Source organism: Somniosus microcephalus, chromosome 9 (genome assembly GCF_052327205.1).
Source record: "Somniosus microcephalus isolate GS21.2 chromosome 9, FLI_Smic_1.0, whole genome shotgun sequence".
Taxonomy (NCBI): domain Eukaryota; kingdom Metazoa; phylum Chordata; class Chondrichthyes; order Squaliformes; family Somniosidae; genus Somniosus; species Somniosus microcephalus.
The window spans coordinates 190,731,911-191,885,343 of record NC_140995.1 but is presented as its reverse complement, the minus strand read 5'-3'; the positions used below and the strand labels follow the sequence as shown (position 1 = coordinate 191,885,343).

General features: G+C 46.5%; 2 protein-coding genes across 3 annotated transcripts in view; one reads left to right on the top strand and one right to left on the bottom strand.

Annotated features, from left to right (window-relative positions):
• Positions 1-188,554: 188,554 nt before the first annotated feature.
• Positions 188,555-717,765, bottom strand: grik2 (glutamate receptor, ionotropic, kainate 2). Its single transcript, XM_085998231.1, has 16 exons — positions 716,284-717,765; positions 520,028-520,247; positions 519,469-519,726; positions 463,657-463,838; positions 457,356-457,409; positions 456,075-456,248; positions 390,802-390,945; positions 387,427-387,534; positions 383,852-383,965; positions 328,891-329,094; positions 302,571-302,794; positions 282,757-282,875; positions 278,768-278,985; positions 228,582-228,807; positions 192,533-192,783; positions 188,555-189,914 (listed from the first exon to the last, which is right to left on the bottom strand). The coding sequence occupies exons 1-16, from the start codon at positions 717,763-717,765 to the stop codon at positions 189,750-189,752; spliced, it is 4,143 nt and encodes a 1,380-aa protein (XP_085854357.1). The 3' UTR covers positions 188,555-189,749.
• Positions 717,766-1,086,230: 368,465 nt separating this feature from the next.
• The window catches only part of ascc3 (activating signal cointegrator 1 complex subunit 3), a 654,593-nt gene continuing 587,390 nt past the window's right edge, over positions 1,086,231-1,153,433 (top strand). The window contains exons 1-5 of one of the 2 annotated variants that reach the window (XM_085997711.1): positions 1,086,231-1,086,616; positions 1,092,629-1,092,779; positions 1,106,823-1,106,970; positions 1,134,078-1,134,661; positions 1,150,517-1,150,637. In XM_085997711.1, coding sequence (XP_085853837.1) covers positions 1,092,690-1,092,779; positions 1,106,823-1,106,970; positions 1,134,078-1,134,661; positions 1,150,517-1,150,637 — 943 coding nt within the window. In that variant the 5' untranslated portion in view covers positions 1,086,231-1,086,616; positions 1,092,629-1,092,689. Of the gene's footprint in view, positions 1,086,617-1,086,642; positions 1,086,742-1,092,628; positions 1,092,780-1,106,822; positions 1,106,971-1,134,077; positions 1,134,662-1,150,516; positions 1,150,638-1,153,433 lie in introns of those variants that run through there. The other variant, XM_085997710.1, reaches the window with a different exon arrangement.

Genomic DNA, 1,153,433 nt, shown 5'->3' with positions numbered 1-1,153,433 from the left:
ATTGGCGGGTGGGCCGAACCTCCGATGCCGCGCTGGGCACATCGGTCCAGGCTCCAACCTCTCTGGCGGGGGTTGCTCTACCTTCGCCTCCACCTCTGGCTCCACTCCGGGCTCCACCCCAGGTTCCACCCCCCCTTGCTGCCAAACCTCGCTGAAACTTGGCGCTACGGGTGGTGGTCATGAGGTCCCTCTCTCTCAACCGGGTCATCCCTAGACACTACCGGTGACGTTGGAACTGTCCTCCCCTCATTCCCCAAAAAATCTGCCTGGCCTGCCTTTGGGCTTATGAGGCATACCATGCCTTTTGCCTTCCGGAGGGCCCGGCTCAGATTTTCTATCCTCTCTTTACAGGGGTCGTGGTCTGCCTCCTCAAACCCCTGTTCGCTCGCTAGCTTATATGCTGCCTTTACCTCCTGTACTTTCTCTTCCTGTTCCCTGATCTGCCTTGCCAAGCGGGCATTCTTCTCCCGTAACCTGAACTCATTTCTCTTGGCCCCGGTGACTTGGCACCGCAGGTATTCCAACTGGGCATTGTGTTCTCCCACTAAATGCGCTCTCTCCTGATTCAAAGCCTGCAAAGCTACTAATAACTTTTCCCCCACAAGAGCCTTATCCTGGATCTCCAGGGCTGACTCCCTTAACACGACTGCCTGTGCTGCAACGAGCCCGTCCAAGAGCTGGACATGCTTTTAAAGCACATCAGCCAAACTGCCTTCTCTAAGGACTTCTTGTGTTCCTTTCCCTCTGTCCACTTAGCTGCTGCATCTATCAGATGCCCAGCCCTTAACAGAATGGTGATCCACTTCTTAGTGATATTCACCATGCTAAACATGTAATCAGAAATCCTTTCCTCCATCATGGTTCGCTCATCCGAACCACTGTCCACTGCATCGCAACCTTGTTGCCGGTGTCCTGCCATGGTCGCCATTATGTAGGGGGTGGCTGTGGGGTGGCGCGTACGCCCAGTCAGTTATGCCTCTGACGGTTTATGAGTGGTTCGAATCGCTCCCTTGCCCCTGGGTTCTAGACACCGGACTTAGGTACAAGGTGGCGGTACAGAGAAGACTCAAGTAGACAGGTGGTTGGATGTAAACAAAAACCAAGATTTTATTGAAGAGGAAATTAATACAATCTTATGGAAAATTACTAGTGTACACTTCTACAGGCAAAATAAAAAAGAATAACTATACTTATACAGGGAATGGGGAACACACGGCACATCGAGGGAAAACAACTGTCTTAACAATCCCCTTATCCTTATCCCACCCCCTATACCTAACTAGATTAAGCTATGAGGGGTCAGAACTTCATGCTCACCAATCAAAAGGGGTCTGCTGAACTCAAAACAGCGGTGGGGTTCGGGGTTCGCTCTTGGTGCTCTCTGGAGCCTGCCGTCGTCACGTGGTCTCCGAGTGCTGCAAGGGCGCTGTCCAGGTACACGTACCCGAAAGTTAAAGTCTCTGCTTGGGTGCTTTACCTTGCAGGGATGGCACTTTCTCTTCCTCGGCCGACAGTTTGAGTTTGCATGAAAATAGTCGCAGGTCAGCTGAGGCTGAAGGCCCGATGATTCGAAGCCTGTCTTCAGCCGTCTTCCTCAGTTCGTCTTCTCCGTCGTCTTCTTCATTTCGTCTCCCCCTCGCCTCGTCGCGTCCCGCCTCGCCTGGCCTGAATTGTCCGTATCTGCCCGATGCAGTGCCTGGGCGATCCCAGATGGAGCGGGGAAAGGCACGGGAAAAGGCCAGGAGGTAAGCGCGGGACGGGGAAAGAGCAGCAGCCACGAGGGCGAGGGGCCGGAGCCGGAGCAAGGCTGAGAGCAGAGCACAAGAAGGTTGTCAGTGGACCTACAATTATACTTCTTTGGATGGCCCTTATCTGCACGCCAAATCAGGTTAGTTCTTTGTCTTAATTTTGGCGGGATATTTTAAATAACGGTGGCAATCTACTCTAACTGATTTTAGATGGACGGTAATCGCATCTAGCGGCCCGCTAATTGACTTGTTTTGTCATGAATGCACCTTGATGGGCCTGTCCGGCCTTGATGGCTTCCTTAATCTGTTGTCGATTATATATGCAGACTGCTTGATGGCCTTAACTATAGGCCTAACTGGGTTTAGATTCGTCTCCAATTTGATCTAATACATAATTCAAAGTATTGTCTGCTTTCAAAATACAAAGGCCTAGAAATTGGGTTGGGGCGCCAAAGTGGCGCAAAAGTCGGCGGAGCGCAGGATTTAGCGCAGCGATCGGAGTGATACCGATCGCCAGAAATTCAGTTCCAGTGGCCCTCGAGGGACACGGGGCGAGGCTCGAGGCGCTCCGCGTCCCTCTTAGGGCACTGAAACTGATTATCGCAGCGCAACGTGCCGCAGCGCCACATGCTGCGGCATGGCATGCTGCGGTACTGCAGGCCTTCCTCCCACTGTTAAGGGGGAGGTGCCTGCAACAGCGCGATCCGCGATCGCGAGTGCTGGCAAATGAGCCCGGCACCAAGGAGAAGTGCCGGGCTCTCGGGAAACAGCCGGCAATGCCGTGGGGGGGGGGCGTTAGGAGGCCGGGGACGGAGTTGCTGGCAGGCGGCCGCCAAAAAAGCGGCCACCCCGCACCTCCACCTTAACTTGCGCCGTTGCCGGCACAGTAAGGCCCTGTGAACCGGGCACGGGTAGCGAGCGGCGCAACTGCGGCGTTCGCTACCAAATATCGCGAACGGGGCATGAATGGGGCGCTGTGCACACTGATGATGTCATCGGTGGCGGCGTAGCGCAAATGCCTAACGCCACCATTAGTGCCCCTACTGAATATCGCCGCAGACGCAGCCAGTGGCGCTACAGCCACTGACTGCCTCTTTAGGCGCTAACAGGTGGCGCTACTCACCCAATTTCTCCCCCAAAGTCTCTCTTCACAGAAACTGTAGCTTTGGTTTCGATTTCTCCACTAGCTGCCTGCGTTGCAGAGTCTAAGTTTTAAAATCTCACAGGCTTTCTGCCACGAGGCGCGGACGGCATTTTGGGTACCCTTTTTCATGAAAATGTCCATGCACGGTCCCTTATCTTATTAATAACCTTTGGGGAAATGTAGGACTTTTGCAAATCTTACAGGACCCACAGTGAAAGTTGAAAACCCCTGCTAAAAAACCTGTTAACTACCTCTTAACTACCCTTAATTGCTTCCAATTGGTAACCCACCTCTCCTGAGGGGGTTTCTCGCTCTCAAATCCCCTCACTGCCTCTAGGAAAAATTCCCCCACTTTTCTCAGGTGGGATCAATAAGTGACAAAGACACATTTTTGAGACAAAAACGTGAAGCTGAAAGCAGGGAATAAGATGCTTCTTGTCACATTAAAACGACAGTCTCGGTGCTTTAAAGCTGCGGTGTGCTACTTTGATAGCCTCACTGAGTCTGTTTAAGATATTTCAACATACGGATGTTATTATCTTTGTTGGTTGGATATTTCACTGAGAAGTATTGTGTAATGAGCAAACAAAGCTTTGTGGAAAGTGTCAGCTTGCTATTAAGCAGCTGTCTTAAATTTTCAACATATTCAACAGTGGTGAGTGGAGAAGGGGTAGCACATGGGGTGGAATTCAGAAATAATGTAGCAGGCAGAAATAGTCAGTTCAGAGCATTACTGATCAGTATATGGTCAGTAAAACAGAGACAAACAAAAATACTGCAATGGAGTGAAGTTGAAACCTATTGGGAGGGGCAGAGGAATTGCCTACCAGATAACTAGGGGATCATTGATATGAAGAAGAGACAGAATGAATAAGAACATAAGAACATAAGAAATAGGAGCAGGAGTAGGCCATTCGGCCCTTTGAGCCTGCTCCGCCATTTAATGAGATCATGGCTGATCTTCTGCCTCAACTCCATTCACCGGCCCTATCGACATATCCCTTGATGCCCTTACTAGTCAGAAATCTATCGACTTCTGTTTTGAATATACCCAATGACTGAGCCTCCCCAGCCCTCTGGGGTAGAGAATTCCAAAGATTCATCACCTTCTGTGTGAAGAAATTTCTCCTCATCTCAGTCCTGAATGACCTACCCTTTATCCTGAGGCTGTGGCCTCTGGTTCTAGACTCCCCAGCCAAAGGAAACTTTCTCCCAGCATCCACCCTATCAAGCCCTGTAATAATTTTGTATGCTTCAATGATTACTGACTCCATTTTGTGCAGAGATTTGCCTATCAACAGTTTGCAGGTCATTTCTGCAACCTCGGAAGCCACTCTCACCACATTGCATACGCACTCTCAGTACAATGGATGATTGTGCTTCTGATCTCCAGTTTACCTGCCATCTATTACATCAGCATGGATGCCACTTAGGCTGTCTAAACTTGGACTTCAGAAACGGACCAAGATGAGCCCCAGCACCAACAAAACCAGCAGCAGCAGCCACAACAGCAGCAGTGGCAGCAATCACAACAGCAGTCTTCTCCTCAACGACCTGATGCTCCACAGGAGAGAGGGGGTCAGCACAGGGCTGCACCACACTGGAGGCAATACCCCCAACACAGGGTATACAGGCAGAGGATGAGCTTCCTGAACATGACTGAGCAGCAGGGCTTCAGGAGGCTCAGGCTATTGCACCAGGTCATCGCAGACATTTGTAGCTTGCTGGAACAAGACCTGCTGCCCAGAGGACCTGGTGGATATGCCTTACCAGTGGCTGTCAAAGTCACCACCACCCTTGTAGTGTATGTACCTTGAAGAAGGAACTATATTCTGCAGCCCCTGTATACTGCAGTACCAGTAGTGACCACCGCTGTATATAAGCCTGTGTAGTAACTTTGTATAGTAGTTCCAGTTTTGTCTCCATTCAGTAAACACCTGTTATAACCAACTTCTGCAGTCCGTGTCTCAATTACACACGGACATTACACTGGCGATGAACAGATCCGAATTTACCTACAGTTCTGCACCACCTCACGGGGATCCATCCCTGAAGCGAAGTTATTAGAGGTCGAAGCCAGAAGGAAGAAATCCAAAAAGAAAAAAAAATAACAGAAGAAACGGGTGTCGACCGTGGGCTACCACCCTCTGATTCATCGAATTCGAAGATTTGCAGGAGAGGCTGTCGAGAGCTGGGCTTGGTTATCCAGTCTATGGTGTTCCAGCTAATCGGGCTGGTGGCAGGTAGTACACTGATTCTTCCTGGGCTGTGGCGGGCTAGAGCTCGATCAGGTGGCTTTTCAACGGGGCCGAGCAGTGTTGTTGGGAAGAGGAGAGAGAGAGGGTGGAGCACACAGGGCGTGGCCGGTGCTACGAAGCCGGGCAGCGTACAGACCCGAGAAGAGGGAGGGAAGTGTCCCATAGGGTCTGCTCTGACGACAGGAACAGTAATTAAAATAAAAGAAAAAGAAATTAGTAGCGCAGAAAGCCGCGAGGAGCTGCAGTTTGCCACGGGGACTGCGGAGAGCGGCGTTGGCAGCAGCGCGGGGGGAAGCGCGCGAAGACCATAGGGCGTCGCCATCAAGGAATAAAAACGCCAGCAACAGCGCTGGCAGCAGCGGAAGAAGGCAAAGCACGGGAGGCGTCATTTTGTTCAATCGGGGAGGAAGGCAAAGCGCGGGAGGTGCCATCTTAGATCTCCAAGATGCCGAAGACTGGCAATATCACTGCCTTCGATAATGCAATAGAAGACTGGACCACGTATGTGGAAAGAGTCGAAGTATATTGCAAGGCAAATGAAGTAGCCGATGAGAAAAAGGCATCGGTACTACTAAACTTAATGGACGCAAGAACGTACGGCCTATTGCGGAACCTGATCACTCCAGTCAAACCGATGGCGAAGAGTTTTAACGAAATTGTTGATATCCTACAGGAACACCTAAATCCTACACCGCTGCTGATAGCAGAAAGATTTAAATTCCACAAGAGAAATCAGCATAAAGATGAGAGCAATGCTGGTTACCTTACGGAACTACGCAAGCTATCAAAGCACTGCCAGTTCGGAGCAGGACTGGCAGATACCCTACGGGACAAATTTGTCTGTGGACTCCTGAGTGAAGGAACCCAGAAGAGGTTACTCTCAGAGAAAGAGCTGACGCTAGATAAGGCTTTCAGTGTGGCAGTATCATACGAAGCAGCAGCAAGGGGAGCTGCGGAAATACAGCAAAAGCCACAGGAATATGGCACCCATGAAATGACACGGGCATTTGAAAAATGTTATCGCTGCGGCAGAACAACCCATGACCAGAAGGACTGCTGGTCCAAGGACAAAACATGCAGGCAATGCGGAAAGATGGGACACATTGCACGAGTTTGCAGGTCCGCGAAGAAGACTAACGACAACAAAAAGACTACTAAGGAACAGTACAGGAAAGTACAAAAGATGACGGACAGTAGTTCCGAAGACCAGAAGAGCGAAAATGAATCCGGGAACAAGAGACTAAGCTGTCTCAAACTACACAGCGTAATCGCAAAAGAGGATCACCAGACCATTTGGGTCACCCTCATGATAGCAGGGTCCCAAGTCAAAATGGAATTGGATACAGGATCAGCCCTGACCATCATGAATCGGCGAGACTACGAGCGGCTATTCTCACACATACCCTTGAAAGACACATCCATTGTCTTGAAGACATATACGGGGCAGAAAGTATACCCCAGAGGGAAAATAAGGGTGCCTGTCGATTACAACGGCAAGGAAATACAGAAATTGTATCTGTACATACTGCAAGATGGTGGACCACCGTTATTGGGACGTGAATGGATCAGAAAGATAAGTTTAGACTGGCACTCCATTCAGGCACTGACTGTGGCTGGTAAAAAGGATGACGACGTCACACCTGGACGATTGTCAAAAATCTTAGCTAACGCTAAAGAGGTATTTCAACAAGGACTGGGAACTCTTAAAGGCGTAACCGCCTCGATAAAAATAGAAGAGAATGCAATTCCCAAGTTTTTCAAAGCAAGACCGGTACCGTATGCAATTCGCCCAGCTGTCGAGGCAGAGCTGGAGAATCTGGAGAATGCAGGCGTGTTATCTAAGATAGACTGGAGCGAGTGGGCGACACCCATCGTTCCTGTCATGAAGAAAACGTTAAACAATAAGTCTGAGGAGCCAAGGAAGGTTCGCATCTGTGGGAACTTCAAGGTGACTGTGAACCCAGTCCTTCACACAGTACAGTATCCTCTTCCGAGGATAGAAGATATTTTCGCCTCACTATCTGGAGGGAAACATTTTACAAAAATTGACCGAGCGCAAGCACATTTACAGATGGAGGTTGAAGAATCCTCTAGGAAATATCTCACGATAAACACTCACAAAGGTCTTTACCAGTATAATCGACTGGTATTCGGAGTAGCATCAGCTCCGGCTATATGGCAAAGAGCGATGGAACAAGTCCTGCAAGGGATTCCGGGGACTCAGTGTTACTTGGACGACATCCTAGTGACAGGTGAAAATGACAGTGAACGCCTTGCCAACCTAGAGCAGGTGCTCACTAGACTAAGAGAACATGGGTTACGAGCCAATCGCCCCAAGTGCGAGTTTTTTAAGAAACAAATATCGTATTGTGGCCACGTGATTGATGAAGAGGGGTTACATAAGTCCCCTGACAAAATTGAAGTGGTAGTTAAGGCTCCAGCGCCTGAAAATGTGTCGCAACTGAGGTCATTCCTCGGATTGGTGAATTACTACCATAAGTTTTTGCCGAATTTGTCCACAATTCTGCACCCACTGAACGCCCTGCTACAAACTGGAGTAGCATGGAAATGGAGCGATGAATGTAAGCGGGCCTTTCAGAAGTGTAAAGGCCTGATCACTTCAAGAGAAGTATTGGCTCACTACAACCCATCACTACCGATAAGACTGGCATGTGATGCGTCTCCCTACGGCGTTGGAGCGGTACTGTCACATAAATCCCTTGATGGTTCAGAGAGGCCGATAGCTTTCGCGTCACGCTCGTTAACTGCAGCCGAGCGTAACTACGCCCAGATTGACAGAGAGGCCCTCAGCCTGGTGTGGGGGATGAAGAAGTTCAATCACTACCTGCACGGACAGAAATTTACTCTACTAACTGATCATCAACCTCTTGTCTCCATTTTCAACCCTAAGAAGGGCGTCCCGATAATGACAGCACAACGGCTACAGAGGTGGTCCCTTTTCCTAGGGGCACACCAATATGACACCGAGTACAAAGGAACTAAACAGCATGGGAATGCTGATGGATTGTCGCGCCTACCGTTGCCGACGGTGGAAGAAGAACCTGCAGTGGATCCTGTGGAGATATTCCACTCGACCACAGTCGAATGTCTACCTGTGACGAATGCAAACATAGAAAAGGGAACACGAAATGACCCGACACTCTCCAGGGTCTATGATTTAACGGTGAAGGGATGGCCAGCACATGGCGAACCACTGTTGCCAGCATTCTCGCCGAGAAGAGAACAGCTGTCAGTGTGCCGAGGAAACGTGATGTGTGGATCCAGAGTAGTAATTCCACCCAAATTGAAGGATAGAGTGCTCAATGAGCTTCATGAGGGTCATCTGGGAGGGGTAAAAATGAAGAACTTAGCCAGAGCGTTTGTGTGGTGGCCGGGAATCGATAGAGAAATCGAAGAGATGACCAAGAGCTGTACAGGATGCCAGAAGGTCCAAAACGCCCCACCACAAGCCCCTCTACATCCATGGGAGTGGCCCTCATCCCCATGACAAAGGGTACACATTGATTTTGCTGGTCCATTTATGGACTCGATGTTTTTAATTGCGGTGGATGCACATTCAAAGTGGCCAGAGGTAATAAAAATGTCCTCAACCACCACAGAAAAAACTATCACAGTCTTACGAACCATATTCATCAGAAATGGGCTGCCTGAACAGATTTGCTCCGACAATGGACCACAGTTTGTGTCTGAAGAGTTCCGGAGGTTCTTAAAGAACAATGGTGTTAAGCATTACACATCCGCCCCATATCATCCAGCCACCAATGGATTGGCTGAGAGGTTCGTTCAAACATTCAAGAAGGCTATCAAGGCAATGTGTAATGAAGACATACCCCTACAACACAAGGTGGATAACTTCTTGTTTGCCTACCGGAATGCGACACATGCGGTTACCAACCAAACTCCAGCCATGATGTTCTTCAATTGAAGACTAAGATGCCGCTTGGATTTGGTTAAACCAAACATCAGAAGAGATGTGGAGAACAGGCAGTTTCAGAATATGAATAAAAGGCCAACCAGGAGTTTCAAGATAGGTCAACCAGTTTTGGCCCGGGACTACCACACAGAGAAATGGCAGCCAGGAACGATCTGCACACGGCAAGGACCTCTAATGTATACCGTGGACGTTGGAGATAGCATTGTAAGACGCCATGCTGACCAGATTCTAGAGTCACTGGAAAACGTCAAATCTACACCACGATCCTATACACCTGGTGATGAAACCGAAGTACCAATTGCATCTACCTCAGAATCGGTGATATTGGAAGCAGACGAACCAAACAACGACGTTGATCCCGAATCAATTTTGCCAGAAGAACCTGATACCCCAAAGAGGCGTTATCCGGACAGAATCAGGAAGCCTCCTCAAAGACTGAGCTTATAATTGATTAACTTCAGCTAAAGTATATAGCAACTGTAATTGTAAATATGTTATTTAATTATTAATCGAATGTTATGTACTGTTTAGCTAAAAGGGGAGGAATTGTAGTGTATGTACCTTGAAGAAGGAATGATATTCTGCAGCCCCTGTATACTGCAGTACCAGTAGTGACCACCCCTGTATATAAGCCTGTGCAGTAACTTTGTATAGTAGTTCCAGTTTTGTCTCCATTCAGTAAACACCTGTTATAACCAACTTCTGCAGTCCGTGTCTCAATTACACACGGACATTACAACCCTCAACTTCTTTGCCTCGGGTTCCTTCCATGAACCTGCAGCAGACATTTGCAAGATCTCGCAGTCGGCCACCCACAGATGCATCACCCGAGTGACCGATGCCATGTTTGACAAGTCAGCCAATTATGTCAACTTTGCCACTGATGAAGTTAGTGTTACTGAGCGGGCGCTCAGCTTTGCGGCTCTGGCTGGCTTCCCACGGGTACAGGGCATCATCAACTGCACACATGTGGCCATCAGGGCACCCCATCATCACCCAGGAGTGTTTGTGATCGGCAAGGACTTCCACTCCCTCAATGTACAACTCATCTGCAACCATAAAAAGATCATTATGCATGCGTGCACCAGATTCCCAGGTAGCTGTATTGACTCTTTCGTCATCTGCCAGTCTACCTTCCCTCAGCTCTTCGCACCTCCAAACAGACTTACCGGCTAGTTGCTTGAAGACAACAGCTATCCACCGAAGATGTGGCTCATGACACCATTGAGGAGGCCAAGTACTAAGGCCCAGGAGCGTTATAATGAGAGTCAAAGGTCCACCAGATGTCTCATAGAGCAAGCAATCGACATGCTAAAGATGCGCTTCAGTTGCCTTGACAGGAGGAGGAGGAAGAACAGGTGGAAGACGATGATGAGGAGGAGGAGGAACCTGAGGTAGGGATGGCACCAGCAGTGCTGCACATTGATGCCCGGGAGGCCCCGGATGGCCTCATAATGACCAGATTTACTTAGCTTGCTCAAATGCTCCCATATGGCGTCCACATGCTGTACTAAGCTCCCCGCCTCCCCAACAGCACCATAAAGCAGCTGTACAATGACCAAGCCATTCCTCTCACCCAAACCCCTGTTGCTTAAAGTTAAATAATGTCTCATTGTTCACTCCAAGTGACAAGGCCACATCTCAGGTAGCAGGCAAAAATGAAATAAATTTAAATGGTGCAAAGAAATAAATTTATCTGTGTCATAAATATAACTGAATCTTTTCACTAACATTTGTTCATACACCCATGTCCATACCCGTGTGCATTTAGAATTGTGTCTTTTTTCTTTTCCGAGTATTTCAGCAGAGGCAGAGGCAGGCTGCTCACTTCCTGCTGAGACTGGCTAGACATTTTTGGCAGATGTCCTCTACATTTTGGAGCCTGTGAGGGCCCCGCCAAAGTCTGCTCCTCCTGTGTCTGTGCAGGGGCAGACTCAGTTATCAGGATCCGAGGAAGCATGTGGGGCTGACTTAGGGGGAGGCAACAGGGGAGAAGTGTGAGCACTTTGAGAGGAGCCCCACTGCCATGCCCCTCTCAACATGAGAACATGAGAACATAAGAAATAGGAGCAGGAATAGGCCACTTGGCCCCTCAAGCCTGCTCCGCCATTCAATGAGATCATGGCTGATCTTGGGCTCAATGCCACTTCCCTGCCCGCTCCCCATAACCCTTCACTCCCTTATCTTGCAAAAATCTGTCTATCTCCACCTTAAATGTATTTAATGACCCAGCCTCCACGGCTCTCTGGGGTAGAGAATTCCACAGATTTACGACCCTCTGAGGGAAGAAATTCCTCCTCATCTCAGTTCTAAAAGGGCGACCCTTTATTCTGAAACTATGCCCCCGAGTTCTAGATTTCCCCACGAGAGGAAACATCCTCTCTGCATCTACCTTGTCGAGCCCACTCAGTATCTTATATGTTTCAATAAGATCACCTCTCCCCTCCCCACCCCCCGCCCGTCACCTCAAACTCTCCCCTGAGTTAATGCTTCAATTAGAAACTCAACCATGACCAAACAAGAAAAAAATTACAAAATGGGAACAGGGTAATTTGAATGTCAGAGCAAGAGGGGTCACCATTGACCAGAAACTTAACTGGACCAGCCACATAAATACTGTGGCAACAAGAGCAGGTCAGAGGCTAGGTATTCTGCGGTGAGTGTCTCACCTCCTGACTCCCCAAAGCCTTTCCACCATATACAAGGCACAAGTCAGGAGTGTGATGGAATACTCTCCACTTGCCTGGATGAGTGCAGCTCCAACAACACTCAAGAAGCTCGACACCATCCAGGACAAAGCAGCCCGCTTGATTGGCACCCCATCCACCACCTTAAACATTCACTCCCTCCACCACCGGCGTACCGTGGCTGCAGTGTGTACCATCTATAAGATGCACTGCAGCAACTCGCCAGTGCTTCTGTGGCAGCACCTCCCAAACCCGAGACCTCTTCCAGCTAGAAGTGCAAGGGCAGCAGGCGCATGGGAACACCACCACCTCCAAGTTCCCCTCCAAGTCACACACCATCCTGACTTAGAAGCATATCATCGATCCTTCATCGTCGCTGGGTCAAAATCTTGGAACTTCCTGCCTAACAGCACTGTGGGAGTACCATCACCACACGGACTGCAGCAGTTCAAGAAGGCAGCTCACCACCACCTTCTCAACGGCAATTAGGGATGGGCAATAAATGCTGGCCTAGCCAGCGATGCCCAGATCCCATAAGCGAATAAAAAAAAGATTCAATCACATGACTTGCTTTGGGCCCAGCATTTTGTTGCTAGGTGCTACAAAGCTGCTTGGAAGGATTACTATTTGAAATTATGCAGGACTTCAGTTATGTGGAGAGACTAGAGAAGCTGGGGTTTGTTCTTACATCAAAGGTGGTTAAGGGGAGATTGAATTGAGTTGTTCACAATCATGAAAGGTTTTATAGAGTAAATAAGAAGTAACTGTTCCCAGTGGCAGAGGGTAACCAGACGACACAGATTTGAAGTAATTGGCAAAAGAACCAGAGGCGAGATGAGGAGAATTTCTTTTAGGCAGTGAGTTGTTATGATCTGGAGCACTCTGCCTCAAAGGGCGGAGGAAGCAGATTCAATAATAACTCTCAAAAGGAAATTGGATAAATACGTGAAGGGAAAGATTCACAGGACTATGTATGGGGAGAAGGTAGGGGAGTGGGATTAATTGGATAGCTCTTTCAAAGAGCCGACACAGACACAATGAGCCGAAAGATGAGTATAGGCCCAGCCTGCTCAACCATTCTTCATAAGTCAACCCCCTCATCTCAGGAATCAAATGTGTGAATCGTTTCTGAACTGCCTCCAATGCAAGTATATCCTTCCTTAAATAAGGAGACCAAAACTGTACGCAGTACTCAAGGTGTGGTCTCACCAATACCTAGTGCAGTTGTTGCAGGACTTCCCTGCTTTTATACTCCAACCCCCTTGCAATAAAGGCCAACATTCCATTTGCCTTTTTGGAGTAGTATATGTGGGAATAAATAGAAACATAGAAAAATAGGAGCAGGTGTAGGCCATTCGACCCTTCGAGCCTGCTCCGCCATTCAATATGATCATGGCTGATCCTCTATCTCAATACCATATTCTCCCCATACCCCTTGATGCCTTTTGTGTCTAGAAATGTTGGTAGAGTGTTGGTGAAGTCTTGACAAACTGTCGCAGAAAGTCTCCCGATGCGTTACAAAAGTCCTCTTCAAACCTCCAGCAGCAAGTGAACAGTAAAAGGTGAAATAAAGGCCAACATTCCATTTGCCTTTTTGATTACTTGCTGTACCTGCATGCTAACTTTTTGTGTTTCATGCACAGGAACCCCCAGGTCCCTCTGAACATCATCCCTCTCACGGGCCACCCATACTTCCCTGCTAGCTAGGAGCTGGAGAGCACCTTGCTGCACATCAGTGGGGCGATGAAAGCCCAAGTCTACGTTTATATCCCTCCTCGAGATGAGGTCTATGAGCGTCTGCCATTTGTTGTCCACAGCTAACATATGCTCATGCGACTGGCGCATTTGCTGCTCCATGCAGTTGGCCATTCTTTCCATGGAACAGCACATTGTCGTCATTGCCTGCAACATGGTGGTGCTCATGTTGGAGATGGACTCTTCCATTCTCTGAACATTTGCAGACATTGTGGTTGCAAAAGATGCCAGAGCCTCATGCAATTGTTGCTGCCCCTCCAAGATCACCTTCTTTCTCGATAGCCCCCATGGTTCAGAATCTTCATGCAGCTCAGCAGAGCTTGAAGCAGCCTACGCCCTCTGGCGAGGAGTCTCCACTTCTGTCCCTGTCAACACCATCTGCTCTTGCTCACTTGTGATGTGAGAGACACCAAGTGACAACACCTCTATTTTGCACAGGACCCACCGAGGTGTGAATATCTGCACTGGTGCTGGGTGTGCTTGGGTCTGCTGACGGTGCACCCTCAGAGGCTGGAGCTTCCTCTGAGGAGTCACCTTCCTCCTGCAGCTGGACAGTGGAGGGGCGTGGCACTTGATGGACATGTAGGAGAGTAAAGAGATGAATTAGATGTGTTATAATAAGAATGGGTAAAGTTACCATTATGCACATGATGACATTTCACTGGCTGCTGACATCAGTCACCATATGAGTGACTGCTGTATGCCTTGTGGCTGCATGAGACGTATTTCTGTCACCAGGTTGCTGGGATGTCCCCCCCTGTCCATCTCCCACCGCCAGCAGCTCTGCAACTCCAGAGATCTCCAGGGCCTCCTCCTCTGCTGGAGTCAATTGACTGAAGACTGGAAGGCCACCTCTGGTACTCTGCCTCTCCCTATTGTTGTGGGCCCTATTCTCCTGCAAGGAAGGAAAGAAGAGAAGTTTGAGGGAGAGTACAAGGAATGGATGGGCTACATCCACAAGTCAAAAGAAAACAAAAACCTTAATCATATGAGAGTAAACCACATCCTAATCCTACATATATATGTGTACACAGAGAGGTTATCTTACAAAGATAGAACAGCACCTTCAGGAATCCATTAGTTAATGTGAACAGAGAGGATAAGCCATCAACTACAGCATGAAGAGTGTGATGTGAGAGGAAACTTGATAGCAATGAACATAGCTGATGTAAGAAAACTACTAGGCACTTGGTCTAAGCGTTAAACAAAGCTTTAATCAACTGTTTCACAACATGGAAGTTTAGTTGTTGTAGTGTATGTGCCTTTAAGTCAGAACTACTTTTACAGCTCCTGTATACTGTAGTACCGGCAGTGACCACACCGGTATATAAGCTTTGCGCATGCCTCTGTACCCCCAGTCTAGAGATTACCCTCCTCCAGTAAAGACCTGTTATTTGTTAATGTACAGCATCCGTGTGATTATTTATCCATTGAACCACGGATCTAACAGTGGCGACGAGTGTCGATTCGAATCTACCTGCAACATAAAAGAAAGAAAAAAAAAAATAAAGAAAAAATAGTTGAGGCCAGGAACACGGGCGTCAACCACGAGCAACCGCCCAGCAGTCAGGCAGAGATCCAACTTTGCAGGGGAGGCTGTGGAGAGCCGGGCTTGGTTCCCCAGCCACAATGAGCAGTAAGAGACCGACGACAGGTCCAGCGCAGACCCTTCCCGAGCAGCGGTGGCTGGAGCCGACCGACGGCGGAAAGAGAGCCGAGCAGCGTCGACGGGGTAAGACAGAGGGTGAAGAGCGCAGGGCACAGCCGGGGGTTGAACACCGAGTGGCGTTGAGGAAAATAAAACAAACCGGAGAGAGAGAGGGTAAGAAACAGCCGGGTTCTAGACAGAGCGGCGTCGAAAAATATCAAAAGAAGAATGCGCAGAGCACAGCCAGGGATCACGGGCTGAACAGGGTCCGCGGGGTGAAGAAAGGGGAGATGCCATTGAGCCGTGGACAAGAAGGAAGAGCACGGGAGGCGCCATTGAGCCGTGGAGAAGCAGGGAGAGCGCGGGAGACACCATTGAGACACGGAGAAGCAGGGAGAGCGCAGGAGATGCCATTGAGCCGCGGAGAAGAAGGAAGAGCACGGGAGACGCCATTTTGAGAAGCCACAGCGGAGAAGAAGGGCGAGCGCGGGAAGGAGGGAAAGCGCGGGAGACGCCATTTGTGATAGTTAACGCACACCCAAGGATGCCGAAGAGTGGCAGTATCTCTACGTTCGACAATGAAGTCAAAGGTTGGGCGACATATGTGGAACGTATTGAGGTGTACTGCAGGGCGAATGAAGTGCCAGATGCGAATAAAGCACTGGTTCTGTTAAATTCCATGGGTGCAAAAACTTATGGGTTACTGCGAAATCTAATAACCCCAGGGAAGCCGGTAAACAAGAATTTTGAAAGCATAGTAGAAATCCTACAGGACCACTTAAACCCCACACTGCTGCTGATAGCAGAACGATTTAAGTTCCATAAAAGGAACCAACACAAAGACGAAAGCAATGCTGAGTACCTAACGGAACTGCGCAAGCTATCAAAACACTGCCAGTTTGGAGCGGGACTAGCAGACACATTAAGGGACAAGTTTGTGTGTGGGCTACAAAGTGAAGAAACCCAGAAACGGCTTCTAGCAGAAAAGGACCTTACACTGGACAAAGCTTTCAGTATGGCAGTATCACACGAAGCAGCCACAAGGGGCGCTGCAGAGCTACAATGGAGAATGCAAGAATATGGCACTAATGAAATGTCCTATGGAACAGGGAAGTGCTATCGCTGCGGCAGAACAACACATGACCAGAAAGATTGTTGGTTCAAGGACCAAGTGTGCAGACAGTGTGGGAAAGCAGGACACATAGCAAGAGTCTGCAGGTCTGGGAAGAAAACCAACAGTAAGAAATCTCCACAGGAGAAGTACAAAAAGGTACACCAGAGGATAGACAGTGGTTCAGATGAACAGAAAAGTGACACAGACTCCGGAAGCAAGGAGCTGGGTTGTCTGAAACTACATAAGGTAACCGAAATGGAGGATCACCAGACTATCTGGGTTACACTCAAGATAGACGGAGTCCAAGTGGAAATGGAATTGGACACAGGGTCAACTCTAACAGTCATAAATCAAAGAGACTACAAGCAGCTATTTTCACACATACCCTTGAAAGCTACAGAGATTGTCTTGAAGATGTATACGGGGCAAAAAGTCTACCCCAAAGGAAAAATAAGGGTGAAAGTGACATATAAAGGCCAGGAAATACCTAAAATGGATATATATGTATTGCCAAATGGAGGACCACCACTGCTACGACGTGAATGGATCCGGAAGATACAATTAGATTGGCATTCCATACAGGCACTGAAGGTTGAGGCCAAAAAGGATGACGACATCACACCTGGACGACTGTCAAAAATGCTAACTGACACAAAAGAAGTGTTCCAGGAGGGATTAGGAACACTAAAAGGAATAACAGCAATGATTAAAATAGAGGAAAATGCAAGCCCAAAGTTTCTGAAGGCCAGACCAGTGCCTTATGCGATCAGACCAGCGGTTGAAGCAGAGCTGGAAGGGTTGGAACATTCAGGAGTACTGTCCAAAGTGGACTGGAGCGAGTGGGCTACACCCATCATTCCTGTAATGAAGAGGTCGTTGAGTAATACGCCTGGGGAACCAAAGAAGGTCCGCATATGTGGGGATTTTAAGGTGACAGTGAACCCAGTCGTTCACACGGTGCAATATCCGCTTCCACGAATTGAGGATATTTTCGCCTCGCTATCTGGAGGTAAATGATTCACCAAAATTGATCTAGCCCAGGTGTACTTGCAAATGGAGGTAGAAGAAGCTTCGAAACATTACCTTACGATCAACAGTCATAAAGGTCTCTATCCACTCGGAGCAGCGGGAGCAGCGAGGAGGAGCCGGGTACAAATACCGGCGACCAGCGAGGCCCGAGACCACTCGGAGCAGCGGGAGCAGCGAGGAGGAGCCGGGTATAAAAACCGGCGACCAGCGAGGCCCGAGACCACTCGGAGCAGCGGGAGCAGCGAGGAGGAGCCGGGTATAAAAACCGGCGACCAGCGAGGCCTGAGACCACTCGGAGCAGCGGGAGCAGCGGAGGAGGAGCCGGGTATAAAAACCGGCGACCAGCGAGGCCCGAGACCACTCGGAGCAGCGGGAGCAGCGGAGGAGGAGCCGGGTATGAAAACCGGTGACCAGCGAGGCCCAAGACCACTCGGAGCAGCGAGGAGGAGCCGGGTATAAAAACCGGCGACCAGCGAGGCCCGAGACCACTCGGACCAGCGGGAGCAGCGAGGAGGAGCCGGGTACAAAAACCGGCGACCAGCGAGGCCCGAGACCACTCGGAGCAGCGGGAGCAGCGAGGAGGAGCCGGGTATAAAAACCGGCGACCAGCGAGGCCCGAGAGCACTCGGAGCAGCGGGAGCAGCGAGGAGGAGCCGGGTACAAAAACCGGCGACCAGCGAGGCATACCAACTCAGCAGCGGGGAGAGAGGTAAAAAGAAATCAGTGTGTGACGTCATCAGGGAGCAGGTAAGTGATTGGTTGGTGAGTATTTCTCTTTTTTAAACTTAAACTCTGTAGTTTATAGTTACTAGGGTCTTTTCTGGTGTAGCAGGTACTGTTGGTAGACTATACAAGCGCCTTAGAGATATCTTTAATTGGTGATAGTAAATTAATTTAAATTAATTAAAGTGTAAGTCATGCCAGGAGAGCCCAGCCCCGTGATGTGCTCCTCCTGCTCCATGTGGGAATTCAGGGACACTGCCCCTGGTGACTACGTGTGCAGGAAATGCATCCATCTGCAGCTACTAGCAGACCACATTGAGGAGCTGGAGCTGCGGGTGGATGGGTTGTGGAGCATTCACGATGCTGAGAAGTTCATGGATAGCACGTTTAGTGAGTTGGTCACACCGCAGGGAAGGGCTGCACAGGAAGAAAGGAAAGGGGTGACCATCAGGCGGAGCAATAGAAGTAGGCAGGTAGTGCAGAAAACCCCTGTGACCATTCCCCTCTCAAACAAGTATATCGCTTTGGATACTGTTGAGGGGGATGACTCACCAGGGGAAGGCAGCAGCAGCCAGCTTCCTGGCACTGGGGGTGCTCCTGCTGCCCAGGAAGGGAGGAAAAAGAGTGGGAGAGCAATAGTGGTAGGGGATTCTATAGTAAGGGGAACAGATAGGCGTTTCTGTGGCCGTAGACGTGAATCCAGGATGGTTTGTTGCCTCCCTGGTGCCAGGGTCAAGGATGTCACTGAGCGGCTGCAGGGCATTCTGGAGGGGGAGGGTGAACAGCCAGGGGTCGTGGTCCACATTGGTACCAACGACATAGGTAAAAAGAGGGATGAGGTCCTGCACCAAGAATTTAGGGAGCTAGGGGCAAGATTAAGGAGCAGGACCTCAAAGGTTGTAATCTCTGGATTACTCCCAGTGCCACGTGCTAGTGAGTATAGGAATGGGAGGATAGAACAGATGAATGCGTGGCTAAAGGGATGGTGCAGGAGGGAGGGCTTTAGTTTCCTGGATCACTGGGTCTGCTTCTGGGACAGGTGGGACTTGTACAAGTCGGACGGTTTACACCTGAACCAGAGGGGAACCAATATCCTTGCGGGGAGGTTTGCTAGCACTGCTGGGGGGGGTTTAAACTAACTCGGCAGGGGGATGGGATACAGAGTGGAGCTATAGTAGGGGGTGATGTACAGCCAAATACGGAGGAAAAAACAAGTCAGCAGGGAAGGCAGAGCAAAGATGTGAAGGCAAAAGGGAATATGGCAGGGCTGGAAGGCATTTATTTTAATGCAAGGAGTCTTGCAAATAAGGTGGATGAACTGAAGTTGTTGTTGAACACATGGGAGTACGATATTGTTGCTATCACGGAGACATGGTTGAGGGAGGGTCAGGACTGGCAGCTGAATATTCCGGGGTATAGGATCTTCAGGCGAGACAGAGGGGGGTGTAAAAGGGGAGGGGGTGTTGCAATGTTAATTAAGGAGTCAATTACTGCTGTAAGGAGGGATGATATATTAGCGGGTTCCTCTAATGAGGCCATATGGGTAGAACTTAAAAACAAAAAGGGGTCAAGCACTTTGCTGGGAGTGTACTATAGGCCCCCAAACAGTCAGGGGGAGATAGAGGAACAGATATGTAGGCAAATCTCAGAAAAGTGTGAAAATAATAGGGTAATAATAGTGGGGGATTTCAACTTCCCCAATATAAATTGGGATAGTCAGAGTGTGAAAGGCTTAGAGGGTGCAGAATTCTTAAAGTGCATCCAGGAGAGCTTTTTGAGCCAACATGTAGAAAGTCCTACAAGAGAGGGGGCGGTACTGGACCTAATTCTAGGGAATGTAGCCGGGCAGGTGGTGGAAGTGTCTGTAGGAGAGCATTTTGGCGATAGTGACCATAATTCGGTGAGATTTAAGGTGGTCATGGAAAAAGACAATGACGGCCCGGAAATAAGGGTTCTAAATTGGGGGAAGGCCGATTTTAATAAGATAAGACATGATCTGGCCAAAGTGGACTGGGAGCAGCTACTTATCGGAAAATCCACATCAAAACAGTGGGAGGCTTTCAGAAGGGAAATAGAGAGTGTACAACACTAACATGTTCCTGTAAAGGTCAAGGGTGGGACCAACAAGCAAAGGGAACCTTGGATGACAAGGGATATACAAAAATGCATTAGGAAAAAAAGGGGGGCTTTTGGCAGTTACAAAAGACAAAAGACGGAGGAAGCCCTAGAGGAGTATAAAAGGTGCAGGGACATACTTAAAAAGGAAATTAGGAGGGCGAGGAGGGGCCATGAAATAACACTGGCGAGCAAAATAAAGGAAAATCCTAAGATGTTTTATAAGTATATTAAGGGCAAGAGGATATTAAGGGCAAGAGAAATCACCAAAGCTACACTAAATGGGAAAAACATACAATAGAAGCCCTACATGCAGAATTCTGCCGAAGCATCCTTCGCACCCAAAGGAAAACGCCAACAAATGCATGCAGAGCCGAACTAGGCAGATACCCACTGATAATAAACATCCAAAAACGAGCACTAAACTTCCTAAATCACCTCAAATCTAGCTCCCCAGACACCCTTCATTTCAAAGCCTTTCAGACCCAAGAGCTAAACCCAGAAAAGAGTCCCCTGAGTCAGCTGCTACGGAAACTAAGTACTCAGCCGGACCCTGACCAGCCCCAGACCAACACAGCCGCCCAAACACCAATCCGAGTGAACCAAATCATTAAAAAATGCAAAGAAACCTACCTGGAACATTGGAACAAAATAACCGAAAGCCAAAGCAGATTAGAATGTTACCGGGCCCTAAAAAGAGAATATAAACTGGCAGACTACCTCACGACCATCAGAGACACAAAACAGAGACAGACCCTCACCAGGTACAGACTAAGCGACCACCAACTGGAAATTGAAAAAGGCAGATACAAGAAATCCTGGCAGCCTAGAGAGAATAGAATATGCGATCAATGTCTGGCTGGCGAGGTTGAAACAGAAATGCATTTCCTCCTAAAATGCGAAAAATTCAACACATCAAGAAACATATTATTCAACAAGCTAAGCCAAACAAACCCAGATTTCAAGGAATTGGATGATCTGTCAAAATTGAGATTAGTCCTAGGAGAAGGAGACAGACCATACCTTGGGGCCAAATATGTAACAACATGTCACAACCTGAGGACTGTTTAAAATTAAGACTGTTTAAAATTAATATTGAACGTACCAAATGAAGTACAAAGACTGTTTAAAATTAATATTGTTTAAAAGTAATATTGTATGTACCCAACAAATGTCAAATCGATTGACACCTACAGAATGTTGGAAAACTGTACCTTTTTGCTATGTAAGCTTTGGCAATATGGTTCTCTGTAAACTTTCATGCCAATAAAGCATTTTAATTGGAATTGGAATTGGAATTGGATAACCAGGGAAAGGGTAGGGCCCATTAGGGACCAAAGTGGCAAGCTGTGTGTAGAGCCAGATGAAGTAGGTGGGGTTTTAAATGAATTTTTTGCCTCTGTGTTCACTATGGAGAAAGACGGTGTAGACATAGAAGTCGGGCAAGGGGACTGTGACATACTTGAACATATTAGCATCGAGAGGGAGGAGGTACTAGCGGTTTTAGCAGGCCAAAAAGTGGATAAATCCCCAGGCCCGGACGAGATGTATCCCAGGCTGTTGTGTGAGGCAAAGGAGGAGATTGCAGGGGCTCTGACACAAATTTTCAGAACCTCTCTGGCCACAGGGGATGTACCAGAGGACTGGAGAACAGCTAACGTAGTACCATTATTCAAGAAGGGTAGCAGGGATAAACCAGGGAATTACAGGCCAGTGAGCCTAACATCTGTGCTAGGGAAATTATTGGAAAAAATTCTGAGGGACATAATTAGTCTCCACTTGGAGAGGCAAGGATTAATCGGGGATAGTCAGCATGGCTTTGTCAAGGGTAAATCATGTCTGACCAATCTGATTGAATTTTTCGAGGGGGTGACTAGGTGTGTGGATGAGGGAAATGCTGTGGATGTGGTTTACATGGACTTCAGTAAAGCTTTTGACAAAGTCCCGCATAGGAGACTGGTCAAGAAGGTAAGAGCCCATGGGATCCAGGGGGCCTTGGCGCGTTGGATCCTAAACTGGCTGAGTGGCAGGAGGCAGAGGGTGATGGTCGAAGGTTGCTTTTGTGACTGGAAGCCTGTGTCCAGTGGGGTACCTCAGGGATCGGTGCTGGGTCCCTTGCTGTTTGTGATCTACATTAATGATTTGGATGAGAATGTAAAGGGTATGATCAGTAAGTTCGCGGATGACACGAAAATTGGTGGGGTGGTAAATTGCGAGGAGGAAAGCCTCAGGCTACAGGACGATATTAACGGGTTGGTCAGATGGGCGGAAAAGTGGCAAATGGAATTTAACCCGGAAAAGTGCGAGGTGATGCATTTTGGATGGACAAATAAGGCAAGGGAATACACAATGAGTGGTAGGACCCTAGGAAGTACAGAGGGTCAGAGGGACCTTGGTGTACATGTACATAGATCCCTGAAGGCAGCGGAACAGGTAGATAAGGTGGTTAAAAAGGCATATGGGATACTTGCCTTCATTAGCGGAGGCATAGAATATAAGAGCAGGGAGGTTATGATGGAGCTGTACAAAACGCTGGTGAGGCCACAGCTGGAGTACTGTGTGCAGTTCTGGTCGCCACACTATAGGAAGGATGTGATTGCTTTGGAGAGGGTGCAGAGAAGATTCACCAGGATGTTACCTGGGATGGAGCGCCTCAGCTATGAAGAAAGACTCAACAGGCTGGGGTTGTTTTCCTTGGAACAAAGGAGGCTGAGGGGGGACCTGATTGAGGTGTACAAAATGATGAGGGGCATAGATAGGGTAGATAAAGAGGAACTTTTCCCCTTAGTAGGGGGGTCAATAACAAGGGGGCATAGATTCAGGGTAAGGGGCAGGAGATTTAGGGGGGATTTGAGGAGGAACTTTTTCACCCAGAGGGTGGTTGGAAGCTGGAACTCACTGCCTGAAAGGGTGGTAGAGGCAGGAACCCTCACAACATTCAAGAAGCATTTGGATGGGCACTTGAAATGCCATTGCATACAAGGCTATGGACCAAATGCTGGAAAATGGGATTAGACTGGACAGGGATTGATGGACGGCGCAGACACGATGGGCCGAAGGGCCTCTTTCTGCGCTGTAAAACTCTATGACTCTATGACAATACAACCGGCTGGTGTTTGGAGTAGCCTCGGCTCCGGCTATCTGGCAAAGGGCAATGGATCAGGTCCTGCAAGGGATTCCAGGGACCCAGTGTTATTTGGACGACATCTTGGTCATGGGCGAAAATGACGGTGATCACCTCGCCAACTTGGAGAAGGTGCTCACCAGATTAAAGGAGTATGGGCTACGAGCTAATCGCCCCAAGTGCGAGTTTTTCCAGAAACAGATCTCGTATTGTGGCCACGTCATCGTTGAAGAGGGGTTACATAAGTCCCCTGACAAGATTGAGGCAGTAGTCAAGGCTCCAGCACCGGAAAATGTGTCACAACTGAGGTCGTTCCTCGGGCTGGTAAACTATTACCACAGGTTCTTACCAAATTTGTCTACGGTATTACACCCGCTGAATGCCCTACTGCAAACAGGGGTACCATTGGAAGTGGGATGACAAACGTAGACGAGCTTTCCAGAAGTGTAAAGAATTGATCACATCAAAAGAGGTGTTGGCCCATTTCAACCCAGCACTACCAATTCATTTGTCATGTGATGCATCACCCTACGGGATTGGAGCGGTGCTGTCGCACAAATTCCCAGACGGGTTGGAGAGGCCAGTAGCCTTTGCGTCTCGGTCACTAACCTCAGCCGAGCGCAACTATGCCCAGATTGACAGGGAGGCCCTCAGCCTAGTATGGGGAGTAAAAAAATTCAACTACTATCTGCATGGGCAGAAGTTCACCTTGCTGACTGACCACCAATCACTTGTCTCCATCTTTAATCCTAAGAAGGGCGTTCCAGTAATGACTGCACAGCGGTTGCAAAGATGGTCCCTGTTTCTAGGGGCGAATCAATATGAAATAGAATATAAAGGCACGAAACAGCATGGGAACGCTGATGGGCTATCGTGCCTGCCACTGCCTACTGTGGAGGAAGCACCAGCAGTGGACCCTATCGAGATATTTTATTCATCGATAATTGAATGATTGCCAGTAACAAACGCGGATATAGAGAAGGAGACCCGCAATGATCCGACGCTGTCACGGGTATATGAATTGACGGTGAGGGGATGGCCAACACATGGCGACTCACTGTTGCCAGCATTCTCATCCGGAAGAGAACAGCTGTCAGTATGCCAGGGGACAGTGATGTGTGGATCCAGAGTGGTGATTCCACCCAAGTTAAGGGAGAGAGTGCTAAATGAGCTACATGAAGGCCATCTGGGGGGAGTGAAAATGAAAAGCCTTGCTAGGGCTTATGTGTGGTGGCCAGGAATCGATCAACAAATCGAAGACCTAACTAAGAGCTGCTTAGAATGCCAGAAGGTCCAAAATGCACCACCACATGCCCCTCTACACCCATGGGAGTGGCCCTCCTCTCCATGGCAATGGGTGCATATTGATTTCGCTGGTCCATTCATGGACTCAATGTTTTTAATAGCAGTGGATGCTCATTCAAAGTGGCCTGAGGTGATAAAAATGTCTTCAACCACTACAGAGAAAACGATTGCAATCCTACGGACCATATTTGCCAGAAACGGTTTGCCAGAGCAGATTTGCTCTGATAATGGACCACAGTTTGTGTCCGACGAGTTCCAAAAATTCATGAAAAGGAATGGGGTAAGGCATTACACATCCGCCCCATATCATCCAGCCACAAATGGATTGGCTGAGAGGTTTGTACAAACCTTTAAGAAGGCGATAAAGGCCATGTGCGACGATGAAATTCCACTACAGCATAAAATGGACAATTTCTTATTAGCCTACCGAAACGCAACACATGCAGTTACCAACCAGACTCCGGCCATGATGTTCTTTAACCGAAGGTTGAGATCTCGTCTGGACTTGCTCAGACCAAATGTGCGAAGAAATGTTGAGGACAAACCATTCCAGCACATCAATGAGAAGCCGACAAGGAGCTTCAATGTAGGGCAACCAGTCTTGGCCCGTGACTATCGAACAGAGAAGTGGCAACCCGGAACGATATGTACAAGGCAGGGGCCCTTAATGTACACAGTGGATGTCAGGGAGAACATTGTGAGACGCCACGTCGATCAGATCTTAACGTCACAGGAACGCGTCAACCCCATGTCTCAAGTACCTGGGGATGAACCCGACATACCGGTAGCATCTACTTCAGACCCAGTAGCAGTGGAACTCAATGAACTACCTGATGAAAAGGGGTCAGAATCGCCTCTGCACCAAGAACAAGAACCTCTGGAAAGGCGCTATCCCGAAAGGGTCAGGAAGCCGCCCAAAGACTGAATCTATAAATAGACTTTTGTTATTTAATGTACATGTAAAAACGTTAATTTTTATTTGAATATTAGGGGGTATTATTAATCTAAAAGGGGAGGAATTGTAGTGTATGTGCCTTTAAGTCAGAACTACTTTTACTGCTCCTGTATACTGTAGTACCGGCAGTGACCACACCGGTATATAAGCTTTGCGCATGCCTCTGTACCCCCAGTCTAGAGATTACCCTCCTCCAGTAAAGACCTGTTATTTGTTAATTTACAGCATCCGTGTGATTATTTATCCATTGAACCACAGATCTAACAGTTGTGTCCTTCACTAGTTCCTGTTAAAGAATGTTCCGAGCAAGCTGGGCCCATGCCCGAGTATTTATACTCTCCCTGGACAGTGCCACCAGCAGGCCACCCAGTATTATTTCATAAGTCATTTCCACATGAATGACAAGATTCATGTCAATAGCTTTAGCAGAAGGCCAGATGTTTCAAAGGGCATGATTCTTGACCCTGTCAAAGGCTTTGGAGATGCCATAGGCAATGGCAGAGTTCCAGAGGTGCATAGCATAACCAACAAGATCACCAGTTTGGATGGTCATGCCAAAAGTCATGCAGACAGTCATGGATGAGGCCAGGACTTTGAGAATTAACGGCAGCTTCCAAAACATTAGAGGTGTAACAGCAACACTGTGCTCATTAGAAAGAGCATAGGGTTGAAATTCAGCTTTGGCAGAGGCACAAAATGGGCAGCAGTGGATCAGCCACCTGTTATACACACCGCCTGCTTTTTCTTACCATTGACTTCCACTACTGTCAGTTTTGCAGCCCTACCTTAGTTGAATTTCACCCCCAACATTCTTTTGGGATAGAGGTGATTAGGTAGACTTTGAGTAAGAGAGGTTGAGGAGATGGCCTAGTATAGAAGTAAGTTTGGAGCCAGACATCTTGGGAATGATGAAAGGGAGCAGGGGTCTTATTGCTGCATTCGGAGAGCAGGCGTTTTGACAGATGATGGGGGAGTAAAATATGATGGCAGCAGTAATGGTAGAAAAGAATAAAGCAATGGACAGAGGTTCTTTACCAAGATCATTAGGATTAGACTTGGAGGGCAAAAGTGAGGCACAAAGGTAAGCTGTCCCTTCAGGATAAACAATGGGATCACCCCCGTGGCCTGTTGACAAGAACATAAGAACATAAGAATTAGGAGCAGGAGTCGGTCATTTGGCCCTTCGAACCTGCTCTGCCATTCAACAAGATCATGGCTGATCTTCTACCTCAACTCCACTTTCCCACCTGATCCCCATATCCCTTGATTCCCCTAGAGTCCAAAAATCTATCTATTTCAGCCTTGAATATACTCATCGACTCAGCATCCACAACCCTTTGGGGTAGAGAATTCCAAAGATTTACAACTCTCTGAGTGAAGAAATTCCTCCTCATCTCAGTCTTAAATAGCCGACCCCTTATCCTGAGACTATGCCCCCTAGTTCCAGACTCTCCAGCTAGGGGAAACAACCTCTCAGCATCTACCCTGTCAATCCCCCTCAGAATCTTATATATAAGTATATACTATGTTTTCCTTGGTAAGGATGATTAATTAAATAGCTGAATCACTGATTCTGCACTCCCAAGTGGGAGCCACACTTAAAGGCAGAATGGGTAGATGAATTGGCTTTCTACTGGGAAAAAGACTTCGGCCTAGAAATTCAGTTGGGCGCGACAACCGTTAGCGCCTTAGGAGGAGTAGATCTCGAGCGCTAGGCGCTTAGCGCCCGGGCGCAGCGCGATCTGCGCCTCGCCCCAACTTCAGTACACATTTAGCGCCGGCGCAAAGTCTTAGCGCGCGCCCTGCTGCGCGTGCAGATCATGACGTCATTTACTAGTGCAACGCCCTTTGTGCGCCCCGAACCGGAACTTCACTCGCGCCGCCCCATTGTGCGCCGGGCGGCCTGAACGACTGTGAAGTGGAACGGTACACAGCCGAGGCGGGCCGCGGGGAGCGCTAATTAAAGGGCACTTACCCTGCACTATAAAGGGCAGCCATTTTGCAGCATTCACTCTTGTGCAACAGTTTTTTGGAGAGAGACCAAGGAGGAGAGCTTACTGGTTTGGACCAACACTAGGACAGGTATTTTCGGCTCAGGCCAGAGCTTAGCAATTATCTTTGCCTTCATTGAGAGCTCATTGTTTCCCAGCATATAATGGGGGCTGTATTGGGTGCCAACGCTGACTTTCAGCCTTATGCCAGAAGGGCTTACAGACGCCGTGAGAGAGTGGCAGCCCTGGCTAGACGCAGAGGGGGCAACAGGCGTCGCCAATTGAGGCCTTACCCACCCAGGGTATACCGCCAGCAGTCCTCCTATCTGACCATGTCTGCCGCGATGTGTGTAAGGAGGCTGCGATTCAGAAGGGAGGTGGTTGCAGACATCTGCCAGCTGCTTCAGAGAGATCTGCAGCCACAGCTGATGCGCAGGACGTCTCTGTCGGTGGCAGTGAAGGTGACGGTGGCTCACAACTTCTATGCCACCGGCTCCTTCCAATCCGCTGCTGGGGACATCGCTAACATCTCCCAGTTCGCCGTGCATTGCTGCATCCGCCAGGTGACCGAAGCCCTTTTCACAAAGAGACATCAATTCATCTCCTTCCCCATGACCCTGGACAAGCAGCAGCAGCGTGCAGTGGGATTTGCAAGAATAGCGGGCTTCCCCATGGTGCAGGGCGCCATTGACTGCACGCATGTGGCTTTGCGGACACCTCTGGAGCATGCCGAGGATTACCGCAACCGGAAGGGCTACCATTCCCTCAACGTACAGCTGGTGTGTGACCACAGGCAGCACATCCTAGCTGTCAATGCCCGCTTTCCAGGCAGCAGCCACGATGCCTTTATCCTGCGACAGACAACTGTGGCTGACATGTTCCAGGTACAGCCTCACCCAAGAGGATGGCTTATCGGGGACAAAGGCTATCCTTTGTGTACCTGGCTCATGACCCCGCTCCGCGCGCCCACGACCCCTGCTGAAGAGGCATACAACGAGAGCCATCAAGCGACTAGGAACATCATAGAACAAACAATCGGCGTCCTCAAGCAACGGTTCCGCTGTCTCGATCACTCCGGGGGAGCCCTCCAGTATTCGCAGGACCGAGTCTCCCAATTCGTCGTCGTTTGCTGCATGCTGCACAACCTGGCTATCCGCAGGACTCAGGCACTGCCACCTCGCGTTGGACCCCCACCTCAGGAGGAGGAGCAGGAGGAGCATGAGGAGGAGGAGGACGAGGAGTACCAGCCCAGGAGGGAGGCACAAGGTCCAAGGGCCGCCCGTCGGCGGCTTATTGAACGTCACTTCTAGGCCCCCTGTCAGGGAATGGCTTGTGCCAATGAAAGAACATGATTGCAGCCGCTTCGCAAGCCCTCAGCCGGTTAAGGCAACAAACACTTCAAAGATCAAACATGGACAATGTTAATAAATAAAATGCTTTATTGTACAAACTCAGGGCCCCTCCCACATGAAAACCAAAAACAGACGAAACCCCCAAAAAACACTCAAACACATTACTCGCTCCCACAACCTGGAGAGGATTAACAAAACAGTGCAACTAAAATGGCCATCATCCTCGGCCTTCGTAAAAAACAAACATCACATCCTCGGCCTTCAAAAAACAAACATCCAATTCTCGGCCTCAAAAAACAAACACAACTGGCCACACATTCGACTTTTTGGCCCGCTAGGTCGATGCCTTGGCCATCTTTGTGTGGCCCCTGGCCGCCCTGCTGCTCCTCCTCAAAGTAAGGCCATTGGCTGCTGCAAGGCTGGGGGCAGGCTCCAGAGGGGCACATGTCGTGACGGCAGATGCCCTTGGGGGTCGGCCTAGTCGTGGTCTGGCCATCGAGCGGGCGGCTGTTGAATGCTGCAGCTGTGGCTGGCCAGCATCAGTCGCTGCAGCAGCTCCTGGCAGCTCCACTGGGGGAGTGGCAGTGGCGGCTGGAGGAATGGGGGCAAGCTGGCGGATGGCAGGCGCTCGCTGGTCGCCTGAGACACTGGCACTCGCCCGGGCCAGCACTGCAGCATGCGCACCAATCTGCCGAGGGACAGACCACTGTGCTGCTGCAGCGCGCCGGGTGCCCTGGCGATGCCTGGCTGACACAGCGAGTGTGGCAGCAGTGAGTGCCCGTGCTGACCTGTTCAGTGACCTCATCAGAGCACCCAGTGACTGCACGGCACCACTGATCAGCTGCCCACTCGCTGCCTGAGCTGCCCCGAATGCCGCACGGCTCGCTGCCTGATCTGCCCCGAATGCCGCCCGACTCGCTGCCTGCTCTGACCCAAATTCCACCAAACTGATGGCCTGTGAGGCCCCGACGTCGGTGACACTCCGAGAGAGGGACTCGATGGCCTCAGGCAACCGTGCCACTACCCCCATGAGCTCCGTGTGCTGGCGCGCCGAGTCCGCGGACAAGTCCTCGAGGCGTTCCATCTCCTCGGCGAAGACCATCTCCGGACTGGAGGCCGGACTCTCCCTCTGGGGAGAAGGCCGTCGAGCTGGCTGACCCTTCCTGCGTTGCTGGAGGCCGCTGGGCCCAGCAATTGGACTCCCCTCCGACCCTTCCCCCCTCTGGGGAGAAGGCCGCCGACCTGGCACCCCCCTCCCGCGTTTCTGCAGGCTGCAGGTCCCATGAGCTCCCCTCCCCTCCGACACTTCCGCGACGCTCCCCTCCAGGGAAGACGTGTCCCCTACATTGGCATGGGTTGCCACGGCTGAGGGCTCCCCTGATGGGCCGCCTTCCTCTTGCTCCTCCTCCTCCTCCTCCTCTGAGGGGCTGTCACTGGCAAGTTCAGGGACCTCCTCCTCACCATCTGAAACCAGGAAGGCACAAGAGTAGCTTTAGAGCGAGGAGAGGGCGTCAGCGAGGGATGCATGAGTGGTGGCATTCAGCGCATTGGTCGGACAGTGGCAAAGGATGTAGATCTGATGCGCAAGTGGGACGAGAGAGGTCCAAACATGGATGTCCTTACCATTGGTGCCCAGAACAGGGTCAGCATCTCCACATGCAACAGAGCCAATCAGCCGGGCACCCATGATGCGCTCCACGCGATGTTGAAGCTCGGTGAGCGGCTGGATCTGGGGTCGGCCTCCCCCGGTCGCAGTCCGGCTCTTCTGATTATTAGCCAGCTTGGCCTGCAAGAGAAAGGACGGCCTCTAAGTACAGTGTGTCGCCCTGATCTTGTGTGCACTGCCTCCCATGGTGGAATAGCCTGGCCAGTGTGTCGCCCTGATCTTGTGTGCACTGCCTCCCATGGTGGAAGAGCCTGGCCAGTGTGTCACCCTGATCTTGTGTGCACTGCCTCCCATGGTGAAAGAGCCTGGCCAGTGTGTCGCCCTGATCTTGTGTGCACTGCTTCCCATGGTGGAAGAGCCTGGCCAGTGTGTTAAGTGCAGAATGTGCAATTGATGTTCATGCCTGTTCCATAGCTGCTGGATGAGGGCTGGCCATTAGGGCTTTCAGGTCCCTTTGCCCATAATGTGAGGTGCATATGCAAGGATGAGGAGGTCACTGGAAAGGGTACTCACCCTGACAATCCGCGTGAGGTCATTAAACTTTTTGTGGCATTGGACACCGGTCCTGGGGACCTCGCTGTTGGCTGACACCTTGCTGGCGACATGCCTCCAGGCTCTCCGGTAGGCGCGGAGCGGCGCCTTCCTGCCATTGTCAGGGTACAAAATATGGCGCCTCTTCTCCACACCACCAACCAGCACACTCAGATCACGCTCTGAGAAGCGCTGCGCTCGTTCATGGGCCCTCTGCATGGCTTCAGGTGCTATTTGGGTCCAGCAGCAGTGTTCAGGCCTAGCTGGAGGGCTCCACTATCCAGGGCGTGGCAGCAGACAAAGTCGACCCTTCCCCCTTAAGAGCTGGCCGGCGCCAGGGTGTCTGCTGTCAATCACGAGATGGCCACACCTGCGCTGCGCCCGGCCTGGGTGCTCTCGCTCAGCACCTCCGGCTTAGCACCTAAAGAGAGGCGTCCAGCACCAGTTTTAGCGCTCGAGCAAACTCTTAGGGCGAAGCTAATGAATATCGCAGAAGTGGCCTCGATTTGGCGGCGGGCGCAAACTTTAGCGGCCGCCCGACTTTAACGCCCCAAAAGTGGCTACGATGAACTTCTAGGCCTTCATCTGCTAATGTCATTTCTTATTTGTTAGCCTCTTCAGTGAAAACTGAGGCAAAGTTTCGATTCAGTATCCCTGCCTTTTTAATATAATCTTCTGTGAGTTTATCTTGCTCATCCCTTAGTGACCCAATCCCTATCTTAATTATCCTTTTGTAACTTATGTGCCTATAGAATACTTTATTTCTTTTATACTCGTTGATATTTCCATTTCATATTTCCTCTTTGTCCTTTTAATTGTTTTTTTAATGTCTTTCCTAAGCTCATCATATCCCCCTTTGTCATCTCTCTCCATTATTGTTTATGTACTTTGAGTTTGCCTTTTTATTTAGATTCAATTTTATCCTCAGCTCTTTATTTATCCATGGCACCTCATTCTTGGCTAGTTTTTTTCTTATTTTTAATGGAATATATCTCCTGAGCTCTATCGATCTTGCCATTAAATGTTGCCCACTGTTGCTCTACCTCTTTGTCAATATTTTTCTACAGTTTATCTCCTTTAGTTCCATGCGCATTCCCTCATAATTGGCTTTTTTCCAGTCTATTACTTTGGTCTTTGTACTATCTACATCTCTCAATCATTACCTTAAACCTTATTATATTGTGATCACTACTCCCTAAATATTCTCCCCCACTTACTTCTTTTATCTGTTTCAGTTCATTTTATATTACTAGGTTTAGCAGCGCTTCCTCCCTTGTTGGGATTCTTAAATATTGGCTCAAAAAGGAGTCTTGTACACACTATAAAACTCCATCCTTTCACTCTCTTTGCCAGCTTATTTGGGGGTCGTTGAAATTTTCCATGATTCTGATTCTGTGTTTGTTACTCATTTCTTATATTCGTCTACACATTTCTCCCTCCACTTCCGTTCCACTATTTGATGGTCTGTAGTATAACAGTGCGACTGATCTCTTCTTATTTTTTATAGCAATCCATATGGATTCTGTTACAATTTCTTTGTTAGTTATGTTCTTTCTTGCAGCTGCAATTATGTTATTTCTCATTACCACAGCTACCCTACCACCCCCTCTTCATTCCCTATCTTTTCTAAATGCAATATAGCCTGCAATATTTAATTGCTGATCATGTCCTCTACGCAGTCATGTTTCCGTTAGCCCAAATACATCTGTTACTCCAGGCTGTCCTCATAACTCTGACCTCTAACACTAGAGGGCAGCCTCATGGCATGGCATGCAGTGACTGCAGCATTTGAGTGTCTTCCTTGTTTCTTGGTGACCAGAACTGGACACGGTACTCAAGGTGTGTTCTGACCAGAGCACGGTATAGTTTGATCACAACTTCCATTGATTTATATTAAACTGTTTTGGTAGTTCAACATTCTATGGCCTTTACTGATTGTTGCATAGGAACTGGAGTAGGCCATTTAGCCCCTCGAGCCTGTTCCGCTGTTTAATTAGATCATGGCTGATCTGTATTATGTTGCTCTGCATTGTTGAACATTGAGACTACTAAGATTCCTAGGGGGAAAAATTCAGTTGGTTGTGCCTCCCGTTAGCGCCTTAAGAGGGTGCCAAGTGGGGCGCAAAGCAACTAGCGCCCGGGTGCGGCGATATCTGCGCCTCTCGTGAAATTAACTAGACATTTTGCGACGGCGATAAACACTATCACCACGATCTCCTGCGCTGGCAGATCGTGACGTCAGTCGAGTGCGCAACGCCCCGGTAGCACCCCAGACCGGATATTGAGTGGCTCCCCCTGCCTTACCACCTGCCGCTAGCAACGACAGGTTGAGGGGTGCGTTCTGCAGTCAGAAAGGGACTGGGGGAGCACTATTTAAAGGCGACCACGTCCTGCCTTTTTTTGTTGGTGACATTTCTGCACCACGCATTCTGAGAGAGAGAGAGACTTCTGGAGAGATTCAACGCTGTGTAAAGGAGTTTAGGGTACTGAGCAGCACTTTGCAGGTTCATTTTGATTTGCCCTTCCTTATACCAATTTAGAAGAGACTGTGGGGGCTGCACTGTGAGCTCTTTCCCTGGGCCTCTCCATTGTTCTTTCCAGCAGATTTGATGTACAGGTCTCTCCAGGCCGAGATTCAAGGCTGCAATGAGCAGGATGTGGATGGAGAGCAAGATCAACCCACCCCTTTAAGAACTGGCCGGCGCCAGTGTGTCTGTGTTCCATTGCTGACTGACATCACATGAGCTGCACCCGCCCTCTGAGGTAGCGCCTCGCTCCTCGGCCTTAGCGCCTTAAGAGAGGTGTGTAGCGCCTGATTTAGCGCTCCAATCACCTCCAGGGGCGATAAAAGCCAAGTTTGCTGTCGGAGGCGATAATTAGTGCCAGGCGCTAAACTTTGTACACCGCCAATAATGGCGCCACAAATGGGGCGATACCGAATTTTTACCCCCTAGGTTTCTTTGAACTTCATCCTTATGTATCGTAACACCATCTTCTGAGATTAGCAATAAGGTTCATAATTGAAACGGATTCAAAGGAACTTTATTCTATCTAACCCATGCAATACCTGACCTGAGCTTACAAGATGTCGATATTGGGCCCAAAAAATGGGAACTCATCCAATTACCTGCATTTCCACGATGAGTACAAAATCTCCCTCCCAAAAAGTAAGGAAATGGACAGCATCAATCCTTTGTGATGCTTATATTACTTTTGATTAATTAAGAGAAGCTAGAGTCTCCTGCAATTTTACTTGTCCCAATGTTCTTACTTGTAGGCCTGTATAGTGGTGTAAATTCCACCTACACACTAACTTGCTGCAGCACCATTGAAGTTAAAAATCCCCACAGTTAAAAAAGATCTCCGCAAAGCTGGTGTGTGTTGATAAATAAAAAATCATGTTCCTTTAATACTTAAAAGGCTTATAATGAATGCCTCCTGGGTAATGAGCAAATTGGGAATTGGCGAAGATTTCTTTATTGTAGATATTTTATCGGATTTACTTGTAAGTGGATTTGGTTGTTTTTTTGTTAACTGAAGACTTAAATAGCAATGATTCTAGAATGAAAACATTCCTGTGGTTTGGCATTTCTTGGTTGTGTTATTTTCTAAGTCCCTCATTTGCATTTAGATAAATCATGTCACTGAACATCAAACTACAAAAGAGAGTGGTTTCACATCCCAATATCTACAAAGCTAGTTAACGTATTTTACCTCCCACGACTGTTGTTAAAACTGTAAACCTGATGTTTCCTAATCTTCACTTGATATGAAACATTTGTGACAATTGAAACAAACATGTTTCCAACTGAATGATGTAGAAGTATTCCCAAGAATATTATCATCCTAAAACAGGCAACTCGAAGCGAAGTTCTCACAATAGTGATGAATATTAGAAATGCAAAGACGAGAGTCAAAATGAATTAGCATACCTTATTTGAAAAAAGTTGATTTATTAAACCAAAGTAAAAGAAAACCTTAACGACTGCCGTCACTTCCCCTGATGGGAAATCCGGGAAGTGGTGGTAATTGGTGGGAAAGTGGCAGAATGGCTCTCCAGCTGATTTCCTGACCCAGTTACGTGCAAAATCAGGTGGTGGAACCGAGGAAAATCTGGTATATGGTGAGAGCCCATCAGGACTAGTTGGGCACTTAAAAAGAGGAATTTTAATTCCATAAAAAGCCTGGTTGAATCATGTTGTTAAATATTCATAGCAAGCACATTAATGCATTTCATTGTTCGCTATTATAATAAAGACAACATTGTGTGTCAGTGACCTCAGCCACTGAACCCACTGGAATGTGTGGGGTCAGTGGCAGGCCACTTGTTTGACATGTTACCAGCGGGTGCCTGTGCCACTAGGGGTGCATCTCATGTACCCACCTACCCTGAGATATGTGATGATGGGTAACAACTCTGGGGGCATATTGGGTTGTTCCCCTGAAAGCTACAAACAGTGCTCCCTTTGTAAGGAGGGTGCGTGTAAGTTTTTTTTTTAAATCTCACCTACCTTGATGTTTATTCATCTCGGCCATTTTCCTAGCCTGCGCTGGGTGCTTAGGTTGACTCCACTTCCACCAGGGAAGAGACCAAAAGGCTTTTGAGAGGCTGAATTTGCCAAGACTCTCAACGTAGGGAGTCCCCGCCCTGGCTTGACCAAGAAATCAGTAGAGGCTTCGCCCCTTACAATGCTCCATTGAAACTCAAGGCCTAGTATCCATCCCTTCCACTATGCTCTCACTGCAATTACAGCGGGAGCGTGCTAGAAGGATTGAGGAATGTCAGCCCCATTATTTATTATCATTACCAACTTATAGGGGCTACGTGTAAGATGATTACAACATTTTAAGATGTCTATTTTACAAGCTATTTTAGCCTTGTAGCATTTTTCTTCCCATATTGGATATATTCATAAGTATATCCAATCCAACTGTTTTTCTTTTATTTATATTTCTCTGTGAACAGGTTACCAAATAAACAGGTTCCCCACAGCTACGGAGTCTTGTGCACCATCAGCTCTGTTTCTCAAGCTGATATTTTAATAAAACTTAGTTATGAATGAAACCATAAGGCAGGCTGGCACTCAACATAAAATATTATATGCCATGGCATAGTAAAAAATAAAATTTGCAGTTCTTGCAATTTTATGGTGTGCTTCAATCCAATTTAATTTGAATTTGAAAGACCTGTTTCTGATTGACTCACAGTATTTAATCTCACCCGTTGTAATCCATCTCCCGCGATCATCCCTTCTGCATCGATTCAAGGATTCCAGTGCCATCAGCCATTTAAGAGTAAACTTATGACATTTACTGGTGTAGATATGAAGTTGTTAAAAAAACTACAACACGTTCAATACATGGGATCCATAGGAATTTTTGTGATCGACCAGTGCAAACTGGGAAAGCACCATTCCTTTTGGACCTGGGACCTTCTTTTTATAAACACTGTGATTCCTGGGAAAAACTGTTTTAGTGGAGCCATTTTTACACAAGATTTGAAAACTGCCCAGCTAGAGGAGTAAGTGCAAAATGCTCGTATGAAAATACGAGCACTGAGCGGGGACTTAAAGAATTTTTTGCAAATTTTTATGGGATATATTTCCTGCTTTTCATTTTACAGGCATGAATATCCCTTTTTGTTTCACATTTAATAACACTAATGTCCTTCCATTTGAAAATGCTGTACTTTCCAATGAAAATGTATTTTTTAATCATTTTGGCATTAATATTGATGCCAGTAATCCAGCCAATCCCAGTTTACTTCTGATAATTCCATTACAGGTATCACAGTTCGGAGGTGGCTTGCTATGTGCTGAGCATAGTACATCGGTGGCAAGCAAGATAGCATCTGGGCACTAAAGAAATTCATTTACATAGCATGCACTGCTGTGACTACGCAGTAATGTTAAAGTGCTCTCAGTTTGCCCATGCGCTTGCTTCACAGGTCCAGATGCCCAATCAATGGCACCTGCCAGAAGCAAGAGTAACAACAGCATTCCCCCATTTTTCATCACCTACTGCAGATGATAGGGACGCTCACTCGGGTTCACCCAGTAAATGTAACAGTGCTATTAGTGATGAGTGTCAACAGAAGAGACTTCAGAGAGGCTCAGAAATGTTGAGTGGAGATCCAGCTGCTCCAAGTCCTCTAAGCAAGTAAGCCTCTTAGCAGATCCCTTTTAGCAGAGGATGCTGGACTATATGGATGGCTGCACGGGGACAACAAAGTCCGCGCGGTCTGAAAGGCTTTGCGTCCAAGGTCTCGAGAAGCCTAACTAACATGGGTGAAGTTGCTACGGGCTGAGGCCTGATTACATAGAATTGCTTAGGATATATGGCACAGAAACAGGCCATTCGGCCCAACCAGTCCATGCCGGCGCTTATGCTCCACATGAGACTCCTCCCGTCTTTCCTCATCTAAATCTATCAGCATAACCCTCCATTCCCTTTTCCCTCATATGCTTGTCTAGCCTCTCCTTAAACGCATCTATACTATTCGCTTCAACCACACCCTGTGGTAGCGAGTCCCACATTCTCACCACTCTCTGGGTAAAGAAGTTTCTTCTGAATTCCCCATTGGATTTCATGGTGACTATCTTATATTGATGGCCTCTAGTTATGCTCTTCCCCACATGTGGAAATATTCTCTCTGTATCCACTCTATCAAAATTTTTCATTATTTTAAAGACCTCTATTAGGTCACCCCTGAGCCTTCTTTTTTCCAAGAGAAAAGAGACCCAGCCTGTTCATCCTTTCCTGATATGTATACCCTTGTGGCAGAGCCACTGAGGGACTTTGAGCAACTGTACATAATTCCCTTTAACGAGGTTTGACTCCAACCTAAGCCTGTACCAGTCTGTTAGTGATTTCTGTGTTTGTACATACTGTTTGCATGCATGGGGCGCGGTCCCTTTAAGACTGCGGCAAAGCGCGGGTAAACGCGATGACTTTCATGCCGCTAATCACGTGACCACCCAAGCACGGGAAAAACGTGATGACATCATGACGCCATACACGGGACTGCCCTGGCAGTCCTCGTGGAGCCTCCGACCAGCAAAGACCTGTTTTCATGGTTCTCCTGTATTGATGACAAACTGTTTAAACTCATTAGTTCTGCATTAAAACTTGTCTACTTGATCGCCTGAGTCGACCTCAGTTCTTAGATAGGAATTTGGCAATTCCTACACCCTCGCATTTCTGGTATCATCCTTGTAAATCTTCTCTGCACCCTCTCCAGTGCCTCTACATCCTTTTTATAATATGGCGACCAGAACTGTCCGCAAGTTGATGAACAACAAGTGCAAGCTGCTGCAGTAGCCTCAGTTCAGAAGACCATAAGCACAGTTTGAGCCTCGGGGAACATAATTCAGGAAACTGAGAGACTGGCTTCCACTCATTAAACGGAAGCCCACAGGCCACACTGCAAGAGGAACTGCAGCAGCTCATTCACTTGCATCGTTCCTTGAGCCAGCCGACCGGGAACCATGTAAGGATATGCTGTTCAGCAGTTTGAGATGAGATGATGTGCAGGGTTTGCTGGTTTGGACCTCAAGCTGCTGGCAGTCCGACACAGAAACACAGAGCCCAGCACAAATGTAAGTGGAGCGCATCTTTGATTCTGCATGTAGGACCATTTCATGCTGGTGAATCAGAGCTGCTGATGGCTGGAGGCAGATGGCGTTCTGCTTCCCCTTAGTAAATGGAGCATTTGACAGCTAACAGCCCTGACAGAATGCTGCAAAGGATCACAGCACTGAGTGATAGATTCAGACCTGCAATTTGAGGAGAAGCATTAGGACTACAAGAGCACATACACTCCATTAAAGGCACAGAGACACATAATGAAATGCATAGGGGTCTGCACAACAAAGCACATTAGTCCAAAATAAATGTGGTCACTAATTAAAACATTATGCTGCCTATTCCTGTTCTCTGAATACCAAGCAGTATCAGTACGTACTCATGTTAACACATTTTGGTTCAGATAGTAGGCAAACAGATAGAACAAGTATTATTGCAGCCACTACAGAGAAATATCTCAGCTCAAAAGAAGGCATCAATCAATTGTTGCCACTGTTCAAATGTTGCCAGTGGTTCTTCTTCCTCAGAAGACAGGCTTTGTGGCCCCTCCTCTTGCATTGACATCACTTTCTCAGGGGAACCAGAGCAGTCCAGGTATCTAAAGAGCAAACATAAGCACGCTAAAAGTATTTAATGAGCACCCTGGTTTGGGCCTGAGTCTCAATGTACCATATCTCGTTTGTATAGGTTGTACAGAGGCCTCATGAGCCACAGTTGCAGTGCATAGCCTGAAAGGTAACAATGACATGGAAATTGAGCACTATCATTAGCTTGAATACCCAAGGGATGGCGTGTTGACTGAAGACTGTCCTGAAGCTTGTTGTTCAGTAGGTGGATTAGGTCATTAAATAGCTCCCTGATTAACCTCAGCCTTTGCATGTATTATTTTCCCATTAGGAACAGCTAGTTGTTTCTTGGCCTATACACACACCCTGAGGGTCATTGATGCAGATGGTCATGCGTCTTCTATGACATCTTTGCCACGCACTGCTCCTTCTCTCCTACGGTGATGCAGGACACTACATATTACAACATTAATGCTTATCAGCATGTTTACTTATCTCAGAGATACAATAACTCAAACTCAAGTCGGGAGCAACAAGCACCACACAATCAGACAGTGTAATGCCCCCGATGGGTAATAGCACAAAATAGCATTAAGACACAATAAGAAGCCATTAACTGGAATTATTTAACATTGGATGATAATATAGGGCTTGATTTTAATGGAGGAGGTGGGATGAAGTCGGGTTGCCTGGTGGGCGGGTTTCAGACCCGCTGCCGGTTTCAGCCGCTCCCAGTTTCCCATTTTCACTTAATTGGTCCACTTTGCCCCGTCGTGCGCGCTCCCTGCTGCAATGAGTTGGAGCGGGTTTGTTGGTCTGCACTGATGAGGTCTCTGCTGCACTTGTTTTTAAGGGCTCCATGTAGCCTCAGCCTCTCATTTCTCGTTGCTGCTGCTGCTGGAAAGGGCCAGGATCACCATGAGTGCTGCCACAGGCAAGAAGGCTGCTCCTAGATTCAAGGAGGACTCCCTGCAAGCTCTTGTAGAGGAAGTCAGAGGGCGCAGGGACATTCTGTTCCCTGCCGATGGACGCAGGAAGCTTCCTCAACAGACGAAGACAGCCTGGCTGGAGATAGCTGAGGAGGTCAGCGCAAGGTCGCTGTGTGGACGCACCTGATTCCAGTGCCACAAACGCTTCAATGATCTTGTCCGAACATCAAAAGTGAGTTTCACATCACACTAACCTTCATCCTGCTTCCCTTCTCTTCTCATCACCAGCACTCTGCATTGTCAGCCTGCTCCTCCACATCACACCTTACCCTTACTTCCCTTGCACCCTTACCTTTCTATCTCTCTCTCTGTACTGAATCACTTCACCATCCTACTATGCAGCCCTCACACTCACTCTCACTGTTATGCAATGACAACAACTAACAACACACAGGGAGGCTCCTTCCTCTTGCCACCTCACTCCATCCCGGCCTCCCTCTAAGATTCTACCTTATGGATTCTTCACACTCACTCCATCACTCTCGCTGAAACTCCACTTGTGTCCCTCCTTGCAGGAAAAGATAGCCCACAATAAGAGGGAGAGAGCCAAGACAGGAGGAGGCACACCATCACTCGCCACATTAACTCATGCTGAGGAGGCTGCTCGTGACATCATGGGAGGTGGTAAGGAGCTGGAAGTGGGGGACGGAGAGATGGGCGCACTAGAGGAAGCTGGTGACAGAATGCATTATCAGCCCTCACTTTTACAATTCCTGATTGACTGCAATGGCATATGTTGCTCATAGAGATTGACTTCCGATCATCTGCACAATAGGATGTGTCCGCTACCTCCAAATCTGATGTCTAACTCATGCCTTTACTCTCCCACAGGACCACCGAGAGCCCCCCTCCCCACTGTCCAGGAGGAAGAGCCAGACGAATCCTCAGAGGAACCTGGAGCCTCTGAGGGAGCAGTGTCACCAGGATTCAGCGCACCCAGCACCAGAGCAGATATGCACACCTCGGTGGGTCCTTCGCGGCATAGAGTAGAGTTGTCACCTGGTGTATCACAGCTCACAAGTGAGCATCAACAGATGCTGGAGACAGCAACAGCAGTGGAGAGTCCTCGTCGGTGGTCGCAGGAATGTCCTAGCTCTGCTCAGCTGCATGTAGACGCTGTACCTCTGAGGCCATCCAGAAAGAGAGCGGTTCTGGAACTTCAGGAACAAGTGCAGGTGTATCTGACAGGGTTTGCATCCAGAGTAACTGCAAATGTGGAGAGAATGGAGGAGGCCATCTCTAACATGAGCACTGCCTTGGTGGAGGCACTGGTGCAGGAACGTGCCACCACGGAGAGGGTGGCAACCTCGTTGGAGGACATAAGTCACCACACTCAACAGAGCATGGTGACTCTTCTAAATAGATGGTCTGCTATGGAGCATAAGTGGACATCTATTGAGGATAGACACCAGAGGTACATGGACGTCCCCGTTATGAGGACTGTCAGCACTGACTGAGACGGGTCCTCATGACCCCACTGAGGTGCAGCAGGTTGCTCTAAGCCACTTGCTAGCAGTGAAGTGTGGGTGATCCACGAGAGGGATGTTGGTGGCAGAAAATAAGGAAGTGTAGGCTCCTCTCCAAGCGCTCACACAACCATGCCACTGCGGATCCTTTGGTCAGAGCCCCAGGCTCCTCACCCAACTGAGATGGCCATCTCAGCCCCTGCACAGTCGCAGGAAGAGCAGTCTGTGGCGGAGCCCTCACAGGCTCCCAAACCCAGAGGATGCCCGCCAAAGGTGTCTAAGCAGGCGCATCACCAAAATGAGCAAGGTGCCTCTACATCTGCTGAAGTCACAGGGGAAGCACCACGTAGGAACCCGCGTAAGAGGAAGTTAAAGCACAAATAGTCACAAGGGTAGTCACTTGGGTGTTTTACAGTGTTGTTAAATATCGAGTGTCATCCTTTTGTGATGTAATTAAACAGAAGTGATTGCAAAGAGTCTATGTGTTCTGGGAAATGGAAGTTCAAGAGTGAGGGCTCAGGGCTAATTCCATTTATAATGATGGTGGTGAGAGTGAGCGGACACCACTGTTTATTGGTCAGATGATGCATGAGGTTTTGAGAATGTCGGCCTTATATACTTCTCCATCAGCCAGCCACCTGTGTTTGAAGTGTAAACTTACGCAAATCTGGCATGGATGAGTGCTTCACTTGCCAGACGGTCAGCAATGTGGTCGCGTGCGGCTGCATTGGCCACATCCGGCCCCGTAACGCGTGGCTCCCTGTCCTCCTCCTCACCCTCCTCCTCATGCTCCTCGTCATCCTCCTCCTTGTCCTCCTCCTCGTCCTCTTCCTCTTCTTCTGAGGAGTGTGTGTGCTGAGCCACTTGTTCATCCGGCAGCACTAGGACGTGCTACTGTACGATCTTGTGAAGGGCACAGCAGACCACAATGATTCTGGACACCCTGGCTGGTGCATACTGCAGGACTCCATCAGATCTGTCCAGACATCGGAAGCGCATTTTGAGCAAGCCGATGGTTTGCTCTATGATGTTTCTGGTGGAAATGTGGCTCACATTGTAGTGCTCCTCAGCCTCGTTTGTTGGCCTCCTCATCAGTGTCATTAGCCACTTTTTACCTTGTCGCTAAGTAGCCATCCAAAAATTTGGGTTGGCGGATGGAAGAGCTGAGGCACAGTAGACTGGTGCAAGATGAAGAAGTCATGGCAACTGCCAGGGTGCTTAGCGCAAACATGCATGATGATGATTACACACCAGCTGGATGTTCAGTGAGTAGAATCTCTTGCGGTTGACAAATACAGCTGGGTTGTGATAGGGGGCCCTAATGGCTACATGTGTGCAGTCTATGATGCCCTGCACCATTGGCAAGCCTGCCATATTAGCAAAGCCAACCACACGCTTGGTCATACTTGGGCCATCTGTGGAGAAGTGGATGTAATTGTGGGCCTTTGCAAAGAGGGCATCGGTGACCTGCGTGGTGCAGGTGTGCGCGGCTGACTGGGAGATGCCGCTGATGTCTGCAGCTGATCCCTGGAAGGAGCCCAAAGCAAAGAAGTTGAGTGCGGTGGTGACTTTGACAGCCACTGGTAAGGAGTGTCCACACGCTCCTCTGGGCCCCAGGTGTTGGTGTAGCATTGCGCAGATGTCAGCGACTACGTCTCTTGAAAGTCTCAGCCGGATCCTTTGGCACTGCTGCTCACTCATGCTGAGAAAGCTCATCCTGGGCCAATAAACCCTGTGTTGGGGGTATCTCCTGTGGCGAGGTGCAGCCCTACGCTGACGCTCTCCGCCCAGTGCAGCATCATGTGGGTGAGGAGGAGGTTGGCGCTCCTGGTGCTGGTGCTGTTGTTGTGGCTGGTTGTGGTGCTGCCACGGCTGCTCTTCCTCCGAATCTGATGACCAGGATGAGAGGATGTAAATGGTTCACATCCCATTGTTATAGATTTCAGTTGAGGCAAGAAGCTTGCAAGCGCACAGTCAAAGTGGCCTGAGATTATTCCAATCAGTTCACACTGTAGATGGCTGTCAGCATGAACAATCACAAGGTCAGTAGAGTTGCAAAATCTTATCCCAAACCTCCAACAACAAAGTTGTGGCATTTGAATGTCAGCCATGTTGCAGGAGCGCTTTTAAGTTGCTGCAGCAATTGACAACAAATCATGTCCTCAAGAAACCCGACTCATTGCAGCTGGCGTGTTTCTCGGAAGACGGGAAACAGGAGCCAAAAGCACCAAAATCACTGATTAAAATAGGATTAGCAAAGCTGTTAGCAAGCTGTTAACTGCCTGTCCCACCGTTTGGTGTCGGGTCAGTTCGGGAGCGGCTGACCCGACACTCACGAAATTAGCGTGGGGCAGGTTGGAGGCGGGTTCACAGGCAACCGGCATTTTTTCTGATTTTTGCTGCCGACCCGCCTCTAAACCCACCCTCTGAGGTCCATTAAAATCGAGCCCATAATATCAGAATGTTAGTGCTAGTACTTTCTCTCTTCACATGGCAGAAAACTTGGATTAATGCAAAAACCACCAGCTGATTCAACTAGCACTTTTTTCTTAGTTTTATCCCAATGTTATCACCAACCTCCATGAGCACTAGGGCTAAAAAACGTTCACAATGATATTAGCAAGACTGGCATGAAGTACGTTAAACTTTTAATGGATTTTTAAAACTCATAGATTGCCTTTAATTCTTACAGCATCCCAACTCCCATTTAGAGATCTTCTGAATTATTACTTTAGGTCCTCACAGCTGGTAGCAAAATTTGTCAATTTAGTAACCTGCACACCAAGTACATTCTTCCAGTTACATATAAATATATCATACATATGTCTCATTAGATCATAAACTATGACTGTTTCTTTGTGGGCAGAGATAGCCATTGGCTGGGTTCCTAGACACAATTACAAATTCATCCAGGATCTCCGGTGTTTCGCTGTTTTTAACCACACATCTTCTATGGGTTGATCCATTCTAAAGTGACAATAGCAATTAAAGCCATATAGCTTGGGGCAAAATTAGGAGAATTTTTTTTTACGCAGCGTGTTGTTACGATCTGGAATGCATTACCTGAAAGGGCGGTTGGAACAGATTCAATAGTAACTTTCAAAAGGGAACTGGATACAGTATATACTTGAACAGGAGAAACTTGCAGGGCTATGGGGAAAGCGCAGGGGAGTGGGACTAATTGGTTGCTCTTTCAAAGAGTCTGCACAGGCACAATGGGTCAAATGGTCTCTTTCTGTGATGTATGATTCTATGATTCTATAAGCAAATTAGCTTCTGCAAGAATTACAGATCCTGAAATTAGAGTGTGGGATCCTACTGTACAAATGCTGTGAACATCAATGATTTGGATATAGGCCGAGAGGAAGTGTTGTCAAAATTGGAAGATAACACAAAAATAAGAGGTGTAGTTACTTCTTTAGAAGACTGAAGGAGTCTGCAAAAGGATATGATTGGCAGGTAGGGATAAAGGGCTGGATTTTCAGTATAGACAGTTTTGGGGCGCTAACCTTAGCGCCCGCCCGAAGTTAGCGCCCGCCCCAAAGTAGCGCCCCGTTGCCGGAAATTCAGTGGCTTCGCCCTAAGAGAGTGGTGGAGCGCTAAAAGAGGCGTTCCACTACTATCTTTAGGCGCTAAGCTGGCGGTGCAGAGCGCAACACCCGAGCTCGGGCGCAGCGCACGGCACACACTCTGGGGCCAGTGAGCTCTTAAAGGGGAAGGGTGCATGTGTTTTTTTCAAAGGCAGACTCTGGGGGGGAAAAGAAGAGGAGGAGGAGGAGGAGGAGGAGGAGGAGGAGGAGGAGGAGGAGGAGTTGGTGGTGGTGGTGGCCGGAAACATAAATACACCGTTCACAACAACACACTGGATCCTTCCACACAACACATGCAGACTGCCGTTTATAGTGCAGGGGGAGTGCCCTTTAATTTGCGCTCCCCAGGGTGTGTTGCGTTCCATTTTACAAACGGTCTGGACGCCAGCCGCACAATGGGGCGGTCCGACTGAAGTTTGGATTCGGGGCGGCCAAAGGGCGTTGCACGAGGATGTGACGTCATTTTCTGCGCGCGCATCCGGGCGGCCGCTAAACTTTGCGCCGGCGCTAACGGGCAACTTAATTTGGGGCGGGGCGCAAACTGCGCTGCGCCCGGGCGCTACACGCATAGCGCCCGAAAATCACTTCTCTTAAGGCGCTAACTGCTGGCGCAAGCAACTGAAAATCTAGCCCAAAGTGTTTTTCTCTGATTGGTGGGATGTGACATGTGGTGTAGCTCAGGGATTTGTACTGGGGCCTCAGCTTTTCACCATATATATTAAGGCCTTGGATGAAGGAATAGAAAGTTGTATATCCAAGTTTGCAGGTAACACTTAGTTAGGGGGCACCGTAACTTTTGTGGATGGGGGTAGGGGAGGCAGAAGTTACAAAGGAGCAAAGACAGACTAAATGAGTGGACAAAACTATGACAGATGAAGTTCAATGTGGGGAAGTGTGAGGTCATCCATTTTGGATCTGTAAAAGACAAATCAGAATATTTTCTTGGAATGCTCCTCCTGGACCCACAAAATAAAAGTTGAAGTGGTTTTGAGCCATTTTCGAGTGGCCTCCAGCGGTGTTTTGAAGGACCACTGGTTAGGCTGCTCAATACCGGAAATTTGAATTTTGAGGGGCCAATTTTCTTTCCCCACCCCGTCCACCCAAATGCCAGTCGGGCAGTGTGCTCCCAAATGGCAGTAGAAAAAAGTGATGCAGATATCAACGAGACAAAAATAGAATCCATATGGATAGTGATAAAAGATAATAAAGCATCAATCACACTAATAAGGTGTAGTCTACAGACCACCTAATAGTGGAAGGGAGGTGGAGGAAGAAATATGCTGACAAATTAGGGAAATTAGTAAAAAACATAGAATAATAATCATGGGGGATTTCAACTACCCCGATATTAATTGGACAGAAGAGGTAGGTAAAGGGGATAAGGGAATGGAGTTCCGACAATGTGCACAGGACTCCTTTCTAACCCAATATGTAAAAATCACAACAAGGAAGGATTCACTGTTGGATCTAGTAATGGGGAATGAACCAGAGCAGATAAGAGAAGTAAAGGTAGGGAAAATTAGTGACCATAATATAATACACTTTAAGATGATAATTGAGAAGGACATAAGTACGACAAAAACCAGGTTAATAGATTGGAGAAAAGTTGATTTTGAGAGGCTGAGAATAGAACTTGGGGGGAAAAAATGGGCAACAATATTGGCACACAATGATGTAGCACAGCAACGGGAAACATTTAAAACGGTGTTCAACAGAGTGCAGGAACAATATATTCCGCTAAAAGGAAAGAACAAACTAAACAATAATGAGACTCCATGGATGAATAAAGCCATAAGGGAACAATTGAGGGTAAGGAAAGAGGCATACATTAAGTACATAGACAACAGGGGAGTGCATGGTAAGAGAGAATACGAAAAGATTAGGAGAAAAGTCAAAAAAACAATTAGGGAGGCAAAGAGGAACTATGAAATTAAATTATCAAGGAACATAAAACAAAATAGTAAAATATTTTATCGGCACATCAATAAAAAAAGGAAGGTTGGGATGAGAATAGGGCCACTAAGTGATAGTCAGGATAATACCACAGGTAACGATAGAGAGATGGCAGAAACATTAAATAATTATTTTGCTCCAGTATTTGCCAGAGAGATAGAACAGGTGGAGATGACATTGGATGATGAGATTAGTAATGAGATAAGCACATTTAAAATTTATAAAGGGATATATTAAATAAATTAATCAAACTCAAAGAGGATAAAACCCCTGGTCCGGATGGATTGCATCCACGCATTTTAAAAGAATCTAGGGAAGAGGTAGCAGAGGCCTTACTACGCATATTTAATAATTTGTTAGAAAAAGGTATAGTGCCAGAGGACTGGCGGATAGTTAACGTAATACCGATATTTAAGAAAGAGGATAGAACATGTCAAGGGAATTATAGACCAGTCAGCTTAACATCGGTGGTAGGAAAAATAATGGAATCCCTACTAAAAGAGAAAAGAGAAGAACATCTAGAAACCAAAAATATAATAATGAATAGTCAACATGGATTTCAAAAGGGAAAGTCTTGCTTGACCAACCTTATTGAATTTTTTGAAGAGGTAACAGAGAGAGTAGACAATGGTAATGCAGTAGATGTAAGTAATCTGAATTTTCAAAAGGCCTTCAATAAGGTACCCCATAATAGACTGATGAACAAGGTCAGAGAATGCGGAGTCAGGAGACAAGTAGCAGAATGGATTGCTGCCTGGCTTCAGGACAGAAAGCAGAGAGTAGGAGTAAAGGGTAGCTATTCACAGTGGCAGAAGGTGGGTAGTGGTGTTCCACAAGGATGAGTGCTGGGACCACTGTTGTTCACAATTTATATTAACGATTTAGACTTAGGAATCAAAAATGCAATTTCTAAATTTGCGGATGACACCAAATTGGGGGGATAGTCAATACTGAGGAGGACTGCAACAAATTACAGGAGGACATTAATAAACTTGCAGAATGAGCATATAATTGGCAGATGAGGTTCAACACAGATAAATGTGAGGTATTACATTTTGGTAGGAAGAATAGGGTGGTCATTTATTGCTTGGAGGGTGCGAGTCTAGGTGGGGTAGAGGAACAAAGGAACAAAGGAGTATAAATACACAAGTCACTAAAAGCAGCAACAGAACTTAGCAAGGCCATAAAAAAAGCAAACCAAGCACTAGGGTTTATTTCTAGAGGGATAGAATTGAAACATAGGAAAGTTATGCTAAACCTGTATCGAGCCTTGGTTAGACCACACTTAGAGTACTGCGTACAGTTCTGGTCACCATATTATAAACAGGATATAGAGGCACTGGAGAGGGTGCAGAGAAGATTTACAAGGATGATACCAGAAATGCGAGGGTATACATATCAGGAAAGGATGAACAGGCTGGGTCTCTTTTCTCTTGAAAAAATAAGGCTGAGGGGTGACCTAATAGAGGTCTTTAAAATTATGAAAGGTTTTGATAGAGTGGATACAGAGAGAATGTTTCCACTTGTGGGGAGGAGCATAACTAGAGGCCATCAATATAAGATAGTCACCAAGAAATCCAATGGGGAATTCAGAAGTAACTTCTTTACCCAAAGAGTGGTGAGAATGTGGAACTCGCTAACACAGGGAGTGGTTGAAGCGAATAGTATAGATGCAATTAAGGGGAGGCTAGACAAGCATATGAGGGAAAAGGGAATAGAGGGTTATGATGATAGATTTAGATGAAGAAAGATGGGAGGAGGCTTGTGTGGAACATGAACGGGCATGGACTGATTGGGCCGAATGGCCTGTTTCTGTGCCGTATATCCTATGTAATCCAAAGTACACCCTGCCTGAATAGACCTGAATGCACTGGTATTCCCATGTTCTGGCAATTTAAATATCTTGGGTGTGTGCTGGGCAATCTTAGCACCTGTGATCGGATGGGTGTATTATAAGGTCACGCAACTGAGGAAAATAAGTTATGCAAAGCACTTCCCACCAGGGACGCCTGTCGCAAGGGGCCTCAGAGAGGGATTTATAATTTTACGTAGCGAAAGCAGCCTTTTTCAAAAGAGGGCACTTTGTTTTACTTTGTTATAAAAACAACCAGTCCACTTAGTCACCGCTAAAGAGGGCACAGCCACCTCCCGCACTGAACCCCCTCCTCCTTCTGTCCCCTTCCTCTTTCCTGCTTGCCTCTCACTCCCTACTCTCAATGTTTATCATTTATCCACCTTCCCCCATTCCTCTCCCGCACCCCCTTCCTCCCCCCCCCTCCTCTCATTCTCTCCCCTACCACTCATCTCCCCCTCTCCTCCTCATTCCCTCTTTCCTTCACCCTCTCATCTGTTTCCTTCCCCCACCTGGGCTCAATTATCTCCCCTGATATCGGGCAGGCACCACACCTTCTGGCAGCATGAGGCAGGCAAGGACCCAAGTTGTATCTGTAATGGTGCAAGCACCCACTCGCCCCATACAAGAGAGGTGCACCTCGACAGATCCCTCATAAACTCCGACTGGGTAAGCACAGGAGGGCATCGGCGGGCACGATCCCTGTGTAACTGCTCGAATTGTGACCCGCACATTTTTGGGGCCAGCATTTCTAGCGCAACAAACATACGATCAGCAGCATAAAACTTACCCGCAAGACGCACTTTTGCAAGACTCTACTCTTGGCATACAGCCTTATAAAATATTATCCCCATCTGTGCTTAAAATAGCTCTATAAATGTTCTTCTGCCTTTTCCCCAATTGTGCTCTGCTTCCTGCCTCCCCAAAGTGCTCTTCACTTCTTCTGCTGTGCACTGCTCCGCACCCGCTACCTCCTCCCACTTTTCTAAAATGTCCAGTACCCCATTCCCTGGCTTGGAATGAGGTGATGTTATGCATCATTGGCCTGCTCCACATCCCAGACATGGGAATCATCAGGTATAAATTATATAGCTTTATCCAATCAAAAAGAAAAATAGAAAGACTTGTATTTCTATAGCGCCTTTCACATCCTCAGGATGTCCCAAAGCATTTACAGTCAATGAAGTACTTTTGAAGTGTAGTCACTGTTGTATTGTAGGAAACGTGGCAGCCAATTTGCAAACAGCAAGCTCCCACAAACAGCAATGTGATAATGATCAGATGATCTGTTTTAGTGATGTTGGTTAAGGGAGGTATGTTGGCCAGGACCAATTCAACTTCTAGAGGTAGAAGAGACAGCTATACTCCCACTGAGACCTCTGAGACCAATAATAGAGTGGAGCCTGGGCGCTGTTCCTTCACCTTTGCCAGTGGGCTGCCTGCTGTACCCAGTTTAGCATGGTAGGGTTGGGTGAGAGACTGGTATAAGCTCCAACACACTTAATCAGTTTGCAAAATTAGGCACAAGTAGAAGATAATAGCCCAGAAATTCCGTTCGCAGCCCTCCCATGGGCGAAGGGCTGCGATTTGGAAAAATCTCTGCCTGGACTGGAGAGCTCCCGGGAGGCGCAGAATTCCGTTGCTGTGCCTCTTCAAACTGCCGGTGTGCAGGGCACGCGTATCCCAGGGGCGCAGCTAGTTCACAGCATCCCTGGGATCACGTGGGCCATGGGGAGCCAATCAGAGCAGGGAATCTCCATTCATAGATTTGACAGGAAGACCTGTCAAATCTATGAACAGAGATCAGCCCCAAAACATAAGTAAAACTTCAAATAAATTTTAAAATAAAATCACATTTTTAAAATGACTATAAATTACATAAATTAACTACTTTAAACAAAAATTTTAATTTTTGAAAAAAATAATTAAAGTTTTTAACGAAGCTAAAAATAAACTTACCTTTCTTTAAAGTATTTTAAAATGATAAATCAGTGGAAAAAATTTTTTTTTTTACTTTCTTCAACTCAGCCTAGTAAAAGCAGGTCTTGCGCCTGTTTTTCTAGGCACAGCTGTTTCAGACTTACCTGGAATGAAGCAACAGTGAAAAAAACGAAAGTTTCAGCCGTACGCGCTGCCTATCCGGCGCAGGCATTTGACCTGTCAAGCCCTTTCTTCACAGAACGGAAGTTCCGGTTTCCAGCGCATGCACGGTGCATGTCTAAAACCGGCACTTCCATTGGTCCTACGGGTGAGTACACAGCGCGTATACACCCGTAGGGAACGGAATTTCTGGGCCAATGTAAATTTGCAGGACATCAAGGAAAATGTCAGAATATCACAGCTGCTACAAAACCCATTAGCAATGTGACGGATCATTGGAATCAGATTCGCTCTTCACTCCCTGCAAATCATTTTTTTTTTGGTAAAATGTGTCTATCAGAATCTAATTTGCCTCTAATGCATTTTGTACTGAAAGATGAAATGACTGAAATAAGATGACAGAGAAATACTTTGGGCATGTTAGAACAAAATGGCAGCTCAGAGACCAGTCGATGAGTCGAAGCACACAGCTTTCTCTTTAAATGGCTGGATAAGTAGGATGGCAAAAGTATGAAAACTGCTGATTAAATATTTTGTCTGGGTTCCACATGCTGCTGCCAACTGGAACTGTGCTCACTGCTGCCACAACAACATCACACAGTTGGACTAAATTATGTTTATTTCCCAAATGTCACTATAAAACACTCAAAAACTTTGGCAGGTTGTGGTAAATAGAGAATAATTTGAAAAGGGTCACAGACAGGATAAGTACTGTAAAGCATGTCATTGCCTCTTCAGAAAACATAGCAAGAAAGAGTAAAGAACACCCTTGTCGGCCGCGATTTTGCCGACGCTCAGAGGGTGGGTTCCGAGGCGGATCAGCTGTTAAAGTCGCAATAATTGACGGCGGGTTGGAAACCTGCCGCGAACCTGCCTCCATGTGAGTTTCAAGAGTGTCGGGTCTGCGATTTCACAACAGACCCAACACCAAGCGACAGGTAAGGGATTTAAGGCACTTAACTCCCTGTTTAGTGCTTGTTAACTGCTATTTTGATAAGGCTTTTGCTACAGTATTTTCCAACATTTTCACCGGGTTTCACGATGTTTGGAGATCACGCCAGCTTAGTGCGTCGGGAGGACAAACGAGCTGGAAACTTCACAGCTGCAACTGCAGTTTAAAGGCTGCACTCTCACATCTGCTTAATTCGTAATGTGAGAGGTTGCTGATTTAACGATTTGTGAGACACATTCTGTCTTGAGGCTGTAAGTGTGTGGTGTTAACTCTATATCCACTGTCACCTGCATTGCTGGACATAAAAGGCACCCTCACCCTTAACTGTGCCACCTCACATTGTGAGCACACATATGGCAACGATGTCAAGCATACATACAATATTAATTTATTCCAACAGAATAAAAGAACAGAAACTTAACATTGAATTAGAACGCCCAAGTGAGTACCCTTGTGATCATTTATGTGTCAGCTTTCTCTTACCCGTGCTTCTACGTTGTGCTACCCCTGTGGCTTCAGCAGATGTCGAGACAGCCTGCTCACTTATCTGCTGTGCCTGCTTAGATGCCTTTGGCGGTCATCCTCTGGGTTTTGGAGCCTGTGAAGGCCCCGCCAAAGTCTGCTCCTCCTGCGGCTGCACAGGGGCAGACTCGGACATCACTGGGGCTCGGACCGAGGGGTTGGTAAGAAGATGAAAGTATGAGCGCTTGGAGAGGAGCCCCCACTTGCATGTTGCCTCCCACCATCATCTCTCTCATGGGCCACCCGCACTTCTCTGCTAGCAAGTAGCTGGAGAGCACCTTGCTGCACATCAGTGGAGCCATGAGGACCCGTCGCTGTACTGAAAGTCCTCATAATGGGGACATCCATGGACCTCTGGTTCCTCTCCACGATAGATGACCATCTATCCTCCATAGCTGACCATCTATTTAAAAGAGTCACCATGTTGTTTTGAGTCTGGCGATTTATGTCCTCCATGGAGGTTGCCATCCTTTCCATGGCAGTGCCTACATTCGCCATTGCGTGCACCACAGCATTGCTCATGTTTGAGATGGACTCCTCCATTCTCTGCACACTCACAGTCACTGTGCTTGCAAACCCAGTCAGAGCCTCCTGCACTTCTTCCTGAAACTCCAACACCGCTCGCTTTCTGGATAGCCCCCAAGGATCAGCTCAGCAAAGCTAGGAGCACCCTGCGGCCTCCGACGAGAGCTCTCCACTGTTGTCCCTGTCTCCACCATCTGCTGTTGCTCACTCATGAGTTGTGAGACACCAGGTGACAATACTAATCTATCTCGCAAATGACCCACCAAGGTGTGCGTCTCTGCGCTGGTGCTGGGTGCACTCATTTGTGCAGACGCTGTTCCCTCAGTGGATGCAGCAACCTCTGAGGAGTCCTCCTGCTCTTCCTTCTGGACAGTAGGAAGGGGGGCTCTTGTTGGTCCTGTGGGAGAGTAAAGACATGTTAGACATGTGATATGTAGATTGCAGACTCATTCCATTGTGCACATGATGAGCATTCAATTTCGAATGACATCAGACCCCATATGTGTCACTCATGAAAGCCAAATAAGATAGATGGAGAAGCATTCTGTCACCAGGTTGTTCTACTGAGCCCATCTCTCCATCCTCCACTTCGAACTGTTCCACTGATCCCGCTACGTCAAGAGCAGCCTCCTCAGCGTGGGTAAGCTGTGAGAAGGATGGTGGTCCTCCTCCAGTTCTCTCTCTCTCCCTCTTATTGTGGGCTGTTTTTTCCTGCAATGAGGGAAAGAGGTGGAGTTTCAGTGAGACTGATGGAATGAGTGTAAAGAATGGATAGGATAGATGTTCAGAGGGAGACTGTGATGGAGTGGGTTCCCATTACCAAGTTCCCTCTTTCTGAGTTGTTAGTTGTTGTCATTGCATAACCTTGAGGGTGGGTGTGAGGGACGCATAGTAAGATGGGGGAGTGATTCTGTACATAGGGAGAGAGGGATGGGTGATGGTGCAAGGGATGTTGGGGTGAGTTAGGACGTGCAGGAGAAGGGTTGGCAATGCAGAGTGATGCGGATGTGATGACAGGCACAACAGAGTTAAGGTAAGTGAGCTTTTATACTCACTTTTCTAGAGTGCAGAAGATCATTGAACCTTTTCCTGCATTGGACCCAGGTGAGACTGACCATGGACCTGGCATTGACCTCCTCAGCTATTTGCAGCCAGGCTGCCTTTGTCTGCTGAGGAGGTTTCCTTCTTCCATCACCTGAGTATAGGACCTCCCGACATCCTCTGACTCCCTCCACAAGAGCATGGAGGGAGTCACCGTTAAACGGGGAGCTGCCTTTAGTCTCTCTGCAGACATCGTGGAGAGCAGCAGCACTCAGGAGCATCAGAAATGATGTGAGCTCTAATTCTGAAATGGCCCCCTTAAATACACCGGGTGCAAACTCGTCAGCAGAGCAGCTCAGCAGACCCGCACCTTGTGATCAGGGCGGGTAATGCACACAGCAGGCTTAATGAGCCCAATTAAAGTTAAATTGTGTCAGCAGGCCAGCTGGAGTTGGCAGCGGGACCAGAACCCGTCGACTAACGCTCCCGACAGCAACCCGCCTCCAAGCAGAAAATCGCGGCCGTAGTGTCCAATCTCCCAGTATCACGTAAATGCATTGGTACAAAGTAAAGAAAGCACTTGTACTAATATAGCGCTATTCACGACCTCAGGATGCACTTTACAGCCAATGAAGTACTTCTGACGTGTACTTACTGCTGTAATGTAGGAAACGCGGCAGTCAATTTGGCACAGCACGGTCCCATAAACAGCAATGTGATAATGACCAGATAATTTGGCTTTTGGTGATATTGGTTGAGGGATAAATATTGGCCAGGACACCATGAAGAACTCTCTTGTTCGTCTTCAAATAGTGATGTGGGATCTTTTACAGCCACCTGAGAGGGCAGACAGAGCCTTGGTTTAACGTCTCAAACAAAAGACAGCTCCTCCGACAGTACAGCACCCCTTAGAGCTGCATTGGAGTGTCAGCTTAGATTTTGTGCTCAAGTCGCTGGGCTAGGACTTGAACACATAACCTTCTGACTCAGAGGCAAGAGTGCTGCCAACTGAGCACAAGCAAGGCTGTGTCATGGCACCAACGCTCTTCTCAATCTTCCTTGCTGCATTGCTCCATCTCACCCTCAGTAAGCTCCCCGCTGGAGTGGAGCTAATTTACAGAACAAACGGGAAACTGTTCAACCTCCGTCGCCTCCAGTCCAGATCCAAGGTTGTCCCATCCTCTGTTGTCAAATTACAGTATGCAGACGATGCTTGGGTCTGCGCTCACTCGGAGGTCGAACTCCAAACCATCGTCAACTCCTTCACCGAAGATTACGAGAGCATGGGTCTTACACTAAACATCCGTAAGACAAAGGTCCTCTACCAATCTGCCCCCGCCACACAGTACTGCCCCCTGATTATCAAAATCGACGACAAGGCCTTGGACAATGTGGACCACTTTCCATATCTCGGGAGCCTACTGTCAACAAGGGCAGACGTCGACGACGAAGTCCAACACCACCTTCAGTGTGCCAGTGCAGTCTTCGGTCGCCTGAGGAAGAGAGTGTTTGAAGACCAGGACCTCAAACCTGGCTCTAAGCTCATGGTCTACAGAGCAGCAATGATACCCGCCCTGCTGTATGCCTCAGAGACATGGACCATGTACAGCAGGCACCTCAAAGCACTGGAGAGGTACCACCAATGCTGCCTTCACAAGATCCTGCAAATCCATTGGCAGGATAGGCGCACCAACATCAGTTTTCTTGCTCAGGCCAACATCCCCAGCATCGAAGCTTTGACCACGCTCTATCAGCTCCGATGGACGGGTCACATTGTCTGCATGCCCGATAAGTGACTCCCAAAACAAGCGCTCTACTTGGAGCTCCGGCACGGCAAGAGAGCCCCAGGTGGGCAGAGAAAATGCTTCAAGGACACCCTCAAAGCCTCCTTGAAAAAGTGTAACATTCCTACCGACACCTGGGAATCCCTGGCCCAAGACCGCACAAAGTGGAGGAGAAGCATCCGGGAAGGCGCCGAACACCTCGAGTCACTTCACCGGGAGCAAGCGGAAGCCAAGCGCAGGCAGCGCAAGGAGCGCACGTCAACCCAAGCACCCCACCCACCCGTCACTTCAACCACCATCTGCCCCACCTGTGACAGAGACTGTAGGTCCCGCATTGGACTCATCAGTCACCTGCAAACTCATTTTTAGTGTGGAAGCAAGTCATCCTCGGTTCCGAGGGACTGCCTAAGAAGAAGACATAAGTAATTAATTATCAACCTGGAACAGTGCTAAATAAGTCAAATTCCATTCTTGTTACATGGAATTTTGAGGTTTGTACCAATATATTGGGGATTCAAGTTCACAACTCCGCCCATAATTCTGTGAGCGTTGTAAAGGAGTCTGCTTATTTATTTTATATAGTGGATCACCCGTACCAATGCTGACAGTAAGTCGAAGGGTAGGGTGGGAAAGAAATGGCGGCAGGCATTTGTTGGTAAAGGAAGTAGTGAAGTTTTAGTGGGGAATAAAATGTTGTGAGGTGGAGGGCTATGTTTTAGAATATAAGCAGATAGATCAACTTTTAAAAAACATAAATAAATTCACACTGGGACTGAGGGAGCAATGAAGCACCAAAACAGAGGAGCAATAAATAAAATAAAACCGGGACCAAAACAGCCATGGTGGTGAGGCAGTAAGATAAAAGATGGCTGGGGTTGGAGGTTACTGGATAAAGAAAGCAAAATCAAAGACAAAGCTAGCTAATTCAAAGCAGGCAGGCTGGGACCAGATAGCAAATGGAGTGAAGCAAATGTAGATGAGGTAGGCAAACATGAGAGCAGGATTGGCCCAGAGGGCAGCAGGTGCGTCCGAGCAGCCTGAAAAACAGTAATGGGGTAGGGGACAAGAAAGACTTCAAAATTGTAAGAAAGCAATATTACGGGAGGCCTGTCAGAAAGCACTGTGTGGGTGACATGAAAATACACAGAGTCCTGGGACGGAGTATGCCAGCAATGTTCAGCAGTGGCAAGGGACATTAGGATGGATGAAGAGGCAGAGCAGCAAGCCCAAGGGATGACTATTGGCCGAATTTAGGTGGCCAGGGGTCACAAGGGTGGACAGGGGAGCAGAGCAGCAATCATGAGGTCCAAATTTTGGCCATTATTTTGGCCAGGTTGGGCAGGTAAGAAAATGGAGCAGCTGGCTGGAGGCTTGATCTTTAACTACAAGTTAGCAGCCATGAGACACGGTGAGCCATGAGTAGCAGCAGAGTTGTATACAAGCGCAATCTATAACCTCATGGTCCTGTACGTCCTTCACTCCTCCATCACCATCAAGGCAGGAAGAATAAGAGATTATATGGCTACGAGATTATTGACCTGGGTCCAATAATGAATGTAGAAGGGTGTGACAGGAACAGAACCAGGCATACCTAGAATGAAGCATCAGCCTAGTGACGCTACAACACAGGACTGCCTGCATACCAACAGCAGCAGGATAAAGGCAACCTAGAGACTCACAATCAGTGGATCAGAGCAAAGCTTTGTAGCCCTACAACAGCCAGTCAAGAATGGTGGTAGACAAATCAGCACTATTGGTAGGAGGAATTGAAAATCCCGATCCTCAATTATGGCAGAGCCCAGCACACAAAAGAAAAATATAAAGTGTTCTTTTCATTCATTCACGTCACCAGCAAGGCCAGCATTTATTGCCCATCCCTAATTGCCCTCAAGAAGGTGGTGGTGAGCCACATTCTTGAATACAACTGAGTGGCTTGACATGTCATTTCAGAGGGCAGTTAAGAGTCAACCCCATTGCTGTGGGTCTGGAGTCACAAATAGGCCAGACCGGGTAAGGACAGCAGATTTCCTTCCCTGAAGAACATTAGTGAACCAGATGGGATTTTATGACAATCCAGTGGTTTCATGGTCACCTATTACTGATACTAGCTTTTTATTCCAGATTTATTTAATTGAATTTAAATTCCCTAGCTGCCGTGGTGGGATTATGAACTCATGTCTCTGGATCATTAAGCGCAGGCCTCTGGCTTTGTAAGATTTGCAAAATTTCTACTTTTCCCCGAAGGTTGTTATTAATAAACGGGACCCTGCGTGGACATTTTAAATCAAAAAGCGTACCCAAGATGGCGTCCGTGCCTCATGGCAGAAAGCCTGTGAGATTTTAAAATGGATTCTGCAACGCAGACAGCTTGTGGATCGAAACCCAAGCTGCAGTGTCTGTGAAGAGAGACTTTGGCCTAGATTTTCAGTATAGACAGTTTTGGGGCGCTAACCTTAGCGCCCGCCCGAAGTTAGCGCCCGCCCCAAAGTAGCGCCCCGTTGCCGGAAATTCAGTGGCTTCGCCCTAAGAGGTTGGTGGAGCGCTAAAAGAGGCGTTCCATTACTATCTTTAGGCGCTAAGCCGGCGGTGCAGAGCGCAACACCCGAGCTCGGGCGCAGCGCACGGCAGACACTCTGGTGCCAGTGAGCTCTTAAAGGGGAAGGGTGCATGTGTTTTTTTCAAAGGCAGAGTCTGGGGGGGAAAAGATGATGATGATGAGACGAGGAGGAGGAGGAGGAGGAGGAGGAGGAGGAGGAGGAGGAGGAGGAGGAGGAGGAGGAGGTGGTGGTGTCCGGAAACATAAATACACCGTTCACAACCACACACTGGATGCTTCCACACAACACATGCAGAGTGCCGTATATAGTGCAGGAGGAGTGCCCTTTAATTTGCGCTCCCCAGGGTGTGTTGCGTTCCATTTTACAAACGCTCTGGACGCCAGCCGCACAATGGGGCGGTCCGACTGAACTTTGGATTCGGGGCGGCCAAATGGAGTTGCACGAGGATGTGACGTCATTTTCTGCGCGCGCATCCGGGCGGCCGCTAAACTTTGCGCCGGCGCTAACGGGCAACTTAATTTGGGGCGGGGCGCAAACTGCGCTGCGCCCAGGCGCTACACGCATAGCGCCCGAAAATCACTTCTCTTAAGGCGCTAACTGCTGGCGCAAGCAACTGAAAATCTAGCCCTTTGTATTTTGAAACCAGACAGTGTAATGATATCAGCAAATAGAGATGGTATTTGCCTGTTTGATTATGATGCCTTACCAGCATGTTTGCATGTATTGATTGCTTGTGCCTGACCAGCAGAGGTCATGTGACAGAGACAAGCAAGGCAGTTTAGTTTAGTTTCAGTTTCATTCTAGATGCATCACTAGCATGATGTCTCCTGTAAATGATGTATAAAGAGTTGAACAGACTTTAGATTAAGGCCTAGAAATTCACTAGCCTTAGCGCCGCTTTTGAGGCGCTAGAGGGACTAGCGCCAGAGTTATGGCCAGTTGAAAAATTCCCTGGGACCCTAAAGTGGCGTTGCACCGGTAGCGCTGCGCCGGCACCGATGACGTCATCGGTGTGCGCAGCGTCCCGGTTGCCATGCCGACGGGCCCCAGCGCCGAAATTCAGTTGCGGCCGCCTCGCCCGTGGCAGCCGCAACTAAGACTCTGGCAACAGAGTCCAACATGTGTCTGCGCCGGCGCATTAAAGGCCCCGCGGCGGCCGGCTGCTTTCCCGCCGGCCGCCTGCCCGCAGCTCCCTCCCCGGACTTCTCCCCGCCCCCCCCCCCCGGAACAGATGCAAGCCCGGCACTTGTCCGAGGTGCCGGGCTCATTTTTAAACAGATTTGCGCGGGCCGCGGCCGGGTGCAGGCAGCTCCTCCTTAACGGAAGGAGGAGGCCTGCACTTCCCCAGCCTGCCGCACCGCATCGGGTGCCGCAGCGCCGGAATTGCGGCGCTAAACGGCAGTCAGCGCCCTTTTCCAGGCGCTAACACCCTTCAGTAGCGCCGGCAGCCGTTTGGGCGCGGCGCTACTGAATTTTTGGTGCGCGCAGGGGGACTTAGCGCCGGCACTAACTTCCGGCGCTAAAGCCCTGGCTAAGCCAAAACCCAATTTCTAGGCCTTTCTCTTTCATAAATGTCTCGTCATTGAACCCACAAAGAAATCAATACATGGGCCTAGAAATTGGGTTTTGGCTTAGCCAGGGCTTTAGCGCCGGAAGTTAGTGCCGGCGCTAAGTCCCCCTGCGCGCACCAAAAATTCAGTAGCGCCGCGCCCAAACGGCTGCCGGCGCTACTGAAGGGTGTTAGCGCCTGGAAAAGGGCGCTGACTGCCGTTTAGCGCCGCAATTCCGGCGCTGCGGCACCCGATGCGGTGCGGCAGGCTGGGGAAGTGCAGGCCTCCTCCTTCCGTTAAGGAGGAGCTGCCTGCACCCGGCCGCGGCCCGCGCAAATCTGTTTAAAAATGAGCCCGGCACCTCGGACAAGTGCCGGGCTTGCATCTGTTCCGGGGGGGGGGCGGGGAGAAGTCCGGGGAGGGAGCTGCGGGCAGGCGGCCGGCGGGAAAGCAGCCGGCCGCCGCGGGGCCTTTAATGCGCCGGCGCAGACACATGTTGGACTCTGTTGCCAGAGTCTTAGTTGCGGCTGCCACGGGCGAGGCGGCCGCAACTGAATTTCGGCGCTGGGGCCCGTCGGCATGGCAACCGGGACGCTGCGCACACCGATGACGTCATCGGTGCCGGCGCAGCGCTACCGGTGCAACGCCACTTTAGGGTCCCAGGGAATTTTTCAACTGGCCATAACTCTGGCGCTAGTCCCTCTAGCGCCTCAAAAGCGGCGCTAAGGCTAGTGAATTTCTAGGCCATGGTGTCAGAAGTGACTGAAAGAGATGAAGAGAAAAAATCTGAAGTTACATCAGCTCTCCACATATTAGCAAGCCAAAAGAGAACATCGTTACTTACCATTGGAGAATAGCTAACGAAGTGAAAAATGGAAGGTTTACACCCACCCGCGAAGCTTCAGTTGACAGGTAATGTGGCTGAAAATTGGAGGAGATTCAAACAACGTGTGGGGTTGTATTTAGCGGCAATTGGAGCTGATGAGAAAAGTAATAAAAAGAAATCGTCAGTGTTCTTAACTTCACATTCGCTGCTGATGGAGGCAAAATGAAACTAGATAAAATAATGGAACAGTTTGAGGCCTACTGCATACCTAAACGTAACGTGACGTTTGAGAGGCACAGGTTTTTCACATGTGTACAGAAAATGGGTGAGACTATTGATCAGTATGTGACTGAACTAAGAAACCAAAGCAAATCGTGTGAATTTGGGGGACTGACAGACTCGCTGATAAAAGACAGACTGGTGTGTGGTATTCCAGATAATGGTCTAAGGGAAAGACTGCTAAGAGAGCAAGATCTAGACCTGGGAAAAGCCATAGCACTGTGTAGGGCTACAGAGACTGTGAAGTTGCAGGCAAAGGAGCTGTTCAGTGACAGTAGCTGCAACGTGGATGCAGTGAGAAAGAACGGACACAAACCGTTTAACAAAAAGAGCGCCCATGTGAAAAAAGAGGCGTGGCCAGCGAACGAAAATGAAAGGGACAATCGAAAGACATGTAGTCGATGCGGTACACAGCATCCACCAAGAAAGTGTCCAGCATATGGTAAAACATGCAATAGTTGCAACAAGAACAAACATTATGCCCGTTGCTGTAAGAACCAAGCGTAACAAAGCAAGGTCCATACAGCAGATGAAAGCGAGATAGAGGAGTTCTATGTAGATGTTGTGTCTGAAAACAAAAAAGAAGAAAGAGACTGGATGTTGACACTAAAAGTGAATGACATACACATTCCATTTAAATTGGATACTGGAGCACAAGTTAATGTGATATCAGAGACTGATTTTAAGAAAATTAGACCCAGACCAAAGATACATGGAATAAAAGTGAAAGTGACAGGATACTCAGGTACTGATATACCAGTGAAAGGAAGATGCATTGTCAAAGTAACACACAAGGACAGAGAGCACACGCTAGCATTAATCGTGGTGCCAAAGGATGTGCAAGCCATACTAGGTTTAAAAGCCTGTGAGAGACTGAACCTGGTAAAGAGAGTCCTCATTGTGGAAAGCGAAGGAGAGACAGTCTATGATGAACTGAATGTTGCGTACACACCGGGTACTGATGTATACAGCAGACACGTGTCTGATGTATACAGCAGACACGTTGTCCAGAGCTGTTGACCCAAGTGAGCCCGCAAACACCACAATGGATGAAAAAGTGAACGCCTACGTGGACATGATCACAAGTGCACTGCCCATAGCAGATGCAAAAATGGAGCTCATAAAGACTGAGACAAACAAAGATGAAACAATGAGACGACTGAGGAAAAGCATCTTGGATGGATGGCCCAACATGAAGCAAGACTGCTCACCTGACATGGCAGAGTACTGGAACTGCAGGGCGGAACTATCAGTGGTCGAAGACATCATCTACAAAGCAAGTAAAATAGTTACCCCAAAGAGTCTGAGAAAAGTGATGTTAAAAAAGATCCATGGAGGACATCTGGCAATCGAAAAGTGTAAGAAAAGAGCACGAGAGGTGATGTACTGGCCACGAATCAACCAAGATGTGACAAATGAGGTGTCAAACTGCACAATATGCCTGAAATATCGAGCAAGCAATCCGGTAGAACCACTACAGCCACACCCAGCACCAGACAGACCTTACCAGAAGGTAGGCACTGACCTATTCGTATGTCAAGGGAAGGACTATCTTGTAGTCACAGACTATTACTCCCTGTATCCAGAGGTTTGTAGACTGCACACCACCACTGCAGATGCTGTGATAACATGTATGAAAGCCATATTCTCCAGACATGGCGTGGCAAGCGAGGTCTTCACAGACAACGGACCCCAGTTTTACAATGCAAGTTTCTGACACTTTGCCAAAGAGTGGGACTTTGTCCACACAACGTCAAGTCCTCACTATCCACAGTCCAATGGACTAGTGGAAAAATCGGTCCAGACAGTGAAAAGACTGATGTACAAGGCAAAAGACAGTGGAACTGACTTCTACCAAAGCATGCTTGTATACCGCACAACGCCGCTCGAGTGTGGTAAGTCACCAGCCCAACGCCTGATGGGACGTCGACTAAGGTCAAACCTACCCATCCCGGAGAACCTCCTGAAAACAAAAGAGGGGGAGAAAGTGAGGAAGTTCAAAGAACAACAGAAAGAAAAGCAAAAGTACTACTATGACAGAGGAACACAAAACCTACCTGAACTCCACACTGGTGACCAAGTAAGGTTCAAAGACAAAACAAACATATGGACTCAGAAGGGAACTGTCCTGAGTGAAGTTCAACCAAGATCATACACCATTCAGACAGATGAGGGTGCTGTTCTGAGAAGAAATCATCGAGATCTTCTCATGGGACCAGCCACAGCAGGTCAAGAGACTGATAATGTTGAACAACCTGATCACACAGCTGAGAACACATCATCTGAGGCAACAACTCAGATTCAAGGACAATCAATCAGAAAATCCTCAAGACACGTGAAGCCTCCTGAGAGACTCATTGAGAGCAAATTTAAGGACTATTGTTATAGAAGGAAGTAATGTTATCTTATTCTTTCTTCAAGTTCTAGTGTATTGACATATTTCATGTGAACACACAAAGCAAAGTTAAAAAACCTTGATCATGATAATGATAATGTAAGTTCATTAAGTGTTACAGTTAAAATGCAGATTAATACAAAGAAAACATGTTGTTAGTTAAAAGTAAAAAACTTTTGTTTTAAGAAAAGGAGATGTAATGATATCAGCAAATAGAGATGGTATTTGCCTGTTTGATTATGATGCCTTACCAGCATGTTTGCATGTATTGATTGCTTGTGCCTGACCAGCAGAGGTCATGTGACAGACACAAGCAAGGCAGTTTAGTTTAGTTTCAGTTTCGTTCTAGATGCATCACTAGCATGATGTCTCCTGTAAATGATGTATAAAGAGTTGAACAGACTTTAGATTAAAAGACATTGGGCTAGATTTTCAGTTTAGGCAGTTTTGGGGCGCTAGCTTTAGCGCCCGCCCGAAGTTAGCGCCCGCCCCAAAGTAGCGCCCCGTTGCCGGGAATTCAGTGGCTTCGCCCTAAGAGGTTGGTGGAGCGCTAAAAGAGGCGTTCCACTACTCTCTTTAGGCGCTAAGCCGGCGGTCCAGAGGGATAGCGCCCAGGCGGGGCGCAGCACGGGTGCGGTCATTTTTGCACTGACAGCAGACCCCGTGGTGCCGACCAGCTCTTAAAGGGGGAAGGGACGAATTGGTCTGCTGCCACGCCCTGCACACTGCAGCCTTGCAAAGAGGCCTCAACACTACTGCTCAGCCCCAGGGAGTCATGGCAACGCCAGAGAAGGCCCGTCAGCGTGCCCTGCGCTTCTCAGAGGGTGATCTGGACATCATGCTCACAGCTCTGGAGGTGAGGCGCAAGATCTTGTTTCCAGACAGTGGGAGGAATCCAACCCACCACGACTACACCAAAGCCTGGAAGCAGATCGCCCAGAGGGTGACGTTCACCGGCGAGGCCCCCAGGACCCACACACAATGCCGTAAGAAGTACAACGATCTGACCAGGATTGTGAGGGTGAGTAGCCTTTCCAGTCTCCTCCTCATTCTTGCATGTACACCTGACATGATGGGCAAAGGGACCTGAAAGTCCTTTTGGCCAGCCCTCAGCCAGCAGCATTGGGACAGTCATGAGCATCAAATGGCCATTCGGCACTCTACACTTTGGCCAAGCTATTCCACCATGGGAGGCAGTGCACACTACATCAGGGCTTCACTCTGTCCAAGCTATTCCACCATGGGAGGCAGTGCACACTACATCAGGGCTTCACTCTGTCCAAGCTATTCCACCATGGGAGGCAGTGCTCACTACATCAGGGCTTCACTCTGTCCAAGCTATTCCACCATGGGAGGCAGTGCACACTACATCAGGGCTTCACTGCGCACTTACAGCCCGTCCTTTCTCTTGCAGGCTAAAGTAGCGTTTAATCGCCAGGCCCGTGCCAGGGGTGGCCGCGCCAAGCTGCAGAAGCTCACTCGGCTGGAGGAGCGCGTGTGTGTGCTCATGGGAGCACGTGTGATTGTCCCCACAGCGTGCGGTGTATCCGACCCTCCACTGCCCGGCAATGGTAAGGACCTCGCCTTTTGGCCCTCTCGCGTCGCACTGGCCCATCCGAGCTACCTCCTTTGCCACTGTCCCACCAATGCGCTGAATCCCACCAGTCCTAACTCCCTCGCTGACGCCGTCTCCTCACTCTGAAGCTACTCTTGTGCATTCCTGCTTTCAGCTGGTGACGACCAGGACCCTGAGGCTGCCAGTGACAGCACCTCCAACCAGGAGGAGGAGGAGGAGCAAGCCGGACCTTCGGGGGAACAGTCACGTCCCGCAGGAGAGGAGGAAATGCTCGACACCTCCTCACTGGACGAGTGCCTGGAGGAACTGTCGCAGGGCAATGCAGCTTCTGGGACCAGTGGCGTCCAGCCACCCAGCAGCCGTGCGCGTGGCCCGCGGCCTTCCCCCCAAAGGGGGGAAGGATCAGAGGGGAGTGCTGCTGCTCGGCACACTCGCCGTCACCAACGCGGCAAGGGTCCCCTAGTTCGGCCCCCTCCTCCCCAGCGGGAGAGTCGCGACTCCAGTCCGGACACCTTCACTTCGGAGGAGGTGCGGAAGCTCGATCAGATGGCCGACGACTCGGACCGGCGCCACACGGAGCTCATGAGCGTGGTGGGGCGCATGCCTGAGGCCATCGAGTCGCTGGCGACCAGTGTGCGCGAGTTCGGGGCAGCAACTGCCGCGACTGGCCGCATGCTAACTGATGCCGTCAAGACCCTGGCGGATGTGATGCGCGCGCACACCAGGACCACAGGGCCACTCACTGCTGCCACACGCGCTGTCTCAGGCAGGCATCGCCAGGGCAGGCGCCGCGCTGGACCATCCCAGCAAGCCGGCCGTCGGCTGATTGCTGCGGATCCTGCAGTGCGGGCCCGGCCGAGTGCCACCGCGCCACAGCACCAGCCAGCGCATCCCAGACGCCAGCTGGCCCACATTGCGCCATCCGTCACCGCCATTCCCCCTCTGGGGCGTCAAGGGCAAGCGGCTGCAGCTGATGGTGGCCAGGCTCAGGTGCGCCACTCAGGAGACGGCCCCTCGAGGCCCAAACGCCGTGTAGGCCGCCCCCCAGCGGCATCTGGCGGAAGGGCATCTGAGCCTCAGGCGCCTTCCCCCAGCCTCGCAGCAGCCACTGGGCAGAGCTTGCGAAGGAGCAGCAGGCAGGGCAGGGGAGGCAAAATGCTGGCCAAGGTCTCGCCCTCGCGGGCCACTCAGTAGAGGGTGTGGCCAGCTTTCCTTTAATATGGCGGTGGCCATCTTTATTTTGCCCATGGTTGTGCTTTTGGAGGGCTTTTTTTTTGCGTTAGGCCGACGTTGAGGCCCGGTTTCAATAAAGGTGGAGTGGCTCCTCCCCAGTTTGTGGGAGTGAGTCGTTTGTTGGGCTTTTTGTGGGGCCCGTTTATTGTTTTTGGGGATTCATGTGGGAAGGGCTTTTCATTTTTGTTTAATAAAAAATTATCTTTATTCATGCAGTCTCCATGGTTGTTCTTCTTAGTGTTTGTTGGCTTCGCCGGCTGAGGGCTTGCGGAGCGGCTGCATTCATCTTCCCTCATGGCCCCTGGCCATTCCCTGACAGGGGGCTTAGAAGTACCGTGTAATAAGGTGGCGTCGTGCGGCCCTTGGCCCTGGTCGCTCCCTCCTGGGAACGTACTCCTGCTCCTCCTCCTCCTCCTCCTCCTCCTCCTCATGCTCCTCCTGCTCCTCCTCCTGAGGTGCTGGTCCAACGTCAGGTGGCAGTGCCTGAGTCCTGCGGATAGCCAGGTTGTGTAGCATGCAGCAAACCACCACAAATTGGGAGACCCGGTCCGGCGAATACTGGAGAGCTCCTCCGGAGCGATCAAGGCAGCGGAACCGCTGCTTGAGGACCCCAATAGTTAGCTCGATGATGTTGCGGGTGGTTTGATGGCTCTCGTTGTAGGCCTCTTCAGCAGCGGTCCTGGGCGCGCGGAGCGGGGTCATGAGCCAGGTGCACAAAGGATAGCCTTTGTCCCCGAGTAGCCATCCTCTTGGGGGAGGCTGTGCCTGGAACTTGTCATGCACAGTACTCTGCCGCAGGATAAAGGCATCGTGGCTGCTGCCTGGGAAGCTGGCATTGACTGCCATGATGCGCTGCTTGTGGTCACAGACCAGCTGCACATTCAGAGAATGGTAGCCCTTCCTGTTGCGATACTGCTCGCCATGCTCCAGAGGGGCCCGCAAAGCCACATGCGTACAGTCAATGGCGCCCTGCACCAAGGGGAATTCCCCGAGTCTGGAAAATCCCAATGCGCGCTGATGCTGGCTCTCCAGGGCCATGGGGAAGGAGATGAATTGGCTTCTCCTTCTGAACAGTGCTTCGGTCACCTGGCGGATGCAGCGATGCGCGCCGTACTGGGAGATGTTTGCTATGTCCCCAGCAGCGTATTGGAAGGAGCCGGTGGCATAGAAGTTCAATGCCACTGTCACCTTCACTTCCACCGACAGAGACGTCCTGCACCTGAGCTTTGGCCGCAGATCTCGGCGAAGCAGGTGGCAGATCTCTGCAATCACCCCCTTCCGGAATCGGAGCCTTTTAACACATCGCGCGGCACTCATGTTTAGGTAGGAGCGCTGCTGGCGGTATAGCCTGACTGGGTAAGGCCTACGTGGCCGACGCCTGTAGCCCCCTCTGCCTCTAGCCAGGGCTGCCCCTCTCACAATACGTCTGCGAGCCCTACGGACATGGAGCTGCAGCTCCGCGTTGGCACCCCATGCAACCCCCATCAAATCCTGGCAAACACTCTAATTTCCAAATGGCCACTTGCAGCGCTGTTGCCTGAGTCCAAAAATACCTGGCTCTTGCTGCTTGAAACCAGTTAGCTATCCTCCTTGTTGTGTCTCCAGAAATGCGTTGCACAAGACTGTTTTCTGAAATAATGGATGGCCTTTATACTGGAGAGGACGTTCCCTTTAATTAGCGCCCCCCGGGGCCCGCGCTGGTTGTGTTGCGTTCCTTTTTCCAAACGCTCCGGCCGCCCGCCGCACAATGGGGCGGTCCGACTGAAGTTTGCAATCGGGGCGGCCAAAGGGCGTTGCACGAGGATGTGACGTCATTTTCTGCGCGCGCATCCGGGCGGGCGCTAAACTTTGCGCCGGCGCTAACGGGCAACTTAATTTGGGGCGGGGCGCAAACTGCGCTGCGCCCGGGCGCTACACGCATAGCGCCCGGAAATCACTTCTCTTAAGGCGCTAACTGCTGGCGCAAGCAACTGAAAATCTAGCCCATTCTCTTTCATAAATGTCTCGTCATTGAACCCACAAAGAAATCAATACAGGCAGGACTCTGAATTATGCATTAGACCGAATTGGAGACATATCTAAAATCAGTTTAGGCCTATAGTTAAGGCCAGCAAGCAGTCTACATATATATTTGGCAACAGATTAACAGAGCCATAGAGGCTGGACAGGCCTATCAAGGAATTTTCATGACAATACAAGTCGATTATCGGGCCGGTAGATGCGATTACCGGCCATCTAAAACCAGTTAGTATGGATTGCTACCATTATTTAAAATAGCCCGCCAAGATTAAGACAAAGAACTAACCTGATTTGACGCGCAGATAAGGGTTTTCGAAAAGAGTATAATTGAAGGCCCCCGGGTAGCAATCGGTGTGTGCTGCTGCTCTTCTCTTCTCTCTCCGCTCTTCGGCCCCTCACCCTCGTGGCTGCCGCTCTTTCCCCGTCCCGCGCTTACCCCTTGGCCTTTGCCCGTGCCTTTCCCCACTCCATCTGGAATCGCCCCGGCACCGTGTCAGGCGGACACGGACAATTCAGGCCAGGCGAGGCGGGACACGACGAGGGGAGGAGGGAAGACCACCGGAGGGAAGGCCACCTGAGGAAGACCGGCTGAAGAAGACCAACTGAGGAGATGAACTGAGGGGAGGCTTCGAATTATCGGGCCTTCAGCCTCAGCCGACCTTCGAATATCTGCACACCAACTCAAACTGTCGGCTGGCGACGAAGAATCATCCCTGCAAGGTAAAGTACCCAAACAGAGACTTTAATTTTGGGGTACTCGAACCTGGACAACGCCCTTGCAGCACCCGGCGACCACGTGATGACGGCAGGCTCCAGAGAGCACCAAGAGCGAACCCCGAACCCCACCGCTGTGTTGAGTCCAACAAACCTTTTGATTGGTGAGCATGAAGTTCTGACCCCTCATCGCTTAATCTAGTTAGGTATAGGGGGTGGGATAGGGATAAGGGGATTGTTAAGATAGTTGCTTTCCCTCGATGTGCCGTGTGTTCCCCATTCCCCGTATAAGTATAGTTATTCTTTTGTATTTTTTTGCCTGTAGAAGTGTACACTAGTAATTTTCCATAAGATTGTATCAGTTTTTCCTTTTCAATAAAATCTTGGTTTTTGTTTACATCCAACCACCTGTCTACTCGAGTCTTCTCTGTACCGCCGCCTTGTACCTAAGTCCGGTGTCTAGAACCCAGGGGCGTGGGAGCGATTCGAACCGCTCATAAAACAGTCAGAGGCATAACTGACTGGGCGTACGCGCCAAACACCACCACACGCCACCCCCTACACTTACTAGTCCAGTAACATAACCACTATGCTACCATATGTCTTTAACCAAAAGTGCCAAATGAACAATCCCACTTGACTCCTCCTGAGGTGCCCACCATCATAAATGCCAGTGTACAGCCAATTCAATTCAATCCATATGACATTAAATAGTGGCTGAGTTCACTGGACACAATGTTGAAGACTTGTGCACGAGAACCAGCTGGTCCACTAGCCAAACTATTCCAGTGCAACAGTGAACATTGGTATCTAGCTGACAATGTAGAAAATTGCCATGCATGTCCTAACCACAGAAAGCAGAACAAATCTAACCCAGTCAATTACTGCCCTGTCAGCCTCCAACAGCGTCAAGGCAGCATTCGACTGACTATGGCACCAAGAAGCTTTACCAAAACACAGGTTAGTGGGGCATCAATGGGAAAACTCTCCAGTGGCTGGAGCTGGACCTGACGCAAAGGACGATGGTGGCCAACACTAGGCACCTATGCAACTAGTGGCACATCTGGTTGGATGAGGAATGTTCAACATTTTCTCTCATTTATTATAAAATTATAATAAAGATATGGGTCTGGATTTTCCTCCGCTATCCGATCCCAGATCAGGAATGACACCACCAAAAACAACAGGAAAATGGGGCAGTGAGACCTACCACCGCCTCCCGGCTTCAACCTACATTTTCATCCCGTATTCATGCTGGAATGGCCGGGGGCGACACCTCTTTCCCACCTGCTGCATGTATATTATAGTAATAAGGTGGGGCCCAGCAAACTGTACCATCTCCATGCCACCAACATCCCTTGGAGGGGTGGGGGGTTGACGGTAATCCCTAGGACAGGACAGTGGTGGAAGGCCCTCTTGATACCCCTTTTGAGGGAAGGGGTCCTGTAGTGACTATCCTCACCTCCCATCAGGCCTCAGACCTGAAAACCACAGGTCCCTCCTTCATCTTTGGTGCTCTTCTGCTCTCATCTCTTAGGGTGCGGAAGCAGCGATCCCACTGCGGCACCTCCAGAATTTTTCTCTAGGGCAGTGGCGGTCTCCTAGTTGCTGGCATGAGCCAACCAGGAGCCCACACTGTATTCTTAACCAACTGGGCCGGCATCACACAGAAATCACAGAAACCCCACAGTGCAGATAGAGGCCATTTCGGCCCATCGAGCCTGCACCGACACATATCCCACCCGATCCCCGTAACCCCTACACCAACACATATCCCACCCTATCCCCGTAACCCCACGTATTTAATCCCCCTAACACTAAGGGTCAATTTATCATAGCCAATCATCCTAACCCGCACATCTTTGGACTGTGGGAGGAAACCGGAGCACCCGGAGGAAACCCACGCAAACACGGGGAGAATGTGCAAACTCCACACAGACAGTCACCCAAGGCCGGATTCGAACCCGGGTCCCTGGCGCTGTGAGGCAACAGTGCTAACCACTATGCCACCGTGCATCATGTCATGAATATTGGCCCATCTTCCTAGGGTGTGAAGAGTAACAGCCAGCCCATGTAGTGCAGACAGGTGAGCAATGGACATGTAGGAAATATATATGGCACAGTATATATAGGACAGTAAATATACTTAAAACAATGTAAATAAGCAATGCCACGGTGGGTACATACCAACATGGGTACATATATCATCGTTCACCAATAATAATCTTCACAGTCATTTAGTTATTCAGTATTGTTGTTGATAGCAAATATAAAGTGATATCTGGTACACTCCAGCACATGCAAAGTGCTTAAATGTTAATCTAAGTCAGAGTTGCTGTATAAATGAGTGCACCACTTTATCACACATTCACCGTCTACCTCTGGAGTTTCAAATAAATGCTTCTCTGTTGAAATATTCTGTGTTGCCATCTGGCTAAAACACAGCCAACTGGCAGTCCTCCACAAAATAGTTCAACCCATGCAGTTAGTAAGATCACATGTGATGATCTGAGATACCATGAGGTCCATGCGATGGATATCTTGTATGAGTGTGAATATGGAATAAAGCTTTGAACTGGTCTCATTTTTGTAATGTCAGTAACATTAAGGTTTGCCCGCACATGGCCTGTGCTGGAAGCAAGGAGGCTAGCCCCTCCTCCTTAAGTTAATAGGGGTCTCTAAGCATAAAACACCTAGCCAGTAGTGTAATTGCCTGCCAGGTGACAAATCTGGTACGGTTTAAAAGGCTGCTGCTTGCCATTAACAAGGAGGGGAGTTTTTGTTGTGTTAGAAGGGCTATGGGGATCCGTCAGGAGGTGAACCAATTGCCACAGAATACCCAGCCTCTGACCTGCTCTGGTAGCCATGGCATTTATATGGCTGGTCCAGTTGAGTCTCTGGTTAATGTTGACCCTCCAGGATGTTGATGGTTAAAATGGTGTATAAAGACATTTCATATAAATAAATTGAAATGTTCCTACGTTAATATTTAAGAATGAAATTTCAAGGCAAATGATTTGAAAAAGACATACTTATTGCTACTAATCAAAGCTGAAATACATTTATAATACATGTATTTAATATCACATACAGGGAATATTACCACAGATAATTATGTATATAATTATCATGGGAAGAGGGCACAAAGATAGAGAGAAAGATAGAGAGAAAGATAGAAAAAAAGAAAGAAAGAAAGAAATCTTTAAAGACAAACTAAAGAAAGAAAGAAATCTTTAAAGACAGACTAAAAAAACCCAGAACAATTCACTGGATAAATGCACCATGCAGTGTGGTGCTATTAGTCATTTCTTGACCCATTCTGAGACAATCATACCAGGCAGTAGCATTACAATTACCTTTACTATACCTGGAATGGAGAGAAATTGGCCCTGGTTTTCATTTGTAATTGGTATCCCAAGATAGAACTCCTTTACTGAAAGTTTGTGTATAGACCTACAGAATCTAAAATTTGATTTTAACTCTGGTTCTCAAACATCTTCTTTAAGGAATGTCAGTATCACAGAAAAGGCTCTCTGTGCCTTGGAATACACAAATGTTACATGTTGCTGTTATTACCTCACAGAGAAATGTGGCTTTCTTCCTTTTGGGGTTTCTCAATTTTTTGACAAGGTTATCTATTTCAATTGAAAAGGTCCTTTCAATTCAACCACCTAAAAGAAAGGTATCTTTTTATTTGGTGTTAGTTTCAAGCTAAAACTAACATGAATATAGACACACAGCTAACATTAGCGATTGGAGGAAAGTATGCCCCAGTACAGTGATTGAAGTATTTTACTTAGTTACAGGTGAAATTAAATGAGACACACCTAAAATTTCCACAGGGGTTCTCTCAATGTTCTGCCAGAACTTTGGTGGAAAATTGGCAGAAACCCTGGATTTGAGTATTTCTTCCATATCGTTTTAAACCACTCAGTGTTTTTGGTTTTCAGTAATAAAAGAAACTCAAACAAATCATTGTTGAAGGTAAAATTAAACTGGTGCATTACTCATTTCTTTGTAGCCAGTGTTTCAATAGGCTGCGTGTGAAAATTTTTGTCTTAGTGAAATCATAAGCCTATTGTGAAGGTCCATGTACAGCGCTGAACCATAAGGTGTTCATCTTCTTTCAAACAAATTGCAGACATGGTGATATGCAGAACAGAGTGTTCTTAATAAGAAACAGGACTTGTGCTATAGATCAGCAACATATCAGTACAAAGTCTTTTATTTTCCTTGGGGAAAAATTGGGTAGCGCCCCAAAAAAGTTACCGCCCCCACAGCCGATTTTCCCAGGTAGCGCCCCGAGAGGGAGGAGGGGCGCCGCGGTACCAGGCCTTCCTCCACTTATTAAAGTGGGGGGGGGCCTGGCGCAGCACGTCCCGGCGCCCAGCTGGGCCATCAGGGATCGGGAGTGCTGGCAAACGACAGCAGCTGGCACCCTGCGGGGTGGGGGCTTCATGGGGGCCTGGGACAGCAACGGGGGGTAGGTGCTGGCAGGCAGCCAGCAACAAAAATGGCAGCCCACCACCTCCCCTTTAACTAGCGTCGCCCCGGCTGCAGGTAGGCCCCCCTGACCTCAGCGGACATAGCGTCTGGAAGTAAGTCGGGGGGCGCCACCCAATATTACAGCCAGGGCGTGAGTGGGGCGCTGAATTTCACGGGAAGCGTTAGCGGCATTGCTGTCCCCGGCCCCCATGAAGCTGCAAATCAACCGAATTTAACCCCCAAGGCTTATCTCTCTCTTCTCATAATCTTCCAGGTCTTGCCTTATAAAGCCAAATTGCTCCTTCCCCATCTCTTTCCCAGGAATAGGAGGTGCTACAACTCCACATTCTAAGTGGGAGGTGTTCAAAAAAGAATTTAACATGATCCAGAACCAATTTATACCCCGAATGGGCAAGAGCGCTACTTGTCAAAAAAAACAGCCATGGACGACTAAAGAGGTAAGGGACAACATAAAACTAAAAAAAATACAAAAATGCAAAAAATAGCACAGTTCCTGGTGACTGGGAGAGATACAAAGAAGAACAAAAGGTGACAAAGCAGACAGTAAGAATTACAAAAAGGGAATATGATAAGAGACTTGCAAGGAATATAAAAATCAGTACAAAAACAATTAAAAATTATATTAGGAAAAAGAGGGAATGTGGACCCCTTGATAACTGTGATTTTGTAAAAGAAAATAAGTAAATGGCGGACATGTTGAATAATTACTTTGCGTCATTATTTATAGTATTTATAATAGGTGGACTCACCAAAATTAACGTAAGCAAACTAACAGTAATGAAGAAAATAATGGCACTAAAGAGGTTTCCATACCAAAATTTTAAAGGAAGTAGGTGAGAACATTACAGGTGCCCTAACTCTAATTTTCCAAAGTTCTCTCAATTCAGGAACCGTTCCTTTAGATTTGAAAATTGCACATGTCACTCTGCTATTTAAGAATGGTGAGAGAGGGAAACCAGGGAATTATAGACCAGTTAAGCTAACATCTGTTGTCAGGAAATTACTAGAGTCTATAATTAAGGATAGAGTGACTGAACGCCTTGAACATTTTCAGCTGGTCAGAGAGAGCCAGCATGGATTTGTAAAGGGTAGGTCATGCCTGATAAACATGATTGGATTTTTTGAAGAGTTGACTAAATATTGGACCGGTGAATGTCTATGGATGCTATTTATATGGACTTCCAGAAGGCATTCACTGAAGCCCCTCATGAGATACTGTTAGCGAAAGTTGAAGCTCATGCAAATGAAGGCAAATTATTGACCTGGTTAGGAAATTTGCTGAGTGGCAGGAGACAGAGAGTAGGGATAATGGGCAGGCACCCTAATTGGCAGGGATCTGTGTTGGGGCCTCAACTATTCACCATATTATTGACTTAGATGATGGTATAGAGAGCCACATATCCAAGTTTGCCGATGACCCAAAGATAATATAAATGTAAGCAATGTACAGTAGATGGAAACATAAAATTACAAGGCGATATTCATAAGTGCATGTGCAGAATTGTGGCAAATGGATTTCAATGTAGGCGTGTGTGAGGTCATTCACTTTGGACCCAAAGAGGATAAATCAGAGTACTTTCTAAATGGTGTAAAGCTAGAAACAGTGACGGTCCAAAGAGACTTGGGGGCCTATGTATATATATCATTAAAATGTCATGGACAGGTACAGAAAATAATCAAAAAGGCTAATGGAATGCTGGCCTTCAAATCTAGAGGACTAGAATACAAAGGGGTAGAAGTTATGCTACAGCTATACAAAGCCCTGATTAGACCACACCTGAAGCACTGTGAGCAGTCTTGGGCACCACACCTTAGGAAGGATATATTGACCATGGAGAGAGTGCAGCGTAGGTTTACCAGAATGATACCCAGACTCCAAGGGTTAAATTACGAGGAGAGATTACACAAATCAGGATTATAGTCCCTAGAATTTAGAAGGTTAAGGGGTGATTTGATTGAAGTTTTCAAGATATTAAGGGGAACTGATGGTGTAGATAGAGATAAACTACTTCTGCTGATTGGGGAGTCTAGGACTAGGTTCATAACCTAAAAATTAAATCCAGGCCTTTCAGGAGTGAATTTAGGATACATTTCTACATGCACAGGGTGGTAGAAGTTTGAAATTCTCTTCCACAAATGGCAGGTTGGCAGTTGATACTAGGTCAATTGTTAATTTTAAATCTGAGATTGATAGATTTTTGTTAACCAAAAGTATTAAGGGATATGGGGCAAAGGCGGGTATATGGAGTTAGGTCACAGATCAACCATTGATCTCATTGAATGGCGGAGCAGGTTCAAGGGGCTGAATGGCCTACTCCTGCTCCTATGTTTCTAACAACCCAACCCCTGAGTATCATTGCACCACGTATGAATAACATGTTCGTGATTTCATTGCATACATCAAAACAATGGAATTCTTCCTCTTCGGGCAGATACTTTGAAAGATTGAAATGATCCCGTATGCCTTTATGTCTGGCTCATTTCCAATATTATTTTGCTCTTGATTTATATTATGCTTACCCAAGTTTAGCTGTTGTAAAGCTTTGTGCTCATGTAACAATGTATTCAGGGCTGTAGGGAAATGTTTATCGACAAAGAGTGTGAACAACAGAGTAGAGCAGGCAGGAATGCTGAGTTTTGATTTTGGTGAACAGTAGAATTTCTATTGAAATCACAAATATAAATCTTAGTATAAAGTGAAACTACCACTGGAACTTAATCAGTACTGCTGAAACAAGGCCATAATTATCATTACAAGATTTATAGAAAGCGAGGGCGGCAAGCTGAGATATTGTTGCTGCCAGATGGTTCTGGCGAAGAACCCAATTAACTCTTTCCCAGATGGGTTTGTGCAGAAAACTGCCTTCCAGATGCAAATAATGAGGCATTCTGCCCTAACAAGATGGATAGTTGCCCAGATGCTGTCTGGATTCAAGGTGTATTGGAGGGTTAAGAATGTGAGATTGTCTTACAATATGACTTCTTCAATAAAAGCATAATTTCTCCTTCTGTTTCTCTCCTAGTTTCTAAGCTACATAGTTTGGGGCCGAAAATCTGCAAGGCAACGTATGCCTAGCTGGTCCCAGCAAAATTCACAGGGTCTGGGGAGGTCCCTTGATTAATATGTTAATGATGGGTGCCCACCCTACTAGGTGCATCTATGTCCTCTGCCAGCCCTAGGGTGCCAAGTTGCCTCCCCCCACTGCCCCGATACCCAAGAAAATTCAGATGTACCCCAGTAGCATCCTTTGTAAGGGGCTACATTAAAAAAATTGTCATTTTCACTTCAGGGGTCCAGGCTATGATCCTAACTTGACCCCCAAGTGGGCCCCACTGTTGCCATTTGACTGGCCTGCATGCCTGACTTATGAACGCCATAGAAACACCAGGTTCCACAGAGCCAGGGATACAGAAACCCCCGGCATTGGGAGCCCCTGCCCGCTCCTGCATCAATGACCTTATTTGGGGGCAGACAGAGGCTTCGCCCCCATATAAGCCCATCAGAGAACTTCAACGTTAGGGCGGAATCTGGCAGAACCAGGTCGTGACTTAATTTGAGGCCATTACTCTACACTCCTGCTGGAGTTATGGGAAGCGTGTGCCAGAGGGGCAATCGATTTTTGGTTCCTTAATCTTTTCAAACTGAAGCAAGGAACTTTCTCAGGCTGCTCATACATATGGATTCTAAGATTAATGCCAGTCAGTTCAGGAACTGCTGACTTGTAAAGTAAGTTTCGCATAACAAAGGAAAAGTTGCACAAGCCATTAATGGTACCAACAGTGATCGGGAATAAATAAATCCCGCTGTGAAAATGGTACTCAATTATTCATCTATTTCATGTAAAATAACCAATTTGTTGGTTTAAGAGTGTGCTATTCAGTCTGTCTTCTCGAAAGATAGGAGAAGAAAAGGTGTCTGCCTTGGCCCAGTGTTAGCACGCTCACCTCTTTTATTTATTCATTCTTGTAGGGGGTGGCGTGTGCCCAGTCAGCTCTGCCCCTGACTGTCTCTGAGTGGATTGAATCGCTCCCACACCCCTGGGTTCTAGACACCGGACTTAGGTACAGGAGGCGATACAGAAAATAGAGTAGACAAGTGGTTTAGTGCAAGAAAACCGCAATTTTTATTAAAAGGCACAATAAAACACAATACTGAGAATTACTGGAATAATTACAGGCATATGAAATTACACTTATTTGGGAATGGGGAACACATGGCACATTGAGGGAACAAACACATTAAAAAATATCCCTTTATCCTTATCCCACCCCCAATACCTAACTAGATTAAGCTATGAGGGGCCAGGAATTCATGCTCACCAATGGGGTTTCCTTGACAATTCAAAACCCATTTGTTGTGTCTCCTTGTGTTCTTATACTATATATATCACAGACTCTTTTAGTTCATTTTAGTTAGTGCTTTTACTTAGCTGTATTCTTGCTTTGTTACAGTGCTGCCGCATGGTGCGGAGTGATACAAGATGTCCGACCTTGCACTGTGCACTGCCCGTGCACAGTGTGCCACATAGCAATATAAATACACTAACCAAAGTAGTTCCATACCAAAGTAGTTCCATTTAACGATGTCATACTATAACAATGTAACACCGTTGATCAAGCCGGTTGTGGTTTTTGGGGTTCGCTCCTGTTGTCCTTTGGGGTCTGCCATCGTCACGTGGTCACAGGGTGCGGCGATGGTGTCATCTGTGTAAAGTACCCTCCCTTTTCCTCCGTTAGAAATACGGTGTAAAGTCTTTACTTTGGGTACTTTACTTTGCTGGAATGGTTTTTCTTCTGGTGGCGGTTTGGTCGCCGGCGGCTTTGTTGCGGTTGGGGCCCGGTTGGCGGTTTATATTGTCACTTTGATCTTACTACCCATGCTTCAAATGCCAGCTTATAACTAGGCCGCTTGTCCCCACCGCTTCTTTTCGCTGCCCTTCTCTGCCTATCGGTTTTACCGTTCGTCTCGTCTCATCTGCCCGTTTGCGGCCTGTGTGTCCTGTGCTTGTTCGATTCAGTTCCGTTCTCCTCCCCGCATTTTTGCCCCCAGTGTTGTAATGGGCGTCCTCGGTGTCGGGAGGGGCAAGGGCGCGAGGCAAGAGAGCGAGCAAGAGGCCGAGCAAGAGGCAAGAGAGCCTGGCTACCAGTGGGTCTACAATTACACCCGGTTCTTCACCCCTTATCTGCGCGCCAAATCAGGTCAGTTCTTTGTCTAACTTTTGGCGGGCTCGTCTAAAATGATTACAGTCATTTACTTTAACGACTTCTGGGGCGGTTGACTCCTTGTTTAATGGCTTTGATATCCTGGCTGTTTGTTATTTATGAAACTTAATCGTCTTTTCCTGGTTTGGTAGCTATGTTGAGCTGTTACCGATTATGTATGCAAAAAGTTGATGGCCTCAAGATTAGGTCCATCCTGACTTGATCTGTTCCAAGGTGAAGAATGTATATTCTGTGTTTACCTAGCTGTCTGGCTTTACAAAGTCTTTCACAGATCCATGCGTGTTAGGTTTCATTTCAGGGCCTGCCTTTTGCAGGGCCTTGCTTTTAAAAATCCATAACTTTTGGGGAATGTGGGAATTTTGAGAACCCTACATTCGTGGGATATGGGCATCGCTGGCAAGGCCAGCACTTCTTACCAATTCCTCGTTGCCCTTGAGAAGGTGGTGGTGGATCTTCTACTTGAACTACTGCAGTCCATATGGTGAAGGTACTCCCACAATGCTGTTAGCTAGAAGGTTACAGGATTTTGACCTCTGAAGCAGAAGTTCATTGGCTCAAGCCATACTCCAGAGACTTGAGCACATAACATGGGCTGATGCTTTTTGAAGGTCCCAACTTTCATGTGGGATGTTAAACCAAGTCTGCCCTCTCAGGTGCATGTAAAAGATCCCATGGCACTATTCAAAGAATAACAGGAAGATATCCCAGTGTTCTGGCCAATATTTATCCTTCAACCAACACAGCACCAAAAACAGATTATCTGGTCATTTATCGCATTGTTGTTTGTGGGATCTTGCTGTGCACAAATTGGCTGATGTATTTCCCTACCTTATGACAGTGACTACACTTCAAAATATTTAATTAGCAGTAAAACACTTTGGAGCATCCTGAGGTCGTGAAAGGTGCTATGGGCTAAAAGTTGAGTAGCGCCCCGGAGAAATTAGCGCCCCCGCACCAGAAATTGAGTGGTTGTGCCCCAAGAGGGAAATGGGGCGCTACTGGAAGCGCCCCGCATCACTCTTGGGGCGCTGCGAGTCAATATCGCGGCGCTACGTGCCACAGTACAATCGCGCTGCGGTATTGCAGGCCTTCCTCCCCTTGTTAAAGGGGAGGGGCCTTGCACAGCATGACCCGGGTGGGCCCCCGGGGATCAGGAGTGCTGGCAAAAGAGCCCGGCACTCAAGAGAAGTCCGGGCTCTTGGAGCGCAGCCGGCACTCCATAGGAGGGGCCATTCAGGAGGCTGGGGACGGAAGGGCAGGCAGGTGCAGGCAGGCGGCCAGCAACAAAAATGGCCGCCCCGCACCTCACCTTTAAATTGCGCCTCCCCGGCCACAGGTAGGCCCCCTGACCCTGTTGGACATAGCATCCAGCAGTAAGTCAGGGGGCGCTCCCGAAGATCGCGGCCGGGGCGTGAGCGGGGCACTCCGCGCGGCGATGATGTCATCGTTGGTGGTGCAGCGCCGCCGCTAACCTCCCACTGAATTTCACGGGAGGTGTGGGCGGCGCCACGCCCGGGCACTAGTTGCTCTGTGCCCTGTTAGCGCCCTCGGGAGGTGCAAAGCAACCCAATTTTTCCCCCTATATCTTTAACACATGCCAGCACATACAAGATCATAGTATTCAGTGCACACGACTAGTTGCATTATTGTTACTATCCCTGTGTCCCACTCTCATTTAGTTAGATACTGGGCAGTAAAGACATTGTTCAGATTGTCAGTAGAACATTTGTTAGCAGGGCCTGTGAAGTTCAAAACCTTGGGCACACCAGCTGAAAAGGTCTCCAACCAGCAGGTTGCATCTCCTACATTTCCACCTGCTTCACCAAGTGCTGTCCCTGTAACTTGTGACAGGCACTACCCCAACAATAAATTTATGAGTGATGTTTGATGGTGCTTGCCATTACAGGAGTGGGTAATGCAGGGTGCTGTGAGCTGCTAGGCTGAGCTACACAATTGGCTCAACTGCCCCCTCCTCTGGGCCACCTGGGGGAACAGAAGAAGAGCAGACTTTACAATGTTTGCAATCAGAAACCATTTGAAGCACAGCTCCACTTGGCAAGAGATTGAAGTGTGTGTTATTGAAATGCTGTAATAGGGGACAGTGTGTGAGGGAAGAAATGAATGAGCAAATAAGGAGATAAGCAATGAAAAGCAAAGCATACTAGCCATGAGCTTAAGGAGGCCTGACTTCACCTTCCCAAACACTCTCTATTACCTCCACGTTGATAATTTTGAAGGACATATTCTTAAAGATTGTAGCTTTGGTGACCCCCACAAGTACCTCCAAATGCTTCGTTCTATTATGTGCAGCCTTCTCCTGCAAGCAGATGTAAAAGGGACATATGTAAGAAAATGGATTGTGAGAAATAATTCATTCCATCAAAGTACTCAGGACAATAAGTCCCTTACGTGAGTGTGTGAACATACAGCTGTGGAAACCTTGTGCTGGCACATCACTTGGTGTTGGTGCCAAATACGTGGCTCATTTAATGACCAACATGGACAGCCTGTGCTGTGGCAAAACAGTACAGTCAAAGAAAAGAAAATGAGCATGCATATGCATTTACAAAAAACAACAGTTGGCAAAGTTTTCATTGCTCTCCACTTCTGTTAGTAAACCACTGAGGGAAGGAAAATCTGCCAATATTCCTGTTTCTGATTATTGTTCAGTGCTCTGTGCTGTAAAGTAAACACATGTAAGGTATAGATTGGATTGGGCTCAACAAAATAGTTATTTAAGAAAATAAGAAATAGGAGCAGGAGTAGGCCATACAGCCCTTCAAGCCTGCTCCGCCATTCAATAAAATCATGGCTGATCTTCGACCTCAACTCCACTTTCCCGCCTGATCTCCATATCCTTAGATTCCCCTAGAGTCCAAAAATCTATCTATCTCAGCCTTGAATATACTCAACGACTCAGCATCCAAAGCCCTCTGGGGCAGAGAATTCCAAAGATTCACAACCCACTGAGTGAAGAAATTCCTCCTCATCTCGGTCTTAAATGGTCTACCCCTTATTCTGAGACTATGCCCACCCCCCCCTGCTCTAGACACTCCAGCCAGGGGAAACAACCTCTCAGCATCTACCCTGTCAATCCCCTTCAGAATCTTGTATGTTTCAATGAGATCACCTCTCATTCTTCTAAACTCCAGAGAGTATCGGCCCATTCTACACAATCTCTCATCATAGGACAGCCCTCTCATCCCAGGAATCAATCTGGTGAACCTTTGTTGTACCGCCTCCAAGGCAAGTATATCCTTCCTTAGATAAGGAGACCAAAACTGTGCACAGTACTCCAGGTGTGGTCTCACCAAGGCCCTGTACAATTGTAGCAAGACTTCCTTACTCTTATACTCCAACCCCCTTGCAATAAATGCCAACATGCCATTTGCCTTCCTAATTGCTTGCTGTACCTGCATGCTAGCTTTCTGTGCTCTTCGCACGGTAACACCCAAATCTCTCTGAACACCAACATTTAAAAGTTTCTCACCATTTAAAAAATATTCTGTTTTTCTATTCTTCCTACCAAAGTGAATAACCTCACAGTTCCTTACATTATACTCCATCTGCCACCTTACTGCCCACTCACTGGGCAGGATTTTCATTGGGCCGTGGAGGCAGGATTGGAGGCATGTGGGGGGTTAGAATCCCGAAATTGGGGGGCACAAACCCATCCCGCCCCCAACCCGCCTCCATGCCAGTTTCAAAGGAGGCGGGTACCCGACCCACTCTGGGACCCGCCTCCCCAAGGCGGAAAGGGGATTAGTGCCAATTAACTACCTGTTAACAAGTAGTTAACAGGCAGTTTTTAGCCTAATCCCTATTTTCATTGGTGAAATGTGGGATTCCCGATGGCTCCAAACCACGCCAAGTTAGCGAGGCGGGCTGTCAGGATGAAGGGCTTGGAGGGGTCGAGATGTCCGGTGTTCAGGTGAGTGATGGGTGCATGAGTGCAAAGGTAAGTGTGTTTGGTGTGTGTAAAGTGTTTAAAGAAGTTCTACTAACCTTTACTTACATTTACAGCCTTCCTTCCTTCAGGACTCGGGAGTCCCTCATCTCACCGGCACAGAAAGCAGAATGGCCGCAATCTGTCAAAATCTGCAGCATTCAGCTTTCTGTTCCGGGGAGATCTCTAAATCATCCTGAGAGGAAGGAATTAACCTGGAGTACAGATTGCCAGTGTTTGACAGCTTCAAACAGCTGTCAAATGCTGATAGTTCATCTGTCATAAGGTCTTGACAGGTGAAATATCAATCTGTGACGTCACCTGTTGCCTGGTGGCCCTTAATTGGCCTGCTGAGCCCACTGGGCGGGCTCAACAAGGTCAATCAAGTCAAAATCGCGTGGGTTGGCTAGAACCCGATGGAGGCAGGACTACAATGCCGAAAGTTGTAGTCCCGCCTCCTACCCACCTCCTCAATGAAAATCCAGCCCACTTAGTCTAACTATATCCCTTTGCAGACTATTTGGGCTCGAATTTCACAGGGCCGTGGAGGCGGGAATGGAGGCATGTGGGGTGTTAAAATTGCAAAAAGTGGCGGGCGGGCCCAACCCCGCCTCCATCCCACCTCCAAGCGGGCCCAACCCCGCCTCCATCCCACCTCCAAGCAATTTTAAAGAAATCGTGTTTACTGCTCCCATCTCCGTCCCACCTCCAAGAGGCGGGATAGGCCCTTAAGGCCCTTAACAAGCAGTAAATTGCCTCGGTTATCCCATTTTGAAAGGCCTTTGTGATTTTAACCCTTTTCCCATGTGACGCACGCCAGCTCTGAAACACGACGGTGAAACCTGGCGGGAGCACAATTGGATTGCTGACTATTAGCTGCAGCTCCACCATTAAATAGAAGATTTGATCAGCCATCATTTGCAGGTGGCAGGACTTTGTTGTCTCAGGTCTGGGGGAGCTTTTAGCAGGCATAACCACAGCTGTGGAAGTTTGGAGCCTGACACCCATCTCCAGTGTGACCTCCTGGGAAACCTCTCTCGCCACCTTGACTGAGCGCTTCCTCAACTGAGGCATCTACCAGAAGCATGGAAGGCATTTATTTCCTTCCCTTCTGGACATCAGATGAGGACGAACACCAGCCGTGGCACCAGCAGAACCAGGAACAACAGCAGCACCAACATCAGCAGCAACAACAGGAGCGCCAAGCTGCTGCTCACCCACCTGAAGCTGCACAGGTCAAAAGGCGCCAGTGCGTGACCACATTGTTGCCCGGGATGCAAGGAACGCACTCATCTTGGCCAGATTTGCTTAGCCTAGCCAATCAAGCACTTTTGCCTCACAGCTTCTTACCAGAGCATCGACAATGGCCAAGAACCAACGGATTCCTAGCACTCTGACCACCATACTGACAATTGTAAGTAATTCTAAGCCCTCAATGTGGAAGTCCCATTAGCGAAATGACACACGCCACAACTGCAGCAGTAGCCATCAGATTTTTTACTTACAGCAACCATCTGATGGCTTTTTAACATTAAACATCAAATTTCACACAAGTGACTGCCCTTGTGACTATTTGTGCAGTATCTTTCTCTTATGCGTGCTCCTATGTGGTGCTTCCCCAGTGGCTTCAGCCGATGTGGAGGCCCCTTGCTCAGTTTCTTGCTGCTCCTGTCTCAACACCTTTGGTGGGTGTCCTCTAGGGTTGCGAACCTGTGAAGGCTCACCAAAAGTCTACTGCTCCTGCGGCTGTTCAGGGGTTGAGACGCCGATCTCAGTTGGGTGTGGACTCTGGTAGGGCTCTGACCGAGGGCTCTGCAGTGGTATGGAAGTGTGAGTGCTTGGAGAGGAGCCCCCACGTCATTGATGTCTGCCACCAACTTCCCTCTCATGAGTCAGGTCCCCCTCAATGCTTGCAAGTGGCTTGAGAGCAACTTGCTGCATATCAGGGGGGCCATGGGGACCCGTATCTGCACTGGCAGTCCTACTCAGAAGGACTTCCATGAAGGTCTGGTTTCTCTGTTCAATAGATGACCATCGCTCCTCCAGAGATGTCATTCTATTCAGAACACTCACCATGTTTTCTGCACTCTGGCGACTTATCACCTCCATGGAGGTTGCCATCCTTTCCATGGTGATGCGTTCATGCGCCAATGACTCCACAAAGGCTCTGCTCATGTTCGCAATGGACTCCTCCATTTGCTCCACACTTGCAGCGACCCTGGAGACAAAGCCTGCCAGAGACTCCTGCATCTGTTCCTGGAGTTCCAGCACCGCTGATCTTGTGGATGGACCCAGAGGCAGAGGGTCGACATGCAGCTGAGCCGAGCTGGGAGAGTCCTGCACCCTCCAACTAGGACTCTCCACTGCTGTCCCTGTCTCCACCATCTGCTGCTGCTCATTTGTGAGCTGTGATATACCAGGTGACAACACTGCACTATCTCACAAAGGTACCACCGAGGTGTGAGTGTCTGCGCTGGTGCTGGGTGCGCTGAATTCTGCTGACACTGTGCCCTCAGAGGTTGCAGGATCCTCTGAGGAGTCTGGATGTTCAGGCTCTTCCTCCTGGCTAGTGGGGATGGGTGCTTGCGATGGTCCTGTGGGGGAAGTAAAGGAAAGAGTCAGAGATATGATGCCAAGGTTACATGCACATTGCATATTGCTTCAGAATCATTATCAGCGACTCATGCAATGTCAATGAGAGAGATGGTAAACTATTCTGTCACCAGCTTGCTGTGATGCACCCGTCTGTCCGTCCCCCACTTGCGCATCGTCCTCCACTCCCACGATATCCAGGACTGCATCCTCCCAGGGGGTGAGCTGGGCTACTGAGGGTGGACCTCCTCCTGTCCTCACTCTTTCCCTCTTATTGTGAGCTCTCTTTTCCTGCAATGAGGGAGACAAGTGGAGGTTGAGTGAGAATGAAGGAGTGAGTGTAGTGAATCCATAGCATAGATGCTTAGGAGACAAAGATGGAGTGAGGTGGCAAGACCAAGACCAAGGGCCCTCCCTGTGTGTTGTCAGTTGTTTTCGTAGCATCACAGTGATAGGGAGTGTGACGGTTGCATAGCCGAATAGTTAGGTGAATGTGACCATATAGAGAGAGGGTAAGGGTGCATGGATGTTAGTTTCAAGTGGGATGTGGAGGAAGAGTTTGCTAAAGCTGAGTGCTGGTGAGGAGAGGCAATGGGGATCAGATTGAGGGTGATGGGAAATTCATACTCACTTTTCCAGTGCGCAGAAGGTCATGAAACCTCCTCCTGCACTGAAGCCAGGTTCTGCGGGTTATGAACAAAGAGTTGCCCTCCTGGGCCACCTGGATCCACACAGCCTTGGTCTGTTGGGGAGGCTTCTTCCTCCCTGAAGAAGGGAAGAGCACCTCTTTATTGGCTCTTGCTCCCTCCACTAAAGCTTGCAGGGCGACGTCATCAAACCTGGGAGCAGACCTAGGTCCCTCGCTGGTCATTCTGCCTCCAGGTCCCTCTAACATGAAAAGCCAAAAGGTTGTCAGTCTGCAGAAGAAGCAAGGCTTGTTGCAGACCTTAAATGCAGCAGCAGTGATGATGTCATCGGAGGCGACTTTCAGACTGGAAAAACTCATTGGCCATGGGTTCCCACACGTTGGAACTCAATTGCCCACTTAAGTTAAAATCGCATCATTCTCCCACATCGATTTAGAATCGGGTGGATAACATGAAAAGCGGATTACACGACCCCAGCCCCCCCCAGTGACAAAATCCAGCCCTTTGTGTTCTCCTCACAGCTTACTGTCCCAACTAGCTTTGTATCATCAGCAAACTTGGATACATTACACTTGGTTCCTTCATCTAGGTCATTAGTATAGATTTAAATAGCTGAGGTCCCAACACTGATCCTTGCGGCACCCCACTAGTTACAGCCTGCCAACCTGAAAAAGACCTGTTCATCCCTACTCTTTGTTTATTGTCCGTTAACCAATCCATGCTACTATATTACCCCCAACCCCATGAGCCCTTATCTTGTGTAATAAGCTTTTATGTGGCACCTTATCGATTGCCTTTTGGAAATCCAAATATACTACATCCACTGATTCCCCTTTATCTACCCTGTTAGTTACATCCTCAAAAAATTCTAATAAATGTGTCAATCACGATTTCCCTTTCATAAAACCATGTTGACTCTGCCTAATCATGTTATGATTTTCTAAGTGCCCTGATGGCTCTTCCTCAACAATGGATTCCAGCATTTTCCTGATGACTGCTGTCAGGCTAAATGGCCTGTAGTTCCCTGTTTTCTCTCTCCCTCCTTTCTTGAATTGTGGTGTTACATTTGCTACCTTCCAATCCGCTGGGACTGTTCTAGAATCTAGGGAATTTTGGAAGATCAAAACCAATGCATCTCTGCAGCCACTTCTTTTAGAACCCGAGGATGTAGGCCGTCAGGTCCAGGGGATTTGTCGGCTTTTAGTCCCATTAGTTTCTCTAGTACTTTTTCTCTACTTATATTAATTACATTAAGTTCCTCATCCTCATTAGACCCTTGGTTACCCACCATTTTTGGTTTGCATTTTGTGTCTTCTACTGTGAAGATAGATGCAAAATATTTGTTTAACATTTCTGCCATTTCCTTATTCCCCATAATAATTTCTCCTGTGTCAGCCTCTGAGGGACCAATGTTTACTTTTGCCACTCTCTTCCTTTTTACATACTTGTAGAAGCTCTTACAATCTGCTTTTATATTTCTTGCTAGTTTTCTCTCATATTCTATTTTTTCCCTTTTTATCAATCCTTTGCTGGTTTCTGAAACTCTCCCAATCCTTAGGTTTACTACTATTCTTCACAACATTATAAGTTACTTCTTTCAATCTAATGCTATCCTTAACATAGAAACATAGAAGATAGGAGCAGGAGTAGGCCATTCGGCCCCTTGAGCCTGTTCCGCCATTTAATGTGATCATGGCTGATCATCCAAATTCAGTACCCTGTCCCTGCTTTCTCCCCATATCCCTTGATCCCTTTAGCCTTAAGAAATATATCTAACTCTTTCTTGAATATACTTAATGAATTGCCCTCAACTGCCTTGTGTGGTAGAGAATTCCACAGGTTCACCACTATCTGGGTGAAGAAATTCCTCCTCATCTCAGTACTAAATGGCTTACCCTTTATCCTTAGAATGTGACCCCTGGTTCTGGACACCCCCACCATCGGGAACATCCTTCCTGCATCTAGTCTGTCTAGTCCTGTTATAATTTTGTAAGTTTCAATGAGATCCCCTCTTATTCTTCTAAACTCCAGCAAATATAAGCCTAATCGAGCCAATCTCTCCTCATACGTCATTCCTGCCATCCCAGGTATCAGTCTGGTGAATCTTCGCTGCACTCGCTCCATGGCAAGAACATCCTTCCTCAGATAAGGTGACCAAAACTGCACGCAATACATAGAAATATAGAAATATAGAAGATAGGAGCAGGAGTAGGCCATTCGGCCCTTCGAGGCTGCTCCGCCATTCAATGAGATCATGGCTGATCATCCAAATTCAGTACCTTGTCCCTACCTTCTCCCCATATCCCTTGATCCCTTTAGCCTCAAGAAACATATCCAAATCTTTCTTGAATATATTTAATGAACTGGCCTCCACCGCCCTCTGTGGCAAGAATTCCACAGGTTCACCACTTTCTGGGTGAAGAAATTCCTCCTCATTTCAGTCCTAAATGGCTTACCCCTTATCCTTAGACTATGACCCCTGGTTCTGGACTCCCGGCCATCCAAGACATCCTTCCTGCATCTAGTCTATCCAGACCTGACAGAATTTTATAGGTTTCGATGAGATCCCCTCTCAATCTTCTAAACTCCAGTGAGTATAAGCACAATCAACACAATCTCTCCTCATACGTCATTCCTGCCATCCCAGGTATCAGCCTGGTGAATCTTCGCTGCACTCCCTCCATGGCAAGAATGTCCTTCCTCAGGTAAGGTGACCAAAACTGCACACAATACTCAAGGTGCGGTCTCACCAAGGCCCTGTACAACTGTAGCAAGACATCCTTGTTCCTGTACTCGAACCCTCTTGCTACGAAGGCCAACATACCATTTGCCTTCTTAACCGCCTGCTGCACCTGCATGCTTACCTTCAGTGACTGGTGCACAATAACACCCTTTGCACTTCCCCTTCTCCCAATCTATTGCCATTTAAATAATAATCTGCCTTCCTGTTTTTGCCACCAAAGTGGATAACCTCACATTTATCCACATTATAGTGCATTTGCCATGTTTCTGCCCAATCACCCAACCTGTCCAAATCGTACTGGAGTTTCACGACATCCTCCTCACAGCTTACGCTCCCACCCAGCTTTGTGTCGTCTGCAAATTTGGAGATATTACATCCAATTCCCTCGTCCAGATCATTAATATATATTGTGAACAGCTGGGGTCCTAGGACCAATCCTTGCGGTACCCAACTAGTCACTGCCTGCCACTCGGAAAACGACCCGTTTATTCCAACTCTTTGCTTTCTGTCCGCCAACCAGTTCTCTATCCAAGTCAATACATTGCCCCCAATCCCATGTGCCTTAATTTTGCATGCTAATCTCTTATGTGGGACCTTATCAAAAGCCTTCTGAAAGTCCAAATACACCACATCCACTGGTTCTCCCTTATCTATTTTACCAGTTACATCCTCAAAAAATTCCAGTAGATTAGTCAAGCATGATTTACCTTTTGTAAATCCATGTTGACTTTGTCCGATCCTGTCACTGCTTTCCAAGTGCTCTGCTATTACATCTTTTAAAATAGACTCTAGCATTTTCCCCACTACCGATGTCAGGCTTAACTGTCTATACTTCCCCACTTTTTCTCTACCACCTTTTTTGAATAGTGGGTAACATTAGCTACCCTCCAATCCATGGGTACTGTTCCAGAGTCTATCAAGTTCTGGAAGATGACCAGCAATGCACCTACTATCTCTAGGGCCGCTTCCTTAAGTACCCTGGGATGTAGACCATCAGGCCCTGGGGATTTATCGGCCTTCAGTCCCATCAATTTTCCTAACACCATTTCCCTACAAATACTGATTTCTTTCAGTTCCACCCTTTCATCAGACCCTATGTTCCCCGGCATCTCTGGGAGTTTATTTGTGTCCTCCTTTGTGAAGACAGAACCAAAGTATATATTTAGTTGGTCTGCCATTTCCTTGTTTCCCATTATAAATTCCTCTGATTCTGACTGTAAGGGACCTACGCTTGACTTCACCAATCTTTTTCTCTTCACATATCTATAAAAGCTTTTGCAGTCAGTTTTTATGTTCCCTGCAAGCTTACTCTCATATTCTATTTTCCCTTTCTTAATTAATCCCTTTGTCCTCCTTTGTTGACTCCTAAACTGCTCCCAATCCTCAGGATTATTGCTTTTTCTAGCCAATTTATATGTCCTCTCCTTGGATCTTATGCTATCCCTAATTTCCCTTGTTAGCCACGGTTGAGTCACCTTTTTTGTTTTATTTTTATGCCAAACTGGGATGAACAATTTCTGTAGCTCATCCATTCGGTTTTTGAATGTTTGCCATTGCCTATCCACCGTCAACCCTTTGAGTGCCATTCCCCAATCAATCCTACCCAACTCGCTCCTCAGACCATCGTAGTTTCCTTTATTTAAATTGGGGACCCTTGTCACTGAGTCAACTACTTCATTCTCCATCTTAATGAAGAATTCGATCATATTATGATCGCTCCAACCCAAGGGGCCTCGTACAACAAGATTGCTAATTAATCCTTTCTCGTTACATAATACCCAGTCTAAGGTGGCCTGATCTCTGGTTGGTTCCTCGACATATTGGTCCAGGAAACCATCCCTTAAACACTCCAGGAATTCCTCCTCCACAGTATTGTTACTAATTTGGTTGGCCCAATCTATATGTAGATTAAAGTCACCCATGATGACTGCTGTGCCCTTATTGCACGCTTCTTTAATTTCCCTTTTAATGCCATCCCCAACCTCCTCCTTACTGTTTGGAGGTCTATATACCACTCCCACTAATGCTTTTTTCCCCTTAGTATTTCTCAATTCTACCGATACAGATTCCACATCATCAGAGCTAATATCCTTCATTACAATTGTATTAATCCCTTCTTTAACCAGTAATGCAACCCACCTCCCTTTCCTTTTTGCCTATCTTTCCTGAATATCGAATACCCCTGGATGTTGAGTTCCCAGTCTTGGCCATCCTTGAGCCACGTTTCCGTAATCCCAACCAAATCATATTCGTTTACCTCTATTTGCGCAGCCAATTCATCCACCTTATTACAAATGCTCCTCGCATTAAGACACAAAGCCTTCAGGCTTGTTTTTTTAATGCTCTTAGACTTATTAGAATTATTATTTACTGTGGCCACGTTTGATTTAAACCGTTGATTTCTCTCACTGCCACTTTTGTTTTTCTCCTTCCTATCTTTTGCTTTTATCCCTGTTTTCCTTTCCTCTGTCTCCCTGCTCAGGTTCCCAACCCCCTGCCATTTTAGTTTAAACCCCCCTGAAAAGTGCTAGCAAACCTCCCCGCAAGGATATTTGTCCCGCTCTGGTTCAGGTGCAACCCGTCCGACTTGTACAAGTCCCACCTTCCCCAGAAGCAGGCCCAGTGATCCAGGAAACTAAACCCTCCCTCCTGCACCAACTCTTTAGCCACGTATTCACCTGCTCTATCCTCCTATTCCTATACTCACTAGCACGTGGCACCGGGAGTAATCCAGAGATTACAACCTTTGAGGTCCTACTCTTTAATCTGCTACCTAGCTCCCTAAATTCTTGCTGCAGGACCTCATCCCTCCTCCTACCTATGTCGTTGGTCCCAATGTGAACCACAACCTCTGCCTGTTCACCCTCCCCCTTCAGAATGCCCTGCAGCCGTTCAGTGACATCCGTGACCTTGGCACCAGGGAGGCAACAAACCATCCTGGAGTCGTGTCTACGGCCACAGAAATGCCTATCTATTCCCCTTACAATAGAATCCCCTACCACTATTGCTCTCCCACTCTTTTTCCTCCCTTCCTGAGCAGCAGAAGCACCCCTGGTGCCAGGAAGTTGGCTGCTGCTGCCTTCCCCTGGTGAGTCATCCCCCTCAACAGTATCTAAATTGGTATACCTGTTTGAAAGGGGGATGGCCACAGGGGTCCCCTGCACTACTTGCCTGCTTCTATTGCTCCACCTGGTGGTCACCCATTTCCCTTCTGCCTGTGCAGCCCTACCCTGCGGCATGACCAACTCATCAAACGTGTAATCCACGACCCTCTCAGCATCATGAATGCTCCACAACCCATCCATCCGCAGCTCCAGTGCCTCAATACGGCCCGTTAGTAGCTGCAGCTGGATGCATTTCTGGCACATGTGGTCGTCAGGGACACTGGCAGCGTCCCTGAATTCCCACATAGAGCAAGAGGAGCATAACACGGGGCTGGGCTCTCCTGGCATGACTTACCCCTTTAATTAATTTAAATTAATTCAATACCACCAGTTAAAGATATACTCTAGGGCGCTTATTTACCAACTGTCCCCACTACACCACAGAGACCCAAGAAAATATAAACCGCAGAATTTAAGCTTGTAATGAAAAGGAGTAAGAAATACTCACCAACCAATCACTTACCTGCTTCCTGGTGACGTCACACTTGGATTACTTTTTACCTCTCTCCACTGCTGTTGAATTGGTCGGGCCTCGCCTCGCTGAATCAGCCGCCGTTTTTAAACTGCCGCCGGTCACTGCTCCCTCACAGGTCCGATGCTCTGGTCGGCCCTCGCCTCGCTGAATCAGCCGCCGCTTTTAAACTGCCGCCGGTCACTGCTCCCTCACAGGTCCGATGCTCTGGTCGGGCCTCGCCTCGCTGAATCAGCCGCCGCTTTTAAACTGCTGCCGGTCACTGCTCCCTCACAGGTCTGATGCTCTGGTCGGGCCTCGCCTCGCTGAATCAGCCGCCGCTTTTAAACTGCCGCCGGTCACTGCTCCCTCACAGGTCCGATGCTCTGGTCGGGCCTCGCCTCGCTGAATCAGCCGCCGCTTTTAAACTGCCGCCAGTCACTGCTCCCTCACAGGTCCGATGCTCTGGTCGGGCCTCGCCTCGCTGAATTAGCCGCCGCTTTTAAACTGCCGCCGGTCACTGCTTCCTCACAGGTCCGATGCTCTGGTCGGGCCTCGCCTCGCTGAATCAGCCGCCGCTTTTAAACTGCCACCGGTCACTGCTCCCTCACAGGTCCAATGCTCTGGTCGGGCCTCGCCTCGCTGAATCAGCCGCCGCTTTTAAACTGCCGCCGGTCACTGCTCCCTCACAGGTCCGATGCTCTGGTCGGGCCTCACCTCACAGAATCAGCCGCTGCTTTTAAACTGCCGCTGGTCACTGCTCCCTCACAGGTCCGATGCTCTGGTCGGGCCTCGCCTCGCTGAATCAGCCGCCGCTGTGTAGTCTCACCAAGGCCCTGTACAACTGTATCAAGACATCCTTGCTCCTGTACTCGAATCCTCTTGCTATGAAGGCCAACATACCATTTGCCTTCTTAACCGCCTGCTGAACCTGCATGCTTACCTTCAGCGACTGGTGCACAAGGACACCCAGGTCTCATTGCACTTCCCCTTTTCCCAATCTATTGCCATTCAGATAATAATCTGTCTTCCTGTTTTTGCCACCGAAATGGATAACCTCACATTTATCCACATTATAATGCATTTGCCATGCATCTGCCCAATCACCCAACCTGTTCAAATCATACTGGAGTTTCTCTGCATCCTCCTCACGCACACATGCCCACCCAGCTTTGTGTCGTCTGCAAACTTGGAGATATTACGTCTAGATCATTTATATATATTGTGAATAGCTGGGGTCCTAGCACCGAACTCTGCGGTACCCCACTAGTCACTGCCTGCCACTCGGAACAAGACCCGTTTATTCCAACTCTTTGCTTCTTTAGTTAGCCACGGATGGATCACTTTTCCCATGGAATTTTTGTTTCTCAATGGAATGTATTTTTGTTGAGAATTATGAAATATTTCTTTAAATGCTAGCCACTGCTTATCTACTGCCATACCTTTTAATCTATTTTTCCAATCTACCTTAGCCAACTCTCCCCTCACACCTATGTAATTGGCTTTATTTAAGTTTAAGACTCTAGTTTTGGACTTAGGCAAGTCACTCTCAAACTTAATGTGAAATTCTATCATATTATGATCACTCTGCCCCAGAAGATCCTTTATTATGAGATTACTAATTAACCCTGTCTCATTACACAATACAAGATCTAAAATAGCCTATTCCCTGGTTGGTTCCATGATGTATTGTTCTAGGAAACTATCCCGAATGCATTCCATGAACTTATCCTCCAGTCTACCTTTGCCAATTTGATTTGTCCAGTCTATATGAAGATTAAAGTCCCCCACAATTATTGCATTGCCTTTGTTACAAGCTCCTACTATTTCTTGATTAATATTCTGTCCAATGGCATAGCTACTGTTAGGGTGCCTATATACTACTCCCACCAGTGTTTTCTGCCCCTTGTTATTCCTTATCTACACCCATACTGATTCTACTTCCTGATCTTCCGAGTCAGGATCCTTTCTCTCTACTTGGCCTTATGTCATCCTTTATTATCAGGGCTAACCCGCTCCTTTTCCATTCTGCCTGTCTTTTCAAAATGTCAAGTACCTTGAACATTTAGTTCCCAACCTTGGTCACCTTGCAACCACGTCTCTGTAATGGCTATTAGATCAAACACATTTATCTCTATTTGTGCCACTAGTTCATCTAACTTGTTCCAAATGCTTTGTGCATTCAGATAAAGAGCCTTTAATTTAAATTTTTTACCATTATTTCCTGCTTTGACCTTATTCTCTGCTGTACTGCTACCGCTAAACTTTCTGCCCCTTCCTGTCACACTCAGCTTATTTTTACCCAAATCGCTACACTGCTCTATTGTCTTGACCTTTCTCTTTAGATTTCTAAATTTCCCCTCACCTGACCCCTCCCCCCCTTTTTTAGTTTAAAGTCCTATCTACAGCCCTAGTTATTCGATTCACCAGGATGCTGGTCCCAGCTCGGTTTAAGTGGAGCCCGTCCCAACAGAACAGCTCCCTCTTTCCCCAGTACTGGTGCCAGTGCCCCATGAATTGAAACCCCTTCTTCCCACACCACTCTTTGAGTTGTATCTACCTGGCATTTATTTTTAAAAGATCTTGCATTTATACAGCACCTTTAACATAGTAAAATGTCCCAAGGCGCTTCACAGGAAAATTATCAAACATAATTTGACACCGGGACACATAAGGAGATACTAGGACAGGTGTAGGTCTTAAGGAGCATCTTAAAGGAGGAGAGAGAGGTAGAGAGGCAGAGAGGTTTAGGGAAGGAATTCTAGAGCTTAGGCAGCTGAAGGCATGGGTGTCAAAGGTGGAGCAATGAAAATAGGGGATGGGCAAGAGGTCAGAATCGGAGGAGCACAGAGATCTTCATGTACTTGGATGATGGAAACATTTCTTCATACACTATTGTCGGACACCACACAAAGCTGGTGAAAAAATAAGTTGAAACTGCATCGTATCAGAGACATCAAGAAGGAAAACACCATCAGGTTCCCCTCCAAGTCACACACTGTTCTGACTTGGGCATACATTGGCATTCTTTCATTGATGCTGGGTTATTATCCTGGCATTTGCTACCTAACAGTATCGTGAGAGCACCATTGGCATATAGACTGCAGCGGTTCAAGGAGAAGGCCCACCACGTTCTCATTGTAAATAGGCATGGGCAATAAATGCAGCATTGCCAGCATCACCCATATCCCAAGAATGAATAATTAAAAAAAACTGGTGTTTCATTCTGCCAGAAGCGCCCTTTGGCTTTAGGAGACTGTTACTGGGGGAGGGAGGTATGCAATGACTCTTTGGGGGTCAATGTGGCTCCAAGATGCAAGGGTGTGGTGATGGAAGTTCAGAAGCAAGTCTACCCTCTGTGGCAGTCTCAGTGATCCAGTCTTCTACCAAGCCGGCCCAATGTTCTCCAGAGTACTGTTGATATTGACCAGCCAAGCTCGCTAATGGAACCTGAAGGGCTGGGACTCTTCACTTGGCTCCACATAAATCTGTACTGGTAAGCTGTGTTTTCAGCGGGTTGGATTCTACCAGTATCCTGGAAGGTCCTTAAGCCTGGGCTCTGCTATTCTGAGCCTAAGCTCTCTGGACCTGGGCAAGTGGGATGTGTCCCTATGGGAGAGAGAGTGTGTGCACTGTACTGGACAACAGAAGTCCTACCTGTGTGAATGTTTTATTACTTTCCATTTTAGCTCGGTTTGTAGACTCTTAAAACTTGATAATGGATGTCAGACTGACTTTAAAAAATGGAACAGTTGGATTTCTCTTTCAACAGGGCCTTTAAAATAATTTATAAGCAGGACTTTATTCAACCTAAACTGATTTTATAAGGGGCCTTCTATATTCACTATTTCAATACAACTTCTGATCCATACTATTAATGGGTCTCAGATTGCACACTGTGCATTGAATCTATTCTGAACGACTTCAGTCAAACTAATGAGGGTGCATCAATTTATGTCTGGCTGTTAACAGTTTTTTGCGTTAATAGATTATAGATTATGGATCCAAGGCTGATGGATTCACAGAATGTCTGGGCAATGGAACTGCTCACTACAATCAGAACAGGCAGAAGGTTATGATGTGAGACGGTGCACAGCTGGTAATTGGTAATTCTAAATCCATATAAGCTAAGCAGTGAGCCTCAATTCTAAACCTCAACAGAATTTTCTAGAAATGTTTCAAAGACTACACATCCCTCTGGACTTTCTTGTCCTCCAGGATGAACTGATATCTACACAAACTCAATATATTGCAGTCAAAAATCTTTCTGGGTGGAGTTGGAGCCCTTCATGGTTGTCCCTGAAGGTAATGTCTCACCAACAGCTCTCCTGTATCTCACCCAGGTGGCCATTTTTCACAGTGGTGAGTGTCTCGGCAGGTTTTCAGCTGTGGGAGGTATTTTGGCCAAACCCAATCCTGTCCTTGTCTGATGTCCACACACATAGGGCTCGATTTTCAGTGTGCCGTGGCGTCGGGTTGAAGGGCTTGGAGGGGTCGAGATGTCGGTGTTTAGGTGAGTGATGTGAGCATGAGTGCAAAGGTAAGTGTGTTTGGTGTGTCTAAAGTGATTAAATAAGTTTTACATACATTTTCTTACCTTTTCAGCCTTCCTTCCTTTAGGTTCCGGGAGTCCCTCATCTCACCGGCACAGAAAGCAGAATGGCTGCGATCTGTCAAAAGTGACAGCCTGCAGCTTTCTGTGCAGGAGGGATTTCTAACTGAGTCTGTGTAGAAGGACTCATGTTAGAAGTAAGACTGTCAGTGTTTGACAGCTTGAAACAGCTGTGAAACACTGATATTTCATCTGTCAAAATGTCTTGACAGATGAAATTGCAGTCTGTGACATCACCTGTTGCCGGTGGCCCTTAATTGGCCTGCTGAGCCCGCTGGGCAGGCTCAACAAGGTCAATCAAGTTAAAATCGCGTGGATTGGCCGCATCTCGATGGAGGCGGGACTACAACCCCGAAAGTTGTAGTCCCGCCTCCAACCCGACTTCTGAATGAAAATCCAACCCATACAGTTCCAACAGAAGTCACTGAACACTGAATTGCAGTGGAAATTCTGGGTGACTTTCCATTCCCTAGCCTGTGGACATTGAATTCCTATTGTAGTTACCCTTACTGCTGCCCTGGGTGAGATCAGTTAACTCAGGAAAAGAATCTTAGATGTTTCTGGTCTGTATACAATTTAGTCCTACACCATGCAGTGCACTTATACATTGAGCAAATCCTGAGCTCGCTTTATTCTTCACTCTTCCTGAGGAATTGGTTTGCCCCAGACACAGTGAATGTCTCCACCACCATTGATTTGTCTCAGCCCTTCCTCAATGAACATAACTGGGGCTATTCCTACTACAGGCGCAGGCCAAGCGATTATATTATAATGTGGCGAGAGGGGGCACTCCTTGCCTCCGACCTCATTTTCCAGAAGCTGTTACCCATTGGATACCTCAGCATAAGACTGCTTAAGGTACCTCATACAACAGTGCGACCCCAAAGTCCCACAGACCAGAGGGCCTATGGGGGTCTCGGGAGCAGGCAGAAGTAGGAACAGGCAATTTTTAAATTTGTGTTGCGTCCACCTCCAGGCCTCTGAATCAGAAGGTCCTGGGAACAAGTCCCAATCCAGAGACGAGAGCACATCATCTCAGTTGACACTTCTAGTCCAGTACTGAGGGAGTGCTGCACTGTCGGAGGTGCCGCCTTTCAGATAAGACATTAAACCGAGGTCCCGTCTACCCTCTCAGGTGGATGTAAAAGATCCCATGGCACTATGTTGAAGAGGAGCAGGGGAGTTCTGTCCGGTGTCCTGGCCAATATTTATCCCTCAACCAACATCACTAAAACAGATGACCTGATCATGTAGCTCAGTACTGTTTGTCGGACCTTGGTGCGTGCAAATTGGCTGCCGTGTTTCCTACATTACAACAGTTACTACACTTCAAAAGTACTTCATTAACTGTAAAGCACTTTGGGACGTCCTGAGGGCATGAAAGGTGTTATATAAATGCAAGTCTTCCTTTCTTTTTCTTTTACTTTTTCTTTTCTTTTTCTTTTTCTTTTTCTAGCTACCGCTCTTCAGCAGAAACCAAAAGGTTCTAATGAAGCTTACGACTGTATTCCAATTTTCCTGCATGACGGCGCGGGTCATGCAAATGTACAGTATTACATATAATCTTCACTGTTGTGTTTTGTAGTGTTACAACTTTCAAAATCAATGTTGGAAGCTTTGATCTGGTACTATTTTGTTCTCTACCTATAAATATTTAGATGCATTTTTATCTAGTTCAAGATGGGATCCACTGTTTATGTGGGAAGAGAAGCATTGAGTGAACGAAGGCAATTCACAACAGGTGAAAAAAAAACATGAACATGAAAGAGCTTTCACTCAGGTGGGTTGAGGTTTGAAGCAGGCAAAAAGATTTAAAGAAAGAAAGGAATTGCATTTACATAGCGCATTTCATCAAAGCGCTTTACAGCCAATGAAGTACTTTTTAAAATGTAGTCACTGTTGTAATGTAGAACTATATAATAAAATGCAAAGGAGTCTAAAGTCTATCTATATGTGTCATCAATCTAAAACCATTACAACATGCAATCTGATAAGGGAATTTTAAAATACTTATTACAATACATATATTTCTATAAATATGGTACAGGCATTTACTTAAAACATTTCTCTTGAAAAATGTAAGTATGTTGATAGTTCTCACAAATATATCTCAGTCAACTACACATTAGAAACACTCTCAAAATAACAGGCATTCACAGCCAGAAGCCAGTCAGTGCAATAGATACTCAACTACTGCATCATATTATCTTGAATTCACTTTCAGGGTCCTTAATGCTAAAATTCTTTTACATTTTTCCATAGCTGATTTACTGAGTGCCCCATCACATCAATCTAACTGAAAGGGTGATTTGATTGAATGACAGACTTCCAGCCAGGTATAATCTGCGTAATTGGGCTTATTTGTTTGAGTGATGACACAAACATAAATGCCTGCAGTGGAACTCCCCCGCTGGCTCGTTAGATAAATGCACCACCTATTATTGAACAGATCCATCCAGACCAAGGTTCAATCTCAGCAGCAGGGCTAATATAATTGGTCTCAGTGACCCTGGGGTACGGAGGGGAGAAATTAACCAGGCTCCTTGCTCTATATCACTGTCTGGCCTTCGGTATGAAGGACGACCACTTGGCTGAGCTACCAGAGGGCCGCTGGTTTCCGTGGAACTGTATCCCAACGTGAGTCAATACCTTCAAGACAGGAAGGATAAACATTTTAAAGAATGGTTTGAGTTAAATAATTCCCAGAACATGATGCCGCTTTTATGATACTACATTCAAACACTGACAAACCTCATTGCACGAATCACACCCGACTGAACAACTGGTATTCCATCCAACACCTCTGTCTAGTTCAAAAGCAAAATACTGCGGATGCTGGAAATCTGAAATAAAAAGCAGAAAATGCTAGAAATACTCAGCAGGTCAGGCAGCATCTGCGGAGAGAGAAACAGAGTTAACGTTTCAGGTCGATGACCCTTCTTTTTCCAGTTCTGACGAAGGGTCATCTGTTTCTCTCGCCACAGATGCTGCCTGACCTGCTGATCATTTCCAGCACTTTCTGTTTTTACCTCTTTCTAGTTGCTCTTGTTGTATAGCTGACGCTTTTCATCACAACAGGAATTCATTCCTAAAAGCTGATTCATCCACAAACCCTTAATTAAACCTTTTGCCTAAATTTAAAGTAACAAAACATTCCTTTGTTTTCTGTATAGGAACCGTCATTTCTTTGTAGAGGAGGAGGCAGGTTGAGCCATTATTTTGTTTCTCTTCAAACTGTCTATTAATGTGAGATCATTTCATTTGTGTCATCTGAGTTCAAGCTGACTCTATCATAACTTTAACACTAAGATACAGCGATAAGCTGACCTGATCTCATTATCACGTCAGGATTAAGCAGCATGTGATTCTTTTTAAAAGCAACTTTGCTTTTTGTTCTTTTTCTTTCATTTCCAACCCTCTCGTTCACTGAAGGGCTGAAATGTAATGCAACCTTTTCCATTTGTGATTGCAAACTGACTTTTAATACCAACTAATGTGATCTTAGGAGCTATGACAGTGAGACAGACTGTCCTTCATGTTTGTGATCAGTCACCTGAATGCTGTATTTTGTGCAACTTCCAGCCATTCTTTCACATGCCTGACCAGATCCATGTTTGTCAAATGAACGACGTAAATTATTACAAAATCAATGAATGGCCTATATTTTTATACCACCTGCCTTTTCGCTGTAAAAGCATAGTTGTAGAAAAAAAGATATATGCCATAACTATGACTGTTATTAGACACTAATGTTCAACTCATTAAATAATTGTAATAGGCTTCAATCTGGTTTGGATCTCTCGGTAGAACAAATCTGTTCATTTTCTGATAATGATTTGACTGTCTTTTTCTGTAACAGAATTACACATAATACGTTACCTCAATTTTCCAATGAAGAGAGCAGCTAAAAAGAGTATTATCTGAACAAGGGAGATGTGGTCTGTCTTACCAGTGGGACGGATAATCTTATTTCATTGCCTTCTTTAGAATGTCCTGCATTTAGTCGATAGCTGTGGCAAAAAATTCCTCTACCATTTTTTGTACTTATCTAGTTATAGAATCATAGGGGGCAAAATTCCCCTCATTTGCGCCTCCAGTAGGAGGCGCTAACGGGGCGCAAATTGCATTTCATCCCCCCGAGGTGATAACTATGCCTGCCACTAAATTCCGCGGGAGGTTACCGGCGGCGCTACCGGGTAGTGCCCCGATCTTCTGTGCCCGGAGATCATGACCTCATCTTCGGGCGCAGTGCCCTGGTAGCACCTCGGGAGAAAAATTCCCACTCACGCCCCGCAGCAGCGCCGGGCGATGTTACCGACTGCTGCAGGGGCCGCGAACAGTGAGGCCGGCCGCTCACAGGGTGCCATTTAAAGGCGCGGTGGCCAGCTGACATGAAAAAAATCGCCGATTAAAAAAAAAAAATTCCGAGCAGTGGCTGCGATCGGTCAGCTCGGCAGTCAGATTGAGCGCCGGGCTGATCACGCAGCACTCTCACAGCCCGGTGCTCCAGCAGATGCCAAAATAAAATGCAGAGCTCACAGCGGGAAGCCCTTCCCTTTAATTGAGGAAGAGCCCCTGCATCGCTGAACACATCGCCCCGAATCGGGACCTTCCCTGCCTCTTGCACGCCAAGAGGCAAGTGTAGCGCTTGTGTGGAGGCGGGGTGGTGGCGGGTTCGCAACCCGCCATCAATCATTTAGATTTTTACTCCCGACCCACCTCCAAACCCGCCCTCTGAGCGCCTGCAAATTCGCGGCCTTAGTGTCATCTGCAAACTTGGATACACAACTCTCTATCCCTTCATGCAAGTCTTTAGTATTCAATGAAACCTATAATTAACAGACATCTTAAGAAACGGCATCAGCTGTGTTTTTTGCAGGTGTCCTTATTTTCAAAATGGTCCTTGAATGCACCGTAAACATTTCTCCAACAATCTTGAAGAACCAGCTGAGATTCTGATCAACACCTCATCAGCTGCAACAATGCTAAGAACGCCCCTCCCACACACCAGCATTCAGCTCTGTTTACTTAACTGTTTTGCAGTCTAAACTCCCTTTCATTTCAAACCATTCTCACTTGGAGCAGATTGTAACTTCAGTAATGAACTGCGTTTCCACTTACCAGCATTGGGACAGCCACAGGAGAAAAAAAAGGGAGCAATATACCAGAAGGGAAAACACAACAGGTCATATTATGTGAAGGAATAAAACTGCAGTTTTGTGGTTGAGGGATGAGTCTGCAGGATGACTGCTGATAGCTGGGGCTCATAGGCCTGTCCATCTCTCTATAGAGCAACAGAGAGACCCAGGGGAGCCATCCAACTTCGCTCCCCAAAGCCAAAGGTCCTCAAGGAAGCAGAGGCACCAGCAGAAGCCGAGGGAAAGAAGGCAATGGCAGGGTCGGGGGAGAGGAGCTGCCAGTAGCCGCTGAAAGTGTACAGGCATTGCACTGGGACCCCCTCTTGCTGTTTGCTTGCACTTTCCTTGATTCGGGAGGTTGGTGAGGTCAGTGCATGCAGGTCAATTCGAGGCGGCAGTGAGTTTTGTGAAAGAAACGGCTTTTGTTGAATGGGGAGTTCTTTACCCAGCATCCATAGTGGCAGAGAAACCACTCTATCCCTGGATAAAGCCGTGCTAGCATTTAATCCCAGAGATAAAGTGGTTTCTCTGACCTGCACGTCCCATGTTTTAAGTTGTAAAAGGGCTTGGTGCATTGAAGTTGTCGGTAGTTTGTAATTTTCGAGTGTCCGTGGTTTCAGAGGTACTCTTGTATATTAAGGGATAATTACTAGTCCTAGCCCCTTTAGGGCTACCCCGGATCAAGCGTATTCCTCAGATGTTCACTTTCAACTAAAGTTTGAGGTACCCGAATCCTAAAGACACTTAATTGGGCCTAAAGGTCTGGACTATCTCTTCCTAAAGGAAAGGAACAACCTGAAAATGTTACTGTCCTCCAGATAGCACTTTTAATAAGTTTAGCTAGACTGTAACGTTCTGGATATTATGAGGGTCTGGAAACCTCCCGCCCAAAGAGTGTATAGAGATTGAGTTTGTGAGTTTGATACAGAAGTATTATGTGAGACAATTCTAAAAATATATAGATTTATTAAAGAACCGATGTATAATTTACAATTGGTGAGTCAATCGCAACATTAACAGTTCCAAAAAAGGAAAGCTTACAATTCTATTAGCAGAGAACCTACTCTCAAATCTTAACTTCGCTACAGTTTTACAGTTCTAAGTTTTATTCAGGATATCCACCAAAATCAAATACAGTACCTTTGATCCCCGAGGTGCAAAGAGTTGGAGGCGTACAGAGCTGACTCTGAAGCTGAGAATCGCTTTGCCCCTTTAAGCGAGTCTACTATCCCATTTGAGAGTTCAATATTTATACCCTTTTCCTGTGGTATTTCCTTTAAGGTTCTCTGCTGATGTAAGCTAATTATCTCTCGTCATTTTTCTGCTGACCCCTGCAATTCTTAGTCATCTCAGCTGATAGCACTACAGAACCATGTCTCTCCTCTAGGTGTTCTAAATTTATCATAAAAAATGGTGTAACAGCAGGTGCGCTTTACTTGGTAACATTTTATGAAGGCAGATGTTTGTTACTTTTATGTGCTTCTTTACGAGGTGTAAATTAGGACACCTTATACAGGGTGAACTACTGTCTTGTTCCCAAAGGTTCAGACTGTCAGGAGCCTTTAACCTTCTGTTTCAATAAGGTTATTGATTCAGTGACAACAACTTATCTTATCTCAATAGCCAGAATGCTATCACAGCTTTTTCATCGTTAGGTTTCTAGATTTCCAGACCCAGTTTGTCATGTTTTAATAAAGCCAGAATTCTTTCATAGAATGGTGTATTTTTCTGAATAGGTTATATTGCTTATTCTTTCACAGGTATTTGGGTCTCTCAATTAGTGTCCATTTTTTGCAGATGCCCATTTTTTGGGAGTGTCCATTTTTACAGGTTTTACTGTATATGCTGGAAAGCTAAGGCCCCAGCACAGATCCCTAGGATATGGTCACATCTCTAAAATCAGAGAACAAATCCTTTATTCCTACTCTCTGTCTCCTACCTTCCACCCAATTACTGACCCATATCACAAAGTTACCTCCAATTCCATGCACTTTCATATTTGCTAATAATCTCCTGAGCAAAACCTTATCAATGCCTTCTGAAAGTCCATGTAGACAACATTTATAGACACTCCTTTATCCACTGTGTAAGTGATCTCAAAAATGTCAACTAGATGAGTCACCCTTCACAAATTTATGTTAACTCTCTGATCAACTGATGCTTGTCCAAGTGCTCAGTCACTCTGTAGATTCCAACAACTTCCCCATAATTGATGTTAAACTGAGAGGTCTGTAGTTACCTTGATTCTCTATCCCTTACTTCTTAAATAATGTGCAAAGTCCTGCTCACCATAGTACCCCAATCCTTGCTAATCTTCACTGCTCTCCATCCCCCATTGCAATGATTTGTCATTGTTTCCCAAACCCTCCATGGGCTCACACCACCCTATCTCTCCAATCTTCTCCAACTCTATGTCCCAGCTTGTAGCCTCCTCTCTTCTGACTCTGAACTACTTTGTTTCCTCCCTCCCTCTCTCTGCTCCACTATCAGTGGTAGAGCCTTCAGCCATGATATCTCCGCCCTCTGGAATTCTCTTCCTAAACCACTACCCCACCTCAAAAGCTTCCTCCAAACCTACCTCTTCAACCACACCTGGGTCGCTTGTCCGAACCCTCTCCCTCTCACTGCTCAGGGTCCAATCTTCTCCATGGTGAAGCTCCTTGGGATTTCTCACTATGTGAAAGGTACTATATTAGCATAAGCTTTTCTACAGTTTTAACATCAGGGCCAGTTCACCTCCAGTGGCACTCGCAGGGAAGGCTAATCTGTAAATCGCAGGCCCACACAACTTCATTTTCTGTCCTTTAATGTAAACGGAAGTGAAAGCTGGGGCTGGGGGGGCCGCAAATTACTCAACAAGCACTCTCTGTGAGCACCATTTCTAACCAGGAGCGCGTGCAGGATTGGGGAATCAGCTCGATCATTCCCTCAAATAGAAATCTACTTTACAGTCTGCTCCTCTTAATTCAAAATCTAATAATTCAATTTCTTTTAGCACTGAATTCCCATTTAGCTGTGCTATTTACATCGCTTAGCTCAAATCATTGAATAATTCAAAATTTCAGTGCATAACGAAGATTTAGAATGATCAGGAGTCGCTTTGGAATAGGAAAGCATGTTAATGAGCTAGGGAAAGCAACCATTTCATGTGATTCCTGTATTAGAGAGCAAGTTGTGAACATTTCACCGTATGGTCGCCACCACTTATACAGAGTACGCTTAGCACAGGCAGTGGCCTATAGCGGGCAAATGGCGCTAACCATTTGGCAGTGCCATGGGCGTCAATTACAAAGCTGTCACTTAGAACGTATTAAGCGCGCCGCCTATTTCAGGCAGTTCAATCAGTTCTTACCCAGCACTTACCCATTGAAAAGGCTCTACTGATTTGAGGCAAAGTCAGGTAGTTTCCATCAGCTGTTCGCACCTCATTAAAGTGCAATTACCATCATTCTGGATGCAACTGCGAACACGTAGGCAGCTGTTAAATGGAGATCACCTGTTTTAAAAAAAAATATGTTGGTTGCTTACCTTTTTGGTTTAACCGCATGTAGCGGGCAATTCACGTTAACACCAACGTGCCCGCTGTAAGCAGTGGGGACAGCATATCAGGGACTGCCATGGTGAGACTTTTTCCTTCAAAGAACCATTTCTAACCAGGAGCGCGTGCAGGATTGGGGAATACCTAGCTTCAGCAGGTAGTTTAATGTGGCATTCAAGCAGCAGGTTCAATCAGCTGTTGACACCTAGTTAATCCTCTGTGTTGTATTTACCGATTTATAAAGCTGTGTTTCAGACAAAGTCAGGTACATGAGAGAAAAAAGAATAGAAAGGTCTGCTGAAAGGTTGTGATGAGATAGTTGGGAATGGGAGGAGACTCCTGTGGAGTATAAACCCCAGCACAGACTAGTCAGGCTGAATGGCCAGTTTCTGTGCTGTATATTCTATGGAATTCTATGTAATTGAAATGGTTTCACAATAAACAGTTTCCACCAACACAGTTACTAGCACTTAAAAGGGATCTACAAATTGTTGATTCTTCCTCCTAAATTATCTGCTACACAGAAATGTGCCTCCAGGGATTTACATAGGTTATCCAGCCAATGAACTCATGAACAGGGACTAACTCTATCTAGTGGGAGTTATTCAGAAGACACAAATCTGATTGATACCTGGGAGTGACTTGTATAAACATAAATCCCTGTTTAATTATTGATACCTGGGAGTAACTTAAGCAGACATAAACCCCTGTGTAATGTTGTTAGAAATTATTTTAAATCAGTTAATGCTCTGTAGGTAAGTAAGTAAAGGAATTGCATATGAGCGCATTAAAATATTCATAAGCTAATATTGCACATCGTGATTTCAAAGCCATAATTTTTTTTAATTATGTGGCAGTTGAAAGTATGTTGATGGGAGAACGAGAGGACACAGGCCTTAGATACTGCTGCTGATTGTAGCTCACGATCTTGAAGTACATTTATGCTCCAGAACCATCTCATTCCTGCATTGCTAGCTAAAGCTGCCAGTGCTGTGGAAACAGCCCCATTGATGCCATGTGATGGTTTTTACAGCACCAGACCCACATTTAAACAATTGTATAGGCAAGCTTGCAAATACCCAGCTATAGCATCACAGAGTCATATATCACAGAAGGAGGACATTCGGCCCATCGTGACTGTGCAGGCTCTTTGAAAGAGCTTTCCAATTAGTCCCCCGCTCCTTCCCCATAGCCCTGTCTTTTTTTTCCTTTTCAAGTATTTATCCAATTCCCTTTTGAAAGTTATTATTGAATCTGCTCCCACCTTCTGGCAGTGCATTCCAGATCATAACAACTCGCTGTGTAAAAACATTTCTCTTCATCTCTCCTCTGATTCTTTTGCCAATTATCTTAAATCTGTGTCCTCTGGTTAGCGACCCTCCTGCCAGTGGGAACTGTCAGAGATGGCTTTCCAATTAGATACATGGGCTAAGCACCATTCTTTATGCTGTTGCAGCCTTCAGTGGTACGAGTGCTACCTCGACTACTTTGATAGTGGCAAAGTAAAAAAATAAGTATCTTAAAGTATACATGTCCTGCAATATTAACTAACTGCTTCAGGCAATAAACTATGGTGTGTGTATTGCCTACACATTTTTTATACATATGTGCACAGACATCACTTGGATAAAGACCAATGTTCTAAATGCTCTCTCAGAGGCAAAGGAAGCAGAGAGAAATTAATGACTAAATGCAAACCAAGTACAAAAAAAATGTAATATTTATTTCCTTTATTGTAATGAACAGGGTAATCCAGGAACATAATGTACATTTCAAAATGCATGAGTGTGCTTTCAAGGTATTATAAAATAGAGTCAACAAAAGGAGATAATTGAAAATAATAATTAAAAGGATTTTTAATCTTTAAGGTTTGAATGAATATAAACCAATTACATTACAGGGAAACTGATGGGGGGATGTAAAAGGCTAATCCTTGCACCATTTACCCTGAAGCATTTTTCAGAGATAGTCTCTGCAGCCCTCCGCCCACCCCCCACCCAACATGTAGGTTTACAGGACGGATCACATTGTCTGCATGCCCGATACGAGACTCCGAAAACAAGCGCTCTGCTCGAAGCTCCGACACGGCAAGAGAGCCCAGCCCCAGGTGGGCAGAGGAAACGCTCCAAGGACACCCTCAAAGCCTCCTTGAAAAAGTGCAACATCCCCACCAACACCTGGGAATCCGTGGCCCAAGACCGCACAAAGTGGAGGAGAAGCATCCGGGAAGGTGCCGAACACCTCGAGTCTCTTCGCCGGGAGCAAGCGGAAGCCAAGCGCAGGCAGCGCAAGGAGCGCACGTTGACCCAAGCACCCCACCCGCCCGCCCCTTCAACCACCATCTGCCCCACCTGTGACAGAGACTGTAGGTCCCGCATTGGACTCATCAGTCACCTGAGAGCTCATTTTTAATGTGGAAGCAAGTCATCCTCAGTTCCGAGGGACTGCCTAAGAAGAAGAAGAAGAGGTTTACAGAGCAGGTGGGCTTGAAGCAGTTCAGGTCCTTCAGGCTGCAGCTCCTGATTTTCTCCTCTGTGTGCCTGAGCTTTCTGAGGGGATTGCTCTTTGTGCGAATGCAAGCACCTGCGATCTGGAGCAATTGCAACACAGGTTCGCAAATGGCAAGCTGCTAATCGCTAGAAAATAACAAGCAACTGATTAGACTCCTCTGCACGAAATTCAGTCCAATTAAAAAATGAAACTGAAAACAAAGAACAGACACTGAGCAGCACTTGGCACCCAGGCAACAAATGTTCTGGTGCTTGTGATCGGGAAAAATTGCCCACCTGTACACTGGCTCCAGGTGATTAATGTTATTGGCGCTGGCTAAGGAAACAGAAACTTGGTTCCCGAGAACAACCAGAAATGATTTGTACCAGGAACAGCATGGATGCAAGGTTGAGCTAAAACATTTCCTTCTGCGTAAGGTAACATAATACCTGCTTTCTTCCAGTTATTGGGGGTAACGCTTAAATAGCTCCTCCGCCGATCATATCCAAATACCTCTCAAGTATACGGCTGCTTCCAAGCCTTCTTAGAACCCGTATTATTCTTCTGAAAATAAAAGTGGAAGGTGCTACACTGGAAAAATTGGCACGTCACAGGGATACCATGCCAACTGGCAGGAACATGCTCAGGTGTAAAGTTCTGAGATCAGCACACAAAAGAGTAAATGGTATTGAACAATTACTGAAAAAGAATGAGTGGCTTCTGTGATCATAGTGTCACAAAATGCTTTCTATTTCAGTAAAATACTTTACCCAGTTTCTTGTCGCATTGGTGAGTAATTTTAGCAGAAGTACTTGGGATAGATAAGCAGCTGGTTAGAAAATACTACGACAATAACATATGTGTGGTTAAAAAAAATCTATGTTTTCCAATGTCTATAAAATCTGTTATCACTCCAGATTTTAATTCACTCTCTTACCGATGGAAGACTCTGCAAGAAAGGGAGAGCTCTCTCTTTTAATCATCTTGTTTTTTATACAGATCAATAGATTATGGCTGGGAGGGTTCAGATGCTGATGCTGTTCGCCTTTTTTATGGCTTCATCCACGTGCACTCGCACTATCAGGGAATTCTATGTTTGAACCCTTGGGTCCACACCTTTCTGTGTCTTTCCATTGCTCAAAATAGCTCTGCCTCACAAAATGTATTATCTGATACTTATCCGCATAAATTGCATCTGCCACCTATCTGCCCATTCCACTAACCTGAAGAGTATGATTATTATGAACTAGCAAATTGTGTCGATGGGAGCAGGAAGTTACAAAGCGATATAGATTGGGCAAATCTGTGGCAGATTGAATTCAATGTGGGGAAGTGTGAGATCATGAACATTAGATCTAAGAAAGACAAATCAGAATATATTTTTAATGGCAAGGGACTAGGAACTGTGGAGGAGCAGAGGGATTTGGATGTCCATGTACATAACTCACCAAAAGCTAGTGCACAAGTACAAAAGTAATCAAAAAGGATAATGAAATATTGGTCATTGGGGGCGATTTTGCCAGCCCTGGGGAGGTGGGTATGGAGGCGGGACTGCTGGGAAAATTGCAGAATCTGGGGGTACCCATCTCGCCCCTAACCCGCCTCTGTGCCATCATCCCAGGAGGCGGGTACCCGACACGCACTGGGAGCCACCTCCTCGAGGCGGGAAGGGGACTAGTGCCAATTAACTGCCTCTTAACAGGTAGTTCACAGGCAGTTTTTTGGATAATCCCTATTTTGCCACCTAAAGTGCGGGCTTCCCGACGGCTCCGAACCTCGCCAGGGTCAGCGAGGCAAGCCGTGGGTCTGCGGGGGTCGGAGGGGCCGAGATGTCCGGTGTGCAGGTGAGTGATGGGTGCATGTGTGCAGAGGTAAGTTTGTGAGATGAGTCTTAAGTGTTTTAAAAGATTTACTTACCTTTGCTTCTTCCTCCAAGCTTCATCCCGTCAGGTCTCGGGAGTCCCTCATCTCACCGGCAGAGAAAGCAGAATAGCTGCTGCATTCTCAAATGCACCAGTCTTCTGCTTTCTACTCAGAATAGATCTCTAACTGAGCCTGTGTCCCAGGTCTCAACTTAGAAGACAGATTGTCAGTGTTTGACAGCTTCGCAGAGCAATCAAACGATGACAATTCATCTGTCAAAAGCTCTTGACTGATGAAATGTCACTCGCTGATGTCACCTGTAATCGGCTTTCCCATAATTGGCCTGCTAAGCCCGCTGGGCGGGCTCAACAAGGTCAATCGAGGGAAAATAGCGTAGGTTGGCCGGACGTCGATGGAGGCGGGACTAAAACCCGACAAGCAGCAGTCCCGCCTCCATCACGTCCCCATTGGCAAAATCACCCCCGTTATTTCAAGGAAGTTGGAATTCAAAAGTGAGGGAGTGATGCTTCAGTTGTGTAGAGCCTTGGTCAGACCCAATCTGGAGTACTATGTTCAGTTTTGGGCAGCGAACCTCAGCAAAGATATATTAGCTTTGGAGAAGGTACAGCACTGATGTACCAGAGTGATACCAGGGTATAAAAGGTTAAATTATGAGGACAGGTTGCATAAACTTGGCTTGTATTCCCTTGAGTTTACAATGTTAAGGGATGATCTAATTGAGGTGTTTAAATGATAACAGGATTCGATAGGGTAGATACAGAGATACTATTTCCTTTGGAGTGGAAATCCAGAACAAGAGGCCATAATCTTAACATTTGAGCTAGGCCTTTCAGGAGTGAAATCAAAAAGCACCTTTTCACACAAAGGGTGGTGGAAATATGCAATACTCCCCCAAAAAGCTGTTGGTGCTGGGTTATTTTCATGATTGAGATCGACAGATTTGTATTAAGTAAGGGTATCAAGGGATGCGGATCAAAAGTGGGTAAATGGAGTTGAGGTACATGATCTAATTGAATGGCGGATCAGGCATGAGGGACTGAATGGTCTACTCCTGTTCCTAAGTTCCTGTGGTCCTTTAGACTAGAGATGTATACATCATCACAGAGGCAGAAAAGGTAGAAGAAGCATCTGGACAAACAAGTTTGGATGAATATGGTGTCCCTTTAAGTAAAACGTTCAGCATAGATTTATGCAGTACAGAAGCGCAATGATAAACACTTTGTTCAACTGGCAGAATAATATTCATGAAGCTGATGCTGTACATATTCAGTATCTTTATTTATTCTGTATACAAATCTTTGTAGGAAGGCTGTTAAGGCTTTATAAATAGAAGCATAGAGTACAAAAGCAATGAGGTGACGCTAAATCTTTATAAAACACTGCTTAGGCCTCAGATGGAATATTGGGCCGTATTTTGCGACCCTTACAGGTGCGTATGAAGTGCGCCCGCGCCCATAGGGGCCGCACAAGTTCCAAGTTGAGGCATGCGAAGCGCATGCGCTAAAACCTGGAACTTGCGATCTGGCTTCTTGACAGATCCTCCGCATCCCCGGAGGTGGGCCTCTGCGGTGGAGAGTTGCGCTATTTGCCCAACTTCTGCCCGCTGAATGCCCGTGAAATTCTTAAGAGTTTTAAAAAATAGAAAAATAAAATTTTATAACTCATTTATACATGAAAAACTCTGTCCAAAAGATACGTTTATTTTTAGCCCCGTTAAAACATAGGGGAAAAATTGGATTGCTTTGCGCCTCCTGTTAGCACCCCGAGGGGGCGCTAATGGAGCGCAAAGCCCATAGTGCCCAGGCACAACGCCGCTAATACCTCCCCCGAAATTCAGCGGGAAGTAGCGGCTGTTGTAGCCGATAGTGCCTTGCGGTGCTGCGCCTCCAGCGATGACGTCATTGCCATACGCAGTGCCGCACTCGCGACCCGGCCGCAAACTTCGCACACGCCCCCTGACCTACCACCAGACAATATGTCCGACAGGGTCAGGGTGATGTGTTTGTGGCTGCGCCAGCGCAAATTAAAGGGCAGGTGCTGGGCGGCCTTTTATTTGGGCCGCCTGCCAGCACCTGCCACCTCTGGCCTCCTCCTGCGGGGTGCCGGCCGCGATCCGTCAGCTTGGCACTCCTCTTGAGTGCCAGTGTGGCGTTGCCACATTGGGGAAACACTGTGTGTATGTAGATAAACCTGTATAATCCCCTTTTAACTGCTGTATTCCCCTCCCCCCGCAAGACAGTTGCAAGCTGAGAGGAATAAGGCACGTTCAGACTTGCCTGCTGCGGAGAGAAGGAAAACCAATCAGGTTCCAGCAGGTGACCAATCCGTGAGTCATCACAGGTTCGCGGGCTTCACGAATTCAGTACTGCATTGTGAGAGTTGGAGTAAAGACCTATTTCTTGTAGCTCGCTGTGTTGCCTATTTCTTTACGCGGGAGACCGTAGTCCCCCACATTGGTGACCCCGAATGTCGGCGGCCGAAGCCCCTGACTCACGCAGCCCTACAGAGGCCAGCAACGACCCAATGACAACCAGCAGCAGCCTGATGTCGGCCGGCGCCGCGTCCTTGAAGCTCCCCACCTTCTGGGAACACCAAGCACCAGCTTGGTTCACGCACTCGGAGGCCCAATTCACCCTTCGCAGGGTTCAAGACGATGAAGAAAGGTACCTCCACGTAGTCTCAGCACTAGCAAGCTCTACTGCCGCCGAAGTTCTCGACCTGCTGGGGAACCCACCACAGACCGGCAAGTACTCAACCATTAAGGGCCGCTTGCTGCAGGCTTACGGCCTGTCCAGGGAGAAGAGGGCCCGCAGGCTTCTCTCACTACCAGGCCTCGGCGATTCTACCCCGACCCAGTTGATGAGCCGGATGCTTGCGCTCCTGGGCTCTGAACCGCAGTGCTTCTTGTTTCGGGCCCTTTTCCTCAGCCTGCTTCCTCAGCAGGTACAGACTGCTCTCGCAGGGTCCCCGATCACGGACTGCGTACAACTGGCAGCCGCCACGGACAAAGTCTTCGCTGTCGCCCAACTCGGCTGTGCAGCCGCGAGGCTCCCCGACACCACCGAGCGCGCACCGCCGCGCCAGGCCTCAGAACTATGTTACTACCACGCGCGTTTCGGCCACAAGGCCCAACGCTGCAGAGCACCCTGCTCTTTCGATCAAACCAAGATGGCCGCCCGGCCCAACGCACCAGCCCCGCGCCGCCGCCTAGGCCTGCTCGACCGCACCCCCGCCGCCACGATGGCCATCGGCACCGCAGGTAAACTGCTGTACATAACCGACTCTCTTTCAGGGCGCAGATTTCTCTGCGACACCGGAGCCCAATGCAGCATAATTCCTGCCTCCCAGCTCGACGTCCAGGCAGGCCGCAGCGGCCCACTCCTCGTGGCGGCAAATGGTGCAGCCATCGCTACTTTCGGAAAGCGACGGGCCGAGGTTTGTTTCAACGGCCAGCGATTTACGTGGGATTTCGTGACCGCCTCGGTGGCACATTCCTTGCTGGGCGCCGATTTTCTTTGCGCTCACGGACTCCTGGTTGACGTCTGCGACAGGCGCCTGATCGACGCAGCAACTTTTGCTTCACTGGCCTGCCAGCAGAGCAACAGCCCGGCCCTCGTCGGGTCCTGCTCCGCCCCGGCGCATGACGACTACGCCCGCCTACTCGCAGATTTCCCGAGGCTCACACAACCGACCTTCTCAGCCGCGGCAGCCAAGCATGGGGTCGAGCACCACATCGCCACTACGGGACCACCAGTGTTCGCTCGAGCCAGACGCCTGGACCCAGCCAAGATGGCGGTGGCCAAGGAAGAATTCACCACGATGGAAAAACTGGGCATCATCCGCCGCTCGAACAGCCCTTGGTCGTCCCCCCTCCACATTGTGCCCAAGCCGGGCGGTGGCTGGCACCCCTGCGGCGACTACAGACGGCTCAATGACGCCACCACACCCGATAGATACCCCATTCCGCACATCCAAGACTTCTTGGCACACCTAGCAGGAAAGTCCGTCTTTTCCAAGGTCGACCTGATTCGTGGCTACCATTAGGTCCCCGTCCACCACGCAGACGTCCAGAAGACGTCAGTCATCACCCCCTTCGGACTGTTCGAGTTCCTGCGCATGCCCTTTGGGCTTAAGAACGCCGCACAGGCCTTCCAACGGCTCATGGACTCCGTCCTACGGGACCTGAGCTTCCTGTTCGTCTATCTGGATGATATCCTCGTGGCCAGCACCAGCAAGGCCGAGCACATCGCGCATTTGCGCTCCCTTTTCCAGCGCCTCAGCCAACACGGGCTAATCGTCAACCCGGCCAAATGCCAGTTCGGAGCAGCCCAAATTGACTTTCTCGGCCACAGAATCTCGCCAAGGGGAGCCATTCCCCTACCTTCCAAGGTGCAGGCGGTGGCGGACTTTCCCCAGCCCACCTCGGTCAAGGCGCTGCAGGAATTTTGGGGGATGGTCAATTTCTATCACCAGTTCATGCCCAAGGCCGCCGCACTCATGCGCCCCCTCTGCGAAGCCACCAGGAGCAAAACGGGCAAAGAGCAACTCACTTGGTCCAGCGAGATGGCGACAGCCTTCCACCAGACCAAAAGCGCCTTGGCCAAAGCCACACTACTGGCCCACCCCATCCCGGGCGCCAAGACCGCCCTCACCACAGACGCCTCGGATTACGCCGTTGGCACCGTCCAGCAACAGTGGGTCGAAGGCGCGTGGCAGCCACTGGCATTTTTCAGCCGACAGCTGCGCAAGAACGAGCAGGCCTACAGCACGTTCGACAGAGAGCTCCTGGCCCTGTTCCTGGCAATCCGGCACTTCCGTTTCCTCCTGGAAGGCCGGCCGTTCACCGCATTCGTGGACCACAAGCCGCTCACTTTCGCCATGGCCAAAGTAACCGAACCCTGGTCCGCGCGCCAACAGCGCCAACTCAACTTCATCTCGGAGTTCACCACGGACATCCGCCACGTCGCCGGCAAGGACAATTTGGTGGCCGACTGCCTCTCAAGACCCTCGCTCCACGCAGTGCACCTGGGCATCGACTACGCCAGCATGGCGAGAGACCAGGCCGCCGACGCGGAGATCCAGGCCCTCAGGACGTCAACTACCAGCCTCACCCTGGCCGACATCCACTTCCACGCAGCCGGCACAACCCTCCTGTGCGGCGTCTCAGTCCTCTCGCCTAGGCCGGTCGTCCCATCCGCCTGGCGCAAGCAAGTTTTCGACATCATCCACGGCCTCTCACATCCAGGGATGCGTGCGTCTCAGAAACTTATGTCCGCCAAGTTCGTCTGGCCTGGACTCCACAAGGATGTGAGAGACTGGACCAACACATGCGTGGCGTGTCAGCGCGCTAAGGTCCAGCAGCACACCAAGGCGCCATTGCAGTGTTTCCCGGTGTCCGAGAGGCATTTCGACCATGTCCACGTCGATCTGGTAGGCCCCTTGCCACCGTCGCACGGTTTTACACACCTGCTCACGATCGTCGACCGCACCACCACGACCGACGTCGCGCGAGCATTCGTCTCGACATGGGTGGCCCGGTTCGGCGTGCCGACCGACATATCCTCGGACAGAGGCCCCCAGTTCACCTCCCACTTGTGGAATGCCATCATCGCCGGCCTCGGCACCAAGTTGCACAGGACAACAGCCTACCACCCGCAGGCCAACGGGCTCTGCGAGCGCTTTCATCGTTCTTTGAAAGCCTCCCTCCGCGCCAGCCTGGCCGACACCAGCTGGATCGACAAACTACCCTGGGTTCTCCTGGGATTGCGCACCGCGCCCAAAGAGGACCTCCGCACCTCCGCGGCCGAGATGGTCTACAGCCAACCGCTCAGAGTACCAGGCGACGTCCTCCCCCTGACAACGGAGCCGTGGTCGGCCGCCAGACAGCTTTCCCTGCACCAGGACGCGGCCCAGCAATTCCGCCCAGTGCCCACTTCGCAACACGGCCCACAGCCGTCCTACGTGCCTCGAGACTTATGACATGCGGAGTTCGTCTTCGTGTGCCGGGACGCGCACAGAGGCCCGCTGCAGGCACCATACACCGGCCCCTTCCCAGTATTGGAGACGGGGGACAAAGCTTTTCTTATCGACGTCGGCGGGAAGCCGGACCTTATTTCAGTAGACCGCCTCAAACCGGCGCACCTGGACCTCAGCTTCCCGTTTCAGCCGGCTCTTCCCCCATGGCGGGGCAGACCTCCCGCGTTGGCGGCGGCCCCACAAGAGGACCAAGACACGCCAGAACCTTACTTCCCGGCTGCCGCCCCACTTTCGCCGGCAGCCCGTCCAGCCAGCCCACCAGCAGACCAGCCGCCAGACCAGCCGACGAACCAACCGGCCGACCTCCCAGACAGCCCTCCTCACACACCAGATGGTTACTACAGCCACTACGGCCGCTTGGTCAAACCTCCGCAGAGACTGACTTTTACAGTTAACGAGGATTCTGGGGGGGCGTATGTTGCCACATTGGGGAAACACTGTGTATATGTAGATAAACCTGTATAATCCCCTTTTAACTGCTGTATTCCCCTCCCCCTGCAAGACAGTTGCAAGCTGAGAGGAATAAGGCACGTTCAGACTTGCCTGCTGCGGAGAAAAGGAAAACCAATCAGGTTCCAGCAGGTGACCAATCCGTGAGTCATCACAGGTTCGCGGGCTTCACGAATTCAGTACTGTATTGTGAGAGTTGGAGTAAAGACCTATTTCTTGTAGCTCGCTGTGTTGCCTATTTCTTTACGCGGGAGACCGTAGTCCCCCACACCAGGCTCTTTTGCCGGCACTCCTCTCCCCGGTGGTCCAGCAGGGCCCCGGTACGCGCTTCACTAGGCCCCTCTCCTTTAACCAGGGGAGGGAGGCCTGTAATACCGCGGTGCTACTTGCAGATACATGTGGCGCTGTTGCACGTAGCGCCGCAATATTGAATGGTAGCGCCCCAAGAGGGTGAGGGAGCGCTTCCAGTTGAGGCGCTACTTTCCCATTTCCGGCGCGGGGACGCTAACTTTTTCAGGGCACTAAAAATGGAGATTTAATAGAGAGGTTTTGCTCAAGCAAATAAGGAGAAACTGTTTCCAGTGGCAGAAGGTTCGGTAACCAGAGGACACAGATTTAAGGTGATTGAAAAAGTACCAGCGGTGACATGAGGAAACATTGGCCGGAATTTTCATTACCTGGGCAGGTCGGTTGCGAGTGGTCGGCATGGCGGGTCAGAACCCCGTTCTTCTTTTCATCCCACTCCTCAGAGCGACTTTCCGTAAATGGCGCCTATTATGGCAGGCCTGTGCATTTCCCGGACCTATTAAATGGTGCGGGTCTGATGATGTCATCGATGATTTATTTCCAGCAGGGATATTTAAAGCATTGCATTTGAAGGTTCATCTAGGCGTGTGCGGGCAGTCCATATCACCATCTGGTTATAGCTCAGCCTTGCAGAAATGGCTTCACAGAGAAAGACGTCTGCAATCAGGTTTTCAGATGACTCCCTACATATTCTTGTGAAGGGAGTCAGAGCACGCAGGGAGGTCCTCTTCCCTGCTGATGGGCGGAAGAGACCTCCCCAGGAGACTAAAAGAGCCTGGCTCCAAATTGCAGGGGAGGTCAACAGCAGGGATGTGGTGAGGTGGGCCTGGGTGCAGTGCTGGAAGTGCTTCAATGATCTCATGAGATCAGGAAAGGTAAATGCAAAGCCACCTTCACCTTCATCCTGCTGTGCCTCTCATCACCTCCCCATCACTCTGCCTTCCCTAGCCTACACCTGCACATCATGTCCACCTATCTCTCTCTCTATATCTACATACTCACATCCCCATTTGACCCCTCACACTCACGCTCATCCTAATGCAATCATACCAACTAACACCACACAAGGAGGCCATTTGGCATTGGCACTTTGGCATTGGCACCACACTCCCTCATTGTCAGCCTCTAAAGATATAGCCCACACATTGCTTACACTCATGCCATTACTCTCACTCAAATTTCTCTTCTTTCCCTCCTTGCAGAAGAGAGCCCACAATAACAGGGAGAGGGAGAGAACTGGAGGTGGCTCTCCATCCTTCGCCACTTTGACGGTAGCAGAGGAGGTCGCCCTGGAGGTCTGAGGAGTTGCAGAGCAGCTGGCGGTGAGAGACAGAGAGAGGGGGACCTCTCAGCAACCTGGTGACAGAATTACATCTCATAGGAAGGATATATTGGCCTTGGAGGGAGTGCAGCGTAGGTTTACCAGGATGATACCTGGACTTCAAGGGTTAAGTTACAAGGAGAGATTACACAAATTAGGGTTGTATTCCCTAGAATTTAGAAGGTTAAGGGGAGATCTGATCGAAGTTTTCAAGGTATTAAGGGGAATAGATAGGATAGATAGAGAGAAACTATTTCTGAAACTGGTTGGGGGATTCTAGAACTAGGGGGCATAGTCTAAAAATCAGAAGTGAAATTAGGAAACACTTCTACACACAAAGGGTGGTAGAAGTTTGAAACTCTCTTCCGCAAATGGCAATTGATGCTAGATCAATTGTTAATTTTAAATTGGAGATTAATAGCTTTCTGTTAACCAAAGGTATTAAGGGATATGGGCCAAAGGTGGGTATGTGGAGCTGGGTCGCAGATCAGCCATGATCTCATTGAACAGGCTTGAGGGGTTGAACGGCCTACTCATGTTCCTATGTTCCTACAGCCACATGGCATACAGCAGTCACTCATATGGGGGCAGATGTCAGCAGCCGCTGAATGTTCATCATGTGCATAATGGTATGCTTAATATAACATTTCTAAATCATCTCTTTACTCTCCCACAGGTCCATTAAGAGCACCCCGCACTGACCAGGAGAAAGAGGAAGGCGACCCCTCAGAGGAGCCTCCAGCCTCTGAGGGTGCACCGTCATCAGAACCAAGTGCACCCAGCACCAGCGCAGATACGTCCACCTCGGTGGGTCCTACGCGAGAAAGAGTAGTGCTGTCACCTGGTGTCTCACAAGTCACAAGTGAGCAAGAGGAGATGGTGAAGACAGGGACAACAGTGGAGGCTCCTCGCCGGAGAGTGCAGGACGCTCCCAGCTCTGCTCAGCTGCATGCAGACGCTGAGCCTCGGGGGCCATCGAGAAAGAGAGCGATCTAGGAAGTGCAGGAGGCCCTGACAGGTTTTGCGACTGCGATGTCTGCAAATGTGCAGAGAATGAAGGAGTCCATCTCGAACATGAGCACCACCGTGTCGCAGGCGATGGCGACTATCGGCTCTTCCATGGAAAGGATGGCCACCTGCATGGAGCAGCTAATGCACCACTCACAGGAGCACATGGTCTCTATGAAGAACAGATGACAGAGGCTCATAGACCTCCTCTCTAGGAGGGATATCAATGTAGACTTGAGACCTCATGGCCCCACTGTCATGCAGCAAGGTGATCTCCAGCTCCTTGCTAGCAGGAAGTGCGGGTGGCCCATGAGAGGGATGACGGTGAGAGGGGACATGGAAGTGGGGGCTCCTCTCAAAGTGCTCACACTTCTCCCCCATTGCCTCCCCCTCAGTCAGAGCCCCAGATGCCTCCTCGAATCGCGATGGCCGAGTCTGCCCCTGCACAGTCAAAGGAGGAGCAGACTTTGGCAGGGCCAGAGGATGTCCACCAAAAGTGTCTATGCAGTCGTAGCAGGGAAGTGAGCAGGCTGCCTCTAACTCTGCTGAAGCTATAGGGGTTGCACCTCATAGAAGCAGGCATAAATGAAAAATGAAACAGAAGTAGATGCACAAGGCTAAGCACATGGGTGTTTAAAGAAGTGTTTTGGTTAAGGTTCCGTTACTGTGATGTCACATATAAAACCATTTATTTTGACCACTTTGGGTCATGCCCATTTTTGTCTGCTACTTTGGAAGTGGCTTAGTGAGCTGGAGTGAATGTTGAGACATAACGGTACCTCCAGCAATGGAGGTCAGTGTGAAAGGAATGGGTTGATCATTGTCGGGTTGCTTTATGGTGCTGTTGAGGTGGTGGGGGATGGGGTGAACCTGGCACAGCATGTAGCAGCCATATGGGTGTAATGCAGGAAGTTAAGTAAATCTGGCCTTGATGAGGCCATCCCTGGCCTCCCGGGCAGCAATATGTTCGGGTGCTGCTGGCATCTCGACCTCAGGTTCCTCCTGCTCCTCCTCGTCTTCCAGCTGATGCTCTTCCTCCTCCTTCTCTGAAGAGGCTGTGCACTCAGTGCCTTGCTGCTCATGCAGCACTAATCATCGCTGCTGTGCTGTGTTGTGCAGGGCGCAACAGCAGATGAACAAGATTCTGGAGACCCTGGCTGGTGCGCACTGAAGGGCTCCTCCAGACCTGTCATAGCATCTGAATTGCATTTTGAGCATGCCTATTGTCTGCTCCACGATACATCTGGTGGACATGTGGCTTTCATTATATCTCTCCTCGGCCTCAGTACTTGGCCTCCTCAAGGATGTCATGAGCCACGTCTTCAGTGGCTAGACCTTGTCGCCAAGCAACCAGCCGGTAACTGTGTTTGGCGATATGAAGAACTGAGGGAGGGTGGACTGGCGCAGGACAAAAGAGTCATGACAGCTGCCTGGGAATCTGGCACAGACATGCATGATGATCTTCCTATGGTTGCAGACCAGCTGAACATTGAAGGAGTGGAAGCCCTTGCGGTTGAGAAACACTCCTGGTGATGATGGGGTGCCCTGATGGCCACACGTGTGCAGTCGATGACGCCCTGCACCCGTGGGAAGCCAACCAGAGTGACAAAGCCCATCACCCGCACAGTAACACTGGCTTCATCAGTGGCAAAGTGGATATAATTGGTTGACTTGTCAAACATGGCATCGGTAACCTGTGTGATACATCTGTGGGTGGTCGACTGCGAGATGCCGCAAATGTCTTCTGATCCCTGGAAGGAGCCCGAGGCGAAGAAGTTGAGGGTGGTGGTTACTTTGAAAGCCACTGGCAAGGTGTGTCCACCAGGTCCTCTGGGCTGCAGGTCTTGCTCCAGCAAGCTGCAAATGCCTGCAACAACCTGGTGCGATAGCCTGAGCCTCCTTTGGCACTGCTGCTCAGTCATGTTGAGGAAACTCATCCTCTGCCTGTATACCCTGAGTTGGGGGTTTCACCTCTTGCACGGTGCAGCCCTATGCTGATGCCCTCTGTCTTGTGGAGCATCAGGTTGCTGAGGAGAAGGTTGTTGGTGTGCCTGCTGCTGCTGGTGTTGGGGCTCATCGTGGTCCGATTCTGAGGACCAAGGTGAGACAGTATAAATGGCACCCATGCTAATGTAATAGGTGGCAGGTCAAGTCGAGATCAGAGGAACAATCTGTCAATGGTGTGATAGGTGGTGAGAGTGGCTTCCGAATTTTCAGAAAAGGCTAATAAACTGTAGACACCTAAATCTCTGCTCAAAATGCACTCAGCAAGAGCCTTTCCCTTAGGCAAATAAGAAGGTGCCCTGTGGGACTATTTATTCTGCTCTCCATGCTCTGCAATAATGACCTCGATCAATGGCCACTGAGCTTCCACCTCAGCTCGACAGGCGTGATTCCTGAACTGCATGATTCCCGTTGTCATGCAGTGAAATTCAAAAGGTCAGCTTAAAAGCACTGTTAAGGGTCTGACAATAAGGTATTAATGAGCTAAATTAGGTTGCCCGCCTCTGCTGTTCGGTTCCATGCTGCGCTGGCAAATGTGCCCGAGTTAAAAGCACAAGGAGGCGGGATGATGGCGGAGTCCTGATTCGCTCCCATTTATTGTGAATTTTACTTCCAACCCGCCTCCAATCCCACTGCACGACAGCACGAAAATTCCGGCCATTATTTTATGTAGCGAGTTATGATCTGGAATGTACTGCATGAGACGGTGGTGGAAGCATATTCAATACTAACTTACAAAAGGGAATTGGAAAAATACGTGAAGAGGAAAAAAAAATACAGGCTATGGGGAAAGAGAAGGGTTGTGGGACTAATTGGGTAGCTCTATCAAGGAGCTGAATGGACTCCTTTTGTGCTGTATCATTCTATGATTAAATGACTCTATCATCCCTTGTTACTATATGCTTGGATGAAGGCTAATATGTGTTTAGCTGCCCACCAGTTATTAGCTAGAACAAGAGGGTGAAATGCACCAAATCAAAATCAGCCCATTGTAATAATCCCATTATTGCCCCATCTGAGAGCAACAACTTTTATCTTTTTAGCACCTTTAACATAGTAAAACGTCCCAAAGTGCTTCACAGGAGTGTTATCAAACACTGAGACACATCAAAAGATATTAGGACAGAGGGGTAGGTTTTAAGAAGCGTCTTAAAGGAGGAGAGGTAGAGAGGCGGAGAGCCTTAAGGAGGGAATTCCAGAGTTTAGGGCACAGGCAGCTGAAGGCATGATCGCCAATGGTGAAGCGATTTAAACTTGGGGCTGTGCAAGAGGCCGGAATTGGAGGAGCACAGAGATCTCCGAGGGTTGTAGGGCTGGAGCAGATTAAAGAGATAGGGAGGGGCGAGGCCACGGAGGGATTTTAAAAGGATGAGAATTTTTAAAATGAGGCGCTGCTGGACTGAGAGCCAATGTAGACCGACTGGTGAGCACAGGGGTGATGGGTGAACGGGACTTGGTGCGAGTTGGCAGCAGAATTTTTGATTAATACAAATTTATGGAGGGTGGGAGATGGGAGGCTGGCCAGGAGAGCATTGGAATAGTCGAGTCTAGAGGTAACAAAGGTATGGATGAGGGTTTCAGCAGCAGATGAGCTGAAATAGGAATGGAGATGTACGATGTTACGGAGATGGAAGTAGGTGCATATAGCTTGCTGATACATTATGTTAATTATTTGTTGATTAACTAGGGAAAGCGTGTCTCCACTTTTAATACTCAATTCCCTTTTGTTTCTGCATTTTCTTTGTTCGACATCAAAGTTGCTGTTGTGAATTGAAATGTACTGCTCATAGCCATTGAAAATAACTTCAAACATTTTATTCAATAATTTAACAATAAGGTGTTTCTGTTACTGGCAATAATGAATTCAAGAGTTCTTTTGTCTAACTTTTAGCACACCATTACCCATTTTAAAAAAAACATTTTCTCCTCCTCATCCTCCTCTCCTCATGGTAATATTCCGCATATGCTGACAGTGATCTAGTTCCTCACCAAAATGTGGCCATGTTTAATTTGTGAGCAAGACAGTGTTAGGACTGTGCAACCTGTGCACATACGCAGGGCTCCAAGCCAGTCAGAGGCCCCAAGCGGATCCAATGAGAGGACACCTACGCAATGGTAATAGCTTCTGCTTAATCATGTTGTGAACTATTTTTGTATTACGTGTCACAAACATGCCTTTTTATGATCATACGAGTGTGGATTGGACACCAAATTAAGTAGATAACATTTCGTATAATTATCTAGGAAAACAGAGGCCCCACGCAAGGCAAATGCCGCTCCTGTTTGTGAGCCTCATCAGTCCGTTTCAGTAGGCTGATTAACAGGGAGGGGCATTGAAGCCCAGTGCCGTTCTGTCCCAGACGTATGTCCACGCACATGTGCTTTCCAGGAGGGGTCATTGAATAGTGATTGAGAAGCAGGACCCCCTAACTGACCCTCCGTCTTTCGGATGAGACGTTAAACCGAAGCCCCGTCTGCTCACTTAGGTGGACGTAAAAGATCCCATGGTACTATTTCGAAGAAGAGCAGGGGAATTAACCCCAGTGTCCTGGCCAATATTTATCCCTCAATCAACGTCATTAAAGCAGATTATCTGGTCATTATCACGTTGCTGTTTGTGTAATGTATATACCTTTAAGGGGGGAACTATCTTTTACAGCTCATGTATACTGCAGTACCGGCAGTGACCACACCTGTATATAGCACTGAGTAGTGATCTGTACAGATCAGTTCCAGTGTGAGCCTCGTTGAGTAAACACCTGTTGTACCGTTCTCCTGCAGTCTGTGTCTTATTATACACAGACACAACATTGGCGACAAGGCAAGTTCGAACCTATCTGCAACTCTGCATCACCTCCCGGGGATTCATTCCTGGAGATCAGTGGATTGGAGGTCAAGGCCAGAGACTCGGGCGTCGACCACGGGCAACCGCCCAGTCATCCAGCAGAGACTCGAAAATTGCGGGGGAGGCTGTCGAGAGCCAGGCTTGGCTTTCCAGTCGAGGTGGTCCAGCGAAACGGGCTGGCAACAGGTAGTGCGCAGACCCTTCCCGGACAGCGGCGGGCTAGAGCCCGACCGAGCGGCACAGCAAAGGGCCGAGCAGCGTCGACGGGGGAGAGAGAGAGAGGGCAGAGCGCACAGGGCGCAGCCGGTGTTCAGGGGCCGAGCAGCGTCGGAGAGAAGGAGAGAGAGATGCGCAGAAACCCGCGAGGTGCTGCCATTGCCATGAAGGCCGCCGAGAGCGGTGTTGGCAGCAGCGCAGGAGAAGCGTGTGAAACCTACAGGGCGCTGCCATTGCCACGAGAAACGCCGGGAGCGGCGTTGGCAGCAGCGGGGGAGGAAGGAAAGCGCGGGAGACGCCATTTTAAGCCATTGGGAGACGCCATATTAAACCACACCCAAAATGCCGAAGAGTGACAGTATCACCGCATTTGACAATGAAGTCGAAGATTGGACTACATATGTCGAACGAACAGAGGTATACTGCAAGGCAAATGAGGTGTCAGATGACAAGAAAGCGTTGGTATTGTTAAATTTAATGGGTGCAAAGACGTATGGTTTATTACGAAATCTAGTAACCCCAACGAAGCCAATGGAAAAGAGTTTTGAAGACATAGTAACGATACTACAGGAACATTTAAACCCCACACCGCTGCTGATAGCAGAAAGATTCAAGTTTCACAAATGGAACCAGCATAAGGATGAAAGCAATGCTGATTATTTAACAGAACTGCGCAAACTATCGAAACACTGCCAGTTTGGAGCGGGACTGGCAGATACCTTCAGGGACAAGTTTGTGTGTGGGCTTCAAAGTGAAGGAACCCAGAAACGGCTTTTTATCTGAAAAGGACCTTACGCTGGAAAAGGCTTTCAGCATTGCGGTATCATATGAAGCAGCAGCACGGGGTGCTGCAGAGATACAACAGAGACCGCAAGAATATGGCACAAACGAAATGTCATATAGAACAGAGAAGTGCTATCACTGCGGCAGAACAACACATGACCAGAATGATTGCTGGTTCAAAGACAAAGTGTGCAGACAGTGTGGAAAAGTAGGACACATAGCACGAGTCTGCAGGTCGGGAAAGAAAACCAGCAATAAGAAACCTACCAAAGAAAAGTACAAGAAGGTACATAAGATGATGGAGAATAGTTCAGACGAACAAAAGAGTGATAATGACTCCGAAAGCAGGGAACTGAGTTGTCTGAAACTACATAATGTGATCACAACGGAGGATCACTGAACCATTTGGGTCACTCTCAAGATAGCAGGAGTCCAGGTAAAGATGGAATTGGACACAGGATCAGCCCTAACAGTCATAAACTGACGGGACTACGAGCGGCTATTCTTACACATACCCTTGAGAGACACAAAATTATTTTGAAGACGTACACGGGGCAAAAAGTCTACCCCAAAGGAAAAATAAGGGTGACCGTTATATATAACGGTAAGGAAACACCAAAACTAGACCTGTATGTATTGCAAGATGGAGGACAACCATTACTGGGACGTGAATGGATCCGGAAAATACAACTGGATTGGCATTCCACTGACTGTGGCTGACAAAAAGGATGACGACGTCACACCTGGGCGACTGTCAAAGATCCTAACTGACGCGAAAGAAGTGTTCCAGCAAGGACTCGGAACACTGAAAGGCATGACAGCGATGATTAAAATTGAAGAAAACGCAAGCCCAAAATTTTTTACGGCCTTATGCGATCCGCCCAGCCGTCGAAGCAGAGCTGGAGAGTCTGGAACGTTCAGGTGTACTGTCCAAGGTAGACTGGAGCGAGTGGGCTACACCCATCGTCCCTGTGATGAAAAAGTCGTTGAGCAGCACACCTGGAGAACCAAGGAAGGTTCGCATCTGTGGGGACTTTAAGGTAACAGTGAACCCGGTCCTTCACACCGTACAATATCCACTTCCGCGGAATGAAGATATTTTCGCCTCGCTATCTGGAGGGAAATGCTTCACTAAGATTGATCTGGCCCAGGTGTATCTGCAAATGGAGGTAGAAGAAGCATCAAAAAAATACCTCACAATCAACACCCATAAAGGTCTCTACCAATACAACTGGCTGGTATTCGGGGTAGCATCAGCTCCGGCTATTTGGCAGAGGGCAATTGAACAAGTCCTGCAAGGGATCCCAGGGACCCAGTGTTATTTGGACGACATCCTGGTCACGGGCGAAAATGACAGTGATCACCTTGCCAACCTGGAGCAGGTGCTCACTAGATTACAGGAATATGGGCTCCGAGCTAACTGCCCCAAATGCGAGTTTTTTAGAAACAGATCTCGTATTGTGGCCACGTTATTGATAAAGAGGGGTTACATAAGTCCCCAGAGAAGATTGAGGCAGTAGTCAAGGCTCCAGCACCGGAAAATGTGTCACAACTGAGGTCGTTCCTGTAATGTATGTACCTTTAAGGGAGAGAACTACTTTTTACAACTCCTGTATACTGTAGTACCGGCAGTGACCACACCTGTATAGAAACCCTGAGTAGGGATCTGTACAGTTAGTTCTAGATTAACCCTCATTCAGTAAACACCTGTTGATCGTTCCCTGCAGTCACTTGTCTTATTATTGAAGGACACAACAAGAAGATACACGGATCTAACATTGGCGACGAGCAGATTCAAACCTACCTGCAACTCTGCATCACCTCCCAGGGATGCGCTCCTGGAGAACAGTGGAAGAAGGCTGAGTCCAGAAGCACGGGCGTCGACCACGGGAAACCCCCCAGTCATCCAGCGGAGATTTGAGCATCGCAGGGGAGGCTGTCGAGAGCCAGGCTTGGCTTTCCAGTCATGGTGGTCCAGCTAAACGGGCTGGCAACAGGTACTGCGCAGACCCTTCCCGGACAGCGGCGGCTAGTGCCGACCGACGGCACAGAAAAAGGCCGAGCAACGTCGACGGGGGAGAGAGCGAGGGTAGAGCGCACAGGGCGCAGCCGGTGTTCAGGACCGAGCGGCGTCAACCGGGGAGAGAGGCGAGAGAGAGCAGAGCGCAGCCGGTGTTCAAGGGCCGAGCAGCGTCAATGGGAGAGAGAGGCGCGCAGGAAAACGCGCAGAGCGCAGCCGGTGTTCAAGGGCCGAGCAGCATCAGCGGGGAAGAAAGGAAAGCGCGGGAGACGCCATTTTAAGCCAGTCTAACCACACCCAAAAATGCCGAAGAGTGGCAGTATCACAGCGTTCGACAATGAAGTCAAAGATTGGACGACATATGTCGAACGCATAGAAGTATACTGCAAGGCGAATGAAGTGCCAGATGACAAGAAAGCGCTGGTATTGTTGAATTCAATGGGTGCAAAAACGTATGGCTTACTACGAAACCTAGTAACCCCAGAGAAGCCAGTAGAAAAGGATTTTGAAAACATAGTCTCAATCCTACAGGACCACTTAAACCCCACACCGCTGCTGATAGCAGAAAGATTTAAGTTTCACAAAAGGAACCAGCAGAAAGATGAAAGTAATGCTGAGTATTTAACGGAACTGCGCAAGCTATCGAAACACTGCCAGTTTGGAACGGGACCAGCAGATACTTTAAGGGACAAGTTTGTGTGTGGGCTTTAAAGTGAAGGAACCCAGAAACGGCTTCTATCATAAAAGGATCTTACGCTGGGCAAGGCTTTCAGCATTGCAGTATCACACGAAGCAGCAGCACGGGGCGCGGCAGAGATACAACGGAGACCGCAAGAATATGGCACAAGCGAAATGTCATACGGAACAGTGAAGTGCTATCGCTGCGGCAGAACAACACATGACTATAATGATTGCTGGTTCAAGGACAAAGTGTGCAGACAGTGTGGAAAAGTAGGACACATAGCAAGAGCCTGCAGGTCAGGAAAGAAAACCAGCAGCAAGTAATCTCCACAAGAGAAGTACAAGAAGGTACATAAGGTGACGGAGAGTAGTTCATGTTGTGTATGTACATTTAAGGGAATAACTGGTCTTAGACTGCAGTACCGGCAGTGACCACCCCTGTATAAAAGGCCCTAGCAGGCTTCTGTAGTTTCAGTTTCAAGCTGCCTCTTGTTCAGTAAAGTACCTGTTAAACTGTTCTCCCGAAGTCCGTGTATTATTGAGGGGCGGACTTTACAGTGGCGACGAGTAAGTTCGAACTCACCTGCAGTGTGGCATCATCTCACGGGGATCTCGCCTGAAAGGAAGGTCCTGGAAGGTCGTAGTCTGAGCAATGGGCGTCGACCGAGGGCAACTGCCCAAAGAATCCATCGGTGTTTGGAGAATTGCGGGAGAGACTGTGGTTCCAGCGAATCGTGTTGGTAGCAGGTAGCGCGCTGACCCTTCCGGACTGCGGCGGGCTCAAGCTCGATCGAGCGGCTCTACAAATAGGGCCGCGCAGCGTCGCCGGGAAAAGAAAACAAGAGAGAGAGGGTGGAGCGCACAGGGCGCAGTCGGTGCTCGAGAACAGGGCAGCGGGGGGGAAGGAAAGCGAGACGCGCCGAAGCTGCGAGTCGCCACCATTACCCCGTAGAACGCTAGGAGCAGCGTGGCAGTAAGGGAAAGAAGCAAAAGCGCGGGAGGCACCATTTTATCCCGTTGGGGAAGAAGCAAAAGCGCGGGAGGCGCCATTTTATTCCACTGGGGAAGAAGCAAAAGCGCGGGAGGCGCCATTTTAAATCGCCCAAGATGCCGAAAAGTGGCAGTATAACTGCTTTCAACAACGAGGTAGAAGACTGGACCACGTATGTGGAAAGAATTGAAGTGTACTGCAAGGCAAATGAGGTGGCTGATGGAACGAGGGCGTCGGTATTATTAAATCTGATGGGTGCGAGTACGTACGGCCTATTGCAGAATTTAATTACCCCAGCTAAACCAATGGAGATAAGTTTTGAGGAGATTGTTCATATCTTACAGGAACATCTAAGCCCTACACCACTGCTGATAGCAGAATGATTCAAGTTCCATAGAAGAAACCAACACAAAGATGAGAGCAATGCTGACTATCTTACGGAACTACGCAAGTTATCGAAGCACTGCCAGTTCGGAGCAGGACTGGCAGACACCTTACGGGATAAGTTTGTCTGCGGGCTCCAGAGTGAAGGAACCCAGAAACGACTACATTCAAAAAAGGACCTGATGCTAGAACAGGCTTTCAGCGTGGCAGTATCCTACAAAGTAGCAGCACGGGGAGCTGCGGAAATACAACAGAAACCATAAGAATACAGCGCTAACGAAATGGCGTATGGAGCCGAAAAGTGCTATTGCTGCGGCAGAACAACCCATGAGCAGAAGGACTGCTGGTTTAAAGACAAAATATGCAGGCAATGCGGGAAAATGGGACATATAGCAAGAGTCTGCAGGTCGGGAAAGAAGACCAACACGACAAGAACTACTAAGGAACAGTACAGGAAAATAAAGAAACTGACAGATAGTAGTTCAGAAGATCAGGAGAGTGATAAGGACTCCGGGAGCAGGCGACTAAGTTGTCTAAAGTTACACAACGTGATCGCAAAAGAAGATCACCGAACCATTTGGGTCACCCTCATGATAGCAGGGTCCCCAGTGAAGATGAAATTGGACACAGGATCAGCCCTAACTGTCATGAATCGACGAGACTATGAGCGGCTATTCTCACACATACCCTTAAAGGACACGTCCATTGTATTGAAGACATACACGGGGCAAAAGGTCTACCCCAGAGGAAAAATAAGTGTGCCAGTTGAATATAACGGAAAGGAAACACAGAAGCTATACATGTATATACTACGAGATGGAGGACCACCATTATTGGGACGTGAATGGATCCGAAGACGAATTGGATTGGCATTCCATTCTGGCTCTAACTGTGACTGACAAAAAAGATGATGACGTCGCACCTGGACGTCTGTCACAAATTCTAACTGACGCGGAAGAGGTGTTCCAACAAGGACTTGGGACTCTAAAAGGAGTAAAAGCAACCATAAAGATTGAGGATAACGCAACCCCAAAATTTTTCAAGGCCAGACCGGTGCCATACGTGATACGCCCAGCTGTGGAAGCTGAACTGGAGAGCCTGGAGCGTTCGGGGGTGCTGTCTAAGGTGGACTGGAGTGAGTGGGCTACACCCATCGTTCCTGTAATGAAGAAAGCATTGAGCAGCACGCCTGGGGAGCCAAGGAAGGTTCGCATCTGTGGGGACTTCAAGGTGACTGTGAACCCAGTCCTGCACACAGTACAGTGTCCGCTTCCGCGGACAGAAGATATTTTCGCTTCACTATCTGGAGGGAAACGTTTTACAAAGATTGACCTGGCTCAAGCGTATCTACAAATGGAGGTGGAAGAAGCATCTAGGAAATACCTCACGATAAACACTCACAAAGGCCTTTACCAGTACAGTCGACTGGTATTTGGGGTAGCATCGGCCCCGGCTATGTGGCAGAGGGCAATGGAACAAGTCCTGCAAGGGATCCCGGGGACCCAGTGTTATTTGGACGACATCCTGGTTACGGGCGAAAATGACAATGAACACCTTGCCAACCTGGAACAGGTGCTCACGAGATTGCAGGAATATGGGCTACGAGCCAACCATCCCAAATGCGAGTTCTTCAGGAGACAAATCTCGTATTGTGGCCACATGATTGATGAGGAAGGGTTGCATAAGTCGCCGGACAAGATTGAGGCTGTAGTCAAGGCTCCAGCACCAGAAAATGTGTCGCAACTGAGGTCGTTCCTCGGGTTGGTGAACTACTACCATAAGTTCTTGCTGAATTTATCTACAATTCTGCACCCACTGAACGCCCTCCTTCAAACTGGTGTAACATGGAAATGGAGTGATGAGTGTAAGCGTGCCTTTCAGGAATGTAAATGCCAAATCACTTCAAAAGAAGTATTGGCCTACTACAACCCAACACTACCGATTCGGTTGGCATGTGATGCGTCACGTTACGGCATTGGAGCGGTGCTGTCACACAAATTCCGTGACGGTTCAGAGAGGCCAATAGCCTTTGCATCGTGCTCGCTAACCTCAGCCGAGCGTAACTACGCCCAGATTGGCAGGGAGGCCCTCAGCCTGGTGTGGGGGGTGAAGAAGTTCAATCACTATCTGCACGGGCAGAAATTCACCCTACTGACTGATAATCAAACCCTGGTCTCAATTTTTAACCCAAAGAAGGGCGTTCCAGTGATGACGGCGCAACGGCTGCAAAGATGGTCACTTTTTCTAGGGGCACATCAGTATGACATAGAGTACAAAGGTACGAAACAACATGGAAACGCTGATGGGCTGTCGCGTCTACCATTGCCTACGGCGGAAGAAGCACCTGCAGTGGACCCGGTGGAGATATTCCATGCGACCATAGTCGAATGTTTGCCTGTTACAAACGCAAGTATTGAGAAGGAAACCCGAAATGACCCGACACTCTCTCGGGTCTATGATTTGACGGTGAAGGGATGGCCAGCATATGGCGACTCACTGTTGCCAGCATTCTCGCCAAGGAGGGAACAGCTGTCAGTGTGCCGGGGAGTAGACAGAAGGCTGGAAACTATAGATCGGTTAGCCTAACATCTGTGGTAGGTAAAATATTGGAGTCCATTATTAAGGAGACAGTAACAGGACATTTGAATAATCATAATTTAATAGGACAAAGTCAGTATGGTTTTATGAAGGGGAAGTCATGTTTGACAAATTTGCTGGAGTTCTTTGAGGAAGTAACATATAGGGTGGATAAAGGGGAACCAGTGGACGTAGTGTATTTAGACTTCCAAAAGGCATTTGACAAGGTGCCACACAAAAGATTATTGTTTAAGATAAAAAATCACGGGATTGGGGATAATATTCTGGCATGGATAGAGGATTGGCTATCTAACAGAAGGCAGAGAGTTGGGATAAATGATTCATTCTCGGACTGGCAATCAGTAACTAGTGGTGTTCCACAGGGGTCAGTGCTGGGTCCCCAACTCTTTACAATCTATATTAACGATTTGGAGGAGGGGACCGAGTGTAACATATCAAAGTTTGCAGATGATACTAAGATGGGAGGGAAAGTAGTGAGTGAGGAGGACATAAAAAACCTGCAAGGGGACATAGACAGGCTAAGTAAGTGAGCAGAGATTTGGCAGATGGAATACAATACTGGAAAGTGTGAGGTTATGCACTTTGGCAGGAAAAATCGTAGAGCAAGTTATTATCTTAATGGCAAGAAACTGGAAAGTACTGAAGTATAAAGGGATCTGGGGGTCCTGGTGCACGAAACTCAAAAGGTTAGTATGCAGGTGCAGCGAGTGATTAAGAAGGCCAATGGAATGTTGGCTTTCATTGCTAGGGGGATAGATTATAAAAATAGGGAGGTATTGCTTCAGTTGTACAAGGTATTGGTGAGGCCGCACCTGGAATACTGCATACAGTTTTGGTGTCCATACTTAAGAAAAGACATACTTGCTCTCGAGTCAGTACAAAGAAGGTTCACTCGGTTAATCCCGGGGATGAGGGGATGGACATATGAGGAGAGGTTGAGTAGATTGGGACTCTACTCATTGGAGTTCAGAAGAATGAGAGGCGATCTTATTGAAACATATAAGATTGTGAAGGGGTTGGATCGGGTGGATGTTCCCGATGATGGGTGAAACTAGAACTAGGGGCTGCTCTTTCAAAACTGAGATGAGGAGGAACTACTTCACTCAGAGGGTGGTAGGTCCATGGAATATGCTGCCCCAAAAAGCTGTAGAAGCTACATCATTACATAAATTTAAAACAGAAATAGACAGTTTCCTAGAAGTGAAGGGAATAAAGGGTTATGGGGAGCGGGCAGGAATTTGGACATGAGTCTAGGTTCGGATCGGTCATGGCCCTGTGGGTAGCGGAGCGGGCCCAGGGGCCGTGTAGCCTGATCCTACTCCTATTTTGTGTGTCTAATTCTGTTAGATTCAGGAGATCATTCTGTGACAGTAGATTGGCGGTTAGGATCAGATCAGTCATGATCTTATTGAATGGCGGAGCAGGCTCGAGGGGCCGATTGGCCTACTCCTGCTCCTATTTCTTATGTTCTTATGAACCTTGATGTGTGGATCCCGAGTGGTAATTCCACCCAAGTTGAGAGATAGAGTACTCAATGAGCTTCATGAGGGTCATCTGGGAGGGGTAAAAATGAAGAGCCTAGCCAGGGCGTTTGTGTGGTGGCCGGGAATCGATAAAGAAATTGAGGATATGACCAAGAGATGCACAGGATGCCAGAAGGTCCAAAACGCTCCACTACAGGCCCCGCTACATCCATGGGAGTGGCCCTCATCTCCATGGCAACGGGTACACATTGATTTCGCTGGTCCATTTATGGACTCAATGTTTTTAATCGCTGTGGACGCCCATTCGAAATGGCCAGAGGTCATTAAAATGTCCTCCACCACCACGGAGAAAACTATTGCAGTCCTAAGGACCATCTTCGCCAGGAATGGGTTGCCAGAACAGATCTGTTCCGACAATGGCCCATAGTTTGTGTCTGAGGATTTCCGGAGATTCCTGAAGAATAATGGGGTGAAACATTGCACATCTGCCCCATATCATCCAGCCACAAATGGATTGGCTGAGAGGTTTGTTCAGACCTTTAAAAAGGCCATAAAGGCAATGTACAATGACGACATACCACTGCAACACAAGGTGGATAACTTCCTGTTTGCTTACCGGAATGCAACACATGCAGTAACCAACCAAACTCCAGCCGTACTGTTTTTTAACCGGAGACTAAGATGTCGCTTGGATTTGCTCAAACCAAACATAAGTCGAGATGTTGAGGATAAGCAGTTCCAGCACATAAATGAGAAGCCAACCAGGAGCTTCAAGATAGGGCAACCAGTCTTGGCCCGCGACTACCGAACAGAAAAATGGCAGCCAGGCACGATATGCACACAGCAGGGACCCCTAATGTACACAGTGGACATTGGAGAGAGCATCGTGAGACGCCATGCTGACCAGATTCTAGAGTCACAGGAACAAGCCAAACCTGTACCACAAGCATGTGCACCTGGTAATGAGCCCGAAGTACAGATTGCGTCTACCTCAGAAGCAGGGGTATTGGAAGCTGACGAACCAACCAATGACAATGAGCCAGAATTGACTCCACCACCAGAACAAGATACTCGAGAAAGGCGCTATCCAGTCCGGATCAGGAAGCCTCCTCAAAGACTGAACTTATAAATGACTATTTCAGTTGATGTATATATTACCGAGAAAATTGTAATTGTAATTAGTTATTATTTAGTTGTTAAATGAATGTTATGTACTGTTTATCTAAAAGGGGAGGAATTGTTGTGTATGTACCTTTAAGGGAATAACTGGTCTTAGACTGCAGTACCGGCAGTGACCACCCCTGTATAAAAGGCCCTAGCAGGCTTCTGTAGTTTCAGTTTCAAGCTGCCTCTTGTTCAGTAAAGTACCTGTTAAACTGTTCTCCCGAAGTCCGTGTATTATTGAGGCGCGGACTTTACAGTTCAGACGAACAGAAAAGTGATACATACTCCGGAAGCAAGGAGCTGGGTTGTCTGAAATGACATAATGTGATCAAAACGGAGGATCACCAAACTATCTGGGTCACGCTCAAGATAGCAGGAATCCAAGTGAAAATGGAATTGGACACAGGATCAGCCCTAATAGTCATAAACCGAAGGGACTACAAGCGGCTATTCTCACATATACCCTTGAGAGATACAAAGATTGTTTTGAAGACGTACACGGGGCAAAAAGTCTACCCCAAAGGAAAAATAAGGGTGAACGTTATATATAACAGCAAGGAAATACCAAAAATGGACCTATATGTATTGCCAGATGGAGGACCACCACTACTAGGACGTGAATGGATCCGGAAGATACAGCTAGATTGGCATTCCATACAAGCACTGACTGTAGGTGCCAAAAAGGATGACGACGTCACACCTGGACGACTGTTAGAAATGCGAACTGACACACAAGAAGTGTTCCAGCAGGGGCTCGGAACACTAAAAGGCATAACAGCGACGATCAAAATAGAGGAAAATGCAAGCCCAAAGTTTTTTAAGGCCAGACCGGTACCTTATGCGATCCGCCCAGCCGTCGAAGCAGAGCTGGAAGGTTTGGAACGTTCAGGAGTACTGTCCAAAGTGGACTGGAGCGAGTGAGCTACACCCATCGTTCCTGTAACGAAGAGGACGTTGAGTAATACGCCTGGGGAACCAAAGAAGGTTCGCATCTGTGGGGACTTTAAGGTGACAGTGAACCCACTCCTTCACACTGTACAATATCCGCTTCCGCGGATTGAAGATATTTTCGCCTCGCTATCTGGAGGGAAACGCTTCACTAAGATTGATCTGGCCCAAGCGTACCTGCAAATGGAGGTAGAAGAAGCCTCGAAACAGTACCTCATGATCAACACTCATAAAGGTCTCTACCAATACAACCGGCTGGTGTTCGGGGTAGCATCAGCTCTGGCTATTTGGCAAAGGGCAATGGATCAAGTCCTGCAAGGGATTCCAGGGACCCAGTGTTATTTGGACGACATCCTGGTCACGGGCGAAAATGACAGTGATCACCTCGCCAACCTGGAGCAGGTGCTCACTAGATTGAAGGAATATGGGCTCCGAGCTAATCGCCACAAATGCAAGTTTTTCCAGAAGCAGATCTCGTATTGTGGCCACGTTATTGATAAAGAGGGGTTACATAAGTCCCCTGAAAAGATTGAGGCAGTAGTCAAGGCTCCAGCACCGGAAAATGTGTCACAACTGAGGTCGTTCCTCGGGCTGGTGAACTACTACCATAAGTTCTTGCCGAATTTGTCTACAGTACTACACCCACTGAACACCCTACTGCAAACAGGGGTACCATGGAAGTGGAGTGACAAATGTAAACGAGCTTTCCAGAAGAGCAAAGCATTGATCACATCAAAAGAGGTGTTGGCTCATTTCAACCCAGCCCTACCAATTCGGTTGGCGTGTGATGCATCACCCTATGGCATTGAAGCGGTGCTGTCGCACAAATTCCCGGACGGCTCGGAGAGGCCAGTAGCCTTTGCGTCTCAGTCACTAACCTCAGCCGAGCGTAACTACGCCCAGATTGACAGGGAGGCCCTCAGCCTAGTGTGGGGAGTGAAAAAGTTCAATCACTATCTGCACGGGCAGAAATTCACCTTGCTGACTGATCACCAGCCTCTTGTCTCCATTTTTAATCCGAAGAAGGGCGTTCCGGTGATGACTGCGCAACGACTACAAGGATGGTCACTTTTTCTAGGGGCACACCACTATGAGATTGAATATAAGGGCACGAAACAGCATGGAAATGCTGATGGGCTATCACGCCTGCCACTGCCTACTGCGGAGGAAGCACCAGCAGTGGATCCTGTCGAAATATTCCATTCGACTATAGTTGAATACCTACCGGTAACTAAGGCTTGTATCGAAAAGGAAATCCGAAATGACCCGACACTGTCTTGGGTATATGATTTGACGGTGAAGGGATGGCCAGCACATGGCAACTCACTGTTGCCAGCATTCTCAACAAGAAGAGAACAGCTGTCAGTGTGCCGGGGGACCTTGATGTGTGGATCCCGAGTGGTAATTCCACCGAAGTTAAGGGATAGAGTGCTCAATGAGCTTCATGAGGGTCATCTGGGAGGGGTAAAAATGAAAAGCCTAGCCAGGGCTTATGTGTGGTGGCCAGGAATCGATAAACAAATCAAGGACCTGACCAAGAGCTGCTCAGGATGCCAGAAAGTCCAAAATGCACCACCACAGGCCCCTCTACACCCATGGGAGTGGCCCTCATCCCCATGGCAATGGGTGCATATTGATTTTGCTGGTCCATTCATGGACTCAATGTTTTTAATAGCCGTGGATGCGCACTCGAAATGGCCTGAGGTCATCAAAATGTCCTCCACCACCACGGAGAAAACTATTGCAGTCCTACGGACCATTTTTGCCAGGAATGGCTTGCCAGAACAGATTTGCTCCGACAACGGACCACAGTTTGTGTCCGAAGAGTTCCGGAGGTTCTTGAAAAAGAATGGGGTAAGGCATTACACATCTGCCCCGTATCATCCAGCCACAAATGGATTGGCTGAGAGGTTCGTACAAACCTTTAAGAAGGCAATAAAGGCTATGTACAACGACAACTTTCCGCTGCAGCACAAGGTGGACAATTTCCTGTTCGCCTACCGGAATGCGACACATGCAGTCACCAACCAGGCCCCAGCCATGATGTTCTTTAACCAAAGGTTAAGATCTCGCCTGGATTTGCTCAGACCAAACGTACGAAGAGATGTTGAGAGTAAGCAATTCCAGCACATCCATGAGAAGCCAACAAGGAGCTTCAATGTAGGGCAACCAGTCTTGGCCCGCGACTACCGAACAGAAAAATGGCAGCCAGGAACGATATGCACACTGCAGTGCCCACTAATGTACACAGTGGACATTGGGGAGAGCATCGTGAGACGCCATGCTGACCAGATCCTAGAGTCACAGGAACAAGTCAACCCCATGCCTCGCCCCTACGTACCTGGTGATGAACCCGACGTACAGGTCGCATCTACCCCAGAAACAGTAGCATCGGAAGCTGATGAACCAACCGACGACAGGGGGCCAGAATCGCCTCCACACCAAGAGCAAGACACTCGGGAAAGGCGCTATCCAGAAAGGATCAGGAAGCCTCCCCAAAGACTGAATATATAAATAGACTATTTTCAGCTAATGTTGCATGTTAAAATTGTTAATTGTAATTAGTTTGATATTTAATTGTTAAATGAGTGTTATGGTACTGTTAATCTAAAAGGGGAGGAATTGTAATGTATATACCTTTAAGGGGGGAACTATCTTTTATAGCTCATGTATACTGCAGTACCGGCAGTGACCACACCTGTATATAGCACTGAGTAGTAATCTGTACAGATCAGTTCCAGTGTGAGCCTCGTTGAGTGAACACCTGTTGTACCGTTCTCCTGCAGTCTGTGTCTTATTATACATAGACACAACAGTTTGTGGGAGCTTGCTGTGCGCAAATTGGCTGCTGCATTTCCCACATTGCAACAGTGACTACACTCCAAAAGTACTTCATTGGCTGTAAAGTGCTTTGAGACATTCGGTGGTCGTGAAAGGTGCTATAGAAAGGTCTTTCTTTCTTTCAGTTCTATACTGGCATCAAGAAAGTTTCAGTGCTCACTTTTATGTTCAACATAGCTTTCAGAAAAGCTAAATTTATAACACCTTCGTGTTGACTTTTCCTGAATTTACATATCAGGGATGCTTTTGTGAAGCAATGGGGAATGCACCTCAGGAAATCACATGCACACAGCTCGTGATCTTCCATTGGTACCGTTACTTCAATGGAAGTAAAATATGGGCTCAACGGGCCAAATAGCCTCCTTCTGTGCTGTAACCAACCTATAAAAATCGGGAATGATGTAAAACAGGTTGCCGATTCGCTATCACCCGTTTCACATGATCACACAAAGTTAAAATTATGCCCCATCTGTGAACTACAAAAGCAAGTGTTAAAAAGCAACACTTCTGATGTCTTTTAAGTTAAGTGTACTGTAATATATTTCTATTTCTTGCAGGATAACAATATAACTTTTAGGGACTTTAGATATTATTCTTTATGTCAGCACAAACTGATTTTTACATTCTGGTTGAATTTGGACTTGCAATGCTCACAGTAACAGGGATATTATTTGGAAATTATTCGGCCCAGGAGGGATTGTGTACCAACAGTAAGAGGACAAGCGATTTAACAATACACTGCTATTGTTTCCTGGAAAAGATATTTTCAAATAATAACAAATTATCGCCAAATCACCCACCATCAACATCCTCGGAGCCACCATTGACCAGAAGCTTAACCGGACCAGCCACATAAATACTGTGGCAAGAAGAGCAGGTCAGAGGCTAAGTATTCTGCAGCGAGTGTCTCACCTCCTGACTCCCCAAAGCTTTTCCACCATCTACAAGGCACAAGTAAGGAGTGTGATGGAATACTCTCCACTTGCCTGGATGAGTGCAGCTCCAACAACACTCAAGAAGCTGATCCATGACAAAGCAGCCCGCCTGATTGGCACCCCATCCACCACCTTAAACATTCACTCCCTCCACCACCGGCGTACCGTGGCTGCAGTGTGTACTGTAATGTATATACCTTTAAGGGGGGAACTATCTTTTGCAGCTCATGTATACTGCAGTACCGGCAGTGACCACACCTGTATATAGCACTGAGTAGTAATCTGTACAGATCAGTTCCAGTGTGAGCCACGTTGAGTAAACACCTGTTGTACCAGTCTCCTGCAGTCTGTGTTTTATTATACACAGACACAACATTGGCGACGAGGCAAGTTCGAACCTACCTGCAACTCTGCATCACCTCCCGGGGATTCGTTCCTGGAGATCAGTGGATTGGAGGTCAAGGCCAGAGACTCAGGCGTCGACCACGGGCAACTGCCCAGTCATCCAGCAGAGACTCGAGAATTGCAGGGGAGGTTGTCGAGAGCCAGGCTTGGCTTTCCAGTTGAGGTGGTCCAGCGAAACGGGCTGGCAACAGGTAGTGCGCAGACCCTTCCTGGAGAGCGGCGGGCTAGAGCCCAACCGAGCGGCACAGCAAAGGGCCGAGCAGCGTCGACGGGGGAGAGAGAGAGAGGGCAGGGCGCACAGGGCGCAGCCGGTGTTCAGGGGCCGAGCAGCGTCGAAGAGAGGGAGAGAGAGATGCACAGAAATGCGCGAGGCGCCGCCATTGCCACGAGGACCGCCAAGAGCGGCATTGGCAGCAGCGCAGGAGAAGCGCGTGAAACCTACAGGGCGCCGCCATTGCCACGAGAACCGCCGGGAGCAGCGTTGGCAGCAGCGGGGGAGGAAAGAAAGTGCGGGAGATGCCATTTTAAGCCATTGGGAGATGCCATTTTAAACCACACCCAAAATGCCGAAGTGTGGCAGTATCACTGCATTTGACAATGAAGTCGAAGATTGGACTACATATGTCGAACGAATAGAGGTATACTGCCAAGAAATGACAAGAAAGCGTCGGTATTGTTAAATTTAATGGGTGCAAAGACGTATGGTTTATTACGAAATCTAGTAACCCCAACGAAGCCAATGGAAAAGAGTTTTGAAGACATAGCAATGATACTACAAGAACATTTAAACCCCACACCGCTGCGGATAGCAGAAAGATTCAAGTTTCACAAACGGAACCAGCATAAGGATGAAAGCAATGCTGATTATTTAACAGAACTGCGCAAACTATCGAAACACTGCCAGTTTGAAGCGGGACTGGCAGATACCTTAAGGGACAAGTTTGTGTGCGGGCTTCAAAGTGAAGGAACCCAGAAACGTCTTTTATCTGAAAAGGACCTTACGCTGGAAAAGGCTTTCAGCATTGCGGTATCATATGAAGCAGCAGTACGGGGCGCTGCAGAGATACAACAGAGACCGCAAGAATATGGCACAAACGAAATGTCATATGGAACAGAGAAGTGCTATCGCTGCGGCAGAACAACACACGACCAGAATGATTGCTGGTTCAAAGACAAAGGGCTAGATTTTCAGTATAGACAGTTTTGGGGCGCTAACCTTAGCGCCCGCCCGAAGTTAGCGCCCGCCCCAAAGTAGCGCCCCGTTGCCGGAAATTCAGTGGCTTCGCCCTAAGAGAGTGGTGGAGCGCTAAAAGAGGCGTTCCACTCCTACCTTTAGGCGCTAAGCCGGCGGTCCAGAGGGATAGCGCCCAGGCGGGGCGCAGCGCGGGTGCGGTCATTTTTGCACTGACAGCAGACCCCGTGGTGCCGACCAGCTGTTAAAGGGGGAAGGGACGAATTGGTCTGCTGCCACGCCCTGCACACTGCAGCCTTGCAAAGAGGCCTCAACACTGCTGCTCAGCCCCAGGGAGTCATGGCAACGCCAGAGAAGGCCCGTCAGCGTGCCCTGCGCTTCTCAGAGGGTGATCTGGACATAATGGTCACAGCTCTGGAGGTGAGGCGCAAGATCTTGTTTCCAGAGAGTGGGAGGAATCCAACCCACCATGACTACACCAAAGCCTGGAAGCAGATCGCCCAGAGGGTGACGTTCACCGGCGAGGCCCCCAGGACCCACAAACAATGTCGTAAAAAATACAACGATCTGACCAGGATTGTGAAGGTGAGTAGCCTTTCCAGTCTCCTCCTCATTCTTGCATGTACACCTGACATGATGGGCAAAGGGAGCTGAAAGTCCTATTGGCCAGCCCTCAGCCAGCAGCATTGGGACAGTCATGAGCATCAAATGGCCATTCGGCACTCTACACTTTGGCCAAGCTATTCCACCATGGGAGGCAGTGCACAGTACATCAGGGCTTCACTCTGTCCAAGCTATTCCACCATGGGAGGCAGTGCACACTACATCAGGGCTTCACTCTGTCCAAGCTATTCCACCATGGGAGGCAGTGCACACTACATCAGGGCTTCACTCTGTCCAAGCTATTCCACCATGGGAGGCAGTGCACTCTACATCAGGGCTTCACTCTGTCCAAGCTATTCCACCATGGGAGGCAGTGCACACTACATCAGGGCTTCACTGCGCACTTACAGCCCGTCCTTTCTCTTGCAGGCTAAAGTAGCGTTTAATCGCCAGGCCCGTGCCAGGGGTGGCCGCGCCAAGCTGCAGAAGCTCACTCGGCAGGAGGAGCGCGTGTGTGTGCTCATGGGAGCCCGTGTGATTGTCCCCACAGCGTGCGGTGTATCCGACCCTCCACTGCCCGGCAATGGTAAGGACCTCGCCTTTTGGCCCTCTCGCGTCGCACTGGCCCATCCGAGCTACCTCCTTTGCCACTGTCCCACCAATGCGCTGAATCCCACCAGTCCTAACTCCCTCGCTGACGCCGTCTCCTCACTCTGAAGCTACTCTTGTGCATTCCTGCTTTCAGCTGGTGACGACCAGGACCCTGAAGCTGCCAGTGACAGCACCTCCGACCAGGAGGAGGAGGAGGAGCAAGCCGGACCTTCGGGGGAACAGTCACGTCCCGCAGGAGAGGAGGAAATGCTTGACACCTCCTCACTGGACGAGTGCCTGGAGGAACTGTCGCAGGGCAATGCAGCTTCTGGGACCAGTGGCGTCCAGCCACCCAGCAGCCGTGCGCGTGGCCCGTGGCCTTCCCCCCAAAGGGGGGAAGGATCAGAGGGGAGTGCTGCTGCTCGGCACACTCGCCGTCACCAACGCGGCAAGGGTCCCCTAGTTCGGCCCCCTCCTCCCCAGCGGGAGAGTCGCGACTCCAGTCCGGACACCTTCACTTCGGAGGAGGTGCGGAAGCTGGATAAGATGGCCGACGACTCGGACCGGCGACACACGGAGCTCATGAGCGTGGTGGGGCGCATGCCTGAGGCCATCGAGTCGCTGGCGACCAGTGTGCGCGAGTTCGGGGCAGCAACTGCCGCGAGTGGCCGCATGCTGACTGATGCCGTCAAGACCCTGGCGGATGTGATGCGCGCGCACACCAGGACCACAGGGGCACTCACTGCTGCCACACGCGCTGTCTCAGGCAGGCATCGCCAGGGCAGCCGCCGTGCTGGACCATCCCAGCAAGCCACCCGTCGGCTGATTGCTGCGGATCCTGCAGTGCGGGCCCGGCCGAGTGCCACCGCGCCACAGCACCAGCCAGCGCACCCCAGACGCCAGCTGGCCCACATTGCGCCATCCGTCGCCGCCATTCCCCCACTGGGGCGTCAAGGGCAAGCGGCTGCAGCTGATGGTGGCCAGGCTCAGGTGCGCCACTCAGCAGACGGCCCCTCGAGGCCCAAACGCCGTGTAGGCCGCCCCCCAGCGGCATCTGGCGGAAGGGCATCTGAGCCTCAGGCGCCTTCCCCCAGCCTCGCAGCAGCCACTGGGCAGAGCTTGCGAAGGAGCAGCAGGCCGGGCAGGGGAGGCAAAAGGCTGGCCAAGGTCTCGCCCTCGCGGGCCACTCAGTAGAGGGTGTGGGCAGCTTTCCTTTAATATGGCGGTGGCCATCTTTATTTTGCCCATGGTTGTGCTTTTGGAGGGCTTATTTTTTGCGTTAGGCCGACGTTGAGGCCCGGTTTGAAGAAAGGTGGAGTGACTCCTCCCCAGTTTGTGGGAGTGAGTCGTTTGTTGGGCTTTTTGTGGGGCCCGTTTATTGTTTTTGGGGATTCATGTGGGAAGGGCTTTTCATTTTTGTGCAATAAAAATTATCTTTATTCATGCAGTCTCCATGGTTGTTCTTCTTAGTGTTTGTTGGCTTCGCCGGCTGAGGGCTTGCGGAGCGGCTGCATTCATCTTCCCTCATGGCCCCTGGCCATTCCCTGACGGGGCTTAGAAGTACCGTATAATAAGGTGGCGTCGTGCGGCCCTTGGCCCTGGTCGCTCCCTCCTGGGAACGTACTCCTGCTCCTCCTCCTCCTCCTCCTCATGCTCCTCCTGCTCCTCCTCCTGAGGTGCTGGTCCAACGTCAGGTGGCAGTGCCTGAGTCCTGCGGATAGCCAGGTTGTGTAGCATGCAGCAAACCACCACAAATTGGGAGACCCGGTCCGGCGAATACTGGAGAGCTCCTCCGGAGTGATCAAGGCAGCGGAACCGCTGCTTGAGGACCCCAATAGTTAGCTCGATGATGTTGCGGGTGGTTTGATGGCTCTCGTTGTAGGCCTCTTCAGCAGCGGTCCTGGGCGCGCGGAGCGGGGTCATGAGCCAGGTGCACAAAGGATAGCCTTTGTCCCCGATGAGCCATCCTCTTGGGGGAGGCTGTGCCTGGAACATGTCATGCACAGTACTCTGCCGCAGGATAAAGGCATCGTGGCTGCTGCCTGGGAAGCTGGCATTGACTGCCATGATGCGCTGCTTGTGGTCACATACCAGCTGCACATTCAGAGAATGGTAGCCCTTCCTGTTGCGATACTGCTCGCCATGCTCCAGAGGAGCCCGCAAAGCCACATGCGTACAGTCAATGGCGCCCTGCACCAAGGGGAATTCCCCGAGTCTGGCAAATCCCAATGCGCGCTGATGCTGGCTCTCGAGGGCCATGGGGAAGGAGATGAATTGGCTTCTCCTTCTGAACAGTGCTTCGGTCACGTGGCGGATGCAGCGATGCGCGCCATACTGAGAGATGTTTGCTATGTCCCCAGCAGCGTATTGGAAGGAGCCGGTGGCATAGAAGTTCAATGCCACCGTCACCTTCACTTCCACCGACAGAGACGTCCTGCACCTGAGCTTTGGCCGCAGATCTCGGCGAAGCAGGTGGCAGATCTCTGCAATCACCTCCTTTCGGAATCGGAGCCTTCTAACACATCGCGCGGCACTCATGTTTAGGTAGGAGCGCTGCTGGCGGTATAGCCTGACTGGGTAAGGCCTACGTGGCCGACGCCTGTAGCCCCCTCTGCCTCTAGCCAGGGCTGCCCCTCTCACAATGCGTCTGCGAGCCCTACGGACATGGCGCTGCAGCTGCGCGTTGGCACCCCATGCAGCCCCCATCAAATCCTGGCAAACAGTCTAATTTCCAAATGGCCACTTGCAGCGCTATGGCCTGAGTCCAAAAATACCTGGCTCTTGCTGCTTGAAACCAGTTAGCTATCCTCCTTGTTGTGTCTCCAGAAATGCGTTGCACAAGACTGTTTTCTGAAAAAAGGCTGGCCTTTATACTGGAGAGGACGTTCCCTTTAATTAGCGCCCCCCGGGGCCCGCGCTGGTTGTGTTGCGTTCCTTTTTCCAAACGCTCCGGCCGCCCGCCGCACAATGGGGCGGTCCGACTGAAGTTTGCAATCGGGGCGGCCAAAGGGCGTTGCACGAGGATGTGACGTCATTTTCTGCGCGCGCATCCGGGCGGGCGCTAAACTTTGCGCCGGCGCTAACGGGCAACTTAATTTGGGGCGGGGCGCAAACTGCGCTGCGCCCGGGCACTACACGCATAGCGCCCGAAAATCACTTCTCTTAAGGCGCTAACTGCTGGCGCAAGCAACTGAAAATCTAGCCCAAAGTGTGCAGAGAGTGTGGAAAAGTAGGACAAATAGCACGAGTCTGCAGGTCGGGAAAGAAAACCAGCAATAAGAAACCTACCAAAGAAAAGTACAAGAAGGTACATAAGATGACGGAGAATAGTTCAGACGAACAAAAGAGTGATAACGACTCCGAAAGCAGGGAACTGAGTTGTCTGAAACTACATAATGTGATCACAACGGAGGATCACCGAACCATTTGGGTCACTCTCAAGATAGCAGGAGTCCAGGTAAAGATGGAATTGGACACAGGAACAGCCCTAACAGTCATAAACCGATGGGACTATGAGCGGCTATTCTCACACATACCCTTGAGAGACACAAAAATTATTTTGAAGACGTACGCGGGGCAAAAAGTCTACCCCAAAGGAAAAATAAGGGTGACCGTTATATATAACGGTAAGGAAACACTAAAACTAGACCTGTATGTATTGCAAGATGGAGGACCACCATTACTGGGACATGAATGGATCCGGAAAATACAACTGGATTGGCATTCCATACAGGCACTGACTGTGGCTGACAAAAAGGATGACGACGTCACACCTGGGCGACTGTGAAAGATCCTAACTGACGCGAAAGAAGTGTTCCAGCAAGGACTCGGAACACTGAAAGGCATGACAGTGACGATTAAAATTGAAGAAAATGCAAGCCCAAAATTTTTTAAGGCCAGACCTTAAGGTACCTTGGGCAGTACGTTATGCGATCCGCCCAGCCGTCGAAGCAGAGCTGGAGAGTCTGGAACGTTCAGGTGTACTGCCCAAGGTAGACTGGAGCGAGTGGGCTACACCCATCGTCCCTGTGATGAAAAAGTCGTTGAGCAGCACGCCTGGGGAACCAAGGAAAGTTCGCATCTGTGGGGACTTTAAGGTAACAGTGAACCCGGTCCTTCACACCGTACAATATCCACTTCTGCGGATTGAAGATATTTTCGCCTCGCTATCTCGAGGGAAACGCTTCACTAAGATTGATCTGGCCCAGGCGTATCTGCAAATGGAGGTAGAAGAAGCATCAAAAAAATACCTCACAATCAATGCCCATAAAGGTCTCTACCAATACAACCGGCTGGTATTCGGAGTAGCATCAGCTCCGGCTATTTGGCAGAGGGCAATGGAACAAGTCCTGCAAGGGATCCCAGGGACCCAGTGTTATTTGGACGACATCCTGGTCACGGGCGAAAATGACAGTGATCACCTTGCCAACCTGGAGCAGGTGCTCACTAGATTGCAGGAATATTGCCTCCGAGCTAACCGCACCAAATGCGAGTTTTTTGAAAACAGATCTCGTATTGTGGCCACGTTATCGATAAAGAGGGGTTACATAAGTCCCCAGAGAAGATTGAGGCAGTAGTCAAGGCTACAGCACCAGAAAATGTGTCACAACTGAGGTCATCAAAATGTCCTCCACCACCACAGAGAAAACTATTGCAGTCCTATGGACCATTTTTGCCAGGAATGGCTTGCCAGAACAGATTTGCTCCGACAACGGACCACAGTTTGTGGCCGAAGAGTTCCGGAGGTTCTTGAAAAAGAATGGGGTAAGTCATTACACATCCGCCCCGTACCATCCAGCCACAAATGGATTGGCTGAGAGGTTCGTACAAACCTTTAAGAAGGCAATAAAGGCTATGTACAATGACAACATTCCGCTGCAGCACAAGGTGGACAATTTCCTGTTCGCCTACCGGAATGCGACACATGCAGTCACCAACCAGGCCCCAGCCATGATGTTCTTTAACCAAAGGTTAAGATCTCGCCTGGATTTGCTCAGACCAAACGTACGAAGAGATGTTGAGAATAAGCAATTCCAGCACATCCATGAGAAGCCAACAAGGAGCTTCAATGTAGGGCAACCAGTCTTGGCCCACGACTACTGAACAGAAAAATGGCAGCCAGGAACGATATGCACACGGCAGTGCCCACTAATGTACACAGTGGACGTTGGGGAGAGCATCGTGAGACGCCATGCTGACCAGATCCTAGAGTCACAGGAACAAGTCAACCCCATGCCTCGCCCATACGTACCTGGTGATGAACCCGACGTACAGGTCGCATCTACCCCAGAAACAGTAGCATCGGAAGCTGATGAACCAACCGACGACAGGGGGCCAGAATCGCCTCCGCACCAAGAGCAAGACACTCGGGAAAGGCACTATCCAGAAAGGATCAGGAAGCCCCCCCAAAGACTGAATATATAAATAGACTATTTTCAGCTAATGTTGCATGTTAAAAGTGTTAATTGTAATTAGTTTGATATTTAATTGTTAAATGAGTGTTATGGTACTGTTAATCTAAAAGGGGAGGAATTGTAATGTATATACCTTTAAGGGGGGAACTATCTTTTACAGCTCATGTATACTGCAGTACCGGCAGTGACCACACCTGTATATAGCACTGAGTAGTAATCTGTACAGATCAGTTCCAGTGTGAGCCACGTTGAGTAAACACCTGTTGTACCGTTCTCCTGCAGTCTGTGTCTTATTATACACAGACACAACATGTACCATCGACAATATGCACTGCAGCAACTCGCCAAGGCCTCTTCGGCAGCAACTCCCAAACCCGCGACCTCTTACACCTAAAAGGACAAGGGCAGCAGGCGCATGGGAATACCACCACCTCCAAGTTCCCCTCCAAGTCACACACCATCCTGACTTCGAAGTATATCGCCGTTCCTTCATCGTCACTGGGTCAAAATCCTGGAACTCCCTCCCTAACAGCACTGTGGGAGTACTTTCACTACACAGACTGCAGCAGTTGAAGAAGACGGCTCACCACCACCTTCTCAAGGGCAATTAGGGATGGGCAATAAATACTGGCCTTGCCAACGGCGCCATAAACAAATTTTTTAAAAATTATTAAAGTTCATCAACTTTTTGTTCAGGGGTATTATCTGTCAATTAAACTCATGGTTCCTCCACTCAGATTCATGGCTGGAGAATATTCTCACAGAGCAGAGTGCAGGCAGTCAGCTGATGGTCAGTGTCACACTTCTCAGGCAGATCATGGGCTGCGTAATTAGTTGAAAAGTGTGAAAATCCATAAATCCAGTGGTTTACGTACTCAAATGCCAGAGAAACCTTGAACTGTTTGTGCATCCTAGTATGGCGTTCGGGACATTTACATTGGCCCAGAAATTCGGGTCTCCACAGGTGAGTACGCATGAAGTACTCACCTGTAAGCCCAATGGAATTGCCGGTTTCGTGCATGCACTGCGCATGCGTGGAAAACCGGCACTTCCGTTCCCCTGAAAGAAGGGGTTCAGAGGTGGAACGCGTGCGCAGGAGAGGCTGCGCGTGCGCATCGAATTTACGTTTTTTTTGCAGGTTTTCCCGGGAGGGTAAGTCTCCAGCAGTTACACTTTTAAAAAGCAGGCACAAGGCCTGCTTTTTACAAGGCAAGTGGTGAATTAATTAAAATTAAAACATTTTTTCCACAGGCTTATTACTTTTAAATACTTTAAAGAAAGGTAAGTTTATTTTTAGCCCCATTAGAAAATGTAATTAATTTTTTCAAAAATGTAAATTATTGTTTAAAAGTTATTTCATGTAATTTATAGTTTATTTTAAAAATGTGATTTAAAAAAAAAATTATTTGAAGATTTAGTGATGTTTTGGGGCTTATAGTGTTTATAGGTTTGACAGGTCTTCCTGTCATACTTATGAATGAAGCATTCCCTGCTACCATTGGCTCTCCATGGCCCATGTGATCCCAGGGGACGCATCGAACTAACTGCGCCCCTGGGATATGCAAGCACTGCGCGCCGGCAGTTGGAGCAGGCCCAGGATTGCAATTAATGCGGGCCCACAGCTCAACGGCCGGCGCGGCAGATAAGTGCAGGTCGGGGGCTTGCACCCGCGGGAAGCCCCCATCCCGAATTTCTGGGCCATTCTCTTTTAGATTCGTCTTGGCATGACCTGACATGCACCCCACTGCCCACCCCCCTGCTAGCAGTTCCCACCTGAACCCCAGTAGCACCCTCCAGCACAGCCTCACTAATGGTCCTCACCTTATCCCTGCTACCATCACACAGCTCAACCCACCAATGGCAGCCCTCAATAGAACTCCCACTCCTCCACCCCCAATGTTAGCCCTCAGTCAAATTCCCAAATGCCAGCTCACACGCTGGGTGGGCGATCACACGGCTGACAAGTCAGTTGTAACTTACTTCCTTTCTTTGTGTGAAAGTCACTGAAAGCTCCTTTCATTTCAGTGTATGGGTTGTCATTGGAGATTTCACTGAGGGCTGCCTTCTGAGCTTCTGCTGAGACCTGACATTGGAGATTCCACTACTGGCTCACATCAGGCCTCCAGTTGAGGGCTGACATCAAGGATCTTGCTGAAGACTGACACCAGGGATTTTGTTAAGGGCTGGCATGGCAGAATGAAGTGTGTATTGGTAGCAAGGGGCAAGATAAGAGCAACCAGCAGGAGTAAGTGCTGTTAGTAGGAATCAGGTGGAGGGTGGCAGTGGAGGTTAGCTGATGCTTGTTGGCAATGCCAGTGCTGTACTGAAATTGCCAGCACAAGTCATTGAGAGCTGAATGGTTTGACCTCCATTTGAAAACAAAAGGGAGGCCTGATTAGGGAAGAATATCATTCTAATTAGATTGTTGAGGAAATCTCCATTCTATGGTTTCTATGCAACTGAGCTCAATAAACATATTCCTGAAATTAACAATTTTTACCTCTGGTCTACTTTAGTTATTTACACACCAGCACTTTTTGCATCAAACGGATTCTTGTTTAAGTGAAAATAATGTGTTGTACAGACACTTTACCAAAATATCAGATTTCCACACCACTTATGTGATTCAATTTTTTGCATGACATTCTACACTATGAGGAAAATATTAGCCAATCTATGAAAAAAGGTTCATTCCTATCTATAAACATAAACAAGGTTCTCTTTATTTAAAGAATAGTTAAGTGTATCTTCTAACAAATTCTGTGGGTAGGGGGAACTTTTGCCTGCGAGAAAATAGCTGACTACATTTTTTCTCCGCTGGGCCAAGCAAACGGCCTGGGGAACTCCAGGCTCAAGCCTATCCCCTGCTTGGGTTAATACACCCCAAAAAATCAGGGAGGAAACAGGAGCAGAGTGCAGGCCTCTCAAGCTGACAGCTACATTCCTGGCCACCAAGACTGGGGCTCTGCTGATGCTGATAGAACAACAGCCAGGAAATCTCAAGGCCTTTAGATTATCCTGATGGGTGGGCAGTCAGAAGAAATTTTGGGACTTGTCTTCAGTCTGCAGCCCCTCCAGTCCACGGAGGAGTTGTAACAGGCTCTTGTCACCGTTTTCTACAGGCACCCTTCAGTTAATGTACCCAACAAGCGTTGTGAGAGGGAGGCTGATATGGGAGGCCCTTCTGCCTATTTTAAATAGGGATGGTGGGCCTGCGTCTACTGCAGGTACAGTCCCAGTTATGTCCACTTGGGAAGCCTTGGGAAACTCCAGGGCAGCACAGTGGGGGCAGAGACCTGATATAATGGGCCTCCTCCCCATTTTCCTTTTCCCTTGCACCTAGGAATGCCGATTTGCCGCGTGCAGAGAAGAGTTCAGTCTACCCCGAATGCTTCCCCTGCATAATAACAGTGACTACCATGCAAAAGTAATCCATTGGTTGTAAATTTCTTTGGGACTTTGGATCCCGTAAGCCTTTTTAAGGTTGAGAAAGCAGTAAAAAAGGCTTACGGGATCCTGAGCCTCAGAAATAGAGGCATTGGGCTGGATTTTGTGAATGGAGGTGAGTTGGAGGCGGGACAGCTGCTTGTTGTGTCAATGTCCCGCCTCCATCCTCGCCTGACCAACCAGAGGGATTTTCCCCTGATTGAACTTGTTAAGCCCATCTTGCAGGCTCAGCAAGCCAATTACAGAAGAAGTCACTGACAGATCACGTCAACGTCAGATGTGCTATCTGTCAGGACTTCTTGAAAGAAGAAATGACAGCGTTTGACAGCTCTGTGAAGCTGTCAAACATTGTCATTCTCTTTAGTTTGATGAGTCTTTGTGGTGAGGACTCAACAAACATTGAATGTAATTAAATTTCAGATGTCTGATGGATCGGAGGGTCCATCAGCCATTACCTGAAATTGACAAGGTGGATGTCCGCTCTCCCGATCCAGCGCAGCTAAAGGCTATAGAAGGAAAAAAGGTAAGTGAACACTTTTTTAAACTAATCACTCACCTTGCATACTTACCACTCCACACTTGCACCCATCACTCACCTCTACACCTTACTTCCAGGTGCTTCCGACCACCTCCACATCTCCTCCAACCCGGCGGGATTCTCCAAGGTCAGGAAGCCTTCACCTGTGAAGGTAAAATGGCACTAATCCTTTTTTCTGCCTGTTAACAGGCAGTTAAAAGGATTAAAAGCCTTTCCCGCCTCCAGGAGACGGGACCCGAAGCTGCACATCTTCCCACCTCCTGGCAAGTGGGCACGGAGGTGGGATAGGGGCAGGTTTGCCATCCACCCCCACTTTCTCTGATTTTACAGGCTGTCCCGTCTCTATGCCCGCTTCCTCAGGGCTTGGAAAATCCAGCCCATAGAGTACAAAAGTGTGGAAATTATACTGAACTTGTTTAAAACACTGGTTTGGCCTCAACTGGAATACTGTGTACAATTCTGGGCACCACACTTTAGGAAGGATGTGAAGGCCTTAGAGAGGGTGCAGAAAAGATTTACAAGAATGGTTCCAGGGATGAGGGACTTCAGTTACGTTGATAGACTGGAGAAGCTGGGGTTGTTCTCCTTAGAGCAGAGAAGATTGAGAGGAGATTTGATAGAGGTGTTCAAAATCATGAGGGATCTGGACAGAGTAGATAGAGAGAAACTGTTCCCATTGGCAGAAGGGTCGAGAACCAGAGGACACAGATTTAAGGTGATTTAAGGTGATTGACGAAAGAACTAAAGACGACGTAAGAAAAAACTTTTTTACGCAGCGAGTGGTAAAGATCTGGAATGCACTGCCTGAAAGGGTGGTGGAGGCAGACTCAATCTTATCTTTCAAAAGGGAGTTGGATAAGTATCTGAAGGAAAACAAATTGCAGGGCTACGGAGAAAGGGCAGGGGAGTAGGACTAGCTGAGAGTTGGCACAGGCTCAATGGGCCGAATGGCCTTCTTCTGTGCTGTAACCATTATATGATTCTATAACTTTCTGAGGATGTGCTGAAATTCTTTCTTATCTTTCTGCGATGCACATTGAGAAATATCCAGGATTAACAGATACAGTAGCGGGCATAACCACAGTTCCCTATCTCTGAACAAGGAGAAAAAATAAACAATAAGATGTATTAATGCATTGATAACATGTTGGAATTTTTAAATGTTCTAATCAGAAAAATGTATTAAATAAGTAGTGGGTGTTGGTAAAATGAATCTGTAGCAACTGTGTTGAGGCAAATGTCAAAAAATGATTACAAAGAAAATCCACTCAAAGCTTTTAATGTATTCAGTGCAAACAACGTAGCTTTACAGTTGGGTGACAAGTGGCTTCCATAGGTGTCCCCAGAGAGACTAAATGCCTGAAAGCTGTTAAGAGAAAATTGCCTTAAAGCTTTGCAAGTGGATTGTGTTGTACTGTATGGAAAGATTTGGTGCACAGTGCAAAGCAATCTGTTCATGGTTTGGATTGGGAGGTCAACTCTGCTCACTGTAAATTCAGGATTATGCTTGTAGCATTGGACTCAGAGGATCAGTCACAACACAGAAGCAACTGCCTCTCTCTTTCAAGTTACCCTGAAGTACAGTGAGCTGGAGGATTAAAGTCACTGAGCTGCAGCCTTATGTCACTGTGTCTCTCAATCTCCTTTTGTGAGAAAGCATGGAGCATAAATAAACACTTTGACCATTTAGACTTCCTACTTACACAAGTGATAAATATTCATGCTACGAGGTGATCTTGCGGAGTGCTGAACATCATTTATTTAATGCAAAGGAACCTGAGGCGACTAGCAACCTAACAATCTGCAATGGGATGTGTTTAACCTGGGGCTATATGGGGGTCTAGCAATATGTCAAAGGAAATGCCTGTTTCTGACTGCATCACATAGGAATGTTAGATAGGAATGAGAAAATCAGTCCGACCATTGATGTTTGGGCTGGCTCAATTCAAATGTTTATCATTAGTAGATCCTTCAAGGGAACCAAGAAGATTAAAGCTGCTAAAAAGCATGAAGTTGGATAATTTAGGGACCGAGTTGACTCGATTTTGGGAATGAGTTCCATTGTTTGCTTCCTGTGCTATAGATGAAGTTGGCGAGGGGGAATGGTTGTTGGATGATAATGCTCAAGCACCATGTTGAGTGAAAAAAATGATGATTGAAGCATGTTGAGACAGAACAAATATTACTGGGTAGTGGTTTTAGCTCTGTGTGTATTCCGCACATTAAAGTGTGCAGTGTTTGTGCACAGTGCAGACGATGTGATGGATTGGCATAAATAAGAAGCTTTTGGGGGAGATTTAATTTTGATCATTATTCGGGCAGGCGGTGGGTGGGGTGTATGTGGTGGGACGCCCAGAGGAGTCAGTGTTGGACCTTCTGCACCTCACTTCCTTGCCTGCAATGCCTGATCTCCTTTGGGTTCTTCAACATGATCTTCATTCTGCAGCTCCCTCGCTTCCTAATACCCTCAAGCTCTTCCAAAGCCAGGCCTCTGTCAATAGCAACTTTGTGCAAATTGAGGCACATTGTAACAAATTTCCAACTTTCAAAGGAGTGTAAGGCAAAACCCCACCAGAGTAATCCAATCATGACAAGCGATACTTGAGCACCATAAATGCTTGCTCAGTCCACACCCTGGTACTGGAATTGGGGGAGTGGGGGGAGGGGGGTGGGGTGCAATCAATAATGGCCCAGAAGTTCGGGTCGGGGGCTTCCCGCGGGTGTAAGCCCCCGACCTGCACTTACCTAGCGCGCCAGCCGTTGAGCTGTGGGCCCCCGTGGAATTCCGATCCGGGGCCTGGTCCAGCTGCCAGCACGCAGTGCTTGCGTATCCCAGGGGCGCAGTTAGTTCGATGCGGCCCCTGGGATCACGTGGGCCATGGGGAGCCAATCGGAGCAGGGAATGCTCCATTCATAAGATTGACAGGAAGAGCTGTCAAAACTTATAAATACTACGGCCCCAAAACATCACTGAATCTTCAAATAATTTTTTTAAAAACATCACATTTTTTAAATAAACTATAAATTACATGAAATAACTATTTTAAACAATGGGGCAGATATTCGGGTCTGCACGGGTGAGTACGCACGGGGTACTCACCCGTAGGCCCAATGGAAGTGCCGGTTTCCTGCATGCACTGCACATGCGCGGGAAACCGGCACTTCCGTTCCCCTGAAAGCAGGGGTTCAGAGGTCGAACGCGTGCGCGGGAGAGGCTGCGCGTGCGCATTGAACTTGCGTTTTTTTGACAGGTTTTCCTGGGAGGGTAAGTCTCCAGAAGTTACACATTTAAAAAGCAGGCGTAAGGCCTGCTTTTTACAAGGTAAGTGCTGAATTAATTAAAATTAAAACATTTTTTCCATAGGTTTATTATTTTTAAATACTTTAAAGAAAGGTAAGTTTATTTTTAGCCCCGTTAGGAAATAAAATAATTTTTTCAAAAATTTAAATTATTGTTTGAAATAGTTATTTCATGGAATTTATAGTTTATTTAAAAAATGTGATTTAAAAAAAAAAAATTATTTGAAGATGTAGTGATGTTTTGGGGCCGTAGTATTTCTAAGTTTTGACAGCACTTCCTGTCAAGCTTATGAATGGAGCATTCCCTGCTCCGATTGGCTCACCATGGCCCATGTGATCCCAGGGGACGCATCGAACTAACTGCGCCCCTAGGATACGCAAGCACTGCGCGCCGGCAGCTGGAGCAGGCCCAGGATCGGAATCCCACGCGGGCCCACAGCTCAACGGCCGGTGCACAAGCTAAGTGCAGGTCGGGGGCTTGCACCCGCGGGAAGCCCCCAACCCAAATTTCTGGGCCATTGTTCTACACCTTAGCTGGTAGAAGCTGTTGCTTGTGGTCTATGCTGAGTTGGTGTATCTTCTGGTAGAAAGTTTAATTATGAATGCTGCAGTTCACTGCATGTCAATTACAACAACGTGCCATTATATAGCGTCTTTAATGTAGTAAGATGTCGCAAGTCTCTTCACAGGAGCGTTATCATGCAAAATATAACACCAGGCCACATAGGAGATACTAGGGTAGGTGATCAAAAGCTTGGTCAAAATGGTAGGTTTTAAGGAGCCTCTTAAAGGAGGAGAGAGAGATAGAGAGACGGAGAGGTTTAGGGAGGGGATTCCAGAAACTAGGGCCAAGGCATGCCTATTGGTGGTGGAGCACTGAAATTCAGGGATGCGCAAGAGGCCAGAATTGAGGGAGTGCAGAGATCTCGGAGGGTTGTAGGGCTGGAGGAAGTTATAGAGATAGGGAGGGGTGAGGCCATGGAGGGATTTGAAAACAAGAATGAGAATTTTAAAATCGAGGTGTTGCCAGCCCGGGAGCCAGTGTAAGTTAGCGAGCACAGGGGTGATGAATGAATAGAACTTGGTGCAAGTTAGGATACGGGCAGCAGAGCTCAAGTTTGCAGAGGGTGCAAGGTGGAAGGCCGGCCAGGAGAGTTAATTTCTGTCAAGTGCCTGGAAGTTGCTGGTGGCCAAGAAATTTACTGCAGTGGCTACCTTGACTTCACTGACAGTTTCTTTGCTCTTTGGTGAGCTGAGCTCTGAACTTCACACAACACACGGTACAACTCAAGGATAGCTGATTGGTCAGCCTGAGTCTCATCAGACACTGCTCCTTGGTGAGCTCCAAGTAGCTGTGCCTTGCATGGGAGCTTCTGAACTGGGTTACAGGTAGCTACCATGCTGAGCATCCTGTGTCCTCAATGCTCACTTTCTTGAATTTCTACCATCTGGTCCTGCACAATTTTGCTGCCAGCAAGTATGCACAAGAACCAGCAATTCCAATATGTGATACATGAAATCCCCAGCATCAGTTGGCAAATATTCCCTTAGAAGCAGAAGTGCCCCAAACTGCTCCCCGTGGCAAACATGGCCGTGCTATCCAAATGAAGAGATGCTGATCATGACTTTGGATACTCACACATTGAAGCTTCATTTATTTGAATATTCTCAAAATGCCATAGTTCAACTCCCTCTCTCCATTTAGGCATCAATGTTATACAAACGACAGGCATCCGTAAAATAAGGACACGTCATGACAGTCCCAAATATTTTACATTATAAAAGGTACAAATGGCACTCTGAAATGATGGACATGCGCAAATTATGCCTTCAATGTAACATGCCCTATTTACTTGGTGTATTTTACACCCTAAAACACAGGACACTGGGTACTGAATTTGGATAATCAGCCATGATCTCATTGAATGGCGGAGCAGGCTCGAGGGGCCGAATGGCCTACTCCTGCTCCTATCTTCTATGTATCTATGTATCTATGACACGGGACACGAGATACGGTTCATGGGCACCTGTAAAGCTTTTCACCAGCATTGTCATCGGTGGCTAACTACAAGGGGGCTGATTGCAATTAAGTTTCCTCGTGTCTAATGACCATGGTGGAATGTTTAATAACAGATTTGTTTTGGGGAATATATGAGTATTTACCAGCTAAAATTCATCAACTGATGACTATCTACATACAATCTGGCTAAAAATACAAACAGTACATGATCATTTAGAAAATACAGACACCTGCAAAAATTGGACAGCTGATGCCAGTCCCCTAGGTGTCTGTAATTCACAGGTTTCACTGTATTTGGCACATGGTGCTTTGGATTACAATCAAATTAAAGGCTTGGCAGAAATGCAGAAAGTCTATGGAGAGTAAACAGTTGAGGCACAATAAGCAATTTTGTTACAGAGCATTGTGTGTTACAGTGCACAGGTTTGCACATGTCAGTGTCTTTGTATAGTATATTATAGAGCAAGGTTGAGAGTGATTTACAGCTGTGGCTGCAGTTTTGTCCAACAAAGGGAATATATACTAGAAGCTCACGTACTTCCGATTGAGCCTCAGTTTCAAAGAACCAATAGAGCTTGAGTGCGGAATCCGTAACTGACTGTAGGATCCATGTATGAGTTTAGGAGATCAGAAATGACAGTGGGATGGACATCCAGCTCCCTTGAAAACTAAGCAACTCTGCTTCTAATAATACAGGCCCTGAGACTTGGAGGTATATTTTCTTGCGTGTATGTAGATAAAGAACACATTTTTTAACTGGACTGTTATTGTTTTACAATTAAAGCTTACTAAAAGCATTTGTCATTAAACACATAGAGAAAAGCATACTCACCTTCACCTCTGGTAGTAAATTAACTTCAAATTTCACAAGACAAAAATACCACCTTCTTTGAACTCTTTCTAAGTTGAGGAAAACATGAGTTGTTTCGGTACAAAGAGGTTCAACATTTTCTACATTAAAAAGCCACTAAAAATGATTTTCTTCTCTCTGTGTATATTAGCACTTTACGAATGGGAGGATATCACCTTCGGGTGACAGTTACAGCTTTAGGGGATTCAATGAAAACACATTTGCTTATTATTGTACACTGAACAGCAAAATTCACTTTTAGTTTTGGAGGAACCCAAATTTAAAATTTATCGCTAGAAATTATTGGGGTGCATTACCCGCTCTGTAGAGGGGAACATTGTGTAGTCAAATTTTGACCAGTCTCTTTCCCTGATTCTTGTACGTTCATCTGGGAATGGTTTCTCTCCTTCAGTGGAGTGCTGTGGTGACTAGAAATGGACCTAATGATTGAAGTGAACGGGAAGAGAGAAATTGAAACATGACATCTGCTCGTACTCTCAATAATGCAACTTGACCCACGCAGATACACCAATATCAGATACACTGGGATATTGCAACTGCCTTTAGAACTATCAAGGAACAGAGAAGATTGCTAAATCCTCCTTTCACAAAATAGGTTTGGACAAAGAAATCCCTAATCCTTTAGTCTGATCCTTCAAAATATCAATCCTACCAGCTTCCCTTTACGATTTTTAACATGCGCCTGATCAGACAGAGACCTCCAGTTAATATCTCATCTGAAGATCGGCATTCCATTTCTGACTCCACAACCTCATCATTGCCACTATCCCCAGTCTCATGTCCAGCCACCTTTGCTGCAGCAGGTGCATAAATAGACTTTGCATCTGCCTCAACCGGTAATTTTCCCAGTGTGTACAAGTAGCTTGAAGTTCATTATTGACATCAGTGCAAACATTATTGCAAGTGACAAAATTGACCTTCTTGGATTGATACCATGATTTCAAATGACACATTTACTACCTCTATGTCAGGCAGATACAGGCCGGAATTTTGCCTCCCTCGGCAGGTTGCGACCCCACTGCTGACTCCATCCCACTGTTGAAAATGAACTCGCCTTAATGGGGCCTATTAAGCCCGCCCAGCGAGTTACACGGCCCAATGAGGTGGAGCGGGACTGGTGACATCATTCAAGAAGTGTTTTCAACTGGGATCTTTAAAGGGACAATGGCCACATTACATTTGAAGTTTAATCTAATTAAGTGCTGTCAGTACACTACAGCATTGGCATGCTGCAAACTCTGACAATGACTGCACAGAGGCAGAGGGCTGCACCCAGGTTCTCCGATGACCCCCTCCATATGCTCATGGAGTCAGAGCATGCAGGGAGGTCCTCTTCCCTTCCCATGGGCAGAAGAGACCTCCCCAGGACACCAAGACAACCTGGTTGCACATTGCAGAGGAGGTCACGAACAGGGATGTGGCCAAGAGAACCTGGGAGCAGTGCCGCAAACATTTCAGTGATCTCATTAGATCAGGAAATGTTAGTACAAAGCAAAACACAACCTCATCCTGTTGTGCCTCTCATCACATAGAAACATAGAAGATAGGAGCAGGAGTAGGCCATTCGGCCCCTCGAGCCTGTTCCGCCATTTAATGAGATCATGGCTGATCATCCAAATTCAGTACCCTGTCCCTGTTTTCTCCCCATATCCCTTGATCCCTTTAGCCTTAAGAAATATATCTAACTCCTTCTTGAATATATTTAATAAGTTGGCCTCAACTGCCTCCTGTGGTAGAGAATGCCACAGGTTCACCACTCTCTGGTTGAAGAAATTCCTCCTCATCTCAGTCCTAAATGGCTTACCCCTTATCCTTAGACTGTGACCCCTGGTTCTGGACTCGCTGCCATCGGGAACATCCTTCCTGCATCTAGTCTATCTAGTCCTGTTAGAATTTTATAAGTTTCAATGAGACCCCCTCTCATTCTTCTAAACTCTAGCGAATATAAGCCCAATCAACCCAATCTCTCCTCATACATCATTCCTGCCATCCCAGGTATCAGTCTGGTGAATCTTTGCTGCACTCCCTCCATGGCAAGAACATCCTTCCTCAGATAAGGCAACCAAAACTGCACACAATATTCAAGCTGTGGTCTCACCAAGGCCCTGTACAACTGCAGCAAGACATCCTTGCTCCCGTACTCGAATCCTCTCGCTATGAAGGCCAACATACCATTTGCCTTCTTAACCGCCTGCTGCACCTGCATGCTTACCTTCAGCGACTGGTGCACAAGGACACCCAGGTCTCGTTGCACCTCCCCTTTTTCCAATCTATTGCCATTCAGATAATAATCTGTCAGGCGGTTAAGAAGGCAAATGGTATGTTGGCCTTCGTAGCGAGAGGGTTTGAGTAAAGGAACAAGGATGTCTTGCTGCAGTTGTACAGGGCCTTGGTGAGACCACATCTTGAGTATTGTGTGCAGTTTTGGTCGCCTTATCTGAGGAAGGATGTTCTTGCCATGGAAGGAGTTCAGCAAAGATTCACCAGGCTGATACCTGGGATTGCAGGAATGACGTATGAGGAGAGATTGGGTCGATTGGGCTTGTACTCGCTGGAGTTTAGAAGAATGAGAGGGGATCTCATTGAAATGTATAAAATTCTGACAGGACTGGACAGACTAGATGCAGGAAGGATGTTCCCGATGGTCGGGGAGTCCAGAACCAGGGGTCACAGTCTAAGGATAAGGGGTAGGCCATTTAGGACTGAAATGAGGAGGAATTTCTTCACCCAGAGAGTGGTGAACCTGTGGAATTCTCTACCACAGAAGGCAGTTGAGGCCAATACATTAAATATATTCAAGAAGGAGTTGGATATATTTCTTAAGGCTAAAGGGATCAAGGGGTATGGGGAGAAAGCAGGGACCGGATACTGAATTTGGATGATCAGCCATGATTGCATTGAATGGCAGAGTAGGCTCGAGGGGCCGAATGGCCTACTCCTGCTCCTATCTTCTATGTTTCTATGTCTTCCTGTTTTTGCCACCAAAGTGGATAACATCCCATAAGTCTATCACATCCCCATCACTCTGCCTTCTCTACCCTACTCCTGCACATCCTTACTCACACCAACTTACCTTGCACCTCCACCCATCCCTCGCTCTCGATCTACATTATCACATCCCCATCTCACTAGCCACCCCTCACACTCACCCTCATCCTAGTGCAATCATACCAACTAACAACATACAATGGTAGCCACTTGGGTGATTTATCCAATGTTTATGTAAAGTTTCTATTAATATGGTGTCAAACATAAAAATCTTTATTTTCAATACTTTCCGGTCTTGGACAGATTTGTGTGCACCTTTAGAAGTGGCTTAGTGAGTTGCAGTGAGTGGTGAGACATAATGGTACCCCCAGCAATGTTGATGAGTGTGAACGGAATGGCTTGGTCATTGTAGGGTTGCTTTATAGTGCTGGTGTGGCGTGGTGCCAACCTGGCACATCATGGCAGCCATATAGGTTTACAGCATAAAGTTAATTAAATCTGGCCATGATGAGGCCATCCCTGGCCTCCCAGGCAGCAGTGTGGACAGGTGCTGATGCCCTCTGTCCTGTGCAGCATCAGCTGAATACGGAGAAGGTTGGTGTTGTTGTTGTTGTTGCTGGTATGCCTGGTGCTGCGGGTGTTGGGGCTCATTGTGGCCCGATTCTGAGGACTAAGGTGAGACAGTATAAAGTTGATGGAATAGATAGCAGGTGAAGTACAGATGAGAGAAGCTATCTGTCAATGGTGAGAGAGTTCTTCCAATGAGGTGACACTGAATGGAGGCTTTGCTGGAAACACTTGCAGCCTACAGAATCTGTGCTGAAAATGGACTGAGCAACAGCTTCTGCCTGAGGAAGGTGATCATCTGTCAGGTGGGAGATTTTATTGTACATTTGATGCTGCCAAGTAATCATGGTCATGCCTTAGGTTGACAGACATGGTTCCCGAGCTGTGTGAATCCCGTGACCATGCAAGGAAATTTAAAAAGTGAGAAAAGGCTCTTAAGTGCCTATAAACTACCTGATAATCATCTCAATTGGGTCCCCCGCCACTGCCAGTCGGGTCGGCTCCGCGATGACAGACGTGCCTGGGGGAAAGACGCGTGGGAGCGAGACGACAGCAGGTTCCCTACCCGCTGTCAAAAATAACAACTTTCCCACCCGACCCACTACCGATCGCACCCGCTACCGGCCAATTCAGTGGGCTGCGCCACCAGTTAGCGCCCAAAGAGGGCACTTAGTGGGTTTAACGCCACTGGCCTCGCCTCCCGCGAAATTTAGCGGGGCACTAATGGCGGCACTAGCCGTTAGCACTGCGCCGCCACCGATGATGTCATCGGTGTGCGCAGCGCCCCGCTACCGCCCCGATCGTGAAATTTGCTAGCACCCCCTGCTGTAACGCCGGTCGCAATTTGCGACCGGTTCAGGGAGGCCTAACTGCGGCGGTAGAGGCGCTGAGGTGCGGGGCAGCCATTTTTTTTGCTGGCTGCCTGCCTGCACCTTCTCGCGCAGCCGTCCCCGGCCTCCTGAGCCCCCCCCCTGCGTTGTGCCGGCTGTCTCCCAAGAGCCCGGCACTTCTCCTCGGTGCCGGGTGTCGTGTATTGATTGCGAGTTTGATACCAGTCAATACGGTAATATAATGTGCGAGTTTAACACCAGTTAATACGGTAATGTAATGTGCATTGCATTATGGGAATTACCCGGGAAAACGGCAGTCAGCCATTTTACACAATAAAGTGAACATTGCAGTTATAAGCCTGTCTGCCTGATTTTATGCTTTAATGCGTTCATACAACATTGGCGACGAGGATAACGAACGGAATCATTTTAAATAGGTAGTTGCCCAAGTTTTAGTTAGCTAGGATGGAGAAGACCGGCATTCAAAATTTTGCATGCTTCACCGAGCCAGCCACGTTGGGTCCAAGATGAACGAGGTGGTTAATGTCTTTTGAGCTTTATGCCGACAGCTAAGGACTAATTATCGACGATACCTCTACAGGTGCCACAAAGCAGAGGAGAAGAGCTCTACTTCTACACCTAGCAGGACCAGATGTCCAGGATATCTTTTCGACTCTACTGGACACAGGAGAACCAGCAGACTACATGGCGGCGATTAGTGTTTTGAATCACTACTTCGTGCCCCAGGTCAATGCAGCATTTGCTAGACAGACTTTTCATAAGTTGTCCCAGAAGACAGGTGAGACTGTGCAACAATTTGCTACTCGCTTGCGGCAGGCTGCTAAAGACTGTGCTTTTGGGGGGGATGCGGATAATCAAATAAGAGATGCTATCCTGAGTAGGTGCACATCAGCCTATGTGCGGAGGAAATTGCTAGAGGAAGGGCAAGGTCTAACACTCGCCCGCACGTTACAATTGGTCTCGCAATGTGAAAACGTCAAGGAGCAGATGTCAGGCATGCCATGTACAGAGAAGGCGGAGACAGATACTGTTCGTCGTGTTACACAGAAAAGAGGGTATTATGCGAAAAGCGTGACAAAGAAACCAAAGGGAAATGGTGATAGGAACAAAAGGAAATGTTACAGATGTGGACACACGACCGCATGGGCAGACATCCAAAATGCCCAGCACGCGGACAAACGTGTCATAAGTGCAAGGGAAAGGATCATTTCTCCAAAGTATGCCGCACAAAGGGTACAAAGAAACACAGTGTGAACAATGTAGAGGAACAAAATGACTTTGCATTTGCTGTTACTGGAAATAACGTGACAGAGAGACTTACCTTTTGTGTCGGGGGAGTAAACCTGAGAATGTTAATTGATTCGGGTGCAACTAATAATGTGATAGATGAGAATACATGGGAAGGATTAAAGTCAGAACACATTAAGTGTCAGTCACATGTCCCTAAGACAGAGAGAAAGTTATTCTCTTATGCTTCTAGCCGACCACTGTCAGTTAAAGGTGTATTCACATGTGGGATTACAATAGGTAAGAGAACTGAGCAGGCGGAGTTCATTGTGGTTAAAGGCCATGGAGAGCCATTGCTAGGAAGGGAGACAGCCATGAAACTGGGAGTTTTAAAAATAGGCACAGATGTCTCAGCTGTGGTAGATGTAAGACAGCTACTAGAACAGCGGTATCCAAAGGTGTTCCAGGGAGTAGGTGTCAAGGTTGCTGTCACAGGGCCATGTAGATACAGGGCCGTGCTATCCGGGCGAGGTAGGTTCTGGACCCAATTGCAGACAGACGAGGCGAGAAGCAGATATGCAGTCTTAAATAACTGTACTTTACTAGAATCACACAGGTAAACAGTTACAAAATATAGGAGCTCAAGACAAGCTACCACATAGGCAAATGGCTAGTCAAGATAGGAACTCAAGACAAGCTACCGTGAGGCAACCGGCTTGTCAAGACTGAGCTCAAGACAAGCTACCCCAGGGCAACCGGCTTGTCAAGATAGGAACTCAAGACAAGCTACCGTGAGGCAACCGGCTTGTCAAGGCTGAGCTCAAGACAAGCTACCACAGGGCAACCAGCTTGTCCAAACTGAGCACCTTATCAAGACTGAGCAACTTGTCAGCACCTTGTCAAGGCCGAGAACAAAGGGAAGAACCGCAGAACTTAAATACAAGCAAAACATAACACAGATAAACAGTTATCACATAGGAGCTCAAGACAAGCAACCACATAGGCAAATGGCTAGTCAAGATAGGAACTCAAGACAAGCTACCGTGAGGCAACCGGCTTGTCCAGACTGAGCTCAAGACAAGCTACCCCAGGGCATCCAGCTTGTCAAGATAGGAACTCAAGACAAGCTACCGTGAGGTAACCGGCTTGTCAAGACTGAGCTCGAGACAAGCTGCCACAGGGCAACCGGCTTGTCCAAACTGAGCACCTAGTCAAGACAGAGCACCTTGTCAAGACTAACTCCCTTGTCAGGACTGAGCCCAGAGGGAAGAAACCACAGAACTTAAATACAAGCAACAACAGGTGAAACCAATAAACCAGATGAAAGGCAGTTAAGTAATAAACAGGAGAAACAAGTAACAATTAACAAAGGGAAACCAACCAATGAAGGTGCCATCTAGGGGTTACTGAAGGAACTGACCGGCACCCTCACAATAGGAAGGCTGAACACAAAACAGGTCAGTTTGTACATCGACCCACAAGTGAAGCCAGGGTGACCAAAAGGCAGGGTAAAGGCAGGAAGGTAGTGCAGGAGTCACCTGCGGTCATCTCCCTCCAAAACAGGTTTACCGTTTTGGGTACTGTTGGGGGAGATGACTTATCAGGGGAAGGCACCAGCAGCCAGGTTCAGGGCACCATGACTGGCTCTGCTGCACAGAAGGGCGGGAAAAAGAGGGATAGGGCTATAGTGATAGGGGATTCAATTGTAAGGGGGATAGGAGTTTCTGTGGCCGAGACCGAGACTCCAAGATGGTATGTTGCCTCCCTGGTGCACGGGTCAAGGATGTCTCGGAGCGGGTGCAGAGCATTCTGAAGGGGGAGGGGGATCAGCCAGTTGTCGTGGTACATGTAGGTACCAACGATGTAGGTAAAAAGAGGGAGGAGGTCCTACAAGCTGAATTTAGGGAGTTAGGAGCTAAATTGAAAAGTAGGACCTCAAAGGTAGTAATCTCTGGATTGCTACCAGTGCCACGAGCTAATAAGTTTAGAGAGAGTAAGATAGATAAGCTAAATACGTGGCTTGAGCAGTGGTGCAAGGGAGAGGGATTTAAATTCTTGAGGCATTGGAACCAGTTCTTGGGGAGGAGTGACCTGTACCAAGGGGACGGTCTACACCTGAACTGTGAGGGAGCCGATGTCCTCGGGGTAATATTTTCTAGGGCGGTTCGGGAGGATTTAAACTAATTTGGCAGGGGGATGGGAACCTAGGTAGTGGAAAAGAGGGAAGTCATATGAAGTCAGAAATAGATGGTAGAAAGGTGAGAAGCAATAAGCAAAGGAGAGAAACACAAAGGGCCAAACTAATTCATAATGAGAGTGTGAAAAAAGCAAGCCTGAAGGCTTTGTATCTTAATGCTAGAAGCATTAGGAACAAGGTGGATGAATTAGTTGTGGAAATAGAGGTAAACAAGTATGATTTGATTGGGATTACAGAAACGTGGCTGCAGGGTGGGCAAGGCTGGGAACTTAACATCCAGGGATATACAATATTTAGGAAGGATCGGCAAAAAGGTAGGGGAGGTGGGGTAGCATTGCTGGTAAAGGAGGGGATTAATGCAATGGAAAGGAAGGATATTAACTCGGATGAAACGGAATCTGTATGGGTAGAAATGAGAAATAGCAAGGGGAGGAAAACGTTAGTGGGTGTGATATATAGGCCTCCAAATAGTAATATGGAGGTGAGGGAAGGCATAAAAAGGGAAATTAGAGAAGCGTGCGATAAGAGCACAGCTGTCATCATGGGTGACTTTAATTTACATATTGATTGGACTACCCAAATTAGTAAAAATTCTGAGGAGGAGGAATTCCTGGAATGTTTTCGGGACGGTTATCTGGACCAATATGTCGAGGAGCCGACTCGAGATCAGGCCATTTTAGACTGGGTATTGTGCAATGAGAAGGGACTTATCAGCAATCTTCTTGTACGAGGCCCCTTGGGTCAGAGCGATCATAATATGATCGAGCTCTCAGTCGAGATGGAGAGTGAGGAAATTGAATCAGAGACTAAGGTCCAGAACTTAAATAAAGGGAATTACGAGGGTATGAGACGGGAATTGGGTAAGATTGATTGGGTGGTGTTTCTGGGGGGATTGACAGTGGATAGACAATGGCAAGCATTCAAAGATAGAATGGAAGAATTCCAGAACATGTTTATACCGGTTTGGCATAAAAATAAACCTAAAAAGGTGACTCAACCGTGGATAACGAGGGAAATTAGGGACAGCATAAAATCAAAAAAAAGGGCATATCAACTGGCAAAAAAAAGCACCAGACCGGAAGATTGGGGGCAGTACAAGATACAGCAAAAGAGGACAAAGGGATTAATCAGGAAGGGGAAAATAGAATACGAAAGTAAACTTGCAGCAAACATAAAGACAGACTGCAAAAGCTTTTATCAGTATATCAGGAGGAAAAGACTGGTAAAATCCCAAGTCGGTCCCTTGCAGTCCGATTCGGGAGAATATATAATGGAGAATAAGGAAATGGCAGACCAATTAAACTCATACTTTGGTTCTGTATTCACAAAGGAGGACACAAATAACCTCCCAGGAATATCGGCAAACATAGGGACTAATGAGAGGGAGGAGCTGACAGAAATTAGTATCTCTAGGGATATGGTGTTGGGTAAGTTGAGGGGACTGAAGGCCGACAAATCCCCGGGGCCTGATAAACTACATCCTAGGGTACTTAAGGAGGTGGCCCTGGAGATAGCAGATGCTCTAAGGATCATCTTCCGGAACTCCATTGACTCGGGAACAGTACCCGTGGATTGGAGGGTAGCTAATGTTACCCCAATATTTAAAAAGGGGGGTAGAGAGAAAGCAGGGAATTATAGACCAGTAAGCCTTACATCGGTTGTGGGCAAAATGCTAGAGTCCATTATTAAGGATAAAATAGCGGAGCACTTGACAAATGGGGAAAGGATCGGACAGAGTCAACATGGATTTACAAAGGGTAAATCGTGTTTGACTAATCTGCTGGAATTTTTTGAGGAAGTAACTGGTAAAATAGATGGGGGAGAGCCAGTGGATGTGGTGTACCTTGACTTCCAGAAAGCCTTCGATAAGGTTCCACACAAAAGATTATCATGCAAAATTAAGGCTCATGGGATTGGGGGCAAAGTATTAACGTGGATAGAGAACTGGCTGGCGGATAGAAAACAGAGAGTTGGAATAAACGGCTCGTTTTCGGAGTGGCAGGCAGTGACCAGCGGGGTGCCGCAAGGATCTGTCCTGGGACCCCAGCTGTTCACAATATATATAAATGATCTGGATCAGGGAATTGGATGCAATATTTCCAAATTCGCTGACGACACTAAACTAGGAGGAGGGGTGGGCTCTGATGAGGATGTCAGGAGGCTACAGTGTGATTTGGACAGGTTGGGGGAATGGGCAGATACGTGGCAGATGCACTATAATGTGGATAAATGCGAGGTTATCCACTTTGGGGGTAAAAACAGGAGGGTAGATTATTATCTAAATGGCAATAGATTGGGAGATGGGGAAGTGCAGAGGGACCTGGGTGTTCTTGTGCACCAGTCACTGAAGGAGAGCATGCAGGTGCAACAGGCGATCAAGAAGGCAAATGGTATGTTGGCCTTCATATCAAGGGGGTTCGAGTATAGGAATAGGGATACCTTACTACAGCTGTACAAGGTGCTGGTGAGACCGCATCTGGAGTATTGTGTACAGTTTTGGTCGCCCCATCTGCGGAAGGATGTTCTTGCCATGGAAAGAGTGCAACGGCGATTCACCAGGCTGATACCTGGAATGGCGGGAATGACCTACGAAGAGAGATTAAATAGTTTGGGCTTGTACTCACTGGAGTTTAGAAGATTGAGAGGGGATCTCATCGAAACATATAAAATTATGGCAGGCCTGGACAGGCTGAATTCAGAGAGAATGTTTCCAATGGCCGGGGAGCACAGAACCAGGGGCCACAGTCTAAAAATAGCGGGCAAATCATTTAAAACAGAGATGAGGAAGAATTTCTTCACTCAAAGAGTGGTGAGCCTGTGGAATTCCCTGCCACAGAGGGCTGTGAAGGCTAATTCAATAAATATTTTCAAGAGAGAATTGGATATATTTCTGAAGGCTAAGGGGATTAAGGGTTACGGAGAAAAGGCGGGGACGGGGTACTGAACTGGTAAGATCAGCTATGATCTCAGACGAAGATCAGCCATGATCTCATTGAATGGCGGAGCAGGCTCGAAGGGCCGAATGGCCTACTCCTGTTCCTATCTCTATGTTTCTATGTATACCATTCAACATAAGGGGGGCAGTAGAGGCCAAAATAAAACAATTGAGGGACATGGGCATTATCGAACCTGTAACTGGTCCCACCCCATGAGTAAATCCTGTGGTTATTGTACCAAAAGCGGATAAGGATGTAAGGTTATGCCTAGACATGAGACGAGCAAACCAGGCAATAGTGAGGGAATGATATCCAATCCCCACCGTTGATGAGATACTCCAAGGTATGAACGGCTCGACGGTGTTTAGTAAGCTAGACCTGAAATGGGGTTATCACCAGCTAGAACTGACCCGAGTCACGAGAAATCACAACGTTTGCAGTACATAACGGAGTATACAGGTACAAGAGGCTGATATTCGGTGTATCTTCAGCTAGTGAGCAATATCAGCACGAGATAGCTAATGCCTTAGTTGGGATAGAGGGTGTTGAAAACATCTCAGACGACATTATCGTGCATGCACACGACCAGGAAACGCACGACAGACGCCTGCATGCTGTCATGACCAGACTAATGGAAAGTGGACTGACACTAAACTCAGAGAAGTGCCAATTCAACATGGACCGATTGATTTTCATGGGAATCCTATTGTCTGAAAAGGGCATCGGACCAACAGCAGAGAGAGTGCGAGCGGTGGCAGAAGCTCGGGAACCAGAGAATGCTACAGAGGTGAGGAGTTTCTTGGGACTCATTGGGTACAGTAGCAGATTCATCCCGCAGTTTGCAACGCTAACAGAGCCACTGCGATGCCTGACGAGAAAAGACACACCATTTAAATTTGGATCACAACAAAGACAGTCATTCAGTGCACTCAAGGAAGAGTTGGCCAGAGCCGGCACTTTAGCATATTTTGATAAGGACACACCAACCAAGGTGATAGCAGATGCCAGTCCTGTAGGTTTAGGCGCAGTACTAGTTCAGGACCAACAGGGACAAGAGGTGCCAATATGCTATGTAAGTCGTAGTTTAACAGACTGTGAGAGGAAATACTCTCAAACAGAGAGAGAGGCCTTAGCTCTTGTATGGGCTTGTGAGAGGCTGCATCCATATGTGTATGGCCGAAAATGTAACTTGGTAACTGACCATAAGCCATTACAAGTGATATACGGCCCACACTCTAAACCCTGTGCCCATATAGAGAGATGGGTGCTTAGATTACAGCCGTACGATTTTAAGGTGATACACATTCCAGGCAAGCAAAACATTGCAGACCCACTGTCACAATTGCTGGGGGAGACAGCAAAACAGGAGAGACATTCTCATGGCTCAGATGAATATGTGAGATTTCTAACTGTGAGTGCGACACCAAAAGCACTCACGACTAGAGAGGTGGAGGAAGCCTCTGCTACCGATCCAGAGCTGATTGAGGTATGGAAGGCAATCACAAACAGACATTTTGAGAACTGTAAAGCTTATGCAGCAATTGCAAACGAGCTGTACGTAGTGGGGTACCTAGTTCTTCGGGGAACACGCATCGTGCTACCCACAGTGTTACACGCACGAGCCCTGGTGTTAGCACATTGGGAATAGTTGGAACAAAGCAACATCTCAGAACCAAGGTTTGGTGGCCTGGCATGGATAAGGCAGCTGAAAAACACTGTAAAGCGTGCCACGGCTGTCAGATAGTAGCCAGACCCGACCCACCTGAACCGTTGAGACCAATACCATTACCGGAGGGCCCCTGGCATGATGTAGCTATAGACTTACTGGGACCCTTGCCATCCAACCACACCATTCTTGTGGTAGTTGATTATTATAGTCGCTACTATGAATACGACATCATGAGCTCCACAACAACAGAGAAGGTTATTGATAGTTTAGAGTCAATCTTCAGCCGTCATGGTTTGCCAATCACCTGCAAATCTGATAATGGTCCCCAATTCAGATCTGAATTATTCAAAGAGTACTGTGAAAACAACAGGATCAAACACCTGAAAACGGCAGCAAAATGGGCTCAGGCTAACGGAGAAGTTGAGCGCCAGAATGCATCGCTGATGAAGAGAATCAGAATTGCTCAGTCAGAAGGACTAGATTGGAAACGTGAACTTAGAAAATATGTGACTGTGTACAGGAGCATTGACCATGCCATGACAGGAAAGAGCCCGGCAGAGCTGCTCTTTAAACGGAAAATGAGAGGAAAGCTGCCAGACATCACAGAGTCATGCGCAGACATGGAAGTACGTGACCGGGATGCAGAACAAAAAGGCAAGTCCAAACTGTACGCAGATGAACAGCGGAGAACACAATAGTCAGAGGTGGAAGTTGGCAACACGGTGCTGGTATGGCAGGACAAAGTGGACAAGTTCACCACTCCTTTTAATGCCACATCCCACAAAGTTTTGAGTAAAACAGGGAGTCAAGTAGTAGTAGAATCTCCAGATGGAGCATGCTACTTGAGAAACACTACATTTGTGAAGAAATACAGAACCAATGGACGAAAGGAGACACTCCATGAGCAAGAGGAAACACAAGGGACTGAGGACAGTATAGTAGACCCTGTCACACATACCACTGTGACACAGGCAATACCCACTGACACCAACATGTCAGACATACCCAATACAACCAGACCTCAAAGGGTTAAAAGAAAACCCCAAAGACTGTCTGATTATGTCACAACATAAACTGTGCGAGAACTGCATGGGTGATGTTAAATGTTTAAACCTGGGAATTATTTAGTTGTGTGGTAAGACACAAGTTTGTAAAAAGTTTATAAAGCAAATAAGTTATGCAGTGTTATTGTAAGCAACTGTTTGTAAACTGCAAGTTTGTTTCCAAGGAAAAGGGGGATGTCATGTATTGATTGCGAGTTTGACACCAGTCAATACGGTAATGTAATGTGCGAGTTTAACACCAGTTAATACGGTAATGTAATGTGCATTGCATTATGGGAATTGCCCGGGAAAATGGCAGTCAGCCATTTTACACAATAAAGAAAACATCGTAGTTATAAGCCTGTCTGCCTGATTCTATGCTTTAATGTGTTCATACAACACCGGGCTCTTTTGCCGGCACTCGCGATCGCCGATCGCGCTGCAGCAGGCCCCTCCCCTTTATGAAGGGGATGAAGGCCTGCAGTACCACAGCGTGCCGTGCTGCAGCGTGTGGCGCTGCGGCACGTTGCGCTGCGAACTTCAGTTGCAGCGCCCCAAGACGGATGCGGGGTGCCTCGAGTAGCACCGCGCTTCCGTTTGGGGTGCTCAAACTGAATTTCCGGCGTGCGCTCGTAACTCCTTCCGGGGCGGTACTTCTGGCGCCCTGGTGAGACTGGCGCCCCAAACGGGGCGCCACCGAATTTCTAGGCCATAGTGTCACTTTGGCTCAGTTGGTAGCACTTGTCTGAGTCAGAATCGCAGTGCAGGTGAAGCCCCACTTTGTGATTTGAGCACATAATCTCTGACACTGCAGTGTAGTACCAGGGGAATGGTGCATCATTGGTGTTGGTATTCCTTTAGATGAGATGTTAAACAGAAGCCTGTTCAAGTCTATGACAAAGGTCCCACAGCACCATTTGAAGGAAAGCAAGAGGTTCCCCTAGTATCCTGGCCAATATTCCTCCCTCAACCACCATCAGCAAAAACAGATTAACTGATCACTCCGCCCATTGCTATTTGTGAGTTCTTGCTGCATGGAAAATTACATTAAAGCCATGGAAAGCACATAGGGTGGACACTTGGGAGACTTGTTATGAGGTGGAACTTGAGAACTGAGGCTATTTCTACTACAAAGAAGGGTCAATTTAAAATTGTCACAAAGAGCATGAAGATGGAGGTTAGGTGAGATTCCTTCACACAGAGGGTTGTTGGAGCATGGATTGCTTTACACAGGGAGTGGTTGAGGCAGAGGTCAATATATCTTTTAAGGGAAAATTGGGTAAATATTTGAAGCAGAGAATGATACTAAGCTAGGGAGGGAGGGTAAGGCAATGGAATTACTTTTGGTTTGTTCTGACAAAGAGCCAGCACAGAAATGAGAACCAAGTGGTCTCTTTCTGTGTTCTAAATTTCTATGGCTTTATGGCTAATACATTTGCCTACATAACAAAAGTAATTCATTGGATATGAGTGGTTTGGGGTATCCTGAGAGGTAATTGATGCGCCATCAATTACTCAAAAGACTGAGGTTGAGCGAGTAACAATCAGGCTTTTGTTAACTAAAGAATGAAGGTCTTGTCTCGAGTGGTCGACCCGTCCAAAATACTAAGGGACTGGGAGGTAGTCACTTATTGTGATGAAATATATTCCATTCATCACTGCCTGTTTTCTGTGTCTTCTAACTGCCTGCTTTCTGTGTCTTTTCCCTTCCCCCAGTCCTCATGTATTATGCATTGGAATGTGCTGGAACTGGTTGTGTGCAGGGCTCCGCCCATACCTGGCTCCTTTGTAATCTAACTTCAGTCCGGCATCAGCCTCCTGAAGGTAGACATCTCTCTATTTTACGTGTTATGTTCTGAGTTAATAAAAGCCTTACTTTTGTTCTGCTAACTTCGAGTCTCGGAATAATTGAGGCACATCAATTTTATTAACTCAATTTTCAACACTATGGATCAACTCCTGAAACCCGAACGTTTGGATTTGGATCAACATGCTCCGGACGCATCAGCACGCTTCGGACACTGGTTTGACTGTATGGAATTCTTCCTGGACAATTCCGCAGCCGTCAAAGACGCTACGGACACTGCGAAGATGAGACTCGGAATGCTACGGAATTGGGTAAGCCACCGGGTTTACCCCCTCATCCAAGACGCCGATACGTACCTGGCCGCCTGCAACACCTTAAAGGCGCATTACCAGCAGCCTACGAATGAGGTGTATGCTAGGCATCTACTCGCTACTCGCGCACAGCGACCTGGGGAATCGGTGGAGGAGTTCCTAAGCATCCTGAAAAAGCTTGGCAAGGACTGTAAGTGCCGAGATGTAAAAGCCGCAGTGTACACCGACGAGCTTGTTCGCGATGCCTTTATCACAGGCCTCAGCTCCACTCACATCCGGCAAAGACTGCTGGAAAAAACGGGGTTGGACCTGAAACAGGCTGCGGACACCGCGCGGTCCCTGGAGATGGCCCAGAGAAACTCGGACGCCTACTCTTCAGCCCGCACCGCCCACGCCGCCACGTGTGCGCCGAGGGCGCCGCCATCTTGGAAGGCATCTTCCCCGCCCGGCAGCCCGACACCGGCGGGGCCCAGCTCTCCCCCCAGAAGCCCTACGACAGCCGCGACGCGTCAAGGACCCAACTGCTACTTCTGCGGGCAGCCAAAGCACACCAGAAACCTGTGCCCGGCGAAAGGCACCACCTGCTTTAAGTGCGGTAAGAAGGGGCACTTCGGGAAGGTGTGCAGAGGGAACCCCGCCGGAAAACCAACCGCCGGAAAACCCGCCACCGCCGCGTGTGCGCCGTGGGAGCGGCCATCTTGGACGCCATCTTGCCCGACCTCGTGGGGTCCGCCATCTTATGAGCAGACAGCGTGGACGCCATCTTGTCTCGATCAGGGCCCTACAGTGGCATCGGTCACAGTGGACCAGACCAGGCCGCATCCGCTATCCAAATCAATGGTGGACATCGAGGTAAACGGGTGCCGGGTTAAATGCTTAATTGACAGTGGAAGCACGGAGAGTTTTATCCACCCTGAACTGGCACAACAACTCTCCCTAAAGGTGGTCCCTGCTCAGGGTACCATCTCTATGGCCGATAAAACCCAGACATCGACCATTCTGGGTTACTGCACGGTACAATTGTGCGTTAACGGAACTGTGTATGATAATTTTAAAGTATTAATCATGAAGAATCTATGTGCGAGCGTGATCTTGGGTTTGGATTTCCAGTGCAACCACCAAAGCATCACGCTCAAGTACGGTGGGTCCCAGCCGCCCCTCACAGTGTGCGGTCTGGCTACCCTGAAGGTAAAGCCGCCTTCGCTATTCGCGAACCTTACCCCTAACTGCCGGCCAATAGCGACCAAAAGCAGGAGGTACAGCTGGGAGGACAGGCGGTTTATCGCGACCGAGGTAGACAGGCTCCTGAAAGAGCGCATTATTGAACACAGCAACAGCCCGTGGCGCGCCCAAGTGGTAGTGGTAAGGGGTAGCGAGAAGAAACGGATGGTGATCGACTATAGTCAAACGATCAACAGGTACACCCTACTAGACGTCTACCCGCTACCCCGCATATCAGAAATGGTGAACCAAATCGCCCAATACCGGGTGTTCTCCACCATCGACCTCAAGTCAGCGTACCACCAGCTCCCTATCAGACCAGAGGACCACCTGTACACCGCCTTCGAGGCGAACGGACGCCTCTACCAATTCCTCAGAGTCCCCTTTGGGGTGACGAACGGGGTCTCGGTCTTTCAGAGGGAGATGGATCGCATGGTCGATGACCACCACTTGCAGGCAACCTTCCCCTACCTCGACAACGTCACCATCTGCGGTCACAACCAGCAGGATCACGACTCGAACCTCGAGAGGTTCCTGAAAACCGCACAAAAACTCAACCTCACCTATAACGAGGACAAGTGCGTTTTCAACACCACGCGCCTCTGCATACTGGGCAGCGTGGTGGAGAATGGGGAAATCGGACCAGACCCCGACCGATTGCGCCCCCTACGGGAGCTGCCCCTGCCCAACACTCCCAAAGCCCTGAAAAGGTGCCTGGGGTTATTTTCTTACTATTCCCAATGGGTCCCCAACTACTCCGACAAAGCCCGCCCCCTCTTGAAAGCATCCTCTTTTCCGCTCTCTGCTGAGGCCCACGCCGCCTTCAAAAGCATTAAGCAGGATATTGAGCGGGCCACGCTACAGGCAGTGGACGAGAACACTCCATTTCAAGTGGAAAGTGATGCGTCCGACTTCGCCTTGGCGGCCACCCTCAACCAGGCGGGGCGGCCCGTAGCTTTCTTCTCGAGGACCCTCCAAGGCCCCGAGATCAGACACTCCTCCGTGGAAAAGGAGGCCCAAGCCATCGTGGAGGCAGTGCGCCACTGGCGCCACTACCTAGCCGGCAAACGCTTCACCCTACTTACCGACCAGCGATCGGTAGCGTTTATGTTCAACAATAAACAGAGGGGGAAGATTAAAAATGATAAGATTCTTAGGTGGCGGATCGAGCTCTCCACTTTCGAGTACGACATCATTTACCGGCCAGGGGCCCTTAACGAATCCCCTGACGCCCTCTCACGAGGGATGTGTGCCAGCGCCACCGAGGATCGGCTACAGACCCTCCACAACGACCTCTGCCACCCAGGGGTCACGCGGCTGTTCCACTTCATAAAGTCCCGTAACTTACCCTACTCGATTGAGGAAGCTCGGTCTCTGACCAGGAACTGCCGCACTTGCGCTGAGTGCAAGCCTCGGTTCTACCGCCCAGATAGAGCCCACTTAATCAAAGCTACACGGCCCTTCGAGCGGCTCAGCTTAGATTTCAAGGGCCCCCTCCCGTCCGTCGACCGCAATGTTTACTTCCTGAACATTGTGGACGAATACTCCCGTTTCCCATTCGCCTTCCCCTGCCCAGACAAGACCAGCGCCACGGTCATTAAATGCCTCAACAGCCTGTTCTGCCTGTTCGGTATGCCGAGCTATATCCACACGGATAGGGGGGCGTCCTTCATGAGTGAAGAGCTACGCCAGTACATGCTGTCCAAGGGGATCGCCACGAGCCGTACCACCAGCTACAACCCCCGGGGTAACGGCCAGGTGGAGCGAGAGAACGGGACAGTGTGGAAAGCAGTCACTCTAGCTCTAAGGACCAAGGGCCTCCCTATCTCCCGCTGGCAGGAAGTCCTCTCGGATGTGCTCCATTCGATACGGTCGCTATTGTGTACGGCCACTAATACCACGCCTCATGAACGAATGTTTGTCTTTCCCTGGAAATCCACCTCGGGCGTATCCATGCCATCATGGCTCTCCACCCCAGGTCCGGTACTCGTGCGAAGGCATGTGAGGGGCCACAAGACGGACCCTCTCGTGGAGCCAGTACACCTACTCCACGCCAACCCCCAATACGCATATGTCCGGCACGCCGACGGAAGGGAGGACACCGTGTCCATAAAAGACGTCGCCCCAGCCGGCATCAACAACAACCACGGCAATAGCAGCGACGACGATCACAGCAACCCTTACCCACCCACTATTCTTTCATCACCCCCGGAAGAACATCGACCAACGGCACCCCCACCAACTACCCCTTCAACAACCCCGGCGGCACCCCCGGCAGAGACCCAGGAGGCTACCGGGGACACCCAGCCGACACCCGCGGCACCACAACAGCCACGTCGGTCGCAGAGGACTATCAAACCCCCGAACAGACTAAATCTATAGAAGGGGTGAATGTGATGAAATATATTCCATTCATCACTGCCTGTTTTCTGTGTCTTCTAACTGCCTGCTTTCTGTGTCTTTTCCCTTCCCCCAGTCCTCATGTATTATGCATTGGAATGTGCTGGAACTGGTTGTGTGCAGGGCTCCGCCCATACCTGGCTCCTTTGTAATCTAACTTCAGTCCGGCATCAGCCTCCTGAAGGTAGACATCTCTCTATTTTACGTGTTATGTTCTGAGTTAATAAAAGCCTTACTTTTGTTCTGCTAACTTCGAGTCTCGGAATAATTGAGGCACATCACTTATATACCTGGAATAGTGGGAGGAGTCAGCCGAGGCATGTCCAGACCTGTACCTAGTGGAATACACATACAGACACAGACAGGTTATAACAGTGGTTTACCACAGTAATAGGCACTTATAATTACAAATTCTTTCTGGATGCTTGTTGTACTACTTCTAGCTCTATTAAAATAATAGTTGGGGTGTTTGTGGATGTTCTGCAGTTGCAAGGGAAAGAATTCAGGAACAGCAAAGGATGCAGCAGATAGTTTACTTGAGCTGTAAATCCTACATAGAGGAAGAGGAAGTTTTAAGAGGTTTAGCATCTTTGAAAGTCGATAAATCGCCAGGCCTGGATGAAATGTATCCCAGGCTGTTATGAGAAGCAAGGGAGGAAATAGCGAAGGCTCTGACCATCATTTTCCAATCCTCTCTGGCTACAGGTGTGGTGCCAGAGGACTGGAGGACTGCTAACATTGTACCTTTGTTCAAAAAGGGAGAAAGGGTTAGACCGAATAAGTACAGGCCAGTCAGCCTAACCTCAGTGGTGGGAAAATTATTAGAAAAAATTCTGAGGGGCAGTATAAATCGTCATTTAGAAAGACATGGATTAATCAAAGACAGTCAGCATGGAGTTATTTTGCTATTTTATTAAGGGAAGGTCATGTCTGACTACCTTGATTGAATTTTTTGAGGAGGTAACAAGGAGGGTCGATGAGGGTACTGCATTTGATGAGGTCTACATAGATTTTAGCAAGGCCTTTGACAAGATCCCACATGGCAGGTTGGTTAAAAAAGTAAAAGCCCATGGGATCCACGGGATAGTGGCAAGTTGGATCCAAAATTGGCTCAGTGGCAGGAAGCAAAGGATATGGTCGATGGGTGTTTTTGTGACAGGAAGGCTGTTTCCAGTGGGATTCCACAGGGCTCAGTACTAGGTCTCTTGCTTTTTGTGATATATCAATGATTTAGACTTCAAAGTAGGGGGCATGATTAAGAAGTTTGCAGATGATACAAAAATTGGCCATGTGGTTGATAGTGAAGAAGATAGCTGTAGACTGCAGGAAGATATCGATGGACTGGTCAGGTGGGCAGAAAAGTGGCAAATGGAATTCAATCCGGAGAAGTGTGAGGTAATGCATTTGGGGAAGGCTAACAATAGTGGGAGGATACTGAGAAGTGTAGAGGAACAGAGGGACCTTGGAGTGCATGTCCACAGACCCCTGAAGGTAGCAGGGCAGGTAGATAAGGTGGTTAAGAAGGCATACTGGATACTTTCCTTTATTAGCCGAGGCATAGAATATAATAGCAGGGAGGTTAAGCTTGAACTGTATAAAACACTAGTTAGGCCACAGCTAGAATACTGTGTACAGTTATGGTCACCATATTACAGATGAGATGTGACTGCAGAGGAGATTTATGAGGATATGCCAGGACTGAAGAACTTTAGCTATGTTGAAAGATTGGATAGTCTGGGGTTGGTTTCTTTGGAACAGAGGAGGCTGAGGGGAGAATTAATTAAGGTGTATAAAATTATGAGGGGCATCGATAGAGTGAATAGGAAGCACCTATTTCCCTTAGCAGAGAGATCAATAACCAGGGGGCATAGATTTAAAGTAATTGGTAGAAGGATTAATGGGGAGTTGAGGAGAAATGTTTTCACCCAGAGGGCGGTGGGGGTCTGGAACTGCCTGACAGGGTGGTAGAGGCAGAAATCCTCATTGCATTTAAAAAGTACCTGGATATGCACTTGAAGTGCCGTAACCTGCAAAGCTATGGGCCAAGAGCTTGAAAGTGGGATCAGGCTGGATAGCTCTTTTTCGACCGGCACGGACACAATGGGCCAAATGGCCTCCTTCTGTGCCATAAATTGCTATGAATCTATGATTCTGTGATTCTACTCTCTTTCTTCTGCCTGCTATCCCATTGGAAGGGCATTTATATATCTTTTAATTACTTTTATAATTCTCAGACCTGCCTGGCAATTAGGCTCTTAAATGACACTGATGGATGCAGGGGAGTAAAAACCCTCCTCCTACCTAACATAGGCAATACAATTCTGCTGCTGGGCAAAGATTTGGATGCGAACAGTGCTAAAAACATCAGGGATGAATGAGAAAGATACTCCTGATTTTGGCCTTGGCCACTTGATTCCCAAATATGGAGTCTTCTTCCGATGATACCCAGAAGTTTAAATTCAGGCAGCAGCATAAGTGTACTTCAGCAAGGTAGGAGAAAGATCCACACAGGCGCCATACAATAATGACTTGTCTTTCCCAAATTAAAATACAATTTAAGTTGAACGATATCCATGGGTATAATTCATATAAAAAATATCAAATTGCACAGTTTTAAAGGGTCCCGTTCTTCCAATACCGAAGATGCAATTTCACAAAGTAAAATGGACATTGCCCTTTTTTGCCATAAAGGCTAAGCCACCTTAAATATTTTCACAATAGAAACTGCCTGCTGTAATGTGGCAATCAGCCGGTTGCTGAATATCAGGACCATGCCCTTTCAAAAGCACAGCAGACAGCACATAAAAATTACAAAATTAGACTCAAACATACATTTCTGCTGCATCATCTTCCCAAAGAATGAAATTGCACACACTGAAAAAGAGACAAAGCAAACTAAATTATTTTGAAATAAACACCATTTTGGAATTACATAAATTAGATCCAGACACATGTCATTTGCACTGAAAGCTACAGTAAAAGGATTTCTGCAACAAGGCCCAGCTCACAGTGAGCACTACACTTGGTTACAAGGATGTATACATCACAAAGGCCCTACTTACAGCAGGTCAATAATATTGGTGTCTTTGCTGACAAGTCAAATTGTTATTCCAGCCTGTTTGTAAGTAGCTGATATTTCTTAGTCAGTTTTGAGCTAAGTATAATCCAGTCAACAAATGTTGAAAGAATACCTGGTTGTGAAAATTCCCGGCAGGTGCATACAGAGGACAAGAAACCAAAAAAAGAACTTGCATTTATGGCATCTTGTCACATCCTAAAGCTCTTCAATAAATTACTCTTGAAATGCAGTCACAAATGCAGTAGCCAATTTGAACATAACAACATCATACAAATAGCAAATGAGTTGAATGGCAAGTTAATTTATTTTTGGCAGTGTTGGGAGGAACCTTGACCAGGACACTGAAAGAACTTCCTGTGCCATGGGATCTCTAACACCCACCAGAACAGGCAGACAGAGACTTGGTTTAACATCTCACCCAAAAGACAGCACCTCCAACAATGCAACACTTCTTCACTACTGCCCTGAGCTCTCCGCCTAGGTTATGTGCTTAAGTACTGGGGTAGGGCTTCAAACCACAACTTTTTAACTCGGAAGCAAAAGTGCTCCAAACAGAACCAAGCTGACACCCTAAGGACAGATCTTTGACATTGGCCCAGAAATTCGGGTCGGAGGCTTCCCGTGGGTGCAAGCCCCCGGCCTGCACTTACCTAGCGCGCCGGCCGTTGAGCTGTGGGCCCGCGTGGGATTCCGATCCTGGGCCTGCTCCAACTGCCGGCATGCAGTGCTTGCGTATCCCAGGGGCGCAGTTAGTTCGATGCGTCCCCTGGGATCATGTGGGCCATGGAGAGCCAATGGTAGCAGGGAATGCTTCATTCATAAGTTTGACAGAAAGACCTGTCAAAACTATAAATACTATAAGCCCCAAAACATCACTAAAACTTCAAATACATTTTTTTTTTAATCACATTTTTAAAATAACTATAAATTATATAAAATAACTATTTTAAACAATAATTTAAATTTTTGAAAAAATTAATTACATTTTCTAACGGGGCTAAAATAAACTTACCTTTCTTCAAATTATTTAAAAATAATAAACCTGTGGAAAAAATGTTTTAATTTTAATTAATTCACCACTTACCTTGTTAAAAGCAGGCCTTGCGCCTGCATTTTATATGTGTAACTCCTGGAGACTTACCCTCCTGGAAAAACCTGGGAAAAAAATGTAAGTTCAATGCGCATGCGCTGCCTCTCCGGCGCACGCGTTCCACCTCTGAACCCCTTCTTTCAAGGGAACGGAAGTTCCGGTTTCCCGCGCATGCGCAGTGCATGCACGAAACCGGCACTTCCATTGGGCCTACATGTGAGTACCCCGTGTGTACTCACCCATGGAGACTCGAATTTCTGGGCCATTAGTTTAGTTTCTATGTTTCATTGACACAATTTACATGCCTCAGCAGCCATTATCTGTTGTTGAATCTGAATCACTAGTTTTTTTCAGAATGTGTCAACAAATGATGACAAATTCATTTCTTACGGACTAAATAGACAACCAATCGTCTTCTGCCATCTGAACGCATAACCTAATGAACTAGCTGTTAAAATATCAATGCCACCTGACTTTGTGTAAATCGGATCAAACTGATACATATGACTTTGATACAGGCACAATTTAAGCCACAGGCAAACTGGTTTTGCTCAACACTTCAGCTAGAAACAGTGAAGTTCTACTAAAGGAAGACCTACATGCAGATAAATCCAAGCCAAGTGTGAACGGAGGTTGGCAGAACCTCACATTTAGCTCCAGATTTTACAGTTGCTTTGACATTTATCCTTAATGGGTAACATACCCCAATAGTTTCTAGCGTTGAACACATGAATTCATTTTAAATTTGGATTTCCCCAAACCCCAATTAGAGCCCTCCACTCCTGCCTTCATGGAAGTGAATAACAAAATACAGCTTGGTGTGTGTGGGTGACTATACTTAGGTTCACTTCCTGGTCTGTGCTGACATAGTTGATCTTAGTTGGGGTGGTGGTAGGGGCACGACAATTAGCCTCAGCACCACTGGGCTAGGGTGGAAAAGTCAATGAGGGTTCTCCCTCCTGATTGCTAACCAGGAATTTCTGCTGGAGACTGTGGGTGGACATTGGGCGACTACAATATGATCAGCTGTGATGCCCTCACAGTTGATTAACCTGCCAGTACTCAACAACACTCAAGAAGTTTGACACCATCCAAGACAAAGTAACCCGCTTGACTGGCGCCCTATCCACCACCTTAAACAGTCATTCCCTTCACCATCCACGTACCGTGGCTGCAGTGTGTACCATCTACAAGGTGCATTGCAGCAACTCACCAAGGCTTCTTCGGCATGACCTCCCAAACCCGCAACCTTTACCACCTAGAAGGACAAGGGCAGCAGGCGCATGGGAACACCACCACCTCCAAGTTCCCCTCCAAGTCACACACCATCCTGACTTGGAAGTATATCGCCATTCCTTCATTGTCGGTGGGTCAAAAGCCTGGAACTCCTTACCTAACAGCACTGTGGGAGTACCTTCACCATACGGACAGCAGTGGTTCAAGAAGGCAGCTCACCACCACCTTCTCAAGGGTAATTAGGGATGGGCAATAAATGCTGGCCTTGCCTGTGACGCCCACATCCCAGGAACGAATAAATGTCTACACCCACAAGTGAAGTGGCAAATGGAAGAAAATTTGAACGGGGGACATGTTTTTCAAAATTTGCTACTGTTTTCCACCACTTTTATACCATGAATAAAATACTGTCTGTTTACCTATGGAAAAATGGAAACCATTCCACTTATAATCTCAGCTAAATACCTAACTTGCAGGTTAGTTATTCATGGTTACAAAGCCAGGTCATTCATGGACTGCCTTCCATAACCTGTGGGTGACCAGGTACTAATATCTATTGATCTATTATTTAGCTACACAATTTGATCTACCTTTTTTTTTTACTGACCTCTGCCTCATTTTCCTTCATTTTACAAGAACATAAGTATTAGGAGCAGGAGTAGGCCATATAGCCCCTCGAGCCTGCTCCGCCATTCAATAAGATCATTATTTAATGCTTGTGCTAAACAAAGGTAAGAATGGCCATTCTAAGAAATAAAATGTTTTAATTGTATGCGGTGAAAGAATCAAAAATTGACCAGTACTCAAGGTCCAGTGTAAAACAAAGCTCTCTTCATAAAACATTAAGTCTATCTGCAGAAATCCCCTTTCCATCACCCTCTCCACCACAACCATCCTCCCCCCACCCCACATTACCACTGATATTTCCTTGTGATTTAGAGTGAGATTGTTATATTAGTAGCAAAGCACTATTTTTCTTTAGCAATCTTCTTCAACAGGCTCATGTTCATTGGGACCTGGATGGAGAATGCCCTAGTTAATTTCAATTGAGATCTTTTATAGCCTTTGCAGAAAGGAGACATTTATCTTATCTCTTGGGACTTAAAAGGATTGGAACCCATCTTGCTGAGATTAAAGGGCAGGATTTCACGATGCACAGTCCCTGCTTGCAACCCATTTTCTCATATAACTGTCTTCATTTTCTTCACCTCTAGCCCTGCAGCATTTTCGGATTGCATTTGAGCGCAGTAACGAACTGTCCTAATTTTTGTCTTCAGCAATTGTGTGCTATTTATTAGCCCAGAGAGCAGTGAAACTTGTTAGAAGACATGTAAAAGTTACAAAGCTGCAAAGATCAACTTGGAAAAAAAGCACAAAAATGCTGGTAAGAGACCTTGCTTTGTTTACTACACCCTTCATATGATACTGTTTTTAGAAACCACACAAAAAGCATATTACTGTGCAGCAAGGGAGTTATTATCACTATTTTATACTGTTTCTCTATTAGTGAAAAAGCCATGAAAAATCTGTTAAATTAGATTTTGGTACAAGAGTTAAAGGAAGCGTTGTTTAAAACTCATCTAACAGCAGCTAACTCAATTTTTTTTTATCAAGAATTCATTTTACTGGCTTCTGAGTCCGCACCCAACCTTAACAGGCTCGGTAAAAGATTGCTTTAAAATGTGCATTTTTGAAACACAATAAAAGGAGAGCCCTCTGCCCCTCATAAACCAGCCACTGAAACCACACTCGTCAGCCAGTGAAATAATCAGCTACTTGCGAGAATCGTTTCATCCTTAACGCTTCTCCGATATAGATTTCATTCACAATTTAAGTATATAAACGCTTGCTGCACGCTGTACACACGGCAACTTCCAGTTTTGTGCACTCAGTTCTAATCCATCATTTTGGGAATCTGAATGATCTTCCGTTCTCCTTGCTCTGCTCCATTCTGTGAAAGCTGCCGTATTCGAGTTGCATTGTCTGTCTGATCCATTAATTACAAACTAAAAAGTCAACTTCCACTTATGTTTAATAAGGCAGCGAGTAGATTAGTGAAACAAAACAATGACTTGTTTAAACAGCTGAGAACTTTTGCAAATTTCACTGTATTTTTGGATTTATTTTTCTTTTTGCATCATTTTATTATGGTGCCATAAAAAAACTCCACAATAAAGAACATTACAGTATTAAAAGCATATTAGCCAGTATATCTAGTCATTGTGTACAGAGTAGCGGAGGGCCGGGGATGTAGTACCAAAGCATATCTTGGTTCCATATTGGATCTGTGTATGGATCTGCACGAGGGGCATCCAAACTTCACAAAGGATCCCATGTATTTCAGCCATCCAGCCCAACCATTTGTTATTTCATAGCATACATTTATTGCCCTTAACCACTTTATTTAATGTTTAAATTAGGGCTGGCATTGTACCCCAAGGATTGGACTGTGAAAACAAGCACAAGGTATCTGTAAACAACAGACATGTGTCACCACAGAAGGTAAATTCCAAGATAATTCCAGTGCCTGTTTTGGCGGCAGCAGATGCGAAACAGAAGGGCATTTTAAAAAAAATTGCTTTTCTTAATCAAGAATTTGTTGCCATGGAAAATGATGAAGGGGACCATAAGGAGGTGGAGGAGGACCATATTTTATTTTCAATTCATGAAAACCTTTGATAACAAAAATACAACTGTAGCCAAAGCAACACACATGTAGCTTGCCCAGGTGTAACACCAGGAAATATTGCCCATCAGAATGGCAAGGAAAATCTGCTTTTCGACTTATCATTTTTTGGCGCATTATTGTGCTCATCAAGGTGAGGGAAATCAATGGTAGAGACTGGAACAGTTCTTTCATTGTTGGAACTGTAGCCCCATCAGACGCAGAGTAAAACTCTTTTTTTTATTTGGTCCTAACGATGGAGAATGATTTCCTCTGTGTGTGCACGAGGTGGAGCAAATTTGGCAATACATTACAAACAATAGGCCAGATAATTCCACTGGAGTGCTTTTGGGGGTGTAGCGGAACTGCTGCCTCGCTCTACCTGACGCGCCCTGACCCAACACATTTTCTAGGGTCGGGGCCTTTATGTATTTTGGGCTGGCACCTGCGTTACTCACGGTGCAGCAAGCACACCTGCCTCAGGTGGGGATTTGGAAAGTCACTATGACACTTTGCTTGTCCAGGCTCCGATTTCTACAACGTTTTGAAAAATGATATAGAATTTCCAGCACAGAAACAGGCCAGTCGGCCCAACAGATCTATGCCGGTGTTTATGCGCCACATGCGCCTTCTCCCCACCTTACTTCATCTCAGTAAGTTATCCCAATTTGGGGTGATTGCTTTGCTGAGATTAATTGCAGTAGGGAAACCAGCCCTTTAAATCCCTCCTGCCGCCCTTAGCAATGCTGTACCACAGGAACACACAAGTGTCCCTTGTGCCCAGCGCTATTAGGGTGCAAATGAAAGCAAATACATTGTATATTTCCCTCATTTGCATGGCATTGCAATATGCTGGCCTACTTGTGGGAAGACGTATTATGCATTCAAACCCCACCCTTGACCCGAAATTCCAACAGGTGGGAGGGGGCTTGAGGACTTTGTGTAACCAGATCTAGTCCCAAATTCTGCCCCAGTCTGCCCAGAAAGCACTCCAGTTTTGGCCCCCAGGCTACTGAAATTTAGAACCAATATGTCTGTGTGGAGTTTGCACATTCTCCCCGTGTTTGCGTGGGTTTCCTCCGGGTGCTCCGGTTTCCTCCCACAGTCTAAAGATGTGCGGGTTAGGTTGATTGGCTACGATAAATTGACCCTTAGTGTTAGGGGGATTAAATACGTGGGGTTACGGGGATAGGGTGGGATATGTGTTGTGTAGGGGTTACGGGGATCGGGTGGGATATGTGTCGGTGCAGGCTCGATGGGCCGAAATGGCCTCTATCTGCACTGTGGGGTTTCTGTGATTCTGTGAAAATGTTTGTTATATCTAATGCACAGAAGAAACCTTCCTCAATGTGCCTTAAACTCAAGCTCAGCAGAACAGCCTATACTGCAATAGTGTGGCATTTCCATTTCTCATTAGCCATCTTAATGATCTCTCTGAGTCGTTTGGCCAGTTCAATTCAATCAGCACTAAAACTGGTCACTTTTGCGCTGCAGCACAATGGCCACTAAGATCTGAGTTGAGACTAATTCAGCCATTGACTTGAGGATCCTTTCAGCCAGCAGACAGACAGGAAAGCCTCCAGTTCCAAGGCCTGCACTGGACTTTATTCCAGTTCTCAAAGATGAAAGGACAGTGCTGTAATGTACAGTAACACCCAGCTCTGCTCGAACTTCAAAATCAATGTGCACTTAGAAAACAAAGGTGCAACTTTGAACTTCAGCAGTCTTCTCAGAGTATCTAAAAGTTTTGTGATACAGAAGAATGCAACTTATGTGGAGAGGTGAAATGCATGGGGGAAATGTGGAAGATGTTTTCTCTTAAATTAGCTGAGTGCGCTCCGAGTAACAAAATAATTGCTTCTCTTTGTTGCCCTGAAACATTAGCTTGTCTTTCAAGTGCTGTGCACTTCTAACATTCCTGATTTTTATTTAACGGCACATTATCTTGTGGTTCTTTGACCCAAAAACTGAACAAAACGGTGTTATTCAGTGCAATGTTTTTGTATATGTGTGAGCATGTATGTACCCACACTAGTCAATGTCCTGTGGCGTTTCACATGGAGATTCAAGACCAAGGGGAGTCTTCACATGAAGCAGGGTTAGAGGACAGGTGATAATTGGACCAGGATAGGCAAACATAATTCAGTCAGCATTTTAAAGACCTATATTCTGTCCTTATTTTTATGTAATGCTTTGATTAGAATGCCTTGATTTTATATTATTCTTTATGGTTAAATAGCAAAACATATGACAATTTGGGAAGCAGAAAAAATAATTGGTTGGTGAATAGGAGTGTCACTACAGTACAGGCGGAGGAGCTGAGAAGGTGCAAAACTGAGGTGCTACAATACCACCACTTGCAGGAGGCTGTATTTGTGCATGCGTGCATGTGACCATCATTAGGAGGGATAATTGAATCTGAGGATGCAATTCGCAATCTACAAAATCAGTTGCGCAAAATAAGGGGTAACCTTCTGACTTTGTGCTGCTAGTTGGAAGCCTCACACACATTGGAAATGCAACCATGTGAAGCATGATTTTCCAAGTATTCATTCAAATGGTCAGAAAATGATGCTCAGTGAATACCCAAGTTTCCAATGTGCACTATTGATAGGCAAAGCTCCCCACCAGAAGTGCAAAGTTGGAGAATTATCCCTAATATGTGAGTGGGTGAATAAGTACTGTAAATAGGCAAAAAGAAATGAGGGGCATATGTGCTCCAGGAATTGTGTTAAAATGGCTAACACTGGGTTGAGAGTGATTAAGAGTTCTTGATAGACTCAATGCTCAACATGTTCAATCAATACAGAGTAACAACTAACAAAGCAAACAGAATGCTGAACTATATAGCCAAAACAATAGCGTACAAGTCAGAGAAAGACATGCTCAATCAGTATAATATACTAGTCAGACTACAACTTGAGTCCTGCGTCCAGTTCTGGTCACTGAGACACCGAGATATTCAAGCACTGGGGGCAGTTCAGAGGACAGCTATGAGACTGATCCTTAGCATCAGAGGGCTGTGGCATGAGGAAAAACTGGAGAAACATGGATTTTTTGGCCTCGAAAGGAGGCCATTGAGAAGGAATTTTATAGAAGGATATGAGATAGTAACCAGTATGGAAAAGGTAGATCCAGGAAATAACTTTTAACTAAACCATGAGAATGGTACAGGGGACACAGGTTCAAACTATTAAAAGGTAAATTTAGGACTGATATCAGGAAGTTCTCCTTCACCCAGACAGTGGTCAAAAACATGGAATGGATGTCTAGGTAGCGCAGTGAAGGCCAAAAACCCTGAATAAACTAAAAAAAACAATTGGATGCGAGGATGGGTGGGATCTATAGTGTCTTTCTGGATGGAAGAGCTAAAATAGGCAATATGGCCGTCTTTATCCGGACTTATCTTATGGTTTCAGGAATATGGACTCTGCATGAACTCGGATTCTTTGCTGACATTTCTCAATGCAACGACATCATAGACAATTAAATTTACATCATATTATTTAGGTATATGTAAATGTCAGCACAGGGAATAACTTCATCTTTGGCTTTCCATACTACCCTATAATTCCTCTATTATGAGTTTTTTTTAAGAAAATTTGCCAAATAATACCATATGAAAAGGAGGAACCAGACACACTGCCATTGGGCTCTAAACCAATTTGTGCAAACACTGACCTAAATGTGGTGTGAAATATTTAAATAAAAATGATTCTATTCCTTTGCTTGTTTTTAGATTGTGCATTAATTTCAGACAATACACAGTATGCACTTCATTTATTATCACAATATATGGCCAAGACTCTGCGCCTTTTATTACACACAATAGTCCATCACTGTATGCTATCAGCCTAATGGAAACCCATTGAGATTTAGTGCCCGTGTGTTCATTTTTTGATAAAAATTATTACAAAAATTCCATACAAAAACTATTTTCATATAAATCTTGCATTTCCACAAATAAACATGAACATCTTGAAAATCTGCTCACAGGGAGTTGTAGCAGTAGTGACTTGAGATTTAGTGCATTCTACAAAAGAGTCTCCTGCAACATTACCATGGGGTCATGTCAATGAACAATCCTATATCCATAATTAATCAGACGGAACCGCACGAGTTGAAAGGCCAGGTGTCAAATCACTTCAGCTGGATGTGGGAGCAGGTGGGTGACGTAACTTGAAAGGAACAATTCTTGAGACCCAGGGGGGGAAAAACACACTCTTCTGTTACCACAATGAGGTACGCAAATCAAAAGGATTAAAGACTGTTCGTTAAACCCTACTTCATCATTCAAATTTTGAAAAACTACTTCGCAATCCATCATTTAGGAAGTTTAATTGTCTAGCAGTCTTTCATTTTGTGAGGGTTCAATGCAGTCTGATCCATTTTTAAAAAAAACTAAATTTGACAGAAAACAATTATTGCCTTGTGTTCCCTTCTGGTGGTGATACAAACACTTGAAAGATCGCACAAAGGTTTCACCATTTCTTTCCAATGCCTCTCAGTTCTCTTTCACCTTTAACCTCAATTATTTTGAACAGCCTCTATTACAGCAACTGCACAACTTTGGGCATTTAACAGCACCACTTCCAGCTCGCCTTACTTTAGCTAAAACTCAACATCAGTTTTCTCTTTGTTTTCCAGTTTTTCTTTTCCTTTATTATCACCATCCATTTCCTATATGGGAAAAAGAGAGGGAGGGATGAGAAGAGGAAGGGAGGGAAAAAGTCTTTACTGTGTTTTTATTATTTTATTTGCAAGTTTTGGTCCTTGACAATGTTTCGGAATCTGACTTTGACCACCCTGTTTTCATATGGTAGGTATTTTTTTTTTCGACATGGCAACGTGAGGTAACTCGCTTGTTCGGCACGGTTTGCATATTTCCACAGGAAACACTCTTGCAGGTCATTGGGAACAAAGATTACTGTTTGTGCTCGGTGTGGATTTTCTACACTTTATGCCATTGTTTCCTTGCCAGGCAATCTCCTGTCGTTGAACGTATGCATGTTGATAACTTCTTCTGTTTTCACTATGACTGGTGCCTGAGGCCTGTGTTTCAGACGCCGTTGACACTTGAGAGACAACCTGAGCTCCTCAACCATGGCACTACAGAAGGACCTCTGTGGGGAAAATTAAAGACTGAAAATGAGATCAACCTGCAATGCCTTGAAGCGACAGTGAAATCACATGTTAGCTTAGATTTCTCTGCCCTAACACCAGGCAAGCTTGGCAATGATTGAAAGAAAAGCATTCAGCTTGCTACTTCCCTTTAAATAAAACTGACATGATTGCTTTTGAGAATTATGTACTCTGTTTAAATTGTACAGGACTATAGGAATGCTGTATTTATTGCATTCCTAGTTATCAATCAAATATTTCATCTACTTGAAAAGAATGTATACAGCATTAATAAATTATAATCATAATACAGTGAGTCAGTAGCTACCATTGGTAGGATTCCAATTGTCCCCCCACCCCTCCCCCTGCCCAACCATGCTTTAACATAACCAGTAAAACAACAAATAAAAACAGAAAATGCTGGAAATACTCAGCAGGTCAGGCAGCATCTGTGAAGCGACAATCAGAGTTAACGTTTCAGGTCGATGACCTTTCGTCAGAACTGGAAAAAAAGCAGGAAATGGAACAGATTTTTAAGCAAGTGTAGTGGCTGGTTTGCTTAAAAATCTGTTCCATTTCCTGCTTTTTTCCAGTTCTGACGAAAGGTCATCACCTGAAACGTTAACTCTGTTTCTCTCTTCACAGATGCTGCCTGATCTGCTGAGCATTTCCAGCATTTTCTGTTTTTATTTCAGATTTCCAGCATCTGCAGTATTTTCTTTCAGTAAAACAACAAGCTGGAATGTGATGTTTGTTTGTAAAGATTACTAGAAATTAAATGAAGATGACACAATTGAATTAAAAAAAAGATCTATAATATTGCTATCATCTAGACTTTAACTCATGCTCAAAATCTAAAAATGAAATGGTTACAATGAGAAACAAAGGCATTCCACTTAACTGCATTAACACTAAAATTCCACATTTTGTTTTATTCTGACACTCATCAACCATCTCTTTTTATTTGGACTCTGCTAATTGCTAGCCTGGTTAAAAATTCTAAAGAGCCAGTTAAAGCAGTAATCCTTTAACCATAGCGGATATCATAGGCCGTGTTCCATCATCAACTATGACAAATCAATCAAACCTCTTTTCATCTTTTAATGCTTGCACAGAAATGGCTGAAGGGCTCAGCCCCCAAGCTTCCTTTCTAATCAGTTTGTGACTCCTTCTGCCACTGCATCAGGATATTCAAGTGATGAATCGTGAAGAAACCACCAATCCGGCAACTTAACCCCCGAGGCAAAAAAAGTCCTACAAAAACGTGGACATGTGACAAGATGTAATTTTTGCATGACAAAATTAAACAGGAGAAACGTGCTAAAATGACAGGAAAAATAGAGGAGCAATGACTACAACGCTTTGGTTTCAATTATTCACTACAACCCGTCATTTTTCTGTCGCTACAGCCAGAATCCGCTTTGAACAGCTAACAACTGCATGAGACTGGGGTAAAAAAAACCCGCAGTAGCACGTTAAGGCTAAATAGCAGGTGTGGCAGTAAACAAGTTAAAGATTTAGATTTATTAATCGTGGCTCAAATGACTGAACAAAATTTCTCTACGGGGAAATTCAACAAATGTTTTTTTTCTAATCTGAAATGCATGTGACAGTGACCAACTTGAATCGTTTGATCATTCTGTCGCCAGCAGTAAGTGGGGCAGGGTCTGTCCCAGTGCTCTCCTTGTTTCAACGTGCCAGCCAAAGAAACGGCAAGCCATCACTTTTTTGGTTTAATGTTGGCAGAGTAATCATTGCACTTCTACAGAAATAAGCAGTGTTTAATTAAAAAAGAAAAATCAGGAGATGCACAGTAGAGACAAAGCATTATGGTTAATTAAAAGCACAGCAGATCATAGCATGAATCAAAAATGCTATAAATGACAAACATGGATTCAGCTACTTAAGCCTATTATCTGACAAACACTGATTCATAGGCAACATGGTTGTGAATTGAGATATGGATTCAACGATTGCTGTTCTAATGCACTTTCCCCTCTGCTGTGTTATCAGTGTTAATGAAATGCAGTCATATTACTTATCTTTGATGTTTTCTTACTGCACTGAAATACACTGAACTGCCAATAACTACTTAGCACAATTACATTTATTGAATTGAACACCAAATACAATGGATAAACAATGAAAAAAAATCAAATATATTCCATTTTTTTTGCGGTTCGAAGATCAGAATGCAGTTCAGAGACAAAACAACATTTGTGGCATTACTGATTGGATTATTCATGTTGTGCTTGAATTTATACCCATGTTTGCCGAATACAATAAATAATTTATATCATATACCACCGCATTAATGTTAACATGGAAAAATCATTGCCATACACTTTCAAAGAAATAAAGTTTTTTTTTAAAAAAAAGGGCTTTAATAAAGCCAGTGACTATTAACTAAAACAGCACAGATTCTTTTTACAAAATTTGAATTCTGAGTTCTTTTTGATTTTGCTGTCACAAAACATACACTCAAAAATTAAGCAATATTCTTGTCAGAGAATCTGGACATTTATATATAATTCAATAAGATTTCACTCTAATGAAAGATCAGTGGGACCGCACTATACAATCTCCAATAACTTACAGATGCACTGGAAAAGTCTTTTACCTTCTCAAGCTGTGCATTTTTTTTCGACTTGTACAGAAATTCGCCCACCGCCACAAAGATGGAGAGTACTAGGCCTGCAGCCAGTACTATAAAGATGCCACCAATGTTCTGGACTCCTAAAGCACTGGCTTCTTTGCTCTCTTCCTCTGGGCAGCCATTTCCCCTCCACCATTTCTCTTTCATCATGTGCAGTTTCCCCTCTTCCTGCAGCTGGAGAATGGCGATAGTGATCTTTTCCCGATACGGTGAACCTGGAGATCAACAAAGTAAAACCAGATTAGCCGCTGCGGTCTTCCATCTGTTTCTTTACATCACCTCGGCGGCCAAATTGCTTTACCACTCCCATAGTTCTCGAAATGCTGCACAACCAAATACATCACACTGTTACGGCAAAACTAGTTTGCTGAGAAGTGTTACACTGGTGTCAGTGAGGTAGTGAGGTAGACTCGTTTCTGTGGGGGTAGCATGCACCTGAGCCGAGGCCAGCCCAGAATTGGACCTCAGGTAGGGTTGCCAACAATCCTTCAGGATTGCCCGGGAGTCTCCAGGAATGAAAGATTAATCTCCTGGACACTGCTGCGAGCAACCCAGGAGAAAAATCATAGGGGCATTAACAACAAGTGTGTTTTTTTTCATTTTCTTTCAAGTCCCACTCCAGGGATTTGAGCACATAAAGCTAGGCTGACACTCCAGTGCAGTGCTGAGGGAGTGCTGCACTGTCAGAGGTGCCGTCTTTCGGGTGAGACGTTAAACCGAGGCCCTGTCTGCTCTCTCAGGTGGATGTAAAAGATCCCATGGCACTATTTCGAAGAAGAGCGGGGGAGTTCTCCCCGGTGTCCTGGCCAATATTAACCCCTCAACCAACATAACAAAAACAGACTATCTGGTCATCATCACATTGCTGTTTGTGGGAGCTTGCTGTGCGTAAATATGCTGCCGCGTTTCTCACATTACACCAGTGACTCCACTTCAAAAGTACTTCATTGTCTGTAAAGCGCTTTGAGACGTCCGGTGGTCATGAAAGGCGCTATAGAAATGCAAGTCTTTCTTTGAATGCTTTTGTTTATTAAAATATTGGAGATGGGATGGAAATGGCTGTTTGACTGGGCGGGCTGGTTGGAGGCAGGTGGTCATGTGATGGCGCATTCAGGAATATGTCCAACCCCCTAGCCTCAGGCTTGATCGAAATATTTCGAACGGGCTGCCGGCACCGGTTGTGCCTCATCAAGTAGCTCACCCTTCAGGAAGAGTGAACTTTGGGCAGCTTGTCCTCAGCCTTAGGAAAGACCCGGGGTGGGGGAAAGGACAGCAGGCTAGGGTGTCGATCATGGCCGGCAGGTGTGCTGTGGATCTGTACTGACCTTTTTTGTGTCAGTGGCGCTTGCTAGGCTACCTCCACGGCAACAAAACATGAGCAGAGCAGCCCAATTTTCCCCGAGGGGTCTAAAACATGCCTGGGGCCCCTTGTTAAAACAACAACACAATAATTTGCACGGCACTTCTCAAAATATAAAACAAAATTTGACAGCGAGCCATGTAAGGAGATATTAGGACAGTTTGGTCATAGAGGTGGGTTTTAAGGAGTGTCATAAAGGAGGAAAGAGTGGTAGAGAGGTGGAGAGGATTAGGGAGGGAATTCCAGAGTTAAGGGCCTTGGACACTGAAGGCACGGCCACCAGTGGTGAAGCGAGTAAATCGGGGATGCTCAAGAGGCCAGAATTGGAGGAGCGCGGATATCTCAGGGGGTTGTGGGGCTGGAGGAGATGAGAGAGATAAGGAAGGGCGAGGCCATGGAGGGAATGTTCCCTTCAAGCTGTATAGCTGCGCAGCACTCCAGGGGTCCCGTGCAGCCGGTGAAGCGGCTTTTAAATTGAAAAAACGCACATGCACGGACGTGAGCCACACAGACCAATAAAGGGGCCACATAGAAACATAGAAGATAGGAGCAGGAGTAGGCCATTCTGCCCCTCGAGCCTGCTCCGCCATTCAATGCGATCATGGCTGATCATCCAAATTCAGTACCCTGTCCCTGCTTTCTCCCCACATCCATTGATCCCCTTAGCCTTAAGAAATATATCCAACTCCTTCTTGACTATATTTAATGAATTGGCCTCAACTGTCTTCTGTGGTAGAGAATTCCACTGGTTCACCACTCTTTGGGTGAAGAAATTCCTCCTCATCTCAGTCCTAAATGGCTTACCCCTTATCCTTAGACTGTGACCCCTGGTTCTGGACTCCCCCGCCATCAGGAACAGCCTCCCTGCATCTAGTCTGTCTAGTCCTGTTAGAATTTTATAAGTTTCAATGAGATCCCCTCTCATTCTTCTAAACTCTAGTGAGTATAAGCCTAATCGACCCAATCTCTCTTCATACGTCATTCCTGCCATCCCAGGTATCAGTCTGCTGAATCTTCGCTGCACTCCCTCCATGGCAAGAACATCCTTCCTCAGATAAGGTGACCAAAACTGCACACAATACTCAAGGTGTGGTCTCACCAAGGCCCTGTACAACTGCAGCAAGACATCCTTGCTCCTGTACTCGAATCCTCTCGCTATGAAGGCCAGCATACCATTTGTCTTTTTGACCGCCTGCTGCACCTGCATGCTTACCTTCAGCGACTGGTGCACAAGGACACCCAGGTCTCGTTGCACTTCCCCTTTTCCAATCTATTGCCGTTCAGATAATAATCTGCCTTCCTGTTTTTGCCACCAAAGTGGATAACCTCGCATTTATCCACATTATACTGCATCTGCCATACATCTGCCCAATCGCCCAACCTGTCCAAACCGTACTGGAGTTTCTCAGCATCCTCCTCACAGCACACATGCCCACCCAGCTTTGTGCCGTCTGCAAACTTGAAGATATTACATCTAGTTCCCTCGTCTAGATCATTAATATATATTGTGAATGACTGGGGTCCTAGCACCAATCCCTGCGGTACCCCACTAGTCACTGCCTTCCACTCGGAAAAAGACCCGTTTATTCCAACCCTTTGCTTTCTGTCTGCCAACCAGTTTTCTATCCAAATCAGTACCTTACCCCCAATCCCATGTGTTTTAATTTTGCACGCTAGTCTCTTATGTGGGACCTTATCGAAAGCCTTCTGAAAGTCCAAATACACCACATCCACTGGTTCTCCCTTATCTATTCTACCAGTTACATCCTCAAAAAATTGAGGGCATGCAGCCCCCAAAAAATTATGGGGAACATTGCATGGAGCAATTTGAAAATGAGGATGAGAATTTTAAAATTGAGCCGTTGCTTAACCGGGAGCCAATATAGGTCAGCGAGCACTAGGCGCACCAACGTCCGTGTTCTCGCTCAGGCCAACATCCCCAGCATCGAAGCTTTGACCACGCTCGCTCAGCTCCAATGGACGGGTCACATCGTCCACATGCCCGATACGAGACTCCGAAAACAAGCGCTCTACTCGGAGCTCCGACACGGCAAGAGAGCCCAGCCCCAGGTGGGCAGAGGAAACACTTCAAGGACACCCTCAAAGCCTCCTTGAAAAAGTGCAACATCCCCACCGACACCTGGGAATCCCTGGCCCAAGACCGCACAAAGTGGAGGCCAAGCATCCGGGAAGGCGCCGAACACCTCGAGTCTCTTCGCCGGGAGCAAGCAGAAGCCAAGCGCAGGCAGCACAAGGAGCGCACGTCAACTCAAGCGCCCCACCTACCGTCTGCCCCACCTGTGACAGAGACTGTAGGTCCCACATTGGACTCATCAGTCACCTGGGAACTCATTTTTAATATGGAAGCAAGTCATCCTCGGTTCCGAGGGATTGCCTAAGAAGAAGAAGGATGGGTGAACAGGACTTGGTGTGAGTTAGGACACGAGCAGCAGAGTTTTAGATGACCTCAAGTTTACGGAGACCAGCCAGGAGTGCATTGGAATAGTCAAGTCTAGAAGTAACAAAGGTATGAATGAGGGTTTCAGCAGTAGATGAGCTGAGGCAGGGGCAGAGTCGGGCGATGTTTCGCAGGTGGAAATAGGCGGTCTTAGTGATGGCGCTGATATGTGGTCAGAGTCTCATTTCAGGGTCAAGGTTGCGAACAGTCTGGTTCAGCTTCAAACAGTTGCCAGGGAGAGGGATGGAGTCAGTGGCTAGGGATTGGAGTTTGTGGTGGGGACCGAAGACAATGGGGGTGATTTTCATTCAGAAGTCGGGAAGGAGGCGGGACTACAACTTTCGGGGTTGTAGTCCCGCCTCCATCGAGATGCGGCCAATCCACGCAATTTTAACTTGATTGATCTTGTGGCGGGCTCAGCAGGCCAATTAAGGGCCACCCGGCAACAGGTGACGTCACAGACTGAAATTTCATCTGTCAAGACGTTTTGACAGATGAAATATCAGTGTTTCACAGCTGTTTGAAGCTGTCAAACACTGATAGTCTTACTTCTAACCTGAGTCCTTCTACACAGACTCAGTTAGAAATCTCACCGGCACAGAAAGCTGCAGGCTGTCACTTTTGACAGTTCACAGCCATTCTGCTTTCTGTGCCGGTTAGATGATGGACTCCCGAAACCTAGAGGAAGGAAGGCTGAAAAGGTAAGTACAGGTAATTTACACTTCTTTACACACTTTAGACACACCAAACACAATTACCTTTGCACTCATGCACCCATCACTCACCTGAACACCGACATCTCGACCCCTCCAAGTCCTTCAACCCGACGGCCCGACTCCTCTAACTTGGCGTGGTTTGGAGCCGGCGGGAATCCCACACTTCAAGCTTTAAAATAGGGATTAGGCTAAAAACTGCCTGTTAACTACCTGTTAACAGGCAGATAATTGGCACTAATCCCTTCCCGCCTCGGGTCGGCGGGTCCCAGTGTGGGGCGGGTACCCGCCTCCTTTGAAACTTACATGGAGGCGGGTTGAGGCAGGATGGTGTCGGGACCCCCGAATTCGGGACTTTAACCCCCCGCACGCCTCTAATCCCGACTCCACGGGTCAATGAAAATCAACCCCAATGGCTTTGGTCTTTCCAATATTTAGTTGGTGGAAATTTCTGCACATCCAGTACTGGATGTTGGGCAAGCAGCATGGCAATTTAGAGACAGTGGAGGAGTCGAGAGAGGTGGTGGTGAGGTAGAGCTGGGTGTGGAAACTGATTTTCAGATGATGTCATAGAGGAATAAGGGGCCGAATGCTCGTTTTAGGTGGCCATCCTGGATGTCTGAAAATCATCCGAGGTGCCCTGCAAAATTGGTCAGTTTTGCTCCTGTTTTCCAGCCAGAAACCAGGCGCAACGATGACCAATAACCCATTGATAAAAATAACCAATTTGTACATATTGGCCATTTATGCATCCATTCAATCAGAATGAACAATAAAAAGTATATATTTTCAGTTAAAATTATCAGATTTTTTAAAAAGCACTTCTGTGTTTAGGTGAGGTTTGGCAGTGGAGGGGTTACAATGTACAGTGTTAAAAGGCTGGTAACAAAGAGAAGATTTACTACTTAAATCAGAGTTTTGTATTGGTTAGATAAATGCCAAGAGAATGAATGGGTTGTGGTTCAATAGTTTTGAGTTCTATGCTTGGATCACACAGGGCCCTCTTTAGTAGTTAACTATGTAATGAAGATGGCAGTGCAATTTGGTATTGTAGTGGCTCTGCTGATAAACCTAGACAATAGATGAGCCATTTTTGGTTTTCTTCTACTTTAGGCATATTATGAGGAATTTTAACCCCTGCCTGGCGGAAACAGGCCGGATGGGCAGCTAAAATGCCCCACAAGACTTACCTCCTCCAATCCCATTGCCTTCCCGCAGGTCCTGTTATTAATCTGCCCTTACTTACTGGCGAGAGGGGCATCCACCTGAAGGCAGCAGGGTCCTTCTTTAAATATGCAGATCGGGCTCCGATGACATTCTTGGGGCCCGACAGCAATATTAACCCCAGGCTTGTGTGGGGAAGCCCTCGTAGCTTCATGACCAGTCGAAAACCTCGCGGAAAGAGGAAGCATGGCCTCATCTGCATGTCGCCGGTCAGTTGCCCACCCGAAGCGGGGCGGAAAGCGACAGCTGGCCAGCGGCACTGGAAGTTTGGGTGGCACCAAATGAAAGCTTGCTGGCAAGCAGGCAAGTCACAGGGGAAGGGGTTTTGGTGGTGGGAGACTCACGGGAGAGAACGGGGGGGAGGGGGATAACTCCAGGGCAGGAGAGGCCATGTCTTTCCATGTGGGGTCTGGAGGAGAATTCCTGCTCTACCTGGCCCTACAAAGGAAAGTTTTTTACATGCCTTGGAGGGCCTTTCTGTCCTCCCAATAGCTGCTGACCTGGCTTTACCTGGCAGGCAAATGCCGCGGCAATTTTACCGCTCAGGCCCGGGTTAAAATGCAATCAGGGTCCCATTGACATCATGGGGACCATGATTTGCATGAATTCCAACACAATCATTTTTACAGCTCACACTGAAAATAGAAAAAACAAATTGTGAACAAAGTTGAGGCTGCCATGTTTCCTTTCAATAGATGCTAGATCAATTGTTAATTTTAAATCGGAGATTGATAGCTTTTTGTTGACCAAAGATATTAAGGGTTATGTGCCAAAGGCGGGTATATGGAGTTAGGTCGCAAATCATCCATGATCTCATTCAATGGGGGGAACAGGCTCGATGGCCTACTCCTGCTCCCATGTTCCTATCCTGGGAATATCAAGGGATAACAAAAGCAACCTTTTTTTTCTTTTCAGCATATACTCCAGAACCAGCTTTCTGCCTCAATTATAAGCCCGCTGGAGATAAGGGTTGAAAAACCAACTGGGAAGATGAGCAGGAGGAACCAAAGGCCAATAAGCATAGAGTGTGCAAGTGAGGCTGGCCCAATAGACAGGTATACAGGAAAAGTGCTGGTTGCTGTGTTAATATAAATGTAATACATTTGCATCAGATAAAGTTGTTACATTATATTTTCAGTATTCAATTATATAAATGTCTTCTTAAATTATCTTTGATAATAATCATCATAATTATTCATGTTTGAAGATTAAACAATAATTTGAAAATGATACTTTATTGCCCCATAAGTCAAACTACATATTTGTTATATTTGTTCCAAAAAACCTTAAATATAAGATGCATAAATGTAATCAGTTGATGAACTCCTATAACTGTACAGATACATAGATCTGATTGTGCGCAAACAACTGGAAAAGAAAAATTTGGATTTATATAGCGCCTTTCACGACCTTAGGATGTCCCAAAGTGCTTTACAGCCAATGAAGTACTTTTGAAGTGTAGTCACTGTTGTAAGGTAGGAAACGCAGCAGCCAATTTGTCCCACAAACAGCATGTGATAATGACCAGATAATCTGTTTTAGTGATATTGGTTGAGGGATAAATATTGTCCAGGGCAAATTGCAGTTATAATTGAACTTTTAAAAATTAATTGCCTAATCTCACATTGTAGAAACCTCTCTCTCTCAGGCATGCGAAAGCTGGTAAAAATATTCTATGTTGCTATTGCGTTACCATAACACTTGCCCTAACGAGAGCATTTAAAATTCACCTAATTTTAAAAAAGATAATGCAAAAGCAGCTACTTCAATAAAAAAAAATTAACCCAACGGACAAGTTGTGGGCGGAGTTTGACCGAGGATTTTGGAGTTCGGCTGCTTCAAGAAATCAGCCAATGCAAGAAACAAAATCCACAATGTACTGACAATATTCAATTGTTACAGTTTTTCGGTACAAAGGGGGAGAAGTTTATTCATACAAAGATGCTGTGTCAGACATCACTAAAAATCAATCTTTTTCAGTCCAGTAGCTGAAGTGCTAAAGTTGTTCCAACTATAAATTCACGAAATGATATCCTGGGGTTGCCGGTCTTTTTACTTTCTGCGTTGGATGAGCTTTGTCAGCTTTCAACCAGCTTACTTGTTGGAGTGTCACATGTTAGCAAGCCATTCTACTCGAGACGGGATGAAAATACAACAGACCTTCAGTTGAGCAACCGCAAAGTGCCGTTAATGACCAGCTGTAGAGAGATGAGCAGCTCGGATTTTCCTTGCCCTCCTTACTGAAGGAGTTTATATGAACACAGATAGTATCCACTTGGATAAAACATGTGCAGGACTGGGACAGAAATCATTTTCTAAATCTAGTCCCATTAGAAGCAACAAAACACTCAGCAACAGTTTGAAAACAGAAGTTTCTCTATTGAGGCAAAATAAACACACGGCCTATTTTTATAAACTGTGGAGGGTAAACTAGTGATTTTATTAGGGCTAAAATATGCATATTAGATTTATTGTTCCTTTGTAAAAATCAAATACAATTTAAATTTTATGCAGCCAAATTAATCTTGTTTTTGAATCATTGGGCTGAATAAAATTTAAATTGCTGCATTTTTGAAACACGTTATTAAGTGGATTTTGGTTTCTGCAGCTGAAGGCTAGCTGTTACCATGCAACCATTATCAACAGAAAGACCCATCTCTGTTCCCCGAGCAATGATTATAGGCCCTGCCATGCATATTGGTTATTTCAGTCTAATTATAGTTCTTCATGTTTACACATTTCAAATTTCCACTATGCATAGTAAAACAAATGTTACATTATCTTAACAGGGCAGCTGACATGAAAATACGAGAAGTAATTATGAAAGTTGTTCCTTTTTGTGAATATATAAACCTTCAGCAAACTGGAAAGCCATAGCCTAGAATTACTGTTGGTGATATTAACACGAGCACTTACAACCATAGAATCATAGAATGGTTACAGCACGGAAGAAGGCCATTTGGCTCGTCGAGCCCATGCCAACTCTCAGCTAGTCCCACTCCCCTGCCCTTTTCCTGTAGCCCTGCAAAATCTTTTACTACAGATATTTATCCAGCTCCCTTTTGAAAGATAAGATTGAGTCTGCCTCCACCACCCTTTCAGGCAGTGCATTCCAGATCCTAAACACTTGCTGAGTAAAAATATTTTTTCTTATGTCACCTTTGGTTCTTTTGTCAATCACCTTAAATCTGTGACCCCTACTTCTCAACCCTTCTGCCAATGGGAACAGTTTCTCTCTATCTACTCTGTCCAGACCTCTCATGATTTTGAACACCTCTATCAAATCTCCTCTCAATCTTCTTTGCTCCAAGAAGAACAACCCCAGCTTCTCCAGTCTATCAACGTATCTGAAGTCCCTCATTCCTGGAATCATTCTCGTAAATCTTTTCTGCACCCTCTCTAAGGCCTTCACATCCTTCCTAAAGTGTGGTGCCCAGAATTGCGTACAAACGACATTCCTCTGTCTACTATTTTAACATAGGGATTAACTCATTTATTTGAAATGGGTTAACACCTCTGATAATAAAGGTTTATTGATGCAACTTTACATACACTAGCTCCTGCTAGTTTACAAACCCCATCTTGCAGATTGATTTGTCTAGTTGACAGACATTTAAACTAAAAGGAAGTCAAGGGGTACGGGGAGAGAGCAGGAAAGTGGTGTTGAGGCCAAGATTGGATCAGCCATGAGCTTGTTGAATGGCGGAGCAGGCTCGAGGGGCCAATTGGCCTACTCCTGCTCTTCTTTCTTATGTTCTTATGTCTGAATCCAGTCAGTTGCCTAGCTACAATATTAGTATAGCATCCACTGGTGTTAAGGAATCATCTCTAAATTGTCATACACAAACAGATAAATCATGACACATTTGTCTGTGGTGGCCATTACTGGCAGTCCTGATTCTATCTTCACCTGGAGGTGCAATCTTCCTGCTAATAAATGTTGTGAAAAAGTGGCAGTGCAAAGTAAGTTTCCTGTTTTTCACTCACACCAACTTTCTCTTTAAAATTATTATTGACATGAGAAAGATCATCTCCCTGGTGTCACACACATATGCTTTCAGTACAGTTTTTTGGCAAAGATCAGGAGCAAGAACCTTGACCAGTTCCACCTTCCTAGCTCTGAATGCTAAAGTAAATTGCAGTATCTTCACAGCTCCTCCAATTGAGGTGGGCTTACTCTGCACACACTAAAGATGAAATGTGGTGTTAAGCTGCACCGTGATGGTATGACACCGGCTTGATGGGCTAGCAAGTCTTTGGCTGTGCATTGTTTTCCTATGAGTGTAGAGACATGCCAACAGGATGCCACTCGGAGCAGTCCCTCAGATTTACACTGCACAATGACAGTAAAGCCTGAGTAAAGGGTCCAGGTTGGATTGTCTCAGGAAGCCCATCACAACCATTTTATCTTTCACCAGCCTGCAGCTGCAGATCCTTACAGTGATGCAATGGAACAGTTTTAGGGAGTGAGTCTCTTCTGCTTGGGACTTTCATGCGGCTTCAAGGGATATCAAGGGCATTGGGGCCTCTGCATGCTCGACCTGCAGGTAGATAGGATAAAGCCTGTAATACTCAATGCCTTTTTTCCTTCAATTTTCATTGCATTCATAGTACAAGCTTAGTGGCAGTGCAAGGCTGTCTCAGCTTTGTACCGACGTTAAACTTGTAGAATGTAAATCAGTTGTCAAGGCCCAAACCGACTCCAAGGTGAAGCTGGATGAGGCTATCTCCTCCAGGGAGACTGAGTCCTCTTCACTCTGCTGTCAAGTTGGACCAGATTCAGGCTGCATGTACATTATTGATGCAGGCTGCATTCACATTAAAATTGCAGCATTTGTGCAAAGCAAAACCACTTTGGACTGATGCGAGTTATGGTGTGCGTGCATCCTTTGTCAAACAGGTGCTGTTTCTTAAGGATACTTTGCTAATTGATTCCCATAGCAAGACTCTATAAATCCATCATACAGACTTGATGAGGGATTTCCTCTTGGGTTTGATAAAATAAGAACTGTACCATGGTAACCCTAATAAGATTTGCTAAAGCAGTATTAAGGGCCAAAGAACAACAAAGAATAAATTGAGAAACCTTCATGTCAAATAGCTTTGTTAAGAGCTTTGGAATGAAGGATATCTTTGCCAGACTCTAGACTCCAGAATTGAATAGCATTCTTCCCAGAACTGTTCTCCAAATTGACAAAAGGAATTTTTCATGCTGCAACAGGTAAGTGATGTTTTTTCTTTGAACTATAGAGTGTTCGAACTAACTCTCTAATTGCGTGAAATGAGTCTCCGCTTCCATCATGGCAGATTTAAGGTTCTTCCATCTTAGAGAGCGCCGTTACATAAACTGCAAACTCTTGCCTGAGCCCTTAATCTCATTCAGTATTAATGGCCGGAATTTTCTGGAGGGGTCAGCGGGCCCGATCGGTGGCGGGTCAGGTGGGAAAGTGTTATTTTTTGACATTGGGTCGGGACCCCACTGTCAACCCGCTGCCATGCGCCTTTCCCAATGTCGGGTCAGTCAGCGCTGAGCAGACCCGACGGGCAGCGGCGGGGGACCCAATTAAGGTGATTATTGCCTTGTTGAAAGATCATTAAGAATACATTTTACCTTACCTTTTCACTTTAACTGCCCGCCCAAGGGGTCCACGCTACTTGGGGATCACATCTGTTAAGCTGAGGCGGGAGTTGAATGGTTATTGAATTAGCTGATTACTTGACAGCTTGAAATGTGCTATAAAAGCTCCCACCACAGAGCTGTTCACTTTCCTCAGCCACAAGCTGTTTCTCAGTCCATTTCCAGGACAGATTCTGAAGGCTTTCCACTTTCCACTCGCCATCCAGTATCACCACTTTGGAAGAAATCTCACGATTAACAGATCGCTTCTGTCATCTCTACTTCACCTGCCATCTATTCCATCAACATGGGTGCCCTTTATACTCTCTCACCTTGGTCCTCACAAATCCGACCATGATCAGCCTCAACACCAGCATCACCGGGCATACCAGCAGGACCCAACAACACCACCAACCTTCTCCACAATCACCTGATGCTGCACAGGACAGAGGGCATCAGCACCCGAGCACACTGCTGCCCGGAAGGCAGGGATGGCTTCATCATGGCCAGCTTTACTTCACTTGATGCTGTACACCCTAGCTGCCACATGATGCGCCAGGTCGGCATCTCCCCACACCAATACCAAGCCATTCCTTTCACACTCATCACCATTGCAGAGGGTACCGTTATGTGTCACCATTCATTGCAACTCATTAAGTCACTTCCAAAGGTGCACACAAATCTGTCCAAGAATGCAAAGTGTGAAAAAGGTTTCAATGTTTGTCTGCACATTAACAGAAACTTTACATGGACATTGAATAAAACACCCAAGTAGCTACCCTTGTGTGTTGTTAGTTGGTATGATTGCACGAGGATGAGGGTGAGTGTGATGAGTGGCTAGTGAGATGGGGATGTGATAATGTAGATAGAGAGGGATGGGTGGAGGTGCAAGGTAAGTTGGTGTGAGTAAGGGTGTGCAGGGGTAGGGTAAGGAAGGCAGAGTGATGGGGATGTGATGAGGTGCACAGCAGGATGTGGCTTTGTATTCACATTTTGTGATCTACTGAGATCATTGAAAGGCTTGCGCCACTGCAGCCTGGTCCTCCTGATGACATCCCTGCTTATGCCCTCCTCTGCAATGTGCAACCAGGCTGTGCTGATCTCCTGGGGAAGTGTCTTCCGCCCATCAGAAGGGAAGAGGACGTCCCTGCATGCTCTGACTCCCTCCATAAGCATATGGAGGGAGTCATGGGAGAGCCTGGGTGCAGCCCTGCACCTCTGTGCAGTCATTGTCAGTGTTTGAAGCACCTCAATGCTGTAGAACACTGACAGCACAATGGTCAAAATAAATTTGGATATGGTCCCTTTAATGAAATGACGTCACCAGACCTGCTTCCTCTAATTGGCCGGGAAATACGCTGGGCGGGCTTAACAAGCCCCATCAATGGAAAGTAATTTCACAGCGTGGGATGGAGCCAGCAGCAGGGTCAGGGTTCACCATCAGCATCACCCGCCATGGACCCGCCGAGGTAAGTCAAGTCGCGGCCCTTGTGTCAGTCTTCACAGTAGAGGAAGAGGATAATATACCTGACACTCCAGGGAAACTAATAATGAATCAAGGACTGGAACTCACTAAAGTTAATGTAGGAAGAAAACAGTATTAGAAAAAATAATGGCACTAAAGACAGACAAATCCCCAGGACCTGAGGTTTTCACCCCAGGGTTTTAGAGGATGTAGGTGAGGAGATTGCAGATGCTTTAACCATAATCTTCCAGCGCTCTCAATTCAGGAACTGTCCCTGAGGTCATCCATTTTGGACCAAAAAAGGATAGTTCCAAGTATATTTTAAATGGTGAAAAGCTAGGAACAGTGGAGGTCCAAAGAGATTTAGGGGGTCCATGTACACAGATCACTAAAATGTAGTGGTCAAGTAAAAAAGTAATCAAAAAGGCTAATGCAATGTTAGCCTTTATAGAAACATAGAAGATAGGAGCAGGAGTAGGCCATTCGGCCCTTCGAGCCTGCTCCGCCATTCAATGAGATCATGGCTGATCATCCAAATTCAGTACCCTGTCCCTGCCTTCTCCCCACATCCCTTGATCCCTTTAGCCTTAAGAAATATATCCAACTCTTTCTTGAATATATTTAATGAACTGGCCTCCACCGCCCTCTGTGGCAGAGAATTCCACAGGTTCACCACTCTCTGGGTGAAGAAATTCCTCCTCATTTCAGTCCTAAATGGCTTACCCCTTATCCTTAGACTATGACCCCTGGTTCTGGACTCCCCGGCCATCAGAAACATTCTTCCTGCATCTAGTCTGTCCAGGCCTGACAGAATTGTATAGGTTTCGATGAGATCCCCTCTCAATCTTCTAAACTCCAGTGAGTATAAGCCCAATCGACACAATCTCTCCTCGTACGTCATTCCTGCCATCCCAGGTATCAGCTTGGTGAATCTTCGCTGCACTCCCTCCATGGCAAGAACGTCCTTCCTCAGGTAAGGCGACCAAAACTGCACACAATATTCAAGGTGCGGTCTCACCAAGGCCCTGTACAACTGTAGCAAGACATCCTTGTTCCTGTACTCGAACCGTCTTGCTACGAAGGCCAACATACCATTTGCCTTCTTAACCGCCTGCTGCACCTGCATGCTTACCTTCAGCGACTGGTGCACAAGAACACTCAGGTCTCTTTGCACTTCCCCTTCTCCCAATCTATTGCCATTCAAATAATAATCTGCCTTCCTGTTTTTGCCACCAAAGTGGATAACCTCACATTTATCCACATTATAGTGCATTTGCCATGTTTCTGCCCAATCACCCAACCTGTCCAAATCGTATTGGAGTTTCACGACATCCTCCTCACAGCATACCCTCCCACCCAGCTTTGTGTCGTCTGCAAATTTGGAGATATTACATCCAATTCCCTCGTCCAGATCATTAATATATATTGTGAACAGCTGGGGTCCTAGGACCGATCCTTGCGGTACCCCACTAGTCACTGCCTGCCACTCGGAAAACGACCCGTTTATTCCGACTCTTTGCTTTCTGTCCGCCAACCAGTTCTCTATCCAAGTCAATACATTGCCCCCAATCACATGTGCCTTAATTTTGCACGCTAATCTCTTATGTGGGACCTTATCGAAAGCCTTCTGAAAGTCCAAATACCCCACATCCACTGGTTCTCCCTTATCTATTTTACCAGTTACATCCTCAAAAAATTCCAGTAGATTAGTCAAGCATGATTTACCTTTTGTAAATCCATGTTGACTTTGTCTGATCCTGTCACTGCTTTCCAAGTGCTCTGTTATTACATCTTTTATAATGGACTCTAGCATTTTCCCCACTACCGATGTCAGGCTATGTCGGTCTATAATTCCCCGCTTTTTCTCTACCACCTTTTTTGAATAGTGGGGTAACATTAGCTACCCTCCAATCCATGGGTACTGTTCCAGAGTCTATCGAGTTCTGGAAGATGACCAGCAATGCATCTACTATTTCTAGGGCCACTTCCTTAAGTACCCTGGGATGTAGATTATTAGGCCCTGGGGATTTATTGGCCTTCAGTCCCATCAATTTTCCTAACACCATTTCCCTACAAATACTGATTTCTTTCAGTTCCACCCTTTCATCAGACCCTATGTTCCCCGGGATCTCTGGGAGGTTATTTGTGTCCTCCTATGTGAAGACAGAACCAAAATATGTATTTAGTTGGAATATGAATAAGCTTACTCTCATATTCTATTTTCCCTTTCTTAATTAATCCCTTTGTCCTCCTTTGTTGAATCATAAACAGCTCCCAATCCTCAGGATTATTGCTTTTTCTGGCCAATTTATATGTCCTCTCCTTGGATCTTATGCTATCCCTAATTTCCCTTGTTAGCCACGGTTGAGTCACCTTTTTTGTTTTATTTTTATGCCAAACTGGGATGAACAAATTCTGTAGCTCATCCATTCGGTCTTTGAATGTTTGCCATTGCCTATCCACCGTCAACCCTTTGAGTGCCATTCCCCAATCAATCCTACCCAACTCGCTCCTCAGACCATCATAGTTTCCTTTATTTAAATTGAGGACCCTAGTCTCTGAGTCAATGACTTCATTCTCCATCTTAATGAAGAATTCGATCATATTATGATCGCTCCGACCCAAGGGGCCTTGTACAACAAGATTGCTAATTAATCTTTTCTCGTTACATAATACCCAGTCTAAGATGGCCTGATCTCTGGTTGGTTCCTCGACATATTGGTCCAGGAAACCATCCCGTAAACACTCCAGGAATTCCTCCTCCACAGTATTGTTACTAATTTGTTTGGCCCCATCTATATGTAGATTAAAGTCACCCATGATGACTGCTGTGCCCTTATTGCACGCTTCTTTAATTTCCCTTTTAATGCCATCCCCAACCTCCGCCTTATTGTTTGGAGGTCTATATACCACCCCCACTAATGTTTTTTTCCCCTTAGTATTTCTCAATTCTACCCATTCAGATTCCACATCATCAGAGCTAATATCCTTCATTACAATTGTGTTAATCCCTTCTTTAACCAGTAATGCTACCCCACCTCCCTATCCTTCTTGCCTATCTTTCCTGAATATCGAATACCGCTGGATGTTGAGTTCCCAGTCTTGGCCATCCTTGAGCCACGTTTCTGTAATCCCAACCAAATCATATTCGTTTACCTCTATTTGCGCAGCCAATTCATCCACCTTATTACAAATGCTCCTCTCATTAAGACACAAAGCCTTCAGGCTTGTTTTTTAATGCTCTTAGACCTATTAGAATTATTATTTACTGTGGCCACGTTTGATTTAAACCGTTGATTTCTCTGACTGCCACTTTTGTTTTTCTCCTTCCTATCTTTTGCTTTTATCCTCGTTTCCCTTTCCTCTGTCTCCCTGCTGAGGTTCCCAACTCCCCTGCCATTTTAGTTTGAACCCTCCCCCACAGCACTAGCAAACACTTCCCCTAGGACATCGGCTCCAGCCCTGCCCAGATGCAGACCGTCCGGTTTGAACTGGTCCCACCTCCCCCAGAACTGGTTCCAGTGTCCCAGGAACTTGAATCCCTCCCCCTGGCACCATTCCTCTAGCCATGTATTCATCTGAAGTATCCTTCTATTTCTACTCTGACTAGCACATGGCACTGGTAGCAATCCTGAGATTACTACCTTTGAGGTCCCGTTTTTTAATTTATCTCCTAACTCCCTATATTCCGCTTTTAGGACCTCATCCCGCTTTTTACCTATATCGTTGGTGCCTATATGCACCACGACAACTAGCTGTTCACCCTCCCCTTCCAAGATGTTCTGCAGCTGCTCGGAGACATCCTTGATCCTTGCACCAGGGAGGCAACACACCATCCTGGAGTCTCGTTTGCGGCCGCAGAAACGCCTATCTATTCCCCTTACGATAGAATCCCCTATTACTATAGCTCTACCCCTCTTTTTCCTCCCATTCTGTGCAGCAGAGCCACCCCTGGTGCCAGGAAGTTGGCTGCTGCTGCCTTCCTCTGATAAGCCACCCCCCCCAACAGTACTCAAAGTAGTGTATGTAGTGTATGTACCTTTAAGAGAGAACTACTTTTACAGCTCCTGTATACTGTAGTACCGGCAGTGACCACACCTGTATATAAGCCTTGAGCATGCCTCTGTACCCCAGTCTTGAGATTACCCTACTCCAGTAAATACCTGTTGATTGTTCAGTTACAGCATCCGTGTGGTTATTGAAAAACATCATACTCTCAGAATCACGGATCTAACAGTGGCGACGAGTGTCAATTCGAATCTACCTGCAACTCTGCATTTCCCTTCAAGGATTCGCTCCGGGAGGGCGGTGGAAGAAAGTCGAGGCCCGAAGCACGGGCGTCGACCACGAGCAACCGCCCAGTCGTCCGGCAGAGAGTGAACATCGCAGGGGAGGCTGTGGAGAGCCGGGCTTGGTTCCCCAGCCATGACGATCAGCAATAGACTGACGACAGGTACAGCGCAGACCCTTCCCGGACAGCGGCGGCTGGAGCCGACCGATGGCGGAGAGAAAGCCGAGCAGCGTCGACGGGGTAAGACAGAGGGTGAAGCGCACAGGGCGCAGCCGGGGGTTGAAAACTGAGCGGCGTTGAGGAAAAACAAAACGGAGAGAGAGAGGGTAAAGCAACAGCCGGGTTCAGGACCGAGCGGCAGAAATGGGAAAGGCGCACAAAAAAAAAACGCGCAGAGCACAGCCAGGGCTCAAGGGCTGAACAGTGTCCGCGGGGAGAAGAAGGGAGAGCGCGGGAGACACCATTGAGCCGCGGAGAAGAAGAAAGAGCACGGGAGACGCCACTTTTAGAAGCCGCAGCGGAGAAGAAGGGCGAGCGCGGGAAGGAAGGAAAGCGCGGGAGACGCCATTTTGTGCCAGCGGAGAAGAAGGGGAAGTGCGGGAGACGCCATTTTAGACAGTTAAATCACACCCAGGGATGCCGAAGAGTGGCAGTATCTCTACGTTCGACAATGAAGTCGAAGATTGGGCGACATATGTGGAACGTATTGAGGTGTACTGCAGGGCGAATGAAGTGCCAGATGCTAGGAAAGCACTGGTTTTGTTAAATTCCATGGGTGCAAAAACTTATGGGTTACTGCGAAACTTAATAACCCCAGAGAAGCCGGTGAACAAGAATTTCGAAAGCATAGTAGAAATCCTACAGGACCACTTAAACCCCACACCGCTGCTGATAGCAGAACGATTTAAGTTCCATAAAAGGAACCAACACAAAGACGAAAGCAATGCTGAGTACCTAACGGAGCTGCGCAAGCTATCGAAACACTTCCAGTTTGGAGCGGGACTAGCAGATACGTTAAGGGACAAGTTTGTGTGTGGGCTGCAAAGTGAAGGAACCCAGAAACGGCTTCTATCAGAAAAGGATCTTACGCTGGACAAGGCTTTCAGTATGGCAGTATCACATGAAGCAGCCGCAAGGGGCATTGCAGAGATACAACGGAGACCGCAATAATATGGCACCAATGAAATGTCCTATGGAACAGGGAAGATCTATCGCTGCGGCAGAACAACACATGACCAGAAGGATTGTTGGTTCAAGGACCAAGTGTGCAGACAGTGTGGAAAAGCAGGACACGTAGCAAGAGTCTGCAGGTCTGGGAAGAAAACCAACAGTAAGAAATCTCCACAGGAGAAGTACAAAAAGGTACACAAGGTGATGGACAGTAGTTCAGACGAACAGAAAAGTGACACAGACTCCGGAAGCAAGGAGCTGGGTTGTCTGAAACTACATAAGGTAACCAAAATGGAGGATCACCAGACTATCTGGGTTACACTCAAGATAGACGGAGTCCAAGTGAAAATGGAATTGGACACAGGATCAGCCCTAACAGTCATAAACCAAAGGGACTACAAGCGGTTATTTTCACATATACCCTTGAAAGCTACAGAGATTGTCTTGAAGACGTACACGGGGCAAAAAGTCTACCCCAAAGGAAAAATAAGGGTGAAAGTGATATATAAAGGCCAGGAAATACCTAAAATGGATATATATGTATTGCCAGATGGAGGACCACCACTGCTAGGACGTGAATGGATCAGGAAGCCGCCCCAAAGACTGAATCTATAAATGGACTATTGTTATTTAATGTACATGTTAAAGTGTTAATTGTTATTTGAATATTATGGGTACTACTAATCTAAAAGGGGAGGAATTGTAGTGTATGTACCTTTAAGAGAGAACTACTTTTACAGCTCCTGTATACTGTAGTACCGGCAGTGACCACACCTGTATATAAGCCTTGAGCATGCCTCTGTACCCGAGTCTTGAGATTACCCTACTCCAGTAAATACCTGTTGATTGTTCAGTTACAGCATCCGTGTGGTTATTGAAAAACATCATACTCTCAGAATCACGGATCTAACGGTGTATCTGTTGGAGAGGGGGATGGCCACAGGGGACCCCTGCACTACCTGCCTGCGCCTAGTGCTCTGCCTGTTGGTCACCCGTTCCCTTTCTTCCTGTCCAACCTCTACCTGCGGTGTGTCCAACTCCGTAAACGTGATATTCACGATGTCCTTAGCATCGCGAACGCTCCAATATGCATCCAATCGCAGCTCCAGTGCCGCAATGCGGTCTGTCAGTAGCTGCAGCTGGATGCACTTCCTGCACATGTAGTTGTCAGGGACACAGGAAGTGTCCCTGAGTTCCCACATAGCGCAGGAGGAGCATACCACGGGGCCGGACTGTCCTGCCATGACTTACCCTTTAATTAATTGAATTTAAATTAAATCAATCCCACTAATTACACTACAGTTAACTGGTTTACCAACAGTCCCCGCTACACCAGAGAGACCTTAGAAACTATAAACCACAGAGTTAAAGTTTAAAAAAAGAGAGAAATACTCACCAACCAATCACTTACCTGCTTCCTGGTGACATCACACTTTGATTACTTTTTACCTCTCTCCCCGCTGTTGAATTGGTAAGCCGCTCCTCACTCATTCAACCATGGTCATTCAAATTTAACTAGAGGGCTAGAATATAAAGGGGAGGAAGCTTTGCTATAGCTATACAAAGCCCTGGTTAGACCACATCTGGAGTACTGTGTACAGTGCTAACCAACCATGGTCATTCAAATATTATAATGAGGCTACGTGCCTCAGAATTAGCCACCATTTTAAATTTAACCCTGGCCGGGCGGGTTTCCCAAACCTCAGGAAACCCGGCAGCTAAAGGGAGGCAAGAACTGTTGATTCCAGGAGGGAAATACCTTTCTACTTACTTGCGGTTTACCTGCTTCACCGCCGCCCCCCCCCCCCCCCCCGCGATCGGACACCACCCCACCCACCCCCGGACTCTTCCGATCTCCCACCCGACCCTTCTGATCTCCCATCTGGCCTTCGATCTCCTCCACGACCCTTCCGCTCTCGCCCCCCCGACTCTTCCGATCTCCTCCCCTGAACTTTCTGATCTCCCCCCCAACCATTTTGATTTCCCTCCGACCCTTCCGATCTCTCCCTCCGAAACTTCCAAACCCACCCACCCCAACCCTTCCGATCTCCTCCCCTGAACTTTCTGATCTCCCCCCAACCATTTTGATCTCCCTCCGACCCTTCCAATCTCCCCCTCTGAAACTTCCAATCCCACCTCCCCCCCCCCACCCCGACCCTTCTGATCTTCTCTCTGCTCTGGACCCTGATTTTCCCCCGACTCCAACCTCCGATTTCCCCTCTGGCCTCCAATCTTCCCCAGCGCCCTGGCCTTTCCGATCTCTCCCTCCCTCCTCTCCGCTCCCCGGCTGCAACCTGGTGGCGAAGGCATAGTTTCAATCTGGCTGGCTGCGGCTGGGAAACGGAGACCAAAAATGGTAATCAGTATAAATTCGGCAGGATCTGAGCCCGATCGCAAAATTGCCCCGCCCCCGCCTCCGAGATAAGATCGAGGCCAATAGATCAGTATCTTGTCACTCCTTTAATTTAATTTGATGGAGTGATAGCCTAAACCTTCTCGATAGTCAGTCGACTGTAGCCATCAGTTATCACAATATGAGGGATTAAATTACTGCTAGTTCAGTATTGTGCTACATACAGTATTGGTAAATTTTATAATGGGATAGTCTTGTTGTTAGCGTCCCATTGTTCCTGCAAAGACCTATAAATAGTACGAGCATCTCATTTCTGATAAAGTACAGCTTGGAGAGTAGCCTTTATGCTGAGGATAAATAATTCATGAATGTATGTTCCTGACAGTAGTATGAGTCAGTGTGAGTTACAGAGGTCTAATAAAATGTCTGTTAGTTGCATCAACAGTATTGAACTCGTCAGTTTAAACAGTGCAGAATAACAGTTCCTAATACAGTGCAAGATTTGTAGCATTTCTCTATGTGAACATTTTTCAGTGGAATCGTTTGTCCAGTGCTGCAGTGTATGAGGTGTTAGTGATGGTGAGTATTGAATCAAAGCTGAATCACTCTGTTTGAAAATGACGTCTGGACTCTGTCCTTTAAGACTTGACTGACTGCATCCTCAAGAGATACTCCAGCAAGTGGAGGGATATCAACCACAAGCCCCTTTAGTGGCAAGGCAGTGTTCTTTACTACTGAGCAAGCATCTTGCTCAATAGTCACTGATACCCAACATCTCTTATATAGCCAAAGGACTCCCTCTCTCCCCCTCATGTAAGAACAACACATGTTTCTGTGACAAGTCAGAAAAAAAAACTGTTTGGGCAACGTTCTCATCAGGTACTGTGCACTTCCTGTGTTTAAATATGATTCTGTTCCAGTTTTCACATTGCTCTGCAGCCATTGCCTCAGTCTCTCTGCAATGCAGTAGAGCATCTTCAGTTGTTCAGCTTAGCTTGCTGGGGAACTTGCCAGTTCTCCCTCCAAATTTATATTTAATCCAGAGAATGTCTCTTCGCTTCTTCTCTGGTCCTGGGCCATTTCTTTATTAAATCTGTAGCTCATTCCCATGAACACGACTGTCGAAAGTCATTTGATTCAAGTGAAAAGACACCTGTCTCACTTGCTTGGACTGAGCTGGTAGTTCTCAGTTTAGAAGTCAGATGCTTTTCATTTGCTTCTTTGGAGTGCAAAAAAAAAACTAGACGATGCCATTGAGGCAGGAGTCTCCCAAAATACAAAGTAGAAGTGACAGTACCTTACTGAGGCTATCATTTTAATAGAGTGCTTACATTTATGCTATGAATGATATGATGGCTTCATTTCCATACTATTCTCTTGTCTTCCACTCATTATAAAGCAAGAGAAAGACAGACCAAAAATGCTGAATAAGAATGGTGGCGAATCTATCAGCAAAACTATGAAGAGAAAAAGGGTGACAATGAGGAGAAAGAAAGATAATAGGGAGGAGCGACTACATTATAGCACAGTGAGGATGCAGTATTGGAATTTTTTTCACAGTGGTGCAAGTGGAGAGCTATGTTTTCAGTGCCTGCCAGCTTCATTGTGAAATTGGAGAAGCAGGATCCCACACAGGGTCCTCAAATATTTGCACCAAGTGCTGCTCCTCATTTGGACTATTTGCCCCTGATCTCTGGGAAGTACATCAGTGATGGCCTCGTTCAAACGTTGGGATGTGTCTCCAGGCATCTTACACAGGATTGTACGAATTCAGTCCAAGTAGCATTCCAGCGGCAACATGCAACATCTTCAATGGAGGAGAACTGGGCTGTAAGAATTCGCAATAATTTACAGTTCTGAAGATTCATTTTTTTGATTAAAGAATCCCTGGGCGATGTGCTTTTAAATTTCCAGGGATAAAAATGGCTGTCACCACATGGCCGAAGACAAAGGACACTGCTTTGTTTACAAAGTAATTGAATGCTATTAGCATTTGTTTGTATATCGAGTGGATACATCTAAACTGCAGAAGAGACTTTTGCACCTTGAATGGGAATCGTTCAAGATTTGAATGGGTTTTAAATCACCCAGCACTGGACAATAGAGCAGTTGTATCTCCCTTTTGTTTCAGCCCAGGAAGCTCCGGAAGACACATTAACCCAGTCTAACCACTTTGAGTTAGCCAATCACAGCTTTCTCTTGTGTATTGGACCCTTTTGGGTGGGGAATTTTGCACACAGCCCTTGCAAGGCAGAACGGCAGGACCTCACCAGGTATAAAAATAGCGGCTGAGAAGCTAGCTCTCTCTCTTACTTCGCTGGACCACAGGTGAGCGGAGTTTCTGACTCCTCAACAAGGTAACCTAGCAGGGATTAAGGGGTGGTGATTTAAGGGAATTGCTAAGATTGTTTAAGTAACATTGTAGCTCATTGTATCCCTCATTTTCGCCGTCTGCAACCCCCGTTATATAGTATTACTGTGTTCGTGTGATATAGTTTATTCTTTTGATTGTAGTTTATTTAGGTAATAAAACTTGATTTTTTTCTCTCATCCAAGCCACTTGTTCCGTTTTAATATCATTAATTATAAGTTCCTCCACTCAGAACTAAAGGAGGGGTAGCGATTCGTAACCGCTGTAATAAAATTGGTTTTATTGGAATTGGTCCTGCAAGACCAGGAAAATTACTTTAAACCAGTTTAAAGAAGCCCCCAAACCCTTACAATGGCGAGCCAGGTAGGAGTGGAGGCAGTTTTTGTTTTAATAAGTGGTCTGGATCTGGAGAAAGCATCAGCTCATTTCTCTCACTGTTTTCAGTATGTGGGTAGCCCTGCGGATGTTAGCAGCAGCGTGTAGGCTGACCTATCGGGGTATAGGTGGCTGGGTTAGGAAGGGTGTGAAGAGAGAGCAGGAGGAAAGGTTTAGGGAAGCAAAGGCAGCTTATAAGCTGGCCTGCGCCCTAAGGTTTGAGGAAGCACATCATGGCCCCTGTAGGGCAGAGATAGAAAGCCTTAACATGGCTTTAAATGCAGCAAGGGGAATGATTTGCGTGATCAGCCCGAAGGCAGGTCAGCTGGATTTTACTGGCAGCCCAAATCAAACCGCCCCACAGGCAACACCCAGGGAAAGGCTGGCTAGGGAATTAGAGATCCCAAGACAGCAGCCCACAGCTCCGGGTTTTGAGGAGCTCTGGCAGCAAGGAGGGGTGGACAATGGGGTGGTAGGAGAACACCAGCAGATCCTGCTAGGCAGGCGGGGACCAGGACCAGTGTACCCCCTCCAACAACGGAGGTACGGTCCGCCCGTGAGGAGTGAGCCTGAGAATAGGAATCCTCAGCCCACAGCATGTTCGAGTTCACAGGCAAGCACTGTGGCTTGTGTGGGGGGAGGAGCCATTCATATTCAGAGTAAGCTGTTTAAGCCAGGGAACAGGAAAGGAGAGTTCTGGGACCCCTGTAGAGCAGGTCCTGTAGCAGAAATCCGGGACAAGGGAGGCACACAGGGGATAGTTTTGGCCCCAGAAAAAAGGCAGGTCCAAAATTCCCCAGTTAAAGCCACCTGGGTGAGGGAACAGGAGTTTGCTGTCCATGCAAGTTCAAGTTCACAGCCTACAAAAACAGGAACTGTGACTTGTTTCCAGGGAAGAGCAGACAAACCCAGAGAGAGATTTGCACCGGCAGGCTGCCAGGTACATTATACAGTGCGGGCTATTTGGACATGGGGGAGAAGGTTCCCAGCCAGCTGGGGCTGTGACCCAAGCTCAGGGTCCGCCAGCCAAAGTTTCCCCCATAGAGACACCCCTCAGGAGGTCTCAGCGGGTGCCCCAGCCTAAGAAAGCATGGTCACCCACTTTACAGTGGAGTAAGGCGGACTCCCGAACCAGGGAGAAGCCAAAGAACAGAGGCCCCCACTCAACAGCCATAAGCTGCGAGGGACCAGAGACAGGAGGCAGCAGGAATCTGCGACAGTGCCAGAGATTAGCCTGGCCGTCCGGAGACGGGCGGTATCTGAATTATAGCTATGTGTGTGTAAATAGCTTGCTTTAAGGTGTATTTTAAGTTTGTTGATTTAACTAGTTTCAAGTTAAAGTGCAAAGAGTTTAAGTTTACATGTGTGCCGAATGTTTGTATTTTGGTCCGAGGTCAAGGGACCCGACCATGTCTCCACCTAAGGCAGCAGGTCAGTGAGGCCTGGCTGCATGTCCTTTTAAGTTTTTGCAGGAGATTGGAAAATGAAGCAGCCATGTTCGCCCAGCCCGAGCTGGACATCGAATGAAGATACGGAATGTTGGGGATCACCTCGCCACTGGACGAATCCAGGAGACCCCGCAGCGGTCTTCGGGAAAAACCGGACAGAGTCCGGAGGAACTTGCCTACTCCTCCTACGGGGAGGAGATGGCCCCAGCTGTGTGGGGCACGGCCCCCAACCCAGCACTATCCTGACCGAAGTTCACTTGCGGGAGACCTCGCTGTCGAGGAGTCACGATGGGGAAGCGCGGGCGCCTTGTGATAGGGACGCGTTCCCCGGGGGTGGGTGGTGATGGCCCGGGAAGATTGTACAGAGGAGGGGGAGACCCAAGAGTCGCGTGGGTGCGGTCGGGGGAGGGAGGAACTCACCCGGGGGCCCACGGGCAAAGAGGATAAGTGTGGCTGGGAAGGATGAGTGGGTGGCCGGATCAGTGTGGGGCCAGGGAGAGCCGCCATACAGGCACCCATCATTTTCTGCAGCCAGTCAAGAGAAGACGGGAGGGGGAGGGACTGGGAGTCATGAGATCCCATACTCCCCAGTCTCGGTCTGTGCCAAGGTAATTTTAAACGTGAGGGGTACCCCGCCTCCACAAAGGGACAAGTGAACGGTTCGGGGCTGGCGGAGCAGGCTGGTCGGTAAATCCATTCTGCCTGTTTTAAAGTTTAAGACGATCACAGGGGGGTGGAAGGTACTTTTACTGCCCGAGTGGGAGGAGCAATGCCCACTCGAATTTCGCAACCCATCATCGGCACGTGATGATCGGGGTTCATTTAAGCATGTTGTTTAATGATTTTTTTTTTGTATTTTGTGTTGCAGCCCCAAGTTGAGCAGAGGCGTCGGATCCTCTCTGTGCTTGGGACCAGTTTGTGACAACTCCAAGTTGAGCAGAGGCGTAGGACCCTCTCCGTGCTTGCGATAATTTTTGAGCACATTGTGTAACTAAGATTGCAACATTTTGTAATAACTTATGATGTAAAAAAAAGGTGATTGTAAATTTGGTTTACACTGTATAATTTTACAAGCGTGTAGGGGTATGAGACCCCTTATTGAAAACTGAAGTATCTGTAAGATGCCTACCGTACCCATGGTTTTTTTTCTTGAATTTAAGGGGAATAGACGGGACGGGGATCAGTGGCAGATAGCTATTAGGTAAATACAGGGGATGGTTGTTTGTGGGGGGTCAGAAATTATTGTTCATTTCTTCAAGAGGATACTACAAGCAAGCTGGAAGTATCCAAGGGCGGACTGTAAGAATTCGCAATAATTTACAGTTCTGAAGATTCATTTTTTTGATTACAGAATCCCTGGGCGATGTGCTTTTAAATTTCCAGGGATAAAAATGGCTGTCACCACATGGCCGAAGACAAAGGACAATGCTTTGTTTACAAAGCAATTGAATGCTATTAGCATTTGTTTGTATATCGAGTGGATACATCTAAACTGCAGAAGAGACTTTTGTACCTTGAATGGGAATCGTTCAAGATTTGAATGGGTTTTAAATCACCCAGCACTGGACAATAGAGCAGTTGTATCTCCCTTTTGTTTCAGCCCAGGAAGCTCCGGAAGACACATTAACCCAGTCTAACCACTTTGAGTTAGCCAATCACAGCTTTCTCTTGTGTATTGGACCCTTTTGGGTGAGGAATTTTGCACACAGCCCTTGCAAGGCAGAACGGCAGGACCTCACCAGGTATAAAAATAGCGGCTGAGAAGCTAGCTCTCTCTCTTACTTCACTGGATCACAGGTGAGCGGAGTTTCTGACTCCTCAACAAGGTAACCTAGCAGGGGTTAAGGGGTGGTGATTTAAGGGAATTGCTAAGATTGTTTAAGTAACATTGTAGCTCATTGTATCCCTCGTTTTTGCTGTCTGCAACCCCCGTTATATAGTATTACTGTGTTCGTGTGATATAGTTTATTCTTTTGATTGTAGTTTATTTAGGTAATAAAACTTGATTTTTTTCTCTCATCCAAACCACTTGTTCCGTTTTAATATCATTAATTATAAGTTCCTCCACTCAGAACTAAAGGAGGGGTAGCGATTCGTAACCGCTGCAATAAAATTGGTTTTATTGGAATTGGTCCTGCAAGACCAGGAAAATTACTTTAAACCAGTTTAAAGAAGCCCCCAAACCCTTACAGGGCGGGACGTCTGGAATGTACACCGCCAAAAAAAGAGGCCTGTGGTGAACTCCAGATTGGGCCCCGGGCCTCTTATCTATACTACCGGCAAGCAGAGGATGCAACTCGCCAGCCGGGACCTTCCCAAAATAGACAGGCTCAGACACAGTACATGCTCCCCAGTTTTTCCCAAATTTGTTAGCCCACCGACTGCCCCCCATTCCCCCTACCCACCCCACCCCCGCACCCCCCTCCCTCCCCCCCCCAGACCCTTTGGCATATGCAAGAGACCGAGGGGGTGAAATTGGTATTTGGGGCGATAACTTTTAAAAGTCTGGAAAATTAGCGCCAGGTGCTATGTTTTTCTAACTTTAAAAAAATGCAGTTTTCTCGCTCCAAGAGGGAGGTGGAGTGTTAAATCAAGTGCTCTTGGAGCGCGATCGGCAGTAGGCGGGGCGGTGAGTTCTGCAGCGCTGCACACTGGGCCGTGCAGCGCTGCCGCGTTCACAGGCTCCTTCCCTCCCTTAAAGGGAAGGGCCATGGCTGCAGGTTCTGCAAAGGAAAGGGCACCTACCTGGACCACCAAGGGAGCGGTGAACCCACGCGCTCAGCCCGGCACTCACTCAGAGTCCCGGGCTGATCGATCGCGCGCAGGAACCTGGGGGGGAAAAAAACGGATCAAAAAAGGTACTTTTTTTTTTTACTCGCCTTTAAGCATCATCCCTGAAGTGGCCGGTCGCCTGATGCACGTCCCCTGAAGCTGCTGTTGCTTTCGCCCGGCGCTGCTTCAGGGGATGGAAATGAATTTCGGGACTGGGGCGCTACTGGGGCAATGCGTGGCCGGATGATGTCATGATCTCTGGCCGCAGGCGGGCGCGGCAATAGGGATTACCGCCGCTGCAAACTGGCAGGTGAATTTCGTGGGCGGCGGTAACATCGCCACGCCCAGGCGGTAAGACCTTAGCGCCCCATTACCGCCCCCCGGAGGCGATATCGAGGGGTGATAAGGCACTGAATATCTAGCCCCTAATGCCTGTTTTCGATGGGTGCCCAAACACTCCGAAGTTACTGGTTGCTAATTTGGCAGCCGGTGCACATCTGGGGTGGTCAGAAATTGCACCCCTCCACCACGTGAATTTTTCACTCAAAATAAGGAATCAATCTCAAGGGGCATTGCACATGGGGAATCAAGACTAAGCGTAGTCTTCAAGTGAAGCAAGGTTAGAGGGCGAAGGCAATTGTCCCAGGGTATGCAGAAATAATTAATTAATGAAATGTATGGCAATTTGGGAAGCAGAGAATTAGGGTTGGTTGGAACTTAGAGGGGGGGAAATTTGGCAGGTTAACGCCTTCCATTAGTGCCTGCAGAGGGCGGTAGTGAGGCGCTGATGCAGTAGCACCGGGGTGAGGCGAATCCAGCGGCGCATGGCAAATCCAGCCCCACTGTTGTGCTGCCAGTACGAGGTACCGCCGGGGACTTCAACGTCAGGCAGATTGTGACATTAGTAAGCATGCAACACTCACTGGGTGCCCAATCTGGAAGATTCATTGTCGCCACTTACCTTTGCACCTCGACCAGACAGCAACAGGTAGAGCAGGCACACAGATGATGGAAGCCGGCTCCAGCTATGTTATTTAAAGGCATCAGCATTAATCACTCACAGCTGTCAGGGCAGGTTAGCTTCAGTGGATTCTTGTCAGCTTCACCCAGTGGATCAGTTTGTATGAGTAATTTCAAGCTTCTTTTTTATCAGCAGTCTTGTGGCAAGTGCAAAGTGGCTACATTTATTCTTCAAAGATTCAAACTGCTACACTGGGCAACATTAATGGGGGCTGTACTGGCATGCCACCTCGCCCTCCAGGATCTATGGCAGAGGGAGCGTAGGCAGCCAGAAATACGGGAACATGTGCGCAGAGGGATGAGGAGGGACATCAGAGCTCTCACCAGGAGGCCTTACCCTCCGAGGGTCTTCCGACAGCACTTCTCCTACCGCCAATTAAGCAAGGAGCAGTGTATTAGAGGGCTCCGCATCACCAAGGTAGTGGTCACTGAACTCTGCCACCTCCTCCAAACAGACCTCCAGCCTCACACCAAGATGACTTAAACCCCAGATCCCTTTTGCTCACCACATGCCCATCATACCATCCCTGTGTCGTGCCATATCACAGCATCCTCCTGTGCACAAAGGTGAAATGAGAGAGACGACAAAATATTGCAAACTACATTAATAAATTTATGCATAAACATATCACACATATCACATTCATTCTAATAACTAATGACCCTTGTGCCTGCCATAGTTGAATAGCTGTCATTGTGTGCAAGGTGTGAGGTATGGGTGAGTGTGTTGGTAGGCAGAGATTGTTAGTGGGTGAGTGCTGGGGGTCTGGTGCTTTGGGCAGTGTGTGAAGCTTGTGGTTCAGATGGTGCTTTGTAGCATTTGTTGAAGCATTTGATCACCCTGACCACCTGACTGAGGTGGATCTGCCATGAGCACACCTGCTTCAGTCCATCGGCTCCTTCTCCTTGTTGTGCTTCTCCTTGCTGAGGCAGCTGCACAGCCAGCAATGCTGAGGATGAGGTGCTGCAGTATCAATGAACCTCCCCTTTAAGTACTGGGTAAAGTCTGTGGCAATGATGAGTTTAGATTAGACTGCACCCGATATTGGTCCACCCTTTGAGTGTAACGTCACTGAGCTAGGCCTCCAATCGTTCCTTTGAGCAGTGAGAACGAATTTTGCGTGCCGTCTAAAGCATTAGCGCCTGGCGTTAATTCTCAAACTTTTCTAAAGATACCACCCATTCCTGGGCTGTAATGAATTTCTAGCCCAGAATGTTCTTTGCAGGGCAGTCATATAGTTGGGAAATGCAATTTTCAAGCACTACGGTGCCACCACTGGAAGAATGGTGTTATTACAGTGTGCTAAGTTTATTAAGGCAGTTGCAATTATAAATATGAACATAGAAATTTATAAAAGGTGCACATATGACTTTTAATTTAATTTTAATCTCCCTCAGTCTATATATCTATATATATGGATGCTGGAAGTTGCTTCCATAGTCTGCCCAAATTGCTGGTCAATTTAATGAGATTTGCAAAACATAGAAGATAGGAGCAGGAGTAGGCCATTTGGCCCCTCGAGCCTGCTCCGCCATTCAATGAGATCATGGCTGATCATCCAAACACAGTACCCTGTCCCTGCTTTCTCCCCATATCCCTTGATCCCTTTAGCCTTAAGAAATATATCTAACTCCTTCTTGAATATATTTAATGAATTGGCCTCAACTGCCTAGTGTGGTAGAGAATTCCACATGTTCACCATTCTCTGGGTGAAGAAATTCCTCCTCATCTCAGTCCTAAATGACTTACCCCTTATCTTTAGACTGTGACCCCTGGTTCTGGACTCCCCCGCCATCGGGAACATCCTTCCTGCATCTAGTCTGTCTAGTCCTGTTAGAATTTTATAAGTTTCAATGAGATCCCCACTCATTCTTCTAAACTCCAGCGAGTATACGCCCAATCGACCCAATCTCTCCTCATACGTCATTCCTGCCATCCCAGGTATCAGTCTGGTGAATCTTCGCTGCACTCCCTCCATGGCAAGAACATCCTTCCTCAGATAAGGCGAACAAAACTGCACACAATACTCAAGGTGTGGTCTCACCAAGGCCCTGTACAACTGCAGCAAGACATCCTTGTTCCTGTACTCAAATACTCTCGCTACGAAGGCCAACATACCATTTGCCTTCTTAAACGCCTGCATGCTTACCTTCAGCGACTGGTGCACAAGGACACCCAGGTCTCGTTGCACTACCCCTTCTCCCAATCTATTGCCATTCAGATAATAATCTGCCTTCCTGTTTTTGCCACCAAAGTGGATAAACTCGCATTTATCCACATTATACTGCATCTGCCATACATCTGCCCAATTACCCAACCTGTCCAAATCACACTGGAGTTTCTCGGCATCCTCCTCACAGCACACACGCCCACCCAGCTTTGTGTCATCTGCAAACTTGGAGATAGAGTCATAGAGCTACACAGCACAGAAAGAGGCCCTTCGGCCCATCGCGTCCGTGCCAGCCATCAAGCCCTATCTAATCTAATCCCATTTTCCAGCGTTTGGTCCGTAGCCTTGTATGCTGTGGCATTTCAAGTGCTCATCCAAATGCTTCTTGAATGTTGTGAGGGTTCCTGCCTCTACCACCCTTTCAGGCATTGAGTTCCAGATTCCAACCACCCTCTGGGTGAAAAAGTTTTTCCTCAAATCCCCTCTAAACCTCCTGCCCCTTACCTTGAATCTATGCCCCCTTGTTATTGGCCCCTCTACTAAGGGGAAAAGTTCCTTTCTATCCACCCTATCTATGCCCCTCATAATTCTGTATACCTCAATCAGGTCCCCCCTCAGCCTTCTCCGCTCCAAGGAAAACAACCCCAGCCTGTCCAGTCTTTCTTCATAGCTGAAGCGCTCCAGCCCAGGTAACATCCTGGTAAATCTCCTCTGCACCCTCTCCAAAGCAATCACATCCTTCCTATAGTGTGGCGACCAGAACTGCACACAGTACTGCAGCTGTGGTCTTACCAGCGTTTTGTACAACTCCATCATAACCTCCCTGCTCTTATATTCTATGCCTCGGCTAATGAAGGCAAGTATCCCATATGCCTTTTTAACCACCTTATCCACCTGTTCTGCTGCCTTCAGGGATCTATGTACATGCACACCAAGGTCCCTCTGATCCTCTGTCTTTCCTAGGGTCTTACCATTCATTGTGTATTCCCTTGCCTTGTTAGTCCGTCCAAAATGCATCACCTCACACTTTTCAGGGTTAAATTCCATTTGCCACTGTTCCACCCATCTGACCAACCCATCTATATCATCCTGTAGATATTACATCTAGTTCCCTCGTCTAGATCATTAATAGATATTGTGAATAGCTGGGGTCCTAGCACCGATCCCTGCGGTACCCCAGTAGTCACTGCCTGCCACTCGGAAAAAGAGCCGTTTATTCCAACTCTTTGCTACCTGTCTGCCAGCCAGTTCTCTATCCAAGTCAGTACCTTGCCCCCAATCCCATGTGCTTTAACTTTACACGCTAATCTCTTATGCGGGACCTTATCAAAAGCCTTCTGAAAGTCCAAATACACCACATCCACTGGTTCTCCCTTATCTATTCTACCAGTTACATCCTCAAAAAATTCCAGTAGCCTTACATCGGTAGTGGGGAAAATGCTAGAGTCCATTATAGTCCCCGTTTTCTCTCTACCACCTTTTTTGAATAGTGGGGTAACATTAGCTACCCTCCAATCCATGGGAACTGTTCCAGAATCTATAGAATTTTGGAAGATGACCAAGCAATGCATCTACTATTTGTAGGGCCACTTCCTTAAGTACCCTAGGATGTAGATTATCAGGCCCTGGAGATTTATCGGCCTTCAATCCCGTCAATTTCCTTAACACCATTTCCCTACAAATACTGATTTTGTTCAGTTCCTCCCTCTCATTAGACCCTAAGTTCCCCGACATCTCTGGGAGGTTATTTGTGTCCTCCTTTGTGAAGACAGAACCAAAGTATGTATTTAATTGGTCTGCCATTTCTTTGTTCCCCATTATAAATTCCCCTGATTCTGACTGCAAGGGACCTACGCTTGACTTCACCAATCTTTTTCTCTTCATATATCTATAGATGCTTTTACAGTCAGTTTTTATGTTCCCTGAAAGCTTACTCTCATATTCTATTTCCCCCCTCTTAATGAATCCCTTTGTCCTCCTTTGCTGAATCCTAAACTGCTCCTAATCCTCAGGTTTGCTGCTTATTCTGGCCAATTTATATGTTCTCTCCTTGGACCTTATGCTATCCCTAATTTCCCTTGTTAGCCACGGTTGAGTCACCTTTTTTGTTTTATTTTTATGCCAAACAGGGATGAACAAATTCTGTAGTTCATCCGTGCGATCTTTAAATATTTGCCATTGCCTACTTAACGTCAGCCCTTTAAGTAACATTCCCCAATCCATCCTACCCAACTCGCACCTCATACCATCGTAGTTTCCTTTGTTTAAATTCAGGACCCTAGTCTCTGAGTCAAATACTTCATTCTCCATCTTAATGAAGAATTCAATCATATTATGATCACTCCGCCCCAAGGGGCCTCGCACAACAAGATTGCTAATTAATCCTTTCTCATAACATAATACCCAGTCTAAGATGGCCTGATCTCTAGTTGGTTCCTCGACAAATTGGTCCTGGAAACCATCCCATATACACTCCAGGAATTCCTCCTCCACAGTATTGTTACTAAAAACATTTTTGCTCTGTGTTCAAAGTTAATGAGTAATACTTCAGTAAAATGTACCTCCAAGTGTGCGTGTCTCTGGAGAAGAGGTTGAACCCATAACCTTCTGACACAGAGGCGGGAGTGCTACCACTGAGCCAAGGCTGACACATGGGGATAGACTGAGCATCTACCATAAGAGAGGAACAATTGAGTACCCTTTTGCAGCTAGTTCAACAGCAACGATGGTGAAGGTCTCAGGCCAGATCACATTGAGAAGAAATGGGGAGGGGAAATTGGAAGGTAACATTGCTTAAAAAATAAGAAGTTGATATGAACTTGAACACAACAAACTAATTTCTCTTCCCTCCCCCACTCCAGGGACTTGAGCACATAAAACTAGGCTGACACTCCAGTGCAGAGCTGAGGGAGTGCTGCACTGTTGGAGGTGCCATCTTTCAGATGGGACATCAAACTGAGGCCCCATCTGCTCTCTCAGGTGGATGTAAATGATCCCATGGCACTATTTCGAAGAACAGCAGGGGAGTTATCCCCGGTGTCCTGATCAATATTTATCCCTCAATCAACATAACAAAAACAGATTATCTGGTCATTATCACATTGCTGTTTGTGGGAGCTTGCTGTGTGCAAATTGGCTGCCGCGTTTCCCACATTACAACAGTGACTACACTCCAAAAAGTACTTCATTGGCTGTAAAGCGCTTTGAGACGTCCGGTGGTTGTGAAAGGCGTTATAGAAATGTAAGTCTTTCTTTAAGTCTTTCTTTCTCCTGCCCATTTTGTGTCTCACTCCTCCCCATGTGTCTCTGAAATGGCCACTCAATGTCAAAAGTTCCGTTCTCCAACCCCTCTTCATGTTTCCAAGACTCCTGCTCATCCACTTCCATTTCCAAAATGCCCCCTTTTCTCTCTCCATATCTCAGAGCTCTTGTTCCTGCTCTCTCTAAGACATGGAGATCAACACCAATGTGCAGTTATAGAGCACCTTCAACATGGAAAAACATCCCCAGGTTCTTCATAGAGGCATACCAAGCGACAGAAGTAGAGATTAAAAGGCATGACCAAAAGCTTGGTCAAAGAGGTGGTGTTTCAGGAGCATCTTAAAGGAGTACAGGTGGAGGAGTTTAGAGAGAGCATTTCAAAATTAGGACTTTAGTGGCTAAAGGCATAGCTGCCAATGGGAGAGGAGGATGCACACGAGGATGGAGTCAGAGGAATGGAGAGCTCTTCATGGTGTTGTAGAGGGGGTTGCAGAGATTAGGAGGGTCAAGTTTTGGAGGGATTTAAAAACAACAATAAGAATTTTAAATTGAGGCACTGGGGCACCAGAAGTCAATGTAGGTCAGTGAGGACAGGGGTGATGGGTGAGTGTGTTGGTGTGGGGTAAGACAGCAGAGTTTTAGACGAACTGTTGAAATTTATAGAGTGGGGAGAATGGGTAGCCAGCTAGGAGAGCACTGGAGTAATTGAGTCTGGAGGTGACAAAGAAATAAATGAGGGTTTCAGCAACATGTGGGCTGAGGTAGGGACAGAGGTGGGCAATATTACAAAGATGGAAATAGACAGTCTTTGTAATGGAAAGGAAATCAGGTTCAAAAATTAGCTCAGAGTCAAACAGGATTTGAACAGTCTGGTTCAGCCTGAGACAGTGGCCAGGAAGAGGGATGGCATCAGTGGCAAGGATATGGAGTTGGTGGTAGGGGTCAAAGACTTGGCCTTCCCAATTTTAACTGGAGGAAATTATGGCTGGATGTCAAGACAAGCAGTCTGACATCACTGAGGCAGTGGAGTGGTAGAGCTGGGTGTCACGCACATGAAAGTTGACCCAAGAAGTTGAATGATGTCGCCAAGGAACTGTATGTAGATGCAGAAGAGGAGGGATCAAGATCATTTTATTATAAGTATAACAGTTAACTAGTCTGAATTTCTCTTGGATTTTTAGTCCCTCCCTTAAAGGGGAGCTCCTTCTTCCACCCATCATTTCTTACAATGGCACAAATGACATTTTGAGAATGCCCAGTGTAAGGAATCGTAAGCATGGACACCATCACGTGACTCAGTAAATTGAAGTACTAGCGTATTGTGACACTTCTGCACCAATTCCATTAACAGAAATAACAGTTTGGAATAAATTGTACACATTTGTTAAATATAAATTGTATATATTAGCCTACTTATTAAATATAAATTATATACATGGGCCTATTTCTTAAATATAAAAGGACAAATAATTTAGAATAGGGTTATAAATTTGATTTCTAGCTTATTTCTGGGAGGCATTTTGGTAACACTCAGAATACCTATCAAGATGCGGAGCCATGAGGCACCCTGCTCTACAAATCATGCTTCCAATCTGCAGCCATATAATATCATTAGGATTTTCTGACATTTGTAACAGAATACATTTTTCCATGTATTAGGTAACAGAAAGCACATTTGTGAACCACAGTATGCAGAGAAAATTCATTAGTCAATAGGTTAAATTATATGTGTTTTTCCTGAGTGCAAAATTAACAGCAAGATTTATCATTATAAAGCCTTCCTGCAGAAACACAGCCTAAGTCCTTCTTGACATATTACAGCATTAAGAAACTTATGGTAAATAATGTTTGTACAAATAGCTAATGACATTCAGTGGCAGGCTAGTTTTAGTTTTACTGCGTTTCTGATTAATTTACAGAGAACGCGTCAGCTTTATTACATACCCATGGGAGTCCCAACTCCATAAGCTTTGGAATCTATGAGGCCTCCGATCTGTGTCAAGTTGCAGTTTCTCTGTGTGACAAACTCGATGGTTGTTGACTCCATTAGCAAGGCATAATCTGTGGTTAAGACACGCTGGATTCCTTCTTCATTATTTTTGACAAGCGCTGTCTGTTGTCTGCTGCTCATGAAGGCCCACATCTTCTCGTAGGTTGATATTTTGGATTTCTGCAATAAAGCACAAGAGATGTGCATGAAGGAGAAAAAAAAAACACAGTTGAATCTGATTTTCCGAATGCTGCAGTGATCTTGGGAAAGAAACCTAACGAAAGGTGCGAGCAACGTTCCTTTCAAATTCCATTTTTTTAAATGTTTGTAGCAAGAGCAGCTGATGGTTGTAAAAAGCTTGAAAGGGATGATCAGGTTACCATCAGCACAGAAACAATCACAACTTCTTCATAAAATGTTCTTTTTCTACTGCTGACAGCAGTTTTCATGGTTCACGGACCACAAATGGAAAACCAGAGGAATGGAATTCAAAACACAAGTGGAGTTACGCACGGGAAAGGAAATGGAAATTCAGTGATGAGCTTGGGAAATGTTCCCCGGCAGCTTCTTTCAAACTTTTCACCTCAGCGATACGTTACACAGAGGAGTGGAGCATTTTAGCACCAAATACATATGAGCGAATCCCATTCACTTTGATACCATAGTTCCTAGTTCTAATTCAAAAACATATAGATAAATGAATCCTGGGATTGGTCAGCTCCATCGACGTAGAGTATCTGGGCAAAGGATGACTTTTCATTTAGATCTTAATATAGATTTTAGTTATTTAGTGTAATGTATTCATTAAAATAGATTTAATGTGAAAACATCACCCAAATTTGTCTTTTTTTTACATTTTCTATTAACTACTGAGTTCAACTTCACTGATTCACAATTTCGTAGTTTAAATATGCTAATTTAAATTGGTTTTTAAATGTAAAGGTGTCAGCCTTGGCTCAGTGGTAGCATTCTCACCTCTGAGTCAGAAGTCTGTAAATTCAAGCTCCACTCCAGAGACTGGCGTAGATAATCCAGGCGAACACTCCAGTACGGTACTGAGGGAGTGCTGTACTGCTGAGGTGCTGCCTTTTTGCACAAGACGTTAAACCGAGATTCCCAACTGCCCTCAGGTGAGCATGGAAGATCCAACGGCATGTTCCTAAGAAGAGTAGGGGCGGTCTCCTCGCATCCTAGTCTGCATCTATCCCTCAACCAACATCACCAAAACAAAGATTCACCAAAAACAATTGTTGTTTGTGGGACCATGCTGTGTGTAAACTGACTACTGCCTTTCCCTAGATGAGAATAGTGACTACATTTCAAAAGTACTTCATTGGCTGTGCAGCACTTTGGGACGTCCTGAGGTCATGAAAAGTATTCGATAAATGCAAGCTCTTTCTTTCTTTAATTTACATGAATATTAATTAGCAGCAGCATTACAGGAAACTCTTTTTTATCCGGCACCAACGGGACCGGCGTGGTGCCGGTTTATCAAAAAGTCCGGATTACAGAGAGGTATAGTAAAAGGTACGAGAGCCCCGTACACGGCCACAGATCCAGGCATCCCTGTTGCATGGCAACAGGTGCAGGAACCCCGGCCACAGACCAAGCGTCCCTGTTGCACAGCAACAGGTGCAGGAACCCCGGTTACACGGCCACAGATCCAGGAACGGCCACTAATATGAAGTAAAACTTACCTGAACCTACTCCTGAATTTTGCCGGTTAACTGAGATTTCCGGTTATTTAGGTGCCAGTAAATCGAGAGTTTCCTGTATTTATAAAGAAGGGAAAGTACTTGCACTCATATAGCACCTTCCATGTCCTCGGGATGTTCCAAAGCGCTTTACAACGAATTACTTACTTATGGGCCTAGAAATTGAGGTGACGCCGCGCCAGGGCTTTAGCGCCGGAAATTTAGCGCCGGCGCTAATTCCCTTGCGCGCGCCAAAAATTCAGTAGCGCCGCGCCCAGACGGCTGCCAGCGCTACTGGCGGGCGTGAGCGCCTCCCAATGGGCGCTGAGTGCCGAATTGCGGCGCTAATCCGGCGCTGCGGCACCCGATGCGGTGCGGCAGGCTGGGGAAGTGCAGGCCTCCTCCTTCAGTTAAGGAGGAGCTGCCTGCACCCGCCCGCTGTCCGTTCAAATATTGAAAAAATGAGCCCGGCACCTCGGACAAGTGCCGGGCTTGCAGGCCAGACGCATCTGTTCCGCGGGGGGGGGTGTGGAGGAGTCCGGGGAGGGAGGTGCGGGCAGGCAGCCGACGGGAAAGCGGCCGGCCGCCGCGCGACCTTAATGCGCCGGCGCTAACTCGGGGAAGACTCGGTTGCCAGAGTCTTAGTTGCGGCTGCCACGGGCGAGGCGGCCGCAACTGAATTTCGGCGCTGGGGCCCGTCGGCATGGCAAACGGGACGCTGCGCACACCGATGACGTCATCGGTGCCGGCGCAGCGCTACCGGCTTAACGCCGACGGAAGGGCCCCACTCAATTTCCCAACTGGCCATAACTCCGGCGCTAGGCCCTCTAGCGCCTCAAATGCGGCGCTAAGGCTACTCAATTTCTAGGCCATGGAGTGTAGTAACTGTTGTTGTGCAGGCAAATGTGGCAGCCAATATGCACACAGCAAAGACCCACAAACAGCAATAAGAGATATTAGCAGTTAATTAATCTGCTTTTTTTGGTAGTGGATTGAGCAATAAATGTTGGGCAGGAGACAGCAGGAGAACCCCCCTGCTCTTCTTCAAAAACAAGTTACACTGGGAACAGTGGGGTAAATTTTTATCTTCATCGTACCGGTAGTAATCTGGCAGGGCAGATTACCTGCCCATTATAGAACCCATCTGATTTTTATTCCAGCAAATTCAATGGAAGTGAAAATCGGACTGGTCCCATCTTGAGCAGGCGATCCGCTCCAACAGATTACCGGCCATGCGATATACCCCAGTAGCTCCTACCCACATAAGATATACACTGCTTATTGTTTTATCCTCAAACTCAATATGGAGCAATCACTATCCCCCCTCCCCCCATCCCTGTAAAAGATTTAATGACACAGCATCCCAAGTGATTGAATGCTTCAAATTCAAACCTGATTGAAAAGAAGCTGGCCCAATTGCAGATCCACCCCCAGGACACTTGCTAATAGATTGTAGGCACCAGCTAGGCCACCAACTCGATCACCTCACCACAAAAATCATATGGGATCCTGGGCTTTATAAATAGAGGCATAGGGAGGCTAAATTCGATAGCCCCGAAAACAGGCACGGGTATCGCGATGCGCGATTATCCCACACCCGTTGCGTCCAATGCAGGCAGCACACAAACTTTGTGCTGCCTGCTAATTTAAATGATTTCAGCTTGCAGCCCAGCGCTAAGTTTGTGACAGGCTAGCACCGGCTAAAGCCAGCCTGCACTACCTAAAGCCAGCCTGCACCTCTTAAAGGGGAGGTGCATTCTGGCTGGAGCAGGTACTGGAAGCAGCTGGGGAAGAGAGTCTAACCTGCAAGAATAGTGACTTATGGCACAACAGGGGAGAGAGCATGCTCCAAGGTTCTCAGATGATGCACTGGACGCTGTGATGGAGGAGGTGGCCTGGAGGAGAGAGGTCCACTATCCACAGGGGGCCAGGATGCCCTCCAGACAAACTCTGCAAAGGCAGAGGGAGCAGGTAGCCATGGCAGTCAATGCAAGAAGTCAAGCCCAAAGGACCTGCAAAAAGTTTAATGACCTCACACAAGTGGTCAAGGTCGGTGAGTTCATCTTCAAATGCTATATCTCACCAACTGCACCACTAGCCTCACACACTGCTCAATGCACCACACTCCCATCATTCAGCTACCAACAATCTCAATCAATCAGGATTAATAGCTAACATTCACAGCTTCACCTCACCCTCGCACACTTAGCATTGCTGCAAGCCTCACACCCACATTTCACAGCTTGCACACACTGACAGCCACATCACCCAAACACATTGCACCACAGTCACTGACACAGGACAAAGAGGCACATAACCAGAGGCAGCAGGGGTTACCCATAGGGGGACAGGCGCGTCTGCATGACCTAATCCCCATGGAGGAAACTGTGCTAGACATAATTTGAGTGGTCATCGCTGAGCCCGTGGTCAGCGGCAGGCCTGAAACAATCGAAGATGTCAGTATCCTGATACCTACTCCTCCTCCTCACATTCCACTACATCCTCATCCTACAATCTTTTCTGATTTACAAGCTGCAGATGGTGTAAACATTCTTGCTTCCCCCCCACTCCCCTCACCAAAACCCTACCCTTGTGCCTTTCTCCTTTCAGATACCCAAGAACTGCAACCTGGCCAGGCAGTGGTGGAGGAGCAAGAACTGGAAGGGGAAGAAAGCAATGATGCTGAAGACACAGCACCGTCACTCGATTTCACACTCGCAGTCAATAGCTCAGATACTGGCACTTCGCGTACTTTAGAGGATAGCTCAGACGCAGAATCTGCACATGGTGAGACACCGGGCACAAGTGGGCTGCAGCCAGGGCAGGGGGCAAGGGTAGCACAGGTGCCAGACTCCCGGAGGGCGAGGTCGCGCACGAGTTCTGCTGCAGAGGATTCAGATGAGCACTTCGATGGGGCAGGTTACAGAAGAAGGCTGATGGGTATGCACAATGAAATGCTTGGTGTATTGACAGGCCTGTCAGTAAGCCTGCGTGCAATGTCAAGGAGCATGGAGGAGTCCAGCATTAACTTGGCACAGGGCTTTGTGCAGAGCTTGGAGCCCATCCTTTCCAGCATGGTAGTGATGGTCAACTCCATTAGCAGACTTGCAGGCCCAACCAGGATGCAACGTCCGATGGCCGATGTTTCCAGCTTCCATTGCAGCACAAGCAGCAGCCACCCAATGTCTGGGTACTGCAGTGGAAGCTCAGACTTCTGGCATGCAAGCTCAGCTTGCTGTCATGCAAGCTCATACTACTGCCATCGTGGTTGCACTTACCAGTGTTCAAAGGGGCTTGCAGGGTATCACAGCAGTCCAGCAATCTCCAACAGGTTACTGGGATTGCTGAGGCGCCACCCCGGGGGAGTGGTAGTGGCTCCGTGGAGCACGAACCTGCTGTCCTCTCTCAGGATGCCAGCATTCGTCCTCCCAACCCTGCCACTCTGCCAGTGCCCAAACTGCTGCTGCCATTGCCGAGATGGTGCAGTCTGAAGGAATTCCAGAGCTTAGGGCCTTGGCCGCTGAAAGCATGACCGCCAATGGTGGAGCGATTAAAATCGGGGATGCGCAAGAGGCCAGAATTGGAGGAGCGCAGGTATCTCAGAGGGTTGTACGGCTGAAAGAGATTACAGAGATAGGGAGGGGCGAGGCCATGGAGGGATTTAAAAACAAGGATGAGAATTTTTAAATCGCGGCGTTGCTTCACCGGGAGCCAATGTAGGTCAGCGAGCACAGGGGTGATGGGTGAAAGGGAGATGTTGCGAGTTAGGACACGGGCAGCAGAGCTTTGGATGACCTCAAGTTTATGAAGGGTAGAACGTGGGCGGCCGGGCAGGAGAGCGTTGGAATAGTCAAGTATAGAGGTAACAAAGGTATGGATGAGGGTTTCAGCAGCAGATGAGCTGCAGCTGCGAGAACAACACACCAACAAGAGTCTGTGCACTCAGCAGAAAAAGCAGGGTGAGAGGAGTTAAAGAAACTCGGAAGCATTTAAGAACATGTTTGCAACATATGTACTATAGCTGTGTGTAAGTGGAAATAATATAGAACCTGCTGTAAATAGAAAATAAATGAATCCCTATTGTGACCTGGCACATCCACAGGACCAGCAGGGAGCTGATTCCAGTAAAATGTTTTTTTCCTTTCAGGGCTATATTCATTCCTGTTTAAACAAAGGTGTTAACATAAGAAGCACAAGAAAGTAGGTGACAAAATTAGTGAAGGAGGTATTTGCACTCCATTTGCCAACGTGGCATGGACTTGATGTAAAAGCTGCGTAGATTGACAGGCACCCTGCAATGCATTTGAACAGATACTGGTAGCACAGCCCGTTGGTAGCCAGCACGTACGAAACAGTGGCAGGACCTGGAAAGTAACCTTGTGATTTCTCAAGGTGAGATTCCAGTCTGCGCGGCAACACATTGCTTCCCAGTGAATGAAGCAGGGAAAATCAGTAGCAAAAGTTAACCCACGGTGGACTCATGTGTCTCTTGCTGTCCAACTGAGAACAAGTTCATCATTTAAGAAGGGGGGGAGGCAGGGAGAAACCCGGTTGCCAATGTTCCCCCTAAGGTGCACGGGCGGGCAGTCATGCATCAATTGGGAGGTCCCGCGCAGGCCGCTCACAGGTTGTTGCCACTTGAAGATACCACGCAGCAAATTTAAAGGGATCGTGCATGAAAAAAATTAGAGGGAACATTGCAGGTTGCTGTCTGCTTAACAAGTGCGGGCAGGTTACTGGAATATATCAAAGACAGAGCGAGTTAGCATGGATTTGTGATGGGTCATGTCTAGCTAATCTAGTTTACTTTTTTGAGGAAATCACTGGCATGGTTAATAGGGTAAGTATCTTTATGGACTTTCAGAAGGCATTTGGTAAGGTTCTGCCAAAGAGATTATTAGCTAAAATGAAAGGGCACAGAATTGGAGGTAACCTTGTGACATGGCTTGTTAATTGGTTGGGAGTTAGCAGACAGAGAGTAGGGATAAAGAGAACGATCTCTGATTGATGGGATGTGACAAGTGGTGTGCCCCGGGGATCTGTACTGTGGCCTCAGCTTTTCACAATATATATGAATGACTTCGATGAAGTTAAAAAGGGATGGATATCCAAGTTTGCTGCTGACATTAAAATATAGAAATTTGTATGCTTTGTGTCTGTTTTTCAGGTGTAATACGGGTGCATAGCATACCAATTTAGCAGTGGGATGGCCTGCATCCTAGCTGCACAGGTGTTGGTCCCACTGCTAAATTTGTGAGGGCCATTTTTTAGATTTGTCTTTCTCAGATCCAAAGTGAATGACCTCATACTTCTGCACGATCAACTCCGCCTGCCATAATTTTGTCCACTTACTTAGTCCTGGGCGGACGCCTAAAGCAGGTTGTTGGCCAGTTGCTTATGTTAATGAGGGGCCAAAAGCCTGTTTTAGGACCCCTTCCCGAAATTGGCTTGCCCTGAACACAGCCGGCGCTGGGTTGGCTACATTCAGGGTAATCAGGTCTACATGGGACCTAACCAATGGTCTTTAAAGGGATCGCTGGAGGGGGCCACCAGAAAGGTTAACTTTCTTAATTTTTTTAAATCTGAATATGGAGCCATGAGGAACAGGAGTCCCAAAACCATTTCCGGCCCCTGCTCGGTAACCGCCCAAACGTCTCCCTCGCCCTCCCAGACCTACCTGAGGGTTGCAGCAGCCCAAAATTGATGTCCAATTTGATGGTAAGTTGCCTGGGGATTTGCCAGTCTAATTTAAATGAAGCCAGAGGCACAATTTGATTAGGCCTTGGGCCTACCTGCTTCGCCGCAGGTTGCGCTATCCAATTTCTATGACTAAGTTGGAGGACCAGTAAATTGCAATTAAGCAGTTAATAAAGCATATGGGATCCTGGGCTTTATAAATAGGGGCATAGAGTACAAAAGCCAGGAAATTATGCTAAACTTATATAAAACACTAGTTTGGCCCCAGCTGGAGTATTGTGTTCAATTCTGGTCACCACACTTTAGGAAGGACGTGAAGGCTTTGGAGAGGGGGCAGAAGGGATTTACTAGAATGGTTTCAGGGATGAGGGAGTACAGTTACGTGGAGAGACTAGAGAAGCTGGTAATGTTCTCCTTAAAGCTAAGAGGAGATTTGATAGAGGCGTTCAAAATTATGAAGGATTTAGATAGAGTAAATAAAGAAAGACTGTTTCCACTGGCTGAAGGGTCGCAATGAGAGGGCACAGGTTTAAGGTGATTAGCAAAAGAACCAGAGGCGACGAGGGAAAACATTTTTACACAACAAGTGGTTAGGATTTGGAGTGCTCCATCTGATAGAACATAAGAACATAAGAATTAGGAGCAGGAGTAGGCCATACAGCCCCTCAGTAAGATCATGGCTAATCTTCGACCTCAACTCCACTTTCCTGCCTGATCCCCATATCCCTTAATTCCCCTAGAGTCCAAAAATCTATCCGTCTCAGCCTTGAATATACTCAACGATTCAGCATAGGGTGGAGGATACAGATTTAATAGTAGCCTTCGGAATTAGATAAATACCTGAAGGAGAAAAAATTGCAGGGATATGGGGAAAGAGCGGGGGAGTGGGACTAACTGGATTGCTCTTCGAAAGAGCCGGCACAGTTTCGATGGGCCGAATGGCCTCCTTCTGTATTCTATAAGTTGTGTGGCTGTGAGCTGTAAGTTACAGAGGGACACAGACAGACTAAGTAAGTGAGCAAAATTATGGCAGGTGGAGTTCATCGTGCAGAAGTGTGAGGTCATTCACTTTGGATCTGAGAAAGACAAATCAGAATATTTTCCTCATGGTGAGAGAATAGGAGCTGTGGAGGAGCAAAGGGGTTTAGGAGTCCGTATACACAAATCAGTAAAGGCTAGTGCACAGGTAAGCAATCAAAAAAGGCTTATGAAATATTGGCCTTTACCTCAAGGGGGTTGGAATTTCAAATTGAGGAAATAATGCTTCAGTTGCACAGAGTCTTGTTCAGACCCCATCTGGAGTACAACAAACAGGTTTGGGCACCAAATCTCAGCAAAGACATATTGGCCTTGGAGGAGGGGCAGCGCAGATTCACCAGAATGATACCGGGCCTGAAAGGTTTAAATTATGAGAATAGGTTGCATAGATTTGGTTCGTATTCCCTTGCGTTTAGAAGGCTGGGGGGTGATCCAATCGAGGTGTTTAAAATGATAAAGGGTTTTGCTAGAGTAGATACAAACCGGCTATTTCCTCCGGGGGGTGAAATCTAGAACAAGAGGGCACAATCTTAAAATTAGGGCTAGGCCTTTCAGGAGTGAAATCAGGAAGCATTTTCACACAAAGTGTAGTGGAAATCTGGAACTCTCGCCTCCAAACGGCTGAGGACAACCCCCACAGAGGAAATCGTTTCTCTGGCCACGATTTTGCCAGCCGTGGCGAGTCCAGAGTGGCTGGAGCAGACAGCGGCCTCAAACTCTGCACCCGTCTTCATCCCGCCTCCTCCAAGTGATTTTGCCCTGATTGGACTTGTTAAGTCCGCCCTGTGAGGTTTCCAGCCAATTAAAAGGAAGTGGGTCTGATGACGTCATTTGATGACGCGTCATAAGCCGGTTTCCTTAAAGGGGCCATATCCACATTGATTTTGATATTTCTGCTGTCAGTGTTCTACAGCACTGAGGTGCTGCAAACACTGACAAGCACTGCACAAAGGTGCACGGCTGCACCCAGGCTCTCCCATGACTCCCTCCATATGCTTATTGAGGGGGTCACAGCACACAGGGAGGTCCTCTTCCCTTCCAATGGGCAGAAAACACCTCCCCAGGAGACCAACGCAGCCTGGTTGCACATTGCACAGGAGGGCACAAGCAGGGATGTCGTCAGGAGGACCTGGGTGCAATGGCGCAAACCTTTCAATGATCTCAGTAGATCACGAAACGTTACTGCAAAGCCACACTCAACCTCATCCTGCTGTGCCTCTCATCACATCCCCATCACTCTGCCTTCCCTACCCTACTCCTGTACATCTTTACTCACACCAATTTACCTTGCACCTCCACCAATCCCTCTCTATCTACATTATCACTTCCTCATCTCATGAGCCACCCCGCACACTCACCCTCATCTTACTGCAAGCATACAACTAAGAACACACAAGGGTGGTTTAGCCAATGATCATGTGAAGTTTCTGGTAATGTGCTGTCAAACATTGAAATCTTTATTTTGAACACTTTGCCCTCTTGGACAGATTTGTGTGTACCTTTGGAAGTGGCTTAGTGAGTTGCAGTGAATGGTGAGACATAACGTGTGTCCCCCCTCCCAATAATGATGAGTGTGAAAGGAATGCCTCGGACATTGTAGGGATGCTTTATGGTGCTGGTGTGGGGTGGTACCAACCTGGTGCATCGTGTGGCAGCCAGGGTGTACAGTGTTAAGTGAATCAAATCTAGACATGGTGAGTCCATCGTTGGTGTCCCGGGCAGCAATGTGCATGGGTGATGATGCCCTGTGTCCTGTGCAGCACCAGTTGATTGCGGAGAAGGTTGGTGTGGATGTTAGTGCTGCTGGTGTGCCTGGTGATGCTGCTGATCATGTTGGGATTCTGAGGACCAAGGCGAGATTTTTTCAAGGGCACCGATGCTGATGGAATAGATGGCAGGTGAGGTTGCGTTGACAGAAGTAATCTGTCAATGTTGAGATAGATTGTTGCAAGGAGGTTACAGTGGATAGAGAGATTACTCCAAACACTTCAAAAGTGCATAAAGCTCAAAAGTGGGTTCCAAATCATTGATGCTCCAGCTTCTGACATTGGAAAGTGACTAGCTGTAAAATGGTAGCTTTTAAACCACTTTTGCAGCTGTCATCTATTCAAAGAAATGGAGAGTTGTTCAGAACCCGACATACTTACCTGGCGTGATCCCCGAGCGACGGGAACCTCGTGGAAAACTTGGGAAAATGGTTTGTACCTGGTAAAATGCTGATTAAATTGCTGTAAACACCCTGGTAACTATGAATTGCCTGACCCGCCGCTTAGTGCCGGGTCTGCAAAGCGCAGGCAGAACCGGCACCAGGGAAACTCACAAGGAGGTGGGTTCAGAGTGGGATACCGGCCCACTGTCAATCATTTGGATTTTGACAGCGGACCCGCCTCCAAACCCACCCTCTGAGCGCCGGCAAAATTCAGCCCTCTGTATCTACCCTAGCAAATCCTTTTAATAGTTGACTTACAGAGTGCATTACAAACTTGTAAAAAAAGTCATTAAAGCCAGCTATTTTTTATATATGTATATATATATAATTTTAAAAATATTAAGCATCTCAGCAGTCATTACTTTTTTTACCTAGTAAATCCCTATGTGCTAATTTTGTAGCAAAAATTTATTAAAGAGTCCACATTGCACAAATAACTTGTTCCATTGCTGACCTGTATCTTGTACAAGAAAATAGGCGATATACAGCAGCGCACTGCTGACTTGACACTTATCCAGCCTCCCTATATAATGCATTATAAATTATAATAGATTGTACTTGTTTGCATATTTGTGCTTAGGTTTCTGTCATGCTGTCTGCACTGGGTACTATTCAAGGCAACTGCAGCTGTGCTCAGCTCAATAATGGAGTCTTGCACTATCCAATCCACAGTGTGTCTCTGTCTTCTGCACAGTGAATTAACTTCTTCACTGCAGTGAAGTAATGGTAACAAAGAAAAGAGATTCAATTGGAGAAATCCATGAAGATGGAATATTTTACACACCTTGCATGCCCCAGGTTAATTTTAAACTATGGCACTTCAATAATTTGAATTAAATTATCTTCTAATAGTATTCTGGAGGCCAGTTTGAGGATTTTGCAATATTCAACGATGTTAATTATTGACAATATTATTTTCAAAAAAAAAGGAGCCGTCTTGGTCTCAAACACAATGTCAATGCGTGCCTGTTTGGGGAAAAAAGGGCACAGCATAAATTGCTTTACAGATCAATTTTCTAAAGAGATGAGTAAATGCTCAGTGATTCTTGCAAACAAAGCACCGACTGTTCAATCTGGCTTTGGAAGATAATGCGTATAGATTCACTGTAATTGCTTCCACTAGACGCCAACAGGGTGCTCTGTTACAGCCACCAATAAGCGGAAGCCCAATTAAGTACAGTTCTTGATAAACTTTTTAAACCATCAACAGGGCAGAATTTTATTTAAGCTAACACTGTCAAGCATGTGCTATGGCCGAAATAGGTACAATTTGTTCTGCAAGCATGTGCGTGATCTTATACAACAAGTCATCAGCAGCAGCCTGACCTTCACTGGAATGTTAACCCAACAAATGCCTCACATCTGCCTCATGATTTGGCCATTCAGACAATCACATCAGGTCTTTTATTGCTTTTCACATTGGAAATTAAACCTCGACTGAACAACCAGACAATACCTCCTTATTTGAGTGACAGTTTTATACCTCATGCCAGCAAGTTTTCAAAATCTTAAGTTTCCTTTTCAGGAAAACAAGAGCCTTGTCTTTACACTAGGTTTATGAGGATTTGAAAACTTGTTTTTGTATGATAAACACGTTAGACTAACAGAAGGAAGCACCTTTATAAAAGACAGTTAGTGATGCTGTTCTTATTACCTTCCAATATGTGATGGCAGCTGGTGAATGTGCAAGGAAGATTAGAGCTAATATCAGTCCTGTCTGCTGTAGAAGTACAGTTTATGGAAACATGTAACAGACATAAAGTTTATAGTTGTCCAGGCAGATATAACCTTTATTGGAAGTTGTGACAGAAGTAGAATTTATAGCATCTCCAACAGAAATAGATTTCATGGCAGCCAGTTACAGAAGTAGAGTTTATACGCAGTCAGTAATGGAAGTAAAAGTTTACAGCAGTCTGTAACAGAAGTAGAGAGATTATAGCAGTCTGGATTAGGAGTAGGGTTTATAACAGTCCATAACAGAATTAGAGTTTATAGTCATCGATGCCAATAGCAAGTCTTAAAATGGGCCTTAACAGAATTAGAGTTCATAGCAGTCTAGAGGTCCATATTAAAAGCAGAGTTTATACCATGTCCATAAAAGAATTACTGCTTCTAAAAGTCAATAACAGAAGCAAAGTTCTTTTTCTCTGCTTTGTTTTCTCTGCTGGAGAGGCTGACTCTTGTTGGGGTACAGTTCAATGGTAACTTCATGCTGGCCATGTAGCCTAATAAGTGATCAATTGGTCACTTCCCATCCCAGCTCTTGACCACACAATTATGCTCCTAAATCCAATATTGTCAACATTACCAAACTGTTCTTATCCTCCTGCACTGTTGCACCTCCGTTACAGTCGCTAATATCACAACATCTCAAAAAAACACCATCAACCCTTCCATTCTCTCCAACTACTACCTAATTTCCAACCTTGTCCTTCTCTCCAAAAATTCTAGAATACAACATTGGTTTCATAGAAACATAGAAACATAGAAGATAGGAGCAGGAGTAGGCCATTCGGCCCCTTGAGCCTGCTCCGCCATTCAATGAGATCATGGCTGATCATCCAAATTCAGTACCCTGTCCCTGCCTTCTCCCCATATCCCTTGATCCCTTTAGCCTTAAGAAATATGCCCAACTCTTTCTTGAATATATTTAATGAACTGGCCTCCACTGCCTTCTGTGGTAGAGAATTCCACAGGTTCACCACTCTCTGGGTGAAGAAATTCCTCCTCATTTCAGTCCTAAATGGCTTACCCCTTATCCTTAGACTATGACCCCTGGTTCTGGACTCCCCAGCCATCAGAAACATCCTTCCTGCATCTAGTCTGTCCAGGCCTGACAGAATTTTATAGGTTTCGATGAGATCCCCTCTCAATCTTCTAAACTCCAGTGAGTATAAGCCCAATCGACACAATCTCTCCTCATACGTCATTCCTGCCATCCCAGGTATCAGCCTGGTGAATCTTCGCTGCACTCCTTCCATGGCATGAACGTCCTTCCTCAGGTAAGGCGACCAAAACTGCACACAATACTCAAGGTGTGGTCTCACCAAGGCCCTGTACAACTGCAGCAAGACATCCTTGTTCTTGTACTCGAACCCTCTTGCTACGAAGGCCAACACACCATTTGCCTTCTTAACCGCCTGCTGCACCTGCATGCTTACCTTCAGCGACTGGTGCACAAGAACACCCAGGTCTCTTTGTACTTCCCCTTCTCCCAATCTATTGCCATTCAAATAATAATCTGCCTTCCTGTTTTTGCCACCAAAGTGGATAACCTCACATTTATCCACATTATAGTGCATTTGCCATGTTTCTGCCCAATCACCCAACCTGACCAAATCGTACTGGAGTTTCACGACATCCTCCTCACAGCATACCCTCCCACCCAGCTTTGTGTCGCCTGCAAATTTGGAGATATTACATCCAATTCCCTCGTCCAGATCATTAATATGTATTGTGAACAGCTGGGGTCCTAGGACCGATCCTTGCGGTACCCCACTAGTCACTGCCTGCCACTCGGAAAACGACCCGTTTATTCCAACTCTTTGCTTTCTGTCCGCCAACCAGTTCTCTATCCAAGTCAATACCTTGCCCCCAATCCCATGTGCCTTAATTTTGTACGCTAATCTCTTATGCGGGACCTTATCGAAAGCCTTCTGAAAGTCCAAATACACCACATCCACTGATTCTCCCTTATCTATTTTACGAGTTACATCCTCAAAAAATTCCAGTAGATTAGTCAAGCATGATTTACCTTTTGTAAATCCATGTTGACTTTGTCCGATCCAGTCACTGCTTTCCAAGTGCTCTGCTATTACATCTTTTATAATGGACTCTAGCATTTTCCCCACTACTGATGTCAAGCTTACCGGTCTATAATTCCCCGCCTTTTCTCTACCACCTTTTTTGAATAGTGGGGTAACATTAGCTACCCGCCAATCCATGGGTACCGTTCCAGAGTCTATCGAGTTCTGGAAGATGACCAGCAATGCATCTACTATTTCTCGGGCCACTTCCTTAAGTACCCTGGGATGTAGATTATCAGGCCCTGGGGATTTATCGGCCTTCAGTCCCATCAATTTTCAATGATGCCCTCACATCTCCTTGTTCAAGACTATCAAGTCTGGCTTCCACCAACCCACTGCACTGAGATTGTATGTGTCAGTGTCACAAGCAACATGATGTGCGACTGTGACTATAGCTCATAGTCTCTGCTCATTCTCTTCAATCACTGCTGTCTTTGACACTGTTGACCAGTCTAACCTTGTTCTTCCATTCATACCTGTTGCATTATAGGCATTACACCGTAGAAGTAGTGGTAAGTGATATAAGTGATTTAATATGTGATTTGGGGCAGAAGCTTGCCTGAAAGGAAGCAGGTTCTCTAGAATACCTCATGCTGGGTTGGCCATCTGTAGAACGACGGACAATTCTTTTGCACAGATCCCAAATAATGACCAAATAATAGCCTATTAGCAATGTCTGGTCACTCAGGAGACATCTTTGAAGAAGCAATGGAGAGGGTTGATGAGGGTAGTGCAGTTGACAATGTGTATACAGATTCTCAAAAGGTGTTTGGCAAAAAAACGCATAATAGGCTTGTTAGCAAAGTTAAAGCCCATAGGATTAAAGGGACAGTGGCAGTGTGGATACAAAACTGGCTAAGGGACAGACAGCAGAGAGTAGTGGTGAACGGTTGTTTTTCAGACTGGAGGGAAGTGTGCAGTGGTGTTCCCCAGGGGTCAGTATTAGGACCACTGCTCTTTTTGATATATATTAATGACCTGGACTTGGGTATACAGGTCATACACGAAAATTGGAAATGCAGTAAACAATGAGGAGGATAGTAACAGACTCTGGAGATCTTCCCTCCATGGCCGCCAACCTCATAGTCCCCCAACCCCGCACAGCCCGCTTCTACCTCCTTCCCAAGATCCACAAACAGGACTGCCCTGGTAGACCCATTGTTTCAGCCTGTTCTTGCCTCACGGAACTTATCTCTTCCTATCTCAACTTTATTTTTTCTCCCCTTGTCCAGTCTCTTCCCACCTATATTAGCGATTCTTCCGTTACCCTCCGCCACTTTAACAGTTTCCAGTTTCCTGGCCCCACCTTCTCCTTTTCACCATGGACGTACAATCCCTCTACACCTCCATCCCCCACCAGGATGGCCTGAGGGCGCTCTGCTTCTTCCTTGAACAGAGGCCCAACCAGTCCCCTTCCACCACCACCCTCCTTTGCCTGGCTGAACTTCTCACATTGAACAACTTCTCCTTTGACTCCACTCACTTCCTCCAAATTAAAGGTGTTGCTATGGGAAACCGAATGGGACCTAGCCACGCCTGCCTTTTCATGGGATATGTGGAACATTCTTTGTTCCAGTCCTACTCAGGTCCCCTCCATCACCTCTTTTTCTGGTACATCGATGACTGTATCGGTGCAGTTTCCTGCTCTCGCTCTGAACTAGAAAATTTCATTCACTTTACTTCCAATTTCCACCCTTCCCTCACCTTCACATGGTCCATCTCCGACTCTTCCCTTCCCCTGCTTGACTTCTGTGTCTCCATTTCTGGCGATAGGCTATCGACAAACATCCACTACAAGCCCAGTGACTCCCACAGCTACCTGGCCTACACTTCCTCTCACCCCGCTTCCTGTAAGGACTCTATTCCATTCTCCCAGTTTCTCCGTCTCCGCGCATCTGTTCTGATGATGCCACCTTCCATACCAGTGCTTCCAATATGTCTTACTTTTTCCTCAACCAAGGATTCCCCTCTACTGTGGTTGACACGGCCCTTGACCATGTCTGTTCCATTTCCCGCACTTCTGCTCTCACCCCTTCCCCTCCCTCCCAGAACCACGATAGGGTTCCCCTTGTCCTCACCTTTCACCCCACCAGCCTTCACATTCAACAGATCATCCTCTGCCATTTCCGCCACCTCCAATGTGATCCCACCACCAAACGCATCTTCCCCTCACTTCCCCTTTCAGCATTCCAAAGGGACCACTCCCTCCATGACACCCTGGTCCACTCCTCAATCACCCCCAACAGCCCTTCCCCTTCACCCGGCACCTTCCCGTGCAAGCGCAGGAAATGCAACACCTGCCCTTTTACCTCCTCCCTTCCCACTGTCCAGGGGCCCAAACACCCCTTCCAGGTGAAACAGCGATTTACTTGTACTTCTTGCAATCTAGTATACTGCATTCGCTGCTCACGATGCAGTCTCCTCTACATTGGGGAGACCAAACGCAGATTGGGCGACAGCTTTGCGGAACACCTCCATTCAGTCCGTAAGGGTGACCCCGAGCTTCCGGTAGCCTGTCACTTTAATTCTCTGCTCCACTCCCACTCTGACCTCTCTGTCCTCGGCCTCTTACACTGTTCCAATGAAGCTCAACGTAAGCTTGAGGAACAGTACCTCATCTTTCGATTAGGCACATTACAGCTTTCTGGACTCAACATTGAGTTCAACAATTTCAGGCTATAACCTCTGCCCCCATTTTTCAGGCTGTTTATGATTCTGACATCCCCATTTGCAACATTTAATCTCTCCTGCCTTCTACCCTAGCACAGACTGTTCCTTCAATTCCTTCCTCCCCTCCCCTCCCCCTTTCCTTGCCTCTGCACCTGCTTAATATCTGTTACATCTCTAACTTTTTCCAGTTCTGATGAAGGGTCCCAGACCTGAAACGTTAACTCTGTTTCTCTCTCCATGGATGCTGCCTGGTCTGCTGAGTATTTCCAGCATTTTCTGTTGTTATTTCAGAAGGACATACACAGACTGGTGAAATGGGCAGAAACATGGCAAATGCAATTTAACACAGAGAAGTGTGAAGTGATACATTTTGGTAGGAAGAATGAGAGGTAATATAAACTAAATGGTGCAATTTTAAAGGGTGTAAGAAAAGAGACCTGGGGGTGAATGTACACAAATCTTTGATGGTGGCTGGACAACGTGAGAAGGCTGTTTAAAAAAGTAGATGGGATCCTTGGCTTTATTAATAGATGCATATAGTATAAAATGCTTGAGACTATTAATTGGTTCCAAGCCACAATATACATTTTTTTTTAAGTTGTTTTCCGTGCTTCCATTTGAAAAGCCTTTCCAATGTTTCTTTTATGAAAACCCTTTCAGTGCCATGGACGTGCTTACTAGTCTGGCTGCTGCTGCTGATGAGCAAAGGGGCGACTCTAACCCTATCCAACTGCCGGGAACTGGGCAAATGGGCAGCTAAAGTCGGGGCGGGTGACTTACCCACCAATGTCATGCCTGGGTCACACCACCCTCCATTTTAACCGCTTCTTCTGAGCCGGCCGTAAATGGTACAGTTTTAAAGGGGGTGCAGGAACAGAGGGGTTTATGTATATGAAACTTTGAAGGTGACAGGACAAGTTGAGAAGGCTGTTAAAAAGCATATGGGATCCTTGGTTTTATTAATAGAGGCATAGAGTACAAAAGCAAAGAAGTTATGTTAAACCATTATAAGACAACAGTTAGGCCTCAGCTGGAATATTGTGTTCAATTCTGGGCACCACACTTTAGAAAGGATGTCAAGGCCTTAGCGAGGGGGCAGAAGAGATTTATTAGAATGGTAAAAGAGATGAGGGTCTTCAGTTATATTGAGAGATTAGAGAAGCTGGGGTTGTTCTCCTTAGAGCAGAGAAGGTTAAGAAGAGATTTGATAGAGGTATTCAAAATCATGAACAGTTTTGATAGAGTAAATAAGGAGAAACAGTTACCAGTGGCAGAAGGGTCAGTAACCAGAGGACACAGATTTCAGGTGATTGGCAAAAGGACCAGAGGCGAGATGAGGAAAAAACAAATTACGCAGCGAGGTGTTGTGATCTGGCATGCACTGCCTGAAAGTGTGGTGGAAGCAGATTCAATAGTAACTTTCAAAATAGAATTGATTAAACACTTGAAGGGAAAAAAATGCAGGGCTATGGGGAAAGAGCAGAGGAGCGGGACTAATGGGATAGCTCTACCAAAGAACCGGCACAGGCACAATGGGCCAAATGGCCTCCTTCTGTGAACATAAGAACATAAGAAATAGGAGCCAGGAGTAGGCCGTTTGGCCCTTCGAGCCTGCTCCACCATTCAATAAGATCATGGTTGATCATCGACCTCAATTCCACCTTCCTGCACCAGAGGGATAGAAAGCAGCAGCAGCAGAGCCACTCCTCCGCTCGCCATACTGAGTGATGACATTTCTCCTCATCTCAGTCCTAAATGACCAACCCCTCATTCTGAGACTGTGACCCCTAGGTCTAAACTCCCCAGCCAGATGAAACGTCCTCCCTGCATCTACCCTGTCAAGCCCCTTAAGAATTTTATATGCTTCAATGAAATCACCTCTCATTCTTCTAAATTCCAGAGAATATAGGCCTAGTCTACTCAATGGGGGAAAAATTCAGTATCGCCCCATTTGGGGCGCCATTATCGGCCGTGCGCAAAGTTTAGTGCCTGGCGCTAATTATCGTCTCCGACAGCGAACTTGGCTTTTATCGCCCCTGGAGGTGATTGGAGTGCTAAATCAGGCGCTTCACACCTGTCTTAAGGCGCAAAGGCCGAGGAGCGAGGTGCTACCTCAGAGCGCTGGCGAAGCTCATATGATGTCAGTCAGCAATGGAACACAGAAACACTGGTACCGGCCAGTTCTTAAAGGGGAGTTCTGATGAAAGGTCATCGACCTGAAATGTTAACTCTGTTTCTCTCTTCACAGATGCTGCTTGACCTGCTGAGTTTCTCCAGCATTTTCTGTTTTTATCTTAAAGGGGAGGGTTAATTTTGCTCTCCATCCACATCCTGCTCATTGCAGCCTTGAATCTCGGCCTGGAGAGACCGGTACATCAAATCTGCTGGAAAGAACAATGGAGAGGCCCAGGGAAAGAGCTCAGAGTGCAGCCCCCACAGTCTCTTCTAAATCAATACAAGGAAGGGCAAATCAAAATGAACCTGCAAAGTGCTGCTCAGTACCCAAAACTCCTTCACACAGTGTTAAATCTCTCCAGAAGTCTCTCTCTCTCTCTCTCTCTCAGAATGCGTGGTGCAAAAATGTCACCAACAAGAAAAGGCAGGAAGTGGTCGCCTTTAAATAGCGCTCCCCCAGTCCCTTTCTGACTGCAAAACGCTCCCCTCAACCTGTCGTTGCTAGCGGCAGGCGGTAAGGTAAGGGGCGCCACTCAATATCTGGTTCGGGGCGCTACTGGGGCATTGCGCACTCAACTGACGTCACGATCTGCCGGCGCAGGAGATCGTGGTGGTAGTGCTTAGCGCTGCCGCAAAATGACTAGTTAATTTCGCAAGTGGCGCAAACATCGCCGCGCCCGGGCGCTAGTTGCTTTGCGCCCCATTAGTGCCCTCTTAAGGCACTAAGGGGAGGCGCAAACAACTGAATTTTTCCCCCAATCTCTCCTCATAGGACAATCCCCCCATCCCAGGAATAAGTCTAGTGAACCTGTGTTGCACTCCCTCTAAGGCAACTATATCATTCCTCAGGTAAGGAGACCAAAACTGTACACAATACTTTAGGTGTAGTCTCACCATGGCCCTATATAATTGCAGTAAGACTTCTTTACTCTTATTCTCCAATCCTTTTGTAATAAAGGCTAACATACCATTTGGCTTTCCTAATTGCTTTCTGTACCTGCATGTTAACTTTCTGTGATTCGTGTACAAGGACACCCAAGTTCCTCTGAATACCAACATTTCCCAATCTCTCACCATTTAACAAATATTCTGCTTTTCTATTTTTCCTATCAAAGTGGATAACTTCACAGTTCTCCACATTATATTCCATCTGCCATATTCTTGCCCACTCACTTAATCTGTCGACATCCTTTTGCAGGCTCTTTGCATCCATCTCTCAGCTTACTGTCTCACCTAGCCTTGTATCATCAGCAAACTTGGATACATTACACTCGAATGTATCATTCTATGATTCTATCTAGAGCCTTGGTGTTGACCAATTTCTTTGATTTCTGCCAGTCATTAAAGGGAGTTTTTTTTTAAGAATCAAGATAGATACCTGTGGTGATTATTCTTTATGTTTAGTAAGAAGTATTGTGATTGGTTGTTTGTTTCCTGCCTTGGGATATATGCTGTAATCTCATTGGTAGTTGATGTCATGTGATTTGTGGTGGCCATCTTAAATTCAGTTCTTTCCAGCTTTGGTTGGGACTGGGTGTGGAAAGATGTGCTACAGAATTTTAAAGTTAATAAAGCCTAGATTTATATATCAAATATATCAAAAGGAAAAGACTGGTGAAAACCAAAGTTGGTCCATTGCAGTCAGATACGGGGGAATATATAATGGGAAATAAGGAAATGGCAGATCAACTAAATGCATACTTTGGGTCAGTCTTTACGAAGGAAGACACAAAAAACCTCCCTGGGATATCGGGAAAAATAGGGACATTGGCAAAGGAGGAACTGACGCAAATCAATATCTCTAAGGATATGGTGTTAAGGAAGCTAAAGGGATTGAAGGTGGACAAATCCCCAGGGCCTGATAACATGCATCCTAGGGTACTGAAGGAGGTGGCCCTAGAGATAGCGGATGCACTAAGGATGATTTTTCAGAATTCATTAGACTCGGGAACAGTGCCGATGGATTGGAGGGTAGCTAACGTTACCCCACTATTCAAAAAGGGGGGTAGGGAAAAAGCAGGTAATTACAGACCTGTAAGCCTTACATCAGTTGTGGGCAAAATGCTGGAGTCCATCATTAAGGATGAAATAGCGGAGCACTTAGCAAATGGGGACAGGATAGGACAGAGTCAACATGGATTTACAAAGGGTAAATCGTGCTTGACTAATCTATTGGAATTTTTTGAGGGAGTAACTGGTAGAATAGATGGGGGAGAGCCAGTAGATGTGGTGTACCTGGACTTCCAAAAGGCCTTCGATAAGGTCCCACATAAAAGATTAGCATGGAAAATTGAGGCTCATGGGATAAAGGGGAAAGTTTTGGCGTGGATAGGGAACTGGCTGTCAGATAGAAAACAGAGAGTTGGAATAAACGGCTCATTTTCTGAATGGCAGGCAGTAACAAGTGGGGTACCACAGGGATCTGTCCTGGGCCCCCAGCTGTTCACAATTTACATTAATGACCTGGATCAGGGAGTCGGATGCAGCATTTCCAAATTTGCAGACGACACTAAACTAGGAGGGGGGGTGGGCTCAGAGGAAGAGACCAGGAAGCTCCAGAGCGATTTGGACAGACTGGGCGATTGGGCGGATAAATGGCAGATGCACTATAATGTGGACAAGTGCGAAGTTATCCACCTTGGGTGCAGGAACGGGAGGGCAAATTATTATTTAAATGGCAATAGATTGGGAGAGGGGGAAGTACAGAGAGACCTGGGTGTTCTTGTACACCAGTCACTGAAGGCGAGCATGCAGGTGCAACAGGCGGTCAAGAAGGCAAACGGTATGCTGGCCTTCATAGCAAAAGGGTTAGAATACAGGAACAGGGATACCTTGCTGCAGCTGTACAGGGCACTGGTGAGACCACACCTCGAGTACTGTGTACAGTTTTGGTCGCCTCATCTGAGGAAGGATGTTCTTGCCATGGAGGGGGTGCAGCGGCGATTCACCAGGCTGATACCAGGAATGGCGGGAATGACCTATGAGGAGAGACTATGTAGTTTAGGGATGTACACACTGGAGTTTAGAAGATTGAGAGGGGACCTCATAGAAGTGTATAAAATTCTGACAGGTCTAGACAGACTGGATGCAGAAGGAATGTTTCCCTTGGCGGGTGAGAACAGAACTAGAGGACATAATTTAAGGATAAGGGCTAAACCATTTAGGACAGAGATGAGGGGGAATTTCTTCACTCAGAGAGTGGTGAACCTGTGGAACTCATTGCCACAGAGGGCAGTGTACGCCAGCTCATTAAATATATTTAAGAGGGAATTAGATATATTTCTACGGGCAAAAGGGGTTAAGGGTTACGGAGAGAAGGCGGGGACGGGATACTGAATTAAAGGATCAGCCATGATCTCATCGAATGGCGGAGCAGGCACGAAGGGCCGAATGGCCTACTCCTGCTCCTATCTTCTATGTATCTATATGTATCTATGTATTAGAAAGGCAAATCTATTCTTTATTTCAATTTATTAACTTTATGTCAGAATGGAGCGATATCTTCAACCAGAACGATTCAATGCTGACCCTAATTCTGCTGGAGTGGATGATAAATGGAAACACTGGTATTGTACATTTTAAAACTTTTTGGGCGCGTTGGATCAAGAGTCTCTAAATAAGCTGAATATGCTGATCAACTACATTGCTCCGGATGTGTATAAGTATATTTTGGACTGTAAAACTTACGAAGTGGCTATTTCTACATTGGAAAAGATTTTTATTAAACCAAAGAATGAGGTATTTGCACGTCACCTTCTATCTGCCCGTAGGCAGCAGGTGGGAGAATCTTTGGATACTTATTTACAAGCACTTCGGTGCCTTAGTGTTAACTGTAATTATAAGGCCGTGACGGCTGAAGAATATAAGGAAGAATCAGTACGGGATGCTTTTATTAATGGATTATTGTCTAGATCAATTCATCAGCGGTTGTTAGAAAATAAGACTTTGGAGCTTAAGAGTGCTTTTGAGCAAGCTTCTACATTGGATGTGGCTCAGAGAAGTTCGGATTCTTATGCTCTTTTTAATCGGCCTGCGACTGTGGTTTCGGCAGTTCCGGATGAAAAGGAATTATGTGGACTTAATAGGAGTGGTTTACTAGATTCTGAAACAGTTTCTACTTCGGTGGCTGTTGCCTCTAGGATTCAGAAGTGTTATTTTTGTGGGAACGTCCGGCACCCTCGTCTGAAGTGTCCTGCTCGGGAGGCTGTGTGTAGTAAATGCGGCAAGAGAGGTCATTACGCACGTGTGTATAAATCATCAGGTTCAATTACCTCCTCTGTGACTATTCAGCCTTTAGATAGGGCGTTTATTGCATCAATTTCTGCTGCATTTGCTCATGGCCTAAACAAAGCTATAGGTACGGCCCAAGTTAATGGGTTGGAAGTGAAGGCCCTTATAGATACGGGCAGTACCGAGAGTTTTATAAGTCTTCAGTTTGCGAAGGAGAAGCATTTGAAAATTTCACCTGTTACGTATCAGGTGTGTATGGCTCAGACGACTCTCACTTCACAAGTAGCTGGTTGTTGCCTTGTGAAATTGATTCTTCTAGGTAATACGTATACTGATATATGCCTATCTGTTTTGCCTAATCTCTGTGCGGATATTTTGATTGGTCATGATGTGCTTCAGTTACACGAGTCTCTCAGTTTTTCATTTGGAGGAACTAAGCCACCTTTATCTATTTGTGGATTAACCTCTTTATCCATTTCTCCATTATCACTTTTTTCCAATTTGATGCCGGATTGTAAGCCAATTGCTACCAAGTCAAGAAGGTATAGCAGTCAGGATAGAGAATTTATTAATTCTGAAGTTCAACGTCTCTTATTGGAAGGAATCATTGAACCTAGTTGTTCGCCTTGGCGAGCACAGGTAGTTGTCATGACTAACGAGAGACATAAGAAATGAATGGTGATAGACTATTCCCAAACTATTAATAGGTATACTCAATTAGATGCGTACCCCTTGCCTAAGATTGATGAGCTTATCAACAAAGTATCTCAGTATAAGGTTTTTAGCACTATTGACTTAAAGAGTGCTTATCATCAGATTCCTATTGTTAAGAAGGATCAACCATATACGGCCTTTGAGGCTGGCGGAAAGCTGTATCAGTTTTGCCGAATACCATTTGGTGTTACTAATGGTGTTGCTTGTTTTCAACGGGCAATGGATGCTTGTATAAGTGATAACTCTCTCTCTGACACCTTTTCATACTTAGATGACATCACAGTGTGTGGCAAATCAAGGGTGGAGCATGATTCTAATTTAAAAAGATTCCTTCAAGCTGCGGAAAAAGTTGGTTTAACTTTTAATAAAGAGAAGTGTATCTTTTCAACCACTGAGGTAAATCTATTGGGGTATATTATCTCGGGAACAAGATTAAACCAGATCCAGAACGTCTGCGACCATTGATTGATTTACCTTGTCCTACTAATTCTAAGGCTTTGCAACGAGTTGTTGGACTGTTTTCTTATTATTCTAATTGGATTGCAAACTTTTCACAGAAGATCCGGCCTCTTATTCGGGTTACGACATATCCTCTATCATGGGAGGCCAGGACGTGTTTTGATAATTTAAAAAGGATATCCTTGGAGCAGTTGTGCATTCTATTGATGAGCAGGTTCCTTTTGTGATTGAGACGGACGCTTCTGATTTTGCAATTGGGGCTACTCTGAACCAAAATGGAAGATCTGTGGCCTTTTTTTCACGTACCTTGAACAATAGTGAAAAAAGGCATTCTTCAATAGAGAAAGAGGCGTATGCAATAGTAGAAGCACTGCGTAAATGGAGACATTATTTATCGGGGCGACATTTTACGTTGGTAACTGATCAAAAGTCTGTGTCCTTTATGTTTGATGTCAAACATTTTGGAAAGATTAAGAATGATAAAATAATGAGGTGGAGGATTGAGTTGGCATGTTACCATTTTGATATAGTTTATCGTCCGGGGAAGGATAATGTTGCTGCTGATGCGCTGTCGAGGGCTTATTGTTCTGTGATTCACAGAGATACGCTTATTAATCTTCATAATGCCTTATGCCATCCTGGGGTTACGAGGATGATACACTTCGTACGCAGTAAGAATTTGCCCTTTTCAGTTGAAGACGTCAAGCGGATGACTTCATCATGTTCTATCTGTGCTCGGTGTAAACCGAAATTCTTTAAGCCTCAACGAGCTCATCTTATAAAGGCTACTTCGCCTTTTGAACGTTTGAGCGTCGATTTTAAGGGGCCTCTTCCTTCAACTACTCAAAACCGATATATATTTACTGTTGTGGATGAGTTTTCAAGGTTCCCTTTTGCTTTTCCTTGCGCAGATGTATCAGCTGCTACAGTTATCAAATGTCTGACTCAACTTTTTGTCATCTTTGGGATGCCTGCGTATACCCATTCGGATCAGGGAAGTTCTTTTATGTCTTCCCAGTTGAAGGAATACCTTCAGAGTCGGGGAATTTCTACTAGTAGAACTACCCCGTATAATCCCCAGGGTAATGGACAGTGCGAACGATACAATGGGGTGATCTGGAAGGCAGTTATGTTGGCTTTGACATCCCGGAACCTTAAGAATACACAGTGGGAAATGGTACTGCCTGATGCCCTGCATTCCATTAGATCATTGCTTTCAACGGCTACTAATGTGACCCCCCATGAAAGGCTCTTTAACTATCCGTGGAGATCTATTACGGGATATTCGGTACCTTCATGGCTTACTATGCAGGGACCTGTGCTGCTTCGACGCTATGTTAGATTGTCAAAATATGATCCTTTAGTGGAGGAGGTGGAGCTGTTGGAGGCAAATTCCCAATATGCTCATATTCGATTCCAAGATGGGAAAGAAAGTGCTGTTTCAATTAAAGACTTGGCTCCTTGTGGTGGCCAGCCCTCTTCTGAGGATATTAACAATAGTCATGATTCAGATAATGTGGATGCTGTTACAGATACTACGAATATTTCCAATCCGATTGCAGATAATTATACTTCTATTAGTCAGCCCTCGATGGATGTTTATGACCGTCCCAGTTTACCTTCTGATGGGATTTCTAATCTGGAAACCGTTGAAAATTGGGATATGGATAGCCTTCCTGCAGAAGATACTTCTGTGTCTCCTGGTGTGGGAGGGCAAGGAATTTCACCAAGGTTAAGAAGGTCGACACGAACAAGATATCCGGTCGACCGATTGAAAATGGACTTTTAAATTGATAGTAATGTTTTAAAATTGTTGAAATATTATCTTGTATTGTTTTAGTTGAGAGATACTTAATACTTATGTGCAATGTTACTATTTGTTGTTGTTCACTTAGTATTGTGTCATGTTGAATAGTTTTATTCTTGTCTGTGCATAGTTTTAGTTGTAAATAATTAATTATAAATTGTAAATGTTATTTAGGTTGGAGTATATTTTAAAAGGAGGGGTGAATGTGGTGATTATTCTTTATGTTTAGTAAGAAGTATTGTGATTGGTTGTTTGTTTCCTGCCTTGGGGTATATGCTGTAATCTCATTGGTAGTTGATGTCATGTGATTTGTGGTGGCCATCTTAAATTCAGTTCTTTCCAGCTTTGTTTGGGACTGGGTGTGGAAAGATGTGCTACAGGATTTTAAAGTTAATAAAGCCTAGATTAGAAAGGCAAATCTATTCTTTATTTCAATACCCAAGGGCAGTCAGGCAAGGTAGTAGAAAGACTGAGAGTGAGGATTCACCTCTCTAGTTTCAGTAGGGAGATAGCAGTGTGAATTCATCTTTCTACGTTAAGTAAGGATCCCATGAAGTGGGCTATTGTGTGCATGTTCTTAATTTTCTTAATGGTACAAAAACAGAAATTGAACTGATTGCACCAAGTAACTTATATCATACTCAGTGTACTTATGTTTTGTCTACCATAGAAGAAAGCAGTTCCCGAACTGAACAAAATAGTGCCTTGCTTAATGTTAATTAGGTCTGTCTTCGAAGAGATTAAAAGTGTACGCATGCTTAAGACATGGAGATCCAGTCTTCATCACAAGGGTGTTTCATTTGTACACTCTTAGGTCCTGCTACCATGTTAATGGGTACAGGGCACTACAAGTCACCTTCTGTAAAAAAAAAACAGGCATCCAGACTACTAAAGGGAGCGACTAACATCACTGAACTGGAGTAGATTCCTGAAGTAGGTCTGAATTCATAGCAATCGACTTGGCACTTGCTTCTGAATCAGATTGTTGTACAAAATAACTGCTGTGTTTGTGCACATAACAACAATGACTGCACTTCAAAGTAGTTTGTTGTCCGTGAAGTGCTTCGGGACATTGCTGAAGTACATGATAAAGTTCTTCTTTCTTACATCTTTTTCAACAGTTTCTCCTGCTGTGCCTTAAAGCTACTTTTTATGTACTCAACATTTCATCCATGGCACCTTCCTTTTCAACATAAATACACTACCCCTTGGTGGCATTATCTGCAGGATGATTCCACATTTACATTTACATACCCAACTCTACTTTTCCGCCTAATCCACTGATCTGAAGGTTATTTCTACACACTTCACCTGGCTCTTGGGACTAACTGAATTGCTCTACAGACAGCCGGCATGGACTCGATGGGCCGAATGGCCTCCTTCTGTGCCATTATGACTCTATGGGGGAGCAATTCAGTATCGCCCTGTTTGGGGCGCAATTATTGCCTCTGACTGCAAACTTGGCTTCTATCGCCCCTGGAGGTAATTTGAGCGCTAAATTGGCGCTACACACCTCTCTTAAGACGCAAAGGCCGAGGAGCGAGGCGATACCTCAGCGCTGGCGAAGCTCATGCGATGTCAGTTAGCAATGGTACAGAGACGCACTGGCACTGGCCAGTTCTTAAAGCGAATGGTCGATCTTGCACTCCAGCCACACCCTGCTCATTGCAGCCTTGAATCTCGGCCTGGAGAGACCTGTACATCAATACTGCTGGAAAGAACAATGGAGAGACCCAGGGAAAGAGCTCAAGAGTGCAGCCCCATAGTCTTTTCTAAATCGATGCAAAGAAGGTCAAATCAAAAAGAACCTGCAAAGTGCTGCTCAGTACCCAACACTCCTTCACACAGCGTTGAATCTTTCCAGAAGTCTCTCTCTCTCTCCCTCTCTCCCTCAGAATGCGTGGTGCAAAAATGTCGTTGACAAAAAAAGACAGGAAGCGGCCGCCTTTAAATAGCGTTCCCCCAGCCCCTTCCTGACTGCAAAACGTTCCCCTCTACCTGTTGTTGCTAGTGGCAGGCAGAAAGGCAGGGAGCGTGACTCAATATCCAGTCTGGGGCGCTACCGGGGCATTGCACGTACAACTGATGTCATGATCCGTGGGCGCAGGAGATTGTGACGGTAGTGTTTAGCGCCGCCGCAAAATGTCTGGTCAATTTTGCGAGTGGCGCAAACATCGCTGCGCCCAGGCGCCAGTTGCTTAGCGCCCTGTTAGCGCCCTCTTAGGGCACTAATGGGAGGCGCTAATCAACCGAATTTTTCCCCCAATGACTCTTCCACAATAAAAGCTAACCGAGGTGAAATTTCCACCAGCTTAAAGTTGGTGAAAGTAAAGCCATCCTCTTCTGCTCCTAACAGCAGCTACGTGCTTCCAGTTTAACTCCAACTATCTCCCAGCATAATCCAAAAGTACAGAACTTTGATGTACAGCTCAACCCAAGCTCAACTTCCTTCGCTACATCTAATGTAACTAAAACTTACCTCTTCCACTTCTGTAACATGGTCCACCTCTCATATCCATCTCTCCCCTGCAGCTTCTGAGACCCTAATCCCCAACTTTATCATTTTGAGGCTCAGTATTTCAAGTGCTGTCCTTGCTGTTTCCTAGCTTCCACCCATCACAAACTATAACTCATTCAGAACACCACAGTCACATCCTCACCCACACAGGGCCATGCACTTCCATCTCCCCAGTTCATGCCAAACTCCACTGGCTCCCAGTACCGCTATTCAAGAAAGGAGGGAGAGAAAAAACAGGGAACTACAGCCCAGTTAGCCTGACATCAGTCGTCGGGAAAATGCTGGAATCCAGTGTTAAGGAAGTGGTATCAGGGCACTTAAAAAATCATAACATGATTAGGCAGAGTCAACATGGTTTTTTGAAAGGGAAATCGTGTTTGGCAAATTTATTAGAGTTTTTTGAGGATGTAACTAACAGGGTAGATAAAGGGGAACCAGTGGATGTAGTATATTTGGATTTCCAAAAGGCATTCGATAAGGTGCCACATAAAAGGTTATTATACAAGATTAGGGCTAATGAGGTTGGGGGTAATATAGTAGCCTGGATAGAGGATTGGTTAACGGACAGAAAACAGAGAGTAGGGATAAACTGATCTTTTTCAGGTTGGCAGGCTGTAACTAGTGGGGTGCCACAAGGAACAGTGTTGGGGCCTCAGCTATTTACAATCTATATTAATGACCTACATGAAGGGACCGAGTGTAATGTATCCAAGTTTGCTGATGATACAAAGCTAGGTGGGACAGTAAGCTGTGAAGAGAACACAAAGGGCAAGATTTTCATTGGGTCGTGGAGTCGGGATTGGAGGTAGTTAACAGGCAGTTTTTAGCCTAATCCCTATTTTTTTAATGTTGAAGTGTGGGATTCCCGACGGCTCCAAACCACGCCAAGTTAGAGGAGGCGGACCGTCGGGATGAAGGGCTTGGCGGGGTCGAGATGTCCGGTGTTCAGGTGAGTGATGGGTGCATGAGTGCAAAGGTAAATGTGTTTGGTGTGTGTAAAGTGTTTAAAGAAGTTCTACTTACATGTACTTACCTTTACAGCCTTCCTTCCTTCAGGTCTCGGCACAGAAAGCAGAATGGCTGCGAGCTGTCAAAAATTGCAGCATTCAGCTTTCTGTTCTGGGGAGATCTCTAAATCATCCTGAGAGGAAGGAATTAACTTAGAATACAGACTGTCAGTGTTTGATAGCTTCAAACAGCTGTGAAACGCTGATATTTCATCTGTCAAAAGGTCTTGGCAGATGAAATTTCAATCTGTGACATCACCTGTTGCCGAGTGGCCCTTAATTGGCCTGCTGAGCCCACTGGGCGGGCTCAACAAGGTCAATCAAGTCTAAATCACGTGGGTTGGCTAGAACTCGATGGAGGTGGGACTACAACCCTGAAAGTTGTAGTCTCGCCTCCAACCCGACTCCTCAATGAAAATCCAGCCCAAAGAGTCTGCAAAGGGATATAAATAGACTAAGTGAGTGGGCAGTAAGGTGGCAGATGGAGTATAATGTAGGGAAATGTGAGGTTATTCACTTTGGTAGGAAGAATAGAAAAACAGAATATTTTTTAAATGGTGTGAAACTTTCAAATGTTGGTGTTCAGAGAGATTTGTTTGTCCTCGTGCAAGAAACACAGAAAGCTAACATGTAGGTACAGCAAGCAATAAGGAAGGCAAATGGCATGTTGGCCTTTATTGCAAGGAGGTTGGAGTATAAGAGTAAGGAAGTCTTGCTACAGTTGTACAGGGCCTTGGTGAGATCACACCTGGAGTACTGTGCAGTTTCGGTCTCCTTATCTAAGGAAGGATATACTTGCCTTGGAGGCAGTGCAACGAAGGTTCACTAGATTGATTCCTGGGATGAGAGGGCTGTCCTATGATGAGAGATTGTGTAGAATGGGCCTATACTCTCTGGAGTTTAGAAGAATGAGAGGTGATCTCATTGAAACATACAAGATTCTGAAGGGGATTGACAGGGTAGATGCTGAGAGGTTGTTTCCCCTGGCTGGAGTGTTTAGAACTAGGGGGCATAGTCTCAGGATAAGGGGTAGGCCATTTAAGACTAAGATGAGGAGAAATGTCTTCACTCAGAGGGTTGTAAATCTTTGGAATTCTCTGCCCCAGAGGGCTGTGAATGTTGAGTCTTTGAGTATTCAAGGCTGAGATAGATAGATTTTTGGACTCTAGGGGAATCAAGGGATATGGAGATCGGGCGGGAAAGTGGAGTTGAGGTGGAAGATCAGCCATGATCTTATTGAATGGCAGAGCAGGCTCGAGGGGCCGTATGGCCTACTCCTGCTTTTATTTCTTATGTTTTTATGTGCTTACCCAGTAAGTTGACTTCAAGATGTTTATTCTTGACCGACAGAAATGTATCCAATTGTCTTTGAACCTATTTATACTGCGTGTGTTGGTAGCCTTGCATAGTAACTTATTCCACAACTCTATTATACTTCAGGTGAAAAACTTCTGCCTGACTTCCTAATTTTTAGTATGTGTCCCCTGGTATTTGAACGTTTCACCATAGTGAGCAATTTGCCTGTGGTAGTTTTATCAATTCCCTTTATAATCTAGAAAACTTCAATTATACCACCTTGAAGTCTCCTCTTTCCCAGAGAACACTCATAGACCTTCTTCAGCTATTGATATCCGTCCCCTCACTATCTTCTCTGAATTAAAATGAAACTCCCATATCTCAACAACATCAATCTTAATGTATGTGTAAAGTCTGTGGGTTGTTTACTTAATTAATACACAGACTACCAGAGTAACTTAAAACAGGACTTCACTATTCGAAGGTCAGGGCAAATCTGCCAAATAAATCCTGACACAGCACTTATATACCGGTGTGGTCACCGTCGGTATTACAGTATACAGAAGCCAACAAAGTAGTGCCACACCTAAAATAGTTCTCTTAAAGGTGCACGGTTACATACAATGGTTTTCTTAAAGGTAGACGGATACATACACTACAATCCTCCCTTTTTAGCTTACAACATACTTAGTCCCCCATTAACCATAACATATATTCAACTTCATGTAAAGCAATTCACAGGTATAATCTATGCGGGAAACAGTTTACAGATTCAGTCTCTGCGGGAACAGTTCACAGATTCAGTCTCTGGTCTTGACTCGGTCCGAACAACATCTCTGTCGTGTAGCCGGTTCACATTGCTAGCGTGACTCATCCAATAGTCTTTCCCTTGACTTAGCAGCTTGAACTTCCGTCCTGCTGAACCAGCAGTGCTGACTTTTACAAACAGCTGGACTGCCTTGGTAATTTTTCCTACTTGCCAACTGATTTGGCTCCCTTCGTAGGGCCCACGTACATGATCTGGTAGAAGTGATAATGATTTAGATGGTTATCACCTTCTGCTTCGTCTTTTTCTTTTCTGCTTCTTGGAGACTCTCAGGGCTCCCTTATCAGCTGCCAGCTGTAGCGCCACCATCTCCCTATGTTCCTTAGACTTTAAGTGCTTCATCCTGATTTCTGCACTTTGGGAGTTTTCATCACAAGCTGGGCAGACCAAGTCCTCGTAATATTCCGTGTCACTCAACAGGTCATGGTAATATTCGGTGTCGTCCTGAACTAGTCTAGCGAGAGGGCCTGCTACTTCTTCCTTACCCAACTGGATGTTAGCCGACTGTTGTTCCCTCCCTAGACATCTTTCCTGAAGAGACTTCTTCATGCGTTCATATTCATCCCGCTCTTCCTGGGTTTCCTGCAAATCCTTCACTCATGACCTCATTTGTGATTTCAATACTTCCCCTTCCATCGGGGATTGATTGATCGGGCTATTCAATCCTTCTACTGGAGCAGCTGTTTCAACATTCTGTTGTTCACATAGACGTGATTCAGCGTACTTTTGGCATCCCAGTAAAATCTGTGTTGCAACCTCAGCTATTTCCATAACTTTTGAGAGCTCCGAACTCCTTCCCTTTGAAGATTGAAGCTCGTGTTCCGATTGTTCCCATTGCAGAGTCTTGTCCCTCAGCATATGAAGGAGTTGGCTGACCGTTAACTCTTCCACGGGAACACTGTGGATCAGAGTCTTCTCCATTTCATCCACCTTTTCCTCCAATGCTTTCACCTTCTTTTCCTCTTGTACTTCGGCTTTCAGCGCTCGGAGAAGTTGCGCCTTGATGCTCTCTAGCTCATGTTCAGGGGCCATTCTTACAGTCTCTGTGTTTCTTACAGTTTCCTTTTCTTCCACTGAAAGGATTCCCAGTTGAATCTGTTCTTCAAGTTGTTGAACCTCGGTCATGGCCGCCTCATATTTGTCTTGGGTTTCCTTCAATATTTTTATGAGTTCTTGGACATCTTGTCTTTCATGTTCTGCCATGTCTTTCACCTCTAATTTCTCATCTATGGATGGAACTTCTACCGATGAGTCTGTCTTGGCCTTGAGCTCATCAAGAATTTCCTGCAGCCTTTGGACTTCTTGCTCATGTTCAACCTTTAGTTGCTCATATGCTTCTACTGAAACTAGCTTTTCGGAGGTTGCCGAGTTAATCCCCTCCAGGATTGTAGCCTGGGCCTGTTCATACTGTTCCTTCAACTTCTCAAACTCTGCTTGTAAGGAGTCGTAGAGAAGAACGGGAATAAAATCCTGGCTTCCTGAAGATTCCTCTTCATTTGCTCCTTCCTGCAAATATTCTAACTCCTGAACAGCATAAGGGAGATGTGATCGGTAATTGGTTACAATGGCTCTATGGTCGCTCTCTGCTTGAGTTAGCTGCTTCTGTTGTCTTTCCAGATTCTCCCATTCGGTGTCATAGAACTTTTTCATTGTTTTCATCTCTTGTTCAAGACGGTAACTCACTTGTTCTACTTGCTGTCGTAATTTGAAATAAAGTTGAGTCCGAGCTCGGTGTTCGTCAGTCATGGATATGTCCGTAAACTGAACAGACTCAGAATTCTCTGTCAAACTATGTTGTCGTTGTTCGGTGGAGTTCTGTTCTGAAACTTTGTTCTTCTCTGGAGCATAAGCCTTTATGCATGCCTTCGTTCTTCCAACCTTAGTCGGCAAGTCCATTTTAGCCTTGTCTTTCATATTTGGGTTGGTCTTATCGTCATCCGTTTCAGAATCTGAGCTGATTGTCTGCACCGAGTCCTCACTCGTTATGGCTTTTAGATAGTGCCATTCCATGTCTATTTTCTTGATCCACTCCCGTCCCAGAAGTGGTGGTCCTCCCTCAGGTAGTACGTATAAGTTCATTCTTGGGTGTTCTTTACCCCCATCTCTCACCTTGACTCTTATCTTCCCCATGGGGTATACTTTATGCCCCGTGTATGTCTGCAATATGAACTTGGTATCTCTTAAGGGTATATGTGAGAATAGCCGGTGGTAATCCCTTCGATTTATGACTGATAGAGCTGATCCAGTGTCCAACTCCATTTTCACTTGGACTCCAGCTATTTTCAGCATGACCCAGATAGTTTGTAGGTCAGCTTCCTTACTCACATTGTGAATTCTCAGACTGCCCAGCTCCTGGCCGTTTGGGTCTGAGTCTGAATTCTGTTCGTCTGAACTCTTCTCAGCCACCTTGTGTACCTTGTTGTACTTTTCCTGTGATGGCTTCCTTTGGTTGTTGGTCTTCTTCCCTGACCGGCATACCTTAGCTATGTGACCCAGTTTGCCACATTTCCTACATTCCTGGTTCTTAAACCAGCATTGGTTCTGGTCGTGTGTTGTCTTCCCACAACGATAGCATTTTGTTGTACTCGAGGTAATTTGATCCACACTGAGTGCCGCTGCCTTTAGCTGCATTTCCGCAGTTCCCTTCGCTGCGGCTTCGTGCGATGCTGCAATAAGGAAAGCCCTGTCAAGTGTACGGTCGTTCTCTTCGAGTAGTCGCTTTTGCGTTCCTTCCTTTGACAACCCGCACACGAACTTGTCTCGCAATGCCTCTGTCAGATTCCCTCCAAACTGGCAGTGTTTCGCTAGTCTACGCAGTTCAACCAAGTATTCTGCGTTGCTTTCATCTTTCCTTTGCGTTCTCGCATAGAATTTGAATCGTTCCACCAACATCAACGGTGTGGGGTTCAAGTGATCCTTCAGAACAGTCACAATATCATCGAAAGTCTGATCCGCCGGTTTAGCTGGTGCTAGTAGATGCTTCAAGAGCCCGTATGTCTTCGCGCCCATCGAGTTTAGCAAGGTTATAGCTTTGTCATCTTCTTCTATTTTATTGGCCTCACAATAGATCTCAATGCGTTCCACATACGTGGCCCAGTCTTCTACCTCGGAATTAAAATTGTTGATGTTACCACGCTTAGGCATCTTCCTCTCTTCCTGATAACACCACGAATTATTTCTTCAAATTTTCTTTTATTTATTTATTTTTCCCCAAGATGGCGGTTCCCGCGAAAATGGCGGTTTCCCGCGCTTATCTTCTCTCCCCGCCCACTTCAATGGCGGTTTCCCGCTTCTGTCTTCTTCCCCGCCTAATGGCGGCTTCCCGCGTTTCTTCCCTAGCGGGAGGGGTACACTTTCCCCACGGGCGACGGCCGCTGGCTTTCAGGTTCACAGCCTGCGCGTCGGCTTCAGGGCTTTCCCTTTTCTCGGCAGGGCAACCGGCGCTGGGTACACCCCGTTGACGGCGAACAGTTTCAGCCGCTGGGCTGGCTCTCGCTCGGTTCCCCTTGCTCGGGCTCTGTCTCTCTCCCGCTCGCTCGGCTCTACCGGCGCTGGGTACACCCCATTGACGGAGAACAGTTTCAGCCGCTGGACTGGCTCTCGCTCAGTTCCCCCTTGGTCGGCTCTGCCTCTCCCGCTCATTCGGCTCCCAATCGCGCCTCCCAGCCCTCTCGCAGTCCGGTGCTTCCCTCCCCGGCTGCGGCTGAGTTTATCTCTTCCCGCGCCTATGCTCCCGGTCGCAGCGCTTCGTGGCTTCGGTCGCTGCCCGGCCTTTTTCACCGGTCGCGGTCTAGCTGTCTCACGACGCCGTTGCGTCCCCCAGCCTGTCTGTACCACAGCTTCCTTGCTCCACGCTGCCCCAGTCTCAGCGCCTCTGGACCTGACTTCTGTCCGGCTCCTTTCCCCCTCGACCGTGGTCGAGTGCACCGCCCTTATCCTCCGGTTATTCTTTTTACTTTCCCTTACTCACAGTCACCGTGGCCACCTTGCTTCTCGTGCTGATCGGCCCACTCCTCACCATGGCAGAAGGCACAGTCAGTGCCTGTTGCTGATGGAAGTCTTTGTCTCTAACTTCTTCTTCCTTTCTAGTTCTGCAGCCTCGAGTTTTCTCCCAGCAGAACGACGAGGGCGGTTGCCTCTTCTCGACGCTCGTTAACTGCTTCGGAAGTATTGTTGCCGCAGGGTACGATCGGACTCGTCGCCACTGTAAAGTCTGTGGGTTGTTTAGTTAATTAATACACAGGCTACCAGAGTAACTTAAAACAGGACTTTACTATTCGAAGGTCAGGGCGAATCTGCCAAATAAATCCTGACACAGCACTTATATACCAGTGTGGTCACCGTCGGTATTACAGTATACAGAAGCCAACAAAGTAGTGCCACACCTAAAATAGTTCTCTTAAAGGTGCACGGTTACATACAATGGTTTTCTTAAAGGTAGACGGATACATACACTACAGTATGTAGCGTTTTTTAACATAGAAAAACGTCCCAAGGTGCTTCACGGAGGTCTAATCAGAAAAAAATGGATTTCAAGCCAAAGAAAGAGATGTTAGGAAGGGTGGCCAAAAGCTTGGAAAAAGAGGTGGGTTTCAACAAGGATCTTACAGAAGGAGGAAGTAGAGCACTTTAGGGAGGGTGCTCCAGAGCATGGGGTCTAGGCGGCTGAAGGTATGGCCGCCAATGATGGGGCAAAAGCAGGGGGTGATGCACAAAAGACCAGAATCAGAGGAACAGAGAGTTCAGGGGGGTGGAGGGATGGAGGAGGTTACACAGAAATGGAGGGGTGAGGCCATGAAGAGATTTAAACACAAGGGGGTTGATTTTCTCAATGGGGAGCTTTTGGAGGTGGGATTCCCACTTGTCGAGTTTCAGTCCCGCCTCCATCGACTTCTGGCCAACCCACGCTTTTTTCCCTTGATTGACCTTGTTAAGCCTGCCCAGTGGGCATAGCAGGCCAATTAAGGGAAAGCCAGTTACAGAGAACGTCAACGTATGACATTTCATCTGTCAAAAAATTTTGACAGATGAATTGTCATTGTTTGACAGCTCTGTGAAGCTGTCAAACAGTGACATTCTCTGTAGTTTGATGAGATCTTGAATTCAAGACGTCATCAAACTTCTTTCTTTTACAGAATTGAGATGGTTGTTGCATATGAGAATGCAACGACAATCTCTCATCTCCAACGTGGAGGTCCGAGACTCTCCGCATACACACCGACTGAAGCCTGCAGGAAGAAACAAAGGTAAGTATACTTTTACTAACACTTTGCACTTACCTCAGATACTCACCTCTCCACTCTTGCACCCAGCACTTACCTTCACAGCACACTTTTGCACCACACCCCTGACCCCCGCAGACCCTGTACTCACCTCGGTGACCTGGCGGGTTTTGGAGCCTTCGGGAAGCCCACACTTGTGAGGGCAAAAAGGGGATAATCCTATTTTCTGCCTGTTAACTACCCATTAACAGGCAGTTAAAAGGCTTTAATCCCTTCCCGCCTCCAAGGAGACAGGACCCGGCGCGGGACGGCTGCCCACCTCCTGGGAAAATGGCATGGAGGTGGGTTGGAGGCGGGTTGGAAACCCGGCCCCAAATTCTGCCATTTTCCCCAGCAGTCCCGCCTCCATACATGCCTCCCCAGGGCAGGCAAAATTGCCCCCAAGGACTGATGAGCTGAAAATTCAGTCCAGTATGCAAACTTATGAGGATAAGCTCAAAGAATTTCCTTATTTAAAAAGAATCGGTTTTAAAACACTGAATGGAAGAGATCATACAGATTTCAGAGCTATTTCAATTTACATTGTGGATCTGAGCACAAAATGTCCATAGAAACATAGAAGATAGGAGCAGGAGTAGGCCATTCAGCCCTTCGAGCCTGCTCCGCCATTCAATGAGATCATGGCTGATCATCCAAATTCAGTACCCTGTCCCTGCCTTCTCCCCATATCCCTTGATCCCTTTAGCCTCAAGAAATATATCCAACTCTTTCTTCAATATATTTAATGAACTGGCCTCCACTGCCCTCTGTGGCAGAGAATTCCACAGGTTCACCACTCTCTGGGTGAAGAAATTCCTCCTCATTTCAGTCCTAAATGGCTTACCCCTTATCCTTAGACTATGACCCCTGGTTCTGGACTCCCCGGCCATCAGAAACATCCTTCCTGCATCTAGTCTGTCCAGACCTGACAGAATTTTATAGGTTTCGATGAGATCCCCTCTCAATCTTCTAAACTCCAGTGAGTATAAGCCCAATCGACACAATCTCTCCTCATACGTTATTCCAGCCATCCCAGGTATCAGCCTGGTGAATCTTCGCTGCACTCCCTCCATGGCAAGAACGTCCTTCCTCAGGTAAGGTGACCAAAACTGCACACAATACTGAAGGTGCGGTCTCACCAAGGCCCTGTATAACTGTAGCAAGACATCCTTGTTCCTGTACTCGAACCCTCTTGCTACGAAGGCCAACATCCCATTTGCCTTCTTAACCGCCTGCTGCACCTGCATGCTTACCTTCAGCGACTGGTGCACAATAACACCCAGGTCTCTTTGCACTTCCCCTTCTCCCAATCTATTGCCATTCAAATAATAATCTGCCTTCCTGTTTTTGCCACCAAAGTGGATAACCTCACATTTATCCACATTATAGTGCATTTGCCATGTTTCTGCCCAATCACCCAACCTGTCCAAATCGTACTGGAGTTTCACGGCATCCTCCTCACAGCTTACCCTCCCACCCAGCTTTGTGTCGTCTGCAAATTTGGAGATATTACATCCAATTCCCTCGTCCAGATCATTAATATATATTGTGAACAGCTGGGGTCCTAGGACCGATCCTTGCGGTACCCCACTAGTCACTGCCTGCCACTCGGAAAACGACCCGTTTATTCCAACTCTTTGCTTTCTGTCCGCCAACCAGTTCTCTATCCAAGTCAATACCTTGCCCCCAATCCCATGTGCCTTAATTTTGCACGCTAATCTCTTATGTGGGACCTTATCGAAAGCCTTCTGAAAGTCCAAATACACCACATCCACTGGTTCTCCCTTATCTATTTTACCAGTTACATCCTCAAAAAATTCCAGTAGATTAGTCAAGCATGATTTACCTTTTGTAAATCCATGTTGACTTTGTCCGATCCTGTCACTGCTTTCCAAGTGCTCTGCTATTACATCTTTTATAATAGACTCTAGCATTTTCCCTACTACCGATGTCAGGCTTACCGGTCTATAATTCCCCGCTTTTTCTCTACCACCTTTTTTGAATAGTGGGGTAACATTAGCTACCCTCCAATCCATGGGTACCGTTCCAGAGTCTATCGAGTTCTGGAAGATGACCAGCAATGCATCTACTATCTCTAGGGCCACTTCTTTAAGTACCCTGGGATGTAGACCATCAGGCCCTGGGGATTTATCGGCCTTCAGTCCCATCAATTTTCCTAACACCATTTCCCTACAAATATATATTTCTTTCAGTTCCTCACTTTCATCAGACCCTATGTTCCCCGGCATCTCTGGGAGGTTATTTGTGTCCTCCTTTGTGAAGACAGAACCAAAGTATGTATTTAGTTGGTCTGCCATTTCCTTGTTTCCCATTATAAATTCCACTGATTCTGACTGTAAGGGACCTATGCTTGACTTCACCAATCTTTTTTCCTTTTTCTCTTCACATATCTATAAAAGCTTTTACAGTCAGTTTTTATGTTCCCTGAAGCTTTCTCTCATATTCTATTTTCCCTTTCTTAATTAATCCCTTTGTCCTCCTTTGTTGGATCCTAAACTGCTCCCAATCCTCAGGATTATTGCTTTTTCTAGCCAATTTATATGTCCTCTCCTTGGATCTTATGCTATCCCTAATTTTCCTTGTTAGCCATGGTTGAGTCACCTTTTTTCTTTTATTTTTATGCCAAACTGGGATGAACAAATTCCAATAATATTAACATTTCTGAGCAACAGTTTAGGAGACACTGAAACCATTAGAGAGGAGCTGAACAAATTAAGGCTGAAGGAAAAGTAAAGATCAGATATTTTCCAAGAAAGCAAATATGCAAACTAGACTTCAGTGAAAGCTAGTTAATGTTGATCGATTCATTTAAAACAGATCAGGGCAAATATCTGGTACTGAAACAGATTGATTGATCGATTGGTGTTTTTTTGGAACCAATTAGAGGCTGTAATTAAAAACAATGCTGTGTAATTTAATTAATATACAAACCGAGTGTATTCTTGGTGTCAGTTCACAAGTCAAAAGCCCATGAAGGTGACAGTTCTTTGCTGACCTGATGACATAATGTACCCTTTAGCAAAAGCAATCAGATATGTTCAGTTACTTATTTCCCTCTGTAAATAACTGTCCAATTGTTCAGAGAATGAATGTTTCTGGTTGAAGGTAAGTACTTCAGGGAATTCAGGGCCGAGTGAGCTCCTGGACTAGTTTCGCCTAGATGGATCGGAGAGGAGTTTCCCAGATTTTTTTCTCCCAAATTAGCCTGGGTTTTTAGCAGTTTTTTTCCCGTCTCTCACAGGAGATCACATGGTTTTGGGTGGAGTGAAGAGTGTATATCGAGTGATACACGAGGTATCACAATTGTGTGGGACAGGCTGCATGGGCCAAAGGGTCTTTGCCTGTCCGTCATTGTTCCAAGTTACATGTAAATATATCTCTGCTTTGCACACTGCACTCATGACCATATTAATAGAGCCCACCAAAGGTCTAAAAGGAGCACGGGAGCAAGATCTAGGTCATCAAATAACTGAAGAAGAATGGGAGAGTATCTGGGCACAAACCCTCATTCCCTCCACTTGCAGCAGAATGTGTAAGGGTCAACTTAAAGACATACACTAATCTGTCGGATGAATGTTGAAAGGGATGTAGCCTCAACAGCAGACTTATACCACCAACTTCTCCTGCACCTGAATCCAATATTTTTGGGAAGCAAACCAGAATGCCACAAAGGCCAAATCCAGCATTGAGTCCCCTCAGCTCCACCCCTGTCTTCTAGGTCCACCCGCCCAAGATGCACAGACTGGCACAACTCTCACTGCTGGTGGCAGAAAGATGCATCCTTCCACTGTGGAAATCCCCTAACCATCCCAACACATATATACAGATTAGGCAGACGTATGCCAGTTACAGCATGTAATGTATAGCCACCGCCTAGGAAAGCATCAAACAGCATGGATCCATTTGCTGAAGACCAATACAAATCCCCTCTCACAAACACCACAACACTTCCCTGCAAAGGAAGGATTTCAATGAGAGCATACAACACCATTAGTCCCCATCTGTAAAGAAAAAGGTGACTTCATCCCTCAATAGTTTCAGGTGTGGGCCCTGGACGCCTATTTCTTTGTCTATACCAATATGACAGGTGGTGTACTTCTGGCCCGTAATGAGGGCGCACTTCCTGCCCATCATATCGGAGGCATAGGCACTGCCTGAAAGGGCGGTGGAAGCAGATTCAATAGTAACATTCCAAAGTAAATTGAAAGAAAGAAGAAAGACTTGCATTTACATAGCGCCTTTCACGACCACCGGGCATCCCAAAGCGCTTTACAGCCAATGAAGTAATTTTGAAGTGTAGCCAATTGGATAAATACTTGAAGGGATAAAACACGCAGGGCTATGGGAAAAGAGCAGGGGAGTGGGATTAATTGGAGAACTCCACCAAAGAGCTGGCACAGGCACGATGGGCCGAATGGCCTCCTTCTGTGCTGTATCATTCTATGATTCTATTTAGCCTCTGAGCAACAGAAACAGCACCATCATATTTCTAGGCCAAAGGCTCTATTTGTGTAGTTAGGAAACCATGATCAACAAATGAGGTAAGAGATAGTATCAAACTAAAAAAGGCTGGCACAAATGCAAGGAAAAGTGGAAATCCAACAGACAGGGAGAGCTATAAAGAGCAATAACAGGATACAAAGAATTAATAAGGGGTGCAAAAATGTAATACGAAAAATACTTGCAAGGGATATCAAAGCTAACAGCAAATATTTTTTTAAATATATTAAGAGAAAGAAATTGGTAAGGGGGAATGTAGGCCCATTAAAGTCAAAGGCAGGCAAGACTATAATGGACAATAACAAAATGGTAGACTTATTAAATGATTGCTTTGTATCTGTTTTCACAGTGGAGAAAGAGGACAAAATATCAGCAGTACAAGAAAACAAAAAATAAATCAAGAGGAGGAATTTAGTGGATTTAATAAAAGTTGTTCAGACCCCATCTGGTGTACTGCATTCAGTTTTGGGCACTGAACCTCAGGAAATATATACTGAGCTTAGAAGGGGTGCAGCACAGATTCACCAGAATGATACTAGGGCTTAAAGGGTTAAATTATGAAGAAAGTTTGCATAAACTTGGTTTGCATTTCCTTGAGTTTAGAAGGTTGAGGGGGTGATCTGATCGAGGTGTTTAAAATGATGATAAAGGGATTTGATATGGTAGTAACAGAGAAACTATTTCCTCTGGCCGCTTCCCTTTGATAGCTCAGCTGGTAGAGCGGAGGACTGTAGTGGAGTCTTTATTTTTTGGTGTGGGCATAATCATAATTCTGAGTTAAGCCATTGAGGAAGCACTTTTTCACATAAAGAGTTGTGAAAGTCTGGAATGATCGCCCCCAAAAGGCTGTGAATGTTGGGTCAACTGAGATTTTCTGGACTGAAATCGATATATTTTTATTACGTAAGGGTATCCAGGGATATGGAACAAAGGCGGGTAAATGGAGTTGAGGTACAGATCAGCCATGATCTAATAGAATGGCATAATAGGCTTAAGGGAATGAATGGCCTACTCCTATTCCTATGTTCTTAATCCAAAACTAATCCCACTGCCCTGTTTGTGCTCTTTCTCTATAGTCCAGTATCTTACAGCGCTTAAAATATTTATCCAATTTTGCCTTAAAAGATACAATGGTCTGAACCGCAACCATTGCCTGTGGCAAAGCACTTCATGCTACAACAACTTTCTGTGTAAATAAATCTTGTCCTTCTTAATAACAATTTTACAATGATGACTCCACATCACTGATTTCCCAGCCAGCGGACATCGAAGAAAGCTGGCCACAAAGATCTAGCGAGCTCTGTGGCGTGAATCAGGTCTGCCAGCCTTAGGTTGAATCTGGGGCAAAATCAAGCGAATCTCCAGCATCCAGCAACAGTGATGTCATCAAGCAGGCTGAGCAGCCAATCACAGTTAAGAATTCTCACAGACAGCAAACCAGGAAATAAAATACACAGTGGGCTAGAAATTCGGTACTTTAGCGCCTCCTGTTAGTGCCCGGGCGGGGCGCTAATAGGGTGCTAGGGGCTTATCGCCCAGGCATGGCAATTCCAACACCTCCTGTGAAATTCAGTCGACATTTAGCACTGGCGCTAACACTTAGCGCCTGGCCCTCTAACATCGCTCAGACCATGACGTCAATGAGTGTGCAACGCCCTGGTAGTGCCCGGGATGCAAAATTCAGTCACTTCCCCTGACTTACCACCTGCCACTGAAAACGACAGAAATAGCAGGCGTCGATACCTGGGCTTGCTACTCCCAGGACACTATTTAAAGGGATCACTTACCGGTTCATTGGGAGGTCAAGCAGCAATGATCAGAGTGAGGCTGTGCAGCACGATTAAACCTCCCCTTCAAGAACTGGAAGGCACCAGTCTGTCAGATGGCTTTCTAATTGACAGCGCCGGAACTTGATTAGCGCTCTGAAGGTAGCGCCCCTCTCTCTGACGTTAGCACCCTAACAGAAGTGTGTAGCTCTTGTTTTAGCGCTCCACTTCCCTCATGGGGGCGTTAAAACTTAATTTCACCAGCACTAATTAGCGCTGAGCACTAAAGTTAGCGCCCAGGTGATGTTAGCGCCCGACATGGTCGATACTGAATTTTTCCCCAATTGTAATTATTTATCATATTAATGGAAAAATTTGACATTCCACAAATATAAAATTAGTTTTTCAGGGCCAGAACAGTTGTTCAAAGTCAATATGCTGTTAAAGACCCAGTTACACCTCTTTCAATAAGGCTTAACTTTTTCAGAGTGTGGGGGGGAGGGGGTTTAGCAGCGATATTCCAGCGTATTAGGGGAAGTTTTCACCAGGAACTGTAATTTGAATTGATTGCTGGCTCTGTGGAGTTCCACAGTGCAACCTGTGGATGAGCAGGGAATGAGCAGGACAGCAACTTTTGGATTTCCGCCTTTATGTACGCTTACGCTGATTCCAGAAGTTTCTGTCACTTTCAGAGGCGTAATGATGGCGAATGCCGACAGCTTCACCGACATTACCACTGCAAAATCTGGGCCAATGTTCCCATTTCTGGCATAATCCAGGAAAATCTACACTCCATATGGTTTAATGTCCTTCCTACAATTGGGCACCCAAAACCGCACACAGTACTGTAACTGCAGCATAAATTTATCACTACATTAGCGTGGTAGCATTCTTGCCTCTGACTTGGAAGGTAGTGGGTTCAAGCACTACTCCTGTGACTTGAGCATGTAAACTAGACTGATACTTCAGTACTGCACTGACAGAGATGTTGGCTTTCAACTCAAATGTTAACCCGAGGCCCCAACATCTCACTCAGGTGGATGTAAAAGATCCCATAGCACTATTCAAATCACACCACAGCAGTTTGAGAATTTGAATTCAGTTTAAAAAGCTGGTATCAGTGAAAGTGATCACAAAGATGTCAAATTGTCACAGCAACATGGCTGACTCACTCATGTCCTTTAGTAAAGGAAACTTACCCTCCTTACTGGGTCTGGCCCATACCTGACTCGAGTCCCACTCCAACGTAGTTGACTCTTAATTTCCCTCTGAAGTGGCCTAGCAAGCCATTCAGTTGCATCAATATAAGATAGTCACCAAGAAATCCAATAGGGAATTCAGAAGAAGCTTCTTTACCCAGAGAGTGGTGAGAATGTGGAACTCGCTACCACAGGGAGTGGTTGAAGTGAATCGTGTAGATGCATTTAAGGGGAGGCTGGACAAGCATATGAGGGAGAAGGGACTAGAGGGTTACGCTGATAAGATTTAGATGAGGAACGACCAGAGGAGGCTTGAGTGGAACATAAACGCCGGCATGGACTGGTTGAGCCGAATGGCCTGTTTCTGTGCCGTATATCCTATGTAATCCTATGTAATCCAATGTAATCAAAACACTACACTTTACCAGTTCAAGAAGAAGGCCCACCATCCCCTTCTCAGGGCAACTAGAGATGGGCGATAAAGGCAGGCCTTGCCAGCAGTGCCCACATCTCGAGAATTAATAAAAAAATACGTTTTTATAATTTCTAATCTTTTATTACAGCCTTCCTTATTCAAATTTGAACAGCAGTATTTAGAAATCATACCATAAAACAGTGACAAACAGAACCCATAAATGTTCCACATTCAGGCACAATGGACTTCATTATGATTATAACTACACTGTCTCCAAAAACAAAACACTAACCTGGTAGGTTAGTACAAACAGATCATTTTTGTTCCTTTTCAAAACTCTTTTGATAGATATCAAGTGTGCTTCATTTTCCTGACCCTGGCACAATTTCTTTAGTTTGTTCCAATCCTGAAGGAGTCATTATAACATGATTGCCAAATCATATAAAACCAATTTGCCTACGTAGCAACAGTAACAGCACTTCAAAAGCAACTCATTGGCCGTGAAACACTTTGGGACACCATAAGGACATTATCAGGTGCCAAACTAAGTTTTTCCTTATCAAAATGAGAAATCAGAGCTTATTTGCAGTGTTTTTTTTTGAGGTGGGAAATTAAACACCAATTTTATAACTCATTTCTTGTGTTGTGATTGGTTGCATTGATAAAGGAGCTGCAGATTGCTTCCCCCCACCCACCTGGTAGAACACAATAAATATAGAAATTAAGTCACACAAATTTCTGGGCAATTGCTATATATAGAACCTAGACGAAAGGGCAAGTTTCATAGTGCAAAGCACCACAAATAGAAAAAAATTAAACATTGCAGGACCATCTGCGTTATTGCATACAGTTGGATAAATGACCATGGTCGTGTACAGCACACTTATCCACCAACAGTTACCTTCTGCCTGGGACATTACTCTGATATGGACCAAAGTGCAATCTGGCACATGCTCAAGGTAAAGAAATTAGTTAGACAAACAAAGTGATTTGTTTCTGCCAAATTTATGGTGTGAAGTGTAGTTTTGAAACACATAAATGCAAATATCTTTCACAAATCTTTCCATGAGTTGTTGAAGGTTTTTGTATGAGTTAGAAGGATTTGAGAACTACTTGAGCAAAGACTTGCAGATGTAATGGCTAATTTGACCACAATCTGTATGGAAGGTGAACCAGAACTTGTTGGGGCAAGTCAGATAATATTCAGTCTATCCTGACTAGCATCAGTTCAAATAGGAAAGGAACCCATTCTCACCTGATGTCCATACACATGTATGTTCAGCAAGTCCTGGTTGATTTTTGAGAATGCCAACTGCTAATATGTAGTCTTGTTTATTATTTAAAATGCTTTTCATGAATTAAACCATCTGGACCATAAGAGCCATGCTTGATACCTGCTCTGTGCTGCATTAGCGGATCTTGGCCACTGGTTGCAATTGGCCTCAGCTGCACCGGGGCTAGGGAGAGGGGAGCAACAGCCAGGATTGCTGCTGTTGATTGCTGTCCAGTGACCCCTGCTGAAAGTGCACGTGTATGGGCATCAGGGAAAAAACTGAGATCAGTTGTGATGCTTCTACTTATAATCACTGTCTTGGCTCACATCTGAGAGACAACCACTTTTTTTTTATTCGTTTATGGGATGTGGGTGTCGCTGGCAAGGCCAGCATTTATTGCCCATCCCTAATTGCCCTTGAGAAGGTGGTGGTGATCTGCCTTCTTGAACCACTGCAGTCCATGTGGTGCTTTTTATTGTTTTTCGTAGCGGTTTGTTACAACTGAGTGGCTTGCTTGGCCACTTCAGAGGGCAGTTAATAGTCAACCGCATTGCTGTATGTCTGGAGTCACATATAGGCCAGACCAGGTAAGGACAGCAGATTTCCTTCCTTAAAGGACATTAGTGGGTTTTTTCAACAATCTGAAGTTTCATGGTTACCATTACTGATACTAGTAATTATTCCAGATTTATTTAATTAACTGAATTTAAATTCCCCAACTGCTGTGGTGGGATTTGAACCCACGGGAGCGATTTTGCCAGCCCTGGGGAGGCGGGTATGGAGGCGGGACTGCCAGGAAAATGGCAGAATTTGGGGCCGGGTGCCCAAATCGCCTCCTACCTGCCTCCATGCCATCTTCTCAGGAGGCGGGTAGCCGTCCCGCGCCGGGTCCCATCTCCTTGGAGGCAGGAAGGGGTTAAAGCCTATTAACTGCCTGTTAACAGGTAGTTAACAGGCAGAAAATAGGATTATCCCCTTTTTACCCTCACAAGTGCGGGCTTCCCGAAGGCTCCAAAACCCGCCAAGTCAGCGAGGCGAGTCGGGGTTTGCGGGGGTCGGGTGCAAAAGTGTGCTGTGAAGGTAAGTGATGGGTGCAAGAGTGGAGAGGTGAGTATCTGAGGTAAGTGGAATGTGTTAGAAAAAGTGTACTTACCTTTGTTTCTTCCTGCAGGCTTCAGTCAGTGGGTATGCGGAGAGTCTCGCACCTCCGCGTTGGAGATGACAGATGGCCGTTGCATTCTCAAATGCAACAACCATCTCATTTCTGCAAAAGAAAGAAGTTTGATGAAGTCTTGATTTCAAGACCTCATCAAACTACAGAGAATGTCACTGTTTGACAGCTTCACAGAGCTGTCAAACGATGACAATTCATCTGTCAAAAATTTTTGACAGGTAAAACGTCATACGTTGACGTTCTCTGCAACTGGCTTTCCCTTAATTGGCCTGCTAAGCCCGCTGGGTGGGCTTAACACAGTCAATCAAGGGAAAATAGTGTGGGTTGGCCAGAAGTTGTTGGAGGCAGGACTGAAACCCAACAAGTGGAAGTCCCACCTCCAAAAGCTCCCCATTGACAAAATCACCCTCCCACGTCTCTGGATCATTAGTCCAGGCCTCTGAATTATTAGCCCAGGGACATTACCACTACACTACCGTTCCCTTGGGAGAGGTTACTAGAGGGTGGTCTTATCCTGACAGCTATCAGCACCTTCAGGAGGGGGGAAAAGGTTAGCAAAAATAACTTAAATGCTCGACATGTGTACGAGACACACAGCAGGAGATTTTCAGGTTACCCGCTGGGCACAAATGGGGCAGTAGTGTCCTGAAACTTGGCCATGCTGTCAGCCATAGCTCAGTGGTAGCACTCTTGCCTCTGAGTCAGAAGGTCCCACTCCAGAGACTTGAGCACCAAATCTAGGCTGACACTCCAGTGCAGTACTGAGGGAGTGCTGCACTGTCGGAGGTGCCGTCTTTCAAATGAGACATTAAATCGAGCCCCGACTGCCTTCTCAGGTGAACGTAAAAGATCCCATTGCACGATTCGAAGAAGATCAGGAGCATTCTCCCTGGTGTCCTGCCCAATACTTATCTCTCACCCACCTTAACTAAAACTGATTATCTGGACATTATCACATTGCTGTTTGTGGGAGCTTGCTGTGTGCAAATTGGCTGCTGTGTTTTCTACATTACAACAGTGACTACACTTCAAAAAGTACTTATTTGGCTGTAAAGTGCTTTGGGACGGCCTGAGGTTGTGAAAGGCATCAAATAAATGCAAGTCTTTCTTTCTTTACTGCCCCATTCCCACCGATGGTGTGACAGACACTATCTCCCCAAGGACCAATTGCTGGATGGCCGGAGTACTTGCCTGTATCAGACGCTAGGCCCGTTAAATATGCAAATCTAGATCCTATGACTTACATAGGACCGCCAGTGCTATTTTAGGACTCAACCGAGAGGAGTGTTCGCTGTGCACAGTCCGCCCAGTATCAGCTGGCGGTCCAGGCGAAGAGAGGCCCAGAAGGAAAGTTTTAATTTATTTTGTGGGGCCAGGAGGAGTGGGAATGCTTCTCCAGGGTCCACAAAAAACAAACTGAGCAGCTGTCACACAGGTTCTCTCCGCCCCCCCCACCCCCCGCCCAAGAACAGGCTCTTCCTGGACCTACCTTTTTCCAGACCTGGAGGCCAGCCAGGCTGCCCATTATTGTGGTGATCCCGGAGCCTGTGGGCTGTTCTAGGGCACTCGTTTACCACCCGCAGCTCGCCAGCCCTATGTCAATGAGGGCCGCCATACAAAAATCGACCAGGCCTCCCACCGGCATTAGTGGGTAGCCAGATGGTGCGCTCTTCCGGCTGGCCGCCTGAAAACCAGACAGAAGTAAAAACCTATCCCGCAATTTCCCAATCTGCCATCTAAAAATTGAAAAGAAAATGGCATTTTGTTGTACTTGCAGATGGTGGCCACCCAGTGTAGGTTTCCTTACTCAGTAGATCCACCACGCTCACTCTCGCTCTCCTGGCAGGGAGCCACACCTGAAGGTAGTGTGGGTCACAAAATTAGCATTGTAGCATTGTAGCCCTATCTGTGATCTACACCGCCATTGAGCACAGCTAATTTGCACTGCGCAATTTCCACTTTCTAATTCATGAATATCCAACAGCCAGAAAAGTTGGATGACAAATTTAGAAATGATCATTCCAAAATAATATCCAAACCCCGGAAAGTGCTATTAATTTATCTTTTTGTTTCGCTATGGAAACAAAGTGTAAATTACCATGTGATTCGGAAACAACCTAATTTAAACTCTTTGTCATACCACAAAACTATGCTTGGATACATCGGAATCCTAAATCTTTAGTCCCATTGTTGCAGTCAGATACTGATTTATTAACCAATGCATACTGAATATAATTTATCAGTGTCACTTAATGATATAATTCATATTTTAATAAATGTATCACAGAGACACCGTCCCCTAACTTGGCTTACCTTTAGGTTTTCTTTTGTGATGATCAACAAATATGGATTAAACAATGAGGCCTACAACAAGACGAACTTACCCTAAAGAAAGTTACAGTGGCTCCGTCTCCGACTGCTCCGTACTCTATCTTGGTTTGTTTCGCCAAGTCGTCAGCTGAATCTATAGGAGATTCCATGCGCTCCACTGTCAGAAAAGCAGCCAGGTTGGCGGTGTACGACGAAATGATGATCAGCGTGAAGAACCACCAAATGCCGCCCACGATCCTGGTCGAAAGGGCCTTGGGCATTAGTTCGGAACCTGACCAGAGCAGTGGGAGAGGGAACAAAAGTGATGGAGTTAAAGAGCACAGGGTAGCAGAAGTGACACGTTTTGTGGTCAGAATCACCAGATGAAAGTACACAGAGTGCTTAATAAGAATCACTGAGTTTTTGGAACAGGTAGTGCTCTTTTTTATATAATATAGTCAGGGGTTCAATTATATGTTTCTTAAGTCCCCAAGGACTGAAAATTGTTAAACGATGACCAGTGATGAGGCTCTCAATCTTCATTGGTAGCGTATTTAAGTCTTTCTAAGTATTTTCTTACCTTTTCTCAAAGGAGATGTGATTGCTAGTATCGGAGTAATTCAACCTCGTCAAAGAACCAACTTAAAAAATATATTTTTTAAGCTGGAAAATGGAACTTGTTTTCCAATTTTTGCACCAATATCAACATCAGGCCATCTCAACCAGGTCCAGCCTGACTAATGCAGAGTAAAGCCCCCTGTGCTCTGTCCCATCAACCTGCCTTAATTCTTTTTTCACACTGGTGCAGCATTTCTATTTTCTGTGCCGACTATCTTTGTGGCACAGGATGAAATCGACGATTTAGTGCCAATTAGCACCCTAGTGGTGGTAGCTTTGTGTTGTGGATTTATGCCCACCAGGAAATTGGTCGAGATTGCCAAAACTCGTTTCACTTCAAGATCTGTGTAGAGGTTTGGCATACAGAAAAGGATTTTTATCCCATCAGCGGGCTAACCCAGTTCCTGGCAGATGTCTCAGTTTGAGTCCTTGATGCTAACAAATTGGCTTACACATAAAGAATGGCCCCTTGGACGAGATACTGGAGTGTGACCACTGCCAGTGGAACAACTTCATCATGTTTTGTGCAGAAGACCACACTGCATAGTGTGCACCAGATAGCTCCAGTGGCAACTATACAATTCAAATGAAAAGGATTTCCACATGATAATAAATAAAGGATATGTCAGCAGGAGGGATATATGATAAATATTTCCACAAATAAGACTCACCAGATAACTCATGAATGATTAAGTCACAAGCTCACTACTACACAGAGCATATTCTATTTGTAACACTTGCAACAGGCTGGGAGCTGAAGTAAAAAAATTGTATTTTTATTTAGATTTTATTTTTCACCCAAGACAATCAATTGAAATTTTAGTGGGGTTACTTTGTCATTGTGGTGTCATGCCAGTGGTACTTCTCTACACAAGCGTTAGCGACAAAAACTCTTCATTGTTTCTAACAAGTACAAATGAGTGGCAATAGCAGACAGAAGTACGAATGCATCGTAACTGGGAATTGATAATAAGAAAGTTGATTGATGGACTCACCCTTCAAGTTGATTGATGGACTCATCCTTGAGTCAACCTGCCTGTCCTTAACTCCCTACTACAGGACACTCACACATTTGTTATCACCTTACTTGAACCCCTGAGTATACTATATGCAATGTATAAATACTTAAAATATATTCAATTTATTCAACACTGATTGGATGGAGTTGACTGTTCATGCTTTCATACCAACAGTCACAGGTCTACATTATGCTTAAAGGTTAAGAAGATAAACAAAACCTAATCCTTAAATGAATTCATTCTTGAGTTATCTTCTCTATCAGCCACTCATGTTACGATATGGTTAACTGGGTCCATATGAGACCAGCAATAATAAGTTTACATTTTTAGTGCTCCCTCGCAGAACTTCAAATGCTTATGGGTTAATACTGGGAATTTAGGTGCATGCTCAATTTACAGGTCCAGAATTTTCTGGCCATTCATGTTAATGGAAAGAAAAGCCTGCTGGACCTGGTGATCTTCAAATCCCGTTAGGCGCTTTATAGAATCAAAGAATGATACAGCTCAGAAGGAGGCCATTCAGCCCATTGTGCCTGTGCTGAATCTTTGAAAGAGCTATCCAATTAGTCCCATAGCCCTGCAAACTTTTTCCTTCAAGTATTTATCGAATTCCCTTCTTAAAATTATTATTGTATCTGCTTCCACCGTCCTTTCAGGCAGTGCATTCCATCCAGATCATAACAACTCGCTGTGTAAATTGTTTTTCCTCATGTCGCCTCTGGTTCTTTTGCCAATTACCTTAAATCTGTGTCCTCTGGTTACCGACCCTTCTGCCACTGGAAGCTTATTTACTCTATCGAAACACTTCATGATTTTGAACACCTCTATCAAATCTCCCTTTAACCTTCTCTGCTCTAAGGAGAACAACCCCAGATTCTCCAGTCTCTGCACGTAACTGAAATTTTTCATCGCTGGTACCATTCTCGTAAATCTCCTCTGCACCCTCTCTAAGGCCTTGACATTCTTTCAAAAGTGTGGTGCTCAATGGGCTGGGATCGTAAGTTTGAAAAATACACTCACGTCTCCAAAAGACCTCAATTGTTCTAAACAGCACAAAGCTATGGTGATTACGAGTCATTATTTGAAGATCACATGAAACCTCAAACCTACAATGGTATGGGAAAAATGTACGTGAAGTAACTTTTTCCACCAAGAAGAAAAAGAGTAATACAAAATGAATTAGATTTTCTATTAGTGGAGAAAATGCAATTACTGTACCTCAAAATAGGCATTTTATAACTAAGGAGGTGACATGTCTCCTGTTGATAGTTTTAGCAAAATGCTGGTGTGAGTACAAAATAGGATTTCCACTAAAATTATCAACAAGAAATAGTTCTCCTCCATGCCATATATGTGCTACCTATTTAGGTAGACATTTCACAACTGATGCTCAATCATGCATTTTATTGGATACTATGCTCATTTAACTGATATCATGCAAATGTAAGATTACTTACATCAACCACTACGGAAAGATGTGAAGTGCATTTTTAATATTTTTTTTAATTAGATTTGGGTAATGTGGAATGTGAGAAAGATGGATTCCTCAATTAAATTTAAAATACGTTCTTCAAGCATTTCAGCAATTTGGTTTAGTAGTAACCTATGAAAGAGCAGTGGAAACTGTAATTGATCCATCTTACCCTCACAATCCATCTTACCACCAATGTCCTAAAGTCTAATCTAGACATGCTTGGACATGACAGCCAACTCCAAATCCAGTCTTTACTTTCTAAAATGCTGTAAGAAAAAAAGAGAAATATACCTTGTTCATGATGACCAATAGGCCATGACAGGCATGCAGTCTGATACATAAAATCATAAATTATACCTACTCCGGGACTACTCGCCCACTTGGACTGCTCTCAACTCCTTAATGTGGGCTGCAGTCAAGCAGTATTGCAATTGCAGGCACACTACACGCAAGGGCAAGACGGAACTATCTGCTGTAAGAGTCACGCAATTACCACAAAGTTCTTATCTTACCCACGTACCAGAGGAGGTGCCTTTTAAGGATGCTTAGACAGAGCCTGGTTGGGGCTGACTGTCATGTACCCAAGGTAACATCATGTCCAACACTATATCCCACAGTTTTCTGGGGGGTCAGCAGGCAAAGAAGGGTTCCCTCTTATCATGTACCCTGTTGTACTGATGATGATAGTGTGTTAAGATAGTGGAATACTTACCTGTACATCAGGCACACATGAAATGGAGTCACATGCAGTGTATAGAGAATAATGATGGATGTGAAACTGTGTAGCTTATATCTGATGTAGATCTGTTGGTGCATTTTTAAACAAAAAATCTGTGTACTAATATAGGATACATGCAAAGAGGCACCCATGCAAGCCAAGTGCCTGAGAGCAGTTACCCCCAGCAAAGAGTGGGACATGTGCCCAAAGAGAGGTGCAGGCTGAAGCGTGTACCTTGCTGCATGAGAGCTCCAACTCCAAACCAGAAACTATTTAGCAAGGTAAAATTGTTTTCCACCACATCTGAGTCGGGATTGCAAGGGTGGGGGTTATACCACTCATATGGGCTAAACCTGTGGTAATTGAGAGAAACAAATTGAAACTATGAGCAGACAATATCTCAACAGAGCGCACGATTCCTGGAGGAAGAAAAAAACAAAGGCAAGTTTAAAATCCAGAATTGAAATTGCAACAACAGTTTCATAAAGCTTCTATTCTATTGCATAACAGATTAAAAAAAATACTGCACAGGCAAAGTGTCAAAAGCTTTTTTTAAGTGCTATTAATTTAAAATGCTCAGAATTTTCAATTAAAATCAATACAATAAAGTATTTCAAAGCAGTAATTTCAAGATTAATTGGATCACTGTTAGCATTGGTGTTTCACACTCTCTTCCAAAGGTGTATTTTCTCTGTTTAGTGTTCAGTATGATCTGGTGTGACAGTGGTAGAGAATGGAACAGAGGTTATGGCAGAAATCCAGGCTAGAGAGCTGAGCTTTTGGTCTTTGTTGATTCAACTAAGCCCAAACCAAATATTGTTCATTGGTTGTAAAATAGCATAATTGCGCTTTGTGTTGCAAATTCAAACTTAGGTCATATATAGATATATATATATATACATATTCAGCTGTTCACATTTGGCTCCAGGTTTGCTGGACTTTGGCTGGTTCAGATCAAGCAACCCAAAAATCTAAATCAAGGCCAATAAACAATCCTGGGATAATGGAAGTCAAAAGCTGTGCTCCCCTCCCCCATTGAAATTTTCCCAACATAATTTCCCGTTCAGCCATCTCAAATTACCCTCTTCTCTCCAAAAATGTTTGTTCCATTCTCCAGACACCCCATTCTTTGACTTCTCAAGCATCGCACTGACAACCTGGATGCCAGGGTACATATCAATTTGGGGTTCATTGGCTGCAAGAAACTGGACTGAAACAGTCACGTTTGTATTTTATTTCTGAGTATTAAATTCAAATTTTGCAGGAGATTCGAATTGCCTTTCCTCAATGAACAAAATATGCATCGTGATTTATTTAAAGAACATGATGGCGAAAGTGTAGTTTGTTGCTTACTTAAATGTTTTCCTGCCATATATAACGTTGCCTGACTGAAAAGGTGAGCAATACCCTACTCCCAGGCCTCGGCCATAGTTCTCGAGCTGCTACACAATATTCTACCAATGTCAAATTTTTAAATGCATTTCTGCTTTGGCAAATCTAAAGTGTAGAGATGTGAAAAATATTGAATTTGTTCCTATACTGGATGTGCATTATAAATCCATTTAGCCCAACATGCTTGTTTTAGCATGAGGTGAAACTGAGAGCTAAAAGCAATGATAGGTGCATATGCTGGAATTCATTGCTAGTGTCAGTGTGCAGGTTTGTGTGTTTCTTGTGTAATTTCATACATTATTTAAAAGTGTGTGCCTTGCTGCCTTTAATTCTTCACAACCGTCACTCTGGCACCGGACAATGCAGTATCTGAGGCACATAGAAACTATTATGGGATTTTATAAGATTTCTCAGCCACTAAAATGACTTCTTATTGAACAATTCTGGAGACTGCAGGTCTTCTAAAAATTAATCCATTTTGACAATTAATTGACAGACTCTAACGACTGTGCTAACAAGTCAGTGTTGAACCTATGGGCTGGACTTCAGCTCCAGTAAAACAATAAATGGTACTTATTAGCAATCATCGGAACACTCTCTAATTCACACAGAATGATGGGTTTTTTTTCATGGTTTTTTTGCTTGAAGAGAAAAAATGGTTTGAGAACTTGTATTGCCTTTTCAGATCACCCAAAACACTTCATTATCTGCTATACGTTTAACATTATTAGGTCATGTGTCCATCTGTGGGGAGGCAGGGGTTAAAAGATGTGCACAAACCTAAATGGACCTTATGTTTGCCATTTAGAAGCTCAGCTCTAGTCTTTATCCAAATAGCAAGACGGAAATTGTGGAGCAACAAATTCTATATTGCTCCAGTTTCTCATTTTCCCCATGACACATCTTAGCCTTAATTATCCGTATAATTATGCAAATGGTAAAGAAGCCTTGCCGAAAATGCTTCAGAGCTTCCACGACTGAATTGAAAGACAAGCCTTCACAGCACTGGGAGCTGCAGAACCAAAAATGGAAAGTTAAAGTTGAATTATATTTCAAGCTTCATGATTATCTTTATTGCAGAGGTACATATTTTGTTCAGTGCCTTGAAATCATTAAAGCCACTCTGTCACAGATCTTTCAGTAACCTGAATTATCAGCTTCTGCTCCAATTAAAGCCAATCAAATTACATCGCGGGACAGTGTGGGCGAATCTTTCAACTTGGTGTGGGGGTGTAAAATGGGCACGAGCTGACTTACGGCCCATAATAACCCCCCTCCTCCCTGCATTGATAATCGAGCAGGTGTATAAGAGGCAGCTGATCCGCTAGCGATTCGTGCCCTGTTGAAAGTTGGAAGTTGTGCCCTGTATTTCTCACATTTCACGAGAACATTTTCAAAAGCTGCCTCAGTTAAAGTGAAGCTGTCGATTTGTAGCTCCATCATGAGCACTCTACCAGCTGTGAGATTTTCATTTTTTTTTCTCTAAAGTAAATGACGATTTTGGTGTCAATTAAATAGTGATCTGATTTCTTCCCAGGTTTGGCATCTACACTGAAGTACTTAAAAACTGAAAGAGAAGGAATCATTTCACCCTATCTTACTTTCACATGCTGTTGTGCATCTCCAGAATTTTGTGTTTTATTTCAGATTTCCAGCATTTCCAGGGTTTTTTATTAATGTCTGTTTTTTTAATTTGAGCAAGTTAGGTCACTTTCCAGAAAACAGAAATCTTCATCTTTAAAATGCAGTTTTTCATCATCATGATCTACAAATTGAGTTCCTGTTGACGCCCAATGCAATTATAAATCTGATTGATACAGTGGTTGTTAATGTTTATAACGGGAATGGTCTTGTGCATTTTTGCAGACATTTTAGTAGAGCATGACTTTATTGTGCCCCGAGAATAATACAGCACAGAAGGAGGCCATTCAGCCCTTCATGCCTGTGCCAGCTCTTTGAATGAGCTATCCAATTAGTCCCACTACCCCACCCTTTCCTCATAGCCCTGCATCTGGAACTAGACTCAAGTTTGAAACCAAATTTAAAACTTAAGTTTATACCATTTGGAAATCAGACCACTTAAGGTTCAGAGCTACCGATCCCACTGAAAACTCTGCATCCATTTTGATGTCATTTGGAGAGTGTGGCACTGATGTCTGTGACTAGAACCACCGCAACAAGTGTTTAAAAATAACAGTAAAAATTGTATAAGTAATCTGAATTCTGGTTGTCGAGATGTGTAAGATTTCTAGTGATGTGGCTGATATGTATCTATGTCTGGCAGAGTTACAGTGAGTGTACGCTTGATGTTAGGTGGTCTAATGGGGAGCCGCATTTATTTTCTGTGGAAAGGAAAGAAGAGGGCTTTTATTTATAAAGCACCTTTCACAACCTCAGGATATCCTAAAGCACTTTACAGCCAAATTGCACTTTTGAAGTCTAGTCACTGTAGTTTCAGAAGGCCCATTGGGCCTTAATCAAAACTACAGCTTAAAAGGGGAAAAATATATATTATTATTATTTATCACTTGTGTGAACAGCATCATCTGGCCAGTTCCTCCTCTTCACACTTACTTACATGAATCTTACCTTCAGCAGTTCTGTATTGAAACCCTCTGGCTATGTTATGTTGTAAGCTTTAATTGCAATATGCCGGCAGAATACCATCACATATTGCTGCAGGGTAGCATTCCTTAGTTTAACAGTTAGGCAGAAAACAAAAAAAAATGTGCCATTCATGCAGAACACTTCACTTGAACGAAACATGATGCACTTTCTCTAAAGTTAACATCAGAGTACTAAACTGTCACTTTAATCCGGGAAAGAATAACCTTTTATCTGCTGCTTTTGGAGCACCAGATATAATTGGCAGTGCAAGGTCAAGAAGGAGCTGTTTAACAGAAAGAATAATCTATCCACAGCAGAGAAGAAGCAGCAATTCTCCTTCCAAAAAAAAAATCTCCTGATGGGCGGTAGCATTTAACTATTAACATGTTATTTCTAGAACTGGGGGGAAAAAAGTCATAGTAAAGGATTTGATGCTTCACTGAGGGCAAAATGGAGGATGAAGACAGCTGTGATTTCAAATTTTTCTGCATGGGTTATAAGCTTTACACGTGACATAGCACACATCAAAAATAAATAAAGTACTGATGATGGGCTTACTGCTCAGATACCAATGTTGATTGCAGGGAATGTGGTGCTGTTTTAGAGCATAGCTCTGCTTTGATGGAATGCATTATAAATCCAATTGTGCAGTGGAAGTTCCATGAGATTATGGATGGGGTATATCCCAATCTTATACCTGTGGAGTGCTTCAATAATGACGACTTAATACTTAGAGGTGTATGTTTTATCACTACTGTCAGGGATTCTGAATCTTATGAGATGTTCATCCAACATCTGCAAAAGCCTCTGTTACATGCATTACAGAAAGAGCCGACTGCAGATGATTTCCTGCCCAGCCCTTTTGAATTAATGTTGTCGCTTCCTTGAAAAATCACGCAAAACAAAAGGAACGTTTACTGACTTAACTGATAATAGGATTGATGTAGATTTTAAGAATCAAAATTGATTGCTATATCTAGCATACAGCATTTGAAATGCTAAAGCTAAGCATTTATATCCTGTAAGCCAGTTTGTACCAACAAGAATTGGTAGCTAGTCAACCACTTACATCTGAAGATTTTACTTTACCATCTATTCATAAGTCAGTGTGATGGTGTATAAACAGGGTGGTCCTATGCTGTCCCATTTTCTCACCTTTCGCTAGGCTTCCTCCTTCCTTAGCTTTTACACACCGAGGTAGAGTTTAACTTTTGCCGCCCGTTATACACCCCGCCAATTTTCCTTTCCATTGAAATCAATCCACAACACTGAGTTTACCGCCCTGGGGTGAAAGTTAAAATCTAGCTCACCTCCTGTTTCTTTAATGCCTTAATGCGTCTGTCCATTAATTGACTGAGATGATGCATTACCTTATTCTATCCATGATTTCCCCTCTTCCCACTGATTGTATTAATATGCCTGTCCACAGGAGAAGGGTCTGCACCTGAAACATTGACTTGTCTCTTCTCTTCACTGCTCTTACCTGACCTGCTGTTCGTTTCCAGCATGTTTGCTTTTTATTTAAGGCTCCATGTTATGTCGGGGATAGAAATGTTGCACTGTGTCGTAATTATCTCAGCATTTCAGGATTCAGGCTGCACTAACAGTGCAGCATTCATAAAACAGTTGGGCTACAACGTGTAAGCTGCAACTGGGAATTCGAAATCAAATCAGCTACTAGAACAGCTCCTAACACCAAAGCCAGGAATTTCACTTGGAGATGTTCCTGCTCTGCTGTCATAACTGCGCTGGAAGTGCAGCGGAAATTCCATTTACAGCAGCAGGTCAGGAACAGCCCAGAGGAAATTCCTGGCCTAAGTTATATTTGTAAAGTGCAGGATGCTAATGGGAATGAATCCCTCATGATATAGATTTAGGGTTGCTGATGTTAGCTGCACATTATGGGAGGAAATCTTTTTCATCCATCTGCTCTCTCACGTGGATGTAAAAGATCCCATGGCACTATTTAGAAGAGGAGCAGGGGGAGTTATCCCCAGTGTCCTGGCCAGTATTTATCCCTCAATCAACATCACTAAAACAGATCATCTGGTCAGTATCACATTGCTGTTTGTGGGAGCTTGCTGTGTGCAAATTGGCTGCCGCGTTTCCTAAATTACAACAGTGATTACACTTCAAAAGTACTTCATTGGCTGTAAAGCACTTTGGGACATCCGGAGGTCGTGAAAGGTGCAAGTCTTTCTTTTTCCTTAATAGGTTTTTTATAGCTATCTTTTGGAGACAAGGCACTGCTCTATGAATAAAAGCATCTTAATTCTTTCCCAAGACAAAATCAAATAAATGTTAAATAACACATTTGTATATATGCATAGTTAAATAATGACATACGGACACACATAAACATAAGGGCAGAGTGGCTTTAAAAAGGCAAGAAAAAGCATTTGCAAAAAAAAGTTACAAAATATTGTTGTGCAAAATAAATTAAGCATATCCTTTAAGGAAAATATTCTGTGAGCAGATATTTCCTTCATTATGCTCAAAGCTATTTATGTTCTAAACGTTCTACTAAATCCCTGGCACTCAGCCAATCTTTCTACTTGTTTGACCTAGGACAAAGTATTTTTGGGTGACCCTGCATGTAGCAGATTTAAAAGGCAATACACTGGGTATTAAACGCTCCACTAGAGCTGAGCAAATCAATTACTTCTGTGTGGCAGCCAGTGTTACCATCATTGCAACAGAAAAGCTGACTATTGGAGGAGATTTTTATCAGTTTAAAAAAAAAATCCATTTACTTTAAGTACGAGTTAATATAAAAATGTTAAAACATTTTAAATTATCTGTCCTTTCCACTGAGGTAACTTCTTTGCGTGGTTCAGTTAGTCATATATTTTATATAGTTATATATGGTTTTTTGGGCGGAGTGTATGTATTGTGATGCATAAGGTATCACAATTATGTGGGGCAGGCTGGATGGATGTGAAGGTCTTTTCCTGTCCGCCATTGTTCGTATGTTCATATTTAATTCCTCTCCTACGCCTGAGACACTTAGCTTCTAGTTCAAGAATGATACTTATGCCAACACTACAGAAGATTTTGGAGCTACAGGTTCAAAATTCACTAAATATTTGTCCAAGGCATGCTGTGGAGTAAAGATTTAAATCAATGGAACTGAGATACAATGCATGGCCATCCCCTCGTCGTGAAATACCTTTGTCTCATTTTTATTTGTAGCACCTTATACGTGCATTTCTAAATATATTGATTACAAAAGGATTGCCTGTCACTTATACCTGTTTTCATTCCATAATGCACAGCATCAACAAAATATATCTCAAAACCAAAAAACCTCAGAGTCTTTTCTTTTTCCTCAAGATCTTTGTAATAGAATTAAAACCAACAGCAGTGAGCTTTGTTATCAGTGCAAAGAAACCAGTGCTAAACAACAATGATGTAATTCTGCTATTGCTTTAGAATGCACAGTAGGATCTAGTAATGAAAAAATATATTGCCTGTACTATTTAGATTTTGATGGATTACACTGTAGACTGAACATTACAAAATGCCACTTGTTTTTTTTTGCATGCAAAGTGTGATGTACATAGTTTCCCCTAAATTAAATCTGGTTTTTTTTTGCACAGGAAGGTTTTTTCACACCAACAATTATGCCTTGTGACTATTGTTTTAATTTCATTAAAAATGAATCTTGTTTGTAAGAGTGCATCATGTATCTCTCTGACAAAAATCTCAAAACCATGCCGGCAGAGAGTTTCTTTTATCTCCAGTTTCACAGTCGAAAAAAGGCGAAAGAGGGAATAACTTACCTAATTTATCCTCATGGAGATGATGAATAAAAAAATAAGCAGGTGCATATTCTGAACCAACTTAGATGACAGTTGCTGCTCATTACTTTAGGTGTTCATATTGCCAGTAACATCCATAGAGTGGCTTAGCCACTGTGCTTTTCACCATTGCTTCAAGTACTGAACCCTCAGTTAATATGTGAGAGATTAGTGGTCACTGCTTCGCATAACACCTGACTTTTCTTTAATTTCAGTCTCCGTCATGAATTATATGTTGAGTCCCGCCTATAATTTTAAACTCAAAATGTCAAGTCGGTCATGTTATATTACTCACCTCTTCTCCCCTGTTTTATTTGCTCTAATGATGTTCATATTGAGCCTCGAGGCTACTCGGGCATCTTTCCTGCGAAGAATTATGGGTATGGGATGCGACTGAACCATGACGCTATCCAGCTAAGGCCTGCTGTCCCCGTTATCAATCCCGTCCCGAGAATTATTTCAGAGTTCAGATTTATACTGCAAGCACCGCTCATTAATACCGCAATTAGGTAAGAAAAATACTCTGTGGCAACCCAGGTCTGAATAAATGAGCGCCGGGGGAAAAAGAAAGAGCAGACAGCATACCCCAGTGAAGAAAAATGGAGAGAAAAAAAGTGACAACACTGGACCTCACTTAAAGTAGTACTCCAGAGGAAAGTACTTTAGAAGCAAAGCCCTTTCATCTTGTAACTATGATACAGTGCTAGACCACAAACCAATGTCTGCTTTGAATTGACATCAAGAGAGGTGAAGGATGGCAATCACTGTCTTTTCAGATCAATCACTTACGTACTCAGTCCATTGTAGAATCAGTTTCCTTTACCTAACACAAAGGGGTAAATTTTAGAAATATGTGCTCCCGATGCGCAGACCGCCCATTGGCAGCGCATATCAAGAGATCGTGGTAAACTTCCCACGACTTTTTGTCCAAAATTTTACCTTGAAGTTTCATGGAAGTGCTGTGCTAAGCTGAATGGAACATTTCTTCCCAACGAATAGCAAATGTGTTTGTTAAATTAATAAAAGGAAATATTTTAGTTTTGAAGTTCCTTCCCCTACAGTATCTCTTTTATTACCAAAGTTTAATGTCCCAGATTTTGTGGTCAGCGGTGAAGTGATGGTGCTCGCTGTTGACCTTGAAGAAAGCTGCCCACAAAGATCTAGCGATCACTGTGGTGTGGATTTCACCTCTCCCGATGTTAATCTCATTCTAGTGCCAAGTCTAGGGGATCTCCAGAGTCCAGCAACAGTGATGTCATCAAGTTGGCTAAGCTGCCATTCACATTGAAAAATTCTCATAGGCAACAAACCAGGAAGTAAAATGCACTGATTTTCCTTCACGTATTAATCATTTTACAGAGAGCGAAATAAAGATTGGGACATACATATGGGATTAAGGTAGAAGCAGAAGTATCATAAAACGTTTTTTAAAATAATTATATTAAAAATCTATAGGAATTTTTATCATAATAGAAAAAATTTGCATTCCACAAATATAAAAATAGTTTTTCAGGGCCAGAACAGTTGTTCAGCAGTAATTATGACTCAGTACACTGTTAAAAACCCAATTATACCTCATTCAGGAAGGCTTAACTTTTCCGGGGGTTTTTAACAGCAATATTCCAGTGTAAAAGGGGACGTTCTAGTCGGTTCAGTGATTTCAATTGTTTACCGACTCCATGGAGTTCAACAGCGCGCCCTGTGGAGGAGCAGGGAATGACTGACAGCAACTTCTGGGTTTCCGCGTTTAACTGCGCACGTGTGGACGTCAGAAGTTGCCATCATTACAATGCAAATTACAGGCCATTGTCTCATTCAAAGAACGACACTTCAACAACACGGCATTCTTTCAGTATGGGAACATCAGCCTCGATCATGTTCTCACATCCTGGAGAGTGGTTTGAGCCCACAGCCTTCTGACTCAGAGGTGAGAGATCAATAAGAGGAAGTATTTTTACTCTGATGTTCCTTTGTGAACCAGTATGATATTTTTGGGGGGATTGATCTACTTTAACAGTAACTTTCATTAAACTTTCCTGACCTTAAACTACCTGGACTGTAATTGCCTAAATTATATTGCGAGAGAGGATCACAAATGTGCAACGCTGAATTTCTAAAGTCAGTTTGTACCATCTGAATTTAAAATGATCTCAGAGTTGGTTTCTGTAGTTCTGAAGCAGTTGTAAATGTGCATTAACAGCACAAGCTTACTGTATGATATTCTAGCATTGACCATGAATGAACATTATTTGCAGTTATCCAGCAATGCATGTGGCACATGGCCACTTGCTGTTTCTATAATGTTGTAGATACAAGTTATTAAATACCATTTTTTGCATTTTTTCACCTTTTCTCCCCTGACCTCTCTCTCTCTCCGTCACCACCATAAGACTGTTCCAGTCAGCGGAGACGTGGAACCTTAGCTTCCTCTGTTTTCTGAATTAGTCAGCACAAGATACATGTTTCCAGAAGTTCCTCAGGGAAGTGTCCCTGGCCCAACCATTTTCTGCTGCTTCATCAACGACCTTCCTTCCATCATAAGGTCAGCAGTGGCGCTGTTCGCTGATGCTGCTGCAATGTTCAGTTCCAATCGCCACTCCTCCAATAATGGAGCAGTACATTCCAACAGCGTGGGCTTTGTTATCAGAGCCAAGAAACCAGTAGGACCTGGATAACATCCAGACTTCAGCTGACAAGTGGCAGGTAACAATTGTGCCACATAAGTGCCATGAAGTGAACATCTCGAACAAGAGAAAGCCCAGCCGACTTCCCTTGGCTTTCGATGGCAGTGCCTTAAGTTTTCCCCATTATCAACATCTTGGGAATCACCACTAACCAGAAGCTGAACCGAACCAGAGATATCAGCATCATGGCCACAAAAGCAGGGCAGAGACTGGCTACTCTGCCACAAATGGCTCACCTCGTGACCCCTTCAAACCCTCACCACTCGCCTGCAGGGTTGCAACTGCAACAACACTCAAGAAGTTCAACACTATTTAAGACAGTGCAGATCACTTGATTGGCGTCCCCGTCAATATCCACCCGCTCTATCACCAGGGTTGTGGCTGCAGTATATACAATCAACACGATGCACTGCAGCGACACATCAAGGTTGCTTCGACAGCACTACCCTCTCCTGTGATCTCTACCACTGAGAAGGATAAGAGCAGCAATGTCAAGGGACTGCCATCACCTCCAAGTCACACACTATGTTGTCTTGGACATATGTCAACGTTCCTTCATTGGTGCTTTTGCAGGAGACTCACTATAAGATTACCCCAAAAGAGGGGTCTTAATGTCTGTCTCATATAGAAGTATATACAGCATTACACAAACTTTTCTATTAGATCAGAAATTTAACTGAGTGTTATTTAAATTAATCTAACACAAATTACAGTTATATTTACATTTCTACGATTCTGATTTAACCAAAATTCTAAGGAAAGACATTTTTTAAATTAATTCACAGGATATGGGCATCGCTGGCAAGGCCAGCATATATTGCCCATCCCTACTTGCCCTTGAGAAGGTGGTGGTGAGGCACCTTCTTGAACCGCTGCAGTTCGTGTGGTGATGGCACTCCCAAAGTGCTGTTAGGGAGGGAGTTCCAGGATTTTGACCCAGCGACGATGAAGGGACGGCAATATACTTCCAAGTTAGGACGGGACATGACTTGGAGGGGAACTTGGAGGTGGTGGTGTTCCCATGCACCTGCTGCCCTTGTCCTTCTAGGTGGAAGAGGTCGCGGGTTTGGGAGGTGCTGCCAGAGAAGCCTTGGTGAGTTACTGCAGTGCATCTTGTAGATGGTACACGCTGCAGCCACAGTGCGCCGGTGGTGGAGGGAGTGAATATTTAAGGCGGTGGATGGGGTGCCAATCAAGTGGGCTGCTTTGTCCTGGATGGTGTCGAGCTTCTTGTGTGTTGTTGGAACTGCAAGTGGAGAGTATTCCATCACACTCCTGACTTTTGCCTTGTAGATGGTGGAAAGGCTTTGGGGAGTCAGGAGGTGAGTCACTCGGCGCAGAATACCCAGCCTCTGGCCTGCTCTTGTAGCCACAGTATTTATGTGGCATCATTCAAGGACTTTATTAATTCCTTATTTATTCCAGAGATTTTGTCTGTCCTAACTTACTGCACATAACAAAGTTCCAATAACAGTTACGGTGGTGTACTGGTTATGTTACTGGACTAGTAATCCAGAGGCCTGAATTAATAATTCTAGAGAAAGTGAGTTTGTATCCCACAATGGCAGTTTGGGAGTTTGAATTCATTTTTTAAAAATCTGGTAATATAAAGCTGATATCAGTTAAAGTGACCATGAATCTCTAGGATTATTGTCAAAATTCAACTGGTCCTCTAATGTCCTTTAGGGAAGGAAACCTGCCACCCAACACAATCTGACCTATATGTGACTTCAGCCTCACACCAATGTGGTTGACTCTAAACTGCCTTGTGAAGTGGCCAAGCAAGCCATTCAGTTGTATCAAACTGCTACAAAGTGGTTCAAGAAGATAGTCCACCACCACTTTTTCAAGGACAACTTGGGTGGGCATTAAATGTCGACCTTGCCAGCATCCTGAAAATGACTTTTTTTAACAAGTAATAATAACTTACATCTTGAAAAAATCTTTATTGGCTAAGAACCACTGAGCATTAATTGCAGTCAAATTCTAGATTAAGATTTGTTCTTGTTTTCCCTATGTGAAATACAGCAAATCACTCTTCCACTGACACATTAAGCCATTTCCTCTGTCTACAAAAACATGTGACTCACTGACCAGGGGTATGTAAAATCTAAACCACCTTAGTTTAACTCTCTGATTGTCTAACTTTCTTTGAATCTCCTGTTATTCAAGTACATTCCACTTAAAGATACTATTATAACTTTTAAAAACATTTCTTATCAGGATCTGGGCAATGCTGGTAACATTGCATATATTGCCCATCCCATTTATCCTAATGAGGTTTTGTTGGGTCTTCATTTTGAACAGTGTTAGGGAATTCCAGGATATTGTCCCAGAAATGATGAAGGAATGGCAATAAATGCTTAAGTCAGGGTGATATATCACTTGGAGGCGAACTTGGAGGTAATGGTGTTTCCATGAAATTGCTACCCTTGTCTTCCTGGTGACAGGAGGAAGATGCTGTCAATGTAAGCTCGTTAGGGTGCTACAGTGCCTTGTATAGACCATACAAAGTGGAGATAAAGTGCACTGGTGATGGAGGAGGTGGATATTAAGTTCAGTGGCAGTGGTCAAGTGGATTGCACTACCTGGATGATGTCAAGCTTCTTGAGTGTTGCTGTTTCTGCACCCATCCAAGTAAGTGGTGAGTATTCCATTACTCTTGACTGTAGCCTTGTAGTTAGTGGAGAGGCATGTAGATAGTGGAAAAACTTTGAAGGTCAAGGAGCTGTGCCACTTGTTTCAGAGTACCCAGCCTCTGCCCTGCTCTTGTTGCCATGGTGTTGATATGATTCATCCAATTATACTTCTGGTCAATGGTGTCCCCAAGATGTTGATGGTTGCAGACTAGGTAATGGTGATGCTGTTAGCCGTCATCGGGTGGTTTGACTTTTTCTTGTTTGAGATGGCCTACACCTGGCCCGGATGGTATTACTCCAGGTCCAACATAGAGCAGGGCCTGGATAGTTTCAGTATTGGAGGAGTTGTGAATGGGGATGAACACTGTAGAATCATCATCAAACAGACCATCGTCATTATGATGTAAGGAAGGTCATCGATGAAGCAGCTGAAAATGATTGGGTTCAGGATGCTTCCCTGAGGAGCTCTTGCAGTGATGTCCTGGGGCTGTGATGACTGGCCTCCGACAACCTGGAGGCTTTCCCTGTGATGAGTGGCTTCCTACAGTCACTGGAGGGTGTTCCCCTGTGATCCCCCCACCCCATTCCACCTCACTGAATTGACTTCAGTTTTGATAGGGCTCCTTGGTGCTATTGGCAGTCAAGTGCTGCCTTAATGTCAAAAAGCCACTCTCACTTCTTCTCTGCCATTCAATACATGGGATATATATATTTTAAATATTAAAATATTTTCTTAACTTAAGGCCATTGCAACTTTGTAATCATAAAATGATATTTAATTATATAGTATTGTAAGAAATAGCTGTTAGATTCAAAGATGGGTTTTAATTCCTAGAACAGAGACTGACAACATGCAGCCGGGAACAGATAGCAGAAATGCCAGCAAGGCCAATTAACAAACACCATTTTGTTTCTATAATAACCATATCCTACTTAGCCATATGAAGCAGGGAGGTCCTAAATTTGATCCCATTTCTGTGTAAGTTAGCTGACACTGCAACTGGCCTCAGTTTTTCTGGATTAGAAAAGGGGAAAAATCAGCTAGGTTTCCCACTCTGTATTGGTATATAGGGCAGAATAGGCTTGACTGCAATCCCCTCCCCTACTTCATGGTCAAGTAACCTGCCAACACACAGTGTTTAGGCTCACACATGAAGAAGGCTGATGCTGTCTATTGAACAGATTTTTAATGTGAAACCAAAGTAAAAGCCAAGGTGTGGACAATAACTTTGGAGAAAGTAATGGACCAGAATGGAAAGGGTTAAACAGGATAGTTGCCGAAATCCTTGTTGGTGAATTTATTGATGAGGGCATCTGCTGGTTTAACATTGCAATGTTTTGTTTTATACAAGTTTATATTTTAATTTTAATTGTCAAACAGGATAATGTTATCCTTATGCCACAATGTCTTAAAGTAAGTAATCGAATCTTAATTACTGTTTTACAGTTGTGTGTAAGGAAATGTTTAAACAGATGGTCTTTGAGTAAGCAAATGGATAAAGAAGTGAAATTTGTGGTTCGTGGATAAGAGTGTTGAGGTTGGAAAAACAAGTAGGGTATGTCTCTTCAATGAAATCTTGCACTACGAGATGCGACAGGCAAACCTGGAAGCTGACAGGTTCCCAAGAATGAATAGCAACCAGACTTATGGTTAGCAGATTCACTTGGTGGAACAACAATTGACTGCAGGATGGTACTTACTGATGCAAATTGCAAGGATACCAGATCGTCCATTTGGTCAAACATGACACCTTGGGCTAGAAATTCTGTAGGTTACTGCCCCCAGTTAATGCCTGGCGGGGGGCACTAATGGGGTACTCAGGCAGTAGCGCGGCGGTGGGGGGAATCCCGCGCCACACGGCAAATTCACTGTCCCCATAGCGCCGGCGATAACAGTTAGTGCCTCAGCCCCTTCACCATGCAGACCATGACGTCAGCAAGCATGCAACACTCGCTGGACGCCCGATCTGCAAATTTCAGTAGCACCCCCACCCCCCCACACCGCCTCGCACCAATAGTGCCAGGGAGCAGAGCGTGAACCAGCCGGCTGGCGACAGGCGGGGGGCTACTTAAAGGGATGCGCTCCAGCTGTCAAGGAACTTCCATTCCAAAGGTCAGTTATGAGTGGCAGAGAGCGCAGGATGTATCTGCAGCCAAATAAAAGCTGCTTAGTCCCCGGAGTGTTGCGGTCCGTCAAAAGACTTTGCATTTCATCCCACAGCATATCGCCGTTCTGCACTCCCCGAATCATTGGGGGTTGGTGTGTGGACTCCAGTGACCCTCCCCTTTAATGGCTGGAAGGTGCCTGTGCCAATTCTCACTCCCGATTACACACTTCATATTCGTTGCTTGAGGAACAGCACCTCATCTTTCGATTAGGCACTTTACAGCCTTCTGGACTCACTGGGGGGAGACACTGGGGAGCCTGGGTGCAAGGGCTCACCTTTGTACAGTGATTGTCATTGTTTGCAGCGCCTCAATGCTGTCAAACATTGAAAAATCAGTTGTCAAAAAAAATTGTGCGTGGCCCCTTTAAGAAAACCGGCAGATGACACGTCATCAACTGATGTCATCTGACACTGGCTTCCTCTTAATTGGTCGGCAAACCCGCAGGGCCAATTGACGCAAAATCGCGTCTGTGGGCCGGACGTCGTCGGGGGCGGGAGTGGAACCCGGAAGACAGCTGTTCCGCCCCCAAGCCACATCGACCGGAAAAATCGCGGCCAAAGTGTACAATGAAGAAAGAAGAGTAACATGTGGAACTTAGAAAGAGCAAGGGAGGAAACTTAAGAGAGAGCAAAGATGAAGGCTAGAGGTGAGTGAGAGATTGCAAATCAAATGACAAGCATTTTCTTGTATCCTTTCTTGGAGTGTGAAAGATCTCAGCACGATTATTTTTAAAACACTATGGAATCCACAGGTAGTTGGTTTTCATCCACCACGGTATTTGTAGGGAGCCTCGCCTTCCCAGCAACAGGCTGGTTCGCTCCATAAGCATCTCAGAAGTATGGAACACTGCTCCAATGCTAATAAAAGCCTGAGCGTGTTTTCACCAGTGTTGGAGGTCCAGACACGGTGGAGATTGACAGGTCAGCATTGAATAATGGTGGAGACTCGCATTTTCACTGCTTGCAGATACCATTGTTCGCAAGCAAAGCGGCTGAAAGAATGATCGTGGTGTGCAATGACACTGTCACAGAATTAGCTTCACTTTGATTGATGGGACAGCCCAGCGTGAAATGTACGTCATGCGGTTCAGTCTTTGAAAATTGTGTAAAAAGAGAGGTCGTTTGACAAATTGCTAAAGTTAGAGTTTCAATTTTTTTTCTTTTCTCTTTTTCAATATTGTCAGTGATTACAACTAAAATTTAAACCAAAGTGACTTTCTCAAGGGGAACATTTGTCTCGTACATTCTTTAATAAATTATTATATTAATTCATCAACTGACAAGGAGATTTTATGCGCCTGAGTGCCAAGTATGAATTAGCATCGAGGAGACCTATACTGGGATATGGTCTAGGAACAGCAGTGACCTTCTGGCACCTTGCCTAGGTAGCCATTGTTCATCTGTGAGCCTGGACAAGGGCTATCGGAGGGTTATTCAACAGTCATGAGCCCTCACATTCAAGCTCAATCCTGTCAGCGTATGGCAGTCATGCACACATACTTAGAGGGACACTAGAGGGCATTCAGGGGCAGGAACCCTGGCATATCCTTCCCTTCCCTTGCCCAGCAATGCTAGGGCACTCAAAAGAATTAGAAGGTTGCACATTATGTAATAGGGCAAATAACGACAGAGATAGAAATGGCCATCTGCAAAATTAGTACAGTCAATTGACTCAATATGGAGCTAGATTATAGAGCCCACGTGACCTCATATTTTCCTTGTCTTAGTTTGTTCTAGTTCATATTATTAATTTAAGTATTGTCGCATTAAAGGGGCATCACCGATACATTTGTTTGGAGAGGTTTTGGAATTCTATCAACAGGTGATGTGGTGACATAATTAATGTTTCAAAAATGCCATTACAATGTCCCGCATTAAAGTGTAACTAAACCTAAAAAAAAGTATTGCCTATTAGTTTAAACCTTCGATTGCCAGGTCCTGAGAAATTAGCCTTCCTGGGCCGGTTTAAAGTTTTCAATTCATGCACACTGCAACACTGTAAACAACAATAACACTAGATGTAGGAAAATATCTCAAGGCACATGATAGAACAGAAAAGGAGTGGGAACTAAGCCTTTGCAGGGTGGTTAAGAAAGGTGACAGAAAGTTTGGTCAAAGGGATGAGTTTTAAATAGAAACTTCAAGGCAGGGAGGGTGATGGGGTGGTGGAAGAGTTTAGGGAGGGAGTCCCAGGGAGTAGAGGCGAGGAAGCTGAAGGCTCTTCCACCAATGGTGGAGAAACGAGAGGAGGGGATACACAGGAGGCCAGAGTCAGAGGACACAGGAAGTGGACATTAATATGACAGCAAGAAAGCGTTTCAAATACCAGCTCAGCTTTATTACTTTAACGTTAACCCTAAACTATAAAAATACTTTAATGTTATTTTAAATTTAAGAAGTAAAACACTGCTTCTGTTCACACTGTTTCCTTGTTTTCTACTTTTTCTTCCCCATTCTCTCCTTCCTTTCTTCGTTATTTTAACCTTTACTTTTCTCCGTCTATGCCAACCCAGCCTAACGATGGGCAGCACCACAATTACATAGAAGTTACAACACGGAAACAATGTTCAGCCCAACTATGTCCATGTTGATGTTGAATGTCGCGACCACATGGAGTAGTTGATGCAAATAGCATCGAGGCATTTAAGGGGAAACTACATAAATACATGAGGGAGAAAGGAATAGAAGGATGTGTTGATAGGTTGAGTTGAAGTAGAGTGGGAACATAAACATCGGCACAGAACTGTTGGGCTGAATGGCCTGTATCTGTGCTGTAAATTCTATGTAATGTTCATCCTCCATGCCAGCAGCAGTCCTACTCTCACAAGCTTACTCTTTTCCCATGTCACTTTATTTTAGTCACTTATCTAACCTATTCTTAAAAGTTAACATGGTCTCTGTTTCAATCACTAACTCCGGTACTGCATTCCACAGCCTCACAATCTTGTGTGTAAAAATGTTTCCCCTGCTCTCTGTCCTCTTAAATTTAATCGTATTTCTATGTTGGTCTGTTCTAGACCCACTCAATCACAGGAAACTATCTGTTTCTATCTCTTTTGTCACACAGATTCATATCATTTTAAACACCTCTAACAAATCACAACTTCATTTCCTCTGTTCTAATGAAAACAGCCTAATTTTTTCAAGTCTTTCTTCGTGTTTATATATCCTCTTACCAAGCAGCATCCTCGTGAATCTGTGCTGTACCCTCTCTTTTGTCTCAATACTCTTCCTACAGTGTGCAGCCCAAAACTGCACACAACATTGTGCCTATTGGTAGACAAATCTTCCCTTCCCCCTTCCCCCAATAGTAAAGCACATGAATAACAATTTTAGCTCAAATTAGATAATGAGATCAGGAGAAGATTGGTTCATCCACCTGAAACGTTAACTCTGTTTCTCTCTCCACAGATGCTGCCTGACCTGCTGAGTATTTCCAGCATTTTCTGTTTTTATTTCAGATTTCCAGCATCCGTAGTATTTCGCTTTTTCGAGGATTGGTTCATCTTGCCAAATAATCTCGCCAAGATCATTTCTGGGAGACAACATTACAAAATTAAAAGTTTAAGATCTACTGAAAGATACTTTAGAGGTAATCTTTAACAAAAAGACAACCAAACAATGACACCAAAGATGGGTGCAATGGACAATCCTGAAGTGAGTTTAAATCCCTTCACGTCAAACGCTGCAGTGGTACTGCAGATTCGGTATCAACGCTCTCATGCCAAAAGGACAATATAACGTTGTCAGGGAAGGCAGATGTCACTGCAAGTGCAATCATCTCCAAGAGGGGCTTTCACTTCATTTAGATGCAAAGCCCTCTTTTCAAAAATAACTTTTTTTTAAAGTCTGAAAGAAACTTGTTCAGCCCACTTTTGAAATGTAAAGATGCAAGCGGTAGAATTTCTGCTATTTCCCCTTTGGTGTGCACTCTTTTGTTAAACTTTACCAACAGTAGAAAATATTCAGCACAAAGGAGCTGATCATGCCGCCGGACAACAATCTCAGACAATCTCAGTCGGGAGACAGCAGTGTCTCAACATTTGCATTTTAGTACATATTGTACAAGGCTCTTGTGCTTTCCCACTCCACAATATAAATCGCAGCTCCCTACTCACACTAATCTTAAAAATGCAGTCGATACAGCACTGGCTGGCGCAGTATATAACTGCAGCAATTGTATCATGTTCAAGAACATGCGTTTGAAGCAAGGTGAAAAGCCTTTGTCGGTAATAGTGGGGGATGGGTGCAGAGTTTTCCTAACTTACAGCGCTGTAATGATAAACTACCATCTCTCTGCTACTATGCCTGTTCCACACAAAAAATCTTGCTATGACTAATTAATAGCCTTTCTTAAGACGTTTTCTGTGAAACCACATTTTCTATGCTTCAGTCCATGTGTGCAGTGAAACGGTGTAATGTGTAAAATTCAATTAACTGCCTTCATTTTTCTTCTGGACAGCATTCATCGTTTATACTGTGTCAGCAGCACAGTAGGGGCACTAAAAAAAAAAGAGATGCCGGTTTAACATACTTAACTGCGCCAGAAACCCAGTCGAAAATGTCTTTCTGAAAACCGCTCTTTTTTTTCTCCCCGGTATTAGCAAGATTTTTATCCCAGACAGAGATGACAAACAGCACAGGGGCGTTAAAACAAGGGGGGGGGGGGTCAAAATCAACAAAAAAAATCAGTGACTTTTGACAACATTTGCAAAAACATAGTGGCATTGCCAAAACTCACTGAAGGCATCATGTTACCTGGCTATGACAAACAGCACACAACTGACACCCAAGTAAGCCAGCAGAATATACATCCAGATATCAGGGGAGAGAGGATTCAGGAAGGAGAAAACGCCAGGGTTTGTACCGTTGGGCTTTCGGTACAAAATGCTTATTCCCAGAGTCATGAATGGCTTTGAGAAGTCAATGACCTTCTCTCGGACGTAGGTGATAGTCAGGGGTGCAACTGCGAGATCAGCTTTCTGCGGACAGAAACAGAGAAGGAAAAAAAATGTCCAGTTAGTATGTCAACAGAGGCAAAGCAATGTTACAATATAATATGGGTTATAGAACTGCCAAGATAATGAGCTGCAAATTGTTTCTTAGTAAATCCCGCAGAGTGAAAGTCATCATGCATCAATGACACACAAAATCTTGGCATTTGGATTGGGCACTGATGAGTGTTGTTGCTGATATCAAACATTGAGCAAAATGCTAAACAGTTTTCCTCCCACAAAATCTTTACAGTGTGTTGCATATGTATATTCAACAGATCTCGTGCTTTTGTTCACAAGGAACAGAGGATACTTTTTTTTTATAATGGGGGTGTTGTCAACAAAGTGTTTTGGGGAACATGTTACAAGCAGCAAGTGTGACTGCCACAGTTTGGGGGTTTTTACGCTGGATTTTCTGGGATTCGTTGCCACCTGTCACTTCATTTTGCACAGCTTAGGGACCCGTCGATCCAGAGTGCACCTTTATCTGCTCAATAGCTGGAGAAACAGTAGCATGGCTCACAGATCATAGCATTGAACCCTCACTCTGTACACCAGTTACTGGAATATACCACGAGTTGCCATGTGAATTCTCCTCTCTTTACAGACAGTGGGCTGGATAAGCATTCTATCCAGTGCGTGACACAGGTTCGAATCTAAGAAATGTTTTTCTTTGCATGCGATAAATGACTGAACAGTACATAGATTTCACAGTAACATAATTTCCCTGCACTCATTAAGATGTAAAGTAACAAAGACATAACTTGCTTTCTCTCTAAATATATCTCTAACCGTTCACTTACTCACTGTAACCTTTGATTAGCCTGATTTTGCTCGTCAGGTTTACATAGAACTTTAAAACACCTGGCTTTACAGCTGTGAGTAACCAACACACTGTCTGCTTTTACACTCTGCCTCTCTCTCTCTCTCTGAACTGTCCCCTTGTCTGAGAGAATCTCTCTGCCTGCTGAGCTGTCAATCACAGAGAGCTCCAGCCAAGCAAGGATGTCCTCTTTTCTCAGGACTAGCTGTCAAAGGCACTGCTCCTGGTTTAAGGGCCTACCTTTTGATGTGCGACCAGTTGATCTCCGGATTTCTCCCTGTCAACCGCCACTCCGCCCCCCCCCCCCCCACAACCCCCACACACACACACAGTGTGAACTGAATAGCATGACACTTTAAGCAACTAGGTGTCATAGCAGTCCTCTGTAGGACCAAGGAACCATCTTTAACACTAACACAAGATGATTGGAAATGGAAATAACTGGCTCCTTAGGATGATTAGCTAATTAACACTCCAAAGTACTATTGCATGAGCCCAAAACAAAGTTGCACCAGGAGGAAATTCTAGTAGACAAACTGACAAGTTCAAACCCATGGTTTTCTGTTAAAAGGAAGACTAATGTGTCTCCTTGGGAGTTAATACATTACATATGATTCTAGCATTACGAGAATGAAGGTTAAATACAACACAGGCAAAAATCCACTTTCAGGATGTTTACACTATATACAAGACTTTTAATATGTTATAGGTAGCTAGATATACAAGGCTGGATGGTCTTACATCAAGCAGTTCAGTTGTCATTGTAAACCACAATTTTAAAGCTTCAATGGTTTATCAACATTTTTGAGTGGTTTATCAATATCATCTGAAACTTAAAGCGTATTACAATTCCAAGTTGCATTATTCCAGATCAGTGGAACTCATTGGGCAGTTATTTTTTTCCCCTGGTGATGGGTGTCATAGACAGTGAACAGTGTTTCATAGGCAAAGCAGTCGCCCATACATGAATCCTGTGATTTGGCCCAAAGTGTTGCTGTACCAGATAATACAAGCTGACCTAGTGTTTCATTCCACGCTGTGTTGCGGATGAATACAAAACAGATACCTTGAGTGACTTTGAGCTAGTCGAATCTCAATGGACCAATGATGGCTATTAACCAAACAATCCTCACTCCTGAAGTTTATGGCATCATTTGAGCACATTGTACTTATGACCAGGTATCCTTTAACCTCTCTTTAAAAAGAGCAGAGAATTCACTCTAGAAGCAATGCAGCCATAAAATTTAAAGCTTTTTTTTGTAAAATTATTACTGAGCTAATTATTTTAGCAGCACTTTTAAGTTGATACTTGCTAATTGAGTGAAAACAGTGCTCTCAGCTAAGCGCTTAGCAACATAACCACTGGACCAAAGCACAGCTATTTGTACCAAGATGGATGACTGAACTGACATTTCTAGTGTGTAGTGGGACTTCCTGTGAGCTTACTGCACCAGCAATTCAAGAACGAACTTTAGCAATACCATTCAGTGCAGATAACCTGTGAACATAATAATCTACCAACAAATACACGGAGAAGCTGCAGTGAGAAGTATTTAAATATTTCTTAATTGCTTTTGCAATATACAAAGAATATTGGCTATCCGAGAGTGATCACAATCCAGTAACTAAATCAGGGCTTCAGGCAAAATCATAAACCACAAGAGTGAAGCTTTAGCATTTTATCGCTCCTTTAAGGTATTCAGTCAACCTGCTGACTTGTGGCATAGTTCTTGTTTTTCAAATTTTTTGTAATTGTGTGCTCATCAAGATGATGGATGTTAGGGTTGACAATGGAATTAAAATGGCCTGATCCTCATGCTGAACTCTCTACGAGTGTTTCCCTCCAGGCCGGCATCCTGCTTGCCCTGAGTTAAAATCGACCCCCAGTATCAGCATCAAGCATTCCCAGGTCCAGTATAGCATGGTTAGATGCTAAGCCAAGCGCCATGCGCTCTGCCCCAAAAGTGTGTCTCAGACCCAATCTCAGAAGACTACCTGGTGAGACCACACCTGGAGTATTGTGTACAGTTTTGGTCTCCTTACCTAAGAAATGATATACTTGCCATAGAGGGAGTGCAACAAAGGTTCACCAGACTGGTTTCTGGGATGGAAGGATTGTCTTATGAGGACAGATTGAGTAGACTAGGTCTATATTCTCTAGAGTTTAGAAGAATGAGAGGTGATCTCATTGAAACATACAAAATTCTTACAGTGCTTGACAGGGTAGATGCAGGGAGGATGTTTCCCTTGGCTGGGGAGTCTAGAACCAGGGGTCACAGTCTCAGAATAAGGGGTCAGCCATTTAGGATTGAGATGAGGAGAAATTTCTTCACTCAGAGGGTGGTGAATCTTTAGAATTCTCTACCCCAGAGGGCTGTGGAGGCTCAGTCATTGAGTATATTCAAGACAGAGATCGATAGATTTTTGAATATTAAGGGAATCAAGGGATATGGGGATAGTTCAGGAAAGTGGAGATGAGGTAGAAGATCAGCCATGATCTTATTGAATGGCGGAGCAGGCTCGAAGGGCCGAATGGCCTACTCCTGCTCCTATTTCTTATGTTTATATGTTCTTATGTACCTCCTACTGCACCAGTGTGGCAATTTTCTAACTCTACGTCAGCCATCTAATGCCTTACTGTGTGAAAATTGCCAATTTAGTTCCCAAATTGTAGGTAGTTTTGTTGTCTAGTTGATACTCACAAGGAACTGGATTGAGGCTGCCCAACCACATGTCACAGCCTTACAGCCAGTAGATAGAGGTGTAAGCTAGATTCAAACCCGGGTCATAAGAGGTAAAAGGCCCGTGTTTAACCCAATGCACCGCCAAGTAATTCTATTGTACAATTTTTGTACAACCTTCAGCATCTGTGTCAGTGGCGCCGCCAACAGTGTTGACGCCCAATCCTGTACACAGTGAAGGATTTACAATTACAACTTAATTACTGCAACTTTACTGGGAAATAATTTGCAGGGCTAGAGTTTCCACTTTATCAAGAAATTGCGCCCAAAATGTGCTTGAGATTGCGCTGGTTAGGTTACAGTTGAAGTTTCTGCTAAAAATTATTTGCATAATCACAAACAAAAAATCTTCCATGAACTTGGAAGTGCGATTGGGAAGCTTAATAGAACCTAATCGTTTCTTTCCATTTAAAAATATTTCTTGACGTATTTAAGAGTGTTAACCTGGTGCAGTTTTATTAATTCAGCTGAAAATGGGTTTATCAACAAAAAATAAGCAGTTTTAATTTGGGTGTCCAGTCCTCCACCTGTGAGTAACTTGAATTAAAATCACTAAAAATGACTACAAAAAAATATACTGAACCATTTAGTAGTTTCATCAATGTACACTAGTCAGTTTCTTAGTAAATTAAATATTTTTTGATATGTTGGCCTAGAAATTCACTAGCCTTAGCGCCGCTTTTGAGGCGCTAGAGGGACTAGCGCCAGAGTTATGGCCAGTTTAAAAATTCCCTGGGGCCCTAAATCGGCGTTGCACCGGTAGCGCTGCGCCGGCACCGATGACGTCATCGGTGTGCGCAGCGTCCCGGTTGCCGTGGTAACCCGCCCGAACTCTGAAACTGAGTTGCGGCCGCCTCGCCCGTGGCAGCCGCAAGCAACGTTCTGGCAGAGGTGCCTTACTCCAGTTTGCGCCGGCGCATTAAAGGCCCCGCGGCGGCCGGCCACTTTCCCGCCGGCCGCCTGCCCGCAGCTCCCTCCCCGGACTTCTCCCCCCCCCCCCCGCCCCCGGAACAGATGCAAGCCCGGCACTTGTCCGAGGTGCCGGGCTCATTTTTAAGCTGATTTGCGCGGGCCGCGGCCGGGTGCAGGCAGCTCCTCCTTAACGGGAGGAGGAGGCCTGCACGTCCCCAGCCTGCCGCACCGCATCGGGTGCCGCAGCGCCGGAATTGCGGCGCGAAACGGCAGTTAGCGCCGATGTACCGCCGCAAAGACCCTTCAGTAGCGCCGGCAGCCGTTTGGGCGCGGCGCCACTGAATTTTTGGCGCGCGCAGGGGACTTAGCGCCGGCACTAACTTCCGGCGTTAAAGCCCTGGCTAAGCCAAAACCCAATTTCTAGGCCGAAAACTTTAAAACGTGCCTACTAGTGCCTGTACGCTAGAAAATGAACGCAATTTGTAGAGCCTGTGGTAAAGCTAATGCTAATAGTAATTATAGTATTTTGTCTTTTATCTTCTTGAGCAGCTGCCATGGCATTTCTCAAACCAGAATTAAAATTATCAATATAATTCAACTTTGAGTTAAAAAGGAAAGCATTGATTGCACTATACTGCTCAACTTGCTACAAATGGAAGGGGAGTCATCAAGAAACATTAAAACCAATCCACAAATAAACAGAGCCTTGAAATCCTTTCAAATCATGCTAGGTGAACAGTAAGCAGCAACATCTAACATCTGAACAATGTTACGTCATTCAAACAGAGAAAATAAATCCTTTTAATGAATGCTGTAATGAGCACAGCAGCCGTTTTAAGACCAGACAAATGTCGAGCAGATTAATGTTTGGAAGTCCGTGTGATCAAGTCTTGAAATTGGTTTGAAAAATCAGGAAATCTGAATTCTTTTCAGCACGGAATCAGTGTCTTATTGAAAATCCTATTTCAGAGATGAACCAAAAAATAAGTCCCACTGAAGGTAATTGTACTGCACTGGCAAAAACAGCCAGCTACATAGCAATCTCGTAACATGGCAGTTAAGGTACTTCTGTTTGGTGTCCATCTTAGTATTCCACCCTGTAAACTGCTCTGAGACATCTTTCTATGTATGAAGAACACGGTTGCAATGTACGTTGCTGTTGTATTGTATCGAGCCAAATGCCTGCAATGTGCTGCAAGGTGGGGAACAAAACTAATGGGGATTTGAATCAAATTTTTTATTGATTTAATTTGTCAAATTTCCAACATATAACCGCAATTTTTACCGAACCCGTCCGGCGGGACCAGTGAAGGTGCCGATCGGACAGCCCTTTTACATCCCACCGGATTTTACACTACATTGAAGTTAAAATAAGGACTTATGTTTTTACTGAGAATTAATCCTTTTGTATATTGATGTATTAAAGAAAGCAAGAAGAGAAATAACTGATATTTCTACAGCGCCTTTTATGACCTCAGGATGTCCCAAAGCACTTTACAGTCAATAAAGTACTTTTGAAGTGTAGTCACTATTGTAACATAGGGCAATGTGGTAGCCAGGGATAAGTGTTGGCCAGGACAGTGGAGGAACCTCCTTCTTATCTTCTAATAGTGCGATGAGACATTTTGCATCTACTGAATAGCCTTGGTTTAATGTCTTATCCAAAATACAGTGTGCCTCTGACAATACAGCACTCCCTTAGTACGGCACTGAAATGTCGGTCTAGGTTATATACTACATCCTGGTGAGGGGCTTGAACCAACGTTCCCTCGAAGCTGCGTGGCCGTGCAGCTCTCTGCTGGTTCCGTGCAGCCCAGGACCGGCTTTTGCAATGATAAAGTTATGCATGAACCTGTGAATGGTCTGCGGAGTCCCTTAAAGGGGTCGCGCACCCAAAAAAATGATGGGGAACAGTGGCTTGAATTCATGGCTTTCTTGGCTTAGAGGCAAAAGTACTACTACAGAGCCAAGCTGACACTTACTTTATTGGGGTAAGTATCATGCTGTTATATTATATTGGGTTAAGTATCAAAGTTCATGATTTGCTCATTTTTTGTTGGGCTGCTATAAAAGGCCACCACATTGGGAGCCAGTGGACTTACCCAAAATAAAGCTGCTTCTCTTTTGCCTCATTAAGGTGCCCTATTTTACCAGCATGGCATTTCCTCAAGACAATTAATGCAAATTAGAGCTGGACGGAAGTTGTCTAAACTCATCATTCATAAGCCTCTTACGCTCATTGATCTCATTTGGATTCAAACTCAGACCACAGAGCTGAATAAACAACAGTATGTTACCTAATCCACAGGAAGAAGGGGAACAAAAAGGAAACCATTAAATAAGAAAGACTTGCATTTATATAGCACCTTTCACGACCACCAGCCAATGAAGTACTTTTTAAAGTGGAGTCACTGTTGTAATATAGGAAACGCGGCAGCCAATTTGCACACAGCAAGCTCCCACAAACAGCAATGTGATAATGACCAGATAATCTATTTTAGTGATGTTGATTGAGGGATAATTATTGGTTAGGACACTGGGGATAACTCCCCTGCTCTTCTTTGAAATAGTGCCATAGGAATTTTACATCCACCTGAGAATCACACAGAATCACAGAAGCCCCACAGTGCAGATAGAGGCCATTTCGGCCCATCGAGCCTGCACCGACACATATCCCACCCGATCCCCGTAACCCCTACACCAACACATATCCCAGTAACCCCACTTATTTAATCCCCCTAACACTAAGGGTCAATTTTTTTATCATAGCCAATCAACCTAACCCGCACATCTTTGGACTGTGGGAGGAAACCGGAGCACCCGGAGGAAACCCACGCAAACACGGGGAGAATGTGCAAACTCCACAGACTTGGCTGTGGAGACTTGGTTTAACATCTCATCCGAAAGACGGCACCTCCAACAGTGCAGCCCTCCCTCAGTACAGCACTGGAGTGACAGCCTAGATTTTTGTGCTCAAGTCTCTGGAATGGGACTTGAACCCACAACCTTCTGACTCAGAGGCAAGGGTGCTACCAACTGAGCTAATACACAAATAAGGTGGAAAATTCAAAAATAGATAGCTGTCGAAGACAGTGAAAATTTTATCAATGTCATGATGTTGTGGTTGAATGTAAAGAAAATTATTTGGGGAAAAGATTCCTGAGGTTTTCACTCATGAGCTTATGCTTTTCCATTCAATTGCTGGTTCTGGGTGGCACCCTTGGCTCAGTGGTAGCACTCCTACCTCTGTCAGAAGGCTATGGGTTCAAGCTCCATGCCAGAGACTTAAACATCTAATCTAGGCTGATACTTCAGTCCTGCACTGCGGAGGTGCTGTCTCTCAGTTGAGATGTTAAACTGAGGCTCTGACGTCCCTCTCAGATAGATGTAAAAGATCTTATAGTACTATTTAAAGATGAGCAGGAGATTTGTCCTGGTCTACATTCATGCCTCAACCAAACACTACTAAAACAGAGTGGTCAGTACAGAATGATCCTAAATGGAGTGCTTCTAAACAAAGTGCTAAAATTGGGAATTTGGAGAGAGTGGGAATTTGACATAGAGGGGGAAGGAGGAGAGAGTGAGAGGAGTGTGGAGGGAATGCGGGCATCAGGGAGTGAGGTAAGTGACGTCAGCACAAGGGAAGGAGCTGAAAAAAAAAATTGCTGAGTAGCTGGTAATTTTTTTTTTTTTTAAGTGTTGAGTTTATTTCTGTTAAGTTAGTTAATAGTCTATTAAGTAGAGGCATGGCAGGGCAGCTCAGCCCCATGGAATGCATATCTTGTGCCATGTGGGAACTCCAGGACACTTCCCGTGTCCTGGAGAACCACATGTGCAGGAAGTGTCGTCAGCTGGAGAAACATAGAAACATAGAAGATAGGAGCAGGAGTAGACCATTCGGCCCCTCGAGCCTGCTCCGCCATTCAATGAGATCATGGCTGATCATCCAAATTCAGTACCCTGTCCCTGCCTTCTCCCCATATCCCTTGATGGGAAGGCTATAGAGGAGCAAATTTGCAGAGAAATTACAGAGATGCAAGAACTATAGAGTAGTAATAATTGGGAACTTCAATTATCCGAATATACACTGGGATCGTAATAGTGTTAAGAGCAGAGAAGGCAAATAATTTCTGAAGTGTGTTCAGGAGAACCTTCTTGATCAGTACGTTTCCGGCCCAAGGAAGGAGGCATTGCTGGATCTGGTTCTGGGGAATGAGGTGGGTCAAGTGGAGCAAGTGTCAGTAGGTGAACATTTAGGGAACAGTGATCATAGGCCTAAAAATTCGGTTGCTTTGCGCCTCCTGTTAGCGCCCGAAGAGGACGTAAAGCAACAAGCGCCCGGGCACAGTGCCGCCAACACCTCCCGCGAAATTCAGCGGGAGGTTAGCGGCAGCAGTAACCGTTAGCGCCCTGTGGCGTTGCGCCGCCGGCGATGACATCTTCGCCATGCGCAGCGCCCCAGCCGCGAGCTTCGGTAGCGCCCCCTGACTTACCGCTGGACGCTATGTCCAACGGGGTCAGGGGTGCCTACCTGTGGCCGGGGCGGCACTAATTATAGGGAAGGTGCCGGGCGGCCATTTTTGTTGCTGGCCGCCTGCCAGCACCTGCCCTCTCTGCCGTCCCCAGCCTCCTCTGCAGCACCCAGCCTCCTCTGCAGCACCCCCTCCGCCTTCCCCCCCTCCCCCCGTCCCCGCGGAGTGCCGGCTGCGCTCCTTGAGCTCGGCACTTCTCTTGAGTGCCGGGCTCTTTTGCCGGCACTCCGATCCCTGGTGGCCCAGCTGGGCCTCGGGTCACGCTGCGCTAGGCCCCTCTCCTTAAATAAGGGGAGGCAGGCATGCAGTACTGCGGTGTGGCGTGCCACAGTTTGTGGCGCTGCGGCACTAGTGCCGCGATATTCTCTCACAGCGCCCCAAGAGGGAGGCGGGGCGCTTCCAGTAACACCCCGCTTCACTCTTGCGGCACTACCGTTGAATTTCAGCAGTGGGGGGCGCTCATTTTTTCAGGGCGCTTGGTGAAGTTAGCACCCCAAAGGGGGCACAAATCAATTTTTCCCCCACAGTATCATAAGGTTTAGATTAGCAATGGAAAAGGACACAGAGAAATCTAGAGTAAAAATACTTAATTGAAGGAGGTCCAATTTCAGTGGGTTGAGAACGGATCTGGCCCGGGTAAATTGGAATCAAAGCTTGGTAGGCAAAACTGTAAATGAATAATGGGCTGCCTTTAATGAGGAGATGGTTCGGGTACAGTCGAGGTGCTTTCCCACGAAGGAGAAAGGTAGGGCAAGCAAAGCCAGAGCTCCCTGGATGACAAAAGAGTTAGAGAGTAAGATGAAGGGGGCATATGACCAATGTCAGGTTGAGAATACAAGTGAGAACCAGGCTGAATATAGAAAGTTCAGAGGGGAAGTGAAAAAGGAAATAAGAGTGGAAAAGAGAGAGTATGAGAATAGATTGGCAGCTAACATAAAAGGGAATCCAAAAGTCTTCTATAGGCATATAAATAATAAATGAGTAATAAGAAGGAGGGGTGGGGCTGATAAGGGACCAAAAAGGAGAGCTATTCATGGAGGCAGAGAGCATGGCTGAGGTACTAAATGAGTACTTTGCATCTGTCTTTCCCAAGGAAGATGATGCTGCCAAAGTCATTGAGATACTGGACGGGATGCTGCCAAAGTAGTTGAGATACTGGACAGGATAAAAATTGATAAAGATAAGGGCCTAGATATTCAGTGGGCTGCGCCACCCATTAGCGCCTTAAGAGGGCGCTAAGTGGGTAGGAAGACACTGGCCACGCTTCCCGCTAAATTTAGCGGGATGCTAATGGTGGCGCTAGCCGTTAGCGCTGCGCCGCTACCGATGACGTCATCGGTGTGCGCCGCGCCCCGCTGATGCCCCAATCACAATATTTAGATGCACCCCCCGATTTAATGCCGGACACTATGTGCGACCGGTTCAGGGGGGGCCTACCTGTGGCGGTAGAGGCGCTAATTAAAGGAGAGGTGCGAGGCGGCCATTTTTGTTGCTGGCCGCCTGCCAACACCTCTCCGCGCTGCCGTCCCCAGCCTCCTGAGCACCCCCCCACCCCCCCCCCCCGCGGAGTGCCGACTGCATTCCAAGAGCCCGGCACTTCTCCTCGGTGCTGGGCTCTTTTGCCGGCACTCGCGATCCTCGGGGGCCCAGCTGGGCCCCAGATCGCGCTGCACAAGGCCCCTCCCCTTTAAGAAGGGGAGGAAGGCCTGCAGTACCGCAGCGCGACGTGCCACAGCGTGTGGCGCTGCGGCACATTGCGCAGCGATATTCAGTTGCAACACCCCAAGAGGGATGCGGGGCGCCTCCAGTAGCGCCGCGCTTCGCTTTGGGGCGCTCCAACTGAATTTCCGGTGGGCGGCCGCGACTGCTTCTGGGGCGCTACTTTTAGCGCCCTGGCGAGGCTGGCGCCCCAAACGGGGCTATAGTCAATTTCTAGGCCAAGGTACTGGAAAGGCTGTCTGTACTTAAAGTAGATAAGTCGCCAGGACCGGATGGGATGCATCCTAGGATGCTAAGGGAGGTAAGGTTGTAAATTGCGGAGGTATAGGCCATAACCTTCCAATCCTCCTTAGACACGGGGGGTGGTGCCAGAGGACTGGAGAATTGCAAATGTTACACCCTTGTGCAAAAAATGGTGTAAGGATAAACCCAGTAACTGCAGGCCAGTCAGTTTAATCTCAGTAGTGGGGAAGCTATTAGAAACAATAATCCAGGACAAAATTAACAGTCACTTGGACAAGTGTGGATTAATTAAGGAAAGCCAGCATAAAAGGGAATCTAAAAGTCTTCTAAATGCATATATAAATAATAAATGAATAGTAAGAGGAGGGGTGGGGCTGATTAGGGACCAAAAAGGGGACTTACACATGGAGGCAGAGGGCACGGCTGAAGTACTAAATGAGTGTTTAACTAATTTGATTGAGTTATTTGATGAGGTAACAGAGAGGGTTGATGAGGGCAATGTGGTTGATGTAGTGTACATGGACTTCCAAAAGTTTGACAAAGTGCCATATAATGGGCTTTCCAGCAAAGTTGAAGCCCATGGAATAAAAGGGACACTGGCATTCTGGATACAAAATTGGCTAAGTGACAGGAAACAAAGAGTAGTGGTGAACGGTTGTTTTTCAGACTGGATGATGGTATACAGTGGTGTTCCCCAGGGTTCGGTACTAGGACCACTGCTTTTCTTGATCTATATTAATGACTTGGACTTGGATGTACAGAGCACAACTTCAAAATCTGCAGATGACACAAAACTTGGAAGTATAGTGAACAGTGAGGAGGATCGTGATAGACTTCAAGAGGACATAGAGAGGCTGGTGGAATGGGTGAACACGTGGCAGATGCAATTTAACGCAGAAAAGTGCGAATTGATACATTTTGGTAGGAAGAACAAGGAGAGGCAATATAAACTGAAGGGGACAATTATAAAGTGGGTGCATGAACAGAGAGGCCTGGGGGTATATGTGCACAAATCATTGAAGGTGGCAGGGCAGGTTGACAAAGCTGTTAAAAAAGCACACGGGATCCTGGGCTTCATAAATAGAGGCATAGAGTACAAAAGCAAGGAAGTTATGATGAACCTGTATAAAACAGTGGTTTGGCCTCAACTGGAGTATTGTGTCCAATTCTGGGCACCGCACTTTAGGAAGGATGTGAAGGCCTTAGAGATGGTGCAGAAAAGATTTTCAAGAATGGTTCCAGGAATGAGGGACTTCAGTTATGTGGATAGACTGAAGAAGCTGGGTTTGTTCTCCTTAGAGCAGAGAAGGATGAGAGGAGATTTGATAGAGGTGTTCAAAATCATGAGGGATCTAGACAGAGTAGATAGAGAAAAATGGTTCCCATTGGTGGAAGGGTAAAGAACCAGAGGACACAGATTTAAGGTGATTGGCAGAAGAACCAAAGGCAACATGAAGAAAAACTTTTTTATGCAGCGAGTGGTTAGGATCTGGAATGCACTGCCTGAAAGGGTGGTGGAGGCAGACTCAATCATGGCTTTCAAAAGTGAATTGGATAAGTACCTGAAGGAAAAAAAATGCAGGGCTATGGGGAAAGGGCAGGGGAGTGGGCGCCTTCTGTGCTGTAACCATTCTATGATTGTATGAACAGATTATCTGATTATTTATCTCGCTGCTGTTTATGGAATCTTACTACATACAAATTGGCTGCTGCATTTCCCAACTTTACAACAGTGACTACACTTCAAAAATACTTAATTGGCTGTGACGTGCTTTGGGATGTCCTGTGGTCAGGAAAGCTGCTATATAAATGCAAGTTCTTTCTTTCCTCAAAACATAATTGCAGACAGTGTACTGTGCTAATTCAGGAATGTATATACCTTCCAAATGAGGCTGGACTGATAGCTGAGTGTGATGAAAGGTTGAGTTGTATGGTATGTTAGTTGATTCAGTTAATACCGTATGTGCTTATTAGAACAATGTCTGTCTATGAGCTATTTGTGGCTCTTGCTGTAACACCGTATTAGGCAACTTGAAAAATCTGCGGCGTTCCCATAACTTTCACTTTGGCTCTGAAATGAACCACAGTGACAATGATGTCATAATGCTTATGGCCTTTGCCTGCAATTTTTGTCTCCACTATTTTGCAGAGGTGTTAAACCATTTATTTTAACTTGGTTAATACCATTGCTAAAATAGCAGAATGAAGAATTGCAGGTGAACATGTTCGGCAGTAATTTCAAGCCCTTTGTGGAATGAGATCAAAGTCTGAAACATTCAGTTGCTGGAGTAGCTTGGAGCAGCCTGCCCTGAACACGTCACTAAAGGGCAGCCACGTTGGCCAGCAGGGTGTGCGGGGTATTTATCTCTGTTACGGTATGAACTGTTGCAATGCACTTGTAAAAAAAAATGATTTCAGATTCAATTAAAACTAAAACTAAGGCCGCGATTTTGTCGACGCTCAGAGAGGCGGGTCAGAGGTTAAAGTGCTATTGATTGACAGCGGGTCCCAAACCCGCCGTCAACCCACCTCCAAACAGCTTTCCCAAATGTTGGGTCCCCGATTTGTGAATGGACCCGACACGTAGCGGCGGGAAACGGATTAAAGGCAATTACCTGCCTATTAACAGGTACTTGTCAGCAGTTTTCAGCCTGTTTTTGGATTTTCCCGCTTCTGGGTCAGGTTTCCTGATGTCTGGACACCACACCAGGTAAGTGTGGCGTGTTGGGAGTCTGGTGTAACGTTTGTGAAAAGATGACAGCTGCAGAAGTGATGTGAAGGATCCAATGTTGCACTTGGTAAGTTTCACAGCAAAGAAAATGTTGGTTGCTGCATTTTTAAACCATTTACAGATTTCTTTAGCTTACAAGTTTTTAAATCCAACTATATGTGTGTTTCCTCCGGGTGCTCCGGTTTCCTCCCACAGTCCAAAGATGTGCGGGTTAGGTTGATTGGCTATGATAAAAAATAGACCCTTAGTGATAGGGGGATTAAATACGTGGGGTTACGGGGATAGGGTGGGATATGTGTTGGTGTAGGGGTTACGGGGATCGGGTGGGATATGTGTCGGTGCAGGCTCGATGGGCCGAAATGGCCTCTATCTGCACTGTGGGGTTTCTGTGATTCTGTGATTCTGTGATATGTCAAGTACCACCTCATTGGGAGAACCTCCCTCACCAGTGACAGATCGCATCTGCCATCTCACCTGCAGCTGTCCTCTATTCCAGCATATGGAGGGAGTCATTGGAGAGTCTGGGTACAAGGGTTCACCTTTGTGCAGTGATTGTCAATGTTTTCAGCACCTCAATGCTGTCAAACACTGAGAAAACAACTGTTAAAATAAAATTGTGTATGGTCCCTTTAAGGAAACCGGCAGATGATGCATCATCAAATGACGTCATTAGACCCGCTTCCTGTTACTTGGCTGGTAAACAAGGTCAATCAAGGGAAAACCACATCTGTGGAGCGGAGGCAGCTGGGGGCAGGTCTGAAAGCAGGAAATGAGCTGTCCCGCACCCATCCTGACACCGCTGACAAAATAATTTTTAATTCTTAAACCCAACCACAAACGCCTCCAACCCGCCCACTTCCAGTTTTAACAGAGATGGATCGGAGGGCTGGTGCCCAATCCGCTCTCAGGAGGCAGGTCAGTCACAAAAATATTTCAACGAGGCTGTGCATCCCCATCTTAACAAAAAATTGATTTTTAACATGTGGAGGCCGGGATTCCTGGGCCTTGGGAATCACGGCAGGTAAAGGAGGAGAGAATGGCTGGATCCATGATGTAAGTATCTTTATTGCACAGCTTGTGGGCCAGGCAGAGCAGGAGTGTTCCCCCAGGCCCAACAACCAAACCTGCCCCTGCGATTGACCAAACACCCCACCGCAATGTCAGATTCACCCCCCGCGAGGTCAGATTCAACCCCGCGATGTCAGATTCTCCCCGCTGCGATGTCAGATTCACCCCCCGCGATGTCAGATTCACCCCCCTGCGATGTCACATTCTCCCCCGTGATGTCAGATTCTCCCCCGCGATGTCAGATTCCCCCCCGCGATGTCAGATTACCCCCGCAATGTCAGATTCACCCACACGATGTCAGAGTCTCCCCAGCGATGTCAGATTCTCCCCCGCGATGTCAGATTCCCCCCCGCGATGTCAGATTACCCCCGCAATGTCAGATTCACCCCCACGATGTCAGAGTCTCCCCAGCGATGTCAGATTCTCCCCCGCGATGTCAGATTTCCTCCTGCGATGTCAGATTCTCCCCCGCAATGTCAGATTCCCTCCCGCGATGTCAGATTACCCCGCACGATGTCAGATTCTCCCCCGCGATGTCAGATTCACCCCGCACGATGTCAGATTCTCGCCCGCGATGTCAGATTCACCCCCGCGATGTCAGATTCACCCTCGCGATGTCAGATTCACCCCCGCGATGTCAGATTCACCCCCGCGATGTCAGATTCACCCCCCACGATGTCAGATTCACCCCCACGATGTCAGAGTCTCCCCAGCGATGTCACATTCATCCCCGCGATGTCAGATTCCCCCCTGCGATGTCAGATTCACCCCCGCGATGTCAGATTCACCCCCGCAATGTCAGATTCCCCCGCGATGTCAGATTCACCCCCGCGATGTCAGATTCACCCCCGCGATGTCAGATTCCCCCCTGCGATGTCAGAGTCTCCCCCGCGATGTCAGATTCACCCCCACGACATCAGATTCACCCCCCCCAACGATGTGAAGTTCACCCCCGTGATGTCAGATTCACCCCCGCGATGTCAGATTCCCCCCCGCGATGTCAGATTCCCCCCGCGATGTCAGATTCTCCCCCGCGATGTCAGATTCCCCCCCGCGATGTCAGATTCTCCCCCGCGATGTCAGATTCCCCCCCGCGATGTCAGATTTCCCCCCGTGATGTCAGATTCCCCCCCGCGATGTCAGATTCCACCCATGATGTCAGATTCTCCCCCGCGATGTCAGATTCCCCCCCGCGATGTCAGATTCCCCCCCGCGATGTCAGATTCTCCCCCGCGATGTCAGATTCCCCCCCGCGATGTCAGATTCCCCCCCGTGATGTCAGATTCCCCCCCGCGATGTCAGATTCCACCCATGATGTCAGATTCTCCCCCGCGATGTCAGATTCCCCCCCGCGATGTCAGATTCTCCCCCGAGATGTCAGATTCACCCCCGCGATGTCAGATTTCCCCCCGCGATGTCAGATTTCCCCCCGCGATGTCAGATTCACCCCGCGATGTCAGATTCACCTCCGCGATGTCAGATTCACCCCCGCGATGTCAGATTCACCCCCTCGGTGTCAGATTCACCCCCTCGATGTCAGATTCACCCCCTCGATGTCAGATTCACCTCCGCGATGTCAGATTCACCCCCGCGATGTCAGATTCACCCCCGCGATGTCAGATTCACCCCCTCGATGTCAGATTCACCCCCTCGATGTCAGGTTCCCCCCCGCGATGTCAGATTCACCCCCGCGATGTCAGATTCACCCCCTCAATGTCAGATTCACCCCCTCGATGTCAGATTCACCCTCGCGATGTCAGATTCACCCCCGTGATGTCAGATTCACCCCCGCGATGTCAGATTCACCCCGCGATGTCAGATTCACCCCGCGATGTCAGATTCACCTCCGCGATGTCAGATTCACCCCCGCGATGTCAGATTCACCCCCGCGATGTCAGGTTCCCCCCCGCGATGTCAGGTTCCCCCCCGCGATGTCAGATTCACCCCCGCGATGTCAGATTCACCCCCTCGATGTCAGATTCACCCCCGCGATGTCAGATTCACCCCCGCGATGTCAGATTCACCCCCTCGATGTCAGATTCACCCCCTCGATGTCAGATTCACCCCCTCGATGTCAGATTCCCCCCCCGCGATGTCAGATTCACCCCCGTGATGTCAGATTCACCCCGTGATGTCAGATTCACCCCCGCGATGTCAGATTCACCCCCGTGATGTCAGACGCACCCCGTGATGTCAGATTCACCCCCGCGATGTCAGATTCCCCCCCGCGATGTCAGATTCCCCCCGCGATGTCAGATTCCCCCCCGCGATGTCAGATTCCCCCCGCGATGTCAGATTCCCCCCCGCGATGTCAGATTCACCCCCGCGATGTCAGATTCCCCCCCCGCGATGTCAGATTCCCCCCCCCGCGATGTCAGATTCCCCCCCGCGATGTCAGATTCCCCCCGCGATGTCAGATTCCCCCCGCGATGTCAGACTCACCCCCGCGATGTCAGACTCCCCCCCGCGATGTCAGATTCACCCCCGCGATGTCAGATTCACCCCCGCGATGTCAGATTCCCCCCCGCGATGTCAGATTCCCCCCCGCGATGTCAGATTCCCCCCCGCGATGTCAGATTCCCCCCGCGATGTCAGATTCTCCCCAGCGATGTCAGATTCTCCCCCGCGATGTCAGATTTCCCCCGGCGATGTCAGATTCTCCCCAGCGATGTCAGATTCTCCCCCGCGATGTCAGATTTCCCCCGCACGATGTCAGATTCTCCCCCGCGATGTCAGATTCACCCCCGCGATGTCAGATTCCCCCCCGTGATGTCAGACTCCCCCCCGCGATGTCAGATTCTCCCCCGCGATGTCAGACTCCCCCCCGCGATGTCAGATTCACCCCCGCGATGTCAGATTCACCCCCGCGATGTCAGATTCACCCCCGCGATGTCAGATTCCCCCCCGTGATGTCAGGTTCACCCCCGTGATGTCAGATTCCCCCCCGCGATGTCAGATTCACCCCCGCGATGTCAGATTCACCCCCGCGATGTCAGATTCACCCCCCACGATGTCAGATTCACCCCCACGATGTCAGAGTCTCCCCAGCGATGTCACATTCATCCCCGCGATGTCAGATTCCCCCCTGCGATGTCAGATTCACCCCCGCGATGTCAGATTCACCCCCGCAATGTCAGATTCCCCCGCGATGTCAGATTCACCCCCGCGATGTCAGATTCACCCCCGCGATGTCAGATTCCCCCCTGCGATGTCAGAGTCTCCCCCGCGATGTCAGATTCACCCCCACGACATCAGATTCACCCCCCCCAACGATGTGAAGTTCACCCCCGTGATGTCAGATTCACCCCCGCGATGTCAGATTCCCCCCCGCGATGTCAGATTCCCCCCGCGATGTCAGATTCTCCCCCGCGATGTCAGATTCCCCCCCGCGATGTCAGATTCTCCCCCGCGATGTCAGATTCCCCCCCGCGATGTCAGATTTCCCCCCGTGATGTCAGATTCCCCCCCGCGATGTCAGATTCCACCCATGATGTCAGATTCTCCCCCGCGATGTCAGATTCCCCCCCGCGATGTCAGATTCCCCCCCGCGATGTCAGATTCTCCCCCGCGATGTCAGATTCCCCCCCGCGATGTCAGATTCCCCCCCGTGATGTCAGATTCCCCCCCGCGATGTCAGATTCCACCCATGATGTCAGATTCTCCCCCGCGATGTCAGATTCCCCCCCGCGATGTCAGATTCTCCCCCGAGATGTCAGATTCACCCCCGCGATGTCAGATTTCCCCCCGCGATGTCAGATTTCCCCCCGCGATGTCAGATTCACCCCGCGATGTCAGATTCACCTCCGCGATGTCAGATTCACCCCCGCGATGTCAGATTCACCCCCTCGGTGTCAGATTCACCCCCTCGATGTCAGATTCACCCCCTCGATGTCAGATTCACCTCCGCGATGTCAGATTCACCCCCGCGATGTCAGATTCACCCCCGCGATGTCAGATTCACCCCCTCGATGTCAGATTCACCCCCTCGATGTCAGGTTCCCCCCCGCGATGTCAGATTCACCCCCGCGATGTCAGATTCACCCCCTCGATGTCAGATTCACCCCCTCGATGTCAGATTCACCCTCGCGATGTCAGATTCACCCCCGTGATGTCAGATTCACCCCCGCGATGTCAGATTCACCCCGCGATGTCAGATTCACCCCGCGATGTCAGATTCACCTCCGCGATGTCAGATTCACCCCCGCGATGTCAGATTCACCCCCGCGATGTCAGGTTCCCCCCCGCGATGTCAGGTTCCCCCCCGCGATGTCAGATTCACCCCCGCGATGTCAGATTCACCCCCTCGATGTCAGATTCACCCCCGCGATGTCAGATTCACCCCCGCGATGTCAGATTCACCCCCTCGATGTCAGATTCACCCCCTCGATGTCAGATTCACCCCCTCGATGTCAGATTCCCCCCCCCGCGATGTCAGATTCACCCCCGTGATGTCAGATTCACCCCGTGATGTCAGATTCACCCCCGCGATGTCAGATTCACCCCCGTGATGTCAGACGCACCCCGTGATGTCAGATTCACCCCCGCGATGTCAGATTCCCCCCCGCGATGTCAGATTCCCCCCGCGATGTCAGATTCCCCCCCGCGATGTCAGATTCCCCCCGCGATGTCAGATTCCCCCCCGCGATGTCAGATTCACCCCCGCGATGTCAGATTCCCCCCCCGCGATGTCAGATTCCCCCCCCGCGATGTCAGATTCCCCCCCGCGATGTCAGATTCCCCCCGCGATGTCAGATTCCCCCCGCGATGTCAGACTCACCCCCGCGATGTCAGACTCCCCCCCGCGATGTCAGATTCACCCCCGCGATGTCAGATTCACCCCCGCGATGTCAGATTCCCCCCCGCGATGTCAGATTCCCCCCCGCGATGTCAGATTCCCCCCCGCGATGTCAGATTCCCCCCGCGATGTCAGATTCTCCCCAGCGATGTCAGATTCTCCCCCGCGATGTCAGATTTCCCCCGGCGATGTCAGATTCTCCCCAGCGATGTCAGATTCTCCCCCGCGATGTCAGATTTCCCCCGCACGATGTCAGATTCTCCCCCGCGATGTCAGATTCACCCCCGCGATGTCAGATTCCCCCCCGTGATGTCAGACTCCCCCCCGCGATGTCAGATTCTCCCCCGCGATGTCAGACTCCCCCCCGCGATGTCAGATTCACCCCCGCGATGTCAGATTCACCCCCGCGATGTCAGATTCACCCCCGCGATGTCAGATTCCCCCCCGTGATGTCAGGTTCACCCCCGTGATGTCAGATTCCCCCCCGCGATGTCAGATTCACCCCCGTGATGTCAGATTCACCCCCGCGATGTCAGATTCCCTCCCGCGATGTCAGATTCACCCCCGTGATGTCAGATTCACCTCCGCGATGTCAGATTCACCCCCGCGATGTCAGATTCCCCCCCGCGATGTCAGAGTCTCCCCCGCGATGTCAGATTCTCCCCCGCAATGTCAGATTCACCCCCGCGATGTCAGATTCACCCCCACGACGTCAGATTCACCCCCCCCGCGATGTGAAGTTCACCCCCGCGATGTCAGATTCCCCCCCGCGATGTCAGATTCACCCCCCGCGATGTCAGATTCCCCCCGCGATGTCAGATTCACCCCCACGATGTCAGATTCCCCCCCGCGATGTCAGATTCCCCCCCGCGATGTCAGATTCACCCCCGCGATGTCAGATTCCCCCCGCGATGTCAGATTCACCCCCGCGATGTCAGATTCACCCCCGCGATGTCAGATTCACCCCCCGCGATGTCAGATTCCCCCCCACGATGTCAGATTCACCCCCGCGATGTCAGATTCAACCCCGCGATGTCAGATTCCCCCCCGCGATGTCAGATTCACCCCCGCGATGTCAGATTCACCCCCGCGATGTCAGATTCAACCCCGCGATGTCAGATTCACCCCCGCGATGTCAGATTCACCCCCGCGATGTCAGATTCACCCCCGCGATGTCAGATTCACCCCCGCGATGTCAGATTCCCCCCCGCGATGTCAGATTCACCCCCGCGATGTCAGATTCACCCCCTCGATGTCAGATTCACCCCCGCGATGTCAGATTCACCTCCTCGATGTCAGATTCACCCCCTCGATGTCAGATTCCCCCCCCGCGATGTCAGATTCACCCCCGTGATGTCAGATTCACCCCGTGATGTCAGATTCACCCCCGCGATGTCAGATTCACCCCCGTGATGTCAGACGCACCCCGTGATGTCAGATTCACCCCCGCGATGTCAGATTCCCCCCCGCGATGTCAGATTCCCCCCGCGATGTCAGATTCCCCCCCGCGATGTCAGATTCCCCCCGCGATGTCAGACTCCCCCCCGCGATGTCAGATTCACCCCCGCGATGTCAGATTCCCCCCCGCGATGTCAGATTCCCCCCGCGATGTCAGATTCCCCCCCGCGATGTCAGATTCCCCCCGCGATGTCAGATTCCCCCCGCGATGTCAGATTCACCCCCGCGATGTCAGACTCCCCCCCGCGATGTCAGATTCACCCCCGCGATGTCAGATTCACCCCCGCGATGTCAGATTCCCCCCCGCGATGTCAGATTCCCCCCGCGATGTCAGATTCCCCCCCGCGATGTCAGATTCCCCCCGCGATGTCAGATTCACCTCCGCGATGTCAGATTCACCCCCGCGATGTCAGATTCACCCCCGCGATGTCAGATTAACCCCCGCGATGTCAGATTAACCCCCGCAATGTCAGATTCACCCCACAGCGATGTCAGATTCACCCCCGCGATGTCAGGTTTCCCCCCGTGATGTCAGATTCAGCCCCGCGATGTCAAATTCACCCCCCTGCGATGTCACATTCTCCCCCGTGATGTCAGATTCTCCCCCGCGATGTCAGATTCCCCCCCGCGATGTCAGATTACCCCCGCAATGTCAGATTCTCCCCCACGATGTCAGATTCTCCCCAGCGATGTCAGATTCTCCCCCACGATGTCAGATTCTCCCCAGCGATGTCAGATTCTCCCCCGCGATGTCAGATTTCCCCCGGCGATGTCAGATTCTCCCCCGCGATGTCAGATTCCCTCCCGCGATGTCAGATTACCCCGCACGATGTCAGATTCACCCCCGCGATGTCAGATTCACCCCCGCGATGTCAGATTCACCCCCGCGATGTCAGATTCCCCCCCGTGATGTCAGGTTCACCCCCGTGATGTCAGATTCCCCCCCTGCGATGTCAGATTCACCCCCGTGATGTCAGATTCACCCCCGCGATGTCAGATTCCCCCGCGATGTCAGATTCACCCCCCGCGATGTCAGATTCCCCCCCGCGATGTCAGAGTCTCCCCCGCGATGTCAGATTCTCCCCCGCAATGTCAGATTCACCCCCGCGATGTCAGATTCACCCCCACGACGTCAGATTCACCACCCCCGCGATGTGAAGTTCACCCCCGCGATGTCAGATTCCCCCCCGCGATGTCAGATTCACCCCCCGCGATGTCAGATTCCCCCCGCGATGTCAGATTCACCCCCACGATGTCAGATTCACCCCCGTGATGTCAGATTCCCCCCCGCGATGTCAGATTCCCCCCCGCGATGTCAGATTCACCCCCACGATGTCAGATTCCCCCCCGCGATGTCAGATTCACCCCCGCGATGTCAGATTCACCCCCACGATGTCAGATTCACCCCCGCGATGTCAGATTCCCCCCCACGATGTCAGATTCACCCCCGCGATGTCAGATTCACCCCCGCGATGTCAGATTCACCCCCACGATGTCAGATTCACCCCCGCGATGTCAGATTCACCCCCGCGATGTCAGATTCACCCCCGCGATGTCAGATTCCCCCCCGCGATGTCAGATTCACCCCCACGATGTCAGATTCCCCCCCGCGATGTCAGATTCCCCCCCGCGATGTCAGATTCACCCCCACGATGTCAGATTCACCCCCGCGATGTCAGATTCCCCCCCGCGATGTCAGATTCACCCCCACGATGTCAGATTCACCCCCGCGATGTCAGACTCCCCCCCGCGATGTCAGATTCACCCCCACAATGTCAGATTCACCCCCGCGATGTCAGATTCCCCCCCCCGCGATGTGAAGTTCACCCCCGCGATGTCAGATTCCCCCCCGCGATGTCAGATTCCCCCCCGCGATGTCAGATTCTCCCCCGCGATGTGAAGTTCACCCCCGCGATGTCAGATTCACCCCACAGCGATGTCAGATTCCCCCCCGCGATGTCAGATTCACCCCACAGCGATGTCAGATTCACCCCCGCGATGTCAGATTTCCCCCCGTGATGTCAGATTCACCTCCGCGATGTCAAATTCACCCCGCTGCGATGTCAGATTCTCCCCCGCGATGTCAGATTCCCCCCCGCGATGTCAGATTACCCCCGCAATGTCAGATTCTCCCCCACAATGTCAGATTCTCCCCAGCGATATCAGATTCTCCCCCGCGATGTCAGATTTCCCCCCACGATGTCAGATTCTCCCCCGCGATGTCAGATTCCCTCCCGCGATGTCAGATTACCCCGCACGATGTCAGATTCTCCCCCGCGATGTCAGATTCACCCCCGCGATGTCAGATTTCCCCCAGTGATGTCAGATTCACTCCCGCGATGTCAGATTCACCCCCGCGATGTCAGATTCACTCCCGCGATGTCAGATTCTCCCCCGCGATGTCAGATTCTCCCCCGCGATGTCAGATTTCCCCCAGTGATGTCAGATTCACTCCCGCGATGTCAGATTCACCCCCCGCGATGTCAGATTCACCCCCGCGATGTCAGATTCCCCCCCGCGATGTCAGATTCCCCCCCGCGATGTCAGAGTCTCCCCCGCGATGTCAGATTCCCCCCTGCGATGTCAGATTGACCCCCGCAATGTCAGATTTCCCCCAGTGATGTCAGATTCACCCCCGTGATGTCAGATTCACCCCCGCGATGTCAGAGTCTCACCCGCGATGTCAGATTCCCCCCTGCGATGTCAGATTCACCCCCGCGATGTCAGATTCACCCCCACGACGTCAGATTCACCCCCCCCGCGATGTGAAGTTCACCCCCGCGATGTCAGATTCACCCCCGCGATGTCAGATTTCCCCCCGTGATGTCAGATTCCCCCCCGCGATGTCAGATTCTCCCCCGCGATGTCAGATTCTCCCCCGAGGTGTCAGATTCTCCCCCGAGGTGTCAGATTCACCCCCGCGATGTCAGATTCTCCCCGCGATGTCAGATTTCCCCCCGTGATGTCAGATTCCCCCCCGCGATGTCAGATTCTCCCCCGCGATGTCAGATTCTCCCCCGCGATGTCAGATTCTCCCCCGAGGTGTCAGATTAACCCCTGCGATGTCAGATTCACCCCCGCGATGTCAGATTCACCCCGTGATGTCAGATTCATCCCCGCGATGTCAGGTTCACCCCCGTGATGTCAGATTCACCCCGTGATGTCAGATTCACCCCCGCGATGTCCGAGTCTCCCCCGCGATGTCAGATTCCCCCCCGCGATGTCCGAGTCTCCCCCGCGATGTCAGATTCCCCCCCGCGATGTCAGATTCTCCCCCGCGATGTCAGTTTCACCCCCGCGATGTCAGATTAACCCCCGCGATGTCAGATTCACCCCCGTGATGTCAGATTCACCCCACATCGATGTCAGATTCACCCCCGCGATGTCCGAGTCTCCCCCGCGATGTCAGATTCCCCCCTGCGATGTCAGATTCCCCCGCGATGTCAGATTCTCCCCCGCGATGTCAGTTTCACCCCCGTGATGTCAGATTCACCCCACATCGATGTCAGATTCACCCCCGCGATGTCCGAGTCTCCCCCGCGATGTCAGTTTCACCCCCGCGATGTCAGATTAACCCCCGCGATGTCAGATTAACCCCCGCGATGTCAGATTCACCCCCGCAATGTCAGATTCTCCCCCGCGATGTCAGTTTCACCCCGCGATGTCAGATTAACCCCCGCGATGTCAGATTAACCCCCGCGATGTCAGATTAACCCCCGCAATGTCAGATTCACCCCACATCGATGTCAGATTCACCCCCGCGATGTCAGATTTCCCCCCGTGATGTCAGATTCACCCCCGCGATGTCAGATTTCCCCCAGTGATGTCAGATTCACCCCTGCGATGTCAGATTCACCCCCCGCGATGTCAGATTCACCCCCCGCGATGTCAGATTCACCCCCGCGGTGTCAGATTCACCCCGCGATGTCAGATTCTCCCCCGCGGTGTCAGATTCACCCCTGCGATGTCAGATTCACCCCTGCGATGTCAGATTCACCCCTGCGATGTCAGATTCACCCCCACGATGTCTGATTCACCCCCACGATGTCTGATTCACCCCCACGATGTCTGATTCACCCCCCGCGATGTCAGATTCACCCCCCGCGATGTCAGATTCCCCCCCGTGATGTCAGATTCACCCCCGTGATGTCAGATTCACCCCCGCGATGTCAGATTCACCCCGCGATGTCAGATTCCCCCCCGTGATGTCAGATTCACCCCCGCGATGTCAGATTCACCCCCGCGATGTCAGATTCACCCCGCGATGTCAGATTCAACCCTCACCCCCCATGATATCCGAGTCCTCCCCTCCACCCCATGATGTCAGTCTTTCCTGACAGTTGCTCCCCAGCTTCTTTCCAGCCCAACGGCCATTCAGACTGATAGGCTAGCTGGCTGTCGGGCGGGAAACCTGTTTAAAAAATTTCAATGACTTCTTGTCGAACCCATACTTCCAGGTTCCCCATCCAAAAATCACCCCCAACCTCCACGCTCTTCATGGCCCTGAGTAAATATCGGGGGCTAAGAATAGCGCAATAGAAGCGGTTGATGCAATAGACAGTGGAATGACATTAGAGCGTACACCTCAATTTGAAAATATGTTAAAGTATCTTGCCAATCAGTTACCATGACAACACCATCTCTTTAGGTTACAATTAAAAAAAGTAATATATTTCAAGCATGAAATTGGAAGTATGTAAAATGAAAGTAACTCGTGGGGCTTCTGCAGTCAAGTGATTCATCTTTACATTTCCCTGGCATCTTATTATAGCACCACGATACCAACAATTCTGATATAACGTACTGTTTATGACACCTTCCCCCATAGAAAATATATTTGAAATGCTCTCTTTATAGCATACCCTTGTAACACCTATCTTATAGGAACCCTCCCCAAAACCATCAATGGTACTATTCCTACATTACACCAGTGACTACATTTCATAAGTATTATATTGACTGTAAAAGGCTTTGGGACATCCTGAGGTCGTGAAAGGCGAGATATAAATGCAAGTCTTTTGTTTTACTACATTTAAAATAATTCCAAGCATGAACTACTTACATGATCCATCAGTTCCCTGACCATTCCATTCCACTGTCCTTTTTCATCCTGAACTCCATATCTCCCGTCATCCACCAGTCTGACCTCATAGGTAAATCCGAGGATATTGGACAACTCTTTCAGGAGGTCAATGCAGAATCCCTCAAATCGACTATTTCCATAAAGAGGTTTATCGGACTTTTTAAACATCACGTAAGGCTCTTCCTGTGTAGGTTGATAACAGAAAGAGATCAATGTGAGGACTTTACATGTCCCAGGTGACAAATACATTTCAGAGATAACGTCTATCAAAACTGCCCTCCACTGATCAGGTACCGACCTAAGTTAGTGCAGATAAATTTCAAAGGCTTTGGTACGTAATCCCTGAAGTCTAACATTCCCTGTAGTGGGAGTTGTTGGAACTAAACTATTAGCTGTAAAAAAGACTGTAATTTGAGATCAGAGCCATTGAAATAGCACATTTAGAGTTTGCTTTCATAAATCCTGGCATTTAAAATGACTAAGCTACAAAAAATGCTAAGCATTTGATGCATAGAAATTGCAAATAAAAATCACTAAGTTACCTCGTGGCTATGATTAGCACCTGACAGTTTATTTATCTCAGTACTAAAAGATAGTACATTATCTCTGTACCTCACATGCCAAACTAAATAGAAAATCAACATTAAAGGTCAATGTACTAAATATGAAGACAAATACGAACATAATGGCTCAGAAAACATTCATTTAAATGTAAACGTACTACGAATTGTTCTGCATTTGGGTTCTCGCGCCGCTGTTCCATTTTTGCTTCTGTGGCAATCGGATCATTTAAAAAAAACATGTAAAAATATTTTCAATAATGACAAAACCTTTCTCCCTCTTTAGTTCCCCATGAATTCTGCATGAAAGCAGATAAGTGGACAACCTGATTTCAGAGATCTTGTTCATTAAGCCGAGGGATCAGAGATGCATGAGAGAGAGTTGGGGTCCATCATAATCTCATTTTAACCCTCTCTCTCCATGAGAAAGTGCAAGGCCTTTTATTCGGTGCCTTGTGTATGCAAGATCAGGATCTCAGCATGCAGAGAACTGCAGGGACAAACCTATATTCTACCATGACGATAGCAAAATACTGCGGATGCTGGAAATCTGAAATAACAACAGAAAAAGCTGGAAATACTCAGCAGGCCATGAAAGATGAGGTGCTGTTCCTCGAGCTTACGTTGAGCTTCATTGGAACAATGTAATAGGCCGAGGACAGAGAGATCAGAGCGGGAGTGAACCGGTGAATTAAAGTGACAGGCGACCGGAAGCTCAGGGTCACCCTTACTGAAAGATGAGGTGCTGTTCCTCGAGCTTACATGAAAGATGGCCTGCTGAGTATTTCCAGCTTTTTCTGTTGTTATTTCTATATTCTACCATGGTGTCCAAACAGACTATTGTTTTCATATTCATTACTGGCCAATGAAGATGGGAAGAGTTTGATCCTAATCTTGTATTAAACTTCAGTTTTATTTAAGCTGAAGTAATCAACCTATTTTATTTGTTACAGATTTTTTTTACTTTGAAGTCTATGCGAAGTAGCTGGACTTCCTTTTTTTTAAAAAAAAGAATCATAATTCTAGAGAACAAACGCTTCCTATTTCAGACATACAGTATCGGCATCAAGCACTCCCAGATCAGATTAAGCATGGCTAGACATAGAATAAAGCCCCCTCTACTTTGCTCCAACAACGTATATGAGTCCCAATCTCAGCAGAGAGTCATCTACAGTGTCACCTCTTCTCCATTTCTCACATCAGCCATCATGTGGGCACTCTGATGATCTTGCCATTAATGCCAAATTAGGGACAGTTTTGTGCTGAATGTCCACACCCATTAGAAGCTGGATTGAGACTGCCCAAACGCATGTCACGTAGCCAACTTTCCAGCCAGCAGACAGAGCAGATGTTCAATCTATCAGTCTGGGTTGGTTTTGGATCCAATTATTAACCCACTGCACCACTCAGTGACCTTATACGTTTAGCTCCTTGTGTGTAGATATAAGGGGGGGGGTGGAAACACAAGTGTCAATCATCCAGCACCGCATCCCCCCCGCCCCCGGTAGCCCCCGCCGCTACGATTTAGCGCCGGGGACTTCAGCGCCAGGCAGATCGTGACGTCAGCGAGTGTGCAATACTCAATGGGTGCCCAATCTGCCAAATTGAGTGTCGCCTCCTGCCTGGTCCCGACAGCGACAGGGAGGGGAAGGGTCAAGCAGGTGGATGCTGGCTCCAGGGGCGCTATTTAAAGGGATGATTAGTAATGAGTCGCAGCTGTCAGGTTAGTAGTGTTTCAGTACTGCCTTGTCAGTTTGAGATAGTTCAAGAGTTGAATTCAGCCATTCAAAGGTTGTTTAGCCTCCGGAGTGTTGCGGCTTCTAAAAGTTAGTTACATTTATTCTGACAAAATATCAAAGTGCTGCACTTCCTTACATTAGTGACGGCTGTACTGGCAGTCGACCTCACTCTCCTGGATCTACTATGGAGGGAGCGCAGGCAGTGAGAAAGATTAGAACATGTGGCCAGAGGGAGGAGGAGGGCCATCAGGGCTCTCAACAGGGGGCCTTACCCTCCGAGGGTCTTCCGACAGCAATTCTCCTACCTTCAATTAAGCGAGGAGCAGTGTATTAGAAGGCTTTGCTTCAGTAAGGATGTGGTCACTGAAATCTGCCACCTCCTGCAACCAGACCTCCAGTGTCAGATCAGGATGAAGACGGCTCTCTCAGTGGCGGTCAAGGTCACCATCGCCCTCAATTTCTTTGCCAGCAGATCCTTCCAGTCTGCAACAGGAGATATAGCGAACATCTCGCAGTTTGCCGTCCATCACTGCATCCAGGAGGTCACAGAGGCTCTCTACAGTAGGAGGAGGGACTACATTTCCTTTCCATCACCAGAGAGAAGCAAGACGAGTGTGCATGTGGCTTTGGCAGGACAACGGGATTCCCCATGGTGCAGGGTGCCACTGACTGCACCCACGTGGTTTTGTGGGCATGCATAACAATCCTATTGGGCCAGAAATTCGGGTCCCCACAGGTGAGTACGCGCTGGGTACTCACGCGTAGGGCCAACGAAAGTGCCGGTTTCGTGCATGCACTGTGCATGCGCGGGAAACCGGAACTTCCATTCCCTTGAAGAAAGGGGTTCACAGGTTTCTCCGGGAGGGTAAGTCTCCAGCAGCTACGCTTTTAAAAAGCAGTCGCAAGGCCTGCTTTTAACAAGGTAAGTGGTGAATTAAGTAAAATTTAAAACAAATTTCCACAGGTTTATTACATTTAAATACTTTAAAGAAAGGTAAGTTTATTTTTAGCCCCGTTAAAAACTGTAATTAATTTTTTCAAAAATTTAAATTATTGTTTAAAATAGTTATTTTATGTAATTTATAGTTATTTTAAAAATGTGATTTAAAAAAAAAATTATTTGAAGTTTTAGTTGAGTTTTGGGGCCGATCTCTATTCATAGATTTGACAGGTCTTTCTGTCAAATCTATGAATAGAGATTCCCTGCTACGATTGGCTCTCCATGGCCCACGTGATCCCAGGGGATGCTTCGAACTAACTGCACCCCTGAGATACGCAAGCACTGTGTGCTGGAAGCTGGAGCAGGCCCAGGATCGGAATCCCACGTGGGCCCACAGCAGAACGGCCGGCACGCTAGATAAGTGCAGGCCGGGAACTTGCACCCGCGGGAAGCCTCCGACCCGAATTTCTGGCCCGACATCTTCCGTAACTCAATTAATGTCCAGTTGGCATGTGACCACAGACAGCGAATCCTCAGTGTGAATGCCCGCTATCCTGGCAGCAGCCACGATGCCTTCATCCTGCACAAGACCGGTGTTCCAGCACTCTTCCAGCCACCACATAAAGCTTGCGGCTGGCTGGTCAGAGACAAGGGCTATCCGCTCTCCACCTGGCTCATGACTCCCCTCCGCAACCCCAACACTCCTGCACAACACTCATATAATGAGAACCATGCCACCACCAGGAGCATCATTGAGCAGACCATCAGGGTGCTCAAGCAACAGTTCTGTTGCCTTGAACACTAGGGAGGAACCCTCCAGTACTCGCCGGAGTGGGTGTCCCATTTTGTCGTGGTGTGCTGCATGCTCCACAATCTGGCCATCATGAGGGCCCAGCCCTTGCCAGCAGGGATTGCGGGACCACCTCAAGAGGAGTAAGAGGGAGGGGAGGAGGAGGACGAGGAAGACAAGGAGGAGGAGGGGGAAGAGGAGCCGCCTCGTCAGACTGCGGTTCCAGTAAATTCAACCCCAGATCCCATTGCTCACCACATCCCCATCATTCCATCCCTGTCGCAGGCCATATCACAGCGCACAGCTGAAATGAGACACAGTACAAAATTATCCGAAGTGAATTAATAAATGTATCAATAATCAGTGAACACATCTTTACAACAACAATATTTACTATTCACCCTTGTGCAATCCCTTAGTGCCTCTTGTTACTGTGCCTTTGCCTACTCCAGTGCTCCTACGAAGGGTTGACACAATGGCAGCAGCAGGGCTGGTGGAAGGCCGCTGAGTGTCCGTGCGGGAGACTTCAGATGGCCTTGCAGGATGCCTTTGACCAGCTCTGGGCCTGAAAGGCCGGGCTGTAGACTGCACCACCTCAGCATGGGCGGCAGCAGTCTGAGCTGGCTGGATGACAGACAGCAATAAGGGCAATGGTGGAGTGGCAGTGGTGGGAGCAGGAATGCTGTCATCCTGAGAGAGGACAGCAGGTTCCTGCTCCACCGACCCACTGCCACTCTCCCAGGGCAGCACTTCAGCATCCCTAGTAATCTGTTGCAGCAAAGATTGCTGGCCTGCTGCGACACCGTGAAAGCCCTGATCGATGGTGGTAGACCCAGCCATGATGGCAGCACTCAGAGCTTGCATGGCATCAAGCTGAGACTGCATGAGAGCAGTCTGAGATTGGATGGCACCAACCATAGACTCCATTACAGCACTAAGACGTTGTGTCGCTTCTGCCTGTGCTGCAACGGAAGCTGCCAGATCGCCCATCACATGTGGCATCAGGTCCAGGTCGCCACAGTCTCCCTGGCAGTCTACCATCCTTTCCGGACTGGAAATGATGGGCTCCATGGTGTGCGCAGAGCTTTGTGCAATGTTGGAGGCGGACTCCTCCATGCTCCTTACCATTGCAGACAGGCTCTCGGGCACCCTTGCCATTGCACCTATCATCTCCGTGTGCATGTCCATCACTCTTCTTCTAAAGGCCTCCCCATCGAGGTCCTCATCTGAGTCCTATGTAGTAGAACTCGCGCGCGAACTCGCCCTCCGTGGAGCTGGCCCCCGAGCTAACCTTTCCCCCCGGCCTTGCTGCAGCCCACTCATCCCCAGTGCCTCACCCTGTGCAGATACTAGTGCTATACCAGTCTCAAAAGAATGTGTAATGCCAGTATCTGAGCTGGTGTCTGCGGGTGAGACTTGCAGTGACGCGGTGTGTTCTTCCTCCTCCTCTTCTCCCACAGTGCCCTCAGGGACAGGCTGCTCCAGTGCTTGCTCATTATCTGAAAGCATAAAAACACAAGAGATGAGTTAAGGTGAGGGGATGGGGGCAGGAAGGGAGAAATGCATGCATACAACGGGGTGGGGGGGAGTGGGATGTGAGAAGGAGGAGTAGGGATGAACATACCGCTGTTGTTCTCAAGGGGGTCAACATCGCCAGTGGCCACGGCTCCCACCACCTGGCGCCCAATAATCTGCAACACTCTATTTTCCAGTGCAGACAGTGGTTGGGTGTCGGCTTGTCCCTCACCTGTGTGCTCCTGCTCCCTCCTTTTGTAAGCCACCTTGGTCTGCAAGCGAAAGGAAAGTGTGTGAGTCAGTGTGGAGCAATGTGTTTGGCTGATGTGCCTGCTTTAGTTGAATAACTGTCATTGTGTGAAAGGTGTGAGATTTGGGTGTGAGCGTTGGTAGGTAGAGATTGCTGGTGGGTGAATGCTGGGGGTGTGGTGCTTTGGGCAGTGTATGAAGATTGTGGCTCAGACAGTGGTAGGTAGCATTTGTTGAGGCATTGACTCACTCTGACCACCCAAGTGAGGTCATTAAATTTCTTCCTGCACTGTGTATGGGTCCTGGGGACAACACTGCTGCCCGAGACCTGATGGGCAACCTCCCTCCACATGGCACAAAAGACTTATGGAGAAGGCCTCCTGCCACTTGTCGGGTAGAGCACCGCCCTCCATCTCTCCACAGCCGATACCAACTCCTCCAATGCTTGGCCCAAAAATCTGCAGGCTCTCTCTCTCTGGGGAGTGGATCTGAAATGAGTACAGCTGGTTGGGTCACATGGCTCCTTGGACTTGGCCTGCTCCTGCTTGTTGACATAGGTTCACAGGCACCAATGCTGAGAATGAGGTTCTGCAGCATCAATGGACCTCCCCTTTAAGAACTGGAAAGAGCCTGTGGCAATGATGATTTGTGATTAGACTGTGACGTAAGAAAACTACTAGGCACTTGGTCTAAGCGTTAAACAAAGCTTTAATCAACTGTTTTACAACATGGAGGTCTAGTTGTGTCCTTCACTAGTTTCTGTTAATAATGTCCTGCGTAAGCTGGGCCCATGCCCGAGTATTTATACTCTCCCTGGACAGCGCCACCCGCAGGCCGCTCAGTTGATTCATGTCATTTTTCCCGCCTGAAGGATTGGTAGTCCGGCGACTTCCTTCTAATCGGACTACGAATAGCCGCAGTCGTTTGGATCTCCGTTTGTGGCTGGAAGGCACGTCTCCTCGGACCGAGTCTTGGTCCCTGGGTCGCTTGGTTTGTACCGGCGGGCTGGCAGAGCCCGTGTCACCTTGATCGACCTGAGGGGGACTGCGGAGATCGTGACTCCGGGTGCGGCCCCCACAGATGCCGAGCTGGCTTCATCCTGCTCAGTAGTCGGTGACTGACCGGCATCCTGGCTTCGGGTGGTCATCCCATGGGGAGCGTCATCCTGCTCAGTAGTCGGTGATTGACTGGCGTCCTGGCTTCGGGTCATCAGTGTTGTCAGAGGCATTGTAATTTCCCTGTCTGAGGGGTAAATAAGCAGTTTTAACTTACTGACAGCCTGCTCACTGATGAAGCTGTCAGAGCTACATGAGTCGATTAGTGCACGCAAAATGTGTCCATTTACCGAAACCTTCGTGGCTGCATGGGACAGGCTTTGGGGAAAAACAGCTGTGATGGGAGGAGGGGCAGTTTTATACTTGACAGCTGTAACATTAGTAGTGGCTCTTGGGGGAGGAGCAATTTTATAGATGACATATGTAACATTAGTAGTGGCTCTTGGGGAAGGAGCAGTTTTATAGATGGTAGCTATAACCCTAGGAGAGGCTCTTGACTGACATACTTTAGAAAAGTGACCTTTCTTACTGCAATGATTGCAGGTTGCATTACGAGCAGGACAAAATTTCCTATAGTGAAATGCACCTCCACAGAAGAAACACTTCTTTTTAGATTGCCAAGATGCTGCTAGGGTAGGGTTGTCATCAGCTAGGATAGAGTCGTCATCAGTGAGGGCTTCCGCCTGAGGCTTATCGGAGGATTCACTAAGAGTGATAGCAACAGTCCGTGCATGTGGTAAAAGATAGGCATCTGCATTTTTTTTTGCTAAGTCCAGAGAATATGCCTGGTCATAGGCAGCTTGTAACGCAAGGGTTTTATTCTCCAACAGACGCTGGCGAATGAAGGGAGACGCAATTCCATTAATAAAAGAATCACAAATTAATTCCTCCTGGTACTGCTCAGCTGAGACAGCTTCGAGATTACAGCCTTTGCTGAGCCTGCGAAGCTTTTGAAGGAATTCGTCAAGTGATACCCCCGGGTTGTTGTCGAGTTGTGGCCAGTAAGTGCCGAGCAAAAATTTTGTTTGGGGCCTTAACATATAGTTGCTGCAGTATTTGGATAGTGGAGTCATAGTCTACACAGTCTTTGATATAGTCAAACACATGAGGAGATACATAATTGGCAAGCATTTGTAACTCATCAGGAACATTCTCACCACAAGCCCCGAGGAAGTTGCTGAAGGTACGATGCCAGTGTTTCCATACCTTAGCAGTTTTAGGTGAATTTGGGTCCAGGTCAAGACGGGCGGGTCTGAGTAGTTTCTCCATGATGGATTGATTACTACGTCTGGTTGCCTTCTACCATTTGAGTCGTAGCCATCTGTTCCCAAAATCACTCAGAGCATGGAGCAAGTTCCAGTTGATTAAATTGACGTAAGAAAACTACGAGGCACTTGGTCTAAGCGTTAAACAAAGCTTTAATCAACTGTTTTACAACATGGAGGTCCAGTTGTGTCCTTCACTAGTTCCTGGTAAGAATGTCTTGCGCAAGCTGGGCCCATGCCCGAGTATTTATACTCTCCCTGGACAGCGCCACCCGCAGGCCACTCAGTTGATTCATGTCAGACTGCACCTGAAATTGCTTAGCGCTTTGAGTGTAACACCATTGAGCTGGGCAATTAGCACTTGATTGAGCGCTCCCATCCTTTGAGCAATGGCACTGAATTTTGTGTGCAGCGAGATTCATTAGCGCCTGGTGCTAAATTTCAAACTTTTCCAAAGTTAGCGCCCATTCCTGGGCTATAATAAATTTCTCCCCCAGGAAGTCTTGTTGCAATTATATGGGGCTTTGGGGAGACCATACCTGGAGTGCTGTGTACAGTAGTTTTTCCAGCATTTTCTGTTTCTCTCCCCGGATGTTGCCTGACCTGCTGAGTTTTTCCAGCATTTTCTGTTGCTGTGTACAGTTTTGGTCTCCTTACCCAAGGAAGGATATATTTGCTTTAGAGGGGGTGCAACAAAGCTTCACTAGACTGATCCCTGGGATGATAGGGCTGTCCAATGAAGAAAGATTGTATTCTCTGGAGTTAAGAAGAATGAGAGGTGGTCTCATTGAAACATTAAAAATTCTTAAAAGGGCTTGACAGGGTAGATGCTGGGATGTTTCCCCTGGCTGGGGAATCTAGAACTAGGGGCATAGTCTAAAGATAAAGGCTGGGCCATTTAAGACTGAGATGAAGAGAAATTTCTTCACTCAGAGGGTTGTGAATCTTTGGAATTCTCTACCCCAGAGAGCTGTGAATGCTCAGTTGATGAATGTGATCAATAGATTTTTGGACAATAAGGAAATCAAGGGATATGGGGATCAGGCGAGAAAGTGGAATTGATATAGTTCAGCCATGATCTTATTGAATGGCGGCGCAGGCTCGAGGAGCCGTATGGCCGACTCCTGCTCCTATCTCTTATGTTTCTTATGTTCTTAACAACACTTTGTGGATTCACTTTGAGAGGACATTCAGACAGTGTGACAACATATTTTTGTGCAGAATTAATTATAATTTGAAATGTATGGATCCCTTTTAGTCATAAACAGGTAATAATATTCAAAAGCAGAAAACAACCAAACTATACTGTAACCGTGAAGTTAAAATTCCATGTTCTGCTTTGATGGTTTCTTCTTTCACAAATTAAAAATAAATTGCAAACAAAGCCCCATATTCTATTCCAAACCAAGAAAATGTATATTTTAATTCTGTCTCCCATTATTATGTTATTGTCTGAAACAAAATGCTTATTAATATGAAAATAAATTACATTTCATAATGAATTTGCCAGTGATTATGTGAGAGAAAATGCTGGAGCGACAAAGACAGCTGAATTCCTACCTAATTTCTAATCATAACGTGAACTATTTAAAAAATTGAAGGTTACAGTTTTACTTCCCTTAACATACTCTCAGAGGACAACAATGCGTAAAGATTTTTTTGTGAGCATTAATGATTTCAATAAAAACTGAACAAATGTTTACAGGGAGATTGATTCAAAAAAAGTCTGACTTTGCTATCAACTAACCAAGTCTAGGAACAGCTGTAGATTTAGTTAAATGGCCCAAGTCCACTAATTTAATTACTTTTTCCACCCAACACTCTTTTCTAAATCTGAGTGATTGATGAAAGGACAAATCTGTACTGAGCAACCTGTAAAACCAATGTTTTCATTCTGCAGAGCTCAAAGATTTCCCAATTATGTAAGCTTTTCAGAATGTGTGCAGCTTTTCTGGTCATTATTTTTAATGCTTACATTGCCAGCTCTCTGTTTTGCAGTGTCTTTAAATAAAATTATTCCTTTCTGAAGTTGTGCCAGTGAACAAAAGAGCTTTTTATAGCTTACGATGACTGGGAAAATTTCAGAAGACTTCAAACCCATCGGTTTTCCTGCATATAGCTTCAGGATGGCCCTTTTAGTTTACTTAAATTGATTGTCTTCATCAATCACCCTCTAACCAATGCCATCTGGTCAAACGATTCAGTCTAATGAAGGCACTGAAGATGGAGTACAGGAATTGGATTTTAAAAATGTCATTTGTGGTGTGCAACATAACAAAAAAAAATGATGGACTACTCATTTCTGGTACTTCATAACAACATACAATGTTCCCATATTTAAAGAGATTGCAGCATTTTACAAGTAAAGAAGTCTGTGACTTAGATGAACCACAGGAGAGAGAGTGAGAAAGAAAACAAGATTAATTCCAGAGTTTTAAGGCTTCAACTATTTTCTGCCCAGCTCAAAAATGACTGCAATAAAAACACAAAAGGCTGGAAAAGCACAACAGGTCATCGGAAACAAAAAAGATGAGTTGATGTTTCAGGTGTAACTCATGTTAGATCGTCCTGCTGTGCATTCCCAGCATCTTCTGCTTTTATTTCAGTTTTGCAGCATTTTACCTCTAAATTGGCTATTTTTTACCTACCTGAATCCGACTTAATCAGTGGTCATGCAGGAGTTAAAAGAAGAAATTGGGCAGTGTTTCTAATGTTTATAAAGCCACATTTGCCTTAACGTTAATACCACACATCTAGATAGATTAATAATTGCTATTATAACATGCAAGTATCCCTACAAAACAACCGCTGGGTTCAACTGCCTGGAATAATAGCAATGGCTGTTAATTCTGCTAAAGTGTATTATTTAATACTGTGAAGTACTGCTGTGCATCCATGGCAACAAGCACGATCATGCATATCGGCATTTTTTTTCCAATTGAGAAAGTAGCTGAAAATTTGCCAGAACTGCTGGTATTTAACTTCAGTTTTGTTGTGCTATAAATTGATGGGGTAAAATTTCCGTGAGTGTTCTCCCGATCTCCCACTGTAACTTGAACAGATCTGCAGAAACCCCGGAGAAACTGCTGTTTCCCCGGAATTTCCACCACTCAGTGTATTGGGGAAGCATCTAACAGGGTGTATAAAATTTGTGACCTGACTGACCCAGGTGCCAGCTGCCCTCACACCTCATCCCAAATGGCCTTGTGTGACAGTGGGAGTAATTCTGACTTTTGGCGATATCATAAATGAGGCGAAATCAGATGAGCTGCCCCGTTATACATCTGTTTCGATGTTCCTTTAATGAAAATCGGGAGTGTATAACGGACGGCTGATCCAATGTTGCTCATTTATATTATCGCCAACATTTCAAATTGTGGTGCTGCTACACACAGTGACCACAGCAATTGAAAATTGAGCGTTGGCAAGCTTTGTGAGCGCAGGGGCATCATGGCCAGGTATCATTTCCCGCCGTCCGCACACGTTCTTTCGGTAGATATCATTGGATATTAATCTTGTGCAGGAATCTTGGTTCATGTTCTCCTCCTTAATCTAAAGGCACCAAGGACGATTGTGGTGCCCTTACAAAGACCAGCTAACTCAGGACCATCTGGAGATCAAACATAGGACCTTCCTGGTGTGTAAGGCTCAGCAACTCACTGGACAAACTTGCTCAGTCATTGGAGAAGTTTTACTGGCTTTCAATTCAAAAACATTACCACTAAGGTCACAATTTAGAGTACTAAGTACGAACGTATTTAATAGTGAGAACCTAGTGGTCAGCCTCAGGGAAGGAAGGTGTGGTCAGCAAGCTGGGATCAACAGGATTGCCTGCTTTATGTGATATATAACTTTTTACCAGTAAGTGGACAGATGTGAGGGGGAAAGAATTGCTGTGGCCACTGTGTGTAGCAGCACCATAAATGTATTCAAAAAGAACATATTTACGATTTCGCTATGCATAGCAAACAATAATTCTTCCCCTGTGGTCCAATTTTATTTTGACAGTAACAGAGTTCCACTGAATGGTCACTTAGGACCGAACTATTTTTTAATGCCTATAAAGTGTTGGAAGATTCAAAATGCATCTCGGTGTCAAAAGCTCACAGCTCATGTTTTAACTGCTTGGAAGATACAACTGATTGTTTACCAGCTTGTTCATAGCAGACAAGATGCTTCTTTTAAAAAAAAAATTATTTAGTGAGGAAAGGTGTCTTTTCATGTGAGGTGTGAATGTGAAGGAATAAGCCATATTCAGAAAAATACACCATTCTATGAAAGAATTCTAGCCTTATTAAAACATGACAAACTGGGTTTGGAAATCTGGAAGCGTCAACAATCTAAAGCTGTAAACAGCATACATACTATTGAGATAAGATAAGTTGTTGACACTGAATCAATAACCTTATTGAAACAGGAGGTTGGAGGCTCCTGGAGTCTGCAGCATTGGAAAAAAGACAATGGTACACCCTGTTAAGGTGTCCTAAATTAGACTTCGGAAAGAAACACAGAAAATTAAGCAACATATGCCTTCATGACATTCAATGAAACACAGGAGACACTATTCTGTATTGCAACCAGCTGAGGTAAATAAGAATTGCATAGATCACCCTGGTTGAGGAGTTTTAATTTACACGTCATAAAAAGACACAAACAGAAGACCTTGGTAAAAATGACATCAAATAGATGTACCTGCTGGTTACACGGTTTTTTTATGATAAGCTTCGAACACCTGAGGTAGAGACATAATTCTTAATGCTACCAGCTGAACTGACTGTAAGAATAGCAGGGTCAGCAGAAAAATGACTAGAGATAATTAACTTACATCAGCAGAAAACTTCAAAGGAAATACCACTGAGAAAGGATATAAATATTGAACTTTCAAATGGGATGATAGACTCACTTAAAGGGGCAAAGCGATTCTCGGCTTCAGAACTAGCTCTGTAAGTCTCCAACTCTTTGTACCTCGGGGATCAAGGTATTGTACTGTATTTGATTTTGGTGGATATCCTGGAATAAGACTAAGAACTGTAAACATGTAGTGAAGTTAAGATTTGAAAATAAGGATCTCTGATAATAAGATTGTAAAAGCTTTCTGTTTTTGGAACTGTTAATGTTGCGATTGAAACACTTACTGTAAGTACATGTCAGTTCTTTAATAAATCTATATATTTTTAGAATTGTCTCACATAATATTTCTGTATCAAACTCGCAAACTCAATCTCTGTATGCTCCTTGGTGAGGAATTGCAGAATTCTGGGGGAGTTTTCCAGACCCTCATAATACCCAGAACATTACAGTCTAGCTAAACTCATTAAAATGCTATCTGGAGGACTGTAACAGGTTGTTCCTTTCCTTTAGGAAAAGATAGCCTGGACCTTTAGACCCAATTAAGCGTCTTTAGGATTCGGCTACCTCAAACTTTAGTTGAAAGTGAACATCTGGGGAATACGCCTGATCTGGGGTAGCCCTAAAGGGGCTAGGGCTAGTTATAATCCCTTCATGAAAAGCTGCCTGGACCAGGCATAATTACTGCAGCCTTTCATCCTGTTTGTGCAGAGGTGTGCACTTGCATAAAGAATGTGTCAAAAGAGTCAGTTTGAAGGATTCAGAAAAACAACTGGGAATTAGAAAAACTTTGGCTCCAAAATTCCAATTAGAGCCGAGGCAGAATCCTGTCGGATCTCAGTTCTGCTGAGATTTCGCCCCTATGTTTAGCCTAAACTACATGGTCTATCAGCAAGGTGTTTTTTCAGTTAGCAAGGAGAGGTCAGGTCAGGAGTGTAACGTGCTCTATGTTCGGTGTATATACCCCAGCGGTTCAAGGGTGATTGTTAACTCTGAGGCATGCTATTCCCAGTTACTTCGTGCATAAGTTTGAATTTTGCTTCGTAGGAAGTACGGGTCTACCTCTGGGAGCTGCCTTTTTGGCAGCGTGTGCAAGCAAAGCAAATTGGAAGAAGCCCAAATCCTGACACGTATCTATGCAGTACAGAAGGATTTAAGTATTTCAGTGGTGGAGGAAAAAAATATGTTTTCCAAGCCCTGTTGACCTGGGAACAGGAGCCCAACAAGTGACGAGGGCTTATCTTTTTTCTATTATTCATTTAAAAACAATTAGTGTGGGAAAGTAAATGCTAAACAACCAGAAGAGAGTCCATGCCTTGATCCCTTCTGCTCACAACAAACAGATCTACTAAATACATCCCTATGAACATGTATTTCAGCATAATATTTTACAATGCTAAAGTTTTTGTCCCCTACTGACAGAACCAACGTTTTAAAAATGGACATAGTTTGGCACATTTTGTATGTAGTGAAGGGCGATTCATTGTTAGATTATTTCACAAATTTCAAGAATTAATTTTACAAAATGCATGTGGCATTCTTAAATTTTGTTTGCATGGCAGCTTTGCGAATTTTACAACTATCAAGATGAGAGAAGTCAGCGAAGGGGAATAAATTACTTTTCTCTCTCTGCACCTAGAGACAGAATAAAGCACTCGTTGGTCACAGAGTTGTAACTCGCTGCATTTGCTTTGTAATATTAAATAGAATTTACAGCACAGAAACAGGCTATTCGGCCCGACTAGTCCTTGCCGGTGTTTATGCTCCACACGAGCCTCTTCCCACAACTCTTCGTCTAATCCTATCAGTATACTCTTCTATCCCTTTCTCCCTAATATGGTTAAACTAATAGAGTTAACTTGCGACATGGCAAAAGGCTGCAGTAATTACCTTGGCCAAGTATTGCATATGCATCTGTTAGGCTGCCTTGCACTCCCTTAAATACAGGCTTTCACACCAAACAGCAGCTGGTACTGTCTCAATATGGCATTTCCATGTCCCAACCTGTGCAGCCTTTTAGATCACTTAGTGCCAACTCATGGGCTGTTTTGCATGGAGGATTTGCATTCAAGAACTCGGTTGAATCTGGCCAAACTAATTTCAATTAGGCTGATTATATGCTTCAGATTTCATTCTGTATGGTTGAGTTTTACTTGGACTCAGATTTCAAATGTTAACTTTTTCAAATATTCATTATTATAATCTTCCTTCCTGCAGGCATTAGGAGATTAAGAACATGAATCTGTTGCAAGATCACAGTGGTACGATGTAGGTTTGAGTCATGAATCCCCAAATGGTACATCTCAGCAGTTCTGTCAAGGGGGACGGTTCCTTCAGGCAGGTAATATTAAAAGATGAATCAGTCTGACGCCTCTCATGCACCTTCAAGTGTCTGGATGCAGATTGGTTTTGGCAGAGATCCAGGAGTAGATTGTCTGTTTGCCCTCTTAAAAGGGACATGATACCGATATGTGCTGATGCAATATACCCTAAATGTAGGGAAAACAGTACATTTCAACTACAGGTGTAAATTCTTCTGTTAAAAGCCGAACTTATTCAAGCCATTTTGAATAAGCAGATGCCAAACTGAAAGATTGCTCCAATCCATAGGTTTTTGATGCAAAAAAAAAATAATTCTGTTCTTTCTCCTTTTTAGAGTTCACGGCAATTTAGCGAGATCCATTTGTTGTAAATCTTGCAACTATCAACAAGCGGGGGTGGGGGGGTCATTATGTGAAATATGGGGTATATTTTTACTGAAAGTGTTGACATGAGCATAAAGCAGGGAATATCACTAAATAGTAATGTATACTTTTACACTCAAAATAGTAAACAGAAGAAAAACACCCCATGTTCTTTCTGAAATGCAAATGAGGACTACATTTCAATCTGTATTATCCTCTGTAAAATGGCAATCTGAGTCTTTTCAGTGCACTATAGTTTTATTTTCAAGTTGAATTTGCTAAAGCACACACGAATGGTTACTGATGTGGGAGAGAAAACATGAGGGTAGAAATGATTGTTGATGATGTTATTCTAAGAACTTTTAATACACTCATGCCAAGTTCTTTTCTCCACTTCTTTAATGGAGGAATTAGTTATTTATTTTAACAAAGCTAACACCTCTGTTAAAATAATGGAGGGAAAAATTAGGTCTCAGCATTTATCAAACATACTCTGTATAGGGTGATTAGTTGATTTTGTTCTTTTGATTTGAATTTGGTAAATTTACGAATTTTATTTGAAATGTGTATTTTGTGGTGGCTCTCATTGCAGCTTTGTTCCCAGGTGGATGATGTGTTGCTCCATGTCAGAGGGCTGGCATGATGGGGAAGTGGTAAGCAACAGGGATCTGGTGTTTCACTCAGTCGAATCGGAGGCACTCACAGACAGCCCGTTCGGAATGGGGATTTGCTGCCTGCCTCCTCCCTTCCTCCTCCTCCTCCTGAAGTGTTCCCGCAACCCCTGGTGGCAAGGGTTGCACCCTCATGATGGACAAGTTGTGGAGCATGCAGCAGACCACCACGAAATGGGGCACCCGCTCCAGCAAGTACTGGAGGGCTCCTCCCAAGCGGAACCATTGCTTGAGCACCACAACGGTCTGCTTGATGATGTTCCTCGTGGCAACATAGCTCTCATTATATGAGTGCTGGCCACGAGTGGTAGGGTTGCGGAGGGGAATCAGCAGCCAGGTGTAGAGTGGCCCTTGTCTCCAAGCAGCCACCCTCATGTTTGACGTGGTGGCTGGAAGATTGCTAGCACACCAGACTGGCGTAGGATGAAGGCATCATTTCTGCTGCCAGGATAGCGAGCATTTCCTATCATGATGCACTGGGCATGGTCGCACAACAACTGCACATTAAGTGAGTGATAGTCTTTGCCATTACAGAACATTTCAGGATTGGTATATGGTGCCTGCAAAGTCACATGTGTGCAGTTGATGGCGCCCTGCACCATGGGGAAGCCCGCTATCCTGGCAAAGCCGCACGCACGCTCATCCTGCTTCTCTCTGTTCAGAGGGAAGACAATGAAGACCCTTCTCCTGGAGTAGAGAGCTTCTGTGACCTCCCAGATGCAGTGATGGATGGCAAACTGGGAGATGTTAGCTATGTTCCCTGCTGCAGTCTGGCAGGATCTGGTGGTGAAAAACTTGAGGGCCACAGTGACCTTGAGGGCTACTGGGAGAGCTATCATCACCCTGCTCTGAGGCTGCAGGTCTGGTTGCAGAAGGTGGCAGAGTTCTGTGACCACCTACATGGTACATAGGAACATAGGAACAGGAGTAGGCCATTCAGCCCCTCAAGCCTGATCTGCCATTCAATGAGATCCTGGCTGATCTGCAACCTAACTCCACATACCTGCCTTTGGCCCATATCCTTTAATACCATTGGTTAACAAAAGTCTAACAATCTCAGATTTAAAATTAACAATTGATATGGCATCAAATGTCGTTTGCGGAAGAGAGTTCCAAACTTCTACCACCCTTTGTGTGTAGAATTGTTTCCTAATTTCACTCCTGAAAGGTCTGGCTCTAATTTTTAGACTATGCCCCCTAGTCCTGGACTCCCCAACCAGCGGAAATAGTTTTCCCCTAGCTGTTCCCTTTAATATCTTTAAAACTTTGATCAAATCACCCCTTAACCTTCTAAATTCTAGGGTATACAACCCTAATTTGTGTAATCTCTCCTTGTAATTTAGCCCTTGGAGTCTGGGTATCATTCTGGTAAACTTATGCTTGACTCCCTCGAAGGCCAATATATCCTTCCTAAGGTGTGGTGCCCAGAACTGCTCACAGTACTCCAAGTGTGGTCTAACCAGGGTTTTGTATAGCTGCAGCATAATTTCTACCCCTAGTATTCTAGTCCTCTAAATATAAAGGCCAGCATTCCATTAGCCTTGTTGATTATTTTCTGTACCTGTTCATGACATTTTAATGAGCTATGTACCTGGACCACCAAGTATCTTCGGACCTCCACTGTTTTTAGCTTTACAACATTTAGAAAGTGCCCTGCTCTATCCTTTTTAGGTCCAAAGTGAATAACCTCAAATTTGCCTACATTGAAATCCATTTGCCACAGTTTTGCCCATTCACTTAATCTATCAATATCCCTTTGTAATGTTATGTTTTCATCTAATGCCGCCTATCTTTGTGTCATCGGCAAATTTGGATATGCGGCTTTCTATGCCATCATCTAAGTCGTTAATAAATACTGTGAATAGTTACGGCCCCAACACAGATCCCTGTGGGACGCCAGGTGAAGCGGATCCTCCTAATACACAGCAACTGGCTTAAGAGCAGGTAAGAGAAGTGCTCTCGGAAGACCCTAATTGGGTAAGGCCTCTTGCTGAGAGCTCTCCTGCCCCTCCTCCTCCTCCCCCTTCTTCGCTGCCTCTGCTCCATCTCCCTGCCATACTCGAGCACGAGGGGGACTGCAAGTAGAGCCCCCATGACTGTGAGCAAGTGGTGTGAGCAGTAGCCTTTAAATGAGAAAAAAGGTGTTCTCCGCTTGCAGCAACACTCCTTGTGACCTCAGCAACTTTAACCAACTTTAGAATGCTCCAAACAGTTGCCCAATCTTAGACAGTGCCAGTAGAACTGAAAAAGCAAGTCAGCTGCAAGTTGTTGATGATTCCTTCAAATAGCACTGCTGGGGGCTCGGTCCTGCCGCTGAACACTTGGTTAGCTGGTCGTGATTAGGAGAGGGCGTTAAATGGAGCGGCAACATCCAAAATGGCAGATCGTGCATCAAATCAGCGTTGATGTCACGAACTGCCTAATCTAAATATGTGGATCGAGCCCTGGCAATGGCAGCATTACCGACCTCCCAAAAATGGCGGCTGCCACGGGACCCAGCGGAATCGGGCAGAAGTGAGTCGGCTGCCATTTTCTCATCATAACAGGCCTTAACGGCTGGCGCTAAACCCCCGAATCTCTAGGCCATAGTGACTTGTGAAGAAGAGAGCAGAATATTGTCAATGGTATCGATAAAGCAAGCTGATAGAATGATGGCAGGTGCAGTTTAATGCAACAAAATGTCAGGTAGTACACTGGACATAAGAATGGTAGGTGGGAGTTTAATGCAAATGGGGAGCTGGTGGGGGGAGTAGTTGAACATCGGAATTTAGGGGTCCAGGTATATAATAAGAACTTGCGTTTACATAGCACTTTTAACATAGAAAATATGGCCCAATGGACTTAACAGAGACGCAAGAAAAAAAATTAATGTCCGGCCAAAAGTCATTAAAAGATAGCTTGCAGGTACAAAACATGATCATAAAAGATCATGAGATGTGAGGCTTTATCACTAAAGGTTTAGAATATAAAAGTAAAGAAGTGCTACCACAATTATACAGTGTCCTAGTCATATCTCATTTGGAATATTAAGCCTGATTCCACACTTCCAACAGGTTGTGGTGCTCAGAGGAAATCGCGGGATCGAGCTCCTGATTTTCTGTCCATTCATTTTAATGGGTGGAAGGGCACAGCCTGTGCACCTACCATTTTCCACAATGCATTTGCAGTGAGCATCAGTGCCTGCTGGAAGCGGGGGATCGACGCCATTGTGTTTATTTTCGGTCGCCCCCACCTTAGGATCAATATAGTGACCTTGGAGAAAGCGCAGTGATGATTTGTCAAGCATGATACTTTTGAGTTATATTCCCTGAAGATGAGGCAGTTAAGAAGTGATCTGAGCAGGGTGTTTAAACTAATGAAGGGAATTAACAAGGTAGATAACGAATGGCTCTTTTCTCCGGAGGAATCCAGGACAAGAGAGACAAAATTTTAGAATTTAAGCTAATCTGGTTAAAGGGTTGTGAGAATGTGAAATGCGTTTTCCAGAAGGGCATACATACAATGTTAATTGAGGTGTTTAAAAGACATTAGGAGATATGGTGAAAAGCAGAGAGTCGAGATTAAAAAAGAGATAGAGCTGTCATGGTATAAAATAAATGACCCAGGAGGCTTGATGTGCCGAATGACCTACTCCTGTCCCTAGGAACTATCTAAAGAATGTTGGCTTTTGAAAGCTGATTCCAATAATACGATGTTGTATTTGATCCCGAAATGAGCTTCCAGCCATATATCCGCTCCATCACCAAGACCGCCTACTTCCACCTCCATAACATCACCTGACTCCACCCCTGCCTCAGCTCATCTGCTGCTGAAACCCTCATCCATACCTCTAGACTTGACTACTCCGATGCTTTCCTGGCCAGCCTCCCATCTTCCACCTTTCATAAACTTGAGCTCATCCAAAACAATTCATCCATCGTCCCTGTGCTCCCTGCTTTTTACCTCCTCCAGCTCTACAACATGCCGAGATCTCCGTGCTCTTCCAATTCTGGCCTCTTGCGCATCCCTGATTTTAATCGCTCCACCAATGGCGGCCGTACCTTCAGCAAACATGAGCCCTAAGCCCTGGAATTCCCTCCCTAAACCTCTCCGCCTCTCTACTTCTCTTTCCTCCTTTAAAACGCTCCTTAAAACCTACCTCTTTGACCAAGCTTTTGGTCATCTGCCCTAATATCTCCTTTGGCTCGGTGTCAAATTTTTGTTTGATAATGCTCGCGTGATGTGCCTTGGGACATTTTACTATGTCAAAGGTGTAGTGTATGTACCTTTAAGGGGAGAACTACTTTTTACAGCTCCTGTATACTGTAGTACCGGCAGTGACCACACCTGTATATAAACCCTGAGTAGGGATCTGTACTATTAGTTTTAGAGTAACCCTCATCCAGTAAACACCTGTTGATTGTTCCCCTGCAGTCTCTGTCTAGTTATTGAAGGACACACAACATCAAGATACACGGATTTAACATTGGCGATGAGTAGATTCGAACCTACCTGCAACTCTGCAAAAGAAGGCCGATTCCAGAAGCACGGGCGTCGACCATCCAACGGAGACTCCAGCGAAACGGGCTGGCAACAGGTACGGCGCAGACCCTTCCCGCACAGCGGTGGCTAGAGCCGACCGACGGCACAGGAAAAGGCCGAGCAGCGTCGACGGGAGCAGAGAGAGGGTAGAGCGCACAGGGCGCAGCCGCTGTTCAGGACCGAGCGGCGTCGACGCGAGAAGAGAGAGGGTAGAGCGCACAGGGCGCAGCCACTGTTCAGGACCGAGCGGCGTCAACGAGAGAGGTGCGCAGGAAAACGCACAGAGCGCAGCCGGTGTTCAAGGGCTGAGCAGCGTCGGCGGGGAAGAAAGGAAGCACGGGAGACGCCATTTGAGCCGCAGCGGAGAAGGAGGGAGAGCGCGGGAGACGCCATTTTTTTTGAGCCACAGCGGAGAAGGGAGAGCGCGGGAGACGCCATTTTTAGCCAGTCTAACCACACCCAGGGATGCCGAAGAGTGGCAGTGTCACAGCGTTCGACAATGAAGTCGAAGATTGGGCGACATATGTCGAACGCATAGAAGTGTACTGCAAGGTGAATGAAGTGCCAGATAACAGGAAAGCACTGGTATTGTTGAATTCCGTGGGTGCAAAAACGTATGGCTTACTGCAAAACCTAGTAACCCCAGAGAAGTCAGTGGAAAAGGATTTTGAAAACATAGTGGCAATCCTACAGGACCACTTAGACCCCACACCGCTGCTGATAGCGGAAAGATTTAAGTTTCACAAAAGGAACCAGCATAAAGATGAAAGTAATGCTGAGTTTTTAACGGAACTGCACAAGCTATCGAAACACTGCCAGTTTGGAACGGGACTAGCAGGTACTTTAAGGGACAAGTTTATGTGTGGGCTTCAAAGTGAAGGAACCCAGAAACGGCTTCTATCAGAAAAGGATCTTACGCTGGACAAGGCTTTCAGCATGGCAGTATCACACGAAGCAGCAGCACGGGGCGCGGCAGAGATACAACGGAGACCGCAAGAATATGGCACAAATGAAATGTCATACAGAACAGTGAAGTGCTATCGCTGCAGTAGAACAACACACGACCATAAGGATTGCTGGTTCAAGGACCAAGTGTGCAGACAGTGTGGAAAAGTAGGACACATAGCAAGAGTCTGCAGGTCGGAAAAGAAAACCAGCAGCAAGAAACCCCCACAGGAGAAGTACAAGAAGGTACATAAGGTGATGGAGAGTAGTGCAGACGAACAGAAAAGTGATACAGACTCTGGAAGCAAGGAGCTGGGTTGTCTGAAACTACATAATGTGATCAAAACGGAGGATCACCAAACTATCTGGGTCACGCTCAAGATAGACGGAGTCCAAGTGAAAATGGAATTGGACACAGGATCAGCCCTAACAGCCATAAACCGAATGGACTACAAGCTGCTATTCTCACATATACCCTTGAGAGATACAGAGATTGTCCTGAAGACGTACACGGGGCAAAAAGTCTACCCCAAAGGAAAAATAAGGGTGAACGTTATACATAACGGCAAGGAAACACCAAAAATGGACCTATATGAATTGCCAGATGGAGGACCACCACTACTAGGACGTGAATGGATCCGGAAGATACAGCTAGATTGGCATTCCATACAAGCACTGACTGTAGATGCCAAAAAGGATGACGACGTCACACCTGGACGACTGTCAAAAATGCTAACTGACGCACAAGAAGTGTTCCAGGAGGGACTCGGAACACTAAAAGGCATAACAGCAACGATCAAAATAGAGGAAAATGCAAGCCCAAAGTTTTTTAAGGCCAGACCGGTGCCTTATGCGATCCGCCCAGCCGTCGAAGCAGAGCTGGAAGGTTTGGAACATTCTGGAGTACTGTCCAAAGTGGACTGGAGCGAGTGGGCTACACCCATCGTTCCTGTAATGAAGAGGTCGTTGAGTAATACGCCTGGGGAAGCAAAGAAGGTTCGCATCTGTGGGGACTTTAAGGTGACAGTGAACCCAGTCCTTCACACGGTACAATATCCGCTTCCGCGGATTGAAGATATTTTCGCCTCGCTATCTGGAGGAAAACGCTTCACTAAGATTGATCTGGCCCAGGCGTACCTGCAAATGGAGGTAGAAGAAGCCTCAAAACAGTACCTCACGATCAACACTCATAAAGGTCTCTACCAATACAACCGGCTGGTGTTCGGGGTAGCATCAGCTCCGGCTATTTGGCAAAGGGCAATGGATCAAGTCCTGCAAGGGATTCCAGGGACCCAGTGTTATTTGGACGACATCCTGGTCACGGGCGAAAATGACAGTGATCACCTCGCCAACCTGGAGCAGGTGCTCACTAGATTGAAGGAATATGGGCTCCGAGCTAATCGCCACAAATGTGAGTTTTTACAGAAGCAGATCTCATATTGTGGCCACGTTATTGATGAAGAGGGGTTACATAAGTCCCCTGAAAAGATTGAGGCAGTAGTCAAGGCTCCAGCACTGGAAAATGTGTCACAACTGAGGTCGTTCCTCGGGCTGGTGAACTACTACCATAAGTTCTTGCCGAATTTGTCTACAGTACTACACCCACTGAACACCCTACTGCAAACGGAGGTACCATGGAAGTGGAATGACGAATGTAAACGAGCTTTCCAGAAGTGCAAAGAATTGATCACATCAAAAGAGGTGTTGGCTCATTTCAACCCAGCACTACCAATTCGGTTGGCGTGTGATGCATCACCCTATGGCATTGGAGCGGTGCTGTCGCACAAATTCCCGGACGGTTCGGAGAGGCCAGTAGCCTTTGCGTCTCGGTCACTAAGCTCAGCCGAGCGTAACTATGCCCAGATTGACAGGGAGGCCCTCAGCCTAGTGTGGGGTGTGAAAAAGTTCAACCACTATCTGCACGGGCATAAGTTCACCTTGCTGACTGACCACCAACCACTTGTCTCCATCTTTAATCCAAAGAAGGGCATTCCGGTGATGACTGCGCAACGGCTACAAAGATGGTCCCTTTTTCTAGGGGCGAACCAATATGAAATAGAGTATAAGGGCATGAAACAGCATGGAAACGCTGATGGGCTATCACGCCTGCCACTGCCTACTGCGGAGGAAGCACCAGCAGTGGACCCTGTCGAAATATTTTATTCGACTATAATTGAACGCTTGCCAGTAACTAACGCGGATATAGAGAAGGAGACCCGAAATGACCAGACACTGTCTCGGGTATATGACTTGACGGTGAAGGGATGGCCAACACATGGCGACTCACTGTTGCCAGCATTCTCATCCAGAAGAGAACAGCTGTCAGTATGCCAGGGGACCTTGATGTGTGGATCCTGAGTGGTAATTCCACCCAAGTTAAGGGAGAGAGTGCTCAATGAGCTTCACGAAGGCCATCTGGGAGGGGTGAAAATGAAAAGCCTTGCTAGGGCTTATGTGTGGTGGCCGGGGATCGATCAGCAAATCGAGGACCTGACAAAGAGCTGCTCAGGATGCCAGAAGGTCCAAAATGCACCACCACATGCCCCTCTACACCCATGGGAGTGGCCCTCCTCTCCATGGCAACGGGTGCATATTGATTTTGCTGGTCCATTCATGGACTCAATGTTTTTAACAGCCGTGGATGCACACTCGAAATGGCCTGAGGTGATCAAAATGTCCTCCACCACCACGGAGAAAACTATTGCAGTCCTACGGACCATATTTGCCAGGAACGGCTTGCCAGAGCAGATTTGCTCTGATAACGGACCACAGTTTGTGTCCGAAGAGTTTCGGAAATTTATGAAAAGGAATGGGGTAAGGCATTACACATCCGCCCCGTATCATCCAGCCAAAAATGGATTGGCTGAGAGGTTCGTATAAACCTTTAAAAAGGCAGTAAGGGCCATGTGCGATGACGACATTCCACTGCAGCATAAGGTGGGCAATTTCCTGTTAGCCTACAGAAATGCGACACATGCAGTCACCAACCAGACTCCGGCCATGATGTTCTTTAACCGAAGGTTGAGATCTCGTCTGGATTTGCTCAGACCAAATGTACGAAGAGATGTTGAGAATAAGCAATTCCAGCACATCAATGAGAAGCCGACAAGGAGCTTCAATGTAGGGCAACCAGTCTTGGCCCGCGACTACCGAACAGAGAAATGGCAACCAGGAACGATATGCACACGGCAGGGGCCACTAATGTACACAGTGGATGTTGGGGAGAACATTGTGAGACGCCATGTCGACCAGATTCTAGAGTCACAGGAACGAGTCAACCCCATGTCTCGCGTACCTGGTGATGAACCCGACATCCAGGTAGCATCTACCCCAGAAACAGTAGCATCGGAAGCTGATGAACCAACCGATGACAGGGGGCCAGAATCGCCTCCGCACCAAGAGCAAGACACTCAGGAAAGGCACTATCCAGAAAGGATCAGGAAGCCGCCCCAAAGACTGAATTTATAAATGGACTATTTTCAGTTAAAGTTGCATGTTAAAAGTGTTAATTGTTAAATGAATGTTATGGTACTGTTAATCTAAAAGGGGAGGAATTGTAGTGTGTGTACCTTTAAGGGGAGAACTACTTTTTACAGCTCCTGTATACTGTAGTACCGGCAGTGACCACACCTGTATATAAACCCTGAGTAGGGATCTGTACTGTTAGTTTTAGAGTAACCCTCATCCAGTAAACACCTGTTGATTGTTCCCCTGCAGTCTCTGTCTAGTTATTGAAGGACACACAACATCAAGATACACGGATTTAACAAAAGGTGCTATATAAATGCAAGTTGTCGCTGACTGCGAAAATTGTTGAGAAAACCAGTCATTCTAATTCCACATGCAAACAGGATATCGCTATCTCATTCCACGGTCTCACTCTGCTGAATGTAACGTTTTGTTCTGGGTTGTGCCCTCACTTCTTCTCTTCCTGTTGCTGACAGTTAATTTGCCGGCTCCCACACAGGAGAACGTTTGCATCTGCTGTTAATCAAAGCTCTATTGACAAAACAGTTCCAAACCTTCTTAAAACTACATTTATATTCCACCAAGACCCATGGGTCTTTCTGAATGTTGGCCTTAACAAATCCCGACAAATTTACTCCCAGGTTGCAGGCTGCTGTTTGAGATCTGTGCATCGCAAGCTGTTGCCACTAGCGCAAGTCTTATGTAAAAGCAATAAAAAAAAAACTGCGTAACACTCCTAACATGCATGGAAAGGAGTTCCCTTTCAATTGATTGCTTTTCCCCCTTCCCCGCCCCCACTCCCCCCTCCCCCCCAGCATTTGCTGGTATGTAATTCCATCAGCAGCCTTCTAATACCTCACCCCTGTGGATATCTTCATGGACAGTCACTATGGGCAGCATCATAATTGAGCTGGAATCTGTCTTTACCTGATGTCAACACCCGCATACTTCCCAGTAGGGGCAACTAATCAGTGGTCAGGAGTGGCAATGCTGGCTGTTTTAACCTCCCTCTCCTTGGCTTGGAGATACTGAGGCTAACTGTCATGGCATCACTGCCACTTCAGTTGAAATCAGCAGATGGGATCAAGCATAGCACCTTCCTAGTCTATATGGCTGAGCATCACACTACAGGGATTATTTACCCACAGAGCCATGGGGGAGGACTTATCAATGTGTTTTTTGAGTCTTATTTGTAGTTTAGTCTGCAACCTTTACATTCTGTCTTGGATAGCAATCCACTGCAGGGTTTTTTGAATCGATGAATTCCAGTCAACTCTGCCTTTTCCACAAGCTGATGACAACTCCTGGCTTAAACATCTCCGAGCTCCACTGTTCGTTCCCGGTAACATATATTATTGCTGTCTCCAAGCATTTAAAGACTACGATTTGATCACCCCCACAACATTCTAAACTTAAGGGAATGCAAACCAGCATGCAGTCTGTCCTCATAAAATAATCAACATGGATTTATGAAAGGGAAATCGTGTTTGACAAGCCTACTGGAGTTTTTTGAGGATGTAACTGGTAGAATAGATAAGGGGGAACCAGTGGATGTGGTGTATTTGGATTTTCAGAAGGCCTTTGATAAAGTCCCACATAAGAGGTTCGTGTGCAAAATTAAAGCACATAGGATTGGGGGTAATATACTGGCATGGATTGAAAATTGGTTAACAGACAGGAAACAGAGAGTAGGAATAAATGGTTTTTTTTCAGGGTGGCAGGCAGTGACTAGTGGGGTACCGCAGGGATCAGTGCCCAGGCCCCAGCTATTCACAATATATATCAATGATTTGGATGAGGGAACCAAATGTAACATTTCCAAGTTTGCTGACGCCACACAACTAGGTGGGATTGTGAGTTGTGAGGAGGGTGCAAAGAGGCTTCAAGGCGATTTAGACAAGTTGAGTGAGTGGGCAAATACATGGCAGATGCAGTATAATGTGGATAAATGTGAAGTTATCTACTTCAGTTGGAAAAACAGAAAGATAGAGTATTATTTAAATGGTGATAGATTAGGAAATGTTGATGTATAAAGGGACCTGGGTGTCCTTGTACACCAGTCACTGAAAGCAAACATGCAGATGCAGCAAGCAGTTTGGAAGGCAAATGGTATGTTGGCCTTCATTGCAAGAGGATTTGTGTACAGGAGCAAGGACGTCTTATTACAATTGTACAGAGCCTTGATGAGACCACACCAGGAGTACTGTGTGCAGTTTTGGTCTCCTTATCTAAGAAAGGATATACTTGCCATAGAGGGAGTGCAGCGAAGGTTCACCAGACTGATTCCTGGGATGGCAGGACTGTCGTATGAGGAGAGATTGGGTCGACTAGGCCTGTATTCACTAGAGTTTAGAAGAATGAGAGGGGATCTCATTGAAACGTATAAAACTCTGACAGGGCTAGACAGACTGGATGCAGGGAGGATGTTTCCCCTGGCTTGGGGCTCTAGAACGAGGGGTCACAGTCTCAGGATACGGGGTAGGACATTTAGGACTGAGATGAGGAGAAATTTCTTCACTCAGAGGGTGGTGAGCCTGTGGAATTCTCTACCACAGAAGGCTGTGGAGGCCAAGTCACTGAATATATTTAAGTAGATAGATGTCTAGACACAAAAGGCATCAAGGGGTATGGGAAGGCAGCAGGACTATGGTATTGAGTTAGAGGATCAGCCATGATCATATTGAATGGCGGAGCAGGCTCGAAGGGCCTACTCCTGCTCCTATTTTTCTATGTTTCTTCTATGTTTCTAATCCCTTTGATATTATTCAAGTGAATCTGCACTGTACCCAGTCCAAGGCCAATATAGCTTTCCTGAGGTTCAATGCCCAAAACTGAATGCAGTACTCCAGATGGATTCTGATCAAGGTTCTACACAACTGAAACATAACCTCCTCAGTTTTGTATTCCAACTTCCTTGAGATAAAGACTTACATTCCATTAGCCGTTTTGATTACCTTTTGTGCTTTAGCTTTCAGTGATCTGTGTACAGAGACACTGAAATATTTTTGCTCCTCCACAGTTCCTCATCGCTGACCATTAAGAAAATATTCCGATTTGTCTTTCTCAGATTCAAAGTGGATGACCTCACTCCACCCCACATTGAACGCCATCTGCTATAGTTTTGCGCACTCACTTAGTCTGCCTCAGCTCAACCGGTCATGTGCTCGGGTCTCAATCAGACTAGTTGTGCATTTGAGTCTTGAGGTCTCTTGTCACTTTTTTGGGGAACTTATTACACTTGGGAAAGTCAGTATCTCGCAGGTCATAAAGTTACAGGTGAGCTATGGTGTTAGTGTCACCTATTATTGGCATTATTAAAGAAAACTTACACAGCTATATTTTTATTCCTGAGCCCACTCAGTACTGTCAGTTTACCATCAATACAATAAAATCAAAAGATAAAGTAGATTGGTTTGATGGACTATTTCCTAGGGTAATTTCTGAAATATGATTGAAATATTGAATCGCATGACTGCAATAGTGAGGTCAATCCTATAGCTCTCAAAGGGTATTTGTATGGCCATAACAGAATCAGTAAAAGTTGCACATCATAAATACAATTCTCTTCACTGATTATGAATCAGGTAAAGTATTCCCTCAAGTGTTTATGCAACCAGCCCCCAAGTTTATTTTACAAAGTCATTTATTTCCCATTATGAACACCGAATGTTGGCAACACTGTGGAGGAGCTTTGCCATCAATAGCGAACTTGATTCAAACTTGGCTCTCAGACATTAAGGGGCAGTATGTTAACCCACTACTGTTCCAATCAGACTTTATTTGGATTATAAAGGCTGATTGTCCAAAGGATGCATTCCATTTTCAAATGCACACAGATTCAGCCATATAGGGCTTTAAACTAAACAGTGGGGGGGAGAGTTCAGGTGAGGGGAAATTTAGAAAGTTAAAGAGAAAGGACCAGGCAATAGTGCAGGGTAGCGATAGGGGTAATGATAATCAGAGTGTGACAGGAAGGGACAGAGCATACAAACATAAGAGTGCACCAGCAAATAGGGTCAGAGTAGGGAAAAATGGTAAAAAGACAATATTGAAGGCTCTTTATCTGAAAGCATGTAGCATTCATAACGAGATAGTTGAATTGACAGCACAAATAGAAATAAATGGATATGATCTGATAGCCATTACAGAGATGTGGTTGCAAGGTGACCAAGGCTGGGAACTGAACATTATGGGGTATTTGACATTTTGGAAGGATAGGCAGAAAGGAAAAGGAGGAGGGGTAGATCTGTTAATAAAGGATGAGATCAGTACAATAGTGAAAAATGATCTTGGCTCGGGAGATCAAGATGAAGAATCAGTTTGGGTGGTGAAAAGAAATAGTAAGGGGAAGAAGTCAGTGGTGGGAGTAGCTACACTGTAGGACAGAGTATAAATCAAGAAATAATGGGGGCTTGTAAGATTTTAATCATGGGCGATTTTAATCCTCATATAGATTGGACAAATCAAATTAGCAAAGGTAGCCTTGAGGACGGGTTCATAGAGTGTATTTGGGATGGTTTCTTAGAACAATATGTTGTGGAACCAACCACAGAATAGGCTATTTTAGATCTGGTAATGTGTAATGAGACAGGATTAATTAATGATCTCATAATAAAGGATCCTCCAGGGAAGAGTGATTATAACATGATAGAATTTCACATTCAGGTTGAGGGTGAGAAACTTGGGTCTGAAACTAGTGTCAAACTTAAATAAATGCAATTACAAAGGTATGAAGGCAGAGTTGGCTAAAGTGGGCTGGGAAAATAGAATAAAAGGTAAGGCGGTAGATAATATGATGTGGCAATAACGGAAACGCAGCTTAAAACGGTGAGGACTGGGCACTTAATATTCAAGGGTAGAAGGTGTTCAGAAAAGATAAGGAAGGAAAAAAGGAAGGTGAGGTGGCAGTGCTGATTAAGGAAGACATTGCAGTGTTGGAAAGGGAGGATGTTCTTGAGGGGACAAGGACAGAATCCATTTGGTTAGAGTTGAGGAGCAAAAAGGGTATGAACACGCTATTGGGTGTTTTATGTAGGCCTCCAAATAGTGAGAGGGACGTAGAGGAGAAAATCTGCAGGGAAATCGCAGAGATATGCATGAGCTATAGAGTGGGGATATTGGGGGGCTTTAATTACCCAAATATCGATTGGGATAATGCTAGGAGAATTTCCTTGACCAATATGTTCTTGGCCCAACTAGGAAGGAGGCATTGCTGGATCTGGTGCTGGGGAATGAGGAGGGCCAGGTTGACCAAGTGTCTGTGGGAGAACATTTGGGTACGAGTGATCATCGTATCATAAGATTTAGATTAGCAATGGAGAGGAGCAAGGAACAATCTAGAGTGGAACTTCTAAACTGGAATAGGGCTAACTTCAATGGGATGCGAAAGGATCTAGCCAGGGTAAAATGGAACCAAAGACTGACAGGAAAAACTGTAACGGAACAATGGGCGATCTTTAAGGAGGAGATGTTCCAAGTACAGGCTAGGTACATTCCAACAAGAGGGAAGGGTAAGAGAACCAAAGCAAGGGCTCCTTGGATGACGAGGGAGATAGAGAAGATGATGAAACAAAAAAAGAGGGTGTGTGTTGCAAGTCAGGTGAACTCTTCAAGGGAGAACCAGACCAAATACAATCAGTTGAGAGGGGAAGTGAAGATGAAAATAAGATTGGCAAAAAGAGAATATGAGAGTAGAATGGCGGTTAGCATAAAAGGGAACCCAAAAATCTTCTACCGGCATATAAACAGTAAGCAGGTAGTAAGAGGCGGGGCGGGGCCTATTAGAGACAAAGAAGGTGATATATGCTTAGAGGTGCAGGGCAAGGCTAGAATACTCAATGAGTACTTTGTATCAGTGTTTACTAAGGAGGTGGATGCTGACAAAATATCGGTAGAAGTAAAAAAGGTAGAAGCAATGGAAGGGGTGAAAATTGATAAAAAGGATGTACTAGAAAGGCTGGGTATGCTTAGAGTGGACAAGTTGCCAGGTCCAGATGGCTTGCATCCCAGGTTGCTAAGGGGATTGGGGGAGGAGATAGCGGAAGGGCTTGCCATCATTTTCCAATCTTCCCTAGATGTGGGGGAGGTGCCTGAGGATTGGAAAGTGGCAAATGTGACACCATTGTTCAAGGGTGCAAGGACAATCCCAGTAACTACAGGCCAGTTGGTTTAACATCAGTGGTGGGTAAAGTTTTCGAAACAATAATCAAGGAAAAAATTAACGGGCACTTGGAGAGGTTAAGGAGAGCCAACACGGGTTTGTAAAAGGCAGATCATGTTTGACCAATCTAATTGAATTTTTTGATAAAGTAACAGAGAGGATCGATGAAGGGAATGCAGTGGATGTTGTCTACATGGATTTTCGGAAAGCGTTTGACAAAGTACCACATAGAAGGCTGGTTAACAAAATTGAGGCTCATGGAATAGGTGGGTCAGTGGCAGCTTGGATAAGGAATTGGCTTAAAGACGGAAAAAAGCGAGTTGTGGTAAATGGCTGTTTTTCAGACTAGAGGATGGTAGACAGTGGGGTTCCCCAAAGGTCAGTGCTGGGGCCACTGCTTTTTTTGATATATATATATATATATATAAATGACCTGGATATTGAAATACAGAGCAGAATTTCTAAATTTGCCAATGACACCAAACTTGGGGATGTGGCAAACAATGAGGATGATACCAATCGACTGCAACAGGACATAGAAAGGCTAGCAGAATGGGCAGACAAGTGGCAGATGGAATATAATACAGAGAAGTGTGAGGTGATGCATTTTGGCAGAAGGAATAGGGAGAGGCAATATAGACTTAATGGCGCAATTTTAAAGAGTGTGCAGGGGCAGAGGGACCTGAGAGTTAATGTGCATAGGTCCCTGAAGGTGGCAGGACATATTGAGAGAGTGGTTGACAAAGCATATGGGATCTTGGGCTTCATAAATAGAGGTATCGAGTATAAAAGTAGAGATGTTATGCTGAACCTTTATAAAGCGCTGGTTAGGCCACAACTGGAGTATTGCATCCAGTTCTGGTCACCACACTTTGGGAAGCATGTGAAAGCCCTTGAGAAAGTGCAGAGGAGATTTATCAGAATGGTTCCGGGGATGGGGGATCTTAGCTACAAGGACAGGTTGGAGAAGCTATATTTGTTTTCATTAGAGCAAAGGAGGAAAATAAACTTGCAGGGCCACGGGGCTAGAGCGGGGGAATGGGACTGACTGGATTGCTGTACAGAGAGCCAGCACGGACTCGATGGGCCAAATGGGCCCTGCTGGACCACCGGTTGACCGATCATGACCGGCACCCCGCAGGAAGAAGTGAGAGGAGACAGGTGCTGGTAGGCGGCCCAAGAAAAAACGGCCGCCCGGCACCTGCCCTTTAAGTTGCACCGCCCCGGCCACAAAAACGGCTCCCTGACCTTGTTGGGCATAGCGTTAGCGGCACCGCGGCCGGGCACTAGGGGCTTTGCGCCATGTTAGCACCCCGAGAGGCACAAAGCAACCCAATTTTTCCCCCCATAAGATTCTGAGGGTGCCTGACAGGGTAGATACTGAGAGGATGTTTCCCCTCGTGGGTGAATCTAGAACTAGGGGGCACATTTTCAGGATAAGGGGTCACCCATTTAAAACGGAGATGAGGAGTAATTTCTTCTCTCAGAGGGTCGTGAATCTTTGGAATTCTCTTCCCCAGAGAGCTGTGGAGGCAGTCAGTGAATATATTCAAGGTGGAGATTGACAGATATTTGAGCTACAGGGGAGTCAAGGGTTATGGGGAGCAGGCAGGAAAGTGGAGTTGAGGCCAAGATCAGATCAGCCATGCCATGATCTTATTGAATGGCACAGCAGGCTCGAGGGGCCGAATGGCCTACTCCTGCTCCTATTTCTTATGTTCTTATGTTCTTATTTATAGAGAACAGTGATGACATCCGAATAGCATTGTGATGCTGTACTGCCTTTAACTATTTTTTTTATTCTTTCCTGGGATGTGGGTGTCGCTGGCAAGGCCAGCATATACTGGCCATTCCTAAGTTCCCTTGAGAAGGTGGTGGTGAGCCGCCTTCTTGAACCGCTGCAGTCCATGTAGTGATGGTACTCCCACAGTGCTGTTAGGGAAAGAGTTCCAGAATTTTGACCCAGCGACGATGAAGGAACGGTGATATATTTCCAAGTCACGATGGTGTATAACTTGGAGGGGATGGTGTTCCCATGCGCCTGCTGCCCTTGTCCTTCTAGGTGGTAGAATTTGCAGGTTTGGGAGGTGCTGCCAAAGAAGCCTTGACGAGTTGCTGCAGTGCATCTTGCAGTGAAAAAGGGTATTGTAAATATCGCGTAGGAACAGGAGTAGTCCATTCAGCCCTTCAAACCTGTTCTGCCAGTCCACTGAACTGTACCTCAACTCTATTTACCCACCTTGTTCTTTAATTTGTCAGGGTGTTGCCAATTTGGCAAAACAATCCAGAAGCATATTCAAGGAAAACTTGCAGGGCTATGAGGAAAGAACAGGGGAGTGGGACTAATTGGATAGCTCTTTCAAAGAGCCGGCACAGGCACGATGGGCCGAATGGCTTCCTTCCGTGCTGTATGATTCTATGATTCTATGATTTTTTCAGATACCTTTTTTAAAGTTGTGATTGCATTTCATCTTTAAAATATTGTAATTATTACCTTTTACATTTTAGTTTTTCTATAGTCAGAAAGTGGACCAACAGTTCATTTTATGCATTAAATCTTCAAGCACAAAAATGTCATTGATTTCACTCGGAAATGTGTGACAAATTAGGCAACCAATCCCTGGAAAGAATAATGTGACACAGTGGCCTTGATTTTAACTGACCCGTGGAGTCGGGATTGGAGGCGTGCGGGGGATTAAAGTCTCGAATTCGGGGGTCCCGACACCATCCCGGGTGGCCCTTAATTGGTAGTTAACAGGCAGTTTTTAGCCTAATCCCTATTTTAAAGCTTGAAGTGTGGGATTCCCGATGGCTCCAAACCACGCCAAGTTAGAGGAGTTGGGCCGTCGGGTTGAAGGACTTGGAGGGGTCGAGATGTCGGAGTTCAGGTGAGTGATGAGTGCATGAGTGCAAAGGTAAGTGTGTTTGGTGTGTCTAAAGTGTGTAAAGAAGTTTAAGTTACCTGTACTTACCTTTTTAGCCTTCCTTCCTCTAGGTTTCGGGAGTCCATCATCTAACCGGCACAGAAAGCAGAACGGCTGCGAACTGTCAAAAGTGACAGCCTGCAGCTTTCTGTGCCGGAGAGATTTCTAACTGAGTCTGTGTAGAAGGACTCAGGTTAGAAGTAAGACTGTCAGTGTTTGACAGCGTCAAACAGCTGTGAAACACTGATATTTCATCTGTCAAAACATCTTGACAGATGAAATTTCAGTCTGTGATGTCACCTGTTGCCGGGTGGCCCTTAATTGGCCTGCTGAGCCCGCTGGGCGGGCTCAACAAGGTCAATCAAGTTAAAATTGCGTGGATTGGCCGCATCTCGATGGAGGCGGGACTACAACCCCGAAAGTTGTAGTCCCGCCTCCTTCCCGACTTCTGAGTGAAAATCACCCCCATTAAGTAAATAGTGAGTACTGGCACATGTGAGATAACATTCCAGTTCTGGATGTAAGAAACTGCAAACGAGTGCAGATTAAACCATACATTGCTTTAGGAACAGAAAATCATTGGAAGAAAACAAAAATGAAATCAGCAGAGCATAGATGTAATTATGTTACAACACCTCTGCCAATATTTTGTAGACCCAAGTTCTTATACAAATTGCCAAAGGCAATTATAAACAGTCATAAATAAAACGTTTCTATGCAGATGTTCCTGAAATTGTTTCTGTATTAAAAACAGAAGGCAAATTCACACCTGTTTTGACACTGCCAGTACATCCACCAGGCTATCTTAATATGCTGTTGCTTTCATTATTTGAGGGCCAAACAATCTTGAAGGTTAACAAGTGCACATATTTGTTTTGTCAAGTAAAATATCGATAGAAATTGATGACATCACACCCTGTTATTTGCCAGTAAGGAACACCTCACACTCAGTATAGGCATCAAAGCAAGTGATGCTTTCCTATCAAACATCCCATGGCACTATTTGAAGAAGAGCAAGGGAGTTCTCTTGGTGTCCTAGCAATTATTTATCCTTCACCAATATCACTAAACACAGATTATCTGGTCATTTAGCGCATTACTGTTTGTGGGACCTTGCTGTGTGCAGGTTGGCTGCCATGTTTCCCTACATTACAACAGTAATTACATTTCAAAGGTGCTTGAAATTACATTTCAAAGGTGCTTGACTGGCTGTAACGTGCTTTGGGATACCCTGAGATCATGAAAGCTACTATACAAGTTCTTTCTTTATGTCAATTGGAAGCTGTAATATTGCATTACAGATGCATTTTGTTTTTGTCACATGGAATTTGTTCATGTTAGCCTTTCCATATTTCCACAGTTGGATTATTATGTCATATAGTTTTTGGTGGGGCTTATTTCAAATTAAGGGATTATGATTGCAATAGCCATTTGTTCACTATTTTAACAAAGGTGTTAACTGCTTAAAAGAGCATCTTCAATGTACAAGGCTTTGGGGGTGAAATTCGATAAAGCCCAAAAATGGGCGTGGGCACTGTGATGCCAGAAAGTGTGCATCTGCACTGTTAGGTACGATATGCTTCTGCCCCCTTCTCAACACCATCCATTAAGTTAGACGGCCAGCACTCAATGTCTAGACTTATAAATGCTGGTTCCTGTGGAGCAATAACTGAGCATGAGTCAACACCTTCAGGAGAAAGCTTTCAGGTGGAAAATAAAATGTATAGGTTGTCACAGACTAGTTCCCTAAGTATGAGTGGTCCCTAAAGGTCTTTCTTACAAGTGAAGGAACACTGGTGACACACTTGATTATAATGCTATGCATTCAAATCCAAGCACAGGTTTCTAATTGCTCTGGGATAGAGGAAATCACAGTGGCTGCTAAGTGACATTTCACATACTGAGGTATAGTTTATAATTTCAACAGTGCAAACTAAGTGTGGACTGAGAAAACGCCAACTAAACCTTTAGAAGAGAGGAGTAGTCTTGTCTGTAGAATTGCATTGTTGAACATTACAGTGTTGAATAGAGTACAGCTAACTTATTATCAACCTGTCAGATCAAACTCACACTAACCTGCATTTGAAAATATTCCAGTTCATTATTAATGTTGTGTCATCCCTGATAAAATCATTTATCTGTTCAGAGTTAATCTTGTCAAGGCAATGCAGTATCGGGAATACATTTGTTTACTAACTGTGCAATTGGATTAAGCACCAATAAATCATTCCAGCAAGGTAGCTGCTTCAAATCTGATAATCCAAGTATAATGGGCTTTCCTGGTCTGTTAATTTTTTTTCCTCTTTTCTCAGCAATGTTATCTGCAAATCTTCTCCCCTTCCCTCCTGTGGGCATTGACCCCTTGCTGGGATAAAGTTCTATTTGGTACTGGTCGCCCTGCAATACTTTGCCCAAGTGACTTTTTCCTACGTGAGCCTCGATAGATTTTTCGGTGAATTACCACTTGTTTTGAGGCAGAAAATGGAGTAAAATGGGACAGTCATGCTCACAGCCTCTAAAATGGCAATCTTATATAGAACTAACATTTTCCTGCCAAAAAAGTCCCCTTTAATTCCCACCGAGAGCCCATTCTGCCGCAACTAAATGGAGTCAAGTGGCTGACCTGTTCAACCTGTCTTCCCCAACTTTTGGCCCAAACACACTCCAAACAATTACTGCCACTCAATAGGGGTTATATTCAGGAGTGCCCAATTTTCAGCACCCCTCCTCCCACACGCGCAACGTTATTCCACTGCGCATAAATGGTGAGGTCCAAGGAGCCCCATATATTGGGCCTTGGACCTTATGAATACTGTGGCTACAAAAGCAGCTCAGAGACTGGGTATACTACTGCATGTGACTCACCTCCTGACTCCCTAAAGCATTTCCACCATCAAGGCACAAGTCAGGAGTGTGATGGAATACTCTCCACTTCCCTGGATGGGTGTAACTCCAATAACACTCAAGCAGCTCAACACCATCCAGGACAAAGCAGCCCGCTTGATCGGCAGCCCATCCGCTACCTTAGACATTCACTTCCTCCACCACCGTGGCTGCAGTGTGCACCATCTACAAGATGCACTGCAGCAACTCACCAAGGCTTCTTCGGCGGCACCTCCCAAACCCACAACCTCTACCACCTAGAAGGACAAGGGCAGCAGGCGCATTGGAACACCACCACCTCCAAGTTCCCCTCCAAGTCACACACCATCTTGACTTAGAAGTATATCGCAGTTCCTTCATCGTCGCTGGGTCAAAATCCTGGAACTCCCTACCTAACAGCTTTATGGGAGTACCTTCACCACACGGACTGCAGCAGTTCAAGAAGGCGGCTCACCACCACCTTCTCAAGGGCAAATAGGGATGGGCAATAAATGCCGGCCTTGCCTACATCCCTTGAATGAATAAATAAAAAAATAACGACGACAGCACTGTGGGAGAAGGCAGCATATGGTAAGTGGTCCAAGTTTGGGTCGCTCTTATCACAGCAGCATACAGATAAGTGAATCAGGGGCTGAGGGCTTGTTGCTCCTCAATCATAGCTCTTTTGAAGATTGGGTCCTTGAGATCCTGGTCCCTAGGCTCCTTAGGCGATGGTGGTTGTTGTTCCACCCTCACTGAAGGGGCGGTACGCTACCTGTCCTCCACTCTCAGGTCCTTATTCTCACTGGTGCTCAGTGCCTCACTCAGTGCAAACCCTCAGGATTCACTAATCACTTCCTCTTGAGTGAGTATCTTCTGGACTGGTGCTTAAAAAGGTGACATGTGATGGATTGGTAATGAAGTGACAGCTGTTGAGGACCTGGACTTGCCAGCAGATTCCAATCTCTACCTGTTTCTGAAACTTCCCAGGCTGCTGGTCCTTGTGACATCTGGCATTCACTGCTGGAAAATGTATGACCCCTTTAAAGGCTGCCCCAGTACTGAATTTTCCTCCCTCCCAGCAGCAGTTACTCATCAGGAACAGTATTACAGCACCAAACCCACCCTGCGTAGCAAAAGGGCATGCCCAGAGTAAATTGCAGCAGGTTAGCGGTCGATTCGCTTGGGCGAAAGGTATTCCCACTCTGTCACTAACCCGTCAGTGGGAAGAGGATCCAGCCCTGAGTTTTAGCAGGCTATCCGACCACGGGGGTATCACAGTTGCGCCCAATCCTGTCCTCACTTGATTTCCACACAACCAGGAACAAAGACCTGAGCCAATTTTCCTCTCCCTGTGTCAGATTAGCTCAGTGGTAGCACTGTTGCTTCTGATGTAGAAGGTCATGGGTCCAAGTCCACTCCAAGACTTCAGCAGAAATCTGGACTGACACTTCTGTGCAGTATTGCAAGATTGCTGCATTGCTGGAGGTACTGTTTTTCAGATGAGGTGATAAACTCATAGCTGCCTGTTCAGGTGAATGTAGAAGATCTCCCGGCACTATTTGAAGAGCAGGCAGTTCTCCTGGTGTCCGGGCCATTGTTCATCCCTCACCCAACACCGCCCAAAAGAGACTCATTGGTTATTATCTCATTTGCTGTTTGTGGACCCAGCTGTAGTAAATTGACTTTTCTTTTATATTTGTGCTCGGGATGTGAGTGACACTGGCAAGGCTGCATTTACTGCTCATCCCAAGATGCCCCGAGAAGGGAAGGAAGGGGCTTCTTCTTGAAGTGGAGCTGCCCTTGTGGTGATGGTGCTCAGACACTGAACCTGCAAAGCTCTCTTAAGCAATGAGTGGAACCATGTAGGCCATAACCCACAAGGAGGGTCAGGTGCCTGTAGTGTATGTACCCGTCTACCTTTAAGAGAACTATTGTATGTAACCGCTCACCTTTAAGAGAACTATTTTAGGTGTGGCACTACTTTGTTTGGCTTCTGTATACGGTAATACCGACGGTGACCACACCAGTATATAAGTGTTCTGCCAGGAGTTATTGGGCAGATTCACCCTGACCTTCGAATAGTAAAGTCCTGTTTTAAGTTACTCTTGGAGTCTGTGTATTAATTAACTAAACAACCCACAGACTTTACAGTGGCGACGAGTCCGATCGTACCCTGCGGCAACAATAATTCCGAAGCAGTTAACGAGCGTCGAGAAGAGGCAACTGCCCTCGTCATTCTGCTGGGAGAAAACTCGAGTCTGCAGAGCTGGAAAGGAGGAAGAATTCAGAGACAAAGACTTCCATCAGCAACAGGCACTGACTGTCCCTTCTGCCACGGTGAGGAGTGAGCCAATCAGCACGAGAAGCAAGGCGGCCACGGTAACTGTGAGTAAGGGAAAAGTAAAAAGAATAACCAGAGGATAAGGGCGGTGCACTTGACCACGGTCGAGGGGGAAAGGAGCCGGACAGAAGTCGGGCCCAGAGGCGCTGAGACTGGGGCAGCGTGGAGCAAGGAAGCCGCGGTACAGACAGGCTGGGGACGCAACGGCATCATGAGACAGCTAGACCGCGACTGGCGAAAAAGGCCGGGCAGCGACCGAAGCCACGAAGCGCTGCGACCGGGAGCGTAGGCGCGGGAAGATATAAAAACTCAGCCGCAGCCGGGGAGGGAAGCACCGGACTGCGAGAGGGCTGGGAGGCGCGATTGGGAGCCGAGCGAGCGGGAGAGGCAGAGCCGACCAAGGGAGACTGAGCGAGAGCCAGTCCAGCGGCTGAAACTATTCGCCGTCAACGGGGTGTACCCAGCGCCGGTAGAGCCGAGCGAGCGGGAGAGAGACAGAGCCCGAGCAAGGGGAACTGAGCGAGAGCCAGCCCAGCGGCTGAAACTGTTCGCCGTCAACGGGGTGTACCCAGCGCCGGTTGCCTTGCCGAGAAAAGGGAAAGCACTGAAGCCGACGCGCAGGCTGTGAATCTGAAAGCCAGCGGCCGTCGCCTGTGGGGGAAAGTGTACCCCTCCCGCTAGGGAAGAAACGCGGGAAGCCGCCATTAGGCGGGGAAGAAGACAGAAGCGGGAAACCGCCATTGAAGTGGGCGGGGAGAGAAGATAAGCGCGGGAAACCGCCATTTTCGCGGGAAAACCGCCATCTTAGAAAAAAAAAAAAAAATAAGTTAAAGAAATAATTCGGGGTGTTATCAGAAAGAGAGGAAGATGCCTAAGCGTGGTAACATCAACGATTTTAATGCCGAGATAGAAGACTGGGCCACGTACGTGGAACGCATCGAGATCTATTGTGAGGCCAATAAAATAGAAGAAGATGACAAAGCTATAACCTTGCTAAACTCGATGGGCGCGAAGACATACGGGCTCTTGAAGCATCTACTATCACCAGCTAAACCGGCGGATCAGACTTTCGATGATATTGTGGCTGTTCTGAAGGATCACTTGAACCCCACACCGTTGATGTTGGCGGAACGATTCAAATTCTATGCGAGAACGCAACGGAAAGACGAAAGCAACGCAGAATACTTGGTCGAACTGCGTAGACTAGCGAAATACTGCCAGTTTGGAGGGAATCTGACAGAGGCATTGCGAGACAAGTTCGTGTGCGGATTGGCAAAGGAAGGAACGCAAAAGCGACTACTCGAAGAGAACGACCTTACACTTGACAGGGCTGTCCTTATTGCAGCATCGCACGAAGCCGCAGCGAAGGGAACTGCGGAAATGCAGCTAAAGACAGCAGCACTAAGTGTGGATCAAATTACCTCGACAACAACAAAATGCTATCGTTGTGGGAAGACAACACACGACCAGAACCAATGCTGGTTTAAGAACCAGGAATGTAGGAAATGTGGCAAACTGGGTCACATAGCTAAGGTATGCCGGTCAGGGAAGAAGACCAACAACCAAAGGACCAACAACCAAAGGAAGCCATCACAGGAAAAGTACAACAAGGTACACAAGGTGGCTGAGAAGAGTTCAGACGAACAGAATTCAGACTCAGACCCAAACGGCCAGGAGCTGGGTAGTCTGAGAATTCACAATGTGAGTAAGGAAGCTGACCTACAAACTATCTGGGTCATGCTAAAAATAGCTGGAATCCAAGTGGAAATGGAGTTGGACACTGGATCAGCTCTATCAGTCATAAATCGAAGGGATTACCACCGGCTATTCTCACATATACCCTTAAGAGATACCAAGTTCGTATTGCAGACATACACGGGGCATAAAGTATACCCCATGGGAAAGATAAGAGTCAAAGTGAGAGATAGGGGTAAAGAACACCCAAGAATGAACTTATACGTACTACATGAGGGAGGACCACCACTTCTAGGACGGGAGTGGATCAAGAAAATAGACATGGAATGGCACTATCTAAAAGCCATAACGAGTGAGGACTCGGTGCAGACAATCAGCTCAGATTCTGAAACGGATGACGATAAGACCAACCCAAATATGAAAGACAAGGCTGAAATGGACTTGCCGACGAAGGTTGGAAAAACGAAGGCATGCATAAAGGCTTATGCTCCAGAGAAGAACAAAGTTTCAGAACAGAACTCCACCGAACAACGACAACCTAGTTTGACAGAAAATTCTGAGCCTGTTCAAGTTACGGACATATCCATGACGGAAGAACACCAAGCTCAGACTCAAACTTATTTCAAATTACGACAACAATTAGAACAATTGAGTTACCGTCTCGTACAAGAGATGAAAACAATGAAAAAGTTCTATGACACCGAATGGGAGAATCTGGAAAGACAACAGAAGCAGCTAGCTCAAGCAGAGAGCGACCATAGAGCCATCGTGACCAATTACCGATCACATCTCCCTTATGCTGTTCAGGAGTTAGAATATTTGCAGGAAGAAGCAAATGAAGAGGAATCTTCAGGAAGCCAGGATTTTATTCCAGTTCTTCTCTACGACTCCTTACAAGCAGAGTGTGAGAAGTTGAAAGAACAGTATGAACAGGCCCAGGCTACAATTCTGGAAGGGGTTAACTCGGCAACCTCCGAAAAGCTAGTTTCAGTGGAAGCATATGAGCAACTGAAGGTTGAACATGAGCAAGAAGTCCAAAGGCTGCAGGAAATTCTTGATGAGCTCAAGGCCAAGACAGACTCATCGGTAGAAGTTCCATCCATAGATGAGAAATTAGAGGTGAAAGACATGGCAGAACATGAAAGACAAGATGTACAAGAACTCATAAAAATATTAAAGGAAACCCAAGACAAATATGGGGCGGCAATGACCGAGATTCAACAACTTGAAGAACAGATTCAACTGGGAATCCATTCAGTGGAAGAAAAGGGAACTGTAAGAAACACAGAGACTGTAAGAATGGCCTCTGAACATGAGCTAGAGAGCATCAAGGCGCAACTTCTCCGAGCGCTGGATGCCAAAGTACAAGAGGAAAAGAAGGTGTAAGCATTGGAGGAAAAGGTGGATGAAATGGAGAAGACTCTGACCCACAGTGTTCCCGTGGAAGAGTTAACGGTCAGCCAACTCCTTCATATGCTGAAGGACAAGACTCTACAATGGGAACAATCTGAACACAAGCTTCAATCTTCAAAGGGAAGGAGTTCGGAGCTCTCAAAAGTTATGGAAATAGCTGAGGTTGCAACACAGATTTTACAGGGATGCCAAAAGTACGCTGAATCACGTCAATGTGGACAGCAGAATGTTGAAACAGCTGCTCCAGTAGAAGGATTGAATAGCCTGATCAATCAATCCCCGAGGGAAGGGGAAGTATTGAAATCACAAACGAGGTCATTAGTGAAGGATTTGCAGGAAACCCAGGAAGAGCGGGATGAATATGAACGCATGAAGAAGTCTCTTCAAGAAAGATGTCTAGGGAGGGAACAACAGTTGGCTAACGTCCAGTTGGGTAAGGAAGAAGTAGCAGGCCCTCTCGCTAGACTAGCTCAGGACGACACCGAATATTACCATGACCTGTTGAGTGACACGGAATATTACGATGACTTGGTCTGCCCAGCTTATGATGAAAACTCCCAAAGTGCAGAAATCAGGATGAAGCACTTAAAGTCTAAGGAACATAGGGAGATGGTGGCGCTACAGCTGGCAGCGGATAAGGGAGCCCCGAGAGTCTCCAAGAAGCAGAAAAGAAAAAGACGAAGCAGAAGACGATAACCATCTAAATCATTATCACTTCTATCAGATCATGCACGTGGGCCCCACGAAGGGGGCCAAATCAGTTGGAAAGTAGGAAAAATTACCAAGGCAGTCCAGCTGTTTGTAAAAGTCAGCACTGCTGGTTCAGCAGGACGGAAGTTCAAGCTGTTAAGCCAAGGGAAAGACTATTGGATGAGTCACGCTAGAAATGTGAACCGGCTACACCACAGAGATGTTGTTCGGACCGAGTCAAGACCAGAGACTGAATCTGTGAACTGTTCCCGCAGAGACTGAATCTGTGAACTGTTTCCCGCAGAGACTATATCTGTGAATTGTTTTACATGAAGTTGATTATATGTTATGTTTAATGGGGAATAAGTATGTTGTAAGCTAAAAAGGGAGGATTGTAGTGTATGTACCCGTCTACCTTTAAGAGAACTATTGTATGTAACCGTTCACCTTTAAGAGAACTATTTTAGGTGTGGCACTACTTTGTTTGGCTTCTGTATACGGTAATACCGACGGTGACCACACCAGTATATAAGTGTTATGCCAGGAGTTATTGGGCAGATTCGCCCTGACCTTCGAATAGTAAAGTCCTGTTTTAAGTTACTCTTGGAGTCTGTGTATTAATTAACTAAACAACCCACAGACTTTACAGTGCCAAAGAAGGATTTTGTTTGCAACAGGGGCAAGCTCCCAATAGTGGATGGGCAGAGGAAAGTGCTAGTAATATTGCTCTGTAGTCTAATGCCGTCAAAGTCCATCAATCAACTTCATTGTGCCAGACCACATTAGAGCACAGAGCAAGATGTGGCGTTAAACTGGACATAAGTATGTGTGAGAGTGGATGTGTACTATTACAGGGTAAATAACGAAATGGAAAAGCACTGTGGTATTGCCACTTGAAAGAGCCCAAATTATACAGACAAAGAGTGATCACAATGCTAGGATTCGCTAACTCGTTCGTGTGTAATTGGTATTACTGACTCAATCTGTTCTGTTAACCTAAATCAACTGAGCCCTGTTCTTTAGTAACACCGCCTGGTGGGTCACCATGATATGCAGGGTCAAACTTGAAATACAAGAAGTTAGCGGTAATCATTTCCTGTCCCCAAGCCAGACAGTAACCAAAGATCACTGTGCTCGAGGTTCCAGTGTATCAATTGCACGCTACAGTTGCCTTGATTCCACATTGTTCTGGCTCACGGTTTTGAATCACTATTAAACATCCCCATGGCAGCGATGTCAAAAGCCATTCGTTGAGCTTAAACACCAGAAAGCTCGAGGCAGCTTCAAACTTTTGTGAGTAAAGTAGGCGACACATTAGTAACAAACTGACCACATTCATTAGCAAGTATCCCAGACTCTTTAGAGTTGCAAGAATGTGATGTTAATGAGGTGGTATTGACCGCTCATCTTTAGACTGATTAAATAGACACCAAAGACACAGACTGTTCATCAGTCTGAACTCCTTGTCCGCTGGACGGACATTTATTCAAAATATTTTGCTAGGATACATTATTGAATAAACCCTTCACACCGAGACTCTGCCCCTTGCAAGAACAAACATTACCATGGGTTTACCTATACCGTACACTTGATACCTCTCTTACACACAAGCAGAATAGGCAAAGCGGAGAGCAAATTGGCAGTCAATCTCACACAGCTTTGCATCAATGTTACGGAATAAATCAACTGACAGGATAGGCATGTGCTCCCACAAGTTGCGACAAGCGAGCTGGATTCCCATTAGCTATTTCGTATGTCAGAATACCTTCTGCAGAAGTCTGGTGACACCTATGCATCTCACTACATTATGACAGAGAGGCTTGACTATTATTTTGTAACTAAATGACAGAACTAAGATAAAATATTCAACCTTAGAAATGTGAGCAGAGAGCCTCAGTACTTCAGCTCAGCCTTGCGTGAACATTTTTTAGCTCGCAAACTCCACAGGGACATTGTATCACTGGAAGTGCAACGGTGCAGAATTTCAGCTGACTGCAAAGCTCCCGCCATTACCATGTCCAAAATCCAACGGTCATTTAAATAATAGGGGTGGGCATCCAGCTTGTAGTGGCAAATTAGGAGTAGCTGGAGGCAGCAGAAACTTGGAGCGGGACCATGTCACTCCGAGAGGCAATTCAAACGCCTCACAAACCCCGACCTCTACCACCTAGAAGGACAAGGGCAGCAGGTACATGGGAACACCACCACCTCCAAGTTCCCCTCCAAGTCACACACCATCCTGACTTGGAAGTATATCACCGATCCTTCATCGTCGCTGGGTCAAAATCCTGGAACTCCCTCCCTAATAGCACTGTGGGAGTACCTTCACCACACAGACTGTAGTGGTTCAAGAAGGCAGCTCACCACCACCTTCTCAAGGGCAACTAGGGATGGGCAATAAATGCTGGCCTTGCCAGCGATGCCCACATCCTGAGAATGAATAAATTGAACAAATTGAAAAAAGATGATGCTCGGACTGAAGAGGAGAAGATAACTAAAAAAAAAGAGATCCCTCAACATCTGGCCCCTGTGTCAATGGCATTTGATCCTTCTGGGACCAATTGCTCTTTGCCTTTTCAGCTTTAGGCCCAACATTGGTTCACAATGGAAGCTGCCCACAATGGAACCTAGATCTCCTCTCAGAAGACACGGGTCCCGCTGAGCTTGTCGACGTGCTTCTGGTGGAATTACCGGGGAAGCCTGCGAATGTCACAGAAGTGCCCGCAATGTAGCCACGACACAAGGTTGGGAGGCAGGCAGAAGGAGCACCACTGCCTCAAAAGAGCAATTTGTTGAGTAGCTACAGAATGCAGATTTCCCCCCACCAAAATTACCCCCAAATTGCGCAAAAATGATTGTGCAATTTAAATCTTATATTTTAAAGTAATTTTTCCCATTATTTTTGCTACAAGTGCATGCTTTCTACTTTATATTTTTTAAATTTTAGCTATGGGGCATTTTATTTTGCAGTTTCAGAGAACATGCTGAATATTCCCATTCAGGACTATACATACATAAATGTACACATAAAAAATTCATATTATTCAGTATTATGGAAAAGCATTATGGGGACCTAAATTTCAAATGTCACGCCTGAAACTACAGCTGCTCAGTCACTGCTCCTCAGCCTGAGTGAGACTGTTTCAATAAGATGCGTTGGGGTGCCTGTATGTAAATGCATTGCAACCAGTTGTCTGCTCAGTCAGCCTTGATGTAACTGCAATAAATAGCGTTTGCTGTGTTGCTGTAATGGACAAGAGAGTGTCTAAATGACTGATGGAGTAAAACTGTGCCAATCAGAGAGGGAACGGAAAAGTGGGACAGACAATGAGAGAGGAGACAATTCCAAAAAGAAAATCGGTATAAATTTCACTGCTGTTCAGTAAATGGATTTCTCATTTTGCCAGAGGATTGAATCTGTGACCGTACGCGCTCCCGAGCATAAGGAGATTTGGATATTTCACAGGATTTCCAGCCCCAAAACTGAACGCGTGAGGGATTCCTGCGATTTCCTTTCCTATAGATTTTTCAATCCACAAGCAAATATTAGGGTGTGGCGACACGCCACCACTGGACATAATCCGCTCACGGCGGCACGGACAGTTTAAGCAGACGCCCCCAGCCGGGGGCCCTTTCCTCCAGCAACTTGTTTCCCGCAGGGACAGGCTGCCGGGAGCACTTCCTGTCTGGGGAGTATTTAAGTGGTTGCGCGGGCTTTTCCAGTTTCTCTTTGCCATGAGGTTGATTAAAGCAGTTGTGTTTCACCAACTCTGGTCTCGACTCCCACATTTGCCGCGGTATCTCAACACTGGTGACCCCGACGCTCAGGACGAATCCTAAGCTAGCATGGCGGATACAAAGGCAGTCACGGTTAAACTACCGGACCTTTGGGAGAACCTGGCCGAGGCCTGGTTCGTTCAAGCCGAGTCCAGATACCGGCTGAAAAACATTACAGTCGACGCCACGAAGTACGACTACCTCGTCGCCTCTCTCACCTACGCCACAGTCCCCAAGGTTTGGGCAGCGCTGCAGGATCCACCAGTGGAAGGCAAGTACGAACATCTGAAGGCCGCACTCCTTAAAAAATTTCAAGCATCCTCTTACCAGCGCAACTGCCAACTCCTCGACCTCCCCGGCCTTGGTGACGCTTCACCGTCGGATCTGCTTGCCCACATGCTGTCCCTCTCGGACGACAAAAACCCCGGCGCCCTCTTTCGCACGCTTTTCATTCGGCAGCTCCCCGCCAGCATCCGCCCGCTCATTGTGGAGTCTGGCTCCACGGACCTGAATGAGATAGCCGGAAAGGCCGACTGGCTGCTCTCTGCGCAGACCGCCCGTGACGTCGCGCCCGACCTCACGGCAACGACCACGCGGTCTCCCCGGCCCACTGGGCCCGACTGCCCTACCACTCCGGGTCACTGCTACTACCACACCCGTTTTGGCACTAGGGCCCAACGCTGCACGCCACCGTGCACTTTCAAACCCCCCCCCCGCACCGGCCCCCATGATGGCCGTGGGGCAAAAGGGGCCTCTACTGTACGTCACCGACGACAGCACCAACCGCCGATTTCTGTGCGACACAGGGGCCCAGCACAGCATCACCCCCGCCTCCACCCTCGAAATCCAACGCGGTGCACGGGGTATCACGCTGGCCGCAGCCAATGGCTCTGACATCCGCACATATGGCACCCGCATGGTCACGCTCGACCTCGCAGGCCGCCGCTACCGCTGGGAGTTCCTCACAGCCAGGGTCCTCTGCCCACTCATCGGCGCCGACTTCCTACGCGCCCACGGCCTCCTTGTCGACATTCCGAGGCACCGCCTCGTCGACATCAATACTATGGCCCCCATCCCTGGCGCATTCACCCCGGCCCGTTCGGCCGGCCTGACGACCTACTGCCTCGCCAGAGCCACGGACGACTACTCGGCACTTCTAGCCGAGTTTCCCGCCCTCACTAACCCGACCTTTTCAGCCAAACACGGTGTGGAGCACTATATCCCCACCACCGGCCCCCCGGTTTCTGCCCACGTCCGCAGACTCAACCCGGCCAAGCTGGAAATCGCGCGGGCCGAGTTCACCACCATGGAGCAACTCGGCATCATCCGCCGCTCCAGCAGCCCTTGGGCCTCGCCCCTCCACATCGCCCCCAAGCCCGGCGGAGGCTGGCGCCCCTGCGGGGACTGCTGCTGCCTCAACGACGCCACCACCCCCGACCGATACCCGGTGCCGCACATCCAGGACTTCTCGGCCCGACTGGCCGGACGAACCATCTTTTCCAAGGTCGACCTGGTGCGCGGTTACCACCAAGTCCCCGTACACCCCGCGGGCATCCCCAAAACGGCCGTCATCACCCCATTCGGCCTGTTCGAGTTCCTGAGGATGCCTTTCGGCCTCAAGAATGCAGCCCAGGCTTTCCAGCGCCTTATGGACTCAGTCCTCCGGGACCTGAACTTCCTATTCGTCTATCTAGATGACATTCTCGTGGCCAGCTACTCCCAACAGGAACACCTCGAACACATTTGCATCCTGTTCGGGCGCCTAGCCCAACACGGGCTCATCCTCAGCCCGGCGAAGTGCTAATTCGGCCTAGCCGAGATCGATTTTCTTGGTCACCACATCACCCCTGCTGGGGCCGTCCCCCTGCCCAACAAGGTGCAGGCCGTCCAGCAATTCCCCCACCCCAAAACCATCAAAGGCCTCCAGGAGTTCCTCGGGATGGTGAACTTCTACAACAGGTTCATTCCCAGAGCTGCAGCCCTCATGAAGCCCCTATACGACTCCCTCCGAGGTAAATCCGGCAAGATGGCCGTAGCCTGGACCACTGACACGTCAGCCGCCTTCGACGCCACCAAAACCGCGCTCGCCGACGCCACCCTGCTCGCGCACCCGAGGGCCGATGCCCGGGTCGCGCTCACCACCGACGCCTCCGACCACGCGGTCGGAGCCGTGTTCGAGCAGTGGGTCAATGGCGCGTGGCAGCCACTTGCCTTCTACAGCCGCCAACTGCGCCCCCCGAAGGTCAAATACTCTACTTTCGACCGCGAGCTCCTCGCGCTCCACCTGTCGGTCCGCCATTTCAGGTTCCTCCTGGAGGGCCGCCCCTTCACCGCGTACGTGGACCACAAGCTGCTCACATACGCGATGGCCAAGCACACCGAACCCTGGTCCGCTAGGCAGCAACGCTAGCTTGCGGCCGTGTCCGAGTTTACTACGGACATCCAGCATGTCTCCGGTAGAGACAACGTTGTCGCCGACTGCCTTTCCCGTCCCGCCATCTGCGCGAATCACCTCGCGGTCAACTACGCACAACTAGCAGCGGCCCAGCTCATGGACCCAGACCTCCTCTCGGCGGCTACCAGCCTGCCAGGGCTACACCTAGCCAAGGTCGCGCACGGGCCCGAAGCCACAGCAGTCACTTGCGACGTCTCACTCGGCCAACCCAGGCCGGTCGTCCCTGCAACCTGGCGCCGCCGCATCTTCGACGCGCGACACGGGCTCTCCCATCCGGGTTCCCACGCATCCGTCAAACTCCTCTCCCAGCGCTTCGTCTGGTGCGGCCTCAGCAAAGATGCTCGTACTTGGGCCACCTCCTGCCTCGCCTGCCAACGGGCTAAGGTACAGCTGCACACAAAAGCACCCCTGGGAGACTTCGAGGTACCCAGCCGCCGCTTCGACCACGTACACGTCGACATCGTCGGTCCTCTGCCGCCATCACAAGGCCAAACGTATCTCCTCACGATGGTCGACCGCTACACACGCTGGCCTGAGGCAGTGCCACTGACCTCCACCACCACAGCCGACATCGCCAGGGCGTTCATTAACACCTGGGTCGCAAGGTTCGGTGTACCAGCCGACATAACCTCCGACAGAGGCGCCCAGTTCACCTCCGAACTCTGGACGGCCACAGCACGCAACCTCGGGGTGACGCTCCACCGAACCACGGCGTACCACCCGCAGGCCAATGGGCTGTGTGAACGCTTCCACAGGTCACTCAAGGCCTCACTCCGCGCCGGCCTGCAGGACAGTACCTGGACTGACCGCCTACCATGGGTGCTACTAGGCCTACGCACCGCGGTCAAGGAAGACCTCCAGTCCTCGGCAGCGGAGTTAATCTATGGACAACCGCTGCGCGTACCAGGCGAATTCCTTCCGGAGGCTACCACGCCTTGGTCGGCCGAACAGCAACGGCTCAACTCTTTCTCTTCCGCTCAACAGTTCGCCCCACTTCCGGTCAACCGACATGGCGAACTCGCACCTCACGTCCCGCCAAACTTACAGCAGGCACGCTTCGTCTTCGTGCGACACGACGCGCACCGCGGACCCCTGCGACTCCCGTACGACGGACCGTACGAGGTACTACAAACCGGGGACAAGGTCTTCAAGCTGCGACTCGGCAACAGGGTCGACACAGTCTCCATCGACCGGCTCAAATCAGCACACACAGAACCAGGGGAACAGGTCCCCGTGGCCCGACCTCCAACTAGAGGCCGTCCCGCCAGCAAGCCAGCACAGCCGGCGGCGAACCGCCCGGCCCCACCAACTAGACCGGCGACCACTCAGAGCCGCTCCGGCAGAACCATTAGACCACCGTCACGACTTGTCCACTCCTCCTAAGCGGATTCTGGGGGGAGCTCTGTGGCGACACGCCACCACTGGACATAATCCGCTCACGGCGGCACGGACAGTTTAAGCAGACGCCCCCAGCCGGGGGCCCTTTCCTCCAGCAACTTGTTTCCCGCAGGGACAGGCTGCCGGGAGCACTTCCTGTCTGGGGAGTATTTAAGTGGTTGCGCGGGCTTTTCCAGTTTCTCTTTGCCATGAGGTTGATTAAAGCAGTTGTGTTTCACCAACTCTGGTCTCGACTCCCACGTTTGCCGCGGTATCTCAACAAGGGATTAAATATGAAGTCAGTGGAAATAAATATCAGGAGAGATGTAAAACGGGATGCCAATTCGCTATCACCTGTTTTACACTAGCGCAAAAAGTCAAAATTACTCCCAAGGAATTGAGATTCTACAAAAGAAATTGCAAGATATTTTCCAATAATCACTGCAAATCTTTTTGTAATCTGCACAAACTGCTTATCATGGGTCCAGGCGGCAGCGAAGTAGCAGTGATCAAGACAAAAAGAAAAAAGCAAAGCTGGGGCACAGTGGAGTGGAAGGGGCACTTTAGTTGGATAGGAATCCTGGAACGTTCATTTTTAAATAGACGTGCCCTCCAGCATTGAGACTTGAGTCACGTACGAACATTTGAATTAGGAGCAGGAGTAGGCCATACGGCTCCTCAAGCCTGCTCCGCCATGCAATAAGATCATGGCTGATCTTCGACCTCAACTCCACTTTCCCACCCAATCCCCATATCCCTTGATTCTCCTAGAGTCCAAAAATCTATCTGTCTCAGCCTTGAATATATTCAAAGACTCAGCATTCACAGCCCTCTGGGGCAGAGAATTCCAAAGATTCACAGCCCTCTGAGTGAAGAAATTCCTCCTCGTCTCAGTTTTAAATGGCCTACCCCTTATCCTGAGACTATGCCCCCTAGTTCTAGACTCTCCAGCCAGGGGGAACAACCTCTCAGCATCTACCCTGTCAATCCCCCTCAGAATCTTGTATGTTTCAATGAGATCACCTCTCATTCTTCTAAACTCCAGAGAATAGGCCCATTCTACACAATCTCTCATCATAGGACAGCCCTCTCATCCCAGGAATCAATCTAGTGAACCTTCGTTGCACCGCCTCTAAGGCAAGTATATCCTTCCTCAGATAAGGACACCAAAACTGTGCACAGTATTCCAGGTGTGGTTTCACCAAAGTCAAATCTCCTTATGCTCGGGAGCGCATATGTCAGGGATCCAATCCTGTGGCAAGATGAAAAATCCATTTACTGAACAGCAGTGAAATTTATACCAATTTTCTTTTTTTGAATTGCCTCCTCTCTCACTCTCTGTCCCACTTTTCCGTGGTGACTGGCATGTTGGCCTTTATTACAAAGGGGTCGGAGTACAAGAGTAAGGAAATGTTGCTGGGTTACAGAAATATATAGCCTGGAGAAAACCTCAGGTGGATTCCTTATGCCATCTGCTAAATGGTATGGCCCTGAATTCCTGCACAATTATTTCGATCCCTTGCCGGAACTTTGGCAGGAGATCAGGGGAAACCCTGGAGAAATGGTGCAAATGGGCATTTTCAGTCTTTAAACTGATTCTCTGTGGATTCCATCTCCTGCTCGGAGAACCTCCACAGAATTACAGTAGTCGCGCTAAAAATACAGAAAAATAATTATTATTAGATGTGCGTTGTACAGCGCTGATCGATAGTTTACGTTCATTACTTTTACTATAACAATGAAGTATTGGCTTGGCATAGGCTTGTGTTGCTGGCTGTATATTTAAAAGAACCTGAGCACTCATACCTAATGCAGGACAAAATCTGATCTCCAGTGTCACAGTCTCCCAATAATGGCCAGCAGTGCCCGGGAAGAGTTAAGTAAGTCAGGATGAAAATGTGTGTTAAACAGGGTAACACAAACAACCCACTTCACACAGGTTTACATCAGCTCACAATTAAGTGATAATCTTGTGTGGGGAACCACAGTTCACTCATGGGCCATAATCTTCCTTTGTTTCCTCTCCATTTTTTTTTCATTGTTGCAACCCCTAAATAAAATGGCAGGTGCAAGTGCTTTTGCAGTACACAGTTTTGTACAATTTAATTCATAGGAATAACCAAAACCCAGGCAATCACAATGAGCCTGTAAGAATAACCATTTCAAGCAGCCAACAAGCCACTTAACCAACATAAAGGTCATAAGGTTTGTTAATGGAACGTACAAAAGTTCTGAGAAATGCATTCTGCTCGAGAGTGGCTCCTCGCTGAGAGCAATGGGTCACTGAATCTACCCTCAATGGACTATTTAAATTTTAATATGACTTACTGTCATAAAAAGTGTCAGTTGCCCAAAAGAAAAGCAAACTGAACCAATACAGTTCTTAGCAAAAATGAAACAGGTAAAGCAACTAACACATCTGTGATTGCAAATCTGTCTTTGGATAGACTGGTTTTAGCATTCCAAATCAGGTCAGCCTACGTTCTTTGTTGTATCCAGTCTCTGCTGGGGTACATGGTGCAGAATAATTGTCGGCCATGGTTGCAGCACTTACCCCGTATTTCCGAGGTTCCAAATCTCCATCCTTCCTTCTCCTTCAAAGAGCTGTGTTTTATCAGACGGTCTCAGAATGAAACCACCACATGAATAATTTGCACTCCCAGCAGGCCATCTTCCACCCACCCCCACAAAGTGTGCAAAATCAGGAATTCCAGTGTGCACTGTGCATGATTTTCCAACTGTTTATGGATCCCCCACTGGGAGCACAGTCAGAAAATTATGCCTCATACGTATTCCCCCAGGAACTGTGTACCAATGAGCAATATTATCTGGTGTTGGTATGCGATGGGTTGTTGGAAACCCCACAAATGGCTACATCCATACAATCAACGATGCCATGTATCTTGCATAAGCCAGGATTTTAGAAAAACTTAAGCTGCCTTCGCTAATGGAGCCTTGCCTGACTCCTGCAATGTCCCCTCTGGTACCCAGAAGGACCCTGTGGCATAAAGGTTGAGGTCAGTGGTGACCTTCACTGGCACTGGTGCTGCAGTGCGGATGGTTAACTGTCCCTTTAGGTCTTTGTGGACCAAGTTGCATGCTGCTGTCCTATCATTCACTGCTCCTCTGCCATGTCTAGATATCTAACTCCGTTATGGGAGATCTGCAACTTCTGCGCCTCCTATGTGCACTTGGGATGTCCTCTCCTCCTGCAATAATCACTGGACACATGCTTCAATGAAAAAGAAAATCGGGAAGGGTGTAAAACAGGCTGACAATTCGTTATTGTCCATTCTGCGCTACCACCGAAGACCAATTACCCCCGTTGCCTTTCATCACTTTATCACACTCTAACGGCATTGTTACCCTATTTTTTTCATGAAATCTATTGCAAAGGGGAAAATATGGCTCATAGTTTCAAAAGTTTAAAAGCCCACTTTAAACATCTGTAATCCAAATCTCCAATTTTCCAGTATTGTCTTTTGACAATAACTGTCTTTCAGAGGTCACTGTAGAATTTGTAAAATGGAAACACTCAGTTACATAATGTACAACATAGCACCAGGACCTCATTACCGTGGAACTCCTTACATCCCTCAGCCTTCTCTGGCTCCTACAAGATGCATGTTTTTAAAATGTAAGCTCGTCAGCACACAACTGCTATTTGCTGAGTTACCCTTATCTTCTGTCTTACTTTACATTATGGACTTGATGCTGTCGCTTAGTTTTCTCAAACAAAAAATGGTTTAAAGCAATTATGTTTTGAAATATTTCATCTTGTATTTTATGCAAGAACGTTCCAAACCAGACCATAGTGTCAGAGCAGTGCTCTTAACGACAAATCTCACTATCTAAACGTACCATGTTGTTGCCTTCTAGACCTATTAGTTTCAGTTGAAAAATACTACACCTGCTGTGTTCTACATCGCCACTTGCACATTAGTGTAACACTACAAGTCACAAATTAAAGATGAGAAATGTATCATAATTTACCAGGATTGTTGTAACAACTAATGATCGGTTGGATAATGAATCAGTGATGTTAGCTGTCTTTCCTTTGCGATTCTCAGTCATGTTCAGTCCACTGCTTGTTTCCCAGGTCCCAACCTATAATGGAGAGTAACATATGCAATTATGAAAATGAACACTTTGTTAGTGAAGCCTTAAAAGCCTCCTGACTAGAAGATAATCTCTTTCTTAAATTGTAACTGAATGCGACAGGATTTCCAAGAATGAACAAATAACAATTCTGGAATTACGTTTTCTCTCTGATTTCTTTCCCATTCCCATGGAGTGCCATCTTCGATGACCTCTTGCAGCAGGAGTTCCTAATGAGCCCTGGTGTGAGATGCTGCACCCCCAACTCATGGCCTTCATGTGTGATCGACAGACTTAGTTGTACCAAGAGCCTAACTTGCGACCAAAGAAACTTGACGCAACCCTCCGGCAAAACAGGCATGTTAAACACAAAGCAGGAAGTGATTCACCCGAGTCCAAACTGAAGCACCATGAATAAACTTGACTTGAGAACTGAATTTCACACATAGGACGTGAAATGAACCGTGTGACTTACCTCCTCCGAACCTGCTGCCTTCCTGCAGGATATTAACCTGCTCGTTTGAGCAGGTAAGTGGGCTACTCACTGGAAGGCAACAGGGTCCTTCTTTAAATATGCAGATTGGACTCCAATAACACTATCAGGGCCCGATATTAACCCCAGGCCTGCACGAGGAAGCTCTCGCAGCTTCCCTGCCAGGCCAAACCTGTTGGCAAAAGGAGCTGGGGCCAGATGAGACCCAGAAAGATCGGACCTGTTCGCATTGTTTTCTCTGTTTCCACAGGGAAACCTCGAGGCTCCCCTGTCCCGTGCTTCTCTTCCCCTCTGACCATCTGACCCCCCTCTGCCAAACACTTACCCGAGTAGCGGGGACCCTTCAATCGGGTTCCCAGCCGCAGCGGCGGCACCCAGCCATCCGAAACCCCGCTCCCGTCCGCCGGCCATGTAGCTCTTCCCGCCGAGTTTGGGCGGGAGACTGACGCCGTTCATGTAGAGAAGGCCAGGGAGTTAAAATCTCCCAGGTCTTATGCTCCAGAGGGCTGGACAGCTTCCTGTCCCTCAAATCCTCTGGTTGCCTCGATCCTGCTCATCCGTAAAATCACCCCGTAGTTTCAAAAGTGTAATATGTGAGTGCGTGAATGGGAAACATTGCAGTCAAAGCTCCAATTTTCCATTAACCTAATTTCAACTAAGACTGTGTCTATCAAAGGCCATTGCTGATTCTGTAAGTTGGAAATATTCAGTCAAAAAATGTGTAAGATGTGTACTCCTACATGGTTTAAAACTTCAACATTTTGGATTAACTAACCTGTTTTATTCAAGAACATTCCAAACATACTACAGTTCCACATGTAGAAGTCATGCTGAGAATGATGTATCCACACAATCTAATCCATTCTCATAAAGGTGGACGGCTGTATAACTGTCGCCTGACTCGATTGAACCTGCCCCTTTCCCACTGGGTGGGTTAGGTTAAAATTGGGCCGTGTATGCACGTGTGTGTTTGCAAGAATGAGTCTTCTCAGAGCACAGATACTAAAAAGTCAGTTAGGCAGCAAAGTGCTGTGGAAACGTTGAAAAGACACGAGGCTACAGGAGAGAACTTCTGCCTTGGGCTGTGGGACAGGGTAAAGAGAGATTGTTCTCTTTAAGTTAAGTAAGACAACCCACCAGAGTGGAGGTATCATTAGGTACTCTCTATTTTGTGTCATTATGTAAATATAAATTGTGCTGATTGAACTAAGCACCTCTGATCATAGCCATTGCTCTGTACATTTCACCTTAGAATGGAATAAGGCAGCTTGCAACTTGAACCAAACTTTTCCTCATCTAGTGTTAACGCGCTCCTTTGGATATATTAAAGAAGAACATGTTTAAGATGCTGAAATCTTGTCCAGATCATAAGAGAGCTTCATTGTTCCTCACCTGTGTTCTCACTACTGTGCAAATAGGTTTAGTGCAGATGAGTCAATGCTCATAAAAATAAGATGATCAGATCGTTTATGGTAGGGTCTGATGACACTGAAACCAAGGACGTATCTATGCCTGACCCAAATTAGTAACAGGAAATCTGTTTTTCTTCTATGAATGCTCAGACTGCAGCCACTGAGGCCTGGGGTGCCAGACTGGAAAGGCCAGTTTCTTCCGGTCTCCAAAGGATTGGTGATGAGTTGCAAACATCAGACGAGCCTTCACTGATACCATTGGTACCATGTTTTCCTGCAGAGGCAGATACCAGGAATAAGAGTACGGCAGGAATAGGCACTGTTGATGGTGCTGCCTCTCAGGATGGCAACACCTGTGAGCCATTCAAACAGCCACCTCCGATGCCTGCAGGTGTGGCTAAAACGATGCAGAGCCAGGCTGTGCATGCAGCAGCATGAGGTCCATCTCAAGAGGTAGGCACCATGAGACAAGGGTCACCTCAGTCCCAAGAAGCCCCAATAGCAGAACAGTGGCCAGCCACCTCGTGCGCTCCAGCTACTGGAAATACCACCGAAGAGAAGCACCTTTAGTGTTACAAGCACATTCTTCACACATTGGCACCAAAGAGAAGTATTAGACACACACAGTCCAGGTTTTCATTAAAACTTTGGTTGCAACAAAGTTAAGAATGCAGACAAGGGGTGAATGTCCGTGGGGTACTTCTGCTCATCCCTGTAACTTTAGCGGAAACCCTAGGAAGATAGCACCATTTTACCAAGCTTTGGAAGTTGCTTTCATCAGAAAGCAGTAATGAAGAACAACAATAACCACTTACACTAATATAGCACCATTTAACATTTTTTTAAAAAGTCCTGAACGCTTGCACAGATTAAGGAAATATCCGGCAAGTTGTTGAGGTGGTATTAGGAGTGACCAGAAGCTTGGTCAAAGGTTTTCAAAAAGCTATTAAAAATGAAGAGAGGAGATATAAGGCTGGCGGAGGTTGTAGTGATAGGATGGAGCCAGGCCAAACAGTGAGGCCAATCAAATGTGTAGGTACCAGCTGATGGGCACAGAGTGCCTCTCATGCAGCCTGCCATGCCTGCTATCCCTTTGTTGGTCCTCCTCCTCTTCTTTCAAACACCTCAGTTAGGGGGAAACCTACTGGTGCTGGTATTGGTGGTGGGGCTAAAAATTCATGAATTTTTTAACAATGGGCGCAAAGTTCCAGCAAGAAAAAAAGACTAAAATGCACATACCTCAACATTACTATATACTTTTGACAAATGGTCAGAGGTTAATTTCTGATATGCTGTCCCAATGGGTGAGGCTCCCAGCCTGGAGTGCAGACTTGTAAAATTGCCCCTTGTATGTCTAAGCAGCAAAATCAGATCTGAATCGAATTTTCATACATTTAAGTGTGCTTCCATTGAGAGATAAATTATTCATGGATGTACAAACGTGGACACAGAAATGCTATGGGGTCATCTTGCTAGACACAGAATAAATATATTCATTTCCTCACTAATATTTCATCATATTTTCTTTCTCTCAGCTTATCGGGCTTAAAGAAGAACCCAAGTACCTTTTCAAGGCCTTCCTCCTTGAGGCAAATCACATCCAAATCAAAGTCTGTTCTCAAGCCGTTGGAACTATTGAATATAATTCTGCCCGTTAGTCCTTCCCAGTGGGCCTAGGTAGAGAAACAAAGATAAACAAAATAAGGAAAGCACAGATTCACGTCAGGAAAAGCTGGCCATGTTAATTTGGAATCATATACATTCGCCGTCGCTTATAACAGCCTTATTGATGTTAACACAATTTGCCCGCTGTAAGCAGTGGACGATAAAAACAATCACCAGTGGGCTCTACTGGTCACTAACATAGTGATTAGTGTTGGGGGCAGCTTCCACTCATTTCCTGTACTGACCTGGAGAAGCGCCAATGGAAAATGTGAGGCTGCCAGCAAAGAGAGAATCGTGAGGCTTCCTGGAGTTCTCGACGGGGATAAGAACTGAACATCGCACATCAGTAAAAACCATACAGGAGTTAATGAGGTGCGAAGAACTGCCAGCCGGCACGCTTAATACGTTCTAAGTGGCACTTTAGTAATTGACTCTAATGGTACTGGCAAATGGTTAGTGCCATTTGCCTGATATAGGCGACTGCCCGTGATAGGCCTGGATGGTGTAAGTGGTGGGGACTGTAACTAGTAACCCTTGACAAAATTCAGTTATTGTCAATAATCATCCTTGAGCTTGTGTGACATAGAAAGCATTTTCTTACTTGTAAAGCCTTTAAAGTGTCTTTTCGTAATGACAAGGGAACATTAAGGAAACCTACTCCAGGTTGTACATGGACGATTCCTTCGACAGACAGACAGAATGTGATGATGCTCCTGCGACATGTCATACACACCTGTGCCTCTCATCGTTCTCTTCCCTAATAAATAACTTGGCTCTGGATTTCTGCAGGGCCTCCCAATCCACTCCTGCCGTAAGTCGGGCAGGAAGGCAAGGAAGGCCCGCAAATTAGAGCAGAACCCATATGTGCCAGGTCCACTTGCACTTCTCTTTTCTGCAGTGCCTTGTTTGGGGCAGAACCTCCATCTGTCCCAAACATGGTAACTTGTGTCAGAGCAGGTGTGGCTGGTCGCTAGGGAACTCCCAGGCTTTCTTCTGTTTAGTAATTTAGTGTAAAAGTAGAACAGCAAGGGTCGCCTGGCTATATGGGGAACTGACTATATAGGGAGATTTCCCCGAGTGCCTCATGAATGGTTCCATAGCGCTGTAATATTGTCACTCCCCACCTCCTTTTTGCCTGAGAATCCCACGCCCTTTCACGAGAGCCAGTCTGCCCTTGATAAACAGTAATGCAATTTTAGTTGCAAACTCTAGCAGACTATTTGCATGTTTAGAAGAATGAGAGGTGATATAATTGAAACATATAAAATTCTTAAGGGGCTTGACAGGGTTAATGCTGGGAAAATGTTTTCCCTGGCTGGGGAATCTAGAATACGGGGTCACAGTCACAGAATAAGAACTGAGATGAGGAGAAATTTCTTCACTCAAAGAGTTGTGAATCTTTGGAATTCGCTACCACAGAGGGCTGTGGAGGCTCAGTCATTGAGTATATTCAAGACAGAGCTCAATAAATTTTGGGGAACGAAGGGAATTAAGGGATATGGGAGATAGTGTAGGAAGGTGGCGTTGAAGTAGAAAATCAGCCATGAGCTTGCGAATGGCGGAACAGGCTTGAAGGGCCAAATGGCCTAATCCAGCTCCCATTTCTTATGTTCTTATGTGTTTAGCATTGCTCTGAAGTTGGCTTCAATCCTAAAATAGGTTTCTCAAAATTAATGAACAGTGGGAGATTGCTGATTTTTAGCTATTTTCAGGCCAGTCATGAAGAATTCAGAATTACGCAGCATGAGAGACAATTAAAAGGAAACTACGTATTTCACACCAGCTCAGATTTGGAGTTATTGGGGGTGAAATTGCTTTAGGCTCATTTTCAGGCCTGAAATAGGCGTCATCCACAGAATGCACGCCACAACAGGGAGGCTCGAAGCCGTCCCGAAACTGGGCCTCGGGTCTCGTTAACATTAATTGTGTAAGCTGCCGACGCCCATCGAGCGGGCTGAGCGAGCACCCCTGCTCCTCCTGGTTCTACAGCAACTTTGAAAAAGATATTTACATATATAAGGGGCCTATCAGCTGTTCTAAGCGGCCATCAGGAAGGCCTAGAGAATGGCCCAAGCCAATATTGGGTCGGACATCTTTCAGGCATCCTTTGGGCGTGGTAGGTCCTCAAATTTGGCCCTCGTTGCACATATTATATGCCTTTAAAACACGTGCGATGAAGTTTAATTCCTTCCCCCAGCGATCTCAACAAAGGCAAGATTTTAAAATATTATCACAGCACTGACGGAAGTGAACAGTACAAAAGAGCTTTCTTCCCCAGAGCCTGGGTATCGGGGCCACTGCCAGGAATCGTGCAATGCAGCAGGAGGAAGGCAAAAGGAGGACTCGGGAGCACAGAGGGAACAGGAGGCCCATGATTGATACTAGATATTACCCAGACTCAGCTACCTGGAGATGAGCAGAGCACAAGAAACCTTAGACTCAGCTGGGAGGTAGTAATGGATCAAAGAAGACCACAAAGGAAATCTACCACCTGCACTCTACCACCGGTGGTAGGCAGTGAAGATCATCATGGCTGCTTTGGAATGCACTGCTCCATTCGAGAAATAACTGAAGCCCAGTATCACCATGCATCCCCTACATAATTTTTAGCATCGACCATCACCAACCCAAATACCTAACGTTTTAACAAATTGACTTCCTGAAGATACAGGACATTATTGACTGTATGTGCAGCCACCATCGATCCTCTGATTAACCAAAATAAGAAAAGCTATTCCATTGTTCCTTGGCGGATATTCCTTGACCAGCACTGCTCTGGGCCACATCCTGTATTTCCTCCTCAACCTTATTAGGATCTTCTGCTGGCTTTTTGAAATTACCATTCAGCCATTTTGGAAAAATGCTGCACACTCCGCAGCCGATAACCAACCTTTACAACATTTATATTGGTGAAATGGCCTACTAGATGTTTGAGGCGTGTTAAAGGATAATTATTACAGGTGCTTTGTGAATAGCTGTTATTTTGTAAGCTAACAAATTTGCATTCATCAAAACCATGTGTTCCTTCCATGTTGTTCGCAAGTTGTAATTAATGGAGAAGAAAGGGGATCAGCCCCTTTATCTTTCCAGAAAAGAGGAAACTGGAGCCCGATGTTAATAAGCTGTGTGATAAACAGGTTTTTGGCACTCATGCAATCAATGACCCATTTCAACGGACTTACAAAGAATGTAAAACTGATACTGTGTAGAGGGTAAATAAGTTGGCATTGAAAGGGACACAAGGAAAAAAGTTCCAAAACATCTTGCCGTAGTACCTCTTTAATGAACTTCATGAAGCGGCTTCCAAAGCGCCAGGGTTTGTGCCTGTTACACTGTAATGAGCTGACGGTCATCTGTGGGGACTGCTGGACAGCCACTGAGACAACGTGAACTGCGTCATAGACTAAGGCAGCGTTGGTCTGAAATTAGAAACACAAGCACAAAACCAAATCACATGACGCTGCCAGATGGGAACATTTACATCCGAGTCCCTAATGTTCCAAGTAGATAATGACGAAAGGTCACGCCCAAAATGCTAACCTTTCGGCCTGTTCTGCCTTTCTCACATCTCCTTTGTTTATTTCAGATTTCCAGCATTCTTTACTCTTTTTAAATCTCTACCAGCTGAATTAGTTAGGTCTCTTTTTACAAAGTAAAATACCATTTAGCACCCGAGGGTAATCATAAATGTGTCAGATATTTCATTTTTATAAAGCAGCCTTTTGTTAAGGCGTTAATGAAAAACATATGAAACTGAAAATCATAAAAAATCTTTCTTGGCAGGTCTGATAATCATTTCTTTATTGATAGTCTCTATGCTGTGGAATCTGTCTCCAGCTGTCAAAATCATCTTGTTGAAAGGGACTGTAACAGTCTTACTCACAATGTGACTACAGGGCCAGTTGTGAGACATTTTCCCCTTCACCTGTGACCCTCTCTGGACCTGGTGTTCTGTGTGCTTCTGGGCCTTGTCCAGCTATGGGATGTTGTCAGAGCTGGGATTCAGCATCGTTCTCTCCCTATGGTACCTAGCATTTTAATAAAACTTATCAGCCCTACTCGCGCGGAAAGGGTGATATCATTGTATGAAAGCTCGACATTTTTATATTAAATTCCTAAATTCATTGTTTTAAATTGAGGCATTAATCCGTATATTTAAAACAGGTTAACACTGCCATTAAAACAGCAGATAGAGGAATTGGATATGAATGTGTTGAGCATTCATAGGAGCTGAGGTAGGCCATTCAGCCCCTCGAATCTGCCCCACCATTCAGTTAGGTCTTGGCTGATCTGCATCTTAACTCTATCTACCTGCCTTGGGTCTGTAACCCTTAATACCCTTGCCTAACAAAAATCTATGATAGTATTGCACATTTTCCCCCAATTCCTGTGGGGATGTGGCTGGTCTCCACTTAGCAAATGCCTGAGGTGACACATTTGAGACCAGAGCTCACTGTGTGGAAAATCACAGGCACAGTCCTGTGTTCCATCATTCCGTGGTACAGTGCGTTGGGATATTCCTGACATCTCAACACAAGATAATTTCAGATATAAAAGGCCATTCGGCCCATCTTAGTTCATACATACAGAAAGACCCCCTCCCCCACTTTGGCATCCAATTATTTTTCAAATCACTCCAGGCTTTATTCAGAAGTCCATTCCAACTATTGATTAATCATTTGTGTGAAAAAGGACTTCCTGATAACCGTCCTAAATGTGCCTTTTACCAGTTTAAGCCTGTGTCAACAACAACTTGTATTTATATAGCGCCTTTAAGGTAGTAAAATGTCCCAAGGCACTTCACAGGAGTATTTTAAGACAAAAACATTTGACACCGAACCACAGAAGGAGAAATTAGGGCAGATGACCAAAAGCTTGGTCAAAGAAGTAGGCTTTAAGGAGCGTCTTAAAGGAGGAGATAGAGAGACGGAGAGGTTTAGGCAGGGAATTCCAGAGCTTAGGGCTTAGGCAACAGAAGGCACGGCCACCAATGGTTGAGTGATTATAATCAGGGATGCTCAAGAGGGCAGAATGAGAGCAGCACAGATATCTCGGAGGGTTGTGGGGCTGGAGAAGATTATAGAGATGGGGAGGGGCGAGGCCAAGGAGGAATTTGAAAACAAGGATAAGAATTTTGAAATCGAGGCGTTGCTTAACCGGGAGCCAATGTAGGTCAGCGAGCATAGGGGTGATGGGTGAACGGGGACGCTTATCCGACTTAAATGTCTCCCTTCTGTCTCAGTGACCATAACTGAACGCATTCCTCAAGGTGTAGTCTTACTAGAGTACCTTAGTTTTATTATTATCTTTTGTATTTTGTTTTGATGATATAGTTCAGCTTTCTATTGCCTTGGCTGATTGCTGCTCTGCTTTCGCCAAACATGTCATGCCTACTACGACACCAGTGTCGGTATGGTGGACACTCATCCAGTTTTGAACCAGATACTCCAGCATTCAAGGTTTTGATAAATGAAAAACAAACAGCAAAAACAGTCACTACAGTATGTACTTTCATTGTGTGAACTGCTTTCAGATTTTGAGGCAGGATATGGCACTATATAAATGCAATTCTTCTTATTTTTCCAGCACCAGGGGCACCATAATCAAATCCGTATTACTATAAATCCAGTTTGAAAAGCTGAAAATAAGTAAGTACCGTGTTCAAGTGGGCCAATGTTACATTTCCTCCTGTACAAGTGGGCTCACGTCACGTTCACACATGCACAAGTTGGCCCATTTTTTTTAAATGGTGCGCAGTATTATTTAAAGATACATAAACAAATACCAGGTTATAAAATGGTGATTGGCTACATCACAAGATGAATGCTCGACAGTGTGGCATGTTGTTTTACAGTAGGCAAGGCCTCTGGAGGGAGCTGATCAGGATATTTCCCTGACAGCACCTTCCACCCCACCATTTTTTCTTGACACCTCTCAGCAACACAAAAGGAAGCCACTGACAAGAGTTTATTTTCTCTCTTTAGATCAGCCATGCGTAACAAAAGCGTCAGAGAGGCGATGGACTGGGAAAGGAATCTGCTTGGTATGTCTCAATGCCAGGCCTCAGAAGTAGGCAAATACTCGCCACAGAGGAAAGAAGGCAGCATTCAACAGAAAAAGGATGGGTTTGACTGCTTGCTCTTCATTATAGAGCTAGCCCTTATTCTGTAACTTTCAGGATGTACAGTACTGTAGATTTGGCTCTGTATGGTAAGCCGGACATCAGTAGTGGGGAAAATGCTAGAGTCCATTATAAAAGATGTAATAGCAGAGCACTTGGAAAACAGTGACAGGATCGGACAAAGTCAACATGGATTTACAAAAGGTAAATCATGCTTGACTAATCTACTGGAATTTTTTGAGGATGTAACTGGTAGAATAGATAAGGGAAAACCAGTGGATGTGGTGTATTTAGACTTTCAGAAGGCTTTCAATAAGGTCCCACATAAGAGATTGGCATGCAAAGTTAAAGCACATGGGATTGGGGGTAAGGTACTGAATTGGATTGAGAACTGGTTGGCAGACAGGAAGCAAAGAGTTGGAATAAACGGGTCTTATTCCGAGTGACAGGCAGTGACTAGTGGGGTACCGCAGGGATCGGTGCTAGGACCCCAGCTATTCACAATATATATTAATGATCTAGACGAGGGAACTAGATGTAATATCTCCAAGTTTGCAGATGACACAAAGCTGGGTGGACATGTGTGCTGGGAGGAGGATGCAGAGAAACTCCAGTATGATTTGGACAGGTTGGGTGATTGGCCGATGCATGGCAGATGCAGTATAACGTGGATAAATGCGAGGTTATCCACTTTGGTGGCAAAAACAGGAAGGCAGATTATTATCTGAATGGCAGTAGATTGGGAAAAGGAGAAGTGCAACGAGACCTGGGTGTCCTTGTGCACCAGTCACTGAAGGTAAGCATGCAGGTGCAGCAGGCGGTTAAGAAGACAAATGGTATGTTGGCCTTCATAGCGAGAGGATTCGAGTACAGGAGCAAGGATGTCTTGCTGCAGTTGTACAGGGCCTTGGTGAGACCACACTTTGAGTATTGTGTACAGTTTTGGTCGCCTTATCTGAGGAAGGATATTCTTGCCATGGAGGGAGTGCAGCAAAGATTCACCAGACTGATACCTGGGATGGCAGGAATGACGTATGAAGAGAGATTGGTTCGATTAGGCTTATATTCGCTAGAGTTTAGAAGAATGAGAGGGGATCTCACTGAAACTTATAAAATTCTAACAGGACTAGACAGACTAGATGCAGGAAGGCTGTTCCCGATGGCAGGGGAGTCCAGAACCAGGGGTCACAGTCTAAGGATAAGGGGTAAGCCATTTAGGACAGAGATGAGGAGGAATTTCTTCACCCAGAGAGTGGTGAACCTGTGGAATTCTCTACCACAGAAGGCAGTTGAGGCCAATTCATCAAATATATTCAAGAAGGAGTTAGATATATTTCTTAAGGCTAAAGGGATCAAGGGATATGGGGAGAAAGCAGGGACAGGGTACTGAATTTGGATGATCAGCCATGATCTCATTAAATGGCGGAACAGGCCCGAGGGGCCAAATGGCCTACTCCTGCTCCTATCTTCTATGTTTTTATGTTTCTATGTAACATGGCATTAGGAGCATACCGTAGCGTAGTGTAACATGGGGGTGGGAGTCGTTGCGCTGCTCAGAGAGGTCTTGCTGCATTATGCATTAATAAACTGCCTGTCTCTCTGCTTGTACTTTTGTCCCCAAGTTTCATTTGAACCTGACCTCCACTTTCCAGCTCCATGGCCATGTTACTCATGATACAATCTGCTAATGCGGAATGGACTGGGGAGCAAAACAGGGACCTTCCTGGTCTGTATGATCCAATAGCATATTCAATGTGAGATTGCTTTTCCATTGGTTTCTTAACCTGAATTCAGAAAAATTAAACTTGGAACTTCATGCACTTTAATCACAGTCAGTGGGGTAGATCTTGACTTGGTGCAAAATGTAAGACGGATGATATTGATTCGGCAGTCCATTTTGCATCTCCCCCCATTTTTATGTCCATTGAATTCCGCGACTGATTTGCACCCAGCGTTAGGTGGCTGTAATATTGGATTGGATGACGAGTCGCCCGGGGTGCCTGCCTGAAGCAGGCAGTGGGCTGACTGCTTATGCCAATTGAAGTACAAATGAGCGAAGCTAGCAGCACAACAGCTCTGCCCATTTATACCGGGTCTTAAGCAGCCTTACCAACGGTCCTTCAAGGGACTACTGGAGGCGGCCAAAAAAAAGGGGTCCCAAACCTGTGACCTTATTTTTTGTAGAGTTGGGAGGAGCAGAAGAGCTCCTCCTGGCTCCAAAAAAGAACTGCGGCCGCTGTCAGCCTGGACTCGCCACCGTCTCGGGACCACCCTAAGAGCCCCTGCCGGGGTCGTAACCAGCCAAATTGCTGCAGGTGGAACCCATGGGTGGCTTCCTGATAATCGCTTAGTGCCCATGGGTTGTATGGAGATGAGGTCGGTGTTGAATTTGGCATGGGCCACCCGCTGGTCCAGCTGGTGCGCAGAGCAAGCGCGCCTTTGACTTTCCGCCCATATTAGCTGCAAGTCGAATTTCTCACCCATTGACCTCGAAATTTGATCCCGCCCAAAAAAAGTTGTGTACTTCCAGCATTTTCTAGCCTAGAAGTTCTAGAAAGAAGAAAGAACTTGCATTTATATAGCGCCTTTCACAACCTCAGGGTGCCCCAAACACTTCATAGTCAATAAAGCACTTTTGAAGTGTAGAAACTGTAATGCAGGCAAATGTGGCAGCCAATTTGTGTGCAGCAAGGTCCCACAAGCAGCAATGTGATAATGATCAGATAATCTGTTTTAGTGATGTTGGTTGAAGGATAAATATTGGCCAGGACACTCGGATAACTCACCAGCTTCTTCGAAATAGTGCCATGGAATCTTTTATGTCCACCTAAGCAGACAGGGCTTCGGTTTAACATCTCATCCAAAAGACGGCACCTCCGACAGTGCAGCAGTCCCTCAGCACTGCATTGAACTGTCAGTCTAGATTCTACTCCTAACTCCTATTTGGGATGGAAGTGAATTGTCCCGAGAGTGGAGCGGCCAGAAATTGGGGTGGAACCTGTCTACCCCTTCCTCATTCTCACTGCAACTTCTAACGCAGAGGGGAGGTGGGTTCTTGTTTTGCCCATCCTCCCTCCATCCCAATGTCACTATTAGGGGCAGGTGTGGGGTTTCCCGGTATCCTCCAGAAATCTTGCCAGATACGTCATCAATGTAGCTAGCAGTAAGTACACCATCAGGAAGCAGGCGTGCTGGGTGGCATGTGTGCCAGAGGGACTGACTGCCATACCAGTGTGGGCCCACGACTTAGGGAGCAGCTTAAAAAGCAAGTTTCCTTTTTATGAGCTTTGACCAGACCGGGCTGATGGCCCACTTCCATTGAACGACATTCCTGCAGTTGTTCTGGGTGGGTGCCGCTGTAGCACTGCTACTGTTGCGAGCGCCTGTCCCGAATATATAAATGACTCCGTCCCCAGAATTTGGGATGGGGTCATAGTGGGGACAGAGCAGTGGGCGGAAATTCCATCCTGCCACACTTGTGTCAGCATGGCCGTGCCTTCAGAACCCCGACCCTTCCGTTCTTACTTCACATTTCCAGAACTTGCAGGGTTTTTTTTTAAGAAATTGCTTTTGCGTTTAAACATCAGGCTTGCATTAATAATTCCACAGCATATACTGTACTGGAATTGTATACTGTGACCTGTTCTGTTTATTGGAAGCTGACAGGATTCCTATTTCCCCCAATGACCGTGGTCATTTGTTCATTACCAAAACGTTGCTGGAAAGAATAGTTCACCAATATGTGAGTTCCACCTAAAAACAAAGCATTCAACTTTATTAATAAACAAAGTTTGTACTTGTTCCATCACATCTTCAACCCCCAGCCCCCCACCCCCCTCCCCTCAAGTCAGAAAGACAATTATGTTTGCTCAGAAATATCAATGGTCAATGGCTTGGAAACAATTCCCCCCAGCATCAGTTAATTAAGTCTATTATGTCTGAGATCATCAGTGTTAACTCACACATGTCACACACCAGATTTTCTGCCGGTGAAATTTAATAAAACTTGCAGTGTCGGATTAAATTTTACTGTTTTATGAACTGTTAAATTGCATTGTATTCTCATTAAAACGAGTGTCATTCTATTTCTCCACATGTTTCCAAATCTAGCCTCAGGCACATTGATACAAGTAAGTGATACTTCTTTTTTTCCATTTGCCTATGGTGAGTTTCGTAAAAACATAAATGCGGCACTTAAAAAGGCTACAAATATTACGATTTACCAAAATAACTGCAAGTAATGCTTTCAAATGGAGCACATGTATTTTAATTTCACTGCAATAGTTTGCAATAAGGTGATTAAGACAGATTTAAACAAATATACCGGAGGTTACATTGCAATGAATGGCAGCAGTTATCGGCCAATAATGCATTGAATTTGTGATGCAACAGTACACTCTTGCCTTTGGTTTCGACCATTTTTCCGCACTATCAATCTCCATCACAGCCTTCAGGGAGTTACTTTGCATGAACAGTCAATATATATTGTCTGTCTCAATGACTCATTTAATTATTCCTGCTACTGAACACCCATTGCCTTGGTGCAATCTGTTTTAAGAGTTACTGGGCTTGTCACTAGATTATGGCACGCTCTTTTGGAACACTTCCTCTGTAACAATTTCCCAAACGAATTCTGCATTGTAAATGATTACTTGCTACACATCAATGTGGTTATCACTGCATGCGAATGCACTGATGTTGTGCAGAGTTTGTTCCTCTCTGGAGGAAGCAGGACTGGACAAACAATAGCCCTGCTCCAAACTAAAATGGCTCTTATCAGGAGATTGTGGTCCCAAAATTGTGGGAGTGCCATTCCGCCTGTACAAATACGGTAGAGTGGAACTTTTGTCCGCCCGTCGACATTGACGCAGATCTCATCGCAATTTGTGAGAATGGAAAAAAAGACTTGCATTTATATAGCACCTTTCCCGACCATTGGACGTCCCAAGGTGCTTTACATCCAATGAAGTACTTTTTGAAGTGTAGTCACTATTGTAATGTAGGAAACGCTGTTTTACGCACAGCAAGGTCCCACAAATAGCAATGTGATAATAACCAGATAATCTGTTTTTAGTGAAGTTGATTGAGGTATAAATATTGGCCAGGATACCGGGGATAACTCCCATAGGATCTTTTACTTCCACCTGAGAGAGTAGACGGGGCCTCGGCTTAACGTCTCATTTGAAAGACAGCACCTTCAACAGTGCAGCACGCCCTCAGTACTGTACTGAAGTGTCAGTCTAGATATTTGTGCTCAAGTCTCTGGAGTGGGACTCGAACCCACAACCTTCTGACTCAGAGGCGAGGGTGCCACCAACTGAGCCACTGGCTGACAATACTCAGGGAGGGTGGGCCATGCCTGTAAGGGGCATCAGACGTGCCCACTCAAACAGCATTCCAGAAAATTAGAGTGGTGACAGCTGACCAGAGGTCCAGGAAGGGCCAACAAGGTAAAGTCTCTTCTGCTCCAAAGAGAGCAAATGCCCATGTCCAGAAATATAATGGATCCCTTCTGCCAGGAGTTGTGATGAGTCTAATGAGGCATTAAGTCGAGGAATTCCGAGGTAGCCCAGGACTATCTGATTTATCCTAGCCAACAACAACTTGTATTTATATAGTGCCTTTAACATAGTAAAACGTCCCAAGGCGCTTCACAGGAGTGCTATCAAACAAAATTTGATACCAAGCCATTTAAGGAGATATTAGAACAGGAAACTTGGTCAAAGAGGTAGGTTTTAAGGAGCGTCTTAAAAGGAGGACAGAGGGGTATTGAGGTGGAGAGGTTTAGGTAGGGAATTGCAGAGCTTAGGGCCGAGGAAGCTGAAGGCACGGCCACCAATGGTGGAACGCTGAAAATCGGGGATCATAGAATCAATGAATCATAGAATGATACAGCGCAGAAGGAGGCCATTCGACCCATCGTGCCTGTGCCGGCTCTTTGGTAGAGCTATCCAATTAGTCCAATCCCCTCCTCTTTCCCCATAGCCCTGTAATGTTTTTCCCTTTAAGTATTCATCCAATTCTCTTTCGAATGCTACCACTGAATCTGCTTCCACCACCCTTTCAAGCAGTGCATTCCAGATCACAACAACTCACTGTGTAAAAAAATGTTTCCTCATGTTGCCTCTGGTTCTTTTGCCTATCATCATAAATCTGTGTCAACTGGTTACCGACCTTTCTGCCACTGGAAACAGTTTCTCCTTATTTACTCTACTGAATACCTCTGTCAAATCTCCTCTTAAATTTCACTGCTCTAAGGAGAACAACCACTGCTTCTCCAGTCACTCCACATAACTAAAGTCCCTCATCCCTGGTAAAATTCTAGTAAATCTCCTCTGCACCCTCTCTAAGGCCCTGACATCCTTCCTAAAGTGTGGTGCCCAGAATTGAACACAATACTCCAGCTGCGGCCTAACCAATCTTTTATAAAGGTTTAGCATAACTTCCTTACTTTTGTATATGCCTCTATTAATAAAGCCAATTAATGTGCTTTTTTAACAGCCTTCGCAATTTGTCTAGCCACCCTCAAAGATTTATGTACATGCATCCCCAGATCACTCTGATCCTGCAACCCATACAAAAGTGTTACATTTAGTTCATATTGCCTCTCATCATTCTTCCTACCAGAATGTATCATTTCACACTTGAGAATTGGATAAATATTTGAAGGGAACAATTTACAGAGCAATGGAGAAAGAGCAGGGTCATGGGATTAATTGAATAGCTCCAAAGAGCCGGCACAGGCACGATGGGCGAATGGCATCCTTTTGTGCTGTATCATTCTATCATTCTATGATTCTCTGTGTTAAATTTAATCTGCCATGTGTCTGCCCATTTCACCAGTCTGTCTATGGCTTCCTGAAGTGCGTTACTATCCTCCTCATTGTTTACTACATTTTCGAGTTTCCTGTCACCTGCAAATTTATATGCCTAAATCCAGGTCATTAATCCATATCAAAAAGTGCAATGGTCCCAATAAAACCTCTGGGGAACATAGTATTACATAGTATACACAGTATTTACAGTGCAGAAACAGGCCATTCGGCCCAACAGGCCCATGCTGGTGTTTTTAGCCCGACATGAGCCTCCTCCCACAACTCCTCATCTAACCCAATCAACATATTCCTTTCTCCCTCATGTGCTTATCTAGCTTCCCCTTAAATGCATCTATGCTAATCGGCTCAACTACTCCTTGAGGTAGCGAATTCCACATTCTAAACACTCTCGGGGTAAAGATGTTTCTCCTGAATTGCCTATTGGATTTATTAGTGACTATCTTATATTTATGGCCCCTAGTTCTGGACTCCCCCGCAAGCGGAAACATCTTCTCTACGTCTACCCTATCAAACCATTTCATAAACTTAAAAACCTGTATCAGGTCAGCCCTCAGTTTTCTCTTTTCTAGAGAAAAGAGCCCCAGCTTGTTCAATGTTTCCTGATAGATATAACCTTTCAGGTCTGGTATCATTCTAGTAAAAAATGTTTGCACCTTCTCCAGTGTCTCTATATCCTTTTGATAACATGGAAACCAGAACTGTTCACAGTACTCCAAGTGTGGTCTAACCAAGGTTCTATACAAGTTTAACATAACTTCTCTGCTTTTCAATTCTATCCCTCTAGAAATGAACCCCAGTGCTGTGTTTGCTTTTTTATGGCCTTATTAACCTATGTTGCTACTTTTAGTGATTGTGTATCTGTACCCGCAGATCCCTCTGCTCCGCTACCCCATTTAGACTTTTTTTTCCCCCCAAGGAGAATGTGGCCTCCTTATTCTTCCTCCAAAATGTACCACCTCACATATGCCAATTCCACGCCTATTCTGCAGGTTTATTACCTGCCACCAGTCTGAAAACAACTGTTCACCCGTACTCCACACCTTCTGTCTCCTCGCCAGTTTTGTATTCATGCTGCCACTGTCCCTTAATCCCATGGGCTTTAATTTTGCTAACAAGTCTATTATGTGGAATTTGAAAACAAGCACCAGCCAAAAGGGGCTGTGATGGGAGAAAAAGACATCAAAGGGAGAAAAAAGGGAAAAAAAACATTGTCACTTTTATGCCACACCGAGGGGTTACATTTTCACAGCGATGTTAGTGAGAAAATACAATTTCACTGCATGCTATTATTGTTGTGAAATTGGGAAAGGCAGGGCTCCACATGCAACCGTTGCAAGTACAACAGCTTGAATGAATGATTCAATGAATAATTGAATGCATTTTACTCATCAGATAAAAAGTGTTGCTAAAAATAATTAGTCTGGTTTGATTTAATTGGCACCCACTACACAGAAAAAAACTAACAGAAACTGTTGTAAAATGAATTGGAATATAGCTTATGCCTGGAATTTCCTGAGAACTTCCATTGGAACAATCGCGTTGTAGGAATGTCTAGTTCCTATCCAAAAGACTGAGGTCCACTCAGGCGATCAAATAAACGAGGTTTAATGAAAAGTAACAGAGTTTAATGGATAACTACAGGAGAACATCGAATATAGGTCTAGTCAGTTCGGAGGCTCCACGAGGACTGCTAGGGCGGTCCCGTGGCTAACGTCATGACGTCATCACGTTTTTCCCACCGGTGGGGGATCACGTGATGAACGGCGTGACGTCATCGCGTTTGCCCGCGCTATTAAAGTGATCGCGCTCTGTACATGTAAACAGTGAAAACAAAGATACAGACTCAGGCTGCAGCCAACATATTATTAAAGGGAATTATATACAATTGATTGGAGTCCCTTAGTGGCTCCGCCACATGCGCCCCCCCAGAATTGTCTTTAATAGCAAAAGTAAAACGGCGAGGAGGCCTGACAAGCCTGTCAGATCGACTTCTGTAGCCTTGAAGTGGAAGCTGATGGACGGCGGGCGAGCTGGTGGGCGGTTGCGTTTGATCTGGCACGGCGACTGTGGGTGGTCGGCCACGTTTCGGCGGTTGTGCGATCTCGACTGGGCGGTCAAGGTCCAAGTGAGCCGGCTTCAACCGGTCAACCGAAATGTTGTCCGGTTTACCTCCGACATCGACCGAAAAAGATTTGTCTCCCGGCTCTATCACACGGAAAGGACCAGTGTAAGGGGGTTTGAGCGGGTCCCGATGAGTGTCATGGCGGATAAACACATAGTCGGCGTTCTTCAGCTCAGCTGGGACATGGGAGCTCTGCAAGCCATGATGCGACGTAGGCACTGGAGCGAAACTTCTGGCTGCCTCCTGGTGGCTGATGAGCTGCTGGGATGCGGACCATGGCTCTGTTGGAGACGGAAGGAAATCCCCTGGTACGCGTAGCGGCTGGCCATATACAAGCTCCACTGACGATGATTGAAGATCTTCTTTAGGTGCCGTACGAAGACCCAAAAGGACCCATGGAAGCCTGTCCACCCAGCCCGCGCCTTGAAGGCTGGCTTGCAGTGCGGCTTTGAGCGACCTGTGGAATCGTTCGCACAGGCCGTTCGCCTGTGGATGGTAGCCAGTGGTGTGATGTAGCTTGACGCCGAGCCCCTGAGCCACAGCGTTCCAGAGCTCCGAAGAAAACTGCGGCCCATGATCGGACGAGATGTCCACCGGTACCCCGAAGTGGGCGACCCAAGAGGAGATGAATGCCCTGGCGACATCTGCGGAAGTGGTGGAAGACATAGGAACCGCCTCCGGCCATCGAGTGGTGCGGTCCACCATTGTAAGAAGATGAGTAAACCCGTGCGAAGGCGGAAGTGGCCCCACCAGGTCCACATGCACATGATCAAACCTACGTTCCGGAATGGCGAAAGTGGCCAATGGAGCCTTGACATGACGCTGCACCTTGGAATTTTGGCAGACCACGCAGGTGTTGGCCAAGTCGCGAACATCCATGTGCATGCCCCGCCACACGAATTTGGACGACACCAACCATTGCGAGGCCTTCATGCCAGGGTGCGACAACCCGTGGATGGCGTCAAAAACTTTTCGGCGCCAGGGACGATAGGGCGAGGATCTCCTACGGAGACGTCGCAGAGTAGCGTAGTGCCCGCGGCATGGAATTTGATGTCGGCCGCTTGGAGGCTAGAGGGGTTGGTTCTGTAAGATTGGACCTCCGGATCCGAGGCTTGATCCACAGCCATGAGGGCATAGTCGATGCCGAGCTGGACTGCATGAACGGTCGCACGGGAGAGGCAATCCGCCACCAGGTTGCCCTTACCGGACACATGTTGAATGTCAGTGGTGAATTCTGAAATAAACGTCAACTGACGTTGTTGCCGAGCTGACCACGGTTCGGCGGTCTTGGCCATAGCGAACGTTAGTGGCTTATGGTCCACAAAAGCCGTGAACGGACGTCCCTCTAGCAAGAACCAGAAATGGCGGATGGCCAGAAAAAGGGCCAGCAACTCCCGGTCGAACGTGCTGTACTTTCGTTTGTTTCACCGTAGTTGATGGCTAAAAAACACCAGCGGTTGCCACGTCCCATGCACCCACTGTTCCTGCACTGCGCCGATGGCATAGTCTGATGCGTCGGTGGTAAGGGCGATGGTGGCACCTGACAGCGGGTGTGCCAGCATGGTTGCGTTGGCTAAAGTGCCTTTTGTGTCGACGAACGCCCAGTCCATGTCGACCGTCCAGCTGATCGGATCCTTGCCGGGCTTGCCCTTGAGGGCCTCGTACAGGGGCTGCATGAGCAGAGCTGCATTATGGACGAACCGGTGATAAAAATTTACCATCCCGAGGAACTCCTGCAGGGCCTTGACGGACTGCGGGCGCGGGAACAAAGTAACTGCCTCCACCTTTGTTTGCAGGGGAATTGCGCCGTCTGATGTGATGCGATGGCCTAAAAAATCAATCTGCTGCAGGCCGAACTGGCACTTGGCCGGGTTGATGATCAAGCCATGTTGACTGAGGTGTCTAAAGAGGGTGCACAAATGGCAGATGTGCTCCTCTTTATTAGGGCTGGCGATGAGGATGTCATCGAGGTAGACGAATAGAAACTTGAGGTCCCGAAGCACGGAGTCCATCAAGCGCTGGAAAGCCTGTGCAGCGTTCTTCAATCCAAACGGCATCCGCAGAAATTCAAACAGGCCGAATGGGGTGATGACTGCAGTTTTCGGGACGTCTTGCGGGTGTACGGACACCTGGTGGTAGCCACGGACAAGGTCGACTTTTGAAAAAATGGTATTTCCCGCCAAATGTGCAGAGAAATCCTGAATATGAGGAATCGGGTACCGATCAGGAGTAGTGGCGTCGTTCAGGCATCGGTAGTCGCTGCAAGGCCGCCATCCACCACCAGGTTTCGGAACAATGTGGAGAGGCGAAGACCAGGGACTATTCGACCGGCGAATAATCCCTAGCCGCTCCATCGTGTCGAACTCCACTTTCGCAGCCGCGAGCTTGCCAGGTTCGAGGCGCCGGGCCCGTGCATAGACCGGGGAGCCAGTAGTGGTGATGTGATGTTCGACACCATGTTTCGTGGCCGTGGAAAAGAAAGTGGGTCTGGTCAGGTCTGGGAAATCTCCGAGGAGGCGAGTGAAGTCATCCGGATGTGGGGACGCGCAGGAGACAGTGTGCGCCACGGTGTTGCCGCGGTAGCACGGGACGGAGAGAAAAGCGGCCGCATTGATCAACCGGCGGTGCCGTACATCCACCAGGAGGCCATTGGCGCACAAAAAATCCGCCCCGAGGATGGCTTGAGACATTGGCCGTGATGAAATCCCAGTAAAACCGCTGGCCGCCGAAGCACACTTGGACCCGCCGGCTTCCGAAGGTCCGAATGGCCCCGCCTTTAGCCGCCTGGGGGGAGGGGCCGTGCCCCCCAACTTGTAGATCAAGATTTGAACCGGGTAGGATGCTACACTGTGCCCCGGTGTCGCAAAGGAAACGTCGACCAGATAGGGAATTGTTGATGATGAGGAGTTTTCCCGAATTAACGATTGCCATCGCAGCCGCGGGGCGCTCATTATAACCGGTCCTCCTTCGACAGGGTGGCTGCTGTTTTTTTTTGAGCGAAAAGCTGCAGGGAGGGCGGCAGCATCTTGCTTTCGCGCCAAAACGGGCATGGTAGAAGCACAACCCCGCAGGTTGAGGGGCTGGAGCGGCGTCTGTGGGGGATGGGCGCCTCGTGGCAGCGCAGTACTGCTGTGTCACCGCGAAGATCTTGTCCGCATCGGCAGCCAGCTCTGCGCAGTCGGTGACTTCCGACCTGGCTAGGGCAGCTTGAACTTGTTCCGGTAGCTGGCTGAGGAATAGCTCCCTGAAGAGGAAGCATTCCGGTTCGGAGCCCAGGAGCATGAGCATTTGGTTTATGAGCTCGGACGGCTTGGAGTCCCCGAGGCCGGGCATATTGAGCAGCCGGCAGGCGCGCTCCGACTTTGTGAGCCCGAAGACCTGTAACAACCGCGCCTTTATCGTATCATACTTGCGATCTTCTGGTGGATTACCAAGCAGGCTGATGATCCGCGAGGCTGTGGCGCTGTCGAGGGCGGAGACCACGTGATAGTAACGGGTCTGATCCGCAATGATGTTCCTGATTGCGAACTGGGCTTCAGCCTGGATGAGCCACGCGGCTGGCTGTTGCTCCCAGAACTGTGGGAGCTTCAAAGGAATGGTGTTCGATTCCATGTTCAGTAACTTCTGCGAAAACCGTTCGCAAAAGTCGGGGTCACCAATGTAGGAATGTCTAGTTCCTATCCAAAAGACTGAGGTCCACTCAGGCGATCAAATAAACGAGGTTTAATGAAAAGTAACAGAGTTTAACGGATAACTACAGGGGAACATCGAATATAGGTCTAGTCAGTTCGGAGGCTCCATGAGGACTGCTAGGGCGGTCCCGTGGCTGATGTCATGATGTCATCACGTTTTTCCCGCCGGTGGGGGATCACGTGATGAACGGCGTGACGTCATCGCGTTTGCCCGCGCTATTAAAGTGATCGCACTCTGTACATGTAAACAGTGAAAACAAAGATACAGACTCAGGCTGCAGTCTACATATTATTAAAGGGAATTATATACAATTGATTGATTGGAGTCCCTTAGTCACTCCGCCACAGCGTAAGCACAGCGTAGTATCAATTTTCAGTACAAAGGTTTGAGGAAAGTTGGGTGTAAGTGACTTGCGCCCATTTTCACGCCCGAAATTCCTAGATCTTTTATGCCAATTCTGTGAAAACGCCGCTGAAACCCTCTGCTCCTTGTTCACATAGCTCCACCTTAGAACAAAAGCACAGCTCACATAAATTTCCTGAATTTACACCAGGTCTAAACAGGCTTTAATTAAAGCCTAATATTTCGAGCACAATGGGACCCACAGTCAAATTCCTGGTGTTCTATGGCAATTTTATTAAGTAATTTTTTTTTTTACTTCTCTTCACTGAGATTTACAATTCATATTCTGCACCTAAGAATGCACCTTTATGGCATCAGAATGATTTCCATTTAAAATTGAAAAAATTTCACGCGTGCAGTTTCTTAAGCATGCTGGCCTGGAGTTTCCGTTCCAATTCACCCGAAAATGCCAAAAAGCACAAAAGATCACAGAATTTCAAGCGCAAGTTACGTCCAGCGCAAATCAAGTTCTTTTGCGCTGGTTTAAAAAAGGTAGCGCTGGAAGCCAGCCCCACCCACAAAAAACCATCGCGAGTTTCCGCTAATTGCGCTCATTTGCGAGCCTTCGGGGAGGCTCTTAAAATTAAGCTGCTGTAGGAACTGGGGTTCCTAGCCGAAGAATTGAGATCGACTCAGAAAATCAAAAACAATAAAATTTAATGAACAAACAAAGCTGTACAGGAAACTGTAGGATACAATGCAAATAGGTCTGGTCTGCTTGAAAGCCTCTCTGGAAACTGCTAGAAGGTTCCGAGCTCAACTGCTAGCAGGTTCTGAGTTCAACTGCTAGCAGGTTCCGAGCTCAACTGCTAGAAGGTTCCGAGCTCTGATGTTATGACGTCGTCACGTTCTTCCCGCCGTTGAGAGATCACGTGACGGACGGCATGACGTCATCACGCGGAGTACAGGAAAGAAGCCCTAGTACAGTTAACAGATACATTAAAGGTGCAGCCCCCAGCTGTACTACATTGCCGTAAAAGGAATTATATACAATTGTCCGTAATCCTCTGGTGGTTCCGCCACATGCACCCCCCAGAATTGCTTTTAACAGAGAAGGTAAGGTGAGAAGGGGGTCTGACGAGTCTGCCCTGTAGTGATCAATAACATGTCATTCTGTGGTGGACACTAGGTGGAGCAGTAGAGCTGTATATAGCTGCATGTATAAGACTACACTACCCAGCTATACATTATATTAAGACTACATTACCCATGAGGCTAGGCTACCCACAAGGCAGCAGTCAAGATGGACGCCTCTACAAGATGCTGTACAAGTCCACATGTGCTCAATAAAATAACTAGCAAAAGCTAGCTGTGTTCATAATAAGAATGTCTATTTATTAATGAATATACCATGGTATCAGGGTGGTGAAGATCTGCTGAAAATTGTGAAAAGCGACATGGAGAATTTGAAGCCACCAGAGCATTTGAATCTCAGAAAAAATTGACTACAATTGGCAGACTTTTAAACAACAATTCGAACTCTACATTGCAGCCATCAGATTCGGTACGAAGTCAGACGCAAGGAAGATAGTGTTGCTGCTTACGGTTGCAGGCCCACAGGCGATAGAGGTATTTAATACATTTGTATTTAATCCAGAGGAGAACAGAGGAAAATTAGAAGATGTGCTAAAAAAATTTGATGCACATTGCTCTCCCAAAAAGATTGAGACATATGAAAGATACATCTTCCGTTCTCGGACACAGCAACAAAATGAGACTTTTGATAGCTTTATAACTAATCTGAAACGGAAAACATAGACATGTAATTTCTCTGAGCTCAAAGCATCCATGATTCGTGACCAGATTGTGTTTGGTATTCATGATAAAAAAGTCAGGGAACGTCTGTTGAGAGAAACCGAACTAAATTTGGAAAATGCGGTGAAAATATGCCAAGCCAGCGAGCTAGCTCGAAATCACGCGAAGACTTTCAGTGAAATCAATAATGATGCGAATGTAATGAGTGATAATGTTGCTGTCGGTGCTGTGTCCTACAAGGGGAAGAAACGTGGGCAGAACAGAAATGAAAAGCAATCAGAGGATGACATTTTTAATTGTAAACGCTGTGGTTACAAACACCAGTTAAGACAATGCCCAGCGTTTGGAAAAATGTGCACAAAGTGTAATGGAAAGAATCACTTTGCCAAACAATGCTTTTCAAAAGTAAAAACGACGAAAGGGCAATGAGTTAATGTGATTGAGGACACTGATTTAAGTGAGACATTTTTTGTAGGAATGGTGTCATGTGACGATATCAAAAAAGATACAGAAAATGTGCAGCCCTCAGAAATAGACAATGCTGAACATAAAGTTAATGCAGTAAAAGAGGACAAATGGATGATCCCACTGCAGATAAATGGAGCATTAGTTACATTGAAACTGGACACTGGGGCAAAAGCAAACTTAATCAGTATGAGTGACATTAACAATATGAAAGAAAAGCCCAAAATACAGAAAAAGTCAGTACTACTGAAGGACTATAATGGACAGAAAATAGATAGCTTAGGTGTATGCAGACTTAAAGTGACAGTCAAAGACAAAGTGCATCATCTCATGTTTTCTGTTGTGGCTGAAAGACTTGATTCGATACTAGGTGGCAAAGCTTGTGAAGACTTAGAACTGGTCAAGAGAGTCTACCGTATAAACTGTGCCATAAGCAGACCAGATGACTCAGGTGATGAAGCAGAGAGCCCATCAAGGATGAAAAGGCCAAAGGGTATCCATGTCTTCAAAAAGCCTAGTTTCTCCAAGAAGAAAAAGACTTTAAGGTCAAAGAGAAGCCAAAGGAAGAAAAGCACAAAGCGGAAAAACACAAGGAGAAAAAGTCCAAAGATATAACCGCAGCAGATGTTGTTAAGCAGTGGAAAGAGGAAAAGAAAAAGAAGAAGCCTGCACCAGAGCAGGAAGCAGTTCCGGTGGATACTCCTTCTTCCCTCAGGCCAATCTTTGGTGTTCCATTAGCCGAGGCTGCTGAGAGGACTATGCTGTATGATGGGATCCAGCTGCCAGCAGTTTTTCGAGAGTGCATTGACTACATTGAGAGTTATGGCATGAAGAGTGAAGGAAACACTGAAACCCTCTCCAAGCAAAGATTGCAAGGAGACCTCGATCTATACAAGAGCAGATTGATGACAATGCCGCAACTGCATCTTGTCATTCACCGCCAGAACAATCTCATGAAGACACATCAGACTTACCCGTGTTGAGAAGATCCACACGTGAAGTAAAAGAGCCTGATAGACTTAATCTTTGAGTACAATGTAAAGCTTTGAAAATGTGTTGACTGTTTTGAAAATGTTTATGTTTATAGAGCACTAACAAAAGTGTTACTGATATTATCTTTATTGTTTTCTTGAAAGTTGATTGATATCGATTTTGTTAAACCTCAAAGAAAGGAGGATGTAGTGATTAATAACATGTCATTCTGTGGTGGACACTAGGTGGAGCAGTAGAGCTGTATATAGCTGTATGTATAAGACTACACTACCCAGCTATACATTATATTAAGACTACATTACCCATGAGGCTAGGCTACCCACAAGGCAGCAGTCAAGATGGAAGCCTCTACAAGATGCTGTACAAGTCCACATGTGCTCAATAAAATAACTAGCAAAAGCTAGCTGTGTTCATAATAAGAATGTCTATTTATTAATGAACATAACATGCCCGACCGACTGCGATACCCCAGCAGCTGGAAAGGAGCTCTAGAAGATGAACTGGCCGTTGGCTGTGGTTGGGATGACGCCGCAGGCGGAGGAGAAGAGGAGGCCAGCTGTGGTCGACCCGGTGAGGCGGGCACTGGCGACTCGGCGGATGACTGTGGCTGTACTGGACCGGCAGTCGACGGTGGACGACCACGATATGGCGGCTGAGCGGTGACGACTGGTTCGCTCAGATCCAGATGAGCCGGTTTCAACCGATCGATGGGAGATGTGGTCAGGCTTACCGCCGATGTCGACTGTGAAGGACTTGTCACCTGATGAGATGACACGGAACGGACCTGTGTAAGGCGGTTTGAGCGGGTTTTTGCGAGCATCCTGCCAAATGAACACGTATTCTGCGCTCTTAAGATCCACCAGGACATGGGAGCGCTGCAGATCATGATGCGACGTAGGCACTGGGATGAAATTCCTAGCCACTTCCTGGTGGCTGACGAGCTGCTGAGCTGGGGACCAGGGTTCCGTGTGAGGAGGAAGAAAATCGCCAGGCACTCTGAGTGGTTGGCCGTAAACCAGCTCTGCTGAAGAAGAATGCAGGTCGTCCTTAGGCACCGTGCGAAGACCTAGCAGCACCCGAGAGCCTGTCCACCCAACTGGGCCCACGGAGACTAGCATGCAGTGCGGCTTTAAGGGACCTGCGGAATCTTTCACACAGACCGTTCGCCTGTGGATGGTAGGTGGTGGTACGATGAAGCTTGGTGCCCAAACCTTGAGCTACGGCGTTCCAAAGCTCAGAGGTAAATTGAGGCCCCCGGTCGGAGGAGATGTCAGCCGGTACCCCGAACCGAGCTACCCACGACGAGATGAAGGCTCTGGAGACGTCTGCCGTTGTGGTGGCAACCAAAGGAATTGCCTCTGGCCACCTGGTGGTGCGGTCTACCACGGTGAGGAGGTGAGTGTACCCGCGAGAGGAAGGGAGAGGACCAACCAGGTCCACATGCACATGTTCGAATCGACGCTCCGGAACCGAAAAGTGGCGACTGGGGCCTTAACATGGCGTTGTATCTTGGACTTCTGGCAACTCACGCAGGTATTGGTCCAGTCACGGACGTCGAGATGCATGCCCTTCCAGACGAATTTCTTTGCCATGAGTCGTTGTGACTCTCATGCCAGGGTGTGACAACCCGTGGATAGTGTCGAAAATTCTCCTGCGCCATTCGACTGGAACGATTGGACATGGGACGCCCATCGAGATGTCACACAGGAGTGTGGTCCCTGCGGCCTGGAAACTGACATCAGCCACTTGTAAGCTGGAAGGTGCGGTCCGGTATGCCTGCACCTCAGGGTCTGCCATCTGTTCTTTTGCCAAACCAACATAGTCGACTCCCAGGTGTACTGCGTGGAGCTGGGCGCGGGAGAGACAATCCGCCACCAGGTTGTCTTTGTCCGAGACATGTTGTATGTCGGTTGTAAATTCAGATATGTACGTAAGATGACGTTGTTGCCATGCCGACCATGGTTCCGCTGTCTTGGCCATCGCAAAAGTAAGTGGCTTGTGGTCTACAAAAGCCGTGAATGGGCGTCCTTCCAGTGGGAAGCGAAAATGGCGGATGGCCAGAAACAATGCCAACAACTCCCTATCAAAAGTACTATACTTGCATTCGTTCTTCCGCAATTGGCGGCTGAAGAAAGCCAGTGGTTGCCATGTGCCGTCAACCCACTGCTCCTGTACTGCCCCAATGGCATAATCAGATGCGTCGGTGGTAAGGGCAATGGTTGCGCCCGGAAGGGGATGTGCCAAAATGGTCGCAGCAGCCAAAGCGTTCTTAGTGTCGAGGAAAGCCTGGTCCATCTGGGGTGTCCAATCGATCGGGCCTTTGCCCGATTTACCTCTGAGGGCCTCGTACAAAGGTTGCATCAACAATGCTGCCTTGGGGACGAACCGTTGATAAAAATTGACCATTCCCAGAAATTCCTGGAGGGCCCTGACGGTCTGAGGAAGAGGGAACGAGGTGATTGCTTCCACCTTCGTGGCCAGCCGGACGGCGCCTTCTGAGGTGATTCTGTGTCCCAGGAAATCAATGCTGTGCAACTGAAACTGGCACTTGGCCGGGTTGATAATAAGGCCATGTTGGCTGAGACGAGAAAAAAGAGTACGCAAGTGCGTAATGTGTTCTTTTGTGCTGTTACTGGCAATAAGGATGTTGTCTAGGTAGACGAAGATGAATGGCAGATCGTGCAACACGGAATCCATGAGACGTTGGAAGGCTTGTGCTGCATTCTTCAGCCCAAACGGCATATGAAGGAACTCAAAGAGCCCGAAAGGTGTGATGACGGCAGTTTTGGGGACGTCCTGAGGATGCACGGGCACTTGATCATAGCTTCGGACGAGGTCTACTTTGGAAAAGATGGAATTCCCTGCCAGATGGGCCGAAAAATCCTGAATGTGAGGAATTGGGTACCGATCCGGTGTGGTAGCCTCATTCAGGCATCTGTAGTTGCCGCATGGTCACCATCCGCCGCCCGGCTTAGGAACAATGTGTAATGGCAAGGACCAAGGACTAATCGAACGTCGAATAATACCCAGGCGTTCCATTGTATGGAACTCCGCCTTGGCGTCCGCGAGTTTACCGGGTTCCAGCCTTTGAGCTCTCGCATAAACGGGGGATCCTGTCGTGGTAATGTGGTGCGCCACACCGTGCCTCGCGACTGAAGAAGAAAATGTGGGCCTGGTGAGCTCAGGGAACTCACTGAGAAGACGAGAGAACTCATTTGGAGATGGGACGGCACAGGCAACTGACCAAGACATCGCGGTGCTTCGGTGGCAGGGGACTGAGTGAATAGTGGAGGCACTGATTAGCCGGTAGTGTCGGACGTCGACGAGAAACCCGTTTGTGCAGAAGAAATCTGTCCCCAGGATGGCCTGTGAGACTTTCGCCGTGATGAACTCCCAAACAAAATGTTGGCCGCCAAAACTCAACTGGACCCTACGCTTTCCGAACGTGCGAATGGCCGCACCATTGGCTGCCTCGAGGGGGGGACCTTGACCGCCGGATTGAAGATATAGCTTCGACGCTGGTAGGATACTGCACTGGGAGCCAGTATCACAGAGAAAACGTCGCCCTGACAGGGAGTCTGTAATGTATAGGAGTTTCCCTGCGGACCCGACGGCCATCGCAACTCCGGCGCGTCTCTTAGGCCTTATTGATCTTCTCAAAAACCGCTGGTTTGAGGTAGTTTTTTTTTTGGTGAGAAACTGCAGGGCAGACGGCAATTTCTGGCCTTTGCACCGAAACGAGCGTGGTATGCACACCAGCCTGCAGGAGGAGGAGTCGGATTTGCTCTTGTGGGGGATGGGTGCCTCGTGGCTGCACAATTTTCCGCGGCGAGTTCAGCACAATCCCTGATCGCGGAATTGGCCAAGGCCGTCTGTGCTGGCTCTGGTAGTTGACAGAGAAACAGCTCGCGGAACAGAAAACATTGCAATTCCGAGCCCAAAAGCGTGAGCATTTGGCTCATGAGCTCTGAGGGTTTTGAGTCCCCGAGGCCGGGCATGGAGATAAGTCTGCGAGCGTGCTCCGACTTGGACAGACCGAAAATCTGCAGTAAACGTGCTTTTAAAGCTTCATACTTGCCATCGTTCAGTGGACTCTCGAGGAGGCTGATGACCCGCGAGGCCATGGCGCTGTTGAGGGCGGAGACCATGTAATAATAACGGATCGAATCCGCTGCTACTCCCCGGATTGCAAATTGGGCTTCCGCCTGGAAAAACCACGCAACCGGTTGTTGCTCCCAAAATTGCGGCAGTTTGAGGGTGACGGCGTTCGTGTCCATGACGTAACTTCAACGAAAAATGTTCGAAGAAATCGGGGTCACCAATGTAGGAACTGGGGTTCCTAGCCGAAGAATTGAGATCAACTCAGAAAATCAAAAACAATAAAATTTAATGAACAAACGAAGCTGTACAGGAAACTGTAGGATACAATGCAAATAGGTCTGGTCTGCTTGAAAGCCTCTCTGGAAACTGCTAGAAGGTTCCGAGCTCAACTGCTGCAGGTTCTGAGCTCAACTGCTAGAAGGTTCCAAGCTCTACTGCTAGAAGGTTCCGAGCTCTGGCGTCATGACGTCATCACGTTCTTCCCGCCGTGGAGAGATCACGTGACGGACAGCATGACGTCATCACGCGGAGTACAGGAAAGAAGCCCTAGTACAGGTACACTGGGCTAAAAATTCGGTATCGCCGTGCCAGGTCTTTAGTGCCTGAAATGTTGCGCTCGCCCGGATTCCCGTAGCGCCCGCCTGAAATTCAGTTGCGCCGCCCCAAGACGGAGGCGGGCGCTATTGCAGGGTTTGGCCGCCTCGTTTGGGGCGATGAAAGTCAGTTTCAGGCGTCCAGCTGCCGCTGCGGCACCCGATGCGGTGCGGCAGGCTGGGGTACTGCAGGCCTCCTCCTTCTCTTAAGGAGGAGCTGCCTGTAGCCGTGAGATCGCCGCTGGATTCCCCCGGCAAATGAGCCCGGCACCACGGAGAAGTGCCGGGCTCGCGGGAGTCAGACACCAATGCCGCGGGGGGGTGGTGCAGGAGTCCGGGGAGGAAGGTGCGGCCAGGCGGCCGCCGGGAAAGCGGCCGGCCGCCCCTCCACCTTTATGCGCCGGCCTCTCGGAGCTGCAAGGCACCGTTTTTCCTTTGTGGCCGCTACGGGCGAGGCGGCCGCAACTGAATTTGGCCATCGGCACGGAATAGCATTGGAACCGGGGCGCTGCGCACACCGATGACGTCATTGGTGCCGGCGCAGCGCTACCGGCTAACACCGATGTTAGGGACCAACTGAATTTCGGGCGCTAAAAAACCTCCGGCGCAAACCACTCTATAGCCAATAAGTGGGCGCAAACGCGACTGAATTTCTAGGCCACTATCCCTTATCCGAAAGCCTTGGGACCAGCTGAGTTTCGGTTTTCGGAATTTTTCGGATTTCAGAAGGTATTATTGTAAGACTGGGCAATTTGTATTTAATATAAATTGTAAAAGTTCAGGCTACCTCTTGCGACTGTTCCGTGTCTCATTCCCCTTCCTGCTTCTCTGGAAAACCGAATATCGGCTGATTCCTACAAAGCTGGCCCGCAAATCAGGTTGGGGGTCGGGTGGGGGCGGAGAAAAGAATATCGGACGAGCCGCGGTTCAGGTCGGGGGGGTCGGGGTCGGGGGGGGTCCGGGAGGCGGGAGGGTCGGGGGGTGGGGGTCTGGGGGGTGGGGTCGGGGTCGGGGGGGGGTCCGGGGGGGAAAAAAGAATGTCGGACGGGCCGCGGTTCGGGTTGGGTCGGGTCGGGAGAAAAGAATATCGGACGGGCCGTGGTTCGGTTCGGGTCGGGGGGAGGAAAGAATATCGGACGGGCCGCTGCAGCTATCGGACGGGCCGCTGTATTGTTGGGTTCACTCTCCCGGTACCTCCTTCACACTGCCCGGCTCGGCCTGCAATCTCCTACCCAGGAGGGAACTCTGTGACCCTCTGCCCTGCTCAGTGTAAGTGTTGCGCCACTCTGGTCATGTCGTGCGCACGACTTACGCTGAACAAAAAAACTTTCGGTTTTTATCGGTTTTCGGTTTTCACAAGTTCGGATAAAGGATAGTCTACCTGCACAGTTAACAGATACATTAAAGGTGCAGCCCCCAGCTGTACTACATTGCTGTAAAAGGAATTATATACAATTGTCCATAATCCTCTGGTGGTTCCGCCACACTGCTTTATTTTTTAGACGCAAAGGCACTTTTTAAAAGCTTTTAAATATTAAAAATTATTTAATTTACTAAGAAACTGACTACTGTACACCAATTAAACTAGCAAATGGCTCCGTATAGTTTTTTTTAAAAGTCATTTTCAGTTATTTAAAATTGGGTTACTCACACGTGGTGGTCTAGACACTCTGAATAAAAATGCATATTTTTTGTGATAATCCCATTTTTAGCTGTATTAATCAAACTGCACCAGCTTAACACTCTTTCATATATCAAGGAATATTTTTAATGCACATTTAAAAAAAATTTAATTAAGTTTTAAAGCGGGGCCCAATTGCATTGGTTCATGGACAATTTTACGGAAGGCAATTTGCAAATGAGTTTGAACGGAAGCTTGAGCAAAAAATTCAATTCAGAGTTAGATATATTTCTTAGAGCTAAAGGTATCAAGGGATATGGGGAGAAGGCAGGTACGGCGTACTGAGTTTGGATGATCAGCCATGATCTCATCGAATGGCAGAGCAGGCTCGAGGGGCCGAATGGCCTACTCCTGCTCCTATCTTCTATGTTTCTATGTTTCTATGAAAACTAGCGCAATTTTGAGCGTAACTTGTGCCCGGATTGCCAATTGGGCCCAAAGCGGAAACTCTACCCCACTGCGCCTAATGTGCATAAATAATGGCATCAAGCTTTAATTTTTGATGCATAAAGAGACTTAAAGAAGAAATAGGTCGTAAATTTGGCACTTTCCTCGGGCACTGGCTGTTTACACTGATTTCACTTGTTTTACACCGGTTTTTTACGTTCTGGCATGTGCTACTGAGATTCTCAGGAAATTTCGGTGTAATTCGCCGATGGGAAGATTGGCGTAAATTTCAGCATAACGCGTCGGTTATGCTGTTTGTGGGAATTCCAGGCCAATGTCTGGACTCAGGGCTGCTTGCAGCTTTCTTATCTCGACTGCAATTATTAATAACTAACATGTCAACAGTGGTGCAGCAGGCTACGAGAATTCATTTTTAACATTAAAAGATGCCTTTTTGTTGTACAGTATAGAGAACAAAAATCAATTTTCAAGTTAATTTCCTCCCTCTCTTCACAATCTCGGACGAGAGCAATCGACCTGATCCCAAGCCTCTGCCAGTTCCTCTCTTTCTCAGTTGGTAGCCTCTGAGCCAGTAAAATACCAACCTATCCAGCTATCATTCACAGACCCAATAACCTTCTGCAACCAAATTATGCATTTGCTAAACATAGGAACAGGAGTCGTCATTCAGCCCCTCGAGCCTGCTCCATTATTCAATTAGATCATGGCTGATCTGCACCTCAACTCCATTTACCCGCCTTAGCTCCATACCCCTTGACACCCTTACCTAACAAAAATCAATCGATCTCAGTCTTGAAAGCTCCAATTGTCCTAGCATCATCATCCTTTTGAGGGAGAGAATTTCCCAATAGCTAGCAATAGCTAAACAGAGCTATTTCATGTGTAAAAGTATACCTCTAATACTGCCTTGGATAACTTTGTATCACTGCAGCAAGAGCACTGTACTTTCATCAATATTTCAATCTTTATAAAATATAACATATGATAAATGCACTCTCATCCTCATAATAAGGTCATATGATGAGTCACAAACATAAACAATGAGGGAGGCGCAGAGCAGTCTTGTGCTCTAAGTGAAAATAACACACTAAAATGATGCTTGAAAAAAATTGTTTGTCACTCACTTCTCACTGCTTATCTGTATGTCAAAACATTATTATTCCTTATGCGGGTTACTGTAAGATGACTAAATTGAGATCTGCATGTGTAATTTTATGGTACGGAAATATATGTAAATTTTACATTAGGGTTCGCTGAGGTAAGTAGACTGAACAAGCAAAGGAGGTAGAATTATGAACAGTGGGAGATATTGAAAATAGATGGAAAATCTAATAGGAAAGGATAGCATTACACAGGCAATTTGAACATTAAGGATGCAAGCTAAAATGTTGAATGCAGTTGGGAGAAGAGTCATTTTTAGCCGCATATTCAATGAGTCAGAAGGATGGATTACATAATGTAAACATTTAACAAATTCCTCGAATACACCACTGTGAATATTAATGCACACAGAGCTGGAGGGAACTGTTTAAAATTCGAACAAATGATCTGCTTGTGAGAAATGTGTCCACAAATGTAGCAGCACTGCTCGAGTTGGGCTGTAAAATGCATGTAAAGGCATTGCAATCGCTGTGGAAGCAACGCCTTGAAGAGGAAAGTCAATGAACTATTAAATGAGAAATCACCTTGTTCCAGATTTACTATTACATTTCTCCAGTGAGCCATTATCTGATGCAGGGCTAAATCTTCTCATTTTCTGGTGTAATATTCCTATGCATTTCACAAAGCCATCTGTACAATAAAGCAGGCAATGATGAATGAGAAGGTGCGGGTTGATCATGGGTTTTACCACATTGGCGCCTCTTTTGGCAGGGGATGAAACATGATAAACGGACACGCTCTCGTGCATTGCTGCTAGATAACAGGAGCTGTCACTTTTTAAATTGTGTTTATTTGAAAAAAATACAATGGTCGCGGGGTTAAGGAAAGGGTGCCTTTATTTCAATACACCATGTACTGGATTTATTTGCATATCTTGCAGCAAATTGCCATGCATGCCCACTTCTGGCGTCTAATGTGTTTTCACCTCTTCAAAACATAATCTAAAGGAATGGAGACTTTCTCAGTGTGATGCATCAATAGTGGCTGCTCACTGCCTGCTGAACTCAGTGGCTTAATGTTCTTCTTGCTTGCTGTTTTCTACCTATTGTTTGGACTTAAAGCATTGACTGTCAATAGGAAACATTCATCTTCACCCTCTTTTGGCAAAGATTGGTTGCCTCCTGTTATGGTCCACGCATCGAAAAAAATCTAATGCTACTGATCAAAAGGGTTGTAAAGTTGTTTTTTTTTATTATAAAAACAGAAAATGCTGTAAACACTCAGCATGTCAGGCAGCCTCTGTGGAGAGAGAAACACAGTTAATGGGCTCGATTTTGCCAGTGTGGGCGGGCTGGGGCGTGTCAGGTGGCATGCGTGTCAGGACTCCGACTCCGAAGTGAAGTGGGGAAAAAGTGCGATTTCCCCCTAATTGGGCAATTGATTTCCAGCGTGTGGGAACCCCTGGCCCAATCAGCATTTTCATACAGAAAGTCGCCTCTGATGACATCATCAATGCTGCTGGATTTAAGGCCTGCGAGCAGCCTTGCTTCTTCTGGAGACTGCAAACTTTATGGTGATTGTAGTAAGGACTTCATTGATTGACTATGTCCACCAGCAGGCAAAAGTGTGTTCCACGCTTCGATGAGCTGTCCCTCCAAGCTCTGGTAGAGGGAGCAAGATCGAATAAGGAGGTGCTCTTTCCTTCCTTAGGGAGAAAAAAGCCACCCCAGCAGACTAAAGCTGTGTGGCTACAAGTGGCCCAGGAGGTCAACTCCATATCGATGAGCCACAGAACCTGGCTGCAATGCAGGAAGAGGTTTCATGACCTTCTCTACACAGGAAAAGTGAGTATGACTTTCCCATCACCCTCAATCTGATCCCCATCGCCTCTCCTCACCAGCACTCTGCTTTGCTAACCTCTTCCTCCACATTCCACTTGACACTTACATCCCTGCACCCTTACCCATTGCCTCTCTCTCTATGGTCACATTCACTTAACTATTCGACCATGCAGCCCTCACACTCCCTACCACTGTGATGCAACAACAACAACAATTTACAACACACAGGGAGGGCCCTTTGTCTCCTTCTAAGCATCTATGCTATGCATTCTCTACACTCACTCCTTCATTCTCGCTCAAACTCCACTTGTGTCCCTCATTGCAGGAAAACAGAGCCCACAATAAGAGGGAAAGAGCCACGACAGGAGGAGGGCTACCCTCACTAGCCCAGCTCACCACCTGGGAGGAGGCGGCCCTGGAAATCGCCAGGATCGAGGATGACTACCATGTGGGAGACGGACAGATGGGCGCATCACAGCAAGCTGGTGACAGAATAGTTTGGCATCTCTCTCATTGACATTGCATGAGTCACTGATAATGATTCTGATGCTCTAACAGATTGACTTATGATCATCTGCACTATTCAATGTGCATGCAACCTTGACCTCACAGCTCTAACTCTTTCCTTTACTCCCCCACAGGACCACCGAAAGCCCCCGTCCCCACTGTCCAGGAGGAACAGCCTGAGCTTCCAGACTCCTCAGAGGAAGCTGCAACCTCTGAGGGCACAGCGTCAGCAGAATTCAGCGCACCCAGCACCAGCGCAGACACTCACACCTCGGTGGGACCTTCGCGAGATAGAGTAGTGTTGGCACCTGGTGTATCACAGCTCACAAGTGAACATCAGCAGATGGTGGAGACAGGGACAGCAGTGGAGAGTCCTCATCGGAGGGCGCAGGACTCTGACAGCTCAGCTCAGCTGCATGTCAACCCTGTGCCTCCGGGTTCATCCAGAAGGAGAGCGGTGCTGAAACTCCAGGAACAGGTGCAGGAGTCTCTGGCAGGGTCGCTGCGAGTGTGGAGCGAATGGAGGAGTCCATCGCGAACATGAGCAGAGCCTTTGTGGAGGCATTGGCGCATGAACGCATCACCGTGGAAAGGATGGCAACCTCCGTGGAAAGGATGGCTACCTCCGTGGTAAGGCTGGCTACCATAGAGGAGAGGATGGCTATGGTAGAGGAGAGGATGGCTACGGCCATGGAGGAGCTTAGTCACCAGGGTCTTGAAAACATGGTCATTGTTCAGAATAGAATGACATGTCTTGAGGAGCGATGGTCAGCTATTGAGCATACAAACCAGACCTTCATGGAAGCCCTCTGGAGTAGGACTTCCAGTGCAGAAATGGGTCCTCATGGCCCCCCTGAAGTGCAGCAAGGTGCTGTCAAGCCACTTGCTAGCTCTGAAGTGGGGCTGACCCATGAGCGGGATGTTGGCGGCAGACAACAAAGAAGTGGGAACTTCTCTCCAAGCGCTCACACGACCATGCCACTGCAAAGCCCTCAGTCAGAGCCCCACCAGAGTCCTCACCCAACTGAGATGAGTGTCTCAGCCCCTGCACAGCTGCAGGAGCAGCAGACTGTTGATGAGCCCTCACAGGTTCGCAACCCCAGAGGACGCCCGCCAAAGGCATCGAGACAGGAGCAGCAAGAAAGTGAGCAAGGGGCCTCCACATCTGCTGAAGCCACAGGGAAAGCACCACTTAGGAGCATGTGTAAGAGGAAGATAAAGCACAAGTAGTCACAAGGGTAGTCACTTGGGTGCTGTGATGTATTGTATTTGGACCAGCCATCCTTGTCATGGTATCATAAACAGATTTGATGGCAAACTGTTGAAGTTGTGGCCTGTGACATTTTGCAAATGGGACTTCCACATTGAGGGCTTAGGGCGACTTGCAATTGTCAGTATGGTGGTCAGAGTGATAGGAATCCACAGGTTCTTGTCCATTGTCGATGCTCTGGTAAGAAGGTGCGAGACAAAAGTGTTTGATTGTGCAGGCTAAGCAAATCTGGCCAACATGAGTGCATCCCTTGCATCCCGGGCAGCAATGTGGTCGCGCGTTGGCGCCTTCTGGCCCGTGTAGCTTCAGGTGGGTGAGCAGCAGCTTGGTGCTCCTGTTGTTGCTGCTGCTGTTGTTCAGGGTTCTGCTGCTGCCATGGCTGGTCTTCGCCCGAATCTGATGTCCAGGAGGAAAGGAAATAAATGGTTCCCATGCTTCTGCTATATACCTCAGTTGAGGAAGCGCTCAGTCAAGGTGGGGAGAGGGGTTGCCCAGGAGGTCACACTGGAGATGGGTGTCAGGCTCCAAACTTCCACAACAATGAGTAGGCCTGCTAAAAGTTCCCCCAGACCTGAGACTACAAAGTTCTGCCACCTGCAAAAGATGATTGCTGAAAACTCCTTTTTAATGGTGGAGCTGCAGCTGTTAGTAAGCAATCCACTTGTGAGGCCGCCAGGATTACCTGGCGTGTTCCAGAGGAGGCGTGTAGGATGGGGGAAATGTCTAAAAATCAGAAAGGCCTCTCAAAATTGGATTATAGAGGCAATTAAGTGGTTGTTAAGGGCCTTAAGGGGCTATCCCGCCTCTTGGAGGCGGGATGGAAACGGGGTCTGAAACCCCAATTCTGGGAAAATTGCTCGGAAGCAGGATGGAGGCGGGATCGGGCCCGCACGCTGCTTTTTGCAATTTTACCACCTCACATGCCTCCAAACCTGCCTCCTCCTGCCTGGCAACATTCCGCCCAACGTTTCAGCTTGATGGATGGCCTTTCACCAGAAACAAAAAAAATTCTGTTTTTATTTCCAATTTCCAGCATCTGCAGTATTTTGCTTTTGTGTTGTTCTTTTATTGTTGGTTCATGGAAATACCTTTGGATTCTACTAATGTACAGCTGGTGGATCAGTAGTAAACTGTTGCTGTATCTCCTACTCCATCTTATCATTTCCCAGGGCCTAAAACTGCTGTAATGAACTGCCTCCACCAATCTTTCCTTCCTCCTTATAAACCATAGCCTGTTCAAACCCTAGCTTGGCCTGCCCTCACCACTGTTACCTGATTTACCCATTCATCTCTCATACTTAAAACTCGGTAGAGTCCTGCACAATGGGTCTTGGCCCTGCACTTGGGTTTCTTAATAAAGAAAGACTTGCATTTATATAGTGCTTTTCACGATCACCGGATATCCCAAAGTGCTTTACAGCCAATGAAGTACTTTTGAAGTGTAGTCACTGTTGTAATGTAGGAAACGCAGCCAATTTTCACACAGCAAGCTCCCATAAACAGCAATGTGATAATAACCAGAAAATCTGTTTTTGTTATGTCGATTGAGGGATAAATATTGGCCAGGACACTGGGGATAACTCCCCTGCTCTTCTTTGAAATAGCGTCAAGGGATCTTTTACGTCCGCCTGAGAGAGCAGACGGGGCCTCAGTTTAACGTCTCATCTGAAAGACAGCACCTCCGACAGTGCAGCACTCCCTCAGACACTGCACTGGAGTGTCAGCCTAGCTTTCTGTGCTCCAGTCTCTGGAGTGGGACTTAAACCCACAACCTTCTGACTCAGAGGCAAGAATGCTACCAACTGAGCCACTGTAAAAGGAAATGGTCCACAACACTAGGTATGTGCATTGAGCATAGGGTACTCATGCAGACAGCCCAGTCAGTGTGAAGGAAAGGCTGCAAGTGAAGTTTTGTAGTTAATTGGTTAAAGAGCATACGGATCAGGGATGACCAGCAGTCTTGACAAAGTTCAGCACTGAGCCAGTGTTGGTTTTCACTTTAACAACTCCAATTGCTAAGAAAGCATGCGTGATGCAGCAGAAGTTACACCTTATGGAAGACTATTTGATAATACTGCACAGCAGGCCCAATTACAATTGCCAATGGGTGCAATTATACTAGCATTTTTCTATTAGCAGTTTCCACAAAAATGGGAATATAGCCCTGGAGCCAGGCCCGCTCTAACTCCAGAACACAGCAGTGCGAGATCCGGCTGAGGAGGCGACATTGCTGGGGCTTGATAAATCACACAGTAGAACGCCAAAGAAGGTTTCTTGGGCATTGTAAGTAGAGTTCTTTTAAAGTTTTGAAGTGTTCCTGTCTGGGGGTCTTAAAACATTAACATTTACTACCTGGGAGCAGTTCTGTTCGAGCATGATTCTCAGGCTAACAACACAACTGAGATGCTGCCAGATTTACATCACATTGTGCAGATACCAAATCTTAGATGGTCGCACACTATGACTGCAGCATGATGTAAGAAACAGTGAAATTCAACTTCTTCAATTCACTCAGTGAAGACGCCACCCTAGGGATGAGGTTTCCTAATTGGCTAACACACTGCCCTCTCATTGCTGAGCCATGGGTTTGAGTTCAGTTTGACTGGATGATATTGTCCTTTGCTTGTAAGAGTACTATGGTGACATTCTTCTTCTTCTTCCGTATGGTAGTAGCAAAACAAATCAAATATCAATATCCAAGTTGGATATCCAGGCCAAAGCTTCCGGTGTAACAGCGTGTAATGGTGACATTAATTTAGGTAGTCTTGGCTCAGTTCCTAATGGGCACAGATGCTGAGCATAAAACTGACCATAATTTGGCACGAATTGACAATCCTGCTCAGAGAGACCAATAGGACAGCTGGTATGAGAAGTGGAGACTTCCACTGATGTAGTCGGGATGTTTTTCTGAGGTTGAGGCTAAGGCCCATTTTGAGGAAACATTCCAAATGAACAGCGGGTGTCAGTAAGTTTATAACAGTTTAAAAAATTTTTACATTGATGCTAATGACCTGCTGTGATTTATTAAAACACAAATTCCTGAACTGATAACATGGCCGAAAAAAGATTTGTGGAAGTCCTGGTGTGTTAATTATCAGGTAACTCCTGATTCACTAATCAGTGTGTGAAAAGAATACTGCAAAGGTCCGAACTTGAAGCCGACACCACTTAGAGGTGATTAATTATAATAGGTAAATAAAGCTTAACGATATGCGAGCTACTCACTTAGCACCTGTTTCTCCCCAAAACAGCCAGCGCACTTCACGCAGTAAGTGGCGACTTTATAATTGACAATAACGGCAAATAGTGTTTGCTATTTCCCCGATGTAAACATGGGCAGTTTAAGTGGTGGAGACTTTATCAATAAGTGACTAATAAGTTGTTGGATTGTCATAAAAACCCAACTAGTATCAATAATGTTGTTTCGAAACATAGGAACAGGAGTAGGTCACTCAGCCCTAGAGCCTGTTCCATCATTCAATTAGGTCATGGTTGATCTGTACCTCAACTCTATTTACCTACCTTTGTTCCATATACCTCAATACCCTTACCTAACAAAAATCTATCAATCTCAGTACTGAAAATTCAATTGACCCAGCATCCATTGCCTTTTATGGGAGTGAGATTTAGATTTCCACAACCCTTAGTGTGAAAAAGTGCTCCCAGATTTCACACCTGAATGACCTAGCTCTAATTTTAAGATTGTGACCCCTTGTTCTGGATTCCCCGACCAGAGGAAATAGTCTCTCTGTATCCACCCTATTGAATCCCTTTATCATTTTAAACACCTTGACTAGATCACCCCTCAACTTTCTAAACTCAAGGGAATACAAGACAAGTTTATACAAACCTGTCCTTATAATATAACCCTTTCATCCCTGGTTCCATTCAAGTGAATCTGCGCTTAATTCCTCAATATAGCTTTCCTGAGGTTCGGTACCCAAAACTGAACGCAATACTCCAGATGGGGTCCGACTAAGGCTAAAACCACTGAAGCATCACTTGATCACTTTTGAATTCCAACCTCCTTAAGATAAAGGCCTACATTCCATTAACCTTTTGATTAATTTTTGCACCTGTGCACTAGTTTTATGTTTTGAGTACATGGACACCTAAATCCCTTTGCTCCTCCACAGCTCCTAGTCTCTCACCATTAAGAAAATATTCCAATTTTTCTTTTTCATATCCAAAGTGCATAACCTCACACTTCCCCACATTTAACTCCATCCAGCATAGTTTTACCTGCTCACTCAGTCTGTCTAAATCTTTTTCTAACTTCCTGCTCCCAGCTACACAACTTATTGTGCCTCCTGACCTAGTAGCATCTGTAAAATTGGAGATATAATCAAGTCAATATATATGGTGAAAAGCCAAGACCATGGGGAACACCACTTGTCACATTCCACCAACGAGATAATATTCTCTTTATCCCTACTCTCTTGTCTCTTACCTTCCAACCATTACCAACCCATATCACAAGGTTACTTCCAATTCTGTGCACTTTCATTTTTGCTAATAATCCCTTGTGTGGAGCCTTATGTAAGTCCATATAGACACCATCCATAGGCACTCCCCTATCCTAGAGAAGGAAATCTGTCATCCTTACCTGGTTTAGCCTATGTGACTCCAGTCCCACACCCATGTGGTTGAATCTAAACTACCCTCTGAAGTGTCTAGCAAGAACTAGGAGCAGGAGTAAACCATACGACCCTTCAAGCCTTCTGCGCCATTCAATAAGATCATGGCTGATCTTTGACCTCAACTCCACTTTCCCGTCCGATCCCCATATCCCTTGATTCCCCTAGAGTCCAAAAATCTATCTCAGCCTTGAATATACTCAACAACTCAGCATCTACAGACCTCTGGGGTAGAGAATTCTAAAGATTCACAACCCTCTGAGTGAAGAGCACTATAATGAATAAAAATAATAAAACCGGACAGACAACACAGGGACTGCAGCGGTTCAGGCAGAAGGCTCGCCGTCACCTTCTCAATGGTAACTAGGGATGGGCAATAAAGTAAACATAATAATCCTGCAAATGTTTACACATTTTTAATTTTCAAAAGTGACTTTTTTCCTCCTCATTTGTTTCTTCATCCCTGGTCTCCCGAGAATATAGTTCCTTGGCCAACACAAGTGGCCATTCTCCAACTGTTGGTCAGGGTTTCCAAACCCTCCCAAATTGTCCTGGAATCGCCCCGAATGGAAGATTAATATCCCGGACACTACTGCAACCAATCCGGATGAAAAATCATTGGTACATTTTCTTCTCCAGTTTCGCTCTAACCAGACTAATAACAAACAGCAGGGCTGCATTGTGCCCATGATACATTGCGTGCTCCACCAGTAGGAGGTGGGAAGTCATGTGATAAAACATCCTTGAATAGGGTTGAACCCGAGTTGGCCACCTTAGTGCCAGCCTAGATTGTCAACAAACTATTTGGCTGTGAAGAAAATACCCTTCAAGCCAAAAAAATATCCAACACACACATACAGGACTCACTGGATAATAATCAAGAATCCAGGATAATTTCCCCCTAATTATCACAAGGTTGCTGAGGCCCATTGTAGAACTCCCGCTCCCCCCGACCCCCATCATGACGTTTGTTCAAATCATCGAGCCACATGACCACCAGAGATTAAACCTTCTTAAGTCTGTAACGCTCGGTATCACACCTCACACTGTATTTATCCACCGAACCATTCTTCGTAATTTTATCAAACATTTTTAAATTGACTCCAGGTAATGCAAAAGAAATTTGCTGCCCATTAATTCATTTATTTGCCTTCTTGGCTGCAGGATACAAAAGCTGGCTTGTTAAGTCAAATCGATTTTACAATTGATGTAGTTGGGTAACTGAACTGCTGCAAACAACAAAGAAAATATTTTTTAAATGCAAATGAAGGCGGAGTAATAGCTAGATATAAACTATCAGGAAACAAAACAATATATTTCTTTCGACTGGTGAAAACCAATTTATTTTCAGGGCATTCATAAACATTATTTGTTATTTCTGTTTGCTGAGAAACCAAGGCATTGGGCCAAGGCCCATCGTGTAGAATGTCATTAAGGAAGGCTCAGTAAATCAGTGCGCAGCTTGGGTTTAAAAAGCCTGAAGATTGTACGAGAAGGAAAGAAGGAGGTAAGGCGTTCTGTAGTTTTGAGTTCCATGGGGCCAATACTTATCCCTCAATCAACACCACTAAAACAGATTAGCATGTAGAAAGTCCTACAAGAGAGGGGGCGGTATTGGACCTAATTCTAGGGAATGTGGCCGGGCAAGTGGTAGAAGTGTTAGTAGGTGAGCACTTTGGTGACAGTGACCATAATTCAGTGAGATTTAAGGTAGTCATAGAAAAGGACAGAGATGGACTGGAAATAAAGGTTCTAAATTGGAGGAAGGCCGATTTTAATATGATAAGACAGGATCTGGCCAAAGTGGACTGGGATCAGCTACTTGTAGGAAAATCCACATCGGAGCAATGCGAGTCTTTCAGAAAGGAAATTGAGAGAGTACAATGGCAACATGTTCCCGTAAAGGTCAAGGGTGGGACTAACAAGCCCAGGGAACCTTGGATGTCAAGGGATATACGAGAATGGATTAGGAAAAAAAGGGGGGCTTTTGGCAGATACAAAGGGCTAAAGACAGTGGAAGCCTTAGAGGAGTATAAAAAGTGCAGGGGGATACTTAAAAAAGAAATTAGAAGAGCGAGGAGGGGCCATGAAATAACACTGGCGAGCAAAATAAAGGAAAATCCTAAGGTGTTTTATAAGTATATTAAGGGCAAGAGGATAACTAGGGAAAGAGTAGGGCCCAATAGAGACCAAAGTGGCAATCTGTGTGTGGAGCCAGAAGATGTAGGTGGGGTTTTAAATACATTTTTTGCATCTGTGTTCACTATGGAGAAGGACGATGTAGACATAGAAATCGGGCAGGGGGACTGTGATATACTTGAACATATTAGCATCGAGAGGGAGGAGGTACTAGCAGTTTTAGCAGGCTTAAAAGTGGATAAATCCCCAGGCCTAGATGAGATCTATCCCAGGCTGCTGTGTGAGGCAAGGGAGGAGATTGCAGGGGCTCTGACACAAATTTTCAGAAACTCTCTGGCCACAGGGGATGTGCCAGAGGACTGGAGAACAGCTAACGTAGTACCATTATTCAAGAAGGGTAGTAGGGATAAACCAGGGAATTACAGGCCAGTGAGCCTAACATCAGTGGTAGGGAAATTATTGGAAAAAATTCTGAGGGAGAGAATTAGTCTCCACTTGGAGAGGCAAGGATTAATCAGGGATAGTCAGCATGGCTTTGTCAAGGGAAGATCATGTCTGACCAATTTGATTGAATTTTTCGAGGGGGTAACTAGGTGTATGGATGAGGGTAGTGCAGTGGATGTGGTATACATGGATTTCAGTAAGGCTTTCGATAAAGTCCCGCATAGGAGACTGGTCAAGAATGTAAGAGGCCATGGGATCCAGGGTGCCTTGGCACATTGGATCCAAAACTGGCTTAGTGGCAGAAGGCAGAGGGTGATGGTCGAAGGTTGTTTTTGTGACTGGAAGACTGTGTCCAGTGGGGTACCACAGGGATTGGTGCTGGGTCCCTTGCTGTTTGTGGTCTACATTAATGATTTGGATGTGAATGTAAAAGGTATGATCAGTAAGTTCGCAGATGACACGAAAATTGGTGGGGTGGTAAATAGCGAGGAGGGTAGCCTCAGTCTGCAGGACGATATAGATGGGTTGGTCAGATGGGCGGAATAGTGGCAAATGGAATTTAACACTGAAAAGTGTGAGGTGATGCATTTTGGAGGGACTAACAAGGCAAGGGAATACACAATGAATGGTAAGACCCTAGGAAAGACAGAGGATCAGAGAGACCTTGGTGTGCATGTGCATAGATCCCTGAAGGCAGCAGAACAGGTGGATAAGGTGGTTAAAAAGGCATATGGGATACTTGCCTTCATTAGTCGAGGCATAGAATATAAGAGCAGGGAGGTGATGGAGCTGTACAAAACGCTGGTTAGGCCACAGCTGGAATACTGTGTGCAGTTCTGGTCGCCACACTATAGGAAGGATGTGATTGCTTTGGAGAGGGTGCAGAGGAGATTCACCAGGATGTTACCTGGGCTGGAGCGCTTCAGCTATGAAGAAAGACTGGACAGGCTGGGGTTGTTTTCCTTGGAGCAGAGAAGGCTGAGGGGGGACCTGATTGAGGTGTACAAAATTATGAGGGGCATAGATAGGGTAGATAGAAAGGAACTTTTTCCCTTAGTAGAGGGGTCAATAACAAGGGGGCATAGATTCAAGGTAAGGGGCAGGAGGTTTAGAGGGGATTTGAGGAAGAACTTTTTCACGCAGGGGGTGGTTGGAATCTGGAACTCACTGCCTGAAAGGGTGGTAGAGGCAGGAACCCTCACAACATTCAAGAAGCATTTGGATGAGCACTTGAAATGCCATAGCATACAAGGCTATGGACCAAATGCTGGAAAATGGGATTAGACAGGGCTTGATGGCCGGCATGGACGCGATGGGCCGAAGGGCCTCTTTCTGTGCTGTATAACTATGACTCTATTATCTGGTCATTATCACATTGTTGTTTATGGGAGCTTGCTGTGCGCAAAATTGGCTGGCACGTTTCCCACAGTTACAACGGTGACTACACTTTAAAAGTACTTCAATGGTTGTAAAGCACTTTGAGATGCCCTGAGGTTGTGAAAGGCACTATATAAATGCAAGTCTTCCTTTCTTTTCTTTCCAGGAAAGAATGAGTTTGAGGAGGAGGAGGAGGAGGCTGTGCAAACCTCTGCGAAGACATCGACATAAACATAAACTGATTTTGCCAACAAAATGCATTAACTTGGTTAAGTTACATCAGCATTAGATATTACAAAGCATAACAAGGAGCTCACATTCGGACAAGTTCATGGCCATCAATTGTTACTCATGTTCTGCCACAGATGAGGGCCTCTGGTGTCATTTACAATACCTCGCTGGTTGTCAGTGAATGATAAACCATGAATGGTGTTGGACTACTGCAACAATAATTAGCAAGCTCTCAAAAGCAACAACATTCAGGTCCATTTTATGCACTCAATCAAACAGAACACTGAAGTCTCGGGAAGGTAGGGGGGGGCATTTAAGTTGCTACAAGCCTAGATGAAAGGATAACACTAGCTGTGCTAGAGCCACAGTATGGGTTGTATGCTTATTGTACAAGCACATTACAGAGTGCATTCACTTAACCAATTTCCCTCAGCTTCACACCAGCAAATACATTGCAGTATGAGATATTAACCATGACATAGCTGGGGAGTTCCAAAACATCCTCATGCTTAACCTAACCACTATAAACCAACAATCTAGCTGATCAACCTTCATTAGAGAGTTCTAACACCCATTTGCTTGTTAACTAATGGTTTGAAGCCACTAGAATTTAATAGGGGATTTGCTTCAGTAATGAGCAGAAAATACACAGCCATGCAGTCCAGTTGTTGCTTATAAAAGATCATAAAAGCCAACCTAATGTTCTCAACCACTCCTGGGAAGAATTAGCCTTAATTCAGACAAATAGCCCAACAGGTGTAAATTCCCCCATGGTTATCTACAATGAAAGTGAATGGAATCCACAGGAGTTAATCCAGGTGAAATGATGAGGTCGTCAGGCAGAAGAATTTAAAGATAAAAACAGCACAATAAGATTGAAGAGGGCAATCTGAGTAGCTACATAACAAATCTTGATTAAATGCAATTATTTAATGTCAGAAGCATCAAATCAAACCAGTTACAAGCAGCACAATGATCACCTGCAGAACTATTAACGGGAAACAATACTGCAGGAGAAAGCACTTCAGTGTGGTCAGCCAGAATAATGATTATTAGATATAACCCCTAGTTGCAAACAAAAATGAGCTTTCGTTCTATTATCCTCAGCCTCGTGGAACTGCAGCCCGCAGTTTCTGAAACCCAGAAAAGAGGCAGCTGGCTCCATCGCTATAGTGGGGGAGGGCCCTCATCCAAACAACAACAACTTGCATTATATAGCGCCTTTAACGTAGTAAAATGTCCCAACCCTCCTCAGTTTGAATGCCCATCCAATGGCATTGCAAGTTTAAAAGTCAGCACTTATCCAGTGCTAAATTCAAACGATGCTGACAATTCCAGATCACCACCCAGAATTAAGAATGGTGCTGATGCACCTGACTGCTGTAGACTCTCTCTGACGGTCCTATTTCCGACATTACCTTTCCTTGACTTTCAAAAATAATATGGTGCTTCTCCAGAAGGCTGCTGGTGGATTTTTTTTTGGTCTCTATTAATTTTGTCATGTGCAAATATTGCCACAGCAATAGTATACAGTCATCCAAACATTCACTGTACTAATGAGACAAACTTACTCTCAACCATCTACCTCCTAACCCGAGAATATATATACTTTTTACTTTACTTATTTTAATTCTCTGTACTGGTTCCACCCATCTTGTTATGTTAAGTCCAACTTCAATATCAGAAATCTTACCTCTTTGCCCCCCACCCCCAAACCCATTGAAGAAAGGAGATTTTGGTGGTGCTGGTTGAGGGAGGGATGTTGGCCAGAACACTTTGAGAACTGCTCTTCTTCAAATAGTATCATGGTATCTTTTACATCCACCTGAGCAGGCAGTCAGGACCTCGATTCAACATCTTATCTGAAAGACAACACCACCGACAACAACACTGCCCTAGTACTGCATTGAAGTGTCAGCCTAAATTAGATGCTCAAGTCCTAAAGTGGAGCTTGAACCCATAACCTTCTGACTCAGCTGCAAGAGTGCCATCACTAAACCAAGCTGACAATGTCACCCATCCTAAGTTTATTGAACCCTGAGCCCTGTTACTCTGGTTTATTCCCTAAGTACAACCAGTGACAATTACAGTCATTACCTTTGCTGCCCAATATCTAGTTTTACAATAGCATAACTCTGGACCATAATATTAAAGCTTTGTTTTAAATTAACTGGATATTTTCTTCATGCAATTATCAATACACATGCTTCGCCTGTCTTCTGAAAGTCAGATCGATTCACACTTTAGTGAGATGAGGCCAAATGCAAATCAATCAACTGGATTATTGTGCAATTCTTAAGTGAACAGAGAAATACAGTAATCTCACTGCTCTTTGACTTTATTCTGTATCACTCCTTGTGACAAAGAAAATAATTAAAATGCCACTCTTTCCCTGTAAGTGGGCTAAATACTCCCCTATATTAGTCAGCCCTTTCTGAATCTGATCAGCTCTATCTTAATGTGTCCTTGGCCATTCTCAGCAGATCTTCCCAACCAACTCATTAACCATGTGTCTCTGAAACTTTGTTCCTACACTGGACAGGATGTCAAGGGTTTAACTCTGACACCCTCCTTTTGTCTGGGGACTGGCCAGTTTGGCTGCCAATCTAACCAACTACTGGCCTCCTGGATAGAATCATAGAAATGTACAGTACAGAAGGAGGCTATTCAGCCCATTGTATCTGTGGGGATGTGGGGTCCAATCATACAACTTTATGTTTTATGTTGGCTGTTAAGGGAAGCAAGGGAGGAAATAGCGGAGGCTCTGACCATCATTTTCCAATCCTCTCTGGCTATAGCTGCGGTGCCGGAGGACTGGAGGATTGCTAATGTTGTACCGTTGAAAAAGGGAGAAAGGGATAGACCGAGTAATTACAGGCCAGCCAGCCTAACCTTGGTGGTGGGAAAATTACTGGAAAAAATTCTGAGGGACAGTATTAATCGTCATTTAGAAAGGCACGGATTAATCAAGACAGTCAACATGGATTTGTTAAGGGAAGGTCGTGTCTGACTAACTTGATTGAATTTTTTGAGAAGGTAACAATGAGGGATGATGAGGGTAGCACATTTGGTGTAGTCTACATGGATTTTAGCAAGGCTTTTGACAAGGTCCCACATGACACACTGGTCAGAAAAGTAAAAGCCCACGGGATCCAAGGGATAGTGGCAAGTTGGATCCAAAACTGCCTCAGTGGCAGGAAGCAAAGGGTAATGGTCGCTGGTGTTTTTGTGACTGGGAGGCTGTTTCCAGTGGGGTTCCGCAGGGCTCAGTACTAGGTCCCTTGCTTTTTGTGGTATATATCAATGATTCAGACTTCAATGTAGGGGGCATGATTAATAAGTTTGCAAATGATACAAAAATTTACCATGTGGTTGATAGTGAGGAAGAAAGCTGTAGACTGCAGGAAGATACCAATGGACTGGTCAGGTGGGCAGAAAAGTGGCAAATGGAATTCAATCCGGAGAAGTGTGAGGTAATGCATTTGGGGAGGGCTAACAAGGCAAGGGAATACACAGTAAATGGGAGGATACTGAGAAGTGTAGAGGAACAGAGGGACCTTGGAGTGCATGTCCACAGATCCCTGAAGGTAGTAGGACAGGTAGATAAGGTGGTTAAGAAGGCATACGGGATACTTTCCTTTATTAGCTGAGACATAGAATATAAGAGCAGGGAGGTTATGCTTGAACTGTGTAAAACAGTATTTAGGCCACAGCTAGAGTACTGTGTACAGTTCTGGTCACCACATCACAGGAAAGATGTGATTGCACTAAAGAGGGTACAGAGGAGAGTTACAAGGATGTTGCAGAACTGGAGAATTTTAACTATGAGGAAAGATTGGATAGGCTGGGGTTGTTTTCTTTGGAACTGAGGAGGCTGAGGAGAGACTTGATTGAGATGTATAAAATTATGAGGGGCCTAGATAGAATGGATAAGAAGGACCTATTTTCCCGAGCAGAAACCAGGGGGTATAGATTTAAAGTAATTGATAGAAGGATTACAGGGGAGTTGAGGAGAATTTTTTTCACCCAGAGGGTAGTGGGGGTCTGGAACTTACTGCCTGAAAGGGTGATAGAGGCAGGAACCCTCATCACATTTAAAAAGTACTTGGATATGCACTTGAAGTGCCATAACCTGCAAGGCTACAGACCAAGAGCTGGAAAGTGGGATTAGGCTGGATAGCTCTTTTTCAGCCGGCACAGACACGATGGGCTGAATGGCCTCCTTCTGTACCATAAATTTCTATGATTCTACATGTACACATGAATGTAGTTCCTCCCAAAATCTCATGCATGAATGTCTACTGGAAGTGTTTGAAATGTGATAACGGTCCACCTATTACCCAAGTTCATTAAGGGTAACAGTTTCAATACCTGGCTCAGTAACTTTCAGGAGAGTTTATTAACATACAGTCCCCACTGCTTATAGTGGGCATGTTGGTGCTAATGTGATTTGCCCACTATACACGTTGGACAGTTTATCCCCTCCACCTGCAATGCTCCTTATGATTAAACTAAAATTTAAAAAGAAAATTTAATACCCTTTGAAAAATATAAAATGAGTAAATCAGTCCGGATACAGTGTGAGCTTCTGGTGGTCCTACGACAGTGGAAATGAAAGCTTTTTTACCGGCTACTTTGTGCTTTGGACCTTACCAAGGTGCAATTTACTTATTGAACCTGACACCAATTAAAGGTACTAGCACTTTGATGAGGTGCGAACTATTGAGTGAACACCTGTTTTTGCCTGAAATAGCTGTCGCGTTCAACATGTAAGCGGCGACTTTGTAATTGACGATAGTGTAAATGGTTAGCACAATTTGGCGGATTTAAGCATGGGCGGTTTAAGTGGTGGGGACTGTAGTTATCCTTCCTTTGTCCCAGTGGGTCCTGTCAAGGAGACAGAAAGGAAGCTCGATCTTTGTGAATAAATCTTAAAATCCTCAACCGGAGTTCATATCAGAAACATATTATAGCTTAAACCAAAAATATCACCGAGGTCAAACAGTCAACATTCTTGTGATATATCTCCGCCACCCTCTCCAGGAAGGTCCCTTGCTTGCAAGCCCTACAGCTCATTTGTGATGACTGTGGACCCAAACTAGCCATATCACCACAACTGCTGACTCTTCCGGAGTCCAGGAGCTGCATGAAATCTACTCAAGGTGACAAGGGTCTGGCACCTCTAATCCCTTGTATCAGGGTATTCCTGCACCATCTGGCGGACCTGGGGTTGCTTGCACAGCCCTTGTGGCCGTACCACTGTGTACCCGCAGCGTCGCCTCAAACCAGTGTCTGGGTGCTGCCCCTGGGTTCAACCACAGCCTATTCAGTTAGTTTACCCACTACCCAGCTAAAGCAGCCATGGCCCCTAAACCATACACTCTGCCACCGGCTGGGCACTGTACCACGTGACCTCCCGTATTTTCCTTCTGAGAAGGTAGGTCCCGTAAGGTTATCTTATCCTGAACAAGAGTTTCCCTGTGCTGGATCCACACTCTCTGGATAAGGTATCTTTTTTAATTCAGTTTTTGCAGTAAAGTGTGAACTTTCACTATGCCCATCTCTGTACCCTTGGGTGTGGTTCGCTAGCTGTACATCCTCCAGCCCTCCCTTGACTGGTAATAGACGGTGTGGCGCTACTGGAAGCACCCCACCTCCCTCTTGGGGCGCTGCGAGGGAATATCGTGGCACTATGTGCCGCAGCGCCATGGGTGCCACGGTACTGCAGGCCTTCCTCCCCTTCTTAAAGGGGAGGGGCCTTGCGCAGCGTGACCCGGGGCCCAGCTGGGCCACCAGTGATCGGAGTGCCGGCAAAAGAGCCTGGCATTCAAGAGAAGTGCCGAGCTCACGGAGCGCAGCCGGCACTCCGTGGGGGGGGCTGAAGAGGAGGCCGGGGACGGCAACGGGGGCAGGTGCGAGCAGGCGGCCAGCAACAAAAAATGGCCGCCCGGCACCTTGCCTTTAATTCGCGCCACAGGTGCAGCACCGTGGGGTGCTAACGGTTACTGCCGCCGCTAACCTCCCACTGAATTTCGCGGGAGACGTTGGCGGCGCCGCACCGGGGCACTAGTTGCTTTGCGCCCCGTTAGCACCCTCTTAGGGCACTAATGGGACGTGCAAAGCAACCGAATTTTTCCCCCTAAATCCCTAAAATTATTTGGCACATAACCTACCACCACCCTGCACACCTCTGCTGTGCTCAGAACTGACCCAGCAAGTTTTCTGCCTGAAATCAAGTTATCCTTCAAAGTCTCTTTAGGTGGGAGTAGCCCTGAACCTTGTGCCACCCGGTTAACAGCTTCTGCAGCTGACTGCAGTGGACAAAGGCGGCCCACTCTTCGCTGTGTCACTTGGGCCCTGTCGTCCCTGAGCTGCCTGTCTATGATCTTTTGGTATTTATGCCATTCTCTATCAAAACATCAAATGGCATGAGGTAATAGACTTCCAGCTCTGTCACCCCTACGTGACTGAAATATTTCAGCAAACTGTTCGTGTGAGAGCAGTCAACATCCCTGCGGAAATGCGAGGGCAAACAGTAATAATCAGTAAGAGTATACAAAGCACTCTGTCAGGTCAACCTAAGAGCACAAAATTCAACTCAACATGCCAGTTCCTGCATTTTTGTGCACTTTCGTCTTTCTGAAATATTTGCCGTGTGTAATGATTTTTATTTCCAGTGCAAGAAAATAAACCCTCTTGACAGGTTTGAAAGGAACAGCATCGGCTACAAATGACTGTTGCCGGGCACATGAAGGCTCAATGCAAAAAGGAAGTATTACCATTATTATGATAAATAAATAACTTTTATAAAGGATTGAAAAAATACAAGAGAAGATAAGATCATTTCGAAGTAGCAATTAAACTAAAACCATGATTTGATTTTGAAAGCCTGAAGATTGTAGGGAGAAGGAAAAAATTTGAGCTGGGTAATGAGTTATTCATTTTGAAGTGCTGAAAGAAAGTGAGCTGAGGTAGGAGAGGTGATTTTCAGATTAGAAGGGACAAAGGCCGGGATTTTGCTCACCACGTCGATGTCGGTGGCGGGTCCCGACCCCGCTGCTGGATCCATCCCGCTCTGTGAAATGAATTTCCATTGATGGGGCTTGTTAAGCCCGCCCAGCGCATTTCCCGACCAATTAGAGGAAGCGTCTCTGGTGAAGTCATTTGATGACGCGTCATCAGCCGGTTTCCTTAAAGGGACCATGTCCAAATTTATTTGGAAATTTGTGCTGTCCGTGTTCTGCGGCATTGAGGTGCTGCAAACACTGACAATGACTGCACAAAGGCACAGGGCTGCGCCCAGGCTCCCCCATGACTCCTTCCATATGCTCATTGAGGGAGTCACAGCACACAGGGAGGTTCTCTTCCCTTCCCATGGGCGGGAGAGACCTCCCCAGAAGATCAACGCAGCCTGGTTGCACATTGCTGAGGAGGGCACAAGCAGAGATGTCATCAGGAGGACCTAGGTGTGATTATAATCAGGGATGCTCAAGAGGGCAGAATTAGCAGAGCGCAGATACCTCGGGGAGCTGTGGGGCTGAAGGAGATTACAGAGGTAGGGAGGCACAAGGCCATGGATGGATTTGAAAACAAGGATGAGAATTTTGAAATTGACGCATTGTTTAACCAGGAGCCAATGTAGGCCAGCAAGTACAGGGGTGATAGGTGAATGGGACATGGTGCGAGTTCACAGGCAGCCGAGTTTTGGATCACCTCAAGTTTACATAGGGTAGAATGTGGGAGGCCGGCCAGGAGTGCATTGGAACAGTCAAGTCTAGAGGTAATGGATGAGGGTATCAGCAGTGGATGAGTGGAGAAGGGCGATGTTACGGAGGTGGAAGTAGGCGGTCTTAGTTATGCTGCGGATATATGGTCGGAAGCTGGTTTCAGGGTCAAATATGACACCAAGGTTGCGAACAGTGTGGTTCAGCCTCAGACAGATGTTAGGGAGAGGAATGAAGGCAATGAAAAGCAGACTGGACAGAATCCCTGCGGAGATTTACAACTGCAGTTACAGGGCTCAATTGACCTGCTGCACAGACTCCAAAACAATGTGCAGGAATAGCTCCAGTCCACAAAACCTAAAGGACATGGCAATTGTTACCAAGTACCAGCAGAAACAAGAGGAATGTGGCAACTATTGTGGAAAATATTTGCGAGAACAAAAGCAAAATACTGCAGATGTTGGAAATCTGAAATAAAAACAAAAAATGCTGGAAATACTCAGCAGGTCAGGCAGCATCTGTGGAGAGAGAAACAGAGTTAACGTTTCAGGTAGAATATATTTGCAAGAGTCCTCCTCATCACTTTGAAAATGCCACTGACTTTCCTCCCAGAGACACAATGTGGCTTCAAAGCAAATTACAGGACTCCTCCTGACAGGATCTTTATTGCTTGCAGGTGAAAAGCAATGTTTGGAACAGTATGAGGACCTCTGGACCTCATTTGTTGATTCAACTAAGGCTTCTGACATGGTCAGCCTTCTAGGGCTGTGGAAATTGCTGTTCAAATTTGGGAGCTCAGAGAGACTTGTCCATCTTGTGCATCAGCTCCACGATGGGTAGAATGGGTGCTGATGAAGTGCTGTCTGAGCCTCATGCTATCACCAATGGAGTCAAATGATAGTAGGTGCTTAGACCTAATCTCTTTGGACTCTTCTTCATTGCTATGTTGATGACATAAAAAGAGACCTCGATATGGGTGTTCGTATACTCCATAGAAACATCATAGAATCGTACAGCATAGAAGGAAGTCAATTTGCCCATCGTGCCTGTGCCAGCTCTTTGAAAGAGCTATCAAATTAGTCCCATTCCTCTGTGCTTTCCCCATGGCCCTGCAATTCTTTCCTTTTCAAGTAAATATTTAATTCCCTTTTGAAAGTTATTATTGAATCTGCTTCCATCACACTTTCAGGCAGTGCATTCCAGATTGTGACAACTCGCTGCATCAAAAATATTCTCTTCACATCTCCCCCCTGTTCTTTTGCCACTTCTGCACACCCAGGAGCTCTTGACCCTGAGCGGACTTTCGGCTATATGATGAAGGTCACTGGAATCGCTTCAAGCAGGAAATTGCTGCTTAGGGCCAGCATTAGAGTCAAAAGGGCTGCAGGTTATCTGGGCTTAGCCCAAGCAAACCACGGGGTGGATTTTCATCTTCAGCATTCCTGGCACAGAGTTTCCCACACCAGTCGGGTGTGCACCACCACAATTTCCATGCATTCATTTACAATGGACAGGGAATGCTAAAGATGAATATTCTCCCCTGCCCTCTCCCTGCTCACTATCCCCCCGCCACACCCCCCCCCAGCCACATCTTATGCTGCCGAGCACAAATTTCATCCTTCTGAACAACGGCTTAGTGATTCACAGCGCCAGCTTAATGAAAGATATTCTACAACATTAGCCAAAGAGCAGAACTGCTTCAGTAGGTGTGGAGCCTGAGATAACTAAAATGACAGGTGTGCTGCATGCCAAGTCCTAGTTTGAAAAAACCTTCTCAGATAAGCTCCAAAAGCTGGTCAAACCAGTTCCCAAAGTTTCCGAGAGAAAAAGATTGCTGAAGTCAAGCGTAGGTCCCTTGCAGTCAGAGTCAGGGGAATTTATAATGGGGAACAAAGAAATGGCAGACCAATTAAATACATATTTTGGTTGTCTTCACAAAGGAGGACACAAATAACCTCCCAGAAATGTCGGGGAACATAGGGTCTGATGAGAGGGAGGGACTGAAAGAAATCAGTATTTGTAGGGAAATGGTGTTAGGGAAATTGATGGGATTGAAGGCCGATAACTCCCCAGGGCCTGATAATTTACATCCTAGGGTACTTAAGGAAGTGGCCCTAGAAATAGTAGATGCATTGTGATGTAAGAAAAAGGAGTCTCACACATCAAGTAACTTTAAAGTAAGCTTTAAGCAACTTATAAACACACTATATACAAGAGAGGTCTTCACCATGCCTCTGGTAGAAGCCTCTTACAATACTGAATAGTTCAGTATTTATACCAGTCCAACAGGAAGTGACATATGACAGGAAGTGATGTATGTACCAAGTTTATAGTTCATAGTTCACAGTTCACAGTTCACAGGAAGTGATGACATAACTTCCCGGAAGTTATTATTATTATCACATTCTTCCCTCCTGCAGGTTTAGAAGGCTGTGGTCTTCCTTTTGTTCCGCAGCCGCTGAACGAGGAAGAGTTGCACCCGTTTGGGTTCCCGTCGTAGAGGGTCGCTGGTCCGCTTACATGCGGTTGGCCATTGGTCAGAGTGTGTGTGGCCTGGATTACCTTGTGCAGGGTCGGGGAGATCATGGCTTCGTGTACGAGCCCCAATAGGTTCAAAGTCGGTCTGCCTCTGTTCAGAGGGAGGTGCAGAGCTGGTCTGTGGCGGATCAGTACTTTCGTGCGCGGTACTGGGAGGGTCGCAACTTTGAGTACGGGGTTCTACCGGCACCAAGCTAGTTGGTGTCCGATCAGGATCCTGGAGAGGGGTACCCGATAGGTCCCAAGAGTTTCCTGGTGAAATGCCATCACCCGATGTCCCACTAGGTCCTGGTGGGCAGGGAGCCAGATCCCGTAATGATACGGTAGATTCTCGGCCGTCGGAATATCGTATGTTTGCATAGGTGGGGTTGGCATCGGTTAGTTCGACCTCGTCTACGAGAGGGTCATTTTTAGACGTCCGAACGTATCTTCGGAGTAATACAGGTCCAGGAGTAGTTAGCCATGACGGGAGTGATGTCCCATGAGATGAGCGACGCTGGAATCCAAAGAACCGCTCATGAGGTGTAGTATTTGTGGCTGTAGAAAGCAGGGACCGTATAGAGTGCAATGCATCCGGAAGCACTGCTTCCCATTGCTGGTCTGGTAGGCCCCGAGATCTTAAAGCGAGACGTACGGAATTCCAGATAATACCGTTATACCTCTCTACCTGCCCATTTCCGATGGGATGGTATGGTGTTGTTTTGCTTGTAGCAATTCCCCGTTCTGAGAGGTAGTCCTTGAGTTCCCTTGACATAAAGGAAGGACCCCGATCTGAGTGAATATAAGCCGGCATGCCATAGAGAGAACATACCTGCTCAAGACAGCAGATTACTGTGGACGCCAGCATATTGGAGCAGGGGAAGGCAAACGGAAAACGTGAATATTCATCAATCATGGTGAGCAAATATGTGTTCCGAGTTGAAGAGGGCACTGGGCCCTTAAAATCGATGCTAAGTCATTGCATCGGTTGGGTTGCATGTATGAGTATACCATCTGAGGGGCGGAAGAACTGAGGTTTTAATTCCGCACAAAGCCGGCATTCTGAGCATATTTTCTTTACATCTCCAGTAGAAAAAGGGAGATTCCGCGATCGTACGAAATGTAGCATGCGCGTAATGCCAGGATGACACAGTCCATTGTGGACATCCATGAGAGTAGAGGACGACATAGTGGAGCAGAATGCCCGTGTGAGGGTGTCCGGGGCCACATTCTCCTTGCCAGGCCGATAGTGAATGGTATAACCAAAAGAGGCCAGTTCCATCCTCCAAAGTTGTATTTCATTATTCTTAATTTTGGTTCGTTTTCGATTATCGAGCATGAAGGCGACTGATCGTTGGTCCGTGATTAATGTAAAGTGCTGGCGAGCTAGAAAATGGTTCCACTTCCGTACTGCCTCTATGATGGCTGTGGCTTCCTTCTCAACCGGAGGATAATGTAGCTCGGCACCTTGTAAGGTCCTGGACATAAATGCTACAGGACGACCTCCCTGATTCAGAGTAGCCGAGATCGCCACCTCCGAGGCATCACATTCGACTATGAAAGGGAGATTCTCATCGATGGAGTGAAGAGCCGCTTTCTCCAACTGTTTTTTGAGAAGGTTAAAGGCTGCAACAGCCGCTGTTCCCAATGGAAATGATCTAACATGCAGCAAGGGTTGGATTTTGTCCGAAAAGTGAGGAATCCATCCAGCGTAGTATGCAAACAGACCGAGAGCCCGACATAAAGAAGCCGGATTCTTAGGTGACGGGAGCTCTTGGAGCGGGCGAAGTCTTTCTGGGTCTGGCTTAATGATACCATTGCCTACGCAGTAGCCAAGGATGTTGATGGTCGGTTGCGACTCAACGGATTTGGATTCATTCAAGGTTAAGTTACGGCGATGGAGGGCATCCCGAAATTTTTGGAGGTTGGCGTCGTGTTCCTGTTGATCGTGACCTGCAATAGTAATGTTATCAAGATAGGGAAGAGTGTCCCTTAGATTTTCCTGTTTAACCAGGCCATCCATTGCCCGTTGGAAGACAGCCACTCCATTAGTAACCCCGAATGGGAGGCGACGAAATTGGTACAGCCGTCCATTAGCCTCAAAGGCCGTGTACTGCTTATCTGAGACCTTCAAGGGTACCTGATGATAGGCACTTTTTAAGTCGTAAGTTGAGAACACTTTGTATTCGGCCAGTTTATTAACCATATCATCAATGCGTGGCAATGGGTAGGCGTCCAAGTTGGTATATTGATTGATGGTTTGCGAATAATCAATGCATAGTCGTTGTTTGTGAGGTTTTAGAGGGTTCTTGACAATGACGACTTGAGCCCGCCAGGGCGATGAATATGGTTCGATGATATCCTCTGCTAGAAGTCGAGAGATTTCAGCCTCAATGAAAGATTGGTCTTCCTGATTAAAGCACCGCGATTTCGTTATTATTGGTTTGCATCGAGGCGGAATACTGGCAAATAATGAGGGTTCATCCAGTGAAGCTGCTGATAATGCACAAAACAGTAATTTAGACGGTATATTAGAAATAGTAAGACCAAGTTTGGATCCGCCGAACTCAATAGTGAGTTTCTTATGCTGTTTCTGGAAATCCAGCCCTAAGAGGAGATCACTACATAAGTCCTTGAGTACCGAAAGTCGGGTGGAGGGATACATGTGACCATTAAGTGTCATATCAACAATACAAAAGCCGGAGATTCTGGTATTAAGTGATGACTGAGCCATCGCAATTGCCTGGTCCGATGGGAAGACATGTAGTTTCAACTTCGCAACAATCTGTTCTTTAATGAAACTATCAGTACTTCCTGAGTCAATTAAGGCATCTAAGGTATGCCCTTTAATTGAAACTTTTGTAGCTGCATGAGACAGGTTCTGTGGGCAAGCAGCTGTAATTGGTGTCGTTGCACAGAGAGTGGCTAAAACTCTCGGTGTGCTTCTTCGGGAGAGAGCTCGAGAGGAAGCTTGATAGGTCCTAGCTGGAGCATCTTGTTAGGCCCTAATTGGGGCAGTTCGGTAGGCCTTAGCTGGATTGGCCCTCGTAGAGGCCCTTGATAGGCAAACTTTAGCAAAGTGTCCTTTTTTTTTTGCAATAACTGCAGATTGCATTGCGAGCAGGGCAGGTTTTCCTAGAGTGAAAAGCATCTCCACAAAAGAAGCATTCCTTCCTAGATTGCCAAGAGGCTGCTAAAGTGGGGTCATCCTCCTCTTCTTCATCAGAATTATCAGAATTAGATTCCCCCATGATAGGGTTCACCTGAGACCGCTTGAATTGTCTGGTTGCAGTTACAGCAGCAGATCGCGATCTGGGCAGCTGATAGAGGTCTGCATTTCTCTTTGCCAAATCCAGAGAACAAGCTAGGTCAAAAGCTTTTTGTAGCTCAAGTGTTTTACTTTCTAGTAGACGCTGGCGTATAAATGGAGAGGCAATCCCGCAGATGAAAGCATCACGAATCATTTCTTCGCGGTACAGCTCAGCTGAGGCTGCCTGAAAGTTACAATCTGTGCTGAGCCTGCGAAGTTCTTGAAGGAATTCGTTAATCGATTCCCCTGGCCCTTGTCGGGCTGTGGCCAGTAGATGTCTAGCATAGACCTCATTTGGAGTCTTGGCATACAGTTTCTTAAGTGCCCGAATCACCTCATCGTAATTATCCCATTCATCAACATATTCAAACACTTTTGGGGTCACATAGTTGATAAGTATCCTCAGTCTAGTAGGAGCATCCGCTTTACATTCATCCAGAAAATTCTCAAAAGTACGGTACCAATGCTTCCATACCCTGCCAGCTGCTGGTGTGTTCGGGTCCAAGTCCAGACGAATAGGTCTAAGGATTCTCTCCATGATGGGTGGTTCCCTGGATCCTTAACTCCGAGTTTGTCCGAAGGTCTAGTATTTGTGAGTGTAAATATTAAGTTCCTTAAATTGATGTAAGAAAAAGGAGTCTCACACATCAAGTAACTTTAAAGTAAGCTTTAAGCAACTTATAAACACACTATATACAAGAGAGGTCTTCACCATGCCTCTGGTAGAAGCCTCTTACAATACTGAATAGTTCAGTATTTATACCAGTCCAACAGGAAGTGACATATGACAGGAAGTGATGTATGTACCAAGTTTATAGTGCATAGTTCACAGTTCACAGTTCACAGGAAGTGATGACATAACTTCCCGGAAGTTATTATTATTATCACACATTGCTGATCATCTTCCGACATTCGATGGAATCTGGAACAGTACCCATGGATTGGAGGGTAGCTAATGTTACCCCACTATTCAAAAAAGGTAGTAGAGAGAAAACGGGGAATTACAGATCAGTAAGCCTGACATCGGTAGTGGGGAAAATGCTAGAGTCCATTATAAAAGATGTAATAGCAGAGCACTTGGAAAACAGTGACAGGATCGGACAAAGTCAACATGGATTTACAAAAGGTAAATCGTGCTTGACTAATCTACTGGAATTTTTTGAGGAAGTAACTGGTAGAATAGATAAGGGAGAACCAGTGGATGTGGTGTATTTGGACTTTCAGAAGGCTTTCGATAAGGTCCCGCATAAGAGATTAGCGTGTAAAGTTAAGGCACATGGGATTGGGGGCAAGGTATTGACTTGGATAGAGAACTGGTTGGCAGATAGAAAGCAAAGATTTGGAATAGACGAGTCTTTTTCTGAGTGGCAGGCAGTGACTAGTGGGGTACCGCTGGGATTGGTTCCTTGGACCTCAGCTATTCACAATATATATTAATGATCTAGACAAAGGAACTAGATGTAATATCTCCAAATTTGCAGACAACACAAAGCTCGGTGGTCGTGTGTGCTGTGAGGAGGATGCCGAGAAACTGCAGGATGATTTGGACAGGTTGGGTGATTGGGCAGGAGCATGGCTGATGCAATATAATGTGGATAAATGTGAGGTTATCCACTTTGGTGTCAAAAACAGGAAGGCAGATTATTATCTGAATGGCAATAGATTGGGAGAAGGGGGAGTGCAACGAGACCTGGGTGTCCTTGTGCACCAGTCGCTGAAGGTAAGCATGCAGGTGCAGCAGGCGGTTAAGAAGGCAAATGGTATGTTGGCCTTCATAGCAAGAGGGTTTGAGTACAGGAACAAGGATGTCTTGCTGCAGTTATACAGGGCCTTGGTGAGAACACATCTTGAGTATTGTGTGCAGTTTTGTTCGCCTTATCTGAGGAAGGATATTCTTACCATGGAAGGAGTTCAGCGAAGATTCACCAGGCTGATACCTGGGATGGCAGGAATGACGTATGGGGAGAGATTGGGTCGATTGGGCTTGTACTCGCTGGAGTTTAGAAGAATGAGAGGGGATCTCATTGAAACTTATAAAATTCTGGCAGGACTGGACAGACTAGATGCAGGGAGGATGTTCCCGATGGTTGGGGAATCCAGAACAAGGGGTCACAGTCTAAGGATAAGGGGTAGGCCTTTTAGGACAGAAATGAGGAGGAATTTCTTCACCCAGAGAGTGGTGAACCTGTGGAATTCTCTGCCACAGAAGGCAGTAGAGGCCAGTTCATTAAATATATTCAAGAAGGAGTTGGATATATTTCTTAAGGCTAAAGGGGTCAAGGGATATGGGGAGAAAGCAGGGACCGGGTACTGAACTTGGATGATCAGCCATGATCGCATTGAATGGTGGAGCAGGCTCGAGGGGCCAAATGGCCTTCTCCTGCTCCTATCTTCTATGTTTCTATGTTTCAAATGCCCATCCATCTGATGGAGTTATTTTCCATGCCTTTGTGAAAGTTGTTGAACACCCCATTTGTTGAAAGGTCAGCTGAAATCTACGATCAGGCACAAAAATCTTCCGTCAAATTATGGCAACTGGATCGGCCAAATCAAGCACAAGAAAGTTAAATAATTTCATTCAAAACTTGATCCCAGAGTAATCTGATGATTCCCCTTCTGGCATAATTCCTACAGAATTAACTGTTTCTAAGGCTCATGTCTGCTAAGAACAAAACAGCAGCTACAATTGCACCCTACCATTCTGTATTGGTCTAAAACGAAATACCAGCACCACAGCATTTCTCCTGGCCACAGACCTATTTCCCAGAAATTGGAGTTGAATTTTCTGTCGGGCTCTCCCGATCATTTGCCATAACTTTGGAAGATATGCAGAAACCCCCAAAAAAATGGCAAAAAACATATTTTGCTGGAACCTCGTCCCTTATATTTAGAAGCTTATGTGCAGAAGTAACCAAGACTGCCAACACATGTATTATGCTCTGTGAGCCACCCATTGGTATCCTAGTATAACTTGTACCAATCTTTTTGTGTTCTCGCTGAGCATAAATTTCTGAGACATCTATCCCGATTACAGTTACCCTCAACTGAATCCTGATTTCCAATATCTTTTAGAAAAAACGACCACGTTTCTGTTTCATTTTTGTTCGGCAAGGGTATTAATGGAATGGAACCAAAGCGGCTAAATGGAGTTAGATTAGCCATGATCTAATTGAACATGCTCAAGAGGCTGAATGGCCTACTCCTGTTCTTATGTTCTATTTTCCAACCAGTTAAACACCGAGAGGGCAAGGGAGGGTATATCCATACCAAGTCCCAGCTTGAAAAAACCTTTTAGATAAGCTCCAAAGACTGGTTGAAGGCACTGAAACCTGATTCCAATCAATCTTCCTCCTGAGAATTAAAATCAGATGAATTGAGATTACCCAAACTCATTTAACATGGGACCCCTGATAGAGGAGGCTTTCGTTGCTCTGGACCACTAGGCCTCTTTAATGTGGCTTTAAATAAAATAGAAGGTAACAACCCTTTCTTTATAAAGAAAGTCAGAATCCATTAAAATGATTATTTACCCAATGCTGAATCAAACCATAACTATCACTGATTGAGACAGAATTATTTAAAGATTACCCATTTACAGAAAGAGTTAATGACTACAGGATAAAGCTACCTTTGCAGGAGGGTATATTATACTTCCCTTATCATGTTCAATACATTTTATCCAGATAGATCTATCACATCCACTTGTTATATCCACAATTCAAGGGTGTACTTATCAAATTGCTTTGCCGTTGAGATCGAACTGGCAGTCAGGATAAACTTAGGTACGTTTTTATATTCTAAAACATTTATGCAATAATTCAGTAACCCAATTTTCTACCTGCCTCTCATGGTGTTCATAACAATTCATTTGAAAATGGGATTGTTGCCTTGTGCGTTTTAAACTCAATATGGAAAAGCAATATGTTTTGGAAGGGTGGAATTGGCTTTCGAGAGGATTGGAGGACAGCCGTATCATTTCTTTATGAGATTTACATGATGAAGGGACGCTCAATCCTTTTTTTCCATTTGCGATAAATGCAAGAGCTTGTGAATAATCAGTATTTTAGAATTTCTTTTCCCAATTCTAAGCAGGTATGAATCAATCCCTTGACAAGCTGGTGAAGTGCTCTAAATCTGTTATTGTAATTTCTAGAGATGTGTAAAAAGTAATGAACATTTTACTTGCTTTTGCATCAACTCTGTCAAAACTCAAAATCTACCTGAATTTGAATTTTAAAAAAGCTATCCATTATTTCTAGTAGAACCATATCATTTGTAGCCCTAACCGACTGTTGTTACTGCATGACTCCACACATCATTTTAAACTGAAAAAGAACAAGGCATCCTAGTCAGATCAGATTGTGCTACCGCCTTTCGATCCTTTAGTTCCCGCAGTGAGTATTATCTAATGGCCTGTCTCCCTTGGTGACCCCTGACCTCCGTAGTACTGAGAGCTAATCCGCATTTCACTCATTGGTGACATGTCATCTGTTAACATTTTACTACAATAAAACACACCTGTCTGCATTCTTTTCCTTCCTTTTTGTATTCTTTCTCTTTTCACCCTTTTTTATCCTTTCATTTCATCTTGACTTTCTTATCTTTCCACTCACATTCTCTTCCGTAAAGCTGGTGATTCTTAGCTAATCTCCAGCTTCAACAAGTAGTTATATTAAAGAGTCACAAATCTGCTGAGGGGGGACAGAGGTATCCTACAGAGATATCATACAGACACAGTTTGCCTTGGCTCTGTGTGCACTTCTGTATTTTAAATTGAAAATACTAAATTGCATTTGTATACAAAAGAAAAGTGCAATTGATCTGCAGAAGAAAAAGGGAAAATTATACTAAAATATACTCAAGACAGGAATAGAACTACATTATTACATTTTCACAACATCTTCAATTCAACCTGATACTGGAAAAAATGTGTTTGTATAAAGACCAAGTTTCATATTTCCAGCCCAGACCAAGGGAGGGGTTGAGGGGTGAGTTTTTCCTCTATGGTAATTGTAAGGATTCAATTGGAAGCAGGTTTGGATCAGTTTTACCCCAGTTCCTTGTGCGCAGCATAAAATTGTAAAGTGGATTAAATTGGAAATTTCCCTGAGAAAGGCTAAAATGAGGGCTAATGTAAGAAGTGGAAACATTCACACTGACACAGTAGCAAATGTTGTGCTGAGATTGGAGTTAGCGCAGTTTGTTGGGACAGAGTAAAGGCAGCTTTATGCTGCATCTGGGCATGCTATACCCAAACTGGGAGTGCTTGATACTGATGCTGGGTGACAAAAGTCAAAAATGTGATTTGTTCCCCATCTCGCGATCTCTCCCATGAGCATCTCTCATCGTGATAAATATACAAATTCAGCAAATAATTTTATTGTTTTTTTTTTAAATTGGTTAAACTCCAGAGGCAGAAAGGTTTTGCATTCCATCACATTGTCTTGTCTGGTATTATTTTAAATCTATATTATAATTTGATTGGAAGTGGTTGTAAAGTTTAAGTCAATCTATTGTTTGCACAAAACATATATAGGTGAAAAATCATCATTCATTTGGTAACAGAGCAAAACCCAATGATGTATTTCTTTCGCATCTTAGACACAGGACTTTACATTTGGCCGTCTCTATAAGGCTTTCTTTGGAAACCATTCAAAAAGCGACTTGAATTATATAGAGGATAGATGATGACGAAACACGGATGTAATTTATATCCTACACGTGGACTGACCTGATAACTTGAAGTGGGAGATGAAGCCAAATACTGGAAGTGCCCTGTGCAGATTTGGAGGGACTCAAATTCAGCATCTAAAGTACAACCTGCACTGCACCAGTGCATCATTTCAGTTTCTATAGCAATCGGCCTTGTCAGACTGCTCTAGAATCGACGTCAATTAATGCTGAATTATGGACCATTTTATGCTGTGGACACTGTTCCACCAGATGCAAGATTCAGATTGGGCAAAGTCAATGTGCTTCGGGCTCTGTAGAGCCATTATTTCTGAGTTGAATTTGAACTAAAAAAAAGTCCACATCATCACTCAGACCCATATTTCAGCCATCTGTCATGTTCCTAAAACATGACTGGGGAACAATAAAAAGGGGTCATTTTAAAATAAAGTAAAAGAAACCACTACAAGAAATAGCTGTTAGTTTGTTCAGTTCTTCAGCAATTTCAGTAGAACTAGAAAGAAAAGTGTAGCTTTGCAGTGTTGAAAAACACTCCTCAACCACAAAGATTGTCAAATTGCTATTTACATTCAGTTGGGAATATTACTGGGCTTAAGGAACATAACTAGCTTTTCCTACAAGAACACATGCAGGTACAAATGTCTACCACCTGGTAGCTTATCACAGTGACCTTTGATTTAACATTGCGTGAACGAGTTTCTGTTATCTACTGTACTGTGGGGAGCTCAACCGTTCAAGATAGCTGTTTCTTTTCTTTTTACATTGAAACAGTTTATGCTGCGGACACTGTTCCACCAGATGCAGGATTCAGTTTGGCCAAAGCCAGTGCGCTTCAGGCTCGGTAGAGCCATTGTGTGAAAATGTCTTTGTTTTCCTTTGAAAGTGACTGAAATATCGGTGAAGGAGCCTGTCAAATTTTACTTCTGAACTGGCTCATTAACTCGATGTAAAGTTTGGTAAGTTCAAAACAAAATCTTGCTAACTGATATTAAGACATAGGCAAGGTGTCACCAACAAATTGATTTAGCTTCTAATTGCTTTGACCATCACGAAGTCCGTAGCATAAATTCAGTGGGTAGGCGCCTATCTCTTTGACCGAGCTTGTGGTCACCTGTCCTAGTACAGGAAACTCTTTTTTATCTGGCACCGACGGGACCGGCATGGTGCCGGTTTATCAAAAAGTCCGGATTACAGAGTGGTATAGTTAAAAGGTACGAGAGCTCCGTACACAGCAACAAATCCAGGCTTCCCTGTTGCTTAGCAACAGGTGCAAGAAGCCCGGTCACAAATCAAGCGTCCCTGTTGCTTAGCAACAAGTGCAGGAACCCCGATAACACAGCCACAGATCCAGGAACGGCAACTAATATGAAGTAAAACTTACTTGAACCTACTCCTGAATTTTGCCGGTTAACAGAGATTTCCGGTTATTTAGGTGCCGGTAAATCGAGAGTTTCCTGTATCTCCTTATGTGGCTTGGTGTCAAATTTCTATTTGATAACATCCCTGTGAAGCATGTTTCACTACATTAAAGGCGCTATATAAATGCAAGTTACTGATGGAAGTATACCCGCACATTATGGCTGGTTGCAAATCAGTAAAGTCCAGAAAACAACGTGCCTACAGAACTGCACAGGCTTTAATTTTAGTTTTACCACAGCAGTTGTAAAATACAACCAAAGGGGCCAATTTCACACTCCCAGTGGGGAACAGCACTCACAGGGAGCGTGTTGTGGGAGATTGTGGGCCCCAGCCCATAATTTTTTCCCTATTAAAATGAATGGACAGAAAATGACAGGCTGTGTGCCTGCAATTTATCGCAGTGTATTCACTGCAAGCTCCACTCCCCACTGGGAAAATGGAACTGGCTTACATTTCTGGAGCAGATTATTCGGGTTCTTTGCCAACTCAGTACTCAGTATTGAAAAGGATAGTTTCACAAATTCAAGAATGATCCAATTCTTCATCAATGCAAACTTCTCAGCTTTCAACTAAAAGTTTAACCAACTGTGGATTGTGCACATTTTGAATTGCTAACATCCAGTGGTATTTAAGAATACTTTGTAAATTGCAACAGGTGCATCCTATTTTGTGTAGCATGGTATTTTTTCCTAATCTAAGGATTAAGGTTGTTCTGCCAAAAGTTGTCTGGTGCTGTCCAAGCTTTTGGTCGCCTGTCCTAATATCTCCCTACGTGGCTCAGTGTCAACTTTTGTTTGATAACGCTCCTGTGAAGCACCTTGGGACGTTTTACTATGATAAAGGCGCTATATAAATACAAGTTGTTGTTGTTGCTGACTAAAAATTACTTTGCTTAGGTTATGAATAAAAAAATGCAGCCTCCAAACGAATGAGCACAGTTGAGGAATGCGACACAGTGCTGTCACAATACAACACAGCAAAGATTAAAGTACACAGGCTAAAACAGATGATAGTTGAGGCAATTAGCGGGGAATCGTTATGCTAATGAAGCCGCAAGGCTTGTTAGGTCATCTTAATTATGCATGCAAAGCTCTAACTTCAGGCAGATTAAGTGGTACATTGGGAAAAGGTGCATATTTGGAGCATTTTGTTTCTATTGCTGTGACTAGCTGTCCAGATTAGCTGTTGTCACTGCAATTTTTACATGAACACAACTGGATAAAGGTTCTGCGGTAAAAAACTGAAAATTGCTGGAAACACTCAGCAGGCCACTCACCATCTGTGGGGAGGACAGAAATATTAGCAGTTCAGGCTGCAGTGCACCTTCTGTCAGAACTGGAAGACAGCACAGGTCAACAGCATTTAAAAAGCAGCCGAATGAAGAGGAAGGGGGGGAAGAAAACGCAGAGAGAAGAAATAGAAACAGAGCTAATGTTTCAGGTCAATCATCGATCTGCAACGTTAACTCTGTTTCTCTCACCACGGAGGCTGCCTGACCCACTGAGTGTTTCCAGCATTTTCTGTTTATATTTCCGATTTCTAACATCCGCGGTATTTTGCTTCTGAGAGAGAAGAAATAGAATGGCCTGGAAAGTGCTTAAGTGGAAAACAGGAGGTGGTTAAATGGCTGAAGTGATATTGATAGGAGATGAAAGGAGGCCTAATGAAGAGAAATCAAAGACATTTAAAAGGCACAGAAGCGTGCGAATAGCTGAGGTGGTGGGGGTGGGGGGGCAACGGATAGAAATGGAAGGAAGAAAATCTATCAAACCCACACCGCACCTCAATGTTATCTTGTCTCTTCTGCCCACAGACACGAACCAACCTGCCTATTGCTTCCAGGATTTTCCGGTTTTGTTTCAGACTTCCAGCATCCGCTGCTTTTTGTTTATAAGGTTTCGGCAACCCTGGGATTTTAACTAAATATTCCTCTCCAACTTTTTTCAGCCAAACCGCTGGGCAATTGTAATTTTAGGGTTCATTTACCTCAGCTACTTAAAGCCGCTTGACAGCGTACAAATGTAAAAAGTAGGCATATCACTTTCAATATCCAGACGATGTACCAAAGCAATTAAAAAGCCGAATATAATACCAGGATATATAGCTGGAACGGTAGAATACAGGATAGAGTTTAGAAATTTGCCTTCCCATCTCGGAGGTCAGCAGCCTTATAGGATTTTCTGTCCTTTCATTAAAATTAACATGAATGGGTGAAATAGCCTAAGGCACCCTCCCATTTCCATACCTGAATTCCCAATGTACATTCCCAGTGCAGAAAGCTTTCCGTTGGGCAGTGCAAATGCACAAGATCTCTGCAGAAGTAATACTAACGCCGGAATTTTCTCAGGAAAGAAAGGGTGGGTTGGAGGCGTGGGGGAGTGGCGGGGGGGGGGGAGCTTCGGCTGGGAGCAATCCTTGTGGGCCGGCAGGAGCATGAGTGCTTCCTCCCAGCCCCCAAGCTCCCCCACCATCAGCCCGCCCCTTCCTGGCAGCAGAGATCGGACTCGACCCGCCCGGGCTTGAAACACCTACCCCCGCCACCCCCCCCACCACCACCCGGGGATCGCGACTTAGCCCCGGGATCGGGGATCGGATGCCCCACCCCCAGGGGATCAGAACCCCTCCCCCGGGGGAGGGAAGCCCCGCCCCCGGGCTTGGATCCCCCCCCAACCATCCTGGGCCCAGCACCTACCTGGTCCTGTGGCCTCCTGGTCCGTGATCCCCGCCCGACTGGAAGCCAGCCTGTCAATCAGGCTGACTTGCGGGCAGGGAACCCGCCCTTTACATCACTGGCATGCTGTGGAGTTAACACTCCACAGTGTACCGGGAAACCCGTACTTCCGGGTTTTCCACCGTCTCCCAGGTCCCCCCACTCCATGCGGGTGGGAAACTGGAAAATCAAGCCCTAAAACTTTGCAATGCACTGGTCAGACTACACGCCAAATATTGTGCTTAATTTTGGTCACCAGACCAAATAAAAGTTAAATAATGCATTGGAAAGGGCACAGAAAAGAACAATAAGATTTATCCCAAGTATAAAGAGGATAAACTATGGGGAATAATTAAAGAAAGGTAACCTTTGCAGTGTAGAAAAGATGGGTAAGGTGGAGGATCTCACTAAAGTACATAAACTGCTAAATTATGGCCCAGATTTTGCAGTAGGAATAACAGTGAGGCTATCAGCGCTCACCGTTATTAAATAATAAATCAGACAGCAACTTCTGGTGTCCGCACATGCGCAGTTAAACGCAGAAATCAGGAAGTTGCTGTTTTGCCCTGCTCCTCCACAAGCTTTGCTACACCGGTACCCCACCGAGAGACTTGGCATTCAAACACATGAAGGGCATGAAGTTGTGGTATTTACCCACTAAACACGCCAGAAAAAGTTAGGGCTTGTCCATTCAAGTATAAGTACATTTTTAACAGTGTGATAAGTCTTAACTACTACCAACCTCTCTGGCACTGAAAATTTAGTTTTACAAGTGTGGAGTCTCATTCCTTCAGATTTTAATTATTGTTGGAAAAACATTTTTTAACTTAAAATTAAAATAAAACTTTTTTTTACTTTTCCTTTCAGTCTCTTTTTTCTATCTTTCTTCATCCCATCTTTCCTTTCCTCTCTTTATTTCGCTTTCGGTACATGATTTTACATTGAATTAAATATTCAACTTACACTTTCTGGTTTAGACTTTGTGGCCCAGAAATTAGGTATAGCCCCGCCAGCTCGCTTGCGCCCAGAATTTACCGCTGGGCGCGGAGCCACTCGCGCCCATCGGATATTCAGTTTCAGCGCCCCAAGTCGAGGACGGTCGCTGTTCAAGGGTGTGGCCGACCCCGCTTGGGGCGCTGAAACTGAATATCGGCGCGCTAGTTGCCGCAGCGCCACCCGCAGCGGAGCGGCAGGCTGCGGTACTGCAGGCCTTCCTCCCTCTCTTAAGGGGGAGGTGCCTGCAACAGCCGGAGCCCCGATCGCGAGTGCCGGCAAAAGAGCCCGGCACAACGGAGAAGTGCCGGGCTCCCGGAAACCAGCCGGCAATGCCGCGGGGGGGGGGTGGAGGAGGCCGGGGAAGGAGGTGCGGGCAGGCGGCCGCCGAAAAAGCGGCCGGCCGCACCTCCACCTTAAAGCGCCCCACTGAGGCTGCAGTACGGACCCGGTCTCTGAATGTTATTAGCGGCCGCCACGGAAGAGGCGGCCGCTACTGAAGATGGGGGTCGGGCCGGTGTCGGGGCGGAACCGGGGCACTGCGCACACCGATGACGTCATCGGTGGCGGCGCAGCGCTACCGGCTACCGCCGCAATTAGCGCGTCACTGAATTTAGCCCGAAGTTTCCAGACTGGCGCAGAAGCCCTCTTTGGGTGGTAACTGGGCGCAAAGCCCACTGAATTTCTAGGCCTGTGTGTCTCGGTAAGGATTCTTCAATCTGATTGGCTGAAGAGATACTCTGTTGCTTGACCTGTTCACAGAGGTTCTAGATCCCCTGTAGAGGGCGCCGTGCTGTAATGGCTGTCTAATTACTGTAAGTTGCCATGCAAAAGCCCACAAAAAGTCTGTGGGCAGCTGTCAGTGTAATGAATGGCGAGTGCTGTTCGCTTGCCACTGACCACAAAACCTGGGCCAATATACTTCAAAATATGGCAAGAGAATCGGATCAGAGTACATGGATATAAATCAGTGAAAAGTAAATTTAAAACTGATACCAAAGAATATTTGAAAAATGATAAATATTTAGAATAATCTACCAAGCAAAGAGATGGAGGTAAAAGCAGTGAATATTCAAAATATAATGAGATGCCATTATCGCAAAACTAATAATTTAGAAAGAAGACCTTCGATAGCTGACTGACCTTTTCTCATCTTAACTTATGTTCTTCCAAGTGATAAAACCCACAAATTACTTGTGAAGGATAAAGGAAAGTTATATAGGCTTTCCAACTGCTATAACTTAGGACATCAATGAAGTTTGATTTAGCAATACAGTGAATCAGTGAAGTTTACTTTACAATGTAAAAATGCATTAAATTTTTTCTCTCTTTGTCCTTTGACATTTATAATAGGACCAAGAATATAGTTCCATATTGCAGTTGTGGTGTCATTTTTCTACTTGAATGAAACTCTGACATTTTGTAATGTGATTGCATGCAGCACCTTTTTATAATCTTTCTTCATACCGTCATAAATCCATCCAGCAAACCCGAGCCTGGTTTCGGGGGTGCTTGTAATCTTTCCATCGACCATTTTTCAATTATGGAGGCGACTTGGCTGTTCTCAGTGTTGAGAATCTGGAACCCTGTCATGTTCACTCCACTGTAGCGGTAAGGCTCCAAGTCCAGGGCAAAGATGTCCTGAAATAAATTTTCTGGTGTCAGGAAAAGTTGTTGTTTATTCTGAATTAAGTCTCTTCAAAAGCTCTGTGCAAGAAAGGAGACTAGCCGACGGAATATGCTGACCATTGCAGCTTCCCTGTCCGCACATGACATTGTGTCTATAACTAAGACTGGTGAGAGCTGTGATATCTTGTGTGTATGAATATAATCTGGTACAGTGTTGCACTGTCACAAACAATTAATTCAGTGTTAAATATGGCACTGCTCCAGCATTCAGGGTGTAACATTTTTACAATGTAAATGTCGTATTTGGGAAAAATCCTCAGTTGCACACTATGAATGAAGCTGCACTATTTCTAACCTGAGAAACCTCAATGACAGATCTAGCACCTAATACTGGACATCACCAAGGTTGAAAAGAGTACGGCAGAAGATGAGCCAAACTTGGGCTTTAAAAGCCTGTAGATGCTGGGAGGAAGGTAAAGCTGAGGCAGGTAAGGATTTTCACAGTTTTGGGGTACTGGGAAATAATGAGTTATATGTGAACATTACAAGTATAAGCTTTAACTCCACAAATGTAAGAAGTCACACAACACCAGGTTATAGTCCAACAGCTTTATTTGAAATCACAAGCTTTCGGAGCGCTGCTCCTTCTTCAGGTGAAGTGGAGAAATGCATAAAGACACAGCTTATATAGTCAGAGAATCATGTCAGATGTTTACAGGTAACCTTTCCAACTGCCATTTGGAATGGTTACCTGTAAACATCTGACATGATTCTCTGACTATATAAGCTGTGTCTTTATGCATTTCTCCACTTCACCTGAAGAAGGAGCAGCGCTCCGAAAGCTTGTGATTTCAAATAAAGCTGTTGGACTATAACCTGGTGTTGTGTGACTTCTTACATTTGTCCACCCCAGTCCAACTCCGGCATCTCCACACTTTAACTCCACATACAGCATAAGAAGCCAAAAGAGCGTTATCCAGGCTTCACGACAGACTGGCACCTATCCAATGCATTAGATTGGTGAATTGAAGGAGAATAAAGTACAAACAAATCAACCGTTCATCAATTAGCATCATCCTTACATATCCTGTAATGACAATAAATTGTTCAAATGCTTACCAAGGTGGTGAAAATGTAATGATAATATTCAGTCATCATTCCCATCGACAAAGCCTGAGGAAGAAATGAATGGGCAGGTCAAGCTGCAGCAGTTGTCTTACACGTACATAATTATGAGAAATATGCAGTACAATGCACCAGAGATAAAATTTTATGACTTGAATAATATTTTAATTAGAGCAAACCAAGTTTAAATACCTCCAGCTTTGTCAATCAGGTGCTAAAAATAGTGAAGCTGTGATTTGTATTCAGTCACTAAGATAATCCATATCGTTAAGCAGTGAGTCTCACTGTCAGGGCCCCTGGTGCAGTTACAAATTATTAGGTTTAACTAGGTACCAGTTTCTGTTTTGGGCATAATCGGGAAATTGCATCCAAAATGCACTTGAAATTGCACTGGTCAGGATAGGCTTCAAGTTTCCACTTAAATTCATTTGCATAATCACAAACGTAAAATCTTCCATGAACCAGCGCAATCGGGCAGGGTAACAGAAAGTAATTGTTTCCCTTATTATCTTTCCAGTAAAAAGTATTCCTTGATGTGTTTAAGAGTGGTAACCTGGTGGAGTTCTATTAATTCTGCTGAAAATCACCAAAATAAGCATTTTTAAAAGGGTGTCCAGTCCTCCCTTACTGGATCGGAAGCATCTGCCTATCCTTTGGGTTTTTTTCCTGTTGAAATGACATGATCGCTGGAGCATGCTAACGGAATGGCTGTATCTCTGTTGATACTGATTCACATCCCTCGCACCAGGTATCCTTTGATTTGTGCCGTGTATGTCAGTAAAGGACTGTTTTGTATGCATTATCCAGTGGAGCAGAATGAGATGGCCTTGTATGGGATGTCACAAGTGTGGAGGTTGTTTGCTCCTCACAATCGAAATAATGGAGCTAAACAGACAAAGCAGGAGTACTGGAAATCTGAAATAAAAACAGAAACTGCTGGAAATGCACAGCACTTGAAAGGGAAAGATCAGTAAACATTCAAACTTGTCCCATTACCATCTCCTTTTGCCTTGCACCATCTCTTAATGTCTCTTAATATCTCCTGCCTTCCATCCTATCACAGACTCTCCCTTTTGTTCTTTCCTCCCCTTCCCCCTTTCCCTGCCCCTGCACTTGCTTAAAAACCTGTTCGATCTCCAGCTTTTTCCAGTTCTGACGAAGGGTCATCAACCTGAAACGTTAACTCTGTTTCTCTCTCCGCAGATGCTGCCTGACTTGCTGAGTATTTCCAGCATTTTCTGTTTTTATTTCAGATGTTCGTACATTTTGAAGAATGGTGAAATCCCCAAATTTCAACTCTCTTCCTCTTTCAAATGCTGGCAAATCGTTTGTGCGTTTCCAGCATTCTTATGTAGAAAAAGAAGTTTAAAGGGAAAATATTGATTTTTTTTTCCGATTATGCACCATTACCAACCCCACTCCTCTGGAGCAACAAGTTTTCAGAATATAGATTGCTGTAAGACCGCTACATTTTGTCACAAATTGACAAAGACAAAATTTCGCCTACTGCATTTAAGCTTATAAACGCCTCCCAGTCAGTTTCCCCAATGATGTTACATCTATTTAAAAATCAATAGAAATAGACAGCATTAAAGGATGTTAAAGTTATTATTTTGTAGCTGATGGTTAAGTGATATTGAGAGTCACACTTTAATAATGCTATACCCTGGATCTTTCAAGTTTAAGCATTGTACTTGGAATTCACATTGCTGCGAAGTAGAAAAGAATATACAGAACTGTATTGCAGGCTGCTCCGTAATCATACATTTATAAAATCATAGAATGATACAGCACAGAAGGAGGTCTTTCGGCCCATCGTGTCTGTGCCGGCTCTTTCAAAGAGCTATCCAATTAATCCCACACCCCTACCTTTTCCCCATAGCCCTGTGAATCTTTCCCTTCATGTATTTATCCAATTCCCTTTTGAGAGTTATTATTGAATCTGCTTCCTCCGCCCTTTGAGGCACTGTGCTCCAGATCATAACAACTCACTGCCTAAAAGAAATTCTCCTCATCTCACCTCTGGTTCTTTTGCCAATTACTTCAAATCTGTGTCGTCTGGTTACCCTCTGCCACTGGGAACAGTTACTTCTTATTTACTCTATAAAACCTTTCATGATTGTGAACAACTCTATTCAATCTCCTCTTAACCACCTTTGATGTAAGAACAAATCCATCTTCTCTAGTCTCTCCACGTAACTGAAGTCCTGCATAATTTCAATCCTTCCAAGCAGCTTTGTAGCACCTAGCAACAAAATGCTGGGCCCAAAGCAAGTCTTGTGATTGAATCTTTTTTTAATTCACTTATGGGATCTGGGCGTCGCTGGCAAGGTCAGCATTTATTGCCCATCCCTAATTGCCGTTGAGAAGGTGGTGGTGAGCTGCCTTCTTGAACCACTGCAGTCCATGTGGTGATGGTACTCCCACAGTGCTGTTAGGTAGGAAGTTCCAAGATTTTGACCCAGCGACGATGAAGGATCGACGATATACTTCTAAGTCAGGATGGTGTGTGACTTGGAGGGGAACTTGGAGGTGGTGGTGTTCCCATGCTGCCCTTGCACTTCTAGCTGGAAGAGGTCGCGGGTTTGGGAGGTACTGTCAAAGAAGCCTTGGCGAGTTGCTGCAGGGCATCCTGTAGATGGTACACACTGCAGCCACGGTACGCCGGTGGTGGGAGTGAATTTTTCATGTGGTGGATGGGGTGCCAATCAAGTGGGCTGCTTTGTCCTGGATGGTGTCGAGCTTCTTGAGTGTTGTTGGAGCTGCAGTCATCCAGGCAAGTGGAGACTATTCCAACACACTCCTGAATTGTGCCTTGTAGATGGTGGAAAGGCTTTGGGGAGTCAGGAGGTGAGACACTCACCGCAGAATACCTGGCCTCTGACCTGCTCTTGTTGCCACAGTATTTATGTGGCTGGTCCAGTTAAGTTTCTGGTCAATGGTGACCCCTCTTGCCCTGACATTCAAATTACCCTGTTCCCATTTTGTAATTTTTTTCTTGTTTGGTCATGGTTGAGTTTCTAATTGAAGCATTAACTCAGGGGAGAGTTTGAGGTGACGGGCAGGGGGTAGGGAGGGGCGAGTGTATGTAAAAGTGACTACCTTATATGGTCAGGCAGCTATTGCCCAGCTAATAATATTGTTAACTTAAAACTACATCACTGACATATCATTAAACCTACATTAAGTGTTCCCAATGGCAAAACAAATATGAAAATGCAATAGTTATGTTAATTTCATGGGAGCTTAAAGCAAAATTAAATATTTATCGAGCCTAAGGGGGTTCAATACAGCAGTAGTTTAGATATAATGAAATCTGTGATTCGCTACACTGAACAAAGGTCAGGAAATTCCTCGGAGCTGCTCCTGCTTTGTGTGTGTGTATGGGGCAACACATGCCATGTGCTGATACATATACAGGGCCGTATTTTGCGACCCCTACGGGTGCGTACGAGGTGCACACGCGCCTGTAGGGGCCACGCAAGTGCCGGGTTTAGGCACGTGACACGCGTGCGCTAAAACCCGGAACTTGCGATCTGTCAAGAATTGACAGATCATCTGCATCCCCGGGAAAAGGGCCTCTGCGCTATTTGCCCAACTTCCGCCCGCTGAATGCCCGTGGAGTTCTTACGCCTGGTAAAAGCCGGCGTAAGGCTTGCTTTGACCAGCATAAGATTTAAAAAAATAGAAAAATAAAATGTTATCACTGATTTATACATTAAAAACCCTGCCCAATAAGGTAAGTTCATTTATAGGCCCGTTAAAACATACTTTTAAAAAATTCAAAAAATTAAACTTTTGTTTAAAATATTTAATTAAATGACATTTTAATTCATTTTAAATATGTAATTTTCTTTTATTTATTTCATGCGTTCATATATTTTTTAAGTGATCCCCATTCATACATATGGGAGTTCCGTATGTATGGAACTCCCATAAGTATGAATGGGGATTCCCTTCTTTTATTGGTTGGGCCAGCCCACGTAATCCCAGGGACCCCTGGGATACATGGGACTCTGTCCACGCGTACCCGGAGAGGCCCAGGATCGCAAGCCTCCGTATCTTCCGGGCCACGGGAAGGCGCCAATCGCAAATGTTGGGCCACAGCTTTTTTTAAAGTTCTCTTCTAAACAATGGTGATTGGCAATAGAACCAGAGGCGACATGAGAAAAAACCTTTTTACGCAACGAGTGCTTAGGATTTGGAGTGCTCTACCTGATCAGGTGGTGAATACAGATTCAATAGTAGCCTTCAAAAGGGAATTGGATGAATACTGGGATGGCAGGAATGACGTATGAGGAGAGATTGGGTCGATTGGGCTTATATTCACTAGAGTTTAGAAGAATGAGAGGGGATCTCATTGAAACTTATAAAATTCTAACAGGACTAGACAGACTAGATGCAGGAAGGATCTTCCCGATGGTGGGGGAGTCCAGAACCAGGGGTTGCAGTCTAAAGATAAGGGGTAAGCCATTTAGGACAGAGATGAGGAGGAATTTATTCACCCAGAGAGTGGTGAACCTGTGGAATTCTCTACCACAAAAGGCAGTTGAGGCCAATTCGTTAAATATATTCAAGAAGGAGTTAGATATATTTCTTAAGGCTAAAGGGATCAAGGGATATGGGGAGAAAGCAGGGACAGGGTACTGAGTTTGGATGATCAGCCATGATCTCATTAAATGGCGGAGCAGGCTCAAGGGGCCGAATGGTCTACTTCTGCTCCTATCTTCTATGTTTCTATGTTTCTATACTTGAAGGAGAAAAAATTGCAGGGAAAGAATGGGGGAGTGGGACTAACTGGGTTGCTCTTCAAAAGAGTCGGAGCAGACTCGATGGACCGAATGACCTCCTTCTGTGCTGTACTGTTCTATGATTCTAAACAATGGCAACCAGAAAAGGCCAAAAACAAGAATGTGGGAGCAAAGCAGGAGGTTACATAAACCTGCCACTGAGGGTTTGTGTGGCCCGCCATCGTCTATATAGATGGGTACTCCAACTTCGCAAAATTCAGGGCTCATGAAATCCATCAAAAAGGTAGGTTTTGTTTATGGCAAGCTTTCTCAATTTGTCAGATATAGATTGGCAAAATTATAGCCAAGTTTGCCCGAGTGAAATCTGTGGTAAAAGTTAAAACTTCGCCATACAATATGACATTTTTCCTAAGCAGCAAGTTTCCATGATTTTGCTAGGGGGAAAAGAATCGGTAAACCTCTGCATATGTTGTAAACAACCTGCAATTTAAGGACTCTTACACATTCACTAATTTGTGCTGCCATACTTTAAAAAAAACATATTACTCTTATTCCAATTTATCATGGTGTGGAGATGCCGGTGTAGGACTGGGGTGGACAAATGTAAGAAGTCACACAACACCAGGTTATAGTCCAACAGTTTTATTTGAAATCACAAGCTTTCGGAGCGCTGCTCCTTCGTCAGGTGAAGTGGAGAGATGCATAAAGACACAGCTTATATAGTCAGAGAATAATGTCAGATGTTTACAGGTAATCTTTCCAACTGCCATTTATTACACCTTGGCAGAGAGATAATCACAGCATTCAAAGGTGTGAATGGTGTCCAAACAGGTCAGTCATGGGTGCGGATGAGGACGGCCTCAACCGGGATCTTGGGTTCATGTCACGCTACATGTAACCCCACCTGACGTAGGGTCATCCAGACTCGAGTTGTCGTTGGCTTGTTCTCTCTACACATATGCGGCCGGACCTGCTGTGATTTCCAGCAAAAAAAATGTTTTTTGTCTGTTTTTTTGTTTTTCATACAGACCCCAGCATCTGCAACATTTGACCCCTTATGACCCCACCTCATTGTTCTTTGATGTAATGTTTTCCTGACTGACCTGTTTGGACACCATTCACACCTTTGATTGCTGTGATTATCTCTCTGCCGAGGTGTGATAAATGGCAGTTGGAAAGATTACCTGTAAACATCTGACATTATTCTCTGACTATATAAGCTGTGTCTTTATGCATTTCTCCACTTCACCTGATGAAGGAGCAGCACTCCGAAAGCTTGTGATTTCAAATAAAGCTGTTGGACTATAACCTGGCGTTGTGTGACTTCTTACATTTGTCCAATTTATCAGTTCCTGAAGAGAATATCTGCACCACGACAAATCCTGAACAGTTAACGTAGGCAGAGTAAAAAAAACAGGTAAAATAGTTTTCTTAAAGACCTTTACATTGAATTTTAAATATCATATATGGTGCCGAAATAAGGACTGCTAGCATCACTACATTTTATTAGAACACACAATTTTGCTGTGCTTGGAAATAGTCACCTGCTTCAAGATGCCAGCTGCCATCTCGTGACCACAGTCGAATATTACGTGGAATTCCTTGTTCCTTTTCATTTCCTTCAGCAAAGGCTTGGAATCCTTTGTATCTGCTGGAAGCTGCCGAATCTTCAAGCGGATACTGTACCGAGATGGAGCTTTAATGAGCTCTTGTAACCGAATCAGCCCTTGAGAAGATGAAAAAAAAATGCAAATACAACATAAGATGCCTGACCTTGTGGGGGAAATTTATCCTGTCACAGAGTAAGAAAAATAATTGGTATTTACTCACTTCGTTGCATGTTACACAAAAATACAATGATGCTGCCTGCGCCTGCTAGCAGCAGATGAATCTTCTTTTAAGGATAACTGATGTATCAATCTGTGCCCATGTGTGAACTGTATGCCAATGCAGCCATTAAACCTTTCATATGCCAGTGCACACATTCATATCCTGCACATGTCAAAGGTCACTGCTGAACTGCATCACCTTCCACTGGCTGACATGTCCACTGATATACGTTTATTTTTAATGACTATTACCGTGGCGATGAATGATGCATAGAAGATGCACTTGATTAATTCCGAAGAGGAGTGCACATAATAAATTTACAATTCCACTCGTGGGCTCTCACGATCATAATGTGGCTTTTTTTAATTGTGAATTTTAGTGCTCTTCAAGGCGTGGAATATTAGTGCTAGAAAATGGAACGCTTCACTACTTTTCACACTTGGTGTCAGAATCAAGCACTTCCATGGCAGGTATAGTACAGTCAGTACAGTGAAGCTCCCAACAGGCACTTTAACCCCAACCTCAGGGAAGCAGCTCTCTGCCGCATCATTACGATTTTTTCTTTGTTTCCTACATCAACCACCCTAATGGCCTACCTGATCAAGATTGAGCACTTAGCTATTAATTTGTGCCAATCCGTGTGCAGTTTTATGCTGCGGATTCACACGCACTGGAAGCTGGATTGAGGTTGTTGACCAGAGAGTCTGGCATTGATTCAAGGTCCCAGAGGTGAAAGTATAGAGTTCTGACCCACTGCACCACTCAATCCTCCTGCATCTTTCTATTTAATATTTGCGCACACTGCCTGCAGCATAGTGTATTAGTTATTGATCCTCAGTCACACAATGTCCTGGCCCTCCACCTTGCTTTCTCGATAAAAATGTATATTTAAAAACTGCAAAGTATCAATGCTGCTCTTTAAATAGTGCACCATTGAATTGGGTTAAGTACTAGAATCACTTAGTAAAAGGTAAATCATAAAAAGAACAATCTACTTGAATTCTGAAATGTCTGCATACAGTTATCAGATATGCTGCACTGTTACTCTGCCTATGTATGCCAGTAGCCTTAAGACTGTAATTATAAAGACAAAATATTTTCATTGAAGCACTTAATAAACCACAATCAATGGGTGAGATGTGCACACGTTTCTCTGTTAGTTTACAGAGCAAATGCAGTTGTATTCTCAGGTTTTCTCCTGTAAAGACTGATCACTGATTGCCTGAGGGAATTCCTGTAAGAAGCGATAAAATATTTCACTTGATGACTGTCTCAGGGTACATCAGTCAACTCAGTTACAGTGCCTTTCATTGTATCGCTTGACGTGGTGGTAAGAAAAATATTTTAACTGGGGGAAGGGTGAGTAGGGACTTTGGAAACCCTTCCATACATCTGCAAAGTAGCTTTAGTGAAGTGGCGTTATATACTTCATGTCGCTAATGGCTTTGGTTAGCCATCCCTCAGTGTCTCAGCCAGCTTATTCACTGGGTAGCTGAACTATACAAACTAGGAAGGTCCCAGGCTTGATTCCCAGTTTGAGCTCAGTAAGATAATTTCAGCAAAACATTGCAATGGGCCTCACCATCCATAGGTTAGGACCAGGAAAAAAAAGTCAATCAATCAGGGCATCACCCGTTTCTGATCGCCATCCAGCACCCCTGCTGGAAATGTGTATATGTGGACATCGACTGAGGAGCGGGTCCAGCGTGGTTGTGATGCCCCTTGCAGTCAAATAGCCATTTACACCAACAACTTGGATTTATATAGCGCCTTTAACATGGTAAAACGTCCCAAGGGGCTTCACAGGACTGTTATCAAACAAAATTTTACACCAAGCCACATAAGGAGATATTAGGACAGGTGACCAAAGGCTTGGTCAAAGAGGTCGGCTTCAAGGTGTGTCTTGAAGGAAGAGAGAGAGGTAGAGAGGCGGAGAGGTTTAAGGAGTGAATTTCAGAGCTTAGGGCCTCGGCAGCTGAAGGCATAGCCACCAATAGTGGAGCGATTAACAACGGGGATGCGCAAGAGGCCAGAGTTGGAGGAGCACAGAGATCTCTGAGGGTGGCAGGGCTGGAGGAGGTTACAGAGAGAGAGGGGTGAGAACATAAGAACATAAAATATAGGAGCAGGAGTAGGCCATTTGGCCCTTCGAGCCTGCTCCGCCATTCAATAAGATCATGGTTGATCTTGGACCTCAACTTCAGTTTCCTGCACTATCCCCATATCCCTTGATTCCCTTAATATCCAAAAATCTATTAATCTCTGTCTTGAATGCACTCAACAACTGAACCTCCACAGCCCTCTGGAGTAGAGAATTCCATAGATTCACCACCCTCTGAGTGAAGAAATTTCTCCTCATCTCAGTCCTAAATGGCCAACCGCTTATTCTGAGACTGTGACCCCTGGTTCGAGACTCCCCAGCCATAGGAAACATCCTCCCTGCATCTACCCTGCCAAGCCCTGTAAGAATTTTGTATGTTTCAATGAAATCACCTCTCATTCTTCTAAACTCCAGAGAATATAGGCCTAGTCTACTCAATCTCCCCTCATAGGACAATCCCCCCATCCCAGGAACCAGTCTGGTGAACCTTCGTTGCACTCCCTCTATGGCAAATATATCCTTCCTTAGGTAAGGAGACCAAAACTGTACACAATACTCCAGGTGTGGTCTCACCAGGGCCCTATATAATAGCAGTAAGATGTCTTTACTCTTATACTCAAATCCTCTTGTAATAAAGGCCAACATACCATTTGCTTTCTTAATTGCTTGCTGTACCTGCATGTTAACTTTCAGTTATTTGTGTACAAGGACACCCAGGTCCCTCTGAACACCAACATTTCCCAATCTCTCACCTTTTTAAAAATACTCTGCTTTTCTATTTTTCCTACCAAAGTTGATAACTTCACATTTCTCCACATTATATTCAATTTGCCATGTTCTTGTCCATTCACTTAGCCTGTCTATATCCCCTTGAATCCTCTTTGCATCCTCCTCACAACTTACATTCCCACCTAGCTTTGTATCATCAGTAAACTTGGATGTACCAAAAATGACCCTTTTTTAAAATGTTTATTCCTACTTTCTGTTTTCTGTCCGTTAACCAATCCTCAATCCGTGCTAGTATATTACCCCCAATCTCATGAGCCCGAATTTTGTTTAATAACCTCTTGTGTGGCACCTTATCGAATGTCTTCTGAAAATCCAAATACACCACATCCACTGGTTCCCTCTTATCTATTCTGCTAGTTACAACCTCAAAAAACTCTTAACAGACTCGTCAAACACGATTTCCCATTCATAAATCAGTGTTGACTCAGCCCAATCCAATTATTATTTTCTAAGTGCCCTGTTACCACATCCTTATGAATAGATTCTAGCATTTTCCCTACTACTGATTATAGGCTAACTGGTCTGTAGTTCCCCATTTTCTCTCTCCCACCTTTCTTAAATAGTAGGGTTACATTTGCCCCCTTTCAATCTGTGAGAACTGTTCTAGAATCTATGGAATTTTGGAAGATGACAACCAATGCATCCACTATCTCTATAGCCACCTCTTTCAAAACCCTAGGATGTAGGACATCAGGTCCAGGGGATTTATCGGCTTTCAGTCCCATTAATTTCTCCAGTATTTTTTTTTACTGATACTAATTTCTTTCAGTTCCTCAATCTCGCTAGACGTTTGGTTCTCCACTGTTTCCGGGAGGTTTTTTGCATCTTCTTCCGTGAAGACAGACACTCTGGGCTGGATTTTACCAGCCCTGAGGAGGCGGGTTTGGAGGCGGGACTGCTGGGAAAATCGGAAAAATTGGGAGCGGGTCCCAACCCTGCTCCCAACCTGCCTCCAAACCATCTTCACAAGAGGCGGGTCCCTGACTCACGCAGGGACCTGTCTCCTAGCGGCGGGAAGGGGATTCGAGCCAATTAACTGCCTGTTAATAGGTAGTTAACAGGCAGTTAAGAGGCCTTTCCCCATTTCAGCCTGCTGATGCGGCCTTCCCGATGGCGGGAAACCCCGCCAGTATCAGCGAGGTGAGCTGTGGGTCTGCTGCAGTGTAAGTGACAGCTGCAGAGGTAGTGTGATGGGTGCAATGGTGCACAGGTAAGCATGACAGGTGAGAGAAAGTAGTGAGAAATATTTTTATTCTGTTTATATATATCTGCAGGTGTTTCTGTGAAGCCTCATCTGATCGGGAGAATTGACAGATGGTTTCTGCAATCTCACATGCAGCTGCCATCTGTTTTCTCCTAAGGAGAGAGTTATTGGTCAGCCTGGGTGCAAGGGCTCACCTTTTGACAGTGATTGTCAGTGTTTGACAGCACCTCATTGCTGTCAAACACTGACAATTCACCTGTCAAAAAATTATGAGACCTGTCCCTTTAAGAAAACCGGCAGATGAAGCGTCATGCACTGACGTCATCTGACACTGACTTTCCCTTAATTGGCCGGCAAGCCCGCACGGCGAGCTTAACAATGTCAATCAAGGGAAAATAGCGTCTATTCGTCAGACGTCGCTGGGGGTGGGACTAGAACCCGGAAGGCAGAAGTCCTGCCCTCAACTCATCTCGGCAGGTAAAATCCAGCCCAAAGTATTTGTTTAATTTCTCTGCCATTTCCTTATTCCCCATTGTAATTTCTTCTGCCTCAGCCTATAAGGGGCCCATATTTACTTTCGTTAATCTTTCCCTTTTTACATATTTATAGAAGCTTTTGCAGTCTGTTTTTACGTCTCTCGCTAGTTTACTCTCATATTCTATTTTATCTTTCTTTATTAATTTCTTGGTCTTCCTTTGCTGAATTCTAAAATCCTCCCAATCCTCAGGCTTACTACTCTATTTGGCAACATTATAAGCCTCTTCCTTTGAACTAATACAATCTTTAACTTCACAACACGATAGCAAAATACCGCGGATGCTGGAAATCTGAAACAGCAACAGGAAATGCTGGAAACACTCAGCAGATCAGGCAGCATCGTGGAGAGAGAAACAAAGCTAACATTTCAGGTCGGTGACCCTTTGTCAGAACTGGAAACAGTTGGACAAGTAACAGATTTTTAAGCAAGTGTGGGGCAGGGAAACGGAGGCGGGGAGGAAAGAACAAAGGGAAGGTTTGTGATAGGATGGAAGGCAGGAGAGATTAAAAGACAAAAGGGATGATGGTGCAAGGCAAAAGGAGATGGTAATGGGCAGAATGATCAACAGCTGCCATGTGAGAGGAAAAAGAACACATAGGGGCCGAGGTTATAGTCTGAAATTGGTGAACTCGATGTTGAGCCCAGAAGGCTGTACAGTGCTTTTAACTTCTCTTGTTAGCCACAGGTGGATCATTTTTCCTGTGGGGTTTTTGTGACTTCAAGGAATGTATTTAACTAATTCACTTTCAGACTCAATATAAAATTCTATCATATTATGGTCACTCTTCCCTAAGGGCCCCTTTACTACAAGGTTATCAATTAACCCTTTCTCATTGCACAATACTAGATCTAAAATAGTCTGTTCCCTAGTTGGTTCCTCGACATACTGATCTAGAAAACTATCTTACATACATTCCATGAATTCCTCCTCCACACTATTACTGCAAATTTGGTTTGCCCAGTCTATATGTAGATTAAAGTCCCCCATGATTACTGTATTACCCTTGTTACATGTGCCTCTAATTTCCTGATTTATACTCTGCCTTACATTACAACTACTGTTTGGGGGCCTATAAAAAACTCCCACCAATGTTTTCTGCCCCTTGCTGTTTCTTAGCTCCACCCAAACTGATTCTACTTCTTGATTTTGGGAGCGATCCTTTCTCGCTACTGTCTTTATCCCATCCTTTATTATCAGGGCTACCCCTCCTCCTTTTCCATGTTGCCTATCTCTTCTAAAAGTTAAGTATCCTGGGATATTTAGTTCCCAACCTTGGCCACTTTGCAACCACGTTTCTGTAATGGCTATTAGATCAAAGCTATTAATTTCTACCTCCGCTATTAATTCATCTGTTTTGTTGCGAATGCTTCGCGAATTCAGATATGGTGCCTTTAGCTTTGACTTTTTCTATTTTTCCCTGATGTCACCTTAGTCACTGATGCCGTTACCTTTGTTACTCTCTCTGTCCCTTCCTGACCCACTCTACTTATTTTGACCCAAATTCTGCTCTGCTCTAGAGCCTTGACATTTCTTTTGCTGCTTTTAAATTTACACTTTCCTGAATCCTCCCACCCCTCCCCTTCATTAGTTTAAAGCCCTGTCTACTGCCCTATTTATTCGATTCACCAGGACACTGGTTCTGCCCGGTTTAAGTGGAGCCCTCTTTCCCCAGTATTGGTGCCGGTGCCCCATGAAGCAAAACCCCTACCTCCCACACCACTCTTTGAGTCATGCATTTAACCTTCTAATCTGTTTATCCCTATGCCAATTGGTGCATGGCTCAGGTAGCAGTCCAGAGTTTATTACCTTTGAGGTTCTGCTTTTTAATTTGGACCCCAACTCCTCAAACTCTCTCAGCAGAACCTCATTCCTAGTTCTACCTCTACCTATGTCGTTGGTTCCTACATGGACCAGGACAACTGGATTCTCCCCTTCCCACTCCAAGTTCCTCTCCAGCCACAAGGAGATGTCTTTAGCCCTGGCACTGGGCAGGTAACACAACCTTCGGAACTCCCGGTCGCGGCTGCAGAGAACAATATCTATCCCTCTGACTATACTGTCCCCTACCACAACTACATTCCCTTTCACTCCCCCAACTTGAATGGCCTCCTGCGCCATGGTGCCATGGTCAGCTTGCTCATCCATCTTGCAGACTTTTCCCTCATCACACAGGTAGCAAGAATCTCATACCTGTTAGACAAGGGCAAAGGCTGAGGCTCCTCCAGCACTGCACCTGGCGTCCCCTTACCTGCCTGATTGCAGTCACACCCTCCTGTCCCTGACCACTAACCAGACCTGTACCATTACCTAATCTAATGGGCGTGACTGCCTCCTGGATCGAAGTGTCCAGGTAACGCTCCCCATCCCTGATGCCCCGCAGTGTCTGCACCTCAGACTCCAGCTCAGAAACTCTGTGCTGAAGTTCCTCAAGATTCAGGCACTTACTGCAAATGTGGTTGTCCAGGATCACAATGCTCTCCACAAACTCCCACATGCTGCAGTTGAGGCACGCCACCTGCACTGCCATCCTTATATGACCTTGTTCTATTGAATTAAATTTGATTAAATTTGTATTTAAGTAACTTAGTTTCTTAACTACTTAATTGATCTAGATTAAGTTATGGGTAATAAAATTAAATATCTACCTGTAACACAAAGCACTACAAGTAGTGTCGGCAAAAAGCAGCAATTCCTTCCCCCTCTTCTCCGAATTCCCACTTTCCAAATTCCAAAATGAAACATTCTATTTAGGTGCACAGCATTTAATTCCGCTCTGTGCTCTGCAGAACTGTTTACTTTTATACTCTAGGAACCTCACCCAATTTACAAATATCGACTCAGCTCCCCTGCTCGCTGTGATTAGCACCTATTCAAGACAAGCACTTACAGCTGACTGACAGTTAACTACCAGTGGCAGGCAGCTTCTGTTAAGTACAGTTTTTAAAGTTCTAGGTTTAAATCAAAATGTTAAACTAAATTTCACGATTTACAGCTTCTACTTACCCAATGCTTACCAGAAATTGCCACTCTTTCCAAATTCCCAAATGAAACACTCTTAAGTGCACTCCATTTAATTCCACTCTGTGCAGACCATGGAGGGATTTGAAAGCATGGATTTGCGCTTGAATAATGGGATAATGGCTACTGAAAGAGGTGTCAGAGCGCACCTGGTGCCCATGCATCTATATCCCATAATAAAGGAATGAGCACTTTCAGGAGACGAGAAGAGTACAAAAATTGGCTCAGAAGCGTGGTGATAAAAAGAAGGCACTTCATCTGAAAATCACAAGAGTTTTAAATATTTAGGCTGATCTAATACAATGTTTAAGTGACCATAAATAGCTTGCAGTGTAATAGCATTACATTTTTAAAATAGAGCTTTAAAAAAGTCTATTATATTTGGGATAGGTTTTACAAACCACAGTGGGTTTTCTCACAGTAGAACCCCAAATTTGCCAGGTCTCCATTTTCTGATGGATTGTTTTTGGGAGGGCGAGAGGAGGTGCTCCTGACCTGCAAAGGCCTCATTTAAGTGAATAAAATATTAAGACATTGTCCCACACTGAATTTCACCAGTTCAACAGAGGTTGATACTGTGAACCAATACAATGAGAGCCAATGTAACTGCTAATGTAACACCCTTATTTAAAAAGGGCAGTAGACAGAAGGCTGGAAACTATAGACCGGTTAGCCTAACATCTGTGGTAGGTAAAATATTGGAGTCCATTATTAAGGAGACAGTAACAGGACATTTGGATAATCATAATTTAATAGGACAAAGTCAGCATGGTTTTATGAAGGGGAAGTCATGTTTGACAAATTTGCTGGAGTTCTTTGAGGAAGTAACATATAGGGTGGATAAAGGGGAACCAGTGGACGTAGTGTATTTAGACTTCCAAAAGGCATTTGACAAGGTGCCACACAAAAGATTATTGCTTAAGATAAAAAATCACGGGATTGGGGGTAATATTCTGGCATGGATAGAGGATTGGCTATCTAACAGAAGGCAGAGAGTTGGGATAAATGGTTCATTCTCAGACTGGCAATCAGTAACTAGTGGTGTTCCGCAGGGGTCAGTGCTGGGTCCCCAACTCTTTACAATCTATATTAACGATTTGGAGGAGGGGACCGAGTGTAACATATCAAAGTTTGCAGATGATACTACGATGGGAGGGAAAGTAGTGAGTGAGGAGGACATAAAAAACCTGCAAGGGGACATAGACAGGCTAAGTAAGTGGGCAGAGATTTGGCAGATGGAATACAATACTGGAAAGTGTGAGGTTATGCACTTTGGCAGGAAAAATCGTAGAGCAAGTTATTATCTTAATGGCAAGAAACTGGAAAGTACTGAAGTACAAAGGGATCTGGGGGTCCTGGTGCACGAAACTCAAAAGGTTAGTATGCAGGTGCAGCAAGTGATTAAGAAGGTCAATGGAATGTTGGCTTTCATTGCTAGGGGGATAGAATATAAAAATAGGGAGGTATTGCTTCAGTTGTACAAGGTATTGGTGAGACCGCACCTGGAATACGGCATACAGTTTTGGTGTCCATACTTAAGAAAAGACATACTTGCTCTCGAGTCAGTACAAAGAAGGTTCACTCGGTTAATCCCGGGGATGAGGGGATGGACATATGAGGAGTGGTTGAGTAGATTGGGACTCTACTCATTGGAGTTCAGAAGAATGAGAGGCGATCTTATTGAAACATATAAGATTGTGAAGGGGTTGGATCGGGTGGATGCGGGGAGGGTGTTCCCGATGATGGGTGAAACTAGAACTAGGGGGCATAGTCTTAGAATAAGGGGCTGCTCTTTCAAAACTGAGATGAGGAGGAACTACTTCACTCAGAGGGTGGTAGGTCCATGGAATATGCTGCCCCAAAAACCTGTAGAAGCTACATCATTACATAAATTTAAAACAGAAATAGACAGTTTCCTAGAAGTAAAGGGAATTAAGGGTTACGGGGAGCGGGCAGGAATTTGGACATGAGTCTAGGTTCGGATCGGACATGGCCCTGTGGGTAGCGGAGCAGGCCCAGGGGCCGTGTAGCCTGATCCTGCTCCTATTTCGTGTGTCTAATTCTGTTAGATTCAGGAGATGGTTCTGTGATAGTAGATTGGCGGTTAGGATCAGATCAGCCATGGTCTTGTTGAGTGGCGGGGCAGGCTCGAGGGGCCGATTGGCCTACTCCTGCTCCTATTTCTTATGTTCTTATGTCACGACCCAGTTCACGGTGGAGAACATCACTGCAATTCTGAAGCAACAATTATGTTGCTTATGCCACTCAGGCAGGGCGCTGCTGAACAGTCCATGCTAAGGTGTGCAATATCTGGCTGCTGCATACTGTACAATTTTGCCATTCAAAGAGGGATTGAGCATACAGCTGGAGGATGTGGACAACAGGCCCACATGACAAAGGAAAGCAAATTAAGCTTTATTTGGCATCTATCAGGGAAGGATGAACAGGCTGGGTCTCTTTTCTCTTGAAAAGAGAAGGCTGAGGGGTGACCCAATCGAGGTCTTTAAAATTATGAAAGATTTTGATAGAGTGGATACAGAGAGAATGTTTTCACTTGTGGGGTAGAGCGTAACTGGAGGCCATGAATATAAGATAGTCACCAAGAAATCCCATAGGGAATTCAGAAGGAACTCCTTTATCCAGAGAGTGGTGAGAATGTGGAACTCGCTACCACAGGGAGTGGTTGAAGTGAATAGTATAGATGCATTTAAGGGACGGTTAGATAAGTATATGAGGGAGAAGGGAATAGAGGGTTATGCTGATAGATTTAGATGAGGAAAGATGGGAGGAGGCTCGAAAGGAGCATGAACACTGGCATGGACTGGTTGGGCTGAATGGCCTGTTTCTGTGCCATATATCCTATGTAATCCTATGTAAAGAGAAGGAAGGAGAGATGGTGGATCATAATATTCAAACAGGGAAAGTGGTCAGATGTGCTGTCATGAGCGATTTTTTCTGCTAAGCAACATTTACTCCCCTCTACCATCTTTCATTCGGCCCATGATACCCCACACAGTGAAGGCGCTACAAAATAACACATTCTCTGTACTTCACACTGACCTAGCATGATGCACACAGAACCTGTTATGTTTCGTCTTTCCCATACAGCATTCAAACACCAAACAAAGTCTGAAGATTGCATTTATATAGCGCCTTTCACGACCACCGGACATCTCAAAGCGCTTTACAGCCAATGAAGTACTTTTGAAGTGCAGTCACTGTTATAATGTAAGAAACGCGGCAGCCAATTTTCACACAGCAAGCTCCCACAGACAGCAATGTGATACATAGATACATAGATACATAGAAGATAGGAGCAGGAGTAGGCCATTCGGCCCTTCGTGCCTGCTCCGCCATTTAATGAGATCATGGCTGATCCTTTAATTCAGTATCCCGTCCCCGCCTTCTCTCCGTAACCCTTAACCCCTTTTGCCCGTAGAAATATATCTAATTCCCTCTTAAATATATTTAATGAGCTGGCGTACACTGCCCTCTGTGGCAATGAGTTCCACAGGTTCACCACTCTCTGAGTGAAGAAATTCCCCCTCATCTCTGTCCTAAATGGTTTAGCCCTTATCCTTAAATTATGTCCTCTAGTTCTGTTCTCACCCGCCAAGGGAAACATTCCTTCTGCATCCAGTCTGTCTAGACCTGTCAGAATTTTATACACTTCTATGAGGTCCCCTCTCAATCTTCTAAACTCCAGTGTGTACATCCCTAAACTACATAGTCTCTCCTCATAGGTCATTCCCGCCATTCCTGGTATCAGCCTGGTGAATCGCCGCTGCACCCCCTCCATGGCAAGAACATCCTTCCTCAGATGAGGCGACCAAAACTGTACACAGTACTCGAGGTGTGGTCTCACCAGTGCCCTGTACAGCTGCAGCAAGGTATCCCTGTTCCTGTATTCTAACCCTTTTGCTATGAAGGCCAGCATACCGTTTGCCTTCTTGACCGCCTGTTGCACCTGCATGCTCGCCTTCAGTGACTGGTGTACAAGAACACCCAGGTCTCTCTGTACTTCCCCCTCTCCCAATCTATTGCCATTTAAATAATAATTTGCCCTCCCGTTCCTGCACCCAAGGTGGATAACTTCGCACTTGTCCACATTATAGTGCATCTGCCATTTATCCGCCCAATCGCCCAGTCTGTCCAAATCGCTCTGGAGCTTCCTGGTCTCTTCCTCTGAGCCCACCCCACCTCCTAGTTTAGTGTCGTCTGCAAATTTGGAAATGCTGCATCCGACTCCCTGATCCAGGTCATTAATGTAAATTGTGAACAGCTGGGGGCCCAGGACAGATCCCTGTGGTACCCCACTTGTTACTGCCTGCCATTCAGAAAATGAGCCGTTTATTCCAACTCTCTGTTTTCTATCTGACAGCCAGTTCCCTATCCACGCCAAAACTTTCCCCTTTATCCCATGAGCCTCAATTTTCCATGCTAATCTTTTATGTGGGACCTTATCGAAGGCCTTTTGGAAGTCCAGGTACACCACATCTACTGGCTCTCCCCCATCTATTCTACCAGTTACTCCCTCAAAAAATTCCAATAGATTAGTCAAGCACGATTTACCCTTTGTAAATCCATGTTGACTCTGTCCTATCCTGTCCCCATTTGCTAAGTGCTCCGCTATTTCATCCTTAATGATGGACTCCAGCATTTTGCCCACAACTGATGTAAGGCTTACAGGTCTGTAATTACCTGCTTTTTCCCTACCCCCCTTTTTGAATAGTGGGGTAACGTTAGCTACCCTCCAATCCATCGGCACTGTTCCCGAGTCTAATGAATTCTGAAAAATCATCCTTAGTGCATCCGCTATCTCTAGGGCCACCTCCTTCAGTACCCTAGGATGCATGTTATCAGGCCCTGGGGATTTGTCCACCTTCAATCCCTTTAGCTTCCTTAACACCATATCCTTAGAGATATTGATTTGCGTCAGTTCCTCCTTTGCCAATGTCCCTATTTTTCCCGATATCCCAGGGAGGTTTTTTGTGTCTTCCTTCGTAAAGACTGACCCAAAGTATGCATTTAGTTGATCTGCCATTTCCTTATTTCCCATTATATATTCCCCCGTATCTGACTGCAATGGACCAACTTTGGTTTTCACCAGTCTTTTCCTTTTGATATATTTATAAAAGCTTTTGGAGTTAGTTTTTATATTTTCCGCCAGCTTGTTTTCGTAAGCTATTTTGCCCCTCTTGATCATGACCAGATAATCTGTTTTTGGTATGTTGATGAGGGATAAATATTGGCCAGGACACCGGGGAGAACTCTCTTGCTCTTCTTCGAAATAATGCTGTGGGAGCTTTTATGCCCACCTGAGAGAGCAGACGAGGCCTTGGTTTAACGTCTCATCCGAAAGGCGGCACCTCTGACAGTGCAGCACTGTGGGGGGGGTGCAAAGAGTTGCAGCTTGATTGAAGGGGGGGAGAGGGGGTGGGGGGAAAGATTGCCAGCCTGAACCAGGGAGAAGGAAGAGTGCTTCCATAAGCTGATGGGGGAAAAGAGTGCTTCCTTGTCAATGCAACAACCTTATAAACAATTAGTACTTAAATTCAGAAACAGACAATACCAAAACGTATCTGCAATAGCTTCAATTTCCCTGAGAGAAATACATGAAATTCCCTGTATTTCTGCCACAATCTTCTGCTATACAGGTGCTAATATGCCTGCTGATTAAATTATGCCTTACTACAGATTGAAAATAATGAAGAAAAATAGGCTTATATTCCTGTTTTTATCGCCCCAAACAAAAGATTGAGGGGCAAAAATTGGGTTGATTTGATCCTCTCGTTAGCACCCCTAGCGCCTGTGCATGGCACTGCTAACGCCTCCCGCAAAATTCAGCGGGAGGTTAGCAGCGGCGGTAGCCCTTAGAGCCCCATGCCACCGCACTGCCGGCGATGATGTCATCGCCGTGCACAGTGCCCCGGCTGCAAACTTGGGTTGAGCCCCCTGGCCTATCGCTGGACGATAAATCCGACAGGGTCAGGGTGGCGTTTTTGCAGCCGCGGCGGCTCTTCTTAAAGGGCAGGTGTCAGGCGGCCATTTCTTTTTGGCCGACTTCCAGCACTTACCACCTTCCCCTTTTTTCTTCGGGGTGCCGGCCACGATCGCTCAGCCCGGCACTCCTCTTGAGTGCCGACGTGCATGGCGCTTCCAGTAGTGCTCCACCTCCTGCCTGAGGCGCTGCAACTGAATTTCAGGCGGAGGGGCGCTAATTTTTTCGGGACACTAGAATTAACACCCCGGCGACATTAGTGCCCCAAAAGAGGCGACACCAAATTCCCCCCCCCCCAAGTCTATAGTTCCAAAAAATCGGACAAATGACTTGTAAAGAAATTGCTCTTATCTACCTCCCCATCTGTATAAGATCGCCTGCAATGAGGAATTTCATTCCATTGTATAATTCAAAAATTCAGGTTCTTGCTTTTCCCATATTTTCCAGTGGGCAGTTCCAGGCCACAAAAAAATAGTACTTTCTGACAATTCAACGTGTCCACTGGAAGTTCTCTCACTACCACTGGGAGCAGTAATGTCTCAGTTGCTGGAGAAAGGCACTATCTTGTTACCCACTCTCCATCAGATAGATGAAACCACTCTAAGCCTTTTAAAGTTCTTTCACCAGCACTAAAGAGCTCATAATTCTCAATTCAAAATGCTGTCAGTTATTTTAAAGAGAGAGGTGGGGAAATGCCTTGTCAAAATGTCACTTCAGTCTGACTAAATAATCCTGTCAGGTTCCAAAATGCACACCTCTTCTTTAATTTGTATGTTTAAGAATTCATTAGGACATCACAAATTCCTCAAGTGTTCTAGGTCCTCTGTATCTCTCTGAGTCAGTGCAGTTATCACCACAAGCCACATTGCAAGACAGATAAAATACACTTTAATTAAATAAGGAAATATAAGAAATATGTCACTACTTGATCTGCGGAGGAAAGCTGAGCTGCACACTTCAATTCCTACTTAGGGACCATGGAGGTAAACTTTAAATTAGGGACCTTGTCACTTGCATTTCCAGTGTCGAATTTTTGAGTGATTGTTACACTTATTCTGCTAGCGTTTTGCCGCAATAATACAACGCCCATATGAAAAGAATTGAACTGGCTCATGAGTTAGTACATGTTTATTGCTCAATAATTTCCTACACAGGGTAAAATACATCACATTTTGTTGTCCTTGTACATAAATGACACTTCCAAATTGGAAGTGAATATTAGTTTAAAAGTTGCAATTTAACAGATGTGCTTCCCAATATTATGAAGGATCTTTGGATTGTTAAGATGCGGGAAAACATTTACCATCTTTGGGGTGTTCCACTAAATCCTTCAGTCTCCCAGGGGCAATGGCACTTTTCCTACACCTAACCTTTGCCTCTTTGCCCTCACTAAAGGACTCCATTTTTACATTCTGAATTTATTAACCACAATGTTTCCTTCAATAACTACATATCTACTATACATCATCAGCATACAACACAGGACTGATACTAAGCATAAAAAGAAAAATTGTGGATGCTGGAAATAAATGGAATTGAGGTACAGATCAGCCATGATCCAATTGAATGGCGGAACCAACTCGACGGATTGAATGGCCTACTCCTGTTCCTATGTTCTCATGTAAATTTGCAATAGAAACAGAGGCTGTGATTTTGCCAACACTCAGAGGGCGGGTTTGGAGGTGGGTCAAAGGTTAAAATAATTTTGATTGCCAGCGGGTTGCGATCCCGCCGTCAACCCGCCTCCAAACAATTTTCCCAAGTGTCGGGCCCCCGATTTGCGAATGGACCTAACACCTAGCGGCGGGAAGAGGATTAAAGGCAATTACCTGCCTATTAACAGGTAGTTGCCAGTAATTGACAGCCTATTTTTGAATTTTGCTGCTTCTGGCTCGGGTTTCCCGACGTCCGGACACCATGCCAGGTAAGTGTGGTGTGTTGTGAGTCTGCTGTAATATTTCTGGATTGATGACAGCTGCAAAAGTGGTGTGAAGTGGTGAGTCTCAGAGGAAAGAAAATGTTGGGAACTGCATTTTTAATACACTTACACTTTTCTTTAGGTTACAAGTTTTTAAATCCATGTCCGGTGCCACCTCATTGGGAGAACCTCTCTCACCAGTGACAGATCGCTTCTGCCACCTCACCTGCAGCTGCCACCTATTGCAGCCTATGGAGGGAGTCATTGGAGAGCCTGGGTGCAAGAGGTCACCTTTGAGCAGTGATTATCAGTGTTTTCAGCACCTCAATGCTATCAAACACTGAGATATCAACTGTCAAAATAAAATTATGCATGGTCCCTTTAAGGAAACCGGCAGATCACGCGTCATCAAATGACGTCATCTGACCCGCTTCTTCTTAATTGGCCGGCAAGTCCGCAGGGTGGGCTTAACAAGGTCAATCAAGGCAAAATCACGTCTGTGGGCCGGATGCAGCTGGGGGCGGGACTGGAAGCCGGAAACCACCTGACCCGCACCCAACCCGCCTCCATTAATAAAATCGCAGTCAGAATATGCAGGAGTTGCACAGTGAGTCAATTAGCCTCTGAAAGAGAAAGCTAGAGCCAACATATTATGTCACCATTTATCAGAACCCATCCAATGAAAGGTCGCATCTACATTTTTCTTTCGATTGTTGATTGACCTGCTGTGCTTTTCTAACACTTCCTGTTTTTACTACAACTGCAGTACTAATTCCACAAAATGAAATTTCAAACTGTCTGTTTCTAGGCAAGAGATTTTTCAACCTGCTTTTTTTAAGTAGATTTATCGTGCCTTGCATTTTCCATCAGCGTTACTCTGGTATATAAATAATTCAATGCTGTAGGTAAAACCTGTGTCAGACAAATTGTTTTTTTTACCAGTCTAAACCAGCACCTACGATAATGTCTGTTTGTTTACCCTAATTTAATTAGTAGAAATTTATTGTAAAAAATGTGTGGCAATTCCTCATTTTATTAAACATGATTACAACAAGAATGGCAAAGTCATGCATTGGAATAGTCTCAAAAATTACAGACAAACCTCAGTAGAACAAACTATGTTATTGCAAAATTCTAGTTATAGCAACACTCTCTTTCTAAGATATATACACGGTCCAGATGTTTATCTGTAAACCGGAAATAATTCAGACAACATCATCTAACCAGGGGCCACCAATGGCCTTGAAAGCGATCAACTAAACTATGAAATTATTTACTTCCTTCCTTCTCTCCTTTCCTTCCTTCCCTTACTTCTTTCTTTCTATACAAACTTATGGGTTGAAAATTATCGACTTAGATGCAGCAAACCTTTGGGAAGCACACAACCTACTCACTCTTTGGGCGCAGTCAATGGATTCTCTCTCACAATGCCACGGTTCTCCATCTCTAATTTGTGCTGTTTACTGGTGCTGGCTGAAACTCAATTAATATCAGTAGAAAGGTCTAAAGTTCAATGAGAGAAATCCTGATCCAAAGAACCACTTTGCTGGTTTTCATGAGTTTATAATAATGAGTTCTTAATCTACTTCTTTGGGAGACTGGTATGAAGCTAAACTTTACTGAGCAGACATAAGCTCAATCCTTTCTATGTGGAAGGGGCCTTTGTAGTTCTATGAAAATGTGAACGTTTAATGCCTGGAACAAATAGTGCAAGCTGGTCTATTAGTGAAATCCCTGTGGACCATTCTGGCTCTGTCATTGTCTCAGTCTGCCGAATCATTCTTTCCGTCTAAACGTTTTCCATTCTCGACACTAAATTTAATGCTCAATGCACATCATAGATCTTCTAATATATACATGGCAAAAAGTGCATTACACTTATATTGTTATTTGGGAACCGGATCATACTAGAAAATGAAAGTATATGTGAAACATAACTACGACAAATTAATCTAGGTCTTTAATTGAGTCTAGCACCACACTTAAAGATGAATGCTCATATGTAGAAAACTACCTAAAATAAATCTACCAAAATCTAAGATAATTCTCCTTTCATTTCACCTGAAAATAGGGCAGTAGAGTGTATAATAATAATATTCATTTTGCAGAAAACTGGCAGTTAACATCCGCAATAACATTAACATGAGTATTGATTGGATACAAGCTGCAACTTTGTGACAGTATTAAAAACATAATTAAAGTGGCTAAAAGCTGCCAATCACAGTGATCACAGGGCCAGCTGTGAACCAGGTACTAATGCTGAGACAGTGGACACCAGGGGCATGCTCTACTTGTATGAGAGGAACCTGTGTCCAAGCATATAAGGATATTTGTGTATTGTGTGAGAGAAGTATTCTTTTCAGTGTTATGATAGGAACACAGATAATCCAGATTATCAGGGAAACACTTAAGCATCTATTAGTAACTAAAAGAATCAAGTTGGTGTGTCAACGCAAAGAAAGTCTAAGGACTTCTTGGAAAGCTAAGAGTGGAATGAAAGTTAAAGTTGCTTTAGAAGCAATGAAGTGGCGGTGAGTATAAGTCGATGAACATCCAGTGCCAGTAAGCAGGGGTGGACACAAAGTTCAAATTTCAATCTGGTTCTAAGATGGGGCAAGCGGGGCTTGACTGGGGAGCAATGAAAAGTGGAGTGAAGGGCCATTCCTGGGCAGCTTCTGACACCATATAATAGCTATTTACATTCGGAACAGGCCCCAGCTCTGGAGTAGGCCATGCACCTGCACTCTCAAATGCAAAGCTTCGGGCCAAGCAGATGAAACAAAATACAAAAAGTGTGGAAAGAACTTACTTTAAAGAAAAAAAAATAAAACCAATCCCTGTGGTCCTCATTTAGACTGAGCTTGACCGCTAACCCTTCATCCCAAAATTCTAAAAACAATGGCCGCGATTTTGCTGACCTCGGCGGGTCCGTGATGAGCGACATCCGTGGCAGGTCCCGACCCCGCTGCTGACTCCATCCCGCTGTGTGAAATGAATTTCCCTTAATGGGGCTTGTTAAGCCCGCCGGGCACGTTTCCCGGCCAATTAGAGGAGCGGGTCTGGTGACATCATTTGATGACGCGTCATCAGTCGGTTTCCTTAAAGGGACCAAGTCCAAATTAATTTTGACATTTGTGTTGTCAGTGTTCTACAGCATTGAAGTGCTGCAAACACTGGCAATCAGCTGCACCCAGGTCCTCCCGTGACTCACTCCATATGCTTAGGGAGTCACAGCATGTGGGGAGGTCATCTTCCCTTCCCATGGGTGGAAGAGACCTCCCCAGGAGATCAACACATCCTGGTTGCACATTGCAGAGGAGGGCATAAGCAGGGATGTGGTCAGGAGGACCTGGGTGCAGTGCCGCAAACGTTTCAATGATCTCAGTAAATCACATAACGTTAGTACAAAGCCACACTCAACCTCATCCTGCTGTGCCTCTCATGATATCCCCTTCACTCTGCCTTCCCTACCCTACTCCTGTACATCCTTACTCACACCAACTTACCTTGGACCTCCACCCATCCCTCTCTATCTACATTATCACATCCCCATCTCACTAGCCAGCCCTACACTCACCCTCATCCTAGTGCAATCATACCGACTAACAACACACAAGGGTAGGCACTTGGGTATTTTATGCAATGTTGATGTCAAGTTTCTGTTAATGTGCTGTCAAACATTGAAACCTTTATTTTCAACACTTTGCGTTCTTAGACAGATTTGTGTCCACCTTTGGAAGTGGTTTAGTGAGTTGCACCGCCAACACCGCCTTCAGTGTGCCAGTGCAGCCTTCGGTTGCCTGAGGAAGAGAGTTTATGAAGACCAGGACCTCAAACCCGGCACCAAGCTCATGGTCCACAGAGCAGTAGTGATACCCGCTCTCCTTTATGCCTCAGAGACATGGACCATGTACAGCAGGCACCTCAAAGCACTGGAGAGGTACCACCAACACTGCTTCTGCAAGATCCTGCCAATCCATTGGCAGGATAAGTGCACCAACATCAGTGTTCTCGCTCAGGCCAACATCCCCAGCATCGAAGCTTTGACCACGCTCGATCAGCTCTGATGGACAGGTCACATCATCCGCATGCCCGATACGAGACTCCCAAAACAAGTGCTCTACTCAGAGCTCCGACACGGCAAGGGAGCCCCAGGTGGGCAGAGGAACGCTTCAAGGACACCCTCAAAGCCTCCTTGGAAAAGTGCAACATCCCCACCAACACCTGGGAATCCCTGGTCCAAGACCACACAAAGTGGAGGAGAAGCATCCGGGAAGGTGCCGAACACCTCGAGTCTCTTCGCCGGAGTAAGTGGAAGACAAGCGGAAGCCAAGCGCAGGCAGCGCAAGGAGCGCACATCAACCCAAGCACCCCACCCACCCGCCCCTTCAACCAGCGTCTGCCCCACCTGTGACAGAGACTGTAGGCCCCGCATTGAACTCATCAGTCACCTGAGAACTCATTTTTAATGTGGAAGTAAGTCATCCTCGGTTCCGAGGGACTGCCTAATAAGAAGAGTGAGTTGCACTGAATGATGAGACATAACAATACCCACCGCAATGGTAGTGAGTGTGAAAGGAATGGCTTGGGCATTGTAGGGATTACATAGGATATATGGCACAGAAACAGGCCATTCGGCCCAACCAGTCCATGCCGGCATTTATGCTCCACTTGAGCCTCCTCCCGTTTTTCCTCATCTGAATCTATCAGCATAACCCTCTATTCCCTTCTCCCTCATATCCCTGTCCAGCTTCCCCTTAAATGCATCATTCCTTTTCACTTCAACCTCTCCATTTGGTAGCAAGTTCCACATTCTCACCACTCTTTGGGTAAAGAAGTTTCTCCTGAATTAACAATTGGATTTCTTGATGACTATCTTATATTGATGGCCTCTAGTTATGCTCTTCCCCACAAGTGGAAACTTTCTCTCTGCATCCATTCTATCAAAACATTTCATAATTTTAAAGACCTCTATTAGGCCTTCTTTTTTCAAGAGAAAAGAGACCCAGGCCTAGAAATTCAGTCTGGACACTTTTGGGGCGCTAAAGTCGGGCGTTCGCTAAAGTTAGCGCCCGCCGGAAAGTGTAGGCCACTTCGCTGAAATTCAGTAGATTTGGCCAAGAGTTTGGGCGAGCGCTGAAACTGGCGTTGCAATGCTATTTTCAGGTGCTAAGCCGGAGATGCGGCCTGATAACGCCGAGGCCGGGCGCAGCGCAGGTGCGGGCATGTTTTGATTGACAGCAGACACCCTGACGCCGGCCAGCTCTTGAAGGGGGAAGGGTCGACATTGACTGCTGCCACGCCCTGCATAGTGGAGCCCTGCAGCTAGGCCTCAACACTGCTGGTGGGCCAAAATAGCGCCTGAAGCCATGGAGAGGGCCCGTGAACGAGCGCAGCGCTTCTCAGAGCATGCTCTGAGGGTGCTGGTTGATGGTGTGGAAAACAAAAGAGAGATCTTGTGCCCGGACAGTGGCAAGAAGGCTCCCAGGAGGCAGTACAGGAAAGCCTGGAAGAAAATCGCCCGCAGGGTGTCATCCACCTGCGATGTCCCCAGGAGTGCGGACCAATGCCGGAAGAAGTACAACGACCTCACTCGGTTGGTGAAGGTGAGTACCCTTTCCAGTGTCCTCCTCATCCTTGCATGTGCACCTCACATTATGGGCAAAGGGACCTCAAAGGCCTAATGGGCAGCCCTCCTCCCGCAGCTATGGCACTGGCATGATCATCAATAGCACTTTCTGCACTTAACACACTGGCCAAGCTATTCGACCATGGGAGGCAGTGCACACAGCAACAGGGCACCACACTGGCCAAGCTATTCCACCATGGGAGGCAGTGCACACAGCAACAGGGCACCACACTGGCCAAGCTATTCCACCATGGGAGGCAGTGCACACAGCAACAGGACACCACACTGGCCAAGCTATTCCACCATGGGAGGCAGTGCACACAGCAACAGGGCACCACACTGGCCAAGCTATTCCACCATGGGAGGCAGTGCACACAGCAACAGGGCACCACACTGGCCAAGCTATTCCACCATGGGAGGCAGTGCACACAGCAACAGGGCACCACACTGTACTTACAGGCCGTCCTTTCTCTTGCAGGCCAAGCTGGCGCGGAATTTGAGGAGCCAGTCTGTCACCGGTGGAGGCCGTCCCGAGTACCAGGCGCTCAGTGACCTGGAGGAGAGCGTGGCTCGACTCATGCGTGGCCGGGTGACTGGCCCTGTTGCCATCGGAGATGCGGACCCTGTACTGGAACCCACTGGTAAGGACATGACCGGTTGGACCTCTCTCATTGCCCTTGCGCTTCAGATCTACATCCTTTCCCACTGTCCGACAAATGCGCATAATGCCACCACTCAGACCTCCCTCGCTGACGCCCTGTCCTCACTCTAAAGCTACTCTTGTGCCTTCCTGCTTTCAGCTGGTGAGGAGGAGGTGGTCCCTCAAGCTCAGAGTGCCAGGCCCTTGGAGGAGGAGGACGACGAGGACCAGGAGGAAGGCGGCACATCGGGGGAACCCTCATCCGCGCCAGGGGATGGCAATGGAGGGGAGACGTCTGGCCTGCAGGAGAGCCAGGGGGAAGTGTTGCAGGGGAGGGCAGTTCCTGGGCCCAGTGGTGTTGATGCACGTGGGAAGGGTCGGGCAGCACGGCGGCCTTCTCCCCAGAGGGGGGAGGTGTTGCAGGGGAGGGCAGTTCCTGGGCCCAGTGGGGTCGACGCACGCGGGAAGGGTCGGACAGCTCGGCGGCCTTCTCCCCAGAGGGAGAGTCCGCCCTCCAGTCCGGAGACGGTCCTCGCCCAGGAGGTGCGCCTCCTCGATGAGATGTTGGCGGCGTCGGAGCGGCGCCACCAGGAGTTCATGGGGGTTGTGCAACAGATGCCTCAGGCCATTGAGTCCCTGGCTCATAGTGTGGTCGCTTTCGGCGAATCACAGGCCAGGGGGGTCGAACAACTCGCGGCAGCGCACGACAGGGGTGTCCAGCAACTCGCGGCAGCGCAGGACGCGAGTCGCGAGTACATGAGTGGTGCCGTCCAGGCACTGGCAGAGCTGATGCGGGCACATACCAGGGCAGTTCGGGCACTCACTTCTGCCACACTCGCTGTGGCGCGGAAGCATCGCCAGGGCACCCGCCGCCCTGCTGCAGCACAGCGGTCTGGCCTCCACCAGCTTGCTGCGCTTGCTGCACTGCCAGCCCGGCCGAGTGCCAGTGTCTCTGGCGAACAGCGCGCGCCTGCCATCAGCCAGCTTGCCCCCATTGGTGCAGCCGACACTGCCACTCCCCCAGCCAAGGTGCGACGAGCTGCTGCTGAGACTGATGCTGGCCAGCCACAGCTGCAGCAGTCACCAGCCGGCCCCTCCCGGGCCGGGCCTCGTCTAGGCCGACCCCCAAGGGCATCTGCCGACACGCATTGTCGCCCTCATGAGCCTTCCCCCAGCCTTGCCACAGCCACAGGGCCCAGGTTGAGGCGGAGCAGCAGGTCGGGCAGGGGCCGGCGAAGCCTGTCTAAGGACTCGCCCTCTCGGCACACCCAGTAGAGTGTGGTGATAGCGGTTTTTTTTATATGGGGGGGCTTGTGTTCTGGGGGGGGATTATTTTGGTAAGGCCGAAGATCAAGGCATTTTTTGTTTTTATGGGGGTGTTTGTGTTGTGGAGGGGGGGGGCTTATTTTTGTAAGGCCGATGATGAAGGCCATTTGGATGGGCAAGTTTTGTTAGTCCTCCCCAGGTTTTGGGAGTGACAGATGTTTTTGACTGTTTTTTGGGGGTCTTGTCTGTTTTTCTGTTTCATGTGGGAAGGGCCCTGAGTTTGTGAAATAAAGCTTTTTATTTATTCAGCATGTCCAGGTGTCATGTTTCAAGTGGTTGTTGCGTTAACCGGCTGAGGGCTTGCGGAGCGGCTGCCTTCAGGTGTGTTCATTGCCACAGGCCATTCCCTGACAGGGGGCCTAGAAGTCTCGTTCAATAAGCCACCGGCGGACGGCCCTTGGACCTTGTGTCTCCCTCCTGGGCTGGTACTCCTCCTCCTCCTCCTCCTCCTCCTCATGGCCCTCCTGCTCATCCTCCTGAGGTGGTGGTGCAATGTCAGGTGGCAGTCCCTGAGTCCTGCGGATAGCCAGGTTGTGCAGCATGCAGCACACGACGACGAACTGGGAGACTCTATCCGGCGAATACTGTAGAGATCCGCCGGAACGATCCAGGCAGCGGAACCGTTGCTTGAGGACGCCTATCGTTTGCTCTATGATGTTCCTTGTGGCTTGATGGCTTTCGTTGTATGCCTCCTCCGCTGGGGTCCTGGGCGCGCGGAGCGGGGTCATGAGCCATGCACACAAAGGGTAGCCCTTGTCCCCGATAAGCCATCCCCTTGGTGGAGGCTGTGCCTCGAACATGTCAGCCACAGTAGTCTGGCGCAGGATAAATGCATCGTGGCTGCTTCCTGGAAAGCGGGCATTGACAGCTAGGATGCGCTGCCTGTGGTCACACACCAGCTGTACATTGAGGGAATGGTAGCCCTTCCGGTTGCGGTAATCCTCGGCATTGTCGATAGGTGCCCGCATAGCCACATGCGTGCAGTCAATGGCGCCCTGCACCATGGGGAAGCCCGCGATCCTGCAAAATCTGACTGCACTCTGCTCCTGCCTCTGTAGGGTCATGGGGAAGGAGATGAATTGGTGTCTCCTCGCGAAAAGTGCATCGGTGACCTGCCGGATGCAGCGATGCGCGGCGAACTGGGAGATGTTCGCTATGTCCCCTGCAGCGGCTTGGAAGGAGCCGCTTGCATAAAAGTTCAGAGCCACCGTGACCTTCACTTCCACTGAGAGAGACGTCCTGCACATCAGCTGTGGACGCAGATCTCTGTGAAGCAGCTGGCAGATCTCTGCAAACATCTCCCTTCTGAAGCGCAGCCTCTTAACACAATGCGCCGCAGTCATGGTGAGATAGGACACCTGCTGCCGGTATTGCCTGAGTGGGTAAGGCCTACGTTGCCGACGCCTGATGGCCCCTCTGCGTCTAGGCATGGCTGGCCCTCTCTCACAGCGTCTGCGAGCCCTTCGCACATAATGCTGCAACTGAGGGTTGGACCCCCATGCAGCCCCCATAATAAAGTTGCAAACAGTGAAATCACAATGATTCAAATGTCAAAGCTCTGGCCAGAAGCCAAAAATACCTCTCCTATGTTGTCCCAAATCAGTAAGCTCTGTCCCTTGGTCTCTGTCCAGAAATCCAAAGCAGTAAAGTCATTGCAGCAAAATGGCTGGGCTTTATAGGTCAGTGTAAGTGCCCTTTAATTAGCGCTCCCCGAGGCCCACAGGGCCTCTGTTGCGTTCCACTTCACAGTTCTTAACAGCGCCACGCCCACATTGGGCGGGCGCCACTGAATTTCCAGTTAGGGGCGCACAAACAGCGTTGCACGACGAAATGACGTCATAAGCTGCGCGCGCAGCTGAGCGGGCGCAAACACTTTGCGCCGGCGCTAAATGTCAACTGAATTTGGGCGTAGGCGCAGATCGGTCTGCGCCCGGGCACTAAGTGCCTAGCGCTGGAAATATACCCCTCTTATGGCGTTAACGGCTGGCGAACGCAACTGAATTTCTAGGCCCCAGTCTGTTCATCCTTTCCTGAAATGTATACCCTCGCATTTCTGATATTATTAAGTCCGTGTGTTAATGGAGACACGGAATGCAGGAGTTGCTTTAACAAGTCTTTACTGAATGGAGACAATCTGGAGACTGAAACTACAGACGGCTGCTAGTGCCTTTTATACAGAGGTGGTCACTGCCGGTACTGCAGTCTGAGACCAGTTATTCCCTTAAAGGTACATACACAACAATTCCTCCCCTTTTAGATAAACAGTACATAACATTCATTTAACAAATAAATGATAACTAATTACAATTACAATTGCTAGATACATTGGTTGAGGTTAAGCAATTATAAGTTCAGTCTTTGAGGAGGCTTCCTGATTCTGTCTGGATAATGCCTCTTTGGGGTATCAGGTTCTTCTGGTAAGGTTGAGTCGGGATCAATGTCGTTGTTTGGTTCGTCTGCTTCCAATATCACCGATTCTGCGGTAGATGCAATTGGTACTTCGGTTTCATCGCCAGGTGTATCAGATCGTGGTGTGGAGTTGACGTTTTCCAGTGACTCTAGAATCTGGTCAGCATGGCGTCTTACAATGCTCTCTCCAACGTCCATGGTATACATGAGAGGTCCTTGCCGTGTACAGATCGTTCTTGGCTGCCATTTCTCTGTGCGGTAGTCCCGGGCCAAAACTGGCTGACCTATCTTAAAACTCCTGGTCGGCCTTTCATTCATATTCTGAAACTGCCTGTTCTCCTCATCTCTTCTGATGTTCGGCTTAACCAAATCCAAGCGGCATCGTAGTCTTCGATTGAAGAACATCATGGCAGGAGTTTGGTTGGTAACCGCATGTGTCGCATTCCGGTAGGCAAACAAGAAGTTGTCCACCTTGTGTTGTAGGGGTATATCTTCATTACACATTGCCTTGATAGCCTTCTTGAATGTTTGAACAAACCTCTCGGCCAATCCATTAGTGGCTGGATGATATGGGGCGGATGTTTAATGCTTAACACCATTGTTCTTTAAGAACCTCCGGAACTCTTCAGACACAAACTGTGGTCCATTGTCAGAGCAAATCTGTTCAGGCAGCCCATTCCTGGCGAATATGGTTCGTAAGACTGTGATAGTTTTTTCTGCGGTGGTTGAGGACATTTTTATTACCTCTGGCCACTTTGAATGTGCATCCACCGCAATTAAAAACATTCAGTCCATAAAGGGACCAGCAAAATCAATGTGCACCCTTTGCCATGGAGATGAGGGCCACTCCCATGGATGTAGAGGGGCTTGTGGTGGGGCGTTTTGGACCTTCTGGCATCCTGTACAGCTCTTGGTCATCTCTTCGATTTCTCTATCAATTCCCGGCCACCACACAAACGCTCTGGCTAAGTTCTTCATTTTTACCCCTCCCAGATGACCCTCATGAAGCTCATTGAGCACTCTATCCTTCAATTTGGGTGCAATTACTACTCTGGATCCACACATCAAGGTTCCTCTGCACACTGACAGCTGTTCTCTTCTCGGCGAGAATGCTGGCAGCAGTGGTTCGCCATGTGCTGGCCATCCCTTCACCGTTAAATCATAGACCCAGGAGAGTGTCGGGTCATTTCGTGTTTCCTTTTCTATGTTTGCATTCGTCACAGGGAGACATTCGACTGTGGTCGAGTGGAATATCTCCACTGGATCCACTGCAAGTTCTTCTTCCACCGTCGGCAACGGTAGGCGCGACAATCCATCAGCATTCCCATGCTGTTTAGTTCCTTTGTACTTGATGTCATATTGGTGTGCCCCTAGGAAAAGGGACCACCTCTGTAGCCGTTGTGCTGCCATTATCGGTACGCCCTTCTGAGGGTTGAAAATGGAGACAAGAGGTTGATGATCAGTTAGTAGAGTAAATTTTTGACCGTGCAGGTAGTGATTGAACTTCTTCACCCCCCACACCAAGCTGAGGGTCTCTCTGTCAATCTGGGCGTAGTTACGCTCGGCTGAAGTTAACGAGCGTGACGCAAAAGCTATCGGCCTCTCTAACCCATCAAGGAATTTATGTGACAGTACCACCCCAATGCCGTAGGGAGACGCATCACACGCCAGTCTTATCCGTAGTGATGGGTTGTAGTGAGCCAATACTTCTCTTGAAGTGATTAAGTCCTTACTCTTCTGAAAGGCCCGCTTACATTCATTGCTCCATTTCCATGCTACTCCCGTTCGTAGTAGGGCGTTCAGTGGGTGCAGAATTGTGGACAAATTCGGTAAGAACTTACGGTAGTAATTCACCAATCCGAGGAATGACCTCAGTTGCGACACATTTTCAGGCACTGGGGACTTAACTACCGCTTCAATTTTGTCAGGGGACTTAAGTAACCCTCTTCATCAATCACGTGGCCACAATACGATATCTGTTTCTTAAAAACTCACACTTGGGGCGATTGGCTCGTAGCCCATGTTCACGTAGTCTAGTGAGCACCTGTTCTAGGTTGTCAAGGTGTTCACTGTCATCTTCACCTGTCACTAGGATGTCGTCCAAGTAACACTGAGTCCCCGGAATCCCTTGCAGGACTTGTTCCATCGCTCTTTGCCATATCGCCGGAGCTGATGCTACTCCGAATACCAGTCGATGATACTGGTAAAGACCTTTGTGGGTGTTTATCGCGAGATACTTCCTAGAGGATTCTTCAACCTCCATCTGCAAATATGCTTGTGCTAGGTCAATTTTTGTAAAACGCTTCCCTCCAGCTAGTGAGGCGAAGATATCTTCTATCCTTGGAAGAGGATATTGTACTGTGTGAAGGACTGGGTTCACCGTCACCTTGAAGACCCCACAGATGCGCACCTTCCTTGGCTCCTCAGACTTATTGTTTAACGTTTTCTTCATGACAGGAACGATGGGTGTCGCCCACTCACTCCAGTCTACCTTGGATAACACGCCTGCATTCTCTAGATTCTCCAGCTCTGCCTCGACGGCTGGGCGAATTGCATAAGATACTGGTCTTGCTTTGAAAAACTTGGGAATTGTATTCTCTTCTATTTTTATCGAGGCGGTTACGCCTTTAAGAGCGCCCAGTTCTTGTTGAAATACCTCTTTGGCGTTAGCTAAGATTGTTGACAATCGTCCAGGAGTGACGTCGTCATCCTTTTTACCAGCCACCATCATTGCCTGAATGGAGTGCCAGTCTGAGCTTATCTTTCTGATCCATTCACGTCCCAATAACGGTGGTCCACCATCTTGCAGTATGTAGAGATACAATTTCCGTATTTTCTTGCCGTTGTATTCGACAGGCACCCTTATTTTTCCTCTGGGGTATACTTTTTGCCCCGTACACGTCCTCAAGACGATGGATGTCTCTCTCAAGGGTATGTGTGAGAATAGCCGCTCGTAGTCTCGTCGATTCATGACGGTTAGAGCCGATCCTGTATACAATGCCATTTTGACTTGGAACCCTGCTATCGTGAGGGTGACCCAAATGGTTCGGTGATCCTCTTTTGCGATTACATTGTGAAGTTTGAGACAGCTTAGTCTCTTGTTCCCGGATTCACTATCGCTCATCTGATCTTCGGAACTACTGTCCATCATCTTTTGTACTTTCTTGTACGGTTCCTTAGTAGCCTTTTTGTTGTCGTTGGTCTTCTTCCCAGACCTGCAAACTCGTGCAATGTGTCCCATCTTTCCGCATTGCCTGCATATTTTGTCCTTGGACCAGCAGTCCTTCTGGTCATGGGTTGTTCTGCCGCAGCGATAACATTTTGCAAATCCCCATGTCATTTCGTGGGTGTCGTATTCCTGTGGCTTTTGTTGTATTTCCACAGCTCCCCTGGCTGCTGCTTCGTACGATACTGCCACGCTGAAAGCCTTATCTAGCGTCAGCTCTTTCTCTGATAGTAACTTCTTCTGGGTTCCTTCACTCAGGAGTCCACAGACAAATTTGTCCCGTAAGGTATCTGCCAGTCCTGCTCTGAACTGGCAGTGCTTTGATAGCTTGCGTAGTTCCGTAAGGTAATCAGCATTGCTCTCATTTTTATGCTGATTTCTCCTGTGGAATTTAAATCTTTCTGCTATCAGCAGCGGTGCAGGGTTTAGGTGTTCCTGTAGGATAGCAACAATTTCGTTAAAACTCTTCACCTTCGGTTTGGCTGGAGTAATCAGGTCCCGCAATAGGCCGTACGTTCTTGCGCCCATTAAGTTTAGCAGTACCAATGCCTTTTTCTCATCGGCTATTTTGTTTGCCTCACAATACACCTCGACCCTTTCCACATACGTGGTCCAGTCTTCTATTGCATTATCAAAGGCAGTGATATAGCCAGTCTTCGGCATCTTGGAAATCTAAAATGGCGTCTCCAGCGCTTTTCCTTCTTCCCCGCCGAGTTAAGATGGCGCCTCCCGCGCTTTCCCGGCGCTGCCGCTGCTGTCAACGCCACTCTCCGCGCTATTTTTATTTTTAACCGTTCCCGTCGTGGAGCGGACCCTCTGGGACACTTCCCTCCCTCTTCTTAGGTCCGAACGCTGCCCGGCTGCGAAGCACCGGCCGCGCCCTGTGTGCTCCACTTTCTCTCTCTCTCTTTGCTTCCCGACTCGCTGCCCGGCCCCGTTGCAGAGCCACCCGATCGAGCTCTAGCCCGCTGCAGCCCAGGAAGGATCAGTGCACTATCTGCCACCAGCCCGGTTAGCTGGGAAACCACGGACTGGGGAACCAAGCCTGGCTCTTGACAGTCTCTCCTGCAAGTTTTCAATCCGATGATTTGGAGTTTGTTGCCCACGGTCGACGCCCGTTTCCCGAGTTTCATTGAATTATTATTTTTTTTCTTTCATCTGGCTTCGACCTTCAATAACGTCGTCTGAGGTGCTGCCAAGTTGCAGGTAAGTTCGTTTCTTACTCGTCGCCAGTGTTAAATCCGTGTGTTAATGGAGACACGGAATGCAGGAGTTGGTTTAACAAGTCTTTACTGAATGGAGACAATCTGGAAACTGAAACTACAGACGGCTGCTAGTGCCTTTTATACAGGGGTGGTCACTGCCGGTACTGCAGTCTGAGACCAGTTATTCCCTTAAAGGTACATACACAACAGATATCATCCTTGTAAATCTTCTCTGCACCCTGTCCAGAGCCTCTATATCCTTTTTATAATACGGCGACCAGACTGTAGGCAGCACTCTAAGTGTGATCTAGCCAAGGTTCGATACAGGTTTAACATAACTTCCCTGCTTTTCAATTCTATGGGGGAAAAATTCAGTATTGCCCCATTTGGGGCGCCATTATCGGCCGTGCGCAAAGTTTAGCGCCTGGCGCTAATTATCGCCTCCGACAGCAAACTTGGCTTTTATCGCCCCTGGAGGTGATTGGAGCGCTAAATCAGGCGCTTCACACCTGTCTTAAGGCGCAAAGGCCGAGGAGCGAGGCGCTACCTCAGAGCGCTGGCGAAGCAAGGAAGAGCAAATCAAAATAAATCTGCAAAGTGCTGCTCAGTACTCAAAACTCCTTCACACAGCGTTGAATCTCTCCAGAAGTCTCTCTCTCTCTCTCTCTCAGAATGCGTGGTGCAAAAATGTCACCGACAAAAAAAGGCAGGAAGCGGTCGCCTTTAAATAGCGCCCCTAGTCCCTTTCTGACAGCATAACGCTCCCCTCAACCTGTCATTGCTAGCGGCAGGCGGTAAGGCAGGGGGCGCCACTCAATATCCAGTCCGGGGCGCTAACGGGGTGTTGTGCACTCGACTGACGTCAGAATCTGCCGGCGCAGGAGATCGTGGCGGTAGTGTTTAGCGCTGCCGCAAAATGTCTAGTTAATTTTGCGAGCGGCGCAAACATTGCCGCGCCCGTGCGCTAGTTGCTTTGCGCCCCATTAGCGCCCTCTTAAGGCACTAACGGGAGGCGCAAACAACTGAATTTTTTCCCCTATACATCTAGAAATAAACCCGAGTGCTTAGTTTACTTTTTTTATGTGTCGCAACTTTTAGTGATTTGTGTATTTGTACTCCGAGATCCCTTTGTTCCTCTACCCCACCTAGACTCACACCCTCCAAGTAATATGTGACCTCCCTATTCTTCCTGCCAAAATGTAATACCTCACATTTATCTGTGTTGAACTTAATTTGCCAATTATATGCCCATTCTCCAAGTTTATTAATGTCCTCCTGTAATTTGTTGCAGTCCTCCTCAGTATTGACTATCCCCCCCCCCCACTTTGGTGTCATCCGCAAATTTAGAAATTGTGTTTTTGATTCCAAAGTCTAAATCGTTAATATAAATTGTGAACAGTGGTCCCAGCACTGATCCTTGTGGAACAACACTACCCACCTTCTGCCATTGTGAATAGCTACCCTTTACTCCTACTCTCTGCTTTCTGTCTTTAAGCCAGCTAGCTATCCATTCTGCTACTTGTTCCCTACTCCGCATTCTCTGACCTTGTTTATCAGTCTATTATGGGGTACCTTATCGAAGGCCGTTTGGAAATGTTATAAAGTTTAATTTATTTATTCACATAAAATTTATTAATTGCACCACTTTACCATGCTCACCATTCTTGCCTGCCACGTGCCAACTAGGGTTTTCAGGGTCTTGGTGATAAATGTGAAGACATGAATTGACTGAGACCAATTGGTGCATGTGCAATGGATGGATGCTTTGTGTCAGTGGGAGTGGGTGGGAGGGAGGGTGCAGGAGATGTGATAGTTACGTTGGTCCAGTCTGAGTGACTAACTGAACCTTCAAGCTATTAGGGCATCCCTGTCATCCAGAGGAGCAATGCGAGATGCTTTATGGTGTTTGTGTGGGGTGGTGCCAACATGGTGCATCATGTGACAGCCAGGGTGTACAGTGTCAAGTGAAGTAAACCTGGCCATGGTGAGGCCATCCCAGGCCTCCCGGACAGCAATGTGGTTGGGTGCTGATGCCCTCTGTCCTGTGCAGCATCAGTTGATTGCGGAGAAGTTTGGTGTTGTTGGTGGTGCTGCTGGTGTGCCTGGTGCTGCTGGTGTTGGGGCTGATTGTGGTGGGATTCTGAGGACCAAGGTGAGAGAGTATAAACGGCACCCATGCTGATGGAATAGAAGGCAGGTGAAGTAGAGATGACAGAATCGATCTGTCAATGGTGAGAGAGGTAATGAGGAGAGTGGATGAAGACTTGTGTAAAGACTTGCAGCATGCTGAATCTGTTGTGGAAATGCAGTGAGGAAGAGCTTGTGGCTTAGGGAAGATATCTCTGTAAGATGAGAGCTTTTACTGTACATTTGAAGTTGTCAACTCAACAGCTGATTCAATGGCCACTGAACTCCCGCCTCAGCTTGACAGACGTGATCCCCGAGCAGTGAGGAACCCGTGGGCGATCACGTAAAATCAAAAGGTCAGCTCAAATGTATTTTTCATAATCTCTAAACAAGGTAATAATTCCCTGAATTAGGTCCCCCCCACCCCACCGCTGCATGTCAGGTCTGCTCAGTGCTGATAGACCCGACATTTGGTAAAGGCGTGTGGCAGTAGGTTCACAGCGGGGTCCTGATCCGCTAGGGAAAAAAAAACACATTCCCACATGACCCGCCACCAATCGCACCCGCTGACCCCCAGAAAATCTCGGCCAATATATTAACTTGTGAAAAACAAAATGTTATTTACCTTCTTATCTACGTTTCTTTAATACAGCATGGGAAGATTTCTTTCGGCCACTAGTGACATCGTAAACACAGCAGGAAGATTATCTCAGTCTGCAATTTTTTTCAATTTCATAATTGTTAAAAAGGATGCATTTACAACTTCACTGAAAGAGGCAGTCAGAAGAAGTATTCCAATTATAAGAACAATGTTTTGCTTGTAAAGAAAAAGGTGTCACCTCACTGGCTTAGTGGGCAAATGTTTGGGTTTGTCGACTGTTGACAGCTTCCGACACTTCAATCCCGGGTATATCCACAATTAGTTAGATAAGCTCTTGGTAGAACAATCATACACGGATAAGGGATGGAGCGGCCATGATGGGCCAAATGGCCTTTGCTCACTCAGACTTGATGTTCTAAAATGAATATTCCTAAACTTCCAAGGAACCCGTTTTCAAACATGGTTTGAAAAAAAAAATCAAATATCAACAAAACCTTTTTCTTGAGCAAATTCCGTCACACAAGAGTAAATTAAAATCTAATTGTCCACAGCATGTCTTCCAACAACTATAAAATTAACAGGAAAACATAATGATATGATAGACATTAAGCTGTTTTGCAGAAAGATTTTTTTCAGTTTCAGCTAATATTCCAGTGAACAAAATAACAACACCAAAACCACAAGAACGTTTAATTGTATGGAGTGGAAAGCTTTTATCCGAACATCACTCATCCAAACAGACTGGCTAGTCAAACCAGCTGGGCCTCTGCGTACAATTATTTCATTTCACTGTACAATAATTTCCCTGCTGAATTAGTATTGTTTAACACAGTGCAACAGTAGAGTTAATACATAAGCAAATATCAGAATTATTAACTGATCCAAACTGTTTGGATGAGTAATGTCTCGCTGTACATACATATATTTAGAAATGAAACCTCCCGCCAGGCAGAAGTGGAACAGCAGCTGGCAGGCTGCTGTGTGAGGCAAGGGAGGAGATTGCAGGGGCTCTGACACAAATTTTCAGAACCTCTCTGGAGGACAGCTAACGTAGTACCATTACTCAAGAAGGGTAGTAGGGATAAACCAGGGAATTACAGGCCAGTGAGCCGAACATCAGTGGTAGGGAAATTATTGGAAAAATTTCTGAGGGACAGAATTAGTCTCCACTTGGAGAGGCATGGATTAATCAAGGATAGTCAGCATGGCTTTGTCAGGGGGAGATCATGTCTAACCAATTTGATTGAATTTTTCGAGGGGGTGACTAGGTGTGTGGATGAGGGTAGTGCAGTTGATGTAGTCTACATGGACTTCAGTAGGACTTTTGACAAAGTCTCGCATGGGAGACTGGTCAAGAAGGTAAGAGCCCATGGGATCCAGGGCAATTTGGCACGTTGGATCCAAAATTGGCTTAGTGGCAGGAGGCAGAGGGTGATGGTCAAAGGTTGTTTTTGTGGCTGGAAGCCTGTGTTCAGTGGTGTAACGCAGGGATTGGTGCTGGGTCTCTTGCTGTTTGTAGTGTACATTAATGATTTAGATATGAATGTAGGAGGTATGATCAGTAAGTTCGCAGATGACACGAAAATTGGTGGAGTGGTAAATAGCGAGGAGGGAAGCCTCAAGCTACAGGACGATATAGACAGGTTGGACGGATGGGCAGAACAGTGGCAAATGGAATTTAACCCTGAAAAGTGTGAGGTGATGCATTTTGGGAGGACTAACAAGGCAAGGGAATACACAATGAATGGTAGGACCCTAGGAAGGACAGAGGATCAGAGGGACCTTGGTGTGCATGTACATAGATCCCTGAAGGCAGCAGAACAGGTAGATAAGGTGGTTAAGAAGGCATATGGGATACTTGCCTTCATTAGCCGAGGCATAGAATATAAGAGCAGGGAGGTTATGATGGAGCTGTACAAAACGCTAGTTAGGCCACAGCTGGAATACTGTGTGCAGTTCTGGTCGCCACACTATAGGAAGGATGTGCTTGCATTAGAGAGGGTGCAGAGGAGATTCACCAGGATGTTACCTGGGCTGGAGCGTTTCAGCTATGAAGAGAGACTGGACAGGCTGAGGTTGTTTTCCTTAGAGCAGAGAAGGCTGAGGGGGGACCTGATTGAGGAGTACAAAATTATGAGGGGCATAGATAGGGTAGATAGAAAGGAACTTTTCCCCTTAGTAGAGGGGTCAATAACCAGGGGACATAGTTTCAAGGTAAGGGCAGGAGGTTTAGAGGGGATTTGAGGAAAAATGTTTTCACCCAGAGTTTGGAATCTGGAACTCACTGCCTAAAAGGGTGGTAGAGGCAGGAACCCTCACAACATTCAAGAAGCATTTAGATGAGCACTTGAAATGCCATAGCATACAAGGCTACAGACCAAGTGCTGGAAAATGGGATTAGAATAGAGGGCTTGATGTCCGGCGCGGACACGATGGGCCGAAGGGCCTCTTTCTGTGCTATATAACTCTATGGGCTCGATTTTGTCAATGGGGAACTTTTGGAGGCGGAACTCCCACTTTTTCGGTTGTAGTCCCGCCTCCATTGACTTGTGGCCAACCCACGCTACTGTCCCTTGATTGATCTTGTTAAGCCTGCCCAGTGGGCTTAGCAGGCCAATTAAGGGATACTTGGTTACTGGTGATGTCAGCGATTGACATTTCATCTGTCAAGAGCTTTTGACAGATGAAAAATCAGCGTTTGTCAGCTCTGTGAAGCGGTCAAACACTGACAATCTGTCTTCTAACGTGAATCCTTCTACTCAGACTCAGTTAGAGAGCTCTCCAGACCAGAAAGCAGAGGCTGCAGCTTTTGATAAGTTCAGCGGCCATTCTGCTTTCTGTGCCGGTGAGCTGAGGGACTCCCGAGAACTGAAGGAAGGAAGCCAGCAGGAGAAAGTAAAGGTAAGTAAAACTTATTAAAACACTTTACACTTACCTCACACACTTACCTCTGCACACATGCACCCATCACTCACCTGCACAATGGACATCTCGACCCCTCCAACCCCTGCAGACCAACGGTCCGCCTCGCTACCTTGGCGTGGTTCGGAGCCATCGGACAGCCCACACTTCAGGGCTCAAAATAGGGATTAGGCAAAAAACTGCCTGTTAGCTACCTGTTAACAGGCAGTTAATTGGCACTAATTGTTGTGTATGTAATAGGTATGTTACTTTAAACCTATGGCTAGGGCAGCACTACTTTGTAGGGCGTAGTGATACCGTAGTACCACTCCTGGCCATAGGGGTATAAATAGTACTGTGGGTACTGATCTCCCCTCAGTTTCCCGCCTGTTGGTATTAAGTAAAGACCTACGTTGAATCTTCCAAGCTGTCTCGTCATTATTGCATTAAGTATAGACACATACTTTATACTGGCGACGAGTAAGGTTCCAACTCATCAGTACACGGTGCAACAAAGGAACGGTAGCAGTACGGAGAGAGAAGGAGAGAGGCTTCTTACCAGCCAGCCTGCAGAGTCCAGCGTCGACCGAAGGAGGCCGCCCAGCACTCCGGGTTCGGGAGGAGCGGCAGCAGCGGAGCGAGAGAGAGAGGTTTCCAGCGGCGGCTGCGGCAGCTGAGAGAAGAGGCTGAACGGGCGCTCCAGCCACGGGGCAAAAGTCCACCCAGGGCCAGGTAAACTGAAATCCTTCCCGGGAAACGGGAGCTGCAAGGGCCAGAACGGGCAGGCGATCTGGGGAACAAACGGAGCCACAAGGACTAGCGGGCCACGAGAGGGGAAGGTCGTTGTTAATAGCGGCGGTGGCAATAACGGGAGCTGCAAGGGCCAAGAATAACGATGCTGGAGAGAGGTCGTTGACAGCAGAGGGAGAAAAGGCGGGAAAAACGCCATCTAGTGGAGAAAGCGGGGAAAGTTTTTTTTTCTCTTCAAAAGTTTAAAATGGCTAAAGAAGGTTGGTTGTCAGCATTTGTTGAGGACACAGAAGAGTGGGATGCCTATATCGAAAGGCATGAACTTTATTGCATAGTAAACAAGGTAGAAGATGACCAAAAGGTAGCAACCTTATTAAATTTTATGGGGGCAAAAACATACGGTCTGCTGAGGAATCTTCTTACTCCAGACAAGCCAGCAGGCAAAACGTACGCCCAAATTGTTGATATGTTAAGGGAACATTTAAACCCTAAGCCACCATTTATAGCGGAAAGGTACCGCTTCTACAGACGCGACCAAAGGAATGATGAGTCGCAGGCAGCCTATTTAGCTGAGCTCAGAAGGTTGTCCAAACATTGCCAGTTTGGAGCCATATTGGCGGACGCGATCAGAGACAGATTTGTCTGTGGCATGTTAAATGAGAATACACGTAAACGGTTGCTAGCCAAGAAACAGCTCAGCCTAGATCAGGCGATTGAAATAGCATTGGTCCACGAAGCAGCAGCACAGGGTGCTGCTCAAATACGACATAACACAACCGGCTATGACACCCATGAGGTGACATTTCACAAAGGTAAATGCTACCGTTGTGGCAAAACCACCCACGACCAAAGTAATTGTTGGTTTTGTGATAAAATATGCCGGCAGTGTGGGAAAAAGGGGCATATAGCGAAAGTTTGTCGGTCTGGTACGAAACCCAATCGTGGGGGCAATCCGAGCAGTACCAAGGCAAGGACAAAAATACATAAGATGTCTGACAGTAGCTCAGACGAGTCACAGGAAGGCACAAAAGCAGAGCCTAAAGGTCTGGGATGTCTCAAGTTATATGGTGTAGACAAAACGGAGGACCACAGCACAATGTGGGTTAAAATGAAGGTAGCAGGCGTCGAAGTTAATATGGAGCTGGACACGGGTTCAGCCCTATCAGTAATTAATGAACAAGATTATAACAGGCTGTTCAAACGCATTCCCTTAAAGGATACGGAAATTAAATTAAAAACATATACGGGACAAAAAGTTTACCCGAAGGGAAAAATGCAAGTAACAGTTAAATACAATGGCAGAAAAGTGCCAGGACTTTATTTATACGTCCTACCAAACGATGGACCACCACTTTTGGGTAGGGAATGGATAAGAAAAATCCATTTCGACTGGAAGTCGATACACGAGTTAAAAGTAGAGACCACCACGGATGATACAACCATTACAAGCAGGCTGTCGAAACTATTGGCAAAAACGCCAGAGGTGTTCCAACAAGGGCTGGGAACCTTAAAGGACATTAGAGCAAAAATAACTATTGCTCAAGACGCAAACCCCAAGTTTTGTAAGGCCAGACCGGTGCCTTATGCCATTCGGCCAGCGGTGGAAGCAGAACTGGGTGCCTTAGAGAGGGCAGGTGTCCTTACAAAGATTGAGTGGCGTGAGTGGGCCACGCCCATCATCCCAGTTATAAAGAAATCTGCAAATAACACACCGGGGGAACCAAAGAAGGTACTCATTTGCGGGGATTTTAAGATAACTATTAACCCAGTCCTGCACACGGTACAGTATCCGCTGCCGCGGATAGAGGACATATTCGCATCGTTAGCTGGGGGTAGACACTTTACGAAGATTGACTTTTGTCAAGCTTATTTACAGATGGAGGTGGAGCAGGACTCGAAAAAGCTCCTAACGATTAACACACACAAGGGATTGTACCAGTACAATCGCCTGGTATTTGGTGTGGCGTCCGCCCCGGCAATGTGGCAGAGGACCATGGAACAGGTCCTACAGGGCATTCCAGGAACGCAATGCCACCTGGATGACATCCTGGTGACAGCACAAATGGATAACGACCACCTCGCTAACCTGGAGCGAGTACTTCTGCGGTTACAACAATACGGACTCAGGGCGAACAAGCAGAAATGTGAGTTTTTCCAGGAACGTATCTCATACTGTGGTCACATTATAGATAAGGAAGGCCTGCATAAGTCCCCAGAAAAGATCGAGGCAGTAGTGAAGGCCCCGCCCCCTGAGAATGTATCTCAGTTACGATCATTCTTAGGCCTTATAAACTATTACCATAAGTTCCTCCTGAACTTATCGTCCATTTTACATCCACTAAATTCATTGCTGCAAAAGGGAGTCTCCTGGAATTGGGACGAAGCATGTGAGGCTGCTTTTAAAAAGGGTAAACAACTCATTACATCAAAGGAAGTGCTCGCACACTTTGACCCAAAAATGCCAATGAGGTTGGCATGTGACGCCTCCCCGTATGGTATAGGGGCAGTGTTGTCACACAAATTTCCCAACGGGACGGAGAGGCCAATAGCATTTGCCTCAAGGTCGTTAACTACAGCCGAAAGAAACTATGCGCAAATCGACAGGGAGACCCTCAGTCTGGTGTGGGGTGTAAAAAAATTCCACCACTACCTGCATGGGCAACGTTTCACACTACTGACGGATCATCAACCGTTGGTGTCGATATTTAATCCAACAAAAGGGGTGCCCCTGATGACGGCCCAAAGGCTACAGAGATGGTCACTGTTCTTAGGAGCACACCAGTATCTTATCGAATATAAGGGTACCAAACAGCATGGCAATGCGGATGGCCTGTCGCGGCTACCCTTGCCTGCTGAGATCGAAGAGATAGTACAGGACCCCGTGGAAATATATCATACGGCTGTTATGGAACACTTGCCCATCACCAGCCAATGTATCGAGCGGGAAACGCGGAACGACCCGACATTGGCAAGGGTTTACGAATTAACCGTGAAAGGCTGGCCAGCGCAGGGTGACGCATCATTGCCGGCGTTTTCGGCAAGGAAGGACCAGTTGTCCGTCTGCCGGGGCACATTGATGTGCGGAGCCAGGGTGGTGGTCCCTCAAAAATTACAACATAAAGTGTTGCAGGACTTACACGAAAGTCATCTGGGGGGTGTCAAAATGAAAAGCCTCGCCAGAGCCTACGTCTGGTGGCCCGGCATTGACAGGGACATTGAGGAAGTAGCAAAAGCGTGCCAAGGGTGCCGGATGGTACAGAACGTACCACCACAAGCCCCATTACATCCGTGGGAGTGGCCCTCAACGCCGTGGCAAAGGATCCACGTGGACTTCGCTGGCCCCTTCCTGGATGCGATGTTCCTTATTGTAGTGGACGCCCATTCAAAATGACCGGAGGTCGTAAAGATGTCATCAACGACAGCCGAAAAGACAGTCGCAGTCTTAAGGACCATTTTTGCCCGAAACGGGGTGCCCGAGCAAGTCTGTTCGGACAATGGGCCACAATTTGTGGCAGAAGAATTTCAAGCATTCCTAAAAAGGAATGGAGTGCGACATTATACGTCCGCACCATATCATCCGGCTGCAAATGGGCTGGCAGAGCGATTTGTACAGACTTTTAAAAAGGCCATCAAGGCGATGGGGGAGGAAAGGTTGCCACTACAACACAAGGTGGACAACTTCTGTAAAGTCTGTGGGTTGTGCAGTTAATAACGACACAGACTTCAGGAGTAACAAACAAACAGGACTTTACTATTCGAAGGTCAGGGCGAATCTGCCCTATAAATCATGCCACAGCACTTATATACCGGTGTGGTCACCGTCGGTATTACCGTATACAGAAGCCAAACAAGTAGTGCCACACCTAAAATAGTTCTCTTAAAGGTGAACGGTTACATACACTACAATCCTCCCTTTTTAGCTTACAACATACGTATTCCCCATTAAACATAACATATATTCAACTTCATGTAAAACAATTTACAGATATAGTCTCTGCGGAAAACAGTTCACAGGTTCAGTCTCTGTGGGAACAGTTCACAGATTCAGTCTCTGGTCTTGACTCGGTCCGAACAACATCTCTGTGGTGTAGCCGGTTCGCATTGCTAGCGTGACTCATCCAATAGTCTTTCCCTTGACGTAACAGCTTGAACTTCCGTCCTGCTGAACCAGCAGTGCTGACTTTTACAAACAGCTGGACTGCCTTCGTAATTTTTCCCTACTTTCCCATTAGAAGTAATAATGATTTAGATGGTTATCATCTTCGGCTTCGTCTTTTCCTTTTTTGCTTCTTGGAGACTCTCGGGGCTCCCTTATCAGCTGCCAGCTGTAGCGCCACCATCTCCCTATGTTCTTTAGACTTTAAGTGCTTCATCCTGATTTCTGCACTTTGGGAGTTTTCATCACAAGCTGGGCAGACCAAGTCCTCGTAATATTCCGTGTCACTCAACAGGTCATGGTAATATTCGGTGTCATCCTGAGCTAGTCTAGCGAGAGGGCCTGCTACTTCTTCCTTACCCAACTGGACGTTAGCCGACTGTTGTTCCCTCCCTAGACATCTTTCCTGAAGAGACTTCTTTATGCGTTCATATTCATCCCACTCTTCCTGGGTTTCCTGCAAATCCTTCACTAATGACTTCAATACTTCCCCTTCCATCGGAGATTGATTGATCGGGCTATTCAATCCTTCTACTGGAGCATCTGTTTCAACAGTCTGTTGTTCCCATTGACGTGATTCAGTGTACTTTTGGCATCCCAGTAAAATCCGTGTTGCATCCTCAGCTATATCCGTAACTTTTGAGAGCTCCGAACTCCTTCCCTCTGAAGATTGAAGCTCGTGTTCCGATTGTTCCCATTGCAGAGTCTTGTCCCTCAACATATGAAGGAGTTGGCTGACCGTTAACTCTTCCGCGGGAACACTGTGAATCAGAGTCTTCTCCATTTCATCCACCTTTTCCTCCAATGCTTTCACCTTCTTTTCCTCTTGGACTTTGGCTTTTAGCGCTCGGAGAAGTTGTGCCATGATGCTATCTAGCTCTTGTGCCATGATGCTCTCTAGCTCATGTCTTACAGTCTCTGTGTTTCTTACAGTTTCCTTTTCTTCCGCTGAAAGGATTCCCAGTTGAATCTGTTCTTCAAGTTGTTGAACCTCGGTCATTGCCGCCTCATATTTGTCTTGGGTTTCCTTCAATAATTTTCTGAGTTCTTGGACATCTTGCCTTTCATGTTCTGCCATGTCTTTCACCTCTAATTTCTCCTCTATGGATGGAACTTCTACCGATGAGTCTGTCTTGGCCTTGAGCTCGTCAAGAATTTCCTGCAGCCTTTGGACTTCTTGCTCATGTTCAACCTTTAGTTGCTCATATGCTTCTACTGAAACTAGCTTTTCGGAGGTTGCCGAGTTAACCCCCTCCAGAATTGTAGCCTGGGCCTGTTCATACTGTTCTTTCAACTTCTCACACTCTGCTTGTAAGGAGTCGTAGAGAAGAACTGGAATAAAATCCTGGCTTCCTGAAGATTCCTCTTCATTTGCTTCTTTCGCAATTTTCTGTTGGAGTTCAGCCAAGGCTGCTATGCTATCTGCCTCTCGAAGTCTCACTGCCATCAAATCTTCTTTATTCTTGCAGTCTATCTCAGCCATTTTCCCTTTACTTTCATTTAACTGAGTGAGTAGTCCCTTATTCTGGGCTGAGAGATATTGCACCTTCTCCTGTAGACCATTGCACTCCTTCTCTGCTCGACATAGCTGGTTACTGCTGATTTGGTTCTGTGTTTCAAGTTCCAACATCCTTTGCTTAGCTTCTTTCAGTTTCGCCCCTATAAGCTCCTCTTGCAACATGGCCACATTATTCTCATCAGGTAAAGAAGCGTTTCTCTTTTCTATGTCCAAGATTTTTTTCTGCATCTCTTTAAGTGCACACTGCGATTCAGCTTCTCTTAACCTTGCCTGCACTAGCTCCGTCTCCAATTGCAGAACAAAATCCTCAGTGTAGCGTGGTTTGCCTTTATGCTGTATCTCTAGATCATGCAAATATTCTAACTCCTGAACATCATAAGGGAGATGTGATCGGTAATTGGTCACGATGGCTCTATGGTCGCTCTCTGCTTGAGCTAGCTGCTTCTGTTGTCTTTCCAGATTCTCCCATTTGGTGTCATAGAACTTTTTCATTGTTTTCATCTCTTGTACGAGACGGTAACTCAATTGTTCTAATTGTTGTCGTTGTTCGGTGGAGTTCTGTTCTGAAACTTTGTTCTTCTCTGGAGCATAAGCCTTTATGCATGCCTTCATTTTTCCAACCTTCGTCGGCAAGTCCATTTCAGCCTTGTCTTTCATATTTGGGTTGGTCTTATCGTCATCCGTTTCAGAATCTGAGCTGCTTGTCTGCACCAAGTCCTCACTCGTTATGGCTTTTAGATAGTGCCATTCCATGTCTATTTTCTTGATCCACTCCCGTCCTAGAAGTGGTGGTCCTCCCTCATGTAGTACGTATAAGTTCATTCTTGGGTGTTCTTTACTCCTATCTCTCACTTTGACTCTTATCTTTCCCATGGGGTATACTTTATGCCCCGTGTATGTCTGCAATACGAACTTGGTATCTCTTAAGGGTATATGTGAGAATAGCCGGTGGTAATCCCTTCGATTTATGACTGATAGAGCTGATCCAGTGTCCAACTCCATTTTCACTTGGATTCCAGCTATTTTCAGCATGACCCAGATAGTTTGTAGGTCAGCTTCCTTACTCACATTGTGAATTCTCAGACTACCCAGCTCCTGGCTGTTTGGGTCTGAGTCTGAATTCTGTTCGTCTGAACTCTTCTCAGCCACCTTGTGTACCTTGTTGTACCTTTCCTGTGATGGCTTCCTTTGGTTGTTGGTCCTTTGGTTGTTGGTCTTCTTCCCTGACCGGCATACCTTAGCTATGTGACCCAGTTTGCCACATTTCCTACATTCCTGGTTCTTAAACTAGCATTGGTTCTGGTCGTGTGTTGTCTTCCCACAACGATAGCATTTTGTTGTTGTCGAGGTAATTTGATCCACACTTAGTGCTGCTGTCTTTAGCTGCATTTCCGCAGTTCCCTTCGCTGCGGCTTCGTGCGATGCTGCAATAAGGACAGCCCTGTCAAGTGTAAGGTCGTTCTCTTCGAGTAGTCGCTTTTGCGTTCCTTCCTTTGCCAACCCGCACACGAACTTGTCTCGCAATGCCTCTGTCAGATTCCCTCCAAACTGGCAGTACTTCGCTAGTCTACGCAGTTCGACCAAGTATTCTGCGTTGCTTTCGTCTTTCCATTGCGTTCTCGCATAGAATTTGAATCGTTCAGCCAACATCAACGGTGTAGGGTTCAAGTGGTCCTTCAGGACAGCCACAATATCATCGAAAGTCTGATCCGCCGGTTTAGCTGGTGCTAGTAGATGCTTCAAGAGCCCGTATGTCTTTGCGCCCATCGAGTTCAGCAAGGTTATAGCTTTGTCATCTTCTTCTATTTTATTGGCCTCACAATAGATCTCAATGCGTTCCACGTACGTGGCCCAGTCTTCTACCTCGGAATTAAAATCGTTGATGTTACCACGCTTAGGCATCTTCCTCTCTTTGGGAACAACACAAGTATTTCTTTAAATTATTATTTCTTTTTTTTTCTAAGATGGCGGCTTTTCCCGTGAAAATGGCGGTTTCCCGCTCTTTCCTTCTCTCCCCGCCCCTTCAATGGCGGTTTCCCGCGTCTGTCGTCTTCTCCGCCTAATGGCGGCTTCCCGCGTTTCTTCCCTGGTGGGAGGGGTACGCTTTCCCCACAGCGGACAGGTTCAGCCGCTGGGCTGGCTCTCGCACAGTTCCCCTTACTCGGCTCTGTCTCTCTCTCCTGCTCGCACGGCTCTACCGGCTCTGGGTACACCCCGTTGACGGAGAACAGTTCAGCCGCTGGACTGGCTCTCGCGCAGTCTCTCTCCCCTTGCTCGGCTCTGTCTCTCTCTCTCCCGCCCGCTCGGCTCTACCAGCGCTGGGTACTCCCGTTGGCGGAGAACAGTTCAGCCGCTGGACTGGCTCTCGCGCAGTCTCCCTTGGTCGGCTCTGTTTCTCCCGCACGCTCGGTTCCCATTCGCCTCCCAGCCCTCTCACAGTCCGGTGCTTCCCTCCCCGGCTGCGGCTGAGTTTCTCTCTTCCCGCGCCTACGCTCCCGGTCTCAGCGCTTCGTGGCTTCGGTCGCTGCCCGGCTTTCCCGCCGATCGCGGTCTGGCTGTCTCACGACGCCATTGGACCCGACTTTCCGTCCGGCTCCTTTCCCCCTCGACCGTGGTCGAGTGTGTAAAGTCTGTAGGTTGTGCAGTAAATAACTTCAGAGACTTTAGAAGTACAAACAAAACAGGTCTTTACTATTCAGAGGTCTGGGCGATTTCTGCCCTAGTTGACGTATTCCAACCCTTATATACTGGTGTGGTCACTATCGGTATTACAGTATACATGAGCCAATAAATAGTGCCACCCTAAAGTAGTGCTCTTAAAGGCGAACGGTCACATTCTATAGTTCCCTTAAAGGTAAACGGTTACATACACAACACTCCTCCCTTCCTAGCTTATTACTTACAGAATCCCGTTAACATACAATCTTCAATTTTATATAAACAGTTTGCAGCTATACTCTCGATGGAATCAACGTCATATAACAATTTACAGATATACTCTCGATGGAGTCAACGTCATATAACTTCATGTTTAACATAACATAATAACATATATAACTTCATGTCAAAACAGATCACAGATTCAGTCTCTGTGGAAAACAGTTCATAGATTCAGTCTCTGTGGTGTAGTCGGTTCACATTGCTGGAGTGACTCATTCAATAGTCCTTCCATGGGTTTAACAGTTTGAACTTCCGAACTGAATTGGCTCCGTTCGGAGGGACCACGTGTGTGATCTGGTAGAGGTAATAATGGTTCAGATGGGTCATCTTCTGTTTCAACTTTTCCTTTTCTGCTTCTTGGAGACTCTCTGGGCTCCACTGTCAGCTGCCAGCTGCATGCGCAGTTCCTCCTTCTCTTCCTCCTTTTCCCGTAGTAGAGCCACCTTCTCCCGATGTTCCGTAGACTTTCGGTGCTCCTCCATGATTTCTGTATGGTGGGAGTCGAAGTTACAAGTTGGGCAGGACAGGACATAGTAATATTCGGAGTCGTCCTGAGCTAGGCCAGCGAGAGGGTCTTCTATGTCCTCCCTACCCAGCTGGACGTCAGCCAGCTTTTGTTCCAAATCCAGACATCTTTCCTGAAGAGACTTCTTCACGTGTTCCGCTTCCTCTAACTTTTTCTGGGCTTTCAGCAAGTTGTTTACTAATGACCTCATTTGTGATTTTAATACTTCAACTTCCTTTGGAGATTGATTGATCGGACTATTCAATCTCTCTACCGGAGCAGTTGTTTCAGCGTTCTGTTGTTCAACCTTGACATGAGTCAGCGTACTTTTGGTATCTAAGGGTTGCTCTGCTGCCATCTTCTCAGTCTGTGTTGCAACCTCGGCTATTTCAATAACTTTTGAGAGCTCCAAACCCTTCTCCTCTGACGATTTAAGCTCATGTTCATGGCCCATTCTTACGGTCTCTGTGTTTCTTACAGTTCCCTTTTCTTCCACTGAAAAGATTTCCAGTTGCATCTGTTCTTCAAGTCGTTGGACCTCGGCCATTGCCGCTTCATATTTATTTTGTGTTTCCTTTAATAATTTAACGAGTTCTTGGACATCCTGTATTCCCTGTTCTGGTATGTCTTCCACCACTAATTTTTTTCTTATGGATTGAATCCCTAACGATGAGTCAGCCTTGGCCTGAAGCTCATCAAACATTTCCTGCAGACTTTGTAATTCTTGCTTATGGTCAACCTTTAGTCGTTCATATGCTTTCACTAACACGAGCTTTTCGGAAGTTGCCAAGTTAACCCCTTCCAGGATTGTAGTCCGAGCCTGTTCATACTGTTCTTTCAACTCGTTACACTCTGCTTGCAACAAGTCGTAGAGGTGAACTGGAATACCATCCTGACTTCCTGAAGATTCCTCTTCCTTTGGATCGTTCTGTGTATATTCTAGTTCCTGAACAGCCTCCGGGAGATGTGATTGGTACTTGGCCACGATGGCTCTATGGTCGCTCTCTGCTTGAGCGAGCTGTCTCTGTTGTCTTTCCAGGGACTCCCATTCGGTGTCCCCGAACTTTTTCACCTTTTCCATCTCTTGTAGGAGACGGGCACTCAACTGTTCTAATTGTCGTTGTACTTTGACATAACGTTGAGTTCTAGCCCGGTGTTCCTCCGTAATGCATATGTCTGTAGCTTGAACAGACTCAGAATTCTCTGTCTTTATGCACACCATCGATTTCCCAACCTTAGTCCGTGAGTTCATGTTAATCTTGTTTTTCATACATAAGCTGGACTTATCGTCTTCCGGCTCGGAGTCTGAGCTGCTTGTCTGCACCGAGTCCTCACTCGTCATTGCTTGTCGATAGTGCCATTCCATGTCTATTTTCTTGATCCACTCCCGTCCCAGAAGTGGTGGTCCTCCCTCAGGTAGTACGTACAGATACATTCGTGGGTGTTCTTTACCCCTATCTCTCACCTTGACTCGTATTTTTCCCAGGGGGTATACATGATGCCCCGTGTATGTCTGTAATACGAATTTGGTATTTCTTAAGGGTATGTGAGAGAATAGCCGGTGATAGTCCTTTTGGTTGATGACGGATACAGCTGATCCCGTGTCCAGCTCCATTCGTACTTGGACTCCCGCTATTTTTAGTGTGACCCAGATCGTCTGTAGATCAGTGACTTTACCCACATGGTGGATTCTCAGACTATCCAGCTCCTGGCTGTTTGGGTCTGAGTCTGAATTTTGTTCGTCTGAACTCTTTTCAGCCACCTGATGCACCTTGTTGTACTTTCCTTGTGGTGGTGGCTTCCTTTGCTTGTTGGTCTTCTTTCCGGACCTGCATACCTTCGCGATGTGACCCAGTTTGCCACATTTCCTGCACTCTTGGTCCTTAAACCAGCACTGATTCTGGTCGTGCGTTGTCTTTCCACAACGGTAGCATTTGGGAGTGCTTGCTGTAATTTGGTCCACCCCGAGTGCCGCCGCCTTTAGCTGCATTTCCGCCGTCCCTTTCGCTGCGGCTTCGTGCGATGAAGCTATGAGGACAGCCCTGTCCAGTGTGAGGTCGTTTTCTTCCAGAAGTCGCTTCTGCGTTCCTTCTTTGGCCAAACCGCATACGAACTTGTCCCGCAGCGCCTCTGTTAAATTCCCTCCAAACTGGCAGTATTTCGCTAGCTTACGCAGTTCGACTAAGTATTCCGCATTGCTTTCATCTTGCCTCTGGGTTCTGGCGTAAAATTTAAATCGTTCAGCCAGCATCAATGGTGTGGGGTTCAAGTGATCCTTCAACACTGTTACGATCTCTTCGAAGGTCTGGTCCACTGGTTTAACTGGTGCTATTAGATGTTTCAAAAGCCCGTATGTTTTTGCTCCCATCGAATTTAACAAAGTTATTGCCTTGTTGTCATCCTCAATTTCGTTGGCTACGCAATATATTTCTATACGTTCCACATACGTGGCCCAGTCTTCTATTTCTACATTAAAGTCATTAATATTTCCTCGCTTAGGCATCTTCTTCTCTTTTTGAGAACAGTACAAGTATTACTTTACTTATTATTAATTTTCTTCTCTCTTCTTGAGAACACACCAGCCTTTCTGAAAAATCTTATTACTTTTCTGAAATTCTTAATAATTTCCAAGATGGCGGTTTCCCGCTTCTTCCTTCTTCTTCAGCGGTTTTCCCCGAAAAATGGCGGCTTTCCCGCGCTTCTCGCTCTCCCCGCCCACTTCAATGGCGGTTTTCCCGCGCTTGGCGGTCTTCACCCGGTCCCCCGACGCCGTCTGTCAGCCCGAGTGCGGCCCTTATCTATAATGCGATCGCTGGATCGCGAAGCGGCTGCCGGCCCTTATCTGTAGATCCGATCGCTCTCGCGGCTCTCGGCCCTTATCTGGAGATGCGATCGCTGGCTTGCAACGCCTCCCGCTCGGCTCTGGCTCCCCCGCTCGCGCGGCTCTCGGCTCTGACACTCCCGCGCCTACTCGCAGGCTCAGCGCTTCGTGGCAGCGGTTGCTGCACGGCTTCTCACATTGCCCGCGGTCCGGCTGTCACCCGACGCCGTTGGACCCGAATGCTTTGCCCTTCTCCTCCAAATACTTCTACCCCGTTTTTTTTTTTAAATTTATTTGTTTTAACTACTCACAGTCTCTTCGGCCGCCTTGTTTTAGGCTGATTGGCTCGCTCAAGATGTGGTAGCAGGGTAATCTGTGCCTGTTGCTGCCGCAGCTTTGCTGTTAATCTTCCAGCTTCCAGTAAGTACTATACTTTTAGTAGACGGAGCCTCGTGTTTTCTTTTTGAAGCTCTCTGCTACTGGTTAGTCTTGCCGCAGGGTACGATCGGACTCGTCGCCACTGTAAAGTCTGTAGGTTGTGCAGTAAATAACTTCAGAGACTTTAGAAGTACAAACAAAACAGGTCTTTACTATTCAGAGGTCTGGGCGATTTCTGCCCTAGTTAACGTATTCCAACCCTTATATACTGGTGTGGTCACTATCGGTATTACAGTATACATGAGCCAATAAATAGTGCCACCCTAAAGTAGTGCTCTTAAAGGCGAACGGTCACATTCTATAGTTCCCTTAAAGGTAAACGGTTACATACACAACAGAGTGCACAGCCCTTATCCTCCGGATATTCTTTACACTTTCCCTTACTCACAGTCTCCGTGGCCGCCTTGCTTCCTGCTGATCGGCTCACTCCGCACCGTGGCAGAAGGGACAGTCAGTGCCTGTTGCTGATGGAAGCTTTTGTTGCTAAAGTCTTCCTCCTTTCTATTGCTGCAGCCTCGTGTTTTCTCCCAGCAGAACGACGAGGGCGGTTGCCTCTCTTCGACGCTCTTTAGTTGCTTTGGTAGTCTTGCCGCAGGGTACGATCGGACTCGTCGCCACTGTAAAGTCTGTGGGTTGTGCAGTTAATAACGACACAGACTTCAGGAGTAACAAACAAACAGGACTTTACTATTCGAAGGTCAGGGCGAATCTGCCCTATAAATCATGCCACAGCACTTATATACCGGTGTGGTCACCGTCGGTATTACCGTATACAGAAGCCAAACAAGTAGTGCCACACCTAAAATAGTTCTCTTAAAGGTGAACGGTTACATACAATAGTCTCTTAAAGGTAGACGGTTACATACACTACAACTTCCTATTCGCATACCGTAATGCTGCACATACGGTGACCAACCAGGCCCCCGCCGTCATGTTCTTTAATAGAAGGTTAAGGTCTCGCCTTGAATTGCTCAGACCAAACATTCGGAGAGATGTGGAAAACCGAGTATTTCGTAGGGCTCCTGACAGACAGACACGGAGCTTCGAGGTGGGGCAGCAAGTGTTGGCCCGTGATTATAGGAATGAAAAGTGGCGGTCTGGTACGATAAAGGCCCGCCAGGGACCCTTGATGTACACAGTTGAGACAGGGGAAGGCATAATCAGACGACATGCTGATCAACTTGTGGAGTCCAGAAACCCAACTGATTCACTACCTCAAATGTCTCAGCACATTGTTACAGCGGAATCACAGCCCAGCTCGTCGTTACAGAGGTCTCAGGATTGCGAGGAGTTCAGCACTCCAGTGATCTCCACGGCACAGGATGTGCCATCAGACACCGACGAGTCCAGCGATGAAGGGGTGACGGAAGTACCGTCGCCTACACCGAGACCGACTAGAGAAAGACGTTATCCTAGTCAAGACAGGAGGCCTCCTCAGAGACTGAATCTATAACATGTTTCTGTTTATATATATATATAAGTAGACAACTCTTGATGTAAATATGTTATGTATATTGTGTTACCAAATGTTATTAGCCCTAGTTATGGGGCATCTATTGATTAATTGCACGGGTACGTTTTAATTAAAAGGGGAGGAATGTTGTGTATGTAATAGGTATGTTACTTTAAACCTATGGCCAGGGCAGCACTACTTTGTAGGGCGTAGTGATACCGTAGTACCACTCCTGGCCATAGGGGTATAAATAGTACTGTGGGTACTGATCTCCCCTCAGTTTCCCGCCTGTTGGTATTAAGTAAAGGCCTACGTTGAATCTTCCAAGCTGTCTCGTCATTATTGCATTAAGTATAGACACATACTTTATACTAATCCCCTTCCCGCCTCGGGGAGGCGGCGCCCAGCACAGGTCGGGTACCGCCTCCTGGGACATTGGCATGGAGGCGGGTTGGGGGCGGGTTGGGTTCCTGCCCCCCGATTCTGCAATTTTCCCACCACTCCCACCTCCAAACCCGCTTCCTCGGGGCTTGGAAAATCGAGCCCTATGACTATGGGCTCGATTTTGCCAGGCCCAAGGAGGCAGGATTGGAGGCGTGTGAGGTGGTAAAATCGCAAAAAATGGTGGGAGGGCCCGATCACGCCTCCATCCAATTTTCCCAAATGTGTGTTTTCTGACCCCGTTTCCAGCCCGCCTCCAAGAGGCGGGATAGGCCCTTAAGGCCCTTAACAGCCAGTTAAGTGCCTCTATAATCCCATTTTGAGAGGCCTTTCTGATTTTACCACTTTTCCCACGTCCTGCATGTCTCCTCTGGAACACGCCAGTGAATCCTGGTGGCCTCACAAGTGGATTGCTTACTAACAGCTGCAGCTCCACCATTAAAAATGAATTTTCACCAATCATCATTTGCAGGTGGCAGAACTTTGTTGTCTCAGGTCTGGGGGAAATTTTAGCAGGCATACCCATTGTTGTGGAAGTTTGGAGCCTGACACCCATCTCCAGTGTGACCTCCTGGGAAACTCCTCTCCCCACCTTGACTGAGTGCTTCCTCAACTGAGGTATATACCAGATGCAAGGGAACCACTTATTTCCTTTCCTCCTGGACATCAGATTCGGACGAAGACCAGCCACGGCAGCAGCAGAACCATGAACAACAGCACCACCAACAGCAGCAGCAACAACAGGAGTGCCAAGCTGCTGCTCACCCACCTGAAGCTGCACAGGCCAGAAGGTACCAGCGCGCGACCACATTGCTGCCGGGATGCAAAGGACGCACTCATCTTGGCCAGATTTGCTCAGCCTGCACAATCAAACAATTTTGCCTCGCACCTTCTTATCAGACCATCGACAATGGCCAAGAACCTGCGGATTCCTATCTCTCTGACCACCATACTGACAATTGCAAGTCGCCCTAAGCCCTCAATGTGGAAGTCCCCGTAGCGAAATGACATGCACCAAAACTGCAACAGTTTGCAATCAGAATTTTTTATGACAATAAGCAACTGATGGTGTTTCAAAATTTAACACAACATTACACCCTAGTGACTATGGTAGCCAGCCTTACCATGGAGGTAGCCAGCCTTACCATGGAGGTAGCCAGCCTTACCATGGAGGTAGCCATCCTTTCCAAGGAGGTTGCCATGCTTTCCATGGTGATGCGTTCATGCGCCAACGCCTCCACAAAGGCTCTGCTCATGTTAGCGATGGACTCCTCCATTCGCTCCACACTCGCAGCGACCCTGGAGACAAAACCTGCCAGAGACTCCTGCACCTGTTCCTGGAGTTCCAGCACCGCTCTCCTTCCGGATGGACCCAGAGGCACAGGGTCAACATGCAGCGGAGCCGAGCTGGAAGCGTCCTCTCCACTACGATGAGGACTCTCCACTGCTGTCCCTGTCTCCACCATCTGCTGATGCTCATGGTAAGCTGTGATACACCAGGTGACAACTCTACTCTATGTCCCGAAGGTCCCACCGAGGTGTGATTGTCTGCACTGGTGCAGGGTGCGCTTAATTCTGCTGACGGAGTGTCCTCAGAGGTTGCAGCTTCCTCTGAGGAGTCTGGAAGCTCAGGCTCTTCCTCCTGGACAGTGGGGACTTGGGCTCTCGATGGTCCTGTGGGGGAGTAAAGGAAAGAGTTAGAGATGTGAGGTAAAGGTTGCATGCACATTGAATTGTACAGATGATCATAAGTCAATCTGTTAGAGCATCAGAATCATTATCAGTCACTCATGCAATGTCAATGAGAGAGATGCCAAACTATTCTGTCACCAGCTTGCTGTGATGCGCCCGCCTGTCCGTCCCCCACTTGGGAATCCTCCTCGATCCCGGCAATTTCCAGGGCCGCCTCCTCCGAGGTGGTGAGCTGGGCTACTGAGGGTGGCCCTCCTCCTGTCCTCGCTCTTTCCCTCTTATTGTGGACTCTCTTTTCCTGCAATGAGGGAGACAAGTGGAGTTTGAGTGAGAATGAAGGAGTGTCGAGAATCCATAGCATGGATGCTTAGAAGGAGACAAAGGACCCTCCCTGTGTGTTGAAAGTTGTTGTCATTGCATCACAGTGATAGGGAGTGAAAGGGCTGCATGGTGGAATAGTTAAGTGAATGTGACCATAGAGAGAGGGAATGGGTAAGGGTGCAGGGATGTCAGTGTCAAGTGGGATGTGGAGGAAGAGGTTGCCAAAGCAGAGTGCTGGTGAGGCGAGGCGATGGGGATGAGATTGAGGGTGATGAGAAAGTCATACTCACTTTTCCTGTGCGGAGAAGGTCATGAAATCTCTTCCTACACTGCAGCCAGGTTCTGCGGCACATAGAGATGGAGCTGACCTCCTGGGCCACTTGCAGCCACACAGCTTTAGTCTGTTGTGGTGGCTTTTTTCTCCCTGAGGAAGGGAAGAGCACCTCCTTATTAGATCTTGCTCCCTGCACCAGAGCTTGGAGGGAGGGCTCATCAAAGCGAGGTGCACACTTTTGCTTGCTGGTGGACATGGTCGGTAAATGAAGTCCTTCATACAATGTCCAAAGCGTTTCCAGTCTCCAGAAGAAGCAAGGCTGCTTGCAGGCCTTAAATCCAGCAACGCTGATGACGACATTGGAGGCGACTTTCAGGATGGAAAGACTAATTGGGCCAGGGGTTCCCACACGCTGGAAATCAAGTGCCCAATTAGGGGAAAATCACACTTTTTTCCCACTTCACATCGGAGTCGGGGTCCTGACACGAAAACTAACTGACACGCCCCAGCCCGACCCCAACGGCAAAATCGAGCCCAAAGACTATGGAGCAGCAGCACCCCGGGAATGGCCTACTGCCTCATTCCGGCAATGGTGTGGCTGTCCCAATCTTGCTTAGGACCTACAATTAGGCGACTGGAGTGCCCACTTGAGTCGCAGAGGTACAAAGGATCCCAATTGACATTTTAGGACAGCAGTGGGTGGGCCTGTTACGGGCTCCACAAAAAACAACTTGGGCCACTGCTGCACTGGGCCCCCACCTTTCCCAAGAGCGGACCCCCCCCACTCCAACCTCCCCAATCACCCCTCCAATCTAACTTTTTCCTGGCTGGCAGTCGGCAGGGGCGCCCAATATTGTGGCAGTCTGGAGCATGCAGCCTGCCCTGGAATACTAATTTTCTGCCTGCACACTGCCGGCCCTATGTCGTCGAGGCCGGGCCAACAGATTATCGGATTCCGGGTTCCCAAACACCGCTCAGGAGGGAAAATCTACCCTGATCTGTGAATGGCAACCAATGAAGCTTTAGGTCAACAAGATGCCATATACCAATTAAACACAATGGGTTCTATCTGCTTCATAACACAATTTGTAATCTTTGGCAAAACTGGTCTTTGAAATGATCTTGAATCTAATCCCACCACTACTTCAATAAACAATTCCTTATTCATAGGGGTTGATTTTGCCAATGGGGAGCTTTTGGAGGCGGGACTCCCACTTATCGTGTTTCAGTCCCGCCTCCATCAACATCTAGCCAACCCACACTATTTTTCCTTGATTGACCTTGTTAAGCCCGCCCAGCGGGCTTAGCAGACCAATTAAGGGGAAGCCAATTGCAGAGAACATCAACGTACGACGTTTCATCTGTCAAAAATTTTTGACAGATGAATTGTCATCGTTTGACAGCTCTGTGAAGCTATCAAACAGTGACATTCTCTGTAGTTTGATGAATTCAAGACCTCATCAAACATCTTTCTTTTGCAGAAATGAGATGGTTGTTGCATTTGAGAATGCAACAGCCATCTGTCATCTCTACCGTGGAGGTGCGAGACTCTCCGCATACACACCGACTGAAGCCTGCAGGAAGAAACAAAGGTAAGTGCACTTTTTCTAACACTTTTGCACTTACCTCAGATACTCACCTCTCCAAACTTGCACTCATCACTCACCTCCACAGCACACTTTTGCATCGCCACCACCCCCCCAACCCCGGCCAACCCCCGCAGACCCAGTACTCGCCTCGCTGACCGGGCGGGTTTTGGAGCCTTCGGGAAGCCCGCACTTGTGAGGGCAAAAAGGGGATAATTTTATTTTCTGCCTGTTAACTACCTGTTAACAGGCAGTTAATTGGCTTTAATCCTTTCCCGCCTCCAAGGAGATGGGACTCGGCGCGGGACGGCTACCTGCCTCCTGGCAAGATGGCATGGAGGTGGGTTGGGCACCCACCCCCAAATTCTGCCATTTTCCCAGCCGTCCCGCCTCCATACCCACCTTCCCAGGGCTGGCAAAATCGCCCCCATAGTGTGTGGGGAGAGCAAGAGTGTTGATTTGTTCCGAATATTATCATAATGAGTGATTTTCAAAAGATTGTGCTGACACAAAAGAGCAAATTGCACTAAAATATTTTACAATGGGGGTAATTTTGATTTTGTGCGATAGTGTAAAACGGGTGATATCGATTCAAAAGCTCGTTATATAGCTCTCCCGATTTGACTTCCATGGAAATGAAAATCGGGAGAGACGTATAATGGGTGGCTGATCCGATATCGCCCGTTTTACACTATCACACAAAGTCAAAATTACCCCCAGTGTCTTTAAAATGTTGTAGCTGTGGCACCAAACAGCAATAAAAAAAATTAAACAGTGAATCAACATATTTTGTTCTTTTCCTGAATAAAGGATTAATTCCCCTTACATTGAAACCAATGAAAATGCAATTTGACATATTCAGTCAATGTAAACAGTGCAGGTCTTCATAAACTTTTCTGAAGATTACTAAAGATAAACATATATTTTTGCCAATAGGACCCAACATCTTCCATGCATGCTTTTGTTTGTTTATATGGTTTCCGTGTGCACACGTACCTGTGCTGTCATCATACACCACGGTGACAGTTTTCCATTTGAAGAAATGTACCAAATCCAGGATGGCTTGACTGAGGGAAGAGAAGTCTGGGTAGAGGTTGACGTAGAAAGAATCCCTGTTGTCTGAGACTTGATGCTTCCACCGGGTCTGTATGTGGGGAACCCCGAGTGCATTGCAAATGGACTGCACTGCGTTAGCTGAAGAACTATGAGAAGGCCCAAAGATGGCTGCCACCCCCAGAGACAGTTGATCACAGGCTGAAGAGGAGATATATAATTCTGTCAATAATGAGAGGAGAGAAAGCCGATGTGCTAGCAGGAATTATTCGGGGGAAAAAGAAACATATTTCACTTCACTACATTATGAATCAATCTTTTTGTATGGTACAGTTAGCTTTACTTTGTCTCTTTCAGAATCATAATTTGCTGTTTGATAGATTAGTTTTTTTCTTTTTAAATATTTTCTGACTAAACTTTCAATAACTAGTCCGGCATGCTGGGGTAAACCTAGTGAATACGTTTGGATTTCATGCAGCAGAGACTGCGCGGAGTACTTTACCTTTTCTGGATGCTTCAAAACTGTCGTAAATATTTATCCTTTGGATGTCGTACGTTAACGTTGTGTTTGGCAGCAGCGTTCTATTTCTGTTGATTGTATTTAAAGCAAACTTAAAGGCTAGTTCCTCTGCCCCAGATGGGCTTTTTTCCACTGACTCAAAAATTCCTCCTGAAACAGAAAAAAGTTGTGGCATTTTAGACACAGCATATACATAAAAAATCTGGATATAGGAATTCAGGGAATTGATATAGGAATTAAGGGAATAATATTGAAACTTGCCAATAACACCAAACTGTGGAGGGAGTGGTGGGGGGAGCCGAGTAATAATAATTGTAAAAGACAACAGCAGAAGACAGATGGCTAGCAGGATGGGCAGATAGGTGGCAGATGCAGTCCAACATAGCAAAGTGTGATGTAACACATTTTGGAAGTAAGATTAGAAAATGATAAGATTGTAAATGGAGTGGAGGATCAGAGGGACTTTAATATGCAAATACACAGGTCAATAAAGGCGGTAGTAAAGTAGATAAGGCTATAAAAAGATAAACAGACTCCTTAGATTTGTAACTAGAGGCATAGACTAACACAGAAACATAGAAGATAGGAGCAGGAGAAGGCCATTCGGCCCCTCGAGCCTGTTCCGCCATTTAATGAGATCATGGCTGATCATCCAAATTCAGTACCCTGTCCCTGCTTTCTCCCCATATCCCTTGATCCCTTTAGCCTTAAGAAATATATCTAACTCCTTCTTGAATATATTTAACGAATTGGCCTTAACGGCCTTCTGTGGTAGAGTATTCCACAGGTTCACCAATCTCTGAGTGAAGAAATTCCTCCTCCTCTCAGTCCGAAATGGCTTACCCCTTATACTTAAGACTGTGACCCCTGGTTCTGGACTCCCCCGCCATTGGGAACATCCTTCCTGCATCTAGTCTGTCTAGTCCTGTTAGAATTTTATAAGTTTCAATGAGATCCCCTTTCATTCTTCTAAACTCTAGCGAATACAAGCCCAATCGACCCAATCTCTCCTCATACGTCATTCCTGCCATCCCAGGTATCAGTCTGGTGAATCTTCGCTGCAATCCCTCCATGGCAAGAGCACACTTCCTCAGATAAGGCAACCAAAACTGCACACAATACTCAAGGTGTGGTCTCACAAAGGCCCTGTACAACTGCAAGAGTAAGGCGGGAATATTAAACGTACAAGATCTTAGCTAGGCCACAATTGTTTTTTTATTCATTCCTGGGATGTGGGCGTCACTGGCAAGGCCAGCATTTATTGTCCACCCCTAATTGCCCTTGAGAAGGTGGTGGTGAGCCACTTTCTTGAACCGCTGCAGTCCTTGTGGTGAAGGTACTCCCACAGTGCTGTGGGAGTTCCAGGATTTTGACCCAGTGACGATGAAAGATCGGCGATATATTTCCAAGTCAGGATGGTGTGTGACTTGGAGGGTGTTCCAATGCGCCTGCTGCCCTTGTCCTTCCAAATGGTAGAGGTCAAGGGTTTGGGAGGTGCTGTCGAAGAAGCCTTGGCAAGTTGCTGCAGTGCATCTTGTAGATGGTACACACTACAGCCACGGTGCGCCAGTGGTGGACGGGGTGAATGTTTAACGTGGTGGATGGGGTGCCAATCAAGTGGGTTACTTTGTCCTGGATGATGTCAAGCTTCTTGACTGTTGTTAGAGCTGCACTCTTCCAGGCAAGTGGAAAGTATTCCATCACACTCCTGACTTGTGCCTTGTAAATGTTGGAAAGGCTTTGGGGAGTCAGGAGGTGAGACACTTGCCGCAGAATTCCCAGCCTCCGACCTGCTCTTGTTGCCACAGTATTTATGTGGCTGGTCCAGTTAAGTTTCTGGTCAATGGTGACCACCAGGATGTTGATGGTGAGGGACCCTGCAATGGTAATGCCATTGAATGTGAAGGGCCGGTGGTTAGACTCTCTCTTGTTGGAGATAGTCATTGCCTGGCATTTGTGTGGCTCGAATGTTACTTGCCACTTATCAGCCCAAGCCTGAATGATCGTCCAGGTCTTGCTGCATGTGGGCATGGACTGCTTCATTATCTGAAGAGTTGCAAATGGAACTGAACATTATGCAATCATCAGTGAACATCCACACTTCTGGCCTTATGATGGAAGGAAGGTCATTGATGATGCAGCTGAAGATGGTTGGGCCTAGGACACTGCCCTGAGGAACTCCTGCAGCGATGTCCTGGGGCTGAGATGATTGGCCTCCAACAACCACAACCATCTTCCTTTGTGTTAGGTATGACTCCAGCCAGTGGAGAGTTATCCCCCTGATTCCCATTGACTTCAGTTTTACTAGGGCTCCTTGATGCCACACTCGGTCAAATACTGCCTTGATTTCAAGGGCAGTCACTCTCACCTCATCTCTGGAATTCAGCTCTTTTGTCCATGTTTGGACCAAGGCTGTAATGAGGTCTGGAGCCGAGTGGTTCTGGCGGAACCCAAACTGAGCATCGGTCAGCAGGTTATTGGTGAGTTATTAGAACTCTGTGTATATTTTTAGAACCCCGTTATAGGAAGAAGATATAAGCAATGGATGCAGTGTCAACCTACGAGACCACCCATGACTTCAATATAACTGTTTGCAAAGCAGCCCAGCACCAAAACTAAATGGTTCCCAGAAATCAGAATTCAGTTGTGGAGTGCAGAAAATAACCCAAAGGTAAGGCCCAGAAGTTAACCAGCAACCTAAGAGGACAAACCAGCAACTAACCTTTATGGAGGGACGAGCCCTGTAAATAGCGCTCCTGCAGGATGCTTGCTGCCTGTTAGCACCATGATTCGCTGGGCGAGTTTTATCACATGGCGAGTTAGGCACCGGGGCAGAACAATTTCACAAAAGGGTCCTACAACGCACGTAGGACCCTTATTTAAATATTATGATGAGGCGTTTAAATTCTTCCCACACCCGCCCTGGCTGCCTACTGAGCAGCCCGATCCGATATGGTGGGCGGTGCTCTTCTGGCGCAGAATGAGCCTTCTGCCACATTGGATCCTTAGGCGCCTGCTTACACCTGTAAAACAGGTGTAGCCTGATCAAATTTCTAGGCCCAGGTTTTTTTTTCCCCGTCGTCCAGTAATTCTTTTCATCAACATTTAAGCTGCTGGTGACAAAAGTAATTAATCTCTCCTGGGTGCCATTATCTTGCAATAAAATAGTTATTAGATTTATAGCTGTAACAGTCAGTAGAAAAGCAAAAAGCTGTCTTATTGAACTAGGAAAATGTTAAGAACTTGGTTTCTGATGCAATAAACTTCAGTCACAAAAATGCACCTTGATGTGCAGAGAGTCAATAAAATAGATTCATTTCAAGTGAGACAATGTAATTGTGAATTTAACTTAGCAAATATACCGGCAGAGCATCAGAAATAAGGGCATGATCTTAAATTAAACCTCAACAGCACGTCTCGGCTAGGGTAATATTCTCTGGTTAAAATACAACTGCCTTAGAAAAAGGCTAAAGCATGAATTATGCAAGTCGAGGCTACCGGCGCAGAACCTTGCCAAAGGGGAGCACAGGGCACAGACAGGCCACCAAACACGATCGGGCCAACTCTGTGACCCTGTTCAGTGAGATCGACTAAAACATCGAAAGCGGAGAGCAGGGGTAAAGGGTAGTTATTCAGATTGGAGGAAGGTAGAAAGCGGTGTTCGACAAGAATCAGTGCTGGGACCACTGTTATTCATAATTTACATTAATGATTTGGACTTAGGAACAAGTAACTCAATATCAAAAATTACAGATGATACAAAACTGGGGGTATAGCTAACACTGAGGAAGAATGCAACATAATATAAGACATTAGACAACTTGCAGACTGGGCAGTTAATGAACTTTAACAAATAAATGTGAGGTGATGCACTTTGGTAGGAAAAACAGAAACATTACCTACACCTTAGAAAATAAGAAACCGAATGGGGTAGAAGTGCAAAGGGATCGAGGGATACCAGTGAAAAAATCATTAAAAGCAGCATCGCAGGTCAGCAAAGCAATTAAAAATGCTAACAAAGCACTGGGATTTATTTCTAGGGGTATAGAATTCAAAAATAGTGAACTTATGTTAAAGTTGTATCAGACCCTGGTCAGGCCGCACTTAGAGTACTGTGCACAGTTCTGGTCTCCATATTATAAAAAGGACATAGAAGCACTGGAAAAAGTGCAAAAAAGATTTACAAGGATGATACCAGAACTGAGAGATTACAGCTATTGGAAAGATTGAACAGGTTGGGGCTTTTTTCTTCAGAAAAGGGAATACTTAGAGGAAACCTGATAGAGGTCTTTAAAATTATGAATGGTAGATGTAGAGAGAATGTTTCCACTTGTGGGAGAATTCAAAACTCAGGGCCATAAATACAAGATAGTTACTAATAAATCCAATCGGTAAATAAGGAGAAATTTCTTTACTCGGAGAGCGGTTAGAGTGTGGAACTCATTACCAACAGGCAGTGGATGTGGCAGATAGCTTAGATACTTTCAAAAGGAAACTAGACGAGTACATGAGAGAAAAGGGAATAGAAAGATGTGCTGAATGGCTGAGATGAGGTAGATGGAAGAGACTCGGGTGGAGTATAAACTCCAGCACAGACTAGTTGAGTTGAGTGGCCCGTTTCTGTGCTATATATTCTATGTAATTCTACAACAGGAGCCGAGCCTCACAAAACTTATGTAACCTAACTGTATCACCTGACTTAAGTTTTAGTTCAACCAATTACGCCTCCTCAAGTACTTTCCTCAGTCTTACAAGACAATAATGAATCGAACTTGAATAGATAATAATAGTCAAAACACACAATCCAAGTGGACCACGACTTCCTCCATTAATCTTTGAAGGGTTGACAGTAAACTTGTCAAATTAAAAGGCGTAACTTTAACTTGACAGGAAATCCCAGGAACTTGTTTTCACAATCAGTTTTGTTCAACTTCTTCCTGCCAATAACCAGCAACAAAGTCAAATGTTGAAAAAAGCAGTGATCTCTGAAGGCATTTAACGTGTCATAAATTTTTAGTAATGAGCCGTCATCTGTCATTTGGCTTAGCTATCTGCATTCAATACAAAAGCTCACACTGACACCTTAACTCTTTAGCAGAACAATTAAGGATGCCCATGGGCTGATATAAAACCAAATTGCATTATCTGCTAACATATGATTAATACGGTGCTTGACTTCCTCCTTCTGGTACACTGGAAAGCATTTGTATCACTTTTCAAAGGGACTGTCAGATTAAATCAGATCTAACTGTACAGAAGGCTAAAACAATCCTTCAAGATTTCAATCCTGGCTGCTTTCAGAATGTACTAACATATTAGTTGACTCGTTACGATGATTACTGAGATGTCGGTGAATTGGCACAGTCCTTTTATGAATCAAAATTTACTGATGATTCTGTCTCAATCAGAGTTGAATGTTTCTGTGAGATAGTGGACTATCACCACTATCATTACCACGTCATAACATACGGTAGCGATATAATAGTTGATCTTCCATAGGCTCTTTAACCAGCAGTTATTATTCAGTCCATTTTCTTTCTGAGCATCATTCCTGTTCCACAGCACCATATATTATTTTCATAAGGGTTTGTTTTGCTACAATTACAATAGGCAACTCAAAAATCCTCAGTAAAACATCTCTTCTGCTATTTGCCTCTGGCACTTGATCAGCTTGTTTCAGATTTATGTTTCACCAGATATTGCTGATTGCTTAACTTTAAGCATCACCGCATCGTCACAGTGATACTGGTCATTGACCTGAAACGTTAACCTGTTTCTCTCTCTCCACAGATGCTGCCTGACCTGCTGAGTGTTTCCAGCACTTTCTGGTTTTATTTCAGATTTCCAGCATCCACAGTATTTTGCTTTTATTGCAGTGATATTACCATGTTGCTGCCATGGTAGTTTTCTTATCGCTCGTGTACATGTCCGAAGGATGTATTCCAAGTTTTTTGTCTTTTTGGGTCCTCAGCTGCATATCATACAGCCTTGCATATAAAGTTTGATGCAATGTTCCAATTAATTTGCATACTGCTGACACTAACGGATCTTGATATTATTGGTAAAATTGGTCAGGGTTACTGGGCATAAATTCGGGGTTATCACTAGAAGAAGAGGGAAATTAAAGGGTTTTTTCTACACAGAGGCTTATTAAAACATTCACCGCAATTGAGGCAAAGACTAAAGAATTAATTGTAACAAAGAGTCTTTCGCACCAGGAGAGCATGTTAGAAATGTGGGCGTTATGTCAGTGGGCCACAGGATTTCTCACCCAATATGGACAGAACATCCTGTGGGGCCTGAACTCCACACCTGAATATGGACTCTCAATGGGCACAAGGGAACAATTCATAAAGTTTACCAGTAAAAGGAAACTGGAGAAACATTTGAAAAAGAAGAATATGAAATGATATGGGGAAAGGGCAGGAAAATGGGATTAGATTAGAAGGCACCCTGTGGCACAGTGCTAAACTGTACAAGCCACGAAAAATCCCAGCTTCCAACTCGGGTATCTGCTGAGGTAGCTCATCAAAAGCAAGGTGTGGCAACGCAATGCAATTGGTCACAATGTCCATGGGCTAGGGAGGTGAAAGTGAGTCAGGGTTGCGACTCCAGACTGCTGTTCAGCGCTCCGGCTGAAAATCAGGGAGGACAGGATCTGCTGACTAGACTCGGATCTGAAGACTAGAAACTTGAGCGAGGAGAAGACAAGTTGCTCGTGGGCATGAGAAAAAACCCAAAATGGCAGGTCCCCATGGAGAGAAAAATAACTAAGAAAGGTTTCATTTGTTGTATGAACGCATTAAAGCATACAATCAGGCAGAGAGGCTTACAACTGCGATGTTCACTTTATTCTGTAAAATGGCTGACTGCCGTTTTCCCGGGTAATTCCCATAATGCAATGCACATTACATTACCGTATTTACTGGTGTCAAACTTGCAATCAATACACGACATCCCCCTTTTCCTTGGCAACAAACTTGCAGTTTACAAACAGTTGCTTACAATAACACTGCATAACTTATTTGGTTTATAAACTTTTTACAAACTTGTGTCTTACCACACAACTAAATAATTCCCAGGTTTAAACATTTAACATCACCCATGCAGTTCTCACACAGTTTATGTTGTGACATAATCAGACAGTCTTTGGGGTTTTCTTTTAACCCTTTGAGGTCTGGCTGTATTGGGTATGTCTGACATGTTGGTGTCAGTGGGTATTGCCTGTGTCACAGTGGTATGTGTGTCAGGGTCTACTATACTGTCCTCAGTCCCTTGTGTTTCCTCCCGCTCATGGAGTGTCTCCTTTGGTCCATTGGTTCTGTATTTCTTCACAAACGTAGTGTATCTCGAGTAGCGTGCTCTGTCTGGAGATTCTACGACTACTTGACTCCCTGTTTTACTCAAAACTTTGTGGGGTCTGGCATTAAAAGGAGTGGTGAACTTGTCCACATTGTCCTGCCGTACCAGCACCGTGTCGTCAACTTCCACCTCTGAGTATTGTGTTCTCCGCTGATCATCTGTGTACAGTTTGGACTTGCCTTTTTGTTCTGCGTCCCGGTCACATACTTCCATGTCTGTGCGCGACTCTGTGATGTCTGGCAGCTTTCCTCTCATTTTCCGTTTAAAGAGCAGCTCTGCCGGGCTCTTTCCTGTCGTGGCATGGTCAATGCTCCTGTACACAGTCACATATTTTCTAAGTTCACATTTGCAATCTAGTCCTTCTGACTGAGCAAATCTGATTCTCTTCATCAGCGATGCATTCTGGTGCTCGACTTCTCCGTTAGCCTGAGCCCATTTTGCTGTCGTTTTCAAGTGTTTGATCCCATTGTTTTCACAGTATTTTTTGAGTAATTCAGATCTGAATTGGGGACCATTATCAGATTTGCAGGTGATTGGCAAACCATGACGGCTGAAGATTGACTCTAAACTATCAATAACCTTCTCTGTTGTTGTGGAGGTCATGATGTCGTATTCATAGTAGCGACTATAATAATCAACTACCACAAGAATGGAGTGGTTGGATGGCAAGGGTCCCAGTAAGTCTATAGCTACATCCTGTCAGGGGCCCTCCGGTAATGGTGTTGGTCTCAACGGTTCAGGTGGGTCGGGTCTGGCTACTATCTGACAGCTGTGGCACACTTTACAGTGTTTTTCAGCTGCCTTGTCCATGCCAGGCCACCAAACCTTGGTTCTGAGATGTTGCTTTGTTCCAACTATTCCCAAGTGTCCTTCATGTGCTAACACCAGGGCTCGTGCATGTAACACTGTGGGTAGCATGAGCGTGTTCCCCGAAGAACTAGGTACCCCACTACGCACAGCTCATTTGCAATTGCTGCATAAGCTTTACAGTTCTCAAAATGTCCGTTTGTGATTGCCTTCTGTACCTCAATCAGCTCTGGGTCGGTAGCAGAGGCTTCCTCCACCTCTCTAGTAGTGAGTGCTTTTGGTGTCGCACTCACAGCTACAAATCTCACGTATTCATCTGAGCCATGAGAATGTCTCTCCTGTTTTGCTGTCTCCCCCAGCAATCATGACAATGGGTCTGCAATGGGTCTGCAATGTTTTGCTTGCCTGGAATGTGTATCACCTTAAAATCGTACGGCTGTAATCTAAGTATCCATCTCTCCATAAGGGCACAGGGTTTAGAGTGTGGGCCGTATATCACTTGTAATGGCTTATGGTCAGTTACCAAGTTAAATTTTTGTCCATACACATATGGATCCAGCCTCTCACAAGCCCATACAAGAGCTAAGGCCTCTCTCTCTGTTTGAGAGTATTTCCTCTCACAGTCTGTTAAACTACGACTTGCATAGCATATTGGCACCTCTTGTCCCTGTTGGTCCTGAACTAGTACTGCGCCTAAACCTACAGGACTGGCATCTGCTATCACCTTGGTTGGTGCGTCCTTATCAAAATATGCTAAAGTGCCGGCTCTGGCCAACTCTTCCTTGAGTGCACTGAATGACTGTCTCTGTTGTGATCCAAATTTAAATGGTGTGTCTTTTCTCGTCAGGCATCGCAGTGGCTCTGATAGCATTGCAAACTGCGGGATGAATCTGCTACTGTACCCAACGAGTCCCAAGAAACTCCTCACCTCTGTAGCATTCTCTGGTTCCCGAGCTTCTGCCACCGCTTGCACTCTCTCTGCTGTTGGTCCGATACCCTTTTAAGACAACAGGATTCCCATGAAAATCAATCGATCCATGTTGAATTGGCACTTCTCTGAGTTTAGTGTCAGTCCACTTTCCATTAGTCTGGTCATGACAGCGTGCAGGCGTCTGTTGTGCGTTTCCTGGTCGTGTGCATGCACGATAATGTCGTCTGAGATGTTTTCAACACCCTCTATCCCAGCTAAGGCATTAGCTATCTCGTGCTGATATTGCTCACTAGCTGAAGATACACCGAATATCAGCCTCTTGTACCTGTATACTCCGTTATGTACTGCAAACGTTGTGATTTCTCGTGACTCAGGGGTCAGTTCTAGCTGGTGATAACCCCATTTCGGGTCTAGCTTACAAAACACCGTCGAGCCGTTCATACCTTGGAGTATCTCATCAACGGTGGGGATTGGATATGGTTCCCTCACTATTGCCTGGTTTGCTTGTCTCATGTCTAGGCATAACCTTACATTCTTATCCACTTTTGGTACAATAACCACAGGATTTACCCATGGGGTGGGACCAGTTACAGGTTCGATAATGTCCATGTCCCTCAATTGTTTTATTTTGGCTTCTACTGCCCCCCTTAAGTTGAATGGTATACGCCTGAGTGGCTGGGCCACAGGCTTCACTTGTGGGTCAATATACAAACTGATCTGTTTCATGTTCAGCCTTCCTACTCCCTGGAACACCTTTGGATACCGCTGTTCTAGTAGCTGTCTTACGTGTACCACAGCTGAGACATCTGTGCCTATTTTTAAAACTCCCAGTTTCATGCCTGTCTCCCTTCCTAGCAACGGCTCTCCATGGCCTTTAATCACAATGAACTCCGCCTGCTCAGTTCTCTTACCTATTGTAATCCCACATGTGAATACACCTTTAACTGACAGTGGTCGGCTAGAAGCATAAGAGAATAACTTTCTCTCTGTCTTAGGGACATGTGACTGACACTTAATGTGTTCTGACTTTAATCCTTCCCATGTATTCTCATCTATCATATTATTAGTTGTACCCGAATCAATTAACATTCTCAGGTTTACTCCCCCCACACAAAAGGTAAGTCTCTCTGTCACGTTATTTCCAGTAACAGCAAATGCAAAGTCATTTTGTTCCTCTACATTGTTCACACTGTGTTTCTTTGTACCCTTTGTGCGGCATACTTTGGAGAAATGATCCTTTCCCTTGCACTTATGACACATTTGTCCGCATGCTGGACATTTCGGATCTCTGCCCATGTGGTCTGTGTGTCCACATCTGTAACATTTCCTTTCATTCCTATCGCCATTTCCCTTTGGTTTCTCTGTCGAGCTTTTCGCATAATACCCTCTTTTCTGTGTAACACGACGAACAGTATCTGTCTCCGCCTTCTCTGTACATGACATGGCTGACATCTGCTCCTTGATGTTTTCACATTGTGAGGCCAATTGTAACGTGCGGGCGAGCGTTAGACCTTGCCCTTCCTCTAGCAATTTCCTCCGCACATAGGCTGACATGCACCTGTAATGATCAGTAACCTGTCATTCTGGAATGGTACACTAGGTGGTGCTGTATGTATATAAGAGTGGGCTACCCACGATGCACCAGGCTACCCACAAGGCAGCAGTCAAGATGGATGCCTCTACAGATACTGTACCTAGTCCACATGTGCTCAATAAAGTGTCTAGCAAAAGCTAGCTGTTCTTAATAAAAATGACTAGTTATTAATGAACATAACATGGTACCAGGATTGGTACGATCTGCTGAATATTGTCCAATGCGACATGGAGAATTTGAAGCCACCAGAGCGTTTGAAACTCACAGGAAATATTGACTACAATTGGCAGACTTTTAAACAACAATTCGAACTCTACATTGCTGCCATCGGGTATGGTACGAAGCCAGGCGCAAGGAAAATAGCGTTGCTGCTCACGGTTGCAGGCCCACAGGTGATAGAGGTATTTAATACATTTGTATTTAATCCAGATGAGAACAGAGGAAAATTAGACGATGTGCTAAAGAAGTTTGATACACATTGTTCTCCCAAAAAGAATGAAACCTATGAGAGGTACATCTTCTGTTCTCGGACACAGCAGCAAAATGAGACTTTTGATTGCTTTATAACAGAGCTGAAACTGAAAGCACAGACATGTAATTTCTCTGAGCTGAAAGCATCCATGATTCGTGACCAGATTGTGTTTGGTATTCATGATAAAAAAGTCAGGGAACGTCTGTTGAGAGAAACCGAACTAACATTGGAAATTGCTGTGAAAATGTGCCAAGCCAGTGAGCTAGCTCGAAAGCACGCGAAGACTTTCAGTGAAATCAATAATGATGCAATTGTAATGAGTGGTAATGCTGCTGTCGGTGCTGTGTCCTACAAGGGGAAGAAACGTGGGCAGAACAGAAATGAAAAGCAATCGGAGGATGACATTTTTAATTGTAAACGCTGTGGTTACAAACATCAGTTAAGACAATGCCCAGCGTTTGGAAAAATGTGCACAAAGTGTAATGGAAAGAATCACTTTGCCAAACAATGCTTTTCAAAAGTAAAAACAAAGAAAGGGCAACGAGTTAATGTGATTGAGGACACTGATTTAAGTGAGACATTTTTTGTATGAATGATGTCATGTGACAATGTCAAAAAATGATACAGAAAATGTGCAGCCCTCAGATATGGACAATGCTGAACATAAAATTAATGCAGTAAAAGAGGACAAATGGATGATCCCACTGCAGATAAATGGAGCATTAGTTCCATTGAAACTGGACACTGGGGCAAAAGCAAACTTAATCAGTATGAGTGACATTAAAAACATGAAAGAAAAGCCCAAAATACAGAAAAAGTCAGTAATACTGAAGGACTATAATGGACAGAAAATAGACAGCTTAGGTGTGTGATAATAATAATAACTTCTGGGAAGTTATGTGCACATCACTTCCTGTGAATTGTGAACTGTGAACTCTGTGCATACATCACTTCCTGTGCATACGTCACTTCCTGTGTTTGGACTAGTATAAATACTGAACTGCTCAGTATGGTAAAAGGGCTTCACCTAGAGGCATGGTGAAGACTGCTCTTGTATATAGTTTAATTATAAGTTGCTTAAAGCTTACTTTAAAGTTCCTTGATGTGTGAGACTCTTTTGTTACATCAATTTAAGCAACTTAGTATTTACACTCACAAATACTAGACCTTCGGACAAACTCGGAGTTAAGGATCCAGGGAACCACCCATCATGGAAAACATCCTTAAACCTACTCGTCTGGACTTGGACCCAAACGCACCAGCAGCTGGCAGGGTATGGAAGCATTGGTACCGTACTTTTGAGAATTTTCTTGATGAATGTAAAGCGAATGCTTCTACTAAACTGAGGATACTTATCAACTATGTGACCCCAACAGTGTTTGAATATGTTGATGAATGGGATAATTACGATGAGGTGATCCGGGCACTTAAAAAACTATATGCCAAGACCGCAAATGAGGTCTATGCTAGACATCTACTGGCCACAGCCCGACAAGGGCCAGGGGAATCGATTAACGAATTCCTTCAAGAACGTCGCAGGCTCAGCGTAGATTGTAACTTTCAGGCAGCCTCGGCTGAGCTGTACCGCGAAGAAATGATTCGTGATGCTTTCATCTGCGGGATTGCCTCTCCATTTATATGCCAGCATCTACTAGAAAGTAAAACACTTGAGCTACAAAAGGCTTTTGACCTGGCTTGTTCTCTGGATTTGGCAAAGAAAAATGCAGACCTCTATCAGCTGCCCAGATCTCGATCTGCTGCTGTAACTGCAACCAGACGATTCAAGTGGCCTCAGGTGAACCCTATCATGGAGGAATCTAATCCTGATGATACTTCTGATGAAGAAGAGGAGTATGACCCCACTTTAGCAGCCTCTTGGCAATCTAGGAAGGAATGCTTCTTTTGTGGAGATTCTTTTCACCCTAGGAAATTCTGCCCTGCTCGCAATGCGATCTGCAGTCATTGCGATAAAAAGGGACACTTTGCAAAAGTTTGCCAATCAAGAGCCTCTACAAGGGCCTATCCAGCTAAGGCCTACCGAACTGCCCCAATTAGGGCCTATCAAGATGCTCCGGCTAGGACCTATCAAGCTTCCTCTCAAGCTCTCTCCCGAAGAAGCACACCTAGAGTTTCAGCCACTCTCTGTGCAACCACACCAATTACAACTGCTTGCCCACAGAACCTGTTTCATGCAGCTACAAAAGTTTCAATTAATGGGCATACCTTAGATGCCTTAATTGACTCAGGAAGTACTGATAGTTTCATTAGAGAACAGATTGTTGCGAAATTGAAACTACATATCTTCCCATCGGACCAGGCAATTGCGATGGCTCAGTCATCACTTAATACCAGAATCTCCGGCTTTTGTATTATTGATATGACACTTAATGGTCGCATGAATCCCTCCACCCGACTTTCGGTGCTCAAGGACTTATGTAGTGATCTCATCTTAGGGCTGGATTTTCAAAAACAGCATAAGAAACTCACCATTGAGTTCGGCGGATCCAAACCTGGACTTACTATTTCTAATATACTGTCTAAATTACCGTTTTGTGCATTATCAGCAGCTTCACTTGATGAACCCTCATTATTTGCCAGTATTCCTCCTCGATGCAAACCAATAATAACGAAATCGCGGCGCTTTAGTCAGGAAGACCAATCTTTTATTGAGGCTGAAATCTCTCGACTTTTAGCAGAGGATATCATCGAACCATGTTCGTCGCCCTGGCAGGCTCAAGTCGTCATCGTCAAGAACCCTCTAAAACCTCACAAACAACGACTATGCATTGATTATTCGCAAACCATCAATCAATATACTGACTTGGACGCCTACCCATTGCCACGCATTGATGATATGGTTAATAAACTGGCCGAATACAAAGTGTTCTCAACTTACGATTTAAAAAGTGCCTATCATCAGGTACCCTTGAAGGTCTCAGATAAGCAGTACACGGCCTTTGAGGCTAATGGACGGCTGTACCAATTTCGTCGCCTCCCATTCGGGGTTACTAATGGAGTGGCTGTCTTCCAATGGGCAATGGATGGCCTGGTTAAGCAGGAAAACTTAAGGGACACTTTTCCCTATCTTGATAACATTACTATTGCAGGTCACGATCAACAGGAACATGACGCCAACCTCCAAAAATTTCGGGATGCCCTCCATCACCGTAACTTAACTTTGAATGAATCTAAATCTGTTGAGTCACAACTGACCATCAACATCCTTGGCTACTACGTAGGCAATGGTATCATTAAGCCAGACCCAGAAAGACTTCGCCCGCTCCAAGAGCTCCCGTCACCTAAGAATCCAGCTTCTTTACGTCGGGCTCTCGGTCTGTTTGCATACTACGCTAAATGGATTCCTCATTTTTCAGACAAAATCCAACCCTTGCTGCATGCTCGATCATTTCCATTGGAAACAGCGGCTGTTGCAGACTTTAACCTTCTCAAAAAACAGTTGGAGAAAGCGGCTCTTCACTCCATCGATGAGAATCTCCCTTTCATAGTCGAATGTGATGCCTCGGAGGTGGCGATCTCAGCTACTCTAAATCAGGAAGGTCGTCCTGTAGCATTTATGTCCAGGACCTTGCAAGGTGCCGAGCTACATTATCCTCCGGTTGAGAAGGAAGCCACAGCCATCATAGAGGCGGTACGGAAGTGGAACCATTTCCTAGCTCGCCAGCACTTTACATTAATCACGGACCAGCGATCAGTCGCCTTCATGCTCGATAATCGAAAACGAACCAAAATTAAGAATAATAAAATACAGCTTTGGAGGATGGAACTAGCCTCTTTTGGTTACACCATTCACTATCGACCTGGCAAGGAGAATGTGGCCCCGGATACCCTCACACGAGCATTCTGCTCCACTATGTCGTCCTCTACTCTCATAGATGTCCATAATGGATTGTGTCATCCTGGCGTTACGCGCATGCTACATTTCGTACGATCACGGAATCTCCCTTTTTCTACTGGAGATGTAAAGAAAATGTGCTCAGAATGCCGGCTTTGTGCAGAATTAAAACCTCAGTTCTTCCGCCCCTCAGATGGTATGCTCATACACGCAACCCAACCGATGCAACGACTTAGCATCGATTTTAAGGGCCCAGTGCCCTCTTCAACTCGGAACACATATTTGCTCACCATGATTGATGAATATTCACGTTTTCCGTTTGCCGTCCCCTGCTCCAATATGCTGGCGTCCACAGTAATCTGCTGCCTTGAGCAGGTATTTTCTCTCTGTGGCATGGCAGCTTACATTCACTCAGATCGGGGTCCATCCTTTATGTCAAGGGAACTCAAGGACTACCTCTCAGAACGGGGAATTGCTACAAGCAAAACGACGCCATATCATCCCATCGGAAATGGGCAGGTAGAGAGGTATAACGGTATCATCTGGATTTCCATACATCTTGCTTTAAGATCTCGGGGCCTACCAAACCAGCAATGGGAAACAGTGCTTCCGGATGCATTGCACTCTATACGGTCCCTTCTTTCTACAGCCACAAATACTACACCTCATGAGCGGTTCTTTGGATTCCAGCGTCGCTCATCTTATGGGACATCCCTCCCGTCATGGCTAACTACTCCTGGACCTGTGCTACTCCGAAGATACGTTCGGACGTCTAAAAATGACCCTCTCGTAGACGAGGTCGAACTAACCGATGCCAACCCCACCTTTGCATACATACGATATCCCGACGGCCGAGAATCTACCGTATCATTACGGGATCTGGCTCCCTGCCCACCAGGACCTAGTGGGACATCGAGTGATGGTATTTTACCAGGAGCCTCTTGGAACCTACCGGGTACCCCTCTCCAGGATCCTGATCTGACACCAACTAGCTTGGTGCCGGTAGAACCCCGTACTCAAAGTTGCGACCCTCCCAGTACCGCGCACCAAAGTACTGATCCGCCACAGACCAGCTCTGCACCTCCCCCTGAACAGAGACAGACCGACTCTGCACCTATTGGGACTCGTACACGAAGCCATGATCTCCCCGACCCTTCACAGGGTAATCCAGGCCACACAGACTCTGACCAATGGCCAACAGCATGTAAGCGGACCAGCGACCCTCTACGACGGGAACCCAAACGGGTGCGACTCTTCCTCGTTCAGTGGCTGCGGAATAAAAGGAAGACCACAGCCTTCTAATCTTGCAGGAGGGAAGAATGTGATAATAATAATAACTTCCGGGAAGTTATGTGCACATCACTTCCTGTGAACTGTGAACTGTGAACTCTGTGCATACATCACTTCCTGTGCATACGTCACTTCCTGTGTTTGGACTAGTATAAATACTGAACTGCTCAGTATGGTAAAAGGGCTTCACCTAGAGGCATGGTGAAGACCGCTCTTGTATATAGTTTAATTATAAGTTGCTTAAAGCTTACTTTAAAGTTCCTTGATGTGTGAGACTCTTTTGTTACATCAAGGTGTATGCAGACTTAAAGTGACAGTCAAAGACAAAGTGCATCATCTCATGTTTTCTGTTGTGGCTGAAGGACTTGATTCACTACTGGGTGACAAAGCTTGTGAGGACTTACAACTGGTCAACAGAGTCTACCGTATAAACTGTGCCATAAGCAGACCAGATGACTCAGTGGATTCTGTAGTAAATAATTTCCAGGATGTGTTCAAAGGATTTGGAGTTCTACCATTCACTTACAAGATCCAGCTAAAGGAGGATGCTCAGTCAGTGGTACATGCTCCACGAAGAGTTCCAGCACCCCTGCGTGACTGGCTCAAGAATGAACTGGACAGAATGACCACACTAGGAGTCATCAGGAAAGTCGAAGAGCCAACAGACTGGGTTAACTCCATGGTATGTGTAAAGAAAAAGAACAATGATCTAAGAATATGCATGGATCCAAAGGACTTAAATACAAACATAAAACGTGAACACTACCAGATTCCCAAGCGAGAAGAAATCACCAGTGAAATGTCAGGTGCCAGATACTTTACAAAGCTCGATGCCTCACAAGGATTTTGGCAACTAAAACTGGATGAAGAGAGCACCAAATACTGTACCTTCAACACACCATTTGGCAGGTATTGTTTCCTCAGAATGCCTTTCGGGATAATATCTGCATCTGAAATCTTTCATAGAGCGATGGAAGACATAATTGAAGGTCTGGAAGGAGTTCGGGTCTATGTTGATGACATCATCATCTGGGGCTCCACACTGAAAGAACACAATGAGAGACTGACTAAAGTGCGACAGAGCATACGCCGGAATGGACTGAAGCTCAACAAAGCCAAGTGTCAGTTTGGCGTCCAGGAAGTCACTTTCCTAGGAGATAATCTATCTGGTAAAGGAATAGAGCCAGATATGGAAAAAGTAAACGCCATACTCAAAATGCCCTGACCCACTGACAAAAAAGGAGTGCTACGCATCATGGGGATGATAAACTTCATTGGAAAGTTCATTCCTAACTTGTCAGCCAAGACAGCCTGTCTGCGAGACCTGCTGCGTAAAACAAATGAGTTCGCATGGACAGAAAGACATGAACAAGAGTGGATAAACATCAAAACAGTGCTGACAACCACACCTGTACTCACCTTCTTTGACCCAACAAAAAGAATCAAAGTGTCAATGGATGCATCAAAAGATGGCCTAGGCGCGGTCTTGCTACAAGCAGAGGGTGAAGATTGGAAGCCTGTTGCCTATTCCTCCAGGTCTATGACTGATACTGAGTGTCGATACGCCCAGATTGAAAAGGAATGTCTCGGCTTGGTAGTTGGACTAGAAAAGTTTCATGGCTACATATATGGACTTCCCACCTTCACAGTTGAGACTGACCACAGCCCACTGGTTGCCATCATAAAAAAGAACCTGAATGAGATGTCTCCAAGGATTCAACGACTCATGATGAAGCTGCAGAGATATGACTTTGAACTGATCTACACACCAGGCAAATACATAGTCTTAGCAGATGCACTATCCCGAGCACCCACAATGAGTCATGTGAGCTCTACTGAAGAAGACATGGATGTTCATGTGAGTATGGTCACTGCTGCGCTGCCCATGTCAGACACAAAATCAAAGCAAATAGCAGAAGAAACAGTAAAAGATACAGTATTACAAACAGTAATAGAGAACATTCATCATGGTTGGCCAAAAGGTTCCTGTCCAAAATATTTTCACATCAGGTCAGAATTGAGTGTCACAAGTGGACTATTACTAAAACAGAACAGAATAGTCATTCCACAGGCTCTACGTCAAGACATGCTCAAAAGGATTCATGAGGGACACCTCGGAATTGAAAAATGCAAAAGGAGAGCAAGAGACACTGTTTATTGGCCTGGCATAAATAAGGACATTGAGAACATGATAGGCAAATGTGCGACATGTCAGAAACACCAAAACAAACAAGCAAAGGAACCAATGATAGTAGCTGACATACCAACAGCACCATGGCAAAAGGTTGGTATGGACCTTTTTCATTTAAATGGTAAAGACTATCTAATAGTGATTGACTACTATTCTAACTATCCTGAGATGGCGCTGCTCTCAAGCACCACAGCAAGCAGTGTCATAATGCATGTGAAATCCATCTTCGCCAGACATGGAATTCCCAGGATTGCTGTTAGCGACAATGGTCCGTGCTTCAACTGTAAGGAGTGGCAACAGTTTGCAGAACATTATGACTTTCAACACATCACATCCAGTCCTTTGTATGCTCAGTCAAATGGTAAGGCAGAGAAAGGTGTTCAAGTTCTCAAGCAGCTACTGAAGAAAGCAACAGAAAGCAAGTCTGATCCTTATCTCGCCCTGCTGAGCTACTGAGCCTCCCCTTTAGACTCTGGTTTTTCACCTGCTGAACTCCTAATGGGTTGCAAGCTGCGTACCACGCTACCCTGCTGTGCAAAAGAAAAGCAGAGTAAGGAACTGAGACAGAGGCTTCAACTGTTAAAGCTGAAACAGAAATCATACTATGACAAGTCATCCAAAACTCTGAAACCATTGACAAGGGATGATGTCAGGATTGAGGATCCAGATGCATGGAACAGGAAAGCTACAGTTCTTGAGGAAGTAGGACCAAGGTCATACACTGTTAGAACTGAGGAAGGACAGATTCTCAGGAGGAACCGCCATTCCCTCCTAAAAACACAAGAGACTATTGAAGAGCAAATTGATGACAATGCCGCAAATGAATCTTGTCACTCACCACCAGAACAATCTAACACAAATACACATACAGGCTCTCATGAAAACACATCAGACTTACCTGTGCTGAGAAGATCCACACGTGAAGTAAAAAAGCCTGATAGACTTAATCTTTGAGTACAAAGAAAACTACATTGAAAATGTATTGACTGTTGAAGATGTTTATGTTGTTATTGATTGACATTGATTGATACTGATTTTGTTTAACCTCAAAGAAAGGGGGATGTAATGATCAGTAACCTGTCATTCTGGAATGGTACACTAGGTGGTGCTGTATGTATATAAGAGTGGGCTGCCCACGATGCACCAGGCTACCCACAAGGCAGCAGTCAAGATGGATGCCTCTACAGATACTGTACCGAGTCCACATGTGCTCAATAAAGTGTCTAGCAAAAGCAACTGTTCTTAATAAAAATGACTAGTTATTAATGAACATAACAGCACCTACTCAGGATAGCGTCTCTTATTTGATTATCCGCATCCCCCCAAAAGCACAGTCTTTAGCAGCCTGCTGCAAGCGAGTAGCAAATTGTTGCACAGTCTCACCTGTCTTCTGGGACAACTTATAAAAAGTCTGTCTAGCAAATGCTGTGTTGACCTGGGGCACGAAGTAGTGATTCAAAGCACTAACTGCCGCCATGTAGTCTGCTGGCTCTCCTGTGTCCGGTAGAGTCGAAAAGATATCCTGGACATCTGGTCCTGCTAGGTGTAGAAGTAGAGTTCTTCTCCTCTGCTTTGTGGCAGCTGTAGAGGTATCGTCGATAATGAGTCCTTTGCCGTCGGCATAAAGCTCAAAAGACGTTAACCACCTCATCCATCTTGGACCGAACGGGGCTGGCTCAGCGAAGCATGCAAAATTTTGAATGCCGGTCTTCTCCATCCTAGCTAACTAAAACTTGGGCAACTACCTATCTAAAATGATTCTGTCCGTTATCCTCGTCACCAATGTTGTATGAACGCATTAAAGCATAGAATCAGGCAGGCAGGCTTGTAACTGCGATGTTCACTTTATTCTGTAAAATGGCTGACTGCCGTTTTCCCGGGTAATTCCCATAATGCAATGCACATTATATTACCGTATTTACTGCTGTCAAACTCGCAATCAATTCACGACATCATTCAACTCTCAATATAAAACTAAAAGAACTCGATCGTGCTTTCGTTTGTTTGCAAGTGGCTGTTGAATCGCATTTACTTCACAAATATATATTTTTTTAAATCAGTACTAGAATTATTGGGGGGAATTTTAGCCCATCCCCCGCCCACCTCCCAGACAGGCGGAGGAGAAGCAGGGGGAAGGGGGGGGCCTTTTAATTCTTAAAATTGTGAAACCCAACCTGCCGCAAACGCACCTACTTCCGGTTTAACCGGGGTGGGTTGAGGGGACGGGCGAGTCACCTGCTGTCGAGAGGCACGTTTGTCATTATAATATGCTAATGAGGCTGCGGGCCTCAGATTATAGCTTTAACGGCTGCGGGCCGGGTTTCCCAGGGCTCGGGAAACCCTGCAACTAAAGGGAGGTGGGAGCTGCAAAATCCAGCAGGTAAGTGCTATTCCAGCACTTCTTGTGGGTCAAGAGCAAGAGTGCTTCTCCCCGGCCCCCCAAGCTAACCTGTCGCGATCGGCCTCCCTCCCTGCAATCAGTTGACCCCCCCGCCCTGCGATCCGATACCCCACCACACCGCCCCCCCCCCCCGCATCTCTCCCTTCCTCCTCTCCAGTCCCTGGCTGCGGCCTTCTACCGCAGGCCTTCCCGCCGGACAATCAGCCAGCCTCTCAATCTGGCCGGCTGCCCAGACAGGAAACAGAGATAAAAATGTAAATGAGTCCCTGCCGTTAAATTCGACAGGACTGTCCATTGCCCACATTGTCCATATTCCCAGGTTTCCCGGCCGCTAAAAGTCGCCCCCGAACCCTCCCTGCATCACCGTAAATATCGGGGCTGTTGACTTGAACACAGAAACAATACATTTTTATTTACTTTTGTGTTTCTTTTTATAACACCTCTGTGAAAATGGAATCCATAAGCAATTCTAGATGAAAATATGCCAAAAGATACATATCGTAAAACAACTCTTGCATATTAGTCAGCACTTGGGCCAAATCATTCAGATTCTTTTTATCACTTAGTTAGCAACCCAGAGACACACAATAAAATCTTCAGAATATGTCAACAGCCTCCTCATAAAAAGGTGATAATAAGCTGTTCTACTTACTCCAACACATTTGGTTTGCGGCTATCTAATTTAACTAATGTGTTGTGAAACTGTCGAGTACATAATAAAGTTTGCTCATTTTAGAATTTTGTTTTTAGTGCACTGTGCTTTATAGGTCACTGTACTGAGAAAACATTTAGTGAAATGCATATTTACTATGTGCCAAGTTTTGACTCAATTAATACAGCTGTAATAGTGAATATATGAGTTTCTGATTACAGCAGTTGCAGTTACAAGGAGGTCTTGTAAAAGCATTTCAGAAAAACTGAAGCTTCTTGTACATAAGATTGATTTTATCCACCATGTATATTTATTTATATTTTATATATATATACGCATGAAATTCATACCTAAAGCATGGCATGATGTTGTTTCAGCCCCCAACATCCTGGCATTTTCTATGTAATGTTATTTGCAGCCATCTGATGCAATTAATAGAACGCTGCCGTCTGCACACTCTATTCACTATTCAGTCATGTGTCATTGAATGAATTAGTGGGCATCATGTGTTCAGGACCTTTTGGCCAATTTTCTACACCTGGGTATGTAGCTGTAGCTTTTCGAGTCTATCATAATAATTATATTCTTTCATTCACGGTATCATCCACGTGACTCTATTAGTCAATGGAGAGTAAAACAGGCAGCTGATCCAATCCAGCCAGTTTTCCACCAGGCAAGTGAAGTTAATGTTACTCCCTATATTTCACCTCTCCCTTGTTTCCAACATCCTTTTTGGAATGGGGTACCCAAACTGCACACAGTACTTCCAAACCAACTGTGCCCTAATGTCCTGTATAAATTCATCATAGCCTTGTCGCTATTGTATTTAGTGCCCCTATTATAAAGCCCAGAATCTGAACAGCCCTTTTTGAGGCTTTTACCACCTGCAATCCTGGTTTTTCACATCTGTGAATGTCCACCGGTAGAATGCTCCAGTCCTCCCTTCCATTGAACTGGTTACCATTTAATGTACTCAGCAGGTCAGACAGCGTCTGTGCTCTCCGCAGATGCTGCCTGATCTGCTGAGTATTTCCAGCATTTTCTGTTTTTATTTCAGATTTCCAGCATCCGCAGTATTTTGCTTTTATTGCAGTCATACTACTTATCCCGCACCACTGCCACCGCCCCCACCCCCCTCCCACTTGAAAATAAGAGTTCCTTTTACAATCTTTTTAAGCAAAGTGTATTCTCACAAGTTTTTTCTTTAAAAAAAGGTGGTTAATGAACGGTGGTTAATACGCTAAATGGAAGTTGTTTTCCCCAGAGCCGAACAACAAGCAGTTCATTGGACAATCACAAAGCACCTCAGACCCAATGGGGTTAATTCTCACTTTTACAGAAAATGGAAGGCAGCGGATCAGCCACCTGTTCTACACCCTGCCCGATCTTTGTTTCCATTGCAATTTATTTGTTAAAAAAATGTAGAAGTGAAACAGGAGTTTTTAGTGTGTCAGTGCCCAGATATCATGGGCCATGATTGCAAGTGAAGATGTAAGACTCGATCTGCTTCATTTACAGTGTTCCCACCTGCTCATTATTGGGTGATCCGTTGCCATTGTATTTTGACCCATATTAATTACATAATCAGACTTCCTACTATAAGGACATCTGCTGCTGACATGCTCCATAGGGCTGGCACAGCCAGAGATTGTGCCATCAGGTGCAACATCAAGTATGCCCATACCTCCTTCTAGGCATGCTGCAATGCCAACTTTTGGGAATAATGCCAATGGAGAAACACAAAAGGAAATCCCCTTCACAACATCTCATGCACCACCATTTCCTTCTCTTCCACAGCCATAAATCTGGGAGTCAGGTGGACGATTGCTCTGTCATTTTCCTGCAAACTCATGCCTGCCCCTTGAGTCTTCATTTTGCCTGTCACTTATTAATTCCTTTGCTATTTTAGCTTTGGCTAAGGTTGCTAATGGGTTGAGATGCCTGTTGAGCCTTTAAAAAGGCTATCAGAATGTTTCTACTTTATTGTGACATTTCCTTTTAATTTTCCTCACCCTTTTAAATTTCATTTACACACTCAGTTTTCCTCTTCCATCCCTAGGAAGAAATTTTGACTGTGTGCGACAGTCGATAACGGGTAATGGCAAATCGGCAGCCCGTTTTATATCTCTCCCGCTTTATATTTCCATTATAGTGTGCTCCCTACACCCCTCAAATCTGCACCTATATCTGTAAATGATTACGCAAAGGGAATGATCCATAAAATTTACAATTATCACATTATTATTCTAGTGAGATCAGTAACATTTCATAAATATTTAGAACTGATTCACCCCAGTACATGAAAATTGTCCTCAAATGAATGAGGGGGGAAAATGAAGCAAATCTCACATTTTGGCAGTCTTCATTTCATGGGCAGCAAGATTTTTTGATAGTTCTTAAATTAATGGGCAAAACAAGTTAGCCAAGCAGAAATTTGTTTTCTTATGATTTATTTTGAATGTATGTGCAGAAACAATAAAATCATTACTCTGACAATAAGGACCCTGGAAACAAGGATTTTCTCACAAGCGCTTTTTAGATTAAATTGAGTCCTGGCTAAACACAATTGCAGCGCCAAATCAGAATATATTTCATGCATTATGACATTACGACACAGTGGTGACAATCTCTGCTCCCTGCCATCATATATCTGAGCTTTTAACCATTACTGTACCAGCAGTAGGTGGTTACATTTAGGGAAAGTCAATGGGCACTATCAATATTCCAAAATGTAACAGCTACAGCATTCTTGCTAAATTGCATTTGAAAGCATATGAACAGAAGTTTAAAAGCACACTGTTTATGTAATTCTGGAGTTAAATCCTAACATTTGTGCTTCAATACCTGTTATGTGTAAGCGATTGTACTTTGGCTAAAAAATTCCATGAAAATACTAATACTGAATCAATAACTTTGATCAGATTGGTCTTCTTGTTTTTTCACACTTTATCCAAATTCATTCATTTTCTTCAGGGGTATGTTTAACTTTGTAATTTGTTTGGCAAGTCTGTCATTGTTCACAAATGCCTCCACAACATTTAAAAAAATGACAATGAAGACCTTTACCTACCTGCGTGGGTAAGAAGCTCATTATTCATTTATATGGCTAAGGATTGGTCCAGACATAAAATATTCTATGGCTATTAATTTTCTTGGCAGTGCACAATCAACTTATCAGATACTCTCTTGCAACAATGGGAAGTTCTTTTAGGATTGCAGTCAGTCAATAAGGGTAGTGATCATATGTATTTGGGATCCAACAAAGTAACATCAAATCCACAGGGTTTTCAAGATTGCTATACCATTGCAAACAGCTGGTAAGAAATCCCTAATCAACAAAGCAAGGCACTAACAGAGCACAGAATGTTAAATATAACGCACAATTTTAATACTTAAATGATAATTTCACTGTTCTATTTGGGTGTTGTATTCATTATTGGTCCTGATGGTTTCCTTTCACTTTGTTCTGGCCAGTAATAAGAGACTGTAGGGGAATCAAGGGATCTGGGGATCGGGTGGGAAAGTAGAGTTGAGGTTGAAGATCAGCCATGATCTTATTGAATGGCAGAGCAGGCTCGAGGGGCCGTATGGCCTACTCCTGCTCCTAATTCTTATGTTCTTAGAATAAGAATATCATACAAGGTCTGCGGTGTAAGCAGAAATCTTTCAGTCTATTTTGTGCATTCCGATTGTGAGTCTGCATTCTGGAATTTTTTCCAGAAGGATATATATAACAACATCTGAGGCACCACCCAAGCTACTATCTAACCATTGCCTCCCTCCTTGGCCTGAAATTCATCTGGTTATACCCCAGAATGATCAACAGATTCTATATTAACTACACTTGGTAATTTTTAGGTATGTTCACAGCTGAGTGAACAAGTCAACAGGAAGCCCTCTGAAATTACCCTTTTGATTGAAGTGGTAATTCACGGGAGGGTGGGGATTAGAGTTCAGTGACTCCTAAGTATTTTGAAGATGCAGGAAAACAGACCGCCAAACGTGAATGTATTTGCAAAGTTGATTCCTCATATTATTGACCTTTTTCTCTCATGATTTAATCTTAGCATGTTGACTATTTCCAGTTCCCTGCAAATTCATAAGGTTTCAGAGAGGAGATGACTATTATGTCAATGTTAAAAGCTTTGCTGAGGCACTGACAAAATCTTTTGAAATATTCTGGAGAATTTGCTGGTGACAATGGGTAGACTATAACAGCATCATCAGAATGTATCAGGAGGCATCAACATCATATACATTCAGCCAACCTTCCTTCCTGTTGAGCTACATATCATAATATTAGCAGATTGTGTTGAAAGATTGACTCAGCAGGTCCATGGATAAGCATATTATTTCTGGCCTTGCCAGAATAAGTAACAGTAATTATTGCACATCACTGATGCTTCAATATATATAATCTACCAGAGAAACGTTAATGTATAATTCTGTTGCATAAATGACCATCCGAGGTTATTGTAGTTGTTAAGGATTGTGTGCCTCAGACAATGTATAGCTTCTTTTCTCGATGCCAATAAATGATGAATTTTGTGTGCCCCTTTTGAATTTGTTCTATGTCACAGATTTCTACACTGTTCCTCGCTCTCCTATCAGCTCAGATTCTTCAGAAAAAAACAAGTTACATTTACAGTAATCCACTAAATATGGCAATGCATTGTATTTAATCTTCAGCAAGTACTAAGTTGGACATAACAATGCTCTGGCCAAAAAAACTTGAAAATAATCATGGTATGATAAAAGGAGTCATATTAAATAAAATTTGCCTTTGTTCTTTATTCCATGATAGAAATTGTGATGATGAGACTCCAAGTACATTCTCTGTTTTTCTGTCTCTGGTTTTGTTTTTTCGAATTATCAGTGATTGGTAATAGCAAGAAAGGTAATTGTAACTGATAATCATTTATTTAAATGTAATAGGAAGTAGCCAAACTCAGTGATTAGTTGCTTGTAAAATTATCTGACCACCAACCATTTCCCGCATGTGGTCATTCTGTAGTTCTATAGTGGCTTTTACATATGTGTACTATCAGGTAATGCAAGTAAAGAGTTAATAAAGATTGTGCACAACCAGGAGCTAGTTTAGCCTTTTGTGGGGGATAGCTGCTCCTATGTACTGCCACATAAGTTTTACGCACTGATGACAATCTGACAACAATTATATAATCCAATCGACAGAACTCTTACTAACATCCACATCAATCAACCTGCCAATAAGAATTTGGTGATTTATGAGGTCCAATACTCATTTAAACTCAGAAAGACACTCTCACTTAAGAGCCTGGTTTCTCAAGGTCAATTCCTCAAGTGTGATCAAAGGCACAATGTAGTTGAAGACCCTGGAACTGTACCAAAATGACAGTAGTCGAACCTGTGGCAGATATTAGGAATAATGCATTTTTAGTTGAATGCTTTGATATTGCCATGCTAGCAAAAGAGAATAAAGGTCAGAAAATCGGTCAGCAATTATAGATCTAGTAAGTGAAAGGAACTCATCAGATTATATCAGATAATCATCATTTTTTCCTGAGTTTGGAACATTTAGATCTTGGAATAATAGCAAGTGAATAGCTCTATTAATTTAGTGACATGGATTTTCATGTCCCTGATGGAGTTACTCATGTAACAAGAACTTTTGAGAAAAGCTTTGGTAGATTATCACAAGGTTGAGGACAGAAAGCTTTGATCTCCATCCCACTCAGCTTTTTAATTAGATTCCTCAAGTCACTACAGTTTTCAGGCTGAAGGGTGGGAAAACATCTAACTAACCGGCCAGGCTGCAAGGTGCCCTGCTCAAACAAAATCTGGGCCATGATAATTGACTCATGATCAATCTCCTTTTGTGGTAATGCACTCCATACATTAATAATCCTTTGCATAAAAAAATCTATTCTAACTACCCCTTTATGCTTTTAGTATTAATCCTAAATTTATACCTCCTTGTCATCAAGTCACCAACCATTGGAAATCATTTTTCACTGTGTATTATCTCAAACCCTTTCAAAATTTTGACCATTCTTATTAAATCACTCCTTGAGCTTTTCTACACCTGGGAATGTAGCTGTAGCTTTTCAAGTCTCTCATAATAATTATATTCTTTCATTCACGATATCATCCACATGAATCTATTAGTCAATGGAGAGTAAAACAGGCGGCTGATCCAATCCTGCCAGTTTTCCACCAGGCAAGTGAAGTTAAAGTTACTCCCTGCATTTCACCTCTCCCATGTTTCCAACATCCTTTCTGGAATGGGGTACCCAAACTGCACACAGTACTCCCAAACCAACTGTGCCCTAATGTCCTGTATAAATTCATCATAGCCTTGTCGCTATTGTATTTAGTGCCCCTATTATAAAGCCCAGAATCTGAACAGCCCTTTTTGAGGCTTTTACCACCTACAATCCTGGTTTTTCACATCTGTGAATGTCCACCGGTAGAATGCTCCAGTCCTCCCTTCCATTGAACCGGTTACCATTTAATGTACTCAGCAGGTCAGACAGCGTCTGTGCTCTCCACAGATGCTGTCTGATCTGCTGAGTATTTCCAGCATTTTCTGTTTTTATTTCAGATTTCCAGCATCCGCAGTATTTTGCTTTTATTGCAGTGATACTACCTATCCCGCACCACTACCACTGCCACCACCGCTCCCCCCACCCCTCCATCTGTCTATTTCCTCCAATAGTCTGGGGCATTCTGCTACACAATTTGCTATACTACCTAACTTTAATATCAATAGCAAATGTTGGTATTATGCCTGCTATGTCCATGTCCAAATAGTTAAATGTATGGAGATCAAGGCAAGTCCGAACTGGGGGGATGCTACGAGCTATGCCCTGCCAATCCAAAAAACATCCATTTACTCCTATTTTCTGCTGTCTGTCTTTCAGGTATCCTTCCATCTAGCTAACACTTTGGCCTAGAAATTGGGTATAGCCCCGCTTGAGGCGTTAGAACTGGCGCTGCGCAAAGTTTATAGCCAGACGCAACTTATCACCGCCTGGCGCGATATTGGGTTGCATCGCCCCCAAAGGTAATTGAGGCGCGACTTCAGACATTGCACGGGACTCCTAAGGCGCAAAACTTCCAGCGCAACTCAATATCGGCGCGGACGGGCGCAGCGCAGGTGCTCTCAATTACCGAAAACCACGAGACTTCCAGGCACCGGCCGGCTCTTAAAGGGGTGGGTCAGTCAGCCTCAGCTTCCACACTCAGCCCCTTGTAGGCCTCAGAATCGGCGCAGGCCCTTCTCTGGCACAAAAACCTTGGACCAGATGGAGAAGGTGAGACAGAGAGCAGAGCGCGTCAGCAATGAGGCTCTGGAGCAATTGGTGGCCGCAGTGGAGCGCCGGCGAGATGTTCTCTACCCAGACAATGGCAGGAGGCCGAATCAAAAGGAATACCGCTGAGCTTGGAGGGATGTTTCTCAGAGGGTCAACTCCAGCAGCATGGTGACCAGGAGCCCTGTACAGTGCAGGAAGAAATTCAACGACCTCACTCGGGTCGTGAGGGTGAGTGGTGTTTATTCAAACTTCTGAATCCCTCCATCTGCACCTGACTTTATGGCTACAGGGTGCGCGATGCCCCAATGGCCATGTGTCAGCAAGCACCCATGGCCCTTTCTGGGCACACACATGCACATTTGACTCAGGGCATCATGTAAGGGCTCTTCCACCATGGGGGGCATGAGATGATCACTCAGGGCATCATGTAAGGGCATATTAATGATCTGGACGAGGGAATTGGATGTAATATCTCCAAATTTGCAGATGACACAAAGCTGGGTGGGAGGGTAAGCTGTGAGGAGGATGTCGTGAAACTCCAGTATGATTTGGACAGGTTAGGTGATTGGGCAGAAACATGGCAAATGCACTATAATGTGGATAAATGTGAGGTTATCCACTTTGGTGGCAAAAACAGGAAGGCAGATTATTATTTGAATGGCAATAGATTGGGAGAAGGGGAAGTGCAAAGAGACCTGGGTGTTATTGCGCACCAGTCGCTGAAGGTAAGCATGCAGGTGCAGCAGGCGGTTAAGAAGACAAATGGTATGTTGGCCTTCGTAGCAAGAGGGTTCGAGTACAAGAACAAGGATGTCTTGCTGCAGTTGTACAGGGCCTTGGTGAGACCACACCTTGAGTATTGTGTGCAATTTTGGTCACCTTACCTGAGGAAGGACGTTCTTGCCATAGAGGGAGTGCAGCAAAGATTCACCAGGCTGATACCTGGGATGGCAGGAATGACGTACGAGGAGAGATTGTGTCGATTGGGCTTATACTCACTGGAGTTTAGAAGATTGAGAGGGGATCTCATCGAAACCTATAAAATTCTGTCAGGTCTGGACAGACTAGATGCAGAAAGGATGTTTCTGATGGCCAGGGAGTCCAGAACCAGGGGTCATAGTCAAAGGATAAGGGGTAAGCCATTTAGGACAGAAATGAGGAGGAATTTCTTCACCCAGAGAGTGGTGAACCTGTGGAATTCTCTGCCACAGAGGGCGGTGGAGGCCAGTTCATTAAATATATTCAAGAAAGAGTTGGATATGTTTCTTGAGGCTAAAGGGATCAAGGGATATGGGGAGAAGGCACGGACAGGGTATTGAATTTGGATGATCAGCCATGATCTCATTGAATGGCGGAGCAGGCTCGAAGGGCCGAATGGCCTACTCCTGCTCCTATCTTCTATGTTTCTATGTTTTTTCCACCATGGGGGCATGAAATGATCACTCAGGGCATCATGTAAGTGCTCTTCCACCATGGGGGGCATGAGATGATCACTCAGGGCATCATGTAAGGGCTCAACCACCATGGGGGGCATGAGATGATGACTCAGGGTATCATGTAACATAACTTCCCCTTCTTTCCCCTGCAGTCCAAGCTGGCGAAGAATCGCAAAGACCAGCTTCGAACCGGTGGAGGACCTCCACAAGTGGTCACTCTCACGGATCTCGAGGAGAGAGTGCACCAGATTCTTGGAGGATGTCTGAGTGGTCCTGTTACCACTGCAGCTGCCGACCCCATTGTCGACAGTGATGGTAAGGTTCTCACCTTTCCCAGCTGTCTCCTTCCACTTGGTCCCCCCGCCAGTATGCTTTCTCACTGTGGAGCCATGTCAGAGCCTTGCTGCAATCTGGAATGCCTTGCTGCCAACCTGTCCTTTTGCTAAAGCCACTCTTCCACCTCCCTGCTTTCAGATGCTGCATCACCAGCTCGGGATCCGGGCCCTGAAGCTGCCAGTGCCAGTGCCTCCGGAGGCGAGGATCAGGAGGAAGCCGGACCATCCGTTCCAGCCGCAGGGGAGCCTTCACATCTGCAGACTGGGGATAGTAGTTCCCTGGAGGGGAGGGGGAGTGCTCTGATGAGGAGCCAGTGCCGGAACAAGCGGCCTGCAGCAACGCTAGGAGGGTAGGCAAGTTCGGCCACTGGCTCTCCGGAGGGCAAGGCAGGGAACGATGACTGCTGCACAGAGTGCAGAGGAGGTGCGGAGTCTGGCTGAAATGAGCACCCAGGCCCGGCTCAGGCACACTGAGCTTATGGCTGCAGTGGGGAGGATGCCTCAGTTGATAGAAACACTGGCAAAGAGTGTACTGGACTTTGGGGCAGCAATGGAGAGGACTGTCCAGGGCTTCGGGGCAGCAATGGAGAGGACTGTCCAGGGCTTCGAGGCCGCTATGGAAAGGACTGTCCAGGGCTTCGAGGCTGCTATGGAAAGGACTGTTCAGAGCTTCGGACAATCCCTGGAAAGGTCTGTCCAGGGCTTGTCCGAAGCAGTGGAACGGACTGCTCCGGCCTTGTCCGAAGCAATGGAAAGAACTGTCCAGGGCTTCTCCGAAGCACTGGCACCTGCCACACAGGTCCTCACTGCTGCCACGCAGTCACTTGCTGGCCTCGTCCACACCCAGATTGAGGCAATGCGAACTCTCACTGCTGCCACCCTATCTGCATCAGTTAGGATCACCCCGGGCCCTTCCAGTACCACACGAGGCCAGGAATCAGTGGAGCAGTCGATTGTGGCGGCTGAGCCGAACCGGTCCCCTCAGAGAGCCAGTGTGTCATCCGACCATGGTGCAGGTGTCCTCTCTCGGCAGGTGACCATAGCTTATGCCACCGCTGGAACGTCTGCAGTGCAGCTGCCACCACCTGCAGTGCACACTGCTTCCAGCCATGCCCAGATCAAGCAGCCAGCCTCCACACCCTCCAAGCCCAGAGGTCATCCAGGCCGTCCCTCAGGGGCTTCTGCGATTCCAGAGAGTCAGCAGGCGTCCCCCAGCCTTGACGCCACCACTGGGGTTCAATTACGTAGGAGCAGCAGGGAGGGAAGGGGCCGACCGTGAAAGAGAAGTCGGTCTCCATCAAGGGGCCAGCAGTAGAGGGAATTGCTGAGACGTTTCTTCCTCCAAATTCAAGGACGCCCTCACCTGTTGTGATTGTTTGTGATGGTTTGTTTAGTTTTGCGGCTTTGCCAGAGAGTTGACTGTTATTTTGTTAGTTATGGTTTCTGTTGACATGACGTTGTTATGCTGGAAGGAAGCACTTTTTTGACAATAAAGAATTTTTTAAATTTACAATGGTACTCGTAACTATTTACACTCATGGTGGCCTTCATAGGCTTTGAACGATCCGAAGTGCGCAGGACGAATGACAGCCATAATTCCGTCAGAGGGGCCTAGAACCGAGTCCTTATGAGCCTCTGACGGACGGCCCTTCCACTTTCAGGAGCCCTCCCATCTTCCTCCTCCTCCTCCTCCTCCTCGTCCGCCTGCTCTTCCTCCTCCTCCTCCTCGTCCGCCTGCTCTGCTGGACCTTGAGGGTCGGCTGGCATTGGCTGGGTTCGTCGAATGGCCAAGTTGTGGAGCATGCAGCAGACGATGATGATGCGACCCACTTGCTCCGGCGAGTACTGCAGGGCTCCCTCCGAATGGTCCAGACAGCGGAAACGCTGTTTGAGCACACCAATAGTGTGCTCGACAATGTTCCTGGTCGCCTGATGGCTGCTGTTGTAAAGCTCTTCTGCCGGGGTGGCGGGCAAACGGAGTGGGGTCATGAGCCATGGGCAGAGAGGTTAGCCCTTGTCACCCAGAAGCCAGCCTCGTGGGTGAGCCGGGCCCTCAAAAAGGTCAGAAACTGAGGTCTGCCACAGGATGAACGCATCGTGGCTGCTCCCAGGGAATTGTGCGTTGACTGCCATGATCATCTGCCGGTGGTCACAGACCAGCTGGACACTGAGGGAGTGGAACCCCTTGCGGTTGCGGAACTCCTCTGGATTCTGCAATGGCGCCCGCAAAGTCACGTGTGTGCAATCAATGGCCCCCTGCACCATGGGGAAGTCCGCAATAGCAGCGAAGCCCTGCGCGCGCTCCCCCTGCTTCTCCAGGGTCACAGGGAAGGTGATTAATTGACGCCTCCTTCTATAGAGGGCAGCTGTCACTTGCCGGATGCAACAATGCACTGCAAATTGTGTTATATTCGCGATGTCCCCAGTGGCTGACTGAAAGGATCCGCTTGCGTAAAAGTTCAGAGCAACAGTCACTTTGACGGCAACCGACAGAGAGGTCCTGCACCGTAGACGCAGCTGCAGATCTTCAGCAAGCAGGTGGCACAGCTCAGTCACAACCTCCTTACCGAATCTGAGCCTTCGCAGACACTGCTCCTCGGACATGGTAACGTATGACACCTGCTGCCTGAAAACCTTCGCAGCGTATCGTCAGATTGGGTGGCCTCCATTGCCCCTCCTCCTTCTGGCCAATCCCAGCCCTCTCTCCTGCCGTCTCTGTGCCCCTTCCAAGTGTCCGGCCATGAGGACGTTCCCCTCCAAAGCAGCTCCCATTGCTATGCCAGACGGGCAACACACAGTAATGTCTAGCGCTCCAACTGCTCCGGACAGGCCTGCAGGTCCCAAGTCTTCGAAGGCTAAATCCGAAAAATAGTGTGCAACAGTAGTTCACCAACTCTCTCCAGCAACAAACAGAATGAACAGGCCAAGTGGCTGGAGCTTTTATACTAGAGCTGTCCCCTTTAAATAGCGCACCCCGACTCCGAGAAGGGCCTGGGAACGTTCCATCCAACTGTCACTAATAGCGCCAGGCGGCAAGGTTCCGGGCGCCACCGAATATCCGGTCAGGGGCGCCAAAAAGGCGTTGCACACTGAAATGACGTCATTAACTGCCTGCGCACGCAGGCGCGCGCTAAGAGTTAGCGCTGGCGCTAAATAGATACGCAATATGGGAGGTGACGCTATCTTCATTGCGCCCGCCCGAACATTGGGTAACGCCCCAATTCTTGGGCTCTTTAGGCGCTAATCGCTGGTGCAACCAACCGAATTTCTTGGCCTTTGCCTTTAATACCATGGCCCAGATTACTTGTTCCCCCCCACCCCCGCATTTTGAGGTGGTTACAGGGAAGGTGAGAATAGGAATTGTGACAGGCAGCTATTCTGCCAGCTACCTGGCTTCTACTGTCAACCTTCAGGATTTTCCACTAGAAATGGTGGTGAACATTGAATACTATATTTTGATCTAGTATTAGCCAAGAAAGTCACGTGAGTAGGGATGCTATTGGGTTGGATAGTAAGAAACGAGCAGAAGATGGTAGAACAGGTCAGACTCATAAAACAACTTGACAACAGAGGCCGCAATATGATGGGGTTAAAGGTTAAGGTGGAAACGAGAATTAGTCTAACAGAAACTTGCAGATTTTCTAGGGATGATGAGTGAGCTCAGGAGATTAAACTGGACAGCACCATTGGAGAGAAAAAGCACGGATGATATTTGCTACACCTCTAGAAATGCTACACATAGGAACAGAACAGAAACATACAATTAGGTAAGAAGGGTAACAGAGGGGTAATACTGATGTGGGCAACAATGGAAATAATGCAGGGAATAAGGGCAAAATAAAGTGGCCCTGAAATTCTGTGGGAGTTCTACCAGTCTCCCGCTGTAACTCCACAAACAACTGAAAATGGCCACTAACAGGGCCTGTTTGTGGGTTCCACTGGTCTCTCGCTGGGGTTACAGGGGGGAAACCAATAGAACCCCCATGGAATTTTAGGGACATTGTCACCAAAGTATTAAGCTATGGGTAGAACAGTGTAAAATCACGACAGTGGTCATCCTGTCTGAGTCCTTTTCAGTCTTGCTTTTCTACTCAGGAGTACATAGAAGGTTGTCTCTTCTGGCTTATACTAGGTCATAACAGGGCAGATTTTCTTCTTATTGCACTTAGCGCACATGCATCTCCAAAGTCAGCATCAACTGCATAATGAGGCAGGCTCCCAGCGTGATAACAACTGGCAATAAGTGTTTGCCCATTTGAGGGCAGGAAATGTGGTGACCCTGTTCGTGGACATTTTCAGTTGTTTGCGGAGTTACTGCGGGAGACCGGTAGAACTCCCACAGAATTTCAGGGCCACTTTATTTTGCCCTTATTCCCTGCATTATTTCCATTGTTGCCCACATCAGTATTACCTCTCTGTTACCCTTCTTACCTAACTGTATGTTTCTGTTACAAGATTTAAATACTTAAAGCAGCTTAAAGGAGCAGTCGGTACCATTAAGTTTGGAAACGTGTCTGCAAACACCTCAGGAAGGCACAGCATGCCATGTCTCCAATGGGGCCACAGGAATGCCTGAGGTGTACAGCGGTATTGCAGGTTCCCCAGGCAAGCTGCCCAACAAAAATGGCAGGACAAAAAAGCCTTCACATGTAGCTTCCAACAGATGGTTGACATGGTAAATGGTTTCTGTACACAATATTTTGTGAACTTCCTCCATGAGCAACATACTGTGCACATAGCAACAATATTGGAAGGAGTTTATTGATGTTACTAAGTCATCCATGGTAATAGAACATACTGCCATTTCATTAATTCATTAATTAAAGCATCTATAATACTTACAATGTCTTTCTCACACTGTCTGAAATTATTCTGCAATGTTGCTATAAATATCCATTCATATAGAATGTATTTTGCATCACCAGTCTTCTCCTTAAAATGTTCCATCGTTCATATGCTTGGATGCACCCATTACATCCCCCAACCAGAAAAGCAGGTGATGCACCGGAAATCCGCCCCTTTTTTTCCCCAAAATCAGGAACAACTAATTGGAAAATCTCGGCTTTCATGTCCCATTTACAATTCACAAGTTTCTAAACTCCCACTCAAAATGGACTGTCTGCTCCAAAAGCAAGACAGATTTTAACTCGAGGCCCAACAGGCCCATCCTCTTTTTGATAGGTCAACCCCACCAATTCACCGAAGTACTTTTGATAATATCAAAGCTGTTCACATGGCACTCTTTACAAGTACAGCTAGAACAGCATGTTTTTGATTCACCAAGAGCTGGACTGTGGGTCCAGTACACTTCTGTTGCTTCACTCTCCCATTTATTAGGTTTCCAGGACAGGAAAGTGTGTTTACAAAGCTTACTTGGAATTTATTAATGTCTGTTACATTAACATCTGCAACGTTTTTGTCATGGAATGAATCATTTGCTTCAAACTAGATTCATGAAGCGCAGTTGGAAAAAAAAGTATTTACTTAATGGCATCTATGTAAGTCTTCAACAATCCTTTCTACAAAGCCAAAGTGCTAAATAGATAAGAATACTTTATAGAATCATAGAATGAGCACAGAAGGAGGTACTCAGCCCATCATGCCTATGCTGGCTCTTTGAAAGTGCTAATTAATTAGTCCCCCGCTCCGTTCTTCCCCCATAGCCCTGCAAATGTTTCCACTTCAAGTATTTATCCAATTACCTTCAGAAAATTATTATTGAATCTGCTTCCACCCCTCTTTCAGGCAGTGCATTCCGGATCGTAACAACTCGTTGCGCAAAAAACTTTTCCTCACGTTGCCTCTGGTTGTTTTGCCAATTACCTTAAATACATTATAGAATTATTTAATTTTCTTGAGTAATAGATAATATGAAAGATAAAGTGTCGCATCTGGACCACTCTTAAAACTTATACTATGCAGATCACTGGGAATTCAACTTAATAGGCTTGAGACTTACTCCAGCCATACTGCTTAGCTTTTAGGTAGTATTTTATGTCTTCAAATTCTTGGTGGGGACAACTTGCTCGTGAACAACTGTTTGTCATACTAACAGAGTCAGAAATGGTACAGGTCTTTCTAATCTCCCTGATGATTGCAGTATCTGCTTATATAAATCATCCGTAATAGCCTGACGTTAATCAATTTAACTGGCCTTCAGGGAGACCTGCCACATATTAATTGTGAATATAGTCAGTAGACCAGTGCTGATCAGTAGCCAAGAACTATGTCCAGGCAGGAACATGAGAGCATAAGCGATTCCTGTAGATTCTATTGCTTTGCTGTTCCTAAAGTTTTTAACCTGATTCGCTAAAAGGGCCAGATTTTTCCACAACATTTAAGAGTAGATTTTAGGAATTTGCACAAAGTTTTCTGCGCCGGGTGTGCATTTTAGGAATTTGGGTGCAAAGGTCAAAGGGCATTGCTCAGTTTTCTGTACGTTATGGACGGAAAATCCTGCAGGGCCTGCTGACCTCTGCATCTGAGTTCCCGATGGGCACTCCTGGCATACAAAGCTCCATACCGGGGGTGCAACTTTGTAATGTTCACCATTTAAACACTGTTTAGAGTGTTATCTGAGTAGAGTGCCTCATAATTTTGGAAAAGGCTTCGAAGAAAATCAATATGGTATTCTGGGAATGCTCTTCAGAATTGGAAATTTTCAGAATCCCAACATTTTGCGGGACCCCAGGGTGATGCATCAAATTACCATACAGATGGTTAGCTTTCCGATCTGAAATTATATCCGAGGTATAATTGGGGTAAACTTTCATCTTTAGCTCTCCTAGTGCAAAGCTTCATGTTGGAATTTTGTGCACGTACCCCTATGATTTTCTGTCTATTCATTTTAAATCGGCACAGCACTGCCAGTGGCCAAAAAGACCACCTTCCTCATAAGAACTTAAGAATTAGGAGTAGGAGTAGGCCATGCGTCCCCTCGAGCCTGCTCTACCATTCAATAAGATTATGGCTGATCTTCGACCTAAACTCCACGTTCCCACCCGATCCCCTTATCCCTTGTTTCCCCTAGAGATCAAAGAGTTATCCATCTCAACCTTGAATATACTCAACAATTCAGCATCCACAGCCCTTTGGTGTAGAGAAATCCAAAGATTCACAACCCTCTGAGTGAAAAAATTCCTCCTCATCTTAGTCTTAAATGGGCGACCCCTTATCCTGAGACTATGCCCCCTAGTTCTACACTCTCCAGCCAGGGGAAACAACCTCTCCGCATCTACCTTGTAATTCCTCCTCAGAATCTTATATGTTTCAATGAGATCACCTCTCATTCTTCTAGACTCCAGAGTGTATAGGCTCAATCTACTCAATCTCTCCTCCTATAACAACCCTCTCATCCCAGGCATCGATCTAATGAACCTGTGTAGTGTCAGCCATGGCTCAATTGGTAGTACCCTTGCCTCTGAGTCAGAAGGTTGTAGGTTCAAGTGTGAGGGAATACACCATATTTCAGAAAGATACACCATAATATGAACAGAATACTGATATTATTAATACATGATATACTGGGTTTAAAAATCTAAAGCCTCGGAGACACAGGCTGTAAACAGAATACAGGCTTCTGAGATAAAGATCAGTTGATAACAAAGTTGTAAACAAGCTTTGAAATGGGAATTAGTTAAAAATACTAAAGCAATGAAAGATTGAAGCAAACCATTGGTGCTTCCGAAAGGTCTACGATTTGCAACCAACACAATGAAAATGCCCAGTTTAAAGTGTTAAGAACTAACACATAAAACAGAAACACAAACATTAAAGAACCATGTGCCTTTGAAAGAATGACATCAAGTAAAAGAAACACCTGCTGGTCAAATAGTTTTTATGTTAAACTTGGAAGACAGGAAACACGATTAAATATGCAACTAATTGAGACAGCTAGAAATGCATGAAACACTCTGGTCAAAGTGTCTTTAATTTATACATAGTAAAAACCATACCAACAAAAAGACTTTGAAGATATGACTTCAATAGATACACCAAGCAATTACATTGTGTTTGGATTGAACTTGGAGCAGCACGGAGTCACAATGTCTGCTAAAAACCAGTAAAGCCAATATTAAGAATTGAATGAAAGCATTTTGTAAGAATGACATCAAATAAAGACTACACTCATTGTTTTTATGATAGTTTTTGGAACATCTAAAGCGAGAGACATAATTATGCATGCAATAGTTGAATTGATAGTAAGATAGAAAGCATTCAAACAGTGGTCTCAATAAAGACAATTAGCTGACATCAGCAGAGAACTTCAAAGAAGAAACCAATGCAAAAAGTGTATAAAACATAGACCTTTTCAACAGAAAGGCAGAACTCGCTGAACGGGCAAAGCGTTTCTCAACTCTTCAGAGGCATCTCTGTAAGTCTTTAACTATGAGTCTCAGGAAGTCAAAGTAATTGATTTTGGTGAATGTTCTGGATTTAGAAATAAGTAAGAAATAAGAAATGTAACGAAGTAAAGATTAGAAAATAAGGATCTCTGAGAAATCTAGAAATGTAACGAAGTAAAGATTTGAGAATAAGGATCTCTGAGAAATAAGAAATGTAAGCTATCCGTATTTTGAATTGTTAATGTTGCGACTGATTCAACAGCTGTTAACTGAAGGTCGGCTCTTAAATAAAACTATATATTTTTAGAATTGTCTCAAAGAGTAAATCTGTATAAACTCGCGAACCCAATTTCTGTACACTCTTTTGTAAGGAGTTGCAGAATTCTGGGGGAGTATTCCGGACCCTCATAATATCCAGAAGGTTACAGTCTAGTTAAACTTATTAAAAGTGCTATCTGGAGGACGGTAACATCTTCAGTCGTTCCTTTCCTTTAGGGAAAGATAGCCTGAACCTTTAGACCCATATAAGTGTCTTATGGAATTCGGCTATCTCTAACTTAAGTTGAGGGTGAACGTCTGGGGAATACACCTGATCTGGGGTAGCCCGAAAGAGCTAGGACTTGTAATTATCCCTTCACAAGTTCCACTCCAGAGACTTGAGCACAAAAATCTAGGCTGACACTCCAGTGCAGTACTGAGGGAGTGCTGTACTGTCGGAGGTGCCATCTTTCGTATGATATGTTAAACCAAGCCTGATTGACAGTCTGGCTTCCAGTCAGACGGCGAACGCTGGAGAGGAGGCCACAGCCCCAGCTAAGTCCGAGCCCCGACCCCGGGGGTGGGGGGGGGCAGGTCTGATCCCTGAGCCCAGGGGGAGGGGGAGGAGTGGGGGGTGGTCCGATCCCGGGGGAGTCTGATCCCTGACCCCAGGAGGGCGTCCAATCTTGGGGGGGGGGTGGGTTCTGATCCCTGATCCCGAGGGAGGGGCTCCGAACCCGGGGAGTGGTTTGTATTGGGGGGGCGGGGTTCTGATGGTGGGGGAGCATGGGGGTGCTGGGAGGAAGCACTCCTGCTCCTCCTGGCCCACAAGCAGTGCTCCCCGAGGCTGTCTTCATCTCGCTGCAGATGCTGGGTTTCCCGAGGCCCGTGAAACCTGGCCTGCCACAGTAAAGCCTTCAGAGCGGGTTATATCTAAGGCTATCAGTCTCATTAACAAATTTAAAATGCCAACCCGCCTCCTGGGAGCGGGTTGGTTGCCCGCCCCTTGTCCCGCCTGAGTAAAAGCTGGAATTCGGCGGGTTGGTGCCGGCTTCCCGACATGCTTCATTTTTTGTGGCATTTAGCTCCCCACTCACACCCAATCCCACCCGCTCCCACGTGTTAAAATTCCCCCCTTTATCTTCCAGCAGCTGTGGATGAAAATGGTCTTAGTAAGCAAAAGATATAGGTACATTTCATTATTCAATCAGCGTTTCTGAGGTTGATGGCACGGTATAGTATGGTAGGGTCACACTTTTTAAACTGACGAGCATATTCCACTTGAATACTTTAGTCCATATTGGCCCAGAAATTCGGGTCTCCACGGGTGAGTACGCATGGGGTACTCACCCGTAAGCCCAATGGAAGTGCCAGTTTCCTGCATGCACTGCGCATGCACGGGAAACCGGAACTTCCGTTCCCTTGAAAGAAGGGGTTCAGAGGTCGAACGTGGGAGGCTGTGCGTGCGCATCGAACTTACGTTTTTTTTTGCAGGTTTTCCCAGGAGGGTAAGTCTCCAGAAGTTAGACATGTAAAAAGCAGTCGCAAGGCCTGCTTTTTACAAGGTAAGTGGTGAATTAATTAAAATTAAAACATTTTTTCCACAGGTTTATTATTTTTAAATACTTTAAAGAAAGGTAAGTTTATTTTTAGGCATGTTAGAAAAGGTAATTATTTTTTCAAAAATTTAAATTATTGTTTAAAATAGTTATTTCATGTAATTTATAGTTTATTTTAAAAATGTGATTTTTTAAAAATTTATTTGAAAATTTAGTGATGTTTTGGGGCTTATTGTATTTATAGGTTTGACAGGTCTTCCTGTCAAACTTATGAATGAAGCATTCCCTGCCACCATTGGCTCTCCATGGCCCACGTGATCCCAGGGGACGCATCGAACTAACTGCGCCCCTGGGATATGCAAGCACTGTGCGCCGGCAGTTGGAGGAGGCCCAGGATCGGAAGCCCACGCAGGTCCACAGCACAACGGCCAGCGCGCTAGGTAAGTGCAGGTCGGGGGCTTGCACCCGCGGGAAGCCCCCGACTCGAATTTCTGGGCCATTATGTAATCGAGTTAGTATTATGCATTCAATGACCATTTGCTTGTGTTTATGCAGCCATCTTTGTGTTTCAAACACCACATAAATAAAATCCACAGATCAAGTTCAATCCATCCTTAAAATATGCTTCCTGCAGTCGAGTTTATTAACTCCAATAGTTAGACTAATAGGAAGGCACACCTAATGATAGGCACATGGATGAATAGATAAATTGACAGACAGACATACATCGCAACAATTTAAATATTTTCCTTTAAAGAAGGTGATGCTGAAGGGAAATGAAACACCTGGAAACAATAATGAACCAGTCTGGTGATTTATTAACAACATCAGACAAGACTGTAACCACGGCAACAGACAAGTCACATGCATGTAAAATACAACGATCTAGTTCAACAAAGATATAAATGTCAGGCGATCACAACCACAATTATCTCGCTGCTTGGCTGCACCTTTCTGTTCTATTAAAGAGTAGAAGTACACAAAGGATGGTCCCCACCCCAATCAATGAAACCATAAACTGCAGCTCTAAAATATATCTGGCCATTTTTTTTTGTCACTGTGCATTTAGAAATACTGATTCTAGGGAAAATACCAGTAAATAAAAGAAAAAAAATTCAATAACAGTTTAATTGTGCAAATTCTTAGCTTCTGGTACAGTAGCACATTATATTTTATTCATAACTTACTGAATAATTAATGATATTAATCTTATTCTGTGAGGGGTTATCAGGCAAATTTATTTATAAACTCAATAACCCAGTTGCAGTTACTAAGTTGATTACATTCTATAAAACAATTACTGAGCAGTAATAATAAACGCAGCTTGTATTTCTCAAACTTACATATGTGAGAAACTAAATAATTAACTTCATTCCCCAAAAATAAAATTATACAGCAACAATAACAAAAACACAATAAACCTGATATTACACAATAAATGTGGTTACACAAATTGTGTGAAATTGCATCTTATGGGCCACGGAATATTAGTTTGGGGATTTGGGTACATCAAAATCCATCACTGGATCATGTCAGGTACCACTCCAACTCCCCGAAAACATGAACTCATGTTAAAATATCAATTTAAACAAATAATATATGGCCCAATAATGTTGTTTATGCAAGAAAGTTTATTTCGTTCTGCCCTGCAGCTGCCCGTCAACCTGCTCAACGCCAATACTACCCTCCTCCTCGGCGGCAACTTGCATTCATCTGGCACTTCTCTCGACCGGGGCAGGGATGGGCAGCAAGGACAGAGTACAGCGGACAAGGACACTGAAGGCACAATTGGAAGAGATAGATTGTTAGGCAGGGGAGGGAGGGAGAGAGAGGAAAGGAGGGAGAGACAGGGGGAGGGAGGGAGAGGAGAGGGGGAGAGGGAGAGAGAGAGAGGGAGGGGAGAGAGAGAGGGCAGGGAGAGAGAGGGGGAGGGAGAGAGACGGGGAGGGAGAGAGAGGGGGAGGGAGACAGAGAGGGGGAGGGAGGGAAAGAGTGAGGGGGTGGGAGAGGGAGGGAGGGAAGGAGCGCGGGGAGGGAGAGAGAGGGGGAGGGAGGGAGAAAGAGGGAGGGGGGAGTCAGAGACTCCTGACCAGACTCAGGCACGGCAAGCTGTTGACCAGGCGAGACATACCCAAGCCAGGGCCTCAGAGACTCCTGACCAGACTCAGGCACGGCAAGCTGTTGACCAGGCGAGACATACCCAAAACTGTAAAACCTGGAGTATATGGCTACTGGCGATCCCCATTAACAAAAAACGAAGTTAAAGAACCACCTCCTGGGTGCTTAGGAAGAGTTTTATAAACAGTTTTATAAACATGGCAGAGGGTTCTTCAGTTCCCTCGGCAACGCCGGGTACTCCAGCTAGTTGTTGCATAAACTAAATAGTGCATTCATGGGCTGGGCCATCAGGAATTCAGAAGAATTTGAGTCAACATTACTTTCTGTTGAGACTTTCCCCCCCAAATTTACAGAAATCCTAACAGTATTAATTTGCAAAAAGCTAGCTTCTCCTCCCCACCAATATCCTGGCAGTGCCTCAGCTCCTTTTACATTCCACGGTGTAATGCTGGCCATTGGACCAAAGCACTGTGTCTCAAACCTGACAGTCATGCGTGCAGAGTACTACCTCCTTACGATTGCACAATTACCATTACAAGTGGTTCTGTATGGATTCGAGACAATCTATCATACCTATTAAAGCCTGGATTATGTGCTCAAGTCTCTGGAGTGGGGCTTGAACTCACGACCTGACCTTCTGACTCAGAGGTGAGAGTGTCACCACTTCGCCAAGGCTGGCACCTTGCTTTGTGGAGAGAGGTAGCTGCGGCAGTGACTGCCACCTTCTTGAATGCCAACACTCCTTAGCAGTGCAGGAAGAGGTTTAGCAACCTCACCAAAGCAGCCATGGTAAGCTGCCTGCTCCCCCCACTTACCCTTGAGATTGTTCTTTCCAAATGGTTCCCAAGGCCTGAAGGCCCTAACAGAGAGACCTATAGTCAGTGCATTTCAAGTGGATTCACTTTGGGTGCAGTTACTGGCCTGGCAGCCTTTCTGTCAGCGGAATGGATGTAGGTGCTTAAAATGACACCGCACACTCCAGGTAGAACCGCATTGTGTCAAATCCTTCTCAGATATTGCCACTGAGGTTGGCATTGGACTTCACCATTACCCCTGACATCTGTCTTAAGTCCTCTAAGATGGTCCTTGGTGCCTACATGAGTGTGATGATCATACAGCATCCTTCTTTTTAGAGCAGAATGCTAGAGTCCATAGGCTCTGGAGCCAAGGACTGACTTCTGCAGAGCTGCTGTCAGATCCAACTAACATGTCCGACTCTTCTGGCCCCATGAGGGTATTGAATGAAGGAGTGCCACACATATAAAGAGACAGCAAGGGAGGGACAGGGGAGACGGGGGAGCTAGCTGGCTGAAATAACATCTTAGAATCAGCTTACCTTGAGGTTACGAAAGCTCTTCCTGTACTACTAAGAAGTGCTGGAGTTCAAAGAGGTGGCAATCACTGCCATAAGGAGTGGCAAGTGTGGCTGTAACTGTCACCTACGACATGCTTGGCAGATCTCCAACCCCCGAGCCCAAGCAGACTGTCTCTTCTGCTCCTTAGCTCCATTACAAAGACACACAGGTCCAGCTCCATAAAATTTGCTGCTTGTTCTTTCAATCTGGCATGCCGTCTTTTTAGGAGGTTTTCACTGTTGCAGTTTACATAGGCAGTTATTTATTAGAAATTTATAATGAAAACATAAAAATAAGGACAGAATGTTGGATTTTAAAATAGGGACACCCTCATCCATTTATTGCCCCTGCCTGCCCCCTCAAGACGAGACTTCATTTTGGCTCCTAATATGCAGCACTATGTGCGATTGACGAGTATTAATTTAAAAATCCAGGTCTGCTGATTCTAAGATGTTATTTCAAACATCCTAAAATGGCATCGGGATCCTATTAATATCACAGGGCCCCAATTTAAGTACCTAAATTAGCTGTGCGCTTGCTTTAGGCGGCCGCCTGGGCTGGCTATTCCGAGGACCCTGGCCAAATGGCAATGGACACAGTAACGGCAGGATTTGGAACACAATATTCGGGGCACGACCACCAATGTTCCCTGTAAGCTATACGGCCAATGGGGCCACGCAACGCTCCAGGGAGCCCACGCAGCCGGCTTTTCAATATAAAAACCACGCGTGCGGGGTACAGTATTTTGAATGGCCCACGCGGCCCCTCAAAAGGGCCGTGCGGCACCAAACAAAATTAGAGGAAGCATCGACTACCGCCCATTATCTCTGGGCAGGATGCTTTAAAATTTCCAATCCCACAATGTGCAATGCCTCAGGAGATTGTCGAGTATGAAAATAAACAGAAAATGCACAGTTCCTGTTAAGAGTAAAGTCATTTTGGGTGTTTCTGATTCATCAGATCATATGTAGGTGTTTAATATGCAAAGCTCTTAGTGGTTTAATTTTTTTGTTAATTTTACAGTAGTCTTGGTTCAGCATCTATCTCTGCTAATTGATTAGTAATTCATAATTTTGCTTTAAAATATGACCTATTATTTGCAATGCAAGGCCAGCAGTGCTTGGTAGTTTTAGTTGAAGGCAATGAACTCAATGCTGTGGTTGCTATTAGCCTCGGTGCTATTAGTGAGGCTTCAGGTGATCTCATGCATCAAGGCACAGATACTATATTCTATATGGTACACTGAAGAAGTATTGATGCCCAGGAAAGAAATATGTCAATAATAATTTATATGCTCTTCAGACACGCTTTCATACTGACATTTTCATGTTCATACCAGGATGCAGTGAGGAAACAACCCATTGATAATTAAGGTGGTCAATCTCTCCGCCATGATGCAACAATCTGCTATCTTCAAAAACAGCAGGAGTACCCTTTGAAAGAAGTGTCATATTCAAGAAAGATGTGTATACAGGGTTTATATTTTGTCTGTTCTCTTGTTATACTTGCTGTGAACAGAAATTGATGTTCTTCTGCCTCACCTCATATTAAAACATAAAATAGCAATCGAAGTTAAACATGCTTTCACACAAATAAAGTAAGAAAGCGTTCTTCTAATTAATGTGATAGAAACTACACAGAAGTGTTTCTAATACAGTATAGAACTATTTCGGTATTCAATTCAGTCATGATTATGTTTTGGTAGATCATCCAGTCATGACACAAGTATTTTAAAATGAAAAACTGAAGAGCTAGAAGTGTTACAAGATAATTTTTAATACAAAACATGAAGATAAGATAGCTCTCACAAACGATTCTAGAAGTACCAAATGATTAATATGTGGGAACATAGTCAACTTCTCTCAATATGACACGTAGAAAAGGTTATTTCTTTTGGAAAATAAATGTTTTTCAGTGCACTAATTTCTTATCTCATTGCAGTTTCAGTGAGTTTGTCAAGTGTAAAGGTACATTCGCACCACTGAGCCGATTTTAACTTGCCAAAATAGCCATTAATGGGATGGTAATGGCCTCAAAATGGGGTCAATAGATGTAACGCCCCGGTAATGTTGACTATCTGGCCACTGCCATTTTACAGGGGCATATGGCTGGGTGACCAAGGCGCCCACCTGTTTCAGGCAATGGACTCCTGTAAATTGGGGTCTTACGACGTAGATAAGAGCAAACAGGCCAGAGCATGCGCTGTGCACTCTCCAACCACTTTTATAACCAGCAATACAGCCAGAGAGGCCCCGAAAAGGTAAATATTCAATTACTTTTGTAGGGCCGGTGGGGGGTGATCAGGACTGATCCACCGAGCCTCACAAAAATAATCTGGGCCTCTGCCAGCCCGGGCTCCCCCCCACCCCACGATCACGACACCCCCGACCCCTGGACTTCCCTTGCCTCCGGGTCGGCCGGCCGACGTCGCGCTTGCCTGAATCCGACGTGAGCTGCAGTGAGTTAGCCTGTTTGGGGCAAGCAGCTCGCTGGTCCTATTTAGGTGAGGCCAGGGACTCGAAATGGATTTGGCCTCTTCGCTGCAGCAACGGGTGGCTGGCCACCGGTGACCAGCACGCTCTGCCAGTTGGCCCACCCTAACATTTAAAATCTGCCCCGGTAACGGTAGGGGTGGTGTGAAGCAGCTTTGGTCTGCACCGGTGCTGCAGTCAAAAGTGTAAACGCAGCCCAAATCTGAAGTCAGGGCCCAACCTGACAACGGTTGAAGGGTGCCTCACTGTGTGTGCAATTCTCTTTCTGTTAGATATTAGAATGTGCATCTACGATGAATTTCACTGCAGCAGCAGCCAGTTTATTGAGCATTGCAGACTTAACGCTTTGATGGAAGGGAGGAAGCAGCAGCTCCAAGTGTAATTACAGTTCAACAGTCAGCTTAACCTGGAAATCCTACATTCTCAACCCTGAGTTAGAAAGAGATTAAAGACTCACTGTCCAAAATAATTGTTGTATTCTCTGCTTTGTTTGGGAGTACGACCTGAAATTGATTGAATGCCATGCAATAAAGGATCATGAATCCAAGACTGTTTCCCGTAGCTAAACGCAAATTAATGATTTTTTTTTTCAAGTGTAATTAAGAGATTCATCCAACAGTTAACAGACACAACCTTTTTATGGTCTAGAGACACTCATTTTTATCGAATTACCGGGTGGATTTCATGCTCCTTCTGTGCTAAATAATGGAGAGTAAATATTCAGGTTTTCAACTGTTAATAGAAAAATGTAGTTCCATTCAGTTATATGATCAGTGAATTCAGATACTTACGTGTACTTTTACTACATCTGGCTCATTATCGGGTTTTACTGTATGATCTTTTGAAGGAATACACCAAGATAAGGCTCTATGTTGACCTTATCCTCAAGTACTTTGATTAAAAGTATACCGCGCTTCTTTTCAAAATTTCAGTCGCTTTTAAAGTTGAAAAAGTATTTAAAAACTCTACCTGATGATGGCTGGCATTGTGATCAAAGCCATGTGTACTGAGAGTGATCAGTGAAAAGTGATATACCCTCGCCTACTCTCAACCTCCCAACAAGCTCTCTCCTGTTGGAGCTGCATTCAGTCAATGAAAGAAGTTAATTAGAAGCACAACTTTTCACACTTATTTTCATTTACTTAAAAAATAACATGCATTTTGCTTGTCATCTACAAAACCTCTTTTGTTTTAAAAAAAAATGGAATTTGAGGGATCTGTGGGATTCCTAATATTTTAATAGATTTATATGGTACTAGCTGGAGTGCCCGGTGGTGCCGAGGCTTTTTCGAGGACATGTTGTTGGAAGAGAGAGAGAGAGCGACTGGGGGGGGGAAAGAGAGCGAGCGACTGTGGGGGGGGGAAGAGAGCGAGCGACTGTGGGGGGGAAGAGAGCGAGTGACTGTGGGGGGGAAGAGAGCGAGCGACTGTGGAGGGGGAAGAGAGCGAGGGAGGGGGGGAAGAGAGCAAGGGAGAGGGGGGGAAGAGAACGAGGGAGAGAGGGGGAGCGAGGGAGAGAGGGGGGCGAGGGAGAGGGGGCGCAAGGGAGAGGGTGGGGGCGAGGGAGAGGGGGCGAGGGAGAGGGCGAGGGAGAGGGAGGGGGGCGAGGGAGAGGGGGGGCGAGGGAGGGAGGGGGGGTGCTGGGGAAGGAGGGGGGGCGCCGGGGGGAGAGAGAGAGAGAGAGAGAGAAGGGGGGGAGAGAGTGAGAAGGGGGGGAGAGAGTGAGAAGGGGGGAGGAGGAGGAGGGAGAGTGGGAGGAGGGGAGGAGTGTTTTGAGGGGGTCAGCGAAAGAGCAAAAAAAAAATTTTTCAAAAACGGGTGTTAAGAAGATGGGAGGCCATCTTGAAAGTTTTTTTAATGTTTTTAAAAAGCTGCCACGGAGAAGGAACGCGCATTCTTGCTGAAAACACCAAAAGTTATTTTTTTTTAAACGGCTGTTAAGAAGATGGGACACCATCTTCATTGTGTTTTAACGTTTTAGACATTGTGTTTTTACGTTTTACACATTTAAAAAAAAAAATCGCTCCTAACAAATAAACACACAGAAGGTGAGAATAAAGATGGCGGCCACTCACCTCAGTTCAGAACGATAAGGCCCGCCCACACACGCACTGATTGGTCGATCGTCATGTCACCGAAGCATAGGATTTGTCAATCGTCCTGTCACTGGACTCTAGGAGGGCCCGGCTGCACATGCGACGAACCCGCCCCCGCCACGCATTGATTGGTCGACCATCGGGTTGGTCAACCGTACGATTGGTCGACCTCAACGTCACTCTATGGTAATGAGTGGATAATGAGCGGAATGTTGAAGGTTTTTCAGATAGCGCGGGTGCAATTTTAGTCCGGCCGAAACATAAATATGCTTACCATCGTTTCGGAACGGTGAGCTTTCTTTCGACGTAACGCACGCGTAGGTACGCTCTGTAACTTTCAAGCGCATAGCCGGACAGACGCACACCCGAGGACAGACAGAAGGACAGACAGAAGGACAGACAGATCGACCGCTTTGTATATATAGGTTATTACTAAATTCTCGCCAGTCAGCTCAGCAGCAACGATGGGGCCAAATATCTACTCCATATTTTGGTAGTTAAAAATAAATACCATAAGATATATATGGACTCAGAATTTTAAAATGAATAATTAAGAAGGGCGCTGTAGGGCTAATTCTAAAGGTTTCTTAATGTTTCATTCTGTTGAAAGAATGGTTCATAATAGTTCACTAATAATTGAAGAAAAAGGTATGTCCTGTTTTCTCCTATTAGCTGCAAGTGCCTCTGAGTGTATCATGTAACATTAACGATAGTTAACGTCTCACACTAAGTATGGCAGAGTCACTGTGCCATGCAATGCACAATGCATTACTCCACTGCCAAGGTGCAGCTGCGCTTAAGGTGGCCCATGTCATAAAAGCCAAAAAAGCCACAAAGTCTAATTACTGCAAATAAGTATCCTGAGGTCAATTGTAGGTTAATTGGGGTTGGTGAGAGTAGTTTGCAGATTGACAGTGGCTTGCACATTCCCAGCTCCAGGTCAGCAGAAACCAACAGGAAATAATTGTCTGTTCTCTTTTTATGCTTTTGAGGTCAATTAGAGGCTAACTGCTATTAGATAGATGCTCAGGTCAATTAGGGACCAAACTGGCTCTATTTATACTTTTAGGTGACTCCTGAAGTCAATTAGCAGTTGATTTCCTGTTGTTGGGTAAGTATCTCCTGTTTGGGTTGGTTGGCTTTCTTTCTCTTTGGGGGTGATTTTGCCAATGGGGGCGCATTGGAGGCGGGACTGCTGCTTGTCGGGTTTTAGTCCCGTCTCCATCGACTTGTGGCCAACCCACGCTATTTTCCCTTGATTGACCTTGTTAAGCCCACCCAGCGGGCTTAGCAGGCCAATTAAGGGGAAGCCGGTTACAGAGAACGTCAGCGTATGATGTTTCATCTGTCAAAAATCTGTGAAGCTGTCAAACACTGACATTCTCTGTTGTTTGATGAGTCCTTGTATTCAAGACTCATCAAACCTCTTTTGTGAGCAGAAATTAGATGGTTGTTGCATCGGAGAATGCAGCAGCCATCTGTCATCTCTGCCGGTGAGATGTGAGACTCTCCGCATCCCCAACTGTTGAAGCCTGCCGGAAGAAACAAAGGTAAGTAAACATTTTCTAACACTTTTCACTCACCTCACATGCATACCTCTCCACACTTGCATCCATCACTTACCTCCACAGCGCACTTTTGCACCCCTCCGACCCCCGCAGACCCACTGCTTGCCTCGGTGACTCTGGTGGGGTTTTTCGACGTCAGGAAGCCCGCGCCTCTGGTGGAAAAATGGGGATAATCCTCTTAACTGCCTGTTAACTACCTGTTAACAGGCAGTTAAGTGGCTGTAATCCCCTTCCCGCCTCCAGGAAACGGGACCCGCTTCCTGGGAAGATGGCACAGAGGCGGGTTGGGGGGTGGGATGGGCACCCGCCCCCAGATTCTGTCATTTTCCCAGCAGTCCCGCCTCCATACCCGCCCCCCCAGGGCTGGCAAAATCCAGCCATTTGTGTTTATACCTTTTTAAAGCATAGCCCAGAAATTTGCCTGTGTGACAGCAGAATCACGACACATTTTCAAAATTGTTGATATGTTATGTATAGTAAGACTGCAAATTCCTCAGGTTTGAGACTAAATGTGGTGTTATATCAAATTAAAAACGCATTTCAACAATTACATTTTACAGTACATTAACTGTGATGCTTTTCCTTCAAATTTATGATTAACTAGGTCACTGCAAAAGAAAATTTTAAAAATCTGAATTTTATTTTGCAGGAACTTAATTAATCATAAAAGCACTGAGCATCTTTACACTCACAGCCGTTCTATGCTACTGAGTGGCAATAACTGTTTAGAACGTGTAATTTTTGAACTGATTCATTACCTATTTTTTTATTGCTCATTATAAAATAATGATTACAAGTTTTAGTTTAACTATCATTTCTTAAAAGAAATTAGATTATTAAACAAAAAATGTAACGGGATGAATTTTGAGGCCCCCTGCCTAGTGGTAACTGGATATTAGCACCCTGAAAATGCTGTGGGAGAACTTACTGTCCCCTTCCCACCCTCACTGTGGCCATCTCCATCTTAGAATTAGATAGTATTTACAGCACAGAAACAGGCCATTCGGCCCAACAGGTCCATGCCGGCATTTATGCTACCCCCCCCCAACCCCGCTCCAAGCCTCCTCTTCCCTTAATTCACCTCACCCTATCATCATATCCTTCTATTCCTTTCACCCTCATGTATTTATCTAGCTTCCCTTTCAAGCATTCTGCTATTCACCTCATCTACTCCATGTGCCAACAAGCTTTACATTCTAACCACTCTCTGGGTAAAGAGGTTTCTCCTGAGTTCCTTATTGGATTTATTAATGACTATCTTATATTTATGACCCCTAATTTTGGACTGCCCACAAGTGGTAACATCTTCTCCACAGCTACCCCATCAAGAGCTCTATTAGGTCACCGCTCAGCCTTCTCTTTTCTAGAGAAAGGAGTCCCAGCATGGTCAGTCATTCTGGATACTTAGAACTTCTCAATTCTGCTATCATTCTTGTCAATCTTTTTTGCACCTTCGTCAGTGCCTCGAAGTCTTTTCGTAATATGGAAACCAGAACTGTACACAGTACTCCAAGTTTGGTCTAACCAAGGTTCAATACACGTTTAACATAACTGCTCTGCTTTGCAATTCTCTTACTCTAGAAATGAACCCCAGTGCTTTGTTTGCATTTTCATGGCCTTATTAACCTGCTTTTAATGATTTGTGCATCTGTCCCCCTAAATCCCTTTGCTGGGGTCCTCTGAATAGGCAGCCTGGGAGCCCACCTAAAGAGGGCACACAGCAGATTTAAATATTTAAATCGGGGTCCTATGACCCTGATGTTATTTTAAGACTGAACTGGGCGGAGGTTGCTGCGCAGTGCACACTTCCCCCACTATCAGCTGGCGGCTGTTTCAAAGAGGAACCAACAGGTAAGCTTCACGTTATTTTTGCAGGGCAGGAAGGAGCAGACGTGCTCCCCTGGGTTCCACAAAACCATCCTGGGTCAAAACTGCTCCGGCTTCCTCCCCCCCACCACCCACCCCCGAGATTAGGACACCTCCACGAACCTGTCTTCCTGGGGCTGGAGCCAGCGGTGCTTGATTTGCACCGGCAGCCCGCCAGCCCGATGCTAATGAGGCCCAGCCCTCAAAATGGACCGGGCCTCCACCGGGACTACCGGGCGGCCGGTCAATGCCTTCCACCAGCTGGCTCCCCGAAGACCTCAATATGTCAACTTGGTTTAGTTAGTAGCACTCTCATCTCTGTGAGCTCAAGTCACATTCCAGAACTTGAGCTCATAATCAACACTGGTGCTTCAGTGCAGTACTGAGGAATGCAACACTGTCATTGACGCAATCTTTCTAATATGACTTTAAATCAAGACCTGTTCATTATCTTCCTGTTGAAATGATGCTAAAGAACCCATTCCATTATCTGAAGAACAGCAGAATAGGTTTCCTAGTCTTGACCAACATGCTTCCCTCATTCAAGTCAGCCATAAACAGATTGACTGGTTATTCATCTCATTTGATTTGACAGTATTTCAAAGTAATTAATTGTATGCCCATCCCACATCACTTGTTTGAACCTAATCAGAATCACCTTATTGATGGTATGAAAACAAAACCAAAAAAACTTGGAACTACTCAGCAGGTCAGGTAGCATCTGTGGAGAAACAGGTCATCATTTCAGATTTTAGACCCTTCCTCAGGACTGGGAGATATTACAGATGAACAGCATTTAAAAAGGAACCAAACAAGGGAAAGGGGGAAGGAAAAAAAAACACAAACAGGAAAAGAAATAGAATGACCCTTGAAATGCTTGGGTGGAGAACAGGCGATAGTTAAATGGCAAAAGTGATAGTAGCAGGAGACAAAAGGAGTCAGAAGTTTGTGGGTCCAAGTCACACTCCAAGAGACTTGAGCACAAAAATCTAGGCTGACACTCCAGTGCAGTAATGAGGGAGTGCTGCATTGTCGGAGGTGCCGTCTTTCAGATGCGATGTTAAACCAAGGCCCCGTCTGCTCTCTCAGGTGGACGTAGAAGAGGCACTTTTTTGAAGAAGAACTGGGGAGTTATCCCCGGTGTCTTGGCAGATATTTATCTCTCAATCAACATCACTAAAAACAGATTATCTGGTCATTATCACATTACTGTTTGTGGAAGCTTGCTGTGCGCAAATTGGCTGCAGCGTTTACTACATTACAACAGTGCCAACGCTTCAAAAGTACTTCTTTGGCTGTAAAGCTCTTTGGGATGTCTGGAGTTGTAAAAGGCACTATATAAATGCACGTCTTTCTTTTTCTTTATGATGAGAGAAGTAAAAGACATGTACAAGCTGCAGAGAGTGTGTGAATAGCTCAAGTGGAATTGGTACAAAGTGAAGCATTAAAAAAAAACAGCAAGATGCAGCAGACTCCAGTGGTCCGGGAGTCTGGTGGAAGAACAAAAGCAAGTCATCACCAAGGATGTAGACCACCGTGCCAGCGGTCTTCTGAAGGGGTCCCCACCCCAAGTACCAACCCACTACCTGCCCCATTCCCTGAAATGCCAGCACACCTATCCCACATTGCCAGCCTCTACTGCCAGAGAGAAAATGGGAGCTGTAGTTAAGGTCTAAAGTTGTTAAATGCCATGTTGAGGTCCGAGGGGTGCAAAGTGTTTAGTAGAAAGATGAGGTGCTGTTCCTTCAGCTTATATTGAGCTTCACTGGAACAGCATAGAAAGCTAAAGATAGAGAGGTGGGAGTGGGACAAAGAATTAAAATGGCAAGCAACAGGGAGCAAGGAGGACATTTCAGAAGTTCTGCTGAGGAAGGTGTCATCATCAGAGCAGGTGCAGCGGAGACAGACAAACTGGGAGAAGGGAATGGAGTCTTTACAGGAAGCGACAAGATTGATGGCAGGGCCAGACTCAGAACATACAAACATAACTGCTGATGGAAATGTAAAAAGCTGCTCTTCTTCTACACGCTTTTTAAATGGTTAAGGAGAGAATCATAGAATGATACAGCACAGAAGGAGGCCATTCAGCCCATCATGCCTGTAACGGCTCTTTGAAAGAGCTACCGATTAGTCCCATTCTTCTGCCCTTTCCATGTAGCCCTGTAAATTATTCCCCTTGGATGTTAATATTACATTTACGCTCTAAGAAGATTTATTTACAATGGATTATTTCCCTATTTGATTAGTCACATTGTTCTGGAGCAAGCAGGAGTTAACTACTATAAACACAAAACTCCTCCCCAACCACCACCCCCCCCCCCCAATCTCTCCTGAGAAATCTGTACACATCTTCTCTTTTCTAAAAGCAACTGATCTTTCCTCTGGGCCATAATTGCAGATTCTGATCTTGCATGTCTTACAAGTTCCTACATCTGCAACCTGTTTTCATTTTTATGTCGTCTTTGCTATTGGATCTTATATCTCTATACAATACCATCCTGTTCTTTCCTGCTGGTTCCCACTCTTTCTGAGTCTTGCCTATCAGTTTCACTTTGTTACTGGTTCCTGTATTTCTCTTTTTTTTACTGTTTCCTGTATCTCCATTTCATGTCTGGCCACCTCTCTTTGTTTCTAGTTGCTGTTAGCCTCTCTTTGTTATTGGTTTGTCTCTCTTTACTTTCACCTCCTTGTGCCTGGTATGTCTGTATTTCTTTGCTACAGGTTCCTGTTTTCCCATGTTCTGCCTGCCCATCATTTTTGTTACAGCTTTCATGCCCAGTCTATCTAACTTGCACTTTCTAATAAAATCATAGAATGGTTACAGTTGCCTCCACCACCCTTTCAGGCAGTGCATTCCAGATCATAACCACTCGCTGCATAAAAAAGTTTTTCCTCATGTCACCTTTGGTTCTTCTACCAATCGCCTTAATTCTGTGTCCTCTGGTTCTCAACCCTTCTGCCAATGGGAACAGTTTCTCTCTATCTACTCTGTCTAGACCCCTCATGATTTTGAACACCTCTATCAAATCTCCTATCAACCTTCTCTACTCTAAGGAGAACAACCCCAGCTTCTCCAGTCTATCCATGTAACTGAAGTCCCTCATCCCTGGGACCATTCTTGTAAATCTTTTCTCCACCCTCTCTAAGGCCTTCACATCCTTCCTGAAGTGCGGTGCCCAGAATTGGACACAATACTCCAGTGGAACCTGAATCAATGTTTTATTAAGGTTCATCATAACTTCCTTGCTTTTGTACGCTATGGGCTCGATTTTCCAAGCCCCGAGGAGGCGGGTTTGGAGGCGGGTGTGGTGGGAAAATTGCAGAATCGGGGGGCAAGAACCCATCCTGCCACCAATCCGCCTCCGTGCCAATGTCCCAGGAGGCGGGTACCTGACCTGTGCTGGGAGCCGCCTCCCCGAGGCAGGAAGGGGATTAGTGCCAATTAACTGCCCGTTAACAGGTAGTTAACAGGCAGTTTTTTGCCCAATCCCTATTTTTAGCCCTGAACTGTGGGCTGTCCGACGGCTCCGAACCACGCCACGTGAGGCGGACCGTCGGTCTGCAGGGGTTGGAGGGGTCGAGATGTCCGTTGTGCAGGTGAGTGATGGGTGCATGTGTGCAGAGGTAAGTGTGTGAGGTAAGTGTAAAGTGTTTTAATAAGTTTTACTTACCTTTACTTTCTCCTACAGGCTTCCTTCCTTCAGTTCTCGGGAGTCCCTCAGCTCACCGGCACAGAAAGCAGAATGGCCGCTGAACTGTCAAAAGCTGCAGCCTCTGCTTTCAGGTCTGGAGAGCACTCTAACTGAGTCTGAGTATAAGGACTCAAGTTAGAAGACAGATTGTCAGTGTTTGAAGCTTCACAGAGCTGTCAAACGCTGATTTCTCATCTGTCAAAAGCTCTTGACAGATGAAATGTCAATCGCTGATGTCACCAGTAACCAGGTGTCCCTTAATTGGCCTGCTGAGCCCGCTGGGCGGGCTTAACAAGGTCAATCAAGGGAAAATAGCATGGGTTGGCCACAAGTCGATGGAGGCGGGACTACAACCCAAAAAGTGGGAGTCCCGCCTCCAAAAGCTCCCCATTGACAAAATCGAGCCCTATGCCTCTATTTATGAAGCCCAGGATCCCGTATGCTTTTTCAACCACTTTCTCAGCCTGCCCTGCCACGTTCAACGATTTGTGCACATATACCCCCAGGTATCTCTATTCCTGCACCCTCTTTAGAATTGTACCTGATCGAATCGTAGCCAGAGAATCACCTGCAAAGGCTTCTCTTCCCACTCCCGCATCAATGCCTCTGGTGTCCCCCTAGGATCTATCTTTGGCCCTCTCCTATTTCTCATCAACATGCTGCCCATCTCCTAACTCGCACCAAATCCCGTTCACCCATCACCCCTGTGCTCGCTGACCTACATTGGCTCCCGGTTAAGCAACGCCTCAATTTCAAAATTCTCAACCTTGTTTTTAAATCCCTCCGTGGCCTTGCCCCTCCCTATCTCTGTAATCTCCTCCAGCCCCAGAACCCCCCTGAGATATCTGCGCTCCTCCAGTTCTGCCCTCTTGAGCATCCCTGATTATAATCACTCAATCATTGGTGGCCGTGTTCTCTGTTGCCAAGGCCCTAATTTCTGGAATTCCCTCACTAAACTTCTCTACCTCTCTTTCCTCTTTTAAGACGCTCCTTAAAACCTACCTCTTTGACCAAGCTTTTGGTCATCTGCCCTAATTTCTCCGTATGTGGCTCGGTGTCAAATTTTTGTCTTCTAATATGCCTTGGGATGCTTTACTACGTTAAAGGCACTAGGTAAATACAAGTTGTTGTTGTTCAGTTTTTATTGCCTTTCCTCATTCTTCCTATCAAAATGTACCACTTCGCGCTTTTTTGCGTTAAATTTCATCTGCCATGTGTCCGCCCATTCCACCAGCCTGTCTCTGTCCTCTTGAAGTCTATCACTATCTTCCTCACTGTTCGCTATACTTCCAAGTTTTGTGTCATCTGCAAATTTGGAAATTGTGCCCTGTACATCTACATCCAAGTCATTAAAATATATCAAGAAAAACAGTCGTCTGAGAACCGACCCCTGGGGAACACCACTGTATACCTTCCTCCAGTCCGAAAAACAACCGTTCACCACTGTAATGTTATCTTATATCTTAGTATTAAGAGGCTGACGAGTAGATATCGTTGAGTACTCTTTATTAGGTCTTGAGTCAGTGCCAGCTCGTGCAGTACTGCCGCATGGCCAAGATGGCTTCCTATTTATATGACTGCCGTCAAGCAGTTGTCTTTACTACAGCTACCGTAAAGCAGCTGTCTTTACTACAGTTGGTTATCTTTACTACAGCTACAGTTACTGCTCTCTGTTTCCTGTCACTTAGCCAATTCCATATCCATGCTGCCACTGTCCCTTTTATTCCATGGGCTTCAACTTTGCTGGCAAGCCGATTATGTGGCACTTTATCAAACGCCTTTTGGAAGTCCATGTACACCACATCAACTGCATTACCCTCATCAACCCTCTCTGTAACCTCATCAAAAAACGCAATCAAGTTAGTTAAACACGATTTGCCTTTAACAAATCCATGCTGGCTTTCCTTAATTAATCCACACTTGTCCAAGAGACTATTAATTTTGTCCCTGATTATCATTTCTAAAAGTTTCCTCACTACCAAGGTTAAACTGATTGGCCTGTAGTTGCTGGGTTTATCCTTACACCCTTTTTTGAACAAGGGTGTAACATTTGCAATTCTTCAGTCCTCTGGCACCACCCCCATATCCAAGGAGGATTGGAAGATTGGAAGATTATGGCCAGTAAATCTGCAATTTCCACCTTTACTTCCCTCAGCGTCCTAGGATGCATCCCATCCGGTCCTGGTGACTTATCTACAGTACAGCCAGCCTTGCCATTACCTCTTTATCAATTTTTATCCCATCCAGTATCTCAACTACCTCCTCTTTCACTATGACTTCACAGGACTGGAGTTAAACCCTGAGTGGTGTCAAGCCAAAGTGCTGTGAGACTGTCTTCATCTGGAAGGGAGTATTCTTCAGCAAAGGACATATTTTCAATGCAGAAGTGTTTCTCTGGAGGCATTTCCCCTGTTCTTAACTGTGTTTTTTAATAAAACTACAAGTGGTCAACTCCTCTGATGGCTGTGAGTTTGTTCAGTGAGGAGCTCAGCCACACATATCAGGAGGAACGTGTGTTCGATCCCTGGTTCGTGTTGAGTTAACTGCCTTCAGCAGGAGTGCTACAACCAGTCTCAGTGGCCCTGCGTTATGGACAGGAAAATTGGCCAGGGTTTCACCTCATCATCACCATCCAGGAACACTTCACAGAGTTCCACAGGTGAACATCAGGTGAGGACAGGATCAGGATCAGCTGTGAAGCCACACAGCCGTGTATCTTGCAATGCTCACTCTCAAGACTCACACTTGAGGAATGGCCGCTTGACCAATATACAGGAAGGTGACCAGCACTTGTGAGGCTGTAGTCCATCAAGGAGTCAACGCTTTCATAACAGGAGAGGAGAGGAAAAGAAGATTTTTTTTAAACTGCAAATGGAAACTAGTGGAATTAACCTAATCATTTTGATCACATATGGCAAAATAAAGTGTTGCATACAGTTTTTTTTAATACAAAGTAGAAACATAAGTAGTTTATCAGAAATTAAGATTTAAGAACAATAAATTAAGTAAAATTATTACTCTTATAATTGTATTTATATTGTAACTACCCATGCAATCATTTTGTTTCATCATTATATTCCTCCCCTTAAGAATATGCGCCTGCAGTGTAATTGGCATTTAGTGTATCTACATCTCAGAGAGATTTATATGTATGCTTTGCGTAATACCTTGAAACAGCGAATTTCGGGGAATGCTTCACTGCGTTTTATTATCTAACAATTACTCTCTAAAACAGCACTTCAGGCCAATAATCCTCACTGAGTGGAAGGAAAAATTATGCAGTTATTTGCTTATTGGATTTAATACTGTCTCACACTATGTTAACAAATGCTGTTAAAAATGGTGGACATTACTGGGTGGACCAGTAGTTTACAGACTAAAGCAGCTATTTTCTTTACCGTTCATGAAATAGGGATATGGAGCAGAAAATAAGTATTAATGGCCTGAGATTTCGATGGGACTGCTTCACCAAGTTTGGTGGAACAGATGCAAAGACCCCGCCACCACCCCCCCCAATGTGAGGAAGCCCTAACCCCATCACACATTACATGGACAGGGTCATTTGCGTTCTCGGGCCTGGCAGCCCACACCTGTAACTGCCTCGATTAGCATTCTGCCATGTAAATACGTCAAGCATCCATTCCTCTTTCTGTACCTCCCTCTCTATTTAGCACTGTCCAACTGACCTTTTAAACATTTCTTCAATAATTGCCTCTGAACAAATTATTGTAAGCTTATTGGCATTCAAAGAACTCAACCTCAAGATAGCTTTACATTAACAAAAGGGATGGACATTGTTGTTCAGTCCTCTTATTAACTCTTAAGCTACCAAACATTGTTAAATATATTTATTGCTAAATGTATACATTAGTGGTGAATAATGGGTTAAAGGGCCAACATCTTCTAAACAAACAACTTAATGATATAAATTCAATCATAACTGCATCATTTGCATATGATATTATGAAGACAAGAATGACTCCCGTGCTCTTCTGTTTCTTCCTCCTCTCAAAACAAAAATATAAGGGTCTAGAAATTTGTTGTCCCTGCGCCTATTTTTCAGGTGCAAAATAGGCGCCTAAGTATCCAATATGGAGGATGGGCACATGCGCTCATCGTGTGTTGGAAGTGCACCACCCGTCATATTGGTAAAATCAGGAAAAAGACATGTACAGGGCCCGCGCCTGAAACAGGCATTAGCCCTTTTACAAATAGGGGGTCAAACCAATTTGAGGCCACCTTTGTAAAATTGGGCTGTTCTAAACACAGCCGGCGCCAGGCCAGCTGAATTCAGGAAAACATGGTCTACAAGCGGCCTAACATGCGGTGCTTCAAGGAACCACTGCAGGCCTCCATCAAAAAGGTACTTTTTTTTTTTAAATGACTTGCCTAAATGTGGAGCTGGGAGGAGCCGAAGACGGTTGCCGGCCCCCACTCGGCCTCCCTCTTCCGATCATTTCCCCCTTCTTTGGTCGCCCATCTAGCTCCCAATCACTCCCTCTCCAGGACTCAACATTATCGGGTGGGCCTCAGATGAGTTCCGGCACAAACCAAGTTTTAGGCAAACACCTTTTTTTTGTGAAGGCAGTGCCCTTTGAAATAATTACTAATTCTTTCGATGCTATTTCCTTTTGTACCAGGAAAACCACTTTAGAAAAATAGCTCTGACCTTCTCCCCCATTTTATTTTTTCAAAATACATCAATCACTCCCAAAACAGCACTTAAGCTGCGTGAGGACTGCAGTGACATTTCACTCTTTCTACAATTCAGGAGTCAGCCACAGTGCGAAACTACACAGAGTATAAAACTTTAAAAAAGCACAAAATGAAATACCTTTCTGCCCCCTGCCGCTGATTGTATTATAATGATCCTGTACAATGTATTTCTGTGATGCAGCAATTGGAGGATTTGGTATAATTGTTATTTAGCGATAAAAGAAAACAAAGCAAGTATGTCACAATACAAAACTTCCATTGCTTCTGCTATTATCTTTTTCACTGTCATGGCACAGGCTGAAAAACACTCTTACTGCTTAATACCTGTAATGCAAAGAGTTAAGCCACTGTATAAAGTATTTTATAAAAGCCAAATAAGAAATGCCAATTATTTTGAGTTGATATATTTAGACCAGTGGAAGTGCGCGGATGCTGGAACCCAGTAAAACATTCTTGAAAGCCCATTGTCGTAAGGTTTATCTTGTTTGGGCCCAAAGAAGGTAACAACAGCAGTTTGCAGTTAGAAAGTGCCTTCAAATGCAGCAAAACATAGCTTCACAGTTCTGGGCCAGGGCCAGAGCCAGAGGCAAGTGTTAGCAAAGTAAACCATTGTGAGTTATGGCAGTGTATCCTGTAGATTATACATACTGCAGCCACAGTGTGCCAGTGATGGAGATGGATTGATTCCAATGGCAGGGGCACTGACCAAGTGAACTGTTCTGTCCTGGATGGTGTTGAGCTGTGTTGTTGTGGCTGCAGCCATTCAATTGAGTGGTGACTATTCTATAGCGTTCCTGACTTGAGCCTTGTAGATGGCGAAGAGGTTTTGAGGAGTCAGGAGATAGACCACTCCTTGCAGAGTACCCAGTCTCTGCCCTGGTCTTGTAAAGATGATATTGATATAGCTGACCCAGTCTTGCGTCTTGTTAATGATGATCCTCAAGATGTTGATGGTGGGGGGAACTCAGCAATGGCGATGTCGTTGAAGATTAAGAGGAGATGGCTGGGTTTCCTCTTGTTCAGGATGGTCACTAACTAGTACTTATGTAAAGTGAATGTTAATTGTCATCTATCCTCCTGTAAAGCTTATTCACACTCCTGTAAAGTGCCTTGGGATGTTTTACTATGTTAAAGATGCAATATAAATGCAAGTTGCATCAGTCCAAGACTCTCCAGGTCCCACTGTAGGCTGAAATGGGCTGTTTCATTATAGGGAGAGTTTTGAATGGACCTGAATACTGGAGAATCATCAGCGACTAGCACAACTGCTTGAACTTATGATGGAGGAAAGTCATTGATGAAGCAGCTGATTACGGTTGGCCTAAGTTTCTGTACAAAGAAAAGCTCAAAATTGGAGCCTATTTCTGTCTGAAAAATTTTAAGCTGCTTTTTTTCATGATTTGTTTGTAAACATGGACTGACTGAATCTCACCTGTTCGAACACTGTTTGTTCATTGTTATTACTCACCTCAAATTCCGGGTCATTATCTAACAAGCCCATCAAAAAGGCAATAATCCACAATCTGTTTGACAACAAATCATTATCTTCCTAGCTACCTAAATTTAAAGAGAGTCTTTACCATCTGTTCTCCTTTTAAAGATCTGCTACAAATAATTCTGATTACCTTTAATTATTTTCTGATTTTTTTTTGTTCTATTTTTCTTACATTTTTAGAACACTAGGTCACTTCAATTGGCATTGTTAATGCTTATACATCCAGTCTTGCGCATCTAAAACTACCCTGTAGTTGTTAAATTTTCAGTTACCAATTAATTTTAAAAATTACAGCTTAATTTACCTTAGCTTTCCAGTTACAGCTTTCAAAGGCTTAGAGTTATTCCAACCCATTTAAAATGTCAGCTTTCTCTTTAAATTCAGATGTGGAATTCTACAGTCTGGTTGTTCCCTGCTAACCAATTGGTTGGGAGAAAGAGGGACAAGTCAGTTTTGAAAAAGGGAATATTTAGAAATAAAAATCCAGGAAACAAACAGAAAGTTTTCTGTTTCAGAACTAACTATTTGTGCTGGTTTGGGAGTCTAGGACTAGGGGGCACAGTCTAAAAGTTAGAGCCAGGCCTTTCAGGAGTGAAGTTCAGAAACCCTTCTACACACAAAGGGTGGTAGAAGTTTGGCATTCTCTTCCGCAAATGGCAGTTAATGCTAGATCAATTATTACTTTTAAATCTGAGATTGATAGATTTTTGTTAACCAAAGGTATTAAGGAATATGGGGCAAAGGCGGGTATATGGAGTTAGGTCACAGATCAGCCATGATCTCATTGAATGGCGGAACAGGCTCGAGGGGCTAAATGGCCTATGCCTGTTCCTATAGCAAAGAGGAATCCTCCAGTCACAAAACATATTGGCCCAGAAATTCAGGTCGGGGGCTTCCCGCGGGTGCAAGCCTCTGACCTGCACTTACCTAGCGCGCCGGCCGTTGAGCTGTGGGCCCGCGTGGGATTCCGATCCTTGGCCTGCTCCAACTGCCGGCGCGCAGTGTTTGCGTATCCCAGGGGCGCAGTTAGTTCGATGTGTCCCCTGGGATCACGTGGGCCATGGAGAGCCAATGATAGCAGGGAATACCCATTCATAAAATTGACAGGAAGAGCTGTCAAAACTATAAATACTATAAGCCCCAAAACATCACTAAAACTTCAAATACATTTTTTTTAAATCACTTTTTTAAAATAACTATAAATGACATAAAATAACTATTTTAAACAATAATTTAATTTTTTGAAAAAATTAATTACATTTTCTAACGGGGCTAAAAATAAACTTACCTTTCTTTAAAGCATTTAAAAATAATAAACCTGTGGAAAAAATGTTTTAATTTTAATTAATTCACCACTTACCTTGTTAAAAGCAAGCCTTGTGCCTGCTTTTTACATGTGTAATCCCTGGAGACTTACCCTCCCGGAGAAACCTGGAAAAAAAATGTAATTTCCATGCGCACGCGCTGCCTCTCCGGCGCACGCGTTCGACCTCTGAACCCCTTCCTTTAAGGGAATGGAAGTTCCGGTTGACACAAATTCCGTCATAACTTCGGCAGGAGATTGGTGGATCACCAGGGAAATGATGTAAAGGGCTGAATAAGGCCAATTACACATATGGCAGAGATTTGGAGAACTCGCATGGAATTTATGGGCCAGGTCCTTATATTTGCAAAGCTGCTTACTACAATTTGCTCAAGGTGCAAGTCATTTTGCTCCTCCTTCCCTAAAACCTCATATTCTCAGTTATTTACATTAATAAATGATTCTCTTTGCTCCACCTCTCATGGCAGATTTGTGGTATTTGCTTAAGGGGAAATAATGTATTTATTTATTTATTTATTTATTTATTTATTTTATCCTCCCTCCCAAGATCCTTATCTCTTTTGCTCAGTTATTTACATGGTTATAAAAGATACATTTCCCCCCTCCCCCACATACTTCCTTTGATGGACTTGTACTGGATTTGCAGCAACTGTACCAGAAAGGCTTTTTTCTCCATCGAGTCTCCAATGGTCAACACTTTGAATAAATGGACATCTCCTCCTGAATACCACCCTCTGGCCTGGCACAAATATCAGTCCCACTCAGCAACTCCCCCAAAAACCTCTTCCTAAACAACACCATTAGCTCAGAACTTTCATCGGATAAACTGTATAATATATTGCAATGAAATCAAATCTTTTAATTTTTGATATTTTTCCCATTGCTTATGCCTCACGGTTGTTATTTGTAAATCCTCTGTGCATGATTGTCATGTGACATTGGGTTCATATCAGTAGGGTGAAAACTCCCATTTCTCTCCTACAACAGAATGTCAATGGAGCTGCAACTTCCCAACATCCAAGATTCAGGTGAACTTTTCAACTCTAGGGCAGGCACCTATGGGACTCAGATTTTAATCTAGCCCAGACCAAAGACTGATGAAAATCTATCTTTGCTGGCCGCAGGTGTCCTATGTGAAATATGTTTGGGCAATATCCAACCAGCTTCTAATGGTGAGGAGCCCGCAGTGCAAAACTGCTGAAATTTCACAGCAAATTGATCATTTGCTCTCAAGCCATAGCTCAGTGGTAGCACTCTCGCCTTTGTTCAAGTCCCACTCCAGAGACTTGAATGTCGGAGGTGCCGTCTTTCAGATGAGACGTTAAACCGTGGCCTCGTCTGCCCTCTCAGGTGGACATAAAAGATCCCATGGCACCATTTCGAAGAAAAGCAGGGGAGTTCTCCCCGGTGTCCTGGTCAATATTTATCTCTCAACCAATTATCACTAAAACAGATTATCTGGTTATTATCACATTGCTGTTTGTGGGACCTTGCTGCGCGCAAATTGGCTGCCACGTTTCATACATTACAACAGTGACTCCACTTCAAAAGTACTTTATTGGCTGTAAAGTGCTTTGGGACATCCTGAGGTCATGAAATGTGCTATATAAATACAAGCTTTTCTTTCTTTATCTTCCTAAGAGAGTGAGATAAAGCAAAGTAGAGCTTCACATTGTATCAGTAACGTTACACCTGGAATAATGTTGATTCATGTCCTCAAACTCCCTTTAAACACAAAGAGGAGAATGTCTGTTTCGAGAATTAAGGATTCAATAAACAAAATCATAGGAATTCACAGCTACGAAACATGCAATTCTTGAGCATGCAATTTCATTAACAAATTGTCATTGGGAATAGGAACAACTTTACTCACCTGGGATCCAGTCAAGGTACAAGTTCCTACCCTTTGTATTGAAGGAAGAAGTAGATTACTTTATCTTTATGAGCAGGATGCTTATTTAGCAGTTCAGATCACTTGGGGCTAGGATAAGTAAAATGAGAAAAACAGGTATTCTCCCATTATTTCATTAAAATAGGATCACAGCCGCACCCCCCCCCCCACCCCCCCCCCCCCCACCCCCATTCAGAAAGTGGCAAAGCATTCTAATCCCTATCAGTGGCATATTCACCTTGTTGACCATAAAAATATCAGCAAAATTTTAAAAAATTTTAGAAGCTCAAAGCCACCACTCACCGACCAGGTGCAGGAAACTAGGAGTACGTGGGGATTACCATCAATTTACCTGTCATTTGCATAACCTGACCACAAGGGCAGTAGGATTGTGGGCAGGATCTGGCATGTCGAACAGAGTTTGGTACCATCAGGTGCTAATGGGGTGGTAAGGTCACCATATATATTAACGGACTATTATTTTTATAAATATTTAATCTGAAAAATGACTACTAATTAGGCACTGTCTCTTTAATGGGGTGAATTACTTAGCCTAGCCCCAAGTGACCAGAACTGCTAAATAAGCTTCTTGCTCATAAAGATAAAGTAATCTACTTCTTCCTTCAATACAAAGGGTAGGAACTTGTATCTTGACTGGATCCCAGGTGAGTAAATTTGTTCCTATTCCTAATGACAAGAAGACAGAACTAAATGTACAAATTAAAGATAAAATACCTTTAAATCAGTGAATGATAATATTTCATTTAAGAAAGGCAAATACCGGGTAGATAAGACCAGATAAGATCCTTACTTTGAAAGACAAAATTAAACTAAATTAGTTTAGCAAGCTGGCAAGGGTGCAACAATAATACTGAAGAGCTCTAAAAGGAAAGGCCAGGAGTGTTTTTCTACATCAGTAAGAAGTGATTCCAGATTGACCAAGAGAGAGAAGCAGGATAATTGATGGAGAGGGGTGGTGGAGGTCATCTGAAAGCATCCACATTAGCCTCCACTGAGTAGAGAGGATTAAGTCGGCAGCTGGAGGTAACTGAAGCAAATCTGCTTTCAGCTGCTCAAATTCCAATTAAATAAATTGGCTAATTTACATATCACAATATGACTGGTGTATTGGCATCTCTGTCAGTATTTCAAAATGCTTTCCAGAAGTGATGCCATCATGCTTTGCAAATTTACGCGTCTGTACGAACTGCTGGTGTTTACAACTTACGACGAAGAGTGACATATTTCTGAGCATAATCTATGACTGCAGTGTTTAGACATAAAAATAACTGTCGCAAAGAGAAAATGAAGCGATCATGTTACCTTATTCTAGGTAAAAAGTTGCCAAATGAAAACATACTTCATTTAGTTAACAAATTAACTGACACAGAAATTAACTATGATTAAAGTACATTATGCAGGAAGTGAATAACATGACCAGTGGTAACTTAACTCCAGCTGGGCCAGTCACCATGAACAAACTGTGTCTCATGAGCACTTGGTATTACAACTTTATTAGCACAGCCTACTTTAATTTTTAAGACCATCCCCACAAACTCTATACCAGCCCATTGCAACATTATGATCATAAACATCAGGTATGCATCTAAATCATGCTCTGGGTTTGAGGTTACTTATTTCAATTCAGAACACTGAATCATATATAAAAGTTTTGCATCTACCGCCTATCCAGCGCACTTCAAAATGTCATAAGTAAAAGAGAAAGACAGCCAATTATATCCTGCTGGGTTTTTTTAACCTTAATATCTTGGCCTTTCCTCAAGGGAAGGAATCAGGAATTTACTAATTTACAGAAACTCCCACCTCAATAAGTAGCCTTGAATTGACCTCAGGATGTATCTAGCAGTGTCCTGGATAGTACAGGCTGTGTTAAACACAGCTCCAGGTTAGTATCTAAACACTTCAATAGTGCTTCAGCTCCCAGACTATACACGAGCAGCAACAGGAGATTAGCTAGTACAGTGTTCTTTCCTTGGAATAGTTTTGATTAAAACACCCAGAATCTAGTCTCAGTACCACAGCCACTCTGCCCCAAATATGTTGTGGCCTCAATGCCAGAAGAGCGAGCTCCAGTGTGACATTTTCATTACCCACGGCAGCCTTTCTAAATGAGACTGGCTATGCCAAATTAAGAGTCGTTTTGTGCTGAGGGCCCAGGTCTACAAGAAACTCGGTCCAGAATGCCCACTCATTTCACATAGGATTCTTAGAACTGGGTTTTCCTTTTCTCACCCCCACAGATTGGGGTGGGACTGCTGCCCCGACCCCCGGCAGATAAACGCTGCTACTCCAGAAGAGGCCACTAGTAGGCCCGCTCCTTCCATCTGGGCCTTCCAGTCGCTACCCTAGGCACTACCATCAGGTGCTCTCTGGGGGTGGGGAAGTGATGGACAGCCGGGGGTGGGGGTAGAATTTAAGGTCAGTGCATGGAGGCAGAGGTAGGCCTGACCTTCCAATTTTCCTCACTGTTTTGCCGCTGTTCCGCCCTATAGGACTGGATAGTGGGGGAAAATCCAGGCCATAGAGTCAACAGAGAGAGGAGACTTTCATTGCATCAGTCTGTCCTAGATGTGAAAGGTCAATATCTAACCACGGCACCACCCAATCCTTGCACAGAAGTCATTTTAATTTATCTACAATAATAAATAAGAGAGCTCAATGAAAAGTGAAATGAAAATCAAAACAACCTTAATTTCCCAATCTACATATAATACTCGGATATAAGAATATAACAAGTTGAAATCTGTGGCTGCCATTAAAACGTGATGAATAATTTTTAGTATGAAGTACGCAAAAATGAACTTCAAGTAGGACATACTACTCCAAAAGTTCTTTTGCTGTATGTACAGTCATTGCCATACCCATAATGCATAATTAATGTCAGTATAATGATCCTGTCATATGGTGCCTTCAAACCTCTTGGCTAACAATGCATTAGTTTGTATAATAATGAGGGGCACAGCCAGCATGAAGAGGCACCCCAGACATCAAATTTCAACTGACATATTAACCAAACTCTCCAAAAACGCTGAGCCAGATGTGTGAGAAAGAACTATGTTGAAAATGCAATCTCTCTGAACCATTTATCAGAATGTAACACTCATTTTGGGTATTTGAGTGAAGCCCATATTTTACTGCAATTAAGATGCCTCAACATTTAATATGCAAATTGTATAGTAGTATATTGGATGTTAGAATCAGTTGGGGCATTATTGATGCTCTTTTAAAAGTGCAGAAGAAGGGGAGAATTACCGCTAATGGTACTGCTCATGTGTAATGTGGTGGTTGAGAGCAGCTGCTGGTGGTTGCCTTCACCTAGTGGTTTTGCTTAAATGACTTTTGTTAAGATTAAACAAGTGTGAATTGTGCTAATTTCTTGCAGTGGGCAAAATTTAAATAGCTGGAGCTAACCCCCACATCGAATTTATAGCCTTGCCATGCAGAGAGAACAAACCTAGCCGGTGCACTCGAGAGTAAACCTGGCCGGTGGACTCGAGAACAAACCTGGCCGGTGGACTCGAGAACAAACCTGGCCAGTGGACTCGAGAACAAACCTGGCCGGTGGACTCGTGAACAAACCTGGCCAGTGGACTCGAGAACAAACCTGGCCGGTGCACCGGAGAACAAACCTGGCCGGTGGACTCGAGAACAAACCTGGCCGGTGGACTCGAGAACAAACCTGGCCGGTGGACTTGGGAGTAAACCTGGCTGGCGCACTCAAGAACAAACCACTTTAGGTTCAAACTGTAGGGATTCCATGCTGTTTTGGCCCTACATCTTGCAATTAGGCACAATTTAAGTAACAGTGTTAGAAAGTTTCAATAACCACCCAACCAAGGAGCTTGTGTACACTGTACAGAAGCTCATTATTGCTGCCAGGTCCTTTTTAGTCTGGTGTCCTTCTTAATCTGCTGCTGTAAACATTTTTACAAGGAAAAGGTGAAAGAAAGAAAAGTTACAAAAAGGGGAAAAAAGCAATGAAAATCCGTTTCAATTCCTAGAAAAAAACCTCTGGCAACTAATGCATTGTCATCCCATAAGGGCCCACTGTATCTCCAAGTTAAGAGACTGCTTTCTTAAACACATGACAGCCTTAATACCTTCTGTTATCTGTCATCTTACAGACACTCTGTAACTGCTGATAATGGTCACTTTCAAGTGTCTTTTTGTTTATAACTCTTTCCATGTAGCAAAAGAAAACCATCTTTGAACATGAAATGGCCAATTTCTGCCTTGCTTTTGGAGGAGGGAGAACATGAACATAATATTTAACGCTTTAAATATGAATGTACAGTACCGCAGGTAATGACATACCACACGTCAGCATTGGTTAAATTTAGTAAATCCTCTACTTCGATGAGAAAGTCTCAGCCATCTGAAGGCACCTGGTCCTGAAGAGTTTCTCGACTGTTCACAAACATCAGGAATGAAATAAGAACATAAGAAATAGGAGCAGGAGTAGGCCATTCGGCCCCTCGAGCCTGCTCTGCCTTTCAATAAGATCATGGCTGATCTGATCTTGGCCTCAACGCCACTTTCCTGTCCGCTCCCCATACCCCTTGACTCCCCTGTAGTTCAAATATCTGTCAATCTCCGCCTTGAATATATGCAATGACTCCACCTCCACAGCTCTCTGGGGTAGAGAACTCCAAAGATTCACGACCCTCTGAAAGAAGAAATTTCTCCTCATCTACATTTTAAATGGGCGACCCCTTATCCTGAAACTGTGCCCCCTAGTTCTAGATTCCCCCACAAGGGGAAACATCCTTCCCTGCAGCTACCCTGTCAAGTCCCCTCAGAATCGTATATGTTCCAATAAGATCACCTCTCATTCTTCTAAACTCCAATGAGTATAGGCCTAACCTGCTCAACCTTTCGTCATCAGGCAACCCCTAAATTTCAGGAATGAACCCACTGAACCTTCTCTGAACTGCTTCCAATGCAAGTATATCCCTCCTTAAATAAGGAGACCAAAACTGCATGCAGTACTCCAGGTGTGGTCTCACCAGCACCCTGTACAGTTGTAACAAGACTTCCCTACTTTTATACTCCATCCCCCTTGCAATAAAGGCGAACATTCCATTTGCCTTCCTAATTACTTGCTGTACCTGCATGCTAACTTTTTGTGTTTCATGTACGAGGACCGCCAGATCCCTCTGTATTGCAGAGTTATGCAGTCTCTCTCCATTTAAATAATAATTTGCTTTTTTATTTTTCCTACCAAAGTGGATAACCTCACATTTTCCCACATTATACTTCATCTGCCAAATTTTTGCCCATTCACTTAACCTATCTATATCCCTTTGCAGGCACTTTGGGATAGATTTTGTCAATGGGGCCATGTTGGGGGTGGGACTGCTGGTTGTCGGGTTTCAGTTCCGCCCCCAACGACGTCCAGCCAACCCACTCTATTTTCCCTTGATTGACCTTGTTAAGCCCGTCCTGCGGGCCTAGCCAGCCAATTAAGGGAAAGCCGGTGACAGAAGACGTCAACTTATGATGTTTCATCTGTCAAAAATTTTTGACAGATGAATTGTCAGCGTTTGACAGCTTTGAGAAGCTGTCAAACACTGACAAACTCTATTCTAAGGTGAGCCCTTGTACTGAAGACTCACCAAACCAATTTCCTCAGCAGAAATCAGATGGCTGCTGCACCTGAGATTGCAGCAGCCATTCTGCCATCTCTGACATTGAGACGAGGAACCTCCAGATCCCCAAGGGTTGAAGCCTGCAGGAATAAACAAAGGTAGGTAAGTAAACTTTTCTAACAATTTACACTCACCTCTCATACTTACCTGTCCACACTTGCACCCATCACTCACCTCCATAGCGGACTTTTCGATCCCTCTCACCCCCGCAGACCCACTGCTCGCCTCGCTGACCCTGGCGAGGTTCGCAGCTGTCGGAAAGCCTGCAATTGCAGGGGTAAAATGGGGATAAGCCTCTTAACTGCCTGTTAACTACATGTTAACAGGAAGTTAATTGGCTGTAATCTCCTTCCCACCTCGAGGAGATGGGTCCCTGCACGAGTTGGGGACCGGCCTCCTGGGAAGATGGCACGGAGGCGGGTTGAGACCGGGTTCGGTACCCGCTCCCAGTTTCTGCCATTTTCCCAGCAGTCCCACCTCCATATCCGCCTCCTCAGGGCTGGCAAAATTCCCCCCATAGTATCCTCCTCACAACTTGCTTTCCCACCTATCTTTGTATCATCAGCAAATTTGGCTACAGTACACACGGTCCCTTCTTCCAAGTCATTAATATAGATTGTAAATAGTTGAGGCCCCAGTACTGATCCCTGTGGCACCCCACTAGTTACAGTTTGCCAACCGGAAAATGATCCAGTTATCCCAACTCTTTATTTCTGTTAGTTAGACAATCCTCTATCCATGCTAATATATTACCCCCAAACCCGTGAGCTCTTATCTTGTGCAGTAACCTTTTATGTGGCACCTTATCGAATGTCTGGAAATCCAAATTCACTACATCTACTGGTGCCCCTGCTCGTTACATCCTCAAAGAACTCTAGTAAATTTGTCAAACATGATTTCCCTTTCATAAAACCATGTTGACTCTGCTTGATTGTATTAGATTTTCTAAATGTCCTGCTATTACTTCCTTAATAATGGATTCCAGCATTTTCCCAATGACAGATGTTAAGCTAACTGACCTCTAGTTTCCTGCTTTTTGCCTCCCTCCCTTCTTGAATAGGTGTTACATTTGCGGTTTTCCAATCCGCTGATACCTCTCCAGAATCCAGGGAATTTTGGTAGATTACAACCAACACATCCACTATCTCTGCAGCCACTTCATTTAAGACCCGAGGATGTAGGCCATCAGGTCCAGGGGACTTGTCAGCCTTTAGTCCCATTAGTTTGCCTAGTACTTTTTCTCTAGTGATAGTCATTGTTTTAAGTTCCTCCCTCCCTATATCCCCTTGATTATCAATTATTATTGGGATGCTTTTAGAGCCTTCTGCTGTGAAGACCGACACAAAATATTTGTTCAAAGTCTCTGCCATTTCCCTGGTTCCCATTATTAATTCCCCAGTCCCATCCTCTAAGGGACCAACGTTTACTTTAGCTACGCTCTTCCCTTTTATATACCTGTAGAAGCTCTGACTGTTTTTATATTTTTTGCCGGTTGCTTCTACAGCAAAGATCCAGATTTAAACATGTCAAAGGCACATGCCAATATGTGTGTTGTGGGGAATAAAGCCTAACTATTCAACTGTCCATCCAAGGAAATAGAATCATAGAATGATATAGCACAAAAGGAGGTAATTTGGCCCATCGGGACTGTGCCAGCTCTGTGAAAGAGCTATCTAATTAGTCCCACTCCCCTGCTCTTTCCTTATAACCCTGCGATTTGTTTTCCTATTTTAAGTATTTATCCAATTCCCTTTTGAAAGTTACTATTGAATCTGCTCCCACCACCCTTTCAGGTAGTGCATTCCAGGTCACAACAACTCGGCGTCAAAAAACAAAATTCTCCAAATTTCCCCCCTGGTTTTTTTACCAAATATTTTAAATCTGCATCCTTTGGTTACCAACCCTCCTGCTATCTTCTCCCTATCTACTCTATCAGGTTAGGTGTGGTGACTAACATCTTGGTCAAAGTGGTGATTTTAAAGTGCATATTGAAGGAGGAAGGGGGGGGTGGTTAGGTGAAGGGGTTTAGGGAGGCAATTGAACTGAGTGGAGCCTAGGGCCCGGATTTTCGGCTTGTGTGGGGAATGGTCGGATTTCCCCGAATGTGGGGTTTCTGACACACATAAAAAAGTGTCAGCCAGCTCCACGCAATTTTCCCTCAAGTGGCCAATTAATTCCCAGCATGTGGGAAGCCTTGCTAATTGTCCAATTCGAGTCAGAAATCCCCACAGTATGATGTCATCATTCGTGGTGCTTTCAAGGTCCATAGCAAGCACTGCATCCTCTGAAGGCTTCCAAACAAACCATACAGGATGGCAGAGGAGCCTGCAGCAGCTGTGGGAAGTGCCAGACCACGAGCTGCCTCCACATTCGACGAGGCTTCACTGCAGGCATTATTGGATGGGGTTAGGGCCCACAGGGAGGCCCTCTTCCCTAGGTCAGGGAGGAAGAGGCCTCCCACTGAGACCAATGCTGCATGGATGCAGGTGTCAGCAGATGCCAACTCGCTGGGAGTCACCAGAAGAACCTTGGCATTACATCCCGAACTCCTTCCTTAACTCCCTTACAGAACCATCCTGAGCCCCCGTCCTCACTGTGGAGGAGGAAGAGGCTGTGCAGCCAGACTCCTCAGAGGAAGCTCCAACCTCTGAGGGCGCAGCGTCAGCAGAAGTAAGCGCACCCAGCACCAGCGCAGACACTCACACCTCGGGGGGGCCTTCGGGACAGAGTAGTGTTGTCACCTGGTGTTTCACAGCTCACAAGTGAGCCTCAGCAGATTCTGGAGACAGGGACAGCAGTGGAGAGTCCTCGTCGGAGGGCGCAGGACTCTGCCAGCTCAGCTCAGCTGCGCTGCATGTCGACCCTCTGCCTCTGGGTCCATCCGCAAGAGAAGAGGTGATGGATCTCCATGCACAGATGCAGGAGTCTCTGGCATGTTTTGTCTCTAGGGTCGCTGCGAGTGTGGAGCGAATGCAGGAGTCCATAGCGACCATGAGCAGAGCCTTTGTGGAGTCATTGGCGCATGAACGCATCACCATGGAAAGGTTGGCAACCTCCAAGGAGGAGATAACTCGCCAGGGTACGGAAAACATGGTGAGTGCTCATAAGAGAATAACATCTCTTGAGGAGCGTTGGCCATCAGTTGAACAGAGAAACCAGATCTTCATGGAAGTTGTATCGATTTGTATTGTGGGTTCAATGACGAGACATTAATGAAAGAGAATGACTTTTTATCTAAAGTATGTTCAACTCAGTTAACAGCATTTACAGGAGACATCATGTTTTAGATCCATCTAAAACGAAAGTGAAACTAAACTCAAACTCCCTCTGTCACATGCCCTCTGCTGGTCAGGCATAAATAATCAATACATGCAATTATGCTGGTAAGGCATCATAATCAAACAGGCAAATACCATCACAATTTGCTGATATCATTACATCTCCCTTTCTTAAAACAAAAGTATTTTACTTTTATCTAACAACAAGTTTTCTTTGTATTACTCTGCATTTTAACTGTAACACTTAATGAACTTACATTATTATCATTATCAAGGTTTTTTAACCTTGCTTTGTGTGTTCACATGAAATATGTAAATACACTATAACTTGAAGAATAAGATAACATTACTTCCTTCTATAACAAGAGTCCTTAAATTTGCTCAATGAGTCTCTCAGGAGGCTTCACGTGTCTTGAGGATTTTCTGATTGATTGTCCTTGAATCTGAGTTGTTGCCTCAGATGATGGTTTCTCAGCTGTGTGATCAGGTTGTTCAACAGTATCAGTCCTTTGACCTGCTGTGTGATCAGGTTGTTCAACAGTATCAGTCTTTGACTTGCTGTGGCTGGTCCCATGAGAAGATCCCGACGATTTCTTCTCAGAACAGCACCCTCATCTGTCTGAATGGTGTATGATCTTGGTTGGACTTCACTCAGGACAGTTCCCTTCTGAGTCCATATGTTTGTTTTGTCTTTGAACCTTACTTGGTCACCAGTGTGGAGTTCAGGTAGGTTTTGTGTTCCTCTGTCATAGTAGTACTTTTGCTTTTCTTTCTGTTGTTCTTTGAACTTCCTCACTTTCTCCCCCTCTTTTGTTTTCAGGAGGTTCTCCGGGATGGGTAGGTTTGACCTTAGCCGATGTCCCATAAGGAGTTGGGCTGGTGACATACCACACTCGAGTGGCGTTGTGCGGTATACAAGCATGCTTTGGTAGAAGTCAGTTCCACTGTCCTTTGCCTTGTACATCAGTCTTTTCACTGTCTGGACCGATTTTTCCACTAGTCCATTGGACTGTGGATAGTGAGGACTTGACGTTGCATGGACAAAGTCCCACTCTTTGGCAAAGTGTCGGAAACTTGCATTGTAAAACTGGGGTCCGTTGTCTGTGAAGACCTCGCTTGCCACGCCATGTCTGGAGAATATGGCTTTCATACATGTTATCACAGCATCTGCAGTGGTGGTGTACAGTCTACAAACCTCTGGATACAGGGAGTAATAGTCTGTGACTACAAGATAGTCCTTCCCTTGACATACGAATAGGTCAGCGCCTACCTTCTGGTAAGGTCTGTCTGGCGCTGGGTGTGGCTTTAGTGGTTCTACCAGATTGCTTGCTCAATATTTCAGGCATATTGTGCAGTTTGACACCTCATTTGTCGCATCTTGGTTGACTCGTGGCCAGTACATCACCTCTCGTGCTCTTTTCTTACACTTTTCGATTCCCAGATGTCCTCCATGGATCCTTTTTAGCATCTCTCTTCTCAGACTCTTTGGGATAACTATTTTACTTCCTTTGTAGATGATGTCTTCGACCACTGATATTTCTGCCCTGCAGTTCCAATACTCTGCCATGTCAGGTGAGCAGTCTTGCTTCATGTTGGGCCATCCATCCAGGATGTTTTTCCTCAGTCGTCTCATTGTTTCATCTTTGTTTGTCTCAGTCTTTATGAGCTCCATTTTTGCATCTGCTATGGGCAGTGCACTCGTGATCATGTCCACGTAGGCGTTCACTTTTTCATCCATTGTGGTGTTTGCAGGCTCTCTTGGGTCTACAGCTCTGGACAACGTGTCTGCTGTATACATTAGCTTACCCGGTGTGTACGCAACATTCAGTGTATAGCGCTGCAGCCTGATCATCATTCTTTGTATCCTAAGCGGACAGCTATTTAGTGGCTTTTGGAACAATGCAAGCAAGGGCTTATGGTCAGTCTCTACACTGATTGTTTGTCCTGCCACAAACTGGTGAAATCTTTCACAGGCGTATGTGATGCTGAGCAGCTCCTTTTCTATTTGAGCATATCGCGTCTCCGCATCTGTCATTGAGCGCGATGCATATGCAATAGGTTGCCAGTAGTCATATTTTTGCAGAAGAACGGCACCGAGCCCACTCTGTGATGCATCTGATGATATCTTGATGGGTCTCACTGGGTCATAAAACCTCAGAACTGGTTCCTCTGTGAGCAGTTTCTTTAGATCGCTCCATGACTTCTCATGCTCATGATTCCATTCCCATTCTATGTTCTTTTCAGTTAGTCGTCTCAGTGGCGCCATTTTTTCTGAGAGGTTGGATATGAATTTACCCATGTAGTTGATCATTCCATTAAACCTCTGCACGTCTTTTTTGCATTGTGGCTTTGGCATATTCTCAATGGCGGACACCTTTCTGGGATCTGGTCTGATGCCCTCACTGCTAAGGATATCTCCCACGAATGTCAGTTCTGTCACCCCGAGCTGGCATTTCTCTCTATTCAGCTTCAGGTTTGTTTTCCTTGTTGCTTCCAGCACTTTTTTCAGTCTCTCATCATGCTCAGTTCTCATGGTTCCCCATACTATGATGTCATCCATCGATGTATCAACTCCCTCCAGATGCTCATAGATCATATGGATAGTTTTGTGATACACTTCAGGAGCTGAGGCAATGCCAAATGGTAACCTTAGGAATCTGTATCTGCCAAATGGACTGTTGAACGTGCACAGTCTTGAACTTGCTTTGTCCAATTTCATCTGCCAAAATCCTGATGATGCATCTAACTTGCTGAAATACTTTGCATTTGCAAACTATGACATGATTTCCTCACGTGTAGGAAGCTTGAAGTGCTCTCTCTTTATTGCTCTGTTTAGATCTCTTGGATCCAGGCAAATTCTGAGCTTTCCATTCTTTTTGTCCACAACGATGAGGGAACTCACCCACTCAGTTGGCTCATCTATCTTCTGAATCACGTTCAGGCTTTCCATCCTGTCCAACTCTGCCTTCAGTTGCTTTTGAAGAGCAAACAGAACTTTTCTGCATGGATGTATGACCGTTGGCATACTTTTATCTACTCTGATCGTGTGTTCTCCTGGAATGCAGCCTAGACCCTTAAATAGGTCGTTGTACTCTTTCATGAGTTCATCATAGACTGTCTCTCCTTCGCTTTCCACAACGAGGACTCTCTTTAACAGGTTCAGTCTCTCACAGGCTTTTAAACCTAGTATGGCTTGCACATCCTTTGGCACCACGATTAATGCTAGCGTGTGCTCTCTGTCCTTGTGTGTCACTTTGACAATGCATTTTCCTTTCACTGGTATATCAGTACCTGAGTATCCTGTCACTTTCACTTTTATTCCATGTATCTTTGGTCTGGGTCTAATTTTCTTAAAATCAGTCTCTGATATCACATTAACTTGTGTTCCAGTATCCAATTTAAATGGAATGTGTATGTCATTCACTTTTAGTGTCAACATCCAGTCTCTTTTTTCTTTCTTGTTTTCAGACACAACATCTACATCGAACTCCTCTATCTCGCTTTCATCTACTGCATGGACCTTGCTTTGTTGCTTTTGGTTCTTACAGCAACGGGCATAATGGTTGTTTTTGTTGCAACTATTGCATTTTTTACCATATGCTGGACACTTTTTTGGTGGATGCTGTGTACCGCATCGACTACATGACTTTCGATTGTCCCTTTCATTTTTGTTCGCTGGCCACACCTCTTTTTTCACATTGGCGCTCTTTTTGTTAAACGATTTGTGTCCGTTCTTTCTCACTGCATCCACGTTGCAGCTACTGTCACTGAACAGTTCCTTTGCCTGCAACTTCACACTCTCTGTAGCCCTACACAGTGCTATGGCTTTTCCCAGGTCTAGATCTTGCTCTCTTAGCAGTCTTTCCCTTAGACCATTATCTGGAATACTACACACCAGTCTGTCTTTTATCAGCGAGTCTGTCAGTCCCCCAAATTCACATGTTTTGCTTCGGTTTCTCAGTTCAGTCACATACTGATCAATAGTCTCTCCCGTTTTCTGTACACATGTGAAAAATCTATGCCTCTCAAACGTCACGTTACATTTAGGTATGCAGTAGGCCTCAAACTGTTCCATTATTTTATCTAGCTTCATTTTGTCTCCATCAGCAGCGAATGTGAAGTTATTATACACCTCCAGCGCTTCATCACCCACGACATGTAAGAACAATGACGCTTTCGTTTTATCACTTTTCTCGTCAGCTCCGATTGCTGATAAATACAACTCCAAACGTTGTTTGAACCTTCTCCAATTTTCAGCCACATTACCTGTCAATTGAAGCTTTGCCGGTGGGTGTAAACCTTCCATTTTTTCACTTCGTTAGCTCTTCTCCAACGGTAAGTAACGATGTTCTCTTTTGGCTTGCTAATATGTGGAGAGCTGATTTAACTTCAGATTTTTCCTCTTCATCTCTTTCAATCACTTCTGACACCATGTATCGATTTGTATTGTGGGTTCAATGACAAGGCATTTATGAAAGAGAATGACTTTTTATCTAAAGTATGTTCAACTCAGTTAACAGCATTTACAGGAGACATCATGTTTTAGATCCATCTAAAACGAAAGTGAAACTAAACTCAAACTCCCTCTGTCACATGCCCTCTGCTGGTCAGGCATAAATAATCAATACATGCAATTATGCTGGTAAGGCATCATAATCAAACAGGCAAATACCATCACTATTTGCTGATATCATTACAGAAGTCCTTCTGAGTAGGACTGCCAGTGCAGAAATGGGTCCCCATGGCCCCCTAAAGCGCAGCAAGGTGCTCTCAAGCCACTTCCAAGCGCTGGCCCCTTCTGGCCTGTGAAGCTTCAGGTGAGTGAGCAGCAGCCTGGTGCTCCTGGTGCTCATCATGCTGTTCCTGGTTCTGCTGATGCCACCTCTGCTGCTGGAGATCATCCAATGGCAAGAAGGGAAGGAAAAAAAGGCATCCCATGCTTCTCGTAGATGCCTCCGCTGAGGAAGCACTGAGTGAGGGTGGCGAGAGGGGCTTCCCAGGAGATCACATTGGAGAAGTGTGTGAGGCGCCAACCTTCCACAGCTGTGCCTAAGCCTTGAAGAAGTAGCCCCAAGCCTTCAGCAACAAGGTCCTTCAACATACAAGTGCTGTCCCTTCAAATCGCAGCTTCTCCATTGACCTGCAGCTGACAGCTAGCAAGCCGGCAAGCTTCACGCCAGCTCTCAGCAGCGGGGTTCCCCGCAGGCGGGTTTCATGTGGGGAAAGCCCCAAAGTCGCAACGGCCCCGGAAAATCGACCTCAACGAGGTAATTATTGGTAATTAGTGTGCCGACGACCAGTCTCGCCAGCGGCGGCCGGGACTGAAGCGGGGTGCGGGGAAACGGCGGTCCGAAACTCGGATGGGGTGGGGAATCAGGCGGGGGGGGGTCCCTGTAATGTATGTACCTTTAAGGGGGGAACTACTTTCTACAGCTCATGTATACTGTAGTACCGGCAGTGACCACACCTGTATATAATGCTGAGTGGTAATCTGTTGTTTCAGTTGCAGTTTGAACCACGTTGAGTAAACATCTGTTGTACCGTTCTCTGCAGTCCTTTTCTTATTATTACACGGACGTAACAGTGGCGACGAGCAAGTTCGACCTACCTGCAACTCTGCATCACCTCCCAGGGATTCGCTCCTGGAGAACAGTGGAAGAAGGTGACATAGTGGTTAGCACTGTTGCCTCACAGCACCAGGGACCCGGGTTCGAATCCGGCCTCGGGTGACTGTGTGGAGTTTGCACATTCTCCCCGTGTTTGCGTGGGTTTTCTCCGGGTGCTCCGGTTTCCTCCCACAGTCCAAAGATGTGCGGGTTAGGTAGATTGGCTATGATAAATTGACCCTTAGTGTTAGGGGGATTACATACATGGGGTTACGGGGATAGGGTGGGATATGTGTTGGTGTAGGGGTTACGGGGATCGGGTGGGATATGTGTCGGTGCAGGCTCGATGGGCCGAAATGGCCTCTATCTGCACTGTGGGGTTTGTGTCCAGAAGCACGGGCGTCGACCACGGGCAACCGCCCAGTCATCCAGCGGAGATTTGAGCATCGCAGGGGAGGCTGTCGAGAGCCAGGCTTGGCTTTCCAGTCACGGTGGTCCAGCGAAACGGGCTGGCAACAGGTACTGCGCAGACCCTTCACGGACAGCGACGGGTGAGAGCCCGACCGAGCGGCACAGAAAAAGGCCGAGCAGCGTCAATGGGGGAGAGAGAGAGGGCAGAGCGCACAGGACGCAGCCGGTGTTCAGGACCGAGCGGCATCAATGGGGGAGAGAGGCGAGAGAGAGCAGAGCGCAGCCGGTGGTCAAGGGCCGAGCAGCATCAACGGGGGAGATAGGCGCGCAGGAAAACGCGAGGCGCTGCCATTGCCATGAGGACCGCAGAGCACGGCGTTGGCAGCAGCGCAGGAGCTGCGCATGAAACCCACAGGGCATCGCCATTTGCCACGAGGACCGCCAAGAGCGGCGTTGGCAGCAGCGTGGGAGACGCCATTTTAAGCCGCAGCGGGGAAGAAAGGAAAGCACGGGAGATGCCATTTTAAGCCAGTCTAACCACACCCAAAAAAATGCCGAAGAGTGGTAGTATCACAGCGTTCGACAATGAAGTCGAAGATTGGACGACATATGTCGAACGCATAGAAGTATACTGCAAGGCGAATGAAGTGCCAGATGAAAAGAAAGCGCTGGTATTGTTGAATTCAATGGGTGCAAAAACGTATGGCTTACTACGAAACCTAGTAACCCCAGAGAAGCCAGTAGAAAAGGATTTTGAAAACAGTGTCAATCCTACAGGACCACTTAAACCCCACACCGCTGTTGATAGCAGAAAGGTTTAAGTTTCACAAAAGGAACCAGCATAAAGATGAAAGTAATGCTGAGTATTTAACGGAACTGCGCAAGCTATCGAAACACTGCTAGTTTGGAACGGGACTAGCAGATACTTTAAGGGACAAGTTTGTGTGTGGGCTTCAAAGTGAAGGAACCCAGAAACGGCTTCTATCAGAAAAGGATCTTACGCTGGACAAGGCTTTCAGCATTGCAGTATCACACGAAGCAGCAGCACGGGGCGCTGCAGAGATACAACGGAGACCGCAAGAATATGGCACAAATGAAATGTCATACGGAACAGTGAAGTGCTATCGTTGCGGCAGAACAACACACGACCATAATGATTGCTGGTTCAAGGACAAAGTGTGCAGACAGTGTGGAAACGTAGGACACATAGCAAGAGTCTGCAGGTCGGGAAAGAAAACCAGCAGCAAGAAATCTCCAGGAGAAGTACAAGAAGGTACATAAGGTGACGGAGAGTAGTTCAGACGAACAGAAGAGTGACACAGACTCCGGAAGCAAGGAGCTGGGTTGTCTGAAACTACATAATGTGATCAAAACGGTGTGGTAAACCACTGTTTGTATTCCACTGTGTACATGCCTGGACATGCCTCGGCTGACTCCTCCCACAAGTCCTAGTATAAAGGTGACTGCTCCCCAGCCCCTTTGTATTCTGGACCGGTCGACCACTCGAGGCAGACCTTCATTCTTTTGTTAATAAAAGCCTTTAGTTACTCTCTTAACTCTCAGTCTTTTATGAGTAATTGATAGCGCATCAATTTTATTAACAAAATTTTTATAATGGAGAAGATCCTCACACCAGCATGCCTGGACTTAGATCATCGGGAGGTGGACTCATCCACCAAGTTTACTCACTGGCTTAAGTGTTTCGAAAAATTCCTGACCGCCTCCGCAGCAATCAAATCGGACGAGGACAAACTGGATGTCCTGACCTCCAAAGTGAACCACCGAGTGTACTCGGTCATCCAAGACGCGACCTCGTACGCGGACGCTATCAAGCTCCTCAAGGACCAGTATACGCGCCCAGTGAACGAAGTGTATGCCAGGCACCTTCTGGGGAGTCGTGGGAATCGACCGTGGAATACCTTCAGGCACTGTCTGTGCTTGGCCGGGCCTGTGGTTGTAAGGATGTAAAGGCCGCCGTGTACACAGAGGAACTTATCCGGGACGCTTTTGTAGTGGGCCACAGATCCAATTACACCCGACAGCGACTGTTGGAGCAGAGTGACCTCGACCTCAACAAGGCCTCTGAACTCGCACTATCACTGGATGCAGCCTACCGGGGCATGGATGCCTACTCCTCTGCACCGTGGACGCCGCGGGGAATGACAGCCTGGGACACGGTAGGACCGCCTCATAGCGCCGTGCCACCCCAGCCACACCCCAGCAACGGCCCAACTACCGCAGCAGTGTCCCAAGGCCAGACAGCAGTGCCCCAAGGCCAGAAATGCTACTTCTGTGGCCAGGCAAAACACCCCAGAGCGCGCTGCCCGGCGAAAAACGCGATCTGCTCGGGCTGCGGGAAGAAGGGACACGACGCTAACGTCTGCAGGGCCAAAGCCACCCCGAGCCCCAGCAGCGCCGCGTGTGGCCATGCGGGCCGCCATCTTGGGCCTCCCCGGCCATGTGCGAACCACCGGTACAGCAGCCATTTTGGACGCCTCCAGCCACATGGGGATCATGGACGCCGCCATCTTGGACGACAGCCGGAACGCAGCAGGCCCCCAACACCGCCTCATCTGATACCCGCAGCGACACACCGACCCCTACGCTGGCATCCGTTACACTGGACCAAGCGAGACCGCACCAGCTGGCCAGCTCCACAATGGACATTAAGGTAAATGGCCACGATACAATCTGCCTTTTTGACTCTGGGAGCACGGAGAGCTTCATCCACCCCGACATGGTGCGGCGTTGCTCTCTCCCAGTCCTGCCTGCGCACCAGCGGATTTCTATGGCCTCCGAGTCCCAGTCGGCGGACATCGGCGGCTACTGCGTAGTGACACTCGTAGTAGACGGGACCGTGTACGATCATTTTAAACTTCTGGTCCTGCCCGACCTCTGCGCTGCCGTCCTGCTGGGGTTAGATTTTCAGTGCCACCTTAAAAGTGTTACGATGGCGTACGGTGGACCCCTACCCCCACTCACAGTCCGCAGCCAGCAGCTCCCAAATTGCCCGCCGCGCACCAGGTGCAACCTCTCCACACTCAGAGTCACCCCCCCCCCCACTGTTTGCTAACCTCACCCCCGACTGTAAGCCCATCGCCACAAAGAGCAGGCGATACAGTGCCGGGGACAGGGTTTTCATTAAAACCGAAGTGGAGCGGCTCCTGAAGGAAGGGATTATTGAGGGCAGCACCAGCCCCTGGCGAGCCCAGGTTGTGGTCGTTAAGACCGGCGAGAAGCAGCGCCTGGTCATCGGCTGCAGCCAGACAATAAATCGCTACACCCTGCTGGACGCCTACCCACTCCCCCGCATAGCTGATATGGTCAACCAGATCGCGCAGTGACCTGAAATCAGCGTACCACCAGCTCCCTATCCGCCCTGAGGACCGCCAGTATACTGCCTTTGAGGCAAACGGCCGCCTCTATCACTTCCTTAGGGTTCCCTTTGGCGTCACCAACGGGGTCTCCGTCTTCCAAAGGGAGATGGACCGGATGGTAGATCAAAATGCGTTGCAGGCCACTTTCCCATATCTGGACAATGTGACCATCTGCGGCCGTGACTTGCAGGACCATGACGCAAACCTCGAAAAATTCCTCCGCACCGCCCAACTCCTGAACCTGACATATAACAAGGAGAAGTGCATATTCCGCACAAACCGCCTCGCCATCCTTGGCTGTGTTGTGGAACACGGAGTCATCGGCCCCGACCCTGACCGGATGCGTCCCCTTATGGAACTCCCACTGCCCCACTGCCTCAAGGCCCTGAAGAGGTGCCTAGGGTTTTTCTCCTATTATGCCCAGTGGGTCCCCTACTATGCGGACAAGGCCCATCCGCTGATCAAGTCCACCTCTTTTCCCTTGACGGCAGAGGCCCGCTTAGCCTTCCACCGTATCAAGGAAGACATTGCCAAAGCCACCATGCACGCAGTGGACGAATCCATCCCCTTCCAGGTGGAAAGCGACGCGTCCGACTTTGCCCTGGCCGCTACCCTCAATCAGGCGGGGAGACCCGTGGCCTTCTTTTCACGAACCCTCCAAGGCCCGAAGACCAGACACTCCGCTGTTGAGAAGGAGGCCCAGGCGATTGTGGAGGCTGTGCATCATTGGAGGCACTACCTGGCCGGAAAACGATTTACCCTGCTCACTGACCAACGTTCAGTTGCTTTCATGTTTAACAACAAGCAGAGGGGCAAAATCAAAAATGACAAGATCTTGAGGTGGAGAATCGAACTTTCCACCTACAATTACGAGATCTTGTACCGGCCCGGGAAGCTCAATGAACCCCCGGATGCGCTATCGCGTGGCACCTGCGCCAGCGCGCAGATTGATAGACTGCGGGCCCTCCACAATGACCTCTGCCACCCGGGGGTCACCAGGTTCTTCCACTTCATCAAGGCCCGCAACCTGCCTTACTCTATTGAGGAGGTCAGGACCATGACCAGGAACTGCCAAGTCTGCGCTGAGTGCAAACCGTACTTTTATAGACCAGACAGGGCCCACCTGATAAAAGCCACTCGCCCCTTCGAGTGCCTGAGCGTTGATTTTAAAGGGCCTCTCCCCTCCTCCGACCGCAATGTGTACTTCCTCAATATTATTGATGAGTACTCCCGTTTCCCGTTTGCCATCCCCTGCCCGGACATGACCAGTGCCACGGTCATTAAATGTCTGAACGACCTCTTCACCCTGTTCGGTTTCCCCAGCTATATCCATAGCGACCGGGGCTCATCGTTTATGAGTGACGAACTCCGTCAGTACCTGCTAACTAGGGGTATTGCCACAAGCAGGACCACCAGTTACAACCCCCGGGGGAACGGACAGGTGGAAAGAGAAAATGCGACAGTTTGGAAGGCCGCCCTGCTAGCCTTAAAGTCTAGGGGCCTTCCAACCTCCCGCTGGCAGGATGTGCTCCCCGATGCGCTCCACTCTATTCGGTCACTGCTCTGCACTGCCACTAACGCCACCCCTCATGAGAATATGTTTGTCTTCCCAAGGAAGTCACATCGGGGACATCGCTACCGCCATGGCTGACGTCCCCAGGGCCGGTCCTACTGAGAAGGCACGTGAGGACCCATAAAACGGACCCCCTGGTCGAGAGGGTCGACCTCCTCCACGCCAACCCCCAGTATGCTTACATTGCATACCCAGACGGGCGGGAGGACACAGTCTCCATAAGAGACCTTGCACCCTCGGGGGCCGCAGTAACCCACTACTCACTACCACCCCCCCCCCCCACGATCCGATATCCAGCCCCGGCAGACGGCAGGCCTGGGCCCAGCGACCCGCTCGACATCTACGAGGACGACACGCCTGTGCCACAGCCTACGCGGGACTCGACGCCGGAAGCTCCACTACCCCTGCCGTCGCCACGCCGATCACAGCGGCAGACAAGACCTCCGGAGAGACTCCAATACACTAACTTTTAATACACTTCACCCCGCCGGACTCAATTTTAAACAAGGGGTGAATGTGGTAAACCACTGTTTGTATTCCACTGTGTACATGCCTGGACATGCCTCGGCTGACTCCTCCCACAAGTCCTAGTATAAAGGTGACTGCTCCCCAGCCCCTTTGTATTCTGGACCGGTCGACCACTCGAGGCAGACCTTCATTCTTTTGTTAATAAAAGCCTTTAGTTACTCTCTTAACTCTCAGTCTTTTATGAGTAATTGATAGCGCATCAAACGGAGGATCACCAAACTATCTGGGTCACACTCAAGATAGCAGGAGTCCAAGTGAAAATGGAATTGGACACAGGATCAGCCCTAACAGTCATAAACCGAAGGGACTACAAGCGGCTATTCTCACATATACCCTTGAGAGATACAAAGATAGTCTTGAAGACGTACACAGGGCAAAAAGTCTACCCCAAAGGAAAAATAAGGGTGAACATTATATATAACGGCAAGGAAACACCAAAAATGGACCTATATGTATTGCCAGATGGAGGACCACCACGACTAGGACGTGAATGGATCGGAAGATACAGCTAGATTGGCATTCCATACAAGCACTGACTGTAGATGCCAAAAAGGATGATGACGTCACACCTGGACGACTGTCAAAAATGCTAACTGATGCACAAGAAGTGTTCCAGCAGGGACTCGGAACATTAAAAGGCATAACAGCGACGATCAAAATAGGGGAAAATGCAAGCCCAAAGTTTAAGGCCAGACCGGTACCCTATGCGATCCGCCCAGCCGTCGAAGCAGAGCTGGAAGGTTTGAAACGTTCAGGAGTACTGTCCAAAGTGGACTGGAGCGAGTGGGCTACATTCATCGTTCCTGTAATGAAGAGCTCATTGAGTAATACGCCTGGGGAACCAAAGAAGTTTCGCATCTGTGGGGACTTTAAGGTGACAGTGAAACCAGTCCTTCACACTGTACAATATCCACTTCCGCGGATTGAAGATATTTTCGCCTCGCTATCTGGAGGGAAACGCTTCACTAAGATTGATCTGGCCCAGGCGTACCTGCAAATGGAGGTAGAAGAAGCCTCGAAACAGTACCTCACGATCAACACTCATAAAGGTCTCTACCAATACAACCGGCTGGTGTTCGGGGTAGCATCAGCTCCGGCTATTTGGCAAAGGGCAATGGAACAAGTCCTGCAAGGGATTCCAGGGACCCAGTGTTATTTGGACGACATCCTGGTCACAGGCGAAAATGACAGTGATCACCTCGCCAACCTGGAGCAGGTGCTCACTAGATTGAAGGAATATGGGCTCTGAGCTAATCGCCACAAATGCGAGTTTTTCCAGAAGCAGTTATCGTATTGTGGCCACGTTATTGATAAAGAGGGGTTACCTAAGTCCCCTGAAAAGATTGAGGCAGTAGTCAAGGCTCCAGCACCGGAAAATGTGTCACAACTGAGGTCGTTCCTCGGGCTGGTGAACTACTACCATAAGATCTTGCCGAATTTGTCTACCGTACTACACCCACTGAACACCCTACTGCAAACGGGGGTACCATGGAAGTGGAGTGACGAATGTAAATGAGCTTTCCAGAAGAACAAAGCATTGACCACATCAAAAGAGGTGTTGGCTCATTTCAACCCAGCACTTCATCACCCTATGGCATTGAAGCGGTGCTGTCGCACAAATTCCCGGACTGCTCGGAGAAGCCAGTAGCCTTTGCATCTCGGTCACTAACATCAGCCGAGCGTAACTACACCCAGATTGACAGGGAGGCCCTCAGCCTAGTGTGGGGAGTGAAAAAGTTCAATCACTATCTGCACGGGCAGAAGTTCACCTTGCTGACTGACCACCAACCACTTGTCTCCATCTTTAATCCAAAGAAGGGCGTTCCGGTGATGACTGCGCAACGGCTACAAAGATGCTCCATTTTTCTAGGGGCGCACCAATATGAAATCGAGTATAATGGCACGAAACAGCATGGAAACACTGATGGGCTATCACGCCTGCCACTGCCTACTGCAGAGGAAGCACCAGCAGTGGATCCTGTCGAAATATTTCATTCAACTATAATTGAATGCTTGCCAGTAACTAACGCTGGTATAGAGAAGGAGACCCGAAATGACCCGACACTGTCTCGGGTATATGATTTGACGGTGAAGGGATGGCCAGCACATGGCGACTCACTGTTGCCAGCATTCTCATCCAGAAGAGAACAGCTGTCAGTGTGCCAGGGGACCGTGATGTGTGGATCCCGAGTGGTAATTCCAACCAAGTTAAGGGAGAGAGTGCTCAATGAGCTTCACGAAGGTCATCTGGGAGGGGTGAAAATGAAAAGCCTTGCTAGGGCTTATGTGTGGTGGCCGGGGATCGATCAGCAAATCGAGGACCTGACAAAGAGCTGCTCAGGATGCCAGAAGGTCCAAAATGCACCACCACATGCCCCTCTACACCCATGGGAGTGGCCCTCATTTCCATGGCAACGGGTGCATATTGATTTTGCTGGTCCATTCATGGACTCAATGTTTTTAATAGCCGTGGATGCGCACTCGAAATGGCCTGAGGTGATCAAAATGTCCTCCACCACCACGGAGAAAACCATTGCAGTCCTACGGACCATTTTTGCCAGGAACGGCTTGGCAGAGCAGATTTGCTCTGATAGCGGACCACAGTTTGTGTCCGAAGAGTTTCGAAGATTTATGAAAAGGAATGGGGTAAGGCATTACACATCCGCCCCGTATCATCCAGCCACAAATGGATTGGCTGAGAGGTTCGTATAAACCTTTAAAAAAAGCAGTAAAGGCCATGTGCGATGACGACATTCCACTGCAGCATAAGGTGGACAATTTCCTGTTAGCCTACAGAAATGCGACACATGCAGTCACCAACCAGACCCCGGCCATGATGTTCTTTAACCGAAGGTTGAGATCTCGTCTGGATTTGCTCAGACCAAATGTACGAAGAGATGTTGAGAGTAAGCAATTCTAGCACATCAATGAGAAGCCGACAAGGAGCTTCAATGTAGAGCAACCAGTCTTGGCCCGCGACTACCGAACAGAGAAATGGCAACCAGGAACGATATGCACACGGCAGGGGCCACTAATGTACACAGTGGACATTGGGGTTGAGCATCGTGAGACGCCATGCTGACCAGATCCTAGAGTCACAGGAACGAGTCAACCCCATGCCTTGCCCATACGTACCTGGTGATGAACCAGACGTACAGGTAGCATCTACCCCAGAAACAGTAGCATCGGAAGCTAATGAACCAACCGACGACAGGGGGCCAGAATCGCCTCCGCACCAAGAGCAAGACACTCGGAAAGGCGCTATCCAGAAAGGATCAGGAAGCCTCCCCAAAGACTGAATTTATAAATAGACTATTTTCAGCTAATGTTGCATGTTAAAAGTGTTAATTGTAATTAGTTTGATATTTAATTGTTAAATGAGTGTTATGGTACTGTTAATCTAAAAGGGGAGGAATTGTAATGTATGTACCTTTAAGGGGGGAACGATTTTCTACAGCTCATGTATACTGTAGTACCAGCAGTGACCACACCTGTATATAACGCTGAGTAGTAATCTGTTGTTTCAGTTGCAGTTTGAACCACGTTGAGTAAACACCTGTTGTACCGTTCTCTGCAGTCCTTTTCTTATTATTACACGGATGTAACAGTCCCGACCCGCTTTTTCGACAATTTTCGGCCCCCGGCCGCATGAAAAGCCGCCCAACGGCGGCCAGAAAATCAGGGCCTAGGTGTCTGAAGGGATGGCCACCAATGGTGGGATGAAGGGAGGGGAAATGCACAAAAGGCTGGAGTCAGAAGAGCACAGCATTCACCAGGACATTGTAGGGCTGGAGAAGGTTACAATAGGGAGAGGCAAGGCCATGGGAGAATATAAACACCAGGATGAGAATTTTAGATTGGAGATGTGGGGGAATGGAAACCAATACAGATCAGTGAGGACAGGAGTGATGGGTGAGTGAAATATGGTGTGGGGCAGAATACAGGCAGCAGAGTTTTTAAATGAGCACAAGTTTAGAGGGTGGAGAATGGAGGATGGGAGGCCGGGCTGTCCTGGGGACAGGGTCATTTACATTTACTAATAGCTGTGTGAATATTTAGTTGTGTTGCATATCAAGTAATCAGTGTGTTAGAAGTACTTTCCCTTTCATCTTAAATAATTTGAAATATATGATGCAATATTTCATAAGTTTAAAAAACAATTGCAAGACAAAGCAATTCCACATAACTAAACCTCAGGGACTGCTCAGCCTCAATTAGTTACCACTAGGGATGACTCATGAGTCTCAAGTTAGATACAGACGAGGAAGGCCGTTCAGACCCTCTTAGTTCAGCCGTGCAGAAGGACGCTACAGATCCTACCCATCATTGCATTTAATTGATTCTTAAATTATTCCAGGGTTTTTGCCCTCACTACCCTACGTCAAAGTTCATTCCATCTGCTAATCATTCCTTGGGTGACAAAGCTTCTTTACTAATCTGATTATGCGTTCTCTCACTCTGTCGTCAAGATTTAATTTGTAGTGTTCCAGATCTACCTTTTCTATATCATTTCCATGTGCCTCTAGAAGACCACTCCTCAGTTACCTCCTCCCAAAGCTATAAAAACCCAAATTTCTCCAGTCTTTCTTGATAATTCAGTCTTCCGAAGCCAGGGATCAGTCTCATGATCTTGTCTAACAACCACATGGGCTTGAATGTTGCCCATATGTGCTAGTGAAAGAACTAGACGCGGTACTCAAGCTGTGGTCTAACCAGAGCCACGAGAGTACAAGTACAAGTACAATTCTACTCCGCTATTTTAGCTATGAATTCACCATGATATTTGCTTTGTTGCTGCTCTGCACATGAACACATTTAGTGTTGAGTCTACTAAAACCCATAGGGCCTTGAAATTCTGGTGGCAGGGAAGGAGCAGTTTTACCGGGGGGTTGGGGGTGGGGGGAGTGCGGTGGGGGGAGTCAGAATTTGGCACAAAATCTGGAAGGCAGTGTTCTGCCCCTTTTCAGCCACATTGAAAATCCCAGAACCTTCAGAAGAGAGCCCTTAATGTACCCGCCCACAAATGGCCAAGTGTATTATAATCCAATATAAATGAGGGAAATACTCCCGTGAGTTCATGGTATCCATTATTACTGGGGCTGTGGGGGGGTGAGGGGAGTTTAAGTTGAAAGGCTGAACAATTGCATTTCCGAAACAGGCAGAACTTGGAGCCAAGCAATTTTTCAATAATTTCCATGGACCCCAGTGTAATGATATCAGCAAATAGAGATGGTATTTGCCTGTTTGATTATGATGCCTTATCAGCATGTTTGCATGTATTGATTGCTTGTGCCTGACCAGCAGAGGGCATGTGACCGAGACAAGCAAAGGAGTTTAGTTTGGTTTCAGTTTCGTTCTAGATGCATCACTAGCATCGTGTCTCCTGTAAATGCTGTATAAAGAGTTGAACAGACTTAGATTAAAAGACATCTTCTTTCATAAATGTCTCGTCATTGAACCCACAAAGAAATCAATACATGGTGTCAGAAGTGATTGAAAGAGATGAAGAGAAAAAATCTGAAGTTAAATCAGCTCTCCACAGATTAGCAAGCCAAAAGAGAACATCATTACTTACCATTAGCGAATAGCTAACAAAGTGAAAAATGGAAGGTTTACACCCACCGGCGACGCTTCAGTTGACAGGTAATGTGGCTGAAAATTGGAGGAGGTTCAAACAACGTTTGGGGTTGTATTTATCAGCAATCAGAGCTGACGAGAAAGGTGATAAAATGAAAGCGTCACTGTTCTTACATGTCGTGGGTGATGAAGCGCTGGAGGTGTATAATAACTTCACATTCGCTGCTGATGGAGACAAAATGAAGTTAGATAAAATAATGGAACAGTTTGAGGCCTACTGCATACCTAAACGTAACGTGATGTTTGAGAGGCACAGATTTTTCACATGTGTACAGAAAACGGGTGAGACTATTGATCAGTATGTGACTGAACTGAGAAACAGAAGCAAATTGTGTGAATTTGGGGGACTGACAGACTCGCTGATAAAAGACAGACTGGTGTGTGGTATTCCAGATAATGGTCTAAGGGAAAGACTGCTAAGAGAGCAAGATCTAGACATGGGAAAAGCCATAGCACTGTGTAGGGCTACAGAGACTGTGAAGTTGCAGGCAAAGGAGCTGTTCAGTGACAATAGCTGCAACGTGGATGCAGTGAGAATGAACGGACATGAACCGTTTAACAAAAAGAGCGCCAATGCGAAAAAAGAGGCGTGGCCAGCGAACAAAAATGAAAGGGACAATCGAAAGACATGTAGTCGATGCGGTACACAGCATCCACCAAAAAAGTGTCCAGCATATGGTAAAACATGCATTGTTGCAACAAAAACAACCATTATGCCCGTTGCTGCAAGAACCAAGTGCAACAAAGCAAGGTCCATGCAGTAGATGAAAGCGACATAGAGGAGTTCTATGTAGATGTTGTGTCTGAAAACAAAAAAGAAGAAAGAGACTGGATGTTGACACTAAAAGTGAATGACATATACATTCCATTTAAATTGGATACTGGAGCACAGGTTAATGTGATATCAGAGACTGATTTTAAGAAAATTAGACCCAGACCAAAGATACATGGAATAAAAGTGAAAATGACAGGATACTCAGGTACTGAAATACCAGTGAAAGGAAGATGCATTGTCAAAGTGACACACAAGGACAGAGAGCACACGCTAGCATTAATTGTGGTGCCAAAGGATGTGCAAGCCATACTAGGTTTAAAAGCCTGTGAGAGACTGAACCTGGTAAAGAGAGTCCTCGTTGTGGAAAGCAAAGGAGAGACAGTCTATGATGAACTGAATGTTGCGTACACACCGGGTAAGCTGATGTATACAGCAGACACGTTGTCCAGAGCTGTTGACCCAGGAGAGCCCGCAAACACAGTGAAAAGACTGATGTACAAGGCAAAAGACAGTGGAACTGACTTCTACCAAAGCATGCTTGTAGACCGCACAACGCCGCTCGAGTGTGGTATGTCACCAGCCCAACTCCTGATGGGGCGTATGCTAAGGTCAAACCTACCCATCCCGGAGAACCTCCTGAAAACAAAAGAGGGGGAGAAAGTGAGGAAGTTCAAAGAACAACAGAAAGAAAAGCAAAAGTACTACTATGACAGAGGAACACAAAACCTACCTGAACTCCACACTGGTGACCAAGTAAGGTTCAAAGACAAAACAAACACATGGACTCAGAAGGGAACTGTCCTGAGTGAAGTTCAACCAAGATCATACACCATTCAGACAGATGAGGGTGCTGTTGTGAGAAGAAATCGTCGAGATCTTCTCATGGGACCAGCCACAGCAGGTCAAGAGACTGATACTGTTGAACAACCTGATCACACAGCTGAGAACCAATCATCTGAGGGAACAGCTCAGATTCAAGGACAATCAATCAGAAAATCCTCAAGACACGTGAAGCCTCCTGAGAGACTCATTGAGCAAATTTAAGGACTATTGTTATAGAAGGAAGTAATGTTATCTTATTCTTTCTTCAAGTTCGAGTGTATTGACATATTTCATGTGAACACACAAAGCAAGGTTAAAAAACCTTGATCATGATAATGATAATGTAAGTTCATTAAGTGTTACAGTTAAAATGCAGATTAATAAAAAGAAAATATGTTGTTAGTTAAAAGTAAAATACTTTTGTTTTAAGAAAAGGAGATGTAATGATATCAGCAAATAGAGATGGTAGTTGCCTGTTTGATTATGATGCCTTATCAGCATGTTTGCATGTATTGATTGCTTGTGCCTGACCAGCAGAGGGCATGTGACCGAGACAAGCAAGGGAGTTTAGTTTGGTTTCAGTTTCGTTCCAGATGCATCACTAGCATCGTGTCTCCTGTAAATGCTGTATAAAGAGTTGAACAGACTTAGATTAAAAGACATCTTCTTTCATAAATGTCTCATCATTGAACCCACAAAGAAATCAATACACCCAGCAGAGCCTGTGGCCCCGCTAACACAGAGCCCGTAGCCCCGATAGCATTCTGCTCCACCCCCTCTCTGCCCTTGGCGGGTGCACCAGTTTTGCCAGAACCAGGACATGAAAATTGGCCTGACCCTGGGATTTCTGATGGCGTCAGGGATGATATGAGCAGGCAGAAGTTATGAAGTATTCCAGAGGCCTCCCAAGCACTTCCTACTTCATCCTTAACTCTTTAGATACCATTCGTTGACCATTTATGTAACACAATTTTCTTCCAATGTACAGTTCTTTTCATTTGTCCATATTAAGTTGCAAATGGCATTATTCTACCCCCTTATATGTTTTGTCAAAATTGTAGTGTATGTGCCTTTAAGAGCCCCCTGTGTACTGTAATGCCGGTAATGGCCACTCAGGCTATATAAGCCTGTATATTGTGTTGTATCAGTTAGTTCCCCTCCAGACTTTGTTCAGTAAACACCTGTGAAACCAACTCCTGTCTTCAGTGTCTCTATTAACACATGGACACAACAGTGGTGACGAATTGGAAACGGACTTACCTGCAATTCGGCAGCACCTCAAGGACATCGATTCCTCTGACGTCCAAAGTTGAAGAAAAGCAAGAAAACGAAAAAGCTGTGGTTTCACCAGCTAGCCGAGCTGGTGGCAGGTACTGCAATAATCCTTCCTGGGCGTCGGGCTGGGGCTCCAGCGGCTGGCTCTGCAGCGAGGCCAAGCAGCGGCTGGCTCTGCAGCGAGGCCAAGCAGCGAAGGCGGAGGCAAGCAGTAACAAACGGGGAGGGAGCACTCGGGAGATGGCTGGCGCTGCAAGCACGTCGGCGTTCAGACCTAGCAGAGGGAGTCCGGCGGGAACGAGTCTCCACCTGTAAATAATTTTTTTTTTAAACCGCGGAAAACAGCGTTGTCATCGGCAGCAGCGGCGGGGAAGCGCCATATCTTTTCTGCAGAAAAGAAAGAAAAGCGCGGGAAGCGGCATTTTTTTTCCAGGATGCCTAAGGCTGGCAATATTGATGCTTTTGATAATGATATAGAGGATTGGACCACATATGTGGAAAGAGTGGAGGTATATTGCACCGCAAATGGAATAGAAAATGATAAAAAAGCGTCAGTACTTCTAAATCTAATGGGCGCAAAGACATACGGGCTGTTCCGAAACTTAATCACTCCAGCCAAACCAAAGGACAAGAATTTTAAAGAAATTGTTGATACCCTACAGGAGCACTTAAACCCAACACCGCTGCTGATAGCGGAACGATTCAAATTCTTCAAGAGGAATCAACACAAGAATGAAAGTAACGCTGATTACCTCACCGAATTAAGAAAGCTATCAAAGCACTGCCAATTCGGGGCAGGACTAGCAGATTATCTTCGAGACAAATTCGTCTGCAGTCTCCTAAGTGAAGGAACACAGAAAAGGCTGCTTTCTGAGAAAGATTTAACACTGGACAAGGCTTTCAGTATGGCTGTATCATACGAAGCAGCCGCAAGAGGAGCTGCAGAGATACAACAAAAGACACAGGACTTCGGCACCCATGAAATGACACAGGGTTTCGAGAGATGTTATCGCTGCGGCAGATCCACCCATGACCAGAGGGACTTCTGGTTCAAGGACAAAGCATGCAGGCAATGTGGAAAGATCGGACACATTGCACGGGTATGCCGATCTGGACAAAAAAAATCCACGAACAGGAAAAAAAAAATTAATAAAGTACAGAAAGGTACAAATGATGACGGACAGTAGCTCCGAAGGCCAGAAGAGCGATAGCGACTCCGAAAACAAGAGACTAAGCTGTCTCAAATTACATAATGTAATTGCCAAAGAAGATTACCAGACCATTTGGGTTACCCTCACGATAGCAGGGTCCCCAGTTAAAGTGGAGCTAGATATAGGATCAGCTCTGACCGTCATAAATCGACGGGATTACGAGTGGCTATTTCCGCAAAAAGACACATCCATTATCTTGAAAACATATACAGGGCAGAAAGTATACCCCAAAGGAAAAATAAGGGTGCCTGTTGTATACAACGGCAAGGAAATACAAAAGTTGTATTTACACGTTCTACAAGATGGTGGTCCACCGCTGTTGGGACGTGAATGGATCAGGAAAATACGTTTAGACTGGCACTCCATTCAGGCACTGACGGTGACCAGTAAGGAAAAAAATGATGATGACGTCATACCTGAACGATTAAAAGACATCTTGGCCAACGCCAAAGAAGTGTTTCAAGAGAAACTAGGAACCTTGAAAGGCATCACCGCCTCAATAAAAGTGGAAGATGCGGCAATTCCCAAGTTTTTTAAGGTAATACCGGTGCCATACGCAATTTGTCCAGCAGTCGAGGCAGAGCTGGAGAATTTGGAAAAGGCAGGCGTATTATCCAAAATAGATTGGAGCGAGTGGGCAACACCCATCGTCCCAGTCATGAAGAAAACGTTGAATAATGATAAATCTGAAGAACAGAGAAAAATTCGCATCTGTGGAGACTTCAAGGTGACTGTAAACCCGGTCCTTCACACGGTACAGTATCCTCTTCCGAGGATAGAAGATATTTTCGCCTCACTATCCGGAGGGAAACGTTTCACCAAAATTGACTTGGCACAGGCATATCTACAGATGGAGGTTGAAGAGGCCTCTAAAAAGTATCTCACAATAAATACACACAAAGGCCTGTACCAGTACAATCGACTGGTTTTTGGAGTAGCATCCGCTCCAGCTATCTGGCAAAGAGCTATGGAGCAAGTCCTCCAAGGGATTCCGGGGACGCAATGCTACCTAGACGACATCCTTGTAACAGGAGAAAACGACAACGAGCACCTTGCCAATTTGGAGCAGGTGCTCACTAGGCTGAGAGAACGGGGCCTACGAGCAAATCGCCCCACGTGCGAATTTTTCCAGAATCAAATATCATATTGTGGCCACATAATTAATAAGGAAGGGTTGCATAAGTCACCTGAAAAAATTGAAGCGGTCATAAAAGCCCCAGCACCTGAAAATGTTTCACAATTAAGGTCGTTCCTGGGATTAATAAATTACTATCAAAAATTTTTACCGAACTTATCAACTCTTCTGCACCCTCTTAATGAACTGCTACAAACAGGAGTAATTTGGAAATGGAGCGAAGACTGTAAACGTGCCTTCCATAAATGCAAAGACTTAATCACGTCCAAAGAAGTTTTGGCTCATTACAACCCATCACTGCCAATCAGACTGGCGTGCGATGCATCCCCTTACGGCGTAGGAGCAGTATTATCGCATAAATTCCCTGATGGCTCGGAACGGCCGATAGCTTTTGCGTCACGCTCATTGAACTCAGCTGAGCGTAACTATGCCCATATCGACAGGGACGCACTCAGCCTGGTATGGGGAGTGAAGAAATTCAACCATTACCTACACAGACAAAGATTTACCTTGTTGACTGACCATCAACCCCTCATCTCCATATTCAACCCTAAAAAGGGTGTTCCCATTATGACAGCGCAAAGGCTACAGAGGTGGTCCCTTTTTCTAGGGGCACACCAATATAACATAGAATACAAAGGATCAAAACAGCATGGGAATGCTGACGGTTTATCGCGCCTACTGTTGCCAATGGTAGAAGAGGCACCTACCGTAGACCCAGTGGAGATTTTCCACTCTACCATAGTCGAATGTCTACCAGTAACAAATTCTGCCATTGAAAGGGAAACTAGAAATGACCCGACTCTCTCACGAGTCTACGATTTAACAGTGAAGGGATGGCCAGCACATGGCGAACCACTGTTGCCAGCATTCTCGCAAAGAAGAGAACAGCTGTCAGTGTGCCGAGGAACCTTGATGTGTGGATCCAGAGTGGTGATTCCACCCAAACTCCAGGATAAAGTTCTAAAGGAGCTTCACGAGGGGCATCTGGGTGGAGTGAAAATGAAGAACCTAGCCAGGGCGTTTGTATGGTGGCCAGGTATCGATGGAGACATCGAAGAAATGACCAAGAGCTGCCTAGGATGCCAGAAGGTCCAAAATGCTCCACCACAAGCCCCTCTACATCCATGGGAGTGGCCCTCATCTCCCTGGCAAAGGGTACACATCGACTTTGCTGGTCCATTTATGGACTCAATGTTCTTAATCGCGGTTGATGCACACTCCAAGTGGCCGGAGGTAATAAAGATGTCCTCCACCACCACGGAAAAAACCATCACAGTATTAAGGACCATATTTGCCAGGAATGGGCTGCCTGAACAGATCTGTTCTGATAATGGACCGCAATTTGTGTCCGAAGAATTCAGGAAGTTCTTAAAAAACAATGGGGTTAAGCACTACACGTCCGCTCCATACCATCCCGCCACCAATGGATTGGCTGAAAGGTTTGTCCAGACCTTCAAGAAGGCCATAAAGGCCATGGGTAATGAAGACATAAAACTTCAGCATAAGGTGGATAACTTCTTGTTTGCATACAGGAATGCAACACATATGGTTACAAACCAAACTCCCGCCATGATGTTCTTCAATAGAAGCCTAAGATGCCGGCTGGATTTGATCAAGCCAAACATCAGAAGGGACGTGGAGAACCGGCAATTTCAAGGCATGAATGAAAGGCCAACTAGAACCTTCCAGATAGGTCAACAAGTTTTGGCCTGTGACTACCGTACCGAGAAATGGCAGCCTGGAACTATCTGCACATGACTAGGACCGCTGATGTATACCGTGGACATCGGAGAAAGCATAATAAGGCGCCATGCTGACCAAATCATAGAGTCATCTGAAAAGGGACAACCTACACCACAACTCTATACGCCTAATGATGAAGTAGAGATACCCATAGTATCTACCTCCGATCCGGTGATACTGGAACCCGATGAACCCGACACTGGCATTCAAGCCGAATCAGCCTTGCCAAAAGAACCTACTGCACCACCAGAAACTACTACACCACCGAGGCGTTATCCGGACCGAGTCAGGAAGCCTCCAGAGAGACTGACTTATAATTGATTAACTGCAGCAATGTGTAGATTATTTTTCTTGTAACATGTAATTAATGATTACTTAAAATATTATGTACTGGTTGGCTAAAAGGGAGGAATTGTAGTGTATGTGCCTTTAAGAGCCCCCTGTGTACTGTAATGCCGGTAATGGCCACTCGGGCTATATAAGCCTGTATATTGTGTTGTATCAGTTAGTTCCCCTCCAGACTTTGTTCAGTAAACACCTGTGAAACCAACTCCAGTCTTCAGTGTCTCTATTAACACACGGACACAACAAAACTCATTTTCTGATTCCAAAGCTGCCTCTTCAGCTTAAACTGCTACTAATTTGGGTCTGTTTGCAAATTCAACAAGTTTGCATTGAGCTTCTGAACCAAAGCCAATAAATGTAAAACAGGAATAGTGCGGTCCCAACACCAATCTCAGGGCCACCCCAATCATCACTTCCCCCGCCCTGACGTAACTCCTGCAGTAATTGCCTGCTGCTTCTTATTCAATTTCTTATCCATTTTCAGGTACTACCCTGAATCCCCACCACCTGAAGCCTCTCGTGCGAAACTTTGTCAAATGCTTTTTGGAAGTCAAAGTACATCACATTACTGCGGCTTCCCACTGTCTACTTGGGTTGCCATTTCCTCAACCAAGGCCAAGGAGTTTGGTCAGGCAGACTTTGGCCTCATTGAATTCATGTTGGTTTATATTTACTAAATCAATGTCAGAGATAATCCTCAAGTTTGCTCCTGATAATTGAATGTATTATTTTCAACAGTATTGATTTAACATTAATGGATCTATAGTTGCATGGATTTGTTTTGTCACCCTTTTTGAAAATGGACCTCATGTTGGCCTGTTTTCAATCCACTGGGATCACCCCAGTGTTTATCGGCTCCTTCATAATGATTTGTCAGCCCTCATCTCCCTGCGTACTCGAAGCTAAATACCATCCATCCCTGAGGGCTCGTTGGTTTTGACTCCTGTTAGCCTGTCTAGGACTTCCATCTCACTTATGTCAAAGTCATTAATTCTACTTCCATTATTGCTATTTAGGGAGGGCACCTCATCCCGAGTGTATACTTGGAGGAAGTAATCTTTTGGTATATTAACTGTCCTCTGTGCTTCACCAGATGGCCCTATTAGCCTCTTTTATGGTTCTCACCTGTTTTCTAATTGCCCTGTCACCATTATACTACTGAATGATTTTTTAATAGTTATGACTTGTATCTGCAGCTATGTTTTTTCCAGATCTGTCTTTGACTTTCTGACTACCTTTTACACATCTCTTTGCATATTCAACTCAGTGACATCTTCACCTGCAGGATTTGTTGAGGTGATTTTCACCTTATTTCACTTATTAAGGGACACACTTGTTCAGTCTGATTTTCTAATCCTAAAATGTATTTTCTAATCCTAAAATGTATTTATCCTGTATGCTTGCCATTACGCCTTTGTGTCAGCCTTGTCTCAGTGGTAGCACTCTCTCGCCTCTGAGTCAGCAAGTCCCACTCCAGAGATTTGAGCATATAATCTAGGTTGACACTTTAGTGCAATACCGAGGGAGTGCTGCACTGTTTAGGTGCCATCAATCATATAGGACGTTAAACCGAAGCCCCATTTGCCCTCTCAGGTGGACATAAAAGATCCCATGGCAATATTCAAAGAAGAGCAGGGGAGTTTCCCCCAGTGTCCTGGCCAATATTTATCCCTCAACTAACATCACTAAAAGAAAACAGATTACCTTATTGCTGTTTGTGGGCGCTTGCTGTGCACAAATTGGCTGACACGTTTCCCTACATTTCAACAGTAACTACACTTTAAAAGTACTTCATTGACTGTAAATGGGTTTGGGACATTCTGAAAGGCGCTATATAAATGCAAGTCCTTCCTTTTAGCCATTTTGATGATTCATGCTCCATCTCCCCCGCAAAAATTGACCTGCTTGATTCTAGACCCTCTGCGGCCCTCCCCCAGAATCGCCTCATTCCAACCAGCTCGACTCTGCGGAGGAGCCGTAGGATTTCTCACGCCCCCAATTAGTGAGCTTCTCTGAATATGCGGTGAATATGATTATGAAGTTTGATCATCAAAATGATTCTGGCCTCCAGCCACTTTCCCCAGGGCTCGCTCCATTAGCCTCTCGCCCAATGGTTGGGGTCATATCAAAATCTGCCCCTACACCTGCCACTTATCTGCCCACTATGCTAACCTGTCCACATCCTCCTGCGTTCTCGGTCCTTCTTCCTTACCATTTGCCCTATTCCCTAATTTGATATCATCAGCAAACTTTGAAAAAATGTCATCTTGTGCCTGCATCCAAATCATTTACATAAAGAGAGACTAGGGGGAGAAATTCAACTCATGGCCGTCCATTTTAGGCCTGAAAAACAGAGGGCCAGCAGACGGGGGTGGGGGGGGGGGGTGGCGGTCACCTCGGCTGTTCCTTTGATGTCCAAGGCCCACCTGATGCAGTATTTAGGCAGGCCTGTATATGGATGAGCAGCCCGCCCGCCTAAATGAGGCGTAAGGATGTTTAAATATACAAATTTGAGTCCTATGCTGGTTTTGGGGCAGAAGTCGAATTTCTCAGTCAACATATCTGGAATACAACAATGAATATAACAATTACTTTGAAAACACAAGAAGTAAGAGAAGAGGTAAAAGATGTGGGATATAATCTCCTATCAGTGATTGACAGCAGCTTGTGATTTAATGATGCAGTTGCACTACCACTTTCACATCAATGCAAAATGGTCTGTATGCACATCAACTCGAAAGTGGCAGTATAATTATCGACAAAAGCAAAATACTGCAAATGCTGGAAATCTGAAATAAAAATGGAAAATGCTGTAAATATTCAGGTCAGGCAATATCTGTGGAGAGAGAAACAGAGTTAACGTTTAAGGTCAATGACCTTTCGTCAGAGCTGGAAAAAGTTAGAGATTTAACAGGTTTTAAGCAAGTGCAGAGGCAGGGAAAGCGGGGAGGGGAGGAAAGAACAAAAGGGAAGGTCTGCGATAGGGTGGAAGGCAGGAGTGGAAGGAGGAGAGATTAATTGGAAAAAGGGATGATGGTGCAAGGCAAAAGGGGATGATAATGGGACAAGTAAAGAAACAAAAGATGGGTCTAGAGGAGGTGTAAATGGGCATGGCAGAATCATTACCAGTAATTACTGTCTGAAAAAATAGGGGCAGAGGTTATGGTCTGAAATTGTTGAACTCAATGCTGAGTCTGGAAGGCTGTAAAGTGCCTAATCGAATGATGAGGTGCTGTTCCTCGAGCTTACGTTGAGCTTTATTGGAACAGTGTAAGAGGCCAAGGACAGAGAGGTCAGAGTGGGAGTGGGGCAAAGAACTAAAATAACAGGTGACCAGAAGCTCGGGGTCACCCTTGCGGAGTGAACACAGAAACATAGAAACTTAGAAAAATAGGAGCAGGAGTAGGCCATTCGGCCCTTCGAGCCTGCTCCGTCATTCAATATGATCATGGCTGATCCTCTATCTCAATACCATATTCCTGCTCTCTCCCCATACCCCTTGATGCCTTTTGTGTCTAGAAATTTATCTATCTCCTTCTTAAATATATTCAGTGACTTGGCCTCCACGGCCTTCTGTGGTAGACAATTCCAAAGATTCACCACCCTCTGAGTGAAGAAATTTCTCCTCATCTCAGTCCTAAATGTCCTACCCCGTATCCTGAGACTGTGACCCCTCATTCTAGACCCCCCAGCCAGGGGAAACATCCTCCCTGCATCCAGTCTGTCGAGCCCTGTCAGAATTTTATACGTTTCAATGCGATCCCCTCTCATTCTTCTAAACTCTAGTGAATACAAGCCTAGACCACAGAAGGCAGAATATGGTATTATGATAGAGGATCAGCCATGATCGTGTTGAATGGTGGAGCAAGCTCGAAGGACCGAATGGCCTACTCCTGCTCCTATTTTGCTATGTTTCTATGAGCTTGTGGTTTCTCGATCACTAGTCCATTAACATAACCATGACACCACCTTACTATTAGCCTGTAGATACTGTGTCCTGTAGTTGGGATACTAATTGTTATGGACACCGTGAGGGTGAAATTGGTCTTGGGCATGGAGCAAAATGGGCAATAGCCAATAGGCAGTTCGTTTTACATCCCATCTGACTTCACTAGAAAAGAAAATAGAGCGAGGTGTAAAACAGGCTGCCGAATTGCTATCACCCATTGTGCGCTACCACACAACAACTGCAGCAACTCGCCAAGGCTCCTTCGGCAGCACCTCACAATCCCACGACCTCTACCACCTAGAAGGACAAGGGCAGCGTGGGAACACCACCACCTCCAAGTGCCCCTCCAAGTCACACACCATCCTGACTTGGAAGTATATCGCCGTTCCTTCATCGTCGCTGGGTCAAAATCCTGGAACTCCCTCCCTAACAGCACTGTGGGAGGACCTTCACTACACGGACTGCAGCAGTTCAAGAAGGCAGCTCACCAGCACCTTCTCAAGGGCAACTAGGGATGGGCAATAAATGCTGGCCTTGCCAGCGACGCCCACGTCCCATGAATGAATTAAAAAAAACACAAGACCAATTTCATCTCCCACTTGAAGTCCGATATACATAAAGGTGTTAGGAAAATTTTTTTTCTCAATTGTAAGCATTTTTCGCAAATTGTATTAACTAATTTCTAAGCTTTTTAATTGCAATGCTAATGGTTGAGTAATTTGCTAATTATTTGACAGGATCCACCAACACATGCAACACAAGACAGCCTTAGTTGAGAACTAGGCAGCAGTTTCACGTAAAAGAGGCTCCCAGTAAAAGAGGAGGAGTTACATGCATTTGGCAGGTGTCAAATTTTTTTTTGGGGGGGCGACAATAATTTGATGACGTCCCAATATCCCAAAATATGTTTTTCATCAAATTGTTTTAAAGATTGTCTGGGGCATCAGATTGCATTGATTTAATTCAACATGAAAAAGAATCCAATAGACAGTTTGACGCACACACGGTGGCATAGTGGTTAGCACTGTTGCCTCACAGCACCAGGGACCCGGGTTCGAATCTGGCCTCGGGCGACTGTCTGTGTGGAGTTTGCACATTCTCCCCGTGTTTGCGTGGGTTTCCTCCGGGTGCTCTGGTTTCCTCCCACAGTCCAAAGATGTGCGGGTTAGGTTGATTGGCTATGATAAATTGACCCTTAGTGTTAGGGGGATTAAATATGTGGGGTTACGGGGATAGGGTGGGATATGTGTTGGTGTAGGGGTTACGGGGATCGGGTGGGATATGTGTCGGTGCAGGCTCGATGGGCCGAAATGGCCTCTATCTGCACTGTGGGGTTTCTGTGATTTCTGTGATTTCTGTGAAGCCATCTTTTCATGTAAAGACAGGATTAATGCGACATTGGAGCAACTGATTTGGCAATGTGGAACACGTTGCATGTAAACAGGGTCTTTGATTTGTAGAGAGTGAGCCTGGAGCATTTTAGCAATGCAATTCTTATGGAGCCTCACTAAAAATGTCTAAAGCAGTGAGTAGCTTTTCAGCTTACTCACAACTTTATTAGTAGTTTATTCATTTAAAACTGCCCCAAGATGTATTATAAACAGAACTATCAAGGATTTTGCTCATGCGCTATTAAATATTTTAATTAAGGACATGAGTTTTAGTAGAAACAGATCATTATTAGTAATTATACAATGTTAATTATCTTCAGTAATGTTTGCAAAGACTTCAGTGATGTTTCTTCCAATTTTCGTGCAATAAAATTGCTGCAATTGTGTTCACTTTACAACTGCCCTATAGCTAACAGAAAGTCAGCGTATCAAAATTGCACTTTACCATAATTGTCAATTATCATTCCGTCCAGAAACTGTGAGGCTTTATTCATTCAGATTGGGAGATTCTGCAAAGCAGCTGGTATTTGCTTTTTCCTATAGCAGATTCTAATGAAGCCCTCAATCCGTATTGTTCTATTTTTCTTCCCCTGGAATATTCACTCTGGAATGACGAGCGACACTCCAATATTTGAGCATCCGACTAGAGCTGCTCGCGCCACACAAGTTCAGATCAGCAAGTTCATCGATTATGCTCCATAGGTCCGATTTTAACTTGGGGCGCGTTCGGGACAGGTGGGAAAACCCCCCACGGGCAGCTTACAAATCAATTATAATAAAATTACTGCAAGCGATTGAAAATCAGGATAAAATTGCATATTAAAAGGTATTTACGTAACTGTTAGAAAAGAAAAAAGGGCAAAAAAAATTAATAAATGTGAAATATATAAAGTTGGGTAGGTGAACGAATTCCTATATTGTGCCAGGCATGGCTCAGTGGCAGCACTCTCACCTCTGAGTCATGAGGTTGTGGGTTTAAGACCCACTCCAGAGACTTGAGCATTTAAATTTCAAACCAACCCTTCCCCCAGCAGCTGTTGACACCAAGGGGGGAATTTTTCGGGGGGTCAGCGGGCGTGTTTGGTGGTGGGTCAGCTGGGAATTTTGTTTTTGACAACAGGTAGGGAATCCGCTATCAACCCGCCTCCACGCTAGTCTCCTATATGTCGGGTCTGTCATCGCTGTACAGACCCGACATTAAGCAGTGGAGGAGGCAATTTAGATTATTAAGAACGATAGCAAAATACTGCGGATGCTGGAAATCCAAAATAACAACAGAAAATGCTGGAAAAACTCAGCAGGCCAGGCAACGTCCGTAGATTATTAAGAACTTGTTAACAGGCACTTAAAAACTATTTTAAGCTCACCTTTAGATTTTAAGAGGCCATTGTCGGGAGCGGTGAGAGCGGAGACTCAGTGAGTATTTAAGCTCACTTTCGCGGGCTTATTTTCACAGGCTTACCAATCACGCAGACTGGCGACAGCGTTCCAGAGCCACATCACGATTCAAAACGTGATGCGGGCAGGAGGAAGCAGCTGATTGGGTGAGTATTTATACTACTCCATAGTTTGACAGTTAAGGTTCATAGTTTATAAAGTTTAGAAGGTCTTAATTTTGTGGTTATAGTTTCTAAAGTCTCTGTTGTGTAGCGGGGAGTGCTACGAAACAAGGGTCCTTGAATATACCATTTAATTGTAGCATAATTGGTGGTATTGATTTAATTTAAATTAATTAAAGGGTAAGCCATGGCAGCAAAGCTCGGCCCCGTGGCATGCTTCTCCTGCACTATGTGGGAAATCAGGGACACTTCCTGTGACCCTGACGACCATGTGTGCGGGAAGTGTATCCAGCTGCAGCTACTGGCAGACCGCATTGTGGCGCTGGAGCTGCGAATGGATACATACTAGAGCATTCGTGATGCTGAGGACATCGTGGATATCATGTTTAATCAGTTGGTCACACCGCAGGTAAAGGCTGCACAGGCAGGAAGGGAATGGGTGACCGCCAGGCAGAGTAGTAGGCGCAGGCAGGTAGTGCAGGGGTCCCCTGTGGCCATCCCTCTCTCAAACAGATATAGCGCTTTGGATATTGTTGGGGAGAATGGCAGCAGCAACCAACTTCCTGGCACCATGGGTGGTTCTGCTGCTCGGGGCGGGTGGAAAAAGAGCGGGAGAGCTATAGTGATAGGGAATTCTATTGTAAGGGGAATAGATAGGCGTTTCTGCGGCCGCAAACGAGACTCCAGGATGGTATGTTGCCTCCCTGGTGCAAGGGTCAAGGATGTCCCGGACTGGCTGCAGGGCATTCTGGAGGGGGAGGGTGAACAGCCAGTTGTCGTGGTGCATATAGGTACCAACGATATAGGTAAAAAATGGGATGAGGTCCTAAAAGCTGAATACAGGGAGTTAGGAGGTAAATTTAAAAATAGGACCTCAAAGGTAGTAATCTCAGGATTGCTACCAGTGCCACGTGCTAGTCAGAGTAGAAATAGAAGGATATTTCAGAAGAATACGTGGCTAGAACAATGGTGCAAAGGGGAGGGATTCAAATTCCTGGGACATTGGAACTGGTTCTGGGGGAGGTGGGACCAGTACAAACTGGATGGTTTGCACCTGGGCAGGACTGGGACCGATGTCCTAGGGAGGGTGTTTGCTAGTGCTGTTGGAGGCGGTTTAAACTAAAATGGCAGGGGGGTTGGGAAACTGTGCAGGGAGACAGAGGAAAGGAAAGCAAGGATAGAAGCAAAAGCCAGGAAGCAGAAAAGCAAAAGTGGAAGTCAGAGAAATCAAGGGTGTAAATCAAACATGGCCGCAGTAAACAATAATTCTAAAAGGTCTAAGAGTTTCAGAAAAACAAGCCTGAAGGCTTTGTGTCTTAGTGCGAGGAGCATTCGTAATAAGATGGATGAATTAGCTGCGTAAATAGATGTAAACGGATATGATATAATTGGGATTACGGAGACATGGCTCCAGGGTGACCAAGGCTGGGAATTCAACAGCCAGGGGTATTCAATATTCAGGAAGGACAGGCAAAAAGGAAAAGGCGGTGGGGTAGCATTGCTGGTTAAAGAGGAGATTAACACAATAGTAAGGAAGGATATTAGCTCTGATGATGTGGAATCTGTATGGGTAGAGCTGAGAAATACCAAAGGGCAGAAAACATTAGTGGGAGTTGTATACAGATGCCCAAACAGTAATGCTGAGGTTGGGGATGGCATTAAACGGGAAATTGGAGATACGTGCAATAAGGGCACAGCAGTTATCATGGGTGACTTTAATCTACATATAGATTGGTCTAACCAAATTAGTAACAATACTGTGGAAGAGGAATTCCTAGAGTGTATACGGGATGGTTCCCTGGACCAATATGTCGAGGAACCAACTAGAGATCAGGCCATCTTAGACTGGGTATTATGTAATGAGAAAGCATTAATTAGCAATCTTGTTGTGCGAGGTCCCTTGGGGAGGAGCGATCATAATATGATAGAATTCTTCATTAAGATGGAGAGTGATGTAGTTGATTCAGAGACTTGGGTACTGAATTTAAATAAAGGAAACTACGACGGTATGAGGTGCGAGTTGGCTAGGATGGATTGGGAGATGTTACTTAAAGGGTTGACGGTGAATAGGCAATGGCAAACATTTAAAGATCGCATGGATGAACTACAGAATTTGTTCATCCCTGTTTGGAATAAAAATAAAGCAACAAAGGTGACTCAACATTGGCTAACAAGGGAAATTAGGGATAGCATAAGATCCAAGGAGAGGACATATAAATTGGCCAGAAAAAGCAGCAAACCTAAGGATTGGGAGCAGTTTAGGATTCAGCAAAGGAGGAAAAGGGATTAATTAAGAGGGGGAAAATAAAGTATGAGAGTAAGCTTGCAGGGAACATAAAAACTGACTGTAAAAACGTCTATAGATATGTGAAGAGAAAAAGATTGGTAAGGTCAAGCGTAGGTCCCTTGCAGTCAGAATCAGGGGAACTTATAATGGGGGACAAAGACATGGCAGACCAATTAAATACATACCTTGGTTCTGTCTTCATAAAGGAAAACACAAATAAACCTCCAGAAATGTCAGGGAACACAGGATCTAATGAGAGGGAGGAACTGAATGAAATCAGTATTTGTAGGGAAATGGTGTTAGGGAAATTGACGGGATTGAAGGCCGATAAATCCCCAGGGTCTGATAATATACATCCTAGGGTACTTAAGGAAGTGGCCCCAGAAATAGTAGATGCATTGCTGGTCATCTTCTAAAATTCTATAGAGTCTGGACCAGTTCCCATGGATTGGAGGTTAGCTATTGTAACCCCACTAATTAAAAAAGGTGGTAGAGAAAAAACAGGGAATTATAGACCGGTAAGCCTGACATCGATAGTGGGGAAAATGCTAGAGGCCATTATAAAAGATGTAATAGCAGAGCACTTGGAAAACAGTGACAGGATTGGACAAAGTCAACATGGATTTACAAAAGGTAAATCGTGCTTGACTAATCTACTGGAATTTTTTGAGGATATAACTGGTAGAATAGATATGGGAGAACCAGTGGATGTGGTGTATTTGGACTTTCAGAAGGCTTTCGCTAAGGTCCCGCATAAGAGGTTAGCGTGCAAAGTTAAAGCACATGGGATTGGGGGTAAGGTACTGACTTGGATAGAAAACTGGTTGGCAGACAGGAAGCAAAGAGTTGGAATAAACGGGTCTTTTTCCGAGTGGAAGGCAGTGACTAGTGGGGTACCGCAGGGATTGGTGCTAGGACCCCAGTTATTCACAATATATATTAATGATCTAGACAAAGGAACTAGATGTAATATCTCCAAGTTTGCAGACAACACAAAGCTGGACGGGCGTGTATGCTGTGAGGAGGATGCAGAGAAACTCCAGTATGATTTGGACAGGTTGAGTGATTGGGCAGATGCGTGGCAGATGCAGTATAATGTGGATAAATGCGAGGTTATCCACTTTGGTGGCAAAAACAGGAAGGCAGATTATTATCTGAACGGCAATAGATTGGGAAAAGGGGAAGTGGGTGTCCTTGTGCACCAGTCGCTGAAGGTAAGCATGCAGGTGCAGCAGGCGGTTAAGAAGGCAAATGGTATGCTGGCCTTCATAGCGAGAGGTTTTGAGTACAGGAGCAAGGATGTCTTGCTGCAGTTGTACAGGGCCTTGGTGAGACCACATCTTGAGTATTGTGTGCAGTTTTGGTCGCCTTATCTGAGGAAGGATGTTCTTGCCATGGAGGGAGTGCAGCGAAGATTCACCAGACTGATACCTGGGATGGCAGGAATGACGTATGAAGAGAGATTGGGTCGATTAGGCTTATATTCGCTAGAGTTTAGAAGAATGAGAGGGGATCTCATTGAAACTTATAAAATTCTAACAGGAATAGACAGACTAGATGTAGGAAGGATGTTCCCGATGGCAGGGGAGTCCACAACCAAGGGTCACAGTCTAAAGATAAGGGGTAAGCCATTTAGGACTGAGATGAGGAGGAATTTCTTCACCCAGAGAGTGGTGAACCTGTGGAATTCTCTACCACAGAAGGCAGTTGGGGCCAATTCATTAAATATATTCAAGAAGGAGTTGGTTATATTTCTTAAGGCTAAAGGGATCAAGGGATATGGGGAGAAAGCAGGGACAGGGTACTGAATTTGGATGATCAGCCATGATCGCATTGAATGGCGGAGCAGGCTCGAGGGGCTGAATGGCCTACTCCTGCTCCTATCTTCTATGTTTCTATGCCAACAGCTTCTCTGCTGCTCGGGGAACACATCCAGTAAGCAGGTCGGGTGTTGTGTCAGCAAGGGATGATTTCTTAACTTGACAGCTGCAAATGGTCTATAAAACCTCCCATTTCATAACTGTTCACTTTCCAAGGTTAGAAGCTGTGACTTACGGCATTTGGAAGACAGATTGCGCTTTATGCAGCTTGCGACTGTTTGGAGCAAACTCTCTATCCAGTGTCACCTCATCACAACAACCTCTCCCACCATTGACAGTTCGCTTCTGTCATCTCAACTTCTCCTGCCATCTATTCCATCAGCCCTTGAAAAAATTTCACCTTGGTCCTCAGAATCCTACTACGGTCAGTCCCAATACCAGCAGCACCAGGCACACCAGCATCACCAACAACACCGTGAACCTTCTCTGCAATCAACTGATGCTGCACAGGACAGAGGGCATCAGCACCCGACCACATTGCTGCCCGGGACACCAGGGATGGCCTCACTGTAGCCAGATTTACTTCACTTGACGCTGTACACCCTGGCTGCCACATAATGCACCAGGTTGGCACCAGACCACACCAACACCATAAAGCATCCCTACAATGCCCAAGCCATTCCTTTCACACTCATCGCCATTGCGGGGGGTATCATTATGTCTCACCATTCACTGCAACTCACTAAACCACTTCCAAAGGTGCACACAAATCTGTCCAAGAATACAAAGTGTTGAAAATAAAGATTTCAATGTTTGATAGCACACTAACAGAAACTTCACGTGAACATTGGCTAAAACACCCAAGTGCCTACCCTTGTGTGTTGTTAATTGGTATGATTGCACTAGGGTGAGGGTGAGTGTGTGGGGTGGTTAGTGAGATGGGGAAGTGATAATGTAGATAGAGAGCGAGGGATGGGTGGAGGTGCAAGGTAAGTTGGTGTGAGTAAGGATGTGCAGGAGTAGGGTAGGGAAGGCAGAGTGATGGGGATGTGATGAGTGGCACAGCCGGATATGTTTGAGTGTGGTTTGGCAGTAACGTTTCGTGATCTACTGAGATCATTGAAAGGTTTGCGCCACTGCAGCCTGGTCCTCCTGACCACATCCCTGCTTGTGTCCTCCTGTGCAATGTGCAACCAGGCTGTGTTGATCTCCTGGGGAAGTCTCTTCCGCCCATGGGAAGGGTAGAGGACCTCCCTGCGTGCTGTGACTCCCTCCATAAGCATATCGGGGCGGTGCGTTCTGCAGCGCTACACACTGGGCCACGTAGCGCTGCCACATGGAAGGGCTCTTCCCCTCATTAAAGGGGAGGGTTCAACTCTGCAGGGCCCTACCTGGACCACCGAGGAGCGGGGTATTGCGCCAGCAACCCAGCGCTCAAGGTGCAACGGGCCGCAACAAGTAGTCGGCTGATTTTATTTTTTCCCTGCCTGCCTCCTCCCCTTTACTTACCGCCCCGTGAGCCTCCTGCCGCTCCGTTCCCACCCCCTGAATCAGTCGCTGTCATCGCCCGGCGCAGATTCAGGGGGCACGGGCCTATTTTGCAGGCAGGGCGAAAACGGGGCGCTGCGCACAGTGATGACGTCGTCATCGCCTGCGCAGCGGAGCGGAGCCCTACCGGTTACCGCCACCGCTAAACACCCGCTGAATTTAGCGGGAGTCGTTAGCGGCGCTGCACCCGAGCGAAAAGCCGTTTGCGTCCCGTTACCACCTCTGGGGGGCAGGGTGCAAATGCACCAAATTTCTAGCCCTAAGATTCCTACTTCAAAAGCCTTCTCCAGCTTTTCGTAAATAAGTCCGTGAGTCTGCATGGTCAGTGGTTCCGTCTTTCAGATGAGGAGTTAAACCAAGGCTCCGTCTGCCCAGTCAGGTGGATGTGAAAGATCCCATGGCAGTATTCTAAGAAGAGCACAGGAGTTCTCCCTGGTGTTCAGGCCAATAGTTATCCCTCAACTAACGTTACTAAAACAGATGATGTGGTCATTTATCTCATTGCTGTTTGTGGGAGCTTGCTGTGTGCAAATAGTCGGCCACGTTTCCTACATTACAACTTTAAAACTACGACCACACTTCAAAAATTATTTACTTGGCTGTAAAGCACTTTGGAACATCCTGAGGTTGTCAAAGACACTGTATAAATGCTTTCTTTCTTTCATTTATTTCTACACCAAAAATAGCTATTAAGTTGGGGCAAAAGATGAAGCAATGAGTTAGTTCGGCTCATAGGAAGATCAATAAAAAATGGAGTTAAATTTAAAATTTCACACCACCTTTAGTGAAATGAGCATCATACCAAAAATTAAAATTAAAATAAAAAAGCTGAAAGAAAACTTTGCGCAGGGATAAATTAAGCTGGTGGTCGGAGGATCTGATATTTCCTCAGGAGCACTGTGAACATGCTGACAAACTGGGCAGAAAGCCAGATTATATAATGGCAAGTCACATAGGCAAAATCCATAATTGTGGACAGGAAATTGTAAAGTTGAAAAAAAAGGCAACAAAAATATGGCAACAGGAAGTTAAGTGATATAGACAGGAAGTGTGCGCAGACATAAGATTAATAAGACATTATTGATAGATAACAAAAATGACAGTAGAAAACCAAGCAAGGAATTTAGCAAATTTTGAGATTTAAATGCAATGAAAGAAACAATTAAATCTAAATTAGCTGTATTACATTATGTAATTAGAGAATAAATACTAAGTAATTATACAAATTACTGACTCTTTAAAAATCTTTTATACATCTATGAATCTAATAAGAAAACCCTCGCAATTGTAGACTGACTGGGATTTTGTAAACAAGCTGAATATTTTAAGCTGTGGAGTGGTTTATTGTGCAAAGGGGCTAGAGTGGAATGAAAGTGCAGCAACACTTTCTTAAGTATTTGCTGCATTTTCATGGTGGGTCGGTTTAAAACATGAACTTTAACTTGTGACGGAAAGGTTCTACAATACCCAAGTGGACAGAGACTAGTACAATAAAAAACACATGCCTCTTTGGAGAAAATTGTGCAAAACATTCAACAATGATACCATTTGAAACATGATATTGATCGGTCCTCCACCCTCACTGACACATCTTGCTTTATATTGGACCTTTCTCCCAACCAAACTGTCAGAATCTCTTCAGCTAACTGTAAAGTTTGTGACAATGGTTGTTCTCTTCCCTTTTGTTAAGAAATGTTTTATAACTCCCTGGTGCCAATATATTACCAGAGAAACTAGAAGGAAAACCACACTCTTTCCTTCAGTGCTTTCAATATTTCTTTACATTATTAATACCGATACAGCATGGGGTTAATGTGCTATATTCATAGACTATCAAACAAATCTGAAACCCTGCACAGTTCCCAAAAGCCCTAGAGTTTAATAAAAACAGAAAGTGCTGGAAACCCACAACAGGTCCATAACCATCTGGAAAGGGAAAAGACAGGATAATGTTTTGGGTAGAATCCTCCTATCCTCCTTGATTATAGATCCACCTCTAATAAATCACCACATGTATCTGCACTTGATTTCTCAGTGAAAAGGCTGTAATATCTTCTGGTCCAGAAAGCCTGCTAACCGGCTGATCCTTTCATCCCCTCCGTCTCCTGAATCTGATTGTTTCTTTAACCCATTTACTGTCGGAGAGATTTTCTGAGCCCTTTCGGCAGGCTCAGAACATCCAGAATTATTTGTTTCTGTGGTGTTTTTTTTTTGTATGAAAAAGTTCAGCCTCGATTCACAATTTAGTCCTAATTTCTAAATTGTGAGGCACCTTGGGGCATCCTTTACATTAAAGGCGCTAAATGAAAGCAAATTGTTGTTCTATCCCTTAGCTTTGTTACTGTGAACAATTTGTCAGGAAACTAATTTGACACTGAATCTACTCCTTGCATTTGAGCCACTTTATTACCGTAAAATTAGGATTTGTTTCTTCATCACAATGCACCAGATAAGTTTTTATTTTTATTTGGCCAATCGAAGGAACCTGGAATTCCATGGATCTACTGGCTGTCTAATGGTATAAAGCTTTTCTGGTAGTAGGTACATTAGTATACATCATGCACAACTTTATAACAATCTTCTTCTTCTTAGGCAGTCCCTCGGAACCGAGGATGACTGGCTTCCACATTAAAAATGAGTTTGCAGGTGACTGATGAGTCCAATGCGGGACCTACAGTCTCTGTCACAGGTGGGGCAGACAATGGTTGAAGGGGTGGGTGGGGTGCTTGGGTTGACGTGCGCTCCTTCCGCTGTTTGCGCTTGGCTTCCGCTTGCTCCCGGCGAAGAGACTCGAGGTGTTCGGCGCCTTCCCGGATGCTTCTCCTCCACTTTGTGTGGTCTTGGGCCAGGGATTCCCAGGTGTCGGTGGGGATGTTACACTTTTTCAAGGAAGCTTTGAAGGTGTCCTTGAAGCGTTTCCTCTGCCCACCTGGGGCTCTATAACATTGCCAAAACAATGGGAGCTAGATGGCACAGTGGATTAAACCTTGGCATTTCACCTCTGAGACCTGATTTCCAATCACTCTGTACTGATAGGATGACAGTCTCCTTTGTCTACTAGCTGCAAAGGTCTTTTGTGAAATGACATCATTGGGCAGTTTCTAGTGAGAATATAGGCCGACAGCACCAAACTACCACTAATTGGCAATATAACTCAAAGAAGCCACAGGATGGCTGGTGTGCAAAATGGAAAAAAATGATCACATTTGTACATTAAGGGTGCTGTACTGAGGTTGAGGCTGAGGCATGTTGTTGAGGCAGAGTAGCGGAAGCTTTATTGTATTTCTGGGAGTGCCTGATGCTGAAGTGGAAGGTATTCCATTCCCCAGCACTACCATCCCTCGCTTTGATGACTGTTAAAATTTAAAAGATAGATTGAAAATAAAACACCAATTTACACTTATAGAGGCAACTTTTGGCAATGTTGTAAAACAGGTGATATCAGATCAGACGCCCATTATACACCCTGGCCAATTTTTCATTGAAGTCAATGGAAAGTCGGGCGAGATCTATAACAAGAAAAATAATGAGCAAGTGTGGACACTTTAACCTGGGAATTTCCATAGGAAATGCATACATAACAGTTTTCAGTGACCTATGTAATGATTTTAATATATTATTTACGATAGCTATGTCAATATATATGTATAATACTAGCGAAGCCCCTGTCGCCTTGCTTACGGTTAGTCAGATAAAATTCTATGGGGTGGAAAACGGGCAGCAGCAGATCGGCCGCCTGTTTGATACACCATGTGTTTCTAATGACATCAATGTAAACAAAATCGGGCAGTGCGTAAAACAGGCGCCAATCTCGATTGCCTGTTTTCCGCAGGCCATGAAAGTGAAAATTCACACCTCGTTTTGTTTGTTGCAACAAGCTGAGAGACATTGCAAATAAGAATAGCAGGTGTTCTTGAAATAATATTTTTGCGAGTTAGTAAGAACAACAGGCATTGCCATTATACTGTTCCCATCAATTTCAATGTACTGTGGGTGTGATGGTGTTACCAACTCAAGGATTATAGTGGTAAACAATTATCATATTTTACACTAATCTTTGGGGAAGGGGAGATCACACAAAGGAGCACACTTTGCAGTCTTGTGAAATTTATGTCTGTAAATCCATCTTCTAATTCTGAACAATATCACCTGTCGGCTTTTGAGTAATTTCAACTCATTTATTGTCATTCACATGAGAGGAATATAAATTATATTACATTGCCCCTCAGTAAAGTATTCGATGCAAACCACTTGCATAGTATAACTGAACAATTGCAATATTCATTTCAATCTTATTTAATTGCTTTAGTTCTTAATTAGCTCCGAGGACAGTTCAATTGTCGCCAGTAGGTCGTGTCGGGTACCTCCGATCTCTCTCCAGAGGCCATCTTCCTAAATGTCCCCACAACAGGAATTAGATATTCCACTCATGGGATCAAGTCTGCCTCAAGTACCATTTTGTTTGACCAAACTGTCATGAGGGTCAATACATCCATTCAGAAATGATAAATATCTTTGCAAATGCGTCATGTCCCACTATACAGTAAGAAAAGGTGCTCTTGCCCTGACTGCATGCAGCTGATGTTAAGTGCAGTACTATTCCTGCAAGCTGGCCGAGCACAATCAGAAGATCAGTCAAGCACGGCTTCAGTTACTGGACAGGCAGCCTCCTGAGAAAATTGTGCCAATAACGTCCAAGGGCGGCGAAGATAGAGAAATACGTTTTAATCTTTTTTTTTACATTTCTAAAGCCGCCAGAGCATGTCAAGAGAGAATAAAATGGAAAAAAAAGGGGGCAGAAAAGGAATCCTCGTATATTTTCAATAACTAAGGGGTGACTGTAATAGTCATTAAGTTTAGTTGTACTCTGTTATGCAGCCATTACGACTAAGTGATTTTCTGTTCTGCGTTTTGCATATCACGAGCTGCATTTCATCTATTGCAGTTACTTGATCCAGAAACAGCTTGTCGTTATTCTAATCTGTATACCCTGAAGAGTAATGGATCTTCCAGAGGAGGAAGATTGTTGCATTCTGCATTGAATTCTTTGTTGAAGTATCTGAAATAATGATTTATTCCAATAGGATTTATTGCAGTAAGTTCTCGCTTGTTATTTCTTGCTTGACCAGCCCTGCTGGCCTCCATTTTCCTAGCCAGCCGCAAGACAACTAACCTGCATGGTTGATTTCAGCATATGTTTGCTTTGATCTGATGATCAGAAATTCAGCTCTAATACCCGAGAGAAAGTTACATTCACATTTTAACATTGTTAGCATAATGTATAGGGATTTGATAGGGTAGAATACAGGGGGGAATTATCCAGAGGTCAGCGGGCTCGATCAGTGGCGGGTCGGTTGGGAAAATGTGTTTTTATTTTACAGCGGGTCGGGACCCCACTGTCAACCAGCCGCCACGCACCTTTCCCAAATGTCAGGTCAGTCAGCAGTGAGTAGACCCGACGCGCAGCGGCAGGGGAGGCAATTCGGGTCATTATGACCTTGTTAACAGAGGATTAAGAACTATTTTGAGCTCACCTTCAGAGTTTACCAGTTCACACACGGGGTCTACGCTGCTCGGGGATCACGTCGGGTAAGCAGGTCGGGAGTTGAATGGCCAAGGAATCATCTCATTACATGACAGATGTAAATATGCTATAAAAGTTCCCATCTCACAGCTGTTCACTTTCCAAGCTCAGAAGCTGTTGCTTACTGCACTTGGAAAACAGGTTGAGCTTTATGCAGGTTGCAAGTGTTTGGAGCAAACTCTCTATCCAGTGTCACCTCATTGGAACAACCGCTCTCACCACTGACAGATCGTTTCTGTCATCTCAAGTTCACCTGCCATCTATTACATCAGTATGGGTACGCCACCTTGGTCCTCAGAATCTGACCACGATCAGCCGCAACACCAACAGCACCAGGTACACCAGGAGCACCAACAACAAGACCGCCAAACTTCTGCTCAATGACCTGATGCTGCACAGGACACAGGGCATCAGCACCCGAGCACATTGCTGCCCGGGAGGCCAGGGATGGCCTCACCATGGCCAGATTTACTTCACTTGGCATTGTATACCCTGGCTGCCACATGATGCGCCAGGTTGGCACCACACCACACCAACATCATAATGGATCCCTACAATGCCCAAGCCATTCCTTTCACACTCATGGCCATTGTGGGGGGACTGTTATGTCTCACCATTCACTGCAACTCACTAAGCCACTTCCAAAGGTGCACACAAATCTGTCCAAGAACGCAAAGTGTTCAGAATAAAGGTTTTAATGTTTGATATCACATTAACAGAAACTTTACATGAACATTGCATAAAGCACCCAAGTGGCTACCCTTTTGTGTTGTTAGTTGGTATGATTGCACTAGGATGAGGGTGAGTGTGAGGGGTGGCTAGTGAGATGGGGATGTGATAATATAGATAGAGAGAGAAGGATGGGTGGAGATGCAAGGTAAGTTGGTATGAGTAATGATGTGCAGGAGTAGGGTAGGGAAGGCAGAGTGATGGGGATGTGATGAGTGGCACAGCAGGATGAGGTTGAGTGTGGCTTTGTACTAATGTTTCGTGATCCACTGAGATCATTGAAAGGTTTGCGTCACTGCAGCCTGGTCCTCCTGACGACATCCCTGCTTGTATCCTCCTGTGCAATGTGCAACCAGGTTGCGTTGGTCTCCTGGGCAGGTGTCTTCCGCCCATTGGAACAGAAGGGAACCTCCCTGTGTGCTGTGACTCCCTCCATAAGTCAATGGAAGGGGTCATGGGAGAGCCTGGGTGCAGCCGTGCACCTTTGTGCAGTGATTGTCAGTGTTTGCAGCACCTCAATGCTGTAGAACAATGACAGCATAAATGTCAAAATCAATTTTGCATGATCCTTTTAAGGAAACCAGCTGATGACGCGTCATCAAGTGACATCATCAGACCCACTTCCTTCAACTGTCCGGCAAACGCGCTGGGCAGGCTTAACCAGCCCAATCAGGGGGAAATCATTTTGGACAGTGGGCTAGAGGCAGCAGCGAGGCCGGAACCCGCCACCGACGTTGCCCGCCACGGACCCGCCGAGGTTGGTAAAATACAGCCCAAAGAATCATAGAATGATACAGCAAAGAAGGAGGCCATTTGGCCCATCGTGCCTGTGCCAGCTCTTTGGTAGAGCTATCCAATTAATCCCAAGCCACTGCTCTTTCCCCATAGCCCTGTAAATGTTTTCCCTTCAAGTATTTATCTCCCTTTTGAAATTTACCATTGAATCTGCATTCCGGATCACAACAACTCGCTGTGTAAAAAAATGTTTCCTCACGTCGCCGCTGTTTTTTTTGCCAAGCACCTTAAATCTGTGTCCTCTGATTATCAACCTTTTTGCCACTGGAAACAGTTTCTCCTTATTTACTCTATCGAAACTGTTCATAGTTTTGAACACCTCTATCAAATCTTCTCTTCACCTTCTCTGCGCTAAGGACAACAACCCCAGCTTCTCCAGTCTCTCCACATAACTGAAGTCCCTCATCACTGGTACCATTCTAATAAATCTCTTCTGCCCCCTCTCTAAGGCCTTGACATCCTTCCTAAAGTGTGGTGCCCAGAATTGAACACATGGGGCGCGATCTTGCCAGCCCTGGGGAGGCAGGTATGGAGGCGGGACTGCTGGAAAAATGGCAGAATTTGGGGGCGGTGCCCATCCCGCCCCCAACCGTGCCATCTTTCCAGCCGACCCATGCCAGGTCCCGTCTCCTGGAGGCAGGAAGGGGATTACAGCCACTTAACTGCCTGTTAACGGGTAGTTACTAGGCAGTTAAGAGGATTATCCCCATTTTTCCAACAGAGGCACGGGCTTCCCGACATCGGGAAACCCCGCCAGGATCACCGAGGCGAGCAGTGGGTCTGCGGGGTGCAAAAGTGGGCTGTGAAGGTAAGTGATGGGCGCAAGTGTGGAGAGGTAAGTGTGTGAGGTGAGTGTAAAGTGATAGAAAATGTTTACTTACATTTGTTTCTTCCTGCAGGCTTCAACAGTTGGGGATGCGGAGAGTCGCATCTCACCGGCAGAGATGACAGATGGCTGCTGCATTCTCCGATGCAACAACCATCTAATTTCTGCTCACAAAAGAGGTTTGATGAGTCTTGAGTACAAGGACTCATCAAACAACATAGAATGTCACTGTTTGACCGCTTCACAGAGCTGTCAAACAATGACAATTCATCTGTCAAAATTTTTTGACAGATGAAACGTCATACGCTTAAGCTCTCTGTAACCGGCTTCCCCGTAATTGGCCTGCTAAGCCCACTGGGTGGGCTTAACAAGGTCAATCAAGAGAAAATAGCGTGGGTTGGCCACAAGTCGATGGAGGCGGGACTAAAACCCGACAAGCAGCAGTCCCGCCTCCAACGCGCCCCCATTGGCAAAATTGCCCCCCAATACTCCAGTTGAGGCCTAACCAGTGTTTATAAAGGTTTAGCATAACTTCCTTGCTTTTGTACTCTATTCCTCTATTAATAAAGCCAAGGATCCCATCTGTTTTTTTAACAGCCTTCTCAACATGCCCTGCCACCTTCAAAGGTTTGTATATGTATAGGTCTCTCTGTTCTTGCACCCCCTTTAAAATTGTACCATTTAGTTTATATTGCCTCGCCCCATTCTTCCTACTAAAATGTATCATTTCACATTTCTCTGCGTTATATTTAATCTGCCATGTGTCTGCCCATTTCAACAGTCTGCCTATGTCCTCCTGAAGTCTGTTACTATCTTCCTCATTGTTTACTACATTTCTGAGTTTCGTGTCATCTGCAAACTTTTAAACTTTGAAATTATGCACTGTATACCCAAGTCCAGATCATTAATATATATCAAAAAGAGTAGTGCTCCCAACACCGACCGCTAGGGGGACACCATTGTATGCTTCCCTCCAGTCTGAAAAACAACCAGTCAGCACTGCTCTCCACTTTCTGTCCCTTAGCCAATTTCTTATCCACACTGCCACTGTCCCTTTAATCTCATGGTTTTAATTTTGCTAACAGAGTAGATACAGAGAAACTATTTCCTCCGGTGGAGGAATCCAGAACAAGGGAGCATAATCTTAAAATTAGAGCCAGGCCATTTAACAGTGCTATCAGAGGCACTTTTTCACACAAAGATTAGCGAAAATCTGTGGACCCTTCGTCAGAACTGGAAAAAGTTAGAGATGTAACAGATTTTAAGCAAGAGCAGGGGCAGGGAAAGGGGGGAGGGGTGCAAAGAACAAAAGGGAAGGTCTGCGATCGGATGGAAAGCAGGAGTGATTAAATGACAAAAGGTACGATAGCACAAAGCAAAAGGAGATGGCAATGGGACAAGTAAAGAAACAAAAGATGAGTCTAGAAGAGGTGTAAATGGGAATGGCAGAAACATCAACAGCTGCCATGTGAAAAATTAGGGGCAGAGGTTATGGTCTGAAATTGTTGAACTCTATGTTGAGTCCAGAAGGCTGTAAAGTGCTTAATCGAAAGATGACGTGCTGTTCCTTGAGCTTAAAATGAGCTTCATTGGAACAGTGTTAGAGGCCAAAAACGGTGAGGTCAGAGTGGGAGTGGAGCAGAGAATTAAAGTGACAGGTGAACGGAAGCTCGGGCTCACGCTTACGGACTGCACGGAGGTGTTCCGCAAAGCGGTCACCCAATCTGCGTTTGTTCTCCCCAATGTAGAGGAGACCGCATCGTGAGCAGCGAATAGAGTATACTAAATTGCAAGAAGTACAAGTAAATCGCTGTTTCACCTGGAAATTTCTGGAGTAGTTTTGAGCTGGCAGTATGCTATTGCACCTAGATTGTAAATTGGTTTATCTGTTTGTCAATTTGGGACTACTGCTTGTTAGAGTGAGCATGCAAAAATTGCTTCTTCATGCATTGCACAGGCAGTGCACTAATCTTCTCTCTATGAACCAGGCTTCGAGATTTGTTGGACAAAATTGGTGTAAAAAGAGGAAACTCACCAAAGATTTAAAAGAAAAGTAAAAGAATGGTCAGAAGAAGTCTGATCGTGACGTGGGAGCAATTCGGAGGAGCAGGGCATTCTTGACAGTTTTAACTATCGTGAGGTGGAATGCTCCACTGCCCATGCAGTGCTGTGGTTAGAAAATTCCAAGAACTCATCTAGTGATGATAACTAGGTTTAAATGTCAACCAAGTCTGGAACTGAAAGGTACAGCTGTCTGGAGGGGAATCGAGCACGTTACTGCTGGAGCTCTCAGGCCACCTGTCTACCTGTAGTCCATGAAATTTGACTTAATTAGATTATGGTGTTCCCACATCGTTAAGTTACTTTTTTTTTACAGCATTTGTTCCAATATGTATCAAGAGTAGCAGTTCTCTTTACACCTATATCTTCTTAAGCAGTGGTGTGCAAAATATGGCCCCCATGTCATTTTATCCAACCTGCTGGACGGGACAGAAATAGAATACAAGCTGGAGCTCGAGCTGCACATTAGTCTATCGCTTTCACTTCTCATGGGTCAGAGACGGACCCGAACTGCAGCCAGGGAACACATAGTAATACTGAATTCAATTTATCAATTCGCAAAAGCGATTCTCCCCGGCCTGATCTCAAAAGGATCCGTTCTGTGATTCTTGGCCCCAATGGCGGATGACCATACCCAGAATGCACTGCTTACTCAAATATGTCCTATCTGTAGAGTAGAGTCACGGCTGCGCATCTCGATTACGCTCTTACCGAAGAAAGAGACCGGCGTTGCGTCTTTCCTCTCCCGGTACCCAGAGTATGACGGCGGGGGGGTTCTCATCGCCGTCTTAGACACGGGAGTGGATCTCGGAGCACAAGGACTCCAGGTAATGGCACGCGATTATAGTTCAGGCCTTGCGAAACCTCGGGCTCCCGTACTCAGCACACTAAAAAGAGAACGCCTCTCGCATCGGAGGCCCTGCAGCCTCGAGCCACTCTGTCAAACAGCCACGCAGACTTTCAGTACAACATATAATCCATCGATCAATTATTTCATTCATTTAGTAATGGAAGGTTTTACTATTTTATACTGTATTTTGTGCATTTAAGATAGTTTCTGACTACTATCTGAATGTATGTTTATAAATTATTGGGAGGGTAGAAGTGGGAGTGATGATCAACATTATCACTTGGCCTGTTTCAAATTTACCAATTTAACACTTTGCTCTCACCCATGACTGTTAGTGGGGTTATTAATTCTTGCACAATTATTCACTCGTTTTAATATTATTCCCCTTAATTAGCATTGTGGAGGCATAGCTAAATGGGTATATTGGACATTGCATCCACTGTTTTTAATTTAAGCCCTTTTTCCCCATACCATGAACAATTTTAAGTTTATTGTCATCACAGGAAGAGGGTTGTAGAGATTTATGTCATTGGCCAGTCCCAGTAATAAACAGCATTTGGGGAAGAAATGTGTATTATAATGGTGCATTATTTGTGCCCATTCTCAAGTAAAAGTCCGCAAAATCTATAGGCAGCTTGGCTTTTCTCAGGCGTGAAAGTACGTTGACAATGAATAAGCCCAATTTGATGGCTGAGCTAGGGTGCAATTAGCAGTATAAATCATTTTCTGAGTCACCTAATTATTTCTTAGCGAGGTTTCAAAAACATCAAAGAATCACGTTCATGTGCAATTTCTAAAGGTTGTATAAATGATTTTATCCTTGCTTGTGCCATATACTTTGTTTATAATTGCCAGTGGAAGCAGAATCGATCTCTCATTTTCCTCTATAAGAATGAATTTTAGACCATTTGGAATAACAGACCGTGCGCTGTTCAATGCGACTCGTAAACCTGTCCCATGTTCGTTAGCATGTTAATAAGTGTTGTTATTTTTATTAAGTGTGAAAAAGACATGAACGGGTTCTTTATACGAATTTTAATGGTAGCTGTTAACACAATTTGCTTTATGTGTGCGGCAATGTTCCCTCTAAAAAATTTTTTTGTGCAAGGTCCCTTTAAACTTGCTGCGCAGCTGCGCAGGCGCGGTATCTCTTCCAGCGGCAGGATCTGGTGAGGAGCCTGCGCGGGACCTCGCGATTGGTGCGCGACCGTGTGGCCGCGCACCTTAGGGGGAACACTGGTGTGCGGCCCTTAACAGCTCACCACAACGTGTTAAGTGGCCCTCCAGCCCAAAATAATTGCCTGCCCCTGTTCTGAAGCCTAACTAACTCTGGTTAAAGCAATTTTCCAAAAAAAAACATAGAATAGTCTTACAGGAAACTCTTTCTTATCTGGCACCGACGGGACCGGCGTGCTGCCGGTTTATCAAAAAGTCCGGATTACAGAGAGCTATAGTTAAAAGGTGCGAGAGCTCCGTACACAGCAACAAATCCAGGCTTCCCTGTTGCTTAGCAACAGGTGCAAGAAGCCTGGCCACAGACCAAGCATCCCTGTGTGCAAGAACCCCGATTACACAGCCACTGATCCAGGAACAGCCACTAATATGAAGTAAAACTTACCTGAACCTACTCCTGCATTTTGCCGGTTAACAGAGATTTCCGGTTATTTAGGTGCCGGTAAATCGAGAGTTTCCTGTACCCTCAAGTGATTGCAGGCAGAAAATACTTCCCCCTCCTCCTAGGTGACATACCCAGGAATGATAATGATGGTGTTTGGGTGTTAGCCAAATTTTCCTTTTTTACATTTACCATATAGTTTGTGATCTGTTGATTTTTTTCCCATTCCTGAAGCTGCAGCACTCATATGATGGCATTCTAATGATCCCCCTAAGCTCCAACCACTGCCTGTTGCAATAGTAAAAGCATTGATTTCACACTGTGTGTGTGTGTAGGACTGAAGGTACAGAGCCACAGCTGCGGTTTGGCTCACTGGTGCTTCAGCGCACTGCGCTGCCTCTGCCTCCCTGATTCCCTGGTGCTTAGCAGAGTAAACAGCCACTTCATTATATCCAGACATACAACACAAACTTCATGGCTCATCAGCCAGTGACTCTCCGTCCAGTAAAATAAATGGATAGAGCGAGTCACCGATTGGCGAGCTCAAAGGCGGAAAGGCCCAGCCTGTAAATTTAAACCACTGGCAGCCCTAAAGAGTTTCAGTTGCCTGGGTCAAGATTTTAACATTTTCAGCTCATGCAGCACGGCTCCAGAAGGAACTATGATACTGTGGTCCTAGGGCCAGTCAGATGTCAGCACTAGCTTTATTACTGTAATATTAACTGTGATTCTCAAAGCTTTAAGAATTTTTTTTTAAAATAATGCAATACTTCTGTTCTTTCTGCCTTCTTTTTTGTACCCACTGCAATTCTCACTGTCGCATTTTTACTATTTTAACTTTGCCTTTATTTTAGTTCTAACGGATACATGTATTCTTATTATTGCAACTTGTCAATTCTGTGTTTCTAGTGGAACATGGCGGAGCCTCCACCCACTGCTTTGGTCGCCACCATGATCCCGTCCCAAAACCCGGAGATGGGGGTCATTAACATGCTGGGCACAGGTGCATCTATAGTGGTGCGGAAAGGGCGTCTGCCCAGCGTAGAACACAGAAAGTCGGAAGAGCAGCCTGCCTCTCCGAGAGATGGAGGCTGGTTGGGCTGAAGATTCGATGCAGGCAAATTTTGGAACTTCTTCAGTCCTTCCATGTTCCGCCCAGAATCAAATGCCAATAGAATCCCTCTGGGATGCAGACATCAGTACCAGCTACAACTGATACTGCTGACATGCTACGGTGGACCCCAGTGCTTAAGTTCAACTTTATGGTGCTGAAAGCAGCTTCAAATAACTTGAACGTTGCTGCAGAGCCTGCCTGCTGCACCCTCAGGAGTGAGCAGAGTCCATGCTAAATCTAACATCACCTGTTAGTACACTCAGCACGCACTCTCTTCACTGGCACGGGGACACATTTAAACAGATAGGTCCTGGCTGCATCAGGAATTGAATAGAAAGGTTCTGCGATGATTTTAGGATCTGGCCCTGAAAGCATCAGATACAAGTGCCACCAATGGTCACTCTTCAGTAGCCACAGTCAGCTGTGTCCTAGGCATTAAAATTACAAAGTACATAGTTTAAGGGTGATTTTCTTTGCCATGCTTGCTGGCAGCACGGGTCAGACGTAGGTGATTTTCTGGCCATTTAAATTGGTGGCCACGCACATCCAAATTCTGAAGTGCATTACCCGTGTGTGAGGCTCCTCGCCAGGACTGAAGAGTCAGAAAATTACCCCTTTTTATACAAAAACATTTCCAATAATTGTATTTAAATTGGATGATTGCTGAATAAAAGGGGAAAAAAAGACCATAATGCAAAGAAATACAAATTGCTCATTTTAAATCTGCAATTATTGAAGTCCTGACCTGAGGGAAAGCAATGATACATCTTCGAATTTGAGCTGTAAATACTGATGGTTTAATGTCCTATATTTTAGAGATTGCGAGAAAATGGAGAATTTCGAACTGTTCTTTCTGTTGCTGCAGAAGTACGTTTTTATTTTCAACTTTTAATGCATGGTGGCAGGTGACTAATGGCATCCTACATGCTTGTCTGATGTGGTCACAATGGTCATTCAATTCTGGTTAAAATGCTTTGCTGATCAGATCAGTTAAACTCAATTTCAGCTGGGAATCTGTTCCGAAGGGTAGCAAATCATCTCTGGTGTCAAAATGGTAAATTACCGTAAGGTTTTCAAATAAAAATTCTGCTGGTGAGTGGGAGTACAATATGCCTCATATCTGGTTGTCTCTCAGGAGCACAGGCTCTCCTTTTACTTTTTGCAATTTTTTTCCCCAAATGGGACTATGGCTGCACTTTATTTCTGTTGTTTATTATCTTAAAATGTTTTTTGAAGGATCAGATGTTTCTAGTAAACTGACACAATGGAATTTGTACAGCTAATATCACAATAGTTAAAGTGACATCCAAATACCTGTGAGACTCTCCACAGGATGAAAAAACACAAATCTGCTTTCCAATGTTGCGAGCTGACTTTCTCTAGATCTATTGAATCAAAGTGAACTCGGGGATTTTCCTATTTTTTCTTCTTTCCTGTCCTAAAGACTAGTGATGGGTTGCAGTGCCATGTGTATAAGCTTAGACAATCATCGGATTACATATGATTACATAGGATATACTGCACAGAAACAGGCCATTCGGCCCAACCAATCCATGCTGGCGTTTATGCTCCACTCGAGCAGCCTCCTGTCTTTCCTCATCTAAATCTATCAGCATAACCCTCTATTCCCTTCTCCCTCATATGCTTGTCCAGCTTCCCCTTAAATGCAGCTATACTATTCGCTTCAATCATTCCCTGTGGTAGTGAGTTCCACATTCTCACCACTCTTTGGGTAAAGAAGTTTCTTTTGAATTACTTGTTGGATTTCTGGGTGACTATCTTATACTGATGGCTTCTAGTTATGCTCTTCCCCACAAGTGGAAACATTCTGGGGGAGAAATTCAGTATCGCCACGTTTGGGGCGTTATACTCGAGTGGGCGTGAAATTTAGCGCCCGTCGCAAATTATCGCCACCTACTGCTAAATTGACCTGCTCCGCCCCAGGAGGTGCTTGGAGCGCTAGAACAGGCACTGCACGACTGTCCTAAGGCGCGAAGCCGGAGAAGCGAGGCGCTACCACCGACGGCGGGCGCAGCACAGGTGCGGCCAGTTAGCGATTGCACGCAGACATGCTGGCGCCAGTCAGCTCTTAAAGGGGAGGGTTGATCTTGGATTGCAGCCACACCCTGCACATCGGAGCCCTGATTCTCGGCCTGGACAGACCTGCTGCCACATTGTAATGCCTAGGACCATGGAGAGGGCCAGGGAGCGAGCGCAGCGGTTCAGTGAGGGGGCCCTGCAGGTTCTGGTTGGCACGGTGGAGCGCAGGCGATCTATCCTGTTTCCGGACAGTGGCAGGAGGCCGCTGCCCAACGACTATCGCAAAGCTTGGAGGGAGGTGGCTCACAGAGTGACCTCCAGCAGCATGGTGCCTAGGACCCCTGTGCAATGCAGGAAGAAGTTCAACCACCTCACTCAGGTCGTCAGGGTGAGTACCCTTTTCAGTATCCTCTTCATCCCTGCATGTGAACCTCACTTTATGGCCAAAGGGTCCTGAAAGCCCCAATGCCCAGCCCGCATCCAACACCTATGGGCCTTTCATGAAACTCACACGCACATTCAGCACTTTACACACTGTAAGGGCTATTCGACCATGGGAGGCAGTGTAGCCAAGATCAGGGTTTCACACTGTAAGGGCTATTTGACCATGGGAGGCAGTGCAGCCAAGATCAGGGCTTCACACTGTAAGGGCTATTCGACCATGGGAGGCAGTGCAGCCAAGATCAGGGCTTCACACTGTAAGGGCTATTCCACCATGGGAGGCAGTGCAGCCAAGATCAGGGCTTCACACTCTACTCAGAGCCCGGCCTTTCTCTTGCAGGGCAAGCTGGCCCATAACAGGAGGCAGCAGCAACGGACCGGGGGAGGCCAGCCTCACCTTCAAGACCTCAGCGATCTGGAGCAGCAAGTCCAGCGCATTATGGCAGGCCGGATGATTGGCCCTGTCGCCACTGGAGATGCTGACCCCGTTCTGGACAGCAATGGTCTTTTTGACCTCTCTCCTTCCACTTGTGCCTCACACCAGCATCCTTTGCCACTATCAAACCAATACAGTGCATTGCAGCACTCATGCCTCCCTTGCTACCGCCCTGTCCTCACGCTAAAGCAACTCTTGTACCTCCCTGCTTTCAGATGCTGATTCGCCAGGTGAGGAGGCGGGCCCTCAAGCTGCCACTGTGAGTGATTCTGAAGGCGAGGAGGAAGAGGAAGCCAGACCATCAGTGCCACCCTCAGCCGAGGCAGCCCATGGCCATAATGGGGACATGTCTTCCCTGGAGGGGAGCAGGGGGGAAGGGTCTGAGGAGGGTGAAGTTCCGGGGCCCAGCGGGCTACAGCAACGCGGGGGGGGGGGGGGCGGGGGTAGGGAGAGTCTGGCCTCCAGTCCTGCTACAGTGAGCGCAGAAGAGGTGCGGCTCCTCGCTGAAATGGGCGCCCAGGCGGAGCAGAGGCACACTGAGCTCATGGCTGCAGTGGCAAGGATGCCCGAATCCATTGAGTCACTGGCAACACTTGTCCAGGACTTCAGTGCAGCACAGGCAAGGAGTCTGCAGGACTTCGGTGCAGCACAGGCAGCACAGGCGGCATCCATGCAAGTGCTTAGTGGTACAATGCAGTCAGTGGCTGGTCTGATGCAGACGCAGATTCAGGCCACACGAGCACTGACTGCTGCCACCCTCGTTGGATCGGGCACGAATCGCTGGGCCCTCGCCGCGCCGCAGCAGGCCAGCAGTCTGTGCTTCAGCAGATTGCTCCGCATGCTGCAGTACTGCCCCGTGGGAGTGCCAGTGTGTCGTCTGACCAGGGAGTGGCTGTCCTCTGTCAGGATGGCAGCATTCCTGCTGCCAACACTGTCATTTCTCCACTGCAGCTGCCACCACCTGTAGGACAGACTGCTGCCGCCCATGCAGAGTTGGAGCAGTCAGCAGCCGGGCCCTCCAGGCCCAGAGCTGGTCCAGGCCGTCCCTCAAGGGCATCTGCCGACTCCGTTTCTGACACTCAGCAGCCTTTTCCCAGCCTTGCTGCAGCCACTGGGGTCCCATTGTGGAGGAGCTGCAGGGTGGGAAGGGGCCAATCTCGCAAGCGAAGCAGATCACCCTCGAAGGGCAAAAAGTAGGAGGTGTGGCAAAATGCTGTTAATTTTTTTACTGAAGGCCAAGGATCGTGGTCATTTTTTGGTTACTCTTTTGTTCATTGTCTCCAGGTTGTGAGAGCCAGTTATGTGTCTGACTGCTTTTTTGGGGGTTTCTCTCTATTACTTTGTCATGCGGGAAGGACACACAGTTTGTTAAATAAAGAAGTGTCTTTATTCAGATTGTGCATGTTTGCTCTTTAAACTATTTGTTGCCTTGACCGGCTCAGGGGTTGCGGAACGGTTCCATTCATGTTCTTTCAATGGCACAAGCCATTCCCTCAGAGGGGGCCTAGAACCAACTTGCAATAAGCTGCTGACGGACGGCCCTTGCACTTTGTGCCTCCCTCCCGTCCTGGTGCTCCTCCTCCTCCTCCTCTGCTGGTGCTCCAATGTCTGGTGGCAGTGGCTGAGTCCTGAGGATTGCCAGGTTATGCAGCATGCAGCACACTACAACGAAATGGGAGACTCGCTCAGGTGAGTACCGAAGGGCTCCCCCGGAATGGTCCAGACAGCGGAACCGTTGCTTTAGCATGCCGATTGTGTGCTCAATGATGTTCCTGGTCACTTGATGGCTCTCATTGTATCGTTCTTCAGCAGGGGTGCTGGGCGCACGGAGCGGGGTCATCAGCCAGGTGCAGAGGATAGCCCTTGTCCCCGAGAAGCCAGCCTCCTGGGTGAGCCAGGGCTTCGAAAAGGTCTGCCACAGAAGTCTGGCGCAGGATGAAGGCGTCGTGGCTGCTGCCTGGAAAGCGGGCATTGACAGCTAGTATCAGCTGTCTGTGGTCACACACCAACTGGACGTTCAACTAATGGAACCTCTTCCGGTTGCGGTAATCCTCGGCATTTTCTTGCGGCGCTCGCAAAGCCACATGCGTGCAGTCAATGGCGCCCTGGACCATGGGAAAGCCCGCTATTCTTGCAAATCCCATTGCGCACTCTTGCTGCTTGTCCAGGGTCATGGGGAAGGAAATGTACTGACGTCTCCTTTTAAAGAGGGCATTCGTGACTTGGCGGATGCAGCAATGCACCGCGAACTAGGAGACATTGGCAATGTCCCCAGTAGCGGATTGGAAGGAGCCGGTGGCATAGAAGTTGAGAGCCACTGTCACCTTCACTGCCACCGACAGAGATGCCCTGCTCCTCAGTTGAGGCTGCAGATCTGGCTGAAGCAGGTGGCAGAGCTCAGTGACCACCTCCCTGCTGAATCGAAGCCTCCGAAAACACTGCTCCTCAGACATGTTGAGGTATGAGAACTGTTGGCGGAATACCCTGGGAGGGTAAGGCCTCCTCTGCCGACGCCTGTTGGCCCTCCTCCGTCTGGCCATGATTGGCACTCTCTCTCGGCATCTCTGAGCCCTCTCAATGCAATGGAGAAACCCAACGTTTCCACCCATTGCAGCCCCCATAGTATGTGGCCACTCAAGGTTATGCCAGTGAAAAATCAAACCAACTACAAAGTTCTGGGCCGAAGCCAGAAGTACCTCTGCGAGCGCTGACTCAATGCAGAAAGCTCTCTCCCTTTGTCTCTCTGCAAACCTCTCTCTCTCTCACAGAAGGAGTGGTCCAAAAATGGCTACCACAAAGAAGCCAGGAAGAGCCCCCTTTAAATAGCGCCCCCCCAGCCCCACAGCGACTGGGAACCGTTCCAGTCAACCAGTCGCTGGGAGCACCAGGCGCAAAGGAGGGGGGTGCCACTGATGTTCCGGTTCGGGGCGTCCCAAGGGCGTTGCACCATGAAATGACGTCAGGATCTGCGCGCGCAGCTGAGCGGGCATTGCGGTTTTGCGCCGCCTCTAAATGTCCGCTCAGTTTTGCCAGAGGCGCAGTTCTCGCCACGCCCGGGCGCTAGCCGCATCATGCCCCACTTATCGCCCTCTTAAGGCGCTAACGGGTGGTGCTAACAACTGAATTTCTTCCGCTCTCTCTCTATCCACTCTATCAAAACCTTTCATAATTTTAAAGACCTCTATTAGGTCACCCCTCAGCCTTCTTTTTTCAAGAGAAAAGAGACCCAGCCTGTTCATCCTTTCCTGATATGTATACCCTCGCATTCCTGGTATCATCCTTGTAAATCTTCTCTGCACCCTCTCCAGTGCCTCTATATTCTTTTTATAATATGGCGACCAGAACTGCACGCAGTACTCCAAGTGTGGTCTAACTAAGGTTTGATACAGGTTTAGCATAACTTCCCTACTTTTCAATTCTATCACTCTAGAAATAAACCCTAGTGCTTGGTTTGCTTTTTTTAATGGCCTTGCTAACCTGTGTCACAACCATCTTAGACAATCACTGTACAGTCGTGTTGTAGTTACGTTACTAGACTAGCAACACAGAAAGTGTGAATTCAAATCCCACCATGGCAGTTTGAGAATTTGAATTCAGTTAGAAACATTCTGGAAATTTAAAATAAAACTTGCTTTCAGCAAAAATGACCATGAAGGTATTGGATTGTCATAAAAACGAAACTGGTTCACTAATGTCCTTTAGGGAAGGAAACCTGCCATCCTGCTCTGGCCTATATGTGACTCCAGTTCCACACCAATGTGGTTGACTCTTAACTGCCCTCTGAAGTGGCCTAGCGAGTTACAATGGTTTAAGAAGAGGGCCCACCACCAGCTTCTCAGGGCAACAAGGGATGGACAATAAATGTCGGCCTTAGCGATGCCCACATCCCTAGAATGAAAATTGAGGATTCAATAGTGGAAGGAATCGAAGCCAAGCAAGATCCTGGCCTCATCTTACATCTACACACGCATTTTCTTATGAAGTTGCTGAATAATGATCAGGAGTGAGAACATTGGCAAATTTTTCTTTCCTCCTCACTAGCCATGGGGCTCTAAGACCAATTGTAGCACTCTCCCTCCCTTCTCTGCTCCAGCTGAGAGTAGCTAACAGTGCCAAGGATCAAACCTGTGTACTTCTTCATCATGTATATAACACAGTACCACACATGGAGATCATTTGAGCATTAAACTGTTAGGGAAGGAAGAAAGTTACTCTTCATAAAACAGAATTTTGCTCCACAGTGAGAGATTGAACAGCTGCTGACCAATTCTACCATACAGAGCATTGGTTGAAACGTTCTCATGGTTTTTGCAGAATCCATGGCCATTTATTCATTTCAAAGAATACGGACATGCAAAAGAGGACAGATAAAGGCCAGCTGGTCCATCAGCCTGTCCAATACCGTTCTGGTGTAACGTTTTCACACCATCATCTCTCCACCTCCATCCTCCCCCACCCACTGGCCACGCAATCTCCTGTGAGAGGCAAAACAGAAGAAGCCTTCGGCCAATTTAGAAACAACTTCTGGGGAAATTTTTCATTTTATGACCCAACAGCTAGGGGAGAATTATAACCTTAAAAAACAGGTGGCTTCGGAGCATGGGGGTGTTTGAATCATAGAATGGTTACAGCACGGAAGAAGGCCATTCGGACCGTCAAGCCCGTGCCGGCTCTTTGCAAGACCACCTCAGCTAGTCCCACTCCCCACCCTTTCCCCATAGCCCTGCAAATTTTTTTCTTTCAGGCACTTATCCAACACCCTCTTGAAAGCCGTGATTGAGTTGCCTCCACCACCCTTTCAGGAAGTGCATTCCAGATCCTAACCACTCGCTGTGTAAAAAAGTTTTTTCTTATGTTGCCTTTGGTTCTTTTGCCAATCACATTAAGTCTTTCTCCTCTGGTTCTCGATCCTTCTGCCAATAGGAACAGTTTCTCTCTATCTACTCTGTCCAGACCCCTCCTGATTTTGAACACCTCTATCAAATCGAGTCTCAATCTTCTCTGCTCCAAGGAGAACAACCCCAGCTTCTCCAGTCTATCAATGTAACTGAAGTCCCTCATTCCTGGAATCATTCTCGTAAATCTTTTCTGCGCCCTCTCTAGGGCCTTCACATCCTTCCTAAAGTGTGGTGCCCAGAATTAGACACGGTACTCCAGTTGGAGCCGAACCAGTATTTTATACAGGTTCATCATAATTTCCACACTTTTGTACTCTATACCTCTATTTATGAAACCCAGGATCCCGTAAGCCTTTTTAACTGCTTTCTCAACCAGCCCTGCCATCTTCAACGATTTGCACACATATACCCCCAGGTCTCTCTGTTCATGCACCCCCTTCAGGATCATACAATTTATTTTATATGTCCTCTCCTCATTTTTTCTACCAAAATGTATCACTTCACACTTTTCTGCATTAAATTTCATCTGCCACGTGTCCTCCCATTTCACCAGCCTGTCTATGTCTTCCTGAAGTCTATCACGCTCCTCCTCACTTTTCACTATACTTCCAAGTTTTGTGTCATCTGTAAATTTTGAAATTGTGCTCTGTACACCCACATCCAAGTCATTAATATATATCAAGAAAAGCAGTGGTCTTAGAACCGACCCCTAGGGAACACCACTGTATACGTTCTTCCAGTCCGAAAAACAACCGCTCACCACTACTCTCTGTTTCCTGTCACTTAGCCAATTCCATATCCATGCTGCCACTGTCCCTTTTATTCCATTGGCTTCAATTTTGCTGGCAAGCCTATTATGTGGCAATTTGTCGAACGCCATGTACACTACGTTAACCACATTGCCCTCATCAACCCTTTCTGTTACCTCATCAAAGAACTCAATCAAGTCAGTTAAACACAGTTTGCCTTTAACAAATCTGTGCTGACTTCCCTTAATTAATCCACACTTGTCCAAGTGACTGTTAATGTTGTCCCTGATTACTGTTTCTAAAAGCTTCCCCACTACGGAGGTCAAACTGACTGGCCTGTAGTTGCTGGGTTTATCTTTGCACCCTTTTTTGAACAATGGCGTAACATTTGCAATTCTCCAGTCCTCTGGTACCAGCCCCGTATCTAAGGAGGATTGGAATATTATGGCCAGTACCTCCGCAATTTCCTCCCTCAATTCCCTCAACATCTTAGGATGCCTCCCATCCGCTCCTGGTGATTTATCTACTTTAAGTGCAGCCACCCTTTCTAATACCTCCTCTTTATCAATTTTCAAGTATCTCCACTACCTCCTCCTTTACTATGTCTATGGCAGCATCCTCTTCCTTGGTGAAGACAGATGCAAAGTACTCATTTACTACCTAAGTCAAACCCTCTGCCTCCATGTATAGGTCTCCTTTCTTGTCTCTAATTGGCCCACCCCTCCTCTTACTATCCATTTACAGGAAACTTTGTGTTATCCGGAGGCTAAGTGTCCGGCAAGCTCAAGCCACCGGCAAAAATCAGGAGCCGTTTTGTTAGGTTTTTTTTCTTCTCGTGGCTTTTTCTTCAACAGTCAGGCTCTGGAAAGTCTCTCTGAAGCTGTTGCTAAGCTACAGAGACGCTTCCAAGGTACGGGCCGACTGTTTAGAAGCTGTTGCTAAGCAACAGTGTTTGTTGTCAGATACGGAGATGAAAAGCTCCGTATGCTTCAACATTAACGCTGGTGTGTCCGGCAGTTTTGAGGGAACGGCAACAGCTCGGTCCCGTCGGTGCCGGATAGCACAAAGTTTCCTGTACTATTTTTATGCCTATAGAAGACTTTTGGATTACCTTTTATGTTGGCTGCCATTCTATGCTCATACCCTCTCTTTGGCCCTCTTATTTTCTTTTTCACTTCTCCTCTGACCTTTCTATATATAGCCTGATTCTCAGATGTATTTGCAACCGGCCATCTGTCATATGCGCTCTTTTTCTGCTTCATCATATTCTCTATCTCTTTTGTTATCCAGGGAGCCCTGACTTTAGTTGCCCTGCCTTTCCCCCAAATGGGAATGTACCTCAACTGTACCTGAACTATTTCCTCTTTAAAGGCAGCTATTGTTCCATTACAGATTTGCCTGCCAATCTTTGATTCCCGTTTACCCAGGCCAGATCTGTTCTCATCCCACTGAAATTGGCCTTCCCCCAGTTAAACATTTTTACTCTAGATTGCTCCCTGCCCTTTTCCATAGCTAATCTAAACCTTATGATGTTATGATCACTGTTCCCTAAATGTTCACCTATTTACACTTGCTCCACTTGACCTACCTCATTCCCCAGAACCAGATCCAGCAATGCCGCCTTCCTCGTTGGGCTGGAAAAATACTGATCAAGAAAGTTCTCCTGAACACACTTCAGAAATTCTTCCCCCCTCTGCCCTTTATTTACACTATTACTATCCCAGTTTATATTAGGTCAGTTGAAGTCCCCCATTATTACTACTCTATAGTTCTTGCACCTCTCTGTAATTTCTCTGCAAATTTGCTCCTCCATATCTTTCCCACTAGTTGGTGGCCTATAGAATGCACCTAGTAGTGTAATGGCACCTCTATTATTTCTTAACTCTAGCCATATAGACTCTGTCCTTGACCCCTCCAGGACATCCTCTCACTTTAGCACTGTAACATTCTCCTTGACCAATACTGCCACACCACCTTCTATCTTTCCTTCCCTATCTTTCCTGAACACTTTATAACCAGGAATATTTCATACCCAACCCTGCCCTTTTTTGAGCCAGGTCTCCATTATTGCCACGACATCATATTCCCATGTGGCTATTTGCGCCTGCAGCTCACCAACCTTATTTACTATGATTCATGTGTTCACATACATACACTGTAAACCTATCTTAGATCATCCTGTGTTCTCTCTTAGTGTGACCCCACCTAATACCGTACTATTTCTTACTTTAGTGCTCTCTGCCTCTCCCAATCCTTTGAGCACTTTGGGCAAAAAATTGAGTCACGCCCCCTTTGGGGCGCTAACTTCGCCAGGGTGCTACTTTTAGCGCCCCGGAAAAATTAACGCTACCGCAACTGAGTGGTACCGCCCCAAGAGGGAAGCGGGATGCTACTGGAAGCGCCCCGCCTCCCTTTGGGGCACTGCAAGGGGATACCGCGGCGCTACGTGTCGCAGTATTGCAGGCCTTCCTCCCCTTCTTAAAGGGGAGGGGCCTTGCGCAGCGCGGCCCGGGGTCCAGCTGGGCCCCCAGGGATCGGGAGTGCCGGCAAAAGAGCCCGGCACTCAAGAGAATGTTCTAATGTTACATTGTGGTGCCCATCCCCCTGCCAAATTAGTTTAAACCCTCCCCAACAGCACTAGTAAACTTCTCCGCGAGGATATTGGTTCCGGCCCTGTTCAAGTGAAAACCATCCGGCCTGTTCCAATGTTAAAAATCAGATTCCCAACCAGAACACGCCTCCAACCTGCGCACTTCCAGTTTTATTGGTGGCGGAACATCAATTTAAATATTATAATGAGGCTGGAAACCTTTTTTATAACCTCCATTTTGTTTTTAACTGCATATGGATGGGTTTTACACAATTCGTGAAACCCGGCAGTCACAGCAAGGCGGGGACCGCTGGGTCCAAGATCCAAGTGCCTTTATACCTATCTCCTGGATCCATGGTCCCTACCTAACCCACCCCCTATGATTGGAAACCGCCCGCCCCAACGAGGCCTTTGATCGACCCCCTCCCTGCCCCCCAGGCATTCCCCCCACTGCGATGATGCTGAGGCCGGCACCATCTCTCCCCCCCCCCGCCGCCAAACCTCCGGTGGCCAGCCATGATCTTCCCTTCACCATCCACCCCCACCCCCACCGCCATCATCAGGCCCCGATCCTCTCTCACCTCCTCCCCACCCCCATCCCCTGCCCGACCCCCCCCACCCTTCCCGCCCACCCCCAGTTTCATTTAACAGCCTGGCCCCCACACTAACCCTCCTTTCCCCCTCTGTGAGGCAGCAGGCCTACCCGCCCGTAACCAGCCAGCCTCTCAATCTGGCTGGCTGATGGCGGGAATCCAAGGTCCCACATACAAATCAGGCCAGGGCCGTTAAAGTTGGCAGGGCCTGTGGAAAACCCAGCCTCCCGGGTTTCCAGACTGTCTCGGAGCCGCAGCCCCCCCACTGCCGCCCCCAACCTGCCTTCCTCCATAAAATTTCCGGCCCTAGTGTGAGGCCTGAGTCAAACATTTGGTGACCGTGCCCAGCCTTACTAATGTAGTGACAGAAAGAAATATCTACTGATTTGATGTAACTGGCAGCAAATGAAATAGATCCTGAAATGTTTTAACAATACCTAATGGAAAGAACTGTTAATCCTTGCCCAGTAGCATAATCAGGCACTCCAAGTTAGCCCATCGAACATCAAAAGCAACACTTGGGGGGGTTAACGTGAATGACCTTTTTTATATCTTTAATTAACTGTCACTTTTACAACACCTCAAATTTTTGCATTGTAACCATTTAAAAAAGGGATGGTTATATGTTGATGTAAATCAGGCTCAAAGATACATCAATAAATCAAATGGAAAATCTTCATTCTGCAGTAGGTATCTTTTTATAACCATATTTCTCAGCATAAAACCCTTATGAAATTGGATTTGTTTTGTTGACGATTGTATTAGACGTCTGAAAAGTAAATCCAGTTCTGTTGTCAACCAAAGCATTAATTTTTCCGCCTTAATGGAGCTCCATCATAGGTTTTGGGAGGGTTAGACTAAGCCCAGTCCTCAGAATTGCAATTGGGAAAGCGGTGAGAGTGGACTTGGTGCTTGTAAATGATCAATCACTATGGAGCTGCTATGTTGATCAGAGAACAAAAGGAGCAATAAATAGGAGCCCTGAAGATATTCTACAGTATATTTCTGCATTCAAACAACCAGTAAGTAGGTCTATTTACTTCTATACAATAGACAGCATATATTATGAAAGAAACCACACTGTGTATGATTCCCTTGCTAATAGAGGAATCATATAAAGAATACAGAAATGGTTCTATAACTCTCAAATGGAAATGCAATAGAAATGTTTCATCTGAGGAATAAGATGAATATTTTACCTCCCATTAGAAACGAACATATTTAATTAATTTCCATAACAGATGATACAAAACCACAGCTTTTGCATTGCTTTAGTGTCTCTGTTAGAGTCAACGGCATGGACGTGTCATAAAGTAGGGCTGAAAATTTAAAAAACAATACTTCAACTGGACTCCTCTTCCGGCTGAGACAAGAGGCCAGAATGATACCTGGACTTCAAGGATTAAGTTACGAGGAGAGATTACACAAATTAATGTTGTGTTCCCTAGAATTTAGAAGGTTAAGGGGTGATCTGATCGAAGTTTTCAGGATATTAAGGGGAACAGATAGGGTAGATAGAGAGAAACTATTTCTGCTGGTTGGGGAGTCTAGGACTAGTGGACATTGTCTAAAAATGAGAGCCAGACCTTTCAGGAGTGAAATTAGGAAACACTTCCACACACAAAGGGTGCTAGAAGTTTGAAACTCTCTTCCGAAACCGCAATTGATGCTAGATCAATTGTTAATTTTAAGTCGGAGATTGATAACTTTTTGTTAACCAAAGGTATTAAGGGATATGGGCCAAAGGCGGGTATATGGGGTTATATTGCAAATCAGCCATAATCTCACTGAATGACGGAATAGGCTCGAGGGGCTGAATGGCCTACTCCTGTTCCTATGTTCCGATGTTCCATTGCTCATTTAATTTTTAAAGCTGATCATTTTGGATGGGGGTTTGCCCAGTTCGTAGGCAGTAGAGTGGACAGTAGAAGGAGGTTTTCTGTTGGCAGGGAATGGTTATGGACCATTGACACATTTCTACACTCGAAATTCCAAAACGCACTGACAATAGAGAGAGCATTGGAGAATTGCAGATGAGATGAAGTTTAATAGACGCATTTTTTTTCTCCAGAGAAGTACAGCTCTTCCTCACCCCAGCATCACCAACTCATCCATTCATGTATATCAGAACTGCGGCTGTCTGTACAGGGGCCGAAAGTACCATCGGCACCAATGCTGGAACAAGCCATCTGTTTGAGTCCCAGTATTGGGTTTGAAAACAAATCTGATGTGCAGCGTATAACACATGAGCGGTAACAGAAGGTTAAACATTTATACAGGCTCTTCAATAAACAAAGTCTAGAAATAACCTAACAGCGCATGGACAAATTTTCGCACTTTATTTTGTTTTCATTTTAAAGATCATTCTTGGCCATTTTCTTCTATCAATCTGGCTGGTGCTGTGATAAAGTGAATATTTGTTTTTAATCACTGCTGTCACCGCTGCTACAGGAAGAAGATTTAACAACAGGCTCCTGTGAAGTTAACCAATATATTTCTCCTCTAACCATGATGCTAGATTTCTAGACAAGCACAGGTTGTGGCCAAAACGCCTTGGTATCACTTACTTGAGTCTGTGAATTGAGAAAGGACAGAATTTCAGTCCTCAACCAGCAGCATGAGTGTATCCAAAACTTTTAGCTTTAAAAATTAAATGAACCTTGACCTCGTGTCGCAGCCATGGGAGGAGCTCAGTTGAAGTTGTTTTTAGAATTTTCAGCCGTTTTATGGCACTTCCAAGCAATATATTTGGCGACGTTGTATCTTCCTCTGCTGTTGACTGACAGCTAGCAGAGTAATGTCAATGGGTGAAGTTTAACACCCAAAAATGGGTGGGTGCGGGTCGGGTCAGATGTCGGACCCACCCCGGGATCAGACTCCTCCCCGCCCCCCCCTGCCCCACCCCAGCACCCCGCCGGGGTCAGGGTTCAGACCTACCTGCTCCTGAAGCCTGCTCCGGAGTCCTCCCCGCCCGACTGAAAGCCCAGTCTGTCAATGAGGCTGACTTCCGGGTAGAGAACCTGTCAACGAGGGACATCCGGCAAAATCACAAAGGTTGACAGCGGGCAGTAAACCTGCTGTCAACCCGCCTCCAATCAATCTTCCCAAGTGTCGGGTCCCATATTTGTGCATGGACCCGACACCTAGCGGCGGGAAGAGGATTATAGCCACTTAACTGCTTGTTAACAGGTTTGACACTTCTACTGCGGGCTTCCCGACGTCCGGACACCATGCCAGGTAAGTGTGGCATGTTGTGAGTGTACTGTAATGTTTCTGCATTGACGACAGCTGCAGAAGTGGTGTGAAGGACCCAATGGTGCACTGGTGAGTTTCAGAGGTAAGGAAATGTTGGGAAATTCATTTTTAATGCATTTAGACTTTTCTGTAGGTAACAAGTTTTGAATTGTATGTCTGGTCCCACCTCATTGGGAGAACCTCTCTCACCAATGACAGATTGCTTCTGTAACCTCACCTGCAGCTGCCATCTGTTCTAGCCTAAGGAGGGAGTCACTGGAGAGCCTGGGTGCAAGAGCTCAGCTTTGTACAGTGATTGTCAGTCTTTGCCGCCCCTCAATGCTGTCAAACACTGAAAAATCAACTGTCACAAAAGATTGTGTGTGGTCCCGTTAAGAAAACCGCGAGATGACGCATCATCAAATGACGTCATCTGACACCGGCTTCCTCTTAATTGGCCGGCAAGCCCGCAGGGTGGGCTTAACAAGGCCAATTGACGTAAAATTGCGTCTGTGGGCCGGGTGTAGTTGGGGGCAGGACTGGAACCCGGAAGGCAGCTGACCCACTCCCAAGCCGCCTCAAAGCATACAAGCATGGCCAATCAATTGCCTCCCTTTAAAGGGGTGGCACCAGTTTCAAGGAATGTTCAGAAAGCAAATGCTTTTTGCAAAGCACATTAGTGCACAAAACATAATTCTGACAAAAATGTCCCAAACTGTGGTACAGCTATTCAAAACAGCACCACAGTGTGGGGAAAATTCTGGCCAGATTGGACTTATTCAATTTATATATGCTGCTGAGGTCTTCCTCTGGTGTCTGAGCACAGTCTGGAGGGTCACTTACACATGATGGCGGTGCAAGATATCAGAAAAGCTATATAAGGAAGTCGAGAATACATTCTCAAAGGCAGAAAATTCAATAAATAATTCAACAATTTTATAAATGGGCTTGTTTTTAAGGAACCGCTCCTCCCTAGTCCATCAAATTATTTAAAAAATGAATTAGCTCCACTGCTGCCAGATTCAGTAAAAATAAAAACCTGTGGGGGCTATTTTATAAAATATTACTTGCTCCCCCATGTATTGTTTGTGGAAAAATCTTAAAAATTGTCTCTCTCCCCGCAATTGTGCCTCTGGTTCTTTTCTACTCTCCTACTCTCTAATTCTTTGTCACTCTTTCTGTCTTCCATTCTTTTTTCTCTCTCTTTTCGTATCGTGCTTTCAATCTCTTTATTCGTATCCACGTCTTTACCATCTGGAGGATGCTAGAACATGTAGGAGTGAGAGACAAATCAAGGGTTTCAGATTCGGGCCCCAATTTGAGTGCATAACACAGTCTGACGTGTCAGTGCAGTACTGAGGGAGTGCTGCACTTTCAGATGAGATGTTTAACTGAGGTTCCATCTGCCCTCTCAGGTAGATGTAAAAGATCTCAAAGAGCAGGAATGTCCTGGCCAACATTTATCCCTCAAGCAACTTCACTGAAAACAGATTATCTGGTCATTTATTTCATTGCTGTTTGTGGGAGCTTGCTGTTCTCAAATTGGCTACCACATTTCCTACATTACAACAGTGACTACACTTCAAAAGTACTTCATTGGCTGTGAAGCGCTTTGGGAGGTCATGAGAGGTGCTATATAAATTAAGGATCTTTCTTCCTTTTGTGTTGGTACAACACCCTTCTTGTTCTTATTTTACCCCATCTGTCTGGGCTAAATACCAACTGCAATCAAAACCTCTGAGGTCTTGTTTTCTTCTGATTCAAACATGAGAAGTTGTGCATTATTTTTCTTGCCAACTTTCCCTTCCTTTCTCCCCTATGGGAAAACACTTGAGGTCAAAATTCTGAGAGTCGCACTCTGCTGGCAAAAGTATGGTGGAGCAGAATTCCCATGGCCAGCGGCACTGACCTCATCCCAAATCACAGCGATGGGAGTCCTTTATTTACTCAGGCTGGGAAGCCCATGCCTGTAATGGCACATCAGAGTTGTCCATACCAATGGCAGGAAGATTAGAGCAGTGCCTTGCTGCTCCCCTGGCAGAACTGAGGTCTGAGAAAGGCTGAAGAGAAAATGCTGCCAGCTTTTCAAAGTGCTCCTAAGGGAGTGGCCATCTTTGGAAAGGTAATCAATGCCCTCTGGAACTGTTTGCCTTTCTGTAGTGCAGTCCTGGAGGTCTGCTTGGAACTCATGCCAGCTCTCACCTTGAGAGACTTGGGCTGCTGGATTGAACAGAATGCGACTCCTGACCCCACAAAAATACTGTGACCTACTGCCGGCCACTCAGTGACCCCACCCCCTCCGAACTGCAACTGCCTTCCTCTTCCTCATCCTCCCCTTTCACCCACCTGAAACCTTAACTCTCTTTCTCCCTGCACAGATTCCGCCTGACCTGCTGAGTGTTTCTGTTTTTATTTCAGATTTCCAGCATCTGCAGTATGTTGCTTTTGTATTAATCTTACTGGAATATACATTTTCGGCACAAATATTAAAATGCACAAAACCGTCTCCTGGTTTCCTCCAGTGAAACATTTGCTGAGCATAAATTACCCCCTTTATAATAGAGTTTTGCAATAGCTGTTGTAAAGTTGATATTAGTCTCCCTGTTTTCATGGGTTGTTCCACTGATGAGGCCATGGGTTGATTCTCAAATTGCCTGTCTGTTAAACTCATGACAACATTATTGGAATACAGCGGAACATCTATTATATTTCTAACAGTCTTACATCTGGAGGGCATTCATCATACTCCAGGAGTCACACTTCACAAAGTGTAACACTTCCTTACAGATACAAAACAATCTGTCTATCTACTTATATACATGAAAATGGTACATCACATCACAATTTCTGTGTCCCACTTCAGTCCTGAGTCATGGGGCATCACCTCAGCTGATTTATCTAAAGAGGCGCCCATCAGAATTCAGTATGCAGGGGGACGCAGGAATCAAAAGCATACAAAGCAACTAGAAATCTATTAATAAGTAATTACTAAGCACTTATGAAAGCAATGAATACGTGATGAGGTAAATCTACCTCCAGGAGAAAGGAGATGAACTAATGATAGTGTTCAGAATATCTTTTGAAAACTCTGGAAATCAGGAGGGCAGTTTTCATAAACAACATTAATCAGACGGGCGATGAGTGGGGCATGGGCTCTACCTGCCTGAAGTAATCAGTGTGTGGGGCCCCCATGCCATTTCCATGGCTGGGTTTAATTTCAGTTAAATTGGAGAGAGGCTGTGCTAAATATGCTCCCTGTAGCCAACTCGCTGATTAAGAGGACGAAAATCCAATGGGGCAACCGTTACGTAAAGGCAGCCTGTAGCATCTTAAAGAGGAGGTGCACCTTCTGATGGTGCATAGCAATAATGTGGATCAGCAGGCAGATTCTCAGATGCAACAGTGACTTGGATAGAGAACTGGTTGGCAGACAGAAAGCAAAGAGTTGGAATAAACAGGTCTTTTTCCGAGTGGCAGGCAGTGACTAGTGGGGTACCGCAGGGATCGGTCCTTGGACCCCAGCTATTCACAATATATATTAATGATCTAGACAAGGGAACTAGATGTAATATCTCCAAATTTGCAGATGACACAAAGCTGGGTGGGCGTGTGTGCTGTGAGGAGGATGCCAAGAAACTCCAGGATGATTTGGAGTTGGGTGATTGGGCAGAAGCATGGCAGATGCAATATAACGTGGATAAATGTGAGGTTATCCACTTTGGTGGCAAAAACAGGAAGGCAGATTATTATCTGAATGGCAATAGATTGGGAGAAGAGGAAGTGCAATGAGACCTGGGCGTCCTTGTGCACCAGTCGCTGAAAGTAAGCATGCAGGTGCAGCAGGCGGTTAAGAAGGCAAATGGTATGTTGGCCTTCGTAGCGAGAGGGTTTGAGTACAGGAACAAGGATGTCTTGCTGCAGTTGTACAGGGCCTTGGTGAGACCACATCTTGAGTATTGTGTGCAGTTTTGGTCGCCTTATCTGAGGAAGGATATTCTTGCCATGGAAGGAGTTCAGCGAAGATTCACCAGGCTGTTACCTGGGATGGCAGGAATGACGTATGAGGAGAGATTGGATCGATTGGGCTTGTACTCGCTGGAGTTTAGAAGAATGAGAGGGGACCTCATCGAAACTTATAAAATTCTAACAGGACTAGACAGACTAGATGCTGGAAGGATGTTCCCGATGGTCGGGGAGTCCAGAACCAGGGGTCACAGTCTAAGGATAAGGGGTAAGCCATTTAGGACAGAAATGAGGAGGAATTTCTTCACCCAGAGAGTGGTGAACCTGTGGAATTCTCTACCACAGAAGGCAGTAGAGGCCAATTCATTAAATATATTCAAGAAGGAGTTGGATATATTTCTCAAGGCTAAAGGGATCAAGGGGTATGGGGAGAAAGCAGGGACCAGGTACTGAATTTGGATGATCAGCCATGATCGCATTGAATGGCGGAGCAGGCTCGAGGGGCTGAATGGCCTACTCCTGCTCCTATCTTCTATGTTTCTATGATGTGCTCACAGGCCAAATTAGCATTGTCCCCAGGTCTTGGCTGCAGCGCAGGAAAAGAACATAATGATCTTTCCAGGACTGCTGAGGTAAGACCATTCCCCATGCATGACCATCCTCCACCATCCACGCCGCCCCCCCCAACCCCACCCTGCCACCCCACCCGCCCCCCGGTCGCATCTTTCATATTCTCTGCCCAGCTCTGCATGATCCTATTAACCTCAGTCTCCTCAATCCATCCCCTCCATGCCTCTCCTGCCTCTCCTCAAATCAACATGGAACATTTCATTTCACTGTACCTCCTTTCTACTTCCACTCACACCCTCAATTCTACCTGCTGCCCTCACAACTACTTTCCCCTCTTGGCTGCAATGGCAGCTTTCCCCTCCCACAGAGTGGGTAACCCAGTTGCATGGACCATGATCGAGGTGCCTACCTGGCGTAGGGTTAGGGCACATCCATGGGTGGACAGTGGCTCTGCCCATCCCAGTTCCACCCGCCTTGTGAGGAAAAGCCAGCCTATCCTTCATAGAATTTTCTAACTTGAACTTCCTGCTGTTAATTGCTGTTCCATTTGGTCTCTTTTGTTTATCCCAACCCATAGACAACTTAAGGGAGTACTTAAAACCACTTCCTCGGGAGTACTTAAACAGTGGTCTAAATGGACAGGACAGGTTAAACAGTTCCACCTTAGCAACTAAATCTCATAGCTGTGCTCATTAGCAATATCTTGGGAAAGTTGTTAGTTTCATGTTAAGAGACACTGATTTTCACATACAATTTTCACCAAAATGTTGATTTTTTTAACATTGGACTCTAATGGGGGATTTATGAGCTATCAGAATTTTTGAAGTTTATAATTGTTATTTATTCAAAGTATTCAAAAGGGTTGTGTTGTAAAGTGTACAGCAAAATATTTAATGTCCAATACAATAGAAATCCCTATTAAGAGGCAATTGTACGTGTCTCAGTGGGCAGCACTCTCGCCTCAGAGTCAGAAAGTTGTGGGTTCAAGACCCACTCCAGGGATTTGAGCACAAAAATCTAGGCTGACACTCCAGTGCAGTGCTGAGGGAGTGCTGCACTGTCGGAGGCACCGTCTTTCAGATGAGACACTAAACCGAGGCCCCGTCTGCCCTGTCAGGTGGACATAAATCATCCAATGGCACTATTTCAAAGAAGAGCAGGAAAGTTCTTCCTAGTGTCCTGGCCAATAGTTATCCCTCAACCAACATCACAAACAGATTACCTGGTCATTATCACATTGCTGTTTGTGGGACCTTGCTGTGCGCAATTTGGCTGCCACGTTTCCCATATTACAACAGTGACTCCACTTCAAAAGTACTTCATGGGCTATAAAATGCTTTGGGAGGTCCTGAGGTCATGAAAGATGCTATATAAATGCAAGTTTTTCTTTCTTTCATAGTTCAATGCCACATAAGCAGGCTGTATCATTCTATGGCTCCAAGTACTGGGCGTGCTGATATACATGAGAAACATGAAGTAACTCGGACCTTAATGTCCCTTGACTAGCCCTGTCAAAGCGAAATCTTTTGTTCACCCCCAGACTGACAAGGGAATTTGAGTGCAGCCCTATAACTGATTAAAGTGCCACGTCGCATTATAGCTGCACCACACTGTTTACTTACTGAGGAGAAATAAAATTTAAAAATTTTAAGGAAAGCCAGTCCTTTTTTTTACTTATTTAACATTTTAACAGAGTATGTTTTGAACAAAGTCCTCAGGCAAGCGTTTTGAACCTTCGTGCAGTTCTAAAGCTCAGAACGTTTCCTTTTCGCTCACTGAGGGCAAGTGATTCGTTTGCCTTCATGTAATGCATTCTAGAGAGGTTTCCATCAATGTGGTCAAATGTGTTTTACAGTCTTGTGTAAATTAGTGCAGCTAAACTATAAAACCTTCTACCAAATGCTAATTTAGAAACGCACGGTCGATTCATTTTTGAACTTTGTGTTCTCAGCAGGGAGTCTGGTCTACTGGGAACGCACTTTCGGAATTCAGGCATACGCTGCGCACGATTTTATGATCATTATGCGCAGCACGTGGCCAAATATCCGATATGCATTTGTGTATTGGGCATCACCTTTTTGCGTATGGGGCTTGCATTATATGCGGCTCACTCACTGGCTTTGCCATGTTAATCCGTCCCCCAGCTCCAAAAGAATGGACATCTATGGTGTACACCGTAAAATGCACCCAGGGGATTAATATTTATTTAAAGGACACTGCTTAAGAACATCTGACATCAAACAAGCTCTCCTCGCCTGATCACAGGCCGACTGTATTTCTCCAGCACCATGCTGCCCGCTCTGCTGTGATGTTGCTCCAACACGGACCCACAGTTCTCCGACAGCGCCAGCTGCTTCACACCCGCTGCTCTCCTTGATGCTGCCTAGACCTGTTGGTGTACAACTGTACTAGCTGTTTCTATTTGTTGCTCCGCTGGTTTTGCTTCTTCTGAATTACGGGAGCCTTAAGTGCTTGGAAAGCATCATTTTCTGCACTGCTATTGGTGGATCCACCACTAGCTGCACAGTGAACAGCCCTTCGCAAGGGCCAGGGTTTGCAAAATTTAAATCAGGGACAACAGCGGGGCAACAAATAGATGCAATGAGGCAGAGCAATGCAGATACAATTTGCTAATTCACAAAAAAATGTGAATTTGTGACAGAATGCCCATCCATGTGGACATTAAAGATCCCCAAGTATTATTTGAAGAACAGCAGGGAGTCCTCCCAGTGTGATGGCCAACATTCCTCCCTAAACCACTACCATTGAAAACAGGTTAACTTCTCATTCATCACATCACTGTTTATGGGATCTTGCTATGTGCAAACTGGCTGTCATGTAACACCAATCACTGCATTTCAATTACTGTGAAGAATAGTGATTGTTGTTACATGACGGCCATTATGCATATAACGAGATCTCACAAACAGCAATGAGAAGCACTGTGGGATGCTTTCGAGATACCTGATGAGGTAATATATAAATGTGAGTCTTTCATACATAGAATTTCCGTTTCTGTTTTTTAAAGGGTATTAATGGTATGAACATACAAGTAGATCTTATGAACAAGAGGGATTTCTAGAGGGATAGAATTGAAAAGTAGGGAAGTTATGCTAAACCTGTATCGAACCTTGGCTAGATCACACATGGTGTACTGCGTACAGTTCTGGTCGCCATATTGTAAAAAGGATATAGAGGCACTGGAGAGGGTGCAGAGAAGATTTACAAGGATGATACCAGAAATTCGAGGGTATACATAGCAGGAAAGATTAACAGGCTGGGTCTCTTTCCTCTTGAAAAAAGAAGGCTGAGGGGTGACCTAATAGAGGTCTTTAAAATTATGAAAGGATTTGATAGAGTGGATACAGAATGTTTCCACTTGTGGGGAAGAGCATAACTAGGGGCCATCAATATAAGATAGTCACCATGAAATCCAATAGGGAATGCAGAAGAAACTTCTTTACCCAAAGAGTGATGAGAATGTGGAACTCACTACCACAGGGAGTGGTTGAAGCGAATAGTATGGATGCATTTAAGGGGAGGCTGGACAAGCATATGAGGGAGAAGGGAATAGAGGGTTATGCTGATAGATTTAGATGAGGAAAGATGGGAGGAGGCTTGAGTGGAGCATAAACGCCGGCATGGACTGGTTGGGCCGAATGGCCTGTTTCTGTGCCGTATATCCTATGTAATCCTATGTAAACAAGACATACTGTGAAGAAAGAAAGAGCTTGCATTAATATGACACCTTTCACGACCTCAGGGTGTCCCAAAGTTATTTACATTTGAAGTGTAGTCACTGTTGAAATGTAGGAACCAGTAAACAAGTAATGGGGGAGACTTTCAGGTTGGGCAACGAACGGGCTCGATATCAGCGATGCACCCGTGGCACTTGCCCAACACAATAATCAGGAGACTCGAATGACATTCAGGTTCAGGCCTCATTAACATTTTCTTGGCAAGCTGCTGGTGCTCAACAGCTCTCTGGTCTGGGATGGAGGAAAATCGGCCATCTAGTGCACACAGCTGGTCAGCAGTTAAGGCCTGTTGGCGGGGGAGCGGATGTCGGAGAAGGGGTGGAGGAGCGAATACAGGCCGGCAGTGGACCAGAAGAGTTTTGTTAGGCCCAGAAGTGCACTCCTGTTCCTCCAGGCCAACAAAAGCCTTAAGAGAAACAAAGAACTTACATTTTGGGGAAGACCTCCAGTGGTCTCTTTAAGGATCGCCGGTGAGGCTTCTCAACACCTGGAGAAAGTGGAACTGCATATTTGCCCATTGCTCCTTGAAAGTTGCAATCATGCTCCTACACCAGGCGTAGGATCGATTTGCATATTTTAAAAAGTCACCCTCCAACCTGTTTTAGGTAGGAATGCTGGGCGCCCATTTAAAGACCTACCTGAAAGTTGATTCAGGCGGGCAAATGGGTGCACAGGTTCCCCACCAGACAGTCAAATGCCAATCACTAATTTTTCAAGCGAGAAACAAGTATTCAGCAATTGAAAGTCTCCCGCAACATGTTAATACAATTTTGTGTTTGCTTTTTCTTGTATCTTGTTATGTTCTTTATACTGCCATTTTGTAGTAGCATAAATAAATGCAGGTATGGGTTGTATTGCCCCAATATGCATAGACAGTTTACTAAGATATAACCCTGGTCAGCATTAGAGTGCTGTACATCATTTTTCCCTTTGTATTTGATCCATTGCTGTGAACAGGTTCTGGCCTGAATGTGGCAGTGACTAATGCTAGCTGTCCTAACTCTTATTTGTGAAAGTGACTTATCCAAGATGTCTTACCATTGACCATTTGTAATTTCTTGTTTTTCTGCCTGTCCCTGCGACTTGGGTGTTTTATTTTTAAATACAGTATAAGCTACTTAAAGGTGACATGGGAAATGAAATTATCAATATAATCAGGACAAATGATTTGGAACGGATTGTTTTTGCTCCATGTATTACAGTCAGTAGCACTGCTAATTTATGGCAAGATCTCACCTTGTCAGCAGACACTGTCCGAGGAGCTTTCCAAAATGAAAATCATGAAACATATATGGAGTAATTCTGTGCTATAATGCACTACTTGGCAACCGGCCCTTACATGCGTTACAGTGAGATGTATATTATAAATAAAAGCATGGTTCAATTAGAGATCCAGCAAGGGAATGTTTGGGTCACAATGCATTTGCGCTTAAAGACCACGTGAAACTCTCTTATGGGAGTACTGTAATGAAAATGTTTAAACAGGGTGCAGTTACTTAAGAGACCAGCCTTTCATATCTGAGATGTTGCTTTAAATCCAGCCAAGAATGGAGGGGATGAAAGTCTCCCCATTCTGCTGGTGGTAAAAGCCCTACGTGAAATGAGTTTGAATAGTCTCAATCCAGTTCCAAGTAGGTTGGGGCTCACAGCAGAAGCATAGCACCGAATTCAGCATTAAATGATGCAGATTATTCCTGTTCCTTGAAGTCATTTCTTGCAATTTTGAATTAACAGGGATAGATTGCATTGGATAGAAAATGCAATTCTAAGAAGCTACAGCATGGTAAGTGTGGTAAATGGAAACATTTCAAACAGCTGCAGCAGGAGCTGCTCTTCTGCTTGACCAAGACACACTTTTGGGCTGAGCAAAGAGAACTTGACTATGCAACTCTGTTGGACCTGATCTAGGAGTGCTTGAAGCCAATGTTAGGGGAGATTTTGCCTGGTCTGTGCCCAGGTGCATTGGATTGCCTGGACACAGCGAATATCAGAAAAATTGGGCAGGTTGGCACTCGTGCCCATAAAAGGAACCTGCCAGAGATCCCTCCGTTGGTGGTCAAATTGGCCATCGCCATAATGGAAAAGAAAACCGGGCACGGTGTACAACAGGCTGCCGATTCGCTATCAGCCCATTTTGCCATACTGGCGATGGCCAATTTCGTTCCCATGAATTTAAACAGAAGGAAAATCAGGCAGTTTCCTTTACAGGCGTGTGTACTGACCCATCTGATTTTCTGATATTTGCTGTGTCCAGGCAGTTCAATGCACCTCTACTTTTAGGTTCCAAAAGTCAAAAATGCTACATTTTGCTAATAATGATGTTCATGGGAAACAAAGAGGAAAATTAGTCACAGAAGGTACTTTCTCCGCTGGTTTAAGATTTAAAATGAAGAAAAATTAATTGCATGGCTACAAAAGGAATCAAACATCATAGATGTCCAGCATGGAGAGTGTTGAATTTCCCAAAAGCAACATTCCTCACTTTAATGAGTACAAAATTGACTTTAAAAATGTTTTAGAAAATGTTTAAACATGTAATTTAGATGTTTTGGATGTTAAACAGGATGCCTAATACCAACCATGGTCTTGTGAAAATCCTACCACTTTCTGTTTTTCAGGTTTTATGGCCATGACTCATGATGCTCTCATTGTTTGGATGTTTTCCTTGTTTTCCAGCCTTATATTAAATACCAAGAATGGTATCATGGCAACCATGAAGTGACATTAATGCCATGCATTATGATTTATCACCGCATGTTTTTTTTTCCTGTGCGTGGAAAGAGCTTGTCAATTTATACATGTATTTAACACTGCAATTTTCTTAACTTAGTTTTCAAGCTTTTATTGCATTTTGCAAAATTGCCTACATTGTTTTCAGCAATTGTATTCTGTTGTTGTCTGAAGTCACCATTAAATCTATTTCAAAGTGTTAATGTGATAACAAATTGAAATTTCTTTCCCACATCACAAAGATGTACCTGTTGACAAGTGTAAACAGTTTCTCCTGGAGGCGGTGCAGCATATGATCGATTGTCTCTCTTTATTTTGGGGGTGGGGGGGAGTGGTGGGTGGAGGGTGGTGTGACGGATTCCAGAATTAATAATGGTTAATGGTACACATTCGTGCCAGGATTCAATTATTAGCTTCCCATAAATGGCTCATCTGTCACAGATGGCAAACTAGCAATTTGAACAAGTGTACACCACCAAAAGGTGGTTTTGGTTTGCAGACGCATGGAGAAAATGGAAACAATGCTTTGAAGTACAGGAAACTCTTTGGTATCCGGCACCGACGGGACCGGCGTGTTGCCGGTTGATCAAAAATTCCGGATGACAGAGAGGGTTATCTACCAAGGCTATTTTTAACAAAGAAAAACTAAAAAATCAAGAAATGTGCAGTATACAGTAATTGGGTACTCACCTACAGAATGTTGTGTTAAATGGATGGTGGAAGATGCTTGATTAAGTACAGTACTACCGGTTGAGGGTAATGCAATGCAATGACTACCAGCAGTGTGGGAGACACACAGTACCCCTGTAAAATGGTGGATCAGAAGAGACTACCGGCGGTGCGGGAGAGTCAGACTCCTGTTACAGGGGTATTGAGGTGTTCTGACTTCAGACAGCGCCAAGAAGCTGAGTAGTGGCAGTTTGGAGAACTACCCCCACTGACTAACTCGGCCACCGCGGGAGACTCGGACTCGGACTTGGCAACATTGCCGGTTATTGAGGTGTTGTTTTCGAAGTGAGAATTTTGCTGGTTAATAGAGAATTCTGGATATTTAAGTGCCATTTAAACGAGAGTTTCCTGTATACACAATAAAAACAGGCTTAGGAGACAAAACATACAACGTGCAGGCCAGTACTTACTGTATGTGATATGTAAGGAAGCAATAGAAGCTAGTGCAATTATGTATGCTAAAGGAGGAGAAATGGACTCAGGCAATACTAATTGGTAAGCTTGAGGAATATTTCACACCTCAGAAAAATATTGGCCCAGAATTTGCTGGAAAAATAATTGCGAGTTTAATGCGTGCATCATTATTAGCACGTAAAATAACAGCAATTTGTGGTGACAAAGACATACACCGTGAGTTGTGAATCGCCACAAATTGCTGAACAATTTGCGCTGCTCCTCTGTAAGCCTCGTAAAAATGACACCTCGCCCTCAACCTCCCCGTGAGTTTCAAGAAACTGCTGGATTTGGGCCGGTATTACGAATTAAACTCACTGCAGAAAATTATGGCTGGTATTTCACGACATCGGGATCCCTTTAATGACGAGATTTATGTTCCTGCAATGCCACGCAACCACGGACACCCAGAAATGGAACAATTGAAACTGTGGAGTCTCATTCCTGCAGGTAGTAAATTGTTCCTCGAGGTTAATTTTTAAAAAATTTCTTACTGTTCCTTTCTGTCTCTTTTTTTTCTCTCTCTCTTAATCCAATCTTTCTTTCCCCCTCTTTATTTCTTTCGGTATCTAATTTGACTCTAATTCACTATATTTCATTCGCCATCATTCACTCTGTTTCTTTCTTTATCTTTAAATCTTATTGGTTAAGGAGATAGACTGTTGGTCCCGGCATTCACCAAGGCACCAGATACCCCGTTGCCCTCGCCGTGCCATTATCAACTCGCACTTCCAGCAATTTGTGGTGCAAAACTTTTTCGAGCTGAAGGGTGCAGTAAAAAAATCCAACTCACGGGTCACGTCACGAGAAGCCCCGCTCCAGCAGATCCTGGCCCATTATGTGTGAGAGACATGTATTTAGCATCAAGTTTCAAGTTCAAGGAGAAAGCATTCATTAAAATGTAACTGATTTGCAAATAAAGGCCAAGTCTTATGAGTACTGTCTCATTAAAGGCAAAATTGCAGTTGGGATAATAGATGAACAAGACAGAGCCAGATTACTAAGATAAAAGACTCTAGATCTACTGAAAGCAATTGATACTTGCAGAACAGCTGAAGTCAGCAATATACTGCTAGAAACCCACCCCCCACCCCCCACCCCCGCACACAAATGAGTAATATGCCATAAGTAATGTGAGTGAAGTAGAGAAGTCACTTCCTCACTGGGTAAAAAAATCAGATCTAGCTAGTCAACAACAGATCATGGGGGAAAAATTCAGTTGGTTGCGCCTCCTGTTAGCGCCTTAAGAGTGCGCTAACGGGACGCAAACCAACTTACGCCTGGGCATGGCACTGCCCACGCCTCCCGCAAAATTCAGTGGGAGGTTAGTGGTGGTGCTAACCGGTAGTGCCCTGCGGCGCTGCGGCGCTGGCGATGATGTCATTGGTGTGCGCAGCGCCCCGCTCACACCCCAGCCACAATCTTCGGGAGCGCCCCCTGACTTACTGCTGGGCGCTATGTCCGACGGGGTCAGGGGGGCGTACCTGCGGCCGGGGAGGCGCAATTTAAAGGCGAAGTGCGGGGCGGCCATTTTTTTTGCTGGCCGCCTGCCAGCACCTGCCTGCGCTCCCGTCCCAGGCCTCCTGAAACGCCCTCCCCGCGGAGTGCTGGCTGCGCTCCAAGAGCCCGGCACTTCTCTTGAGTGCTGGGCTCTTTTGACTGCACTCCCGATCCCCGGGGACCCAGCTGGGTCGCGCTGCACAAGGCCCCTCCCCTTTAAGAAGGGGAGGAAGGCCTGCAATACCGCGGCGCGACATGCCGCAGCGTGTGGCGCTGCAGCACATAACACCGCAATATTGACTTACAGCGCCCCAAGAGGGATGCAGGGCGCTTCCAGTAGCGCCCCACTTCCCTCTTGGGGCACAACCACTCAATTTCCAGTGCGGGGGCACTAATTTTTCCGGGGCGCTACTTAATTTTTAGCCCCATGGATTTTAAGCATATGGTAAATTGTATGTGAGAAAAAAATGTTCACTGCATGGCCAAATGTTGATGTGGTATGAATAACAAAATCAGTTTGCTAAAGTACACAAAACAACAACAAAAAATCATTGTCAAATAAGCAATGAATAAAATAGGAAGTTAATAAAGTGGAAGAGCAGGCAATAATGACCATAATATAATACGCTGTAAGATGATAATTGAGAAGGACATACGTATGACGAAAAGTTGATTTTGAGGGGCTGTGAATAGAACTTGGGAAAATCGAATGGGCAACAATATTGGCAAACAACGATGTAGAACAGCAATGGGAAACATTTAAACCGTTTTTCAACAGAGTGCAGGAGCAATATATTCCACTAAAAGGAAAGAACAAACTAAACACTAATGAGACTCCATGGAGGAATAAAGCCATAAGGGAACAATTGAGGATAAGGAAAGAGGCATACATTAAGTACATAGACAGCAAGGGAGTGCATGATAAGGGAGACTATGAAGAGATTAGGAGAGAAGTCAAAAAAATTTAGGAAGGCAAAGAGGAACTATGAAATTAAATGATCAAGGAACATAAAACAAAATAGTAAAATATTTTACAGGCACATCAATTAAAAAGGAAGGTTGGGATGGGAATAGGGCCATTAAGGGACAGACAGGCTAATGCCATAGGCAACGATAGAGAGATGGCAGAAATATTAAATAATTATTTTGCTTCAGTATTTACCAGGAAGATAGAACAGGTGGACATGACATTGGATGATGAGACTAGTAATGAGATAAGTGCATTTAAAATAAAGAGGGGATATATTAAATAAACTAATCAAACCCAAAGAGGATGAAACCCCTGGTTCGGATGGATTGCATCCACGCATTTTAAAAGAATCTAGGGAAGAGATAGCAGAGGCATTACTATGCATATTTAATAAGTTATTAGAAAAAGGTGTAGTGCCAGAAGACCGGCAGATAGCTAACGTAATACCTATATTCAAGAAGGGGGATAGAACATGTCCAGGGAATTATAGACCAGTCAGGTTTACATCGGTGGTAGGAAAAATAATGGAATCCCTGCTAAAGGAGAAAATAGAAGAACATCTAGAAACCAAAAATATAGTAATGAATAGTCAGCATGGATTTCAAAAAGGAAAGTATTGCTTGGCCAACCTCATTGAATTTTTTGAAGAGGTAACAGAGAGAGTAGACAATGGTAATGCAGTAGATGTAACTTATTTACATTTTCAAAAGGCCTTCAATAAGGTACCCCATAATAGACTGATGAAGAAGGTCAGAGAATGAGCAGTCAGGGGACAAGTAGCAGAATGAATAGCTAGCTGGCTTCAAGACAGAAAGCAGAGAGTGGGAGTAAATGGTAGATATTCACAGTGGTAGACAATGCTTGTGTCTGCGCTCACTCGGAGGTCAAACTCCAAACCATCGTCAACACCTTCACCGAAGTGTACGAGAGCATGGGCCTTACACTAAACACCCATAAGACAAAGGTACTCTACCAACCTGCCCCCGCCACACAGTACTGTCCCCTGATTATCAAAATTCACGACAAGGCCTTGGACAACGTGGACCACTTTTCATACCTCGGGAGCCTACTATCAACAAGGGCAGACGTCAATGAAGAAGTCCAACACCGCCTTCAGTGTGCCAGTGCAGCCTTTGGTCGCCTGACGAAGAGAGTGTTTGATGACCAGGACCTCAAACCCGGCACTGAGCTCATGGTCTACAGAGCAGCAGTGATACCCGTCCTGCTGTATGCCTCAGAGACATGGACCATGTACAGCAGGCACCTCAAAGCACTGGAGAGGTACCACCAACGCTGCCTCCGCAAGATCCTGCAAATCCACTGGCAGGATAGGCATACCAACATCAGTGTTCTTGCTCAGGCCAACATCCCCAGCATCGAAGCTTTGACCACACTCGATCAGCTCCGATGGACGGGTCACATTGTCCGCATGCCCGATACGAGACTCCCAAAACAAGCGCTTTACTCGGAGCTCCGGCACGGCAAGAGAACCCCAGGTGGGCAGAGGAAACGCTTCAAGGACACCCTCAAAGCTTCCTTGAAAAAGTGTAACAGCCCCACCGACACCTGGGAATCCCTGGCCCAAGACCGCACAAAGTGGAGGAGAAGCATCCAGGAAGGCGCCGAACACCTCGAGTCTCTTCGCCGGGAGCAAGCAGAAGCCAAGCGCAGGCAGCGCAAGGAGCACACGTCAACCCAAGCACCCCACCCACCCGCCCCTTCAACCACCATCTGCCCCACCTGTGACAGAGACTGTAGGTCCCGCATTGGACTAATCAGTCACCTGTGAATTCATTTTTAATGTGGAAGCAAGTCATCCTCGGTTCCGAGGGACTGCCTAAGAAGAAGGAGAGGTGGGTAGTGGTGTTCCACAAGGATCAGTGCTGGGACCACTGTTGTTCACAATTTACATTAACGATTTAGACTTTGGAATCAAAAACACTATTTTGAAATTTGCGGATGACAACAAATTGGGTTGGGGATAGTCAATACAGAGGAGGACTGCAACAAATTACAGGAGGACATTAAAAAACTTGCAGAATGGGCATATAATTGGCAAGTGAAATTCAACACAGATAAATGTGAGGTATTACATTTTGGTCGGAAGAATAGGGAGGTCACTTATGTCTTGGAGGGTGCAAGTCTAGGTGGGTAGAGGAACGAAGGTATCTTGGGAGTACAAATACACAAATCACTAAAAGTTGCTACACAGGTTAGCAAGGCCATAAAAACAGCAAACCAAGCACTAGGGTTTATTTCTAGAGGTACAGAATTGAAAAATAGGGAACTTATGCTGAACCTTGGTTAGGCCACACTTTGAGAGTACTGTGTACAGTTCTGGTCACCATATTATCAAAAGGATATAGAGGCACTGGAGAGGGTGCAGAGAAGATTTACAAGCACGATACCAGAAATGCGAGGGTATACATACATATCAGGAAAGATTAACAGGCTGGGTCTCCTTTCTCTTGAAAAGAGAGCTAAGGGGTGACCAAATAGAGGTCTTTAAACTTCTGAAAGGTTTTGATAGAGTGGATACAGAGAGAATGTTTCCACTTGTGGGGAAGAGCATAACTAGAGGCCATCAATATAAGATAGTCACCAAGAAATCCAACAGGGAATTCAGAAGAAACTTCTTTACCCAAAGAGTGGTTGAATGTGGAACTCGCTACCACAGGGAGTGGTTGAAGCAAATAGTATGGATGCATTTAATGGGAGGCTAGACAAGCATATGAGGGAGAAGGGAATAGAGGGTTACACTGATAGATTTAGATGAGGAAAGACGGGAGGAGGCTCGAATGGAGCATAAACGCCGGCATGGACTGGTTGAGCCGAATGGCCTGTTTCTGTGCCATATATCCTATGTAATCCTATGTAAGCAGTCTGAGAGTAAGAATGCTTTATTTATGGATGCAAATCAGACAGATGATGATGTTGAATGAACAGTTGACTTCAAGATAAACGACAGAACCATTTGCTTCAAGCTAGACATGGGAGCTCAGCCTAATGTGCCACAGTTTACAAGAAACTAACTATAAAATTGAGCAAATCTAATACAAAGTTGGTCAATGGGATAGATCTGGGCTTTGTGCAGAAGTGTAAAATGGGGGACAGCGAGTCGGCAGCCGGTTTTAGATCTCTCACAATTTTTACTTCCATTGACTTCAATCCATCAGTTTTACACTACCGCACAAAGCCAAAATTACCCCCAAGGAACCAAGTCAGTGAATTAGCAGAATGGTGACAGTAGTCAAACCAAACTGTGAGTGAATGAGAATATGCTTCAGTGCTAAAGATTTAAATAAAGAGAGCATTATTCAATGCAGACCAGAGGAAGTAGTGTCACAGTGATCAGATGTCAAAATCTTTAGCACACTTCATGCAAATTCTGACGACTAGAACGTAAGCTCAACAAAGTTGCACACATTTCATAGTTCTCTTGGGAGATATGCATCTGCTAGAATGCCTTTGGGATCACCTCAGTTCCAGAAATTTTCCAGTACATAATGTCACAGATGCTGGATGACAGTGAAGGAGATGATATCTGATTTGGGGAAAGAATGAACAGAAACATGACCAAAGATTGGAAAAGGTTTGACAACAAATATGAAGCTGAATATGAATAAGTGCAAGTTGAAAGTAAATGGACACATACTTACAGCAGAAGGACTTAAAGCCAATGGGGGAAAAGGCAGGAGCAATTGAACACATGAAGGATAAAACAAGCAACAAAAATACCAGCAACAGTATCTTAGCAATAGACAAGTTCCTGCCTTATCTGTCAGATGTCAAAAAAATCTCAAAGAAAGTTACTGGAAGTAGCAAAACATTGGACTGATGAGCATGAAGCGAGTTTTCAAGAGTTGCAATACCTGGTGACAGAAGCTTCGGTGCTGAAATATTATGTTGTAGCCAAGCCTTTAAAGATTAGTGTTGCGGCTTCCAGTTCAGGAATAGGCACAAGATGACTACAGCAGGAACAGCCCATAGCGTACACCTCACAAGCCTTTACGCCAATTCAGTGCAGGTATTCCCAGACAGAGAAAGAATTTGCAGCTGTAGTATTTGGGATCAAAATGTTCTACCAGTAAGTATATGCAAGAGATTTTGTGCTGGACAATGATCATAAGCTACTTGAGACAGTTATGAAACAAATACTTCACAAAGCTCCATCCAGACACAGAGCATGAGTTACAAAAGTAGTTTGATAGTAGAATGCGAGAGGAACAGGGCTGTATTAGGGTTGCCAACTCTGGTTGGTCATATCCCTGGAGATTTCACCACATGCCCTGCCACCTCCAACTGCCCTGCTCAGTCAAACAGCCTTTTACCCCGATCTCCAATATTTCTATAACTAATAAGCTGAAGTGTTCAAATAAAATGAAAAGAAAACATACCATTTGTCTTAATGCTACTCTGATTTTTCTCCTGGGTTGCTTGTAACAGTGTTCAGGAAATGAATCGTTAATTCCTGGAGACTCCAGGACAATCCTGGAGGGTTGGCAGCCCTAGGCTCTATGTAGCTGATGCATTGGAGGGAATTTTTCGGGGGGTCAGCGGGCGTGTTTGGTGGCGGGTCGGGTGGGAAAATGTTTTTTTTGACAGCGGGTAGTGAACCCGCTGTCGACCCACCGCCACGCTAGTTTCCCAGATGTCGGGTCTCTCATCGCTGGACAGGCCCGACACCAAGCGGCGGAGGGGAGGGTGGGGGTGGGGGCAACTTAGATGATTAAGAGCTTGTTAACAGGCACTTAAAAAGTACTTTAAGCTCACCTTTAGATTTTACGAGTTCGCCCACGGGTTCCCCGCTGCTCGGGATCACGTCCGGTAAGCAGGTCAGGAGTTGTGTCACTGTCATGAATCTTATCATGGCTCATGAAGTAACACTGAGCGGCCAGCTGGTGGCACCGTCCAAGGAGGCTAAATACTCAGGCATGGGCCCAGCTTGCTCAGGATGTTTCTGTAACCAGGAACTAGTGATTGTAACTAGAAATCTCATGGTTTTGAAACAGTTGATTAAAGCCTTGTTTTATACTCAAACCAAGTGATCAGTAGTCTTTTTACATCAGGCACCACAGGATCATTTCTTAACTTGACAGCTGCAAATGGTCTATAAAAGCTCCCATTTCACAACTGTTCACTTTTCAAGGTCAGAAGCTGTTGTTTACTGCATTTGGAAGACAGATTGAGCTTTATGCAGCTTGTAGGTGTTTGGTGCAAACTCTGTAACCAGTGGTATATCCTTGGAACAACCTCTCTCACCACTGACAGATCACTTCTGTCATCTCAACCTCACCTACCATCTATTCCATCAGCATCGGTGCCCTTGAAACTATCTCACCTTGGTCTTCAGAACCCCACCACGATCAGCGCCAACACCAGCAGCACCAGGCACACCAGCAGCACCAACAACACCACCAAATTTCTCCGCAATCAACTGATGCCGCACAAGACACAGGGCATTAGCATCCGACCACATTGCTAGCCGGGAGGCCAGGGATGGCCTCACCATGGCCAGATTTACTTCACTTGATGCTGTACACCCTGGTTGCCATATGATGTGCCAGGTTGGCACCACTCTACACCAACACCATAAGGCAGCTCTACAATGCCGAAGCCATTCCTTCCACACTCATTGCCATTGTGGGGGGTACCGTTATGTCTCACCATTCACTGCAACTCACTAAGCCACTTCCAAAGGTGCACACAAATCTGTCTGAGAATGCAAAGGGCTGAAAATAAAGATTTCAATGTTTGACAGCACATTAACAGAAACTTCACATGAACATTGGCTAAAACACCCAATGCCTACCCTTGTGTGTTGTTACCTGGTATGATTGGACTCGGATGAGGATGAGTGAAAGGGGTGGCTAGTGAGATGGGGAAGTGATAATGTAGATAGAGAGGGATGAATGGAGTTGCAAGGTAAGTTTGTGTGAGTAAGGATGTACAGGAATAGGGTAGGGAAGGCAGAGTGATGGGGATGTGATGAGTGGCACAGCAGGATGAGGCTGAGTGTGGCTTTGCAGTAACATTTCGTGATCTACTGAGATCATTGAAAGGTTGGTGCCACTGCAGCCTGGTCCTCCTGATGACATCCCTGCTTGTGTCTTCCTGTGCAATGTGCAAACAGGCTGCGTTGATCTCCTGGAGGGGTCTCTTCCGCCCATTGGAAGGGGAGAGAACCTCCCTGCGTGCTGTGACTCCCTCCATAAGCATATGGATGGAGTCATGGGAGAGCCTGGGGTAGGCGTGCACCTCTGTGCAGTGCTCGTCAGTGTTTGCAGCAACTTAATGCTGTAGAACACTGACAGCACAACTGTCAAAATCAATTTGCGCATAGTCCCTTTAAGGAAACCAACTGATGACACATCAGCAAGTGACGTCATCAGGCCCCCTCCTTCAATTGGCCGGGAAACGCGCTGAGCGGGTTTAACAAGCCCAATCAGCATAAGATCACTTTGGACAGCAGGCTGAAGCCAGCAGCGAGGTTACAACCTGCCACCGACCCCAGCTGCACCAGACCCACCGAGGTAGGGGAAATCGTGGCTATTGAGCTGAAACAATGGCACAGATGACAAAACTGACTAAATGACTCTGTATCCTGTCTCCCTATGTCACAAGCAAGACTAGGTGAGAACAGGAACCCACACCTCTACCCTTTAGAAGGAAAAGGGCAGCAGGCGCATGGGAACCCACTTCCAAGTTCCCCTCCAAGTCACACACCATCCTGACTGGGAAATATATAGCCATTCCTTCATCGTCGCTGGGTCAAAATCCTGGAACTCCCTACCTAACAGCACTGTGGGAGCACCTTCACCACACGGACTGCAGCGGTTCAAGAAGGCGGCTCACCACCACCTACTCAAGGGCAACTAGGGATGGGCAATAAATGTTGACTTTGCCAGTGATACCCACATCCCATGAATGAATAAAAAAAAGAACAACTAGTCGTTATAAGAAATGAAAACCCTGATTTTGAAAGGATCTCCAGTCACAAAATCTCAAGTTAATCAGGACAACAGTGTTGTGATTTCCAAAATGAATTGAAGAGCAGCTTATCCTTAAACTGCTGAGCTTGTCAGCCTTTGAAAACTGATGTTGAGAGAAATACATCAAAACCACCAAAGAATTGAAAAATATACTAAAGATTAGCAAGCAGCGTCTTGTTCCAGCCAAACTCCAGATATTGTTAGCTCTCCTCTCTCTCCTCCTCTAAGATGCTTCTTAAAACCTTACCTCTTTGACCTGCCCTAATATCTCCTTATGTGGCTTGGTGTCAAATTTTGTTTGATAACAGTCCTGTGAAGCTTCGTGGGATGTTTTACTATGTTAAAGACGCTATATAAATGCAAGTTGTTGTTGTGACAAGTTTACACAGGCAGTTTCCATTATAAGTGTTGAAATAGGAATCTGTAGTGTATGTGCTTTAAGTCAGAACTACTTTTTACAGCTCCTGTATACTGTAGTACCGGCAGTAACCACACCGGTATATAAGCTGTGCGCATGCCTCTGTACTCCAGTCTAGAGATTGCCCTCCTCCAGTAAAGACCTGTTATTTGTTTATGTACAGCATCCGTGTAATTATTTATCCACTGAACCACGGATCTAACAGTGGTGACGAGTGTTGATGCGAATCTACCTGCAACATTAAACAAAAACAAAAAAAGTCGAGTCCAGGAACACGGGCGTCGACCGCGAGCAACCGCCCAGCAGTCAGGCAGAGATCCAACTTCACTGGGGAGGCTGTGGAGAGCCGGGCTTGGTTCCCCAGCCACAACGAGCAGTAAGAGACCGACGACAGGTCCAGAGCAGACCCTTCCCGAGCAGCGGCAGCTGGAGCCGACCGACGGCAGAGAGAGCCGGGCAGCGTCGACGGGGTAAGAAAAAGGGTGAAGAGAGCAGGGTGCAGCCGGGGGTTGATCACCGAGCGGCGTCGTGGAAAAATACTGCCAAACCGGAGAGAGAGAGGGTAAGAAACAGTCGGGTTCTAGACTGAGCAGCGTCGACAAATATCAAGAGAAGAACACGCAGAGCACAGCCAGGGATCACGGGCTGATCAGGGTCCACGGGGCGAAGCAAGGGGAGACGCCATTGAGCCGCAGAGAAGCAGGGAGAGCGCAGGAGGCGCCATTGTGCCGCGGAGAAGGAAGAGCGCGGGAGACGCCATTTTGCGAAGCCGCAGCGGAGAAGACGGGTGAGCGCGGGAAGGAAGGAAAGCACGGGAGACGCCATTTTGTGCCAGCGGAGAAGGAGAAGCGCGGGAGGCGCCATTGGTGATAGTTAACGCACAACCAAGGATGCCGAAGAGTGGCAGTATCTCTACGCTCGACAATGAAGTCGAAGATTGGGCGACATATGTGGAACGTATTGAGGTGTACTGCAGGGCGAATGAAGTGCCAGATGCTAATAAAGCACTGGTTCTGTTAAATTCCATGGGTGCAAAAACTTATGGGTTACTGCGAAATCTAATAACCCCAGAGAAGCCGGTAAACAAGAATTTTGAAAGCATAGTAGAAATCCTACAGGACCACTTAAACCCCATACTGCTGCTGATAGCAGAACGATTTAAGTTCCATAAAAGGAACCAACACAAAGACGAAAGCAATGCTGAGTACCTAACGGAACTGCGCAAGCTATCGAAATACTGCCAGTTTGGAGCGGGACTAGCAGACACGTTAAGGGACAAGTTTGTGTGTGGGCTACAAAGTGAAGGAACCCAGAAACGGCTTCTATCAGAAAAGGACCTTACGCTGGACAAAGCTTTCAGTATGGCAGTATCACACGAAGCAGCCGCAAGGGGCGCTGCAGAGATACAACGGAGACCGCAAGAATATGGCACCAACGAAATGACCTATGGAACAGGGAAGTGCTATCGCTGCGGCAGAACAACACATGACCAGAAAGATTGTTGGTTCAAGGACCAAGTGTGCAGACAGTGTGGGAAAGCAGGACACATAGCAAGAGTCTGCAGGTCTGGGAAGAAAACCAACAGTAAGAAATCTCCACAGGAGAAGTACAAAAAGGTACACCAGGTGATGGACAGTGGTTCAGACGAACAGAAAAGTGACACAGACTCCGGAAGCAAGGAGCTGGGTTGTCTGAAACTACAAAATGTAACCGAAATGGAGGATCACCAGACTATCTGGGTTACACTCAAGATAGACGGAGTCCAAGTGAAATGGAATTGGACACAGGGTCAGCTCTAACAGTCATAAATCAAAGAGACTACAAGCGGCTATTTTCACACATACCCTTGAAAGCTACAGAGATTGTCTTGAAGACGTATACGGGGCAAAAAGTCTACCCCAAAGGAAAAATAAGGGTGAAAGTGACATATAAAGGTCAGGAAATACCTAAAATGGATATATATGTATTGCCAAATGGAGGACCACCACTGCTAGGACGTGAATGGATCCGGAAGATACATTTAGATTGGCATTCCATACAGGCACTGAAGGTGGAGGCCAAAAAGGATGACGACATCACACTTGGACGACTGTCAAAAAATGCTAACTGACGCAAAAGAAGTGTTCCAGGAGGGACTAGGAACACTAAAAGGAATAACAGCAACAATTAAAATAGAGGATAATGCAAGCCCAAAGTTTCTGAAGGCCAGACCAGTGCCTTATGCGATCAGACCAGCGGTCGAAGCAGAGCTGGAAGGGTTGGAACATTCAGGAGTACTGTCCAAAGTGGACTGGAGCGAGTGGGCTACACCCATCATTCCTGTAATGAAGAGGTCATTGAGTAATACGCCTGGGGAACCAAAGAAGGTCCGCATCTGTGGGGATTTTAAGGTGACACGGTGCAATATCCGCTTCCACGAATTGAGGATATTTTCGCCTCGCTATCTGGTGGTAAACGCTTCACAAAAATTGATCTAGCCCAGGCGTACTTGCAAATGGAGGTAGAAGAAGCTTCGAAACATTACCTTACGATCAACACCCATAAAGGTCTCTATCAATACAACCGGCTGGTGTTTGGAGTAGCCTCGGCTCTGGCTATCTGGCAAAGGGCGATGGATCAGGTCCTGCAAGGGATCCCAGGGACCCAGTGTTATTTGGACGACATCTTGGTCACGGGCGAAAAAAACGGTGATCACCTCGCTAACTTGGAGAAGGTGCTCGCCAGATTAAAGGAATATGGGCTACGAGCTAATTGCCACAAGTGCGAGTTTTTCCAGAAACAGATCTCGTATTGCGGCCACGTCATCGATGAAGAGGGGTTACATAAGTCCCCTGACAAGACAGAGGCAGTAGTCAAGGCTCCAGCACCGGAAAATGTGTCACAACTGAGGTCGTTCCTCGGGCTGGTAAACTATTACCACAAGTTCTTACCAAATTTCTCTACGGTATTACACCCGCTGAACACCCTACTGCAAACAGGGGTACCATGGAAGTGGGATGACGAACATAGACGAGCTTTCCAGAAGTGTAAAGAATTGATCACATCAAAAAAGGTGTTGGCCCATTTCAACCCAGCACTACCAATTCGTTTGGCATGTGATGCATCACCCTACGGCATTGGAGCGGTGCTGTCGCACAAATTCCCAGACGGGTTGGAGAGGCCAGTAGCCTTTGCGTCTCGGTCACTAACCTCAGCCGAGCGCAACTACACCCAGATTGACAGGGAGGCCCTCAGCCTAGTATGGGGAGTAAAAAAATTCAACCACTATCTGCATGGACAGAAGTTCACCTTGCTGACTGACCACCAACCACTTGTCTCCATCTTTAATCCTAAGAAGGGCGTGCCAGTAATGACTGCACAGCGGTTACAAAGATGGTCCCTGTTTCTAGGGGCGAATCAATATGAAATAGAATATAAAGGCACGAGACAGCATGGGAACGCTGATGGGCTATCGCGCCTGCCACTGCCTACTGTGGAGGAAGCACCAGCAGTGGACCCTATCGAGATATTTTATTCGTCGATAATTGAACGATTGCCAGTAACAAACGCGGATATAGAGAAGGGGACCCGCAATGATCCGATGCTGTCACGGGTATATGAATTGACGGTGAGGGGATGGCCAACACATGGCGACTCACTGTTGCCAGCATTCTCATCCAGAAGAGAACAGCTGTCAGTATGCCAGGGGACAGTGATGTGTGGATCTAGTGTGGTGATTCCACCCAAGTTAAGGGAGAGAGTGCTAAATGAGCTACATGAAGGTCATCGGGGGGGGGAAGTGAAAATGAAAAGCCTAGCTAGGGCTTATGTGTGGTGGCCGGGAATCGATCAACAAATCGAAGACCTAACTAAGAGCTGCTTAGGATGCCAGAAGGTCCAAAATGCACCGCCACATGCCCCTCTACACCCATGGGAGTGGCCCTCCTCTCCATGGCAACGGGTGCACATTGATTTCGCTGGTCCATTCATGGACTCAATGTTCTTATTAGCAGTGGATGCTCATTCAAAGTGGCTTGAGGTGATAAAGATGTCTTCAACCACTACAGAGAAAACGATTGCAGTCCTATGGACCATATTTGTCAGAAACGGGTTGCCAGAGCAGATCTGCTCTGATAATGGACCACAGTTTGTGTCCAATGAGTTCCAAAAATTCATGAAAAGGAATGGGGTAAGGCATTACACATCCGCCCCGTATCATCCAGCCACCAATGGATTGGCCGAGAGGTTCGTACAAACCTTTAAGAAGGCGATAAAGGCCATGTGCGACGAGGAAATTCCACTACAGCATAAGATGGACAATTTCTTATTAGCCTACCGAAACGCAACACATGCAGTTACCAACCAGACCCCGGCCATGATGTTCTTTAACCGAAGGTTGAGATCTCGTCTGGACTTGCTCAGACCAAATGTGCGAAGAAATGTTGAGGACAAACAATTCCAGCACATCAACGAGAAGCCGACAAGGAGCTTCAATGTAGGGCAACCAGTCTTGGCCCGGGACTATCGAACAGAGAAGTGGCAACCCGGAACAATATGTACAAGGCAGGGGCCATTAATGTACACAGTGGATGTCGGGGAGAACATTGTGAGACGCCACGTCGATCAGATCTTAGCATCACAGGAATGCGTCAACCCCATGTCTCGAGTACCTGGGGATGAACCCGACATACCGGTAGTATCTACTTCAGACCCAATAGCAGTGGAACCCGATGAACTATCCGATGAAAGGGGGTCAGAATCGCCTCTGCACCAAGAACAAGAACCTCCGGAAAGGCGCTATCCCGAAAGGGTCAGGAAGCCGCCCCAAAGACTGAATCTGTAAATGGACTTTTGTTATTGAATGTACATGTAAAAATGTAATTGTTATTTGAATATTAAGGAGATATTATTAATCTAAAAAGGGAGGAATTGTAGTGTATGTGCTTTAAGTCAGAACTACTTTTTACAGCTCCTGTATACTGTAGTACCGGCAGTAACCACACCGGTATATAAGCTGTGTGCATGCCTCTGTACTCCAGTCTAGAGATTGCCCTCCTCCAGTAAAGACCTGTTATTTGTTTATGTACAGCATCCGTGTAATTATTTATCCACTGAACCACGGATCTAACAGAATCTACAATGAAAAAAGGCGTGACAAGAACATGCCAACAGGAAATAAGGTTTTGTAGTCATGAAGTGCACACAGTTGTTGTTTGTTGTAAACTGATGGCCAACATGCAACACGTGGAGAAATGAAAACACAGGAATTCCAGGCAGACTTTGGCAGAAATTTGGGACCGGTGTATTTGGTTTTAATTCAAATGGATCACCGTTGACTACTTTTCAATGATTTTTTAACTCTGTAGGGCAGATATTTCTCTTACTGCACTTGAGCATAACGAATCACCTGGGCAGAGGGTATAGAGGAAAATCGGGCAGCTAGGCTCACATGTATGTAATGTGGCCAGCCCGGCTTTCTGTCTGAGAAAAGCGAATAGAAGATACTAAACACCACGACAACAAACTAAAGTGGAGATCAGTCAGAGTGAATTGCAACTGAACTACCTAACTAGAATCCAAAAGGTCGCTGAATTTATCTGTACGATAATGTTATCTTATAATAATCAGTGCTGAATCTACAATCAAGCCCAGAATTCTTCATTTTTGCTCCATTCATAGTATATTTATGACACCTATTTTCCTTCCAAGGCAGTAACCTTGCACTTGTGTGTATTCAAATTTGTGTGTTACTATTCTACCCATTTATAAATGTTATCCAACTCCTTTTGCAGGTGCTTGTCTGCTTCCTCCGCATGAAAAAGACCAGCATCATCTGCAAATCAAGGTTGATTGGGTGAATGAATCCAAATCACTCATGTGTATTAGGAGTAGCAGGGGGTGGCCCAACAAAAATCTCTGTGGCACTCTGCTCACTACTTCCTCCCACCACGTCCCTCTTCTAACCAGTTCCCACTGCTTCATAGAAACATAGAAGATATAGGAGCAGGAGTAAGCCAATCGGCCCCTCGAGCCTGCTCCGCCATTCAATGCGATCATGACTGATCATCCAAATTCAGTACCCGGTCCCTGCTTTTTCCCCATATCCCTTGATCCCTTTCACCTTAAGAAATATATCTAACTCGTTCCTTACCTTCGGGCAATTTCTTGTCCACCCCCAAAATTAACCCATGGATTGCCACTGCTTTCAGTTTTAGGAGCAGTTTTCCATCAAGAACTTTACCAGAGAATTTTGTAAATAACTCATATGCTTTTTCCATTGTACACTTGAGATACATTGTCGCTGGCCTACATTGGCTCCCGGTTAAGCAGCGCCTCGATTTCAAAATTCTCATCCTTGTTTTCAAATCTCTCCATGGCCTCGCCCCTCCTGATCTCTGTAATCTCCTCCAGCTCCACAGCCCCCCCGAGATATCTGCGCTCCTCTAATTCTGCCCTCGAGCTTCCCTGATTATAATCGTTCAAACTTTGGTGGCTGTGCCTTCTGTTGCCTAGGCCCTAAGCTCTGGAATTCCCTTCTAAACCTGTCCGCCTCGCGACCTCTCTTTCCTCCTTTAAGACGCTCCTTAAAACCTACCTCTTTGACCAAGCTTTTGGTCACCTGCCCTAATTTATCCTTATGTGGCTCGGTGTCAAATTTTTTGTCTAAAAATACTCCTGTGCAGCGCCTTGGGACGTTTTACTACGTTAAAGGCGCTATATAAATACAAGTTGTTGTTGAGATGTCACCGCCTCAAAAATTTGAAGGTTCGTCATGTCAGATCATGCCCTTTGAAGCTTGTTAGCTGTTATTGGTAGATTATTGTCATACTGGCGGTCATCATAATCAAATTCATTATTTTATCAATTATTGATCTAAGATTAATGGGTCTGTACTTCCCTGGGCTGGATTTGTCTCCTTACTTTGAATATAGGCACTATATTAAGTTATTTCTAGTCTCCCCAGTATTCAGTCACTCCCTTGTGATAATTTTCAGCACTTCACAAGTTTTATCTCTAATCTCTCTTCGTACCCTGGGATAGAACCCATCCATCGCTGGAGATTTGTTGGTCAATCCTTTTAAACCTGTTTAGAACTCTCCATTAATGGAGGGCAGGTTATTGTAATTTTCTCTAATGAGTATTTCCAGGAAGTAAGCGTTGAGTCTATTCCCTATTCTCTGCTCATCCTCAGTTTCAACGCTACAGGCTTAATTTAACATTTTCATCTTTTCCCTGACTATCCTACACTTTAACAGTACTGGAAGAACCTCTTGTTGTGTTTAGTGCCTGCAGCTAGTCATTTCCAGTTTATTCTTTGATTCTTTCCTCTGTATTCTTCCCAGTGGACATCCTCACCCTTTTCTCTCCAAGCTTTTTGAAGCTCATTGGTCTTTCCTATTTCCAATCCTAGCATTTTATTAAGCCATTAGGATTATATGTTTGATGTGCCAAATAACGGCCTGAATCCGTGAGGTTAAAGCTTAAAACTAAAGGCTTTTATTAAGTAAGAACATGGCATCAAGTTAACACAGGGCAACCATCATTCATCACCGACCCAGCCCTTATGAGTAAGACCCAGCTCTTATAAGTAAGGCTCACACCAATCCGGAGGATCCAGAGGGGCGGGGCTAGGGAGGAGCATTAGTGGTTACACCGGTAGAACATTCCAGACATTAACCAGTACAACAACAACAATACAAATGCCAGAACACAGAGTTATTTCATCACATTGTTTAAATCTAAGTTGGTTCATTTATGTTATGAATTTGCTTTTTATGCTCCTCTTTGAAGGCCCTCAACTGAGATGTCAATAAATAAATAATTTCCACCAACTAACCTGTTTTAGCTCTTCCCTCCTACCCTTGTTGTTGGCCTTTGAAAATTATATATTTGGGTATTGGTCCTGAGCAGCGTTGAATCCCAAATCATACCAAACTCAATCAGATTATGATCACCATTACCCAGAGATGTCGCAACTTCCATTTGCTGTATACTGTTGAAATCACATGCCATTACTCAAACAAGCTCAGAGCTGCCTCTTGTGGCATCCGTGACACACTGGATTAAGAGTCAACCATGCAATGCATTTGCCAATTCTGACTCTAAGCCACTTAGGCAATCAAATTTACATTTGGTCGGCTGAAATTCCACATTCGTAGAACCTTCCTGTTTTCGCATGTCAACTTTAACTTTATAAGTTATTCTGTCCTCCCTCTTATTCGGAGCAGAAAGCCAGTAGCAACCTATTAGTGCTATTTTAGCTCTCTTTGCCCCATGAACCTCCAGCCCGTTTTATACACTGGCTGAAGTTGAAAGTTCCAGAGAGGCTATTAAAATTGCTCCCCGATTTCCCTTTCCAAAGCATCTACTTCCTTTATTTCCCAGCTCTCTCCTCCTAAAACAACATCCCCTCCTTTCCAATCTATTCTAGCCTTCCAGGACATGATGTGCTTTTTAATTTTGGTAGCATAAACTTGGCTTGTATTCCCTTGAGTATAGGAGATTGAGGGGGTGATCGGAACGAGGCGTTTAAAATGTTAAAAGGATTTGGTCGGGTAGATACGGAGAAACTATCTCCTCTGGTAGAGAATCAAGAGCAAAGGGAACATGATCTTAAAATTAGAGCCAGGTCATTCATGAGCAAAATCAGGAAGCACTTTTTCACACAAAGGGTGATAGAAATTTGGGACTCTCTCCCTCAAAGGTTGTGGATCCGATCTGCATATGTTAAAAAAGACCCCACTGGCTTTAGGCGGGTGTCCTTCAGCAGATGGAAAATGGAACCTGCTTGGTTTCTACAGGTAGGCAGGGTTAAAACTGTCTACCTGATCTGACAGACAGAACCACCACCAAAGCACCACTCCTTTAGTACTGCACTGAAGTGTCAGCTTTAGATATGTGCTAAAGTCTGGAGTGGGGCTTCAACCCACAGTCTCGGGGAAAAAGTGCTAACAATTGAATCAAGTTGATATTCACTCGACTGCTACTTTGATTCAGGCATTTTGCTTACAACTGAAGAACACCACTGCAAAAAGCTTTGGACACTGTCGGCTTTTTTCCCCCACTTTGAGAGAAACAAATGTAGCTGCCAGGCCTTTGGAACAATGCATCAGTCACTTCTTTAATACCAAGGTGGTGCCTTGACCAAAGCTACTTGTAATCTCCTTCTGGTGCCTAGAAAGACCCAGTAGCACAAGAGAAAATAATCAATGATTGCTGTTATATTAACAGCCACAGGCATAGCAGCTGGAGTCACTAAGGTTCCTTTTCTATTTGCAACTGTCATTTCACCTATCTCAGTAATTTCCTCAAGTGTATCTCAGCCTCCAAATTCACTGTCAAGTTGTTCATTCATGGCTTGTAGAGTCTGCCCTGAAGGTATGCCCATCTTTTTGCTGCTTTTATTGTCTGTGCCTTCAACGCCCATTTTACCTACCTTTCCTCAGGCAGTGCAATGGCTGTTATGGCCACTGTATAAACACTGTAGCAGCAATTGTAAAGTGCTTTGAAGTTTGTCAATGGTATCAACCCACACTCAATTATAATTTATAGCACTGGTGTTAAACACCTTTTAAAAGACTGGACTACAGAGTTAATTAAGCTAATTGGATCTACCCCCTGATAATTGGCTCATTGCTGTTTTGGTTCATTAGTGGCAATCATTTAACACTGAGTTAAAATAATATTGGAATATGCAGAGTGGCATCAACAGTGCTCAAAGTACTCAGACTGGTCATTACTAACCCACCAAATGTTTGTCCCATAATCTCTACTCGTAGGAATGCAAAGTTTATATGGTTGAGTGTCCAAAATAAAACGACCTTCAGTCGATGATGACATTTTTTCAGCTATGTGTCATGTGAAGATTTTCTTTAATGTTTCTCAAACTTCATCTCAGATGGATACAGATTTGGTCATTCATCTCCTTTTTCAATTATGCAAAATAGTACAATAATAACCTACAACCTTCAACCTCAACTCAGTTTTGAATGTGAGGTGGGGGGAGGGGGAGCAGAAGCTAACAATGTGGCAGCATTTCACGTATAACTCGAGGTTTAATAATGTGATAATATTATTATATTCTCCACCTTAACCTCTTAGACTTCCCATGCTTCAAACTGTTTCTGCTCAAGAGGGCAAACTGCCCAGGGGCCTCTGCCTATTCTATTCTTTAGTTGGACACAAGGAGATGTGCAGAATTGCCCAGCAGTGACTTCTCTGCCATTTCTGTTTTGAGCGTTTTCTCTTTAAATTACAATTGTCACTCACTATCTTAATGGATAGAGTTTTAGTGCTAATTCTATCCCACCATAAAATTGCGGGATGATTTTCGTAATCCATTAGATAATTGAAAAATACAAAGCTATTAAAATGAGTAACATTAATTGCACATGCGAATGTATTAATAAGATATATTTTGTTGGAAAGAGGCTAATTTAAGTCGTAATTAAGACATTCAGTAAAAGAGGAAAAAAATAATAAGATAGCAATTTCTTTGAAGGTATTTCCAAATATACAGCTTCACTATTTTTTGCATGCTTATTTTTTGGTAAGATATTGGGGCAGAAATTCGTGTCTCCACGGGTGAGTACGCACGGGGTACTCACCCGTAGGCACAATGGAAGTGCCGGTTTCCTGCATGCATTGCGCATGCGCGGGAAACCGGCACTTCCGTTCCCCTGAAAGCAGGGGTTCAGAGGTCGAACGCGTGCGCGGGAGAGGCTGCGCGTGCACATCGAACTTGCGTTTTTTTCACAGGTTTTCCCGGGAGGGTAAGTCTGCAGAAGTTACACATTTAAAAAGCAGGCGTAAGGCCTGCTTTTTACAAGGTAAGTGGTGAATTAATTAAAATTAAAACATTTTTTCCACAGGTTTATTATTTTTAAATACTTTAAAGAAAGGTAAGTTTATTTTTAGCCCTGTTAGAAAATAAAATTATTTTTTTCAAAAATTTAAATTGTTTAAAATCATTATTTCATGTAATTTATAGTTTATTTTAAAAATGTGATTTAAAAAAAAATTATTTGAAGATTTAGTGATGTTTTGGGGCCGTAGTATTTCTAAGTTTTGACAGCACTTCCTGTCAAACTTATGAATGGAGCATTCCCTGCTCCGATTGGCTCTCCATGGCCATGTGAGCCCAGGGGACGCATCGAACTAACTGCGCCAGTGGGATACGCAAGCATTGCGCGCCAGCAGCTGGACCAGGCCCCGGATCGGAATTCCAAGGGGGCCCACAGCTCAACGGCCGGCGCGCAAGGTAAGTGCAGGTCAGGGGCTTACACCCGCGGGAAGCTCCCGACCCGAATTTCTGGGCCATTAAAATGTTTCCAAGGATGTATGTATATTTGAAGCTTTGGTAATTTTCATTAATTTTACGACTCCTCACTCCCAGCTGGCAAAATCACCCACCAGGAACCCATATCGGAAATGTGAGCGCATACTGCACATAGTTTTCATTTTAATCTTTTAATGGTCAGAAAATCATGAGCAGAGCCAGCCTGAATTTCCCAGATGCATTCACAGAATCACAGAATCACAGAAACCCCACAGTGCAGATAGAGGCCATTTCGGCCCATCGAGCCTGCACCGACACATATCCCACCCGATCCCCATAACCCCTACACCAACACATATCCCACCCTATCCCTGTAACCCCACGTATTTAATCCCCCTAACACTAAGGGTCAATTTATCATAGCCAATCACCTAACCTGCACATCTTTGGACTGTGGGAGGAAACCGGAGCACCCGGAGGAAACCCACGCAAACACGGGGAGAATGTGCAAACTCCACACAGACAGTCGCCCGAGGCCGGATTCGAACCCGGGTCCCTGGCGCTGTGAGGCAACAGTGCTAACCACTATGCCACCATGCTGCCAGGAACACAAGGGGCAGAAGAACTTTCAACTTTGCGCGGGTGGGGGGGGGAAGGGGGGATACAGACGATATCGGATTGGCTGCCCGTTATGCAGCCTGCTAAGTTTTCCTTTATATTGAAGTCAATGGAAAGGATAATTAGCCGGAGTGTATAACAGGCTCCAGAAATGGCAGAATGTAGCTTGAAGGACACAAGGATCCACCCAGTGAGTTTTCAATTTCAGCCACACCATCGTGGTGAAGCACATTCCACGGGACAAGAGAACGAATTAGAAGGCAGGTCGCCCTTGCTTGTTTTCACGTGTCCTAGTAGCCAGCTTAAAGAGTGCCATTAGTGGAGGGCACAACAGGGCTCCTGCCCAACCGACTGGCTCAGGGAGCAGCACAAGCTCCAATGAGGCCTAAAGACAAGTTGCTAAAAGAACACAAAACCATTGTTCAGTGTGCTTTTCTCTCGCAGTATTTAAGGCATGTCCAAGTGATCATTATATTTATAAAAAGATAGAAAGGTATTAAAATTCCAGCTTTTAATTAATTGAGCTGTGAAGAGTGACTTAAGAAGCCAAGTTTCTTCTCATCAGACGAAAAGATTAGGGGATATAGTACAAATTTTAAAATGGTGAAGGGAACTGATGAGATGGATACAGAGAAACATTTTGTGCAAAGCTAGGATGGAACAGGACATAATCATGAGATAAGGAAGCCATAAGGAACATTTATTTTGCACAAGTGCTGGAAGTGCACATGCGAAATAAATTCCTCATGCTCAAAGACATTGGCTGCAATTTTGTCGACCGAGGCAGGTCTGGGGCGGCCAGAGTCGGTGTCACGGTCCCAGCCCACTGCCTACTGATGTTTGCACTCTCCAAGCGATTTTTCATTGATTGAGCTTGTTAAGCCCGCCCTGCGAGGTTCTCGGCCAATTAATAGAAAGTGGGTCTGATGACGTCATTTGATGACATGTCATCAGCCTGTGTCCTTAAAGGGGCCATGTCCAAATTGATCTTGACAGTTCTGCTGTCAGTGTTCTACAGCACTGAGGTGCTGCAAACACCGACAAGCACTGCACAAAGGTGCACGGCAACACCCAGGCTCTCCCATGGAGGGAAGTTCTCTTCCCTTCCCATATGCAGAAGACACCTCCCCAGGATATCAACACAGCCTGGTTGCACATTGTACAGGAGGGCACAAGCAGGGATGTCGTCAGGAGGACCAGGCTGCAGTGACACAAACCTTTCAATGATCTGAGCAGATCACGAAATGTTACTGCAAAGCCACACTCAACCTCATCCTGCTGTGCCACTTATCACATCCACATCACTCTGCCTTCCCTACCCTACTCCTGCACATCTTTACTCACACCAACTTACCTTGCACTTCCACCCATCCCTCTCTCTATCTACATTAACACTTCCTCATCTCACTAGCCACCCCTCACACTCACCCTCAACCTACTGCAAGCATACTAACTAACAACACACAAGGGTAGACACCTGGGTGGTTTAGCCAATGTTCATGTGAAGTTTCTGTTAATGTGTTGTTAAACATTGAAATCTATATTTTCAACACTTTAACTTATTGGACAGATCTGTGCTCACCTTTGGAAGTGTCTTACTGAGTTCCAGTGAATGTTCAGACATAACTTCCCCCCCCCCCCAATTGTGATGAGTGTGAAAGGAATGGCTTGGACATTGTAGGGATGCTTTCTGGTGCTGGTGTGGGGTGGTGTCAACCATGTGACAGCCAGGATTTACAGCGTCAAGTGAAGTAAATCTGGCCATGGTGATGCTATCGCTGGCCTCCAGGGCAGCAATGTTGTCAGGTGCTGATGCCCTGTGTCCTGTGCAGCGTCAGGTAATTGCGGAGAAGGTTGTTGTTGTTGTTGTTGGTGATATTGGTGTGCCTGGGAATGTTGATGCTGGGGCTGATCGTGGAGGGATTCAGAGGACCAAGGTGAGATTTTTTCAAGGGCACCAATGCTGCTGGAATAGATGGCAGCTGAAGTTGAGATGACTGAAGGGATCTGTCAATGGTGAGAGAGCATGCTCCAAGGAGGTGACAGTGGATAGAGAGTTTACACCAAACATTTCCAAACTGCATGAAGCTCAAAAGTGTCTTCCAAGTCCTGAATGCTCAAGCTACTGACATTGGAAAGTGACCAGCTGTGAAATGGTAGCTTTCATACCACTCTTGCAGCTGTCACCTATTCACAGCAATGGAGAGACATAGAGAACCTGAGCTACTTACCTGACATGATCTCCGAATGATATGAACCCCGTTAAAAAAGTGGGAAAATAGAAATAGGCTGGTGAAATAGTAGTTAACATTTAACAAGCATTTAACTAACTTAAATGCCTCCCCTGCCGCTTAGTGTCGGGTCTGTTCTGAAATCGCAGATCCGACACTTTGGAAACTTACATGGATGCGAGTTCGGAGTGGGTTCCCAACCCGCTGTCAATCATTTCGATTTTGGCAGCGGACCTGCCTCCAAACCCGCACTGAGCGCCGGCAAAATCGCAGCCATTGATTTACCGTATTAACCAAGCCACCATCTAGTAGGGTAAATACGGAATCAGTAAAAGCATCCAAAAGAGAATTGAATTCATTCCTGAGATATCAAAAAGAGGAATTAGGTAGGAAAGGAAAGAAATGGTCAGATCAACCTTGCAACAGATCCAGGATGATGGATTGAGCAGCATGTGCTGAATGGCCTTTTCCTGTTCCGACATTCCATTTTTTTAAAGTGTTCTTAGCATTGACATTTTCACTGGCTTTCATTCTTTTACCAGCAAAGTGTGACATTTCGATACTGAAAAGCACATAATAGCGCTTTTGATAACCAAATGTTTAGGCACCCAGGGCTCGTCATTATAAACTCAGAGCTTCAAATCTCAGCCTCCAGCTGCAAGTGCAGGGGGAGGATCATAATTTCACAGCAAAATGCCTACTTGCATCCACGTTCAGGTTTTCTACTTTGCTGTTCAGCACAGGGAAATAAAATGGTTACATTTTATGAAAATATAATGAGGACATTGCTGTTTTATAATATCTATATAGCAAACATGCCAGTTTGCCATTTTAACATGGAGGCTCTGGGCGCGATCTTGCCAGCCCTGGGAAGGCAGGTTTGGAGGCGGGACTGCTGGGAAAATGGCAGAATCTGGGGGCGGGTACCCATCCCGCCCCCCAACCCGCCTCCGTGCCATCTTCCCAAGAGGCGGGTACTCGACCCGCGCTGGGTCCCGTCTCCTGGAGGCGGGAAGGGGATTACAGCCACTTAACTGCCTGTTAACAGATTGTTAACAAGCAGTTAAGAGGATTATCTCCATTTTTCCACCAGAGGCGCGGGCTTCCCGACGTCGGGAAACCCCACCAGGGTCACCGAGGCGAGCAGTGGGTCTGCGGGGGTCGGAGGGGTCCAAAAGTGCGCTGTGAAGGTAAGTGATGGGTGAAAGTGTGGAGAGGTAAGTGTGTGAGGTGAGTGGAAAGTGATAGAAAATGTTTACTTACCTTTGTTTCTTCCTGCAGGCTTCAACAGTTGGGGATGCGGAGACTCGCATCTCACCGGCAGAGATGACAGATGGCTGCTGCATTCTCTGATGCAACAACCATCTAATTTCTGCTCTCAAAAGAAGTTGATGAGTCTTGAATACAAGAACTCATCAAACAACATAGAATGTCACTGTTTGACAGCTTCACAGAGCTGTCAAAATTTTTTGACAGATGAAACGTCATACTCTGATGTTCTCTGTAACCGGCTTCCCCTTAATTGGCCTGCTAAGCCCACTGGGCGGGCATAACAAGGTCAATCAAGGGAAAATAGCGTGGGTTGGCCACAAGTCGATGGAGGCGGGACTAAAACCCGACAAGCAGCAGTCCCGCCTCCAACGCGCCCCCATTGACAAAATCGCGGCCTCTGGGTCTGTAATTCTGCGATGGGGCGCACCTTGGACTAAGTGTTGAGATGCACCCAACGGCATGCAGCTGAATCTGGCAGACTTCCTGGGGTCAGAGTGAGGTTCCCTGCCAATGGAAAGTGCCCACAAGACATGGGGCACGTCCGTCAAAGTGGCCGGAAAGTCCAGTCAAAGAGCACCTGTCTGGCTGGGTTGGTGCCCAGCCCCCCACGCAGAAGAATCAATAGCTGTCCCCAATGGCCCCCTTTGCTCACTCTGGTTTGCTCCCCCAGCAACCCATTGTTGCAGTTCACATAATTTGAGTGAGGACAGGGTCAGGCTCAGCAGTGATGCCCTCATAGTCAAATCGCCTGTTTCAGGGCCTAACACCTAGTTCAGGCCTGTGCGGGAACCTTTACTAGTATGGCAGGCGACGCAGTTCTGGCACGGAATGTGCGCGCGCATACCACCCGCCATTTTGGAGAGTTAGACGGCTGTGAAACAGGCGCACTGCCAACAGATTACTCGGCCCTGGTATTCTCAAGGTATAGGGTGAAACTGACTGTACTCATGTGGCGATTCAAACACCCTCTGTGCAAACCCTTCGGAGTTCTTCATCAGTAAAGGACACCACTCCAGGAACATCCAAATATTCTGTCAACATTGCCAAAGAATTCTACTGATCAGTGCATGATTTCCAGGGTATCCCCATGAGGCCCATACCTTAAGAGGTTGATAGTTTGAACTTTTATTTCTTCTTACTTATTCCAAAGAGTAGTAAGAAAGAATTTACATTTTCTATAGCACGTTTCACAGCCAATGAAGTACTTTTTGAAGTGCCATCACTGTTGCAATGTAGATAAACACAGCGGCCAATTTCCACACAGGTTAAGTGGGAAAAGAGTTATGTCACAGTGGTGAAGCCTACTGAGAAATGATTAACATAAATATATGTAAAAAGAAAAATAGTGCATAATGTCAAAACTAATATGAGCTATATGTGTAATATTATTCCAAAAGTAACGTGTGGGTTCACTGCTGCAGCATTTCGACTTCCATTTGTTAACTGCACGAATATCGAATATATATTGAAATCAAATCTATTTCACAGTGAATGGTGAAGGCATCATTTTTTTTCTATATGAATGTTTAGCTTTTGATTAATCTTTTAAACCTTAAAAACACTTCTGAGCTTTCAAAATAAATACTGGATTACTTGGTGACTGGTTTCAGTCAGTCAATCATGGTTTCTACATTTCTGACGAACACATGCTATGCTGCAAGCATCATTCTATGCAGCTGATGAACATACATCTCCTTTATCCTAGAGTTTAATGGGCAGGTTTTTTATGGCATGGAGACAGATTATGGACGTGAAATTTTAGGTTTCAGCAGTGGCTCAGTGGTAGCACTCTTGTCTCTGAGTCAGAAGGTTGTGGGTTCAAGGCTCCACTCCAGAGACTTAAGCACAAAAACTACGCTGACAATTCAGTGTATGGAGATGCCATTCTTTTGGCTTAGATATAGGCCCTGTCTTCCTTCTCAAGTGAATATAAAAGATCCCATGCCATTATTCAAAGAAGAGCAGGGGAGTTCTCTCCGGTGTCCTGGCCAACATTTATCTCTCAACCAACACGACCATAAACAGACAATCTAATCATTTATTTCATTGCTGTTTATGGCAGCTTGCTGTGCATAAATTGGCTGCTGCGTTTCCTACATTACAACAGTGACTACACTTCAATAGTACTTCATTGGTTGTAAAGCGCTTTACAACATCCTGAGGTCGTGAAAAGCGTTATATAAATGCAAATTCTATCTATGTGGGATGCCAGCATACAAATGCTTAATGCATTCTTTCAAAATGTCTCCCTTTGTTGTTTAAGCAGAGGTGTTGACCCATTTTTTTAAATGAGTTAATGAGTTAACTAAAATAGAAAGAAGAATTTCAAATAAACGTGATTAGCATTCCTTCATTAGCATTTCGCAGTGTAATTTTGTGGCGTATATTCTTAAGAAACACTTAAGATTGAAATTAAATGAAGGGAAGTGGGTCTGTCCCTGGTCAAGATTTAGTACTATAATTTTGCAAGAGCTCTATTTGAAACCAATATTTTGGTTCGCTATTTATTGTCTGCATATGTCAAAAAGCATCATGGACTTCAAATCCACTCCACTTTTAACTTTTTTTGCTAGTTTATAATTACTAGCTCTTTAACCAGGTTAATGCTATAAAGTGATTGATAGATTTTCCATGAGACCCCACAGAAATGAACAAGGAATGAGCTGTCAATCGGTGCAGGATGAGTGGCGAAGGAATGAAGAGTCATAAAATCATAGATTCATAACGGCACAGAAGGAGGCCATTCAGCCGGTTCTCTGTAGAACAATCCAGTCAGTCCCATTCCCCTGCTCTATCCCCGTAGCCCTGCAAGTTTATTTCCCTCAAGTGCCTATCCAGTCTCCCCTTGAAAACATTGAGTGTCTCCGCTTCCACCACTTCCGTCGGCAGCGAGTTCCAGGTCCTCACCACTCGCTGCGTAAAAAAGTTTTTCCTCACATCCCCCTGTATCTCTTGCCCAAAACCTTAAATCTGTGTCCCCTAGTCCTTGTACCATCAACTAGTGGGAACAGCCTTTCCCCATCTAGCCTATCCAAACCCGTCATAATCTTGTACACCTCTATCATATCACCCCGCAACCTCCTTTGCTCTAATGAAAACAAATCCAGCTTCTCCAACCTATCCTTGTAGCTAAGATCCCCCATCCCGGAAACATTTTGGTAAATCTCCTCTGCACCCTCTCAAGTGCCTTCACATCCTTCCAAAAGTGTGGTGACCAGAACTGGATGCAATACTCCAGTTGTGGCCTAACCAGCGCTTTATAAAAGTTCAGCATAACTTCTCTACTATTGTACTCAATATCTCTATTTATGAAGCCCAATATCCCATGTGCTTTGCTAACCATTCTCTCAATATGTCCCGCCACCTTCCGGGACCTATGCACATTAACACCCAGGTCCCTCTGTCCCTGCACACTCTTTAAAACTGTGCCATTAAGTGTATATTGCCTCTCCCTGTTCCTTCTGCCAAAATGCATCACCTCCCACTTCTCTGTATTAAATTCCATCTGCCACTTGTCTGCCCATTCTGCTAGCCTTTCTATGTCCTGTTGCAGTCGATTGATATCATCCTCACTGTTTGCCACACCTCCAAGTTTGGTGTCATCGGCAAATTTAGAAATTCTACTCTGTATTCCAATATCCAGGTAATTTATATATATCAAAAAAAGTAGTGCCCCCAGCACTGACCCTTGGGGAACACCACTGTCTACCATCCTCCAGTCTGAAAAACAGCCATTTACCACAACTCGCTGTTTTCTGTCCTTAAGCCAATTCTTTATCCAAGCTGCCACTGACCCACTGAGCCTCAATTTTGTTAACCAGCCTTCTATGTGGTACTTTATCAAACACCTTCCGAAAATCCATGTAGACAACTTCCATTGCATTCCCTTCATCGATCCTCCGTTACTTCATCAAAAAATTCAATTAGATTAATCAAACACGATCTGCCTTTTACAAATCCGTGTTGGCTCTCCTTAATTAGCTTAAACCTCTCCAAGTGCCCATTAATTTTTTCCTTGATTATTGTTTCTAAAACTTTACCCACCACTGACAAAGAGGTTGCATCCAAGATCACTTGTTTTATTTTAGGCAGGTAATTTGTGAGGTAAACCCAGTACCAGTTAACTAAATGCTTGCATTTGGGAGTAATTTTGAGTAAAACGGGTGATAGCAATGGAATTTTAAAAATCCGGAGAGATGTAAAACGGTTGGCTGAATCGCTATCACCCGTTTTGCACTATCGCACAAAGTTAAAATGACCCCACCTTGTGTCTGTAAGTAACAGCCAATCAATTGTTCAAAACAGGCCATGCTAACTCAACTGATTGGATGCAAAGGAGAAAGAAGATCCCGAATCTTTCATAACATCTTCCTACTTTTTTTCTTCATTTCTTTAAGGATGTACATTTATGAAATGTGATTAGAATTAAAGGGGCACTCTCTTCTTGACACGGTATTTGGTGATTTTTTTTAATTTGAGGAGGGAATTGAGATGTACGTGACTTTTTTCCACAACAATGTCCGCACGCAAATGGCATGATGATGCATTTCATGCACAATTTACGTGATTGCATTTTGCATTAATAAAGGTCACATTACTGTGACGATGTTGCACCTTTAGATAATGTCAAACTATTTGGAAATTCTAATTAAAGTTTTAAAGCTCTGTAGAACTCAGCTTTCATATCGCAGTGACCATGCCCCACATTTACATTCATGTTTTCACTTCTTTCTAAAGATCGAAATATCACAGTAGAGTTCTGTACCAGATGACCATCAATCATTACAATCAATCAATCACATAAGTCTGCAAGGCTGAAAAGGTGTCACATTTTTAGAAACCAGATGACATTCAAACATGAATGTTTTAAGCAGCTTACTGTTAATTTTAACGTAATTCACTAAGGATTTACTGCCATTTGTCCAAGTTACGCTATAATATCCATGAACCTGACAATCATATATTAGGTTTGCAAACCCTGTCACTGCAGCTAGGCAGGCAGGGGAACGCAAATAAAATAGTCAATTGACTAGAGCGGAGGTTCCCAAACTGGGGGAGCGTGAGGAGGTTATCGTGGTGGGGGGGGAGGAATGCGAAGAGGTTATCGGGGGGGCTGCGAGGAGGATGGGTTGGTCTAGAGTTTGAGCGGTCTTTCAATTGTCCATTTGCAGGTGATCACTTATGTTTTATCATTGCACAGATCATCCAAATCACCAGGGAAGCGTGGAGATGATCCAGATGGCGATGGTGCAGTGAGGGGCCGGGCCAGCTGAAGGAGGGGTTGGTATGGGTACCGCTCAGGGAGGGGCCTCCTATTCAGTCTGTTAGGTCAGCACAACTCAGTAAATCCCTCAAACTCAGGTGAAATTCGAGCACTCATTGAGGACTTGATGTTGCTCTCAAAGTCTGTTTAAATGTGGTTGAGTACACATTTAATTTCTACACTTCCTTTCCAATCAACATTTCCCAAAAATTTGCAACTATATTTCTTTTTTTGAAATCCCAATTTTTTTTCCCTTGCTGGGCTGTGGTTTCTGGATAATGGAAGACCTGCAGTACAGGAAACTCTTAATTATCCAGCACCAACAGGACCAGTGTGGTGCCGGTTTATCAAAAAGTCCGGGTTACAGAGAGGTATAGTTAAAAGGTACGCTCCGTACACAGCAACAAATCCAGGCTTCCCTGTTGCTTAGCAACATGTGCAGGAACTCCGGCCACAGACCAAGCATCCCTGTTGCTTAGCAACAAGTGCACGAACCCCAGTTACACAGCCACAGATCCAGGAAATGCCACTAATATGAAGTAAAACTTACCTGAACCTATTCCTGAATTTTGCCAGTTAACAGAGATTTCTGGTTATTTAGGTGCCGGTAAATCGAGAGTTTCCTGTATTTTGTTCATTGGGCTATTAATCGTGTGCGAGCCAGTGTAGTGAGTCACTCATACATTTTGTTGCGGCAAAATCCTGAAGCTCTTGGTAAAAATTATGGGGGAGCAATTCACTATCGCCCCATTTGGGGCGCAAATTTTTTTAAGTTTGAAAAGTTAGCGCCAGGCGCTAACGATTTCAAACGTTTGAAAAATTCACCGTTTTCGCTCCAAGAAGGAAGTGGAGTGCTAAATCAAGAGCTCCGCTTCCGTCTTGGAGCGCAATCGGCAGCAGGCGGGGCGGAGACTTCAGCAGCACTGCACACTGGGCCGTGCGGCACTGCCGCGTTAAAAGGCTCCTTCCCTCCCTTAAAGGGAAGGGCCATTGATGCAGGCTCTGCAATTTAAAAAGTACCTACCTGGACCACCAAGGCAGCCGCGATCCCGCGCGATCAGCTCGGCACTCAAGCAGAGCGCCGGGCTGATCGATCGCGGGCAGGAACCCCCAAAAAAAAACTGGAACAAGAAAGGTAAGTTTTTTTATACTTACCTCGGCCACCTCGCCTTTAAACATTGCCCCCGAAGCGGCCAGCTGCCCGATGCACGCCTCCTGCAGCTGTCGGTGTTTTCGACTGGCGCTGCTGCAGGGGGCGGAAGTCAATTTTGGGTCCAGGGCGATGCGCACGGCGATGACATCACGATCTCTGGGTGCAGGAGAGCGAGGCGCAATGCCGTAGTGCCGCTACAAAACTCCCGTCGAATATAGCGGGAGTCGATGTCAGCATTGCGCCCTGTTAGCCCCTCCCGGGGGCACTAATGGGAGGTGCAAAGGCACCCAATATCACCCCCTATATTTTTTAAGTCTGTGTTTCCTTGTGAGTTGCTCACTTGATGCATCTTAGGCAATAAAGCAAAAGCATTAGCTTGCAAAACATTTTACAATCAAATCCAACATGGTTGACACGGCCCTTGACCGTGTCCGTTCTATTTCCCGCACTTCTGCTCTCACCCCTGCCCCTCCCTCCCAGAACCACGATAGGGTTCCCCTTGTCCTCACCTTTCATCCCACCAGCCTCCACATTCAACGGATCATCCTCCGCCATTTCCGCCACTTCCAACGTGATCCCACCACCAAACACATCTTCCCCTCACCTCCCCTTTCAGCATTCCGACGGGACCGCTCCCTCCGCGACACCCTGGTCCACTCCTCAATCACCCCCAACAGCCCTGTTCCTTCACCTGGCACCTTCCCGTGCAAACGCAGGAGATGCAACACATGCCCTTTTACCTCCTCCCTTCCCACTGTCCAGGGCCCCAAACACCCCTTCCAGGTGAAACAGCGATTTACTTGTACTTCTTGCAATTTAATATACTGTATTCGCTGCTCACGATGCAGTCTCCTCTACATTGGGGAGACCAAACGCAGATTGGGCGACCGCTTTGCGGAACACCTCCGTTCAGTCCGTACGGGTGACCCTGAGCTTCCGGTCGCCTGTCACTTTAATTCACCGCTTCACTCCCACTCTGATCTCTCTGTCCTCGGGCTATTGCATTGTTCCAATGAAGCTCAACGTAAGCTCGAGGAACAGCACCTCATCTTTCGATTGGCCACTTTGCAGCCTGCCGGACTCAACATCGGGTTCAACAATTTCAGATAATTATCCCTGCCCCCATTTTTCATGCAGTATGATTTTTGCCATTCCCATTTGCAACATTTTATCTTTCCTGCCTCTTACAAAAGTACAGGATGTTCTATTTCTTCCTCCCCTCCTAACCACTCCCCCCCCACCGTCTCTGCACCTGCTTAATATCTGTTACATCTCCAACTTTTTCCAGTTCTGATGAAGGGTCCCAGACCTGAAACGTTAACTCTGTTTCTCTCTCCACGGATGCTGCCTGGCCTGCTGAGTATTTCCAGCATTTTCTGTTGTTATTTCCAACATTTAAAAAAATGGAATCTAAATTTAACATTGTTGCGCCTAGGCCTAAAACAGACATAACAATACCAATTTAGCTGTGCAGAGGCCCACGCCCGATCTGCACAAGAGTTGCTGTCTATTTTTAGGCGGCCCTGGTCTCATCAATATTGAAATGAGGCTCCTGCGCTCATCTCAGACCCAGACTCCTAAATTTGTTGCTTTAGTCGGAGCTTGCGAAGGAACATTTATTCAAACCAGCCCTGGATAGAAATGAAAATGATGTTGAGTCTACCTGGGCAGAAATTAGGTCTGCAATTAACAGAAGAAGTACTGAATCAAAAAAAGGAGCAAAAGTTCATTTTGCATAATCAATCAATTATTTAGTGGTTAGTGATTTGAGCAGATGGTAAAGAGTCCACTAAAAAGCGCAAGTGTAATAAAATACCAAACTAATTCGGCAAATGGTAAAAGTGAGGAAAATTATTTGGTTAAATGATCAATGCGCTTTGTTAGAGTTGGTCTCTCAGTTTAGTAATAGTCATCAGATTTTTAATAAGACTCTGACAAAGGCAGTCCGATTCTGGTCGATAAGCTGGGCATATACTAGGAAGCGGACAACAAATAAATAATAAATGGAGCAAGCACTTTGAACACCTATAGAATAACAGAAATAAGACATACAACTCTATCCTTAAATGTTTTCAATCTACGGCAAAGGATCTTGAGGAACACAACTCTCTCAAAACTTTGAAGGATGAGGCCAAATTTGCCATTTGCAGATTGAAAAATTTGAAAGCTCCAATGCTTGAGAACATCAGGGTGATAAATCAGAGTTCAGGCTGTCCACAACATGTGTAATAAAATAGAGATGACTGAACGGATCTTGAAGGACTAAGGAAGCCAATACTTGTACCGTTTTTTTTTTAAAACAGCAATAAGAACTATCATGGAACTGCCTGGCTGAGTATCTCTAGTAAAGTATTTTCGGCACTTACAGGCAAATTACTAATAAAATCAATTCAATTGGTGAAGAACAAAATGGGCTCAGCAAAAAAATCTAGGCACAATGGACCACTTGTTCATCCTTGACAACCATCTGAGAAATATTATGAAAAGAACAGACTCTTCTACAGCAATTTTATTGATTTTAGGCAAGCTTCAAACGGTGATTTGAGAAACAGATTGAGAGCAGTGTTACAAAACTATGGAATTGATGGGGAAACCTGTGTATCAAGGTGTGGGTGACATTGCTGGGGAATGGAAAATATTTCCACTTTTGGCATCAACGGTCAGCAGTGCCAGACAAAGGGCAAAGGGCAAAAGCCCACTCACTTCATCTGTTTATGTCCCTTGGCTCCCATCTGCCCTACTTACTGTCCCTCTTAATTTAGCTTCATGCAATCATAGAAACTTACAGCACAGAAGGAGGCCATTCGGCCCGCCGTGCCTGTACTGGCTCCTTGAAAGAGCAGTCGTATTAGTCCCACATCCCCGCTTTTTGTCCGTAACCCTGTAAGTTCCTCATCCTCGAGTACCTGTCCAACTCCATTTTAAAATTATTTATGGAATCAGCTTCCACCACCTTTCCAGGTAGAGCTTTCCAAATCCCGACAACTCTCTGAGTGAAAAAAATTCTCCTCATCTCTCCTCCGGATCTTTTACCAATGATTATGAATCTATGACCTCTGGTTATTGACCCACTCATCAGAGGGAATAGTTTTACTCCAACTACTGTATCAAAACCTCTCATCATCTTGAAAACCTCTATTAGATCATCTCTTAACCTTCTCTGTTCCCAGGAGAACAGTCCTAAATTTTCCAACCTCTCCTCATAACTGAAGTCCCTCATCCCTGGTAACATCCTGGTAAACCTCCTCTGTACCTTTCTAAGGCCTTTACATCTTTCCTGAAGTGTGGTGCCCGTGAATTGTCCACAGTACCCCAGCTGAGGCCTAACCAGTGATTTATGAAGATCTAGCATGATCTCTTTGCTTTTATATTCTATGCCTCTATTTATAACCTTAAGTAACCCACATGCTTTTTTAACCATCTGATCAACTTTCCCTGCCACCTTTAAGAATTTGTGTATGTGGACACCATCTGCCATCTGCAAACCTGGATATACAACTTTCTATTCTGTCATGCAAGTCATCAGCAGCATCCAAGTTATTAATAAAGTTATTCTACCTCTGATTTTTCCTCCCGCCCTACAAGGAAGTAGCCTTAGGGGGCATGAGTTTCCGCTTGGTTGTGCTGGTTTTTCCTGCACAATATGCCCGAAATCGGCCAAACCAACGCAAAAGAAATCAAGCGCAAATTACGTCCAGCGCAAATCGAGTTTCCGCGATCTTTTGCGCTGGTTTAACGAACTTTGCGCTAGAGGCCGGCTCCACCCACAAAACTGGCCGCATCCCCAGATCAAATTAATCACCATTGGAAGTTTCTGCTAATTGCGCTCGTTTACAGGCCTTCAAGGAGGCTCTTAAAATTAAGCCTTTTTTTAGGCAAAAAGACACTCATAGGCATGTTTTAAAAGCTTTTAATTTTTTTTAATTTACTAAGAAATTGACTACTGTACAGCAATGTAACTAATAAATGGTACTGTATAGTGTTTTAAAGTCATTTTCAGTTATTTAAAATCGAGTTACTCACAGCTGGTGGACTAGACACTAAAACAGGTTAGTTTTTGTGATAAACCCATTTTCAGCTGTATTACTAAAACTGCACCAGTTTACCACTCTTAAATATCTCGAGAATATTTTTAATACAAAATGATTAGTTTAAAAAAAAAATTACATTCTAAAATGCTGCCCAATTGCACTGGTTCATGGTAGATTTTACACTCAGCAATATGCAAATTGAGTTTGAGCGGGAACTTGAGAAAAATAAACGCTTCTGAAAAGTGGCGCAGTTTTGAGCGTAATTTGCGCATGGATTGCCCAAAGTGGAAACTCTTGGCCAGGGTGTCCATACAGTGACAGAGCTGAGATGCTGATTGAAATTAAAAATGTTGTCTCATTCTTTACATTTATTTTTATTCTACTTCAGAACACCCATCTTTAGAAACGTGCAGAAAATCGTTTTCATAAGACTATTGCAAAAGGAAGAAATCTACACTTTGAAAGTTACGAACAATGGCGGACAGGAAGCTACCCTCTGGTCCATCCAGCCTGTCCCACGCAATGATGATGCCTTGTGTGTTACAACATCTACACTCCCCACTCATGTGATCTCCTGGGTATTTCCACACTTCAACGGTTAAACTGGAGATGTCACACATCATTCTTGCTCAAGTAAACTTTAAATTGCATAACATCTGTTTATATCATCAGGGAGGGAAACGTTTAGATTTTCAGTGATACTACCATATAGTCTAGATTAAATACTACATTCAATTAATCCACGAATATTTTAGCAACTCAAGTGTAACCAAGGGATTTCATTACGAGTGCTTATCGTTGCTTTGAAATTTAACAATTTAATGAAGGCAAAACTAATTAAAGTTGGTGAGCTTTTACAGTTTAAGAAACAAGGGAAAATACATATTGAGGCAGGGTCTACATGCTCTTTAAATCTCTAGGAATGAGCATGCAGTTTAACACTGGAGACAACATATATTTATTTCACCACTATTTAACATGCTAGGCTGTCATTTTTGAATCTATGCCTTCCTGTTAGTGCCCACTAGGAGTGCATGTTCAAATCTTAGCACTCAAATTTTAATCATAAACCACAATATAATAAATGGCACAATCTCAATCAACTACTCAGCTAAGCAGGTATTAATTTTGTAGTGTATGTACCTTTAAGAGGAACTATGTTTTTGAAGCCCCTGTATACTGTAGTACCAGTAGTGACCACTCGGGTATATAAGCCTGTGTAGCGTCTTGTGTTGTTAGTTCACCTCCAGACTTTGTTCAGTAAACACTTGTTAAATCAACTCCTGCATTCCGTGTCTCCATTAACACACGGATCTAACAAATTTAACACACACACTAATGTTACTGGACATGAGTCTGTAAAACACTGACGACTCCTTGGAACAGTGTTTCCATGTTAAAGTGAAAAATAGGACAATCTTATATTTGAGTTTAATGAAAGAATACAGAACAGTAACAAGGAAATGAAGCAGGGATTGCAATCTTATGAACACAAATCCACTAACAATTATTTTAATGAAAGTATAATCCATAGATTAACACCTTGGTTCAAATAGCAGACAAAGCAATTTCATACAAACACGTACTACAATGCTATTTCAAACCATTACTATTGTGTAAGCAATGCTTTCACTTAATCCCAATTGCAACCTTAGAATGCTTTTTTATAACGTGCATATTTTAAAATCTACAATTTAATATTTAACTCTAAGGGGGAGAAATTCGTGTTAGCCAGTAAAGTTGCCAGTGTCACCAGAAAATGGAGTTCACGGCTGCTGAAAATAGCCACAACACTAACAGAGCAAAATTCGTCTGGGGGGCATGGAGATTGTTGGCGCAGCGCTTATCTGCCATGCAACGCCATCCTGGTGGCATTACTGGAGGCATCCATCCCGAAGTTCATGTCCAGGAGCGATGTTGGAGCTTCGCACAGCCTCTGAAAGCGAGGTTGTGGAGCTTACAAAGAATTGTGGGCAATGAAGAGGTCTGAGAATTAGAGGGGCCATGCACACTGAAGCAATACAAATTAAAATGAAGTGAAACAATGCAATTTTCAGCCCTTTCCGCCTTTTAAAAAAATGCTTAACATTTAAAAGAAGTCCCAAATATGAATATTCAGCTCTTAGAGCTGAATTCCCTTCCTAAACTCAAAAATGGGAAAAATGCCTCAGCACTCACACAAATGGCTCAGCAAGCCAGGGAAGGGGCACCCAGGGTCTTGCACATTGTACTTCATCTTTGTGCAGGGGATCAACACTGCAAGACAGGTCCGCTACCCACAGGGGCCAGGAGGCCCTCCAGAAAGAACAATGTGGAAGTACATCACCGAGGCCATCACTGCCAGCAGTGTCGCCTCCACGACCTGGCTCCAGTGCCCAAAGAAGTTTCATGACCTCAGGCCACTGGTCAAGGTCAGTGAATGCGTCTTCAAAAGCCGTCTCCTACCAACTGCACCACTAGCCTCACACACTGCTCAATGCACGACCCCCACCCCCAATCATTCACCTATCAACAATCTGCACAAATCACGAGGCACATCTCCCGTTCCTAGCCTCACCTCACCTCCTTGGAGGAGACGGTGCTGCCCATTCTTGGCAGGAGCATGGCTGAGCCCTTGGCCAGTGGTGAGGCTGGAAGGATACAAGATGCTGGTATCCTCATATGTTATTCTCCTTCTGGCATGTACCTCATGCTTTCCTGCCCTCCCATCACCACAACTCCACCCTTTTGCCTGCCTTATTTCACACATCCAGGAAATGTAACCTGCCCAGCCAGTGCGTGACCAAGAAGAGGGAGAGGAGAGTGAAGAAGAAGAAGATGATTGATTCGACATTCCCAGCCACCATCTCCTCAATGTCGACCAGCAAGGCCATTTGCAGTGTCCCCCACTGAAAGTCAGCAGCTTTCCACCAGCCATGCTGCAGCCACTGGGGTAGCACTGCGTGACATCAGTAGGTTAGGCAAAGGCACACACAAAACAGTCACTAAGAGAATGCATAAGGGTGATGAGTTGATTTCTTGATGTCACTTTGGATGGGTCGATGTACATAGGAGGATTGGAAAGTTTGCTTTGTGGTAGCTTTTATTTCAGCATCATGGTCAAGATTACATTGTGATGGTCAGTAACAGATGGAAGGTAGGGTGTGGGACTAATGTTGAAAGGGGAATTAGGGTTGCGGTCACTGAGACCACAGGCAGATGATTCCATCCCAGATATCCCGGCCACAAAGGGGTTGTCTGGGATGTACCATTCCATCTGATTCCTCCTCTTCAGCTTCCTCCTCTTCTGTATCCTCCTCTTTTGTGTCTTCCTGTTCCCTCTGCGAGCGGGTGCTGTAAATGTGAAATAACAGCACAAAATGCTGGAAATACTCAGCTGGTCCGGCAGCATCGCGACCTGAGACGTGAACTCTGTTTTTCTCTCCACGGATGTTGCGTGACCTGCTGAGCATTTGCAGCATGCTCTGTCTTCTCAACGGCCTTCATTTACCATCTGAGGTCTTGCAAGCGTCCAGCAGCACTCTCTACACACGTAAAAAACTTTTCACATCGATTGCGGCAAGCCACCACTTCAATAAATATTTTTTTTAAAAGGTCAAAACCTTAAATCCAAACTTACCTGAACAATGTGTGTGTCCCTTTAAGAGGTGCAGACATCGCCACTGTCAGCCTGCTTGTATGCCAGGTTAACCTGGCGTGCTTAGGACCCAGCGCTGAATTTTTTAATGTATGGTGTAAGAATGTAAAGGGTTAACACAGAAACTTTAAGCTTTTTGCAAAAACTAAGTTGCTAAGCGAGCAGTTTTTGCAAAAGCAAGCTGCAAACCTGCTACTGATAAAGTCGTTGCAAAGTCTATGTCATACGTGGGGTCGAGAGGAACAGAAGCAGACATTGGGGCTGAAGATGCCAGACAAGATAGGAGAAGTGTCAATAATGCTATGTGCTATCTTGTTCATTAAACGAACTTGCCGTGGATAGACATGGTTGGACTTTGTTAGTCAAATGATCAGAACTTTGAAGAATATGAGGCGACTGTTCGACCTGAGAAGACCAGATATAGAGAGATAGACCACGGTTACCTGTACAGATGGATTTATGCGAGCCAAATGCGCTTAACGTCTCTGGTACGCTGGTATTGAGGAGCGATCCATGCGGTCCAAAGCCTAGTGCTCTCCTTTGCTAATGAGAAAACCGCCGGACCGGATTAAAGAAACGGAGACATCGCACACTACACTGTCCAGTAACCGAATTTGGTAATATCCTTTGGAACTGTAAATTACTGTCACTTAATATTAGTCTGTGGCAGTTGTATTGACTTCTGCTGTATATACCAATAAAACATCTACCGTGCCAATATGGAGTCACGTCCGAATCATTAAGTTTGAGGGTTAAAACCTCTTACAATGGTCACCTCTGATTGCAAACAAATTGCATTAATGCCATTCTGAGGTGAGGCCTGCATGAAGCTGCTTGGTGTCAATAACTGCCACTGATGGGCATGGCTTAACCATGTATTTTATTGATGTGCTTTAGGAACCTTGAACAATTTATCTTTGTTCTCAGTGCTAGAACAGTGAACAGCACGGAATTTTAGTTCCCCATTGGCAAGAATACTTTGGCTGAGACTTTGTGATCAGTGTCGGGGTGGGTGCGGGACACCTGGTTTCCGGGTTCCAGTCCCGCTCCCAGCAACCTCCGCTCCACAGGCGTCATTTTCCCTTGATTGACCTTGTTAAGCCTGCCTTACCAGCCAATTAACAGGAAGCGGGTCTGATGATGTCATTTGATGATGCATCATCTGCTGGTTTCCTTAAAGGGACCATGCACAATTTTAATTTGACAGTTGATTTCTCAGTGTTTGACAGCATTGAGGTGCTGAAAACACTGACAATCACTGCACAAAGGTGAACTCTTGCACCCAGGCCCTCCAATGACTCCCTCCATATGCTGGAATAGATGGCAGCTGCAGGTGAGATGGCAGAAGCAATCTGTCACTGGTGAGAGAGGTTTTCCCAATGAGGTGGCACTGGACATGGATTTAAAAACTTGTAAGCTAAAGAAATCTGTACATGTTTTAAAAATGCAGTAACCAACATTTTCTTTGCTCTGAAACTCACCCTGTGCAACATTGCATCCTTCACACCACTTCTGCAGCTGTCAACTTTTCACAAACATTACACCAGACTCACAACACACCACACTTACCTGGCGCGGTATCCGGATGTCGGGAAACCCGACCCAGAAGCGGGAAAATCCAAAAACAGGCTGAAAACTGCTGACAAGTACCTGTTAATAGGCAGGTAATTGCCTTTAATCTGTTTCCCGCCGCTAGGTGTTGGGTCCATTCGCAAATCGGGACCCGACACTTGGGAAAGCTGTTTGGAGGTGGGTTGACGGCGGGTTCAGGACCTGCCATCAATCAATAGCAATTTAACCTCTGACCCGCCTCTCTGAGCGCTGGCAAAATCGCGGCCTTTAATTCTTTACAATAGAGTTTTCACGGGAAATTGGGTGCAATGTGGAGCCCATTTGGTACATGCAGATCGCAGCTCCTATGCATACGAGGCCCGATGCTGAATTTGGCTCGGGCCTCAAGCCAGCATGGACTGGCGCACGGAGCAATTTCTCCCCCTTAAATTTCTTAATTCAAAACTATTTTTATTTTGATAGTGTGTGACACTGAAGACTCACTGACCCTCCCCCCCCGCCCCGCCCCACCCCACCAACTTTAATTGATCTTCTGGGGACCATTTATGACTCCAGTGCCAGCAAAAATGTACCCGCGACAAAATAAAATTTGATGCTCAGTGTGACTAACATTGAAAGGTTTAGTTTCTGTCTAGCAGTACTAATAATAAGAAACTATTGCTGTAACATGCTGAAAAGGAATTGGACAAGGCAGTACATCTTGCTCCCACACAAATTGTGTATGATATCATACAGGGAGCTGTGTCACAAAAATAAATCATCATGCTGCCTAATTAAAAGAAATAAAAGGAAAGCTACTTCGACAATTGGTCAATAATAAAATCCATTATACTTTGAAAAAAAAAACTTTCATTTTCTAACAGTTCAAGGTATTTCACTTTCAGGTCATTCCTCCCCAACCATGGATCCACAATAGCTATAGAGGTGGCATAAAGCAGCAGTGGACACATGGCTGCCTCGTGTCTATGTGACATTAGTCACTCTATGCTGCACTGTGATAAATACAGGTGTTCACCAATAAAACATACAATCAGACATATATAGAAAGGGTGATTTAGAAATCAATCAACTTGAAATGCATTTGGAAATTCCAACCTAGTGTGCCTTGTGCAACATCTGCCAATGTGGTGAAATTAATATTCAATCTGCAGGAATCTATGTAGAACATCACAATTGTAAAATGCCATGCACTTAAAGGACAAAGATCCCTTGAGATTCAGGAATTTAGACCGTATCACCACAATGTAGCTGCTTCGTCCTTCGAAGCCTCATTTAACAATAAACAGATCAATAAGTATATTGGAGATAAATGAAGTACTGCGCAGAAATAACAAGGGAAATGTTCATGATCAGCAAAAAAATAGGAAGGGGAAAACTCTTACAATTACCAGAAAAATTACAAGCAGAAGTGTTTTGAATCAAAACCATTTTTGGGAAAAGTCGTGCACAGATTACCATGTTTGCAGCAATACCCTATTCTGTCATTGACATGATCAGTATCAAATGTTAACACAAACTGACTGAAATCCTTTGAGGGGGAAAACACAGCTTCTGCTGTATCCAAGTCCTTGTAATGACATCACTACTAACAAGCATGGTACTTAACAGTTGATCTTGGCCATTACACGTTTATGTGTAACTAAAGATTAAGGAGTTTGTTCAGCTGGGCTTGTTTACTCAGAATAAAATGCTTCCCTTTCACAGACAAATCTGAATGTGAACAGATTTACTTCACATCACATGCTCAGATAGCCATGGCTCTTTACTGCCTAAAACAAATGCAAAAGAAAAACTCCTCTGATAACCCATGTCAAAGAGATTTACTTTCTGTTTGCACTGTATTTCTCCAAATACAATCTTCTAAATTTACAGAAAGGCATTGATGGACAAGGAATACATTTCAGTTTTTTTTCATAAAGTCTGAATACAACAATAACAACTTGCATTTATATAGCGCCTTCTAAAACATCCCAAGGCACTTCGCAGGAATGTTATCAAACAAAATTTGATACCGAGCCACATAAAAAGGTTTTAGGACAGGTGACCAAAAGCTTGGTCAAAGAGGTAGATTTTAAGGAGCATCATAAAGGAGGAAAGAAAGGTAAAGAGGCGGACCGGTTTAGGCAGGGAGTTCCAGAGCGTAGACCGATGCAAAGAATGGTGGAGTGATTCAAATCAGTGATGCTCAAGAGGCTTTTTTCCTACTCCTAATTGTCTATTTTCATGTTTAGAGGTTGAAAAGGAAGCATTTCTACTGTACTTTTAAAATATTTTCCTTAAATGTCTCCATCTCCCCAGTTTTGGTCCCCCCGCATGGTGGGTGATATAGTGGCCTTGGAAAAGTTCCAGAGGAGAGCTACAAGAATGATTCCTAGCTTAAATAACCTCATCTACTTAGGCTCAAGGTCCTTGGTCTATTTACTTTAGAACAGTGCAAACTTAGAGGTGACCTGAGAGAGGTCTATAAAATCATTAAAGGGCTGGATAGCGTGCCTATTGATAGATTATTCCAGTTTAACAGATTGGGGAGGATCAGGGGACACATGTTTAAACTATGTAAGAGTAGGAATAGACTGGATGTTAGGTGGTTCTTCTTTTCCCAGGGAGATGAGCCTCTGGAATACATTGCTAGCTGGTGTGGTGGGTGCTGACTCTCTGCATGACTTCAAGAGGGAGCTGGACTGGGTCTTGACTGGGGCAGAGATCGCATCATATACAGGTAGAAGGTAAATGTCTTTATAGATAAACACTAGGTCCATGTGATCTCCAGGACTGGTGGTGAGCACCTGAGGGGGTCAGGGAGGAATTTTCCAAAGTATATTTTCCCTTGTTGGGTTTTGTCTCTGTTGTTTTTGCCTCTCCCAGGAGATTACATGGCTGCAGCGGGGGTTGGGTGTTTAATCATGATGCTCCAGCCATCATGATGTGGGGCAGGCTTGATAGACCAGTTGGTCTTTTCCTGTCCATCCATTTTGCATGTTTATAAACTGTTACAAATCATTAACAGCAAGCACCAAAAAACAGTCAATCAGCTAATCAAATTAGTCAAAAGCATTTTTCAAAATGGTTTCCATGGCAATCTTGATTTCTGAGTCAGCCCAGTTTATGCCTGTATAAAAACATTCATAACATATTGAACACACCAAAATTAAATATTTCACACAAAAGGAACTAAACCTATCAATAAAATTGTTTATACAATGTTGCAAATTTCTACAAAAATGTTTTACATCAAAGGCCTCCCCTTCTCTCAGGGCCTGAGACTCCGTGTTCACAGCCTCCCTGACATTCAGGGCCTGAGACTCCGTGTTCACAGCCTCCCTGACATTCAGGGCCTGTGACTCCATATTCACAGCCTCCCCGTCTCTCAGGGCCTGAGACTCCGTGTTCACAGCCTCCCCTTCTCTCAGGGCCTGAGACTCCGTGTTCACAGCCCCCCTGACATTCAGGGCCTGAGACTCCGTGTTCACAGCCTCCCCGTCTCTCAGGGCCTGAGACTCCATGTTCACAGCCTCCCCGTCTCTCAGGGCCTGAGACTCCGTGTTCACAGCCTCCCCATCTCTCAGGGCCTGAGATTCCATGTTCACAGCCTCCCCGTCTCTCAGGGCCTGAGACTCCGTGTTCACAGCCTCCCCGTCTCTCAGGGCCTGAGACTCCGTGTTCACAGCCTCCCCGTCTCTCAGGGCCTGAGACTCCGTGTTCACAGCCTCCCCGTCTCTCAGGGCCTGAGACTCCATGTTCACAGCCTCCCTGACATTCAGGGCCTGAGACTCCATGTTCACAGCCTCCCTGACATTCAGGGCCTGAGACTCCGTGTTCACAGCCTCCCTGACATTCAGGGCCTGAGACTCCATGTTCACAGCCTCCCCGTCTCTCAGGGCCTGAGACTCCGTGTTCACAGCCTCCCCGTCTCTCAGGGCCTGAGACTCCGTGTTCACAGCCTCCCTGACATTCAGGGCCTGAGACTCCGTGTTCACAGCCTCCCCGTCTCTCAGGGCCTGAGACTCCATGTTCACAGCCTCCCCTTCTCTCAGGGCCTGAGACTCCGTGTTCACAGCCTCCCCTTCTCTCAGGGCCTGAGACTCCGTGTTCACAGCCTCCCCGTCTCTCAGGGCCTGAGACTCCGTGTTCACAGCCTCCCCTTCTCTCAGGGCCTGAGACTCCGTGTTCACAGCCTCCCCGTCTCTCAGGGCCTGAGACTCCATGTTCACAGCCTCCCCTTCTCTCAGGGCCTGAGACTCCGTGTTCACAGCCTCCCCGTCTCTCAGGGCCTGAGACTCCGTGTTCACAGCCTCCCCTTCTCTCAGGGCCTGAGACTCCGTGTTCACAGCCTCCCCGTCTCTCAGGGCCTGAGACTCCGTGTTCACAGCCTCCCCGTCTCTCAGGGCCTGAGACTCCGTGTTCACAGCCTCCCCGTCTCTCAGGGCCTGAGACTCCGTGTTCACAGCCTCCCCGTCTCTCAGGGCCTGAGACTCCATGTTCACAGCCTCCCCTTCTATCAGGGCCTGAGACTCCATGTTCACAGCCTCCCCGTCTCTCAGGGCCTGAGACTCCGTGTTCACAGCCTCCCCGTCTCTCAGGGCCTGAGACTCCATGTTCACAGCCTCCCCTTCTCTCAGGGCCTGAGACTCCGTGTTCACAGCCTCCCCGTCTCTCAGGGCCTGAGACTCCGTGTTCACAGCCTCCCCGTCTCTCAGGGCCTGAGACTCCATGTTCACAGCCTCCCCGACATTCAGGTGCTGAACTGCCCTTTGCTGCCTGTTTCTTTTTCTTCAATTTTGGGCCACCATCACACATGACTGGTGGGCTTAATTTCCATTGAAGTTTTGGCCTAGAAAACTGTGCCCACTGCAGACTGCTGACCCTGCTGAAGTTTGTGGGGTCAGGGGGAGGGGCCTCCAGGAGCAGGGCTTTAGCACTTTGGGAGGAGATCTGTGACAGCCCTCTTACCAAACATGCTGGAAATGCCAGCAAATTCTGGCCGGCTAGGGGTTGGAGTGTGATTTCTCCCCTGACTCCAGCCCCTTGAAAGTTCCTGAGTGTGTCCTGAGCACATGCCTTGACCCCAGCCTTACCAGTTGGGCCCTGCTTCTGCTTGTATTGGCCAGGTACACTTGATGAGAGGTGCACCTAATGCGGATCGAGGAGCACGAACTTTCGATGTGAGGAAGAGAAAAGGGCAATGGGCCTAAAAATTCTAGGGTACAGGTGTCTGCCAAATTGGCCATGGATTTTTGGGGCCAATGCTTTTTACCTTGTGCACACTAAATATAAATTAAACTACTATTTGAATTTTGCAACTTACTTTGTGCTTACTCTTTCACTTTTAAGAAAGAAAGAACTTGCATTTATATCGCGCCTTTCACGACTTCAGGATGAGAGGCGTACTACATGCAGATCTAGAAGCGTAAACATTCGATGTGAGGACGAGAAAAGGGCAGTGGGCCTTAGAAAGGATGGGCTGGATTTTATCAATGGAGGCGCGTTGGGGGCGGGACTGCTGTTTGTCGGGGTTTAGTCCCGCCCCCAATGACGTCCGGCCAACCCACGCTCTTTTCCCTTGATTGACCTTGTTAAGCCCGCCCTGCACCTCCGGATCCCCAAGGATTGAAGCCTGCAGGAAAAAACAAAGGTAAGTAAACTTTTTCTAACACTTTACACTCACCTCCCATACTTACCTCTCCACACTTGCGCCCATCACTCACCTCCACAGTGCTCTTTTCGACCCCTCTCACTCCCGCAGACCCACTGCTCGCCTCGCTGACCCTGGCGAGGTTCGCAGCCGTCGGGAAGCCCGCACTTGCAGGGGCAAAATGGGGATAAGCCTCAAAACTGCCTGTTAACTACCTGTTAACTGGCAGTTAATTGGCTGTAATCCCCTTCCCGCCTCGAGGAGACATGTCCCTGTGCGACTCGGGGACCCGCCTCCCGGGAAGATGGCACCCAGTTTCTGCCATTTTCCCGGCAGTCCCGCCTCCAAACCCGCCTCCTCAGGGCCGGGAAAATTCCCCCCGTAGTCTGGACACTGCCTTGGCACTGCCCCACCTTAACTTCAATGGCCTTATAAAGACAGCTGAGGTTTTGCCCTCACTAAGCCATCCTGGAAACTGTGGCTGAGTCACAACCAAGTTTGTGGCCATTCCATCTGACTTCAGCCAAACGTAAAGTGGGAGTCCGCCAAATTGGCCGTGGATTTGTGGGGCCAATATTTCTTACCTTGTGCACATTAAATAGAAATTAAACTACTATTTGAATTTTGCAGCTTACTTTGTGCTTACTCTTTCACTTTAAAGAAAGAACATGCATTTATATAGCGCACTTCCTGACCTCAAAACATCCCAAAACGCTTTACAGGCAATGAAGTACTTTCGAAGTGAAGTCACTGTTGTAATATAGAAAACACGTGAGCCAATTTGCGCACAGCAGGGTCCCCAATATTGTTTAAATATGAAAGCTAAATTTTAAAATATAATTAAGCAGTTGAACTATTTTCATGTTCTTTGGGTTTTTATATTGAATGTGTTGAGGAAGTTCTGGGATAGCTCAGGTATGCCCCTAAATGACTGTTGGGGCATGGGGCAGGGGGCAGGGGGCGGGGGCAGGGGGCAGGGGGCGGGGGCAGGGGGCAGGGGGCAGGGGGCGGGGGGCAGGGGGCGGGGGCAGGGGGCAGGGGGCAGGGGGCGGGGGTATGTGTGTGCTGGCAGAAGGCTCTTCCACCCATGCCCCCATCAGAATTTTGGACAGTTGGCAAATGGAGTGGAATTCTGGCGAATCCGGGTTCCACACAATTTCCTGACCCTTGGAGCTCCACCTGGGTTGCACCCTTCCTTACCCTAGAATTTTTGGGCCCACTGCCCTTTTCACTTTCTCACAGTGAACAATTTTTTTTCCACGAGCAATGACATGGGAGATCAACCACTACACATCCACTTTAGTAGGGATATTAACTTACATTTTTTTAATTAATAGTAATTACAATATAAAGAGAAAATCTTTGCGATATAATCCATGATCATAATTATACAAAAAAATCTTAATTTTGTCACTGAACAATTATTGTAATTTTTTTCATTAATATGGCCCAGAATTTGCTGGAGTGCCGCGAGTTGGATTTTCTTTCCTCACCCTTCATCTGCAACCAATTATGTGGCGCAAATTGCTGGAAATGCAAGTTGATAACGGTGAGGTCAACGGGCATCTCGCACTTGGTGACCGACAGGACTAATCGTTTATCTCCTTCATCAATTAAATTTAAGGATAGAGAAAGAAACAGAGCCAATGACAGAGAAGGAAATATGGTTAATTAGAGTGAAATTAGAAACATAGAAACATAGAAGATAGGAGCAGGAGTAGGCCATTCGGCCCCTCGAGCCTGCTCCGCCATTCAGTGCGATCATGGCTGATCATCCAAGTTCAGTACCCTGTAAGATTCGAAATTTTCAGCAATAATCACGCAAGAAAATAGGGTTAATAAGACAGTTTTATTGACCAAAAGAAGCTTGTACAGAAAAACCTTTGATAAAAGGGCATACAAAATGGCCACCGGACCTCGTGATCAGTTTCTGGGACCATTTGATTTCTGTTACTGTAAGCCAGACAGGCTTGTGGATTGAGGACAGTAAGCCCGCGAAAGCCAGTATCGGGAAAACGAAACTCAGGGAACTGAGCATACATAGTAATTGGATTCTAAGTACAGGACAGTCTTGGGTTACAGGATGAGGCCCATCAAGAAATGGGCGGATAATTGAATGAACACTTAAACCCATTTACTGTACAAAGGAAAACCGTTTGACAGCCATCAAGGGCAATCTCCAGACCGATCAATATACGAACCGAGTTACGGTGACAAAGTAAAAGACATTATCGGCCCAGGAAGGCCAGTTAAGCTATCACTGGCTCCCGTTACAAGACAAAGCGCCCCTGCAGAGATTTCTGCCCGCCAAAAATATTACAAAGACAGGACTATAATCTGGCGGGAGATAAGACTGTCCCAAAAGAGTATAACTATGGATTGAAAGGTCCATCAGAACGCTACGCTTCACCTCGACGGCTACGCTTCACTTGTAGGACGATTCACTTCCTCGGTACAATTCGTAACTTCGGTGAGGAACGGAAGACGACGAGAAGACTTCGGCTTGGAAGCCAGCTCAGCCAGGCAAGGCCCGGCCACGACGGGAAGACGACGAGGGTGGCCCGGGTACTTTTGTCGTGAGATCATCGACGACCCAGGCCAAAGGAGAAGGCACCCTCCAGCTCTGTTTCGAAGGATAACAATGACTGCATAAAGAAAGCAATTCGGTATCAGCGTCCCGTCCCGGGGAAGACCATCAGGAGATCAACGACCCCGGCCGGAGATGAAAGGACACTCCGGGCCTAGCACTCCAGTGCCTCAACATCCCATTCAGTAAAGGTGCATCCAATTCTTCAGCAGCTTTTCAGTAAAGGTAACACAGGTTTAACGGATTCATCCATGACGAGCACTCATCAAGGCTATATCTGCTGCTCCATCGCGTAAGAAAAACAAACTGCGCCAGAAGTTTCCAAATCCACGTGACGACGGAAAGCTGTGCCAAAAAGGCTGCGAACCCCCTTTTTTGCGAATCTGAAAGTGGTGAGCATTATCCCGAGTTCCTCAAGTTGAAACTTAGTTTAGGTCTAGGGGAGGGGGTTAAAGGTAATCGTAATGTGTTTCCCCTTTTACGATGTGCCGTGTGTTCCCCATTTCCATAGAGTTAAGTTTATAGATATGTGCATGCTTGTAGTTACTTTAATATGTGCTTATGACATGTATTTTATAATGCTGCAAACTGTTTAATAATAAAAGCATCCATTTCGTGCTATTCAACCTGGTCTATTGAGTTTTTCCCTGCACTACAGTTCCCTGCACCTAAGTCCAAGGTCTAGAACCGTAGGGGAGAGTGGGTTGAACCACTCAAGGGTAATTATTGCATGAAGCCTGGTAGGAGACCAGAACGAGAGCAAGAGAAACCCCCTACAGAGATGGCGACCGCGGCAGGACCTTGGCAGCAGGAATGTAGTGTGTTAGATCAAGGTCTGAATAAACTAAATGTGATGGATGAGAGAATAGCGGACTATGTTTTTGGGAAGGTAAACCTTACAAAACAATGGATATCTGACCTATTAAGGGATAGGCGCCCGCTAGACGCAGCCATCAAGTGGACAGAAAGCAAAGAGCATAAGAAATTGGTAGAAAAGGCGGTTTGGCTGATGTGCTACAAGAAGCAAGTCCAGCTTTTGGACCAGGTCGTTGTAGCACAGACAGCCCAGATCAAAGGGCTACTAACAGAAATAGAGGAAAAGGTTGCGGGAGGCCAGAAACTGATTCAATCGCTTAACGCGCTGAATCAGGAACGCCAATCCGTAACTCACCGCCATGAGACCAGGATAGATTACTTGGAGTGTCAGGTCGTTGAGGCCAAGGCCAGTGGAGGTAGAATGAGAGAGAGGTGTTTCCGCCTAGCTAAGCAGATAGCGGCACAGGAGGAAAGTATTTTGGGGGCTAGGGCAGCATATAAGATGGCCATGGAGGATAGGTCTGAGAACACCAACCATAGCGCTTGCCACAGGGAGCTAGAGGACCTGAGAGCGGCCCTAGCAAAGGCAAACGGCTTGGTGTGTCTCATAAACCCACCAGCGAGCCAGCTACTGTTAGCCAAGGAATCCAAAAGACCGATTCCACAAGAGGCAGTTGGGGTACCAGCCCCCGAGCCCTCGGCACCTCCCGCCTATACTGAGTCTTGGACTCCGGGGAAGGAAACGGAGAAGTCAGACACAGAGGTTCTTGAGGGAGAGCAACACCAGGTAGTAGAGTCGGGACCGGCACCGATGTGTCCCACGCGACACCGGAGGCTCGGTCCAGGCGCCAATGATGGCGAGGACGGACCCCTTGTGAACCAGATCATAATGCCCCAGAGCGCACGACAGCTAAGGGAAATGATCAGTCACATCCCAAAACTCTCCGAGTCAGGAGATCCCTCCGTCCATTTTAGGGACGTGGAGCAGACCGCAGCAGTTAATGACTGCGACGGGGTTGAACAGTCCAAAATGCTGCTGTTCTCCCTGGACAGCTCGCTCCTCCAGTGTCTCCCTGACGAGAGCAAGAGAGGGCACAAGGAGTATGAGGAGTTACGGGACGAGATCCTGGAGATTATAGGGGAGATGACGGAAGTCTGTTCCTCCAATTGGGTAGGACGGTACAGCTAGAGGGAGAGCCCCCACGGGTTTTCGCCGGAAGGTTGTGGCCAGTGTATCGGCGCAGCTGCCCGGGCGGGCCGGCCCGGGACAGGCTGGACGCTGGTCAAAGGGCTCATTGGCTCCGGTGCTTGGTCACCAATTGCTTGCCACAGGTGAGGGAGCAGGCCAAAACATGGTTTGACCCCAATAACCCCCGCTCCACGGAGGAGATAGTACTTGATCAGCTCACGATAGGTTACAGGAACAGCAGAAGTCAGGAAACACCTCCCCAGAAAGGAAAGGTGCATGAGGCAAAACCCGCAGCTCCAAGCAAGAAGGAGTGGAGGCAGGAAGGGAATCACCCTGTCCAAGCCAAGCTCAATTGCTACGGGTGCGGGAAGAATGGACATTGGCGCAAGGACTGTAGAAATCCATGGAAGGATAATAGAGGGAAATTTCCCGCAGTCCAAGCCCAAGCCCAGACCGCCGCCTCAGCACCAGCCCAAAACCAAACCGTAGCACCTGCCCCAGCACCAGGAGCTGGTGCAGTTGTGGATCCCGCTGCGATTGAATCGATTTTAGAGACAATGCGGTCTCTGATGATTTCGCAGGGGAAAATAGCTGTCACCACTGGCCTTGTCGTTCCCGTAACCCCGACAGTTGTGCCCAATTGACTAGAGCCAGCGCAGCCTGTCGACCTGTGTCCTCTAGAAAGACATGCACAGGAAGAGACCTCCTGTAAAATGGAGGAATACCTGCGGTGCCAGGTTGCGGAGGCTAAGTTAGTTGAGCAGGTTTTAAGGGAGGAGAACGCCAGGTTAACAGCGAGGGCTGGCAGTTTAGAGGGTCAGCTAAGGGCTTTTAAAATGGTTCATGACCAGTGTAAACTGTTTAAGCCAGGTGCAAAAGAACCAGCAGGGAAAGCCAGGTCTGAGAGTAAAAGCAATAAGCCTGAGGCAAGTAAAGAGTCACAGACCACACAAGCTGGCGTTGCAGCCTGCTTGAGGGGAGGAGCCATCCCGCCCACCTGGGAGGCTTCCCCGATGGCCTGGGACTCGGACGAGGAGGGACCCGAACAGCAAGGTCCCGCCCTCGACACGATTCTGGAGGAGGAGGAGTCGGAGGACGGAGGTTCCGCCCTCGACTCGAGCGTGGGGGAGGTAGAAATTGGGGGCAGAGATCCTCCACCTGTAAGGACAGGTGGTGAGGAGCCGTCTGCCACAGACCCAATTCCCGAAGGGGCGGAGCCTGTGGGGAGGGAGCCGAAGCCCACTGTCGTGGAAGAGCCATGGGCTGTGAGAGCCAAAGTCCCACCCAAAGGTCCACTCGCCAAGGGAGCCTGCCCAAATCCCAAAGGGGTGGAGCCTGAGGGAAGGGAGCCGAAGCCTACTGTCGTGGAAGAGCCACGGGCTGCAAGAGCTGAGGTCCCACCCGAAGGCCCACTCGCTAAGGGAGCCACGCCCAAAGTACCTTCTCGCAGGTCGGCCCGAACGCCTCAGCCTGTAAAGTCTTGGCCCGAGTCACCCACTCCCAGTAGACACCGACTTCAGAAATCATTAAGAAAGCACAGTCCCCGTTTAACAGCAAAAGGCTGCGGGGAACCAGAGATACAGGTCACTGCAGCCCCGCCACAGGGAGCAGTGAGCTGCAGTCCGATCAGGGATTAGGTAGACCGCCCAAAGGAGGGCGGCGCTGTACATAAGTTTAGGTAATGATGTTAAGTTTAAGTAATTTTAATGTTAGTTTAAGGTATGTATTAAGATGATGGGGATGTTTTAAAAGGTCGTTTTCGGAGTCTGCCCAGTATGTGTGTGTGTTTGGAAGCGGGGTCAGGGGACCCCAGCGTCCGTTTAATTAAGCCAGCACCTATTGGGAGCCCTGCTACATCATCTTATCGGTTACAGAAACCAGGAATACAGTGGAGAGGATTCTCGTGGTACTCGCAGCGATCGGGTGCGGGTTGGCCTACCGAGGCCGCACCAAGGACGTCATCGTGTTCGGATGCTCCGGGGACACAGCCCCCATCGCGACGGATGGGACGGGGAAGCGAGAGGTTGAGGAAACCACCACCTACTTCCACGAAGGGAGATGGCCAGGATGGCTGGGGTCGAATTCCACAGAATACTCCAGCAAATCCGGGTTTGCCTACCAAGAGACTTCATTACTGTGCCCTCGGGTGAGGATCATTGCACCCAGAGTCAGCGTTACCGTGGGAAAGAGGATCTGTTTGGTGTGTAATGGGAACGTACCGCTAAGTAGATGGTGATGGCTGCGAAAGCTGGGAAAGAATATGAAGAACTCTACAATCGAGTGGGAGCGACTGGGTAACAATACCCATCGGACAATTACGGGGACTCACGGACAATTACGTGTGTGTTGGGACAAATGGTGGGAACCAGATGAAGGGATATATGTCTGCATGTGGGGTTCGAAGCGCGTTTGCCCCAAGGGCATAGCCATCTTTTTCCAGAGGCAGTGGCAGGATGAAGGAAAAGGGATGAGGTGGGACGTCAGCACCCGGGCATGCGGAGCCCCATTCTCCCCGATTCCGGTAAACGCCACTGAACTCATCACCCGGTAACGCAAGCCCCTGCCCACGATTCCGGTAGGACTAGCCCAGAAGGAAGGGTGCCCCACCACCACGAAGGGACCCGGGAACGGTTTAGTATTGGTACCCACCGGTCAGGTGCTGTACCAAGGGGTACACTACGCGGTGGCCTCAGTGATTTTAAACCTCACTGAGGTACGATTGCCGGAGTGGTGTCCCAAGGAGACGGAACAGTTGTACCAGGTCCTGTTAACCCGAATGTTCAGACAATTTTACGAGTTTGACTTTACCGATATCGACAAGGCCCAATTATACACCACACCACAGGAAGTTTTGGATCGGGTAGGGAGGCAAAGAAGGGGTACTGTAAATGACATTTTCACTGCTTTTAACACCGGGACGTCTGTTGTCAACGCTCTAGACAACGTGGAGCTGCAGACACAGATCAATGGTTTAAAAACCCAGTTAAGGAACATACTGACTGACGAAAATAAGGTAGTGGGTTCTGAGCTACATGAGGACCAGGCCATGACACTACACTTAAAAGAAATAATTGCTGAGCTGGAGAAACACGCTAGAACGGTAAATGCACTCATTAAGGAGGATCGGAATGTGTCCGATCAGGCTGCGCAGAACGAGGCCTGTGGGCTATATGGGGCGTGGTTACTGGGCGAGGGCCGCAGTAATCTGGAGGATTTAAAACAAGGTTTGGTCCCATCCTGGATCAGCAACAAGCACTTGCAAGCGCTCCACCCTTTTGAGACCGCATTAAGCCCGTGCCAGCTCAGACTAGCTGCAGAGGCATACCCAGTCCCAGTGGACTGCGGACGCTCAAATCACACTATCATGGGAATAGTGGTAAGGATGCCGGTGTTGGGTCCCGCAGCAAAGCCCGCCCCGGTATACAGGGTGGAGAACATTGGAGTCATTCAGGGGGGTGCGCACATTCGTTACGCAGTGGTCCCGCCTTATGTCATCAGATGGGAGCGTACGATGACAGGCACCGACCTCTCGGGGTGTCGTAGCCGGGGAGCACACATCATCCTGTGTCCCCAGCACTAGAATGCCTTTTTGAAACCACAGTGCGGGTTCAGAGCCGCTAGCGCGAAGCCGATAAATTGCACCATGGAGGTAATGGCAAAGGACCATGTGCCCCCACAGGTGGCATATATCGGAGGTGGGACATACTATGTCACCACTGCAGCGCCTCACTACCGCCACGGACAGCACGAGTGGTGTCCGGTCAGTGACAGCAGTTTCTGTTTCAAACCCAGGGCTGAAGTTCAAGTGGCACAACAACGGATTATCCCCATTCCTGCACCTTCCACCGTTCACCTAACTGTAAAAGAGAATTTCACGGACTTGCAGCGATTCGTCACGCATTTTGGATATGTCATTCCCCCTCTCCCCGAACACCTCACCAAGATTTTAAAAGCCGCTATAGTTTCACAGAAGCATTTCTACACACTGGAGCAGAAGACATTAGAGATAGGGAAAGACATATTGGACATAGTCACCCCACCATGGTGGGACCTGTTCACTAATATAGAGGTCCCGGCCTGGATTAGAATAGCATCCCACATCCTAGTAGTGTGTCAGGTTTTAATTGTAATATTCCTACTGTTCATGCATTGCAAGAGAGGCAAACGCCTCCAGAGGCACGAGAACACAGGAGAATGGAGAGAACGCTATGTACGAGTGGGGGAAGAGGACACCCCAGTTTAAGCTGCTAAGTATTAAAAGTTAAAGCGTCCCTTCACTCTTGATTTTAGCCACTGCATGATTTAAGTGTGTGAATACTGTTGTGTTATAGCCGTTGATAAGATTTTCGGTTTTTGATTAATAAAAGGTGTATGCAGGTGGTGCAAGGGGTATTGGCCCCCTTCACATCTGAAAGATGAATGTGTTATGGTTTAAGATAATACTGTCTATGATTGTCCAATTGTACACAGGTAATTTTTCTGAAATGGGAACTGCATGTGTCGTGAGGGTCATAGATAGTTAATTACCAGGAATGTTTGGATGTGAGGAATCAGGGAAAATTTGCTCACCAAGGATTGTTGATACTTTAAGCAAGCTATCAGTATCACAGGGAGGACTGTAAGATTCGAAATTTTCAGCAATAATCACGCAAGAAAATAGGGTTAATAAGACAGTTTTATTGACCAAAAGAAGCTTGTACAGAAAAACCTTTGATAAAAGGGCATACAAAATGGCCGCCGGACCTCGTGATCAGTTTCTGGGACCATTTGATTTCTGTTAATGCAAGCCAGACAGGCTTGTGGATTGAGGACAGTAAGCCCGCGAAAGCCAGTATCGGGAAAACGAAACTCAGGGAACTGAGCATACATATTAATTGGATTCTAAGTACAGGACAGTCTTGTGTTACAGGATGAGGCCCATCAAGAAATGGGCGGATAACTGAATGAACACTTAAACCCATTTACTGTACAAAGGAAAACCGTTTGACAGCCATCAAGGGCAATCTCCAGACCGATCAATATACGAACCGAGTTACGGTGACAAAGTAAAAGACATTATCGGCCCAGGAAGGCCAGTTAAGCTATCACCGGCTCCCGTTACAAGACAAAGCGCCCCTGCAGAGATTTCTGCCCGCCAAAAATATTACAAAGACAGGACTATGATCTGGCGGGAGATAAGACTGTCCCAAAAGGGTATAACTATGGATTGAAAGGTCCATCAGAACGCTACGCTTCACCTCGATGGCTACGCTTCACTTGTAGGACGATTCACTTCTTCGGTACAATTCGTAACTTCGGTGAGGAACGGAAGACGACGAGAAGACTTCGGCTTGGAAGCCAGCTCGGCCAGGCAAGGCCCGGCCATGACGGGAAGACGACGAGGGTGGCCCGGGTACTTTTGTCGGGAGATCATCGACGACCCAGGCCGAAGGAGAAGACACCCTCCAGCTCTGTTTCGAAGGATAACAATGACTGCATAAAGAAAGCAATTCGGTATCAGCGTCCCGTCCCAGGGAAGACCATCAGGAGATCAACGACCCCAGCCGGAGATGAAAGGACACTCCGGGCCTAGCACTCCAGTGCCTCAACATCCCATTCGGTAAAGGTGCATCCAATTCTTCAGCAGCTTTTCAGTAAAGGTAACACAGGTTTAACGGATTCATCCATGACGAACGCTCATCAAGGCTGTATCTGCTGCTCCATCGCGTGATAGAAACAAACTGCGCCAGAAGTTTCCAAATCCACGTGACGACGGAAAGCTGTGCCAAAAAGGCTGCGAACCCCCTTTTTGCGAATCTGAAAGTGGTGAGCATGATCCCGAGTTCCTCAAGTCGAAACTTAGTTTAGGTCTAGGGGAGGGGGTTAAGGGTAATCGTAATGTGTTTCCCCTTTTACGATGTGCCGTGTGTTCCCCATTTCCATAGAGTTAAGTTTATAGATATGTGCATGCTTGTAGTTACTTTAATCTGTGCTTATGACATGTATTTTATAATGCTGCAAACTGTTTAATAATAAAAGCATCCATTTCGTGCTATTCAACCTGGTCTATTGAGTTTTTCTCTGCACTGCAGTTCCCTGCACCTAAGTCCAAGGTCTAGAACCGTAGGGAAGAGTGGGTCGAACCACTCAAGGGTAATTATTTCACGAAGCCTGGTAGGAGACCAGAACGAGAGCAAGAGAAACCCCCTACAACCCGGTCCCTGCTTTCTCCCCATACCCCTTGATCCCTTTAGCCTTAAGAAATATATCCAACTCCTTCTTGAATATATTTAATGAATTGGCCTCTACTGCCCTCTGTGGCAGAGAATTCCACAGGTTCACCACTCTCTGGGTGAAGAAATTCCTCCTCATTTCTGTCCTAAAAGGCTTACCCCTTTTCCTTAGACTGTGACCACTGGTTCTGGACTCCCCGACCATCGGGAACATCCTCCCTGCATCTAGTCTGTCCAGTCCTGCCAGAATTTTATAAGTTTCAATGAGATCCCCTCTCATTCTTCTAAACTCCAGCGAGTACAAGCCCAATCGTCCCAATCTCTCCTCGTACATCATTCCTGCCATCCCAGGTATCAGCCTGGTGAATCTTCGCTGAACTCCTTCCATGGCAAGAATATCCTTCCTCAGATAAGGCGACCAAAACTGCACACAGTACTCAAGATGTGGTCTCACCAAGGCCCTGTACAACTGCAGCAAGACATCCTTGTTCCTGTACTCAAACCCTCTCGCTATGAAGGCCAACATACCATTTGCCTTCTTAACCGCCTGCTGCACCTGCATGCTTACCTTCAGCGACTGGTGCACAAGGACACCCAGGTCTCGTTGCACTTCCCCTTCTCCCAATCTATTGCCATTCAGATAATAATCTGCCTTCCTGTTTTTGCCACCAAAGTGGATAACCTTGCATTTATCCACGTTATATTGCATCTGCCATGCTTCTGCCAAATCACCCAACCTGTCCAAATCATCCTGTAGTTTCTCAGCATCCTCCTCACAGCACACATGACCACCCAGCTTTGTGTCGTCTGCAAATTTGGAGCTATTACATCTAGTTCCCTTGTCTAGATCATTAATATATATTGTGAACAGCTGGGGTCCAAGGATGGATCCCTGTGGTACCCCACTAGCCACTGCCTGCCACTCCGAAAAAGACACGTTTATTCCAACTCTTTGCTTTCTATCTGCCAACCAGTTCTCTATCCAAGTCAATACCTTGCCCCCAATCCCATGTGCCTTAATTTTGCACGCTAATCTCTTATCGAAAGCCTTCTGAAAGTCCAAATACACCACATCCACTGGTTGTCCCTTACCTATTTTACTAGTTACATGCTCAAAAAATTCCAGTAGATTAGTCAAGCACAATTTACCTTTTGTAAATCCATGTTGACTTTGTCCGATCCTGTCACTGTTTTCCAAGTGCTCTGCTATTACATCTTTTATAATGGACTCTAGCATTTTCCCCACTATCAATGTCAGGCTTACCGGTCTGTAATTCCTTGTTTTCTCTCCACCACCTTTTTTGAATAGTGGGGTAACATTAGCTACCCTCCAGTCCATGGGTACTGTTCCAGATTCCATCGAATGTTGGAAGATGATCAGCAATGCATCTACTATTTCTAGGGCCACTTCCTTAAATACCCTAGGATGTAGATTATCTGGCCCTGGGGATTTATCGGCATTCAATCCCATCAATTTCCCTAACACCATTTCCCTAAAAATACTGATTTCTTTCAGTTCCTCCCTTTCATCAGACCCTATGTTCCCCGACATCTCTGGGAGGTTATTTATGTCCTCCTTTGTGAAGACAGATCCAAAATATGTATTTAATTGGTCTGCCATTTCTTTGTTCCCCATTATAAATTCCCCTGATTCTGACTGCAAGGGACCTAAGCTTGACTTCACCAATCTTTTTCTCTTCACATATCTATAAAAGCTTTTACAGTCAGTTTTTATGTTCCCCACAAGCTTACTCTCATAATCTATTTTCCCTTTCTTAATTAATCCCTTTGTCCTCCTTTGTTGAATCCTAAACTGCTCCCAATCCTCTGGATTACTGCTTTTTCTGGCCAATTTATATGTCCTCTCCTTGGATCTTATGCTATCCCTAATTTCCCTCGTTAGCCACGGTTGAGTCACCTTTTTTGTTTTATTTTTATGCCAAACTGGGATGAACAAATTCTGTAGTTCATCCATGCAGTCTTTGAATGTTTGCCATTGCCTATCCACTGTTAACCCTTTGAGTGACATTCCCCAATCAATCCTACCCAACTCGCGCCTCAGACCATCGTAGTTTCCTTTATTTAAATTCAGGACCCTAGTCTCTGAGTCAACTACTTCATTCTCCATCTTAATGAAGAATTCGATCATATTATGATCGCTCCGATCCAAGGGGCCTCGTACAACAAGATTGCTAATTAATCCTTTCTCGTTACATAATACCCAGTCTAAAAAGGCCTGATCTCTGGTTGGTTCCTCGACATATTGGTCCAGGAAACCATCCCGTAAACACTCCAGGAATTCCTCCTCCACAGTATTGTTACTAATTTTGTTAGCCCAATCTATATGTAAATTAAAGTCACCCATGATGACTGCTGTGCCTTTATTGCACGCTTCTCCAATTTCCCTTTTAATGCCATCCCCAACCTCTGCATTACTGTTTGGAGGTCTATATACCACTCCCACTAACGTTTTCTGCCCCATGGTATTTCTCAGTTCTACCCATACAGATTCCACATCATCAGAGCTAATATCCTTCCTTACAATTGTGTTAATCCCTTCTTTAACCAGCAATGCTACCCCACCTCCCTTTCCTTTTTGCCTATCTTTCCTGAATATTGAATACCCCTGGATGTTGAGTTCCCAGCATTCGCCACCCTGGATCCATGTTTCAATAATCCCAATCAAATCATATTCGTTTACCTCTATTTGTGCAGCTAATTCATCCACCTTATTGCGAATGCTCCTCGCATTAAGACACAAAGCCTTCAAGCTTGTTTTTTTAACGCTCTTAGACCTATTAGAATTATTATTTACTGTGGCCATGTTTGATTTAAACCGTTGATTTCTCTGACTGCCACTTTTGTTTTTCTCCTTCCTATCTTTTGCTTTTATCCTTGTTTCCCTTTCCTCTGTCCCCTTGCTCAGGTTCCCAACCCCCTGACAGTTTGGATTGAGAGAAAAAAAGAAACAAAGGAAAAGAAAGAAAAAAAAATTAATTTAAAAACCTCGAGGAACAATTTACTACCTGCAGCAATTAAACTCCACAGTTTGAATTGTTCCCTTTCTGAGCCGGAAGCGGGTGAGTGTCATTGCAGGAACATAAATCTCGTCATTAAAATACTGAAATACCAGCCCAAACTTTCTAGCTAGTTTAATTTGTATTTGTGGCACAAATCCATCAATTTCTTGAAACTCACAGGAAGGTTGCCGGCGAGATCCCGTTTTTGCGAGGCTAACGGCAATTTGCAACACATGTTGTATCTGTTTCTCACCACAAATTGCTGGATTTTTTAATGGCCTGCACCTTTAACTTTCCGACATTTTGCCAGCAAATTCTGTTTGGTTAGTTTCTATAGCCTGGAAGTTACTGCGATTGGTGTTATCATACCAAAGTTCAAATTCGTACCTCTGCTATTTTAATGGAGCCCTTAACCCACTTATTTTAAATGAGTCAAACCCTCCATCAAAGTATTGGAGAGAGGAATTTCATGCGAACTCGTTAAGTCTTCGTACCATACTCAGTCACACTGATTTCCAGGCTTATAGGTTAACTAAGCTCTTCATATTAATAAGACTATGGAAACTATGTCTGAACATTAAACACGTTTACTTCTAACCAAAAGTATCTGCTAAATGACAAAACAATTTAACAGACATCGATTGGCTGACCTTTCTATTTTTTGACAGACATATTTTGTAAGTGTTGTTCTCATTTATCCCCTTCAATCAAATAGAAACATTTTTTGAACAATCATGTAGCAAAAATGATTCTTTCATTAAATGCATTTAGTGCAAGGACTATTGATAATAGTAAACGGTTAATGCAGACCTGAAATCATCATGTGCGTTCAACTGAGATATTAAGCGCAGGTTTTGTGAACAGAAAAAGATAAAACAAATTTAGCTTTCACAGTACGAAACGAACTGAACAACTGTCTTCACGCAGATTAAAAAACACACTGCAAATGTTAAACGAGCTGGTGCACGCTGCTCGTGATCTCCCCCTGCTACAACTGCAGCGCTTCAGGGAAGCAACATCTGCATCCATGGCACAGACGTTTAGTTCTCTCTTCTCCTCCCCTAAGTGACTTGATAAATTCAGAGTACTAGATTTGCTTTCTTCTAATAAAATTATTCTTCCCATAGGGTTAAAAAAAATGTAATCAAAATAGTTATTCGGAGCAAGTGCTCAACAGTAGCATTACACAAAAAACAATTAGCTAAAATAAGCCTCCGCTGGGACCCTGAATATGCAAAACTCTAATGGAGTTGGCACTGCTCAATAACTACTGTATCAAACTTTAGTTTAATAGAGCAGCTACATAATCAGTTTTACTTGGACAGTTAAAAATGCTCTTATTTTCTCAGAGTTAATAGGGGAGAGTTTCGTTCAAAAACATGTTTTACTCTCGTGTCAATCAAAAGTCATAATTGAAAGTATTTATTTCTGACTTTCAATTTTTTTAATGTATTTCTGCGTGCTCGTTCGGGTGATGGATGGTCAGTGCTGCAGAATGGAATATCCTCCACTTTTGGTAGCCGGTGTTAACTCCAGATCAGGAATAGTGTGGATGATATCCAGAGTAAAACTCTAATGTGTCTTATCCCTAATGTTGGAGATCACCAACTCCTGCTATACCATTGTGAAGTTTCCAGGGACCCACAAAAGACATGCTTATGGCTTTTCTTAATGTGACTGATAACTAGATGCCAATCTGTATGTTGAATTATGGACAGTTTTGTGCGGCAGCACTGACCACTTCCATGAGCAAAGTCTTTCCCTCACAGCTAGCAGAGGGAGCAGACTTTGAGTTTTGTACTTCAGTCAGTAATTGCTGTAATGACCACATTAACTATTGCACCAGACAACTCTTATATTTAAATATGAACAAGCATTGACCTATTTTCACACTGCCATGTTAGTTTTGTTTTTTGCTTCAGTCATTTGATAAAATGTGACACCTGCATGGCAATCTATGAATGAAATGTTCAAACATATTCAGTGGACATTAGATAATCAAACATAAATGTATAAAAATAACAGACAAATAAACTTTCAGAGACAATGAAATATCCCTTCTAATACCTCCTCCATCTTACATCCAGCTAGTGAAAGGATTAAAGCTACCGTGGCCCAATTGAACTCCTGGAGTCCTGGCTGACTAGAACACAAGTTTAAATCCCAGTCTCAGTTTACCTTGATTTAGGCTACACTTAGGGAGTGAGTTTGCTGGTTTCAATTTGGTCATAGCTGGGAGAAAGTAAATTAGCTTCAGAGGGACACCCACCATTCTTTCAATGTTCAAGCATATTTCCTGATGAGTCAACCATTGGCACTATTAGCAAAATCCACGGAATTAGGGTAGTGGTTAGCACTGTTGCCTCACAGCGCCAGGGACCCGGGTTCGAATCCGGCCTCGGGCGACTGTCTGTGTGGAGTTTGCACATTCTCCCCGTGTTTGCGTGGGTTTCCTCCGGGTGCTCCGGTTTCCTCCCACAGTCCAAAGATGTGCAGGTTAGGTTGATTGGCTATGATAAATTGACCCTTAGTGTTAGGGGGATTAAATACGTGGGGTTACAGGGATAGGGTGGGATATGTGTTGGTGTAGGGGTTACGGGGATCGGGTGGGATATGTGTCGGTGCAGGCTCGATGGGCCGAAATGGCCTCTATCTGCACTGTGGGGTTTCTGTGATTCTGTGATAAACTGGACCATTCTACTCTCCCACCTATGCTGGGTGGAAACAGGGGGCTATTTTGAGAGGTAAGAAACAATTGGAATTCAGAGAATCTGCTCTAAAATGTAAATGACCACCCAACTCCATCTGGTATCATGCAATGTCTGCGTGTTGTTGTTGTTGTAATATGAGTATTGGTTTGGACCAAAAAGCTTCTCAAACTCGTCAATAGGGTTTTTTAGGCATTAATCCATCAAACACTTTAAATATTATGAAATGACTGAAGTAAGAGTAGACATTGGCACTGCATGAACAGAGAGTCTGCTCCGTTCGTTGGCAACAAATTTTGTGCAGGGGTCCTTCAACAGGCATTATTATGCCCCTCATTAAAATATTTAAGGGAACTAATGCTTGTTTTTGGCGTCTGCCCGGGACACCTAAAAAAATCAACCCCAAAAATGGGCAAAATGCACGCCAATTTCCACCCCATTATCTCTTGCCTTTACTTCTCAAAGTTTCCTGTGTGATTAAAAGAAATATTCTTTACAGTGCAGAACTTGCATAAAGACTTCACTGATCTAAATTTAAATAGCAATATAGCAATTCAGGTCGACACCAACAGAAGACAAAATAGAAAACTAATAACTTTAGTTGCACGGTCTAACTATGCAAAGGCGGACACTAAAGAGTACAAATTACTGTCATGGATGTTATCGTACCCACACTTTAAATGCTCTGTTTAAAATAAGTAAATGCCTCCATTAAAATAGCAAAGCTACGTTAAATCACCAACAAGAATTTCTTCCTATTTGACCAGTAATCTCACTGGATGGTCAACTACTGAAAAATGTGAGCACTTTAAACAATATAGTAACAAGCTGAACTGCTGTCAAACTCTAGAAAGACAAGCATAATGCCAGTTTAAAAATTTGACGTAAGATCTAGCTTGATCTCAAACATAGTAATTAAAACCAAAATGAAGATATATTGCAATAAAATCATTCATTATCACATTGTTATATACCAGTGAGAATTGGGGATTGTACATGGCAGACGATAGCAGACTAGCACCATAACTGGCTACAATTGACAAGATTTAAGTCCAGTAACAGCCTTTTTGGATTACATGGCATGGTTTAGCCACTGGCACCAATGGAAAGTAGCCAATTTCCAACTAAGTACTTAGTTACAATCAAAAGGAAGCGGAGGAAAATGTAGAGGAAAATGGCAGAGATTTTTAATGCTGAACAAAAGGAATTTAGAGGCAGTAAATTCTACCTAAAAATAAAGAAACGTTAGCCTAAGAGTAAGCTGAATTGAAATACCAAGAGTCCAAAGTGAGAGGCTGTCCACTTGCACTAAGGAGCCCATTTAGCCCTACTCTCTCAGCAGAAACCTGGCGGGTGGGCAGTTAAAATTGTCCTGGCTCTTACCTGTCTGGAAGCCACTATGATGGCAACATCTGCAATTTTAACCTACTCTCCTGAGCAGGAAGCAAGGACACGCACCCGGAGCCAACAAGGTCCTTCTTTACATATGCATGTTGCGGCCCAATGACCTCATTGACAGCCGACTGTAATTTTAACTGAGGCCAGAGCGGGGAATACACTTGGAGTTAACAAATTAAAAGCATAACAAAGCATTAAATGGGCTCAATTTTAACTCCCGGGCGGGAACGCAGCCTGCTTGCGGCTTGCCCGTCCAGGAGTTGCAGTGGGCAGGCTCGGACGATTTTAATGTTTGGGCCTCACTGGCTTGCAGCTTGCCCATCTTCACCCAGCCGTTAAAATCGAGCAGCAGGAGGCCGCCGTCTGGGACCCAGAAATATGGTCCCCGGCACAAGAATCGTGCTCTGGTGAGGGGAGGGGGGGGTGGATCTTTGTCAGGGGAGGAAGCCTGGGGCAGGGGAGGAGGCCCAAGGTTTCCCTGTGGAGCCTGTAGGTGCACCCCTGCTTCTCTTGGCCCAAAGGGAAACCTCTATACTCTGCTGGGCCTCTTCTGGCCCTGGCTGCTGCTCCTAGCAGGTTTTGCCTGGCGGGGAAGCCACCACCGCTCCCCCGCTCGGGCCTTAAATTCATCATCAGAGCCGATCTGCATATTTAAAGAGGATCCCACCAACTTTGTGGGGGGGGTGGGGGAGGGCTGTCCTTGCCGCCAGCAATTTAAAATTGCAGTCGACTAGATCGGGGCGGGAAAGAGCAGGGTAAGTTCCACGCTCTATTTTAACTGCCCACCCCCCCATTCTGATTTCTGCCTGGTTGGGGAGCGGGGTGGAGGGAGTTAAAATGGACCCCAATCAGGAAAGGACATTTGACATGGCAATCCCACTTCTTTCACATGCCGTGTACAATTTAACATAAATGCTTGCTGAGTTCAATGAGTCCACATCTCCACTATTCAGTCTTGGCTTGCTGCTCTCCACCAACATTACCCTCTCCAACCAGACCCAGCAGCACATTCCATCATGTCCTATGGAGTGTTGATAATTTCAATCTATACCCATCTTTACAACTTACAAACCTATTCTCAGTGTTATATTCCTCCAATTCTGGTTTCTTGTGCGTCCACGATTTTCTTCGCCTCTCCATTGGCGGCCGTGCCTTCAGCTGTCTAGGTCCTAAGCTCTGGAATTCCCTCCCTAAACCTCTCCACCTTTCTCCTCCTTTAAGACAACCTTTAAATCCTACCTCTTTGACCAAGCTTTTGGTTACCTGTCCTAATATCTCTTTATGTGGCTCGGTGTCAAATTTTGTCTGATAACGCTCCTGTGAAGCGCCTTGGGATGTTTTACCATGTTTAAGTCACTATATAAATGCAAGTTGTTGTTGTTTTTATATTGATTCCGATTTACTCTTCCGCACATCCAAAAACTTGCAGTTCTCAAACATGCAGCTTTCGTGAGCTCTAGGACTTTGCCGTAGTCAATAACTGATTCTTTGCCATGAAATATCCTCCGCTTAAGAAAACCTGATGAAGGTTTTTGTTCTGTTTACTTGTAAGTAGAATTTGTAGCTAAAAGCTTAACTTGCACCATGTGCAGCTGTGAAACTGCTACACTAATCTCTCGGGGTGGGGGGTCATTTTAACTTTTGCCGATGGTGGGAAACAGGCACTAACAGATCAGCTGCCCAGTATCTGCCCCGTCCAAGTTTTCTTTACTTTGAAGTCAATGGAAAGGAGAATCGGGTGGGGTGTATATCGGGCAGCTGATACGAAAGCGTCCGTTTTTGTACCATTGGCAAAAGTTAAAATTCCCCACAATGATCAGTGGCATCGGTGACAAAGTCCAAGAACTCTCAAAAGCTCTATGTTAAAGAAACGAACGTCAGTGAATTACAGAATAGCAAACACAGTCTATATTATTATAGTAAATAAAAATCAGGGACAGAATTAACAACAGTGCGGTTGATGTTCAACTATCTGCCCAGGCGTAAAACTGGCAAATCAGCTGCCCATTACAGAAACCACCTGATTGTCATTTCCATTCATTTCAGTGGAGATGAAGATCAGGTGGTTTCTATAATGGGCAGACCATCCACGATGCCAGTTTTATGCCTCGGCAATTAGTTGAACATTTACCCCAGTAATTCCAACTCCGAGTTCAGGTGATGTGAGTACATCATGTATTGTTCATTCTATCATTTTGTGGTGTTCTTTGAACCTCTTGATGACTGCCATTATGCCATTCTCCTTTTCATACAGTTGTCTAGAAAGGTGGAAAACCAGAATTCTTAAAGGCACAGCAATTAAATAATCAGACCTTGCACTTTTAGAATATTGAAAGCCTTACTGTGCATTATATCCAGAGTAGGTCTAATCAGCCTTCATATAGGTGTTTGGATTTTTTTTTAATGTTTCAGTGACAAAATGCTATATTAACAGAAAGTGGTAGATATTGTTTCTATGAACTCAACAGTTCATGATATGCAAACATTCTTATAAAAGGTATGTAACTCTGTTATCTTGCTGAAAAAGACAACAAACAGAATTGTATGAATTCACACGTCTTCCATTTTATATGAAGCATTCCCTTTCACAGACTGACTTCATTTCCAATGTAAATGCCTCAATTGATTGAATAATGTGTTTGAACCAAGTCTTGAGCTTGGATGATCTTGTATTATGCTGGGCTTGGCAAAAATGGCAGGGTGCAGAGGACACATAAGATTCAGATACAAGGGAGTGAATTACCAAGTAGCAATTCTATCAAAAGATTCAAAGAACATCTTAAACCATAAAAGCAAAGAATGGATAATACATGATAGAATGATACAGCACAGAGAGGCCATTCAGCGCATCGTGCCTGTGCCAACTCCTTGGTAGAGCTATCCAACTAGACCCTCATGCCTGCTCTTTCTCCATAACCTTGTTAATGTTGTCCCTTCAAGTATTTATCAGATTCCCTTTTGAAAGTTAATATTGAATCTGCTTCTATCACCCTTTCAGGCAGTGCATTGCAGATCACAACAACTTACTGCTTAAAAAATGTTTCCTCGTGTCACCTCTGGTTCTTTTGCCAATTACCTTAAATCTGTGTCCTCTGGTTACCGACCCTTCTGCCACTGGAAACAGTTTCTCCTTATTTACTCTATCAGAACCCTTCATCATGTATGTACATCATCAGAACTCTGAGTTACATAGAAACATAGAAGATAGGAGCAGGAGTAGGCCATTCGGCCCTTCGAGCCTGCTCCGCCATTCAATGAGATCATGGCTGATCATCCAAATTCAGTACCCTGTCCCTGCCTTCTCCCCATATCCCTTGATCCCTTCAGCCTTAAGAAATATATTCAACTCTTTCTTGAATATATTTAATGAACTGGCCTCCACCGCCCTCTGTGGCAGAGAATTCCACAGGTTCACCACTCCCTGGGTGAAGAAATTCCTCCTCATTTCAGTCCTAAATGTCCTACCCCTTATCCTTAGACTATGACCCCTGGTTCTGGACTCCCCGACCATCAGGAACATCCTTCCAGCATCTAGTCTGTCCAGGCCTGACAGAATTTTATAGGTTTCGATGAGATCCCCTCTCAATCTTCTAAACTCCAGTGAGTATAATAATTTTTTTTTAATCTGTCCCTGATTTTTATTTACGATCATATTAGGGATGGTTTTTCTGTCATTCCTTGATGTTTATTTCTGAACATACAGTTTTTAATGAGTTCTCAGACTTTATCACAGGTGTCATTTATCACTGGGAGAGGGATTAGTGTATCGCCTTCACAGCTGCACAGTGTCAAAGTTGGGTTTTTACAAGAAACATTATTATGCAATGAGTGACTTGAAGAAAGCCAGAGGTAAAATGGAAGACCATTACTCTCAACACTGGTTAACCACACTGAGTGGTTACCCAAAATATTAGACCACCCAACACGTTCTGTGTATGCACACCAGGGCCACCATGAGAATGTGAACATAAATGGAGAATAAGCTCCCAGAAAGGAAAGCAACTTGTTTCTCTTATGCATTCCCGATTTCCTATGCCCCACCATTGGTGGAAGTGCCTCTAGCTGCCAAGGCCCTAAGCTCTGGAATTCCCTCCCTAAGCCTCTCTGCCACTCCACCTCTCTCCTCCTTTAAGACTCTCCTTAAAACCTACTTCTTTGAGCAAGCTTTTGGTCTTCTGGCCTAATATCTCCTTATGTGGCTTGGTGTCAAATTGTAACTGATAATGCGCCTGTGAAGCTCCTTGGGAAGGTGAATTAAAGGTGAATATGTAAATACAAGTTGTTGTTGTTTTGTCGGTGAAACAGAAGGCTGACATCATTGACAGAGTATTAAACAAGTAGCCTTCATTGAAACGCACTGTAAAATATGGAGTTCAGAAAGCAAAAATCCCAAAGATATTTAAAACATTTTTTTTTAAGTTTATTGGTGTTAGACGCAATTCATGCAGATCACCCAAGGTAGGGCATCTAGCAGAAAATGTCAGACTTGACAAGGTTATATACTTATTACTCATAGACCAGCATAGCTGAAGTATACCAATATTAATGCTACAGGAAAAGGCCCAGAGATGTTCAATAATAATTCAGGAGTATTTAGTGACAAAAGAATTTAAAAGCAACTCTGGTGCTTAAAAGTGTTTCAAAAATCACCACCACTTATCATTAGAGGGAGAAGCCTTATTGACAGGCGAAAATGCTTTTGAACCTTTTAAGAATCAGCTAAAACCTTCAGTGTCACTTTTACTGTGGTCAGATCCTTCCTCTTTGACAGGCACTCATGGTGAGGACACCAGTTTGAACAAAACAACACAGCAACAGGAATCGTGTCCGATGAGGACTGCGAGACAAGCTTCACAAGCTGAAACATAGTGGGAACGTGCAACCTGCCCTCGCTGTTACTGGGCAGTAAAAAGACATGTGCCTACAGAGGTGTGCATATTACAGCTCTCCCTGTATCACACTGTGCAACATAATTAGAGGTTGCAGGAAAACAAAAAACAAAAATACTGCAGATGCCTGGAAATCTGAAATAAAACCAGAAAATGCTGGTAGACACTCAACGGGTCAGGCACCTTCTGTGGAGAGAGAAACAGAGAGTCAACATTTCAGGTCCAGGATACCTCTGTTCCTCTCTCCACAGCTGCTGCCTGACCTGCTGAGTGTTCCAGCCTTTCCTGTTTTCATTGGAGATTGCAGGATTTGCTTTTCATTTTTGAATACAGATAATGCATTTGTTTACTTTTGCATGGTTTGAGTTTCTCTGAACTCGTCACACTCAGTCAACAGAGATAACTCAGTTTCTTTGAGTGAAACGCCTGATGGGGTCTTCCCCAATTTGAATCACTCCACCATTGCCGACTGTGCCTTCAGATGCCTAGGCAAAAAAGCTCTGGAATTCCCTCCCTAAACCTCTCGATCCTCCTTTAAGATGCTCCTTAAAACCTACCTCTTTGACCAAGCTTTTGGTCGCCTGACCTAATATCTCCTTATGGTGTCAAACTTTGTCTGATTACACTCCTGTGCAGCATCTTGGGACGTTTTACTATGTTAATGGTGCTATATAAATGCAAGTTATTGTTGTAATACTGTGAGTAAATGGTTCCCTTTAATGAGACAAACAGGTTTTAAATAATACTTCACAGTGCCTACTCTGTCTACATTTTTGTCAGTCCCTACAAAATCAGCTTGCGACAGCTGTGACAATTCCCTCAGCATTGGGCTCAGCCCCAAATGTTTTAAGGGCAACAGTTACTGTACATAAATACACTTCTTTTAATGTGTGGTCGGCCATCTCACTGCTCTGCATTAGTCATGAGAACATAAGAACTAGGAGCAGGAGTCGGCCATACGGCCCCTCGAGCCTGCCCCGCCATTCAATAAGATCATGGCTGATCTTCAGCCTCAACTCCACTTTCCCACCCGATCTCCATATCCCTTGATTCCCCTAGAGTCCAAAAATCTATCGATCTCAGTCTTGAATATATTCAACGACTCAGCATCCACAACCCTTTGGGGTAGAGAATTCCAAAGATTCACAAGATTTTGACATGCCAGCCATACACATGCCCCAATACTCATTTATTACTCTGCAAGTGAGGAAGAAATTAGTAATCATTGTCAAGTCAGTGTGGAGTTTGTTATAATGTAGGCATTCTTGTGCATTAAATTCAGTTCACTATTGAGTACCTGTTTGATGTGTCAGTAAATCACATCAGTTTGTTTCTTTGCCAAGGAACACCATTACCTCACCACCTGATGCATCAGTTAAGTTGGTGCATGTACTGTCAGGTGTGGCAAGAAGCCATGTGGACCAGAGAGGTCCCAGATTCAATCGCTGGTGTATGTTGAGTCACAAGGCAATGAGGTGCACAACTGGCCTCAGTGTACATGGGCTAAGGAGCGAAAAAATCAACTAGACTATTTACTCTCGATTGCTGTGCTCCATGTGAAGAGCACTTGCATGGACTTTGGGTGAGTGTAGGACCAGCTGAACTGTGATGTGCCCATGATCCAAAAAATAATAAATAATCACACAAGGAGATGGTCACTCAGGCAAAGAGATGGTCACTCAGGCAATAGCCGGATCACTAATACCCATAAGAAATACCTTACTATGAATTGCCACCTTGAGGAGAGATAGAGCAAGGCAAGAAAAAATAATGGGAAAATTGCAGGCAAAAAGAGAAAATGTAAAAAGAATAAGCATTAATCCATATTTTCTTTTCTTTTCAGATGCTGAGTGACCTACTGAGCATTTGTAGCTTTCATATTTGTACTTTCTTAACAGACTTTCAATCCTAGAAATCTGCTACTCTGTATTCCATCACCGTAAAAATTAATGTACCAATCCATCATGCAGCTAGTTCATGTTTCCAGCTCTATAATTCATTGCTCCCTAAATATATATTTTTTCAAATAATAAGATGTTAAAACTTCAGCACCATGATCCCACTAGTGTTGCTTGCCAATACATTTTCACATCAGTATTTTAGGAGCTTTGTAAAGGTGCTGTGTACATAATGAAAGCTACACATGGTAACCTTCAATCAACTGTGCAATACAGATGTGGAGCAGGAGCAGGGAGCTGTACAGGCAAGATCACAAAGATTTTAGCATATTATTTAAAAAGACATTTTTTGGGGGGGGGAAACCAGCAAATCACAGTTACAAGTTTAATCTAGGTTTGTGATCCGCTATGGTGCAGAGTAGGGTAAGTTTTCAATCCTTTCGAGTTTATCTTTATCTTGCATCCTTTTTTTCTTACAAATATACTTAGGAGCCAGCATATCAGTCAGAAATTTAAACAAGTTTCAGGACCAATAAATGTTTAATGTCTTTTATCATTTTTAACCAAAGACCCTAATCTGAAGAGAGGATCATCCGTCTGGTTGGAGTACAATGTAATCAATAATTCTAACTCCATTATAGTTTATTTTCTAATTTGCATTCTTGTGCAAATTAGAAAATAATCTTCAATACACCTATATAAATATATATGTTACAAAGTAACATGAGCTTCTGTAATAGTACTTAAAGGAATCGTTTAGCTGTAACCTCACCATAATTGAGTGCCATTGCACAAGACACCTTGTCACAGAATGGAATTACCCAACCTATAAATCTATTTTTAAAAGTTTTAAGACTTTTTTAATATAATCTTTATCTCAGTGTATATCACTTAACCCATTTGAATAGCTATTGGGGAATGAGTTAATGTCCCACACATGCAAATGGAATTCATCTGCAACAAATTACAGTGTGATTACATACAGCAAGTCAGCAATTGTAATTCGCCACATTCTGCCACGTATGGCATGTGGACTTGCTCTTAAAGATATTTAATACCATAGGAAGTGTGGAGTAGGTTCATGGTTTATAATGGCACTCCTGTATTTCAGTTTTAACAACCAACTCTGAAAAAAATGTCCAACCAATATACGACTTACTGCCATAATGATTTTACCTCCAGCACCAGACCAGATGTATTAACTAAAAATTACTCCAGCATATGTATATTATATCCAAATGGAAACACAAGCAACAATATAATGAAATCTATTCAAATATGTTGAAACCATTCTCCTTCTTACGTGCACCATTGCTGTTGCCTGACAAGAACTCCATGGGCAGTTCAAGCTAGCCCAGTGGTCTCTGGAGTGATAAACTAATTTAAGTGCTGCTGACCTATTTATAAACCAAACTCCGATTTCTTTTGCTGGGGAGTACAATTGCCTTGGTAACCTGAAAGTGACAAATTTTACTTTGTGACAGAAGTGTGGCAGGTGGATTCGCAGCATTAGTACAGCCACAATAAATTCAATACAGAAACAAATTCACTATAATGTCTCGTTGCAGGCAGGGTGCTCATGTCAAATAACAGCAATAGTCACATGTATCCAGCATTTTCCTGCAATAATTAATTTGAATCATATATTAATTCCCTTTGGTTCTGCATCATTAACTGCAAGCATTTCTTGTGGCTTATGGTTTCCTCCATTCTGGGTGAATGTGGGCTATTACTTCTTCAGAAACAGCATTTCTAGCACCATTATCATACTAAATTAAAAATTACACTTTTCTCCTGCTGATTAACTATCATTGTTTCTGTGCATAATAGCTCTCAAATGGCAATTATTCTGAAAAGGTTTTGTCTAAGATAGCGGCATCCTATGGATATTACTCTAATGGCAAGAGCAACGAATAGTGAAATACATCAACTGCAATTAAAGAATAAAAATCCTTAAATAAAGGATTTTTATCGAAGTCATAGCCGCTGTTCTGTGTGTCCCTTTAAGCCATGGCTTGACTTTGCTTAGGTGCATAGTAAAAAGCAAATACTGACCAGGCATGCATGTCTTCCGAAGGCCAGCCATTTGAGAACTGTCTCATTCAATTTAACCAAGTAGAAACTGACATATAGCTTCTAACTTAAAATAATTAATCACTGTTTGTTAAATGAAAACTCAATAGCCACAGAAAACCAATTTAGCAATAACCCTATTTTATCTTAGGGGACCCCTGAATTTTAGATATCTTTACTGTTTTTCCCAAAACAGTGGTGCTGCATTTTCTGTCAAATGTCGGGGGATGTGCAAAGCATAAGTGAGGATGAATCAACCTGAACCACTCTTCTACTCATCCTCGCAACCACTAATACAGCTGCCTTGGCAGAGGCATGGCTCAACCGGCTGCTCCCTTGACCAGAGAATGGTGCATGGCACAAACACCTAAAACAGGGCAGAAAATTTGCTAAAATGGTTGGGGAACAAAACTAATATATAAATATCTATAAGGGGAATACTGTCTGCCAATAGATAACTAAGAATATCAAACAAGTTTGAGCAATATTCCAAGTATGTTTCTCAGCTGACCAGATCCTGTTGGCATTTCAAGGCTTTGACCTAATGAAACCAGACAGATAATTAACCCTCGGTTATGTTAGGAAGTAAAAGTGGAGTTGCTGTTAAAATTAGTTCAGAAAATGTAATCATTGTAATTTGATGGAACCCTCGCCTCTGAGTCAGAAGTTTGTTCATTCCAAAATTTGAACACATAATCTCGGTTCATACTTCAGTGCCAAACTAAGGTAATCTGCATTGTCACAGGTGCCAGCCTTGCAGATGAGATATTAAACCAATGCACCATCAGCCTGTTCCAATGGTTCAAGCGGACATTAAAGATTTCATGAACTTTCCTGATGTTCTCCCTCAACCAGCAGCACAAAAATAGATTAACTTGTCATTCACCTCACTGTTGTTCAGAGATTATTTCTGTGTTCAAAATGGCTGTTACTTTTGTGTACATAACAGGCATTGAATGTGAAGCACTTTGAGACATTTCTGAAGGACATGATGAAGTGTTATAGAAGTGCATGTCTTTTGTTTTCCTCAATTCTTTCCAATGCTTCATTTTATAAAATAATACTAGGTGGTATCAATGAAAAATCGATAACTGATTATTTGGCTGCATTGTACATGATGTTGAAAGGAAGTTTACAGAAAAATAAATCATTGTGATGTTTTGCCAAATAACTCACGTGGCCTGAATTATGGCTTGAAATTACAAAATTCTTTATGCCCATAAGCAGTTCTCCCAAGCTGTGTATCTTATATATGTAATCGATTTCAAATTTGTTACAACCAATCCATCACCAAAACCACAACATCGCTCACCTCCGCCTACTTCCCACCCGCTGTTCATCCCCGCCTTCATCGTCTCCAGGATCAACGTCTCCATTGCTCTCATCACTGGCTTCCTATGTTCTATTGCACATAACTACAACTCATCCAAACTTTGTTGCCCACACCCTCTCCTCACCAATTTTCATTGATTCCCCATTCCGTCCTCTCCCTGCCCCCCACCTCTGTCCTCATTTACAACTCCCTGCATGGCTTGCCCTACCCCACCTTTTCCATCTCCTCCTTCTGACACTGGACTCCTTTGTTTCCCTCTTCCTCCACTCCACCTGTGGTATCAATGCCTTCAGCCAACTTGCAGTGCTCTCCCTAAACCCGTCTACCTCTCCTCTCCTTCAAAAGCCTACTCAGAACCTAACTCTTTGACCATGCCTTTGATCACCTTCCCAAACTCATCTCCCACCAGTCAGCTTTCACCATATTACTATAGTAAAGGTGCTATTAGTGAAAATTGATATTATGATATATTCCTATTTTCATTGTTAATTTCTTTGCTCATCAAGGTGACAGAAGTTAAGTATAGAACATTTCCCCACTACAGACACCCAATATCAACATCAGGTGCTTCCATGTTAGGTAAAGTACTGCACATTTCCCCAACAACGCCTTACTCTCAGAAGAACATCTTCCACTGTGTCAATGTTACTTTTTCACTTCCCACGCCTGCCATCTTTGTGGTCTCTTTGATGGAGATTGCCAGTTTCATTGTCAAGGTGTACTGGGTTGAGACTGTTCAATGTTATTTCACATACAGCTCTCACAGGCTGCAGAAAGGCTAAACTTGCCTTCTCATCAGTCTGTGCTGGATTCAAAGCCAGGTCCCACAGACGAAACAGCAATAAGCTCACTCCTTCTGGGACTTATACTTAAAAAAAAAAAATTTAACCAAACTTTGTGTTGCAAAGGCTGGTTCTTTAATACTGTAGTGATTCAATAAATCAATCAATCAATGGTGAACGGAATGCTGGGGTCACAGTCCTGCGCAACCTACTGTGAGGGAAGGAAAGAAAAAAAGTAATATGTGGAGGTGCTTAGTCTGATAGATTAACAAGAACATTGAACAGCAGAAGTTGGATTCTGCGCAGGTGCCTGTGACATTACTACATGAGAGATGATTATCGGGGAGTAAACCATTGATGATAAACTCTTGTGCATGATATAATTGAATATAGTCATTACCAGGTACCCAAGGCTAATTTGCAAAGTAGTTGCAGAACTTGTGTAACTCCAGTGGTTTGCAATGTTATGTGTAATATGAACCTGCAGTGAACTGCCACTAAATCCCTCAGTGCAATTTGCTATTTTATATATAATGCAAGATATATATCATATATTTGAGCTATTTTTAAAAACTTATTTAAAATTTTCCCATTTACCTGAATCAAAATTAATTTCTTTACATTTTTAAGTAAGTTATGTCCTCATGAAAAACAAACAAATATTGCCAAACACAACACAGTTTCATCAATCACTTTGAAATACATAGGCCTGTAATTTGCAGTCAGCAGTGAAGCAAAGGTGCTTGCCGCTCTGTGGCGAGAAGTTTGTCTTTCTCGATGTGCAATTGATTGTAGCGGTCTGTAATGGTAATTCCCCAATGAAGAGCTGCAGTGATGTCAACAAGCTGTCTAAGCAGCCAATCACATTGAAGAATTCTCACAGATGGCAAACCAGGAAATGAAAAGCAGTTTTTATCTGAACTCATTAAAAATGTTACAGGGAGCGAAATAAAGATTAGGGCTTTCACATGGGGATAAGGTAGAAGCTGAAATATCATGAACAAACTTTTTTAATTTAAAAATTGAAATTTTTATCATAATGGAGAAATTTGACATTTCACAAATATAAAAATTAGTTTTTTCAGGCCGAGAACGGTTGTTTAGCAGTCAATACGCTGGTAAAACACCAGTTACACCTATTCCAACAAGGTTTAATATTTAATGGGGTATTGAACAGCAATATCAGCATGGAAAAGCCCAAGTTTTCGTCAGTTCCACTGATTCCACTGGGGTAGGGAGTGGGGCAGGGGTCCACTGCGCAGCCAGTGTCGGAGCAGTGAATGACTGACCGCAACTTCAGGATTCCCGCATTTAGATGCGCATGCGCTGAATCTTGAAGTTGCGGTCAGCTTCAGAAGGGATAATAACGGCGAACGCTGACAGTTCGCCGTCATTACCTACCGCAAAATCCGGGTCATAATTTCATAATCCTGGCTAAATTAATGCATGGCTCTTCTTCCCAACCCCTCCCCACTAAAAAAAAAGCCAAACACATTTCATGAAGATAGTATCCATTTAAAACCATTAATTAATCTAACCTGTTGCATGTTTCCATTGGCGTGTGTATCCGTTTGGTCTAAATGAGCGCATTACAGATTGGATGACTATTTGTAAATTTTCTGCAAAAGTTAAGGATATAAAGTGATATATAAAGATGCTTTTCAACACTGTGTTTCCTGAAAGTGATATCGCTGTGCACCGCGCATTTGCATGTGACAAGGTGCAGATTAACTTTCTGTAAACCTTGCCGTTTATGTTCATGATAACGCACATTGCTTCGCATTACTAATAACTTGTCAGGTGCGTCGGCTCCATATCTTACCAAGCAATTTTCAAGATAAAAACAGTAGCGTCTGTAGATATTGCACAAAGAACTGATGATCAGGGCAGGAATCTGGCGTGGATTTTGTTAATTACGAGCCGGCATGTTTTTTGAGTTTCAAGATCCAAAACCAATTTAGAATTATCACCCATCTATATACTTCCCATATAATATATCAAATATAAAACTTATCACTAGCAGTTTTTTTTAAAGATACATTGTGCATTCTCATGTCAGAACGTGCGGGCTGCTAAGTGGAATTGCGCTGTACTGACATCAGATGTCCACTGATCGTGGGCAGGAGGGCGCACGGCCAGTGTTCCTCAGCATCAGCAACAGCCTCACTAAAGTGGTCAGGTAGCTGACAGAATCGGATCACTTTCACGATAGAAAGAAGATAAAAGTGTATATTCCACAAACTAGCAGATGGTTAGAAGGCGAGTTGCTGATGTGTATGTGATCGCTTGTTGCTTTCGAGGTTGGTGCCATCCTTAATTCATACAAGTTTGGATTCCAAAATAAAACTCCGCGCTCCATACAAGCTCATCCCGGGCTATCAATTATGCTATATGTCGCATTCATCATTTTTTATTCTCCTCTTCAGCTGTAGAACACTGTGTATATCTGATCCCCATTGCCTTTTCAATTAAACTGGTACAGAACATTTTATGCAGTCAGTCACAATAGCAAGCCACTAAAATTATTGTACCGTAAGAGTTGTGTGCAATTCAGTGTCGTCCCCCCACGCCCTTCCCCCCCAATCCCATTAAATACAAATTGTTTTTTTATCGCCCCATGACCATTGTGATTTCAATCAGCCAATTTAATTACACGGGAGTGGGAGGGGGAGAGGGAGAGAAAATACAGGTGGGGAGATCAGCAAAGAAAAATCAGGCTACGACTTGTTATCATATTGGGATCTCAGCACGCCTTACTTAATCTCAAAAGTGATACTTTCACCTTTCACATCCAAGGGCTTCTAAATTAACACGTATTGCATTGCAAGAGTTTTCTACAATACTTAGCAGAGAAGGTAAAGGTTGACAAGGGGGGCAGAGTGTGGCGGGGGGTGGGGGCGATGAACGATCCTGCCTGGCGTAGAATGGATAACGTGGCGGTGCCCACATCAGCTCTTGGGTGTGAGGAGGTCCTGCAGCCCATTGGAAGGTCCGACCGCCCAGCTGATACCGGTGGCGGGAATGGATTCAGTTCCCCTCTCAGCCGAGCTGCCACCCTGTCTGCTTGGGCAGCCGTTGGATAAACGTTTAACTCCGTGCGCTGTCATCTTTTTTTTATTATTCGTTCCTGGGATGTGGGCGTCGCTGGAGAGGCCAGCATGTATTGCCCATCCCTAGTTGCCCTTGAGAAGGTGGTGGTGAGCCGCCCTCTTGAACCGCTGCGGGATGTGAGCCTGGGCCAAGAGTAACAGGAGCCAAAAATAACCAAAACGAACTCCAGGTCCCTTTTTTATTACCATTGTTAGTTTTTAAACTTCCCCAGCAAATAAAGTGAAGATGTTTGGTTACCAGATGATTGTGCTGCATCGTGAGACAAGCCAGTTGGTCAAGGTTTCTTTTGAAACCTCAGGTTGCTGCGCTCGGCTGGACTCTCCCGCTGTTTGTTGCTCTCTGCCTTTCCCTCCTTTGGTTCCATCACATCTGTCTGTTTTGACTGGGACTCTGGTTCCGCGGTGTGGAAGAGCCTGCGGCCGCCTACCGCAACCAGGAGCACCGCATCAGCCCCAGTGTCTTAACGCTGTTTACTGCACAGGCCGCACAAAGTCCAGTCCTTGCAACAGTTTAAATACATATTTACCCGGATTTCTCACGCTTCCGTTTCGGTGTTTGTTTTGCCTCCCAATGGGCAGTCCCAGTGTTTGAGTCCCCAGTGCACAGGGCCCACCCACCAAGACTTCGGGCTTCCACCCAGAGTGTGTTCGGAGTGTCTTGCTTGACTGAATGATGCTCCATGAGGGATCCGGGTTGTCTGTGGGAAGCTCTGGAAGCGTGGTTGTGGCTCTGGTTCTGGGCCTGGTTGTTGCTCGGGCTGTGGCCATAGAATCTTACAGCACAGCAGGAGGCCATTCGGCGTACAGTTCTGTTCCTGATTGTAAGTATGGATCTGGTTGCAGTTATAACTCGGGTTGTGGCTATGGACCTGTTTGTGAATGAGGCTCAGACAGTGGCTCTGGTTTCGGTCTTGGTTATTGCGGCCTGTAGTTCTGGTTCTGGTGCTGCAACTGGCGGTAGATTTGGCTGCAGTTATGGTTCAGACGGTGGCAGTGTTCTGTCTGTGGCTCAGATTGATTGTGGCTCTAGTGCTAGTTTAGTTCACGGTGACTCGGGCTTTGGTCCTGGTTTGGATTCAGACTGCGATTATCATTGGCCGTGATTCTATAAACGTGTCAGGGACTACAGCGGTGGCTCAGATAGTGCCTCCGACGGGAGCTTCGGTGGTGAACGGGGAGCCGCTGTCCTGGGTGCTGAAAATCAAACAATCTCTCCAGCAGCACAACAACCAGTAAAGTGACACATCACACGTTCTGCATAAAAGTCCTGCCTTAACCAAAACAAGTCAGCAGCCCAATGGCCAGCGGCCTCTGCGGTTGGCTTGCAGTTTTTTTCTCCCAAAAAAATAACATGATGGGCACAACGATCAGAACAACACAGCCTGCCAATAAAGTCAATTGTTAAAAAGACACAGACATGTAGTTTTTCTGAAAATTCGGCAATGAAACACGATGGCGATCTAGTTATCTTCATTGTTTCTCTAGTGAGATCGTCTTCGTTAGCTTCACTGGAAAGAGCTTTGCACTTGTTCCAAAGCAATGTGTGCTGTGCGCTGCTAATGTTACAGTGTCGCAGAGCGAAATGGATCCGAGCTTTTACTGAATCCGAAATGAATATTGTTTTGTGCAGTTGCACAGGTAATCTCTATAATATCTTTTACTTGGGGGGCGGGGGGGTGGGCTCCAGATTTGACCAGCTCTCTAAGATGCATTTGTAGACCCGCTGTCTGGATTCATGTAACAATGATAAAGCTTTATGTGGATTATCGTAGCGACTGATGCTGTGAAGGTTACAGTCAGGCACAGACGGCATGTTTACACTTAACTGGTTTAATCGATTCTCAGGTAGTAGAAAGATTTTATATGACAGCAACAGGGCAATCTTAAAATGTAACGTCTCACCGCGAGCAGAGCCGGGCTCTCTGCTTCTCAATCCACTGGCCTGTGGGGTTAGTTCCTATGTGTAATTCGCCACGCCAGAGCATATAAAAAGTGTCCAGGCTCCACCCCTCACCCCCACCCCCACCCATTAACAAAATAAAAATACATAGGAAATGTTGAGTATGACAACTTTGCGGTTGCTTTTAATAGATGAAGGCCAATAAGGGATAGTGGTACATTTCAAATGTGATGGTTGTAGGAATTCAAGCCCTCGCGTGTTGCCATAGCGCTAAGCTCAGTTGAGGACGCAGCCTGATTTTTAAACAGTGCTTGTTGAATTCGTCTTCTCTCTCTCTCTCTCTCTGTCTCTGGCCCAATACCTGTTCGTACAGAACTGAAGGCAAGCTCACGTCAAATCTGCTGAGAGACTCGGGCTGGTTCCTTTCAAAACACCAGAGGCAAAGAGAACCTTCACAGAATAAAGCAGAGCTGGAACTTAACCTGACAAGGCTATTCCAACGGAAACCCTTGTCTGTGGTTCTGTTGCCTCGAATCTAATCATGCATTTTGTCAAGCTTATTGTGTGGATGTGGTGGAGATAGATTGGCGGGCAACAACACGGAATTAGATACTCGAAACTTTCAATCCTGAAAGCGCTGAGTAAAACGACTATTGCCTACTGGACGGGCACCCGTGGTATTACTGGGGGTATTTCGGCTCGCAAAGACCAGGATATGCGGGAACTTTACTGCCTTGTAGTTTTATCCTTTGACCTGCTGTTGTCTGTTTGGGTGACGGAGATCATCCAGAAAGGGTATTACAAGTGTCCTGGCGGTTTAATGAGGCATCGATAATATAACCGTGGTGGCAATTTATAAAACACAATCCCTTCAACCCAAGCGGATTTAATAAATGTCCTTTCTAAAACTTCATGCAGCGATTTACAGAAATGCTTTCAGTGTTGGAGCTCTGAGCTGACACAAATCGAGCTGCTCGGGGATAGAAACTGTAAGTTTTGGCGATATGAGCAGTGTGGAGTGTTTGTAGAATTACCATTACAAAGGATCGTATCCATTTTCAGAGTGGGGGGTGTAACCGTTATCAGATCTCAAATACCGTGGCAGTTCCAGCGCCGGTTCATACACATATTCTCACTTCCAACAACCCATCTGCTGGGCTGTGGGTTACTTGTGCGGTTTTCAATATAGACTATATGCAGGGAAGTCGCTGTGAGTGTTAGGAGAGGCGGTTATTGTGTCGCTCAGTGAAGAGATCCAACACCGCTCTTAATAGCGTTGATAACAGTTCAGATCATCAACCTGTGACTACAGGGAAACAGATACTGTACAACTGCGAACCCAGCACGCCAAATCAATAATAACCCCGTGGGCTTCGCCGATTATTATCAGGGCACCACTCGATAAACATTTGCGATTTTATTCATAAGACTTGTTGCGTCTGGAGCAACGCCGCACATTCTCCAAATCCAAAACGCTCTCTCACCCGCCCCCCCCCCCCCCGTATTTCCTTGCAAACACAAGTGCCCTTGTGCTTTAGTGTAAAGTAGCAACGCAATATTTACATGTGCACACGCTGAGATTTAATGGCAGATTTTTTTTCTCCCTCTCGGTTAATTGATCAAACCTGCCTTGGTAAAGAGTCTGAGTCCCAAATTATTTGCAAACAGAAAGCGCTAATTGTTAACAGTTGTCTTCGCACATCCATCTCTCATATATTTAATTGTGTCTTCGGCACTCCGTACAGAACTTCGCCTCTCCCCGTCCCTGTAATTAATTGCAACTCCAAATATTCCTGCTAAAAGAGGTTATTAAAACATCAAGCTGTTCCGTTACGAAGCGCACTTATTTTTGCATTCCTCTATGAATCTCCTAATTGTAGCTATTTACTTTCTGTGTGCACAATGCAGTTACAAGTTGAGATGGGACGTGCGCCTGGAGAGGATGCTGTCAGTTTTAGACCAGCCCGCTCGCCATAAATCGTCGGTTTACCAATCGGTGCAAATTTACTCATTTTGGGAAAGGTCGCTTGTATTTGACTTGACTTAATATTGGAAGACAATGAAGCAGAACATCTACGGCTGCTGAGACGCTCGGTATTTCTCCACCAAAGACTGCCCATTAACTCTTTGCACGTTGTTTATACAGGGGAGTAACATTAACTAAAAGGAGCCGGTGTCCCGTCCCGTCCCGTCCCACACGGGGCAAAAACAATTCCGTGTTGACCGATATTACTGGAACTTTATGCGGAATCATACAATGTTCTTGGAAGTTTTTTTTAGTCTTCGGAAAACATTTTTATTTAAAGAAAGGACACGCGCGATCCCAGTGAGTGTTACAGATGACAAGGTTAGCAATGTCAGTGCCGCCGGTCAGCTCATCCATAGGCGGGAGCAGAAGCTGAACCCAACCAGGAATCGCTCAAACAGACTAGACCATTTTAATCCTGTAAATGTAATAGGACATTATCGGGGGAGGGGGAGCGGGTCAACCACGGACCGATCGTGCACAAGTTCAACAACGAGCATTTGGAAATCAGATCCCATAAATCAAAGATATTTTTTTTAAAATCTTACCGAATCTTAAAACGTGCGGCATTCCTTGAGAATATCCCATCCACAAGAGGCACAGGAAAAGTCTAGCCGAACACTCAAAGACCAGGTTGCTTAGAAGCGGAGAGATAATCTTCATGATTTTTGTATTTAGATCAATTCCAGGGGCGTATTTCTCCCCCCCCCCCCTTTTTCTCTCTCTCGCTAGATCAGGTTCCACGGCAGGATTAGATGGATGGCGAGCAAGAGCGGTCGGTGGCCCTCGGAAAGGATCACGACATGGTCAGAGAGAGGAAGAGCGACTGAAGCGAGCATATGCTTCCCAAACCATTAGCAATCCCCGCATGTTCTTCATTCATTCACTGCGCAAAGGAGCACTCTTCCGCTGCAAGGAATGGTGGGACATCCATGTTTTCAGACTCTGAGATTCTTGAAGGAAACCATCCACAAGTCCAGCTCGGCGGCGCTGAAGGGAGGGAGAGGAGGGTGGTGGTGGAGGGCGGGGGGAGGGGAGGGGGGGTTAGGTAGTGGGGGGAGGAGGGAGGACACAAAAAAAATCCAGTGGTGAGAATCAATACCGAGCACATTCAGACGTCAGATCAATCAATTGCCAAAAAAGACATCTAGAAAAGGCGAGCATCCCACTGCACTGCTGCACAGTCTTCTGACGTGGAGCTCCAGCCTTACAGAAAGACTAGAGAGAGAGGGAGGCAGAGGGCTGGCTCCACTACAACTGCTGGCCACAAATCCTCAGCCTTTGGTATCTGTCATGCAAATAACCCGGCATCCCCTTCGAGTCCCATGATGGGTCTGGGGGTTTTAGTAAAATCTTATTATGAACGGTCCGAGGTCTCTCCCCACGGCCAGCAGCAGCACCGTGCAATTTTTTTTTTAAACCCACCCACCCACCTTATTAAATGTCCCGAGTGTGAGGCCAGGACGGCTCAAGAGACACTTAGCAATGAAATCGCGATAGTACCGCTGCGAATATCGGCTTGGGGTGTGGGTGGGGGTAGAGAGCGAAGTGGTTTTATTGCCCCTTCTATAACAGAGTCCAAATCGGTTCGGTCATTAGTTGGGATGTAAACAATAATTGTGGTTTTGTCCTCCATTCTCCATTAACTTGAAGGAAGTCGCCGCCGCGCCTTTTTATAAGAGTCACGGGCAGGCTCGGTGTGAATGAGACCAGTGAAATATTCCGATATAACCTTTAGCAGCGGTGCGCCGATATACAGCAGTGTACATTCCCCGCGATCCTCTTACACTCAGTTACCACGGAGCGATTGCAGAGGCAGGGCGTTTGAGTGAAGTGTTAATTCAAGGTGTGTGAGGGGCTTTAGAAACTTGCATAAACTGTTGCATTCTGGAAAGGCCAGTCAACGCGGACCGAAACACTCATCGTTTCCCGATTTTATTAAGTCAGACGTGCTGCGCCGCATTTTTAATCTGAGATTGATGTCAATTCAGGGATGTCCCATAGTCACAGCTGGCGTGACCCCCAAGGTCTGAACAGTATGGCTCGCCATGCCATCGCCTCTCTCAAAAGGTGGCAGAAGTTTTTTTTTAAATTATGAACCTTTGTGAAGGTTGACAACACATTGCACATTTCTATTGCACTGCTGTCGATATTTACGAGTCCTAACTGTTGGAACGAGTTCATTTCATATTAAAGCACTGTGGTCTATGCCGTGCTTTTAATGCTTCTCAATGCACTGAACGGTTAGGCGGTTTACTAAACTGGAACTCAGTTACCAACCTGAATGCGGGGTTGTTGAATTGGCTGCAAAGGTCGTGCCATTAACTGTTCTGCACGGTTATATAACCGCAGGAAATTAAACCAAACATTTTCCTCACTCCAGTCTCCGTTCTGTCATTTTAAACTTGCCGTTTTAACACTTTATGCGGCAGTAATTAAAACACCCAATATCATAAGCGACAGAAGTAGATTCGGATTTAGAAGAGCACGCTGGAAGCCTACACGGGACACTGTGCTGTCCCAGCGACTGCAGCAGGAGCGAGTGAGGGGAACAAGGGCAATGCCAGCTTCAGACTTAACGCCAGAATTGGAGCGCCCCCATCTGACCACATCGTCAACCGCAAGCTCTGGTCCCGGGATCAGTTTCGATAGGAAACACACTAAAACAGTTGTGTTTTGATCAGTTACCCGTCCCTAACCCCCTCACGAATATATAGAACACGACTTTATTCTGGCGATTTGGTGGGGAAAAACGCTCAGCATCAATTAAAACAGTGATAAGAAATCTGCCAACACAGTAGTGATGACAAAGATTGCAAAAAAGACTTTCGGATTTGCAAGTCAAAAAAACATGCTGATAAATAAATGCAAATCATCTCAATGAAGGTTTCTAGGATTTTCCGTTGCTTCGATTGTTACCGATTGTATTTAAGGAGAACGAGGAAGAGACGAGTCAACCTGTAGCCCATCTGCGGAACACTTGCCGTGTTTATTACAGCAATTTACCTGCCACCCGCTCACCCACCCGTCAATGTTCCAATGAATGTTGCACTCAGCTCTTGTGGAGAAAGCTCTTGCCGTCTAAAGCGCATCAAAGTGACACAAGCAAAGCCCCGGAACCTTACCTATGGCAGTGTCTTATCTTTTAAATCAGCTCAGGCTCCGGCTGGCGGAAAAAAATAATTCTACAGAGCGGAAAAGGGTTCGGCAACTTGTTTGTTCATTTTGCCTGTCGACTGCGCCGGGAAAGTCTGTCGTTCGATCGATCTCCGTCGAGGGGTGGGGGTGGGAGATTATTTGGTGGCAATGTTAATTTATAATGACGTGAGCGAGGGGGAGAAAGTATATAAAAATAAACGCCAGTCAAATGCGCCCTCCCAGTGGCTCCGAGCTGCACTAAGGCGTCATGTAAAGTACTGTCGGAAGAGATGGGCGCTGAGGTGTCAGCCCAAAGCCTCCGCGGGAGTCTACCATGTCCAACTAGGCGAGCGCCTGACTCCGTTATCCTTCACCTTTCGGCGTTGGCCGTTCGCTAAGTCTAACGCTGACCGTTTTGTTTTGATTCCCAAACTCCTGGGGACAGGTCTGCTCCCGTCTCCCCCACCTGCCATCAGCCGTGTGCTGTGACCACCAGAGGTGCCTCTGGTAGACTCCGTCCTCGCAACTCGATCCCTTCCATCAAATTAACCCCCCACCCCCCACCCCACAGCCATGTGCGCCCGACAGCAGGTACCGCATGTGGTCAAAACGCTGTGTTGATCCCAAAAGGAGGTAAGCAATGAAAGCCCGATGTGATGGAAGTACACAACGGTCTTAAATTTTTAAAGAAAGAAATGAGTACTCACATGAGTGCAAGGAACCCCGAACACGGCGCTGTAGTCTCCCTGACAATGCAGGGGAGGTGGAGGGCTGGAAACACAAAGTGACTGTGTGTTTTCCCCAGTGACCAAACCCATCAGATATCGTGCTCTTCCAAACACAAGGGCTCGTGGACTTCGCTTAAGGCTGCAAAGCACACGATGGGCGTTTCACTAAAGCGCCCGCATGCAGTGCAGCTCCTCGCAGAGTGCACGGAGAATGGGTTCTTAGAATTCAGCCCGTCGCCCGAGCCAAGGAGCCTTGGGTGGCTTCCCAGCGCGAGTAGAGGGTCATGTTCTGTTGAGCATTGCATTCAGCGAGCTGGCCGCCAACCAGAGGACACAGAGCATCCTTATGTAAACTACACAAAGTGAACGCTTCATGTGCATTGTTAAACAGAGGGAGATGGCTTTCCGGGGGGAAAACCCCACTTTATTAGCCCGGCCTGCAGTCCAATAAACAAAACGCGATCTGTCTGTTGGATCTATGTATGGGCTAATAGGAACACGTCTCAAGTGCAGCCAATCATTTTCAAACTTGCAATCTATCTTACCTCTCTCACATGGATCCTCTTAAAACCGGACCACTAAATATATTGCCAGCAAGATTAATCACAGCATAAATTCATATTTGTTTTATTTGACAAAAGACATGAAATAAATACCTTGCTTGGTTAATGCAGAGGGCTGTGAGCAACAGCGAGTGCAATAGCGGCTTTAAATCCTGTTAAATGCACTTTTTCTCTTTGTTGTTACCGCGGGTTTATAAGCTCGATTGCTTTCTCTTTGCCAGACTCCGGACACTCAGCCCTCGCTATCACAGCGTGAAGATCCGTTGCACCGGCGGCTTATCTTTTATTTTAATCCCAGCGAAAGTACAGGGAGGTTCCGGCGCCTCGGCAGACACGTGGCTGCCGTGTGCGGGCTCGGAATCGCTGCTCCTCTCCACAGGGTCAATCCTCCACTCTCACAGGCTGCGTGTGGGGAAGGGTTGGGGGGGAGAGTCACAAGCATCGCGCCCACATATTCCCAACAAAGTGCCGGATTGATGAGCTCAGGCCGAAACGCCCCACCTTCGCTTCAAACATTACAGACGCCTCATTTTCGATTATGGAAACATGGAATGGAACGGCACAGAAGGGGGGCCGTTCGGCCCATTGAGACTGGAGATTTTTTTTCTCTTTAACATTGAGAATCCAATTGCAAAGCCCACATTTATCACTTTTTCATAATATTTTTCAGAACAAAGGGTTACTGTAACCAAAAGCAACTTAAAATCTGTGCGATAACAACAGAAAATGCTGGAAATACTCAGCAGGCCAGGCAGCATCCGTGGAGAGAGAAACAGAGTTAACGTTTCAGATGAAGGGCCCCAGACTTGAAACGTTAACTCTGTTTCTCTCTCCACGGATGCTGCCTGGCCTCCTGAGTATTTCCGGCATTTTCCGTTGTTATTTCAGATTTCCAGCATCCGCAGTATTTTGCTATTAAAATCTGTGCGGCCTGATGCAAATCCCGCCCCCCCCCCTTGCAAATTCGCCTGTTATGCTTTTTACACACTCTTACAGCGATATGAAACAACTGCTGCACCGTTTAAAGACTCTAGTCACACAATCAGATGGTATCTGTTAGCCCCTCTCTAGTGCTTGGCCAATAGGTCTGCAGATGCCTGGACTACATGGCATCGCCGCTCGTGTAACACAATGCCCGGGCTCCTCGTCATTCGGGTTGCCAGCCCCCCAGGACTGTCCAGGAGTTTCCAGTCATTAAATGTTCATCCCCAGGACACGATCAACCCAGGAGGAAAAACATCATAGGGGCATTAAAAATAATTCTCTGCATTTCCAATTTCTTTGAACACTTTTGTTTATTTGGTTATGAAAATATTGGGCAAGGGAGGGGGAGTGGGACGACAAAAGGCTGTTTGACTGGACAGGGTGGGTGATGCGATCTCCCGGAATACGTCCAATCAGCAACCCGACTCTGCATGTGTCGGTGTCACGGAGGGGAAAGGGTTAACTGCAGAGTTCAAGGTGCTGGGCTGAGAGTGGAGAGGCCTCCAATCCGGAGATCAGTCACCTTTCGTGGTGGAGCGGGTTTAGGATTCGTAGTGGACAGAAAACTAAGGTGGAGAAAGTCAGTCAACCATTAGGAAGATAGTTTCCCTCCTTGATTAAACCGGCGCGATAAATCCCGCCTGAAGTTTGCTTCCCAGTACTGGAGATTGGGAAATGCCGGGGGATTGAAGGGGATTGTACAGGATTCAGTAACAATACCGGAGCGTCGGGACGCATATTAATTGCTACCAAATAGAAACAACTGTACTCTTCGTTATACTGAAGAGCACCAAACATTAATTTCAAGTTTGCACAGACTCCATTGCAGCACGAAATGCAATCAAGAGGCGAGACTTCTCAGTGCTAAATAGCAGTGAGTCAAATGGAACGGAGTCAGTTTTAAAACTGGTTATCGCTGTACGTTGCGCAGCTTTTTAACAAGCAATGTCAAACCGAGTCAAACATACTTATCTAAAAAAAAAGGGTGGGGCGGAGGGAGGGGGTTGCGGCCATTCGGGGAGCCCGATTCCCAATGGAGTTCAAGCAAAGACGTTCGGTTCGACACCTTATGACCAGCGAACAGTGCCCTTAGCCGAAATTCCTGTTACAGTGAAGCCATGACACCCAATCACTCCAGTTACCGAATGCAAAGTACTGTTGCCAGGATTTCACACATTGCATTTCAAATTATGGTGTTTAATTCTCCTGATAGAGTTTGCACCTTAATTTCCACACGTGTTTCTATGCTGCGCCTGGTTAGATTCCAGAAATTGTCAAATGGTTAACAGATCTCACAAACACACACACCCCACAGCTGCTGTTTTCAGAAGCAGTTCTGCAGTGAGGCATTTGGCTGAATCGGTTGCTCTATATTTCTGTACATATATTTACATATATTTATCTGTATTAAAACAGAGTAAGTTCTGCTTGGAACCCTATTGAACAAATGAGCTGCTTACCTTTAACTGATCTTAGCCTGGGTGCGCAGCTGTCAGTGGCGTTCAGCGCCGATGCTCCGCTGTTGTCTTGTGCTGCTGTGGGAGAGCCGCGCCCCCTGGCGAGGGAACTCGCTGCAGCAGTCTGACCGCCTCCACCAGATCAACCGGCTTCGAAACCTGCTCGATCGTGCTCTGGAACTTAAAATAGACCCAACACACTCTATAATAAGCACTCGTATGGAAGGGGAAAAAATGTGATGTTCTGCATCAGCGCGCTGTTTGATATACAGAAACCAGAAGAGACTCGGAAACTCATCGAAGGGCGAGCTACTTAAGGGGATGTTTGGAAATAGGCGAGCAACGCTGCCTTCCTTCCGCCTGCTCAGTTTGATCAGTATTGATACAACTGTGCAGAACTATCTGTCTATCCGTCAGATCGATATTGACCCACCTAGCGTCCAACTGTTCTGATAGTTATCTACACATTACTGTATATTCTCGGATTAGAATCTCAAAGGAGACAAATCGAAAGGCGAATATAGGTTATCATTGAAGGCCATTTTAGTCAAATATTGTCCAGAGGATTACAAAACCATGTAAATAGTTAGCACTAGGATTATAGCAACCTCGGACCCGGCATGGCAGCTGTATTGATCAGTTTTGTTCAAAACTGTAACACCATTGGGCTACTTAATTTCTAGGTGTGTGTGCAAGCAGTGCCATATTGCCTGTCCCTATGATAGAAAGTCACACTTAATATGCTAGCTTCAGGCTATAATAACATTCAATACATAATATCAATTACCTCACTCCAAAAGGGAATTTGTGGCCCCTGAACAAAATGAGAGCAAAAGAACAACTACAGTTCCCGCAGGGCTTCAGAGACTAGTAGTTTTTTAAAATTAATATACAAATAACTTTCGTTAAAACGCACTATTAATAAGAAATAATTAGACCAGCCACAACCATGCATCTTCAGACAAAATGCAATAGGAAATGCTGACTACGCCTAGGAATATACTGTTGGCATTATCACCGAATGCCTAAAATAATGGGTTAATAGATGCACTAAAATAGCAGATAGGGGAATGATTCGTGTTAGGCATTCGTCCAATAATATCACCTAAATAACTTCAAAAGCTAATATTTTTGAGATAGAGTTATAAGCAGCAGTTGATTGTGTCATAAATTTTGTAACTTATGATTGATGGATAAATAATAGTAAAAGAAGCATTAATGAGTTACTCCGCCTCCTGTCATCACCACTGCCCTATCACTATCAGTAGCATACATCGCTGGACATCCCTTCTTTCCAGCCCCATCACCACTGCCATCTTAAATTACTGGCTGTACTCTCCCATGATATCTCACTGGCCATTTCCCACAACCCACTTTTTGTTTCATTTTTTTGACAACTTTCTTCTCTTCCCTCCTCCCCTGAATATGTTGTCTGATTGCTGGAATACAGTTCCACTAGCACTAGGCATTCTCTGATGCCTTGCCAAAGTGACCATTCTTCATATCCAAGCACTGCTAGTCAATGTCAGCAGCCAGTTTGGCTACTGGGATGAGGGGGTGGGGGATGGTCACATCACATGAAAGCCCGATGCTGTCCTCTTCCTACATCCTCACACCAAACTTAAAACGGTAACCTCACAAAAATTGCCCACCCTAACCCAGGGATGCTAAGGTTAACTGTAGCACCGAAACTGCCAGCCTGGCTAAGATCATCACCCAGAAGGTGGAGAGAGAACCTGGGCTGTGTGTCCCAGCTACTTGTTGGATAAATGCTCTGAGCTAATAGAGTAACAATTTTCTTAAAATGTATTCAATAATAATGAGACACTAAAGATAATACCAAGTGCAGAACCACTAAATTTAACTCCAGGTGAAAATATGTATTAGTTGCAAACACAGGATTCACACGTCAAACAAAGCCAATCTAATCCCACTTTTTATCATTTTTAATCTAAGCACACCGCATATTATTTAGACAATCTATCAAACATCTTTCACACCATAGCAACTTCTTGCAAAATATATTTTGTGCTGTATAATAGAGTTTTGATGGAGGTTAATTTGCTTTGTGTTAGATTTAAATGGGTCACATACAAATATTACAAACTGGCCATTTCTTTTCAGAAGCAGTCAACTAAAAGTTCCAATCCCAGCGTAATCGTGATCTAAGCAGAATATTTCTTGGCAAACTGGTCATGCATTTATCAAGATTAAGCTTAATTGATTTTTTGTGTCCATTTTTCACAGAGTAAACCTGCAAAAAAAAGGATTACCAATACAGGACACAGAAACTACTTCAGGCCACATTGCATATATTACTTACTAAAAGTCTAAAGACTAAATCCAATTAAATAAGCCCAGCAGCCCAGAAGAAAGAAAGCAGCAAAATCATACTAACAATTTCAACTGTAACAGTTTAAGAGATAACAGTCTTCTCTGGATTGAGGTTAATTGAAAACATGAAAGGGAATGCATGTTAATTTTAACAAAAAATTAGACATGCACAAACACAGGAGCAAGACCAGATGAAATTAGCGCTGAACTTTTCTCCCATTAGTACTGCTACTCTGAGTCCTACTCCCATTCTAAAATGAATGAGAAAAGAAATTATTTGTTAAGGACTGTTAAGTCTGGTTCAAGGCCAATTATGAGAAATTTATGCATATTATTCTCTGGAGGGGGAAGGGAAAGAGGACAGGAAAGAAAACTAAGAACCCCATTTTAAGCCTCAATACAATACTGATAGAAATGAACAGTACAGCAGAGTTCTCAGCCTGACACTGTGTATGCAGCAGCTATTGTTGGGTCTCCTTGAGTGCAGCAGAAGCAGGAGGAGAGTGCAGCAGAAGCAGGAGGCGAGTGCAGCAGAAGCAGGAGAGTGCAGCAGAAGCAGGAGGCGAGTGCAGCAGAAGCAGGAGAGTGCAGCAGAAGCAGGAGGCGAGTGCAGCAGAAGCAGGAGGCGAGTGCAGCAGAAGCAGGAGAGTGCAGCAGAAGCAGGAGGCGAGTGCAGCAGAAGCAGGAGGAGAGTGCAGCAGAAGCAGGAGGAGAGTGCAGCAGAAGCAGGAGAGTGCAGCAGAAGCAGGAGAGTGCAGCAGAAGCAGGAGGCGAGTGCAGCAGAAGCAGGAGGCGAGTGCAGCAGAAGCAGGAGGCGAGTGCAGCAGAAGCAGGAGGAGAATGCAGCAGAAGCAGGAGAGTGCAGCAGAAGCAGGAGGCGAGTGCAGCAGAAGCAGGAGGCGAGTGCAGCAGAAGCAGGAGGCGAGTGCAGCAGAAGCAGGAGGCGAGTGCAGCAGAAGCAGGAGGAGAGTGCAGCAGAAGCAGGAGGCGAGTGCAGCAGAAGCAGGAGGTGAGTGCAGCAGAAGCAGGAGGAGAGTGCAGCAGAAGCAGGAGAGTGCAGCAGAAGCAGGAGGCGAGTGCAGCAGAAGCAGGAGGCGAGTGCAGCAGAAGCAGGAGGCGAGTGCAGCAGAAGCAGGAGGCGAGTGCAGCAAAAGCAGGAGGCGAGTGCAGCAGAAGCAGGCGAGTGCAGCAGAAGCAGGAGGCGATTGCAGCAGAAGCAGGAGGAGAGTGCAGCAGAAGCAGGCGAGTGCAGCAGAAGCAGGAGGCGAGTGCAGCAGAAGCAGGCGAGTGCAGCAGAAGCAGGAGGCGAGTGCAGCAGAAGCAGGAGGCGAGTGCAGCAGAAGCAGGCGAGTGCAGCAGAAGCAGGAGGAGAGTGCAGCAGAAGCAGGAGAGTGCAGCAGAAGCAGGAGGAGAGTGCAGCAGAAGCAGGAGGAGAGTGCAGCAGAAGCAGGCGAGTGCAGCAGAAGCAGGAGAGTGCAGCAGAAGCAGGAGGCGAGTGCAGCAGAAGCAGGAGGCGAGTGCAGCAGAAGCAGGAGAGTGCAGCAGAAGCAGGAGGAGAGTGCAGCAGAAGCAGGAGGAGAGTGCAGCAGAAGCAGGAGGAGAGTGCAGCAGAAGCAGGCGAGTGCAGCAGAAGCAGGAGAGTGCAGCAGAAGCAGGAGGAGAGTGCAGCAGAAGCAGGCGAGTGCAGCAGAAGCAGGAGGCGAGTGCAGCAGAAGCAGGAGGCGAGTGCAGCCCATAAAGCATAGAAGGCATAGAATGTGTTTTGACTCCCAGAAAAAACTATGCCAGGGAGTGGATCTACTGCACCAGAATCAACAACTTTCACATGATAGAGGATCATTATATAATGTGGCTTAAGTTCAGTGAAGAAACAGTAACACCTGGCCTACAAGTCCTGCAGGAATGGTCACGTGCACTAATACTAATGGGCACTATTGAAGGTCACCACTGTCATCAACTTTTATGTCACAGTGTCCTTTCAGACACCAGTAGGACACATCGCAGGAGTCAGCCACCTTACTGACCACTGCTCCAATCACCCACTACCATATACGTCAGCAGCAATCAGCAGCAGCAATGGAGGTAGCTACAATTTACCCAATTGATAGCATCCTAATGTACATAACATCATTGAATTTGTGCTTTGTCCACTTACCAACAATTCAATGCTATGCCTAAATCAGAAGAGCTATTATTGCATTGATATGCAACCCCTGCCATAGAACAATGTTTACTTCCTGTGGAATGCGCATTATGCTTTCATTCTGAGGCAATTAAATGTCACATAGCTCTTACAAGGAGAAGGATGGATGAAGGTCTGGTTCTTTGGAGATATGGACTCTGCAGTGCATCCATGGCTAATGATACTTCTGAATAACCCGCTTACCCCAGCAGAGAACAGATACAATGAGGCACATGTCCAAACCAGAGTCTTTATTGAGCAGACATTTGAATGCTAAATTAATACTTCAGATGTTTGAATTAATGAGGGAGGGACACCTTACAATATGGCTCAGAGAAAGTCAGCAAATTAACTGAATTTGCATAATATTGCATTAGTTACAGGGTGTTAGCTGTGGCTTAGTGGTAATACTCTCACCTCTGAGTCAGAGGATCGTGAGCTCAAGGCCCACTCCAGAGACTTAAATATAAAATATAGGCTGACACTCCAGTGCAGTACTGAGGGAGTGTTGCACGATTGGAGGTGCTGTCTTTCGGATAAGACGTTAAACCTGTCTGCCCTCTCAGATGGACAGGAAAGATCCCATGGTACCATTCAAAGAGCAGGGGAGTGCTCCCTGGTATCCTGGCTAATATTTATCCCTCAATCAACATAATTAAAACAGATTATCAGGTCAATGTCCTTCCACAACTTGCCTCTGTTTGTGTAAATATTTTGTTTTCCTGATCATTTTTGAGTCCTAAGATAAATGTAAAAAAAATAAAGTTAATGTAACTATTATAACACATTACAAAATATAAAGTCTTGCATCAAGCCATTCTTGCCATACTTCTTTCCTATTGTCTTCAATTGTAGCTTTAAAAAAATTCACTCATGGGATGTGGGCGTCGCTGGCAAGGCCAGCATTTATTGCCCATCCCTAATTGCCCTTGAGAAGGTGGTGGTGAGCTGCCTTCTTGAACTGCTGCAGTCTGCGTGGTGAAGGTACTCCCACAGTGCTGTTAGGGAGGGAGTTCCAGGACTTTTACCCAGCGGCGATAAAGGAACGGCGATATATTTCCAAGTCAGGATGGTGTGAGACCTGGAGGGGAACTTGCAGGTGATGGTGTTCCCATGCGCCTGCTGCCCTTGTCCTTCTAGGTGGTAGAGGTCGCGAGTTTGGGAGGTGCTGTTGAAGAAGCCTTGGCGAGCTGCTGCAGTGCATCTTGTAGATGATACACACTGCAGCCATGGTGCGCTGGTGGTGAAGGGAGTGAATGTTTAAGGTGGTGGATGGGGTGACAATCAAGTAGGCTGCTTTGACCTGCATGGTGTCAAGTTTCTTGAGTGTTGTTGGAGCCGCACTCATCCAGGCAAATGGAAAGTATTCCATCACACTCCTGATTTGTGCCTTGTAGATGGTGGAAAGGCTTTGGGGAGTCAGGAAGTGAGTCACTCACCGCAGAATACCTAGTCTCTGACCTGCTCTTGCAGCCACAGTATTTATGTGGCTGGTCCAGTTAGATTTCCGGTCAACGGTAACCGCCAAGATGTTGATGTTGCGGAGTTCAATGATGGCAATGCCATTGAATGTCATGGGGAGGTGGCTAGATTCTCTCTTGTTGGAGATAGTCATTGTCCGGCACTTGTGTGGCCCGAGTGTTACTTGCCACTTATCAACCCAAGCCTAAATGTTGTCCAGGTCTTGCTGCATGCGGGCACGTGTGAAGGAATAAGCCACATAATCTGTTCAGAAAAATACACCATCTTATGAAAGAATTCTGGCCTTATTAAAACATGACAAACTGGGTTTGGAAATTTAGAAACCGAACGATGAAATAGCTATGAAAGAATTCTGGCTATTGAGATAAAACAATTGTTGACCCTGAATAAATAACCTTATTGAAACAGAAGGTGCATGGCTCTGACAGGCTGACCTTTGGGAACAAAAACAATGGTTCACCCTGGATAAGGTGTTCTAATTTAAACTTCGTAAAGATGGCACATAAGATGAGGAACATCTGCTCTCGTAAAGATGACATAAAATAAGGAACACCTGCCCTTCACACCATTCTATATGGTGACCCTAGAACTCCTGGAGATGAGACCAGATTCTGGCTGATGTGGCAGTAAGAATTGCAGAGGTCGGCAGAAAGATGAATAGGGATAATTAACTTGCATCAGCAGAAAACCTTAAAGGAAATACCACTGGAAAAGGGTAGAAATATTGAAGTTTCAAATGGGATATCAGACTCGCTTTAATCGGGCAAAGCGATTCTCGGCCTCAGAGGCGGCTCTGTAGTCTCCAACTCTTTGTACCTCAGGGATCAAAGGTATTTGATATTGATGGCTATCCTGTATAGAAACCTTTAAGAACAGTAATACTGTAGCGAAATTAAGATTTAAAAGTAAAATTCTCTGTTAAAAAGATAGTATTTTTCTCTTTTTAGAACTGTTAATGTTGCGATTGACTGATTCACCAACTGTAAATTGCATGTCGGCTCTTCTATTAAATCTCTATATATTTTTAGAATTGTCTCACTTAAGTCTTCTGTATCAATAACTCGCGAACTCAATCTCTGTACACTCTTTGGTGAAGAGTTACAGAATTCTGGGGGAGATCTCTGGACCCTCACAATATCCAGGACGTTACAGTCTAGCTAAACTTATTAAAAGCGCTATCTGGAGGATGGTAACATTCTCAGGTTGTTCCTTTCCTTTAAGGAGAAATAGCCCAGACCTTTAGACTCAATTAAGCGTCTTTAGGATTCGGCTACCTCAAACTTTTGTTGAAAGTGAATGTCTGAGAAATACGCCTGATCCGGGGTAGCCCTAAAGGGGCTAGGACTAATAAATATCCCTTCACATGGACTGTTTCATTACCTGGGGAGTTGCAAATGGAACTGAATACTGTGCAATCATCAGCGAACACCCCCACTGTAAGATTGCAGACTTTTTGCTTATTAATTTGCTTATTAATACTTGTTTTATATATGTAGACAATCATAATTAGCTTACAAGGGTAGATGGGAAAATAATGGCTAACTTGACTAAAGAGCAAACATTTATCACAGTACATATAACTGCACCATAGTGAATTGAAATATTGCAGCAGGACCTTGGAAAAGGGCAGGGAACTGCTCAAGCGTAGCAACTAGACTGATAAGGTAGCAAAACAGACAGATAGGAAAGGGGCCTGCATGTCAACCAAGGTTCTTGGAATAGCTTAACTGCTGTGAAAAAGGTACACAAAAAAGGAAGGACTGCAGAAGGTCAGGTGACATGAGAGACTCTGTGGAGAAAGAAAGAAAGGTTAAGTGACAACCAGCAATAGGTTCCAGGAAGCCCCATAGGTTCGAATTGAAAGTAACAGTATAAGAAGGATTCTCTCAGGCACAAATAGTGTAGAGGTATTCGGCTGAAGACCTGGGACCATTCAGCAGACTTGCCAAGGAGGGACCATACGTGTCACACCGACCAGACGAAGGAGCCTGGAAGCACAGGTCGGTGGGGGGGGGTGGGGAAGAGGGGACTCATGGAGGTCACAACCTTTCTACACAGGGCATAACGGGTAATACAACTCTTGATTGTGCCTTGTTAACTACTGCTCAGACACTGTAATGTGCCAAATCTTGCTCACACTGAATAAAATATAATCACTGCCAGCAATACGGGTCAAGTCGAATCTTTCAGAATTTAAGAGTGAAAGGGTTAATTGGCCAGGACCCTGAAACTGACCTTATGATGGAGAGTTTTCCCCCTGATCCCCATTGACTTCAGTTTTACTAGGGCTCCTTGATGCCAGACTCGGTCAAATGGTGCCTTGATGTCAAGGGCAGTCACTCTCGCCTCACCTCTGGAATTCAGCTCTTTTATCCATGTTTGGACCAAGGCTGTAATGAAGTCTGGAGCCGAGTGGTCCTGGCGGAACCCAATGTGAGCATCGGTGAGCAGGTTATTGGTGAGTAAGTGCTGCTTGATAGCACTGTCGATGACACCTTCCATCAGTTTGCTGTTCAGCTCTAAGTTCAACTTTCTTACTGTATTTGTTGTCTGTATATTTAAGTGATCAGCTGGTAGGTAGTATAAATCATTATTTTTCAGAGTTACCTTAGAAAAAAATGAAGAGTTCATGCTGTACCTTGTTTTTGCTGTTTTATACAAAAAATAATTCTGGTTACTGCTGCTAACAATGGTTTAATTGGGGTTTTCATATGCTGGAAAGCTTCGTCAATATCCAGGAATGCAGGAGTGGAATTGACTTACAATCAGCAAGTTCCATCATGCTTTGTGAATGACCAGTCCTGGCAGTCATTAAAAAAAATCTGCAAATTGTAGGCACAATGCATGTTGGAAGCTATAGCCTACACCAACTGAGACTGATAGCTCTGGGAACCACCGTGAATTAAAAATACAGCTTCCTCAAACAAGCACGGGCTTGTAAATGTACAGTAAGTTTAATAATTTTCTTGTAAATTTTGTATTTTTTCCAATCTTTGTTATGTTATAAACTTTATTTTTTTCAAACAATCCTGCTTGCTACATACTGATTGATACATTCCCTACCTGTGTAGTTATAATTTGTTGCAATTTGCAACTGTGACAGTGTGATGCCAATGATCTTGGTGCTTTCTTTCATTATGAAATTCTTCCAGGTTTCCTTCCAGCTCCTCTTTGTAGTGAAGCGTTAGTTCCCTTGCTCTGTGAGATATTGCTGAGTTTGTCTTCTTCAGAGAATTCTTGTGGGCTACCCTACCTGATCAAAAAGATCCTTCCATTTCTGCTTTATCCAATCCACAAGGACCCCCATCGCACATTGATACAGGCTTTTCATATTTGATGTTGAACCATTACCGAAAAGGTTTGCAAATTACACATCATTAATGCCAGCTAAATGGCTCACTAACTGCTTCAGCAGTGCAAGAGGAGTATTGTGACCAATGCTATCATGGACAGACGCATCCGAAACCGGTGAGGACAAGGTCAAGTAGTTTATTCCCTCGTGTTGGTTCTCTCACCACCTGCCAAAAGCCCAGTCTGTCAGCTGTGTCCCTCAGGACTTGGCCAGGACTCCTAAGGCCATATCTTACCTGACTGTATACCACTGTGTCCCCAGTGGGACAGGACATACCCAGGGATGATGATGGGCAAGTCTAAGATGTTGGCTGATAGATATGATTTTGTGAGTATGGCTATGTCAGGCTGTTGCTTGACTAATCTGTGGGGCAGCTCTCCAAACTTTGGCAACAGTCCCCAGATGTTAGTGAGGAGGACCTTGCAGGGTTGACTGGGCTGGGTGTGCCATTGTCATGTCCCGATTCAATGCCTAGGCTGCAGCCGAATGGTCCATCCGGTTTTATCCTTGTTATTATTTGTGGTGGTTTGATTCATCAGAGTGGCTTGCTGGGCCACTTCAGAGGGCAGTTAAGAGTCAACTATATTGGTGTGGGATTGGAGTCACCTATAGGCCAGACCAGGCAAGGATGGCAGGTTTCCTTCTCTGAAGGGCATTGATGAACTAGTTGGGTTTTTACAACAATTATTCGTCCAAGTCTCTGGCTTATGTCCATTAACATAACCACTACACTACTGTTCCCCAGGAACTTTCATAAGCTATATCTGTGGAGCATCAGCTTGGAGCTATTAACCAGCCAATGTAACCACTACATAACCACTACACTACTGTGCCCTAGGAACTTTCATAAGCTATACCTTTTCCAATCTGTGGAGCATCAGCTTGGAGTTATTAACAAGCCAATGTAATGGCTTTAAAATGCAAATGTGCTACAAATTATAAAATGTTAAGAATCTACAAGAAGTGGGAGAACAAACTGTTTAGCCTCTAAAAGGTATTGACTTTTATGGCCCACTTGCTTAATAAGAGAGGAAGTGTCAAACAATCTTAACTATTCTTTAGTTAAGGTTCCTACATCAATTAGTGGTTGATGGTTCAGCTGATTCAGTTTGGTTCAGTCCAATACTCATATAATTGAAGTAACATTCTTTGAAAGTATGTAGTTGTGTTGTAACTTGATGAGAGGGAGCTTCGTCCACTAACCAGGCATCGATTTTGTGCCTCAACACAAGGCCCTGATGAAAAGTAGTTCATTAAACTAAATTAGGAGCTCTGCAATTGTTGGACTCTGCTACTTACAGCTGATGTTAAATGTATTTGGGCTGTACAATCATCCAGTATAAGTAAGTTTAATCAATAGATGCCAAACAATTGTTGATCTAATTTACTTTTAACCTTCAAAGCAGAAAGGATGAAGGAGTTATAATTGAGCTGTGACTTTAGAGTTAAAAATATTGAAAGATATGATCTTTTAGGACAATAACCTATTTGGCGGGCTTGTTGATCCAACTAACTGTCATAATAAATTCCTGTGGATAGCTCATTACCAACAGAGGATTGAGGCTGTCAGGCAATATAAAGGATGCAAGAACCAGAAGAGACATATGAGCATAGAGAATAATGGTCTACGTAAACAGTTTCAAAAATCTAAAGGGTTGAACACAAATGCATTTCTTGAACACCTTACTGCTTAAAAATTATGTATGGATCAGTTATAGTTCTGCTTCAGTCATGACATCAACTATGTTGTCTATAATTATACTTGGTATGATTCTGGTAGAAAATTGTTCTTTTGAACACAGAGTGTAGCTGTTAGCTAGAATTTTACTACAACAGATATGACTTCAAGCTACAGCCTTAATGGGAAGGCTGTGACGGAAAATCTACTAATCTACAGGCAAGTCAGGAAGGCTACTTAGGTATGGAGGATTAAGCCTCATACGCGTTCAGAGGCAACACATGAGCAAGCTACAAGCAGATCAGAAACACCATAACACAGAATTGGTACCAATCGGTAAGGAGGATAACAGGATAGTAAAGGACCAAATGATAATCACAACATAATGATTCTGAAGCAGAGGAGGACTAAGCCGCAACCAGGTTGGGGAAAATGAAACACCAAGATTGGTCCTGTGTAACGAGACAGGATTAATTAAAAATGTCCTAGTAAAGGATCCCCTTGGAATGAGTGACCATAACATGGTTGAATTCCATATTCAATTTGAGGGTGAGAAGGTTGGATCTCAAACAAGCGTGCTAAGATTGAATAAAGGAGACTATGAAGGTATGAGAGCAGAATTCAGTAGAGTGGATTGGGAAAATAGATTAAAGGGTAAGACGATACATGATCAGTGGTGTACATTTATGGAGTTATTTTACAACTTCCAAAAAAAATATATTCCACTGAGAAGAAAAAGGTGTAAAAGAAAAGACAGCCATCTGTGGCTAAGTAAAGAAATTAAGGATAGTATTCAACTAAAAACAAGGGCATATAAGGTAACCAAATCTAGTGGGAGGATAGAGGATTGGGAAAACTTTAAAAGACAGCAAAAAATAACAAAAAGATTGTTTAAGAAAGGGAAGATAGATTATGAAAGTAAATTAGCAAAAAATATAAAAACAGATAGTAAGAGTTTTTATAGTTATATTAAAAGAAAAAGGGTGGCTAAAGTAAATGTTGGTCCCTTAGAGGATGAGACCAGGAAATTAATGGTGGGAAATATGGAGATGGCAAAAACACTGAATGAATACTTTATATCAGTCTTTACAGTAGAAGACACTAAGAATATCCCAACACTGGACAAACAGGGGGCTAAAGGGGGGGAGGAGCTAAACATGGTCAAAATCACTAAGGAAGTGGTACTCTGTAAAATAATGGGACTCAAGGCGGATAAATCACCTGGACCTGATGGCTTACATCCTAGGGTCTTGAGGGAAGTGGCGGTAGGGATTGTGGATGCATTGGTAATAATTTTCCAAAACTCCCTGGACTTGGCAATGGTCCCGGCAGACTGGAAAACTGCTAATGTAACACCCTTATTTTAAAAGGGCAGTAGACAGAAGGCTGGAAACTATAGATCGGTTAGCCTAACATCTGTGGTAGGTAAAATTTTGGAGTCCATTATTAAGGAGACAGTAACAGGACATTTGGATAATCATAATTTAATCGGACAAAGTCAGCATGGTTTTATGAAGGGGAAGTCATGTTTGACAAATTTGCTGGAGTTCTTCGAGGAAGTAACATATAGGGTGGATAAAGGGGAACCAGTGGACGTAGTGTATTTAGACTTCCAAAAGGCATTTGACAAGGTGCCACACAAAAGATTATTGCTTAAGATAAAAAATCACGGGATTGGGGGTAATATTCTGGCATGGATAGAGGATTGGCTATCTAACAGAAGGCAGAGTTGGGATAAATGGTTCATTCTCAGACTGGCAATCAGTAACTAGTGGTGTACCGCAGGGGTCAGTGCTGGGTCCCCAACTCTTTACAATCTATATTAACGATTTGGAGGAGGGGACCGAGTATAACATATCAAAGTTTGCAGATGATACTAAGATGGGAGGGAAAGTAGTGAGTGAGGAGGACATAAAAAAACCTGCAAGGGGACATCGACAGGCTAAGTAAGTGGGCAGAGATTTGGCAGATGGAATACAATACTGGAAAGTGTGAGGTTATGCACTTTGGCAGGAAAAATCGTAGAGCAAGTTATTATCTTAATGGCAAAAAACTGGAAAGTACTGAAGTACAAAGGGATCTGGGGGTCCTGGTGCACGAAACTCAAAAGGTTAGTATGCAGGTGCAGCAAGTGATTAAGAAGGCCAATGGAATGTTGGCTTTCATTGCTAGGGGGATAGAATATAAAAATAGGGAGGTATTGCTTCAGTTGTACAAGGTATTGGTGAGACCGCACCTGGAATACTGCGTACAGTTTTGGTGTCCATACTTAAGAAAGGACATACTTGCTCTCGAGCCAGTACAAAGAAGGTTCACTCGGTTAATCCCGGGGATGAGGGGATGGACATATGAGGAGAGGTTGAGTAGATTGGGACTCTACTCATTGGAGTTCAGAAGAATGAGAGGCGATCTTATTGAAACATATAAGATTGTGAAGGGGCTGGATCAGGTGGATGCGGGGAGGATGTTCCCGATGATGAGTGAAACTAGAACTGGGGGGCATAGTCTTAGAATAAGGGGCTGCTCTTTCAAAACTGAGATGAGGAGGAACTACTTCACTCAGAGGGTGGTACATCCATGGAATATGCTGCCCCAAAAAGCAGTAGAAGCTACATCATTACATAAATTTAAAGCAGAAATAGACAGTTTCCTAGGAGTAAAGGGAATTAAGGGTTACGGGGAGCGGGCAGGAATTTGGACATGAGTCTAGGTTCGGATCGGTCATGGCCCTGTGGGTAGCAGAGCGGGCCCAGGGGCCGTGTAGCCTGATCCTGCTCCTATTTCATGTGTCTAATTCTGTTAGATTCAGGAGATGGTTCTGTGATAGTGGATTGGCGGTTGGGATCAGATCAGCCATGATCTTATTGAATGGCGGAGCAGGCTCGAGGGGCCGATTGGCCTACTCCTGCTCCTATTTCTTATGTTCTTATGTTCTTATGTAAGAGAATAAGCTACTGGTATTCAAGGCAGTAAGGATCAAGTTATAGCCAAAAGAGTGAGAGGTGGTGAGCACATCAAACTGGAGCCAGAAGACTGAAGGCATCAGAAGACATTTGGAACTACTTTAGAGAATGAAAGACATGAGGGGTTGGAGACGATTAGGGCAGAATGAGAACTTTCAAGACAAACAGCCTCATGAGAGACCACTCCTGCCAGGTCAAGGAGGACTGGAGGCAGAACATTTCAAAGCTAGGAAATAGATAGCTGACGTCAATGGAATGAGTTAGAACAGACTCTTGGAAGACAAAGACAATAGAGAATTTATGGCACCAATCTGAGGAGGGTTGGAGATGGCAATGAAATGGAAAGCAAGAGATGACAAATGGCTTCTCAGCAATAATTAGAGCCACTGTAGGTTGCTTACCATCAGACAAAACTGGATCTAAGGTAAGTGAAGTTGTAATGGACAAAATTGAATGCTGTCTTTTATTTCCCATGAAATGTAAAACTTTTAGAGGATGAGAGATGGTAGGAAATTTTTTAAAAACTGATCAGAAAGGGCCATACATGAAAGCGTGAGAAAATTGTAAGGATTTGTACAGCTAAAATCACATAGAGCGGGGAATATAATGGGCAAAACTTCCAATGTTATCTTTTTCATCATTCACAGCTATGGCTTCATTACTTATTATTATTAATAAGAAGAAAGCATTATACCACTTCAAAGTATAAGCAATTCGACATATGGCTTGGGAATTCACAGGGCCTCACTTCCATCTGCTGAAGTTTAGCAGAGCAGAATCCCCAGCTGTCTTGCCCAAGGCTGGATACCCCTTCTCAAATACTGGGGAAGGGTCATTTGCATAGCCCGCGCAGGCCACTGGTGCTTGCAAGGTTGTTTCAGCAGCAGCTGCCCTGACCTGAGCTGATCCAAGCTGCAGCAAAATCCACCAGAGGCCCTCTCCAGCGACCACTGGAGATACTCCAACTACAGATGGTAATTGATCCCCTCTGGGATTGGTTACCTTACTCTAGTAAAGGTTTGGCCGCAAAGGGGCTCACGCCAGGTCTCAACTGCCGAGAGTTCTGCTGAGGCTCTTCAAGGGCGTAAAAGGAGGAATTTCCTGGGAAAGGCTGCAAACTCCCCACGACGCAACCCCTTGACACCAGGGTGAGGGTGGAAGATCTGCTCACTGCCCCTCAAACTGGATTTAAAGTTCCAAAACTATTTTTTTTTAAATTCGCTTATGGGATGTGGGCATCGCTGGCAAGGCCAGCATTTATTGCCCATCCCTAATTGCCCTCGAGAAGGTGGTGGTGAGCCGCCACCTTGAACCGCTGCAGTCCGTGTGGTGAAAGTACTCCCACAGTGCTGTTAGGTAGGGAGTTCCAGGATTTTGACACAGCGACGATGAAGGAACAGCGATATACTTCTAAGTCAGGATGGTGTGTGACTTGGAGGGGAACTTGGGGCGGAATCCCAGTAGAGCCAGAATCCAGCCTATATGCAAGCCCCCCGAGGCATTTCCAGGCCTATATTATCTCTCTGCTCATTATGTATTAACAATCTGCTAAGCAAAATGTTCTATTAAATCTACTAAGTGGAAGGGTGATCAGGTTAGCAGGAACATACTAAAGGCAAGGTGCTGCTCAAGTTTTAAATTGCTTGTTAAGGTTGCTTTATAGAGTGCACAATTTCACTCTGACTAATAGTCTAGTACTAAGAAAATGAAGATATTTTTGACACTAGGTTGTACATCTTTAAATGGTTAATCATTGATGATAGTTGTACCATCCTCCCTACGTGTATGTGTCTGTACGCAGTTAGACAGCCAGCCAAACTCCTTTCAATAATGACATGGGAGTCAGGATGCAGCATCCAAGCTCTGGTGTTTAATGATGCCACACTTGCATGAGGTCAATGAAACAATACAAATCAGTGGTATTGGGTTGGAGTAAAACTGAGAAAGAAAAAAGACAGAAATGTACCTTTGTTACATATATGAGATATAGCTAACATCTAAACATGAATATGTAATGAAACCATTCAACTCACAGGCAATTCTTTCGAAGGCATAACAATGTAAGATTACAGCAGATTAACTTGCAGTACACGTCATGCTGATGTGACCTCTTTGTTTGCTTATCACTATACTACTTCCTGTTCCTGTTGAGTGACCCTACTGGCCATTACCATCTACTGCCACCTACTGGTGGCAACAAAATGTAACACCTGCAATTATAAGGCAGAACACTCCCCGCCTGGCGTCTATTAGATGCCACTACTTATAAAACATACAGAACTGTGGAATCAATAACACTCAGTCCTCCTTAGGTAAGAGGAGTACGACCTCTGAGATGGGTCTGAAGAACTTTTTGACCGTCCCTTGAACAGTGGCCTTCACCTCTATCTTTCGCACCCTGTCGTCTTTGCTGGGGAAGACAGAGGTGACAAGACCCATAGGCCACTCATTGCGGGATACTTGGTGTTCTGGACTGATGGACCATTTTATATGCAGATAGCACCCTCTGGTGGTGGTTATGTGTTAGTGTGTTTGTATGAAGCAGAGGTCATTTGACCTTTCTACCTTTCTTCCTGTGTGAGAGGTCATTTGACCTTCCTACCTTTCTTCCTGTGTGACCCAGGAAGTAGAATCCCAGGAAGTAGAATTCCAGGAAGAACCTGACTTGAGTAATGGAGAATTCCATGAGGGATTCGCAATCCAATGTAATCTGATCTTCTATGTTCGGCCAAGCGCAATATCTTTTCACAAATTTGTTCAAGTAAAGCTTCAAAACAGCAAACGGCTTCACGAGGAATTATTTTGAATAAGTGTTTAACTTGCTGGATAACTAGATAGGAGCACGTCTAGCGAGGCCAGTACAGTGAAAAGATATCAGTGAAAAGATAGCAATACAGCTAACTGTGAAGAGCGGAGCAGGAGGAACCCAGTGTAAGCCTTAACCTCGTAGAGCACACCTACCTCACATCAACATGTCAGAAGATAATAACGATAATGCTTTGCAGCGAGTAGAAGACCTTAAACAGGCAGACGAAACTGTAGAAGGTGACAATCGGTCTATAAGCTTCGGATACGTCAGATCGCAAGCTGGTTCACGGTCATCAGGTGGTTCTAGAGTAAGTGTGGCCATCGCCAGAGCACGGGCTAAGCTAGTAGCAGCTCAAGCCAGAGCTGCGCATGCGAACAGTGAAATAGAAATAAAAGTAAGACAGGCCCGTCTCCAAGCTGAACCCCAAGCCGAACAGGCCCGACTCCAAGCTGAACAGGCCCGACTCCAAGCTGAGCAGGCCCGACTCCAAGCTGAGCAGGCCCGATTCCAAGTTGAACGCCAGGCTGAACAGGCCCGTCTCCAAGCCACATTAGACGCCCTGCAGCAACAAAAAGAGATAGATGTTGCATTAGCTGAGACACAAGTATTCGAGGCAATTTTGGAGGGAGCTGATCCCAAGACAGCTTACAAACCTTTAATTCCCGTTTCGTGGCAGAGTTCACGACAGCGCGCCATAGATTACGTGAGCGACCATGCCGACATACAGTTTACAGGAGAAAGGGATGGAGGCCCGCACATCTCTACAGATGCAAGCACTTCGTATAACATGCCCCAAGTTGCCAACCAAGGTCAAAGTAGACAGCGTGCCTCAAGCCGCAGAGTCTCCCCCAGCAGAACGGAAGACACGGTGCAGAGGAATAGAACGCTGGATAGAGAAAGTCAGCAGCAAACCCCCTCTCATTTCCTTGAGATCCCCAACAGAACCCCTATTCAGGGCAATCCTGGCACAGGTCCCAGTACCTACGACCTTGCCAAATACCTTGCACGCACCCAGCTGGTGACTACAGGGTTAACTAAGTTTGATGACAGGCCGGAGAATTATCGGGCTTGGAAGTCCTGCTTCCACGATGCCATATTGGGCTTAGACCTGTCGGCAGGAGAAGAGCTCGGCCTCCTTATTAAATGGCTCAGCCCAGAGTCCGCCGGACAGGCATGCAGGATAAAAGCGGCCAGTGTGGGACGTCTGCCAGCGGGGTTGAAGATGGCTTGGGCGAGGCTGGAAGAAAGCTATTGTAATGTATATACCTTTAAGGGGGGGAACTACTTTTTACAGCTCATGTATACTGTAGTACCGGCAGTGACCACACCTGTATATAGCACTGAGTAGTATTCTGTACAGGCAGTTCCACTGTGAGCCACGTTGAGTAAACACCTGTTGCACCGTTTTTCCTGCAGTCTGTGTCTTATTATACACAGACACTACATTGGCGACAAGGCAAGTTCGAACCTACCTGCAACTCTGCATCACCTCCCGGGGATTCGTTCCTGGAGATCAGTGGATTGGAGGTCAAGGCCAGAGACTCGGGCGTCGACCACGGGCAACCGCCCAGTCATCCAGCAGAGACTCGAGAATTGCGGGGGAGGCTGTCGAGAGCCAGGCTTGGCTTTCCAGTCGAGGTGGTCCAGCGAAACAGGTTGGCAACAGGTAGTGCGCAGACCCTTCCTGGACAGCGGTGGGCTAGAGCTCGACTGAGCGGCACAGCAAAGGGCCGAGCAGCGTTGACAGGGGAGAGAGAGAGAGGGCAGAGCGCACAGGGCGCAGCCGGTGTTCAGGGGCCGAGCAGCATCGAAGAGAGGGAGAGAGAGGCGCGCAGAAACCCGCGAGGCGCCGCCATTGCCACGAGAGCCGCCGGGAGCGGCGTTGGCAGCAGCGGGGGAGGAAGGAAAGCGCGGGAGATGCCATTTAAAGCCATTGGGAGACGCCATTTTAAACCACACCCAAAATGCCGAAGAGTGGCAGTATCACCGCATTTGACAATGAAGTCGAAGATTGGACTACATATGTCGAATGAATAGAGGTGTACTGCAAGGCAAATGAGGTGTCAGATGACAAGAAAGCGTCGGTATTGTTAAATTTAATGGGTGCAAAGACGTATGGTTTATTACGAAATCTAGTAACCCCAACGAAGCCAATGGAAAAGAGTTTTGAAGACATAGTAACGATACTACAGGAACATTTAAACCCCACACCGCTGCTGATAGCAGAAAGATTCAAGTTTCACAAATGGAACCAGCATAAAGATGACAGCAATGCTGTTTATTTAACAGAACTGCGCAAACTATCGAAACACTGCCAGTTTGGAGCGGGACTGGCAGATACCTTAAGGGACAAGTTTGTGTGTGGGCTTCAAAGTGAAGGAACCCAGAAACGGCTTTTATCTGAAAAGGACCTTATGCTGGAAAAGGCTTTCAGTATTGCGGTATCATATGAAGCAGCAGCACAGGGCGCTGCAGAGATACAACAGAGACCGCAAGAATATGGTACAAACGAAATGTCATATGGAACAGAGGAGTGCTATCGCTGCAGCAGAACAACACACGACCAGAATGATTGCTGGTTCAAAGACAAAGTGTGCAGACAGTGTGGAAAAGTAGGACACATAGCACGAGTCTGCAGGTCGGGAAAGAAAACCAGCAATAAGAAAGCTACCAAAGAAAAGTACAAGAAGGTACATAAGATGACGGACAATAGTTCAGACAAACAAAAGAGTGATAATGACTCCGAAAGCAGGGAACTGAGTTGTCTGAAACTACATAATGTGATCACAACGGAGGATCACCGAACCATTTGGGTCACTCTCAAGATAGCAGGAGTCCAGGTAAAGATGGAATTGGACACAGGATCAGCCCTAACAGTCATAAACCGACGGGACTATGAGCGGCTATTCTCACACATACCCTTGAGAGACACAAAAATTATTTTGAAGACGTACACGGGGCAAAAAGTCTACCCCAAAGGAAAAATAAGGGTGACCGTTATATATAACGGTAAGGAAACACCAAAACTAGACCTGTATGTATTGCAAGATGGAGGACCACCATTACTGGGACGTGAATGGATCCGGAAAATACAACTGGATTGGCATTCCATACAGGCACTGACTGTGGCTGACAAAAAGGATGACGACGTCACACCTGGGCGACTGTCAAAGATCCTAACTGACGTGAAAGAAGTGTTCCAGCAAGGACTCGGAACACTAAAAGCCATGACAGCGACGATTAAAATTGAAGAAAACGCAAGCCCAAATTTTTTTAAGGCCAGACCGGTATCTTATACGATCCGCCCAGCCGTCGAAGCAGAGCTGGAGAGTCTGGAACGTTCTGGTGTACTGTCCAAGGTAGACTGGAGCGAGTGGGCTACACCCATCGTCCCTGTGATTAAAAAGTCATTGAGCAGCACGCCTGGGGAACCAAGGAAGGTTTGCATCTGTGGGGACTTTAAGGTAACAGTGAACCCGGTCCTTTACACCGTACAATATCCACTTCCGCGGATTGAAGATATTTTCGCCTCGTTATCTGGAGGGAAACGCTTCACTAAGATTGATCTGGCCCAGGCGTATCTGCAAATGGAGGTAGAAGAAGCATCAAAAAAATACCTCACAATCAACACCCATAAAGGTCTCTACCAATACAACCGGCTGGTATTCGGGGTAGCATCAGCTCCGGCTATTTGGCAGAGAGCAATGGAACAAGTCCTGCAAGGGATCCCAGGGACCCAGCGTTATTTGGACGACATCCTGGTCATGGGCGAAAGTGACAGTGATCGCCTTGCCAACCTGGAGCAGGTGCTCACTAGATTGCAGGAATATGGGCTCCGAGCTAACCGCACCAAATGCGAGTTTTTTAGAAAACAGATCTCGTATTGTGGCCACGTTATCGATAAAGAGGGGTCACATAAGTCCCCAGAGAAGATTGAGGCACTAGTCAAGGCTCCAGCACCGGAAAATGTGTCACAACTGAGGTCGTTCCTCAGGCTAGTAAACTACTACCATAAGTTCTTGCCAAATTTGTCTACAATACTACACCCACTGAACACTCTACTGCAAACTGGGGTACCATGGAAGTGGAGTGACGAATGTAGACGAGCTTTCCAGAAGAGCAAAACACTAATCACATCGAAAGAGGTATTGGCCCATTACAACCTGGCATTAGCTATTCGGTTGGCATGTGATGCGTCACCCTACGGCATTGGAGCGGTGCTGTCGCACAAATTCTCGGACGGCTCAGAGAGGCCAATAGCCTTTGCGTCACGATCACTAACCTCAGCCGAGTGTAACTACGCCCAGATTGACAGGGAGGCCCTCAGCCTAGTATGGGGAGTGAAAAAGTTCAATCACTATCTGCACGGGCAGAAATTCACCTTGCTGACTGATCACCAGCCTCTTGTCTCCATTTTTAATCCGAAGAAGGGCGTTCCGGTGATGACTGCGCAACGACTACAAAGATGGTCACTTTTTCTAGGGGCGCACCACTATGAGATTGAATATAAGGGCACGAAACAGCATGGAAATGCTGATGGGCTATCACGCCTGCCACTGCCTACTGCGGAGGAAGCACCAGCAGTGGATCCTGTCGAAATATTCCATTCGACTATAGTTGAATACCTACCGGTAACTAACGCTTGTATCGAAAAGGAAACCCGAAATGACCCGACACTGTCTCGGGTATATGATTTGACGGTGAAGGGATGGCCAGCACATGGCGACTCACTGTTGCCAGCATTCTCAACACGCAGAGAACAGCTGTTAGTGTGCCGGGCGACATTGATGTGTGGATCCCGAGTGGTAATTCCACCCAAGTTAAGAGATAGAGTGCTCAATGAGCTTCATGAGTGTCATCTGGGAGGGGTAAAAATGAAAAGCCTAGCCAGGGCTTATGTGTGGTGGCCGGGAATCGATAAACAAATCAAGGACCTGACCAAGAGCTGCTCAGGATGCCAGAGAGTCCAAAATGCACCACCACAGGCCCCTCTACACCCATTGGAGTGGCCCTCATCTCCATGGCAACGGGTGCATATTGATTTTGCTGGTCCATTCATGGACTCAATGTTTTTAATAGCCGTGGATGCGCACTCGAAATGGCCTGAGGTCATCAAAATGTCCCCCACCACCACGGAGAAAACTATTGCAGTCCTACGGACCATTTTTGCCAGGAATGGCTTGCCAGAACAGATTTGCTCCGACAACGGACCACAGTTTGTGTCCGAAGATTTCTAGAGGTTCTTGAAAAAGAATGGGGTAAGGCATTACACATCCGCCCCGTATCATCCAGCCACAAATGGATTGGCTGAGAGGTTCGTACAAACCTTTAAGAAGGCAATAAAGGCTATGTACAATGACAACATTCCGCTGCAGCACAAGGTGGACAATTTCCTGTTCGCCTACCGGAATGCGACACATGCAGTCACCAACCAGGCCCCAGCCATGATGTTCTTTAACCGAAGGTTAAGATCTCGCCTGGATTTACTCACACCAAGCGTACGAAGAGATGTTGAGAGTAAGCAATTCCAGCACATCCATGAGAAGCCAACAAGGAGCTTCAATGTAGGGCAACCAGTCTTGGCCCGCGACTACCGAACAGAAAAATGGCAGCCAGGAACGATATGCACACGGCAGGGCCCACTAATGTACACAGTGGACATTGGGGAGAGCATCGTGAGACGCCATGCTGACCAGATCCTAGAGTCACAGGAACAAGTCAACCCCATGCCTTGCCCATACGTACCTGGTGATGAACCCGACGTACAGGTTGCATCTACCCCAGAAACAGTAGCATCGGAAGCTGATGAACCAACCGACGACAGGGGGCCAGAATCGCCTCCGCACCAAGAGCAAGACACTCGGGAAAGGCGCTATCCAGAAAGGATCAGGAAGCCTCCCCAAAGGCTGAATATATAAATAGATTATTTTCAGCTAATGTTGCATGTTAAAAGTGTTAATTGTAATTAGTTTGATATTTAATTGTTAAATGAGTGTTATGGTACTGTTAATCTAAAAGGGGAGGAATTGTAATGTATATACCTTTAAGGGGGGGAACTACTTTTTACAGCTCATGTATACTGCAGTACCGGCAGTGACCACACCTGTATATAGCACTGAGTATTAATCTGTACAGGCAGTTCCACTGTGAGCCACGTTGAGTAAACACCTGTTGTACCGTTTTTCCTGCAGTCTGTGTCTTATTATACACAGACACTACAGCTATGGCTCGCCCGAAGCCATTGAAAGGGCTCTCTTTGACAGGTTGGAGAACTTTCTGAGGTTGACGAGTAAGGAACCCCAGAAGCTCCGCGACCTTGGAGATCTGCTGTCAGAACTTGAAGCCGCAAAGCAGGACGGCTACCTACCCGGTCTATCGTATTTAGACACTTCCAGAGGGGTAAGTCCCATCATTGAGAAGCTTCCATTTAACTTGCAGGAGAAGTGGATAACGTTTGGATCAGATTTCAAGCTAAAGCACAACGTGGCCTTCCCATCATTCTCTGCATTTGCCAAATTCATCCGTAAAGAAGCCAAAGCCAGGAACGATCCCAGCTTCAACCTCTTCTCCTCCCACCCAGTGCTTGCCAGAAGAGACAAGTTCGACAGACATGGAAAGACACCAATATCTGTCCACAAAATACAAGTGTCCTCAACTGAGAACACAAAGGTTCAGAAGAAACCTGAGGATATAAGCAAACAATGCCCTATCCACAACAAGCCCCATCCATTAAAGAAGTGCAGAGGTTTCAGGGAGATGTAGCTGGAAGATCGGAAACAATACCTCAAAGAGAACTTTATCTGTTTCAAGTGCTGCTCTTCCACGAGCCATATCGCAAGAACTGCAAGGCAAAATGCACTGAATGTGAAAGCGATCGGCACATTTCAGCACTCCACCCAGGCCCAGCGCCTTGGAAGTCAGAGTCGCCTCCTCCCACCTCAGAGCACGGCGGGGAGAGAGAGGGAGCTGCCGGTCCGGAGATTACATCCAAGTGCACCGAGGTGTGTGGAGAAGGAGTGAGCGCAAGAGCATGCTCCAAGATATGCCTCGTTAATGTGTACCCGGTAGGATGTCGCCAGGAATCTGAGAAGATGTATGCCATACTAGACGAACAAAGCAATCGTTCTCTAGCAAGATCCGAGTTCTTCAACATCTTCAAGGTCAAAGGAAGTCCGTCGCCTTACACGCTGAAGATGTGTGCTGGACTTTCAGAGACAGCCGGCAGGAGGGCCTGCGGTTACGTTGTTGAGTCAGCCGACGGGAAGATTAGCCTTCCCCTTCCTACACTCATCGAATGTAATCAAGCCCCCGACAGCCGTACTGAGATTCCCACTCCGAATGCAGCTCGTCATCACCGTCATCTGAGACGCATTGCAGACGAGATCCCACCTCTTGATCCAGATGCAGGCATACTTCTGTTGTTGGGAAGAGACATCCTGAGGGTACATAAGATAAGGGAACAGATCAATGGTCCACACGACGCCCCTTTTGCCCAAAGGCTAGACTTCGGCTGGGCCATTGTTGGAGATGTGTGTCTCAAGGGCGCTCACAAGCCATCTCAGGTGAGCACACTCAAGACTTCCATCTTGGAGAATGGTCGTCCAAGCTTCCTTACCCCATGCAGTAGTCAGATCCGAGTGACAGAGAAGTTCAGTCATACGGCTCAGCCTCAGAAAACCCCAGCGCTGATCTCCACAGACAGCACACGGATGATGCTCACTGGAGAGAACCCGGGTCAGTCAGTCTTCTGTCGCACCGCCAGTGACCACAAACTTGCTCCATCGATCGACGACATGAGGTTCCTCCAGATTACGGACAATGAGGTCTCTCGAGACAGCTCTAACAGCTGGGTTGCACCCTTACCCTTCCGGAACCCCAGACGACGGCTGCCGAACAACAGGGGGTATGCCTATAATCGTCTTAACTCACTCCGTCGCACACTAGAGAAGAAGCCGGAGATGAAAGCACACTTCCTAGAATTTGTCAAGAAAATGCTTGTCAACGATCATGCAGAGATAGCTCCTCCACTCCAGAAAGGCCAAGAGTGTTGGTACCTCCCTTCCTTTGGAGTCTATCACCCCAAAAAGCCGGAACAGATCCACGTGGTGTTTGACTCCAGTGCACCATTTCAGGGAGTCTCTCTCAATGACGTACTCCTCACAGGGCCCGATCTTAACAACAGCCTCTTGGGAGTACTCATGAGACTCAGGAAAGAGCCCGTCGCCATCACTGCCAATATCCAGCACATGTTTCATTGCTTTGTGGTGAGAGAAGACCACAGAGACTCCCTCCGCTTCCTGTGGTATCGGGACAATGACCCCAATAGAGACATTGTGGACTACAGAATGCGTGTCCATGTCTTCGGGAATAGCCTGTCCCCTGCTGTCACCATATACGGACTGAGGAGGGCTGCCAAGGAAGAAGACGACGACTTTGGCAGCGATGTGAGAGGGTTCATCGAACGAGAGTTCTATTTCGACGATGCACTGAAGTCATTCCCGACCGAAGCAGAGGCCATCAGTACCCTCGGACGAGCCCAGGAACTACTTGCACTATCCAACCTCAGGCAGCATAAGATAGCCTCTAACAGACCAGCAGTGATGGAGGCATTCCCCCCTGAAGATCGTGCTAAGGACGTCAAGGACCTAGACCTCTTCACTGATGACCTCCCCCTACAGCGTAGCCTAGGAGTGTCTTGGAACATAGTAACAGACACGTTCACGTTCCAAGTCTTAGATGCCAGGAAACCCTTCACACGTAGCGGAGTGCTCTCTACAGTCAACAGCCTATACGACCCTCTCGGCTTCTTAGCCCCTGTCACCATACAAGGCAGGCTGCTCCTCAGGGAACTCTCCACACGCACTGAAGAGTGGGATTCACCTCTCCCTGAAGAGATGCAAGCAGAGTGGGACAGATGGAGAGACTCACTCCAAGACTTACAGGAGATCCGAATACCTCGCTGCTATACATCTTTCTCTCCCTTAAATGCCCAATTCAAAGAGCTTTGTGTCTTTGCCGACGCATCCGCTAAGGCCATTGCAAGTGTGGCTTATCTGAAGGTCACCACTCAAGGAGGACAAAGCAAAATCGGCTTCGTCTTTGATAGAGGCAAGTTGGCACCCCAGCCAGACCTCACCATACCCAGATTGGAACTGTGCGTAGCAGAACACAACCTACCCCCTCACAGCAGTCTACGGAAGCTGCATCCTATCATCGACACCGACGGACCGTCTCCAAGGTGGTTCTTCTTTTGTCGCCAGAGGACTCCAGTGACAAGTAGAGTCCGGACTATGTGGAGTTGTTAACGACCCCAGACGGGGAGTGTTCCAGACTGATGGACCATTTTATATGCAGATAGCACCCTCTGGTGGTGGTTATGTGTTAGTGTGTTTGTATGAAGCAGAGGTCATTTGACCTTTCTACCTTTCTTCCTGTGTGAGAGGTCATTTGACCTTCCTACCTTTCTTCCTGTGTGACCTAGGAAGTAGAATCCCAGGAAGTAGAATTCCAGGAAGAACCTGACTTGAGTAATGGAGAATTCCACGAGGGATTCGCAATCCAATGTAATCTGAGCTCATATGTTAGGCCAAATGCAATATCTTTTCACAAATTTGTTCAAGTAAAGCTTCAAACAGAAAACGGCTTCACGAGGAATTATTTTGTATAAGTGTTTAACTTGCTGGATAGCTAGATAGGAGCACGTCTAGCGAGGCCAGTACACTTGGCTTTCTTTCAGTAAGATGATGTCACCTTCTCGGAGACTCTGACGAGCCTCGTTCCACTTCCGCCGGCTTTGCAAAGTGGGAAGGTACTCGGTGCGCCAGCGGCTCCAGAACTTACTGGCCAAGGCTTGTACTCTTCTCCACTGGTTCTTCAGGAGGTCTTTGTCAGTGAAGTCTCCAGGAGGAGTGGGTACACTGCCCTTCTGTGTGAGTAACATGTTTGGAGTCAAAAGGAATGGTGAATCTGGATCGGAAGAAACAGGAACAAGGGGCCTCGCATTAATGATTGCTGACACTTCAGCCATGAAGGTGCACAGCACTTCGTGCGTCAGCTGAGGTGGTCTGTTCTGTCGCAACATTGAGTCCAGAATGCGCCGCAACACTCCAATCATGCGCTCCCACGCACCACCCATGTGTGAAGCATGTGGAGGATTAAATTCCCATGTGCAACCTTGCTGGCTTAGGTATGTCAGGATGCTTGGCCTTTGGTTGTGTTCATTCCCTAACTCTAGCTCTCGACAGGCTCCAATGAAATTTGTTCCACAGTCGGATCTTAACTGCTTTGCTGGCCCGCGGATGGCGAAGAATCTTCGTAATGCATTAATGCAGCTGGACGTGTCCATGGACTCGATCACTTCTATATGCACAGCTCTTGTGCTCATACAAGTGAATAACATAGCCCAGCGTTTGCTATGAGCGGCGCCTCCTCTGGTGCGGCGAGTAGTGATAGTCCAAGGGCCAAAAACATCCAGGCCGACGTATGAAAATGGTGGCGATGAACTAAGTTGTTCCGGAGGCAGATCAGCCATCTTCTGCTCCTCCGTTCTCCATCTGAGCTTTCTGCATGTGACGCATTGGTGTAAGACAGATCCAATCAACCGTTTGCTGTTGACAATCCACAAGCCAGCTGCTTGAATGGCTCCCTCAGTGAACTGGCAGCCCTGGTGTTCTATCAGTTCATGGTGGTGTCTTGTGAGCAATGTTGTGATGTGGCTTTGATGTGGCAGGACAACAGGACTCTTTTCTTGCAAGCTCAGTTCTGCATGCGTCAGCCGTCCTCCAATTCTGATGAGGCCGTCATTCAAAACTGGATTCAGTTTCCACAGTGAACTGGTCTTGGTAATGGTTCTTTTTCAGCAAGTGCTCTGTACTCCTCAGAGTACGCCTGAACTTGAACTGACTTGATAATAATGTTCTCAGCTGCAGCCAACTCGTCTGGAGAACGAGGTTTCCTGCACCAGTGCCAACCTCTGCATTTGTTTGATGAGCTGCCAGGATCGGACTTGTGAGAGCGAGCCACATGGATTAAGAAAGCTATGGCTCTAACGAGCGATCGCCAGGTTGAAAAGCGCTCAAAGCACTCACAGGTAAGTAGGCTCTCTTGGGTGTGAGTCATTAAGCTGGTCACATGAGGACGGACCTCCACATCTAGTTCTGGGCTGACGAGCTTGAAAGATTCTTGTGCCGTATGGTCAGCTTGGTCAGGTTTGTGTAAGAAAGCTGGCCCGGTAAACCACATTGTACTGGAGAGCTGGGAGGCAGGCACTGACCTGGTGGCGAGGTCAGCTGGATTCAGCTCTGTGGGCACACAGTGCCACTGGTCGGGGCATGTTGATTGTCTTATTCGCTGAACTCTGTTGTGTACATATATGAAGAACCTCTTTGACTCATTGGAGATGTAACCGAGCGCAACTTTGCTGTCACAGTAGAATTTCACTGCATCAAGCTTGAAATCTATCTCATCCAGGATGAGATCCGCCATCTCCACCGCTAATACTGCAGTGCATAACTCCAGGCGTGGTATGGTGGGCTCTGGCCGGGGTGTCAACTTCGCCTTTCCCAGGACAAATCCCACGTTGCTTTGGCCCTCATCATCCAGGGATCTCAGGTAGGCTACCGCGCCAATAGCTTTCTCGGACGCATCTGAGAATACACACAACTCGGTGCGTTTGGATTTGGAGAGTGTGTCTGGTGAGTAGGTGCGTGGGATATGAAGATTTTTTGGGTTTTTGAGAGAATTTCTCCATGTCTCCCATTCTGTTAACCTGCCTTCGGGGAGTGGAGAGTCCCAGTCACTCATGTCTGTGCAGAGTTCTCGTAGTAGGGCTCTTCCCTGAATAGTCACGGGCGCCACCATGCCGAGAGGGTCAAAGAGTGAGTTGACCATTGACAGCACTCCACGGCGTGTAAATGGCTTGTCACCTACAGACACTGCAAAGGTGAATGTGTCAGATTCAATTTCCCAACGTAAACCAAGGCTTAGCTGGGCTGGCATGGTTTTGTCACTGAGGTCTAAGTCTTTAATGCCCTTGGTGAGATCCTCAGCTGGGAAGGCCTTCATTACTGCTACACTGTTTGAGGCAATTTTGTGCAGCCTCAGGTTGAACTGTGCTAATGAAGCTTGAGTTCGCTTCAGCAGGTTGATGGCTTCTGCTTCTGAAGGTAAGGATATGAGGCCGTCATCAACATAAAAATGTCTCTCCACAAACTGTCTTGTGTCTGTTCCATGCTTGTGTTCTCCCTCTTTGGCTGCACTTCTGAGCCCATAGATGGAGACTGCAGGGGAGGGGCTGTTACCAAAAACGTGGACCCGCATCCTATATTCAGTGATGTCCTTTGACATGTTGTTGTCGCGATACCAGAAGAACCTCAGATAGTTCCTGTGGTCCTCTCTCACCACAAAGCAATAGAACATTTGTTGGATGTCTGCGGTTACTGCTACGAGCTCTTTCCTAATGCGAATCAGCACGCCAAGGAGGGTGTTGTTTAGGTCTGGACCCGTGAGCAGAACATTGTTGAGTGAGATGCCACAGTGCTGAGCGCTGGAGTCGAAAACTAGGCTTCTGGGGGTGATAAACTCCAAAAATCGGGAGATACCAGCACTCTTCTCCTTCTTTGAGTGGAGGTGCTAATTCAGCATGGTTACTCTCGAAAACCTTTTCCATGAAGGCAATGAACTGTTCCTTCATTTCGGGCTTTCTATCTAATGTGCGCCGCAGTGATGCGAGGCGTGACAGTGCCTGATCGCGATTGTTAGGCAGAAGAAGCCGGGGTACCTTGAAGGGGAGAGGCGCAACACAGCTGTTCGCCTCATCTTTGTGAAATTCTTTCTCCATAATATTCATGAAAGCTTCGTCTTCGAAGGGGAGAGCACCTTTGTTGTCATCTTTTGTCTTCAGCTCTGGTGTCAACCGAGCACCCCCATGCTGTGTGAGAGAAATCACCTTGTTGCTCCCCGCCGTAGCTCGCTTTCTCTTTCAGGTGGATGTGACTTGGGCAGGGAGTGAGGAAAGAGGGTCATCCGCTTTCTAGCACGTTGGTCTTAAAGGTGCTTACATTGGGCTTGTGAGCTTGGCCTAGGCACACTTCTCCCACGAGCACCCAGCCTAAGTCGAGTCTTTGGGCAAAGGGGGCATTGTGTGGTCCGTTAACTTGCTCTCTCACCTTATGCACCCTCACCACATCTCTCCCGAGCAGGAGGAGAATCTGGGCCTTTGGATCCAATGCTGGGATGCGTGATGCTATGGGCTTTAGGTGGGCATGGTGAAGTGCTGTCTCAGGCGTTGGTATCTCCGATCGGTTGTTCGGGATTTCACTGCACTCTATCAGTGGCGGTAAGTCTATGCTCACCCCTTCACTCACTGCCTCGGCACAGAACCCATCTGCTTTCCTTCCTGCCATCTCCAAGAGTCCGGCACAGGTTCTCAGTGAGTAAGAGGCTGGGCTACTCTCAACGCCAAATATGTCAAAAAAGTCTGACTGTGCGAGTGACCGGTTACTTTGGTCATCGAGTATTGCGTACACGTTAACTGAGTGGTCACGCTGTCCTTGTGGGTAGACTCTTACTAGGCATATTTTGGAACACGATCGTCCTGTGAGGCCTTGACCACACACCTCAGTGCATATGGAGCTCACCGTTGGTGCAGTGGTAAGGGTTCCTTTTCTCTCGTCTCCGGGCTCAGAGTCTTTGATGGTTGGCTTTTCCGTTGTGGGGGTAGGACCTGGGTGCATAGCTGTGCTGTGGCGGTCACTCTCACACTCCCTGTATCTCAACGCTATCCTACAGTCTCTTGCAGTGTGGGAAATGGAGGCGCAACACCTAAAACATATCCCATTATCTTTGAGGTAGGCGTTGCATTCATCTATGGTCTTGTTTCTGAAGCCTCTACATTTTGCGAGCGGATGAGGCTTATGATGGATGGGGCAGTGTTTTTCGGGATCGTCTTCATTCTTTGCTGCATCTATGCTGATGTCGGTCTTTGCAGTGACATCCGTCTTATGCACAGATATAGGCATTCTTGTGCCTACGTACTTTGACATGGGCTTCTCATACTTTGAGGGTCCACTACAGTAGCTGGACAGGGCAAAGCTTGGATCATTTCTAATTCTGGCCTCTCTGCAGATAAAGTTCACAAAGAAGGAAAATGGGGGAAACCACATGTGGTTGTCTTCTTTGAATTTTGAGCTTACGTTGATCCATTTTTCTTGGAGAGGGTGGGGCAACTTCTCCACTATTGGGTTGATGCCACGAGCAGTATCTAAATAGGAGAGCCCAGGTAAGTATCCGTCTGTTTTGGCTGCCAGTAACTCCATTAAAAGGTCTCCAAGTTCTCTAAGCTTAAGGTAGTCTCTGTTACCTATTTTAGGAAAGTTTTCCAGCTTACTGAAGAGGGCTTTCTCTATCGCCTCAGGAGCACAGTAACACTCCCTGAGTCTTGCCCAGACCATTCTAAGGGCTGTGCTTGGGTCATTTGTGTACACAAACCGGATCCTATGGGCATGTTCTGATGATTCTTTGCCCAGCCATGATGACAATAAATCCAACTCCTCACTAGCACTCAGGCTCAAGCCGCCAGTGGCATTAAGGAAGGATGACTGCCATGCTCTAAAACTCTCTGGCTTGTCGTCAAATTTTGTGAGACCTGTGATTACAAGTTCTCTACGTGCCAAATATTGGGCAATGCCTGTCATATTAGGAGTCTGTGCATGGGTTGCCAGAGTATGATCGCATCGGAAGGACTGCGATTGGATGGGAGACAGTCATGCCAGGTGACCTGTTCTAGCCTTTGAAAAGGGTTCTTTTTTGATGTGTGTAATTTTGGCATGAGTTCCTTCCAAGTGGTTGGGAGCGGCGGATTGAGGCACAGGTTTCTTCGGGAGCGCTGCAAACTGTCGTTCGTGTGACCAGTCATCAATAACAAGGAAGGGGTCGTCGTCAGTGTAGCATGAATGATTCACCTGAGTGACCTCATGTTGGGCTGGCGATGGCGATTCCGTGTTCACGTGCAATGGTTCAAAGTTTGGGAAGGATGAGATGTCTGTGCATATCCTAGCCTGCTCCTGGACATAGTCGCTTGTCCGCTTCTCAGTGCTTTGAGGTGATGCAGGATGAGCAATGCTGTGGTGCTCCCCCACCTCTGCTTCTAGTGCCGCTTCCCATATCTCCACCTCAGCAGTAGCGGCAGCTGCTTCTTTCTCAATGTGTAGTGCCTCCAGCGTGGCGTCCAATGTAGCAGCCTCTGCTTGTAGTCGGACCTTCTCTTTCTTCACAGCCAGTTCCTTTTTAGCAAAGGTCACACGAGCCTGTGCCGCTTTAGCTTTAGCACATGCTCTAGCTGCTGCTACACTGGCTGTTGATGATCTAGATGAGCGTGTACTTCTTGAGCTGGTCACAGATCTCTGCTCGTCTTGGAAGCTCTTGCCGTCCATGGCTGCACCGTGCTGCAATGCGAATGTTGCTTGTTGCACCAGCTGATGACGTGCCTTTTTACTGTACCATCCTCCCTATGTGTATGTGTCTGTACGCAGTTAGACAGCCAGCCAAACTCCTTTCAATAATGACATGGGAGTCAGGATGTAGCGTCCAATCTCCGGTGTTTAATGATGCCACACTTGCATGAGGTCAATGAAACAATACAAATCAGTGGTATTGGGTTGGAGTAAAACTGAGAAAGAAAAAAGACAGAAATGTATCTTGTTACATACATGAGATATAGCTAACATCTGAACATGAATATGTAATGAAACCATTCAACTCACAGGCAATGCTTTCGAAGGCGTAACAATGTAAGATTACAGCAGATTAACTTGCAGCACACTTCATGCTGATGTGACCTCTTTGTTTGCTTATCACTATACTACTCCCTGTTCCTGTTGAGTGACCCTACTGGCCATTACCATCTACTGCCACCTACTGGCAGCAACAAAATGTAACACCTGCAATTATAAGGCAGAACAATAGTTTTTTTTATTAAGTATTATTAATTAGATTTTTCTGCCCTCAGTATTTTGCACCTAATGTAATTGAATTTTTTGAGGCAATCCCAGTGTGCATAGGCAAAAGTGATGCAGTGGATGATATATACATGGATTTTCAGAAGACATTTGATGAGGTACCACATAAGAGACTTGTTACAAAGATGGAGGCACATATGTAGCCACATGGATAAGGAGATGGCCGAGGGATACAAAGGAATATGGGTAAGTCAATGTTTTTTAGGCTCATGGATGTGTGTGATGATGATGCGCCTCAGAGATCTGATTTGGGACCTTTAGTTTTCCATTGATGTAAATGATTTGGACATGAGCACAAGACCAATTATATTGAAATATGCTGATACCAAATTAGGGGGCTTGGTAAACCATGAGGAAGAATGTAAGAGATATCAGGAGGATAAAGACAAGTTAGAGTTATCAGCCTTGGCTCAGTGGTAGCACTCTTGTCTGTGGGTCATGAAGGGCATGGGTTCAAGCTCCACTGCAGAGACTGAAGGACATAATGTAGGTTGATACTTCAGTGCAGTACTGAGTCCTGCACTGTTAGAGGTGCTGTTTTTCAAATGAGGCATTAAACTGAAGCCTCATCCACCCTTTCAGGTGGTTGTAAAAGATCCGATGCCACTAATTGATGAAGAGCAGGGATGTTTGCCTGGTGCCCTGGCCAATATTTAACCCTCCTCCAACATCACTAAAACAGATTACGTGGTCATTATTTCATTGCTATTCATGGGACCACAAGTTGGGAACTGTGTTTCTCTATATTTTAAAATGTACTTCATTGGCTGTGCTTTGGGACCTCCTGAGATCCTGAAATGTGCTACAGAAATGCAAGTTCTTTCTCTTTAGGAGCATGGGCAGATAGGTGGCATCTGTCGTTCAATGTAGAGAAGTGTGAAGTAATAGTTTTTGTAGAAGAACAGTGAACATTAATTCTGAACTGTAAGGGATCGATTTTGACTCTTCCAGCAGTGAAGAGGCCCCCACAATTTTGAAGCACTGTCCTCACTTAAATTTTGCAGATGAGCTGCAAGGTGCCGAACAAGCCTCAAGATCGGGCCAGGGCAACCACCGGCAAAATAAGATGCATGGTGGGGGGGCTTGTGGGTGGTGGGGGGAGGAGTAGGAGAGGGGAGGGGGGAGGGTGCCCCAGGGCAGTGGCAGCCCAGATTATTTTTGGGCTCCTGCTCAATGTTCCCTGTAATTTATTGGGGGCCGCGCGGCCCATTCAACTTACCGCGCATGCGCGGTTTTTCTATCTAAAAGCCGGCAAGCCGGCTGCGCGGGACCCCTGGAGCACGGTGCAGCTTACAAAGAACATTGCTCCTTCTCCTTCCAAGGCCACAAAAATAATGTGACGCTTACCTTCAGCGAGCCTTTCCGCCCACAGAACTGCACTGCACAGACTCCGACCAGTTCCAAACAAAAATGCCAATCGTAGTCCTATTTACATCAGAGCACCCTGATTTCCATGTTGAAAAGGGCCTATTACCTAAAACAGGCATGCACTTTGGACACCTGGCAGTAGGCCCCTTTGAAAGTGGTGCCGGCCGCACCGCCTGTGTTAACAGGGCGATAAGGCTACCAATACAAAAGCAAAATACTGCGGATGCTGGAAATCTGAAATAAAAACAAAAATGCTGGAAGTACCCAGCAGGTCAGGCAGCATCTGTGGAGAGAGAAACAGAGTTAACGTTTCAGGTCATTGAGCTTTCATCATTTTGAGGCTGTTACCGCCCCCTTCATGCCAGGCACTCAAAATCGACCCCTAAGATTCTTAACAGTGAAGGAGCAGAGGGATCTAGGGATGTGAATACATAGATAAAGGTGGAGTGCAGGTAAAGGAGGAAATAAAAAGGCAAATGGGATTCTGGGTTTTATATATGGAGCATTGAGTATAAAATCAGGGAAGTGATGTTGAGTTTGTACAAAATACTGATTAGGCCACAGCTGGGGTATGTTATGCAATTCTATAAGGAAAAAGGAATATATGGATATAGGAACAGAGTGGTTACATGGGATAAGGACTACTGCTCGCGTGCAAAGGATAAACAACAACACAGACTGTTTGGGGTGAACAACCTTTTTTAATGTTGTAATTTCTGTGTAAATGCTATGTAATTCTATGTTCTGGACACCGCACTATAGGAAGAATATTAGACCCATAGAAGTGTACAGCAAAGATTCTCTAGAATGATACCGCAAATAAGAGGTTAAAGTTATGAAGGAAAGCTCCAAAAATTGGGGCTTTTTCATTGGAACAGAAAAGGTTAAGGGACACCTTATTAACACTTTCAAAATCATGAAATGCTTTGACAGGGAATCAGAGCAAAATTGTGACTATTAGTTGGCAAATCAGTACTAAGGGAGCATTAACTTAGGATTAATACTAAAAGAAAGAAAAGAAAGACTTGCATTTCTATAGCACCTTTCACGACCACTGGATGTCTCCAAGCGCTTTACAGCCAATGAAGTACTTTTGGAGTATAGTCACTGTTGTAATGTGGGAAATGCAGCAGCCAATTTGCGCACAGCAAGCTCCCACAAACAGCAATGTGATAATGACCAGATAATCTGTTTATGTTATGTTGTTTGAGGGATTAATATTGGCCAGGACACCGGGGAGAACTCCCCTACTCTTTTTTGAAATATTGCCATGAGATCTTTTATGTCCCCCTGGGAGAGCAGACGGGGTCTCGGTTAAAAAGGAATTTGAGTTTATAAATAGAGGCATAGAGTACAAGAACAAAGAGGTAATGATCAGTTTGTAAAAAATGCAATGCCTAGACAACAGTTAGAGTATTGTTTGCTGTTTTGGCATCCCATTATAGAACAAACGTTAAAATCCAAAGAAAGCGTAGAGCATGGATTCACTAGAATGATACCAGGGTTGAGAGAGACTTGAGATACTGGGACTATTTCCATTGAAGTACATTAAGTTGAGGAGATTTAATAGAGGTTTTTTTATATCATTATAAAGAAGAAAGAACTTGGATTCATATAGCATCTTTCACAACCTCAGGACAGCCCAAAGCATTTTGCAATAATGTAGGGAATGGTTTTAATGGGATGAATACAGAAATACTATTTCCTCTGGTTAGGAGTCAGTAACAAGAGGTCATCAATTTAAAGTCGTCATGAAGAGAGTTAGGAAAAAGGTTAGGAGAATTCTTTTTGCATAGAGGCCTGTTGGAGCATGGAATATTTTGCAACAGGGAATAGTTGAGGCAAAGACCATTGCATTTTTAAGGGGCTAAACATTTGAATTAGAGGAAGGTACAAGGCTATGGGGAGAGGGCGGGGCAGTAGGATTAGTTTTGGATTGCTCTAGCAAAGAGCCAGCACAGACACAATGGGCAGAATAGCCTTCGGTGTTGTAACCTTTTATGGTTCTAAGAACAAGGGGAATAGAAAGAAGACATCTTTTGTAAACAAAGGATTATTAGAATATGGAATGCTTAATTACAAGTGACTATTGATGTAGAGGCTATTGTGCCATTTAAAAAAGAAATGGAATAAGTATGTGAAAATGAAGAATGTAAAAACATGCTAGGAAAAGACAGGGAAATGGGATTAGAGGAGATGGCTGGGATTTTCCACTTCCCCACTTGCCTGCCCATGTTTTTCTTGTCCTTTAAAATGAATGGGGGGAAAATCACAGGCTAGCTAGTGCACAGGTGGAATGCTTCAGCTGTTGGCTCTAGCACAGGTGTGACAGGCCAAATAGTCCCCTGCTGTGCTGTAATTTCTATGATTTTTAAGCTGACCTGTGAAGTTCCACTGGCAACTCTTGCACTGCCAGACTACATATATAATATTATGACTGGTAAATTCGAGTAACTTGCCGAAGCTTAATGAGCATGAGGAAATGTACAATCTATTGTAGTGCACAATTTGTCAAGTATTAAAATCAATTCCATTCTGCTCATACAAGTTAAAATGCAGTCTGGTTATTACAATCATTATGGTTATACAAGTTCCATCTTTCTTTTTAATGAATAAACCAATCAAGGTAAAGCTTATTCATGAGGATGACCTTCAGTTGAGTACATAGAAATGATAATAGTCATTTTTTTACAACCAAATGTAATTGTTGAGACTTTGGCCATGACCACAAGGCTATGGTGATATACAGCAATATTATTCAGGATCCCTGCACTTCAAGTCACATGAGCATGCTAAGTAGAACCTCCGGAAATGTTTTTCATCTGTTTATCCTGCAAAGTTAGTTAACATTGGATTTTGAATTAAACAATTATAAAATTTACTCACAAATGAGGACTAAATCCAAGTCAATAATGCCTCATGGATTTATTATAGCATAATCCGATAGGACACAATGAAATGTAAAGATTATCATCATACTTGCTTCATGGGTCCTGTCTGTTGTGTTGTTTGAACTTCCTCACTTGTTGAATAATCTTCATATTTTTCTTTGCTCCACGAAACACTCCATCATGCACCATCCGGAGAACTGCATTCAGTTTTGGGCACAAAATCTCAGGTAAGATATGTTGGCTTTGGAGCGGATACAGTGCAGATTGATTCACCAGGATAACACCAGGGCTTAAAAGGTTAAATTATGAGGACAGGTTGCATAAACTTGATTTGTATTACCTTGAGCTTAGAAGGTGAGGGGTGAACTAATCAAGGTCTTTAAAATGATGAAGGAAATCAATAAATTAGATACAGAGAAACTATTTCATCTGGTCGGGGATTCCTGAACAAGTGGGCATAATCTTAAAATTAGAGCGAGCACATTTAAGCGTGAAGTTAAGAATCACTTTTTCACATAAATGGCTGTGGATGTATGGAACTTCCTCCCCCAAAAGGCTGTGGTAATTGGGTCAATTGAAATTTTCAAGGCTGAGATCGATAGATTTCTGTTCGGTAAGGGTACCAAGTCATATGGAGCAAAGGTGGGGAAATGGTTCTGAGGTATAGATCTAATTGAATGGAGGAGTAAGTTTGTGGAGCTGAATGGCCTCCTCCTGTTCCTATGTTCCATTTGTTCCATAAATTCTGTCCTGAACTGCACTGGACATACAACAAGTACTTTTTTAACTCTTCAAGGAAACCTATTTGTCATGATGGTGAATTGAATTATTTATCTCCTGAATTATTTCAGTGAAAAGTGATTATAGGCACTAATGAAAGTGTAGTGTTAGCTGCGTGTTGTTACAGTTAAATAAAACAGTCTAATTGCGAAGATTGATCAATCAGTTTGTTGCACAAGGCAACAAAACGGTACAGTGAATGTTGGTTCACTGACTTTGTGGTCTGACTGTCCTGACTTTCAACTTAATAGAGCACGGCCTGTACTAATTATTTGCAGGCCTCCTTTCATGAACATCATATGGTGATCTAGCTATGGCTGTAACTTCAAAACACCGACAGAAATTTTCCATAAACTTAAGGTTTTTCAGATAAAATCAGTTTAAAATATAATATCAAACTTTAGGTGTTAAATCATACAAAATCTATTCGCTCTTAAAGCCTGCATCTAAATAGGATAGTCCAGCTACAAGACAATCTGCCTTAAAGAGTATAGCCATTGCAGTTTCTAAATTTCCTAAGTACACTTCTCACTATATTGACCTGTCGTACTGCCCTCTACTGTTATATTTTTATATACAGTAAAGATTAAACTCTCCGAATTCACGTTCCCGGTGCTAAGCTTCATCTGCCAGGAGCACATATTCGGAATACAAGCATGGAAGGCAGCAGACCCTGCAGGATTTCCCATCCACCGGGGATGCAGATTTGTAAAATTATCCCTCACAATTCTGCTTTTGGGGTAGTAGTGAGTGAGAGGGAAGCATATTAGTTTGGAAAAATAGAAACTTTCATTGAAAGCAATAGCTTTAAATGCATAAACGATATTCTTCCCATGGGAGTAGATAGCAAAGTCGAAGGGGTAGCCCTGAATATGGGCATATTCACAGGTATGAATCTCTGAAAGAATAAAATCCATAAATTCACACTAACAACTGCCGTTCCACTTTATGTTGGAGTAAAGGACTATAAACAATTTAAAAGGGGTCAATACAATATTATGGATTTTGGAGAAATTCCATAAACTGAGAATCACCGTCGTGCTTACACCCTATGATACATGATCAGTGGTGTACATTTAAGGAGTTATTTTACAACTTCCAAAAAATATATATTCCACTGAGAAGAAAAGGGTGTAAAAGAAAAGACAGCCATCCATGGCTAAGTAAGGAAATTAAGGATAGTATTCGACTAAAAACAAGGGCATATAAGGTAGCCAAATCTAGTGGGAGGATAGAGGATTGGGAAAACTTTAAAAGACAGCAAAAAATAACAAAAAGATTGATTAAGAAAGGGAAGATAGATTATGAAAGTAAATTAGCAAAAAATATAAAAACAGATAGTAAGAGTTTTTACACTTATATAAAAAGAAAAAGGGTGGCTAAAGTAAATGTTGGTCCCTTAGAGGATGAGACCGGGAAAATAATGGTGGGAAATATGGAGATGGCAAAAACACTGAATGAACATTTTGTATCAGTCTTTACAGTAGAAGACACTAAGAATATCCCAACACTGGACAAACAGGGGGCTATAGGGGGGGAGGAGCTAAACACGATCAAAATCACGAAGGGAGTGGTACTCGGTAAAATAATGGGACTCAAGGCAGATAAATCACCTGGACCTGATGGCTTACATCCTAGGGTCTTGAGGGAAGTGGCGGTAGGGATTGTGGATGCATTGGTAATAATTTTCCAAAACTCCCTGGACTCAGCAAAGGTCCCGGCAGACTGGAAACCTGCTAATGTAACGCCCTTATTTAAAAAGGGCAGTAGGCAGAAGGCTGGAAACTATAGATCGGTTAGCCTAACATCTGTGGTAGGTAAAATATTGGAGTCAATTATTAAGGAGACAGTAACAGGACATTTGGATAATCATAATTTAATAGGACAAAGTCAGCATGGTTTTATGAAGGGGAAGTCATGTTTGACAAATTTGCTGGAGTTCTTTGAGGAAGTAACATATAGGGTGGATAAAGGGGAACCAGTGGACGTAGTGTATTTAGACTTCCAAGAGGCATTTGACAAGGTGCCACACAAAAGATTATTGCTTAAGATAAAAAATCACGGGATTGGGGGTAATATTCTGGCATGGATAGAGGATTGGCTATCTAACAGAAGGCAGAGAGTTCGGATAAATGGTTCATTCTCGGACTGGCAATCAGTAACTAGTGGTGTTCCACAGGGGTCAGTGCTGGGTCCCCAACTCTTTACAATCTACATTAACGATTTGAAGGAGGGGACCGAGTGTAACATATCAAAGTTTGCAGATGATACTAAGATGGGAGGGAAAGTAGTGAGTGAGGAGGACATAAAAAACCTGCAAGGGGACATAGACAGGCTAAGTAAGTGGGCAGAGATTTGGCAGATGGAATACAATACTGGAAAGTGTGAGGTTATGCACTTTGGCAGGAAAAATCGTAGAGCAAGTTATTATCTTAATGGCAAGAAACTGGAAAGTACTGAAGTACAAAGGGATCTGGGGGTCCTGGTGCACGAAACTCAAAAGGTTTGTATGCAGGTGCAGCAAGTGATTAAGAAGGCCAATGGAATGTTGACTTTCATTGCTAGGGGGATAGAATATAAAAATAGGGAGGTATTGCTTCAGTTGTACAAGGTATTGGTGAGACCGCACCTGGAATACTGCGTACAGTTTTGGTGTCCATACTTAAGAAAAGACATACTTGCTCTCGAGTCAGTACAAAGAAGGTTCACTCGGTTAATCCCGGGGATGAGGGGATGGACATATGAGGAGAGGTTGAGTAGATTGGGACTCTACTCATTGGAGTTCAGAAGAATGAGAGGCGATCTTATTGAAACATATAAGATTGTGAAGAGGTTGGATCGGGTGGATGCGGGGAGGATGTTCCCGATGATGGGTGAAACTAGAACTAGGGGGCATAGTCTTAGAATAAGGGGCTGCTCTTTCAAAACTGAGATGAGGAGGAACTACTTCACTCAGAGGGTGGTAGGTCCATGGAATATGCTGCCCCAAAAAGCTGTAGAAGCTACATCATTACATAAATTTAAAACAGAAATAGACAGTTTCCTAGAAGTAAAGGGAATAAAGGGTTATGGCGAACGGGCAGGAATTTGGACATGAGTCTAGGTTCGGATCGGTCATGGCCCTGTGGGTAGTGGAGCGGGCCCAGGGGCCGTGTAGCCTGATCCTGCTCCTATTTCGTGTGTCTAATTCTGTTAGATTCAGGAGATGGTTCCGTGATAGTAGATTGGCGGTTAGGATCAGATCAGCCATGATCTTATTGAATGGCGGAGCAGGCTCGAGGGGCCGATTGGCCTACTCCTGCTCCTATTTCTTATGTTCTTCTTATGTTCTTATGACTTTACAATATCTCTTCTGCTCTGTTCTTACAGTTGTTCTAATTGCCAATTGTGAGACCCTGGGATTCTGATTTATAGAGTGAGCCTTTTGGGATAATCCTTCTTAGGGCTGCTGAGGCCTGAGATGGACCCCTGACAGATTGTTTCTCTGGGTCTGCAGATGTGCTCTCTGATGTACTCCAGTATTATGAACAATGTGCTCTTGAATGAAGCAAGAAAGATTTAATGGTCTGTAACAGTCTCTGAACCTTCTCATTCCCTTGCTTTTATCTTTCAAGTTTTCAGTAGGTGTGTTAAAGGTTTTGTGAGAATTTTAACATGGAAGAATCCATTTCACAAGACTTGTGTACATAGATACATGTGAGGGAAGGCGATTTGCTGGAATTTGGGTGTTAGAGTAATGACAGCTGTCAATTCCGTGCTCACTGTGACCTCTCACAGGGAAGTGCTGGAACAGTTAGGGCATCAATGCACACTTGTTTCTGTGGTTCTATTAGTCTTGACATGGAGCTGCCATAGCACCTAACTTCACTGCCCTTGTCCGATCATTAAACTTTTTTGTGACATTGCAGGGATGTGATTCTGGTTGGAGATGCTTCACAATGCCATTACCACTTCCTTCCAAATAACCTTTTCCACACTATTTGTAAGCTCTTTGCCTCTAAAAAGAAAAAAAAGTGCATTTCTCCTCTGCTTTATCTCACTTAAGAGATGATCTAACTGACTCTCCATAAAATTACCTGCTCTTATCCTCCTTTACCCTCCTGCTTGTTGCTGCCATCTCTACTTCTGAGTTACCTGGGCTTCCTAAAGCAGTTCAAGCCAATTTCTGACAGACTCATAACCATAGCAGAAAATAAAAGCTCATGGTGTAGGGGGTAACATATTGGCATGGATAGAAGATTGGCTAGCTAACAGGAAACAGAGAGTAGGCATAAATGGCTCATTTTTTGATTGGCAAGATGCAATGAGTGGTGTGCCACAGGGATCAGTGCTGGGGCCTCAACATTTTACAATTTATATAAATGACTTGGATGAAGGGACCAAAGGTATGGTTGCTAAATTTGCTGATGACACAAAGATAGGTAGGAAAGTAAATTGTGAAGAGGACATGAGGCTACAAAGGGATATAGATAGGTTCAGTGAGTGGGCAAAGATCAGGCAAATGGAGTATAATGTGGGAAAATGTGAAGTTGTCCATTTTGGCAGGAAGAATAAAAAAGAAGCATATTATCTAAATGGTGAGAGATTGCAGAGCTCTGAGATGCAGTGGGACCTGGGTGTCCTAGTGCATGAATCACAAAAAGTTTCTAGGAAAGCTAATAGAATGTTATTGTTTATTGCGAGGGGAATTGAATACAAAAGTAGGGAGGTTATGCTTCAATTATACAGGGCATTGGTGAGACCACATCTGGAGTACTATGTACAGTATTGGTCTCCTTATTTAAGGAAGGATGTAAATGCGTTGGAAGCAGTTCAGAGAAGGTTTACTAGACTAACACCTGGAATGGGCGGGGTGTCTTATGAAGAAAGGTTGGACAGGCTAGGTTTATATCCATTGGAGTTTAGAAGAGTAAGAGGTGACTTGATTGAAAGGTATAAGATCCTGAGGGGTCTGGACAGAGTAGATGTGGAGAGGATGTTTCCTCTTGTGGGAGAATCTAGAACTAGGGGTCACTGTTGAAAAATAAGGGGTCATCCATTTAAGACAGAGATGAGAAATTTTTTCTCACAGAGGGTCGTGAGTCTTTGGAACTCTCTTCCTCAGAGGACGGTGGAAGCAGACTCTTTGAATATTTTTAAGGCAGAGGTAGATAGATTCTTGACAAGCAAGGGGTGGAAAGATATCGGGGGTAGGCGAGAATGTGGAGTAATCGGATCAGCCATGATCTTATTGTGGAGATGCCAGTGTTGGACTGGGGTGGACAAATGTAAGAAGTCACACAACACCAGGTTATAGTCCAACAGTTTTATTTGAAATCACAAGCTTTCGGAGCGCTGCTCCTTTGTCAGGTGAAGTGGAGAGATGCCTATAGACACAGATTATATAGTCAGAGAATAATGCCAGATGATTACAGGTAATCTTTCTAACTGCCATTTATCACACCTCGGCAGAGAGATAATCACAGCAATCAAAGGTGTGAATGGTGTACAAACAGGTCAGTCAGGAAAACATTACATCAAAGAACAATGAGGTGGGGTCACAAGGGGTAAAATGTTGCAGATGCTGGGGTCTGTATGAAAAACAAAAAACAGACAAAAAACATTTTCTTTGCTGGAAATCACAGCAGGTCCGGCCGCATCTCAGAGTCATAGAGTTAGAGTCATAGAGTTTTACAGCACAGAAAGAGGCCCTTCGGCCCATCGTGTCTGCGCCGCCCATCCATCCCTGTCCAGTCTAATCCCATTTTCCAGCATTTGGTCCATAGCCTTGTATGCAATGGCATTTCAAGTGCTCATCCAAATGCTTCTTGAATGTTGTGAGGGTTCCTGCCTCTACCACCCTTTCAGGCATTGAGTTCCACATTCCAACCACCCTCTGGGTGAAAAAGTTCCTCCTCAAATCCCCTCTAAATCTCCTGCCCCTTACCCTGAATCTATGCCCCCTTGTTATTGACCCCCCTACTAAGGGGAAAAGTTCCTCTTTGTCTACCCTATCTATGCCCCTCATCATTTTGTACACCTCAATCAGGTCCCCCCTCAGCCTTCTTTGCTCCAAGGAAAACAACCCCAGCCTGTCCAGCCTCTCTTCATAGCTGAGGCGCTCCATCCCAGGTAACATCCTGGTGAATCTTCTCTGCACCCTCTCCAAAGCAATCACATCCTTCCTATAGTGAGGCGACCAGAACTGCACACAGTACTCCAGCTGTGGCCTCACCAGCGTTTTGTACAGCTCCATCATAACCTCCCTGCTCTTATATTCTATGCCTCGGCTAATGAAGGCAAGTATCCCATATGCCTTTTTAACCACCTTATCTACCTGTTCCGCTGCCTTCAGGGATCTATGTACATGTACACCAAGGTCCCTCTGACCCTCTGTACTTCCTAGGGTCCTACCACTCATTGTGTATTCCCTTGCCTTATTTGTCCGTCCAAAATGCATCACCTCGCACTTTTCAGGGTTAAATTCCATTTGCCACTTTTCCGCCCATCTGACCAACCCATCTATATCGTCCTGTAGCCTGAGGCTTTCCTCCTCACAATTTACCACCCCACCAATTTTCGTGTCATCTGCGAACTTACTGATCATACCTTTTACATTCTCATCCAAATCATTTATGTAGATCACAAACAACAAGGGACCCAGCACCGATCCCTGAGGTACCCCACTGGACACAGGCTTCCAGTCACAAAAGCAACCTTCGACCATCACCCTCTGCCTCCTGCCACTCAGCCAGTTTAGGATCCAACGCGCCAAGGCACCCTGGATCCCATGGGCTCTTACCTTCTTGACCAGTCTCCTATGCGGGACTTTGTCAAAAGCTTTACTGAAGTCCATGTAAACCACATCCACAGCATTTCCCTCATCCACCCCCCTAGTCACCCCCTCGAAAAATTCAATCAGATTTGTCAGACATGATTTACCCTTGACAAAGCCATGCTGACTATCCCCGATTAATCCTTGCCTCTCCAAGTGGAGACTAATTTTGTCCCTCAGAATTTTTTCCAATAATTTCCCTACCACAGATGTCAGGCTCACTGGCCTGTAATTCCCTGGTTTATCCCTGCTACCCTTCTTGAATAATGGTACTACGTTAGCTGTTCTCCAGTCCTCTGGTACATCCCCTGTGGCCAGAGAGGTTCTGAAAATTTGTGTCAGAGCCCCTGCAATCTCCTCCTTTGCCTCCCACAGCAGCCTGGGATACATCTCGTCTGGGCCTGGGGATTTATCCACTTTTTGGCCTGCTAAAACCGCTAGCACCTCCTCCCTCTCGATGCTAATATGTTCAAGTATGTCACAGCCCCCTTGCCCGATTTCTATGTCTGCATCGTCTTTCTCCATAGTGAACACAGATGCAAAAAATTCATTTAAAACCCCGCCTACATCATCTGGCTCTACACACAGATTGCCACTTTGGTCCCTAATGGGCCCTACCCTTTCCCTGGTTATCCTCTTGCCCTTAATATACTTATAAAACATCTTAGGATTTTCCTTTATTTTGCTCGCCAGTGTTATTTCATGGCCCCTCCTCGCCCTCCTAATTTCTTTTTTGTGTAGAGAGAACAAGCCAACGACGACTCGAGTCTGGATGACCCTACATCAGGTGGGGTTACATGTAGCGTGACATGAACCCAAGATCCCGGTTGAGGCCATCCTCATGAGTGCAGAATTTGGCTATCAGTTTCTGCTCTACGATTTTGCGTTGTCGTGAGTCTCGAAGGCCGCCTTGGAGAATGCTTACCCGAAGATCGGAGGCTGAATGTCCTTGACTGCTGAAGTGTTCCCCAACTGGGAGGGAACACTCCTGCCTGGCGATTGTTGCGCGGTGTCCGTTCATCCGTTGTCGTAGTGTCTGCATGGTCTCGCTGATGTACCATGCTCCGGAGCATCCTTTCCTGCAACGTATGAGGCAGACAACGTTGGCCGAGTCACATGAGTATGTACCATGTACCTGGTGGGTGGTGTCCACATGTTTGATGATGGTATCTGTGTTGATGATCTGGCATGTCTTGCAGAGGTTACCGTGGCAGGGTTGTGTGGTGTTGTGGTCGCTGTTCTCCTGAAAGCTGGGTAATTTGCTGCAAACGATGGTCTGTTTGAGGTTAGGTGGCTGTTTGAAGGCGAGTAGTGGAGGCGTGGGGATGGCCTTAGCGAGGTGTTCGTCGTCATCGATGACACTGCGAAGAACATGGTGCAGTTTCTCCGCTCCGGGGAAGTACTGGACGACGAAGGGTGCTCTGTTGGTTGTGTCCCGTGTTTGTCTTCTGAGGAGGTCTATGCGATTTTTTGCTGTGGCCCATCGGAACTGTCGATCGACGAGTCGAGCATCATATCCCGTTCTTACAAGGGCATCTTTCAGCGTCTGTAGGTGTCCATCGCATTCCTCCTCGTCTGAGCAGATCCTGTGTATTCGCAGGGCTTGCCCATAGGGGATGGCTTCTTTAACGTGGTTAGGGTGGAAGCTGGAGAAGTGGAGCATCCTGAGGTTGTCCGTGGGCTTGCGGTAGAGTGAAGTGCTGAGGTGTCCGTCTTTGATGGAGATTCGTGTGTCCAAGAAAGAAACCGATTCTGAGGAGTAGTCCATGGTGAGTTTGATGGTGGGATGGAACTTGTTGATGTTATCATGTAGTCTTTTCAGTGATTCTTCGCCGTGGGTCCATAGGAAGAAAATGTCATCGATGTATCTGGTGTATAGCGTTGGTTGGAGGTCCTGGGCAGCGAAGAAGTCTTGCTCGAACTTGTGCATGAAGATGTTGGCATATTGGGGTGCGAATTTGGTCCCCATGGCTGTTCCATGTGTTTGGGTAAAGAACTGGTTGTCGAAGGTGAAGACATTGTGGTCAAGGATGAAGCGGATGAGTTGTACGATGGCGTCTGGAGATTGGCTGTTGTTGGTGTTGAGTACTGAGGCTGTCGCAGTGATGCCGTCATCGTGGGGGATACGGGTGTAGAGTGCTGAGACGTCCATCGTGGCGAGCAGTGTTCCTGGTTCAACTGGTCAGTGGGTGCTGAGTTTCTGTAAGAAGTCTGTAGTGTCGCGACAGAAGCTGGGGGTTCCCTGTACGATGGGTTTCAGGATGCCCTCGACGTATCCAGAGAGGTTCTCACACAGGGTTCCGTTGCCTGATACGATAGGACATCCGGGTGTGTTGGCTTTGTGTATCTTTGGGAGGCAGTAGAAGTCTCCCACGCAGGGAGTATGTGGGATGAGAGCGCGTAGGATGCTTTGAAGGTCTGGATCGAAGGTCTTGATCAGTCTGTTGAGTTGGCGGGTGTGTTCTTTGGTCGGATCTGCAGGTAACTGTCTATAGTGTTCCTGGTTGTCCAGTTGTCGGTATGCTTCTTTGCAATAGTCCGTTCTGTTCTGTATGACGATGGCTCCTCCTTTGTCTGCTGGTTTGATGACGATGTTGCGGTTGGTCTTGAGAGCGTAGATGGCGTTGTGTTGTGCTCGGGTGACATTCTGGACTGTCTTGTGAGTGTGGCTGATGAATCTGGCATTGATGCATCTCCTGACAGCTTGAGCATACATGTCAAGCTTAGGGCAGCGACCCTCCGGAAGGGTCCAATTTGACTTTTTCTTCTTCGGTTGCTGCACTGCGGATCCCTCTGTCTGCTGTTCCAGATCATTGGTTGTCTCATTGGGTTCACTGCTGACATCTTGGGATTTGTGGAAGAATTCCCGGAGCCTCATTCTCCTGATGAATTCCTGTGTTTCTGCCGCGAGACCGATGGGGTCCATTTTGGTGGTGGGGCAGAAATTGAGCCCTTGGCTGAGAACTTCAATTTCGTCTGGTTGAAGGGTGTGGTCGGACAAGTTGATGATGGACTTCCCTGTGGTTTCAACCATGGTACCGGGGGAGGCTTGGTTGCAGCTGGTGGTGATGCCGAGTTTCTCAAGCTTCCTGTTCTTGGTGTGCATGTAGGCAGTGTAGTTCCGTTGCCTCATCTGTTTGGCGGTGTCTCGTAGCTGGTCTGCTGTGTCCTGAGCACAGGCTGAGAACATGGACTCTATCTCGGTTTCGAGGTTGCAGCATCTGCTGTAGAGTTGGTGTATGAGATGGTTGAGGAGTGTGCGAGAGGTACGCCGGCAGAGTCTCTCAGCGTAGTCTGTGTTGTAGGTCGACTTGAGTGGGTTCGTGATCTGTAGTCCTTTCGGGATCTTGTCTGCTTTCTTGCATCTCTGTAGAAACTTGATGTCTGTGTCGATATGCGCGATCTTCTTGGAGATCCTCTCCACTTTGAGCCGGCTGTTTGTGGTGTCGAAAGTAGCCATGATGTGAAGATGCCGGTGTTGGACTGGGGTGGACAAATGTAAGAAGTCACACAACACCAGGTTATAGTCCAACAGTTTTATTTGAATTCACAAGCTTTGGGAGCGCTTCTCCTTTGTCAGGTGAAGTGCTCTAATATCGTAGAGCAGAAACTGATAGCCAAGTTCCGCACTCATGAGGACGGCCTCAACCAGGATCTTGGGTTCATGTCATGCTACATGTAACCCCACCTGATGTAGGGTCATCCAGACTCGAGTCGTCGTTGGCTTGTTCTCTCTACACAGATGCGGCCGGACCTGCTGTGATTTCCAGCAAAGAAAATGTTTTTGTCTGTTTTTTGTTTTTCATACAGACCCCAGCATCTGCAACATTTTACCCCTTGTGACCCCATCTCATTGTTCTTTGATGTAATGTTTTCCTGAATTACCTGTTTGGACACCATTCACACCTTTGATGGCTGTGATTATCTCTCTGCCAAGGAGTGATAAATGGCAGTTAGAAAGATTACCTGTAATCATCTGGCATTATTCTCTGACTATATAATCTGTGTCTATAGGCATCTCTCCACTTCACCTGACGAAAGAGCAGCGCTCCGAAAGCTTGTGATTTCAAATAAAACTGTTGGACTATAACCCCAGTCCAACACCGGCATCTCCACATCATGGCAACTAGCGACACCACAAACTGCCAGCTCAAAGTGGAGAGGATCTCCAAGAAGATCGCGCATATCGACACAGACATCAAGTTTCTACAGAGATGCAAGAAAGCAGACAAGATCCCGAAAGGACTACAGATCACGAACCCACTCAAGTCGACATACAACACAGACTACGCTGAGAGACTCTGCCGTCGTACCTCTCGCACACTCCTCAACCATCTCGTACGCCAACTCTACAGCAGACGCCGCAACCTCGAAACTGAGATAGAGTCCATGTTCTCAGCCTGTGCTCAAGACACAGCAGACCAGCTACGAGACACCGCCAAACAGACGAGGCAACAGAACTACACTGCCTACATGCACACCAAGAACAGGAAGCTTGAAAAATTCGGCATCACCACCAGCAGCAATCAAGCCTCCCCCGGTACCACGGTTGAAGCCACAGGGAAATCCATCTTCAACTTGTCCGACCACACCCTTCAACCAGACGAAATTGAAGTTCTCAGCCAAGGGCTCAATTTCTGCCCCACCACCAAAATGGACCCCATCGGTCTCACGGCAGACACAGAGGAATTCATCAGGAGAATGAGGCTCCTGGAATTCTTCCACAAATCCCAAAATGTCAGCAGCGAACCCAATGAGACAACCAATGATCCAGAACAGCAGACAGAGGGATCCGCAGTGCAGCAACCGAAGAAGAAAGATTCAAATTGGACCCCTCCGGAGGGTCGCTGCCCTAAGCTTGACATGTATGCTCAAGCTGTCAGGAGATGCATCAACGCCAGATTCATCAGCCGCACTCACAAGACAGTCCAGAATGTCACCCGAGCACAACGCAATGCCATCCACGCTCTCAAGACCAACCGCAACATCGTCATCAAACCAGCAGACAAAGGAGGAGCCATCATCATACAGAACAGAACGGACTATTGCAAAGAAGCATACCGACAACTGGACAACCAGGAACACTACAGACAGTTACCCGCAGATTCGACCAAAGAACACACCCGCCAACTCAACAGACTGATCAAGACCTTCGATCCAGACCTTCAAAGCATCCTACGCGCTCTCATCCCACGTACTCCCCGCGTGGGAGACTTCTACTGCCTCCCAAAGATACACAAAGCCAACACACCCGGATGTCCTATCGTATCAGGCAACGGAACCCTGTGTGAGAGCCTCTCTGGATACGTCGAGGGCATCCTGAAACCCATCATACAGGGAACCCCCAGCTTCTGTCGCGACACTACAAACTTCTTACAGAAACTCAGCACCCACTGACCAGTTGAACCAGGAACACTCCTCGCCACGATGGACGTCTCGGCACACTACACCAGTATCCCCCATGATGACAGCATCACTGCGACAGCCTCAGTACTCAACACCAACAACAGCCAATCTCCAGACGCCATCCTACAACTCATCCGCTTCATCCTTGACCACAATATCTTCACCTTCGACAACCAGTTCTTTACCCAAACACATGGAACAGCCATGGGGACCACATTTGCACCCCAATACGTCAACATCTTCATGCACAAGCTCGAGCAAGACTTCTTCGCTGCCCAGGACCTCCAACCAACGCTATACACCAGATACATCGATGACATTTTCTTCCTGTGGACCCACGGCGAAGAATCACTGAAAAGACCACACAATAACATCAACAAGTTCCATCCCACCATCAAACTCAGAATCGGTTTCATTCTTGGACACACGAATCTCCATCAAAGACGGACACCTCAGCACTTCACTCTACCGCAAGCCCACGGACAACCTCAGGATGCTCCACTTCTCCAGCTTCCACCCTAACCACGTTAAAGAAGCCATCCCCTATGGACAAGCCCTGCGAATACACAGGATCTGCTCAGACGAGGAGGAACGCGATGGACACTTACAGACGCTGAACGATGCCCTCGTAAGAACGGGATATGACGCTCGACTCGTCAATCGACAGTTCCGACGGACCACAGCAAAAAGTCGCATAGACCTCCTCAGAAGACAAACACGGGACACAACCAACAGAGTACCCTTCGTCGTCCAGTACTTCCCCGGAGCGGAGAAACTGCGCCATGTTCTTCGCAGCCTTCAACATATCATCGATGATGACGAACACCTTGCTAAGGCCATCCCCACTCCTCCACTACTCGCCTTCAAACAGCCACCTAACCTCAAACAGACCATCGTTTGCAGCAAATTACCCAGCTTTCAGGAGAACAGCGACCACAACACCACACAACCCTGCCACGGCAACCTCTGCAAGATATGCCAGGTCATCAACACAGATACTATCATCACACATGAGGACACCACCCACCAGGTACATGGTACATACTCATGTGACTCGGCCAACGTTGTCTACCTCATACGTTGCAGGAAAGGATGCCCCGGAGCATGGTACATCAGCGAGACCATGCAGACACTGCGACAACGGATGAACGGACACCGCGCAACAATCGCCAGGCAGGAGTGTTCCCTCCCAGTTGGGGAACACTTCAGCAGTCAAGGTCATTCAGGCTCCGATCTTCGGGTAAGCATTCTCCAAGGCGGCCTTCGAGACACACGACAGCGCAAAATCGTAGAGCAGAAACTGATTGCCAAGTTCCGCACTCATGAGGAAGGCCTCAACCGGGATCTTGGGTTCATGTCACGCTACATGTAACCCCACCTGATGCAGGGTCATCCAGACTCGAGTCGTCGTTGACTTGTTCTCTCTACACAGATGCGGCCGGACCTGCTGTGATTTCCAGCAAAGAAAATGTTTTTTGTCTGTTTTTTGTTTTTCATACAGACCCCAGCATCTGCAACATTTTACCCCTTGTGACCCCACCTCATTGTTCTTTGATGTAATGTTTTCCTGACTGACCTGTTTGGGCACCATTCACACTTTTGATTGTTGTGAATATCTCTCTGCCGAGGTGTGATAAATGGCAGTTAGAAAGATTACCTGTAATCATCTGGCATTATTCTCTGACTATATAATCTGTGTCTATAGGCATCTCTCCACTTCACCTGACAAAGGAGCAGTGCTCTGAAAGCTTGTGATTTCAAATAAAACTGTTGGACTATAACCTGGTGTTGTGTGACTTCTTACATATGATCTTATTGAGTGGTGGAGCAGGCTCAAAGGGCCGAGTGGCCTACTCCTGCTCCTAATTTGTATGTTCGCATGTACGTATATACCAGCCAGCATTGTGCGTAATCAGCTTAGATTGGGATTTCCAATCGGGTCAGCGGTGTCCATAAGGGTGCACCCAAATCCCGATCCGCCTCACCTCCAATATCGGAGGGCAGGCATCAAAATTTGGGGGCATGAGGGGGAGCTTTCCAGGCTGCCTGCTGGGTGGAAACCAGACGATAGTGTCCCAAAAATGGTGTGGTATGACTTGCCATCCCGTTCCTTCCAATAGTGTCCCCAGCGCGACCTTCCCAAAGCCCTATCACTCGGCAGCCAGAGCATCGGCCTGAATCAAGCGGTAGGTCTTTTAACATGCAAATCAGGGTCCTACGAGGTACGTAGACCACGATTTCCATTTTAGGACTCAACATGCCCAGTTGCAGCTGGCAGTCTTGACAAGGAGGAGCCCAAAAAGCTAAGTTTTCATTTAGGATTCCTCTGGCTTGTGTTTCTAGAAAAATCCCCAAAATTACATTTAATATTTCTCTAGAAACTCTGACCAGATGAAATCTTCCTAAGTTTTGTTTACAATGTTGTTTGCACATTGTTTGTTTACAGATAGCTATGGGGGGGAATCACCCTCCCGTCACAGCATCCACACATGAATACTGTCTAGTCAGCACCAACAACAATTGGGAGCTGGCAGATAGCCTGATTGTTTCTTCCTCCATCGTCTTGGGTTGCTGAAGACATTTGCAACAGCCCCGCTGCTGGCCATTTGTAAAATCTCGTCTTAGATTTTTGTTCATTCAAAAAAATCTTTTTAATGTATGTTCTACATATTAGTCATATAAACTGAAATATTTAGCTACCTCTGCACCAGGAGTATTGGAGGTGTTATACTTTGTTCTTGCAGCTGTCCACCTGTCTTTCAACACAATAACATGACAGTTTTCTACATTTGTTCAATGAGCTAACGTATTGGGGGCGTATAATGCTGTATTAGAAACGATGATGGTTAGCAGTGATATCTCACTTTTTTAACCTTATGATTGTGTCACATTTTACCAAATGCAGAATTTTACTATGGGACCCCACCACCACTTCTCCCCCCATCAGTAGCTCAATAAATAAACACAACGCATGGTGTGGCACTGAGCCATATGGCCCTGAATGTTCTCAGGATTTATCCCTATGGGAATTAGCTGTTCTCAGCCAGGGCAGCAGTTGTGTTTCTGGGGGGGAGAGGCAGTACCATGATTGACTTCAGCACTGCCAGGTTAGGGAGGGGCAAAATTGGTGAAGGTTTCTACTCCAGAATGCTATTTAATAACTCCATGTGCGTGCGTGTGTGTGTGTGTGTGTGTGTGTGTGAGGCAAGACAGGATCACACTTGGTTGTGATGGCCTCAACATTCAAATAGCCCACTACCATTTTCAATCTAGGTTCACACATGGAGAAAGGGTACTAGAGGGTCGATGCTGTCTCTGAATCTGTACCTCACAAAGAGTTGCTGCTTTAATGAATGCAAGGCAAGGGGAAAGAACCAGGGAAACATTGAAAGAAAGAGAAATAAGGATGGCTCCAGTGAAATTCAAAATTGCAAAACAAGCAAATGTTACGCCCGTCATCTTTTATAGTCTTAATGATTTAAAAATGTTCAGTGGATTTGAACCAAATTTAAGCTTATCTCATCATTCATGTTGAGGAACAGATTGGTAAATTGATCATGAAACATTGCAAGCGCAGTTATGCAGTGAACTATGAAACCTATAGAGGGCAGACTTGAGCTCTTTCTACATGGAGGGAATGGAATGCCTGTGTGTTCTACTTCGTTTAAAATTTTCTGCATAGGAACTTTGGACTGGATTTTCATTGAGGAGGTGTGTAGGAGGCGGGACTACAACTTTTGGGGTTGTAGTCCCGCCTCCATCGAGTTCTAGCCAACCCACGCGATTTTGACTTGATTGACCTTGTTGAGCCCACCCAGTGGGCTCAGCAGGCCAACTAAGGGCCACCCGGCAACAGGTGACATCACAGATTGATATTTCATCTGTCAAGACCTTTTGACAGATGAAATATCAGCGTTTGACAGCTCTTTGAAGCTGTCAAACACTGACAATCTGTACTCCAGGTTAATTCCTTCCTCTCAGGATGATTTAGAGATCTCCCGGAACAGAAAGCTGAATTTTTGACAGATCGCGGCCATTCTGCTTTCTGTGCTGGTTAGATGAGGGACTCCCGAGACCTGAAGGAAGGAAGGCTGTAAAGGTAAGTACAACTTCTTTAAACACTTTACACACACCAAACACACTTACCTCTGCACTCATGCACCCATCACTCACCTGAACACCGGACATCTTGACCCCCTCCAAGCCCTTCATCCCGACGGCCCGCCTCACTAACTTGGCGTGGTTTGGAGCCATCAGGAATCCCACATTTCACCAATGAAAATAGGGATTAGGCTAAAAACTGCCTGTTAACTACCTGTTAAAAGGCAGTTAATTGGCACTAATCCCCTTCCCGCCTCGGGTAGGCGGGTCCCAGTGTGGGTCGGGTACCCGCCTCCTTTGAAACTGGCATGGAGGCGGGTTGGGGGTGGGATGGGTTCGTGCCCCCCGATTTTGTGATTTTAACCCCCCACACGCCTCCAATCCCGCCTCCACAGCCCAATGAAAATCCTACCCCTTAAGTTTAAAGAAAGAAAGACTTGCATTTATTTAGCGCCTTTCACAACCACCAGACGTCTCAAAGCACTTTACGGCCAATGAAGTACTTTTTGAAGTGTGGTCACTGTTATAATGTGGGAAACGCAGCAGCCGAATTGCGCACATTAAGCTCCCACAATGTGATATAACCAGATAATCTGTTTTTTTTGTTATGTTGACTGAGGGATAAATATTAGCCAGGACACCAGGGATAACTCCCCTGCTCTTCTTCGAAATAGTGCCATGGGATCTTTTACGTCCACCCGAGAGAGCAAACGGGGCCTCGGTTTAACGTCTCCAACAGTGCAGCACTCCCTCAGTAATGCACTGGAGTGTCAGCCTAGAATTTTGTACTCAAGTCTCTGGTGCGGGACTTGAACCCACAACCTTCGGACTCAAGACACGAGAGTGCGACCGACTGAGGCATGGCTGATTTTGACTTCCCTGTTTAATTTAATGTACTCATTTTTAATTTGTGCCCCCGGTATTTGAACCCTTTATCACAGTGAATAAATGGCCTGTATCAACCTTGCCAATCCTCTTCATAATCTTGAAAACTCTCTTTGCTTAGAAACAGCTAATGTAAGTGTGGAATGAGTAAAGGTCGTTTGCCACACTATGCCTAACCCAACAGATCCATGTACAATTTGCAAAACTGTGAACTCTACCCAAATGTATTCATTTTTCTGAGGAAGATGAATAATGAAAGATAACGGGCAAAATTTCCTTGGGCCCAACAGCGGATCTCCAGCGGAAGTTGGCCAATGGAGACGCAAATTCTGACAGGACCCAAAATAGCAGAAAATATAAATCTTAGAAAATATCACATATTAGCACGTGACAGTACTTAAATGCTTCTTTTCAAAACATCTAAAGTAAATGTTGCTGGCATGGACTGGATAGCCTGTTTCTATGCTGTATATTCTATGTAGAAATATTTTTTGAAAGGATAGGTCAAACAGAGAACAGTAACTCTGGACAATGACCAATTGAGGCATACGTCTGACACTAAACACAACCAATTATATGATTAGTAGAAAAATAACTTTTGAAGATTGTTCAGGATTTACTTTTAATGGACAGAAAATGAAATGACTCTGTTTGGAACTTACAAAGGGTCTATGGGCTGGATTCTCCATGCTCCTGCCCAAAATCATGTGGGAAAGTAACAGAGAATGTAGGAAAATGCGGACAGTGTCCCATGGAGGGAGGCCTTGAGGTGGCCTGCTCTCCCTCCATTCCACCCCCAACACTAACCTGCTGACGGTCTAAGTCTTGGAGGATTTCAGTGGGACATCTGGTCAGATCATTGAGGAACTTTTGCCCATTTACTGTCAGCCCCCACTGCAGCACCCTTGCAGCAGTGAGCTCCTTCTTGGCAACGGGAATCCCACTGAGAGCCCACCCTGCAATTTCCCAACCAGTGCTCTGTGCCAACACCACTCTCTATGGGCTAGGAAAACAATAAGTGGACAGGACACATAGATAATACTGGATCTCCGATCGTGTTATTTAGTGAGTCGGAGGATTCACTGTTTTACAACAATAGGTGTGTTTTACCATGCATGGCATAACCTTGGATCCACTTTTTACAATAACTGAATAAATTAAATATATAATAATAAGTGTGTATTATACATTAATACAATTTGTGTGGCTTAATACCTTTGTCAATATAAACAGTGCCTCCTCCAACTCACTGTAAGCAACAATATGGGAGGTCTGCTAAAATATATATAGCAAATCTGTTGTATTGTGGCTCATGGTGAGTTGAAGGATATTATGGTATGTAACACTGACCAAAAAAAAGCTGACACCTCAATAACAGCCCTGAATGAAACCAGCCTCATGAAAAACATGGACAAGAAATTAGACTGGAAGTGTAATGGGAGACAGGCTTGTCATAACTTATGCTGCGGATATAACTCACCATTCAATTACTTTTTATTGCAAGGGGAAAGGCATAGAAGTACACAAAACATTGCCCCTTAAATTGTCCACTGATGCTCTAATATGCACTTAATGATGTCTCTCCCTGGCTGCTGCACAGTAACAAAGAGACTTCACCGTGAGTGAATAAACAAATCAAAAACGGCTTTTAAAGTTACATAAGCTTGGAATCACCTTCTGCTCCACAGCTGTAATTTTGGCGGGAGTGCAGGGAAACCTCGTCTACGTACGTTCCTTCCGGCAAAGTTACGGTGTCAAAGCGGGAGAAACGTCGAGGAAATTCCAGGCCGTGGTGTAACTGAGCTCTACTACTCACCCACAGAAAGACAGCACACAATTGTGCATGATTGTAAAGTCCTAAACATGGGAACTTCAGTTTATGTTTCTTTAATTAAGTTAAACTCATCACTCCAAACCCATTTTATTTCCAAACTGTAACAATTCCTTATGTGCAGCGACAGGAATGCTCAAATAAAGCAAGTTAATGTAGGGAACTTCCTCCTTATCGGAAAAAGGTGATGCAACCAGTTTTGAAGAACAGAAGTCAAGCATGCCCCAGAAAATTAATTTGAGGAAAGTACAGGTTTCAAAAGCTGTATTTTAGTAGCTTAGTTGTTATATAGAACATCTTTGGGGATGGGAAATAATAAACAGACCTGTAGTTCTCAAAAAAAATCAGCTCATCTTAAAACTGTTTACCTTAACTTCATGCACAACCAACAGCGGAGACAACTAATGTCCAAGTGATTGGTTCTGCCTGCCTTTGGTACAGGCCTCCAACCCAATTGACTGGTTCTGACTGTCCCATCTCTGTAAGGAAGGGCTGAGCCAGAGTAGGTAAAAACAGACTGGGCCAGAAATTGGTGCACATTGCGCCCGTTTTTCAGGTCGAGAACGGGCGCAGCGTATATCGATTTCTAGCCATGAGGTCCTGCACCATATTGGCCCTCGCTGTTTTTAGGTGTCCCTGGTGGCTGCCTGAAATCAGCGTTGGCCCCATTTAAATGTGCAAAAAAGAGACTCTTCTGCAAAAGTTGTGAAAATTTTAGGGCGGAGCTAGCACCATGCAAGCTCTAACGAGTTTTCCCAGTTCCCCACTGGCCTAGCTGATCTTAAAGGGACTGCTGGAGGCTGCCGAATAAAAGGTAGGGATTTATTTTTGCAATTCGCCCTCCTGTGGAGCCAGGAGGCGTACTCCTGCCCCTCCCAGCTTCACAGCACTACTGTGGAGCGCTGCGAGCCCACATTCGTTGCCCTCACCACCACCCCTCCAATTTTCTTCACACCTCCCTCATATTTGTGCAGCTAGATAAAAAACATTTAATAAATCTTTATGATATGCTAATACTATCACAAACTAATGACATTTGCGCCTTAGAAAATCTATCATTGCCAGTGTAGCTTAAGTGAGCTATCACTATCCCCCATCATCCAAACAATCCACGTCAAATTCTGCAAGAGTGTTATGCCTTTAACATCGTAAAACATTCCACAGGAGCAATATAAAACTTTAACACCGAGACACACAAAGAGATATTAGGGCAGATGAAAGAGGTAGGTCTTAAGGAGTATCTTAAAGAAGGAAAGAGAAGTATCGAGGCGAAGAGGTTTAAAGAGGGAGTTCCATAGCTTAGGGCCTTGGCAGCTGAAGGCACGGCCAACAATGGTGGAACGATTCAAATCAGGGATGCTCAAGAGGCCAGAATTAGAGGAGCGCAGATATCTCGGAGGGTTGCAGGGCTGGAGGACATGAGAGAGATATGCAGGCGTGAGGCCATGGAAGGATTTGAAAACAAGGATGAGAACATATGAATTATACTGACACTAACTCATTCCATTTTATAGTATTCCTGTATTCCTGTCTAACATGATAGCTACTTTCCTGTTATTAAATTCATAATTTTTTAACATATTTGTGCGCATTTATAAATAACCTTTAACTATGTTTTAGTGCTGTTATTTTGTATCATGAACTTGTTTTATGCTGATAAAATTGAATGCATGAAGACAATTATGCTTACTGATACCATGCAGCAGAATTTTAGACTTCCTCTTTATCCTAATGTTATTAAAATTCCAGGTATAACAGACACATTTGATTTAAAATATTTTCATGTGCGATACTTCTATCAACGTTGAAGTTTGTTCAGAATAAAGAATATCAAGTTATCTGCAGTGATTGCTATAACAATTAATTGGAATGTGAATTTTAAGTTCTTTGGAAGATAATATCTATATTATTATAATATTAAGCCATTCTGTTTGCTTTCGAGTACTGACTTTGGTTACATGAGTCGCCTGCATAATCAGAAATTTGAGCAAGATTATGCATGATTTTCCGACGATTTGAAAATAATGGTTGGGAAATTGTTTGCATCAGGAGCCTGAAATCCCCCAAGAGCGCAAAGTCCGATAATTACCCGATAGATGTTCAGCACTTCATTCAAAACTGTAATCCGTTTTGTCTTGACCCAGAAGACTTTATACACAGTATATTATTTGATCTTTTCAAGATCATTTCTAAAATTTTTCAAACTGTTGCAATGTCTATTTCTGCTCACCCTGGCAGAAAGCCCCAGTCTCACTGATCCCAGACTCCCTCTCTCCAGTTTAACTGTCCCCAGTCTCCCTCTCCCCAGTCTCACTGTCCCCAGTCTCCCTCTCCCCAGTCTCACTGTCCCCAGTCTCCCTGTCCCCAGTCTCACTATCTCCAGTCTCCCTGTCCCCAGTCTCACTGTCTCCAGTCTCACTGTCCCCAGTCTCCCTGTCCCCAGTCTCACTGTCTCCAGTCTCACTGTCCCCAGTCTCACTGACCCCAGTCTCCCTGTCCCCAGTCTCACTGACTCCAGTCTCCCTGTCCCCAGTCTCACTGTCTCCAGTCTCACTGTCCCCAGTCTCATTGTCCCCAGTCTCCCTGTCCCCAGTCTCCCTGTCCCCAGTCTCACTGTCCCCAGTCTCACTGTCTCCAGTCTCACTGTCCCCAGTCTCACTGTCTCCAGTCTCACTGTCCCCAGTCGCACTGTCTCCAGTCTCACTGTCTCCAGTCTCACTGTCCCCAGTCTCACTGTCTCCAGTCTCACTGTCTCCAGTCTCACTGTCCCCACTCTCACTGTCTCCAGTCTCACCGTCCCCAGTCTCACCGTCTCCAGTCTCACTGTCGCAGTCTCACTGTCTCCAGTCTCACTGTCTCCAGACTCACTGTCCCCAGACTCACTGTCCCCAGTCTCACTGTCCCCAGTCTCACTGTCTCCAGTCTCACTGTCCGCTGTCTCACTGTCTCCAGTCTCACTGTCCCCAGTCTCACTGTCCCCAGTCTCATTGTCACCGGTCTCACTGTCCCCGGTCTCACTGTCCCCGGTCTCACTGTCCCCAGTCTCACTGTCCCCAGTCTCACTGGCACCAGTCTCACTGTCTCCAGTCTCACTGTCCCCAGTCTCACTGTCCCCAGTCTCACTCTCTCCAGTCACACTGTCCCCAGTCTCACTGTCTCCAGTCTCACTGTCCCCAGTCTCACTGTCCCCGGACTCACTGTCCCCAGTCTCACTGTCCCCAGTCACACTGTCTCCAGTCTCACTGTCTCCGGTCTGACTGTCTCCAGTCTCACTGCCTCCAGTCTCACTGTTCCAGTCTCACTGTCCTCAGCCTCACTGTCTCCGGTCTCACTGACTCCGGTCTCACTGTCTCCGGTCTCACTCTCTCCGGTCTCACCGTCTGCAGTCTCACCGTCAATTCAATTCAATTCAATTCAAATTGCTTTATTGGCATGATAAGGTACATCTTATGTTGCCAAAGCATCAAAATACATTTATGGTTGAACACATAAACGCAGATCTATTCATACAGTGTATAAACAGATATATCCCTGAGTGTATAAATATACATTCGCATAATTTATATATACTCTTTTCTTAGGTTTACTGGTTGTCCCTCTGTTTATGGCAAGCTGTAACATAGTGTGCCGCTAGTGTTACACAGTTTCTCTCTTCCCCTAGTAGGTATGGGAGTTTTTGGTCGTCATTCAAATTTCTGAATTCAGGGCATATTTGTGAGAATTTTTGGTAGAAATTCTCCCTGTTGCCCTGATATTTTCCACAGGCTGTGAGGAAGTGCATCTCTGTCTCCACCACTCCCTGACTGCAGTGAGAGCATATCCAGTCCTCTCTTGGCAGCCTGGTCTGCCTGTCTCTGCCTTTTTCGATCGCCAGGCTCACTGTCCCCAGTGTCACTGTCCCCAGTCTCACTGAACACAGTCTCACCGTCTCCGGTCTCACCATCTCCAGTCTCACTGTCCCCAGTCTCACTGTCCCCAGTCTCACTGTCCCCAGTCTCACTGATCCCAGTCTCACTGACCCCAGTCTCACTGTCCTCAGTCTCCCTGTCCCCAGTCTCACTGACCCCAGTCCCACTGACCCCAGTCTCACTGTCCCCAGTCTCACTGTCCCCAGTCTCACTGTCCTCAGTCTCACTGTCTCCAGTCTCACTGTCCCCAGTCTCACTGACACCAGTCTCACTGACACCAGTCTCAGTGTCCCCAGTCTCACTGTCCCCAGTCTCACTGTCTCCAGTCTCACTGTAACCCGTCTCACTGACCCCAGTCCCACTGACCCCAGTCTCACTGTCCTCAGTCTCACTGTCTCCAGTCTCACTGACTCCAGTCTCACTGTCTCCGGTCTCACCGTCTCCTGTCCCACCGTCTCCAGTGTCACCGTCTCCAGTCTCACTGCCCCCAGTCTCACTGTCCCCAGTCTCACTGTCTCCAGTCTCACTGTCTCCAGTCTCACTGTCCTCAATCTCACTGTCTCCAGTCTCACTGTCCCCAGTCTCACTGTCCTCAATCTCACTGTCTCCAGTCTCACTGTCCCCAGTCTCACTGTCTCCAGTCTCACTGGCCCCAGTCTCACTGTCCTCAGTCTCACTGTCTCCAGTGTCACTGTCCCCAGCCTCATTGTCTCCAGTCTCACTGTCCCCAGTCTCCCTGTCCCCAGTCTCACTGTCTCCAGTCTCACTGTCTCCAGTCTCACTGTCAGCAGTCTCACTGTCTCCAGTCTCACTGTCTCCAGTCTCACTGTCTCCAGTCTCACTGTCAGCAGTCTCACTGTCTCCAGCCTCACTGTCTCCAGTCTCACTGTCCCCAGTCTCACTGTCTCCAGTCTCACTGTCCCCAGTCTCACTGTCTCCAGTCTCACTGTCCCCAGTCTCACTGTCTCCAGTCTCACTGTTCCCAGTCTCACTGTCTCCAGTCTCACTGTCTCCAGTCTCACTGACCCCAGTCTCACTATCCCCAATCTCACCATCTCCAGTCTCACTGTCCCCAGTCTCACTGTCCTCTGTCTCACTGTCTCCAGTCTCAAAGTCCCCAGTCTTACTCTCTCCAGTCTCACTGTCCCCAGTCTCACTGTCCCCAGTCTCACTGTCTCCAGTCTCACTCTCCCCAGTCTCACTCTCTTCAGTCTCACTGTCCCCAGTCTCACTGTCTCCAGTCTCACTGTCCCCAGTCTCAATGTCCCGAGTCTCACTGTCTCCAGTCTCACTGTCCCCAGTCTCACTGCCCCGTGTCTTACTGTCCCCAGACTCAGTGTCTCCAGTCTCACTGTCTCCAGTCTCACCGTTCCCAGTCTCACCGTCCCCAGTCTCCCTGTCCCCAGTCTCCCTGTCCCCAGTCTCACTGTCCCCAGTCTCACTGTCCCTAGTCTCACTGTCCCCAGTCTCACTGTCTCCAGTCTCACTGTCCCCAGTCTCACTGCCCCCAGTCTCACCGTCCCCAGTCTCACCGTCCCCAGTCTCACCGTCCCAAGTCTCACTGTCCCCAGTCTCACTGTCTCCAGTCTCACTGACCCCAGTCTCACTGTCTCCAGTCTCACTGTCCCCAGTCTCACCGTCCCCAGTCTCACCGTCTCCAGTCTCACTGTCCCCAGTCTCACTGTCCCCAATCTCACTGTCCCCAGTCTCACTGTCCCCAGTCTCACTGTCTCCAGTCTCACCGTCCACAGTCACACTGTCCCCAGTCTCACTGTCCCCAGTCTCACTGTCTCCAGACTCACTGTCCCCACTCTCACTGTCTCCAGTCTCACTGTCCCCAGTCTCACTGTCTCCAGTCTCACTGTCCGCTGTCTCACTGTCTCCAGTCTCACTGTCCCCAGTCTCACTGTCCCCAGTCTCATTGTCTCCAGTCTCCCTGTCCCCAGTCTCACTGTCCCCAGTCTCACTGTCCCTAGTCTCACTGTCCCCAGTCTCACTGTCTCCAGTCTCACTGTCTCCAGTCTCACTGTCCCCAGTCTCACCGTCCCCAGTCTCACCGTCCCCAGTCTCACCGTCCCAAGTCTCACTGTCCCCAGTCTCACTGTCTCCAGTCTCACTGACCCCAGTCTCACTGTCTCCAGTCTCACTGTCCCCAGTCTCACCGTCCCCAGTCTCACCGTCTCCAGTCTCACTGTCCCCAGTCTCACTGTCCCCAATCTCACTGTCCCCAGTCTCACTGTCCCCAGTCTCACTGTCTCCAGTCTCACCGTCCACAGTCACACTGTCCCCAGTCTCACTGTCCCCAGTCTCACTGTCTCCAGTCTCACTGTCTCCAGACTCACTGTCCCCAGTCTCACTGTCTCCAGTCTCACTGTCCCCAGTCTCACTGTCTCCAGTCTCACTGTCCGCTGTCTCACTGTCTCCAGTCTCACTGTCCCCAGTCTCACTGTCCCCAGTCTCATTGTCTCCAGTCTCACTGTCCCCGGTCTCACTGTCCCCGGTCTCACTGTCCCCAGTCTCACTGTCTCCAGTCTCACTGGCACCAGTCTCATTGTCTCCAGTCTCACTGTCCCCAGTCTCACTGTCCCCAGTCTCACTGTCTCCAGTCTCACTGTCTCCAGTCTCACTGTCCCCAGTCTCACTGTCCCCAGTCTCACTCTCTCCAGTCACACTGTCCCCAGTCTCACTGTCTCCAGTCTCACTGTCCCCAGTCTCACTGTCCCCAGTTGATGTGCCTCAATAATTCCGAGACTCGAAGTTAGCAGAACAAAAACAAGGCTTTTATTAACTTAGAACGTAACACGTCAGAGAGAGAGATGTCTTCCTTCTGGAGGCTGAGGCCAGACTGAGCCAGCCTACAAACGGGGCCAGGTATGGGCGGAGCCCTACACACAGCACATTCCAGCACATTCCAGTATACAATAAAGCACATTCCAGTACACAATACAATGAGGTCTGGGGGAAGGGAAATGATACTGAAACTGATCTCAGTCACAGGCAGTGATGATGATGAATATTTCATCACACCAGTCTCACTGTCTCCAGTCTCATTGTCCCCAGTCTCACTGTCCCCAGTCTCACTGTCCCCGGACTCACTGTCCCCAGTCTCACTGTCCCCAGTCTCACTGTCTCCAGTCTCACTGTCTCCGGTCTCACTGTCCCCAGACTCAGTGTCTCCAGTCTCACTGTCTCCAGTCTCACCATTCCCAGTCTCACCATCCCCAGTCTCCCTGTCCCCAGTCTCCCTGTCCCCAGTCTCACTGTCCCCAGTCTCACTGTCTCCAGTCTCACTGTCCGCTGTCTCATTGTCTCCAGTCTCACTGTCCCCAGTCTCACTGTCCCCAGTCTCATTGTCTCCAGTCTCACTGTCCCCGGTCTCACTGTCCCCGGTCGCACTGTCCCCAGTCTCACTGTCTCCAGTCTCACTGGCACCAGTCTCATTGTCTCCAGTCTCAGTGTCCCCAGTCTCACTGTCCCCAGTCTCACTGTCCCCAGTCTCAATGTCTCCAGTCTCACTGTCTCCAGTCTCACTGTCCCCAGTCTCACTGTCCCCAGTCTCACTCTCTCCAGTCACACTGTCCTCAGTCTCACTGTCTCCAGTCTCACTGTCCCCAGTCTCACTGTCCCCAGTCTCACTGTCTCCAGTCTCACTGTCCCCAGTCTCACTGTCCCCAGTCTCACTGTCCCCGGACTCAGTGTCCCCAGTCTCACTGTCCGCAGTCTCACTGTCTCCAGTCTCACTGTCACCGGTCTCACTGTCTCCGGTCTCACTGTCCCCAGTCTCACTGTCCCCAGTCTCACTTTCTCCAGTCTCCCTGTCACCGGTCTCACTGTCTCCGGTCTCACTGTCTCCAGCCTCACTGTCTCCAATCTCACTGTCCCCAGTCTCACTCTCTTCAGTCTCACTGTCCCCAGTCTCACTGCCTCCAGTCTCACTGTCCCCAGTCTCACTGTCCCGAGTCTCACTGTCTCCAGTCTCACTGTCCCCAGTCTCACTGCCTCGTGTCTTACTGTCCCCAGACACAGTGTCTCCAGTCTCACCATTGCCAGTCTCACCGTCCCCAGTCTCCCTGTCCCCAGTCTCATTGTCTCCAGTCTCAGTGTCCCCAGTCTCACTGTCCCCAGTCTCACTGTCCCCAGTCTCAATGTCTCCAGTCTCACTGTCTCCAGTCTCACTGTCCCCAGTCTCACTGTCCCCAGTCTCACTCTCTCCAGTCACACTGTCCCCAGTCTCACTGTCTCCAGTCTCACTGTCCCCAGTCTCACTGTCCCCAGTCTCACTGTCTCCAGTCTCACTGTCCCCAGTCTCACTGTCCCCAGTCTCACTGTCCCCAGACTCAGTGTCCCCAGTCTCACTGTCCCCAGTCTCACTGTCTCCAGTCTCACTGTCTCCATTCTCACTGTCCCCAGTCTCACTGCCCCCAGTCTCACTGTCTCCAGTCTCACTGTCTCCAGTCTCACTGTCTCCAGTCTCACTGTCCCCAGTCTCACCGTCCCCAGTCTCACCGTCCCCAGTCTCACCGTCCCAAGTCTCACTGTCCCCAGTCTCACTGTCTCCAGTCTCACTGACCCCAGTCTCACTGTCTCCAGTCTCACTGTCCCCAGTCTCACCGTCCCCAGTCTCACCGTCTCCAGTCTCACTGTCCCCAGTCTCACTGTCCCCAATCTCACTGTCCCCAGTCTCACTGTCCCCAGTCTCACTGTCTCCAGTCTCACCGTCCACAGTCACACTGTCCCCAGTCTCACTGTCCCCAGTCTCACTGTCTCCAGACTCACTGTCCCCACTCTCACTGTCTCCAGTCTCACTGTCCCCAGTCTCACTGTCTCCAGTCTCACTGTCCGCTGTCTCACTGTCTCCAGTCTCACTGTCCCCAGTCTCACTGTCCCCAGTCTCATTGTCTCCAGTCTCCCTGTCCCCAGTCTCACTGTCCCCAGTCTCACTGTCCCTAGTCTCACTGTCCCCAGTCTCACTGTCTCCAGTCTCACTGTCTCCAGTCTCACTGTCCCCAGTCTCACCGTCCCCAGTCTCACCGTCCCCAGTCTCACCGTCCCAAGTCTCACTGTCCCCAGTCTCACTGTCTCCAGTCTCACTGACCCCAGTCTCACTGTCTCCAGTCTCACTGTCCCCAGTCTCACCGTCCCCAGTCTCACCGTCTCCAGTCTCACTGTCCCCAGTCTCACTGTCCCCAATCTCACTGTCCCCAGTCTCACTGTCCCCAGTCTCACTGTCTCCAGTCTCACCGTCCACAGTCACACTGTCCCCAGTCTCACTCTCCCCAGTCTCACTGTCTCCAGTCTCACTGTCTCCAGACTCACTGTCCCCAGTCTCACTGTCTCCAGTCTCACTGTCCCCAGTCTCACTGTCTCCAGTCTCACTGTCCGCTGTCTCACTGTCTCCAGTCTCACTGTCCCCAGTCTCACTGTCCCCAGTCTCATTGTCTCCAGTCTCACTGTCCCCGGTCTCACTGTCCCCGGTCTCACTGTCCCCAGTCTCACTGTCTCCAGTCTCACTGGCACCAGTCTCATTGTCTCCAGTCTCACTGTCCCCAGTCTCACTGTCCCCAGTCTCACTGTCTCCAGTCTCACTGTCTCCAGTCTCACTGTCCCCAGTCTCACTGTCCCCAGTCTCACTCTCTCCAGTCACACTGTCCCCAGTCTCACTGTCTCCAGTCTCACTGTCCCCAGTCTCACTGTCCCCAGTTGATGTGCCTCAATAATTCCGAGACTCGAAGTTAGCAGAACAAAAACAAGGCTTTTATTAACTTAGAACGTAACACGTCAGAGAGAGAGATGTCTTCCTTCTGGAGGCTGAGGCCAGACTGAGCCAGCCTACAAACGGGGCCAGGTATGGGCGGAGCCCTACACACAGCACATTCCAGCACATTCCAGTATACAATAAAGCACATTCCAGTACACAATACAATGAGGTCTGGGGGAAGGGAAATGATACTGAAACCGATCTCAGTCACAGGCAGTGATGATGATGAATATTTCATCACACCAGTCTCACTGTCTCCAGTCTCATTGTCCCCAGTCTCACTGTCCCCAGTCTCACTGTCCCCGGACTCACTGTCCCCAGTCTCACTGTCCCCAGTCTCACTGTCTCCAGTCTCACTGTCTCCGGTCTCACTGTCCCCAGACTCAGTGTCTCCAGTCTCACTGTCTCCAGTCTCACCATTCCCAGTCTCACCATCCCCAGTCTCCCTGTCCCCAGTCTCCCTGTCCCCAGTCTCACTGTCCCCAGTCTCACTGTCTCCAGTCTCACTGTCCACTGTCTCATTGTCTCCAGTCTCACTGTCCCCAGTCTCACTGTCCCCAGTCTCATTGTCTCCAGTCTCACTGTCCCCGGTCTCACTGTCCCCGGTCGCACTGTCCCCAGTCTCACTGTCTCCAGTCTCACTGGCACCAGTCTCATTGTCTCCAGTCTCAGTGTCCCCAGTCTCACTGTCCCCAGTCTCACTGTCCCCAGTCTCAATGTCTCCAGTCTCACTGTCTCCAGTCTCACTGTCCCCAGTCTCACTGTCCCCAGTCTCACTCTCTCCAGTCACACTGTCCTCAGTCTCACTGTCTCCAGTCTCACTGTCCCCAGTCTCACTGTCCCCAGTCTCACTGTCTCCAGTCTCACTGTCCCCAGTCTCACTGTCCCCAGTCTCACTGTCCCCGGACTCAGTGTCCCCAGTCTCACTGTCCGCAGTCTCACTGTCTCCAGTCTCACTGTCACCGGTCTCACTGTCTCCGGTCTCACTGTCCCCAGTCTCACTGTCCCCAGTCTCACTTTCTCCAGTCTCCCTGTCACCGGTCTCACTGTCTCCGGTCTCACTGTCTCCAGCCTCACTGTCTCCAATCTCACTGTCCCCAGTCTCACTCTCTTCAGTCTCACTGTCCCCAGTCTCACTGCCTCCAGTCTCACTGTCCCCAGTCTCACTGTCCCGAGTCTCACTGTCTCCAGTCTCACTGTCCCCAGTCTCACTGCCTCGTGTCTTACTGTCCCCAGACACAGTGTCTCCAGTCTCACCATTGCCAGTCTCACCGTCCCCAGTCTCCCTGTCCCCAGTCTCATTGTCTCCAGTCTCAGTGTCCCCAGTCTCACTGTCCCCAGTCTCACTGTCCCCAGTCTCAATGTCTCCAGTCTCACTGTCTCCAGTCTCACTGTCCCCAGTCTCACTGTCCCCAGTCTCACTCTCTCCAGTCACACTGTCCCCAGTCTCACTGTCTCCAGTCTCACTGTCCCCAGTCTCACTGTCCCCAGTCTCACTGTCTCCAGTCTCACTGTCCCCAGTCTCACTGTCCCCAGTCTCACTGTCCCCAGACTCAGTGTCCCCAGTCTCACTGTCCCCAGTCTCACTGTCTCCAGTCTCACTGTCACCGGTCTCACTGTCTCCGGTCTGACTGTCTCCAGTCTCACTGTCTCCAGTCTCACTGTCCTCAGCCTCACTGTCTCCGGTCTCACGCTCTCCGGTCTCACCGTCAATTCAATTCAATTCAATTCAAATTGCTTTATTGGCATGATAAGGTACATCTTATGTTGCCAAAGCATCAAAATACATTTATGGTTGAACACATAAACTCAGATCTATTCATACAGTGTATAAACAGATATATCCCCGAGTGTATAAATATACATTCGCATAATTTATATATACTCTTTTCTTAGGTTTACTGGTTGTCCCTCTGTTTATGGCAAGCTGTAACATAGTGTGCCGCTAGTGTTACACAGTTTCTCTCTTCCCCTCGTAGGTATGGGAGTTTTTGGTCGTCATTCAAATTTCTGAATTCAGGGCATATTTGTGAGAATTTTTGGTAGAAATTCTCCCTGTTGCCCTGATATTTTCCAAAGGCTGTGAGGAAGTGCATCTCTGTCTCCACCACTCCCTGATTGCAGTGAGAGCATATCCTGTCCTCTCTTGGCAGCCTGGTCTGCCTGTGTCTGCCTTTATCGATCGCCAGGCTCACTGTCCCCAGTGTCACTGTCCCCAGTCTCACTGACCCCAGTCTCACCGTCTCCGGTCTCACCGTCTCCAGTCTCACTGTCCCCAGTCTCACTGTCCCCAGTCTCACTGTCCCCAGTCTCACTGATCCCAGTCTCACTGACCCCAGTCTCACTGTCCTCAGTCTCCCTGTCCCCAGTCTCACTGACACCAGTCCCACTGACCCCAGTCTCACTGTCCCCAGTCTCACTGTCCCCAGTCTCACTGTCCCCAGTCTCACTGATCCCAGTCTCACTGACACCAGTCTCACTGTCCTCAGTCTCAATGTCCCCAGTCTCACTGTCCCCGGTCTCACCGTCTCCGGTCTCACCGGCTCCAGTCTCACTGACCCCAGTCCTACTGACCCCAGTCTCACTCTCCCCAGTTTCACTGTCCCCAGTCTCACTGTCCTCAGTCTCCCTGTCCCCAGTCTCACTGACACCAGTCCCACTGACTCCAGTCTCACTGTCCCCAGTCTCACTGTCCCCAGTCTCACTGTCCTCAGTCTCACTGTCTCCAGTCTCACTGTTCCCAGTCTCACTGACGCCAGTCTCACTGACCCCAGTCTCAGTGTCCCCAGTCTCACTGTCCCCAGTCTCACTGTCTCCAGTCTCACTGTCCCCAGTCTCACTGACCCCAGTCCCACTGACCCCAGTCTCGCTGTCCTCAGTCTCACTGTCTCAAGTCTCACTGAGTCCAGTCTCACTGTCCCCAGTCTCACTGTCCCCAGTCTCACTGTCTCCAGCCTCACTGTCCCCGGTCTCACTGTCCCGAGTCTCACTGTCTCCAGTCTCACTGCCCCAGTCTCACTGACACCAGTCTCACTGACACCAGTCTCAGTGTCCCCAGTCTCACTGTCTCCAGTCTCACTGCCCCCAGTCTCACTGTCCTCAGTCTCACTGTCTCCAGTCTCACTGTTCCCAGTCTCACTGACGCCAGTCTCACTGACCCCAGTCTCAGTGTCCCCAGTCTCACTGTCCCCAGTCTCACTGTCTCCAGTCTCACTGTCCCCAGTCTCACTGACCCCAGTCCCACTGACCCCAGTCTCGCTGTCCTCAGTCTCACTGTCTCAAGTCTCACTGAGTCCAGTCTCACTGTCCCCAGTCTCACTGTCCCCAGTCTCACTGTCTCCAGTCTCACTGTCCCCAGTCTCACTGTCCCGAGTCTCACTGTCTCCAGTCTCACTGCCCCAGTCTCACTGACACCAGTCTCACTGACACCAGTCTCAGTGTCCCCAGTCTCACTGTCCCCAGTCTCACTGCCCCCAGTCTCACTGTCCCCAGTCTCACTGATCCCAGTCTCACTGACCCCAGTCTCACTGTCCTCAGTCTCAATGTCCCCAGTCTCACTGTCCCCGGTCTCACCGTCTCCGGTCTCACCGGCTCCAGTCTCACTGACCCCAGTCCTACTGACCCCAGTCTCACTCTCCCCAGTTTCACTGTCCCCAGTCTCACTGTCCTCAGTCTCCCTGTCCCCAGTCTCACTGACCCCAGTCCCACTGACTCCAGTCTCACTGTCCCCAGTCTCACTGTCCCCAGTCTCACTGTCCTCAGTCTCACTGTCTCCAGTCTCACTGTTCCCAGTCTCACTGATGCCAGTCTCACTGACCCCAGTCTCAGTGTCCCCAGTCTCACTGTCCCCAGTCTCACTGTCTCCAGTCTCACTGTCCCCAGTCTCACTGACCCCAGTCCCACTGACCCCAGTCTCACTGTCCTCAGTCTCACTGTCTCCAGCCTCACTGTCCCCGGTCTCACTCTCTTCAGTCTCACTGTCCCCAGTCTCACTGTCTCCAGTCTCACTGTCCCCAGTCTCACTGTCCCGAGTCTCACTGTCTCCAGTCTCACTGTCCCCAGTCTCACTGCCCCGTGTCTTACTGTCCCCAGACTCAGTATCTCCAGTCTCACTGTCCCCAGTCTCACTGTCCCCAATCTCACTGTCCCCAGTCTCACTGTCCCCAGTCTCACTGTCTCCAGTCTCACCGTCCCCAGTCACACTGTCCCCAGTCTCACTGTCCCCAGTCTCACTGTCTCCAGTCTCACTGTCTCCAGACTCACTGTCCCCAGTCTCACTGTCTCCAGTCTCACTTTCCCCAGTCTCACTGTCTCCAGTCTCACTGTCCGCTGTCTCACTGTCTCCAGTCTCCAGTCTCACTGTCCCCAGTCTCACTGTCCACAGTCTCATTGTCTCCAGTCTCACTGTCCCCGGTCTCACTGTCCCCGGTCTCACTGTCCCCAGTCACACTGTCTCCAGTCTCACTGGCACCAGTCTCATTGTCTCCAGTCTCACTGTCCCCAGTCTCACTGTCCCCAGTCTCACTGTCCCCTGTCTCACTGTCTCCAGTCTCAATGTCTCCAGTCTCACTGTCCCCAGTCTCACTGTCCCCAGTCTCACTCTCTCCAGTCACACTGACCTCAGCCTCACTGTCTCAAGTCTCACTGACTCCAGTCTCACTGTCTCCGGTCTCACCATCTCCTGTCCCACCGTCTCCAGTGTCACCGTCTCCAGTTTTACTGTCCCCAGTCTCACTGCCCCCAGTCTCACTATCCCCAGTCTCACTGTCTCCAGTCTCACTGTCTCCAGTCTCACTGTCCCCAGTCTCACTGTCTCCAGTCTCACTGTCCCCAGTCTCACAGTGCTCAATCTCACTGTCTCCAGTATCACTGTCCCCAGTCTCACTGTCCTCAGTCTCACTGTCTCTAGTCTCACTGTCCCCAGTCTCACTGTCTCCAGTCTCACTGGCCCCAGTCTCACTGTCCTCAGTCTCACTGTCTCCAGTGTCACTGTCCCCAGCCTCACTGTCTCCAGTATCACTGTCCCCAGTCTCACTGTCCCCAGTCTCACTGTCTCCAGTCTCACTGACTCCAGTCTCACTGTCAGCAGTCTCACTGTCCCCCGTCTCACTGTCTCCAGTCTCACTGTCCCCAGTCTCACTGTCCCGAGTCTCACTGTCTCCAGTCTCACTGTCCCCAGTCTCACTGTCCCGTGTCTTACTGTCCCCAGACTCAGTGTCTCCACTCTCACTGTCTGCAGTCTCACCGTTCCCAGTCTCACCGTCCCCAGTCTCCCTGTCCCCAGTCTCCCTGTCCCCAGTCTCACCGTCCCCAGTCTCACTGTATCCAGTCTCACTGTCCCCAGTCTCACCGTCCCCAGTCTCACTGTCCCCAGTCTCACTGTCCCCAGTCTCACTGTCTCCAGACTCATTGACCCCAGTCTCACTGTCTCCAATCTCACTGTCCCCAGTCTCACTGTCCCCAGTATCACCGTCTCCAGTCTCACTGTCCCCAGTCTCACTGTCTCCAGTGTCACTGTCCCCAGTCTCACTGTCTCCAGTCTCAATGTCTCCAGTCTCACCGTCCCCAGTCTCACTGTCCCCAGTCTCACTGTCCCCAGTCTCACTGTCTCCAGACTCATTGACCCCAGTCTCACTGTCTCCAATCTCACTGTCCACAGTCTCACTGTCCCCAGTATCACCGTCTCCAGTCTCACTGTCCCCAGTCTCACTGTCTCCAGTGTCACTGTCCCCAGTCTCACTGTCCCCAGTATCACCGTCTCCGGTCTCACCGTGTCCAGTCTCACTGTCTCCAGTGTCACTGTCCCCAGTCTCACTGTCCCCAGTCTCAATGTCTCCAGTCTCACCGTCCCCAGTCTCACTGTCCCCAGTCTCACTGTCCCCAGTCTCACTGTCTCCAGTCTCACTATCGCCAGACTCACTGTCCCCAGTCTCACTGTCCCCAGTCTCATTATCTCCAGTCTCACTGTCCCCGGTCTCACTGTCCCCGGTCTCACTGTCCCCAGTCTCACTGTCTCCAGTCTCACTGGCACCAGTCCCATTGTCTCCAGTCTCACTGTCCCCAGTCTCACTGTCTCCAGTCTCACTGTCTCCAGTCTCAATGTCCGCAGTCTCACTGTCTCCGGTCTCACTGACTCCGGTCTCACTGTCTCCGGTCTCACTGCCTCCAGTCTCACTGTCTCTAGTCTCACTGTCCTCAGCCTCACTGTCTCCGGTCTCACTGACTCCGGTCTCACTGTCTCCGGTCTCACTCTCTCCGGTCTCACCATCTCCGGTCTCACCGTGTCCAGTCTCACTGTCCCCAGTCTCACTGTCCCCAGTCTCACTGACCCCAGTCTCACTGACCCCAGTCTCACTGTCCTCAGTCTCACTGTCCCCAGTCTCACTGTCCCCAGTCTCACTGTCTCCAGTCTCACTGTCCTCAGCCTTACTGTCTCAGGTCTCACTGACTCCGGTCTCACTGTCTCCGGTCTCACTCTCTCCGGTCTCACCATCTCCGGTCTCACCGTGTCCAGGCTCACTGTCTCCAGTGTCACTGTCCCCAGTCTCACTGACCCCAGTCTCACCGTCTCCGGTCTCACTGTCTCCAATCTCACTGTCCCCAGTCTCACTGTCCCCAGTCTCACTGACCCCAGTCTCACTGACCCCAGTCTCACTGTCCTCAGTCTCACTGTCCCCAGTCTCACTGTCCCCAGTCCCACTGGCTCCGCTCTCACCGTCTCCGGTCTCACCGGCTCCAGTCTCACTGACCCCAGTCCTACTGATCCCAGTCTCACTGTCCCCAGTCTCACTGTCCCCAGTCTCACTGTCCTCAGTCTCACTGTCCCCAGTCTCACTGTCCCGAGTCTCACTGTCTCCAGTCTCACTGTCCCCAGTCTCACTGACCCCAGTCCCACTGTCTCCAGTCTCACTGCCTCCAGTCTCACTGTCTCCAGTCTCACTGTCCCCAGTCTCACTGTCACCAGTCTCACTGTCTCCAGTCTCACTGTCCCCAGTCTCACTGTCCCCAGTCTCACCATCTCCAGTCTCACTGTCCCTAGTCTCACTGTCTCCAATCTCACCGTCTCCAGTCTCACCGTCCCCAGTTTCACCATCTCCAGTCTCACCGTCCCCAGTCTCACTGTCTCCAGTCTCACTGTCTCCAGCCTCACTGTCCCCAGTCTCACCGTCTCCAGTTTCACTGTCCCCAGTCTCACTGTCTCCAGTCTCACTGTCTCCAGTCTCACTGTCCCCAGTCTCACCGTCCCCAGTGTCACTGTCTCCAGTCTCACTGTCACCAGTCTCACTGTCCCCAGTCTCACTGTCCCCAGTCTCACTAACACCAGTCTCACTGTCCGCAGTCTCACTGTCCCCAGTCTCACTGTCTCCAGTCTCACTGACCCCAGTCTCACTGTCTCCAGTCTCACTGTCCGCAGTCTCACTGTCCCCAGTCTCACTGTCCCCAGTCTCACTGTCTCCAGCCTCACTGTCTCCAGTCTCACTGTTCCCTGCCTCACTGACCCCAGTCCCACTGTCTCCATTCTCACTGTCCCTGGTCTCACTGTCCCCGGTCTCACTGTCCCCAGTCTCACTGTCTCCAGTCTCACTGGCACCAGTCTCATTGTCTCCAGTCTCACTGTCTCCAGTCTCACTTTCCCCAGTCTCACTGTCTCCAGTCTCACTGTCCCCAGTCTCACTCTCTCCAGTCTCATTGTCCCCAGTCTCACTGTCTCCAGTCTCACTGTCTCCAGTCTCTCTGACCCCAGTCTCACTGTCCCCAGTCTCACTGTCCTCAGTCTCACTGTCTCCAGTCTCACTGTCTCCAGTCTCAATGTCTCCAGTCTCACTGACCCCAGTCTCACCGTCCCCAGTCTCACTGTCCTCAGTCTCACTGTCTCCAGTCTCAATGTCCCCAGTCTCACTGTCTCCAGTCTCACTGTCCCCAGTCCCACTGTCCCCAGTCTCACTCTCTCCAGTCTCAATTTCCCCAGTCTCACTCTCTTCAGTCTCACTGTCCCCATTCTCACTGTCTCCAGTCTCACTGTCCCCAGTCTCACTGTCCCGAGTCTCACCTTCTCCAGTCTCACTGTCCCCAGTATCACTGTCACGTGTCTTACTGTCCCCAGTCTCACTGTCCCCAGTCTCACTGTCCCCAGTCTCACTGTCTGCAATCTCACTGACCCCAGTCTCACTGACCCGAGTCTCACTGTCCCCAGTCCCTCTGTCCCCAGTATCACTGTCCCCAGTCTCACTGTCCCCAGTCTCACTGACCCCGGTCTCACACTCCCCAGTCTCACTGTCCCCAGTCTCACTGACCCCAGTCTCACTGACCCCAGTCTCACTGTCTCCAGTCTCACTGTCCCCAGTCTCACTGACCCCAGTCTCACTGTCTCCAGTCTCACTGTCCCCAGTCTCACTGACCCCAGACTCACTGACCCCAATCCCACTGTCTCCAGTCTCACTGTCCCCAGTCTCACTGTCTCCAGTCTCACTTTCTCCAGTCTCACTGTCCCCAGTCTCAATGTTCCCAGTCTCACTGTCTCCAGTCTCACTGTCCCCAGTGTCACTGTCCCCAGTCTCACTGTCTCCAGTCTCACTGTCCCAAGTCTCAATGTCTCCAGCCTCACTGACCCCAGTCCCACTGTCTCCAGTCTCACTGCCTCCAGTCTCACTGTCTCCAGTCTCACTGTCCCCAGTCTCACTGTCCCCAGTCTCACTGTCTCCAGTCTCACTGTCCCCAGTCTCACTGTCCCCAGTCTCACCGTCTCCAGTCTCACTGTCCCTAGTCTCACTGTCTCCAATCTCACCGTCTCCAGTCTCACCGTCCCCAGTCTCACCGTCTCCAGTCTCACCGTCCCGTCTCACTGTCTCCAGTCTCACTGTCTTCAGCCTCACTGTCCCCAGTCTCACCGTCTCCAGTCTCACTGTCCCCAGTCTCACTGTCTCCAGTCTCACTGTCTCCAGTTTCACTGTCCCCAGTCTCACCGTCCCCAGTGTCACTGTCTCCAGTCTCACTGTCCCCAGTCTCAGTGTCCCCAGTCTCACTGTCCCCAGTCTCACTAACCCCAGTCTCACTGTCCGCAGTCTCACTGTCCCCAGTCTCACTGTCTCCAGTCTCACTGACCCCAGTCTCACTGTCTCCAGTCTCACTGTCCCCAGTCTCACTGTCCCCAGTCTCACTGTCCGCAGTCTCACTGTTCCCAGCCTCACTGACCCCAGTCCCACTGTCTCCAGTCTCACTGTCCCTGGTCTCACTGTCCCCGGTCTCACTGTCCCCAGTCTCACTGTCTCCAGTCTCACTGGCACCAGTCTCATTGTCTCCAGTCTCACTGTCCCCAGTCTCACTGTTTCCAGTCTCACTGTCTCCAGTCTCACTGTCCCCAGTCTCACTGTCCCCAGTCTCACTCTCTCCAGTCACACTGTCTCCAGTCTCACTGTCTCCAGTCTCACTGTCCCCAGTCTCACTGTCCCCAGTCTCACTGTCCCCAGTCTCACTGTCTCCAGTCTCACTGTCCCCAGTCTCACTGTCTCCGGTCTCACTGTCTCCGGTCTCACTGTCTCCGGTCTCACTGTCTCCAGTCTCACTGTCTCCAGTCTCACTGTCCTCAGCCTCACTGTCTCCGGTCTCACTGACTCCGGTCTCACTGTCTCCGGTCTCACTCTCTCCGGTCTCACCGTCTCCAGTGTCACTGTCCCCAGTCTCACTGACCCCAGTCTCACCGTCTCCAGTCTCACCGTCTCCAGTCTCACTGTCCCCAGTCTCACTGTCCCCAGTCTCACTGACCCCAGTCTCACTGACCCCAGTCTCACTGTCCCCAGTCTCACTGTCCCCAGTCTCACCGTCTCCGGTCTCACCGTCTCCGGTCTCACCGGCTCCAGTCTCACTGACCACAGTCCTACTGACCCCAGTCTCACTGTCCCCAGTCTCACTGTCCCCAGTCTCACTGTCCTCAATCTCACTGTCCCCAGTCTCACTGTCTCCAGTCTCATGTCCCCAGTCTCACTGACCCCAGTCTCACTGACCCCAGTCTCACTGTTCCCAGTCTCACTGTCCCCAGTCTCACTGTCTCCAGTCTCACTGTCGCCAGTCTCACTGACCCCAGTCCCACTGACCCCAGTCTCACTGTCCTCAATCTCACTGTCTCCATTCTCACTGACTCCAGTCTCACTGACCTCAGTCTCACTGTCTCCAGTCTCACTGTCCCCAGTCTCACTGTCTCCAGTCTCACTGGCCCCAGTCTCACTGTCCTCAGTCTCACTGTCTCCAGTCTCACTGTCCCCAGTTGATGTGCCTCAATAATTCCGAGACTCGATGTTAGCGAAACAAAACAAGGCTTTTATTAACTTAGAAAGTAACACGTAAGAGAGAGAGGTATCTTCCTTCTGGAGACTGAGGCCAGACTGAGCTAGCTTACAAAAGGGGCCAGTTATGGGCGGAGCCCTACACACACAGCACATTCCAGCACATTCCAATAAACAATACAATGAGGACTGGGGGAAGGGAAATGACACTGAAACCGACCACAGTCACAGGCAGTGATGAATGGAATATTTCCTCACATTCACCCCTTCTATAGATTTAGTCTGTTCGGGGGTTTGATAGTCCTCTGCGACCGACGTGGCTGTTGTGGTGCCGCGGGTGTCGGCTGGGTGTCCCCGGTCGTCTCCTGGGTCTCTGCCGGGGGTGCCGCCAGGGTTGTTGAAGGGGTAGTTGGTGGGGGTGCCGTTGGGCGATGTTCTTCCGGGGGTGATGAAAGAGTAGTGGGTGGGTAAGAGTTGCTGTGATCGCTGTTACTACTATTGCCGTGGTTGTTGTCGATGCCGGCTGGGGCGACGTCTTTTATGGACACGGTGTCCTCCCTTCCGTCGGCGTGCCGGACATATGCGTATTGGGGGTTGGCGTGGAGTAAGTGTACTGGCTCCACGAGAGGGTCCGTCTTGTGGCCCCCTCACATGCCTTCGCACGAGTACCGGACCTGGGGTGGAGAGCCATGACGGCATGGATACGCCTGAGGTGGATTTCCGGGGAAAGACAAACATTCGTTCATGAGGCGTGGCATTAGTGGCCGTACAAAATAGCGACCGTATCGAATGGAGCACATCCAAGAGGACTTCCTGCCAGCGGGAGATAGGGAGGCCCTTGGTCCTTAGAGCTAGAGTGACTGCTTTCCATACTGTCCCGTTCTCTCGCTCCACTTGGCCGTTACCCCGGGGGTTGTAGCTGGTGGTACAGCTCGTGGCGATCCCCTTGGACAGCATGTACTGGCGTAGCACTTCACTCATGAAGGACGCCCCCCTATCCGTATGGATGTAGCTCGGCATCCCGAACAGGCAGAACAGGCTGTTGAGGCATTTAATGACCGTGGCGCTGGTCATGTCTGGGCAGGGGAAGGCGAATGGGAACCGGGAGTATTCGTCCACAATGTTCAGGAAGTAAACATTGCGGTCGACGGATGGGAGGGGGCCCTTGAAATCTAAGCTGAGCCGCTCAAAGGGCCATGTAGCTTTGATTAAGTGGGCTCTATCTGGGCGGTAGAACCGAGGCTTGCACTCAGCGCAAGTGCGGCAGTTCCTGGTCAGAGACCGAACTTCCTCAATCGAGTAGGGTAAGTTACGGGACTTTATGAAGTGGAACAGCCGCGTGACCCCTGGGTGGCAGAGGTCGTTGTGGAGGGTCTGTAGCCGATCCCCGGTGGCGCTGGCACACATCCCTCGTGAGAGGGCGTCAGGGGATTCGTTAAGGGCCCCTGGCCGGTAAATGATGTCGTACTCGAAGGTGGAGAGCTCGATCCGCCACCTAAGAATCTTATCATTTTTAATCTTCCCCCTCTGTTTATTATTGAACATAAACGCTACCGACCGCTGGTCGGTAAGTAGGGTGAAGCGTTTGCCGGCTAGGTAGTGGCGCCAGTGGCGCACTGCCTCCACGATGGCTTGGGTCTCCTTTTCCACGGAGGAGTGTCTGATCTCGGGCCCTTGGAGGGTCCTCGAGAAGAAGGCTACGGGCCGCCCCGCCTGGTTGAGGGTGGCCGCCAAGGCGAAGTCAGACGCATCACTTTCCACTTGAAATGGAGTGTTCTCGTCCACTGCCTGTAGCGTGGCCCGCTCAATATCCTGCTTAATGCTTTTGAAGGCGGCGTGGGCCTCAGCAGAGAGTGGAAAAGAGGATGCTTTCAAGAGGGGGTGGGCTTTGTCGGAGTAGTTGGGGACCCATTGGGAATAATAAGAAAATAACCCCAGGCACCTTTTCAGGGCTTTGGGAGTGTTGGGCAGGGGCAGCTCCCGTAGGGGGCGCAATCGGTCGGGGTCTGGTCCGATTTCCCCATTCTCCACCACGCTGCCTAGTATGCAGAGGCGCGTGGTGTTGAAAACGCACTTGTCCTCGTTGTAGATGAGGTTGAGTTTTTGTGCGGTTTCCAGGAACCTCTCGAGGTTCGAGTCGTGATCCTGCTGATTGTGGCCGCAGGTGGTGACGTTGTCGAGGTAGGGGAAGGTTGCCTGCAAGTGGTGGTCATCGACCATGCGGTCCATCTCCCTCTGAAAAACCGAGACCCCATTCGTCACCCCAAAGGGGACTCTGAGGAATTGGTAGAGGCGTCCGTTCGCCTCGAAGGCGGTGTACGGGCGGTCCTCTGGTCTGATAGGGAGCTGATGGTACGCTGACTTGAGGTCGATGGTGGAGAACACCCGGTATTGGGCGATTTGGTTCACCATTTCTGATATGCGGGGTAGCGGGTAGGCGTCTAGTTGGGTGTACCTGTTGATCGTTTGACTATAGTCGATCACCATCCGTTTCTTCTCGCTACCCCTTACCACTACCACTTGGGCGCGCCACGGACTGTTGCTGCGTTCAATAATGCGCTCTTTCAGGAGCCTGTCTACCTCGGTCGCGATAAACCGCCTGTCCTCCCAGCTGTACCTCCTGCTTTTGGTCGCTATTGGCCGGCAGTTAGGGGTAAGGTTCGCGAATAGCGAAGGCGGCTTTACCTTCAGGGTAGCCAGACCGCACACTGTGAGGGACGGCTGGGACCCACCGTACTTGAGCGTGATGCTTTGGTGGTTGCACTGGAAATCCAGGCCCAAGATCACACTCGCACATAGGTTCTTCATGATTAATACTTTAAAATTATCGTATACAGTTCCGTTAACGCCCAATTGTACCGTGCAGTAACCCAGAATGGTCGATGTCTGGGTTTTATCAGCCATAGAGATGGTACCCTGAGCAGGGACCACCTTTAGGGAGAGTTGCTGTGCCAGTTCAGGGTGGATAAAACTCTCCGTGCTTCCACTGTCAATTAAACATTTAACCCGGCACCCGTTTACCTCGATGTCCACCATTGATTTGGATAGCGGGTGCGGCCTGGTCTGGTCCACTGTGACCGATGCCACTGTAGGGCCCTGATCGATACAAGATGGCGTCCACGCTGTCTGCTCATAAGATGGCGGACCCCACGAGGTCGGGCAAGATGGCGTCCAAGATGGCCGCTCCCACGGCGCACACGCGGCGGTGGCGGGTTTTCCGGCGGTTGGTTTTCCGGCGGGGTTCCCTCTGCACACCTTCCCGAAGTGCCCCTTCTTACCGCACTTAAAGCAGGTGGTGCCTTTCGCCGGGCACAGGTTTCTGGTGTGTTTTGGCTGCCCGCAGAAGTAGCAGTTGGGTCCCTGACGCGTCGCGGCTGTCGTAGGGCTTCTGGGGGGAGAGCGGGGCCCCGCCGGTGTCGGGCTGCCGGGCGGGGAAGATGCCTTCCAAGATGGCGGCGCCCTCGGTGCACATGTGGCGGCGTGGACGGCGTGGGCTGAAGAGTAGGCGTCCGAGTTTCTCTGGGCCACATCCAGGGATCGCGCGGTGTCCGCAGCCTGTTTCAGGTCCAACCCCGTTTTTTCCAGCAGTCTTTGCCGGATGTAAGTGGAGCTGAGGCCTGTGATAAAGGCATCACGAACAAACTCGTCAGTGTACACTGCGGCTTTTACATCTCGGCACTTGCAGTCTTTGCCAAGCATTTCCAGGGTGCTTAGGAACTCCTCCACCGATTCCCCAGGTCGCTGTGCACGAGTAGCGAGCAGATGCCTAGCATACACCTCATTCGTAGGCTGCTGGTAATGCGCCTTTATGATGTCGCAGGCGGCCAGGTAGTATCGGCGTCTTGGATGAGGGGGTAAACCCGGTGGCTTACCCAATTCCGCAGAATTCCGAGTCTCATCCTCGCAGCGTCCGTAGCGTCTTTGACGGCTGCGGAATTGTCCAGGAAGAATTCCATACACTCAAACCAGTGTCCGAAGCGTGCTGATGCGTCCGGAGCATGTTGATCCAAATCCAAACGTTCCGGTTTCAGGAGTTGATCCATAGTGTTGAAAAATAAGTTAATAAAATTGATGTGCCTCAATAATTCCGAGACTCGATGTTAGCGAAACAAAACAAGGCTTTTAATAACTTAGAAAGTAACACGTAAGAGAGAGAGGTATCTTCCTTCTGGAGACTGAGGCCAGACTGAGCTAGCTGACAAAAGGGGCCAGGTATGGGCGGAGCCCTACACACACAGCACATTCCAGCACATTCCAATAAACAATACAATGAGGACTGGGGGAAGGGAAATGACACTGAAACCGACCACAGTCACAGGCAGTGATGAATGGAATATTTCATCACACCAGTCTCACTGACTCCAGTCTCACTGTCCCAAGTCTCACTGACTCCACTCTCACTGTCCCCAGTCTCACTGTCCCCAGTCTCACTGTCTCCAGTCTCACTGTCTCAAGTCTCACTGTAAGCAGTCTCACTGTCCCTGTCTCACTGTCTCTAGTCTCACTGTCCCCAGTCTCACTGTCTCCAGTCTCACTGTCCCCAGTCTCACTGTCCCCAGTCTCACTGTCTCCAGTCTCACTGACCCCAGTCTCACTGTCCCCAGTCTCACTGTCCCCAGTCTCACCATCTCCAGTCTCAGTGTCCCCAGTCTCACTGTCCTCAGTCTCACTGTCTCCAGTCTCAATGTCCCCAGTCTCACAGTCTCCAGTCTCACTGTCCCCAGTCTCACTGTCCCCAGTCTCACTGTCTCCAGTCTCAATGTCCCCAGTCTCACTCTCTTCAGTCTCTCTGTCCCCAGTCTCACTGTTTCCAGTCTCACTGTCCCCAGTCTCACTGTCCCGAGTCTCACTGTCTCCAGTCTCACTGTCCCCAGTCTCACTGTCCCGTGTCTTACTGTCCCCAGACTCAGTCTCTCCAGTTTCACTGTCTCCGGTCTCACCGTCTCCAATCTCACTGTCTCCAGTGTCACTGTCCCCAGTCTCACAGTCCCCAGTCTCACCGTCCCCAGTCTCACCGTCCCCAGACTCACTGACCCAGTCTAACCGTCTCCAGTCTCACTGTCTCCAGTCTCACTGAGCCCAGTCTCACTGTCCCCAGTCTCACTGTCCCCAGTCTCACTGTCTCCAATCTCACTGACCCGAGTCTCACTGACCCCAGTCTCACTGTCCCCAGTCTCACTGTCCCCAGTCTCAGTGTCCCCAGTATCACTGTCCCCAGTCTAACTGTCCCCAGTCTCACTGACCCCGGTCTCACACTCTCCAGTCTCACTGTCCCCAGTCTCACTGTCCCCAGTCTCACTGTCCCCAGTCTCACTGTCCGCTGTCTCACTGTCTCCAGTCTCACTGTCCCCAGTCTCACTGTCCCCAGTCTCATTGTCTCCAGTCTCACTGTCCCCGGTCTCACTGTCCCCGGTTTCACTGTCCCCAGTCTCACTGTCTCCAGTCTCACTGGCACCAGTCTCATTGTCTCCAGTCACACTGTCCCCAGTCTCACTGTCCCCAGTCTCACTGTCTCCAGTCTCACTGTCTCCAGTCTCACTGTCCCCAGTCTCACTGTCCCCAGTCTCACTGTCCCCAGTCTCACTGTCCCCAGTCTCACTCCCTCCAGTCACACTGTATCCAGTCTCACTGTCTCCAGTCTCACTGTCCCCAGTCTCACTGTCCCCAGTCTCACTGTCCCCGGACTCACTTTCCCCAGTCTCACTGTCTCCGGTCTCACTGTTTCCGGTCTCACTGTCTCCGGTCTCACTGTCTCCAGTCTCACTGTCTCCAGTCTCACTGCCTCCAGTCTCACTGTCTCCAGTCTCACTGTCCTCAGCCTCACTGTCTCCGGTCTCACTGACTCCGGTCTCACTGTCTCCGGTCTCACTCTCTCCGGTCTCACCGTCTCCAGTCTCACCGTCAACAGTCTCACTGTCTCCAGTGTCACTGTCCCCAATCTCACTGTCTCCAGTCTCACCGTCTCCGGTCTCAGAGTCTCCAGTCTCACTGTCCCCAGTCTCACTGTCCCCAGCCTCACCGTCTCCGGTCTCACCGTCTCCAGTCTCACTGTCCCCAGTCTCACTGTCCCCAGTCTCACTGACCCCAGCCTCACTGACCCCAGCCTCACCGTCTCCGGTCTCACCGTCTCCAGTCTCACTGTCCCCAGTCTCACTGTCCCCAGTCTCACTGTCCCCAGTCTCACTGTCCCCGGTCTCACCGTCTCTGGTCTCACCGTCTCCGGTCTCACCGGCTCCAGTCTCACTGACCCCAGTCCTACTGACCCCAGTCTCACTGTCCCCAGTCTCACTGCCCCAGTCTCACTGTCCTCAGTCTCACTGTCCCCAGTCTCACTGTCTCCAGTCTCACTGTCCCCAGTCTCACTGACCCCAGTCTCAGTGTCCCCAGTCTCACTGTCCCCAGTCTCACTGTCTCCAGTCTCACTGTCCCCACTCTCACTGACCTCAGTCCCACTGACCCCAGTCTCACTGTCTCCAGTCTCACTGTCCGCTGCCTCATTGTCTCCAGTCTCACTGTCCCCAGTCTCACTGTCCCCAGTCTCATTGTCTCCAGTCTCACTGTCCACGGTCTCACTGTCCCCGGTCTCACTGTCCCCAGTCTCACTGTCTCCAGTCTCACTGGCACCAGTCTCATTGTCTCCAGTCTCACTGTCCCCAGTCTCACCGTCCCCAGTCTCACCGTCCCCAGACTCACTGACCCAGTCTAACCGTCTCCAGTCTCACTGTCTCCAGTCTCACTGAGCCCAGTCTCACTGTCCCCAGTCTCACTGTCCCCAGTCTCACTGTCTCCAATCTCACTGACCCGAGTCTCACTGACCCCAGTCTCACTGTCCCCAGTCTCACTGTCCCCAGTCTCAGTGTCCCCAGTATCACTGTCCCCAGTCTAACTGTCCCCAGTCTCACTGACCCCGGTCTCACACTCTCCAGTCTCACTGTCCCCAGTCTCACTGACCCCAGTCTCACTGACACCAGTCTCACTGTCTCCAGTCTCACTGTCCCCAGTCTCACCGACCCGAGTCTCACTGTCTCCAGTCTCACTGTCCCCAGTCTCACTGTCCGCTGTCTCACTGTCTCCAGTCTCACTGTCCCCAGTCTCACTGTCCCCAGTCTCATTGTCTCCAGTCTCACTGTCCCCGGTTTCACTGTCCCCAGTCTCACTGTCTCCAGTCTCACTGGCACCAGTCTCATTGTCTCCAGTCACACTGTCCCCAGTCTCACTGTCCCCAGTCTCACTGTCTCCAGTCTCACTGTCTCCAGTCTCACTGTCCCCAGTCTCACTGTCCCCAGTCTCACTGTCCCCAGTCTCACTCCCTCCAGTCACACTGTATCCAGTCTCACTGTCTCCAGTCTCACTGTCCCCAGTCTCACTGTCCCCAGTCTCACTGTCCCCAATCTCACTGTCCCCGGACTCACTTTCCCCAGTCTCACTGTCTCCGGTCTCACTGTTTCCGGTCTCACTGTCTCCGGTCTCACTGTCTCCAGTCTCACTGTCTCCAGTCTCACTGCCTCCAGTCTCACTGTCTCCAGTCTCACTGTCCTCAGCCTCACTGTCTCCGGTCTCACTCTCTCCGGTCTCACCGTCTCCAGTCTCACCGTCAACAGTCTCACTGTCTCCAGTGTCACTGTCCCCAATCTCACTGTCTCCAGTCTCACCGTCTCCGGTCTCAGAGTCTCCAGTCTCACTGTCCCCAGTCTCACTGTCCCCAGCCTCACCGTCTCCGGTCTCACCGTCTCCAGTCTCACTGTCCCCAGTCTCACTGTCCCCAGTCTCACTGTCCCCAGTCTCACTGACCCCAGCCTCACTGACCCCAGCCTCACCGTCTCCGGTCTCACCGTCTCCAGTCTCACCGTCCCCAGTCTCACTGTCCCCAGTCTCACTGTCCCCAGTCTCACTGTCCCCGGCCTCACCGTCTCTGGTCTCACCGTCTCCGGTCTCACCGGCTCCAGTCTCACTGACCCCAGTCCTACTGACCCCAGTCTCACTGTCCCCAGTCTCACTGCCCCAGTCTCACTGTCCTCAGTCTCACTGTCCCCAGTCTCACTGTCTCCAGTCTCACTGTCCCCAGTCTCACTGACCCCAGTCTCAGTGTCCCCAGTCTCACTGTCCCCAGTCTCACTGTCTCCAGTCTCACTGTCCCCACTCTCACTGACCTCAGTCCCACTGACCACAGTCTCACTGTCTCCAGTCTCACTGTCCGCTGCCTCATTGTCTCCAGTCTCACTGTCCCCAGTCTCACTGTCCACGGTCTCACTGTCCCCGGTCTCACTGTCCCCAGTCTCACTGTCTCCAGTCTCACTGGCACCAGTCTCATTGTCTCCAGTCTCACTGTCCCCAGTCTCACTGTCCCCAGTCTCACTGTCCCCAGTCTCACTGTCTCCAGTCTCACTGTCCCCACTCTCACTGACCTCAGTCCCACTGACCCCAGTCTCCCTGTCTCCAGTCTCACTGTCCGCTGTCTCATTGTCTCCAGTCTCCCTGTCCCCAGTCTCACTGTCCCCAGTCTCATTGTCTCCAGTCTCACTGTCCACGGTCTCACTGTCCCCGGTCTCACTGTCCCCAGTCTCACTGTCTCCAGTCTCACTGGCACCAGTCTCATTGTCTCCAGTCTCACTGTCCCCAGTCACACTGTCCCCAGTCTCACTGTCCCCAGTCTCAGTGTCCCCAGTCTCACTGTCTCCAGTCATACTGTCCCCAGTCTCACTGTCCCCGGACTCACTGTCCCCAGTCTCACTGTCCCCAGTCTCACTGTCTCCAGTCTCACTGTCTCCAGTCTCACTGTCTCCAGTCTCACTGCCTGCAGTCTCACTGTCTCCAGTCTCACTGCCTCCAGTCTCACTGTCTCCGGTCTCACTGACTCCGGTCTCACTCTCTCCGGTCTCACCGTCTCCAGTGTCACTGTCCCCAGTCTCACTGACCCCAGTCTCACCGTCTCCAGTCTCACCATCTCCATTCTCACTGTTCTCAGTCTCACTGTCCCCAGTCTCACTGTCCCCAGTCTCACTGACCCCAGTCTCACTGATCCCAGTCTCACTGTCCTCAGTCTCACTGTCCCCAGTCTCACTGTCCCCGGTCTCACCGTCTCCGGTCTCACCGTCTCCGGTCTCACCGGCTCCAGTCTCACTGACCCCAGTCCTACTGTCCTCAGTCTCACTGTCCCCAGTCTCACTGACCCCAGTCTCACTGACCCCAGTCGCAGTGTCCCCAGTCTCACTGTCCCCAGTCTCACTGTCTCCAGTCTCACTGTCCCCAGTCTCACTGACCCCAGTCCCACTGACCCCAGTCTCACTGTCCTCAATCTCACTGTCTCCATTCTCACTGACTCCAGTCTCACTGTCTCCGGTCTCACCGTCTCCTGTCCCACCATCTCCAGTGTCACCATCTCCAGTGTCACTGTCCCCAGTCTCACTGACCCCAGCCACACTGTCCCCAGTCTCACTGCCTCCAGTCTCACTGTCTCCTGTCTCACTGTCCTCAGTCTCACTGTCTCCAGTCTCACTGTCCCCAGTCTCACTGTCCTCAATCTCACTGTCTCCAGTCTCACTGTCCCCAGTCTCACTGTCCTCAGCCTCACTGTCTCCAGTCTCACTGTCCCCAGTCTCACTGTCTCCAGTCTCACTGGCCCCAGTCTCACTGTCCTCAGTCTCACTGTCTCCAGTCTCACTGTCCCCAGTCTCACTGACTCCAGTCTCACTGTCCCCAGTCTCACTGACTCCAGTTTCACTGTCCCCAGTCTCACTGTCTCCAGTCTCACTGTCTCCAGTCTCACTGACCCCAGTCTCACTGTCCCCAGTCTCACCGTCTCCAGTCGCACCGTCCCCAGTCTCACTGTCCTCAGTCTCACTGTCTCCAGTCTCAATGTCCCCAGTCTCACTGTCTCCAGTCTCACAGTCCCCAGTCTCACTGTCCCCAGTCTCACTGTCTCCAGTCTCAATGTCCCCAGTCTCACTCTCTTCAGTCTCACTGTCCCCAGTCTCACTGTCTCCAGTCTCACTGTCCCCAGTCTCACTGTCCCGTGTCTTACTGTCCCCAGACTCAGTGTCTCCAGTGTCACTGTCTCCGGTCTCACCATCTCCAATCTCACTGTCTCCAGTGTCACTGTCCCCAGTCTCACTGTCCCCAGTCTCACTGTCCCCAGTCTCACTGTCTCCAATCTCACTGACCCCAGTCTCACTGACCCGAGTCTCACTGTCCCCTGTCTCACTGTCCCCAGTCTCACTGTCCCCAGTATCACTGTCCCCAGTCTCACTGTCCCCAATCTCACTGACGCCGGTCTCACACTCTCCAGTCTCACTGTCCCCAGTCTCACTGACCCCAGTCTCACTGACCCCTGTCTCACTGTCTCCAGTCTCACTGTCCCCAGTCTCACTGACCCCAGTCTCACTGTCTCCAGTCTCACTGTCCCGTCTCACTGACCCCAGCCTCACTGACCCCAGTCCCACTGTCTCCAGTCTCACTCTCCCCAGTCTCACTGTCTCCAGTCTCACTGTCTCCAGTCTCACTGTCCCCTGTCTCACCGTCTCCAGTCTCACTGTCCCCAGTGTCACTGTCCCCAGTCTCACTGTCTCCAGTCTCACTGTCCCAAGTCTCAATGACTCCAGCCTCACTGACCCCAGTCCCACTTTCTCCAGTCTCACTGCCTCCAGTCTCACTGTCTCCAGTCTCACTGTCCCCAGTCTCACTGTCCCCAGTCTCACTGTCTCCAGTCTCACTGTCCCCAGTCTCACTGTCCCCAGTCTCACCGTCTCCAGTCTCACTGTCCCCAGTCTCACTGTCTCCAATCTCACCATCTCCAGTCTCACCGTCCCCAGTCTCACCGTCTCCAGTCTCACCGTCCCCAGTCTCACTGTCTCCAGTCTCACTGTCTCCAGCCTCACTGTCCCCAGTCTCACCGTCTCCAGTCTCACTGTCCCCAGTCTCACTGTCTCCAGTCTCACTGTCCCCAGTCTCACCGTCCCCAGTCTCACTGTCTCCAGTCTCACTGTCCCCAGTCTCACTGTCCCCAGTCTCACTAACCCCAGTCTCACTAACCCCAGTCTCACTGTCTCCAGTCTCACTGTCCCCAGTCTCACTGTCCCCAGTCTCACTGTCCGCAGTCTCACTGTCCCCAGTCTCACTGTCTCCAGCCTCACTGTCTCCAGTCTCACTGTTCCCAGCCTCACTGACCCCAGTCCCACTGTCTCCAGTCTCACTGTCCCTGGTCTCACTGTCCCCGATCTCACTGTCCCCGGTCTCACTGTCTCCAGTCTCACTGTCTCCAGTCTCACTGTCCCCAGTCTCCCTGGCCCCAGCCTCACTATCCCCAGTCTGCCTGCCCCCAGTCTCCCTGTCCCCAGTCTCCGTGTCCCGTCTCACCAGCAGACAGCCTCACTGTCCCATCTGACCCACAGACAGCCTCACTGTCCCATCTGACCCACAGAGAGCCTCACTGTCCCATCTGACCCGCAGACAGCCTCACTGTCCCCTGTATTTAGTTGTCCTCATTCTCCCCAGTGTTAAGCCTTGCTAGTTTCCGTCTCTCTAATGTTCAGTCTTTCTGTCCTTGCTGTCTACAATTTTCAATCTGGCGTACCCTGTTCTCCCCAACATTCAGCCTCTGCCTCACTCTCCCTGATGTCCGCTGATTATACCTACATGACAATGGGTTCACCTTTTTGAATTTCCTGAGTTTGCTGGATTCGAAAGATTTATTCCCAACAGTGTTTCTTCATTCCACCAATAAGGGAACTGCACTGAAAATAAACCTTTCCAAACCACCAAGCCCTTGAAATTCACATTGGCGCACCACATGGCATGCAAGAAACAAAACCAAATAGAAAATATGTTACTTGGTGTTTAGGCCCAGGTAGCGAGGGCTTATGATGGGCTGTATATAGCTATAGGTCTTCGTTTGGACACCACAGATCTATCCATTCTAATTTTCCTTTCAAAGCATTTGCACAATTGTGCCTTCCAAGGAGGTCCTCATAGCCATCACTATAGAATTTCCACCATGCCCAAGAATGTTCCTCACTATTTCCGCAGACTACCATTATCTGCCAACAGCATTACTACTCTTTTCAATGCCTGTGCAATAATCCTCAGCCCCTGACTGCACCATAACTTATTTGAATTCAACTCATGTGAATGTATTGTATCATGTATTGGAAGAAGAAGTGCATAGTTATTGTTACTGTAGCTTCAGATAGGCTGGTTGCTGGTAATATGTGATCCTGCACTATTTTAGTGAGCCAGAGATAGTGTAGTAGCATACTACACCACCAACCTGCCCACCTTCCCCTCCCACTCACGATTCCACATGCATTGAGCTCTCAATCTCAGCCAAACCTTAATACAGGTTTCCCCAGAGGGACTATTTGAGGGCAGGTTCACCCACACTACTCTGTCCACCTCCTAGAGACTGTTATGTTCATAAATAAATAGACGTTTTCATTATGAACAGCTAGCTTGTGCTAGTCATTTAGTCAGCCATGTTGACTTGTATACAGTAGCCATGTTGACTCTCTCGACCAGTGCCTTGTGTCAAACAAGACAACCCATATAGATGTAGCCCACTACTAAAACATACAGCTACGCCTAGTGTACCATTCTAGAATGACATGTTACTGCACATCATTACATCCCCCTTCCTTTGAGGTTAAATAAAATCAATATCAATCAACTTTCAAGAAAAACGATAAAGATGATATCAGTAACACTTTTGTTAGTGCTCTATAAACCTTCAAATGAACTTGTTTTTTTTTTACATAACGACACAAACATTTTTTTTAAAACATCTTCACAACAGTCTACACATCTTCAAAACTTTACTTTATGAACACTCAGCTTTTCATTCTTTTATTATAGTTTTCTTTGTACTCAAAGATTAAGTCTATCAGGCTTTTTTACTTCACGTGTGGATCTTCTCAGCACAGGTAAGTCTGATGTGTTTGCATGAGAGCCTGTATGTGTGTTTGTGTTAGATTGTTCTGGTGGTGAGTGACAAGATTCAGTTGCGGCATTGTCATCGATTTGCTCTTGGATAGTTTCTTGTGTTTTTATGAGGGAACGGCGGTTCCTCCTGAGAATCTGTCCTTCCTCAGTTCTAACAGTGTATGACCTTGGTCCTTCTTCCTCAAGAACTGTAGCGTTCCTGTTCCATGCATTTGGATCCTCAATCCTGACAACATCATCCCTTGTCAATGGTTTCATAGTTTTGGATGACTTGTCATAGTGTGATTTCTGTTTCAGCTTTAACAGTTGAAGTCTCTGTCTCAGTTCCTTACTCTGCTTTTCTTTTGCACAGCAGCGTAGCATGGTGCGCAACTTGCGACCCATTAGGAGTTCAGCAGGTGAAAAACCACAGTCTAACGGGGAGGCTCGGTAGCTCAGCAGGGCGAGATAAGGATCAGACTTGCTTTCTGTTGCTTTCTTCAGTAGCTGTTTGAGAACTTGAATACCTTTCTCTGCCTTACCATTCGATTGAGCATACAGAGGACTGGATGTGATGTGCTGAAAGTCATAATGTGCTGCAAACTGTTGCCACTCCTTACAGTTGAAGCACGGACCATTGTCGCTAACGGCAATCCTGGGAATCCCATGTCTGGCGAAGATGGATTTAATATGCATTATGACACTGCTTGCTGGTGTGCTTGAGAGCAGCGCCATCTCAGGATAGTTAGAATAGTAGTCAATCACTAATAGATAGTCTTTACCATTCCAATGAAAGAGGTCCATACCAACCTTTTGCCATGGTGCTGTTGGTAAGTCAGCTACTATCATTGGTTCCTTTGCTTGTTTGTTTTGGTGTTTCTGACATGTCTCACATTTGCCTATCATGTTCTCAATGTCCTTATTTATGCCAGGCCAATAAACAGTGTCTCTTGCTCTCCTTTTGCATTTTTCAATTCTGAGGTGTCCCTCATGAATCCTTTTGAGCATGTCTCGACGTAGAGCCTGTGAAATGACTATTCTGTTCTGTCTTAGTAATAGTCCACTTGCGACACTCAACTCTGACCTGATGTGATAGTACTTTGGACAGGAACCTTTTTGCCAACCATGATGAATGTTCTCTATTACTGTTTGTAACACTGTGGCCTAGAAATTGAGTGGGGTTAGCGCCCATTTTGAGGCGCTAGATGGCCTAGCGCCGCAAGTACAGCCGATTGAGAAATTCACTTGGGCGCTGCCATCGGCGTTAGCCGGTTGCGCTGCGCCGGCACCGATGACGTCATCGGTGTGCGCAGCGTCCCGGTTGCCGTGGCAACGCGCCCGAACGCCGAAATTGAGTTGCGGCCGCCTCGCCCGTGGCAGCCGCAACCAACGATTTTTCAAAAGTTCGCTACGGGTCTTAGCGCCGGCGCATTAAGGTCGTGTGGCGGCCGGCCGCTTTCCCGGCGGCCGCCTGCCCGCACCTCCCTCCCTGGACTCCTCCAACACCCCCCCGCGGCACAGATGCATGTGGGCCGCGAGCCCGGCACTTCTCCGAGGTGCCGGGCTCATTTTTCTCCACAGATCAACGGCCAGCGGTCGGGTGCAGGCAGCTCCTCCTTAACGGAAGGAGGAGGCCTGCACTTCCCCAGCCTGCCGCACCGCATCGGGTGCCGCAGCGGCGGATTAGCGCCGCAATGCGGCAGTCAGCGCCCATTGCGAGGCGCTGACACCCTCCAGTAGCGCCGGCAGCCGTCTGGGCGCGGCGCTACTGAATTTTTGGCGCGCGCAGGGGGACTTAGCGCCGGCGCTAAATTTCTGGCTCTAAAGCCCTGGCGCGGCGCCAACTCCATTTCTAGGCCTGTATCTTTTACTGTTTCTTCTGCTATTTGCTTTGATTTTGTGTCTGACACGGGCAGCGCAGCAGTGACCATACTCACATGAACATCCATGTTTTCCTCAGTAGAGCTCACATGACTCATTATGGGTGCTCGGGATAGTGCATCTGCTAACACTCTGCGGGAGAAATTGGGTGAGTAGTGCCACCTGTTAGCGCCTAAAGAGGCAGTCAGTGGCTGTAGCGCCACTCGCTGCGCCTCCCGCGATATTCAGCAGGGGCGCTAATGGTGGCATTAGCCTTTTGCGCTGCACCACCACCGATGATGTCATCGGTGTGCGCAGCACCCCATTTGTGCCCCGATCGCGATATTTGGTAGCGAACGCTGCTGTTGCGCCGTTCGCTACCCGCGCCCGGTTCACGGGGCCTTGCTCCACCGGCAGAAGCGCAAGTTAAGGTGGAGCTGCGGGGCAGCCGCTTTTTTGGCGGCTGCCTGCCAGCACCTCCATCCCCGGCCTCCTGGTCCCCCCCCCCGCGGCATTGCCGGCTGTTTCCCGAGAGCCCGGCACTTCTCCTTGTTGCCGGGCTCTTTTGCCGGCACTCGCGATCGGGGCTCGCGCTGCTGCAGGCACCTCCCCCTTAACAGTGGGAGGAAGGCCTGCAGTACCGCAGTGTGCCGTGCTGCAGCGTGTGGCGCTGCGGCACGTAGCGCTGCGAAATTCACTTTCAGCGCCCTAAGAGGGACGCAGAGCGCCTCAAGCCGTGCCCCTTCTCCCTCTACGGGCACTTCAACTGAATTTGTGGCGATCGCTAATGCGGTGATCGCGGCGCAAATTCCAGCACCCAGGTGAACTTTGCGCCACTTGGGCGCCTCAGGCCAATTTCTAGGCCACTGTGTTTGCCTGGTGTGTAGATCAGTTCAAAGTCATATCTTTGCAGCTTCATCATGAGTCGTTGAATCCTTGGAGACATCTCATTCAGGTTTTTTTTTACGATGGCAACCAGTGGGCAGTGGGCAGTGGTCTGTCTCAACTGTGAAGGTGGGAAGTCCATATATGTAGCCATGGAACTTTTCTAGTCCAACTACCAAGCCTAGACATTCCTTTTCAATCTGGGCGTATCGACACTCAGAATCAGTCATAGACCTGGAGGCATAGGCAACAGGCTTCCAATCTTCACCCTCTGCTTGTAGCAAGACCGCGCCTAGGCCATCTTTTGATGCATCTGTTGACACTTTGATTCTCTTTGTTGGGTCAAAGAAGGTGAGTACAGGTGTGGTTGTCAGCACTGTTTTGAGGTTCATCCACTCTTGTTCATGTCTTTCTGTCCATGCGAACTCATTTGTTTTATGTAGCAGGTCTCGCAGACAGGCTGTCTTGGCTGACAAGTTAGGAATGAACTTTCCAATGAAGTTTATCATCCCCATGATGCATAGCACTCCTTTTTTGTCAGTGGGTCGGGGCATGTTGAGTATGGCGTTTACTTTTTCCATATCTGGCTCTATTCCTTTACCAGATAGATTATCTCCGAGGAAAGTGACTTCCTGGATGCCAAACTGACACTTGGTTTTGTTGAGCTTCAGTCCATTCTGGCGTATGCTCTGTAGCACTTTAGTCAGTCTCTCATTGTGTTCTTTCAGTGTGGAGCCCCAGATGATGATGTCATCAACATAGACCCGAACTCCTTCCAGACCTTCAATTATGTGTTCCATCGCTCTATGAAAGATTTCAGATGCAGATGTTATTCCGAAAGGCATTCTGAGGAAACAATACCTGCCAAATGGTGTGTTGAAGGTACAGTATTTGGTGCTCTCTTCATCCAGTTTTAGTTGCCAAAATCCTTGTGAGGCATCGAGCTTTGTGAAGTATCTGGCACCTGACATTTCACTGGTGATTTCTTCTCGCTTGGGAATCTGGTAGTGTTCACGTTTTACGTTTGCATTTAAGTCCTTTGGATCCATGCATACTCTTAGATCATTGTTCTTTTTCTTTACACATACCATGGAGTTCACCCAGTCTGTTGGCTCTTCGACTTTCCTGATGACTCCTAGTGTGGTCATTCTGTCCAGTTTTTTCTTGAGCCAGTCACGCAGGGGTGCTGGAACTCTCCGTGGAGCATGTACCACTGGCTGAGCATCCTATTTTAGCTGGATCTTGTAAGTGAATGGTAGAACTCCAAATCCTTTAAACACATCCTGGAAATTACTCACTACAGAATCCACTGAGTCATCTGGTCTGCTTATGGCACAGTTTATACGGTAGACTCTCTTGACCAGTTCTAAGTCCTCACAAGCTTTGTCACCTAGTAGTGAATCAAGTCCTTCAGCCACAACAGAAAACATGAGATGATGCACTTTGTCTTTGACTGTCACTTTAAGTCTGCATACACCTAAGCTATTTATTTTCTGTCCCTTATAGTTCTTCAGTAGTACTGACTTTTTCTGTATTTTGGGCTTTTCTTTCATATTGTTAATGTCACTCATACTGATTAAGTTTGCTTTTGCCCCAGTGTCTAGTTTCAAAGTAACTAATGCTCCAGTTACCTGCAGTGGCATCATCCATTTGTCCTCTTTTACTGCATTAACTTTATGTTCAGCATTGTCCATTCCTGAGGGCTGCACATTTTCTGTATCCTTTTCTATATTGTCATATGACACCATTCCTACAAAAAATGTCTCACTTAAATCAGTGTCCTCTTTTACTGCATTTACTTTATGTTCTTTCTTTGTTTTTACTTTTGAAAAGCATTGTTTGGCAAAGTGATTCTTTCCATTACATTTTGTGCACATTTTCCCAAACGCTGGGCATTGTCTTGACTGGTGCTGGTAACCACAGTGTTTACAATTGAAAGTTCCATCCTCCGATTGCTTTGCATTCCTGTTCTGCCCACGTTTCTTCCCCTTGCAGGACACAGCACCGACAGCTGCACTGTCACTCACTACAGTCGCACCATTATTAATTTCACTGAAAGTCTTTGCGTGCTGCTGAGCTAGCTCACTGGCATGGCATATTTTCACAGCACCCTCCAATGTCAGTTCTGTTTCTCTCAACAGATGTTCCCTGACCTTTTTATCATGAATACCAAACACAATCTGGTCACGAATCATGGATGATTTCAGTTCAGAGAAATTACATGTCTGTGCTTTCAGTTTCAGATCAGTCACAAAACTATCAAAAGTTTCATTTTGCTGCTGTGTCCATGAACAGAACACATACCTCTCATAGGTCTCGTTCTTTTTGGGAGAACAATGTGCATCAAACTTCTTTAGCACGTCGTCCATTTTTTCTCTGTCCTCCTCTTGATCAAATACAAACGTATTAAATACCTCTATTGCCTGCGGGCCTGCAGCCATGAGCAGCAACGCTATTTTCCTTGCGTCTGGCTTCGTACCGAACCCGATGGCGGCAATGTAGAGTTCGAATTGTTGTTTGAAAGTCCGCCAATTGCAGTCGACATTCCCCGTGAGTTTCAAACCCTCTGGTGGCTTCAAATTCTCCATGTCGCATTTTGCAATATTCAGCAGATATTACCACTCCTGGTACCATGTTATGTTGATAAATAAATAGAACTTTTTATTATGAACAGCTAGCTTGTGCTAGTAATTTATTCAGCCATGTTGACTTGTATACAGTAGCCATGTTGACTCTCTCGACCAGTGCCTCGTGTTAAACAAGACAACCCATATAGATGTAGCCCACTACTAAAACATACAGCTACACCTAGTGTACCATTCTAGAATGACATGTTACTGCATATCATTACAGAGTCCATTCAATAATGCCATTATAAGCAAGTTTGTTTGCAGAAAGTGCTCCCAGAACTGGAAATTGCTACCGATGAGTGAGAGGAAACATTTGCCATCGGTTGTTGGGGGAAGCAAGGATTTTATTTTTAGAGAATCTTCACAAATGTGCTCAGTGTGGTAACTCAGTTCCTTAATGTGCTGGTCTGAGTTCTCAGAATGCCTCTTCTAGTTTGTGGATATAATAAATGTTTGCTTCAATTAAACAAGAAAAAAAAGAACTTGAATTGAAGTAGCACCTTTCAGGACCTCATGTTGTCCTGAAGGACTTCACAGCCAATGAAGCACTTTCTGAAGGGTTGTCACTTTTGTAATGTGGGAAATGCGACAGCCAATTTGTGCACAGCAAGGTTCCACAAAGAGCAAACTTAGAGATGCGAGTGCTATCACCGAGCCAAGGCTGACTAATGAATACATGACAGATGAATACCTCATGTAGTGGAGGTGGGGGTGGGGAGAAAGCATTTCCCTACAGTCCACTGTTTGGCTACAAGATATTATAATCTGCCAAACCAAAAAAACTATTTCTCAAATGCCAGCAGCTAATTAATTTTAAGAAATAACTATTCACATATGCATAACCAGTTGCTTTATTATTTGGTTAAGTGAACTTGCTTTAAAATAGTTGTCCGTCAAGCAGAATTGTATATGTCATTACTGCACAGTCACATTTCATTTTTACTGTAGGCCTTCCAGTGCTCATTTGGGCTTCGGTACTTCACTGTACCTGATATGCTTCATATTCAGTCAGGTCCAGGTGGCAATGGCGTTGATATGATCCCCCGACATAACCTCCTGCTGACAGTGTTCTCATGAAACCTTCACATCTTGCGGAACATTTGACACATTAACAGCAGTCTCACTACATGTTCACTATGGAAGCTTCTTCAGCATGGAATTCATCATATTTTTAAAAGCAGTCTGGTTCTAACAAAACCTTCCCACGATTTAATAAGCCCTCAGCAATTACTTAAGTGTTTTTGCCCCAAACATGTTTCCATTAGTTATCTTTCAGTCTTTTGACCCTGGGGTCAATATACTGAATGAGCTGCTAGCAGATTTGGGGGTTTGTTGCTGATTGCAGATGGGAAATTTGAGCTTTAATGATTATAAAAGAGTCTTTTGTTTAAAACCAATGTTACAAGCTTCACTTATTTTGTCTAATGTTCCTTAATAGTTCCTCCCTTTACCGCTCCTTTCCTGAAGATGGCAACTCATGTTAGGGATGGTTCCAGTGGGTGGCAATGACAATCTTCTGTATTGCTCAAATAGTGAAGAAGTATCAGTGGACTGTTCAGCAATAGAAGCCATCACAGCTTAGGCAGAACCTTTGCAATGCTAGAATATACAAATGTGCATTTCCAGCAGAGGTGACTGGTTTGTAATTAGGAGTGGGATTTTTCCTTCCGAGGATTGAAACACTGAGACTAGTTGCAATATTACCATTGCTATCTGAGTTGAGATATGTCAATTCAGCACAGACCAGGGATTAAAGCTGGACTTCAAAGCCTTCCCTAAGACTCCTCCCTGCCAAGTCCTGAACCCGTATCTTTCTCTAATTTGTCTCCTATCTCCACTCATGCCTTCTCCAAGCTCACCTTGTCCCTGGGATACACCCTCCCTTGACCCCATTCCCAATAAATTGCTCAACACCCACCTTCCCTACCTGGCCCCCATGATAACAGCCAATCTGCTCATGCCATTTGACATGAATCAGTCATTCATAAAAGAAAGACTTATGAAATGATACTGAGCGGCCTGCGGGTGGCGCTGTCCAGGGAGAGTATAAATACTCTGGCATGGGCCCAGCTTGCGCAGGGACATTCTTAACAGGAACTAGTGAAGGACACAACTAGACCTCCATGTTGCAAAACAGTTGATTAAAGCTTTGTTTAATGCTTAGACCAAGTGCCTAGTAGTTTTCTTATGTCACCATTGTCACCTCCAGACTCGACTATTCCAATGTTCTCCTGTCTGGCCTCTGATCCTCCATAAACTTCAGCTCATCCAAAACTCTGCTGCCTGTATCCTATTCCAAACTAACTCATGCTCACCATCATCCTTGTCCTCCCTGACTTACAATGGCTTCAACATGTCCACTTAAAAATTCTAATCTCTGTGATTAAATCCCTTCATGACCTCTCACCTCACTATCTCTGTAATCTCTTCCAGCCTGATAACCTCGCCAGGGCTCTGCGATCCTCTAACTCTGGTCTCATGTGCATCCCCCCTCCCTTCATCCCATCTAGGCCCTATGCTCTGGAATTCCTCCCCTATACCTCTGCACCTCCCTTCACCTCCTTTACAACTCTCCTTAAAACCCAATTCTTTGACCTAGCTTTTGGTCACCCTTCCTAATAGCTCCTTCTTTGGCTCGGTCCAGTTCTGTTTGATTGTGCCATGGGATATTTTTCTATGTTAAAGGTGTTTTACAAATACAAGTTGTTGTTGTTGTTATTGTTGAACTTCTTCGTCTGTATGACTAGTTGCAACACCATGTGTTGTATTTGCCCAGCGAATCATCTGGGAGATCCAAGTTGTCCTTCTTGACACCTATTGAAAAGGACTTCATATTGGCTTTTGGGATCAATTTACCTCAAATAGATCATTCTTACTATCATTAATGGCTATGGTCGTGTAGGGCTCATGATACTAGACAATCAACCCTAAAGGCTGAGAGTTCATGGCCCACCTGGGATGGCATAAAGAAAAAAAAAGCATGAACTGCTAGATTGTCGTAAAAAGCCAACTGGTTCACTAATTTCCTTCAGGGAAGGGTTCCTGCAATTCCACCTGGCCTGGCATACACGTGACCCCAGGCCCACATTACATGGTTGACTTTTGTAGCTGAATTTTAATGGGGAAGGCGGGTTGGTGGCGGGGGTGCTCCGATGTGGGTGGGAAACCCGGGAGAACGGGTTTCCCGCAGGCCCTGCCAGCTTCAACGGTGTAGTGTATGTACTTTGCAGAAGGAACTATATTCTGCAGCCCCTGTATACGGCAGTACCAGTAGTGACCACCCCTGTATATAAGCCTGTGTAGTAACTTTGCATAATTAGTTCCCGTTCGTCTCCACTCAGTAAAGACCTGTTATAACCAACTCCTGCAGTCCGTGTCTCAATTACACACGGACATAATACTGGCGACGAGCAGATCCGAACTTACCGACAGTCTGCACCACCTCATGGGGATCCATCCCTGAAGCGAAGTTGCCAGAGGTCGAGGCCAGAAGGAAGAAAGAAAAAAAAACAAACAGAAGAAACGGGTGTCGACCGTGGGCAACCGCCTCTGATTCATCGGAGTTGAAGATTTGCAGGAGAGGCTGTCGAGAGCGGGGCTTGGTTATCCTGTTGATGGTGTTACAGCTAATCGGGCTGGTGGCAGGTAGTACACTGATTCTTCCTGGGCTGCGGCGGGCTAGAGCTCCATCGGGTGGCTTTTCAACGGGGCCGAGCAGCGTTGTCGGGAAGAGGAGAGAGAGAGGGGTTGGAGCACACAGGGCGCGGCTGGTACTACGAAGCCGGGCAGTGTACAGACCCGAGAAGAGGGAGGAAAGTGTCCCGTAGGGTTGTTCCGACGACGGGGAAGATAAAAGAAATTAGAAGCGCAGAAAGCCGCGAGGAGCTGCAGTTTGCCACGGGAACTGCGGAGAGCGGCGTTAGCAGCAGCGCGGGGGGAAGTGCGCGAAGACCATAGGGCGTCGCCATCAAGGCATAAAATGCCAGCAACAGCGCTAGCGGCAGCGGAGAAGACGGAAAGCGCGGGAGGCGCCATTTTGTTAAATCGGGGAAGAAGGCAAAGCGCGGGAGGCGCCATCTTAGATTTCCAAGATGCCGAAGACTGGCAATATCACTGCCTTCGATAATGCAATAGAAGACTGGACCATGTATGTGGAAAGAGTCGAAGTATATTGCGAGGCAAACGAAGTAGCCGATGAGAAAAAGGCATCGGTACTACTAAAATTAATGGGCGCAAGAACGTACGGCCTATTGAGGAACCTGATTACTCCAGCCAAACCGATGGCGAAGAGCTTTAGCGAAATTGTTGATGTCCTACAGGAACACCTAAATCCTACACCGCTGCTGATAGCAGAAAGATTTAAATTCCACAGGAGAAATCAGCATAAAGATGAGAGCAATGCTGATTACCTTACGGAACTACACAAGCTATCAAAGCACTGCCAGTTCGGAGCAGGACTGACAGATACTCTACGGGACAAATTTGTCTGTGGGCTCCTGAGTGAAGGAACCCAGAAGAGGTTACTCTCAGAGAAAGAGCTGACGCTAGATAAGGCTTTCAGCATGGCAGTATCATACGAAGCAGCAGCAAGGGGATCTGCGGAAATACAGCAAAAGCCACAGGAATACGGCACCCACAAAATGACACGGGGATTTGCAAAATGTTATCGCTGCGGCAGAACAACACATGACCAGAAGGACTGCTGGTCCAAGGACAAAATATGCAGGCAATGCGGAAAGATGGGACACATTGCACGAGTTTGCAGGTCTGGGAAGAAGACTAATGACAACAAAAAGGCGACTAAAGAACAGTACAGGAAAGTACAAAAGATGACGGACAGTAGTTCTGAAGACCAGATGAGCGATAGTGAATCCGGGATCAAGAGACTAAGCTGTCTCAAACTTCACAACATAATCGCAAAAGAGGATCACTGAACCATTTGGGTCACCCTCACGATAGCAGGGTCCCAAGTCAAAATGGAATTGGATACAGGATCAGCCCTGACCGTCATGAACCGATGAGACTACAAGCGGCTATTCTCACACATACCCTTGAAAGAGACATCCATTGTCTTGAAGACGTATACGGGGCAAAAAGTATACCCCAGAGGGAAAATAAGGGTGCCTGTCGAATACAACGGCAAGGAAATACAGAAATTGTATCTGTGCACACTGCAAGATGGTGGACCACCGTTATTGGGACGTGAATGGATCAGAAAGATAAGTTTAGACTGGCACTCCATTCAGGCACTGACGGTGGCTGGTAAAAAGGATGACGACGGCACACCTGGACGATTGTCAAAAATCTTGGCTAACGCCAAAGAGGTATTTCAACAGGAACTGGGAACTCTTAAAGGCGTAATCGCCTCGATAAAAATAGAAGAGAATGCAATTCCCAAGTTTTTCAAAGCAAGACCGGTACCATATGCAATTCGCCCAGCCGTCGAGGCAGAGCTGGAGAATCTGGAGAAGGCAGGCGTGTTGTCTAAGGTCGACTGGAGCGACCCATGAAGAAAACATTAAACAATAAGTCTGAGGAGCCAAGGAAGGTTCGCATCTGTGGGGACTTCAAGGTGACGGTGAACCCAGTCCTTCACACAGTACAATATCCTCTCCCGAGGATAGAAGATGTTTTCGCCTCACTATCTGGAGGGAAGCGTTTTACAAAAATTGACCTAGCACAAGCATATTTGCAGATGGAGGTTGAAGAATCCTCTAGGAAGTATCTCACGATAAACACTCACAAAGGTCTTTACCAGTATAATCGACTGGTATTCGGAGTAGCATCAGCTCCGGCGATATGGCAAAGAGCGATGGAACAAGTCCTGCAAGGGATTCCGGGGACTCAGTGTTACTTGGACGACATCCTAGTGACAGGTGAAGATGACAGTGAACACCTTGCCAACCTAGAGCAGGTGCTCACTAGACTAAGAGAACATGGGCTACGAGCCAATCGCCCCAAGTGCGGGTTTTTTAAGAAACAGATATCGTATTGTGGCCACGTGATTGATGAAGAGGGGTTACATAAGTCCCCTGACAAAATTGAAGCAGTAGTTAAGGCTCCAGTGCCTGAAAATGTGTCGCAACTGAGGTCATTCCTCGGATTGGTGAATTACTACCATAAGTTTTTGCCAAATTTGTCCACAATGCTGCACCCACTGAACGCCCTACTACAAACTGGAGTAGCATGGAAATGGGGCGATGAATGTAAGCGGGCCTTTCAGAAGAGTAAAGACCTAATCACTTCAAGAGAAGTATTGGCTCACTACAACCCATCACTACCGATGAGACTGGCGTGTAATGCGTCTCCCTACGGCATTGGAGCGGTACTGTCACATAAATTCCTTGATGGTTCAGAGAGGCCGATAGCTTTTGCGTCACGCTCGTTAACTTCAGCCGAGCGTAACTACACCCAGATTGACAGAGAGGCCCTCAGCCTGGTGTGGGGGGTGAAGAAGTTCAATCACTACCTGCACGGTCAGAAATTTACTCTACTAACTGATCATCAACCTCTTGTCTCCATTTTCAACCCTCAGAAGGGCGTCCCGATAATGACAGCACAACAGCTACAGAGGTGGTCCCTTTTCCTAGGGTCACACCAATATGACATCGAGTACAAAGGAACTAAACAGCATGGGAATGCTGATGGATTGTCGCGCCTACCGTTGTCGACGGTGGAAGAAGCACCTGCAGTGGATCCAGTGGAGATATTCCACTCGACCATAGTCGAATGTCTACCTGTGACGAATGCAAACATAGAGAAGGAAACACGAAATGACCCGACACTCTCCTGGGTCTATGATTTAACGGTGAAGGGATGGCCAGCACATGGCGAACCACTGTTGCCAGCATTCTCGCTGAGAAGAGAACAGCTGTCAGTGTGCAGAGGAACCTTGATGTGTGGATCCAGAGTAGTAATTCCACCCAAATTGAAGGATAGAGTGCTCAATGAGCTTCATGAGGGTCATCTGGGAGGGGTAAAAATGAAAAACTTAGCCAGAGCGTTTGTGTGGTGGCTGGGAATCGATAGAGAAATCGAAGAGATGACCAAGAGCTGTATAGGATGCCAGAAGGTCCAAAACGCCCCACCACAAGCCCCTCTACATCCATGGGAGTGGCCCGCATCTCCATGGCAAAGGGTGCACATTGATTTTGCTGGTCCATTTATGGACTCGATGTTTTTAATTGCGGTGGATGCACATTCAAAGTGGCCAGAGGTAATAAAAATGTCCTCAACCACCACAGAAAAAGCTATCACAGTCTTACGAACCATATTCGCCAGAAATGGGCTGCCTGAACAGATTTGCTCCGACAACGGACCACAGTTTGTGTCTGAAGAGTTCTGGAGGTTCTTAAAGAACAATGGTGTTAAGCATTACATATCTGCCCCATATCATCCAGCCACCAATGGATTGGCTGAGAGGTTCGTTCAAACATTCAAGAAGGCTATCAAGGCAATGTGTAATGAAGACATACCCCTACAACACAAGGTGGATAACTTCTTGTTTGCCTACCGGAATGCGACACATGCGGTTACCAACCAAACTCCAGCCATGATGTTCTTCAATCGAAGACTACGATGCCGCTTGGATTTGGTTAAGCCAAACATCAGAAGAGATGTGGAGAACAGGCAGTTTCAGAATATGAATGAAAGGCCGACCAGGAGTTTTAAGATAGGTCAACCAGTTTTGGCCCGGGACTACCGCACAGAGAAATGGCAGCCAGGAACGATCTGCACACGGCAAGGACCTCTAATGTATACCGTGGACGTTGGAGAGAGCATTGTAAGACGCCATGCTGACCAGATTCTAGAGTCACTGGAAAACGTCAATTCCACACCACGATCCGATACACCTGGTGATGAAACCGAAGTACCAATTGCATCTACCTCAGAATCGGGAATGTTGGAAGCAGACGAACCCAACAACGACGTTGATTCCGAATCAACCCTGCCAGAAGAACCTGATACCCCAAAGAGGCGTTATCCAGACAGAATCAGGAAGCCTCCTCAAAGACTGAACTTATGATTGCTTAACTTCAGCTAATGTATATGACAACTGTAATTGTAAATATGTTATTTAATTATTAATCGAATGTTATGTACTGTTTAGCTAAAAGGGGAGGAATTGTAGTGTATGTACTTTGCAGAAGGAACTATATTCTGCAGCCCCTGTATACGGCAGTACCAGTAGTGACCACCCCTGTATATAAGCCTGTGTAGTAACTTTGTATAGTAGTTCCCATTTGTCTCCACTCAGTAAAGACCTGTTATAACCAACTCCTGCAGTCCGTGTCTCAATTACACACGGACATCATAAACGGCAGGGTCTGATTTCCATCTGAAGCCTCTGTTTCCCACCCGCAGCCAGCCAGATGGAGAGGCTGGCTGGGTAAGCCTGCAGCACTAGGCCGCAGAGAGGAGGGAAGGAGGGATCGCGTTGGGGGTCATGCCAGGAGAAGACCAAGGGGTCGGGGGCCGGGAGGAGATCGGGGGGGGGGGCTGCTGGTCTGAAGAGTATCGGGGGCTGGGAGCAGATCGAGGTGTCAAGGGCTGGGAGAAGATTGTGGGAGTGGGGGGGGAGGGGTTTGGGTTCAGGAGAAGGTCGGGGTGGTCCGAAGATGATCGGGGGGTTGGGTGAAGATTGAGGCATCAGAGGCTGGGAGAAAATAGGAGTGGGGTCCAAAGAGGATCGGGGGGCCAGAAGAGGATGGGGGTGCCGGAAGAGGATCGGGGAGCCGGAAGAGGATCGGGGGGTCCAAAGAGTATCGGGGGGCCGGAAGAGGATGGGGGGGGTCCGAAGAAGATCGGGGGCCAGAGGAGCAGCACCGGGAGGGCTGGAGGACTGAGGTGGGGGGGGGGGCGAAAATCGGAGGCCTGGGGGGTGCCTCCGATCGCGGGGGGTGGGTCAGGCAGGGACCTTGGATCCAGGAGGTAGGAGTAAAGGCACTTACCTCCTGGATGCTGTAACTGGTGAGTTTTACGAGGTGTGCAAAACCCGACCAGCTACAGTTAAACACAAAATGGAGGTTAAAGAAGAGGCTTCCAGCCTTATTATAATATTTAAATAGGGGCCCACCTCCTGGCAGCGGTTGGCTGCCCATCCTTGTCCCACCTCTGTTAAAACCAGAAGTGGCCGGGTTGGAGGTGGGTTCAGGTCAGGACTCCGATTTTTCACACTTTAACTACCCCCACTCCACCCATATTTTTAGGTTAAAATTACCCCCTCAATGTCCAAGCAAGCCACTTAGTTGTTAAAGAAAAAAACAAATGGCTCAAGAAGCAGGCCTGCCAGCATTGCCCACATCCTGAGAACAACAAAACTTACAAAGCTCACCCAATAGCCTGGCATAACCGCAACGAATGTCAGAAGCAGGTACTGCAATTATCACTGCAATTGGTAGATTAATGGATTTCTGCAAAACTTGCCGGATAAAATTACTTTTAAAACAGAGCACAAATTCTTCTGACTTAGCCAGGCTAAACACCCAAGGAGAAACATACTGGGTATGGGTTGTGTGCCGACAAAGGCAATATTGTGAATAATTTTCTATCTTCCCCCTAATGGCAGTTTTGTGTTCTCGTGCTATGTGAAAGTAAAAAGGTAAATTAAAAGCAAAGTGCTGGAAATCTGAAACAAAACAGCAAGTGCTGGAAACACTCAGTCAGGCAGCATCTCTGGACAGAACAGATTCTCCAGAGATGCTTCCTGACCCTCAAAAAGTAACTGGATGGGCGCATCTGAACAACAATACAGTCAAAATTGAGAGTTCGTATTAAATGCTATGTTGTATAAAGATGTTAGAATTGTTAGAAAAGAGAAAAGGTCTTCGAAATGGTTGAGTGACTAATAGGGATTTCTCCATTGCAGACTGGTTCATAATTAGCGATTTATTCAATCCATTTATAACATTATCCCAGGTAGACGAAAGGGGAATTTAAACAAGTTGGTCCACTGCCAGTTTAAAGCAAAGTCTCCTGCTGTCATTTGGAGGTTATGCATTGATGCTAAGCTAATGATATAATTAAAACTCCATTTTGAATCTGCTGGGCTGTTAAATCAACGTAACATTATGTTTATGCTGCAGGACTGCATTAGAATGCAGCTCTGAGGACTGAGGGTTTGTCCCTTCTGCTGGTAAATCCACTGTATTTATACTCCGAGGGGCTTTCATAGGCAGGCAGGAAAAAGTAGTCGCCGCACCAACTGACCACAACAGGGGTACTTTCGATTTTAGACGATAATGTAAAACACGCGATATCGGCTCCACCAATTGAACACCTCTCCCAATTGACTTCAATAGAAACAAAAACCGGGAGAGGTATTTAACAGGTGGCCGAGCCAATATCGCCCGCACTACACCATCGTCAGAAGTCAAAATTACCCCCAACTACGTGTGTTACAGCAGCAAAGCCCTTTGAGTGATTTCAACAGAGCTTGCCTCATGTATGGCGCCTTTTAATCTGATTCAAATAAGAAGCAAAAGGGTAAATAAGACTTACACCATCAGGCTTCACACTTTACCTGTCTGCAGCACTTTGTACGTTCCCTATTTTGACAGGTAACGTTTATAAAGGTTAAGTCCTGTTGAACTGCTTGAAGGGCAACTGGGGAAGGAGAAGAACAGCAAGAGACTGTGTTGATTAACCCCTGGGAATTTACATGTGGAGTTTATTGGGCTGTTGACAAGTAAGAACACTGCTTTGCAAAATTCATAATTTATGAATCGATAGTAAATGAGAAGGTGATATTGTGTATTCTAGTTGGTCTAAATTTATGGTAGCAAATCAGAGCCAAACTGTCAGATCTTTCTGATTGATTAACTGTTATTTGCAAATATAAACAAAGTGTGAGTCAATGATGAAATTTTATTTTTCATTAATGATAGAAAAATAAAACTGTGTAGGCTGTCAAACTAAAATAAATTCTGGCAATACTTAATAGGTCGATCACCATCTGAAGGAGAACGGTAATGTAGCCATTAATCTTTTTGATTAGTGCCACATTCAAATATCTCCAGAATCTCAACTGAACTTAGTATTCAGTAAGTTCAGTGCCTGTACTTTGTGATACATGGTATTAACATGCCTTTGAAGGATTAATTCCAACTAAATATTGAGCCCCCAAAACCTTGGAAGATTTATGATAGTCCTGCTTTGTCTTATTCATTTTGGTCTATTTTCATGCCACTGAATTAATACTTTTGAATTCAGTATCAAAACCTCAAGGAAGACCTAACTCAGATTTTACCGATGACTGTCCCATTTGACATATGGAGAATCCTGCCAGGAGTGTACTAGTGGGGAGGTAGAATCTTTCCAGCAGTTATAAAGAAATTACAACAGTTAATACTCCAAATATGGCTAATGGGTTGCGATTCTTTTTGAGTCTTTCTAAAAGCTTTGTGATTGTTTTTGTCTCCCATTGTACCCCTTTCATTGTCCTCCGGCCCTTTAAATTTAACTTGCAAATAATTTTCAGCTCCCACCTCTACTGTGCTCCCAGACTCTACCCCAGTCTATACCTCACTCTGGTACAAATTTTACAGGTCTACAATAGATAGTCTCTTGGGCTCAGCATCATCAGTCACTCCCATAAGTGGACCTCATGGTCCCCCGTGATTGTAAGTACACCTTTGCTGCCCAGTATCTAGTTAAATGGTAGTATGACCCATGGGACTTAGATCCCTTGTTATTATATTGCATCTATATATATAAAACAGTATGGCCTAGAAATTCAGTTAGGGGCGCCCAGCTCGCCTGGGCGCCGGAATTAACGCTGCGCGCGGAGACACTTGCGCCAGCGGGAAATTCAGTTTCAGCGCCCCAAGTGGAAGCCGGCCGCTAAACAAGGGTTTCAGCGCCCCGCTTGGGGGGCTGAAACTGAATATCAGCGTGTAAAGTGCCGCAGCGCGTGCACGGCAGCCTGTGGTACTGCAGGCCTTCCTCTCACTCTTAAGGGGGAGGTGCCTGCAACAGCGCGATCCCCGCTCGCGAGTGCTGGCAAATGAGCCCGGCACCAAGGAGAAGTGCCGGGCTCTCTGGAAACAGCCGGCAATGCCGCGGGGGGGGGGTGTAGGAGGCCGGGGACGGAGGTGCGCGCAGGCGGCCGCTGAAAAAGCGGCCGGCCGCACCTCCACCTTAACTCGCCCCGGCGCGGGGGAGGCGGCAGCAACCAAATATGGCCAGCGGGGCGATAGTGGGGCGCTGCGCACACCGATGACGTCATCGGTGGCGGCGCAGCGCTACTGGCTAACGCCGCCATTAGCGCCCCGCTAAATATCGCGGTAGGTTTGCACAGTGACGCAAAAGCCCTCTTTGGGCGCAAACTGGTGGCGCAGGCCACTGAATTTCTAGGCCGATGTCTCTCTGTCTGTCTCTCTGTCTGTCTCTCTGTCTCTCTGTCTGTCTCCCTGTCTCTCTGTCTCTCTGTCCGGCTATACAATCAAAAGTTATAGAGCGTACCTACACATATGTTATATCAAAAGAAAGCTTATCATTAGGGGACTCTCATAGGCATATTTACTTTTTGGTCGGACAAATATTGTGCCAACGGCATCCAAAAAACGTTCAAAATTCCGCTCATTATCCGCTCATTAGCATCGAGTGACGTGAAGGTTGACCAATCGTACAGTCGAGCGGCCCAACGGTCGACCAATCGCTGCGTCACGGGGGCGGGTTCATTGCGTATGCGGGCGGGCCATCCTAGAGTCGAGTGACGTGACGATTGACCAATCCTAAAGTTCAGTGACCTGACGGTTGACCAATCGGTGCGTGTGTGGGCGGGCCTAATGCTTCTGAGCTGAGGTGAGTGGCCGCCATCTTGATTCCAAACTCTTCATTTCTTTTTCCCACTTTCTGCGTGTTTCTTTTCAAATCTAGATTTCCAGCAAAAAAAAAGTTGCTTTTAAAACACAAATTGTTTTTTAAAAAAGTTAATTAATTTGTAAATCTTTTCTCTAACCACTATAATTTTCCTACCTTTCACCATTTTTGCAAGCAGGCCTTGAAGCCTGGGCCTCTGTTGCCCAGCCACGCCCGAGCTACGCACCTCCCGTCCCGCTCAACAAGCGGCCCGCGATCACCGCCATCTTTCTAAAGGCTGGCGGCGCGGGACTGAGGCGGGCGTAGCCATCGCCGCCGTCTTAGTAAAGGTGGGCGGGGCGGAAGTCAGCGCACGCGTCAAAGTCGGCCCGGAGCGCGAGCGAATTGGCGGTCTTTAAGCCGGCTCGGGCGGGGGGCGGGGCTCGGGAGGGCGGGAAGGGGGGAAGGGTTACCCCGGCAACCGGGCCCGGCCCTCTCTCACAGCCTCAAGCCGGCTCACGCCCGTTCCCGGGGCTTGGCTCCATTTGCGGCCGCGGGCCACTCACCCTCTCTCTCTCCTTCCCTCTGTCTCTCTCTCCTCCCCCCTCCCCTCTCCCCCGTCCCCTCGCCCCCTCCCTCTCTCCCCCTCCCCCTCCCCCCGTCCCCTCTCCCCCCTCCCTCTCCCCCCTCCCCCTCCTCCTCCCCCTCTCCCCCCTCCTCCCCCCTCTCCCCCTCCCCTCTCCCCCCTCCCCCCTCTCCCCCTCCGCTCTCCCCTCTCCCCCTCTCTCTTCCCCTGCCTCACCCTCTCTCTCTCCCCCTCTCCCTCCCCCCCTCTCTCTCCCCCTGCTTCACCGTCTCTCTCTCCCCCTTTCTCTCTCCCACCTCCTTCCCCCTCTCTCTCTCCCCCCTCCTCCCCCTCTCTCTCCCCCCTCCCTCCCCCTCTCTCTCTCTCCCCCCTCCCTCCCCCTCTCTCTCTCCCCCCTCCCTCCCACTCTCTCTCTCCCCCCTCCCTCCCACTCTCTCTCTCCCCCCTCCCTCCCCCTCTCTCTCTCCCCCTCCCCTTCTCTCTCTCCCCCTCCCTCTCTCCCCCCTTCCTCCCCCTCTCTCTCCCCCTTCCTCCCCCTCTCTCTCTCCCCCTCCCTCCCCCTCTCTCTCCCCCCTCCCTCACACTCTCTCTCCCCTCCCTCCCCCTCTCTCTCTCCCCCTCTCTCTCTGCCCCCTCCCTCCCCCTCTCTCTCTGCCCCCTCCCTCCCCCTCTCTCCCCACCCCCTCCTTCCCCATCTCTCCCCGCCCCCTCCCTCCCCCTCTCTCCCTGCCCCCTCCCTCCCCCTCCCTCCCCCCTCCCTCCCTCCCTCTCTCTCCCCTCCCTCCCCAGCTCTCTCTCCCCCTCCCTCCCCCTCTCTCTCTCCCCCTCTCTCTCTCTCCCCCCTCTCTCGCTCTCCCCCTCTCTCTCCCCCCAGTCTCTCTCTCCTCCCAGTCTCTCTCTCCCCCCAGTCTCTCTCTCTCTCTCTCTCTCCCAGTCTCTCTCTCCCCCCAATCTCTCTCTCTCTCTCTCTCTCCCCCAGTCTCTCTCTCTCTCCCCCAGTCTCTCTCTCTCTCTCTCTCCCAGTCTCTCTCTCTCTCTCTCCCCAGTCTCTCTCTCTCTCTCTCTCCCTCCCAGTCTCTCTCTCTCCCCAGTCTCTCTCTCTCTCTCCCCCAGTCTCTCTCTCTCTCTTCTCCCCCCAGTCTCTCTCTCTCTCTTCTCCCCCAGTCGCACTCTCTCTTCCCCCCAGTCACACTCTCTCTTCCCCCCAGTCGCTCTCTCTCTTCCCCCCAGTCGCTCTCTCTCTTCCCCCGTCGCTCTCTCTCTTCCCCCCCAGTCGCTCTCTCTCTTCCCCCCAGTCGCTCTCTCTCTTCCCCCAGTCGCTCTCTCTCTTCCCCCCAGTCGCTCTCTCTCTTCCCCCCAGTCGCTCTCTCTCTTCCCCCCAGTCGCTCACTCTCTTCCCCCCAGTCGCTCTCTCTCTTCCCCCCAGTCGCTCTCTCTCTTCCCCCATTCGCTCTCTCTCTTCCCCCAGTCGCTCTCTCTCTCTCTTCCAACAACAACATGCCCTCAAAAAAGCCTCGGCACCGCCGGACACTCTAGCTAGTTTAATATATACTGGTGTCATTGTTTACAGACTACTGTATAGAATGTAAAGGGTGTCAATGTTTACAGACTGTATCTATATATATAAAACAGTATGTCTCTCGGTCTGTCTCTCTGTCGGTCTCTCTGTCTCTCTGTCTGTCTCGCTGTCTGTCTCTCTGTCTGTCCGGCTATACAATCAAAAGTTATAGAGCGTACCTACACATATGTTATATCAAAAGAAAGCTTATCATTAGGGGACTCTCATAGGCATATTTACTTTTTGGTCGGACCAAAGTTGTGCCGATGGTATCCAAAAAACGTTCAAAATTCCGCTCATTATCCGCTCATTAGCATCGAGTGACGTGAAGGTTGACCAATCGCACAGTTGAGCAACCCGACGGGCGACCAATCGCTGCATCATGGGGGCGGGTTCATTGCGTGTGTGGGCGGGCCATCCTAGAGTCGAGTGACGTGACGATTGACCAATCCTACAGTTCAGTGACCTGACGGTTGACCAATCGGTGCGTGTGTGGGTGGGCCTAATGCTTCTGAGTTGAGGTGAGTGGCCGCCATCTTAGAAACATAGAAACATAGAAGGTAGGAGCAGGAGTAGGCCATTCGGCCCTTCGAGCCTGCTCCGCCATTCAACGAGATCATGGCTGATCATTCAAATTCAGTGCCCTGTCCCTGCCTTCTCCCCATATCCCTTGATCCCTTTAGCATTAAGAAATATATCCAACTCTTTCTTGAATATATTTAATGAACTGGCCTCCACCACCCTCTGTGGCAGAGAATTCCACAGGTTCACCACTCTCTGGGTGAAGAAATTCCTCCTCATTTCAGTCCTAAATGTCCTACCCCATATCCTTAGACTATGACCCCTGCTTCTGGACTCCCCGACTATCGGGAACATCCTTCCAGCATCTAGTCTGTCCAGGCCTGACAGAATTTCATAGGTTTCGATGAGATCCCCTCTCAATCTTCTAAACTCCAGTGAGTATAAGCCCAATCGACACAATCTCTCCTCATACGTCATTCCTGCCATCCCAGGTATCAGCCTGGTGAATCTTCGCTGCACTCCTTCCATGGCAAGAGCGTCCTTCCTCAGATAAGGCGACCAAAACTGCACACAATACTCAAGATGTGGTCTCACCAAGGCCCTGTACAACTGTAGCAAGACATCCTTGTTCCTGTACTCGAACCCTCTTGCTACGAAGGCCAACATACCATTTGCCTTCTTAACCGCCTGCTGCACCTGCATGCTTACCTTCAGCGTCTGGTGCACAAGAACACCCAGGTCTCTTTGCACTTCCCCTTCTCCCAATTTATTGCCATTCAAATAATAATCTGCCTTCCTGTATTTGCCACCAAAGTGGATAACCTCACATTTATCCACATTATAGTGCATTTGCCTGTTTCTGCCCAATCACCTTACCTGACCAAATCGCACTGGAGTTTCATGACATCCTCCTCACAGCATACCCTCCCACCCAGCTTTGTGTCGTCTGCAAATTTGGAGATATTACATCCAATTCCCTCGTCCAGATCATTGATATATATTGTGAACAGCTGGGGTCCTAGGACCGATCCTTGCGGTACCCCACTAGTCACTGCCTGCCACTCGGAAAACGACCCGTTTATTCCAACTCTTTGCTTTCTGTCCGCCAACCAGTTCTCTATCCAAGTCAATACCTTGCCCCCAATCCCATGTGCCTTAATTTTGCACGCTAATCTCTTATGCGGGACCTTATCGAAAGCCTTCTGAAAGTCCAAATACCCCACATCCACTGGTTCTCCCTTATCTATTTTACCAGTTACATCCTCAAAAAATTCCAGTAGATTAGTCAAGCATGATTTACCTTTTGTAAATCCATGTTGACTTTGTCCGATCCTGTCACTGCTTTCCAAGTGCTCTGCTATTACATCTTTTATAATGGACTCTAGCATTTTCCCCACAACCGATGTCAGGCTTATTCCCCGCTTTTTCTCTGCCACCTTTTTTGAATAATGGGGTAACATTAGCTACCCTCCAATCCATGGGTACTGTTCCAGAGTCTATCAAGTTCTGGTAGATGACCAGCAATGCATCTACTATTTCTAGGGCCACTTCCTTAAGTACCCTGGGATGTAGATTATCAGGCCCTGGGGATTTATCGGCCTTCAGTCCCATCAATTTTCCTAACACCATTTCCCGACAAATACTGATTTCTTTCAGTTCCACCCTTTCATCAGACCCTATGTTCCCCGGTATTTCTGGGAGGTTATTTGTGTCCTCCTTTGTGAAGACAGAACCAAAGTATGTATTTAGTTGGTCAGCCATTTCTTTGTTCCCCATTATAAATTCCCCCGATTCTGACTGCAAGGGACCTACGCTTGACTTCACCAATCTTTTTCTCTTCACGTATCTATAAAAGCTTTTACAGTCAGTTTTTATGTTCCCTGCAAGCTTATTCTATTTTCCCTTTCTTAATTAATCCCTTTGTCCTCCTTTGTTGAATCCTGAACTGCTCCCAATCCTCAGGATTATTGTTTTTTCTGGCCAATTTGTATGTCCTCTCCTTGGATCTTATGCTATCCCTAATTTCCCTTGTTACCCACGGTTGAGTCACCTTTTTTGTTTTATTTTTATGCCAAACTGGGATGAACAACTTCTGTAGTTCATCCATTCGGTCTTTGAATGTTTGCCATTGCCTATCCACCATCACCCCTTTGAGTGCCATTCCCCAATCAATCCTACCCAACTCACTCCTCAGACCATCGTAGTTTCCTTTATTTAAATTGAGGACCCTTGTTTCTGAGTCAACTACTTCATTCTCCATCTTAATGAAGAATTCGATCATATTATGATCGCTCCGACCCAAGGGGCCTCGTACAACAAGATTGCTAATTAATCCTTTCTCGTTCCAAACTCTTCATTTCTTTTTCCCTCTTTCTGCGTGTTTCTTTTCAAATCTAGATTTCCAGCAAAAAAAAAGTTGCTTTTAAAACACAAATTGTTTCTTAACAAAGTTAATTAATTTGTAAATCTTTTCTCTAACCTCTATAATTTTCCTACCTTTCACCGTTTTTGCAGGCAGGCCTCGAAGCCTGGGCCTCTGTTGCCCAGCCATGCCCAAGCTACGCACCTCCCGTCCCGCTCAACAAGCGGCCCGCGATTGCCGCCATCTTTCTAAAGGCTGGCGGCGTGGGACTGAGGCGAGCGTGGCCATCGCCGCCATCTTAGTAAAGGCGGGCGGGGCGGGAGTCAGTGCACACGTCAACGTCGGCCCGGAGCGCGAGCGAATCGGCGGTCTTGAAGCCGGCTCGGGTGGGGGGCGGGGCTTGGGAGGGCGGGAAGGGGGGGAAGGGTTACCCCAGCAACCAGGCCCGGCCCTCTCTCACAGCCTCAAGCCGGTTCACGCCCGTTCCTGGGGCTTGGCTCCAGCGCAGACCCAGCCGCAATCGGCGGTCTTGAAGCCGGCTCGGGAGGGCGGGGCTCGGGAGGACGGAGAGTGGGGCTCGGGAGGGCGGGGGCGGGGCTCAGGAGGGCGGGAAGGGGGGCAAGGGTTACCCCGGCAACTGGGCCCGGCCGTCTCTCACAGCCTCAAGCCGGCTCATGCCCGTTCCCGGGGCTCGGCTCCATTTGCGGCCGCGGGCCACTCACCCTCTCTCTCTCCTTCCCTCTGTCCCTCTCTCCTCCCCCCCTCCCCTCCCCTCTTCCCCGTCCCCTCTCCCCCCTCCCTCTCCCCCCTCCCTCACCCTCTCTCTCTCCCCCTCTCTCTCCCCCCTGCCTCACCCTCTCTCTCTCCCCTCTCTCTCTGCCCCCTCCCTCTCCCTCTCTCTCTCCCCCCTCCCTCCCCCTCTCTCTCTCCCCCTCCCTCCCCCTCTCTCTCTCCCCCCTCCCCCCTCCTCTCTCCCCGCCCCTTCTCTCCCCCTCTCTCCCCCTCTTTCTCTCCCCCTCTCTCTGCCCCCTCCCTCCCCTCCCTCCCTTCCTCACCCCCTCCCCTCCCTCCCCCCCTCCCTCCCCCCTCCGTCCCTCCCCCACTCTGCCCTCCCTCCCCCTCTCTCTCTCTGCCCCCTCCCTCCCCCTCTCTCTCTCTCCCCCTCTCTCTCTCTCTCTCACTCCCCCCTCTCTCTCTCTCTCTCCCCCCCTCTCTCTCTCTCTCTCCCCCCTCTCTCTCTCTCCCTCTCCCCACTCTCTCTCTCTCCCCCGCTCTCTCTCTCCCCCCAGTCTCACTCTCCCCCCAGTCTCTCTCCCCCAGTCTCTCTCTCTCGCTCTCCCCCCAGTCTCTCTCTCTCTCTCTCTCTCCCCCAGTCTCTCTTTCTCTATCTCTCCCCCGTCTCTCTCTCTCTTCCCCAGTCTCTCTCTCTCTCCCCCAGTCTCTCTCTCTCTCTCTCTCCCCCAGTCTCTCTCTCTCCCCTCAGTCTCTCTCTCTCCCCTCAGTCTCTCTCTCTCTCTCTCTCTTCCCCCCAGTCTCTCTCTCTCTCTTCTGCCCCCAGTCGCTCTCTCTCTTCCCCCCAGTCGCGCTCTCTCTTCCCCCCAGTCGCGCTCTCTACCCCCCAGTCGCGCTTTCTCTTCCCCCCAGTCGCTCTCTCTCTTCCCCCCGTCGCGCTCTCTCTTCCCCCCAGTCGCTCTCTCTCTTCCCCCCAGTCGCTCTCTCTCTTCCCCCCAGTCGCACTCTCTCTTCCCCCCAGTCGCACTCTCTCTTCCCCCCAGTCGTTCTCTCTCTTCCCCCCAGTCGCTCTCTCTCTTCCCCCCAGTCGCTCTCTCTCTTCCCCCCAGTCGCTCTCTCTCTTCCCCCAGTCACTCTCTCTCTTCCCCCCAGCCGTTCTCTCTCTTCCCCCTAGTTGCTCACTCTCTTCCCCCCAGTCGCTCTCTCTCTTCCCCCCAGTCGCTCTCTCGTTCTCTTCCAACAACAACATGCCCTCAAAAAAGCCTTGGCACCACCGGGCACTCCAGCTAGTATCATTATAATATCACACATGTCACATGTGCATTCCCCTATCTTTATAGAAGACTGAAAAACACTCTAGTGAGATGAGGCACAATTATCAACCAACAAACAATATTTTACATGAAATATGTGAATGAACTAAATAAAATTTTTCAGTGAGAAGCATTTGTTTCCCATTGCTCCTTGTAACATAAAAATTATAAATATATGACATTGCCACTATTGTACTTAGATTGCAATTACAAGCTAATTGGATCTGTATGTAAACCATTCTCAAATCTGTGTATGGTTGTATGTGTCTCTCAGCAACTCACACTGCCTCTCCAGAAAGAGAGAAACAAAGGGGGGAACATTTGGTTGCTTTGCGCCAACGGGGCGCAAAGCCCCTAGCACCTGGGCACGGCGCCACTAACGCCTCCCGCAAAATTCAGCAGGATGTTAGTAGTGGCGGTGGCCGGTAGCGCCCTGCGGCACTGCACCTCCAGCGATGACATCATCGCCATGCACAGTGCCCCACTCGCGCCCCGGCCACAAACCTGGCTCACGCCCCCTAACCTACCACTGGACGATATGTCCAACAGGGTCAGGGGAGCGTTTTTACGGCCGGGGTGGCGATAATTAAAAGGCAGGTGCTGGGTGGCCATTTTTTTGGGGCCTCCTGTCAGCACCTCTGGCCTCCTCCTGCCGGGTGCCAGCCGTGATCCGTCAGAATCATAGAATCATAGAAAGTTAAAGCACAGAAGGAGGCCATTTCGGCCTATCGTGTCCATGGCGGCCAACAAAGAGCCATCCAGCCTAATAGAAACATAGAAACATAGAAGATAGGAGCAGGAGTAGGCCATTCGGCCCCTCGAGCCTGCTCCGCCATTCAATGAGATCATGGCTGATCATCCAAATTCAGTACCCTGTCCCTGCCTTCTCCCCATATTCCTTGATCCCTTTAGCCTTAAGAAATATATCTAAATCCTTCTTGAATATATTTAATGAATTGGCCTCAACTGCCTTCTGTGGTAGAGAATTCCACAGGTTCACCACTCTCTGGGTGAAGAAATTCCTCCTTATCTCTGTCCTAAATGGCTTAGCCCTTATCCTTAGACTGTGACCCCTGGTTCTGGACTCCCCTGCCATCAGGAACATCCTTCCTGCATCTAGTCTGTCCAGTCCTGTTAGAATTTTATAAGTTTCAATGAGTTCCCCATTCATTCTTCTAAACTCCAGCAAGTATAAGCCCAATCGACCCAATCTCTCCTCATACGTCATTCCTGCCATCCCAGCTATTAGTCTGGTGAATCTTCGCTGCACTCCCTCCATGGCAAGAACATCCTTCCTCAGATAAGGCAACCAAAACTGCACACAATACTCAAGGTGTGGTCTCACCAAGGCCCTGTACAACCGTAGCAAGACATCCTTGTTCCTGTACTCAAACCCTCTCGCTACGAAGGCCAACATACCATTTGCCTTCTTAACCGCCTGCTGCACCTGCATGCTTACCTTCAGCAACTGGTGCACAAGGACACCCAGGTTTCATTGCACTTCCCCTTCTCCCAATCTGTTGCCGTTCAGATAATAATCTGCCTTCCTGTTTTTGCCACCAAAGTGGATAACCTCGCATTTATCCACATTATACTGCATCTGCCATGCATCTGCCCAATCACCCAACCTGTTCAAATCATACTGGAGTTTCTCAGTATCCTCCTCACAGCACACACGCCCACCCCAGCTTTGTGTCGTCTGCAAACCTGGAGATCTTACATCTAGTTCCTTCGTCTAGATCATTAATATATATTGTGAATAGCTGGGGTCCTAGGACTGATCCCTGCGGTACCCCACTAGTCACTGCTTGCCACTCGAAAAAAGACCCGTTTATTCCAACTCTTTGCTTCCTGTCTGCCAACCAGTTCTCTATCCAAGTCAGTACCTTGCCCCCAATCCCATGTGCCTTAACTTTACACGCTAATCTCTTATGCGGGACATTATTGAAAGCCTTCTGAAAGTCCAAATACACCACATCCACTGGTTCTCCCTTATCTATTCTACCAGTTACATCCTCAAAAAATTCCAGTAGATTAGTCAAGCACGATTTACCTTTTCTAAATCCATGTTGACTTTGTCCGATCCTATCGCTGTTTTCCAAGTGCTCTGCTGTTACATCTTTTATAATGGACTCTAGCATTTTCCCCACTACCGATGTCAGGCTTAATTCCCCTTTTCCTTTCTACCATTTTTTTGAATAATGGGGTAACATTAGCTACCCTCCAATCCATGGGAATTGTTCCAGAATCTATAGAATTTTGGAAAATGACCAGCAATGCATCTACTATTTCTAGGGCCACTTCCTTAAGTACCCTAGGATGTAGATTATCAGGCCCTGGGGATTTATCGGCCTTCAATCCCGTCAATTTCCCTAACACCATTTCCCTACAAATACTGATTTCATTCAGTTCCTCCCTCTCATTAGACCCTATGTTCCCCGACATCTCTGGGAGGTTATTTGTGTCCTCCTTTGTGAAGACAGAACCAAAGTATGTATTTAATTAGGCTGCCATTTCTTTGTTCCCCATTATAAATTCCCCTGATTCCGACTGCAAGGGACCTACGCTTGACTTCACCAATCTTTATCTCTTCACATATCTATAGAAGCTTTTACAGTCAGTTTTTATGTTCCCTGCAAGCTTACTCTCATACGCTATTTTCCCCCTCTTAATTAATCCCTTTGTCCTCCTTTGCTGAATCCTAAACTGCTCCCAATCCTCAGGTTTACTGCTTTTTCTGGCCAATTTATATGTCCTCTCCTTGGAACTTATGCTATCCCTAATTTCCCTTGTTAGCCACGGTTGACTCACTTTTATTGTTTTATATTTATGCCAAACAGGGATGAACAAATTCTGTAGTTCATCCATGCGATCCCATGTCCCAGCTCTTGGTCCGTAGCCCTGCAAGTTACAGCATCCCAAGTGCACATCCAAGTACTTTTTAAATGTGGTTACTCCTCTTTCACCAGCTCCCCACTCCCCGGTGGTCCAGCAGGGCCCCGGTGCGCGCTGGGCTAGGCCTCTCCCCTTTAATCAGGGAAGGGAGGCCTGCAGTATGGGTATGATCTTGTGGCCATTACAGAAACATGGCTGCAGGGTGACAATGCCTGGGAATTAAACATACCAGGTTATTTAATGATCAGGAAGGACAGGCAGGAAGGAAGGGGAGGTGGGGTGGCTATGTTAATAAAGGAAGGAATCACTGTAATACAGAGAAATGATATTGGGTCAAAAGATCAGGATAATGAAACAGTTTGGGTGGAGATAAGGAATAATAAGGGGAAAAAAACACTAGTGGGCGTAGTCTATAGGCCTCCGAACAGTTGCAACTCTGTTGGACGGAGTATCAATCAGGAAATAGTTGAGGCTTGTAATAAGGGAACATCTATAATTATGGGGGATTTTAACTATCATATTAACTGGACAAATCAAATTGGGCAGGGCTGCCTTGAGGATGAGTTCATTGAGTGTATTAGGGATGGGTTTCTTGAGCAGTATGTAACTGAACCGACCAGGGGGCAAGCAACCTTAGATCTGGTCCTGTGTAACGAGACAGGATTAATTAAAAATGTCCTAGTAAAGGATCCCCTTGGAATGAGTGACCATAACATGGTTGAATTCCATGTTCAATTAGAGGGTGAGGAGGTTGTATCTCAAACAAGCGTGCTAAGCTTGAATAAAGGAGACGATGAAGGTATGAGAGCAGAATTGAGCAAAGTGGATTGGGAAAATAGATTAAAGGGTAAGACGATACATGATCAGTGGTGTACATTTAAGGAGTTATTTTACAACTTCCAAAAAAAGTATATTCCACTGAGAAGAAAAGGGTGCAAAAGAAAAGACAGCCATCCGTGGCTAAGTAAAGAAATTAAGGATAGTATTCGACTAAAAACAAGGGCATATAAGGTAGCCAAATCTAGTGGGAGGATAGAGGATTGGGAAAACTTTAAAAGACAGCAAAAAATAACGAAAAGATTGATTAGGAAAGGGAAGATAGATTATGAAAGTAAATTAGCAAAAAATATAAAAACAGATAGTAAGAGTTTTTATAGTTATATAAAAAGAAAAAGGGTGGCTAAAGTAAATGTTGGTCCCTTAGAGGATGAGACCGGGAAATTAATGGTGGGAAATATGGAGATGCCAAAAACACTGAATGAATATTTTGTATCAGTCTTTACAGTAGAGGACACCAAGAATATCCCAACACTGGACAAGCAGGGGGCTATAGGGGAGGAGGAGATAAACACGATCAAAATCACTATGGAAGTGGTACTCGGTAAAATAATGGGACTCAAGGCGGATAAATCGCCTGGACCTGATGGCTTACATCCAAGGGTCTTGAGGGAAGTGGCGGTAGGGATTGTGGATGCATTGGTAATAATCTTCCAAAACTCCCTGGACTCAGCAAAGGTCCCAGCAGACTGGAAAACTGCTAATGTAACACCCTTATTTAAAAAGGGCAGTAGACAGAAGGCTGGAAACTATAGACCGGTTAGCCTAACATCTGTGGTAGGTAAAATTTTGGAGTCCATTATTAAGGAGACAGTAACAGGACATTTGGATAATCATAGTTTAATAAGACAAAGTCAGCATGGTTTTATGAAGGGGAAGTCATGTTTGACAAATTTGCTGGAGTTCTTTGAGGAAGTAACATACAGGGTGGATAAAGGTGAACCAGTGGACGTAGTGTATTTAGACTTCCAAAAGGCATTTGACAAGGTGCCACACAAAAGATTATTGCTTAAGATAAAAAATCACGGGATTGGGGGTAATATTCTGCCATGGATAGAGGATTGGCTATCTAACAGAAGGCAGAGAGTTGGGATAAATGGTTCATTCTCAGACTGGCAATCAGTAACCAGTGGTGTTCCGCAGGGGTCAGTGCTGGGTCCCCAACTCTTTACAATCTATATTAACGATTTAGAGGAGGGGACCGAGTGTAACATATCAAAGTTTGCAGATGATACTAAGATGGGAGGGAAAGTAGTGAGAGAGGAGGACATAAAAAACCTGCAAGGGGACATAGACAGGCTAAGTAAGTGGGCAGAGACTTGGCAGATGGAATACAATATTGGAAAGTGTGAGGTTATGCACTTTGGCAGGAAAAATCGTAGAGCAAGTTATTATCTTAATGGCAAGAAACTGGAAAGTACTGAAGTACAAAGGGATCTGGGGGTCCTGGTGCACAAAACTCAAAAGGTTAGTATGCAGGTGCAGCAAGTGATTAAGAAGGCCAATGGAATGTTGGCTTTCATTGCTAGGGGGATAGAATATAAAAATAGGGAGGTATTGCTTCAGTTGTACAAGGTATTGGTGAGACCGCACCTGGAATACTGCATACAGTTTTGGTGTCCATACTTAAGAAAAGACATAACTTGCTCTCGAGTCAGTACAAAGAAGGTTCACTCGGTTAATCCCGGGGATGAGGGGATGGACATATGAGGAGAGGTTGAGTAGATTGGGACTCTACTCATTGGAGTTCAGAAGAATGAGAGGCGATCTTGTTGAAACATATAAGATTGTGAAGGGGTTGGATCGGGTGGATGCGGGGAGGATGTTCCCGATGATGGGTGAAACTAGAACTAGGGGGCATAGTCTTAGAATAAGGGGCTGCTCTTTCAAAACTGAGATGAGGAGGAACTACTTCACTCAGAGGGTGGTAGGTCCATGGAATATGCTGCCCCAAAAAGCTGTTGAACCTACATCATTACATAAATTTAAAACAGAAATAGACAGTTTCCTAGAAGAAAAGGGAATTAAGGGTTACGGGGAGCAGGCAGGAATTTGGACATGAGTTTAGGTGCGGATCGGTCATGGCCCTGTGGGTAGCGGAGCGGGCCCAGGGGCCTTGTAGCCTGATCCTGCTCCTGTTTCGTGTGTCTAATTCTGTTAGATTCAGGAGATAGTCCTGTCATAGTGGATTGGCGGTTAGGATCAGATCAGCCATGATCTTATTGAATGGCGGAGCAGGCTCGAGGGGCCAATTGGCCTACTCCTGCTCCTATTTCTTATGTTCTTATGTTAGTACGTGCTGCAGGTAGCACCGCGATATTCAATGGGAGTGCCCCAAGAGGGAGGGGGAGTGCTTCCAGTAGCGCCCCGCTTCCCACTTGGGGCGCTACCATTGAATTTCGGGCACGAGGGTGCTAACTTATTCGAGGTGCTGAAAAAAGCACCCCGGCGAAGGTTGCGCCCCAAAGGGGGTGCGAGTCAATTTTCCCCCCAAAGACTGTCCTCTGACCCGTCCCTCAACTCTGGGTGTTGAGGATTGGTCTGCCAAGCTGCCAATCAAAGTTATCACCTTGAAAGAAAAGCTGCCACCTTTTTTTTCGGAAGCTTGCAGCATTTGTATGTTCAACGAAGCCCTCTGCAAAATGTAATGAATGAAAACCATTCTATCATAACGTCAAGAAATACTTAGGACTCGCCTTAACAAGTTGCATTGTCTCAAAACTAATGTATCATGCAAATTTTACTCATCCATGACAGCTGCCCATCTGATATTCCATCTGGGAACTATTCCAATCAACATTCTGATTGGCCTGGAAGTTAACACTTTGTAAGCTGAGTCTGATGGCAATTGTGGGTATGAACTGAAGTTATAATCACTGGCTGAAAAGAACATAAATTAAAACAAAATCCCTTCTAAAATCTATGAATAGTTACGCAAATGAGTTGACCTGGGAAGTTTGAGTGCTATGAGTACTTTACCATTATGGTAGGAATAGCACCACTTTTTAATCACGTGTACCTGATTTACGTAAGAAGTGGAGAATCAGCCTCACTCCATGTTGCATACGGTATTTGGATCAGCACAGCCAGCAAAGGGAGACATAAGTACAGCTCTGGCACTGTTCAAAAGTTAGCTTGTTGTGTAACCATGCAAGGCAATCTCTTGCACTTGTCACAAGAACCATCTCATGATATAGAATTACAATTTTTAAGGGACAACTCTGTGATAGTACCTGATGCCTGTGCTGCAAAACTATTTGGGTTGAGTCTCTTATTTGCCGAAAGATTGATTTGACAAACGTAGAAAAGTCACGCATCAGCACTTACTTCAAGATGGTAGCTAAATATGGCAGGTCAAAACATAATGAACAGAATTTTAATTGCCTGGAGAATAAAGAGCCAAAGCTTCATAAAATTTGGGAATTTATTTGATGAATTTTTAAGCACTTGTAAAATCTCAGTAGGAATAGAGATCTGATGCAAGGAGGAGTGATTTAAAGTGCACAGAATCGAGGATACCGATAATAAGGTGCTGTGTCCATTAGATATAGTATTGGCTATTGTGTGTCTTTTATTCGGACAGAATTTACTGTAAAAATAATAGTCAGGCTACCGGCTCTCACTGTTAATTATGCGCAAATTGGACAGCGACTTCAGGTGAGCGCAGATGCGCAGTTAAACGCAAAAATCTGTAAGTTGCTGTCCGAGATTTGCCGCTCCTCAGTAAGCTGCACGGAAATGGCATCTCGCCTTTTGGCTCCACATTCAAATGTATTGAACAGTGTGAAGCTCCTGTATTTACGTCATAGACACAGACTAACCTCGCCACAAAATACAATACTCTCTTTAATGGTGTGCTAAATCTTAATTGCTGCCTAACAACCTCACTGGCACTGAAAATTAACTATTACAAGTGTAGAGTCTCAGTCCTTCAGCTTTTATTTGTTGAAGATTTTTTTTAATGACATTATTTTTTTCTTTACTTTCTCTTTCTGTCTCTCTTTTTCTCCCTCTTAATCCAATCTTTCTTTCTTTCTCTTTATTCTACTTTCTGTACCTGATTTGACATTGAATTCACTATTCTAACTTGCACTTCCTAGTTCAGATTCTGTGCTGTGCATTAACAGTTCTTCAATTTGATTGGTTACGGACACACACCGTTGCATGCCCAGTTCACACAAATCCCAGATGGCCTGTAGAGGGCACTGGGCCATTTGGATCTCCAACTTACGGGCAAGGGCAAGTCAAACGAACGGTGTGTGCCTTTTGTTCGTTGGTTACAGTAAATTCTGGCCAATTATTTCAAATAACAATAAAAAATTTATAACTCCAAATATAAAACTTTTTTAGCGAAATACACTTACTCTACAGTTGACGATACTGTGAGCTAGATTTTACGACCCTCGCTGGGTCCGTAGCGGGCGACTTCAGTGGCGGGTCCCGAACCCACTGCTGTCTCAATCCCGGCCACTGAAATGAATTTACCGTGATTGGGCTTGGTGAGCCTGACCAGTGCGTTTGTCAGCCAATTAGAGGAAGCTGGTCTGGTGACGTTATTTGATGATGCTTCATCAGCCGGTTTCCTTAAAGGGACCATGGCCAACTTTCTTTTCACATTTGTGCTGTCAGTGTTCTACAGTATTGAGGTACTGCAAACACTGACAATGACTGCACAGAGGCAGAGGGCTGCACCTAGGCTCTCTCAATTCTCCCTCCATATGCTTATAGAGGGAGACACAGCACACAGGGAGGTCCTCTTCCCTTCCCATGGGCGGAAGAAACCTCCCTAGAAGATCAACACAGCCTGGTTGCACATTGCATAGGAGGGCACAATGCAGTCAGGAGGACCTGGATGCAGTGCCACAAATATTTCAATGATCTCAGTAGATCACAAAACATTAGTACTGAGCCACACTCAACCTCATCCTGCTATGCCTCTCATCACATCCCCATCACTCTACCTTTCCCACCCTACTCCTGCACATCCTTACTTACACCAACTTACCTTGCACCTCTACCCATCCCTCTCTATCTACATTATCATATCCCCATCTTACTAGCCACCCCTCACACTCACCCTCATCCTAGTGCAATCATACCAACTAACAACATACAAGGGTAGGCACTTGGGCATTTTATGCAATGTTCATATAAAGTTTCTGTTAGTGTGGTGTCAAACATTGAAACCTTTATTTTCAACAATTTGCGTTCTTGGACAGATTTGTGTGTACCTTTGGAAGTGGCTTAGTGAGTTACAGTGAATGGTGAGACATAACAGTACCCCGCAATGGTGAAGAGTGTGAAAGGAATGGCTTGAGCATTGTAGGGATGCTTTATGGTGTTGGTGTGGGCTGGTGCCAACCTGGCGCATCATGTGGCAGCCAGGGTGCACAGCATCAAGTGAAGTAAATCTGGCCATGGTGAGTCCATCCCTGGCCTCCCAGGCAGCAATGTGGTCGGGTGCTGATGTCCTGTGTCCTGTGCAGCATCAGTTGATTGCGGAGAAGTTTGGTGTTGTTGTTGGTGCTGCTGGTGTGCCTGGTGCTGCTGGTGTGCCTGGTGCTGCTGGTGTGCCTAGTGATGCTGGTGTGCCTAGTGATGCTGGTGTTGGGGCTGATCGTGGTGGGATTCTGAGGACCAAGGTGAGAGAGTTTCAAGGGCACTGATGCTGATGGAATAGATGGCACGTGAAGTAAAGATGACAGAAGCGATCTGTCAATGGTGGGAGAGGTAATGAGGTCAGACTGGATGGAAACTTGTGTAAAGACTTGCAGCATGGTGAATCAGTAGTGGAAATGCAGTTTAGAGAAGCTAGTGGTTAAGGGAACATTTCTCAATCAGCTGGGAGCTTTGACTTGACATTTGAAGCTGTCAACTCATCAGCTGATTCAATGGCCACTGACCTCCCACCTCAGCTTCACAGACGAGGTCCAGGCACAGTCGGAAACTGGTGGGCGACCTGTCAAATCCAAAAAGCTGGGGAAAAACCATTGATAAGTGGCTGTAAACAAGCCACGAATGATTTTAAATGCCTCCCCCGCTGCTGCGTGTCGGGCCTGCTCAGCGCTGGCAGACCCGACATTTGGTAAAGGCTCGTGGTGGTGGATTCACAGTGGGGTCCCGACCCGCTGGGGAGAAAAATCACTTTCCCATCTGACCCACCACCGATCGCGCCCGCTGGCCCCCCTGCAAAATCCAGCCCAAGGTTTCTCCTTTCAGTCTCACTTCTTTATCAGTAATATTCCTCATTTAACAATTGGTTGCATTTTCTCTGCTTGAAAAATGCTTTAACTAGCTGTCAATCAAAATTATCCCTATCCTTGAAAATTATTTAATGCTAATCCTTATTAAATATGAAACTTTACACTGCCCCACCCAATAAAGCTGTTCTGCAATACTGTTAATTCACAATCTGTAACTTTAAGAGTTTTTTGATGTTTTGTATTTTGATATAGATATGCTTTACTAGAAACTATGTGAATATGTACATAGAATTACATAGAATATACAGCACAGAAACAGGCCATTCAGCCCAACCAGTCCATGCCAGCATTTATGCTCCACTCAAGCCTCCTCCCGTCTTTCCTCATCTAACTCTATCAGCATAACCCTCTATTCCCTTCTCCCTCTTAGCTTCCCCTTAAATGCATCTATACTGTTCGCCTCAACTATTCCCTGTGGTAGCGAGTTCCACATTCTCACCACTCTCTGGGTAAAGAAGTTTCTTCTGAATTCTCTATTTGATTTCTTGGTGACTATCTTATGTTGATGGCCTCTAGTTTTGCTCTTCCCCATAAGTGGAATCATTCTGTGTCTACTCTATCAGAACCTTTCATAATTTTAAATAACTCTATTAGGTCACCCCTCAGCCTTCTCTTTTCAAGAGAAAAAAGAACTCCAGCTTGCTCATCCTTTTCTGATAGATATAAGTTCTCATTTCTGGTATCATCCTTGTAAATCTTCACTGCACCACTGCACTTCTCTAGTGCCTCTATATCCTTTTTATAATATGATGAACAGAACTGCACACAGTACTCCAAGTGTGGTCTAACCAGGGTTTGATACAAGTTTAGCATAACTTCACTACTTTTCAATTTTATCCCTCTAGAAATAAACCCTAGTGCTTGATTTGCCTTTTTATGGCCTTATGAACCTGTATCACTACTTTTAGTGATTTGTGTATTTGTACTCCCAGGTCCCTTTGCTCCTCTACCCCATTTAGATTCTTATTTTCCAAGTAATATGTGACTTCCTTATTTTTCTTACCAAAATGTAATACCACACACTTATCTGTGCTGAAATTCATTTGCCCAATTATATGCTCACTCTGCAAGTTTATTAATGTCGTCTTCTAATTTGTTGCAGTCCTCTTCAGTATTGACTATCCCCCCCAATTTGGTGTCATCTTCAAATTTAGAAAGTGTGTTTTTGATTCCAAAGTCTAAATCATTAAAATAAATTGTGAACAGTGGTCCCAGCACTGATCCTTGAGGGACCCCACGTTCCACCTTCTGCCACTCTGAATAGCTACGCTTTATCCCTACTCTCTGCTTTCTGTCTTGCAGCCAGCTAGCTATTCATTCTGCTACTTGTCCCTTGACTCCACATGCTCTGACCTTATTCATTAGTCTATTATGTGGCACTTTATCGAAGGCCTTTAGGAAATCTAGATAAATGACATCTGCTACATTACCCTTGTCTACACTGTCTGTTACCTCTTCAAAGAATTCAATGAGGTTGGTCAAGGAAGTCTTCCCCTATTGAAATCCATGCTGACTCTTCATTATTATATTATTGGTTTCTAGGTTTTTTTTATTTTCTCCTTTAGTAGGGATTCCATTACTTTTCCTACCACCGATGTTATAGTTCCCTGGACATTTTTTATCTCCCTTCTTAAATATAGGTATAACGTTTGCTATCCACCAGTCCTCTTGCACTATACCTCTTTCTGATGAATTATTAAATATGTGTAATAATGCCTCTGCTACCTCTTTTCTAGATAATTTTAAATGTTTCCCATTGCTATTCTATATCATTGTTTGCCAGTATTGCTGTCCATTTTATTTCCCAAGTTTGATTCTCAGCCCCTCAAAATCAGCTTTTTTTTTTACATATTCAGTCACAGGATGTGGGCATCACTGGCAAGGCCAGCATTTATTGTGCATCCCTGATTGCCTTTGAGAAGGTAATGCAGAACCGCCTTTTTGAACCGCTGCAGTCTGTGTGGTGAAGGTATTCCTACAGTGCTGTTAATGAGGGAGTTCCAGGATTTTGACCCAGTGACAATGAAGCAACGGGAACATATTTCCTAGTTAGGATGGTGTGTGACTTAGAAGAGAGCTTGGAGGTGATGGTGTTCCCATGCATCTGTCCAATCCATTACCCTGGTCTTTGTCATGCTTATGTCCTTCTCAATTATTATCTTAAAGCATATTATATTATGGTCACTTTTGCTTACATGTTCCCCTATTTTTACTTCTCTTAACTGCTCTGGTTCATTCCACATTACTAGATCTCTTATTGGGCTTCTTACATACTAGGTTATAAAGGAGTCCTGTACATATTGTAGGAACTCCATTCCCTTATCCCCATTGCCTACCTCTTTTGGCCAATTAATTTTGGGGTAGTTGAAATCCCCCATGATTATTATTTTATGTTTTTTACTCATTTCCCTAATTTGTTTGCCTATTACTTCCTCCACCTCCCTTCCACTATTAGGTGGTCTGTAGTCTACCCCTATTAGAGTGATTGATCCTTTATTATTCTTTATCTCTATCTACATGGATTCTATTTCTGTCTTACTGATGGCTGCGTTACTTTTTCTACAGTCATTATGCTATCTCTAATAAGTACAGCGACTCCATATCCCCTTTTTCCCTCTATCTTTTCTAAGTATGTTATACTCTTCAATGTTTGATTCCAAGTCCTGATTTTTCTGTAGCCATGTCTCATAATCCCTACTTTATCTGGTTCCTCGCAACATGTTATTGCCTCCAGTTCCCCAGTTTTATTATGGGCACTGCGTGCATTGCTGTACCGACAGTTTAACTCATTTTTAATAGCAGTTCCTCTCACTTTATTTTTAACCATCTTTTTACACTCCTGTTCTATAACTCCATTTATTCCCTGGCCATTTATGTCCTCCCTTAGTTTAGTCTGCCCAATGCTCTCCTTTCCTGTTTCGTTTATGTATGGCTGATTTCATTTCATGTAGATCCCTCTCCCCATCTTACGAGTTTAAAGCCTTTGCCACCTCCCTATTTACCCTTTCCGTTAGACACTGGTCCCATTCCGGTTCAGGTGGAGCCCGTCCCATCAGTCTTCCTGTCCCAGTACTGGTGCCAGTGTCCCATGAAAAGGAACCCCTCTTTTCCACATGTTCTTATTATGTTCTAATTTTAGTGCCCCGAAAAAGTTAGTGCTGCTCCGCCATAAATTTAGTAGTAGCGCCCCAAGCAGGAGGTGGGATGCTACTGGAAAGCACTCCACCTCCTGCTTGGGGCGCTACTACTGAATTTCACGGCGCTACGTGAAGCAGCGCCACGTGTGTCAGCACGTAGCTGCACGTCATTGCAGGCCTCCTAACCCTGATTAAAGGGGATGGGCCTAGCGCTGCACGCACTGGGGCCCTGCAAGAGGAGCGCCGGGCTGAGCAATCGCGGCCAGCACCCCGCATAAAAAAGTGAAAGGGGGCAGGTGCTGGCAGTCGGCCAAAATAAAAATGGCTGCCCAACACTTGCCCTTTAAGTAGCGTCGCCGCCGCTGCAAAAATGCCCCCTGATCCTGTCGGACATATCATCCGGCGAGAGGTCAGGGGGCGCAAGGGAAATTTGCGGCCGGGGCGCAAGCAGAGCGCTGTGCATGGTAATGATGTAATCGCTGGTAGCGCAGCAGTGAAGGGTGCTACCAGCTGCCGCCGCTAACCTCACACTGAATTTCACGGGAGGCGTTAGCAGCGCAGGGATTTGCACCCCGTTAAGCCCCTGGGGGCACTAACGAGAGTGCGCAAACCAACCCAATTTTTCCCCCTTAGTTCTTTATCTTTGGTCCTTACCTTGTCTTAGTCTATATTTATTTATAAGTAATTACCTTTTAGTCTGTTTTAAGGTTTTCTTTATACACTAACTTGCACTAAGCGCTAAAACACTGAACAAAATTTTATATACTTACTGTCTCAAGCTTACACAAACCTTTACATGGCAAAAAGAAGCACCTCGTTTCCCCTTGCACCAAATTCCTACTCTCACCAAACTCTAAACCTCCCATTCTGTTCATGATACACTCAGTTAATGTTGCGATCTGTGATTACGCTCTATGCTGCAGCTTTTGGTTAGACCACAGTTGGAGTACTGTGGACAGTTCTGGACTCCATACTATAAAAAAGATATAGAGGCATTGTAAAATGTGCAAAAAAAAAATTTACCAGAATGATACCGGAACTGAGAGGTTATACCTATCAGGAAAGATTGAGCAGGCTGGGGCTCTTTTCTCTAGAAAAGAGAAGACTGAGGGGTGACCCGAAAGAGGTCCTTAAGATTATGAAAGGGTTTGATAAGGTAAACATAGAGAAGATGAGACTAGAACTAGGGGCCATAAATATAAGATAGTCAGTAATAAATCCAATAGTGAATTCAGGGGAAACTTCTTTACCCAGAGAGTGGTTAGAACGTGGAACTCATTACCACAAGGAGTAGTTGAGGTGAATAGCACAGATGCATTTAAGGGGAAGCTAGATAAACACATGAGGGAGAGGGGAATAGAATGATATGTTGATGGGGTTAGATGAAGTGAAGTGGGAGGAGGCTCATGTGGAGCATAAACACTGGCATGGATTGTTGGGCCAAATGGTCTGTTTCTGTGCTGTAAATAGTTTGTAATACATTGTAATAAATAGAAAATGTAAAAAATATTATGTATAAGAACATAAGAAATAGGAGCAGGAGTAGGCCATATGTCCCCTCGAGCCTGCTTTGTCATTCAATAAGATCATGGCTGATCTTCGACCTCATCTCCACTTTCTTGCCCTAGTCCCATTTCCCTAAAAAATCTATTGCAAAATTAATTTTTTTTTGTGTACAAAAAATACAGAACAGTTGAAGTAGGCAATTTGTTGTATAAGACTATGTATAAGACATAGGCTACCAAAAATAATAGGCTTTCTTAAGCTTTAGTTGAGGAAACAGAATACTTTTGCTACATTGTAGCTTTCATGGTAATTTCACAATAATAAAAGATAAATGGAAATAATAAAAAATATTTGCCTTTTTAATTGTCAAGCAGCATTATGCTTAATCAAGTAATTACTGCCAACCTAAATAATAAAACAGTTGGAAGTAATTTGCAGATATAAGTCAGGCTGATTACAATGATGTAATAAACTGCAAAGAATACTATTTATTGCTGTTTTATTGTTTGAGCTCTAGTGTCTCTTTATAGTCTGGCATAAATTTCTACATCAGCCAATTTGGCACAAAACATATGTCCATCATGTCCTTGCAAAATCTATGTCACTAATTTAGACAAAAAAAACACATATTGATTGGAATTTTAATCGGGAGGCAGGTTGGGAGTTGGGCGGGGGCTCGGAAGCAGTTGGGAAACCAGGGAGAACGGGTTTCCCGCAGGCCCTGCCAAAGTTAATGGCAGGGCTTGATTTCATTTCAAACCTGTTTCCCACCTGCAGCCAGCCAGATGGAGAGGCTGGCTAGCTGCAGACGGGTAGGTCTGCGGCACTAGCCTGCAGAGGGGAGGGAGGGAGCGACTGGGTGGGGACCGGGGGGTGGTTGGGTCTGGAAGAGAATTGTTGGTGGAGGAGAGAACATCGGGGCTGGAGCATCGTTTGTGGGGGGGGGAGGGAGAGAAGATCGGGGGAGAGGGCGTGGGGGAGGGAGGGAACATCGGGGCTGGAGCATCATTTGCGGGGGGGGGTGGAGAGAAGATCAGGGGGGGGCGTGGGGGAGGGAGGGAACATCGGGGCCGGAGCATCGACTGTGGGTGGGAGTGCAAGAGGAAGTGGGCAAGCCTGAGGATCATCTTGCAGGGGGGTGGTATTATGTCCGTGTATGATTGAGACACGGACAGCAGGAGTTGAACAAAACAAGTCTTTACTGAAAGGAGTCAATCGGGAAACTGAAACTACAGAGGCTTACTAGCGCCTTTTATACAGGGGTGGTCACTGCCGGTACTGCAGTCTGAGACCAGTTATTCTCTTAAAAGGTGCATACACAACAATTCCTCCCCTTTTAGATAAACAGGACATAACATTCATTTAACAACTAAATGATAACTAATTACAATCACAATTACGGTTGCTAGATACATTGGTTAAGTTTAAGCAATTATAAGTTCAGTCTTTGAGGAGGCTTCCTGATTCTGTCTGGATAACGCCTCTTTGGGGTATCAGGTTCCTCTGGCAAGGTTGAGTCGGGATCAATGTCGTTGTTTGGTTCATCTGCTTCCAATATCACCGATTCTGCGGTAGCTGCAATTGGTACGTCGATTTCATTACCAGGTGTATCAGATCGTGGTGTGCAGTTGACGTTTTCCAGTGACTCTAGAATCTGGTCAGCATAGCGTCTTACAATGCTCTCTCCAACGTCCACGGTATACATGAGAGGTCCTTGCCGTGTACAAATCGTTCCTGGCTGCCATTTCTCAGTGCGGTAGTCCCGGGCCAAAACTGGTTGACCTATCTTAAACCTCCTGGTCGGCCTTTCATTCATATTCTGAAACTGCCTGTTCTCCACATCTCTTCGGACATTTGGCTTAACCAAATCCAAGCGGCATCGTAGTCTTCGATTGAAGAACATCATGGCTGGAGTTTGGTTGGTAACCGCATGTGTCGCATTCCGGTAGGCAAACAAGAAGTTGTCCACCTTGTGTTGTAGGGGTATATCTTCATTACACATTGCCTTGATAGCCTTCTTGAATGTTTGAACAAACCTCTCGGCCAATCCATTAGTGGCTGGATGATATGGGGCAGATGTGTAATGCTTAACACCATTGTTCTTTAAGAACCTCCGGAACTGTTCAGACACAAACTGTGGTCCATTGTCAGAGCAAATCTGTTCAGGCAGCCCATTCCTGGCGAATATGGTTCGTAAAACTGTGATAGTTTTTTCCGTGGTGGTTGAGGTCATTTTTATTACCTCTGGCCACTTTGAATGTGCATCCACCGCAATTAAAAACATCGAGTCCATGAAGGGACCAGGAAAATCAATGTGCACCCTTTGCCATGGAGATGAGGGCCACTCCCATGGATGTAGAGGAGCTTGTGGTGGGGCGTTTTGGACCTTCTGGCATCCTGCACAGCTCTTGGTCATCTCTTCGATTTCTCTATCGATTCCCGGCCACCACACAAACGCTCTGGCTAAGTTCTTCATTTTTACCCCACCCAGATGACCCTCATGAAGCTCATTGAGCACTCTATCCATCAACTTAGGTGGAATTACTACTCTGGATCCACACATCAAGGTTCCTCTGCACACTGACAGCTGTTCTCTTCTCGGCAAGAATGCTGGCAGCAGTGGTTCGCCATGTGCTGGCCATCCCTTCACCGTTAAATCAAAGACCCGTGATAGTGTCGGGTCATTCCGTGTTTCCTTTTCTATGTTTGCATTCGTCACAGGGAGACATTCGACTATGGTTGAGTGGAATAGCTCCATTGGATCCACTGCAAGGTCTTCTTCTTCCACCGTCGGCAACGGTAGGCGTGACAATCCATCAGCATTCCCATGCTGTTTAGTTCCTTTGTACTCGATGTCATATTGGTGTGCCCCTAGGAAAAGGGACCACCTCTGCAGCCGTTGCGCTGTCATTATCTGTACACCCTTCTGAGGGTTGAAAATGGAGACAAGAGGTTGATGATCGGTTAGTAGAGTAAATTTTTGACCGTGCAGGTAGTGATTGAATTTCTTCACCCCCCACACTAGGCTGAGGGCCTCTGTCAATCTGGGCGTAGTTACGCTCGGCAGAAGTTAACGAGCGTGACGCAAAAGCTATCGGCCTCTCTAAACCATCAAGGAATTTATGTGACAGTACCGCCCCAATGCCGTAGGGAGGCGCATCACACGCCAGTCTGATCGGCAGTGCTGGGTTGTAGTGAGCCAATACTTCTCTTGAAGTGATTAAGTCCTTACTCTTCTGAAAGGCCCTCTTACAGACATTGCTCCATTTCCATGCTACTCCCGTTCGTAGCAGGGCGTTCAGTGGGTGCAGGATTGTCGACAAATTCGGCAAAAACTTATGGTAGTAATTCACCAATCCGAGGAATGACCTCAGTTGCGACACATTTTCAGGCACTGGGGCCTTAACAACCACTTCAATTTTGTCAGGGGACTTATGTAACCCCTCTTTATCAATCACGTGGCCACAATACGATATCTGTTTCTTAAAAAATTCGCACTTGGGGTGGTTGGCTCGTAGCCCATGTTCCCGTAGTCTAGTGAGCACCTGTTCTAGGTTGTTAAGGTGTTCACTGTCATCTTCACCTGTCACAAGGATGTCGTCCAAGTAACACTGAGTCCCCGGAATCCCTTGCAGGACTTGTTCCATCGCTCTTTGCCATATCGCCGGAGCCGATGCTACTCCGCATACCAATCGATGATACTGGTAAAGACCTTTGTGAGTGTTTATCGTGAGATACTTCCTAGAGGATTCTTCAACCTCCATCTGCAAATATGCTTGTGCTAGGTCAATTTTTGCAAAACGCTTCCCTCCAGACATTGAGGCGAAGATGTCTTCTATCCTTGGAAGAGGATATTGTACTGTGTGAAGGACTGGGTTCACCGTCACCTTGAAATCCCCACAGATGCGAACCTTCCTTGGCTCCTCAGACTTATTGCTTAACGTTTTCTTCATGACAGGAACGATGGGTGTCGCCCACTCGCTCCAGTCGACCTTAGACAACACGCCTGCCTTCTCCAGATTTTCCAGCTCTGCCTCGATGGCTGGGCGAATTGCATATGGTACCGGTCTTGCTTTGAAAAACTTGGGAATTGCATTCTCTTCTATTTTTATTGAGGCGGTTACGCCCTTTAGAGTGCCCAGTTCTTGTTGAAATACCTCTTTGGCATTAGCTAAGATTGTTGACAATCGTCCAGGAGTGACGTCTTCATCTTTTTTACCGTCCACCGTCATTGCATGAATGGAGTGCCAATCTAAGCTTATCTTCCTGATCCATTCACGTCCCAATAACGGTGGTCCACCATTTTGCAGTATGTAGAGATACAATTTCCGTATTTTCTTGCCGTTGTATTCGACAGGCACTCTTATTTTTCCTCTGGGGTATACTTTTTGCCCCGTATACATCGTCAAGACGATGGATATCTCTCTCAAGGGAATGTGTGAGAATAGCCGCTCGTAGTCTCGTCGATTCATGACGGTTAGCGCTGATCCTGTATCCAATTCCATTTTAACTTGGGACCCTGCTATCGTGAGGGTGACCCAAATGGTTCGGTGATCCTCTTTTGCGATTACATTGTGAAGTTTGAGACAGCTTAGTCTCCTGTTCCCGGATTCACTATCGCTCATCTGGTCTTCGGAACTACTGTCCGTCATCTTTTGTACTTTCTTGTACGGTTCCTTAGTAGCCTTTTTGTTGTCACTGGTCTTCTTCCCAGACCTGCAAACTCGTGCAATGTGTCCCATCTTTCCGCATTGCCTGCATATTTTGTCCTTGGACCAGCAGTCCTTCTGATCATGGTTAGTTCTGCCGCAGCGATAACATTTTGCAAATCCCCGTGTCATTTTGTGGGTGCCATATTCCTGTGGCTTTTATTGAATTTCCGCAGCTCCCCTGGCTGCTGCTTCGTATGATACTGCCACGCTGAAAGCCTTATCTAGCGTCAGCTCTTTCTCTGAGAGTAACTTCTTCTGTGTTCCTTCACTCAGGAGTCCACAGACAAATTTGTCCCGTAGTGTATCTGCCAGTCCTGCTCCGAACTGGCAGTGCTTTGATAGCTTGCGTAGTTCCGTAAGGTACTCAGCATTGCTCTCATCTTTATGCTGAGTTCTCCTGTGGAATTTAAATCTTTCGGCTATCAACAGCGGTGCAGGGTTTAGGTGTTCCTGTAGGACAGCAACAATTTCGTTAAAACTCTTCGCCTTCGGTTTGGCTGGAGTAATCAGGTCCCGCAATAGGCCGTACGTTCTAGCGCCCATTAAGTTTAGCAATACCGATGCCTTTTTCTCATCGGCTATTTCGTTTGCCTCGCAATATACCTCGACTCTTTCCATATACATGGTCCAGTCCTCTATTGTATTATCAAAGGCATTGATACAGCCAGTCTTCGGCATCTTGAAAATCTAAAATGGCGCCTCCCGTGCTTTGCCTTCTTCCCCGATTTAACAAAATGGCGCCTCCCGTGCTTTGCCTTCTTCCCCGCTGATTAAGATGGCGCCTCCTGCGCTTTTGCCTTCTTCCCCGCTGTTGCTAGCGCTGCTTTCCGTGGTTTCCATTGCAACCTGCAGCTCCTCGCGGTTTCCTGCGCGTTTAATATTTCTTTTTTTTATTATTTTCCCATCGTGGAACAACCCTGTGGGATTCTTGCCTCCCTCTTCTCGGGTCTATACGCAGCCCGGATTCGTAGCACCGGCCGCGCCCTGTGTGCTCCACCCTCTCTCTCTCCTCTTCCCGGCAACGCTGCTCGGCCCCGTTGCAAGCCACCCGCTCGAGTTCGCGACCGCCGCAGCCCAGGAAGGATCAGTGTACTACCTGCCACCAGCCCGATTAGCTGAAGCACCATCGACAGGAACCAGGCCCCGTTTTCAACAGCTTCTCCAGCAATCTTCAACTCCACTAACACAGGGGCGGATGCCCACGGTCGACGCCCGTTTCTACTGCTTCTTTCTTCCTTCTGGCCTCGACCTCTGCTCACTTCACTGCAGGAATGGATCCCAGGAGGTGGTGCAGACTGTAGGTAAGTTCGTATCTGCTCGTCGCCAGTATTATGTCCGTGTATGATTGAGACACGGACAGCAGGAGTTGAACAAAACAAGTCTTTACTGAAAAGAGTCAATCGGGAAACTGAAACTACAGAGGCTTACTAGCGCCTTTTATAGAGGGGTGGTCACTGCCGGTACTGCAGTCTGAGACCAGTTATTCTCTTAAAGGTGCATACACAACAGGTGGGGGCGGGGGGAACATTGGGGCCATCCTGAGGATCATTGTTGGGTGGGGAGAAGTCCGGGAAGGCGATCGGAGGCGTCGTGGTGAGGGGATCGGAGGCCCGGGGGGACCAGAGGCCTTGGAGGGGTTGATTGGCAGCCTCGTGGGGGGTTCTCTGATCACGGGGTGGGGGGTGGGTGAGGCAGGGGTGCTAGATCCAGGAGGTAAGAGTAAAGGCACTTACCTCCTGGATCCAGCAGTCCTCGCCTTACTTTAGCTGGCAAGCTCCCCAAGGCCGGCTTTCAGTAGTATGCAATGTAAGCATACTGGGGCTTGGCGTGGAGGAGGTCGACCCTCTCGACCAGGGGGTCCGTTTTATGGGTCCTCACGTGTCTTCTCAGTAGGACCGGCCCTGGGGATGTCAGCCATGGCGGTAGCGATGTCCCCGATGTGGACTTCCTTGGGAAGACAAACATTTTCTCATGAGGGGTGGCGTTAGTGGCAGTGCAGAGCAGTGACCGAATAGAGTGGAGCGCATCGGGGAGCACATCCTGCCAGCGGGAGGTTGGAAGGCCCCTAGACTTTAAGGCTAGCAGGGCGGCCTTCCAAACTGTCGCATTTTCTCTTTCCACCTGTCCGTTCCCCCGGGGGTTGTAACTGGTGGTCCTGCTTGTGGCAATACCCCTAGTTAGCAGGTACTGACGGAGTTCGTCGCTCATAAACGATGAGCCCCGGTCGCTATGGATATAGCTGGGGAAACCGAACAGGGTGAAGAGGTCGTTCAGACATTTAATGACCGTGGCAGTGGTCATGTCCGGGCAGGGGATGGCGAACGGGAAACGGGAGTACTCATCAATAATATTGAGGAAGTACACATTGCAGTCGGAGGAGGGGAGAGGCCCTTTAAAATCAACGCTCAGGCGCTCGAAGGGGCGAGTGGCTTTTATCAGGTGGGCCCTGTCTGGTCTATAAAAGTGCGGTTTGCACTCAGCGCAGACTTGGCAGTTCCTGGTCATGGTCCTGACCTCCTCAATAGAGTAAGGCAGGTTGCGGGCCTTGATGAAGTGGAAGAACCTGGTGACCCCCGGGTGGCAGAGGTCATTGTGGAGGGCCCGCAGTCTATCGATCTGCGCGCTGGCGCAGGTGCCACGCGATATCGCATCCGGGGGTTCATTGAGCTTCCCGGGCCGGTACAAGATCTCGTAATTGTAGGTGGAAAGTTCGATTCTCCACCTCAAGATCTTGTCATTTTTGATTTTGCCCCTCTGCTTGTTGTTAAACATGAAAGCAACTGAACGCTGGTCAGTGAGCAGGGTAAATTGTTTTCCGGCCAGGTAGTGCCTCCAATGACGCACAGCCTCCACAATCGCCTGGGCCTCCTTCTCAACAGCGGAGTGTCTGGTCTCCGGGCCTTGGAGGGTTCGTGAAAAGAAGGCCACGGGTCACCCCGCCTGATTGAGGGTAGCGGCCAGGGCAAAGTCGGACGCGTCACTTTCCACCTGGAAGGGGATGGATTCGTCCACTGCGTGCATGGTGGCTTTGGCAATGTCCTCCTTGATACGGTGGAAGGCTAAACGGGCCTCTGCCGTCAAGGGAAAAGAGGTGGACTTGACCAGCGGATGGGCCTTGTCCGCATAGTAGGGGACCCACTGGGCGTAATAGGAGAAAAACCCTAGGCACCTCTTCAGGGCCTTGAGGCAGTGGGGCAGTGGAAGTTCCATAAGGGGACGCATCCGGTCGGGGTTGGGGCCGATGACTCTGTGTTCCACAACACAGCCAAGGATGGCGAGGCGGTTTGTGCGGAATATGCACTTCTCCTTGTTATATGTCAGGTTCAGGAGTTGGGCGGTGCGGAGGAATTTTTCGAGGTTTGCGTCATGGTCCTGCAAGTCACGGCCGCAGATGGTCACATTGTCCAGATATGGGAAAGTGGCCTGCAACGCATTTTGATCTACCATCCGGTCCAACTCCCTTTGGAAGACGGAGACCCCGTTGGTGACGCCAAAGGGAACCCTAAGGAAGTGATAGAGGCGGCCGTTTGCCTCAAAGGCAGTATACTGGCGGTCCTCAGGGCGGATAGGGAGCTGGTGGTACGCTGATTTCAGGTCAATGGTCGAGAAGACGCGGTACTGCGCGATCTGGTTGACCATATCAGCTATGCGGGGGAGTGGGTAGGCATCCAGCAGGGTGTAGCGATTTATTGTCTGGCTGTAGTCGATGACCAGGCGCTGCTTCTCGCCGGTCTTAACGACCACAACCTGGGCTCGCCAGGGGCTGGTGCTGCCCTCAATAATCCCTTCCTTCAGGAGCCGCTCCACTTCAGTTTTAATGAAAACCCTGTCCCCGGCACTGTATCGCCTGCTCTTTGTGGCGATGGGCTTACAGTCGGGGGTGAGGTTAGCAAACAGTGCGGGGGGGGGTGACTCTGAGTGTGGAGAGGTTGCACCTGGTGCGCGGCGGGCAATTTGGGAGCTGCTGGCTGCGGACTGTGAGTGGGGGTAGGGGTCCACCGTACGCCATCGTAACACTTTTAAGGTGGCACTGAAAATCTAACCCCAGCAGGACGGCAGCGCAGAGGTCGGGCAGGACCAGAAGTTTAAAATGATCGTACACAGTCCCGTCTACTACGAGTGTCACCACGCAGTAGCCGCCGATGTCCGCCGACTGGGACTCGGAGGCCATAGAAATCCGCTGGTGTGCAGGCAGGACTGGGAGAGAGCAACGCCGCACCGTGTCGGGGTGGATGAAGCTCTCCGTGCTCCCAGAGTCAAAAAGGCAGATTGTATCGTGACCATTTACCTTAATGTCCATTGTGGAACTGGCCAGCTGGTGCGGTCTCGCTTGGTCCAGTGTAACGGATGCCAGCGTAGGGGTCGGTGTGTCGCTGCGGGTATCAGATGAGGCGGTGTTGGGGGCCTGCTGCTTTCCGGCTGTCGTCCAAGATGGCGGCGTCCATGATCCCCATGTGGCTGGAGGCGTCCAAAATGGCTGCTGTACCGGTGGTTCGCACATGGCCGGGGAGGCCCAAGATGGCGGCCCGCATGGCCCACACGCGGCGCTGCTGGGGTTCGGGGTGGCTTTGGCCCTGCAGACGCTAGCGTAGTGTCTCTTCTTCCCGCAGCCCGAGCAGATCGCGTTTTTCGCCGGGCAGCGCGCTCTGGGGTGTTTTGCCTGGCCACAGAAGTAGCATTTCTGGCCTTGGGGCACTGCTGTCTGGCCTTGGGACACTGCTGCGGTAGTTGGGCCGTTGCTGGGGTGTGGCTGGGGTGGCACGGCGCTATGAGGCGGTCCTACCGTGTCCCAGGCTGTCATTCCCCGCGGCGTCCACGGTGCAGAGGAGTAGGCATCCATGCCCCGGTAGGCTGCATCCAATGATAGTGCGAGTTCAGAGGCCTTGTTGAGGTCGAGGTCACTCTGCTCCAACAGTCGCTGTCGGGTGTAATTGGATCTGTGGCCCGCTACAAAAGCGTCCCGGATAAGTTCCTCTGTGTACACGGCGGCCTTTACATCCTTACAACCACAGGCCCGGCCAAGCACAGACAGTGCCTGAAGGTATTCCACGGTCGATTCCCCAGGTTGTTGTTTACGACTCCCCAGAAGGTGCCTGGCGTGCACTTCGTTCACTGGGCGCGTGTACTGGTCCTTGAGGAGCTTGATAGCGTCCGCGTACGAGGTCGCGTCTTGGATGACCGAGTACACTCGGTGGTTCACTTTGGAGGCCAGGACATCCAGTTTGTCCTCGTCCGATTTGATTGCTGCGGAGGCGGTCAGGAATTTTTCGAAACACTTAAGCCAGTGAGTAAACTTGGTGGATGAGTCCGCCTCCCGATGATCTAAGTCCAGGCATGCTGGTGTGAGGATCTTCTCCATTATAAAAATTTTGTTAATAAAATTGATGCGCTATCAATTACTCATAAAAGACTGAGAGTTAAGAGAGTAACTAAAGGCTTTTATTAACAAAAGAATGAAGGTCTGCCTCGAGTGGTCGACCGGTCCAGAATACAAAGGGCTGGGGAGCAGTCACCTTTATACTAGGACTTGTGGGAGGAGTCAGCCGAGGCATGTCCAGGCATGTACACAGTGGAATACAAACAGTGGTTTACCACAGGAGTCAATCGGGAAACTGAAACTACAGAGGCTTACTAGCGCCTTTTATAGAGGGGTGGTCACTGCCGGTACTGCAGTCTGAGACCAGTTATTCTCTTAAAGGTGCATACACAACAGGTGGGGGCGGGGGGAACATTGGGGCCATCCTGAGGATCATTGTTGGGTGGGGAGAAGTCCGGGAAGGCGATTGGAGGCGTCGTGGTGAGGGGATCGGAGGCCCGGGGGGACCAGAGGCCTTGGAGGGGTTGATTGGCAGCCTCGTGGGGGGTTCTCTGATCACGGGGTGGGGGGTGGGTGAGGCAGGGGTGCTAGATCCAGGAGGTAAGAGTAAAGGCACTTACCTCCTGGATCCAGCAGTCCTCGCCTTACTTTAGCTGGCAAGTTCCCCAAGGCCGGCAAAATCCAACCAGCCACAGTTAAATTTGTGATGCTGGTTAAATCTGAGGCGCGCCAGCCTCATTATAATACTTAAATGAACGACGCACCTCCTGGGAGTGATTTGGCTGCCCCGTCCCACCTGCGTTAAAAGCGGAAGCGGACGGGTTGGGGTCGGGAATCCGTTTTTTAACACATTAACTTCCCACCTGACCCCAACCCAACCATTTTTGGGGGTTAAAATTCCCCCATTACAACTCTTGGGGGTAATTTTGTGCGATAGTGTAAAATGAGTGATAGCAAATTGGCAGCTTATTTTACATCTTTTCGTAATTTTATTTCCATTAAAGTCAATGGGTGTGAGGGTAGGAGGCAATCAGGATACTGCGGAATCAGGGGAGCACTCCTGCTAATCCTGGCTATACAGCAATGAATTACATTTTTTTTTAAACTTACCTTTTGGTGATGACCACTTAAGAATCCCAAGCAAGTACGACTGGCTCCTGCTTCATTCTGTGGTATCAAATTTCTATGAGGGGGCCTAAACAGTCAATAGGTCTCTCAGTTACATATGGAAGAGGCCCATCGCCGGTTTTTGGTGGCTGCCATGGACTCCTGAAAATTTGCCGGACCCAGTATCGGGTTGAATGGTTTTCAGGCATCTGGTCCCCGAAGTTGGCCCTTATGTGGCACTTCCAAACCCATAAAACTACCGCGCTGGGGTCCAACTTTGGCCCCAGATCAGTGTATTCCCCACTTGTTTGCTGAACAAAAGGGAGATTACTATGCTAACATCTGTGGAGTGAAGAGACATTCGACTAATTTTATCATACATTTCCTATATTACAACAGTGACTTAGTAAAATAACGGGACTAAAAAACGACAAGTCCCCTGGACCAGATGGCTTGCATCCCAGGGTCTTAAAAGAAGTGGCTGCAGAGATAATGGATGCATTGGTTACAATATACCAAAATTCCCTGGATTCTGGAGAGGTCCCAGCGGATTGGAAAACCGCAAATGTAACACCCCTATTTAAGAAAGGAGGGAGACAGAATGCAGGAAACTATAGATCAGTTAGCCTAACATCTGTCGTTGGGAAAATGCTGGAGTCCTTCATTAAGGAAGCAGTAGCAGGGCATTTGGAAAATCATAATGCAGTCCAGCAGACTCAGCATGGTTTTAGGAAAGGGAAATCATGTTTAACAAATTTGCTGGAATTCTTTGAGGATGTAACGAGTAGGGTGGACAAAGGTGAGCCAGTGGATGTGGTGTATTTGGATTTCCAGAAGGCATTCGATAAGGTGCCACATACAAGGTTACTGCATAAGATAAGAGCTCACGGAGCTGGTGTAATATATTAGCATGGATAGAGAATTGGCTAACTAACAGAAAGCAGAGAGTCGGGATAAATGGGTCATTTTCCGGTTGGCAAACGGTAACTAGTGGGTGCCACAGGGATCGGTGCTGGGGCCTCAACTATTTACAATCTACATTTAATGACTTGGATGAAGGGGCCGAGTGTAATGTAGCCAAGTTTGCGGATGATACAAAGATGGGTGGGAAAGCAAGTTGTGCAGAGGACTCAAAGAATCTGCAAAGGGATATAGACAGGCTAAGTGAGTGGGCAAACATTTGGCAGATGGAGTGTAATGTGGGAAAGTGCGAGGTTATCCACTTTGGCAGGAAAAATAAAAAAGCAAATTATTATTTAAATAGAGAGAGATTACAAAATGCTACAGTTCAGAGGGACCTGGGGGTCCTTGTGCATGAAACACAAAAAGTTAGCATGCAGGTACAGCAAGTAATCAAAAAGGCAAATGGAATGTTGGTGTTTATTTCAAGGGGGTTGGAGTGTAAAAGCAGGGAAGTCCTACTATAACTGTACAGGGTATTGGTGAGACCACACTTTGAGTACTGCATACAGTTTTGGTCTCCTTATTTAAGGAAGGATATACTTGCATTAGAGGCAGTTCAGAGACGATTCACATCGTTAATTCCAGAGATGAGGGGGTCGACTTATGAAGAAAGGTTGAGCAGGTTGAGCCTATACTCATTGGAATTTAGAAGAATGAGAAGTGATCTTACTGAAACATATAAGATACTGAGGAGGCTCGACAAGGTAGATGCAGAGAGAATGTTTCCCCTCGTGGGAAAATCTAGAACTCGGGCATAGTTTCAGAATAAAGGGTCGCCCTTTTAGAACTGAGATGAGGAGCAATTTCTTCTCTCAGAGGGTCGTAAATCTGTGGAATTCTCTACCCCAGAGAGCCGTGGAGGCTGGGTCATTAAATACATTTAAGGTGGCGATAGACAGATTTTTGCAAGATAAGGGAGTGAAGGGTTATGGGGAGCAGGCAGGGAAGTGGCTTTGAGCCCAAGATCAGCCATGATCTTGTTGAATGGCGGAGCAGGCTCGAGGGGCCAAGTGGCCTATTCCTGCTCCTATTTCTTATGTTTCTTATGTTTCTTCTGACTACATTTCAAAAAGTACTTCAAAAGCAAAATACTGCGGATGCTGGAAATCTGAAATAGAAACAAAATGCTGGAAATACTCAACAGGTCAGGCAGCATCTGTGGAGAGAGAACTGACAAAAGGTCATCGACCTGAACCGTTAACTCTGTTTCTCTCTCTACAGATGCTGCCTGACCGGCTGAGTGTTTCCAGCATTTTGTTTCTATTTCAAAAAGTACTTCATCAGCTGTAAAGCGCTTTGGGACATCCTGAGGTTGTGAAATGCATTATATAAATGCAAGTCTTTGGCCTAGAAATTCAGTTGGTTGCGCCAGCAGTTAGCGCCTTAAGAGAAGTGAATTTCGGGCGCTATGCGTGTAGCGCCTGGGCGCAGCGCAGTTTGCACCTCACCCCAAATTAAGTTGACCCTTAGCGCCGGCGCAAAGTTTAGCGCCCGCCCGGCTGCGCGCGCAGAAAATGACGTCACATCCTCGTGCAACGCCCTTTGCGCGCCCCGATTCCAAACTTCAGTCGGACCGCTCCATTGTGCGGCTGGCGGCCAGAGCGTTTGTAAAATGGAACGCAACACAGCCGACGCGGGCCCCGGGGAGCGCAAATTAAAGGGCACGTACCCTGCAGTATAAAGGGCAGCCATTTTGCAGCAAACACTCTTGTGCAACGGATTTCTGGACACACAACAAGGAGGAGAGCTAACTGGTTTCGCGCAGCAATAGCTCAGGTATTTTTGGACTCAGGCCAAAGCGCTGCAAGTGCCCTGTTGGAAATTTGACTGTTTGCCAGCATTTGATGGGGGTTGCATGGGGTGCCAACGCGGAGTTTCAGCGACATGTGCGTAGGGCTCGCAGACGCGGGGTCAGAGGGGCAGCCCTGGCTAGAGGCAGAGGGGGCAACAGGCGTCGGCAACATAGGCCTTACCCAGTCAGGGTATACCGCCAGCAGCGCTCCTACCTCACCATGAGTGGCGCGCGATGTGTAAGAAGGCTGAGATTCCGAAAGGAGGTGGTTGCAGAGATCTGCCACCTGCTTCGCAGAGATCTGCGTCCAAAGCTCAGGTGCAGGACGTCTCTGTCAGTGGAAGTGAAGGTGACGGTGGCATTGAACTTCTATGCCACCGGCTCCTTCCAATCCGCTGCTGGGGACATAGCTAACATATCCCAGTTCGGCGTGCATCGCTGCATCCGCCAGGTGACCGATGCCCTTTTCAGAAGGAGACGCCAATTCATCTCCTTCCCCATGGCCCTGGAGAGCCAGCATCAGCGTGCAGTGGGATTTGCAAGACTCGCGGCCTTCCCCTTGGTGCAGGGCGCCATTGACTGTACGCATGTGGCTTTGCGGGCACCTCTGGAGCATGGCGAGCAGTATCGCAACTGGAAGGGCTACCATTCTCTCAATGTGCAGCTGGTGTGTGACCACAAGCAGCGCATCCTGGCTGTCAATGCCCGCTTTCCAGGCAGCTGCCACGATGCCTTTATCCTGCGGCAGAGTACTGTGCATGACATGTTCGAGGCACAGCCTCCCCCAAGAGGATGGCTACTCGGGGACAAAGGCTATCCTTTGTGTACCTGGCTCATGACCCCGCTCCACGCGCCCAGGACCGCTGCTGAAGAGGCATACAACGAGAGCCATCAAACGAGCAGAAACATCATCGAGCAAACTATTGGGGTCCTCAAGCAGCGGTTCCGCTGCCTTGATCGTTCCGGCGGATCTCTGCAATATTCGCCGCACCGGGTCTCCCAATTTGTCGTAGTTTGCTGCATGCTACACAACCTGGCTCTCCGCAGGGTTCAGGCACTGCCACCTGACGTTGGACCACCACCTCAGGAGGAGGAGCAGGAGGAGCAGGAGGAGGAGGAGGAGGAGGAGGAGTACGTTCCCAGGAGGGAGCGACAAGGTCCAAGGGCCATCCGTCGCCAGCTTATTGAACGTAACTTCTAAGCCCCCTGTCAGGGAATGCCTTGTGGCCATGAAGGAAGATGAATGCAGCCGCTCCGCAAGCCCTCAGCCGGCGAAGGCAACAAAGACTAACAAGAACAACCATGGACACTGTCTGAATAAAGATAAATTTTTATTTGACAAAAATGAAACCCCTTCCCACATGAATCCCAAAAACAATCAACGGCCCCCACAAAAAGTGCAACAAACGACTCACTCCCACAACCTGGGGAGGAGTAACTCCACATTTGAACAAACCACGCCTCAACCTCGGCCTTAACGCAAAAAACATACCCATAAACAAAACAACCATGGCCAAAATAAAGATGTCCACCGCCATATAAAATGAAAGCTGGCCACACCCTCTACTTAGTGGCCCGCGAGGGCGAGACCTTGTCCAGCCTTTTGGCGCCCCTGCCCGGCCTGCTGCTCCTCCGCAAGCTCTGCCCAGTGGCTGCTGCGAGGCTGGGGGAAGGCGCCTGAGGGTCAGATGTCCTTTCGCCAGATGGCCTTGGGGGGCGGCCTACACTGGCTTTGGGCCTCGAGGGGCCGGCTGTTGATTGGCGCACGTGCCTGCCCACCATCAGCTCCAGCCACTTGCCGTTGACGCTCCACTGGGGAGTGGCGGCGACAGATGGCGCAATGTGGGCAAGCTGGCGTATTGGAGGCGCTGGCTGGTGATGTCGCATGCTGGCACTCACCCGGGCCCGCACTGCAGGATCCGCACCAATCAGCCGAAGGGCGGATCGCTGTGCTGCTGCAGCGCAGCGGGTGTCCTGGCGATGCCTGGCTGAGGCAGCGCATGTGGCAGCAGTGAGTGCCCCTGTTGCCCTGGTCTGCGCCCGCATCACATCCGCCACTGACTTGACGGCATCAGCCAGCGACTCCATCACCGGAGGCATCCGTTCCACTACCTCCATCATCATCCGGCCACTCTCGGCATTTGATGCCCCAAACTCCCGCACACTGGTCGCCAGCGACTCGATGGCCTCAGGCATCCGTCCCACCACCTGCATGAGCTCTGTGTGGCGGCGGTCCGAATCCTCGGCCATTTTGTCCAGCTGGCGCGCCTCCTCCGAGGTGAGGTGGCCGGACTGGAGGCGGGACTCTCCTGCTGGGGAGCAGGGGTCTGAGCTAGGCGACCCTTGCCACGTTGCTGGCGCCGAATGTCCGCAGCAACTGCACTCCCCTCCGATCCTTCCCCCATCTGGGGGGAAGGCCGCGGCCCACCCGCAGCCCTCCTGGGTGGCTGGACGCCACTGGTCCCAGCAGCTGCACTCCCCTCCGAAAGTTGCTCCAGGCTCTCGTCCAGGGAAGACGTGTCCAACACTTCGCCCTCTGCTGCGGGACCTGAGTCCTCCCCTGATGGTCCGGGTTGCTCTTCCTCCTCCTCCTCCTCCTCCTCCTGCTCCTGTTCGGAGGGGCTGTCACTGGCAGCTTCAGGGAGCTCTTCGTCACCAGCTGAAAGCAGGAAGGCACAAGAGTAGCTTCAGAGTGAGGAGAGGGTGTCAGCGAGGGAGTCATGACTGGTGGCATTCAGCGCATTGGTGGCACAGTGGCAAAGGAGGTAGCTCGGATGCGCAAGTGCGACGAGAGAGGGCCAAAAGGCGAGGTCCTTACCATTGCCGGGCAGCGGAGAGTCGGCTTCTCCGCACGCTCTGGGCACAATCACCCGGCCTCCCATGAGGCCACTCACGCGCTCCTCCAGGGGAGTGAGCTTCTGGAACTTGGGGTGGCCTCCCCCGGTGATGTCGCGGCGCTTGCGATTATTCGCAACTTTAGCCTGCAAGAGAAAGGACGGGCTCTAAGTACGGTGTGTAGCCGTGACGTAGTGTGCACTGCCTCCCATGGTGGAATAGCTTGGCCAGAGTGTAGCCCTGATCTAGTGTGCACTGCCTCCCATGGTGGAATAGCTTGGCCAGTGTGTAAAGTGCAGAATGTGCAATTGATGCTCATGACTGTCCCAAAGCTGCTGGCTGAGGGCTGCCCATTAGGCCTTTCAGGTCCCTTTGCCCATCATGTCAGGTGTACATGCAAGAATGAGGAGGAGAGTGGAAAGGGTACTCACCCTGACAATCCTGGTCAGGTCATTGTATTTCTTCCGACATTGCACCTTGTCCCTGGGGGCGATCTCCCTCCAGGCTTTGGTGTAGACGCGGTGGGTGGGATTCCTGCCAGTGTCTGGGAACAAGATCCTGCACCTCTTCTCCAATGCTGTCAGCATGATATCCAGATCACGCTCTGAGAAGCGCAGGGCATGCTCACGGGCCTTCTCATGCGTTGCCATGGCTCCTTGGGCTCAGCAGCAGTGTTGAGGCCTAGTTTGAAAGCTGCAGTGTGCAGGGCGTGGCAGCAGACCAAATCGTCCCTTCCCCCTTTAAGAGCTGGCCGGCGCCACGGGGTCTGCTGTCAATCAAAAAATGACCGCACCCGCGCTGCGCCCTGCCTCGGCGCTATCCCTCTGCACCGCCGGCTTAGCGCCTAAAGATAGTCGTGTAACGCCTCTTTTAGCGCTCCAGCAACCTCTTAGGGCGAAGCGACTGAATTTCGGCGAAGGGGGCGCAACTTTGGGGCGGGCGCTAAAGTCGGGCGGGCGCTAACGTTAGCGCCCCAAAACTGGCAAAACTGAATTTCTAGGCCTTTCTTTCTTTACTGTTACTCTGAGAAAAATGAAACAACTCCAGACCCATTGTTTCACTTAAGAGCAGTTTAAAGTTGCTCTTACCTTTGTGGAAACTATTCCAGTGTTGTATACCCAGCTCTGTATTACACACAACATTGTTTCAAAAGAAACAAGCAATAATACTGCAGATGCTGGAAATCTGAAACAACAACAGAAAATGCTGGAAAGACTCAGCAGGTCAGGCAGCATCAGTAGAGAGAGAAACACAGGGTCGATGATCCTTCCCCAGTTCTGATGAAGGGTCATCGACCTGAAACCTTAACTCTGTTTCTCTCTCCACGATGCTGCCTGACCTGCTGAATAAACAGGAATGCACTGTCCTAGCTTTAAGAGAGCTGTGACAAAAATGTCCTTTTTTCTTGGGTCATGGTGACACATTTGGCTACTGTCAGCTGTTTCAGCAAGCTATGGAGCAAATACATTACAATCAAAAGCATTATGATGCACCTATAACAACAACAAAAACAATCTGCATTTCCCAAGGCACTTTGTTTGTGAACAAAAGGAGGATTGTAATGCTAATGTCGATGGAGCGAAGAGACATTAGTGTCATTTTATCCAGCAGTGTCCCGAGTAGCTGGCTGGGAAAGTGCTAATTTTCTTTAATCACAGGTGATCAAAATAGTGGGCACAGATTGTCAATCCATTCAATTCAGACATCCTATGTGATTGACACCCTGGAATCTTTTTCAATTAGTACATTTGGTTGACATTTATATCTTAAAGAATAAGGGAGTCAGGTCTGTGAGAGCAGCAGGGCCATGATTCTCTGTCTTCTTTTGACGGAAAACTCTGTTGCCAGGAGCTTCCAATTGTGGGCCGTCTGCACTCAGCTCACCAGTCAACCTCCATAATCAGCACCTGTGAAGAGACGCTCGGTCACTCGACCAGGAAACACCAAGACTGTTTCGACGAGAATGACCAGGAGATCCAGGAGCTAATAAGCTGCAAGCGCAAGGCATTCCTGATCTGGAAACAGCAACAGAACTCGAGAGCAAGAAAGCAGCTCCACAGACGCCTGAAGGCCGAGATCCAACAAAAAACTCGCGACCTAAAGAACAGATGGTGGGTGGAGAAAGCGCAGGAGATCCAGCAGCTAGCCGACAACCACGACATGAGTGGATTCTTTAGTGCAGTCAAGACCATCTATGGCCCAAGCACCCAAGGCCCTACCCCACTGCGGGCCAAGAACGGAGAGGTACTCATCAAGGAGAGAGAGGCAGTCAGTGCCCGCTGGAAGGAGCACTTCGAAGATCTCCTTAACCGCGACTCTGTCTTCGATGCGAGTGTCCTCAACTCCATCCCACAGCATGATACCCGCCAGCATCTCAGCACAACCCCAGCCCGGCATGAGGTTGAAAAGGCCATCCGACAACTGAAGAACAGCAAGGCCTCAGGAGCAGATGGAATCCCCACCAAAGCACTAAAGCATGGCGGAAAAGCATTACTGGCGCGAATTCATGAACTCATTTCTCTTATCTGGAAGGAGGAGAGCATGCCAGGGGATCTCAGAGACGCCGTAAATGTGACCATCTTCAAGAAAGGTGAAAAGTCCGATTGCGGTAATTACACAGAAGTTTCCCTGCTGTCTGCCACAGGGAAAGTCATTGCAAGAATCCTCCTCAAGCGCCTTCTCCCAGTGGCCGAAGAGCTCCTCCCAGAGTTGCAATGCGGATTTCGCCCACCAAGGGGCACAATGAACATGATCTTCACCGCATGTCAATTACAAGAGAAATGCAGGGAACAGCACCAACCGCTGTACATGGCCTTCTTTGATCTCACAAAGGCCTTCGACACTCAACCGTGAGGGATTATGGAGTGTCCTCCTCAAATTTGGCTGCCCTCAAAAGTTTGTCACCATCCTCCGCCTGCTTCACGATGACATGCAAGCAGTGATCCTGACCAACGGATCCACCACAGACCCAATTCACGTGCGAATCGGGGTCAAACAAGGCTGAGTCATCGCACCAACACTCTTAGTCGTAGAGTCATAGAGTAATACAGCACGGATAGAGGCCCTTCGGCCCATCGTGTCCGCGCCGGCCATCAAGCCCTGTCTAATCTAATCCCATATTCCAGCTATGGCATTTCAAGTGCACTGACAGATTTGAACCCGGGTCCCTGGCGCTGTGAGGCAACAGTGCTAACCACTATGCCACCGTGCCCCCCCCCTCGAGCTTCCTTGCTGCAATGCTCCATCTTACCCTCAGTAAGCTCCCCACTGGGGTGAAGCTAATTTACAGAACAAACGGGAAACTGTTCATCCTCCGTTGCCTCCAGTCCAGATCCAAGGTCGTCTCATCCTCTGTCGTCGAATTACAATATGCAGACGACGCTTGCGTCTGTGCTCACTCGGAGGTCGAACTCCAAACCATCGTCAACACCTTCACCAAAGTGTACGAGAGCATGGGCCTTACACTAAACATCCGTAAGACAAAGGTCCTCTACCCCCGCTGTTGGATCCGTGGTTCAGGGGATATGCTCTTATTAAATAATCACATGGATGCTGTACATTAACAAATAACAGGTCTTTACTGGAGGAGGGTAGTCTCTAGGCTGGGGGTACAGAGGCATGCGCAAAGCTTATATACCGGTGTGGTCACTGCCGGTACTACAGTATACAGGAGCTGTAAAAGTAGTTCTGACTTAAAGGCACATACACTACAATTCCTCCCCTTTTAGATTAGTAATACCCCTAATATTCAAATAACAATTAACATTTCAACATGTACATTAAACAAAAGTCCATTTATAGATTCAGGCCTAGAAATTCAGTATAGCCAGTTTTGGGGCGCTAACGTTAGCGCCCGCCCGATGTTAGCGCCCGCCCCAAAGTTGTGCCCCCTTTGCGGAAATTCAGTCGCTTCACCCTAAGAGGTTGCTGGAGCGCTAAAACAGGCGTTGCACGACTATCTTCAGGCGTTAAGCCGTCAGGCCGGAGCGCAACACCCGAGCTCGGGCGCAGCGCAGATGCGGGGAGCTGGTGATTGACGGCAGACACTCTGGTGCCAGTGAGCTCTTAAAGGGGAAGGGTGCATGTGTTTTTTTCGGAGGAGGAGGAGGAGGAGGAGGAGGAGGAATACACCGTTCACAACAACACACTGGACCCTTCCACACAACACATGCAGAGAGTGCCTTTTATAGTGCAGGAGGAGTGCCCTTTAATTTGCGCTCCCCGGGGCCCGCATCGGCTGTGTTGCGTTCCATTTTACAAACGCTCTGGACGCCAGCCGCACAATGGGGCGGTCCGACTGAAGTTTGGAATCGGGGCGCGCAAAGGGCGTTGCACGAGGATGTGACGTCATTTTCTGCGTGCGCAGCCGGGCGGGCGCTAAACTTTGCGCCGGCGCTAAGGGTCAACTTAATTTGGGGCGAGGCGCAAACTGCGCTGCGCCTGGGCGCTACACGCATAGCGCCCGAAATTCACTTCTCTTAAGGCGCTAACTGCTGGCGCAACCAACTGAATTTCTAGGCCTCAGTCTTTGGGGCGGCTTCCTGACCCTTTCGGGATAGCGCCTTTCCAGAGGTTCTTGTTCTTGGTGCAGAGGCGATTCTGACCCCTTTTCCTCAGGTAGTTCATCGGGTTCCACTGCTACTGGGTCTGAAGTAGATGCTACCGGTATGTCGGGTTCATCCCCAGGTACTCGAGACATGGGGTTGACGCGTTCCTGTGACGCTAAGATCTGATCGACGAGGCGCCTCACAATGTTCTCCCCAACATCCACTGTGTACATTAATGGCCCTTGCCTTGTACATATCGTTCCGGGTTGCCACTTCTCTGTTCGATAGTCACGGGCCAAGACTGGTTGCCCTACATTGAAGCTTCTTGTCGGCTTCTCATTGATGTGCTGGAATTGTTTGTCCTCAACATTTCTTCGCACATTTGGTCTGAGCAAGTCCAGACGAGATCTCAACCTTCGGTTAAAGAACATCATGGCCGGGGTCTGGTTGGTAACTGCATGTGTCGCGTTTCGGTAGGCTAATAAGAAATTGTCCATCTTATGCTGTAGTGGAATTTCATCGTCGCACATGGCCTTTATCGCCTTCTTAAAGGTTTGTACGAACCTCTCAGCCAATCCATTTGTGGCTGGATGATACGGGGTGGATGTGTAATGCCTTACCCCATTCCTTTTCATGAATTTTTGGAACTCATCGGACACAAACTGTGGTCCATTATCAGAGCAAATCTGCTCTGGCAAACCGTTTCTGGCAAATATGGTCCATAGGACTGCAATCGTTTTCTCTGTAGTGGTTGAAGACATTTTTATCACCTCAGGCCACTTTGAATGAGCATCCACTGCTATTAAGAACATTGAGTCCATGAATGGACCAGCGAAATCAATATGCACCTGTTGCCATGGAGAGGAGGGCCACTCCCATGGGTGTAGAGGGGCATGTGGTGGTGCATTTTGGACCTTCTGGCATCCTAAGCAGCTCTTAGTTAGGTCTTCAATTTGTCATTCGATTCCCGGCCACCACACATAAGCCCTAGCAAGGCTTTTCATTTTCACTCCCCCCAGATGACCTTCATGCAGCTCATTTAGCACTCTCTTCCTTAACTTGGGTGGAATCACCACTCTAGATCCACACATCACTGTCCCCTGGCATACTGACAGCTGTTCTCTTCTGGATGAGAATGCTGGCAACAGTGAGTCGCCATGTGTTGGCCATCCCCTCACCGTCAATTCATATACCCGTGACAGCGTCGGATCATTGCGGGTCTCCTTCTCTATATCCGCGTTTGTTACTGTCAATCGTTCAATTATTGATGAATAAAATATCTCGATAGGGTCCACTGCTAGTGCTTCCTCCACAGTAGGCAGTGGCAGGCGCGATAGCCCATCAGCGTTCCCATGCTGTTTCGTGCCTTTATATTCTATTTCATATTGATTCGCCCCTAGAAACAGGGACCATCTTTGTAACCGCTGTGCAGTCATCACTGGAACGCCCTTCTTAGGATTAAAGATGGAGACAAGTGGTTGGTGGTCAGTCAGCAAAGTGAACTTCTGCCCATGCAGATAGTGGTTGAATTTTTTTACTCCCCTGATGCGCTATCAATTACTCATAAAAGACTGAGAGTTAAGAGAGTAACTAAAGGCTTTTATTAACAAAAGAATGAAGGTCTGTCTCGAGTGGTCGACCGGTCCAGAATACAAAGGGGGCTGGGGAGCAGTCACCTTTATACTAGGACTTGTGGGAGGAGTCAGCCGAGGCATGTCCAGGCATGTACACAGTGGAATACAAACAGTGGTTTACCACATTCACCCCTTGTTTAAAATTGAGTCCGGTGGGGTGAAGTGTATTAAAAGTTAGTGTATTGGAGTCTCTCCGGAGGTCTTGTCTGCCGCTGTGATCGGCGTGGCGACGGCAGGGGTAGTGGAGCTTCCGGCGTCGAGTCCCGCGTAGGCTGTGGCACAGGCGTGTCGTCCTCGTAGGTGTCGAGCGGGTCGCTGGGCCCAGGCCTGCCGTCTGCTGGGGCTGGATATCGGATCGTGGGGGGCGGTGGTAGTGAGTAGTGGGTTACTGCGGCCCCCGAGGGTGCAAGGTCTCTTATGGAGACTGTGTCCTCCCGCCCGTCCGGGTATGCAATGTAAGCATACTGGGGGTTGGCGTGGAGGAGGTCGACCCTCTCGACCAGGGGGTCCGTTTTATGGGTCCTCACGTGCCTTCTCAGTAGGACCGGCCCTGGGGACGTCAGCCATGGCGGTAGCGATGTCCCCGATGTGGACTTCCTTGGGAAGACAAACATTTTCTCATGAGGGGTGGCGTTAGTGGCAGTGCAGAGCAGTGACCGAATAGAGTGGAGCGCATCGGGGAGCACATCCTGCCAGCGGGAGGTTGGAAGGCCCCTAGACTTTAAGGCTAGCAGGGCGGCCTTCCAAACTGTCGCATTTTCTCTTTCCACCTGTCCGTTCCCCCGGGGGTTGTAACTGGTGGTCCTGCTTGTGGCAATACCCCTAGTTAGCAGGTACTGACGGAGTTCGTCGCTCATAAACGATGAGCCCCGGTCGCTATGGATATAGCTGGGGAAACCGAACAGGGTGAAGAGGTCGTTCAGACATTTAATGACCGTGGCACTGGTCATGTCCGGGCAGGGGATGGCGAACGGGAAACGGGAGTACTCATCAATAATATTGAGGAAGTACACATTGCGGTCGGAGGAAGGGAGAGGCCCTTTAAAATCAACGCTCAGGCGCTCGAAGGGGCGAGTGGCTTTTATCAGGTGGGCCCTGTCTGGTCTATAAAAGTGCGGTTTGCACTCAGCGCAGACTTGGCAGTTCCTGGTCATGGTCCTGACCTCCTCAATAGAGTAAGGCAGGTTGCGGGCCTTGATGAAGTGGAAGAACCTGGTGACCCCCGGGTGGCAGAGGTCATTGTGGAGGGCCCGCAGTCTATCGATCTGTGCGCTGGCGCAGGTGCCACGCGATAGCGCATCCGGGGGTTCATTGAGCTTCCCGGGCCGGTACAAGATCTCGTAATTGTAGGTGGAAAGTTCGATTCTCCACCTCAAGATCTTGTCATTTTTGATTTTGCCCCTCTGCTTGTTGTTAAACATGAAAGCAACTGAACGTTGGTCAGTGAGCAGGGTAAATCGGTTTCCGGCCAGGTAGTGCCTCCAATGATGCACAGCCTCCACAATCGCCTGGGCCTCCTTCTCAACAGCGGAGTGTCTGGTCTCCGGGCCTTGGAGGGTTCGTGAAAAGAAGGCCACGGGTCTCCCCGCCTGATTGAGGGTAGCGGCCAGGGCAAAGTCGGACGCGTCGCTTTCCACCTGGAAGGGGATGGATTCGTCCACTGCATGCATAGTGGCTTTGGCAATGTCTTCCTTGATACGGTGGAAGGCTAAGCGGGCCTCTGCTGTCAAGGGAAAAGAGGTGGACTTGATCAGCGGATGGGCCTTGTCCGCATAGTAGGGGACCCACTGGGCACAATAGGAGAAAAACCCTAGGCACCTCTTCAGGGCCTTGAGGCAGTGGGGCAGTGGGAGTTCCATAAGGGGACGCATCCAGTCGGGGTCGGGGCCGATGACTCCGTGTTCCACAACACAGCCAAGGATGGCGAGGCGGTTTGTGCGGAATATGCACTTCTCCTTGTTATATGTCAGGTTCAGGAGTTGGGCGGTGCGGAGGAATTTTTCGAGGTTTGCGTCATGGTCCTGCAAGTCACGGCCGCAGATGGTCACATTGTCCAGATATGGGAAAGTGGCCTGCAACGCATTTTGATCTACCATCCGGTCCATCTCCCTTTGGAAGACGGAGACCCCGTTGGTGACGCCAAAGGGAACCCTAAGGAAGTGATAGAGGCGGCCGTTTGCCTCAAAGGCAGTATACTGGCGGTCCTCAGGGCGGATAGGGAGCTGGTGGTACGCTGATTTCAGGTCAATGGTCGAGAAGACGCGGTACTGCGCGATCTGGTTGACCATATCAGCTATGCGGGGGAGTGGGTAGGCGTCCAGCAGGGTGTAGCGATTTATTGTCTGGCTGTAGTCGATGACCAGGCGCTGCTTCTCGCCGGTCTTAACGACCACAACCTGGGCTCGCCAGGGGCTGGTGCTGCCCTCAATAATCCCTTCCTTCAGGAGCCGCTCCACTTCGGTTTTAATGAAAACCCTGTCCCCGGCACTGTATCGCCTGCTCTTTGTGGCGATGGGCTTACAGTCGGGGGTGAGGTTAGCAAACAGTGCGGGGGGGGGTGACTCTGAGTGTGGAGAGGTTGCACCTGGTGCGCGGCGGGCAATTTGGGAGCTGCTGGCTGCGGACTGTGAGTGGGGGTAGGGGTCCACCGTACGCCATCGTAACACTTTTAAGGTGGCACTGAAAATCTAACCCCAGCAGGACGGCAGCGCAGAGGTCGGGCAGGACCAGAAGTTTAAAATGATCGTACACGGTCCCGTCTACTACGAGTGTCACTACGCAGTAGCCGCCGATGTCCGCCGACTGGGACTCGGAGGCCATAGAAATCCGCTGGTGCGCAGGCAGGACTGGGAGAGAGCAACGCCGCACCGTGTCGGGGTGGATGAAGCTCTCCGTGCTCCCAGAGTCACAAAGGCAGATTGTATCGTGGCCATTTACCTTAATGTCCATTGTGGAGCTGGCCAGCTGGTGCGGTCTCGCTTGGTCCAGTGTAACGGATGCCAGCGTAGGGGTCGGTGTGTCGCTGCGGGTATCAGATGAGGCGGTGTTGGGGGCCTGCTGCGTTCCGGCTGTCGTCCAAGATGGCGGCGTCCATGATCCCCATGTGGCTGGAGGCGTCCAAAATGGCTGCTGTACCGGTGGTTCGCACATGGCCGGGGAGGCCCAAGATGGCGGCCCGCATGGCCCACACGCGGCGCTGCTGGGGTTCGGGGTGGCTTTGGCCCTGCAGACGTTAGCGTAGTGTCCCTTCTTCCCGCAGCCCGAGCAGATCGCGTTTTTCGCCGGGCAGCGCGCTCTGGGGTGTTTTGCCTGGCCACAGAAGTAGCATTTCTGGCCTTGGGGCACTGCTGTCTGGCCTTGGGACACTGCTGCGGTAGTTGGGCCGTTGCTGGGGTGTGGCTGAGGTGGCACAGCGCTATGAGGCGGTCCTACCGTGTCCCAGGCTGTCATTCCCCGCGGCGTCCACGGTGCAGAGGAGTAGGCATCCATGCCCCGGTAGGCTGCATCCAGTGATAGTGCGAGTTCAGAGGCCTTGTTGAGGTCGAGGTCACTCTGCTCCAACAGTCGCTGTCGGGTGTAATTGGATCTGTGGCCCGCTACAAAAGCGTCCCGGATAAGTTCCTCTGTGTACACGGCGGCCTTTACATCCTTACAACCACAGGCCTGGCCAAGCACAGACAGTGCCTGAAGGTATTCCACGGTCGATTCCCCAGGTTGTTGTTTACGACTCCCCAGAAGGTGCCTGGCGTACACTTCGTTCACTGGGCAAGTGTACTGGTCCTTGAGGAGCTTGATAGCGTCCGCGTACGAGGTCGCGTCTTGGATGACCGAGTATACTCGGTGGTTCACTTTGGAGGTCAGGACATCCAGTTTGTCCTCGTCCGATTTGATTGCTGCGGAGGCGGTCAGGAATTTTTCGAAACACTTAAGCCAGTGAGTAAACTTGGTGGATGAGTCCGCCTCCCGATGATCTAAGTCCAGGCATGCTGGTGTGAGGATCTTCTCCATTATAAAATTTTGTTAATAAAATTGATGCGCTATCAATTACTCATAAAAGACTGAGAGTTAAGAGAGTAACTAAAGGCTTTTATTAACAAAAGAATGAAGGTCTGCCTCGAGTGGTCGATCGGTCCAGAATACAAAGGGGGCTGGGGAGCAGTCACCTTTATACTAGGACTTGTGGGAGGAGTCAGCCGAGGCATGTCCAGGCATGTACACAGTGGAATACAAACAGTGGTTTACCACATCCCCATACTAGGCTGTGGGCCTCCCCGTCAATCTGGGCATAGTTGCGCTCGGCTGAGGTTAGTGACCGAGACGCAAAGGCTACTGGCCTCTCCAACCCGTCTGGGAATTTGTGCGACAGCACCGCTCCAATACCGTAGGGTGATGCATCACATGCCAAACGAATTGGTAGTGCTGGGTTGAAATGGGCCAACACCTCTTTTGATGTGATCAATTCTTTACACTTCTGGAAAGCTCGTCTACGTTCGTCATCCCACTTCCATGGTACCCCTGTTTGCAGTAGGGTGTTCAGCGGGTGTAATACCGTAGACAAATTTGGTAAGAACTTGTGGTAGTAGTTTACCAGCCCGAGGAACGACCTCAGTTGTGACACATTTTCCGGTGCTGGAGCCTTGACTACTGCCTCAATCTTATCAGGGGACTTATGTAACCCCTCTTCATCGATGACGTGGCCACAATATGAGATCTGTTCCTGGAAAAACTCGCACTTGTGGCGATTAGCTCGTAGCCCATACTCCTTTAATCTGGTGAGCACCTTCTCCAAGTTGGCGAGGTGATCACCGTCATTTTCGCCCGTGACCAAGATGTCGTCCAAATAACACTGGGTCCCTGGAATCCCTTGCAGGACCTGATCCATCGCCCTTTGCCAGATAGCCGGAGCCGAGGCTACTCCAAACACCAGCCGGTTGCATTGATAGAGACCTTTATGAGTGTTGATCGTAAGGTAATGTTTCGAAGCTTCTTCTACCTCCATTTGCAAGTACGCCTGGGCTAGATCAATTTTGGTGAAGCGTTTACCTCCAGATAGCGAGGCGAAAATATCCTCAATTCGTGGAAGCGGATATTGCACCATGTGAAGGACTGGGTTCACTGTCACCTTAAAATCCCCACAGATGCGGACCTTCTTTGGTTCCCCAGGCGTATTACTCAACAACCTCTTCATTACAGGAACGATGGGTGTAGCCCACTCACTCCAGTCTACTTTGGACAGCACTCCTGAACGTTCCAACCCTTCCAGCTCTGCTTCAACAGCTGGTCTGATCGCATAAGGCACTGGTCTGGCCTTCAGAAACTTTGGGCTTGCATTTTCCTCTATTTTAATCATTGCTGTTATTCCTTTTAGTGTTCCTAGTCCCTCCTGGAACACTTCTTTTGTGTCAGTTAGCATTTTTGACAGTCGTCCAGGTGTGACGTCGTCATCCTTTTTGGCCTCAACCTTCAGTGCCTGTATGGAATGCCAATCTAATTGTATCTTCCGGATCCATTCACATCCTAGCAGTGGTGGTCCTCCATTTGGCAATACATATATATCCATTTTAGGAATTTCCTGGCCTTTATATGTCACTTTCACCCTTATTATTCCTTTGGGGTAGATTTTTTGCCCCGTATACGTCTTCAAGACAATCTCTGTAGCTTTCAAGGGTATGTGTGAAAATAGCCTCTTGTAGTCTCTTTGATTTGTGACTGTTAGAGCTGACCCTGTGTCCAATTCCATTTCCACTTGGACTCCGTCTATCTTGAGTGTAACCCAGATAGTCTGGTGATCCTCCATTTCGGTTACCTTATGTAGTTTCAGACAACCCAGCTCCTTGCTTCCGGAGTCTGTGTCACTTTTCTGTTCATCTGAACCACTGTCCATCACCTGGTGTACCTTTTTGTACTTCTCCTGTGGAGATTTCTTACTGTTGGTTTTCTTCCCAGACCTGCAGACTCTTGCTATGTGTCCTGCTTTCCCACACTGTCTGCACACTTGGTCCTTGAACCAACAATCTTTCTGGTCATGTGTTGTTCTGCCGCAGCGATAGCACTTCCCTGTTCCATAGGACATTTCATTGGTGCCATATTCTTGCGGTCTCCGTTGTATCTCTGCAGCGCCCCTTGCGGCTGCTTCGTGTGATACTGCCATACTGAAAGCTTTGTCCAGCGTAAGGTCCTTTTCTGATAGAAGCCGTTTCTGGGTTCCTTCACTTTGTAGCCCACACACAAACTTGTCCCTTAACGTGTCTGCTAGTCCCGCTCCAAACTGGCAGTGTTTCGATAGCTTGCGCAGTTCCGTTAGGTACTCAGCATTGCTTTCGTCTTTGTGTTGGTTCCTTTTATGGAACTTAAATCGTTCTGCTATCAGCAGCGGTGTGGGGTTTAAGTGGTCCTGTAGGATTTCTACTATGCTTTCAAAATTCTTGTTTACCGGCTTCTCTGGGGTTATTTGATTTCGCAGTAACCCATAAGTTTTTGCACCCATGGAATTTAACAGAACCAGTGCTTTATTCGCATCTGGCACTTCATTCACCCTGCAGTACACCTCAATACGTTCCACATATGTCGCCCAATCTTCGACTTCATTGTCGAACGTAGAGATACTGCCACTCTTCAGCATCCTTGGGTGTGCGTTAACTATCACAAATGGCACCTCCCACGCTTCCCCTTCTTCTCCACTGGCACAAAATGGCGTCTCCCGCGCTTTCCTTCCTTCCCGCGCTCGCCCTTCTTCTCCGCTGCGGCTTCTAACAATGGCGTCTCCCGCACTCTTTCTTCTTCTCCGCGGCTCAATGGCATCTCCCGCGCTCTCCCTTCTTCTCCGCGGCTCAATGGCGCCTCCGCGCTCTTCCTTCTTCTCCGCGGCTCAATGGCATCTCCCCTTTCTTCGCCCCGCGGACCCTGTTCAGCCCGTGAGCACTGGCTGTGCTCTGCGCGTTCTTCTTTTTATATTTTTCGACGCCGCTCAGTCTAGAACCCGGCTGTTTCTTACCCTCTCTCTCTCCGGTTTGTTTTATTTTCCTTGACGCCGCTCGGTGTTCAACCCCCAGCTGCGCCCTGCGCTCTTCACCCTCTGTCTTACCCCGTCGATCTGCTTGGCTCTCTGTCCGCCGTCGGTCGGCTCCAGCCGCCGCTGCTCGGGAAGGGTCTGCGCTGGACCTGTCGTCGGTCTCTTACTGCTCGTTGTGGCTGGGGAACCAAGCCCGGCTCTCCACAGCCTCCCCTGCAAAGTTGGATCTCTGCCTGACTGCTGGGCGGTTGCTCGTGGTCGACGCCTGTGTTCCTGGCCTCGACTATTTTTTTTTGTTGCAGGTAGATTCAAATCGACACTCATCGCCACTGTTGGATCCATGGTTCAGTGGATATGCTCTTATTAAATAATCACACGGATGCTGTACATTAACAAATAACAGGTCTTTACTGGAGGAGGGTAGTCTCTAGACTGGGGCTACAGAGGCATTTGCAAAGCCTATATACCGGTGTGGTCACTGCCGGTACTACAGTATACAGGAGCTGTAAAAGTAGTTCTGACTTAAAGGCACATACACTACACCCGCCACACAGTACTGCCCCCCGATTATCAAAATCCACGACAAGGCCTTGGACAACATGGACCACTTTCCATACCTCGGGAGCCTACTGTCAACAAGGGCAGACGTCGACAATGAAGTCCAACACCGCCTTCAGTGTGCCAGTGCAGCCTTCGGTCGTCTGAGGAAGAGAGTGTTTGAAGACCAGGACCTCAAACCCGGCACTAAGCTCATGGTCTACAGAGCAGCAGTGATACCCACCCTGCTGTATGCCTCAGAGACATGGACCATGTACAGCAGGCACCTCAAAGTACTGGAGAGGTACCACCAACGCTGCCTCCGCAAGATCCTGCAAATCCATTGGCAGGATAGGCGCACCAACGTTAGTGTTCTTGCTCAGTCCAACATCCCCAGCATCGAAGCTTTGACCACGCTCGATCAGCTCCGATGGACGGGTCACATTGTCCGCACGCCCGATACGAGACTCCCAAAACAAGCGCTCCATTCGGAGCTCCGGCACGGCAAGAGAGCCCCAGGTGGGCAGGGGAAACACTTCAAGGACACCCTCAAAGCCTCCTTGAAAAAGTGTAACATCCCCACCGACACCTGGGAATCCCTGGCCCAAGACCACAGAAAGTGGAGGAGAAGCATCCGGGAAGGCACCGAACACCTCGAGTCTCTTCGCTGGGAGCAATAGGAAGCCAAGCGCAGGCAGCGCAAGGAGCACACACCAACCCAAGCACCCTACCCACCCGCCCCTTCAACCACCATCTGCCCCACCTGTGACAGAGACTGTAGGTCCCGCATTGGACTCATCAGTCACCTGAGAACTCATTTTTAATGTGGAAGCAAGTCATCCTCGGCTCCGAGGGACTGCCTAAGAAGTAGAGTCACTCTGAAGTTGTTGGGTATGAGCCGAGTCAGAGGACTCCTCAGTAACGATTAGCCTCATAAAAAGTAAACTACCATGTTCTGAGGGTAAATCCTACATTGAGGGTTAGCACAAGAAATGCATCTTTGTTATTTTAGACATTTCGAGAAGAGTACTAAAAGTTTTTAATTATATTATGTATTCTGTTGGCTTTGAATGCTGTTCTTTTACATATGTTATGCTCAATAGATTTGTCTAGTGGTTTATAGCCTGAGCCATGGTCTTCTGCTTACCGAAGAGAAGGTCACAAGATGGCATGTGATAGCTGCCAGACTGGGCCTGCAGCGGGTGGTGAGAGAACCAACATGAGGGAAAAACCTACTTGGCCTCGTCTTCACCAATCTACCTGTCGCAGATGCATCTGCCCATGATAGCATTGGTAAGAGTGACCACCGTACAGTCCTTGTGGAGATGACCCAGAACTTAGCTTCAAACCCCATATTCTACCCATATTCAAGGCCGCTTCTTTCCACCTGCACAACATTGCCCTTCATCACCTCTACCTCATCCCCGCCACCTCAAAACCCTTACCTACACTTTTGTCACCTCTAGACTTGATTTCTCCAATGTGCTCCTCACTGTCTTCCCAACCGCTCGCCTATTACCTCTGTCCTCGCTGACCTATATTGGCTCCTAGTTCAATAGCATACTGTATTAACTTTAAAATCCTAATCCTTATCATTGAAATACTTAACCTTCTAAGTGTTGTAGTAATTAGAAGCATTGGGAACTACAGTCATCTTTAACCAGAACAGAATGGAAAGAGTTAACCAAGCACAAAAATAGAACTAAGCCACAGAGAAAAATTACAGGCTGCAAAAACAACAATTATACGGCAACTCTCCCTTTTAAAGGAGCATCACATGGAAAGGGGATTTGGCAAACCATTTCTAAATATAAACACATGGGCCTAGAAATTCAGTTGCTTGCGCCACCAGTTTGCGCCCAAAGAGGCCACTCAGAGGCTGTAGCGCCACTGGCCACAACCACCGCGATATTTAGCGGGGCACTAATGGCGGCGTTAGCCTGTAGCGCTGCGCCGCCGCCGATGACGTCATCGGTGTGCGCAGCGCCCCGCGCACCATATTAGGTCGCGCCCGCCTCTTCCGCGCCGGCCGCAAATAGCAACCGGTACACAGGGGCCTACCTGTGGCGGTAGTGGGGCAAGGTAAGGTGGAGGTGCGGCCGGCCGCTTTTTTGGCGGCCGCCTGCCCGCACCTCCGTCCCCGGCCTCCTACACACCCCCCCCCCCCCGCGGCATTGCCGGCTGTTTCCCGAGAGCCCGGCCCGGGCTCATTTGCCGGCACTCGCGAGCGGGGATCGCGCTGTTGCAGGCACCTCCCCCTTAACAGTGGGAGGAAGGCCTGCAGTACCGCTGCATGCCGTGCCGCAGCGGGTGGCGCTGCGGCACTTTGCGCGCCGATATTAAGTTTCAGCGCCCCAAGCGGGGCGCCGAAAGCCTTGTTTAGCGGCCAGCTTCCATTTGGGGCGCTGAAACTGAATATCCCGATGGCGCAAGTGGCTCCGCGCGCAGCGGTAATTCCGGCGCCCAGGCGAGCTTGGCGCCCCAAACTGAATTTTTAGCCCATGGGGTTTAAATTCATTTTGGGCAGTAGCGTAAAACAGGTGGTATCACATCTGCCGCCAGTTGTACTCTCCACCCTATATTCAGTTCTGTTGAAGTCAAAGGAACTAAATATTGGGCGGGGTGCATAATGGGCGAGCAATGCGATGCTGCCCAAGATGAATTTCCACCTCATAACATAACAATGTGACTTACATCAAAATGCATCCTTGTGTCACTTGTGTATAATGTCATCACAACACCCATCCTTCTGGGTCTTCTGGATCTTCCTCTTCAAACAAAAAAGAAGGCAGTGTTCCTTTAACATCCTACATCAAAAAAAGATGCAAACAATATCACAGTATCTGTAAGATTTTGTTTTATGCACCTCAAATTTGGAAAGCACAAGAGCTTGACGACCTCTCTGCGTATTAATGTATTTTTAATTGGTTGAGTAAATATGCTCACCAAAGGAAGTCAAATAGGAAGTGACCTGAATACCTGTGTCAGTGTTGTCACATTTCCTCATGCACAGATTCCTACACAAGGACATTAAGAGATTTTCTATGATATATATGCTCCTGTCGTATCTACCATCAGTGTTTTTTCACAGCGTGGTCATTTCCTGAATTCAGGTGATAAATCCTGAACAAGCAACGAAAATATTTAACTGGGATGGGTGGAATAAGACTTCCTGCTTTTACTTTATCCTTTATGAATGTATATTTCTTTATTTAGGAGGAAAGACTTCTCTCATGTAACCACAATTGGAACCTTATTATATTTTGTTGAGATTTTTATTCGTACTTTATGGAGCATCACTGTAATGAAATCTGTTTGTCTTGATCCTGTATTCGTTTTGCACTCATGTATATTACCCTCCCCCACTGTGTATAGTTTCACTTCCTCTTTCCCGACTAACCTGGGAGGTTCCAGGTCTTGGCTCTTGGCTCCGTCCCTGACTTCTCTTACATAAAGATCCCAGGATCTGTATGACTCATTCCTGTGAACCAGTCGGCGTGTTGAGATGTTAGCTCTGATCTTAGTGATTAAAAGCCAACTTGTTTAAGTCTATAACTTCTAGTTTTGTGGTTATTGAAGGCCCATCAATTTTAATCACTAAAGAATACTAGGATGGATCGACTCCTAAAACCAGAGCGTCTGGACTTGGATCCACATTCTGCTGAAGCATCAAATCAATTTGGACACTGGCTCAAATGCTTCGAACTCTTCGCGGGGGCCTCATCCGCTAGCGAGGTAGATAAACTGAGTCTACTGACTACTCGCGTAAGTCATCGGATTTATTCGTTCATCCGGGACGCCACCTCTTACACGGAGGCCATCACTATCCTGAAGGCCCAATACCAGAGGCCGGTAAACGAAGTGTACGCCAGACATCTGCTGGCTACACGCAGGCAGCGACCAGAGGAATCAATGGACGATTTCTTACAGGGCCTAAAGGACCTGGTCTGGGACTGTAACTGCAAGGCCGTGACGGCCAACGCGTACTCTGACGAATTGGTCCGCGATTCCTTCATCACGGGCCTCAAATTGAATTATATCCAGCAGAGACTGCTGGAGAAGGAGGTCCTGGACTTAAAAAAGGCAGTGGCCACTGCGCGATCGCTGGACGTGGCCCAGAAAAACTCTGACTCTTATTCTTCCGGCCATGCGGCCCTCACCGCCTCGTGCGCGCCGAGGGGGCCGCCATCTTGGAATCAGCCATCTTCCCCATCCAGGTCTCAGGCCAGCTCTACGCCGCCGGAGTCCCCACACAGAAGTTCACCCAGGAGTCCTACTACAGCAGCAATGTCTCGAGGCCTGAAATGCTACTTCTGCGGCCAGGCCAAGCACCCCAGACAACGATGCCCAGCGAAGGACGTCATTCATGAGTGACGAGCTGCGCCAGTTCTTGCTCTCGAAGGGGATAGCCACTAGCAGAACCACTAGCTACAACCCCCGGGGTAATGGGCAAGTGGAAAGGGAGAATGCTACTGTTTGGAAGGCTGTCATGTTAGCCTTAAAGTCAAAAGGCCTTCCGACCTCCCGCTGGCAGGAAGTCCTCCCAGACATGCTCCACTCCATAAGGTCTCTGTTATGTACTGCCACTAACGCTACCCCTCACGAAAAGATGTTCGTTTTCCCCCGGAAATCCACCTCGGGCATATTTCTACCCGCGTGGCTGACGTCTCCGGGGACAGTACTATTGCGGAAGCACATGAGAGGCCATAAAATGGACCCCCTTGTGGAAAAGGTACAGCTCCTCCATGCAAACCCTCAGTACGCCTATATTGAATACTCTGACGGGCGAGAGGACACTGTTTCCATAAAAGACCTCGCTCCCTCGGGGAGCGGAGAGAATGATGGGAGACTACCCGATGAAGACCTACACTACAAAGAGACAGGATGCCCAGAGGTATCAATACCCAACTTTAACCTGGAGGACACTGCAGATAACCTGGAAGACACTGCGGAGGCCCGAACAGCGGAGGAACCAGAATCCACTCCCCTAGAGGCACCCCAACCGGCTTTGCGCCGATCACTGAGAACTGCAAAACCTCCTGACAGACTCACTTATACCAACTTTTAAGAAACATCACCCCGATGGACTAAATCTATAGAAGGGGTGAATGTAATGAAATCTGTTTGTCTTGATCCTGTATTCGTTTTGCACTCATGTATATTACCCTCCCCCACTGTGTATAGTTTCACTTCCTCTTTCCCGACTAACCTGGGAGGTTCCAGGCCTTGGCTCTTGGCTCCGCCCCTGACTTCTCTTACATAAAGATCCCAGGATCTGTATGACTCATTCCTGTGAACCAGTCGGCGTGTTGAGATGTTAGCTCTGATCTTAGTGATTAAAAGCCAACTTGTTTAAGTCTATAACTTCTAGTTTTGTGGTTATTGAAGGCCCAATTTCCACCTCATAACATCAAAATGCATCCTTGTGTCACTTGTGTATAATGTCATCACAACACCCATTCTTCTGGGTCTTCTGGATCTTCCTCTTCAAACAAAAAAGAAGGCAGTGTTCCTTTAACATCCTACATCAAAAAAAGATGCAAACAATATCACAGTATCTGTAAGATTTTGTTTTACGCACCTCAAATTTGGAAAGCACAAGAGCTTGACGACCTCTCTGCGTATTCATGTATTTTTAATTGGTTGAGTAAATATGCTCACCAAAGGAAGTCAAATAGGGAGTGACCTGAATACCTGTGTCAGTGTTGTCACATTTCCTCATGCACAGATTCCTACACAAGGACATTAAGAGATTTTCTATGATATATATGCTCCTGTCGTATCTACCATCAGTGTTTTTTCACAGCGTGGTCATTTCCTGAATTCAGGTGATAAATCCTGAACAAGCAATGAAAATATTTAACTGGGATGGGTGGAATAAGACTTCCTGCTTTTACTTTACCCTTTATGAATGTATATTTCTTTATTTAGGAGGAAAGACTTCTCTCATGTAACCACAATTGGAACCTTATTATATTTTGTTGAGATTTTTATTCGTACTTTATGGAGCATCACTAAAAGGGGAATGTGCATCTCATTATTCTGTTTACATTCTTGGATCTGAAATGTTACCTGTTAAAGCACAATAATGAAATTAAGGTACCCACAATCTACCAGAGCTCAATAAGCAATCAACAGTTCTATTTCCAGCCACTGAGGCTAGTTAGTTTTTTTAATTCATTCTCGTGCTCTGGACATCGCTGGCATGGCCAGTATTTATTGTCTATCCCTAGTTGCCCTTGAGAAGGTGGTAGTGATCCTTGAACCGCCGCAGTCCTGTGGTGAAGGTGCTCCCACAGTGCTGTTAGGGAGGGAGTGCCAGGATTTTGACCCAGCGACATTGAAAGAATGGTGATATATTTCCAAGTCAGGATGGTGTGTGACTTGAAGGGGAACTTGGAGGTGATGGTATTCCCACACACTTGCTGCACTTTTCCTTCTAGCTGATGGAGGTCACAGGTTTGGGAGGTGCTGTCGATAAAAGCTTGCTGTGTTGCTGCAGTGCATCCTGTAGATAGTACACACTGCAGCCACGGTGTGCCTGTAGTGGAGGGAGTGGATGCTTAAGGTGGAGGACAGGCTGCCGATTAAGCAAACAGATTTGTCCTGGATGGTGTCGAGCTTCTTGAGTGTTGTTACAGCTGCACCCATCCAAGCAAACGGAGAGTATTCCATCTCACTCCCGACTCATGTCTTGTAGATGGTGGAAAGGCTTTGGGAAGTCAGGAGGTGAGACACTCGCTGCAGAATACCCAGCCTCCGACGCTTATGTGGTTATTTCTTCTCCTTCTTAGGCAGTCCCTCGGAACTGAGGATGACTTGCTTCCACATTAAAAATGAGTTTGCAGGTGACTGATGTGTCCAATGCGGGACCTACAGTCTCTGTCACAGGTGGGGCAGACGGTGGTTGAAGGGGCGGGTGGGTGGGATGCTTGGGTTGACGTGTGCTCCTTGCGTTGCCTGCACTTGGCTTCCGCTTGCTCCCAGCGAAGAGACTCGAGGTGTTCAGCGCCTTCCCGGATGCTTCTTCACTTTGTGCGGTCTTAGGCCAGGGATTCCCAGGTGTCGGTGGGGATGTTACACTTTTTCAAAGAGGCTTTGAGGGTGTCCTTGAAGCGTTTCCTCTGCCTGCCTGGGGTTCTCTTGCCGTGTCGGACCTCCGAGTGGAGCGCTTGTTTTGGGAGTCTCGTATCGGGCATGCGGACAATGTGACCCGTCCATCGGAGCTGATCGAGCGTGATCAAAGCTTCGATGCTGGGGATGTTGGCCTGAGCAAGAACACTGACGTTGGTGCGCCAATTGAGTTATCACTTTTTAATTTACCCCGATATTAAGTTAAGCAATTCTTTAGGATTTTTGATGTAAATCAGTCATACAGTTGTGTAAAGAAATACAGTAAAACAACATGAAATGGAAGAACAAACCAACCCTTGATAGCAAATCATACTTCATTTCTGTAGGCAGTTAAAACAGGGAAAGTGATGCACAAACACCAAGTGGGGCTGTGTTTCTGGGAACCTGAGTTTCATTTTAGTTAAACAACAGGGTAATTCTTAGCTAAAGAAGCTACATGTGTCCACAGTAATCTCAATATCAACACTTCCTAAGAAATACAGCAAAACCTCAAAGTTATCGACATCCTTAAATCTCTTTGCCATTGAAATTGGATGTATGATATTGGTAATGAACACATTACAAGTTTGTATGGAATTCCTCTGTCCACTGTTTTAACATAGGCATTAAACCATTCAAAAAAGTGGTTTGACATTAACACATTAACATGTTAATTACTAATATTACAGTGTGATTCCTATCCCAAGGTGTTTATAACTCATAAATACCACTACATAAAACAGTGAAACAATAAAAAATGACTTTAAAAGTATAATTCTTTAAACTCGCTTTCAGGTACAGAACTAAAATAAGTACATAAACCATACAAAACACCCTTCCTTAAACAATACCATGACTTTTTGTATGGCTGCCAAAGACAATGGGGTGGAAAAACCAATAAAGGCAGCACGCCAACATAAGGGTTGGGAAATGCCTCCCTGGGACCTCTGGTGCTGATCCCAACAAAGGGCTGGATTTTGCCAATGGGGAGCTTTTGGAGGCGGGACTCCCACTTGTCGGGTTTCAGACCTGCCTCCATCAACTTCTGGCCAACCCACGCTATTTTCCCTTGATTGACCTTGTTAAGCCTGCCCAGTGGGCTTAGCAGGCCAATTAAGGGAAAGTCGGTTACAGAGAACATCAACGTATGACATTTCATCTATCAAACATTTTTGACAGATGAATTGTCATCATTTGACAGCTCTGTGAAGCTGTCAAACAGCGACATTCTCTGTAGTTTGATGAGTTCTTGAATTCAAGACCTCATCAAGCCTTTTTCTTTTGCAGAAATTAGATGGTTGTTGCGTTAGAGAATGCGGCGGCCATCTGTCATCTCCAATGTGGAGGTGCGAGACTCTCCGCATACCCAACTCTTGAAGCCTGCAGGAAGAAACAAAGGTAAGTGAACTTTTTCTAACACTTTCCACTTAGCTCACATACTCACCTGTACACTCTTGCGCCCATCACTTACCTTCACAGCGCACTTTTGCACCCCTCCGACCCCCGCAGACCCACTATTCGCCTCAGTGACCTTGGCAGGGTTTGGAGCCTCCGGGAAACCCGCACTTGTGTGGGCAAAATGGGGATAATCCTCTTATCTGCCTGTTAACTACCTGTTAACAGGCAGTTAAGTGGTACTAATCCCCTTCCCGCCTCCAAGGAGATGGGACCCGGTACGGGACAGCATCCCACCTCTTGGCAAGATGGCACGGAGGTGGGTTGGGGCGGGTTGGGCATCTGCCCCCAAATTCTGCCATTTTCCCGGCTGTCCTGCCTCCATACCCACCTCCCCAGGGCTGGCAAAATCGCCCCCAAAGTTTGTAAAAGCAGGGAGATGTCCCTTAATTAGGGCTTTATCTAGGGCATCATATACTCTCAGACAGGCGCAAGTTGCCATATCTGGAGGGTGGGCAGGTGGAATTCCTCCCTCCCCAGAAAAAATAGACAAGTGTCCCTTTAGCCCACTTTGTAAGGGAACTGCATTATAAAAGAAAGGCTCACTTTGGGGTTTCAGGCTACAATCTAGACCTGGGTCCCGAGGTGGTCCCTACATGTGCTGTTCCCAGAGCTGGTATGCCTGGTCTCATGCAGTGTATCTACCATTGATGATCCACCAACCAACTGAAAGGCCAGCAAGGTGGGAACGCTTGGCATTAGGGGTCTCCAGCTCCCCTACGCTGCTAGCCTTATTTGGGGCAGTCAACGGCTCTGCCCCTTACAAGGCTCTGTACAATCCCTGATATAAGACCAGGACCAGAGTATCCGGGTCAGCCTAATCTACAGCCTTTCCATCAGAGATATAGGGGGAATATGCACATATTGCCCTGCCCCAGTGTGCTTTATACTTAGAAATATCAGAGTGACAATCCTAGCCTGGTAGTTAGTCTGCTGCATATTTAAAGTTGGCTGACTGTTAAAGAGAGTTGAGGTGACTAAAGTAGCTACTGACAACATTGCCTAATAATTAATACTGAATATGTAAGAGCAAGTATTTCTGAGAAGATAGTTAAAATCCAAGCACCAGTCAGTACAATGAGGAAAATTGGTATACAGACAATAGGGTTTCATTTGCATTTTGCATTACAGTAGCAAAGAGTAAGTCTGCGTTAAGGAGTAATATTGTTTTAACATTGTATTAAAATACATGGGGATTTTATTTAGGCTGAACTGTTTCAACTTGATTCTTACTAGCTGCTAATAATTGAATTACTAAGAATACTTATTTATTTTCATGCTTACATTTAAGTGCAGTCAGTTCTCAGGTAAAGTGTTAAAATAATAAAATGTTGATCTATCACAGCTGCTCAGTGCAGTGATGAATCAATTACAATAGCAGATCTTACCATGTGCAATGAAGAAGTTTTCTCTGGGTGGTCATTTCGGAAATTGTTCAGGCATTACATTTTGCTGGGAACCTTTTAGATGTATGTCTGGACCTGAAAGAAAGAAAGAAAGAAAGACTTGCATTTATATGGCACCTTTCACTACTCAGCACTTCCCAAGGTGCTATACAGCCAATAAAGTACTTTTGAAGTGAAGTCACTGTTATACTGTAGGAATCTGAGAGAGAACCGGGATTAAAAAATAAAGCCATTGGTAGCAGCTAATGAGATGTATTAAAGCACTGAAATTAGGGCACTGCTGAAACTTTCACTTGTCATGGTCATAAAACCGTGCACAACCAAAATGAAAGTTATCAAGCCCAAGGTCAGTTTTTACATAAATTAAGTTACATTTAAGCTCCTCGATGTGGAATACCATATATTATGTATGATAGACCCTTTGGAGTAAGACAGAGTCATTGGAACACACTATAAACTAAGAAAGATTCAATTCTTATGAATGTTATTCTTTGCAATTTAAATTGTCATAGTCAATTAGCATTGAAGTTTTGATCATATGTGCATGTCACATGAGCAAGCTGCAAGTGAAGAGCTTAATTTTGTTTAAGACAGGGCCTAGAAATTCGGTGGAGCCCCAAACGGGGTGCCAAGCTTACCTGGACGCCGGAATTACCACTGCGTACGGAGCCGTTGCGCCCGCCGGAAATTCAGTTTGAACTCCCCAAGAGGGACGCGGGGCGCTGCTCGAGGCGCCCCGCATCCCTCTTGAGGCGCTGAAACTGAATATTGCAGCGCAACGTGCCGCAGCGCCACACGCTGCGGCATGGCGCGCTGTGGTACTGCAGTCCTTCCTCCCCTTCTTAAGGGGGAGGGGCCTGCACCAGCGCGATCACCGATCGCGAGTGTCGGCAAAGAGCCCGGCACCGAGGAGAAGTGCCGGGCGCTCAGGACACAGCCGGCACTGCCCGGGGGTGGGGGGGGGGGGAATCAGGAGGCCGGGGACGGAGGTTCACCAAAAAAAATGGCCACCCCGCACCTCCACCTTAACTTGCGCCACTACCGCCACAGGTAGGCCCCGTGAACAAGGCGCGATTTGCGACCGGCGTTACAGAGGCGGGCGCGACCAAATATCGCGATCGGGGCGGTAGCAGGGCACTGCGCACACCAATGACGTCATCGGTGGCGGTGCAGCGCTACAGGTTAACGCCACCATTAGCGCCCCGCTAAATATCGCGGGAGGCATGGCCAGTGGCGCTAAAGCCACTGAGTGCCCTCTTTAGGCGCTAACTGGTGGCGCAGCCCACCGAATTTCTAGGCCATATAATTTTACTCCAGAGCTTCAAGACTTTTTTCCAAGATTTCTCTGAGGATCCAATAGAAATGAAATTTCCAATAAAGAGGTGCTACACTATAGGAGGCAAGCGAATAAAAGTGCCCAGTAGAGTGGATTAGACACTGCTTTTATCTCGGTAACCCAGGTTAAAATCCAGCCATCAGACTAATGAGGTGTAAGTTTCTGCTGGTTGCAGGCGTCCTATCTCAAATGAGCTTTGCCCAACTCAATCACCTTCACAGAGGGCATGAATCAACAGCGTAAAACAATCTGATCTTCAGTACGAAATGGCATAAAAATTGACAATTTCACTTGGAGAGGCCACAGGGATCGATGGTGTGGGAAATAAAATGGTCACACTGCTGCAGTAGGGTAGCTCTGTTGGTTTTGAGCAAAATAGAGGGTGTTTTACTCTGCATTTTACCTTGCAGTATCTGACCTGGGAATGCTTGATACTGGCACTGGGTGTAAATGATATGCACAGAAGTTCACCCTCAAAAATGGCACAATTGGCTTAACAACAACAAATGGGTGACAGGGCGAAGATGGCCCATTGTAAGGATTTGTAAATAAGAAGCAAAGTTTGAAAAGAGATTCAATAAGAAAAAAGAAAAAGTCAGAATGTACAGCAGTCAAAAAAAAGGAAAATTGCCAAACCAAGGGAATCTAAACTAAAATATATGTATTAATGCAGATTAACACAATTAGGGTCTGGAATCATTAATTAAGACAGAAAGTAATAGCATAATAGCAGTAACTGAAACGTGACTGCAAATGGGTCAGGATTGGCAATTATATATATCTCTAGAAATAAAACCTTCAGGAGGGATAGGGAAGGGAAAGGGGAGTGGGGTAATGATATTAATTAGAGACAATATGAAGCAATAGTAAGAATTTAAATAAAGAGATTGTCCAAACAGCATGTCTTTCAATTAAACTAAGGAATATCAAGGGAAGACTCACACAACTGGAAATATATTAAGAACCACGAGCAGTGGAAAGGAAATTGAGAATAATATTTGTGGACAAATTAGAGAGTTAGAATTGTTGTATATTATAATTATCCAAAATAGACAGGGGCAGAAAAATGTTTTTGCTGATTAAGTTGAGTTCATTTTTTGCAATGTGCTCTGGAATGTTTTCTCGGTCAATATGTTGCTACTCCAACTGGAAAGAAGTATTACTTGACCTGGTTCTGGGAGCAAGTAGCTAACCGAATTGTAGAGGAACATTTGGGAAACAGGGACAATAATATAATCAGACTTAGTGTAAGAACAGAAAAGGTAAAAAAAGATAAGAGGCCCTATTTTGCAACCCCTACGGGTGCGTACAAGGTGCGCACGCGTCCGTAGGTGCCGCGCAAGTTCTGGATTTAGGAATGCAAAGCGCATGCGCAAAACCCCGGAACTTGCATTCTGTCAAGAATCCTCCGCATTCCTGGGAGAAGGGCCTCTGCGGGTGGAGAGTTGCCCTATTTGCCCAACCTCCGCCCGCTGAAAGCCTGTGAAATTCTTACACCTGGTAAAAGCAGCCATAAGGCCTGCTTTTACCAGCATAAGATTTTTAAAAATAGAAAAATAAAATGTTATCACTCATTTATACATTAAAAACCCTGTCCAATAAGGTAAGTTTATTTTTAGCCCCATTAAAATATTTTTTAAAACATTCAAAAAATTAAATTTTTGTTTAAAATATTTAATTAAATAGCATTTTAATTAATTTTAATATGTAATTTAAAAAAAATTATTTCATCTGTTCATGTATTTTCTAAGTGATCCCCATTCATACTTATGGGAGTTCAGTATGTACGGAACTCCCATAAGTATGAATAGGGATTCCCTTCTTTTATTGGTTCCCTTCTTTTATTGGCGAGACTTCGGCATATTTAAAAGGTGAGCAGGAGCGGCTGGAGAGCGCGAGACTTCGGCAGTAGTTAAAACAGCGGGAGCGGCTGGAGAGCACGAGACTTCGGCAGTAGTTAAAGCAGCGGGAGCGGCTGGAGAGCACGAGACCGCGGCAGTAGTTAAAGCAGCGGGAGCGGCTGGAGAGCGCGAGACTTCGGCAGTAGTTAAACAGCGGGAGCGGCTGGAGAGCGCGAGACTTCGGCAGTAGTTAAAGCAGCGGGAGCGGCTGGAGGGCGCGAGACTTCGGCAGTAGTTAAAACAGCGGGAGCAACTGGAGAGAGCGAGACCTCGGCAGTAGTTAAAGCAGCGGGAGCGGCTGGAGAGCGCGAGGCTTCGGCAGTAGTTAAAGCAGCGGGAGCGGCTGGAGAGCGCGAGACCTCGGCAGTAGTTAAAACAGTGGGAGCGGCTGGAGAGAGCGAGACCTCGGCAGTAGTTAAAGCAGCGGGAGCGGCTGGAGAGCGCGAGACTTCGGCAGTAGTTAAAGCAGTGGGAGCGGCTGGAGAGCGCGAGACTTGGGCAGCAGTTAAAGCAGCGGGAGCAGCTGGAGAGCGCGAGACTTGGGCAGTAGTTAAAGCAGCGGGAGCGGCTGGAGAGCGCGAGACCTCGGCAGTAGTTAAAGCAGCAGGAGCGGCTGGAGAGCGCGAGACTTCAGCAGTAGTTAAAGCAGCAAGAGTGGCTGGAGAGCGCGAGGCTTCAGCAGCAGTTAAAACAGCGGGAGCGGCTGGAGAGCGCGAGACTTCGGCAGTAGTTAAACAGCGGGAGCCCAGGAGAGCACGAGACTTCGGCAGTTGTTAAAGCAGCGGGAGCGGCTGGAGAGCGCGAGACTTCAGCAGTAGTTAAACAGCGGGAGCCCAGGAGAGCGCGAGACCTCGGCAGTAGTTAAACAGCAGGAGCAGCTGGAGAGCGCGAGACTTGGGCAGTAGTTAAAGCAGCGGGAGCGGCTGGAGAGCGTGAGACCTCGTAGCGCGAGACTTCGGCAGTAGTTAAAACAGTGGGAGCTACAATGGACCGGTGAGTGTAAAGAAGTAAAAAATAATCGAAGTGTGATGTCACCAGAAAGCAGGTAAGTGATTGGTTGGTGAGTATTTCTCTATTTCTCACTTTTTTCCAAACTTGGGCATCTAAATTTATGTGCCTTGGTGTAGATTAAAAGATATATGTGTTCCAAATTTTTTTAAATGAATGAATTAATTAATTGAGATGGGAGACCAGGCGATGTGTTGTTGTTGTTGCATGTGGGAGCTGGTGGACACCATTGAGGTCCACAGCGACCACATCTGCAACAAATGTTGGTTGCTCGAGGAACTTCGGCTCAGAGTTGATGAGCTGGAGTCCGAGCTTTGGACACTGCAACACATTAGGGAAGGGGAGCGTTACCTGGACACTAAGTTCCAGGAGGCAGTCACCCCACTAGAGTAATTACTTCCAATTTGGCCCATGGTCAGAGGCAGGAGGGTGTGACTACAAGCGAGGCAGGTATTGGGATCCAGGAGGTAGTGATAGAGGAGCCTCAGCCCTTGGCCTTATCCAACAGGTACGAGATTCTTGCTCCCTGTGTGGACGAGGGCAGGGACTGCAGGGAGGATGAGCAATCTGAACACAGCACCGTGGTAAAGGGAGCTATTCAAGTGGGGGGAGTAAAAAGAAATGTTGTAGTGATAGGGGACAGTATAGTTAGAGGGATAGATACTGTTCTCTGTAGCCGAGAGTATGAGTCCTGAAGGCTGTGTTGCCTGCCCGGTGCCAGGGTTAAGGACATCTCCTCTGGGCTGGAGAGGAACTTGGAGTGGGAGGGGAAAGATCCAGTTGTCATGGTCCACATAGGTGGGACAAAGAAAGAGGTTCTGCTGAGGGAGTATGAGCAGCTAGGGGCTAAATTAAAAAGCAGAACCACAAAGGTAATAATCTCTGGATTACTACCTGAGCCACAAGTGAATTTGCATAGGGTAAATAAGATCAGAGAAATGAGCAAGTGGCTCAAAGACTGGTGTGGGAGAAATGGGTTTCAATTTGTGGGACACTGGCACCAGCACTGGGATAAGAGGGAGCTGTTCCGTTTGGACGGGCTTCACTTGAACTATGCTGGGACCAGAGTTCTAGCGAATCAAATAACTAGGGCTGTAGAGAGGGCTTTAAACTACATAGTGGGGGGTAAGATCCAGGTCAGCGGGAAAATAAAAAGTCAATGAGAAATGAGAAATAGAGCAGGATAAAGATGGGGGAAATAATAACCAGAGTGTAACAGGAAGGGACAGAATGTTTAAAAATAAGAGTGCAACAGAAAATGGGGCCAAAACAAGCAGAAATGGTAAAAAGACAAAGTTAAAAGCTCTATATCTGAATGCACGCAGCATTTATAACAAGATAGATGAGTTGATGGCACGAATAGATACAAATGGGTATGATGTGATCGCCATTACAGAGCTGTGGTTGCAAGGTGACCAGGGCTGGGAACTGAATATTCCAGGGTATTTGACAATTCAGAATGATAGACAGAAAGGAAAGGGAGGTGGGTTGGCTTTGTTGGTAATGGATGGGATCAGTGCGGTGGTGAGAAGTGATATTGGCTCGGAAGATCAAAATGTAGAATCGGTTTGGGTGGAGATAAAAAGTAAGTGGGAAAAAGTCTCTGGTGGGCGTAGTCTACAGGCCCCGAACAGTAGCAATACTGTTGCACAGAGTATAAATCAACAAATAATGGAGGACTGTAAAAAAAGGTATGGTAATAATCATGGGTGATTTTGATCTCCATATTGATTGGACAAATGAAATTGGCCATGGTAGCCTTGAGGAGGAGTTCATAGAGTGTATCCGGGACAGTATGTAATGGAACCAACCAGGGAGCAGGCTATCTTGGATCTGGTACTGTGTAATGAGACAGAATTAATAAACGATCGCATGGTAAAGGATCGTCTAGGTAAGAGTGATCATAACATGGTTGAATTTCAAATTCAGTTGGAGGGTGAGAAAGTTGTATCTCAAACCAGTGTCCTGATCTTAAACAAAGGCAATTACAATGGCATGAGGGCAGAACTGGCTAAAGTGGACTGGAAAAATAAATTAAAAGGTAAGACAGTTGAAATGCAATGGCAGACATTTAAGAAGATATTTCATGACTCTCAACAGAAATATATTCCAATAAGAAAGAAAGATTTTAAGAGAAGGGAGCACTGTTCGTGGCTAACTAAGAAAGTAAAGGATGGCATCAAATTGAAAACGAAGGCATACAATGTTTCCAAGATTGGTGGGAGGCCAGAGTATAGGGAAATGTTTTTAAACCAGCAAAGGATGACTAAAAAAATAATAAAGAGAGAGAAGATGAATTATGAGAGTAAACTGGCAAGAAATAGTAAAACAGATAGTAAGAGCTTCTACAGGTATATAAAAAAAGGAAGAGAGTAGCTAAAGTAAACGTTGGTCCCTTAGAGGATGAGAATGGGGAATTAATCATGGGGAACGGGGAAATGGCAGAGACTCTGAACAAATATTTTGTATGTCTTCATGGTAGAAGACACTAACAACATCCCAATAATGGATAATCAAGGGGCTACAGGGAGGGGGGAACTAAAGACAATTGTTCTGTCCTCCTCACGACTATGATTCGACAGACAGCTAAACCCTCATCACCAAACAGGAGGCGTTGTTACTTTTAATCCAGTTTAATGACACAGGGTGAAACTACAAAGAGAGCAAGAAATTACAACATCAAATAAGGCCGATTGGTATTACAATCACAATCTGAATACACAAAATAAACCTAGGATAGTAGAATGAAACGTTACCACTATAACTCAATGGTTCTATTACAATTTGAGGTAAATCTGATACAACAATCAAAGGTCTAACACATGAATGCCAGGGGAAAGACTAATAGCCAGCCACATGGAAACTCCACAAAGTGCAATATTTTAACTCATCTGGCCACAAATATCAAGAAATGGTGACATAGATCAAACATAAAGACATCTGATAAAAGGCTACTTACAGACAATGCCAATCAAAGGGGGAAACTGAGAAGGATGGCGTTAGATACTGTATACATCACCAGCCATGAATTCTGGGCTCCCTTGTGGTTGTGTTTTACTTTCACTTTCTCATCATGTCACATGACATAAATCAACAATAAGGAGGTAAGTAGTAAAACCACTAGGGGGAGACAGAACACAATACTAAAAGTCTCATAGGGGACATAACAACAATCACTATCACTAAGGAAAAAGTCCTTGGTAAAATAATAGGACTAAAAGATGACAAGTCCCCTGGACCAGATGGCCTGCATCCCAAGGTCTTAAAAGAAGTGGCTGCAGAGAGAGTGGATGCATTGGTTGCAATGTACCAAAATTCCCTGGACTCTGGAGAGGTCCCAGCGGATTGGAAAACCGCAAATGTAACACCCCTATTTAAGAAAGGAGGGAGACAGAAAGCAGGAAACTATAGATCAGTTAGCCTAACATCTGTTGTTGGAAAAATGCTGGTGTCCTTCATTAAGGAAGCGGTAGCAGGGCATTTGGAAAATCATAATGCAGTCAAGCAGAGTCAGCATGGTTTTATGAAATGGAAATCATGTTTAACAAATTTGCTGTAATTCTTTGAGGATGTAACGAGCAGGGTGGACAAAGGTGAGCCAGTGGATGTGGTGTATTTGGATTTCCAGAAGGCATTCGATAAGATGCCACGTAAAAAGTTACTGCATAAGATAACAGTTCACGGAGTTGGGGGTAATATATTAGCATGGATAGCGAATTGGCTAACTAACAGAAAGCAGAGAGAGTCGGGATAAATGGGTCATTTTCCGGTTGGCAAACGGTAACTAGTGGGGTGCCACAGGGATCGGTGCTGGGGCCTCAACTATTTACAATCTACATTAATGACTTGGATGAAGGGACTGAGTGTAATGTAGCCAAGTTTGCGGATGATACAAAGATGGGTGGGAAAGCAAGTTGTGCAGAGGACTCAAAGAATCTGCAAAGGGATACAGACAAGCTAAGTGAGTGAGCAAACATTTGGCAGATGGAGTATATTGTGGGAAAGTGCGAGGTTATCCACTTTGGCAGGAAAAATAAAAAAGCAAATTATTATTTAAATAGAGAGAGATTACAAAATGCTACAATTCAGAGGGAAACACAAAAAGTTAGCATGCAGGTACAGCAAGTAATTAAAAAGGCAAATGGAATGTTGGCCTTTATTGCAAAAGGCTTGGAGTATAAAAGCAGGGATGTCCTGCTACAACTGTACAGGGTATTGGTGAGACCACACCTTGAGTACTGCGTACAGTTTTGGTCTCCTTATTTAAGGAAGGATATACTTGCATTGGAGGCAGTTCAGAGATGATTCAGTAGGTTAATTCCAGAGATGAGGGGGTTGGCTTATGAAGAAAGGTTGAGCAGATTGGGCCTATACTCATTGGAATTTAGAAGAATGAGAGGTGATCTTATTGAAACATATAAGATACTGAGGGGGCTCGACAAGCTAGATGCAGAGAGGATGTTTCCCCTCGTGGGGAAATCTAGAACTCGGGGGCATAGTTTCAGAATAAAGGGTCGCCCTTTTAGAACTGAGATGAGGAGCAATTTCTTCTCTCAGAGGGTCGTAAATCTGTGGAATTCTCTGCCCCAGAGAGCCATGGAGGCTGGGTCATTAAATACATTTAAGGTGGAGATAGACAGATTTTTGCAAGATAAGGGAGTGAAGCGTTATGGGGAGCGGGCAGGGAAGCGGCTTTGAGCCCAAGATCAGCCATGATTTTAATCAATGGCGGTTGAATGGCTGAGCAGGCTCGAGGGGCCAATGGCCTATTCCTGCTCCTATTTCTTATGTTATTATGTTCTTATGGGCCGGCCCACGTGATCCCAGGGGCGCTTGCCCACGCGTACCCGGAAAAGCCCACGATCGCAAGTCACCGTACCTCCCGGGCCACCAGGTACATTCATAGATTTTTTACAGGTCGGAGCCTCTGATCGCAAATTTGGAGCCATGGATAGAAGAAAAAAAACAAATTCTAATGAGAAGAAAAGAAATCTTGCCCAAATTGAATGGAAGCAACAATTGGCTAGAGAACCATAGATTAACAATGGAAATCTTTAACTTGGAAGAGTAGAGAAAGAAAAAAACTTGCATTTATACCGTGTCTTTCACTTCCTCAAAGTGCTTCACAGCAAATGAAAGAAAAACTGAACTTTCATTTATATAGCACCTTTTCTGTCCTCAGGACATCCCAAAGCGCTTGAAGTATTGAAGCCAATGGAATATTTTTGAAGTGTTGTTACTGTTGTAATGTAGGGAAATGGGACAGCCAATTTGTGCATAGCAACGACCCACAAAATAGCAATGAAATAAATGACCAGATAATCTGTTTTGGCGATGTTGGTTGAGGGATAAATATTGGCCAGGACACCAGGAGAACTCTGCTGATCTTCTTCAAATAGTGCTATAGAATCGTTTATGTCCACCTAAGGGGGCAGATGAGGCCTCGGTTTGACAGCTCATCCAAAAGACGGCACCTCCGACAGTGCAGCACACCTTCAGTACTGCACGGAAGTGTCAGCCTTGATTATGTGCTCAATTCTCTGTTGTGGGGCTTGAACCCATGGCCTTCTGACTCAGAGGCAAGTGCTACCACTGAGTCAAGGTTGACCCCTAATTAATTACTTTTGCAGTGAAGTTACTGTTAATTTGTAGGCAACCATGGCAGCTAATTTGTGTATAGCAAGATCCCACATACGGCAATGAGATAAATTAAATATGGTACAAATTAAATATATTCCAATGAGGAAATGAGGAAAAATATGGGCCGGAATTTTCATTACCAGGGCGGGCTGGGTGCGGGCGGTCGGCATGGTGGCTCGGAACCCTGTTCTTTTCATCCCTCTCCTCAGAACGACTTTCCCTTAATGGTGCCTATTAAGACAGGCCTGCCCTATTAAATGGTATGGGTCTGATGATGTCAACAATGACTCATTTCCAGCCGGGAGATCTAAAGCAGCCTTGGCCACATTGCATTTGAAGGTTCATCTCGGAATGTGTAGGTAGTACATATCACCATCTGGTTATTGCTCAGCCTTACACAGATGGCTTCACAGGGACAGAGGGCTGCACCCAGGTTCTCAGATGACTCCCTACATATTCTTGTGGAGGGAGTCAGAGCATGCAGGGAGATCCCCTTCCCTGCTGATGGGTGGAAGAGACCTCCCCAGGAGACTAGGAGAACCTGGCTGCAAATTGCAGAGGTCAACAGCAAGGATGTGGTGAGGTGGACCTGGGTGCACCGCCAGAAGTGCTTCAATGATCTCATGAGATCAGGAAAGGTGAGTGCAAAGCCACACTCAACTTCATCCTGAAGTGCCTGTCATCACATCCCCATCACTCTGCCTTCCCAACCCTACTCCTGCACATCATTACTCACACCAACATACCTTGCATGTCCATCCATCACTCTCTATCTACATTATCACAGCCCCATCTGACTAACCACCCCTCACACTCACCCTCATCCTAATACAATCATACCAACTGACAACATAAAAGGAGGCCACTTTGCATTGGCACTTTGGCGTTGGCACCACACTCCTTCATAGTCACCCTCTAAAGATGTAACCAGACATTCCTTACACTCATCACCAGTCTCACTCAAACATTTCATCTTTCCCTCCTTGCAGGAGAAGAGAGCCCACAATAAGAGGGAGAGGGAGAGAACCGAAGGTGACCCTCCATCATTGGCGATGTTGACTCCAACAGAGGAGGTTGCCCTGGAGGTCTCGGGAGTTGCAGAGCAGCTGCCAGCAAGAGACAGAGCGAGGGGAACCACTCAGCAACCTGGTGACAGAATTACATCTCATGCAGCCACATGGCATGTAGCAGTTACTCATATGGGGACTGATGTCAGCAGGCAGTGAATGTTCATCATGTGCAAAATGGTATTGTTACCCATTCTTGGTACTACATTTCTCAATCATCTCTTTACTCTCCCACAGGTCCATCAAAAGCACCCCCCCACACCCCCTCACTGTCCAAGCGGAATTGGAAGACGACTCCTCAGAGGAGCCTCCAGCCTCTGAGGGTGCACTGTCACCATATGTAAGCGCACCAGGGTCCTATGCGAGATGGAGCATTGTTGTCACCTGGTGTCTTACAAGTCACAAGTGAGCAAGAGCAGATGGTGGAGACAAAGACAGCAGTGGAGACTCCTCGCCAGAGGGCGCAGGATGCTTCCAGCTCTGCTCAGCTGCATGCAGACACTGAGCCTCGGGAGCCATCCAGAAAAAGGACGATCCTGGAGGTACAGGAAGAAGTGCAGTATGCACCAGCCAGGGTCTCCAGAATCATGGTTGTCTGCTGCGAGGATTAGCACTGCATGAGGCGCAAGGTGCAGAGTGCACAGCCTCTTCAGAGGAGGATGAGGAGGAGGAGGAGGAGGATGAGCATCAGCTGGAAGACAAGGAGGAGCAGGAGCTACCTGAGGTCCAGATGCCACCAGCACCCGAGCACATTGCTGCCCGGGAGGCCTCATCATGGCCAGATTTAAGTAACTTCCTGCAGTACAACCATATGGCTGCCACATGCTGTGCCAGGTTCCCCCTCCCAAAAAAACCACCATAAAGCATCCCTACAATGACCAAGCCATTCCTTCCACACTGATCCCCATTGCTGGAGGTAACTTTATGTCTCACCATTCACTCCAACTCACTAAGCCACTTCCAAAGTAGCAGCCAAAAATGGGCATGACCGGAAAGTGGTGAAAATAAACAGTTTTATATGGGACATAAGAGTAACGAAACAATTCTTTAAACACCCATGTGCTTACCCTTGTGCATCTACTTCTGTGTCATCTTTCACTTACGTGTACTTCTACAAGGTATAACCCCTTGTGGCTTCAGCAGAGGTCGAGGCAGCCTGCTCACTTCCCTGCTGCGACTGTGTAGACACTTTTGGCGGAAGTCCTCTTGGTTTTGGAGCCTGTGATGGCCCCCCCCCAATGTCTGCTCCTCCTTCGACTGTGCAGGGGCAGACTCGGCCATTGCGACCCCAGGAGGCATCTGGGGCTCTGACTGAGGGAGAGGCGATGGGGGAGAAGCGTGAGCGCTTTGAGAGGAGCCCCCACTTCCATGTCCCCTCGTCCCATATAAAACTGCTATTCCAGGGTGTGGCTGCCCCCGCTTGGGGCGCTGAAACTGAATTTCAGCGCTGTAGGCGCCGCTGCGCCACCCGATGCGGTGCGGCAGGCTGCGGTACTGCAGGCCCCCTCCTTCTCTTAAGGTGGAGGTGCCTGCAACAGGGAGATCGCCGCTGGATTGTGCCGGCAAATGAGTCCGGCACCACGGAGAAGTGCCGGGCTCGCGGAAAGCCGCCGGCAATGCCGCGGGGGGGGGGTGGTGGAGGAGGCCGGGGAAGGAGGTGCGGGCAGGCGGCCGCCGAAAAAGCGGCCGGCCGCACCTCCACCTTTATGCGCCCCACTAAGGCTGCAGTAAGGCCCTGGTCTCCGGATGTAAGTAGCGGCCGCCACGGAGGAGGCGGCGGCAACTGAATATGGGATCCGGGCCGGCATCGGGGCAGAACCGGGGCACTGCGCACACCGATGACGTCATCGGTGCTGGCACAGCGCTACCGGCTACCGCCGCCATTACCGCAGCGCTGAATATCAGCGCGAACTCCTCTATTGGCGCAAAAGCCCTCTTTGGGTGAAAACTGGGCGCAAAGCCAACCGAATTTCTAGGCCTTGTAGTCAGAGGAGGTAATGATCAAGCTGTGTAGAGCTTTGGTCATACTGTACCCTGAATACTGCACCTTGAATAAGCTTGCAGGGAACATAAAAACTGACTGTAAAAGCTTTTATAGATAGGTGAAGAGAAAAAGATTGGTGAAGTCAAGCGTAGGTCCCTTGCAGTCAGAATCAGGGGAATTTATAATGGGGAACAAAGAAATGGCAGCCCAATTAAATACATACTTTGGTTCTGTCTTCACAAAGAAGGACACAAATAACCTCCCAGAGATGTCAGGGAACATAGGCCTAGAAATTCAGTATAGCCACTTTTGGGGTGGTACAGTCGGGCGGCCGCTAAAGTTTGCGCCCGGCGCAAAGTCGCGTCCCCTTCGCCGATATTCAGTCGCATCGCCCCAAGAGGCTACTGCTGCGCTAAAACAGGCGATGCACGACTATCTTTAGGCGCTAAGCCGGCGGTGCTGAGCGATACCCCCGAGGCCGGGCGCAGCGCAGGTGCGGTGAGTTCTTGATTGACGGCAGACACTCTGGCGCCGGTCATCTCTTAAAGGGGGAGGGTGGATTTGTTTGCCTGCCACGCCCTGCACACTGCAGCCCTCAACCTAGGCCTGACCACTTCAGCTTCACCTGTACAACGCCCAGGACTATGGAGAAGGCCAGGGAGAGAGCGCAGCGCTTCAGCGACGGAGACCTGAGGGTGCTGGTTGGCGGAGTGGAGCGCAGGCGCCATGTTTTGTTCCCAGAAGATGGCAAGAGGCCGCTGCCCAGTGCCTACCGGAAAGCCTGGAGGGAGGTGTCCAACAGGGTGTCTTCCAACAGCGTGGTTGCCAGGACTCCTGTGCAATGCCGGAAGAAGTTCAACGACCTCACTCAGGTTGTCAGGGTGAGTACCCTTTCCAGTGTCCTCCTCATCCTTGCATGTGCACCTCACATTATGGGCAAAGGGACCTGAAAGCACTAATGGCCAGCCCTCATCCAGCAGCTATGGGACTGGCATGAAAATCAATTGCACATTCAGCACTTTACACACTGTCCAAGCTATTCGACTATGGGAGGCAGTGCAGACAAGATCAGGGCTACACACTGTACTTAGAGGCCTTCCTTTCTCTTGCAGGCCAAGGTTGCGCACAACCGGCGCAACCGAACTGACACCGACGGAGGCCGTCCTGACCTCAAAGAGCTCTCCGACCTCGGCCAGCGTGTGGAGCGCATTATGGGAGGCCGGCTGATTGGCCCCGTCGCCAGTGGAGATGCCGACCCTGTTCTGGGCACCAATGGTAAGGGCATCACCTTTTGGACCTCTCTCGTTCCACTTGCACATCAGATCAGCATCCTTTGCCACTGTCCGACCAATGCGGTGAATGGCACCACTCATGCCTCCCTCGCTGCCGCCCTGTCCTCACTCTAAAGCTACTCTTGTGCCTTCCTGCTTTCAGATGGTGAATCGCCAGGTGAGGAGGCGGGCCCTCAAGCTGCCACTGTCAGCCCTTCGGAAGACGAGGAGGAGGAAGAGGAAGCCGGCCCATCAGTGCCACCCTCAGCCGCGCCAGCCCATGGCGATGTAGGGGACACGTCTTCCCTGGAGGGGAGCCGGGGGGAAGGGTCGGAGGAGAGTGAAGCTCCGGGGCCCAGCAGCCTGCAGCAACGTGGGAGGGGTGGAGAAGCTCGGCGGACTTCTCCCCAGAGGGTGAGTGCGGCCTCCAGTCCTGCGACGGTGAGCGCAGAGGAGGTGCGCCTCCTAGAGGAAATGGCCGTCCAGGCTGAGCGCAGGCACACTGAGCTCATGGCTGCAGTGGCAAGGATGCCTGACTCCATAGAGTCACTGGCAAGCAGTGTCCAGGAATTCGGGGCAGCACAGGCCAGGAGTCTGCAACAATTCAGTGCAGCACAGGCCAGGAGTCTGGAACTCTTCAGTGCAGCACAGGCCAGGAGTCTGCAGGACATCGCGGCAGCACAGGCCAGGAGTCTGCAGGACTTCGCGGCAGCACAGTCGGCTTCTAGCCAAGTGCTCAGTCATGCCGTCCATTCACTGGCTGGTGTCATGCGGACACAGACCAGGGCCACACGGGCACTAACTGCTGCCACCCTCGCTGGATCAGCCAGGCATCGCCAGGGCACTCGCCGCGCAGCAGCAGCCCAGCAGTCTGTCCTTCAGCTGTTTGCTGCGCATGCTGCAGTGCTGGCCCGTGCAAGTGCCAATGTGTCAGGCAACCAGCGAGCACCTGCGATCTGCCAGGTTGCCACCATTCCTGCAGCCGACACTGCCACTCCGCCATTGCAGCTGCCACGAGCTGCTGGACAGACTGCTGCCGCCCAGCCAGAGTTGGAGCAGTCAGCAGCCGGCCACTCCAAGGCCAGAGCTGGTGCAGGCCGACCCCCAAGGGCATCTGCCGTCTCGCCATCTGCCCCTCAGCAGCCTTCCCCCAGCCTTGCTGCAGCCACTGGGCTCCCATTGAGGAGGAGCAGCAGGCCGGGCAGGGGCCAGGCAAGGATGCACAAGGCATCGCCCTCGCAGGGCAAAAAGTAGAGGCATGCACAAATGCCTGGTGCTTGTTGTAAGGCTGACACCGGTGCAGTTGTTTTTGTGTAAGGCCGAGACTGGTGTCTTTCTTTCTTTATGTAAGGCCGAGACTGGTGTCTTTCTTTCTTTTTGTAAGGCCGAGACTGGTGTCTTTCTTTCTTTTTGTAAGGCCGAGACTGGTAGTTTTGTGTTTTTGGAGGGGGCTTCTCCACATGAGCATGTAATGTGGGAAGGGCAGAGGTTTTCAATAAATTATTGTGGTTAAATTGCAGTGTGCATGGTTTTTTGGTTAAGTCCTGGTTGCCCTGCTCGGCTGAGGGCTTGTGGAGCGGCTACATTCATCTGCTGACATTGGCACAAGCCAATCCCTGAGAGGGGGCCTAGAACCGATGTTCAATAAGCCGGCGACGGGCGGCCCTTGCACTTTGTGCCTCCCTCCTGTGCTGGTCCTCCTCCTCCTCCTCCTCCTCCTCCTCAGGTGGTCCTCCAATCTGTGGTGGCAGTGGCTGAGTCCTGCGGATAGCCAGGTTGTGCAGCATGCAGCAAACGACCACGAAATGGGAGACTCGCTCCGGCGAATACTGTAGGGCTCCACCGGAACGATCCAGACAGCGGAACCGTTGCTTCAGGACGCCGATTGTTTGTTCGATGATGTTCCTGGTCGCTTGATGGCTCTCGTTGTATCTCTCTTCAGCAGGGGTGCTGGGCGCACGGAGCGGGGTCATCAGCCAGGTACACAAAGGATAGCCTTTGTCCCCGATAAGCCATCCGCGTGGGTGGGGCTGGACCTGGAACATGTCTGCCACAGAAGTCTGTCGCAGGATGAAGGCATCATGGCTGCTGCCTGGAAAGCGGGCATTGACAGCTAGGATCAGCTGCCTGTGGTCACACACCAGCTGGACGTTCAGCGAATGGTAGCCCTTCCGGTTGCGGTAATCCTCGGCATTCTCCAGAGGTGCCCGCAAAGCCACATGCATGCAGTCAATGGCGCCCTGCACCATGGGGAAGCCCGCTAATGTTGCAAAGCCCATTGCACGCTGTTGCTGCTTGGCAAGGGCCATGGAGAAGGAGATGAACTGACGTCTCCTTTTGAAAAGGGCATTGGTCACCTGGCGGATGCAGCAATGCACGGCGAACTGGGAGATGTTGGCAATGTCCCCAGTAGCGGCTTGGAAGGAGCCGGTGGCATAGAAGTTGAGAGCCACCATCACCTTCACTGCCACCGACAGAGACGTCTTGCTCCTCAGCTGTGGCTGCAGATCACCGCCAAGCAGCTGGCAGATCTCTGTGACCACGTCCCTTCTGAATCACAGCCTCCAAACACACTGCTCCTCAGACATGTTGAGATAGGAGAACTGCTGGCGGTATACCCTGGCTGGGTAAGGCCTCCTTTGCCGACGCCTGTTGCCCCCTCTCCGTCTAGCCAGGGCTGCCACTCTCTCACGGCGTCTGTGAGCCCTTTGGATGTAATTGAGAAAGCCTGCGTTGACACCCATTGCAGCCCCCATAATATGCTGGCAAACAATGAGATGTCAATGAAGGCAAAGACTAGTGGAAATCGGTGGCCTGAAGCCAGAAGTACCTGTCCGAGTGTTGGGCCAAAGCAGAAAGCTATCTACCTTGGTCTCTCTCCAAAGATCCGTTTCGCAAGAGGGAGTGCTGCGAAATGGCAGCCTTTTATATTGCAGGAGGAGTGCCCTTTAATTTGCGCCCCCCGCGACCCGCATCAGCTGTGCACCGTTCCACTTAACAGTCGCTAGGGGCGCCAGGCGCACAATGGGGCGTTGCCACTGAAGTTCCAGTTGGGGGCGCACAAAGGGCGTTGCACGAGGAAATGACGTCACGATCTGCGCGCGCAGCTGAGCGCGCGCAAAGACTTTGCGCCGCCGCTAAATCTCTAGTGAAGTTGGGGCGAGGCGCAGTTCTCGCTGCGCCCGGGCGCTACCCGCCTAGCGCCCGACATCTACTCCTCCTAAGGCGCTAACGGCTGGCGCAACCAACTGAATTTCTAGGCCATAGGGTCTAATGAAAGGGAGGAACTGATAGAAATCAGTATTTGTAGGGAAATGGTGTTAGGGAAATTGACGGGATTGAAGGCCGATAAATCCCCAGGGCCTGATAATCTATATCGTAGGGTACTTAAGGAAGTGGCCCTAGAAATAGTAGATGCATTGCTGGTCATCTTCCAAAATTCGATAGACTCTGGAACAGTACCCATGGATTGGCGGGTAGCTAATGTTACCCCACTATTCAAAAAAGGTGGTAGAGAGAAAACAGGGAATTACATCGGTAGTGGGGAAAATGCTAGAGTCCATTATAAAAGATGTAATAGCAGAGCACTTGGAAAACAGTGACCGGATCGGACAAAGTCAACATGGATTTACGAAAGGTAAGTCGTGCTTGACTAATCTACTGGAATTTTTTGAGGATGTAACTTGTAAAATAGATAAGGGAGAACCAGTGGATGTGGTGTATTTGGACTTTCAAAAGACTTTCGATAAGGTCCCGCATAAGAGATTAGCGTGTAAAGTTAAGGCACATGGGATTGGAGGCAAGGTATTGACTTGGATAGAGAACTGGTTGGCAGACAGAAAGCAAAGAGTTGGAATAAACTGCTCTTTTTCCGAGTGGCAGGCAGTGACAAGTCGGGTACCACAGGGATCGGTCCTTGGACTCCAGCTATTCACAATATATATGAATGATCTGGATGAGGGAACTAGATGTAATATCTCCAAGTTTGCAGACGACACAAAGCTGGGTGGGCTGTGTGCTGTGAGGAGGATGCCGAGAAACTCCAGTATGATTTGGACAGGTTGGGTGATTGGGCAGGAGCATGGCAGATGCAATATAACATGGATAAATGCGAGGTTATCCACTTCGGTGGCAAAAACAGGAAGCCAGATTATTATCTGAATGGCAATAGATTGGGAGAAGGGGAAGTGCAACGAGACCTGGGCGTCCTTGTGCACCAGTCGCAGAAGGTAAGCATGCAGGTGCAGCAGAAAGTTAAGAAGGCAAATGGTATGTTGGCCTTCATAGCGAGAGGGTTTGAGTACAGGAACAAGGATGTCTTGCTGCAATTGTACAGGGCCTCGGTGAGACCACATCTTGAGTATTGTGTGCAGTTTTGGTCACCTTATCTGAGGAATGATGTTCTTGCCATGGAAGGAGTGCAGCGAAGATTCACCAGGCTGATAACTGGGATGGCAGGAATGACGTATGAGGAGAGATTGGGTCGATTGGGCTTGTACTCGCTGGAGTTTAGAAAAATGAGAGGGGATCTCATTGAAACTTATAAAATTCTAACAGGACTAGACAGACTAGATGCAGGAAGGATGTTCCCAATGGTTGGGGAGTCCAGAACCAGGGGTCACATGCTAAGGATAAGGGGTAAGCCATTTAGGACAGAGATGAGGAGGAATTTCTTCACCCAGAGAGTGGTGAACCTGTGGAATTCTCTACCAAAGAAGGCAGTAAATGCCAATTCATTAAATATATTCAAGAAGGAGTGAGATACATTTCTTAAGGCTAAAGGGATCAAGGGATATGGAGAGAAGGCAGGAACAGGGTACTGAATTTGGATGATCAGCCATGATCTCATTGAATGGCGGAGCAGGCTCGAGGGGTCGAATGGCCTACTCCTGCTCCTATCTTCTATGTCTATCCAGTTTTGGTTACCATGAAACAAAAGAGCCATTCAAGTTTTGGAGGCAATGCAGAGAAGAGCTACATAAGATATTAAACGGTATGCAAAAAGATATCCACTTTTTTTACTTTATTTATTACTTGAAATTAAGCTGTGGGAGTAGAACGAGGGGACATGGGTTCAAAGTAGTAATTTTAGGATGGATATCAAGAAATTATTCATCATATAAAAATGCGATCTATGTGTGGTATCAACTTTTAGATTGAACAGTAGAAGCAAGAGCCCTGGAATCATTTAAAAAATCATTGGATGCTACAATAGGATGATATTAGGTTATCTCTGGATGAACAAATTAAAATGAGCCGGATGGACTTCTTCATCTGTAATTGACTTACAATCTTGTGATCTTATCTCCCGGGCATGATGCTTGCATTGCTCCATTGTTTTGACTACCAGAGCTTGCAGGACTACATCAGTAAATCGACTCTTTTTCTGTTGGCTTTTAGAAAATGTTTCCATACGATTGCTCACCCCATAACTAACCTATTGAACTCTTACACTGGTTAAGTGCTGTCTTTAACATCTACACCTGTAGTGTATGTGCCTTTAAGTCAGAACTACTTTTAAAGCTCCTGTATACTGTAGTACCGGCAGTGACCACACCTGTATATAAGCTTTGCGCATGCCTCTGTACCCCAGTCTTGAGACTACCCTCCTCCAGTAAAGACCTGTTTCTTGTTAATGTACAGCATCCGTGTGATTATTTAATAACCGCATATCCACTGAACCACGGATCCAACAGTGACGACGAGTGTTGATTCGAATCTACCTGCAACATAAAAAAAAAATAGTCGAGGCCAGGAACACGGGCGTCGACCACGAGCAACCACCCAGCAGTCAGGCAGAGATTGAACTTCGCAGGGGAGGCTGTGGAGAGCCGGGCTTGGTTCCCCAGCCACGACGAGCAGCAAGAGACCAACGACAGGTCCAGCGCAGACCCTTCCCGAGCAGCGGCGGCTGGAGCCGACCGACGGCGGAGAGAAAGCCGAGCAGCATCGATGGGGTAAGACAGAGGGTGAAGAGCGCAGGGCGAAGCCGGGGGTTGAACACCGAGCGGCGTCGAGAAAAAGAAAACAAACCGGAGAGAGAGAGGGTAGAGAAACAGCCGGGTTCTAGACTGAGTGGCGTCGAAAAATATAAAAAGAAGAATGCACAGAGCACAGCCAGGGCTCACGGGCTGAACAGGGTCCGCGGGGCAAAGAAAGGGGAGCGCGGGAGACGCCATTGAGCCGCGGAGAAGAAGAAAGAGCGCGGGAGACGCCATTTTTAGAAGCTGCAGCGGAGAAGAAGGGCGAGCACGGGAAGGAAGGAAAGCGCGGGAGACGCCATTTTTTGCCAGCGGAGACGAAGGGGAACCGCGGGAGGCGCCATTTTTGACAGTTAACTCACAACCAAGGATGCCAAAGAGTGGCAGAATCTCTACGTTCGACAATGAAGTCGAAGATTGGGCGACATATGTGGAACGTATTGAGGTGTACTGCAGGGCGAATGAAGTGCCAGATGCTAATAAAGCACTGGTTCTGTTAAATTCCATGGGTGCAAAAACTTATGGGTTACTGCGAAATCTAATAACCCCAGAGAAGCCAGTAAACAAGAATTTTGAAAGCCTAGTAGAAATCCTACAGGACCACTTAAACCCCACAACGCTGCTGATAGCAGAACGATTTAAGTTCCATAAAAGGAACCAACACAAAGACGAAAGCAATGCTGAGTACCTAACGGAACTGCGCAAGCTATCGAAACACTGCCAGTTTGGAGCGGGACTAGCAGATACGTTAAGGGACAAGTTTGTGTGTGGGCTACAAAGTGAAGGAACCCAGAAACGGCTTCTATCAGAAAAGGACCTTACGCTGGACAAGGCTTTCAGCATGGCAGTATCACACGAAGCCGCCGCAAGGGGCGCTGCAGAGATACAACGGAGACCGCAAGAATATGGCACCAATGAAATGTCCTATGGAACAGGGAAGTGCTATCGCTGCAGCAGAACAACACATGACCAGAAAGATTGTTGGTTCAAGGACCAAGTGTGCAGACAGTGTGGGAAAGCAGGACACATAGCAAGAGTCTGCAGGTCTGGGAAGGAAACCAACAGTAAGAAATCTCCACAGGAGAAGTACAAAAAGGTACACCAGGTGATGGACAATGGTTCAGACGAACAGAAAAGTGACACAGACTCCAGAATCAAGGAGCTGGGTTGTCTGAAACTACATAAGGTAACAGAAATGGAGGATCACCAGACTATCTGGGTTACACTCAAGATAGACGGAGTCCAAGTGAAAATGCAATTGGACACAGCGTCAGCGCTAACAGTCATAAATCAAAGAGACTACAAGCGGCTATTTTCCACATACCCTTGAAAGCTACAGAGATTGTCTTGAAGACGTATACGGGGCAAAAAAGTCTACCCCACAGGAAAAATAAGGGTGAAAGTGACATATAAAGGCCAGGAAATACCTAAAATGGATATACAGGTAGACTATCCTTTATCCGAAAACCTCGGGACCAGCCGAGTTTCGGATAAAGGAGAATTTCGGATTTCGGAAGGTGGGTCGGCGGGGGTCCGCGGGGGGGTCGGCGGGGGGTCGTGCGCACGACTTACGCTGACGCTCAGCGTAAGTCAGTCGGGGTCGGCGGGGGTCGGGGACGGCGGGGTCCGCGGGGGGGTCGGCGGGGGGGGGATCGGCGGTTGTCGGGGCCGGCGGGGTCCGCGGGGGGGTCGGCGGTTGTCGGGGCTGGCGGGGTCGCCGGTTGTCAGGGCCGGCGGGGTCCGCGGGGGGGTCGGCGGGGGGGATCAGTGGTTGTCGGGGCCAGCAGGGTCCGTGGGGGGGTCGGCGGTTGTCGGGGCTGGCGGGGTCGGCGGTTGTCGGGGCCGGCGGGGTCCGCGGGGGGGTCGGCGGTTGTCGGGGCTGGCGGGGTCGGCGGTTGTCGGGGCCGGCGGGGTCCGCGGGGGGGTCGGCGGGGGGTCGTGCGCACGACTTACGCTTTATCCGAACTTCCGAAACCGGAACCCTCTAAAAACCGAAGGTTTTTTCGTTCGTACGCACGACTTACGCTGAACGAAAAAACCTTCGGTTTTTTAGAGGGTTTTGGTTTTCGGAAGTCCGGATAAAGGGTAGTCTACCTGTATATGTATTGCCAGATGGAGGACCACCACTGCTAGGACGTGAATGGATCCGGAAGATACAATTAGATTGGCATTCCGTACAGGCACTGAAGTTTGAGGCCAAAAAGGATGACGACGTCACACCTGGACGACTGTCAAAAATGGTAACTGACACAAAAGAAGTGTTCCAGGAGGGACTAGGAACACTAAAAGGAATAACAGCAACAATTAAAATAGAGGAAAATGCAAGCCCAAAGTTTCTGAAGGCCAGACCAGTGCCTTATGCGATCAGACCAACTGTTGAAGCAGAGCTGGAAGGGTTGGAACGTTCAGGAGTACTGTCCAAAGTGGACTGGAGCGAGTGGGCTACACCCATCGTTCCTGTAATGAAGAGGTCGTTGAGTAATACGCCTGGGGAACCAAAGAAGGTCCGCATCTGTGGGGATTTTAAGGTGACAGTGAACCCAGTCCTTCACACGGTACAATATCCGCTTGCACGAATTGAGGATATTTTCGCCTCGCTATCTGGAGGTAAACACTTCACCAAAATTGATCTAGCCCAGGCATACTTGCAAATGGAGGTAGAAGAAGCTTCGAAACAATACCTTACGATCAACACTCATAAAGGTCTCTATCAATACAACCGGCTGGTGTTTGGAGTAGCCTCGGCTCCGACTATCTGGCAAAGGGCGATGGATCAGGTCCTGCAAGGGATTCCAGGGACACAATGTTATTTGGTCGACATCTTGGTCACGGGCGAAAATGAGGTGATCACCTCGCCAACTTGGAGAAGCTGCTCACCAGATTAAAGGAGTATGGGCTACGAGCTAATCGCCACAAGTGCGAGTTTTTCCAGAAACAGATCTCGTATTGTGGCCACGTCATCGATGAAGAGGGGTTACATAAGTCCCCTGAAAAGATTGAGGCAGTAGTCAAGGCTCCAGCACCGGAAAATGTGTCACAACTGAGGTCGTTCCTCAGGCTGGTAAACTACTACCACAAGTTCTTACCAAATTTGTCTACAGTATTACACCCACTGAACACCCTACTGCAAACAGGGGTACCATGGAAGTGGGATGATGAACGTAGACGAGCTTTCCAGAAGTGTAAAGCATTGATCACATCAAAAGAGGTGTTGGCCCATTTCAACCCAGCACTACCAATTCGTTTGGCATGTGATGCATCACCCTATGGTATTGGAGCGGTGCTGTCGCACAAATTCCCTGACGGGTTGGAGAGGCCAGTAGCCTTTGCGTCTCGGTCACTAACCTCAGCCGAGCGCAACTACGCCCAGATTGACAGGGAGGCCCTCGGCCTAGTATGGGGAGTAAAAAAATTCAACCACTATCTTCATGGGCAGAAGTTCACCTTGCTGACTGACCACCAACCACTTGTCTCCATCTTTAATCCTAAGAAGGGCGTTCCAGTGATGACTGCACAGCGGTTACAAAGATGGTCCCTGTTTCTAGGGGCGAATCAATATGAAATAGAATATAAAGGCACAAAACAGCATGGGAACGCTGATGGGCTATCGCACTTGCCATTGCCTACTGTGGAGGAAGCACCAGCAGTGGACCCTATCGAGATATTTTATTCGTCAATAATTGAACGATTGCCAGTAACGAACGCGGATATAGAGGAGACCCGCAATGATCCAACGCTGTCTCGGGTATATGAATTGACGGTGAGGGGATGGCCAACACATGGCGCCTCACTGTTGCCAGCATTCTCATCCAGAAGAGAACAGCTGTCATTATGCCAGGGGACAGTGATGTGTGGATCCAGAGTGGTGATTCCACCCAAGTTAAGGAAGAGAGTGCTAAATGAGCTACATGAAGGTCATCTGAGGGGAGTGAAAATGAAAAGCCTTGCTAGGGCTTATGTGTGGTGGCCGGGAATCGATCAACAAATTGAAGACCTAACTAAGAGCTGCTTAGGATGCCAGAAGGTCCAAAATGCACCACCACATGCCCCTCTACACCCATGGGAGTGGCCCTCCTCTCCATGGCAACGGGTGCATATTGATTTCGCTGGTCCATTCATGGACTCAATGTTCTTAATAGCAGTGGATGCTCATTCAAAGTGGCCTGAGGTGATAAAAATGTCTTCAACCACTACAGAGAAAACGATTCTGTCCTACGGACCATATTTGCCAGAAACGGTTTGCCAGAGCAGATTTGCTCTGATAATGGACCACAGTTTGTGTCCGACGAGTTCCAAAAATTTATGAGAAGGAATGGGGTAAGGCATTATACATCCACCCCGTATCGTCCAGCCACAAATGGATTGGCTGAGAGGTTCGTACAAACCTTTAAGAAGGCGATAAAGGCCATGTGCGACGATGAAATTCCACTATAGCATAAGATGGACAATTTCTTATTAGCCTACCGAAACGCGACACATGCAGTTACCAACCAGACCCCGGCCATGATGTTCTTTAACCGAAGGTTGAGATCTCGTCTGGACTTGCTCAGACCAAATGTGCGAAGAAATGTTGAGGACAAACAATTCCAGCACATCAATGAGAAGCCGACAAGGTGCTTCAATGAAGGGCAACCAGTCTTGGCCCGTGACTATCGAACAGAGAAATGGCAACCCGGAACGATATGTACAAGGCAGGGGCCATTAATGTACACAGTGGATGTCGGGGAGAACATTGTGAGACGCCACGTCGATCAGATCTTAGCGTCACAGGAACACGTCAACCCCATGTCTCGAGTACCTGGGGATGAACCCGACATACCGGTAGCATCTACCTCAGACCCAGTAGCAGTGGAACCCGATGAACTACCCGATGAAAAGGGGTCAGAATCGCCTCTGCACCAAGAACAAGAACCTCCGGAAAGGCGCTATCCCGAAAGGGTCAGGAAGCTGCCCCAAAGACTGAATCTATAAATGGACTTTTGTTGTTTAATGTACATGTTGAAATGTTAATTGTTATTTGAATATTAGGGGTACTACTAATCTAAAAGGGGAGGAATTGTAGTGTATGTGCCTTTAAGTCAGAACTACTTTTACAGCTCCTGTATACTGTAGTACCGGCAGTGACCACACCTGTATATAAGCTTTGCGCATGCCTCTGTACCCCCAGTCTTGAGACTACCCTCCTCCAGTAAAGACCTGTTTATTGTTAATGTACAGCATCCGTGTGATTATTTAATAACCGCATATCCACTGAACCACGGATCCAACAACACCGACACTCAAGCCACACAATACAGTAAACTTAATTACTGAAGAAAAGAAGAATATGAAAAACATTTGGGATCAACTAGTTACAACATAGACACTTCAGCTTTCACACTATCGTCAAAAAAGATGTTCAACATCCCACTGTTATTAAAACAGATACTTCAAAATCATGCTGTTATTAACAAAGACACTCAACATCAGACTATCATTAACGTTGACACTCCAACATCACACCATCATTAACAAATATAGTCTAACATAATACTGCCATTAAAATATACACTCCAATACGACACTGGCACAACACTCAGAGACAAGATGGTCATTCAAATTCACTAAATGGTACTTTAATACATAATAAAGGGTGAATTCAGAAATCTCAACATTGGGGAGAGCTTGAAGTTGTTGTACAGGATTGCTGCTGAATTTACCAGTAAACAAAAGCTGCATTACCACGCCTTCTTGTTCTGTTAAATTTACCTGGAGGATATCAATCTGTGAGCCGGTTCCAGGCATCTACACTGCTAAATCTGGCTCTTCTGTCCCACCTGCATCGTCTTAGACCCAGTGTTTTGTGGGTTTACATCAAGATAAGGGAACCAGAGATAGAGGATATTATATCTCAAGAGGTTAATAACCTTGCTTGTATAACAATTAAAAGAGTACGCAGGAGACAGATTTCAGTTAACAGCCATCTTTACTTCCAGAAGAATCTCTCCCTTAATGCACTCTATTTCCCATAGTGCATTGCACTTCACAACTACGGTAAGCTATGTGGGACAATTCAAAAACAACATTCAAAATACACATCTCCTCCCCTCTTACATTAGATGTCCCAATAGAACCACAAATTTTTTTAAAAACACAATAACCTGTTATACCCATGGGGATTATTCTGCCCCAGATAAAGGTAAGTCTCTGAACTATAAGTTCAAACGTATAGGGGCCCGCCGCTCTCTGGTAGGATACCGGCGGTCAACCAGTTCATTGTCTCTCACCGGTGACGTCAACACAGGTGTAGGCGGCTGAGGTGCCTGTATACATGTCTCCCTTGCTGCTGCTTCCTCAGAAGGTGAGCCTCTTGGTGTAGAAGGTGGATGACCCACAGCCTCACCCAATGGCAGATCAACTGCTGTTGGTGGTTCAGTGGGTGTTGCTGCACTTCGTAGAAGCTGATCGGTGTGTCTCTTCCAGACAATGTCCTCCGGTGTCTGTACAGTGTAGGATACTGGACCAGTCTGTGCAATGATAGTAGCAGGAACCCACTTAGGTCCACCACTGTAGTTCCATGCCAACACATGTTCACCTGGACTGAAGACTCTGTCTTTGGAGCGTTGTTCACGTCACTTGATCTGCTTGTCCTGCTGATACTGTACCACGTCTTTCACCTTTGGCAGTTTCAGCAGGTCGAAGTTGGTTCGTAGCTCTCTTTTGAGCAGTAGAGTGGCAGGTGATGCTTTTGTGGTCGCATGTGGTGTGTTCCTGTAACTCAACAGGAAACTATTCAGGCGCTGATGAAGCGTTCCCTGGCCTTGCGATGCCTTTAGAAAGTGTTTCATGGTCTGAACAAACCTCTCAGCTAGACCATTGGTCGCAGGGTGGTATGGTGCAGCCCTGATATGTTGTACGCCATTCACCTGCAGGAATGTAGCCATTTCTTGTGACACCCACTGTGGACCGTTTGAGACAAGTTGCATCGGAGATCCAAATCGGCTGAACACCTCACCTAACTTCTCGATGGTCTGCTCAGCGGTGGTGGACCTCATTATAACAACCTCTGGCCACTTACTGTGCGCATCAACAGCCACCAGGAACATTCTCTCCTCGAGTGGACCTGCAAAGTCTACATGAATGCGGTGCCATGCTTCCTCCGGAAAGTCCCAGGGGTGAAGAGGTGCAAGCTGTGGCACATTATGAACTCTCTGACATGAGGAACAGGTTTTAGCTTTGTCCTCAATCTGTCCATCCATACCCAGCCACCAGAAGTAGCTCCTCGCTATTTCTTTCATATGAACCATTCCGCAGTGTCCGGAGTGCAGTTGCTGTAACACTGGTTTCCGTAGCGATGGTGGAATAACCACTCTCCTCCCCCACAGCAAACATCCAGACTGCACCGACAGTTCATTTCTCCTTAAGAGATATGGTTTCAGGTTTGGGTCATCGCTGTCAAGCTTGCCCCTGATGATAATGTCCAGCACTGCAGACAACACTGGGTCATTTCTGGTGTTTCGTCGGACCTGTGTCAAAGTAACAGGCGCGTTCTCCACCTGCCTAAAATAGCAGATGTCCATGCTACTCGTCATAGGCTTGGTGATAGGTAGCGGCAACCTGGAAAGACCGTCGGCGTTGCCGTGCAGGTCAGACTTGCGATATCTAATGTCAAAGGTGTGTGCAGACAACAGCAGTGCCCACCTTTGCATTCTGCTCGCAGCAAGTGACGGAATCCCTGTATGTGGCCCGAAGATGGTCGTGAGAGGGCGGTGATCTGTTAGTAGGGTGAACTGTCTCCCGTACAAATATTGGTGAAACTTGCGAATGCCAAAAATGATGCTCAGTGCTTCTCGTTCTATTTGGGCGTAGTTAGTTTCAGCTCTGTTCAAAGTCCTAGATGCGAATGCTATCGGCTTCTCCTCTCCGTTTGGCATGATATGAGAAACGACCGCTCCCACACCATATGACGATGCATCACAAGCTAACTGTATTGGTAATGAAGGGTTAAAATGCATCAAAGCCTCTGACTTCAGGAGCGTGTCCTTTGCTGTCATGAACGCCTCCTGACACTTGTTAGTCCATTCCCACTTCTGGTCTTTACATAGTAACCAATGCAGCAGCCTCAGCATCGAGGCTAGGTTCGGTATGAACCGTCCATAGTAGTTCAGTAACCCTAGAAAAGAACGCAGCTGGCTGATATTTTCAGGTGCTGGGGCATCCACGATTGCCTTGGTCTTGGACGGTGCCTTGTGAAGGCCTGTGGCATCGATTACATGACCGAGGTACTCAACTGATGCCTGAAAAAAATTGCATTTATCCCTGCGAAATCTGAGTCCATATTCCCTCAGCCTCTGTAGCGTTGCGTCCAAGTTACGCAGAGGGTCTTGGTCATCACACCCAGTAACTAAGATATCATCTAAGTAGCACTGGACTCCAGGCAATCCACTAAGGATCTGGTCCATAGCACGTTGGAAAAGCGCTGGAGCTGATGCAATTCCGAAAGGAAGTCGACGATACCTAAATAGGCCCTTGTGCATCACAATAGTCAGCATTTCTCATGACTGTTCATCCACATGCATTTGCAGGTAGGCTTGACAGAGGTCGATTGTGCTAAACTTCTGGCCCCCAGCAAGTCCCGCAAACAAATCATCAATATGGGGAAGCGGATATCGCTCCACTGACAATACAGGGTTAACAGTTACTTTAAAATCTCCACATATCCTAACTCCACCCCCTTTCTTGAGCACTGGTATGATGGGTGTTGCCCATTCACTCACGCTGACTGGTTCTAGTACTCCGCTTTCAACTAGGCCTTCTAAGTCAGCCTCGACTTTTGGTCTGATGGAATAAGGTACGGGTCGTGCCTTCATGAACTTGGGTTTGCTATCCTGCTTTATACAAAGCTTCACAGTAATATTTTTCATGCTACCCAGTTCTCCATTAAAGACTTCTGCATGTTTCTTTAAGATGGCGGGTAAGCCTGGGTCATTGTGTGACATCATGTAGACTGATGACCAGTCTAATTTTATTCTCTCCATCCACGAACGTCCCAGTAGGGAGGGGTAGTCTCCTTTAACTACGTAGAGTGGTAACTTCCTAGTTTGTCCATTCAACTGAACTGTGACCTCAGTGATACCTCTCACGGTTACTCTTTCACCGGTATGTGTCTTTAACTTTATGTTAGCTGGCTGAAGTGGAAGGTGCTTTAATGTCTTTTTGTAGACTGTCTCTGACATAAGAGATACTGCTGCCCCGGTATCGATCTGCATTCGCACAGGCTGCCCCTCTAGCAAGGGTGAGACCCAGTAGCCATGCGAATCCCCAGCTACAGTCAACACGTTCAGTAATAGTTCCTCCTCTGAAGTGTCACTTGCCTCTGTTTTGTCCTGTTCTATAGAGCGGACATGCTTCTTTGTCTTTTGTCTGAATGTTTTTTTTCTTCCTTTCGTCTTTGACATTTTCTCTGTGTCCTTTTTATTTCTGCATGCGTGCTGAATATGTCCCTTTTTACCACAGCTGTGGCAATCCATGTCCACACACCAGCATGCAGACGCAAGATGCCCTGTTTTGCCACAACGGAAACATGGCCCTTGACTCTCTGTTCTTACTTTGTGCACTGTTTCTGTTGCACCCAACTGTTGAGCTTCCTTAGCTGCCAATTCCATGGAAATACTGATTTCAATGGCCTTTTGTAGTGTCAGATTACTCTCCGTTAATAGTCTCCTCTGTATGGCTTCAGTTCTCATACCACACACTAGCCTGTCTCTTATAGTATAATTTAGCACGTCATTAAACTCACAGTGCTCTGATGGTCTTTTTAGTGCAGCTACAAACATGGTCACTGTTTCTCCTTCTTCCTGGTTACGCCTGTGGAACCTAAACCTCTCAGCTATGACTAGGGGTTTGGGTGAAAAATGCCCTTTTAGTATCTCCACAATTTCGCTATATTGTTTAGTCCCTGGTTTATTTGGATGCACTAAAGTACGCAAAAGATTGAAAGTCTTTGGTCCCATCACACTTAACAATGTAGGTACTACTTTGTTCCCTCCAATGTCATTTGCTTGTGTGAAGTATTCAAATCGTTCTGTGTATGAGCTCCATTGTTCGACATTCTCATCAAACGGTCCAATGTTACCGATAATTCCAGCCATTTTCCTTCTCTCAGGCTCCTAATTATCATTCACTAAGGATCCTTCCAATGTTGAACTCAACTAAAATCACCATCAGTTATTTAGTGCTTCAATTCACAGATCGTTTCACAGTTGAATAAATGTCCTTCCCGATTTACTCACTGCTTTTCCTCCCCTTCCTCAAGTCCACGTAAGTTCAGACGTCCTCGTCGCCACTTTTGTTATATCTCAAGAGGTTAATAACCTTGCTTGTATAACAATTAAAAGAGTACGCAGGAGACAGAGTTCAGTTAACAGCCATCTTTACTTCCAGAAGAATCTCTCCCTTAATGCACTCTATTTCCCATAGTGCATTGCACATCACAACTACGGTAAATTATGTGGGACAATTCAAATACAACATTCAAAATACACAACAGAGGAGTAAATAGCAGGAGCCCGGACATGGATGGTCATCTCTCAGAATTCAAATTAAACAACACCAGTTTAAAACAAAAGCAAAATACTGCCGATGCTGGAAACCTGAAATAAAGTTCTTCTCTTTGCCAGGTTTTTCATACTTCCCTCCCCCCTGCTATTCTGCTGTAACCATTTAGCACCTCCTCTGAACCCACCTTTTGTTTCTTTACTTATTCCATTGGACAAGGTGCCCCCGTTTTCCTTGCACCATCATCCCTTTTGTCATTTAAGATAGATTATGAAAGTAAATTAGCAAAAAATATAAAAACAGATAGTAAGAGTTTTTATAGTTATATAAAAAGAAAAAGGGTGGCTAAAGTAAATGTTGGTCCCTTAGAGGATGAGACTGGGAAATTAATGGTGGGAAATATGGACATGGCAAAAACACTGAATGAATATTTTACATCAGTCTTTACAGTAGAAGACACTAAGAATATCCCAACACTGGACAAACAGGGGGCTAAAGGGGAGGAGGAGCTAAACACGATCAAAATCACTAAGGAAGTGGTACTCGGTAAAATAATGGGACTCAAGGCGGATAAATCACCTGGACCTGACGGCTTACATCCTAGGGTCTTGAGGAAAGTGGCGGTAGGGATTGTGGATGCATTGGTAATAATTTTCCAAAACTCCCTGGACTCGGCAAAGGTCCCGGCAGACTGGAAAACTGCAAATGTAATACCCTTATTTAAAAAGGGCAGTAGACAGAAGGCTGGAAGCTATAGACCGGTTAGCCTAACATCTGTGGTAGGTAAAATTTTGGAGTCCATTATTAAGGAGACAGTAACAGGACTTTTGGATAATCATAATTTAATAGGACAAAGTCAGCATGGTTTTATGAAGGGGAAGTCATGTTTGACAAATTTGCTGGAGTTCTTTGAGGAAGTAATGTATAGGGTGGATAAAGGGGAACCAGTGGACGTAGTGTATTTAGACTTCCAAAAGGCATTTGACAAGGTGCCACACAAAAGATTATTGCTTAAGATAAAAAAATCACGGGATTGGGGGTAATATTCTGGCATGGATAGAGGATTGGCTATCTAACAGAAGGCAGAGAGTTGGGATAAATGGTTCATTCTCAGACTGGCAATCAGTAACTAGTGGTGTTCCGCAGGGGTCAGTGCTGGGTCCCCAACTCTTTACAATCTATATTAACGATTTGGAGGAGGGGACCGAGTGTAACATATCAAAGTTTGCAGATGATACTAAGATGGGAGGGAAAGTAGTGAGTGAGGAGGACATAAAAAACCTGCAAGGGGACATAGACAGGCTAAGTAAGTGGGCAGAGATTTGGCAGATGGAATACAATACTGGAAAGTGTGAGGTTATGCACTTTGGCAGGAAAAATCGTAGAGCAAGTTATTATCTTAATGGCAAGAAACTGGAAAGTACTGAAGTACAAAGGGATCTGGGGGTCCTGGTGCACGAAACTCAAAAGGTTAGTATGCAGGTGCAGCAAGTGATTAAGAAGGCCAATGGAATGTTGGCTTTCATTGCTAGGGGGATAGAATATAAAAATAGGGAGGTATTGCTTCAGTTGTACAAGGTATTGGTGAGACCGCACCTGGAATACTGCGTACAGTTTTGGTGTCCATACTTAAGAAAGGACATACTTGTTCTCGAGTCAGTGCAAAGAAGGTTCACTCGGTTAATCCCGGGGATGAGGGGATGGACATATGAGGAGAGGTTGAGTAGATTGGGACTCTACTCATTGGAGTTCAGAAGAATGAGAGGCGATCTTATTGAAACATATAAGATTGTGAAGGGGTTGGATCGGGTGGATGCGGGGAAGATGTTCCCGATGATGGGTGAAACTAGAACTAGGGGGCATAGTCTTAGAATAAGGGGCTGCTCTTTCAAAACTGAGATGAGGAGGAACTACTTCACTCAGAGGGTGGTAGGTCCATGGAATATGCTGCCCCAAAAAGCTGTAGAAGCTACATCATTACATAAATTTAAAACAGAAATAGACAGTTTCCTAGAAGTAAAGGGAATTAAAGGTTACGGGGAGCGGGCAGGAAATTGGACATGAGTCTAGGTTCGGATCGGTCATGGCCCTGTGGGTAGCGGAGCGGGCCCAGGGGCCGTGTAGCCTGATCCTGCTCCTATTTCGTGTGTCTAATTCTGTTAGATTCAGGAGATGGTTCTGTGATAGTGGATTGGCGGTTAGGATCAGATCAGCCATGATCTTATTGAATGGCGGAGCAGGCTCGAGGGGCCGATTGGCCTACTCCTGCTCCTATTTCTTATGTTCTTATGTTCTTATCTCTTCTGCCCTCCGCCCAATCACACCCAGTAACTAAGATATCATCTAAGTAGCACTGGACTCCAGGCAATCCACTAAGGACATAGTTGAATCTGTAAGGGCAAATTTTCAGACTATTTGGCCTCATCTGGCAGAAAGACTACCATTGGCAGCTGGGTTCCAGCCAATCAGAAACCACTTTTTTTTTAAAGTGGGTCATTCTCCAAAAGGACTGTTGGGATAAGACAAAGAGCATAATAAAAAATGTTTAAACTACAGTACCTTGGAGGAAAAAAAATGAAAATGTAGGAAATTTTAGCCAGAGAAAAAAGCTAAGATAAAAAAATCATGCAGAATAGAAAAAAAGGAGTGAACATGGGAGAAAAGATAAGAGGCTGTGATGTGACTAAGAAAAATGTTCCAATTAAAACATTTCTAATCAGTTTACTTTCCAAAATAGCTTTGTTGGATACAATGGTGAGTAACTAAACTGTAAACGGCAGAGAGTTCACAGGTTCAATAATTAATCTGTGCTGAGTTTGCTGAGCTCAGCCAAGGTGGCAGTAGGTGTGCCGCAATCGGAAACGGTGCCGATAGCCTGGGGTGGAGAAAATTGTCTAGGGATCTCGCAGCTGGTCGATATGCAGAAACACCTGCTGGCAGTGCGTATGTGTGTGGGCACTGGGTAAACACAAAATTGGTTTGCCTTTGATGTTGTGGAACCGTAGCCCAGTAAGGAGTAAACGCATACAGTCAGTGTTTCACACCTGGTGTGCATGGGTCCGCACTTGTCGGTAAAATCGGTAGGAATTGAAACTCTCTGCATCGCATTAAGGTTGCCCTTGAGCCAGCACAGCAAATGGTTCTGTTCCACTCCTGGATCCACCTTCAACGCTACTCCTGGTCCTGTCTGAAGTTTCTGATTGAACTTCTGTAGGTCTGGTTAGGGCAAACTGCCTCTAATTCTCTGCCTCTGTACTTTGAAGAATATGCAAGATAACAACTGAGAGGGGACCATATAGAGGTATAGAAGATAGTAAACAGCTTCATCGATGTAAATCTGGAGCAGGTGAAGAATCATAGAATCATAGAATGGTTACAGCACGGAAGAAGGCCATTCGGCCCATCGAGCCCGTGCCGGCTCTCTGCAAGAGCACTTCAGCTAGTCCCACTCCCCCGCCCTTTCCCCGTAGCCCTGAAAATTTCTTTCCTTCAGCTACTTATCCAACTCCCTCTTGAAAGCCATGATTGAATCTGCCTCCATCACCCTGTCAGGCAGTGCATTCCAGATCTTAACCACTTAACCACTCGCTGCGTAAAAAAGTTTTTTCTTACGTCGCCTTTGGTTCTTTTGCCAATCCCCTTAAATCTGTGTCCTCTGGTTCTCGACCCTTCTGCCAATGGGAACAGTTTCTCTCTATCTACTCTGTCCAGACCCCTCATGATTTTGAAAACCTTTATCAAATCTCCTCTCAATCTTCTCTGCTCCAAGGAGAACAGCCCCAGCTTCTCCAGTCTATCAACGTATCTGAAGTCCCTCATTCCTGGAATCATTCTCGTAAATCTTTTCTGCAACTTCTCTAAGGCCTTCACATCCTTCCTAAATTGTGGTGCCCAGAATTGGACACAATACTCCAGTGTTTTATACTGGTTCATCATAATTTCCACACTTTTGTACTCTTTGGCCTCAATTTTAACTGACCCGTGGAGTCGGGATTGGAGGCATGTGGGGGGTTAAAGCCCCGAATTCGGGGGTCCTGACACCATCCCGCCCAAAACCCGCCTCCATGTAAGTTTCAAAGGAGGCAGGTACCCGCCCGCACTGGGACCCGCCTACCCGAGGCGGGAAGGGATTAGTGACAATTAACTGCCTGTTAACATGTAGTTAACAGGCAGTTTTTAGCCTAATCCCTATTTTTAATCTTGAACTGTGGGATTCTTGATGGCTCCAAACCACACCAGGTTAGAGGAGTCGGGCCGTCGGTTTGAAGGACTTGGAGGGGTCGAGATGTCGGTGTTCAGGTGAGTGATGGGTGCATGAGTGCAAAGGTAAGTGTGTTTGGTGTGTCTAAAGTGTGTAAAGAAGTTTAAATTACCTTTTCTTAGCTTTTTAGCCTTCCTTCCTCTAGGTTTCGGGAGTCCATCATCTAACCGGCACAGAAAGCAGAACGGCTGCGAACTGTCAAAAGTGACAGCCTGCAGCTTTCTGTGCCAGAGAGATTTCTAACTGAGTCTGTGTAGAAGGACTCAGGTTAGAAGTAAGACTGTCAGTGTTTGACAGCTTCAAACAGCTGTGAAACACTGATATTTCATCTGTCAAAACGTCTTGACAGATGAAATTTCAGTCTGTGACGTCACTTGTTGCCAGGTGGCCCTTAATTGGCCTGCTGAGCCCGCTGGGCGGGTTCAACAAGGTCAATCAAGTTAAAATCGCGTGGATTGGCCGCATCTCGATGGAGGCGGGACTACAACCCCAAAAGTTGCAGTCCCGCCTCCTTCCCAACTTCTAAGTGAAAATCACCCCCTATACGTCTATTTATAAAGCCGAGGATCCTGTAAGCCTTTTTAACTGCTTTCTCAACCTGCCCTGCCATCTTCAACAATTTGTGCACACATACCCCCAGGTCTTCATGCTCGTGCACCCCCTTTAGGATTGTACCATTTAGTTTATATGTCCTCTCCTCATTCTTTCTAACAAAATGTATCACGTCACACTTTTCTGCGTTAAATTTCATCTGCCATGTGTCTGTCCATTTCACCAGCCTGTCTATGCCTTCCTGAAGTCTATCACTCTCCTCCTCACTGTTCACTATAGTTCCAAGTTTTGTGTCATCTGCAAATTTTGAAATTGTGCCCTGTACACCCACATCCAAGTCATTAATATATATCAAGAAAAGCAGCGGTCCTAGAACCGACCCCTGGGGTACACCACTGTATACCTTCCTCCAGTCCGAAAAACAACCGTTCACCACTACTCTCTGTTTCCTATCACTTAGCCAATTCTGTATCCATGCTGCACTGTCCCTTTTATTCCATGGGCTTCAACTTTGCTGGCAAGTCTATTATGTGGCACTTTGTCAAACGCCTTTTAGAAATCCATGTACACTACGTCAACTGCATTACCCTCATCAACCCTCTCTGTTACCTCATCAAAAAACTCAATCAAGTTAGTTAAACATGATATGCCTTTAACAAATCCATGCTGGCTTTCCTTAATTAATCCACACTTGTCCAAGTGGCTGTTAACTTTGTCCCTGGTCACTGTTTCTAAAAGCTTCCCCATTACCGAGGTCAAACTGACTGGCTTGTAGTTGCTGGGTTTATTTTTGAACATTGGTGTAACATTTGCAATTCTCCAGTCCTCTGGCACCACCCCCGTATCTAAGGAGGATTGGAATATTATGGCCAGTACCTCCGCGATTTCCTCCTTCAATTCCCTCAGTATCCGAGGATGCAACCCATCCGCTCCTGGTGATTTATCTACTTTAAGTACAGCCAGCCTATCTAATACCTCCTCCTTATCAATTTTTATCCTATCAAGTGGCTCCACTACGTCCTTCTTCACTATATCTATGGCAGCATCCTCTTCCTTGGTGAAAACAGATGCAAAGTACTCATTTACTACCTCAGCCATACCCTCTGCCTCCATGTATAGGTCTCCTTTTTGGTCCCAAATCGGCCCACCCCTCCTCTTACTACCCTTTTACTATTTATATGCCTATTGAAGACTTTTGGATTACCTTTTATGTTGGTTGCCATTCTATTCTCATACCCTCTCTTTGCCCCTCTTATTTTCTTTTTCACTTCTCCTCTGACCTTTCTCTATATAGCTTGATTCTCAGATGTATTTGCAACCTGACATCTATCATATGCACTCTTTTTCTGTTTCATCATATTCTCTATCTCTTTCTTCATCCAAGGAGCCCTAACTTTAGTTGCCCTGCCTTTCCCCCTAGTGGGAATGTACCTCAACTGTACCTGAACTATTTCCTCTTTAAAGACAGCCCATTGTTCCATTACAGTTTTGCCTGTCAATCTTTGATTCCAGTTTACCCGGGCCAGATCCATCTCATCCCACTGAAATTGGTCTTCCCCCAGTTAAACATTTTTACTCTAGATTGCTCCCTGTCCTTTTCCATAGATAATCTAAACTTTATGATACTATGATCACTGTTCCCTAAATGTTCACCTACTGACACTTGCTCCACTTGACCTATCTCATTCCCCAGAACCAGATCCAGCAATGCCTCCTTCCTCGTCGAGCCAGAAACATACTGATCAAGAAAGTTCTCCTGAACACACTTCAGAAATTCTTCCCCTTCTCTGCCCTTAACACTATTACTATCCCAGTCTATATTAGGATAGTTGAATTCCCCCATTATTACTACTCTATAGTTCTTGCACACCTCTGTAATTTCTCTGCAAATTTGCTCCTCCATATCTTTCCCACTATTTGGTGGTCTATAGAATACACCTAGTAATGTAATGGTACCTCTATTATTTCTTAACTCTAGCCATATAGATTCTGTCCTTGACCCCTCCAGGACATCCTCTCTCTCCAGCACTGTAACATTCTCCTTAACCAATATTGCCACACCACCTCCTATCTTTACTTCCCCATCTTTCCTGAACACTTTATAACCAGGAATATTTAATACCCAATCCTGCCCTTTTTTGAGCCAGGTCTCAGTTATTGCCACAGCATCATATTCCCATGTGGCTATTTGTGCCTGCAGCTCACTTACCTTGTTTACTACGCTTTGTGCGTTCACATACATACACTGTAAACCCATCTTAGACCATCCAGTAGTCTCTCTTAGTTTGACCCCACCTAATAACTTACTATTTCTTCCTTTAGTGTTCTCTGCCTCTCCCAATCCTTTGAGCACTTTATTTCCCCTTTCTAAGAAGAGTGTTTCTATGCCACTGTGATAACTATAAACAACTTTAAAACAATTCTACAATCAGATTTAGCAACAATTTCTCCCCAAGAAATTAGGGAAAATCCCTGAAATTTTTGCTATAATCTCCTGCTGTACAAGTGATGGAATGTTGGGTATATCTGCAGCTTAAGTTATGACAAAGTCGTGGGCAGGAATTTCCTCAGAGCTGCTCTCACTCTGCCACCGTAATGGAAGTGTGGCGGAAACCCCATTTGTACGCATAAATGGGGTTTCTGGCACACTTCCGGCGAACATACAGCAGCAGAGCGGGAGCAGCTGTGAGGAAATTCTCAACCAGTGCCTATTGCACTTTCAGTGTGACGACATGTCATAGTCTATGTTCAATGTCAGCTTTTTTGAAGTTGTTGGTCAACTATTGCCAGTTTTCTAAGTTGTTATCTATGAATTAAATGGGGTAGACTTTACAGTAACCACACACTAACTCAATCCCTCTTTTTTTGCAGAAGGATGCTGGCTCACAATTAGAAGAGGATCAGTACGCCCAGATGGAGGAACTAACTCCCGCTTCTATTCCATCCTCGCTTTCGTCGGGAGTCTTCCTCATCAGATGGCAGAAGGTCTTACAGTGTAGGCTCCATTTGCTGTCCCTGTTGCAAAGTTGTGCAGAAAGCAGGAGGTGACCACAATCAAATCAAATCAAATCAAATCAACTTTTATTGTCATTGTTAGTGCACAAGTGCAGTACAACGAAATGTAGGCTTGCGGCTCCCGAGAGTGTACATTTAGATTAAGACATTTAAACATTCAACATATATTTGGCTTGTAATACATTAACATATAAACATAACCATAATAAAGTGCATTGGCAGATGTGCAGGCTTTAGAGTTTATTTGTGGAGTTCAGTAGGATGACAGCCCTGGGAAAGAAGCTGTTCCTAAATTTGTGAGCTGTATTGTAGATAGCCTGCAGACTTGTCCAAGCAGCGAAAGTTTTGTTTGAGCAGTGCAATAATCTGCTTGATGATGGGTCTAGTGGTCTATTAACTTACTGCCACAGGCAATGTATGGCCACATCAGAGAGAGTGCTGCATAGATCTGTGACAGACTCTCTGAAGAAGCTCAACCTCCTGATGCACCGTTCCTTAGGATATGGAAGGTAGATGACTGGTTCTATAGATCTTATGTTCAGGGTAAGGATGCCTGTGAGCAGCCCTTCTCCTTTCTGGTCTCGTCACATCCCAATTTTAGCCCTCTGAGATTCCCCAGCCTACCACTGTTGCTGCTGCTTTTCTACCTCCTTTTACCACAGTAGAGTCGTCGGGTGACTCCCATGTTGAGCAATGTTTTTTTTATTCATTCCTGTGATATGGGCATCGCTGGCAAGGCCAGCATTTATTGCCCACCCCTAATTGCCCTTGAGAAGGTGGTGGTGAGTTGCCTTCTTGAACCACTGCAGTCCATGCGGTGAAGGTACTCCCATAGTGCTGTTAGGGAGGGAGCTCCAGTAATTTGACCCAGCGATGAAGGAACAGCAATTTATTTCCAAGTCAGGATGGTGTGTGACTTGGAGGGGGACTTGGAGGTGATGGTGTTCCCATGCACCTGCTTCTCTTATCCTGCTAGGTGGTAGAGGTCACGGGTTTGGGAGGAGCTGTCGAAGAAACCCTGGCGAGTTGCTGCAGTGCATCTTATAGACAGTACACACTGCAACCATAGTGCGCTGGTGGTGGAGGGAGTGAATGTTTAAGGTGGTGGATGGGGTGCCAATTAAGTGGCTGCTTTGTCCTGGATGGTGTCGAGCTTCTTGAGAGTGTTGTTGGAGCTGCACTCATCCAGGCAAGTAGAGAGTATTCCATCACACTCCTGACTGCGGTTCCTCCATGCGCTTCTTGAAGGTTTTAAGCAGAATAAAGCAGCAATACAGTGACTAATAAGGCATAAACTTCCGATGAAAATCCAGTGAAGTGAACTGCAAATAGATTCCAAAGATCTGAGTGATTGCAGGTGAGTGTCTGATCAAGTAAAAAGAAAGGCTGCATTTATATAGCGCCTTTCACGGCCACCGGACTTCCCAAAGCGCTTTACAGCCAATGAAGTACTTTTTTTTGAAGTGTAGTCACTGTTGTAATGTAGGAAACTGTAGTTCTGCCAAATAATGATTTAAGCCTGTAGTACCCACTAGGCGAGTCCAGCAATGCATGTTACTTACGCTTTTTCAGCCACAAATGACATCATAGGACCCCAATTTGAATACTGTAATGAGGTTGGTGCCTGCTTCTGATAGAAGTCCAGGCCATCCTTCTGAAGAACTCCAACAAAGTGGTGGTGGGCAACTCGGGAGCGGAAGTGGGCCAGAAAATACAGCAGTATGGCTTTCAGAATACTACTGCCCCATTCTTGCCCATTGGAGGCAGTTAAAATTGACCTCAATGTTTTCAAGAGGGGAGAAAATAGCAGAAAAAGTGTTGAATTACATAAATTTACCCCTGACACCTGAGTGGTACTATTATTGTAAAATTAGAGCTTGCTTCAGAGTCAGTGGAACCGATTTTCAACCCGTTTTTGGTGGGGACGGAGCAATGGTGCACGGACAATGGCAGTCTACTACTTACCATCCCGAGCATCCGCCTGTTTCAGGCAGGTGCTTCATTATGGTATGCAATTCAGGATCCTATAACGTAGGATCCCAATCCAATTTTCAGGTACTGATGGGCAGAGCATGCACTGCACACCCTCTGCCCATTGGTACTTGGCCAAGAGCAACCTAACGAGCTGTTCTTAAAGGAACTGCAGCTCAGTACGAAGTAAAAGTACTTTAAAATGCTTTTTGTGGCATCAGGAAAAACATGAGTGCTGCGGGTCCCTCTGCATAACCCAACCCCACCCCCACCCCACCCCCTGGGATTGTCTTCACCGCCCTTTAAAACTTCATTTCCACCCAACTCCACAGAGAAGCCACTGGATTTCCTGCCACACCCCCACCCCCCTCTCCTGGATTGCACTTGGTGTGCACGAGTCCACACTGGCAGCTCACCAAGTGTATTCAAATGAGGCCCTGCTATAAAAATGGGCTGGGCCTCGCATCAATTCCATCAGCAACGCCCGCCTCCCGGCCGATGGAATCAGACGCATGAAAATTCATTGCAGCGGGTCAGCTGACAAATTAAAAGATGGTGACCCAGGAAGACTGGAGTTCCCCAGAACTGCTGACAGCTGAAGAATTAAATCCAAAATATCAAATTATGGAGGTTAAAGGTCAATCTAAATTATGAATTTGGCCCAATTAGAATGTGAGAAGCACTGCCTAGAAATTATGGTGCACAATATTAACATGTGGATGCTTAAGACATTCATATGATGTATTAACACCTCCATTAATACAAAAACAAATTAGCGGACATATTAGTGTCATATATTATATTAAGCATCCGTATGTTAATATTGTGTACCATAATTTCTAGGCTCATGTCTCTAATGCTTCGCAACACGCTAAGAAAATGTATTTCTAAAATATGTGACACCTTGAGTTGACATATAACTTTGTTAATTTATAATGTCCTATATACAGTATGAGGGCACAAATCTCGTGTTTCATTGGTTTATGGAAAAATGAATTGGAAACACCTTTGAACTACAGTCAGCTTAAGGAATATTAATTTGTTCATCAAAAATGTAGAAGAGACAGAAGAGGAAAATTTGAGATAAAAGGGGCAATTTCTGACTTCAGGAGTAAACGATTCAGACCTGACTTGAACTTTCAGTGGTGGCGGAAAACGTGCGGTAGCAGATTGGCTACCATTATAGACCCCAGCCCATTTCCCACCACCGCCAAAAGTTGAAGTCAGCCCATTCTATTCTAGTTTGCATTGCTATTCTGCAATCCTGCACATGTCAAATTCTCAGCCTTGGCCTCAGCCATGCCACATTCGGGAGGCAGTGAGCAGAAACCAGGGCACTGAAATCACACAAATGGGAAACGACCATCTGAGCACTGAATGCGTTTGTCTGAAACTCCTCTCAGTTATTTCAGTGCAGGTGTTTTAAGTAAATGAGTTAATACCGCTACCAAAATAGCAGAAGAAGGAATTTCAGCTGAGTGCATTAAGCATTTGCATTTTAGTATCACACTGGCCTGGTGTCTCCCTACAGGGATGGAGCCTGGGGCTGATCTTTGTGCACCTGTTAATGACCAGTTTCAGTGCAGCATTGGTGCATTGCATTTTTTAAAAAAACATGGAAGAGCAGAAAATAACTTAAAAAGAGGGTTTCTCATCCCAAAAAATAACAGAACCCTGTTTCATTGTTTAAATACTCTTTTCCAACTAAGAAATATTATTATGCATCAAGATAATGCCTAGGCCATAATAACACAGTTATATGACTTTATTACTACCCACACTTTTAAGACAAGGGCCTAGAAATTCAGTTGTTTGCGCCAGCCGCTAGCGCCTTAGGAGGAGGAGAAGTGGAGCGCTAAGTGGCTAGCGCCCGGGCGCGGCGTGATCTGCGCCTCTCGCGAAATTCAGTTAAGATTTAGCGGCGGTGCAAAACCTTTGCGCACGCTCAGCTGCGCACGCAGATCTTGACATCATATCATGGTGCAATGCCCTTTGTGCGCCCCGAACCGGAAATTCAGTGGTGCCGGCCTATTGTGCGCCTGGCACCCCCCGTGACTGGTAGAGGGGAACGGTTCCCAAATGCTGCGGGGCGCGGGGGGTGCTAATTAAAGGGGACTCCGCCTGCAGTATAAATGGCAGCCATTTTGCTCCACTCCTTCTTTGTGAAAGATGGATATTTGGAGAGAGACAAAGGTAGAGAGCTTTCTGGTTTGGCTCAACACTCGCACAGGTACTTGTGGCTTCAGGCCAGAGCTTTGCACTTGTCTTTAACTTCAGTGTCACAGCATTGATTGGAAACATATAATGGGGGCTGCAATGGGTGGAAACGTTGGGCTACTCCATTGCATTCAAAGGGCTCAGAGACGCCGTGAGAGAGTGCCAGTCATGGCCAGATGGAGAAGGGCCAACAGGCGTCGGCAAAGGAGGCCTTACCCACCCAGGGTATACCGCCAGCAGTTCTCATATCTGAACATGTCTGAGGAGCCGTGTGTTCGGAGGCTGCGATTCAGAAGGGCGGTGGTCGCTGAGATCTGCCACCTGCTTCGCGGAGATCTGCAGCCACATCTGAGGAGCAGGACGTCTCTGTCGGTGGCAGTGAAGGTGACGGTGGCTCTCAACTTCTATGCCACCGGCTCCTTCCAATCCGCTACTGGGGACATTTCCAACATCTCCCAGTTTGCGGTACATTGCTGCATCCGCCAGGTCACCAATGCCCTTTTCAGAAGGAGACGTCAGTTTATCTCCTTCCCCATGACCATGGACAAGCAGCAAGAGCGTGCAATGGGCTTTGCAGTATTAGCGGGCTTCCCCATGGTGCAGGGCACCATTGGCTGCACGCATGTGGCTTTGCAGGCACCTCTAGAGAATGCTGAGGATTACCGCAATCGGAAGGGCTACCATTTGCTCAACGTGCAGTTGGTGTGTGACCACAGGCAGCTCATCCTACCTGTCAATGCCCACTTTCCAGGCAGCAGCCACGATGCCTTCATCCTGCACCAGACTTCTGTGGCAGACATGTTCGAGGCCCAGCCTCACCCACGAGGATGGCTTCTCGGGGACAAAGGCTATCCTTTGTGCACCTGGCTGATAACCCCGCTCCGTGCGCCCAGCACCCCTGCTGAACAGCGATACAATGACAGCTATCAAGCAACCAGGAACATCATTGAGCAAACAATCAGCGTGCTGAAGCAACGGTTCCGCTGTCTGGATCGTTCCGGGGGAGCCCTACAGTACTCGCCTGAGCGAGTCTCCCATTTTGTTGTCGTGTGCTGCATGCTGCACAACCTGGCTATCCGCAGGACTCAGCCACTGCCAGCAGACATTGGAGGACCACCAGAGGAGGAGGAGGAGGAGGAGGAGGACCAGCACGGGAGGGAGGCAGAAAGTGCAAGGGCCGCCCATCGGCGGCTTATTGCAACTCGATTCTAGGCCCCCTCACAGGGAATGGCTTGTGCCAATAGCAGAAGATGAATGTAGCCACTCCACAAGCCCTCAGCTGAGCAGGGCAACCAGGACTTCCAAAAGAAAACATGGACAGTGCGATTTAAGAATTTTTTTTACTGTGGTACCTCTGTGCCCTTCCCACATGACAAACTAATGGAGAGAACCCCCCCCCAAAACACAAATACACCAATCTCGGCCTTTATATATAAAAGAAATACACCAGTCTCGGCCTTTATAAATAAAACAGATATACCAGTCTCGGCCTTTAAATATAAAACAAATATACCAGTCTCGGCCTTTAAATATAAAAGAAATATACCAGTGTCGGCCTTTATATCTAAAACAAATACAGCAGTCTCGGCCTTTATAAATAAAACAAAACATTTGGCCACACCTTCTACTTTTTCCCCTGCGAGGGTGATCCATCTCGCTTCCATGACTGTCCCCTACCCGCCCTGCAGCTCCTCCTCAATGGGACCCCAGTGGCTGCAGCAAGGCTGGGGGAAAGCTGCTGAGGGTCAGATGGTGAGACGGCAGATGCCCTTGGGGGTCAGCCTGGACCAGCTCTGGGCCTGGAGGGGCTGGCTGCTGACTGCTTCAACTCTGCTTGGGCGGCATCAGTCTGTCCAACGGCTGGTGGCAGCTGCAATGGAGGAGTGACAGTGTTGGCTGCAGGAATGCTGCCAACCTGACAGATCACAGGCACTCCCTGGTCGGCTGATACATTGGCACTCGCACGGGCCAGCACTGCAGCATGCGCAGCAATCTGCTGAAGCACAGACTGCTGGGCTGCTGCGGCTCGGCGAGTGCCCCGGCGATGCCTGGCCGATCCAGTGAGGGTGGCAGCAGTTAGTGCCCGTGTGGCCCTGGTCTGTGTCTGCATGACACCAGCCAGCGAATGCATGGCACGACTGAGCACTTGGCTAGAAGCCGCCTGTGATGCAGCGAAGTCCTGCTGACTCCTAGCCTGTGCTGCCACGAAGTCCTGCAGACTCCTGGCCTGTGCTGCACTGAATTGTTGCAGACTCCTGGCCTGTGCTGCCCTGAATTCCTGCACACTCCTTGCCAGTGACTCTATGGAGTCAGGCATCCTTGCCACTGCAGCCATGAGCTCAGTGTGCCTGCGCTCAGCCTGGGCGCCCATTTCCGCGAGGAGCCGCACCTCCTCTGCGCTCACCGTAGCAGGACTGGAGGCCGCACTCACCCTCCGGGGAGAAGGCCGCCAAGCTTCCCCACCCCTCCCGCGTTGCTGCAGCCCGCTGGCCCCGGAGCTTCACTCTCCTCTGACCCTTCCCCCCTGCTCCCCTCCAGGGAAGACGTGTCACCATCATGGCCATGGGCTGCCTCGGCTGAGGGTGTCCCTCATGGGCCGGCTTCCTCTTCCTCCTCCTCTATGTCTGACTCAGACACAGTGCCAGCTTGAGGGGCCGCCTCCTCACCTGGCGAGTCACCATCTGAAAGCAGGGAGGCACAAGAGTTGCTTTAGAGTGAGGACAGGGCGGCAGCGAGGGAGGCATGAGTGCTGCTGTGCACTGCATTGGTTCAATAGTGGCAAAGGATGCTGGTGTGAGGCGCAAGTGGAAAGAGAGAGGTCAAAAAGGTGATGACCTTACCATTGGTGCCCAGAACAGGGTCAGCATCTCCAGTGGCGATGGGGCCACTCAGCCGGCCTGCCATGATCCGCTCCACTCGCTGCTCGAGGTCACTCAGCTGTTCCAGGTCAGGACGGCCTCCCCCGGTCTGTCGCTGCTGTCTTCTGTTATGCGCCAGCTTGCCCTGCAAGAGAAAGGATGGCCTCTAAGTACAGTGCCAAGCCCTGATCTTGCCCGCACTGCCTCCCATGGTTGAATAGCCCTGACAGTGTCAAGCCCTGATCTCGCCTGCACTGCCTCCCATGGTCTAATAGCCCTGACAGTGTCAAGCCCTGATCTCGCCTGCACTGCCTCCCATGGTCGAATAGCCCTGACAGTGTCTAAAGTCCTGAATGTGCAAGTGCTTTTCATGACAGTCCCATAGCTGCTGGATGAGGGCTGGCCATTAGGGCTTTCAGGCCCCTTTGGCCATAAAGTGAGGTGCACATGCAGGGATGAGGAGGATACTGGAAAGGGTACTCACCCTGACAACCCGAGTGAGGTCGTTGAATTTTTTCCGGCATTGGGTTGGTGTCCTGCCAACCACGCTGTTGGACGTGACCCTGTTTGCCACCTCCCTCCATGCTTTCTGATATTTGGCGGGCAGCAGCCTCCTGCCACCCTCAGGAAGAGGATATGACACCTGCGGGCCACTGCACCAACCAGCAGCCTCAGGTCACCCTCGCCGAAGCGCTGCGCTCTCTCCCTGGCCTTCTCCATTCTCCTGGGCGTGGAGCAGTTCCAGAAGCAGTGTTCAGGCCTTGCCTTAGGGCTGCAGTGTGCAGGGCGTGGCAGCCAAACAATTCCACCTTCCTCCTTTAAGTGCTGACCAGCGCCTGACTGTCTGCCCTCAATGAGCAACTCGCCGCACCTGCGCTGCGCCCGCCTTCGGTGTTTGCGCCCCGGATCGCCGGCTTAGCGCCTAATGATAGTCGTGCATCGCCTGCTTTAGTGCAGCAGCAACCTCTTGGGGCGATGCAACTGAATATCGGCGAAGGTGGCGCTAAGTTGCGTCGGGCGCAAAAGTTAGCGAACGCCCGGCTGTAGCGCCCCAAACATGGCTATACTGAATTTCTAGACCAAAATTTCTTAGTACCCCAAACCGACCCGCGGACCAAAGTAAATTCATCTTCAGTCCACATCAGAGTAAATCAGGTGAGTTGCAGGCACCTCCAATCAGACAACCAAATAGAGCTTGTCTGTCAGGACCTTAAGAATTTTGGCCCACACCAAGGCCCAGTGAGAGGTCAGGAGGGTGAGGGTGATGTTTGGGGGGTGGGTGGGGGGGGGAGGCAATCGGGAAAGTGGGCTGGTAACAACCCACAGTTGTCTTGTGGAGCCAAGGGGAGCACTCCTGCTTCTTGGAAGTTTTGAGGCCTTTTTTTGAGCAGCCTTTGGCAGTCCCTTTAAGGACAACTGGTTAGGTTGCTCAAGACCCAGAAATACCAGTTGGAGTTTAAGCATGGCAAGCTCTGTCTAGGGTAAACAAATTTAGGAGTCCAGGTCTAAGATGAGCACAGGAGCCTCATTTCAATGTTGAAATGAGGCCAACATTTATTTCATGCAGCCGCCAAGAACACCTTAAAAAAAGGCCCCAACCAATTTGGCAGTGGCCCAAACACCCGTGCATTACTAAATTGGTTATTATTGCGCCCAGTTTAGGCCTATAAAACATTTAGTAAGATGAAAATTTATAATTATGATGTGTGCTACTTGCCAACTTTGCTTTGAGCATAACAACAAATCAAAGCTAAACCTGCACTAGATTATTCACTTATGATTATTCACTTAAAATGTGCACACCCTCCTGTACCAAGTCCATTAGTAATGTTGCAAGGTTGATTCAGGAAGATTGCAAAGAAATACCCAGGCCTCTACTGCTAGGCTTTTAAAACTTAGGGAGTGAAATTCCGCCTGCTGATAAATTTAGTAGAAATTCTGCTCGAGCTCCTAGCCCCACATTTTGTGCCCCTTCATTCTACCTGACAGCTGCCAACCTGCTTTCACCTGGAGGGAAATCCCTGGCTGCTTCCCAGCTCAGGCCTGGGTTAAAATGCAATTGCGGTCCTATTGAAACAATAGGAGTAGGGTTAAAGTCAGGCAGGTGGATGGAGTTAAGATACAAATCAGCCATGATCCCATTGAATGGCAGAACAGGCTCGAGGGGCTGAATGGCTTCCTCCTGTTCCTATGTTCCTTCCTATGGCCCTAAGTCGACCCCATAGCTTCTGCTTCAATCACTAACGCTGGCAGCTTTGAATTAAGGATGAGGAAACCTGAATCAGGAGGAGAGGCGAAAACTGCAAGAAAAAACCCCACAAATGAGGATACAATGAAAAAAACGCAATTTTTCTTCAAATATATTTTCAGCTTTGTCATTACGTCTTATTTAAGACAACATGAGGTAAACTTTCAAGTTGCCACCCTATCAGTGGAAATAAAAATCTAGCCGTTTCCATAGCAGGTGGTTGATCCGCAGTGCTAGTTTTATGCCTGGGTGGTAAGTAGAAAATCTTTCCCCTTATATTTGATCAGAACAGAGAAGGAACAGAAATAGCTTAAGCTGGATACAATGATAACCCAACTACTGCTTGTACCAACTACTACATGGCCGACTACATGTAACCCCAGGCAGTCTGACACATCTCCAATATCCATACGATCCACTTTTTCAACAGAAAATGCTGGAAAAACTCAGCAGGCCAGGCAACATCCGTGGAGAGAGAAACAGAGTTAACGTTTTGGGTCAAAACCCTTCTACAGAACTGAGAGAAAAGGCAGGAAATGAAACAAAAGGCAGTTTGGGGGCTGTGAAATGGGGGAGGGGATGAAAGAAGAGACATTAAGAGATATTCTTTACCTGTCCTATTACTATCTTGTCTCACCTTGAATATCTCTTAATGTCTCTTCTTTCATCCCCTTCCCCATTTCACAGCCCCCAAACTGCCTTTTGTTTCATTTCCTGCCTTTTCTCTCAGTTCTGTAGAAGGGTTTTGACCTGACACGTTGACTCTATTTCTCTCTCCACGGATGTTGCCTGGCCTGCTGAGTTTTTCCAGCATTTTCTGTTGTTATTTCGGATTTCCAGCATTCGCAGTATTTTGCTATCGTGATCCACTTTTTCACTTATTGTCTTTTGTTGTCTGTCTGCAATAATTCAAGGTCACACCTGTCCTGTGAAAACTGTCTGAATCAGACTATTTCACAGGGCTGTCATAGTGAATCTAGATTCACATACAGTATTGCTGTTGTGATCGCTTTGAGTGGAGACTGTACTTTGATGGTAATTGTTCTTGGTACCTATAAAGAATTTGAAATTTGTTTTTGTTTTTAATTAAAAACTTAGGTCATGTCTTTTGGAATTAGATCAGTTTGGTTCACTGATTTAAATTGCTAATGACTGCATCAATGCAAATAGGTTCTCTGTAATCTGCATAAAGTACTTTCTTATGAACATCTTATTAAAAATGCATATGTCTGGGAACCTGTAAAATGAGTAGCCCATGTAGACAAAATGTATCTAGGTAATTGGATCTTGTTTAATTGAATTTAAGTAGGACGCCTTTGTTTGTCAGTTCAGAAAGCCATTTACCAGCAAATACAATTGCTAATCAAAAACATGCATTGTTCTTTGATTTGGCCTGAGATAAGCAGTGACTGAGATTTCCTAGTTCAGGGATAAGGCATGATAAGGTACACTGAAAGTAATACTTCTTCTTTTCTTCTTCTTCTTCTTAGGCAGTCCCTCGGAACCGAGGATGACTTGCTTCCACATTAAAAATGAGTTCTCAGGTGACTGATGAGTCCAATGCGGGACCTACAGTCTCTGTCACAGGTGGGGCAGATGGTGGTTGAAGGGGCGGGTGGGTAGGGTGCTTGGGTTGACGTGCGCTCCTTCCGCTGTTTGCACTTGGCTTCCGCTTGCTCCCGGCGAAGAGACTCGAGGTGTTCGGCACCTTCCCGGATGCTTGTCCTCCACTTTGTGCGGTCTTGGGCCAGGGATTCCCAGGGGATGTTGCACTTTTTCAAGGAGGCTTTGAGGGTTTCCTTGAAGTGTTTTCTCTGCCCACCTGGGGCTCTCTTGCCGTGTCGGAGGTCCGAGTAGAGCGCTTGTTTTGGGAGTCTCGTATCGAGCATGCAGACGATGTGGCCCGTCCATCGGAGCTGATCAAGCGTGGGCAAAGCTTTGATGCTGGGGATGTTGGCCTGAGCGAGAACACTGATGTTGGTGCGCCTATCCTGCCAATGGATTTGCAGGATCTTGCGGAGGCAGCGTTGGTGATACCTCTCCAGTGCTTTGAGGTGCCTGCTGTACATGGTCCATGTCTCTGAAATATACAGGAGGGCGGGTATCACTACTGCTCTGTAGACCACGGGCTTGGTGCTGGATTTGAGGTCCTGGTCTTCAAACGCTCTCTTCCTCAGGCGACTAAAGGCTGCACTGGCATACTGAAGGCAGTGTTGGACTTCGTCATCGATGTTTGTCCTTGTTGACAGTAGGCTCCCGAGGTATGGAAAGTGGTCCACGTTGTCCAAGGCCTTGTCATGGATTTTGATAATCGTGGAGCAGCACTGTTTGACGGGGGCAGGTTAGTAGAGGACCTTTGTCTTATGGATGTTTAGTGTAAGGCCCATGCTCTCATATGCTTCGGTGAAGGTGTTAACGATGGTTTGGAGTTCGACCTCAGAGTGCGCGCAGACGCAAGCGTCGTCTGCATACTGTAATTCGATGACAGAGGATGGGACAACCTTGGATCTGGACTGGAGGCAACGGAGGTTGAACAGTTTCCCATTTGTTCTGTAGATTAGCTCCACTCCAGCAGGGAGCTTACTGAGCGTGAGATGGAGCATTGCAGCCAGGAAGATCGAGAAGAGCTTTGGTGCGATGACACAGCCTTGCTTGACCCCAGTCCGTACGTGAATTGGGTCTGTGGTGGATCTGTTGGTCAGGATCATGGCTTTTATGTCGTTGTGAAGCAGGCGGAGGATGGTGACAAACTTTTGAGGGCAGCTGAATTTGAGGAGGACACTCCATAATCCCTCACGGTTAATGGTGTCGAAAGCCTTTGTGAGGTCAAAGAAGGCCATGTACAGCAGTTGGTGCTGTTCCCTGCATTTCTCTTGTAGTTGACGCGCAGTGAAAATCATGTCTATTGTGCCCCTTAGTGGGCTGAATCCGCATTGCGACTCTGGAAGGAGCTCTTCAGCCACTGGGAGAAAGCGATTGAGGAGGATTCTTGCGATGACTTTCCCTGTGGCAGACAGCAGGGAGACTCCTCTGTAATTACTGCAATCGGACTTGTCACCTTTCTTGAAGATGGTCATGATTACGGCGTCTCTGAGATCCCCTGGCATGCTCTCCTCCTTCCAAATAAGAGACATGAGTTCATGTATTCGCACCAATAGTGCTTCTCCGCCATGTTTTAGTGCTTCGGCGGGGATTCCATCTGCTCCAGAGCTCCTTCCATCACTCACTGGAAGGAGACACCACGGAACACACTCACTGGAAGGAGACACAGCGGGACACACTCACGGGAAGGAGACACCGCGGGACACACTCACTGGAAGGAGACACCGCGGGACACACTCACTAGAAGGAGACACCGCGGGACACACTAGAAGGAGACACACTATAAGGAGGTCGGGACCCAGGAACGAGGACGGGACCCAGGAGCGAGGATGAGACCCAGGGGCAAGGACGGGGCCCAGGAGCGAAGACGAGGCCCAGGAGCGAGGACGAGCCCAGCAGCAAGGTCGAGGCCCAGGAGTGGCGCAGCATGGATGAGCAGCGAGGTCGGGAGGACCACACTGCAGCCTATGAAACCCAGGCAGCGAGAACCTGCGGGAAGAAGGGAGGAGGACGGTAGGAATATGTTTGTGTGTGTGTGCTAGGCCGATGTAGCAGAGCCTGGTCTCCAATCATCTTGGATCCCCTTGCCATTGGACCAAGACCTTGCTCTGTCAAGCCCATGTGGTAGCTGGTGTGCAACGGCCACCCCACGTTAAAATAATTCACGCACAGGCATCTTCCACCCTTTAAAATGAAAGTAATACAGGAAGATGATGACTGATGAAATTTGTCATTCAGAAACAACCTTTTATATGCAAAAAGCATTCTTTCAATGGGTATTTGGCCCATTATGTATTTTTCTCATGTTTATCTTGTACTGTTAGTATTTTGTCAAGTCTTATATTTCCATTTAGTTATAAATATATTGACTCATAATTTGCGGTCAGCAGCGAAGCAAAGGCGTTTGCCGGTAGCCCCGAAGTATGCGTCACACAACGATCTCGCGATCCCTGTGTCGAGATCTTTGGGTTTTCTGACCTTCAATTCAAATCAACGAAGTATAGTGGGGATTCCCTTGTGCAAATTACTGTGATGGCAACAAGCTGTCCAAGCAGCCAATCAAAATGTAGAATTCTCACAACCGACGAACAAGGAAGTGAGTAAGCTCTTAAAATTCCAACTTTTTGAAAATGTTAGAGAGAGCAAAACAAAGGCCCTGAATTTCCCATTGGAGGCTTCCTGTGGACGGATGCCTCAGATCAGAAAAAAATCTACGAACTTACCTGCTGGTTCTGTAGATCCCGAGACTTGCGATCCTGGGCCTCTCTTCTTCCAAATGCGCAGAGGCCCAGGTATCGCAGGGGTGCATGTGGTTCGCAAGTGCCCCTGGGATCACATGGGCCAGGCGAACCAATGAAAGAAGGGAATCCCCCTTCATATTTATGACAGTTCTGTACGCACGGAACTGCCAAAAGTATGAATGGGGATCACATTTAAAAACACACTAAAACATTATATAATTTTTTTAAACATTACATATTTAAAATTAATTAAATTGCCATTTAATTAAATATTTTAAACAAAAATTAAATTTTTTGAAAAAAAAAATTAAATATTTTTACGGGGCTAAAAATAAACGTACCTTTTTAAAGACTATTTTTAATTTATAATTGGTGACTAAATTTTATTTTTCTGTTTTTTAAAACTCTTATGCTAGTAAAAGCAGGCCTTATGAATTTGACAGGCTTTCAGTGGGCAGAAGTTGTGCAAAAAGCACCCGCAGAGTCACTTTTCTTGGGTATGCAGAGGATCTGTCGAGAGAATTCTTGACAGAACGCAAGTGCCGGGTTTCAGCGCACGTGCTTCGCATGCCTAAACCCAGCACTTGCGTGGCCCCAACAGGCGTGTACACACCTCATAGGCACCTGTGGGGGTCGGAAAATCCGGCCCAAAGATTGGGGCTCTCGCATGGGGACAAGGCAAACCCGAAATAAAGATGGAGAAACTTTAAAATCATTTTTGAAAAGTTTCTTAAAAATTTTAATTTTTATTAAAATTGACAAATTTCACACTGCTCAAAATTAAAATTCATTTTCCAGGCCCCTAACATTTGTTTAGCAGTAATAGCGCTGTTAAAACCCCAGTTACACCTAATCCCTTTGGGTCTAACTTTTAGTGGGGAAGTTACCAGCGTACTTACTGCAGAAGAGCCGAAGCTTTCGTCAGTTTCCCTGAATTGGGTGATTACACAGATTGCCGTCTGGAGGGGGGGAGGGCAGGGGGCACAGTGCAGCCTGTTACGGAGCTGTCAATGACAGAGCGCAACCTCAGGATTTCCAGCGTATGCGGCAAATCATGAAGTTGCGGTCAGTTTCAAAGGCAGAATGACGACGAATGCTGCCAGTCCACCGTCATCCTGACCACAAATTCTGGGCCATTAGTGCTTTCACCTGACAATCTGACCTGTGTTTAATACCCGCCACTCTGCAACAAGATTGGTCGTGTAGAGTTGACACTAGATTAAATTCAAGCAAGTTCAGTAATTATCAGCCCTCGGGTCGTACAACTCTGCAAGAGCACATTTAGTGAAACTGTACAGCCCCTGGATTGCAAGGGGTAGAATTTCTGCAAGGGGTGGGGAGTCAACGCTCTCCCACCGTCAACTCAGAGGAAACCCTACAGAAATCATTTGTGCCGTTTCTCTGAGGTTTCTGCTGACTTTATGGCAGGAGTTTGGGGAACCTTCGTGCAAATTACTGGCACAGGTCTCTAGATGGAAATTACGAAACCCTGAAATTCTAACAACACCAAACACTATTTTGTCTCCTAAGTTACAATATTTATCCGAATTGTCCAGAATATAATTGTTTTGTAACATCACATGATAACAACCCCATTCAGCTCAATAATCTTTATGGTGAAATTCAATGCTGTGTTGGTAAAAGGGGCCCTGACCAATCTGGTGGGCATATAGATAGACTAAGTGAGTGGGCAGTAATGTGGCAGATGGAGTATTGTTAGATCCGTGTGTTAATGGAGACACGGAATGCAGGAGTTGATTTAACAAGTGTTTACTGAACAAAGTCTGGAGGTGAACTAACAACACAAGACGCTATACAGGCTTATATACCCGAGTGGTCACTACTGGTACTACAGTATACAGGGGCTTCAAAAACATAGTTCCTCTTAAAGGTACATACACTACAATTCCTCCCCTTTTAGATAAATAGTACATAACATTTTAAGTAATCATTAAATAACATTTTTACAAGAACAATAATATACACATTTGCTGAAGTTAATCAATTACAAATTCAGTCTCTCTGGAGGCTTCCTGACTCGGTCCGGATAACGCCTTGGTGGTGTAGTAGGTTCTTTTGGCAAGGTCGATTCGGCTTCAATGCCAGTGTCGGGTTCATCTGGTTCCAGTATCACCGGATCGGAGGTAGATACTATGGGTATCTCTGCTTCATCACTAGGCGTATAGAGTTGTGGTGTAGGTTGTCCTTTTTCGGATGACTCTATGATCTGGTCAGCATGCTTTCTCCAATGTCCAATGTCCACGGTATACATCAGCGGTCCTAGTCGTGTGCAAATAGTTCCAGGCTGCCATTTCTCGGTACGGTAGTCCCGGGCCAAAACTGGTTGACCTATCTGGAAGGTTCTAGTTGGCCTTTCATGCATGCTTTGAAATTGCCAGTTCTCTACGTCCCTTCTGACGTTTGGCTTGACCAAATCCAGCCGGCATCTTAGTCTTCTATTGAAAAACATCATGGCGGGGGTTTGGTTTGTAACCACATGTGTTGCATTCCTGTACGCAAACAAGAAGTTATCTACCTTATGTGGTAGATTTATGTCTTCATTACCCATGGCCTTTATGGCCTTCTTGAAGGTCTGGACAAACCTTTCAGCCAATCCATTGGTGGCGGGATGGTATGGGGCGGACGTGTAGTGCTTAACCCCATTGTTTTTTAAGAACTTCCTGAATTCTTCGGATACAAATTGCGGTCCATTATCAGAACAGATCTGTTCAGGCAGCCCATTCCTGGCGAATATGGTCCTTAATACTGTGATGGTTTTTTCCGTGGTGGTGGAGGACATCTTTATTACCTCCGGCCACTTGGAGTGTGCATCCACCGCGATTAAGAACATTGAGTCCATAAATGGACAAGCAAAGTCGATATGTACCCTTTGCCATGGAGATGAGGGCCACTCCCATGGATGTAGAGGGGCTTGTGGTGGGGCGTTTTGGACCTTCTGGCATCCTAGACAGCTCTTGGTCATTTCTTCGATGTCTCCATGGATACCTGGCCACCACACAAATGCTCTGGCTAAGTTCTTCATTTTCACTCCACCCAGATGCCCCTCGTGAAGCTCCTTTAGCACTCCATCCTTGAGTTTGGGTGGAATCACCACTCTGGATCCACACATCAAGGTTCCTCGGCACACTGACAGCTGTTCTCTTCTTTGCGAGAATGCTGGCAACAGTGGTTCGCCATGTGCTGGCCATCCTTTCACCGTTAAATCGTAGACTCGTGAGAGAGTCGGGTCATTTCGCGTTTCCTTTTCAATGGTAGAATTTGTCACCGGTAGACATTCCACTATGGTCGAGTGGAATATCTCCACTGGGTCCACTGTAGGCGCCTCTTCCACCATTGGCAACGGTAGGTGCGATAACCCGTCAGCATTCCCATGCTGTTTTGTTCCTTTGTACTCTATGTCATATTGGTGTGCCCCTAGGAAAAGGGACCACCTCTGTAGCCTTTGCACTGTCATAATGGGAGCGCACTTTTTAGGGTTGAATATGGAGACGAGGGGTTGATGGTCAGTCAACAAGGTAAATTTTTGTCCGTGTAGGTAATGGTTGAATTTCTTCACCCCCCACACCAGGCTGAGTGCCTCCCTGTCGATCTGGGCATAGTTACGCTCAGTTGAGTTCAATGAGCGTGACGCAAAAGCTATCGGCCACTCCGAGCCATCAGGGAATCTATGCGATAATACCGCTCCCACGCCGTAAGGGGATGCATCGCACGTCAGTCTGATTGGCAGTGATGGGTTGTAATGAGCCAACACTTCCCTGGACGTGATCAAGCCTTTGCATTTATGGAAGGCACGTTTACAGTCTTCACTCCATTTCCAAACTACTCCCATTTGTAGCAGTGCGTTAAGCGGGTGCAGAACCGTCGACAAGTTTGGTAAAAATTTATGATAGTAATTTACTAATCCCAGGAACGACCTTAATTGTGAGACATTTTCAGGCGCTGGGGCCTTTACGACTGCTTCAATTTTTTCAGGTGACTTATGCAACCCTTCTTCGTTAATGACATGGCCACAATATGATATTTGTTTCTGGAAAAATTCGCACTTGGGGCGATTTGCTCGTAGGCCCCGTTCTCTCAGCCTCGTGAGCACCTGCTCCAAGTTGGCAAGGTGCTCGTTGTCGTTTTCTCCTGTTACAAGGATGTCGTCTAGGTAGCATTGAGTTCCCGGAATCCCTTGCAGGACTTGCTCCATAGCTCTTTGCCAGATAGCCGGAGCTGATGCCACTCCAAAAACCAGTCGATTGTACTGGTACAGGCCTTTGTGTGTGTTTATCGTGAGATACTTTTTAGAGGCCTCCTCAACCTCCATCTGTAGATATGCCTGTGCTAAGTCAATTTTGGTGAAACGTTTCCCTCTGGATAGTGAGGCAAAAATATCTTCTATCCTCGGAAGAGGATACTGTACCATGTGAAGAACCGGGTTTACAGTCACCTTGAAGTCCCCACAGATGCGAACTTTTCTCTGTTCTTCAGATTTATCATTATTCAACATTTTCTTCATGACCGGGACGATGGGTGTTGCCCACTCGCTCCAATCTACCTTGGATAACACGCCTGGTTTTTCCAAATTCTCCAGCTCTGCCTCGACGGCTGGACGAATTGCGTATGGCACCGGCCTTGCCTTAAAAAACTTGGGAATTGCCGCATCTTCCACTTTTATTGAGGCGGTGGCGCCTTTCAGGGTTCCTAGTTCCAGTTGAAACACTTCTTTGGCATTAGCCAAGATTTCTTTTAATCGTCCAGGTATGACGTCATCATTGTTTTTTTTCTTACTGGTCACCGTCAGTGCCTGAATGGAGTGCCAGTCTAAATGTATCTTTCTAATCCATTCACGTCCCAACAACGGTGGACCACCATCTTGCAGAACGTATAAATACAACTTCTGTATTTCCTTGCCGTTGTATACAACAGGCACCCTTATTTTCCCTCTGGGGTATACTTTCTGCCCCGTATATGTCTTCAAGACAATGGATGTGTCTTTCAAAGGTATATGCGGAAATAGCCGCTCGTAATCCCGTCGACTCATGACGGTCAGAGCTGATCCTGTATCTAGCTCCATTTTGACTGGGGACCCCGCTATCGTGAGGGTAACCCAAATGGTCTGGTAATCTTCTTTGACAATTACATTATGTAATTTGAGACAGCTTAGTCTCTTGTTTCCGGAGTCGCTATCGCTCTTCTGGTCTTCGGAGCTACTGTCCGTCATCATTTGTACCTTTCTGTACTTTTCCTTATTGACCTTTTTACTGTCAGCGGATTTCTTTCCAGATCTGCATACACGTGCAATGTGTCCCATCTTTCCGCATTGCCTGCAGGCTTTGTCCTTGAACCAGCAGTCCTTCTGGTCATGGGTGGATCTGCCGCAGCGATAACATCTCTCTCAACCCCGTGTCATTTCATGGGTGCCGAAGTCCTGTGGCTTTTGCTGTATCTCTGCAGCTCCTCTTGCTGCTGCTTCGTATGATACAGCCACACTGAAAGCCTTGTCCAGTGTTAAATCTTTCTCAGAAAGTAGTCTTTTCTGTGTTCCTTCGCTTAGGAGACCGCAGACGAATTTGTCTCGTAGAGAATCTGCCAGTCCTGCCCCGAATTGGCAGTGCTTTGACAGGTTTCGTAATTCGGTGAGGTAATCAGCGTTACTTTCATTCTTGTGCTGATTCCTCCTGAAGAATTTGAATCGTTCCGCTATCAGCAGCGGTGTTGGGTTTAAGTGCTCCTGTAAGGTATCAACAATCTCCTTAAATTCTTGTCCATCGGTTTGGCTGGAGTGATCAAGTTTCGTAACAGCCCGTATGTCCTTGCGCCCATCAGATTTAGAAGTACCGATGCCTTTTTATCATCCGCTACTTCATTCGCCTTGCAATATACCTCCACTCTTTCCACATATGTGGTCCAATCTTCTATATCACTATCGAAAGCAGTAATATTGCCAGTCTTCGGCATCTTGAAAATCTAAAATGGCGCTTCCCGCACTTTTCCTCCGTCCCCGATGGATCAAAATGGTGCCTCCCGCGCTTTTCTTTCTTCCCCGCCGAGTTAAGATGGTGCCTCCCGCGCTTTCCCGCCGCTGCCGCTGCTGCCAACGCTGTTCTCCGCGGTTCCCATTGCGACCTGCAGCGTTTCGCGGTATTTCTATTTTTTTTTTTATATATCGCTTCAATATTCTCTCCGTAATTGAAGAACCGTTCCCGTCGTGGAGCGGACCCTCTGCGGCTTTCCCCTCCCTCTGCTCGGTCCGAACGCCGACCTGCTTTGCAGCACCGGCCGCGCCCTGAGTGCTCCACCCTCTCTCTGTCTTTGCTTCTGCTTCCCGACTCGCTGCCCGGCCCCGTTGCAGAGCCACCCGATCGAGCTCTAGTCCGCCGCAGCCCAGGAAGGATCAGTAGACTACCTGCCACCAGCCCGTTTAGCTGGGGAAACCACAGACTGGAGACCAGCCTGGCCCCCGTTTTCGAGTTTCTTTGAGTTATTATTATTTTTTTCTTGCTTCTGGCTTCGACCTTCATCTGAGGAATCGATCCCCTTGAGGTGCTGCCGAATTGCAGGTAAGTTCGTTTCTAACTCGTCGCCACTGTTTGATCCGTGTGTTAATGGAGACACGGAATGCAGGAGTTGATTTAACAAGTGTTTACTGAACAAAGTCTGGAGGTGAACTAACAACACAAGACGCCACACAGGCTTATATACCCGAGCGGTCACTACTGGTACTACAGTATACAGGGGCTTCAAAAACATAGTTCCTCTTAAACACTACAAGTATAATGTAGGGAAATGTGAGGTTATTCACTTTGGTAGGAAAATAAAAAAACAGAATATTTTTTAAATGGTGAGAAACTTTCAAATGTTGGTGTTCAGAGAGATTTGGGCGTCCTCATGCAAGAAACACAGAAAGCTGGCATGCAGGTACAGCAAGCAATAAGGAAGGCAAATGGCATGTTGGCCTTTATTGCAAGGGGGTTGGAGTATAAGAGTGAGGAAGTCTTGCTACAATTATACAGGGCCTTGGTGAGACCACACCTGGAGTACTGTGCACAGTTTTGGCCTCCTTATCTGAGGAAGGATATACTTGCCTTGGAGGCGGTGCAACAAAGGTTCACTAGATTGATTCCTGGGATGAGAGGGCTGTCCTATGATGAGAGATTGTGTAGAATGGACCTATACTCTCTGGAGTTTAGAAGAATGAGAGGTGATCTCATTGAAACATACAAGATTCTGAAGGGGATTGACAGGGTAGATGCTGAGAGGTTGTTTCCCCTGGCTGGAGTGTCTAGAACTAGGGGGCATAGTCTCAGGATAAGGGGTAGGCCATTTAAGACTGAGATGAGAAGGAATTTCTTCACTCAGAGGGTTGTGAATCTTTGGAATTCTCTGCCCCAGAGGGCTGTGAATGCTGAGACATTGAGTATATTCAAGGCTGAGATGGATAGATTTTTGGACTCTGGGGGAATCAAGTTAAATGGAGATCGGGTGGGAAAGTGGAGTTGAGGTCGATGATCAGCCATGGTCTTATTGAATGGCGGAGCAGGCTCGAGGGGCTGTATGGCCTACTCCTGCTCTTATTTCTTATATTCTTCTGAGTGACAAAACCAAGTAAATCTAACTTGGGTGTTTCCAATAATGAGCGCATTTCTCCACGCGAAGCAACTTGTCAGTGTGATGGTAATGCAATTTATCCAATAACTAATGGCGTCTTTGACTGACAATACAGCATGTACTTTAGTTAAGAAAGTAGTCATCAAATCCAAATTTCTACCAAGGAAACAGCAATACCTATTGACATAAATCGTGCCATTCATGTAGAAAGGACTTATGAAATATACTGGGCGGTCTGCTGGTGGCGCTCTCCAGGGAGAGTATAAATACTCGGGCACAGGCCCAGCTTGCTCAGGGACATTTTGTAAACAGGAACTAGTGAAGGATAACTAGACTTCCATGTTGTGAAATAGTCGATTAAAGCCTTGTTTAATACTCTGACCAAGTGCCTAGTAGTTTTCTTACATCACCTATTCTGCCCTATTTTCAGCATATACTTGAACAAGCCGTACTTTATTATCACTTTTTATCTGTGTAAGAGGGTCATACTTGCTGCAATAACATACTCAAAATTTTACAAGGACCTTTCAGTCCACGTTCAGGAGTGAACTGAGCCAATACTCGGAGTATCAAAGGAATCTGTCCATTTACACAGAACTGTTTTGAGAAGCTTGCCAAATGTTGCTGCCCCACTGCATTTGACAATCGCAAGTGCACAATTCAGGACGCAACGGCCCATAGAGATTATATGAAAAATCATCTGAACTGGAGGACCGTGGAGGTCCTTTCCAAATTGGCGGTGTATTCCCACTGATACCAACTGTCTTGCAATAAATTGCATAGAAGCTTACCAATGCTTATGGATTTGGATTATAGTTGTGCGGTGATTTGTTGTAACATAAAAAAGAACTGGTTGTTCATTTATTGGAGATCCTCTGTATCGCAGTTGAATTTCAAATTGTACCAGTGCACAATAGAGCAGAAAGAACCCGAATAGCATTACAGCCTAGGAAAACAATATGGAAACACAAGCGGCTAGAAATTTCACATTTTTATTTTACCGACAAGTGGCAGATTTTCAGTAGATGGTGTCGAGATTTGAGACGGAACTCAGAAAGGTCTTATTATCTGGATGGCAACTTTTACAGATATCCTCTTTTTGAACCATCATGCCTGTTTAAAAAAAGTGTCATCATAGTTACTCAGAACGGTTTGGTTTGCAAGGTGGGCTTTGTTGTAGGTTCAAAGTCTTCACAGTGATTTTCACAGAATAAAATGTAACGGTGATCACGGAAAAGTTGGTGAAATTCGCTCCTCCGAGTACTGTGGAATGGAAAAGGCAATTTGACTTATTCAATCCCTATAAAGCAATAGCTCTAATTATGAGCGGATGGAATTGCGGAATACGATGCTCAAAACTCCGCAAACCCCCATGTAATAACTTACTCAGTAACCATAAATTAGTGGCCAGCAATGTGGCTATTTTATATTGTGGGAAGTCTCAAAACCACCCTTCCATTAGCAGTGTGAGAATGTCATTATGCACAGCACATTCAACAATATCTTGCATGACGCTCTGCGCAGACAATGCCCTTTTGATTAACAAATGTATGCTGTATGACTCGACAGCTCCACTTGTTTTGAAAGTGACAACATAGAAAATTCATGATCAGAAAATATCTGTGAACCTGCAGTGCTTAACACAAACCCATCAAAGTCTAATTGTCTTGCTGCCTATCTCTCTACAAATGTGGATTAATTTTAATCATCTGTTTAAATTAGGGGTATTAGGAAATAAAATGGTTTGAATAATTCATAACCACATTGTTATTGAAGCCTATATAGATGATAAAGTTCATTTTGACTTGTGGGATTTCCCTTTACTGCTATACAATTAGATCCCCGCAGTTCATTAAAACTCACCTTTTTAGTACAGTTGTGACATGCTAAACATGCTGGTTTATACTGGCTGATGTATTTTGGGACTCACTGAATGTTTTAATCGTTTTTCTTATTCTATTGGTTTATTTTTTAATTCACCACAAAGCAACCACTATCCATAGTCAAGAAGACAAGATGGGTTGCAGGGCTCTGCTTAAATACAGCTTCCACCTTCCACATAGTAAAACCAGGATAGCAGGAAAAGCCACGTGGGGTAACTCTCTTCCTCTGATTTTTGCCTACTTTGCTGTGATGAAGCACTTGACCTTGTCTGGGTGCCTGTCTGAAGCATCAGGACTGAGATCAGGGAGAAACTCAGCATTGTTGTTTGTAACCACATTCTTGAACCTGCATTCTGCCAGTTTTAATTCCAATACAGTCATAAAGCATCAGCTGAAGATTTTTTTATTCACGGGTATCCCCTTATGCCGTAAAATTTTCAGGCACAATTGCTAGACAATTAGGAGCTCCCCGTCGGTGCGGATCGTCTGTCAAGTCAGAATTTGACAGATTGCAAGTTTGGGATTTAGTGCATGCGCAACGTGTAAGATTCGCAAAATTTCTACATTTCCCCAAAGGTTATTAATAAGAAAAGGGACCCTGCATGGACATTTTAATGAAAAAGGGTACCCAAGATGGCATCCGCGCCTCGTGGCAGAAAGCCTGTGAGATTTTTAAAACTTGGACTCTGCGGCACAGGCAGCTCGTTTAGAAATCGAAACCAAAGCTGCAGTTTCTGTGAGGAGAGACTTTGCATTTTGAAAACCAGACAGGACTTTGAATTATGTATTAGATCAAATCGGAGACAGATCAAAACCCAGTTAGGCCTATAGTTAAGGCCATCAAGCAGTTTGCATAAATAATCAGGAACAGCTTAAGGAAGCCATCAAGGCTGGACAGGCCCATTAAGATGTATTAATAACAAAACAAGTCAATTATCAGGCCAGTAGATGCGATTACCGGCCATCTAAAATCAGTTAGTGTAGATTGCTACCATTATTTAAAATAGCCCGCCAAGATTGGGGACAATGAGCTAACCTGATTTGGCGTGCAGATAAGGGTTTTCGTGAGGAGTATAACTGCAGGCCCCGGGTAGCAATCTCTCTCTTGACTCTTGCTCTTGCCCTTGACTCTGCTCTCGTGGCTCCGGCCTCTTGGGCTGCTGCTCGTACTCGTGCCCTGGCCTCGTGGCGGGTTCTCTCCCCGGAGCAGATTTTCAGTAGCTAAGGACACCATACCAACTGCTAGGAAGGGGAACGAGGCCCAAGTCCATAGCCATCCAGGACGGCCAGGCCGCAGAAAGGAGCGAGACGAAGTTGAGCAGGTAGCCCAGGACTTGTATAGTAGTCCGACGAGACGAGACGAGTGGAGATGAAGACGATAATAACTTAATAAGGGCAGAGCAGGGCAGCGAAAAACGTATCGATAAGTAAACCAAGCGCCTAGTTATAAGCTGACGCTTGGGGAAGAAAGTCCTTGTGGACAGTGAAGACATACACCTTGTTAAACACTGCGAGAACACAGGTGTCTATGCCGCAATGAATATACAGGCGTTTGATGCATGGCTAGTAAAATCTAAACGGTAACGGCTGATGACTGTTCGATAAATGTAACGTTACCGCCGACGGCCGCCCGAGGGAGAAGAAGAGGAGAACCCATCGAGACGAGACGACGACGGTAGCAGAGGGGAGAAGGTGTGTCGCATTTGCAGACCCAGCACCGCGCCCTTGAAGACCACGTGGCGACAGGGTACCTAGAAGGACCAGAGACCAGACTTCAAAACTCGCACTCGTTAACAGTTGGCTTTTATTTCGGATTGGTGAGCATGAATTCTAGCCCCTCATAGCTTAATCTAGTTATGTATAAGGGGTGGGATAAGGATAAGGGGATTGTTAAGATAGTTTGTTTTCCTCGATGTGCCGTGTGTTCCCCATTCCCTGTATAAGTATATAGTTATTTTGTATTTTGCCTGTAAAAGTTTATACTAGTAATTTTTTCATAAGATTGTGTTAATTTCTTCTTCAATAAAAATCTTGGTTTTGCTTACATCCAAACCACCTGTCTACTCGAGTCTTTTCTGTATCGCCACCTTGTATCTAAGTCCGGTGTCTAGAACTCAGGGGCGTGGGAGCGATTCGAACTGCTCACAAACAGTCAGAGGCATAACTGACTGGGCGCACGCCACCCCACACCACCCCCTACAGAAATGGCGACTGCGGCAGGACACCGGCAACAAGGTTGCGATGCAGTAGACAGTGGTTCAGATGAGCGAACCATGATGGAGGAAAGGATTTCTGATTATGTGTTTAGCAAGGTGAATATCACTAAGAAGTGGATCACCACTCTGTTAAAGGCTGGGCGTCCGGTAGATGCAGCAGCTAAATGGACAGAGGGAAAGGACCACAAGAAGTCCTTAGAGAAGGCAGTTTGGCTGATGTGTTTTAAAAAGCAGGTCCAGCTTTTGGACAGGCTCGTTGCAGCACAGGCAGTCGAGTTAAGGGAGTCAGCCCTGGAGATCCAGGATAAGGCTCTTGCAGGGGAGAAGTTATTAGTAGCTTTGCAGGCTCTGAATCAGGAGAGTGCATTTAGTGGGAGAACACAAGACCCAGTTGGAATACCTACGGTGCCAAGTCACTGAGGCCAAGGGAAATGAGTTAAGGTTGCGGGAGAAGAACGCCCGCTTGGCAAGGCAGATTAGGGAACAGGAAGAGAAAGTACAGGAGGCAAAGGCAGCGTATAAGCTACCGAGCAAGCAGGGGTTTGAGGAGGCAGACCACGGCCCCTGTAAAGAGAGGATAGAAAATCTGAGCCGGGCCCTCCGGAAGGCAAAAGGCATGGTGTGCCTCATAAGCCCAAAGGCAGGCCAGGCAGATTTTATGGGGAACGAGGGGAGGACAGTTCCAACGTCACTGGTAGTGTCTAGGGATGACCCGGTTGAGAGAGAGGAGACCTCACGACCACCACCCGTAGCGCCAAGTTTCAGCAAGGTTTGGCAGCAAGGAGGTGTGGAACCCAGAGTGGAGCCAGAGGTGGAGGCGGAGGTAGAGCAACCCCCACCAGAGAGGTCGGAGCCGGGACCGATGTGCCCAGCATGGCATCGGAGGTTCGGCCCACCCACCAATGGCGACATTGAGGGACCCCTCCAAAACCAGTTCGTATTACCCTTTAACACCCAACAGCTTAGGGCCATGGTCAACCATCTCCCGAGGCTCTCCGAAAAGGGAGACCCCTCGATCCACTTCAGGGAAGTAGAGCAAACCGCTAGCGTCAACGACTGCGCTGACGCTGAGAAGGCCAAAATGCTGCTTCAAGATTCAAGATTTCAAGATTCAAGATAATTTTATTGCCATATGTAACTAGTACAATGGAATGCTTACTCCCCACTCACTCCCACAATACAAGCATATAATATAAAAGCAAAAAAATAAAAACAAGTATGAATAAAAACAATAAGCAAATAAGCAAAAAGTATAGCAAAAACAGTCCAAGTTGCAGGATATGTTGAATAGTGCAAAAAAGCCTCAATTACCCCATGAAATAATAATAATGTAATATGATAAATATATGGTAATATAAGTATAATATATATATTTACATAAACATATAACTATAATATATAGGGCAGTGCGATTAGCAGTTCAGTAGGCGCACTGCCTGTGGATAAAAACTGTTCTTAAACCTGCTGGTCCTGGTTCGGACGCTGCGGTACCGACGTCCGGACCGCAGGAGGGAGAACAGTTTGTGCCCAGGGTGATTGGGGTCCTGGATGATGGAGCGGGCCTTGTTCCGGCACCTGGTCTGGAAGATCTCCTCGATGGACGGAAGTGCACACCCGATGATCTTTTCTGCCGTATTCACAACTCTCTGGATGGCTTTCTTGTTCTGTGCAGTGGTGTTACCATACCACACATTGACACCACTCGTCAAGACACTCTCTATGGTGCCGCGGTAAAAGTTCACAAGCCACTGTGTGCTTATGCCACATTTCCTCAGGCACCATAGAGGGTAAAGGCGCTGGTGTGCCTTCTTCAGTATAGCCTCAGTATTATGGTTCCAGGCCAGGTCATCAGAGATCTGCAGACCCAGGAATCGGAAGCAACTGACGACTTCCACTGGTGTCCCGTCTATGCTGATGGGGCGATGGTTCCCTCGGTGGCTTCTGAAGTCCACGATGAGCTCTTTAGTTTTGCCAACGTTCAGGGCAAGGTTGTTGTCATTGCACCATCTCATCAGCTGGACTATCTCATCTCTGTACTCTGTCTCGTCATCGTTGCTAATCAGGCCAATTACTGTGGTGTCGTCAGCAAACTTGATAATCCGGTTATTGCTGTGTATGGCTGTACAGTCATGTATAAACAGAGAGTACAGCCAAGGACTGAGACAGCAGCCTTGTGGCGCTCCGGTGTTGAGAACCAGAGTGGATGAGGTGTTGTTCCCTATTTTCACCACTTGAGGCCTACCAGTCAGGAAATCCAGAATCCAATTGCAGATGGGGGTGCCCAGGCCTAGGTCCTATTCTCCCTGGAGAGTAATCTCCTCCAATCCCTCTCTGACGAGTGCAAAAGAGGGCAGTGCGGGCATGAGGAGCTTAGAGATGCGGTTCTGGAGGCCATGGGGATGGACGAGGGAAGTCCTTTCTCCCGTGTGGAGAAGACGATCCAGCTCTCAGGGGAAACCCTGCAGGCTTTTGCAGACTGGCTGTGGCCGGTGTACTGGAGGCCTTCCGGGGGATGCCGGACCGGGCGTTCCTGAACGGGGATTCCCTGAAGCATTGGCTCCATTGCCTGGTGGCGAACAGCTTGCCACAGGTCCAGGCCAAGGCAGAAGCCTGGTTCGATCCCAAAAATCCCCAGACCACCGAACTTACGGTAATTAGGCAGCTCACTCTGGCTTACAAAAACGGTAGGGGAGCCGATGCACACCCACCCAAGGGGAAGGTGCATGAGGTAAAACCCGGACCGGGTAGGAAAGAGTGGCACTAGGAAGGGAGTAACCCCCCCAACACAAAGACCAATTGTTACGGGTGTGGGAAGGATGGTCACTGGCAGAAGGAGTGCAAAAACCCTTGGAAATATAACAAGGGAAAGCAGCCCACAGCCCCAGCCCAAAAGGCGGGGGCAGGGATCCCTTCCGCAGAGGTCGAGTCACTTTTGAACACCATGAGGTCCTTACTGACTGGCCAGGGGAGAGTAGCAGCCGCCACCGGTGCTCTCACCCCGTCAGCCCCATCCAACCCACAGCCCTGACTAGAGCCAACGCAGCCTGTTTATCTGTGTTCGCTCCGGTATGATGAGTGGAAAAGACCCCGTTTGGAGATGGAGATGGAGAAGGTGACGAGGACCTATCTGTTAGACACGGGGGCATCATGCACCGTGGTCTACTCAGCTAACCCCGCCACCTCACCTCTCTCCAGCAGGGTCCCATACAGTCTATCGGGGTTCACGGGTAGGGAACAGGCTGGCTCATTTTCCATCCCGCTCACCATTCGGTTAGGACCGCTCTGCTCCAAGTGGACCTGTGTCCTGATGAAATGCAACGTGGAGGGTGGAAGAGGGGTCCTGGGAGCCGACTTTATCGTACGCCACGGGATCCTAGTGGATTTGAGGAATCACTGCCTTTGGGGGGCAGGTAAAGTAAAGAACGGAGAGATTGTAGTAATCCCGGGAAAGGAAGGGAAGGGGACCCTCTGCACCATGAAGCCCAAAGAGGATTATAACCTCGGGCTCATGGTCAGCAACACCCCACCAGAGTTCCAGGCATTTGTGCAGGCTCACCTGGCCACATTTGCCACTCACAATCACGACTGCGGGAGGGTCACAGGGTTTGAGGTCAGCGTAGATGGGGACCCCATGGCCCGGCCACAGAAACAGTATAACTTCCCCAGGGAAGAAGAACCGGACATGGAAGCAGCCATGTCCTCGTTAGTGCAGCAGGGAGTTCTGAGACTGATAGCTACCCACGTGAATTCTCCATTATGGCCGGTCAGAAAGCAGGACAATTCCTGGAGGGCCACGGTGGACTATCGAGTGCTCAATAGTAACATCCCAGCCTGCGCACCCACAGTAGCAGCAGTTGCCGACCTCATCGGGAGTATTCCATCATCCGCGACCACTTTCACGGTGCTGGATATTTCAAATGGGTTTTGGTCCATCCCTGTAAGGAGGGAGGATCAGTACAAGTTTGCCTTTACGTTTAAAGGGCAACAGTACACGTGGAACGGTTTGCCTCAGGGCTTCCACAACAGCCCCAGCATTTTCCATCAGTGAATGGCCAACAGTTTAAAGGATTTTAGCCAGCCCAGACAGTTGGTCCAATATGTGGATGACCTGCTCCTGTTCACTGATTCAAAAGAGGAGCATGGCCCACTATTGGCTGAACTGCTGGAGCTGTTAGGGCAGAAGGGTTTCAAAGTAAATCCCAAGAAAGCGCAGATCGGCCAGCAGGAGGTGAAATGCCTCGGTCTGACCGTGCGCGCTGGAGAAAGGGCCATAGATAAGGCTAGGAGGAAGGCGGCACAAGAACTACCGGTCCCTAACACAGTAACTGGTGTGAGGTCATTTCTAGGGCTGACCGGGTACTGTAGAGATTTCATTGAGGACTATGCAGCCACCGCAGCCCCTCTGCTCCGACTCCTACACAAGGGAGTAGAGTGGCTTTGGGATGAGGGTTGCCAGGCAGCATTTGTCAGGCTCAAGAAAGACTTGCAGACCGCGCCAGCTCTAGGGGCCGTAGATGGGGGCAAAGAGTTTTTCCTGGAGGTAGCAGCCAGCGGGGACAGCCTGAGCGCTGTGCTGCTCCAAGAGCAGCACGGCCGGCTGCGGCCGGTGGTCTACTCCTCCAGGATACTCAGTGATGTGGAAAGGAGCTATTCCAACTGTGAGCGGCACCTTTTGGCCACACATTGGGCTGTGAAAAGATCATTGATCTTCACAGGCACCTCTCCCATCACCCTCCTCACCCATCACACACCCACCCAGATGCTTCTGGACGGGAGGATCAAGGATGGGACAGTGAGCAGTGCCCGCATTGCCTGCTCGACCTTGCTCCTCTCACAGATGGATCTGAAGGTGAAGGGTCTCTGTGAGCCAAAGCTCGCAGCCTACCTGGTATATCCTGGAACAGCCCACCAGTGTTCCATTGAAGGGGTTTGGGAAGTAAACATAGGTTTACGGGCCGGGATACATCCCACAGGCCGTGAGATCTATGTAGACGGTTCCAGCACGGTATCTGCTGGCGAGCGTCTCACGGGGTGTGGAGTTTATGACCCAGCGGCAAACATTGCGCTGGTGATTAAGCTCCCTAGCACCATGAGCACCCAGCAGGCTGAACTGTCCATGGTGGTGTACGTTGTTAGACACCCCAAAATCTTCCCCACCCCCTACACGATTTGCTCGGACAGCAAGTTCACGTGCAATTCGTGTACGGAGTACCTGGCCATCTGGTCCCGCCGCGGATACACCTCCACTGACGGGAGACCCCTTACAGTAAAATCCCTGCTGGAAAAGATCCTGGCAGCAGTGGGGGAGGAAGGGGAGGTTTTCATTCACAAGGTGAAGGCCCATTCCTCCACAGAACCCTGCGGCCAAGGCAACCAGCAGGCTGACTTGCTCGCCAAGGAGGGTGCCCGCACAGGCACTTTCTGGGACCCATTTGGGTCCAGTCCCATGGCGGCGGTCAGAGGTAGGAATGGGACCCAAGGGAGTGTAGGGGTAGCGTTAGCCCCGGACCTTAAGACAGTCCAAGCCCAAGACCCCGTCCTAAAAGCAGTCCTCAGCGCAGTTGCTGAGGGAAAGGGAATAGAAGGTCCGTACGGCACAGCGATTCTCTCCGTTAAAGAGGGCATGCTGTTCCAGGGGGAACAGTGGGTTGTGCTGCAGCAGCACCGGAGGGATTTCCTTCAACTGGCCCATAATCATAATCATAATCAACTTTATTGTCATTGTTAGTGCACAAGTGCAGTACAACGAAATGTAGGCTTGCGGCTCCCGAGAGTGTACATTTAGATTAAGACACATGAGGGTCCAGGGACACCCCGGGTCTGAGACCACCTGGCAGCGGGTGGAACAGGCGGGATGGTGGCCGGGACTCAGGGACGATGTCCGCGAGTTCTGTGCAGGCTGTCTTGTGTGCGCTGCGAATAACCCCAACCCCCACAAAAGGAAGGTACCTATGGGACACGTCAGGAGGGTAGAGGGACCATGGCAGTCGATACAGGTCGACTACATCGGGCCCCTTGCCACCGCCCAGAGAGGCTATAAGTACTGCCTAGTCCTGGTGGACGTGTTTACCAAGTGGGTAGAGGCCTTTCCCTGCAGAGCAGCCACAGCTCTGGGTACTGCCAGGATCCTGGTCCGGGAAGTGTTCTCGCGGTGGGGACTACCACAGTTTGTGGAGTCCGACCAAGGGAGTCACTTCACTGGACAGGTGATGCAGAACACCCTTATGCTGTTAGGCATTGAAGGGAAATGGCACGTGGCCCACAACCCGCAGTCATCAGGGATTGTGGAACGTATGAACCGGACCCTCAAAGAAAGGTTAAGAAAGGAGACGGTGGACTCGCCCCGTAAATGGGCCGAGGTCCTACCGTTGGTTTTGATAGGGATCCGGGCCAACCAGTCTAAAAGCACGGGGTATTCCCCGTACGAGTTAATGACTGACAGGGTTATGCGGACCCCCACCCATGTACTAGCCCCGGTGCTCACAGAGGGTCAGCTCAGAGAGGTCAACCGGGACAGGTTCACCCGAAACCTCTTTGAGCACCTGAAGCAGGTCCATGAGCAGGCGGCTGGGAACATGGGAAGGCAGCATCGGAGTAACCGATTGCTGCTCGAACCCAGAAAGCACCACGAGTGGGAGGTAGGAGAGCAAGTCATGGTGAGAAACTATGCCCAAGTGGGGAGTTTGGAGCCATTGTACATGGGGCCCTACAGTATTGTAGATAAAGCCAGCCCCATGGTGTACGCCGTGAAGATGCCCCGGCGTACAAAATGGTTCCATATCAACCAGTGTAAGCTGTTTACGCATGAAAGGGGAAAACAGCCAGTTGGGAAAAGGGCTGAGGATAAAGATCCTCAGCCTGCAGCAGGAGCGAGTTCACAGACTGCACAGGCAGGCGCTGTGGCTTGCTTAAAGGGAGGGGCCATCACGCCCATCGATTACAACACTCCCCCACTCTTCTGGGATCCAGATGAGGGGGAGGGACCTGAGGGCGAAAACTCCGCCCCTAACCCAGGTGTAGAGAGGGAGGGACCTTAGGTCGAAAACCCCGCCCCCGACCCAGCCATGGGACCTGGGGGCGGAGACTCTCAGCTCGCAGCAGCAGGCTGCGAAAAGTTACCTGCCCCTAGCCCAGGTTCAGGACGGGTCAAGCCTGAGGGAGCAGCGGTTCGGCTTAAAGGCCCAGCGGCCAAGAAAGCCCCACCTGTCAAGGCCCCCAGAAGGTCCCCATGGACGCCCCAGCCGAGAAAGCCACGGTCACCAGCCCCCCAGTTACCAAGGGCCACCCCTCGAGCCAGGGAAGGATCCAAGGACAGAGGTCCTCAGCCAGCAGCCACAGGCTGCGAGGGACCAACAGTAAAGGACGGTGCGGTCACACCGGGGGTGGCGGTGAGCCGCAGTCCAACCAGGGATTAGCCTGGCCGCCCGGAGACAGGCGGCGGATGTATATAGTTTTAGTTTAATTTTTGGTTAGTGTTCATTTGTTAAGTTTAATTATTTAGCTTAGGCTTGGGTGTTTTAGTTTAAGTTAAATAAGGTAATGGGTAGTTTTAAGTAAGCAATCTGCTAAGAGTGTGTATATTTGGGGTCGAGGTCGCGGGACCCGACCATGCTTCACCAAGCCAGAGAATCTCTTGGGGACCTGGCTGCATGTTTTTGTATCTTTTGCAGAAAGATTTTCAGGATGAAGGGTGCCGTGATCCTATTCGCCCTGATTGGGATGAACGTCGAAGGACGAGGCGACGTCCAGGACTCCCACATCTACGGGTGCTCGGGAGACAAGGCGCCCACAGCGATCGATGGCAGCGGTAAACGGGATGCGGAGGAGACCGCCGTCTACTTCCATGAGGAAGGTGGCCAGGATGGCTGGGGTCCAATTCGTCTCAGTGCTTCAGCCAAACCGGATTCCTTCCTGTGCCCCAAAGCCCTTGCCCATGACGCAGGCAGCAAGGACACGCCGGAAAGGTTGCCCCACCACCACCAAGGGACCAGGGAATGGGTTGGTACTAGTCCCCACTGATCAGATGCTCTACCAGGGGGTACACTACGTGGTAGCCTCCGTGATTTTAAATCTCACCGAGGTACATTTGCCGGAGTGGTGTCCCAAAGAAACAGAGGAGCTATACCAGGCCCTATTAAAAGACATGTTCAAGAAGTTTTACGAGTTCGATTTTGCCCACGTGGACAAGACCGAACTCTACACCACACACTGAGAGTTTTTGGGTAATGCAGGGAGGCAAAGAAGGGGAGTATGGAATGATGTTTTTACTGCGTTTAATACTGGGTCCTTTGTCATCAACAGTTTAGATGACATAGAGCTGCAGACCCAGATAAGCGGTTTAAAAACACAGTTAAAGAAGATATTACTGGATGATAACAAGGTAGTGGGCTCGGAGTTGCATGAGGACCAGGCCATGACGGTCCATTTAAAGGAAATCATAGCGGAGTTGGAAAAGCACGCAAAGACGGTAAATGCTCTCATAAGGGAGGGCAGAAATGCTTCTGACCAGGCTGCGCAGAATGAGGTGTGCGTGTTATATGGGGCGTGGTTACTGGGCGAGGGCCACAGTAACCTGGAGGATTTAAAACAGGGTTTGGTCCCCTCCTGGATTAGCAACAAGCACCTCGCAGCCCTCCACCCTTTTGAGAATGCATTAAGCCCGTGCCAACTCCGGCTAGCCTCCGAAGCCTACCCAGTCCCCGTGGATTGTGGGCAGTCCAACCACACAATCATGGGAGTAGTAGTTAGGATGCCGGTCATGGGTAGGACAGCCCGACCCACGCTGGTATGCAGGGTTGAGAACATTGGAGTCATTCAAGGAGGTGCACACATTCGTTTTCACAGCGGTCCCGCCTTACGTCATTAAGTGGGAGCACGCTATGACAGGTACTGACCTCTCAGGGTGCCAAAGCCGGGGAGCACACATAATCCTGTGTCCCCAGCAGTTGAATGCCTATTTGAAACCGCAGTGTGGGTTCAGAGCTGCTGGCGCGAAACCTATAAATTGTACCATGGAGGCAATGGCACAGGCCATGTTCCCCCGTAGGTAGCACATATAGGAGGTGGGACATATTGTGTCACCACCGGCGCGTCCCACTACCAGCATGGACAGCATAGCTGGTGTCCGGTCAGTGAAAGCAGCTTCTGTTTTAAACTCGAGGCAGAAGTTCAAGTAGCCCAGGAGCAAATTGTCCCCATTCCTGAACCCTCCACTGTTCACCTCACTGTGAAGGAGAATTTTACGGATTTGCAAAAGTACGTAGCCCACTTTGGCTACGAAATTCCCCCTCTCCCTGAACACCTTACCAAAATACTCAAAGCCGTTATAGTTTCGCAGAAACATTTTTACACTCTAGAGCAGAAAACAGTAGAGATAGGGGCTAAGATATTGGCTATTGTGATTCCACCCTGGTGGGACATTTTCAATAACATAGAGGTCCCTTCGTGGATCAGATTGGCTTCCCACATTCTCGTGGTTTGCCAGTTAGGGATAGTGTTGTATCTAGTTTGCATTCAATGTAAGGGAAAAGGTCAGTTGTTAGAATTCCGTAACCAGAAGATCTGGAAGGAACATTATGTAAGGGTAGAGGGAGATACACCTGCTTAATTCTTTTTCCATGTATTTTGATTAAAGGTTGTTGTTTTTTTTGCGTTTGTTATTTTTAATAAAGGTTTTTCTGTTGTTTTTTTGCGATGCGGTTAATAAAGACGTATGTGTACCAAGTGGTGCAGGGGTGTTGGACCCCCTCCATGCTTGGATGTGTGTAAAGTCTGTTATTTTACTCTCTGTATGCTGATGTGCACTACATTTTCGCGGAATGGGAAGTACATGTGTCGTGGGTATATTAGATAGGTAATTACAGGGGAAGGTTGACTATGGAGGGTCAGAAATTTTTGCTCACTTTGTAAAAGTATGATACTTCAAGCAAGTTTTAGTATCACAGGGGGAAGTGTAAGATTTGCAAAATTTCTACATTTCCCCAAAGGTTATTAATAAGAAAAGGGACCCTGCATGGACATTTTAATGAAAAGGGGTACCCAAGATGGCGTCCGCGCCTCGTGGCAGAAAGCCTGTGAGATTTTTTAAACTTGGACTCTGCGGCACAGGCAGCTCGTGGAGAAATCAAAACCAAAGCTACAGTTTCTGTGAGGAGAGACTTTGCATTTTGAAAACCAGACAGGACTTTGAATTATGTATCAGATCAAATCAGAGACAGATCAAAACCCAGTTAGGCCTATAGTTAAGGCCATCAAGCAGTTTGCATAAATAATCGGGAACAGCTTAAGGAATCCATCGAGGCTGGACAGGCCCATTAAGATGTATTAATAACAAAACAAGTCAATTATCAGGCCAGTAGATGCGATTACTGGCGATCTAAAATCAGTTAGTGTAGATTGCTACCATTATTTAAAATAGCCCGCCAAGATTGGGGACAATGAGCTAACCTGATTTGGCGCGCAGATAAGGGTTTTCGTGAGGCGTATAACTGCACGGCCCCGGGTAGCAATCTTTCTCTTGACTCTTGCTCTTGCCCTTGACTCTGCTCTCGTGGCTCCGGCCTCTTGGGCTGCCGCTCATACTCGTGCCCTGGCCTCGTGGCGGGTTCTCTCCCCGGAGCAGATTTTCAGTAGCTAAGGACACCATACCAACTGCTAGGAAGGGGAACGAGGCCCAAGTCCATAGCCATCCAGGACACCCAAGCCGCAGAAAGGGGCGAGACGAAGTTGAGCAGGTAGCCCAGGACTTGTATAGTAGTCCGACGAGACAAGACGAGTGGAGACGAAGAAGACGATAATAACTCAATAAGGGCAGAGCAGGGCAGCAAAAAACGTATCTGTTATGTCTTCTAGCGCTTGTAGTGCTTTGTAAAGATGCCTCTGGACTCGGTAGTTTGTAATTATAAACTACTGTTTTATTTGAGTTGTAATGGCTGCCTGCCGCATGGTGCGGAGTGATATTTCCAAGTGCCCTGTGCGGCGCCTGCGCACTACTTTCCCAGCATCGTAGTGCTGCTACACTTGATTTGAGTGTTAGTACACTTGTACAATGTAGTCCCAACATAACTATGTAACATCCCTCTTTCCCAATAAAACTAATTACATCAATTTTTTAATTTTACAATGTTTCCAGTTGAATAACGTTAACAAAATACAGAACGTGAGCTTTCTTTGCTCAATTTATATACAGATATTTGTCCATGTTGTTTTACTGTTCTGTGTGAATTATAATTGTCTTTATAATTATTCGCGATACCGCTCAGGTGGTTGTATGTTACTCCTCCATCTTGTGGACTTGGCTGTAACTATTCCTTTCTGCGGTGTTTTGGTGTGTTCATTTCTTGTTGCCAGTGCTGTCATGTTTGGCTCTGGAGAGTGCATGTTTGCAGTTGTTGTATTTGAGGTGTTTGTTTCTGGCGTTATATTGTTTTCCATGTCTGGTACCGTAACTGCTGTTAATGTTGTCCGCTGTTTGACAGCTTCAGGTGAGGGTCTGATATGGATCCTGTTTCGCCTGTATTGGTTTCCAGGCTCTGTCTCTACCAAGTAAGATCTTGGAGTATCAGCTTTTCCAATAACCTTGGCTGGACTCCATGTTCTCAACAACGGATCTTGTATATGCACTGATTGCCCATTTAGCAGCTCCGGTAATGGTTTTGCATGCTTGTTATAGTGTGTGCTCCCCGTAGCTTGTGTTTCCATCAGCTTCTGCCGAACGTCCTCTTGGTCCTGGGGAGGATATATCTTTGCTGGTAGAGTTGTTTTGTATTTTCTACCGTTCAGTAGTTCTGCTGGTGATTTCGAGTCTGCTCTCAAAGGTGTCGATCTGATTGCCAAAAGGGCGAGGTATTGGTCTTCTCCCATCTCCTTGCTTTTAATGAGAGCTCTTTTGACTGTTTGGATCTGTCTTGCAATAAATCCGTGTCCCCTTGGGTAATGTGGGGATGAGGTAATTATTTTAAATCCGTATTTTCCAGCCAGTGCTCTGAATTCGCTGGAGGTGAATTGTGTCCCATTGTCGCAGATGACCTTTTCTGGGATGCCCTGTTCTGCGAATAAGTTTTTTGCAATTTTTGTGATTGTTGTTGCTCTCATGTCGTTTATCCTTCTGACAAAAGTAAATTTTGAGTAGTAGTCTGCTACTATGATGTACCACTCCTGGTTGCACAGGAACAGATCTGTTCCGACCGTGTGCCATGGTCTTGGGGGTACTTCCATTTGAATCAGCTCCTCCTTCTGCTGTGTGTTTCGGTATTTCTGGCATATGCAGCATGTGGAGACCATTTGTTCTATGCTTTTGTACATGCCTATCCAGTACACAGCTGATCTGGCTCTTAGTTTACGTTTCTCCATCCCCATATGGCCTTGGTGTATTAAGCGGAGAAGTTCCATTTGCATCGTTTTTGGTATTATGATTCTTGAGCCAGCAAGGAGAACACCGTCCTCCACCGAGATGTCGTCTCTGATTGTCCAGTACTGTCAGATTTGGTTTTGGACCTGCTGGATCTTCTCCGGCCACCCCTGTATTACCTGTTGCATGAGTAGTAGCAACTCCTCTTCTTTACCAGTCTCCTCTTGAATTTGGCTAAGCTTTGTGGGAGTAACATTTATGAGGTGGTGTATTTTTACTGTCAGGCCCTTCATCTCGTGTTTTTCGTGTGGTGACAATCGAGACAATGCATCTGTCAGTGCCATTTCTTTTCCTGGCCGGTATTTTAATTCGAAGTCATAACTTTGGAGTCTTAACAGTAACCTTTGCAGTCTTGCTGGGGCCTTGCTTAGGTTTTTCTTGTAAATTTGTTCGAGTGGACGATGGTCACTCTCTACCTCGAATTTTCTTCCATATAAGTAGGTGTGGAACTTTTCACATCCATATACTACTGCCAATAGCTTTCTTTCGATGTTTGCGCATTTTGTCTCTGTTGATGTCAATGCCTTCGATGCGAAAGCTATTGGTTTCCCTTCCTGCACGAGGGCTGCCCCTAGCCCCCTGGTAGAGGCATCTACCTGTAGGGTGACAGGTTTTTTTCTATCGTAATAAGACAGGCTGGTTTCTTTACATAATAATTCCTTTAGGTGTTTGAAGTTCCTCTCATGGGATTCTGATCATTGGTATTCGGTGTCTTCTTTTAGTAATTCTCTTAGGTTCGCTGTGTAGTCTGACATGTTCGGGATGAAAGAGCTCATATACTGGACCAAGCCGAGGTAGCTTCTCAGCTCCTTCTTGTCGTTTGGAGGTTTCAGCTCTGCTATCGCCTCGACCTTTTCGGGATTAGGCTTGACACCCTCCGGTGTGTAGATCATGCCAAAAAATTTGCATTTCGTACTTTTAACAATGCACTTCTCAGCGTTCAGCTTGATGCCAGCCGTTCTGGTGCGCTCCATGGCCTCGTGCAAGTGCACGTCGTGGTCTCTTTCATTTGTTCCATAAACTTGGATGTCATCAGCGATTCCAATGGCTCCTTCACAGCCTTTGTATGTTTCATCGATCTTTTGTTGGAAGATGTCTTGGCTGACTTTCAACCCAAATGGCAGCCGCTGGAATTTATAACGCCCCAATGGTGTATTAAAAGTCGTCAGGTTAGTTGATTCTTTGTCCAGTTTTATGTTCCAGTAGCCGTTTCTGGCATCCAGTTTGGAGAAGACTTTGGCTCCTGCCAGCGCTGGTGTGATTTCTTCTAATGTTGGTGTGGGGTAGTGGTCCCGCTTTATTGCCTGGTTTAAGTCTTTGGGGTCCAGACAGATTCTGAGCCGCCCGTTCGACTTTTCCCGTACCACAATCGAGTTTACCCAGTCTGTGGGTTCAGTGACCTTTGCGATTATTTCTTTCTCTTCCATTTCTTTTAGTTTGGTGTATAATTTTTCTTTTAACTCGATGAGTATTTTTCTTGGAGCATGGATGACGGGTTTTACCTCTGGATCTATTGTTATATGGTACTTAAACTCCCCGAAGCATCCTACAGTGTCATCAAAACACTCTGGATACATGTCCATCAAATGTTTCGTGTCCATGATTTGTGGACGATTTTCCAGTGGGGTGTTGCTGTCGACTTTCAGTGATGTTTTTGTTAGTTCATGGTTTACCGAGATTAACCCCAGCTTCTCGCAGCTGTTTAATCCCAGGATCGCCGATCCCTCGGAGTCAGTCACATAGAACATGCAGTTGATGTTTTTGCTTTTGTGTGTTCCTTTTATATAGGTTGTTCCGAGTTGTCTGATCTCGCTCCCCCCATACGCTGTCAGCGTGACATTGTTTGCTTTTAAACATCCTCTTTTCGGGTATCTATCTTCGCCCAAGTTTTCGGGGAAGATCCTCTGGTATAGCCTCAGTGGAAGGATGTTGCTCTGAGCTCCTGTGTCCAACTTTACTTTTAGATTGACGGTTGTGGGCTGTCCTTCGATCCTCTTTTTAATCTGGATGATAGTGTGCCATTCTTTCTTTGGGGTGCTTTCCGCTCTGGACGTTTCGTGTAAGAGAACCTTTATGGTTTCAATGTTCAGAGCTTTGTCGTACCCGCAGTCTTCGTCATCTTGCCATGGTATGGATTTTGTTTTTGTTTTTCTTTTGTTGGTTCTGCTGTCCACCTCTGCTTTTGGTGTGTAGCCCCTCTCTTTTAGCTCTGCACATCTTTTGCCAGTGGTTTGCTTTACCACATGTGTTGCAGCTTGTTCCATACGCTGGGCATTTTCTTCTGTCTGTGTAGTCGTGTTGTCTTCTGCATTTTCTACACGTATTCTTCCCGCTGTCATATACTTGTTTTTGTGTGCTGTGCTTTTCGTGCACTGCATCTACTCTGTGATCCGGTTCGGGAGTTGTCCACACGTCAGCCGTATGAGTATCCAGCATTTTCATCTGTTGTTTTATGGCTTCGTGAGCCCTCGCTGTATCTATGGCTTCTGATATTTCGAGCTTTTCTTTTCCTATTAGTTCTTTTTGCACTTCTGTATGTGCTGATCCCCATATTAGTTGGTCTACCAGCCTTTCTTCTAGTTCCGTAAACTTGCATTTGCTGGCTTCGTTTTTTAATCTCGTCAGGAAATTGTCAGCCGTTTCACCAGGTTCCTGTCTTAAGCTTTGGAATTTATACCTGTGTATGCGGTGGTTTGATTTAGGCTTGAGATGGTTACTGAACTTTTCATAAATCTCCATAGGGTTCATTTTATCCTCTTCGGATAAACTCCAGCTGTTATAGAGATCTAAGCCTTTTTTTCCCACCCACATTAGAATGTAGCTGACTTTTTCCTCATCGGAGGAGCCTTTCAGGAAACTTTTAAATGTAAGCTCGCATTTTTGTTTAAATTTCCGGAAAGCTTCCACGATATCGTCGGCTTCCCAGTTCATGATGGGGAGCATATTCGCGGTCAGTGCATTGGACGCTGCCATTTTAGCTGCCCGTACGATTCGCAGTTAAAACGCTGCAAAGTTTACTTTTAAATTTCTTTCTTCAATCTGATATCATTTTTATTTGCGTAAGTTTTGCTCACTTATACCGCTGCCACCATGTTATGTCTTCTAGCACTCATAGTGCTTTGTAAAGATGCCTCTGGACTCGGTAGTTTGTCATTATAAACTACTGTTTTATTTGAGTTGTAATGGCTGCCTGCCGCATGGTGCGGGGTGATATTTCCAAGTGCCCTGGGCAGCGCCTGTGCACTACTTTCCCAGCATCGTAGTGCTGCTACACTTGATTTGAGTGTTAGTACACTTGTACAATGTAGTCCCAACATAACTATGTAACAGTATCGATAAGTAAACCAAGCACCTAGTTATAAGCTGACGCTTGGGGAAGAAAGTCCTTGTGGACGGTGAAGACAAACACCTTGTTAAACACTGCAAGAACACAGGTGTCTATGCTGCAATGAATATACAGGCGTTTGATGCATGGCTAGTAAAATTTAAATGGTAACGACTGATGACTGTTCGATAAATGTAACGTTACCGCCGATGACCGCCCGAGGGAGAAGAAGAGGAGAACCCATCGAGACGAGACGATGATGGTAGCGGAGGGGAGAAGGTGTGTCGCAGTTGCAGACCCAGCACCATGCCCTTGAAGACCACGTGGCGATGGGGTACCTAGAAGGACCAGAGACCAGACTTCAAAACACACACTCGTTAACAGTTGGCTTTTATTTCGGATTGGTGAGCATGAATTCTGGCCCCTCATAGCTTAATCTAGTTAGGTATAAGGGATGGGATAAGGATAAGGGGATTGTTAAGATAATTTGTTTTCCCTCGATGTGCCGTGTGTTCCCCATTCCCTGTATAAGTATAGTTATTTTGTATTTTGCCTGTAAAAGTTTATACTAGTAATTTTTTCATAAGATTGTGTTAATTTCTTCTTCAATAAAAATCTTGGTTTCGCTTACATCCAAACCACCTGTCTACTCGAGTCTTTTCTGTATTGCCGCTTGTATCTAAGTCCGGTGTCTAGAACCCAGGGGCGTGGGAGCGATTCAAACCGCTCACAGTCAGAGGCATAACTGACTGGGCGCACGCGCCACCCCATGCCACCCCCTACAAACGCATGCGGAAATTCCAAACTTGCGGTCCATTTCAAAGGCGGTATGACGGCGTACTCTCAGAATATGGCGTCATACCCATCACAAATTCTGGCCCAATGTGTCCCACTGGAGTAATGCAACATCTCTGTACTTTTATTTAGAACTGTCAACCCACCAGTTCTTCTTTAGTTTTTTTTATCAATTAGTTAATTGGCACTACTTTAATTGCTTTGGCTGGCAGTCTGTTCTACCTACTCACAATGTGAGAAAATAATTCTGTCTGTAAGAAAACATTTTCATCTCTCTCATCTTGCTTGAGGCATATTATTATTGTACTTGTCCTCTCTTTTCTGGTCACAGTTCAAGTTAATAGCCTGTTTACCTCTACATCTTAATGCATCTTTTGCAAGATAAGGGAATGAAGGGTTATGGGGAGCGGGCTGGGAAGTGGCTTTGAGCCCAAGATCAGCCATGATCTTATTGAATGGCGGAGCAGGCTCGGGGGGCCAAGTGGCCGATTCCTGCTCGTATTTCTTATGTTCTTATGCATACCACTTATTGTTTTTAAGTGCATGGTCACATCCCCTTTCAATCTTCTTTTCTCCTCTGGAAATAAGCTGAGCTCCATGTATATCTCTTTCTTTACAACTTAGAGCCCCAAGTCCCAGAGCCTAACTTGTTGCTGTTCTCTGAACTCTAAAGATAGGGTGCCCAAAAGTACACCATGGGCTGAATTCTCCTCCGTGAACCCGCCTTAAATCAGACTGGATAGTGGTGGAGAATGAGGGAGAATTCCAGAGGTGAAGTCTAACACCGCCACAAATCCGATTTATCTCCCACACACCCCTCCCCCCCTGCACCCACCACTCACGCTGGTCATTTCTTCCCCACCTGTCACATGCGGGGGGGGGGGTGGTGGTGGGACCATGTTTCCACTGGATTTTCCTGCCATCCTGGTTTTACTATGTGGAAGGTGAAGGAAAGACCACAGGAAGTAGCAGGAATGGCCCTTTGGTCTGCAATTAAAAAAAAATATTCTCAGGATATGGGCTTCACTGGAAAGGCCAGCATTTATTACCCATCTCTAGTTGCCCATGGGAAGAAATGAGCCTTCTTCTTGAACTGTTGCAGTCTGTGTGGTGAAGGTACTTCCGCAGACATATTAGGGAGGGAGTTCCAGGATTTTGACCCAGCGATGATGAAGGAACGGCGATATATTTCCAAGTCAGGATGGTGCATGACTTGGAGCGGGACTTGGAGGTGATGATGTTCCCATGCATCTGCTGTTTTTGTCCTTCTATATGATCGAGTTCGCAGGTTTGGGAGGTGCTGTCAAAGAAGCCTTGGCGAGTTGCTGCAGTGCATCCTGTAGATAGTACACACTGCAGCCTCAGTGGTGGAGGGAGTGGATGTTTGAAGTGATGGATGGGCTGCCGGTCAAGCAGACTGATTTGTTCTGGATGGTGTTGAGCTTCTTGAGTGTTGTTGCAGCTGCACATATCCAAGGCAAGTGGAAAGTATTCCATCACACTCCTTACTTGTAACTTGTAGGTGATGGAGAAGCTTTGGGGAGTCAGTTAGTGAGCCACTTTTCAAAGAATACCCAGCATCTGACCTGCTCTATTGGCAACAGCATTTATGTGGTTGGCCCAGTTCAGCTTCTGGTCAATGGCAACCCCCAGGATGTTGATGGTGAGGGATTAGGTGATGATAATGGCATTGGATGTCACAGGGAGGTGGTTAGACTCTTGTTGGAGATGGTAATTGCCTGGCACCTGTGTGGCACAAATATAACTTGCCACTTATCAGCCCAAGCCTGAATGTTGTCCAGGTCTTGCTGCATGCGAGTATGAACTGCTTCATTATCTGAGGAATTACGAATATAGCTGAACACTGTAATCATCAGCAAACAGCCCCACTTCTGACCTTATGATGGAGGGAAGGTAATTGACAAAGCAGCCATTCTTGACCCATTTACCTTCTTTTGTTGCCCTCCATCTCTGCCAAGGCCTACACTGTAGAAAATTTGCCAATCTTCAGGGCTTTTCTACCCCTTTAAATGTCTCCTCCAGTTCCATCAGTATTGTGAGGCTGAGTGAGCTAACTCTTGGTGGCAGGAATCTTTCTAGAAGCCCGCTGTACATCACTAATGACTCTAGACCCGGGAAAATGACTTCAGAGGGTAGGCAGAAGTCCTGCCCAGCTGGAACTCTGCCCCAAAGAGAAGAATATAACCATATACTTCATCAATGAACTACATAAGGTTAAGATAACTTGTTTCAATTTATAATCAAACTAGCTGGGGAGCCCCGCGTTGCGAGGGCAATTTTGGGGCGCGAGGGCAATTTTGGGGCATTTGGTCTCCCTGCCCCTATGTGTCCCCCCTCTCCCTGTCATGTCCTCTCCCTGTCCTATCCCTCCCTCCCCTCTCTCCCCTCCCCTCTCTCCCCACCCCTCTCTCCCTCTCTCCCCTCCCCTCTCTCCCTCCCTCCCCACCCCTCTCTCCCTCCCGCCCCTCCCCTGTCTCCCTCCCCTCCCCCACTCCCCCCTCCCCTCCCCCACTCCCCTCTGTCCCTCTCTCCGGCCCCTCCCCCTGCCTAGCGCCTGAGGTCCGGTGCCGTTGCTGAGGTCCCCCGCATATCGCGCGGCTGATGGACGGCCGCTGCGTGCGGGCGGGCGGCGCATGCGCGGTGAGTGCGGGCGACGCATGCGCGGTCAGTGCGAGCGGCCCGCGGGAGCCGGCAAGGCCGTTAGCGAGCGGGAAACTTCGGGCGGCGCGCCCGCGCTCCGTCCGCGACACCTGAGAGGGGGAAGTAGAGAGAGACAGAGAGGGAAGAGGAGAAGGAGAGAGAGGGAAGAGGAGAGAGGGAAGAGGAGAAGGAGAGAGAGGGAAGAGGAGAAGGAGAGAGAGAGAGGGAAGAAAGAGAGAGAGAGAGAGAAATTTTTTCAGCTTCAGGCCCCGAGTCCCCCCTGCGCGAGGGTGAGGAGGAGGGGGGGGGGGTTGCTAAACACAATATAAAACTCAAATAAATTGTTAATTAATTGCCTAACACATAATTGAAATATTTACCTTAGTTCCCTAACACACAGAAAGTGTGGGGGAAAAAATTGTGGAAAATCAAGATGGCGGCCACTCACCTCGGTTCAGAAGGATAAGGCCCGCCCACACACGCACCGATTGGTCGACCGGTCAGGTCACCGAAGCGTAGGATTGGTCAATCGTCGAGTCACTCGACACTCAACTGTAGGAAGACCTCGACGTCACACGGTCGCTAATGAGATGCTAATGAGCAGAACGCTGAACGTTTTTGGGATATCGCGGGCGGGATTTTTGTCCGGCCGAAACGTAAATACGCCTATGACCGGTCCGGAATCGCAAGCTTTCTTTTGAGGCGACGCGCGCGTCGGTACGCTCTGTAACTTCCAAACGTATAGAGACCAGGCGGACAGACAGACAGAAGAGCCGCTTTATATATATAGATAATGTTGAGATGCATCCTCGGTCGAGATTACTCTCAATAACAGCTTCATGTTGACTTGAAACTGTCAATGAATGGATGATAAAAGTTGTACATACAGGCAACTGGGCTAAAATGTATAATGTATAATGAAAGGTTAGATAGGATTTCCAAAGTTTTCCTTGTCTTACTGGAGGGAGGTGGGGGGGGAGTATTTGGAGAAACTCTGCTGAATATTTGCTCAGAAGATTCAACAGGTAGAGACCATGATAGATGGGTTGCATGTGGTCTATGATGGGCCAATATTTCTTCTTATTCAATGCTCTATGTTCATATGAATAGTACCATTGCAGTTAGCCAGCTGAAAATCCATTTGAACATACAGCAGAAATCCATAAGCAGGGCCCAAATAATGTTTAAACAGATACTAAATTCTCTTTGTACCAGATTGGAATAACTCTTAATAAATAGATTCACTTGCAATCCTGTGTCATGTCACCTCTACTCTTTCCTAGAGGCAGCTGATCTTTAGTTTTTCAATATGTTGCCCATCCCCAAGCTAACAATTGTTTACCTGCTGCCAGATGCAAAATCTAGAGCTATCTGAAAATATTTGACAAGTTGTCTTGTACAATGTCTGTGACAGAGATATTCATTGGAGACCGAATTGACTCGACAATAGGAAATGAAAGACATTTAATTCTTGAAACTATTCAGATACGCAATGGGAGTTATTGGAGTCCACCAAGGATTAGTCATGGTGAGTATAAAGTGATAGAACAGCTGCTCCTGTAAGCAGATTCTTGTCTTCTACAATCAGGAAGTTGCATCCTTTTCTATATTCTGCTTTTGCAGAAATGCATCAAGGCTAACAGTTACCCTACTTTCAGTAATCTGTTTATAGAATGTAATGAATGTAGGGGGCAGGCAATCTTAGATCTGGTCCTGTGTAATGAGACAGGATTAATAAAAAATGTCCTAGTAAAGGATCCCCTTGGAACGAGTGACCATAACATGGTTGAATTCCATATTCAGTTGGAGGGTGAGAGAGTTGGATCTCAAACCAACGTACTAAGCTTAAATAAAGGAGACTATGAAGGTGTGAGAGCAGAGTTGACTAAAGTGGACTGGGAAAATAGATTAAAGTATAAGACGGTACATGAGCAGTGGTATACATTCAAGGAGATATTTCACAACTTTCAAGAAAAATATATTCCAGTGAGGAAAAAGGGACATAAAAGAAAAGACAGCCATCCGTGGCTAAGTAAAGTAATAATGGATAGTATCCGACTGGTATGATTACACTAGGATGTGGGTGAGTGTGAGGGGTGGCTAGTAAGATGGGGATGTGATAATGTAGATAGAGAGGGATGGGTGGAGGTGCAAGGTATGTTGGTGTAAGGATGTGCAGGAGTAGGGTTGGGAAGGCAGAGTGATGGGGACGTGATGAGAGGCACAGCAGGATGAAGGTGAGTGTGGCTTTGGACACACCTTTCCTAATCTAACAAGATAATTGAAATGTTTGCGCCACTGCACCCAGGTCCTCCTGACATCCCTGCTATTGACCTCCTCTGCAATTTGGAGCCATGCTGTCTTGGTCTGCTGGGGAGGTCCCTTCTGGCCATCAGCAGGAAAGAGGACCTCCCTGCGTGCTCTGACTCCCTCCACAAACATATGGAGGGAGTCATCGGAGAACCTGGGTGCCGCCCTCTGCCTCTGTGCAGTCATCTTTGCTGGTCTGGGCAGCAGTGGAATTGTGCAGTGCAGTGACTGCACTACCATAGATGAACCTTCATAAGAACTTAAGAACATAAGACATAGGAGCAGGAGTAGCTGATTTGGCCCCTTGAGCCTGCTCCGCCATTCAATAAGATCATGGCTGATCTGATCTTGGCCTCAACTCCACTTCCCTGCCCGCTCCCCATAACCCTTGACTTCCTTACCATTCAAAAATCTGTCTATCTCCACCTTAAATATATTCAATGACCCAGACTCCAGAGCTCTCTGGGGAAGAAAATTCCAAAGATTCACGACCCTCTCAGAGAAGAAATTCCTCCTCATTTCCAATTTAAATGCAACGTGGCCATGGCTCCTTTAAATATCTAAGCTGAAAACGCGTCATCAGTGATGTCACCAGACTCGCACCATTTAGTTGGGCCAGGTAACGCGCAGGGCGGGCTTAATAGGCCCTATTAATGTATAGTCATTTTGTGGAGCGGGATGGAACCAGCAATGGGCTCGCGGTCCACCATGCTGGCCGCCCGCACCAGACCCGTCCAGGTAGGGAAAATTCTAGCCACTGTGTTGTCTATAAATGAATTTACAGCTTTGCTGCACCTAATGTACAGAGGAAATCTTCCACCAGAGAGGCCTGGGGCTCCAAACATTTCTCAAAAAGCAACAGGCATGATTTAACCAGCGTAGGTGTTGTTTGGCCGTCACCTGTTAAAAAATGTGAAAAATAACTCAAATTTTGACTTATCTAGAATTTTTTTCTGCTTTATAGTGTGTGTGATTTTTTTTTAAGAAAGTGTGGTTCCAGGATTGGTAAATGTACATGGGGTGTCAGAATAGATTGGATTAATGTTTCAATGAAATTGAAGTCTAAAACCTTTATTCAGTCTTATAGAAATGATTTTTGCTTCAGTGAAATTCTTAACATTAATATTTTTACTGAAGTGTAATAAATTCCATGCAGTAAAGCTGTTAGTGCAGGGTTGAATACTTATCAGATTATATCACTGACTGATCAAAGGTATAATCAGACTAGATTTAATGTTGCTTTGGCAGAGTTAACTCATGACTCAATCAATAATATGCAATTGTAACCTCATTGTCGGCATCCCTTTCTACACCTCATTGCAGACAACTGTCTATATAATTGATGAACATATACCTCCTGTAACTACTATAGTTACATGGACCATTGTCTCTAGAATTGTGTAAAAAAAAGGTTACGCCATTGCAGAATTACTGGGTGAATCTTTGCACTTTAAATTTTAACTTTTTGATTGTACTTTGAGCTTCAAAGCCAAGAATCAAAAAATTATTGAAAGAATTGGTTTTATTTCTATTTCATCTAAATTGGATACAACTCTTTAGAGCAAATCCAGTTTTTATTTTAGGTAATATTGTCGAAGCAAGGAATGTTACAGCTAGGGAATGATCTCAAGAGTCAGCATCAAGCACACCCTGGTCAAGAACTAAAGAAGGGATACTTCCCTTCCACAATCATTAACCCCACTTTGTAACCTTGGGCTCTGCTCTCTTGATCTTTAGTACTCCCAACTAGTGATATTTTGGCCATTGTTTGCTAATATGTGCTAATTTGACCAGATCTAGAGTAAAGCTCTATCTACTTTGTGCCTTAATGTCATTCTCAGAATAGCATATATTACCCACATCATGCATACTTTCTGAATAAGGCCTGCACGTTATTCTGTAACTGACTGCCTGAGGACTTGTGAAAATGGCCTTGGATGACGAGTTAAAGTAGAATTTGTTAAGAAGGAATGCTTAGTCCCCTTCCACAATCATTAACACCACTACAAAACCTTACACTCTGCTCTCTTAATCATAAGTGCTCCCAACCAGTGATATTTTGTTCAAGGTTTTCTAATATTTGCTAATTTTATAGTGTTATGGCAGTTTGATTATAGAATGAATTCCTAAGTAATTATTCATAGCCACATAATAAAGGTCAGGAGAAATGTCATTTCATTAATGTGTGCCGATGATTAAATATTGGCCTGGTCTTTAATGATGTTGGTGGATTATATTACAGCCTGCTCCCTGAAAACATATTATCTCCTGGATGCTATTGCTGTAATCAGGATGAATATAGATTGCAATATTTTCTACATAGAAATGAATAAAACTGTCTACCTGTTTCTTATGAAACTATGAAAATTTCACACAGAATGGGGAACAGATGAGGGTGATGGTGTGCGGAGGTTACACCATGTCAGTATAGGACTGGCTCCATGGACCATCTGGTCTTTACCTCTCCTTCTTTAACATATGTTCAAAAGCCAAAGTTATATTTGCCTGCTCTGGTGGATGTTAAAGATCCCATGGTTTTCTTTGAAGATAGCAGGAGATTCTCTGGCATCCTAGCCAACATTCTTTCCACAACCAATACCACCAAAAAACAAATTAGCTGGTCATTCATCTCACTGCTGTTTGTGGGTCATCGCAACTGCAGAATTTGCCTATATAACAAGAAATTACTGGAGATCTAAATTAATTAATTTTAGGTGAAGTACTTCGAGATGTTTTGGCATGATAAAGTGAAACTCAGACTGAGATTCCAAGCCCCCTGAGGAATGTTCCCCCATATTAAAGAGTACCAAAGGGGACAAACACCCAAGCCCAGTTAAGTGCCACAGAATGGAGATGGAACAAGGTGGTGAAAGGCTCACTGATGTTGGATGGCATCTTGGAGATCTCTTTTGCTCGATATTGGCTGATGCAGAGACCTGGCATCAGTTTATATCAATCGGGGTCTCTTCTGCTTTCAGTTAAATCATGTGTATAATCGAACAATGGGAATCCATGTGAACTCTCATTTTTATCATTTTAAAACTATTACGCTATAAAGCAGTGCAATGAAAAATATTTCAAAATATATTTAACACCAACAAGTAGCAAGGAACTATTAGTATGTGAAAACCCTCAACACTCACAGATGATATTCACTTTGAAAGCACAGGAATGGAAGACATTAATCTTTGGTGGGGGGGAAATGGACTGCAGTTCTGATGCATCATGTGGCCTCTTTTATGGTACAGAACTGAGGAGTACTTTGTGAATTGTCATTACTCAACCGTACCTGACTTTCGGTGTAAGGAGGATATTGAATGCAGACGACATGTACTGCAAGAAGAAAGGTTCAATGGTTTATAACTATTACCAAAACCCAGAAGTGAGATGACAAGCTTTAAATTACCTTTGGGTAATTGTATGCATTTATATAAAGATTTTGGGAGTATCCATTGCACTTCAAATGTCAAGTATTGTATAGAACACCAATAAATATAATAAAAATGAAAAACATATGCATTTTGATGAGGCACTTTTATTTATGTTGAGCCTTTTTGATTCTCATTGTTGACGTGTACATTATCATTAAATCTGACAAGTGGCAGCAGTCTCACACATACACTGCTTTAATTTATTAAAATAATAAAAACATATCATACTCAAGATGGATGCTATTAATCTTCCCTTATCTCCCTTCCTCAATTCCTCTCTCACCACAATTTTAACATTGTATTCTATGATCCATGATAATTGCAAAGGACATACGAGTACTGCAAATTGTTTAAAGGTGCAGGAACATCATTGTGATTCAACACTATTTAACTAGAATTGGATTTAAGAAATATCTTCTAAATATCACTGAAAAAGGGCTATTTTCAATCAATACGAAATCTCTCTATTCTATCTTCTGAGTAGATTAGATGATTGCTGGCAGTTTAAAAGCAATTGCTGCAATCAAATTGATCAGTCTCCCAGAGTTTGGAGCACATGAACAAGATAGTTTGCATTGATTTATTAGGTACAAATACAACTTTTTGGTTATAATCATTTTTCTGAAAATTGGGGCACAAGTCAAACAAACCAGTCAGGTTAAAATTTCAGTTGGTTGATTTTCAAAAATTGTTGGTCTTTCTGTGGATTAACTTGAAAACCTGTTATAATTAGTGCAAAATTTGACTGCCTTAATAGCATTAAAATATGCAACATTCTATTTCAAATAGATTCTTAAGTTAGCATTTATTGCTTTTAGCTCCAGGTGATATTGATTTTCATAAATAGTACTCATATATTGTATATTTTTGTTTCTCTGCATAGAGATAAGTTCTAATTGATTGTGTGATTCTGAGTGTGGTGTGTTAAAAACTCAAGCATGCATTAAAAGGGTAATTTTCTGCAAGTGTGCTGCCAGTTTGGAAATTCAGTGGCATGCTGTAGACAATTTTCTGACCATTTGAAACAATGGTTGGAAAATCAAGTGCAGCACCTGCCCAAATTTCCATATAAAGAAAAGGAAGACTTGCATTTATATTGAGCCTTTTATGACCTCAGGATGTCCCAAAACGTTTAACAGCTAATTAATTACTTTTGATTTGTAGTCACTGTTGTAATGTAGGAAATGCGACCACCAATTTGTGCATAGATAGCTCCCACAAACAGCAATGTGATAATCTGGGTATTTTTTTGTTATGTTGATTGAGGGATAATTATTGGCCAGAACCAGGAAGAACTCTCTATCTACATTATCACTTCCCCATCTCACTAGCTACCCCTCACGCTCACACTCATCCTAGTCCAATCATACCAACTAACAACACACAAGGGTAGGCACTTGGGTGGTTTAGCCAATGTTCATGTGAAGTTTCTGGTAATGTGCTGTCAAACAATGAAACCTTTATTTTCAGCACTTTGCGTTCTTGGAGAGATTTGTGTGAACCTTTGGAAGTGACTTAGTGAGTTGTAGCGAATGGTGAGACATAATGGTACCCCCCCCCCCCCACAATGGTGACGAGTGTGAAAGGAATGGTTTTGGCATTGTAGGGATGCTTTATGGTGTTGGTGTGGGGTGGTGGAAACGTGGCGCATCATGTGGCATCCAAGGCATATAGCGTCAAGTGAAGTAAATCTGGCCATGGTGAGGCCATCCCTGGTGCCCCGGGCAGCAATGTGGTTGGGTGCTGATGCCCTGTGTCCTGTGCAGCATCAGTTGATTGCGGAGAAGGCTGGTGTTGTTGTTGTTGTTGTTGCTGCTGGTGTGCCCGGTGATGCTGGTGTTGGGGCTGATCTTGGTGGGATTCTGAGGACCAAGGTGAGATATTTTTAAGGGCAATTATGCTGATGGAATAGATGGCAGGTGAGGTTGAGGTGACAGAAGCGATCTGTCAATGGTAAGAGACATTGTTCCAATGAGGTGACACTGGATAGAGTTGGCTCCAAACACTTGCAAGCTGCATAAAGCTCAATCTGTCTTCCAAATGCAGTAACTGTAGTGTATGTAACCTGTACCACCTTAAGAGGATACCTTAAGGTGATGGACTACTTTTTGATGGCTCCTGTACATTGTAGTACCGGTGGTGACCACACCGGTATATAAACCCTGCGGAGCAAAGTGTATCCCAGTTCAGCCCTGACCCTCAATCACTAAAGACCTGTTTAATTATTTCTGTAGTCTGTGTCCTGTTATTCAGCATAACTACATTTGAAAACACAGACTCAACAGTGGCGACGAGTCTGATCTTACCTAGTGGCAGTTGCATCAAAGGAAGCTTCGTCCTCTGAAACGGGCGTCGAACAAGGACATCCACCCTCAACATCCTGCTGGGCACTGCATCGCACGGGAGGCCATCGGGAACCCGGGTTGGTTTCTGGCCACGAAGTCAAACATCAGTGAACATCCCTTTGACGACAACGGCGGGTAAGCCCGATCGAGCGGCATGGGGGGGAAGTCGGCCGAGTTGTCAGTAAGAGAAGAGGAGGGAAACGACGAAAAGGGCGGAGAACACGACCGCAGCCAGTGTCAGGGGCCGGACTGCAATCGGGGCAGAGATGCGCAGCAGCCAGAAAAGCGTTTATGACCACAAGGACCGCGGGAGCGGCGGGGAACAAGAGCAGCAGCGTAGGGGAAAATAAAGGACCGCTGGGAGGCGTGAACGGCAACAGCGCGGGAATCGCCATTTTGAGCCGGCGGGGGAAGAAGACAAGCGCGGGAAAAGCCGCCAAGCGCGGGAAGCCGCCATTTTGAAATAAATAAATAAATAAAATAAAATAATAATCATATCTGAAGGAAAGGAAACTCAACAAGGATGCCAGAAACGGATAACATTACTGCTTTTGATAACGATGTGGAAGATTGGGCCACTTATGTGGAACGCATCGAAGTTTACTGTACAACGAATGAGGTATCAGAGGATAAGAAAGCACTAACCCTATTAAACTCGATGGGTGCGAAGACATACGGGTTATTAAGGAACCTTGTAACACCAGATAAACCGGTAGGGAAGAGTTTCACGGATATTGTTACTATCCTGCAAGCGCATTTAAACCCCACGCCGCTGCTGATAGAGGAACAATTTAAATTCTACAAAAGAATTCAACTTAAAGAAGAAAGCAACGCTGAATTCCTAACCGAACTGCGCAAGTTATCAAAGTACTGTCAGTTCGGTACAGGACTAGCAGACGCACTGAGAGATAAGTTTGTGTGTGGGCTCCTAAGGGAAGGAACCCAGAAGCGGTAAAAGAGAGGTAAAAAGTAATCCAAGTGTGACATCACCAGAAAGCTGGTAAGTGATTGGTTGGTGAGTATTTCTCCCTTTTGAAGCTTAAATCTCTTTGGTTTATAGTTTCTAAGGTGTGATATTCACCATCTAGAATCGGGGCAGAGGGTATTTAAGAATAATATTAATAAATTTAATTATTTACATAGAATGGGAGATCAGGTGATGTGTTGCTGCTGCAATATGTGGGAGCTGGTGGACACCATTGATGCTCACGGTGATCACATTTGCAGTAAGTGTTGGCTGCTTGAGGAATTCCGGCTCCGTGTTGAAGAGCTGGAGTCCGAGCTTCAAACACTGAGACACATCAGGGAGGGGGAGAGTTACCTGGACTCTGTGTATCATGAGGTATTCACACCAATTAGATTAATTAATTCAGATGTAGTCCGTGGCCAGGGTCAGAATGGTGTGACTAGAAGTGAGGCAGGTACGGGGATCCAGGAGGTAGTGTTGGAGGAGCCGCAGCCCTTGCACTTGTCCAACAGGTTCGAGGCTCTTACTCCCTGTGAGGTTGGGAACAGGGACTGCGGGGAGGATTAGCAACCTGGCCACAGCACCGTGGAGCAGGGGGCCATTCAAGTGGGGGGAGTTAAAAGAAATGTTGTAGTGGTAGGGGATAGTATTGTTAGGGGGATAGATAGAGTTCTTTGCAGCCGAGAGCGAGAGTCCTGAAGGCTGTGTTGCCTGCCCGGTGCCAGGGTTAAGGACATCTCCTCTGGACTGGAGAGAAATTTGGAGTGGAAGGGGGAGGATCCAGTTGTCGTGGTCCATGTTGGTACCAACGACATAGATAGGACAAGGAAGGAGGTTCTGCTGAGGGAGTTTGAGCAGCTTGGGGCCAAATTAAAAAGCAGAACCACAAGGGTAGGATTATTACTTGAGCCACGAGTGAATTTGGCTAGGACAAATAAAATTAGAGAGTTAAATGCATGGCTCAAAGACTGGTGTGGGAGAAATGGGTTTTGCTCCCTGGGACACTGGCACCAGTACTGGGGCAGGAGGGAGCTGTTCCGTTGGGACGGGCTTCACTTGGCCAGTGCTGGGACTAGAGTCCTGGCGGATCATATAACTAGGGCTGTAGAGAGGGCTTTAAACTAACTAGTGGGGGGGAGGTTCCTAGAGAGCAAATAATAAAAATGACAACAGAGAAGGTCATAGACTTAGGTAGCAGTGGGGAAAATGAAAACCAGAGCGCGTCAGGAAGGGGCAGAAGGTATGGAGTAAAAGGTAAAGTAATAAAAAAGGGCAAAAGCAGGAACTAAGTGTCACAAAACACATTTGAAAGTTCTCTATCTGAATGCACGTAGCATTCGTAACAAAATAGATGAGTTAATGGCACAAATAACTACATATGGGTATGATCTTGTGGCCATTACAGAAACATGGCTGCAGGGTGACAATGCCTGGGAATTAAACATACCAGGTTATTTAACGATCAGGAAGGGCAGGCAGGAAGGAAGGGGAGGTGGGGTGGCTATGTTAAAAGGAATCACTGTAATACAGAGAAATGATATTGGGTCAAAAGATCAGGATAATGAAACAGTTTGGGTGGAGGTAAGGAATAATAAGGGGAAAAAAACACTAGTGGGCGTAGTCTATAGGCCTCCGAACAGTGGCAACTCTGTTGGATGGAGTATCAATCAGGAAATAGTTGAGGCTTGTAATAAGGGAACATCTATAATTATGGGGGATTTTAACTATCATATTAATTGGACAAATCAAATTGGGCAGGGCTGCCTTGAGAATGAGTTCATTGAGTGTATTAGGGATGGGTTTCTTGAGCAGTCTGTAACTGAACCGACCAGGGGGCAAGCAACCTTAGATCTGGTCCTGTGTAACGAGACAGGATTAATTAAAAATGTCCTAGTAAAGGATCCCCTTGGAATGAGTGACCATAACATGGTTGAATTCCATATTCAATTAGAGGGTGAGAAGGTTGGATCTCAAACAAGCATGCTAAGCTTGAATAAAGGAGGCTATGAAGGCATGAGAGCGGAATTGAGTAGAGTGGATTGGGAAAATAGATTAAAGGGTAAGACGATACATGATCAGTGGTGTACATTTAAGGAGTTATTTTACAACTTCCAAAAAATATATATTCCACTGAGAAGAAAAGGGTGTAAAAGAAAAGACAGCCATCCGTGGCTAAGTAAAGAAATTAAGGATAGTATTCAACTAAGAACAAGGGCATATAAGGTAGCCAAATCTAGTGGTAGGATAGAGGATTGGGAAATCTTTAAAAGACAGCAAAAAATAACAAAAAGATTGATTAAGAAAGGGAGATAGATTATGAAAGTAAATTAGCAAAAAATATAAAAACAGATAGTAAGAGTTTTTATAGTTATATAAAAAGAAAAAGGGCGGCTAAAGTAAATGTTGGTCCCTTAGAGGATGAGACCGGGAAATTAATGGTGGGAAATATGGAGATGGCAAAAACACTGAATGAATATTTTGTATCAGTCTTTACAGTAGAGGACACTAAGAATATCCCAACACTGGACAAACAGGTGGCTATAGCGGGGGAGGAGCTAAGCACAATCAAAATCACTAAGGAAGTGGTACTCGGTAAAATAATGGGACTCAAGGCGGATAAATCACCTGGACCTGATGGCTTACATCCTAGGGTCTTGAGGGAAGTGGCAGTAGGGATTGTGGATGCATTGGTAATAATTTTCCAAAACTCCCTGGACTCGGCAATGGTCCCGGCAGACTGGAAAACTGCTAATGTAACACCCTTATTTAAAAAGGGCAGTAGACAGAAGGCTAGAAACTATAGACCGGTTAGCCTAACATCTGTGGTAGGTAAAATTTTGGAGTCCATTATTAAGGAGACAGTAACAGGACATTTGGATAATCATAATTTAATAGGACAAAGTCAGCATGGTTTTATGAATGGGGAAGTCATGTTTGACAAATTTGCTGGAGTTCTTTGAGGAAGTAACATATAGGGTGGATAAAGGGGAACCAGTGGACGTAGTGTATTTAGACTTCCAAAAGGCATTTGACAAGGTGCCACACAGAAGATTATTGCTTAAGATAAAAAATCACGGGATTGGGGGTAATATTCTGGCATGGATAGAGGATTGGCTATCTAACAGAAGGCAGAGAGTTGGGATAAATGGTTCATTCTCAGACAGACAATCAGTAACTAGTGGTGTTCCGCAGGGGTCAGTGCTGGGTCCCCAACTCTTTACAATCTATATTAATGATTTGGAGGGAGGGACCGAGTGTAACATATCAAAGTTTGCAGATGATACTAAGATGATACTAAGATGGGAGGGAAGGTAGTGAGTGAGGAGGACATAAAAAACCTGCAAGGGGCACATAAGTGGGCAGAGATTTGGCAGATGGAATACAATACTGGAAAGTGTGAGGTTATGCACTTTGGCAGGAAAAATCGTAGAGCAAGTTATTATCTTAATGGCAAGAAACTGGAAAGTACTGAAGTACAAAGGGATCTGGGGGTCCTGGTGCACGAAACTCAAAAGGTTAGTATGCAGGTGCAGCAAGTGATTAAGAAGGCCAATGGAATGTTGGCTTTCATTGCTAGGGGGATAGAATATAAAAATAGGGAGGTATTGCTTCAGTTGTACAAGGTATTGGTGAGACCGCACCTGGAATACTGCGTACAGTTTTGGTGTCCATACTTAAGAAAGGACATACTTGCTCTCGAGTCAGTACAAAGAAGGTTCACTCGGTTAATCCCGGGGATGAGGGGATGGACATATGAGGAGAGGTTGAGTAGATTGGGACTCTACTCATTGGAGTTCAGAAGAATGAGAGGCGATCTTATTGAAACATATAAGTTTGTGAAGGGGTTGGATCGGGTGGATGCGGGGAGGATGTTCCCGATGATGGGTGAAACTAGAACTAGGGGGCATAGTCTTAGAATAAGGGGCTGCTCTTTCAAAACTGAGATGAGGAGGAACTACTTCACTCAGAGGGTGGTAGGTCCATGGAATATGCTGCCCCAAAAAGCTGTAGAAGCTACATCATTACATAAATTTAAAACAGAAATAGACAGTTTCCTAGAAGTAAAGGGAATTAAGGGTTATGGGGAGCGGGCAGGAATTTGGACATGAGTCTAGGTTCGGATCGGTCATGGCCCTGTGGGTAGCGGAGCGGGCCCAGGGGCCGTGTAGCCTGATCCTGCTCCTATTTCGCGTGTCTAATTCTGTTAGATTCGGGAGATGGTTCTGTGATAGTGGATTGGCGGTTAGGATCAGATCAGCCATGATCTTATTGAATGGCGGAGCAGGCTCGAGGGGCCGATTGGCCTATTCCTGCTCCTATTTCTTATGTTCTTATGTTCTTAAGCGACTGCTAGAGGAAAAGGACCTTATGCTGGACAAAGCTTTCAGCATTGCAGCATCGCATGAGGCAGCAGCACGAGGCGCTGCAGAGATACAGCAAAGGCCATTGGAATTCAGCACCAATGAAATGGCATTGGGCGCAGTAAAGTGCTATCATTGCGGAAGGACAACGCATGACCAGAACCAGTGCTGGTTCAAAGATAAAGAATGCAGGCAATGTGGCAAACTTGGTCGCATAGCGAGAGTATGCCGGTCAGGAAAGAAGACCAGCAGCAAAAAGTCGCCGCAGGAGAAGTACATAAGGTGACAGAGACCAGTTCGGATGAACAGAAGATGGATTCAGACTCCAGCAGTAAGGAACTGGGTTGTCTAAAAATACATAATGTGGGTAACACAGCAGACCACCAGACTATCTGGGTTATGCTTCGGATAGCAGGAGTCCAAGTGAAGATGGAATTGGACACTGGATCGGCATTAACGGTCATGAATAAGCAAGATTACAAAAGGTTATTCTCGCACATTCCCCTGAGGGATACGGAGATTGTATTGAAAACATACATGGGGCAAATAGTATACCCCAAAGGAAAGATAAAAGTAAATGTGGTCTACAATGGTAAAGAAAGTCAGAAAATGGACTTGTATGTGTTACCTGATGGAGGTCCGCCACTACTGGGACGGGAATGGATCCGGAGAATAAATGTGGACTGGCATTCCATACAAGCACTGACTGTGGATGCCTGTAAGGAGGACGACGTCAAACCTAAACGACTGTCCAAAATATTAGACGATGCTAAGGAGGTGTTCCAACAGGGACTGGGAACACTGAAAGGAATTACGGCAAACATCAAAGTTGAAGAACATGCAAACCCAAAATTTTTCAAAGCCAGACCGGTACCTTATGCAATACGACCTGCTGTGGAAGCAGAGCTGGAAGGGCTAGAACATTCAGGGGTACTGTCCAAGGTGGACTGGAGCGAGTGGGCCACACCCATTGTTCCTGTCATGAAGCGTTCGTTGAGCAACAAGCCGGGGGAACCTGGAAAGGTTCGCATCTGTGGCGATTTCAAGATCACTGTTAATCCGGTTCTTCACGCGGTGCAATATCCGCTTCCGCGGATTGAAGATATCTTCGCTTCGCTGTCTGGCGGGAAACACTTCACCAAGATAGACCTGGCGCAGGCGTACCTACAGATGGAAGTTGATGAAGCGTCACGTCAGTATCTCACGATCAACACGCATACGGGCTTATATCGGTATAATAGACTGGTTTTTGGAGTGGCACCGGCTCCAGCGATTTGGCAAAGGGCCATGGAGCAGGTATTGCAGGGAATCCCAGGCACACAATGCTACCTGGACGACATCCTGATTACAGGAGATGACGATAAGGATCACCTCGCGAATTTGGAGCAGGTGCTCATCAGGTTGAAAGAATATGGGCTCAGAGTTAATCGCCAGAAATGTGAGTTCTTTCAAAAGCGAATCTCGTACTGCGGCCACGTCATTGACCAGGAGGGGCTCCATAAGTCACCTGACAAGATCGAAGCTGTTCTGAAAGCTCCTGCACCGGAAAATGTATCCCAGTTGAGGTCGTTCCTTGGGTTGGTTAACTATTACCACAAGTTTCTTCCAAATTTATCCACGGTGTTACACCCGCTAAACACTCTTTTGCAAATGGGAATACCATGGAAGTGGAGCGATGATTGTAAGCGGGCTTTTCAAAAGAGCAAGGCACTGATCACCTCTAAGGAAGTGTTGGCTCACTTTAACCCAACGCTGCCTATTCGCTTAGCTTGTGATGCTTCTCCATATGGTATCGGGGCAGTGCTCTCACATAAGTTTCCAAATGGCTTGGAAAGGCCAGTCGCGTTCGCATCCAGATCATTGACCTCCGCTGAGTGCAACTATGCTCAGATAGATAGGGAGGCTCTCAGCCTCGTGTGGGGAGTTAAGAAATTTAACCATTACCTGCAAGGCCAAAAGTTTACGCTGCTGACAGATCACCAGCCGTTGGTTTCCATCTTCAACCCTAAGAAGGGTGTTCCGGTAATGACGGCACAGAGGCTTCAGAGATGGTCCCTTTTCCTAGGGGCACATCAATATGATATTGAATTCAAAGGTACAAAGCAACATGGTAATGCTGATGGGCTGTCGCGCCTGCCAATTCCTACAGCGGAAGAGGCACCGGCAGTTGACCCTGTCGAGATATTTCACTCGACCATCATCGAATGCTTACCAGTCACCAATGCGGGTATTGAGAGAGAGACCTGAAACGACCCGACACTGTCTCGGGTCTACGACTTGACAGTGAAGGGATGGCCAGCACATGGCGAACCACTGTTACCAGCATTCTCAGCCCGACGAGAACAGCTGTCCGTATGTCAAGGAACATTGATGTATGGAACAAGGGTGATTATTCCTCCTAAATTAAGGGAGAGAGTTCTGAAAGAATTGCATGAAGGTCATCTGGGGGGGGGAGTCAAGATGAAAAGCCTTGCTAGGGCTTATGTGTGGTGGCCAGGTATCGACAATCAAATAGAGGATCTGACTAAAAGCTGCTCAGGGTGCCAGAAAGTTCAAAATGCACCTCCAATTGCACCGCTTCATCCGTGGGAATGGCCTTCAACCCCGTGGCAACGTGTGCATATCGACTTTGCAGGTCCATTCATGGATTCCATGTTTTTGATAGCAGTAGACGCACATTCTAAATGGCCAGAAGTGATTAAGATGTCGACCACTACCTCTGAGAAGACGATCGCAGTTCTAAGAACCATATTTGCAAGGAATGGGTGGCCGGAACAAATATGTTCAGACAACGGACCACAGTTCGTGTCAGAAGAATTCCAGAAATTCATGAAAAAGAATGGGGTGAAACACTATGGCCTAGAAATTCAGTATAGCCACATTTGGGGCGCTACAGCCGGGCGGCCGCTAAAGTTTGCGCCCAGCGCAACTTCGCGCCACCTTCGCCGATATTCAGTGGCATCGCCCCAAGAGGTTGCTGCAGCGCTAAAACAGGCGATGCACGACTATCATTAGGCGCTAAGCCGGCAGCCCGGGGCGAAACCCCCGAGAGCGGGCGCAGCACAGGTGCGGCGAGTCGCTGATTGACGGCAGACACTCTGGCACCGGTGAGCTCTTAAAGGGGGAGGGTGGATTTGTTTGCCTGCCACGCCCTGCACACTGCAGCCCTGAAGCAAGGCCTGACCACTGCTGCTTGATCTGTACAACGCCCAGGACTATGGAGAAGGCCAGGGAGAGAGCACAGCGCTTCAGCGATGGTGACCTGAGGGTGCTGGTTGGCGCAGTGGAGCGCAGGCGCGATGTTCTGTTCCCTGAAGGTGGCAGGAGGCCGCTGCCCAGCGCCTATCGGAAAGCCTGGAGGGAGGTGTCAAACAGGGTGACCTCCAACAGCGTGGTTGCCAGGGCTCCTGTGCAATGCCGAAAAAAGTTCAACGACCTCACTCGGGTTGTCAGGATGAGTACCCTTTCCAGTGTCCTCCTCATCCCTGCATGTGCACCTCAGTTTATGGGCTAAGGGACCTGAAAGCCCTAATGCCCAGCCCTCATCCAGCAGCTATGGGACTGTCATGAAAATCACTTGCACATTCAGCACTTTACACACTGTAAAAGCTATTCGACCATGGGAGGCAGTACAGCCCAGATCAGGGCTTCACACTGTCAGGGCTAGTCCACCATGGGAGGCAGTGCAGACAAGATCAGGGCTTCACACTGTACTTAGAGGCCGTCCTTTCTCTTGCAGGGCAAGGTGGCGCACAACCGAAGGCAGCAGCGTGAGACCGGGGGAGGCCATCCTGACCTCAAACAGCTCTCCGACCTGGACCAGCGTGTGGAGCGCATTATGTCAGGCCGGCTGATTGGCCCCGTCACCAGTGGAGATGCCGACCCTGTTGTGGGCCCCAATGGTAAGGGCATCACCTTTTTGACCTCTCTCTTTCCACTTGCGCCTCAGAACAGCATCCTTTGCCACTGTCGGCCCAATGCAGTGCATAGCAGCACTCATGCCTCCCTCGCTGCCGCCCTGTCCTCACTCTAAAGCAACTCTTGTGCCTCCCTGCTTTCAGATGGTGAATCGCCAGGTGAGGAGGCGGGCCCTCAACCTGGCACTGTGAGTGAATCGGAGGGCGAGGAGGAGGAAGAGGAAGAGGAAGCCGGACCATCAGTGCCACCCTCAGCCGAGGCAGCCCATGGCGATGATGGGGAAACGTCTTCCCTGGAGGGGAGCCGGGGGGGAAGGGTCGGAGGAGAGTGAAGCTCCGGGGCCCAGCGGCCTGCAGCAACGCGGGAGGGGTGGGGAAGCTCGGCGGCCTTCTCCCCGGAAGGTGAGTGCGGCCTCCAGTCCTGCTACGGCGAGCACAGAGAAGGTGCGGCTCCTAGAGGAAATGGCCGCCCAGGCTGAGCGCAGGCACACTGAGCTCATGGCTGCAGTGGCAAGGATGCCTGACTCCATAGAGTCACTGTCAAGGAGTGTGCAGGAATTCGGGGCAGCACAGGCCAGGAGTCTGCAGGACTTCGCGGCAGCACAGGCGGCTTCTAGCCAAGTGCTCAATCGTGCCGTCCATTCACTGGCTGGTGTCATGCGGACACAGACCAGGGCCACAAGGGCACTAACTGCTGCCACCCTCGCTGGATCAGCCAGTCATCGCCAGGGCACTCGCCGCGCCGCAGCAGCCCAGCAGTCTGTGCTTCAGCAGTTTGCTGCGCATGCTGCAGTGCTGGCCCGTGCGAGTGCCAATGTCTCAGGCGACCAGGGAGTACCTGCGATCTGTCAGGTTGGCAGCATTCCTGCAGCCGACACTGCCACTCCTCCATTGCAGCTGCCACCAGCCGCTGGACAGACTGCTGCCACCCAAGCAGAGTTGGAGCAGTCAGCAGCCGGCCCCTCCAGGGCCAGAGCTGGTCCAGGCCGACCCCCAAGGGCATCTGCCGTCTCGCCATCTGACCCTCAGCAGCCTGCCCCCAGCCTTGCTGCAGCCACTGGGTTCCCATTGAGGAGGAGCTGCAGGGTGGGCAGGGGCCAGTCACGGATGCGAAAGGCATCACCCTCGCAGGGCAAAAAGTAGAAGGTGTGGCCAAATGTTTTGTTTCACTTGTAAAGGCCGAGACTGGTGTATTTGTTTTTTTGGAAAGGCCGAGACTGGTGTATTTGTTTTTTTGGAAAGGCCGAGACTGGTCGATTTGTGTTTTTTGAAAGGCCGAGACTGTTCGATTTGTGTTTTCTGAAAGGCCGAGACTGTTCGATTTGTGTTTTTGGCGGGGGCTTCTCTCCATTAGTTTGTTATGTGGGAAGGGCACGGAGGTATCAAAGTAATAAATGTTCTTAAATCGCACTGTCCATGCTTTCTTTTGGAAGTCCTGGTTGCCCTGCTCGGCTGAGGGCTTGTGGAGTGGCTACATTCATCTTGTGCCATTGGCACAAGCCATTCCCTGAGAGGGGGCCTAGAACCGACGTGCAATAAGCCGCCGACGGGCGGCCCTTGCACTTTCTGCCTCCCTCCTGTGCTGGTCCTCCTCCTCCTCCTCCTCCTCTGGTGGTCCTCCAATGTCTGGTGGCAGTGGCCGAGTCCTGCGGATAGCCAGCTTGTGCAGCATGCAGCACACGACCCCGAAATGGGAGACTCGCTCAGGCGAGTACTGTCGGGCTCCTCCGGAACGATCCAGACAGCGGAACCGTTGCTTCAGGACGCCGATTGTTTGCTCAATGATGTTCCTGGTTACTTGATGGCTGTCATTGTATCCCTCTTCAGCAGGGGTGCTGGGCGCACGGAGCGGGGTCATCAGCCAGATGCACAAAGGATAGCCTTTGTCCCCGAGAAGCCATCCTCGTGGGTGAGGCTGGGCCTGGAACATGTCTGCCACAGAAGTCTGGCGCAGGATGAAGGCATCGTGGCTGCTGCCTGGAAAGCGGGCATTGACAGCTAGGATGATCTGCCTGTGGTCACACACCAACTGCACGTTGAGCGAATGGTAGCCCTTCCGGTTGCGGTAATCCTCGGCATTCTCTAGAGGTGCCCGCAAAGCCACATGCGTGCAGTCAATGGCGCCCTGCACCATGGGGATGCCTGCTAATGCTGCAAAGCCCATTGCACGCTGTTGCTGCTTGACAACGGCCATGGAGAAGGAGATGAACTGACGTCTCCTTCTGAAAAGGGCATTGGTCACCTGGCGGATGCAGCAATATACGGCAAACTGGGAGATCTTGGAAATGTCTCCAGCAGCGGATTGGAAGGAGCCGGTGGCATCGAAGTTGAGAGACACCGTCACCTTCACTGCCACCGACGGAGACGTCCTGCTCCTCAGCTGTGGCTGCAGATTTCCGCGAAGCAGGTGGCAGATCTCAGTGACGACCGCCCTTCGGAATCACAGCCTCCGAACACACTGCTCGTCAGACATGTTCAGATATGAGAATTGCTGGCGGTATACCCTGGGTGGGTAAGGCCTCCTTAGCCGACGCCTGTTGCCCCTTCTCCGTCTGGCCATGACTGTCACTCTCTCACGGCGTCTCTGAGCCCTTTGAATGCAATGGAGAAGCCCAACGTTTGCACCCATTGCAGCCCCCATTATATGTTTCCAATCAATGCTATGACACTGAAGTTAAAGACAAGTGCAAAGCTGTGGCCTGAAGCCACAAGTACCTGTGCGAGTGTTGAGCCAAACCAGAAAGCTCTCTACCTTTGTCTCTCTGCAAAGATCCGTCTCTCACAAAGAAGGAGTGTTGCAAAATGGCTGCCATTTGTACTGCAGGAGGAGTGCCCTTTAATTTGCACCCCCCGCGCCCCGCAGCGACTGGGAACCGTTCCCCTCTACCAGTCGCTAGGGGCGCCAGGCGCACAATAGGCCGGCGCCACTGAATTTCCGGTTTGGGGCGCACAAAGGGCGTTGCACGATGAAATGACGTCAGGATCTGCGCGCGCAGCTGAGCGCGCGCAAAGGCTTTGCGCCGCCGCTAAATCTTTACTGAAGTTGGGGAGAGGCGCAGATCGTGCTGCGCCCGGCCGCTAGCCGCCTAGCGCCCATCTCCTCCTCCTAAGGCGCTAGCGGCTGGCACATACAACTGAATTTCTAGGTGTATACATCTGCCCCATATCATCCGGCTACAAATGGGTTGGCCGAGAGATTTGTACAAACGTTCAAAAAGGCGATAAAGGCCATGAGCGAAGACCATATTCCACTACAACACAAGGTGGACAATTTCCTGATGGCGTATCGAAACGCCACATATGCAGTGACAAATCAAAGCCCTGCCATAATGTTCTATAACAGGAGGTTGCAGTCCCGGTTGGATTTGTTAAAACCCAATGTGCGAAGGGAAGTCGAAACCAAGCAATTCCAGCATGTAAATAACAAGGCCACTCGTAGTTTTGAAATAGGACAACCAGTGTTGGCCAGGGACTATAGGGATGATAAATGGCAATCCGGAACAATTCGTGCCCGACAAGGACCCTTGATGTACACGGTAGACGTTGGAGAGAACGTAATACGACGTCATGCTGACCAACTTATGGAATCGAGAACAAGGGTCGACCCCATGTCTACGGCAGAGACACCAGTTGAAGAATTTATTGAGCCTGTAGCATCTACCTCAGACTCGAACGTACATGATGATGTTCAATCCATAGGAGATCAAATGGATGAGTCATCCCAGCAACGAGAACCAGAGACCCCTGAAAGGCATTATCCGGCCCAGATCAGGAGGCCTCCTCAGAGACTGAATCTTTGAACAGTTTTGTGTGAAAATTGTATATATGTTATCCATGTAATGTTTAATTTGGGGTGTACACTGTTAAGCTAAAAGGGGAGGAATTGTAGTGTATGTAACCTGTACCACCTTAAGAGGATACCTTAAGGTGGTGGACTACTTTTTGATGGCTCCTGTATATTGTAGTACCGGTGGTGACCACACCAGTATATAAACCCTGCGGAGCAAAGTGTATCCCAGTTCAGCCCTGACCCTCAATCACTAAAGACCTGTTTAATTATTTCTGTAGTCTGTGTCCTGTTATTCAGCATAACTACATTTGAAAACACAAACTCAACAGTAACCAACAGTTTTTGAGCTTTGAAAGTGAACAGCCATAACATGGGATCTTTCATGCAACTTGGCAGCTGTCAGGTCATGAGATAATTCAATGCTGAATCCACTCACATCATGCTGAGCTGACGTGTTCCCCGAGCAACGGGTAACTCGTGGGGAAGCTCGTAAAATTGAAATGTAGGCTTAAAATAACAGTTAATTGGATGTTAACAACCCATTTAATGTTGTGAATTGCCTCCCCCACCGCTTGGTGTCGGGTCTGTTCAGGGCTGACAGACCCAACACCTGGGAGACTCACATGGAGGTGGGTTGACAGCGGGTTCCCTACCCACAGTCAATTTTTGTTATTTTGACAGCTGATCTGCCTCCGAACCCGCCCTCTGAGCGCTGGCAAAATTCAGCCTTAAGTCTCTCAAGTGGGACTTGAACCCACAACCTTCTGACTCATAGGAGAGAGTGCTACCAATGAACCATGGCTAACACCATACACAGCTAATGGGTGAGGCTCCCTGTTGGAGAAATAAAGTTGGAAAATCACCCATTAAGTGTGTATTTGAGTATATTAATTTAATGTATTAGCATTAATTAATGGAGTATTATCACATTTTTGTCAAAATTCCTTCTGGGACCAAACTGGTTTAATGCACATGTTAATTTTTTTAAAAGATATTCATCCATCATAAAAGCAGGCATAAGACAGCAGAAAGTTGTCAGAGGTTGAACACAGTCTAGAATAGGTGTTGTAAGAAGTGACTCAACTGGTTCAGTCCACACAAAGCATGAGTGCATCTGCAAGTCTTACTCCATGGACATAGTGACATACATAGTGCACAGTAGCGTAGTAATGTTTTGGAGAAGACCGCTGGCCTCTCCAGGCCACCCCTCAACCTTCCAACAGGTTCCAGACCTGGTGTATTTCTAGCATTTTCCATTTTTATTTAAGAATTCATCCAATCGCTTTTTGAAACCTGTCATGGTTTTCTATCACACCAGCCCCACTGGAAATCTGTTTCACAATCCAACCAAATAAAAATTTGCCTAAATTACCTATTTTCCTTTGAATTGTGTCTTCTTGTCCACAAATTCCATACCTGACAGAAGAACTTTCCTGCATCTAATTTCTTTATACCTGTGAAGATCTTAAAAAAACCTCTATCAAGTCCTCTCTCATTCCCCTCTTCTCAAGAGTATTCTTTCCTCATAAACCTGACCCAGCCTCCTAGCTCCTAAATATGGATGTACCTGAATTTCTACCCCCATGTATTTAAAACACGTTTTGTTATTGTGTTTATATTTTTGGAAAGACTTTTACTCAGTTTGAAAGTTGGCGATAAGTTCTTGGAGGTATCTCTGCTATATTTGGAAGAGGTCGTGTTCTCATTCTTAAACTTGTCAGTTTACATTGAGGACGATGTGCTAATCAAAAGGTTGGAGTCGTGGGACATTAAAATTTGCTCAGCAATAAAGAGGAGATACTATCCAGGAACACGGGTAGCAGATGGAACCCATTACGTAAAGGTGCGGTTTCCAGAGGGGGTGAAGTCATTACCGTACAGCATGAAATTCGAGACAATGGAAGGAGTGCAGTACTTCCGAGTACTGCATGATAACCAAGTGAAGGTTTGTTATTATTGTCTTGGACATGACCATCTTGTAAGAAACTGTCCAGACTTGTACTGTTATAGTTGCGGCGAGTCTGGACACATCCCTCGGAGCTGCAAGGCAGAGAGCTGTGGGGTGTGTCACAAAGGCCCCAACCGCTGTGAGTGTGAGGCATGAATAAAGCGGGGTGTGTGGTAAATGTAAGTACTCCAAAGAAAGACGGGGAGTCAGACATCTTGTTGAGCAGGAGGGGCAAGACAAGGAGAGGGTGCAAGATGCAGGAGCCTTAAAGGGGCAGCAGGACGGGAGCGGCGAGACAAAGACGGCAGAAGGGAGCAATATAGGTGCGCCATTGTCCCAGAGAGAGAAGGATCAGGGAGCAATGGTCAGAGGTAGAGTTGAGGTCGAAGGGAGCGGCACTGTTGGAGAAACCGCGATAGCAGGAAGACTGTCTATGGGAGATGATGTATCTGATGGGGAGCAGGATTATGGACTGGATTTTCATTGAGGCGGCGGGTAGGAGGCGGGACTACAACTTTCAGGGTTGTAGTCCCGCCTCCATTGAGTTGTAGCCAACCCACGCGATTTTGACTTGATTGACCTTGTTGAGCCCACCCAGTGGGCTCAGCAGGCCAATTAAGGGCCACCCGGCAACAGGTGACGTCACAGATTGATATTTCATCTGTCAAGACATTTTGACAGATGAAATATCAGCATTTGACAGCTGTTTGAAGCTGTCAAACACTGACAATCTGTACTCCAGGTTAATTCCTTCCTCTCAGGATGATTTAGAGATCTCTCCGGAACAGAAAGCTGAATGCTGCAATTTTTGACAGATCTGCTTTCTGTGCCGGTGAGATGAGGGACTCCCGAGACCTGAAGGAAGGAGGGCTGTAAAGGTAAGTAAAACTTCTTTAAACACTTTACACACGCCAAACACACTTACCTCTGCACTCATGCAGCCATCACTCACCTGAACACTGGACATCTCGACCCCTCCAAGCCCTTCAGCCCGACGGCCCAGCTCGCTAATTTGGCGTGGTTTGGAGCTGTCGGGAAACCCACACTTCAAGAGAGAAAATAGGGATTAGGCTAAAAACTGCCTGTTAACTACCTATTAACAGGCAGTTAATTGGCACTAATCCCCTTCCCGCCTCGAGGAGGCGGGTCCCAGTGCGGGTCAGGTACCCACTTCCTTTGAAACTGGCATGGAGGCGGGTTGGGGGTGGGATGGGTTCGTGCCCCCTGATTTCAGGATTTTAACCCCTCACATGCCTCCAATCCCGCCTCCACAGCCCAATGAAAATCCTGCCCTATGTATCTGATGGGGAGCAGGCAGAGGGTTACAGAAGAGCTTGAGAGTGAGGAATTAAAGGGGGACAGAAACATGGAAGTGGGGGGTGGGGTGGCATCATGTGGAAAGGGAAAGGTTAGTGAGGGGCAGAAGGAGGGAGAAAGGGCAGCTCCTTGGCCCAAACTTAATGCAAGGAAGAGGCTGAAACAGCAGGGAAGGTTCAAACAGGAGGTGAAAAAGAGTCGGAGGCTGCTGGAAAAAGCAACAGCTGGCCGAAAAGTTGGGAAGGAGCATGAGAGGAGGGAAGGGCCAGAGATTAAATGATGGGGAGATTATCAGGCATACTTCCCTTCTTCGGAGCCATGAGTACATTGGTCTCGATTAATGTGAACGGGCTGAGGGGTGAGAAGAAATTGCAGCAGTTGTTGCAGGGTTTTAAAGGCACGGACTTGTTGTGTCTGCAAGAAACCTTTTGGGATGAAGATATCCTAGAAAGAATTCAGAAGGTTTGGAAAGGAGAGGAGTTTGCAAGTTGTGCAAACAATAACCGTAGAGGGGTGGCTGTTTTGGTGAGTCCGTCCATAAAAGAGAACGTTGCCTTGGTGGACAAGGACACTGAGGGGAGATTTTTATGGCTAAGGGTAAAAATGGAGGAATTTAATTGCGATCTCTTTAATAACTATGCACCGAACAACCATTGCAAGCGTCGCAAGTTTTTTCGGGGGTTATTCACTGAAGTGGCAGAAGTGGAAAATCCTTGCATAGTGGGGGATTTTAATGTATTTTTATCTCGGATGGACATTTCAGCCCAGATGACCTTTAAGGATGTTGGCAACTTTAAACTTGAGAGACTTATGGAGGGACCAGAACCTCATAAAAAGGGAGTTCTCCAGAACAGGTTGGGTGGGTAATGTTTTAAAACAGAGCCGAATAGATTTTGTGTTAATGCAGGAAGGGTTAAGTTCTGAGGTGATGGAGATTTATTATAAAAAACTATTTTTTAGTGCCCACTCGGCTTTGGTTCTTAGAATTAGGAACAGCAGAGTTAAGATCGGTTCAGGGGTATGGATTTTAAACAATCAATACCTGTAGGAAATTGCTTATAAAGAAGGGATTTTAACTATAATAAAGAATGCTCGGAAGGAACCTTTGTTCTTGAAAGAAAGAAGAGTTTGGTGGGACAATTTCAAATATGAGGTAAAAGTTTTTCGGCACGTTATGGGAAAAAGAGAGCGGCAGCTAATCGGCGTCGAGAAGAGAATATTAACAAAAGGTTTACGGATGTCTGTAAAGTAGTTGACGGAGGGGATAAGGGAGCTGAGACTAAGTTCCGGGTGCTAAAGGAAGAGTGGGAATTATTGCAAGCTGAAAAATGCAAGGGGGCCATTCTCCGTGCAAAGGCTAGAGATGCATTGAAGGGTGAAAGATACACTAGATATTTTCTAGAGCAAGAGAAGCTGCGACAGAGATTATTAATTGGAGAGTTGAAGGTTGGGGAGAAGATCATTCATGAAAGTGGGGAGATTTTAGAGGCGGCTAGCAGCTTTTATCAAGAGTTATATACAAAAGAAGACATTTCCAATTTGGCGATGAAGAAGGTTAGTGCTTTTATTGAAGAGGGTTTAAAGGAGGATGAGAGAAGCATGTGTGACAAAGAAGTAGGATTAGCGGAAATAAAAGTAGCAATAAGTGGAATGAAGGGGGAAAAGCCCAGGGTCCGATGGACTAAGTGCAGAATTTTATAAAGAATTTTTTGAGATTTTAAGTCCATTGCTCTTAGAAGTTTTTAAGGAAATTAAAATTGAGGGAAGCTTGGCCCCATCTATGAGGAGAGGTGTCATATGCTTAGCTTATAAAAAATAAAGGGGATAGAAGGGATCTGAAGAATTGGAGGCCCATCACATTATTAAATGTGGATTATAAGATCTTGGCGAGGGTTATGGCAAATCATTTGAAGGAGGTGTTGCCGCAGATAGTTTTGCCCTCTCAGTCCTATGGAGACATAGGCCGGGACACCACAGACTCTGTGGTCTCAATCCGAGATGCGATGCAGCTCATGGAAGAGAGTGGGAGGGAGGCTTATGTATTAAAGATAGATCAAGAGAAAGCCTTTGATAGGGTCTCTCATGAGTTTTTATTGAAGGTTTTGGAAGCATTTGGTTTCGGGGAAAATTTCATTGAGTGGATAAGGATTTTTTATTCAAACATATTTAGCTGTGTTAAATGTAATGGCTTTTATCCAAGTATTTTCCAATACAGAGATCAGTGAGACAAGGTTGTCCCCTGTCCCCATTGTTGTACACATTGGTAGCAGAACCATTAGGTTACATGATACGAAAGAAACAAGGTGTAGTTGGGATTGTGGTTCCCAGTTCTGGGCTGGTGTCGGTGATACACCAATATGCAGATGACAACCTTAACATTGAGAAATGGGGAGTCAGTGAGGAAAGCTATGGATGTAATGGAGGAGTATTGTAGAGCTTCAGGAGCCAGAATTATAGTAAGTCCCAATGCCTGGTTGCAGGAAGGGGTAGGGGGGAATGGTTGTGGGAAAGTCCCTTTAAGGTGTTGGAAGTTCTGGGGGTGCATACGCGGTGCAAGAAAGACAGGGATGAAGTGGATCGATTAAATTGGGAACCGAAGGTTATGAAAATTAAAAAGATTTTGGGAAGATGGGAAAGAAGATGGTTGAAAGTGCAAGGAAGAGCGACAGTGGTGTCTGCTCTCCTGCTATCTAAGCTATTGTACTTATTGATGGTGGAGGATATTCCTTAGTGGGCGGAATAGTCCATCCGAGAGGCTTATGTGAGGTTTTTATGGGAAGGGAAACCAGCCTTGGTGGCTTACAAAACCATCATTGGACGGAGAAATCAGGGAGGACTCAATTTCCCAGATATTGATTTGAAGAAAAAATCCTTTAGAATCAAATGGGTGAAGAAATTTTTCAGAAGTCAAATACAAGTTTTTGGAAGTGTTGTTTTGAGCATTTTTTAAAACGAAGTGGGATAGGAGGGCAGGGGATATTGTATATGGAATACAATAATATGTTAGCACGGTGACATAGTGGTTAGCACAATTTTAATTTCCTTAAAAACTTCTAAGAGCAATAGTGGTTAGCACTGTTGCCTCACAGCGCCAGGGACCCGGGTTCGAATCTGGCCTCGGGTGACTGTCTGTGTGGAGTTTGCACATTCTCCCCGTGTTTGCGTGGGTTTCCTCCGGGTGCTCCGGTTTCCTCCCACAGTCCAAAGATGTGCGGGTTAGGTTGATTGGCTATGATAAATTGACCCTTAGTGTTAGGGGGATTAAATACGTGGAGTTACGGGGATAGGGTGGGATATGTGTTGGTGTCGGGGTTACGGGGATCGGGTGGGATATGTGTCGGTGCAGGCTCGATGGGCTGAAATGGCCTCTATCTGCACTGTGGGGTTTCTGTGATTTCTCCCTAGGTTTTATAAGGGGGTTGTAGAGACTTGGGCCCAATTTTTAAGAAGTGTGCAGTTTATACCCAAGGGGGGCTGAGGAATTTTTAGAACAGCCCTTATTTTTGAACAGGTGGGTCAACATTGAAGGAGAGGTTTTATTTAATCAAGCTTTTATAAAAGCTGGTATTATATGTGTGAAAGATGTATTATATGAGGTAATTCCAGGTTGGTTGCCGGAAGCGATAGTGAGGGACATGGTGTGGGAGGAGGATCAGGAGGTAGAGGAAAAAGCAATAGGGATCATGTATGAGAAGATTGTGAGGGCAATGCCACAGGATTGGATGGAAGAAATAAATGCGGAAATCTCCAAAGGAAGTAAAATGCGTCCTGCTTTTCCAAGCTTTCTGCTGGAGAAAGGGGGAGAATTGGTCCAATTTGACAACTGTAATACTTGAGATTTCTATGAGGTATTTAGAGAATGGAGATTCAAAACACCTGCCGGTCAGGAGTTTTGGCAGAGTATATCCCCACAGCTGGACTTCAACAGGATTTGGAAGGGAGTGTGGGCGAATTTTAAATGTCCAGAGTGGATTGAACTGGATTTCAAATTGGCTCATACCCGCATTTCTACCATGATGGTCTTGTGCAAGATTGGGCGAGTGGAGGGGGCAACTTGCCCAGTGTGTGGGACACGGGATGAGACTCTGTCCCATTTACTGGTGTTATGTCCGCAGTTAAATGATTTTAAGTACTATGTTCGACAGTTGTGTGAAGTTTTTTTGCTGGGTGGGGACCGAAGAGCGAAAATGGGAATCCCGTGGGACTCAATTTTGAGATGGGGTTTGCAGGAGAGTCTGCCCAAGTCTAGCGGAGCGGCAATTAATTTAATGTTCAGTTTGGCTAGATTCGTGATTGGGCAAAGAAGGAATGCTCTGTTTTTTAAGGGGAGGAGAATCAATCTAAAAGAGTATTTTAAATATAAGCTAAAAGATCATTATAAGGCTCTGTGGATGTTTTATTCAGAAAGTAATTTAAAGATAGTATTTTACAATCAATTTTTAAAGTACAATCAATTAATATATGTTACAGGAGACAAATTAAACTTCAGGTTTTGATGTTAAAATGTGGTGGTGGAATGGCTGTGCAGAGCGGCAGAATGGAGTTGTATGATACAATGAAATGATCACGATGTTGTAAATGTTCTTAATGTTCAATAAAGTATATTAATAATTTTAAAAAAGTGGGTAGCACACTCGCCTAAGTCAAGAAGGTTGTGGGTTCAAGTCCCATTCCAAGGATTTGAGCACATAAATCTAGGCTGACACACCAGTGCAGTGCTGAGGGAGTGCTGCACTGTTGGAGGTGCCGTCTTTCGGATGAGACATTAAACCGAGGCCCCGTCTGCTCGCTCAGGTGGGCGTAAAAGATCCCATGGCACTATTTCGAAGAAGAGCAGGGGAATTATCCCCGGTGTCCTGGCCAATATTTATCCCTCAATCAACATAACAAAAACAGATTTTCTGGTCATTATTTCATTGCTGTTTGTGGGAGCTTGCTGTGCACAAATTGGCTGCCGCATTTCCCAAATTACAACACTCCAAAAGTACTTAATTGGCTGTAAAGCGTTTTGAGATGTACGGTGGTTGTGAAAGGCGCTATATAAATGGAAGTCTTTCTTTTCAGTCACATGGGCTGTTCAGAAAGGTGGTGGCCTTGACATTCACACATTCCCCAATCCTCCTATTTCCTTGGCTGGGAGTCACTCCTTCTCACTAAGTCTTGTGAGATTGAACATACAATTGGAGTGTTTTGATGCAGGAATGAGGGTGGAGATTCCTTTCTTCATCTTTTTGCATTATTCTGTTTGCTGAACTTAAGGGAAATAATTTTATCCCTTTTTTTCATTTTTTGCTTCCCTGCAAGTCTGCTTCCTTACTTTTGCTTTCATTATTACCTTTCACCAATCTTTTTTATTCTTATATACTGCCTTTATTTTTTATTGCAATTATCCCATGCAGAGGAGGGAGAGCACATTGTCAAAAACAGTAGGGGGAGTACGTTAGCAAATCAAGTGAAAAACTCCCAGTTGTGGGAAAGGGCAGAGGGCTGAACAGCCATTCTAGAGTTTATGTTTTAAAAATAGACATGGTGCTAAACTTTTGGTGTAGTTCAGTAGAGTGATCTGTCTGGGTGGGAGGGAGCTGCTAGAGGATGGCAATGATGAGTCGAAGCATAGTGGGGTGCACCCAAGGCAGAGCAGGAAGCACTTGAGATGCACCTAAAGCTGGAGAGCACTCGATCTGGCCCTGGCTTATGCCTCTGCGCTGCCGCATTCTTCACATCAGTCCACACTGGGCAGTACCATGGAGTATAAAGATATTGGAAATCTATTTCTCTTTTAGTGGGTGAGGGTGTACAAAGGTCAAGACTGTTAATGAGGGGATGTTATACTGAGCATGGGGTGGGGAGAGAGTGTTTCAGTAATTGAAAGATGGGCTGGTTATGTTTATAGGTATGGTTTTTTTTCCATGTTGAATTTTTTGAGAGTTTATTATTAGTTAAATAATGGAGAGTGTGAGGTCATGATAGCTGTATATGAGAAAAATATGAACAGAATTTTTTTTGCTGACCTGTTTGGGGAGAATTTTTGTATAATGTATGATTGATGAGATAACAAAAGTAGAAAATGACTGATTAGAAAGCAGAAAATCAGACCACACACACTTTACCAATGAGAAAGGCAGGAATGACATTTACTAGACATAAGAGCTCTCTTAAGTGTCAGCCTTGACTCAGAGATAGCACTCTCACCTCTGAGTCAGAAGATTGTCGGTTCAACCTCATTTCATTACCTTGGCTGATACTTTAATGTAGCGGAGGGAAAGTGCCATCTTTCAGATGAAACATCAAACCTGTCTGCCCTTTCAGGGTGATGTAGAAGGTTCCATAGCACTAATTGAAGGCAACCTGGGAAGTTCTCCTAGTGTCCTAACCTACACCACCAAAAAGGTGACTTAGCTGATTGCTGGGTGTGGGATCATGCTGTGTAGAAACTGGCTACCTCATTTGATGACATTATAATAGTAACTACACTTCAAAAATACTGCATTGGCTCTGAAGTGCTTCTATTGTTCTAGGTGCTATTCAAATGCAAGTTGTTTCTATTATCTAGATTGAATTTTAAAAACCTAATTACAAATAATGATTTTTTAATTCTGTCATTCTTTCAAGGAAGCATTAAAAACTATTCTTCGATAAAAAAAAATTTTTTTGCACATAGCAGGAAGTACAATAAGAATACTTAAAGTAAAATGCTCGCTTCTAGTGCACATCTACCACACTTCAAAGAGTGAAGAGTATAAATAAAGTTGATTCATGCTGATTTCTTCTGACCTGGTGCTGATTGTATAGCAATTAGACTTAGTGGCCTTAAGGAGAGAAGCCAAATTAAACAAAAATCTGCCTTAGTAGCAGAATAACATTGCATTACATGGTATAATGCTCCTGTTATAAGAAAGTGCACCTTCTGACTTACCCCAAGTAATGTGACAGAAAACCTGCCAGTATTTAAAATTTCTATTGAATCCTACAGTCCTATCCTGGGGAGTTGCGTGAACTCACACTTCAAGGGAATAGATTGAAATTGACCAAATCCATTTCAGTTGGTAGTTATAAATAGAGAAGACTTAAAAAAGAGGGGATGCAAAATAGAGAGAATATACCTCATGAGTGTAGTCATGCTAGATAATTTTTAATGCCAGTGTCACCATTAAAATTTGGATAATTCCTAAATCCCAAAGGACTCAAATTTCAGAATGATTATATGACATGTACATATTGTAGATTCTAACCAATGTGATCCAAAACATTCAGGTCCCATTTACTGATTTTAAATATTACTTAAATTTCATATATGGGGGTTATTGTGCATTTGATCTTCCAAGTTGCTTATGCAGGTTTTTGCTATTGCCAGTCTTCAAGACAGTTCAGTAAATTTTGGATTGAAAGCTACCAGTGTTGACCTAATTAAATTCAACTTAAGGAGGTAATGAGCTTCCTTAATAATGAACCAACAGTTTTAGCTGTGTAAATGTGAACAATCAGCACTTCATTATTTTTAAAATTAAAACTCCACTGGCTGTCTAGTCTATTTAATATTTCTGATACCATATGAAATCTTGCTCATCACCTAACATGGGAAACCTGAGTCACTGGCAAAAGAGGGGTACAACTGCGTATTTTGCAGCTTAATTTCGGTGATATCAAAATCACATGACTGTTATACTGAAAGGTTTCAAATCAAGCAAAGGTGGTGATAAATGGAAAAGGCTATCGGGGAGGGAGAGCAATAATTAGTGAAGATCTGCAAACATCTGTTTTGGGTCCGCTAGTGTTTTAATGTTAATAAATGATATGAAGGAAATGACATTCAATACTAATATTAAATTTGCCAATAATATCCATGTGGCTAACGCATGACCAATATAGGAAAAATTGAGCGAAGAAACACAGATAAATGAAATGAATGGGCTATGAAATATCTGGTGACATTTAATGTAATACATATTGGTGCAAGGAACTTGAACTGGGAACACAATGGACTGATCTATTGTACGATGTGGAACAGGAAAATTATTTGGACATGATTCAGTAAATTTATCCAGTCAATGCAAGACTACCAGTGATGATGCTTTTCATCTATGAACATACAAACAATAACGGACAGATAAAGACCCTCTGGTCCATCGAGCCTGTCCCACACAATTGCGACACTTTGTGTATATCACTATATATACATTCCATCCCACCCGAAACCATGTGCTCTCCCAGGAGAGGGAAAAAGGTCCAGCTCTTGCTTGAAGGAATTCAGCGAATCAGCCTTCACCGCACGAGACGGCAGCCTATTCCAGAGATCCACTGTTCTCTGGGAAAAGAACCACCTCCTGACATCTAACCTAGATCTAGCCTTATACAATTTAAATTTGTGATCCCTGGTCCTCCCTAATCTATTTAATTGAAACAAACTGCCAACTGCAACACAATCTATTCCCTTCATTTTTTTTTTTAGAAACCTCAATTAGATCACCTCTAAGTCTACACTTCTCTGAAGTGTAGAGCCCCAACTCTTTTAGCCTATCTTGATAACTAAGATGCTTTAAACAGGGAATTAGTTTAGTGGCCCTCCTCTGTGCCCTTTCTAAAGCCTCAATATCACCCACAATGTGAGGAGACCAAAACCGGACACAGTATTCCAAGTGCAGCCTGACTAAGGTCTTGTACAAGGACAAATTAGTATGCCTTGACCTATACTCAATTGTCCTATGGATATACCCCAACACCCTATTTGCTCTAGCTATCACTTCATGGTATTGCTCGTGTACCTTTAAAGATGTACTAGAATGCCCAAATCTCTTTCTATGTCCACCTTCTTTAATGCTTTTCGCTGTAGGGTACATGAATGTTGAGCATTTGCTCTTCCCACATGCATAACACTGCACTTATCCAAGCGAAACATCATTTGCCAGTCACGAGCCCAATCTCCCAACACATTAAGATCCGCCTGAAGTAGATGAGTGTCATCTACAGACCTAATACTTGCACAGATCTTGGCATCATCTGCAAATTTGCAGATCGCACCCCCTACATCCAGATCATTAATAAAAATAGTAAAATTGCTATGGATGCATCTCAAGGGAATCAATTCCCAATTGAAAAATAATGGCATGTATTTTCTGATTGCAGGCCTCCCGCGTGCGGAGGCCTGCGATCTGAAAAAATCGACGCCTTTTCCTGAGGGCTCCCGGGACGCACACACTTCTGATCCTGGGCCTCTCCAAACTCCAAGGGCTCGATTTTGCCATTGGGGTCGGGCTGGGACGTGTCAGGTGGTTTTCGTGTCAGGACCCCGACTCCGATGTGAAGTGGGAAAAAAGTGCGATTTTCCCCTAATTGGGCACTTGATTTCCAGCGTGTGGGAACCCCTGGCCCAATTAGTCTTTCCATCCTGAAAGTCGCCTCCGATTACGTCATCAGTGCTGCTGTATTTAAGGCCTGCAAGCAGCCTTGCTTCTTCTGGAGACTGGAAACGCTTTGGACATTGTATGAAGGACTTCATTTACCGACCATGTCCACCAGCAAGCAAAAGTGTGCACCTCGTTTTGATGAGCCCTCCCTCCAAGCTCTGGTGCAGGGAGCAAGATCTAATAAGGAGGTGCTCTTCCCTTCCTCAGGGAGAAAAAAGCCACCACAACAGGCTAAAGCTGTGTGGCTGCAAGTGGCCCAGGAGGGCAATGCCATCTCTACGTGCCGCAGAACCTGGCTGCAGTGCAGGAAGAGGTTTCATGACCTTCTCCGCACAGGAAAAGTGAGTATGACTTTCTCATCACCCTCAATCTGATCCCCATCGCCTCTCCTCACCAGCACTCTGCTTTGCCAACCTCTTCCTCCACATCCCACTTGACACTGACATCCCTGCACCCTTACCCATTCCCTCTCTCTCTACGGTCACATTCACTTAACTATTCGAGCATGCAGCCCTCACACTCCCTATCACTGTGACGCAATGACAACAACTTACAACACACAGGGAAGGCCCTTTGTCTCCTTCTAAGCATCTATGCTATGGATTCTCTACACTCACTCCTTCATTCTCATTCAAACTCCACTTGTCTCCCTCATTGCAGGAAAAGAGAGCCCACAATAAGAGGGAAAGAGTGAGGACAGGAGGAGGGCCACCCTCAGTAGCCCAGCTCACCGCCTCGGAGGAGGCGGCCCTGGAAATTGCCGGGATCGAGGAGGATTCCCAAGTGGGGGACGGACACGCAGGTACATCACAGCAAGCTGGTGACAGAATAGTTTGGCATCTCTCTCATTGACATTGCATGATTGACTGATAATGATTCTGATGCTCTAACAGATTGACTTATGATCATCTGTACAATTCAATGTGCATGCAACCTTTACCACACATCTCTAACTCTTTCCTTTACTCCCCCACAGGACCATCGAGAGCCCAAGTCCCCACTGTCCAGGAGGAAGAGCCTGAGCTTCCAGACTCCTCAGAGGAAGCTGCAACCTCTGAGGGCGTTCCATCAGCAGAATTAAGCGCACCCTGCACCAGTGCAGACAATCACACCTCGGTGGGACCTTTGGGACATAGAGTTGTCACCTGGTGTATCACAGCTCACAAGTGAGCATCAGCAGATGGTGGAGACAGGGACAGCAGTGGAGAGTCCTCGTCGCGGTGGAGGGGACGCTCCCAGCTCGGCTCCGCTGCATGTCGACCCCGTGCCTCCGGGTCCATCCAGAAGGAGAGTGGTGCTCCAACTCCAGGAACAGGTGCAGGAGTCTCTGGCAGGTTTTGTCTCCAGGGTCGCTACGAGTGTGGAGCGAATGGAGGAGTCCATCGCTAACATGAGCAGAGTCTTTGTGGAGGCGTTGGCGCATGAACGCATCACCATGGAAAGGATGGCAACCTCCTTGGAAAGGATGGCTAGCTCCATGGTAAGGCTGGCTACCGTAGTCACTTGGGTGTAATGCTGTGTTTAATTTTGAAAAGCCATCAGTTGCTTATTTTCATTAAAAAATCTGATGGCAAACTGTTGCAGTTGTGGCGTGTGTCATTTTGCTAATGGGACTTCCACGTTGAGGGCTTAGGGCGACTTGCAATTGGCAGTATGGTGGTCAGAGTGATAGCAATCCGCAGGTTTTTGGCCATTGTCGATGGTCTGATAAGAAGGTGCGAGGCAAAATTGTTTGATTGTGCAGGCTAAGCAAATCTGGCCAAGATGAGTGCGTCCCTTGCATCTCGGGCAGCAATGTGGTCGTGCGCTGGCGCCTTCGGGCCTGTGCAGGTTCAAGTGGGTGAGCAGCAGCTTGGCATTCCTATTGTTCATGGTTCTGCTGCTGCCACGGCTGGTCTTCATCGAAATCTGGTGTCCAGGATGGAAGGAAATAAATGGCTCCCATGCTTCTGGGATATGCCTCAGTTGAGGAAGCGCTCAGTCATGGTGGCGAGAGGGGTTTCCCAGGGGGTCACACTGGAGATGGGTGTCAGGCTCCAAACTTCCACAACAATGGGTAGGCCTGCTAAAAGTTCCCCCAGACCTGAGACAACAAAGTTCTGCCAACTGCAAATGATGATTGCTGAAAACTCCTTTTTAATGGTGGAGCTGCAACCGTTAGTAAGCAGTCCAATTGTGAGGCCGCTAGGATTCACTGGCGTGTTCCAGAGGAGACGTGCAGGATGTGGGAAAAGTGGTAAAATCAGAAAGGCCTCTCAAAATGGGATTATAGAGGCACTTAACTGGTTGTTAAGGGCCTTAAGGGCCTATCCCACCTCTTGGAGGCGGGATGAAAACAGGGTCAGAAAACACGCATTTGGGAAAATTGCTCGGAGGCGGGATCGGGCCTGCCCGCCATTTTTTGCGATTTTACCACCTCATACGCCTCCAATTCCGCCTCCTCGGGCCTGGCAAAATCGAGCCCCAAGTGCACAGGGCCCACTTATCCCAGAGGCGCAGGCAGTTCACAACGTCCCTGGGTTCACGTGGGCCATAGGGAGCCAATCAATCAAAGAAGGGAATCTCCCTTTATACACTTGACAGGAGGACCTGTCAAATATATGAATGGAGATCACCCCAAAAACATAGTAAAACTTTAAATAAATTTTAAAAATCACATTTTTAAAATGACTTGAAATGACAATAAATTAAATATTTGAAACAAAAATTTTAATTTTTGAAAAAAGAATTAAAGTTTTTTACGGGGCTAAAAATTAACTTACCTTTTTTTTTAAAAAGGTATTTTTAAATTATAAATCAGTGAAAATTTTTTTAAAAAACTTTTTTCAACACTTATCCTAGTAAAAGCTGGCCTTATGCCTGCTTTTACCAGGCGTAAGAATTGTAAGGGTTTTCTGCGGGTGGTGGGTCTCCAAAAAGCGGAACTATCCGCCCGCAGAGGCCCTTCTCCAGGGCAGCCGGAGGATCTGTCAAGAGCATTCTTGACAGATCGGAAATGCTGGTTTTCAGCGCATGCACTCTGCATGCCTGAAACCGGCATTTCCAATGTCCCTACGGGTGGGTACACAGCGCTTACCCACCTGTAAGGATTGGAATATCTGGGCCGTTATTTTAACTTCACATGTGTAAAGTATGAGCATCATGATATTACTGCACTAGCAAGAATGTGAAGTGACAATGATGTTCTAGGACTCAAAATATTATGTAATAATGAATAATACTTTCATTTATATGGCACAGTATCATCTCAAAACATTTGAAAGCACTTCATACAATGAATCATTTTCAATGCAGTAACTGTTGGTACGTAGGAAAAATGAGAACAAGTTGACAGAATTAAAAGTTCTACTCATTAGTGAGATTAATAGGATGGAGGTCTTTTAGGTGTTAAAAAGAAATTGATATTGTGGATGTAGGAAGGTTATTTAACTTAGGCTGATTGTTGGATACAATGATTATGGAGTGCCAGGATTCAACTGAGATTTAGGGGGAGAAATTCGGTGGGTTAGCGCTTCATGTTGGCGCCCCCGGGAGCGATAATGGGGCGCTAACGACTTACCGCCCGGGCGTGGCGAGATGAACGACTGCCACTAACTTGGCTGGGAGGTTTGCAGCAGTGGTAAAACTTTGCGTCACGATCTCCTGCGCCCGGACATCGTGATGTCATTGCCATACGCATCACCCTAGTAGCACCCCGGACCCGAACTTCGGTTCCGCTCCCTGCAGCATCACCAGGCGAAAACACCGACAGCTGCAGGAGGTGTTGTTCGGGAGGTCAGCGTGTTGGGGGCAAAAGTTAAAGGGGAGGTTGCCGAGGTAAGTAGCAAAATTTCTGATTTTTTGGGGCAATTTTTTCCAATACTCCTGGGCCACAATCGATCAGCCCGTCACTCTGCTGGAGTGCATGCAGCTGATCGGGCCAGATTACGGCTGCCGTCGAGGACCAGCTCACTGGTCCCAATGCAGAGCCTGCAGCAATGGCCTTTCCCTTTAAAGGAGGGAAGGAGCCTCGGATCGCGTCAGCGCTGCACGGGACATTGTGCAGTACTGCCACACCTGTGTCCTTTAGCGCTCCAGGAAGGAAGTGGAATGCTTGATTTAGCACTCAACTTCCTTCCTGGAGCGCGAAACCCAATTTTGTGAAAGCTAGGAATCATTAGCACCTGGGGCTAAGTTTCTCAGCTTTCAAAAGTTACTGCCCCCAAACAGGGTGATAGTGAATTTCTCCCCTTAGGTTCCCTCCCCCCAGAATAGTGGATACTAGATTTGTATTGTTGGATCCAGGAGTACTATAGCAAGTGCCTTCCCAGGTACAGTAATGGCTTGCGTTCTTTTATTCTTTCCTGTTCCCCTTCTGTAATGGATGAAATGTTATCTGAGACTTCTCCCAATGCTCTTTATACTTGGCACTAATAGTCATGGAATATAGAATAGAATCATATAGTACAGCACAGACGGAGACCATTTGGCCCAGCGAATCTGCACCGGAGGTGTTTAAAATCATGAAGGGTTTAGATAAAGTAAATAAAAAGAAACTGTTTCTAATGGCTGAAGGATCGATGACCAGAGGGCACAGATTTAAGGTGACTGGCAAAAGAACCAGAGGCGACATGTGTAAAACCATTTTTACGCAACGAGTGGCTAGGATTTGGAATGCACTGCCTGATAGCATGGTACATACATAGTCAATAGTAGCTTTCAAAAGGGAATTGGATAAATATTTGAAGGATATGGGGAAAGAGCGGGTGAGTGGGACTAACTGGATTGCTCTATGGTCTCAGCTTCTCATTTCCTCTCCTTGCTCTGGATGCATCCTTTGCTCAAAAAACAATCCAAAATTATGCAGCCACTGCATGATATCTCCAGGCCTACTATTCTGGAGTTCAGCGTTACTGCACGAACAGCCTTTTTTTTTTAACCCTCTCCAAGACCTTGACATCCTTCCTAAAGTGTGCCCAGAATAGAACACAATACTCCAGCTGATGCTGAACCAGTGTTTTATCAAGGTTTAGCATAACTTCCTTGCTTTTGTACTCTATCCCTCTATTAATAAAGCCAAGGATTCCATATGCTTTCTTAATGGCCTTCTCAACTTCCCAACCACCCTCCCTCCCAAGTATTTTCCTGGCCAACGTCAGGTCACTAGAAAATAAAATGGATGAGATCAAACTTGATCTCTCCTCACAGAAAAGGACAAAGGAATGCTGTGCCATGATCTTCACAGAGACCTGGTTGAACAACAGCATCCCTGACACCACCATCCAGCTAGAAGGACGCACGGTCTTCCGCGCCAACAGAACTGCAGACTCCGGTAAGAGCAAGGGAGGCGGTTTGTGCATTTACACTAACAATGCCTGGTGCACTAACACGGACATAATCAATAGATCCTGTTCGGCCGATTTGGAATTCCTCATGGTAAGGTGCAGAACCTTCTACCTGCCTCGGGAATTCACGGCTGTTATCATCACTGCGGTCTACATCCCACCACACGCTAATGCCAAACTAGCACTGAAGGACCTCTACAGGGCCATCAGCAAACAACAAACTGCGCACCCAGACGGAGCTTTCATCGTCGCGGGGGACTTCAATCACATAAACCTAAAAACTGTACTACCGAAATTCCACCAGAATGTTTCCTGCCCCACAAGAGGGGAGAACACACTGGATCAAGTCTACACGAGCATTGTAGACGCTTAGAAGGCCATTCCCTGCCCCCACCTTGGGAAGTCTGACCGCCTCTCCCTGTTTCTAGCCTCAGCATACAAACCGCTCATCAAAAGAGTGAGAACATCAGTGAGATCAGTGAAAGTATGGCCAGAGGGGGCAGTCTCGGAGCTTCAGGATTGCTTCGAACGCACTGATTGGGGCATATTTGCCCATAATGACATCGAGGAATATGCATCCACAGTGCTATTCTACATTAACAGTTGCGTCGAGGTCGTCACGACCCATAAAAATATCAGGACATACCCCAACCAGAAACCCTGGATGAACGGAGAGGTCCGCTCGCTGTTGAAAGCACGCGACGCAGCATTTAAATCTGGCGACGCGGCGGCTTACAGTGCAGCTAGGACCAACCTAAAAAAGGGTATCAGGACTGCCAAAAGGAAACAGACACTGCGGATAGAGGATCATTTCCACAACAACTCGGACCCCCGGCGCATGTGGCAAGGCATCCAGTCCATCACTGACTACAAGAGTAAAAACACCAGCCCCCCGGTTAGCGATGCCTCCCTTCCGGAGGAGCTTAACAACTTCTACGCTCGCTTTGACAGGGACAACAGGGAGCCGGCTACCAAAGCCTTGCCACCCCCAGAAGACCAGGTGCTCACTCTGTCGACCTCCGACATAAGGGGTGTTCTACGCAGAGTGAACACACGAAAGGCTGCTGGACCTGATAGCATTCTTGGACGGGTACTCAAGGAATGTGATCAGCTGGCTGATGTCTTCACCGCCATCTTCAATCTGTCATTGGCCCAGGCAGTAGTCCCTACATGCTTCAAGACCGCTACCACTATTCCTGTGCCAAAGCAAACGGCTGTGACGTGCCTGAACGACTATCAACCTGTCGCACTCACACCCATCATAATGAAGTGTTGAGAGAGACTGGTCCTGGCTCACATCAAAGCCAGTGTTCCCGCCTCTCTTGACCAACACCAGTTTGCCTATCGTGCAAACAGATCAACGGAGGATGCAATCACAACTGCTCTACACTGAATCACTTAGATGGTAAAGAGACCTACATCAGAATGCTGTTCATAGACTACAGCTCAGCATTCAACACTATTGTCCCCAACAAGCTGGCCACCAAACTCCACACTCTTGGCCTGAACACTTCCCTCTGCAACTGGACTTCCTAACAAATAGACCCCAGTCTGTCAAATTAGGTAACCACACCTCCCCCGCCCCCCCTAACCCTGAACACGGGGGCCCCACAAGGATGTGTGCTGAGCCCCCTCCTCTACTCCCTCTTCACCCACGACTGTGTGGCTGTTCATGGTTCCAACACCATCATCAAGTTTGCGGATGATACCACGGTAGTAGGCCAGATCACCAACAACGATGAGTCAGCCTACAGGGAGGAGGTCCAGCATCTCGTGAAGTGGTGCGCCGATAACAACCTGGCCCTTAACATCAAGAAAACCAAAGAAATCATTGTGGACTTCAGGAAGTCTAAAGGCGGAAGTCACACCCCCATCCACATCCATGGGGCTGTGGTGGAAAGGGTGGACAGCTTTAAGTTCCTCGGAGTCCACATCACGGAAGACCTCTCCTGTTCCCTCAATACCTCCTCTCTGGTGAAGAAGGCCCAGCAGCGCCTATATTTCCTAAGGAGGCTGAAGGGATGTAACCTGTCACCCCTGATCCTCTCTAACTTTTACCGCTGCACAATAGAGAGCACCCTGACGAACTGTATCACAGTATGGTATGGCAGCTGTAGCTACTATGACCGGAAAGCCCTGCAGTGGGTAGTCAAAACTGCCCAACGCATTACCGGCACCCGGCTACCGACCATAGAGCACATATACCAGAAACGCTGTTTACGGAGGTCACGGACCATCATCAAAGACCCTACCCACCCCAGCCACAGTCTGTTCGCCCTCCTGCCATCTGGGAGACGCTACAGATGCATTCGCACCCGAACGACCAGATTTAGGAACAGCTTCTTTCCCAGGGCTGTCATCCTACTGAACTCCACAAATAAACTCTAAAGCCTGCACATCTGCCAATGCACTTTATTATGGTTATGTTTAAGTTAATGTATTACAAGCCAAATAAATGTTGAATGTTTAAATGTCTTAATCTAAATGTACACTCTCAGGAGCCGCAAGCCTACATTTTGTTGTACTGTACTTGTGCACTAACAATGACAATAAAGTTGATTATTATTATTATAACTTGTCCTGCCACCTTCAAAGATTTGTGTACGTATACCTCCAAGTCTCGCTGCTCCTGCTCCCCATTTAAAATTGTACCTTATTGTACCTCTCCTCAACCTTCCTGCCAAAATGCATCACTTCACACTTCTCTGCATTGAATTTCATCTGCCAAACGTCTGCCCATTTCACCAGTCTGTCTATGTCCTCCTGAAGTCTGTTACTATCCACCTCATTGTTTACTACATTTCCGAGTTTCGTGTCATCTGCAAACTTTGAAATTATGCACTGGATACCCAAGTCCAGGTCATTAATATATAATCAAAGGTGGTAATGGTCTTAATACCAACCCCTGGGGAACACCACTGTATACTTACCTCCAATCTGAAAAATACCGTTCACCACTACTCTCTGCTTTCTGTCCCTTAGCCAATTTCGTATCGATGCTGCCACTGTCCCTTAAATCCCATGGGCTTTAATTTTGCTTACAAGCTTATTATGTGATACTTTGTCAAACGCCTTTTGAAAGTCCATATACACAACATCAACCGCAGTACCCTCATCAACTCTCTACATTACTTCATCCAAGAACACAATCAAGTTAGTGAAACACGATTTGTTTTTAACAAATCCGTGCTGACTTTCATTAATTAGCCCATAATTTTCCAAGTGACAATTAATTATTGTCTCTAAGTATCCCAACCACCGATGTTAGGCTGACTGGCCTGTAATTGCCAGGTTTATCCTTCTCCCCTTTTGTGAATAGAGGTATAACATTTGAAATCCTCCAGATAAAAGTAAGGATAAAATCCTTCACTAATAGTTGTTTTATCAATGCCAGGTCTCCAACATTGTGTGTAGATTTCACCATTCTACAAATATGTTGACAGGAATCTCGATGTGAATTCTTCCATAAGTTGGCTTTGCTCCTTTTAAATGTAATTTTTGAAAAGCTAATATTTTTGTATCCTTACCTTTCTCGAAGTTTTCCCTATTCTGTGCATAGCGATGCTTTTCTTGTGAGAATATAGTTTTACAATCATACTGTAATTTTTATCGCTGTCAGAGAAATTATTTATCTACTTATATTATCCATCTGTAAGCAGTTTCTTTCCTTACATGACACTTTTATAATCTCGGGGATCATTGTACTCATATTTTATTTGATCATATCTATTTACACAAATCCATATAACCTGCAATCCCATTTATAACCAGCTAACTATCCAACATTTTTTTAAAAAAGTTATTAACCGACCATTAGCCACATTTGCTGGGACCCCATTTTCCATATTCACTATGCTGTGAGGGAAACATCTTTCCAATACATCATCTCGCCTAACTCTTGTTTATCGTGTACTTATGTCCTCCAGCTCTGTGCTCACAGCCCACATTACCTAGCCAAATTTCAGCAACATTATCTACGGCTCTTATCATTGTAAAGACCTGGGTCATATAACGTTTCAATCTTTTCTCGAATGAAAACAAATTCAACTCCGAGTTGTTCCTCATAAATTACAGACTTAAATTCCTCAGTCATTTTTGTTGCTCTTCTCTGAACTCTCTCCAACACATCAATGTCAGTTTGAAGGTAGTGTGGCCAAAACTGCACACAATATTGCAAATGACTTACCATCAAATGTCCTTCACAGACATTCCATTGCTTGTTAAACCTTGCTAATAATAAACTTCACATGGACTGGATATTTTTATTTTCTACAATAATCACACTCTAATCATTTTCCTTTCCGGCTTTGCTGTTATTGCTGATAGACACACCTTTATTTTGTATCCATGTTTCACTAAATAACATTGCATTTATCAACATTAAGATCCATATGCCATTCCATTATCTATGCACTTTGAATTTGTCTCTTTCCCTTATACTCATACCTGGCTGGCTGGCCAGTTGTCAGAAAGTTTTACAGACCTCTGTATTCATGAATTACTGAACAGCAGGGGAACCCGTGGAACTGCACAAGTCAATGCCTCCAGCCAAAGGCTTTTTGTTTATCTGTTGCCAAGACAGTTTTCAAATCAGTCAGTTAATTTGGCATTAGATGCAGTGAGAGAGTACAGGACACTCTCTAAGAAACACTGTTTGCATACAGAGCTTTCACCCAGTGTCTACTAACTATGACCTGCTCGATACTGATACTTTGTACAAAAAGTGAAAAATATTCCAATGCAACAACAGAAGTATTCCTCATCCATACCTTAATGAGCAGTGTTAATGTTAACACTACCAACTGAACCAAGTTAACCTTTGGGTCCTTTGGTAGTATTCACACCTCCAAGTCAGAAGATTGTGTTCGAATCCCACTTAAGCACATAATCCAAGCAGGACTGAGAGAATGCTGTATTGTCAGAGATACCATCTTTTAGATTTTAAACCAAAGCCCCATCTGCCTGATTTGCTGAGCCAGCTGAACATTAAAGACCCTGTTGCACTATTTGAAGAGCAGGGAGTCCACTTAATGTCCAGCCAACACCCTCAACCAACATCACTGGTAACTCATCTCATTTTTGTTTGTTGCATCTTGTACAAAAGCATATGCCTACGTAACGGTGACTACACTTTAAAAAAATAATGCTATGTATGAAATGTTTTGGGATGTGATATGGTGCTAGAAGAATGTAAGTATTTCTTTCTTTGAGCACAAAAAACTCATTAAGCAAAAAAAAATCACTCAAATTATTACGAACGTACAGTAACACAACTGTGTTACATGTTATATTAAGGAGGAACGCCATGCCAAACTTTCATCCCTCAACCAACACCAAGCCAAATTAACCAGTCATTCATCTCATTACAGTTTGAGGTTTATTTGCTCCATTCAAATTGGTTGCAACATTTGTCTACAAAACAACATTGATTACCTTAGAAGTAATTCATTGGCTGTGAAGTGCTTTGAGTGTGAAGGAATGAGCCATATTCCAAGAAATACACCATAATAAGAACAGATTTCTGATATTATTAATACAAGAAACTGGGTTTTAAAATCTAAAAAACCTGACACATAAGCTGTAAACAGAAAAACAGGCTTCTGAGATAAAGATCAGTTGATAACACAAGTTGTAAAAACCAAACAACTGAAGGGATAATTACAAGTCCGAGCCCTTTCGGGCTACCCCAGATCAGGCGTATTTCCCAGATGTTCACCTTCAACTTAAGTTAGAGATAACCAAATTCTACAAGACGCTTAAATGGGTCCAAAGGTTCAGGCTATCTCTCCCTAAAGGAAAGGAACGACTGAAGATGTTACCATTCTCCAGATAGCATTTTTAATAAGTTTAACTAGTCTGTAACCTTCCGGATATTATGAGGGTCCAGAGTACCCCCCAGAATTCTGCAACTCCTTACAAAAGAGTGTACAGAAATTGGGTTTGCGAGTTTATACAGAAACTAGCTGAAGTGCCCGGCGGTGCCGAGGGATTTTTGAGGGCATATTGTTGTTGGAAGAGAGAGAGAGCGAGCGACTGGGGGGGAAGAGAGAGCGCGACTGGGGGGAAGAGAGAGAGCGACTGGGGGGAAGAGAGAGAGCGGCGGGGGAAAGGGGAGGGGGGAAAAGGGAGGGGAGGAGGGGGGAAGGGAGGGGAAGCGGGGAGAAGGAGAAAAGGGGGAGGGGGGAAGAAAAGGGGAGAGGAGGGGGAAGGGGGTTAGGAAGGGAGGAGGAAGGGGACGTGGGAGGGGGAAAAAGGGATGGGGGAGCCAGCAGACCCTCTCCCCTCTGCCGGCAATGGGGGGGGGAGGGGGAGAGGGGGGGAAGGAGGGGAGAAGGAGGGGGAGAGGGGGGGAAAGGGGGGAAGGAGGGGGAGAGGGGGGGAAGGAGGGGGAGAGGGGGGGAAAGGGGAGAAGGAGGGGGAGAGGGGGGAAGGAGGGAAGAGGGAGAGGGGGGAAGGAGGGGGAGAGGGGGGAAGGGGGGAGAGAGGGGGGAAGGAGGGGGAGAGGGAGAGGGGGGGAAGGAGGGGAGAGGGGGAAGGAGGGGGAGAGGGGGAAGGAGGGGGAGAGGGGGAAAGGGGGAAGGAGGGAGTCCCCGAGCCCCGTCCCCCGATCTCCCGCCCCCCCCGATGTCCCGCCCCCAATCTCCCGCCCCCGATCTCCTGAGCCCCGCCCCCCAATGTCCCGAGCCCCGCCCTCCCGAGGCCCAATCTCACGAGGCCCGCCCCCCGATCTCCCGAGCCCCGCCCCCCATCTCCCAAGGCTCGCCCAATGTCCCGAGGCCCGATCGCACGAGCCCCGCCACCCCCCCCCAGCCCCGATCTGCCGAACCCCGAGCCCCGCCCCCCACCCGAGCCGGCTTCAAGAGCAGAGAGACGCCGCCGCACAGCCTACCGCGTGAGGTCGGGCCGGACTCAAGTCGCGCGCTGACTCCTGCCCCACCCGCCTTTACTAAGATGGCGGCGGTGGTGACGCTCGGCTCAGGCCCGCCCCCTCCAGCCTTCACAAAGATGGCGGTGATCGCGAGCCGCTTGTTGAGCGTGACGGGTGGTGCCTAGCTCGGGCGTGGCTGGGCAACAGAGGCCCAGGCTTACAGGCCTGGAAAAACGGTGAAAGGTAGGAAAATTCTAGATGTTAGAGAAAAGATTTACAAATTAATTAACTTTTTTAAAAAACAATTTGTGTTTTAAAAGCAACTTTTTTTTTGCCGGAAATGTAGATTTGAAAAGAAACACGCAGAAAGTGGGAAAAAGAAATGAAAAGTTTGGAATCAAGATGGCGGCGACTCACCTCGGTTCAGAATGATAAGGCCCGCCCACACACGCACCGATTGGTCAACCGTCAGGTCACTGAACTGTAGGATTGGTCAATCATCACTTCACTCAACTGTAGGATGGCCCGCCCGCACACACAATGAACCCGCCCCCACTCGATGCAAATGAGCGGATAATGAGAGGAATTTTGAACGTTTTTTGGATACCGTTGACACAATTTTTGTCCGACCGTCGGCACAATTTTTGTCCGACCGTCGGCACAATTTTTGTCGGAGCAAAAAGTAAATATGCCTACAAGAGTCCCCTAATGATGAGCTTTCTTTTGATATAACATATGCGTAGGTACGCTCTATAACTTTTGATTGTATAGCCAGCCAGAGACATATCCTTTTATATATATAGATACTCTGAGACAATTCTAAAAATATATAGTTTTATTTAAGAGCCGACATTCAGTTAACAGCTGTTGAATCAGTCGCAACATTAACAATTCAAAATACAAATACAAGAAACTTTGAGTTATCTGGAGGTGAACCGTCCGGCAAGCTGGAGCCACCGGCAAAAATCAGGAGCCGTTTTTATTCTTTTTGTTTCTTTTCTTTGCTTTTTTTGAACAGTCAAGCTGTGCAAGGTCTGTAGCTAAGCAATAGCTTCAGCTACAGACGCTACAGAGACGCTTGCCGACTGTTTAGAGGCTGGGGTTTGCTGATTCATACGGAGATGAAAATCTCCGTATGTTTCAACATTAGCTCTGGAGTGTACGGCAGCAGCTCGGTCCCGTCGGTGCCGGATAGCACAAAGTTTCCTGTAGCTTACTTTTCTTATTTCTCAGAGATCTTTATTCTCAAATCTTTACTTCGTTAATTTCTACATTTCTTACTTATTTCTAAATCCAGAACATCCACCAAAATCAATTATTTGATTACCTGAGACTCGAAGTTAAAAACTTACAGAGCATGCCTGTGAAGTTGAGAAACGCTTGGCCCGTTCAGCGAGTTCTGACTTTCTGTTTGAAAAGCTCTGATTTTTATACCCTTTTTGCAGTGGTTTATTCTTTGAAGTTCTCTGATGTCAGCTAATTGTCTTTATTGATACCTGTTGAATGCTTTCTATCTTACTGTCAATTCAACTATTGCATGCATAATTATGTCTCTACCTTTAGGTGTTTGAAAAACCATCATAAAAACAATATGACAGCTATGGTTTCTGTTTGATGCCATTCTTACAAAATTCTTTCATTCAATTCTTAATCTTGGCTTAACTGGTTTTTAGCAGACATTGAGTCTCCTTACTGCTCCAAGTTCAATACAAACACAATGTAATTGCTTGGTGCATCTATTGAAGTCATATCTTCAAAGTGTTCTTGTTGGTATCATATTTACTATAAATTTACTATATATTAAAGACACTTTGACTGAGTGTTTTACTTGTTTTCTAGCTATCTCAATTGGTTGCATATTTAATCGTGTTTCCTGTCTTCCAAGTTTAACATAAAAACTATTTGACCAGCAGGTGTTTCTTTTACTTGATGTCATCTTTTCAAAGGCACATGGTTTTTTTAATGTTTGTGTCTCTGTTCAACATGTTAGCTTATAACACCTTAAACTGAGTCTTCCATTGTATTTTCATTGTGTTATTCCCAAACTCCAGCCGTTCTGGAATCGCCAAACTGCCATTTCAATAGGGTCATTGTTTTAGTATATTTAACGAATTCCCATTTCAAAGCTTGTTTGGTTTTTACAACTTTGCTATCAAATCATCCCATCTCAGAAGCCTGTTTTTCTGTTTACAGCTTATGTCTCTGAGGTTTTTTAGATTTTTAAACCCAGTTTCTTATATTAATATCAGAAATCTGTTCATATTATGGTGCATTTCTTGGAATATGGCTCATTCCTTCAGACGAGAGCCTTGAGACATGAAGGACGCTTTGTAAATGCAAGCCCTTTATTTTCTTCTAACATAATAAACTTGTACATTGCAGTTATTCACCATATGAACACCAAAAGGATAATTTTATGAATGGGCGCTCCAAACAGAGCTTCATCTGTCGTAAATGCATATTGGGAAATTTGGTGTGTGCCCCCTCCCAAATTGCCATAATGTCTTCCTGGTGGGCGAATCTCTGCACTGGAAGCATAAATTGTAACATTTTCCATTAAATGTGATGTTAACGGGAAAGATATGCGATCATGTCTTTAATATCTCATCCAAAGGATGGCACTTCTGACAATGCAACAGTCCCTCAGAAGAATATGAAGTGTACCCAGTATGTTTCTGTAGGGTTTGTTTATTCCAAATTAGCTCTAGTCCTAAATTCTAGCCCTACAAAACTGAATCCCAGTAAGTGATGTCACTAGAGCAAGTTTTTTAAAAATGGGAATATTTACATAGATGCTGGGGGCTAATTTGAACAAAAATTACTCCCTAGGCTTTCCTTCCCCCTTCAGCATACAATATAGTTTTTATACTTAATGTGTGAATAAAGAACTATTTATTTATACACTATTAAAATTGTTCATCCAAAAATGAAAATAGCTAGTTTTTTAAATTAATACTTATACTAAATGTAACAAACCATTAGTACAACTAGCTATTTTAAAACAAACTCAACTAGGTCAAAATGTACCACAAAGCAAGTTATTTTGAAAAACGATTTCATTTCATTGTCTATTTGCTAATAAGTTTAATCAATCTAGAAATATGTTTATCCAATTTAATAGGAATTCAGGTAATAGCATTCGTCAATAACATATTCCTCCCATAAATCATATTTTTCTTGTTTCATTTCAGTTACATTATGTCACATAATTTCAATTACAATGCAGGCAAATGTATAAGATATTAGAATAGTGTTAGTGCAAGACTCTCACAGTTAAATAGTTTTAACTCAAGTTTTTAATCTTACATTCCAACTATTATATACAACAGAAAAACTTTAAAAGAACTTGCATTTATATAGCGCCTTTCGCGACTTCAGGGCATCTCAATGTGCTTCACAGCCAATTAAGTACTTTTGACGTGTAGTCACTGTTATAATGCAGGCAATTTGTGCACAGCATGGTTCCACAAGTAGCAATGATACCAGAGTATCTGTTTTAGGTGATGGTTGAGGAATAAATGTTGGCCAGGACACTGGGAGAATGCCCTGCTCTTCCTCAAATAGTGCCGTGGGATTTTTTTTCTGTCCACCCGAGAGGGCTGACGGGGCCCGGTTTAAATGTCTGAAAGACAGCATCTCTGACTGTGCAGCACGCCCATGAAATGCCAACCTAGATTATATGCTCAAGTCCCTGGAGTGGGGTTTGAATTCATGACCTTCTGACTCAGAGACAAGAGTGCTACCATGAGCCAAGGCTGACACTTTAAAAGTTTAGTTAGGAAAACATAATTTATGATACATATAACAGATAATTAAACATAGTGCAATACAAAGGCTGAATGGGGTTTGTTACAAGGAAGTAATGCTTTGAGTGGTTCAAATGACATCATAAACCATAAGACTAAAGCTCAGGCATTTATCAATGTCATCTCAATCTTCAGATGCACTACATCAATTAATATAATCAATTGTAATAAATCCTGAAAATTTTAGTCATGTTGCTTCTGGAAGTTACCTCAGACACAAATTCTTAAACTGGAATTATAACTGGTGGCGCATCCAACTCTGCAAAATATTTACATCTTAATAAGATCATAAAAGACAGAACTACAGTTACTTTTTAAAGCAATCGCTGCACTTAAGGATGTTTTGTATGAAAGTTAAAATAACAAAGCAAATTAGGCTTACTGTAATCCTCTTGACTGTGCCATCTTAAATAATATATAAATGTGCAGTTTGTAGGCTGGCTTTATTTCAGTTTCAGAGAGCTTGGTTTTGTTGTCACGCCAGACAATGGCAGATAATAGAGTTCTGCGACACCATCACATAATTTGAATTGAAGTGCTATTCTTTCACAAGAATTGAACTGCACATCACAGAGAAATAGCATACCTGTACATATGTCTGAGATGTGATTCTTCTCCTCGTGAAAATAAATTTTTCAGAAATTAGACAAATATTTACAAAAAAGCATAGCGTACCATCACAATCACTACATTTATTACCTCAGATTGGCAAGTACAAAACAATAAGGGCATTTGGCATGTTCTAAGTAGCCTCTTCTGCATATTGATTTTACAAATTGACCAACATATAGCCTCCCACTTCTCACTGAAAATATCTGCAGGCAGCTTAGACCCCTACACCTCATGAAGCTGAAGCAACTGTGTTGAGTCCATGGAAAGCAACTGCAAAATAAACTGAACTGAAAAGGATTCCAAATAGTTGTTTTCTTTTTCCTCCGCTTTAGCTAGGCAGTCTATCCATTAATGACCCTTCAGTTGGGTCTATGCCATATTTCACAGAATCTTTATTGCTGGTTCTTACTTGAAAAAATATTTACTATTTGTCATTACGCAGACCTTCAACTGATGCTACTCTGTATCTATATACACATTGCATTTCTTGATTATTTTGATTAAGAAACCACTGTCGAAAGAACAAAATGCTGGAAATAGACAGATCAGTCAGCATCTGAAAAAAAGGTAGATTTATTTAATGAATGGACCCCTTCATTACAAAAATAAAACAGAAACCTTGCTTTTATAGGGGCAGATTTTCCTGTACCTGCCCCTGGAGCTACTGGATTACCTTGGTACAGAGAAGACCAGACAAATGGGTGGGGAGAAACATATTTTCCTTACAGACCCTGCATCTTAATTTAAATGGACAGAAAATTGGGCAGCATGTTTGCTCCTCCCCATTTGATTTTCCTGCATTCGCTGAGCCCAGGAGATCTAACATCCCCAGCTGCAGGAACTGGGAAATCTGCCCCATATACTGCTTTGATGTACAACAAACTGTATTTTCTTTTTAGGGCCTTTTTCATTCTTTGATTTGATGAATCACTGCTGGAGTTGATCCAGGCAGGATTCAATGTTAAGGGTAAACTACCCAGACTGTGGCACCCTCTAGCGATGTTCTCAATGCTGGTATGCCTCGATGTTATGTGACATTGAATCACACGGTACCCCTATCCCTGTGCCATGTGCAAGCATAAGTCTGGCAGTTCATTTTGATCTATATCGCAAAGTAACAAAATATTACTGTTGCATCCCTACAAGGACTGAGGGCACAGCTGGGAGGGAGTACTGCATGTGGAGGATGCATAATATTGAACAATGAGACAGACTGTACAAGATAAGTTATTGACCTAGAAATTGGGTTGGGGCGCCAAAGTGGCGCAAAAGTCGCCTGAGCGCAGGATTTAGCGCAGCGATCGGAGTAATACCGATCGCCAGAAATTCAGTTTCAGTGCCGCTCGAGGGACACGGGGCGAGGCTCGAGGCGCTCCGCGTCCCTCTTAGGGCGCTGAAACTGATTATCGCAGCGCAACGTGCCGCAGTGCCACACGCTGCGGCATGGCACGCTGCGGTACTGCAGGCCTTCCTCCCACTGTTAAGGGGGAGGTGCCTGCAACAGCGCGATCCCCGCTCGCGAGTGCCGGCAAATGAGCCCAGCACCAAGGAGAAGTGCCGGGCTCTCGGGAAACAGCCGGCAATGCCGCGGGGGGGGGGGGTTAGGAGGCTGGGGATGGAGGTGCTGGCAGGCGGCCGCCGAAAAAGCGGCCGCCCTGCACCTCCACCTTAACTTGCGCCGCTGCCGGCACAGTAAGGCCCCGTGAACCAGGCGCGGGTAACGAAAGGCGCAACTGCGGCGTTCGCTACCAAATATCGCGAACGGGGCACGAATGGGGCGCTGCGCACACCGATGACGTCATCGGGGGCGGCACAGCGCAAATGCCTAGCGCCACCATTAGCGCCCCTACTGAATATCGCGGGAGATGCAGCCAGTGGCGCTACAGCCACTGACTGCCTCTTTAGGCGCTAACAGGTGGCGCTACTCACCAAATTTCTCCCCCATTATTTTTTACCTTCTTCATTCAACATTCTCCACACACTGTTGGATACTAACTCAGTAATCCTTACATTTAAGAGGTAGGCCCCTGCAATGGGGTCAGGTGGGGAGAGATTCCTGCTGCAAGAACAGGTCTATCAAAAGCATTATTATCCACAGCTACTAAGTACTAGCAGTTAGAAAATGTATGGAGTTAATCTTTGTGGCAGCTTCACATATACTATCAATCAGCATCTGTTTCAAGGATGCCCAACTGTAAACTGGGTGAAATTCAGCTTTCAGTGCAGTGCCAGAGAGATGATAACACTGGAAACACTCGCCATTCATTTTTGCAAGCCTTTGGAAACCAGTTTTCCTTGGGTCCATAACAAATAGTTACCGATCCGCAAGGTGATTGGTATGACCTATTTAAAGTGCTAGAATTCTACAGGTATCACATAGTAGAAGCAATGTCCAAATTACAATTTTGTGAGGAGCTAGGTACCATAAAGTGTTTGCAATTTCTTGTCCCAAATGAAAATGGGAAACTATTTCCTGCAGAACAATTGTGCGTTTCTCAAGAAGCATTTCAGCAGAGTGTAAATTTAAATGGACCAATGACTATGCCTAAGTCAGACTAACTCAGTAAACTGAAACTAAAATTCTAGTTGGTTTATATGCTAGATAGACTCATCTGCACTACACCTCCCACGAGACTAGTCACTCTGAATGAAGGCCCTCCCAACCATACAAGATTAAAAATGATTAATTCCCAGGATTTGGGTATTGCTGGCAAGGCTGGAATTTATTGCCCTGCCTAGGTGCCCCAAGAAGGCGATAGTGGGCCTTCATCTTGAACTGCTCTGATCCATGTGATGAAGGTGCTCCCAACAATGTTGTAAGGTAGGGAGTTCCTGGATTACATAGAAGATCGGAGCAGGATTAGGCCATTCGGCCCCTCGAGCCCGCTCCGCCATTTAATGAGATCATGGCTGATCATCCAAATTCAGTACCCTGTCCCTGCTTTCTCCCCATATCCCTTGATCCCTTTAGCCTCAAGAAATATATCCAACTCCTTCTTGAATATATTTAATGAATTGGCCTCAACTGCCCTGTGTGGCAGAGAATTCCACAGGTTCACCACTCTCTGGGTGAAGAAATTCCTCCTCATCTCAGTCCTAAATGGCTTACCCCTTATCCTTAGACTGTGACCCCTGGTTCTGGACTCCCCAACCATCGGGACCATCCTTTCTGCATCTAGTCTGTCTAGTCCTGTTAGAATTTTATAAGTTTCAATGAGATCCCCTCTCATTCTTCTAAACTCTAGCAAATATAAGCCTAATTGACCCAATCTCTCCTCATACATCATTCCTGCCATCCCAGGTATCAGTCTGGTGAATCTTCGCTGTACTCCCTCCATGGTAAGAACATCCTTCCTCAGGTAAGGCGACCAAAATTGCACACAATACTCAAGGTGTGGTCTCACCAAGGCCCTGTACAACTGCAGCAAGACATCCTTGCTCCTGTACTCAAATCCTCTTGCTAAGAAGGCCAACATACCATTTGCCTTCTTAACCGCCTGCTGCACCTGCATGCTTACCTTCAGCGACTGGTGCACAAGGACACCCAGGTCTCGTTGCACTTCCCCTTCTCCCAATCTATTGCTGTTCAGATAATAATCTGTCTTCCTGTTTTTGCCACCGAAGTGGATAGCCTCGGATTTATCCACAGAATACTGCATTTGCCATGCATCTGCCCAATCACTCAACCTGTCCACATCATACTGGAGTTTCTCTGCATTCTCCTCACAGCACACGCCCACCCAGCTTTGTGACATCTGCAAACTTGGAGGTATTACATCTAGTTCCCTCGTCTAGATCATTTATATATATTGTGAATAGCTGGGGTCCTAGCACCGATCCCTGCGGTACCCCACTAGTCACTGCCTGCCACTCGGAAAAAGACCTGTTTATTCCAACTCTTTGCTTCCTGTCTGCCAACCAGTTCTCTATCCAAGACAGTACCTTACCCCCAATCCCATGTGCTTTAGCTTTACATGCGGGGGCTTATCGAAAGCCTTCTGAAAGTCCAAATACACCACATCCACTGGTTCTCCCTTATCTATTCTACCAGTTACATCCTCAAAAAATTCCAGTAGATTAGTCAAGCATGATTTACCTTTCGTAAATCCATGTTGACTTTGTCCGATCCTGTTACTGTTTTCCAAGTGCTTTGCTATTACATCTTTTATAATGGACTCTAGCATTTTCCCCACTACCGATGTCAGGCTTACCGGTCTATAATTCCCCATTTTCTCTCTACCACTCTTTTTAAATAGTGGGGTTACATTAGTTATCCTCCAATCCATGGGAACTGTTCCAGAGTCTAAAGAATTTTGGAAGATGACCAGCAATTCCTCCCTCTCATTAGGCCCTATGTTCCCTGACATCTCTGGGAGGTTATTTGTGTCCTCCTTTGTGAAGACAGAACCAAAGTGTCATGAATCTTATCATGACTCATGAAGTAACACTGGGCGGCCAGCTGGTGGCGCCGTCAAAGGACTATAAATACTCAGGCGTGGGCCCAGCTTGCTCAGGATGTTTCTGTAACCAGGAACTAGTGATTGTAACTAGAAATCTCATGGTTTTGAAACAGTTGATTAAAGCCTTGTTTTATACTCAAACCAAGTGCTCAGTAGTCTTTTTACATCAATTTAATCAATTGTGTATCGTCTCCAAGCTCTGAGTGATTTCGGGAACAGCCAGCTACGACTTCAACTGTGGAAGGGAACTCCGACATAGTAATCGATCCATCATGGACAAACTACTCAGACCCACCCGTCTTGACCTGGACCCGAATTCACCTACAACTACTAAGGTATGGAAACACTTGTATCGTACCTTCAGCAACCTCCTCAGGGTGTGTGGTGAAAATGTTTCTGATAAATTAGAGATACTTGCCAATTATGTATCTCTTCATGTGTTAGACTATATCGAAGACTGTGTAGACTATGACTCCGCTATCCTAATATTACAGCGATTATGTGTTAAGGCCCCAAACAAAATGTTTGCTCGGCATCTACTGGCCACAACTCGACAACAACCCGGGGAATCACTTGATGAATTCCTTCAAAAGCTTTGCAGGCTTAGCAAGGATTGTAATCTTAAAGCTGTCACAGCTGAGCAGTACCAGGAGTTAATTCGTGATTCCTTTATTAATGGGAGTGCGTCTCCCTTCATACGCCAGCGTCTGTTGGAGAATAAAACCCTCGAGTTACAGGCTGCCTACGACCAGGCATGTTCCCTGGACTTAGCAAAGAGGAATGCAGATACCTATCTTTTACCACGTGCATGGGCTGCTGCTATCACTTTTAATGACTCCTTCGATAGGTCTCGGGCGGAAGCCCTCACTGATGATGACTCTAACCTAGCTGATGACAACCCTGCCCTAGAAGCCTTCACTGATGACGACCCTGCCCTAGCGGCATCTTGGCAATCTGGAAAGAAGTGTTTCTTCTGTGGAAGTGCATTCCACTATAGGAAATTTTGTCCTGCTTGTAACGCAGTCTGCAATCATTGCAGTAAGAAAGGTCACTTTTCTAAGGTATGCCAGTCAAGAGCCTCTGTTAGTAAGAAAGGCCACTTTTCTAAGGTATACCGGTCGAGAGCCCGTTAGTTTTGCAGCTACTATCTATAAAACTGCTCCTCCCCCAAGAGCCACTACTAAGGTTACAGCTGTCAAGGGTAAAACTGCCCCTCCTCCTATCACAGCTGTTTTTCCCCAAAGTCTGTCCCATGCAGCCATGAAGGTTTTGGTAAATGGACACATTTTGAGTGCACTCATGCAGCTCTGACAGCTTCATTAGTGAGCGGGCTGTCAGTAAGTTAAAACTGCGTATTTACCTCTCGGACAGGGAAATTGCAATGGCTCTGACGACACTGACCACCAGCTCTTCCGGCTTTTGTCTTGTTGACCTTATTCTCAATGGCCGCACTTATTTCTCCACCCGACTCGGGGTGCTCAAAAACCTATGCAGTGATGTGCTCCTGGGACAGGATTTCCAGAAACAACACAACTCACTTTCGAGTTTGGAGGGTCAAAGCCGGAGCTTGCTATTTCCAAAGTACCGTTTTGTGCGCTTTTAGCGGCTTCACTCGACGAGCCCTCCTTGTTTTCCAATCTTTCCCCCCGATTTAAGCCCATAGTCACTAAATCACGACGTTTCAGCCAAGATGATCGATCCTTTATCGAGGCAGAAATCTCTCGGCTATATGATACCATCAGCTAGAAGGCATGTTCATCTTCCTGGCGGGCTCAAGTCGTCGTTGTTAAAAATCCTCTGAAGCAACACAAGAAACGTCTTTGCATCGATTACTCGCAAACTATTAACCAGTATACCGACCTGGATGCCTACCCACTACCACGCATCGATGACATGGTCAATAACCTTGCCAACTACAAGGTATTTTCAACTTTCAAGTACTGATAAAGGACTCTGACAAAAAGTATACGGCCTTTGAGGCCAATGGTCGGCTTTATCAGTTTTGTCGCCTTCCATTTGGGGTCACCAATGGGGTGGCCGTCTTTCAACAGGCAATGGATAGCCTAGTCAAACAGGAGAACTTAATGGACACTTTTCCATATCTGGATAATATCACCATTGCTGGTCATGACCAGGAGGAGCATGATGCCAACCTCCAGAAATTTTTTGACGTTCTCCGTCGTTGCAACTTAACCTTAAATGAGTCCAAATCTGTGAAATCAGTACCATCAGTCAACATCCTTGGCTACTGGGTGGGCAACGGTGTCATCAAACTGGATCCGGAGCAACTTCATCCGCTTCAGGAGCTCCCTCCCCCTACAAATCTCGGCACTCTTCATCGGGCACTCGGCATGTTTGTCTATTATGCGAAGTGGATACCCCACTTCTCCAACAAGATCCAGCCCCTGCTTCACGCGAAGTCATTTCCGTTGGAGGCGACGGCTATTTCAGCTTTCAACCTCCTCAAGCGACAACTGGAAAAAGCCACGCTTCGTTCCATCGATGAAAATCTTCCTTTTGTGGTCGAGTGCGATGCAATGGAGGTGGCGATCTAAGCTACCTTGAATCAAGGTGGTCGACCCGTTGCATTTCTGTCCAGAACTTTGCAGGGTAGCGAGCTCCATTATCCTCCTGTCGAGAAGGAGGCTACGGCTATCATCGAAGCAGTACGTAAATGGAGTCATTTTCTCGATCGTCGCCATTTCACGCTTATAACCGATTAGCGCTCCGTGGCCTTTATGCTGGATAACTGGAAACGCACTAAGATCAAGAATAACAAAATACAACTCTGGAGGATGGAATTGGCCGCCTTTGGCTACACCATGCATTATCGACCCGGCAAAGAGAATGTGGCCCCGGATACCCTCACCCGTGCATTCTGCTCTTCTATGTCAACTTCGACTCTAGCAGATCTTCATACTGACTTATGCCATCCTGGCGTTACCCGTGTGTTGCACTTTGTTCGATCTAAAAATCTCCCATTTTCTACGGAAGATGTGAAAAGAACTTGCTCCACCTGTAGAATCTATGCGGAATTAAAACCGCAATTCTTCCGTCCATCGGATGGCTCGCTCATACACGCTATGCAGCGACTCAGCATTGACTTTAAAGGGCCATTGCCTTCCTCAACGCGAAACACCTACTTACTTACTATGGTGGACGAGTATTCACGCTTTCCCTTTGCTTTCCCATCCCAATATGCTTACTTCCAGTGATCAAATGCCTCGATCAAGTCTTTTCCCTTTGCGGTACGGCCAATTTCATCCACTCTGATCGGGGTCCCTCCTTCATGTCAAGCAAACTCAAAAGTTATTTCCCAACGGGGAATCGCCACAAGTAAAACGACACCGTATCATCCCATCGGTAATGGACAGGTTGAGAGATACAACGCTATCATTTGGAACACTGTTCGTCTTGCACTGAGGTCACGCAACCTACCAGACCAGCAGTGGGGAACGATGCTCCCTGACGCGTTGCATTCCATCAGGTCTCTTCTTTCTACGTCCACCAATGTCACTCCTCACGAGCGATTCTTCAGGTTCCAGTGTCGCTCCACTCATGGGATGTCCCTACCGTCATGGTTGGCAGCTCCCGGCCCGTGCTGCTCCGAAGATTTGTCCGATCTTCCAAAAACGATCCCGTCGACGAGGTGGAACTAACGGACGTTAATCCCACATAAGCGCACGTGCGGTACCCTGATGGCCGGGAGTCCACCATTTCACTCCGAGATCTGGCTCCCTATCCTACCAGTCCCATGGACCCAACTGGTAGAGGAACCTGTGGTAATGATGCCGACGCTCTACGTTCCTTTGAGGATGACGCCCTACCTGGGAGATCAAGGGATCTGTCGGCTACTCCACCGGATCAACTCGGGGAGCCGAGCACTTCCCAGGGGATGGCCACCTGAAGCCAGGACGCCCGTCAATCCCCGTCAACAAACAAGATGACGCCAGCTCTGCGCCAGTGGGGACCTGCACCTGGAGTCACGATCTCCCCAGTCTTCCGCAGGTCGATCAAGGCAACACGGGCCCCATCGATCTACCAATACGGACCAAGCGACCCAGGGACCAAGACACGGTCCAAGGAGATGTGCCTTGCAGCCACAAGCGAAGATCTAAAAGACTGCAGCTATTCCTGGTTCGCCTAATCCACTAAAAGGAAGTCGTCAGACTTCCAAAACTTTCAGGTGGGAAGAATGTCATGAATCTTATCATGACTCATGAAATAACACTGGGCGGCCAGCTGGTGGCGCCGTCCAAGGAGTATAAATACTCGGTCGTGGGCCCAGCTTGCTCAGGATGTTTCTGTAACCAGGAACTAGTGATTGTAACTAGAAATCTCATGGTTTTGAAACAGTTGATTAAAGCCTTGTTTTATACTCAAACCAAGCGCTCAGTAGTCTTTTTACATCACAAAGTATGTAATTAAATGGTCTGCCATTTCTTTGTTCCCCATTATAAATTCCCCTGATTCTGTCTGCAAGGGACCTACGCTTGATTTCACCAATCATTTTCTCTTCACATATCTATAGAAGCTTTTACAGTCAGTTTTTATGTTCCCTGCAAGCTTACTCTCATCGTCTATTTCCCCCCCTCTTAATTAATCCCTTTGTCCTCCTTTGCGGAATCGTAAACTGCTCCCAATCCTCAGGTTTGTTGCTTTTTCTGGCCATATTATATGTCCTCTCCTTGGATCTTATGCTATCCCTAATTTCCCTTGTCAGCCACGGTTGAGTCACCTTTTTTGTTTTATTTTTATGCCATTACGACCCAGCGATAATGAAAGAAGCTCAAGTCAGGATGCTGTGTGACTTGGCTGTGATAATGTCCCCGTGTACTTGCTGCCCTTGTCCTTCTAGGTGGTTCCCTTCACAAGTTTGGCAGTTGTTGCTGAAGAAGCCAGTGGTGAGTACTCTATTACATTCCTGACCTGCCTTGTAGGTGGTGGAGAGGATTTGAGGAGTCAGGAAGTGAGCTACTTGCCACAGAATACCCAGCTTCTGACCTGATCTAGGAGCCATGGCATTTATGTGGCTGGTCCAATTGAGTTTCTGGGCAATGGTGACCCCCAAGATGTTGACTGTGGGGACTCAGCGGTGGTAACGCCGTTGAATGTCAAGGGGATGTAGTTAGGCTCTCTCTCGTTGGAGATGATCATTGCCTCGCACTTGTGTAGTGTGAATGTTACTTTTCACTTATCAGCCCAAGCATGGATGTTGTCCAGATCATGTTACATGCAGACACAGGCTGCTTCATTATCTGAGAAAATTGTGAATGTAGCTGAACACTGTAATCATCAGCAAACAACTCCATTTCTGACCTTATGATGGAGGAAAGGTCATTGATGAATTAGGTAAATATAGTTAAACCAAAGATGTTGTCCTGAGGTACTCCTGCAGTAATGTCCTGGGGCTGAGATGAATGGCTTCCAACAACCACAGCATCTTCCTTTAGAACGTAAGAAACAGGACTAGGAGTAGCCCAATCGGCCCCTCGAGCCTGCTCCGCCATTCAATAAGATCATGGCTGATCCAATCTTGGCCTCAACACCACTTTCCAGCTCTCTCCCCATACCCCTTGACTCCCTTCATTGCAAGGGGTATGGAGTATAAAAGTAGGGAAGTTTTGATGCAACTTTACAGGGTGCTGGCGAGACTGCACCTGGAGTACTGCGTACAGTTTTGGTCTCCATATTTAAGGAAGGATATACTTGCATTGGAGGCAGTGCAGAGCAGGTTCACTAGGTTGATTGCTGGGATGAAGGGGTTGACGTACGACAAAAGGTTGAGACTCAAATGTCTGTCAATCTCCGCCTTGAATACATTCAATGACTCCGCCTCCACAGCTCTCTGGGGTAGAGAATTCCAAAGATTCATGACCCTCAGAGAAGAAATTCCTCCTCATCTCCGTCTTAAATGGGCGACCCCTTATTCTGAAACTATGCCCCCTAGTTCTAGATAACCCCACGATGGGAAACATCCTCTCAGCATCCACCCTGTCAATCCCCCTCAGAATCTTATATGTTTCAATAAGATCACCTCTCATTCTTCTAAACTCCAATGAGTATAGGCCCAACCTGCTCAACCTTTCGTCATAAGTCAACCCCTTCATCCCAGGAATTAACCGGAGAGAGGCGAGGCTTACCAACTCAGCAGCGGGGAGAGAGGTAAAAAGTAATCAGTGTGTGACGTCACCAGGGAGCAGGTAGGTGATTGGTTGGTGAGTATTTCTCTTTTTTCAATACAAGCTTGAATTCTGTGGTGTTAAATTTCTGTGGTGTAGTGGGGATAGTTGGTAAATAAAGCGCCCTAGAGCATACCTGTAACTGGGGTATTGAATAAATTTTTTAAAGTAATTAAAGGGGTAAGTCATGGCAGGAGAGTTCAGGCCCGTGCTCTGCTCCTCCTGCTCTATGTGGGAAGTCAGGGATGCTGCCAGTGTCCCTGACGACCATGTGTGCGGGAAATGCATCCAGCTGCAGCTACTTGTAGACCGCATTGCGGCGCTCGAGCTGCGGGTGGATGAATTTTGGAGCGTGCGCGATGCTGAAAGGCTCGTGGATAACACGTTTAGCGAGTTGTGCACGCCTCAGGGTAGGGCAGCACAGGGGGTGACCATCAGGCGGGGCAACAAAGGCAGGCAGGTAGTGCAGGGAACCCCTGCGGACATCCCCCTTTCAAACAAGTATACCGCTTTGGATACTGTTGAGGGGGATGACTCACCAGGGGAAGGCAGCAGCGGCCAACTTCCTGGCACTGGGGGTGCTCCTGCTGCCCAGGAAGGGGGGGAAAAGAGTGGGAGAGCAATAGTGGTAGGGGATTCTATAGTAAGGGGAACAGATAGGCGTTTCTGTGGCCGTAGACGTGAATCCAGGATGGTTTGTTGCCTCCCTGGTGCCAGGGTCAAGGATGTCACTGAGCGGCTGCAGGGCATTCTGGAGGGGGAGGGAGAACAGCCAGTGGTCGTGGTCCACATTAGTACCAACGACATAGGTAAAAAGAGGGATGAGGTCCTGCAGCAAGAATTTAGGGAGCTAGGTGAAGGATTAAGGAGCAGGACCTCAAAGGTTGTAATCTCTGGATTACTCCCGGTGCCACGTGCTAGTAAGTATAGGAATAGGAAGATAGAACAGATGAATGCGTGGCTAAAGGGATGGTGCAGGGGGGAGGGCTTTAGTTTCCTGGATCACTGGGTCTGCTTCTGGGAAAGGTGGGACTTGTACAAGTCGGACGGTTTACACCTGAACCAGGGGGGAACCAATATCCTTGCGGGGAGGTTTGCTAGCACTGCTGGGGAGGGTTTCAACTAACTTGGCAGGGGGTTGGGGTACAGAGTGGAGCTATAGTAGGGGGTGATTTACGGCCAAATACAGAGGGAAAAACAAGTCAGCTGGGAAGGCAGAGCAAATATGTGAAGGCAAAAGAGAATATGGCAGGGCTGGAAGGCATTTATTTTAATGCAAGGAGTCTTGCAAATAAGGTGGATGAACTGAAGTTGTTGTTGAACACATGGGAGTATGATATTGTTGCTATCACGGAGACATGGTTGAGGGAGGGTCAGGACTGGCAGCTCAATATTCCGGGGTATAGAATCTTCATGCGAGACAGAGGGGGGTGTAAAAGGGGAGGGGGTGTTGCAATATTAATTAAGGAGTCAATTACTGCTGTAAGGAGGGATGATATATTAGCGGGTTCCTCTAATGAAGCCATATGGGTAGAACTTAAAAACAAAAAGGGGGCAAGCACTTTGCTGGGAGTGTACTATAGGCCCCCAAACAGTCAGGGGGAGATAGAGGAACAGATATGTAGGCAAATCTCCGAGAAGTGCGAAAATAATAGGGTAATAATAGTGGGGGATTTCAACTTCCCCAATATAAATTGGGACAGTCAGAGTGTGAAAGGCTTAGAGGGTGCAGAATTCTTAAAGTGCATCCAGGAGAGCTTTTTGAGCCAACATGTAGAAAGTCCTACAAGAGAGGGGGCGGTACTGGACCTAATTCTGGGGAATGTAGCCGGGCAAGTGGTGGAAGTGTCAGTAGGAGAGCATTTTGGCGACAGTGACCATAATTCGGTGAGATTTAAGGTGGTCATGGAAAAAGACAAAGACGGCCCGGAAATAAGGGTTCTAAATTGGGGGAAGGCCGATTTTAATATGATAAGGCAGGATCTGGCCAAAGTGGACTGGGAGCAGCTGCTTATAGGAAAATCCACATCAAAACAGTGGGAGACTTTCAGAAGGGAAATAGAGAGAGTACAACGCCAACATGTTCCTGTAAAGGTCAAGGGTGGGACCAACAAGCAAAGGGAACCTTGGATGACAAGGGATATACAAAAATGCATTAGAAATAAAAGGGGGGCTTTTGGCAGTTACAAAAGACTAAAGACAGAAGAAGCCCTAGAGGAGTATAAAAAGTGCAGGGGCATACTTAAAAAAGAAATTAGGAGGGCGAGGAGGGGCCATGAAATAACACTGGCGAGCAAAATAAAGGAAAATCCTAAGATGTTTTATAAGTATATTAAGGGCAAGAGGATAACCAGGGAAAGGGTAGGGCCCATTAGGGACCAAAGTGGCAATCTGTGTGTAGAGCCAGAGGATGTAGGCGGGGTTTTAAATGAATTTTTTGCATCTGTGTTCACTATGGAGAAAGACGATGCAGACATAGAAATCGGGCAAGGGGACTGTGACATACTTGAACATATTAGCATCGAGAGGGAGGAGGTGCTAGCGGTTTTAGCGGGCCAAAAAGTGGATAAATCCCCAGGCCCGGACGAGATGTATCCCAGGCTGCTGTGGGAGGCAAGGGAGGAGATTGCAGGGGCTCTGACACTAATTTTCAGAACCTCTCTGGCCACAGGGGATGTACCAGAGGACTGGAGAACAGCTAACGTAGTACCATTATTCAAGAAGGGTAGCAGGGATAAACCAGGGAATTACAGGCCAGTGAGTCTAACATCTGTGGTGGGGAAATTATTGGAAAAAATTCTGAGGGACAAAATTAATCTCCACTTGGAGAGGCAAGGATTAATCGGGGATAGTCAGCATGGCTTTGTCAAGGGTAAATCATGTCTAACAAATCTGATCAAATTTTGAGAGGGGGTGACTAGTGGGGTGGATGAGGGAAATGCTGTGGATGTGGTTTACATGGACTTCAGTAAAGCTTTTGACAAAGTCCCGCATAGGAGACTGGTCAAGAAGGTAAGAGCCCATGGGATCCAGGGTGCCTTGGCGCGTTGGATCCTAAACTGGCTGAGTGGCAGGAGGCAGAGGGTGATGGTCGAAGGTTGCTTTTGTGACTGGAAGCCTGTGTCCAGTGGGGTACCTCAGGGATCGGTGCTGGGTCCCTTATTGTTTGTGATCTACATAAATGATTTGGATGAGAATGTAAAAGGTATGATCAGTAAGTTCGCAGATGACACGAAAATTGGTGGGGTGGTAAATTGCGAGGAGGAAAGCCTCCGGCTACAGGACGATATAAACGGGTTGGTCAGATGGGCGGAAAAGTGGCAAATGGAATTTAACCCTGAAAAGTGCGAGGTGATGCATTTTGGACGGACAAATAAGGCAAGGGAATACACAATGAGTGGTAGGACCCTAGGAAGTACAGAGGGTCAGAGGGACCTTGGTGTACATGTACATAGATCCCTGAAGGCAGCGGAGCAGGTAGATAAGGTGGTTAAAAAGGCATATGGGATACTTGCCTTCATTAGCCGGGGCATAGAATATAAGAGCAGGGAGGTTATGATGGAGCTGTACAAAACGCTGGTGAGGCCACAGCTGGAGTACTGTGTGCAGTTCTGGTCGCCTCACTATAGGAAGGATGTGATTGATTTGGAGAGGGTGCAGAGAAGATTCACCAGGATGTTACCTGGGATGGAGCGCCTCAGCTATGAAGAGAGGCTGGACAGGCTGGAGTTGTTTTCCTTGGAGCAGAGAAGGCTGAGGGGGGACCTGATTGAGGTGTACAAAATAATGAGGGGCATAGATAGGGTAGATAAAGAGGAACTTTTCCCCTTAGTGGGGGGGTCAATAACAAGGGGGCATAGATTCAGGGTAAGGGGCAGGAGATTTAGAGGGGATTTGAGGAGGAACTTTTTCACCCAGAGGGTGGTTGGAATGTGGAACTCAATGCCTGAAAGGGTGGTGGAGGCAGGAACCCTCACAACATTCAAGAAGCATTTGGATGAGCACTTGAAATGCCATTGCATACAAGGCTATGGACCAAATGCTGGAAAATGGGATTAGACTGGACAGGGATGGATGGGCGGCGCAGACACGATGGGCCGAAGGGCCTCTTTCTGTGCTGTAAAACTCTATGACTCTATGAACCTTCTCTGCACTGCCTCCAATGCAAGCATATCCTTACTTAAATATGGAGACCAAAACTGTATGCAGTACTCCAGGTGCAGTCTCACCAACCAAAGTTGCATCAAAACTTCCCTACTTTTATACTCCATACCCCTTGCAATAAAGGCCAACATTCCATTAGCCTTCCTAATTACTTGCTGTATCTACATGCTAACTTTTTGTGTTTCATGTACTAGGACCCCAGATCCCTTTGTACCGCAGCATTTTGTAGTCTCACTCTATTTAAAAAATTATTTGCTTTTTTATTCTTCCTTCCAAAGTGGATAACCTCACGTTTTCCCACATTATACTCCATCTGCCAAATTTTTGCCCACTCACTTAACCTATCTATATCCCTTTGCAGACTCTTTGTGTCCTCCTCACAACTTGCTAACCCACCTATCTTTGTATTATCAGCAAATTTGGCTACAGTACACTCAGTCCCTTCATCCAAGTCATTAATATAGATTGTAAATAGTTGAGGCCCCAGCACTGATCCCTGTGGCACCCCACTAGTTACTGATTGCCAACCGCAAAATGACCCATTTATCCCGACTGTTTTCTATTAGTTAGCCAACTCTTATCTTGTGCAGTAACCTTTTATGTGGCACCTTATCGAATGTCTGGAAATCCAAATACATCTACTGGTTCCCCTTTATCCACTCTGTTTGTTACATCCTCAAAGAACTCTAGCAAATTTGTCAAACACGATTTCCCATGCTGACTCTGCTCGATTGTCTTATGATTTTCTAAATGTCCTGCTATTACCTCCTTAATAATGGATTCCAGCATTTTCCCAATGACAGATGTTTGGCGAACTGGCCTATTGTTTTCTGCTTTCTGTCTCCCTCCTTTCTTGAATAGGGGCGTTACATTTGCACTTTTCCAATCCGCTGGGACCTCTCCAGAATCCAGGGAATTTTGGTAGATTACAACCAATGCATCCACTATCTCTGCAGCCACTTCTTTTAAGACCCTAGGATGCAGGCCATCAAGTCCAGGGGACTTGTCGGCCTTTAGCCCCATTAGTTTGCCTAGTACTTTTTCTCTAGTGATAGAGATTGTTTTAAGTTCCTCCCTCGCTATAGCCCCTTGATTATCTATTATTATTGGGGTGTTTTTAGTGTCTTCTGCCGTGAAGACCGATCCAAAACAATTGTTGAGTCTCTGCCATTTCTCTATTTCCCATTATTAATTCCCCAATCTCACACTCTAAGGGACCAACATTTACTTTAGCTACTCTCTTCCTTTTTATATACCTGTAGAAGCTCTTACTGTCTGTTTTTATATGTAACCCCTTCACGGTTCTCTAGATATATGTGAGATGTGGTCTCTGTTGTAGACAGTATTCTATAGTCCAGTAAGGAGATCACTACTACAATGGCTTAATTCTAATTATCTTACTTTATAGTTTCAACGTCAGACAGTATAAGAAGATTACGGGTCAATGACCTAAATTAGACATTTGCATACATTAGAATGAATCTAGACATAATAAACATACATTCTCCATTTACATGGATTCAAAGGAGAATCTGTCCGTGTCCAAATTCGAGTGCACTCTTTCGTTGGCACGCTTAAGTTGGAGCTCATGGTATGTATAATGTCTGCAAGACTTACGACTCCGAACCCCTTCGTTGAATTCTCTTCACGATCACTGAATCCCACTTTGAGTTCTGGATGCAGAGCTACTAATACGAAGGGCGGCGGCCGAGTTTGGAAGCCCGGGACGGGATGCGGCAGCCATTTGCCTCCTGAGCCCTCTTTTCAGAGCTCCTGCTTCTCTTCCAGTCGCTCCCTTTTCCCGCTCGAAAACCCCGACTCCACCCCTTCCTCCTGGGGTTTCTGCCTGGAGACTGCGCAGCCTCACTGTCTGCAACAGTTGATACTGGTGCAGAATTATGGAAAGTCTGCTCTTAGTCACATTGTGTCCTTAAAAGTTCTTGCCGTACCTTCACATGGGCAACTTTAACCCAGGGATTTATAACAATGATAATACAGTGTCTAAGTTAAAGATTGATAACCATACTTAGCGTACATAACATTTCCAGTGGGTATTACATATGTTATATGTTAGTTTACTCTCATACTCTATGTTCTCCCTCTTTATAACTTTTTTAGTCATCCTTTGCTGGTTTCTAAAAATTTCCAAATCCTCTGGCCTACCACTAATCTTCGCAACATTGTATGCTTTTTCTTTCAATTTGATACCATCCTTAACTTCCTTAGTTAGCCATGGATGGTGCATCCTTCTCGTAGAGCCTTTCTTCCTCACTGGAATATACCTTTTCTGAGATTTATGAAATATCTCCTTAAATGTCTGCTACTGCTGATCTGCTGTCTTACCCTTTAATTTATTTTCCCAGTCCACTTTAGCCAACTCTGTCCTCATACCCCTGTAATTACCTTTATTTAAGTTTAGGACACTAGTTTCAGACCTAAGTTTCTCACCCTCAAACTGAATTTGAAATTCTACCATGCTATGATCACTCTTTCCTAGGGGATCCTTTACTATGAGATCATTAATTAATCTTGTCCCATTACACATTACCAGATCTAAAATAGCCTACTGCCTGGTTGGTTCCTCAACGTATTGCTCTAAGAAACCATCCCGAATACACTCTATAAACTCATCCTCAAGGCTACCTATGCCAATTTGATTTGTCCAATCGATGTGATGATTAAAATCGCCCATGATTATTGCAGTACCTTTCTTACAAGCCCCCATTATTTCTTGATTTATACTCTGTCCTACAGTATAGCTACTGTTAGGGAGCCTATATACTACTCCCACCGGTGACTTCTTACCCTTACTATTTCTTATCTCCACCCAAACTGATTCTACATCTTGAGCTTCTGAGCCAATATCATTCCTCACCACTGCAGTGATCTCATCGTTTATTAACAGAGCTACCCCACCTCCTTTTCCCTTCTGCCTATCCTTCCAAAATGTCAAATACCACTGAATATTCAGTTTTCAGCCTTGGTCACCTTGCAACCACGTCTCTGTCATGGCTATCAGATCATACCCATTTATTTAGATTTGTGCCGTCAACTCATCTATCTTGTTACGAATGCTTCGTGCATTCAGATAAAGAGCCTTTAATTTTACCTTATCATTTTTCCTTATTCTGACTCTATTTTCTGGTGCACTCTTATGCTTGTACGCTCTGCCCCTTTCTGATACATTCTGGTTATCATTACCCCTGTCGATGCCCTGCACTATTGCCTTCTCCTTTCTCTTTGCCTTCCTAAATACCCATTTACCTGAACCCCTATCATCTATTTCCAGCTTAGCTTTTCTCCCTCAGGTTCCCATCCCCCTGCCAAGCTAGTTTAAACCCTCCCCAACAGCACTAGCAAACACCCCCCACGAGGTACAACTCGTCTGGCTTGTAGAAGTCCCACCTCCCCCAGAAACGGTTCCAATTCCTCTGGAATCTAAAGCCCTCCCTCCTACACCATCTCTCCAGCCACGCGTTCATCTGCTCTATCTTCCTATTTCTGTACTCACTAGCACGTGGCACTGGTAGTAATCCGGAGATTACTACCTTTGAGGTCCTGCTTTTTAACCTCTTTCCTAGCTTCCTAAACTCTGCCTGCAGGATCTCCTCTCTCTTTCTACCCATGTTGTTGGTACAGATATGGACCACGACCTCTGGCTGTTCACCCTCCCACCAGAATGCCCCTGCAGCCGTTCAGTGACATCCTTGACCCTGGAACCAGGGAGACAACATACCATCCTGGAGTCACATCTGCGGCTGCAGAAACACCTGTCTGCTCCCCTAACTATTGAATTCCCTATCACTATTGCTCTCCCTCTCTTCCCCCCCCCCCCCCCCGCCCGTGCAGCTGAGCCTTCCATGGTGCTGTGGAACTGGCTCTGGCTGCACTCCCCAGAGGAACTATCGCCCTCACCAGTACTCAGCACCGAATACTGGTTGGTGAGCAAGATGGACTCAGGGGACTCCTGCACTACCTACCTGGTCCTCCTCTTCTGTCTGGCGGTCACCCTTTCCCTCACTGCCTGCACATTCTTAAGCTGTGGGGTGACCACCTCCCGAAACGTGCTATCCACGTAGCTCTCAGCCTCGCGGATGCACATCAGTGACTGCAGCCGCTGCTCAAGCTCCGTAACCCGGTGCTTGAGCTGCTGTAGCTAGTGACACTTCCCGCACATGTGGTCGTTCAGACCACGGGAGGTGACCAGGACTTCCCACATGACAGAGAATGTGCATTCCATGGGTGTGAGCTGCCCTGCCATACCTCTACTTAACAGACTATTTACTAACCTAGCTGGAATAAGCTTAAAACTTTAAGAAAGCCAAGTATAAAACCTTACCAGCTACTCACCAATCAGTTCCCTCCCCTTGTGCCGACATCACTTTTGACTTCTGACATCATTCTTTCAAAATTCTGCCGGTGCTGAGCTGGTACCGCCGCCGCCGTCTCGCCACTCCACCTAGGTCCACTCTGCCGCCGCTGCTGCTGTTGTGGGGCCTACCTGTGCCTCGGGCTCACTTTATACGCTACTGCTGCCTCACCGCTCCACCTAGATCCACTCTGCCGCCGCTGCTGCTGCCAGGTATGACTTTAGCCACTGGAGGGTTTTCCCCATGACTCGGTCAGGGACAGTCACTCACACCTCACCTATGGAATTCAGCTTGTGTCCATGTTTGGACAAAGGCCGTAATGAGATCTGGAGCTGAGTGGTCCTGGCATCGGCTGTGCATTGGACAAACTGAGCATTGGTGAGCAGGTTATTGGTGTGTAATTGCTGCTTGGTAGCTCCGTTGACAACTCCTTCCATCACTTTTCTGATGATTTAGCGTAGGCTGATGGAGTAGTAATTGGTCAGGTTGGATTTGTCCTTTTTGATGACAGGACATAACTGGGCAATTTTCCATGTTGTCATATAGGTGCCAGTGTTGTAACTGACCTGGAGCAGCTTGGCTAGAGGCACGGCTAGTTTTGAAGCATAGGTCTTCAGCACTACAGCTGGGATGTTGTCGGGGCTCATAGCCTTTGCTTTGTCCAGTGCGCTATGCCGTTTCTTGATGTCATGTGGAGTGAATCAAAGCAGCTGAAGACTGCCACCTTTGATGGTGGGAATCTCAGGAGGAGGCCGAGAAGGATCATCTACTCAGCACATCCAGCTGAAGATGGTTGCACAGGCATCTTCCTTGTCTTTTGCACTCACTTTGTCAGTTAAGGTTCTGACAGGATCGACATGGGTCGGCGCTGACCGACTTGGAAGGTTAACAGTGTAGAAAACATGACTGGGGACTTCATCCACCACATGGTTTCCCAGAGGACGTTGATTCCACCTCAGCTCAAGTCCAGCGGCAGCTGGTGGGTAATGAAGAAGCAAGAATTGCTCCCACTTAAAGCAAAGTGACTACTGGCAACACAAGGCCTGCATTGTGCTATCAACATCATGGGACTTGGGTTGTCTGAAATCGTTAGCGCTCTGCATTGAGTCGACATCTGTGCAGTTACTTCTGCGTTGCCTTCATAAACCACTATTGACACCATTCAGATAAATTGTGTCAGCTGTGGCTCCGTTGGTAGCACACTCGCCTCAGTCAGAAGATTGTGGGTTCAAGTCCCACTCCAGGGACTTGAGCACGCAAAGCTAGGCTGACACTCCAGTGCAGTGCTGAGGGTGTGTTGCACTGTCAGAGGTGCCGTCTTTCAGATGAGACGTCAAACTGATGCCCCGTCTGCTCTCTCAGGTGGACGTAAAAGATCCCATGGCACTATTTCAAAGAAGAGCAGGGAAGTTACCCCCAGTGTCCTGGCCAATATTTATTCCTCAACCAACATAACAAAAACAGATTATCTGGTCATTATCACATCGCTGTTTGTGGGAGCTTGCTGTGGGCAAATTGGCTGCCGCGTTTCCTACATTACAACAGTAATGTACTCCACTTCAAAAGTACTTCATTGGCCATAAAGCGCTTTTGAGATGTCCGGTGGTCGTGAAAGTCTTTCTTTTTTTCTTTAATTTAACCTAAGCACTGTGATCTAGACATTATGGGCCAGGTTTTGCGGAAAAAAATAACTTTGTTGTTCATGCGCAAATTGGCCAGCAACTTGTAGCAAGGAAGAGATACCGTGAATTGCGAATCGTCATAAGTTGCAGACCAATTTGCGCCACTCCGCTGTTATCTCTGCAAAAACGGAATGCCGCCCATGTAACCTCCCTATGATTTTCATGCAGTTGCTGCATTTGCACCTTAATTGGAGTTAGGCTGCAGATCAGCCACGATCTCATTGAACGACGGGACAGCCTCCAGGGGCTAAATGGCCTACTCCTGTCCCTATGCTCCTAATGGCACACTAAACTAGCTGCAGAACGTCAGGTCTAGCAATTAACAGCGTAAGCACCCTTTTGAGGAGGCGGATGACTGTTCCTGACCGCCAATCGACCTCTCCCGCCCAGAGACTGATCAGTGGACTCACTGATACCTTCAGGTTGTGCATGAGCTTCAGGGTTTGCACTCACCCTCAGATTTAAAGCCGGCCTAACTCGGCTATTATTTTCTCCCTCAATTTACCAAACGTTTTGCTCTCGGGCTCAGAACGGGCGCTTCCAGGGCGAGAGCGCGGGCCCGCCTCCTGCGCTGCAAACGGCCGAACCCAAGAACGTTACTGTCGTCACAAAGAGAGCTGGCTGCGCGCGCCGCCCACGGAATCTGCCACTTGAACTCCCGTCTCTTCCTATGCTTGATCCAGCGGCGCAAAGTGGATGATCTCGCGTGAGTAGAATCAGATTTCCTCCCCCCCTCCCTTCTCGTACGCGCGTCACCCACCCCGCGGTTACGTAGTTACGGCGGCGGCTGCGCGACCCGTCGGCCGGTGCGCTGCGAGAGGAGGTCTAGCGGTAGGTGGTACGCTGAATAGCTAACAGTAGGCAGGGATTTTCCCATCAAAGCGACACGCGGGGCTCTGGATAGTTCCAGTCGCCCGGGAGCGAGACAGCAGTGGAAGAGGTTTTTCCTTCGGCTGGAGCAGTCAGAGAAAAGTGGGGTTTTGTTTTAGCGTGTGTGGCCTAAAGAGAAACTGAGTTTGATGTGGCGGCCGGGGTGGGGTAAACTACAGCTCCCAGCGGGCTTTGACGCCGGAGCTCCAAGTGCGCATGCTCTCGGTCACACTTCCGGGATCGTTGTGGCAAGTGGACTGAAACCTGCACGTGAATGCGCTGCATGAACTTGTCTGTGGGGGGAATACATAGAAATTATTCCAGTGATGCGCATCTCCGCTTATAAAACCGTGATTGTACTTGGGGAAAACATCCTGAACATTTTGCTTGGTTTAAAAAAAATGATAGGAAATCCTGCAATCATATTTGGTAGCAGTCAGTTTTATAGTAAGGCCATAGTAAAATGCACCATATGTTTAGATATGTGCAAGCTCTTTTGAATGTGTTCTTTTAAAAATAAACGGAACTCTATATGTTTCCATGGATTTGCAAATGACAGGTTACAAATTTCACTTTTGACTTTTCTGTGATTTGAGCCCTCGAATAGTTACTTTCAGTGGAATTTGAGATTCGTGTCCTTTTTATGCAATGAATTAATCTTTGAACATTTGACTGAACAGAAGACTGAACTACATGAGCTAGTTTAATCACAGGAAACTTCCAGTTTTTGACTAGAAGTTTTGAAGAAAGATGTAGGATTTAAGAAGAACCATTCGGCCCCTCGAGCCTGCTCCGCCATTCAGTAAGATCATGGCTGATCTTCTACCTCGGCTCTACTTTCCTGCAATATCCCCTGATTCACTTAATATCCAACAATCTATTGATCTCTGCCTTGAATATACTCAACGACTGAGAATCCACAGCCTTCTGGGGTAGAGAATTCCAAAGATTCACCCCCCTATGTGAAGAAATTTCTCCTCATCTCAGTCCTAAATGGCTGATGCCTTATTCTGAGACTGTGACCCCTGGTTCTAGACTCCCCAGCCAGGGGAAACATCCTCCCTGCATCTACCCTGCCAAGCGCTGTAAGAATTTTGTATGTTTCAATGAGATCACCTCTCATTCTTCTAAACTTGAGAGAATATAGGCCGAGTCTACTCAATCTGTCCTCATAGGACAATCCCCCCCATCCCAGGAATCAGTCTGGTGAACCTTTGTTGTATATCCTACCTTTGGGTAAGGACACCAAAACTGTACACAATACTCCAGGTGTGGTCGCACCAGGGCCCTATATAATTGCAGTAAGATGTCTTTACTCTTGTACTCAAATCCTTTTGTAATAAAGGCCAACATACCATTTGCTTTGCTAATTGCTTGCTTTACTTGCATATTAACTTTCAGCAGTTCGTGTACAAGGACACCCAGGTCCCGCTGAACCCAGTCTCCATTTAAAAAATACTCTGCTTTTCTATTTCTACCAAAATGGATAACTTCACATTTCTCCACATTATATTCCATTTGCCATGTTCTTGCCCACTCACTTAACCTGTCTATATCCTTGCATCCTCCTCACAACTTACATTCCCACCTAGCTTTGTATCATCAGCAAACTTGTATATATTACATTTGGTCCCCTCATTCAAATCATTGATCTAGATTGCAAATAGCTGAGGCAGTATTAAAAACAGTTTGTCTAAAATTTCTCCTAACATCCTGAATAGGGACCTCTTTCCTTAGTCAAGACCCTGGTAGTATCATTGAAGCTGAACCTTACAAAGCTGTTACAGAAGGAATTGTTAACAAATGCCTTCCTGGATGGTATATTGGAACAGAAGTAAGCCATTTAGGCCCTCGAGCCTCTTCCTCCATTCAATGAGATCATGGCTGATCTGTTATCTAATTCCATATACCCGCCTTAGCCCCATATCCCTTGATACCTTTTGGTTAACCAAAGGTGTTGGCTGGCTCAAACCAACAACAACTACTTGCATTTATATAGTGCCTTTAAAATAGTAAAACGTCCCAAGACGCTTCATAGGAGCGTTATCAAACAAAATTTGACACCGAGCCACGTAAGGAGATATTAGGTGACAAAACATGGTCAAAGAGGTAGATTTTAGCGTCTTAAAGGAGGTAGAGACGTTTAGGGAGGGAATTCCAGAGCTAAGGGCCTAGGCAGTTGAAGGCATAGCCGCTAATGGTGGAGTGATGAAAATCGGGGATGTGTTAAGAGGCCAGAATTGGAGGTGCGCAGAGATCTCGGAGGGTTGTAGGGCTGGAGGGGGTTACAGATGTTGGGAGGGGTGAGGTCATGGAGGGATTTGAAAACAAGGTTGAGAATTTTAAAATCGAGACAATATAGGTCAGCGAGTACAAGGGTGATGGATGACCAGAATTTCGTGAGAGTTAGGATGCGGGCAGCAGAGTTTTGGATGAACTCCAGTTTCTGGAGGGTGCGAGGTTGGAGGCCGGCCAGGAGATCATTGGAATAGTCGAGTCTAGAGGTAACAAAGACGTGGATGGGGGTTTTAACAACAGCTGAGCTGAGGCAAGGGCCCGAGATGAGCAATGTTACGGAGATGGAGTTAGCTGGTCTTAGTACTGGAGAGGATATGGTGTCAGAAGCTCAGGTCAGGGTCAAATAGGACGCTACGTTTGTGAACAGTCTGGTTCAGCCTCAGACAGATGCTAGGGAGAGGGATGGGTTCAGAGGCTAGGGAACAAAGTTTGTGGCAGGGACCGAAGACAATGACTTTGGTCTTCCTAATATTTAATTGGAGGAAATTTCTGCTCCTCCAATACTGGATGTTGGATAAGTAGCATGACAGATTATTGGCAGAGGAGGGGTCGAGAGAAGTGGTGGTGGGGTAAAGCTGGGTGTCACCTGATTTGTTTTAGATGATGTCGCCAAGGGGCAGCATGTAGGTGAGAAATAGGAGGGGACCAAGTTTAGATCCTTGGGGACTCCAAAGGTACCTGTGCAGGAGTGGGAAGAGAAGCCATTGCAGCTGATTCTCTGGCAATGACTGGATAGATAGTAATGGAACCAGATGAGTGCAGTCCCAGCCAGCTGGACAACGGAGGAGAGGCATTGGAGGAGGATGGTGTGCTAAACCATGCCAAAGGGTGCAGATAGGTCGAGAAGGCTGAGGAGGGATAGTTTTCCACAGTCACATACATAGGATGTCTTTGTGAGTTTAATAAGGACTATTTCAGTGCTGTGGCAGGGGTGGTAACCTGATGGGAGTGGTTCAGATATGGAGTTGCGGGGAAAATGGGCACGGGGATTTCAAACCACTGGGCTTGAACTATAAAACACTGGAACAAACAATTGCGCAAAAAAAGCCTGAGTTTTTTAATTGACAATTTCATTGGGAGACTTGTGATTTTGGCTGTATTCTTTTTGGACTACTTGCAATGAGTAGCAGCATTTTGTAAGTGCAGTCTTAGATGTTTGGGGCATGTGTAATGTTTTTATTTCCATCATGAACTTTTTCTTAGCTGTTACTTGCATGCTATTTTAGGATTTATCTACTCATCAAAAAATTGTTCCTTTCCCCCGCATTCATATTTCCATCTCTTTCGCTTCCCCCCCCCCCCCCCCCTCCTCTCCGCAAAGAGGCTATATAATCTGGTGAACTAACTAGTGTGCTAGTAGTTATGATGAAAGTTAATATTTGCTGAACTGTTTTAACAATTATGTGAGTTGCATGTTGAGTGCAAGACGGAACAGCTGTCTCTTCACTCGGTTTGTTCCCTTTGCTTCTGCGAATCTACATCATTCTCTTTGTCTGTTTCCTCTCAAGGTGGCCTTTTCAGCACTGGCCTCATCTAATTTGAAGTTAGTGGTCCTGTATCTGCTGTAGAGGCCGAGGGAGAATTTTTGTTAGTTTAAAAACAGCTAACTGATTTAAGACTCTTTTAGGTTACGCAATTTTATTATCTTTTTAATTTTGTTATATTTCAAAATGAGGAAACTTCAAGTGGGATCACTTAAGTTTGAATCCCTATTTGTCATTTTTGAGATGGAAGAGAGGATTTTTTTTCCTTCCCATTTTCTCTTGTCTTGAAAGGTGTGGAATTTTGTTGGCTACCATTCCATATGTGGTGGCAGTCATCTGCCTTAAGTGCCTACTCTTTATATGTGAGTCCAGACACTCGGGGGAATTTTAACATGAGTGGGTGCGGGTGGGAGGTTATATGGTGATCGGATCGCTCCAGCTCCCTCCCCCAGGGTCGGGGATCGGACCCACCTAGTCACGTGGCTTCCTCTGGAGTGCTCACCGCCCGACTCGAAACCAAGCCTATCAATCAGGCTGCCTTCCGGGCAGGGAACCTGTCGGGGCTAAAAGTCGCACACTGTGGTGTTAAAACTCCACAGCATGCGGGGAAACCCAGACTTCTAGGTTTCCCATCTGAAACTCCGCACCCTGCCTATGCAACCCGCCCCAGTAAATTTCCAGCCCTCAGTGTCTCAAGCTATTTGATCATGGAGGGCATCACCTGATGTCCACACAAGCACACTTTTCAGCAGGGGCCTCTGATAGCAACCAGGGGGTTGGGGTTGGTGGGGGGTGCGGAAATCATGGCTGATATTGTTTTTCACCCTTGCTCAGGATACTAAGGCCATTTGTAACATTCCGCTACTTATCTGAAATTGGCTCACTTGGCACAGACTGGGAATTGAAGTTGGGACCTTCTGGTTTAGTAATGGACTAAGTCCCTTTCTGCATTGGACCATTTGGGGAGTGAAAGAGCATCTTTATAAATGTAATGTAAATGATTTAAAAATGTTTAATGTCAAAAGTAAAATACTGTTCAGATAAGGTGACTGCATGGACATAATTGGTGAAGATAATGCAGGGCAACATATGTTGCAAAGAGGCTGGATGCACATCTTCATTTTTGCAGTGAAGGTACCTATTATACTGGTGGATTTTTTTTTGAAAATTGAGTACAGCTACTTTTGTATATCTGTAAGTCAGCTGGACCTGGTCCCTTCAGGATCGGGTTTGGCAACCATAATAGCAAACCCCAACACTACTAAAGCTAGAGGTTGAGGGTGTATGCAACTCAACTTAACTGGAAATCAAAGTCCTGCAAATACATGCTGCAGGAGGGCTTTTTTAGGTCCTTCCACAATGGGGCACAGATAATGCATTATTTTAAGAAAAAAAATGAGTTTGATCTTTTCTTCTGCAACACACAATAATAATAATTCAACTTTATTGTCATTGCACAAGTACATGAACAACGAAATGTGATCTTGCAAGCTCCCATGACTGGGAGAAGCAAAGCCGCTGCGTCGGTGCGCGCCGCCATTCCATTTCCACCATTCCGACAATCTTCAGCCCAACGCCTGGGCCTGCTCACCAGCCGCTCCTCCTTCCGTGACCTTCTCACCAACCGCCCCTCCTCGGGGCTCCTTCCGTGACGTGACCTGTACCTGGTCTTCCCTGATGGTCACCCCTACCAGGTACTAACCAGGCCTGGCTCTGCTTAGCTTCCAAGCCTTGCCAGTGACCCTGTCCCTAGTCCCAGAACAGTACAGTACAGAGAATATTTGGTGAGATACTAGTAAAACTATTCTGGTAGTAGCGTACACATACCTAAGAAGTACTGGCATTTGCATACCATTTTAAAAAGGAATGGAATTAGTCAGTGTTCGGGTTTTCATGTACCTCTTTGTGTGTCTTACTTTACATTTTCATTACACAGTGATATTGTTGGGATTATTCAACTATATTGCATTCTGGCTATAACTGCCAGAGTTTATATTTTTCTTATTGAGAAACTTGTATATCAGTTGAATAGTTTCATGCACTTTCCACTTTTGTTCTGCCTGCAGATTTTGCAAATCCCAGTAGCAATTTGATTACTGTTCCTATGGATCAGTGAGTCGGGATTAAATGGAACTACCTCGTCTAACAGGAGCTCTGCGCTCCTTCTCAAATGTCACCAGACAAGATGAATATATTGAGGATTCTTCAGAGATGATGGTAAGTTTTTGGAATTACATTTTCCATTTCAATCCGATCCAGTTTAAAATCAAATAAAGGCGAATGCATCCAAATGGCTGTTTCAGTGAGAAGACCATGTCTGCATTACAATAATATTTTGTGCAAGCACAGTTTAACTCTTTGAGGACCGCAGCAAGATTTCTGTAGCAAAGTCTAAACAAGACAGATTGTGCATTTTCAATTTATATATGAACTCATGCAGAATGGTTTAGGAACTTTACGTTTTTATACTCAATAAAGTGATTAATTTTAGACCATACAAGCACTAAATTAATGAACTCTTGCATACTTGAAATGCACAGGGTCTCCATTTTTTCAGGGCATGGATTCCCTATTGTTTTCTCTTTAATACTTTCTTCTGTGTTAATAGGGTGAAATAAATGGTTTGCTCCCTGACCAATGCCGTCCAGAATAACTGCGGCAGTAATTTCTTTAATTTGTACAATCATACCTTTTGTCATTTAATCTCTCCTGCCTTCCACCCTATCACAAACCTTCCCTTTTGTTCTTTCCTCCCCTGCTTCCCTGCCCGTGCACTTGCTTAAAATCTGTTCCATCTCTAACTTTTTCTAGTTCTGATGAAAGGTCATTGACCTGAAACTCTGTTTCTCTCTCCACGGATGCTGCCTGACCTGCTGAGTGTTTCCAGCATTTTCTGTTTTTATTTCTTTATGGGGTTCAGATGATGTAATTATCTGAGCAAGGTTGAGTGGTTTGTAAGTGTTGTTTGAACTGAGGTGAGATTACAGTCCTGAAATCACTCCAGGTTATTGCTCTTATTGTATAATGCGCAAACTTTGTTTGGGGGGATGGTGGGGAGAGAGAGCTTATGTCCTGTTTGTTTTCTTGTTTCCTGAAGGAGGTGACCTTTCCTGTTACAATTTTGCAGGTGCAGGCAAGCCTCAGGAACTTGACCTAAATGGCTGTTCTTCATTTGTGAGATTAGACCGTGGCATCAACTTATTGGGCAGCACAACTAAGGCCAAGCATGGCCTCTTAATTTGATGCCTTTGCACTTCTTGGCTTTGTGGTTGCAGGGGGTGGTGTGTGTGTCAGCTTCACCTCTGACTCCTTTGAGCAGTTTGAATCGCTCCCACTCCCTTGGTTCTAGACCTGGACTTATTTGGGGGTTGTAATGAAATTGCAACAGACAACTGAGTTGGTGAAAAGAACTTGGATTTTATTTGAGACAAGAAAATATACAGAACACAAGAAATTGTATCACTCTGAAAGGGGGGAACACTTCGAACTATGCGAGGGAGAATGACAATAGACAAAAATAACTTGCCCCTCCCAATCCCACTATACTAACTAGGTTGAATTCCAGAGGACCAGGAAATGCTCACCAAATGCAGGAATAGTTTGTAGAGTGGGAAAAACTTGCAGATCTTCGATTTCTTCCAGGTTGGTTTCTTGTTGGTCGCGGTGGCCCAATATTACCTAGTTGTTGGTAATATCGTTGGTTGTTTGTTTCGTGGGGCCGATTCCTTCTGTTGTCCCGAGGCTGATGTCTTTCAAATGAGCTGTGCCTTTTTCTGTGTCTGTCGGAACTGTACTGATCGAACCCATCGAATGACCTGCTTTCTTGTGGAGACAGGTCTTTAGTATATACGAAAACGAAACCTGCTAATCTTGTTAGATTTTTGGCTGGCTCGTTAAGGACCACTTGATTGGTCCCATTTAGTTAACTGGTTTTGGGATAGCTTCCTGAGTAGTTGAAGAAGGTGTGAAGTGGTTTTGAATGTCTCAAAGTCTTTTAATCTTAGATTTCCTGTAAGGCCTTCAAATTCTGTGCAGGTTCTTTTATGCATGGGTTTTAATGGGCTTTGGGCTTTAGGTGAGGCTGAGGTTTTTATTGATTGAATGCAAATTCCCAGATAGGGGCTGAGTTTCGTTTATTGTTCCTCCCAGACAGTCTGGCTACTTTCGAATATACAAACTGTTCCTCTGCAGAGGTCAATCCCACATTCCTGTTGCAGCCTTTTCCTACAAGTCTGAACATGTCTTTTTTTTAAACCAGCCAAATCTTCCTGGGATTTTGATTTAAATCCTTTTTGCCCAATAACTCTGAAACCAGTCCAAAAATCTATTCCTTAAATTAAACTCTTTGAAATCCTTCTGTTTGGCCCAACCACACTGTTGTCCTTTTTTACAGATTTCTTCTGTGATGTTCCAAAATCACTTTAAAAATGACCTTTCCTTCTGTTCTGGGGTTGCGCAGAAATTTTCGAACCTTACAGGTATAGTGGCACACTGATGGCACATTTACCCCATAGAAGCTTACAGTACAGAAGGAGGCCGTTTGGTCCATCATATTTGTGCTGTTCTTCGCTTGAGCAATCCAAAATGAATCCCACTGACCCATGCTCTCCCCATAACCCTGTATTTTCCCTAATAAAAAATATTTCTCCAGTTTTCCCTTAAAAGTGTGTTGGTCTCTGCCTCGACCACTCCCTGTGGCAAAGCATTCCATGTTCCAGTAATTTTCTAAAGACATTTCTCCTAACCTCGCTCTGCACTCTTGACAATTTTAAATTGGTAATCCCTTGTCACTGACTTCTCAACCAAAGGAAATAGAGAATCTGTGCTGTATTCTCTCTCTGGCTTTAAAGTCCTTTCTATAATGGGGCACCTAAACTTTTATAACTGTGTCTAACCAATTTTTGTACCATTTTGTTGTATCATTTCTTCTTTACTCTTGTACTCATTGTCCTGATTTTAAATTTCAAAATGCTGTTGGTCTTTTTTTTTTTATAGCTTTATTTATCTAAACTTATTTTCTGGAATTATGTATTTCAAACTATAGGTCTTTCTGTTCTCCCACACACTTCTATATCTTCCCATTGAGTGTATCTTGCCACTCCTCCTAAAATGTATTACTTCACACTAAAATGAATTTTCACATTCCCTAAACTGTTGGTCTTCCTGAACTCTTTTACAGTCCTCCTTACTGTTTTCCAAACCCCCTTAGTTTTGTCATCAGCAAATGTTGTGATTGATTTCGATTTGGGCATAGAGAATACATTCATAAATACAGAGAACAAATGTGGGCCCAACACTGACCTCTCGGGTATACCACGTACAATCTGAGCAACACCTAGTTACCTTGTTTGTCAGCCAATTTTTGATCTGCAATTATGAATTCTAAGAGTTTGCCCACAACTGATGTTAGACTAACTGGTTCATTGTTTCTTGGTTTATCCATATACTGTACTGTATCCCTAATAAAGGTGTTACATTAACTACTTCTCCAGTCCAGTGCCAAATTTTGCATATTTAGCCAGACTTGTGAACTTCTGGCCAGAGACTCTGCTATTTTCTCTCTGACTTAAACAGCCTAGGGTACATGCCGTCAGGGCCTGTTAAACAGACTTATCCACCGTGAGTTCTGATAATTTTTAAATATCTAGTTGAACCACTAGGATAAACTCCAGGGGTAACTTTTTGAAAAATATTGCTGTTCCAGCTCACAAGGTCCCACCTTTCTATCCCATAGGCAGTTTGAAAATTGCAGTTCTGGTAATAATAATGTGGTTTTTGTTGGGGAAAAAAAAGGATAGTTTAGGATAGTATTAATAGCATTTTCCTGTGGCTTTGTTGCACTGGATTGGATCCCAGGCTAGTCTGAAGTCACAGTTCTCATTACTTTGAGATGCTGATAGATGCCTCTCTCATGGCCATATAGAGCAGTCTAGCACTGAGACCACCTGACCTAATGGGTTAGATATTTGATTTTTCTTTAAGAAAGTGTGCCTTTTGTGGCAGTAAGACTGAGGGAAAAAAAATTGTATCCTCACAAAGATCCACATGTATTAAATATAATATCTACCAGTATGCTCACCCTCATTCTTGCTGTAACTAGTACAGGTATATCATAAAACTTTTAAAACCTTGCAAAGCAGTTTGAGTTTTGACATGTCTTTTTTTAAGTCTGGATTGTACTTGCTTATGTTCCTCTCTCGTGTGTGTGTGTGTGTGTGTGTGTGTGTCTGTGTGTCTGTCCCCATTACTGACTCTTGTATAGTTAGCAGCAGTGACTCCAGTCCAAGTAACAGCATCTCTGTTCTGCTTTGAACAAGGTTAACAATAATATCAATAAATTTAATTATTTACATAGTGTGGACACCATTGATGCTCACGGTGATCACATTTGCAGTAAGTGTTGGCTGCTTGAGGAATTCCGGCTCCGTGTTGAAGAGCTGGAGTCTGAGCTTCAAACACTGAGACACATCAGGGAGGGGGAGAGTTACCTGGACTCTGTGTATTACGAGGTATTCACACCAATTAGATTAATTAATTCAGATGTAGTCCGTGGCCAGGGTCAGGATGGTGTGACTAGAAGTGAGGCAGGTACGGGGATCCAGGAGGTAGTGTTGGAGGAGCCGCAGCCCTTGCACTTGTCCAACAGGTTCGAGGCTCTTACTCCCTGTGAGGATGGGAACAGGGACTGCGGGGAGGATGAGCAACCTGGCCACAGCACCGTGGAGCGGGGGGCCATTCAAGTGGGGGGAGTTAAAAGAAATGTTGTAGGGGATAGTACCGTTAGGGGGATAGATAGAGTTCTTTGCAGCCGAGAGCGAGAGTCCCGAAGGCTGTGTTGCCTGCCCGGTGCCAGGGTTAAGGACATCTCCTCTGGACTGGAGAGAAACTTGGAGTGGAAGGGGGAGGATCCAGTTGTCGTGGTCCATGTTGGTACCAACGACATAGATAGGACAAGGAAGGAGGTTCTGCTGAGGGAGTTTGAGCAGCTAGGGGCCAAATTAAAAAGCAGAACCACAAGGGTACCTGAGCCACGAGCGAATTTGGCGAGGACAAATAAAATTAGAGAGTTAAATGCGTGGCTCAAAGACTGGTGTGGGAGAAATGGGTTTTGCTTCCTGGGACACTGGCACCAGTACCGGGGCAGGAGGGAGCTGTTCCGTTGGGACGGGCTTCACTTGGCCAGTGCTGGGACTAGAGTCCTGGCGGATCATATAACTAGGGCTGTAGAGAGGGCTTTAAACTAACTAGTGGGGGGGAGGTTCCTAGAGAGCAAATAATAAAAATGACAACAGAGAAGGTCATAGACTTAGGTAGCAGTGGGGAAATTGAAAACCAGAGCGTGTCAGGAAGGGGCAGAAGGTATGGAGTAAAAGGTAAAGTAATAAAAAGGGCAAAAGCAGGAACTAAGTGTCACAAAACATCTTTGAAAGTTCTCTATCTGAATGCACGTAGCATTCGTAACAAAATAGACAAGTTAATGGCACAAATAACTACATATGGGTATGATCTTGTGGCCATTACAGAAACATGGCTGCAGGGTGACCATGCCTGGGAATTAAACATACCAGGTTATTTAACGATCAGGAAGGACAGGCAGGAAGGAAGGGGAGGTGGGGTGGCTATGCTAATAAAGGAAGGAATCACTGTAATACAGAGAAATGATATTGGGTCAAAAGATCAGGATAATGAAACAGTTTGGGTGGAGGTAAGGAATAATAAGGGGAAAAAAACGCCAGTGGGCGTAGTCTATAGGCCTCCGAACTGTGGCAACTCTGTTGGACGGAGTATCAATCAGGAAATAGTTGAGGCTTGTAATAAGGGAACATCTATAATTATGGGGGATTTTAACTATCATATTAATTGCACAAATCAAATTAGGCAGGGCTGCCTTGAGGATGAGTTCATTGAGTGTATTAGGGATGGGTTTCTTGAGCAGTATGTAACTGAACCGACCAGGGGGCAAGCAACCTTAGGTCTGGTCCTGTGTAACGAGACAGGATTAATTTAAAATGTCCTAGTAAAGGATCCCCTTGGAATGAGTGACCATAACATGGTTGAATTCCATATTCAATTAGAGGGTGAGAAGGTTGGATCTCAAACAAGCGTGCTAAGCTTGAATAAAGGAGACTATGAAGGTATGAGAGCGGAATTGAGTAGAGTGGATTGGGAAAATAGATTAAAGGGTAAGATGATACATGATCAGTGGTGTACATTTAAGGAGTTATTTTACAACTTCCAAAAAATATATATTCCACTGAGAAGAAAAGGGTGTAAAAGAAAAGACAGCCATCCGTGGCTAAGTAAAGAAATTAAGGATAGTATTCGACTAAAAACAAGGGCATATAAGGTAGCCAAATCTAGTGGGAGGATAGAGGATTGGGAAAACTTTAAAAGACAGCAAAAATAACAAAGATTGATTAAGAAAGGGAAGATAGATTATGAAAGTAAATTAGCAAAATATATAAAAACAGATAGTAAGAGTTTTTATAGTTATATAAAAAGAAAAAGGGTGGCTAAAGTAAATGTTGGCCCCTTAGAGGATGAGACCGGGAAATTAATGGTGGGAAATATGGAGATGGCAAAAACACTGAATGAATATTTTGTATCAGTCTTTACAGTAGAAGACACTAAGAATATCCCAACACTGGTCAAACAGGGGGCTAAAGGGGGGGAGGAGCTAAACACTATCAAAATCACTAAGGAAGTGGTACTCGGTAAAATAATGGGACTCAAGGCGGATGAATCACCTGGATCTGATGGCTTACATCCTAGGGTCTTGAGGGAAGTGGCGGTAGGGATTGTGGATGCATTGGTAATAATTTTCCAAAACTCCCTGGACTCGGCAATGGTCCCGGCAGACAGGAAAACTGCTAATGTAACACCCTTATTTAAAAAGGGCAGTAGACAGAAGGCTGGAAACTATAGACCGGTTAGCCTAACATCTGTGGTAGGTAAAATTTTGGAGTCCATTATTAAGGAGACAGTAACAGGACATTTGGATAATCATAATTTTAATAGGACAAAGTCAGCATGGTTTTATGAAGGGGAAGTCATGTTTGACAAATTTGCTGGAGTTCTTTGAGGAAGTAACATATAGGGTGGATAAAGGGGAACCAATGGACGTAGTGTATTTAGACTTCCAAAAGGCATTTGACAAGGTGCCACACAAAAGACTATTGCTTAAGATAAAAAAATCACGGGATTGGGGGTAATATTCTGGCATGGATAGAGGATTGGCTATCTAACAGAAGGCAGAGAGTTGGGATAAATGGTTCATTCTCAGACTGGCAATCAGTAACTAGTGGTGTTCCGCAGGGGTCAGTGCTGGGTCCCCAACTCTTTACAATCTACATTAACGATTTGGAGGAGGGGACCGAGTGTAACATATCAAAGTTTGCAGATGATACTAAGATGGGAGGGAAAGTAGTGAGTGAGGAGGACATAAAAAACCTGCAAGGGGACATAGACAGGCTAAGTAAGTGGGCAGAGATTTGGCAGATGGAATACAATACTGGAAAGTGTGAGGTTATGCACTTTGGCAGGAAAAATCGTAGAGCAAGTTATTATCTTAATGGCAAGAAACTGGAAAGTACTGAAGTACAAAGGGATCTGGGGGTCCTGGTGCACGAAACTCAAAAGGTTAGTATGCAGGTGCAGCAAGTGATTAAGAAGGCCAATGGAATGTTGGCTTTCATTGCTAGGGGGATAGAATATAAAAATAGGGAGGTATTGCTTCAGTTGTACAAGGTATTGGTGAGACCGCACCTGGAATACTGCGTACAGTTTTGGTGTCCATACTTAAGAAAGGACATACTTGCTCTCGAGTCAGTACAAAGAAGGTTCACTCGGTTAATCCCGGGGATGAGGGGATGGACATATGAGGAAAGGTTGAGTAGATTGGGACTCTACTCATTGGAGTTCAAAAGAATGAGAGGCGATCTTATTGAAACATATAAGATTGTGAAGCGGTTGGACCGGGTGGATGCGGGGAGGATGTTCCCGATGATAGGTGAAACTAGAACTAGGGGGCATAGTCTTAGAATAAGGGGCTGCTCTTTCAAAACTGAGATGAGGAGGAATTACTTCACTCAGAGGGTGGTAGGTCCATGGAATATGCTGCCCCAAAAAGCTGTAGAAGCTACATCATTACATAAATTTAAAACAGAAATAGACAGTTTCCTAGAAAGGGAATTAAGGGTTACGGAGAGTGGGCAGGAATTTGGACATGAGTCTAGGTCCGGATCGGTCATGGCACTATGGGTAGCGGAGCGGGCCCAGGGGCCGTGTAGCCTGATCCTGCTCTTATTTCGCGTGTCTAATTCTATTAGATTCAGGAGATGGTTCTGTGATAGTGGATTGGCGGTTAGGATCAGATCAGCCATGATCTTATTGAATGGCGGAGCAGGCTCGAGGGGCCGATTGGCCTACTCCTGCTCCTATTTCTTATGTTCTTATGTTCTTATTTTATGTTCTTATTAACTGCCCCATCTCTAACCTCCCTTTCACAGAAATCACAGAAATCACAGAAACCTCACAGTGCAGATAGAGGCCATTTCGGCCCATCGAGCCTGCACCGACACATATCCCACCCTATCCCCGTAACCCCACGTATTTAATCCCCCTAACACTAAGGGTCAATTTTATCATAGCCAATCAACCTAACCCGCACATCTTTGGACTGTGGGAGGAAACCGGAGCACCCGGAGGAAACCCACGCAAACACGGGGAGAATGTGCAAACTCCACACAGACAGTCACCCGAGGCCGGATTCGAACCTGGGTTCCTGGCGCTGTGAGGCAACAGTGCTAACCATTATGCCACCGTGCTGTCAGAAAGTCTTGTTGTTTTGCAGCTCAATGCCCACCTCTCCTCAAAACTACCTTTCTTTATCCCTTCAGTGCTCACAGCAATGAAAGTGCGCTGGCCAAATTGACTATCTCTCCTTGTCCTTATTGATTTCTCTGAGGTGTTTGTTACAGTCAACATTGCCTCTTCTCTGTTGTCCAACTTCGTAGCATTGCTATTACGTAGTTTCACTTCTACCTTTCCGGATGCGGCCAGTGTCCTTGCATTGTCACTTCCTGTGTCCCTAATGTTCTATCCTTGGTCCCCTTTTTTTCCGTCTGCCCCATATCAGTTATAGGCATGGGGTTAGTTCTAAATTAATGCTGACAATGCCAGCTCTACCTCTCACTATGACCAAATCTGTGCTATCAGAATGCCTGTGATCTTGTGTCATGGATTAGTCTTAATTTCCTCCAACTAGGCATCGGGAAGACCAAAGCCATCATTTTCAGTTCCTGCCATACACGCAAGCCCTTGCCACTGACACAATCCCCTTCCCTGGCCACTCACTTAGGCAGAATCAGACCGTGCAAAGCTGTGGCATCCTGCTTGAAACCCTATTAATCACCAAGTCTGTCCATACAAACAAAACACTGAGATTCATTTCTAGAGAAACCAAATTGAAAAACAGGGATGTTATGTTAAACTTGTATAGAACCTTGGTAAGACCACACTTGGAGTGCTGTGTACTGTTCTGGCCTCCATATTACAAAAATGATATCAAGGCACTGGAGAAGATGCAAAAAAGATTCACAAGGAATGACCCAGAACTGAGAGGTTATAACTATCAGGGAAGAGTCCCAACTAGGGACCATAAATATAACATAGTCACTACTAAATCCAGTAAAGAATTCAGGAGAAATTTCTTTATTCAGAGAGTGCAGAGAATGTGGAACTCGGCAGAACATGGAGTAGTTGAGGCGAATAGCATGGATGCCTTTAAGGGGAAGCTAGATAAGTACGTGAGAAAGAAAGGAATAGAAGGCCATGGAGATATGGTTAGATGAACCATGACGTGCGTGGATTCTTTAGCGCAGTCAGGACCACCTACGGCTCGAGCACCCAAGGCCCTTCCCCACTGCGGGCCAAGAACGGAGAGGCAGTCAGTACCCGCTGGAAGGAGCACTTCGAAGATCTCCTTAACCACGACTCTGTCTTCGACACGAGTGTCCTCAACTCCATCCCACAGCATGCTACCCGCCACCATCTCAGCACAACCCCAGCCCGGCATGAGGTTGAAAAGGCCACCCAACAACTGAAGAACAACAAGGCCTCAGGAGCAGATGGAATCCCTGCCGAGGCACTAAAGCATGGCGGAGAAGCATTACTGGCGCTAATTCATGAACTCATTTCTCTTATCTGGAAGGAGGAGGGCATGCCAAGGGAATCTCAGACGCCGTAATTGTGACCATCTTCAAGAAAGGTGACAAGTCCGATTGCGGTAATTACAGAGGAGTTTCCCTGCTGTCTGCCACAGGGAAAGTCATTGCAAGAATCCTCCTCAATCGCCTTCTCCCAGTGGCCGAAGAGCTCCTCCCAGAGTCGCAATGCAGATTCCGCCCACTAAGGGGCACAATGGACATGGTCTTCACTGCATGTCAATTACAAGAGAAATGCAGGGAACAGCACCAACCGCTGTACATGGACTTCTTTGATCTCACAAAGGCCTTCGACACTCAACCGTGAAGGATTATGGAGTGTCTTCCTCAAATTCGGCTGCCCTCAAAAGTTTGTCACCATCCTCCGTCTGCTTCACGATGACATGCAAGCCGTGATCCTGACCAACGGTTCCACCACAGACCCAATTCACGTATGAACCGGGGTCAAGCAAGGCTGTGTCATCGCACCAACGCTCTTCTCGATCTTCCTTGCTGCAATGCTCCATCTCACGCTCAGTAAGCTCCTCGTTGGAGTGGAGCTAATTTACAGAACAAACGGGAAACTGTTAAACCTCCGTCGCCTCCAGTCCAGATCCAAGGTCGTCCCATCCTCTGTCGTCGAATTACAGTATGCATGCGACGCTTGCGTTTGCGCTCACTCGGAGGTCGAACTCCAAACCATCGTCAACACCTTCACCGATGCGTATGAGAGCATGGGCCTTACACTAAACATCTGTAAGACAAAGGTCCTCTACCAACTTGCCCCCGCCACACAGTACTGCCCCCCGATTATCAAAATCCACGACAAGGCCTTGGACAACGTGGATCACTTTCCATACCTCGGGAGCTTACTGTCAACAAGGGCAGACGTCGACGACGAAGTCCAACACCGCCTTCAGTGTGCCAGTGCAGCCTTTAGTCGCCTGAGGAAGAGTGTTTGAAGACCAGGACCTCAAACCCGGCACTAAGGTCATGGTCTACAGAGCAGCAGTGATACCCACCCTGCTGTATGCCTCAGAGACATGGACCATGTACAGCAGGCACCTCAAAGCACTGGAGAGGTACCACCAACGCTGCCTCCGCAAGATCCTGCAAATCCATTGGCAGGATAGGCGCACCAACGTCCGTGTTCTTGCTCAGGCCAACATCCCCAGCATTGAAGCTTTGACCACGCTCAATCTGCTCCGATGGACGGGTCACATTGTCCGCATGCCCGATACAAGACTCCCAAAACAAGCGCTCTACTCGGAACTCCAACACGGCAAGAGAGCCCCAGGTGGGCAGAGGAAATGCTTCAAGGACATCCTCAAAGCCTCCTTGAAAAAGTGTAACATCCCCACCGACACCTGGGAATCCCTGGCCCAAGACCGCACAAAGTGGAGGAGAAGCTTCCGGGAAGGCACCGAACACCTCGAGTCTCTTCACAGGGAGCAAGCGGAAGCCAAGCGCAGGCAGCGCAAGGAGCGTATGTCAACCCAAGCACCCCGCCCACCCACCCCTTCAACCACCGTCTGCCCCACCTGTGACAGAGACTGTAGGTCCCGCATTGGACTAATCAGTCACCTGCGAGCTCATTTTTAATGTGGAAGCAAGTCATCCTCGGTTCCGAGGGACTGCCTAAGAAGAGAAGATGAAGTAGGGTGGAGGAGGCTCGCATGGAACATAAACACTGGCACCAACCAGTTAGGTCGAATGGCCTGTTTCTGTGCTGTTAATTCTATATATTTCTCCTTAATTCCACCTGTGCAATGTCACTGGCTTCCACCCCTATCAAACCACTATTGCAACTAAAACTCTCATTGACTCTTTTGTCAACTCTAGGCTCTTCCTCCAACATCATCGTTGCCAGCCATCCATCATCTACACTCCATAAACTTGTAACTTCTTCAAAACTCAGCTGCTTGTATCCTGTCCTGGACTAAGTCCTACTTGCCCATCAGACCTGTCCTGGACTAAGTCCTACTTGCCCATCAGACCTGTCCTGGACTAAGTCCTACTTGCCCATCAGACCTGTCCTGGACTAAGTCCTACTTGCCCATCAGACCTGTCCTTGCTAACCTACATTGGCTTCCTGTTTCCCAACGCAAATGCCTCTGTGGCTATGTCCCACCTTATCTCTACAACCTCCCCCAGTTTTTTGTCCTATCCTGCATCCTTTATCCTCTGACTGGCCTTTTGTGAATATTGTGCCCTTCAGCCCACCATTGTTGGCAGAGCCTTCAGCTGCCTTGATCCACTCTTTGGAATCCTTTGCTGAATCCCTCTGCATCTGTGCTTCGCTCTCCACTTTTAAAAAATCTTCTCAAAGCCGATCTTTTTGACTAAGCTTTCATTCACCTTGCCTGACTCTCCCACCATGTGGTGTTTCCTTATTCCTTTTATTTAATTTTCTCCTCTTTCGGTAAAGTACCTTGGGATTTTTTTTGTGTTAAAGGCCCTCTATAAATGCAAGTTGTTTTACTTTTGCTAATCTGCATTTCTCGCTTCAATAATAAATGAGTGGATGGTTGAAAAGTTCCACTTCACTTGCAAAAGAGCTGCATACACCTCGCAAGGCACTGATTACGCATCCTTGCCCTCGACGTTCATTTCCGTTTCAAGTATTTCACAAGTAGTTATTTGTTACTTGCCAAAATTGCACTACAGTTGCAGTGCTTCCATATTATCTTAGTTCATTTTTGCTTTTGACAGTGAACAAAAAAAAAAGGTTTAAAGCTACACTAACACTTTGGTGGAAGACAGATAAGGAGCTCGGAACCTGGATGTGATCAGTGTATATTATACAGTGGTTTATGGAAATTTAGTAAATTGTGATTCATAACAAGAGTATGTGTAGTCCTTGAATTTGAGCACTGTTCATGAAGTGATACCTGAAACTCGATTTAACATTTACCCGAGTGCATCCCTGTTTTCTTGGTAAATGGATGTCATTAGTAGTACCGCGGAGTCTCGATTCATGGCGCTTGCCATAGAATAGCAAAATACCTTGCTAAATTGAAGCAGTGGATGGACATATTTGCCGTTTGATAGGAAGCTGGTGTTCAAGAATCTTCCCACAAGTTTATTTCTATTTTGATTGTGTATTTTTATGAAATTTTGGGAATAGCGGTAGATATTTTTATAATTAACTATCTCAACATTTATTCTGAGCTGTGTAACTCTTATTTGCCTGAGGTATGTTTAAGTGAAAACATGAAAAACATTTTCTAAAGACTGCAGTTTTAATTAATCCTGTTACAACTGAATAAACTCAGAGTGCAACCCTTTGGCTATTTCCTTAAAATAGTAAAGACAAAAAAATAGCTGTTCAGTTAATGTGTCAGCTGTGGCTCAGTTGGTACTACCCTCGCCTCTGAGTCAGAAGGTTGTGGGTTCAAGTCCCGCTCCAGGGACTGGCGCACAAAAATCTAGGCGTGCAGCGCTGAGTGAGTGCTGCACTGTCGGCGGTGTCATCTTTCGGATGAGACGTTAAACCGAGGCCCTGTCTGCTCTCTCAGGTGGACACAAAAGATCCCCGGTGCCCGAACCAACATTTATCCCTCAATCAACATCACAAAGCAGATTATCTGGTCATTATCACATTGCTGTTTGTGGGAGCTTGCTGTGCGCAAATTGGCTGCCGCATTTCCTACATTACAACAGTGACTACACTTCAAAAAGTACTTCATTGGCTGTGAAGCACTTTGGGACGTCCGGTGGTTGTGAAAGGTGCTATATAAATGCAAGTTTTTTTTTCTTTTTAATATCTGCGCTATTGCATGAACAATGCAGTTAAAATTCTGTTCTTGTGCACTGGGTTCAGATTACTGCAGAAATGATGGCTCACAAGTTTATTACATTAAACCTAGATTTTCCTCATGAATATGAAACACTTCAGGTTTTATGAACAGACATTACTAACCAAATTAGATTTTTATTCTTTTTCTCAATATGGGATATTAATTGCCTTTTTTGGGATACATTTTTTGTTTACTGGTCAAAGTTTATTTAATGATGTCAACTAATTTTATCTCTTTCAACGTATCAACATTCACAGACCAAAAGATCAAAGATGAAAGAACGCTTTTGCAAGACAGGATTGACCTGGAAGAATATAACCTGCTTTGTTGAGAATATGGCACAGAATGAACATCAGAATGTCAATGAAGATCTGAAAAATATTTTGAAGGCTGCCAGACAGCTTGGTAAGTTAATATGGAGATTTTTTGTTGTTAAACTTTTGTAACTTCAAAAATTAAACTATACTGGATCACCATTTCTTTCAGAAAAGTATAAGCTTTATAAAAAAAAAAAAAATGTGGGAGACGGTAGCAAGGCCATGTGTTGTTGCTCACCCCTAGTTGCCCCGAGAAGCTGGTACAGGAGACTTTGGTTTATCTGGAGGTTGTATGTCCGGAAACCTCGATCTACCGGCAGAAATCAGGAGCCGTTCTGTTAGGTTGTATTTCTTCTCGTGGCTTTTTTCCAACAGTCAGGCTTTGGAAAGTCTCTCTGAAGCTGTTGCTAAGCTACAGAGATGCTTCCAAGGTACGGGCCGACTGTTTGAAGCTGTTGCTAAGCAACAGTGTTTGTTGTCAGATACGGAGATGAAAATCTCCGTATGCTTCAACATTAACTTTGTATGTCCGGCAGTTTTGATAGATCGGCAACAGCTCGGTCCCGTCGGTGCCGGATATCACAAAGTTTCCTGTAGTAGGTCATCTTTTTGAACTGCTGCAGTTTTGTGGTAATGGCGCTCCCAAAATAGTGTTGGGGAATTCTGGGATTTTGATCCAGCTATGATGAAGGAAATGCAATATATGTCCAGGTCAGGACAGCATGTGACTCGGAGGTGATGGTGTTCCCATGATCTTGCTGCTCTCGGCCTTTTTGGTGCTGTTGAATTCCTAAAGGAGTCCAAATTTGAAGACTGCTGAATAATGTGAACCGAAAATGTAAATGTGCATAGGAATAAACGAATTCAGTAAATGAAGAGAGATCTTACAAACTTTAATTACAATCTGAGTTGATCAGAAATCTTCCTGAATTTTCTGAATATTCACCAAGTTCACAAGTTAACTTTTTCCCCTCCTTCCATGCTGAAGGTGATGGGTCGCCTCAATACATACATCACCCGTTTATCATGTGTGAGCGTAACTCGCTAGTGTTAGCAGATTATTTGACAATGGGGAACATCACAGCCGAGGCTGCTCTTGTTCTCACACAAGTTGCAGCAGGGGTCAGTGAATAATGACTGGGAATGGTGACCATACCTGATTTTCCACCCCCCCCCCCCCCCCCCTCTCTAACCCTGGACGCTGAGGCCGATTGCAAATCCCCCAGCACTGTCCTGGTTGCAATCAGTTAACTTAGTACAGATCGGTGTTTCAACCAAAACTAGGTTTTTAAAAAAATATGTATAATATTTGTAGGTGCTGTGCAGGGAAAATATTTCAGCTATTTGTTATTAACAGCAAAGTCGTAAACACATAAATTAAAGAATGCATTTGATTTAATTGTAAATGGTGAACAATGCAAATCTTTTACTAAAGCTTTTAAAGTTCCTGAACAATTAGCAGCAGTGGAGTATCTAGAATTATTTTGGTATTCCTTGAAATGCCTGGGTCTAATAATTTGTGAAGTGTTTTTTTTAGTAAATATTTAATTTTGTTAGAAATTTCTGGGGGAAAAAGTTAATTATACCTACAAACTATATAGTGCTCTAGTTAAACCACAGCTTGACTGTCCACTCCTGGGCAGCAAGATACAGGGGTGTCATTCAAATACTTCAGCAAAGAACTATGAGAATGATCCTTAAAATGTGGCTCTTTAACCTTGAAAGAAACCAATCAGATGTGACCTTTTATAGAGTTATATATGATTGTAAATGTTATGGAAAAGATAAAACTGAAAAATTACTTGTGTGAGAAGTAGAAGGGGACATAGGTTCAAACTAGTAAAAGCCAAATTTAGGACTGATGTCAGGAAGTTCTTCACATACGCTGATGAATGCATAGAGTGGACTTCTGGATAGAGTAGTGCAAGTTGGCTGCTGCACTTGCCTACATTACAACAGTGACTATTCTTCAAAAATACTTAATTGGCAGTGAAAGGCACTATATAAACACAATTTCTTCTTTATAATGCATTCAGAAAGATAAGTCTCCAGTATATTAAAACTTTAGGAAAATATGAGTGGTTTGTTTTAAAGTAGCAAAGGCCTGAGTCCCGTCTACCCCTTCCTGCTTAAAAGGGAAGTTACCTTCATGTCAGTATTCCCAGCGCTATACATTGGAAGAAGATAGACTTATGCAAATCTGATTAGACTTTTTTTTTTGAAAATGAGTTACTCTGAATCTCTGGCCAATAGTATGGTGTTTCAGGGTGCCATGGCTTTGGATCAGCTCTTGGGATGGAGCCACTCCAGGGTGCATGGGAACATTCTCCATTGTCCATGTCATAGAATGAACAAGTGTGCAGGGTGACGTGACCTTGAGTGCTATCTAGCCAGTAAAAGTTTTTGTTTCTAAAACACATCAAACCACAGGTCCATTCCTGGCTCAACAAGCTTCTACAGTGAATAGTTGTGTCATTATAAAGCAAGAAGGTCTCTGGTTCAATACCCAGCCTCTGTAACAGATACCGATGCTCTTCATTAGTTCATATTTTAGGTTTGAGATATCAGACTCGACACGGTACGTCATGCACTGCTAATCAAAGGTTTTTATAATTTATGTTACTAGACCTTCTGTGGCATTGTTCATGAATAGTCAGGGACCTGGAGTGAGATGTTGGATTACCACAGTCCTGCTATAGCACAAGCATGATAATGGTTCAATCATCAGTGAAATATACTAAATCAGTGAAGCAATATTTCATGTATGAGGTAAAAATATTACATGTATAGAAAAATACAGGCCCCACAGCCATATTTATAATGCTATTTTACAAAACTTGTTAAAGATTCAAGTAAATTTGTAATTTTCTCTCCAGATCAACTTGTGTCTGCATATACAGGAAACTTTGGTTTATCCGGAGATTGTATGTCCGGAAACCTCGATCCACCGGCAGAAATCAGGAGCCGTTTTGTTAGGTTTTTTTTTCTTCTCGTGGCTTTTTTTTTCAACAGTCAGGCTCTGGAAAGTCTCTCTGAAGCTGTTGCTAAGCTACAGAGACGCTTCCAAGGTACGGGCCGACTGTTTAGAAGCTGTGAAGCAACAGTGTTTGTTGTCAGATACGGAGATGAAAACCTCCGTATCCTTCAGAATTAGCACTGGTTTGTCCGGCAGTTTTGATAGATCGGCAACAGCTCGGTCCCGTCAGTGCCGGATATCACAAAGTTTCCTGTACTTTATTTTGGTCTGTTGTGCTGAATGCTAAAATAGGCCCCTATAAATGGGGGAAAAACTTTCCTCAGCAATGACACACTGTGACATTTCAGCAAGAACCACAAATCCACACGATGGTACCATACGATTGTAAATTTGGATCTGCTGAATATAGACTTACAAAAATCTGTTTCTTGGGTAGCATCAGTTGTTCCTATGAGTGGTCTGAGTTCCTTTGTGGGAGTTGATTCACACTGCCCTATATTTAATTGTAATATAGTGTAACCTGGGGTTCTAACAATAGTACCCCGTAGTGATCTGAATCAGCTATTCATGTATTTCGCACATGCATTGCTTCAATCTCTCCAAAGGCGGACCAAGCAAACACTTGCTGAGATGATCGATCCTGATATGAATCCATAAGCTGCTTTATTTCACAATATGCTGATCACATAGAATGGCAGTTATGATTGATCTCACTTAATTCAAACAATACAAATTATCTTCATGCAATGATACAAAATGAAGAACACGTCACGCTTCCTCCACATCAGTGGATCATCTTACTTGATTTAAGTAAATGACTTCTGACTGTTCTTCAGTATTTCTGAACTTGACAAAAACCCTTGAAGCTTTCTCCATCTTGTACCTCGCCGTTCAAAAACAAATCTAAGATTATCCATTGCAATGGGTGTGAGATGTTTTTGATTGCTGAGATAAATAAACAAATTGATTATTTACAGTCTGTGGAGATAACATCAAAGCCACTCCCTCTATGGCAAGTGTATCCTTCCTTAGGTAAGGAGATCAAAACTGTACACAATACCCCAGGTGTGGTCTCACCAGGGCCCTATATAATATAACCTATATAAGAAACTTCTTGCAGGTATTAGTTTTAGATGTAAGATTCTGATTTTTTTTTTTAACAGAATTGTGCATTTTTTTACATTTCCAGCTGCATAGAAGATGAAAATGGCAGACTAAAATTAAGAAATTTTTTGAGCAATTGCGTCAGTTTTATGGTACTGACTGCTTCTAGTGAATTAGACATTGAAGAAAAATTAACCAGTTTGCTCATTTTTCTCCTGTTTACTCATTCTTTATTGATAGATAACAAGTGAATAAAACTGCTCTTCATTTTCTTTGTTCAGTTAATCGGATATTTTGCTAATAAGCAAATAAGTCCTTATTTCAGCTACCAATCACTAATTTTTATCCTTCATAGTTATGATGCCTTTGAAAGATATGATGCAACAGATGTACAATGGATGCAAGGCTTTTAATTATATAGATATGAAATATAGTGTTGATGTGGTACAGTTAGGTAATCAGCAAAAGCAGCAAGATACAACTTTGAAAATGTAAGTTTATGGTTCTAGAAATGATTAACATAACACAATTTTCTCTAGTCAAAGTAATGCTACAATAGGACAGAAGACCTTTTAAGCTGTTAAGCAGATGAATGATATGAAGTAATGGGTCAGATATGGTTCTGAACCCTCTGGCAATGAGCAAGCAGTGCACTTTGTTTGATGCAATGTGTCTTTTAAAAATTCAAGGTTATTTGTAAACATTTTCATTTTTGTGCATTTTGTTCAGTAGATTAACTTCCAAGTTTGATTCCTTACAGCAAGTGTGCTCAGCTTATTTAAACAGACTGTAAAAGTTTCTATAGGTATGAAAAAAGGAAAAGATTAACAAACGTAAATGTGGGTCCCTTACAGGCTGAGACAGGAGAAATTATAATGGGAATAAGGAAATGGAAGAGAAATTAAACAAATACTTTGTGTCTGCCTTCATGGAAGAAGACGCAAAAAACCTCCTGGAAATAGTGGAGAACCAAGGGCCTAGCGAGAATGAGGAACTGAAAGAAATTCGTTTTAATAAAAAAATAGTACTGGAGAAATTAATGGGACTGAAAGCTGATAAATCCCCTGGACCTGATGGGCTACATCCTAGGGTTTTGAAAGAGGTGGCTATAGAGATAGTGGATGCATTGGTTGTCATCTTCCAAAATTCCATGGATTCTAGAACGGTTCCTGTGGATTGGAAGGTAGCAAATGTAACCCCACTATTTAAGAAAGGAGGGAGGGAAAAAACTACAAACCAGTTAGCCTAACATCAGTAGTAGGGAAAATGCTCGATTTTATTATTAAGGACATGGTAACAGGGCACTTAGAAAGTAATAATAGGATTGGACAGTGTCAACACGGATTTAGGAAAGGGAAATCATGTTTGACGAATCTGTCATGAGTTTGTAACTAGCAGAATAGATGAGGGAGAACCAGTGGATGTGGTGTATTTTGATTTTCAGAAGGCATTCAATAAGGTGCCACACAAGAGGTTATTAAACAAAATTAGGGCTCATGGGATTGAGGGTACTATATTAGCATGAATTGAGGATTGGTTACCGGGCAGGAATAAACGGGTCATTTTCGGGTTGGCAGTCTGTAACTAGTTGGGTACCGCAAGGATCAGTGCTTGGGCCTCAGCTATTCACAATCTATATCAATGATTTGGATGAGGGGACCAAATATAATGTATACAAGTTTGCTGATGATACAAAGCTAGGTGGGAATGTAAGCTGTGAGGAGGATGCAAGAGGCTTCAAGTGTATATGGACAGGCTAAGTGAGTGGGCAAGAATGTGGCAAATGGAATATAATGTGGAGAAATGTGAAGTTATCCACTTTGGTAGGAAAAATAGAAAAGCAGTGTATTTTTTAAATGGTGAGAGATTGGGAAATGTTGGTGTTCATAGGGAACTGGGTGTCCTTGTACACAAATCACTGAAAGCTAACATGCAGGTACAGCAAGCAATTAGGAAAGCAAATGGTATGTTGGCCTTTTACAAGAGGATTTGAGTATAAGAGTAATGGGGGGAGAACTTCAGTTGTCTGCACCTCCCATTAGTGCCTTAAGAGGGTGCTAATGGGGCGCAAAGCAACTAGCGTTCGGGCGCGGTGATGTTTGCGCCACTCGCAAAATTAACTAGACTTTTTTCGGCAGCGCTAAACACTGCCGCCACGATCTCCTGCGCCGGCAGATCGTGACGTCAGTCGCGTGCGCAACGCCCCGGTAGCGCGACAGGTTGAGGGGAGCGTTTTGCAGTCAGGAAGGGACTGGGGGAGCGCTATTTAAAGGCGACCGCTTCCTGCCTTTTTTTGTTGGGGACATTTTTGCACCTTGCATTCAGAGAGAGAGAGACTTCTGGAGAGATTCAATGCTGTGTGAAGGAGTTTTGGGTACTGAGCAGCACTTTGCAGGTTGATTTTGATTTGCCCTTCCTTGTATCGATTTAGAAGAGACTATGGGGGCTGCACTCTGAGCTCTTTCCCTGGTTCTCTCCATTGTTCTTTCCAGCAGATTTGATGTACAGGTCTCTCCAGGCCGAGATTCAAGGCTGCAATGAGCAGGATGTGGATGGAGAGCAAGATCAACCCTCCCCTTTAAGATAAAAACAGAAAATGCAGGAGAAACTCAGCAGGTCAAGCAGCATCTGTGAAGAGAGAAACAGAGTTAATGTTTCAGGTCGATGATCATTCGTCAGAACTCTCCTTTAAGAATTGGACGGTGCCAGTTTGTCTGTGTTCCATTGCTGACTGACATCACACGAGCTTCGCCAGCGCTGTGAGGTAGCGCCTCGCTCCTTGGCCTTTGCGCCTTAAGACAGGTGTGAAGTGCCTGATTTAGCGCTCCAATCACCTCCAGGGGCGATAAAAGCCAAGTTTGCCGTCGGAGGTGATAATTAGCGCCAGGCGCTAAACTTTGTGCACGGCCGATAATGGCACCCCAAACGGGGCGATACTGAATTTTCCCCCCAAAATATCTTACTGCAATTATATTGACCACTGGCAAGACCACACCTGGAGTATTGTGTACAGTTTTGGTCTCCTTGCCTAAGGAAGGATATACTTGCCATAGAGGGAGTGTCCTATGAGGAGAGATTGAGTCGACTAGGCCTATATCCTCTAGAGTTTAGAAGAATGAGACGTGATCTCATTGAAACATACAAAATTCTTACAGGGCTTGACAGGATAGATGCAGGGAGGATGTTTTCCCTGGCCGGGGAGTCTGGAACCAGGGGTCATAGTTTCAGAATAAGGGGCAGGCCATTTAGGACTGAGATGAGAAATTTCTTCACTCAGAGGGTGGTGAATCTTTGGAATTCTCTACCCCAGAAGGCTGCGGAGGCTCAGTCGTTGAGTATATTCAAGGCAGTGATCGATAGATTTTTGGATATTAAGGGAATCAAGGGATATGGGGATAGTGCAGGAAAGTGGGGTTGAGGTAGATCATCAGCCATGATATTGAATGGCGGAGCAGGATCGAGGTGCCAAATGGCCGACTCCTGCTCCTATTTCTTATGTTCTTATTAGGTGGCTATTTCTGTGCTGTTAGAAAATGATTACTTTGACGCATTTCATTAGAGATCTTCATGTACTCATAATGCCTTGCATTTTGCATCAGAGCTACTTCATCGATAACAGTCCTAAAGTTAAGTAGGAAACTGCTGTTTCCAGATGTATAGAGCTTGAGGTACAGTGTTTAAAATGTCTCTAATTATACCTTGCGAGCTTTTATATAGTCTCTGCATCAAAATTATAGAATTGTCAATCCACGAGTTGACAGTAATGCGCCTTGATGTAAAAGCCGCTTATTTAAGCTGTCCAATGGGGTATTTTACCTTTTATCTCTCATGGTGAATGACCTGAATAATTCTCTATAAAATAAAATTTCCTCAGTTCCAGCTCATTTTCTGGTGGCATTATACATGATGAGTTCGAGGACATGCTTTTTTCTAACAAATGGAGCATTATTTCTTGCAACACAAAATATACCTATGACAGAAAATATTCAGTACACAAACATTCAAAATAAGTTATTATATAATCCAAAACTTGAGTAAAGGTAAAGAACTTAAAACTCAGCAGCAAACTGAAGTTCCTTTGTCCCAACAAATTGTATTTATATAGCACCCCTTAATGAGGGTGGATGGTTAATTTTTCTTTATAAAAGATGGGAATGTGTATACACATAAAATACACAATTTAAAACATACTGTTAAGAATTAACATTTACATGCAACAGAGAAAGAATACATGGCAATAAAGAATGTGATTTATGAATATAAAAGGAACAATTAAAAAAAAAAAACACAGAAAAAGGAATTGCATATGCCTGAAGTATGCAAGCTTCAGCCCACTGTGCATATGATTTCAAATGGGGCGGGGTGGGGGAAACAAAAAAAATGAACATTAAAAAGTTAAATCAAAGGTGATCTACAGCAAAACATGAGGACAATCAGAAAGCATTCGATAGGGTGCCACACAAGAGGTTATTAAACAAAATTAGGGCTCATGGGATTGGGGATAATTTACTAGCACGGATTGGGGATTGGTTAATGGACAGAAAACAGAGAGTAGGAAGAAACAGGTCATTTTAGGGTTGGCAGGCTGTAACTAGTGGGGTACCGCAAGGATCAGTGCTTGGGCCTCAGCTATTCACAATCTACATTAATGATTTGGATGAGGGGACCAAATGTAATACTGTATATCCAAGTTTGCCGATGATACAAAGCTGGGTGGGAATGTAAGTTGTGAGGAGGATGCAAGGAGGCTTCAAGGGGATATAGACAGGTTAAGTGAGTGGACAAGAACATGGCAAATGGAATACAATGTGGAGAAATGTGAAGTTATCCACTTGTACACGAATCACTGAAAGTTAACATGCAGGTACAGCAAGCAATTAAGAAAGCAAATGGTATGTTGGCCTTTATTACAAGAGGATTTGAGTATAAGAGTAAAGACGTCTTACTGCAATTACATAGGGCCCTGGTGAGACCACTCCTGGAGTATTGTGTACAGTTTTGGTCTCCTTACCTAAGAAATGATATACTTGGCATAGAGGGAGTGCAACAAAGGTTCATCAGACTGGTTCCTGGGATGGGGGGAATGTCCTATGAGGACAGATTGAGTAGACTAGGCCTATATTCTCTGGAGTTTAGAAGAATGAGAGGTGATCTCATTGAAACACATAAAATTCTTACAGGGCTTGACAGGGTAGATGCAGGGAGGGTGTTCCCCCTGGGTGGCAAGTCTAGAACCAGGGGTCGCAGTCTCAGAATAAGGGGTCGGCGATTTAGGACTGAGATGAGGAGAAATTTCTTCACTGAGGGTGGTGAATCTTTGGAATTCTCTACCCCAGACGGCTGTGGAGGCTCAATCATTGAGTGTAATCAAGACAGAAATTGATAATACTAAGGGAATCAAGTGATACGGGGATAGTTCAGGAAAGTGGAGATGAGGTAGAAGATCAGCCAAGATCTTATTGAATGGCGGAGCAGGCTCGAAGGGCCAAATGGCCTACTCCTGCTCCTATTTCTTATGTTCATGTTCTTAAAAGAGCTGTAACCAAGTGTAAAAGGTTGTGCTCACACAGAATAGAGCTGTGAGCCATGAGCAACTAGCCCTCAGATAAACAAAAATGGCTCAAAGCCCAGATGAAAAATTGAACCTCTGGAGTCCAGACACAGGGAAGTCTCTGGAAATAAATTTAGAACACTCTACTGACAACTGTGCAGCTTTGTTTAATAATGTGGATTATGTAATTGTTTATGGATTATGTAATTTTTTTGTTACAAAAGTTAATGTCTATTTAGAGTCATAGATTTATACAACGCAGAAAGAGGCCCTTCGGCCCATCGTGTCCGCGCCGGCCATCAAGCCCTGTCTATTCGAATCCCATTTTCCAGCACTTGGTCCGTAGCCGTGTATGCTATGGCATTTCAAGTGCTCATCTAAATTCTTCTTGAATGTTGTGAGGGTTCCTGCCTCCACCACCCTTTCAGGCAGTGAGTTCCAGATTCCAACCAACCTCCTGGGTGAAAAAGTTTTCCCTCAAATCCCCTCTAAACCTCCTGCCCCTTACCTTGAAACTATGCCACCTGGTTATTGACCCCTCTACTAAGGGGAAAAGTTCCTTTCTATCTACCCTATCTATGCCCCTCATAACTTTGTACACCTCAATCAGGTCCCCCCTCAGCCTTCTCTGCTCTAAGGAAAACAACCCCAGCCTGTCCAGTCTCTCTCCATAGCTGAAGCGCTCCAGCCCAGGTAACATCCTGGTGAATCTCCTCTGCACCCTCTCCAATGCAATCATATCCTTTCTATAGTGTGGCAACCAGAACTGCACACAGTATTCCAGCTGTGGCCTAACCAGCATTTTGTACAGCTCCATCACCTCCCTCCTCTTATATTCTATGCCTCGGCTAATGAAGGCACGTATCCCATATGCCATTTTAACCACCTTATCTACCTGTCCTGCTGCCTTCAGGGATCTATGTACATGCACACCAAAGTCCCTCTGATCCTCTGTCCTTCCTAGGGTCCTACCATTCATTGTGTATTCCCTTGCCTTGTTAGTCCTCCCAAAATGCACCACCTCACACTTTTCAGGGTTAAATTCCATTTGCCACTGTTCTGACCAACCCGTCTATATCGTCCTGTAGCCTGAGGCTTCCCTCCTCACTATTTACCACTCCACCAATTTTCGTGTCATCTGCGAACTTACTGATCATACCTTCTACATTCATATCTAAATCATTAATGTACACTACAAACAGCAAAGGACCCAGCACTGATCCCTGCGGTACACCACTGGATACAGGCTTCCAGTCACAAAAATCATCATCTTCTTAGGCAGTCCCTCGGAACCGAGGATGACTTGCTTCCACATTAAAAATGAGTTCGCAGGTGACTGATTGATTAGTCCAATTTGGGACCTACAGTCTCTGTCACAGGTGGGGCAGACGGTGGTTGAAGGGGAGGGTGGGTGGGGTGCTTGGGTTGACTTGCGCTGCCTGCGCTTGGCTTCCGCTTGCTCCCGGCGGAACCTTCGACCATCACCCTCTGCATCCTGCCGCTAAGCCAATTTTGGATCCAATGTGCCAAATTGCCCTGGATCCCATGGGCTCTTACCTTCTTGAACAGTCTCCCATGTGGGACTTTGTCAAAAGCCTTACTGAAGCCCATGTAGACTACATCAGCTGCACTACCCTCATCCACACACCTAGTCACCCACTCTCAAAATTCAATCAAATTGGTTAGACATGATCTCCCCCTGACAAAGCCATGCTGACTATCCTTGCCTCTCCAAGTGGAGACTAATTCTGTCCCTCAGAATTTTTTCCAATGATTTCCCTACCACTGATGTTAGGCTCACTGGCCTGCAATTCCCTGGTTTACTCCTACTACCCTTCTTGAATAATGGTACTACGTTAGCTGTTCTCCAGTCCTTTGGCACCTCCCCTGTGGCCAGAGAGGTTCTGAAAATTTGTCAGTGCCCCTGCAATCTCCTCCCTTACATCACACAGCAGCTTGGGATACATCTCGTCTGGGCCTGGGGATTTATCGACTTTTAAGCCTGCTAAAACCGCTAGTACCTCCTCATAAAATAGCAAAATACTGCGGATGCTGAAAATCTGAAATAACAACAGAAAATGCTGGAAATACTGAGCAGGCCAGGCAGCATCCGTGGAGAGAGAAACAGAGTTAACGTTTCAGGTCTGGGACCCTTCATCAGAACTGGAAAAAGCTGGAGATGTAACAGATATTAAGCAGATGCAGAGACGGGGGAGGGGGTTTAGGAGGGGAGGAAGGAATTGAAAGAACACACTACTTTTGTAGGAGGCAGAAAAGATAAAATGTTGCAAATGGGAATGGCAAAAATCATACAGCATGAAAAATGGGGGCAGGGATTATTACCTGATGTTGTTGAACTGGATGTTGAGTCCGGAAGGCTGTAAAGTGCCTAATAGGAAGATGAGGTGCTGTTCCTCGAGCTTACGTTGAGCTTCATTGGAACAATGTAATAGGCCGAGGACAGAGAGATCAGAGTGGGAGTGAAGCGGAGAATTAAAGTGACAGGCGACCGGAAGCTCAGGGTCACCCTTATGGACTGAACGGAGGTGTTCCGCAAAGCGGTCTCCCTAATGTAGAGTAGACCGCATCATGAGCAGCGAATACAGTATGTTAAATTGCAAGAAGTACAAGTAAATCGCCGTTTCACCTGGAAGGGGTGTTTGGGGCCCTGGACAGTGGGAAGGGAGGACCTCCTCCCTCTCAATATTAATTTGTTCAAGTATATCACAATCCCCTGCCTGATTTCTATGCCTATATCTTGGTCAACTGCCACTTGTCTGGGCTTGCACATGAAGAATGGCTACTAGAGGGATGTTGGTCTCTGTAGAATGGTACATCATTCTGCACCTTTTAGAAGTGGAGAGTTGGGGCAAATTACATTATTAAAGCCACTTTTGATGTTTCTAGTAGCAGTAATATTCAGTTCAGCTTTATCGTGAGCGAGTTGAGAATGAGCAAAACCTGTTGGCTCGGGAAGAAGGGTATTCCATTGAATTGGCAGGTGGTCTAAAGCTTAAAGTTAGCAAGAGTGTAAAATCAAGATAATCTATAGACAGCAGAAAGAACTTGAGTATAAGATTCACAGAATCACAGAAACCCCACAGTGCAGATAGAGGCCATTTCGGCCCATCGAGCCTGCACCGACACATATCCCACCCGATCCCCGTAACCCCTACACCAACACATATCCCACCCTATCCCCGTAACCCCACGTATTTAATCCCCCTAACACTAAGGGTCAATTTATCATAGCCAATCAACCTAACCCGCACATCTTTTGGACTGTGGGAGGAAACCGGAGCACGGAGGAAACCCACGCAAACACGGGGAGAATGTGCAAACTCCACACAGACAGTCACCTGATGCGCTATCAATTACTCATAAAAGACTGAGAGTTAGAAGAGTAACCAAAGGCTTTTATTAACAACAGAATGGAGGTCTGCCTCGCGTGGTCGACCGGTCCATGATACTAAGGGCTGGGGAGCAGTCACCTTTATACTAGGACCTGTGGGAGGAGTCAGCCGAGGCATGTCCAGGCATGTACACAGTGGAATACAAACAGGACAAACAGGAATACAAACAGTGGTTTACCACATCACCCGAGGCCAGATTCGAACCCGGGTCCCTGGCGCTGTGAGGCAACAGTGCTAACCACTATGCCGATTGTTAGTTTCTTTTGGCTGTATTGGACATGGAAGGAGGAAGAGCAGGAGCTGTCTAAATGTGAATTTGTAGATTGCCTGGTTATTCATTTGAATGGTATTGGCTGTTTGTTTTGGTGAACCTGCTCGTCCAGGTCTTATATATTAGTTGCACCATCCTGTAACCCTGTGATTAAATATTCATGGGTTAATTTCTGTATTTAAAATTGAGATTTGCTTTTACATTCAGATGTTTCTGGTTTGATATCTGGTTTTCTGTGATGCAGGACTTAGTTTAACCTGTGCTGCTGAGTGATGCTGGGTGAGTGTTCTAATTGCTGACTGGTGGGGAGACATTAAGACTTAGAGTACTTCTGTTTTCATTGAATGTGGTGGGCTCACTGATATGCAGACCGAAGTGTAACTTAATGTGTTCAGAAATCCATTCCTTACCAGTTATGATTACCTGCGCAGTGCTGTATGCATTTTCACAGATTTTTTTGATCAAAGTTCATAATTTTTGTACATTTAAAAAAAGATGAGCTCCATGGGTATGCGTGCACTTAACAAAAGAAAATCAAAAGTAGACAGAGTTAGCATTTAAATATTTGTATTTTTCCTTGACGACAGGGTTTGGAGTAACTGGGTGGTGTATTGCATTGGTACCAACGTAGATATTTATCAGTAAAAATGTGCCATCCGCAGAGTTGCCCTGTGTAATTTCTCACCTTGACTTCCCTGCCCAACCAAATCGGAAAACATTTGCATGCTGCATTTTTGTTTAAAAAGTAAATACATCTAGAGATTATAGAATCATAGAAGTTTACAGCACAGGAGGCCGCCATTTGGCCCATCGTGTCGGTGCCAGAAATGTGATCGCTGACTTGAAATGGGTCAGCTCCAATCAGTTTATTATTAAATCCTGATTATGACACCAGTGTAACGTTTGAAGATTAAATTAACAAAATGGGGATTGAATTGGGGGAACATGAGGTAAAAATTCAGATGGGAATATTTTGCTGCTGCTTGTGATCTGGATTAGAGAAACTGAAGGTTCACCAGTAAATGCAATTCCACTTTAAATTAAGGTCCTGAAAGATTGTGCGAAACCTAATTAGGTGTAAGAAAGAAAAAAATGTGATCAAAATTTCATAAGTGGCCCTTGCAGTGCAGTGATGCAGCTTGAGCACCTAAGATTTGACATCCTAAAAGATCAGGATCTTGCCAAGCTCTTGAATAAAAGCCAATTATCATACTCCTCTTCAAAGAATGGCTATAATTAATGTCACTGCTGAGATTTATGTGTTCACACCTGACTCCTGACTTGATATATGCCTTTATTTGGTGATAGCTAAACAAAATAGTCTGCAAAATTAACTCTTGAATCTGCAGTTACATAAATTACATCACATTTTTATGCCCCAAACTGTAAAACTGAGCTTCATGCCCTACATCTGGTCCATTTGCTTGCCTTCCCTATACAAATTTATTCAGAACTCAACATCCCATCCCATGTCCTATCCTGCATGAAGTCCTACGCATGTGCACCAATCAGATCTGCCCTCTCCGACCTCCATTAGCTCCCTATCCCCAACTTTAAAATCTCATCTTTAAATCCCTCCATGGCTCTGATTCACTCTATTTCCCTGACTGTGGTTTACTGCGGGCCTGTCTTTTCCCTCCCTACCAGGCAGGCTGTACCTTGTGCTCCAGAAATTGAAAGGGTTAGTATTTTCTCGGGTATCTGCTGACTTCCCTGATAGCCTATTCGGCCTATATAAGGCATGGTAAGTTTCCAGTTCCTCCTGGAAAAAAAGAACGGAAGCAGCTGGACTCGAGGGATGAGGAGCTTTAGCCACGAGGCATTCCAGTGATGCATCGTCTCCTACCAGGCAGACTTTGCACAAGCTTCAGCTGGTTTACTTCAATTGATTAGGCCTTTACCAGGAAATGGGTCATGGTTAACATTACCTTAGCCCATGAATTTCATCCATATGGGTGTTAGGATATTGCAGTTTTGCTTAATTAAGATCTTGGGCTTTTGCCAGATAATAGGAGATTTATGGACCTGCTCTTAGATGGTGGTCTCTTAGATTGAAGGTGTGCTGGAGAGGTTTGGTAAGCACTAGCAAAGCTTGCCGATGTCTGGGAAAACAATCGCCAAGCAAACTCGGTGCACAAGCTTGATCACCATTTTGGACCAGACACAAAATAGCCTGTCCTGGTGGTCAGCTGGCCCCTAGGTTAAGGTTCGCTAAAGCCTGCACTGCATCTTTTGGCAGTGCAGAGACATCGGAGGTGGGATGCATAAGATAGTTCTCTGGCGATTTGCTCCAAATCTCATTTGCTTGGGTTGGACATACTGAGGGATTGTTGTGCCCTTTGTTTGATGTACTAACTTTTCCATGTCTGTGGAGTGATTTTTTTTTTTGGAGGGGAAGACGGTGGTGGGGGCGGAGGGGGGAGTTCAGGCATTGTACATCTCGAGCAAGGAGGCGCAGCCATTTGTTCAACTGAGTAGTTGGAAGGGTTGTGCTTGCCCAGGAAAGCTGAGTTTTAAATTGTGGCTCCCAGGTCTCTTCTAGTGATCTTGGATTGAGGATCTGCAAAATCTTGACTGAAAGGTACCAGACAGACACGCCTGCAGATCAGGCAGGCAGCATGGCCGAGAGACCACCTGGCCTCGGTGAGCTTGATGGACAGGAATCCCCATGTTGAGATGAGGGGAGGCTATTCGAAAATTATTAAGTTCTGTATTGACTGAGTACACGATTAACACAGTTTGATATTGTTTGGCTTCAGTATATTTACTATTGCCTGCCAGTGGTGTTATCTTTGCTTTGACCTGCATGACTGATTAATTAGGATGAACTTGTCAGTGGCAGCGCAACAGACATTCTAGGAGAAATAGGTGTGGCTCCAAAGTACCTGAAATGTGATTAGCTAAGGGAAGTCAGAGCTAGCTTCTACCTGCCATTCTTGGGTGTCTGGCTCTAGACAGTGAAATGAATGATTTCTCTCCTGCAAGACAAGTTCAGTACCATACAGCATGGAAGATATGCTGCTGTCCAGGCACAACATTGTAGGTGGCTGCTTCATGTTGCTGGATGCAAAGCTGTTCATGTAACAACTCTAGTACTTCTTGCACAGTGGTCTCTGCATGTTCCTTCCTCATTGCCCTCTCCTTTCTGGTCCAGGTAGATCAGAGTATGTGTTTCAGTATCTTGTTGCTCCAAGCTGGTCAAAAGATACAAGTTGTCAGAATCCCACCTCCAACCCTTGTATGACTTTGGTATATTATTGTACATGACGGTTGAATAAATAATGGACTTAAATCACTCATCTTGGGTATGGTCTTATCACATTTGCAGATTCAAGTTAAACCTCCACATACAAAACTTACTGCCACATTACCCCTCTTCACAATCTGGAGTGGCTTGGAGTTACCTCCCTGCTATTTTGTTTTGTGGTAATCTGCAGAGATTCAGGAGATTCAATATTGAGAAGTGAAGGGTGATGCATTTTTATACTAAAAATAGCAAATGTGACTTGAAAGAGTACATTGTTAGGGAAAAGATATTGATATAATAGTTGATTGCACATTGGAAGTGTTGCATTGTAGGACAGCAGTTACAAATGCAAATTAAATGGGCGTAGAAGTAGATCCATATAAAATGAGTTCAATGATGCGATACACTCTGACATCATATGTGAAATCTTGTATCGGCTGAGTTCATTGTATCCGTAGAATGTTAGAAATACTGGAAGAGCAACAAAGTTGATTTTAGATCACAGAAGAGAGACTGAAGATCAAGGGGATCTTTTTTATATAAAGGGAATTACATAGTATTTACAGCACAGGAATTAATTAGATTTGTAAACCAGGATACAAGCTAAAGAGGCCATGTACAGGATTAGTTTCATGTTTAATCATATTAAATCTGTTTTAGGGATATTGATTGAAGGATGAAAGACACTGGGAAAGCTATCTGCTCTTCTTCAAATAGTACCGTGGGACCTTTCATGTTTACCTGAAAAGGCACACAGGACCTCGGTTTAACATTTCATCCAAAGTGCAACATTCTATCAGCAATGCTCTGAAATGGCACCCTAGATTATGTGCTGAAGTCTCTGGAGTGGGACTTGAACTCACGAACTTCTGACTCAGCGGCGAGAGTACTATCACTGACCCAAGCCTGACATTTTCATACTTAGTTGGATGTACTGTTCAAAATATAATTATGTTCCTGACTGAGCAGGAAGTAGAGGAAAGGCTTGGGGCAGGGGAAAGAATTGTCTTTTTTAGTTCTGAAACAGGACTTGGCTACTGAGCAAACTTGAATGGCCTTTTTCCTTTTCGAAAGCATATTATTAATACAATAAAGTTAATGCTGGTAAAAGACATTTGCAACTTATTTCCTATTTAAAATAAATAGTGGAAAATGTGTACAAATATATGTTAGATAAGTGCTTTGTGAATTTGTTGAGATCTGGGATTATGTTTTGGAGAATAAAATAAAAAGTAGTTATTAATTATATGACTACAGTAAACGCTTGTTTAAACGGGACTTAATCATCCAGAATTCTTCAATAACCAGCAAAATTCAGGAGTAGGTTTTGAGGCTTCCGCCCCAGAAGGAACAGGGCAGTAGTGTCCCGAAAATGGTGGGGAATGACTTACAACTTGTTCCCATCGTCGCTGTGGGTACTGCAATCTTCCCTGCACAGTATCAACTGGCCGTCCAGCCAAAGAGGAACCCAAAGGTACGTTTTACTGTATATTTGTGGCTGTGTAACCGGGGTTCTCGTACCTTTTGCCGTGTAACCAAGGCTCCTGCACAAGTGGCCGTGTAACAGGGACTCCTGTACCTGTGGTCGTGTAACCGCGGCTCCTGGATCTGTGGCCATGTAACCGGGGCTCCTGTACCTTTGGCCGTGTAACAGGGACTCCTGGATCTGTGGGCGTGCAACCGGGGATCCTGCAGCTGTGGCCATGTAACTGGGGTTCCTGCACCTGTGGCTGTGTAACGGGGCTCTCGTATCTTGGGCCATTGTCACTCCATGTCCCTACTTCTGGTCTGAGGTCGGCCGATATATAAATTGCCTCGGTAGGTATACCTCTCCGTTATCCGGAATTTTTAATCAACCGGCACCATCTCTTGGTCCCGTAGGTGCCGGATACGAAAGAGTTTACTGTCTTCACAAAGGAGGACACAAATAACCTCCCAAAGATGTCGGGGAACATAGGGTCGAATGAAAGGGAGGAACTGATACAAATCAGTGTTTGTAGGGAAATGGCGTTAGAGAGATTGATGGGATTGAAGGCCGATAAATCCCCAGGGCCTGATAATCTACATCCTAGGGTACTTAAGGAAGTGGCCCTAGAAATAGTAGATGCATTGCTGGTCATCTTCCAAAATTCGATAGACTCTGGAACAGTACCCATGGATTGGCAGGTAGCTAATGTTACCCCACTGTTCAAAAAGGGTGGTAGAGAGAAAACGGGGAATTACAGACCGGTAAGCCTGACATCGGTAGTGGGGGAAATGCTAGAGTCCATTATAAAGGATGTAATAGCAGAGCACTTGGAAAAAAGTGACCAGATCAGACAAAGTCAACATGGATTTACAAAAGGTAAGTCGTGCTTGACTAATCTACTGGAATTGTTTGAGGATGTAACTGGTAAAATAGATAAGGGAGAACCAGTGGATGTGGTGTTATTTGGACTTTCAAAAGGCTTTCGATAAGGTCCCGCATAAGAGATTAGCGTGTAAAGTTAAGGCACATGGGATTGGGGGCAAGGTATTGACTTGGATAGAGAACTGGTTGGCAGACAGAAAGCAAAGAGTTGGAATAAACGGGTCTTTTTCGGGGTGGCAGGCAGTGACTAGTGGGGTACCGCAGGGATCGGTCCATGGACCCCAGCTATTCACAATATATATTAATGATCTGGATGAGGGAACTAGATGTAATATCTCCAAGTTTGCAGACGACACAAAGCTGGGTGGGCGTGTGTGCTGTGAGGGGGATGCTGAGAAACTCCAGTATGATTTGGACAGGTTGGGTGATTGGGCAGAAGCATGGCAGATGCAATATAACGTGGATAAATGCGAGGTTATCCACTTGGTGTCAAAAACAGGAAGGCAGATTATTATCTGAATGGCAGCAGATTGGGAGAAGGGGAAGTGCAACGAGACCTGGGTGTCCTTGTGCACCAGTCGCTGAAAGTAAGCATGCAGGTGTGGCAGGCGGTTAAGAAGGCAAATGGTATGTTGGCCTTTGTAGCGAGAGGGTTTGAGTACAGGAACAAGGATGTCTTGCTGCAGTTGTACAGGGCCTTGGTGAGACCACATCTTGAGTACTGTGTGCAGTTTTGGTCGCCTTATCTGAGGAAGGATGTTCTTGCCATGGAAGGAGTGCAGCGAAGATTCACCAGGCTGATACCTGGGATGGCAGGAATGACGTATGAGGAGAGATTGGGTCGATTGGGCTTGTACTCGCTGGAGTTTAGAAGAATGAGAGGGGATCTCATCGAAACTTATAAAATTCTAACAGGACTAGACAGACTAGATGCTGGAAGGATGTTCCCGATGCTCGAGGAATCCAGAAGTAGGGGTCACAGTCTAAGGATAAGGGGTAAGCCATTTAGGACAGAGATGAGGAATTTCTTCACCGAGAGTGGTGAACCTGTGGAATTCTTTACCAGAGAAGGCAGTAGAGGCCAATTCATTAAATATATTCAAGAAGGAGTTGGATATATTTCTTAGGCTAAAGGGATCAAGGGATATAGAGAGAAGGCAGGAACAGGGTACTGAATTTGGATGATCAGCCATGATCTCATTGAATGGCGGAGCAGGCTCGAGGGGCCGAATGGGCTACTCCTGCTCCTATCTTCTATGATTCTATATAAATACAAGTTGTTGTTGTAAATTGGCAGTAATAGATTGATGGGCCTTCAATAACCACAAAACTAGAAGTTATAGACTTAAACAAGTTGGCTTTTAATCACTAAGATCAGAGCTAACATCTCAACATGCCGACTGGTTCACAGGAATGAGTCATACAGATCCTGGGATCTTTATGTAAGAGAAGTCAGGGGCGGAGCCAAGAGCCAAGACCTGGAACCTCCCAGGTTAGTCGGGAAAGAGGAAGTGAAACTATACACAGTGGGGGAGGGTAATATACATGCGTGCAAAACGAATACAGGATCAAGACAAACAGATTTCATTACATTCACCCCTTCTATAGATTTAGTCCATCGGGGTGATGTTTCTTAAAAGTTGGTATAAGTGAGTCTGTCGGGAGGTTTTGCAGCTCTCAGTGATCGGCGCAAAGCCGGTTGGGGTGCCTCTAGGGGAGTGGATTCTGGTTCCTCCGCTGTCCGGGCCTCCGCAGTGTCTTCCAGGTTATCTGCAGTGTCCTCCAGGTTAAAGTTGGGTATTGATACCTCTGGGCGTCCTGTCTCTTTGTAGTGTAGGTCTTCATCGGGTAGTCTCCCATCGTTCTCTCTGCTCCCCGAGGGAGCAAGGTCTTTTATGGAAACGGTGTCCTCTCGCCCGTCAGAGTATTCGATATAGGCGTACTGAGGGTTTGCATGGAGGAGCTGTACCTTTTCCACAAGGGGTCCGTTTTATGGCCTCTCACGTGCTTCCGCAATAGTACTGTCCCCAGAGACGTCAGCCACGCGGGTAGAGATATGCCCGAGGTGGATTTCCGGGGGAAAATTAACATATTTTCGTGAGGGGTAGCGTTAGTGGCAGTACATAACAGAGACCTTATGGAGTGGAGCACGTCTGGGAGGACTTCCTGCCAGCGGGCGGTCGGAAGGCCTTTTGACTTTAAGGCTAACGTGACAGCCTTCCAAACAGTAGCATTCTCCCTTTCCACTTGCCCATTACCCCGGGGGTTGTAGCTAGTGGTTCTGCTAGTGGCTATCCCCTTCGAGAGCAAGAACTGGCGCAGCTCGTCGCTCATGAATGACGTCCCCCTATCGCTGTGTATGTAGTTCGGCATGCCAAACATGCAGAATAGATTACAGAGACACTTGATGACCGTGGCACTGGTCATGTCTGGGCAGGGAATGGCGAAGGGGAAGCGGGAATATTCATCAATGATATTGAGGAAGTATACGTTACGGTCGGCAGAGGGAAGGGGTCCCTTGAAGTCCAGACTTAGGCGCTTGAATGGCCGTGTGGCTTTGATAAGGTGTGCACGGTCAGGCCTGTAGAAACGAGGCTTGCAGTCCGCACAGATGCGGCAGGCTCTGGTCATTGCCCTGACCTCCTCGATGGAGTGGGGCAGATTGCGGGACTTTATAAAATGGTATAGTCGGGTGACCCCTGGGTGACAGAGGTTGTTGTGGAGACCCTGTAATTTGTCCGTATGAATGCTGGCACACATTCCCCGCGATAGGGCATCTGGGGGTTCATTAAGGGCTCCTGGCCTGTACATAATATCATAGTCGGACGTGGATAGTTCGATCCTCCACCTGAGTATTTTGTCATTCTTGATTTTCCCCCTTTGTTATTAAACATGAAAGCCACCGACCGCTGGTCGGTGAGCAGGGTGAAACGTTTGCCGGCTAGGTAGTGTCTCCAGTGCTGCACTGCCTCCACTATAGCCTGTGCCTCCTTCTCGACAGAAGAGTGCCTGATTTCAGGTCCCTGAAGGGTTCGGGAGAAGAAGGCCACAGGTCTCCCAGCCTGATTGAGGGTCGCAGCTAAGGCATAGTCTGACGCATCGCTTTCGACTTGAAAGGGAATGCATTCGTCCACTGCACACACTGCAGCCCTTTCAATGTCCTGTTTAATACTGGTGAAAGCCTCCCGAGCTTCAGCTGATAGTGGGAAGGATGTCGATTTAATGAGGGGTCGGGCCTTATCGGAGTAATTGGGCACCCATTGGGCATAATACGAAAAAAATCCCAGGCACCTTTTTAAGGCTTTGGGATTGTGTGGCAGGGGCAGTTCCTTTAGGGGGTGTAATCGGTCAGGGTCCGGTCCAATTACCCCATCTTCCACCACACAGCCGAGGATACAGAGACGGGTTGTGTTGAAGACACATTTGTCTTCGTTGTAGGTTAGATTCAGCTTTAGGGCAGTTTTTAAAAATCTCGCAAGATTTAGATTGTGGTCTTGCTGGTTGTGCCCGCAGATAGTGACATTGTCCAGATAGGGGTAGGTAGCTTGTAGTTTATTCTCGTCAACCATGCGGTCCATCTCACGTTGGAAGACTGAGACCCCATTTGTTACTCCGAAGGGCACTCTGAGAAAATGGCGGTGTATGGGCGGTCCTCCGTTCTAATGGGGAGCTGGTGATACGCGGATTTGAGGTCGATAGTCGAGAAAACTCGGTATTGCGCAATCTGGTTGACCATTTCTGATATGCGGGGTAAAGGGTAGGCGTCCAGCTGGGTATAAATATTAACAGTCTGGCTGTAGTCAATTACCATCCGTTTCTTTTCGCTATTTTTAACTATGACTAAATAATAATAATTCAACTTTATTGTCATTGTACAATGCACAAGTACATGAACAACAAAATGTGATCTTGCAAGCTCCCATGAGTCCACTACTTGGGCACTCCACGGGCTGGTACTGCATTCAATAATGCCTTCCCGCAGGAGTCTGTCCACTTCCGCCTTGATAAAGTGTCTGTCTTCCAGACTGTACTGTCTACTTTTGGTCGCTATGGGCCTACAGTTCGGAGCGAGATTAGCGAATAAAGAGGGCGGGCTGATTTTTAAGATTGATAGGCCACAGACTGTGAGTGGCGGTTGGGACCCGCCATATGCTAGCGTGACACTTTTGTGGTGGCACTGGAAGTCCAGGCCCAAGATTACATTAACACAGAGTTCTGGCATCACGAGGAGTTTAAAATCCTTGTAGTCCGTGCCTTTTACAGTCAGTGTTACCACACAGTAGCCCAAAATGTCCGAAGTGTGGGGCTTAGCAGCCATAGCAATTCTGCTCCGTGTAGGGGTTACCGTTAATGAGTGCCGCTGTACCAGGCTAGGGTGGATAAAACTCTCGGTACTCCCACAGTCAATTAAACATTTCGTTAAATTCCCGTTTACCTGTATGTCCATCATGGATTTTGTCAACGGGTGTGGCCTGGATTGATCCACCGTGATCAAAGCCACTGTTGGGCCCTGGGCGGCCGTTGAGTCGGGAAAAGATGGCGGATCCCAAGATGGCGGCCCGCACGGCACGCACGAGGCGGTGACGGAGTTGGAAATCGGATTCCCCCTGCAGACTTTGCTAAAATGCCCCTTTTTCTTACATTTGAAGCATGTAGCGTCCTTCGCTGGGCATCGTTGTCTGGGGTGCTTGGCCTGGTCGCAGAAGTAGCATTTCGGGCCTCGAGACATTGCCGCTGTAGTAGGACTCCTGGGTGAACTTCTATGTGGGGACTCCGGCGGTGTAGAGCTGGTCTGAGACCTGGATGGGGAAGATGGCTGATTCCAAGATGGCGGCCCCCTCGGCGCGCACGAGGCGGTGAGGGCCGCATGGCTGGAAGAATAAGAGTCAGAGTTTTTCTGGGCCACGTCCAGCGATCGCGCAGTGGCCACTGCCTTTTTTAAGTCCAGGACCTCCTTCTCCAGCAGTCTCTGCTGGATATAATTCAATTTGAGGCCCGTGATGAAGGAATCGCGGACCAATTCGTCAGAGTACGCGTTGGCTGTCACGGCCTTGCAGTTACAGTCCCGGACCAAGTCCTTTAGGCCCTGTAAGAAATCGTCCATTGATTCCTCTGGTGGCTGCCTGCGTGTAGCCAGCAGATGTCTGGCGTACACTTCGTTTACCGGCCTCTGGTATTGGGCCTTCAGGATAGTGATGGCCTCCGTGTAAGAGGTGGCGTCCCGGATGAACGAATAAATCCGATGACTTACGCGAGTAGTCAGTAGACTCAGTTTATCTACCTCGCTAGCGGATGAGGCCCCCGCGAAGAGTTCGAAGCATTTGAGCCAGTGTCCAAATTGATTTGATGCTTCAGCAGAATGTGGACCCAAGTCCAGACGCTCTGGTTTTAGGAGTCGATCCATCCTAGTATTCTTTAGTGATTAAAATTGATGGGCCTTCAATAACCACAAAACTAGAAGTTATAGACTTAAACAAGTTGGCTTTTAATCACTAAGATCAGAGCTAACATCTCAACACGCCGACTGGTTCACAGGAATGAGTCATACAGATCCTGGGATCTTTATGTAAGAGAAGTCAGGGGCGGAGCCAAGAGCCAAGACCTGGAACCTCCCAGGTTAGTCGGGAAAGAGGAAGTGAAACTATACACAGTGGGGGAGGGTAATATACACGAGTGCAAAACGAATACAGGATCAAGACAAACAGATTTCATTACATAGATAGTGGGCATAATTCATTTGAGTATCCTCCCACACCTTCAGAAATAAACCCTGGCTACCATGGGCTTGCTTTCAGTGGTTTGGCCACATGCTACTATTTGAATAACGATGACTCTTAAGTTTGATAACCCAATTTTAATACTGGGTTCACAAATGACATTGGATTTGCAAAAGAATGATTTTTTTTGCCTCTTTCAAGGAGTAGTGTCATGGAATGGAATGTATTTTTTCTGAGCCTTTTTGCATATCTTTATGAATTGTTTAGTCTAGATTTGGCACACTGTTAAACATTTTTTTTATTGTTTTGTCATTGGCAGTGAATCTGTACCGCTGCCATTTAGTAAAGGTGGACTGTAGAACTGTCTAAATTAACGTGTAGTTTTCAAAATTCTTTTGGCTCAATTTTGGTATGTTGGCATGATGCTGTAATTTTAGTTTTGATTTAGTACTGTAAGTGTAATTCTAATATTGTACAGCCTTTTTGTGGCTAATTGGTAGTTTTGTGCCCTTATTCATTATCTTTGCTCATGAGGCAGTACTTTGGTGAGGGAAGATTTACTGACTTGAACATTTACATACTACAGGTTTGAAAAGGAAAAGTGATGTTGCGTTGCTTTTAATTAGTATCAACCTGCGTTAAATTTCTGACAACTTTCATTTTGAGGCTGCTACAGTCAGGTTATAATTTTTAAGGTGGTTATTACGTTTGAAATGGAAATGTAATGGAAATGTACTGCAACATAAAGTCTACTCTTGTTCTACATTATCAAAAAGGAAAACATGATTTGAGATATTTCTGGAACAGAGTTTAGGAAAATGATTTGTTGTAGAAAGTGTATTTAATCAGCCCTCTATACTGAGCTGTGCATAATGAAAATTTGTTCTGACATTGCAAACTAGGCGACAACACATTTTGGGTCATTAACAATTTTGAGAGCTTTGATGTTGACTTCCTGCAGCTATTTTATAATACAAACTAGTTGTATAACAAAAGCAAGTACAGATTGGAGCTTTAGGTATTACATAGTGGATTAAGCCTGACGTGCTTTCTTTTGTTTGTGATGTTTATAGAAATGAGTAATGGAATCTTCAGCTCCACTGCAGGATGAAGGGATCACTTTGAAACAGTACAGCCTGCTACCAAAGATTGCCTTGTCTTTTTTTTTCCTTTTGCCTTTCTTTGATCATGACAGTTATCAAATCTTTCATGTATCCTAAGGCTCTTCATCCTAAAAAATTAAGTTTGTTTTTCATTACATTGGTTAACCCCACCTTGTATGGTTAACCCCACCTTGTAATGTTACAATAATTTTGAGGATGATGGAAGTACTGTACTGCCCTTGGCTTTGGGAGGGTGAATGGCATTGTGGTTACTGTATTTCTTTTTGCTTGCAATGTGTTCTGTTTTATATTGGTAAGTGTGGCCAAAAACCAGCATAAAGTCAGCAATAAAGCCAGTGTATGCTAAATGCAAGAAATTATACAGAGAGAATGAAAGTGCACTTAATGTGGTGTTGGGTATGTGCAAAAGAAATAACAGTTTTAATGCTCATAATTTGCTCGATAAAATGCATAGATATTTTCACTCCATGCTTTATAATTGTGGAGGTTAGTTGCTCTGCAACAAAAAAAAACTAATTTCAGAAATAAATACTACATTGACCCGGACTTTCATAAATAGTAATTTACAGTTAACACTGATTCTCAGTTGGACTTTGGCTGCAAGTGGTCATGACCCTTTATAAATTTTTATTTGAATATATTTTTCCTGGATTATAAATGTGACACTGCATACTGTACTTTATTCAAGTGCTTGCATTGAAAACCTTGGAAGTGTACATTTGAGATTGGAGCTGGCTTGCTCTCTCCATTGTAGATTGGGTTCTTTGATTTTACAGTGATGAAGCTCATTAAATTATGTTGTTGACCAAGTTGGCATTTGGAATTTTATACCTGATTTAAAAAGTTGCTGTTTTTATACTTAATATTGCCTCGTTTCCCTGTTGTGCGGACCCTTTCACCCTGAATGGCCTTTTTCTGTAGGTTTCAATATTATATATTTAAATCATTAAAAAAAAATTGTATTCATATTGTAGTGACATAGCTAGATATTTGATCTATCCAAAGTTTGAAATATCAAGGTTGCATTTTTTCTCAACCGATGTGCATTTTCAAGGAACTGAAAATCAAGTTGGTAGATCTTCTATCTCTTGCTTGTACAGGCATCTGTGAAAAATCTGTTCAATACTGTATCATGTCATTTTACAATGGCATTTTTTTCCCATTACACACTACTGTATTTAGGTATTTACAGTGTGTTAGGACCAATTATTGACTAAAGTCATGTACTACAAGATAGATATTGTTGTAATCAGATCTTGAGGTAATGGATCATAAAACATTTTGAAGCCTGGTGTTACATTTAAGAAAATATTTCTGAAGTTGTAGGAAGTTTCAGTCACATTTTTAGTTGACTTATAGTAAGTTGTATACAATTGGCTACATATCTGTATAGCAGCTGAAATTTCAGTGGTTTCAATAAAGCTTTGAATTTTCTTCACAGTTGGTAACGAACATGAACAGGGGACTGTTGAAAGTGCTGCTGTTTTTCTCTTCAAGACTTTTCACGACAGGGACCACGTTGGACATGAAGAAACAAAAGCTGTTAAGCAGATGTTTGGGCCATTCCCTTCTTCAGCTGCCACTACTGCCTGTAATGCAGTGTATAGAATTGCCTCATATTTTAGTGAAGAAGAACTACAGACACTAATTTATGCAAATGATTCTGCAAGCCAAAATTTTCAAGTACATTTTGGTAAAAACATTAATTTCTCATTTGATTCATTTGCTTTGGAACATTCCGAGGAATTGCCCTTGAACTGCGAGTCAAACAACCTAAAGGATTTCAGTCTAGATTACAATAAGTATTTAAACAATCATCAGGGAGATTTAAAAAATGGATCAATTGACAGTACAGATCTAAAATCTTCAAACAAAGTGGATGGTTCATTTTTAAGGCAAGAAGTTGATAGCTATATTATTAGAACTTTACAAGAGTCATCAGATAGACCAACGACAGATGACTTGTGCGGAACATTGTTTGAGATGTTGGCATCTACTAAAAGTGATGATGAACTTCAAAATGAGGTAAGTCAGCATGGAGATTGCTGGAGAGTAAGCTATGCAGCTGATTTCCCCTTATAGAGCCATAACTCGAAGAATTGAAAGATGTTTAAAGTTTCTTAGACAGGAACATGTTTTCCATTTTTTAAAAATCCTGAAAGATGCTTTGATGAATGTTTGTTTAAGTTTGAAAACAATATAGAGATGCATGAAATATTTCTCTCGTAATCCCAGAAATAACACATTTTTACTCTAGTTAAACCTATTTGTTATGCAGTGATGGAATAAGGGTTTTCTTTTCTTAAAAACAATACTGACTGGAGCATTGGTGTAGCATGTTGCATTTCACACCTGGGTTTTAACCTGGTCTAGATTGATGGGATGCAAGTACTTCACTTTCCTATTTTTTTTCTCTCTCTCCTTCATACGTGTGTACACGCTCTCTATTCATTTATGGAATGTGGGCGTTGCTGGCAAGTCCAGCATTTATTGCCCATCCCTAATTGCCCTTGAGAAGGTGGTGGTGAGCCGCCTTTTTGAACTGCTGCAGTCCGTGTGGTGAAGGTACTCCCCCAGTGCTGTTAGGTAGGGAGTTCCAGGATTTTGACCCAGCGATGATGAAGGATTGGCGATATACTGGGGAACATGGAGGTGGTGGTGTTCCCATGCGCCTGCTGCCCTTGTCCTTCTAGGCGGAAGAGGTCGTGGGTTTGGGAGGTGCTGCTGAAGAAGCCTTGGCGAGTTGCTGCAGTGCATCTTATAGATGCTACACACTGCAGTCACTGTGTGCTGGTGGTGGAGGGAGTGAATGTTTAAGGTGGTAGATGAGGTGCCAATCAAGCGGGCTGCTTTGTCCTGGATGGTGTCGAGCATCTTGAGTGTTGGAGCTGCACTCATCCAGGCAACTGGAGAGTATTCCATCACACTCCTTACTTGTGCCTTGTAGATGGTAGAAAGGCTTTGGGGAGTCAGGAGGTGAGACACTTGCTGCAGAATACCCAGCCTCTGACCTGCTCTTGTTGCCACAGTATTTATGTGGCTGGTCCAGTTAAGTTTCTGGTTAATGGTGACCCCCAGGATGTTGATGGTGGGGGACCTGGCGATGGTAATGCTGTTGAATGTCAAGGGGCAGTGGTTAGACTCTCGCTTGTTGGAGATAGTCATTGCCTGGCACTTCTGTGGCGCGAGTGTTACCTGACACTTATCAGCCCAAGCCTGAACGTCGTCCAGGTCTTGTTGCATGTGGGCATGGACTGCTTCATTATCTGAGGAGTTGTGAATGGCGCTGAACACTGTGCAGTCATCAGCGAACATCCCCATTTCTGACCTTATGTTGGAGGGAAGGTCATTGATGAAGCAGCTGAAGATAGTTGGGCCTAGGACACTGCCCTGAGGAACTCCTGCAGCAATGTCCTGGGGCTGTGCTTGCACATGCTCCCTTTGTCTTTCTCTCTGTCTCCCTCTATCTCTGTGTCTCTCTATCTCTGTGTGTATCTCTCTCTCTCTTTCTCTCTCTCTGTATCTCTCTCTCTCTCTCTCTCTATCTCTCTCTCTATCTCTCTGCCCCTCGCGCGCGCCTCTCTGCCCCTCGCGCGCGCCTCTCTGCCCCTCGCGCGCGCCTCTCTGCCCCTCGCGCGCGCCTCTCTGCCCATCTCTCATAAGAAATAGGAGCAGGAGACGGCCATTTGGTCCTTCGAGCCTGCTCCACCATTCAGTAAGATCGTGGCTGATCTTCTACCTCATCTCTACTTTCCTGCACTATCCCCATTCCCTTGGTTCCCTTAATATTCAAAAATCTATATTGACCTCTGTCTTGAATATACTCAACGATTGAGCCTTCACAGCCCTCCTGGGCAGAGAATTCCAAAGATTCACCACCCTCGGAGTGAAGACATTTCTCAGTCCTAAATGGCCGACCCCTTATTCTGAGACTTTGACCCCTGGTTCTAGACTCCCCAGCCAGGGGAAACATCCTCCCTGCATCTACCCTATCAAGTCCTGTAAGAATTTTGTATGTTTCAATGAGATCAACTATAGGCCTAGTCTACTCAATCTCTCCTCATAGGACAATCCCCCCATCCCAGGAACCAGTCTGGTGAGCCTCCGTTGCACTCCCTCTATGACAAGTATATCCTTCCTTAGGTAAGGAGATCAAAATTGTACAAAATGCTCCAGGTGTGGTCTCACCAGGGCCTTATATAATTGCAGTAAGACATCAAGGTGGAAAAATTCGGTTGCTTTGCGTATCCCGTTAGCACCCTAAGGGGGCGATAATGGGGCACAAAGCAACTAGCGCCCAGGCGTGGCGATGTTTGCGCCGCTCGCGAAATTGACCAGACATTTTGCGATGGCGCTAAACACTACCGCCATGATTTCCTGTGCCCGCAGATCGTGACGTCAGTCGAGCGTGCAACGCCCTGTTAGCGCCCCGGACTGGATTCTGAGTGGTGCCCCCTGCCTTGCTGCCTGCCACTAGCAACGACAGGTTGAGGGGAGCGTTTTGCAGTTGGGAAGGGACTGGGGGAGCACTATATTTAAAGACGACCACGTCCTGCCTTTTTTTGTTGGCGACATTTTTGCACCACACATTCAGAGAGAGAGAGAGAGAGACTTCTGGAGAGATTCAACTGAGGAGGAGTTTTGGGTACTGAGCAGCACTTTGCAGGTTCATTTTGATTTGACCTTTGCGTCAATTTAGAAGAGACTATGGGGGCTGCACTCTGAGCTCTTTCCCTGGGCATCTCCATTGTTCTTTCAGCAGATTTGATGTACAGGTCTCTTCTGGCCAAGATTCAAGGCTGCAATGAGCAGGATGTGGATGGAGAGCAAGATCGACCCTCCCCTTTAAGAACTGGCCGGCGCCAGTGTGTCTGAGTTCCATTGCTGACTGACATCACATGAGCTTCGCCAACGCTCTGAGGTAGCACCTCGCTCCTTGACATTAGCACCTTAAGAGAGGTGTGTAGTGCCTGATTTAGTGCTCCAATCACCTCCAGGGGCGATAGAAGCCAAGTTTGCAGTCGGAGGCAAGAATTAGCGCCAGGCGCTAAACTTTGCACCAGGCCGATAATTGCGCCCCAAACGGGGCGATGCCGAATTTCTCCCCCCTTTACTCTTATACTCACATTCTCTTATAATAAAGGCCAACATACTATTTGCTTTCCTAATTGCTTGCTGTACCTGCATGTTAACTTTCCGTGATTCATGTACAATGACACCCAGGTCCCTCTGAATACCAACATTTCCCAATCTCTCTCCATTTAAAAAAAAAAAATCTGCTCTTCTATTTTTCCTACCAAAATGGATAACTTCACATTTCTCCACATTATATTCCATTTGCCATATTCTTGTCCACTCACTTAACCTGTCTATATCCCCTTGAAGCCTCTTTGCATCCTCCTCACAACTTACATTCCCACCCAGCTTTGTATCATCAGCAAATTTGGATATATTACATTTGGTCCCCTCATCCAAATCATTGATTTAGATTGTGAATAGCTGAGGCCCAAGCACTGATCCTTGCGGTACCCCACTAGTTACAGACTGCCAACCCGAAAATGTCCCGTTTATTCCTACTCTCTGATTTCTGTCTGTTAACCAATCCCCAATCCATGCTAGTATATTACCCCCAATCCCATGATCCCTAATTTTTTTTAATAACCTCTCGTGTGGCACCTGAATCGAATGCCTTCTGAAAATCCAAATACACCACATCCACTGGTTCCCCTTATCTACTCTGCTAGTTACTACCTCAAAAAACTAACATTCATGTTTCAAGAGAGCAAAAAATAAAAATGTCAGCGGAGAAGGCAATAGAGCAAGGTAGCAGTGGGGGAATTAAAAACCAGAGCGTGTCAGGAAGGGACAGAATGTATAAAGATAAAGGTAAAGTAGTAAAAGGGGGTAAAAGCAGGAATAAATTGTCACAAAACATATTTAAAAGTTCTTTATCTGAATGCACGCAGCATTCGTAATAAAATAGACAAGTTGACGGTACAAATAATTACACATGGTTATGATCTGGTGGCCATTACAGAAGCATGGCTGCAAGGTGACCATGACTGGGAACTAAACATCCAGGGGTATTTGACTATTAGGAAGGACAGACAGAAAGGAAAGGGAGGTGGGGTGGCTATGTTAATAAAGGATGGAATCACTGCAATAGTGAGAAATGATATTGGGTCAAAGGATCAGGATAGTGAAACAGTTTGGGTGGAGATAATTCAATTCAATTCAACTTTTATTTGTCATATATGCAGCAGACGTGTGTGCTGCACAATGAAATGTTGATTTTTACGAGTCCTCCCAACATTGGAATAAATATGGCATAACAATGATAAAATACTAATAGAAATACAGTAATAAATAAAACAACAGTAATAAATTATACGTTCATGAGTCTTATGGCTTGGGGGTAGAAGCTGTTTCGAAACCTGCTGGTACGAGACCGTATGCTTCGGTATCTCTTACCGGACGGGAGCAGGGCGAAGAGGTTGTGGCTGGGGTGGCCCGCGTCTTTAATGATTCTCAGGGCCTTCCCCCGGCACCCCTCGGGGTAGATATCCTGGACAACAGGTAGTTTGATTCCTAAGCAGGTAGTTTAATTCCTAAGATAAGGAATAATAAGGGAAAAAGTCACTAGTGGGCGTAGTCTATAGGCCTCCTAACAGTTGCAACTCTGTTGGTCGGAGTATAAATCAGGAAATAGTTGGGGCTTGTAATAAGGGAACACCTATAATCATGGGGGATTTTAACTTTCATTTTGACTAGACAAATCAAATTGGGCAGGGCAGCTTTGAGGAAGAGTTCATAGAGTGCATTAGGGACGGGTTCCTTGAGCAGTATGTTACTGAACCAACCAGGGGGCAGGCAATCTTAGATCTGGTCCTGTGTAATGAGACAGGAGTAATAAAAAATGTCCTAGTGAAGGATCCCCTTGGAACGAGTGACCATAACATGGTTGAATTCCAAATTCAGTTGGAGGGTGAGAGAGTTGGATCTCAAACCAGCGTACTAAGCTTAAATAAAAGAGACTATGAAGGTATGAGAACAGAGTTGACTAAAGTGGACTGGGAAAATAGATTAAAGTGTAAGACGGTACATGAGCAGTGGTGTACATTCAAGGAGATATTTCACAACTTTCAAGAAAAATATATTCCAGTGAGGAAAAAGGGGCGTAAAAGAAAAGATAGCCATCCGTGGCTAAGTAAAGTAATAAAGGATAGTTTCCGACTGAAAACAAGGGCATATAAAGTAGCCAAATCTAGTGGGAGGATAGAAGATTGGGAAGCATTTAAAAGCCAGCAAAGAATAACTAAAAGATTAATTAAGAAAGGGAAGATAGATTATGAAAGTAAACTAGCAAAAAATATAAAAACAGATAGCAAGTGTTTCTACATTTATATAAAGTGAAAAAGAGTGGCTAAAGTGAATGTTGGTCCCTTAGAGGACGAGACCGGGAAATTAGTGGTGGGGAACATGGAGATGGCAAAAACGCTGAACAAATATTTTGTATCAGTCTTTACAGTAGAGGACACTAAAAATATCCCAACACTGGACAAACAGGGGGCTATGGGGGGGGAGGAGTTAAACACGATTAAAATCACTAAGGAGGTGGTACTCGGTAAGATAATGGGACTAAAGGCGGATAAATCCCCTGGACCTGATGGCTTACATCCTAGGGTCTTGAGAGAAGTAGCTGTAGGGATTGTGGATGCATTAGTGGTAATTTTCCAAAACTCCCTGGATTCAGGAAAGGTCCCAGCAGATTGGAAAACTGCTAATGTAACGCCCTTATTTTAAAAGGGAAGTAGACAAAAGGCTGGAAACTATAGACCAGTTAGCCTAACATCTGTGGTTGGTAAAATGTTGGAGTCCATTATTAAGGAAGCAGTAACAGGACATTTGGATAAACATAATTTAATCGGACAGGGTCAGCATGGTTTTATGAAGGGGAAGTCATGTTTGACAAATTTGCTCGAATTCTTTGAGGATGTAACAAACAGGGTGGATAAAGGGGAACCAGTGGATGTGGTGTATTTGGACTTCCAAAAGGCATTTGACAAGGTGCCACACAAAAGATTACTGCACAAGATAAAAAAAATAACGGGATTGGGGGTAATATACTGGCATGGGTGGAAGATTGGCTATCTAACAGAAAACAGAGAGTTGGGATAAATGGTTCATTCTCGGGTTGGCAATCAGTGACTAGTGGTGTTCCGCAGGGGTCAGTGCTGGGACCTCAACTCTTTGCAATCTATATTAACGATTAGGAGGAAGGGACCGAGTGCAACGTATCCAAGTTTGCTGACAATACAAAGATGGGAGGGAAAGCAGTGAGTGAGGAGGACATAAAAAACCTGCAAAAGGACATAGACAGGCTAAGTGAGTGGGCAGAAATTTGGCAGATGGAAGAAAATGTTGGAAAGTGTGAGGTTATGCACTTTGGCAGAAAAAATCAAAGAGCAAGTTATTATCTAAATGGAAAGAAACTGCAAAGTGCTACAGTACAAAGGGATCTGGGGGTCCTGGTGCATGATACACAGAAGGTTAGTATGCAGGTACAGCAGGTGATCAGGAAGGCCAATGGAATCTTGGCTTTTATTGCAAGGGGTGTTAGATCCATGTGTTAATGGAGACACGGAATGCAGGAGTTGATTTAACAAGTGTTTACTGAACAAAGTCTGGAGGTGAACTAACAACACAAGACGCTATACAGGCTTATATACCCGAGTGGTCACTACTGGTACTACAGTATACAGGGGCTTCAAAAACATAGTTCCACTTAAAGGTACATACACTACAATTCCTCCCCTTTTTAGATAAATAGTACATAACATTTTAAGTAATCATTAAATAACATTTTTACAAGAACAATAATATACACATTTGCTGAAGTTAATCAATTACAAATTCAGTCTCTCTGGAGGCTCCCTGACTCGGTCCGGATAACGCCTCGGTGGTGTAGTAGGTTCTTTTGGCAAGGTCGATTCGGCTTCAATGCCAGTGTCGGGTTCATCTGGTTCCAGTATCACCGGATCGGAGGTAGATACTATGGGTATCTCTGCTTCATCACTAGGCGTATAGAGTTGTGGTGTAGGTTGTCCTTTTTCGGATGACTCTATGATCTGGTCAGCATGGCGCCTTATTATGCTTTCTCCAATGTCCACGGTATACATCAGCGGTCCTAGTCGTGTGCAAATAGTTCCAGGCTGCCATTTCTCGGTACGGTAGTCCCGGGCCAAAACTGGTTGACCTATCTGGAAGGTTCTAGTTGGCCTTTCATTCATGCTTTGAAATTGCCGGTTCTCTACGTCCCTTCTGATGTTTGGCTTGACCAAATCCAGCCGGCATCTTAGTCTTCTATTGAAAAACATCATGGCGGGGGTTTGGTTTGTCACCACATGTGTTGCATTCCTGTACGCAAACAAGAAGTTATCTACCTTATGTTGTAGATTTATGTCTTCTTTACCCATGGCCTTTATGGCCTTCTTGAAAGTCTGGACAAACCTTTCAGCCAATCCATTGGTGGCGGGATGGTATGGGGCGGACGTGTAGTGCTTAACCCCATTGTTTTTTAAGAACTTCCTGAATTCTTCGGATACAAATTGCAGTCCATTATCAGAACACATCTGTTCAGGCAGCCCATTCCTGGCGAATGTGGTCCTTAATAGTGTGATGGTTTTTTTCCCGTGGTGGTGGAGGACATCTTTATTACCTCTGGCCACTTGGAGTGTGCATCCACCGCGATTAAGAACATTGAGTCCATAAATGGACCAGCAAAGTCGATATGTATCCTTTGCCATGGAGATGAGGGCCACTCCCATGGATGTAGAGGGGCTTGTGGTGGGGTGTTTTGGACCTTCTGGCATCCTAGACAGCTCTTGGTCATTTCTTCGATGTCTCCATCGATACCTGGCCACCACACAAATGCTCTGGCTAAGTTCTTCATTTTCACTCCACCCAGATGCCCCTCGTGAAGCTCCTTTAGCACTCTATCCTTGAATTTGGGTGGAATCACCACTCTGGATCCACACATCAAGGTTCCTCGGCACACTGACAGCTGTTCTCTTCTTTGCGAGAATGCTGGCAACAGTGGTTCGCCATGTGCTGGCCATCCCTTCACCGTTAAATCGTAGACTCGTGAGAGAGTCGGGTCATTTCGCGTTTCCTTTTCAATGGTAGAATTTGTCACCGGTAGACATTCCACTATGGTCGAGTGGAATATCTCCACTGGGTCCACTGTAGGCGCCTCTTCCACCGTTGGCAACGGTAGGCGCGATAACCCGTCAGCATTCCCATGCTGTTTTGTTCCTTTGTATTCTATGTCATATTGGTGTGCCCCTAGGAAAAGGGATCACCTCTGTAGCCTTTGCGCTGTCATAATGGGAAGGCCCTTTTTAGGGATGAATATGGAGACGAGGGGTTGATGGTCAGTCAACAAGGTAAATTTTTGTCCGTGTAGGTAATGGTTGAATTTCTTCACCCCCCCCCACACCAGGCTGAGTGCCTCCCTGTCGATCTGGGCATAGTTACGCTCAGCTGAGTTCAATGAGCGTGACGCAAAAGCTATCGGCCGCTCCGAGCCATCAGGGAACCTATGCGATAATACCGCTCCCACGCCGTAAGGGGATACATCGCACGCCAGTCTGATTGGCAGTGATGGGTTGTAATGAGCCAACACTTCCCTGGACGTGATCAAGCCTTTGCATTTATGGAAGGCACGTTTACAGTCTTCGCTCCATTTCCAAACTACTCCCGTTTGTAGCAGTGCGTTAAGCGGGTGCAGAACCGTCGACAAGTTTGGTAAAAATTTATGATAGTAATTTACTAATCCCAGGAACGACCTTAATTGTGAGACATTTTCAGGCGCTGGGGCCTTTATGACCACTTCAATTTTTTCAGGTGACTTATGCAACCCTTCTTCGTTAATGACATGGCCACAATATGATATTTGTTTCTGGAAAAATTCGCACTTGGGGCGATTTGCTCGTAGGCCCCGTTCTCTCAGCCTCGTGAGCACCTGCTCCAAGTTGGCAAGGTGCTCGTTGTCGTTTTCTCCTGTTACAAGGATGTCGTCTAGGTAGCATTGAGTCCCCGGAATCCCTTGCAGGACTTGCTCCATAGCTCTTTGCCAGATAGCCGGAGCTGATGCCACTCCGAAAACCAGTCGATTGTACTGGTACAGGCCTTTGTGTGTGTTTATCGTGAGATACTTTTTAGAGGCCTCCTCAACCTCCATCTGTAGATATGCCTGTGCTAAGTCAATTTTGGTGCAACGTTTCCCTCCGGATAGTGAGGCAAAAATATCTCCTATCCTCTGTACCGTGTGCAGAACCGGGTTTACAGTCACCTTGAAGTCCCCACAGATGCGAACTTTTCTCTTCTTCAGATTTATCATTATTCAACATTTTCTTCATGACCGGGACGATGGGTGTTGCCCACTCGCTCCAATCTACCTTGGATAACATGCCTGCTTTTTCCAAATTCTCCAGCTCTGCCTCGACGGCTGGATGAATTGCGTATGGCACCGGCCTTGCCTTAAAAAACTTGGGAATTGCCACATCTTCCACTTTTATTGAGGCGGTGGCGCCTTTCAGGGTTCCTAGTTCCTGTTGAAACACTTCTTTGGCGTTAGCCAAGATTTCTTTTAATCGTCCAGGTATGACGTGATCATCGTTTTTTTTCTTACTGGTCACCGTCAGTGCCTGAATGGAGTGCCAGTCTAAACGTATCTTTCTGATCCATTCACATCCCAACAACGATGGACCACCATCTTGCAGAACGTATAAATACAACTTCTGTATTTCCTTGCCGTTGTATACAACAGGCACCCTTATTTTCCCTCTGGGGTATACTTTCTGCCCCGTATATGTCGTCAAGACAATGGATGTGTCTTTCAAAGGTATATGCGGAAATAGCCGCTCGTAATCCCATCGACTCATGACGGTCAGAGCTGATCCTGTATCTAGCTCCATTTTGACTGGGGACCCCGCTATCGTGAGGGTAACCCAAATGGTCTGGTAATCTTCTTTGGCAATTACATTATGTAATTTGAGACAGCTTAGTCTCTTGTTTCCGGAGTCGCTATCGCTCTTCTGGTCTTCGGAGCTACTGTCCGTCATCATTTGTACCTTTCTGTACTTTTCCTTATTGACCTTTTTACTGTCAGCGGATTTCTTTCCAGATCTGCATACACGTGCAATGTGTCCCATCTTTCCGCATTGCCTGCATGCTTTGTCCTTGAACCAGCAGTCCTTCTGGTCATGGGTGGCTCTGCCGCAGCGATAACATCTCTCGAAACCCCGTGTCATTTCATGGGTGCCGAAGCCCTGTGGCTTTTGCTGTATCTCTGCAGCTCCTCTTGCTGCTGCTTCGTATGATACAGCCACACTGAAAGCCTTGTCCAGTGTCAAATCTTTCTCAGAAAGTAGTCTTTTCTGTGTTCCTTCACTTAGGAGACCGCAGACGAATTTGTCTCGTAGAGAATCTGCCAGTCCTGCCCCGAATTGGCAGTGCTTTGACAGCTTTCGTAATTCGGTGAGGTAATCAGCGTTACTTTCATTCTTGTGCTGATTCCTCCTGAAGAATTTGAATCGTTCCGCTATCAGCAGCGGTGTTGGGTTTAAGTGCTCCTGTAAGGTATCAACAATCTCCTTAAAATTCTTGTCCATCGGTCTGGCTGGAGTGATCAAGTTTTGTAACAGCCCGTATGTCATTGCGCCCATCAGATTTAGAAGTACCGATGCCCTTTTATCATCCGCTACTTCATTCGCCTTGCAATATACCTCCACTCTTTCCACATATGTGGTCCAATCTTCTATGTCACTATCGAAAGCAGTAATATTGCCAGTCTTCGGCATCTTGAAAATCTAAAATGGCGCTTCCCGCGCTTTTCCTCCGTCCCCGATGGATCAAAATGGCGCCTCCCGCGCTTTTCTTCCCCGCCGAGTTAAGATGGCGCTTTCCCGCCACTGCCGCTGCTGCCAACGCTGTTCTCCGCGGTTCCTGTTGCGACCTGCAGCTTTTCGCGGTATTTCTATTTTTTTAAATATATATCGCTTCAATAGTTTCTCCGTTACTTGGAGAACCGTTCCCGTCGTGGAGCGGACCCTCTGGGACTTTCCCCTCCCTCTGCTCGGTCCGAACGCTGACCTGCTTCACAGCACCGGCCGCGCCCTGAGTGCTCCACCCTCTCTCTTTGCTTCTGCTTCCCGACTCGCTGCCCGGCCCCGTTGCAGAGCCACCTGATCGAGCTCTAACCCACCGCAGCCCAGGAAGGATCAGTGCACTACCTACCACCAGCCCGTTTAGCTGGGGAAACCACAGACTGGAGACCAAGCCTGGCCCTCGTTTTCGAGTTTCATCGAGTTATTATTTTTTTCTTGCTTCTGGCTTCGACCTTCGTCTGAGGAATCGATCCCCTTGAGGTGCTGCCGAATTGCAGGTAAGTTCGTTTCTAACTCGTCGCCACTGTTAGATCCGTGTGTTAATGGAGACACGGAATGCAGGATTTGATTTAACAAGTGTTTGGTGAACTAACAACACAAGACGCTACACAGGCTTATATACCCGAGTGGTCACTACTGGTACTACAGTATACAGGGGCTTCAAAAACATAGTTCCTCTTAAAGGTACATACACTACAAGGGGGTTGGTGTATAAAAGCAGGGAAGTCTTGCTGCAGTTATACAGATGTAAGAAGTCACAACACCAGGTTATAGTCCAACAGCTTTATTTGAAATCACAAGCTTTCGGAGCGCTGCTCCTTCTTCAGGTGAAGTGGAGAAATGCATAAAGACACAGCTTATATAGTCAGAGAATCATGTCAGATGTTTACAGGTAACCTTTCCAACTGCCATTTATCACACCTCGGCAGAGAGATAATCACGGCGGACCCACGGCGAAGAATCACTGAAAAGACTACACGATAACATCAACAAGTTCCATCCCACCATCAAACTCACCATGGACTACTCCTCAGAATCAGTCTCATTCCTGGACACACGAATCTCCATCAAAGACGGACACCTCAGCACTTCACTCTACCGCAAGCCCACGGACAACCTCACGATGCTTCACTTCTCCAGCTTCCACCCTAACCACGTTAAAGAAGCCATCCCCTATGGACAAGCCCTGCGAATACACAGGATCTGCTCAGATGAGGAGGAACACGATGGACACCTACAGACACTGAAAGACGCCCTTGTAAGAACGGGATATGATGCTCGACTCGTCGATCGACAGTTCCGACGGGCCACAGCGAAAAATCGCATAGACCTCCTCAGAAGACAAACACGGGACACAACCAACAGAGTACCCTTCGTCGTCCAGTACTTCCCCGGAGCGGAGAAACTACGCCATGTTTTTCGCAGCCTTCAACATGTCATCGATGACGACGAACACCTCGCTAAGGCCATCCCCACGCCTCCACTACTCGCTTTCAAACAGCCGCCTAACCTCAAACAGACCATCGTTCGCAGCAAATTACCCAGCTTTCAGGAGAACAGCGACCACGACACCACACAACCCTGCCACAGCAACCTCTGCAAGACATGCCAGATCATCAACACAGATACCATCATCACACGTGAGGACACCACCCACCAGGTACATGGTACATACTCATGTGACTCGGCCAACGTTGTCTACCTCATACGTTGCAGGAAAGGATGCCCCGGAGCATGGTACATCGGCGAGACCATGCAGACACTGCGACAACGGATGAACGGACACCGCGCAACAATCACCAGGCAGGAGTGTTCCCTCCCAGTCGGGGAACACTTCAGCAGTCAAGGACATTCAGCCTCCGATCTTCGGGTAAGCATTCTCCAAGGTGGCCTTCGAGACACACGACAACGCAAAATCGTCGAGCAGAAACTGATAGCCAAGTTCCGCACCCATGAGGACGGCCTCAACCGAGATCTTGGGTTCATGTCACGCTACATGTAACCCCACCTGATGCAGGGTCATCCAGACTCGAGTCGACATTGGCTTGTTCTCTCTACACAGATGCGGCCGGACCTGCTGTGATTTCCAGCCAAAAAAAAATGTTTTTTGTCTTTTTTTGTTTTTCATACAGACCCCAGCATCTGCAATATTTGACCCCTTGTGACCCCACCTCATTGTTCTTTGATGTAATGTTTCCCTGACTGACCTGTTTGGACACCATTCACACCTTTGACTGCTGTGATTATCTCTCTGCCGAGGTGTGATAAATGGCAGTTGGAAAGGTTACCTGTAAACATCTGACGTGATTCTCTGACTATATAAGCTGTGTCTTTATGCATTTCTCCACTTCACCTGAAGAAGGAGCAGCGCTCCGAAAGCTTGTGATTTCAAATAAAGCTGTTGGACTATAACCTGGTGTTGTGTGACTTCTTACATTTGTCCACCCCAGTCCAACTCCGGCATCTCCACACCGCAGTTATACAGGGTACTGGTGAGGCCACACCTGGAATACTGCGTACAGTTTTGGTTTCCATATTTAAGAAAGGATATACTTGCTCTCGAGGCGGTTCAGAGGAGGTTCACTCGGTTGATTCTGGAGATGAGGTGCTTGACTTATGAGGAAAGGTTGAGTAGGTTGGGCCTCTACTCATTGGAATTCAGAAGAATGAGAGGCGATCTTATCGAAACATATAAGATTGTGAGGGGGCTTGATCGGGTGGATGCGGTGAGGATGTTTCCACTGATGGGTGAGACTAGAACTAGGGGGTATAATCTTAGAATAAGGGGCTGCCCCTTTCAAAACTGAGATGAGGAGAAACTTCTTCACTCAGAGGGTAGTAAATCTATGGAATTTACTACCTCAGAGAGTTGTGGAAGCTGCGACATTAAATAAATTTAAAACGTTGATAGACAGTTTCCTAGCTGATAAGGGAATTAGGGGTTACGGGGAGCGGGCAGGGAAGTGGACGTGTGTCTAGGTTCGGATCAGCCATGATCCTATTGGATGGCGGAGCAGGCCCGAGGGGCCGTATGGCCTACTCCTGCTCCTACTTCTTATGTTCTTATGTTCATCAAACACGATTTCCCTTTTATAAATCCGTGTTGATTCTGCCCAATCCTATTATTATTTTCTAAGTGCCCTGTTACCATGCCCTTAATAATAGATTCAAGCATTTTTCCTACTACTGATGTCAGGCTAACTGGTCTGTCGTTTCCTATTTTTTCTCTCCCTCCCTTGTTAAATAGTGGGGTTACATTTGCCACCTTCCAATCCACGTGAACCGTTCTAGAATCTATGGAATTTTGGAAAATGTCAACCAATGTATCCACTATCTCTATAGCCACCTCTTTCAAAACCTTAGGATGCAGGCCATCAGGTCCAGGAGATTTATCGGTTTTCAGTCCCATTAATTTATCCAGTACTATATTTTTACTAATACTCATTTCTTTCAGTTCCTTATTCTCGCTAGAGCCTTGTTTCTCCACTAATTCCGGGAAGTTTTTTGCGTCTTTTTCCGTGAAGACAGACACAAAGGGCTGGATTTTACCAGCCCTGAGGAGGCGGGGTTGGAGGCGGGACTGCTGGGAAAATCAAAAAGAATGGGAGCGGGTCCCACCTCCAACCAATCTTTCTGGGAGTCGGGTCCCCAATTTGCACAGGGACCCGACTCCAAGTGGCGGGAAGAGGATTATAGCCACTTAACAGGTAGTTAACAGGCAGTTAACAGGCTTTTTCCCATTTTGCGACTTCTGCTGCGGGCTTCCTGACGTCAGAGTGAGGAGTGCTGTGGGTCTGTTGTAATGTTTGTGTACAGATAACAGCTGCAGAAGTGATGTGAAGGTTGCAATGGGACACTGGTGAGTATCAGAGATAAGGAAATGTTGGGAAAGTCATTTTTAATGTGATTACATTTTTCTGTAGGTGACAAGCTTTGAAGTGTTTGTGTGACCTCACCTCATTGGGAGAAGTGACAGATCGCTTCTGTACCCTCACCTGCAGCTGCCATCTGTTTTATCCTAAGGACAGAGTCATTGGAGAGCCTGGTGCAAAGGCTCACCTTTGTGCAGTGATTGTCAGTGTTTGACCGTTCCTCAATGCTGTCAAATCATTTCAGCAGAGATGTTTACTTCTTTCCCAGTCCAACAATTTAGCAAGCCCAGTTATTACAGCATAACCTCAGAGTCACTATGAGCAAAGAGACCTGTGAGAGAGAGTGCGTGTGCACGTATGTATATAATTGTGTGGGTGTAAATGTTACAAAATTACACATACAAATTGGAATGTTACAAGACAATAAGACATTTTGAATTCTGCCACATCAAACTGTTCAGGCTTCAATCTCTTGGCTTATCACTGCCACTTGAAGCCGGGGTGATGCTTGGGTATTCTTGAATGATACTGCAGCTCGTGTTACAGTTTTTAATATACTTGGGGAGTTCACCATAGTGAGGGGGGTACAATTTTATTTTCTGCACTTTTTTTAGTAAATGGTGCTTCATGGACTGTAGACTTCCATGATTTGAATTAAGTGCTTTGGGATTGAAGGTTATAATCATGAGTATAGACCGATGATGAAATATTGCTATGAAAAGTGTTTATTTCTGTATTCGCCAGTTGTGATCATATCTTCATTTTGTTTTTTCACTTTTCAGGCTTTTTTTTGCCTTACCTGTCAATGTATGGTATGGTCAATACATAGCTGATTAAAAGTTCTGTAGAGAAACTGGATAAGCAGTTTCTGTGACCACAAGGAACATACAGTACAAAGCGTTTATTTTACTGAATAACAGTAGCACAGTATTTTGTAGCACAGCTATTATCATCTCTTTCTCTCATAGGAAAGCAATGAGCTTTGTATTTGAGATGAGTATATGTGCATAATTCATTCGATAAGTCTCATTGTTTCAAAGTTATATTTTTTATTTCAGTTGTTTGAGCTTCTTGGACCAGAAGGACTGGAGCTAATAGAGAAGCTTCTACAGCACAGGCGTACGATCGTAGAAAAAGCTCTGACCAACACTGCAGACCTCAAGCTCAGCTATCTTCAAGGTAAGCAAATTTCTTTTTGGAAGAAAAAGGATTTAGAGCTGAGCCTGAATTTTAAATCATTGCAGAATTGTTGAAAACTCATGCGTTCCAGTAGACGGTATTTGTGCAAACTGCATCAACTTGCATTTATATAGGGCCTTCATCGTTTAAAAAAAAAAAAAGTCCCAAAATGCTTCATAGAGGCAAAATCAAAATCTGAATGCTGAGGGTACTGAGTTTTGTGGCAGGGTCTGAAGACAATGGCTTCAGACTTCCCAGTGTTTAGCTAGAAGAAATTGTGGGTCATCCAAGACTGGATATCGGTCTAACAGTCTGATAACAGAGAAGCAGTAGCGGGGTCAGGAGAGATGGTGGAGAGGTAGAGCTTGGTGTCATTACCTTAGCTGTGGAAGCTGACCACGCCAAGGGGGAAGCATGTGGATGAGAAAAGGGAGAGGGTCAGGGATAGATCTGCGGAGGTTGGGGTTGGCATTAAAAGGGAAATTAGAGAAGCGTGCAATAAGGGCACAGCATTTATCATGGGTGACTTTAATCTACATATAGATTGGGCTAACCAAATTAGTAACAATACTGTGGAGGAGGAATTCCTGGAGTGTATACAGGATGGTTTTCTGGACCAATATGTCGAGGAACCAACTAGAGATCAGGCCATCTTAGACTGGGTATTATGTAATGAGAAAGGATTAATTAACAATCTTGTTGTACGAGGCCCCTTGGGTCGGAGCGATCATAATATGATAGAATTCTTCATTAAGATGGGAGAGTGAAGTAGATGACTCAGAGACTAGGGTCCTCAATTTAAATAAAGGAAACTACGATGGTATGACGCGCGAGTTGGGTCGGATTGATTGGGGAATGTCACTCAAAGGGTTGACGGTGGATAGGTAATGGCAAACATTCAAAGACCGCATGGATGAACTACAGAATTTGTTCATCCCAGTTTGGCATAAAAATAAAACAAAAAAGGTGACTCAACCGTGGCTAACAAGGGAAATTAGGGCTAGCATAAGATCCAAGGAGAGGACATATAAATTGGCCATAAAAAGCAGTAAACCTGAGGACTGGGAGCAGTTTAGGATTCAACAAAGGAGGACAAAGGGATTAATTAAGAAGGGGAAAATAGAACATGAGAGTAAGCTTTCAGGGAACATAAAAACTGACTGTAAAAGCTTTTATAGATATGTGAAGAGAAAAAGATTGGTGAAGTCAAGCGTAGGTCCCTTGCAGTCAGAATCAGGGGAATTTATAATGGGGAACAAAGAAATGGCAGACCAATGAAATACATATTTTGGTTCTGTCTTCACAAAGGCGGACACAAATAACCTCCCAGAGATGTCCGAGAACATAGGGTCTGATGAAAGGGAGGAACTGAAAGAATTCAGTATTTGTAGGGAAATAGTGTTAGGGAAATTGACGGGATTGAAGGCCGATAAATCCCCAGGGCCTGATAATCTACATCCTAGGGTACTTCAGGAAGTGGCCCTAGAAATAGTAGATGCATTGCTGATCATCTTCCAACATTCGATAGAATCTGGAACAGTACCCATGGATTGGAGGGTAGCTAATGTTACCCACTATTCAAAAAGGTGGTAGAGAGAAAGCGGGGAATTACAGACCGGTAAGCCTGACATCGGTAGTGGGGAAAATGCTAGAGTCCATTATAAAAGATGTAATAGCAGAGCACTTGGAAAACAGTGACAGGATCGGACAAAGTCAACATGGATTTACAAAAGGTAAATCGTGCTTGACTAATCTACTGGAATTTTTTGAGGATGTAACTGGTAAAATAGACAAGGAGAACCAGTGGATGTGGTGTATTTGGACTTTCAAAAGGCTTTTGATAAGGTCCCGCATAAGAGATTAGCGTGTAAAGTTAAGGCACATGGGATTGGGGGCAAGGTATTGACTTGGATAGAGAACTGGTTGGCAGACAGAAAGCAAAGAGTTGGAATAAACGGGTCTTTTTCGGAGTGGCAGGCAGTGACTAGTGGGGTACTGCAGGGATTGGTCCTTGGACTCCAGCTATTCACAATATATATTAATGATCTAGACGAGGGAACTAGATGTAATATCTCCAAGTTTGCAGACGACACAAAGCTGGGTGGGCGTGTGTGCTGTGAGGAGGATGCCGAGAAACTCCAGTATGTTTTGGACAGGTTGGGTGATTGGGCAGGAGCATGGCAGATGCAATATAACGTGGATAAATGCGAGGTTATCCACTTTGGTGTCAAAAACAGGAAGGCAGATTATTATCTGAATGGCAATAGATTGGGAGAAGGGGAAGGTGCAAGGAGACCTGGGTGTCCTTGTGCACCAGTCGCTGAAGTTATGCATGCAGGTGCAGCAGGCGGTTAAGAAGACAAATGGTATGTTGGCCTTCGTAGCGAGAGGGTTTGAGTACAGGAACAAGGATGTCTTGCTGCTGTTGTACAGGGCCTTGGTGAGACCACATCTTGAGTATTGTGTGCAGTTTTGGTCACCTTATCTGAGCAAGGATGTTCTTGCCATGGAGGGAGTGTAGCGAAGATTCAGCAGGCTGATACCTGGGATGGCAGGAATGACGTATGAGGAGAGATTGGGTCGATTGGGCTTATACTCGCTGGAGTTGAGAAGAATGAGAGGGGATCTCATTGAAACTTATAAAATTCTGACAGGACTAGACAGACTAGATGCAGGAAGGATGTTCCTGATGGTCGGGGAGTCCAGAACCAGGGGGTCACAGTCTAAGGATAAGGAGTAAGCCATTTAGGACAGAGATGAGGAGGAATTTCTTCACCCAGAGAGTGGTGAACCTGT

What these genes read in the sequence shown, in the direction of transcription:
- grik2 (XM_085998231.1), bottom strand. Translation starts at nt 717,765, where the DNA reads ATGGAGTCTCAGGCCCTGAGAGACGGGGAGGCTGTGAACACGGAGTCT. An exon ending in TCATGAAGTTCATTAAAGAG is followed by an intron (nt 387,535 to 390,801) that starts GTACTACGGCAA and finishes TTCTCTACCTAG; the next exon opens with GCCCACTGGGAAGGACTAAC. An exon ending in TGGAGTTGGGACTCCCATGG is followed by an intron (nt 192,784 to 228,581) that starts GTATGTAATAAA and finishes GTTGATCTCCAG; the next exon opens with GTTCACCGTATCGGGAAAAG.